Source organism: Oryctolagus cuniculus, chromosome 5, assembly GCF_051225735.1.
Source record: "Oryctolagus cuniculus isolate XC-2025 breed Fujian yellow rabbit chromosome 5, ASM5122573v1, whole genome shotgun sequence".
NCBI lineage: Eukaryota > Metazoa > Chordata > Mammalia > Lagomorpha > Leporidae > Oryctolagus > Oryctolagus cuniculus.
The window spans coordinates 164,624,026-165,777,458 of NC_142871.1; the positions used below are offsets into that span (position 1 = coordinate 164,624,026).

General features: G+C 49.7%; 6 protein-coding genes, 4 long non-coding RNA genes and 2 pseudogenes across 65 annotated transcripts; 4 read left to right on the forward strand and 8 right to left on the reverse strand.

Moving 5' to 3' along the window:
• The first annotated feature begins 15,317 nt into the window (after positions 1 to 15,317).
• Positions 15,318 to 24,612, forward strand: NRN1 (neuritin 1). 4 transcript variants are annotated; one of them, XM_089333443.1, is made up of 4 exons: positions 15,318 to 15,431; positions 16,403 to 16,526; positions 20,412 to 20,556; positions 23,444 to 24,612. In XM_089333443.1, the coding sequence occupies exons 2-4, from the start codon at positions 16,472 to 16,474 to the stop codon at positions 23,670 to 23,672; spliced, it is 429 nt and encodes a 142-aa protein (XP_089189569.1). In that variant the 5' UTR covers positions 15,318 to 15,431; positions 16,403 to 16,471; the 3' UTR covers positions 23,673 to 24,612. The 4 variants fall into 4 exon arrangements, with proteins under 4 accessions (XP_089189569.1, XP_002720994.1, XP_089189571.1 ...); XM_002720948.6 differs by lacking the exon at positions 15,318 to 15,431 and adding an exon at positions 15,592 to 15,713; XM_089333445.1 differs by lacking the exon at positions 15,318 to 15,431 and adding an exon at positions 16,021 to 16,133.
• A 95,212-nt stretch (positions 24,613 to 119,824) lies between these two features.
• Positions 119,825 to 140,329, reverse strand: LOC103352262 (uncharacterized). 17 transcript variants are annotated; one of them, XR_016234844.1, is made up of 6 exons: positions 139,489 to 140,276; positions 138,635 to 139,258; positions 138,403 to 138,509; positions 136,205 to 136,316; positions 120,338 to 120,573; positions 119,825 to 120,250 (listed from the first exon to the last, which is right to left on the reverse strand). It is a non-coding gene; the product is annotated as an uncharacterized LOC103352262 (long non-coding RNA). The 17 variants fall into 17 exon arrangements; XR_016234846.1 differs by lacking the exons at positions 119,825 to 120,250; positions 120,338 to 120,573 and adding an exon at positions 125,199 to 134,956 and having other exon boundaries at positions 138,635 to 138,802; positions 139,085 to 139,258; positions 139,830 to 140,276; XR_016234837.1 differs by lacking the exons at positions 119,825 to 120,250; positions 120,338 to 120,573 and adding an exon at positions 125,199 to 134,956 and having other exon boundaries at positions 138,635 to 138,802; positions 139,085 to 139,258.
• A 40,457-nt stretch (positions 140,330 to 180,786) lies between these two features.
• On the reverse strand, positions 180,787 to 675,891 carry FARS2 (phenylalanyl-tRNA synthetase 2, mitochondrial). 25 transcript variants are annotated; one of them, XM_089334499.1, is made up of 10 exons: positions 675,276 to 675,525; positions 637,291 to 637,400; positions 633,917 to 634,002; positions 627,143 to 627,267; positions 572,638 to 573,274; positions 539,649 to 539,808; positions 514,613 to 514,744; positions 387,822 to 387,982; positions 329,542 to 329,693; positions 180,787 to 181,069 (listed from the first exon to the last, which is right to left on the reverse strand). In XM_089334499.1, exons 5-10 carry the CDS (start codon positions 573,250 to 573,252, stop codon positions 180,931 to 180,933), a joined length of 1,359 nt encoding a protein of 452 aa, XP_089190625.1. In that variant the 5' UTR covers positions 573,253 to 573,274; positions 627,143 to 627,267; positions 633,917 to 634,002; positions 637,291 to 637,400; positions 675,276 to 675,525; the 3' UTR covers positions 180,787 to 180,930. The 25 variants fall into 25 exon arrangements, 24 of the variants coding, with proteins under 24 accessions (XP_089190625.1, XP_089190623.1, XP_089190627.1 ...); XM_089334497.1 differs by having other exon boundaries at positions 627,143 to 627,288; XM_089334501.1 differs by lacking the exons at positions 627,143 to 627,267; positions 637,291 to 637,400; positions 675,276 to 675,525 and adding exons at positions 625,066 to 625,199; positions 675,754 to 675,891.
• On the forward strand, positions 185,924 to 199,079 carry LOC149126845 (uncharacterized). Its single transcript, XR_016234859.1, has 2 exons — positions 185,924 to 187,415; positions 198,559 to 199,079. It is a non-coding gene; the product is annotated as an uncharacterized LOC149126845 (long non-coding RNA).
• LOC149126846 (uncharacterized) lies at positions 197,519 to 203,457 on the reverse strand. Of its 2 annotated transcripts, none has more exons than XR_016234857.1 (3): positions 202,505 to 203,457; positions 201,654 to 201,725; positions 197,519 to 201,060 (listed from the first exon to the last, which is right to left on the reverse strand). It is a non-coding gene; the product is annotated as an uncharacterized LOC149126846 (long non-coding RNA). The 2 variants fall into 2 exon arrangements; XR_016234858.1 differs by having other exon boundaries at positions 201,629 to 201,725.
• On the reverse strand, positions 415,234 to 445,111 carry LOC149126847 (uncharacterized). Of its 4 annotated transcripts, none has more exons than XR_016234854.1 (4): positions 444,693 to 445,098; positions 443,509 to 443,689; positions 440,359 to 440,536; positions 433,411 to 434,936 (listed from the first exon to the last, which is right to left on the reverse strand). It is a non-coding gene; the product is annotated as an uncharacterized LOC149126847 (long non-coding RNA). The 4 variants fall into 4 exon arrangements; XR_016234853.1 differs by having other exon boundaries at positions 440,359 to 440,679; positions 444,693 to 445,093; XR_016234855.1 differs by lacking the exons at positions 433,411 to 434,936; positions 440,359 to 440,536 and adding an exon at positions 415,234 to 416,653 and having other exon boundaries at positions 444,693 to 445,094.
• A 224-nt stretch (positions 675,892 to 676,115) lies between the features above and the next one.
• On the forward strand, positions 676,116 to 817,293 carry LYRM4 (LYR motif containing 4). 2 transcript variants are annotated; one of them, XR_016234852.1, is made up of 3 exons: positions 676,116 to 676,257; positions 715,032 to 715,535; positions 816,861 to 817,293. XR_016234852.1 is itself a non-coding variant. In XM_002720960.6 (3 exons), the coding sequence occupies exons 1-3, from the start codon at positions 676,172 to 676,174 to the stop codon at positions 816,927 to 816,929; spliced, it is 276 nt and encodes a 91-aa protein (XP_002721006.1). In that variant the 5' UTR covers positions 676,116 to 676,171; the 3' UTR covers positions 816,930 to 817,293. The 2 variants fall into 2 exon arrangements, 1 of the variants encoding a protein (XP_002721006.1); XM_002720960.6 differs by having other exon boundaries at positions 715,032 to 715,152.
• Positions 817,294 to 832,967: 15,674 nt separating this feature from the next.
• On the reverse strand, positions 832,968 to 837,867 carry PPP1R3G (protein phosphatase 1 regulatory subunit 3G). The gene has a single exon (XM_008274262.5). The coding sequence runs from the start codon at positions 835,686 to 835,688 to the stop codon at positions 834,663 to 834,665; it is 1,026 nt and encodes a 341-aa protein (XP_008272484.3). The 5' UTR covers positions 835,689 to 837,867; the 3' UTR covers positions 832,968 to 834,662.
• A 31,822-nt stretch (positions 837,868 to 869,689) lies between these two features.
• Positions 869,690 to 881,890, forward strand: RPP40 (ribonuclease P/MRP subunit p40). Of its 2 annotated transcripts, none has more exons than XM_002720961.5 (8): positions 869,690 to 869,850; positions 871,128 to 871,272; positions 872,557 to 872,625; positions 874,853 to 874,948; positions 876,252 to 876,377; positions 879,860 to 880,058; positions 880,178 to 880,312; positions 881,357 to 881,890. In XM_002720961.5, exons 1-8 carry the CDS (start codon positions 869,728 to 869,730, stop codon positions 881,553 to 881,555), a joined length of 1,092 nt encoding a protein of 363 aa, XP_002721007.2. In that variant the 5' UTR covers positions 869,690 to 869,727; the 3' UTR covers positions 881,556 to 881,890. The 2 variants fall into 2 exon arrangements, with proteins under 2 accessions (XP_002721007.2, XP_089190637.1); XM_089334511.1 differs by lacking the exon at positions 869,690 to 869,850 and adding an exon at positions 869,931 to 870,059.
• A 2,173-nt stretch (positions 881,891 to 884,063) lies between these two features.
• On the reverse strand, positions 884,064 to 885,482 carry LOC108178893 (small ribosomal subunit protein mS37 pseudogene; annotated as a pseudogene).
• Positions 885,483 to 917,599: 32,117 nt separating this feature from the next.
• On the reverse strand, positions 917,600 to 1,074,969 carry CDYL (chromodomain Y like). Of its 7 annotated transcripts, none has more exons than XM_089334512.1 (8): positions 1,074,856 to 1,074,948; positions 1,074,108 to 1,074,232; positions 974,548 to 975,214; positions 935,129 to 935,385; positions 933,837 to 934,009; positions 922,574 to 922,784; positions 919,612 to 919,779; positions 917,600 to 919,049 (listed from the first exon to the last, which is right to left on the reverse strand). In XM_089334512.1, exons 1-8 carry the CDS (start codon positions 1,074,890 to 1,074,892, stop codon positions 918,891 to 918,893), a joined length of 1,797 nt encoding a protein of 598 aa, XP_089190638.1. In that variant the 5' UTR covers positions 1,074,893 to 1,074,948; the 3' UTR covers positions 917,600 to 918,890. The 7 variants fall into 7 exon arrangements, with proteins under 7 accessions (XP_089190638.1, XP_089190639.1, XP_089190640.1 ...); XM_089334513.1 differs by having other exon boundaries at positions 919,636 to 919,779; positions 1,074,856 to 1,074,947; XM_089334514.1 differs by lacking the exon at positions 1,074,108 to 1,074,232 and having other exon boundaries at positions 1,074,856 to 1,074,969.
• A 45,063-nt stretch (positions 1,074,970 to 1,120,032) lies between these two features.
• On the reverse strand, positions 1,120,033 to 1,120,515 carry LOC149126848 (proteasome subunit beta type-5 pseudogene; annotated as a pseudogene).
• Between the last annotated feature and the right edge of the window lie 32,918 nt (positions 1,120,516 to 1,153,433).

Consider the following 1,153,433-nt stretch of genomic DNA (forward strand, 5'->3'; position numbering starts at 1 on the left):
TTTTATTTTATTTGAAAGGCAGAGAGACAGACAGACTGTGAGAGGATGCTCCCTTTTTTTAAAGATTTCTTTCTTTATTTGAAAGGCTGAGTTAGGGAGAGGGAGAGGGAGAGGGAGAGGGAGAGGGAGAGGGAGAGGGAGAGGGAGAGGGAGAGGGAGAGGGAGAGGGAGAGAGAGAGGAGAGGGAGAGGGAGACGGAGAGGGAGACGGAGACGGAGAGGGAGAGGGAGAGGGAGACGGAGACGGAGAGGGAGAGGGAGAGGGAGAAAAGATCTTCCATTTGCTGCTTCACTCCCCAGATGGCCACAATGGTGAGGGCTGGGCCAGGACCAATCCAGGAGCCAGGAGCTTCTTCCTGGTCTCCCATACAGGTGCAGGGGCCCAAGCACTTGGGCCGTCCTCCACTGCTTTTCCCAGGCACATTGGCAGGGAGCTAGATGGGAAGTGGAGCAGTTGGGACTCCAACTGGTGCCCACATGGGATGCCGGCACTGCAGGTGACAGCCTCACCCACTGTGCCACGATGCCAGCCACAGGGAGGGATGCCAGCCACACTTCATCTGCAGGTTCACTCCCCGGAGGTTTGGGCCGGATCAAGGCCAGGAGCCTGGACCTCAAGCCGGGACCCCGCATGGGTGGCAGGGGTCCAGCTATTTGAGTCATTATCTGCTGCCTCCCAGAGCGCACATCAGAAGCTGGAACTGGGAGGAAAGCCAGGACTCCAACCCAGGGACTCCAATATGGGGTGTGGGTGTCCCAAGCGGTGCTTTAACCACTGGGCCAAACACCCAACCCCATTATTATACTTTAGCTTCCATTTATGAGAGAGAGAACATGTGGTATTTGTCTCTCTGTGTCTGGATTATTCTGCTTCATCATGATCTCTAGTTCCATCCGTCTTGCTGCTGATGTCAGGATTTCATTCTTTTTGATGGCAGAAATACAGTCCACCCTACATGTACACCATTTTCTCTGTCGGCCATCCATCTACAAACACCCACATTGATTCCGTAGAAGAAGTAGTCAATCCAAACACACACTGGTGACTGCTAGGGCTTCAGAAGGGGAGGAGACGGGGAGACAGGGGGTTCGGTAACGGGAACTAAAACACAGCATGATGACTGTGACGGGCTCTGCTGGTTTGCAGCACAGTAGGATGACTGTGGCTCACAATGATGTCGGATAGTCTGTACTAAAACCTGGAACAGAGCAGCTGGTAGGCTCAAAACACAGACTAAAAGGAAGGATTGGAAAGGCTGGGATCATCAGTTTAAACTACGTGTATGTATCGAAAAGCTGTGCTGGTATGACAGGTTAACTCAAATTTTAAAAATAAGTGCAGGGGGCAAGTGTTTGGTGCAGTTAAGATGCTGCCTGGGAGGCCCACATCCCACACCAGAGCACCTGCGTTCAAGGTCCAGCTCTGCTTCCGATTCCAGCTTCCTGCTAACGTGCCCCCGGGAGGCAGCAGATGGTGGGTCAAGTCCTCGGCCCCTGCCCCTCTCATGAGAGACCCAGATTCTCCTCGCTTTGTTCTGACCCAATCCAGGCTCTTGTAGGAATGTGGGGACTGAACCAGCAGATGGAAGATCTCTCTGTTGCGCCCTCTCTCTCTCTCTCTCTCTTTCTCTCCCTCCCCCCCCCCACAGTGTATGTGTGTTTCGTTGTCTTTCAGATGAATAAAATATTTAAGATAAATTTTGAAAATCAAAGTGCATTTTTCAACAGAAGGAAGAAAAGGAGGGAAGGGAGGAAGGGAGGAAAGAGAGGGAGGCAAGCCAGTCCCTGAGCAGTGGAGTTGAATGCAAGCTTTTTTTTTTTTTTTAAGTATTGCATCACATTTGCGAGAATCTGCTCATCCCCAGTTGTTGGAGAGGCTGCCAACATGGCTCCAGGGAAGGACTGAAGAAACAAGAGTTCCATGAGGATTGCCCAGATGACCTGTGGGACTCTCCTGCATCAAATTGAAAAACCTCTGGATAAACAGACATTCAGTTGGAACCTCAGTGACCAGAGGACCCATCCACTGCCACACAAGCTCGGGAAGAAATGTGTTGTGCAGGCACACAAAGGAAAACCACCCTGCTTAGTGTGAGCAGGCAGAGCAGCAAGTCCAAGCGGAATCCTGGTAGAGAAAGGAAGTGAGGAAAGCACTCGGCTGTAGAGCGAGAGAGACAGGTGCACACTGCAGCCAGTTGGAGAGCTCATGTCTATCTAAAAGGGGGAGGCTGCCTCAGCTCCAGCCAGCTGGGGCCAACCAGCACCGCAGACCCCACTGTTACCGGCTTTGTGGAACGTGGGACGCTGGCATTGCAAGCAGCGACTTAACCGTCTGCCCCACAGAACCCGCCCCCACGTAGTAAGGGCACTGGACTCAAGCTCGTATGTGGGAACTCCTGAATTCTTGGGCATGAAGCCGGTCAGCACAATTAAACCCTGCGCAAGCTCTTAAACTTCCACGTTGTGCCTCTGGACCAAACCCTGTAACAGAAATAAATCAATCCAGGCCGGAGCTGTTGATTCAATCTCCTAGCGTCTCAGGCATTCATCTGCTTCCTTCCCTACCTACAGTCGCCTCCATCCTTTCTCAGCTGCCAGTGCAGTGGCCTCCCGCATGGACAGCCTGCCTTTCTCTCCACCCGCCTGCCAGGCCACTCAGTCTCCGCACTTCAGGCCCTGCCTCTGCCCCCGCGCGGCGTGGCCCAGCCTCCCCGTTACCACACACCGCCTTCATTGGCTGGGCTGTCCCAGGGGCTCACACACGCAAGCTCTGCCCTACCACAAGGCTCCATTACAGGTTTTGTTTCTTCTGGAACATTCTACCTGTGGCTCTCGGCCCAGCTGTCCCTTTTCTTCTCCCAGAGTCCTAACTCCAGGAACCTGTGGTTGCACCTCCTTTGGAAATGGGATTGTGGCAATTGTGATCAAGTTAAGAGCAGATCTCAGTTTCTTATGAAGAGAAGGAGACCCACGGACACACACCGAGGGAAGGCAGCCGTGTGAAGCAGGGGCAAGAAATTAGAGCGAGACAGCTACAAGGCAAGGGACACCAAAGATTGCCAGCCAGCAACAAAAGCGAGGAGTCAGACAGAAGGAGTCTCCTGCCAGGCCTCCAGAGGGCACGTGCTCTGGCCATTCCAGGCTCCTGGCCCCCAGAACGGGGAGCGGATGCCCTTCTGTTGTGTTAGGGCACCAAGTCTGTGGTCCCTTGCTAAGGTAGGCACCAGGAAACTGATAAAATCATTCAACCTGAAGTAGGTTTTCCCCAGTTGGGAACGTGTGAGCACCTGCCCCAGTTCATCATGGGTCAACTACGTGTCTCCCATCAGACCCTAAGAGGCAAGGGGTCAGAAGCCACATCCCCCTGCTCACCTCCGAGTACCTGGAGAGCCCCTACGTTACCGAGGTCCTCATAGAGGCTGGATTCGCTCCCTGAATTCTGTTTCATGTTCAGGCGCCTTTGGGCTCTTGAGATGTGAGGGATGGGATGTCCTAAGTCTAATGCCTCCTTGTCCTTCATCCTCCCCAACCACTAAGGCTGGAGGGCGCGTTAGAGACCACCTGGCTCCCCAGCCCCACCTGCCCCGCTGGTTTTCAGATGAGAAAATGGTGCCGTCTCCGCAGGCTGCCAGCTGTCACCTGCTACAGCTGTCAGTGCGCTCCCACTCTGAACAGCGCGGTGTCGGCTGTGACGACCTAGCCCGAGGGTCCAGAGGCGGCCTCCCTCACCCGCAGAAGGAAGCAAGCGAGTCGGTGCTATCACCGCGCACGCGCAGCGGCATCTCTGTTTAATTAGGATGATAGACTTTTACGCCGGGAAGGCTCCTTGGACATCATCGGAGCAACCTCATCCTCTCGCTGAATTCAGTAAGGGAAGCCTCATGGAAGCCTCCAGTGTGGCGAGGTGGGCGCTGTGAGTCAGTCAGCGAACCACTGCCGACATGTCCTCCACTTATTTCTGAGTAGTTGACCCACACCCATGCCCCAGGGTCCAGGAAGATGGCCCTCAAGTCTCTCTGTCCAATACCGCCCTGGGACTGGCTGGGTCTTTGGTGACCCCAGCACAGCCCTGTCTCTGTGTCCCTTTGTTATTTTCTGTTCACCTGCCCACCTCCCCCAAAGGTAGGACACCATTCACCCCAATGCAGCAGATACTGAGCTATCAACTTTAAAAAAAATTACTTATTTATTTGATGGACAGGGTTACAGAGAAAGAGGGAGAGACAGAGAGATCTTCCACCCACTGGCTCACTTTCCAAATGGCCACAATGGCCAGGGCTGAGCCAAGCCAAAGCCAGGAGCCAGGAACTCCATCCAGGTCTCCCATAGGGGTGGCAGGGCCCAAGCACTTGTGCCATCTGCTGCTGCCTTTCTGGGAGTATTAGAAAGAATTGGACTGGAGGCCGGCTCCGTGACTCACTAGGCTAATCCTCCGCCTTGCGGCGCCGGCACACCGGGTTCTAGTCCTGGTTGGGGTGCCAGATTCTGTCCCAGTTGCCCCTCTTCCAGGCCAGCTCTCTGCTGTGGCCAGGGAGTGCAGTGGAGGATGGCCCAAGTGCTTGGGCCCTGCACCCCATGGGAGACCAGGAGAAACACCTGGCTCCTGCCATCGGATCAGCGCAGTGCGCCGGCCGCAGCGGCCATTGGAGGGTGAACCAACGGCAAAGGAAGACCTTTCTCTCTCTCTCTCTCTCTCTCTCTCACTGTCCACTCTGCCTGTCAAGAAAGAAAGAAAGAAAGAAAGAAAGAAAGAAAGAAAGAAAGAAAGAAAGAATTGGATTGGAAGCAGAGCAGCCAGAACTCTAACCAGCACTGCAGTATGGGGTGCTGACGTCACAAGCAGCGGCTTAACCTGCTGTGCCACGCTAGCCCTCTAAGCTATAAACTTTTGAAGAGGTTTTGCTGACTATTCAGAAAGGATACAAGAGCTAGGTACAAGTGCTGCCCCCATCCATCACCACCCAACCCTCTGCAAAGACACCCATGCAGTTGGAGAAGCGCTTCAGAGTCCAGTGTGCCTGAGTCTCAGCCCAGGGACCCTGTGGCCACAGGAAAGACGAGCAGCCTCGGGGCAGCTCAGTCTGAGGCCCACATCCCTTCATGCTCTGGGATCAACACTCACCAGGAATCCCATGCCCTTTGGAGAAGTCCCACTGGTCCTCGCCGTGCCGCGGTATTCTCTGTGTTAGTTTCCAAGGCTGCCAAAGCAAAGTGCTACCAGCTGGGAAGTTGAACAGACAGGAGCATTTCACCTTCCAGCTCTGGAGGCTAGAAGTCCAAGAGGAAGGTACCAGCAGGGCTGGCTCCCTCTGGGTGCTGGGAGGCAGAATCTGCTCCGGGCCCCCGTTCACATTGCTGATGGTGTGTGAGTGGTCATGGGCGCTACTTGGTTTATTGAATCACTACTCACTACTCAAGTTCTTTTTTTTTTCTTTTTAAGATTTTTTTTTATTTGAAAGAGTTACAAAGGGGGATAGAGACAGAGAAAGAGGTCTTTCATTTGGTGGTTCACTCCCCAAATGGCCTCAATGGCCGGAGCTGAGCTGATCTGAAACCAGGAGCCAGGAGCTTCTCCTGGGTCTCCCACATGAATACAGGGGCCCAAGCACGTGGGTTATCTTCTGCTGCTTTCCCAGGTGCATTAGCTGGGAGCTAGATTGGAAGTGGAGCAGCCGGGACTGGAACCAGTACCCTTATGGGATGCCAGCATTGTAGGCCAGGGCTTTAACCTGCTGTGCCACAACACTGGCCCCCCAACTCCAATTCTGACTCTGATGCCACATGACTGTTATCAAATCATCTTTCTCTGTGTGTGTGTGTGTGTGTGTATCTATGTCTGTCTGTGTATATACATCCCCCACTAGTATGGGAGTAGGACCCAACCTAATGACACAATTTCAGCATTAACTTTACCTCTGCAAAGATGCTATTTTCAAATAAGACCACATTTAAGGTTCTGGGGTTAGGATTCAACACATCTTTTTGGAAGGATAAAACAATTCAACCCATGAAACCCTAAATAATTGTAGTACAGTCCAATGCCAATCATTTCGCTAGCTTGAGTTGGTTCTTTTGAAATAGTACCTTTTCATCCACCCTACCTCACTTCTACTACTTTGACCTCATTTAAATTCCTTATTAAATTCTCCTAAAAAAAAATCCCTGGCCCAAGTTCACCCAGGCTCACATGGCTTATACCCAGACAATGCTCAGAGCAGCAGCCACGTGCCCTGGGTGCTGTTCACCACTTTGCCCAGGGCTCTGAGCAATGGAGTACACACATAAACACAAAACTGAAACAGAGAGCCCCGCAAATCTGAGCGAGCCCTTGACATCTCACAGCAAGCCGCTCACAAAACCCGGAATAGAGGGGCCTCATGGCCTCATAGCACGTCCAGCTCCCTCTTGCAAGGCCAGCATCCCATATCCCATAGCATAGCACCCGTTCCAAGTCCCGGCTGCTCCGCTTCCAACCCAGCTCCCTGCTGATGCACCTGGGAAAGCAGCAGATGGCCCAAGTGCTTGGGCCCCTGCACTCACGTGGGAGACTAGGATGGAGTCCCTGGCTTCTGGCTTCCATCTGGCCCAGGTCTGGTTGTTGTGGCCATCTGGGGAATGAATCAGCAGAGAGAAGATCGAGCTCTCTCTCTCTCTCACTCCTCCCTCTCTCCCCAATTCTGCCTTTTGAATAAACAAACAAACAAAAACAAATAAGTAAATAAATGTTTCAGAAAAAAAAACTGGGGTGGAAAGAGATGACTTAAACCTGAGGTCTAAGTTGGTGTCTGAGACCTCCTTGTGTTACAAAATGCCTGAGCCTGGGTCCTTTACAGGAAAACAGGAGCTCTCGGCTCTGGAAGTTTGGAGTCTCTGATGAAGGCCTCTTGCAAACAGCATCACAGGATCTGCAAGAGAAAGATCACAGGCTGAGGTGGGCAGCAGGAGAGCAGGGCGGGGGTGACAGTCTGCTCTCCTGGAAACTGAGCCCTCCCACAGGACCTAAACCACTCCCTGCAGGAAGCATTCCTCCATTCTTGGGGGTGGAGCCTCCGCAACTTTACTTTCCCAAGGCCCCGCCTCCTGAAGCTCCTACCATGTCAACATGGCCACCCTGGGGACCAAGCATTCCATCAGTGGGCCTCTGGGAGCACAAACCACACCCAACCATAGCAGTCCCACTCCAAATTAGAATCCCAGTCCACGTACTGCACCCACCTGTCTCTGTGGAAAGAGAGAGAGATGAGCAGGCTGCAGAGTGGACTCCTAGCTCAGGTGCATAGCAAGCTATGCATAGGTAGACTACACAAATAAGAACTATTCCCTGGCCCAAGAACTGACCAACAGCACCATGACCACTTGGGAGAGGTGACCTGAAATCACCAAGTGGCTCAAGAACACCAGGAGAGAGCTGAGTGGCAGAGGGACCATGAACTCTGCAGCGTGGTTCCCTAAGTGAGATCACTTGGTGATCTGGAAACTGAAGCCCAGGAAGGCAGACAGGGTGTGTCTGCTTCTCAATGCCTCACCTGTGGGAAGCTCTCCAAACACAGCGTCACACCTGCTCTTCCCCACACCCCCGCATGCAGTCAACACCTGTCTCCTGGTTTCAGGGTTAAGGATACCAAAGCCTTGAGACAGTAAATAACTGGACAGTTTTAGAGCCAAAAGTGTAAGGAGGAAGACAGAACCCAATCCCACATCAGCCTGGCGGACTCCAAGCCATAGCCTCACGTGTGCTCCTTTCCATTTTGCGTTAGCAAATGACTCAGGTTGATCAGGAAGGTATTGGTTGTGGTCAATGAGGGTGCACTTACTTGTTAAGGCTAACAGGTTCAGTTCCTGAAGTTTATTACTGTATAGCCTCTTCATACGCACAAACAGAAGGCAAGTTTACCCAGAAAAGTTCTGCAGAGATTGTCCCCAGAGCTCAGCCTCACGCCAAGGGTGGGGAAGGGAGAAGGGATACAAAGACACTTTAAACAGATGAATCAGGTGAAATTATGAAAATGAAATCACAGGCTCTGTTAGGAGACATGGTTGTCTTTCCTTCGTGCGGCCACAGTCTTGGCCTGTGGGGAAGAGTTCCATCTCTAGTGACAAGCAGCCACATTTTAAATGACACTTCTAAGGAGAACGATGGACTCAACCCATATTCCATTGAAATAAAGGAGTTTCCCCAAGTTTAGTAAATTCCCTGCAAGCAGCTACGAAGGTCACGCAGCAGGTAAAACCCTAGGGAGGATGAGTGGCGACCCCTGCACGCTCCAGTGTCTACAGCTGATAAGTCTGCCGCCAAGGTACAGCTCAGCCACCCACAGCGAGCTGGGAAAGGCTGAGCCGAGAAGCCTGGGGGCCACTGCGGTGGGTGAGGTTGCCACGGGGTCTCCAAGGCTTTGGGAGAGGAGCTGTCTCTTCCCACCTGGGGAAGCTCAGCCACCCCGGTGCCTCCACCTCAGCTGGCAGGGAACAGCCCTTTCCTATCAAGATCTACTTCGGGGCCGGCATTGTGGTACAGTGGGGTAAGCCACCGCTTGCAATGCCAGCACCCCCTATGAGTGCCAGTTTGAGTCCTGGTGCTCTGCTTCTGATCCAGCTCCCTGCTCATGTGCCTGGGAAGGCAGTGGATGGTGTTCCAAGTGCTTGGGGCCCTGCCACCCACATGAGAGACCCCAGTGTAGTTCTAGGCTCTTGGCCTCTTTGAGGAATGAACCGGCAGATGGAAGAACTCTGTGTCTCTCCCTCTCTCTCTGTAAGTCTGCCTTTCAAATAAATCAATAAATAACTGTGAAGAAAGAAAGAAGAAAGAAGAAAGAGAGAAAGAGAGAAAGAGAGAGAGAGAAAGAGAGAAAGAGAGAAAGAGGAAGGAAGGAAGGAAGGAAGGAAGGAAGGAAGGAAGGAAGGAAGGAAGGAAGGAAGGAAGGAAGGAAGGAAGGAAATCAAGCTACCTGCAGGAACACTGCTTTAAAAAAAAAAAAAAAAAAGGCCCTAACTTTGACACAGGGACACAGGAGACTGGATATGTCTGTTCATTCTCCTTGCTCTGATTCCCTTAAAATAAATCCTGTGCCTTGTTTTCTAAAATAAGGCCGCTGAATAAAGGAGTGTCATTAAATCTTTAACTTCCAACAAGGTGCTGCTAGCCACGTGTGTGTCATGAGAGCTTGAAATGCGGTTGCTCTGAACTGAGATATGCTGAAAGGCTAGAATGTAACTGATTTTGAAAGCTCAATATAAAAACCTAAAATGGCTTGCTAATAAGTTTTATACCTATTCAATATTGTAATTATGTTTATACATTGTATTAAATAAAAGGTATTATCAAAATTAATTTCACTTGCATCTTTCTTACTTTTTAATCTGTGGCTATTTGAAAATGATACTTATTTATGTGGCTAACAATATTCTTTTTTAAGTTATTTATTTTATTCATACATCTCTCATATGCTGGTTCACTGTCCAAATGCCCACAATAGCCAGGGTGGGCCAGGCTGAAGCAGGACCTCAGAAAACAATCCAGGTCCCCACTGCAGGTAGCATGGACCCAACTACTTGATCCAACATCTGCTGCCTCCCAGGGTCTGCATTATCTGGAAGCTAGAACCAGGAGCAAAGCCAGAACTCAAACCAGGATATTCTAAGTAGACTATTTTTTTTAAAAATTATTTATTATTTATTTTGAAAGGCAGAGTTACAGAGTCAGAGAGGCAGATACAGACAGAAGTCATCCATCCACTGGTTCACTTCCCAAATGGCTGCAACAGCCAGGGCTGGGCTAGACAAAAGCCAGGAGCCAGGAGCTTCATACGAGTCTCCCACCTGGGTCCAGGGGCCCAAGCACTTTGGCCCGTCTTCTGCTGCTTTCCCAGGTGCATTAGCAGGGAGCTGGAATGGCAGCACAACAGCCAGGACTCAAACCAGTGCCCAGATGGGATGCAGGTGGTGGCCTTACCTGCTATGCCACAGCCCTGGCCCTCTAAGTAGTATCTTAACCAATAAGCCGAGTGCCCCGAGCCCCACGTCGGTTTTCCTTAGGATTGAAGCACTATGTTAAACGCTTCCCTGGGAGCTTTCAGATTTGAGTTAGAGTGGCTAAGATGAGGCTGTTATATTCTTTTCTCAAGGATTTTGAAGCTGCACAAAAGTCAATCAGCTCCAATTTGCATAGAATTTTTGCCACACAAAGAGTGAGACTTAATGTATGCGAAATTGTAAAAATCATTTAGGAGGTCAAGGAATCCCGGAGCAGAATACAGAAGATGACAAAAGAGTCTAATTATCCTTCAAATGAACGAAGCCATCTCAGCAAGGAGGGTGCAGGGAAAAGATGCTGACCGAAGATTTCAGCTGAGCGGACTAAAGGCAGGAGGAGGTGTCCATGAGCACTGCGTGTTGTTGACAGGTTAAAGCACTGGACACGTATGCCAGAACCGGACAATTAGCGAAACAGACAGCCGAGAGTGGGAGCCAGGTTTCTCACCGACGGGGTAAGGGGTTAGAGAGAGGCAAGCGGAGGCAGAAGGAATGGCCCATGGCATAGTGCATCTGAGCCGAGACATCAGTGTGAACTCATGTTTATCCTGGTACGGCCACACAGCAAAGCAGTCATGACTGTGCACACGCGCACACACGTGTTTTGTGCACCTACTTGCTCAGTCATCCAGGCTGTCCATCAGCCGCAATCTGTCAGCAGACAGGCACAACGACTGCCCGGGCTTGCCAATAAAGGGAAGCAAAGCTCCTTGGAGAAACTGCTGACGAGCCTCAGGAAACCACCACGGCTTGTATGAAAAAGCTAGAGGATCCTCCCACTCTGCAGACACAGGATGTCAAAGTGGAGGGTGGGGGCCCTTTGCACGGGCAAAGGAAAACAGAGACAAATTCCTTGGAACTAAAAAAAGAAAAGAAAAGAAATACTTGGGGTTTTCTTGTTTGCTTTTTATCCTGTAACAGACATATTGAATTTCAAGTCCCATCTGCAGTTGCCTTGGCATGATCCGACCAAATAATTCTGCAGGTCTTACGTGGGCTGGACACGCCCCACATCTGATTGGTTGATTTTCTTTTTTGAAATTTTTATTAATACAGATTTCATGTATTTCATAGGAACAGTTCTAAGATGACAACCTTACTTCCCTCCCTCCTGCTCCCTCTCTCAATCACCACCCTTCCTTCCTTTCTTTTTTTCTTTAATTTTTGCAAGGACATGATTTTGATCCAATCTATTATCATGAGCTTAATTCACCACTAACCATAATATTACAAGTAAAAAGTAGGAAGACCACAGTTCCACAGGAGTATAAACAAGGGCTAAAAGCACTGATCATATCACAAGATGTCCATTAAAAGAAAGCCTTTGGGTGGAGAAGCTGCTACAAGGTAATAATAAAAAAATATTCTAGGGGCCGGCACTGCGGCTTAACGGGTAAAGGCACTGCCTGCAGCGCCAGCAACCCATACGGGTGCCGGCTTGACTTCTGACTGCACCACTTCTGGTCCATCTCCCTGGCTCAAGCGCTTGGGCCCCTGCACTCATGTGGAAAACCTGGGAGAAGCACCTGGTTCCTGGCCTTGGTCTGGCCCAGCCCTGGTCATTGAGGCCATTTGGGGAGTGAACCAGTGGATGGAAGACCTCTCTCTCTCTCTCTAACTCTCCCTTTCAAAAAATAAATAAATAAAATTTTTAAATGCCAGTGAATGCATTTAAGTGAAATTTGACGGACAAAGAAACAATTATACAGATTACAACAAAGTATCTTCAAGGGAACATAAAGTCGATTGACATCAGATTTTCTAATGCCACGCTGGAGATATATATATCCCATAAATATGTATAATTAATGTTTGTCAATTAATATAATGTACTGTTATGTTTAAATGGAATAATGAAAACAAAGTAAAATAAAATAATATACAATAAAAATCCTAAGAAATTAAAATAAGAATTCCAAAGATTAAAAGCCCCAGGCCCTGCACTTGGCACAGTGACTTCAGCTGCCTCCTATAACACTGGTATCTCACAGCAAGCCGCTAGTAAAATCCGGAATAGAGGGGCCTCATGGCGCAGTAGCACGTCCAGCTCCCTCTTGCAAGGCCAGGATCCCATATCCCGTAGCATAGCACCCGTTCCAAGTCCCGGCTGCTCCGCTTCCAACCCAGCTCCCTGCTGATGCACCTGGGAAAGCAGTGGAAGATGGCCCAAGTCCAAGTGCCCCTGCACCCACGTGGGAGACCAAGTTGATGTTTCATGTCCTGGCTTTGGCCTGGCCCAGCCCCGACCACTGAGGCCCTTGAGGCCATTTGGAGAGTGAAACAGAGGATGAAAGATATCTCTCTCTCTCTCTCTCCCTCTCTCTCTCTCTCTCTCTCGTGTGTGTGTGTGTGTGTGTCTCTCTCCCTCTCTATCTGGGTCTCTCTACCTCTCTGTGTAACTCTGCCTTTCAAATAAACAAACATAAGAATAGGTCAATGAGCTGTGCATGCTTTTGTACATTATTCTGTGTGTATATTTCACAATATAAACTATGTAACTCTTAAAATAAGGAATTTATTTTTAAGAAAAAAGCTAATCACACTCATACATTTCAAACATAGCCTTTGTTCCCAGAATTCAAATTTCTGCATTGAGATCAAGCTTCTTCAGCCATATATGTAAAGTCCAAAGATTTCAACATATTTCCCATAGAGTCGCAGGACCAAAATGAGAATAAATCACTTTACCAAGTACCAGAGGTGAGGGTAGACCCAAACCTCCTGAAGTGGAATTTTATTGGGACACCTGCCAACATGTCCCCACAAACTTTGGATCCACCTCCTGTTTATATGGCTGATCACTTAAATATGGTATAGTTATCATTTCAGTGCAAAGAGCTGTATACATTTGCATTCATAATTGGGTTGGGGGTTTTAGCTGAAGGAATGGAAGATGGAGATATGTGTCACCAGACTAACCCATTCCAATTCTGTAGTAGTGACTTCTTTTTATAGAAGACAGAGATGGAATTCCCTAGAGACCCTGGCATCTGGTCCTGCAAACCATTTCGAGGGGCTGGTTTTGTGGTTTGTTTTGCTTTTAGTTTTGGGGGGTGCTTGTTTCTTTTTTGTGGTGGCAGCTTCTGGAGGGTCCACTGATGGTGGATTGGCAGAGAGAGCTGCGAAGCAACAGGCACACTGTCACCACACCAGGCTTGCCGCAGCCTGGGCTGAGGGAGGGAGATGGTGCCCATCCAGCCCCAGATGAGATGTGGTCTCTTCCTGGCAGCGTCAGGAGTAAGGAGTTTCCTGGGTTTGTGCCTTGAATTCAACATGCAGATCCCAACAGCACCGGTGGCTTTTTTCCTCTCCTGAGCTGCATGTGTTTCTTTAAACAAAATTGCTTATCCGAAAAAACGTCCTTGCAAGACTTTGGCCTGTAACAAACACCCTTGCGCGGACTTCTATTTGGGGGATGGGGGGAGCCACAATCCCAATCCCCAGTTCAGAACGTGTCAGAGGGGTAACAACCCTGGGGCCCCCACGGTGGCCCTGTCCCCTGCGTTTTTCAGACTAAGACGCGACAACCAGAGAAGCGCGGCGCGGCCAAGGTCACTGCAGTCCCGATAAGGCACCCCCTGCTCCACTGTGCCCTTCACCGCAAATACCACATGCGGTGGGCATTTCACATCAGGCAGGAAGCTCATTCTCCATGGACACCTGCCATCATGGACGGTGCCCCCCACGTTTCCAAGGAGTGGGCGCGCACGGGCAACCCTGGGTCGCATGACCTTTTAATTCAAGAACCAGAAAGATCATGATTTAAAAGCCGGGGGCGGGGGTGAAGAGGGGGGAGCAAAAACCATCATTAACATCTGCTGTCAATCATTCACCGCACCAAATAATTTATGTACTGAACTTTGCTCGCCTCTCACGCCTCACTTTCTAGAGCCACGCCAGAGCGGTGCAGAGGGAGGAACGGCCCCAGGGATGGCGCGTGCGGCTGGGTCCCCGCAGCGCCACCCAGAGCGGCCCGGGGGCCGGGCTGCGGGCTGATGTACGTGCGCACGCGCGCGGGTCCACAGGCAGCTGCTCCCCTGCACCCGGCCGGCTCCGGCTCTGCGGAGTCCCACCCCGCCCCTCACCCCGACAGCCGCCAAGTTCGGGGTGCCGGAGGATCAGAAAATGTGTTGGAAGATCCCGGTGGGTGGATGAGAAGGAGAAAGGCAAGGATATTCAGAGCAAAAAAAAAAAAAGTCTTCAGTGCCCGGGAGTCCGGGCTGTGCCACCGCGCGCGCCAGGCGGGCAGCACCTGGGCTGCGGGAGAGGGAGAGAAAAGCGGGGGCCAGCTCTGGATGCGGGGGCCCCCCGCGGGGCGGGGCGGCGACCTGCGGCCCGCCCCCTCTGACCAACCTCCCGCCCTGCCATTGGAGGACTCCGGGGGCGGGTCCGAGGGACGCCTGCCTCTCGCCACCGGCCCCCGGCCCGCCCACCTCTTCGCCTCTTTGCGGAGCCTACCAGCGCGGGCCAAGGGGACACCCGGGGCCGCTCACGTGCCCTGGGACGCCGGCGAGGCGAGCCCCCGTCTCTCCGCCCCCGGGCTGGTGACATCACCTGGGGCGGGGCCCGGGCCGCCACCTCGGTGTCCTGCGGCTCCTGCGGGACGCGGGCGAGGGCCGGCGCGATGCAGTGGTTCCACGTCACCAGGTGCTGCAGTTGGGACCCCCCTCGCCCGCACCGTCAGTCCCGCCCCCTCCCCTTATTTCGCTCGGTTCTGTCCTTTTCTCTACGCCTCTCCAAGTGCTGAGCGTGGGGACGGCGAGGTGGGCGCACGAGTGGCACGCCGCCTGGAGAGGCAAACTCGGCGCCACATCTGCACCCGTTCGCAGTTCTGCTGTTTATTCGAAATCCTAACCGGCTGTGGTGTAGTTGTGCAAGATCTGTGGGGGAAGGGGTTCATCTTTTTCCTTTTTTTTTTTTTTTTAACGGGTTTAGGTAATAAAGTGAGCCAATGCCTTCTTTGGTACTTAGAAAAGATAAGATTTAGGCTTTTTTTTTTTTTTTTTTTTTTTTTTTGGTGCATTAAATGGGAAGATAAACCAACGCTTCACTGCGTTTGGAAAGGAAATATCCCCGTGCACTTTCCATTCTGAACTCAGGCTGCCCTCGGCCGCCCGCAGCACCGGGCAGGGCGCAGCGGCACGAGCCCGGGTTGCAGAGCCTGCTGCGCCGGCACGAGGTCTGCGCCCCCGCACCAACAGGCCGTGCAGGTGTGCGCGGGTCTGGGTGTGCGTGTGCGTACGTGATGTACGTGTGTGCGTGTGCGGCGCAGTCAGCAACCACGAGTCGCGTCGAGATGGGAAAGAAGCGAGTGCACGCTAGCGCGGGCCTGGGCACTGTGCTAAAGCCCAGAGACTCCACCTCCAGTACCCGAAAGTCGTCCCTGCAGAGGCTCCTGCTCAGGTGCCCTCTCCGCCCTCCCCACCCCCCAAACCGGACTGGGTTGCTGCGTCTGCTGCAGCTGCCCCCTCGCCTGCGCCAACGCAGGAGGCGGTGAAACTCACAAGGCGGGCGGAATCCATTTGAGGGCCCCACTTTGTGCGGGCCAAACCCCCGGGGCCCGGGCGTGTGCGGAGGGCGCTCCAGGGGGAGAGCGAGTGTGAGCTCGTGCAGGGCGCCGGGCGGTGCGCACGCCAGCTCCAGGCTGCGCCCCGAGCGCGGTGACTCGGTTGCAGGGAAGAGAGGGTAGGCAAGTGCAGGGGGCGGGCCGCGGAGGGGGCTTAGCTGTTTCTCCCACTCCCGTTCCCGCTCCTCTAAGCCCCCCAACCGCCCCCTGCGTCAGGGGAGGGGGGCTGGATTGGCTGCCCCGGCTCCTGGAGGAGATCGGGAGCACTCCGAAACAATCGAGTGGGCGCGCCAGGACTCCCCGGCTCCAGGCGGGGAGGGGAGGGGGAGCCCCGCTTCTGCGCAGGGAGGGGGCGGGGTTGGGGGGCCCCGGGAGCCAGGCGGAGGCGGGGGTGGCCGCAGGGACGGGAAAGTGGGCACCACCACCACCACCACCACCACCCCCCGGGGGAGGCGAGATTCCGTTGGGATCGCACATTAATTGGAGATATCTGATTAATTCCAGCTTCTGACGACTATAAATGGCGATTCTCTACCAAGGTGTCTATATTAAAAAAAATTCATTCCGTGTCATCCCCCACGTCAGGCCCGCTCGAGGGCGTGAGGCTGTACTTCCTCCGCCCCCTCCTAATGGAGTGAACCATTCCCAGCTCTCCCCCCACCCTCTCTCTCTCTTCTCTCTCTCTTCTCTCTCTCTCTCTCTCTCTTCTGTCTCTTCCTCGCTCCCTCTCTTTCTCTCCTCCCTCTGCCTTCCCGGTGCATAAAGTCTCCGTCGCTCCCGGAACTTGTTGGCAATGCCTTTTTTTCAGGTTTCCCCCGCGTTCTCAAAACTAACTATTTAAAGGTCTGCGGCCGCAAATGGTTTGACTAAACGTAGGATGGGACTTAAGTTGAACGGCAGATACATTTCACTGATCCTCGCGGTGCAAATAGGTAAGTGGCCGCCCGGCCCGGCTCCGGGCGGGCGGCGGGGACGACCGGCAGCCCCCGGCCCGAGGCGCGGAGGGGGACCCGCGGCCGCCGCGGGTGCCGAGGAGCCCGCAAGCTCCCGAGGAGCCCGCAAGCTCCCGAGGGCGGGGGCAGCGGCTGCCGGGGGCTCGCGCGTCCCGCACAAGGGGATTCGGAACGCCCTCCGGGAAATGAGTGGGGCCCGCAGGTCCCGCAGAGGGCTTCCCCCAGCAAAGCGCGCGCCGCGTTCGCTTCTCCTTCCCCGGGGTGAGACCGGGCTCGGGGCGCCCAGGGGCGATGCCCTGGCCCCTGGGAAGCTGCGAGACACTGTGGCGAGGGGTCGAGAGGCGCCTGCAGCCAGGGCTGCAAAGTTGGCGTGCAGAAGGCAGAGGTGTTCCTGGGCTCGGCTCGAACCGCTGCAGCTAGAACTTTGTCATTCTGCCGCTCCCCTCCCCCATACTCTGGCTGCAGCGTCTGCACCGGGTGCAGCAGCCCGGGCTAGGGGAGCAGGTCGGGAACGACCTGAGACCCCAGACCACATCTGGTGCCCTGTGGACCACTGAGGGGGCCGAATCTAGACAAATGCAGGTGGACAGACTTTTCTGGGCGCATTTGCCGGTTAAGTGGACACGTGGGCATCGGTCGCTTAGGTGTAGGAAAGGGTTAAGAGTATTTGCACTGTTTTCTGGCTGTTCTGTTCTGTTGGTTTGCCCGGGAATGGACTGTGGACCGATTTCTGCAGTCCCCGTGTTGTGTGAAGGAATGCTGGGCGGCGGTGACATTGTCAGGGGGCTTTCCAAAGTTCGCAGCTTTTCCACCCAGAATGCAGAAAACAGGGGAGCCAGCAAACCCCGGATTTCTGACGCCGGGTCAGAACATTAATTAACCGCGGCCTGAAAGTGAAAGTGAAGCGGGTTATTAATAGAATGGACCAGAGGGAAAATAAGAACTCTTCAAGCGGGTTTTCTGGAGATGGGTTTTCTGGTGTTACCTCCTACCCTTTGGGGCAGGAGGCTCTGTTCTGTGCAGACAAATCCTTGCAGTATTGCGGGGGGGGAGGTTTTAGGGAATTGGTCTGGGGCTAGAGAGGGAGCCCACAACACTTGTCTTCCCAAGAAATGTGGAGGAAACGGGTTTTTTACTTCTCTAGACATTCAAATCATTAAAATACATTCTTTGCGGTAGAGTTTTATGCATTTGGCATGGTTTTGAGTCTCTGGGTTTTTTGATTTTTTTTTTTTTGCAAAAACGGGGCTTTTAGAGAGTGTAAATGGGGGTTGTTAGCGGTTTCCTTTAATTCTAAAAAATGCCTGAAGGCTTCGAATCTAGTTGTTTTGGAGCTTTGGCATGAGCGCTCAGACTTGCCATCAGTAAAGATGATTTCTGCAAAGCTCTCACATGTCAGAAATAAATGGAAGTGGCGTTTTGTAATCAGCCTGCAAATATTTAGACAGCACGACACAGCAGTTGTTTCCGAGAGACCGATATTTTAGTCGGAGAAGGTTTTGGGTCTCTATTTTCCTCGGTGAAAAATAGCCTTACTTTGAGAGGTTAAAAAAAAAAAGGACAGCGGTGGTGCAAGGGAAGTGCATTTTGTACACAGGAACCCAGCCATTTGTCGGCTGTGGAATGGAAACCGAGCGTATTTGTTCCCGAATGACTGTCCTTTCCGGCACCGGAGCCTCGCTCTTTATTAATTCATGGCTGGGAGCTGTCCCAAGCCATTGACATTTGGCAATAAAAGTGGGGGCTGGGGAGATGGGCAAGGTAGTGAACGCGAGTGGAGACGCGGCTAGAGAAGTTTGGAATGAATGAGAAGCCGAATGAATGAACGAATGGAAACCACTCAAGACCGGGACGCCTGAGGGGACGGGGAAGAAGAGACCCGGGTGGTCCGCCGAGCCTCGCCGGACCCGGGTTGCCCGGAAGGATGGCGAGGGAAGCGCGCGCCTGCAACAGCCGGCCGGTGCGCAGGCTCCTGGCCTCCCAGCCAGGGCGGGAGCCGAAGGAGACGCCGCCGCTGCAAAGGACGGGAATTTTTGCACAAGCACACACTCAGACATGCGCGGTGTGCAGGGGCTGCTCCAAAGATAACGTGACGGGAGAGCCTCCCGCCCCCGGCCAGCCCCAACTCCCTTTGGAAGAAAAAAAAAATTGCCCATGCATCTCAGGGACTTCTTTTTCGCCCGCGAGTTTTGGGGGTGGAGGTAAGGGATAAGGAGCGCCCGAGGGCAGGGGAGGGCGGACAGTGTCCGGTTTGGTGGCTGCTGCAAGCTGTGTTTGTTCCGTGCGTTATAAGGCGCCGGAGAGAATTTCATTAGAACAAAGATTTCGTGGATTCACGAGAATCCATCGGCGCTCCGTTGGCTGTTAGTCGCAGGCCTGTTTAATTTGTGTTTCTAAAGGGACCCCGGAGGTTTCGGCAGGGTCCAGGATCTGCCTGCCCCAGCCGCCATCCACTTTAACCCGGGTGGTGCCTCCCCCAGCGCTTCCAGTTCCGGATTAGAGAGCGCAAGGCCCGCCTCGCTTTGCTGCAGCGATGGCGAACCGGGTGCGCTCCCTCCGAGGCTGCCCAGGGCCCGGTCACCTGCTCCCCGGCCTGCGTCCGCTGGGCGCGCGGGCACCGGCGGCTGCGCGGCGCGGGGCGGGGTCGAGGAGTCGAGTCCTCCTTGGAGTCGGCCGCAAGGCCCGCATCCTGCACCCCCAGTTCGTCTCCGGGCCCCGCCAGCAGCGCTGATCTGCGCTCTCCCCGCGCCCGGGGTGGGTTTGGGGCCTCTCGGTTTCGGGCACGGTGGAGAGAAATGGCCACCGCGGCCTGGAGCCCGCTTCTCGCGTCGGGCGCCTCCGGGTTTGGCCGTCCCGAGACCAGGGGCCGAACCCTCCGTGGGGCCTGGGTGTCCTCTTCCTCCCTCTCCGGCCGCCCCCAGCTTCTCTCCCGCCCCTCCGGAGCGAGCCGGGGCCCACAGCAGCAAGGTCGGCCCTCCGCAGCCGGGCTGGAGACCCAGCGGGGCCAAGGTCCTACCTTGCTTGGGCCCGCAGCGGCTGCGGGTTTTTCCGGGCGTCTTAAGGGGAGACGCCCTGAAGCCCAGGGCAGCAGGGGAACTAGGCCCGCAGATTCGGCCTCCGCGGAGGTGCGCCGAGGGCACCGGTGCAGACACAGCCGTGACCCGGCGCGGCCTCTGGGTCCCTCTTGGCAATGGGGAGGGGAGGGTGCCTCGCTCGCAACACAGACTCCCCGGTAGGCAATTTCGGTGACTGCTGGGGGGGCTTCCCGAGACTTATTTTTTTCCATTCGTTCATTCATTCCGCAGCGTGTGCTAAGCGTTCACCACGCACCAAGCGCGGGATGCAGCCTTGGGTTCATCAGGGTGACCCCGCGCCTCGCCGCCTCCCCACCTCCCCCTCTGCCGTACAGACCCTCCTGTTGCCTCTCAGATGGAATCGTGTCCCTGCAAGAGGCGTGACAGGGCTTGCAGGGGGAGGGAAGGCTGGGAGGACGTGTTGGGAGACGAAGGAAGGAGTGAGGAGAAAGAAAGAGAGCGAGAGGGCCGTGAGAAGAGGGGGCGATGGAAACAGAAAAAGACACGGAGCGAGAGGCGGGAGGGAGGAGAGCCGGAGGGGAGGCTGGACTCGCCCACCCCCCAGCCACCCACACCCGCCGCGCGCCGACCGGCTGCGGCAGACGCGGCGTGGGCTGCAGGGCCGCGCTTCTGGGCAGCGTCTCTCACGCACCTTTGACTCCGCGCGCCCGGGCTTGGACACTGGGCCCCGGCCAGGGCCGCGCAGTCAGGTTGCGGGTGCGCGCTCGGGCCGAGGGCCGGCGGGGGCGGGGTCGCGGCGCTGCTGACCGGTGTCCCCTCCTCTCCGCAGCGTACCTGGTGCAGGCCGTGAGAGCTGCGGGCAAGTGCGATGCGGTCTTTAAGGGCTTTTCCGACTGTTTGCTCAAGCTGGGCGACAGCATGGCCAACTACCCGCAGGGCCTGGATGACAAGACGAACATCAAGACCGTGTGCACGTAAGTGTCCTCTCGGGCCGTCTGGCTTTTTCTTCGGGGGGCGCTGCTGAGGTCAGAGTGCCGCGCCCCCGGGTCTGCGCAACGCCAATCCCAGCCCTCTCGCCTGCTGGCTCCCACCCACCCCAGGCCAAGGCCGTCGGACAAGTCCGAGGCCCCCGAGGCCCAGGGCCCTGGTTATAAAACCACACTGCCCAAGGAGGGCTCGTGATTTCGGCTGGGCCACAGAGGAGAGTCCTTCCCACAGCAGCCGGGTCTCAGCCCTGTGCAACCCCAAAGGCGCGCGCGCAGTGGTGCGCTGAGACCCTGGGGAGAGGGACGCCGGCGGCCGCTCCTTTCGTTCCTCAGCCTCAAAATCCCTCTGCTTTGAGGTGATATTCCAGTTCCCCTCTCGGGCATCAGTGGCCGCCCACCACCGCTTTGCATTTGGGGAGCTCTCACAGTACTGCTAGATTCGCATAGAGATAGAGTCACCCGCCTCCAGTGCACACCAAGAAAATGTGGGCACGGGGCTCCGTTTCCAGGAGAAAGGCTGACACCATGTTTTATTTGTGTGCCAGTGAATTTGCCCAGCAACTGTTGCAATGAGTTTGCGGCTGATTATGAGGTTTGCAGGCCCCAAGACTAACGGGAAAGCAGGGCCCAGTGGCGTTTGCCCAGAGCTCAGCTGCAAAGCACTGGTACTGGTAGCAAAGGAGGTAACCAGCAGAGCCCTCCTGCAGGGGACCTACCGCGTCTTAGCTGCTGCAGCCCTTAGACACGCCCCCCATTCTCTGCAACACTCTTAAAAAAAAACTGCTCCCTCCTTCTCTCCTATGCCTCCAATAAAACCAAGGCAAGAGGTGCCCTTTGTTCCTAAGGACTGGAGGGAACACTTTGCATGCCAGCCTTTCTGCACGGTCAAGCCTTCCTCTCTGCCCAGTTGAGGGACTGGGGTGTGAGGGCATGGTAAGGGTGGTTGTTTGATTATGACTGATTCGATAGGAGTCCCTGTTAGAACAATTTCCTAAGTACCACAGTGCCCACCTAGAGATGGACAAAAGGCATTGCCTTCCAAAGGTCTTGGCGTAGGTAAGAATCCTCTCGCACGGTATGAGGCCACTTAGACAGCAGCTCCCAAACCCCCCTTCCATGGCTGGAACTTGGCTATTCACAAGCTCTTTTAATTTTACAGAACTTTGTCCTGGGAAGCCAGTAGGTGAGGAGGGTCCTTCCCTGGGGTCCGCATAGCCGCTGCCAGTGGCTCCATCCTCAGCTGACGCCCACCTCCCAGAGCCCCAGGTGGAATTCTGCTCTTGTCCACTTTGGCCCTCTCCTGGGAGGACCCTGTGCCCGTCCCGGGGTGCACCAGGGAAGGAGAGGTTTAATAGACATCCTTTGAGGGGAGGGCTGTAGATTACATAGTACTTCCTCAGGAGAGCTGTCTCTGGCAACCTCTCCTGTCTAAATCTTGCTGTTTCTTATAAATGGTTCAACCTGGAAGACCCCTTCTCCCCCACACATACAACCCTTATTAATGGAAGAATGGAGATCTTTAGAAGAGAAACCAGGCTCGGAACAGTCTAACAAGCACCAGAAGGTGGGGTGACAGAGAAACCAAATACAATGCCTGTCTTCAACAGGCTTACAGTCCAGACAGCCAGCACAAGGCAGAGAGGGCGACAATGCCACTCAAGTGCGTAGAGGACAGCTGCCAGTGACCTGGCACCTGGGGCCAGGGTGAGGTGGGAGCAACAGCCGGGAGTCTCAGAGACGGAGAGATCGACCCAGCTCCGAGAGGAGACAGCGCCCCAGGAATCGATCTAGGTTTAGGGTTATATTTAGTCTCGGGAGCTATTTTGGGTTTTCAGAACAAAGGGGGACAATTAAAAAAGAAAAAAAGGACAGGTTGGAGGAAGGTTCTGGGGGCGGGGCCAGGAGCGGAGCCCGGGAGGAGGAGGTGGCCGAGCCTGGCGCTGAGCTCCAGGACCCTGAGCCGAGGCCCGGAAAGACAGCGGGGCCCTCGAGGGCTGGCCACGGTGCGCAGGGCGCGAGCCCGCGAGGCTGGACCCGGGCAGCTGGGAGCTGGCCCCAAAGGCCTTAAGGAGGGGACCCCACATGGCCCCAAACCCAGGAGAAAGACTGGGACGTGGGGAAGAAGCGGGGCCAGGCGCGCAGGCCTGGAGCCCAAGCATCTGCCAAAGCCGGCGAAGGCTGCCGAACTGGCGCCAGAGGCTGCGGACGCAAACACTCACCGAGCCGGGAGAGGCAGGCTGGAGGCTCCGGACGGGGATGAGCGGCGGGACTGCGGAGCGCAAGGCAGGAGAGCCACGCGGAGCGGAGCCCGGGCGCGGAGGAGGGGAAGGAGAAGGAAACCGGAGGGCCTGGGGGAAACAAAAGGAGGGCGAAGGCGAGAGCCCCGCCGCGAGAGAAGGCGGGAGACAGAAGGGGCGAGGGGGAGGAGAGTGTGCGGAGCCTGCAGGGGAGGGCCGAGCCCCGTGCCAGCCGCCCGCCTTGCAGGCTAAGAGGTATTAATGGGCGGCAGCTTGCAGGCTTAGCTCTGCTTTCCCGGAGGCCCGCGAGCGATCTGTGTGCCCGGGCCGAGGTGCCAGAGCCACGCGGCAGGTGCACCCGGGCTCGCGGCAGCCGGGTCCCCGCCCAGCTCCCCCGAGAGAGGACACCAGAGAGCCAGGGGGCGCCCCTCCCTGCTCGGATAGCGGCTTCGGGGGCCAGGGGCGAGGTCCGGCCAGTCGCCGGCTGGCGCAGTCCCGGGAGGGGGTCGTCGGAACCGGGGGCGGGCAGAGGGCGCCCCGGGAGGTCGGCGAGGCCGCGGGGGCTGGGCGGGAGCCTGGGGGGCGCACGCAGGCCCGCCGTGAACCCGCTTCTTCTGTTTTGTTCTGCCCCCCGCCAGATACTGGGAGGATTTCCACAGCTGCACGGTCACAGCCCTTACGGATTGCCAGGAAGGGGCGAAAGATATGTGGGATAAACTGAGGAAAGAATCCAAAAACCTCAACATCCAAGGTAGCTTATTCGAACTCTGCGGCAGCGGCAACGGCGCGGCGGGGCCACTGCTCCCGGCGCTCCCGGTGCTGCTGGTGTCCCTCTGGGCAGCTTTGGTGACCTGGCTTCCCTTCTGAGCGCAGGGCCAGCTCCCCCGCGCGCCCACCCACACTCACTCCATGCTCCCGGAAACCGAGAGGAAGATCCATTCGTTCTTTGGGGACGTGATTCTGTGATGCTGAAACACTCATGTAGGATTGTGGGAAATCCTGGTTCTCTTTTTTTTTTTTTAATTTCGTTCGAGTTCTCGTGTTTTCTTTGCCAAATGTTACCAATCAGTGAGCGAGCAAGCACAGCCCAATCGGACCTCAGCTTTAGTCCGTCTTCACACAAAAATAAGAAAACGGCAACCCACTCCCATTTTTAAATTTAAATTTTTTTTTTTTTTTGGCAAAAGTATCTCAGGAACGGCCCTGGGCCACCTACTATATTCTCATGTTAATAACATGAAGCATGATGGGCTCCTCCTAATAGGAATGCGTGGAGAGGAGAAGGCCAGGAGAAGGAATCCCAGAGCGATGTCCACGTGCAAAGCACACGGTGACCAGTTCACACTCGCGTCTTTCTGCCACAGTATCTTGTTTTGATCATTTCCACTGCACATTTCTCCTCCAGAAAAGGGACAGGCCAGGAGGTGGCTAGGAGGGAGAGAGGGAACACACGGAGGGAGTCGCTGGTGTCCAGTGGAGGTTGTCACAAGTGCTGCTTACGGCCACTGAAGGGTTAGCTTTACTTAACTTGCCGCATCTTTCCAGTCCTCTGCCTTTTCGTTCCCTCCTCTCTTGTTTTAGCTGTTACTCACACAGTAATACCTGAATATCCAACGGCGTAGATCACAAGGGGGGGATGTTACACGTTAACCTAAAATATAGTTAAAAAAAAGATTTTGACATAAAAGAGCCTTGATTTTAAAAAAAAAGAGAGATGTAATTTAAAAAGTTTATTATAAATTAAATCCAGCAAAAAAAGATTTGCTACAAAGTATAGAGAAGTATAAAATAAAAGTTATTGTTTGAAGTGGGGGTGTCGTTTGTTTCCTACGCCAAGCCAGCCCTGTGCGCTGAGCACACACAGCTGATCACAGAGCCGCCTGCTCGCCGCCTGCTCCACGCTCGGCCCGGTCCCCGAAATTCTGCTGACTTAAAGGAAAGAGGAAGTTGGTTTTATAATGAATTATTGTTATTATTTTGTAAATAGCCGTTCTGCGTGCGCTTCAGAGGAAGTGGGTTTGCGCGCGGGGCAGCACGCGCGCTGGGACTGAACGCCCGAGGCCTGGCCGCTGCGCCCTTCCCCGGGCGTGGGTCTGAGCCCTGACCCGGTCCCCTCAGCCCGGCCCTAACCACGATTCGCTTCTTCCTCTGCGGTGGCCAGAGGCAGCCGGCGAAGGAACCGCCATTAAGGGCTCCAGCAGAGGGGCCGGCGGGAGGCGGGGAGCAGGTGAATTCTTTCATAATTAATAAGACAGCTCTGCTGAAAGGGCGCGGAGTCGGGGCCCTATCGATCCGCAGCCCAACTGCTTCCACCTTTCCTATTTATAGGCCCCGCGTGGCCTCGCGGAGAAGTAAACACGGCCGTGTAAACAGGAGCCCGGGCAACCGGGGGGCCGGGGGCGGCAGGCCTGCAGCAGGCTGGGACAGGGAGCGCGCACCGGTCCCCGGTTTTCAGGAAACCGAGCTGAGGTCTCCAAGGGCGCGGGGGTGGGAGGAAGCTGCGGGGCCGCCTTGGGGGTGCGTGTCTGCGGGGGTGTGTGCGGGGGTAGGAGGAGGCTTCAGGTCCCCGCACCGCCCGCCGCAGGGAGGGTGCTCCTGGGCTCCGAAATGGAATGTGTAAACAACCGCTAGCGTAACAGTTCATAAATCAAACCCAGTGGGTCGCAGCCCGATCTGCATTCCCTCCACGCACTGAATGACAGCAACACATGGGTCCCTGCGCCCCCAGCGCTGGAAGCTGCGGGGGCGCAGAGAGGCGGCGGATACCCCGGCCGCGCGCGCACGCACGCGTACACACTCGCGCGCGCGCCGCGCGGGCCCCTCCCGCACCAGTTTCACCCGCTACCCTGCAGCCATCCAGTGACTCGGTCCGTCCCTGGTACTCACTGAAAACCCAGAGACCCGCGCTGCGCTCCTGGAAAGCCCGCGGTTGTGGAAAACAGCGGGTGGGTTTGTCTCCGGGGTTATTTTCAGTGGGAATAAAATCGGATGATTCTGAACCGAGCTCAACCGCTGGAACTTGAATTAAAATGTCCGAGCCTATTTTGAACCCCGATGTTAACGAGGTGGGGGGAGAGGAAGAAAAATGGGGGGCGTCTGCGTGACTTTTGCCACAATAGCGCGCCTCCGCGGAGCGGCAGGTGCCCAGCGCGGCCCCCTCGCTGGCTGAATTCGAGCACTCTGGGGCAGGGTGGCCCCTGAACCTCCTTACGGAGGACACCCCTCCCCTCGCAACGAGGGCTTCTCTCCTGGAAATCAATCCCTGGAAGATCTAAGCGAGAGAGGCTGAGGGAGGAGGAAGAGGGAACAAGGGGGCGGGGATCTGGCGCGCTGGAAATGCGCCCCTGCTCCTGGACCTCCGCTCCTTCTGCGGTTCCAAATCCTTCTCCAGTGGGAACGCCCGCAGGGAGGGTGCTGCGCCGCCGGGTTCCCCTCCACGCCCCCACTCCGCCCACGTGCCAGATCGCCTGTGGAGTCTGGAGACCTTGGCGCTCTGCAAGGGACTGGGGTGCCCGGTCCTAGGCCAGGGTGCAGGCTCACGTGCGCTTGGGAGCGAGCTTGGGGGACGCAGAGCGAGTCTCGGACCCTGAGGCTTCGTGGGTGCGCGCGCGCGGCTCGCGAGAGAACGTTTCTTCTGTGGTGGTGATAGTTTGGATTATCATTGCACTCTCCACGGCTGTAACTTGCTGATGACATCTCCATATGTGTGTTGATGTTATCGCTATTATTATTACTATTGTTTTTAGCAGCAACTCGGTCAGCCCTGTTGCGGGTTCTGGACTGTGCGGTTAACCAGGGCGAGTCGATCCCATCGCCTGAGCGGGGGTGGGGATGGCAATAGTGGGGCGTCCTCAGGCCACAGGCCCCCCCCCGCACCCTCTCAACCTCCGTGGCTGGCCCCAGGCTATCCACGTGGCGCGGGCACCGACTGGCCTCGAACCCTTAGGGCGCTGCGGAGACTGGGGCGGGGCCTCCTGGGGTAGATCCCTCCTGGGGTAGATCCAATGCGGAGCGCGGAGGTGCCGTCCTCAAGGTGAGCCTGCGCCAGAGGCCGGTAGCCGGTAGCCGAGTCTCCGAAGGAGCTCCAGGGCCCGTGGGCAGGGAGTTAGTGGGAGTCCCTCGGGACACCGAGAAGGCCACACGCAGGGCAGACAGACCCAGGGCAGATCTGGCAGAGGGTTACAGAGGAGGGCGGGCGCCCGAGGCACCCTGGTGACCTGAAGCAGCCCTGGGCTGGAGGCCGGTGTGGGGGCGGGAAAGGGGGCTTTTATTCAGGACTCTCAGAGGAGCCACAGAGGTCGAGGACGCCCACACAGCCTCTTTTTGGGAATCCACAGGCCCGATGCCCCCTTGACCAACCCACTGCCACCCCACGTAGGAGCCTGCGTCCAGGGCCCTTGCCCAAGGGCAGCCAGCGGTCCCCCTTCCCCGAACTATCCCTGAAATCCTGGCAGAGACGCTTCCGGGAAGGCCTACAACCTCCGCTAACACCGCTGCAGGCTCTGCGAGCCCTGGTCCCCAGGGATCCGCTCTCTGGAACAGTCTGCGGCCCGGGGGGGGGGGGGGGGGGGGCGAGGGTCCTTGCTCTGCTTCCCTCCTTCCAAGCAGCTACCCAGGAAAACCAAAGCGTTGCTCTCTCTGCTGAGACCCCCAGCCCCAAGGCTTGGAAACGTGGTGGGTGGGGGGCAGGGTGCAGGCGACCGCAAGGACGTCCTGTCCCTGGTCACTGTGGCTCCTGAGGCCTTGGGATGTGGTCCTGGCGGTTAGCACCTGGGCAGCCGCTATCTGGATCCCAAATGACCAAACTGGGTGGGCAAGGAGGAGCTGTCGCTCTAGCGCGCTCTCTGTTCCCCCGCAATCTCGGTGGCCCGCGGCCGCGCCCCGCGCTGGGAGCTCTTTCTTCCCGCAGAGTGGAGAGGGGGCCGTGACCTTCCCGGCCGGGTTCAAGTCCTGGGCAGACGTTGGCTGTTGGGCGGCTTCCAAGAGCCCAGACTCCGGGGCCCGCAGGCGTCACCTCGCTGTATCTGTTTCCTCATCTGGAGAATGGGTATAATCATGCCTGCTCAGGAATCGTGCCTCAGATCCAAGAGACAGAACAGGATGGTGATCACCCAGTGCCAGCTGGTGTTCAGGTCCTCTTACTTGGACGCAGGTTTAATCCAATTCCATTGAATTCTTCAAAATAACCCTGGGTAAAGAGCCTCATTCTGACTTTAAATATTTCAGAGAAATTTTTCTTTAGAGTCTAGCAGTTTAAATTCCCTTGGTCAAGGCCACCCAGTGCTTCACCCCGCCCCCACCTCCCACCATCTTTGGCCTGCTCAGGATGCTTGGGACAAGCTCCTGGAGTTAACTCCCCACCCCCACGCAGCCCCACAGTGAGAGCGACCCCAGAGTCTGCCCAACCCGACCCCAGAGCCCAGGCCAGACCTTGGCTTTCACCGCCTGCAAATCAAACCCCAGTCCTTGGGCTCCCCCAGCAGTGGATCCCTCCTCCTCCGGCTTCTCTACCACACTGTCTCACCATTTATACTAATTTGCTCTCCCAAAATTAAGAGAGAGAGAGAGAGAGAGAGAGAGAGATGCAATTACTGTAACCATCAAAACAATTCAAGGATACATTGGAGACAATCGTAATTCCCCTTCCTCTCCATAGATGCTAATGGGTGTGGTCCCCCTCCTTCCACCTGCCCCCCCCCACATCTGACATGGACCCCTATGGAGGGTGGTCGTGGTGTTCCCTTCTTTTGAAGACCTGGGGCGTGTGTGTTTCTGCAACGACATTCTTCAAGATCAGTCGTTCAACAAGCAGGTCCTTCCATTTAGAACCGTCACACTGCACTTCGTAGAATGGCTGTACTACATTTTATTTAATTTCCCACCTATTTATGCACTTTCAGGTTTTCCAAGGTTTTGTTTGTTTGGTGCTGTACAGATATTGTTGTCATAAATATTCCTCTTCAAATAACACCACCGTGTGCTAGTGTTTCTATTTCTTCCATAGAAAGGCGGAATTCGAAACAGAAAGGTGGAATTTGAAACAGAAAGGTATGGATGATGCGCTCTTAGCAAGAGAATGTGTTGGATGACTTTTCCCAACAGGATGTAGAGTGTCTGTTTCCTCCTCAAAGCTCTCCTGGCTTTGTCAACCCAGTGGGTAACCGTGCAGCCTTCTGGAAGGCCAGTCTCTACTGGCACCCACCTTGCATCCCCCGGATCCTCCCAGGACCCCGATGGCCACTACAAGGTCCCCACTTGCCCTGGATGAAAAGGTTCTGAGAGACCTTGAGATCCCTGCCCCAGGCAGTGGCAAAGACCTCAGTGCCTTCCACTTTTATGCAAAGTCAGGCGTGTTTAGTCCCGAAAAACCCTGCAGTTGCTGGCGGATCTAATGCAGGTGCCCTGGGAGCCTAGGGCGTGGCGATGTGCTGCCGGCTGGCTGGCCGTGGAGTGGCTGGTGGGGCTCAGCTGCCTTCCCGCCGGGTCCGTGCCCCCGCGGCCGCGGTCCCCCGACCTGTCTGCAGTGGAGGGCGAGCGATGGAAGGAGGCAGCAAAGGAAAAGAAAACAGCAGTCGCGGAGCCAGATGGAGGAGAGCAAAGGTGACCGCTGGACTCTGCCTGCCCCTGTGAGGCCGGCAGCCTTCCGCGGGCGGGAAGCAGGCGAGGGACCGGCGGGAGAACGCGATCCCACTCCGTCTCCCCTCTCTCACCACCCCACCCCATTTCCTCCACCCAGCTATTACAACTTTAATTTTTCACTGGACACTTACTACATGCGAAGCCTCCTGCTGAGGTTTTGCCAACAGGAGGCCATTCCATCCCCAGCCCTGTGGGAAGATTGTAGGAGCCCCGTTTTGCAGATGGGGGACAGGTTTAAAAAGAGGTTGGTAACCCGCTCAAGATCAGCTTAGGGGCAGGTGTTCGGTGCAGGGGTTAAGGCCAGGCGTGGGATGTCCAGGGCCCATAAAGGAGTGCCTGGGTTCCAGTGCTGCCTCCCAGCTAGTGTGCACCCTGGAGGCAACAGATGCTGGTATCCTCCACCCATATAGGATTGAGTTCCCAGTTCTGCTGTGTGGCCATCTGGGGAGGGAACCAGCCCATGGGAGATCTCTCCCTCTCCCCTTCCCCCTCCCCCTCCCCTCCCCCTCTCTCCTCTCCCCCTCCCCTCCCCTCCCTCCCTTCCCCCCTCCCCTCCCTCCCCCCTTTCTCCCCTCCCCCTCCCCTCCCTCCCTCCCCCCTTTCTCCTCTCCCCCTCCCCCCTTTCTCCCCTCCCCCTCCCCTCCCTCCCTCCCCCCTCCCCTCCCTCCCTCCCCCCTCCCCTCCCCCTTCCTCCCCTCCCCCTCCCCTCCCCCTCCCCTCCCCTCCCCTCTCTCTCTCCTCCCCCTTCCCCCTCCCTCCCCCCTCCTCCTCCCCTCCCTCTCCCCTCCCCTCCCCCTCCCTCTCCCCCTCCCTCTCTCACACACAGCAGGTAGCAAGAGACAGAGTTGAAATCCAAGCACTAATCTGTTTCAGGACAGGCATAAAGCCTCATTTCACTACCCTGTTTTGATAATATTTTAATCCAAAAGAGAGCTAACACAAGTAAAAAGACAATGGCAAAAAAGAAATTTAAGTCAAAATTTAAGGCAGAATAATGGCTTTGCATAGACACCCATGCTCCCGTCCCTGGAACCTGGGGGTGTATGAGTTATATGGCAAAAAGAGAATGAAGGTGTCAGGTGGAGTTAGACTACCGTCAGCTGTCCTAAACACAGGGATGTTCTCCTGGGCGGACTCCTGGGCCATGGAATGACAGCAGTCCTTCCAGGTAGAAGAGGGAGGACTCCACCTGCCATTGTTGGCTTTGAAGATAGACAATGGGACAAGGAACTTGAGTAGCCTTTGGAAACTGGCAAGGGTAAGGAACGATTGTTCCCTACCTAGAGCTCAGGAGGCAGTGTAGCTCGCTGGAACCCAAGTCTCGCTCCTGACCACAGAATAGCTGTAAGACAACAACACCGCATTCCTTAACCTCTAAGGTGTGCTACTTTGTTACAGCTGCAAGTAGAAAACTAACCCAAGTCCTGAAGGGGTGGATTTATTGGAAGAAACACATTGTGTGCAGAGCCCAGGACATTGGGGGTGCATGTTGTTGGTCAAATGGCACAGTCTCATCTGTGCCATGATTTAGTCCCAGACTCCATCCTAGGCTCTAGCCCCCGCCACCATTGCTGGAAGCCAGGTGACCAGGTGGCCCAACCACAGCTGTCAACTCTACCCCAACCCTAGTGGGATTTGCTGCCCCTACTTCCCTGCCCCCTGGAAAAGGTATAACAGGACCTGCTTCCAGAACAGGTGCTCTCTCTCCAGATCTCTTTCTCTCTTTCTCACCCTCTCTCTCTTGATCTCTCTCTTGACCCTCCCCCCTCTCGTCTTCATCCTTTCCCTCCAGCCTATCGGACTTCCCCCATCAGTAAACCCTTTCTCTCTCTCCGATGTTTGGTGTGTGGTGGCCTTACACGTGTGCATTGGGGTCTCTCGGGACCCCTCTTTGTCAATGTAGAGGGAGGGGAGAGCTTCATTGCAGCCTGGGGTGGGTGTATGAGAGAGAGAGAGAGAGAGGACATTAGGAAATAAATTTCTGAGGACAAATACAGAGTTGAGTTCTTTGGTTCTGGGCCTTTGCAGATATGAAAAGTTCATTGTTACGTTGATAGATGGCTTCGCAATATATTCAGGAGCTGTATCACCAGGTAATGATTCTCCTGATAAATCACAACTTCTAATATAAGCCGCATACCTCACCACCCAACACACCCTTTGTGGTATTTCTCACTTGGGCAGTTACCCAGAGCTCAGAAGGGAATGGGTCCCTTTTCTCTCAAAGAATCCCTTAGCGATGGGTGCCTGGAGACGGGAAGAGGCAGGATGAAGTACATCTAGACAGTGCACAGCTGCCATGCAGGGAGATCCCTGACAGCCCAAACCCCCTGAAGAAGAGAGCTGAGAAAGGGCACAGCCGTCTGTCAAGAGTTAATCAAGTCACAAGTGCTTTGTTTCCAGTGGGGCACCACAGTGGGAGTCTTTCTTGATTAAGATGCAAGACCAAGCAAGCCAGCTAGTGGGGGTGGGGGGAGAACTCCCTTCCGTGCAGCCTCACTGTCCCACAGCCATGGAGTCTCTGCACCAGGACCTGCCGCAGTCTCTCCATTTCCTGCAAGGAGTCAGCTGAGCTTCAGAGAGTGACTGTGAAAAATGGCTCTGGGACCCTCCATGTCCCCTGGTCACCTGCTGTGGCTGTGGCCAGAAGCATGGTTGAATTGTGCTCTCCCTCCGGGAGAGAGAAATCCCAGGTAAAATGGTTCATTTAACTCTGGTCAAACACAAATTCTTCAAAACAGGCAACTCTGAAGTAGATAGACGAAGAGCAGCAGAGAACATGGGAGGCACACCCATCAGCCCAGCCCCAGCTCCCGGAGCTCTAGATCTGTCCCCTGCACCTCCCATCTTTCGCCCAGGGGGCGGTGTGTCTTGGGACACCAGACTTCGGCTTGGTTTCTTGCACTGCTATCTGCTCTTTTGAACAGGAGGTGGGCAGCCAACCACATTTGCTCCATTGCTTTGTTGCTTAGGTTTGTTGTATTTTTTTTTTCCTTTGTGTAAATAGCCCTTGGACACTTTGTGATAGAGAGTAGAGGCAGATGGTTCAGTCTCTGCCCAAACCTTTATTTTTAGAAGTTTATGCAGGTCCAACATTTCCCGAATACTCAATTACACACAGTCATAATTATATGTCTTCTAAGACACGCCGAGTCTCACCTACCCACACCTGCCTTTGCAGCCCTGACCCTATTCCTGCTGACTAACTCTTGGATATTCTGTTAAAAAGATTTATTTATTTGAAAAGCAGAATTATTGAGAGAGGGAGAGAGAGCTATCCTCCATCTGCTGGTTCACTCCCCAAATGTCTACGATGGTGGGGCTGAGGCTGGGTCAGGCCAAAGCCAGAAGCCTGGAACTACGTTTAGGTCTCCTACATGGGTTGCAAGGACCCAAGTACTAGGGCCATCTTCTGCTGCTTTCCCAGGTGCATTGGCAGGGAGCTGGATCAGAAGCGGAGCAGCTGGGACTCATATTGACACTCATGGGGTGCTGGCCTCGCAGGCTGTGACACGCTGCACCGTGATGCTGGTCCCTGGATCTTGTATCTTGCTTCTTGTCTTCTAAATCATTGCAATTTTCTGTTTCAGTCTCCACATGCCCCTTCCCCTCGACTGACAGTCACACTCAGATCTCTTGTGGTCTAAAAGCTGAAACCCGAGCCGGCGCCGTGGCTCAATAGGCTAATCCTCCACCTTGCGGCGCCGGCAAACCGGGTTCTAGTCCCGGTTGGGGCGCCGGATTCTGTCCCGGTTGCCCCTCTTCCAGGCCAGCTCTCTGCTATGGCCAGGGAGTGCAGTGGAGGATGGCCCAGGTGCTTGGGCCCTGCACCCCATGGGAGACCAGGAAAAGCACCTGGCTCCTGGCTCCTGCCAGGATCAGCGCGGTGCGCCGGCTGCAGCGGCGGCCATTGGAGGGTGAACCAGCGGCAAAGGAAGACCTTTCTCTCTCTGTCTCTCTCTCTCACTGTCCACTCTGCCTGTCAAAAAAAAAAAAAAAAAAAAAAACAAACAAAAAAAAAAAAAAACAGGGATAAAAGCTGAAACCCTTTCTCTGTCCACCCTACTTGCAACTTTCCACCAAGCCCCGAATGCTGTGCCCAGCCCAAGTCATACACACAGCAAGTAGTGGGGAAAAACACCGATGAAGCTCTCTCCTCCCCTCCTCGGCCGGCTTGCCCCTCGAAGACCTCCAGAGCCTGGTTCTTCCAACCAACTGCAGACACTCGGTTCTCATTGGCCTTCTTTAAAGAGTATTGGCACTTTACAGACTATGTGAGAAAATTGGAACCTGCAGGTGGCCCGAAAATGAAAAAGTTAAGTGTTCGTAAGTGCAATCCAATTGCACTTTGACTTTGGTGTCCCTTGCAATAGTCCACTCCTTGTGACGTAGACGTGATGATGTCCCTGCCACCCACAGAACCTTTCTTTCCATCCCATTGCTGAGTCACTACCCAGCAGTTCCGGCTCCCTGCATGGCACCGGAAGCTCTCTAGGATCTGGTTCAGTCATCACACCCTCTCGGCTTTTTTTTTATTTTTATTTTTTGTCTAAGCTTTTGTTTCTTTTTTTTTGTAATTTAAATTTGTATTTTTCCATTCCAAAAGGGAACCTTTTATATCCTTTCATTGATGAACATGAGATGATTGCATATACTTATGGGACCTACTGTTACATTTCAAGACATTTGCACGGTGGGTGCTGATCGAGGCACGGCGATGAGCATTTCCGTCTCCTTATCACTTCGTGTTGGGAGCCTTCCAGCTCCTCTCTCTTCATAAAACACATAATGGGTTACTGTGAGCTGCACTCATCCCCAGTGCACCGTGGAACATTCCTTCTGACGGCCTGGGTGCCCGCTGAGACTGGATGACGGACTCATCTCATCTTGCCCCGCTCCGCCCCATCCTCGGCTTCTAAATGCCTCACCTTAGGCTGCACTACAGCTGCGTTGCTGACACAGCATCTCCCCTAGCCCAGGTCCCGGCTCACTGAGGTCCTCCGGGCTAAAACCCCGTGCACTTCCACCCAGCTCCTCCTGTCTGTAAGGAAAACAGTGCAGACTGGTGCCGCTTCACACGGAGTGCCCAGTGTAAGGAAAAGAAGGCACAGAGCAGAGAGGAAACAGACAGCCAGACTGGATTTATTCAGAGAAAATGAACTCACAGAGGTCGACCAACTGCCAGTGTGCACACAGACCAAACATGTGGCAGAGGCCTCGACCCCAGCAAGCTGGGGTGGGCTAGGGGTGGAGTGCTGGGCAGTCAGCCGACATGAGCTTCTCCATACTGGGCCTTCAAGTTTGCCCACTGGCTTCCAAACCTGGGGAAAAATGCAGGGGGTGGAGTGGGGAACAATGCACTAAGTGAGACTGAACTGGTCTCTTGAAAGAAGGCAGTGGTGGTAACAAGAACCTAAAATGGCTGGGGCTTATGTCCTCGTCCCATCACTCTCTTCCATGGGTGCCTTACCCTGGCAAGTCTGTGCTAAAGTTCAACCCTGTTTGCATCCTTCTCTGGTCTCCATGTCACAATTACTGGGTTGCACCTCCATTACCCCTGATTGTTCATGATTCCACACTATCATTAGCTGCCTGCTGATCTGTTTTTTTGTTTTGTTTTGTTTTAAAGACTTGTTTATTGACTTGAGAGTCAAAGTTACACACAGAGAGAGGAGAGTCAGAGAGAGGGAGAGAGAGAGAGGTCTTCCATCTGCTGGTTCTCTCCCCAGTTGGCCACAATGGCCGGAGCTGCGCCGATCAGAAGCCAGGAACCAGGAGCTTCTTCCGGATTTCCCACACGGGTGCAGGGGCCCAAAGACTTGGGCTATTTTCTACTGCTTTCCCAGGCCATAGAAGAGAGCTGGATTGGAAGAGGAGCAACCAGGACTAGAACCAGTGCCCATATGGGATGCCGGCGCCAGGGCGTTAACCTGCTGTGCCACAGTGCCAGCCCCTGCTGATCTGTTTTTTTTTTTTTCAACCACAAGTTCTTGGAGGCTAGGGACCATATCCTTCATCATTGACTTTCCCCCAGTAGTTAGCTCTATTCCTGGCACCGATGTTTATGGAATAAAGAACACTTCCAACCCCTATGGCCTGCACAAGTATAGCCACATTCACGTTTTCTTCACACACAGATGATGACAACCCTTCTCTGGGCTACTTCTTGCCAATGCCTTCGCTCCCTCAGAACTCCTCCCTGGCAACTTGGGTGTTTATCCCCAGGAGAGAAGCCTAACATCATTGATGCATGTCGTGGAGTAGCCACCAGTGTTTAGGAGCAAAGACAATACAGAGGAGGGGAAAGCGGGAAAATGGTAGCTGACACAAGAAAGTAGACAGAGGGAGAGAGAGCAGCTCCTATTTGCTAAGTTCTTCTCGTGTCTCCCAGACTACTTCCTTAGCTTGTTACACTTTCTCGTAGGCTGCAGGGAGACCTGTAAGACTCGTGGCCCTGTCCTCATTCCCTCCCTCTCATGAATGAAACTATTGGAATCTACACTTTCCATGCTCCACAGCTTGCAGTTTGCCTCATCTTCACTCAGACATTGCAGGGACCACCACATGGCCTTGAAGGCATGCTTGGCCAGCTCGCAAAGGTGATCGGTCAAGTTGCAATGGCAAAGGTCAGTTGACATGATGCCGAAGTGGCTAGGGAGATGCTCTGGGCTCCAGTAAACAGCAAGCAAGATGGTCTCCCCAGTTAATAATTAATCCCCCTCAAGGTTCCTCCACAGTGAGAATGTTCTCTTAGTCCTAGCTTCCAAGCAAGCTCGTCTTTCCTTTAACATTGAAACTCCCCCATTGTTCCTCATCTCACTGTGTTTAAACTCCCTCATCATGAAATCCTGTCTTCACAAAGCTCCACGTTTGTTATGGTTAATCGATCATGTCACCGCTGATAATAGACACTTGGAGTGGCCAGACATCTGGGCCTCTGCTTCTGCCTCTGGTGGTAGAGGGAGTGCCCCGTGGTTTGCCCACATTAAAATCTCTAATCTGAGTTGGCTTCCTTAATCTATGCGATGTCAGGTTAATCTATGCGGCTTGACACCCTGCTGTGCTGGACACAGCACAGGCCATGTACTTGTCACCTAACATAAGCACTGTGACTATGCTTATGGAGCCAGCTGACCAAATTGCCTCTGTTGACCCCTGGCTTCTAGTATACATGCCTGTGTGGGGTCCCTTCATGTGACAAGTCAGGGCTGGCCCTCTGTGACCCTTAGAATATGAATGAAGTAATTATAAGTAAGGTGAGGTGATAGATAATGTGCAGCTCCTTTCTTGGTCACTTGGATTATTTCTTTTTTTGGGGGAGGTAAGTTTCCACACCATCAGGATACTTAAGCCACCTTAAGAGGTCCAAAAAGAAAGGAACTAAGCCTCTACCAACAGCCAGAGCTGACTTGGCAGCCACATGAGTGTGCCGTCTTGAAAGTTCGATCTTCCAGCCCTGGTTACTATTTGTCTGCAACTTCACGAAGACCCTGAGCCAGGACCATCCAGCCAAGCTGCTCTCAAATTCGTTGTCCGCAATACCCATGAGAAAGAATGAATAATTATCATTCAAATCACTGTTTGGGAGTGACTTATAGTGCACTGATAGATAAATACTAGAATGCAACAGGCATATTCTTCCATTTTATTCTTCAATGTTCATTTGTGTATGTTCACATGAGTTATGATAGGTTTTGTTTGTAAAATCAGAAAAGGATTTTATATATTTAACTCGTTGTGTATAATGAAGAACAAAATACATTGAGCATCTGAATTCTTTGAACAATGATTCCTTTCAACCATGAAGTCACTTGAGAATGTATCAAGTATAAAAACTGTCTAGATACTTCAGACAGGGGTAACTTTACCCGAGGGATTTGTTAAAATGTGCTGAAAGGCCAGAGCGTGAAAAAGAGAAGTAATGCTACCCACAGGTTGTTGGAAAACCCCAGGTCGGTAAGACCAGTGGGAAATGGCATCACCCAAAGCACACAGTCCTTGTGACACCAAGCTCCGATTGTATTGTATGAAATACGTGTTGACATGTGTTTCTCTCCCCTACCTCTATCCTCACAAACTGGAGAAAGAATGCTTGTTTCTGCTTTTCCTCCACCTTCCAATTTCCAGCCAGAGCCTCTCATTGGCAAAAAAGAACAGGAAGCAGTTGGCAAAGGAGTCTGGGAAGTGTAGTTTGCAGGGTTCTACCCTTGGCAATAGAGAAAAGATGTAGATAGGTCAACTGAGGAGCTGAGAACCAACACAGTTTATCACTGGGGACCCTGAGGTAGTGGAAATGAAGATAAACGTGTCTGACAGGGTCCTATATAAAAACGAGCTATCCAACATTTGTGATTAGAGAGGGTCGGAGAAATTCACAAGCTCTCACAGGCACCTTCTATGTATTCCAGCAGCCTATCAGAAGCCAGGGGACATAGCATAGGTTTAGACCTCTAGATTCTATGGAAGCCCTTTTTAGTAGTTGTAGAAGAAGCACCAACACATTAAGCACACAATGTACACCAAGCACTATTCTAACTACTTTTCAGTGGTTAATTCATCTTTCTCCAACAACCTTTCCAGGAAGTTGGTCCTATCGCGATGTGTTCTACAGGTGAGCGAACCTGGCAGCCAAGAAGTCAAGCCACACAGGTGGCGCGTGGCCGGGTCAGGGTTCCAACATGGTCGTCTGGCTTCAGAGGCTATGTATTTAACCCCTCCACTATTCTACCCTTCCTGCATTCATTACCTAGCCTGAAATGTGGACCTCTTTATTAATGGCTGCTTCTACATTTAACATACTAAAAGAAATTAACAATGTACAAAGGAATAGGAACTATGGAAAAGCAGCCACTGAGCCACGGACAGCCTTTGACTCTAACGTGCCTCATCACGTCCTAGAGAAAATCCATGGTTGTTGAGTTCTCTGGAGCTCTTTTGCTGCAAGTCAGGACACGCTCCTCCCTCCCCAAGCATGGCGGAGGGTTGATAATCCACGAGAGGGAGCACCACGTGTGTGGGTGCTGAAGAAAGCCATGCAGCCAGCCTGGACCCTCGTCAAGACCTGTGCCTGATCATTTCCACACAGAGCCAAGGGGAAGATCAGTTCTTGGGAAATTTCATTCCAGCATCTTTGGCAATCTTTTTCCATCTTTGGGGGATTTATCTTGTTCATTTTTTTTAGCAGCAGGGGCTCTGTACCATTTTGAAATAATCAATGTCTTTCTCATCATAACTTGAGAGACCTGTGCTAGGAGGAAAAGGGGAATGAGGTGGAAGGCGTGATGTTGCAGCGCCAGACCCTTCCACCAGCTACCCAGACTTCTGAGGGTGCTGCCTTGCCTTTGCAGACTACACAGCAGCTCTGGCCTGTTACGTTTTCGTTTATGTTTTTGGATGAGTTTAATCTGTTTTTTGACATTCCATGGTGGTTTTCACATTTTTTGATCAACATGAATTTATGGGGCACAGTGTTATGTTTCAAGATACTTACATAGCGTGTACTGATCAAGTCGTGGTAATTAGCATTTCTGTCTCCTTATCATTGCTGATTTTTGCACTCATCCAGCTCCACTCCTCTAGTTCTTCATAAAATATATAATGGGTTATTGTGAACAGCAGTTACCTCACTCTGTAGTAGAATGCCAGAACCTCTTCCAGTGTTTCTACCAAGCCTCCCTCCAATCCCCCCACATCACCCTTCCCAACCTTTAGGAATCATTATTCTACATTCAGATCAATGTAGAGAGATGAGAATGGGATATGTGAATTCTCAAATATTTCTGTCTCTTAGGATCCATGAAAAATTGCTTCCAGGACTCCCATCAGATATCCAAGTCCATGGATGCTCAAGTCCTGTGTATACAAATGACATGATATTTGCATATAACCTTCACACATCCTCCTGTGTACTTTAAGTCATCTCTAAACTACTCATAGTACTGAATACAATGCATATGCTATGCAAATAGTTATACTGTATTGCTTAGGGAGTCACGACAAGAAAAATATTCTGTACACACTCAGCACAGCTGCCTTTTTTTGTGGAATATTTTCCATCTGAGGTTGGTTGAATCCACGCCTGGGGAACTGAAATTGTAGATGGCAGATGTGTGGTAGCCCTGAGCTTAATGCTAAGAGCACCAAACTTTCTTGTTCATTTGTGCAAATCGCAGAGAGCGAAAGGGCAATTCTCCACTTAGTCCAGAGATGCCACTGGGCACTTGGGGGCATCCCTGTATGTTGGTTGCACTGTATAAAGCAAACATCTAAAACAGAGAACATTGATATAGAAACATAAAGAACTATATAGATGGGACCATAATGCAAGACACCGGGTTCCATGTCACTTACAACAGTAATGCTCATTGTTTTATAGTCGTCCCACGTATTGACTTGGATAATGAGCCAAGGGTAAAACAGAAAAAATGGGGTAGCCTATGTAAAAGAGAAAATGATCTATCGACTTGATGGCCATGTGCCTATGTGTGGTTACAGTTGTAGAAGCAGGCAAAGAAGATTGAAATCACACAGCTTTCACCCTGTTTTAAAGAATCTTTCTCTCTTTCCGAGTACAGAGCTGCCACAAAACAACCCTCTCTGTTGATGCTTTGCACACCCAGTGGGAATGAGCCATCTTTGCTTGCTCAAAGGGCAAACCAGCTGTGAGCTCTTCCCTCCAAACATGCAACTCAGCAAAGAGGGAACTCCAAAGCTCACACTTTTGTATGCCACAGAAGCCTTTTTTGGTTTTGTCCCTTGCCCAGTAGGGTCTTTTCATAACACAGCTGTCAACATGAAGAGAAGAAATTCAGCACTGAGCCAATGAGCCCCAAGAGCTCACGGATACAGACGTGGCTTCTGAGCAGGTGCACCAATATGAAGCAGGATGAAAACCACCAAGCCACAGATGTGTTCTGCTATCGAGAGGGGATGCGAACATTAGAGCCAGGAGAGCCCGACAGGTGTGCGTCTTCCTTCACTGTTCGCCTGCGGTGTTCGGGTCTGACTTGATCCAATATCTTCCCTATTCTCTGATCTCGCCTCTTATCAGCCTTTTCTCTGCCTTGGTTTTTCCAAGCTTATTCTGCCTTAATGCCTTTGTACTTATGATTCCCTCTACCTCTCATTTCTTCTGAGATACTCCCTCTGACCCTCCCTTGTGAACTGATAGTCTCATTCCCCACTCTCCCAAACACTCTCCAGAAAAGAGACACTGTCATTGCCTGGTTTTGTTTGTAGCACTTAACATCTGCACAATTTTTGAAAACATCACTGTTTAACATTTTTGCTTCCTCTAAGTTTGATGCCCTGGGCAAAGCTGAGCTCTAGGCCTGGCTGCACACCCACAGCGTAGTTCTCTGTCCTCCAAAACTCCAGAGCTCCCTCTGGGTCTGTTCTGTGCTGCCTGCCCCCCATGTGGATCTCTGCGATTCAACATCCACGTTTTATATCCACCACTCAGCTCACATCATTGTATCTTTTGGATTTAATAAGTAAGCTGGTCTAAGTATCCCAGTAGTTTCAGTAATCTCCTCTTATCCACAGGGGACATGTTCCAAGACTCCTGGTGTCTTAAACTGCCTGTAGTACTGAATCTTATACACTAACAAACCATGTTGTTTCTTATGAGGGCACAAAAATTTTGAGACCTACATATAAAGAGGCCTTCAAAAAGTTCAAAGAAACTGTGTATTATATAAAAATAAAGCGTGGATTAAAAAATTGCACCAAAATAAACTTATCTTGTAATCCCCCCCCTTTTTTACAGGAAGAGTTAGACAGTGAGAGAGAGACAGAGAGAAAGGTCTTCCTTCCATTGGTTCAGCCCCCAAATGGCCGCCATGGCCGGCGCTGCACGGATCCGAAGCCAGGAGCCAGGAGATTCTTCCCGGTCTCCCATGAGGGTGCAGGGCCCAAGCACTTGGGCCATCCTCCACTGCACTCCCGGGCCACAGCAGAGAGCTGGCCTGGAAGAGGGGCAACTGGGACAGAATCTGGCGCCCCAACCGGGACTAGAACCTGGGGTGACAGCACTGCAGGTGGAGGATTAGCCTAGTAAGCCGCGGTGCCAGCCGTAATTTCCCTTTCTATGAACTCTGTAAACTGTCTTTGTGCGTACATATTTATGATACTGACAAGAACTTTTATCTTTTCACTAAAAAAAAAAGCAGTGTATTCTGGCTTCTCTTCGGCCTAAGCAAACTGTTAGCATCACTACTCTTGCACTTTAGGGTCCTCATTAAATACAGTAAGAGTTACGTGGACAGAAGCACTGTGATAGTGGATCTGAGAATGGATACACCTGCTAAGTGACTAATGGGCAGGTAGCATATACAGTATGGATACACTGGTCAAAGGGATAATTTAATCCCAGCTTGGATTGAGTGAGATGGTGAAAAATTCTACTATACTATCCAGAATGATGATGCAATTTAAAACTTAGGAATTTTTTGTTTCTGGAATTTTCTGTTTAATATTTTTGAACCATGGTTGACTGTAGGTAACTGAAATCACGGCAGTAAAACTGGGAAGAAGCAGTGACTCCTGTAGCTCTGAGTAGCGAGTGCTGGGGACTCTCCCAAGGATGTAGTGTGACCTGCCTTTGGCCTGCACAGGGAGCCATGGACAGGTGGTGGTGAGGCTGCGTGAGCTTGGTGCTGGGACCAGAGGTGGGTGCCTGATCACCACCAGTGTCTACTGACTGCACCCCAGAAATAGTCAACAACCCCTAAAACTAGGTCCCATTATTGTGCAACGGTCCAAGCCCAAGCCCAGTACCCAGCACCAACACAGAGAGCAGTCAGGGATACAGCATTATTTAGTTCTGTATTTTCATTTACTTCATGGCACATGGTATTATCCTAGAAATAACTCCAATGCCTGTTGTCTTTAAAGATTTATTTTTATTTACTTGAAAGGTGGAGTTAGAGAGAGGGACACACACGCACACACACACACACAGATCTTCCATCTGCTGGTTCACTCCCTACATGGCCACAGTGGCTGGAGCTGGGATGATCCAAACCCAGGAGTCAGAAGCTTCTTCTGGGTCTTCCACATGGGTGCTGGGTCCCCAGTCCTTGGGCCATCCTCTGCTGTCCTCCCAGGAGCATTAGCAGGGAGCTGGATCGGAAGTGAAGCAGCACTCGAACAAACACTCATATGACTTTATTCACTATGCCACACTGAGGGCTATTTTTAAAGAAAATGTATTCCAACAAGGGATCTCTGATGTAATGGGTAACATACTGCCACCCTCCAAATTAAAATCAAACCCTGGCCCTTTTGAGTTGGTAAAGTGGGGAGACTTTTCCGCATGAGGGAGGCCTTATTTCCCCTCCCCCAATTTCTGTTCAAGGAGACTCACTACTTCCTTGAGGGCTGCGGTCTTCCCTATGGTCCCCTGGCCCCCCAGAACTCTCAACTCTGGCCCCAGTCTCTTTTATAACGTTTTATTTAGCCCTGTGGAGCCCTACGGAATCCAAAGGTCAAGAGGTGGACCTAGCAAACGTAGTTAGGCAAAATCTATAGTTGCTTCTGGGCCAGAGCTTACTAAACTGGGGATGGCCACACAGTTAGTTCACCCCTTAATTCCCCATTAAACAGAATGGCATGGACAGGACATGTACATTTTAAGGAGACCTCACTGAAGATCTGGGGAGAAGAAGATAAGACAGAGAATGACCACCAACTAGAGGCGCAGGATTACACCTACAGCGCCAGTCGGAAAGGAAGAGTAACCTAAAAGCTCTGTGAACGCTAACATACAGGAGACATTTACCTGAGTAAGTTTAGTCATCCTACTTGTCGGCTCCCAGCCGGTGCACACTGCATTTTTAAGTCTTTTTATAGCAAATACATTCACTGAGATCTGGTTAGCCTCAGTTTCCCAGATGGAACCTAAGCAGAACCTCTACAACCAAAGGCATTGTAAAGCACTTCTAGATTTATCCAAAAGCCCGTAACTAAAGCTCAGGAAACAATGTGGATCCCTACCCTACCCACTGAATCCAGCTAGAGTTCCTATCTCTTTAAGAGCCTTCCCCACTTTAGGCTGATTTTTTTTTTTTATACAAAAACCCATGCATAAACACAGAGCCACTGCACAGGCCAGCATATCAGAAGTCAGCACAATTGGCCCTCCATGGCCATGGGTTCCCCTTCCCTGATCCAACTTGGAAAAAAACAACTGCATTTGTCCTAAGCATGTAGACTATTTTCTTATCATCATTCCCTAAATAATACACTAGAACAACTATTTGTGTAGCTTTGGCACTGCGTTAAGTCCTATAACCTAGAGATGGGACGATGCGCACAGGTTGGACACGATACTAACCATTTTACGTAAGAGGGTTGAGTGCCCACGGATTGTGCGTCCACGGGGGCCCTGGAACCCAGCCCCCAGGGAGACTGAGGGACGACTGTAGATTGAGTGCCAGAGACAGTGGTGCTCAGCAGGACTCTGAACCAAACCCAGGCAGTGGCGATTCCTTTCCCTTCCAAGTCACTTCCTAAGAATGTTCTGGTGTTCTGCCACCAAAGCGTGGATGCCTCAAGTGGCATCATTTAGTGATACAGGGATTCCGGTGGCTCTAAGGACTTCAGAGAGGAGAGGGGCAGGGCTCTGTTGCACAGTACTCTCTTCCTGCTCTTTATGGAGAGCACGTTGATTTTTAAGGGCTCCTAGATTTTATAAACTTCCCTTCCACAGTGATTCATCAGTGTCAAGCACTGCTACCCACAGGTAGCTCCCTGATTGCTCTCTCGTGGGCAGTCATTTAGCCTCATTTTTTTCTCTGTGATAAAAGTGCAGCTGATTAGCAAGTCTCTAATTAGGAATTACGGTCACCTTGGAGGTCCCAGCAAAGAAGCCGTCAACAACTTCGGGGTAGGGGCTGAACGACAACAAGGACACCCGTTTTGCAAATGGTTGTGATAGGGACGCTCATAAAAGTTCTTCTCCAGCCAGGATCCAACATGGGATCATGCATCACAGGCAGAGTCATGTCCCTTCCGTCTCAAAGAGCTGATAGGAAGATCTTTGCAGCAGGTGTCTTGAGTCATACTTACACTCTGCAGGCATTTGTGCTTGGTTAATCGGAAAGCTTTTAATGATGGATTTAGTCCATAAAATTAAGGGTTTCTATAAGAATCATTGACAATACATTTAAAAAAATAAATATTTACATATCAACTGACAACAGAATTTCAGCATGGAAAACGTAAGACTTTTCACCCTAGATTATTTCTAGAATGCTTGTCTAATTTGAACAAGATGCCCCCAATTTTACAATGTAGCCAAACCGTGCTGTATCTTTATTTCTTGTGTGATGACCCTGGATAGCCTGGTTCCCAGGCACTTATGATCGCACACAACCCAAGGATGTTGAAACGACACTGATGTTGATGATGGTCCATTTTGGCTTCTAATGGCCAAGGCTGAAACCAAGTAACAGAATTTGGTTAAATCACGGTGGTAACCAATTTTTGTACATCTGTGGTGTGTGGATCCCAGGTAAGGTTATAGTGATGCTAGGAAGGTTTCAGCCACGACCCTCGCTGGGTGTGGCTGGGAGGACCCCTCACAACATATTCACATTGCATATTAATTCCTCTCATGCCCCACCCCATATTCCAGGCCATGATTCTTAAATTTTTATTTTTAATTAACACAAAGAATAATTTTACATCTGTATAGGTACAATGTGCTGTTTTGATACCTGTATATGTAATGACCAAATCAGGATATTTAGCTTATCTATCATTTCAAACATTTATCATTTCTTTGTGGTGAGAACATTAAAAATCTTTTCTTCAAAGCCATTTTCAAATATGTGGTACAATATTGATAGTTATAGTCAACATTCTATGTGATAATAATCCAAAACGTAGTTCTCCTATCAAGTTGGAACTGTACCCACTAACCAATCTCTTTCCATCCCCTCTCTAGCCTCTGGTAACCACTACTGTACTCTCTACTTCTATGAAATCAGCATTTTTTTTAGATTCCATACATGACTGAAATTGTGTGATATTTACTTAGCTTATTTAGCTTAATAGTATCTCTTCCAGGTTCATCCACATTGCCATAAATAGCAAGACAACTTTATTTTTTTTTTTTTTGCTGCTGAATAATATTTCATTGTGTATATATGCCACATTTTCTTTATCCATTCACCTGTCGATATCCAGTCGATTCCATTATCATGGTCATTGTCACTGGTGCTGCCACAAACATGGGAGTATGGGCATCTCCTCGACACACTGATTTCCTTTCCTGAGACTTATATACCCAGGAGTGGGACTGCTGGCTCACGTCATAGTTCTAGCTTAAATTTGTTGAGAAACTTCTATACTGTTTTTTTAAAGGACGCTTGGGAATTTTTTTTTAAGATTTATTTATTTATTTGAAAGTCAGAGTTACACAGAGAGAGGTGAGAGAGAGAGAGAGAGAGAGGTCTTCCATCCACTGGTTCACTCCCCAAATGGCCACAATGGCTGGAGCTGCGCCAATCTGAAGCCAGGAGCCAGGAGATTCTTCTGGGTCTCCCACGCCACGTGGGTGCAGGGGCCCAAAGACTTGGGCCATCTTCCACTGCTATCTCAGGCCATAGCAGAGAGCTGGATTGGAAGAGGAGCAGCCGGGACTCGAACCGGCACCCATATGGATGCCGGCACTTCAGGCCAGGGCGCTAATCCACTGCGCCACAGCACCAGCCCCTCTATACTGGTTTAAGTGTATGAGAGCTCTCCTTTCTCCAAATCCTTGCCAGCATTTTTTATCTTCATTGTTTTCAGGGTAGTTATTCTAACTGAAGTGATATCTCATTGTGGCTTTGATTTATATCTAACAATTAGTGGTTTGGGGCATTTTTTTTCATATACCCACTGGCCATTCTTGTTTCTTCTTTTGAAAGATGTCTAATCCCATGAGTCCTTAAAAGTGGAGATCCTTTCCCAGCCACAGGCAAAGAGAGACAGGAGGAAAGAATACGGAAGATTCAACCCATCAGTGCGGGCGTCAGTGGTTGGATGTTAGCTTGGGTGTACCCCTGAAAGCCCACGTGTTAAAGACTTGGTCCCAAAGCCTTGTGTTAAAGCTTCTAAGAGGGTGGAAACTTAATCAAATTGTGATGTTCAGGGGTGGGATCTTCATGAAGTGATTGGATTGGACGAGGTTGCTAGGGTGGGGCCCATGATCGGGTCCTGGGTGCTTTATAAGGGGAAACATAGACCCACAGGGCTCCCTCTCTCCACGGATGCTCTGTGCTGCCTCGGGACCTCCAGCAAGGACATCACTGGCAGACGCCACCCCGTGGGGCCCCAGGATCTCGGACTGCGAACCTTCAGACCACGAACATACTTATGTGTATTCTGTCTATAAACGAGTTTTTCTCAGGCGCTTCCTTGTTGTAATAAATAATGCCCAGGCTTGGAAGATGGAGGGAGAGAGCCACACTCAGGGGACACAGTAGCTTCCAAGAGTGGGAAGAGCCCTCCGCTGACACTCGCAAGGGACCAAAGCCTTCAGGAGGGAGCGCAGCCTGCGACATCGTGGCTTCAGCCCAGTGAGGCCAGGGTTACCCCTGCCTCACCCACAGTGAGCGGTGCAGGGGAAACCAGCAAATTTGTCCTTTGTTATGGCAACAACAGAAAGTGAACACTTTTATCCACTAGTCTCTACCAAGTGGACCCAGGTAAAAGCAAGAATCTGGAAGTTTCCACATACAAATACAGATATTTTGGTGTAAATTTTGGTTATTATTCGTTTTCATTCAAATTGTCTCACCTTTAGCAAGTGGATACCTACGTCCTTTTGACAAAACCCAGGAACTCTAGTCTTTGCTTCTTTGCTTTCTGTCATAATTAGCACATTTCCCGCTCGCAGAGTTTTCCAAGGAGGTGGGATTCCTTTTGGTGGTGGAAGTGTATCCGAAAGCATGGTCTGTCCGTTGTGGATCTCCCAGCTGCAGATGACAATAGAGTCGTCCAACTTGTTCTCCAAATTCTGCTCGCTTCCCCCTGGATCCACCACGGGAAGCAGTGCCTGACGAGTCTCCCCAGATCCAGGTGCTTTACGTCCCCTGCTTTGGAAACCTTTCGATGAACTTTCGCTGCCACCAGAACGCACGCCATCTTGCCCGCAGGAAACGGAGGCTCCCTGCATCAGGTCCTGCTTTCTCCTGTCTCACCGCTACGCTGGCTGAACACCGGGATGCAGCCAGCCCTCCAGGCGCTGAGTCAATGCTGGGGCTGAGCCCAGGGGCTCAGCCCAGAGCGTGAGTAGCCAGACCCGCACGGTCTGGCTCCTGCTGGCTGGTGATCGGAGCGTGTCATCTCCCTCCCCAGCGCAGATAGAAGATGGTAACTCAAGAGTCCCCTGCCTTCCCCGGTTCACTTCCCCATAATTATATAATCCGATGGTTCAGAATCTAAAAATTCTGTGTTCTTCCTAAAGTACCGCTGCTATTTTTACCTGTCCTTTTCACGAAAGGTTACAGCCCCTCCTGTTGTCAGGGAGAGGGCAGCCCTGAGTCACTTCCTCCCTCCCTGGGCTGGTCCTTCTGTGCCAGGCTGGCCAGGGGCCAGGCTGCTGCCCGGGCACTGCCCATGCCACGGGGACTTGTGCTCACTGACATTCAGGAAGGTTGGTGTAAAATCACCGGCATCGCGGGAACCTGGGCTGCTCTCCCATTTCCTGAATGGTCACGTATCCCTACTCCCCGACACCGTCTTCCAGAAATGGAGCCGTGCTCCCCCCATGAGAGTCAGCTATGACGAGCAGGTGGGTGATAATAGAACCTGAGGCTGATGCCTTTTGGCATCAAACCTGTGATAAAACTCCTTCCTTCCCAAGACAAGAACAAGGGTACAGGTGTGAGCTACATTCTCAGTTGCACCCCAGAATGGCAAGGGACCCTTAAAAACACTGATGTCCACCTCCTACCCCAGAGACTGATAGGACTGGTCTGGGGTATGGTCTGGGCATTGGGATAGTTTATCAACTTCTCGGCTGGTTCTCACGTGCGGAGAAAGATGAGAAGTGATACAAGGCAAATGCTTAGGTAAGTGTGGCTTTTCCTTCCCAAGCAGGTGTCTCGTCAGCTGGGGACCTGCAAGGCAAAGCTGGCCTGTGCTTGGCTTCCAAGACTTCCAAGTGCTTAGGTACAGGTGACAAGAGAAAGAGAAACACTTGCCAGGTCCCTAGGGCGCTCATGGGATAGGCAAGGGGCCCGGGCCAGAGGTTGCTAAAATGTTGTAGAAGGGTTGACAGCTGGCAACTGGGTCAGGTTTGCATTCTAAGACTGTTGGAGAAGCAGCTGGAGAGGGGATGGTTGGGGAAGGCTTGGAGACCACCCAGCCCCTCGTGTGAGGGGTGCCCCTCAGGCAGGGTGATGATGGAGAGTAAGACACAGATAGCACGGAAGAGCATTTTCTTTTCTATTTAAGAATCTGTTTAGAGAAAATAAATTAGAGGAAGAGAGAGAGAGAGCGAAGTGGACAGGAAGCTATCTCCCATTCGCTGGGCCAGGCTGAAACTGTGAGCTGGGAACTCAATCCAGTTCTCCCATGTGTGTGGCAAGGACTCAGCCACTTGAGCCATCACGATGGCCTTCCAGGGTGCGCATTAGCAGAAAATCAGAATTGCGACTCAGACCCAGGTGCTCCAGGGTGGGACACAGCATCCCAAATGGCATCCTAACCACCGCCAAATGCCGGTCCTCCCATTTAATAATTCTGACTACAGGGAACTGAAACCGCAGAACTGGGGACTGTGGATAAGGGGTGGGGGTGCTACAGTATTTATGGTGTCTTAACCTTTGTGAAAAGTGAGACTTTGAGTTTAGGCTCCCAGCACACGTAGAGAAATGCTGAAGGCAGGAGGCTCATGTCCGGAGACCCTCAGCGTCAGCACTGCTGTAAGGGGCTCCGAGAATTCTGCCCCCATTAGCTGGCACCAACTGCTTTCTGGGCGCTGTCGGTTTCCAAGTTACCGTTTACTTCATCGACACGGCATAGTCTGTGGCTGTGATTAACAGTGAGTGTACATTGTATGACAGTGCCATATTGAGAACTTTACATGGATCTCTCATTATGACACCCCTGTTACACAGACGAGAAAAGTGAGACTCAGAGCGTTTCAGGAACCGGCCCAGGTTTCCAAGTCGGTATGTCATAGACGCTGTCCTTGAAGCTCCATCTGTCTAACCCACACATCTGCTCTTAACCATTATCTGTGCTGGTAGGCTCTCAATGGAGCGAGTCACAGCCGCGCTTGTGTTTTAATGCCCCCCACTTCACACATTACATCTGTATGCAGTAGTTTGCCTGGAGTAATTTTTCCTGTAGATAGCAGTGCAGTCCTTCCATCTAAGCCTTTCATTTGCAAAATGACATCGCTGATGGCATTCAATACATTTGTGGTCAGCGGTCAGCAATGGCCAATCCACAGAGGCATGATGATCAGAGAATCATTCCTTGTCCAGGTCCTCGCGCGTCAGCTGTCTCTGCTTGTCGGGAGCTGCAGCAGGCTGCCTGTGAGCACCGAGGGTTCGAGGGTTCGCTCAGTCTGCCTCTCAGGGGCGAGCGCTCTCCTCTCCTGGCCTCGCATTCCTGTTCTGAAACATGAGTCCTGCAGCTCCAGCCTGCAGCTCCAGCCTTCTGCGTCTCTCTCTGGGGGTGGCCGGTTAGCAAGCCTCTGCAAAGCCCCGTGGCTCCAGCGCTCATCTATCTGCCTGTTGCTGGTATCTTCTTCAAGGTCTGCATTTTTGCAGAACCGTTTTCCAGTCTATGACCATACTTAGCTCCAACCTCTTGTTAACAAAGATGAAGTCACAGGGGATTCAGGAAGAGGTTCTGGAGAAATCACAAGAGCCCAGGCACTCACGACCGCTGAAGAATCAGTAAGCCAGCACAGGGCCCAGCCATCGTCCTGAAAGTCCAGGCGACTTGCACAAGGCACCGAGTGCACTCTGTCCTGCACCCTCCCACTCATCAGCTGGCGTTGCCAGTGCCGCCTGCCAGCAGGATGCCCTCCTAATATAATTGAGTCCGTCTTTAATTTGGGGAGCTCCCATCTCATTGCCAGTGTGAGCATTTAGGTGACTCTTTTAGGAAAAGTGGGGACCATTTGGTAATATGGATCATTTTCTCAACCCAACTCGGGGAAGGGAATTCTTGCATGCTAGATGTTATTTGAAGATGGCGATTTTAAATTTTTAGTAATAGAACCATGAACTTTTCTGCCACATGGGGAGCCTCCTGTGCGTGTAATCCAAATGCAGTTTCACCTGGCACAAGCTACGGACTCAACACGTGCTTCCTAAATGAATGAGTGAATGAATAAATGGTCAAATTCTGGGGCCCAAAAGGGCTTTGAATTCAGGTTGCTTGACTTTTAGTTTATGAGAGTCTGAATTTAGTTGGGGGCTATTTGTATTTATCTCATTTATGTTACAAACATATTCTATACATTTTATAGATTCTTCTACTATTGCAGAGGATGAGAAGAGAAACATTACTGTGGTTACTGCTAGTGGGGTTTTTGTTTGGAGAGTGTGGGTTTCTTTGGTATAAAACCACAGGAAACTATGCAGCAGGAACAGAAAGGACGGAAAGAAAAGTTTACTCCGGTTCTACCCTAAAGGAGACACTTGCAGGGGCTGGGGTAGTGGCATAGCGGGTAAAGCCGCCCCCTGTGATGCCAACGTCCCACCTGGTTGTCAGTTTGTGTCTTGATTGCTCCACTTACAATCCAGTTCCCTGCTAGAGGCCTGAGAAACTGTTTGGGGCCCTGCCCCCTGCCACCCATGTGGGAGACCCAGATGAAGCTCCTGGCTCCTGGCTTTGGTCTGGTCCAGTGCTGGCCATTTGTGGCCATCTGGGGAGTGAACCAGCAGATGGAAGACCTCTGTGTGTGTGTGTGTGTGTCTCTCTCTCTGTAACACTGACTTTCAAGATAAATAAATAAATCTTTAAAAAATACATTTTTAAAAGAGAAGATACTTGCAAAAACTTCTGTTTGATATTCCATTCAGTTTCATTGATAAGGTATAAATTAATAGATATGTACTATTCGAGTGAAACAATCTCTCAATTGTGAATATGGTTCATTTAAATATATGGATATAAAAATGAGTACTCATATAAGGAAGTTCTAAGATTAACATAATTATCTGCATAATTTTAAGAAAAAAATTGTTTATTTACTTCAAAGAGAGAGGATGAGAGAGAGAGAGAGAGATCTTCCATCCACTGGGTTACTTCCCAAATGCCTGCAACAGCCAGGGCTGGTCCAGGCCAAGCTGGGAGCCTAAAACTCCACTCAGGTCACCTACATGGGTGACAGAGACCCATGCACTTGAACCATCATCTCTGTCTCTTAGGGTGCACCAGCAGGGGGCTGGTTGGAAGCAGAGGTGCCGGACTCTAATCAGCACTCCGATGCGGGAGGCGGGCTCCCAGGTGGCAGCTTAACCCCCTGCGCCACGATGCCCGCCTTTGTAGAAGTCACCCACTGCCGGGGTCAGCAGAGAGGGACTGAGGGGACTTTGTGCCTGTCCGCTGTGTGGACATGACGAACACATTGTCACAGGTGTCCTGGGAGGCAGAGGGCAGTGGCGGAGGTGCCACTGTGGGGAGAGGGTGTGGGGGATGTCCTGCACGCTCTGTGTCAGCCCAGCTTCCTGCCTGGGTCCGCATCGTGTCCTGCGTGCCCCAGGAAAGTCTGCAGCGTCAGAGCCAGGATTTCCTGATGAACAGAAGACAGCGCTCCGCCAGGCAGCTGAGATGATTTGTGTTGCTCTGGGGGAGAGGTCCCCCGAGAACCCTGCTCTGGAGGCAGGCAGCTGAATTTGCTGGTGGCAGCTGCCTTTGGTTCTGAGAGGCCCTCCTGAGAGCGTCTTGCTTTGGCGCTCCAAGGAGCGGGAGTCGGGGTGGCAGCGTCCCAGCAGCACCTGTTCCTGCAGAGCTCCAGAAAGCGAATTTGCCCAGCCCCACTACGCAGCCTCAGAACTCCCTGATTCGATCTCTTGCTATTGAAATGCTTAGTAGCAGCTCTCCTTTGCCTAAATGAACCCATCACCAGCCTCCCTTCCTGATGAGTCTGCATCCCCGGATTCTGGCAGTCTTGAGATGAGGAGTGTGAGCTGCCCAGGTTCTGAGAGTAAATAGAAGTCCCTCCCACCCACCCCGGGCAGCCGCAAGAGATGAGGTCCAAGGAGTGGAGGGAGAACAGGGATGGGGCTGTAGGTTGGGTTGCAGCAGAGGAGGGGCAGCATGTAGGAGCAGAGCCCGGGAAGTTCATCAGCCAAGAACTACTTGGAAGAAGGATCTTTTAGGGGGAGTTTCTCAGGCTGGAGCCAAACTGATCTGAAGCCAGGAGCCAGGAGCCAGGAGCTTCTTCTGGGTCTCCCACACAGGTGCAGGTGCCCAATGACTTGGGCCATCTTCTACTGCTTTCCCAGGCCATAGCAGAGAGCTGGATCGGAAGTGGAGCAGCCAGATCTCGAACCGGCACCCATATGGGATGCCGGCACTGCAGGGGGCAGCTTTACCTGTTACACCACAGTGCCGGTCCAGGATGTCTTTTATGCAACTAAGAATACTATGCCCAACAGATTTGCAGCAAAATGAGTTGTTTATCCCATTTCTTCCTTCTTCGATGGTAGTGCTAGACACTTAGCCATGGCCTAACAGGGTGAGAAATGGATCTCCCTGCTCCCTTCCCTTTAGGCGTGCCCACGTGATGTGCTTTGACCTTTGAGATCTTAGCAGATGCTGATGCAAGGAGGGGCTTCGAATGCATGTACGTGGTTGGGCCAATTCTCCCATCTGTCCACCATCACCATGGGGAGATTATGGCCTTGGTTGCCTGTTTCTCTCTGGGGCCTAAAATGAGACAGTGGACCTGAGATGCTGCCTCTGACCCACAGAACCATGGGCACATGGAAGATACATAAATGCGGACTGTTCTCCACTGGGCTGTCAGGCTGGCTTGTTGAGCAGTGAATTCGTGGCAATAGCCACCTGACACAGGTGGCACACGGCATAGATGCTGCTCTTCGTGGAAGAATTAAAGAACTCCCAAGGGTATCTTCGACCACATTCATTTTCACAATCAGTGCACTGCTTTTAGTCTCATGTTCGCACCTACAATGAGGTTCTCCCCGTCTTCATTGATGGCCTTGTCCCCGTCGTGTAGTGTAAGCGGAAGTTGCAACAACTTGTTGCTCTTGATATCCCTTAAGCTAATATCACCGATTTGCTGCAGAAGGTTTCCGTAGAGTTTAGGCAAAGAACCATAGGCCTAGCGTGCCTCTATGGTGACAAGTTCCTTCCCATCAGCATCTGAGACCTGTTCTTTTAGATAATCTCCTAATTGTTTTTATCTTCCATTTTGCATCTCAGTGAAATCTACACAGCAGGGAAGGGTTCTTGGGAATGAACAACTTTTTTTTTTTTTTTGAAAAAAGGCAGGAACCAACTGAGAAATATACACAATCATTCATTTGGCACCATCTCCTGAAATTTCACACTTCAGGGATAAGCAAGATTAGTATAATTCACTATTTAAATTGCTTACCAACATTGTAAGGGGGTAACACAAGAGGAAGGGAAACAGCTCTCGATGGGGTTTCAGTGTACACAGTGGTGCTAAAAGGTGCTGAACCCACTGGCCCCAGCACCAGGGCTCCTTGGTAGGAGGCCTGAGCATCTGACTCCAGATAGGCAAGAAGGGGCAATGATATTTCAGCCACCCAATGCCTCCAGTGACATTTAGCTACTCAAGTTGAATGTCAGTGACCAGTTATCCCGGCAGTAGTTTTTCAAGATAAAATTCCTCTTTCTCTGGGGTTAGAGATTAGGGTAGACCATGGTTGCTATGGATACACTCTTCTTCCCTGAGTTCAGATACTGCCTCCTGGCCCCCCCAAAACCCTGATCCAAGGCAGTAAAGGGAGAAGCTTCCCAGCCAGGTTCCCACTATTCGGGTCCAAAGAGGAACCTGAGGCACCTCTGATGTGGCTCCCACAGGCACTCTGGTGTCACATGACCCTACTTGTCCATCTTTCGCATCGTCTCTCCAACCCTTGAATGGACACCGTGTGGATAACAGCACAGGACAGCCTGGGTGAGTGTCTCAGGCCCTTTTCTGTGTTGCTAAAGCAAAATACCTGGGACTCAGTATTTTATAAGCTCACTGGTCTGGAGGGCCAAGAGCATGGCACTGACATTGGCTTTATGACAGATGGCAGAGGGGTGAGAGAGAGAGAGAGAGAGAGAGTCTGAGAATCCCAAACTCACTTTATAATGATTGACTCTTGCAGAAACCAATCATAAGAGTGAGAGAACTCACTCCCAGGACAAAGCATCAGCCCTTCTTAAAGTCCTCCCCCCCCCCCCCCCCACTGCTACACTGGCAGCCAGATGTCTAGCCCGGGAACCCTTGGGGCACAAACCACACCCAACCCATAGCACTGAGTGAAGGTGCTCAGGCTCCTTACCTAACACAGCTGTAATCATCTCGTCTATAAAACAGCACCAACTCGATAACATCGCTATTGAGGATTGAGTCAGTGCAGTAAAGGGCCTAGCGCGGCTCCTGGCTCGTTGTGTGTCTTCAGTGCCTGTCACAGCTGCTGCAGTAGAAATGAGAATCACTGTAACAAAGGGAGAGACGGTAGAGTAAGGCCCTTCCCCGGATGGTAAGGGTGAGGCTCGGAGCACAGCGCCAGCCAGCTAGGCAGTTCCACCCCAGCCACCCGACCCGCACAGCAGCCCACAGGGGCTCCGGACGAGATGGCCGGGTACTGGAGGATGAAGTGTCCAGGGTCCTAGCCCCCTCGCCAGGCTCCACCAGCAGCTCACAGCTCTGTGGGGGATGGAGAAGCCCCCAGGGAGGGTCACATGTGCCATCTGCAATGGATTCTAGAGGCACAAGATGGTGAGGTGGACGGCGTGTCCAGCCGGGGGCTTGGCTGGGCACCTCAATTCAGAGCTGCCTCCAGCCATGCAGCTGTTCTCTCACAGTCTGGCACACACACGTCTCGCTGGGTACGCACCGGCTGGGGCTGTGTGAGAGTCTGGAAGGCGCCCGTGGAAAAGCCGTGTGTGTGGTGTGCCTCTCATTTCTGTCATGCATGCAGCACCTGCACGCTCACTGCCCACCCCCCACACCCCCACCGTGGCTCTCGACACTGGAGTGGCACGAGCTGGGGCCGCTCCAGCGCACGATGCACTACCTTGAGGCTGAAGCTCCCCAGGTCCTTTGAAAAAGCGCTGCAGGGACATGAGGGGCTGTGCTAAGCGGCCAGGTCTCTCAGCCTGGTTTACGGAATCCACCACACGAACCCTCCCCAACCTGGGGGAGCCGGCTCCTGGCTTCAGGACCCTTACTCCATGCTCTCCACTGAGTTGTGTTCCTCCATCCTTTCATTCCCTTGATAGCCACAGAATTTTTTCCAAGATCCCATGGATACCCAAATCCGCAGGTGCTGAAGCCCCTTGTATAAAAGGGTGCAGGACAGAACCTACACACCCTCCTGTCTACACTGAATTGTCTCTAGGTGATTTGATACCTAGTACAATGCAGATGCTATGTGAAGAGTAGTCACACCGTATCACACAGGGAACCATGACAAGATAAACAGTCTGCATGTGGTTCGGACACACACAATTTTTCTCCAAATACTTTATTTTTTTAAAAAAGGATTCTGGGGCGGCGCCGCGGCTTACTTGGCCAATCCTCTGTCTGCAGCACCGGCATCCCATATGGGCACCGGATTCTGTCCTGGTTGCCCCTCTTCCAGGCCAGCTCTCTGCTGTGGCCAGGGAGTGCAGTGAAGGATGGCCCAGTTGCTTGGGCCCTGCACCCGCATGGGAGACCAGGAGGAAGTACCTGGCTCCTGGCTGCAGATTGGCATAGCTCCGGCAGTAGCAGCCATTGGCAGGGTGAACCAATGTCTCTCTCCCTCACTGTCTAACTCCATCAACTAAATTTAAAAAATCTTTCTCTCTTTGAAATGCAGAGAGAGAGAGAGAGAGAGAGAATCTCCTATCCTAGGCAAGGAAGGGTGGCTCTTCTTGTGGATTCGAGGGTGGGAGGAAGAATCACCCGGGTACTGACATGTGAGAAGTTCAAGAAAGAATTCCTCAGGGGGCAGAAAACGTGGGATGGTGGGAACATGAGAAAGGATTTGTCAGCCCAAGAGGTGAGCGCAAGGCAGGCAGTGCCCTGAGAAGCCAGGAGGGACGCAGAGCCCAGCAGGCTCCCCCGCGCCCCCAGAGCTGGAACATGGGGCGTGAAGAGGAATGATATTTAAAAGGCTGCTAGGTAGATGGGCATCTGGCCAGTGCTTCAGTCTGGTTGGGGGCCCACATCACCTATGGGAGTGCCTAGAGTCAAGCTGTGGCTCCACCCTGATTCCAGCTCTCCCCTCCCCCCACAATGCTCACCTGGAGGCAGCAGGTGATGGCCCCAGTGTTTGGGTCCTGCCACTCATGGGGGAGACCTGGCTTGAGTTCCTGGCTGGAGCTCCTGGCTTTAGCCTGGCTCAGGTATTTGGGGAGTGAAGTAGCAGATGGAAGTTCTCTCTCTCTCTCATATATGAATACATCATTTTAAAAAAACTAAGGCCTTGGGACTGGCGCTGTGGTGTGGCAGGTAAAGCTGCTGCCTGCAGTTCCATCATCCTATACGGGCACTGGTTCAAGTCCCAGCTGCTCCACTTCTGATCCAGCTCTTTGCTATGGCCTGGGAAAGCAGTGGAAGATGGCCCAAATCCTTGGGCCCCATAGGTTATCCAGAGAAAGCTCCTGGCTCCTGGTTTCACATTGGCCCAGCTCTGGCCATTGCAGCCATTTGGAGAGTGAAGCAGTGGGTGGAGGACCTCTCACTCTCTTTTTCTGCCTCTGCCTTTCTGTAACTGTCTTTCAAATAGATAAATAAATCTTTAAAAAATATATAAAAATGGCTGGCAGGGACAAAATAGTGAGGAACTTTAGATCCTCGGAGTAGTGCATGTAGGAACCCCCATGAATTATTGCTCTGTTTAGTATCCTGAAGTTCCTCCTGTAAAACTAGACACTTTGCCCCAAGATCATATGTCATCAGAGGGAAAGGGGAAAAGGAAAACAAATATAACGAAAGTGTCGCTTCCTTCGAGGTGAGCGTTTTTGCTTCCCTATGTGAGAATCAGAAGTAAATCAACTAGAAATGGTCTTTTTTGAGATTAAACACTCAATCGCTCATTTTTATGGAAGGAAAAAGTGAAGTCAGAAGAGGGGAGAGTTTTGCTCAAGTTATGGGAAAATCAGCTATGAACCTGCACTCCCCGATTTCCAAACCAATCCCACACATTCAAACTGTCGGAAACAGAAGATAAGCCACTCAGGGAATGTCATTTTACACCCAAGGAGTCCGCAGTCCTTCAGGAAGCTGAGTGAGGGCGTAGTGTCTCCGAGCTGACAATGACAGAAGCACAGCTTGAACTGAGAGCTCCAAACCCCTACCCTGTGCTCCCCTAACTGATGACACAAAGCCCCTCACTCCTCCTCACAACAGGAAAGCAACTCCTGTGCTCCTCAGAGCGGTCAGTATGCCATTTGTGTCCACGGTTAGGACATCACTCCATAGAGGCTTCCAGCAAGGGGCGGGGGGAGGAATTGTCCTCCAGGGGTTGCTGCCTCGTGCTCAGAAGACCCTTTGCAAAGCATTTGCTAGAGGCTTGGGCGGGAGGGTACTGCCTCGAGGACATTCCCAGCCCTCTCTCCAGAGCGCAACAGTCTTCCGTTTACTGAGCAGTGTGCCACGTTCCAGGCTTGCTCCCTGCAAAGGGCCCCCTGAGGAGTAAGACTCCTTGCCACGGTCACCTTCTGGAGCCTGGGACAAATGAGTGGCTGGGAGGAGCAAGGTTGAATTTCCCCAGCTGGGCACAGACAGACAGGCTGTCCCCTGCCTCAGGTGACCCACATTTTCCTTTTCCACTGAAAATGAATCCATAGCTCTGTGCCCTCTTGTCCTTGTACAAGGCTCGCTGGGGTCACCTAGGAGAACACGAGCTTCACGGCCTATCTAAGTGGCAAGGGAGAGCCATGTGGCCTACTCACCAGCCCCACAAGTCCACTTCTCACCTGCAGGCTCCACCAACAAGCCCCTTCGCAGTCATTCGCAGGTCTTAGTCCACCCAAACGAGGATGGACTGGGTCCGAAGAAAGGAAGTGCGCCACTCACCTGTTCCCCAGCCTCCCGATCCCAGAGACAGTCAGATGCAGCGGGGAGTCAAGTCAAGCAAGCAAGAAGTCGGTTTATTGCGCGCCTAGCAAAGCCTTTTAAAGCACAAGACCGCAGGATTACTGGGGCAGGGCATAAGGACCAACCAATTACTTAAAAGGTCATTTTATGGGGCAATTTTCTACAGGACCAGCCACATGTCTGTACACTCGTCATCAGTTATCGTCACCTCCCCTGATGCTGCACAGGCAATCAGCTTTGGTGGTAAACGACTTTGGGTACCGCCCACCTTACTTCCTTTGGGCGCCATCTTTGAATTGCCTCGTGTGCCTAATTTCCCCACAGCCCTTAGAAGACTGGAGCTAGACAAGCTCTCAGAGAAAACACACAAGAAGGAAGGAAGGGTGGAGAAGACAAGGGCAGAGCAGGTAGAGGGAGGTGCACAGTGGAGCAATAGTGTACGTCACACCACTCCAGGGAGAAGGAGCCCCTGTGGGCACTCTCAGTGTGCTACTGCCCCGTGCCTGGTCACAGAGCAATGGCAAGGCTACCTTGATGGGCCACGGTGTGCTGGCACTGCACCTGCTGACATGCCTACCTCATCTCAGGGCACAGCCCCCAGCACACACGTGCAAGCTCAAGTCCTGTAACTGAGGACAAAAAGGATCTGAAAGGCCCAATTTTGCATCAGCCTATTGCTGTAGATTCATTCTGAGAGGAGGAGCGTGATGGGGGCAAGAGATGTGGAATCACCACACAGACCCTGGGAGTTGGGTGAATGTGGGCCAGAGGTGAGCAGCTCGCAGACTCGTTTATTTCAGTTGGTACAGCAGCTTATATAGCCAAAGCAGCCAATCTGGTCAAGGGGCGATTTATGCCCTAACCAATCACAACCTGTTGCCAGGCAGTTTCTGAAGCCATCCAATCACAGCCTGTTGCCAGGCAGGCTCCGTTGCCAGGGGCCATCTTGGCATGGCCTTCTCATTCCACCACACCTGCCCACTTCCACCCAGTGGCCCAGTGAGTCACCCTCCCCTGTGGGTGCTCAGGTTGCCTGGCCCCCATCTCCAGGAAGAGGGAGTGGATTTTCTCACTGGATGCTTCCACTGGGGGTGCTGCATCTAGCATTGTCTTTTTTTTTTTTCCTAAATAAACCTAATATTGGAGTAGTTTTATATTTTGAGAAAAGTTGCAAATCTCTTGTAAATCTCTTGCCCCATTTTCTCTAATGCTGACATCTCACATTACCACTGTACGTTTTGTTGGTGCATTCTAATTAATTCAACTCAGACTTTAGATTTTTTTCCCCTAAATGTTTTGGGACTGAAAATTAAAATTTATATGTTAAGACATAGAGTAAACAAAATAGGTTAGTTTATATGCTTTTATCGTTTTGTTTCAAATAACACTCAAAAGCAAAGGGCTACGAATTATAATTTATAAGATATTTGCTACAAGTCATGCATTACACAAAGGATAGTAGGTACCTCTATAAATAAAAAAATATTGTATTTATTGGTTTGTCTTTTATTACATCATAAAAAGCAACTAATAGGGGAAGACACCTGGTCTAGTGGTTAAGATGCTGGTTGGGAGGCCTCTGCTCCGTATCAGAATACACATCCCTGCTGTAGCTCCTGACTCCAGCTTTCTCCTAATGGGTATCCTGGGAGGCATTCAGGGATGGTTCAATAGCTGGGTCCCTGCCACTCACGCGGGAGACCAGGGCTGCATTCACAGCTTCCAGCTTCAGCCTGACCCCATCCCCACTGATGTGGATATACGGGGAGTGAAGCAGAAGTTGGAAGCTCTATCCTCTCTCTCTCTCTCTCTCTCTCTCTCTCATTTCTCTCTCTCTCTCTCTCTATAATCTGTGCCTCTTGAATAGAAACTAATGACAACAAAAATCAACTGGGTGGATCTTCACCAAGCGTACGTTTGGGATAACAGACTGAGACTGTAGAGAGCATGGTATCCACAGCACCCCAGTTGAGCACCTAACAAGCAGTAAGAGACAGGCAGACGCCCCTCCAAGCAGTGGAAACAGAGCAAGACAGAGGACCCCACGACCAGTGATGACGCGCTGTGTGTGCTATGATGAACTGAACCAGAAAAATAAAAAAGCAGTGATTGCAGATTTGAGCCCCAATGTAAAGATCATGGAAACAGGTGCTCCAGGTAGCCAGTTATATGCATGAGGTGGCCAGCAGCAGGGACTTGGCAATTTCTTTCTTTTTTTAAAATTTATTTATTTTATTTGAGAGAGAGGAGAGGCAGAGAGAGAGAGAGAGAAAGAGAGAGAGAGAGAGAGAGAGAGAGAGGTCTTCATCCATTGGTTCACTCCCCAACTGGCTGCAATGGCCAGAGCTGTGCCGATCTGAAGCCAGGAGCCAGGAGCTTCTTCCTGGTCTCCCACGTGGGTGCAGGGGCCCAAGGACTTGGGCCATCCTTTACTGCTTTCTCAGGCTGTAGCAGAGAGCTGGATCGGAAGTGGAGCACCCAGGTCTTGAACTGGCGCCCATATGGGATGCCGGCACTGCAGGTCAGGATGTTAACCCACTGCACCACAGTGCTGACCCCGGGACTTGGCAATTTCATGATTAACAAGGCTCATCTGTCAGCATGAGCAAGCCCTACCAGACCCTATAAATGAAAGGCCATAGTGGATAAGATCATCAATCGATCTCTTCTGTTTAATACTGGTCTTTCCTCGAGATGTAGGGAAGAATTTTGATCAGATGAATACCGCTCCAAACCCAGTGTAGATTCCCTTTGGGCACATTTGCAAAATGAATATCATTTTTATGCTCCTCATTAATTTGTTGAATTTCTTCATTAGATTCTTAGGTTTTCAGTCAATTCGGAGGCTCTTGGGTGAACAACTGAACTGCAATTTGACTAAGATTACAAACAAGCAAAATTCCACAATGGCCAAAAATCCCAGGACAACTATACACATTAACCCAGCCATAAACCATGTACTGCAATGATGAACAGGTTCTCCAACCACACATGCCACTTGTGATGGGCTCAGACCCTCGCCTGTTTCACTAACAATGTATTTATTGGTTTATTTATTTGAAAAAGAATGCATTTCATATATCCAAACCTGAAAAGTAAAAAGCATGTTGTAAAACCTTCCTTTTTACCGTGGCCCAATTCTTCTCCCCATAGACAATGGTTAACGACTGCCTGGTCTTCTGCCAGAGACATTGTGCACATATAAGCAAATATATTTAATTTATTTATTTATTTTACTTAGCAATGCATCTTGATGATCAATTAGTATCGGTACAAAAAGAAATCCCTCATGCTCCTTAATGCTTGCAATTCAATTAGATTGTATGGATGTTCAATAATTTATTGAAATTCCTTCCACCAGTGGACATTTAGGTTGTTTCCAATCTCTTGCCATTACAAGCTGTGTTCTAGTAATGAACAACTTTGTCATTTCTCACAATTTTAAGCATATACATAGGATAAATTCCCAGGACTGGCAGTGAAAACCGTATGATCATTTCAACAGAGGCAGAAAAAACATTTGATAAAATTCAATATATTTTCATGATTAAAAAACCTCTCAATAAATTAGATGTAGAAGAAAGAAATAGGCCTCAGCATAACAAAAGACACGTGGGACAAACCCACAGCCCACACCACACTCAGAAGTGAAAAGCTGAGACCAGAATTCCTGAGATCAGGAGTAAGACAAAGGTGCCTGTTCTCACTGCGTGTATTCAATACGGCACTGGACAACCCAGCCAGAACAAGTAAGCAAGAAAAGAAGTATTAACGACATCCACAGTGGAAAGGGATAAGTCAAATTGTTACTGTTTGCAAGTGCCATGACCAAATATATGGAAAACTCTAAAGAATCTACTAAAAATTAAAACTAATAAACAAATTCAGTGAAGCTTCAGAGTACAAAATTAACATACAAATATATATTGCATTTTGATACACTAAGGAAAAACCATACAAAAAGGAATTAAAAATGATTACATTTAGAATAGCATCAAAATAATAAAATATCTAGGAATCAAGGAGGCAAAAGATACACACACGCACACACACATATACACGCACACACACATATACACACACGTACACACACACAAACAACGGAATATAAATCAGCTGTATAAAGAAGGAAATCCTTCCCTTTGTGACAACATGGTTGACCCTGGATGACATTGTGCTAACTGTAATAAGCCAGATAAAGACAAACACTGCACGACCTCACTTACGTGTGGAATCTAAAAAAGCCAACCTCATAGACGCAGAGAATGAAATACTGGTACCCAGGGGGATACAGGCCTGGGGGATGGGAGGCTATGAGGAGATGTTGGTCAAAGGTACAAACTTTCATTTGTGAGGTCTATGAGTGTTATTTAATGGTAAATGTGTTACTTAATTTGATTGCAATAATCATTTTTATTTATACATATATCAAATCAACCTATCATATGCCTTGGAAACATATCATCTTCATTTGCTGAGTAAGTGTTTTAAATTTTGAAAAAAAAAATGTTTAAGTTATCTACTTGAGAGGCAGAGTAAGAGAGAGAGAGAGAGAGAGAGAGAGAGACCTTCCATCTGCTGGTTCGCTCCCCAGATGCCTACAACAGCCAGGACTGGGCCAGGCTGAAGCCAGGAGCTCCATCCTGGTCTTCCACATGGGTAGCAGGGCCCCGAGAGATTGAACCGTCGTCTGCTGCATCAGCAGAAAGCTGGAGCAGCCAGGACTTGAACTGGCACTCCAGCATGGAATGCGGGTGTGGAAAGTGGTGATTCAACCCACTGCGCTGCAGCGTCCATCCCTGAAAAATACGTTTTAAAAGACATTTGCGCTTGACTTTGGATTCACATTGCTCCACTGCCTTCATTGAGAGAGTGCATGAATTTCTACTCCAACCAGCAGTACATGGTTTAATCAGAAAGACAAGAAATACTTAAATAATCAATGTGTTTTCTAAAAATGAAGGGGAAGAGATGCCACGGCCAGCTGGGACGTCGTAAGTCCACTGAGGCAGCTTCGCGGATGCTCGACAGAAGGCAACCCAAGCCAGGCTCAGCTCCGCCTCCTCACTTTGGGCCAACCGCTGTCTTCCCATGGCTCAGCCCCACCTGGACTGCAGTGTCCCTAACTCCCAGCAGAGTCCAGCCAGTAGGAGGATTATGCCACACTCGGGGGACAGACCTAGGCTGGCAGCCAAGAGCCACGGGAAGTCAGATCAGGGCTGAGCACAGAATCTGAGGAGTCTGGGGTACCCGAAGTAATGACTACAGCCAACGCAGACGGGACGCGTTCTGCGAGCCAGACACTGGCCCAGCGCTTGTCATGTCCTCACTCATTACTCCTCGCAGCCACACTCAGGTATTTTATTATTTTCCCCCTTTGCGGATGAGGAAACTGATGCTCAACAAGATTGCTTAGTCAGTGCGAGGCCTGGGATTTGACTCCAGAGTCTGCCGCTCAGAGAAAACCAAGAGACCAAAGGATGAGGACCAAGTGTCGCATGTCGCAAACCTCTGGTGTGCTCCCTACGTGGGTGGAGTCCCCTCCCAGGGCTGGGCTACTAGGAGATGGGTGCCCCCTGGCAAGACAAAGTAAAGAGAGCAGGTTGGCAGATGGATGATTAAGAGACCCTCTTCCTTACAAGTTTGCATGAACCTGATCTTCCACCTGCTGGTGAGGTAGCTGGCCTCACAGTCTGCCACTTTGTGCTGGGTACATCCCATTGTGCATGGGACAAAACACCAGAAAATTGCTTCAACTATTTCACCCACCAGCAGCTGAGAGGCAAAGAGCCAGGCACGATTTCCCCCACCAGGGTTCTAATACTTAGGCGGCCACCCTGGCCCCCTCTCTTGGGGCCTTCGAGACCAAAGAGATTGCTGGAAATGTTTGCTAACAGGCAAACAACCCAGAATGCTCTTCTCCATTCATTTAAACCAGGAAAACATCTAAAGTGGAAACAAGGAAAAAAACAAATAACCAAATTATTCTAGAATTGCATTTTTTAACCCAACCAGAGCAAATTCTTACTAGTGGTTTGATTATTGTTTAATGCAGGGAGCAACATTTACCAGTGAACTTTTTTTTTAGTAGAATTTGATCCTTGAAAAATATTTTTTAAAGATGCTGTCTAGCAGGACCAGGGCTGCAGTGTAGCGGGTTAAAGCCTTGGCCTGCAGTGCTGGCATCCCATATGGGTGCTGGTTCAAGTCCCAGCTGCTCCTCTTCCAATCCAGCTCTCTGCTATCATCTGGGAAAGCAGTAGAAGATGGCCCAAGTCCTTGGGCCCCTGCACCTGCATGGGAGACCCAGAAGAAGCTCCTGGCTCCTGGTTCCTGGCTTCGGATTGGCACAGCTCTAGCCATTGTGGCCAACTGGGGAGTGAACCAATGGATAAAAGACCTCTCTCTCTCTCTCTCTCTCTCTCTCTCTCTGCCTCTCTTCTCTCTGTGTAACTCATTCAAGTTAATAAATAAATCTTAAGAAAAAAAAACAGCAGAGGATGGCCCAAGTGCTTGGTCCCTGCACCTGTGTGGGAGACCCGGAAGAAGCTCCTGGATCCTGGCTTCAGATTGTCCCAGCTCCGGCCATTGCAGTCATTTAGGGAGTGAACCAGCAGATGGAAGACCATCCCCACCCCCATCTCTACCTCTCTCTGCGACTCTTTCAAATAAATAAAATAAATCTTTTTTAAAAAGATGCTGTCTAGTTTTATTTTATTTGTAACTTCAGTAACTTCAAGTATTGTGCTCAAAAGATCTGTGCCTCCCAGGAGGTGAAAGATCCTATCGTCTACTCCATAAGCAATGGGGTGCTCTGATGGGGAATGAGCCATAGAGGAGGGATAAGCACAGATAGGCCTTACAGGGAAGTGCGTGGTGAACGCTTCCCCTACAGGAATCTCCCACGAACTGACAGTGTACCACAGAAAAATCAGCACTTGGATATGTGCTCTACTGAAGGCGTTGGCTATATTGCCATTTCAGTAAGAGACACTTGTCCATTTTCTTATGTCTAGTGGGCCTGCCCAATTCTGTGGAAAACCCAGAGAAAATCCAGGAGAGGGTCTTCCCAGAGTCGGAATAGCTCCCACCCATGCTAAGGAGACACAGGTGAGTTTTCCACACTCAGAGTTCAATGCTGCCGCCTTGCTCTGACTGACAGAAGACAGAAGACTTTTGTGAATTGGCTATTACGTACTCTTTACACGTTGTCAGCGTGGAGTAGACAGGGAGGTTGGCCCAGCTTTATTGCAGAAACAATAGGGGGAAACACATCGTTCGTCTTCTCACTTATTCTGAGTTCAGACTGCTTCATAAACCCATCGCATGGGAAACAACTACAAGGAAAGAAAGCGAGAAGGGTGTTGAGAGAATGGCATCCAGCCTGGGAAGAGGAGAGAAGCTCCTCTGGTCTGGCGATGAGAGACGCGGTGCGTTAGGGGAGGGGTGGTGAGAGGTGGCAGCAGACCAGAAAGGACTTTGTTGTAAGTCACGCTGGAAGAGCTGGACACGATTCTACACTGAATGGGAATTTATGGACGTATTTTCAGCTGGGGGAAATGAGGCAGGAGAAGATGAGACAGGGACAGTGGAGGTTGTTACACTAATCTAAGCAAGAGATGACCCAGAACTGGCCCAGCAATGGTTGGCAACAAAACCAGAGACTATCAGAAAGATTGGAGATGCGTGTGGGAAATAGAACCTGCAGGACACACAACGGGCAGCTGATGGATGGATGAAGGAGCAGATGACCCCAGGTTCTGCTCTGTCTGACCTTGGTTAGTGCAGTGGATCTCCAGTAGCCTATGTGGAAACAGACCGGTTGCTGAACTCAGACCATCTGAGTGTTTTCCAGTTCCCCTACGTCTCCTACAGTCCTGAGTAGAATGCTAATCGCTGACTAACCAAGTCAGCTGCAGGAACCGGTTAAAGGGCAAAAAGCCCGATTTATTATGAGAAGGATTGAACCAGTGAGCTAGTGCTAGAATAATGCCGAATAACAAAATCCTCCCCAAGCTCATTTTCTTTCATTTGTTTCTCCTTCGTCTGCAAATTGGCTGGGCCAGTTGGTTGATGCTGAGCTCTGTTAAGCACACTGCTTCAACGATGGGTCTAGCTGGGTGTGACTGGGTGGTTCTCCTCCATATGTGTTCATTCTGGGCCAAAGAAGTAGTTGTTGCTTAGAGGAAGTGCCCCTTAATAATTTTATTTATTTATTTGAAAGGCAGAGTTACAGAGAGAGGGAGAGATCTTCCATCTCCTGGTTCACACCCCAAATAGCTACTGTTGCCAGGGCTGGGCCAGGCTTTGGCCAGGAGCCAGGAACTCCATTCAGGTCTCTAGATGCATGTCAGGGGCCCAAGCCCTTGGGCCACCTTCCACTGCTTTCCCAGGCACTTTAGCAGGGGGCTGGATCAGAAGTGGAGCAGCCAGGCCTTGAACCAGTACTCACATGGGATGCTGGTGTGGTGCTCACACAAGTGCTTTGTGAGCCTTTGACCCCCATCATGAAATTGACATTGTATTGGCTGAGCCAAATCTCACGTCCAAGCCCGAAGTCCGGTGGCAGGGAAGTCTACTCTACTCATGGAAGTGGAGTTGCAGTGGGTGGAGTGGGCGCTTCTGCACAATGACCTGATCCACCACGAGGATGTAACGGAAGGGTTTTCTCCCTCTGTGTCACTCGCAGGGCCCATTATCACAGGCTGTGCAGCCAGAGAGGGGGATGAACACACAGGCACTACCAAAGCCCTACGACTGAGACGAAGCCAAGTCCGACCTCCGCGGAGTGTGGAAGGAAGTTCCACTCCCACTGAAAATCCTCATCGTGGTGGAAGTGAGAGGCTGCAAGCCTTGCCCTAAAAGGGCTCCTTGTTTCTTCCCAGACACTTTATCCAAAGTTCCTACGAATGCTGCTGCATGAGCAGTGGTACCTGGTTCACGGTAATGTAGACCGAGTGGCTGCACACGCACATCACAGAGCGTTCGGGCATGCAGCACTCATTCATGAATCTACCTGGGTGTAACTTCCGATCCAAACAGCAGCATCAACACCTCACCTCTTTCTGCATAGAAGTGCTCCCGCACTCAGCTTCTGCTGAATCACTAGTTACTAGAACTCTGGTTTTAACGTCCAGACGCGGGGTTAGACCCTCCCGAGATGTGTGATCCTCCGAGTTGGGCCCCAACACGGAGCCTTTAGAGAAGTTTTCCGAGCAGAGCCTTGCCAGCGTCTTGTGTTGCAATTTCCCTTCCTCTTTCATGCATTCTTCCAGCACCTTCATGAGAATTCCTGTGACTACACAGCAGTGCCTGGCCCAGAGAGATGTCCTCACGACAACGGGTTTTGTTTGTCTGTTTGTTTTTAGGTTTGGGGTGTGTTGCTAACCTTTTAAAGTAGGTGAGACTTCACATCAAAACCCAGTTTTCTAGTTTTCCAAACGTGGGGAGAGCTGGCAGCTGGGACCTGCATTCGGGGATTGCAATGCTTGGCTGGCTGTAGTGCTGCCCCCTGCAGGCGAGGCATGTTCCTGCTTAACCCCTGGGACCGCCCATCTTTGCACCTGCTTTGTGCAAATAATGGCCTCTTTTTTGCCTGGGTGGAGGTTCTCGCTTCCTCTCTCTCCGCTGGAACTCGCGCCCTGCGTTCTCCTAGGTGGGGAGGCTGCTGCCTACGTCAGCACAGAAGCCCGTGTGCACAGCTGCTGTCCAACCAGAACAACATCTCCCTGGCCACCAACCTGGCCAACCAGCCTTTTCTACGACCTCTAAATCTCAATCTTTTGAATACGATACCCAAATCTTGAAAGATTGTTCTCTCCCTGTGTTCACGCAACTCACACGAAATGATGCTGCGAAGTGGAAGTTTTTCTGTAGAAGACGTTCGGAAAGCCACACTTTGAAAGCAATATTCTGAGGCCAGCACTGTGGTGTAGTAGTTAAGCCTCAGCCTGCAGGTCCAGTGTGGGGAGCAGGGCCTGTCTCCCACAACATGGCGAAATAAGTACTGAGACTACCGAGACTAGACTAGACCACTGAGACTATTAAGACTAACTCTATGCATCTGATCTCCCATCATATGGTGCTGAGAGAGAGTAAACAAATCTTACACAGCTGCTTCGTCAATTAGCTGATTCCTGGCCCAACCCCTTAAAAGGGGAGAGAGACAACATGCGGGGCCGCGCCCCCCTGAGAGAGTCGATCGGAGAGCTCGCCGGTGCTGCTCCTCCGCGGAGGTGGGGGAGCGGCAGCAAACCTGGGAAGGACCGGGGAAAGAGAACAGCGTCCGGTCCGGGGTCGTTCCTCTGCAAGTGGGGGAGCGACAGTCCAGCATCCCATATGGGAACCTGTTCATGTTCCTGCTGCTCCACTTCCAATCCAGCTCCCTGCTAATGCACCTGGGAAGGCAGCAGAGGATGGCCCAAGTGCTTGGGGCCCTGCACCCATGTGAGAGACCTGCATAGAGCTCCAGCTCCTGGCTTCAGAGTGACCCAGCTCCAGCTGTTGCTGCCAAGTGGGGAGTGAATCAGCCGATGGGAGAACTCTCTCTCTCTCTCTCTCTCTGTCTCTGCCTCCCTCGGTAACTCTATTTCTCATATAAATAAATAAAATTAAAAAGAAAAAGCAATATTCCACAATGACCTTTTCCATGCCTGCTTTCCATGTGGGTTTTTTTTTCCCTCTGAAGATGTCAGAGGAGTTTCCTACTGATCTTCCACCTCCTGACCCTTCGTGGTTTATTCAAGCTAAAAAAGACTTCAAAGATTTGTTTGTTTATTTAAGAGAGAGAGAGAGAGAGAGAGAGAGAGAGAGAGAGACCTTCCATCTGCTGGTTCATTCCCCAGATGGCCACAACAGACCTTGGCTGGGACAAAATCAGGAGCCTGGAACTCCACTCTGGTCTCCCCATGGTTAGCAGAGGCCCAAGCACTTGGGCCGTCCTCTGCTGCTTTCCCAGGTGCATTAGCAGGGAGCCGGGCTGGAAGTGGAGCAGCTGGGACTCGAACTGGCAGCCATACAGGATGTCAGAATCACAAGCAACTGCTTAACTCTCTGCACCACAGTGCCGACCCCGAGCTGTAAAAACTCTGTCTCCTTTAATTACCGTCTGAAATGTTCCGACTCTCTCCCCAAGGATTTCCAGGTGCGTTCCAGGACCATGACACATATAAGAGCAGCACAACTCACATGCTAACTCAATTCTCTCTTAATCGCAAAGTGCAAGGCCAAATCAATGTAATTTTAAGGGAGACTAAAACAGCGAAAGGCGCGCATTCTGCCTGGCTTAGAATTAGAGGCAATTATTCCCACTCTGAACAAACGCACTGGTGCCTGTGGCCTGGGTTTGTCTGTCGCTGCGCCACTCAGGGGAGTCCTGTGAGCAAAGCCGCAATTCTAGAAGCTCCCTGAATTGCACACGGAAACCTCCAGACTCCTCTCGGGCGGAGACATAACTTAAGCCGAAGAGACTTAATCTGGCTGTTTAGACACATCCAGTGCCCCTGCGGAATCTATTCCTGGCTCCGGGCTTCATTATAAATGTCAGGACATGAGATAGTTATGGTTAAAAAGGCATCTTCATTCTAAGTCCCTCTTCCTAGACACTTGCAGTTTTTTGGAATAAATTACCCTTTGGGAATGAAGTTTCCTCTCACATGCAGGTAAATTGGTAGGGAGCGCTCGGCACCGTCTGGGCTGCCTTTCCTTTGGGTGGGCTGCAGAAAGGAAGTGAATGGAGCCTGGTGGTAGAATTTTGAGGTGTTCATTTCCAAACTCATAATTGCAGTCTTAGTTTCAAGTGTATTATTTGTCTAGAATGAATTGAGCATTGCAGAGGGGTTCTATGAGAGGGAGGGAGAAAGAGAGAATGTCTACCTCTGTCACTCGGGGACCCCCCTGGCCACTGTGCTCCTCTCCTGTGGCTGGAGGAAGGCGGGGGTCCAGGGTCATCTTCTAGAGGGCCAGAGTTCAGGCAAGGAATCCATTACTTTTACAAACAGAGGGGAGGCCCAGGGCCAAAAGCTACCGAAATCTTGCAGGAAATCAAGCTGCGTTCAAATGCCAACTGCAGCAGGGCAAAGAAAGGACTCCGCTCAGAGATCTGGAGTCAAGAGTGGCGTTGTTAGTTTGTTTGTATTTTTTTTTTAATTTTTTGCCAATGAACCTGGAGCAACACGCACACTGATGAAGGGTTGGTTGAGTGGGAGGGCTGTCTTGACACAAGGCCACAGCTTGTCAGCTGGTATAGAGCTTCAGGACGCATTTTCAAAGGGTTGCTAGCCACGTGCACAGTGTAGAAAGCTAAGGCAATGGTTTCGAAGGCCTGTTTCTACGACCCCCACCACATTGATTACAAATGCATATGCCTGACCGTCAACATCATTGACGTGACCTGAACATCCTATATCAGTCCTGAGCCCAAACCCAGGGAGGCTGTTTGCAGAGGGCGACTTTCTGTCCAATCGCCTTGGTTATTCCACTGCCTCTTGTGGGGGGAGAGGGTTGGATTTCACTTCCTGAATTCTCTACCTGGTTCAAGCAACTTGTAAGCGTGAGTGGCCAGATAAAGCATGCTGAGTGCTTTGAATTAAAGATTTTTGGTGAAGATTGAATGTTTGCAGATCCTGGGCTGAGCCTTGCCGCCCCACTGGGTGGGTGTAGAGATGGGTTGTGAAGGCTCCCACTGCCATCACCCCAGCCGCTCTGGGTGAAGGGCCTCCTCCCCGCCAAACAGCGAAAATTCCCCCTTTCACCCCAGAGCCTCTGATTTCTTCTGTAGTCCGTCTCCTGCCTTCCCTGCAGGTGTGGGTGAGCAGTGAATGCCTTTGACACGACTGAATAGACCTGTGCTAGGAGGCTTTTAAAAACCACCCACTGAACTAGTGAAAGCTGGCTTGCTCACCCTGGTAGAGATTTTCCAACTTTTTAATAAGGTTTCAAGGTAGAAAACTGGGTGTGACTTTGAGCCGCCACACCAGTAATGAACATCCAAGGATTTTTTTTTTTCCTGGCACATTTATAGCCCAAATAGACCCTTTGGAATCCCTAGCATTCTGTAAAAGTTGGCTTCTTGGATCCCTGCAGGATGTGGGGAAGGCAGCCCCCGCTAAGGTCCTACCCCTCCAGGGTCCACGCTGCAGTTAGAAGAAGATCCACGGCTAAGCTAGCTCAAACAGTAACTGAGCGCTTTGCCAAAGAGGCAAGGGGAAGGATTAGTTGTGCAAATACACCCGTAATTACAGTAGAAGTCCTCTTTAAAATAAGGATTGTTGGAACCATATTCTTGTGAGAAAAAGGGAGCAAGATTGATGGAGATGTTTAGATTCTGCTTACATTAAAATCCTAGCTGGAACAACCCACAGTAGAAAATAATTTGTGCATCTTTCTCTCAAAGTCGGATATATATCACGTTCTGCTTAGCCGCGGGAGCCTGCACGGTGGAGGACACTGGCATTGCTGGCTGCTGGTATTAAGAAGGGGGTGCACCCCCCTGAATTCTGTAAGCTGTGCCCAAGCCACAGGGTGAAGCTCTTTCAGGGTCTCAGGTTTCTTAGCGGCCCATGGCCTTCTAATCCAATTAGCACCAAGCCCTAGCACTCATGCACCAAGCACTAGTACTCATACCCACCCACACTGGAGCAAAAACCTATCCACAAAGGGAAAGCTGGACCCCACAGACTTGGCCTCAGTCCCCTACACTTGCCTTCCTCCCTTACCTCCCCACGTTACTGTAGCCGCACTGTGGTGGCCTTGGGTAAGGGCCCGGCTCACCCTTCTGAGTGACTCTTGCATGGAAACGAGGGAACACAAACGCCCACTAATACCCAGCAGCTTGGCTGAGACCGAGACACACCTGGAGTTTTGCTGCAGGCGTCAGCTTAAGGAAATGAACTAGACACGAGAAGTGATAGTCTGCCCTGCACCCTGCCACGTCTTCCTCTCCCGTTTGAGGCTGGTCCGTTTTCCCTCCTCCCTTCTCCTCTGAGGGCTGGCCCGGCCTTTTCATTCAGGAAAAATCTGGAAGCTCAGTCTTCCTCCGAGCCTACGTTTGGGAATGCGATGATCCATGAGCGCCTCGTGCAGGGTAGGCACACAGCAAGCAGTGTGGAATTCCGTCGGAGTTTGCTTGGAGAACAGAATTCCTTTTCCCACTAGGAGGCTCCTGTCTTCTCTATCCTGGTTTCCTGGACAAGGACCAGATTGTAGGAACGGCAGCTGCCCCTACTCGGGGGAAATCGTAAACCTTTCCTGGTGACGACACATCAGGCTCCACGACACGGCACAGCACGCAGTCGCCTCAACCTCGATTGGCCAGAGCCAGGGGTCCTGGAAGGGAAAGGTTGTGCTACTGCGTGGCACGCGTACCACGAACAGGTGGGGCGGGGGGAGAGAGGCCGCTTTGCTGCTGCTGGCCCTTTCCAGTGGGTTTGGAACCATGTGTGTTGGGGACCAGGAGCACTCATGGGCCTTGTCAGTGTTCTTACAGGCACATCTCGTCGAGTCTGGCGCACATTAGGAATGGGAGCGGGTGACAGGTGGCGTCACTATTTAGAATGAGGTTTAGGAGGAGGCAGCAAACATGAGTCTGGGAGTGTGTGCATCTGAACTCCAATGAGTAGCTCCTTGGAAGCAGCACCCTAAGCTATCTGAGCTTGTGTTTTTTTTCTTTCTGAGTATTTCTTGGCCCTGCCCTCCAACCTAGAAGACGCTGTCTGGCAGCCTGTGGCTGAATCATGCCCCCAGACAGCTCTTAGGCTGTTACAACGGTGTTTTGTTTTCATTTAAATGAGTTTCCAAGCTTTAATAAGCCAGAGAACTCACCCAACAATTCAGGCATCCAACTTCTCATGACAAATCAGGCCACATGGGGCCTGCAGTGCGTTATCAGCTCCCCTTTGAGGTCAGCTGCTCTGTGTGTAGACGAGGGCGGCCCCATGGAGCTCACCTACTTGGGCCCTGGAAGCACCCAAGAGTGTGCTCCCTGATCGGATAAGGGCTCACAGGGGCCCCTGTCCTCACCACGGAAGTGGGTGACTCCCGCAAAATCCACCAGAACCTTCCATCGTTCACGGGGAATTCTGCAAGGAGCTGACTGTTCTAGCAGGTGCACACCTAATATGCAGCAAGGCGTGCCAGATACACTCACGGCCTTCTTAATCTGGAGTCATCTCTTCCTTAGGGCTGGGTAGGTTTCTTTCTGATGGCTATCTGGGTAACTCTACAGAAGACAGAAACTATTTTTTTTTTATTTAACAGGTAGAGTTGTAGACAGTGAGAGAGAGAGACAGAGAGAAAGGTCTTCCTTCCGTTGGTTCACCCCCCAGATAGCTGCTACGGCCGGCACTGCGCCGATCTGAAACCAGGAGCCAGGTGCCTCCTCCTGGTCTCCCATGTGGGTGCAGGGCCCAAGCACTTGGGCCATCCTCCACTGCACTCCCGGGCCACAGCAGAGAGCTGGCCTGGAAGAGGAGCAACCAGGACTAGAACCGGTGTCCATATAGGATGCTGGCTCCGCAGGCGGAGGATTAGCCAAGTGAGCCACGGCGCCGGCCCCTGTTGGAGAGTGTCTCTGTTCCCAGGCGTTTGGTGGCCTCTGGTTGACTTTAGTCCCTGCTGGACTTAGGGACATAACTTCCTGACTCCTTTTCCAGCCTCACACCAGTGAATCCTGGAGGGGCAAGGTTGCTGGGTGGAGCTGCTGGGACCCTGAGGCTGGAGAGCTGGGCAGTGTGCGGAGTCCGGAGGCCCTTCTTGGTGGGCCTGGTGAGGCAGGGTCCAGGGGCTGCAGGGAGGGGTGGAGGAGCTGGCCCAGAAGTGGTGAGGACATGAAAAGGGGCGAGCAGTGGTTGGAGACCTCACGGAGCAAAGCACAGAGCTTTGAGGGGAGGGACAATAGGCGGAGGCAGTTACAAGACATGCGCTTTCATATGCATTTACACCATATATAATGTATTATACATAGCTTATTTGTATATGTGATTTACTTCTTAAAGACACACACTGAGAGTGAAAGGGAGAGAGAAAGGGAAATCTGCCAGCTGCTGGTTCCCTCCCCAGATGCCCGTAACGGCCATAGCTGGGCCAGGCTGAAGCTGGAAACCGGAAACTCCACCCAGACCTCCCTGGCAGGAAACCGAGCACCCGAGCCATGGCCTGCTGCCTCCCAGGGTGCATGTCAGCAGGAAGCTGGGGTCAGGACGTGAACTCGGGCACTCCAGCGTGCGATGTGGGCGTGCCTAGCAGCATCTGAGCCGCTCTGCCCTATGCCCCCACCCCCATACACACAGTGATATTTCTTTACAGCCAAAATTGGACACTAGCCACTCCAGGGTTGAACTTGGCCTACAGACGTATCTTCCTGGGCCCCTACAGTGCTTGTTTAAAACTTCAGCAAGTATGGCCGGCGCCACGGCTCACTAGGCTAATCTTCCGCCTTGAGGCGCCGGCACACCGGGTTCTAGTCCCGGTCGGGGTGCTGGATTCTGTCCCGGTTGCCCCTCTTCCAGTCCAGCTCTCTGCTGTGGCCCGGGAGTGCAGTGGAGGATGGCTCAGGTCCTTGGGCCCTGCACCAAGGGAGACCAGGAGAAGCACCTGGCTCCTGCCATTGGATCAGCGCAGTGCGCCAGCCGCGGCGGCCATTGGAGGGTGAACCAACGGCAAAGGAAGACCTTTCTCTCTGTCTCTCTCTCTCTCACTGTCCACTCTGCCTGTCAAAAATTAAAAAAAAAAAAAAAAACTTCAGCAAGTAAAGGACATTGCATACTTTTTTAAGGTCCAGATTTCTAGTTTTTCTTGGAAAACAGAAAGAAAGATGTTGCTACACTGAACAGGCATTCCCATGGCCAAAACCCTGCAGCTGCTGGGCAAAGCGTTAGGCCCATGCACGTGTGTGCCTCCGGCTTCACGCAGCCCCTCTGCATCCACAACACACGTGGCCTTACGCACGCACGGGTACCTCACTCATTTGCCATACCTGCCGGCTCCAGGTGAGCATTCAGGTTCAGAACCTGTGCGTGGTAGCATGGAGAACCCGAAAGTCAGCTCTTCTACATCCAACCCTGGCCGACCCACTTTCCATCTCGTGGGCTTGATCAAGGCACCGCGACAAATGCAAGCCTCCATTTTCTCATCTGTTAAGTGGGGAGATGGTATAGAAACACACCAAGGCCCTACCCTGCTGTAATGGTTATGGAGTGCATCCCTCAGTGTGGACAGAGGCCAGCAGAGGTCCCCAGGGCCTGTCTGGGGACCCTGCAGACCACCAGGAAGAAACATAGTATTCAAAGCTCAAAGTAATTCCAACTGGATTTGCCTCTGAAGGTAGGGCAGGTGCTGGTGGAATGGAATCAGAGGGCAGGGAAGCCATGGCTGAGACTGGTGGGGAAGGGGACGGGCAGGCAAAGTCACAGGCACACAGGGTGAACCACGGAGGCTCAGCTCAGGGTGGGGGTGAGAGAGAGCTGAGTGTTGCTGAACGGGAGACAGCGAGTTTGCAGCAACAGCTGGAAGTGACAGCAGAGGAGTGCCCAACATTCACCTCTCGGCCGTGTGTGTGTGTGTGTGTGTGTGTGTGTGAGAGAGAGAGAGAGAGAATGTATGTGTGTGTGAATGAGTGTGTGAGAGTGTCTATGTGAGTGTGTGTGTGTGTGAGGCCGTGTGTGTGTGAGAATGTATGAGTTGGCCGGCACCACGGCTCACTAGGCTAATCTTCCGCCTGTGGTGCTGGCACACCGGGTTCTAGTCCCGGTCTGGGAGCCGGATTCTGTCCCGGTTGCTCCTCTTCCAGTCCAGCTCTCTGCTGTGGCCCGGGAGTGCAGTGGAGGATGGCTCAGGTCCTTGGGCCCTGCACCAAGGGAGACCAGGAGGAAGCACCTGACTCCTGCCGCTGTCACGCCTTGCTATGGTTGGAAGAAGATTTGGAGTCATGCAGAAGTTCAAGCCCCAATGTCATAAGTTGATGAGGTCTGATTTGATTGCGGTGTGTGGGAGGTGGGCCTGGTGGGAGGCCCTCAGGTCACTGGCGTATGCCCTTGGAAAGGAGCTCTTGCGAAAGGTCGGTTCTAAGAGCCTCGTTGGGCCTTCCTGCTTCCTAGGTCACCACACGGTCCTTCCTCTGTATGCATTCTCCCACCCTCCCCCAACAGCAGCCCCGTGGGGCTGCCCACTCGTGGACTCGACCCTCCAGGACCGTGCATTGACACAAACCTCCTCCCTTCATCAGCAGCCTGTGTCTGATTACTTGTTAGAGTAACCCCAGCTGGCTAATACAGTCCCTACCCCCAGGGGCGGGAACAGGCCTGACTCCAGGTGAGCGGTGGTGGGGCACAGAGCTGTGAGGCCCAGGAGGCAGCCATGACTCTCCGTGTGCAGACTGGGGTCGCGTGGGCTCACACCTGCAGCTTCCGCGGGAGTTGCAGTCACCTCCCAGCAGGGCTAAAGGCCTCCCGTGTCTCAGCCTTGCTTCTCCGTCCCCCGGTTGACTGCCCAGCTCTGTGGCCTGGGCCATGGTGGGAAGCTTTCCGGCACAGCTGTCTCTTTCTGGACCCCACCCAGAGGAAGAGAGAGCAGTACTGCTCAGGCTCATTCCTTCATTCAAACACCTCGCAAGCAACCTCCCCATGCTAGCTTCCGGGGACAAGCAGGGAGCAGGACGTTCCGTGCCTTTGCACGTTGAGCCGGTCATCCTGCGGTTGTTAAAGGGCTCATTAGACAATTTACTGCTCATTAAAGCTAGTGTTTGTGCTAGAAGGAGCAGCTGGGACCTGAGAGAGCCCGTAGAAGACTATTCTGGCCTAATTTGGGGTGTAGGTGAAAATTGCTCCTAGGAGCTACCATATTTCATAGAGTCTCAGATGTCACCCACTGTCAGGTGCATCGTAATTGTGCGTGCCTCTTGGAAAAACAAGTGCTTTGAGGCCGGTGCTGTGGCATAGCGGGTAAAGCTGCTGACTGCAATGCCAGTACACCATATAGGTGCCGGTTCAATTCCTGGCTGCTCCACTTCCAATCTGGCTCCCTACTAATGCACCTGGGAAAGTAGCAGGGAATGGCTCAAGTGCTTGGGCCCCTGCACCCATGTGGCAGACCCAGAGGACACTCCTGGCTTCCGATTGACCTAGCTCCAGCCATTGCAGCCATTTGAGGAGTGAACCAGTGGGTGGAAGATTCTCTCTCTCTTTCTCTCTCTCTCTCTCTTTGTAATTCTGCATTTCAAATAAAACAAATAAATCTTAAAAAAAGAAAAACAAATGCTCCCAATTAAATGCGACATAAAGTTTTCTTAGGACATAGGATATCATTTCACTTCTAATCTGACAGATTTTTATGAAACATCATTTTGTGCATAACTAAGAGAGAAAATAAAAGTACAATAGATCCTTAAGGAATTCCTAGACTTTCTTTGCATTCGGAGTCCCTCTCTTAATCGCAGAGCTGCTTACGCCATACTTACCACACCACAGCGTCCTCTGTGCCAGTAAGAGCACTGATGATACGAGATTTCTTAAGGAATCCGCAGAAGAACTAAAAGCTGTTGGTACTGTGCTCTTAAGCCAAATTCTCACTTATGTGGCGCCAACCTGTTTTGACTCCTGCGTGGAGAAAGCTGCTTGCTCAGCCCGTCTGATCCACTATTTCCCTGCTTCCACAGCACAGCTCTTTGTTTCCTAGAGGTTAAGAGAGGGCTCCATGTTGTCCCCAGGAATTGCTGCCAAACCACTAATGCCACCCTGCAAGTCTGAGTGCCGCTGCTGTTGCTGCTGAGTGCTGTGTCCCAACAGCAGCCAGCCAACAGCCCCGGCCAAGGACGCACCCGATTCGATGCCCCTCTAGGTTAGAGATGTTTAAGTGTGGAAGCCATGCTTTAAGACCAATAATATGTGGTGGTTTCTAAGACGCAGACTTACGGATGAGCAAGAGCTGACTAAGTAAAGAAAGGAGCAGGAGAAGAGAGGGAGAACACAAGCAAAGGAGGGAGGAAGTGTGGTGCCTCCCAGGAGATGGACAGTGGCGTGTGGCTGCTACCCAGGAACAGAGGAGAGGCAGCAAGGCATGAGGCTGGCTGGTGGGGAGGGATCTAGCTTGGGCAAGGCTTTGCAAGGTGTGCTAGGGATGAGAACTTCACCTTGAAAGCCACAGGAAGTCTCTGACAGGTTTGCAGCTAGAAGTGTATATGGGAGGGTGAGAGACAGAGGCATTGGATGAACTATCTGAAAGATGTCTTGGGGCCGGTGCTATGGCATAGTAGGTTAAGCCTCCACCTGCAGTGCTGGCATCCCACATGGGCGCTCATTCGAGTCCTGCCTGATCTACTTCTGATCCAGCTCCTTGCTAATGCTCTTTGGAAGGTAGTAGAAGTTGGCCCAAGTCCTTGAGCCCCTGCACCCATGTGGGAGACCTGAAAGAAGCTTCTGGATCCTAGATCTGGCCTGACCCAGTCCCAGCTATCGTGGCCATTTGGGGAGTGAACCAGAGAATGGAAACACACACACACACACACACTCTCTTTCTCCTCCTCCCCCTTCTCCTCCTCCCCTCTTCCTCCTCCCCCTCTTCCTCCTCCCCCTCTTCCTCCTCCCCCTTCTCCTCCTCCCCTCTTCCTCCTCCCCCTCCTTCTCCTCCTCCTTCTCCACTCTTCTTCCTCTCCCTCCTCCTCCCCCTCTTCCTGCACCCCCTCCCCCTTCCTCTCCCTCTCCCCTTCTCCCCTTCTCCCTCTCCCTCTTCCTCTCCCACTCCCCCTCCCCCTCTCCCTCTCCTTCTCCCCTCCTCCTCCTCCCCCTCCTCTTTCCCTTCTCCTCCCCCCCTCTTCCTCCTCCTCTCCTTCTTCTCCTTCTCCTCCTCCTCCTCCTCCTTCTTCTCTCGGTACCTCTGCCTTTCAAATAAATAAATAGTTTTGTTTAAAAAACTCTCCATTCAGAGCCTGGAGAATGGACCGGGTGGGCCTGAGTGAATGGTGGAAGGCTGAGTGTAGGCCATGGGCACCCCATGAAGATCATGGGAGCTCTGTAACTGGAATTTGGGGCTTCATTCATGATTGGTCGGATGAGGGTGGTAAAGAGAAAGGGAGGAGCTGAAGATGATTCTGAAGCATATTCTTGGATGTAGGCATCACACACCGCAGCGGTGTTGGGAGTGGGAATAGCACTGCCTCATTTCAGCCAAGTCGCATCTGGGGAGCTCTGAGACACCGGATGGAGATGGCGTGTAGGCAGAAGGATGCAGGGAGCTAGACCTCAGAGAACTGGAAAAGGCGATTTGAAAGTCAGCAGAGCACACGGGGAGCCCCCAGGATGTGTGTGGATGCAACTGCTTGGGAAGAAAAGGAAGAGCAAGACAGGCAGGGCCAGGGCTGCAGTTGGGGGAATGCAGCACTTGAAGCCAGGTGCCAGCCATAAGCAGCCGTGGAGGGAGGAAGATACCCCAGGAGAGCCTGTCATGGGGAACACCAGCTGCAAGGTCTCCCCCAGCGGCCCCTCAGGTCCCCGGCACCCCACAGGACCCCTCCAGAGTGTCCTCCTCACGCCCCCACCATGCCTCCAGTATTTGTCTCCTTGCCAAGGCATTTTGCTTCTAACGGATTTCATTTGCACTTAGCATGCACACCCACTCATCACCTCTGCGTTGGACAACTTTAACCCAGCGCTCAGCAAGCTCCGTAATGAGAGTCTTGTTTAGAAAACTATTGAGTGCTCCTGAGGAGGAAGGGAGAAAGCAAAAGAATAAAGGGAAGGCCATGTTCACAGAGCACCTCCTGTGTGCCATTTCTTGTGCTTGTCTATTCCATGCAGAATGATGCACATGAGGCCGGCGCCGCGGCTCACTAGGCTAATCCTCTGCCTGTGGCACCGGCACCCCGGGTTCTAGTCCCGGTCGGGGTGCCGGATTCTGTCCCGGTTGCCCCTCTTCCAGGACAGCTCTCTGCTGTGGCCAGGGAGTGCAGTGGAGGATGGCCCAAGTGCTTGGGCCCTGCACCCCATGGGAGACCAGGAGAAGCACCTGGCTCCTGCCTTCGGATCAGCATGGTGCACCAGCCGCAGCGGCCATTGGAGGGTGAACCAACAGTAAAGGAAGACCTTTCTCTCTGTCTCTCTCTCTCTCTCACTGTCCACTCTGCCTGTCAAAAAAAATAAAAAATAAATGATGCACATGAGTATCAGTAGCCCCATTTTACAGAAATGCAACAGGCTTGGAGAGGTTAGTGTGGGATAAGCCATGGTGACGGTCTACTGTATTCAGAGTCAGGTGTGCAACTATTTCTACCTGCCTGGAAATTTGTTTGTTTTATTTGAAACGCAGAGACACATGCTGACAGAGAGAGGTCTTCCATCCACTGGTTTATTCCCCAAATATTCACAACAGCCAGGGCTGGATCAGGCCAAATACAGAAACCAGGAACTCAGCCTGGTTCCCCCTCGGGATGGCAGGAATACAATGACTGGGGTCATCAGCTGCAGCCTCCCAAGCTACGTACAAGTGGGAAGTTGGAACTGGAAGTGGAGCTGGAAATGGAACCCAGACACTCCGATATGGAGCAGTGTGGGCAGTGTCTTAACTGCTGCGCCAAATGTCCAGGAAATATTTTCGAGGGAAGGCCCTTGTGAATGAAACACAGGTGCAGCCTCTGTGAGGCAAAATGGCTGTAGTAGAGGAGGGAGCAATGCAAAAATAAATGGCAACTGGGGCCGCCGCCATGGTGCAGTAAGTTAATCCTCCGCCTGTGGTGCCGGCATCCCGTATGGGCGTCAGTTCTAGTCCCGGCTGCTCCTCTTCCAGTCTACCCCTTGCTGTGGCCCGGGAGTGCAGTGGAGGATGGCCCAAGTGCTTGGGCCCTGCACCCGCATGGGAGACCAAGAGAAGCTCCTGGCTCCTGGCTTCGGATCGGCGCAGCTCCGGCTGTTGCGGCCATCTGGGGGGTGAACCAACAGAAGGAAGACCTTTCTCTCTGTCTCTCTCTCCCATGGTCTATAACTCTACCTGTCAAGTAAGTACATAAAAATCTTTAATAAAAAATGGCAGCTGTTGACAACACAAGTCTTAGCCACGGCCCTGATGGAAGACTCCATGAATGCGTTTGCTCTGTGTTCTTGCTCACTGGTGTCGGTAGCTTAGACTTGGGCAGAAATGTCGGTGTGGGGAGCAACTTGGACTAGACTAAGTTACTGGAATTAAGACTTATTCTATGCATCTGCTCTCCCACAACATGGCGCTGGGAGAGGAGGAAACAGCTTCTACACAGCTGCCTCTTGCCAACTTGAGTGATGACCTCCAGGAGCTGATCCTGCTCCTGATTGGAGGAGAGCAGCGTACTCGGCGTGTGGGTAGCAGAGTTGGGATTGGTGGAAGACGACTATAAAGGAGGAGAGAGACAACTTGCACCAGGAACATCTAAGGGGAACATCTGTGCAGCCCCCGAGAGAGCCGGCCGGTGGTGTGCCGCTCCCCTGCGGAAGTGGGGAAAGTGGCAGGGGGAATCGCCCTTCCACAGAGGTGGAAGGGACAGCAGCCAACCCGGGAAGAACCAACAGCAAACCCGGGGAGGGCCGAGCAGACAAAAGAACAGCGCAGGGTCCTGTGTCGTTCCTCCACGAAGAGGGGGAGCGACAGTCGGTGGCCTGATAGATGTATTGGTGGTGACTGCAAGTGCGAAGTCTCTTCCAGTGAGTCTGCTTTAATGGGAACGCCACTCAGTGGAGTTAACGAGGACAAGCCTACTTTCCTCTGCCTCACTTGTTAGCCCTGCTCAGTTCAGGAATTTGCTGTCAGAGGTGTTCCACTTCCCTTCAGAATAACCAAGGTGCCTATAATTGTCGTTAGAGTGCCACTGGGTAGAGGGACCCCCGAGGATCTGAGACCATCCACTCCTGTAGCTGCAGGTGGCACTGCTTTGCGCTAAACTATCTGGAAATTAACCAGCAAGAAGTGTTCCGGAGAGCAGCCAAAGGGTGCCAAATCCTGTCTTCCTGGCCCCCCAGACGGTGTGACAAAGTGCGAGTAGAGAAAGTGGCTGTGACCCATGACGCAGGTGATAGGTAGCTTTGATCACGCATGAGGGGCAGAGGGGACCGCCAGGTGGTGGGTGGCCTCGCGAGGCTGCTTTCCCGTGCAGATAACGGTCATGGGAGCGTCATCTTGGCGCTCAGGGATAACCTCTGTGACCCATAAGCTTGGGCACAGGTGCTGCCAACTCCAAAGCATGGATTTGGATTGCAGCACCTTGGTCCTGTGCAATGAAAGGAGCTGAAACGACAAACTGTGGCATATTCTCATCCGTGTTCAGTACAGGCCCCTTTGGAGGAAAGACCCCGGGTGTGAGTGAGGCAGCTGCGGAAATCACCTGAGATGCATCCGAGACCTTCCCGTGAGACTCCGGGAGCCGCTCTACCCCCTGTCCTCACCCCTCTCCCTCCAACAAATCTAGGTGTGAACGCAGAGGAGCGGACACGAAGGGGAGAAGCTGCTGACCCAGCAGAAGGAGTCGCAGCTGCAAGACCACGATTGCGTGTCCTGTGGTGAAAGATTCTGGAAATCTGAGAAGGACGCACAGGCTGGCTTGCCGGTCCCTTCACCTGGCTTCTCTTTCTGAGCACACACTTATGTTGCGTGTCCCAACCCTCTGAGAATTCCAGGGAACCATCTGATGCACTCCTAGTTCTTTTTAAAGATTTATTGATTGATTTGAACAGCAGAGTTACAGAGGAGAGAGAGTGAGGTCTTCCATCCACTGGTTCACTCCCCACATGGCTGTAATGGCTGGGGCTGGCAGACTGAAGCCAGGAGCCATGAGCTTCTTCCAGGTCTCCCACGTGGGTGCAGGGGCCCAAGCCCTTGGGCCATCCTCTGCTGCTTTCCCAGGCCACAGCAGGGAGCTGGATCAGAAGTGGAGCAGCCAGGCCTTGAACTGCACCCATATGGGATGCTGGCGCCGCAGGCAATGGCTTTATCCACTGTGCCGCAGGGCCGGCCCTCATCTGATGCATTCTTACCGACAGAAAGTGATCAGATGCCCTGTGCCCCTGCACACTAGGACAGTTAAGGACAGCTGTGCGTTGGCCCTTGTCTGCCGATGTCAGGCACAAGCCGTACATGGCTGTGCTTTGTCATGGACGGCCCTAGAATCATTGACTGACTATAGGACCAGAGGCCGCTGAGCACACCGAACTGTGACGAAAGCAAGCAAGACAGCTTCTGAGGCGGGTCTGTTTGTGCGTCAGCATTGTTGACCCCGATCCCTTGCCCACCCCCTGCACTCCTGAACAGCTTGACAAGAATCAGGTTATGGTCGTGGTTGTGATGGTGGTTCTTCTTCTTTTTTTTTCTTGTTTGTTTTTAATGAATTTGTCAGCGGTAGAGTATTTTGGCCAAACAATTATGAACAAGGAATCAATTTTTTAAAAGCCCAAGTCAATATAACAACTTGCTAATTAATCACTCAAAGAGAAAAATTGGATGCCCTGGGCCTGGCGCACCATCCGCGTGGAATGAGGAAGACGTGTGTCCAGAGGCCGCCTGAACACCCCAGAGCAGCAACGCCACGTGCGCTCCGCTGTGCGAGTCTTGCGTCGCCAGTCCCTGAGCGCTCGCCCCTCCCGACATCCGCTCTTGCCAGTGTGTGTCCGGAGCTCAACCTTCAACATCTCCCAAACTTGGCACCGAAACCTTTGTTCACTGTGACACAATCATCGTCGTTTTCCTACACTCAGATTTCTAACTCTCTGATTCCTGAATCCAGTAACAGCATGTTTGAGTGTGTGGGCTTGAACACCTGTCACAGGAGACAAAGGTACCGGCGATCAGAAGCGTTGGAAACACAGAGACTGATCTCCCATGCGTTTGTGCCTTAGTGGGTGCATCCGGGTTTCCTCTGTTCCTGAAATGCTGCTTCTTTCTTCGCAGCCCCTTTAAATCCTCCAATGCACCAAAGTCCAGAGCCGCTAAGGCTTCCTACAGGGGCGCTCAGCAGGCTGAAACTGCCAGGAGCACAGACGAGACAGCTGATTGGTTCCCTCCCCCCCCCCCGGTACCCCCAACACCGGGCACAGCACTGGCACTTGACAGAGAATCAAAAATATCTACGGTGTGGATAGGGGACTTGGAATGAACGGATGCTTTTTGGGTCTGTAACCCATCTCACATCAATGGGAGTCATCAGAAAGAGCGGAAAGGAAGGGAAATTCATCCGCTTTCTTCTGAAAACCGATGTCTATACGGCACAGTTTAGTCATTAGTTACATCGAATGCTCGGCTTGACGGGTCCCAGGACCAGCAGCGTGTTTTAGGCCACGTGACAACCACTCACTCAAGTGACTGCCTGGTGGTGTACAGAGCAGAGCGCACCTGCCAGCCCCCGCCCAAACACAACCAGGTTTCTGTGTGAATGAATATTGAAATACAACAAGTTTCTTGATTTCTTTCTCTTGTTTTATTTTTAAAAACAGCCGTAGCCACCAATCTCTGCATGGGTCTCTATGACATTCTGTGAAGGGAATACAAGGATACTTCAAAACGCCCATGGGGAAATGGAATTTTAAAAAATAAGTTGGGGCCGGTGCTGTGGCATAGCGGTGCCGCCTGCAGTGCCAGCATCCCATTTGGGCAACGGTTCAAGTCCCGACTGCTCCTCTTCCGATTCAATTCTCTGCTATGGTCTGAGAAAGCAGTAGAAGATGGCCCAAGTCCTTGCACCCAGATGGGAGATCTGGAAAAAGCTCCTGGCTCCTGGCTTCATATCGGCGCAGCTCTGGCCGTTACGGCCAATTGGGGAGTGAACCAGTAGATGGAAGACCTCTCTCTCTCTCTCTGCTTCTCCTTCTCTTTCTGTGTAACACTGACTTTCAAATAAATAAATAAATCTTTTTTTAAAAAAATAAGTTTATTTTAATGCAGAAATATTTTAAATCCATGCATAGTTTTTTCATAATATGAATTTTCCATGAATTTTTGAATAGCCCTTGTATGGATGATTTTTAACATACTTTCACTTAAATAAACTTCTCCTTTTGTTATTTTATTTTTACTTTTTTCAATTTGATATTTTATTTATTTTTTAGATAACATTTTAGTTTGCATTATACTCAAAGACTTAATAGCTCTACTAAATAAAGAGTTCAACAAATGAAAAGCAAAGATAGTCCCACAGGAAAATAGGCGAGGGTGGAGCTGGTGTTGTGGCACAGAGGGTAAAGCCACCGCCTGTGATGCTGGCATCCCATAGAGGCACCAGCTTGGGTCCTGGCTGCTCCACTTCCAACCCAGCTCTCTGCTGTGGCCTGGGAAAGCAGCAGAAGACGGCCCAGGTGCTTGGGCTTCTGCCACCCACGTGGGAGCCCAGAAGAAGCTCCTGGCTCCTGGCTTCAGCCTGACCCACCCTTGGCCCAGCCCTGGCCGTTGTGGCCATCTGGGGAGTGAACCTGCTGGTGGAAGATATGCCCCCCCCCCCGCCCCCGTAACTCTGCCTTTAAAATAAATACAAATAGGCAAGGGCTATAACCACTAATCAAATGAGAAGACGTTCAGCTTCACTCATGTAAATTTTAAAAGTCATAAAATCAATAAAGCTCTAGTGGTATACAATTCCTTTCAATTTGTGAATTCCGTTTTTATGAACTCCTTGAAGGCCCGCCATGCACGCTGAGGGTGACGGGTAGAATAATGTCACCCTCTCTTTCCAGAGCGTCCATATCCCAGTCCTCAGAACCCGTGGATATTTTCTGTTACATATTAAGGGAAATTCAGTTTGCAGATGGAGTTGAGGTGACCGATCAGCTGCCTTCAAGTAAGATTTTCCTGCGTTACTTTCATGGGCGCAACGTCATCACAAGGGCTCTTAACCACAGAAGGGACCGGCAGGGAGTCTGTGCCAGAGTGATGGACACGAGGCTGTGCCCGCCCGCAAGTGCTGGCTTTGACGACGGGCCAGGGGCTACGAGCCAAGGGGTGTGCGCGGCCTCGGGAACACAGGGAAGGCGGGGCAGTGGGTTCTGCCCAGGTCCTCCAGGGGGAGCCTCACAACACCTTGACCCAAGGTAAAGCCACCCTCTGTGGCACCAACATCCCATATGGGTGTTGGATCAAGTCTCAGCTTCTCCACTTCCAATCTAGCTCCTTGCTAGATTCTGTCTGGGAAAGCAGCGGAAGATGGCCCAAGTGCTCAACTCCCCGCCACCCATGTGAGAGATCCAGATGGATTCCTGGCTCCTGGATCAGCCTGGCCCACCCCCAACCACTGTAGCTATTTTGGGAGTAAATTTTCTCTCCTCTCCTCTCGTCTCCTCTCGTCTCCTCTCGTCTCCTCTCCTCTCCTCTCCTCTCCTCTTCTCTCCCCTCCTCTCCACCCTCCTTATTTCAAATAAATAAATCAATATATATTTTCAATCTCCACCTGTGTTTATTTTTTTCTGCCCAGTCATTGCTCCCTGGCAGAGACTAGGACCAAAGCTTTTTCAGCATTCGCACAGAATTTTGCCACCCACCAGAGGAGGACAGTCAACAACACCAGGTTAAAAATACACGGTGAGCCACCACACACATGCTCAGTGTCTCAAAATGCACCAAGCTGACGTCTTGCCAGGAACCTTTTGGTGATGGGTTGCCGGGGAAGTTCACAGTGGGCAAGGCAATCGCCACACAGACATTGGTATGGGGGTCACTGGCTCTGGGAGGCAGCACCCAGGGGTCTGTAGCAGGAAGGGCAAGGCCGGGGTGGAAAACACCCCAGACAAGGCCTCCCACTCATCTCCAGCTCTCTGCTCTCCCAGTGTCTGTCAGAGCCGGCGACAGAGAACTGCGTCCGAAAGATGGCAGTCTCTGCTCCTCGCCTCTCCCCATTGCAAGGGGACAAGTCTGCGAGCAGAGGGCAGCACCAGAAGGTGGGCAGGAGAGAGCAGGAAAAGAGACGCCGAGTCCGGATTATTTTAAAACACGGGCGAGTGGCCCCAGAATGGTCAGGAGCAGGCATGCCCTTTATGTAATACCCACACCTTCAAGGGATTCTTTTCCAAAGGGAGAAAGAATAATTCCCCAATTCACGGACAACTCAAAACAAAGAGATCCCTTGTCTGTTTCAAACATTACTCCCTGAGCCCGCAATCCGGAAGACAAGGTGGTTGCGATGCAAACAGTCTTCCATAACGACTTGAACATCAGCTACCAACTAGGACTGTTGTCAGGCTAACTGCATGTGCGTCTGTGAAGTGCTAAGGACAGGGCAGGCACATTGGTGAGGGGTGGGCAAGGGTCCTGGGTCATCACAGTTCAGACAGCCAATCGTCTTTCCTACAGCTCTGACACCAAACATAGAAGCCAGACCTCGGCAGCTCTTTGTAGCACGGAATGACCCAACAGAGCTTGAGGAATCACGTCCAAGTCTCGCTTGTGCAGCTTCCCAGGGCGGGAGAAATCCAAGGCATGAAGTGAGTCGAGGCCCTTGAGGATGGAGGGCAGCCCCTCGGTCAGAGGCAGCTCGTGGTCAGCCCCAGGGGTCAAAGCCGCACAGTCACGGGTGCCGTCACTCTGGGAGCCGCACAGTGTTAGGGTGGCCTAGCGTGCACCTGCTGGCCCACTTTACACCACACGGTTGCAAGCAGCTGCTTCTAGTCCTGATGGATATCTGTGGAGTGAATGAGTGAATTAAGCTGCCAGCCCCATACTCACCCTTTTGATTACATCCAAACCGATGGCATTGGGACCCAACTTAGATCTGGGAAACCTTTGCTCCATTCTATGTAACTTTCCTTGGGACTCTCAAAGCCAGCAAGAGGTGGTGCCAAGGCCTTTTAGGGGCTGACAACGCCTGAGTCCCTAGTCCTGGACAGCAGAGCTGCACCTGCGTGGGAGGTCCCCAGCAGGTGGAGGGACTGCGTAAACGGGGTGGAGTGAACCTTGCTGAGAATAAGAGTTGTGCTGCCTGGCCGGCACCGTGGCTCCCTAGGCTAATCCTCCGCCTTGCGGCGCCGGCACACCGGGTTCTAGTCCCAGTTGGGGCGCCAGATTCTGTCCCGGTTGCCCCTCTTCCAGGACAGCTCTCTGCTGTGGCCCAGGAGTGCAGTGGAGGATGGCCCAAGTGCTTGGGCCCTGTACCCCATGGGAGACCAGGAGAAGCACCTGGCTCCTGCCATCGGATCAACGCGGTGCGCCGGCCGCGGCGGCTATTGAAGGGTGAACCAACGGCAAAGGAAGACCTTTCTCTCTGTCTCTCTCTCTCACTGTCCACTCTGTCCAAAAAAAAAAAAAAGAGTCGTGCTGCCCGCTGCCCGCTGCCCACGAGATGCTGGTCTCTCCGTCTGAAGATCTAGCTGCTCCGAGTGGCCAGGCCATCAGGGAACATCATGGCCAAGTCTGACTGCCAGTGCGTGTCAGCAGGAAAGTGTTTTCTTGGGCAAGGGAAAATGGCGAGAGATCTCAGGAGAAGAAACCCTCCTTGGGTTGCATAAATTCCCTTTTGGAAAACGAAAAAGTGTCAGTGTATCAGCTGCCGTTACTAGCTTTGGTTTTGTTTTGTTTTGAAATAGAAACAGAGTAGAGGGTGAAGTTACATCGGTCCAGAGATCAAGACGCAACCTTCAGGAACCCCAAACTCCCAGACAGATGGGCCCTGGACTCTCCGTGTGGGGGTGGATCCTGCGGGGCTGATGGACAACTCAGGAGGAGGGAATGGTTGCCAGGCCAGCAGGAAATGGCCTGCAGGTTTCTCTACAGAGCTCAGTTAATGCATCAAGGTAGCCGCAACGCTGCACACTCGCCCTTGCTTTACAAAGAGAAAAGTCTGCCTTCACACTGTTCCGAGTGGACCACGGGAGGCAGACAGAGGGAGGCCATGGCCCACAGCCTCACCCCTGCCCTGAGGGAGAGTGTGCAGGGCCACGGGCACCTAACCCGGCTCGGGGGAGCTTGCCTGCAGAGCCAACCCCCTGTCCTTGCCCTCATGGGGCAGGCGGAGGTACAGGGGCCCAGGCACGGTGCAGACGGGAGCAGCAGGGAGCCCGACCCCTCTACGTGGCAACTCCGCCAGAAGCCAGGCTCTACCAGCTCTTGTGGTCCCCAAGCTGAAGACGCCTGGGTGCTGTGTGGAAGAGAATGGCTTGGGCTAGCACAGTTCAAGTACAGATGAATGGGAAGAGGCTGGACAGACAGACAGGCGTGGCCGATCCAGCTGGAAACACTGCAAACGCAGTTACTCCTTCCCCTTGTTGAAGGGGGCTTATCCCAAACGTGGTTTCCAGCAACTCAGCTTTCATTGTTGAGTTTTGGAAGATCGAACCTAAGACCTCTGAAGCTAAAAACGTGTGTCCTCTCCCTGTCTTGTCTTTTTTAAAGTTTTAATTCCTTCCTTCCTTCATCCATCCATTCATTTGAAAGGCAGAGTGACGGAGAGAGAGGGAGAGACAGAGAGATACCTTCCATCTGCTGATTCACTGTCCAAATGCCTTCAACAGCGGGGCTGGGCCAGGCCGGTCCCAGGAGCCAGGAACTCCATCTGGGTCTCCCATGTGAGTTGCAGCAGCTGTCACCTGCTGGCTCCCGGGATGTATTAGCTGGAAGCTGGATGGGAAGCAGAAGTGGGCTCTGTCCCCAGGCACGTGGGTGTGCGAGAGTGTGCGTTCCAAGCAGCGACTTAACCTGTGGCTCCACAACACCCACCTCCTCTCTCCCTTTCTCCCCTAGCATTTTCTTCCTCATCTGGAAACCTGGTCCGCTCTTGGAGTCAAGGCATGCATAATCAGGGTGACCATATAATTTGTCAGCCAAACTGGAGACACTGGAGATGGTGGGCTGGAGCGTGACAACAGCCCCTCCAGGACAGCAGGCACACACCTGCTGGGGTCACGCTGCTCGCCGTGAACGCAATCCGGTCAACGAGAGGCTGCTACAGCGTGGAGATGGCTGCAGCTCCCAGCGGCTCCCACCTCTGGGATGCAAGAGGGAGATGATGGCGCTTTCTTCCTGCTGGAGTTACCTTCCGGCGTCGCCATCCTTTGTCTAAGAGGGGTGTGAGCAGGACTCGAGACGCCCTGGTGTGCAAAGGAGGAGCGGAGAGCAAACACTAAACATCGAGTTTGCTAAATGTCAGTATTCTAAGAAATTAAGTAATCTTTATTAATCTCACTTTTGCCCCCCTCCAAAAACCGTCCCGCTCCATCCCTAAAGTGAGGGAACCTCGTTTGATGGCGCGTAACTCCGTGGTTGCTGAAGTCGCTGTGTAGGGAATTAGCTACATGAGCCTTCCCGCTTGGCAGTAAAAACAGTAAAAATTGAGACAGAATGAGAGTGAGTCACCCGCAGGTAGGGGAACACACCCCAAAATATGGTTGTAAACTATGTGACAAGGAGGCCAAAGAAACATTAAGTCCAACCGGAGGGCGTTCTCTGCAGAGAATGAACTAAAGAGAAAGAAGGCTGTAACAGGATCAATTCAATTCATGGATCATAAGACAATGGCTCAACCAGAGAAGGACTTCTGCCTTCGTTCTCAAAAAGAGAACTGAATAAATGCAAGGGTACGTCCAGAAGTTCAGAGGAAGCGGAAATAGCCAGTTGATTGTGGTCAAAAAAACTTTTGAAAGCCATGCATATTTTTTTTCAAAACTTCTTTTTCAAAAAATATGCGTTTCCTGTGAACTTTTTCAAGACTCCTTTTGTGCCTTAGATTTCAGCATTTTCGCACTGAAATCAGCTTATCATTTATGTGCAAGCTTTTCAGGCCCTTTTTTGCTTCTTGAGTTTCTGAGTCGCCTGAAAAAGCCAAAAAGCACAGAGCCTTCCTGGTGCCGCAGCGGTGGCGAGCTCTCCGGGGACACCGAGGGCAAGGGCGTGCTCCATCCCAGCTCCTGAGCGTCCTGGTCTTACACAGTTTTTGGGCATCCTTTTCCCCTCCCCGATGCAGATAGCATTTGTGGGCTTTGTCCTTTCCCTGTTCCTGTTCTTCCATAACTGCAGGTTTTGACGGCCAAGGCCGCTGGAGCCTCCAGGGATCCCGCGCCCTCAGGGTGTGCCACAACCTTGTCCATCAGCTGTTCTCACACGGCTTGCAGATGTTCCTTCCGGCTGAGCAAAGACTGAGAGTTCAAGGTTGTGGCCCCACTAGTCCAGAGGAGGCCTGGTGCTCCTCTTCCAGGCAGCCCAATGATTGCCACTTGAGTCACTGCTCAAGTTCTAAGTGCACTCTGCACCCTCCATGTGACCTCCCCCTGGGGATGCCACTGCCATGCCCCCCCCCCCCCCAGCGGTAGGAGCCAGCTCACAAGGGCGCGGCCGTGTAAACTTACCTTTCAGCTGCATCTGCCCAGGAACTGTTGGAAGGGCCCTCCGATGGATTTGATGTCACTGTCACTCAAGGCCTGGTGGGTGGAGAACTGCCTGTTCCAGGTTGCAATATCATGGCTACCAAAGCAGGGGTTTTGGCTAAGAGTCAGGGAGAGCCCTGGAGATCCAGGCAGGGCTTGAGGGAGAGAACAAAATCCCTTCTCAGCAACCCGCTTCCCTCTGTTTTGATTCTATATTTATCAAGACACCTTCCCAGAGACCCCCACAGCTTGACAGAGCTTCCCCAAGTGTTGACAACAGTGTTGTTGATGGACATGGCCTTCAATGCCCACAGTCAGAATCTCTCCTAAAACATTCAGAAGATTAAAGACAACTGTTTCAAAATCTGCTTATGTATAAAGGATCACAAAACGAGCCCCATGTTAATTTAATGAATAGAATTCAAAGACCACATGCCATGGGGCGGGACTTTTTTTTCTACCCAGGGTCATTTGGATATTTACAACACCACTTGCAGCCATACAAAATTACCAACCTAAAAATTAGCCGCCTGGGGGCTGGCCTTGTGGCACAGCAGGTTAAGCTGCCACCTACCACACCAACACCCAGTGCTGGCTGCCCCACTTGCTGTCCAGCTCCCTGCTAACGCACTTGGGAAAGCAGCTGAAGGTGGCCCAAATAATGTTTGGTCCTGAATGAAGAGACCTGAATGAAACTCCTGGCTCCTGGCTTCATCCTGGCCCAGTCCTGGCTGTTGTAGTGATTTGGGGAGTGAACTAGCAGATGGAAGATATCTCTCTCTCTCTTTCTCTCTCTCTCTCTCTCTCTCTCTCTCTCTCTCTCTCTCTCTCCCTGTAACTCTGCCTTCAAGTTAATAGATAGCTGACTTTTTAAAAATTGGCATGCAATACATCTACTAAATTTTGGGAGCCCCTGCAGTTGCCTTGGCAAGTCCAGGCCCAGTGATTTGTAGGCCTTATGCTGCCCACCAGCCACACTCTCCCTCCCTCTCCATGTTCCCGGCTCACATGTTAGAACCCAATCACCAAGGAAATGGCGTTGAAACGTGGGGCTTTGTGAGCGAGCAGGAGCAGAGCCCTCATGAGTGCGATGGGTGCCCTCCTGGAAGAGAGGAATGACGCCTTTCCCCTCCCATTCAGGGGAGCACACGGTTGGAAGGCTCTGCCCATCAGCCAGATGGCAAATCCGCCTGCACACTGGATGTCCCACTCCAGAGCCACGAGAGCTAAGTTTTTATTGGGCCTTTTAGTTTATGATTTTAGCTATGGGTGATGACACGATTGCTGTTGGTCTTAAAATGCATGCCACGGCCGGCACCGCGGCTCACTAGGCTAATCCTCCACCTTGCGGCGCCGGCACACCGGGTTCTAGTCCCGGTCGGGGCGCCCGATTCTGTCCCGGTTGCCCCTCTTCCAGGCCAGCTCTCTGCTGTGGCCCAGGAGTGCAGTGGAGGATGGCCCAAGTGCTCGGGCCCTGCACCCCAGGGGGACCAGGATAAGTACCTGGCTCCTGGCTTCGGATCAGCGCGGTGCGCCGGCCGCAGCGCGCCAGCCGCGGCGGCCATTGGAGGGTGAACCAACGGCAAAGGAAGACCTTTCTCTCTGTCTCTCTCTCTCACTGTCCACTCTGCCTGTCAAAAAAAAAAAAAATGCATGCCACGTCCATCAAACTTTCTTGTCCTGAGAGAATCCCAGGTTTTGTTTGACAGGTGAGATACAGTTGGTAGCATCAGGTCCTGGTCACCAAGACAGAATTCCCAGGGTGGCAATGGAACTGTGAGCTCTCCACTGGTCAAGCGCTGACTCCCAACTCAACAATGTCCAGTTTCCATCTGGAGACTCTATGGGAGTTGAATTAGCTCAGGAGCCTGGATCACGTTAGCCAAATGTGTAAAAGACCAACCTAAGCCAAGATAATTATTTATTCTTAAGGCATGGTTCATCTTTCCAGTTTTGGGGACCTGTGGCCTGTCCTGTCAGTCTTGTGTGAAACCATTTTTTTTTTCTGCTTGGAGAACAACTTTTATATATTATTGCTTTTATTCCCTGGAGAGGAACACAGTCTAATCTTTCTTCTGATGACAGTCTTCTGGGCTTTTGCAGCCAATTCTCGTGTGTCTTCCAAATTATTTCGTCTCCGGGCTATACATCAACAGCTCCTTCAACTTATTTGATTCAACTTGGGGGCCTTTCAGTGGCTGGAAAGCCTTTTCAAGATTTGTTCCATTTCTCAATGTCTGTGTGAACATGTGATTCTCAGAACTCTATCCGTGATGCTCAGCTGTGGTCTGGTCAGCAACAAAATAGAGGATGACCACATCTTCTGCAGTTAAGGTAGCCCAAGTCCACCACGTATGTGTGTATTTTAATTCAATTTAATTTGAAATAATTGCAAACGTTCATACAGTTGTAAGAAATAATACAGAGAAATCCCACGCAGCCTGTACCTAGCTTTCCCCAGAGGTTTGATCTTGCAAAACCGTGGTCTAGAGCCACAGCCGGGACATTAGCATGGATGCAGTCAACAGTCGCACGAGCAGCCCTCCGTTTGCCTTTTCCTATCTGCCTCTGTTCCCCCCAACCCACCTCTTCCTTAGTCTCTGGCAGTCACTGACCTGTCCTCCAGCCCTGTAATTCTGTTATTTCAAGAATTTTGTACAAACGGAATCACATACTTGGCAAGCTCTGTGACTGACCTTTTCTGATCGTCCGGATTCCCCAGATCATCCCGGTTGTATGTTACCAGTAGCTCTGCTCCCTTTCTTTTTTTTTTATTTTTATTTATTTTTTTTAATTTTTGATAGGCAGAGTGGACAGTGAGAGAGAGAGACAGAGAGAAAGGTCTTCCTTTTCCGTTGGTTCACCCTCCAATGGCCACCGCAGCCGGCGCACCGCGCTGATCTGAATGCAGGAGCCAGGTGCTTCTCCTGGTCTCCCATGGGGTGCAGGGCCCAAGCACTTGGGCCATCCTCCACTGCACTCCCTGCCCACAGCAGAGAGCTGGCCTGGAAGAGGAGCAACTGGGACAGAATCCGGTGCCCTGACCGGGACTAGAACCCGGTGTGCCGGCGCCGCAAGGTGGAGGATTAGCCTAGTGAGCCGCGGCACCGGCCTTCTGCTCCCTTTCATTGCTGAGTGGAGTCCATGGAGCAGGCGCCCGTTTGTTCAGCCACTCACCTAACTGAGGGGCGTCAGTTTTTGATTCTTAGTAACAAAGTTGCCATAAACATGTTTTTAAAGATTTACTTATTTGAGAGGAAGAGTTACAGACAGAGAGAAGGAGAGAGGTTCATTCCCCAAATGGCCACAATAGCCAGAGCCAGGCTGATCTGAAGCCAACTTAAGCCAAGAAAATTATTTATTCTTAAGGGATGGTTCATCTTTCCAGTTTTGGGGACCTGTGACCTGTCCTGTCAGTCTTGTGTGAAACCATTTTTTTTTTCTGCTTGGAGAACAACTTTTATATAGTAGGAGCTTCTTCAGGGTCTCCCACGTGGATGCAGGGCCCCAAGCACTTGGGCCATCTTCTACGGCTTTCCTGGGCCATAGCAGAGAGCTGGATCGGCAGTGGAGCAGCTGAGACTCGAACTGGCGCTAATATAGGATGCCGACACCGCAGGCCGCAGCACCGGCCCCTGCAGGTTTCGTTGTTAAGGGACCTTTCAAGCCATTTTTCTTCATGACTTCCACCTCTTTTAAAATCAAGCTCTGGAGTCAGGGCTAGTGTGCTCAGTTCACTCCCCAAATGGCTGCAACGGCTGGAGCTGGGCCGATCCGAAGCCAGGAGCCTGGCACTTCCTCTGGGTCTCCCACGAGGGAGCAGGGGCCCAAGCACCTGGGCCATCTTAGATTGAAGTGGAGCAGCCGGGACTTGAACTGGCGCCCGCACGAGATGCCGGCACTGTAGGCAGAAGCTTTACCTGCTAAGCCACAGAGCCAGCCCCTCTTACAATCTTTAACACCAACTTACTGATCAGACTTCTTGACTTCACCTTATCAGACCTTTCATAATCATGTTTGTTAGAGCTCCCGTCCTTCGAGGGTTGGGGAAATTTTGAGCAGGACAAACCCCCAAAGTACAGCATTGGAGATGAATCATCAACTGTAACACCACTGAGCATCCATGCTCCTACCTGGCCGTAAGGACAACATCTGCAAAATTCCCAAAGCTTTGTGAGATGCAGATCCCCATTTGTGCGGACTTTCCATTTCTACCAACCTAAGTGCTTCGCTTGAAAAAGAAGAATTCCAACTCCTAGGTCGCACCATTTCACTGTGAGCACACTTCGGTCCTGAATGACAGACACTAGATTCCCTCAATACTTACAAAACACATTTTTAAGAATAACTAGCTAAGGGCCAATGCTGTGGCTAGTAGCAGGTAAAGCTGCCTGCAGTGCCGGCATCCCATATGGGTGCAGGTTCGAGTCCCGGCTGCTCCACTTCTGATCCAGCTCTCTGCTATGGCCTGGGAAAGCAGTGGAAGATGGCCCAAGTGCTTGGGGCCCTGAACCCACGTGGGAGACCTGGAAGAAGCTCCTGTCCCCTGGCTTCAGATCAGCACAGCTCTGGCTGTTGCAGCCAACTGGGGAGTGAACCAGTGAATGCAAGACCTCTCTCTCTTTCTGCCTCTCCTTCTCTCTGTGTGTAACTCTGATTTTCAAATAAGTAAATAAATCTTAAAACAAGAATAACTAGCATGGTGGCTAAGCCTTTTAATAAGTCTCCAATGCTTATGTAGGGTACCATGATTTTGGAAAGATGATGATGGTGACGATGCCAGAGGAGTGCTGGGACTGATGTTGGTAACATGTTTACTGTGTGCCAGCTGTGCAGAGAAGTATGAGGTTCTGCCTTATTTGTATAACTACGTCTGCATTTCCAATAATCATTGCCATTCGCAGGAGCTGGAAACACAGTATTTTCTCTAGACTCTTTGTATTGGTTCCAGACACTTTCATTTCAAGCTCTACTTGGCTTTCTTTCTGAATTCTTAGTGGGAAGGAAAATTAGCTAGTAATACCAAAATCAAAGAAAAAATGTATCTGATAATCTAATTTTTAAGGCAGAATTGGGCTGTGCCGCAGAAATCTGATTACCTTAATTTCAGTCCCCATGCAGGAAGTGTATCCGTGGATCACTTTGTTTTTATGCACTTTTATATTTTCACTGACTACATATTATGATTCCAAGCAAATAAAATTAAACCTCAGCAAGTAAAATACACGTATTTAATGGATAGTTGCTTTAGTTTTCTTCTTAAGAAAAATACTGCACTTGTATGATGTGATATAAGACAGAAATACACAATTTAAAGAAATAATTGCAGAATGCCAAGAGAAAATAGCACACAACTTGATTTATAATGTTAAGGAAACAGGAGGAAGCAGGGGCTACATCATACTTGAAAGATTCATATAATAATCCTAATTTAATTGCTTTATTAGTGAAAAGCAATAAAAGCTTTAAAACTATTGGAAATTAGCCTGACTTAAGAATCCTTTGGTGCCAATTTCAACATCCGTGAAAGGTGAAAACCTGCACTGCATTAGAAGAGGGATGAAATAAAAAAGCAAGATATTTCGCTCACGTGCAGCGTATCACCTTAGTTATAAGCAAGAGCTCATTCCGCCTCCATAATGATATTCCAGAGTCAGATGGAGAAGTCAGACCCAAAATGGGATTTCTTGGAAAACAAATCAGATCTTGAAGGAAGTCTTGGTTGAAACATTCATTTACTGCATTAAATACAAAGAGTACTGGGCTGCGGCTCTACAGACTAAGCCGATTGTTACACAGGAAACCTTGTGCTATTTTTTGGTATGTATCATCAAAGTAATTGAAACCAGTAAGTCAGTTTGAGCACAAAACAGTGGGCTCCTGGGAGGTGGGGAGATGGCGAAGCTGTCCTCGTTGACGGATTATCACACTGAGGAGCAGTGTGGGCATGGGTGCGCGCTTCGAGAGACAGCTACCTGAAGAATGGCGGTGACACTGGCTGCCGTGGGGCCGGTGCTGAAGTCTACCAGGTTAAGCCTCCCCTGCAGCACCAGCATCCCTCACAGGCACCGGTTAGAGACCCGGCTGCTCCACTTCCGATCCAGCTCCCGGCTGGTGGCCTAGGAAGGCAGCGGAAGAAGCCCCAAGTCCTTGGGACTCAGCCACTCACGTGGGAGACCCAGAAGAAGCTCCTGGCTCCTGGCCTTGGCCTGGCCCAATAGCAACCATAGGAGCCATTTCTGAAGTGAACCAATAGATGGAAGATTTCTCTCTCTCTCTCTCTCTCTCTCTCTCTCTCTCTCCCTCTCGCTCTGCAACTCTACCTTTCAAATAAGCAAAATAAATCGTTTTTAAAAGAAGAAAGCAGATTCACCAGAAATGCAAGTTTCATTTCCAGACTCTCCATCCCATTCTCATGGGAGCATTTCGGTCTAGATCACTTTGCCCACGATTTTCCTAACCAAGGTCGTGCCTGATACCCGCAGCCACAGCGATTCCTTGATCTCTCCCCTAGTGATTCCGATCCAGCAGGGTCGCGGGAGCGAGGCTGGGGCCTGACCTTCCTCCTGCCTTCCCCGGTTCACTTCCCCATCCGCGGACCCCAGACTCGGAAGCAGCTGTGCTGGCTGTTGAGCTGGTCCTGCTCATGCCCAAACTCCCTTTCTCCTTTCTGCTCTAATAATGGAACCGGAGCTCTGCACGCCGTGTTCCTCCTGTGTCAGCTGCCCCGCGGGAGGTTCTGTCGACGGAAGGAGACTGAAAAGCTAGTGAGGAAGGACTCAGCTCTCCCAGAGAGCTCCCTGTTCGCTGTGCCCTGGGGACAGCAATTCCTTCCCTCCACCAGGAATTAAATCCAGTTTGCATTGTTAAAAATATTCTCAGAACCAGCAGATGGAAGACCTCTCTCTCTCTCTCTCTCTCTCTCTCTTCATCTCACTCTCTCTCTCTGCCTCTCACTGTCTGTAACTTTGCCTCTCAAATAAATAAATAAAATCTTTAAAAAAAATTACATTACAGGGGCTGGCACTGTGGCGTAGTGGGTAAAGCCGCTGCCTGCTGTGCTGTCATCCCATATGGACGCCAGTTTGAGTCCCGGCTATTCCACTGCTGATCCAGCTCTCTGCTGTGGCCTGGGAAAGCAGTAGAAGATGGGCCAAGTCCTTGGGCCCCTGCACCTGCATGGGAGACCTGGAAGAAGCTCCTGGCTTCATATCAACCCAGCTCCAGCAGTTGTGGTCACTGGGGGAGTGAACCAGTAGATGGAAGACCACTCTCTCTCTCTGCCTCTGCCTCTGTCTCTCTCTAACTCTACCTTTCAAATAAAAAAAATTAATCTTTTAAAAGTTTTTTAAAAAGTATTCTCAGAAATAGCATTGTTAAACTCCCAAGGAAGGCAGCAGCACCAACCAGCCAGCACCCTCTCCTTAGAAATCTGGGTTGCAAGCCCACAGGGTACTCAGGCAGGCTCAGCCACCCAACACCACACTACACAAGCAGTGCCTCCTCCTGTATCTAAGCTCTTGCTCCACAAGGCGCCTCTTCTAAGTTTCTAGATGTTAATCAGCTCAATCTTTTCCCTTCGTTCTATCAGCCCAAGGGTTGGGAGCTACAAGCCATGGTTGCTTCTCCCATCAGACTTTGGAGGTTACTTTTTATTCTTCCAGGTACTTGGATAACAGCTAGCTAATCATTCTGCGTATTAGATACTCTCTTTGTTCTTCCACTACGTGAAGGAATAGCTTGTGTGAGAGTTGCTTTTTGAGCATAAACAGCCAGAGGCCTGTGGTCTCGGAAAAGAAATCACACAAGGTAGGGTGTCTACGATTGTCCCAGAGGACTGTAAGTCATCTCCACACCACGGCAAAGAGAAGCGGAGCCCCAACAGGGTCCACTGCCATCACTGAGTTGGGGAGACAGAAACAGATGGTAGGAGATCCTGGAGCAGCTGGAATCTGCAGAGAGGAGGGAACTACACAGAAAAAGGCCTACAAATTGGCATGACAGTTCCCTTTAGGCTTTGGCTGTATACTATTTGGGGCATGCATCTGATGAGAGGCCTTGAGGCAGCAAAGAACAAGGGACAGGAGCTACCAGAGACACAACTTTCAGAGCTGGGGGCTGCTTAAGGTCTCATCAGCCCAAATGGACACAACTGTTGACTCTTTGGGGAATTCAGAAGGGGCCCCAGACATGCCAAACTTTAATACTAAGGTTAGATTATCCTTGAAGACTCCCCCAGATGCACCCCAATAATGTTTGGATAAAAAAAAGTCATGGGCCAGCGCCGTGGCTCACTAGGTTAATCCTCTGCCTGCGGCGCCAGCATACCGGGTTCTAGTCCCGGTCGGGGCACCGGATTCTGTCCCGGTTGCCCCTCTTCCAGGCCAGCTCTCTGCTGTGGCCAGGGAGTGCAGTGGAGGATTGTCCAAGTGCTTGGGCCCTGCACCCCATGGGAGACCAGGAGAAGCACCTGGCTCCCGCCTTCGGATCAGCGCGATGCGCCAGCCACAGCAGCCATTGGAGGGTGAACCAACGGTAAAGGAAGACCTTTCTCTCTGTCTCTCTCTCTCACTGTCCACTCTGCCTGTCAAAAAAAAAAAAAAAGTCATGGAAAGTATCAAACTGACCCACAAGTAACCTAACTGCGTGCCAAAACAGATCCCAACACTCTTTAAAAGCAGCTGGCATCGGGGCTGGCACTGTGGCCTGCAGTGCCAGCACCCCATATGGACACCAGTTTGAGTCCGACTGCTCCACTTCCGATCCAGCTCTCTGCTATGGCCTGAGAAAGCAGTGGAAGATGGCCCAAGTCCTTGGGCCCCTGTATGCATGTGGGAGACCTGGAGGAAGCTCCTGGCTCCTGGCTTCGGATCAGCTCAGTCTGGCTTTTGCAGACATTTGGGGAGCAAACTAGCAGAATGGAAGGCCTCTCTCTGGCTCTACTTCTCTCTGTAACTCTGTCTTCAAATAAATAAAATACTTTTTTAAAAAAAGAAGAAGCTGGCATCAAAATGAGTTCACATGTCAAAGGAGAAACACCTGTGTTCAAGACTGTGGAGAAAGAGCCAGCCAAGGCTAGGAGAGCTGTCAAACCACAATGTAAGTCTGAGCCCCAGTGAGGGAAAGAAGGCGGGGGAGGTGGAGGAGGAAGAGGAAGAGAGACAGAGACAGAGGCAGAGGCAGGAAGGAGCCTCAGGGACCCATGGAACAGCACCAGGAGGTCTAACACGTGCGTAATTGGAGCCCCAGTAGGGAAATTAGTGAAGAAGGCGCTAGAAATAATATCTGAAGAAATAATGGCTGGATTCTTTACAAATTTGGCAAAAACTATCAACTCTCAGATTCAAGAAACTCAACAATTCCCAAGCTGGAAATCACAAAGAAACCTTCACCAAAACACATGGTAATTGAATTTGTGAAAGAGACGCAAGTTTAAAAGAAGATGCAGACAGGGGAACACCAATACGAAGTAAAACAGACTTTTTTTTTTTTTTTAATCAGAGACCATACAAACCAGAAGACAAGGAATGGTTTCTTTCAAGTTCTGAAGAAAAGTCTGTCAAACTAGAACTCAGAGTCTAGTGAAAACATTTTTCAAAAATAAAAAACAGGATAAACATTTGTTTCTCAGAAAACAAAAACCTGAGAGGCTGTCGCCAGCAGGCCTGCACCACGAGAAGCGGTCGATGAAGTTTATTCCAAGAATAGAATGTTTTTCAGGATGGAGAAAAATGATTCCAGACGGAAACTTGCATTTTCGAAAAGGAAAGAAGAGTTCCAAAAATGGAATGTGCGGGCAACTGAAACGCTGATGTCCTGGTGCTGGGATTCTTCAAATGCTCTGTGTTCGAATCCCGGGTGTGGCTTCTGTACCCTGGCTGCACGCTGGCTGACACAGTGGCCTGCATTTCCCTCTCCGATCGCTCTCATCAGCCCCAGGGCCTTTGCTATCAGTCCCTTCTGGGGGCTTTCCAGCATTCTTAAAATACTGCAGAATAAAAAGAAACTGCTTTTTGTTAACGGCCTATCATAACCCAAGTACTGCTCTTCCCCCAGAATTCTCCTTAAAATCCCGTCTTCTTCCTTTCTCGGATCTGACCCCTGAGGGCTTCTGCAGTGTCATCTGCCATCCCCGCCCACCGCTGCCCTCTGTCACACGTGCTAGGTCTTCCATGGGCTGTTCTTCCCCCAGACATTAGCATGGCTTGTCTCTTGTCGCTAGTGGGACGTCTGCTCAAATACCCTTCTTCAGAGAGATTGTCTAAACTTTCCTATCAAAATTAACAACCTCTTGTCTCTGCATACCCCCCACAGGGCCACCACTCAATTTCTGTTCCTCTGCTCAATTTTCCTCAAAGCATCACTATTGGAAATTAAATTACTATTTATTTTCCCATTAGGCCTTTGGATTTTCTTGTAAGCTGAATGATAGCTCCAGCAAAGGTGTCCACATCCTAAATTCTATAGCTGTGACTCCATTGCCTTATATGGCAAAAGGGCATCTCAGATTAAGTTAAGGCTCTCTGGGATGATAGGTTACTTCGGATTGTTTGGGTGGGTCCAATATAATCAAGAGTCCTCCTAAGACAGAGACAAGAGGGCCACGGTCGTAGAAGGTGACACACGCAATGGGAACAGAGGGACAGAAATAGAGACGTGAGTGCTGGAAGCAGGAGTTGGGCGTGATGCACCTTGAAGACAGAGCAAGGATCCACAAGCCAAGGACTGCAGATGGCGTCTCCTGGAAATCTCAAAAGAAACTAGCATCGCCTTAGCTCGAGCTTAGCCCAGGGACACTTACTCTGGAATTCTGAGCTCTAGAATGACAAAATCCTAAATCTGTGTTGTGTTATCATGTTTGTGATAACTGATTGCAGGAATTCCGGCAATAGGAACCTGATACAGGTGCTGCTGCAAAACACAAGTTCCATGAAGTGGCTCGCGTTACCTTTGCTTATCGCATGTCCCACACAAACATCATCAGATCCGTCACAGCTGCTCTCCTTTGCACTGTGTCCCACGTCTCATTACTTCTCAAGACCTCTGACACGCTGGCGCCGCGGCTCACTAGGATAATCCTCCGCCTGCAGCGCCGGCACACCGGGTTCTAGTCCCGGTCAGGGCACCGGATTCTGTCCCGGTTGCCCCTCTTCCAGGCCAGCTCTCTGCTGTGGCCCGGGAGTGCAGTGGAGGATGGCCCAAGTGCTTGGGCCCTGCACCCCATGGGAGACCAGGAGAAGCACCTGGCTCCTGGCTCCTGCCATCAGATCAGCGCGGTGCGCCGGCCGCAGCGGCCATTGGAGGGTGAACCAACGACAAAAGCAAGACCTTTCTCTCTGTCTCTCTCTCTCTCACTTTCCACTCTGCCTGTCAAAAAGACCTCTGACGCTAAGACATGGTCCACGCTACGCTTTTCTTTTATTCGGAATGTGGTGAGACCTCCTGGTTGGTCTTCACCCCTACAGTCTGTAGTCCACTGAGCAACCAAGGACTTTTCTTTAAATAAAAGTCCTTTTCATGGGTTCAATGGCTTTTCTCATCACACCAAGGCAAATCCAAAGTTTACTCAAGACCATGCACCATCTGTCCTTGAGATGCCAGAACGACCTTGTTCCCGGTCATTCTACCCCTTGCTCTTGTAACAAGGTTCTTCATGAATATTTGATGGCACATGACAGAACAGAGTTCAGAGGAAAAGGAGATTGATCAAGCTGAAAATAGGAAACGATCCATGAAGGAAGTACGACCCAAAAAAAATTTTTTAAATACCTATTGTATTTATTTGAAAGGCAGAGGTGCAAAGAGAGGGAGAAACATAGAAAATGAGAGAGAGAGAGAGAGAGAGAGAGCGAGCTTCCACCTGCTGGGTTACTTCCCAAATGGCCACAATGGCCAAGGATGAACCAGGCCAAAGCTGGGAGCCTAGAACTCCATCCAGGTCTCCCACATGGGAGGCAGAGGCCCAAGCACTTGGTCCATCTCCCCCTGCTTCCCCAAGCACATTAGCAGGGAGTTGGATAGGAAGTGGAGCAGCTGGGACTTCAACTGGTGTTTATAAGGGATGGCAACATCACAAGCAGTGGTGTACCCCATTACACCACAATGCCAAGCCCCAAAGAATTTTTCAGCACGTGGATAAGACAGGAGAAGGGGTCGCCCTGGGCAGTGTGAATGACGTAGATGAAGATGTAATTTTGAGGGAAGCAAGCCTTGTGTGTCCCCCTGCCAGGTCAATGACTCTTCCCAACTCTCTGCGAGATATTTCTGTCCCTTTAGGTTGTGACAGCCAGGACTGGAACCAACATAAGGGTGTGACAAGGACTGTATGTGGTGAGTGTTCTGTACCTCTTTTTCCAAATATTAGATTATTTTAAATAAATATCAATTTTTCACTAAAAACAGGGCTGAATTGTTCTTTGCCATTCAATAATTTAATACAATTGGTTGTAGTGATGTGTCTCCTATTCTAGAAACCAAGATTGCTGTGTCTCATCTTGCTATATTCACAAAATTGCAGAATGTAACCTACAGAGCTAAATAATGTTTTGGTTTAATGAATGAATGCCCAATTTCTGATTCATTATGGTCCCTTGATATTTTACAGTTGTGTTCTAAAAAATACATTAGAACTCGCCCAACTTCAAAGTGTTCCACTGGAGCATAGATTGTGACTAAGTTTTTTTTTTTTAATTTTTTAAATTTTTATTTGAAGGGTAGAGATACAAATATAGAAAAGTAGAAAGAAAGAAAGGAAATAATCTCCCATTCACCAGTTCATTCTCTGAATGCCCCAACAGCCAGAGCTGAGCCAGGGTGAAGACAAGCACAGGACGTTAATGCAGGTCTCCCGTGTTGGTGACAGGTACCCAAGTACTCAAGCCATCCATGGTTCCTCTCAGAGCGGTAGAATCAGGAGCAGACTCAAACCCATGCACCTTGACGTGGAATGCGAGCATTCTAAGAGGTGAGATTGTGACTAAGTTTTAATAGAACTAAAAGTATGGGCTAGTGTGTCAGGAATCATGAACGTGCTCCAGGAACAAAATGACAGCGGCAGCCACGGGAATATTTATTAGGAATTATGCTAAATGCCTTAGATGTAAATTACCATTTAAACTACAATAACGTGTCTTAAGAAGGTTAGTAGTACCAGTGCCTCTCTATAGGTAAGAACACAGAGGGGAAAAGAGGGCCGATCACTTAATGTGGGGTAACCCAACCGGTAATTGAGCAAGCAGGAGTCTGTTGCACATGGTTGTGACTTGAGCAGATTCAGATATGACGACACGCTCCTACCAGAATTCCACTGGGCTGTGAGATGCAGTTGCACCGGCCGTTGCAAGGCTCATCACTGGACCTCGCTCCCAAGATGCTGACTCGGTAGCAATGGCCTGGGGCCCGAGAGTCTGCGCTGAAGATTCAGATGCACGCTCTACGTAGTTTAAGAGTTCGTGGGGCTGGCGCTGTGGTGTAGCGGGTAAAGTGGCTGCCTGCGGTGCCAGCATCCTATCTGGGCGATGGTTCAAGTCCTGGCAGCTCCACTTCTGATCCAGCTCTCTGCCATGGCCTGGGAAAGCAGTAGAAGATGGCTCAAATCCTTGGACCCATGCACCTGCCTGGGAGACCTGGAAGAAGCTCCTGGCTCCTGGCTTCAGATCAGCCCAGCTCCATCTGTTGCGGCCATCGGGGAGTTAAACAGAGGATGGAAGACTTCTCTGTCTCTCTCTCTGTCTCTCTCTCTCTCTCTCTGCCTCCGCCTCTGCCTCTGCCTCTCTGTAACTCTGACTTTCAAGTAAAATAAATAAATCTTAAAAAAAAAAAACCTCTCATACTTGAACTCTAAAAAAAAAAAAAAAGAGTTCGTGTACTTCTAAAGGACTAAAGTGGAAATTCCTTCTTTGTATTTCACCTATAGAGGTGAAAACAGCACCTTATGAATGGACATGAATGAACCTGACTTAGAAAATTCCAAGACTAGAAAGATCAGTTTGTGTCCCAGGCATCAGCTCTCAGTTGATAATTCGACAGGAGACCAGCTTATTAGCTAAACTGCATCATTCTGAGAAAAACCAGATAGTGACAGAAAATGATCATGACAGCATTTCTTCACATTGTGTTTACTATGAGAAGCTCGAAGAAGTCTCAGTTTCTCCAGAATCCTCAAAGCAGAGGCTGGGGTTGGGGCCACGGCAAATGCGTGCATCAGTTGCGATCAAAACCAGCCGGAAGATGACATCAATCAGTGTGAACCCTGTTCTGGAACCATCTGGGACAGCCAGCCAGGATTTGGGGGTCAAAAGGACAGGCTTTGGAGTCTTGTTGACCCAAATTTCACTCTGGCTTCATAACCAGTCGTCTGTTCCACCACAAGAAAATGACTGACCCTCTCAGCCTTCAAGTTCCCACTTGTAGGATGAAGACAGAAATAGGATCTATTTCTTGGAATGGTTGGGAGGATTAAATCTGAGAATGTCCACAGAGCAGTTGCCTACGGTCGACAGAAGGCTCCACAAGCGGCCAGTTTATCGCAGTTACCTTCCCTCTTCTTGCCTAATATCTGCTCATCCTCGCGTACATAAAGGGAGTTATGGTTAGGACTTCTATTGTTTCCACTGGGGCTTCCTGTGATATCCCCAGTACTCTCCCAATAGCACAGGCAGTGTTCCCCCATAACACATCCAGCATTCTACTTCTAGGTGACCCTCAGACTTGAGCTCTGCCCTCGTCACTGACACCTGCAGGTGCCTCAACTCTGAGCACCTAATGTCTTTGCACACAGGGCACTGGCATCAGACGCCTCCCTCTTGTGCTCTGTGTGCAGAGTGTCGTATGTACTCAATGAAAACTTGTTGAACCAGATCGGAACACCATTGTTCTGTGAGTGAGTGAGCCAAGGTTTCAACAGAGCCCCACAGTAGAAGCTATATGGGCAAGTGGATTTCCTTGGGACTTTGTCATCACTCTGTGGTTCTGACAATCATAGTTAGAATAGAACTGTAGTGAGTTTTGTCAGTGTAAAGTTGGAAAGAATTGGATTGGTGGTAAAATTTTTCCGTAGGTATTAAAAAGCCATTCCTGACATTGGGCTACTCCTTTGGGTGTTGATGAGAGAAATGACAGAGGCCAACACTGCTGGTTTCCCCTGCTGGCCTGGCCCCTACACCCCCAGGCTGTGCTTTGCCTGGAACTTGAGATTCTTGACAGTGGATCACTATCTGCCAGATGCCTCACCCAACTAGAAATGACTGAGGAAACCTGAGTAAGACCTCAGGGCCCTTTCTGAACAAGCACCCAAGAACGTCCTTGAAGCCACGGCCCCCTTTTTAAGAGGGGATCCCAGAAGATGTGACCTTCCAGGTGACCCCCAATGTGGCACAGGGCTAAGAGTCTGGGCTCTGGGGAGCTGGCGTTGCTGTACAGTGGATGAAGCCACCGCCTGCGACACTGCTGGCATCCTACCCTGGAGTGCTGGTTTGAGTCCCGGCTGCTGCACTTCCGATCCAGCTCCCTGCTACTGGGCTTGGGAAAGCAGCGGAAGACGGGCTGTGCCACCCACCTGAGAGATCTGGAGGAAGCTACAGGCTCCTGGCTTTGGACTGGCCCAGCCCTACTGGCTGTAGCCATCCAGGGAATGAATCTGCAGATAGATTCCAGCAAAGGCAGAGAGCTGCAGAGCCTGAGTTGCCTTGGGAGCCTTGGAGCAGCAGAGCCGCCTCCTAAGACCTCTCTCTGCCGGGCTCCAAGATCCTTGTGAATTCTCTGTGAATATCACATGATTCGCATCTCCATAGGCTTTGCCCAGTAATCCTGCTTCTGAAATTTCTAAAAGGCCCAGGGCAGGCGACTTGCCTGGGGAAAGGATTCAGAAAACAAAGGTCGCCTAGGAGCAAGGACAGAGCGGCTGGGAGCTGAGAGCTGTGCCCCCAGTTACCCGCCCTTCGCTTGGTCTCGAGACCCAGTTCAGATTTTGGATCCAGAACCCACAGAATGAAGAAGAATCTGGCTTCCCAGGAGGGAGCGAGGGAAGAAGGCAGACCCTGTAACACCCTGGAAAGCATCCGTGCTAATATTTCACCGTCTTTCTCAAAGGGACATTTGCCCGGAGCATCCCAACACCTCAGGGACTACTGGACACAGGATTCCCCACTTGATATCATGGGGACAGAAAGCAATGTCACGCCCTCCCCTTAGATGAGAAACGTACGGGGACCAGACCGTGGTTGGAGCCCTGGCCCAGGCCCCGCTCAGGATGCGCCTGCCCTGGCGAGCATCTCTCTGCTCCCGGAACGACACTCCTGACAATTGTCACAGGACCCACACTGCATCCTGGACCCTGGGCGGGGGGAGCTTCATGGGGGAAGCCTCTGGCATTTCTGTGCCTCCTGTAGTCACACGAGAGAACAGCGGCTGGAAATTTTTTCTGGCTTTTGGCCTGCAAAGCAAAGTCTTCAATTTCTTGAGCCATTGTTCCAACCAACAGGATAATCATGAACACTTAAAAACCACAAGCTATCCAAAAAGAGTAGTCTGGGGCTTTGTGGTTAAGATGCCTGCGTGCCGTAGCAGGGTACCTGGGTTCAATTCCTGGCGCCAGCTCCTGACACCAACTTCTCGCTAATAGGTACCGTGAGAGGCAGCAGTGATGTCTCAGGTAGTTAGCTTCCTGCCTCCCACATCGGAGACCTGAGTTGAGTTCCTGGATTTGGGGCTTTGGCCCAGCCAGCTCCAGCTGTTGTGAGCATTTGGGGAGTGAATCCTAGCATGTGAGCACCCCAGCCCCACCCCCACCCCCACCCCCACCCCATGTCTCTCTTTCAGTCTATCTCACTCTCTGTATGTGACTCTCTGGAATAATAATAATGACAGAAACTCAAAAGGCTGGAGGCACCACCGGATGACCCATGTCGAGTCTACCCTTTGTAGAACCAGCCTCGCATACCCAAGTGTGAAGTCGTCCAAGAAGCTCAAGTAAGATCCAATTTTCCCTTGACTGAGGCAGATAGACCCCAAGACAGCAGATTGCTAAATCCGGGACACGCTTACAGTTTATTTACTTTTTAAAAACACCAGGAACCTGCACCAAGCAGAATAAACTTAGCTGAAAGGTACTTAGCCTGGGAGTCTAATTCCTCCATTAAATTGCATGTTAAGTTGTATGTGTGTGTGTGTGTACATACATGAAGTTCCGTGTGTTTATGAAGTTCTCTGTGTGTGTGTTTATCTGTGAAAGGTCTCATGCATAGCTTTCTTTACTTGTTTAAATACTGTATGATCCGCCAGCATCGAGTGCCAGCCCTGTCCACAGCCCAGCCCCCAGGCCCCACGCCCCAGGCCCTGTGCGCTGGCTACCTCAGGGAAGACCCACCACCAACAAAAGCCCTCTGGGCTGCCACCACCCCAGAGGGGCTGCACGCATCTGAGCCAAGCAGGGAAAAGCTGCCCCAATCAATAGACCGAACAGTTCAATAACTCATTTTGCAGCAGAGGCAGCAAAATAAATAAATAAGAAGCTGGCTGGAAGTTGAACCTGCCCATGTTCGGTGCTGCTTGGAGGCCAAGTTGATGGGCTCTAATAGCCTCAGTCGGCACAGAGCACGGGCAGACTGTCCCAGCAGTGTGCCCCCTGTTTCCTAGGTAACCGAACTTGAAATCAGATGATGGGTACTGAATCAATTTGTTGGAGGTACAAATGTGGGGAAAGCAAACCTCATGTAAGACTGCAGACTGCAGCATCCGTGTGTGTCCGCTGTTCATTTATCTCCCACCCAGGACCCCCAGTCCCTTCCTCTCACCCCCAGAGCCAAAAAATAAATAAAAAGTCACCAGTTCCAGTGGTGCTGTCACGAGCAATGGGATGCTTCTTCCCAGCCTGCCCGTCAGGGGAGGAGCAGACGGAAGGAGCCGGAGGAACGCGTGCATGGGCGAAGCGCTCTCTGTGTTACAGACGTCGTAGTGGGGCTCTGCCCATGGCAAGGATCTAGGAAGTGCTGTGGGAATCAGGGGTGTGCAGGGCTTGTCCCAGGGCCTTTCCTCTCCGGAAGAAAATTCTCAGCTCCTCCCATGGGTCAGTCAGCGGCTCATTGCCTGTTCCTGGCTTTGGCTCAGGGAATCAGCCGCCTTTCAGCTTGGCGTCCGTGAAGGCGTGGTGTAGATGGGAAGAGCCTTTGCCGGCGTCTGCTCCCACTCCAGCACGAATACTTACCCTGTGCTGGAACCGCCTGGTGACTTCCACTGGCGTTGATTTGGCTACCGACGCTGTAAATCGCAGCTGCTCCCCGCGTGGTAAATGAACGAGTGAGTGTTAATGGAGAGCGTGGTGAGCAATCCCTCGGCTCACGCAGAGTCCTTGGGGTTCCTTAATTTTCTCATCACAGCCTCTTCCCTCTCGAGTCCTCACTTCCCAAACTTACCCAGAAAGGGAAGCACCTTCTCCCGTCTCTGAACCCACGGAGCCCCAAGGAGAAAGCATTCCCTCAAATCTGACACATATCTGCCACTCGAGAAGTGCCTGCCAATGAAGCTGCATAGACCATCAGGCAAAACAAGCTGTCATTTTTTCTACAGTAGCTTTGGGCCTCCCCCTTTTATATTCTCAGTTTACTAATTCAAGGAGTGAATTTGTCTGTCATAAGCAGGCTTCAACAATGCTCCTCTCTACAGAGTACGACTTTCTGCTCTCCAGGACAGGTGCTACCGTCACAACTTTTCATCACACTGTGACAGCAGCTGTAGACAGCAGGTAAGTGAATGGTAAGTGAATGGGCATGGTAGTTTTCCAGTAAAACTTTATTGGCACAAACAAGTAGAGGGCCCGATTTGCTCCATGGGCCATAGTTTGTCAACTCATAACCAAAGCGCAGCTAGAGTTAAACAAGCAGCACCCAACTCTCTGTGGCTAGCCATGCCGAAAGCTTGCTTGTCTCTTGCATCATATACCCAGTGCAGGCTGGTAGTGGGGATGGAGACTTGGCCCCCACAAGGCCACTGTGCACCGTCTCTATGTGAGGTAGGAGAGGGGAGGGCCAGTGGGCCAAGCTCCAGCAGATAAATGACTGAGGCCGGAAGAGAAAAACATCACTGCTATGTCGTCATCTGGAGCTCATTACCTGATCCTACCAAAAGGTAAGGGTGTGGAGACTTGCAATGCCTGATTGGAAGAAGAGGGGCCTGCATTGTGGTGCAGTGGGTAAAGCCCCTTATGGTGATGCCGGCGTCCCCCTATGGGTGCCGGTTTGTGTCCCAGCTGCTCCACCTCCACTTCCCGTCCAGCTCCCTGCTAATGCACCTGGGAAAGGCAATGGAAGATGACCCAAGTGCTGGGGCCCCTGGAAGAAGCTCCTGGTTCCTGGCTTCGGCCTGGCCAAGCCCTGGCTGTTGCAGCCATCTGGGGAGTGAACCAGCGGATGGAAAATCTCTCTCTCCCTCTCTCTCTCTCTCTCTCTCTGATATCCAAATAAATAAATAAATCTTCAAGAAAGAAAAGATTGGGAGAGGATTGGCTATTGGCGAATCACAGTAATGTCCACCACTTTAAGCATCAGTCAGAGCCAGATCCCATTCAGGAGAAGAGAGGGACTCCCAGGAGGCCCTTGCCACAGTCAAAGCAAGGCAACCTGGATGAGCTGTGAACGCTATGCCCAGTTCTAAGCAGAAGAACAAGGAGAACTCAACACACGGGAAGGGTCCTGGGCAAGAATTCCGATTGTTTCCACGCTCACTGGGCTCAGCCACTTCAGACCTGCAGTCTGAGGAGGGGTTGGCCTTGCCCTCCAGGACCTCCTGCCTGCTTCTAGATGGTGGCCTGTGGGCCTCCTGGGGATGGAGTGAGAAGACGCAGAGAGAAGAAGGCACGCACAGCTGTCCGATGGGCAAGACTGACGATGCAACTGCAGAAAATGGAATAATTACCTGCGAAACGGGAGAAGTGTGTCAAGGACAGGTGCTCAGCTCAAGGAAGTTTCCCTCCACGTCAGCAGCAAAAATGAGCAGGCCCTCAGCTGGGACCTCTTAATGCTAACTTTGGGAGGAAAATTCTAGCCAAATTCCCTTACCGAGTCAGGGAAATCCTGGAATTTGAAAAGCCGGGAGTGAAGCTGACAGGGAGTGGTGAAGAATGAAGGAAGGGACCATAGCCCACACCACGGGGACCCCCAGTTCCGTTCCGTTCTCCAAGCTTGGTGAGGCTCAAGGACCCCAGGCCAGCCCAGAGCAGAGAGAATTCAGGGGATCACAGGACACGGACCAGAGAAGAGAGAATTCAGGGGATCACAGGGCACGGACCAGAGCAGAGAGAATTCAGGGGATCACAGGACACGGACCAGAGCAGAGAGAATTCAGGGGATCACAGGACACGGATCTTAGGGAAGGGTTTTCCCACTTAGTGAAACAATCCATTGCTGTCAATTCCCGGGAATGCTTACCTCCTCCCCAGAGACTTCTAAGAATTAATTAATACTAAATGCTTGTCAGGCCCTTTGCCAATGGTAAGGATTTGTTTAATCGGAAAGGCTAGAGTAACCACAAAAAGAAGAATTTGGTTTTATTTTACAAATACTCTGACAATAAGCAAAACGACCTTGCCATGTGAGAACTACGAGGGAGAAGGGACTTACGTGTGCCATTTCCACACCATGCAGTATGCAAGCTGTACATCTGTGTGCACATATACAGTGTGGGGAGCAACTGGGAGCAACTCGGACTAGACTAAGTTACTGGAATTAAGACTTATTCTATGCATCTGCTCTCCCACAATATGGCGCTGAGAGAGGGGGGAAACAACTTCTACACAGCTGCCTCCAGTTCAACCAATAAACTGTAGGACCTGCTCCTGATTGGAGGAGAGCAGCGTACTCGGCGTGTGGGTAGCAGAGTTGGGATTGGTGGAAGAGGACTATAAAGGAGGAGAGAGACAACATGCACCAGGAACATCTAAGGGGAACATCTGAGGGAACACCTGTGCAGCCCCCGAGAGAGCCGGTTGGCGGTGTGCCGCTCCCCCGCAGAAGTGGGGAAAGTGGCAGGGGGCCCGCCCCTCCACGGAGGTGGAGGGACGGTAGCCAACCCGGGAAGAACCAGCAGCAAACCCGGGGAGGGCCGAGCAGAAGAAAGAACAGCGCAGGGTCCTGTGTCGTTCCTCCACGAAGAGGGGGAGCGACAATACAGAGCTAATATACTTGGTCTATATCATGATAGTGCATGAACTCTTAGTGTGTAGCTATCTCCCAGAGTGGGCTGCTGGTACCTTGGGAGCAAGCGCTGGGTGCAGAGCTTTGCACAGAGCGGTATTCTGTACGTGACTGTTGAGTCGCAAAGCAACGAGGCACAGATAAGCACGTGGAGGGCTTGCCCTGGCTTGGTCCACCCAGCGACCCCTGGGCAGGGCGGTAACACACCCCCCTCAGTGTGGTCAGCCCAATGCCACCCCTCTCCCTGCTGGTTCTCCTTTTTCTATCACACTCCTCATGTATCCCCTGGCATCCCAGCGTCTTTGAAATATGTTGTTTCAAAGAGTCCCTCTCACCCCCGATATCACAAGTACTGAAATCCTTTATGGTTTTTCCTGATAAAGAGCTGTCTGGACGGGGAACTGCACACATACAGATTCCTGGTATCACTCAAGTTGACACCGGTGTGGGGAAATGGTCATTGCTCTACACTGCTGGTGTGAAAGTCTTCTGATGCAGGCATTTTGGAAAGTCAGTTGGCAGTATGTATTGAAAGCTTTTAAAAATGTATACCCTGTTCTTGGAATTTGTTCTAAGAAAAATAAGTTGTGCATGAGCAAAAAAGTTTCAGTGAATGCATGAGAGTTCACTGCATTTCTCTGTCAGGAAAAATCAGAAACAAGACGCCCCCAAACGGAGGGTGATTAAATGGACCATGGTCTATCCAGATGGGTCATGCTTGTCTTCGTTCAGCAAATATTTGCCAAGTATCTTCTGTGTGCCAGGCACTGTTCCTGGGATGAGAGAGACACAGTGAACGAAACAGGCCTTGAGGAGCCTGCTCTCTGTAGGGAAAACAGCAACAAATACAACGCATTTTTCATGAAAGTATAATATGTAGTACATTGGCCCAGATAGCCTCTGTATATAGTGAAGTGCACCCTAGCTTGATGGGTAAACAAGAGTAAACCATTGTAACCAAGCAGCTGAGTCTCATCCAATCACAGGCTGCCTAGTGATCAGACCATACCCTTAGAAGGCAAATGCCAAGTGCAGCCAATCAGGTTGCTTCTGTATGTCACTTCCTTTTCTCTGGCTATAAATACAACCTGTACATGTGGTGGGGTGGGGTGTTCTGGACTGTCTTCCATATAGAATGTTTCCCAGTTCTACAACTTTTTTCTTGCCTAAGTAAACTTGGTCAAATTTAACTAGTCTGTTTTCCTTGTAGCAGAAGGTGACATTTAAGTAAAAACCTGAAGGAGGCAGAGGAGCAGGCTAAGCTGATATCTGGAAAGTGTGTGTTCTAGAGTGTTCTACAAAGAAGGGACAGCCAATCCATGGCCCTGCTTTGGGAGCATAGTCAAGGAGCAACAGGGAGGCCACTGTTGCTGAAGCAGAGTGAGCAAGGGGGAAAGGGAACGAGGGGAGGGGCAGGCAGATCCAAAAGAACCTGTGGATGGCAGGGAGGACTTCAGAGTTCACTCTGAGCGAGGGGGACCAGGGGAGCTGGAGAGGAGGCCGAGGAGTGACCCAGTCTAACTGTGGCTGTCAGGAAATATGTGGGCACCTTCAAAGGACAAGGTGAGAGAGAAGGCCTGAGCAGACATTGATGGGCTGGCTAAGAAGCCACTTGGGATACCCACCTCCTGTATCAGAGCCTGGGTTGAGTCCTGGCTCTGCTCTTGATTCCGGCCTCCTTGCTAATGCACACTGAAGTCAGCAAGTGACGGTCCAAGTAGTTGGGTCCCTGCCACCCAAGTGGGAGACCCAGGTGAAGTTGCTGGCTCCTGGATTCAACTTGGACCACCTCCAGCTGTTATGGGCATTTGGGGAGTCAACCAGCAGATGGAAGATACTTCTCTCTCCCTGTCTTCCCCCAACTTTCAAAAATAACCAAATACATAATTTTTAAAAGGCAGGAGGACATCTGTTAGGACAAGGTTACACCAGAGGTGAGGCAGCGGCAATTTCTGGCTCTATTGTAAAGCCAGAGCCAATAGACTTTGCCACCATATTGGATACACCGTATGACAAAAAGAAGTCAAGAGGAACCCGAATAATTTGTAGGAGAAAATATGATGACATGAGAAAATGTTCAGAATAGAATTCAAAGTGGGAAAGCATGTTGTAAAACAGTGTGCTCAAAGTGACTTTTTTTTTTTTTTTGAGAGGAAAATACATATGGAAGCAGAAAAATACAGATAGGCCCGAAGGGTATCAACTGGGCTGTGAAGAGTGGGTCTCATCTCACTACAGGGGGATTATCAATGACTTCTAGCTCCTTCTTTGGCCTGCACTGAACTCCTACTTTTTCCAACATAAATATGCATTGCTTTCTAACTAAGAAAAGCAAAACAAACAATTTAAGTTCGATCTTCCCCAATTTTCCCAGCACCGAGTCTGTTTACACAGAGTCCTCTGCTAGGTTGCTTCATGGTTTTCTCTGTTTCCTTGATTATATTTATGGCCACTTAAGATCTCACAGCTCCAATAAGTGAAGGCAGTAAACATTTAGAATTCCTCATTTTATTTCTAAAAACAATCTCTGGTGGACGCTGGTTGTGCCTCATGAACGCGAGGTACGTTGGTGCATGAGAAAGTTTTATTGATGAATATTATAAGGTCTTAGTTGAGTTTTCAATTCATATCAGAGTCTTAAACATAAATGTAGCGCACAGCCCAATCTCAAGAATGACTGTGGGAATCCACTGGAAGCACAACTCTACCTGGAGGTTGAGGACCTGTCCCTTGCTTTGTAAGGGGAGGCAAGACGTGTGTGGACAAAGGAGGAAGCACATTGCACATACAAGACTGTCCGATTGTGGACTGTGTATTTGGACTGTCAGAGTGACAGCTGGGTGGGGAGAAGAGGGAGCCGAGATACTCAGGACAGCTGCCTGGAGCCTGGGGGAGCTGCCTTCCACTCTTCCACTCTCCAGGGAGACGGCAGCAGGCACAGAGAGAAGAGGAAGGCACTGCAGGTGGGCGGGGGGGGGGGGGGGGGCGGTGATTCCTGCAACTCTTCAGGAAATCTTGACAGCTTTTTTTTTTTTTTTTTTTTAACAGGCAGAGTGGACAGTGAGAGAGAGAGACAGAGAGAAAGGTCTTCCTTTACTGTTGGTTCACCCTCCAATGGCCGCCGCGGCCGGTGCACCACGCTGATCCAAAGGCAGGAGCCAGGTGCTTCTCCTGCTCTCCCATGGGGTGCAGGGCCCAAGCACTTGGGCCATCCTCCACTGCCTTCCCGGGCCACAGCAGAGAGCTGGCCTGGAAGAGGGTTAACCGGGACAGAATCCGGCACCCCGACCGGGACTAGAACCCAGTGTGCCGGCGCCGCAAGGTGGAGGATTAGCCTAGTGAGCCGCGGCGCCGGCCGACAGCTTCTTTAGACAAGGCCTCTTAGGAACATTGGACCTTCCTTTTTCCTGATACCCCATACTTCTGGAACCCAAAGACTATGCATCCAATTCTCCTTGTCCTTGGAAATGTTCCTGTCTAAAATGACAGCTTCCTCAAGTCCAGATCATCTAACTAATCCTTATCTTCTACGAGTCGTTTTAACAGGGAAAAATGAAACGTTTAAGTTATGTGCATGATGATATTCATGTGTTTAAGAAATGAATTTCTTTCGCTCTACAATTTTAACACTGTCAGTCTCGGAGTTAATGACTAAACAAACGACTCACGCTTTTGGGTTTGGTAAATATTTCTCTCTCCATTATCACTTTTTCTCTGGTGGGAGTCATCTACTGCACCATAAAGCCAGCACAGAGAATTGTTTTAAGTTTATTTTATGCAATATTTAGTAGAAATTTCCTATAACATCCATTAGGGGAGATAATGGGTTTCTTTCCTTTTCTAGAAAGTCTGTTCTCCTCAGACTGTCATAAAATGAGCATTTTATACACTCAGGACCTGGGTCTACCCAAGTTCTCAAATTGTGCACATTTAGAAATAGTCACGAGGACAATTTTCTGTCATTCTATAAACATCCAGCCTTCACATTGCCTTCACTGGAGCAGAAAAGAGCTGCTGTTTAGCACTGACACCTAGCAGTCCAACCTCGCGTGGGTGCGTGCGTTTGGAAGTCATTAGTGTTAACTGAGTCTGTGACCAGTGACCTGGCAGGTGTGACACAGAGTCACGGGGCATCAGGTCCAGAGGTCCCTCCCTCAGTGGCTATGTACCATCATCGCCAACAGCAGACACCACCCCGGAGGGCCGAGCTGTGCCTGCTGTGTGCTGGAGAAACGGGGCTGTTCTGTGCACTCCTTGAGGCCAGCCAGTGTCGTGACGCGTGCGGTGAGAGGCTGCAACGTCCCCTTCCCCTCCCCACCCCCGCCACTGCTCATCATGCACTGTCTGCAGCCCCTTCTCTCCCCTGGAATGTTTTCCCAGAGCGGGCGTCAGGGTTCTCCAGGGAAACAGAACCAACAGCCTTTACGGAGAGAGAGCCAAAGAGGAGACTTCTCAGGGCGATTGACTCCCAGGACCGTGGAGCCCAAGAAGATCCTGAAATTCCACCTGCAAGCTGGACAACCAGGAAGGCTGCTGATGTGATTCTGTGCAAGTCTGAGGTCTGAGAGCCAAGGGGGCAACAGAGTGAGCCCTGGTCCACCGGGGAGCGGCTGCTGGCGTAAGCTTCAGGGTCTGAAGACCTAAGGAGCAAAAGCTCCGAAGTCCAAGAACAGGAGATGACAGATGTTACGGCTCAAGAAAAGAGGGCAAGAAGTCACCGTTCCTCCACCTTTCTGTTCTAGTCAGCTCCTCCATGGACCGAGTGACACCTGCACAGGGCACTGGGGGTGGATCCTTACTCAGTCTACAAGTTCAAGTGTTCCTTCCTTCCGGAACGCTCTCACAGACTCGCCCATGTGTGATGTCTCACCAGCCATCGGGACATCTCTCGGCCCAGGCAAGGTCACACGGAAATTAACCATCATGCCATCTGACTGCCTTAACGCTTCCTCATTCGAGGTTCCGACAGTCTGTGTCCTGCCTCTAAAATCAAGTTCCGGGAGCGTAGTGGCTTTTGAGTGTCTTGCACGGTGTCTGTCACTCAATAAACTTTGATGAAGAACACTGAACGGTTCCCCGGAGCCCACAAGGACGCCGAGGACACGGTGGGTCTCAGTGAAGAGTGACTGAATGAACGAGGGCTTGCACATTTTATCTCACGTGATCCTGCGTTCTTAGAGACAAGGAAACCGAGACTCCAAAGAGTTCCATTGCTCGGTCGCTGTCGTGTGAGTGAGGAACTGTGGAGAGAGGAGGCAGAGCTAGCCCTGTCAAGCGCCCCCATTCTTAAAATTAACGAAATTGAACAGGACTCTTTAACATGGAATCCGGAAACAGATCCATTGAGGATGCATGGATGTATTGATAGCTACAAGTACATTTAATTAGAGCTTGTAAACACTCATCAAAGATCTGGTCCAAGTTTTGTGTTGCAGTTAACTGCTTAGTTTCAGATGGCTTCTGCCTCACCAGAACGTTGTAAATAAATATGTAATAAGCATCTATTATGTGCAAAGCAATGCTCCATAAACATCAGGATACATAAGTGAGCAAAAAACTACCCTGCCCTCACGGAGCTTACAGTTTCGCAGGGAAAGCAGATAATAAACCATAATAAATTAATGATACAGAGTTGGCGGAAGCTGGACAAGAGGAGCCAGTAGTGTCAGGGGAAGCATACGGGAGGATTTCAGACCAAGCACTCTGTGCAGCGTGGGTAAGAGTGAGCCTCGGGGCGGGCGCGGCAGTGCGGCAGGCTAAGCCTCTGCCTGTGGCACCAGCATCCAGTTTGGGCGCTGAACCTGTCCTGCTGCTCCCCTTCTGATGCAGCTCCCTGCTAACGGCCTGAGAGAGCAGCAGAGGATGGCCCAAGTGCTGGAGCCCCTGCACCCACGAGGGAGACCCCAAAACAGCTCCTGCCTTTGGATTGGCCGATTGTCAATTGCAACTCTTTGGGGAGTGAACCAGTGGATGGAAGACCTTTCTCTCTGTCTCTCCCTCTCTCTGTGTGTAACTCTACTTCTAGAATAATTAAATTAAATTAGAAAGAGCGAGCGACCCAGGGCAGAAGCAATGGCCAAGGCAGAAGTGTGCCTGACGTGTTTGCGAATGGCAGGAGGCAGTGCGGCTACACGGTGTGACTGAGACACCAAAGTGAGAGCCAAGGTCCAGAAGACAACAGGGCTGCCCCCTGGTGAGCCACACAAGGACTTTGGCTTTGACCTGGGATTGGTGGGAAGCTGCTGGACGATTTTAAGCAGAACAATGACATGGTTTTGTCTTAAAAGAATAACTCTGGCAGCTGTGTTGAAAATAGACTTCAAGAGACACTGCTGGCCATGGGGGACCTGGTCCACGGCTCTGTTTTTTCCTTTTCCCCTTTAGTGACTTCATAGTGCACAGCAATACTTCGTTCATTTCATATTTCCAGCCATTTTCTCAATTGTTTATTTTCTTTGTTATCAATCACAAACTACTAACGAGGTCACTTCTCAGTAGAGCCCTAGGGAGGGGAAACACAGTCCAAGTACAAATACGGATGTTGAAAACTATTCACTGACATTGTTGAAGGCCTCACGTGTACCAGCAGAAACCAGGGAGACCCAGGTGGGGGTGACCCCGGAGTGTGGGGCCAGCAGGTGGCACATGAACATGCGTGGGAGAAAATTGTTTTTTAATTTATTTTATTTATCTGAAAGGCTGAGTGACAGAGAGAAAATGAGAGACAGAGAGAGAGAGACAGAGAGAGAGAAAGAATCTTCAATCCAATGATTCACTCCCCAAATGACTACAACGGTTGGGGTTGTGTCAGAATTTATCCAGGAGACCAGAACGCTATCCAGGCCCCCAACTTGGGTGCAGGGGCCCAAGCACTTGGACCATCTTCTGCTGCTTTCCCAGGCACATCTGCAGTGAGGTGGATCACAAGTGGAGCAGCTGAGACTCGAACCAGCGCTGTGGCATAGAACGGTACCATCACCAGCAGCAGCTGAGCCCACTGCGACACAACGCTGGCCTTGGGAAAGTTCGTTAACGCTTTCCCATGACCGATGTCCATTGTGCCCATCCTTGAAGCTGGGACGTGAGGCCCACCTACAGTAAGAAAATAGGCCTATCAGCCTTGGCATTGTATTGAGAAGACCCAAGGAGGACTTCCTATGCCAGATCACAGGCCCTGACCCTGTTCCTGGGCGGCCAGGGGACACAGCCTTCACAGAGAACCGAGAAGCTCACTGGGGCGGGGTCCCCTATTGCTGGGAATCTCTGGGGTGGTGTCTTCCATTGTCATCCGTAGGACGGCGCTCTCCAGTGCTCACGAGGACGATGGTGTTCAGAGTATGGAGGCTGGGCAGCGGCATTCAGCCGGCAGAGGCAAGGCAAACATGACCTGGGGCAGAGGCCGCTGACCATAGCACCTGCAGAGGACATGTAGATGAGAAGCCAACACAGGTATCTCTTGATTTGCATAACCAGAAAGGATATTTTTTTTTTTTGACAGGCAGAGTGGACAGTGAGAGAGAGAGAGAGAGAAAGGTCTTCCTTTTGCCGTTGGTTCACTCTTCGATGGCTGCTGCGGCTGGCACGCTGCGGCGGGCGCACCGCGCTGATCCGATGGCAGGAGCCAGGAGCCAGGTGCTTTTCCTGGTCTCCCATGGGGTGCAGGACCCAAGCACTTGGGCCATCCTCCACTGCACTCCCTGCCCACAGCAGAGAGCTGGCCTGGAAGAGGGGCAACCGGGACAGAATCCGGCGCCCCGACCAGGGCTAGAACCCGGTGTGCCGGCGCCGCAAGGCGGAGGATTAGCCTAGTGAGCCGCGGCGCCGGCCCAGAAAGGATATTAAGAGACGCTAAGCAGACAGGTGATGTTAGGTGCCACAGGAAAAAGGATAATCCCTCGGCTAGACCCCGGTGGGTGAGGGTCTCAGCACCACAAAGCTCCCCCAGAAGGACCTGTGTAGCTTCATCCCGGGAAAACGGAATTAAGGGCATACAGGGTCCAGGCTGACACCATTATAAGAAACTCCCGCGATCCCGTGGCAGCTTCTCGCGAGGCCGTGGGGGATGAGGGAGTCTGGGTAACAGATGGAGTCCTTGCCAAGACAGGCTCGGCGATGCTTCTGAGGGGCTGAGGACCCATGCTGTGCTTGCTCCGTCACCTCCAGGCTGTGTGACTGGAGTGCGTGGACATGGCAGCTGGTAGAGCTCCCAGACTGTCTCCCTGACCTGCGGATTAGGAACCAAGGAGGCAGCAAGGAGCAGGTGGGAACCCTGGAGGGTGCCTCTGGCCGCCTAAGTCAGCAAAGCGAAGCGGTACTCACTCCAGGCGGAAGCTGGTGCCAGGAGCCCGCTCCGTCTGTCCGTGTGGGCTCTGCGGATCCCAGGTGGGCTTTCATAAGCGGCGCGGACTCCCCAGACCTAGCTAAGCTGCGTCCTAATTGGATCCAGCTGCACAATTGGATGTGGCATCTTGACGGCAGCAGATCAGCTCAGCCTGCATCCGGCCACAAGCCCCTTCCAAACCTCAGGAAAGAGGACCAGACGCAGTTCTGAGCTACAGGAAGGGGTCTAAATACACAGGCATTGTCTTCCCTTCCATCTGTCCTAACGCTCCTGCTCTCCCCCGATATCACGGTGGAATACTCTATTACTGATCCCATGACTTGGGATATGTGCTGTAATGCAAATAAATAAATAAATAAGAGAACCACCCCAAACCCCATCTCTAAATAAAAGAACCACCCCAAACCCCATCTCTATAGCTAAATACTATGTGGGGGGGGGGGTGAGGGGAAGGGATATTTAACATATACTAAGTCCATGTTAGATTGGGGTAAGATATTCTGATTTCTGTTGCACAGTAGGGTAACTAGATAATAGAGTAAATAGGTACTCACAATGTAGTGTCTGTTTTTTTCTTTAAAAAGCTACAAGAAAAGATTTTAAACGGACTCACCATAAATAAATGATAAATGTTTAAAGAGATAACTACACTTGGCCTGATTGGACATTACCCCATAGATCCAGTATCAAAACATCACATGGTATTCCATGAATATGTACAATTTTAATGTGTCAGTAAATTTTTAAAAATTATTTGAAACAGGTACATTGGTAAGCTACTTTTGATTTTTGGAGGGAAGCTATATTGCATTTGCAATTATTTCTCTGATCCAGTTTTGGGGGCTGATTAGTCTACCAGGTTTTGAGTGAAGCCCGGAGCATAGGAAAACTCTAAAGAAATTCCAGACTTCAGTAAAACCTACCCCGCTGCTGAGGTCATTTAATTCAGCAGGTCCAATAGTGCTGGGGGTGTCCACGACAGAAAAGGATGCACAGGGAACCTTTGACAAACCCCAGCAGATCTGCAATGCAGCATATATGAGGTCCTGGAGAAAGGCCATGTCCACTCCATTCAGGGGACTGTTGATTGTACTCACCATTCAAACCCAGCTGCCCATGCACTAATGGGGCAGTAGAGATCAAGCGCCTGAAAACGAGGTATCAAGCGATGATGGGACTGGCGCTACTCAGCATGAGCTGGCCATGGTCAGATCCGCCAAACAGGGCAGGCACACGGGGACGGAGTTCTTGAGGATCAGTTCTGAGCAAAGGTAGCCTAGGTCTCCGTGTCACCTACCTCTCTTGTCCTGACGCCTCTCGCAGGGTTAGAAGATCAAGGATGTCTGGGAAGAGGCTGTGGGTGGCCCATCGGACGCTGCCACACATTGTTCGTATCATGTCATTGTCACTAGGGAGGATTCAGGGTGGAAGAGGTGCTCCCAGGAGGATTTGGCTGATGAATGGCGGTCATCCTGTGTCCCCAGCCCACCCAGTGCTTGGACGGTGAGCCCTTCAGTGGCATGGCCATGGCGGCAGGATCGGCAATTATACCGGGACTTCTCGGCCCTGGTGCCTTTCTCCAGGGAAGAGCCACCTGGCTGGCCCTGCTCCCAAAAACCTTGCCTATCAGCAGCAGATTCCAGTACTGACCCCTTTATACAGCACCTTCCCCTGGGAGACCCATCATTTATCCCATCAGACCACATCCACGTGGAGGGGAAAGATGCATCCCTCCCTGCCTGAACTGACCTCTCTTCTGAAGCTGTCTGCGTCTCCTTCTCTGGTGCAGGGCCTCTACGAATACCACCCAGATGAGCACTGTGCCCGCTGTGCCAAGTGGGACCCTGCAGGATGCAAGGAGCGAGGGAGGCGGGACAGGGAGTGCAGGGCCCTGGGGTCAGCTCTCATGCCGCCTGCCACATCTCCTGGGAGAGTTCTCATGGGTGTTGGACTGGCCTCTTCAAGGCTCAGCTAAGCCATCTGGGGGACAAACAGCCCATGAGGCAGGGGCACCATCCTCCAAGAGACAGGGTAAGTCTTGAACCGTGGACCATTGTATGAAGCTGTGTCCCTGATGGCTAGAATACATAAGTCTGAGAACCAAGAGGTAGAATCGTGTTAACTCTTCCCACCTGCACCCCGAGTCAGCCACTTGGGGAATCTGGACTTCTCTCCCTGGGACGGTGGACAGCACAGCTCCTTGGGAAGGAAGGTTGGCTCCCACGGGAGAGCACAGTGATGCCTCCACAAAGCCTAAAGCTCTGCCTGCCCTCAGGTCACTGCGGACTCACACTCACAGACCAGCAGGCCAAAGGAGGAGTTCATACGTGGGCAGGAACGGTGACCCTGGATTATCCTGGGGAGCTCGAGTTGCTGCCACAGAGTGAGGGGTGGGATGGAGCGATGTGTGACACAGGCTTTTCACTGGAGATTCAGTAATACTGGGGCAACTGCACAGCCAGGGACCAACAACAGCAGCTACCACAGGGTCGAGCCTCTCACCAAGCCCAAATCAGCTCGGACGTCACTAAGAGTAGGGACATCTAGGATGGATGATGGAAAGGGGAGATGAGAGCCAGCCGTATCCTGCTGGGGACACGTGCTCTGAGGAGCCGGAGCCTGCCACCCCCTTGGAGGCTTCCTCACGAGCCTGCTGCGTGTGGGGCCACAGCACATCTGAGCAGTGTGACGGGCGGGCTGCGGGAGATGCTCTGACGCCCCCCTACAGCCCCCTGACCGCCTCTCATTTCAGCTGCAGCTGCCACGGATGGTTCTGCACAAACACACACTCAAGCTGACTCTGCCGTTTGCATCTGGGCTTCTCAGGAGACCAGTGAGTGGATTTGGCCTGTGCTAAACACAGCCCAGAAGTGCAAGGCCATTGTCACGCAAGGGCCAACCCTCCAGCAGCAGGATAGGAGCCTGTGGATAAAGCTCCCGCCTCCTGGGCACAGCGTTGTGGTGCAACAGGTAAAGCCACCACCTACAACACTGCCACCCCATATCAGAGCACTGATGCGAGTCCCAGCTGCTCCACTTCCAATCCAGCTCTCTGCTACTGCACCTGGGAAAGCAGTGGAAGATGACCCAAGTGCTTGGGCCCCCGTGCCCACGTGGGAGACCCGGATGGAATTCTAGACTCCCAGCTTTGGCCTGGCCCGGACCCATCTGTTGCGGCCATTTGGGCAGTGAACCAGCACATAGGAGGTCTCTCTCCCTCTCCATCAGCCAACCGCCAGAAGCTTCAAGAAGCAAGCAAGGATCCCCAGGCGCGTTTCAGAGGGAGCGTGACCCTGCTGACACCTCGATTTTGTGCAACAGTGTACTTCTGTTGTTTCAAGCCACCAGTTCCTGATAGCTTTGTGCGAAAGTGTTGGGAAACTCATGTTTGTTTAAGTGGCTTATCTTTGATTAGGTGCCTAAGAGGTATCATTGATCAGGATAAAGTGTGCCCCGGTTTCCACCCTCTTTCTACGTTTGTGAAGGACTTGGGAATTTCTGAACTAAGAGGCCATTTCCAGGGAAGGTAAGGCACGTTTCCATTCTGGATGTATTCAGTTACATTCTAAATGAGTATCACTTCTTTTAAAGAGATCTATCCTGAACCCACAACTCACTGCTCCCACAGGCCTTAATAGATACACAATTCTCTCTAAGAATGGGGGAACATTATTCTAAAATTAAAATAACGGCTAAAGCTGGGTGACAGAATGCCTTTATGTGGGGCCTCCACAGGCCTAGCTGTGCCAGATTTAATTAAGCAGATTTATTTGCATCAATAAATTATTATCCAAGGTAAAATAAAAGTTATTCGATTTGTTCACACTCAATTTCATTTAGGTGTACAATTAGTGGTTTAAGTCTACTGCAAAATAATTCAGCCAAGAAATCCATTTTAGCACCTACAGAAAAGCCCTAGCCAGGCTATAATTACAATCTTTCAAATGCTAATTGCATACAATTTTGGATTATATATACATATATGATCTTACTGTTTACCACCAAAAAATCACATTTGCATAAAACATGGGAAAATAGTCACATTATTGATGACTCTCAAAGATTAAGATGCTCCTTTTAGAGCCCCTTTTCTATCTGCCCAAGTCAGCAATTAGGCTTCCTGGCTCTGGCTGTGCCGTTCACTCTTCTAGTGCTGCTTCTTCGGAAGCTAAAACAGGTGGGGCAGAGCACGCCACAGAGGAGGCGGCAGCAAGCCCAGATCAAAGCAGGGACCTCGGGACCAGACCCGTGGTTCCTGGGGTTCCTCCGCCGTCTGAAAGGTCAGCCCTCTTGGCTGGACAACTGCTTCTCGGTGTTCTCATCGCTAAGAGCAAAAGCCATGAATTGGAGTGTGCGTGCCTACAGGAACAACGGATGGAAACAGTGACCCCAAGAAGGAGATTACGCAGGACTCCAGGCAGACCGTGATGTGACCACCCCTGCAGCACTGAGAAGGAAGACAGCATTCAACAGGTTTTCCTGAGAGTCCTAATGGTCTTCTGTAGGTAAGATTTCAGGGTAAGTCATCTGAAGCAACTTAAGAATACAGAAGGGACAGGCATTTGGCTTAGCGGACAAGATGTCAGTGAAGGTATCTTCATCCGGGGGTCAGCACCGTGGCATAGCAGGCTAAGCTTCTGCCTGTGGCACTGCCGATCCCACATGGGCTCCAGTTCATGTCCCAGCTGCTCCTCTTCCGATCCAGCTCTGGCCTGGGAAAGCAGTGGAAGATGGGCCAACTTCTTGGGCCACTGCACAGGCGTGGGAGACCTGAAAGAAGCTCCTGGCTTCAGATCAATGCAGCTCTGATGTGGCCATTTGGGGAGCGAACCAGTGGATGGAAGACTTTTCTCTCTGTCTCTCCTCTCTCTTTCTCTAACTCTACCTCTCAAATAAATAAATAAAATCTTTTTAAAAATCCCACATGCCCAGTTTCCAAGTTGATGATGGAATTAAGTGATTTGAAGAACGAATGAAGAGAAAAGGGGGTGATTAACCAAGGGGCCACATGATATTCGCATGTCACAAATAATGGTGATGAAGCCTACAACAAAAACAAATGCATCGTTCTATTTATTGTAAAGAATTGTTTTAGATACAGTGTGTTCTTTCCTGGTTATGGAAATAAACTAAGAACGGCCCTGCTGAGCACTGGGTCGGCTGCCTACCCGAGCTGCTCACTGTCTTTCTGGCGAGTGGATGCAGGCTTCCCTGGGCCACCTTTATTTTTATAAGAATGACCGAAAGTACAGCTGGGATATCACGGACTTTGTTTTAAAAATCAGAGACTAAGAGCTGACTTGAGATTATGCAGCAAGTGGGTTCTCTCTCATATTTAATAATATTACAAGGTCGAGGAGGGCCTCAGATCGAGAGAGTACATATGGCCACCACAGTGACATCACTGTCGTGATTAACGGTCAAACTGAGCGGCTGACTGCAAAATAACTGGGTGAGTCGTCTTCAGAACACGCCGCAGGCAGCACCTCATCTTCCATGTGGCCACAGGCACCATGCTCAGGATTCTTGGCTGTAGACCACAGCATCGACCTAGGGGAGACCTCGGAAAGAAGAATCTTAGGGGCTGTGACGTAACTCGTGGGTCCGGTGCAGGGTAAAACCTGGAGAGCCAGGTCTGAGAACCCAGCACTACTGGGGAGGCTTGGGAAGCCTGTGTCCAGCAATGGGCAGTTGGGGCACCTGCACTACTGCAGACCCCACTGACCCTGCCCCCTCACCTCCCTACTCTGCATTCCAGGTCTCTAGTGGGAGCACACAGTGGCCATGGTTATGCCAGAGTTCCACCTCTTTGCTGCCAGGATTTGGGGTCGGCAAATATCTGATCTTTTTGGCTTCCAGATTCAGCAGAAATAGGAAGGGGACTCAAGTGATAGGCACTGCAGGTGGACAGATGGATGAACGGATGGAAGGATGGATGGATGGATGGATGGATATAAGGAGGAGAGTGGGGGGAGGAACGTAAGAAGGGAAGGCAGGGGGGAACAGCAGAGGCAAAGCCGGAGGAAGGTGGGAGGGAGAGACCAGGGCTGCAACGCATCTTCAGTGCCCAGTAAGGATGTTGGCTTCTGAACTCCCACCTAAGACCACTGAAATCTCGGGAGTTGGTGAGTGAGGGAGGAAGGAAATCAACCTTCCATTTACTTAACTTCTACCCGTGGTGATACTTTAACACTTGAGAATATTATTGGCATAAATAACGCATCTCCTCAGATCAGGAGTCATTACTCTTTCTGTAACTTTGATTTTGTTATTTGAAGGTTTGGGGACTGTCCTGAGAGTATCCTAAGTTTGTTTTCTTCCTAATGACTTCTTTATCAATGTATTTGTATCAGCGTGTATTTCTTAAAGTTACACAGTAGCTATTTCAATATAAGAATGAGCAGTTCAGATTTTGAATACTTACATCCCCAAGACACTATTTTTTAAGTATTAAAAAAACAATAATAGCTGTCATTTAACTAGCAATGCCCACATGCCAGGCACTATTCTAAACATCCTACATGTCTTATCTAATTGAATTCTTCCAGCAAACCCCGTGAAATCTGCAGATGCCATAGGATGCAACTAAAGATGTTAGATAATGCACCCAAGTTGATGAGCAAGAAGAGATCTGAATATAGCTTAGCCACTGCAGAGTCTCAGTCACTACCTAATACTGCCTCAGTAAATATTGATTTGATTAGACAAAAGCCAAACTTAAAAACTCACTTATTAGTCATACATAATGTAAGCAGTAATAGAGCAAAATAAACACATTTATAACCACTATAATGATATCTTCATTTGCTCTTAATAAGTCCTCATTGGCTGATCCTACCCTCAGTGGCTAAATAGTAGGTTGAAAATTTTCTTCTAAGTTCCTACGACCCACCAACTTTTCCTGATCTGATTATTTCCCCCCCCTTTTTTTTTTTTTTAAAAAAAAAAAGCAATTTTATTGTGGAATAACTGAAAGTTCTCGTGTTTAATATATACAGTCTGATGAGTCTGGACACATGAAATCATGATCACAGTATCAAAGGGGCTTATGCATCACTTCTAGAAGTTTCCTTTCATTTTATTTGTAGTGAGAACACTTAGCATGATGTCTACAGTCCTAGCAAATTTTTACGTGCATAATACAGTATTGTTGATACAGGCTTTATGTTATACAGAAGATCCCCACAAAAAAATAATCTTGCATCACTAAAACTTTATATGAATTGGACATCTCTCCATCTTCCCCTTGCTACAGCCAGGAGTAACCTCTGTTCTATCTCCTCTTCTATGAGTTTAACTATTTCAGGTACCTCACGTAAGTGGGACAATGCAGTATTTGTGCTTCTGTGTTGGGTTGATCTCTTTTTTCCCAAGGATTTATTTTTGTATTTATTTGAAAGGCAGAGTTGCAGAAAGAAGAGGGGAGACAGAGAGAAAGAGATCTTCTAGCTGCTGGTTCACTCCCCAAATGGTCGCAATGGCCAAGGCTGTGCCAGGTTGAAGCCAAGAGCCTGGAACATCTTCTGGGTCTCCTGTGTTGGTGCAGGGGCCCGAGCACTTGGGCCATCTTCCACTGCTTTCTCAGGCACCTTATCAGGGAACTGGATCAGGTGGAGCACCTGAGTCTTGCACGGCGCCCACACAGGCTGCTGGCGTCATAGGCAGCAGCTTAACCCGCTACACCACAGCGCTGGCCCCGGGCTTATTTCACGTAGCACAATGTCTCCCCGGTTTGAACATCTTGTCTAAATGGAAAAATCCCTTTTTTGAAAGTTGGAATTCCATTCCCCATAAAATTTTTCTAATTTTCCATTAATAATTGCATGTATTTATGGGCCACAGTGTGGCACTTCAATACAGGTATACAATGTGTACTGAGCAAATCAGGATAATCAACATTGCCCTTCCTGTGACGTGACCGTATGACTGGAGGCTTGGTGCTGCCGACTTCTACTTGTTCACAAAATTCATACTGAGCTATTGCGAGCCAACAGTCCCCCAACCATGCTGTGTAACACCAGGAGCTCACGCCTTCCACCTAACTCGGATTTGGTGCCCAATATCCAAATTCCTCCTATTCCTCCCCACACCTCCCAGCCCCCTACAATCGCCACTCTGTTCATTTGGAGTTTCTTAAGCTTCCGCATATGAGGGAAAACATGCAGTATTTGTCTTTCTGTGTCTGGCTTCTTTCACTCAACATGACGCCTTCCAGTTCCACTCGGTTTGTGCAAACGACGGGCTTCAACCGTCCACGACTGAAGAACATTCCATTCTGCCCGTGTACCACATTCACCTGATGATGGACATCTTGGCTGGCTCCAAATCTTGGCTGTTGTGAACGGTGCGGCAATACACACAGTATAGCAGACATCTCTTTGACACAATGATTTCATGATTTTCTGTCTTTTGGATAGATAGCTGGTAATGGACTGCTGGATCGTATGTATGACAGTTCTATTTCTAGTTTCTTCTTTAGAAAGAGTAGCAATTCTACTTTATTAAAATCCTGAGTTTATTTCACACGTATATTTTTGCCTCCCCGCCATTTCCATGTCTGATCCCTGCTACTACTGTGTCTTTTCATATCATCCCATACATACTTAAAACCGAGCAAAGGGTAGCGTGCCATCTTTAAAAACTGAACAAGCATCTTGGACAACACGTTCTTGGCAAAGGAACCTGGACAACATTTACCAAACATGGTAGGGGAAGTTCTCACTCTGCATTATAAAAAGGAAAGCCAGATATCAACTGTTATAGAAATGAAATAAAATGAAAAAAATTAACAAGCTGTTTAAACTGCTTTCTTAAACAGTCTTCCCCCACTGCCAGAGAGCTTGACTAGCCTCCTCATAGAACATGGATTTGGTTTCCACTTTGGGAAGAGAGTCACCTTTTCCTACATTTACTTGCATTGTTGCTCTAAGTCTTCTACAGAACGAGGTCCTTTCAGTGTTCTAGGAGTTTTTTCCTGTTTCTTGAGGATTTTGGGTCTTTTGAACTTGGTGTTGCTGGTGTTGAGTCTTTCCCATTCTGCTTGAGTTCTGTGCAGTCCTGATTAGGGTGTCTCATAGAGAATTCTTCCCGGGAGGTTTTTCTTAGTTTCTTCATCATCAGAACCAACACTGTCGTCGTCATCATCATCATCATCATCGTCATCATCTTCCTCAGCTGCAAGCTTCACTGTTTCCCATGGTTCCCTGCTGCCAGCTCCAGGGGCAGATCGCTTTCCAGATACGCTGAATAGGTTCACATCTCCTCCTCTTCATCTTCTGACTCTGCACCTTCCCCCACAGAGGCTAAGTGCGGTCCACCAACCTGCACAGGTCCTGAGCCACGCGTTAACCTTGAGTCCACGGGTGGTGGCATTCCAGGGCTCTCAAGGGAAACAGCAGGCTGTCTGGACATCTCAGAGTGGCCAACGTTCCCATAATTGCACGACTCACTGCCTCTGCACCAGCGCCTTAACTGACTGCTCCGCCTGCGGCGCCGGCACCCCAGGTTCTAGTCCTGGTCGGGGCGCCGGATTCTGTCCCGGTTGCCCCTCTTCCAGGCCAGCTCTCTGCTGTGGCCAGGGAGTGCAGTGGAGGATGGCCCAAGTGCTTGGGCCCTGCACCCGCATGGGAGACCAGGAGAAGCACCTGGCTCCTGGCTTCGGATCAGCGCAGCGCCGGTAGTAGCAGCCATTTGGAGGGTGAACCAATGGAAGGAAGACCTTTCTCTCTGTCTCTCTCTGTCTAACTCTGCCTGTCAAAAGAAAAAAAAAAGATGATTGGTTCTCACCTTTGTCTTTGTCCACTTTAAAGTGATGGTCTCCTGACCTTTAGCTCACCACTGAGAAGAGCTCTGAAGCCTGGGGCAGCTCCACTGAACCCTCCATGGGGTGGTGGGACACACATAGGTGGGCGTGAAGGCAGCTGGGGTAGACGCCCGCTGCTGCAAAGAACAGCGGCACAGGACAGAATCCAGCCAGGGACATTTTCCAGTTTTTTTTTTTTTTTGTTTGTTTTTTTTTTTTTTTTTTTTAAGGAACCGCCATACTGTTTTCCCTAGTGGTTGCACTAATTTACACACCAGCCATGAATATGAGTTTCCCTTTCTCCCCTCCTTGCAGTATTTGTTAGTTTCTACCTTTTTGACCAGAGCCATTCTAACAGGGGTGAAGTGATATCACTTTGTGGTTTGGATTTACATTCCTGATGGCTCGGCATTTTTCCATACATCTGTTGGACATTTGTATTTCTTCTTTTGAAAACTATTCAGGTCATTTGCCTATTTTTTAAAAAAAGATTTGTTTTATATTTATTTGAAAGGCATATTTACAGAGAGAGGACAGACTGAAGGAGAGAAAGATCTTCCATCTGCTGGTTTATTCCCCAAATGGCTGTAAGAGCTACGGGTAGGTCAGGTTGAAGCCAGGAGCCAGGAGCTTCTTCCGGGTCTCCCATGTGGGTGGCAGGGACCCAAAGACTTGGGCCATCTGCTGCTGCTTTCCCAGGCGCATTAGCAGAAAGCTAGATGGGAAGTGGAGCAGCATGTCTCAAACTGGTGCCCGTATGGGACGCCTGCCCCACAGGTGGAGGCTTACCCTGCTGTGGCACAACGCTGGCCCCTCACCTATTTATTAAGTGGATTGGTTGCTTCCTGTTGTTGAGTTTTAGGAGTTCCTGGTATATGCTGGATATTAATTTTTTGCTGGGTAAGCGGTCTGCAAATATTTTCTAGAGTCCTGTAGGATGTCTCTTCACTCTGTGGAATGCTTCCTTTCTGTGAGGAAGTTTCTGAGATTGATATAATCCCATTTGTCTAGTTTTGCTCTTGTTGCCTGAACTTTTGGGGTCTCATCCAAAAAATCATCACCTGTACTAATGTCCTGAAGTGTTTTCCCTATGTTTTCTTCCAGCAATTCATGGTTTCAGGTATCACGTGTAGGCTCCATGTTGAGTTTACTTTTGTATATAGTGTGAGGTAATCTTTTTATGTCAGTACCATGCTGTTTTGATTATGATAGCTTTGCAGTATGCTTGAAATCAGGTATTATGATGCTTGCATCTTGATTTATTTTCTTTTCTTTTATAAAAGATTTTATTTATTTATTTATTTGAAAGGCAGAGCTGCAGAGAGGCAGGGGGTGGGGGGGAAAGAGGTCTTTCATTCGCTGGTTCACTCCCCAGATGGTTGCAACAACCAGAGCTGAGCCAATCCGAAGCCAGAAGCCAGAAGCTTCCTCTGGGTCCCCCACGCGGGTGCAGGGGCCCAAGCACTTGGGCATCTTCCACTGCTTTCCCAGGCCATAGCAGAGAGCTGGATTGGAAGTGGTGCAGCCAGGACTTGAACCAGCATCCACACGGGATACTGGGCCTGCAGGCAGCGGCTTTACCTGCTACATCACAGCGCCGGTCCCAATTTTTTTTTTCTTTTGCTCAGGATAGCTTTGGCTATTCTGTGTCTTTTCTGGTTCTGTATGAATTTTTACAAGTGTTTTGCTAATTATATAAAAGATATCACTGGAATTTTGATGGGTATTGCATGAAATCTGTAGTTTGCTTGAGGCAGCATAGACATTTTAACAAAATTAATTTTTCCAATCCATGAACAAGGATTTATTTATTTGAAATATATTTTCATTTTTCAAATCTTCCATGACTTCTTTCATCAGTATTTTATAATTTTATTGAAATTTTTCAGTTCTTTGGTTAAATCTATTACTAAAATTTAATTTCTTCTAATGATTGTGAATGAAATTGATTTCTTAATTCTCTTCCAGAAAGATCATTATTGACGTATAAAAATGCCATTTTTTGTATGTTGATTTTGCGCCCTGTGACTTTATGAATAGTTTTTCAGTTCTAACAACGTTTTGGCGACGTGTGCAGGTTTTTTCATGTGCAGCTTCACGCAATCTGCAAATGTGGGTCTTTTTCCCTCCTCCTTTCCAATTCCGACGTCTCTTATTTGTCTTCTCAGATCACTCTTGCTAACACTGCCAACACTACAATGAATAAGAGTGGTGATGTGGACATTCTTTTTTCCCGAATCTAAGGGGAAATATTTTCCATTTCTCCCAATGCAGCGTGATATTGGCTGTGGGTTTGTCGTATATAACCTTTATAATTTGGAGGTGTGTTCCTTCTGTACCTCATTTGCCGAGAGTTTTTGTCATGAAGCGATGTTGAATCTTGTGATGTTCTTTCTCTCCATCTAAGGAGACAAGCACAGGGTTTTGTTCTTCATCCTGCTGATGGGACTCACTGTTTACTGATTTGCAAATGCTGCATCCCTGGGATAAGTCCCATTTGATCATGATGTATGACCTTTCTGATGTAGTGTTGGATTCTGTTTGCTAATACTTTGTTGGATTGGAAGTGGAGCAGCCGGGACTTGAACCAGTGCCCATGGGGGATGTCGGCATCACAGGAGGTGGCTTCACCTGCTGCGCCACGATGCCTGCCCCAGACGTGGGCATCTTAACTGATATCTTGACTACCAGGCCAAATGCCTGCCCCACACCTTCGCAGTGGCATCTTCTCTGACATCTTGGAAGAGCAGCTCCCCAGGAGGCTAAGGCAAACCGCTCCTAGCATCTTCCCTTCCTTGTATTTTCTATCATCCAACTGTTAGGGATTCAACCTAGGTTAAATGTAGTTGATGCATTTAAGCAAGAATTTAAATCCGATTAGATTTTTCCCACACACCCTACATATTAATTAATTATGAACAAAAATATGCCATAGGGTCAGAAAAGGCATAAATAAGAAAACAGGCCTATTGATTGAGCGGCATGGCTGAAAGAGCTCATCAAGAGCCCACTGAATGCTTCTCACATGATCAACGTAGAGGTCAAGAGCAGAAAAGCAGGATGTGGCCCCTGCCTGCAACGATACCCAACACAGGCAAACAACACCAGCTACTGTGACAGAACAAAAGTAGGTAATATATGCTAAAGAGCTAAACTGAATATTCCCACAAACAGATGGGCAAAATGTAGGCTGATGACAGAAGTGTTGGGTGATTCACAGGCGACTGGTTGAACAAACATACCCAGCAGGGCCTATCAATGCGCAAATGTCAACGTAGAGAGAGAGCTCCATTGGGCATACCTTTACCACAGCCCTATCCGACATTTTCATAAGCGATTTGGAGAAGAAGAGGAAGAGTACAGTGGGTCAAATGTGTGATATCATCACGCTGAGAATGACTGCAAGCACATGGAGTCATGAAAAGAATTGAATTCTAGAAGCCTGCAGCGTCGGCCTCATCTGCCAACAGTCATTGGGGCGTGGTGTCCAGACAGTGGGAAGAATGACCATCACTGCCCGTGGTGCACCTGCCGTGGTCCTTCTAGGACAACACAGCCCAAGGGGAATCTTAAAGTCAAGCAGCTTCTGGGAGGAAGGACCAGCAAATGCAGCATGGTATGATCGTCCAAAACCTCAAGAGTCATTTCCATACATCTAAAGACCAGAAAAGAACAGGACTTAGTCTACAGCACTCCGACAGGCTGAGTCAAGACAGGGCCAGGTTTCGACTTCATAATAAGCCATCCAAAGGGAAAGAAGGGGAATATTGACTTAGTACTTGTCTGGGACCAGAAACCACAAAGCAGCTTCCAACAATCAAATCAGATGTGAATTATTATCCCATTTACATGTTGTTCCATTTTCTAGTGCTGAAAAGCTACTACAAAACCTACTAGCTGAAAACGGCGATTTATTATCCTAAAGGCCGGTGTTGTGGCATGGCGGGTTAAGCTGCCATTTATCATGCTGGCACTCCAGATCAGAGTGCTGGTTGGTAGCCCACTTACTCTGCTTCAGATCCAGCCTTCTGCTAATGTGCCTGGGAAAGCAGCACTTGGACCCCTGCACCCATGTGGGAGACTAGGGTGGAATTCCTGACTCTTGGCTTTGGCCCAGGCCAGACCTGCCTGTTGCAGCCATTTGAGGGAGTGAATTGTTGGATGGAAAAGCTAGTGTGCTCTCTCTCTCTCTCTCTCTCTCTCTCTCGCTCTCTCTCTCTCTCTGACTCTCCCTGTCTCTATCACTCTTTGTTAAAAAAATATTACCCTGATACTTTCTCAACATTTTGTGGGTGGGGAATACGGACAGGGCAGTGGAAACAGCTTGCTTTGCTCCATGGTGTGTCTGGAACCCCAGTCGAAAAGTCCTGAATGGTTGGGGGATGTCCTGACGACTCTCTCCCCAGCCAGCTTCTTCACCAATGGGCTCCCTCGGGACACGGTGGCTTCAGAATGGGAGAACTCCTTACACAGTAGCCCGCGACTCCAGACGCTGCCATTTTCCTGGGGTCTAGGCCTGGGCCTGGAGGTGCATGGTTTCCTCTGGGCTCCACTGATTGGGGTAGGCGTGGGGCTGGCCCACATCCAGAGAGGGTGAGCAGGAAGAACATCAAGAGGGTCTGTGGCATCTTCCATCCATCACACAGGTGAGGAAGAACAGGAAGGTGGGAAGAGGCAGAGCCAGGATCCAAGCTGGATCTGACATCTACCATCTAGAATTTAAGCTCCTCGGGGTGTAGGCTTCGTCTTCCTTGTCCTCTCTCTACACAGTGCCCTCAGTAAGCCCTAAACCCCAACCCTTGGGAAATATTTGCTGGATGCATGCATGTAGGGACACAATAAATTAAATGCACACCTTGATTTTAACATTATCCCACCCACTCCTGCTTCATATCCTCCTCACCTCACAGGTAGCAGGGACCTCCTGTCAAGATACAGGTGTCAGGGTGGGTGTTTTGGCACGGCGGTTGAATCCCCTCTTGGGATGCCTGCATTCCATATCAGCGTGCCTGGTCCTGCATAGATTCCAAATTTTAGTGAAAAGTTGCTGAAGCAACGCATCCCAGCAGAACCCACCCTCCTTTCCTCCTCGCTCCCTGCCACCTGCAGCTGGCCACAGCTGGTCATATCATGAAATACACCTTGTAAACCATACCAGTGTGAATTTTTGAATTATTTTAAAAGATTTATTTATTTATTTTGAAAGGCAGAGTTAGAAAGAGAGAGAGAGAGAGAGAGAGAGAGACAGCAAGAAATATCTTCCATCCGCTGGTTCACTCCCGAATGGCTGCAACAGCCAGGGCTGGGCGAGGTTGAAGCTAGGAGCCAGGAGCTTCATCTGGGTCTCCCATGTGGGTGCAGGGGCCCACAACGTGTGGGTCACCCTCCACTGCCTTTCTCAGGCCATTAGCAGGGAGCTGGATCAGAAGTGGAGCAGCAGTGACATGAACCAGCACCCATGTGGGATGGCAGCATGGCAGGCAGCAGCTTTACCCACAACGCTGGCCCAAGTCTAAATATTTTTTCCGTGAAAAGGATGGAAGAGAGAGAGAGAGAGTCAGAGAGACAGAGAGACAGAGAAGAGAGACAGAGACAGAGAGAGGAGTATATCGTGTGCATTCATGGATTAGCATTTAGACTCCTGTAATGTTGTTATTTTTAAAGTCTGCTAAAGCTGGTTCCACCTGCTGGTTTCTTTCGGTGACCCAAATCCGTGTGTGCGCTCTCCATATGCCTTGGAGTCAGCACACACGAGCTGTGTTTGTCCCCTGGTCGGCTTTACGCAGAGGCAGAGGTGCAAACAGAACCCCCAGCATGTAGGACTGGGAGCCCGGAGTCCCGCGCCACGCAGCACGCGGCGCGCGCAGGGGCTGAGGGGAGCTATCCCACCTAATAACCTCGCCCGCTCTCCTAATTGCTTTCTTCTCGCCACAAAAGAACGACACCAGCAGCTCTGCGGCCCTCGGGGAAATCTGCTTGTAGAAGGCCGGTGGGCAATCCTTTCATCACTGCGAAACGCTGGCAGTTTGTGTCAACAAATCCAATTTCAGTCAATCAATACACAGCCCGCCTCCCAGCCAGGCAGCCGCACAGCTGGCCTCCCCCCCTTCCTCCCGGTACCCACACACGGAAGCCCAGGCCAGAGGAGCCTTGGGGAGGCCCAGCTCACACCCGATGCAGCAAACACAAGGTGGGTCCCCCCGCCAGGGGGTTGCAGCCCCCGAAAAAGACATCATGGGGCACAGGTCAGGGTGCCAGCTTTGTGCAGATAGCTTGGGTACGCGTCTGGTCCTGCCACCACTGTGGGCTGGATGATGCTGGCAAGTCCTTCACCTCCCTTAGCTGTAAAAAAGGGAGATGTAACAGTACTGCCTACGGGACGGCTGGACAAAGCACCACTGGCAATGCACGCAAAGTGCTTTGCCCCCAGTCATAAGGGACAGAGTGGTGTTGGTGATGTGATGAATCTTACAAGCCAAATAGAGCAATGCGCAGGAGCTACTGTGGATGCTGGCAATCGTCATGCGAATCTTCAGTGTTGGGGTCAGCACTGCAGGGCAGTGGGTTAAGCTGCTGCCTACAATCCTGGCATCTTATGTCCCAGCTGCTCCACTTCTGATCCAGCTCCCTGCTAATGTGCCTGGGAAAGCAGCAGACAACGGCCCAAGGGCTTAGACCCCTGCACCCACATGGGAGACCTGGATGGAGTTTTAGCTTCCTGGCTTCAGCCTGGCCCAGCCCCTTGGGGAATGAACCAGCACATGGAATCTCTCTCTCTCTCTCTCTTTCTCCCCCTCTGTGCAACCTAGCGACGGATCACTGTGTGCTTTCAGGCTAGTCTTGGATATTTGAGGGACAGATGAAAAAATTCTGAATTTATAAAATAAGTCCATGAGAAGACCCCAGGCCAGGAGAGAACATGTCATGTCTGCTACGCACAGCCACTGGGTCTTCTTCCCGGTACGGGGGTCTCCAATAGTACCCGTGTCCTCCCTGAGGTCTGCCTTGCTCTGATGAGAATCACAAAGACGACAACTCTGGGTGCCGGTGCATGCTGGGGAATTTAGGTCTGAGATGTGCGAGGATGGCGGGAAGACTCACCGTCCCTAGAAACCCAACTGCTGGCCAGACACAGAGACAGACGTCCACACAAGAAACGGCCTCCTGGAAGCTGCCCGTGGCTGCCACACAGGAAGACGGACCTCAGGCTGCCCCGAAACAGAAGGACTGTTGGGAGCTGTGTCCTCGCCCACCAGCTCCCCGAAGGCGAATGAGTTGTGCCCGCCTCCCCATTCCATGCGCTCTGGCTACGGAAGCACCACGGCAGTGCTACCTCTATGTGTCAACTTGGCTGCATCATGTGTCCTTGCTTCCTAGGGCTTCTGTCAAAATACCACCGGCTGGGCCCACGCGGTGGTGCAGTGGGTCGAACCACCGCTTGCAACACCAGCGTCCCATGAGTCTCAGCAGCTCCACTTCTGATCCAGCTCCCTGTAATGAGCTGGGAAAACAAGGGACGATGGTCTGAGGGCTTCCGCCTCTGCCACCCACACGGGAGCCCCACACTGAGTTCCTGGATCTTGGCTTTGGCAGGGTCCAACATCGGGGACCATTGGGGCGTGAATCAGCAAGCAGACGGTTTTCTCTCTCTCTCTCTCTCTCCCCTCCCCACCTCCACCCCACCTCTCTCTCTCCACCCCACCCCCGCCCCATCTCTCTTTTTCTCCCTGTGTAACGCTGCCTTTCAAATAAAGACATAAATCTTTTTTAAAATGCCACGGACTGGGTGACTTAACAGAACTTGCTCTTTGTCAGTTCCGGAGGCTGGAAGTCAGGGACCACGACGCCGGCCGGGCTGTCTCCAAGGCCGCTGTCCTTGGCCGCTTGGGGCCTCTCCCGCTGTTTCTGCTGTGGGTGGCTCTCCCGCTGAGCCTCTGTGTGTCCTCAGCTACTGCTCCTAAAGGACATCATCAGGTGGGGTCAGGGGTCATCCTCACAGCCTCATTTTAACTCAAGCACCTCTTTCAAGGCCACACAGGATCCCACTCTGAAATACTGGGGTGCAAGCTTCAACGTAGGTACTGAAGCTTTGGGTGTGCACGGGGGGAGGGAGCACGGAGCCCACATCGGCCACGGCCCCAATTCTTGGTCAAGCCCCCAGCAGATACGGCTGTGAAGGAGACGAACCTCCGGTAGTCGCTGGGAGGACAGCAGACAGAACTCCACAGTGTGGGTGGCCCTCACCCCGTCAGCTGACGGCCTTAGGAGGAAAGAGACCACTCAAGGGCCAGTGGCTGCAGACTCCAGGGGCAGCATCCGCTCTGCAGGTGTCAGACTCACAGAAGCCAAGTCCTTAAGACAAATCTCTCCCCTCCCCGTCCAAACACACGACCTACTGACAGCCCCAGAAGAGACATATAACATCCACACCCAAACATGCAGAGGTACGCATCTAGGGCTGGTACTCTCAAAACTGCCCCCAATCTAGGCTATTTCCATCTTGCTGCCCACGATCCCTGGGGTGCTACCTCATGGTCCACACTGGCTGCTGCAGCCCCAGAGAGCCCGCCTCCTTTCCAGCCAGTGGACAGAGGGGGGACGCGGAGGGGCCCCCCTCCCCAAACCCACTTAAGGACACTCTCCGGAGGCTGAACGTGAACTTCCCTTCGCCCAGCTGGCAGCCAAGGGAATCGGGAATATCCGGAATGGGATCTCCATTCCTGGAGACAGAGGCAGGTGTTACATAATTTAGGGGCGTCAGCACGGAGGGCTTGAGGTGGGCTGGCACGGGGGCTCCCCGGCGCGAGCACGACCCGGGCCCGCACTCTCGACCCCCAACGGGTGCACCGACTCCGCTCTGACAAGGTAGCACGCGGGAGACCCGCCGTCAGACGAGCGCCCCCGGGTCCGAGGCCAAGGGCACCCGGCGCCCGACTCGGGTCCTCGTCTCCGTCGCGCAGGCTGCGAAAGGCGCATGCGCCGCCGCACGGCGCAGGGGCGGGGCCCGAGGCACCGCCGCCGTCGCCTCAGGGCCGCGCAGCCAATGGGCGGCCTCGCTGATGCGGTCATGCTCCGGCTCGCCGCCTCATTGGCCAGCTGTCCTTGGGGGCTCAGCCTGGGTTTTCGGCTTTTTTTTAGGAAACGCCAAATGGGCGTCTGCACACTCCAGAGGCGAGGGAAGGGGCGTCCGGGAGCTGATGGGCGGGGGCACGCGCCCCGAGGCCGCGCAGGCGCAGACGCGGGGAGCCCCGCCTCCCGCCCCGGCACCTGCTGTGGGGGGGGCGGGTTTCTCCCCTGGCGCTCAGGCTGGGCTGGCGCCTTTTTGCAGTTCACGTTTCATACTGCAGGGTCGCTCAGAGCCTTTGAACGCACCGGAGAACCCTGGGAAGCTGCGACGAGGGTGGGTTGTTTGGGAGAAAGGAGCTTTTCCCAAACTTGGCTGTGTCGGAACCCGTCATTCCCAGAGCGTCTCGCGGGTCCGGGGTTCCGCAGACCACCACTCTAAAAAACATTGCAGCGAAGAACCGGGCGCGCGAGGAATCCCCCTGGGGGTCGGTGAGACTCGACCCGCGCTGCTCGCGCGCCCCCCCTGGGGTCTGCAGTTGGGGGCTATGACGTCACAGCCTGGAGCAGCGGGAGGGGGGAGCAGTGGGGGGCCTCCCTCCACCTCCCAGCCTCCTGTTTGTTAGCCTCACCCAGTCAGGGCGAGTCAGAGCCCATCCAAACAGCCGCAGTTGGAGCCACAGGTTTCCATCCCCCCACCCCGCACCCCGGGGAGGCCCGGAAGACAGACAGACCTGTGTGCAGGTCCTACCAGAAGTGGTAGGAAGTGATCCTGTGTCTGGGGGTGGGAGTCCAGGCCGTGCCACCAGGGAGGGAGCGGGGAGGAGAGGTACACGGAAGGTGCACGGAAGAAGCCCACGTGCAGTCCGGGGCTCACAGCGGGGTTAAATGAGTGCCCAGGGCGCGTGGACAGACTCCGGGAGCTCAGGGAGGTGCACGCCACAGCAGACCCCGTTCCTGGTCCTCCTCCTGCCGCTCCCCGGCTCTGCTTGATGCCACGGAAGGAACTTTGGTCAGGTGATGGCCTCATGGTGGGAGGCCCGCAGGCCCTTGGTCCCCCGGCGGGGCCAGGCAGACTGCACGGTGGTGGGGCCTGGGGGGAGGGGCAGGTACCAGGTATCCTGGCCAGGGCTCGGAGCCCAAGCGATAAGAAGCAGCTGGGGGTGAAAAGGAACGGGAACAAGGCGGTAGGGGACGGGGGAGGAGGAGGGGATGGAGGGAGGACACTTTGGTGCAGTCCCAGGGCCCCGAGGGTAAGCAGCCTCGCATCTGGCACCAGCTCTTCCGAATGACCTTGGGCCTGTCACCTGTGCTCACAGCCAGTTCCTTGACCTAGAAAACGGGAGGCGTGGGGGAGCTGTGATGGCCAAAGCCCCCTCCCCCTGGAGTGTCCCCCCTGGAGTGTCCTTAGCCTGTCTTTTCTGCAAACTCCCTTACCTACTGCAGAGGAATGGGCAGAGGTGCTGATGGGTGGGGTGGGGGTGCTGGCACCCCAGGATGACTCAAAAGAGACACAGCATGAAGCCCTCCCACCCCCTTCCCTCCATATCCTGCCTGCTGAGCGCCCCCATTCTCACCTACCACCAGGGCCCAGGAGCAGGAATGCTCTCAGGATCCTACAGCTTCGGCCACAGCTCTACCTCCCTGCTGGTAGCCGGCAGCCAGCAGCAGGGTTTGGGAGAAATGAGCTCCCTGCTCCAGAAGGTGAACTTGGGCTCCAAGGTGAGCCCAGGATGACTGCAGAGCTGCCGCCTCTCTGGACGAGGGGCCGTGCAGAGCAGACCCTGGTGATCGCCTGGCCTCACAGAACCCAAAGGGAAGCACAGGGCCCTGGGCTCTTTCTCTGCTAAGGTGCCCGTTCTTGCAGCTGCTTTCAAAGTGTGTTAGCTGAGAGCGCTTTCTTTAAATGAAGTCTGACTGGCAGCACAAACAACACATTATATAATAATTATTTCTTGAACTAAATCTGCATCAAGTGCGGTGTGGAGAACTGGGTACGGCCTGGTGGCCCAGACACACCTGCGCTCTGCCTTGGGAGAGCTCGGTTGAATAGGCGAGGCTGACCATCCACACGTAGGTATTTAACGAGCTCTTGTGATCCGTGCATGGGAGGGAGAGAGCAGGAGGGTGGCCTCTAAGGTTTTGTTGTCAGGAAGGACTCCCTGGTTGGGCAGGGATGATCCTGCCTCTAGCCAGGGCCTGTCAGTGTGAGAGCTGGGCACAGGGCCAGATCAGAGCGCCCAGGAGGAGCAGGCAACCCCGACACACAGGTGGACCGTGAGCCCCTGCTGAGCGCACCTGCTCACCTTGGGCCAGTGCAAGCCCAAGGCTACAGCTCCCACGCACACCCTCAAAAGCCCAACCCAGTTTGTAGTTAAACAAGGAGCACATGCAAAGATTGACACGCATCTCAATACATCAAACGTTTGAAGATGGCCAGCCCCCTCGAAAAGCACCAACAAATTCAGCAGAAGAAAGAGCGTGGAGCCAAGGAGACTGAGCTAATGGTCTAATCAGAAACAATGTTTGAAATTGGCATCTTTACTGTCTTGGAGAGATAAGAGAAGTATCTCTATTAGGTGAACAACGATGGTTCTGAATCCAGGGCTGGCGATTGTGAAAAGAACCAACGAGAGATCTTGGAAATAAAAGAGCACTTAGGAATTCAAAATCACTCAGGCTCTAGTGAGGAGAACAAATTACAATCAGGCCGGACACATTGTATCCCAGGAAGAGATGGCTGTGGCTGTGGCTCCGATGGCAGTAGAGGAAGGCGAGAAGGGGAGATGGGTTCCATCTACGTCTTGCACGAGAATCCGCAGGACTTGCTGACTTTCTAAGGGACCGAGCGTGAGGATGAGGAAGCAGGATCATTCTGGGTCGTTGAGCAGAGCCTCTCAGAGGTTCTAGTGCCCTGTCCTGCGTGGACCGTGAAGGCTACTTTATCCCTTGTGTGCATCAAAACGAGGTGGCCCTGACCACTGCCCTGTCCTCAAACTGCTCCTTTGAGGCTCCCTCCTCTTCCTATCCTGGTCTTTACCCACAAGACTTAAAAGCAAGAGAGGCACCGCAACCAGCCCTGCGTGTGGCCACACTGGGTGCCGTGTCCCTGGAGCCTCTGAACCTGCTCTGAGCTCATTATGGACACAGCTCCCACCTTTGGGAGATGTCAGGATTTCCAAGGCCAGGACGGGCTCCACCACACCCAAAGGAACCAGATATTGAGGTGGAGGAGCTTCATAACCCTCATCGTAAACCTGACAGTTCCCCACCTGTGGAATAATGGCAGTGAAAGCAATAAATTGCTGGGGAAACGGGCGAGAGTTATAGCTTGGAAATTGATTGCCTTTTTAACACACTAGATTAGCAATTAACAGCAACAAAAATAACAGCATTGTGGTAGAGACTCATTTGATACCAATCCCTACCTGGGCGCGCCACAAAGTCTTCTATTCCGACCCTCCTGGATCCAGGTAGGACCTGGTTCTTAGCAATGAAGTGCTTCCAAACCCCACTGAAGCAGCCAGGACTTTCCTTTAAACTCCTGGAAGACCACACGTTGAAGTTGGTGGCACCACTAAATGCAAGGGCAGGATCCTTGGGTCAGCAGGATTCATGCCTGATCAGAGTCATCTGCGTGGACTCTATGTTAATGAGAAACAGACTTTTGTTAAGCCGTTGAGGTACTAAAGTTGTTAGCAGTTAGCTTGTCCTGAGACTTCTTAAAAATATTTATTTATTTGAAAGGCAGAGTTACAGAGAGACAAAGGCAGAGAGAGAGAGAGGTCTTCCATCTGCTGGTTCACTCCCCACATGGCTGCAACAGTCAGAGCTGTGCTGATCTGAAGCCAGGGGCCATCGTCTACTGCTTTCTCAGGCCATAGCAGAGAGCTGGATCAAAAGTGGAGCAGCCAGGACTCAAACTGGCGCCCATATAGGATGCTGGTACTGTAGGCAGTGGCTTTGCCCTCTATCCCCTTATACTACAGCGCTGGCCCCAGCTAAGACTTTTTTTTTTAAAGATTATTTATTTATTTGAAAGGCAGACATAGACAGAAGGAGAAGGGAGGAGAGAGATCTTCCATCTGTTTTCACTCCCCAGAGTCTCCCACGTGGGTGCAGGGGCTCAAGTACATGGGCCATCTTCTGCTGCTTTTCCAGGCACATTAGCAGGGAGCTGGATAGGAAGTGGAGCAGCCAGGACTCGAACCGGCACCCACAGGGATGCTGGTGCAGCAGGCAGAGGCTTAACCTTCAGCGCCGCAGAGCCAGCCCCATCTAAGACATTTAACAGTAGCAACCACAGCGTCAGCCGCCGGCTGGGTAGGCTCATTATTCTGTCACTTGGAAGGTAAGGAAAAGGAAGCCCAGGATGTTCTAAAGCAAACAGATGGCTGAGATGGGGTTCCACATTCATTTTTAAATGCCCGTCCTGTGCTCATGGATCATGTAAACCTCGTGCAGGTATGTTTGATGCTTTGGTGAGGCGAAGAGGAGAGTACAGGAACACTGGTCTCTTGGGTGGGACACGGAGGAGGGAGAAAGTCACACAGACAGGAGAGGCTCCACAAATCAGTGGCCAAGGTTCCGCACTCCGGTTTTGCTAAGGAATTCCCTACCTACTCACAGATGGCTGGTTCCCCAGTATCGTCACTGTAGTAAAATTGCTTCTTTGTTACACTTTGCTCTTCTAGCTGTTGTGATGCTATTGATTATTTGCTACCAAGGAGAAAGAAAATGATCCACATGGGAACCCCCAAGCCCCCAAGGCTGTAGACTGAAGTCAAGCAGAGGAAGGAGAGCAGTCTGTCTGGTGTGGACACGTTGATTGCCTTGCCACCTCACGCACCCATTTCCTTAGGAATAGAACGCGTGTCTCCGTTACTAAGTCCTGCCGGGAAGGCAGGGCTGCTGCCCGACCCCAGGGGAGAGTTCATGGTCTGCACCAGACAAAATGGAGGATTTTCCCCCTGATAAAGGCTGGCTTTAGGCTTGAGCATTAGGTGCAGGGTGGGCCAAAGAGACCTGCTGATGGGGCTTCTGGGAAGGCTTTCTGTGCTCAAAACAACACAAAAACTCTCCCCCTAGACAACATAAGAATGTTTGCTTTTCTTCCTTCAGATTTGGAATCGCTGCGCTGTTGCTAAAACCAATCATCTTGGGTCCATCAGGAGAGTGACTATGAGGATTAAGCCCAACATTTGGCCTGGCAGACTGGAAAGATGGCATCAGCCTGCATCTCTGAGAACTGGCACGCTGCAGAACTAATCGACCCCGGAACTCATCCCTCTGGACTTCTTATTGTTTGAGATAACAAACCACCTAATTGTTCCAATCTCGATGAATTAGGGCTTCCATTACTTGCAGCCAAATGCATCCCAACTGATTCAGCTGACATTCTGTCATATGCTGCTCAAAAAAGAGCGCGCGCAGAGTCTCTAACTCCTGTGACTCCCTGTTGAGTGGCTCAGTTGGTTTTCTAGGCTGACTCTTGGATTACACAGCACCACCCCGACCCCGGTTAGTATCGACTCCCCGCTTCCCTCAGTCATGATTCCGTGCACCCTTCCCTTCCACCTGCTAGAGGGAGTCTGCCCAGTGACAGCATGGCAGATCCTCGCGTTTACCCGCTGGTTGCTCAGCTGCCCATTCTCATGGTTGCCAGCAGGAGCAAGATCTTGCAAATCTTGAGCTTGCTAGAGGAATGGCAGCTGTTTTCCACAGGTGAGTAATGGAAAAGAAAAAAACGCATCTTTACTAACACGAGTTAATTCACAAAAGGTCATCATTTTAATTAACTTTCACTGAATGCATGTTCCAAATGAGAAACAAAAAAAAGTTCATTAATATAAGTCATGAGGACCCTGGGTAGAACAGCATGGGGCATTTAAGCAGAGAGGAAATCTTTCTCTCTTGCTGTGATGCATGGGGGGGGGGGGGGGTTGTGAATTCCTCACTGTTCTTCACCAGATCTCCTTTGCACAGGCTAGGAAGAAATGGCCTTGAAGGCATTCACCCTTTCAGGAAGACCTTTGTAAGACTTGCACCCCTGCCTAACCTCCCATTTTCCCACCCTCTGGCCACTGGTTAGCTCCCTTTCCCTGTTATCACTTGGTAAGCCTCTGTGTCACAACCACTACAAGAGGGGGCTCCAAAATATTCATAGAAAAATGAAATTAAAAAATGGTATTTTGGCACAAAAATTTTTTGAATTCTATGCAGAATGGCATGCACAGTTTCATAAGATGCATTTTCCTGAACTTTTTGAAAATCCTTTGTATGCATGGATTTCAAAAATTTTTGCACCAAAATAAACCTATAGGATCTTGAAAACTTATATGACCCTCATGAGATCTTGAAATCAGCTATCTACTTTGTCATTTCCTCCACAATATTGTGATCTCCTTGCAGGGCAAGACTTGTGTTATTTATTCCTTTATCTTCTATCATAATACCTGGCATATATGGGGCATCTAGTATAAATTTATTGAATGAATGAAAACCAAGAAAAAATTTTCCCTGGATTCCATTTTAATTTCATGAAGGATCATTATGTCCATATTGCTTTACTGCATTGCATTTTAATTTCATGAAGGATCATTATGTCCATATTGTTTTACTGCACTGGGTAAAGGGAAAATTCTTTTCATACTGTATCAAAGACCCTTGTACTGTAGATGGCAAAGAGGCTGGTGGGAGGCAGCTGGCAGTGGGGCCACTCTCTGAAGTGCGGAGCAGGACAGCAGGACGGTGCTGAGCCTTGTACTTCACCCCAGTCTACAGAGTCTGGAGCAAGCCTGACCGCACATCTGCACAAACCTGGGCAGCTGCTAGAAATACTTTTCTTCAATGTTTTGCTTTTCCGATTGCCCCAAGAGAAGCACAGGCGCTTTTCTCAGCCGGGCTGGCATTAAGTCTCCAGACTCGTGCCCCTCCTACCCCCAAGTCCTCCATCCCTCAGTTGTCAATCCTGTGTCGGATGAAATTGTATGCTGTTAGCGCTTATTCAGCTCCTCGATGTGCCCGGTTACAGACGAGTCCAGTTGCAGAACTGTAGGTCCCTCCTTGGCCACCCCATTCAAGTCCCTCTCATGGTCTACCAGCCATTTGATTCACTGTCCTCATTCCAACCCCCTAGAGGGAATGACCGTGCGAATCCCCACTTGCCAAACCAGCAGGAAGGGAACCGGAAGAAAAGGCGATGGTCTTCTCATCTTATGTAGCTGGGAAAGGTTGAGGCTGAAGTCTCCTGTGCTTAGATTTACGTCATCATCGAAGTGTGTAAGGACTTAGCAGTCTGCTTCTAAGGAAATCCAGTATTTAGATTTCTAAACTTAGACACAAAAATGATCACACCATAAAAGGGCTCTTCCACTTTCAAAGGGATTTTCCTCCAAGAACTCCTGCAACCTGACAAGAGTAATATGGATAACCAAACAGAAAAATGGACAAAATGTCTGAACAGGAATTTTCTTTAAAGATTTGTCTAACTATAATAATAATTTTTTAAAAAAATTTAAAAAGAAAAAGGTACCACAATGGCCAATAAATATAGAAAAATGTGTTCAGTTTCTCATTATTCTCCAGGAAAATGCTATAATCTAATGTAAGGTAAAGCTATATTCTAATGCCAATAGTGGCTAAAATGAAAAACACAGAAAATGGCAAGTATTGGTGAAGATGTGCATCAACTGGATATCCCATACGTTGCTGGCGAGAGGTAGAGCTGCTATAACTGCTATAGAAGTCAACCCTGTTTATAAAATTGAGTGCACACATAACCTCTGACTCAAATCATTTCACTGCTAGGGATATGCCCAACATAAATGCACATATATAATCACCAACACACACACTCTGTGATAAGCATGGCAACACACTTCATTTAGAATAAACGTGGTAAGCTTTCAAATGCCAATCAGTGGCAGAATGGTTATAAATACACTGTGATAGAGTCACACAATGGACTATCCCACAAGGAGGAAAATGAATCTATACCTACACATGAAATGGATTAAAAATTACAAGCGCAGTTAAGCAGACTAGGATAAACCCAAAGAAGGACAAGCTATGTGACTCCCTTTAAACAAAGCGAAACGTGGCCAAGTTCACTTGTGTCCTTAGAAGGCAGGCGAGTGGTTATAGTGGGGTGACTGGAGGAGCAATGGGGAGTTAGAGTTTGGGGACTCCCTTTAAACAAAGCGAAACGTGGCCAAGTTCACTTGTGTCCTTAGAAGGCAGGCGAGTGGTTATAGTGGGGTGACTGGAGGAGCAATGGGGAGTTAGAGTTTGGGGACTCCCTTTAAACAAAGCGAAACGTGGCCAAGTTCACTTGTGTCCTTAGAAGGCAGGCGAGTGGTTATAGTACGGTGACTGGAGGAGCAATGGGGAGTTAGAGTTTGGGTGTTCAGCTGGGACACGTGTGCTTTTCAGGATGTTGTAGTATACGTCCATAAAAAGATTTTGTAAAATAGGATTCAATTTCCATAATTGCTGTGCCACGTGGAACTTCCAGTAGAAATACTTTTGGTGTCCAGAGTGAAATACAGCACCTGTGTTCACGTAGATTGTCTCCCGCCCACCCAGTCTCGATGCACTTGCGAATTCCCTAGAGGCTTCAGTTAGGCTTCAGGGTGCGCCTCCTCCGTGGGCTGACATTGGATTCTGCGTGTGGGTGTGCTTTTCACTCGCTCCATATCCATGCAGTCGACTGGAGCCCAAGAGGGTGCGAATCATGTTCCCTCCTACTGTCCCCCTCAGCCCTTCCACAATGCCTGGCTGACCAAAGAGTTCCCCATAGAAGCACAGGGCTGGGAGGGAGAGAGTGACGCCTTATTCCTCCAAGTCTATCGTGAGAGAAGCTGCAAGACAGAGTGCCTGTCGCTTACAAGAAAGTGTGGCAGGAACTCCCCGGGTTCGGTTCACACAGAGACATTGTGTCCATTTTACAGAGGGGAAAACAGAGGGGCATCATCCTGTGTGGGAGGAGCTTGCGCCTCGATGCAGCCAGCTTCCACTGGCACACCATTCCACCCAGCGTTCTACTCTTTTTAATTTGTGTTTATTTTCATTTTATTTGAAAGACAAAGAGGCAGACAGAGAGCGATCCATCTTCCATCAACTGTCTCACTCTCCAGGTGTCTACAACAGCCAGGGCTGGGCCAGTCTGAAGCCAGGAGCCTGGAACTCCATCTGGGTCTCCCATGTGGGTGGCAGGGACTGTTACAAGAACCATCACTGCTGCTCCCAGGGTGGGTGTTAGCAGGGAGCTGGATGGGAAGTGAAGCAGCCAGGACTCACGCTGTGCACCAAGCGGTAGCTTGCTCCAGAGGCCCGCCCAGAACATTCTAGAGAAACCCACACTCAGTAATTTTCATTTTCGGGGGTGGCTGTCTTCCTTCTACAGGTAAAGCTACCTAGGCTGTTGCTGTCCTTGTCCAGTCACCCAAGGAGAGCTCTGATGCCCCGTTGTCCATCCCAGGGCCTGGGGACAAGCGATCAGGACTCACCTGCTCGCCGGGCTGGCTCTCGCGAGATTCCAGGGGCGCCCACGACATCCCCACCAGACCTTAAACCTGCCGGTCGTGTCTGTGCCAGGAGAGGAAGAGAAGCGTGGCCAGCTGTTCTATGCAAAGTGGAGGCTGGAATCTACCCTGGGAGGGTCTGCCCCGGGCACATGGTCCCTGCGGACGCTCCCGGGGCTGCCCAGGTTGCAGCCAAGGGCTGGCCTCCCAGAAGTCCCCAGGTAGCCTGGCTGCAGGCTCACACCACAGCCCAGCCGGTCGCAACTCCCCAGTCCATCAATCACGGCATCTTAGCACTGTAGACAAAGCTGCCCAGTAGCGTTCCTGGGAAGGCCTGGTGTCGCTCGGCAAGGTGATGACCTGCGCCGCGGCCCCTGCCCAGCCCGGCCTGCTCAACCCCAGACCCTGTGTCCTCAGTGCCCTTGTGTTGTCATGGAAACCAGGAAGGGAGCCCCATGGCGCCGTCTCAGCTGGCATGTCTGCACGAGGGCCACATTCCCCAGGCTGCCCGGGCTCTGCTCTCTGGTGGCGACACAACTATGTGTACCTTGAACCTCCCCCACCCCGGGGAACAGAAACCTGCATGCTGTCAGTCACAGAGTTCCAACTTGGCCAGGACCTCCTAGGTCATCTGGTGTTCATTAGTCAGCGAGGAAACAAGCCCAGAGAAGTTGAGTGACTTGTTCAAGATCACACAGCTGTGCGCGTGGAAGAGGTCAGAAGAGAATCCAGGCCTCCTAATCCAATCTCACATACAGGCACACACGCATACACATATGAACACACATATACATGCATGCACACATACATAGGTACACACATGTACACACAGGCACACAGGACATTTCAGCCTGGACTCCTCTCTCTCTCCTTTAAAAATGTTTTTGAAGATTTATTCATTTATTTGTTTGTTTGAAAGGTAGGTAGAGTGACAGAAAGGGAGAGACAGAGAGACATCTTCCATCTGCTGGTTCACTCCTCAAATGTCTACAATGGCCAAGCTGGACCAAGCCAAAGCCAGGCACCTAGAACTCCATCCGGGTCTCCCACGTGGGTGCAGGGGCCCAAACACTTGGGTCATCTTCTGCTGCTCTCCCAGATGCATTAGTAGGGAGCTGGCTCAGAAGTGCAGAAGTGGAGCAGCTGGGACTGGAACCACTGCCCGTGTGGGATGCGGGTGTTGCAGGCGACAGCTTAACTCCCAGGCTGCCATCCGTAATTCAGGGGTTCTTCTAAGCGCCAGAGGCTTTCAGGTGGCCATTCTAGCTGGTCTGGGGGTTGATCTGTTTCTACTAGGAGGTCTGAAGGACCCAGCCAGTGTGCTGACTAGGAGAGAGCCAACCCCCCAGGGCCCAGCGGTTTGCAGGACAGTAGGTCAGAAACTCAATTTCTGTATCTGCAGCAGCAGGGCGGGCATTGGGGGGGGGCACTTTGACAGTGATCTAAAGGACTGTGCAAAGGTCATGGCTGGCCGGCTCCCCCCACCCTCCCCGTCCTGGACGTCAGGATGTCCAAGGTCCTTCCAGGGCAGGCCCTGGCCGCCGGCTTCCCCCAGCCACTCTGACAGCAGCAGTGACCTCTAGGTAATTTGTGTTTTGCTCACAGTGTCACTGGACCTGAGAAGCTTGGCGTGCAGGTAGGTCCACGGCGGCAGGAAAGGTGGGCATCGGATGTGTGCAGGTCGCACAGCCTCTGTGGCCACGCCCCCGGTTCACAGCCACCAGAGCAGGGTCACACACTGGCTCTGTGTCCCATTCGAAGCTTACTTCCTACCCAAGACCAAAACACAGCCCGCCCACGTAGCCCCCTGAGCCCCATCTTCCCTCCATTTTCTAGAAGTTTCTTTATTGTGAAGGTTTTCTTTGAGGTACAACCACAAACATCCAGCTGGGCATCAAGCAAATATCAGCTTTGTGGGGCAGGGGTGTCGGAGCTGGTGGAGGTAGGGGTGGGTTATAGGGCCGCAGGGAAGAACCAAATGGGTTCGACAGGAAGTCAGAGGATTGCCTGTTCTTAGGTCCACAACACTTCACCTGCTACTCAGTGCTGTTTTCTCCTTTCTGTACCTCCCTGGAAGGCCAGGGTCTCACCTGCCCTCACCTGCCCTCCTCACCTGCCCTCCTCACCTGCCCTCACCTGCCCTCCTCACCTGCCCTCCTCACTTGCCCTCCTCACCTGCCTTCCTCACCTGTTCTCACCTGCCCTCCTCACCTGCCCTCCTCACCTGCCCTCACCTGCCCGCCTCACCTGCCCTCACCTGCCCTCCTCACCTGCCCTCCTCACCTGCCCTCACCTGCCCTCCTCACCTGCCCTCACCTGCCCTCCTCACCTGCCCTCCTCACCTGCCCTCCTCACCTGCCCTCCTCACCTGTTCTCACCTGCCCTCCTCACCTGTTCTCGCCTGCCCTCCTCACCTGCCCTCCTCACCTGCCCTCACCTGCCCTCACCTGCCCTCCTCACCTGTTCTCACCTGCCCTCCTCACCTGTTCTCGCCTGCCCTCCTCACCTGCCCTCACCTGCCCTCCTCACCTGTTCTCGCCTGCCCGCCTCACCTGCACCACCTGTTCTCACTTGCCCAATAGGGCCTTGCCACAGCCTCAGCTGTTCTCCTCTCCCTGCTGGTTTCCCGGGCACGTGACTCCTGTCAAGGCCCTGCTAGGTAAGTTGCCGGGGACTGGGATGCTTAGTAAGAATGACACTGGGGGCCAGTGTTGCTGCACAAGAGGTCAAACCACCAATGTGACACCCCCACCCCATGTCAGAGCACCACTTCCAGTCCAGCCGCTCCGCTTCTGATCCAGACCCCTGCTGATGAGCTGGGAAGGCAGCTGGTGACTGCCAGAGTGCTTGGGCCCCTGCACCCACATGGGAGGCCTGGAGGAAGCTCCAGGGTATTGGCTTCAGCCTGGCCCAGCCCTGGCTCTTGTGGCCATTTGGGGAATGAGCCAGAAGATAAACAATTCTCTCTCTGCCTTTCAAATAAATGTGTAGATCTTTGTTTGTTTTGTTTTGTTTTTTTAAAAGGATGATGCCAGTAGGTGGGATTTCAGCAGGATGCTCACTCACAGACAGTCGCCCAATGCACCCACCAAGGCTCCACCGCTGGGCAGGCCCTGTGCCCTCTGTGCCTCTGTGGCCATGCCTGAAGCCCCACACCTTTTTAAACATGGAAAACTGTGCCCCGCTCCCCTCTGGTTATCCCACAGCTGTGGCTCTGCTCAGGCCCAAAGGGCCTCTTGGTCAACCCTGCAGGACTCAGGTTAGGAAGAGGGCCCAGCGTGGGTGCAGAGCCTTGGTTCACCCCGGTGGCTCCCAGTCTGCAGGGATGAGGTGCCTGAGGCGTTTCTGGGGCAGCGCGGCAAAGCTGAGAGGCCAGGATCGGGCCCAGTGCCCTGTCCGCTGCCCACCCTGCCAGCCCTGGCCAGCTCATCCCCACACGCCAGCTGTGGGGCTGCAAGGGCAGGACAGCGTCCTCTGCTTCCTCTTAGGCAGACACAGCTGTGCACGGCTCCCGCAGGTGCAGCCCCCGAGCTGGGGCCAGCATTCGGGCTCACGGGTGATTGGTATTCCTCTTTCTGGAGCCCTGGAGCCGGGAGGAGTTTCCCCCAGGAGGTCGCGGGAGTATTTAAGGCTGCTTGAGGGGGGGGCTTTGGTCTCTTTTTGAAGGGACTTAGGGCTCCAACTCCCACATTTACAGGGCACAAGCATGAGGTTTGGAGGCCGCGGGTGAAACAAAGCAGGCCCAGGAATCCCCAGGGGTCCAGCCCCAGCCTTCCAAGGGGGGCGCTCAGTGACCCACCCCAGGCCAAGGATAGACTGTGGTCCTGGCTGCCCCCCACCCCACCCCGGGGCTGTGGCAGACACGTAGGAAGCAGCTGCTGTCACTCCTACAGGGGTCCCCTAGTCTCCAGTGCAGCCACAACGGTGGGGAAACCCAGGAGCCATGGGTGTGGCCTCCAAGCCAGCGAGATTCCCTGTGTTTGTCTGGAGCTTCACAGAGCTTCAGGCCTGAAAGGGAACACCAGCCAGGCCGCTTTCCCGGCAGCGCAATCGGGGGCTTGGGGAAGGATGCACCCACCGCCGGCCCGCCCGGCCCCTCCTGACCGGCTCCGGGGACCCTTCAGGCTCCGGACTCGCCACCAACAGAAGCCACTTCGGCACTGCACGTCCTGCGGCCCCCAGCCCACTGTCAGTGGTTATATTTGCAGCTGCGCTGTGCTCATTTCGACTTTTTATTTTTTTCTCCTCGTTTCCATGTTCCCTCTGAGAGCCAAAGATGCACTACTGGAAGGAGGCGTTAATTTCAACAGTCACTTAAAAGCAGTTGCCTGGGAAATCTCTCATTTTCCTATTAAACACCGCAGAGATAACCTTGGGAAGTTTCCTCTCTCCTGCTCCAAGCTCCTCCCAACCCCTCCTGATAACTCCTATAACCTGGAGACCGCTTCACTCCCTGTCCCCACGTGGTGCCCTGACGGCTCTCAGCCCCTGAACAGGCAACTTATTCTAGAGAAACCGCACTGGGACAGATGGGGTCATTTAATTGGGGTCCCTGGGCAGGTGGCGAATCCCATTAGCAGCTTTACAGACCCTGGGTTCTCACTGGGGACAGCCGGCGGGGAACAGGCTGCCCTTGACACAGCTGATGGCAAGAAAGAAAAAAGAAGGACATTGTGTTACGTGCAATATGGACGGGCCTGGAGGACAATCGCTTCAGTGAAATAAACCGGGCGCAGAGGAAAACACACTGTGTGAGCTCACGTGCTACTGAAGGAGTTGATGTCGTAGAAGCCGAGAGGAGGCGCGGTGGGCAGAGGCTGGGGTGGGGAAAGACTGGCGCGGTGCACAGGCTACAGCGCACCGGCCACGCCGGCCATTGGAGGGTGAACCAACGGCAAAGGAAGACCTTTCTCTCTGTCTCTCTCTCTCACTGTCCGCTCTGCCTGTAAAAAAAAAAAAAAAAGAAAGAAAAGAAAAGAAAAGAAAAGAAAAGAAAGAAAGAAAAGAAAAGAAAAGAAAAGAAAAGAAAAGAAAAGAAAAGAAAAGAAAAGAAAAGAAAGGGCAGTAAGGCAGGTGGGTGACTCTAGAAAGCCACCGTGGACTGTGTCTTTCAAAAAAGCTACAAGACAGAATCAAGACAGAATGTTGAAAGTCCAAGGGAAAATGGAAGTAAAAGATAAGTTTATGTTGTGCAAAAATGTTTGCCAGCAATGCCTATGAAAGCCTTTAAAAGGCTCATGCGTGTGGCACAGCAGGTTAAGCCACTGCTTGCAACACGGGCGTCCCGTATGGAGCGCCAGTTTGAGTCCTAGCTGCTCCACTTCCTATCAGTTTTCTGCTGGAGTGTCTGGGGAAGCAGCAGAAGATGGTCCAAGTCCTTGGGTCCCTGGCACCTGCAAGGGAGACCTGGATAGAGTTCCAGCTCCTGGCTTCAGCAAGGTCCAGCCTGCCTGATGCAGCCTTCGGGGGAGTGGACGATCTCTCTCTTTCTCTCTGTCACTCTGCCTTTCAAATAAATAAATGTTTTTTTTAAACAAAAAAAGAAAAGTTCATAGAAAATGTGTATTAGAAAAAAATGCATGAATTTCAAAATTTTTTTCACCAAGATAAGCTTATTTAAAAAAAAAAAAGATTTACTTATTTCTTTTGAAAGAGAGAGAAAGAGCTCTTCTACCCACTGGTTCACTCCCCAGATGGCCCCAACAGCCAGGACTGGACTAGACCAAAGCCAGGAGCCAGGAGCTCCATCTGGGTCTCCCACGTGAGTACAGGGGCCCAAGCACTTGATCCATCTTCCGATGCTCTCCCAAGCCATTCCCAGGGTGCTGGATCAGAAGTGTAGCAGGTGGGACTTGAACCTGCACCCAAATGGGATGGCAGCATTGCAGGCAGTGGCTTAACCTGCTGTGCCACAGTGCTGGCCCCACACTTACCTTTAATTCCATTTTCCACAAACTTCTTCAGGTTCTCGCGTATGCTTACCCTGATGTGAACATTCCACAATGTAGGCATGTTTCAAAATATCATGCGGTAACCCCTAAAGAACACTTCCCAGGGAACAAAGACAGAAAGCCACAGGGGAGACCGGCCACCACAGCCAGCCTCTCTCCTGGCCCCTGGGGAGCCCTGGGCTGGATGGGTCATTCTCTCTACCAGGAGATGCCAGTCTTCCTGCTCACTCCCATAGCAGCAAAGTGGATGCGAGCATGACACCCCCTCGAGTGGGAGTGCTGTTGATGTATGAATTCTGTAAATGCGCTACTGAGCTTAGAAAAGTATGACAACGTGAATGCGAAAGTTGGTATTTCAAGGGCATAAGAGGAAATTTCATCGTGGTCTGTTTTTTGTTGCTGCAACAAACTATCTGAGGCCAGGTGATTTGTAAAAAACAAACATTTATTTATTTATTTATTTATTTATTCGGTTCTCATTTCGGAGGCTGGGACCGTCCGTGAGCGCGGCTCCGACATCAGCTCTGTGTCTGATTGTAGGTTTCTTGGCAGGAGGCGTCAGGTGGGGAGACAGCAGGTGTGCGAGCCACGGTCTCCCTTCCTCCTCTTATAAAGCTGCTAAGGCCTCATGACCTCATCTAATTCCAGTGACCGCCTGAGCTTCCCACAGCCCAAGTAGCATTAACATGGGAATTTGAAGACCGGGTGTCCAACATACAAACTTATTTTTTTCTGGGGCGGGGGGGAGATGCACTCCAACCAAGGCAAAGCACAGCTAGACACTGCACACTCAGCAGGTCACGGGGGGCCCCATCTGGGCATTTGAACATTGACGGGGACCCCATGTAGGCCTACACCACGCTAGGGCCTACCTGTAACAGGACATTGCCCATCTCTGCAAAAGGCCATCGCGCAAGGCACTGGCACAGGCTTTGGGGACAAACACAAGTTCATCCTGACCTCAGCTCTGCCCTTGAGGAGCGGTGAAGCCTAAGAAATGATGTCACTCCCTCTATGTCCTCATTGCAGGGCAAGGGCGATGTTCCTCCATTGTGGAATTCATGTGGTTTGGACTGCAAAGGCCTAGCACGGCGGGTGACCTGCAGGAGCTGAGCACACAGGGACTATTCCTGCTTGTCCATGGCCCTCTGTGCCCACCTCCACCAGGGAGGGGCCTGGGAGTGAAAGGTCAGCCCTGAGAGTGAAGTGCAAAGTCCCCAGACCCCCAACACCCCGCCCAGCACTGGGATGCACCCGTCCTCCCAAGTCAGGTGGCTCGGGGCAGCAAAACCACGTTCCCGTTGCTCCAGATGGGATCTCACAAACAGAAATCCACACACACACAATTTGGATTTAATCCCCTCCTTGCATCTTCCTGGTTCTATTCACAAATGCTGCTTGCAAGTCCCTGTGGCAACTCAGAAGCACGGCAGAGCCAGACAATTAATTCTGAGCAGCAGAAATTTAATTCTGGCCTGCAAGAGCCTCACGGAGACGTGCCCTGTCCTCCCAGCCCCCACTTAGCCAGCTGCCCTGTCCTGTCCCTTTGGCAGGACTCACACAGCTCTCATGAGAGGGGAGACTTCCTAAGCCACAGCCTGCAGCCCTGAGAGGGAAATACAGAGCTACTCGAGCAGCCGCTGTGTGGCCAGTGAGTGGTCAGAGGCATCCCATCAGTCCCAGCAGGACGCGCGACGCTGCTGTTGACTGCCCTGACCATCCCCCAGCGTGGCTCGAGCAGCTCCTGGGGCCTGGGACAGGATGCTGTCTCTGACTGGCAGTCCCCAGCCAGGGCAGACACAGCAACTTCTCCCCTGGAAGAGCTGCCTTGCATAGGCCGCCAGCCGTAACTCCCCTTGCAGCCCGGGAGTGGGTAGAGTGGGGATAACTGACCCAGGCGAGCAGGGCCACGTTGCTTCTCCAGGGAGCGTAGCACCTGCCCTGGGGACTGAGCCACTGGTCCTCCCAACATCCCAACCCCAGCAGGCTCCAAGGCCAAGCTGCTTGTGCGAGTGTTAGATTCACTGCAGCTGCAGCAGAAGCATTGCCTAGGAGCCAGCCGGGTTCAAGGGCTCTTCCATGGTGCAAGGCTGGATTGCAAAGACCTTGGTGGTGGGGGCTGAAATAGCCCCCCACCCACCAACTCCCCATGCTCACTCCTTGTTCCCTCCCGCTCTCTTCCCCTGCCTCTTGCCTCCGTCCCTGCCTCTCCCGCTCAAAGCAGCCTCCCAGCTCCTCACAGTTGCATAACCCGGCCTGTCGGTCTCCAGGCCAGGCCTTGCGAGGACAGGATGAATTCATTTGCAAAGGACAAGCACAAAACCTCCAGTGGAAAACAAATACAATAGGCCACAGTAAACGGGAACAGCTGAAAAAAAAAAAGGCACAAAATCCATTGGGGACCCCGTTGCCATAGAAACCGGTGTTACCACTTGCTTCCGATAATTAATGGAGGGTTTTGCCATTACTGTATTCTTGAAGCTTCGCTTTCCCCTGTGCTGCACTGCAGAACGAAGCGTCTTCTCCCCATTCATAAATATTTCATGACCGCCGGCTGCTGCGTTCCATCACCGCGGATAACACCCGGCCTCGTCCAGCCCGTGTCCTGTCAGAGAGCGGCCCCCGTTTCTTCCTCTTCCCTCTGCAGTCTTCATTTATCGGGTTTGAAGTTCTTGTCATCGGAGCTCTGCCTTCTAAAGCTGTCTAGTTCCTGGGCTCTGTCTTATTTTCCTAAAGGTGAGGGGGGACAGCCCTCCCCAATGCACGCAGATAAGGGTTCTGCTGAGGCCAGGCTGCCCTCCCTTCCCCCTGATGGCGTCTTGGGGGGACACTGGGCCTCCTGGTTCTGCACCGTGCCAAGCCAGCTGAGCCTCAGGTCCCTTGTCGCTAAGCGGAGCCACTGCCTGGCCCGCAGCCATCGGTAGAGCTTGAGACGAGATACTGAGTGCCCGCTGTGGCTGCAGTCCCAGGGCCCGGGCCCAGGTGGGGCTGGTGGTTGTGACTGGTGCTGGTTTGTTCTCTCAGATTCCTTGGTTTTGTCTAGATAGAGTTAAACCCACATCTTCTTTGAAATGACAAATAAAAAATTGTAAGCATTAATGGTGCACAGCACCATGTTTTGATTATATGAGGAGGGGCCAACAAGTTCATGGAAAACGGAGTTGCAAGGTAAGTTTATTTGGGTGCAAAAAAGATTAAAATCCATACACACAGGGGTCTTCAAAAATTTCATGAAAATGCATATTGTGAAACATGGATTTCAAACACTTTTGCACCAAAACAAACTGAATTTTCATGCACATTTTTTTGAGAGGCAGAGAGAGAGAGGGAGAAAGAGAAACAGAGAGTGCCCATCAGCTGGTTCACTCCCGAGATGTGCACCACAGCCAAGGCTGAGCCAAGCTGAAGCCAGGAGCCAGAAACTCAATTCAGGTCTCCCACATGGGTGGCAGGGATCTAACTACTTGATCCAAACTCCCACCTCAATCCCCAAACGTATGCACTAACAGGAAGCTGGATGGAGAGCGGGACTGGGATTTGAACCCAGGCACTATGATATGGGACACACATCAACTGGCATCATAAGCATCAGACCAAACACCCCTCTAAGAGCTTTTTAGAAATATCCTTGTATCTATGTTGTGGAATGACTGGATCCAGCTAATTAACCCATACATGACATCACATACCTATTGAGTGTTGAGAATGCTTAAAATCTACTCTCTTGGCAGTTTTCAAGAATACAACATATTGTTCTCTCTTGAATTTATCTCTCCTGTCTATCTGACATTTTTTGTCTTTGACTAACATCTTTGAATCTTCCCATCCCCCACCATTCCACTCCCAGTTTCTGTGGGTGTAACTCTTCAGACCCCACACGTGGGTGAGATCATGAGGAGCGTGTCTTTGTGAGCCTGGCTTACCTCACTTAACACCAGGTTCTCCAGGTTCATCCAGGTTGTTGCAAACGGCAGGGTTTCCTTCTTCTTAAAGATTCACCCATCCCCACCGGGCACACCTGCCAGTAGATGCTTGGCGTGACTGCGTGTGTTGGCTATCGCCAACAGTGCTGCAGTGAACATACCACAGCTGGTATCTCTGTTCTGGTTTTTCACTGTTTAAGAAGCCCCCACACCATGTTCCCGGGTGGCTGTAGTGAGCTACGTTCCTGCCCACAGTGTGCGAGGTTTCCCCTTCTCTCCCGTCATGGCCAAGACTTGCTATCGCGCGCTTTCCTCATCCAGCTGTTCCGGCAGAGTTGCAGCGGCCTCATCTCGCTCTACGTTCCCCGGCCCTCAGTGCTGCTGACCACTTTCTTCACATGGCTGTTGGTATCTCCTTAGAAACAGCTCTTCAGGTCCTTCGCCTATTTTTAAAAATTGTTTTAATGTCATTTATTTCAAAGAGAGAGAGGTGTGGGTGGTGGGGGAGGGGGAGGGGCAGGGACAGAAATCTCCCACCTGCTAGTTCACTCTTCCAAATGCCCACAACGGCTGGCACTGGGCCAGGAGCCAGGAGCCAGGAACTCAATCCAGGTCTCCCACGTGGCTGGCAGGGACCCAACTACTTGAGCCATCACCTGTTGCCTCCCCAGAGAGGCACTAGCAGAAGTTGGAATTGGAAACGGAGCCACACCTTCGGCCCACCTGGTAAACTGTAGGACCCTGAGGTTGGAGCCCCACCCTCACGGAGTCTCAGTGCAACGCCCTTGGTGCCCACCATCCTGGAAGTGATGAGGGGCAGATGGGGTACTTCAGAAGCACCTTGAACCTGTATAGAACTTTCTAGATATACAAGATCAGATCAGCACTGGCACTGTGGCACGATGGGTTACGCTAATAACCTGCAAGGCCAGCATCCCATAAGGGCACTGGTTCAAGACCTAGCTGCTCCTCTTCTGATCCAGCTCCTTGCTAATGCTTCTGGGAAAGCAGTAGAAGATGGCCCAAGCGCTTGGGCCCTGCACCCACATGGGAGACATGGATGGAGCTCCTGGCTCCTATTTGGGTTGTGCACCAGCAGATGGAAGATGGCTTTCCACGTGTGTGTGTGTGTGTGTGAGTGTGTGTGCGTGTGTGTCTCCCTCTGTATATGTAACTTTGCCTTTCAAATAAATAAATATTTTTTTAAGAATAAGATCATTTCCTGCCTCATCTTCACTCACCCTTCTTTGGGGGAATAGGATCTGTACTGAACAAAATGCAACTTGCAGAGACTGCACGACACAAGGCGAATGGGCTGGAGAGGCCGTCGCGGCCCATCCCTCACATCACACATGATTCTGCAATAATTCTTTTGGGGCTGCATGACATAGATCTTAGCGGCATCCAAAACAATGAATTATTTAAGGTTCAACTTAAAATTAAAAAAAAAAAATTCTCAGGAGAGTCCCTTAAGAAATGGAACTGAGTTTCTCAGTGTTTCTTTTCCAGAGGACAATGAATAATAACAGCAGCAAAAGCGCCTGGTCCTGTGGGGAGACCCACCGTGCTCTGGCACTAAAGAGTGCCCCAGGCTGCTGCCCTCAGCAGGGAGCCTGCCCTGGAGGAGGAGGACGGTGCCTGGAGAGGAAAGAAAGCCCTAGGGCAGCCAACAGTGTTGGCAGTTCCCAAGGGCAGCCCCCAGCCCAGGCTGCTCCCCCAGGAGGCTCAGGCCCACGTGGCCCCTTGTACATAGGCTCCTCTGGCTCAGACAGTAGGCGTTTCAAGAAATCCGTGAAAAGAAACAGCCAGTGTGGCAATGCTGGCAAAGTTCTAGGGCTTTTTTCTTTTTTTTTTTTTTCCCTTCCCCATTTTAACTGTTAAACTTCATCTCCGACATTGCACAAACGAATGAAATCAACAGACTCTTATCAGATCCCAAATCTGTCAGCCGATGTCTACCAGTCGCCTGGAGCCAAAAGCCTCTTAGCACATGTGTGACTTGAGCTGAACAGGGACTGGGACAACAGCACAGGCAGCTTTGTTCTGGCACCTTCCTTCCCAAACACTTGCTCATTTAGAGCCTGGGAGGCTGCCTCCCATCTCAGTCTCGGAGGCTTCCAAACACAGACATCTCCCTGCCGTGCCTCCTGCCGCTGCGGCTACAGGGCCAATGGTCGAACCCTTTGCTCTTCTCACATCCCCTCCCGTGCGTGCCTGGGTCTCCACAGGGCGGGAAGAGTCAGGGGTGCACCGGGACGCCGTGTGCCTGACAGGTTGGACTGAACCGGGTACAGCGAGATTGTGCCAAGACTTGGGCGCTTAGGGAAGCAAGTCTTCCGGTGATGCCTCTGGCTGAACCAGCTCCCAGAGAGCCTGCCCCTGGATAGATCCACTGTGCATCCGCTCCCTTGGTATCTACCAAAACAGACACGTGATACTTGCAGGAATGTACCATTTCCTGGAGCAGGTTTGAGTTAATCCAGCAATAATTCCTGGGTTGGCACAGAAGAACCCGCAGTATCCAGCAGTGTCCTGTAGGGGGCGCTGCCACAGCCAGGCCCTTTTGTGTACATCATCTGGCGGGCACTGACATGTTTTACTAAAAAGGTGAGAAAGGTAAAAGCTGTCATGGTCCGAGCTCCTTTCAGTCCCTCAGACTCTGTGACCCAGCCCGAGGTCGGAATGGCTGGAAGCAGTGGGCGAGTGACGGCCTCCCGGTGACCGGCTGTGCTCTCCCTCTTTCTGGAGGAACCAGAAACAAGGTGGCTGCTCTTGGCCTGGGGGAGCAGACCCCGTTGCTGGGCAGGCACCTGGGCTTTCTCCAGCATTGGGACTGGCGTCGCCTTGTCTGACTTCAGCCCTGACGCGCCTCTTTACTTCTTTTTGTGGTTTGTCCACAAAGGTCCATGCATTAGCCACTTGGTCCCGAACGCCACAGTCTTACGAGCAGGTGTGCGGGGCCTAGGGGTAGGTGGTTAGGTCACTGGGGGCACTGCTTGTCCATGGGATTAATGTGATTCCTGCAGAATCCCAGTTAGCTCTCACCAGAGCAGGTTGTTACAGAGCCAGGCCATGCCACACACTGGCACACCCTGCACAGGGCCGGGGACCCTGTGCAGGGGGAGCTTGGGGCAGCCAGAGCCCCTGCCTCGCTGACACTGGAGCAGGGCTGCGGCTGGGCGGCTTGGTTGGTTTGACTTCCCTCGGACTTCTAGATTCAGAATGTAAATTTGGTTCGTTGTGCATCTAGCTTTATATATTTTCTTCCTTCTTTTCAAAGTCTCCCCCCAAAATCCGTGGCCCACGTCCATAAGCGCATCGCTATGAATGTTAAAATGTCATTTTCCTTTCTACCAACATCTTCGTCCAGTGCCTCGTCCTAGATGAAACGTAAATCCAGGTCATAGCTCCGCTCACCGTGTTCTCTTTCTGCTTTTCATTGCTAATTCAATATTTGGAAACGCTGTGAGGTGTTTAAGACACACACAGGGTATGTGCAATAATTCGGTGAGCTGCCACATACCCAGCGTCCGAGGGAAGAAGCAAAACGAAAGTTACTTGTCCCTGTGGTTCTCTGGGGACCAGCCCCTGGCTAACAGGCACCTCCCCACAAACAAAGGCAGCCACAACAATGGCTTACAATAACAGGCTTTCCTTGATACTGTCACCACAGGGTCTGTGTCCCCTCTGCCTCCTCGGAGGCGCTCTCCAGCTCCAGACCCCTGCTGGTGCTTGCCCACTTCCGGAACAGAGTAAGAGGGCAGCTACTGCACTACGGTGCGAGGGTGCGACGGCCAGTCCTGCCCCCACTCCGCCCCGGCTGGTCATCTCCAGGTGCCGTGCCCGCCTCTCCTCCCTGCCCTCTCTTGCATTCCAGGGGAGCTCAGTCTGGGGAGACATGGGTCCCGTCTTCTGGACAGATGATGGGATACTCGGATGAGAAGCACTTTTTTTTTTTTTTTTGGTGGGAAACATGGATGTGCAAAGGGAACAATCTTGGCAGAGTCCTATGCGGAGATGAGAGCGAGCGCGCACACGACTCTGCTTAATGCTGCAGGCAGAGTCTACAGAAACCCTAAACACCCTGGGAAAGGGAATTCACAGAGCGCTTTGAGGAAAGCATTGTGCAGCCTTCAAAGAAGTGCCCCTGTTTCTTCCACCACCCCCTCTCCATCCCTCTCAGAGAGGCGAGGAAACCCCTAGGAGTGAAACAGGCACGTGGGTGCTCTGGCTGATGGCGCCGCAGGCAGGCGCAGCCTCGCTTTGGCCGAGGTGTGGCACAGGAGGGGCAGTCGCCAGATGCCCACCGAGGGTATCTCAGGCAGCGTCTTGGGTGGACCAACGGCCAAAGACCAGATGGACGCCCCGCTGACCACAGTTGCAGCCTGGCTCTGGGGCCAACAGCCGTGACGTGTTCTCTGAGCGCAAGCTCACAGTTAGGAAAGCTGTGTATAGGCAACGCGTGTATTTCTGCACACGTAATTTGTGACCTGCAAATCCCGCTTGTTCCGCGCACGGTGAAGTGGTCACTTCTGTCGCCCTCGGTGTCCCGTTAGGCCAGAGCTGTACAGAACGCTGTTGCCGGTTTGTGGCTGCCAAAGACAAATGATGCCCTCTTGGGAGGGAGCAGCAGCAGCCATAGTGGCAGCCACCCGCCAGGGGACCGGATTTGAGTGGCTGCCAGGCTGGCTTTTAACGCCGAGGAGAGCCGAGGGGAGGGCAGGTGCTGAGCAGCCGGGAGCTGCATGGTCCCAGTCCTCCAGGTCCTGGGGTGATGAGTCTGGTAGCCATGGAGTCACGCTGGGGACAAAGCATGCGCGCGGGAGACCCTTGTTCCTAGCTTCCACAGACCATAATAGTCATCCTATTATGCCTCACGTACTGCCACCGGGACCCGTGAGCTCGTGTGGCAGGGACACCTGACACGCCACGGGCCGTGTGTCATTAAATGCGATGGAACAGGCTGACGACTCCATTTCATTAAAGGGAAATGGAAATAAATCAGCTCAGAGGAGAGATCAAACCGTGGAGTCCTACAGGGAGAAGGGAAGGGACCAGAATGTTCTCTGGGTCGCGATGGGCGCAGAGTCCGGAGCTGAGCAGTTGAGTTGTCTTTTCAAGCCGTTTTCTTTTTTCTGCCTGTTTTGAACTAATTCTGCCCAGCCATGCGGCTCAGGTTCGACGGTAACCCGGAGAGAGGGGAGCTGTGCAGGCTCCTTGGTAACTGCGGGGTGGACCAGGGGCTGGAGCCACCGGCTTCCCTGGATCTGAGAGCCTCCCGAATGCTTGTGGCTCACTCAGCTCCCGGCCGCTCTGCCTGGGGCGCTGGGGAAGGTTTAGAAAGATAAGCAGGCTAATTCTCCGCCTTGCGGCGCCAGCACCCCGGGTTCTAGTCCCGGTCGGGGCGCTGGATTCTGTCCCAGTTGCCCCTCTTCCAGGCCAGCTCTCTGCTGTGGCCCGGGAGTGCAGTGGAGGATGGCCCAAGTGCTTGGGCCCTGCACCCCATGGGAGACCAGGAGAAGCACCTGGCTCCTGCCTTCAGATCAGCGCGATGCGCCGGCAGAGGCGGCCATTGGAGGGTGAACCAACAGCAAAGGAAGACCTTTCTCTCTGTCACAAAAAAAAAAAAAAAAAAAAAAAAAAAAAAAAAAAAATCAGCAGCAAACACTCCTGTGTGCCCTCCAATCCGTGCCCGGGAGACGCCCACCCCTGCCTCTCCCTTGGGATTTTCCATTGTGCTCCTTAGTGTCTGTGCCTTTATTATTTCTTCTCCATTCTCAAGTCTGTTTAAACCATCTGAAACACTTCTTTCTTTTTTTAAAGAAAATAGTACCTTTTGATCCAGAAATTCCTACCTGGGAATCTAGCCCAAACAAACAAATCCACTGGATAATAAAAGCAGCATTCATGAAGATGTTCACTGCAGTATTTTTTATACTGCTAACAGATAGCAACCTACATACAGAATAATAGAAGGATTACACACATCTGGTGTATCCTGACAATACATTATTATACAGTCAACAAAACTAACACTGTGTGGCAATGGAGAAAAGCTTATTTTATAATCTTAAGCTTAAAAAATAAAACACAAAATTACACATGTGAGGGGACTTCAAATGTTCATGGGAAAGTGTAAAAAAAATGAGCTTTTTTTTTTGACAGGCAGAGTTAGACAGTGAGAGAGAGAGACAGAGAGAAAGGTCTTCCTTCTGTTGGTTCACCCCCCAAATGGCCGCTACGGCCGGCGCACTGCACCAATCTGTAGCCAGGAGCCAGGTGCTTCTCCTGGTCTCCCATGGGGTGCAGGGCCCAAGCACTTGGGCCATCCTCCATTGCACTCCCTGGCCACAGCAGAGAGCTGGCCTGGAAGAGGGGCAACCAGGACAGAATTCGGTGCCCCGACCGGGACTAGAACCTGGGGTGCCAGTGCCGCAGGCGGGGGATTAGCCAAGTGAGCCGCAGTGCTGGCCTAAAGATGAGCTTCTTTTAGTGTAAAAAATTTTCCAGTCCTTGTGAAGTTTTTTCATAATATACATTATCATGAACTTTTTGAAGATTCCATCATAGGCATGGATTTCAATTTTTTTTACACCAAAATAAGGTTAACTTTATTTAGACACACACACACACACTCACACACACAATTTCATGTGAAAGGTAGATGGAGATCTCCCATCTGCTGGTACAGACTCAAAAGCCAGCAGCAGCCAGGGCTAGGACAGGCTGAAGCCAGGAGCCAGGAACTGAATCCAGGTCTCCCATGTGGGTGGCAGGGACACAACTATTTGTGTCAACACCTGCTACTTGGCAGGGTGTGCATTAGCAGGGAGCCGGACTTGGGAGTGGACCAGAGACTCGAATTCAGGCACTCCGACATGGGATATGAGCATCCCGAGTGGTGGCTTAACCACTACACCAAACCTGACCCTAAACTCAACTCTCAAAGTGCCATTTTCCAAGAACTTTCTGAAGGTCCCTGGTATAGTAAATAAAAAATATAAGCACAGGACAAAGGGTTAGGAAAAAAGGTATAACATCATACCATCGGCCCTCAGCTAGGACGTGCCTGGTACGTGATAAACTCTCCACCAAAATAGGTCAGTGACCTCCCTGGACCTTGTACCAATGTTAGCTTTTCACGTTCGGTCTTCAGTGACTGTCCACCTGACAGTGCCATGCAGGCCGGAGTGTGGTCTTCACAATGGTTCTGAGGTCTCTTCTACTCCAGGCAGCTACTGCTCCTCCACCTTGGCAAAGTCAAGTGCAGTCTGACTTGCAGCCGGGAAGCTCACGTCTGTCACATAACCCTGAAAGCGGCACTGCGTGTTCGTACGTCTTATGTCATGAAGGGGTGGGGTCACAGGATGTCACACTGGACCTCAGCCACGTGAGCTGGTTCTGGAGCCCACCACAACCAGGAGTTCTGAGAGGCTGAAATGCACACAAGGCACATTAGAGAAATCTGGTGCCTCGATTTCTGTGTTTTACTTCCAACAAAAGTGATTCGGAATAAAATTAAGCATAAAAAAGAAGGTAGGGGCCGGCGCCGTGGCTCACTAGGCTAATCCTCCGCCTTGCGGCGCCGGCACACCGGGTTCTAGTCCCGGTTCAGGGCGCCGGATTCTGTCCCGGTTGCTCCTCTTCCAGGCCAGCTCTCTGCTGTGGCCCGGGAGTGCAGTGGAGGATGGCCCAAGTGCTTGGGCCCTGCACCCCATGGGAGACCAGGAGAAGCACCTGGCTCCTGCCATCGGATCAGCGCGGTGCGCCAGCTGTGGTGGCCATTGGAGGGTGAACCAACAGCAAAGGAAGACCTTTCTCTCTGTCTCTCTCTCTCTCTCATTGTCCACTCTGTCTGTCAAAAAAAAAAAAAAAAGAAAAGAAAGAAAAAAAAAAGAAGAAGAAGGTAGGTTGCGCAGGTGTCCCGGTACAGTGGGTTAAGCTGCTGCTTGGCATGTCTGCATCCCATACTGGAGAGCCAGTTCAAGCCTCAGCTGCCCTGCTTCCAATCCACCCCTGGCTGATGCACCAGGGACCATGGCAGACAATGGCCCAGTCCTTGGGTCCCTTGCGAGCCACATGGGAGACCTGGCTGGAGTTCCTGGCCTCTGGGCTCCCGGCTCTCGCTTGAAGCCAGCTCCAGTGCAAGAGGCAGGGGCGTGGGGGGCTTCAGGAGAGCGCAGCAGGTGGGAAGAGGGCAGGAGGCGGCCAACCACAGACTGCAGGGGATCCTCGGCCATGCTGAGCCCCCCGTGAGGACTGTGGCCCGGAGTGGAAAGTGACCGCTTGTCACTGGGCAGGCCTCTCCTCTAACACAGGTGAGGGTACCTCCAGGTGAGTGGGAGGATACTGGGGAGGGCACCGGAGCTGTCAATACTGAGAAGGGACTGATTAAAATGATGGGCTATGACTTTATGGCTTCAAGTCTTACAGGTAAATCTTTAGTCCATTTTGAGAAAACACAGGGAAAAGTTTCTTGACATTGGCCCATTGGTCTGGAAGCATTAGTCACAAGAGCCAAGACGTGGAATCCCTCCAAGCGTTAGTTGACAGATGAGTGGACGGAGAAAACATGGTGTATGTGCACGATGGAATAGTATCCAGCCTCAAAAGAAAAGGAAGCTCTGTTCTTTGTGACAACAGGGAGGAGACTGGAAGAGCGGCTAGTGAGCTAAGCCAGGCACAGAGAGAGAGCATTGCGCAATGTGAAACCTGCAAAAGTCGGATTCATAGAAGAGCCATAACCTGATATGGCCATGTCCTTATGAGGAGAGGAAATTAGAAGGGAGACACACACAGAGGGAGGCCACACGAGCTCACGGAGAGAAGCCTCAGCGGAGACCCGCCCTGTCGCACCTTGGTCCTGGGCGTGCAGCCTCCTGAGCTGGGAGAGGACACATCGATTCGTCTGCTGCTCAAGTCTGCCCCCTGTCTGTGGTACCACCGAAAGGTGACCCTAAACACCTGCTGGCCTGGAGCAAGGCTAGACTCTGTCAAATATTTAGACACTGTTTAAAAACACAAGACGAAGTGTTCCCACAAAGTTTCCTCATTCGTACGTTTATGCACCAGTGAATTGCAGGTTGCTGTATTGAGAGGTTGAAACATATGGTATTTTGTTCATCTCACCTACAATGGTCCCTCAAAATGTGCATGGAAAACTGAACTAAAAGAAGTGTTTATTTTGGTACAAAAATGTTGACATTCATTCGGAGTTTTTTCATAACATGTATCTTCCATGTCCTTTCTGGAAACTTCTTGTATGTATGGATTTCAACATCTCAACATTTTTTTCATCGAAATAAACTTATTTCTTTAGTTCCATTTTCTGTGAACTTTTTGAAGTACCCTTGTATGTGTTCAGTGTACTTTAAATTCCCAAATCGTGAAATAATCAACTCACATAAATATGTAACTGAATCAGATTAACCCAATGAAAGCCGAAAGTCACATGGAGTAGTTTGTTTAATTTAGGGTGTAATGCAAACTATGGAATGAGACAAGCAAATGCAGTCCTGATTCTGTGTGTGTGTGTGTGTGTGTGTGTGTGTGTTGATTTTGAATTCTGGACAATTTTTTAAAAATATTTTATTTATTTGAGAGAGAGAGGTGAGAGAGAGAGAGAGAGAGAGAGAGAGAAAGAGAGAGAGGAATCTTACACCTGCTGGTTCACTTCCTCAAATGGCCATAAGCACCAGGGCCAGGATGAAGTCAGGAGCCAGGAGCTTTGTCAGAGTCTCCTACATGGGTGGCAGGGGCCCAAGCACTTTTGCGCCATCCTCCACTGCTTTCCCAGGCATATTAGCAGGGAGCTGGATCGGAAGTGGAGCAGCCAGTTTGAACAGGTGCCCATATGGGATGCCTGTGTTGCAGGAGGCACCTTAACCTGCTGTGCCCTAATGCCAGCCCAGTTATTCTTTAAAGAACCATTCAAAGGCATTGGAGAGTGAAAAGAGCAGGCAGAAACCGGGGTAGGGGGCATCCACTCTGTGGGGAGTGGGCGCTTGTCTACCGCGTCACTGCCTGGCGCGCTCAGAGGACTGGGAGAGCACCCCTGATGGCAGAGAGGGAACTTGCAGACGACAGGTAACCCCGAGAGGGCCTCACAGGCCTCTGAACAGCACCACATGAGGGACGGTCCAGGGACGCCGCGAGGAACCTGCAGGACCGCTGGGGGCAGGCAGGCGAGACCGGAGAGTCCCAGAACCCTGACGTCTCGGGAGCACACTCTCTGGCCACAGCAGAATGAAGCTAGAACTCAACCTCTTGAACATGCTCGGGTAGCTGTGACGGACAGTATTGGGACAACTGAAGGACTCCGAACACGGGCTGAAGATTAGGTAATAACACTGCGTCAGCGCTAAACCTCCGGAGCTGGACCATCTCCTGAGGTTACGGGCAAGACTGTCCTTGTGCTTGGGAAACACACAGTAAAGTGGGAGAGAGAAAGAGAGAGGGGGAGAGAGAGAGAGAGGGAGAGAGAGAGAAGGAGGGAGGGAGGGAGGGAGAGAGAGGGAGGTAGGGAAGGAGGGAAGGAGGGAGAAAGAGAGGAAGGGAGAGAGGGAGGGAGGGAGGGAGACTAGAATGAGATGTTAAACAAGGGATGGGCATTGGTTTAGGGTAAGCAGCTGGCTGGGATGCCTGCACCCCATATTTGAGTTCCTGGGACTAAGTCCTGGCTCTGCTCCGCCTCAGCCTGGCCCAGACTCTACCATGGCAGACAACTGGGCAGTGAACAGCAGATGGGAACTTTTTCTGTTTCTCTCTTCTTTCTCTTTGCCTGTTAAATAGAGAAATAAAGTTAAGATTTTTAACTTGTGGAACAAGTGCTGAGTCTGGTGAAGGGTTGATCCGGGTCATTGTATTGCTCTAACCTTACTCATCTCTGCTGCCACTTCCTTCTGGAATTGTCCATGTCGGAGATCAGAGGTAAGACCTCCCATGGCACGGGACATTCGCCTCCTAGCCCCAAAGAGCAGGGAACGGGAAGGTCGGAACAGGGCCTTTGTCACTCAGCTCGGAGGGCAGCCGCGGCCGGCCTCTGGGCACCGTGTTACTGATAACATAGGCTTCTGGGTGGAGGAGGACAGCTCCGTCCACGTGTGGAACTGCAAAGCCGATCACAGAAAGCCAGAGGCAAGGCTGAGTGTCCCCCAGACGTGTGGCCACTGCTCAAGTTTGGAAACCTGCAAATCAGGTGAAAAAGGGAGACAGCATCATCTTTGTACACAGTGTCGGGGGCGGGGAGGGGAGGCCTTCGGGGAGGAGGAAGAGGAGAGGGAAACGCTGCCTCCCAGGGAGAACCCTATAAGGGGCAGGGCCCGGTGTTTCTGGCACACACACACACACACACCCCGCCAACCACCGGGCTCGCGGAATATGTTCTCTTCCATCTCCCAAGTGGCATTAACCCCATGCACACTCGCCATCCTGCACCGCCTCTCGGCCGCCCCTCCGGGTTTGGGAGGATTACTGGTGGGACCGGAGGGCAGTGAGATTGCCTTTATGTCTCACTTCCTGCCTGGGATGTGGTGGTTCCCAGTGGGAGTCCCTGGAGGCTGGGGGTATCCATGAATTAATGATGGGGTTCTGGGAGCTCTCTTGAATATTTCACAAGGTGTAATGGAAAACCTCCGCTTTCCCACAAGGATAGCTCAGGCTATCTAAAATGTCAAGTTTCTTTGCTTTGGGCAGGAATTAAATCAGTGCAGGGTGGCAATAAGGGGGAGCGCCTGCTGATCAGAGACTCTGGCTGGCAGTCATGTATATCTTTGATTAATTTAAAAATGGGAAACTGAATGAGTTATTACTTGACAAATGCAGTTGTTTTGGTGGGGAAAAAAAAAAGTGGGGTCTTTGGAGAGACAGAAATCCCAGGTGAGTTCCGGGTGGTGAGAACCTCATAAGGCATTGGAGGTGCGTTCTTGGCTGGGCAGCTGAGGCTTTGGGCTTGCTCCTGACAGCCTGGACCTCGCACAAGCGATTGTCGGGGTTCCCGCTGTGCTACTGCAGGACAAGTGGCCGTCATGAAGGTCCCTCCCGCCTGTGGTGTCCTGTGAGTCTAACCTAGCTGGGAGGGAACGGACGGGGAACACGGAGAGAAGGCGTCGCTTCCGACGATGGCCCTGGCACCTGGCTTCCCCGGGAAGGACACAGCAGCAGGAGTAGGGACAGGAGATCCCGCGAACACCCCTGTCGCTCTCCCACTGCGTCCTCTGTCTACAGGAAGCCTCTGCCATCCAGCCACCCACCCGTGCCCAGGCCCTTTCTACCTCCGTCTGGTGGGTCAGCGCATCTCCATGTTCAGGGCTGGCTCCTGCAGGCAGCCCAGCGGGGCCTCTTCCCTCCTGGGCCATCCTCACAGAACACCAGATCTCTTCCTGGTGGGCAGAGTGTGGTCGCGTGCCCCTTGCCCGGCATCCGGAGCAGCCAGCACGCCTACCGCCCTCAGCCCTCTCCAGCACACCGCTGGCCATGCCTCAGCCTAAGGGCCCTGTGCTGTCTCCCCGATGGCCCCGTGGCTCTGTGCCTCCAAGCCTTCCTGCTGGTTCCCCGTAATTGCTCTATCGACATTTAGCTGGACAGAGTGACAAAAACCTGGGCTGTGATTTCTGGCAGTGACCTGGAGCTAGCCCCTGGGCAGCTGGGGCGCCTCTGTGTGTGAGCCAGGACCCCCCCCCCCACCTCTGTGGGCCCTGAAAATTCTCAGCACTGCAAAGGATAGCTGCCCTCAACCTACCCCCAAGTTCTGGCCCTAAATAAATGAGAATTTTAAAGAGCTGTTCAAGGAAAGCTTGCTGAATCCATAAACAGAGGCTGGCCACCCTCTGTTGGGGGGGGGGGGTGAGCCCAGGGGAGTGCCCTGGGCTCCCAGCTGAGTGCTTCCCTGGGCTTGGCACAGGCTGGCTCCACCCCCTCACCGGGGCTCCTCCTCCGTGTGCTCCAGGAAGCAGCAGCCAAGGAAAGCGAGTCCTGGCCTGCCCTGGCCTCTGAACACACACTCTGCTCAGTGAGGGCTCCAAGTTCTAGCATAGCTGGTCCCCTGCCCGCTGCCCATCAACCACACTCGAGGGCTTGACACCTAGAAATGGCCCCAGGCCTTGGAGTGAGGGCATATGAGCATCTCGGCCAATGCGATGCGAAGGGAGGCTAAGAAATACTTTCCTGTGATAAAAAGAAATTCATGAAGAAAAACTCAGAATGTCTGCTCTCTCCTTCCAGTTTTTTTTTTAAAGATTTATTTTATTTATTTGAAAGACAGAGTTACAGAGAGAGGTAGAGACAGAAAGAGAGAGAGGTCTTCCATCTGCTGGTTCACTCCCCAAATAGCCACAATGACCTGGCCTGGGCCAGACCAAAGCCAGGAGCCAGGAGCTTCTTCCCAATCTCCCACATGGGTGCCAGGGGCCTAAGGATTTGAGCCATCTTCCACTACTTTCCCAGCAGGGAGCTGGATCAGAGTGGAGCAGCCAGGACTCCCAGTGGCGCTCACATGGGATTCCGACGGTGCAGGTGGCAGCTTAACCCACCGCGCTATGCAATGCGTGGCTTTAGAAGTTGCTGTGTGGTTACGCTGACGGGTGCTCCTGCAGCCAGGGGCAACCACGAGGGAAAGACAGGACCAACGCACTGCAGGGCTGGAGGAGACGGGGGCCTTCCTTCTTGGGCTGGGGGAGAGCTGTCTACGCCGCTTTAGGCTGAGTATTCTGGTATTGAAAGCTGAAACCTTGCAAGCAACACAGCAGGTCGTGGTACTTCAGCACTCCTCAGGACTCATCCCTAACACTGGCTGCTCTGAGCTCAGGCCTTCCGGGATACCTCCCAGCATGGCCTGAACTCAGCATCTCTTCTGCGCGTGTGTGACCCTCTGAACACGCAACAGGTTCCGTCCACACTCACAGGCCCAGAGCCGGCAGCTCTGGCACCCACTGTGTCATCTACTCGGATGAACCCGGGGTGGGGGGTGGGGTCGTGCTCAGGGACACCGCGTTCGAACTTGCGCCTTCCTGATCCAGCGCTCTTAGCCACTTTGTAAACTGCCTGTGCTCACCCGGAAAACAGGCTGCAGGCTGCCCGGGACCCAGCTCTCTCCACCCCGATGACCACTCAGGGCGGGCACTCCAGGAGTCCCCAGAGCGCACCTGCTGGATACAGCTGGCACAGGAGAGGCCAGGCAGCCGGTGCCGGGTGCAGGCTGAAGCAGCACAATGTGCCAGGGACCGGGACCCCGCTGGAGCCTGTCATCCCGAGGCGTGAGGTGGGGAAGCGGCGCTGTTTAGTTTGCCGTCTCTGGGGGACTGTGGTGGCCAGGCTGGAGGGGACGGTCAGGTCGGGTCGGGGCGAGCTCCTTCTCCCTGGGCTGTTACGAGGCCCTGCTGCCTGGGGGCGAGGAGGTGACTAAGCACAGTGACAGGAGGCTGGCTGCATGACTCATCAGGCAGGGCTTCCCTCACAGGTGGGGTGAGCAGGTGACCAGCCCTTCGGGGCTTCCCTCCAGCTGGGGCTGCGGCTTCCTTCTAGCACTTAGATCTGAATTAACCGGGGTTGGAGAAGCCTGCCCCAGCGGAGCAGAGCAGAGCAGAGCAGAGGCGAGGCGGGGAGGGGAGGGTGGGGTTAGAGAGGGAGGAAGGAGGAATTCTGATCCGTGCCTGCGGCTGGGGAACGGGAGACCGGAAGGGACTGGGGAGGTTACTGGGGTTCTCTCCAAGTTTTCCTCATGGCAATCCAGGCTTGCTTTGCTGGTGGTCCTCGGGGAGCGAAGGCCTGAGCTGGCTAAGGGGGCACAGAACCACAAGCAAGCACCTGCTACAGGGGCTGTGAGACCGTACTCGGTCACACTGTGGGATGCCCCTTCCCCAGCGGGCGGCCTGTTCTGGGGCAAGCAGAAGGCGGAGAGCGCCGATGCGTCCCTAAGCTCTGAGAGCCGCACTTCCTCTGCTCACTGCTCTGGCTCTGTCTCCCTGGCCTTGGGTGCCGGGGTCACGGGCTGGCAGCACGTACGGTCTCCGCCTGGACGGGCCTCTCCTTAGCGGAGTTCGCCTCAGTTCGAGCTCACGGACTGAGAGCCCTCTGAGCCCTGACGGTGTGTGCTGGGCCCCCAGGCCTATCTGCTGGCTCTCAGTTTCTGCTTTCCGACTGGCCGGGATGCCCCAGTGCACTGGGCCACCCGAAGGGGCAGTGTCTCCCGGGGTTGTTGGACTCGAAGGTCAGCCCTGGCCGAAGCAGGGCCTGGTCTCCCAGGCGTGGTTGCCCCCAGGTGGGTGCAGGGGAGCATTCTGGGATGCGCCCCTCTTCCCAGAGTCCTACAGAGAAGCAGGGGAGCAGTCCCTCTATCCTGTGTGGGGAGGGGGCTGTCGAGACAAAGCACCCCCACTGGGGGCCCAGAGCATGGAAGTGTATTGTCTCCCAGTTCTGGAAGCCTCAAGTCCAAGGTCGAGGCGTCAGCAGCGCCTCTGCTCTCAGGGAATCGTCCCTGGCCTCTCCCAGCGGCTCCTTGGCTGACGGCTGCTCCTCTCATCACATGGCCTTTCCTGGTGTCTCTGTCTTTGTATGGTGTCTTCTTACAGGGACACCGACACCTGTGATCTTGCACTAGGGCCCGCTCTACCCTAGCATGGCCTCATCTTAATTAGAACAGCAGGGCCCCCGACTCCAAACTTGGTCACACCCGAGCGTGGGGAGGGGGGTGTTCAGCATCTCTCCTTAGGGGAGGTCTCAAACTCCTAACTGGGGCTCTCATGGGTCTGAGAGGCAAATTTTCATTTTTTGTTATTTTTTAAAATGCTTAAGCATTTGGATTTATGAAAAGCAGAAAAGCAAGGCACAGAGTGCGAAGAGGGGAAGAGAGGGACAGAGACAGAGACAAGAGATCTTCCATCTGCTGGTTCATTCTCCAGATGCCAGCAACAGCCAGGGGTGGACCAGGCCAAAGCCAGGAGCCAGGAACTCCATCCACAGGGGTGTCAGGGACCCAAGCACTTGGGCCATCTCTGCTGCCTTGCCAGGATATGCCTTAGCAGGAAGTTGGATTGGAAGTGGAGGCGGGACTTGAACCCAGGCACTCCCGTAAGGAATGCAGGCATCCCCAAGCAATGGCTTAACCCTCAGCACCACAATGCCTGCACCTGAGTGGTGAGGAATGCTTCTACCTTCCTGCGCAGTCCGCTGGCCAGGCCTTCCTGGGGAGCAGTTCTACCTCACACGTTCCCGAGGGCACGCGTCACTCTGGCTGTGGCCGTCGGAATGCAGATCCCGATACAGCAGGTCTGGGGAGGCTCTGCATCTCTGGTGAACTCCCCGGCGGTGCCCGTGCGGCTGGTCAGCAAGCCACAGCTTGAAGAGCAAGGAGCCAGTCTCCAAGGCTTCTCCTGCCCCGGGAGAAGCAGGAGGCTGCAAAGGTAACGAGCTAGGGAAGACGCGCGTAGGGGCCCCAGTTCAGTCACCGAAACACGGCATCCTCTTACAAGTGGAAGTCGGCTCTGCTCCAAGGCCTGGTGCCGGGCACTGCTGCCCGACTTCTCCATGTCGCTTCCCTGGGAGCAGGGGAGGGCAGGCTGCCTGCTACCCCAGGAGCCCTGCCACTTCTGCCTGGCTCCACGCTGGCCCAGTTCCATCCACCTCTATGCTTTATACCTCTTGGGAAGACACCTTTGGAATGGGACTGTGTTGGGTCCTCCGGTGAAATGGTGAAATGCACACCTGATTTTTTTTTTCTAATGAGTCTTCATTGAGATGTAATTCAGCTGTTAAGGACTGCACCCTTTCCAAGTGTGCAGTTCAGTGGTTTGCAGTGGATTCACACAGGGCAGGAAGCATCGGCACCGATTCCAGGCCTTCTCCCAGCACAGGCTGTTAACAAAGTACAGATTTGCCAGAGTATTTGCTGAACGTGAAGAGTGCTCCAGGCCTCCGAGTGTCACAAGTTTTGTTAGCATCATTTTACAAGCGGGGAAACCGAGTCACGGAGGTTCAGGCATGCCTCCAGGTCACTGAGCCATGGTCCACACCTGCCACCAGGGCATGGGTTCTTCCCAGCTGTGGGCGGTTGGCTCTGTTCAGCCCTGTTCCAGGGGAGGTGGGAGGGTCTCAGGGCGGAGTCAGACCTGGGTTCAAGAGCAGGTGCTGTTTGCTCTCCCAACCCAAGCCTGAGCGTGGGAGGGAGAGGGGTATGGTATGCTCCGCCCCCAGGTGGGACGGGGTCTTCTGTGGTGCCAGGGGTTCCCCGGCAGCTGCCTGGGCTTCGCTGCGTGGTGACTTCCAGCCGCGTGGGGTATGGGGGTGGCACGGCTTTGTGACAAGCTCCCGCCCCCTCCTGCCACACACACACACACACACACACACACACTCACAACACTCGTGTCCACTCTGCAAAAGGACTTTGGGGCTTCTCAAAGAAGCAGCCCTCGGGCTCCGCTCTTCCTCTTCTCTGTGCCTGGAGCTCCCAGGCCCGGCCTCAGGATTCTGCCCCGCTGCCTGGGGCTGGGGTGGGAGGTGGGGAGGGGGGAGGCACTGAGAAAGTCGGCACTGGGGCCGGCAGGGTGCCAGTCTCTCCGCCTGTGTCCTTTGCATGCCCCGGCTTGCACGCAGACCCCTCCGGCTCCAGGCTGAGGCCTTGTCACGTGGCCGACTCACTCCCAAGGGGCAGCTGCTCCACGCACTGCAGGGTGACCTTGTCCTGCGGGCCCTTTCAGGCCCCCTTCTTCGTGCCTCTCTTCTGGGAGCCGGGCTCCTGCGCCCGAGAGCAGCTTCCTGGGTGCTGGGGCTGGCGCGCTCACCGGGCAGTGGGGCATAGCTCTGTCGCCGCTGTGTGTACTTTACAGGCATGGATCCAGCCGTAGGCTGATGAGTTCAGACAAACGCATTCATCCGTGGAACCCACACTCCCCTCCAGACACGGAACAGGCCCAGCACCTAAAAGCTCCCCCGTGCCCCTTCGCACCCCTTCCCGGCTCAGGCCCCTCTGAGCGGCTCTCTGCACTGCAGGTCGGTTTTGTCTCTGCTGTAGCTTCATAAATGCACTCACCTGATGACCCATCATGCTGAGGATCTTCCCATCCCCTCGCTCACTGACAAATCTTTCCTGTGAAGGGCTGGCTCCAGTCTGCTCAGTTTTCCAAAATGTTTTTTTTTTTTTTTTTAATGATTGGGTTGTAGGAATTCTTTGCATGCCCTGGCTGTGAGCCTTCTGTCAAATGTGTGTGTTACAAACATTTTTCCTAATCTAGAGTTGCCTATTCATTTTCTTAAGCACATGTTTCAAAAAGCAGAAGTTTTAAATCTTGAAAAAGTCAAATCTATCATTTTTTTCTTAATGTTTTCTGTGTCCTCTCTAAGACACTTTTGCCTACCCAAGGTTGCAAAAACAGTCCCTTATGTTTTGTCCTTTAAGCTTTAGAACACGCTTTTGGTTTTTCTTTTAGGGTAGGTTCCAAGTTGGACTGATTTTGTGCAAAGTCAGGGTCAAGCTTCTTTTCTTTCTTTTTTAAGATTTATTTTATTTATTTGAAAGGTAGAGTTAACAGAGAGGGAGGGACAGCGAGATAGAGGGAGAGAGAGAGATATCTTCCATCTGCTGGTTCACTCCCCAAATAGATGATATGGTCAGGGGTGGGCCAGACCAAAGCCAGGAGCCAGGAGCTTCCTCTGGGTCTCCCATGTGGGTGGGAGGGGCCCAAGCACTAGGGCCATCTTCTGCTGTTTTCCCAGATGCATTAGCAGGGAGCTGGACGAGAAGTGGGGCGGCCTGGACTCCAATCAGTGCCCACAGGGGATGCTAGTGCTGCAGGTAGCACCTTAACTCACTGTGCCACAGTGCTGGCCCCTGGCAAATCTCCTGGACCTGAGCCATACCCCAGGCCCCAGGCCAGGGCCTGGATAAGCACAGTATCTGACAAGTCTTTGCCCAGGCTGTGGGCTGTGGGGTGGTGTCATGGTTTTTGCACTGTGCCCAGGAGCCAGTTAGGCAACATTATTGAACACCTAACTGGTCACCCAGGTGTGTGTGTGTGTGTGTGTGTGTGGCCAGAAGTGGTCTGCTGCCCAACACCACTGAAGAACCAGTGGCCGGTCACGCCGTCTGTGCCCATTCTGATCCGCCCCACCCAGGAACGACGCCCAGTGGGCCCCAGGACCTTGGACAGGGATTTGTCTCCAGGAGTGGGTGTGGGGCTTAGAGTACGGCTTCCCTAATTCCCTCCAACACTCAAGAGAAAAGTCTGAATTAATGACACAGCGAGAAGCCATTAAAGCCATTCCTTGCCTTTGGAGGCAGCTGGCCGCCCCCAGGGCAGCTCGCTGATAATGGCCACCCCTCATCAAATATTTATCCCAGCACTCACAGCGCTCCATCAGCCTCCAGCCGCAGGCCGGGGGCAGCGTCTGATTACTGAAACCGGTCATGAAGGAAGCAGGCAGGCTACAAAGTGCCGAGCTGGACAGGGGCGGACATGAAAGCCCAGCGTCCTTCCTTGAAGGTAGACTTCTGGAGCGGTGGCCTCCTGCCGGTGGGGAGCTGGAGGGGCCCCCCAGACTCTAGAGGAGCTCCTTATCCTTTCTTTCCTCTCCAGTGGGGCGGAAGGTGGCTGAGCCCAAGCCCTGGGGTCTGGGGCCGGAGGCCTGACTCCACGCCTGGTGTTTGGGAAGAGCAGGTGGACAACCCGCGCCGGCCCAGAGACGTAACACCCTGCACCTCGGAGGGGAGCCCTGGCATTTCATTAGCGCCCGCTTTGAAGCCTGCCCTTTGCAAAATAAAGGAGAAGGGTGGACGCCGCCGATTCCAAAGGCTTTCTGTGCAGGCGTCTGTCAGAGATGTCGGGGTGGGGTGGGGGCAGGGCTCAGCACCAGACCGCTGCAATGAAGCAAATACAGCAATGAAGTGCGTCGCACAGGTCCCTGGTTTCCCAGTGCACAGAAAAGTTACGTTTAGCAGGGGCTGAGCCTCCTCCTGCAGTGCCGGTATCCCACATGGGCACCGGCTCATGTAACAGCCGTTCCTCTTCTGATCCAGCTCTCTGCTATGGCCTGGGAGAGCAGTGGAAAACAGACCAAGTGTTTGGGCCCCTGCACCTGCATGGGAGACCCGGAGGAAGTTCCTGGCTCCTAACTTTGGATTGGCTCGGCTCCAGCCGTTGCGGCCATTTGGGGAGTGAACCAGCAGATGGAAGACCTCTCTCTCTCCTCTCTCTCTGTCTCTACCTCTCTCTGTAACTCCACCTCTCAAATAAATAAAAAAATCTTTTTAAAAAAGTGATGTTGACACCACACTGTAGTCTATTGTGAGAGATAGTGTTACATCTAAAACCAATGCACTTGCCTTAATTAAAATAGAGTTTGGGGCAGGTATTGAGTCAAGCAGTTAAGACACACACATTCCATACGGGAGTACTTGGGTTCAACGTCTGGCTCCGGCTTCCTGCAAATGCAGACCCTGAGAGGCAGCACCGAAGGCTCAGGTGGCTGGATTCCTCCGGCCCTGGGAGAGATCTGCGCTGTTTCCAGCTTCCGGCCCCGGCCTGGCCCAGTTCCGGCTGTTGCAGGCATCTGGGGTATGAACCGGTACATGGGACTCTTGACCAGTCTCTCTGCCTCTAAGACGAATTAATTAATAAAAAGGAAAAGAAAACCTTTATCGCTCACACTGCTAATGAGCACCCCAGCTCCTGGGAAGAATGGCGCTGATGGCGGTGCTTGGCGCTGGGCTGCCACGAGCCGTCAGCCTGTGGAAACGCGGTGTCTGCGAGGCACAGTGGATACAGCGCGATGCAGGTGTGACACGGCGAGGTGCGCCTGTGTCACGTCTGTGCAGGGGCAGCTTCTGACGCCCCGCTGTGTGGCTCCACTCATGACACGGGGGAAGAAGGGCCCATCAGGCAGGAAGTCGTGCCTGGTGCTCAGTGGGACCTGGGGACCAATTAGCCACTTTGAATGCCAAGGGGCAACGTGTTTGCAGAAGGAGCGAGCCAGAACTTGGAGATGACTGCTCTCCCCGCCCCCTCGCCCCAAACAAAAGACAGAAGCCACGTCAACAGGTTCCCAGGGGTGAGCCTTCATTTTCTCCACGACCTAAAACTGACCCCATTTATCCAGAGACCACGCACGTCGCAGCTCGTGAACGGCGCCCTCTTCCGCGCGCAGCGCATGCCGGGCCCGGAGCCGGGGTGAGCAGCGGCGTCAGAAGCGGCCCTCCACGCCCAGCAGCCGAACCGCCGCCTCCTGCACGGCCTGGTGCACGTGCCTGACCTCCTTCTGGGACAGGGTCCGCTCCATGTGGCGGTACGTGATGCGGTAGCAGTGGCTGGTCCTGTGTGTCCTGCAGGGGAAGAGAAGGCAAGAGAGTGAGGCGCACGCCTGCCCCTTGCTCGGACCGAGCTGCTCAGCTGTGGCGGACAGCCGAGGAGGATCCTGGCCTGACGTCACAGAGACACCACTTCCTGCCAGTGACCCTCATCTCGTCAATGCACCATGGGGAGGAGGTCCATTAGGGAAGCATCAGAGTGAGTGTCTAGGATTGTGGGGTGTCCCTGGACCGGAGATTCCAAAGTCCCCTGAGAGGAGCTGGCACTATGGCACCGCAGGTTAAAGCCACAGCCTGCAGCGTCAGCATCCCATATGGTTCGTGTCCTGGCTGCTCCACTTCCAATCCAGCTCTCTGCTAATGGTCTGGAAAAGCAACAGCCCGAGTACTTGGGCCCCTGCTACCCATGTGGGAGACCTGGAGGTAGCTCCTGGCTCCTGGCTTTAGTCTGGTCCAGCCCTGACCATGGCGTGCATTTGGGAAGTGAACAGGTGGACGATCTTTCTCTCTCTCTCTGGAACTCTGATTTTCAAATAAATAAATAAATCTTAAAAAAAAAAAAAAGTTCCCTGAGAAGGGAGATTTTGAGAGACTGGGTTTCCAGGGCTCAGCCCTGTGGATTCTGATGCAGCGGCCAGGAAGTGGGACCCGGGCATTGGCGCTCTCCCAGGCTCTCCATGCGACTCTGAGAAGTGCACACGGTCAGGAGCCAGCAGCAGTGCTGGCAGGCGCCCGCCTCCTGCACGTCCCGGGGAACAACCGTCTGTCATGGCAGGGCCGGGGAGAGGCTGAGGGCGTCACTCTGCTCACTGCTGGAAGCACGCGGACAACCGTGCCACACACCGTGTGCCGTGCACACGAGGGCTCCAGCCTCGCTTCACCGCATGCACAGCCAAGGAAGGCTGGGGGTGTGGGGCTGGAATCTGGCCAAGTCCATCTCTTGGCTCACGAACCGGCAGACCCGAGCCCGTCCCCAGCTGTGTGGCCATGCTCTGACGCTGTCCCTCTGCAGGCGCCTGCACTTCTCAGCTGTGCACTGAGGGGCCTGTCCAGCTCCAGAGCCCAGCAGGTCCTCTTCCCCAGCTCGCAGCCACCGCAGGGCCAGCCTGCGCCCTCCCCCGCCCCCAGTGAAGAAGCCCACGCAAGCCAAGCAGATCCCAGGTGGGGGCCCCAGCGGGGTGAGGCCCCCAGCTCAGCCCAACCAGGGAGAGGCCCAGTGTGGGCTGGCGGCTGAGGCAGGGCCAGGGGCCACGCCCCCACATCTTTGCCAACTGGTGTCCTGGGCCTTGGAGTCCATGGGCCTCCTGGTCCTTCCAGGGTTTCTCTTCCTGGAGTTCTCTGTCCTGCCCCCACCTCTGTGTCATGCCAGACGCTGGCTGGGCAGACTGTGCCTGGGAAGTGAGGAGTCGGCTGTGGTCCTGGCCGCCTGCACCTTCTCCTCCAATGTCTCCAGCCCCCGCTCGCTGCCCAGCCAGCCTGGTCCTCTCAGTCCTGCTTCCCCTGCCTCCTTCAGAAAGGAGCGGCTCCCTGCACCTAGGGTGCTGTGCCTTGCAGGGTTCTCTGCACTGGAGCCAGGTACTGAGCCCCTGTTGAGGTTGAGCTCCAGGAAGACGTCATGGTCGAGGTGCTAACGAAACCGGGCGGGCTGACAGGACACGGCAAGGGGAGGGGGGCTGGCCGATAGCACTCGGAGGCCTGATCCACCTGTCCCTGGACATCAGCGGCCTGTTCCAGATGCAGGGGGACAACAAACCTCCAGCCAGCCCAGCTCAGGTTGGACCCGGACGGCAGGGAGAGACACAGCTGCCCTCAGTGCCCCAAGGCCTCCCACCGCCTGGGGAAGTCCTTTCTCCTTACTCTCGGCTCTGGCTGGGACTGCCCCAGGTGCCACACCCACCTAAGCCCTCAGACCCAAACTACCAGTGAGACAGGAAGACCCCAGCTCTGTGGGAGCTGACAGACTTCACCTGTGACCTCTCATACCTCCGACCTCCTCCTGCCTCTAGGGGATAGTGAGGTCTGCAAACCACAGAGAAGGAGAACTTTCTCCCTTGCTCCCTCCACTCCCTACCCTTCCTTCCCCTCCTCTCTCCTCTTTCTTCCATCTTTCCTCTCTGTGTGTGGGTATCTTTCTTTGAAAGGCAGAAGGGCTGGCATTGTAGCATAGCCGGTAAAGCTACAGCCTGCAGTGCCAGCATCCCATATGGGTGCCGGTTCGAGTCCTGGCTGCTCCACTTCTGATCCAGCTCCTTGCTAATGGCCTGGGAAAGCAGTGGAGGATGGCCCAGATGCTCGGGCCCCTGCCACCCATGTGGGAGAGACCTGGACAAAGCTCCTGGCTTTAGTCTGGCCCAGCCTTGGACAATGCAATGCTTGCATGGGTGTAGCTGGGTTCAGGACAGAGGGGAGCCAGAGAGGCACGAGATGAAGGAGGGGATTAACACCAAGGCTCTGCCTACGAGAACTGGGGCACGGTGAGGCGGATGGGAGCTGCAGCTGCCGTTCCAGGGGCCTGGCTACGTTCCCTACTCCGCTCCTGCCTCTCTGTGAGATCTCAGCCCTTGCGTCCTGGAGACGTCAGCTGTGCAGGGAGGCGAGTGGTCATATTTGCTCCCTGGGATGTCCAAGGACTGAGTGAGGGAAATGTGCAGGGGGCTGACACAGACAGGGGCTGGCTGTCCAGATTAGGGGTGCCTTATCCATGGGGGTGCGTTCCAAGACCTCGTGGATGCATGGAACCAGGGACGGTGCTGGGATTTAACGTACGTGGTTTTCCTATACATCCATACCTGTGATGAAGTTTCATTACAAATTGAGCACAGGAAAATATCACAGTAAGTATTAATAAAATAGGACAATGCTAACAACACACAATGCTAACAACGCTGCCTGCATCCCTGCTCACCCCTCTTGTGTTTTGGGGCCGCTATGGGGTAAAACATGGGTGACGTGAATGCAAGCCCTGTGATGCATGGGACAGCCCATCAGGGCGCTACTAAGGGATGCCAGGGCGAGAATCCAGGCAGTGGATCCCACGTGAACCAGCTGGACACAGATAGGCACCCTTCCTGCCCACACGGCCTGGGACAGGGCGGCGGGAGACTTCACCATGCGACTCAGAACACTGTGCCATTTAAAACTTACAAACTGCTTATCTTCGGGATTTTCAATTTAGTATCTTCAGACTGCGGCTGACCCTGGGTAACTGAAACTGCAGAAGGCAAAACCACGTGGCGGGGGGAGGAGGTGGGCCCTCTCTCTCATCTCCTCTTCCTCCCTCCCTGACTGGAGAGAGGGCTGGGGCATGGAGACCTGGGGGCCTTGCTTTTGGATCTCTCTGGCCTCCCTCCGTGGGCTTGGGATCTGATCTTGGCAAGAAGACGGGAGGAGCTGCCTTCCCAGGGAGGGTGGATGCACTGGTTGTGCTTGGCTGCAAAGGGAAGCGAGGACAATCAGGGAGGGTGATGAATTATTACTTGGCATCGGGTGCAACTTCAATAGGAAATGAAGTCAGCCATTTTTCCCCTTTGCCTTTCTGTGTGTGTGTGCATGCGTGCATGTGTGTGCGCCAAAAGGGAATATCTGAGAATGAAATTCCTTTTTTTAAAAAAGAGATTTATTTGACAAGAAGAGTGGCAGAGAGAGGAGAGAGGAGAGAGGAGAGAGGCCATTCACTGGTTCACTCCTCAAATAGCCACAATGGGGTTGGGCCATGCTGAAGCCAGAAGCCTGGGACTCCATCTGAGTGGCAGAAGCCCAAGCACTTGGGCCATCTTCTACTGCTTTTCCAGGTGCATTAGCAGGGAGCTGGATTGGAGGTGGAGCAGCTGGGACTCGAACTGGGGCTCACATGGGATGCTGGCCTTGAGAATGAAATTCTGATCATGAGACTTGGTATCTGATACTGTGCATCGCTTTCTTAATGACCTGTCCTGGGCACCCTAAGCAACAAGGCACTGTGGCCTTGCTGCAAGGAAAGAGCACAGGCTGTAGCTGTCAGCTGAGAGAGAGAGAGAGAGAGAGAGAGAGAGAGAGAGAGACACACACTCAGGAGAGACTCAGGCAATGCCCACGTGCAAGGAACGAGCCAGCTGGGCACACAGCCCCCTTCCGGAGCCTGCACAGGAGATGCATTCGTGACGTGAGTGACAGCAGCGCCAAAGAGGCGAGGGGGCTTCATGGGGGCAGAGTCCAGGCTGGCAGGGCCCACCAGTTTGGCTGCCCCTGGGCATGCTGGTGCTCAAGCCGTCGCACACAGCCTGGCCACCTTTCAGCTCCCTCCATCCACCCCTCTCTACTCTCTCCACAACCCGCCGCCTGTCTGGCGCTCCCCAGGGTCATTCTGAGCAGGCCTCCGCGTGGCTCACAGCCAGAGAGCATCCCAGCGGCTTCTTGTTGCGATTGCCACGGTTACGATTTCCTCCTGGGATGGGATTGCGGGAGGATTTCTGTTCCTTGGAGTCAGTCAGAAGAAACCAGAGCAGATGGTTCCTCTGACAGCTGCTGCCTTGGGGAAGACAGCTCCACCGCGGGCCCTGCTGGGAGAGGGCCAGGGCGGGAGAGACCGCCCAGCTCCGCCTCAGCTTCACGTCGCGGCAACTCGAGAGTTCCCGGGGGACACACATTTTGCAGGCAAGGAATGCTTTTTAGCATCAGACGCTTGCCAAGTCCTCGGGATGCTTCTAAGCACCCCAGGTTTTTCACTCCCACCGCTCCTGGTAACTTCGGGAACGTGTGAGGGAGTGTCTGCAGCCAAGCGTCTCAGGAGGAAGCAGTCCCAGCCCTCGCTTTTGGGTCCTCACATGCATGCATCCATGAAAATGACTGCCCGGGAGGCCGCCAACGGCATCGCCATGGAGAGGCACGGTGGGGTGGGGCCCAGCCTAGTGCGACCACTTCTCAGCTACAGGACCTGGGCTTGAGCTCTGGTCCAGGTTCTCATTCTAAGATGTAGACGATGAGCTGATGTGGTTTTTGACAGGATTAAGTACAAAAAAAAAATAGGTCACGTGTTTAGGGGTAGTTCAGGCTTATGGGTAACAACTGGTGTTATTGTTTACGTATTTGTGTGTGATGTATTATTTATGCTACTATTTATGTAACTGGTAACAACTGGCATTATTACTTACGTAGTTCAGGATTGTGGAGCCTGCACTCTGGCCACTGAGAGACCTGGATGATTTTATGGGACCGGCATTGTGGCACAGCGGGTTAAGCTGCTGCCTGCGATGCCAGCATCCCATATGGGCTCTGGTGCCACTCCTGGCTGCTTCACTTCTGACCCAGCTCCCTGCTAACGTGCCCGGGAAAGCAGCACAAAGAAAGTGGTCCAAGTGCTTGGGCCCCTGCCACCTACATGGGGGAACTGGATGCTGTTCCAGACTCCCGCCTTTGACCTGGCCCAGCCCTGGCTGTTGTGGCCATCGGGGAGTGAACCAGTGGATGGACGGGCTCTGTCTCTCTCTCTAAGTATGCCTTTAAATAAGCAAAATAATACAAACCTTTTTTTTTTTTTTTTTAAGACCTGGATGACTTCAGATAAATGATCTAAGCTTCAATTTCCTCACTTGTGCAAACAGATCCCTGATACGCCCCATGCTGTGACACTGCTAAGTGACACAGGCCAGACACAGAAAGATGAACGCTGGTTGACTCTACCCAACGTAGTCAAATTCATGGACACAGAAAATAGAGAGGAGGCGTTCAGGGGCTGGGGGGGCGGGAGGCAGTGAGGAACTGTGCAATGGGTAGGGTTTCAAATTGAGAAAGTTCTAGAGCTGGATGCTGGTGATGGCTGCATAGCACTGTGAATGCGCTCAACGCAGCTGGCTGAAGTGGCACATTTTATATCATGTGTGTTTCATCACATTAAAAAGATCCAAGGAGGAGGGTCGGCCCAAATAACACAGCTGATTATCACTGGAAATCAATGTTGGGAATTCACATTATACTGAAACACAAGAACAAGACAATCAACAGGTCACAGGCACGCACACAGTGTGATGGCTTCTGTCTCCCTAACCCCGTTAGCTCAGCAACCATGACGCCCTGCATGGTCTCCTCCCACTCACAACGCTATGGCAGGGCTGGGCCATATCTGAAAATTCTGTTCAACCATTCTGTTTGTTTCCCAAACCATCCTCTTGCATTCTCCTAACATTTCTAAACCAACTGACGTCTCGTTTTGCACAGATTCCAAAGCTCTGTGCTTTTCGGTTGTGTGGAAAACTTGGAAAAGGTTTTATTTTTCTCTCCGGCTCAGTCTGCTGAGCTAAGTCTGCTTCTGTACCGTGACCAGGCAGCTTCCCAGCCACGCTGACACTTGGGTGGATGAGCTGGGATGCAAAACAGAAGATCTGCGGTAGGTGAAGTGCTACGTTTCCAACTCAATCCATGGATCAGCAATTATTTATTCTGTGCTGAGACAGACATTGTGGGAGATAACAGTGGGTTTATGAATTGCTTAATCAATACATGAATATGCATGAAGTGGCTGTTCTGTGCATGACACGGTGGCAGCATGAGACGAAGAAGGATCCCAAAGTAATGGAAATAAGGATTAGCCTAGATTACAATCTATTTGTGGGCTAAGACATAGGCATGAAGACAGCTCACAAGACAAAGTATTAGTGCCAACTGCTAAGTGAGTTGTCAGGGCCTGCAGACAACTCAGAGGACAGAAAGGGCTGGCAGCGGAGATGAGAGCCCATCAGAATTCTGAAGGACGTGTGGGACTCTGACAAGCGAAGGGCAAGAAGCACCTTTGAGCTGGCAAAGTGAAACAGCTGGTACTGCGGCAGGAGGCGCTCACCGTACTGCTTCCTCTTCCGTTTCAAAAGAGCTGCCGAGAGTGTGTGTTCCTCGTAGGAATGGCCCTGTGGGGACCGCTCCAGAGGAGGCACGATCTCCCGGGGGAGGGACAGGGTGGATGGAATCTCAGGACAAAGCTGGCTGCGGGCATGGCGTGTGCAGGAAGTGGCCAGCCCTTCCAGGAGTCAGGAGAAGGGTTGCACAGCCTGGTGTCCTATGGGGAGGAGGGGCCGTGAGTCTGACACTTGGGTAAGTGGTCACGAGGCGAGGCCATTTCTGCAAAGGGCGGGGGCGGAACAGTTAGCAGGCACAGACAAGTTCAAGGAGAGGCGCGTAGTTCAGAGTGGGCTGTCTGGGTGTACAGCAAGCAGGTTCAGATGCTGTGGGGGAGGAGGCTCAGAGGAGGGCCTTGCTTTTCTGGCTAAGAGGCCTCAGCAGGAATCCAAGGCAAAGCCAGTGGTCTAGGAGCAGGTCCCTGTAGGGGCCCTCAACAGGGTGGGGGCTCTTCACTGCCCAGAGGCTGCCCCGAACACTCAGTGCCCCCAGATGATCGAGGATCACTCAGACGTGCTGGTACCCTAGGCCACCACTCACTGTTAGCAGCTCCCATACGAGGGGTCTGCAAGACCCATCCCCTGCTCTACTTGTGCCTAAGCAGAATTACCCACGGTTGTGTTAACGCTCCCAGCTTTTCTCTCTGTAGTGATTAATTGATGAAATAAGTGAACTACTTCATGACCCAGTGTCAGTTAATATGGAGGAATTAGATATCAATAAGGAGAAATTTACATACTCTTCTATTGACACTGTCACTTTACTAATACTTCAGAGGAGGGACCCTCTGGGTCTGATTGCTAGTGCCATCCCTGACAAACAGCGAGTGAGAGGTACAGAACAGGATTTGGCTGGCAGGACAATTCTATTCTTAATGTGCTAGGCTGGAATACAGCAGTGATACCTTGACTATGAATTGATCATACAAGTCACATGTTTCACAGAGTCCTGGAGTCCATGAGAAGGGATCCTAAGGACCTGCTGGTCCATGCTGGAGCTCTCTCTGCAGAGCCTTGTGTTGGGAGACTTTGGGGGCAGCCCAGTCCAGGCAGAGGGTGCAGGCTGGGAGCGAGCTCCCCTTTCCACTGGACTGCTGCGTACGTGCTGTGCTTCTCTTCATCGGCCTTGGATTCACCCCGGTGCTCCTGCCCCATGGTAGCTCTCTCAAACCCCTCAGTTAACGATCAGTGACAAAACAGCACCACAGCCTTGGCTAGGGAGCGCCAGGACCACTGGGGGTGACAGAGGGAAGGGACTGCAGAGGCAGCACATGTCATGTGTAACACCAATGTCTCCAGGGTCATACATCTACCACCCACCCACCCATCCACCCACCCACCCATCCATCCTTCTATCCATCCACCCACCCACCCATCCATCCACCCACCCACCCATCCATCCACCCACCCATCCATCCATCTACCCACCCACCCACCTATCCACACACCCACCCCTCCCTCCATCCATCCATCCATCCATCCACCCATCCTTCCATCCATCCACCACACTACCCTCCTTCCTTCCTTCCTTCCATCCATCTACCCACCCACTCACCCATCCATCCATCCATCATCCATCCATCCACCCACCCATCCATCCATCCATCCACCACACTACCTTCCCTCCCTCCCTCCCTCCCTCCCCCCCTCCATCTGTCCATCCGTCCACCCACTCAACCACCCACCTACACACCCACCCATCCACCCACCCATCCACCCACCCAAGCACCCATCCACCCACCCATCCAATTCATTACTTAGTTCATTCAGCAAACACACTGAAGATCCATGCCATGCCATGTGGTCTATGAGGTCCTGGGAACCTACTGCTGAGACAAAACAAACAAGACCCACAACTGGCCCTTGTCAGCTCCCAGTCTAACACAGAAACAGGCATTAATCAAGGAATCACAAAGAAACATAAAGCACAACTGTGCTAAAGGTCACCATGAGGCAATATAAAAGGGCCGTTAACCTGCAGGTCAGAGAAGGCTTGTTGTGGGAGTATCAGTGAGCTGAAGCAGGCAGAGGGCAGAACCAACAGGTGACAGAAGACGAGAGGGAGTGGTGGGCAGTGTCACTCGTCGGGGAATGACATGTACAAATTTCTGGGATCTGAGCTCAAACCCTAATTTCTGTTCCTTTGAGGTACAGGGCCTTGGCCAGGCCATGCAACTTCTCTAGGTTTTGGTCGCTTCACCTTCAGAAAACAGTCTGCTTGTGTGAAGTCCAGCCCAGGGTGGCTTCTCCGAGCACCACCATCTGAGGGTGTCCTGGTTCCCTCCTCCATCCCTTACCCCCTCTCTCCCTTCCTTTCTTCTTCCCTCTCTCCCTTCCTTCCTTCCTTCCTTCCTTCCTCCCTCCCTCTTCCTTCTCCTCCCTCTCTCTTTTTTTTAAGTAACAGAGCTCTAACCTATCTGCCACATAACATCCTTACCCAAATTACACAGTGTAAAGCAAAGCTTCTCCAGTTGAAGTGGGCATGAGGATCCCACCTGCTGGTCCTCCGCCCCCTAATCCCTAAGGCTCTTGTGGGGCGCGGGGAAGAGGGAACTAAAAACCACTCTGTTCATCGTCTACACCACAGAAGCCAAGATTTGCCTGGCTTCACAGCAGAAATTACACACCCAAGCGTAAGTTGCTCAAGATGAGATGGAGCCATTCTGGGGAACGCACTCTTCCAGAGAGAGAGAAATCCTTGCTCCTGCACAGCAGAGTCAGCAGGACACAGTCACGGGCAGAGTCCGAGAGGTCAGCCACCTGCATTCTCGGAGCCACCACTCTTTGCAAGACAAGGACTCAGCGCCAGTCACGGAAGGGCTTTGAGCCTCAGTCTCCCCGATTCCTAGTGGGGAGGGAGTACCATGGCCTCACCGTGTTCCTGAGTCAGCAGGGCTTTGAAGCTCTCAGCTAATTATAAATGACTATTCAATTTACTGCAATAAAAGGCAGACTTCATTTTTACAAATGATGGAGAAAAGCCATCTAACCACTCCCATGTGTTAAAGGAAAGCATAAAGTACTAAAATACATTTTAATGTGGCTTATTATTGGTCTTATAAAAATTCTTCAAAAAAATAAAAAGTCCAAGCAGTTTTGGGAACTGGTCACCTGTGGTGGGTTGCAGTGCAGGCCATTTGGAGGGCGCAGTGTTTGGATTCAAAAGCTGCTGGCGTGTTATGGCGCGGTCCTGACGGATTCCCTCTCACCTTCTAGGCAGAAAGAAATATCCCAGGCTCCCTGTGAACCTGAAGAGCCAACGCGAGGAAACACCGACGGGAGCTTGTCTAAGAACCCTGGACAACGTGGATATGCACACTACTTTTTTTTTTTTTTTTTAATTTGACAGATAGAGTTAGTGAGGGAGAGAGACAGAGAGAAAGGTCTTCCTTCCATTGGTTCACCCCCCCAAATGGCCGCTACGGCCGGAGCTATGCCGATCCAAAGCCAGGAGCCAGGTGCTTCTCCTGGTCTCCCATGGGGTGCAGGGCCCAAGGACCTGGGCCATCCTCCACTGCACTCCGGGGCCACAGCAGAGAGCTGGACTGGAAGAGGGGCAACCGGGACTAGAACCTGGTGCCCATATGGCATGCCGGCGCCGCAGGGGGAGGATTAACCAAGTGAGCCACGGTGCCGGCCCCCAACACTACTTTTAAATTTCAAATATGGATAAAGCTAAAGAAAGCTCCGGGCCTCACTGTCACACACTGTGTTACTGAGAGAAGTGGCAATAAGCGCAGTGAACAATGACAAAGTCGTGTCCACAGGATCTCCCCGGTGGGCTGTGACCACACAGCAACCCTGGGAGGTGGCACCATCACCTCCTTTTCAGAGAAGAGGTCAGGCCCGGCCGTGACTTCACTCACTTTCTGCTGCTAAAGCCTGCTCAGCTGTTCAGCCCCCTCAAGTTCACCACAGCTACCATCAACCATCTCAGGAACAGCGAGACCACAGGAGCACTTGTTATTTACCAGTTAAATTCCGAGACGCTTCTTTACAGAATGACCATGCCTATGTCACCACAGGGCAACCGGTTTTCATTAGTGACTGCTACCTAGCAGGGAAGGTGTAGGGCGTGAAGAGCAACAATGAAAGGGGAAGGAAAAGGACATTTTAAAGGGAAGAACGCTCTACTGTGGGCAAGTGCTGACCTACTGTGGTCAAGTGTGACCTACTGTGGTCAAGTGTGACCTACTGTGTCGCGCTTCAACGTGTCCCCATTTTAACCCTCACCACGAACAGAAAATATGAACAAAATACAAAGCCAGGATGAGAGAAAGCAGGGGGCTGATGGAGCCATCAAGTCAGTCTTGGGGAACACAGGACACAGGTCATGAGTTGAACTAGTTGGGACAGCCATGTCACTTGCTTTAGGACTTGTGACAAAAACAAAAGGAAAGCCTCAATCAATCCCAGGGTTCAAGTTTCCAGCAGGAACTCGTGCTACAGGTCTGCAGGCATGCAAACCCTACGCCGTCGTAAAATTCCAGGGCATTTCTCAGATGGGTCACATGGGGGACTTTACGGTGCATAATGGCTGTGACTTATGGGTCACTCGCCGTGCTGCCGTGGCACTCAGCCAAATCGGCCCACACTGTCTCACGTAATTCTTACTACAGTACTTGCTTTCTTTTGCGAGCACAAAAACTATGATGCAGAGAGGTTAAAAATGACTTGCCCAAGGTTAGTCGAATATTGGGCGGCAGAGGTGGGATTCCAGCCTTGGTGTCCAGCTGTCGCGGAAGCACGCTCCCAGTGCCCCCTGGGTGGGGGATGCTGTCTCACGTTAGCGGGGGACGTCTCAACGACTTTCCTGTTTCAGAGCACGCATAGGTTTCATAAGGCTGATCCCTTGATGGAACTCGAGGGAACAGCCTGCAAATGTGCGTCCGTTACAAAGCAATTTTGCTTGGGGTAATGGGGTTGGGGCAGGTTCAGGTATACAACCTTATTTTTATTTATTTATTTATTTTTTTGGTGGTCTGGCTTTCTTTGCTATCTGGGTAAATCTACGGATCTCTCCAGGGCTCAATAAAACAGATATAACGCTATTTGTTCCTAACTACTCCGTCAGTTAGGAGACACTGAAGTCATGTGAGTGAACCATGGTTGGAACTCGGAACAAAGTACTAATAAAGTAAAAGTCCCGGTCAATAAACCACTGCAACGTGTTATCGAGTTGCAGTTGTCCATTTTCAAACTCAGTAGAAAGATGTGTTCTCTCTTGGTATTACTTCTGAAGAGAAGAGGATGGCAAGCTTACACTTCTGGTGTATTGAAGAGAAACATAATCAATTCTCTCAAGTCGAATTCTGTCCAATGTTTTGGCGACACCCAATATAAGAAAGCCTGTGAGTTAATGTTGAAGGTGAAGCATGCATACAACCTCAGTGTAGACTCAAGGGCACTGGGGCACCCTGTCCCAGCTGGGGACAACACTGGCGCATTCTGCATCTTTCAGCTCCCTCACTCAGGCCCAAGCTTTACTGGGCATGACAATGAGTAGAGGCTGGACAGACTGCTGTCTTACAGCAGGTGATCAAAGAGTCTCTCTTCTCCCTACCACAGTCTGCCCAATGTGTGCCAGACAGAATGACTGGGGCAGATTCCAGAGTGATGGCAGAACAGGACAGAGTAAGATCCTGCTGCTACAAGCAACTGCACGAGCTGAGTAACAAACGCAGCTCTTGGATTTTCAGAAAAGTAGGGGCGGTGATTCTGGTGCAGCAGGTTAGACACCACTTGGGAAGCACACACCGTGTGTTGGAGCGTCTGGTTCTGAATCCTGGCCCTGCTCCCGCTCCAGCCTCCTAATGTGCACCCTGGGAGGCAGCAGGTGGTGGCTCAAGTGCTCGGGTCCCTTCCACCCGCCTATGAGATCTGGATTGAGCTCCTGGCTTCAGTTTGGCCCAGTCCTGGTTGTTATGGGCACATGGGGAGTGAACCAGCAGATAAAAGATCTTTTGGTTGATCTCTGTCCCTCTGTCTTTAAAAACAATAAAAAGTAAGGGAAAAAAGCAGACGGCTGAGATAAGAAACCAAGAGGAAAATTTCCAGGTACAAAAATCAAGAACGCACACTGCAACAGTGCCTGATGCTTAAGCTGCCTGGAATAGACAGCAGTATGAGTTACTGTGGCCCAGTGTTTTTTTTTTTTTTTTTTTTTTTTTTTTGTTTTTTAAGATTTATTTACTTGCGAGGCAGAGTTAGAGAGAGAGGTCTTCCATCTGCTGGTTCACTCCCCAACTGGCCGCAACAGCTGGAGCTGGGCTGATCTGAAGCCATGAGCCAGGAGCTTCTTCCAGGTCTCCCACGTGGATACAGGGGCACAAGGCCTTGGGCCATCTTCTACTGTTTTCCCAGGCCATAAGCAGAGAGCTGGATCAGAAATGGAGCAGCTGGGACTCAAACCAGCGCCCACATGGGATGCCGGTGCTGCAGGCGGATGCTTTACCTACCATGACATAGCGCCAGCCCCAGAGTCTAGGTTTTAACATCAACCTGAGGGACGAGGGTCTGGCCCACATGCAAGAAGCTGGAACTGAGAGTCCTCCCTAACGTGGGTACCCTGTACCCTGAAAGGCTGAATCCTGGACCCAACCGCAGACTAGGAAAATATACTTACCCTTGACACAGAATGGAGAAAAGGAATCTGTCTGGGTCCCGAGACAGAAGGAGTCTACCCTGAGAATCACAGTCCCGGATATGAGCCTCACATGGACTCAGGGACCCAGGCAGCCAGTACCGCAAACCCTCACGATAAGAAAGTAATGGAAGACTGGTGCCATCCCTAGGGTAGCTGGGAGAAGGAAATGCAGAAACAGCTCTGGAGAGAAGGCTGGCCACAGGAGACCAGCTCAGGAAACACTCCAGGGAACACAACCTCACAACCAAAGACCACAGAATGAGAAAACAGCTTGTTATGTGCCCGTCATGACACAGAGCACAGAAGGGTGAGTACCCCAAGGATTTCAGAAACAGCAACCACCTAAGAAACACGTAAAATAATTAAAAATTAAACATCTAGGAATGTTTAAAATGCTTAAAGACAAAATGAGCACAGGAAAGGAGATTATGAAAAAAATAACAGCAAGCTTGACAAAGACCTACATACAATGCATGGAAATAAAAGTACAGATGTGACTGTAAAATGAGGCAGTGAAACAGCAGAGTAGACACAGCTGAATGGGGAGTTAGTAAACTGGAGGACAGCTGTGCAGAACTGTTTAGACTGTGGTAGAGAGAAGTAAAGAAATGGAAGGTGTGAGTGAGGTTAGGAAAAAACAGGATAAAATATGCATATCAAATGATTGTTCTCTAGAAGAAGAGAGCTCTAGTTGAAGATGCAATGACGGAGAAGTTTCTAGAATTAACAGATTCCTCAGACTCAGGAAGCCCTGAAGGGGATAAATGAGAAGTCAGCGTTGGACACATTGCAGTGGAACAGTGGAACACCAGGAGAGATGACCTCAGAAATAGCTACAGAAGAAACACAACTTGAAAAGGAATAACGCAGAAGTAGGTTTTTCCGAAGTCTCAGAGAGGGCAGGCAGTAACGGCATATCAACAAAATGTCAACCCAGCTAAGCTGTCACTGTAGAATAATGGCAAAACAAAAACATACTCAGAAAAATTAGAGAAGTTTATTACTCAAAAACCTTCAATGAAAGATCAGTGGGAGATAGAAAATGGAATTAAAACATTTATTTTTGGTACAAAAATTTTTGAAATCCATTCAAAAAGTTCATAGAAATGTGTATATAGGGGCTGGTGCTGTGGCACAGTGGGTAAAGCTCCCACCTGCAGTGCTGGCATCCCATATGAGCACCAGTTTAAGTCCTGGCTGCTCCTTTTCTGATCCAGCTCTCTGCTATGGCCTGGGAAAGCAGTGGAAGATGGCCCAAGTCCTTTGGCCCCTGCATCCGTATGGGAGACCTGGAAGAAGCTCCTGACTTGGGACCAAGCCCAGCTCTAGCCGTTGTGGCCCGCTGGGGAGTGAACCAGCAGATGGAAGACCTCTCTCTCTCCCCCTGCCTCTCCTTCTTCCTCTGTGTAACTCTTTCAAATAAATAAATAAATCTTTTTTTTTTTTAAAGAAAAGTGTATATAAAAAATTCTATGTATGAATTTCAAAAATTTTTTTAAAGATTTATTTTATTTATTTGAAAGACAGAGTTACAGAGAGAAGTAGAGTCAGAGAGAGAGATCTTCCATATGCTGGTTCACTCCCCAGATGGCCGCAATGGCCGGAGCTACATTGATCTGAAGCCAGGAGCCAGAAGTCTCTTCCAGGTCTCCCACGCGGGTGCAGGGGCCCAATGACTTGGGCCATCTTCCACTGCTTTCCCAGGCCATAGCAGAGAGCAGGATCAGAAGAGGAGTAGCCAGGACTAGAACCAGTGCCCATATGGGATGCCAGCGCTTCAGGCCAGGGCTTTAACCCGCTGCGCCACAGTGCCAGCCCTTCAAAATTCTTTTAATTCACTTTTTTTTTTAAATAGGAGCACTCTGAAGCACCTGTGCATTTCAGGTAGAAGAAAACTAAACTCCAACAGGAACGGACGTGAGAAGCTGTTAACAAGAAGATGGTGTGGATCACAAGCTGACAAAAGCCTGGCTTCCTGTCTACCAGGACTGTCTTATGTCCCAGTTCCCCAGAGACAGACTCCATTTTAGCGCCTACTCCTCAAATCACCCTCATTTGGGGTAACAGCCCAGAGAAGCGGACCTCCTGTCTCGGCCATTACCTTCGGTCCAGGCTCCCAGACAGCCTGGCAGCTCGCGGGAACACCTGCTGAAGCCACACTGCCAAAGAGCTGCAGCCCAGCCTCTGGGTTCACTGTGCTAGGTGATTTCCTGGCTCTCACCTGTGCTAGGTGATTTCCTCTGGGCGAGTCACTGAATCGAAGCCTCAGTTTCGACAGCTTTAAACGGGACTAATGAGACATTCTTTATAAAGCCACGCGCTGGGTAATGATGGCGAAGCATTCTGAGGAGTGTGTTAGGTGTCATCACTGGGCAAACACCAGAGTGCACTATGGTGGCTGCAGCACCAGACGGACCCTGATGGGACTGCCTTTGTATACGGGGGCCACTGCTGACCATGACCTTGCTATGAAGCGTGCAACTGTGTATGAGATCTAAACGCAGCCTGGCATCAAGCGACTATTCCATAAGAGCAGGCAGTTACTAGAATAAATCTTGGCAGGCCAAGTTTTATTAATTTATTTAATGACCAATGCAGGCCGGCACCGCGGCTCACTAGGCTAATCCTCCGCCTAGCGGCGCCGGCACACCGGGTTCTAGTCCCGGTCGGGGCGCCGGATTCTGTCCCGGTTGCCCCTCTTCCAGGCCAGCCCTCTGCTGTGGCCAGGGAGTGCAGTGGAGGATGGCCCAGGTGCTTGGGCCCTGCACCCCATGGGAGACCAGGAAAAGCACCTGGCTCCTGGCTCCTGCCATCGGATCAGCGCGGTGCGCCGGCCGCAGCGCGCCGGCCGCGGCGGCCATTGGAGGGTGAACCAATGGCAAAGGAAGATCTTTCTCTCTGTCTCTCTCTCTCACTGTCCACTCTGCCTGTCAAAAAAAATAATAAATAAATGACCAATGCACACGTTTACAGTCAGAAAAAGTTCTGTGTCCTGGATTTACTAAAAAGGAAAGAAAGCAACAGGAGCATGATTGCCAATTAAAGTTGGGGTACCGTGTGTGCGGCTTTGGGTGTCCCTGCCTGGGCGTCATCACACACACTAAGCCTGCTGTCTGAGCACCTTGCTCTGTGTGACTTGTCCCCTCCCCTGGACTGCCACTTCTCCTGAAAAGCACGGGCAGGGAGCAGGCTGTGTGAGTCTTTTTCTGACAATTCCCAGGCTTCTTTGAAACGATCATGGACAATGGAATTAAAAGATAAATTTATTTTGGTGCCAGACATTTGAAAGCCACGCGTAGTGTGTTCATAAGCTGCATCTCCCATGGACTTGGCGAAGATCCCTCTAAGCACAGATATCAAAGACTTTTTATGCCAAACAAAGTGATCTTTTAATTCCATTTCCCATGAACTTTTGAAAGTTCCTTTGTATGTTCACTGTACTTGAGTTGGAAGACACGTCCTGGTTGGTTTTGCTTTTTACAGCCGCTCTCTGCAGTACCCTGCAGCCATGGGAAAATCAAAACAGAGCAGAGAAAGGCGGCTGATGTGCTGTTCTGCTTTCACCGGACAGAACAAAGCCACGAGAAGTGGACCCGTGTTACAGGGGGAGGTGATGGGTGGCAGAACAGAGCCCCTGGGGGGCTGATGGCTCTGTGCCGTGGCCAATCATTTCCACGACTCATTAAAGGACACCCACCTTGGCCTCTAGGTATAGACAGAGGTCTAGTCCAGTGCCCAAAACAGTCACTCACAAAGCACAGGTGAGCGTCTAGGGAGAAAGTTGGGATGGAGGGACCCAGTATCTTCTTACACTGGAATAGACGTTTGCATCCGAAGGCCGAGTCCTCAAGCAAGAGTGCCCAAGGGCGCTCTGTCCCTGTTACCTGCCAGATGGACTGCTGTCCACGGCGGGCCCCTGGCCACCACATTTTTGCAGCATTTGTGGAGGTGACTTTGATTCATCACTTTTTTTTTTTTTTTTTTTTTGCTTTCAGGATTTAATTCATTTATCTGAAAGGCAGAATTACTGAGAAAAAGAGGGAGAGACAGAGATGGAGACGGAGACAGACCGACCTGGCCACAACAGGCAGACTGGGCCAGGTCTAAAGCAGGAGCCTGGATTCCCTCTGGGTCTCCCACGTGGGTGCACTTGCACCATCTTCCACTGCTTTCCCAGGCACATTATCAGGGAGCTGGATCAGAAGTGGAGCAGCCGGGACTTGAACCAGCACTCAAATGGTACGCCAGTGTCGCAGGCGGCAGCTTAACACGCTGGGCCACAACACAGGCCCAGATTCAGCACATTTCTCTCTGCCTCAACGCTCCCCAGTCAAGACCAAAGGGTCTTGCAGTACCTAAAACAAGAGTTTCCACTTTGTTTTGGACCCATTCCAACAGCTGGGCCACGTACTTCTCAACCTCATGTGCTCATGGCGGCCCTCAGGAGACAGCCAAAGGGCTACGTGACGTGCCCTTGGCGCCCTGGCAGTGGCCTCTCCGGGACTCCGCACCTCCCTCTTCCTTCCCTCTTCCTAACACAGCTCTGGGCGAGAGACAGGGAGGCACAGAGAAGGAGCAATGCGTGCGATGTCGCAGGAGGCCTGGGGTCCCGTGACCCAGGCCTCCCCTTCCCCACCTAGGTAACCCTGAATGGGTGCTACTGTCTCTGAGCCTTGGTCCCTGCGTGGGGACCAGCGGTCACAGCAGCTCTGGATACTGGGTTCCATAGTCTCCAAGAGCCTCCAGGCCAGTGTCCGGTGAGCACAGACAAGAAGCGAGGAGGGGGGCTGGGGACCCCAGAACTCAAAGTCCACTTTGTTCCGCCCACTGGCTGCAATCACTTACAAACATAGGGCTCCTGGGTGGGGAGCCCCTAAGGCATCTGCAACCCGACCTGGCTGTGGGTCTGCTGAACAAGGGGCTGCAAAGCTGCTAATTGGGTTTGGCTAGTTGCCGAGTCACTGTCGGGTAAGGTCAAGTCGCTCTGCACGGATGATGGGCTCCGTCCTGGCGGCAGCCGAGAGCTGCCCGTGATGGGCGAGAACAGGGCGGGAGTGTGTGAAGACGCAGCCCGGATCCCGCTCTCACAACTGATGACGAGTAATTAACATCTAGCCGGCCATGACTAGAAACCACCACCACCTCATTTTGCCGCTTGTCTCTTAATTACGTACGCCCCCTGATTTTAGTTCTCGGTGCACGGATTTCTGAGGGGGCGGGGGAAAAACCCAGGGAGCCGGGGCCCTGATGTTATCAGTTATGACATCTCCTTGGAGCAGGAGGAGAGAGAAGAGGCTTCAGTGTTTCGTATAAATCACTGATCTGTCCCTTCTCGCGATCTTGGCACATCTCAATGGAGACATCCAGTGAGCCTGGTCCTTTACAAAACCACCACTGGGCACCGGGCGTGGCCAGGGGAAGCCCCAGGGAGCAGCCTTCCAGCATTGACAGAGTGATGTGCCATTACGCCAGGGAAGAGAAACACCTGCGTACTCGGGCAGCTGTCAAATGGAAGAAACTCACAAGTGCTGTTTTGTCTCACCGACGGTGTGTGGATGAACAGTGACCTGGTGCCAAGGTTGCTTTGTGGATCTGGGGCCATGGAGCAAAAGTGTGGGGACTGGGGGCACGTTGGGAGGAGTTGTCTTCCTGCGCACAGCCCGGGGGAGCTCCTGGCTAGCACAGGCTCCCCCCAGGCCCACCCTGGAGCCAAAGGTGTGCAAGGAGGAGTACCCTTCCTCTTCCCGTGTCGGGGAGGGGGTGGGTGTTCCACTCACGACGCTCAGGAAGGATCCTTGGCTGTTTCTTTTAAAGGATTTCCCACCTGAATGAATGAGGTTGCAGGCATAGTGAATGGCTCATTCTTTCTATTGCTTAGATCATTTATTTGAGAGTGTGTGTGTGTGTGTGTGTGCTGGTCCTTTCCCAGCTGTCCTCAATGGCTGGGGCTGGGCTGGGGCAGAAGGTAGGAGCCGGGAACGTGAGCCAGGTGTCCCACGTGAGAGGCAAGAGCCCAGTAACTTGAGTCATTACTGCTGCCTCCCATCTGGAGTGAAGAACCAGAGACGCGAATCAAACCCAGTGGCTCTGATGTGGCAGGGTAGGAGCCACATCAGCCCACTGCGACGGCTCGTGCTTGCGTTTGCTTTCTGCTCAGCAGGGCAAGGTTGATTACTGCTTGCTGAGAACTGCATTATTTTTATTATTATTATTTCATCAAGCTCCCAGGATAGCAACGCCTGACACACCCCCCCCCCCCCGAGGCTGGACAATGCCATTTGCCTAATAAACTGAAAGCAAAGGCAGGAAGTCCAGGTCCACAGGCTTGGGTCAGTGCACCGGCTATCTCAGCCTTTCTCCCCAGATGGACACCCCAAGGAGGCTCGGCTTCCGCAGCTTCCCGACGTCGTTCAAAGCACCGAGCGTGGATCCTGTGGAGGGCCGTGTTCCCAGACACTGCCTACCAGACCGAGTTTGCCCTGGACACATGCTCCAACCTAGAAACAATGCGGATTGGAGTGTGAGGATTTTAGCCCCGTCCCTCCAAACCCAGCTGAGCTTGGAAAAATGAAGCCAAAAATCCTAGGTGGCAAGGGGAGGGGAGGGGAAGAGAAGGGGAAGGGAAGAGAGGGGAGGGGAGGGAAGGGGAAGGGAAGGGAAGGGGAGGGAAGGATAGGGGAGGGAAGGGGAAGAGAGGGGAGGGGAGGGGATAGAAGGGGAAGGGAGGGGAGGGGAGGGGATAGAAGGGGAAGGGAGGGGAGGGGAGGGGATAGAAGGGGAAGGGAGGGGAGGGGAGAGGAGAAGGGGAGGGGACAGGAGGAGGGGAGGGGAGGGGAGGGGACAGGAGGGGAGGGAAGGGGACAGGGGGAGGGGAGGGGAGGGGAGGGGACAGGAGGAGGGGAGGGGAGAGGAGAAGGGGAGGGGAGGGGAAGAGAAGGGAGGGGAAGAGAAGGGGAAGGGAAGGGAGGAGAGAGGAGGAGAGGGGAGGGGAGGAGGAGAGGAGAAGGGGAGGGGAGGGGAAGTCCAGCAGGAGGGTGTCCAGCAGGAAAGACTGAGAGCTCCTACCAGATGTGCTGACCATGAGACACACCTGGGGACGAGCGGTGTCTCACGGAAGGAGGGCCCACCAACAGCCATCTTGGAAGACGACCCTGCCTTTCTCCTAGGCACCAAGAAACTCGTTCAATTTTCTGCCACCAAACTCACGACTTGCCCCTTCTCCCTCTAAGGCCGACCCCACCACAGCCTTCTGTGTTCCACTGCCTTCAGAGTGTTGGAGAGCTGCTTTCCCAGTGGTCCCCCCCCCCCCCCCGCATCGGCAGCCCTCCTTGCACCTGGGAGTCTTCCCTTCCCTCCTGTCAATCAACACACAGACAAGTCCAAGTCTGGTCCATCTCAAAGCAACTGACTCTCCTCTCCGGGCATCATGTCCACTTCCAGCCTCTCCTTCGCAGCCAAGCTTTCTGAAATGTCCCACCTCACCTCACTCTGTCCACTCTTTCCCCACCCTCTCTCTGGCCTCCGCTGTCTGGTCTGATCAGGGGGTGAGCCAGGGGCTGACACTGAACTTGTGCTATGTTTGCCAAGGGCTGGGTCTGTGTGCCCAGGAGAGGGGCTCCTGGTTGTCACTCCTACGAGGGCAAGTTCACAGCTGCCATACCCAGCATCCTGTACCCCACTGGCTCAGCCTTCCACATTACCAATTCCTACTAAGCTTTCTGCTGCGGCAGTCCTCCAGAAGCGCTCCGGGCTCCCCTAGCGTCACATGGTCCCTGTGTCGTCATGTCTGGCACTCGCCTGCGTCCCCCAGTGCCAGTCCCACCAACTCCGAGAGGGTGTCTCTCTTATCCGCTGTTGCATCCCCAGCACCCAGCACGATGCCTGGCCCCCGGCAGGGGCTCAGCAGATGTTGGCTGCACGCGGATGCACAGACCTCCTTACCTAGAGCAAAGCCTCCCGGGACGGAGCTCACCACACCCCAACCCTCAGCCTCCCAGGAGCTGTGTGCTTGCCCGGCTGGGCTGGAGAAGGCAGCAGGCAAACGCAGCCCCGAGTGCTTTGTGTTCCCTCATTAATGACAGCCACGTCGTCCCGAGCACAGGCGAGGAAGGCGGCCCAGCGGCCTGCCAACAGCTGCACTGAGCTTGTCGCTTTGGGACAGCAAGGATAGCATCTCTCTATGGCCTTTTTTCTCTGCAGACGGTAAAAATGTCAGGAGGAAGACGTTTTCACGCGGAGGATGAACCTGGGAGAGAACACACTTTGCACAGGGCTTTCGGCTCAGAAGGTGTTGGCCAGGGTCGGAGGTCTTGGTTGGAGGCGTGGCTGGGTGTCCAAGGACGGGAGTCCTGGGACCACTGACTACACCTGCTCCTCCTCCTCCTTGTGGGCAGCTGGATCTGTCCCTTCCTGGGGCACGAGCCCCCTTGCTGGCCTCCGTTTCACCAGCATCTCCCGTCCGGGCTGGCACCAGTGCCCCTGTTTCTGGCCCTCTCTGCCCTCACTGTGGCTCCTCCAGCCACTCTCCCCACCACAGCTGAATCTGATTATGTCACACGCTGCTGGCAAAGCTTAGCCAGCACTGTGGGGACACACACAGGAAGTCCCTGCGGGCCCTGTCTCTCCCCCTCTCTCCTCCCCCTCTCTCCTGCCGGTAGTGCCCAAGGTCTTCTCGCTGGTTCTTCGAGGCACTGTCACCTGCTGTTCTGCGCTGTGCTGAACGGGACGAGAGATGGAGGCCTGGACCTGCATGGCTCAGCCCTCCTTCACAGGCCTGTGCGTGTGGTGCATGCCTGTGCCTACGGAGGGAGGAGCAGAGCTAGGCAGCTGGGGAGCCTGCCTGGGACCACAGACGGAGCCACGCCCTCTCATGAAGCCACGCCCTCTCATGCGGCCACGCCTGTAACAACGCTGTATTCAGATCTCCACCTGCCCGATTTGATTCCTGGTTTACTTTATTTCACCTGGACTGGGTGAAGGGCGAGGAAGGTGCTTTCTTGGTCTCCCTCAAACCCTCAACAAACCCAGCCAGCTACTGTTGCAGGCAAACGGAATAACAAAGCAGTTGTATAAACGGATGCCTGAACACCAAGTATTCGGGCGGCAGCAGCTGAGCGAACTTGTCTTTGGCGATGGCTTGAGGCTTTGCAATGAGCCCTGTGTCGCCCCACAAGTTGCTGAGCCTCTCTGAGCCTCACTGTGTTACCAGGACACAGGAAGACGGCGTCTGCGGCACACTCAGCAGACTGCCCGGCACTCGTTGATAACCAGGGCTAACGCTCTTCAGGGTCACTCTTCACACTTGTGCCTGTGGCCGTGACCCCTCCGCTGGACCCCCGTCTGGCCCTGGCCGCCCCTGGTGAGGGGCATGTTCCAGACCTTGCAGCACCGTTGGTCTCAGGGTCTGGGAGTCTCAACGCCTTCTGCATCGTGTTCTCTTCCACCAGACCTGAGCACACTGTTTCCAGGGGTCCGTCTCCCCCTCAGACTAATATGCAAATGGGGGACTCCTGAAAGCCAGGGGTGAAGGCAGAGCTGGGAGGTAAGCGTTCTCGCCCCACAGCAGGGGTGGGGACAAGAAGGGGAGGAGTGGGCACAGGCAGGAGGGGCGAGGTGGGAGGCAGGGGACAGCAGTGGCAGTTCTCCTGGGACAGGGTTGAACCAGCCTGGGGGCAGGGTTTTTTTTTTTTTTTACTTTATATGTTAGAGCTACTTTTGATAAACTCTTGATCTTAAGATACGGCCTGGGGCTGGCACTGTGGCAGGTAAAGCTGCCGCCTGCAGTGCCAACATCCCATATGGGCACTGGCTCCAGACCCAGCTGCTCTACTTCCAATCCAGCTCTCTGCTATCACCTGGGAAAGCAGAAGATGGCCCAGGTCCTTGGGCCGCTGCACCCACGTGGGAGACCCGGAGGAAGCTCCTGGCTCTGGATTGGTGCAGCTCCAGCCATGGCGATCATCTGGGGAGTAAACCAGTGAAGATCTCTCTCTCTGCCTCTCTGTAACTCCGTGTTTCAAATAAATAAATAAATCTTAAAAAAAAAAAGATGTGCTCTGAATTGAAACATTTAAACAAAAATTAGGTTAGAATTAGCGAAGGTGGAGGCTTTGGACATACAGATTTTAAGGCCAGCTGATCTCTATATTCAGTCGTTTAAAACCCAGAGGCGTGCTGGGGAGGTAAAGAATGAGTTGATAACGGAACACATTCCAGCTAAAGAGGAGAGCGGATCATTCAGCAGTGTGACGTCAGCCCCACTTCTGACTCCAAGTGCAGCGTCAGCAGGTGCCGCGGCTCCTCCGAGCTGCCCTGCAGGGGAGGTGGCCTCCCAGGGGTCTGTCCCACCTTCACTCTGGCCTCCAGCTTTTAAGAGGCTCCCTGAGGACCCCTGCCATCAGGCACACTTGTGCCCTGATGGAATCTTCCACGGTACGCCAGGGTGGGCATGCATGGCCAAGGGCCTATGGCAGTTGTGAGAGCCCAGCACCAATGTCATGGCGCACCAGCTAACAAGCAAATCCTTGACTATGCTTTGTCCCCTTGGAAACCCACATTGTGACTCCCCAGTGTGGGGTCATAGGGGTAGAAAGTCAGGCAACCATAGGGTTTACAGAGGTGACTAGGGTCAGATAAAGTCAGCAGGGTGGAGCGTCTGTGACTGAACCCTGGTGGCCTTCCAGGAAGAGAGAGCAACCAGGGGTAAGCTTGTGTGTTTCCAGACCCTCAACACATGACCCGCTGGGCAACAGCAGGACGCCCACCCTGTGGCCCTTGACCTTGGACCATCGCTAACCGTGAGCCAAGATGAACCCCATCTTCAAAATGGATGCGTCGTCAGCAACAGAAACCAGAGCCGCACACCCAGGCCCTGTTCAGAACTCGTCCTGCGTGGGATCGTGTCTCACCACCTCCACCGCTGTCAGCCTGGCCACCACCTCTCCCGTCGGCACAGGGTCCCCCACCCCCCCTGCTGGGGGCACTCAGAGTGCTGCCATGGAAACCTGAGACGCTCCCGTCACCTGTCACCTCGGCCGGAGCCACCTAAAGCCTCCTTTACTACGTCCAGAACGGAAGCTGGCTGTCCCTGCACAGGCCCTCAAGGCCCCGTGTGGCCTGGCTCCCGCCTGGCAGTTCTGCCTCCGCCGCTCTCTCTGCTCCACCCTTGGCCACCGATGTTCTCTCTGCCTGGCCGGCCAGCCCCGCGGCTCCTGCAAGCCTTCGCTGGGTTGCCAGCACCGACCTTCTCCATTTGTCTCCCACGCCAGCACTCCCCACCGCACTCCACAATCTGACCATACCACACGCCACGCCCTGCCTGTAATCTCTGTCTCCCCACCGGAAGGCGGGCTGGATAGGCACAGGGCTTCCTCCCTAGCTTCATGTGTTGCTGTGGTCTCTGAGCAGGACAAACAGCAGCAGCTTAGGAAACACTGAGACTTTAGGGGCTGGCGTTGTGGTGCAAGGGTTCAGCCTCCACCTGTGACAGCAGCATCCCGTACTGGAGCACCTGGCTGCTCTGCTTCCGGTCCAGCTCCCTGGGAAGGCAGAGGAAGGCGGCCCAGGAACTTGGGATCCTTCCATCTGTGCGGGAGACCAGGATGGAGTTCCAGGCTTCTGGCTTCGGCCTGGCCCAGCCCTGGCCAATGCAGCCATTTGGGGAGTAAACCAGAGGATGGAAGACATTTTTCTCTACGCACCCCTGGAGCCACCCGCTGGCTTCCTCCTGGCTCATCCACCATTGTCACTAGCCAAACCCAAAACCCTGCTGCTTCCTGGAGGCCAAGGTTACAGAGACTCTGGCTGAGGAGAGCTGTTTGCAAACAAGCTTGGTTGCAAAGAGCTGAGTGTGTCCCGCCACCTGACTTGGTGGGGGACTCTGAGTGGCGGGATCCTGGTGACTAGGGAGACAGAAAGCCACTGCCGAGCAGACACTCAGATGCCTGTCATGGCCACACCTATACACTGGAGGCCACCGGTAGGGAGACCAGCACGTGGGTGTGTGCACACACACATCCTGCATTTCTCCCCAGGCATCGTCTGAGGGCCACCTGCTGTCTTTTTTCTTTGCAAGGGAGGCTCTGCGGCTCCTAATAGCAAGCCAGCCTGGCTTCTGGCTGCTCTCAGCAGTGAAAAACAAAAGACAGCTCCGTGCAGGTTGCCTGGGAATGCCAGGTGTTTAAATAGATTCGTAACTAAAATAACTAAAGGAGTCTTCAGGGCTGGAAGATACTCTTTTGTCTTCTCAAGAAGTGGGGAGCACCTGAACTGGACGGAGCCTCCTGAGGCCCAATGGGGCCCCTAATTACAGGCCCCCCTGCGTGGCGTGGGGCCGGCCAGGCTCCTTTCAAAGGCCAGCTTTCCCCAGGCTTCTCCTGGGCCACGGAAGCCTCTCGGAGGGCTCCCTTCTGTATCAAAGGTGGCTCGGGGCCCCTGGACTTATCGATTCTCTTGTTTGCAGCAAATGGACATTCTCTGCTTTCTTCAAACAGACCTTTCCCTTCGGCTTTCTTTGAAAAGGGCTGAGACAGAGTCAGCTGCCGGAGACACATGCGGCAGCCCTGGTACTTATCTGTGGGAGAGCTGGGTACTTATCTGTGGGAGAGCTGGGTACTTATCTGCGGCAGCCCTGGTACTTATCTGTGGGAGAGCTGGGTACTTATCTGTGGGAGAGCTGGGTACTTATCTGCGGCAGACCTGGGCACTTATCTGTGGGAGACACATGCAGCAGACCTGGTACTTATCTGTGGGAGAGCTGCTGCAGAGTGAGCGGACTGGGTACAGGCGGACGGACACACACGCTGCTGCAGAGTGAGCGGACTGGGTACAGGCGGACACACACACACACACACACACACATGCTGCTGCAGAGAGCGGACTGGGTACAGGAGGACACACACACACGCTGCTGCAGTGAGCAGACTGGGTACAGGCGGACACACACACACGCTGCTGCAGTGAGCAGACTGGGTACAGGCGGACACACACACGCTGCTGCAGAGTGAGCAGACTGGGTACAGGCGGACACGGACACACACACGCGCGCGGCTGCAGAGTGAGCGGACTGGGTACAGGCGGACACACACACGCTGCTGCAGAGTGAGCAGACTGGGTACAGGCGGACGCGGACACGGACACACACACGCGCGCGGCTGCAGAGTGAGCGGACTGGGTACAGGCGGACACACACACGCTGCTGCAGAGTGAGCAGACTGGGTACAGGGGGACACGGACACACACACGCGCGCGGCTGCAGAGTGAGCGGACTGGGTACAGGCGGACGCGGACACACACACACGCACATGCTGCTGCAGAGTGAGTGGACCGCATATACACAGACACACACACACCTGCAGAGTGGACCACGTATACACAGATACACACACACACACACACATACACACTGCTGCAGAGTGAGTGGACCAAGTACATGCAGACACACATGCACACACGCTGCTGCAGAGTGGACCACGTACACACGTACACACACACATATGCACACAAACACCGCTGCAGAGTGGACTGTGTACATGCGGACACACACACATGCTGCTGCAGAGCGAGTGGACCGTGTACACGTGGACACACACACACACTGCTGTAGTGAGTGGACTGTGTACGCGTGGACACACACACACACACACACATACACTGCTTCAGTGAGTAGACTGTGTACACGTGGACACACACACACTGCTGCAGAGTGAGTGGACCACGTATACACGGACACACACACACACACACACACTGCTGTAGTGAGTGGACTGTGTATGCGTGGACACACATACACTGCTGCAGAGTGAGTGGACCGCGTACACACGGACACACACACACACACTGCTGTAGTGAGTGGACTGTGTACGCGTGGACACACACACACTGCTGCAGAGTGAGTGGACCGCGTACACACGGACACACACACACACACACTGCTGTAGTGAGTGGACTGTGTACGCATGGACACACATACACACTGCTGTAGTGAGTGGACCGTGTACGCGTGGACACACACACACTGCTGTAGTAAGTGGACTGTGTATGCGTGGACACACACACACTGCTGCAGAGTGAGTGGACTGTGTACACGCGGACAAACACGTACACATACGGAGCCCCTGCGAGGCCTAGCACCCGCAGCACAATGGCAGGAGGGGTGGGTGGGGATGGCAGCCTCCATCCAGGGGACCGGCAGACCACTCCCTGACTCGGGATTTCCAGGACGACTCGGCAGAGGCCGTTTCCCCGGGAATCCAGTGTCAGGCGAGACAGAAAGCGGAACAGGGCTAAGAATAGCATCGCTGCTCCCGCAGTCCCAGCTCAGAAAGTCACTTGTGTTTTCAATGGCTCTTTTCGAGGACAGCGTTTGTGGGCGCCTCAGCAGACGTCCCCTAAGGCACCAATGGCACAGACTAGCACTGGAACCCCCGCGATTCCCCCTAAGGAGTGCAGGTCAGGGGGCATGACCGGGCCGGAGAGAGCGCCCGGGAGGTCTCACCATCTCCTTTGCCTCTGAAGGGACATACGAAACCCACATGGATCTCGACTGGGACATTCCCTTTGTTTTTCTAAATTTATTTATTTGAAAGTCCGAGTAACAGGGAGAGAGGGAGAGACTGAGTGAGAGTTCTTCCATCCTCTGCTTCGCTCCCCAGATGGCCGCAAAGGCCAAGGTTGGGCAGGGCTGAAGCCAGGAGACGGGAGTATCATCTGGGTCTCCTACATGGCTGCCAGGGATCAAGCTTCTTTTTCCAGGCCATTGGCAGGGAGCTGGATTGGAAGTGGAGTAGCCAGGACTTGAACTGGTGCCCATGAGATGTAGGCATTGAAGGTGATGGCATTACCTGCCATAGGCCAACCCAGCATTTTCTTTTCAATTGTGCATTATACCATGTATTTATGTTTTATGTATTTTAGCCTGTGTGTGATGTTTGGCTATAAAAAGGGTGGAAACACTGAACGCACAGCCTTCTACATGGTTCCCATGGCTGTGTGTCCATCACAGGCCTGCCCTAGGACTTCGGCGCCTTGCCCTGAGCTCCAGCCTTCCTCCTGGTGGACTCCAGGGCACAGAGGTGCCGGGCCTCCCCTGCCTTCCAGCACAGCACATGCCTTCCCGACGATGAGCTGCTTGGATATGAGAACGGACAGGTACCCCTGGCCAGGAGGCTTAGGAATCAGACAGAACTGGGTTTGCATCCCAGCTCTGCTACCCACAGTCTTGTGACCTGGGCAGGTCACTGCACCCTGCAGAGCGTCTGCTTCCTCATCCAGAGCCCGAGACCACGGTGGTACCAACCTCAGAGGACTGTTTTGCTGGACAGTTTGCTAACGTCGCCATGGGGACCATGCCCACAGATCCCTGGCAGCGGGTCCCAGAATCGCAGGTGCAAACGGTCCCAGAGAAGGCAGAACCGTGCTGGATCGAATCTGTTTTGATGCCAGGAGTGCAGGTGAGGGGTTTGTCTGAGGCAGGGGCTCTGGCCGGTGTTTCCGCCTCATCTAGCTCCTAGCTTCTGTCTGTGGCAGCTCTCTCCCTGCACTGGTGCCGTCACTTCAAGGCTTCTCATCCACAATGAAAAAACTTCCGCCCTGAGTCTCTTTCCCGAGTGAGGAAGCACTCCCAGAAGCCCTCAGCATAGGCCTGCCCCTCGCAACTCACTGGTCCCAGCTGGATCCCTGCCCATTCCTAAACGGATCCTCGGCAGGTGGACGGTAGTGTGCACTGATGGGCTCTGCCCTGCTGGACAAGCTGGTGTCTGTGCCCCAGCCGCTGGACAGAGAGCAGGGTGCAAGGACTTCGAAGGGAAAGCATTCAACATTCACAAAATGTTCCTCACGGTAATTAGCACTCGGCGAGTGGATGCTATGACTGTAGCAGAGATGGCAGACACCTACCACGTCCCCTTCACAGAAGACCTCTGTGCACCAGCTCCTCCACTCACCACCCCTCGAATCCTCCAGACCGCGGGATCCCCCAACAATGACCTCCCTCGCGCAGCCAGCGACACATGGAAACAACTTCAGTGCAAGCGTGAGCCTTCAACGGCTGCGTTGGAAGGACCCTGGCTTCGGTATAAGCCAGGCTTCTTTCTGATCAAGTGCTGGCAAGGAACCTGCACGGGGTTGTTACAAAGCACAGCTTTCACCTTCTCGTAGCCAAGCTGTTTTGCACACTTGCGAAGGGACAGTAAGAACACTAAGATCCCTGATGCAGTGCTTCTGTGAAACTGATGCAAACGTGGTGGCCTTCTAGCTGCGGTAGGAGACGTGATGTCGCCTCTCCCTGCTGCTCATCTGCTGTCCTCAGGGGCTTGTGCCCAATGTCCCCACAACAGGGTGGTTTGTGGGTTCCAACCTGAGGGCTGGGGTGGATGAATGAAATTCTCCGCTGGGCCCCGGCGTTGTGACCTAGCGGGTAAAGCTGCCGACTCTGGGAGGCTGGCATCCCACCTGCGCACCAGCTCCAGTCCCGGCTGCTCCACTTCTGATCCAGCCCCCTGCTAACGGCCTGGGGAAGGAGCAGAAGATGGCCCCGTGCGTGGGCCCCTGCACCCATGTGGGAGTCCCAGAAGAAGCTCCTGGATTCTGGCTTTGGCCTGGCCCAGCCCTGGCCATTGCGGCCATTTGGGAAATGAACCAGTAGATGGAAGATCTCTCTCTCTCTCTCTCTCTCTCCCCCCCCAACTCTGCCTTTCAAATAAATAAATACATGTTTTTTTAAAAAAAGCCTCCATGGTTTCCACTGTGGCAGTCTGAAGGGTGAAAATCACCAATGTGAGACTGTCCCATGAGGGGAATTTGAGAGAGGAGAGAGGCGAGACCTTGGAAAAGGAGCTGATGTTAAAATGTAATGAGGTAACGGCATTCATGAAGGATTCATCCCAAGAGGTTCTTAGCAGGGGTTGGGGTTACAGCCAGGAGAATTTTCCAAAATTCAAATATCTACACATGCCCTGAGATAGAGAAAACGGATAATGTTCTTGACAGATCCTGTCCCTGCCCCGTGATCCTGAGACACACACACAGACACACACACAGTCACTGGCCGTCAGACGCAAGCACAATTCCCTCAGGAGCCCTGTGGCTGCACTTCTCAGCACGGCTGTGGAACCTGCTCTTTCCTTCTACTGAAGAATTCCCTCGAAGACTCTGACCCGTTTTCTTTGAAGAACCACACTCTTAGGGGACAGGAAGTTTACCTAACACAAGGCTGCCCGCTAAGGCCGTATTGCAATGCCCTCAGGTTATCTCTTCCTTGAGGCCACTCAGAAGTCAGGGGGTAGGCAGGGAATGGGGATGTGCTGGGGGTGTGGGACGGTCAGCACAAGCAAGCGGGCACCAAACCCAGAAAACAAGAACAATCCTGACACATAAAAGCGTAAGAGGGAAATGTGGACCACAAAACCCAAAACAAAGCAAGCACTAAAAACAGAAACAAAAGCTCCCACTCCTCCAAAAGCTCTCCATCAATATAAGTCTCTTTGGAGCCGGTGCTTAGACAAGTTCCACAAAGACTAGGAAGAAATGAAATACATTAAATAACAACAGCCGGCTAGACTGCGTGACGATTGTCATCCCTCCGCCCAGCCTCATCCTTTATAACCACAGATTTATTTATTTATTTATTTGAAAAGGAGGGTTACAGGGGGAGGGAGGGAGAGAGGGGGAGAGATAGATAGATTAGATATATATATATATATAGATAGATAGATAGATATAGATATAGATATAGATATTAGACTCTGCTGGTTCGTTCCACAAATGGCCATAATGTCCAGGGATGGGCCAGACTGAAACCATGAACTCAGAATGCCATCTGGGTTACCCACATGGTTGGAGGGGCCCAGGCACTCGGTCCATCTTCCGCTGCTTTCCCAGGAGCATTAGCAGGGAGCTGGATAGCAAGTGGAGCAGACAGGATTCAAACCAGTGTTCACATGGGATGCTGGTGTCACAGGTGGTGGCTTGACCCACCACGGCACAATGCCGGCCCCACATCCATTCTGAAACTGACGTTGTTTTGTAGAAACTGTGTTTTAGAGTCAAAAAGGAGGAGGAATGTGCAAAGAGAAGCAATGCAGCCAAGCAGTGACGAAAGGAGAGACAGAGTGACTTAAGTGCAGTGACTTAACGCGAAGCTGGGAGGGGCAGAGTGACACCCCACAGTGGATCTGTCAGAGAGGAGACACCAGCAGCCCCCTGTGAGTCCCACTGCCGGTGCATCTGGGAGTTGGGGCGAGCAACCAGGGAAAGAGTTTCAAGGAAACCTCAGGGACAAAGTTGGCTCGGAGGCACCCATTAATCTTGGATTGAGACTCATGTGTGTCTTTCCTTCTTAAGGCCAAGTCTGGCAGAACACATAGAAGGTTACGGAGGTGGAAATCAGCAAGAAGACCGAGGAGACACCCCAGGAACCTGCTGTACACAGAGGCGCTGGTAACTAACAGACATGGCCCAGCACAGCCACCCAGGCTGCTGCTGCAGGGCCTGGCTGACGGTGCACAGCCCTGGGACGCACGGTGCGGGTGCAGGAGGCGGTGGGGCTCACTCACATCAGCCGAACCACGATCCCACAGAGCTGCCCTTACAACCTGACATCCCGGTCCTGTGCACAGTGGCCCACAGGAGCCCGGGGAAGACTGTGCAGAGGAGCAAGGAGAGACACAGCGTCCCAGCTGAGGCTGCTGCACTGAGAACGCTCGTCCACGGCCCTGAGCACCCAGCTGGGCAGTCAGTGGGCAGGGTCAGGAGGAAGCACTAAAGGTGAAGGCGGGGGCAGGCATTTGGCACGCCCGTTCAGATGCCTGCGTCTCACAGCAGAGTGACCGGGTCCCTGTCCTGGCTCTGCTTCTGCTCCAGCTCCCTGCTGATGCAGCCCTCCGGGAGGTAGCGGGCTGGGGTCCCCGGCCACCCATGCGGGCAAGTCTCTGAGAGTGCTTCTCTGTCCACGTGAAGCACAGCCGTGAAAAGCCAGAAAGCACAGCGTCTGGAAATGACTTCAGCTACCCAATGGCCAACGGTGGCCCGGAGATCTTAAATGGAAAATTCCAACAATCGGTCATTTGTGAGTTTGCAATGTTGCATGTCGTGAAAAAGCCTGAAGATATCTCATGCTGTCCTGCTCTGTCACATCCGGGGGATGACTCAGCCTCTTGTCCCCTGTATCCGCCTTGTAGACGCTGCCTGCCTGTTGGTCACTTGGCAGGTGTCACGGTTATCACACAAGGGCTTGTGTTCAAGTCGCCCTTGTTTTACTTAACCATGGCCCCGAATCACAGGGTAGCAACACCGGCAATTCAGATACGTCAGAGTCACTGGGAAGTGGTTCTGGGAAGGGGAACAGTCAAAGTAAAGTAAGTTATTCTGAGGCAGTGAGAGAGACACGTGCATGTAATTTTCATTGCAGTGTGTTGATGTATGTATTCTTTCTTATTACTAGCTACTGGTGTTACTCTCACTGTGCCTCGGTGTATAAATTCAACGCTATCATAGGTGTGTGTAAGAAAAAAACAAGAGTGCGGAAAGGCTTCGGCTGTAGCCATGGTTTCAGGCGTTCAACCGATGGACGGTAAACCCCGCGGATGAGGCAAGGAGGGGCTGCTGTGTTTCACAGGACAACCAAGTCACTCTACCACGCGGCTTTGGAAATGCATTATTTGCAACACCTTCTTGACTTGTAACGGTCACATGTGCATTTTGTCATGCTTCGGTTCAGGGTTCTCCAGGCCCCTAGCCCGTGACTTGGGGAAGGCTGTCAGTGCCTCACCAGGCCACAGGGGGCAGGCGCTGATGCTTCCGCCTGGTTTCCACTTTGGACTACAGTTACGTGGTGGTGGGGACGGTGCTCTGCGGGGGCCTTTAAACCTTGGTACGAGACTTGGGTTTGCTGTATGATCTCACAGAGACTGCTTTATCCTAAGTCTTCAGTGCTCCATCCGTAGAGTGGGATCAGTAACAGGGTCTACCCTGTAGATGTGGTGGGAGGATAAATACCATTGCGCAAGCAGTGCGTTCAGTGGAGTGCAGAAGGGTGTAAAATAAAATCTTAGGAACAGGAACAGGAACAGACCCTCCCCCTGCCCTTCTGTCCCAGAGTGAGGTCTACAACAGAAGATCTAGAAGTGAGACTCTTTTAAACCAACATTCCAGAATGTGCTACAAGAACTGAGGTGGTCACTGTTAGCCTGGGAACCACAGGTTTCCGTCTTGTAGATGTTTCCCACTGAGCTGGTCCTGCCTCCCGTGCTCAAGTCCTTGGGAGTCCTGAGGGCCCAAGGCCAAGGTTCCTCCTCTTGGGCGATTTTTCATTTGGCCAATTTAAACTTTTTCTTTAATTATGGCCTCCCTGAGGAAGAATCGGCCCAACAAGAGGCCAGTGCTCCAACTCCGTCAGCACTGGGAATGGCTGAGCCAGGGGTTAGGGTCCTTGGTGATGCATGCAAGACATGGATGGCTCTCAGGGGCACTGTGCTGAGCGCAGAAAGCCCCTGTCTTGAGAGGTCACATAGGCTGTGACTGCACACACACAACACGCCTATAGAGATGGGAACAGAGGATGGCTGCCCCAGGCTAGGGGCGGTGGGGACAGAAGAGCAGTGAGAGGGACAGCTTGATCCTGATGGGAGCTACGGAGGCTGAGGTCTGTCCTAGGAAACCAGGGCCCTGGGGAGGGCGTTTGGTGCGGTGGGTAAGCCACCCCTCGAGAGGATCTGGGTTCCAAGCTGAAGAGCTTGGATCTGCGTCCTGGCTCCACTTCTGATCCCATCACCTGCTAACGGGCACCCTGGGAGCGCCCAGGCCCTTGTCACCCAGCCGGGAGGCTAGGACTGAGCTCCTGGCTTCTGCTTTTGGCCTGCCCTAGCCCTGCCTGTTGCAGGTGTTTGGGGGAGTGAACCACAGGATGGAAGATTTCTCTTTCAAATAAATAATTTTTAAAAATATCAGTTTCCAGACTGTCCTGGCTGTTAAACACTTTGATGTTAACCCCTATTCCTGAGAAGATTCTATTTTACACACTAGAAAGTGAAAAAAACAAAAACAACAGTGAACACAAAAATTTCGGATGAAAATTTTTATACTTTCAGGAGTCTTAGAACTTGCGTTTGCTTTTTTTTTTTTTCTAAATGCAGGGTCTGTGATAAGTATTTTGAATTTAACTGTTGGAAAGAAATCTGTGACTAGCTTCGTGACTTGTAACCAACTCTTCTTGCTGTCACCATATGGTGTTTCCTTTAATAAAAACATTTTGCAGAAATAATGATAAAAAATTACTTGAAGTTTTTATAAAAGTTAGGTGGCTCTGGCAATAAAAACATTCCTCATAGCCATGGAGATAACTTTGTATCTGGTAAACAGGAAAACTCTGCTCTCCTTGTCACTCTGCTGCTAAGACACAATGATGCACTCCGGCTGTCATTCATGTCTGCACATGTTCTGGATCCCACCGTGGACTGCAGGGATGGGCACGGAAGGTTTCTCTCTGTTCGCTGATCTCCTGGGATCCCACTTCCTGCTACTACAGAGCTCGGACACACTGGACGAGTAGTTGGCTCTTCTTCCTTCTGTTCTGCTACCCTTAATGCTGCCATCTTTACGTGGGTTGCCCAGCGGCTACAAGACAGCTACTCTGTCTCCATGCCTCATATCAGCACTGCACAGGGAGATGGAAGATGGGCGGTGTGGGAAAAGGTCAAAGGGCAGGACAGGGAAAAAGGCCTCAGGAAACCTCACCCTGAAACCTTAGTCTTGTTGGCCAGACTGGGTTACATGGGCATCTTGGGACCAGGGATAAAGAGGCTGTGAATGGGGGTTAGGTCAAGCAACAAATACCTGCCACTCGTGCTACTCCAGAAAGGGAAGTGACTTTGACAGCCAGAGTGGACAGTGAGAGAGAGAGACAGAGAGAAAGGTCTTCCTTTGCCGTTGGTTCACCCTCCAATGGCCACTGCGGCCGGCACACCGTGCTGATCCGATGGCAGGAGCCAGGTACTTCTCCTGGTCTCCCATGCGGGTGCAGGGCCCAAGCACTTGGGCCATCCTCCACTGCACTCCCGGGCCACAGCAGAGAGCTGGCCTGGAAGAGGGGCAACCGGGACAGAACTGGCGCCCCAACTGGGACTAGAACCCGGGGTGCCGGCGCCACATGTAGAGGATTAGCCTAGTGAGCCGCGGTGCCGACTAGGATTTTATTTCTGCAGGACAGTCCACTCCTTGTTTCCCCCATGTCTGTCAGGGTCCCTTCAAGCAGTCTTGAGTGGAGGTAGGCAGCGAAGAGTCTTGCACCAAGGGGTAAGGTAGGGAGAGGAATGAGATGACACCCAGTGCCGTAAATTGGTTTTCTAGGTATCTGACCATCACTCTTGGCTAACCCTCCCTTCTGGATTATAAAAAGGAGTGTTCTAGCACCCATGACAGTTTTAAATTTATAAAAGAGTTGAATTCTTACTGGTCTATTTAAAGATCTGCTGCCAATTCCATGATAAATAGCTGAGGTATATATAATTAAAACTTCCTTTGATATTAAGCTAGAAATATAAGTTTCTAACTTTTATTTTAAAACTAAAAATTGTCAGTTGGACTTTTTTACATTTTAATAGAACTGACAAAATAACCAGGTGTGACTTGTCTTAGCATCAGTATGGCTGGAGCCCACCTTGACAAGGCTGCACACCCTATTGGGTTGGCTGTGTGTATACATGTATGTGTGTTGGGGGTTGGGGGTGGGAGGTATCTCAGTTCTCCAGGGATGAGACTGTACCTGCTGTCAGGGGTGGCCTATTAGGTGGCTACCTGTTACTCCCACATCCTGGTATTCCTGCCTTGGCTCATCTGAGTGGTCCACAAACTATGGCAGAAGTGACAGTGTGTGACTTTCAAGGCTGGGCTATCCAATACATTGTGGCCTCTGCTAGTCCTCTCTTGGGCCATCTGTGAAGCCACCACCATGCTGGCCTGTGGGCAGGCCACATAGCGAGGGACTGAGGCTCTGATCAACAGTCAGGGAGGAAGCAAGTCCTCCTGGCACAGCGGAGTGGGTGGGTTGGGAAGTGGGTCCTCCAGCCCCAGTGGAGCCCCGCCTTCAGATGACTGTAGCACCTGATGATACCTTTTTTTTTTTTTTTTTTTTTTGACAGGCAGAGTAGACAGTGAGAGAGAGAGTGTGAGAGAAAGGTCTTCCTTTTGCCATTGGTTCACCCTCCAATGGCCGATGTGGCCAGCGTGCTACAGCCGGCGCACCGCGCTGATCCAATGGCAGGAGCCAGGTGCTTCTCCTGGTCTCCCATGGGGTGCAGGGCCCAAGCACATGGGCCATCCTCCACTGCCTTCCCGGACCACAGCAGAGAGCTGGCCTGGAAGAGGGGCAACCGGGACAGAATCCGGCCCCCCGACTGGGACTAGAACCTGGTGTGCCAGCGCCGCAAAAGGAGGATTAGCCTAGTGAGCCGCAGCGCCAGCCTCCTGATGATACCTTGACTGCAACCTCACGACAGCCCCCAGGCCGGAATCAGCCCACCATGGGGCCCACTCTCCCATTTCTGACCACAGAGACTGTGAGAGAGTAAGTGTCTGTCATGTTAGCTCACTCTGTTGGGGGATAACTCCCTACAAGGCAGCCACCCTTCCCCTAGCCTAAATCCTTCAAGCCAGCTCCCCAATCTTCTAAGCAAAGAACATCAGCGCCATGAGGACACACAACCTGCCGTCCAGCTGCTGGGGAGACCACCAGCGGCACAGTGTCACAGAGGCCAGGCCCACGGCGTGTTCAGTGGGCTGCAGGTGGAGGCAGCTTGCCAGTGACCGTGAAGGGTTAGGACCCTACTGTCACTGACCACCATCGCTATCAGTGACCGTATCTAGAGCTTCCCAATGGCCTTTCGGGCGTCACACTCCTCTGCGTGTAGGTGACTTTGGGAGACCACCCAGCCTGTGTGACGTACTGCAGAACAGAGCCACAGGGACCACTCAGGTGCTCGTGTTCCACACAGTCATGCATCGAATCGTCACACCATCCCCAGACAAATGGAGACGCCACGCAGACAGCAAGAGGTGACGGGGCTGACAGTCCCATACTCCTAGTCACTGAACTTCCCGTATTTCCCTCTTCTTGTCCACTGACACGATCCCGTGAGCGACCCAGAGGTGAAGGCTTATGGCGGCGAAGACGCGGAAATGCGAGTTGACAGAATCAGAGAACATATGATTAGCTCTTTGACTTTGCCTGGGTCATTCATAGACACACAGGTAGACAGATAAACAAATTCTACAACAAACAGCCGGGGGTACCTAAGTAAAACATCTCCTGGGGCTAAACTAGAAATATAAGCTTCTACCTTTGGTTTAAAGCTAATAACTAACAATGCTTTGTTTTGCATTTTAATATAATTTGCAAAATCACCAAGTGACACGTTTTAGAGTAAATGTGGACTGAACCTTCTAGAAGACTGCTTACTTTGTTCAGTTGGAATCTTTAGAAGCAACAGTTAGGAAAGAGAGGAACACTGTCTCCTTATACACATAAAATACACTACAGACACAGTTTATCTTCCTACCTACCAACCAGCATCTGTCTGTCCCTTATTTTGTGTCAATTTCCCTATGTATGCGTGTGATATAAAATCTGCACCAAGAGTTACACGATGATGAAATAAGAACTTGTATAAGGCAGTTGGACAGTGTTCTCGGCCACACGAAGCACTGTTGAAATCGCCATTGTCCTCACTGTCATCGTCATCTCCTCGCTCTCCTGCACAGGAGGAGGATTCTGGTTCATCAGGCCAGACCCAAGGGCGCCGTCTCAGGGGACAAGGCTGCTGTGTGTGAGGATGGCGTCCACAGAGCTACGGCCCCCAGTGCACAGCAGAGAGGCGGCCCAAGGCTTACGTCCTTGTTGCCTGTGCTTGGAGTTCCGGAGAGGGCTGGCTCTTTGCCCCGCGGGAGGAGAGCTAGTTGGAGCCCGTATCTGAGGAGAATGGTGTCCTCCGGGGTCACAACCCCAAGCACCTGGTGGGTGGGCAGAGGCTCGCAGGCTCTGGGACGGGCCTCCTGCTCCAGCCAACTTCCCAGAATTCTAGTCAGGTGATGTGGGGTGGGGGCTGTCATACAGTGCTCAGGACATAGGAATCTGCCCCTGGACCTTGGCTAAGAAGCTATAGTCATTGTCCACACAGTTCTCGGTAATCCCAAACCCCACAGTTACAATACCAGTTTAGCTCTCTGTAATCCATGATTATTTCTTTGTTACTTTTTTTTTTATTTGACAGGTAGAGTTTTTTAGACAGAGAGAGAGACAGAGAGAAAGGTCTTCCTTCCGTTGGTTCACCCCCCAGATGGCCGCCAGGGCCAGCGCTGCGCTGATCCAAAGCCAGGAGCCAGGTGCTTCTCCTGGTCTCCCATGGGGTGCAGGGCCCAAGCACTTGGGCCATCCTCCACTGCACTCCCGGGCCACAGCAGAGAGCTGGACTGGAAGAGGAGCAACCCAGCGCCCATATGGGATGCCAGTGCTGCAGATGGAGGATTAACCTACTGTGCCACGGTGCCAGCCCCTCCATGATTATTTCTTACAACTGCAATGGTGTTTAGAATAGCTGGTATTTCTTGTACTAGACATTTGTGTATCAATTCATTTCATTCTTAGAACAATTCCAACAATGAGGCCATTTGGATCTCTACTCCATACATAAAGAAAGTGACACTTGGGGTAGGTGTTTGGCACAGTGGTGAAGACACTGTGGGACACCTGGAGCCTGGGTTTGAGTCCTCGCTCTGCTCCTGAGGCCAGCTTCCTGCTAATGTGCGCCCTGGGAGGCAGCAGACGACGGCTCCCACGGGAGACCTGGGCTGAGTTCCTGGCTGCAGCCTGGCCCAACCTTGGCTGTTGTGGGCATTTGGGGAATGAATCCGCAGATGGAAGATCTCTCTCTTCCTTGGTCTCTGTCTTCCTGATTTTTAAATGAGTAATTTTTTTTCCCTTAAAGACAGAAAGTGACACTCAGAGAAGTTAGTTCATTTCACAGGGTTACACAGCAGGGAGCTAGGCTAGGACCAGAACCCAGGTCTCACCGTGGTTCAGAGCTGCTGTCCTCAATTCTACAGGGACAGACTGGTGTGTGGTAGTGGTGGCCTTGGCTTCATAATATCGGAGGGAAAACCTGGTGGGGAACATGGTGTAGACGCTGTGGTTCTCACAAGCCTGGCTCTGGGTTAATGACCTTTCTGGGTCCTTGGGCAAAGGTGGCTGCACCAGAACCTGCAGGAGGCGATGGGAGGAGGGAACATAAACAGGCGAGACCCCCCTGGGGTCTGTCAGGTGTTGCTGACATTTGGAGAGGGTCAATGGTTAGGACGGGGTGGGGGGGGGCACGCCTTTCTAGACTAAGCACTCCCTTCGACAGGCAGCTGCACCGCATGGCCCTGCCGGAATCCAGGGTCACTCAGGACGCCCTCCGCACACGGCGGACACAGTGCCAGCGTCCTCCAGTGAGAGCCAAATCCCGTTTTCACTGTGGGCATTTCATCCGTCTCTGCTTTTTTGCATGTTTTTCATTCCCCAACAGTGAGCGCTACCATGATCTCCTCTCCGTGTCGTGACGCGCGGATTCATCAAGAAGCTTGTAATTCTCCACAGCCAATGGCTCCGCTTCAAAACTCCAATTTCAATCTCTGCAGAGGCGGAGGGGCTGAGGGTTTGTGTGACCCTCGGGTTAATTATCTGCAAATAAGTTAAACCCACACCAACGTCATCGTGGGAAAAGGGAGTCCAGGCCCTGCCCCGACCCTTTACTTGCCTTACTGCTGGAGGCGGTGGGGCAGGCAAGGTTGGGCTGGGCACGGGGTACCGTGGGAACGCGGCGCCCACCTGGCTACAGATGGGGTGGCCTGGGGTGGACTGCCAGGTTGTGTGTTTTCAGAGCCCAGCACAGCACCTGGCACGCTGGAAGACTACACTTTGAAACACTTGTAATTGGGGGTGGGGGAGGTAAGTGTTTGAAGAGATTCTGGTTTTTGGAGAAAAGAAGAAAGAGGGAAGAAAGAGGAGACGCAGCAGGGAGAGGGTGGGGAGGAGTGGTAGGGCAAGGGAGGAGAGCTGGCGTGCCCTCCCCCCACAGGCTCTGCCCATGGCCCCGCTTTCCTCTCCCCCTGGCCCACGGCGTCTGCCTTCCCCAGCCTCCCTCAAGGCTGTCTCGATGGGCCCAGCGTTGGAGCACGGTGCGTGCGGCCCATGGTGGAGGTGGGGGGACAGGGCTGCCTGGCTGAGAGCAAGGTGGCAGGCAGCTGAGTGCCCACTATGGGTGGGCAGGGCAGCAGGTCCTCCCCCAGTTGAGCTGGCTGCCTCCCTTGGAGGCTGGACCTGAGGGCTTGCGTGTGCTGTCCCTGTCCCACCCGCCATGCACCTGCCATCATTTGTGCGTCTCCTGCTACTACGGTCCTGGCTGACACGGCTGTCACTCCTCAGGGCTGCTGGTTCCCTTTTGTGTCCCAGCGTGGGGCCCAGTGGCTGGCGTGGGAGAACTGCAGAGCCGTGTGCTGTGTTGCTTGTGGGACTTCCAGTCCATGAGGAAGGACACACATGTGAGAAGCAACATGTAGCTACACATCAGAGTGGCAGAGTCTGGCAGGGGCTACAGCCAGAGAGACACAGGGGAACTGACCCCAGAGGACAGCAGGAGCTGGCCTCTACAGGGCCTGGTGTGGCCTGGGTACGTGCGGCCCAGATGAGACCTGGTGGGACAAATCACATCAGGACGTGGAGACGGGAAGGAGTCTCGGCCACGGCTAACATGCGCTGAGGTCCCAGAGGGACCAAAGGGCCCCGCTTTTATGATCTTCAATTTCTAACGGGCCAGGAGGCTGGAGAAGGCAGAGACCACACAGTGCCTGCAGCTAAAAGCCCACAGGCTTCGGATGCAACAGCACTGCAAAGGGACGCAGCTCCCAGCACACGACTCGTCCCAGCTTCTGCTGGGAACAGGCACAACACTAAATACAGGGGAATGTGCAAGAGAGAACACTGGTCATTAAAAGCCACACTGCTGTGTAGACAATGCCTGGTGTAACAGATCTGTGGCTTCTGACACGGGGGCAGAAGCCCCGGCCCGAGTGTGCAGAAGGCAAGAGGCATAGGCGGGGAGGGGGAGGTTGGTGGAGCAGGGGTCTTGAGGATCCGGGGTCCCGCTCCCTATGGGATCCAGGACACAGCCAGGCAGAGGAGGGGAGTCTTGAGGGCTCCATGGCAGGGGGAGCTAAACAGAAAGAAGAAGAAAGAGGGAGAGAAGCAAAGGGGAGGGGTGCAGGGGAAGAGGAGGGAGGAGGAGAAAGAGGAAGAAAAATGGGGGGTTCATCTTTCTCAGGGTGGTGGTCTCTGGACTCGGTCCAACAAGCGCAGCCTCATTTTCCCAGGTTCCTCATGCCTCTTCCTGTTTTTTAAAGTAACTCTATCTATATATTTTATTTATTTGAGAGACAGAGAGAAGGTAGGGGGGAGGAAATGGAGTGGAGCAGGGGTGAGGGGAGAGAGGGTGCAGTCCCGTCCACTGGCTTGCTCCCCAAATACCTGCAACAGCTGAGGCTCAAAACCATGAGCAGCAAAGTCCACCCAGGTCTCCCACGTGGGTGGCAGAGACCCCACTCCCAGAGCCATCACCTGCTGCCGCCCGGGGGTGCCTTGGCGGGAAGCTGGAGTCAGGGGCCGGAGCTGGGAACTGAACCGGGGAACTCTGAAGCGGGACGCAGGCATCTTACCCGCTAGGTTAGTGGTCACCCCCGGATTCTGTGAAATGCCCACAGTTTGTTTGCATCGCAGACCCCACTCCCCAGAGCAGCTGGTTTTCCGAGACTCAGCACTGTCTAAGCGGGACGGGGTCACGGGCAACGTCTCCTCCAGGCACACGAGTGTGTGGACTTCAGGGCTGACACTCAGAGGCAGTGTCCAGCTGTACCTCGTAGCAGCTGTGTGGCACTGGGAAAGTTACTTAACCTTGCTGTGCCCCCATCTCCTCACCTTACCGAGACCTCATGGGGCTGAGGAGGATTAACTCAGCACAGTGCTTGCTACACAGTCAGCACGCGATGAAATTGCCAGTTACCCTGATTGACTTGATGCTCGGAGGCGGGGAGAGTACAGCTAACAAGGGGGCCGTCCAGTAGGAGCACGAAGCCCAGGCTTCGCTGGCGACCTCTGAAACACCGCCTGCTCTTGGCTGTTCTGTCCTTGGCACTGGGCAGCTTTGTCATTCGGAAAGGAAGCTCTCAGAAGGGGACTTAACTTCTCGCTCCTGGCCCTGCGCTCAGCTGTCTTAACCGACAGCAGCGAGCGTCTGCCCAGTGGCACGTCCCTGGGACGTAAGTCCAAGAGAAACCATTCCCGCTGGCAGCGGTCGTGTTGCTGTCCAGGAGAGGGTCCTCCACCACACACAGGCCAGGGCTGCGATGGAGGGAAGTCACTCTCCCACCCCCAGAACTTCCCTCTGCTCTCTTCCGTTCCCCCCACCCCGCCAACCACCCCGGGATTGCCGGGCCACGCCTCACGACTGCACACTGCTCGTCTCCACCCGAACCTCCGAGAAACGGGGCTCACTTCACGCCGTGACCCTGCGGTCACGCTGCCAGAGGTCTTTGGTGGCCTCCTGAGAGAGCTGGGCTTCCGCCTTCGACAACGTCCCAGCTGACATCAGCTTCCGCCCAAAACCCGCTTCTCCCCACCCCACACAACACTGGCTCGCCCGGAAATCCCAGATGCCCGTGACTGCTCCTCTCGGGCTCTGAGTCGGCTCCCTGCGGGCTCCTCGGTGCCTCCTGCCACCAGTATGGCCCAGGGATCCACATGCACCTGTCTGGGCCCCTTTCTCTCCTCTCCCTCTGCCCCTCGCTGTGCCCAAGTGCCAGGCTCAAAAACTCTACTCCATGCAGAGAACGCCACGCTGACCTCTCCCAGGAGCTTGGGCCACTTAAACACCTGCTGGGCACTTGCAAAGAACATGCGGCTGAGGGGCTGCCCCCAGCCCGAGCTCCCCCAGCCTCCAATACCTGCTCTTTGCCCTGTTATTTTACTTCTGTCATGGTATATGTGTCTCCCAGTCGCCCGGAGAATCTCCAACTCCTGGGCTCATCTTAGTCTTTCTGGTCTGAGTCGTACTGAATCGAGGCTGCAATTTCCAATATACTCCTCCTTCTCTGCCCTCACCCTCTGCCCAGTTCCTCCCCTCCTGGCCAGCCTCTGGCCTCCAATCCGTCAGCATCTCCACACAGCTCGTCTGCTCACAGCCCTGCTCCTCTGCTCGGGAGATGGGCTCTGTGGGCTGGTCTCCTGCAGGAGGAACGGGAGGCTCAGACGTAAAGTCTGAGGTCCGACAGTGAGTAGGGGGCAGAGCCAGAACTTAAACTTGGGAATGCTGGACTCCTGAGGCACTAGTCTGGCCCCACAGCAGGGTAGAGGCTTATTAGCTGTGAGGACAGAGGGACACATCCGTGGGCTAACAGACAACTGAACCAATACCATACAGAGTCTGATATCCAAGAGGGGTCCACCTCGCGCTGTATATTGACACATGTTTGAAATGGAAGGGCTGGGCCAGCGTTGGGGCGCAGCAGGTGAGGTCGCCGCCTGGGATGCCGGCATCCCAGACAGGCAATGGTTCGAGTCCCAGCGGCTCCACTTCCCATCCACCTCCCCGCTAATGGCCTGGGAAAAGCAGCAGAGATGGCCCAAGTGCTTGGACCCTTACCACCCACATGGGAGATCCAGAAGAAGCTCCTGGCTCCTGGCTTTGGCTTGGCCCAGTGCTGGCTGTTATGGCCATTTGGGAAGTGAATTAGCAGATGGAAGATTTCTCTCTCTCTCTCTCTGTAACTCTTTCAAGCTGAATAAATCTTTAAAAACATGAAATGAAATGGAAGGGCTACCTTGGCACATTCCTATAGATCGGGGGTCCTGAAATGGGGGGGATTTTGCTCTCCAGGGGACTTCTTGGGGACATTTTTGGTTGTCTCAACCAGGGCACAGGAGGTGTTGCTTCCAGTGTCTGGTGGGTAGAGACCAGGGACACTGCTCGACAGCCTGTGACACCCAGGGCAGCCCCACAGCGAAGAACGATGTGGTTCCAGTGCCCCTCGTGCTGAGCCCGGGAAGCCCCGCTACACCCCTAGGAAACGGGCGTCAAAGCCGGCGCTCTGACGGTGAGAGACGGAATGGCGTGGAAACCTGTGCTCCACACAGGCGCAGACAGAAGCACAACACAGCGGGAGGCCTGGGTTTTTTTTTTTTTATTAAAAGTTTTTTATTTAAAAAAGTCGACAAAATACATAAAATATTTGTTGATGGATATAGTCATGCAATTTTAAATTATTAAAAAGTAGCGTATCCGTGAATTGCAGCCAGTAATGCTTTTAAGTTTCCCCACTGCGCTTCCTGTTCAGACCCCCATGACACCGCCTTTGATGGCCTAGCCACAGGCGTACCCAAACCACCCCACACAGGCCTCGGCACAGACCTCATCTCGGCACAGACCTCATCTCGGGCTCAGCTAGTTCTGACATACCCACACCCAGTGGGTCCCTCCTTCCTATCTAGTCTCCTGGAACCCCAAGTCCGACACCTCCTGAGACCCAGAGGTCACTTTACCTTTCTGGGCCTGGCCACTTCCCATCTGCGCCCAGCCCCTTCCCTCTCTGCGAGAGTTCTCTGGCCCTTTTCTCTACTCCACCCACCCACCTGCCTCCATTCATTCACAACCACAACAGAAACCCCTTCCCCGGCTCTTCCACCGGCCTCCCTAGGCTCTGGCCCGGTTCCCCTCTCCCTCCTATCCGGCCACTGCGGGCGGGGGGTCCCGTGTGGTGACTCACCAGAGGGCCTGTGGACTGGGGGGGCCCAGAATGCACTCACTTCCTCACCCCGCGCACCTGCCCGCAAAGCTGGAGCATAGCCCGGCTGGGCCTCCGGCGGATGTTTTCCTTGTCCCCGAGCGCAGGGGAGGGCGTGGGGAGGCCTGGGTTTTAGCTCGTGAGGGCATAGGCACCAGTGGGTAACTGACACAGCCACCCCTCAGGGTGAGAGAGAGGAGCCAATAAAGACAGAAGGCAAATTCTGAGTATGGGAGAGGACACAGCACTGCGAAGCAGCCTACAGGTGCCCCAGGAGAAAATCCATACCGACTAGAAACCTCAGCTTTGACCAGCACCTAGGGCTGACGCACGTGGCCTTCCTGGACAAGCTCCCCGGCTTCCAGGACGGCGGGTCTGCCCCTGCCGCCTCTGCCCATTTCATGCGATGAGCCTGCTCCAGCGTCCTCGGCCTGCGCTCTCCAGGAGGTCCCTGCTGCTCTGTAGGGCAGGGACAGTCACCCGGCCCAAACCAGCCCGGGATGGACAGGGCTCATTTGTTAGCACAAGCTACTCATTTCTGCCACTCAAAAGCAAGGGGAGCCAACACACACTCAAAGCCAACTCCAAACACCAGCAGCCCGGGGCCTGGCTCTTCCCTGCAGCGGGAGGATCAATCCTGCCTGGGACGCAGGCCTGCTTTGCTCAAGGGCCCTGCTCGGGTAAGTTGTGCAAAATGGAAACGGCCGCCATGCAGTGTGAGGGAGCGCTGTGGACACCCAGAGCCACCAGCCGTCTGGGCAGCACTGTCTCTGCAGGTCAGAGGACAGGCCACTGTCACCGGCATGCCAGCCACTGCTGGAGTTGGGGGATTCTGCCCCCTCCCACCACCTGGCAAGTCAGGAAAGGAGAAGTGGTGAGCTCAGTGGGGTTCCATCTGGGGCGGCGGGTGGCCTCAGCACAGCAGGCTTGGTGATCCCCTCCATGGAGGGTGGCCACAGCGAGGGCTGGGACAGCCGCAGAGAGGAAGATTCTACCCAGAAAAGCACGGCTCACACTGGGCGTTCTCGGGGAAACCCAACCACAGGAGGCTCCCAGCTGCGCCTGCCATTTCTGGAAACCCCAACTCGAGTCTCCATTTCTGTCTTCACTTGGGTCCTCCCGAGGTACAGTGAGAGGTGTGCACTGAGCCTGGCTTATTCAAGCCGATCCGCTAGGAGTGACAGCTACCCACGGCGCACAGTGTGCTTCTCCTGTCACTGCAGGCGCACAGTCACATGAACACATCCACAGCTTCGCCAACGGCAAGCACCATTCTGAAGAAGGCACTCTTCCTGGCGGGTGGAATTACTCTCCGTACCCCTCGCCCTCTCCGCCTTTGAATAAACATTCATTTCAGCCTTGGCAAACTGCACTTCAAGGCAAAGACAAGCAAAGCAAAACAAAACAAAACAAAACGTGCAATAAAGCTGTAATGTTCTGAAATTCCGTAGCTCCCCTCCAAATGCAGCAGAGTTGGGCGGGGGTGGGGGGTTGAGTCCCTGCTAACCGCATTACCAAGTCATAGCAGGCCATTCCCCGACACTGCGCTGGTTTGAAATATACCCAGATGATTGGGTGAAATTGCAGGCCAGGCATAATTTTCCCATTTCAGTTTCTCATGAAACTTGTGATCAGATACTCCTGCCATCAATCAGAACGAACAAAGGGTGCAATGCTGCTGATGAAACATTAATGACTGATTTGCGAACGTTCTCGGACCCCCTCAGTTCCTTGCGGTTCAGGGAGGCAGCAGCCGCCTGGCTCCTGCTTGATCCCTCCAGTGACCAGACCTGCAGGACGCTCAGGACGACCTCGCACCCCATCACTTCCCCTCTCCTGGCTTCATTCACCGGGTGGCTCTCCTAACCCCAGTGCAAACCAACCTCTGCCTTCAGACAGGAAGTCGCTGCCTGCTGGCAGCCCTTCTGCCATGCGTGGCAGTGCTGAGGACGCATGGGAAAGAGCAGGAAGTTCTCCGGGCTGTCCAATGCTTTGGAGGGAAGAACAGATGCAGAATGAGATCCTTGGGGGACCTGGACCTGCACACTCCACAGATCCACGGAGTCTGGACTCGATTGCACACGCAGTAATGCCCACAGGGTCCCTGGCACTGCCTCGGTGGGAGGATAGAACCGCGAGCACGAAGAACAAGGCAGCACATGACGGCGGCAGCACAGTGACAGCGGCGGCTGGGGGTGGGCCGAGACGGTGCCAGTCACAGAGCCACGTACTGACGCACAGAGAGGGTGACGGCACTTTCCTCACAGCCACCTGGAGCCTCCCAGGATGGCATTTCTGGTTTCCCTGCGTTCTGGCCACCCAGCATCCCGCACTGTTCTGAGACACTGCCGTCACCGGGAAAGCAGCGGATGCCATGCATGGCCACAGCCACAGTGGTCCAGGAGCCTGGGGCAGGCACCGAGGAAGCAAGCTCGCGGCAGGCCCGGGGCCCATCTCGGCGAGGAGGCAGAGGGTGACAGCTGTCTGCACAGGAGCTACCAGTCACCTGGATGGGCGGAGCTTGCATGCGATTACTAGCCATCGGATACAAGGGACCTGAGTATCCATGGGGTCTCCTGGAACCAACCCCCCTCTCATCCAGAGATGACTGTGCTACCCCTATCCCCGACTGGACAGATTTGGAAGGCGAGGCACACGCGGCTCTGGGCAGAGCCTCGAGAGCTGGCCTCAGACCTCACATCTCGTTTCTCGCCCTGCTGATGACTCTCGGCTCACCTCCCACTGATCGTCAGACTCAGTTCCCACTCGTCACCTGGTGCCCGGCGCCCCACGCCATCTGCCTGGATGGCCCCCTTCTGGCTTCGTCCGCACCAGCTGCTTCTACCCCACTGCTCCCTGCTGGCCTGGAGCGCTGCTGTTCTCAGCTCGCGATCCTTGGCCTGGAACGTCCTTCTCCTCACTTCTGCACGCTCAGATCCTACCCACTTTTCTGCCCAGGGGTGTCCTCTGCCCCCACCACTCGTCTGTGCCGTCCAGAGCCCCCTAGAAACAGCCCTTTGTGATGGCTTCTTCCAACCCTGACACTGGCGCACACACAGGAAAGCTCCACCGGGCAACACCACCCCTCTTCATCCCTTACTTCTCACGAGGCCCCTGGTGCCAGCCACCCGTGCCTCTGCCCCGTGGTCCCCTCCCTTGCCCGCAGTGCAGCCCCATCCTGCATGTCTGACTGATCCCCCAAGCCGGGAGGAGCTGTCTGGGGGAGGCGTTCTGCCTGCTGCAGCCTCCCATGGGGTTCCCCAGTGTCTGAAGGGGAAACCAGGGTGCTGGCTGGCGCTGGTTTTTTTTTTTCTCCTCTCAGACACAGTTTGCCACAGTTGTTCTGTCAGCACCTTCACAAAGGGTATTTAAGCCTCCCTCCAGGCTGGTCAGGCTTTAACTGTTAGTAAGTTTCCCCAGCCCATCTGCTGGGCTAGTGTGTAACCTAATGGACCACACTGGGAACGAGTCGGGGCCAGCTCTGACCCACCGGACAGTTCCAAGAAGGCTCTGAGATGGACAGGAGAGCTGCCTGACGGTGTTTCTCAACCCCACCTGGGCTGCATCACTTGGGGTCTGACCCCAAGCAACTGAGTCATGACCTGTTCCTTCTTTTCTTTTCTTTTCCTTCCTCCCCTTTTTATTTTATTAAAGATTTATTTATTTGAAAGGCAGAGTTACAGAAAGAGTGAGAGGGAGAGAGAGAGGGAGGAAGGGAGAGAGGAAGGGAGAGAGGAAGGGAGGGGGAGATGGAGAGAGAGGGAGAGGGGGAAGGGGAGGGGGAGGGGGAGGGGGGGAGGGAGAGGGGGAGGGAGAGGGAGAGAGAATCTTCCATTTGCTGGTTCAACTTCCCCAATGGCCACAACAGCCAGGGCTGGGTCAGGCCAAAGCCAGGAGCCTGGAACTCCTTCTGGGTCTCCCACGTGGGTGGGAGGGGCCCAAGCACCTGGGCCATCTTCCACCGCCTTCCCAGGTGCATTAGCAGGGAGCTGGATCAGAAGTGGAGCAGCCGGGACTCCAACAGATGCCAGCAGGTCCATGGGGAATGCTGGTGTCCCAGGCAGCAGCGTAACCTCCTGTGCTGCAACACAGGCCCCTCCCCCTCCCTTTGAGAAGTTGGGGGGGAGGAGGCAGCAGGAGGGAGGGAGGAGGCAGAAGGAGAGAGGGATCTCTATCTGCTGGTTCACTCCCTAAATGTCTGAAATGGCAGGGCCTGGCCAGACTCAAACTAGGAACTGGGAACTTCGAGATCTTCTCTGTGGGAGGCAGGGACCCCAGTACCTGAGCCCTCGCCTGCTGCCTCCCGGGGTGCACATGAGCAGGGAGCTGGAACTGGGTGTGCGGCTGGAGTGGAACACAGCACTAGGATACGGAATGTGGCATCCCAACCTATCCCTTGCCTGCTCGCATCGGGACTGGTGTTTTTTACATTCTACTCTCACTTGGGAAGATATCTTACATTAACTACATGACTCTAAGCTTCTTGACATCTTTTTCTTTGTATCTACCACAGTGTCTTATATAATACCTGCTACTTGGTAGATATCAATGTTTGAAGAATGAATAAATGATCTTTTTCAATACTATAAATTCATGAAGAATTAATTAACATAAAAATAATAGACATCATACTGGAGGTTCTAGTCAGTATAATACAGAATCTTAAAAAAATTAAGAAAGCATAAAGGAAGAAATAAAATTCTATTACCAGATACATGATTTTTCTACATAGAAAACCCCAAAGAATATACTTGAAAAGTTACAAGAAATCTGTACATTTTCAAGAATATTTGTATAAAATTAATATTCAAAATTCAAGTGCATTTGTATAAACCACAATAAACAAATGTAAATGGAATAAAGGAAACAATACCATTTCCAACAGCTTCAAAACCATAAAGTATGTTCAGCAAATCTGAGAAAAGCGGTGGGAGGCATGCCTGTGACAAGTGCCAACACTGATGAGAGGATCAAAGAAGACCCAGATAAAGAGAGGGACAGCACGGTCATGGATGAGGCTCGGGATGTTAATGGCGGCTTTCCCTAGCTATTAGTCTGGGGTATGTGGTTAAATACCTTCAACAGAAAATTAATCAAAATCAGAGTGTAGCTTTTGTAGAAATCAACAGCTCTAAAATTTACATGTAAAGACCAATAAAGGAACTAGAATACCCCCAAAAATCCAATTTTGGGAAAGTCACACGTTGTGGTGTCGTGGGTTAAGCCTCTGCCTACAATGCTGGCATCTCACATGGGCACCGGCTGGCGTCTCAGTTGCTCCACTTCAGATCCAGCTCCCTGCTAATGCACCTGGAAAACACTGCAGTGCTTGGGCCCCTGCACCCACCTGGGAGACCTGGAAGAAGGCTGGGGCTCCCGGCTTCAGCCTGGCCTAGTCCCTGCTATTGCGGCCTCTTGGGGAGTGAACCAAAGTATGGAAGATCAGTTTCTCTTTCTCTCTATCTCTCCTCCTCTCTCTGTAACTCTGCCTTTCAGATAGATAGAATATAAATCTTTAAAAAAAAAAACAATTTGGGGGGCCGGTGCTGTCACTCAGCAGGTAAAACTACCACCTGCAGTGCCGGCATCCCATATGGGCACTGGTTCAAGACCCGGCTGCTCCACTTCAGCTCCAGCTCTCTGCTGTGGCCTGGGAAAGCACTGGAAGATGGCCCAAGTGCTTGGGCCCCTGCACCTGCACGGGAAATCTGGAAGAAGCTCCTGGCTTAAGATTGGCCCAGCTCCAGCCATTATGGCCATTTGGGGAGTGAAAGAGTGGATGGAAGACCTCTCTCTCTCTGTCTCTCTGTAACTGTGCCTTTCAAATAAATAAATAAATCTTAAAAAAACCCCACAATTTTTGGAAAAAAAATCACAAAATCTAGAGGGTTTGCACCAACTGATTCGAAGGCTTACCTACAAGGCAGCAGTAACTAAGCCACTGTGCTGAAGGGCAGACAGACACACAGATAAAATGAACAGAATGAAACTCAGAAATAGCATCCTCCACACATGTGAGGCCGACTGGTTTCTGACAAAGATGGAAAAGCACTTAAATGGAGACAGGACTGGGACTAGATATCCACAGGCAAAAACCAAGCAAACAGAAATTTACTTCCATTCATATCTTGCACCCTGAACAAAAAGTACCTCAAACCACACTTAAGTGTAAAAACCTAAAAGTATAAATTTTCCAGAAAAAAATCTTTGTGATCTTGGATTTGGGAAAGATTTCTTAGATATAAGAAAAAGCATACAATCCAAAAAAGTTTAACCAAAAAACTGATAAACTGAATGTCACTGAAATCAAGAACGTCTGCTCTTTGAAAAAATGCTTAGGATAAAGAAAAGACAAGTCACACAGACTGGGTGAAATTCTCATGATGAAAGTGTATCCAGAACATATAGAGAACTCTCAGAATAAAAAGAAAAATTCAATTTAAAATGGATATAAAATATGGACAATTCACCAAAGGTGTACAGATAGCAAAAAAGCATGTGGAAGGCCACTCAGCATCATTTGATGGTAGCACAATGGTAAACTGGTTATAATTTACATTATACAAACACAAAAATAGGACAAAACCAAGTATTGACAAGGGTGCTGGGCAACTGGAAGGCTCATACTTTGCTGGCAGGATTGTGAAGGGCACAGCTGCTGGGGAAAACATTTACAAGAGAGGACTCTGCTGTGGCTATATCTGTGTCCCCAAGCACAGGACTTAGTCCCCAAAGTGTTAAATCACTGGTACTGAGAGGGTGGCAACCTGATGGAATTATTATGTGAGGAGGTGGGCCTAGTGGGAGGTCCTCAGGTCCCTCCCAAGAGAGGTGTCAGGAGAGCCCGATTTGGGCCTGATTTTTCTCCCTGCTTCCCGGCTTCCTCTGCACACAGCTCCACCACTGCGATCCCCCACCCTCACCCCTCCGCAAACCAGTGGGGCTGCCCGGTCCTGGACTTGGACCTCAGAACGGCAGCTCCAAGAAGCCCTTTCTCTTTGTGCAGTGAGTTGCCTCCGGTATTTCAAAACAGCCACGGGAAGCTGACTGTGTGAAGGCTAAAGGCGTGATTCTGAATGAGAGAAACGGGGCTGGACACAAGTTCACGTGGAACGGTTCCCCCGAGACGGTGTCCTGGTGCAAAGGAGGGGTCAGAGGTCAGAGGGCGATGCCACGGCTGAGGATCGGGGGCGGGGCTGGCTAAAGGCACCGTGGCAGTAGGGGGTGAACCGTGTTCTAGCAGGCTCGGCAGAGATCACACGATCACCTGCGCTTGCTGAAACGCAGCGAACTTTCCACAGAGGGTGCTTTTTACAACCTATAAATATCGCTTAATTAAAAGAAAGGGAAAGAGAAACTGAACTTCCCTGAGAAGCAGGGACACCTTCCCTCTGTGCTGTGTTTCCCCCAGTCAACCTGAGCCCTACTCTGTAGCCACCCACAAAGCTGCCTGCATCGTCTTGTCTCTGCTTTGTCATTCCACGCGCTGTCAATCCCACCTCCCTTGTCTCCCTCTCGCTTTCCATCTCTCTTCCCTTCTCCTGGCCCGGATCATCCCCTCTAGCCTGAGGCTGCAGCTCGGGACGCCCGCCCTAACATCGCTGCTCTTACCTCCGTGAGCTGTTGTCTTTTATTATTATTATTATTATTATTATTATTTTTGACAGGCAGAGTGGACAGTGAGAGAGAGAGACAGAGAGAAAGGTCTTCCTTTTGCCATTGGTTCACCCTCCAATGGCTGCTGCGGCCGGCGCACCGCACTGATCCGATGGCAGGAGCCAGGTGCTTCTCCTGGTCTCCCATGGGGTGCAGGGCCCAAGCACCTGGGCCATCCTCCACTGCACTCCCTGGTCACAGCAGAGAGCTGGCCTGGAAGAGGGGCAACCGGGACAGAGTCTGGCACCCCGACCGGGACTAGAACCTGGTGTGCCGGCGCCGCAAGGCAGAGGATTAGCCTAGTGAGCCGCAGTGCCGGCCCATGAGCTATTGTCTTAAGACACCTGCCTTCTGCTTCTGAGTGCGTGTGATCCCACCTCTCCTCTCCTGTGTTTGCCAAGGTCTGTGTCAAGTCATAATACCACCACCACCACCAACAGCGATGCTAAGGCCGTGGGAGACACATCATTGACGTCTACTGTGAGCCAAGTGTAGCCCAGGCCCTCTGCCCCCTGCATCAGGGGCTCCCCACAGCCATCCAGCGAGGAGACTGCACACTCCACAGTCCCAGTTTGTCCACAAGGAAGCCGCGGCTCAGAACAGGCTCTTCGCACAGCCCCCACACTGTCTCTGCCACGCGTGCTTCTCGGTGAGTATGTGCCGAATGCGTGCCAATGTGAATTTCACAAAGGGACACACACATCTTGTGTTACTGCACAGACCTGGGTGCGGGCTGATCTGTGGGAATCACGGGGAGGCGGCCTTCCGGGGTACTAGAAAGAAGAGCTCCCTGATGACTGAGTTGTTGGAAAATACAATGGGCCACTGTGCATGAGGCTGGCGGGCAGGTTAGCTGAGCACCTGTCAGGGACTTGAGGGCCTCTAAGATCCTTCCTGATACAGCCTGACCCCTGGTAGGTGCCCTGGGGGAGCAGTGGGCTCCAGGGTGCAGGACGTACCATGTTCCTGCCAGAAACGGTCAAGGGGGATTTGCCATCCTCCCTTCTCCACTGCTCTGTGCCCCCTGTCCCCTTCTCCACCGCTCTGTGGCCCCTGTCCATTCCCCAGGGACTCTCCTTCTGGACTGAGACCAGCCTGGGAACTCGGAGCCTGCCTCTTAGACCCTTAACGGGCGCAGGCAACCCTGAGACGGCATCGCTGGGTTCACGGCTTTTCTTGGTGACCACAGAGGGAGGTGATGACTGCGGCGGCAGAGTGCCCAGGTCACCTCTGTGGCTCCTTGTCCCTGAGAGCGCCTCTTCACGGGGACCCAGCGTCATCCCGTGCTCCGGAGTCTGGCGAGGAGGGCACCAGCGGCTGCCAGCTTGGGTCTCGGACGGCTTGCAGCCCTCTGCAGCCCCCTCCCTAGGAGAAGGGCCCAAGCTGGGGAAACTGTCTAACTGGGCAGATGGCGAGTCCCCATCAGAGAGAAGTGAAACCAGGCGTGGAAGAACGCGCCCTGCAAGGCACAGTCCTGGCTGGCAGCTGCCTCCCGTGGGACTCCCTGGGGCATTCCGTCCGTTCCTGGAGGGCCCATTCTTTCTCTGACAGGTCCCCGTGCAGTGGGCAGCCTGGCGTGGCCACTGCTCTGCAGGGCGCCTCTGCTGTCCTCAGGAGACCGTGCCTGTCGCCAACGGGGCCCCTCACAACAGAGGGCTACTGCTGAGGCTGCTTCTGAAATCCACTTCAAGCCACATTCCGGCCCAAAGCCCCGAAGCCTCTTTTCAGGGAAAAAGCATGGAGCCTCCCAGTTTCATTTCTGTTTTCTTACTGCTTGTTCGGAGACCAATCACAGAAGATAAAAACGTCATCCTCGGGCTAGGAGAATTTAATTCAAACATTCTGAAGACCAGATTCAACAATCTTCCCCTTACACATAAAACAGAAAGCAAACTTGCTTTTATTCTTAGTTTTCCCCAGTTACGCAAAGAAAAAAAAATAATGGACAGAAGCAGGAATATCTTCAGGAAAGAGAATTTCTACCTGCCTGGCAAATGTGACCAAGAGACGCGGTGACAAGCAGCTCACAGGCCCCGGCTGCCATCACTCAGCTCTGGGATGGGGACTCTGGCAAAGGCCCGTGTCTCTCTGTGAGTCTTCCCCCAGACGTCCCCCCAACCCCTGAAATAATCACTATTCAGAATTCTTACTGATTGTTCCTTTACTTCATTTTTCTCCGGTGCTGTGTCTCACAACTATGGCATCTCTGTGAGCTTGTTAACAGTTCTTCTACAACACAGGTGCCCGCGGTACGGAACCTTCTGGGGCTTCTCTTTCTGTTCACATTTACAGCTGGAAAACCAGGGGGCGCAAACTCAAACGCAGCTACGGGCACCCAGGGAAGAGAGGAGGGGAAGCGGAGTGAAGGGGGTGCTGCAAGGTAGCTGTCCCAGGCTACTTTGGCTTGCACCCCTCCCAGTGCACCCTCAGGGCGCACATGCCAAAGCCCAGCTGCCACACGAGTGTCCCAGCCTGACCCAGTGTGGCCCTCGAGGACCCCGCCGACTCTCCCCACCCTGTCTCACTCCTCGCTGTGCTTGGCCACCGGGTCTGGTTCTCCTTTGAACATTCCAATGGTGCTCCAGCCCTAAAGCCTGAGCCGGAAGTCCTATTCCACCTGCTCCTAACTCTGAGCTTCCGAGTGCCTCCTCCCGGGTTCTCTGTCACCCTGCCCTGCTGCACGCAGGCGTGGCACCTGGGCACTTCTTGTGTAGCACCTGTTCCCCTCAGCAAGGGGAACGTCTTGTTTAGTGAAGAGATGCACAGAGAGTTCGGCTCAGCCCTGGGGGTCTCCAAGACCCTTTCGGGGACTTCAGAGTGGAATCATGGTCCAAACACTAAGACCTTACTGGCTCTTCCCACTCTGCTCGCTTGCTCTCCTAACACTAAAACCTTACTGGCGCCGGTGCCGCGGCTCACTAGGCTAATCCTCCGCCTTGCAGTGCCCGCACACCGGGTTCTAGTCCCGGTCGGGGCGCCGGATTCTGTCCCGGTTGCCCCTCTTCCAGGCCAGCTCTCTGCTGTGGCCCGGGAGTGCAGTGGAGGATGGCCCAAGTGCTTGGGCCCTGCACCCCATGGGAGACCAGGAGAAGCACCTGGCTCCTGGCTTCGGATCAGCGCGGTGCGCCGGCTGCGGCGGCCATTGGAGGGTACACCAACGGCAAAGGAAGACCTTTCTCTCTGTCTCTCTCTCTCACTGTCCACTCTGCCTGTCAAAAAAAAAAAAACAAAAAAAAAAAACAAAAAAAAAAACAAAAAACCTTACTGGCTCTTCCCATTGTACATGTGCGCTCGCTCACTCTCTCTCTCTCACACACACACACACACACACACACACATACTCCGCTGATGCAAAGCGATGGTGAGTAAAACCCAGGTGGCCTTAGCACGAATCAAGCTTGTGACTAGTAGTCACAGTGAGCCCAAGACCTGGGGACAAGAACACGCAAGTCCCAGGTCTCAGAGCCCTCCCCCAGAGTCACTGTGAGTGTCGCCAACTATTTTTTTCCTCCTTTTTTTTTTTCTTAAGTGCCTGTGTCAAGATAGAAACTTAAAAACTAGTTCTCAGCGTGTTTGATGCTTTTTATTTATTTATTTATTTATTTATTTAATTTTTTTTGACAGGCAGAGTGGACAGTGAGAGAGAGAAACAGAGAGAAAGGTCTTCCTTTGCCGTTGGTTCACCCTCCAATGGCCGCCAAGGCCGGCGCACTGCGCTGATCCGATGGCAGGAGCCAGGTACTTCTCCTGGTCTCCCATGGGGTGCAGGGCCCAAGGACTTGGGCCATCCTCCACTGCACTCCCGGGCCACAGCAGAGAGCTGGCCTGGAAGAGGGGCAACCGGGACAGAATCCGGCGCCCCGAGAGGGACTAGAACCTGGTGTGCCGGCGCCGCAAGGCGGAGGATTAGCCTAGTGAGCTGCGGCGCCGGCCCATGTTGGATGCTTTTAATTGCTAGTACAGCTGCAGCGTGTATCTTACACTGGTGCACGGCGAATGCAGGCTGACCTTGCTAAACGGCACGCCAACAGCCATGGAGACAAGACAACTGGTTTGAATGGGAAAGTGCACATCCAGTTTTAAAGTAAGCCTCAAGCTGCTTCCTGGAAGACAAGACCCGGTGTGGTTTTAACAGCTTCTGGTGTAACAGAGTCCACAAGGGGTTTGTGTCACACTCGGGAAGCCACATTTGGAAGCTGCCTCATGTAACAGGGTTGTTTGTGAATGGGCTACAACACATAACATCAACTACAAGCTGCTTCAGAAGGGCTGAAGGATGTTGTAGAACCTGAACTTGAAATCACCTTGTCTGGGAAAGATGTCACTCTCTCTGTTCGTGTCACATCAATGATGAACGTGTGATGGCCACAGCTCGAGGCTGGTTACGTCCCGGGAACACCCACTAAAATGCACACAAAGCTTGTCTTTGTTTGGAAGCAAGAGAGAATGCTCACACACTCACACACACACACACACACACACACACACACACGGGTGCTGGGTGCCGCCTCACAATCGCCTTGATCTTCTGTTTCCAGAATCCCATGCTAGCACCTAAGTGCTGTCCTCGAGAGAGCAGAACTGAATCTGCAGGAGGCAAACCTTACATCTCCACCGTGATGCAGACGATGACCAGTCAGACTCAGGGGAGCCTGGGAACGTCCCTTCCTAAGAAGACTGGAGGGACAGAGACTGGTTCAGGAAGGTGAAACACTCAGCATTACCAAGAGTCTAGGTAAAATCTCCCTCGTCTTGCAACACATCCAACATGAATTTAACAAGCCAGAATTTCCTCACAATATTTTATTTCCAAATCCAAAGCAGAGGTCCACACTGCCTTGGGACCAGAGTCAGATTTCACAGTCTGAGCAAGAACAGCCTCGCTCTCCCATTAGCCACTCAGTAGAGGAGACTGGGGGTCACACACTGAGAGACTGGGGGTCACACACTGAGAGACTGGGGGTCACACAGAGAGAGACTGGGGGTCACACATAGACTGGGGGTCACACACTGAGAGACTGGGGGGTCACACACTGAGAGACTGGGGGTCACACATAGAGAGACTGGAGGTCACACACTGAGAGACTGGGGGTCACACACTGAGAGACTGGGGGTCACACATAGAGGGACTGGAGGTCACACACTGAGAGACTGGGGGTCACACACTGAGAGACTGGGGGGTCACACACTGAGAGACTGGGGGTCACACATAGAGGGACTGGAGGTCACACACTGAGAGACTGGGGGTCACACACTGAGAGACTGGGGGTCACACATAGAGGGACTGGAGGTCACACACTGAGAGACTGGGGGGTCATACACTGAGAGACTGGGGGTCACACATAGAGGGACTGGGGGTCACACACTGAGAGACTGGGGAGTCACACATAGAGGGGGCAAGACTTGTTTTTAGGGGTGGGCATTGTGATACAGTGGATTGGGCTGCTGCTTGGGACCCTGTATCTCATGTCAGAATGCCAGTTCAAGCCCTGGCTGCTCCACTTCTGATCTAGCTCCCTGCTAATGCATTCGTGACGGCTCAGCTGTCTGGGTCCCAGCCCCCTACATGGGAGACCCAGATGCAGCTCAAGGCTCCTGACTTCAGCATGTCCCACCCAGCCCTGGCTGTGGCAGCCATTTGGGAAGTGAACCAGCAGATGGAAGATCTTTCTATAACTCTGCTTTTCAAAGAAACAAATACTTTTATTAAAAAAAATAGACCATATATTTTCTGATTCACTTAGACAAAAAGGTTTTGGGTAAGAAGGAAGAATGCAGCTTGCATTCTGAATTGTCACTCTTGAATCTGAAGTTCCATATGTCTCCTGTGCACATCCATAAGTTACAGCCTGTTTTGCCTGGATTTCTGCTCAATAGTAAAATGGAAAATCTGTCGAACAGCTACCAGCAAAAAAACAGCCAACAGCAGTTCACGGGACATCTCCATGACACCAACAGGATGGAATGGCAAAGTCCAGAGCACACACATTGCACGGGGTAAACCAGCGTCCTCAATAGCAGGCACGAGGAGCAAGGGGATGGGACACTTCCAGGTTAAACAGACTCAAGAGACAAAACAGCTACTTGCAACGGGGGCCTTCACTGGATCTGCAGTCAACCAACGATTTCACCAAGCACGTCAAAGATCTCTACTAAAGAAAGAAATAGAAGACATCAAAAAAATGGAGAAATCGTCCATGTTCGTGGATTGAAAGAATCAACATCATCAAAATGTCCATACAACCGACAGTAATTTACAGATTTAATGTGATATCAATCAAAATACCAAGGACATTCTTCTCTGATATAGAAAAAATGATGCTGAAATTCATATGGAAATACAAGAGACCCTGAACAGCTAAAGCAATCTTATACAACAAAAACAAAGTCTGAGGCATCACAATCCCTGATTTCTTTCTTTTTTAAGATTTATTTTATTTATTTGAAAGACATAGTTACAGAAAGAGGCAGAGACGGAGACAGAGAGAGGTCGTCCATCCACTAGTTCACTCTCACAATGGCCAGAGCTCAGCTGATCTGAAGTCAGGAGCCAGGAGCTTCTTCCAGGTCTCTCTCATGGGTGCTGGAGCCCAAGGACTTGGGCCATCTTCTGCTGCTTTCCCAGGCCATAGCAGAGAGCTGGATCAGAAGAGGAGCAGCCGGGACTAGAACTGGTGCCCATATGTGATGCCGGGGCTTCAGGCCGGGGCTTTAACTCACTGTACTACAGCGCCAGCTCCCAATACCTGATTTCAAGACATACTATGGGGCAGTTATAATCAAAACAGCCTGGTACTGGCACAAAAACAGACTTGTAGACCAATGGGACAGAATAGAAACTCCAGAAATCAATCCATGCATCTACAACCAACTTATCTTTGACAAAGGAACTAAAATCAATCCCTGGAGGAATGAGTCTCTTTAACAAAGGGTGCTGGGGAAACTGGATCTCCACGTGCAGAAGTATAAAACTAGATCCCTACCTTACACCTTACACAAAAATCCACTCAAAATGTAAATATACCTAGATCTATGACCCAATACCCTCACATGACTACAGAACATTGGGGGAACTCTTCAAGACGTCGGCATAGGCAAAGACTTCTTGGAAAAGACCCCAGAAGCACAGGCAATCAAAGCCAACATTGACAAATGGGATCACATCCAGCTGAGAAGCTTCTACATTGCAAAAGAAACACTCAGTAGGGGTTGGCGCTGCGGCAGCAGGTTAAAACCACCACCTGCAGTGCCAGCATCCCATATGGGCGCCGGTTCTAGTCCGGGCTGCTCCTCTTCCGATTCAGCTCTCTGCTATGGCCTGGGAAAGTAGCACAAGATGGCCCAAGTCCTTGGGCCCCTGTACCCATGAAGGAGACCAGGAAGAAGCTCCTGACTTCAGATTGGCTGAGCTCTGGCCATTGTGAGAGTGAACTCTCTTCTCTGTCTCCACCTCTCTCTGTAACTCTGTCTTTCAAATAAATAAAATAAATCTTAAAAAAAAAAAAAAAACAGCAAAGAGAAGAGGCAACCATCTGGTAGAAAATATTTGCAAACTATGCAATTGATATAGGCTTAACATGCAGAATCTATAAAGAGCTCAAGAACTTCAACAACAATGAAACAAATAACCCAGTTAAGACATGGGCAAAGGACTTGAACATGCATTTTTCAGGAGAGGAAATTCAAATGGCCAACAGACACTTGAGAAAATGCCCAGGATCACTAGCCATCATGGAAATGCAAACCAAACCACAGTGAGGTTTCACCTCACTCCAGTTAGAATGGCTCACATACAGAAATCAACAAATGACAAATGCTGGTGAGGATGTGGGAAAAAGGTGCCTTGGTGGGTAAGTAAACTGGTGCAGTCACTGTAGAAGACAGTACGGAGATACCTCAGAGATCTGGATACAGACCTACCATATGACCCAGCCATCCCACTCCTGGGATTTTATGTAAACCAAAAGAAATCAGCATAAAAGTTATCTGTACCCTCATGTTCACTAAAGCACAATTCACAATAGCTAAGAGGTGGAACCAACCCAGATGTCCATCAGCTGTTGACTGGATAAAGAAATTATGCTATAAATACACTATGGAGTACTACTCAGCTGTAAAGAAAATAAAAAAAAAGAAAAAAAGAAAGAATTGCTATCTTTGCAACAAGATGGATGCAACTAGAAACCATTATACTTAGTGAAATAAGCCAGTCCCAAAAGACAGATATCTGTTTCCTCTGATCTGAAGTAACTAATGGAATGCCTGGAATGTCATGCACTGGAGAGAAATAGACATTGAGAGATCAGTGACTGTTACAGTCCTTGTCTCTTCCATTAAGGAATAGTTATATTTTGCTTGTTTTCTTCATACTATTTGTTAAACTCTTTTACTAAGTGTACAGTTAACTACACAATCTTTAAGTAAATTGAAAATAGATCTTTGTAAAAATTAGGAGTGGTAATGTGAGAGGGAGGAGCAGGAAGGGATGGAGTGTGGGCAGGAGGGGGAGTAGGGGAAGTGTCACTATGTTCCTACATCTGTATGTATGAAATGCATGAAGCTCGTATAAATTAGCTAAAAATAAATAAATAAATAGTGCCCAATACGATCAGCCACCAGGGAAAAAGAAATCAAAGTGAGAGGGAAATAATGCTTTACACCCACTGGGATGGCTGCTAAGAAAGACAATATAACAACAAGTATTGGTAAGGGTGTGATACTATTTGAACTCTCACGCACTTTGGTGCGATGGACAATGGCGTGGTCACCTTGCATCACAGCTTGGTAGGTCTTCACGTGGTTAAACACAGGATTATCACGAGATAATTCAGCAGTCCCACTCGAGAGAAATGAACAGGTGCCTACAGAGAAGCTTAAACACAAATGCTCAAAGCAGCATTATTTCTAACAGCCAAGAAGCAGAAGCAACCCGGACATCCCTCAAACGCTGAAGGGAGAAATAAAATTGAGTGGATTCACGCAGTGAAATATTACTGAGTGGGGGCTGGCGCCATGGCGCACTAGGTTAATCCTCCACCTGCGGCGCCAGCATCCCATATGGGCACTGAGTTCTAGTCCTGGTTGCTCCTCTTCCAGTCCAGCTCTCTGCTGTGGCCCTGGAGTGCAGTGGAGGATGGCCCAAGTGCTTGGGCACCTGCACCCACATGGGAGACCAGGAGGAAGCACCTGGCTCCTGGCTTCGGATCAGCTCAGCGCCAGCCGTGGTGGCCCTTGGGGAACCAATGGAAGGAAGACCTTTCTGTCTCTCTCTCTTACTGTCTGTAACTCTACCTGTCAAATAAATAAATAAAAAAACTTAAATAAAAGAAATATTACTGAGCAATGAAAAGAAACAGAGTACTGACACATGCTACAACATGGATGAACTCTGCATGCTAAGTAAAAGAAGGCAGTCACAAGGGGCCACGTGGTATGATCCCTTACATGTGACACATACAGGGTAGGCAAACCCCTAGAACCAGACCGGTGATGACTAGGTCTGAGGGGCTGAGAAAAGAGGAGAGAGGGCAGTCGATAATGGTTCCTAGGTTTCTTTGGGAGGGGACAATACAAAGGTGAAATCAATTGTGGTAGACACACAACCTTGAACGTATAAACGTCATAAAATTGCACATTTACAAACATGTTGGGAAGGTATGGATGAGGATACTGAATAGACTGTGTTGAAAATGGTCTAGTGGGGGCCAGTGCTGTGGCATAGTGGGTAAAGCTGCCGCCTGCAGTGCTGGCATGCCATATAGGTGCCGGTTGAAGTTCCAGCAGCTCCACTTCCAATCCAGCTCTCTGCCATGGCAGTGGAAAATGGCTCAAGTCCTTGGGCCCCTGCATCTGCATGGAAGACCTGGAAGAAGCTCCTGGCTTTGGATCGGCGTAGCTCCAGCCATTGTGGCGAACTGGGGAGTGAACCAACAGATGGAAGACCTCTCTCTCTGTGTGTAACTCTTTCAAATAAATAAATAAATCTTTTTTTTTTTTTTGACAGGCAGAGTGGACAGTGAGAGAGAGAGACAGAGAGAAAGGTCTTCCTTTGCCGTTGGTTCACCCTCCAATGGCCGCCGCGGCCGGCGCACCGCGCTGATCCGATGGCAGGAGCCAGGACCCAGATGCTTTTCCTGGTCTCCCATGGGGTGCAGGGCCCAAGCACCTGGGCCATCCTCCACTGCACTCCCTGGCCACAGCAGAGAGCTGGCCTGGAAGAGGGGCAACCAGGACAGAATCCGGCGCCCCGACCGGGACTAGAACCCAGTGTGCCGGCGCCGCAAGGCAGAGGATTAGCCTAGTGAGCCGCGGTGCCGGCCAATAAATAAATCTTTAAAAAAATGGTCTAATGAATACTGTACCATGGGCCCTCTGGGTTGCTGTGGCCCAGAGCAAGGCGTATGACCAACCTCAACCTCAGATCCCTGGTATGCAAAATGTGGGTCGTAAGAGAAGGTGCTGGGGAGTACCCGAGGCTGTCCAGTTGAAGCGCTCGGCGCCGTGTCTGGCGGACACCAATGCTCAGCGGGCACTGTCACCACGCTCCTCCCTCCCTCAGCTCCTGCAGGGGAACCCGCTTCTCCCGCACAGATGACAGCCACCACGGACACCTGGCGTCCTGACTCTGCCTGAGGTTTTTGTGGGGTTGAACTTCTTAATTCTTATGCTGCACCTTATCTTCAGAAGGTTATGTTTTTGTGATTTACTGAATTAGCTTCTTTTCAAGGATTTATTTACTTTAAACATAGAGTGACACTGAGATGGAGAGAGCGCTCCTCCATCTGCTGGTTTATTCCACAAATGACTGCAATGGCCAGGAGCTGGGCCAGGCTGAAGCCACGAGCCTGGAACTCTACCTGGGTCTCTCATGTGGGTAGCAAGGGCCAAAGCACTTTGGGCCACCCTCTGCTGCTCCCCCAGATCATTAGCAGGGAGCTGCATTGGAAGTGGAGCAGGTGGGACTTGAACTGGTGCTCATCAGGGAAGCTGGCATTGCACGTGGTGGCTTAACTTGCTGCACAACACTGGCCACTCATTTTCTTTTATATTTTAGGCTGCAGATGGAGGCTTGGGAGCAGCACCAAGAGATATTTGAAGAAGACAAGCTGCAGCCACATTAACCCACCAGGCCTGGTCCCCAACCCGAGAGTGACACACAGGATAAACCCCACACATGGTCCTTCTAGACTTCTCTCCTTGGATGGTACCTCGGCAAGGAGATGGCTCAGTGCAAAGGGGGCTGGGTTTCACAGCCAACATTACTGCCCACTTTTCCATGATCCTCACTCTTTACCCCAACAGCCCCCTAAATTAGCAAAGTGCCTCAATTCCTTTTCCATAGCAAAGGTTCTACATAAACCGAAATCAGTGAAACTCTGACAGATGTTTTACCGATGGCCCTCTGAAAGCACAGCTCATACACACACATGCGCACTGGATTTATAGGCTCACATAGGCTCTGGACACAGAACTGTAGTATTTTCTTCCATTCAAGTTGGCTCCCCCACAGATTTTTATTTTTATTTTTATTTTGTTGTACTGTATGTATCAACTGCACAAGGCAATCAGCCAAGGAGAGATTTAAACATATGGACTGGGTTTCACGGCCTTGGCAAGAGTGGCAGAGCATGGCAGCTCTCTGCACATCTGCTCTGCTCTCTGGGGCTGCCCCTTGGCTGGGCAGGGGCTGTGCCACACTGGGCTGCTTCTCCCTGGGGCCGTGGACAACTCCCGGAACTCCCAGGACTGGGGGGGGGGGCAGTCGGTCACGATGAATTTCTGTGGTGTGTGCTTCTCATGTGCTACAGGGACAGTGCCTTTGACGGTGCATAATAAACGGGGCATTAGTCACATCCATTTTCTTAAGTGTTGATGCCTCCAGACCCCCGTTCCATTTTGTAAGATGAGCAAGTATGTCCTACAGAAAACTGAGTTAAAGATACATTTTTATCTTACTGTTGTAATACCTGGCTCCCCCCCAACCCCCCATTTTGATTTATTTATTTGAAAGGCAGAGAGAGAGAGAGAGAATCTCCTATCCACTGGTTTACTCCCCAAATACCCTCAATAGCACAACAGCCAGGGCTGGGCCAGGCTGATGCCAGGAGCCAGGAACTCAGTTGAGGTTTCCCACATGGGTGGTAGGGATCCAAGTTCTTGAGCCATCACCTGCTCCCTCCCAGGGTAGGCTGTGGGGAGCAACTCGGACTAGACTAAGTTACTGGAATTAAGACTTATTCTATGCATCTGCTCTCCCACAATATGGCGCTGAGAAGGGAGAAACAGCTTCTACACAGCTGCCTCCAGTTCAACCAATAAACAGCAGGACCTGCTCCTGATTGGAGGAGAGCAGCGTACTCGGCGTGTGGGCAGCAGAGTTGGGATTGGTGGAAGAGGACTATAAAGGAGGAGAGAGACAACATGCACCAGGAACATCTAAGGGAACACCTGTGCAGCCCCCGAGAGAGCCGGCCGGCGGTGTGCCGCTCCCCTGCGGAAGTGGGGAAAGTGGCAGGGGGAACCGCCCTTCCACGGAGGTGGAAGGGACGGTAGCCAACCCGGGAAGAACCAGCAGCAAACCCGGGGAGGGCCGAGCAGACGAAAGAACAGCGCAGGGTCCTGTGTCGTTCCTCCATGAAGACGGGGAGCGACAGTAGGCAATGACAGGGAATGGGAATCTGGAACAAAGCCAGGACTCGGACCCAGGCACTCCAGTATGAGAAGCGGGTGGCCCAAGCAGCAGCTTAACCACTGTGCCAAATATCCACCCCAATTGCCCAAATGAACAGTGTTCTTCCAATTCACTTGCATAATCTCCTTGGCTTCCTCTGGTTTGGTAATTGAAATAGAACTGTGTACTGCTTTCCTTTGCTCAGATAAAACATTGACATCGATGTTTTGCAACCAGACTGCTGCCATCTCTGGGTACACAGTGTATCCTCACCCACACTGCCGGGGAGAGGCAGGCACTGCTGGGCACAGGTGCATATCTGAACCTCGCCCCTGCCACTTTCCAACTCTGTGAGTAGGGGAGTTAATTCCCTTCTCTGAGCCTCTAGGGTCTCATACAAGACACCAGAACAGTCCAGATTTCAGAGGTGCTGGGGACGCAGAAAGTGAATAAGAGGTACCCAGTAGAGCTAACAGTGGCTGTAATACCCATGCCAGGTACCCAGCCTCCATGATCTACTATGTATCACTCCGTGGTCCCAAGAGCCAGGGGGGTCCTGAGAGTCCGGGATAGCTCAAGCTCAAGGCACTGATTTATTTTTGTATTTGAATAATTCAGCTTTGAAAATGGTAATTTATTCTGCAGTTTGAGCTTTGTGGAGCCATGAACACCACTTGTGATGTCAGCAATGGCTGCCACAGCGAGGACAGGCAGGAGGAGAAGGAATTCCTGAATACTTTGTTGTAGTGCCTTGTAATATTTAAAGCAGCGATCACGCCTAAGCTTAGTGTTAGGATGCCTGTGTCCTATCCAAGTGCCTGGGTCCCCTACCAGGCTCTGGCCCCTGACTCCAGCTTCCTGCTAATGCAGAGCCGGAAAGCAGCAGCTCAAGTAGTTGGGTCCCTGCCACCCATGGGGGAGACCTGGATGGAGTTCTCAGTTGCTGGCTACAACCTGACACAGTTCTGGCCATTGCTGGTATTTATGGAGTGAACCAGTAGAGGAATGCCAGCCACCCTCACTTCTTTACTTTTTTTTTTTTTTTTTAAGATTTTGTTTATTTGAGAGGCAGAGTTACTGACAGAGAAAGGAAGAAAGAGAGAGAAAGGTCTTCCATCATCTGGTTCACTCCCCAAATGGCTGCAATGGCTAAAGCTGGGCTTATCTGAAGCCAGGAGCCAGGAGCTTCTTCCTGGTCTCCCACATGGGTGCAGGGGCCCAAAGACTTGGGCCATCTTCTGCTGCTTTCCCAGGCCTTAGCAGAGAGCTGGATTGGAAGAAGAGCAGGTGGGACTTGAACTGGAACCGATATGGGATGCTGGCTTCTCTTAACCACTGCGCCACAGCAATGGCCCTCTGCTAGCTCTTTTTGTCTGCCTTCTATTTCTCTGCCTCTCAAATAAGAATCTTTAAAAATTAAAACGTGGCAAAATTAAAACATATTTTTGAATGTAACTTTTGTTGTGCATATTTTATTTAACTATAAATGTCTATGTTTTTAATACACTTTTTATTTTGGAAGTTTCAGATTTAAAGAAAAATTGGAAAGACAGTGGAGTCCCTGTATTCTTCCACTATCTCCTCCACCTACATTTCCTCTATTATTAACATCTCACATGAGCCCAGGACACTTGTCACAAGCAGTGAACAATATCAATGTTTCTCTTTACCTGCAGTCTCTGCTCTATTCCGACTTCCTTGGCTTCTCTGAATGTCCCTTCTGTGTCCTAGGGCCCCATCCAGGCCAACGCCATGTCTCCTTAGCCCTCTAGGTTGGGACAGTTGCTCAGACTTCCCTTGGTTTGGGTGGCACTATTTGGGGAGCACTGAAGAGGTGTTTTGAACAACGTCCCGCCACTGGTTCTGTCTGATGTGTTCCCCCTTGCGAATGGGCTGGGGTTCTGGGGTTTTTGGAGGAAGAGCAGAGAGGCTGAGTGTTGTTCTCGTCCACCACAGCAGGAGCACTGCTGATGCTGACCTTGGTCACCTGGTGCAGGTGTGTCTGTCAGGTTCCTCCCTGCTTTCCGCCCCACGGTCTTTGCTAAGACGTCACCAGGCACAGCCCATGGAGTGTTATTCTTCCCCATCCCTGAAGGGGGCAGGCTATTTGGAAGCACTCTGTGTGGGCAGTTTCTCTACTCTCCACCCATTCATTCATAGCAGGATGGACTGGATATTTATTTTGTACTCTGGGTTAAAATCTAACTTTACAGGGCTGATGCTGTGGCGTAACGGATAACGCCTCTGCCTGCAGCACTGGTGCCCCATATGGGCTCAAGTCCGGGCTGCTCCACTTCCGATACAGCTCCCTGCTGATGGCCTAGGAAAGCAGCAGTGCTTGGGCCCCCATTGCAAGGGAGACGACCCAAGTGGGGCTTCAGCCTGGCCCAGCGCTGGCCATTGCGGCCTTGTGGGTGATGAACCAGTGGATGGAAGATCTCTTGCTCTGTGTTTCCCTCTCTCTCCGTAATTCTTTCAAATAAATAAATAAATCTAAAACAAAACAAAAGGAAAGAAATACAAATTCTTTTCACAATCTCTTCCAGAAAATACAAGTTGAGAGGGCACTTCCTAACACATTATGGTATTTGTTTCTCAAACAGTCCCAACCCTGGCCACTGGGAGCCTTATCAGCTGGCTCCTGTGCCCCTCTGATGCCCAGCACCCCAATACTATGACTACTGTGATGTTTTGGAGAATTTTCACCTTTCTGGGTGTTTTTTTTTTTGCAATAAAAGATAGTTCTGTCTCATCTTCCATAATTCCTGACCCAGTTCTAGAATTACTTTGACAAATGAAAATGTTTCTCCCCCTAAAAGGGCAGCAGACTTAGGAGTTAATGAAGCAACCACAAAAGATGACGCAATGTCTTGCTTCCGACACGGATTTTCTTCCAGACTTGTTTACCATCATGCTTGGCAAGGGAGGAAGTGCCTCATTACGGCGGATGAGAGCCAGCGCCCTGGTTTCAGAGTTAATTGCTACTTAGAAGGGGGAAGGGTGTGTGCAGTGGGCTGACAGGGCCGGTGGCAGCTCAGCTTCTGGAGGAAGGCTGCTTGGAGCTACTGTTGGTCCAGGGGTCTGGGGTTCCCCTGGCACTCCTAGATCCCTGCAGAATTAAACTGAAGCGTGGCAATGACTGTGCCCTCTTTCACCCCACTCCCTGTAGGATAACTGCTAGGGTCCTAGCCATGGACCCTCCCTACCCAGCCCCACTACCTCCAAGAGATAACAGGAGAAGCTGAGCTCACTGGCCATTGAGGACCTAATGACAAATGACAAGGTACTGGCTAGTGACAGAACTCTTGATCTCACATGACTGAGAATGGGAAATTAGCCCGACACAAAACAAAAACAAAAAAATCAATCCTATGCTAATGGAGCTTTAGGCTCCAACCATTAAGAATCCTATACCCTTAGCAAAACAAAGGAATGAAAGTTTCTAACACAATTCAGCTGCTGGTCTCTGCAGGGACTGCTCCTGGCCTCCAAGACAAGGTACAAAGTCCTTCTACCTGGGGAGGCATCTGACTGCCAGGCCAGGCTGCGCACTGCTCTGCAGACCCACTGTCCACTCCCAGGCCTGCGTGCTTTCACGCCCCCCCCCCCGTGGGGAAACACCTGCTCACTCTCTAAGTAAGGCTCCATTCCTCTGTGGTCTCCCCTGGGAGGCACTCCCAGACACTCCATACTATTTGCTATTTGCAAATAAGGAATGAACATCCAATGGCTTCGCTCCCTGGTGCCCACGGCTGCACCCTAACTACCTGTTACATGTTTGCCTCCTGTCTTTGAACGTGGGGCACTGGGGGCAGGAACTGGGCTCCACTCATCTCTGGGCCCCCAGGCCAATCAAGAGACATAGCAGGATCCCATGGGACGGGCACTGGGGAATCACAGAAAAGGAAGGAAATGGGCTTTCTTGATCGGAGCTTCAAGATTTCTAAAACAGCAGGTGTATGTCCTCTGGTTCGTCCATCCCGTCCTCAGGAGGCAGGAACAGCGTGTTCATGGACAAAGGTTTGGAAATGCTAAGTGAGAAGGAGTCTGATGCTGTCTAGCCCTGGACTGGATCCAGAGAGACCAGGGTTCCAGTCTTGACTTCCCTGAGCAAGCCCGTGTGAGTTATCGGAAGTGTCTCTCATCCAGCAGAAACCGTCTACGCCTCTTCTCGGGCCGTGTGCTCCTAAGAGCTGAGGGCTGAGCCAGCATCGATGTTTTCTGATGCTTGGTCCTGCTGCCACTTCATTCTCAGATGCCAGATTTGTTTTTCAAATACTGTGTAGTATTGGGATAATGGCTGTTTCCCAACTGGTGATGAGAAGCGGCTTTGATGAGTGCAACCTGCCTCGGCAGCACGGCCTGGGGCAGGCCCACGCTGCTCACGGCAGACAGGGACCGGCGGGGAACTGCACGGGCACTCTCATTTTCTTTCAGTAAATATGGCAACAAGGTGATGACGTCCAGCAGGTCTCTAATAAAGGGAAGAAGGAAAAGGACACAGAAAAGCATAGACGCGAGTCAGAGAGCCGGGACACGTACAAGATTGGGCCGACTGTGCCTCTGTTGAAACAAGAGCAAGACAGGGCGGCTCATCAGTCTAGGAGAACGCAGGGCTGTGTCTGCTGTCCCTATCGCAGCCCTGCTGGCTGCACATGGGAACAGCGGGGCTTTGTAAATGAATGGGTGGGGACACTGCGCTTCCTAGTACTGCAGGAGTCTCACAACAGCCTCGTCTCGATGGATGCCGTTCTGATCTCAAGGCTGGAGATGTCCTAACAATAAAGAGAGGCGTGGCTTGAACGTGTTCCTCTGTGTCACCAAGTTAAACCAAGTTACACCATGGCCAGCAGTCAGCACCTGGCTTGCTCCAATTCACGGCCAAAGGCCTCACTCAAAAGCAAGCTAAACGCAGCCTTCTTTGTTGGAGGTCCAACAGCCCTGGTTGCTTGGGTTTGAAGGAACTTTTGGTAACTGCCAGGACTCCCTGGCTGCCAGCCAGGCCCAGGGACCCTCAAGTCTGAAGGAGTCGGTCTTGCTGCAGTAGGCTGCGGGGGAGGCCTGAACGGACAGAACAGCCGTGACCCCGTTTAATCCAGGAACTGCTGACTGTGGGCCTACCACAAGGGTAGGCTGATCCAGCCACAGCCTCTGCTGTGCTATGCTCTGTCCAATGGAGGGAGGAAGACCAATGTGCTGCTGCTGAACACAGAGCAGGAAGACTGTGATATGGTCGATGAGGAGCAGGCTCGGAGAAGGGCGGAACAGGAGACTGGGAACCACAGGGTGGGTTTGTGCAGGTGGTGGCACTCCAGACAGGGAGAGGCCAAGGGACGAATGTGAGCTTAGGGAACACGGAGGGTGTTCATGAGATGGGAACCCTCTCAGCAGGAGAAGCAGTGGCCACGCAAGTAAGAAACAGAGGGCAATGACCTTGAGAGGATGATCCCTAGGGGCCTGCAGCACGAGGCTAGGCCACTTCATTTCAGGAGGGAGAAAGGAGAAGCCCCAAGCATCCCTTAGCAGGAGGCGTCAGGTCAGTATTCCAGCAACATCAGCTGCACAGCCACATTCACGAAGAGTTAAGGTAAGGAGAGGGACACAGGGAAACTAGCTGGGGATTAAGGCACTAGGGGAGCAGAAGAGGAGGTAATAAGAGTTTTTACCTGGGGCCAGTGTAGTGCTACAGGTGGTTATGCCGCCGCCCATGACACCAGCATCCCCTAGGAGCGCCAGTTCAAATCCCAGCTGCTCCACTTCCAATCCAGCTCCCAGTGAATGTGCCTGGGAAAGTCGTGGAAGAAGGCTCAAGTGCTTGGGCCCCTGCCAACCATGGAAGAGATCTGGATGAAGCTAGGGGCTCCTGGCTTGGTGGCCATTTGGTGAGTGAGCCAGCAGATGGAAGACTGTGCCTTTTCTCTCCCCGCTCCCTCCCCCTCCCTGTTTCCCTCCATCACTCTGCCTTTCAAAAGAAGAAACAAATCTTAAAAAACATGGGTTTGAGGAAGGCTTGCTCAAGCACGACCAAGAGAAAACCATGAGATGCAAGTGGGCAGGGAGAATGAGAGGGAGGGGAAGGCCATGGTCCTGAGGCCCAAGCCCAGTGACCCAGGGCAGGCGGGTCCAGAGAGATACCAAGTCAGAAGGACTCCATGAATCCCACTTCATCCAGATTTTCCCACCACGTTAACCGGCAGGCAGCTGGGGAAGTGGGCCTGGGGCTCAGGAGCAAAGTCAGCTCGGGAACACAGAGCCAGGAGCTGTCACCATGGTACACTGAGGGAGGAGGGGCAGCAAGACGAGGACAGCCCCTTGAGGACACACACTCGGGGGTCCAGTGCCGGCAGAGGCAGGTGACCTGCAGCATGCCAGGGAGGGAGCGGCCACAGGCCGGCCCCTCAAGTCCACAGCCTCACCCCCCAGGGAGGCCTGGGACCCTGGTGCGAGAGCCTCCAAGCCTGGAGGAGCTGCAGGAAGAGCAGGCCGGGGAGGATGTCCCCAGCTGCTCGAGATCAAGGTCCCTGGCACTTCAGTTTGAATAGAAGGAAAATGTCTTCTACTCCTACCACTTTCTAGCTAGAGCAGTTCATGATTTCTTGGGCTGGCCCAGGGTTTCTGGGCGTCCTAAGACTGCTGTGGGAGCATCTTTCACACACACGGGCCGATGGCTGGTGTTTTAAAAAGGAATGCCGGATAGCTAGAATTAAACCATCTGCAAGGTGACGGTCACTTTTGGCCACACTCAGCAAGAACCTCACCGCAGGGGTGGGGACTGTCCAGGGATGGTGAGCTCACACCGTGTCTCCTCTGACACACCTGCAGCCATGGTCCCCCACCCTGGGCAGGTCATGGGGGGGCAGGTCACTCCTCTTCCACATCCTTCGTGTCCCCTGGGATGGCAAGTGGAACCACATCATGGAGTTAGCAGGAGGGCGTGGTTGTCTAGTGTGGCTCTGAGACGGGTTTATAAGGGACACGGAAGGAGCATCACTAATGTTAACCACGGCTATTACTCCGGCCGTGAGAAACTCCCCGTTTCTACTAGACTGGAAATCCTAGAAAGCAATTACTATCACTTGGCCTGGGGCAAGTGCTCAGTAGCCTAGTTAGAGCGTGGCAGACGTGAGAATTAATCTCGCTGGAAGCTGTCTCTGGAGCCGGTCAGATGCTGAGTCCCTGGGCAGACAAGTTCGCACCGTGTGGCTCAGCAGGGAGGCAGCAGAGGGTGATCTCCAACCTCTTCTGCGACCTCTGTTTCTACACCGCGTTTCTTCCCGCCCCATAGCAGCGTTTGGACGCAGTGAGCACTCTGACCTCGGATGCTTCCTGGTTTCCTTCTTAAGTGAAGGGCGAGAAATCGGCAGGGAAGAAGCCCGTCCTCAGAGATCCTGGCGGTGGGCTGTCTGAAGCAATTCTGTCACCCCACCCTCCAAGTTCCAGAATGCGGTGTTTCAGCAACATGTTCAGGCACTGAACACATTTCCTTGAAATCGGGAGAGCCTTGTACTATGTGCGGTCACTGCCGGCAGGGAGCATGGCCTCATGTATCATTCCAGAGCCCATGGGGTCAGACCTCACTCCCTTCCTATGAGACACAGATCAGACCCCGTGCATCGTGGCGGTGGGAAGCCAGGAAGCCACGTGTCGCCTCTGGGGGATGAGGAGAGGGAACTCAACTTCTAGGGCAAAGAGAGGGTGCTACGTCTTGTTTTCCTTGATGGCTAACATGGGGACAGCCAGCGTGCTGACACTAACAGCAATGAACAATCCAGATGGGTGTGTTTAACGGGCTATAGATGATATCGTAGAAGAAATTAAGTAAACAAAAGCCTGAAGGGAGCATCTTTCCCTTTCATAGCTCCGAGCCTCAGTGCAGACCGGGAGACATGGTCCCCACTGTCTCTGCCAGCACAGGGCGCCGGGCGTGCGAGTGTAGACCGGGAGACATGGTCCCCACTGTCTCTGCCAGTACAGGGTGCCGGGCGTGCGAGTGTAGACCGGGAGACATGGTCCCCACTGTCTCTGCCAGTACAGGGTGCCGGGTGTGCGAGTGTAGACCGGGAGACATGGTCCCCACTGTCTCTGCCAGCACAGGGCACAGGGCGTGCAAGTGTAGACCGGGAGACATGGTCCCCACTGTCTCTCCCAGCACAGGGCGCCGGGCGTGCGAGTGTAGACCGGGAGACATGGTCCCCACTGCCTCTCCCAGCACAGGGCGCCGGGCGTGTGAGTGTAGACCAGGAGACATGGTCCCCACTGTCTCTGCCAGCACAGGGCGCCGGGTGTGCGAGTGTAGACCAGGAGACATGGTCCCCACTGTCTCTGCCAGCACAGGGCGCCAGGCGTGTGAGTGTAGACCGGGAGACATGGTCCCCACTGTCTCTCCCAGCACAGGGCGCCGGGCGTGCGAGTGTAGACCGGGAGACATGGTCCCCACTGTCTCTGCCAGTACAGGGCACTGGGCGTGCGAGTGTAGACCGGGAGACATGGTCCCCACTGTCTCTGCCAGCACAGGGCGCCGGGCGTGCGAGTGTAGACCGGGCGTGCGAGTGTAGACCGGGAGACATGGTCCCCACTGTCTCTGCCAGCACAGGGCGCCGGGCGTGCGAGTGTAGACCGGGCGTGCGAGTGTAGACCGGGAGACATGGTCCCCACTGTCTCTGCCAGCACAGGGCGCCGGGTGTGCGAGTGTAGACCGGGAGACATGGTCCCCACTGTCTCTGCCAGCACAGGGCGCCGGGCGTGCGAGTGTAGACCGGGAGACATGGTCCCCACTGTCTCTCCCAGCACAGGGCGCCGGGCGTGCGAGTGTAGACCGGGAGACATGGTCCCCACTGTCTCTGCCAGCACAGGGTGCCGGGCGTGTGAGTGTAGACCGGGAGACATGGTCCCCACTGCCTCTCCCAGCACAGGGTGCTGGGCGTGCGAGCCCGTGGTTGCACTCTCTCTGAGCGCTGGCGGGGTCAGTCGGGGGGAGTCTGGGGGCTGTCAGTGCAGGTACAGCTCCTTTCTCGGGGAAGCACCCCTCCTCCCGCCTGTGTGGTGCTGGTGGCAGTCGCTGCCTGGATGACTTAGGTAACGGAAGGCACTTCGCACCCTGAGTTTGGGGAGCATTAAGAGCTGGGGCTTTGGGGGAAGGGATTAGGTCAGCAGGGAGATGCCTCACTCCTCCACGAGAGGGTCCAGTGTACACGTGGCTGCCTCTGAACCAAGACGTGGGCCCTCACCACACTGGGAACCTGCCAACACCTTCACCTGGGATCCTCTGGCTTCCGGAATGAACTGACACAGTTCTCTTATTGACAAGGCACCCAGGCTATGGTGTTTTGTTATAATAGTGGCCTGGATAGACTAAGAAAACCAGTCCTTCCGGGGTCAGGTTATCACCCTACCCACACCACCACGGTGAAGAAATCCCAGTATTGTGTTTCTAAAGCCCAATGCTGGGAGGGCTGCCGAGGTGGGGTGGGTGTGCGGGGGAGCAGAGGGCTCCAGCAGGTGCAGGAGGAGCCAGGTTAGAGCCACATGAGGAGGCGCCAGTGCAGAGAGCAAGAGCGGTATGGAGGGTCCTGAGAGAGGGGAGCCCCTCCTGGGGGTAGCAGGCCCTCCAAGGGAAAGCCTTGGGAGCCAGCGTGGGCTGAGCCTCAGGGCTGAAGTCCCGGCCACCGTGTGGAAGGGCCGTGTTGCCAGCTTTGCATGGGAGCAAGGAACGCTGCCTGTCTCTGAGGGACTCTGAGCTTGGTCTTGGACATGTGACGGTGGTGAGGCTGGGAGTGCCTGCCTTTCTCCAATGTTCTCAAGGCCTTCACCCAACCTGCCACGTGTCGGGGGTGGGAGCGGGAGAGGGAGGCAGCGTGAGACAGACGACACCGTGTCTGAACAAGTAGAGGAAGGTGATAATTCTCACACCCAGGGCTGGGGGGCCAAGGCACATGCTACAAACCTACGAATACGATGGGAGACCTGCACAAATCCCAAGTGATCTCGCAGTTCACATTTCCTCTATACCGATCAGACTGCCAGCAGGCCCATGGGTCAGTCCATCAGGGACCATTTTGCAAAAACACTGTGCTGGGGCTTAAGCAACACCAAGGGAAGGGGCCTTTGGCTCCTAGCAGAGGATAAGACACGACAACACAGGGCTGAGCGTAATTGATGATGCTTAACTTGATGACTTCAGAATCGTAACACGGCAGGAAAATCTCCCATCCCAGGGGCTACCAGAAGTTAGATTGTCAGAACCATAACATAATCTGCAAGACTTGACTTCTAGCTATATGGGCTTTTGGTAACTGTCTGAATTTTTATTTAGTGAGTATTTTAAGGGAAAAGAATTGGTTTCCAGCAGAAGTTTGCTCCTGAAAGTTTCCAAGCACGAGTAGACCTCGTTTCCCTACGAAGTTGAAGGCTCTCACGAACACCCAACCAGTGCACGTGGCGAGTACTGCCAAAGTCCCTCAGGGGACATTTTCTGGGGTCCCCAAGGGGTCACTGTGAGGACAGTGACATTCCAGGGCAGTCCAGCTGCCTCCCCCCGACCCTGTTGGCCCATGGCTGGCTCCCTGTCCAGGAGCCATGTTCCCTGTCCAGCCCTTGTTCTCTCAGCCCAGCACACACGGGGATGTGGCAGCACACACGGGGATGTGGCAGCACACGGAAGTGAAGGGAAAACCAACACAAAATGATACAGAACCTTAATTAACAATAGGACCCAAGTAACCAGAACCCCACACAAGCTTTATTTTGCTGCCTTATTTCATTTTGAGATGGCAGACTGGACGTTTCTAAATAGATAAAACAAAACCTGCTAAATACGGCTTAGAGATTGTCCTGCTGCAGCCCGTAGCTTCTATACCTTCTAAAGTTTTCCTACAGACACTGACCTACACTAATTTGCGAAATGAGTGGCTTGCCTAAGCCAACCAATTCCAACAATATGCATCATTATAGCCCATTAGAAAAACATTTCCATTAGCAAAGAAAGGTTAAAGTCTTATTTTATCCACTCTACCTACCAGGGCAAAAGGTACACATACCCCTAGGGATGGATAAACAAGAACAGGAACTAGAAGGCTTCCTATGCTAGTTCTCTTTATCAAAAATATTGAACTAAGCCAGCACATCCAGACGTGAGGACCCCCTGGAAAACACTGCTGGAAATCTGGGTGAGCATATGCTTTGCTAAAGGAACACTTCCACATCCTCCACTTTCTGGTTTCCTGTTTAAAAAGCACTACAGGATTTTTAACAGAAAAACATGATGAAATAGTTTGTTCATTCCCTTGTTCTTAATGAGACATTTTAAAAAGGATATACATACGCTACTGGCTTTTAAAGTCCTAGCTTTTCAGATGCCTTTTAGAAGTGACACCAAAATTCCAACTTTGGGGAGGGGGTGTTAAGAACAACCGTGTGGAAGACAGAAGTCAGAGGAAGACTTGAGTGAGTTGAGCAGCAACCAATAGAAAGGTGGAAATGGCAGAAGCACACACAGACACGCAGCGGGCTCTGTGTCGTATCAGATGGGTCTCCTGTCTATTTTCCACCTGCATTACTGCTCCCAAGATCTACTTTAACATTTACTCCACGTGCTGATACAAATAATGAAGAGAATCAAAACTCAACCACACACGGTGATTAAACAACTATGAGACAAAATAACTTACTGATCTCAGGTTCTTCCTAGAACCCAGAGAACTGTAGTGAGGCTGGTCACTTACTAACGTCACACAGGGGTCATGCTGGTAAGCATTTCTTGCTCTTTGATCTGTTTCATTTTAACGACTATTTCTCCTTCATCTCTCCTGCTCGGAGGGGTGAAGCTGGAGACAACACAAACCAAAAGTACCGCCATCTCCCCAAAATCGTCAGCACACCAAACAGACATGCATGAGACAGTCCCTGCCACCCGGCTTCTGACATTTTCTGAGTTCTCTCCTCTGCACCTGTCCCAGGTGGCTGCTGTGTGGAGTCCCTGGGCCCAGTAAGAGCCCAGTGCACAGCTGCTGGTGCGTGCTTTCCATACGTGATTATCTCGACACAAGACACAACTCTTGGTCTGCAGCCCTCCCGCTGTGACACATGCCCTGTGCCTCCAGGCTGTGCACGGGCAGTGGCAGCCACAAGGGACAGCTCTAATACCGGGTTTCCACATGTTGACCGATGGCTCCTGCACAGACAGCCACACAAAGGCTCTGACTCTCTGAGGGCTGCCAGGCACAGAGCCCAGGTAATCCCGAGGAGTTAGTGGGCTGCTTGCTGCCTGGTGCACCCGTGGTGACCGCACGTGCGGCACAAACCAGAGGGCCATCTGTCTGCCACAGCCTGCCAAATCCCACCGATCCTCCTGGGCCCCCCGGGGCAGGCTTTCCCTACTCTGAATCTTATTTAAGGTTTACGTGGGAGAGCAGCCGGTGCTGTATGTGCCCCAAAGGGTCTTTCTGAAAATTAACACCTTGCTCAGTAAAAGCATCAAGTGTTTACCCTCCTCTGAGATCGCCTGGGAAGTAAAACAGTGTCCCTGAGTGCAAGGCTCTAGGACCATGGGTGCTGTGATGATGGGGGAACGCTCGCCATAAAGATGGGGCTGTCAGAGACCTGGGGCTCTGTGGACAGAGCCTGGCCCTAGTGGGGGCTTCACTCTCCAGTGCACATGTGCGAAAGCGCCTTTGATTTCTATCCGTTCTGATAAAGTCTTCATCAGCCCCTTGCACCACTTCCCCTCTCCTGCAAAGCATTATGGGGGCAGTGTCCTTGTCTGCCCTTTTGTAGCTGGGAAAGCACACAACTGGTTGTGATGGGGGGGAGGGGTGTGTGTGTCACAGTTCCCAGGAACCTGGCAGGTGTGACCTGAGGCTCCCAGTGGCCAGGTGAGCCTGCCGGAGAACTGCCCACGTCCTATTCATGTTGGGGGTGCTGCCCGAGGATCCTGACCCTCACGACTCACCTGATCCCAGGATGCCTGGAGGGAACGCGGCCAAGGCCGTCATGCTGGAAGGCGCCCCCAGCTCCTGGCGTTTTCCTAGTAACCAAGTGCTCCTGACTGTGGTGCTTGATCCTTTCTTCCGTTGTCCCCCCACGTCGTGGCCAGCGACACTCAGACATCACTATCCCCCCACTTCCACGTCGTGGCCAGCGACACTTGGACATTACTATTCCCCCCACGTCATGGCCAGTGACACTTGGACATTACTACTCCCCTCACGTCACGGCCAGTGACACCTGGACATTACTATTCCTCCCCTCCATGTCATAGCCAGCGACACTCAGACATTACTACCCCCACCCCCACGTCATGGCCAGCGACACTCAGATGTTACTCCCCCCCACCTCACGTCGTGGCCAGTGACACTCAGACGTTACTATTTGCCTTTCACCTCTGCCCTCTGCTTCTGTTAAGACTCTGTTTTCTCCGCCCAGAGTTATACACGGAAAAGCGTGACACCAATCTGTGGTTAGAAGGACTCAAACAGCTGGATGATATTTTTATTTAAAAAATAAGCGCTGCTTTTAAGTTAAGGATCGGGCGTGGTATTCTTCCCAGACCTCTCACTTCACAGGGCACGGAAGGCGCTGCGGAGGGCTCCCGTGTCACTCGGCTGAGCTTCGCCCTGGAATTTGCTATTTGAAGTCTGCAAATGAAGGGGAAGCGGCTTTCATGGGAACACGGCATCAAAATAATAACCTGGAGCGACTTCAAAGGCGAGTCATCAATTTTAGTTTTCGCTCGTGATTTTGTCTGTTGAAAGCCATAGCTATTTCACAAGTGAATAATGAGAGCAACGTCTCACGAAAGTTTTCTTCCCGCATCAGACAGCATCAGGAAGCAGAAAGGGCACTGCATCGAGCACTTGGTATTTTTAAATCACATTAGCGAGTCAGATGGGCTCACGAATTAAAGCCAGCGAGTGGGGAGTCTTTCTCTCCAGCATGTGATGCAGCGCTGGTTTAGGGTTCCCTTCAGTGAGGGATGCGACTCTACCCCGGCTGGAAACACCAGCGAATGGACTGCTCCTCCCCCACCCTCTCTGCTACACCCCCCGTTCTGCATCTGTAACTTCTTCACCTCTCACACGATGCCTCCACATTTTTTTTAAGAAGCTTATTCTAATAAATCATCACTCCACTTTCTTTGGCTACATATAATCTTGCATTTGTTGTTTGGGTCTAAATCTGCAGCCCATATAAAATAAAGCCCCTGGGAATTTCTGGTATTTTCCAAAAATTGGTAATGAATGTGTCATTTGGTAAATAGGGGGAAAAGTGATTACCACATGTAGACTTGGACAAGATCTCAGAAGCTGTCCTTCTAATTTTTGTTAGGCTGAAAAATTCAACTAGCCAGTTTCCTGAGAGATTCTAATGCACTTTGCTAAATTTTGCATTGCTTTAATTTTTAAAGATTTATTTATTTTATTTGAAAGGCAGAGTTACAGAGAGGCAGGGGGAGAGAGAGGTCTTTCACCTGCTGGCTCACTCCCCAAATGGCCGCAATAGCCAGGAGCCAGGAGCTTCTTCCGGGGGCCCAAGGACTTGGGTGATTTTCTGCTGTTTTCCCAGGCCATAGCAGAGAGCTGGATTGGAAGAGGAGCAGCTGGGACTCGAACCAGCGCCATATGGGATGCCAGTGCTGCAGGCAGCGGCTTTACTTGCTACGCCACATCGTTGGCCCTGCTTTTATTGTTTAGTAAGCTATTGGTACCTGCTCTTTATGACTGCATAGGTTCTGTCAACACAGGATAATCTAGTTACATTGGCAGCTTCCTGGAAATGAGGCCCTAATAAATGAATGTCTTCCACCAGAATTTTTAACGATTAGCATTTTATTGTAAAAATAATATATATTCATAAAAAAATTAAACTAAATGAAGTGAGACCCAAATCTAGGCCTCAGTTGCAGAGATAATAACTGTTAACACCTTCCATTGTATATTTTTAGATAATTTTTTTTTTAATTTTTTGACAGGCAGAGTGGACAGTGAGAAAGAGACAGAGAGAAAGGTCTTCCTTTGCTGTTGGTTCACCCCTGAATGGCCACTGTGACCGGTGCACTGTGTCCAGTGCACCCTGCTGATCCAAAGCCAGGAGCCAGGTGCTTCTCCTGGTCTCCCATGGGGTGCAGGGCCCAAGCACTTGGGCCATCCTCCACTGCACTCCCTGGCCACAGCAGAGAGCTGGACTGGAGGAGGAGCAACCGAGACAGAATCCGGCGCCCTGACCGGGACTAGAACCCAGTGTGTCGGCACCGCAAGGCGGAGGATTAGCCTTGTGAGCCATGGCGCCGGCTTCTTCCTTCCTCCCTTCCTCCCTTCCTCCCTTTTCTTCCTTCCTTCCTTCCTTCCTTCCTTCCTTCCTTCCTTCCTTCCTTCCTTCCTTCCTTCCTTTAAGAAAAAGATTTATTTGGGGCTGATCTTGTGGCGCAGCGGGTAAAGCTGCTGCCTGCGACACTGGCATCCCATATGAGTGCTGGTTTGTGTCCCAGCTGCTCCACTTCCAATCCAGTTCCCTGCTTCCAAGTCACTCTGATTTGTACTTCTACAAAGAGTAGACAGTACCTGTTGTCCCACACCTCTGACAGCACCTAGTGCGGCTGTCCCTCAGTATCCATGAGGGATGAGTTCCACGACCTAAAGTGCAGATACCAAACTCCGTGAACGCTCGAGTCTCTTACGCAAAAAGGCACAGGTCTGCATGAGAGCTAGGAATCCTTCTACATACCTTAATCTTCCCTAGAACACTTACAGTGCCTAATGCAGTGTAAAGACTATGCAAACAGCTGTCACTCTGGGTTGTGTACAGAATGACAAGGGGAAAAATGGCTGCACAGGTTCAGTACAAATGTGATGCTTTTCCCCTAATGACCCTGAATCCATGCTTGAGGAATCCACAGCCACGGAGAACCTACTGCATTATTAACATTTAAATGCTATGGTTCATTTGTTTATTTGTTTATTTATTTGAGAGAGAAAGAGAGAGAGAGAGAGAGAGAGAGAGGGAGAGGGAAACTCCACCCCCTGGTTCATTCCCTAAATCACAATCAGACTGCTGAGAAGATGTTACTCAGTTACTGATTGGCACCTGTTGATTCTGAGTGAGGCTAAACATCACCTCCTGTGTCCATTCACAGATGGATAAGAGCTCTCTGTTGTACTCAGAAAAGTGGCCTTCTATCATGGCCTGCCCATCCCACCCCATCTCCCTAGCTTGCTATATATTCTTGATCCAATATCTGCTGCACCGTGTGGAGTAGAAGTCCTAAATTTTTATGTGCATAAATCCATCACTCTTTTTCCCCACATTCCCTTTTAGGTTTATTTTTTCAAGAAAGGAAGAACTGCTTCTAATTTGAAGTAAACCTAAAGTAAAAACCTACTTATCTGTTAGTATGGGCAGACTTCAAAAAGTTCATGGAAAATGGAATTAAAAGGTAAGCTTATTTCAGTACCAAAAATGTTGAAAGCCAAAAGTTCATGAAAAAGTATAATATGAAAAAACACTGAATGATTTTCAATTTTGTGACTCCAAAATACAAATAGAATGAAATATTCCATTCCCACAAACTTCAAAGTGGGCTACCTTGCAAATGCTATGGATAAATGATCTCCCACAGTGTGGACACGTCATCGGCCACCTGCCCGCTGGCACCCGGCTGCCAGCCACCCCTTGGGAAGCAGACCTTCCTCACCCCCTGGGTACAACAGAGTGATGGGTTCCCCGGAAACCATCAGTGCTCCAGGGTGAGGGCGGAGGGGCAGACCTGCTGAGGGATTCCCCAAACAAAAACAACATTTAGATCACCTCGCAGGTCGCCTCTCAGATGCCACCTTTGTTTCTTTCATCGGCTCCAGCTGACAACGTCTGTGACAGTTGTGTCGGTGGCTGTTTAGGCCTAAAGCCATTTATCCTGAGATAATTAAAGATGAATGCCAGACAGACTGGATTTGCTAAGTGTAAAAGGAAAGTGACAGGCTGTTACTATGACAAAAGAACACAACAGAACCTTATTATTCACATTTGTTTTGTGAACTCCCTGAATCTGGGTCTAACATACAACACTGGGGTGGGGAAGGGAGAATAAAATACTGATTAACCCAAACCTGTAGGAATCCTCACTTCTGGTGGGCCTAAGAAAGGAAGTCTGTTGGGACTGAGAGCTGGACGGCAACCCCACGAAGCACTGGAGGCAGTGTGGTGGCCTGGTGTCTGCTCTTAAGACACATCTTAGGGCTGGCGCCCCGGCTCACTAGGCTAATCCTCTGCCTAGCGGCGCCGGCACACTGGGTTCTAGTCCCGGTCGGGGCGCCGGATTCTGTCCTGGTTGCCCCTCTTCCAGGCCGGCTCTCTGCTGTGGCCCGGGAGTGCAGTGGAGGATGGCCCAAGTGTTTGGGCCCTGCACCCGCATGGGAGACCAGGAGAAGTACCTGGCTCCTGCCATCGGATCAGCGTGGTGCACCGGCCGTAGCGCTGGCCATTGGAGGGTGAACCAACGGCAAAGGAAGACCTTTCTCTCTGTCTCTTTCTCACTGTCCACTCTGCCTGTCAAAAAAAAAAAAAAAAAAAAAAGATACATCTTAACACACCAGGGGGCAAAGGCAAAACAGCAACGTGCCAATCATGTCCCTCAAGTTCACACGACATAAATCCAATATTGCAGTACATGCACATTTTCGTGTCGGCAATTATTACAGATTTTTTGGTATATTATAAATATAAGCTAGCATTCGTCTAATGTTGGTTAGGCGTAAACTGGTGACATTTTCTAACCATCAGCTACTACTTCTTTTAGCACATTTCCTTATTTTGCATATTCTGCCTCAATTTAACGTTTAAGAAATTGCATTATGGAAGTCAATTCTGTACGTGACTTAGATTGCCACCCGTGAGTGTGACACAGGGTGAAAAGTTAGCTTATATGTTTCCTTAAAGGTTTTCCTTGAGAGGCAGAGACACAGATAGAGAGAGAGACAGCTTCTATCTGTCGGTTCACTCCCTAAATATCTGTGATGGCTGGGGCTGGGCCAGGCCAAAGCTGGAGTCAGTCAAACCAGGTCTCCCACATGGCTGACAAGAACCCATTACCCTCCTGGGGTCTGTGCGAACAGGAAGCTGGAGTCAGGAGTCGGAGACAGGTATCAAATGCAGATAACTCAGATATGGGTATCATGATCACTAGGTCAAAGGTCTGTCCCAGTACGCTACTTGAACGGACCCAGGTAAGTACATGTGACTTCCAAACGAGACACCAAGGGCCACCTCTATTGCTTGGAAAGCTGAAGTGGAAATCAATTTCAAACAGTGCAAGACGTGCAGGGAAACCAACGCTACCACCAACTGCCCTTGTGTGGCTTCTGCAGACATCTACTGAGTGCCCACACCGGCCCAGCCCCCACGCTGCGTAACGCAGCACAAACAGGTGACTCTCACTTCCGGGGGCTATAAATTCAGCCCAGGGGACATTTTCACCACTTCACACTGAACCCGAGGCAGAGCAGAAAGTGAGCTGAACGTGTCTCGGGTGGCACTGTGGGCTCTGTATTTTAAAGTTCTCTAATTTAAATAATACCTCTTTAAAAACATGCTGTCCATTCTTCTAAGTGTGGGTGTGCAGTTTTCTCACCTTGAAGTCAGGGGAAAATCACGTCAGTGCAACTGGACTTGAGCAGGAAGACCCTCAACATGAGCCTCTTCCAGAAAGCCTCGCTACTGTCCTCAGCCCTCCCAGCAAGACCCACGTGGGCCAGCCCGAGAGGGAGCGGCATGCTCCTCCTGCCCTCCTGCCCGTCCCCCATACGTGAGGCTAACGCCAGTGGCAGAATCTAAAAGGCCTTGTCCAGGCCGGGCCACTGTGGCTTAATCTGGTCCCCAGACAGAGCACTTCCTGGTCTATCCCAGTGTGCCAGGCGCCTGGCACTGTCACTCACGACACAGCAGTCACACAACAAGGTCGTTCACCTCTGCAGGAGAGCCGCCTCCTTCCAAGAGTGACTGGTAGGATGTCCCGGAGGCTCAGTGACTCTGGTGCAGACTGGGTTACAGGAGAGGGTGGACAAGGCGGTTCTGAAACCAGCGAAGGGCTGTCTAAACCCCAGTTGGTTCAATAAGTTTGATCGGAGCAAAGAAATGAGAAGCTCACAGGAAACCAAGAGGGAACCCTGGCTCCTCCACCTGGCTCAACAATGATGAATCTTTTATGCAAAAACAATTACACTTAACGAGGAGGGCGAAATCTGGCCCTGAAAAGGCAGACAATGAAGAAACTATTGATTGGTTGTGTTCCCAGATGACAGGACAAGGCAGCAAGGCCACAGGACGTCAGTAGCCTTTGTACGCAGACAATGCCATGGCCGAGAAAGAAGCTGCTAAGATCCGTCCCATTCACAACAGTTACAAAAATTTTTAAATACTTCGGAATAAATTTAACTGAGCATGTGAAAGATCTCGTCAATGAAAATTATAAAACATTAAAGCAATAAATAGGAGAAGACATTAAAAATGGAAACATCTTCCATGCTCGTGGATTAGAAGAACTGATATCGAAATGTCCATTCTACCAAAAGCAATTTACAGATTCAATGTAATCCCAATCAAAATACAAATGACATTCTTCTCAGATCTAGACAAAAGGATAGCGAAATTCATGTGGAAACTCAAGAGGCTCCGAATAGCTAAAGCAATTTTAAGCAACAAAAACAAAGCCACAGGCATCACAATGCTAGATTTCAAGACATAGTACAGGGCAGTTATAATCAAAACAGCCTGGTACTGGCACAGAAAATGTAGACCAATGGAACAGAATAAAACCCTAAAATTAATCCAAACACCTACAACCAACTAATCTTTGACAATGGAACTAAAATCACTGGAGAAAGAATAGTCTATTCAACAAATGGTGTTCAGAAAATTAAATCTATACATGCAGAAATGTGAAACAAGACTCCTACCTTACATCTTATACAAAAACTAACTAAAAATGGGTCAAGGATCTAAGTCTATGACCTGATTTCATCAAATTACTAGAGGAAAACATCAGGGAAACTCTGTAAGGCATTGGAGTAGACAAAGACTTCTTAAGTACAGATAATAAAAGCAAAAATAGACAAATGGGGTTATATCAAGCCAAGAAGCTTTTGCACTGCAAGAGAAACTCTCAACAAAGTGAATAAGCAACCGACAGCAAGGGAGAAAATATCTGTAAATGATGCCACCGATAAAGGATTAATATTGAGGGTCTATAAAGAGTCTCAATAAATAAAGAAACTCAACAACAACAAAAGCAATCCAGTCAAGAAATGGGCAAAGGGCAGGAACAGGCATTTCTCAAAGGATGAAATTCAAATGGCCACCAAACACATGAAAAAATGCTCAGGATCATTAGCCATCAGGAAATGAAAATCAAAACCATAATGAGGTTTCACCTCACCCCAGTCAGAATGGCTATCATCTAAAAATCAAAAAACAATAAATGCTGGTGAGGATGTAGGGAAAGGGTACCCTCATTCACTGTTAGTGGGAATATAAACCAGTATAGCCATTGTGGAAGACAGTATGGTGATGCTTCAGAAATCTAAAAATAGACCTGCCATATGACCCAGCCATCCCACTGTTGGGAATTTACCCAAAGGAAATGAAGTCAGCATACGAAAGTGTTATTTGTACCCCCATGTTTACTGCAGCTCGATTCACAATAGCTAAGATATGGACTCAATCCACATGTCCATTAACTGATGACTAGATAAAGAAAATACTGCATATATGCACAATGAACTACTACTCAGCCATAAGAAAGAGTGAAATCATATCTTTTGCAATAACATGGATGCAAATGGAAACCATTATGCTTAGTAAAATAAGCCAGTCCCAAAAAGACAAATATCATGTTTTCCCCGATCTGTGGTAATTAAAATACAAAGCGCAAAAAATGTAATGCATATGAGTAAAATTGGCATTTTGAGATGATTATTGTTCACAGCCCTTGTGTATACTCCTGAGGAACAGTTTTTTTTTTTTTTTTCTAATTATTACTTGTTGATCTCTTTATATGGTGGAAGGTTAAGCTTCTGATGATAAATAAACTGCAAATCTGTCATGGTAAAAATTTTTTTAAAAGATACATTTATTTATTTATTCAAAAGAGAGAGAGAGAGAATGGAGGGAGAAGAGGGAAGAGGAAGAGGAGAGGGAGAGGGGGGAGGAGGGGAGGGGGAAGAAGAGGAGGAGGAGTACTTCCATCTGCTGGTTTACTCCCCAAGTGGCTGCAACAGCCATGGCTAGAACAGGCTGAAGTCAGGAGACAGAACTTCACCCAGGTCTCCCAAGTCGGGGGCAGGAACCCAAATACTTGAGCCGTCATCTGCTGCCTTCCCAGGCACATTAGCAGGAAGCTGGGTTAGAAGTAGGACATCTGGGGCTTGAACCAGCACTCTGACATGGGGATGCTGGCATCGCAAGCGGCAGCTTAATTCACTGTGCCACAAGGCTGGCCTTAACAATTTTTTTTAACCTTCCATCAAACTATTTTCATTTTCCCATACTTCCTCTATTTCCTTTCAACACACACACACACATACATACCTTTTCATTGTTGTAAGCTAGGTATTGTTTTCTGGTTTTTTTTTTTTTTTTTTTTTTTTAAGCATTTTTGATGTTGCAACCTGGTCATTATAGCTGTCGTGGCTCTGTAACATTCCATCACGCGATGTGCTGTCATTTACTTATGCAGTCTTCTCTTTTGGGCCCTTGGCTAACGAAAGTTCCCTGGAAGTAAGCGTGCCACATCCACCGCGGTGGTATCAGAAGCGACCTTTGTGCAGACCCCAAACCGCATCCTGATACTATGTGGCCTGTCACCCCCCCAGCCTTCCTTCTGACTCCTTGTCACATTGGGCTATTACAGCAAACTGCAGCTTGCTGTCAGAGAGCTCCGAATCACTCCACAAATTATTGATGAAAGCAGGGCTTCCATCTCTGACCAAATGCAGCCGCAGCCGCGGGAAGAGGCAGCGAGGGAGGGAGGGAGGGAGGAGGGGAGAGGAGGCAGCCAGAGGAGGATGGGGAGAGGAGGCAGCCACAGCTGTTAAGGAAGCTCGGGAGACTTTCAGAAAGGCCACAGCCTGCTTTCTGTCTTTGGTCTCTGGAGAGAAGAGTCAGCAGTTTGTTAGCAGACGGATGGAGTCGAATCCCAGGGGAAGGAAGGGTGGGTGCGTGCGTGCGTGCGTGCATGCGCGCGTGTGTGTGTCTTGGGATCTTCCCGTCTTCCTTGTCAAAATGCTTCAGAGGCTTCGGCAAGGGGCTGCCATTCTGTTTCTCCTTTTTGAAAGTAACTTTCCCCCCGGGCACACACATGAAACATCCCCGCATGGAAAGTAATGTGAGACATAGGGAAAGTAAGCAAAAATCACCTTCTGTGGCATTGTGAGCCCCCTCCTCCACCTTTTAAACTCTTTTTTTTTTTTTAAAGATTTATTTGTCGGAAAGCCAGAGAGCCAGAGCCAGTCACAGAGAGGCTTTCTATGCCCTGGTTCACTCCTAAGTGCCAGCAACGGCCAGGGCTGGACTAGGCGGTAGCCAGGAGCCAGGTCTCCCACGTGGGCTGCAGGAGTTCAGGACTTGGGCTGTATCTGCTGCCTTCCAGGTGCATCAGCAGGAAGCTGGACTGGAAGCAGAGCAGCCGGGAACTCAAACCAGGCACTCTGACACGGGACGCGGGCACCCACACGGCACTTAGCCTGCTGGGCCACACTCCCGACCTCACGTGAGCTTTTCCAACATGCAAGCGTTCTTTAAGATGGTTTAATTATCTGCAAAACGGTTCATTGTTCCGGCGACTACACGGTAATTTATTGGCTTATTTATTCAGGTTCTCCAGGCTTTCAATTTAGTGAATAACAGGGCCACCCTTCTCACGTGGGTCCTTTAGCCCAGATTTACAGACTTACTGGGTTCAGGGTGTGGCAGGCACCTCCAGGCTGAATCCTGCTGGCAGAACAGACTCCCGGGGAGTTACACTCAACCTAGCCTCGCAGGAGAGCGGTGATGCCACGGCTTCCTCAGTGGGAGTAGGTGTTATTGTTTTTATATTTTTAACAGCAGATGAAAAATGGAATCATTACTTTAAATTGCATTTTTTGAACACTGGTGAGGTTGAACTTTTAAAATTTGTTTTCCGGCTGTAAATTTAGATAAATTGTTTGGTGAGCTGTTTTTATTGAGCTGCTGCTCATTTTTCTATTAGAATAAAGAATTTTTTTCAGACTGATTATCTGAGTTACTATGGAATTACTTTGCCAAAGCCAAAAAGAAAAAAAAATCTTATATACATTTTAAATGTAACTCTGCAAAAGCAAAAAGATGTACAGGGAACTAAGACTATAAGAAAGTGGCCAATATGGCAGGGGCTGTGGGCATAGTCTGGACACTTGATGAACTTTCTAGAAGAAGCATAATGAAAAGGTGACAAAAAATAAAAGGTAAATTGTGTTCCACATAACACGCAGGGGCGATGGACTAGCTGTGTGGGACTCACGGGGAGGACTGGGCTTCTTTTTCATTCTAGTTTATCTTTCTGATTTAACACTCTCTCTGAATGTTGCTGTTGATAGGGACCCCTTCCAGAAATTCTTTTCCACTTGGCTCTGTGGATGAACAGGGGCAGGTGACAGCTGCACAGGCTAGTGGTGTGGACAGCTATCAGCACACAGGTGTGGCCACTGCCACCAGCAAGCTGTGTGACTTTGCATTGAAAGGACGCCTTTCCTTAAGAGTGTGGGCCAAGACGCAGCTCTGCCCATATTACACAAGGTCCACACACACACACAGGTGCTCTGGGTACAAACTCTGACTCCACTGAGGCCCTGAAAACATCACAGCTACACGGCAGTTTGTTGAAATCAAATTATCACCAGGTAGACCTGGTGGGGAAGACCAGGAGGGGGAGAGGGGAGAGGGGAGGGGGAGGGAGAAGGGGGAGGGGGAGAGCAGAGAGGGGAGGGGGGAGGGGGGAGAGGGGAGAGGGGAGACGGGAGAGGAGAGGGGAAGGGGGAGGGGGAGAGGGGAAGGGGGAGAGAGGGAGGGGGAGAGGGGAGGGGGGAGGGGGACGGAGAAGGGGGAGGGGAGGGGGATAGCAGAGAGGGGAGGGGGAGAGGGGAGAGGACAGAGGAGATAGGGGAGGGGGAGAGGGGAGGGGGGAGAGAGGGGAGGAGGGAGGGGGAGGACGCTTCCATGTTTGCAGGGGCCAGGGTTGAAAGCAGGAGCTGGGAACTCAACCCAGGACCCCTCCACGGGGAGGTCACGGCTTCCGCAGGGTCTGCAGAGGAGCACGCTGGAGTCGGCTAACAGGGTGGGAGCAGGCGCGAGGCCCTCCGCTATGGCCCATGCGCGTCTGAGCGGCATCGTAACCGCCAGGCCAGATGCCCGCAGTGCAGAGCTGGTCGCACCGTCTTTGGCAGATGGGGTCCCGGAGGGGCTGGGGGTGTCACACCCTTAAAAGCACAGCCTGAGGGAAACATCAGAGCAGGAGCCTTGCTTTGTCACCTCTGCTTTCCGGCTCTGAAGAGAAGGTCTCAGTCACGGCGCCTCGTCACCAGTTTAAAAAAAATAAATGTGTGAGGCTATTTCCTGAGGACAGGCCTCTGGCAGGATGAGCTTGGCACAGCTCAGTGTGTTTCCGCCTCTCCTTCTGATCCCAGGGGCACCCCTTCCGGATGGAGACCAGGCTGCAGCCCAGCCCGGCAGACCGTGGGCCCAGGCTCCAGGAAGCACACGGCAGCCACCTTTGCGGTTGGTCATCTGGCCACACTGTCAGAGAAGTCCTGGGGAACTTTACAGAGCTCATTCCAGAACTGTGGAGGGGCTGAACCCAGGAAATGAACGATGGGCCACATTCTCTTTGTTAACTCTCCCACTCTCAGGGGCACATGCCAGGGGCCTCTGCCTTCTGGCTTGCATGGCGCTCGGGCCGCTAAGTAGGGTCTCCGTCAGCGACTCTGAAGGCTGCAGCAGTGACGGGTTTCAAGCCCCAGAGGCAGATGAGGCCCCCTGTCCTGGACGTCACCTATCTAGAAACCAAGGCTATCAGAAGTCATGGCTTAGGCACCAGGTTGGGCAACACAGATGCTAAGCGTGTCCTCTCTGATGTGAACGCTGTCAGGGCCTGAGGGGCTGATGGTGTGGGTGGGTGTCCTCTTCCAGGATGGAAAAGCCATCTCCTGGAGGTGCCAGTCGCAGATCTCCCATCTTCCTCCTATCCCTCTCCCTCCAAGTCCTCAGGGATGGTGACCACCAAGAGTTGGTGGAAGGCCCAGCAGGTTAAGCCACCACCTGTGACACTGGCATCTCACGCAAGTGCCAGTTTGAACCCTGGTTGCTCCGCTACTGATCCCACTCCCTGCTAAGGCTCCTGGGAAAGCAGCAGAAGACGACCCAACCACTGAGGGTGCTACCACCCACGCTGGAGGCCTGGAGGGAGTTCCAGGCTCCTAGCTGTGGCAGGGCCCACCCCTGATCATTTCAGCCATCTGGGGAGTGAACCAGCAGATGGAAGCTCTCAGACTCTGCCTTTCAAATACATGAATAAATCTGTTTTTTTTTTTTAAGAGTTGATGGAAAATGTTTTTGAAGACATGTCCATCTGCTAAGCCTATAAAATGGTTTGATTAAACAGATCCCTAGGAACTAGGATGGGACATGGTAAGGAGAGGGGATAGGGCAGGCTGGAAACGGAGGCGTCTCAGGAATGGCTTATTTGACAAAGACTGACAAACCCTCTCTAAACTTTCACTGGCATCATACACAAGTGTCTCTAGTCCAGTCTCCCATGGCTCTCTCTGCCGCCTGGGCCCAGCTTTGGACACCTTTTGCTCAGCTCAAAACCTTGGAGCCTTCTACTGGGTCTCTTTCCACTGCTTTCAAACCAGCTTTTCCTCCCTGTTTTCCACACTCACCTGTTTCTGTCAGTTTTCTATGTAACCCTTTGATTCCATACCCTCACTGATGCTGCCTGCACGATGCAACAGCTCATTCACGCCACACCCATCCACTGCCTGCCTCCCTCGTGCCCGACCTCAGGAACTTCACGAGCAGGTGGATCAAACGGAAACATAAATATATCAAGTAAGTGGCCAACAAGGACTGGAAGCTTTAGAAATGGGAGGAACGGTGGGCCTGGATTTTGACAACGGTTCCCTGCTTGGCTCCTGCTAGACTATGCATCTACTCTTGTCTGTCCTACCTGCTGAGACCAGGTGATTTTCCAAAATAATCTTGCAAAGCCACTGTCATTACCAGGGGTCCAATCAGCACGTGCAGGACTTGCTTCCACACAGCTATCTGTGTGCTATGGCTTTGTTAGGAAGTGTCTGAAACGGAGCACCTGAGTGCTGGATTGTTAGAGAAGTCTGGCTGATGGAGTTTGATTATGTTGGCTCACTGCCAGGTTCTTGAATTGGCAGGTGTATGTGGGTGGAGGAGGAGAGCTTTGTACCTTGCATGGGAGGAAGGTGGGAAGAATTATTTTTTTGAAAAGGAGTGTAGAGAAGCAGATGAAAGGAAAGCTGAACACAAATCTTACCTACTTTGCCATTCCCTTCTGGGCCAGTCCTTTTTAATTATGGTTGCTTTGATTCTCTGTATTTATATGATGCCCATATACAGAGACAGTGAGACACATGGCTCCATGAAGAACTTGTTCTGAATCACAAATTTATATAAAAGCTATTCGTCTTTGGTTACATAAAAATTAATCCTCTTTGGTTTACTTAAAATATTTAAAAGGTTTTAATAAAAAGGATACCATTTCATGAAATTAATCAAGAATAATCTTAGATGTGTGGGCACTTTAAATACACATGTCCCTGACTTTGAGATAAATTTTTAAAAACAGTTCTTTCTAACAGGAACAACCATCTCTTGGTTGCTCAGGAATGACTATACTCTGCGGTTGTCTCAAATGGAATCTTCTTTGCACTAGGTAAATATTGAGACAACATTTAGGTTGGCTCAAGTCTGTCTATATTGACTGCAGGAAGTAGCGAATATCAGGGGACAGTACCAGAGGGAGGGAGGGCATCTGACAGCCGTAAGATGGGGTGCACACTGAAGACTGACTACCAAAGTTTTCTGTTACTAACATAGAACGAAAACACAGAATAAGCCCTACTAAGCTTGGGGGCACTTAAAAGATAATTAAACAAAATGAAATTTTCACATTCAGAAATATGACTCCATATAGAGTTCTTTCAATTGCTTTGAGCTGTTTTTTACAGAAAATCCTATTTGCAATCATTTAATATATTATTCTAAGGCACGTGGCAAACACTTCAGCTTAATGTGACAGTGTAAATGTCCTTATAGCTGGCTCTGGGTCTGCAATGGGTCTATTAGAATGTTATGGAGAAGCCGGCCGATCCCAGACTAGGACACCACAGGCATGTGCAATCAAATATGTTCACCTCATGGCTTTAAAATGAAAGGTGTTACAAGTCTGCATTTCTGAATATGTATCCACTTTAATATGTTTGATGTTTGTCTTTAACAAGTAGAAAATCCTATAGAAGGCTATGGCCTAATCTGAGCATCTAGGAGAGAAAGTGAAGAATCAGATAAATTAATTCAATAAAAGACCCTTCATTCATCTCACGCTTCATTCAAGTGAGTTTCCTTCCTAACTGAAGCCAACATCTATTTAGGTGCTGTTGGAAACAATCCAACTGCTAGGTATACATCCAAAAGAAATGAGATCATTATAGCAAAGAAACATGTTCACGTCCATGTTTATCACAGCACTATTCACAACAGTCAAGACACAGAATCAAGAAAAATGCTCACCTGTGGGTGATGGACTGAAAAATCCAGAGTACACACACACACACACACACACACACACAGGAACGTTGTTCAGTCATTAAGAAGGATGCAATCCTATCCCCTGAAATAACATGGATGGGATGGGAGAATCTTCTGTTAAGTGGAGTCAGCCAGGCATAGGAATATAAATACTGCACGTCCTCACTCACTTGTGGAAGCTAAAAAGGCTGATCTAATCACATGGAACTAGAAGAACAAAGGTCATTGGAGGTGAGGATGCATGGAGGGAGAGAGGAACAACAGATGGTGGATAATGGGTACCAAAATACAGCTGGATGAGGGAATTGTTCCTAATGTGCAATTGTACAGCAGGTGAGTCTACTCTACAACAAGCCATTGTATCCTTCGCAATAACCATGTTCCCAACACACAGAATTGGCGAGGACATGGAAACGCTCTTTATCCTGGTCCGATCACTATACACCGTATACACATGTCACATCATAACACTGTATTCATGTATTCCATAAATAAGTACAAATACTGCCCGTCAGTTAAAGTCGAAACAAAGTTTCTTCGGTTGGAGGAAGAGAGACTTGTGTTGTAATCCTGAGTCAGGTGGGTTGCTATTTTACTTCTTCACATGCGCCTAGGCTAATTTAACAGTAGCTGTCTTTAATTTGTTCTTTAAATGCCTCATGTATTCAAATAAACAAAGTCAAAGGCTCTGTAGGTGGGAGGAAAAGACTGTCACCAGAGGTGCAGCGCAGCATACACCGCGGTTACGGCTCCAGGGCTGCTCACTACACACCACAGACGACTGGGGAAGCGCTCTGTGATGGGGAAAACACGGCGGAACTGGACTTTCCACCTGACACGCTGCCCAACGGAAGCACGCGGAGAGCCTTCTGCAGCTTATTTACGAATTAGTCCAGGTTCATCGTATTTATCTCTGAACTGCTTGCTCTGTCTTGGTAAAGACCAGCTCTCTCAAGCCCTTTCATTACTACTCTTACAAAATGAAATATGAGAAGCTTAGAAGCACAACTCTAAAACAAAGAAATACTGCAAAATTATTGAGTAACAGCCTTAACACACTTGTTCTATGATTTATCCTAATTTAACAGGACTATTTTAAAAATTCTGTTTATTTGCAAGTAAACATTACTGAGAGACAGAGATCTTCCATCTGCTGGTTCACTCCCCAGATGGCTGCAACAGCTGGGGCTGGGCCAGGCTGAAGTCAGGAGCTTCACCCATGTCTCCGTGTGGGTGCCAGGGATCCAAGTACTTGGGCCATCTTCCATTGCTTTTTCCAGGCCATTAGCAGGGAGCTGGATTGGAACTAGAGCAGCCAGGACTTTAACCAGCACCTACACGGGTGCCAGTGTCACAGGCAGTGGCTTTTACCCTCTATGCCAAAGGCCGGCCCCTAACAGTACTATTTTTAACCCTACATTTGGCACATATGGAATGGCAGGTAACATTTCACGACTCAAGAAAGAGCTCCTGAAGACAATACCACACGTCTATGCAAGCACATGGGCGCGCGCGCACACACACACACACACACACACACAGGGTCTTTGAAAGTTCATGGAAAATTTGTACTTCGGAAAAACTATGCATGGATTTCCAAAACTTTTGTGAACTTATCTTTCCACAAAGTCTTTGAGTACCTCATATATGTGCATGGTTTGCTCATCTCAACCATTCTGGTGAGGTTTCCGCTGGACAGGATTCTGTTTTCTTCTCACACTCTGAGTCATTCCTCTGCAGAGTGCCTTCCTTTGAACAGAGCCATACAGACTGGGGACACATAAAAATGAAGTCCTTGTGCTGAATGACAGCACACTTGCTGTGACCAGCTGCACACAACCCAGTCCCTTCCCTCCTTCCTCTCTCCCACTTCGCCTCCCTCCTCCCTTCCTTCTTTCCTTTCTTCCTCTATGAATGCAAGTGTTACATAGTTTTAATAGACAAAATAGGTGAATATACATAAGCCTATCAAACACCTTCTTCACCTATGTTGCAGTAGGCGCTATAATGTTTCTTTCTTTTCCCCCTAAAAGATACATATCAGAAAGCATTGCTGTAAAACCCCCCATGGCGATTGGGAAATCCTAGTAAAGCACAGGATACCAGCAGCAGTGAAAAGAGAAGTGGGCTCTGGCCCCGGCTCCACCACTCACCACTTCCTGAGATTCTGGGCACTCCCCTTTGCCTGTGTTGGTCTCAACTGCTTCTTTTATATAATGAAGAAACCAGACCAGACAATTTCTTTAAAAAAAAAAAAATCCCTCTGAGTACAAAATGCCACAGTTCCACATATACAAGTATTTTTATAACGTGGAAACTGGCAAAAATAGTACTTCTCCCAGAAGAATCAAACAGTATCGATCTCATTTAGATTAGAAGCATTCCTGTAAGAGGGGAAGGCAGATGTCTCTCCCCACCAACTCCCACCCCTCCTTAGGAACCCAAGCCAAGAACAAAGAAACTGGGCACCCACAGGGCTGATGGCAGGGAACACAGTCTGAATGACCACAATTATTTTGCCAGCTGTGCCATAAAACCTAACTTTCAGATCACCACTCCCTATCTACACTAGCTGCCTTGGAAAATTCCAGTGTCTAGGCTGTTGCTTCCGCAGGTCCAAATGTCCTTCACTGCTTGGCCAGTTGGAACCAACATCCGACCAACAGGTTTCTCTTACCATTTCTATCAGACACATCCTTAACAGGAGCTGACTCTATGAGAACATCTACAAGTGAAGTTGGCCATTTGGGCTGTTACCAACATTAGTTTTAGAGGCAAAGAAAATAAATGGTGCAAATCTATCAAGACACAACAATTTTTTCTGATTTGTGACATCTGCTTTCCTTTTTTTTAAAGATGAAACTGTACTGTCTGAAAATAGTCATTTTTAAACTGACAAAAAAAAAGGAGGACACATCCTCAGGCACAGTGGTTTCTAAGCCAGTGCTGGAATATGACATTTACATAAAACTTTGGCTGGATCACCAAACCTTGTAAGTCTCACTTCAACATCTTGGTCAGTATTTGGGTGGGTTAGGAAATTACATGATTAATTCATATAGATGACTTTAAAGTTCAGATAAATTCTCTCTCTCCTTCTGTCCCTTTGCCTTTCAAATAACCTAGATAAAAAGGTGGCGGTGTTGTGGCACAGTGGGTTAAGCTGCCACATGGGATGTGCACATCCCACATCTGAGTGCTTGGCATTGAGTCCTGCCTCTGCCTCCCATCCAGCTTCCTGCTAAGATGTCTGGGAAGCAGACGATGGCCCAGGTACTTGGGTTCCTGTCACCCATGTGGGAGATCCAGATTGAGTTCCTGGCTCCTGGCTCTGGCCTGCCCAGGTTGCCTGTTATGAACACTGAGGGGGTGATGAACCAGTAGATGAAAGATCTCTCCTCGCCTCCTCTGCCCTGCCCCCTGGTCACACTCCCTTTCAAGTATATAACTTGTAAAATTTAATTAAAGAATACTGTAATCCTACCACCCAGACGTGGGCATGGCTAACATCGTGTACCTTCTGCCTCAGGGAATAGAAATACACATTATGTGAGTTCATCTGCACCCACAGTGGTTTCTACAATTCCCTCTATGTACGAGACATACCCAGGTGTTAAGAGCTGGGGAGGTCTTAGCCTGACTGTGCATAGGGACCTTGTCTTGGGTGCTCTGGCTCTACACTGTCTTGTAGGTCTGAATTTGTCTAAAGCAAAGACCACCGGCCTGGCGGTGAGCGGATTCGTTTCCTGGAGAGCCCTCCCGCTTCTCCTAGCTGCCCCTCACTTCCGCTGAGCTGGCACGAATTCAACTAGCCTAAGATGAGCTGACTTTGGCACAAATGCCAGGAAGCACAGAATTCTGTACTGTCCAAGTCCCATTTTAAAAACTGAAAGCATTGGCCCTGCACCCTTGCTAACACGGATCTCCTCTTGCACCCTTGCAGCCTGCGCCAGCGCGGCCTTGTGGCTGGGGTGCCCTGGGACGCGATGCAGGAAGGTTGTTCTGACTGAGGCCTTCTGGCAACAGAAGCAGGGGAGGAGCAGCCTGTTCACTTGGGTTCCACAGACAACACTGACCCCCCGTGCGTGCCGCGCACCCTGTGCCAGGTGAGAGGCAGCGTGACTTCTGCCTCGCAGTGCACACATGACCGAGGTCGACGTGGAGAGGGCAGGGTGCTTCTCCCGTTGGTTGTGTTCCCCTGAGTTCTCCTAGGCTGAGGATCACATCTATTTTAACATTTGCTGTCTTTGGCTGGGGCACAGTGCAGGTGCAGGGCGGCTTGGTTGGTGGGCTGACTTGATGCCAAGCCGCAAAGGCGGACGAGGCATGTTTCTGCTGCAGCTAAAGGTTCTGCAGGTGTTTGATGATGAGAACTACTTGAACTTGGCCCCAGTCAAGCGTTGGGAATGCTGTGTGTCACGGCAGGAGCGCCCAGAGTGCATTCGCTGCACTGGCTCAGCTCAGCGTCCCTCTCTGTGCAGAACATGGTGGCCCCAAATCCCAGGGCAGGAACAGAGAGGAACACGTGTCATTTGTGGCGACCCCACCTGGCTTGCATCATGACCTCCTGCTGACAGGTGCAGATACAGCCTAGCCCTGCATCCCACCAAGCCGTGACTCAGCTACACTGAAACTCTGGGTGCTGCCTTTAAGGAGGTGGAGGGAGGCGGTTTGCTGGAGGAAGAGGAGGGAGGCATCGGCCAGCTTTCTCCAGTTTTCCTCGATTTTCATAGTCTCCACCAAAGCTTCGGAACTGAGACCACAATTCAGGAACTGACGCGTCCCTGAAATCACGGAACCCATGTAGTTTTTCTACCACGGCTTGCCCGTTAAAGCCACAACCCGCTTCTACAGCCAAAATCTGTTTGAGCCAAGTGGAGAAGGGGAGTTTTCAGCCGAGGCTGGGCCCAGGGAAGCAGGTGCGGCGCGGCGGGAAGAATGTCGGATGAAGAGTCAGATGTCGCCTGTGCCACCTTAGGACTGAAGGGCTGGGATGTGACAGAGGACGGTGAGGCGGGGCAGCTGCCCACGAGAGTCTCAGGGTGGGGATGCCCGCCCCACTGGCTTTGCACGCTGAAGGCAGCCCACGGAACCCACTCTACGTTCCACACTTCGGAGACGCCTCCCTCCACTCCTGTCTTCCCAGTGGAGGGCTCCGCCATGCCCAGCTCTGCTTCTAGCTACTGCTGGCTCCTGCCTTCACATCCTTGTCTTCCTCTGGACGTTTTCCAGCTGCTACCTTTTCTTGAGCAATTAGGACGGTGCACATCTTCCCAGAGTAGAGAGAGGAAGTTTGTGTGGAGCAGTAGGGCGCAGTTTTCCTCTAATCCACCTTCCCCACGACAGTCAGAATTCTGCTTCCTCTCCTGACACGGTCCTGCCCTCGGGGGCACGGTCGCCAGCGGTGATCCGAGGCGGTTACTTAGGTGGCAGCTCAGGGCTAGAAGCCCTCAGCTCTCGCATGCCGTGATTTCTCCTGTGGGCGTCCTGGGTGATAGATAAGACACAGCTCGGAAGAGTTCTCACGCAGCAGGGCGGACCCTTCAATCAAGGCGTGACGTTGGTGCAAGCACCTGTAAAGTGGAACCGCCCTCTGGATGCACACGTTGGGCTCTTTGAGGGCGTCCGCTTTCCTGCGCTTTCCTGCGCAGAGCCCTGGGACTGCGGGGACAGGAAGAACGGAGACAGAGTGGGAGCAGCTCCCACGTCACGTCCTGGGGGCTCAGCGTGCAGCCTCCTCTTTCTTTCTGACGGACTCCTTCCTCCTCCTCAGCTGTTGGCCACCAGCAGGCCCTAAATTAGTTAAATTTAACCACAATAAACATGCTGCAAGTGAATTATATTTAAGTCTAACAGCCACCTCAGGGCTTGTCTTGAGATGGAATAATTTTAGCTTATGCTGCCATACACAAGTCCCCTAACTAAGGCAGAAAGTAATCACCTAAGGATTTACCATAATGAGTTCGCTAACACTCATTATTCATTAGAGCACGTGAGCACTGGGATCTTTCACAGAGCTGGGCAGGACTGCGGCTTCCGAGTGCATGAGCTTGGGTGAGCGCAGTGAGGACGCTGAACACGAAAGCATTTCAGGGGCGGACAGGGCAGCGAAGACATCGACTTCAGTCTTCATTAGGAATTAGGGAGCGTTACAAGGGCCCTGACTGAACATTACTCCAGCAGAACAGAGCCTGCTAAGGAAATGAGCAGTAAGTCGGATGATGACCTTTTTGAGAGAATCAGCTGAATGGAAATGCATAAAAAGTATGTTTATTTAAAAAAAGTAAAAAACAACCTGTAATTGAGTTTCAGGGCTGTGTATGCAGATGAGAAATCACGTGTGTCTATCCATTACAGCAGCATCCCATTCAGCAGCGTTTGGTTAGGGGAACAGTTGGTGTTTCCGAAACAATCTACAACTAACAGCAACCTGTCCAAAGTACCTTTCCTCATAAGATATTATGATATTCTACACTTCGTTTATTCTGAATAATCTCCCCATCAAGAAATTCCTAGGAGCAGGTGTTCAGCCTAGGGGTTGAGATGCCTGCATCTCGCAGCAGGGTACTTGGGTTTGGTTTCCGACTCCAGCTTTTCCCCAATTCAAACTGCGGGGGGCGGCAGCCATGGCTCAAGTAATTGGGGTTCTGCCTCCTTGCTCCCACCCTGGCCCAGCCCTGCTCCTGTGGAGTGAATCAGCAGATGAGAGTGCGCTCGCTCACTCTCTCTCTCAGTCACTCTCTGCCTCTTGGATAAAAAAAACAGAAATTCTCCTTTATCCAGTCACCCTTCGTACCCTCACTGTGCATAGGCTGGTGGCCAAGAACTAGAAGTATCAAGAACAGTAAGACATTGTCTCCGTTCTCAGGAAGCTAACAGCTGAGAAGGTGACACAGCCCTGTGACTAGACAATTTCCTGTGTCTGACATCTGCAGTGATTAGTGGGGTGTACTGCCTGCTAACCACAAATTAATTGCTCAGTATTGATTTATGTTCCTTGAGTGAAGAAACCTAAATATAACTTGACCGATGACCAAACTGTCCGTGGCCAGCCCCAGCCACTGAATGCCCTTTTATGTCCGTGCACTTGGGGCACAGTCACTTGTACTTGAGCGTATGTCCTGCTAGGATGCTACATTTGTATCTAACTGTTTACAGCTTTGCTTCATTCTATAAAGAGGCTGACAGAAGACAGTGTACAATAAAGTGTGTGCGTATGAATAACGCGTGGACACAGGAGTGGGGTGTCGCTGGCGCTGTTCTCCAGCCGGACCCCTGGCGCCCACTTCCTTCTCACTCCCCACGAAGGTCATGAGCCAGCCATGGCGGGGAAGGGATGGAAGACGAGAGCTGACAATGCGGCAGGAGGTGTGCTCGAGTGAACTCTGTCTCTTCTCCAACCAACCCCTTCACGGACCCAACGTCCAATCTGGACAGGGCGCTAGGTGCTCCTGCCCGCGCAGCGCCTTGTCTCATTCTGCATGGGGCGACCGGCAGGGTGGGAACTGGAACTCCTGTGTTGTGCCTCTGACGCCAGGCCTCGATGTCAAACCCTCTCTCCTAACAGGTGCCAGCATGGCGAGGGGCGGTATAAGAAAGCATAGATCACCCGCGATCAGGGAAGAAGGGCAGGGCAGGTAGCCAGCCGCGGAGGCTCATGGGTAGGGCAGGCTGAGCTGCTCCCAGCCACGGTCTAAGGGACAACGGTCAGTTCCAAATTTCTTAAGATCAAACTTCCCTGCCCCTTGAGGTGAGCTGCCTTTCTCCTGGCATTTACCTCTGAAGACATTTTTCACAAAGGGTTTTATAGAAAGGACACTGGCTGAGTGACATAATGGACAAGGTGAGATGCTGAGCAGACTAACTTGTCTCTAAGCAGCGATGGATTCCCTATGTCAGTTTCACACGGTCCTGTGGACGGAGGCCAGCTATGGGATATTCAAGCCCCTGTCAGCAAGGCAGTGTTACGGAAGGCCACAGCGGCTCTTCAGAGGCAGGAAATGCCTTCTGTTTTCCCATTCCAGGACTGCTCTTTCTTAGGCTAAGGGGACTGACATGTGCTTGCTTTTTCAGGTCCTGTGCTAGGCAGCAGACGTCAATCCTCTTGGGGCACTGTGTAGAATCACCTTCATAGCAAGGAAAAACAGCTGAGGTCCAGAGAAGTCAAGTAACCTGCTCAAGGTTACATGGCAATAGAGATGTAAAATCAGGTTTAAACTTGGATATGCCTTCATGGTCATCCATTTTTGGCTCTGGTTATTTCTACATAAAATAATAATAATAATTAATAATTAGGGGCCAGTGTTGTGGTGTAGCAGGTCGAGCCACTACTTGTAATGCCGGCTTTCCGTATGGGTACTGGTTTGAGACCAGGCTGCTCCACTTCTGGTCCAAGTCCCTGCTAATGTGCTTGGGAAAGCAGTGGAGGATGGAGCAAATGCTTGGGCCCCTGCACGCACGTGGGAGACCGGAATGGAGCTCCTGGCTCCTGGCTTCAGCCCGGCTGAGCCCTGGCCATTGCTGACATTTGTAAAGTGATCTCTCTCTCTCTCTCATTCTCTCTCTCTCTGACTGTGCCTTTCAAATAAATCAATCTTTAGAAGTAGTAATAATTATTAATAGCTTAAATGTCTTGCTTAAATTATATAGTTGGCCAGCCCTGTGGTATAGAAGGTTAACCCTCTGTCTGCGAGGCCAGCATCCCATATCGGTGCTGGTTTGAGTCCTGACTGCTCTTTTTCTGATCCAGCTTCCTGTTAGTGGCCTGCAGAAGCAGTGGAGGATGCTTGGGCTCCTGCACCCATGTGGGAGACCTGGAAGATGCTCCTGGCTCCTGGCTTGGGATCAGTTCAGCTCTGGCCCTCGCGGCCATTTGGGGTAGTGAACCAGCGGATGGAAGACCTCTCTCTGTCTCTCTCTCTCTAACTCTACCTCTCAAATAATAAATAAAATCTAAAAAAATAAAAAGTATCAAAAACATCAAATACCAAATTCCTTTAGTTAAGCAGACTTCGGGGATTCCTCCCCTCTGGTTTCTCTGGCTGTTTAGCTGGAACGCCCCAGTGGTCGCTATCTCAGCATTGCACGCTTGCTGGAGAACCCCGCCCAGCTTCCTCAAAGGCAGTTAACTCCAAGCTTGAATCTGCACAGTGTCATTTATGTCAGCCGGCCAACAGTACAAGAGTGAAAATAAATATTTGCTTACGTGGCTGGTCATAAAATACATACAAAACAGAAAAAACAGACTTCACGTTATAAGCAAGTCATCAACATGTCTAAATAAAACCCGACATTCATTGAAGCTACTAAAGCTCATACCATCGCTCGAGGGAAAAAGCCAAATGTAGAAGCTTCTCATGTGTTTGCAGGGCTCCTGTTTATTGCCAGAGATTTCTACAGGAGCCAGTGGGAGGAGAGCCAGGAGGACCGCTCTGATGACGGGTGGGAGAGGCGCGCGGGCCACAGACGATGACGCAGGCAGCTGGGGACAAGTTTGGTGGCTCAGGAAACCCGCATGCCACAGATGCACTTCCACATCGACACTAGAAAGTGTATCTCTTGCTCCAAGAGTTGGTCACCAGGAGCCAACATATTTTTAGAGGAAGTAGCATCTGTCTTTTTCAACCCACTGACGTTATGGTGCGGGTACACTCTGTCAACACAGTCAGAGAGAGATGCGCATCAGATGATGCTGGCGTCTTCAGCTCACTGGGCCCCCAAGTTCCCACCAATAAAGTGACAGGTTCGGGTGGACTGCTTTAGCTCTCAGCTAGCTTTGACATTCTATCGTTTTATGGCTTTAGCCGGCTGGCTCTACATTTGGTTTTGACAGTTTAGTTTTTAAGGGGTAACCTTTAATGTCAAATGATAATCTATTTTTCTTTTCCAGATTTTGAGTTGTTGCATTTGCTCTTTGTCATACTTCAATTACTTTGATTTTTTTCAAAGGATTTATTTAGCTGTTTGAAAGGCAGCAAAACAGAGAGAGAGGAAGAGGGAGAGACAGAAAAAGAGGTCTTCCATCAGCTGGTTCACTCCCCAAATGGCTGCAATAGCCAGGTCTGGACTGGGCCAAAATCAGGGTCCAGGAACTCACTCCTGGTCTCCTAAGTAGGTGGCAGGAGCCCAAGCATTTGGGCCATCTTCCACTACCCACCCAGGGACATTAGCAGGGAGCTGGACTGGAAGTGGAACAGCTGGGACTCAAGCTGGTGTCCCTGTACGGCATGCAGACACTACAAGTGTCAGACTAACGTGCTGCACCACAAGGCTCGCCCCTCTTTGTCTTTCTATCTGCACTGCACATCCCTGGTCCATAGCAAACTCCTCATGTACTAAGCATTCAACAGCTCTCTCTCCTTTGCAACTGGCAAGTTTCCTGGAGCTCCAGGCACTTAGAGGAGAAGACCTAATTCTGTTCTTGTACGACTGGGCTGGCTGCTCGCCCGGTAGGAACGCACAGGGGCATCTGGGTGGCAGTTGTTCTAACTCCAAGAGCATTCAAGGCCCTGCAGCAGTCATTTATCAACGGGTGCTGACTAAGCACACTGGTGTGCCTCACTCTGTACAAAAGCAAAGAAACATGGGGGAGTCTTAGCCACGTTCCTCTGCGTAAGACAGCTCAGTGGGAGAGTGACTGGAGTCTCCTTTGCGTAGCGACCACTCCAAGCTCAGGGCACGGCAGAGAAGGCATGCAGTGTTGCGGGGTTCGCCAACGGCAGTGAACCAACAGGCACCGTGGGCTTTTCAAGGGCAGTCTCCCACGCCTCTGCGGCTATGAACACCCTTCCTCCTTCCAGGTCCTACCTGGAGCAGGACACACCTCCTCTCTGCGCCTCCTCAACGCCAGTGCCTCTACCAGTCCAGCTGCCCTCTCTCCAAGCCCCTCCCAGCACCCACCCCAGAGGAGTGGAAGCTCCCCATGATGCTGACTTGCCTCCTGGTAGTAGCTGGCTGGGGACAGGCTCTTCACGTACTCCTCTGAGCTCCCGAGGCAATGCTGGGCACAGCTAAACCACAAAGGAAATGGTTAAAAGCAAGATGCACGTTTCTATTAGCTTTCCAAATAGTTGAATGCATTTCAGTCCCTATGTTTTCAGAAACTGTTTATCATGTATTTTCTCTATTCCCGGTCACTAAAATGCTTGCCCGGGGCCACGTGGTACTGCTTCAGATGTTCCAGTGTGAGGGGAAATGAATACAATAGAAGCATAAAGCTGATGCATTATTACCAAGCCCGCAGAAAGCACCTCACCCACACCCGCCGCCTGTGCGTCCCTGGGTCTCCTCACCGTCTCCGCTCCAGCCCCTGCGGAGCCTGTGAGCCCTAAACCTCCCAGAGATCCTCCCCGCCGAGAAGGGGTGTGGCTCGCCTGTCCAGTCAGCACACCTGTGCGTCCTCACTGCCCCAGGGTGGGCTGCCAGCCCAGCCACCGTGGACACCACCACAGAGCCACTGTGTGTACAGCAGACCACATCTCCCCACTGCCATCACAGGCTGGGAAACCGCACGTCAGGGCCGAGCAGTCAGTCAGCCGCGTCTCGGGGTGGGCATCCTCAGACCAAAAGTCTTATGTCGGGGGCCGGAGCTGGGGTAGAGCACGTTAACCTGCCACCTGTGATGTCAGCATCCCACAGGAGAGCACCAGGTTGAGTCCCAGCTACCCTGCTCCTGACCCAGCTTCCTGCTAACGTGCCTGGGAAGGCAGCCGAAGATGCCCCAAGTCCGTGGGCCCCTGCCATCCAGGTGGGAGACCAGGATGGAGTTCCTGGCCTCTGGCTTCAGCCTCCCCCAGCCTGGTTGCTGGGGCTACTGAGCACTGAACCAGCAGATGGAAAAGCTCCCTCTCTGTCATTAGCCTTTCAAATAAATAAAATTAAGACAACAAAGAAAGTCTTAGATGGCCACCGGCTCTGCTTCAACAAGGACGAGGGACTTGCTTTCACATGTGCCCCCCCCTTACACAGCTCCTTGCATGGCGTTGAGGGCAACCTTCTATAATTTCCCTCCTGCCAGTCTTCTGCCCTGGGAGCAACAAGTGGATTCAGTTTTGTCTCTTTCAAACAACAAAGAAAACAAAAAGACAGCATCATACCGCAGAGAAGGGTTCAGGAAAGCAGGTGGAGAGAACTGGCAGGCCACGTTCCGAGGCACTGCTGTGGATCAGTGGGTAAGCAATGCCAACACGACTCTTGAGCCGTTGGATGACAGAGCCCCAGGAACCTCCAGAAGTCACAGCTGGGACATTCCACACACACACCCTGTGTGCCTACTCTGAGGAACGTCCACACTGACGCTGAAGGAACAGAGATCTCCTGTCCTATTAAGAAAAACAGACAAACCTAGAGCTAACCGTAACACCAGGTCAGCCTCTTATTCAAAGAACTTGCAGGGGCCGGCGCTGTGGCGCGGCGGCGCAGCGGGTTAAAGCCCTGACCTGAAGTGCAGGCATCCCGCACGGGCACCAGTTCTAGTCCCAGCTGCTCCACTTCTGATCCAGCTCTCTGCTATGGCTTGGGAAAGCAGTGGAGGATGGCCCAAATGCTTGGGCCCCTGCAACCATGTGGGAGACCTGGAAGAAGCTCCTGGCTCCTGGCTTTGGATCGGTGCAGCTCCAGCTGTTGTGGCCAGTTGGGGAGTGAACCAGCAGATGGAAGACCTCTCTGGCTCTACCTTTCTCTGTAACTCTGTCTTTGAAATAAATAAAATAAATCTTAAAAAAAAAAAAAAAAAACTTGCAGTCATGGACTTGCAGGCTGCCTCGCACTTTGGACGTGGTGTTTTGTGAGTTATTTACTTCAGACGTGGTGAATGAAATCACAAGGCGTCAACACTGGGACCTGCACCTTCCAAGGAAGTCACCGCCCGAGGAAGGAAGAGCCGTGCAGACGTCCCAGGTGGGGAGCTGACGTCCTGGGTGGCAGGTGAGGCCCGTGGCTCCCCTAAGGCCACCTGGGCTGCTTGAGGACACTTTCTAATGGGACTCGGTCGAGACAGCCACTTGCCATAGCAAACTCATCATGGGCTAAATATTAAAGGGACCTCTCTCAGGACCCAGATAATCTTCGACTTCCTGGCTCTTCTTCTCCCCCTCTAGCACAGGGGAGTTCCTATTTTCAGTGTAAAATTAACATAGAGATGAAACCTTTTCAGAGAACGGAGCCTGAACCAGCACAGGAGACGCTAAGTTTTCTATTTCTAAAATGAGAAGGTTTTCCTTTTTCTTTAACACCCCAAAGCAGCCAGTTGATTTGTGTTTAGATTGGGCTTCCAAGCCTGAGCTGCCAACAGCGGATCGATGCTCGGGAGGGCGGAAGAGGGCGGCACCTGCAGGCTGCCAACAGAGCTGTCTACCGTGGAGACGTCTGAGCACCAGCCGGACCTGGCCGTGGGCAGCGAGGAGCCGGTCCGTCCTTGGCACCCCCAGCAAACACACCGACAGGGTCAGAAGCAAACACTGGTGCTGGAGGAACCTCTCCTTGACCGGGGCAGGACTCCGCGTCCGTGTCTGGCGCCTCCATCATTTCAAAGGCGTTCTCGTTGTTCTTCCGCCAGCATTGCTCTTCAGCTCTCGCACCTCTGGAGAAAGGACTCTAAGTAGCTGGGCTGGGAGGAACGACACGTTTGTGGCAGGGCCCGCACCACCCCTGCTTCCACACCAACCTTTGTCTTTTTTTAGGTTTTCTCACATCCCTCCTCTTCGCTGTTTCAGGCTCTCAAGTTCCCTCCACTTTTCCTTTAGTGGATTGCTTCTGATCTCATCGGGGGGAAAACATTCTCTGAGTCATTAACAATACAAGACACTGCAGAAAGCTGTCTGCTGGTGGCCGCAAAGGCGAGCCCTCTCCAATGCCAATGTCAAGGCTTTTCAATTAAGGGAGCACAGAGCGGCTGTGAATAACACTGGCTCCTTACAGCAAATGCTTCCATCCAAACAGACTAAAAGAGGAGTGAGGGTGTGTGTGTGTGTGTGTGTGTGTTTTGAAAGTTCAATCAACTGATTCCACTGGTAAATGGTTTAAAGCAGCTGAAAAAGAATATGTTTTTATCTGTGTCAAGCTGGCTAAAGATACTCCCTGCATCAAAGGGCCACTTGGTGCCCAGAGGGGTTGGTTTTTAACACAAAGGGAACAGATATTGGTTAGTGCCTACGTGGGAGTAGATACATAAACCCCCATATGCTCTGTAATTTTCAATCCTGTGGACAGCATTCATTTAGACACTGTGAAAAACTAGATACAGAATAACCTACTTTTAGGGTTGTACGTGACTCAGAGGAAAAGGGCTTCTTAAACAGAGCTGCCAACGAGTGGAGGCAGCGCAAGAGAACAGACGCGGAAGCTCCGTCACGACGCCTAAACTGATGTAAGAGGACGCATCGGGCACGCGGTGTGGCCGGGCATTACGTTGGGTAAACTCATCACACATGAGACGGGAGGGTTAATATCCATTGCACAGAGAAGTCAACCGGGGCATAAAGTTCAGCTTGCCCAGGCCACGCAGGCCTAGCAAGTGACCCCTGCATCATCCATCCCCAGCTGGGATGAACGGACCCTTGTCTCTTGACTGCTACACACCGCTATTTGTACCGCTGGCTTCTCACTGAAGGACCCGAAAACGGACTGTTTAGCATGGATTTCTTAGATAATTACAGTTTTGGCAAATAGCTGATGGAGAATTATGTGTCTTCACACACATTTGGATGGATCTAGTGACATCTGTTCCTAAGGAAGTTCAGATGTAGATGCCAGCAAAGGCAGTGGCCTCAGTCAGCAAGGCCTCCCTCCGGGACACCACGCTGGGAAGATGGAACAGGTGGCGACACGAAGCTGTGGAAGCTGGCAGTGTGGGCGGCTCCCTCCTCGAGGCTGTCTGAGGGTGGCTAACATAGAGCGCGGGGCTGGTACAAGGATGATTGTCAGATTTCATCAACTACAGGCCTGCCATTCCCGGGGAAGTCCCTGCAAAACCGAAGTAACAATACGCACACAGAACAACCATACTGATATCGTGGGCAACACGTTGTAAGGATGGGGAAGACAGAACAAATGAGGAGTACAGCCTGTAATAAAAGAGTTGCCAGGATGAAAAGAAGATTGGGGAAAAAGCAAACCGACCACCAGGCTTGTGATGTTACAAGTACAGTGGGGAGCCCTCGGGAAGAAGTCAGTGAGGACCCCGGCAGCCCGATCAGTGTCAAAGGCAAGCCCAGGAAGGAAGCCCATGGGCAACGGTAGCACACTTCCGGCAGAGTGTTTGTGGTAGCGGTTGTTGAGTTGAACACGCTGGCTTCTCAAGAGATTGGTTCGATGAAAGATCTCCCACAGAAGGAAGCGGACCGGGGCAGATCAGGGGTTCGGGGAGGCTCTGTGCCAAACCACAGCCCAGCAGATCTCTGCACCGCACTGGGCGCAGCTTCTCCTCCGCCCCCGACCCCAGCTGGTTCCCATGTTCTCCACAGCCTCACCACGCCCCTTCCAGTGTGACCTACCCTTCCCTGTGTTTACCCGTGGACGGGCCTTGCACCCATGTCAGGGAGCGAACTGAAGCCAGCAGCACCCTGTGGTGGGCTGAGAAGCCTGCAGTGCCCGCATCCACACATTCGGTCCTCTCCACCTCCTTCAACCTGCGGATCCCAGTGTCCGGCCCGGCCGTCTCAGGAACGCTGCAGCATTGGGTCTCCCTCCTCTCTCTCTCTGTAGATCCTTCTATCTCCTTTGTACACTGTAGAGTTTATCATATTCTTAGAAAAGTTCTCTTGACCCATTCGACCCCTCCAAGACCTCGTCTCTCTGCTTCCCTTGATCACTTTTTTCTCAGCCTACTGACGCACACTTGGCGCCAACCTTGCCTCTGCCCCCTAAGAAGCATCACATCTCCGCGGTCACAAATGGCCTCCACGCTCTCTGGAGTCATTCCGTTAGCCCCCCAGCAGCTTTCCATGTGCGGGCTGCTTCCACCGCCTTGGACCCTGCCCTGCCTGGCTCCCTAGCTCCCATGCACCTGCTCCTTCCCTCTGTCCTGCTTCTCCCATGCCCCAAGCGGATTAACTGTCCTCTCCCTGGCCACTAACTGCACGAGTCCCTCAAGACGCACCCAGAGCCTGCTGGCTCTTCCCGCTGCGTATCTTCCAGTCCAGCTTCTCCATACTCTCAGCTGCAAACATGTTCTAAATGAAGATTACCCACCCATGCACAGGGCCGTCCCCACGTCTTCTCCTAAGCTCCAGACGACTCCAAACTGCCTGCGCAACGTGTTCACAGCGAGGTCGTCGACCGCCAGACGGTAGCACTGTGCATTCAGTTCCACAGGCGCACGCTTGTGCCAACCTTCAGACTTCAGTCGGTCAAGTGGGAAGCTCCAGTTTTCATCTTTCTTGGATCCCTCAGTAGGGATCCCACAGCCTCAGTAGGAGACACCACCGTCTCCTGTACCTCTGCTGCGGCTTCCTCCTGGGCACACGGCCCCACTCTCCCCTCTAATCCATCCTGCACACACCTGCCAGACTCACGGCTTCCAAAACTAAACCTAACTGAGCCGCATCTCTTGTGTCAGCATCCCAGGGCCTTCTGACTGCTCCTTGCTAAAACGAGAGGGCCTCTGACTGCTCCTTGCTAAAACGAGAGAGCCTTCCGCGCTGTCGAGGCCCAGCGCAGGCTGGCTTCAGCATCACCCACTGCTTTTCCCAGAAAGCCTGGCTGAGGCTGCTCCTCAGCCCCCTCCCCTCCCCTGCTCACTGTTCTTACAGCATTACGGTGTGGACGCCTACCCAGCTGTCACTTCACATCCACCAGGTCTGTCTTTGCTCCCCACTGGACACACAGCCCCTGGCATCCAGGAGGCACTGGGCTGAATCACTGAACGGCTTACTGAGCAGTGTGGCCCGACGGTGAGCCAGGCAGTGCGGGACTGATGGGTGGCACTCTCTGTGCTCCACCCTAGGGCGGCTTTGAGAAATGACACACCTGGGACACGCTTCCCAACCCAAGAGGGAGGATGCTGAGAGGAGGAGGGTGGGGGTAGGGGAGCAAAGCAAGATTCCACCTGCCCTAAAATACCCTTGAGGAGGAGTGTTTTCAAGTCCACTCTGTTCACTAACACAGGAAAGATCTGTGAAAAGCTCAGGGGAGTTGAGCTGGGATGAAACCGTGTCCTCCGTGTACCTTGTCATATTTATATCAGTCCTTCTAACACATCTCTGTGCCTCGTTCTTCATACACCTGTCCTCTTCAGTGAGGCTATAAATTACTTGAAAGTCAAGGCCTTGATTCTTCCCCTGGTACGCAGCATTCAAGTGTGTCTGCTGGCCAGCACAGCTTGGGTTCTTGTAAGTGTTTTTTGATGAATGGGTCATGGATAGAAACACAAATGAGTGGATAAATGCAAACACAGGCATCAAACACAAAAGGTGCCCACTTCACAACTGTGTGCATGGACAAGTCACCAGGATGGTGTCTACCCCACAGTCACCTCCTGTCCCCAGCCTGGACCATCCCAGTGTAGGGCAAGCAGCAACGGGCTGAGGATTAGACGACAGTTCTGTGTCTGCTCACCTGACTGCCACCTCGCTACACTCAGCTCTTGTAGGGACATCAAGAAACAAAACCTCTTTGCCCTGACACACAGCACAGGTGAGTTCTCTTCCCATCCCCCTTAATCTAGCTACCAGTTAATCAAAGTCTAGTGCTAGCTCTGTGCAAACCAGCAGGGTTTGCTTGGCCAGGAAAGTCTTGTCCTTCTGGGCTTAACATGAGATAGCAAGACTCAATGATCTCTAGGATCTCTCTCAGCTCGAACATTTGATGAATTCACAATTAACCCCCAAACAGCAGAGAAAAACTGAGGACAGCCAAGCCCACACAATTGCACTGACCACAATGGGCCGCATGTGGCTTGAAAAACTCTTCCACAGAGCTAACCACACTTCAGGCAATGCTAAGAGAGATCATGTCTAAGGAAAACTTGTCCAGTATGGGCACCTTGCATCAAAGTCTCCCCAGATTGCAAGACACGATGGGAACAAGAATAAGACACATCAGTGTCAGGGAACAAGACAGCTAAGGAAATAGTGATTCAAATAACATGTAAACAAAATCTGAAATTGAATATGAGCGTATATCAAATATTCTTGCCATTGGAGTATACAGAAAGAATGATTAAATAACTCAATATCAATTTAAAATAATCTCATAATTTAATTTTATCTTGATGGGGGGATGTTTAATTTCCCCTAAAATTCATTAACTTAAAAGTTTCTATGGCAAGCCGGCGCCGTGGCTCAATAGGCTAATCCTCCACCTTGCGGCGCCGGCACACCGGGTTCTAGTCCCGGTTGGGGCGCCGGATTCTGTCCCGGTTGCCCCTCTTCCAGGCCAGCTCTCTGCTATGGCCAGGGAGTGCAGTGGAGGATGGCCCAGGTGCTTGGGCCCTGCACCCCATGGGAGACCAGGAAAAGCACCTGGATCCTGGCTCCTGCCATCGGATCAGCGCGGTGCGCCGGCTGCAGCGGCGGCCATTGGAGGGTGATCCAACGGCAAAGCAAGACCTTTCTCTCTCTGTCTCTCTCTCTCACTGTCCACTCTGCCTGTCAAAAAAAAAAAAAAAAAAGTTTCTATGGCAGAGATTCAGTCCTATTTTGCTATCACTCTATCTCATCCTAGAAAAATTTAGCTTTTGCTTCTTACATTTTTTGAAATGTAGAGTTACAGAGGGAGGGAGGGAGGGAGGGAGAGAGAAAGATCTTCCATCTGTTGGTTCACTCTCCAAATGGCCACAATGGCTGGAGCTAGGCCAGGCTGAAGCCAAGAAGCCAGAAGCCAGAGTCTTCCGCTTGGGTGTAGGGGCCCACACACTTGGGCCACCCTCCTCTGCTATCCCAGGTGATTAGAAGAGAGCTGGAGTGGAAGTGGAGCAGCCAGGGCTGGAAGTGGCACCCTTATGGGATGCTGGCTTTGCAGGTGGTAGCTTAACCTACTGAGCCACAACACTGCGCCCCTAAAATACAGTTAACAGACATTTGCTGATTACTTCCCTACAGTTTACACAATGCAAATGCCATCAAGGATGCAACTGCTGCACAATGTACATTTCTTAGAGAAGCAAGGACACAAGCAGATGTGTACTGAATTAAGTAGTTAGGGTGTACGAGTGCATACTGCAGGGTGTACACTCAGGACTGCCTAAGACCTCGGAAGCATATACCCAGTAGCTCAGGGTTCACCCCCTTGAAGCACCCACATGGTTTTCGGGTTTAGCTATTAGGGATGAAAATCTCTGAAAGATGTGTTGATGCTTCCAATCTCTGCCAAGCAGTAACCAAACAACTGAACGGTAAGAACAGTCAACAGAAGTAAGTATTAAACCATTACCTTGTCCCAGGCACTGTCCCAGGTGCCTCTGATATGTTATTCTACTTATAGTCTTCACACCAACTAATGACGCAGAAGGTCTTGTGTATTAGTCCCCATTGCACAGGTGTGGAAACTGAAGTTAAGTAACTTGTCCAAGGCACCATGGCAGTTAAGTGGTGGAAGCAACACTTAGCCCAAGCAGTCTGCCTCCGAGCCCAAATGGTGGCCCGTGACCCCCACACTCCTCTACAAACTACCGACCATGGTATGGCTTTTACTGACAATGGAGAATGACAAAACTGAACATCAATTTTTGAAAATGGCTCTGACCTCCTTTTTGTGCTCTCTGCTTTTAAGAGCCATTAATACAATCCAGGCTGCATGTAGCTAAATGCATATCAATCCCAACGGAGCACTGCTAAACCGGGCCCTGTTGGAGCCAGAACCTCCTTTAGCAAGGGCAGAGGACACAAAGAACAAAAGGTCTCCAAGACCAGCCTGATGCTTGCCACCTTCCTGCATCTGAATGTCAGGACCTCCGGGTCAGTGATCCGGCAGCAGGAGGGAAAACGCTGGGATGATTTCCCGGATCTCGTCTTCCATGCTGTTTCCCGTTCTGTGTTTGGTCCATCTGATCAGTGCAGCAAAGTGGAAGAGACGCCTTCATTGCACCAAGTGATCCTAAATTTGTGTTTGACCGAAGGGATTTCGGTGCTTACGCCCTCATTTGGATAAAGGTGCCCATCTGAAGAGACACAGGGGTCAGTCCTCTACGTTAGGAGGAAGCAGGAAGGGAACCAATCATGAAGAGCACATGCTCTCGGTGTTCCTAGAATGCACACTCCACAGAAAGGGGGCAGACGCATGACACTGGGAAATAACGCCCGAGGCACTAATGTATCATTACATACTTTACATATCATTACACATGATTAGATGTACACATATACACTACGTAAGGGTATATAATGTCTTAGCATCTACAAGGTTGAAGTATTTCTCAAAAACCAATCGGGGTGGCACTGTGGCACTTGGGTTAGGCTTCCACCTGGGATGCCTGCATCCCACATACGAGTGCCAGTTCAAGTCCCAGCTACTCCACTTCTGATGCAGCTCCTTGCTAAGGAACCTGGGAGGCACCAGAGGATGGCTCAAGTGCTTGGGCCCCTGACAATCACATGAGATCCAGATGGTGTTCTGGGCTTCTGGCTTCCAGCTGGCCCGGTCCCAGCTGTTGCAAGCATTTGGGGAGTGAACCAACAGATGGAAGATCAATCGATCTCTCTCTCTCTCTCTCTTTCAAGTAGTTGAAAAGAAACATTTGAGAAAAAGCCAATCATAGGACACTCACCAGACTACCAAGATACCAGAGTACTAAAAAAAGTTCATGGAAAACGGAATTAAACTCTAACTTTATTATGGTGCAAATATTTTTGAAATTCATGCACGTAGGGGGTATTCAAAACTGTCACAGAAAATGTGCATTATGAAAAAAGTATACACAGATTTCAAAATTATTTGAACCAAAATATATCTTTTAATTCGATTTTCTAATGAACTTTTACAACACGATTGTAGTTTTTCATTTTCATTGGGATATACCACACTGATGTTTAAAACAGCTGTATCGAAGAACGAAGTTGAGGCGAAATACGCTACTGGTCCCAGCATCTGTTTAGAAACGCCTTTGCTAGAGGCAGGCGTTTGGGCTAAAGGTTCAGATGCTACTTAAGAAGCACACATCCTGTTTCAGTGTCTGGTTTGAGTCCTGGCTCCACTCCTGACTCCAGCTTCCTGCGATGCACACTCTGGGAGGCAGCAGGTGACGGCTCACATGGTTGGACCCCGACACTTGTGTGAGAGACCTGGACTGCGTCTTGGCTCCTGGCTTTGGTCTAGCTCATCCCTGGCTGTGGTGGACATTTGGGGAGTGAACTAGCAGATGGGATTTCTATTATATCTCAAATAAATAAAAATAAATTGGAAAAAATGTCACAGAAGTGCCCCGGGCAGGGGACAAGAATTAGAACTGTGAACTGCACACAAACACTCAGGCACATCTTGTGCTCAGGTCAGCTCCTCTCATCTACAGACACCTCCCACAGGCTGGTCCACCGGCCTGAGTGTGGCAGAGTCACTCCCTGTGTGACAGTGAGGTCCAGATGTCCACCAGGAAGAGCAGTGATGCCAAAGGCACTAATGGGAGCTCTGGAGTAGGGGGCGTCAAAGGAAGTGACCCCGATAACCATAGCAACAAGAAAGGGATTGTCATCATCCTTGGGTTCCATTTTCCTTGGAGACAGAAGGAAAGTTTCCAAGAAACGTGGAGGTGCTGGTTTTCCTACAATGTTACTAAGTCCTAGGATGACATGGAACACAGCTGGAGTTCAGAGTGACTGCCCACGATCACTACAGACAACTTCATCAGGTCTCAACTGTCCCAAAGAACGAACAGAAATTCTCTAAGATTTCTTAAGCTATGATAGGAAACTAAGTTACGCACTAAAAACCTGGTCTGTCGATATTTAGGGACAGAGAAGGGGAAAAGCAACATCTAGCTGTCTTTCAGAAGGGGCCGGCGTTGTGGCACAGCAGGTTAAGCTGCCGCCTGCAGTGCTGGCATCCCCTCTGAGCACCAGTTCAAATTCTGGCTGCTCTGCTTCCAACCCAGCTTCCTGCTAATGCTCCTGGGAAGGAAACAGAAGGTGGCCCAAGAGGCTGGGCTCCTGCTATTCACACGGAAAACCCGACTGCAGTTTCAGGCTCCTGCCTTCGGCCTGGCCCATCCCTGACCATGGTGGTCACCTGGGGAATGAACCAGCAGATGGAAGACCCCTCCCCCAACTCTGCCTTTCAAATAAAACATCTTTTTAAATATTTATTTGAAAGGCGGGGGGGGAGGGGTCGGTCTTCCATCTGCCGGTTCACTCCCCAGATGGCTACAAGGCCAGAGCTGCACCGATCTGAAGCCAGGAGCTACTTTCAGGTCTCCCACATGCATGTAGGGGCCTGAGGACTTGGGCCATCTTCTACTGCCTTCCCAGGAGCATTAGCAGGGAGCTGGACTGGAAGTGGAGCAGCCGGGACTTGAACTGGTGCTCACAGGGGATGCCAGCACTGCAGGTGGTGGCTCTACTCACTATGCTGTTGCCCTGGCCCCTCCCTCCCTCCCTCTCTCTCTCTCTCTCTCTCTCTCTCTCTATATATATATATATATATATATATACAGGCACAATATCATCACAGGAGCTCCTATAGGAGGGAGGCAGGGAGGCTGGGGTCAGAGGTGTGAGGAGAAGAGCACAAGGCAGTGATGTGGGGGAGGGCCACGAGCCAAGGACGCTGGTGGTCTCCAGAGGTCGGGAGTCAAAGGCCTGATCCTCTCCCAGGTCCTCCAGGAGGAACCCAGTCCTGCAGTGCAAGAATTTTGTCCCAGTGGAACCAACTTCCCCTTTCAGGCCTCTGGAAGCTGGGGAAATGTGCTGTTTTAGCCAATTCCATTCGTGGTAATTTGTTATAGCAGCAACAGGAAACTAATACAGCGTCCACTGTACTGAAAGCCAAGATTTCAGGCTCAAAATATGAATTACAAAAACAGACTGAAATGGTTTACTGCTTGATGGCTAAGGAAAGGACACTTCCTCAGATCACGTACCGCAAACCGAAGCTCTACTGGGATCAAGGAAGACAAAATTCAGCTGGACTAGGAAGACACAGTGGGAGAAAACCGTGCAATTCAAAGAGAACCATGTTCCGACAAGGACAGACGTTGCAGGATTCCCACCGACAGGTCTCAGGTGCAGCGGTCAGAGGACACGTTAATAGGAGCTGTGTCAACATGTCTGCACAGTCTTCTCCATGCCTGGAATCCCACCTCGCAGAGCCACACGTCTGGGGGTCTCACACGCTCTGGTGTTTCAATCATCTTTACCAAATACTCAGTGAATCCCGAGGGGCAAGGCATACCCAGGCCCTCAAGGGCAGCGAGACGTCACCCTGCTATCCACACAGGACGCGTCACCCTGACAACATCTTTCTTTTTGGGACAAATATTTCAAACACCAACTCCAGAAAATCATGCAAAAATTCTGACTTAGTCTCTCTGCAACTCCTTAGGGGCTAACACTGTGGCAGAGAGACTGGGAGAGGCTCGGCTCACCCCCACACGTCTGCCAGGAAGAAATGCACCGGTCTGGCTGGTGCATCCAGGAAAGGATGTCATGACCCATCACGGCAGACCCACTCCTGCCTCTGAGCCGCCAGGGCAGGTGCTTCTGCTCTCTGAGGGAGGCTGTGGGAGAACCCCTGTGCCACTGGGGCTGCACTTACAAGCTGCACCCAGGTCAGCCAAGCCTGCCAGCCCCCCTGAAGCCCATTGTCACGTGTGCAGCGTGCAGGACCCGCCCGAAGGGGTGGAAAGCAAGGTGGAGGTGGAGCTCACCCGCTCCTCATGCCGGCTCTGCTGTGCCTCTCGTGAAGCCGGGCTCTGTCTGGTTCGCTGGCGCAGCCCGCGGTACAGAGGGGCCCCCGGCGCACAGCAGGCACTCCAGCTGCTGAATGCGTAAGCGGGAGAACCATAGGAGGCTGGGGATGCATTTATTTTATAATCACAACAGCGCAAACCCTTAAGGCTCCGTTCCTCTCCGAATCTTCCTGATGAAATGAGATCTCTTCCTTCCTAGCCCCCAGGAGGGCCCGTGCCGCTCTCACACGATGTTCTTGTCCTAGCTTACGATTTTCCTCTCCCAGACACACTGTAAAAGGCCAGCAGTGGAACCTGCCTCATTCCCTGTTGTATCCACGCTGCCAGCCCAAACCTGCTTTGGAGGAGTAAGTGCTAAATTCCTGTCAGTGGATTCGAATCATTAAACCATCTTTAATCCACATTTTAGAGTTTTCACAGAAAAGGTCATTTGTATTACTAAGCAGAAGATTATAGTGAATCAACATACTTAAAAAAAAACCCCAAACTCATAAATACCCTATACTAGGAAGAACTACTGAAACATAACAATAGATTCTCCAATAAGACGAGCCAGGCTCATTAACATCTGAGGTTCTCAAACACATCCCAAGCATTGTTAAATCGATTTATCGATACATAAACACTTCATGTTAATATAGCTATACAGGCATATGACTAGGCTTACTAATTAATTGGCCTTCCCTATCTGTGAAGTAAGAAGAGATAAAAATAACATGGCATATTGCATTCACATGTGGCATACGGCAGGCTTTATAAATACGCACACTTTGTCTTTCTCTCCCTCACACACACAGACCCCCGACTCAAGGCACTGGCCTCTCGCCCTGGTCTGAGGGTCTCAGTGGATCCTTTTAGGATCTTGGACACCGCCGCTGCCTTACAGGCAGTCCAAGGGGGCACATCCATCACCACCAACCAGGAGGCACCTGCCTTGCTCTCTGGAACCTGCCCAGTCAGATGCTAGATTTATTTATTTGAAAGGCAGAGCTACAGAGAGAGACAAAGGGAGAGACACAGAGGGAAAGAGCTTCCATCCCTTGGTTCCCCCCCTAAATGGCTGCAATGGTAGGGCAGGGCCAGGATGAAGCCAGGAGCTTCATCTAGGTCTCCTACATGGGTGCAGGGGCCCAAGCACTTGGGCCATCTTCCGCCACTCTCCCAGGTGCATTAGCAGGGAGGGGCATGGGAAGCGGAGCAGCCGGGATATGAACAGGTGCACATGTGGGATGCTGGCATCACAGGCGGTGGCTTAACTCACTATGCCACAGCACCAGGTCCTGTCGGATGCTTTTATTCCCCCTTCCTGTTACCATTAGAGGTGTCTGCACCACGTTAGCGGTCCCCTAGATCCGGCCATTGGCTGTGCTTCAACCCAGGCACCCAAAAGAGGCCAGCGGATGCTAACAAGTACTCGGCCAGGGGCTCTGCCAACCGACGTCCCGACACTTCTCTCCTCAGTGGGTGTCCGCGACTGAGAAGGGAAAGGGCTAAGGGGCAGCCTGGTAACCGAGTGCCAAAGGTCAGTCGGCAGAGTGCCCGTCAATCTTCGATTCTGCACGGGACAGGAACCTGCACCTTGAAGGAAAACTGAAGGGGGAAAACCAAACTTAACCGGTTCCTGGGAAGACAAAACAGGGACTCTGGGACAGTCCTGCAAAGTATTTTACTATTCCTTTCTAAAACACCACGTTCATTTTTAACACTTAAATATGTACACATTCGAAGGGTCACAGAATCGTGAGGACTTAATTCTGAGGGCTGCGGCCCCAGTGCCCCCAGCCACAGCCAGGTCCCCAGAGGCAACCTGCTTTCAACTCTTCTGGAAGGTTCCTTTGGTCGGTATCTCTGTACCTTTACATAACACTTTTTATTGCCACTTCTTGATTTTTTTGGTTTGTTTTAGGCATTCTTCATGACCTCTCGATTACACAGGAAAAGCACTTAGCTCTTCACACGTCAGCCCCGCCCCCAGCCCCCGCCACCCTGCGCCCGTGTCCCCGTCCCAGGGGCGCTGTCGTCACATCACCCAGTGCACCACTGAGCCTCAGCCTCCCTTCTGGGCAAGCATGTTTCCCAGCGACTGTGTGGACTTGTCACCTGCCCGCTTCTCCTGCCGTGAGGGACATGGAGGGCCCGGTGTGGTTAGGAGGGCAGACTGCCCGGGCTCGTGACTCAGCCTTGCCACCGCGTGCTAGCCTGGTAAAAACAACTTTGGCCAAATCAAGCAGTGAGAGCCGTGCTGTTCTCATTTGTAAGATAACTGCTACTGGCTATCAACCTAGTAGGGCTACCACGAGGACTTGATTGTCGGTACACATACGCTTAGAACTGCCGTCTGACACAGTGGCTCCTCAGAGAAGGCGCGTGGTGACGGCTGTTCCCCGGCAGCAGTAACCCCGTCCTCTCGGAGTCTCCCTGGAACCTTCCGGCTGCTCGGTCTGCGCTGATCCCCCTTGGGGGGCCGTGTGCAGCTTTGGGACAGCCTTGGTCTTTCCTGTGCACTCCCGGTTCAGGGACCTTTGCTGGAATGTCGTGTTCTCTAGGAAACAGATCTCAGGGCTTCTCCCAAGGTGGCATCTCTGGGCCTTTGGCTTCTCCAACATACTTTCAAAGGCCAGCCCAGGTTAGCACCACCTCTGCCCCTACTTGCACAGGAAACTGCTGATTCTAGAATCTTTCGGGGCTGATTTGTTCTTCGACTTTCCCCACTGCCAACTTGGATTTCAGTTTTCCTGGGGTGGCTAAACGTAGCTACCACCTCTCCATGGGTTTTTCAGCTTCCAAAATTACATTGCTGATGTCTCCTCTCTCCTTTCCCCTTTACTTAGTCCTTAATAGATTTACGCCTGCTACTCCCCCAAAAGGGAAAAATCCCGCCCACCTTTACTATGCTATACCAGCATGTTGAGGGGCCACGGACGTTGGTTACTGTGCTCAGCCTGCCATCCTTAACCAGAAGTCCATTAGCCTCACTTCTTGCTAGTGGAGTGAAAGAGGAACCAGGAGAAGCCAAGTAATTTGCCGAAGCTCACGAAATCAGCAAGAGATGAAATCAGAAAGGGATCCGGCTGACCCTAGAGCCGCCCCTTCCTGTCAGACCACGGTGCCGCTCCAGGGGAGCAGGGGGCCTCTACATAGAAGTTGTTCATCAGAGTTGCGTCCTACTTTGAAGTGAGCCCAGGATAGATATCACTGGACCTTGAAGATTCAGCTGACCACCTCAGCCCACTGCTGCCTCCACAGCCCATTCCACACCAGGTGCTGAATTCTCCCAAAGGTTTGCTCCATGAAGCTACCAAACACTCAGGCTGGGCCCTCTGGCCTTGGTTGCATAGGGGTCCTAAAAGGGGAAAGAACTGGTCCAACGGTCGGGCTCTTTCTCCTGCTTGCCCAGTAATGTGACTTCCCAGTGATCAAAACATTTATGGGGGCTGGCGCTGTGGCGTGGTGGGTAAAGCCGCCATCTGCAGTGCCAGCATCCCATATGGGTGTTGGTTCAAGTCCTGGCTGCTCCACTTCCAATCCAGCTCTCTGCTGTGGCCTGGGAAAGCAGTAGAAGATGGCCTAAGTCCTTGGGTTCCTGCAACCGTGTGAGAGACCTAGAAGCAGCTCCTGGCTCCTGGCTTCCGATCGGTGCAGCTCTGGCTATTGCAAACAACTGCGGAATGAACCAGTGGATGGAAGACCCCTCCCTCCCTCCCTCCTTCTCCCTCTCCCTCTCCTTCTGTGTGTAACTCTGACCTTCAAATAAATAAATAAATCTTAAAAAAAAAAAACAAAAAACAGTTGTGGGTTGGGGCTGGTGCAATGACGCAGTAGGTTAATCTTCCACTTGTGGCACTGGCATCCCATATGGGCGCTGGTTTGAGTCCTGGCTGCTCCACTTCCGATCCAGCTCTCTGCTTATGGCTCAGGAAAGCAGCAGCAGATGGCCCAAGTGCTTGGGCCCCTGCACCTTCATGGGAGACCTGGAGGAAGCTCCTGGCTTCAGATCAGTCAGCTCCAGCTGTTGTGGCCATTTGGGGAGTGAACCAGCAGACGGGACATCTTTCTCTCTCTTTCCCTTTTACTGTCTGGAAGTCTACCTTTCAAATAAATAAAAGTCTATATATAAAAAAAGACTTCCCAACAAGTTTCTTTAAAAATAAACAAAAAGCACTTGTGGGCAATCTAAGAAGCCCTTGTCGGAGAGGGCTGGGTCTGTGCCTAAAAAGGCAACGGTAGGGAGGCTTCCAGGCCTCACACACCAGAACTTGCTGCTTGCCCCTATGAGCAATGCTAGACGGCGTCTAACTCCCATGTCGTGTGGGTCCCCATGGGGACCACACTCTCTGGTGAGCCCTGTAGCCATCAGCACGGGCTCCGGGACCACATGGGCTGGGCTCAGATCTCAGCTTTGTTGCTATTTGTGTGGGCTCTGGGCCAGTTCTTGAAGCCTTGCTTTTCTCATCTATGAAATGGGAGCATCCACAGCACTCACTCTGCACAGGTCCATTCGTAGAAGTGAGATGTTAAACGTGAAGCATTCGGCCAGGCAGGGCACACGGCACAGGCGTCCCATGCGGTACTACTGAGAATGAGCCAGCCAGCCAGCGCCCCAGCTGCAGGCCCTGCGCGTGTGTCTCTGGGTCACCAGAAGCTGGCCTTGAGGTTTCTAACCACTCAAATCTCCTAAACGATGCATACTGGGGGCAGAAACTTGAGTTATGTAAAAGTTTAAAAAAAATGAAATATGCGAGCTACTTTAAGGATGCCGGAGATAAATGATCTATTTATATTTTTATGGTGATAACATAAATAGAAAAAAAAAAACACAGCACCCAAAGAAATGTTCCTTAAAATATATGTACAGCGTGGATGAGAGGTGTCTGCTCAGAACACGCAGATACCTCTCCACATCAGCCATGACTCTGAGAGACTCGGGGACTCAAGGAGATTCACCAGGCACTGTTCCCACCACAAAAATCAGCCCTCCACACGTGGGGGCATGGTGCGCTTCCAGCATGACAGACATTCTGTAGTCGGACCCACGAAACAGAACAATGAGCTGCGAAATTCCAGCCTTCACTAGGAGCTCACGGACACTTACAGGGCTGCTCTCTGTGGTGTTCATTCATTAAAAACTCTGTCCCTGTCTCTCCTTCTCTCTCTCTAACTCTGCCTTTCAAATAAATAAATCCTGAAAAAAATACTACAAGAATTTAAAAAAATAGTAAATGAGAAGCTACTTTGAATAGATAGAGTAAAAACATTTAGTCTTAGGGTTTGATCTCACTTTATTTTTTTTTTATTTTTATTTTTATTTTTGACAGGCAGAGTGGACAGTGAGAGAGAGAGACAGAGAGAAAGGTCTTCCTTTGCCGTTGGTTCACCCTCCAGTGGCTGCCGCGGCCGGCGCACTGCACTGATCCGATGGCAGGAGCCAGGAGCCAGGTGCTTCTCCTGGTCTCCCATGGGCTGCAGGGCCCAAGCACTTGGGCCATCCTCCACTGTACTCCCGGGCCACAGCAGAGAGCTGGCCTGGAAGAGGGGCAACCGGGACAGAATCCGGTGCCCCGACCGGGACTAGAACCCTGTGTGCCGGCGCCGCTAGGCGGAGGATTAGCCTAGTGAGCCACGGCGCCGGCCTCACTTTATTTTTTTTAAAGATTTATTTATTTTATTTGAAAGTCAGGGTTACAAAGAGAGAGAAGGAGAGGCAGAGAGGTCATCCATCCGCTGGCTCACTCCCTAGTCGGCTGCAATGGCCAAAGCTGCGCTGATCCAAAGCCAGGAGCCAGGAGCTTCCTCCAGGTCTCCCACTGGGTGCAGGGGCCTGAGGACTTGGGCCATCCTCTACTGCCTTCCCAGGCCACAGCAGAGAGCTGGATCAGAAGTGGACCAGCCAGAACTCAAACCGGTGCCCAAATGGGATGCCGGCGCTGCAGGCAGTGGCTTTACCCTCTGCGTCACAACACTGGCCCCAGGATTTGATCTCTTTGACGAGTGGTGGTGGTGGTGGTGGTGGTGAGAGTAAAGAGAGAACAGAAAGCTCTAGGAAGCAGGCATAGGACTCCTGGCTGCCTCCCTCAAGCCTACAGTGAACAGATCTAAAACCACAGGCAGGCGGAGGCCACCTCTGGGTCCACGTAGGACACAAAGAACCGCGACATGCAGGGCCCTGAAGGGAGCTTGATGGGCTGGGGGAGAAGCCTGGTCTGGGGTCTCAGATGACTCACGGATGTGGAGCGACCTGGTAGTAGTGCCAGCAGGTGATGCAGGGGATGAGGGCCCTACGTTCGAACCAGTCCTGCTTCTGAACGCTGAAGAAGCACTGATGTGAACAAGTGACAAGAGAGGCTGCCTGACTGCTCAGGGACCTGGCTTAGGCATTTAACCTGGGGGACCTGCTGTGCATTGGAACGTGGGGCTATACTGAACCTCCCAGGTCAAAGTCATACCGCATCTTGAACTCCTGCTGTCCCGTTGAACTCAAGGTGTGGAGTGTAACATATAAAGGACAAGCGCCTCACACTTTGTGAATGAGAGAAGCAGTGAGTCTACGAGGACTACACAGTTTCCATGAGAATGCAGAAGTCCCGGGGGATTAGTCACCCAGGAACTTGGGGGGTAAGGCTAGTTAGCAGGTATGCGGAAATGTGTCTGTGTGCCCCAGCTTTCCTAGCCAGCAGGGTTAGTGTCCATTTTGTTTTGAGGACATGGTGGATTACATTAAGTTCCAGTTTTAATTCTGTACCTTGCTCATCTTAGCCTACTTTTTCAATCAATGTAGTCAACAAATACATGCCGATATTCTGCTATGTGTCAAACATCACACCATGGGACAGAGATGGATGAGGTGTTCGTCCACAAGGGAGGGAGGGGGAGACAGCAAAAGGCAGTTAGGCCCAAAGTCAGTTTTAGTTTTTTTGGTATTTATTTATTTATTTGAAAGGCAGAGTTGGGGGGGGTGTAGGAGGAGAGAGAGAGGGAGACTGAGTGAGTCTACCTCTGGTTCACCCCATATGCCTACAACTGCGTAGGCCAGGCCAAAGCCTAGAGCCAGGAATTCCATCCGGGTCTCCTGATGCGGGTGGCAGAAGTTCACGCTCTTGAGCCACCATCTGCTGCCTCCCAGGAGCATTAGCGGGAAGCTGGATGGGAAGTGGAGGTGGACTTAGACCTGGACACTCTGATATGGACTGCCGGAGCCCCAGCGGTGGCACTTGCTGTCCAACAAAGGCTTCCGTGCTGTTGCAACGGGACAAAGGTAAAGAACCTCTTGGGGCTGGTGCCGTGGCTTACTAGGCTAATCCTCCGCCTTGCGGCGCCGGCACACTGGGTTCTTGTCCCGGTTGGGGCGCCGGATTCTGTCCTGGTTGCCCCTCTTCCAGGCCAGCTCTCTGCTGTGGCCAGGGAGTGCAGTGGAGGATGGCGCAAGTGCTTGGGCCCTGCACCCCATGGGAGACCAGGAGAAGCACCTGGCTCCTGGCTTCGGATCAGTGTGGTGCGCCGGCCACGGCGGCCGTTGGAGCGTGAACCAACGGCAATGGAAGACCTTTCTCTCTGTCTCTCTCTCTCACTGTCCACTCTGCCTGTCAAAAAAAAAAAAAAAAATACAAAAAAACCACCTCTTGGACAGAGAGCAGCAACAGGGAACACTGCTACCCACGCGAACTGCGGGTGAGGAGTGTAACGAGCCAAGCCCCAGCCAGTTTTCCTTTCCCGCTCCTAAGTCTCAGAAACACACGAGCCAGCACAGCCGCGGGAAAGTCCTTCTTGCTTTCCCCAAGGAAAATGTCATGGTTGTGGTGAGAAGCTCAAAACCCAGGCCCTACGAGGCATCCTATCTCAAACCCCTCCTCTTTTCTATAGTAGGGGGGCAGTGACTGAAGTCTAAGGCCACGAGACATGGAGGAGACTGACCACACTGTAGGACGCCAGTACCATGACTGGACAAGTGGGAGGCAGGGCCACAGAGGCCAAAGGGCTTGTCCACAGCCACAGAGCTGGTCGGGGCAGAGCCACAGCAGCCTGGAGATGCCCCTCTCTAACCTAACTGTGGCTGCAATCTTGTAGCTTGGCTATTTAGGGGCAGCACCACACATACTTTGAAAACAGCACCAGGCCACGGGAATTAGAATGTCCCTAGACACTCACAGTTAAGGACACATGGTGATCCCAGGTCTGCTGCTGTCTCTCTGTCCCCTCAGCTCTGGAAAACTCACCACCATGGCGCTGAACAACCCCAGGTTCTCCCGGGCATCATCTCACCCCCTACCCACAGCAAAAAAAAGCTGTCAAAATGCCTCACTCTTTGAATGGAGTGACAGACAGCTGACCGCCACATGGCACTGGAAACAGCAGAGCTGACAAGGCCCTTTGTTGAAATGCATGGCTTATTTATCCTACATCTGCCAGGAACATACGAGGCCTGTGCAATTCACTTCAATATTTCACCTGTGCCAATCTTTGGAAGCACCGGGGCAGCTGATTGCAGCCCCTGTGCCAGGCAACACATATGCCAAGACTACGGCAGCAATCAACGGGGCCAAGGCCCCCAGCTCCGGCGGGGCCTTCCTTACACCTCACAGCCTCCATGCACTTCTGCTGCACTGCACACACACACACACACACACACAGGGAATTTCAGAGGACGGCAGGCAGGCTAATGGCTAAGCGGTGCTGAACAAAGGGTGCACCCGTGCCTCTTGTCATTCCTAAATGAATCTGTAAAACCCAGTGTGACTGAGTGTGGGGACAGAGGAGGAGCCTGGCACTTGTCCCTCGTCCCTTAGGGTGTATTAATCTCTTTAACACTCCCTTCCAAGGTAATATTCAAATCACCCACACGGCTCAATCAACTTTGCTTGTGACTCTAATTGAATAAATCTGAAGCAACAACAGACGCACTGGCCCAGAGCCTTGGCTGCGTTCCTCCTCCTGCTCGGGGAGTGCTTTCTGGAGGTTGTAACTGAACCTGCAAGCAGGGGGACGCACTCGTGTCCAGTCCTGAGCTTCACCAGGGGCAGAACGACTGTCACCTGCTGTTTCAGAGTGGCTCATATTTATTAATGGAGGGAGGTCTGCTGGATACGTAATTCAAGAAGAAATGTTAAGCCCCCTGGAAGGTGGCAGGATATGACTTATCCATCGGCCTTTAGTGCAAAGACTCAGTGAGGGACTGACTCTCTGTGCCTAGGAATCCCATCCTCGAGGGTGTGGGGAGTAGAATCAGCTACGGGAGTTTCTTTAGCCTGTGTTCTAGGTTCTGTTGAGAGGAGGTCTCAATGATCCTACGTGGGATTGGCGTCCCATTTGTAAACATATTCAGACAATGACCGCTCTAATAAGCTGGGCACTCATTCTAGCTTCTCTCCATCTCCTTGCAGAGGGTTGGAACTTTATATAAACCGTGACACTGCCTGCTGGGAAGGAGAGATGCAGGTGAAAGCCTTGGGAACGTGGTGAGGTAGGTGAGCAGTGCACGATACCACTTAACAGGTGCATCAAACCCTGGAGCCTCCAAGCCTGTGTCTGGGAGCAACAGCACCTTGCAAGAACACGGCTAAAGATACTGAGTGAGTGTATAAGGTCACAGGAGCAGATCTGAAGACAAGGGCTCGACAGACCCAATACACACAATGGGCTCGTTTCAAGGGAAGGAAGGAGCATGGCCCCACAGCTGTGCTGTGTGGCTGAGAGGTGACGGCACCGGGTGGGAGTGGACTTTGTGTTAGTGACAAAGGGACACGGCCGCCTCTGCCTGGGTGTCCTCTCCAGTGGATGCTCCCATCATGAAGCCCCTCCTCCTCAGGGTGCAGGAGTCTGCAAAGCCTCCCCCCGGACACAGCGAAGGCCCCAGCGAGCACCTTCTCTCTCCCAGGCACAGTCCAGGTGCCCTCACCTTCTTGGCGACGCTGGCCTCTCAAGCTTTACTTTCGTCGTATCATTATCCCGAGCCTTTTACTCCCTCTCCCAGGGCCTGGGTGCTTTATCTTGACTCATGAAGGCCAGGGTCAAGGACAGCTCAGGCCAGCGGGTTGTGGGCCAAGCGACTCCTGATTGAGAACTGGCTCCCGACCCACTGGGAAACCTGAGAGGAAGGCGTGGGGTTCGCCTCCTGAATCTACCTCCGGGACCACACCACCTCCAAACTCAAGGTCACGCTTTGCCGACAGCCACCTAGTTGTCCTGTCTCAGTATATAGAGGCCACTAAGTGACCTTAACACGCTGCTGATACCATCAGTGATGTCCAAATGGCAAAGGGACGTTTATTGGGTGAGTGAACGAAGGTCGAGCGAGCCTCAGGCTCCCGAGTCCCCCCCCCAAGCCCACGGTGGCGGCCCCTGCTGGGGGTGTTTTCCTTCTTGTACTGTTCTGTGCCTCTCGGATCTCACATCTTGTTTCTAATCACAGCGTGGACTGCAGCGCGTGCACAGTTACTCCTCGGAGCACCGTGGTAGCGCCTTGGTGAGAAATCATTTTCCGAGGGAACGCTCTAACAAGGACTCCTGATCAGAGCTGGATGATTATCTCGGTTTCTCGTCTCATCCATGTCCCTCCTCCGGGGAGGAAATTCATTTATGTGTGTGTGTGTGTGTGTGTGTGTGTGTGTGTGTGAGAGAGAGAGAGAGAGAGAGAGAGAGAGATCCTGGAGGAACTAAGAGGTTTTAAGTTTGGTTGGTTGGTTGTTTTGTGTATAACAGAGCTGTTTGTTTCCTTCATTGATTTCAGGTAAACATTTCTTGTTTGAAAAGAAAAAGCTCCAAATCAAACTCCCCCCATAGCTCCCGGTCTGAGCCTTCCACGGTATTCCCTTCAGGGTCTTCTCTCTAAGACAAGGCCACATGCTGCAGGACCGGACCCAGCCACAGCCGAGCGGCGTGGCCTCACTGGGGCTGGTGGGGCTGGGGGCAGAACCCATTGGGACCCTTCCAGCTACACTGGGCTGGCGAGGGCTGGAAGCTGCTGGTGAGTTGAGTTTCCTCCCAGCCACATTTTCCTCCCGCGCCTGCCCTGGGAGCTGAATGGACCCGAGCAATGAGCACCTTCAGGGCACCCAGCTTTGCAAACGCCCCCTTCTCTCCCATGTTTACAGCTGCGCACAGTTTTCTCTCATCTGATGGCGGTCAGCAGGCAGCTGGGGTGAGAAACACAGGAGGAAGTGCAGAAAACAATTCTTTGACATTTAAAAGAAAGAATTTTCCATCCTTCCTCCTGAGGTTCTGGGTTGGATTCCTCACACAGGGGCCAAGACAGGCTACGCTGTGATGTCACTTCTTCGTTACTATTTTAGAGGGGGAATAACTGAAGACATTCCAAGAGGCCTTGCCGCTGAGAAGATTTTTCTTCAATGTAATCGTTTCACCCTGGCACACAGCTATCATTAGTCCAACAATCGGGAAGCATAAACAATGGACGAGGCACACTGAACAAAGTGCAGGCAGGGAGCTGCAGACTTTGCACGGCCTGCTCTTGACCAGTACAGCTCGGGCTTAACTCCCCATCCTTCCATATTTACAGCGTGCCATAATAACAGGAGTATATGCAAAGTATAGTAAAAGGCAATGTAGTGAGAAACGTATCCCTCTGGAGTGACATACTACAGAATTATGCATGTGCTATAATGAGCACACACACACAGGTGCGTTTGCAAAGATATTTCCAAAAGTTCATGGAAAATGGAATTAAAAGTTTAGGGGGCCAGCGTTGTGGCAAGGCAGTTAAAGCCACTGTGTGCAACACCGGTATCCCACATGGGCGCTGGTTCATGTCCCGGCTGCTCCATTTCCCATTCAGCTCCCTGTTAATGGTCTGGGAAAAGCAGTAGAAGGTGCCCCAAGTGTTTGGGTCCCTGCCACCCAAATGGGAGACCTGGATGAAGCTCCTGGCTCCTGGATTCCAGCCTGGCCTAGCACTGGCCATTGTGGCCACCTAGGGAGTGGACCAGGACAGAAGATTTCACCCCCTCCCCCGACCTCTAACTCTTTCAAAATAAATTTTAAAAATCTTTAAAAAAAAAAGTTGTTTATTTTGGTGCAAAAAAATCCAAAATTTACACATAATTCTTTTATGAATACATTTTACATGAGCTACTTGAATAGCCTTAGAATGTATAGGTTTCAAATGTTTTTTGCACCCAAATAAACTCATCTTTTAATTCCTTTGTCCACAAACCATTTGAAGCATGCTCACACACTCACACGTTTATCTGTGTATGTCTGCAGGTAGAACTGGTGTCAGACCACAGCTGAGGGGGTTTATCCATTCATCAGATACTGTCTGCTCATCATGGCGCCCAGAGACAACAGCCCCACGGGGATTTACAGCCCAGTGAGAGAGACATAAAAACAGCCAGTGCCATGACAGTGGCTTTTGCACGACTCAGGTGTAGGAACAGGGATGCCTCTCCCTGGAGGACAGAGACAAAATGTCTGTGAAGGCGGCAGCCTTGAATTGCATCTTGCAGGTTTTCGTCCAGCAGCCTCCGTCTAGGAGATCTTGGATAGGCCGTCTGGTAAGTGAGGTGACTTGCAGATAACCACGGTGGGTAAGCAAGCCTCCTCCGTATTAGCTCACCAGGCTAACACCAATCCTGGGTTTCATTACCGGCCCCTGGTGTCGCGGGAACACAGCCTGGGAGGGTCCTTTCATGAGAACCATTGTGGGCAGAGCGCAGCGGACAGCTCCGCACAGCGTGAGTGTCCAGCAGCAATGCCTGCTGACCGGAATCAATGGGCGATTCTGTGAGGACACACACCATGAGTAACACACTCACCAAGGGAGATGAATGGTGTGCTCAAAGTAAGGGCGATCTGTTTACGGCTCCTGCAGTGCCCTGTGGCACGCACGAGAGCCTGGCTCGTCTCCAGCCTGCGCGTGGGTGCAGGGCAGGGGGGGCTCTGTCACAGAACCTCGTCTGGCAGCGCAGCCGCAGTGTGAACAAGCCAGGCCTCGGGCTGCCGTTCTGAGCTGGACGAAGTAAGATCCAGATGCTTCCATGGGGGCGTGAGGGCAGGGGCACGCTGCCACTCTCAGAATTAACTGGGTGGTTTTGCATGGGCTGCCAAATGGGACGGCTACTTAATAGCTATGTGACATTAGACTCTGATGCCTGACTCTCTGAGCCTGGTGCTCCCACTGCACCAGCACACAGCATACTGCTTCATCCACAAGTTATCTGTGCAGTGTGTGTGTGTCCTGTCACACACTTAACTGAGAAAAACGATCAGGTGTGACTACAAGAAAAAGGGTGCTCTTAAAGATAAACTCATGAGGCCGGCGCCGCGGCTCACTAGACTAATCCTCCGCCTTGCGGCACCAGCACACCGGGTTCTAGTCCCGGTCAGGGCGCCGGATTCTGTCCTGGTTGCCCCTCTTTCAGTCCAGCTCTCTGCTGTGGCCAGGGAGTGCAGTGGAGGATGGCCCAGGTGCTTGGGCCCTGCACCCCATGGGAGACCAGGAGAAGCACCTGGCTCCTGCCATCGGATCAGCGCGGTGCGCCAGCCGCAGCGCGCTGGCCGCGGTGGCCATTGGAGGTGAACCAACGGCAAAGGAAGACCTTTCTCTCTGTCTCTCTCTCTCACTGTCCACTCTGCCTGTCAAAAAAAAAAAAAAAAAAAAGATAAACTCATGAAGAAGTGAAATATCATGAGGATACAACCTTTAAAACCTTAGTTCAGTATTGTGGCTGCTATGGCAAAATGCAACCTGATTTACAAAGGAAAAAAGAATGATTCAGAAACCCACCCAGTGGGTCACAAATTTATAGAGCAGACAGCTTATCTCCGGGAAAGTGCCCCTTGGGGAACTGGCCCATAGTAAGTGCTGGATGGACTGGCTGCCTGCTGGCCAGTGAGTGGATGGGGCACTCCACTGGTCATCACAAACCTTCGGTGGGCCCATTTGCCAAGGGGTCTCACTGGGTGCTGTTGTAAGCTGACCCCTTGTGAACAGAGAGCCAGGGCAGATGGAAGGAGAGAGGAAGGCAGGTCTGATTGGCAGCTTACAACAGGCCCTGGCCCTTCCCAGGCACCAGGTTCCCACGGGGCACGTGTGGAAAAGGCACCACGAACAGCAGGGCCCACATCGCTGTGCTGGGCAAGAGCACCTGTTTCTGACGCCCGATAACACCCAGGGGTGTTCGCATCAGGCCTGACCGGGGTCCCAGACGAGTCCTTCAAGTGGACGCTGTCCAGATTTTAACCATTTCATGTGTCAATGTCAGACCATCACAGACCACACAATGCCATCTTAGTTCAACGGGACTCCCAAGACAGAACATAAGATAGAGAGTATTCGGCACTGCCACCAAAAGGCGGCTGAGGAGACACACGGCCAAAGGAACGCCCCGGCCACCTTGCCCTCAGATGTTTGCCTGGACACTGAAGCACTTCACTGCATCTTAGCGACCTGTCCTCGGACACCTGGGCCGACTGGCCCAGGCGAGAGAAGGGCTGGGGGCTTTCTGCTCATCGATGGATTTCATTGTCCATGCATTTCAGAGAAAAGCCCTCAAGCTGTAGGTTTTCTCTTCCAGTAGGCAGACTGCACGTGCCACCTGCCAGACATGAGCACCTTCCCAGGAGGCCTTGGAGGGCCCGCCTTCCCCAGCCCCCATTACCCTTGCACGACCCTGTGTTTAGAGAACACAACAGCCCCCTCAATCACGAGGCCTCCGATGACTGACCAAGCCGGTCATTCAGGCAGGAGGCGCTGAGCTCGGCCCAGCAGAGGCCTCCCTCCTGGTGGTGACTCCCTGCACTCGCCATGTTCCTTCTCCTGGGACTTGAACCTGCCACTGAAGGTGGCTCAGGCACCGTAATGGCAGAGGTGCAGGAACCGGCTTCCTGGGGTGCTGGCGAGGACCCTCTCCTGAGCAGGACGCTCAGTGCTCAATGACGCTTGCTCTGAGAAGGCTGGGGAGGTTTGATAGCCCGCCTAACAGCTTGTGTATCCTCAGTAAGCTCCCACAACCTAAAGTGCCTCTTTGCATTGTAACCTGAGAGCAAAACACAGTATTATTTTAAAGCCGTGCATTAGAACCCAGGATGAGAGAGTGAGCAGAGGGCCCCACGCCCAGCTCTCTGGAGCAGAAGTCACTGCTCCCAAAGGGCTCTCCTTGCTGTCACTGCCAGCTGGGACATCAGAGGGAGATGGAGACGCAGAGCTCCAGGCAAGCATTACTGACAACAGCTTCTGGGGGCTGACCTGGGCCTCCCACTCTGCCTGTGTTGAACTGCCAACCTCAGGATGTGGCTGTGGTGGGAGTTGGGCAGGGCCTCTAAAGAGGCAAACTAAACTGGGGTCAATCTGATATGACTGGTGTCCTAAAAAGAAGAGATTAGAACATAGGACGTGGACACACATCGAGAGACGACTGTGTGAGGATGTGGGGGAAGACGCCACCCAGGAGCCTGGGAGAGGGGCCGCAGGCAAACCCGGCCCTGCTGGCACCCGGATCCTGTGACGCCAGCCTCCAGGACAGCGAGGGAATGCATTCCTGTTGTTTAGGCCTCCCCAGTGTGCGGCAGCTGCTCTGCAGCCGAGGCAGGCTAACCCAGAGTGTGTACCTGCTAGTCCCAGTCTCCCCGTGTGCTTGCCTGGGCTCGCTTTAACTGAAAGCGTCAACAAAGATGCTGGCTTCCCTCATGTCAGTGTGTGCTGTGCACTGACTGTCCCGTGCCTGAGGCAGCTGCCCCTCTTCCGTGAGCGCCGTGGTGCTGCGTGCTCACTGCCTGAGTTCTCTCTGCCAGCGCAGTGGGTCAGCAGGAGGGAGGCGCAGACTGAGGTCAGCACCCAGGGGAACGGAGGCTCTCAGGGACAGATACCGGTCACCAGCGCACTTGGAGGGAATCTGGCTTGACCAGGAAGGGAAACTTGTTTCCAGGAGCCAGGGGACCAAGGCGAGGCGTGCCTCGCAGGAGAGCCCAGGAGTGGGAAGTGCATTGCCCTGGGGACTCCCCCTTGGTCTCCTGGCTCTGTTTCTGTACACCTGCTTGGGTCTCTTCTCCATAGACTGTCTCTGCTTGCTCAAGGCAAACAGATGGGCGGAACATGTCTCTGTGGAAAGGAAGCCTAAGTCTCATCTCCAACTGGCAGTGCTCCTGGTGGGCCAAGCATCTGCATCCAGTCAGCTGTGACTCTTGGGTGCAGAGGTTACCTCTGCACGACACAGCTGCCAAAGTCCACGGCTCTCCACTGGAAAGGAGGAGCCCTACCCGGAGAAGGGGGAGTCACTGGGAACTGGTGGTGCCACACACGGTGACCGCCACGCTCGGGCCTTACTTGCAGGAACCCAGAGTTCTCTGGTCAAACTCTGTCAACCTCACGGTCACGAGGACGGCGCCTCTTCACACGGACCTTCGCACTTCCATGGCTGCACCCAATGTTATAATCCGACACAGGAGTTTACATTTTGAAATACTTATTAATTAGACACATCCAAACAGACATGCTGATTAAAAACAAACAAAAGCCCTATCACATTTAAGACCCTACCCCAAAAGAAACACAACTCCTTTTGTAAATCAGTATAGTGATGCTTTTAAAAAGAGACCTCTGGTAGCTGATGTTTTGTAGGAATTATTTTTACCATGAAATAGATTTCAAAACATCAGTAGATGGTGAAAAAATAGTGTCATCTCCTAAAAATGATTGATATCCTTTATTTCATGAACACTGACAGCAGCTACTTGGTATTCACTTATTTTATCGAATGAACCCTCATTGAATTCCAAATTAGATTGCAAGGCCCTGTGCGCCTTCTGCAGGCTACACTGGCCCTCTGGGGACAGACACCGGGACTAAAGCAAAACCCAGAAAAGACACAGGCCCCGCCCAAGCTGCACGCCCATCAGATAATGCTGTGCAAGTTCCAATTCTCTTGTTTCCTACACAGCCTCCTTCTAGTTTCTTCCACAACACACGTGTTACCTACGTCTTACACACTGACTGCCCCTAAAAAAAGAAAAGAAAAAAGAGGAGAAAAATGTGTTGCCTTTTCCTTATGGTGTTAAAACAATTCCTTTTGCAGATCTGAAACGCCACTACTCTTGTATTCCCTTGTCATACCCTCTACCTGCTGTCTCGTTTCCTTCTTTTTATCCCAATTAGACCTTGACAGAGTTGCTTTATTATTTACAATAAATTTTCATCAAGAAACTGGATGCATTTTTGAATATGAGCTCAATGACAGACAGTAAGCACAACACACAAAGCATTCTATCTAGAAGCCTTGTTGTTCTTGGTGTGTGTTTAATGCTTGCACTTAATTAAAACTAATTTCCCCTAGGAGAAACTTGTCACTAGGATAGGATCACCACCATTCGGCAACAGCAGTGAACACTTATTGTACACTAACTACACGCAGCATCCCAAAATAAATAATCCCGTGAAGTAGGTTCACTGTTAACCCATTTTAAAGATAAAGAAACTGAGGCCTAAGGAGGTTGAGCAATCTGTTCAAAATCTCTCAGCCAACAAGTGACAAGGCCAGGTCCTGAACTCAGGATGGGCCCCAAGGCCCAAGCTGTAGCCACTATGCTAACCAGGCTTCACCATCCTGGACAGTGACTGAGGCGGAATCTCTGGAACTTGATCGCCGGCCAGGGACTACTTCAAGCTCTGAACCTGGGCTTGTGCTTGAAGGGGAACTCCAGTGGGGCAAAGCCTGCCTGGGGACACACTCCACAGAGCAGACTCCACACCTGCTGTGGAGGGTTTGGGCTGTCTTCCCACGGAACGCACCTATGCAGCATCTTAAAAGGATATGGTCTCTCTATTCGGTGTGTGTGTGGAGGGAGTGTGAGGGGGGTGCAGTGGGAAATCGGTTTTAAAAACACACTGCAGGGCTGGCGACATGGCTCACTAGGCTAATCCTCCGCCTGCAGTGCCGGCACCGTGGGTTCTAGTCCCGGTTGGGGCACCGGATTCTGTCCCCATTGCCCCTCTTCCAGGCCAGCTCTCTGCTGTGGCCCGGGAGTGCAGTGGAGGATGGCCCAAGTGCTTGGGCCCTGCACCCCATGGGAGACCAGGAGGAAGCAGTACCTGGCTCCTGGCTTCGGATCAGCGCGGTGCCAGCCATAGCGGCCATTTGGGGGATGAACCAATGGAAGGAAGACCTTTCTCTCTGTCTCTCTAAATCTGCCTGTCAAAACAAACAAACAAACAAACAAAACAAAACAAAAAACCACACTGCAAAAGTCCAACTGATAAACACAATTATTTTGAAGTTATCGATGCCATGTTTAGTATTTGTGTTTCCTAGTGAAAAAGAATGAAAACCCCCACATATTAAAATTATCAGTAACTCAAGGAAGCATACCAACAGATCACAATAGCTATTTTTCAAGCTTAAAAAGTTTGACAAGGGGTTAATCTTCACATCTGATAAGGGGTTCATGGCCAAGGTTTACGAAGAACTCATGCAACTCAACAGCAAACACAACATTTCTCTAAACACGATATAAAAAAGGCCAGTGTGCACATGAAGAGGCGCTCAGCATCCCCAGCCATCAGGAAGACGAGGTAGCCCTGCACATCTGTTAGGAGGGGCATCATCAAAAAGACCAGAGACAAACGGCAGGGGAGGATGTGAAGAGAAAGGAACTCTTGCACCCTACTGGCAGAACACGTAGATTGGTGCAGCTATTATGGAAAACAGTTTGGATAATCCCCCCAAAATTAAAAATAGAGCTACCACATGACCCGGCAATCCCTGTTCTGGATATAGACCCAAAGGAAATGCAACCCCCACCTTGTAAGACAGCTGTAATCGCATGTTCAACACAACATTGCTCACAGCAGTCAAGACACAGACACAGCTTTGACATCCACCAGCGGAAAAACGAACAAAGAACTCAAGATATACAGGGGAACTTCAGACAGTTAATGGAAAACAGAATTAAAAGGTAGCTTTATGTTGGTGTAGATACTGTTTGTAATGCAAACTTGCTTTTACTTGCTCACACACACATAACGCACAAGAGGTTTTCACAAAGTTCATGGAAAATGCTATTATGAAAAAGGTACGCACAGATTTCGTTATATATGAAACAGAGTATTATTTCAGACTTAGAAATTAGTAAGAGACCCTGTCATTTGTCATAATGTGGAGGGACCTGGAAGACACTACGCCAAGTGAGAAAAGCCAGACAGAGAAAGAAAACTATTGCACAAGCTGACCTGTGTGCGCAAAATTCGGAGGAATCAAGAATTCACCAGTGGCTACAGGGTGAGGAGGGAGGAAGTGGGAAGATGTAGGCCAAAGGACACAGAGCAGCAGGTATGACGGATGGGTGCCAGCCAGGGGTAAACCAGCAGTGCATTTCATGCAGGACTTTTGCTCAATGAGTACACACTACTGCCACTCTTGCCACAGGAGGGGAAAACATAGAACTACATGAAATGATGGATATGCTAATTTGTTTCACGATGGTAACCATTTTACAATACATGAGGATCTTAAAAAGCCGTGTTGTATACTTTAAGTATACACAATAAAATCTATCTTTAAAAAGTGTGTCAGGATGGTTGACTGTAATTTTAATTAAACAAATCGGCAATTATGAGTACAATAACTGCCTTGCCATTTTTTAAATTACAGCATGAGCTGGAGCAACAATCTTCCTTTTATTTCAATAAGCATGAAACCTAAACAAGAGTGTTATTTAAGACAGTTCAGCAGTGTAGTCACAATACACAAAGGCATGAATCTTGTCGTATGGTAGGGGGACCAAGTTCAGACCTCGATTTGTTCCAGCCACTTGCTGAGTCAACTTGCTAGCAGGGCAGGGTGGTCCCCAGAGCTTCAGACGGTCTGCGGGCACGGAGGGAAAGGCCCAGCACGGAGCGGGTGCGGGGGCCAGGCACTGCTGTGGGGTTCCCTGGCTACAACTTCCGAGAGACATTTCTTTCCTGAGAAGCACTGGAAACAGCTCTGCTTTGAAGGTTAGAGGGACCTTGACTCTGGCTTTCTATTAACATTTCTCCATCTCCAGCGCCTCTCCTGATCTCCTCTACTCACACTATGCTAAGAATAGCTTCCATTCTCGAGAACTTGATCTGTTTAATATTGCCAGATACATTCCTGTGTCAGATACGATATTACCTTCTTCAGGATTCAGATTTAAATAGCTTCTCTTGCAGGAGGAATCCCACAACTAAGATGATCAATGCACAGGTATTCACTGACTCAATCCGAATTTTTTGAAGAAGACGTTCTAAATATAATCAGCTCCTCTCTGTTCTCCCTGTAACATGTTCTTCACACCTTCCTTTCCTGGCCTCCGTCTTCTCATTTTTTTTTTTTTTTTAATTTCACAGGTAGAGTTTTTTAGACAGTGAGAGAGAAAAACAGAGAGAAAGGTCTTCTGTCCGTTGGTTCAATCCCCAAATAGCCACTACGAACGGCGCACCGCGCTGATCCGAAGCCAGGAGCCAGGAGCTTCCTCCTGGTCTCCCATGCGGGTGCAGGGCCCAAGCACTTGGGCCATCCTCCACTGCCTTCCCAGGCCACAGCAGAGAGCTGGCCTGGAAGAGGGGCAACCGGGACAGAATCCGGCGCCCCAATTGGGACTAGAACCCGGGGTGCCGGCGCCGCAGGTGGAGGATTAACCAAGTGAGCCGCGGTGCCCGCCCCATCTTCTCACTTTGAAGGGGCTGTTTTTGTTTTGAGAGGTGAGATCAGGTCTCGGTATTGGACTACACTTCGGTCCCCAAGGCGCACAGATTCCCCCAGCACACAACACGCAGGATTCTGTGTCCCCCATGTGCATCTGAAGAGACGCTGATCAAAGTCTGCTCCGATTCCATTCGCACCGTCAGGTCTTAATCTGCATGCGTGTACTTTCTTCAGTTTGCTACATTAGCTACACTTTAAGATGTGAAGTTAATGAGGCTTGTTTTAAGTGGGCCACCCCAATCCTCGGGAGCTCTGATCTCTAATCGTGTGCGTCTAATTCTGCTCCTTGATCTTTCAGCTCTCTTATTCCATCCTTTAAATGGGCTGAGTAGGGAGAACAAAAACGGGTAGAGGACAGTAAGGTGAAAATGCCCGTGCATTATTCTGCAGGACGCAATCAGACAGACACATAATTATGGAAAGGCTAGACTGGATCCCAGTCATTCTGCCTGCCTGATAAGACACGCACCCCTTGTAGTTGGTGACTACATCAAGGACTTGTGGAAGAAACACAACAGGATGAGATGTGGAGAAATGGGAAACACGACCTGCTGTTTCCTTTCACCGAACTGACCTCCAAAGATTTCTACTTGCAAAACCCAGGTGGTGCCTTCCACATCAAATCCCTGTTTGTCTCCCAAGATTCAGCTGACCATGGTCTACAAATACTTACTTAGTAGTCAAGGTAAATCTGTCTGAAACATGGTGGGGCATCTTCAGGATTTTCACACTGGGTTGCAAGTGTCTACGGGTGTCCCATCAGAACGTGAGCTTCTGAGGACAAGTGCTCATTGCTTAAAAATCATTTTTGTATCCCCTGACCATGGTGTGGGCTCAGTCCCTGTTCTGTGGATGGATGAGCCGCAGCCTGCCAGCACACTGAGTGGAGAGCTAAGAGCCACTTCCAGGGTGACCTGAAGAACAAGTGGTACCCAGGGCCCCCTCAGCTTCATGCCTGTGACATTCCAGAGATCTCTTGACAAGGAAATGGACCACTTCCATCTGCTTTCGTGCCAAGAGCCTGCACTTGCATGTATCTTAGAACTCATTTGGTCTCGGGGAGTGGGGGTGACCCACATCTACCCAGCTTAAACAACACGATCATGGCCGGCCTGTGGGATCTGGGAAAGGATTAGGAAGGGGGTGCAGCTGGTCCCAGTACACGACAGAACCAGTGATGCAGACAGACCCGCACACCCACTCCTTCTCTCCTCTTTCCTCTGCTTCTTCCTCTCTCTCTGCTCACATTTTCCCATGATGGAAATGGTGGCCAAAGATGACTGCTAGGCACTCACACCAGCCACCAGGGGGGTTATGAGCTCTCTTTGGTTTTCTGTCCAAATCCTACAGGAAGGAACTTACTTGCTTAGACTTGCTAGGTGCCTACCCTTGGATCAATCAACTGTGCCCTTCCCTTCTAGAAGGATGTTGGCGGCCGTGTCAGAGGTCCACTTCTGCAATCACTCGAACGGGTGGCTTAGCTCACTGTGGTGTGGTAACTCCATGTTCAAGACCCAAGGTTACTCTGTCTCCTCTGAACAGAAACGCTTTTCCCATTCACTCATGTTATCTCCTTTCAAAAACCATCCTTCCTCCAAACAAGCCGATTTACAAACATTATAATCTGACTCCTTGAATTCTGCCCAGCAGTGTGATTTCTCCTTTTCCAATCAGAAAAGGATTGCCATGGTGACCATGAAAAATCTGAGTGCTTCCTACAGATTTCTGATCCCAGAAGTTGGGAATTTTAAACCGTATTTCGTACAGGATATGAGCAACCTTCTTAAAAACATCCTTTTTGCTTCTTTGTTGCCTTTTTCCAATCTGAACACTTGGCATAAGCCAAGTTAGCTTTACACCAGCAGTTTACTGAAACCAAGCCCATCGCACATCTGAGCCCTGTTTCTCAGGAGTGCTCCCTCTTCCACTCTGCTTCTCCAGGGTAAGAAGTCATCATACTTTCCAATAAAGACTTCAGGTCACCCACCTGCGTAACGTTGCCGACTGGGGTAACATCTTGGCCCACGTGTCCAGTTAGGTCTGTTACATCCTGAGAACACAGGATGTGTGTTGTTGCTGGAACTTCTTCTTTTATCACTCAACCTTCAACAATGTCTACTGAGGACTTACTACATTCTATATCCTCAAAATAGGAGAAAACTGAAGACCCGGTGCCTGACGGTGACCCACAGCGCCATGATGAGAGGAGGAATACACACAAGGCGAGGTGGGAACTGCTGACACACAAGATTGTGTTCAGATTCGTGAACAATCTGAACAGGTCTCAGCTGTGTACCACTGAGCCCTCCTAAGAAATCAGACATGTTAGAGGCTTGACTCCCAAATCTGTAATTCCGACAACTGCTCCTTGGTTCCTAAAACATCAGGACTGTGAGGGCTGGACCGTCAAGGCCGAGCCGCTCGTAGGATGTGAAGAACTAGGTATCTGACACAGGCAGACCACGCAGGTGGGCGGCGAGGGTAGGGAAGGACTCCTCCTGCCAGCTCCGGACATCACATCTGGTCAGTAGCATGAGAGTCTTGAATCCACACAGATCCAAGAGGTCTCCCCTGCTCTCCCAGCATCAGGAAAACAAAGACACAGAGGTGCCATGTACTTGGAGAGCCTCACCGTCCCCACAGTTTGTCCCAGCTGCAAGTCAGAGACATGCCGTGCCTCCCGGTGCCTATCACTGCCCCAGCCATGAGTCAGGCAGCCCCGGGGACTCCCTGTGTCAGGCACACCTGTCTCACGGTACCTGGTATTCTCTCCAGCTGCTCCAGCCTGCATCCCACATCCCTTACTCAGCGGCTCCACCTCATCTCCCACCCATCTCCCTCCTCCCTTGACCCCAGTTCCCTATAAAGCCCCAGCCTGACACACGAGCCCCGAGCTCCTCCCGCTCTGAGGCTGCTCCCGGCAGTTCTTCACCCTAATAAAACTCTTTCTTTGCTCAGCGTGGTCTTGGTTGTTGTTCTCGGTCATGGTTGAAAACCCTAACAAGTGACCTTGTGAAACGAGGTAACACATGGAAAAACCCAATTCAGTGTCTCATTCATAACTGGAGAAAATAGCGGGGTCCTTCCCCATCTGTTTCCACCAGTGGTCCTGTGACTTATTTCCCCTCCCATAAACAGCCCCAGGTCTGCATTTTAAGTTGTGCTATTCTGACCATAATGTCCAGGAATGGGACAAGGAAGCACCAAAGGCTGTGAGTCACTCTTACCTCGCTAGGAAACAACACCGAGCTCCAGAATGTTTAAAGGAAATGCTGATTTTGAATCACAGCAGTCCTACAGGCAGGTTCACAATGGAGTGGCCACAGCTGGCGAGAGAGGGAAAGCGGAAACAGACACATGGGGAAGGAAGAGGGAGAGAAGGAGGAGCAAGCTGCACTGACTGACTGCTCTCACAGCAGGGAGTCAGTCTGAATGAGAGAGGACCCTCCCTCACTCTCAGGATGCAGCACGCATCTTCTGGGGCTCTCCACCCCGACCCCAGCACCCACCTCCCCATCCTGCTCAGTGAGCATCCATCCGAAGCTGAACCTGGGTTTTGGTGGAGACAAACCACATTCAAATGACAGCATCTGGACCTTGTGGGGAGAACACTGATCTCTGTTACAAGAAGTGCCCAGGATGCTGATTGGAGGCAGTACTCCCAGAACTCCTGAACACTGCCAATGAATGTCAGAGAGGAAAGGGTAGCTTTACTGTTTTTTTCTTTTTTTTTTTTTTCTTTTTTTTTGACAGGCAGAGTGGACAGTGAGAGAGAGACAGAGAGAAAGGTCTTCCTTTTGACGTTGGTTCACCCTCCAGTGGCCACTGCGGCCAGCGCACCATGCTGACCCAAAGGCAGAAGCCAGGTGCTTCTCCTGGTCTCCCATGGGGTGCAGGGCCCAAGCACTTGGGCCATCCTCCACTGCACTCCCGGGTCACAGCAGAGAGCTGGACAGGAAGAGGGGCAATTGGGACAGAATCCGGTGCCCTGACTGGGACTAGAACCCGGTGTGCCAGCACCACAAGGCGGAGGATTAGCCTAGTGAGCCACGGCGCCGGCCACTGTTAACTTTCACAGAGCTGTCCTGGACCATGGGTAGTCAGCAGAGACGCAGCTCATTAAGCCCTTGGCCTCTCTCACTAGCAGCTGTCATCAAGCCGTCTCTCTGCCAGCTTCCTGCTCTGTACACGGGCACTGCCCCCGGGGCCTGGTCAGGGCAGCACTGAAGGCCCTCCCAAAGAATCTTCCAGCAAATGGTGACATGCGGGGAGGGGACAGGCAGTACGAGGTGTCTGGGGGTTGGAACTAGCACTGTGCATTAACCTGTCTAATGCTGGTGGCAAACACGGCTGCTGTGACGGTGATGAGACCTACCCTCTGTGGAAAGTTGTGCAGGGAACACTTGGGGAAAGAAGAGAGAGGGAAAAAACAAATATCTAGGCCAGAAACAGGTTTAGAATTGCTTTCTCAGCTGTCTGAGCCACCAAAACAGATGTCCTTAACTATACCCAGGCCACTGGCATGCAATGGGGGTGGGAAAGAAAGGTAAGGGAGCCCGGGGCGTTCTCGAACAGGCCAGGCCACCTCTGGGCATCGCCTCGGCGTGCTGTCGGTCTCAGGAGGACACAAGTACTGACCAGCTCCCCTCGCCCAGGGCTCCCCCAGGGTGAGCTCTCGTGGGCTTTTCAGAGCTGGGCAATCTGGAGGTTCGGAGCGGGGAGGAACGTGCAGACCAGAACTGCCACCTAACTCCCTGTTGCCGTCCACGCAGGGCCCCCTGACCTGTCAGGTCGGCTGCAGTTCAGTACGGGCCACGTTACTAAATGATCTTGCTTCTTGCCGACTGAACACTTACTACGTACGCTACAGGAAGGACACGCCCTCCTCCTTCTGCTTCCCGTCATTACCCGCACCTCCCAGTCAGACCTACGTGGCTGCCAAACCCAAGACTCCCTGATCGACTGTGGAAGCTAACACGCTCATTTTAATAGCTAACTATGGGATTTTGGTTGTTGTTGTTTTGGAACTCTGTGCAATTTTCTTAAGCACTTCCTACATGCAGCTTCATCTAATTTTCATAGCTACCACTTAAGGATAATTTTACTACTCTCAGTGAGAGACAAGGAAAGTTAAGCAGAGTCCCAGCACCCAGCTCCTACACATGGAAAGCCAGGACTCCACCATGGCTTCCAACTTTTAATTCTGAGCTCTCTCCATTGAATTGCATTGGCTCTCCCCACTTCACAGACTATTTCCAGTCACTGAGTCAAAGCTCCTGTCAGGAAGAAGGAAGGACTAACTAGCCATCCACCAAGAACCAGGGAGGGAGCTCGCCTCCACTGCTCTTCCCATGGCGGGGAGATGAGAATGGCTGCTGTCTTCTCTCTTCTTGCTGCTGTAACAGCGGCCGGGACCCAACCACAGGGGCCACCACCTGCTGCCCCAGGGCGAGCATCCGCAGAAGCTGGAATCTGCACACCCAGGCATTGCAGTACAGGATGTGGGGTCAACCAGTCGGCCACTTCCCCCTGCAGGTTGGTGTGTTTACTGGCTGCAATCTGACAAACAAGCAGAAAAGAACAAACAGAGAAAAGAAAGGCAGGAGGGTGACTGGAAGGACAGAGGGAGGAAGGCTGAAGTCCCCTGCACCGAACCAGCCGATGCTGTTCCTGGCACCACAAATGACGAGCTTGACCAGGTCAGTGTCACACGCACTTACATGCTCTCAGACGCTGGGCTGGCCACACTGAGAGGTGCTTCTCACGGCGAGGACCCTCCTCAGAATTCTATTAAAAATGCCAAAGCTTTGCAAGTTACAAGTCACAGAACACAAAAGGGAACGTGACCCTTAGGAGGATCATCGTAAGCGGCCCCGGGTTCAGGGTGCTCCCGTTAGTGGCCCCGGGCTCAGGGTGCTCTCGTGAGCGGCCCCGGGCTCAGGGTGCTCTCGTGAGCGGGCCCCGGGTTCAGGGTGCTCTCGTTAGCGGCCCCGGGCTCAGGGTGCTCTCGTGAGCGGGCCCCGGGTTCAGGGTGCTCTCGTGAGCGGCCCCGGGCTCAGGGTGCTCCCGTGAGTGGCCCCGGGCTCAGGGTGCTCTCGTTAGTGGCCCCGGGTTCAGGGTGCTCTCGTGAGCGGCCCCGGGCTCAGGGTGCTCTTGTGAGCGGCCCCGGGTTCAGGGTGCTCCCGTGAGCGGCCCCGGGCTCAGGGCACTCTCCTTCGGAGTCCCAGCCCTGACTGACGGTCCAGATCCTGGAGGCGGCATCCGCGGCTGGTGAGCAGGAGGGTGTGCGGAGCACATGGCAGCCCCAGGAGGAGGGTGTGAGTCTGTGAGCAGAGCTGCTCTGGGGGCGTCCGTGTGCATACCCTCTGGAGCCACCTCCACTGCCGACAGCGGGGCCATTTTCATCACCACTCTTTTTGGAGATGAAGAAAATACTTAAAAAAAAAATCCCCTTCCTCCCACATTCTACCTCTCAGAAAAGTCTGATTATTCCATACCAAGTCCGTCCTCCGTACGACCACTCTGTTTTACAGCCCACCCGCACCACTCATGACAATCGGCTGCTGTCTCCAGACGCGGTGCGTGGCTGGAAGCCGAGGCTTAGGTTCCCCCACGCTTCTCTTTCCTCTCGCTCTCCTGCCCTGGCCTGAAACAAAAGCCACATACCCCACATCACAGGCCCTCGATCTGCATGAACTTAGAGACCCAACGTGATGGGTGCATTCAGAGGTGGTGAAGGGCATCAGGAGCCGATAAGTGATGCTGTGACTTAGCTTCTTCACTGTTCTCATCACCCAACACGTGCACACAGTGCGAGCACCCACACGCACCCAGGCACCACCCTGATGGGGACCCAGCTCCCCTGCCTCGCGATAATTACCCCTGGATTTTTTTTTTTTTTTTTTTTTGGCATGTTAGAAACTCTCTGGACTTTTGTGATCCAGCAGGACCAGCAGGAACAAAACGTCCTCTTCTAACCTGAGTATCTGAACACCTACTCCTCCAGGGCACGCAGGAGGGAATTCCGCCATTTGTCCGCCATGATGAGATTAGGTTCACACGCAGCGGTCTGTCTCCCGGAACATCCTGGGATCTGTTCTTGCTCAAAACAAACAAACAAGAACCACCCAGTGTCCGTCCGGACTACTCCTGCATTTCAGACTATTCTTTGACTTCCGCTCAGTCCTAGCGTATCTCACAGTCAGGCGTGAGACTTGCAAAATGCTCATTTATGTGTCCCGAGCAGATAAATCTTGGGGCCAAGGTACAGGGCGGAAGGCCATTCGCTTGCCATCACCTGAGACAGGGAGTTGGAGGAAAGGGAGCAGACGTAGGATGTTTCGGACAGTACGCCCTCCTGGGGCAGATTCCAGAATCCGAGAATGAGCAGTCTTTACAAAAGTCTTCACAAGGCCGGCGCCAAGGCTCACTAGGCTAATCCTCCGCCTGCGGCGCCAGCATACCAGGTTCTAGTCCCGGTCAGGGCACCGGATTCTGTCCCGGTTGCCCCTCTTCCAGGCCAGCTCTCTGCTGTGGCCAGGGAGTGCAGTGGAGGATGGCCCAAGTGCTTGGGCCCTGCACCCCATGGGAGACCAGGAGAAGCACCTGGCTCCTGCCTTCGGATCAGCGCGGTGCGCCGGCTGCAGCACGCCAGCCGTGGCAGCCATTGGAGGGTGAACCAACGGCAAAGGAAGACCTTTCTCTCTGTCTCTCTCTCTCACTGTCCACCCTGCCTGTCAAAAAAAAAAAAAAAAAAAAAAAGTCTTACACAGCTCCTTGCTCCAGATTAGGGGTTAGCAAATGATGGCCCGTGGGCGAAATCCACCCCATTCCCTGATTTTGTAATCGAAATGGCCCATTTGTTCACACACTGTCGGCTCTAGGAGCTTCTTGGGAACCGCTACACAGTGAACCATCATCACCCAAGTAATGTGTGCTCTTCCTCAGGTAGGCCTCTCGAGGCAACATCAGCTTTGTCTGCCAACAACAACATCTGAAAATGCCCAGCTCACTCAGGGTAGTTCTCTGTCACCCACAAGCCCAAGGCTGGACTGACAAACCCAATCGGGAGCCCAGGCTACTTCCATGTCGCTGCACCACTCCATGCATTCCCATGGCCAAGGTCACACCGGGGCCCGGGCTGGCTGTAAGCACCTCAGCTGCTGCGCAGATTCCAGCAGCAGGAGGAGGAGGCACAGCCTCAGCTCCGCTTTTAGGGAGACTTCGGGAAATATGGCTGACTGCTTCAAGGCCCTGGCCAGACCTGGCTACCCAGCTACAGTGGAGGATCGGACGTGCGGACTTCCAGCTGAGTAGACAGTCGGGGTGTATTATTACAGCAGTGGGTGTGTGTTGGGGGCGTGTTGGCTACTGAGACGTAATTAGCAATCTTTGCCACAGGAAGCTCACTCCAATTACCAACCCCTTAGTAAGACGGCTGCAGGTCCTGGACAAGCTAATCACTGGCACAGCTTCAAAGCAAGATAGTCTTTAAATATCTGCAGAATATTGATTTAGGAGATGGTGACATCAGTGTGAGTGACAAGAAGTCCTGGTTGACTCTTCTCAGATTTCTAATCAAAAAGTACTCTCCCCATCAGTAGGAACTGGATATACTAACGGATCCCCAGATGGTACGGGGCTGTGCTTGTAGACCTGAATTAACAGAGTATTTCTGACACAGCCCAGCGACAGCGGTTAGTCCTTAGCAGTCAGACTTGCTCCAACACTTTCTTGCTCCTCCAAAGAAAGTGACCAGGGATCAGTTACTTAGCCTGGCAGTCCATACACCTGCATCCCACACTGCAGGTACCTGGGTTCAAGTCCCAGCTCTGGCTCCTGACTCAGCGCCTGCTGGCGCAGGCCCTGGGAGGCAGGAAGTGATGGCTGGAGCAGCTGGGGCTTGCCATTCACAGGGGAGGCCTGGATGGAGTTCCCGGTTCCATCTTTAGCTCCGCCCAGTCCTCACCGTTGCAGCCGTTCGGGGAGTGAATCAGAGGACGGGAATTCATTTATATTCTCTCTCTATGCCTCTCAAACAAGTAAAATTTGTAAAAAAGGAAAAACAAAGTAAAAAACCAGCCTTTCAGTACCAACATGGAAACTCCTGGAGAATTCTCTCACATCAAAGTCCAAGGCTGAATGGGCACTCCCTAGTGCCCAGGTCCGAGGCATCCCCGTACCTCATTTTAGGTGACGTTAGGAGACAGTATCATCTGCAAACTCCAACATATAATTAAAGGCTGCCCAACACAGCTGAAGTCAAGGCGAAGCCAACCGGAAGATGTGAAGAGAATCACACACGGAGCAGCAACCCACAGAAACACCTGCAAAAGTACATGTTCCCTGAGCGCTAAGTGCTGCCATCTGCACAGCAAGTAATCTCTACCATCGGGTACTGATGGAGGGAAAGCCAAGGTTAACCTGCTGATTACAAGTGTAGATTTGAGGTGAGGAGCAGAGATCAAAGAGACGAGCACTTTCTAGACCTTGGAGGAAAAAGCCAGCCTCGAGGTGTGAAGACCAGCCAGGGGGAATGACCACCCAGCCTGTCAGCCAGGCCAGCCCGTCCTCATCTCCTACCCAGTGAAAGTAGCAGGTTCAGGAAACCAATGCATTCCAACATGAGCAACAAAAAGCAATCACATGCGTATCACTTACACATCAATTTAAAAACAGTTAAGGGGAAAAAAATGGATAAAGTGGTAGAAAACCTTGCTAGCAGAAAAGCCTTGGGAAAATGTTGCCATTGGAGCATACGAAACTTCTGGCTAAATATTTTTCAATGCATTTTAAAAATAAAGTGAAGCAATTTTTGTATGAAGGAAGATCCCAAGGCAGAAATAACTCAGAGGCGAGATGGCAGCAAGTAAGAGGAGCTGGAATGTGAGTGTAGAATCCGGAAAGGAGGGAAACGTGAGAGTAAGTGAAGACGGAGATGAATGTGCACGAGGGAGAAGAGACGGCAGAAAAATACATCAGGGGACAGCGACAGTGACAGTGAGGACAGCATCCCAAGTGAAGAGGAGACAAGGTTAAGGCAGCACAAAATAATCGGAGAGTCTCTCCGTGCATGACTGGGATCCCCCAAGAAAAACCAACAGAGCGATGGGTCAGAAACAACCCTTAAAGATACAACTTGAGACAACTTTCCCAAGATGAAAACAGAAACACAGGTCAGCGCCAGTTACCGTGGGGAACAGATCTACATGGGGGAGGGGCCTTTTCAAGTCATCACGCTTTGAGGTGAGGAAAGAACCCTGTGGCATGAAAAGCAAAGAGATGAAGCTTGGCCTCAGATTCCTTTACACCCAACTGAATACAAGGAGACAACTGAACAGCACTCACGAGACTCCTAAAAGCACAAGCCAAGGCTTCCGCGTCCAACCGAACTACCGTTCAAGTAGAAACAGACCAGCAGTTCTGAGCCGTTTGTCACACGAAGCTTCTCACTTACTTTGGGTGTTCAAACTGGTCCACGAGATCCACCTTTTCCACCAGGTCTCCGCCAATCGTTCGGACCAAGTCATAGAAGTCATTCTCTTCATAATTCTCGGAGGGCAACCAGAAGGAAATGTCATTGAGCACAGCAGGGTATTTGCTAAGAGGCTTAGAGAGAGAGAGAGAGAGAGAGAGAGAGAGAGAGATGCGTTAGCTGGATGAGGTTTCTCATGGTAAAGTTCACTTGGCTAATAAGAAAATCCAGGTAAAACATTATTCGATCACTTCAATTTTCAGCACCAAAATGATCCTCTAAGATAAAGCCACGTTCAAAATGAGCAAACCCCATTATGACTGTTACAGATTCTTGTCACATTCACGTATAACCTTATCACACACTGTGTTTCTATCTCCACTGAGGCTCAATCTAGTATAAAGCCTTTTAAATATATCATATTTCAGTTTTGCCTGCTTGAATGATAAAGGAGAAAAGTTCAGACTTAATTAACACGCGATTCATTAACTTCTTGTGATACTTTCAGGAAGCAGTCTTAATAAAGAAATAAGTAAAGGCTTGTCAATATCAATATTTCAATTAGTGGTGTTATTCGTTAGTATTTCTAATTATTGAAATAAGGGGCTAGGGTTGATAAGTAGTCAGTTAGGTAGTTTAGTTTTTTTTTTTAATTTTGCCTTTAAGTTTATTAGCTCGATAGCTTACTATTAAATTAGATAAAATTAAAAATCAGGTATGTGTAGGATTACTGCATTCTTTACATGGCTTACGGATATGTACATATATCACAACTATATATACAGATATAGCATAAATATGGAGACCCATATACATGCACCTTTTTGGTCTATAAGTTACTGCCACAATGAAAATTGTTTCATCATATAACTGTGAAATCTGCTAAAGCAACACATTTTTTTGGAAAGGCAAATTTCTAAACTGATTTATGTATGCCAAGCCTGGCATCACTATAAACTTTTGGGTGTATCATTGATTAGAAAAAGTATAAAACTTTTAAATTGCAATATTTCTGAAGAACTAAGCAAATTCACAACATAAAAGATTATTCAACCTGAAATAGCAATAAAGTTGTCCAACGAACGCACCAGCTCAGAATATGCATTCCACACAGACTGGAAGAACTGACATTCGGGTGCTCGGGACAACATAGCCCGGCTCCTGAAAAACATCCTGTGATTTCTCTCCCAGAGCAAAGTCCGGGTGCTGTGATAAACAGCCTGTTAGCTAATGGAACAACAGGAGAGAGCAGGAGGCTGGTTGTCTATTTCCTCTGGCAATATCCTCTCACCCCACAAGAACAAGGAAATTTAAGGAGATTAGTAAGCGAGTAGGACTGCCAAGAGCTACCGTGAAATCTCTCCCGTTAATCCACCCTGAGGTACCACGTTTGCTGAGCTGTGCCGGGAGGCAAGACGACAGGGTGATGGGACAAAGTGCCCACCAATAACTCTACATGACAGTGAGGCAGACAAACATCATACAGCTCTCAAGACATCTGAAAAATATACTTACTGCAAATATGCTTCCCTATTTTTTTTAAAAAAAGATTTGTTTACTTTAAAAACAGAGTTACAGGGAGGGAAGGAGAGACAGAAGATTGATCTTCCATCTGCTGGTTCACTCCCCACAACAGCCAGGAACTCCATCCCGGTCCCCCATGTAGATGCAGGGGCCCAAGCACTTGGGCCATCCTCTGCTGCTTTCCCAGACCATTAGCAGACAGCTGGATCAGAAGAGGAGCAGCGGGGACAGGAACCGGTGTCCATATGGGAAGCCGACATTCCAAGTGGCGGCTTCACCCACTATGTCATGACACCAGCTCAACAAATACGGCTTTAAAAACCAAGAGGTTCAAAAGAAAAGGCCAGACAGCTGATTGTAATACAGACCCGCTTTGAACAAATGTTCCCAATGTTTGAAGCCACCATTTGACTAATGGGAGCATTCACTCCAGTAACTGAGAGGTGTCACATGTGGGATACCAACTAGTGGATTTTGCTTTGTTGAGTGGGAAAAATAAGAATATTAACCATATAAGTACAATAAAATAAAATGAAATATAAAGTAAGCATGTTAAGAAGACAGCTAGAGAGCCAGGGGTAGGATCCGAGATGTAGCTTCCAGGTGCTTGACCAGAGACGGTGTTGAAAACCATCCGTGGCTTCCACTGCTCCTAGATGACTCTCCCAAGTCCTGAAAGCCACCTCTTTCTCATGTCCTCCAGTCTCACATCTGTCTGGCTTACTTGGTCTCCAGAACACGTTGAGCCACTTCCTCTGCGTACCATTTCCTGCCCTCACTACCCCACTTCCAGCCCTCGGCAACCAGGTGCACTTTGCGCCCTGTCGGTCCTCTGCTATGGCACCACTCCTTCCTCTTGCCTAGTACCCTTCATGGCCATCACTGCTTGCGTCACTGCCTGGTGTGTGTCTTGCCTGGGACGTTACCACTTTGGACTCCCGTACCTTGCACAGTCTCTGTCACATTGTAGGTGTTCCGTGAGCCATGATTACAGCGAGTCCATCATTCAGCCCCAGCTAATGGACCTATCAGGTAAGCAAGGTGTGCAGATTGGACTGCATCCCTAGCTTAGGTAACGTGGGTTGAGCAACCAAGTGGAATGGCAGAGGCTGGAGCTGGGCAGGCAAACTGTCCCAGTAGGCCACGTCATAATCCACAATCGTGGAATGTTCCACTTGGAAGAGACCTTAACCGGCTTCTAATGTTGTATTCTCTCATTTAAAAAAAAGATTTAGACAGATGTGTGTCTGTCTGACTAGTTTTATCAGATAACCACAGACTGATTAGTTCTTATGTTGATCCTTCTTTGAGAAAACCAATTGAAAAGGGTCTCAAAATTATAGATATACTTTAAATTTTAAGTCACAAGGGAGTATTTTGAATCATTTCATAAGAACAAATGTGAAAACTTGATTTAAATGAAAATTTTTCACACAATAGAAAACTTAAACCCATGGTTGTGTATGGAATTGAATTATTAGTTAAATTTTCTTTTTCTTTTTTCTTTTTTTTTGACAGGCAGAGTGGACAGTGAGAGAGAGAGACAGAGAGAAAGGTCTCTTCCTTTTGCCGTTGGTTCACCCTCCAATGGCCGCCACGGCTGGCGCACTGTGGCTGGCGCACCGCGCTGATCCGATGGCAGGAGCCAGGTGCTTCTCCTGGTCTCCCATGTGGGTGCAGGGCCCAAGCACTTGGGCCATCCTCCACTGCCCTCCTGGGCCATAGCAGAGAGCTGGCCTGGAAGACGAGCAACCGGGACAGAATCCGGCGCCCCGACCAGGACTAGAACCCAGTGTGCCGGCGCCGCTAGGTGGAGGATTAGCCTATTGAGCCACGGCGCTGGCCAGTTAAATCTTCTTATGACAAAAAATGTTAGTCTGATGGTTCACAGTATAACTTTATCAAATGTTTAAGGACAAGCTGTTCTCTTTTGTAAATGAATTGTTTCATGAAACAAAAAAGAAGGAAATTCTACTGATTTTATGAGGCTACTCTAAACCTGAAGCCAAAATTGAACAAGCAGAGTATAACTCACAAAAAATTGTAGACTAATTTCCCTTTATAATTACATGAAAGAAACTTAATGTAACTATAATAAACCCAGTTCAACAGCATATTGCAGAATATTCCCAAAGGACCAAACAGGGCTTATTCCAGAATTACAGAAATGATTTGAAACCAGAAATAATACATATATATATTCTATATAAAAACCCTATGATGGATTAATTCATAGGGACAAAGTATTTGTTAAATGTATTATTTATTCATTATAAAAATCATGGAAAGTACTGATTGAAAACTTAACAGCAGAAAACCTAACGTCCTCAGCACCTAGTGGTGAGTTTCAGAAGTCTACCAATTAACGGCAGGAGGACAAGCGTGTGCACGCTCCCCGAGAAGAGGAAGAGCTTGGAGGTGAAAGCCTGGAGGAGTCGGCCACCACCTGTGATCTCCGGGTTGAGCCTTCCCCACCCCAGCTGTGTGACCTGGGCGTCACAGTGACGCTGAGCGCTCCTACCACACTCCTCTCTCAGCCTCACAATTACGCCGTGCACCTGCTCGCCTTAGAACAATCCTTATTACACGGGGCTAATCCAAGATCTACACGCCTTTTCCATTTTCCCTTTTCCAGCCCTCCCACTTCTTGCCACTTACTGCCACTCCTAACCCCTGGAAACTGCCTTTCCCCTGCTCCGTGTCCCCCCAGAACAGCCCAGCACTCAGCTGATAAATGCCTGGTGATGTCTTGGCGGAGCGACCATGCTGTGGCCTGTCTTGCTATTTCCAAGCTTCCCAAGAGAGTTCAGAGTTTGACAAAAGCAATTCTTTTTTTTATTTTTATATACTTGCTAGCATTTTACTAAAACACATACCAGGAAGTGCCCGCACATGAGCACATAACTTAGTTCTTTTTGTCACTTTATCACAGTCCTATTCAACACCTAAATTAAGGTGGTTCCAAAAAGGCTACTTCTCCACGTCATCTCAGCCACATGAGTTCGGTTTTTGAGGATATATATTTTTTTAATCCTCGGATAATCCAAATGTGTGCTCTCTATATTCTAAGCAGCATTTCTCCTGGCTTATAAACCACAGGCTTGAATTGGCAATAAGAATTTTTTTTTTGACAGGCAGAGTGGACAGTGAGAGAGAGAGACAGAGAGAAAGGTCTTCCTTTGCCGTTGGTTCACCCTCCAATGGCCGCCGCAGCACACCGGCACATCGCACCTATCCGAAGGCAGGAGCCAGGTGCTTCTCCTGGTCTCCCATGGGGTGCAGGGCCCAAGCACTTGGGCCGTCCTCCACTGCACTCCCTGGCCACAGCAGAGAGCTGGCCTGGAAGAGGGGCAACCGGGACAGAATCCAGTGCCCCGACCGGGACTAGAACTGGTGTGCCGGCGCCGCAAGGCGGAGGATTAGCCTAGTGAGCCGCGGCACCGGCCTGAGGATATTTTAATTTCTCCCTTTGAAATAGCAAAGAATCTTCTTGCTTTTTCACTAAGCTTTGCCCCACGTGCAGCATTCCCTCGTCAGAGCAGGGGCCAGACTTGCCCGCGGGAGGACAGCAGCTGCAGTGTCGGAGTCCAGCTACTAAAGAGAAGACAAAACCGGACGCCTTTGTTTGCTTCCTTGCCAATTAATTTCTGTTCTCGTTTTTTTACTATCTTCTTCCCTCTTGCTTAATCGGTTGTACTCTGTTCCCGCACTCCTCCCTGCCCCCCATGACTTAGGTGAAAGATCAACTTGATGTCCGAGCAGTGCTGTGGCTTGGATATGTTTGAAGTTAGTGTCCCCGAGGTCACGTGCTGGGAGCTCCATCCTCCACGTGCTGATGCTAAGAACAGCGGAACCTTTAAGAGATGGGGCCCAGTCGGGGGTCTTCAGGTCACGGGGGGCCCTGCCCCTAGAAGGAACTGGCACAGCTTTCTTGGGACTCTGGTGAGTTCTCACCTGCGAGTTGTAACAAAAGAGCAAGCCCGGTCCCTCCCCAGTCTGCCTGCCGGCCTCTCTCCCTCACTGTCTTCCCCTCATCATCGGATCCCCCCTGACACTCCTGCACCAGCTCTGGCCATTCTGATGCCATGGGGTCCTCCCCAGACCTAAGCGGATGTCACCCCATAGAACCTCCAAAACTGTGACCTCAAGAAATCTCTTTTCTTTATACACTTTCCAGCCTCAGGTATGTTGTTACAGCAACAGAAAATGAACTAATTCACTTTCATGTTTTTAAATAAAAGCATTTAAGGCTGTAGATGTTGCTCTAAATTCCTCTACAGTTAACTCCCACAGCCTTACTATGTAGTACTCCATTGTTAACACGGTCTTAAATTGTATTTCCTATTGGTATTTTTTCATGAGTTGCCAATGAATTTTTTAGTTTTCAAATATATGTGTTTTGTGGTTTCAAAAAAATACCTTTTTCTTACTCTGGGGATCCAGAGGAGAAAACCAACTCAGACAATCTCACTTTCTGTTACTATATGCGCTCCCAACACGGATCCCAAAATGCGTGGGGGTTTCTCTCCACCAGCAGGCAAGCCATCAGCCCTGCGGTGGACACACCTGGAGACAGCGCCAGATGCCCGGGGCTGAGGGCTCAGGTGCACAAGACCGCCCTGCCCCCAACGCCAGCTGCAGTGCAGGCCCCAGAACTTCTGCCGACTGCCTGTGCTGTGCGCTGCAGCTCCCAGACCCCCTCTCAGGCCTGATGTGCTTGCTCGCGGGGCTCGCAGGACTCCAGGAGGTGCTTACCTACATGCGCTAGCTTATTCCAGGAGATCATTGTAAAGGGCTGCAAATAAGCAGCCAGAAGCAGAGATCTGCAGAGTGAGGTCTGCACGAATCCCAAGTGCAGGGCTTCTGGCCACCCCGCCCCACCAAGAGAGGAGCTCTCGTCCCCCACCCTGGGAGTCCCCCCACCAAGAGAGGAGCCCTCGTCCCCCACCCTGGGAGTCTCCCACGGTTAGCGGGGCACACGCTGTGCAGGCGCTGTTCTTTTGACATTTTCTGGAGACTTCCTTGAATGAGCACAACTGAAGCATGGACAGCTGTGGAGAAAAGTGGGCGGAGGCCGGCGCCGCGGCTCACTAGGCTAATCTTCCGCCTGGGGCACCGGTACATGGGTTCTAGTCCTGGTTGGGGCGCTGGATTCTGTCCCAGTTGCTCCTCTTCCAAGCCAGCTCTCTGCTGTGGCCCAGGAGTGCAGTGGAGGATGGCCCAGGTCCTTTGGCCCTGCACCCGCATGGGAGACCAGGAGGATGCGCCTGGCTCCTGGCTTCAGATTGGCGCAGCGCCGGCCATAGTGGCCATTTGGGGGGTGAACCAATGGAAGGAAGACCTTTCTCGATGTCTCTCTCTCTCTCACTGTCTAACTCTGCCTGTCAAAAAAAAAAAAGTGGGCGGAAACGACAGGATCTGCTGCAGTGAGACCCAGGGAGGATGCCCGGCCTGGGCTTTCTGTTCTTTCTGTTCAGGTTCTTCTAGGCCATTCTGGGAAGCACCTTGTTTCCCTCCCAGGTATGTGGCCAGCGTCCTTCTCAAACGAGGGTCTTATGATCGCCATCAGACGAGGCAGGGCAGACCATTTCTTTGTGGCCAGCCCCGAGACAGAACGGTGGAGGAAGAGCAGAGTGTATTTTTAGACTTGATGACCCAGCAGGGGCAAGCGAAAGAATGGCTTTCTATGGTCTGCCTCGGGGCCTGAAAGGAGGACAGGGGAGGAGAGAGAGGGAGACAGAGAGAGAGACTGCTTTCTGAACCCTGCCTCTGAGCAGTGAAGCGCCAGTAATAAAAGAAAAAGCTGCCGTCCCCCCTTAGTGTTCTGGAGCTGCTTCAAGGACCCAGGACAAAAGGCCAAGTAATTCAACCTTATTCTTCTGGCCACTTAAAAGAAGAGGGAAAGACACACAGGTTACAGGAGTTCAGAGCCAGGCACTGTGCATGAAAACCAAATTTTATATAAACATCGTAATATCACAATCGCTAATTTCAAATTTAAGTGCACTGACACAGGAGATTCATTTTTGGAACTTTGTTGTAATTTGCTCTGTAACCTAGAATTTGGTCAATTTTTTATAAATGTTTTCAGAGGGCTTAAAAAGAATACTACTCCTAGGGGCCGGCACTGTGGCTAAGCGTTAAAGCTGCCGATACCTGCAGTACCAGCATCCCATATGGGTGCTGGTTCAAGTCCCAGCTGCTCCACTTCCCATCCAGCTCCCTGCCAATGCGCCTGGGAAAGCAGTAGAAGATGGCCCAAGGCCTTGGGCCTCTGCATCCACGTGGGAGACCCAGAAGAAGCTCCTGGTTCCTGGCTCCAGATCGGCTCAGCTCTGGCCCTTGCGGCCATTTGGGGAGTGACCCAGTGGATGGAAGACCTCTGTCTCTCTGTCTCTCTCTGTCTCCCTGTCTGTAACTCTACCTCTCAAATAAATTAATCTTAAGAAAAAAAAAGTATACCACCTCCCACCTTGACGTGGTGTTCTATGTACATGGCTAGATAGCACTTCTTCGTTGTACAAGTTCCTCTATATTTATTTATTTATCAGCTCCTCTGATATTTATCTGCTTGATATTCTTGTTCTGTCAGCTTCTAACACAAAGATAAGAAAACCCTCCACAGTTATTGTGACTTTATAAAGCTTCCCAGTAACCCTACCAGTTTCGTCTCATCTGTTCGGAAACTACGTTACCAGGTGTGTGAAAGGTTAGGCTGTCTTTCTGGTGGGTTTTTCCTTTCAGCACTATCTTTGCCCTTGCTTCTGCCCAATTGGGCTCTTCTCCTAACGTCAGGACCTCTCACACGAGCCTCCCCTTAGTGTCTTCTTGGCAAATGTTTTCTGTACTCTCCTTCATTTGAATTTTTCTGTTGTTTTCTTCAACAAGCAGAATTTCATTTAAAATTTAACAACTTTGGTTTTTTTCTTAATGTTCTTTGTCAGCCTTTCACAAAGCAACAGACGCTATGTTTATTCAATCGCATTTTAAAGATTCCCTTTACTTACAAAAATTAACTATTGTGTTTTTAAATTTTTTTGCAAGACAAGCCCAGTCCCATGTGTCAAATCACATTTCTAAATGAATTTTGCAAAAATGCAAATGAGGAAAATAAATATCCCAAGAAACAAGATCAGTCAGTCCCAGCAGACACTGTGGTATAAGATATTGTATTTCTAGCCTTCAGCTATAAAAATAATAGCTTCTAGTAAGCTGTTCTAGAGCATAACGTTACACGGTATCTCTACTTCCGCTCAGAAACGAGACAGGGAACTTCACTGTCCTCAACAGGTCTTTTCCCCAAGTATGCATGCAAGTTTTACACTGTTGTCCAGAGATCTGTCTTACACACACACACACACACACACACACACACACAAACACACCAGGAAATCATTTCAGTCAACAGTTAGTAAATTTGACGTCGAAACACTCAGGGAAGCTCGGGCTGTCCCGGGCATTGTGGGAGAGTCTTCTTGGTGCCCGTGTGCCACGCCGCAGTGGGAGACCGAGACCGTGCCTTTGTCTCGAGTGTCTCCCGTGGGGCCCAGGGCAGGCTCGCTTCCTCACCAGAGTGGCAAAGAGAATGTCCTCTTCAGGGCGAAAGGCAGGTTTAGCAAGAGCCCCTGGAACAGATCCGGGGGAAACGCACACACGCGTGCTTGCACACACACGGGGACGACCTCCGCTCTGACAGGTTCCTAAGTGCGAGGGTTTTCCGCAGTGCAGCCCCTCCGTGGGACTGGGCCAGCGGGGGCGTCAGGCATCAGGAGAGCCCCCACACAGGGAACTCCTGCTGCCTCGGGGCCGCGGGGCGCTGGTCTCTGCGGCAGGAGTCTCCCGTCATCCCGCCTGCACGACCCCGGGTTAACCGGCCAGCAGCGTCCGATCTGAGCCCCACCCCTCCGTGCCCTTTCACTCGGGTCTCTGGGATGAACACCCTTGAAGGGGTCCCCAGTGGGAGCCTGTGGATGGCAGCCCACCCTGCGACCTCCCTCCCACCTGAGCCATCAGGCCGTGCACAGCACTGAAGGCTCGTGGCTCTCTCACGTCAGCACTCTGGGAAGACTTCCCAGGTACCCATCAGCAGTGATGACAAGTCTGCTGCCAGTCAGGGCCGGCTCTCCCCGGCCATCCGTCCTGGAGCGCTGGCAGTCGGCAGGTGCCGCGTCTTCGCCCCGGGGCTCCGAGGCTGGGCTCTGTGAGGCTCGGTGTGCATTTATCTCTGTTTATTCTGCTCAGCACTCGGAGTGCGCTTTCCATCAGGGCTTCCCGTCTGCCTTCGACTCTGAAAAATGCAGCCCCGACTTCTCTCTCATCCCTTTCTCTCTCTCCCACAAGTGCAATCATCCATATTGTGGAGCTTCCGCATCTGTCTTCCAGCCTCGGAATGGACCTATTTTTTTTTTTTAAGTTTGTCTTGGCATGTTCATACTGCATTTGTGGTGAGTTCTTTAGTAACAGCGCCCTATTTGTCAGTTCTCCTTTCAAAGGAATCTACCCTCACCTTTGTTTCTCCCCTTTTTATTTCAGTAACCGATACTCGTTCCTGAGATTCTGATTATTTTTTTTTTGCTCCATACCTACCTAATTATATATACTTAGTTCTACCTGGTTTTTTTTTTTTTTTTTTTTGTCTCTTATTGAGAATTTTTCCAGGTTTATTTTTCTTCTCGTTTTATTGTCGTTGCTGTTCTGGGGCAAGAGAGAGAGAGAGAGAGAGAGAGAGAGAGAGAGAGAGACACGTGCATGCTCCCCAGATGCCTGACAGCCTGGTCCTCTGGTTAGCAAAGCTGGGAGCTGGGGGTGTAGTCAGGTGTCTCCCGTGGACGGCAGAACCCAATCGCTCGGCCCATCAGTGCTGCCTCCCAGGACCTGCATTAGCGGAGGCTGGAGCTAGGAGCGGCATTCAGGCACTGCGCGTGGGACGCAGGCAGCTTGATTACCGCCAGGTCCAACGCCCACCTCGTGTGTTTTCATTTTTAACACAGTCGCACTCCCCTTGACCTCTGAGGATATCAGACTGGTGTTTTAATTGCGTTTGGGGTTTCCATTCATCTCCTGTGAATTCAGATTCTGGCTGCTGATCCAGGAGGCGGACGCTCCAGGACAGCTGTTCCTGAAGTCTGGAATCTGTGTGCGCAGGCTCATCTCGGCTGGGAGCTTCCTCACTCACCACCTCTTTGCCCAGCGGTTCCTCTCCTTGCACCCCTAGCCCAGAACGGAGCTGACAGCGGTGATCTGGGCTCCTGCCCCCCCGCCCCCCAAGGTGACGCTGCTGCCGATGAGACGGGGACGTCTCAGCTCACTCCTCACGGGCAGGCCTTGTCTCTGTCCAGCTCTCTTCCCAGGGTCAAAGCCTCCTACGTGCTCGGGGTTATAGCAGGCAGTGGCTCTGGGCCTCCTTTCTGAGCAAGGGACATAGCCCCAACACCGAACTTGTTTTCAAGCGCAGCAAACGCTCTGGCCTGGCACACTGCACTGGGCTCTGTTAGCCCCGACACCCCCAGAGCTAAGCCACTCCCATCCCCTCCTGCCTATGACCCTGGCACCCACAGTGTCTTCTGTCTATGCTCCTCTCTGTCCACTGTCCGTGACAATAGATCCCGGGGGAGCGGGGCGGGTGGGGGAGATGGTTACAGCTGCTGCATTCGGTCTTCTGAGGTTTTTATCTATCCCTGCAGCGTGTCTGGGGCCTGCCGAGCACCTCAACGTGGCTCCCGCTATTGCGCACACAACGGCCCTTAGTTCTGCAGGGAAGGAGGACGGAGAGCTCTCCGAGCAGATGAAAGATTCAAAGCTTTGTCTAGAAAAGTCTGTATGTCCACAATCGTAGATTTTCACATAGAATCGCTGGGACGTACAAATCCAGGGGAAGTTGTTCAACAACTCAGAGAAAGGACCCTAAGACTCCGACTCAAAATTGTGTCCAGCAGTTCAAACACAGTTGAGATGGATGTACTAAAGGAGTTAGAAAAATACCAACACCATACTTCAGTAGCTGTTGATACATGCGCCTTTATATTTACTTGTTATATGCTTTGCATACATCTCATTGTAAAGAACGTTTACTGATGATAAAACCATATATAAAGGTACCCTTGGTTGTGTCGGACCTACTGGCAAGCCAGCCACATTTATCTAGGCTAGTCTTAAATAGTTCTTCCCGAAGCTTGGGAAACCCTGCAGGCCAGCCTTGTCCAGGGCTGGCTGTGGACAGCTGAGGCCTTAGTTCTCTCTCTGCCTCCCCCTGGTGCGCCTTCCCTTCCACAGGTGTTTCTTCTGAGAGCACCCGGCAGTAAGCCCCCAGCACGCCAGACCTGCCTGGGAACCTGCTCTCTGGGGGAAGCTGATGAGTGATGCGGAGACATCAACCAAATGCCCGCAGTCAGCTGAGGAAAGTGTTCACTGGGCATGCCCAGGCAGGGGCACAGCGGGCGTCCAGGGGCACACCTCAGAATGAGGCAGACCAGGCCTGGAATCTGTCTGCTGTGACTCGGGAGTGGTGTGGCCACGGTGCCTTGTGCATCACTGCTTGAGCCACTGCGCATGTGCGTCGTGACCGGATGCCGTGTGCTGCTCAGATCTTCCAGGCCCGTGGGGAGCCACTCTGCGCCCACCCCCCACCCCTCTCACTGTTGCCTGGGAGGCTGCGTGAGGCAGGGTCTCCTGGCCTCGCTGGTTCTGAGCTGCTAGGAGGCCTCCTGCCCGGACCACCTCATAACAGGTGCGGGATACAGAACACTTGGCCGCTGGCTCTTAGCACAGGGTACACACAGCTTGTGCTGTAATCAGCCACTCTGCGAAAGAACGTTGCCCCTCCCCCCCCCCCCCCGATGATACATTGGAGTCTGAACCCCCAGTACCTCGCAGTGGCCTTATTTGGAGATAGGGTCTTCAATCAATGAGAACGAAGCCAGTAAGAGGAGTCCTGATCCCGTGGGACTGGTGAGTGTGACTGGTGTCCCTGTAGTGATGGGATATTTGAACCCAGACACACACACACAGGGAGAAGCCATGAGAAGGCGAGGCCACAGATAATTCTACAAGCCAAGGGATGCTGGTAGTTGTCAGCAAATCGCCAGAAGTGAGAAGAGAGGTGTGGAGATTCCCAGAAGACACCACGCCCCCAACACCTTGACTTCAGACTCCCAGCCTCCCCCAAACCCTGAGACAATAGGACACCCCGCTGCTGCAGCCTCCCTAACAAATTAATGCACCCTGCCTTTGGTTCAGTGTCCCTTCCCTGGGTGTGTGGGAGCTGGCACCTTGGCTAGTCTTCCATCTAGCTGTCTTCATCTAGAAGCGGTCCGTGTGTCTTCACCAGCCAGGTGGGTCAGGCCTTGGCCTTGGCTTGACTCATGACTGAGGCCAACCTGCCTCCCAACGTCTTCTTCCATAAAACGGAGATGGCACCTCCTTCAGCACAGCATGTGCAGATGGCAGGAGGTAACAGTCATTTCACACCCAAAGGATAGTTTTCTGGCCTAAATGTTATCTGCACAGCTCAACAGGCACATGGAGTTGATGGGTTGTCTGGGATCCAGTTATGAACTACAAGCTGGCCAAGGCACTTGGGAGGAGAGGTCTAAAAGATAGGATTCTGATTTAACAGTGCTTGCCATTCCGTCCCAACTGCTCGGTTCCAGGCTCACCCTGGAAGATAAACGTTTCCATGCACCTTCCTTGGTTAAAGTCATCAAGAGAATTCTTCAGCCCCTGTGAGTCTGTGTGTTCGTGAATGTTTTCAAGGAAAACACAACCCAGTGCAGCAGCGAAGTTTGCTTCTACATCAAAATACCCCCTGAACTTAAACTTGCTTCTGGGATAGAATATCAGATTACCATCCTTCCCTGTGCAAATTTTACTGGGCTAGTCAATCATTATTAGCCAATCTCTGGTTTTCTTCCCTTTAGGCTATATTGTTGGGTTTTTGTTTTGTCTCAAGACTTATCTTACAGGCAGTGGAATGGGGGAGTGTCTATTTCCTCCACAAGTCATCACAGAGTTTTGAAATTGTCAAAGTGACATGCAGTCCATTCTTAGCCATGACCAAGTTTAGACAAAGGATTACTCTGCAGCTCCGATAGCCTCGGTTTTCCACCTTGATCGGAAAACATGACTCCGTGATTTCTATTGATCACATTATCAGCAAAAGTTCTTGTTCCTGGGTGCTGCAGCCAGAGACGGTGCCAGGTACTATACAGCCATGACATCACATCAGTGATGTGACATTGCTGGCACACAGCACACAATTCTGTAAGCTGGCCCCTGTCATTCCTCCCAAAACGTCCAGGAGAAAACAGCAACTTAGAGCAACTAAGTTCCAATGGCCAGTATGCGTCAGAGCCAAGACCAGAGGCAGGTCTGTCAAGGGCAGGCTGTGCCGTTACCCCCATGCTTTAAGGCCTCCCCTGTAAAACTAAGGGCTCTGGAGCTGGCATTGTGGCATCATGGGTAAAGCCAACTCCTGGGATGCTGGCATCCCCTACGGGTGCTGACTTGAGTCCCAGCTGCTCCACTTCCAATCAAGCTCCCTGCTAATGACCTGGGAAAGCAGCAGCAGATGGACCGAGTGTGGGTCCCTGCCACCCACATGGAAGACATGGAAGAATCTACTGGCTCCTGGCTTTGGCTTGTCCCAGCCCTGGTTGTTGTGGCCATCTGGGGAGTGAACCAACAGATGGGGGATCTCTTTCTCTCTCTCTCCCTCTCTCTCACTGTAACTCTGATTTTCAAATAAATTAAAAAAAAAAAAAACAACAAAACTAAGGGCTTGATCTTAGTTTAAGACACTGTAGCAAAAACACCATGGACTGGGGGTTCCAGCATTTAGTTCTGGAGGCTACAGCATGGTCAGCTGTCCGAGGGCCCTCTCGTGGTTACACACAGTGGCTTTACTGCAGTACCTTCATATGCTGGGGAGGCAGGGTGTGGAGAGAGGGAAAGAAAGCAGGATTACTTCCGGTCTTTACCTGGGGCACTGCTTTCATTCTGAAGGGATCCACCCTTATAACCTGAGGACCCTCCAAAGGCCTCACTCCGTAAGACCCTCATATTGAGGGTTAGGGTTTGAACACAGAAACTTTGGTGAGGGGTTGGTGGGACACAGACACGTGGTCTACAGCAGGCTCACAGGAGATGACTTGGTTTCTACTCCTGAATCCAGAACTCAGCCTAATTAACCATCATGTAAGTCAGTCTCAATCTAACATTTATCCCAGCGGCGCCTTCTGTGGCATTTCCTTTTCAAATGATTCATTTAGCTTTTAATTATCTTGATATGCAAGCATTTCCAGTCTGCTTACAGTTCATGTGATTGTGTTCTCATCTGAATTAACGCAAAATATAAAAATAGTCTGTCCCGCTGTTTACCTTGTCCTGCATCCAAATGCCCCACAGGCCTGCCTTTAATTCCATCCCCCCACTCGGTAATGAAAAGGTGCGTGCGTGGCCTGGCTGGCAGGTCTGCTACTTCACGGCTTCGGCCCGTTTTAACCGAAGAGTGCGTGCTGCCTTGATGCTTACAGACCCCACGCTGCTCCAGTAGTTCGTTCTGACTCCTCCTTAATTCCCCTGAGTGCCAGGGGCCAGCTGTGCTGGCCAGAAGCAGGCACAGTGCCTACTCCCGCAACGTTTGTTCTGTTTCTTCACCAAGAAGCCACCTGCGACTCAGCTCTAAACATTCTCTGACCGTCACAGGGAGTTCCCTGTGTTAGTCCTTAACCTCTGAAAGAATTTCAGTTCTTTTCAAGGATTCACAGAAGACAAAGTACTTCCGTAATGAAGTCTCACGAACCGTCACTTTGGAACCTTGTATCCAATTAACTGTTTCCAGCTATCTAAAGAACTCCTTGAAGACAGAATTGGAAGATCAAATCTTTCTGAAGCCTCTCATGTTTACTTGGAAGCTCTGGGATACTTTATTTATAGCAAATCACAGGCTACCGTGCACCGGAAAAACAAAAACCCACTGTGCTCCTCTCCCGAAACAGGACATGGTGGGGAGTCTGGCCTTTGTACCCCACCGTACAGGCCACAGGACCCGTGAATGAAATGGTTTTTAACTTAAGAAGAAAAGATGCAAGCCTGGGAATCTTTGTTAAAATATCAGACGTACCCTTGGATAACGAAGGCAGTGCAGAGAGGTGGGGGCCTGGAGCCCAGCATGGCTTCACTGTCCTACACATCTGGCCAACCAGTTGACACAGGAGAAAAGTGCTAAAAATAAATTAATATCTCTTACGGTGATGAAAAAGCTCATTCTTTTAAAGATTTATTTTATTTATTTGAAAGGTGGAGTTAGAGAGGGGAGGGAGGGAGGGAGGGAGGGATATCTTCCATCTGCTGGTTCCCTCCTCAAATGGCCACAATAGCCAGGGCTGGGCCAGGCAGAAAGCACAGGTCAGGAGCTTCTTCCGGGTCTCCCACATGGGTACAGGGGCCCAAGAACTGCTTTTCTAGAGCATTAGCAGAGAGACAGATCAGAAATGGAGAAGCCGGGACACAACCCAATACCTATATATGGGTTGCTGGCACTGCTGGTGGCAGCCTAATCGGTTAACACCACAATGTCAACTCCAATGAAAAAACTGCAAAATGAAACAGGTAGATGGTTGCCCATGGATATGAATATACAAAACAAATCACTAAATTGTAGGCTTCATGAAGCTGAGCTGTATAGAATGTGGATTATATCAATAAAGTTTTTATGAAAACAGTAAATAAAGAATAATGGTAGAAGAAACGAGTCCCTAAAAATGGGAGTTCTGTTTTCTGTTCTGTGTCTGTCTCATCTTTAGAACTTTTAGCAAAGACCTCCTCTCTTAAATTCATGTTTTTTAGGTGAAATAACCTTTCTGGAAGCAGCATTAATCCTATACTCCATTCCTTCTTCTATGTATGTCCAGTGGACAAACCTCCCGTTCAGTGTCTTGTCTGCACCTTCATGGTCTTACACTGTCATCATATTTTAAGGGAATACACATGTGGTTTTCTGATTACAATTCTTCCCAGTTAATCACATTTGACTTTCCGACAGATACGTCCCTTCCGTCTGCCTCATTTAGAATGAGGGGAGGCCCTAGCAGAAAACACATGTGAGGAGACACGGGTCCTGAGAACTCCCAGCCCTGAGCCCGACCTCCAAAGGGTACACACTTGGGCATGCGCTCCTGGACCTGGCCCGCAGCTGCTTTCAGTCCACATCCTCTCGTCTCTCCGCATGTTCCACTTTCTGAAAGGGACTGCACTGGGGCAGAGCAAGCCTGGGCACCAGCTAGGCCAGTAACCTGAACTAGTCTGAACTCATCCAGGACTGGCCTTTCTGGGGGTTCCAGTACACACAGAAAGACGAACAAAGCAAGGAGAACCTGGGGAAGTTAGGACACAGGGTTTCCAATGGCTTGTTCACGACTGGCGGCAACAGCAGACTTCAGAATCTCACAAGGGAGGCTTGTCAGAGAGGACTCCCCGGATTTCACTTTCTCCCCTTGTCCCTCATGCCACCCCTTCCCCTAGGTCCCTGTCTTTGCTCCTTTGGGGCCAGGTCCCTTGACAATTTATGTTTTGTCTTCCTGCCCTTCATGGTGTCACAAAATTACTGTTGGTTCAGTTGCCTGTCTGCTATGGCACTGCTGTCCCAGGCCAGGCCGGCACCAGTGGACAGATGGCCAACTTGAGTCTGTGTCTATAGCTTTGTCCTCGACCCCATTTGGTAACAGAAATGCCCAGGGAACATGGGTTAGGCTAAGTTAATAACTTTTGAAAACATTTATTGATTTGATATTTCTGGAAAGGAGTCTAATATCAACTCTCAATCACCAGGTAGCAATGGAGCAAGAACAAAAAAAGCTGAATGTAACTACAGACATTTCTAGGAGGAAACGCTGTAGGTGCTCTGGGCAAGGCGTGGGGAGGGACGCAGGGACCGCGACATTCATCTCAGGCGGGGCAGGCCCAAGGGGTGTCCATTTTATCTCCAGGCCATGCGATTTAAGCATGCTACTTATTTTCTTTTATTTATTTGACAGATAGAGTTAGACAGTGAGAGAGAGAAACAGAGAGAAAGGTCTTCCTTCTGTTGGTTAACTCTCCAAAATGGCCGCAACCAGGAGCCAGGTGCTTCCTCCTGGTCTCCCATGTGGGTGCAGGGCCCAAGGACTTGGGCCATCCTCCACTGCCTTCCCGGGCCACAGCAGAGAGCTGGACTGGAAGAGGAGCAATCGGGACTAGAACCCGGTGCCCATATGCGATGCCGGTGCTGCAGGCGGAGGATTAACCAGGTGAGCCACAAAGCCAGCCCCAAGCATGCTACATATTTTCTACATATCCAGTCTTAGATTAAGAGATCAATCCTTAGTCACTACTGGATAGATTATATAATGGAAAGATTATATAATGAAAAAAAGTATTGGCTGTACTTTATGATCAACATTCTTTTAAATTTTTTTCTGTATTTAAAAAAAAATTCCTGCAGTTAATATTAGAGTCTACTTCGATAAACAAGACAATGACCTCCACTCCCCACATTAGGGAGAAATGTAAAGCATAATTTTCTTTGGCACCAAGTTTAAACAAATCCAACAGAGTCTACGACAAAGTTCATGGAGGGCCAGTGTGGAGCCTTAGCTGAAGCAAGAGGAACGTGGATCTGGGGCAGCGCTAGAGGAACACCCATCCCCAGAGGTCAGGTGACACTGGAGAACCTGAACTCATCCGAGCCACAAACAGCAGCACTCCCTGCACGCCTGCTCCAAGCCAGAGAAAACACAGCCGCACTTAATGGGCCCTGCTCGCTCTCCGTCTTTCCTGTCTTGGCTGCTCTTGCCAAGCAGACTTCGAACCTGCATCCCAAGAGCTCTTGGATTAGAGAGGAGGCAGCCTGGAGGGAGTAGTGTGTGGTACTGCAAAATGCAAATACGGTGCATGCAAAATGTGATACTGCAAAATGCAGTCGAGGCCCGGAGCAGAATCTGAGCTCGCTGTCTTTACAAATGCAGCTCTAAGCCTATGTTCAGGCAACAGGCGATTCAGACCTCCCAGAGGCAACTGCACCTGCCATCCGGGAAGGGTCTCTGTCAGGCAAGCACATTCAAATAACCAACACAGAGGCATATTCGAAGTTTTGGTCATTGGCCAAAGCCAAACCAGACGGGGAGGAAGGAGCCCGCCTGCTCTCTGGGGAAGATGCTTGTGCCGTGGGGCAGCAGCTCCAGGGTCAGATCTGCCTCCCTCTGACAGGGCACAAGTTGCCAGCTCCCTGTACCTGGGCTTGTCAAATCAAAACGACCCCATAGGTTATCAAGAGGCATCCCTTGAACAATCTAGGCCATTGTCAAGTACCTCTGAGAAACGCTAGGCTTGTCTAAGATAGGCAGGGGAAACCTAATAAAGATCATGGGTGGGCTTAGTTTTAAACCAGAAAGGTGAAATGCAACCCACATTTGGATTCCATGGGTTATTCAAGCCCCGCCCACCACCTCTCAGAAGCAGAAGAGAACCTGGGAGGTCACTCAGTGGACACACTCGTGTCCTGTCCAGAACAGCCTGGGCCTTAGCCGTCGAGTCATCACCCCTAACTCTTCAAATGACCCCGAGCTTCTTGCTAGCCTAAGGATTTTAATTGTGAACTAAAAAGTTCATGGAAGGGGCCGGTACTGTGGCATAGCAGGAAAAGCTGTTGCCTGCAGTGTTGGCATCCCATAGGGGCACCAGTTTGAGTCCCGGCTGCTCCACTTCCAATCCAGCTCTCTGCTATCACCTGGGAAAGCAGTAGAAGATGGCCCAAGTCTTTGGGCCCCTGCACCCGTTGGGGAGGCCTAGAAGGAGTTCCTGGCGCCGGGCTTTGGATTGGCCCAGCTCCAGCCATTGGGGCTAACTGGGGGAGTGAACCAGCAGATGCAAGACCTCTCTCTCTCTCTCTCTCTCTGCCTCTCCTCCTCTCTCTGTGTAACTCAGTCAAGGGAAGAGCCAAGGTCAGCATTCCAGTGGGGTGGTGGGGCGGCTAATGAAGGTGTGTCCCTTTGCACTATCATCAAGTGGAACAATCATCACCAAACCACTGTATCTGTGATGTCACCAGTAAGACCCTTATTTGTACAGTTGAAGTATAATCTATTGGCCAGTGCTGCGGCTCAACAGGCTAATCCTCTGCCTGCGGCACTGGCACACCTGGTTCTAGTCCCGGTTGGGGCGCCGGATTCTGTCCCAGTTGCTCCTCTTCCAGGCCAGCTCTCTGCTGTGGCCTGGGAAGGCAATGGAAGATGGCCCAAGACCTTGGGTCCTGCACCCACATGGGAGACCAGGAGGAAGCACCTGGCTCCTGGCTTTGGATCAGCGTGGTGCACCAGCCGCAGCGCGCCAGCCATTGGAGGGTGAACCAACGGCAAAAAAAGGAAGACCTTTCTCTCTGTCTCTCTCTCACTGTCCACTCAGCCTGTCCAAAACAAAACAAAAAAAAGTATAATCTATTAATTACCTCTATCTGTTTTCTAAGCTTTTAAAATGCAATTCATCAGATTAACCACACTTGGTGTGGACCATACGCCAGGTACCTCACCTCATTTCCAACTTCCAACTCAGCCTACGAGGGAGTCACTGGGCTGCCCCGAGACAGCTGTGCTCCTGTGACATCATTTCCTTGGACAGCTCCTCAACTGCTCACTCCCTGAGCTGCAAAAGGGGGACCGTCCCAGTGGTCCCTCACGGGCTTGCTGAGAGGGTTACAGGGTGAGCACACTGCAGAGCACACAGGAAATACACACGTGTTTCTAATTTCTAATACAGGGTCAAACCAGGACTGACCTCATTTCTAGCTGCTTCTCCCACCTCCTTGGGCTGTGCCACTTATCATGATGGTCTGTAATCCACAGAGCACTGTGAGACCAGGTAGTGTAGGCTGATTCCGTGCATGTCAGTGGCAGGGGCCATGTTTTCTCCCTCTTTTTATCACGTCTGGTGCGCGGCACACCATGGAAATAGCCAGCGCTTGTGGAGTATTGGAAAGCCTTGCGGTTCTCTTCCACGACTCCTGGTGTCACCAAGCTCGATCTGGCTGTGGCGCCAGGAAGCAGGTTCTGGGGGCGATGGGAATGGACAACAGGGAGAGGGGCTGACAGAGAAACACTGACAGGGAGAAAATCTACCGGGAAGGGTCAGTGACTGGAGGCACAGCTGTGACATCATCCCCCCTCGGGTGTACGTATGAAAGGCATCTTTTGGATGAAATGATGAACTGACTATGAAATGGAAGCTTGGAAATGCTGAGGGCCTCTGGACTTTTGTTCGAGGGAGCTCAAGGGCCCAAGCGTGATGCTGGAGAGGAAGAAACACAGAGTTCAGTGCAGCAAGGGAGGGATGGCCTTCAGAACCTGCCTTTAGGCAACGGAGCGATTACTAAGCTACAGCCTCTGGGCTCCACACCACCTTCCTGCCCTCTGCTGCGTGAGCTGGGCTGGGCTCTGCAAACCGCATTTCTGCTTTGCCAGTGGCTCCTGGTCACGCTCCCCCACTGGCCCCAGGGGGAGGCTGTAAGCTCAGGACGGGGAAAGGACTAATTTCTCACAGGGGGCTTCCTGTCCCTGTTGAGGACCCCAGTGACACTGCTGCTGCGCATGCGCAATGCCAGCTTGATCAGCTGCAGCAGCTGAAGCCAAGTTGCAGTTTCTCAAGCATCCACAGAACCAGCCTCAGGGTACCCGTCCCAGCGATGCCAGTGCAGTGCTGGCACCCCCAGGCCCCCTCTCTGAATGGCGAGGCACCTGCTCTTCATCTCACGGGTCTGCGCCTTGTCTGAGGGATGCCCCAACAAAACTGTTAACTTGAATTCCAACCTCCTCCTTGTACTCTCTCAATCCTGGTTGGGGGTGGCAGCCAGGTGGTCCATTCTGCAGGTGTTACCTCCAAGACACATTTATGTCATCCTTTTGACTTTTTCTTTTCTTTCTAAATTATTTTTATCTGAGAGGCAGAGTTATAGACAGAGGGACAGACAGAAAGAGGTCTTGCTAAACGGCATCAGTGGCGAGAACTGGGCCAATCTGAAGCCAGGATCTCCTAGGTCTCCCACATGGGTGCAGAGGCCCAAGCACTTGGGCCAGTTTCTGCCTCTTTTCTAGGTGCATTAGCAGAGAGCTGAATCAGAAGTGAAGCAGCCAGGACTAGCACTGGTGGTCATATGGGATGCCAGAGCTGTGGGCGGAGGCTTAACCTACTATGCCACGGCGCCAGTTCCCTTTTGACTTTTTTTTTCCCTCCCTAAAAAGCTAACCTTTCTTTAGATTAAATTCTGTGTTGAAAACAAACAAGCACCCATATTATTGATACATATAGGAAGGAGGGCAGAAAGAGGCTGACAAAGACGACGCTGTGGTCTCTATTCCTAAGACTGCAACCAGATTCCAATCAGCTGCAGAAATAAGATCCGGGAAAACCAATTCACAACATCTATCTAAACACAGAAGGAAGAAAAAAGGGCGTGAGTTGCTCAGGGAGTCACAAAGTTGCTTAAGGCACCAATCCTCTGCTCACTTAGAGAACCATCAAAGGCACCAACTCTACCTCCTTCTCCTGCAATACCCGACACAGAATACTCAACAAGCACTACAAAGCTTAGCATCCCTGCCCCCAAAAAAATAAAAGAAAAGGGGGGGGGGGCGTCTGAGACCTCTGAGACGTCAGAGTCTCTTTCCGCTCCTTTCCCTAGGAAAACCCGGAGTTGTCAGAGGAGACGCTGGCAAGTGCACTGGGAGGGACGGAGGCTTCCAGGCTGATGGAGGAGCTGCAGCGGCCACGACTCCCTTTCCTGGGTCCTCAGCCAGGCATTCAGCTGCTGCTGCAGGTCCCGCGACCACGCCCTGCCCTGCCGGGCCAAGAGCCTGCGACAGTGAAATCCAACATTTCCCTACAGACAATGCTTTCAATAACTCCCTCCCCAAATAACCCGCGGGTTCAAAGTGCTTTTCATTTTCCACTGTTCTCCTCACTTGACAGGCAGCGCGGAGACAGCCTTTGCGTCTGTGCAAAGTGTGAGGAACCTGAACTTGACAAACCAGACAGGAGGTAACTTCCTCTTTGCAGGGTTTTTCATGGTTCTGCATTTCTTTTTCTTTCCCTTTCTTTCTGCAATATTGTCTCTAGCTTCCCTCTGCTGCATTTGTTTTGTTACCTGTTGCCGCCTGGTCCCTGGGTTAGGAAGACAGCTACGTTGCTGGGGACAATGACACAGCCATGATGGGCAGGGTTCTGGGGAGGGAGGGAGAGGGCAGGAGTCTCCAGGTTTCTGCGCAGAGATGCCGTGAGCTAAGCCCACCAAGAGCACTGGCGTAAGTGCTCTAAAACTCTGAACTTCGCATGAGTTGATAAACTTGTCACTCGCCCACTGTCGGGCAGGATTCTCTGCACTGTCTGCCCCTCCTTGCTTGTTCTGTGTGCTGCTAATGAACCAGAACCACGTTGGTGCTCAGGAAGACTTTGGCTGGCTCATTCTTTCTTGGGTCGTGACACGGGGATGAGGCAGGAAGCAGAGATGGGAGGAGGAAAAGGGCCAGGGCAGGACCTGAGTGCTGCGGCAGCAGGTGGGGGAGAGCTGTGGCTGGCCTCGCGGGGCTGGGCTGTGAGCAGGTCTTAGCAAGCGCCGCGCAGGCCAGCGCGGCAGACGGTCCTCTACCCACCAGCAGCTTCCTTCGAGAAACCTAGAAACTGGCCTTGCCCTGCTTCCTGGGCCTTTCCCACGGGGGTGGCCTGCTTTGGCCAGCAAGGAGTGCTGACCACGAAACATTTCCCTGCTGAGGGGCAGAGGGAAGCCGCCACAGGATGTGCCCACGTCTGGGACAGTGTCTGCTCTCCTTCCTCACTCTTACCAGCTCCCGGCTGTGGGTGGCTGAAATACGGCATGCTTTCAGGTGATGGACAAATGCTCTCTGGGATCCAAAGCAAAAATCACTAGAGAAATCCAATAAGCAGAGCCTGGTTGGAGGCCCAGCCTATTTAAGGGCTGGCAGCATGATGCATTTCCCACTGTTAGGCCCCACCACTGTTTTAAACCCATTTAAAATATTGCAGGTCATAGCAGAAGTTGAATCTCTTAAAGATTTGACCCCGCCAATGCAAAAAATGTCATGTTTTAAAAGCTTGAGTAGGGATTTAAAAAATGAACACTTATAAAGTGTATCGTCTGCAAACATTTTGGCGTCAATCACCCCACCCTACTTGGTCTGTTTTTCTTCATTCAGCAAATATTTATTGAAAACTATGAACAAAGATGCTTTTAGGTATCTACATTTCATTCATAGGTGGTTCTGTTTTCCCGAAGTTCCAAGAAGTTAATTCATAATTTTGTCAAAAAAATAAAAGGGTGGGTTTTTCTTGTCCAAAGTTTAATGGTATGAACGCCAAGGCGCTCCCTCATCCATTGATACAGTTTCGGTGAACACAAGTCTGGGTCTACGGTGACAGCGGAAGGGGACGCAGCCGTACTTGCCCTCTTAGATCTGTGAGTCTTAAATCTGTGATCGACACACACAGCTCAGTGACATCCACGTGCACCTTTGGAGCTGCTCTTGCTGACTGGGTGGTAACTTCTCCTGGTCAATCCAATTCCCCGGGAATCTCTGTGCTTTCAAGGTGCCAAACAATGAGTTCGCTCTTAGGAAACTTCAGACAGAAAAGATAACAGATACTCTTCCACAGGAGCTTGAAATATAGTGAAAAAAATCATCTGTAAATGCTAATAATATACGACAAAATGGGTTGTATGGAAAACTGAAGCCAAATCTTTTTTATTTCCTTAGAAAGAAAGAAAGATAGATCAAACAAAGGGCTGACCAAATCAGGACAATTGACAAAAGCACGCTTCCGCTGACTCATTTAAATCTAACGGGACAAGGAGCGCAGAGGTGGGCTCAGAGGTGAGAGAAGACTGCATCGTGCATCGGCCCCATCTCCTTGAGCAGATGTTATGCTGGGCATCGTTCTCAGGGAGATGAAGTCATTCTCGCATTCCCAGCCTGTCCTCAACGAATGGCACACCTCCATGCCGGATGACACCCGTGCCGTCTGTCTGTGACAGCCAAGGGGTTGTCCACCGCCCTGTCCGAATGCCTGGGCCCCTAACCAGGTAAATCCATCTCAGGGCGGCACCCGGCGTCGGCCGTCTGTGACAGCTGCACAGATGCACACAGAGCCCTGGGAACTGCAGCCCAGGCCGGATCCACTCCGTTCCTCACTCCCTCAGAGGCCTCTGACCCGGCAATGATCCTCCTCCACTGTCACACTGGATCCCCCGACGCCAGTTCGGCAGCACAGTCACCTTTACGTACATCACCAAACGTCGACTGTGCACCCAGGGTGTGCCAGCAGTGGGCTGGGCCCTGCTATTCATTTTGACAGAGAATCTTTCAAAACACCCAGAGGAGGTAAGTCCTATTGTTTGTCAGGTTTACAAATGGAGCAACTGTGACTTTCAGAAGTGAAGTGGCTTGCACGGAGCCATGCGGCTCCCCAGGGCGGAACTGGGAGGTGAACCCTGTCTGTGTGGCATCAAAGCTTCTGCTTCTAACCACTAAGCGATCCCAGCTCATTTATATGCATGGAATATTCAATTTTTCAAATGTGTTCCGCATCTATGCTCAAGTTATTTGATACATAGTTATCCATAAAATGCAGAAAAATAAAGTGATTTACCAAAAGGGTATATATCCAGCATCCATTTTACATCCAACCTTTGGCTGATTACGGTGGCCCAGCTCAGCCTCCAGTCTTTGCCAGGGCCCGCCAGCACCCCAGATAGAGGAAGCGTACCACGGCTGCAGCCCAGCGCACTGCAGAGTGGCTGCGTTCAGCCTGCAAACCGAGCAGCCTCTGAGAGACAGGACACCTCCTAGCAGAAGCTGCGGGGGTTCCGCTGTTTTCAAAATAAAAGACCCCTCTTCTGTTTGTTGCAGGGAAGATGCTGAAGACAAGGCTCTGCGCTCAGTGCTCTGCTCCTCCCCCATGAACACTGATCCCACCACTAACAAGAGTGAAGACTGACGGAGCCCTGACCACGTGCCAGATGCTGCCCAGAGGTTGCCACTCATCCTCACACCAACCTCTTGCCCCAGACAAGGACACAGGAGCACAGAGGGGCTGGGGCATTCGCCTGGGATTACAGCTGGGAAGCGGCAGAGCCGGGTTGGAGCCAGGAGAGCGGGGCCCAGCTCCAGGGCTCTGTGCCACCCCTTTCACTACAGACGTGCGCGCCTCGACTCATGACGGGCCTTTGTCCCGACCGGCTCGTCACGGTTCGAAGATGTCGTGGGCTGAACATGAAAAATCCACTGAACACCCTGACCATCACAGCTTAGCCTGGCCTACCTCAGACACACTCAGAATCCTTACGGCAGCATAAGCCAAAGTGTATTGTGTAATCAGGTGTTGGTTAACTCACGCACACACACACACACACACACACACACACACAGATGGCCATTTTGCAGGCATGATGAGAGACTGAAGTACAAAATGCATCATCTAAGAAGTGCTAGCAACACAGTGCACTGTAGGGGGCTGGGGCTTCCCCTCTTGACGGTGGGGCTGATCCGGAGCTTGGATTGCTGCTGCTGCCTGCCCAGCCTCGCCAGAGAGGGTCAGCTGGACAGTGCCTGGGAAAGAACTCAGATTCCAAGGCCAAAGTATGATTTCCACCGGATGCGCACTGCTTTTGAAGTAAAAGCACTTGAAGTCGAGTAAGTACAAAGCAAACAAACTAAATCGGGAACCGTCTGTATCAGGCTCTGTAACAGGCCCAGCAAGGAGAAAGTAAATAAGATACAGCTCCCCAGGAGGTTAAGAAACACACCAGTCACGACAGACACAGGACACAGAGGGCCGGAACGGCCAGCCTGCAAGTGTCAAGAGGTACTATCACGAAAGGCCGCTCATTACGGGATTAACTGTCCCAGCAAGTGATCCCCTGAGCCAACGGGGTGAACATGGGGAAAGAACAGAAGAGGGGTGTGGCCACAGGGGACAGAGGGACCTCAGAGACCTGACTTAATGACCTGCGCAGCCTCACAAGGTTGCCCTGGGATCACAACATTGGGTAGTTGCATCCCCATAAGGAACTACATGTAATAGAAGCTACAGACTCCGAGACCGGATGGGCGATGGAATAAATGGAGATTATTGGGCAGGAGGGAGGCTTGAAGGAAAGATGAGAAGAGACACCAGTAAGCAGAATCAGTGCAGCTGCTAGTAAACAGAAGAAATGGGTTTATTTCTTTTCCCCAAGGGGCAAGTGCAGAAGTCAGAGCAAAGCTAAAGGGTAGGCAACATGGCAGCGGAGGGGGAAGGGGGGAGCCCGGACGAATGTGTTAGCAGAGGTGCCTTGGATTTTGCTTTTGAAGGCAGAGGCTGCAAAGCTGACAGCTTGTGGGCCAAACGCATGTTGCTTTGCATTTTAATCTGAATAATCTACCTGGAAATCATGGAATTGAACATCACCTGGATGGAGACCTTATCCTTCAGAAAGTAGAAGATGTGGTATCCCATGAGGCCACAGCAATTCCCTACGTTGTTCCCTTGGTCCTTTATAACAGGCCCCTTAGCAACAACATTTTTAACTTATTTATTTGAGAGAGAGAGAGAGAGAGAGAGAGAGAGAGAGAGAGAAAGAGAGAGAGAGAGAGAGAGAGGTCTTCCATACACTAGTTCACTCCCCAAATGGCCACAACGGCCAGAACTGAGCCAATCTGAAGCCAGGAGCCAGGAGCTTCCTCCGGGTCTCCCGCATGGGTGCAGGGGCCCAAGCACTTGAGCCATCTTCCACCGCCTTCCCAGGCACATCAGGAGGGAGCTGGATTGGAAGTGGAGCAGCTGGGACTTGAACTGGCATCCTCATGGGATGCTGGCACTGCAGGCTGGGGCTTTAACCCACTGCACCACAGCACCACCCCACCCCTTCTTTACACCCACTCCCTGGCATGTGTAGACATTCGAATTGGAGACCCTAAACCCGGATACCGAGAACAGGAGGAGAGGAGGCTGCTCTGAGCCTCACGGCACCTTCGTTTCACAGTGAAGGGAAAACCATGAAGAGGCCCAGCTACGTCGTCGTCACTGGGGAGTAAGAAGCCAGCAACGACCCCTGGCTGACAAGTGCTTGTAGCCTGCCTTTCCCCCATCACCTCACAAATCAGAATTCTACCTGCCTTTGGTTCTGTTACCTCATAATTTACATACAATATCTCATTTTAAAAAAGGATTAAAGACATACTATCTCCTTTAACAATGCCATGAGATACAATAAACTTCACTGTCTCCTTTTAGCAGATGAGTGCCGAGGCTTACGTATAGGCACAAGGTCACACTGTGGAGATCTGCAGAGGGCTAGTCCATTGCCAGAGCTCATGAACTTGAGGAAGTACAGGACATTAGACCTCAAGAAGGGTAACACACGTTCTCTGTGCAACGCTTTTCCATAGTCACATAAGCCTGGGAAATGCGAACTTACGGTCAACCTTCTCAGCACACCTAACGTAACTAATGGGCTTTATAAGGGAGCTCTGTAAGGCTTACCCACTTCCAAGTAAGGGACGCCCTGTCTCCCAAATGAGTCAAGAAATCTTTGCCAGAAACATAGCATGGACTGTGACATGGTGGAAATGACAGTTTCTGGGGTACAAAGAATGATATTTTTAATTATGGGTTGGGTGAAACAAATTTTCTAAAACAGACCAAACATTTTACAAACCTTGTGCTTTTGAAAGCAGTATATCATAGAAATTGATTAGCTTGTGAATCTACTTTTTCCTCATTAACAAGAAATACCCTCAATTAATATAAAACCTGTTATATGATTCTATCAAATCTGAAATCCTACTATAACTTTACTACTTCTACAACAGCAAAATGATAAAAAATTTATAAGTTATGATATTTTGAACTTCACTGTTTTACATCATTCTCAATATGACTTTTGTGAGGTAGAAATTGTTATATCCTCATTTTATAGATGGAGAAAATGTTGCTCAGAAAGGTTTAAATGAATTGACAGGGGCCAGCGTTGTGGAACAGTGGGTAAAGCCACCACATGCATCCCCTGTGGGAGCTGGTTTGAGGCCTAGCTGCTATGCTTCTGATCCAGCTCCCTGCTAATGCACCCAGGAAAGCAGCAGAGGGTGGCTCGGTGTTTGGACCTCTGCAACCACGTAGAAGAACTGGAAGAAGCTCCTGGCTCCTGGCTGCAGTATGGCCCAGCCCTGGCTGTTGTGAATCAGTGGATACTCTTTGTCTGTCTGTCTGTCTCTCTCTCTACCTGGCTCTCCTCTCTCCCTCCTTTTTTCTCCCTCTTTTTCTGTAACTCTTTCAAAAAATAAATCTTTTTTAAAAAATGAATTGACAAAGATTAAAGGGTTACTATAAGTGACAGTACATTAACTCCTACTTTCCACTGAAACACATCCTGAAATGTTACCAGATAGTAGTGTACCGACTAAACAGTAATTACGCAGTTTTTAATTCTAAAAGCATTTTGTCCTCCTATTCATTAGTCATTTGAAGATTAGTCATATGGTTAGCTCATACAGCTTCCAATAACCACACATTTTGATTAATCCGATTCCACAACTATGATATTTCACAAACTAGGCTTCTAAATAATATGGGTTAGCCATATTAGGATTTACTACTTTAATGCTCAATGGAGCAAATCTTAAGTGCCAGTAGTCTTTAAACCAGATAAGGAGCTACAAAAAAAAAAAAAAAAAGAAAAAAAGCCAACAACCCCAATGACCAAGGACGCAAAAATACTAAGCAGAATAATAGCAAAACAAATGTAACAGTGTATTAAAAGGTACTTATGCTGATGAAACGGGATTTCTCCCAGAGAAACAAAGATGGCACAACATACCGCAAATTGATCAATGTGATGTATCACATGAAGAGAATGAAGGATAAAAAAAAAATTCACAGGAAAATGCAGAAAACACACTTGATAAAGTTAACATTCAATAGGAATATTCAAAAAATTAGGTATTGTGCAAAAATAAAAGATATATATATCAAGCCCATCCTCATCACATCCATTCAATGTAGCACCTGGAGTCCTGGCCAAAGCAATTAGGCAAAAAAAAAGAACTAAAGGCTTCTGTATTAGAAAGTAAGAAGTTAAACTGTCTGTAAATATGATCTTATATACAGAAAATCCCAGGAACATACACATGCACACAAACCTGTTAGAACCAATAAATGAATATAGTAAAGTTGCAGCAAACAAAATTACCATACAAAACCCAACTGCACTACTACATGCTAACAATGAACCATCTGAAGGGAAATCAAGAAGATAATTTATAATGATACAACAGTATCAAAAGGATCAAAATATTGAGGAATAAATGTAACCAAGGAGTCAACAACTGTATGCTGAAAACCATAAACACTGATGAAAGAGGCTGGAGATGACACAGTAAATGGAGAATGGAGAGCTATCCAGTGTTCACCCATGGAAACAGTTAACACTGTTAAAATGTTCATACAACCTAAAGTGACCTACAGATTCAATGCAATCCCTATCAAGTTTCCTAATAATTTTTTTTTACAAAAATAGAAAAAGAAATCCTAAAACTCTTATGTAAATTACTTGAAAGACTACAAATAGCCAAAGCAGTCTTCAGCAAAAACCAACCAACCAACCAGGGGCCATCATATCACATCATTTCAAACTCTTATAAAGCAATAATCAAAACAGTATGCTACTGCATAAATAAAGACATGAAGATGAACTGAACAGAATGGAGCGTCTAGAGATAAACCCGTGCATGCACATAGCGTCAAGTAATCTTTGACAAGGGTGCCAGGAATGTAGGGGGAAAGGGCAGTCTCTTCAACACATGGTGTCCAGACAACTGAACTTTCATATGAAAGGAAAGAACTTGAACTTGGATGCTTGTCCAATAGCACGTACAAACACCTATTCAGAGAGGATTAAAGACTGATACGCAAGATCCAAAACTGCAAACCCCATAAGAAAAGATGGGGAAAACGCTCCTTGACATGGCCTTGGCAATGACTTTTGCTGATGTGGCATCAAAAACAGCAAAAAACAGGTAACAAAAACGAGCAAGGATGACCACATCCAATTAAAAAGCTGCACAGCAAAGGGAATATCAACCAAACAAAATGGCAACCTACAGAATGAGAGAAAAGATTTGCAAATTACATATCTGGTGTGGGTCCAACATGCAAAATACATGAGGAACTCATGAGACTCAACAGCTTAAAAAAAGGGGAGGGGCAGGAGCACGTGGCACAGGTGAAGCACCGTCTCCGATGCCAGCATCCCGTGTGGGCTGCAGTTTGAGTCCTGGCTGCCCTGCTTCCGATCCAGCTCCCTGCTAGTGTGCCTGGGAAAGCAGCAGGCGATGGCTTAAGTGCTTGAGCCCCTGTACCCAGGTGGAAAACCAAGGTGTAGCTTCAGGCTCCTGGCTTTGGCCTGGCCCAGCCCTGACTGCTGCAGCTATTTGAGGAGTGAACCAGCAGATGGAAGATTTTTTTTTCCTGGATCTCCCTCTGCTTCTGTCTGTCACTCTGCCTTTCAAATCAACCAACCAACCAACCAACCAACCAACCAACCAACAAATCTTAAACAAAAACTCAAATAGCTTGATGGAAAAAGTAAGCAAAGGCAATGAGCCAAGAAGGGACAGAAACCACCAACAGGTACTTGATAATGTGCTCAGCAACACTGCCCATTAGGCAAGAGACGAATCAGAATCACAATGAAATGTCACCTCACCCCCACGAGGACGGCTGTTTCCAACAGGACAAGAGGTGACACGCGCTGACAAGGATGTGGAGACAAGGGAAACCCCCACTACTGTTGGTGGGAGTGCGAATTGCTACAGCCACAGTGGAAACTGGGAAGGAAGTTCCTCGAAAAACTAAAAACAGGACTCTCGTTAGCTACGGCTGCCACACTCTGAGATCTCTCCGGAGGAAACGCAGTCAGCATCCAGAAGAGGTCTCTGGTTCCAGGGTCCCTAGAGCACTATTCACGGCAGCTCCGAATGGAAGCACTACAAACGTCCTCAGTGGACGATGGGCGAGGGACATGTCACAACTGCTCAGCCTCGACAAGGACATCCCGCCGCTTGTGACGTCACGGGCAAACCTGGCGGATGCTGTGCTGTGTGAAACAGGCCACACGCAGAGGGACAGATGCTGTGCAGTCTCCCTCAGAAGTGGAATCGAAGAAGCCGAAAGCAGCAAGGTGGCTGTCAGGGGACAGGGAGGGGAGGTGGGCAGATGCCACTCAGACAATCCAGACTTCCAGTTACAAAATGCTCAAGTTCTGCAGGTCTAGGAGAACAGCAGCTTCAATTATTCTTTACCGGAAACTGGAGAGGAGATTTCAGGTGTCCTCACTGCATATCCATACACGCAGACGAAGCGGTAACTTTGGGTCATGGCGGATGTGCTAATTGGATTCACTGGGATAATCACTACAGCAGCAAAATATGCATATCAGACTGTCACACTGTATGCACTGAACACACAGACTTTTCTATTTCAATTAAGTATTTTTAATTTTAGAAATAAATTTTAGGATTTTAGAAATAAAATATAGGTGAAATATGGAAGGTTTTTCTTTTCAGTCTAAAGGAAAGTCAGTCTTTATTTTCCTCAGACGGTTCTGCTTTCTTTTCATATCAGTGATTCCTAAAGATCTCCAGCACCGGGTTTTGGCATGAAAAAGAATATGGGAAGGAGGATATTACAATAATAAAAATAATGCATTTTTCTTCCCGCTGCTGCCTCGTGTCATTTAGTTTCTGGGTAACCTCATTCTTATTCTGATCAGAGATGGAGGAACTGAAAATCAGGATTTTATTAACACCATCGATATCTCCCCACTCGGAGGCACAGGCACAGACACAGCCCTCTGGTTTCTAATTATGCATCTCACAGATGAGCCTTCCTGGCTGCTCTGCACGCACATGATGAATAAAGTAGCTTTTGTTTTCGGGGATTTATTTCAAAGACCTCTTCATTAAATGTTAGTTAGGGGCAGATATATATCTATGGAAGGTTAAAAGAAATGCTGATAAAATAGTCATCAAGGAAACATGCCACGGCAGACTCGCCTGTGGTCTTTCTCTAGGGGATACATTTAAAACACACCCACAGCCCAACACACACACAAGGGGAGGAGGTGGAAAGATGGGGCGGGGAAGGAGCAGGAGGGGAGATTTTAAAACACATGAAATTCCCAACAGAGGAATGATCCCTGTAGACAGGGACGGCCAAGCTTGGTTGAACAGACAGACAGAGACGTCTGCTTGCTCACTTAGATGGTGGGGAGCAGGGAGATGACTACACTGCAAAGATCAGCCAACTCCTTCAGGGAGCCTGGCGAATTCTGCTCCATCGGACTCCCAGCTTGCACGGATGCACGTCTGTGACAGTGAGAGGAAGCGGGAGGCTCGATTCCCCTAACACAGGGGTCTCAGCAGCCCGAGGGGAGAGGCTGCCTCTGGGTTTTCACTTCCTCCCTTGGCAGGAGGCCCTCATGTGCACACTGGAGGTGTGAGCGAGCCTGTGTGAGCAGAACGGAGCTGCCCGTGAACTCTACCACATGAAAAAGGCAGCTACAGCCCTTCAGCAGGACCCATCATTTTCTCAGGGAACAAGTGCCAAATGTCCACGCGTGGGGACACAAGAGAACCCTTCCAACACAGACTCTGCTGTGCAGATGGCCACGTGCCGTGCCTGGGACAAAACATGTGTGAAGGATGCGAACCAGTCAGCGAGGTCAGACCTGACTCCCAGTGCACTGTCATGGCCACATGGTCTTGGTTAGGTAACTGTTTTGGGTCTCGGTCTCTCCAGCTATAATCGGGATGTTAACAGTATCCACGTAACAGGTTTTTGATGGAATGTGTTTACAACGGTGCTTGCAAGCTGGATATAAAGCTCTGGGAAGGGGCTGGCGTTGTGGCATAACGGGTTAAGCCTCTGTCTGCAACGCCTGCATCCCATATGCATGCCAGTTCAAGTCTTGGCCACTCCGCTTCTGATCCAGCTTCCTGCAAATGTGCCTGGGAAAGCAGTGGAGGATGGCCCAAGTGCTTGGGCCCCTGCACCCACGTGGGAGACCTGGAAGAAGCTCCTGGCTCCTGGCTTCAGACTGGCCCAGCTTCAGCTGTTGCACCCATTTGAGGAGTGAAGCAGCAGAGGGAAGCTCTCTTGCTCTAACTCTGCCTTTTAAATAAAGAAATCTTTTTTATTTTTTTTATTTTTAACTTTTATTTAATGAATATAAATTTCCAAAGTACAGCTTATGGATTACAATGGCTTTCCCCCCATAACGTCCTTCCCACCCGCAACCCTCCCCTTTCCTACTCCCTCTCCCCTTCCATTCACATCAAGATTCATTTTCGATTCTCTGTATATACAGAAGATCAGTTTAGCATACATTAAGTACAGATTTCAACAGTTTGCTCCCACACAGAAACATAAAGTGAAAAATACTGTTTGAGTACTAGTTATAGCATTAAATCTCAATGTACAGCACACTAAGGACAGAGATCTTAAATGAGGAGTAAGTGTACAGTGACTCCTGTTGTTGACTTAACAAATTGACACTCTTGTTTATGGCATCAGTAATCACCCTAGGCTCTTGTCATGAGTTGCCAAGGCTATGGAAGCCTTTTGAGTTCACCAACTCTGATCATATTTAGACAAGGTCGTAGTCAAAGTGGAAGTTCTCTCGTCCCTTCAAAGAAAGGTACCTCCTTCTTTGATGACCTGTTCTTTCCACCAGGATCTCACTCGTGGAGATCTTTCATTTAGTTTTTTTTTTTTTTTTTCCAGAGTGTCTTGGCTTTCCATGCCTGAAATACTCTCATGGGCTTTTCAGCCGGATCCGCATGCCTTAAGGGCTGATTCTGAGGCCAGAGTGCTGTTTAGGACATCTGCCATTCTATGGGTCTGCTGTGTATCTCACTTCCCATGTTGGATCGTTCTCTCCCTTTTTTATTCTATCAGCTAGTATTTGCAGTCACTAGTCTTGTTTATGTGATCCCTTTGGTTCTTAGTCCTATCATTATGATCAATTGTGAACAGAAATTGATCACTGGGACTAGTGAGAAGCTCTGGTAAACAAACACTGACTGTAAATAGCGAGTGAGTGAGCTGGCTTCAGTTCCTGAACAATTTGACTTAGGAAATCCCTTGCAGATAGAGCTGTCTCTGTTTTGGAAGGGAGGGACTGAGGCACTGAAGTGTAGACACATTGTTCTTCCCCAAGTCCTGCAGAGTGGCCCTCGTGTGGGTGCGCCCACAGCAGGTGCTGCTGGAGCCCGGTGGCCTGAGCTGAATTTTCCGGGCTCTGAGCCCCGTGTGCAAATGTGACTGAGGCAGAATAGTTCTTCCTGTACTGTAATTTCACTCATTTTACAGATTCTAATCTCTGAGGGAAAAGGATGACATATTGGGCATACAGAGCCATTTTGCTTTTTATAACTACTTCTTTTGTAAGCATATCCATCCACTGGCAAAATGTTTCTTTAAAAGAGTGTCACTGCTCCAATGATGAATGGATGAGGGCTGAAAATCACCAGACACTGCAACGCAATTATTTTTTAAAGCCCATTAGTTTAGGCCTTGGCCAAGCACTCATTTAATATGCCTCAAATGGTGCCACGTGAGCTTCACAGCTTTCTCTGCTCTGAAAACACTCAAGTTGCCAGAAATAAACCAACGAATAACATCCTGGAATCTGCATGGTTGAATATTGTTGTATCTGCAACGGCAGCATAAACTTCTTCCTCCACATCTCACTCCTAAGGAACACAAAGGGCCACTGACTTTGTGGGAAGAGTATAAATTTTTAACTTTGGAGAAGGTAATTTTTTTTTAAAGATTTCTTTATTTTACTTGAAAGTTACAGAGAGAGAGAGAGAGAGAGAAGGGGAGAAAGATATTCAATCTGCTGGTTCAATACCCAAATGGCCCCAGTGGCCAGGGGTGGGCCAGGCTGAAACCTGGAGCCAGGAACCACACATGGGTCTGTCACGTGGATGTCAGGGACCCAAGCACTTGCGCCATCTTTTGCTGCTTTTCCCAGACCATTAGCAAGGAGGTGGATAGGAAGTAGAGCAGTGGGGACACAAACCGGCACCCCAATGGGATGTTGATGACAAAGGCGCTGGTTTTACCCACTGCACCACAATGCTGACCCCTGAAAAAGGTAGTTTTTTTTCAACTGGCAAAATCTGATTTGAAGCTGATCTAGCTGTGGCGAGCTTGCTTCAGTAACAGACAGTTATCCCGCGGCAGAGGCTGTGTCACAAAACGGTCAAACTGAACCAAATGAAATTGCCAAGTGACTTCGAGCGATTTGATGGTTGTGTGATGCAGGACAAATCTCTAATTTTCTAAATCAGTATCCTCACCTGCAAAATGGGGATAGTCTTAGTACTTTTTAAAAACAGTATTATTGTAAAGATTATAGAAAATACGTGAGCAGTATTTAGCCTCGTCACGGCAGGTACCGACGGCCGAACAGAGCTTAGTCACTGTTCGGGGCAGTAATAATAGCATCCTGTTCTGAGGCTGACCTACTGAAGTAGAGCCGAGTGGAGACGGACTGCGGTCATTTTTAACAGCACACCAGGAAACAAGGGCCCAGCTGCTGGGGCCCAAACCACTGCATGGCCCTAACGCGCACAGGCAGGGCGCGCACGATGCCCTCTCCGCTCTCTCCCCTCTCGCATCACCAGCACCTTCAACAAGGCAGCTGGCAGCTGGAGGCGGCTCTGGAGCTCAGAGCAGATGAGCACAATGCACACCTTGGGTACCCAGTGGGATCATGGTTAGCAACAACTGGCTGCCTGTTGGGCGGCAGCACTAGCAGGTTAGACACATTTTTTTTTTTAAAGAAAAAGTAAAATGTAACCCATATAAAAGTTTTCTGAAATCCACTTTCTTCCCACTCTATCTACCACCATTTCTCCTTGCGTGTTTCATCTTTTGTTTTTATCTTCTTTTTGTATTTCTAAGTCAGGAGAGCACTAAATTCTCTGAAACTACTTCTATTTCTACTAATTCTTTTCTAAGATTTTACTTGTTTATTTACTTGAAAGGAAGAGTTACAGAGAGAGAGGGAGAGACACTCCCCAGAAGGCTACAACACCCTAGGCTGGGTCAGGCTGAAGCCAGGAGCCTGGTACTCCATCCAGGTATCTCACATGGGTGCAGGGGCCCAAACACTTGGGCCTCCTTTGGCTGCTTTCCCAGGTACAGTAGCAGGGAGCTGGAAGGCAAGTGGAGCAGCTGGGAGACAAACTGGTGCCCATATGGGATGCCGGCATCACAGACGGCGGCTGTACCTGCTACGCCACAGCACCCACCCCTGAAATGGCTTCTCGTGCCATGGTTTTCTTCTTCTGCTGTCCTGGGTGCTCTGCAAGGCAGGAGCCGTCCTCCGTGCTGGGCGCACAACAGACTCCCAGTGAGCAGACAGTGAGTGGCTAATGCTACAGGTGACTCCATGCCCTCTGTCACTCTGCACACCTTCAAGGCTGCAGGCTTCCCCAACGAGCACCAGGCTCCTTTCGGCACGCTGCCGGACGCTGTGTACTCCAAAGCTTCGGCTTAGTTTTATGCACAAAGGGAGACAACCCCCAAGTGGACGGGTTTCTCAGTGGCTCTGTTTGTCCATATCAAAACAAAAACAGTTTTGGGCCACTCGCACACATGGACAAGAACAGGTATTTCCACCTAGTGACAGAGAGAGAGACGTGCATCCCACGTGGAGGCGAAGAGGGCGACTGGACACAGGCCTCTCCCTGAGCCCGGCTCTCCCAGCCGTTACGTCACGGGGAGCAATCTGAGCAGCTGCAGGATTCCCACTGCGACAGCACCGTCCAGAGCTTTCCTTGTACACGCAGTGCCTTCGCAAGCAAAGGACCAGGGACTCTGGTGATGTAAGGAGGGGAGACGCTATGCCCACTTCACAGATAGGAAAACCAAGGCCGGACGCTGCTCCCTGCCACCTGGGTATCTGCACTTTAGGGGGTGAAGCTCTTAGGACAGGGACATTTGTTTCTTAGTGATTGTCCGTCTGGTCAACCAGATTGCAGGGCAGTAAATACACTCTGGGGCCGCGGTTCCTCATGTGAAACACAGGGACAACACAACCCAGAGATCCAAGCTGCTGCCGACTCCGCTCTGCTTCTAAGGGGCCTGTATTCTGACAAAGAAAAAGCAGATGAACTAAGGGGAGAAAAGCAACCTGAGCAACTCACAAAGCAGGAACAAGGTGAGTACTTGATTCTGAAACAGAGGGAGACTTTTTTTTCAAATTTATTTTTTTTACGTGGATTTGCAGAGATGTGTCAGTCTTTTTTGCATCATCAAAGAGTGACAATGTTGCCGTGGCTATTACTCACCTGTTTACAGGAAAGAAGTAATAACAGAGAAATTATAGGGACTCAACAGGATAGAAAGTGTGAGTTACACACTGGCAGGTGCACCCCTCCTTCCACAGATTATATAGAGCATGTTCTAATAGACAAAAACAATGATTGGTTTGGGCAAAAAGAGCTTGGTCCTTCTTTTAAACCCAGAGAATAGGCGTTAAAATTTCACATTGTGGACAAAATCATTCTTGTGAAAAAGAGCCATCAGAATTCTCTGCTGGGGCCGGCGTTGTGGCGGGGAAGGTCAAGCTCCCGCCTCAGCGCCAGCATCCCATGGGGCACCACTCCTTGTCCTGGCTGCTCCACTTCCCCTGCTAACACACGTGGGAAGGCAGCAGAAGACGGCCCAAGTCCTAGGGTCCCTGCCACTCACATGGGAGACCCAGAAGAAGCTCCTGGCTCCTGACTTTGGATCGTGCAGCTCCAGCCATTGTGGCCATCTGGGGAGTGAACCAGCAGATGGAGGACCTCTCTCTCTGCCTGTTTCTAACTCTGTCTTCCAAATAAATAAAATAAATCTTAAAAAAAAAACTTTATGGAAAGTGTGGATCATGAAAAAAAACTATGGACACATTTCAAAACTTTTGTGTATCTGAATAAACTTATCTTTTTTAAAAAATGAACTAATGTATTTCTTTTGACAGGAAGAGAGAGAGAGAGAGAGAGAGAGCAAGCACACAAGCTTGAGCAAGCTCCCATCCGCTGACTTCCCTAATGACTGGAGGCCAAAGCTCAGAGCCAGAAATTCAACTCAGGTCTCCCATGTGTTGGCAGGAACCCAGTTGTCTGAGCCATCACCACTCTCTCTCTCAGGGTCTGCATTAGCAGGAAGCTGAGTCAAGAACAGGAGAAGTGAACTGGCCCAGGCACTCCATCCAACAGGGGCCATGCGCATCTTAACTGATGACTAAGCCAACAGGCCAAACACCCATCTCCTAAAGTTCTCTTCTAATTCCTATTCTTCCTAGAACTTTTAGAAGTACCCTTGTATATGCAAAACATCTAATCCATTGGCATGGACATTCATGGCTACAATAGTTAAGACTTAACATTTTCTATGTCACGCACTATGGTAAGTGTTTCAATTGGATTTAACCTCATTATTATCCTCACAGCACTCTATCCTATCCTACAGGCAGGAATTAATGTTACTTCCATCTGGCGGATGAGAAACCATCCACCTAGTGAGGCCTGAATTCAGGCTGTCTGCTCCAGGGCTCATGTCTTACCATTTGTTGTTGCTTACTTAACTTTGTGCTTGTCTTGTAAGTAACTGCGGTAGTTGCTTCATTGGGTTGAAAGGGTACTGAAGTACACCCCCGCCTCCTTCCCATCCTGAGAGGGTCTTTATGGCCATTAGCACGTGGGCTGAAACAGATTCCTCAATGTGAAGGGAGCTGGGTTGAACACAGCCTCACAGAGTTCCCTCCCCAAGGTGGTGAGAAAAGACCAGTGCCTGGGCTGCTGTGGGTGATCGAAGGAGCAAAGAACTGAGGCCCTGGCTGAGAGCCTGCTCTTGGTCTCCAGCACCAAACAGGTGCTGAGGCAGAGCCTTCTGGGACAGACACCAGAGGATTCAACCACCTTCCATTCTTACCCAGGTGGAACGGGCATATTCTCAAATTTCAGGCCCCGTCAACTAAGGTTCCTGGTGCAAGAAGACACGAGAGGCAAGAGACAACGGCCACCAGGCTACCTCCAGCCGTTGTTCTGTCAAACTCTTGGATTCATGCTTCTCAGAGACACTGCTGTCTTGCTCACCTACAGTTTTATTTAGTGAACAGTTTGAAGGGAAAAGGGGATGCAATGACATCCCTCAGAAAGGACTGCAGGGAGAGAAACAGAAGAGTGTAAGTCACATCAAGTTCAACAAGACCTCCCAGGCTCCCCTTCCAGTTCTCTGCCTTGGCCATGGATTTGGTCTTTCTGACCAGCAGCCTACTTCCTCTCACTGGAAAACGCCATTTAGAAACCAAGATCTGGGCACCAGCGTTGCCCACTGCTACTGCAGCATCCCTGTTCTGGGCCCCCAAAGAAGGCAAGGCCAGAGAGGGCCACACACGGTACCCTAATCTGCAAAACCCACGAGCCTGTATGAACACTTCTGATTCTAATCTAGCACAGCTTATTCTCGCCTCCCCATTCCCATACCTGTAATCCTTTTCTCACTGAGCAACCTGGCTCTCCTGTCCTCAACACATTTACGTCTTTGCTCAGCTAGAACAGAAGGAAGTTTCAGAAGGGCTCACCTGAACCATTTGATCTGGATCCTAAGGGCAGATCTGAGATGGACAGAGCACACTGAAGAGGACGAGGGAAGAGGACAGGCATCATGTCAGATGTTCCTGATTTTTTAAAAGAAGTCATTTGTCAAGGACGGGGGTGGGGAGGCAAGGCTGGGAGGTGGTACAGGGAGGCTGTGACACAAACCCGGACACCTCAAGGGGAAGCCACCTTTTTAGAAGGGTTAATCAGTTCTCTTACTACACTTTTTAAGCCACGTTTCACGTGGAAACAGTATCTCCAAACAAGAAAAAGACGCATTTGGGGGATGACCTAGGGTAGGGGCCTGACTACACAGGTTAGCAGAAGTTAGAAGGGTGAGAGAGAACAGAGGAAGCAGCTGACCACGGGCTCAGTCTGACCGTGATGGAGAGAGAAGTGAGGCCTGGACAGTGCAGGCAGACTGGGCTTGGTGGGAATGCGGGAAAGGGGAACAGAGGAGGGGGACTGTGACAGGGGAAGGGGAAGGGGTCTGCGGCTAAAGAGCGATGGCTACACGGCGCGGGGGAGGCGCCCAAGTCCATCTGTGCAGCCAGGCGGAACGCTTGTGTCGTGGCTTACAGAAAGCCAGCCAATGGTGGCATCTGGGCACTGTTCTTAGGCCGGTGGGGTGGGAAACCCAGCCAGGTGGGAGAGCCGTGAAGTCACGCGGCGGGAGATGACCAGAAGGCAACAGATGGGGCAAGCACAGTGGGCGGTGGGGTGGTATACCAACCACGGGGATGGTGAGGCAGAGCGACCTCTGAAAACGCCCAGCTGGGCACCCCTAACCAGGGTCTCACTGGGTGTCATTGTCACGCCCCTGCTGCGGCCACGGAGGGCAGAATTCTCTCTGCTCTTCTGTGAGACTCTCTTTTTGTATGATTCAACAATGTTTTTCATCACATTATCTATTATCATGTAATAGCTAAGTAAGCATCTGAATCATTTTGAAATGGAGGTATTGCACTCCTAAGTCACAAAAGAGGCATAAATTAAGTCAGATCAAAATGAAACTGACATCCGCTTACCCTGGTGCAGGCCCACTGTGCATAGTCCTACACACTTCTACAGGCTCTCCTCTGATTACAATAAAACTAATTAGTCAATAAATAATGTTTGAGGCTCTACCTCATTTGTTCAGCGCCCAAGTTCAATTTACATACTAATGGCTGCATATTTGCCTTTAATAGATGCGGTATGCGAAAGTAAGTGTAATAAATGAATAACCACTTGAGTGTAAAGCTACCGCATCTTCATGAAAAGTCTGAGAACGGTACAGCCAGTGTCCCTGTTTATTTCTTCTACTCTAGGATAAGCAGATCCCAGGACGGGGAGGAACCTGAAACCCATTTCAGAGGGGCACAGTCCTGGGAGTGGTTCGGAACCTCAGAGCAGACACGGATGGCGAGGAGAACGCGTCTCTGCTATGGTGTGCAAGCAGTGAGCCCCCTGCTCTGGAGGCCTGGCCTCCGTGTGCAGTGCTGAGGCCCCGGATCCTTTCCCAGAGGTGGGGCCTCGTGCGCTGTCATGGGCTCCCGAGTGCGCTGGTGTGCTGAGAGTGAGCTTCCGTAAGGCAAGGCCGCCTCACAGGCTGGGCCCCTTCTGCACCTAGTCATGGCCTTTGCTGCTTTTTCACTATGTCGTGACAGTCAAGGTGAGCTTCGCCCGAGGCCAATCAATGGGGCCACCCAATCGTCGGCTTTTGCCTCCAAAGCTGTGAGCTAAATAAATAAACCATCTTTAAATCAAAGAAACAAACCAGTCTCGGGAATTGTGTCATAACAATACAAAATGAACTAACACAACCCATCAGACTCGGCCCCTGTGGTTTGGAGCTGGAAACACTTGCACAGGTGTGTACATAGAACAGATGTTGTCCCTGCTTCTGGGAGCCTGCCCAGAAATCTGCTCTAGAACCTATTAAACGGTCAGGTTCTCCCATCAGTAATCTCATCAAAACTCCACGCAAAAGGTGTTATTTTTGTGGGGCTGAATCAATCTATTAACAGAATGCATTTTTTAAAAAGACCTATCATTTATTTGAAAGGCAGAGTTATGGTGGGGGGTGGGGAGTGAGCTTCCATCTGCTGTTTCACTTCCCAAATGGCCAGAGTGGCCAGGGATATGCCAGGCTGAAGTCGGCACTTTTTCTGGGTATCCTATGTGGGTGCAAGAGCCCATGGACCTGGGCCATCTTCTGCTGCTTTCCCAGGTGCATTAGCAGGGAGCTGGATCAGAAGTGGAGAAGCCAGGACTCAAACCAGTGCCCATATGGGATGCCAGCATCCCAGGTAGCTGCTTTACCCCTATGCCACAAACACCAGCCCCACAGAGCCTACTTTCTATTCTCTCTCCTTTTCTCTAATGTGGTCAAATGACACAACACAATTTCCATGAAGCAGGTGTACTGCTAACAGGGTGCTAAATGTGAAACTGAGTGACAAGAAAAAAAAAATCCATGAGAACTAAAGATTCATATCACGTGGGAAGAAGGCAACTGAATTACGTTTAGAAGACGCCACAGTTAGGATAATGCAACTACTAAAGATACGCAGTGAAGCCCCAAAGAGTGAAATAATAAGAAATGCTATGGCTTTTATTCATTAAATCAGAATGCAAAGGGTATACCTGATATTCAGGATTATCAAATCTCTAAACAAATCATTCAAATCAACTATGAATGGCACTCTCTTCCCATTTCCCCACAGTTCCACCAAAATAATCACACCAGGAAGACCTAAATATTCAAATGTGAATATTTACAAGAATGCCTTATTCTAATTTTTCCTATTTTAGTTTTCAATCTTTGGCTAAGGATGAAATATATTCTGTTTAACATGCAGAAATATTTGGAAGAAGAGGTCTCTAAAAGAGGTTAAAACAACTGTAAATTTTTTAAAAAATGTGAGGTTGGATTTCAGTGACGATTAGCATTTGCACGGCTGTCCTTAACCAGCTTCAAGAACTTGAAGTATCTCCCAGGAGCCAGAGCAGAGGCTCAGTACATCTGGCCTTGCCATCCCCTCCCGCTCGGACTTCTGCAGACGCTGTCCTCCTGCCGGGAGGGAGCCTGGCCCCCTTCCTACTTGCTGGCCCCTGTGCTTGGTCCTCTTACAGCAAGTTCCTGGTACCCATGCTAGTTCCTGCACACCGACATACCTCCCCGAGAACAACTGATCCACCATCTTCCTGACCTAACCTGCCCTGGACCAGGGTCTCAAAGCAATGAGCCCTGGCTCACCCTGTTCCAGCTTCTCATTTCTGCCCCGGCCTGCACTGCCACCTGAGCTCAATCACACCTGTGACCATCCTGCACACCTGTGCACTTGACTATGCCGATCAAACAGAACAAAGTAGACATTTTTACACTTATGAACTCACTTGACCAACACTGGAACCATCATCTTCCCCAAATTCATTTATTTTACTGTTTCCTATCCAAGCCAGAAACCTAGGGATCATTCTTCTCCTTGCTCACCTTTATCCACGATGACTAAACACCCAGTCACTGCCAGTACGTACGTGTAGATGCAGCATGGTTTCTGACCTCGGCCCTTTAACTCTGGAAGGCAGCGGCATTGCGGTTTAGGTGATAAATATTTGGTGAGTGTATCTCTAATCGCACTATCTCCAGCACCTTTCAGTGCTGTCTCTTAGAACCTCTGGAGCCCAAACCCTACCTCCCAGCCTCTCTACCACTGCCCGATCTGGTCTCATGTACTTTCTCCTGTGCCAGGCCTGGAACGGACTCCCCGTCCCAGCCTTCTCTCCACATTAGCAGCACTGAGATCTGTCTACAATGGAAAACCAACTCAATTTCCAGAGAAATTCAAAGCCTAAGCTGTGTGTCCTGTGCTGCCCTTGTCCATGTTCCCCACCCTATCTCGGCTTGCCCCCCTAAATACCCTAAACTGAACCAGCCTGTGGCTGTCTCCTGCCTCTGGGACTTCTCCTTTGCTGTCCATCACCAGCCTCCTCCCACTCAGCACACACCCCTGACTCCCGCCCACCTTTATCAAAGCACTGACACCCATCCCCGCCCCCACTCCTGACTAGCGAATGAGCTCTCTGAGGGCAAGCACGGCACACGGCACCCGGCACGAGAGCAGATGCTCGGAACGCTTCGCCAAGTCACTGGGCCTGCTCTCGCACTCGGGATAAACCTGTCAACCTCATCCACATTAACTAGGGTCTCACGAAGCAGCAGGGGGAGAAAAGCTTCTTTGGTGGGTGTCATGTGACTGTGGGCAATCTAATTTGCGTCAGATCCACACGTCTCAAAAGTGAGGGTGGGCAAAACACAGGCTGAAGCACAGAGACACGCGGACAGAAGCAGGAAGAGGCTGACACACTGTGCTGTCCACACGGACCATCAATGCCAACACAGCCAGGGACCTTCCCCACGCACAGTCCTCACGGACACCCAGCTAGCTGGCCGGCACTGCTGTCCGGGGTGGAAAAAAGACCCAGGTTGCCAGGCCAGCAGAGGCAGCTGTGAACAGGGCCACAGTGCTGGCTTCCCCACTCATGAGGGCTTTCACACACCGCAGTCCACTGTAGAAGCTAAAGGCCAGCTCCTCTGTGCTCCTCTGGATCTTAAACCCGAGGATCCGAGGTTCTGAGGTACTTGTGTCAGCTGGCACGATGTTTCCTGAAGGGAAAGAGCCCAGAAACAGCCATCATCTCTTTTCACAATCAACTTTTTTTTTTTTCACTTTACAAGACTGGATGAAAACGGATGTCAGGTGTAACGATACAATCTGAGGTCAACAGCAGAGGAGATAAACCGGAACCCTTGTGCACTGCTGGCAGGGATGCAGGGTCATGAAGCTATTAGGAAAAATAATATGGTGGTTCATATATTTGATTTTTGAAAAATCAAAAACAGACTTACCATACTTCCTCGTCCGTTTTCTGTTGCTATAGCAGAATACCTGGTGCTGAGCACTTTTTCAAGAAAAGAGATTTATTTAGCTCTCAGTTTGGAACGCTGAACGTCTGTTTGGGGGTGGTCCCACTGATCTGACTTCTGGTGAGGGCCCTCTGGTTATAGCACAGCATGGCAAACGGCACCATGGTGGGACTGAATGTGACAGGAAGAGGACAGAGCAATCCCTTGGCAGGACAGTGAGTGAAAGGGATTTAGCTACCAGCCTTGCTCTTTTAAGAAAATTCTTTATTAATTATTAAATTTTTTTTGAGAAGAAGAAAGAGACAGACAAACCAAGCCATCATCTGTTGGTTCACTCCCCAAATACCCATGAGTTGGGCTGAGGCTGGAGCCAGGAGCTGGAACACAATCTGGTGTCCCACCGCTGGTAGTAACGTAATGACTTGAGCCATCGCTACTGCCTCCTGGGCTCTACATTAACAGAAACAGCCAGGAATTAAACCCAGGTATTTCAGTGTGGGACACCTGCTCCCAAGCTTGCTCTCTGACAAGCTGCTCTCAGGAGAAGTAACCAGAATTCCAAGAACATTAATCCCTTCCAAAGGCACTGCATCTAACGACCTCAGCTCCACCTCCTACGGGTTCCACTACCTCAACACCACCACACTGGAGACCAAGCTTTGAGCCTAGAAACTTCTGGGGGACATTTTTTTAAAAATTTTTTTGACAGGCAGAGTTAGACAGTGAGAGAGAGAGAGAGGGAGAGAGAGAAAGGTCTTCCTTCTGTTGGTTCACCACCAAATAGCTGCTATGGCCGGTGCTGCGCCAATCCGAAGCCAGGAGTCAGGTGCTTCCTCATGGTCTCCCATGCGGGTGCAGGGTCCAAGCACTTGGGCCATCCTCCACTGCCTTCCCGGGCCACAGCAGAGAGCTGGACTGGAATAGCAACCGGGACAGAACCGGCACCCCAACCGGGACTAGAACCTGGGGTGCCGGCGCCGTATGCGGAGGATTAGCCGTGAGCCGCAGCGCCGGCCGGGGAACACTTTCAAACCAGAGCACCATATGACCCAGCAATGATACTGCTAAGCACGGAAATGCCTCAAAGAATGGAGAGCAGAGTTTCCAAAAGACATGCAAACCCCCATATCTATGCAGCACTGTTGAACACAGCCAGCAGGCAGAGACAGCACCATCAGACAAATGAACAAGCAAAACGTGATATCTGCATACAGCCAAAACACATTCAGCCTTAAAAGGACAAATTCTGACGTGTATTGCAACATGCAGGAGGCTTGAGGGCATGGTGCTGAATGAAATAACCCAGCGACAAAAGGACAACTGCTGTGCACCTGTACATGTATACGGTATCAAGAGGAGTTAAAGTCACAGAGAGGGGAAACAGAGCGGGAGCCGCCATGGGCAGGGGGCTGGGGGCTGGGGACAGGGGGATGGAGCGTAATTATATGAAGGGTACAGAGCTACAGGTTTGAAAAATAAAAGAGTCCTTTATAAACATTTTCTTCCGTTCACATCACCTTTGTCCACAAGTTGAGTTCGGGTCAGTTTAGATTTCGTCACTGACTGAGTTTAACAGATGAGACAAACGCTGGGTTCTCCAAGGTGTCTGACATTCAGGCTCGCAGACGTCGTATGCTGGGCCTGCAGTGTCTCAGTGGCTGCTGAACAGAGTCTCCAAGGGTGCTGGCTTATTTGTCTGCTTTAAATTTTTTTCTTTCTACTATTCATAGCAAATAAAGACGTTCATACTTATGGGGGTACCATAAGAGATGTTTTGGTAACATGTGCACCTTGTGTAATGTCCAATCTGGGTAAAGACATCTAACTCCTCAAACATTTAACATTTCTTTTGGAAGAAAACATCCAAAATCTTAATATTAAACAGTATAATATTATCTATGATATTTTATCATCTATATGAAATCTTAATAAACAATATACTAACATTATCTGCAGTCACCCTACCATGCATAGCATGCCAGAATTTCTGCTCCCATCTAGCTATAATTTAAAACTCAGTTAATCAACCTTTCCCCATGTCCCCCCCCCCCCCATTCCCTCTGGTAACCACCATTATAGTTTAAAGCGTCACGTATCAGTAAGACGGCATGATAAACGTCTTTCGCATATTTCATTTCACATGGTAACCTCCAGCTCCATCCATGCTGTTGTGAATGACAAGGGTTTCTAATTGTTATGGCTAAGGACCAGTCCACTGTGGCAGTGTACCATGTTTTCTTCACCCATTCATCACCAGACGGGCACGTAGGCTCTTTCGGTTTCTGGGCTATTGTGAACAGTGCTGTGATGAACAAGGGGTGCAGATGTCTCTTCAGCAGACAGATGTCACGTCCCTTGGAAATCCACCCAGTAGTGGGACTGCTGAATCATATATATGCAAGCTCTATCTTCATTTCTTGGGGGAACCTCCATACTGTTTTCCACAACTGCTGTGTAATTCAGAAGCCCACCAACGGTATGCAAGGGTTCAATTTGGAAATGGCTGCTGGTGAGCGTTACACAATAATGCAAAAATAATTAATGCCAATAAACTACATACTTAGAAATTTTTAAAATTTAATTATTTGACAGAGTTAGACAGAGAGGGAGAGAGACAGAGAGAAAGGTCTTCCTTATGTTGGTTCACCCCCCAAATAGCCGCTACGGCCAGAGCTACGCTGATCCGAAGCCAGGATCCAGGTGCTTCTCCTGGTCTCCCACACGGGTGCAGGCGCCCAAGCACTTGGGTCATCCTCCACTGCCCTCCCGGGCCACAGCAGAGAGCTGGACTAGAAGAGGAGAAACTGGGACTAGAAGCTGGTGCCCATATGGGATGCCGGTGTCACAGGCAGAGGATTAACCAAGTGAGCCACAGCGCCGGCCCCCAGAAATGTTTAAATGGTAAATTTTATGTCTGTTTAATATAATTTAAAATACATACATATATATACACACACACACATACACATGTATTTTATATATGTGTACATAATTAGAGTGGAGTCAAAGTTATCCCTTCTAGAACACTAATTGGAGTTAACTGCATTGAAGTATACTTATGTTGTCTAGAAGGAAGTGTAGAGTTACTAACAGTTTGTGAGCCTTGGCACATCTGTGGGGATGGACTGAGCCTGTAAATGTTAGGGTAGGGAAAAGGCTCAGCGGAAAACACAGACCCAGCCCAGCTAACTTGGTTTCTGATGAACAAGGAATGAACCACTCAAACACCTAAAGTCATGATGCTGCCGTGAGTTCATGCTCCAACTCAGCTCCTCCTTTTTTTTTTTTTTTTTTTTTTTTTTTTTTTTTTTTTGACAGGCAGAGTGGACAGTGAGAGAGAGAGACAGAGAGAAAGGTCTTCCTTTGCCATTGGTTCACCCTCCAATGGCCGCCGCGGACGGCGCTCTGTGGCCGGCGCACCGCGCTGATCCGAAGCCAGGAGCCAGGTGCTTCTCCTGGTCTCCCATGTGGGTGCAGGGCCCAAGCACTTGGGCCATCCTCCACTGCACTCCTGGGTCACAGCAGAGAGCTGGCCTGGAAGAAGGGCAACCGGGACAGAATCCGGTGCCCCGACCGGGACTAGAACCTGGTGTGCCGGCACCGCAGGGGGAGGATTAGCCTAGTGAGCCTTGGTGCTGGCCTCAGCTCTTCCTTTACAGAAAGCTGTGGACCTAGGGAAAAACATTCAATATTTTTGATCAGGTACTGAGACCAGATCTCTGCCACTCTGGTGACTATTTAAACAAGGGTAAACACCATAATGTCATTAAATGAGTAGTTCTTACCTGGGGCATGCTAGGGATAAGTGTAAGTCATATAAAGTTATCAGGTTAGACAGATTGACCGGTGATTATAAATGGGAAAATAATAAATATGTATTCAAAATGAGATTGCAATGCCCAATTCTGAAACAAAGAAAAGCTGTAATGTGAAAAAAACCAACCAGAATAGAAATTCATTTTAGACAAAACAATCTTATAGAATAGCTGACAACTTTAAAAATAAGCGTACCCAAGATATTCAAATTATTCAGCAAGAAATCAGGTGTGGGGAGCAACTGGGAGCAACTCGGACTAGACTAAGTTACTGGAATTAAGACTTATTCTATGCATCTGCTCTCCCACAATATGGCGCTGAGAAGGGAAACAGCTTCTACACAGCTGCCTCCAGTTCAACCAATAAACTGTAGGACCTGCTCCTGATTGGAGGAGAGCAGCGTACTCGGCGTGTGGGTAGCAGAGTTGGGATTGGTGAAGAGGACTATAAAGGAGGAGAGAGACAACATGCACCAGGAACATCTATCTGAAGGAACACCTGTGCAGCCCCCGAGAGAGCCGGCCAGCGGTGTGCCGCTCCCCCGCGGAAGTGGGGAAAGTGGCTAGGGGGAACCGCCCTTCCACGGAGGTGGAAGGGTCGGTAGCCAACCCGGGAAGAACCAGCAGCAAACCCGGGGAGGGCCGAGCAGACAAAAGAACAACGCAGGGTCCTGAGTCGTTCCTCCACGAAGAAGGGGAACGACAATCAGGAAACAATACCAGTCATAAATTTAAAAAGTGAAATTGGGTATTATGGAAATAAGTATTAGTTATGAAGTTAAAAAGATTATCAGAGGAAACTGTTAAAATGGTGGAAAGTACAGAGAAATTCACCAGCATAAGAAAAGAAATTTTAAAATATTTAATAATGAAGGAAACTGATAACTAAGAGTCCAATACACAAACTAGGAAACTCAAAAAAGACAATGGGAGGATTGAGTCAAGCAGAGATAACATGGTTCTAGAGCTGAGTAAAGATGTGAATTCCCAGAACAAAAGTACTCTTCAAATACTGACTGAGACAAAGATAAATCCACACAAGGATGAATCCTATCAGAACTGGAGGACATCAAACATACAGGCTTAAACATTATCCAAGAAAAAAGGCACTGCTATCTGCAAACAACAGTTCCATCAAGATTGGACTTTTCCAAAGGCCTGAAGCAGCATCTTCAAGGAGCAAAGGAAGAATGCTTACCATTCTAGAATTTTATACCCAGCTAAGCTACCAATCAAGAATTAGCACAACATGAAAGCATTTTGAGATACACAAAGACCAAGAGAATTTTAAAATCCTACACACAAAGAATGTTCAAGTGACAGATTTCATTAAGAATAAAACACTCTAAGAAGAAGGCTTGGCATACAAAAAATATGCTGTTTAATATAATTTTAGTAAATATGCTTAATTATTGACTAATGAAAATTATGCTTTCTGAATATCAAGTTAATACAAATGTTATAATAACTTTGACAATACATTTGAAAATGTAGATAAAATGGACAAACTATTAGAAAAACAATTTATTAAAAATTACACAAAAGAGGGGTCGGCGCTGGGTGTAGAGGGTAAAGCCGCCACCTGCAGTGCTGGCATTCCATATGGGCCCCAGTTCAAGACCCAGCTGACCAACTTCTGATCCAGCTCTCTGCTATGACCTGGGAATGCAGTGGAAGATGGCCCAAGTCCTTGGGCCCCTGCCCCATGTGGAAGACCCAGAGGAAGCTCCTGGCTTTGGATTGGTTCAGCTCTAGCTGTTGTAGCCATTTGGGGAGTGAACCAGCCGATGGAAATATCTCTTTCTGCCTTTCAAATAAATAAATAAATCATTTAAAAAATACACAAAAGAGGAAAGCTTAATAGCATAAACTATTTTAATTTGTGATTAAAAATAGCCCATAAAGAAAATTACAATCCCAGATAGCTTCACTGGTAAATCTGATCAACTATCAATGTTCAAAATAGTCTTGTGGGAACTAGGAATAAAACATACTTGCAAACTAGTTTTATGAGGAGAGTATAATCTTAGTATCGAAACCTGGTATCAGTATAACGAGAAATTGCAGGCCTGGGGCTGGTGCTGTGGCACAGCTGGCTAAACTGCTGCTTGCAACACACCAGCATCCCAGATCAGAGTGCCAGTAGGTGTTCTGCTTCTGATTCAGCCTCCTGCGAACCCACCTATGAAGGCAGAGGAAGATGTACCAAGTACTTGGGTACCAGCCACTCATGTGGGAGACCCAGATGAAGTTCCTGGCCTCTGGCTTCAGTCTGGCCCAGGCCTGGCTTTTGTAACCATTTGGTGGGACTGTGTTTGTGTGTGTGTGTGTGTCTGTCTGTCTGTCTGTACCAGTATATGGAAGATCTCTCTGTTGTTCTGTTCTTTCCCCTTCACATGAATGAATGAATGAACAGATCCTTGTGCAAAGATTACATGCCTATTTCAGCCCTGAAAACAGATTCAGAAACCTTAAGCAAATATTAACAAGTCAAATCCACAACTGTATAAAGAATGTTATGTCAAAATTACGTTTCAGGAATATAGCATGGAAAAAAACAATCACTAAAGGTCAGTGCATTAATGACAATGCAAAAACTCATGAGATGGCCTCAACATGATGGAGACAAGAAGGCAGTGGCAAGGAGGAGCTACGCTTTGCCATCCCTGCCCTGAGCCCTTCCTGCACTGCCCAAGGCCCACCTGTCCATGTACTACCGAAACAACCCCTTCCACGTAGCAGAAAACTGCAACCTCTGTGCTTCTGCCACTTTAGAACCGACAATGGCCAAAAACATCCAATATGGCTGCCGGCCGTGTCTGAACCATGATCTCCTTTAGTTCATTATGCCATTTTAGTAAAATTATCTCGGCTGACATGCCTACTGCCAACACACACCTGATGCCAGAGCACTTTTGAGAGTTCCAAACAAGGGCACGGAAACACCAAGTGTTGGAAGCCCTGTCTCAACCTCCACCCTCCTGAATATGCAAATGAGCCCTGTCCCAGACAGATCCTGAAGGAGACAGCCCAGCCTGGTGCAGTGCAGCCCATTCCTGAGCGGGTGCCTTCCCTTGGAGGGAAGTAAATCCTGCCTCTCAGCTGACCTTTACATATATCTCATCCATGAAGTCCTCCTTGTGATGGAAAAAAGAACCTGGACGCACTCACGCCACAACAATAACTCACGGAAATGCTGGGCACACTTAAGATTCATTATCACGAAACTCCAGCAAACAAGAAAGAGAAGGAAATATGGGTAATCTGATAAAATCCTTTAGAAAAAGCTTACAGCGACCACTTTAAATAAATACTCATTTCAAAATTTTCAAGATCAGACATTTAATTAGGTTTTAATTTTACATTACCATAGTTCATTTAGTTCAGTCTCCTCAATTCAATTTGCTACAATAAGAATCAAAGAATCACTCCTGGTGAGATGACTTTTTCAAAGGCAGTAAGCTAATAAATTCCCTTTTGCATGTAGATCTACAAACCCCCTGGAATTCATTTTTGAATAATTAGGAATACCGGGCCAGGTTGTATTTTTTCCACTGTTTTAAGTTCCTCTTCTGCTGTTAGTAACACAATAACCATAGACTGGCTAAGTTTTAAAGACAAGTAGTTTCTATATAGTTCAAGGTCAAGGGGCTGCATCTGGGGATGGCCTACTTGTAGCGTCCCATGGCAGCACAGGACATCACATGGTGACAAACAGGGAGTCAGTATGTGTACACTTGAGCCTCTTTCTCTCTCCCTCTTCTGAAAGCCTCCAGGATTCACTCAGAGGGACTCCGACCCGATGGCCTAAACTAACCCTAAACACTGTCTAAAAGCCTCATGTTTAAATACCATAGTACATGGGCCAGTGCCAGGGGTTCTGGACTCGGTTGGGGAGCTGGATTATGTCCCGGTGGCTCCTCTTCCAGTCCAGCTCTCTGTTGTGGCCTGGGATTGCGGTGGAGAATGGTCCAAGTGCTTGGGTCCTGCACCCACATGGGAGACCGGGAGGAAGCACCTGGCTTCAGATTGGGGGATGAACCAACGGAAAAAGGAAGACCTTTCTCTCTGTCTCTCTCTCTCACTGTCTAACTCTGCCTGTCAAAATAAAAAAAAAATTTGCTTATCAAATTCCGCACCAAATAAGAATTTCTTTGAACTGCGTTGGCCATGTAATTACTTTCTGAAGCCATCCTACCAGTTGTTTTTGGAAACGCACAAGTGTAGTAAGAATGTGAGAACGGAAAATGACACGTTGAACGTGGTCGCCTTCAGGGAGGAGAGCCACCCCGGGAATGTCAGGGAGCCATCCCCGGGGACATCAGGGAGCCATCGGCGTTCCAACTGCATTTCTGAAGCTTCTGCTGTTCTAAAATAATTAGTGGCAAAATCTAAGGAGTTGCTAGGGGTTGGTAGCTGGGTGGTAGGCCCCCCGCTCTACATGTTAATAGCAAATCAAATCTGAGAATATATGTTTAGGATGGATCATCATTGAGTAAATTGTAAAAATAAGCAGAAAATAGCTTCTCAAACAGCAGTGACAGCTTTTCAGGTACAGTTCAAACTGCGCCGAACAGTCTCCTCTAGGGCCGTCTCCTTATAATCCACCACCTTTGGCAGCGAACAGCTTACGATTATAATTTATAAGTCTTAGAGGGAGGCTCTTCAGGAAATAAATTCTTCCCTCACGCCGAAAGAAAACATTCGATTAATTACTCAGCCAAACGACAGAGTAATTAAGGGAACCAGAGTAAAAATTACATGTTACTTTACCGACATTCTTCACTTTCACGATCATAAGATCACACACACAGAAAATGCTCACATCAGTGCATGAAGTCTGAAAAGCTGTGTAACGATGTCATCACGAAGGAATTCTCATTTCTCTGTCTAAACACAGGCAACCTACTCTCTTAAATGGACCCCCATTCTGCTCTTATTCTTTGAAGAAATGTGCTTGTTCTTTTGTATCTGATGTGTTAAATTAAAGACACAGAATAATTATGAGGGTATTTCAAATAGTTCAGGAAATACAATTAACAAGATAAATTTATTTTGGTGCAAAAAAAATTGAAACCCATGCACACAAGGGCGTCTTCAAAACATTCATGGAAAATATACATTTTGAAGAAACCATGAGTGGACTCCAAAGAAAAAAAATTGCACCAAAAATCATATAATTCAGTTTTTCATTAACTTTTTTGAAGTGTCTTATTACACTTACTTTTCTTGACTAATCATTTTTAGTAAGACAAATCACTCTGATTTAACATGGTTCCCAGAACATGAGTATGAACCTTGACTCTTCTCTCTGAATTGGCTCTGGCCAACGTCTGCCAGCTCTTTGATAACACTTGGGGACCTCACTTCTGGGTTCAGTGACCCTGTTGTTACTACTTCAGCCCTTTTCCCTTGGGTCACTGGAATTAACTTATAGTTGTGTGCGTCATGATGGTCCTGGTCTCCGTACTCAGTTTCAAACAGAAAAATGTCCCACAGCCTCCTCCTGCCCATGTATCCCATCCAGCTTTCCTACGAAAGCAGACAGTCAGGTGAAGGCGTTTTACACTTGACCTTGGATCAAACCATTTAACTAAAAAGGGCAAAGGGGAGGTTTCAAGCATTATACAGGGAAGAGGAAGATTTTAGGCTGGAATTACTTTCCCAGTGGCCTCTGTCATTCTACGTCACAGTGACTGTCTACTCACGCACACGGCTGCAGTAATCAGAGGTATCAATGGATGGGAAAAAATGCAGAAGCAGACAAGCCTTACTGACAACAGCTCAGTGCAAACACCAGAAACTAACAGGACCACCCCAACTGCGCTGCAAATGAGATGTGAGAAAAGACTACGAGGACTTGTGGAAAACTCTCCCTCATGCTTCAAAAAGACGATGAGGGTGGTCCATTTCCTGCCCTGGGATCTTGCTGGAGGAAGTGATGCCCACCCTTGCTGCCACGTTTAGTGGCAAAGGACAACTACATCCTGGCTTCACTGCAGGTGTGCCACATTTGTTCTTCACGCTGAAGCCACTTTTACTTGGCTTTTCTCTTGGTTGAAGCCCAGTGCATCACAACCATGCCCCTGTAACAACTACTTCCTGGGCCAGCACTGTGCCATAGCAGGCAAAGCCACCAACTGTGCCGGCATCCCACGTGGGTGCTGGTTCAAGTCCTGGCTGCTCCACTTCCCATCCAGCTCTCTGCTATGGCCTGGGAAAGCAGTAGAAGATGGCTCAAGCCCTTGGGCCCCTGGACCCACATGGGAGACCTGGAAGAGGATCCTGGCTTCGGATTGGCCCAGCTCCAGCTGTTGCTGCCATTTGCAGAGCGAACCATTGAATGGTGGATCTCTTTTGCACACTCGCTCTCTGTCTCCGTAACTCTTCCTTTCAAAGAAATAAATAAATTTTTTAAAAAATTACTTCCCACATCTACCTCCCAGGGAACACCACTGGTCACTGCTGACGGCTGCTTCCCTCCCATGGCAGGTGCTCAGCGGGTGTGTGTTTCCAGCCCCCGTTCTGACGATCTCCTTCGAAAACACCAACTTTCATCTTTATGTTCCACCAACTTCCAGTATTCAACCGAGGTGACTCTGTACAGTGACTAACAGTATCTCTGGCTCCAGAGACGGAAATACCAAAACTTCTTCTAGTCAGATAAATGATTCCTAAAATATACCATATATAATTTATCAAATTTTATAGATGTACCAAAATTTGCAGTTTAACATGTCTATAAGTAGGAAGTTTTTATACAGTTCCAATAGGCTAATAGCTCAGAAAAATGTTACAAGGATATTAAATGTACGTATATACAGAGGTCAAGTACATCATAACCTTCCACTCTATACAAGAAACCTGTGCAACAAACCGCCGAGGACTTATTTTATAAAAATATTTATTTTCATTTTCATTTGAGAAGCAGAGAGACACACAGAGAGACAGAGATCCGCCATCTTCCTAAATGCCTACAGCTGCCAGGGCGGAGCCAGCCCAGGTCCAGGAGCCCAGGTGTCAGTCTGAGTCTCCCACGTGGATGGCAGGGAGCCAAAGCACTTCAGCTTTCATCCGCTCCCTCCCAGGTTGTTCAGTAGCAGGAAGCTGGAGTTGGAAGTGGAGCCAAGACTTGAACCCAGGAACCCTGATACGGGATAGAGGCGCCCCCACCACCGTGCCTGACACCTCCCTTCTCTACCTCCTTTTAAGCATCTTAACAAACAAGAAATACACGGCTGCAACTCTAAATACGTAAAACATCACACAGAAACCTCCTCTTTTCACACACACACACACACACACACGCACACACACAGCAGCAGGAAATGCAAAGCCTCTGATCCAAACAAGGGCCCCTGGCACAGCATTCGAGACTCCAGTGACGTGTCCTGGCATCGTCAGGCTGGAAACCGAGGGCTCCACGGACTGAGAGTCATGACGACTGTGTTGTCGCTCTCAGAACAACACGTTTCACACCAGCTGTGGTGGCGCTGGTGTCCTGGGACACAGAGTCCCTTTCTTTGGGTCTCATCAATTAATCAGCCCCAAGAGGTGACAAGCAAGGGAGAGGCTGGGGAGGTGGAAGAGGTCCCTAAAGAAATCAGCTCCCTGAGGAGCAGTGTGCCAGGGCTTCCGTGTGTCTGTGACGTGGAAAAGTGGGGTCTGTGCTGCCGAGGCGACACCCATGTTCACACAGTGCCCGACGCACACGGGTCTCCTGCAGCTGTAGAGCCCGGGCCCCTCTGAGTGCAGAGCCGTGAGATAACCTGCCTGGAACATCCTCTGAGAATCAAGCTCAAGCTAGGAAACTGTTCCTGTCCTCCGCCTCTGTCACTGTGTCCCACCTCTTGCCTAAACCCCAAACTCACGGTTACAGTGCTGACAGTGATGGCAGCCGCAGTGGCAGTGAGAATACGACTGGAGGTAACACGGGCTCAAGGCTCGCGATGTGTGTGACAGGCGCTGTGTAACTGCTTCACATGCAAACGCAGACATACTCACTCACTGATCAGGGATCGCAACCATGGCTACTGAACACACACAACTGAGTCTTTGGTTGGCTACTTCCTCCATTTCTTCCTCTACCTCTTCCTGTTGGGTTCTTCTGGGGGTGGGATGAGATGGGAAAAGTGCACATGGAAACAGGGAAAAGTTTAAACTGATTCATTTCACTGCACCCCAGTGAGACGGATGGGTTCTCACGGTTGAATTTGGGAACAGAATGAGGAAACACTGCAAAATCCAGCGTTAAGTCTTCAACCAGACAACATTTATGATGATGACAACAGAACCAGGTCTCCGTGCCATCCCAACACATGAAGAGTAGCACTAATCACAGACTCAAGTTCTAAAACAATTTTAGAGAGACAGAGAAGGGTTTAGAAAATTAACTATCAGGAAGGGACTAAAGAAACGAAGAGGAAAATTTTGACCTCCACATTCATTGGGCAGTGTTGGTGAAATTCTGCGTGACCTATGAATAGTTGCGTCACTGTTCATATTATTTTGTAAGTGTCCATTAACAAGTCTGTTTCCTCCTCTAGATTAGAAACACCTGAAGTCAGGAGTCAACAGAGACCCCAGCATCCAGCACAGCCCCTTCGTGTATGTGACGACGGAGCTTACTACCCAACATCAGGAGTTTCTGGGGGAGTCAGTTTTGGTTAAAATCCTGTCTCTCACATACTGGTGGAGTTATTAAGGCAGAGTCACTGGGTGATGCCAAGCCTCAGTAGTATCATCTATAAAGTGGATTTACAGGACCCGACCCATCCATTCTGGTGCATAAAGGCTGTAACAGAGGCTCAGCTTTTAGTTCAACAGCTTACATACAACACTGAACAACTGGCAAGAGTCATAAGGCCTCAATGTATAGATGGATGGTGTGCTGAACCGTGATGCCAGCAGGCATAAATAAATGAGGAAACAAAACCAACCCCGGCCTTCAGACACTCCTAGTCTGCACCCAACGCAGCACTCACTGCTGAAGCCCGATGCCGCAGGGAGTCAGGGCATGGCGGACTTCAGAGACGACCACACTGACACAGGACCCTTCAGTGTCACTCGCTGTCCACTGATGCCTGGCCTAAGGTCCAGAAATCTCCTTCCTCCCATGTACAACTTCTGGAAGTCTATGAACTCCCTGTGTGCTTCTGGACTCCTACTTTGAAACTCCTTTCCAAACTCACACTGTTGTAAATTCAGGCTTGCAGGTGCATGGTCCTCTCAGGGCCCCACAGCCATTCTGATGACTCTGTTCATCCTCGTGTGTCCTCTTACCTGAAACTTCACCTTCTGATTGATGTCCGGGAGGCGGAACTGCTTCAGGAAACGCTCGTCCTCGCTCCAGAAGAGGCGGATGTCCGGGATGTCGTACAGGATCATGGCCAGTCTCTCTAACCCGAGGCCAAAAGCCCAACCTACTCGGTCTTGAGCACCAGCTACAATTAGGAGAGAAAACAAAACAGAACAAAACACTGAGTTTAAAAGAGTACAAAGGCCCGACAGGTACGTACTACGTCCCCATGGCTACGAGAACATCGCTGGAGCCGCTACGAGAGTGAGGCCTTGGCGAGCTGCTGCAGGGACCCCCAGTCCCTCACGTCAACCCCACACAGTGCACCTGCCCGGGGACAGCACCCCAGAGTCACTGTCCCCAGTAACGTCTTCCGTGTCTCATTAAAGTCAGGCTCTTTCCAGCCCTGCTTCGTGCCTCTGAGCTATGATTTTTCTGAAATCTTTCCTCACTGTAATTCAAACATTTAGCCTACTGTGTGCAGGATACGGAGGGAGACACCAGACAGTCTCTAAGTGGCTTATTAGCGAGGGGCACCTGTTCCAGACACGACCGAGGGGACCAGGACCATTCGGAAAGTGCGTGTCAGGACTTTAGAGCTTCCACTTTATCGAGACATTATGATGCTGGTTCTTTAAAAAAGGGTTTTTGTTTTTAACTTTTTTATTCTTTTTGGTTTTTAAATTTATATGATGGGAACAAATTCCCCACATACAGTTTTAAGAGCATAATGATACTTCCCACCCTACCCTTTTCTTATTTTTAATTTTTATAATGATATATTTTCAATTTACTTTATAACTACAAGCATAATGCACCACTTAATAAAGAATGCATCAAGTAGGAAGTAGAAAAACCACTGTTACTATAGACAAGGGCTATAAACAATAATCAAATCTCAAAATGTCAATTTCGCTTATATATATTACTATTTTGTGCTCTGTATATCAGTTACCACACATCAGAGAAAACATGTGATCTTTGTTGTTTTGATGTTGGCTTATGTCACTGATGTTTATTCTCAGTGAGAGCTACCCCAGCAATGTACAGACTGCAGGCAGGCCATGGCAAATGCATACCCAGCACCACTTGCTCCAAAGGTCAAGTGTTCTGTTTGGATCAGGTCAATGTCATCAAGTCACAGGGTTTATTCTGCGTGTGAGACAGGGTCAGAAAGCAGACACAAACTGCAGTAGGGAGGAAAGAAGGGCTGATGGCCGCAGAGAACTCCACCGGGACACTAGAGGATGAGGAGGGTCCCGGGGCAGGCTGAGATGGCCTCAGGTGCCCATGTCCCGTTCCCACGCCCTGGGTACATTTCCTACTTCAAGCGTGGTGGGACCCATGAAAGGACAGCATTGCTCTCCTGTGATTAGACTCTCCCCTGTCTGGCTGCAGAGGGCCCTGGCTGGCTGTGAAGAAGCTGCTGTGAGGCCCATGTGGCTGTGACCCCTGCAAGCCTGGAGGAGCTGAGAGAGGCACTGGCAACCAACAGGAAAACGGGGACCTCACTCCTAGAGTTGTGAAGAATGAATCGGCCCAACAGCCTGGCAGACTGAGAACACGGCTCCCCGGCACCTGGACTTCAACCTGTGGCAGCCTTGAGCAGGGGGACCCTGCCAGTCTGAATCTGGACCCCTGCTTCTTTAAGCAACTAAGTACGAGTTAATTTGTCACTCGGCTTAACTAATTAACCCAGCCACCCGGATCCAAAACATGGAAGGTGGCGGGAAGTTCTCTGTTCAGTAGCACAGGGCCGGAGGACGGCCCGGGAAGGCTGAGAAGTGGAATCTGGAGACGGACAGGGGAGGCCGGGCGCTGAGGCCCTGCAGAGGACCTGCTCCAGCCGGCCCTCCCAGGACATGGAGCTGCTCCCGGGTGATGGATAAAAACTACTCAGAATGCGACCACGAAAAGCAAATCATGGAGACGGCCAGTGAGCGGCTTCTACGTAGCAGGGAGGGCACAGGTTAGGGAGAGTGAGCGGTTGACCAGGCGTGTCCTCGGGCAGCAGTGAACTGTGCCGGTGAGGACGAGGAAAGCGGGCTAGCCAACCACAGGAATGAACGGGGTTCCCACGGCACTGGCACCTCCTGAGCAAGTGGCCCACTGCCTAAGCAGCACCTGAAACAACGAGGCAGAATGTTTTGCAGTAACTCACACTGATGCACAAAAACCTCAAAGGAAGGCAGATGACTCATTACAGACGCGAGCATTAATACAACACCAAGACACTGCCTTATATCTAAAACCATTCGTACCTACTAAAAGAAGCTTCTAAAAAATAATAGAGAGATGTGGCTCTGGTATTCTCACTTATTTCTAGTGACACTATGAATCTTTACAACAATCTAGAAAGCAACAGGGCAATACACACAGAAATCCAGGAAGGAGCTGGCACTGTGGCTCAGCCATTAGACTGCTGTATGCAACACCAGAGGTGTCTGGGGAAGCAGTGGAGGATGGCCCAAGAGCTGGGGCCCCTGCCAACCATGTGGGAGACCTGCAGGGGTTCCTGGCTCCTCGCCTGAGCCTGGCCCAGCCCCGTGGTTGTAGCCATGTGAAGAGTGAACCAGCAGATGGAAGATTTCTCTCTTTCCCACTCCTCTGTAACTCTGCCTTTCAAATACATAAATAAATCTTTTCAAAAAAAAATGTGAAAATACTCATCCACTGTGTCCTTACAGTTTCTGTCAAGAACTTATTCTAAGAAAACGATTCAGTAAGGCAAATATATAAATGAAGGAAAATTTTCAGAGCAGTATTACTGACAACCAAAACATGGAAATGACCTAGGTGTGCAAAATTAAGGAATCATTCAAACTATATATTTTAATATAATCGGTAAAATAATTATAGAAATAAATGATTACTAAACATAAAATATCAATGATAAAATAAGTATCTCCTATAATATTACTCCTTAATATAGGCACAAGTGATGGTTAAAAATTAACAAATAAGAACAAAATAGGAATTTGAAGATTCACAGTGGGTAGTAGAGGCTAGAAGGAAGGGAGGGTGTGGGAACGTGGAGACAGGGTGGTGGGTAGGTACAGGGTGAGCTAGGTAGGAGGAATAACCCTCACAGTGGTGAGTAGGTACGGGGTGAGCTAGGTGGGAGGAATAAACCCTACAGTGGTGAGTAGGTACGGGGTGAGCTAGGTGGGAGGAATGACCCCTACAGTGGTGAGTAGGAATGGGGTGAGCTAGGTGGGAGGAATGACCCCTACAGTGGTGAGTAGGAACGGGGTGAGCTAGGTGAGAGGAATGACCCCTACAGTGGTGAGTAGGTACGGGGTGAGCTAGGTGGGAGGAATGACCCCTACAGTGGTGAGTAGGTACGGGGTGAGCTAGGTGGGAGGAATGACCCCTACAGTGGTGAGTAGGTACGGGGTGAGCTAGGTGGGAGGAATGACCCCTACAGTGGTGAGTAGGTACGGGGTGAGCTAGGTGGGAGGAATGACCCCTACAGTGGTGAGTAGGTACGGGGTGAGCTAGGTGGGAGGAATGACCCCTACAGTGGTGAGTAGGTACGGGGTGAGCTAGGTGGGAGGAATGACCCCTACAGTGGTGAGTAGGTACGGGGTGAGCTAGGTGGGAGGAATGACCCCTACAGTGGTGAGTAGGTACGGGGTGAGCTAGGTGAGAGGAATGACCCCTACAGTGGTGAGTAGGTACGGGGTGAGCTAGGTGGGAGGAATGACCCCTACAGTGGTGAGTAGGTACGGGGTGAGCTAGCTGGGAGGAATGACCCCTACAGTGGTGAGTAGGTACAGGGTGAGCTAGGTGGGAGGAATGACCCCTACAGTGGTGAGTAGGTACGGGGTGAGCTAGGTGGGAGGAATGACCCCTACAGTGGTGAGTAGGTACAGGGTGAGCTAGGTGGGAGGAATGATCCCTACAGTGGTGAGTAGGTACGGGGTGAGCTAGGTGGGAGGAATGATCCCTAATGTTCCATAGCGCAGCAAGGTGACTCTGGCTTACAATAATTAACCGTGTGTTTTTCAAACATAGTGATTTTTAGAATAAGTTACATATTTTAGCTGAGCTTTTGAAGAAATCTTTTTAATTTTGGGTACCTTCAAGTCTTCGCCAAGGCAGAATGATCCAACAAAAGCTGTAGGAAGAATGTCACATGTCCCTACAGAAAGAACTGAGAAATGTTTGAAGTGATAGGCACAACAATTAATCTGGTGTGATCATTACACATTCTGCCCATTATCAAAATGTCACATATGCCCCATTAATATGTACAATGACTATGGTCAATTGAAATTTTTAAAAATATGAAAAGAGAAAAGGAATTACCATGAGTGACAGTTCTAAAACAACTTTTAATTGACAAACAAGAATTATGTATATATTGATGTCATTCACGATGTTTTGATACATGAACACACGGTGCAGTGACTACACTGAGCCAATTAATACACTCCATGATCTTACACGTTTATAATTTTTTTTTCTGGTGAGAACGCTTAAAATTTACTCTCTTAGCAAATAGCAAGTACCCATTATATCAGTGTTAATTATAATCACTATGTTGTGAGACAGATTTTCTCGAATTCATTTCTCCTAACTAAAACTTTGTATCTTTTGACCAACTGTAGAAATCGTCTTGAACAGCTAGAGTTTTTCCAAATTAAAAACAAAATCACATCAGGAAAAGTAGATTGGGATATTAAAGCTGCTTTGTAACTCAGGTTTTCTCCTTAGTCATTAGGTCTTCCAGATTTTATTATCAAAATACATTAGATAAAGCCAACCACCTTCAGCCCCACATCTTAACAAATAGCAGACTCAGCATATCTGACTTTCAGTAATTTCTTCTGATGTCTAGTAATTCTTTTATTTGCTTCCTTTACCCACAATCCCTCACTTGCTTCCTCCTCCCCCCCCCCAAAAAAACTTCCTTTAAAGCAAAAACAAGAGTAATAAAGAGCCCCTTAGAGTAACAAAAGGCACAACAATTTAATTTTAAAAATAGGCAAAGAATAGGAGGCCATTCACAAAGAAAGAAAAATAGTCCTTAAATGAAGGAAAAATTTACTTAAGAAAGAAGCAAGATCAAAGTGAACAAGTTACCGCACTTCATTTATCAGATTGGCCAAAATAAAAACATTTAATCACATACTGGCAGCAAAGCTGAGGACAAGCACTCTCGTACGTTGCTGGTGGGATCACATGTGGGCTTTTAACCTGGTGACCTAAGGAATGCGATGCAGCAGCAGCTATCAAAATCACAAATGCATATACCATCTGTCCCTTTAATGCCTAGAAAGTGCTCTACTTATAGGGAATTATGAATGCATATGGCTTTTCATTGGAGCACTACTTGTAATAACAAGACAGTAAGCAAACCACATGTCTGTCAATGGGGAACTGGTTAAATAAATTATGCTATACCCATACAATGAAGTGTTATTATAAAAGTCTCTGACAGATTCCAGAAATGAAAAGCAGTAGTCACCTGTTTTTTAAATTTGTGGGTGGGCAGAAGAGGATTGAGAAAATAGGGCACATAGGTCAGAGACTATATCATTTACCTTTCAATATAAAGGGTGACCAGAAAAACCAGAATGACAGACATTTTCACAACTTTTCTATTTATTTTTCTATTTAATTAATTAATTATTTCTAAGAGGTTATATAAAGTCTTCCTCTTTAATCACACGGATTCCAAGCTTTCAGGAAAATCCTATGACTAGTAAAAACAGATTCCTATCTCCTCCTCACAGCCTGTATTGGCCTTTTTCTATAAAAGACAATACAACTCCAAGCATGGAAAAATAGTGTTATAATCTGTGGGGAGTTCCCAAAAACACCTGCAAATTCCTTACCAGGCCTCACTCTGCAGCTCGGTGGGCGGGGCCTATTTCAGCCAACAGCGTGTGGAGGAAATGATGTCGTGTGACTTGAGATGCTGCTAGCAGAAGCCACAGCTACCTCCTGGTTTTCTTGCAGTGCTTGGAACTCAGCCACCAGCCTGGGGAAGGCCCAGCAATGTGGAGGAGCCATAGCTGACACTCCACGGACTGCCCCGGCGACGCCCAGCCCGAGTCGGCAGGAGCGTGAGGGAAGAAGGCCCAACAGTGGTCTGGGCCCCAGTGTGAGTCACCCCAGTTGTTCAGGGCACTGTGGATGAGAGGCAAACCTTCCCATGTGTCCTGTCCACATTTCTAACAACAGAGTAATAATCAGGATAAAAGAGCGTCTCTTCTGCCAAGAAGTGGTTTCTCATTCGACAAGAGATAACCAGAACGTTACACTTGCTCCATTATCTGAGTTTTGCTTTTCATGCAAACACCGCCCATACGGCAAAACTAAAGCTAACTATGCCGCAGGTTCTCATGTCCCAGACATAAACAGGATGCAGATCACAGCTCGGAGAGGAGAGGAGGAGGTAACAGCTTAACATAAGAACACACCATACTCTACCACCCCAGACACGCTGTGCTGTCCAGGCACCTGCTCACAGGCCACGCCACCCAGTTTACTCACAACACTGCGCATCCTGGGAACACACCAAACCATCCTAAGGCAGCCCTTCCTCTTCCAATCAATCATTGCTCTTCCCTCCTGCTTCTCCATCTTGGCGAATGGCATCATCAGAGGAGTGAAATTTTACTAACATGACCTCATTTCTGGCACAGACCTTTAAACCGTATCTCGAATTTCTCTCAAAACTACCTCTTCGTTCAAGTCCTGTTATTATGGCAGGCTTGAGCCTTAAACATGTTTCACCTGGACTATTCCAAGAAACAGCCAGAAGTCACCCTTTGTCTCCTTGAACAGTCCACCACTGACTGCCTTCTAAAACGTGACTGTGGACACTGGCGCCAGCACACGTGTGTGCAGTGTGGGGCACTGAAGGACTCCTCCGGTCAGCAGGATTTAACACAGGGTCCTTGTTTTGTTTTGTACTTAACATCTTCTAAACATGCAAAGTTTACAGGTGCCTCACAGATCCCCATTCACTCTATCTAAACTTGAGCAGCCATGGAGCCAAGAGACTAGAAGTGGAAAAAGCTTCCACTGTGAGTCACACGCAGGCAACTTTGGCCATCAGCTGGCATCAAGGCAATCATTAGCACAAATAGAGATGCAGTCATTCAGACGAATGCTACCGATAGGATGGATGAACTGGTCTTCAGTGAAGAACTTGAAAACAAAAATGCCAACCCAGAACAGGCTGAGAACATTATCACGTGTAAAAGCACACACATAACCATCCGCTCGGCAACAGAATTCACATTCTTTTCATGTACACATGGATCCTCACCACCAGAGACCATGTTCTGGAGCACAAAACAAAAGGAAATATTTAAAATATTTCCACATCCAGAATGGAAATACCTAAGAAGGAAATCAACAGTTAGAAAAACCTCCCAAATGTTGGGAAATTCGACAATAAACTTCTAAATAATCCATGAGTCAAAGAAGTAATCACAAAGGAAATTAGAAAACACATTGAAATGAATAAAAATTAGGAAACACATCAGAATTGGAACTCATAAGTTATGGGAATGCAAAATGAAAAAGCCGGTTTGGAAAGTAGCAGTAGTTCCAGTATGCCAAGGGTTCTTTACCACGAGCACCTTTAGCCTTCAGGGAACAGTCAGCAATGAATGGAGACACATGTGATCGTCAAAACTGGGGGGGAGAATGTCCTGACACCTAGTGAGTAGAGGTCAGGGATACTATGAGACATAACGCACACAGGACAAAAAATTACCAACCCAGGATGCCAACGGAGACACTCTGAGCATATAACGTAGCAGCACCATTTCTAGGTATTTATCCAACGTGTGGAAACAAGTGTGAGCTGACGGGCCAAGGGATGTTTATTCCAGCTGCGTTCATAGCAGACAATACCAAGTCCAGTCGCTAAGAGGTTCTACATGCTTACTGTCAGCTTTTGTGGTCACCTCATCATGAACTGGGACAAACAGTCTGTAGATCAGTACCACTCCAAGGACCACACTGTGAGTAGCAAAGATTTTACATGATGTAGACTGTGCTTACAATTCTTTTTAAACCTCACAGAACTAAATGTCCTTAGCAAACCATTGCATGCTGTACGAGCTCATTTGTAGACTCCTAGGAATCTGTAGACAATAGGCTGGGAATCATGAGACTGGGGAAAACAAAGTATGAGCCCCAGACACGGAATCCAGAAGCTCTTCAGATCTGGCTCTTGCCCCACCACCTCAGATTGTTCACTCCTCGAAATGTAATACGTTCGCAATACATCTTTTTTTGCTTCTATGTACTTTATAATGCAATATTTAAACATAAAGGTAAACGGATACAATGAACATCACGTATGTACAAGCAAGTTTTCAACAAAAACGAATTTTTCCTTTGTTTTAGATTTTTTTTTTTTTTTTTTGGACAGGCAGAGTGGACAGTGAGAGAGAGAGACAGAGAGAAAGGTCTTCCTTTGCCGTTGGTTCACCCTCCAATGGCCGGCACCCCGCACTGATCCAAAGGTAGGAGCCAGGTGCTTCTCCTGGTCTCCCATGGGGTGCAGGGCCCAAGCACTTGGGCCATCCTCCACTGCACTCCCGGGCCACAGCAGAGAGCTGGCCTGGAAGAGGGGCAACCGGGACAGAATCCGGCGCCCTGACCGGGACTAGAACCCGGTGTGCCGGCGCCGCAAGGCAGAGGATTAGCCTAGTGAGCCACAACGCCAGCTGTTTTAGATATCTTTTTAAAAACAAGAAAAGTATTGCAGAGTCGAAGCCCCTGCTACTCCACGTGTCTGTTCTTCCCTCCTGCCCTCCTCAGAAGTACCGCTGCTCAGACTTTGGTCTATTTGATTCTCATGCATGGCTCAACAGCACATACTTACATTTTTTATTGCATAAGTACACATTAGAAGTTTTACTATTTTATTTTGCTATGTAAGTAACATATTTTACTATGTGTATATTTATCTAGAAAATTATTGGCAACACTCTGGCCACTAGGATTAGCCTAGTGAGCCGCGGCGTCGGCCGCATTGATAAATTCTAAGAAGATAACCATACTTCCGTCCCTTCCTCATTTCTCCTTCCTTTCTTCCTTTTTCTTTAATTTTTACAATAACGTACTTTCAAATTGCTTAATGCAGCACTAACCATACTGGTAAAAAAGTAAATAGTAGAAAGACCACTGTTCCATAGGAATGTAGACAAGGGCTATAAAAAATAATCAAATCATAAGATGCCAGTTTCATTCTTATACGTTGTTGTTTTTTTTTTCTTTAAATTCTACGTTAACTACCACATATCAGAGAAAACATGGTATTTTTCTTTTTTGGGACTGGCTTATTTCACTAAGAATGATGGCCTCTAGTTACATCCATGTTGCTGCAAGAGACAGGATTTCATTCTTTTTAAAGGGTGAGCAGTGTTCCATAGTGTATATACACCACATTTCCTTTATCTAGTCATCAGGTGATGGACATCAAGCCTGTGAGCTGAGTTGCCATAAACATGGAGGTACAAACATTCTTTCATATGCTGATGTCATTTCCTTTGGGTAAATTCCCAGGAGAGAGATGGCTGGGTCACATGGTAGATCTATGTTCACATTTCTGAAGAACTGCCACACTGTGTTCCATAATGGTTGTACTAGTTTACATTCCTACCAGCAGTGTTAGGGCACCTTTTTCTCCACATTTTTTTTTTTTTTTAATTTTTGGATGACAGCCATTCCAACTGGGGTGAGGAGGAACCTCACTGTGGTTTGTATTGACTTACGTTCATCCAGCTTCCTAAAGTTTGCTGCTCTTACCCTTAGAGGGTAGACTAAAGTATTCTTATTGTGGGATTCTGCCTCTGATCCTCAGAGATGAATTAAATTTGTCTTCACCTTTGCCTCTCATGCACTTCTACTAGCAACTATCGCATGCATGGGCCCCTCTCTCATTTTAATTTAAGAGTTTCTAGAAAACAGTCCCGCACGTCACTCTCGGTGCACGGCTGTGGCCATAGCCTGTACTACTGAGGAGAACGAGTATTTCCCATTGGCGCACTCTGAGAGTCATCTCACAGCACACAGCTAAAGATCACCACCGTGGGAAGCAAGGAGGTCTCTGGGGGGGCGTGGCGCACGTGGGAAATGAAAACAGGCAGAGTCCTGAAGAGCCGAGTTCCCACAACGCGAGTGGTCAGGGGTTGGGAACACGACAGGGCAGGCACAGAGAAGATGAACGCTCGGTCCAGTGCTTGCTGGATATCCAATGCCAGCTTCACAGACAGGAGGTGTACACCATCGCAAAACGCTGAACAGTAACACAATGAAAAGGAATATACGTCAGTTAAAGCTGAGTCTCTGCGGGCCGGTGCAGTGGGTAAAGCCGCCGCCTGCAAAGCTAGCATTCCCTACAGGCGTCGGTTCACATCCCGACGGCTCCACTTTGGAACCAGCTCCATGCTAATCGTCTGGGAAAGCAGTGGAAGATGACCCAAGTGCTTGGGCCCCTGCACCCATATGGGAGACCCATGTGAAGCTCCTGGCTTCAGCCTGGCCCAGTGCTGGCCATTCCAGCAATCTGTGAGAGAAGCAGGGGATGGGAGATTTTCTCTCTCTCTCCCTCTCCTTCTTTCTTTCAAAAATAAATTAAAAAAAAAAATCTATGGACAAGGATATTTGTCAGAGTTGATACATAAAGGTAAGAGAAAAGGAAAAATAGTGCCATTCTCCATTTCCTACCTTCTCACAGATGAGCCAGGCCGCTGGGATACACACAAGACCTGGGGAGCCAGACGCACACACACATTCAGGAGAAACGTGAGTCAGGGAAGCAGGAACCATGTGTCTTCCACTGAGATGGCCACTGCACGTCTCAGCTGGGACAGGTTAAGAGTGAGCAGAGGGGGCTGGCACTGTGGCACAGTGAGTGAAGCCAATGCTAGTAGTGCTGGCGTCCCATGAGCTCCAGTTCAAGTCCTGGCTGCCCCACTTCTGATCCAGCTCCCTGCTGTGGCCTGGGAAAGCAGTAGAAGATGGCCCAAGTGCTTGGGCCCCTGCACCCACGTGGGAGACCCAGAGGAAGCTCCTGGCTCCTGGCTTTGGATTGGCCCAGCTCCGGCTGTTGCAGCCATTTAGGGAGTGAACCAGCAGATAGAAGATTCTTTCTCTCTCTCTCTCTCTCTCTCTCTCTAACTCTGGCTTTCAAATAAATACATAAATCTTAAAAGGAATGAGCAAAGGGAGCAGCATTAACTGGAAACCTCATCTGCACCTGCAAAAGGCCATCCTGGGTGAGGTGAGGTGCACTCTGGGAATAAAGCTGGCGACAGGGTATCAGTTTGGCATTCAAAATGGTCACAGTACACAGTTTGTCCTGCCATTAAATCATGGCCACAGAGAACAGATTCACATCAGTTATTCTAACATTAAAGTTATTATCCAACAATTCCATTCAACAGATAAGCCAGTGGGTGAGCCAAACATACAATTCCCATTACTTTCCTTAAAAGGCTCACCAGAGAGCTACACTGCCGGGAATGCTCAGTGGCCCACGTGGGTGACTGGCAGGACGACACCACGGTGCTGACGGCTGTGCTGTGGCGACGCGTGATTCAGAGGCCTCAGTTCCACCTGGCCGTCAACAGCGACATCTGAGACTCTTCGGAAGACAGGACCCTGGCTCCAGCTCAGAGGGCCCAGCGCTGCCCTGCCAAGGCCTGACGTCCCAGCCACCTGCGTGTCCAGGCTTACGGAATAGACATTCAGCAGAACAGCCTGCTACACCCCACAACCTTTGATTCTCACCATCATTTGATCAAATGATTGCTTTCTTGTGACAATCAATTACCAAGGAGGGTTGTCAAAAGAGGATATGGTGACCATTGCTGAGCTGTACAAGACTTCATCATTGAAACACTTGGTGGTAGTCCCATCTAGGTTTGCGTCTTCTGAATTGCAAGCCTGTGTGGTTCCACTGGCATATGATTTTTTTAAAAGATTTATTTATTTAAAAGGCAGAGCTACAGAGAGAGGGGAGGAACATGCAGAGAGAGACCCTGCATCTGCTGGTTCACTCCCCAGATGGCTTCAACAGCCAGGGCTGGACCTGGCAGAAGCCAGGAGGAGCCGGGAACTGCATCCAGGTCGCTAAGTTGAGTGGCAGGGGCTCAAGCACTTGGGCCACCTTCCACTGCTTTCCCAGGCACAAAAGCAGGGAGTGGATCAGAAACAGGCAGTCAGAACTTAACCCAGCACTCTGATACGGGGTGCTGGCTTCCAGGGAGTGGCTTAACCCGCTGTGCCACTTTGCCCTTGAAATTGTTAAGACAACACTGGGCACTCCTATTAAGCGGCTGGTCACTACATCACAGTCTTCTTTAGGAGGCTTCCAGAAATCACCTGATCTCAGGGCCAGGAAAATGCCTCTGGGTCCTGAGAACAGAAAAGCCTTCCTCCTGAACAGCTGGCCTGTTTTCAACCGCAGCGGCGCTGTGCGTTACCTGGTTGACCATGACTGGCTTCTCACTCTGGCCCCGTGCAGGCTCAGCACCAGACCTGCAGGGCCCCTTTACGACGACACAAGTATTCAGGGTGGGCTTCTCTGTGTGACGCCTTCCCTCCTTGATCTCTTCAGCCTCATTTCCTCTTGGCCCTGATTATGTCAACTACTCATTTTACCCTCTTGTATGGACTTTTACAAGGCACTGCAAACTCTTTATGGAAGAAGGTGAGACATACATAAAGAGACACTAAAGATACTGTCAGCTAGGGCAGGTATAATTTCCAGGCCACTGGCACTCCTCAGCTGTAACTTGTTGATAGGTACTCAGGGCTGACAGGGTTTTAAGGCACTATTTATCCCCCTCCTTCTAAAACTGGAGGGTTCCAGTGAACTAGAGACACCAGAGTACAGACGTGACTGCAGAGGAGCATCTGCGATCCAACAGAACACACGGGACAGAAGGCAATGAGGAATGCTCACGAAGGCCGCCAGGGACTGGAGTGCTTTCACCGTTAAAACTCCCGAAGACCAGCAGGTTAGGCCACAGCCTGCAATGCTGGCACCTCCCACAGGAACACCAGCGTGAGTCCAGTTACTCCGCTTCCAATCCGGCTGTCTTTTAATGTCCTGGGGAAAGCAGTACAAGATGACCCAAGTCTTCGCACCCCTGCCACACACATGGAAGACCTAGACAGAGTTCCAGGCTCCTGGCTTCAGCCTGGCCCAGACTTGGCCACTGCGGCCATTTGAGGAGTGAATGAGCAGATGGAAGATTTCTCTCTCTCTCTCTGTATGTGTGTGTGTGTGTGGATGAATGGGTGGGTGGGTGCCCCTCTCTCTGTCATTCTACCTTTCAAATGATAAATATATAAATCTAAAAATTTTTATTTGGATACTGAGTAAAGTTCTTGCTTCAGAATATAATTCAAACCAGACTACACACAGAAGCCCAAACATACAAGTTTTTCAAGGATGAAATATAATATTTGACTTTTGCTGTACAGGGAACCAAGAATGAGAATTAAAAGTGTTACAGCATCAACATATCACTGTTCTCCTTTCTCCATCTCCTTATCTCCTTACGTAGTTCTGTCTTGTTAACTCTCACTATAGAAATAAGCAGCAGTCTGTTGTTGGCTCATTTATAAACAAGAAAGGGAATCCCAGGCAGAAATACCTAGTCTGTCAGAGGTTATAGCATGAAAATGAAAAAGGTAAATTAAAACTAAAGTTAGCACTGCAAGAAAACCACAGACCAATAGCCCTTATAAACATACAAGGGGTTTTCAAAAACTTTATGGAAAATGTATATTATGAAAAAAACTATGCATGGATTCTGAAATTTTTTTTACAAAATAAACTTATCTTTTAATTCCATTTTCTAAGAATGCCTTGAAGCCCCACTGCAGATGCAAAAATCCTCAGCAAATTATCCACAAACCCAATTCAGCAGCATATTAAAGGGATTACACACCATGATCAAATGGGATTATCCCAGGAAGACAAGTAAGGGTGGTTCAAAATATGGAAATCAATCAAAGTGATGTATCACAATAACAGAATTTTAAAAACCACATAAGCATCTCAGTTGACTCACTAAAAGCATTTGACAAAACTTAGTAGTCTTTCATGATAAAAATACTCAATAAACTAGGAGCACAAGGGAACTTTCTCAACATGACAAAGATATGAAAAACCCCCAGCTATCATCAGACTCAATGGTGAAAAGCTGAACGCTTTTTGCCTAAGGTCAGGAGAAAAATTTCTATTCAACACAGTACTGATCCGTCAGTAAAGAAATTAGGACAGAAAAAAAAATCCAAATTGGAAATGAAGAAGTAACACTGTCTGTCTTTGCAGATTATACGATTTTATATAGAGAGAGCACACTCTAATGAGTCACTGAAAAAAAAAATGGACTTATAAATTCAGTGAACTTGTACAATACAAAACCAACATGCAAATCAGCTGAATTTCTATATACTGCCAATGAACAAGGTGAAAAAGAAATTAATAAAACAATTCAATGTGTAGAAAGATCAAAAAAGAATAAACTAGTTAGGAATAAATGCAAACAAGAAGCTAAAAGACTTGTCTACTGAAAACTATAAATTATTACTGGAAGAAATAAAAATACTAGTAAGTGGAATGACACCATGTGTTCATGCATGGAAAATTTAATGTAAGATGATGATGCTACTCAAAGCAATATTTAGATTCAATGGAATCCCTATTAAAATATGGCATGTCTAGAGAAATGGAAAAGCCCATCATAAAATTTATATGAGACTTCGACAGACACCAAATATAGAAAATGAAAAACAATGTTGAGGTACTCACACTCTCCAATTTCTTTTCTTTATTTTTATTTTTTGACAGGCAGAGTGGACAGTGAGAGAGAGAGAGACAGAGAGAAAGGTCTTCCTTTGCCGCTGGTTCACCCTCCAATGGCTGCCGCGCTGCGGCAGGCGCACCATGCTGATCCGAAGCCAGGAGCCAGGTGCTTCTCCTGGTCTCCCATGGGGTGCAGGGCCCAAGCACTTGGGCCATCCTCCACTGCACTCCCTGGCCACAGCAGAGAGCTGGCGGGGAAGAGGGGCAACCGGGACAGAATCCGGTGTCCCGACCAGGACTAGAACCCGGTGTGCCAGCGCCGCAGGTGGAGGATTAGCCTAGTGAGCCGCAGCGCCAGCCACCAATTTCAAAATTACTACAAAGACAGAATATTAAAGTAGTATGGTTGGGACCAGCATTGTGTCAAGGTTAGTAAAGCCACCATCTGTTGACACCACTAGTAACCCAAATGGGTGCCAATTTGAATTTTGGCTGCTCCGTTTCTGATCCAGCTCCCTGTTAATGGACTGGGAGAAGCAGCAGAAGATGGCCCAAGTGTTTGGGCCCCTGCCAACCGTGTGGGAGACCTGAATGAAGCTCTTGGCTCTTGGCTTCAGTCAGGCCCTGCCCTGGCCAGTGTGTCTCTCTGGGGAGTAACCAGTGGATGGAAGATTTTCTGTCTCTCTCTTTCTCTCTCTCCCTCTCTCCTTATAACTTTGAATTTCAAATAAATAATAAAAATCTTTAAAAAAATAGTATGGTACTAGTATAAAGAAAGATTCATGGAACAATGGATAGAACTGACAGCCTAGAAATGAATCTTCACACCACAATGAATGGTGCCAAGATGATTCAACAAAGAAAGAATATTCTCTCCAAGAAATGGCTCTAGGAATGCCATACAAAATGAGTTAAGTTGGACCTCTATTCATACCCGGCCCAAACATGAACTGAAACTGGATCAAAGACCCAAATTTAAGGGCTAAAACTATCAAAACATTAGAAGAAAACATAGGGACAATCTTCACATAACATCAAAGGCACAATGGACTGAAGAAAAAAGTAAATGAATTGAATTTCATCAAAATTTAAAAAAATTTTATATCAAAAGATAATATCAAGAGAGTGAACAGAAACCCAGAGTGGAAAAGATCTGAAAATCACATAAATGATAGGGGTTGCAATCCAAGACACACGAACTCCTCTAACTCAATGATAAACTGACAACCTAATTTATACATGGACAAAAAACTTGAGTAGACATTTCTCCAAAGAATTCATATAAACAGCCAAAAAACACTTGAAAAGATGTTGAACATCATGAATCACTAGGGAAATGCAAATTAAAACCACAATGGGGTTTCATTTACCAAGATGGCTTTGATGATCACAATACCACCATCACCACCACCATCATGTAGCATGGTGAGGAGGTGGAGAAGTTGAAACTTTGTGCACTGCGGTGGGGAATGTAAAATGAATGGTTTATTCCCAGTGGATAACTCTGGCAATTCCTTCAAACAGTAAGTGTGAAATAACCGTATGATCCAGTTATTGTGCCTGCACGCATACACCATCTGAACACAGGGACTCAACTGCACACCAACGTTCACTGCAGCACTGCTCACAATAACCAAAAGGTGGAAGGAACCCACGCGAGTGGTTTGTAAATAAAGTGCTGTGTGCATGCCACACGGTATTGCTCAGCCCTAGTAAGGAGTGAAGGTCAGATCCATGATGCTTTGCCTTTCAAATAAAGAAATCTTTATAAAGAATAAAAGTAAGCATTCGGCCGGCGCTGTGGCTCACTAGGCTAATCCTCCACCTTGCGGCGTTGGCACACCGGGTTCTAGTCCCGGTCGGGGCGCCAGATTCTGTCCTGGTTGCCCCTCTTCCAGGCCAGCTCTCTGCTGTGGCCAGGGAGTGCAGTGGAGGATGGCCCAAGTGCTTGGGCCTTGCACCCCATGGGAGACCAGGAGAAGTACCTGGCTCCTGCCATTGGATCAGCGCGGCAGCCGTGGCGGCCATTGGAGGGTGAACCAATGGCAAAGGAAGACCTTTCTCTCCCTCTCTCTCACTATCCACTCTGCCTGTCAAAAAAAAAAAAAGTAAGCATTCACATCAACCTACATTCCCAACCCTGCTTCCCCTGCTCCGTTTTCTTCAGACAATACTTTCTTCTAACACACTACAACGTTCACGTTTGCTTTCCTCAGTGTTTGTCGTCAGACTCCCGTGCTAGCCCGTAATTCCTGAGGGTGGCATCTTTGCTAGTTCTAATCATGGATTCCTCCGAGTGGCTAGAGCAGTGTTTGCCACGGAATGAGTGCTCAGTAAATATTTGCAAAGAAATACAGAACGGCATGGAAGGCAAGGTTTCAAGGTTTTCCCACTTAAAAGATTTTCCCACTCAGTAGCTTATCACATCATTTGAATTGATGGAGATTCTGCCCATCAGATCACTGATGCTCCGGCAGTCGTGGTGACGCAGTGTCATTTCTGAGAAGCCACTCCCACTCACTCGTCCCTAGTTTCTCACTGCCCACGGTGACAGCGGCAGGGGCCACAAGCCCCGTGAGGCCCAGGGCCACCCCCTGCCCTCAGTGCTCTGCTCCTGCATCCTTCTTCCCCAGCTCTCCACTGTGCAGGTGGAAGCAGCCTCTGCCTCCCATGGTTTCTCCTGGACTGCTCTGTTACCAAGTCAAAGGTCAAGTGAAAAGGTTAAACCATTACTTCCTGAAGACACAATTCCTGTAGTAAATATATTTTCTTTCCTTGTCAACAGAGGCTGATTGATAGGACTTCTTTGATTTGATGAACTCACATGGAGGCGTCTGAGAAATTCCCAATCGCGTTTCATGGAACTTCCCCCCCTCACAGAGCACTTCACCTGTGTTACCTTGATCTTGATCCGTACAAGGAGACTTTGAGGGATGTCAGACTGGTGTCATCTATGGTAAAGAAGCGCTGGGACTCAAATCTGCATGTTTTGACTTCAAGTACATCCTGAGTATTTCCCCAGATCCATGCTGAGACATTAACTCAGAGGGGCAACACGCAAGCAAACTCGGTCTGTGCACTTTCTACTGGTGGATTTCCCAATTGGCTATTATTATTCCATAAAAGCTAGTAAAATGGCTTGAAGAAGGTTCTCAAATATATCAATAGATCTTTCTTCTAAATGTTGAGTTTCATCACTCCAAAAATGCCTTTCACACTGAATTTGACTATAACAGACACACAGATCTACTGATGAACTGACTGGGCGAGGATTCAGCACTAGCTTTGGACGGAGAGGGAGACGGACGCTTCCACTTCCTTTAGAACGGTTATGATAACAGACATGCAGGACTGAAAGCACCACAGTCATCTACAGGGGCACTGCATACCCAGAGGCAGACCTAAAAGACCACACAGCTCCAACAGTTCTCATGTCTTCTCTTCCTGCCACGCACACAGAACCCGCGCCCTAACAGTCTAGCTACAATTCTTGAACTGCGTCCTCAGAGACTGCCGTTGGATGACTGACTTTTCCAGCTGTGCCTAAAGATTGATCCAGTGCCTGAAAAATTTCTCCACTTGTATATTTCCTCGGTCTGACACGCTTTTGTCAGTAAGTCCTTTACACAATCTAAAGTCAGGCCTCTCTTTCCAAAGAAGTTTTCCACGGTGTGGAGCAGACTGTGGATTAAATTCTACAGGCCGTGAAAACAGTGTTCCTTAATACAATCTGACCTAGACTGCATTCTAACAAACTTAGAGTTAAAACAAACAAAACAAACAAAACATCTTGACAAGCATCTTAGGAAGCTCACTTTGGACCACCCCCTTTCATTCCCGGATCCTAGACTTGGGGTTTCTGTAGTTTAAGGAAAGACCCATGGTGCATGACATAATTCCTCAAGGCCTTGCCCAGGGAGAATCCTCCTCAGAGATGTGCCAGCTTCGCTGAAGGCCCTGCACCTTAGGAATGCTCGTCCTTCTGACCTGTGGGCTGTGATCTGCACGTGACACACAGCGTGGACTGCCTGCCCAGCAACCACAACTCCTTTGACAGTTTGGGCAGTGAATACCAACCTCCAAGGGCTGGACCACCATCTTCCAGTGACTGCTTTAGGGCAGGACGTGGTTGAGAGAGGTGAGTCAGAGTCTCGTCTTAGAGAACAGGCCCTTTGGAGTTCCTCCCTCCACCCTTCCCATACTAGATGCAATCACTGGAAAATGACGGTTGGAGCAGCAGTAGCCAATATGTACCAACAGGCAAAAAGCTAGTAGCTGGAAGCTAGTGTGCAGAGGAGAGGGGAGTGGGAGAGTGCAGAAAGCCTGGGCTCCCCAGAACCACCCCTGCAAACTCTCTGAAATGAGCGATGAAAATCTGTGTAACTTAAACCACTGCTCCCTGTGGTTCCTGCTTCTTGCTGCCAGATTTGTAACATCTGATACCACAGAAGAGGGACTGAGACACATAACTCTATCTGGAAGATGGGCCCTGCTGGGGAGACACAGATTGTCAGCTTTATCCAGGTCACAGGTTGCCATCTCTAAAGTCAAACTGTCATTCAATAGTAAGGGATGTGCAGGCCACGGGTTCAGGCCTGGAGACACTAAGCAGAGAAGTAAGGATGCTGCCGAGGTTATGAACCCCAAGAGAAAGCAAATCAGGAACCTTACAGGGGATTCTGGAAAAAACAAACGCTGCCAGAGATTCACCCAAAAGTTTAGGAAGATTCTAGCACCCTGTACTGCCGATAAAGAAACGTGACACCACTCCTATCAGAATAAGGCCGATGACTGTTAGAAACAGCCAGGTGGAGGATTTACTCCAGCTGTTTCTTCGATACATCCGACAACTCAGAAGTACAAGTCTACAGGTTAACGCAGAGGTGGCTGCTGCGGAATGGCTGGGTTCTTCCATCTGAATCAGGAAAGATGTGAGCACCACTACGCCTACGAGCGGACTTCCTTAACAAAGGGAACTGACCAGCCCCTGTCTCAGACCCAGGGCTTCAGTGAGAGGCACCGGACACCAATGCTGTCAGCAAGGAAGGGGCACTGATTCCAAGTCCAAGAAGCACTAAAATCGCATCATAGTCACCCCAGGAGAAAGCAGTGGCAAGGAGGTCAGCACGGCCTAAGAATGTGCCCTGGGGAGTCTGACTTCACCCCAAGCCTCAGGGCACCCCATGCCATACTCACTCTGTCTGAAAGTCTGCACAGCGTGCTGCAGATTCCTACAGAAACCTGCCCAGCTTCCTCACGCAAAAGCACAGCGGGGGCGTGGGGGCAGCCGTCAGGCTCACATTCACACTGGACGCCCGGCTTCAAGGTGCTGCTCCGTCTGCAACGCCAGCTTCCTGCTAACGCGCACTATGCTCTCCGCCATCTACGCAGAAGACCCGAGTGGAGTTCTGCCTCCCGGCTTCAATCTGGACCAATCCTAGCTGCTGTGGGAACTTGAGGAAGGAACCAGCAGACCAACAGCCTGTGTCCCTGCGTTTGTTTCTGTTTTTGTGTCGTTCAAATAAAACGGAAGCAAGTAACTAACGTGACACCCAGCACGCACAGTTCCATAGTACATGTCTTCAAGAGATGTCTCTTCAGAGCAGAGAAGGGGAAGCTAAATGCGTGTGTGAAGGGTGTCCAGAGCGACAGAAATCAGGCTGTACCCATCTGCAGAGGAAGGAGTCACTCTAAAGGATGCAGAAGGGGGCAGCTCGGGGAAGGTCAGCCGATCACGTCTCAGCCTTCTGGCTAAGATCCAGTGTGGAAAGGCCAGTCGAGCATGGTCTTAAATGAGATGTAGGATTGAAAAGATACAGGACTTCCAACAAGAGACTAAACACAGACACACGGAAGCACAAACATGAAATAAACTGAGCTTCCCTAATCGGCTACTGCATGAGGCAGGTGAGAATCTTTACACAGTGTGAAGGTACTAGTTATGCCTTGCTTACCATTTAGGAAGAGTTAAATGACTAAATATATTGACTTGCCTATCATGAACCCAGCATCCACATCTTACCTCCCTGTTTTCCTTTGACTATCTTCCAAAATAGAGTTTTATTCAACATAAAAATTTAAAAATAAAAAATTTATTTATTTGGAAAGCAGACTGACACAGGGAGAGGGAAAGACAGATTTTCTGCCCACTGGTTCACTCTTCAAATGACCACAATGGCTGGGAGTGGGCCAGGCCAAAGCCAGGGGCCAGGAACTTCATCCAGGTCTCCCATGTCAGTGGCAGGGGCCCAAGTACTTTAGCCATCTTCTGCTGCTTTCCCAGAAGCCTTAGCCAGGAGCTGGACTAGAGGCAAAGCAGCAAGGACTCAAACCAGCATTCTGCTATAGGATATTGGCATCGCACGTGTGGCTTAACCTGCTGCGCCACAATGGCCCAGACACACTGACTTCACAGGGCAAGCCACCTCCACAAAGATGTTTAAGGAGACACTGTGGAATACTGTGCCAAGGTCTGGGGCTAGGAAATGCTTCCCTGTATTTCAGAGGCATCAATGAGCTTCCTTATTAACAAACAGTTATCAAAACTGGGCCACGCTCAGGAAGCTACTACAGTAAAAAAAAAAAAAAAAAAAAGGGCCGGCACCGCGGCTCACTAGGCTAATCCTCCGCCTTGCAGCGCCGGCACACCGGGTTCTAGGCCCGGTCGGGGCGCCGGATTCTGTCCCGGTTGCCCCTCTTCCAGGCCAGCTCTCTGCTGTGGCCAGGGAGTGCAGTGGAGTGTCGCTCCCCCTCTTCATGGAGGAACGACACAGGACCCTGCGCTGTTCTTCTGTCTGCTCGGCCCTCCCCGGGTTTGCTGCTGGTTCTTCCCGGGTTGGCTACTGTCCCTTCCACCTCCGTGGAAGGGCGGTTCCCCCTGGCCACATTCCCCACTTCCGCAGGGGAGCGGCACTCCGCCGGCCGGCTCTCTTGGGGGCTGCACAGGTGTTCCCTTAGATGTTCCCTTAGATGTTGCCGGTGCATGCCGTCTCTCTCCTCCTTTATAGTCCTCCTCTGCCAATCCCAACTCGGCTGCCCACACGCCGAGCATGCTGCTCTCCTCCAATCAGGAGCAAGTCCTACAGTTTATTGGTTGAACTGGAGGCAGCTGTGTAGAAGCTGTTTTCTTCTCTCCCAGCGCCATATTGTGGGAGAGCAGATGCATAGAATAAGTCTTAATTCCAGTAACTTAGTCCAGTCCGAGCTGCTCCCCACAGTGGAGGATGGCCCAAGTGCTTGGGCCCTGCACCCCATGGAAGACCAGGATAAGTACCTGGCTCCTGCCATCGGATCAGCACAGTGCGCCAGCCACAGCGTGCCGGCCGCAGTGGCCATTGGAGGGTGAACCAACGGCAAAGGAAGACCTTTCTCTCTGTCTCTCTCACTGTCCACTCTGCCTGTCAAAAAAAAAAAAAAATCTTTCAGGAAGAATGGAGATAAAATGGAATAAGTCCCCTGTGCCAAACTTGTATGAACTTGTGAGCCTAGTGGCAGGGTCTGTGACGCAGTCTTTCTGACAGATACAATCAAGCTTTTATTGTTCTGATTCCACTTAGAGTAAAATACAGATGATAAGCCTGGCTTCAACTTGACAGTCACTTCGGCCAGGCCCTTCCTAACTGATGAGAATAAAGCTCAAGATTTGCAGGAAGACGTGATGTCAGGCACAGCAGTTACGATGCCACAGGGGACGCCCACATCCCACATCAGAGTGCCTGGGTTCAAGTCCTGGCTCTCTCCCAATTCCAGCTCCCTGCTCATGTGCACCCTGACAGACAGCAGGCGATGACCCAAGCAGTTGGGTTCCTGGTACCCACCTGGTAGACAATGAGTTCTTGGCTTCTATGTCTGGACCTGTGGCAGTCTGTGGGCAATGGGAAAGCGAACCAGCAGACAGGAGCTCTGCCTGCCTGCCTTTCAAAAAGCAAGAGGAGGTGGGAGGCTTCAGTGCTTGAGTAAGTTTCATTTACTTCTAGTTACAAACACTGCATAGCTCAGAACTAACACCTTCTTTCTTTCTCAGTGGAGAACATGAAAACTCACAGATAAAACTTTTAAGTATTTTGCCCCATTGATACAATGCCTTTAGTATTAAGTTAGATAGATACATGTCTCCTTCCAGTACCAAAACAAGAATAATTACTTGCTTTCCTATCACATTAGAAAAAGTTCTTTCCAAAATAAAAGTAGTGCCACACTGCTGTACTATTTTTTAACCAGAATTTGACAGAGTAAGTAATGCCACTGTCACTTACATATATGAATGACAGAAGAAATGTCAGCTTTTGTAATTCCATAATTCTCAAATAATGACAATTAATGAAAACACTCTTTACCAGTGGGAGTTGTTTTAAGCAGTAGATGAGGGAGACACTGAGCTTTTTAAGATTTATTCTCATAACCAAACTGCATCTCTCTTCATCATTATCCAAAATATAATTAAGAGGTGACATTTAAAAACAAACAAGAAAATCAAACTGCATGTTAGCTTGCAAATGAGACACTCTTGCCGCTACTCTAGTAGCACAGTCCTTCCTTCTCCAGCTTCCAGCTTCTGTGGGGCAGCTGCTACCGGGAGCATCCATCTCACTGGTCAATACGGGAAACGCTGGATCATATTATCACGGAAGGTTACTGGATAGGTATTAATTGTGTTGTTTTACTGCTATAGAAATATTTTCTGACCTTTCCAAAAAGAAAACCAATCAATACAAGTATCTCATAAAGATGGCCGTTTCCACCCTCGGTTAGCTCCAGTCATCTCAAATTTATTGAGTTGTGTATTTGTAGTCTTTCCTGCTAGGCCATCTGTTTGAACAACCATCTACGAGCAACAGGAAAGGCAGCCTTTCATGTTAGCCCAAACACACCAGTCAGTGGCCTCTAGAACTGCTGGGCTGAAGCCAGTGAATTATCAATACACAAAATTTCTGCAGAAGCAATCCACTCCCACACATCTCAAGGCTAAGTCACCAGAATGTAACAGACAAGCCGTCTGAATCTTTTTTCTCCTTCCTTTCAACCTTGGCCTGCTGGTTTCTGTGCCTCTCACAGACACTCACGTTCTCACTTCGCTAACAGAGTGTGTGCTACTGGAGGGCACATCCTTGCAAAGCAAGGTAATCAGGGGTTGATTGCAGGCCCTGCAGCCAATGTCACCCTGGAACTCTCCAGGGCCCGAGCCTCTTGGGTGTGTGCAGCTCACAACACCACCTGAACACACATGGATCTTGTCCTGACACAGTCATAGAGGGGCCCGTCCATTCACTCCCTAATGAAATGTGTACACACACAGCTGGCTACACTATGGAAGCTCAGCTGCTACGACAGTTTCTCACTACAGGAGAGCCAAGGAAGTAAGAGGAATCTAACAGTAACAACAATAAGCCACTAACAGTATCAGAAACACCGAATGGGGACAGCTGTTTGGTCCAGTGGCTAAGACAGTTTAGCACACCAGCATTCCATACTGGGGTGCCCGTGTTTAAGTGCCTGCTCTGCCCCGGATTCCAGCTTTGGGCTGATGCTCACCCCAGGAAGCAACAAGTGAAAGCTCAGGTAGTGGGGTCCCTGCCACCATACTGGAGATTTGGGCTGAGCTGCTGGTTCCTAGGTTCGGCCATGTTCAACATCAGTCACTGTGGGCATTTGGGGAGAGAACCAACAGATAGGAGATCTCTGTTTCTCTGCCTTTCAAATGGAAAAAAAAAAAACACAAATAAAAATTATACAAATAAAAATTACATAAATATATATCTCTCAAATGAATTCTTTTTTTTCTATTAACATATGGACTACATCTAGCCAGATATTCTAGTTTGCTGATTTGGGAGGGAAATGAAACAGTCAACAATTACCAGAAGGCCAATCATGTGCGAGCTAAGAGATCCAAAATCAAGTGTACTGAATGTTCTCTAACAAGTGATTGGCTCGGAGGACCGAGAAACACAGCTCATGGGACGCTGACTCCTCAGTGATAGTGGGGAGTGCACTGCTGATGGACCCAGCAGCCTGGACCAATCTCCAGAGAATGACGCAAGCAGGAGATGCAACCCTATTTCCACAACATTTCAGAAGTAGAGAATAGATGACTGATCGTTAGGGGACAGCCGCAGCAGGTGGTGGTGAGGGGTGGGTTTGGCTGTAAAAGGACGTGATGTGGAACTCTTCTGCATCTTGACTTTGGTGGTGAGTCCTAAACCTACACGTGATAAAGTAGTATAGAACACATGCATGCACGCACACACACATACATGAATGCAAATAAAACTGGGAAAATCTGCATGAGATAAATGGATTGTGACACTGGATGGTATTTGGACAAAACAGTGCCAATGGGATAAACTGGATAATGTGAACAGGGATTTCTCTGTATCACTTCTTACACTTGCACACACATCAAAATTATCCCAAAAACTTCACTTACCCAAAACAAACACACATGCACGTGGTCCAGCCATCTGTGAAGGGTAAAATCCTGCCCTACTCCACTCCCTCACGGTGGTCTGGTGGAGCCTTCCTAGAACGGTTGCTGGTGGTCCCTCCCAGTGGATGGGCTTAGCAATTCTCGCTTGCCCCCTGAGACCCCTGCAGCAGTGGCTGTGAGCACCCTACACCATAACTTCTCTCCCTGCTCATCCTTCCTGTCTTCGCTCACGTTCGACTACGCACTACTCCTACACCGCGGTGCATTATGAATAAGCCAGGCAGTTTTGAACCTGATAGACAGGATTGATTAGATTCCCAGTGAAGACCTTTCAATGCCTTTTATCCCCAAGGGAGATCTCAGCTCCCTTTGCCCTCCCAGGCTTGTCTTTTCTGGGCATTTCTGGGCTCTCAGAATTTGAGAGAGGACTGTGAGGGAACACACTCATTTCGTGCTCAGGCCAGTATCTGTAGACACGGGCAGGAGAGAGCTCTTGGGAGACTGATTGCTGGGAAGTAGGAAAGCAGAGGCCAGGGGTTAGCAGCGACGCCCTGCCCAGCAGTGTCCCAGGACAGCACGCACCCCAGGGAAGGAATGCCCGTCCTTCTTGGCACACACAAGCCTATGTGCTGGACGTTGCCGGCCTGGAGTCTCCCCACAGGTCACTGCCTGCTCATTAGGATGCAAGGGGACCCCAGGTCAGTGGTGGGAAGGTGCTCATGGACCAGGGCCTCTTTTCCTCCTCAGAGGAAAACTGCTCCAAGTGTCTGAATATCGTAAGTACAGGTAGCTCATCCACAAGCTCCCAACCTTGTTACAGAGGAGACGGGTTAAGAACAGGGACTCTGGAACCAGACTGACCCCGGCTGCACCATTTCATAGCTGGTGACCTTGAACCAGTTATGCAGTCGGCTCTACTTCCCCACGTGTAAAGTGGGAACTTCCTAGTCCCTACCAGGTGGAGCCACTGAGTGTTATGTCAGACACAGGGCTTGGGGGAGGGCCTGGAACAAAGGAAGGGTTACAGAGGTGACCTTTCTACATTTTTACCTCTCATTTGACAGCGTTTTCCAATTATTTTCTCCCTCTGTTTCTTTTCCTTTTTCTGTGTATTATACGTTTCTATCTTTAATGGACATGTATACACATTTATGGGACCCAGTGTGACATTGATACATGAATACAACGTGTAATGATCCAATGAGGATAGTTACTGGCACATCTGTCACCTCCGACTTTTACCATTTCTGTTTGTTGGGAACATTCCAGATCCTCTCTACTAGCCATTTTGAAATAGTCAAGTAACTACTGTAAGCCACAGTTATTCTAAGGTGCATCAGGGAGCAGCCAATTGCACCCCTCTATCCATTACTCACCTTGTCTCTGTCCCTCCCTCCCCCACCCCTTCCTCAGACTCTGGTAACACTGTTCTACTCTCTGCTCCTTTGAGATCAACGTTACCACTTCCGTGTGTGAATGAGAATGTTCAGTGCCGGATGCCCACCTGATCCCAGTCCTCCTGCTGGGCATGGATGCCCAGGGATCGGAAGCAGCATGCTGAAGGCACCTCTGCACTTGCACATTGGTTGCAGCCAAGGCATGGAATCAGCCTGCATGTCCGCCGATGGGTGAATGGATGAGGACAACGTGGTCTGTACTCATGATGTGGCATCGCTCAGTCATAAGAAGCAACGGCCATCTGTTCCACACAGTTGCGGGAGGGGATGATCTAACAACGCTGTGTCAGGTGAAACAGCCTCAAGCTCCGCTTTCAACCTGTAGCTTGTCCCTGACCTTCCAGGTGAACAAGCAGCTCACTTCACAGACTGACACTTGCTCCCATGCTCCTACAGCACCTCTTACTCAGCTCAGAGATCTAGGAGCCCTCCCACCGCAGGAAGCAAGGGGCCCTTCTGCCACCAGCCTGCGTGGGTGCCTGGCGCTCAGTGCCCCCCGACTTGCTCTTTCCTACAGGGGCCTCTGTCCTTGAGATCGACTGCCCATCCTCTTCCTCCTTGGGGGTCTCAAGGCTATGAGTGCCTCTGGGAGGCGCACCTCTGTATTTCCTTCTCATGGTTACCACCGCTTTTTTTTTTTTTTTTTTTTTGGACAGGCAGAGTAGACAGTGAGAGATAGAGAGATAGAGACAAAGAGAAAGGTCTTCCTTTGCCGTTGGTTCACCCTCCAATGGCCGCCGCGGCCGGTGCACTGCGGCCGGCGCACCGCACTGATCCAAAGGCAGGAGCCAGGTGCTCCTCCTGGTCTCCCATGGGGTGCAGGGCCCAAGCACTTGGGCCATCCTCCACTGCACTCCCAGGCCACAGCAGAGAGCTGGACTGGAAGAGGGGCAACCCGGACAGAATCCAGTGCCCCGATCGGGACTAGAACCCGGTGTGCCGGCACCGCAAGGTGGAGGATTAGCCTGTTGAGCCACGGGGCCGGCATCACCGCTGTTCTAAAAGACGTACACTGCAGTTAGAACATTGAATAGAACGTTTCCTATGGCCAGTACAGACTCCAAAGGCTAAAAGATGAAGAAGACGACAACGACGAAGATGAAGATGATAACAACAATAATGAAAGAGAGGCTGGATTTGCTAGTTGACAGAGAGTGAGATTTTTTTTTTCCAACACCCACCTCCATGCTATATTAGTAAGAGCTAAAACTTCATCATGTTCTCTGAGAAACGACCCTGTTGGAGCACTATCATTAGACAACCGTCTTTCTCTCTGTCCTAGGGGAAGAGGAAGTAGCTCCCGCATCAAGGAAGTGGGGAGATTTAAGGAGCCATCTGGAGTAGCATATAGTGTTAAACTGACTAGAAATGATGGGGGGGGGGGAAGATTGTGGGTTAAATACATCTAATTTCTTCATTTTTATTCTTTGTTTTCCAGCATTGAATTCAGCCAAAAATTAACCCATGTAGTCAAGAAAAAGACCTCATTCTTCCCAAGTGAATCCAATGGATCTTTTAGCCATGACTGTGTAAAATAAACGAGAAACAGATGGAGGGGGAACTTAAAGGACATTGCAATAGAATTGGATAAAAATAAAATATTGGTAGCAAAGCCAAAAACACATTTCCTCTGGTCTGAGCACAGGAAACTGTTATCACCAAATGTGCTAATCAGGCAGATCAAATTGGTAGAGAGAACAATCATGCTGACCGCCCCTTTGTCAGCTCACACCTAGGCCAGTAGGAATAATCCATGTGAGACACAGGCTACTTGGGAACTACATCCTCCCCATCCTTTTTCTGGACACAAAGGCAGTTATATGTCCCAACCACCCCTCCCGTGCAGACAGGCAGGGGTCATGTGACCTTGTCCTTGCCAAAGGCCTCTAAGCAGACAGAATGCGAGTGCTTCCAGGTTGGGTCCTCGGAGAGCACCCAGCTCTCGTTCCTTGCTGTGGGGACCATGTTCCAGAGGTTGTTTATGACTGAGGCACGAGGATTCCGCTCTGCTTTCTCCCTTTCAATAAATGCAATCACTAGGATTTCAGGGGGCATATCTGTTGGCACAGCGATGGTCTGGATTGGTAACTCGCCTTAACATTCTGGTATCCCAAAGCAATCAATCTGGACTCACTAGGAATGGAAAAAAATGTGTAAGATCAGAGCCACTTCATTCCTGTCCTGTAAGGATAATTGTGCTAACTCAACATTAACTTTTCACTTAAGCTCTGGAGGAGGAGTTTCTAGAGACTCAAGAACTTACAGATAGTTATAAAAAAGATTAATTTCTTCAAAAGTACAAAGGTTCAATAGGAAAGAATATGGTTAAAATAGAAGAGAAAAATCACTGACTATCTAAGGAACTACACACAGAAGCAGGTTATATAAAGAGGCTATGCAATCCTAAGTTCTGGAAGCTTCTATGATAAGACTGACAATCACACAGTCTAGCCTGCATCAGAATTGCAGTTAGCTCCCTGCCTTGCTAGAACTTTTGGATGGTGGTCAGAACACGCAAGAGAAGCTTGACAATTTTTGGTTCCAGCAGTGGCTTTCCATTACAGGAAGAATATTAAGGGAATTCTGTTGTGTGTCCATCGAACATCTATTTACAGAACACTAACTATGTACACATCAACAGTGTACAAGGCACAAGGGCTACAACTGGGAATAAAGAGGCCCCACCTCTCCATTCACAAATTCTTAGTCAAGTGGCATTATAGGATATTCCCACTTTTTTTTTGTTTGTTTGTTTTTCGGAAGAACAAGACCAACATATGTGCACACAGCTTGTCAACTGCAGCATCAACTGTCAATTGCTACTCCGAATACCAAATGTTACCAAATGTCAGTGCTCAGACAACCTCCCACAGCCTGCCAGCACCAAAACCGAAACCTCAGAGAAAGCTCAAAAGAAACCATCGGCAGCATCTTCAAGCCTCTGGGATTCACTTGAGAAATCTGTAGGTTAAAATAAAAAAAGAAAAGAAAAATAGGAAAACAAAGGTAATTTAAAAGAGAAAGATTTCTGAGCACTCTTAGGAGTAACACAAACATCACCTAAGAACCAGGGACAATCTTCCTTTTTTCTTATTTTTTTTAAAGGTTTATTTATTTGAAAGTCAGATTGCAAAGGGAGAGAGAGAGAGATCTTCCATCCCCCGTTTTACTCCCCAGATGGCTGCAACAGCCAGCACTGGGCCAGACCAATGCCAGGAGCCAAGAGCTCATCTGGGTCTCCCACATGGGTGGCAGGGGCCCACGCACTGGGGCTACCTTCTGCTGAGTTCCCAGGCCATTAGTAGGGAGCTGGATCAGAGGTGGAGCAGCTGGGACTTGAACTGGTGCCCATGTGGGGTGCTAGCATTGCAGGTGGTGGCTTTAGCCACTGTGCCAGCCGGCCAGCCCCAGGGGTGATCTTCAGTGTGTCTTTAAGGAAAGAGGCAGGATTCAGAGCTGTGGCTCTCATGTGTCAACCCCCAAAGGAGCCCATCCTCAATCCTTCAGGAGTGGCAGACAGATCTATCATTCAACAACCAGCCAAAACCAACAGCACACACAGGACTTCTTGATTTGCTAACATGCATATGTGTCAATATCTGCTCATTTTCCATTTTAATAAATGAATCATAAATTTAAAATCCATATTTTTACTTCCTCCTTGGGGCTTTCATTTTTCAACCTATCCTTCACGCTGTTACCTATTCCCAGGAACTCCACGGATAATTTGAAAAATATGGCTTCATCATTTTTCATTCATCAGGTTGGCAAAGGTTCAGTTTGACAATGAAAAGTGCTGGCAAGAAAATAAACAAACAGGACGGCCCTGCCTTGCTGCCAGGGGCAAGGAGCTCTACACAGCTGGCCTCCCTGTAGCTGTCATGTGTTTGTGCTCAAGCTGGTGAGGTGAACAGGGTGTCATCTTATGGTCTATATTTTGTGGGATGCTTGATGTTTTTCATTAATAATTTTTTAAAATGTACCTTGGGAAGCCAAGAACAAGACAGGTTCAGTTCTTTATATACTGCCAGATACAAGAAGTAACCATGAAAGTTCAGTCTAAGAAAGCCAGACAAGAGGCCAGCACTGTGGCGTAGTGGTTAAAGCAGCCGCCTGCAGTGCCGGCATCCCATATGGGCACCGGTTCAAGTCCCGGCTGCTCCACTTCCAATCCAGCTCTCTGCTATGGCCTGGGAAAGCAGTGGAAGATGGCCCAGGTCCTTGGGCCCCTGCACCTGCGTGGGAGACTGGGAAGAATCTCCCAGCTCCTGGCTTTGGATCGGTGCAGCTCTGGCCATTGCAACTTCCTCAACTCTCATTAACTCCTCAGTCAATGATTACATTTAACTGCAGTCCGCCTTCTGCCACAGCATCCTATTAAAATTACTTTCACAAATGTGACAGGTGTCCTGTCTGGTGAGTGAACCAGCGGATGGAAGATCTCTCTCTCTCTCTCTCTTTCTCTATAACTGACTTTCAAAAAAGTAAATAAATCTTTTTAAAAATTCCCATAAAAAAAAAAAAAAGAAAGCCAGACAAAGCTACTTTCAACCTGGTAACTTTGAACTGAATGTGGCCATTTCCAGAAAGAGCCAACATCAAGATGGAAAGGTGAATATGTAGATACCAGCTATAACCACAGTCTCTGCCTTTTTTCTTGAAGAATATATATATATATATATGTACACACACATATATCATATATACACACACACACATATATATATTATTTACTTGAAAGGCAGAGTTAGAGAGAAGAGGAGAGACAGAGAGAGATCTGTCATCTGCTGGTTCACTCCCCAAATGGCTGCAAAGGCTGGGACTGGGCCAGGCTGAAATCAGGAGCCAGGAGCTTCTTCCAGGTCTTCCACATGCGTGCAGGGGCCCAAGCGTTTGGGCCATCCTCCACTGCTTTCCCAGGCACATTAGAAGGGAGCTGGATCGGAAGTGGAGGAGCCAGGACTTGAACTGGGGCCCAAATGGGATTCCGGCATTGCAGACAAAGGCTTAAGCTGCTAGGCCACAACGCCAGCCCCCACAGCTTCTTAAGTGCCTGCATTCAAGGAAAGCATTGTGGCACCGAGGGTAAAGCCCCTGCTGCTTGGCACATGCAGGTCCCCTCTCAGAACTGTCAGGGTTGCAGTCACCCTTGCTTCTGATCCAGCTTCCTGCTAAGGCACATCCTGGGGCAGCAGATGACGGCTTCAGTGTTTGGGTCCCTGCTACCCACATGAGATACCCAAGCAGAGCTCCGAGATCCTGGTTTTGGCCTGGTCCAGCCCTGACTGTTGGGGTCAGCTGGAGACTGAAACGGTGGATAAAAGATTTCTCTTTGCCTTTCAAATAAACAAGAATAAATTATAAAAATGAACAGTTTAAAAAAATGCTTGCATTCACGCCTTATAGACCTAGAAATAGTAACATTCTTAGAATATTGTTTTAAAATAATCAGCCCAACATATTTACCTTTGAACTAAAATTATAATCCTCAAGTGCTGAAGGAGGGTGCAGCAGGGGCTCCTGGCACAGTCTGTGTTGGGTCAAGAGGGAGAAATGCTGACCACCCCACTCCAGCATCAGGGTCCCTTTCTTCAGACAAGCACCATGCATGAAGCTCTCTCCCATCAAGACAAGCTCCTCCTCACTGGGCCCTTCTGGCTTATTTCCCTTGTCTTCCAGAAGAGCTTCCTGAGAGAGCCGTCTACACTCGTTGTTTCCACTTCTTCAACTCCCATCTACTCCTGTCAGTGATTACATTTAACTGCAGTCTGGCTTCTGCCACACTGTTCTATTAAAATTATTTTCACAAATGTGACAGGTGTCCTAAGTTGCCAGACCCAAGCTGCCTCCTCCAGCCCTTGTTAGAGGAAGCTGGCCGCTCTGACACTGTCCTTTAGTTTGGATTAACCACGGTGCACCCATGCCACCTGACTGTGCCAGGAACTTCTCGCTGATCCAAAAACAGCCTGGTCACCCACATTTCATAGCTTCTGGCCACATTCTCCCCTTTTAATTGTCCACTTGATGGAGAATTTAGGATGTAATGAACCATATCAAGTATTACATCAGCATTTTAGAGGTAAAAAAATTTTAGCATAAAATAGTCACTTTTATTTTGTGCAAAAACAGTTAATATATGGTGAACATCGCTCCAGCAAAATTTCAAGAGCTGATTTCACAACTACTACCAAGCTCCTGCTTGCTTCAGAAATTCCGAGATGTTACTAAGAATTAATTTGTTACTTGTATTCACAAAATTAGGAGTAGATTTGGAATTATCAGTTATAAATATATAGCAATTAAGAAGGATCAAAAATATAATTTCTTGCTTGATACTAATACATTACTCTTAGCAGAAACACAAACTTTTAACATTAATTATAAAAATTTGTGAGCTTTGATGGAATCCGTTATAGACACAGTTTTATTTATACAGGATCAATTAGTCAAATAACTGCAAAGGTTGCTTTCTCGCAGGTGACCATGACTGCTTCCTGCAGGTCCCTCCATTCTCTCTAGCGTATTACAAGGAATCTCACTAGTGTAGCCATCCCTGATTACTTCCAAATCAAAGTGCATTTCACTGCTTCTCATCTCTTTGCAGAGTTTCAGATTCATCTATGCTAAATGCTTTTTTATGCTATAGCCAAGTCACATCAACGCTTGCAAAACTGAAGTCAGGGTCACCCACCCCAGCACACAGACAGCCTCCTTCTTGAGAACCTAAAATCCCAGTTTGTGACACTACTGCTCACCTGTCATCCTCCTGGTTTGAAACCCCAACTCCTGTTGCCATAGTTAGTGTCATGGCCCTTAGGTGACCCTTCATGTCTGTTCCCCTGGTTCTTACTGCACCCAGCAACAGCACCGTCCACCCCAGAGCCTGGCACACCACCATCCCCACAGACCACATCTAACTAAAAGGCAACAGGAGTTGGCTGACTCCCAGTGCAAAATTCTCCAGTTTAAAAGCCCGAGGACTGAGACACGTAGACTCTGCATGGCATGATTTCTGGGACCCTCTGCCCCACCACCAGGGCTGTGCCTTCCTTCACAAGTTACGGCCCCGCCCAGTCCCGTCCCACAGAAGCAGATTGTGAGGCACAACAGAAGCCATGTTAAAAATAATGGAAAGAAACGGCCGGCGCCGCGGCTCACTAGGCTAATCCTCCACCTGCGGCGCTGCCACACCGGGTTCTAGTCCTGGTCGGGACACCGGATTCTGTCCCGGTTGCCCCTCTTCCAGGCCAGCTCTCTGCTGTGGCCAGGGAGTGCAGTGGAGGATGGCCCAAGTGCTTGGGCCCTGCACCCCATGGGAGGCCAGGAGAAGTACCTGGCTCCTGGCTTCGGATCAGCGCGGTGCGCCGGCCGCAGTGTGCTGGCCATGGCGGCCATTGGAGGGTGAACCAACGGCCAAGGAAGACCTTTCTCTCTGTCTCTCTCTCTCACTGTCCACTGTCAAAAAAAAAAAAAAAAAAGGAAAGAAACAAGTGGAATGAACTTTATCAATTGACATCCAAATCATAAATGATATATTACAATACTTTCTAGAACTAAGGTCATTGAAATGAAGTGCACATTTTATACTTAATGGGAATCACAATTTGAACCTGTTATATTTCAAGTGCCCCGCAGTCACACAGCAGTAGACAGTGCAGCCCTGGCCCTGATAAAATGCTTGCTCTGTTTCCCCGTTCCATGCATTCTTTGCAATCCAGCTTAGAGGGTCCTGCCCAACCCCCAGACTGTGCCCAGTACACTCTGGCTGCACTCCGGCTTGTGCATTCTGTCACCTCGGGACTTCCCAAGGCACAGAGAAGTCATCTGTCTCCATTTCCGTGTCTAACACTACAATTCTTGTTCTCCACAACAAAATCCTACCCGATCTACCACAAGTATCTTGCAGAGAGCAGTAAACAAATAAATCTTCATTGAATTCCAAAGATTCATAGTAGAAAATGAACCTGAAAATCAGAGTTGGACAATTATATTCTGGGTTCCTGAGTGAACATATTCTGTCCTTGACTAATTAAATCCTGAGTAGCTATTTTGCAAACATACACACTTTTTTTCGGTAGGTTCTCTTTCAATGCAGAGTCCACTTATGGCAACATCATAAGCCTGAGTAGGATAAAGAAATTCAAATTGTAGTTAAGAAGCTATGTAGTTATATAGTTATGAAGAACCTTCTGCATAATACATTTTTCTTACAAATGATAGGCGAGAGTTTAAGTGAAAAATACAAAAGCTACTTACATAGAATAACACCATAATCAGGTGTCCAGTCTCTATAGCGTTTGTTACACCACTCAGTTACACATGGACTGTCGCTCCACCTCTTCATGGAGGAACGACACTAAACCCTGCCTAGGCTTCATATCCGAGTCACGGCACCATTATGTCGCTCCCCGTCTTCGTGGAGGAACGACACAGGACCCTGCGCTGTTCTTTCGTCTGCTCGGCCCTCCCCGGGTTTGCTGCTGGTTCTTCCCGGGTTGGCTACTGTCCCTTCCACCTCCGTGGAAGGGCGGTTCCCCCTGCCACATTCCCCACTTCCGCAGGGGAGCGGCACACCGCCGGCCGGCTCTCTCGGGGGCTGCACAGGTGTTCCCCTTAGATGTTCCCCTTAGATGTTCCTGGTGCATGCCGTCTCTCTCCTCCTTTATAGTCCTCCTCCGCCAATCCCAATTCGGCTGCCCACATGCCGAGTACGCTGCTCTCCTCCAATCAGGAGCAAGTCCTACAGTTTATTGGCTGAACTGGAGGCAGCTGTGTAGAAGCTGTTTTCTTCTCTCCCAGCGCCATATTGTGGGAGAGCAGATGCATAGAATAAGTCTTAATTCCAGTAACTTAGTCTAGTCCGAGTTGCTCCCCACAATGGACCAAATAATACTTGTAATTAAAATCCACGTGGGGGCTGGCCCTGTGGCTTAGCAGATAAACATGCTGCCTGCGGCTCTGGGATCCCGTACAGGCACAGGTTCACGTTCCAGCTGCTCCACTTCTAACCCAGCTCCCTGCTAATGTGCCTTGGAAAGCGGAGGAAGCACAGCCACATGGGAGACCCAGAAGAAGCTCCTGGCCCCTGGCTTTGATCAGCTTCGGCCTTGCAGCCATTTGGGGAGTAAACCCACGGACTGAAGATCTGTCTATCCATCTCTCTGTCTCGCTGTGTCTCTGTCTCTCTCTCTCTTTCTCTGTAGCTCTGCCTTTCTAATAAATAGATAAATCTTTTTTAAAAAAAAAAATCCATGTACAAATTAGAGGGGTGGTGTGTAACCTTGTAGTTAAGATTCTGGTTAAGATGCCCCCTCCCTTACCAGAGTAGCTGGGCTCAGCAACCAGCTCCAGCCCCTGATTCCAGCCTCTGCGGGTTCAGACCCTGGGAGGCAGAACAACTGGGTTCTGCCACCTGCACGGAGTTCTTGGCTCCTGGCATTGGCCAGGCCCGGTCCCAGCCACTGCAGGCATTGAGGGAGTCAATCAGTGAATGGAGCTGTTTCTCTAGTAAATGAGTATTTCTTAGAAAAACTTACAGATAATGTGTAGCGCTGAGAACATTCGTTGGTGTTGTTTTGTTTTGCAAAGATTTATTTATTAGAAAAGCAGAATGACAGGCATAGGGAGAAGGAGAGAGATTGATTTTCTATCCCCTGGTTCCTAAATGGCTGCAATGGCCAGGGTAGGTCCAGGCTGAAGCCAGGAACTCCGAACTGCACAAGGTCTCCCACGTGGGTGGCAGGGGCCCAAGCACTTGGTCAACAGATTCTCTGTGTGCTGGCCTTTCTGGTCCACTTACCAGTCTTCCTGCATTCCCAAAGGACCACGTGACTAGTGCTGTCCAGTGAAATACAAGTGAAAAGTGACAGAGCGGTGGGACACCTCCTTGCTTCTCTCTCCTGAGGCCAGAACCTAGACGGGGATTGCAGTGTTGCAGGCCGGAGGGTCTGCAGTGCTGAGCACCAGAGGGAGCGGTCCCTGGCCCTGCTGACTCATTTGCAAGAGCAAGACTGAAGCTTCCCTCGCGCTAAGTGGCTGAGACGGAGAGGCTCACGCTTAATTACCCGACACAGACAGCAAATGAAATTGCATACGTAAGGCCGTGAGCCTAGAAGCCGAGCACTGTGCCAAACGTAATTAATAGGACTCTAAGTCACTCAGTACAATCTGCTTTCAAATATTTTTCTGCTATTTTTATTTTAAAATGACATGCTAAGCTACACATTAAATTTAACACATAGAAGGTATAAAATCTGGTAAGAATCTTGGAAAATTGTCAATGTAGACAACACACAGATAAAATCAAACGCTGAATCCTGTTTCTAGCACCAATTATCTTTTCCTGAAAGTGGCCCGGTTCCATTAAACGGCTATAATATAGTCCCTGCCTGGCTCCAGGGCCTAGAATTTTCTTTCCCATGAGGCTTTCCCTCCTGAGGAAATTGTATGGACGAGGACACAGAACTTCAAGTAGGCTTCATTTATCATCTGTGAGTAGCACTACTGTGTATTCTTATTTTTGAAACTACAAAAGAATTGTTACTACCATCAGATGAACCTCTTTAAATTTTACTGTTTGCAAATCAGTGCCCCACATACACACACATCAGAACACATCCCTAATTAAAAGCAGCGGACGTCATTCAGGGGAGGACTGACAATATACCATTTGAACCTCATGACTACACATCTACGGAGGTCAGCACAAGGCTGTATCGGGACCACTGGAAAGAGTTAGAACTCGTGTCAGCTTCACCAAAAATATGCTTCAGTAGCTACAGCCGCTCACAGCAAGTCACTTCACAAGCTGAAAGCAGGGTTAAGTTCCAGCAAGGACAGTGGCAGCCATCGTGGGGGTCAACTCCCGGAACCCAGGTTATCCAAATTTTAAATTCACACAGAAAAACTTTGAGACATTTAGAACAGCTTTTCGTAGACGTGTAGGCTTCTAAGTGGAGCCAGTTCCCTCCAGGCAGCAGATGAAATCTGGCAACCCCTCAATTGCTACTGTAGAACAGCAATGTAAGATAGGGCGACCCGCATCCCCGAGATGACTATGAATTCTCTTTTTCATGTTCATTTACAGCTCATTTCCCCCCATTAGAGATGTGTACTTGGTTGGAAAATATTTCATTATAATCCACACACTTGCTTCAGCTGGATGGCTGGCAGATCACGCTAGTTTAAGAGTTTAAATATTTGTGACTCTGCAATACACAATATTAAAAAGAAAAGAACACAAATTTAATCCCATCAAGGTGGCATGTACCAATGCCATCTCACTAGTCCAAGTGATCAATTTCAGTTCGCAATTGATCATAATGAAAGGACTAAGAGTCAAAGGGAGCACATAAGCAAGTCTAGTACCTGCTAACACTAACCGATAGAATAAATAAAGGGGAGAGTGATCCAACATGGGAAGTGAGATACTCAGCAGACTCATAGAATGGCAGATGCCCTAAATAGCACTCTGGCCTCAGAATCAGCCCTAAAGGCATTCAGATCTGGCTGAAAAGCCCATGAGAGTATTTCAGGCATGGAAAGCCAAGACACTCTGGCAAAAGATCTCTGTGAGTGAGATCTCAGTGGAAAGAACAGGTCTTCAAAGAAGGAGGTACCTTTCTCTGAAGGGAGGAGAGAACCTCCACTTTGACTATGACCTTGTCTAAACAAGATAAGAGTCGGAGAACTCAAGGGGCTTCCATAGCCTTGGAAACTCATGACTGGAGCATAGGGAGATTACTGATGCCATAAACAGGAGTGTCAATTGGTAAAGTCAACAACAGGAGTCACTGTGCACTTACTCCTCATGTAGGATCTCTGTCCTTAATGTGCTGTGCATTGAGATTTAATGCTATAACGAGTACTCAAATAATATATTTCACTTTGTGTTTCTATGGGGGTGCAAACTGTTGAAATCTTTACTTAATGCATACTAAACTGATCCTCTGTAAAAAAAAAAAAAAAAAGAAAAGAAAAGAAAAGAAAAGAAACTATCAACTCCCAACTTGACTCTCACTGGGATTAAACATGACAATAGGTCTGATTTGATTTCATCATCATTAAAAAAAATCATCTATTATTTTTCACTTTATGTTTCTGTGTGGGAGCAAACTGTTGAAATCCTTACTTAATGTATACTAAGCTGATCTTCTGTATATTAAGATAATCAAAAATGAATCTTGATGTGAATGGAAGGGGAGAGGGAGTGGGAAAGGGGAGGGTTGTGGGTGGGAGGGACGGTATGGGGGGGAAGCCATAGTAATCCATTATTCGTACTTTGGAAACGTATATTCATTAAATAAAAGTTAAAAAAAAAATAAAACAAACAAACAAAAAAAAAAAGACCTGGGATATTCCTACGTTCACTTTACCTTGCATGTTTTCTTGTCATGATTTTTATATTAATTTTCTATTTTCTTCCTACTTTACTGGGTTCTGTGTTTTTCTATAAGTGCCCTCAGGGGTTAAATGGCACATTTTGATCCAATCAATGGATTACAAAGGAAAATCTAAAATGTACCTAATAAAACCATTTTTTCTAGAACATTCAGAATTTGCAACAGTGTGGAAGACCTTCCCTACCCTGGGAAACAGGGCCTCAGTGTCACCTTAACCACAGCCCTGAGCACGCAGCATTCCTTCTCTGTGGTTGAGGATGCAAACTACTGAATAAACAGTGGCCATGACGATTCCCACGCACCGCCTCCCTAAAGCACAGGAACAGAGGCCAAGAGGCAGAGTCAAGGGCGTTGGAAGCGCCACCCAGATCACAAAAGCTGTGTGCCCTAGACGGAGTTTCAGAGTCACCCAGAAACTGACTACTAACTTCTACTCCATCATCCCTTCCGTCTTGGGCTAAGTATCACCTCCCCAGGGAGGCCTTCCACGGCCTTCTGGGTCAGGACGAATCCTTCCCCAATCCCCGTGCTGCTCCAGGAAGTAAGAGGAACACAACACAGTCCAAACCCAGCTCCTCTCCCCAGAGCTGAGATATCCGTTGATGATCTCGCCATTCACGCAGATGCCTCGTCGGGACTGTCTGCTCCCCCAAAGGAGTCTCCAAGTCTTGCTGATTTTGACTTTGGATTCTCTCTTTTTTATTTATTTATTTGTTTATTTTTGACAGGTAGAGTGGACAGTGAGAGAGAGAAAGAGAAAGGTCTTCCTTTTCTGTTGGTTTACCCTCCAATGGCTGCTACGGCCGGCGCATCGCACTGATCCGAAGGCAGGAGCCAGGTGCTTCTCCTGGTCTCCCATGGGGTGCAGGGCCCAAGCACTTGGGCCATCCTCCACTGCACTCCCGGGCCACAGCAGAGAGCTGGCCTGGAAGAGGGGCAACCGGGACAGAATCCGGCGCCCCGACCGGGACTAGAACCCGGTGTGCCGGTGCCGCAGGCAGAGGATTAGCCTAGTGAGCCGCGGTGCCGGCCTGGATTCTCTCTTGAATCCAGCTTCTCTCCATCCCCATGGCTGCTGTCTCTCCCCAGGAAACATCCCCTCAGCTCCAATCTGGTTTTCCAGTCTGCACACCCCCTATCTCCACCCCAATCTACAAAGCTACAACTGGAGCACCTAGAATGGAAATCAGACCACAGCGCTTTCTTCCCTCAAACCCTTCAAGGGTCCCCGCAGTGTCCCCGAGTCTGCCTACCTCTCCCCTTCTGCTCCCCTAGTTGCCCTCATATGTTCTATCTTTAAAAAAATTTAAAAAATTACTTGGGTTGGGGGAGTGAGTGAGCAGAGATGGAGAGCGCTCCCGTCTTCTGGTTCACTCCTCAAGTATCCACAACAGCCCCCCGCCTCCCACCAGCACGGCAGGGACTCAGCCACTGCTGCTCCCAGGGACTACACTGGCAGGAAGCCGCAGTCAGGAGTAGAGACCAGCATCAAACCCAGCACTCCAATAAGGGACGCAGGGTTCAACTGTTTTACGGCCCCTAGTATGCTTACCATGCTTCTGGATACGCACTCCGTACTGTCACCTATCAGATGCTAAAAAGAATGAACAACTGAGAGGATCCAAGTCTGTAGCACTTACTAACTGGCCTTCTCTTCTAACTGTCCGTAAACTCCAATTGTCAGTGTCTTTATTGGGTCTGCATTGCAATACCGAGCCCAGCACTGAACCTAGGTAATGCTAACAAATGAGTTCACAAATCAACTACCTTAGCTCAGGACACAAAGTGGAACGTAAATAGGTAGAAAGCAGTGATGTGCTCCTGCATGAAGGAGCCCAAAATCCTTGGGTAGTTTCCTTCAGGAACATGAACTGTGCAAGTACCCAGAGGTAAAATCATAGTAAATTGTTAGCGTGACTTCAAGGAGGAGACACACCCTCCTTTCATTTTACTTATCACTAGGCTAATAGTGACCCAGATAGTAGAAAGGTAGCACCCTACAACAGAAACAGAATTGTCTTGGGAGACAGATCATCAGGAGTAAATTCCAGGCCTGGCTCTGTCTCTGGCTAGCTCTGTGTGACCTGGATCCAGCTGTATCAGAAGCCAGCCCACTCTGTGGACCTCCCATTTATGAGAGCAACTGAAATCGACTTTTCGGCTTTAGCTGGGTTCCTTACTATGGAAACTAAAGGAGTGCTAACATCCCATTCACAGCTGTGTAGCTAAGCTGAATGATGCTATAGATGCAACACTTTCTGCCTGTAGCTCAGCATTTAGCTAGTCTCTCATGAAGCACTAAAGAGGAAAGAGGTGCAACAGTTCACTGAGATGGCCTGAAACTTGTCGAATCGAAATAGCAAACAGTTCTGATAATGAACACGCATATATAAAGAGATGACTCCTGTATCACCAGTCAGGATCCTGAACCTCTCCCTATTGCATTCAGGGTTCTCAGCGAGAGCTTGGAGGAAAGAAAGCTTTCTCTGACTTCTAAATCTCGGGAATCTGGAAAAAACAGTTAAAATAACAGATGCATGAGTCAAGATTCAAGGGCCTGAGGAGGCCAAATTTAATGAGGTAGACAGAGGACAGGCCCATTTAGGCCCAAACATTTCTAAAAGGACCCTGACCTCAGTCTTGCCCCATGTATGTTTAGAAACATGACCTGGTTTAGGAAATGAGACTCTTCTCCTTCACTGGATGGCTTAAAATGAAGCTTCCTCCTGACGCCTGTGTTTTTACTCTACTTGGTGGAGCAGATATTATTTTTTAATTGTGACTGTTCCTAGTTATTTGGGAAAGTTGCCTATTTGTGATTAATGAGCTTTTTGATTATCGTCTTTAAGAGCCTCAGGCCTTTAGGCATGTACACCTGAAAATTAAAATTTATTAACATTAACATAATGAAAGTTAAATGATTTTATGTAATTGTATGATTTATATTTATTTGGGAAGTTATTCAGGCATAATTTATAGGTTATTTTTCTCACCAGCACAACTGCTTTCATTCTCATTTTTACTAAAGGAAAATCTCAAGCGTCTTTGCCCTCTCATGCACAGAAATCCACATCATGGGTTCTCCAATTCTCTCTTGTTATAGCTCCTGTCCCTCCCCCACTGCCCTTGCTTGCTGGTGTGAATCGAGTCAGGCCAGTGTGGGGTAGGGACGAGCACACCGCCTGGCTTCTCACTGCCTGCGGTGCTGCCCCAGGGAAGGGACTCTCGGTCCCACTTCAGCTCAGGGAGCAGCCCTGGTTTTGAAGCTCACGACCTCACTGGCTCAGATGCAGGAAAGAGAGAGAGAACTCTTACTGGATTCCAGTCTCCGTGATGGGCTCCGATTTGGTACAACAGAAAAGCCCAACACAGACAAATGGGTCATGGGACAGTAGTTCATTTCTCATCTGCTTCGTATTTTTCCAAGTTCAGTTCCCCTGGCATTGAACCCCTTAAAGGATAAAAGGCTGGTGGAGGACTTGGGATCCAGGCTTGGAATCCATTCTACTATGTTTACAATCCAGCTTCATATTTGTCTTATCAGTCACACATCCATTTGCACACTCAGCTCAAAATCTTTTCACTCACTCCCAATGCATCTCATACGCCTATGGTATGCACAGCCCTGGACACATTGCTTTGGGAGCTTTGGGGAGCTCAAAGAGGCGGAGGAAAGATGGGCCCAAGCTGCGGCAAAAGATGGAGAAAATGCCTTGGAGGTGTGAAAGGAGAGGAACGGCTTCGGCTCTGCGGCTCTGACACGGCCACCTGGCAGGAAGCTAGAGGACGATGCCCTGTGGGGGAAGGGCCGAGGAACCAAGCGGGGTCTTCCCTCAGTGACCAGCTCCACCTAACGCCTCTAAACAAGGATGCTCGCCCTACAGAATTGCCAACTTCGAAATCATCTTTGTGAAATGAGGCAAACTGTTCAAAAGAAAAGAGAGGCAAACAAACGAATAAACAGACTCCCAAATGATGTAAAATAAACTCAAAGACACACAACCCAAACCCTGGCCTTTGCCCCCCCTGAAAACTCTCGCAATCGCTGCCTCTCCTTGCCAGCTCCTTGGATGACAACCTGGGTCATCCCCAGCGCAGTGCTGGCGGGCCTCACCAAATGTAAAGCTAAAATTACCCTTAACATCAACACACAGAGCTCTGTGCTAACTTAGAAAACAAAAATGGGAGACATAATGTATTTGCAGTAAAAGGAAAACAAACGAGCGACAAAGTGGATATATAAACACATAGAGGAATGCGCATATGTTGGGCACTGGTATATATAGATGCAGTATTATGAATAATGCGCTTCCCATAACCTTTTTTTTTGTTGTTTTAAACAGCACACTCCAGCAGGTATCCACATAAGGAAACCACCCACTTTGAACAGAGACCACGCTGCTGATGCTCTGCTTAGCTCCTGACATGCACGGCCCACCCCCGTCGGCCTGAAGCTCGACTTAGTACCCCCCTGGCATCCTTTTCTCACTCCCTGGAATACCGAGTCATTCAGAAGGGACTGGGCCCTCCGGCCTCACTTCCAGGACCCGCTCGAGTCATTCACTCATGTTTCACGCTGCAGTGGGACTGTCGAAACCTGGGCCTTTTCCCCTGGTGCCCACGGAGATTTCTATGTGCTGTTTTCATCAGCCGCATGACCCCAGCGAGGAGCCCACTCAGCAGAGGTCCAGCTGCACGGCCAGCGGGTCACTGGAGCTCCCTGCCCAGGAGAGCTGCAGCAGGTGTAATGAGGCGGTGCTGGGTGTTCAGTAGCTCCCAGCATCTTTGACTGGGTGGGATGAACTCTTGCTTACAGAGTTACTGATCTACACCTAATGTTCAGTTTCACTCTGACTGTTAATATAAACCTGACTGTTTCATCCCTCCTATCAGAGATCGGCCAGCTACATTACTTGGATCAAACGTGGCCACACCCGTCCGTACTGTTGTCAGTGGTTGCTTTCCCACTGCAGTGGCAGAGCTGAGCAGTAACAAAGCCCAGCTGGAGACAGACCCAGAGCGCCGAACGTGTTTACTACCTGGTCCCTCACAGAAAGTGCTAGCCGATTCCTGCCTGCTCCTGCCCACGGGGCGTTCGCCACCTCCCGGGGTGGGGCCCCGTCCCCATGGACACCAGCCTGCGGACGACTGCCTGCCTGTCTTGTGGCCGCTTCCTGACTCCTTTCAAATCCACGCCTGAGAACTTGCATGCTTGTAGTGACCACTAAAGCGCATTTCCTAAGCTGATCTTTGAGGGTCCTCAGTTCAGCCCTCCGCCCCACGCCCATCCTCCGCCCCACTCCCACCCTCCGCCCCACTCCCACCCTCCGCCCCACTCCCACCCTCCGGCTCACTCCCACCCTCTGCCCCACTCCCACCCTCCGGCTCACTCCCACCCTCTGCCCCACTCCCACCCTCCGCCCCACTCCCACCCTCTGGCTCACTCCCACCCTCCGCCCCACTCCCACCCTCCGCCCCACGCCCATCCTCTGCCCCACTCCCACCCTCCAGCTCACTCCCACCCTCCGCCCCACTCCCACCCTCCGCCCCACTCCCACCCTCCGCCTCACTCCCACCCTCCGCCCCACTCCCACCCTCCGCCCCACTCCCACCCTCCGGCTCACTCCCACCCTCCGCCCCACTCCCACCCTCCAGCTCACTCCCACCCTCCGCCCCACTCCCACCCTCCGCCCCACTCCCACCCTCCGCCCCACTCCCACCCTCCGGCTCACTCCCACCCTCCGCCCCACTCCCACCCTCCAGCTCACTCCCACCCTCCGCCCCACTCCCACCCTCCGCCCCACTCCCACCCTCCGCCCCACTCCCACCCTCCGGCTCACTCCCACCCTCCGCCCCACTCCCACCCTCCGGCTCACTCCCACCCTCCGCCCCACTCCCACCCTCCGCCCCACTCCCACCCTCCGCCCCACTCCCGGAGCTCCCACTGCTGCTCTCGCCCCACGCTTTCCTCTGTCTCGGTCACTGTGCTGCCTTTTGCTGCCCCTCTGCCCAGCCCGGAACAGCTCCGCTCCGCTTTCCTCCACGGGGCCTCCTCCGGCCGATGCCCCATTGGCTTCTCCACGTTCAGTCCCTGCTGCCGGGTATTCTCTTGCTCACAGGCCACTTCTGGCTAAATGATCTGCTCACCTTATAGATTCTAACGGTGACAGAACATCAGCTAGGATAAAGACTACAAGAGAGTCTGCAGAGAGGAATCCACTTGGGGGACGGTCCCCTGTTAGATGTCGCATCCAAACCGTCCTGGATCTCAGCATGTGGACCAACTACACTTGAGCCAAAGCCCCCTGCCCCAAGGCACTCCTCATTGAAGGTTACGCCACAGATTTGACTCTGCTCAAGGTATTTCACATTTGTGCCTTGACTCTCCTTGAACAGTGAATACGTCTCAATGGGGTGACGGATGCGTGCTGACTGCAGTGCTGGGAACTTACAGGGACTAAAAATGTAAGTGACCGTGAGATGGGAAAACATATTGTGCTTTATCGACTGACTTTCCATATCTGCACAAAGAAGCCCAGAACTCTGAATCACCTGCTTACTAGATATTGTCAATTATGGAGGGAGAGGGGCAAATCTTCCATGAAGATGAATCTCAGGTCCCAGACAGGGATTTGGATGGTCAGGTTTCTAACAGGCTGAACATTCACAAATAAATGTCTACAGTTTTAACAAAATAACAAACTCTTTCTGTAAAATCCCTAAGCAAGAGGGTCTGAAATTTTTTCTCTCTTGCTTTCTGTTCTTCCTCTGTTCTTCAGTCTTCTCTCTGGTCAAATCTCCATGTGTCCCCAGGGTGAGCAGTCTCACCCCAAAGCCTGGCCTACCATCCAGGAGGCCACAGCACACTGGGTCAGGCCACTGGAATGGAAGCCTCCTTCAGAAATTAAACCCAAACTGCGGTTTGTGCTGCTGCTGAAAGCAATGACCACCGACAACTAATGTCTGTGGCTCCGAGTTCTTTAAAACCACTGCCAGCCCCTCGCCTTCCACTCGAGCCCACCAATTACTCTTGTCTGGGAACTCACATTCTTAACTGCTTTTGCAAACATAAATGAAAGTACTCAAAACTAACGGCTGAAAGGAGGTGAAAAATGATACGCTTCAAACTCATTCACAGGTCCAGAGGAGTTGAGCTTCCCATTTTAGGAAAATGTCTGTATATATGTAGATAATCCATATGTAGCAGATAATCCTTCAAGCCCCAAATGGGGTATGTGCATAAAAAGTCAAGTTGTGTGCCCAGTTTCCAAGTAAATGCCAGGTAGGTTGGCCAGGCTGACCAACAGGGCAGGCTCTCAGGCATGGCAGAGTTAAGTAACTGCTATTGTCAACCACACCACACCGTTGAAGTGTTAGGAGCCATCTCTCTCTCTTCTCTGCCAAACTCTAAAACCTGTCTTTGAAAGGCTGTGGGCACCGCATTCACAGAGCAGACAGGCGGCAGAGAAGGGCGGGAGAGGTTGTGTGTTTCTGTGGATCCGTTTTTAGGAAGATCTGAAACTCCAGACAGCAGTGTGCAAACACTGACATGTGCAAAACTGGGGGGAAAGAAGTCATCCTGTGTTGAAAAATCAAAGCCATTTTACAGCATACACACATCAAGGAGAGGGGATAGTCTTTAAATATATAGTTAGCCTTTTAGCCTCTCTCTGTGGAAAGCTCTGGACTGCTCAGAGCAACACTGAAATTTTATTGTTACAGTCAGAGCTTCCCCTGCTATCTCATTGTTCCCCAGCTCAGAGATGATTTTTCCACCTGGCCCCTTCCACGACCGCCCGGATGATGAAGGCGCAGCAAGCAGCTTGTCTCACCAGCAGTCTCCGCTCGTGGCTGAATCTCCAGGGGCACAGCCTTGTGAGGAAGCTCACCGCCATCTGGAATGCTAATGCCCGCTAGGCTGACACGTCTGGGAAACTCAGGCATTGGACCGAGGTGCTCAAGACAAGCCAAGGGCGCTGGTGGGTTGATCCCAATCAAAACTCATGGGGACAGAGCTGGTAGAACGACATACAGAAAACAACGTCGCTGTTAGGATGGCTGGCACACTGGGGACGGGGCAGTGGCCTCCCAGTCACACAGCCAGGCCTACCAGCTCCAGTGGTCAACCGCATGCTATATGTGTGTGTGCTGGACCAAGAGTGGGGCATTAGCCAATCCTGAGAGCTATGCAGGTTTCAGTTTGGACTTGTGATCCAGTGCCCGCCTTCCTGCAGGCCTTGAGTTTCCATTGGTAGAGACAGTTCCAGCAGAATGACTCTCCGGACCTCTTACCCTGTCCCCACCAGGAGGAGTCAATGACATGACTGGTCTAGATTTCTGGATTAGGTAGAGCTAATCTACTAAAGGACCTCGAATACTGGGAATTGGTCTTTTTTCCCATGCTCTCCACTTCAAACAAATGACAGCCTCTGCCTTTTCCGCAGACTTTAGCTCTCCCTTGGTCATGGCAGACCCAACCGGCAGACGTGTGAAGCAGGCAGTCCAATGGGTTTAGGAGAAATAAAGCTGACCTTCTCTTTTCTCCACCTGCTCCAATGTCTTAAACTCAGCAGGGGCCCTATGTGACCCCCTCAAGAGACCAAGTTCCCCTGCACTCCTGAGATGCCGTAGTAAGGTTTGATTTTCCTACTCTGGGCTGCAAAATGAATGCTGCAGCTGCAGGCTTGAAGTCCACGTTTGAGGCCAATGACAACAGGCCAGCTTGAATTCACGGGAGCGCAAGGTTAATACATTATGAGAATGTTCAGGTGACACAGGGAACATAAAGCGGAGTCAACTCCACCCAGGCAATCAGAGGGACCCTGTCTCTCACTCTGCGATGTGCTGCTTTTCTCATTGTCTGCAGACTGCACAGTTCTGCTTCTCAGGCCCGAAGGACGAGACACGTGGCTGCCAAACGCACTCAGGCACCATGTCTGTCAGTTCCAAACACTGGAAAGGCCTAGGTCTACTTCTCTTAAACCCACTACTCCTGGGTAAAAATTCTAACGGCCCCAGCCTGGGTCAGGTGCCCACACTCCTAGACAGAAAATCAACTGTAGAGGAAGGAGCGGGGCTCACCAGTTACAGAAGGGGTCAAGAGAAACAGCTGAGGCACAGCCAGACACTGGTGGGGGAAGGCACCCCCAGGGGAATGACTTTCCATGCTAGCTGACCCTTTACTGTCTGACCTTAACATTTTAAATACTGCCATGCTGCAATACTAGGATTTATGAGGGCTACTGATGAATAAAATATTCATTATTTATTGTTCAAACTAAAATACTTCTGGGGACCAGCACCGTGGCGTGGCAGGCACCTGCGGTGCCAGAATCCCATATAGACACTGGTTTGAGTCCTGCTCCTCTTCCGATCCCGCTCTGAGCTATGGCCTGGGAAAACAGTGGAAGATGGCCCAAGTGCTTGGGCCTCTGCACCTGAGTGGGAGACCTGGAAGAAGCTCCTGACTCCTGGCTTCGGATTGGCATAGCTTCGGCCATTGTGGCCAACTGGGGAACGAACCAGCGGATGGAAGACCCCTATCTCTCTCTCTCTGCCTCTCCCTTCTCTAACTCTGACTTTCAAATAAATAAGTCTTAAAAAAAAAAAAAAGACAATTCTGGATGTGAAAGTGGGTATGAGAAATAGTTTAAATAATTTAAAATATTCAACACTTATTGACTCATAAACTGGTTTCAAAATGTACCCTTTTTTTATTTATTTGAAAGGCAGAAAGACACAGAGACATGCAGATAAAGATTTTCTATCTGTTAGTTCACTGCCCAAATGCCTGCAAAAACTAGGGTAGGGGAAGGCTGAAGACAGGAGCCAGGAACTCCATCTGGTTCCTCCAGGTTTGTGCAGAACCAACTACTTACTGCCCTCCAGGATGTGCACCAGGAAGAAGCAGGAACCAGGAGCAGAGCTGGGCCTGGAATCCCGGCACTCTAACATGGGAAGTGGGATTCCAACCAGAATCCAAATTACTATGCCAAATGCCACAGCTAGACTCAATGGATCCAGAAACTGTTTTCAAAATCAAAATTATTTTTAGAAAAACTTCTTTATTTTATGCACATTTTAAAGTAACATAAATAAAGGCTGGCACTGAGATGTAACGGGTTAAGCCCCTACCTGTGACGCTGGCATTGCACATGGACCATGGATGTCAGTTCTAGTCACTGCTCCATTTCCGATTAGCTCCCCACTAATGGCTTGGGAAAAGCAGAGGAAGATAGCCAAGTGCTTGGGCCCCTACTGCCCATGGGAGACCTAGAAGCTGCTCCAGGCTCCTGGGTTTGCTCTGGCCCAGCCCTGGCTGTTGCAGCCATTTGGGGAGTGAACCCGCGGATGGAAGATATCTTTCTCTCTCTGTAACTCTACCTTTCAAAAAAAAAAAAATTCTTGCCAGTGAAACAGTGAAAAACAGAATTGAGACGATTTCCCCTTTGGTAGGACTTACCTGAGCCTATTAACCTTGTCAGGAACCAGGGCCTTCATCCGGGACCTATCTGGGATGCCAGCATGCAGCACGCAGGCGGTTGCTTAACCCCCTGGGCCAGAATGCCAGCCCCAGCCCCAAGACTTTTTAAAGGAACTGCCTTTCTGCTTTGATTCAAAGTACAGATATTAAATACTTCAACAAGACAAAGCTCATCATACATAATTCTGTGATTCTTTATAAGCCTTAATTTCATTCCACTGTTCTCCAGAAAAAAAATTTATCCAATACCAGAAATCCCATAAAAATTTATTTCTATTATAGAGCCATTCTAAATCAGAATTACAGAATTTTGAAATTAAATTCTGCACTCAGAACAAGTGACTTTACCATTGGGTCCTCATCACATTCTGATGACATAATACCTTCTCGGTTGTAGAGCTTGTTTTTAATAATTGCAATTCTCCAAAAGCTATTCATGCTGAAATTTTTGGGCGTACTCCATTTTTAACTGAATACTTTAAGATTCCAACTGATTTGGGAAAAACGTAAAAGATTCATACATTCAACAAAACTGTAGAACACTTGGGGTGAGAAATACAAAGTGTTTCAAAGGCTGGCACTTACAAAAAGTGACATAAACCAAAGAAACCAACAGTGTTCTTGCCACACTGAAGTACTTTTTTGTATGTAAATTCATCCTTGACACAAAAAATTTGTAGTTCATTTACTCTGGGCAAGCATACACATATCTGCAAATTCTTTACAGCTACAGCATCTGGCTCTAGTGATAGAATATCACTGGATGCAACTATGAATTATATGTATTTTACGTTTTATTGTGTATACGTATTACATGTATACATGTATGCATACATTATGCATCTTTTATTTACATTTAATATTCTATTAACTATTCCATTAAAATTAATCAATTATATATATAATAAATTCAAAGTATATTTTGAATATACCTTTCTTAATCTGGTAAGAAAGCTCTTGGTAATCAATCTATTAATCAATTAACTTGAAAGGCCACTAGAAACAGAAAGAGAACAGGTTCTCATCTGCTGATTCACTCCTCAAATGCTTACAACCAATGAGCAGGCAGGAGCTGGGGCCAGAAGCACAGTTGTGGTCTTCCACGTAGGTGGCAGGAACACACAACCTGAATCCATCCCCACTGCTTGCCTGGGTCTATGTCAGCAGGAAGCCCGAGCCAGAAGTAGAGCCACATCTTGAACTTGGGCACTCCCATAAGGGTTACAGCTGTCTTAACCAGTAGGCCAAACACTCACCTCCAGAATGCTTTTTTCAATAAAACATCTGACCAAAAAAATATAAATCATTTAATCATAAATGTTTGACTTTTTGGCTATTTTCTTAAAAAAAAAAAGATTTATTTTATTTATTTGAAAGGCAGAGTTACAAGAGAGGGAGGGAGAGACAAAGAGAGAGAGAGAGAGAGAAGAAATCTTCCATCCGCTGGTTCACTTGCCATTTGGGGAGTGACCCCTGATGTCGGGCCAGGCTAAAGCCAGGAGCCAGGAGCTCCTTCTGGGTCTCTCATGTGGATGCAGGGGCCCAGGCAGCGGCTTTACCCACAACACCACAAGTCAGCCCCTGCACTATTTTCCATCAGGAGTACAATAATATCCAGTTGATTTAAAAAAAAAAAAAAAAGAAAAAAAAAGAAACTTCAAAAGATTTCCCTTGATCCCATAAACTGTATGGGGAAAATTTAAAATTTTTGGAATTAATTTAAATAATTTCTCACATGAAGCATCTGATAAGATGACCGTGCTATGAATGGCTTGATAACCTGCCGACTGCACATTTCCTTTGCTTATGGAGCCAAGACAGTATCAGCTACAGCAGCATATGGGAAAATCTGAACTCCAAAAGGAATGAAATTAACTTAGGATGACAGTTATTTGATCCAAAGGCAAAGCCATTCTTCAAAAGATAATATGAAGAAACACTGCGTGTGAACAACTCTCATCTTTGGAAATTCTAGGGGGATGCTGATGCTTCCTCAACACACTAATTTCTTTTGGAAATATTGTCAGGGATACTGCTGTGCCCTCGTGTGAAAGGCAATTACTGAATGGTTACACACTCGGTACCAACTTTCCCGAGAAAGTCAGTAATTCATTTTTCCTCACAGTACTTTTAAGGAGGGAGTTAATAGCTACCGAAAGAACGTATTGAAAAATTAAAAGAAAAATAAAAACCAGATGACTAAAAAGTACAATAAATGAATACTTAGGACGTATTCAAACTCCCTGTGACATGGACAGGTCCTGACGGCAGGACACGTGGGCTGTTCCCTGCACACTGCACGGCCTCCTTCCCTCTTCCCCACAGATTTCAGCAGCACCTTTTCACAATTCTCAACGTCCCAGGTGACCTGGTGCCAGGAGTCGGGTACCCTGGAAGCTGAGAAATGGGCCTTTGACAGCTGGCTGGTGGCTGCAGGAGCGGAAGATTTAAACTCTTCCCCCACACCACATCAGATAGGGGCTGGGGGTGGAGGTGATGCAGGCGGGAGGTAGCAAGGAAGGGCTGAGGTCCCCAGCCCCTCCCTAGAGCCCTGCCTACTCTCAACCCCCTGCCCCTGCCAAGTTCCTGAAATCCACAGCTTCCATGACGCTGCCGCCCAGAACCAGCACAGGCCAAAAATAACCAACGGCACCCCGTCACGATCTAATTGGAATATCACAGTAACATTACTATGGTAGACATTTTCACTCCCATTATGCACCTGACTCCAGGAGCCTTCTGAGACTTCCAAAAAAGGGCAGTGTAACTGGTGCTATTCAGATTCCCACCCCATTCCTGCCCCCACCCCCTGCCCCCATACCTCCATTAAAATCCACTTAAACTCCACCCCAGCCCCCAGCCCCTAGGCCTTCAGACCATGCAAAGCGATGGCCCTGACACCTGTTGGGCGCATCTCACTCTTGAACACGCCACAGCCCCTCTCAAGTGCGTGCTTTCACTTAGCTAACAGCTGCTGTTCCTCCGTTAACTTGTCCTTGAATTCGTCGTGTCCGGGCGAGAACCTGGACCCGGCCGTCCCCCGACAGGGAGAGCTCACCGGCCAGCTGCTGTCGTCTCAACACAGTTCATTTCAAGAGCACCTGCACGCAGGAAGAGGCTGGCCCAGCGGCACTGTGAGAGCAAAGACGGGAAGGCTGCTGCTCAGCAGATTCAGGCTCCACACACGTGTTCCCCACGCTGCGGCAGGACACCCTGGCAGTGCTGGCTGTTCCCAGTCAAAGTCTGTCAAGCCCATCTGCTCATCCTAATGCAACCTGCAATAGTGATACGTTATTTACGGAATGAGAACTCCGAGACAACACCAACTTGGAAGGAATAAAGACCTAACTGGAAGTGTTCTGGGCAGATTCAGGTGGGTGGTCACTATCCTGTCATGCCTCTGCTAAGAAAATGCAATTCACATAGCTAAGGAAAAATCAGAGTCCCTGTGAGCTACAAGGCATACGGCATACACTCAGAGCGTTGGAAGCTCCTTATCTTCTTCAGTGGCCCCCAGTGAGATCATCTATAAAATAAGCATCATTTCTTCATCAGATTTACATCCTTCAGCTTTCCTACTCCAGGTATTGTTACTCAGACTTGAGAGTGCAGGTACTAAGATGCCAAGCGCAAAGTTCATTTGTCCCACTGACATCAGTTGTTGGTCTGCCCAGCAATGCTGATCCCTTGTTTTGACAACGGTACCCCAGTTTTCTACAAGTGAACTAACCTTGTGTTTGTTAAACATTATGTTCCCATCCCCAACTAACCAACCAAAAAAAGAAAAGCAGCAAGGCCAAATCAGTCACCTCTCCGTCAGGGACATGGCTCTTGTGAAATGTCACAAAGAATGTTTTGTTCCAAGACATTCCAGCGGGCGCACCTTGAAGTGCCTGTCCCAGATACCAGAGCCACCCTCGTTCCTGTCCTTCTGGGGCCTGGCTCTGGAACGCTTCCACCGGTTCTGTGAATTCCTGAGTGTCTTTTCAGTCGTGTCTGCCCCCCCCCCCCCTAGTTTGAGCTGGCCAGAATTGATTTCTATGGTTAACAGCCAATGCACCTTGGCTCACTCAGAAATTAAAGCCAAATCTGTCTGACTCCAGAGTCTGCGATCTGAACCACAGCATCTGGGTGCCTCCCTTAGCCACCCTGGCGCCAAACAGGCCCACATTCTGTCTTGTTCTGATGGGAGAATACTGGAAGGAACGACCTCTCCTTAGTAAAACCTGACCCTCACCCCCACACCCCCCCATGCTGTCCTGGCCAGCTGTGATTTCCTGTGGGTCAGCCGGGAGACACGTGCTAACACGGGACCTTCCTCCTCCTGTCTTGCTTAGTCTACGCTCTGCTTCAACAGAATCACCGGCAGGGCAGCCTTCAGATAAGCAGCACTCCTACGAATACTCTAGGGCTTCCACATCAGCCTTTTGTTCAAGATGCTGATGGACATGCAAGACCCAAGGTACCAGCATTTCTCACACGTATCACGGACATTTTCCAAGCTAGAGAAAACAAAGTTTCCGGGGAGGGAGGGAAGGAGGGAGGGAGGGAGCAGCACTGATTAATAAAGAATGGGACCAGATACCCAACAGCCTTTTTAAACAGTGTCAAGTGGCAAAACTGCTGATGCAGAGAACTGTGTAAAAATTCTCTCTTCATAAAACAACACATGTGCAAAGGACACTGCCCCTAGAACTGCTGCCTCAGCTTGGCACAGCTGGCATTTGCCTCTGCTAAAATTCTGGACGCCCCTTGTATTAATTTATGCAAAGGGAGGGAAGAGAGAAGGCACTGAGAAAGCAGCAATCACACAGAGAAAGTTGAAAACCCAACACAAAGAGGAAGAGGGAATGTAGGCCACGGCTCGCCAAAGTTTTAAGCTGTTAGTGACAATGATTTGAGTCAGATTTAGTTTTAAAAAGTAAAAGCGCAACATATGATCTCATCAAAGATATTCTGGCACACAGAACTGGATGAGTGGCTTTGTACCAGTTTTCTATTTCTGCAGGCAATGACATCAACAAACCAAAGGGCAAACTAGGAGAAAATGATCCCAAAGCTCCAACTGTGGCAAAGAGCGAGAACTCTGTGGGGGACGTGGGAGAGCTCTGAGTTTTCCAAATGCGCAGAATTGAGAGCAGCGGTCATGAGCTATCAGCCACTGGACTCACCCATCTCATGGATGGGCATGTCAAGGCCCAGAAAGACCAAACTCGGTTCCTCCAAAGTCACAGACCCAATGGGTGCAGGTCTGAGAAGAAAAAGCAAGCAGCCTGACTCCAAGCAGTCTTTCCTTCCCACTCTGTTGCCCTAACTACCCATGTTCTTGGGCTGAATTCACACTAAGGCGAGCCTTCATCACATCAAGCAAAGATGTGACTGGGCCTGCCTGACAAAGTCATCAGTGAAGTATCTCACTGTCTTGCTTGCTCCCCTTCCTTCTAATCCCAGGAGCCTTAGCCGTGAAAAAGGTGTTTGCCCAGCCTCCTGGGCTCCGTGGGCCAGAAGCAGAGGAGAGAACTGCAGGTGAGAAAGCCCGACACAGCCTTACTCGATGCACCCCGACCCACGCCTCCTGCAGTGAGAAACAGGCACCGCTTGCTTCCGTGACATGCAGCTGCCACGCTGTCATTTCTAGGTTCCTGGCTCTTTTCCGTCACGGGTTCTCCCAACTTCACTGAAAGGCTCCTCTTCTTAACCCAGCAACGTTAACTTTCTCTTACTTGCTCTATCCTGCTGTGAAAAGGCAGAGGTTCCACCCCAAAACTGACTCAGTGCTTAAAAGGTAGCTGCTCCGTGGTGGAGTCACACACAGGCAAACAAAGCCAACTCTATCGTGTAGAAACTAAAACAACGCAAAAAACCCCACACGGATCCTGTGTCTGATGCAACAGCTAAACCCAGCAAAATCTACTGAGTGCCCGGGGTGTGCAGTCACTCTGCCGGTGTTGGGGAAAAGCAAGAGACGTTCCCCCTCTCACATCTAAACATCTAGAGGAGAAACACAAGAGCAAAGGAGCCCAACACCTCCAGCGGTGTGATAAGTAAAACGCGCTCCATGGCCGTCTTGCTGCCAAATGGGGGACTTGGCTGATCTGACTCACCTTGGCATTTCTGTTCCCCTGCTGCCGCTCTTCAACAATGACTCTGAAAAATGAAACGAGCCAAAGCCTGGTGACAGGGACCAGAGGAGAAGAGGAAGAGCCTGCAAATCCCACCGCTGCTCAGATAACCTAGAACCGACTATTGAATCAACACGGGAGGTCGTGGTTCCAATTTAGAGCTCTGAAAGATGAAAAGAATTAATCACTTCTCATTCATTCGCATTTGTCCTCGATTCCATTCTGTGAAACTACGTGCCAAATTGCCTAACTCAACAAATACGTAAGTCCTCTGCACTCCCAGAGAAACCCCCAGCCCCCAAGAGCCCCGCAGAGGCAGCGGAAGCAGCTGTGTTTGGAGGAAGTATTTAGCCCTCCTGAAACTGGCTCTAGGTGCGTAATTAGCTACAGGATCCCTCAATTATCTCAGTCTAGGGAAGGAGGGAAGAGTAACGTAAGAAACCTCACTGTCTACAGGTGCTCCGGCTGCTATTACAGTGAAAGTCAAATGCGGCACTTGCTAAGATAGGGGACAGTCAATTACAGGATTATAGTTCCTAAAGTCCTACTGAAAATGAAACTAAGAATAATAATATGTCCCACATCTACAGTTTCCACTCAGAATGACCTTGAGGGAACATTTAGAATATATTTAAGGAAGTGGGAAAGGCTTGAATGACACTAATGGCATTCATTTTCCATGGTAATACTTTATTTACCACGCTAACAGTTGCTATAGACTCTTAACTGAAGGTGCGAATGGATGTTAGGTGAGCTCTTTTGATTTCTATTAGTAATGTAAATAACACATAATGAGTCCTTTAGCTCATTTTTCAGACAACTCATGACAGCCAATCAGTCCAGATATTGTTCAGTCCAACCATCACCCCACATGAAAAGCTTCACTCAGCAGCACCGCCATGACACTGCGCACAGGGCTGGTCCTTCACACGGCCGGTTTGCTGGGCCAGCGTGTACAGGTTCCTCCTGCCGACTCGTCATTGCAAACAACACCATCAGCTTTCTCCTACCACAGTCATCATATTTACTACTATTCTGCTATGTGATGACGATGCTGTCACTCAGCTCCCCAACTCTTCACACTCAGGATGGTGGCTCGGTGTCAGGACTGTCTCATCCTAGTCTGCCATGACTGCTGCCACAGTGACACGATTAAACTTACTCACCCGGTTTTACGCTGATTTGTGCTTCCCTCAAAATGACCCTCATACTTCAGAATGTGACCAGGGGTGGGGTAATCAGTCAAAGTGAGGGCATGAAATGGGTCCGAATCCAGTGTGACTGTGTCTCCAAGAGAAGAGATGAGGGCACAGACAGAGGGACCCAGGGGAGCCCCAGGAGAGACGGTGGGCTGTCTACTAGCCAGGGAGACCGACCTCAGGACAAACCAGCCCTGCTGACTCCTTGAACTTGGACTCCCAGCCTCCAGGGTGGTGAAGAAATGAAGATCAGCTGCTTCAGCCCCAAGCAGACCAATGCACCTGAACCTAGCCCTGCAAATCCCTGACTTTTCAGTCACTAGAGCCAATGCATTCACTTCCCCAAACAAAACCCCACCTTGCTGACAAAACATAATGAATGTTGAACAACTTATAAGCTCTCACTTCAAGCTAGCTAATGCTGGCTCCTGTAATATCAACACCAGAGCTGTCATCGAAAAACATTCAAGTGGAAAATGACTCATTTGAGCAACTGAAAAAAAAAAAAAAACAAACCCACAACATATTAAAAAAGTGAGTATTAAATGTGTTAAATAACTTGAGTGGCAACATCCCATCCTCTAAGAAGACATAAAGGAAATAGTACTGGTTCACATGGCTAAAGACATAAAGGAAATAGTACTGGTTCACATGGCTAAAGACATAAAGGAAATAGTACTGGTTCACATGGCTAAAGACATAAAGGAAATAGTACTGGTTCACATGGCTAAAGAAAGTCAGCGGAAAAGTTCCTCAGGGGAAAAGTAGCGCAGGGCATCCTAGCAGAAAACCAGGCCGCAGCACTGCGGGACGACTTGAACAAGCGAAGACGGAGGATGACTGTAACAGGTGTTCCTCCATGTGCAGACAGTGAAGGGCGGTCAGCTGCCCAGGCAGGGTCTCCCCAGGCAGACCTATTTCAATAGGGTCTTCTGTCCTGATTTGGCCAGCCCTGGGCAACCAGAAAGGGCTGACACGTGAACTGTAATTTAGTCATTATTCCTGCTTAACTTCTCAAATTGTCCCGTTATTCCTCCGCTCTTAACCACTTCAACTGGGAAGATAATCAGTGTGGATCAAGAATTACTGGTATTACTGGTTCAAGTATGGATAAAAGTTAACTGATAGGGGCCAGCACTGTGGTGTAGCAGGTAAAGCCTCTGCCTGCAGTGCTGGCATCTCATAGGGGCGCCGGTTCGACAACTGGCTGCTCCACTTCCAATCCAGCTCTCTGCTGTGGCCTGGGAATGCAGCAGAAGATGACCCAAGCCCTTGGGCCCCTGCACCTGTGTGGGAGACCTAGAAGAAGTTCCTGGCTCCCGGCTTTGGATCGGCACAGCTCTGGCCATTGCAGCCATCTGGGGAGTGAACTAGCAGATGAAAGACTTTTCTCTCTCTGCCTCTCCTCCTTTTTCTGTGTAACTCTGACTTTCAAATAAATAAATAAATCTGCAAAAAAAAAATTAACTGATGATCTTTCAACCCAAATTACCTAAAAAAAAGGTGATGATCTTTTGACCCAAATTAAAGGAAAAAAAAAAAAAAAAAGGAACAGCAAACCCACAGGCTAAAGAATTTATGTTCCATTAGGAATCCTTCACCCCGAGTACAAGCTTCCATCTCCTCTTTCTACTCCCCGATTCCTTTTTTTGCACCTTCTCGTGTATCTATTAGACTGGACCCTAGAAGCTTCGGCAGAACAGAGGCACTGTTCCCATTTCCGATTCACTTTTAATTATAGAAAACAGTTGGCGAAATATCAAAGCCCCATGTACAATTTCTGCTGGTTCCTCTGGGAACACAGGGGTTTACCAAGGGGAGCGAATAACTGAGAAATACAATAAAGTTTGAGAATTACGACAGTGCAAGAAAAGTAAAGATGAAACAAAGGCAGAAAGTGATGACAGATTTACATTTTCCAGCTGGCTCCTGACCTCAGCTCAGACAGGAAAAACAAGTCTTCTGATTTAAGGTGGATACAACTTTCACTGGGTTAAACTCAGTTCACACTGCTGACCTCTATGGCTTCTATAGTTGGAAGGAGATTGTATTATTTGAGAGAGCGGAAAATGAAGGTGACGAGAGACGGGGAGAGAGAAGCAGCCAGTGCTCCGCGTCAGCCGACCTTCATCGCCCGGAACGCCCGACTGCAGAGAGCCAGTCATTTTAGGGCGCATGTTCTGAAGAGGAAAGCAATTACCCCCTTAAATGGGTCACCATGCTCGTTTGTTTAAAAGTCACAAAGGCAGACATTAATCCGAACTATAGGGATAAGTGCAATGCGGTTATTTTCCACTGCTTTTTCCTCATCTGGCTCCCTTCTGACACATCAGACCCTCAGGACACCCTGAACTAGATCGAGGGGGAAAGGGGAGGTGGTGGGAAAAGGATACAGAGAGGTTTGCATTTCCATTGCTCAAACGTGTGAACCTGTGTGGGCAATATGGCAAGGCAGACAGGCCCAGGACAGAGAAGGACAGAATGCGAGAGGAACACAGGAGGGAGGTCCAAGCAACGCATGGGCAGTGGGGAGAGAGGCACAGCAGCGGAGACCCAATGACTGGGCTCGCCCATCCACCAGGGCGAAAGCGAACCTTTACGGTGCAAAGCAAGCAACTTTGCTCATGTGGAATGGGAAGACACAAGGGGAGTGAGAACACGCCTCGGACACTTACACACGGCTGGGAAGCTCACGAAGAAGCCGGGCAGTATGGAGCACCGGAAAACTCAGACCCGGGGTCCAGCCCAGTGGCCGTGCGACTTCAGCATGGTTCCTGAGGTTTCTGGGCCTCATCTGTAAGATTCAGCGTGGCTGGGCGACGGGGTTCCGCCACGGTTTCTTCTCCCGTGTAAAAATGCCCTGGCTCTGGAATCTACATTTTACTGCAGAAAACCAAATCCTCACGGCTGAGAGCATAGCACAAACCTTAAACCGCCCCCGCTGAGGCTACGTGGGACCACAGAACAGAACAAAGGGGAAAGCGAGGGCAAGAACAGAAGAGCAAGCAACCCAAGGAGCAGCCAAACACCCTCAAGGGGGGCTCAAGATGAACTTGGCATATCAGCTCCACCGATCATCACCAGAGCCTAGGCATCCCAGATTATCACTGCATTAGATGGTACCGTCTATGGTATCTTCAAGCCAGGACCATATTTTTATAACTGTTATTGTCTCTACTGCTTTATAATAAAGATGGTGCAAATATTTCCTAATATTTAAGAATATTTAAGAAATATCGGGTTAGGATGCCCGAGTGCCAAGGCTTAACACCTCCTTCCTGAATTCAGCTTCCTGACAGTGCAGACCGGGAAGCCAGCTGTGAAAGCTCATGTAATTGGGTTCCTGCCACCCAATGGGACACCTGGATGGAGTTCCCGACTCCTGGCTTCAGTCACATGGCTGTGGCTGGCATTTGGGGAGTAAACAACAGAGAATAGCTCTCTGTCTGCCTTGCTCTGTCTCTGCCTCTCAAATAAACGACTACAAACAAGCAAGCAATAAATATACATAACACAGGTTTGCAGCAGAAAAGTCTAAAAGAAATCTGCAGGTGCATTTGTGAACGACCGAGACCATATAACAGAGAGATTAGGTAGGGACAGGCAATTCATTGCAGTAACATAAACCCGACTCACGATTGGCCAGAGGCTCACACATTTGAAGTTCGATTCCAACAGCACACGGTCTCCCAGGATATGGATGGAAAAGCACAAGGAAACGCTGTGTGTCTCAGTTCTGAGAGACAGCTCTGCGTCCTGCTGCATTCAACACCATCACGTGGGGTCCACCAGCTCCTAGTCTGCCCCTCTAACAGGGTGCTCCAGGACTCCTAAGATCTTTGGCTTATTCATTTTTATGAACCCACTGCCTAACATGATGGCGAGAATAGAGAAGGGGCTCACTAAATATTTGCTGAATAGAAAATAAATTGAAATTCATAGAAAATAGGTCAGCTGCCAACACTGGCATTTACATATTTACTGCAATGCTTAATGTACAGCAGCCACTCTGATACAATTATATTACTGTAGGATTTTAAATTTGAGCTTAGATGAAATCTTTAAGGAAACATCTATATAAAGGAATCCAGTAGTGAACACTAAGACTACCAAGTTTATATATTTTATTTTCTCTATGTCTGTTCTTTAACTCATCTCTTGAGCTAGAAAAGTCAAGATACACAGTATCACATCAAGTCTTTACAGCCAACCCACTGAGTGGAGGTTATGAAAACTCTGCTAATCTGACAGAATTCCTGGTAATCTGTATTTAATTTTAAGATGTTATAAGAAGATTACACAGATTGAGAAGCTTCTGCACTGCAAAGGGAACACTCAGCAAAGTGAAGAGGCAACCAACAGAATAGGAGAAATTACTTCCAAACTACGCAACTAACAAAAGGCTAATAACCAGAGCATATAAAGAGATCAAGAAACTCAACAACAAAACAAGCAACCCAGTTAGGAAATGGGCAAAGGACTTATACAGGCATTTTTCAAAAGAAGAAATCCAAATGACCAACAGACACATGAAAAAATGCTCAGGATCACAAGCCAGCAGGGAAATGCAAATCAAAACCACAATGAGGTTTCACCTCACCCCAGTTAGAATGGCCCTCATACAGAAATCAAACAACAAATGCTGGCGAGGATGTGGAGAAAAAGGTCCCCTTATCCACTGTTGGTGGAAATGTAAACTGATACAGCCAAATGTGGAAGACAGTATGGGGATACCTCAGAAATCTGAAATATAGACCTACCATATGACCCAGCCATCCCACTCCTGGGAATTTACTCAAATGAAATTAAATCAGCATTTTAAAGAGTTATCTGTACCCTCATGTTTATTGCTGCTCAATTCACAATAGCTAAGGTATGGATTCAACCCAAATGCCTATCAACTGAAGACTAGATAAAGAAATTATTGGATATACACTATGGAATACTACACATGGAATATAACAATGGTAAAAATAATGAAATCCTCTCGTTTGCAACAAAATGGATGAGGCTGGAAAACATCATACTTAGTGAAATAAGCCAGCCCAAAAAGAAAAAATACCATATGATCTTCTCGATCTATGATAACTAAAAGAGCATCTAAAAGTTAATCTACAGAAGTGAAATTAACACTTTGAGATGCAATGACTTTGAACAGCCCTGGTCCCAACTGTTGAGGAACAGTTTTTTTTCCCCCAAACAATCTGTGGAACTCTTTATTAGTACAGAGTTAGGAGTTAGTTAATTGTACATATAAAGTTAATAAAAAATAGATCTTAGTAAAAGATAAGAACGGGAATAGGAGAGGCAGGAGGAAGAAGGGTAGGAGTGTGTTTTGATGGCAGGTATGGTGCGAAGAATCATGATATTCCTAAAGTTGTATTTATAAAAAAAAATAGTTATACATTAAAAAGGGGGGGTCATCACTAAGAAAGAACAGCATTAGTCCTATGACATCTGATAAGTACAAAAGCAGTGGGTGTTAAAGGGACAAGTAAAAAAAGAGATTAGGATAGAAACAAAAATCAGGCATGACTGTATAATACTGAATAGGTGACAAAATGATGGATGCTAAACATGTGTGGAATGATGCAGATGCTAGGAGAAAAAATTACTAAGGACAGAAATAGAATCATGCAACACAGGAAAGTACTATAACGACAGTTGAGAAGCTTCTGCACTGCAAAGGAAACACTCAGCAAAACCACGCAGCTCAACCATGCGACTCTCGGTGACCGACGAGACAGGAGAGGCGACTAATGGTACAGGAAAGTTTCTGAGTGGAGGCTGCAGGATTGGCATCAGTGGTGCATGACTGGTAACTCCAGGTCACTTCAGGGAGAATGAGGACTTAAGCTGATCAAAATGTTGCTAAAACTGACTGCCAGACTTAATTCTACAAAGCAACAATTATGGAGGCCACGTTTTGTAAGGATTCTCACTGCTTACAGAAACGGTATGACAAACTTCCAGGGTAGATAAAGCAATTCAATTTTTAAAATGGGCAAAAGATTTCCACAAAGACCTCATGAAAGACATATAAATGGCCACTAAAACCATGAGTAAAGGTACAACACCATTAGTCATCAGGGGGATAGAAAACATCAGGAGATACCACACTTCTACTAGAATAAAAAAAGATGTGGAGGAGACGGAACACTTGTATCAGTTACCTTTTTCTTTTTTACTTAACATCTTTCCCCCTACCCCAAAGAAACCTTTTATATAAGGAATACAAACTTCAGTTGTTTCATAATTACAACTTTAGGAACATGGTGATTCTTTCCACCATACCTGCACTCCCACCCCTCTTCCTCCTCCCTCTCCTATTCCCAGTCTTGTTTTTTTACTAAGATTTATTTTCAATTAATTAGTTACCTTTGATCTATCAACAAATGATTCCAAAAGGACAGCAGCTTGAAATGAACACTGATGATCTCAAACAGTTTCTGATGGTCAGGACCAACAGCAGCTTGGCAGAGTGGTTTTGATTACAGTTCTCCCTGGAGGTTTGGACCCTTAGACAACATGTGCCCCTTATCTGGTGGAATAACTGGGCTGGAGTATTTGCTTAGGGGCCAGGAGGGATGAGTTTGTCCTTGGATTCTGGCCAGGATCTTAGTTCTACAACTTGTGGATCACTGTACAGGGCTATGAGCAATGTGGCTACTTACTGGTCTCCCCAAAGCAAGTGATTCAAGAAACTAACCAACCAACCCAGATGAAGAATTGAATGTATTTGATAATCTAAAACCTATACACTTGGAGGGACATGCCATTGCTTCTACTCCAGTATTCCACTGATTACATAAAGCCACTTGAGAACAATGTGCCAGGAGACATCCATGGCTATGAATCCTAGGAATCGGGGCCCACCTTGTAGGCTGGCTACCACTACAGGTGGGGATTCAAAATGGCACAATCACTGTGAAAACAACACAGCAATAGTTCATAAAGTTAAACCTACAGACCAACAAAACGCAGCACTCTCAGTCCCAAGTATGACAGGAGATAGTTAGAGGCATATACCCACGAGGAGATGTAGGGGTTTATGAATGTTCATAGTGGCAGTATTCAGAACAGCCCCACACTGGAAGCAATCCCAATGTGTATCAGCTGATGAATGGAGAAACAAGTGTGATATATCCACACTGCTCCGCACTGAACAATACAATGTGAAGAATATTCAAAAAGTTCACAGAAAATGTGCACTATGATAAAACTACACATGGATTTTACCACCTTTTTTCTTCCAAAAGAAATTTACATTTCAATGTTATTTTCCCATGAAAATAAAGTGGAAAGTGTCCTCCTATCAACACATACAACATGGGTAAACCTCAAAAACAGTCTGTAAGTGAAAGAAAGCAAACAAAAGTCTATGTATCCTATGAGTTCATTTACATGAAATTCTAGAAAAAGCAAACTATAATGACAAAAAGCTAATCCATGATTGCTTGGGCTGGGTTAAAGAGAGGGGACAACTGGAAGAGGCATGAATGAGGAAGTCTTTTCTGGGGTGAGAGAACTTTCTATATATTGACTGTGACAGCTACTTGATTATAGAAGAGTGCTTTAAAAAAGAGTACTGGAAAAATGAAATTAAGAAACAAGTTTATTTCAGTACAAAGAAACATTTTGATCCATGCATAGTTAATTTCAAAATATGCATTTCCACTAACTTTTTGGGGACTCCTTGTATACAATTATCAAAATTCATCAAGCTGTGCACTTGAAATGGGTGAATTTCATTTCATATAATAATGCCATAATCAAAGATATAATCATTGGGCTGGTGTTGTGGCGCAGTGAGTTAAACCTCCACCTGCAATACCTGCATCCAATGAGCACTAGTTTGAGCCCTGGCTGCTCCACTTCTGATCCAGCTCCCTGTTAATGTGCCTGGAAAAGCAGAAGATGACCCAAGTGGGCCCCTACCACCCAAGTGGGAGATCAGATGAAGCTCCTGGCTTCAGTCTGGCCCAGTCCTGGGTATTGTGGTCATTTGAGGAATGAAACAACGGATGGAAGATCTACCTCTGCGTCTCTCCCTCCCTCTCTCTGTAACTCTACCTTTCAAATAAATAAATCTTTTTTTAAAAAAAAGGTATTATGTATATGACATTATTGTATTCTTCTCAACTCCAAATAAAAATATTAAAATGTATGAAACTTTCATGTCCTATTTAGATATAAGATCACTATATCACTATACATGAAATGCAAAGACATTTCTTTATGCCTGCAATGAATAATGAAAAAAAAATCAATTTTAAAGAGTCTGGTGACTAGTAGACCTCTGGAGACTAATACATCTGCACCAGAAAGAATGCTAAACATCTCATCTGGAAGCAATGGCATTGTGAACATAGAGAAGGAACTAGATGGAAGCCATGTTGCACAAGTTAAACTGATTGGATTTGTCAACTGATTGGCAATGAAGCAGAATCAAAGGAGACATCCAAATATCATCATAGCATGGAAATATCAAATGTCACCTTCCCAGCAATGCATCTGCTGACTGTCCTATTTTAAACTGAAATATGCTCACCCACCACCACCTCTGCACGCAGAACTTTCTATCTTGCTACTCTGCCTTATTTTTCACTTTACCATCTATGAACTTCTGATACTAGATGACTTAACTTGTTGATTATCTACCCACCCCAGACAATAAGCTCCAGAAAGGTGGGGTTTCGTCCTATCTTATTCTCTGCTGTACACCCGCTGACTTTCTTAAAGATAATGGCAGAAGCTCTGCAAACACATGCAGTCTCCAAGAGGCACCTCAAACTCAACCCTTTGGCAATGATGATATCTGACAATACACAAAGTCAGCGCTGTAATGCGTTCATAGTCACCTGTTCAGTGAAGCACAGCATTGAAGAAAATGTTGGTCATGGTGCCCTTTGTTAAAAGAGCACATTTAATGAGCATAAGAGTTTATTATGGGCTGGCGCCGCGGCTCACTAGGCTAATCCTCTGCCTTGCGGCGCCGGCACAACACAGGGGCAGGTTCTAGTCCCGGTCGGGGCGCCGGATTCTGTCCCGGTTGCCCCTCTTCCAGGCCAGCTCTCTTCTGTGGCCCAGGAGTGCAGTGGAGGATGGCCCAAGTGCTTGGGCCCTGCACCCCATGGCAGACCAGGAGAAGTACCTGGCTCCTGCCATCGGATCAGCGTGGTGCACCGGCCGCAGCGCGCCGGCCACGGCGGCCATTGGAGGGTGAACCAATGGCAAAGGAAGACCTTTCTCTCTGTCTCTCTCTCACTGTCCACTCTGCCTGTCAAAAAAAAAAAAAAAAAAAAAAAAGCTTATTCTGGAATTCTGTCCATAGACTCAATACAAGTACAATAGTTTAGAAATATTTAAGTGGTGCAACAGCAGATATCAACCCTACTAAATCCTCAAGCTTGGACAAAATAGGTGAAGCCTATATTCAATATATGCAGCACCAGTGACATATATGTGTGTGTGTGTGTATAAATATATATATGGCGAATTTTTAAAAGGAATGAGAGTGACAGCTTGACTAAGACGGTCCTTCCAACATCATCAGCAATGTACGTACGCACTTTTTTCCTTGACGCTTGAGCATGTGGAGCACTGTTGTGTAAGGGAACACTGGAACGGAGCAAGGAAAAACTTCCAGAGGGACAGAGGCAGAGAGAGGATCAGGGATGGGCTCGGGGTACAGTGTAACAAGCCACAGCTTGGGATGCCCGGATTCCACAGCAGAGTGCTGGTTTGACTCCTGGATTCTCCATTTCTGATTCAGTTTCCCGTTAATGAGTCCTGGGAAGGCAGCAGCTGATGGACACAAGTAACTGAAACCCTGAAACCTTTGGGGGAGACACGGATGGGGTTTTTGGTTCCTGGCTTCCGCCTGGCCTAGCCCTGGCTGTTGCAGGCATTTTGGGGGAGTGAGCTACGGGAAGCTCATTCTCTCTTCCTCTCTCTTCTCCCCTTCTTCTTCTTTGTCATTCTGCCTTTCAAATAAATACGTAAGTTTAAAAAACAAGAAAAGAAAAGTCAGGCCCTAATATAACAGCCAAAGATTAATCACAGGAAAAACAAAAATCTGTCTGAGGACAGAGCTGAGCCTAACACCCACTTCCTGACGAGGAATAAAATTTGAAAGGAATGCCCCTCAGCAAAGGGCCCTGCTTCGAGTGTTCTCAGAGCAAGCGCTGCCCCCAGAGGCCGGCTGCCTGGCCCTGCCCACTGGGCTGCGGCGCTCTGTCTGCCCACTGGGTGGGTTTCAGCCGCATCACACATCCCATGGAGCCTGCACGTGCCCTGAGGGCACTCAGCTGGCATGCACCAGTGCCGGTGCTGAGGGGAGGCTGAGGATTCGAGAATTGAAAAATCCTAGCCTATCAATGACTGAAGGACTCACGCCACTCGTTTTCCAGAGCAGCAAAGCCTGTGCCTTCCAAGGCAGTGGGTGGGCGGCAGAGAGGAAGAGCAGTGTGGCCGTGGGAGCACGGGGTCTGTCTTCCCCCTCGGGTGAAAATCCCACTCTGCTACTGAGTACACATGGGACTGCAGCAAGCTGCCCTCCCTAAGCCCCAGCTCTGTGACTGGAATAGCAACAACTGGGCCAAACCTACACAGCTGTTGTAACAGAGGGGGCGATGAGGGGCGCTTTCTGCTGGGGCCAGCACAGGGTCGCTGAGTGCTCACTCAGGTGACCGATTACAGGGCCGGCTGGCACTATCGCCCACCTGATGCTGTCTAGGTCGACGGTTACTGGAGCCTGGTTCTTACTAACTCAGCTGCAGAGGTGGGGTCGCGGCGTTCGTGGGCTGAACTTGCCTTCACCAGCTCCTATGCCTAGACAGCTTCCGAAGGTCCTTGGGCACCAGGGACCGTTCTTGGGCTCTCACCTGCCAGTAGGTGGCGCTCCTCCACCCCATGCTCACCAGGCACAGGGCACACCACCCTCTGAGTGCTGACCCTGGGGCCACAGCCTCTCTGGTGGGGTCTGGTCCTGTCAGTCCTTAGCTCAAGATGACAAGGAATCCATCTGTGTGGTGATCCCAGAGGCCCGGGCACATCTCACAGGGCAAACATCAAAACACCCGAGGGCGCAACTGGAAAATAAACCAAGGCCGTCTGTAACAGCGCTGTCGCTTCAGCTGAGACCTGTCCTGCGGGGACCCCTCTTTGTGACTTGGAAATAATCGCCAGCACCCCTGGATATGCGCCAACATCCAACTCCCTTCATTTCTGTCCATGGGGCGAGCTCCTAGGACGCAACAGCACGGATGTGCAGTGCAGGAAAGCAACGACTTGAGGATATAAATCCCAACGTTCAAGGTTGGGAAGTGCAGCCCATACTGTCCCCATCAGCTGACAGGTGTCTCCGTAGAGACGGTAACGGCAGACCAGTCTACATGGAGAGGCCTTTAGTGGCCTGTGTATGCATTCACAGGATGCCATCTCAAGAAAGGCACTGCCAAGTTAAGAAGTTCACGACCCCACAAGCCGGCCTCCTGACATCACACCGGGCTCGTTACAATATACAAAAGAAGCCTTGTTGCTCAGCAACGAGTAATACATTAGCACTGGAGGCGAAACTAATCGATACATTATTGGCAATAGCGCCTTCATAAGCAAAGGTAAAACAATAATTTACTCTGAAATTCCACTTGCAGAGCAGTCTCTCTTGTGGGATAACCTTTATCTCTTCCCCACTCCTAAGCTGAACAAATATTTATCATGGATTTTCACAAAATTACCAAAGGCAAAAACGTACCAGAATAGAAAGTGAAAATGCAAACAAGTTGTAGAGATGATAGACAGTAAGAACACAGCTATTCAGTGTGGCAACATAGTCCAGAGGTTAGAGGAGCTTCTCTTCTTACAGTCATTCCTCCTCATCCCTAGGGAACTGGTTCCAGGACCTTCCCTGCAAACCAAGATCCACAGGTGCTCACATCCCTAACAAGGCGACATTGTATCTGCACAGAACCTACACATCCTCCAGTACGTATATATTTTAAAGAAGTGTGAAAGTCATCATTTTGAGTTTTTAAAGATTTATTTATGTATTTGAAAGGCAGAGAGTGATGGAAGGAATGAGAAAATGAGAGAGAGGGTTATCTTTCATCCACTGGTTGACTTCCTAAATGGCCACAACAGCCAGGACTGGACCAAGACGAAACTAGGCATCTGGAATTGCATCCTGGTCTCCCATGTGGGTGGGTGGTAGGGACCCAAGGGCTTGGGCCATCACCCACTGCCTTCCCAGGCCATCAGCAGGAAGGTGGACTAGCAGCAGAATGAGGAGCTGGCATTCAACATGGGGCGCTGTCATCAAACCAGGCATGACAAACTGCACGGCGATGCTGACCCCTCCCCATACTTTATGTCATGTCTAGATGATTCCTAATATCTAATACAAGGTCAGTGCTCTATAAATAGCTATTACTGTATTGTAACAACAAAAGTCTGCATACATTCACTGATGAATCTCCCCCCACAACCCCACCCCCAAACAGCTTTTTCCATCTGGGGTTGGTTGAATGGGGAGGGACAACTGTTTAGGATTTTAGGAAGTCCACATTAATAGTAACAGAAATGTTAACAGCTAACATTTACTGATTGTAAAGTGTAAATCCTGACCAGACCCTTGCAAGAGGCAATGCTGTATTTTCCAATTTATAGCTGAGGAAACAGAGGCTCAGAAAGAAGAAATCACTAGTGTTAAGTCCACCAGACTAGACGGGGACAGAACACTTGACCTCCCTGCAGAGCAGGACTGATCAGAACCCTGTGCCGCTGGAACATTCCAGTGCTGTCCTTACTATGCTGCCACCAGCCCCGTGTGGCCTCAGGCAGCTCAAATGCAGCTAATGTGACCAAGGACCCGCATTTCCAACTGCACATAATTTAAATGACATGGCCATAAGTGGCTGATGTCTACTGTACTGGTCAGAGCAAGTGTAAAGCAGTGGCCAGCAGACGCCACTGTAGGCCAGAACAGGCAGAGGCCTGCTTCTGTGCAACTATAAGCTAAGACCATTCAAAGCTTGCTATAGGTGTAAAGAGAAGATGACGCCACAAAGACTGCAGATGGCTTGCAAAGCCTAAAACATTTACTATCAGGCCCTTTACAGAGCAAGCCCTTTTACAGACACCTGCCTGAGGGCTACGCTCTTTGCCACCTCAGTCACCCACCCTGATACGGGCAACTGGGCAGGGAGTTAGGTCTACATCGGCTGGAACTCTTGCTAGGCTGGCAATACAATCCTATCTCTCTCTCAGCTTGATGCACTCACCTTCCCAGGATTATCTGTGTCCCACCCAGGAGGAGGGGGCTCCAGGAGGACCACAGGGAATTTAAATTGCAGATGGAGGGTGTGGTTAAACAACAACACACTGCTTGTGTTATTATTAAATATATAAAAAAACACCACCACCAACAGAAAAACAGAGCATCTCCCATGCCAAGACACAGCATAGCCCCCACCTCATAGAGGCTGAGAATGGGGAGAGCTCTCTTTTTGCCCTGGGTGGGGCTTGCAGGTACTACTCAGGCTCTCCCTGACCCTCCCTGTCCCTCCCCCCCCCTCACAGGCAACCCCCTGCCCCACTCATGACAAGTGTTTCTCCCTGTGGTTCAGCCCATGCTCATGTGTGAATGCAGGTTCACTCTTTCACTTTTAAATAACTCCTGCCCTCACCTTGCGCCTTATGGATCTCTGCTTAGCGTTCTTGTCCCTTGGTAAGAGCCTGTAGTAAAAATTAAAACATCTAGGATCGTGTCCGGCCCAGGAAGAAAAGATTTCTAACCCAGGACCCCGGTTTAAATATTAACAGTATGAAGACGACAGCAAGCACCCTGCTGTGTGACCATGGTTATGTTTTCCATTACAGAATTTAAGGGATTACATCAGCCTGAACAAAGGCAAAAAATGCTGACCGAGAAGCACCCCTGTTACAGTCTGTTCAGTCAGCCACCAAGCAACATTTCACAGCCACAAACAGTTGTGTATCCGTTCATTATCTCATGCACTACTTAAAACAACCTCGGAGTGATGATGTCCATTTCACAAGGAAGCAAAGTGAGACGCAATGCTCAATGCCATAGCAAAGGAAAGGCAAGGCCACGTGCATGGAGGCAAGATTTCTGCAAGCTCAAGGAGATGTACAAGTACCAGGGTCACGTGGGGGTCACGTGGGCGTCACAGACGTTCTACTGAATTGAGCAGAATAGGAAAGGCCATTGGTTTTCTACCATGGCGGTGGGGGGTTGGGGGGGGGGGGCTGGGTGCTTCCAGGACCGCTAATGTTTCACAGGACACAGGCAGGCTCTGAAGGTGAGGATGGCTGTCCCCGGGGGTCCTGTAACACCAACACCAACACAGCTCCCGGGCGTTCAGGCCTGCTCACAGGGTCCAGCGGCTCTGGCCCTCCTACTCAGCCCACAGCAGGTGCAGAAGTTTAGAAGGACGCCACTCTCCCAGCAGCAACCTTCGACACCTCACTCCACCCTTCCCAACATTCTGCAGCACCTCCCTGAGAGCCCCCATGCCACTCCGTGATCCCACACGTGAGGGCTTCTGGGACTGACCGACAAGGGGAAGAAAATCCTCCTTCTGTGTTGGGACCACTGCCCGTTCCCGAGGTTTTCCTGAAGGGAACTTCTTTTCTTGGGGTGAGGGGTTATTTTCTTCTGCACTGCTCCGTAACGCCCAATACAGCAGCCAGGAGCAATGAACGGTTCCTTACATTTAAGCTAATTAAGTGATACTGGAAGTCTGGTTGCTCCGCTCCACTTAGGTACAACGAAAGCTCAAGAGCCGCGGGGGCAGCGGCTGCCCCACTGGACAGCCCAGACGTACAAGACGTCCACCACCACTGCAGCCCCACACGTGCTGTCCACACAGTACTCCTCAGATGCAAGTCTATGACGGGGGAGACCCTGCTTTCCTTGAGTGGTAACAACAATGCCACAAACGCAGCACCAAATTACTTCCCTTAATCACCAGTATAATCCTGTCACAGCATTATAAATCCTACGCACCACGATTATGTCCTGAACTCTGCCCTCTGCACACCTCCCTTTGCCCATCCAACAATTTAATCAAGTCTCTGTGTTTGCTTGAATGTTTTACTGGGCATTTTACACTTACAGATCTGCATTCTCACAGGAGTGATGCACTGAATCTATCCCCGCTGTGCATCATTGTACAAGCCACCAAAGGCTTAGAACTGCGTGTGCAGATTTACCTTCCACCTAGTTAGCTCTTGCTTGTCTCAATGCCTTCCTTAACTTACCATTCCCTTTTCTGTCTCTGTGTCTTGGGCCACTGTGATGGGTTAGGGTATCTCAACATAAGCTTTAAGTAATAACCATGGAAACATTGAAACAGTGAATTAGTTTGGATTGGTCTAAACACAAAGCCCAAGACAAGGACCTGGTTGCAGGTGAGTTTCCTGAGGAATTGATCCCTGGGAGACAGAGTGAAGAACAGGGGAGATTGATAGGAGGAGAAAAGCTAGCATAAAGATGTGGGTTGGGGGTGGAATCGTGAGCAGCAGTGGCGAAATCCACCATAAAGAATACTGTTAGGAATTGTCAGTCAGAGCAAACAAACAAATACAAGGTTAGGGTGTCGGCACCTGCTCCATCCCTCCCAGCCGAGGACACCCTCCTAAGATGCTCCTGCATGTGGGTCTAGCAAGCACCCGCAGTCTCAGGATAGAAAACAGAAAAGTGTGCGTACAGATCAGGGGGACTGCCCTGGGAGCAAAGGGGCGTCTGAGCCTGCATGACCTGTTCCGTCACAGCCACGGTGCAGAGCTGGGGGAGGGGAGAGACAACACAGACACTCAAGGCAAATGGGAATAAACAGGACGTTCTCCACTGAGACTTCTTCAAAGAACTCAACAGCCCTCAGTGTCCTGTCACCATCCCCATGACTCAGCTTCCCTCCTTGAAGTGTCCCTGCTCAGTGAGCTGGGTGCAGTTTCTCAATGGCCCCCCCTGCACTTCCCAGTGCTTACTGAAGTGCATGTACTACTGTGTTTGTCTCCCCTGGACACAAACCTTGCCCTTGACCTCCAGTAACCCTGCACCTGGCACCGCTGCCTGTCATGAGCACACCCAAACATCAGCCAAGAAGTACGGATTCAAAACTTCTCTCCAGCTGATGCTCTGCACCGCTGAATTAGAGGACTATGGCCCAGTCTCAAAAAAATTAGCTACTCCATGGAATCCAGCAGAGACCCTGGTCAGTTAAACCACATTCCACGAAATCGGAGACCTCACTGCTAAGATACTGCATTAATTATTTTTTATTATTTAATTGACTAGAGAAGCAATGAGGAGAGCACACATGCATGCCAGAGCTCTCGTCTGCTGGTTGACTCCTGAACACCTGCAATGGTTGGGGCCGATGCCAGCGCTGAAGTTGGAAACTGGGAAGACAAGCCGTGTCTCCCACACGGGCAGCAAGAATCCAATGACTTGAGCCATCGCCGCTGCATTCCAGAGTGTGCATTAGCAGGAAGCTGGAGTCAGGAAATAGACAGGAAGTGAACTAGGCTACTCCGATGGGGGATGTGGGCATCTTAACCACCAGGCCAAACCCCTGCTCCTGTATTTTTCTTTATTATTAGAAAGAAAATAATTCTGCCAAAACTATTTTAAAAAATGATGTGAGGTGACAACCTCATGAGGCAGATGTCACTCTTCGTCGCGCCCACAAGGCACGGGTGTCTGTAAGGAAGGTGGTCAGCGATCCCGTGGCATTGCTCCGCTAACTCCCTCTCTGTTCCATACAGCGCAGTCCTGCTCTGGCAAGACCCCTGCGTGAGAGCATCTGATGACACCGTTCCTGCTGAGAGGGAACTTCTAGGATTGCTTTCCAGAGATATCCAGGAATCCCTCCAGGACAGCCAGAAACCATGACGCCGGGCTGCATCTCCAACTGTGAACATGCAGATCCCAGCATGCACGCAGACCGGGGGAGTGCATCGGGAAGCAAGGAGTCCTTTCAACACTGGGTTGGCACCGGCACCCTGTCGGAACGTACCCCAGCCTCACCCGGTGCTCCCAGTGAGAAGCACCTGGGTAAGCCCAGATGACCACTGAGAAATTCAGAGGCCAAGTCCTCCCTGATGTCTGCATGACAAACATCCTGGAATAAGTAAGACGGATTCGGAAGCTAAAGGAACTGGTGACGGGAGGGAACATTTACTTGTTATTTCCTTTGGAAGAGTGAACTTAATGGTTACAGATCCTAGAGAGCTAGTGACAAATGGTTGGCGGCAGCTCCCAACCCCCACCCTGCCTCCAGCCCAAGCAAAGGAATAATGAATTCGGGGGGATCCAAAGAGAGAAAGAAGGGAAAGAAGCTGTGGTCGTAATTACAACTTGCTCTGTGTCCAACTGACAGCTTGCAATATGCCCCATGCTTTTTATTCTTCTCCACAACACCATGGGCAGCCTTAACTAGCTAATAAATAGGTGGCTGATGGGAAAAGCTTTGCAATGCTCCACCACGACCCCTCCCCTCTCCCGAGCCTATTAGCACGTCCGCCTGGCACCGTGTCCACATTTCCATGTGGTGTGCCTGGGAGGAACACACGGAGGGCTCCCCTGGGCTCTGGAGGCAGGTGGTACCCGTTCTGAACCGAGACGAAAAGATGCTTGTGCCAGAATATTTTTCTTTCCAGGGCAAAGAGAGGGGGAATTGAAAGGGAGGTGTAAGACACGCACAAAGGACTGACTGCCTTTTCCTGCTGCCAGCATGCACTGTGCTACGAAGAATGGTTTAAAGACAGCGCTTTCATTTTTAATGTGGCAAATGGATCCAACCAATAGAAGATCAGGCATACAAATGCACATGCACCACACACACACTATGGTGTTTTCATTTTTTAAATTCTTTGGGTATTTTCTAGAATCCTGTTTTACAGAGAAAACACATTCAACTCACCATGAGTTAATCTCAGGAAGAAGGGAAAGGGATAAAGATTTTAGTCAACTCAGAAAAAAAGGATGTCTACTGGTAGCTTTGATTTAGGGAGCATTAGCTGCAGAGGTTTTTATTTGAGGGCGAGGGACACAGTGGCAGGGAGCCAAGAGGCAGGCAGTCGGGAACAGGGCTTTTTCTAGATGGTTAACAATCTCCCAAAATGTGCTTGGAAATACAAATTTCCATTGCAAAGAGGTTATCCAACGGTGACATAGCAAACGTGCAATTAGAACTTTTTTGCTTAAATCATGAGACCAGGCATGTCACTTGATTACCTTTGAACTTTCAGACGACTCTGGCAAGGCAAAGACACATTCAGTACAGTCACGCGGCTGTGGTCTGCTTCGTTACTGCTTTCAGTGAGCTGCACGTGCCCTTCCGTACCACTGCCCCCGTTCTTCAATGGCTTCGTCCTAAGTCAACTCACATTCAATTTGTGACAAATTATACCCGTCACTTCTCTCCATCCTGGGGTTGTGTAATTTTTTTAAATCAAATTTGGAGACTTTATATTTAACATTACTATTTTTCACCAAGTTATTTCTGGTGCATCATTTTAAACTATCAAGATCTCCCTGACTCAAGAACAAATCACCAAGCAGATTAGCCATCCCTCCCAGCCTGGTGTCAAGTGCCAGTTTGATAAACATGCCTTCATCGAAGTCATTGATAAAAAGAGTGGACAAGACAAGTCTGGAGATGGGGCTCTGCATCACCCCAGTGGAAATATTCCCCAAGTCAACATTAAGCCAATAATGGACACATTGGCAAGTGCTGTCCAAATAAAGAAAAAATACAACGAAATGCATTATTCTTCTACCCAGCCTGCAATTTTCTGTGTTACTCGCAAGAGCTCTACTTTATTAGATGTTCTGGGGACCAGACGGACAATAGAAGCAAACCGTACGGTCTCTACCTGTTGTTAAATAAATTAAGGTGTTTGATAGTTGTTACATAAATTCAGGTGTTTGCTCAGGTAGGGTGGGAGAGGAGCTTCCAGCCATGTTTTGGCAGCATGGTGGTCATGACAATTCTGCCCTGGCATTCCTAAGTGCCCAGTGCCCAAGAAGTATTGTATGCGCCATCCACCACCCCCACCCCCGTTATCCATGGGAGACATGTCCCAAGACCCACACAGATGCCTGACAATGGAGATAGTATAGGATCTTATATATACTATTTTTTCCAATGCAGGCATGCCTACAAGAAAGTTTAAACTATAAATTAGGCAACGTAAGAGACTAACATTTAATAATAAAGTGAAACATTTATAACAACATACAGTAACGCCGGCGCCGTGGCTCACTAGGCTAATCCTCCGCCTGTGGCACCGGCACACTGGGTTCTAGTCCCGGTCGGGGCGCCGGATTCTGTCCCGGTTGCTCCTCTTCCAGTCCAGCTCTCTGCTGTGGCCAGGGAGTGCAGTGGAAGATGGCCCAGGTCCCTGGGCCCTGCACCCGCATGGGAGACCAGCAGGAAGCACCTGGCTCCTGGCTTCAGATCGGCGCAGTGCGCCAGCAGTAGCGGCCACTTGGGGGGGTGAACCAACGGAAAAAGGAAGACTTCTCTCTCTGTCTCTCTAATTCTGCCTGTCCAAAAAAAAAAAACCACATACAGTAACAAAGGGTAAGTAAGGGGCCAACACTGTGGCAGGTCAGGTTAAGCTGCCACTTGTGTTGCTGACATCCCATATCGCAGTGGCAGTTTGAGTCCTGGCTGCTCCACTTCCGATCCAGCTCCCTGCTAATGTACCTGAGCAAGCAGCAGACAGCCCAAGTGCTTGGAGCCCTTGCCACCTACATGGGAGACCAGGATGGAGTTCATGATTGCTGGCTTCAGCCTGCCCAGGCCTGGCTATTGCAGCCATTTGCAAAGTTAACTAGTAGGCGGAAGATCACTCTCTACCTGTTAAGTAAAATAAAATACAACTTTTGACCCAAGTTGAGTGAATGTGGTTTTTCTTTAAAACCTCACCTGTTTTCTTAGGATGAGATGAAGTGAGGTCAGTGATCTAGGTACTGTGACACAGCATTAGGCTACTACGGAGTGACTCATGGGCCAGTATTATGTCCAGCATGGACATGCCGGACAATGGGATGATCCACCTCCCAGGTGGGAGAAAGTGGGACTGTATGAAAGTTCATCATGCTACACAACTTAAACCATGTTTATTTACAGAAGTTCCCATTTAATATTCTTGGACTACAGGCGACTACAAAAAACTGAAACCGCGGAAAGTGAAGCTGCGGTAACCACACCTGCTTCCTACCCAGAACTTCCTCCTTTCTACATGAGGCCAGGATGATCTGACGGCTTAACCACTCCAGACACCTGTGGATTGGTCAGCTAAAACTCTGAGATGTCCTCTACAGAAGTAAAATACACGAAATATAAAACCTAAAATTAACTTAAAGAAAAATCCAGAGGCCGGCGCCGCGGCTCACTAGGCTAATCCTCCGCCTAGCGGCGCCGGCACACCGGGTTCTAGTCCCAGTTGGGGCGCCGGATTCTGTCCCGGTTGCCCCTCTTCCAGGCCAGCTCTCTGCTGTGGCCCGGGAGTGCAGTGGAGGATGGCTCAGGTGCTTGGGCCCTGCACCCCATGGGAGACCAGGAAAAGCACCTGGCTCCTGGCTCCTGCCACCGGATCAGCGCGGTGCGCCGGCCGTAGCGCGCGGGCCGCGGCGGACATTGGAGGGTGAACCAACGGCAAAGGAAGACCTTTCTCTCTGTCTCTCTCTCTCACTGTCCACTCTGCCTGTCAAAAAAAAAAAAAAAAAAAGAAAAAAGAAAAATCCAGGGCCCGATGCTGTGGCGTAGCGGGTGAGACCACTGCCTGCAGTGCTGGCATCCCATACGGGCGCCGGTTCGAGTCCTGGCTGCTCCACTTCCGATGCAGCTCTCTGCTGTGGCCTGGGAAAGCAGCAGAAGATGGCCCAAGTCTTTGGGCCCCTGCATCCGCGTGGGAGACCCAGAAGAAGCTCCTGGCTCCTGGCTTTGGATCAACACAGCTCTAGCCGTTGAGGCCATCTTGAGGGTGAACCAGTGGAAAGACCTGTGTGTGTGTGTGTGTGTGTGTGTGTATGTAACTCTGACTTTCAAGTAAATAAATAACATCTTTAAAAAAAGAAAAATCCTCTGCACGCAGTGAAAGCAGGTGGTCCGAGCCCCTGACAATGTCTTCCTCTCCACGTGCTTGCGATGCTCTTCTGGAAGGAACGGGCGCTGAAGTGGGCTCAGCAGATGCGTGCCCAGAGCTGTCGGCAAAGGCTCCGTGTCTGCAGGCACGCCACGCCACGCGCCTTCAGGCATTTCAACAGTCTCATCTATAAAAGGAGGAGGGAGGTGTTTGGGGAGGGCACAACTAGAGGCCTCCTAGATTCTACACAAACCATTACTTGCCCTTATGCAACCTAGCCTTCTTTCAGGATGGACAACAGGGGCCTGACCCTCAAGGACCAGGAAACCTCAACAGACCGTGGGTGTATGTGTGTGTCTATGTATGTCCTGTGTCGGCGGGGAAGTGGAGGACCCACACAGACAGACTCGAGAGAATGACACTACTGGTCCCCAGCTCTTCTTCCCACCCTGCCCTTCTGGTCTGCAAGAGCAGAGAATGCCAGTGTGGCGGGCTGCCGTTCCCCAACACTCGCACACACCGCTGTGGCTTGCAGCTTTGGGCTCAGCTGTTCGAAGTTGTTTCTTCATCTTAAAAACTAAGCTGTAAGGCAGTCAATGCCATTGCTCAAGCCAGAAGGACTTCTTTCTAAAGCATTATAGAATTTCACATCCACACTATCATATGAACTGGGGCATGATGCAGGGCTTGGGCAATTGTTTTATTATGCAAAAATTTGGCTGTGAACAGCACTTGTTATAAGAAGCTTTAATTTCTATAGACTTATTATGCAAAAGTAGAAGCTGGGGATCAGAAAGGTGATAAAATTAAAAAGATACACAGCTATTGTGGTAGGGATTGTTTTACCTTGCAGGGAGGAAAAAAAAACAGATGAATATCTGGAGACCACCCCACCCCAGCCCTGGGTTTTCAAGAAGAGACGAGAGGGAAGCAGAGCCCCGTGGCTGGTCCAGACTCCGTAAGCATGTTCCATGTCAGGGTACCTGTGTCACAGTGGTACCTCCTGGGATAGAACACTACAAATTTTGAACAGAATGAGTTGAACATGACCATACCAACGAGAAAGACCAGGCAAACCTAACACATTTCATAGGCAACATGATAAATGCTGCAAACCAGGGAGGATTTCTGAATAAAGGGGTCACAAGCGAAAAGCCGTGGACATAGACAGAGATCCGAACATGTCCTAGGTAACAGGACCTTGGAAGTGGGTACATGGCTCCAGCCTGAGGGTGCAATGCCTGTGTGCCAGGAAACAGACACACTGGGTAGACTCCTGAGAGCCACAATTTTGCTACATGAAAAATACTTTTTATATATTAAAATACGCATGAATATATGACAGCATCAGTAATCTGTGTATCTTATATTCAAGTCAAGATAGGGGCCAGCACCACGGCTCACTAGGCTAATCCTCCGCCTGCAGCGCCGGCACACAGGGTTCGAGTCCCGGTCGGGGCGCTGGATTCTGTTCCAGTTGCCCCTCTTCCAGGCCAGCTCTCTGCTATGGCCTGGGAGTGCAGTGGAGGATGGCCCAAGTCCTTGGGCCCTGCACCCCATGGGAGACCAGGAGAAGTACCTGGCTCCTGGCTTCGGATCAGGGTGGTGTGCCGGCCGCAGTGCGCTGGCCATGGCGGCCATTGGAGGGTGAACCAACGGCAAAGGAAGACCTTTCTCTCTGTCTCTCTCTCTCTTACTGTCCACTCTGCCTGTTTAAAAAAAAAAAAAAAAAAAAAAAAAAAGGACAAGCTAGGAGGCGTCTCACCGTCCGGGGCTCCAGCTCACTCACCAGGCCTGAGCACCAGCTCGTATCCTTAGAAGGCACGCGGGGCCATCCTGGGAAGCATGCCGCATGCCATCCCGAGGCAACCAACAATCCACAACCACCTGGCCACCTGCCGCTGATCAGACTAGGCCTGAGACAGCCCAAACCCACACCACCCACTCAGGGGAAGTCAGAGAAGCTGCCCCGAGTGCAGTGCCCTTCAACTATGGTGAGCTGACCCACTCCACGTTGGGTGAGCTCAGTCAACGTCAGAGATCCATGGCGGTCTGAACCCGTTCATCCTGCCTAGGCCTCTCAGCATGTATCTACTGGAATGAACAGACAGAAGTTCCAGCCAGGGCTGGGACACAGCAAGCCCATCGTCTGTCCATGTTTCTGCCATTACTTAGAAGACATTTAAGTTCTCCATGACGAAGCTTCCTGTTTCATAAAAGGTAAATGCTACTCCCTGTCCATTCTCAAGCTCGGTTGTCAGACCAATATTAGACAGAGAGAAAACACTGTGAAAACCACTCTGAAAGGCGGATGTATCGTCAGTAGAGAAATATTTCTATCTTTAACATTCTAGAATTCTGCCGAGAATTTGAAAATACTCTCAATGGACAGAAAGGTTATTTCTAACTTTAACATTCCAGAATTCTTTCTGGAATTGGAAAATACTAAAAATGGACAGACAGGTTAAATAGTATCTGGTCCCAGATTTACAGCAATGAAGTTGTCTGGAACCTCCATTGCAGCCATATCAATCTGACTTCTTCCAATTAGATTCCACACACATGCCAGGTTAATAATGACATTGCATCTTTATATGTCCCAACCACTTTCTAAGTATTTTACATGGATTTATTAATCCTTTAAATTATATTAGTTAACTACACACATGCACATATATACATATAAAATTATAATACTTAGCAAACTGCAGCTGCAGCTCAGAGAGGTTAAGTATCTGTCCAAGACCACGCAGCATGTAAGAGGATTTAAACCTCGGCAGTGTAGCTGCAGAGCCCGTGTGCCTACTCACTATGTTACATGTCCTGGAGATGCTGCAGTGAGACGAGTGACATTTTCTCATGGATCAAACAAATACAACTGGCATTTCGGCAAAGTAGGAAGTGTCAGGAAGAACAGGAGACAGGGCAAAAGACAGGGAGTGCCTGAAGCAGGCCTACCGTAGACACCTGGACTCTCTGAGCACCCGGGTATTCATAGGACTCGTTCTGCTGAGCCGTCTTGGACCCAGTGGCAAAGTCTTCGCTTGCTTTCGTTCTGATTAGGAAATTACACCCGGGGTATTATGTTAGGCACCTACCAGAGAAGTTCTGGACATACAAATCTGGACCAGACCATGAACCCTGCTTCTGAGTCGTGCATAACACCTGGGACACAGAAGCATCAACCGCTGGCCTGATTATGTTTACCAAGAAAGACTGGCATATTTTCTTCTCTTAATTATAAAAGTGGCCCAGCTTCTCCATTCCTGCACCTTCAGCTACCACCTAGAGGGTCAAGCTGAGGTCTGACTGGCACTCAACTGTCTACATTTCCAAAACCTGCTTGCTGTCCAGCACTGTGCTGCTATCCTCCGTTCCCCGAGGAGTACACTGCAGCCCTCCTCCCGTTCTCTGGCACACGTCCCCTGAGTCCCTTTAGGTCTGCCACAACCCCTGTTCTCCGGCCCTGCCCCCATTCCACCACCAGAACCAGGCTCTTGCTGCTGCTTAGGAAGCTTCTCTGGCGGCACGTCCCACCAGCGCACTCGACCCCTCTCCGCAGTTCAGTGCACATGGCCACGTCAACCTGCTCCTGCCTGCCGTTCTTGCATTCACACAACCAGTAAATACTGACTGATAGCCTTTCACTATTAACATACTCTTCCAGGAGTAGTGGATCCCGCAGTCAACGAGACAGACCCAATCTTGCTTGAAGCTTGAATAACAGATAACTGAATTTCAGATAATAAATTTGAAAACAGTAGGATAACTCAAGTACTAATGAGTACCATGAAGAAAATGAAGCAGGATGACATATATAGATATGCGTCGTCTTCATTAGAATGTTTTCAACTCAGGCAATGGAAACTCTGACTCAAAGGGGCCTGAGAAGAAAATAACATCGCATTAAACAGGACATTGGGATGTGGAGCGGGTTCTGGGCGTGTGCCATCAGGCCCCGGGCTCCTGGGAGCTCTCCTGGCTGCTTTCCTCTGGGTTGGTTTTATCTGTAGGTAGCAGATCAGATACCAGCTCTACCGTCTCCTGATGTTCAACTTCAAGAGATGAAGACGGGGGCCGGCGCTGTGGCTCACTTGGTTAATCCTCCGCCTGTGGCACCAGCATCCCATAGGGGCACCAGGTTCTAGTCCTGGTTGCTCCTCTTCCAGTCCAGCCCTCTGCTGTGGCTTGGGAGGGCAGTGGAGGATGGCCTGAGTGCTTGGGCCCTGCACCTGCATGGGAGACCAGGAGGAAGCAGCTGGCTCCTGGCTTTGGATCGGCGCAGCACCGGCTGTGGTGGCCATTTGCGGGGTGAACCAAAAAAAGGAAGATCTTTCTCTCTCTCTCTCTGACTCCACCTGTCAAATTAAAATAAATAAATAAATAAAAAGAGATGAAGACAGGCCATTTCTTCCTGTGACACTTTCTCAGAAGTGAGGCCATTTTTTTTTTCCCCAGAAGCCCTCAGTTCACGCCCTCTTGAGTCTCACTGGTTTAGCACTAGGTTCTGCACCTAGGACTAAACCAGTCACTGCCAAGAGAAGTCCTCCAATCAGAGGAATGACTGAAACGCCTCAGGATGCCCCTTGAGACGAGGGACGGGAACATTTCCCCTCTTAGTTGTGGGGGGTCAGATTGGCGACCTAAGCAAAATCAGAGACGAAAATGCAACCACCAGGGGCCCATGATGGCTGTGCTGGAGTGATAAGAAAGCTTCATGGAAGGGCTGTTTCAGCCCCACAGACTTGGGCCAGCGAGTGTAGGACGCAGGGGAGAGTGTGCCTACGAAGGGGGAGGTGCGGGCGGCTGACGCTGTCTGAGCAGGAGGCGGGCACTAGCTCTGCAGAGCCTTGGAGGCTGCAGCTACAGCTGGGGTCTACAGGAAACCTTCAGAGGACTGTATTCAGCAGAGTGGCCCCTTCTCAAATACACGGGCTTCCTGACTCCCAGCCTCCCGCTTTAGGACACAACTCGCCAACCCTGAGATCAAGTCCAAACTCACCAGCCCCAAACAGCTGTGTCCGCATCACACGCTTCGATCAAAGTCTGTTCCCTCGTTATGTCCAAAGTGGCAGGACATGCACATTCCTGCAGGGACCTAGAGTATCCTCTTCAAGCCGTCACATGTAACTCAACACTTTTTAAGAAGTGTCCAAGAATGCTGGTCCTTCAACCACGGGCTATAGGTAAATCAGGACCTCTTCGAAGAATAAATCCGATGCCACATAAATGAGCCCCAGCACCCAGGTCTCCCATCTGCAGTCAAGCACACTCCTCGTCTAGCTTTCTTCTGCGGTGCTGGCCAGTTCCCACGTTGTTGGTGGTTCTCTGGGTCCCTAGCTCACCAGGGCAGTGGGCCTTGAGCATGAAACAGGCGTCTGCGAGTCTCCCATCATCCACCTTCATCACCTCAGCAAGCACCACGGATGCTTCAGGAAACAACAAATACATGCGATGACGCACTAATGACCAAACAACTGAAGGACGAGGGATGGCTGGTCTTGCCCACGGAAGCTGCAGCGGAGACTCACCCAGGAAAGCAGTGGCACGTGCCCTGGGAGCACACAGAGAGCGGCAGGGAGCCCCTGCAGTCGGCTGGGCACGAAGTCCCCTGCATGAATGAAGTGTTTCCCTTCCTCACTGCTGCCAGGAACACAAACAAAACCTCTAACTTTTAAGGTCTGGGTAGACAGGGTAAAGTGCAAAAAACAAAGACAATCCAATTTGGTCTGGGAAAATAATAAAAACCGAGTCTTGCACCAAATTCGCTTCAAATGGGAGCAATGGGGTACCCGCGAGGCACGCTCAAAGAGGGAAAACTGCCGTGGTATTCGGTGGTTCCTGAAGCTGCAGCAGCCCCCCGTGATCCAGGGGTGGGCTGTTCCTCCCTGACACAGAGCTCCGAGGAGCATGGCAAACAAGCAAGACGTTCGCTCACGCTGGTGTGTGCCCCAACCTCCTTGGCGTTATTTAAATACAGTGTTTTTAATGCAAATATGGATAACACCAAAAGTGACATCTAAAACAGGAGCAAAATAAGAACAGCACATACTGGTTAAAAATACTTCCACATACGAACATATTCTGGACTGTAAACATTCCCCTCTTATGCCACGTATTCTGGAAGACAGTTCATCCACATATTAACACTTTTTTTTCCTTGTGCACAAAATTTTCTATGTGCTGTATACCAACTTTGTGTTCCTCTTATTTAACAAAGCTGTGTGGGTGTGTGTATTCTTATTTTCTGTACTCAAATTAACAAACAGATTGACATCGAGAGGCTCCTTTTTGCTTGAACACAATATTCAGCAAACAAATATTTATTCTGGGTTACTCAGCTGTGATACAGACGGGGATTCATGACATGTGGCGTCTGGTGCCTGCTTAGCTTTTACGAGATAATTGCACCTTGGACCACCTAGAACACTGCGTTAAATGTAGGGAGCCGAGTTTCAAATTTAAAAAACATGGAGCGGGCAGAATTTAATCAGTCATGCCTCTGTACAATTACAGGGGATATAAATAAATGGGCAATGGAAAGGTGCAATGAAACCAGGATTAATCAAAACGTGATTAATGCAGGATCAGATTAAAACCAACAGTGCCAGCTGTATCAGACCCATTCCGGGGTGCAATTCCCTCCTGCTCCTTTTTGTTGCCCCTTTTCCCTCCTTCTCATTCCCCTCTGCTCTCACCCCAAGGGCACTCTCCTTGGTGGATAAACCTGCGGGAGAGTTAATTGTCACATACATGGGTTTAATCACATTGTCCATCACGTTTGGGGGCCCTGCCTCCAGCCATCCATGACTAATTGTTGTGGTAATTTTTCAATCATTAACAGCAGCGCATATGCTGAGGACAAATCCCAAGGTGCCTAGTCAACCCCGGTGACAAGCAGCCCACAGGCTGCAGAAGGGCCCCCGCCCCACGGATCCTATTAGCCATGCGTTGTCATTAATTTACACCCAACTCAGGGACCAGGCAGGCTGTGCTGAGGCTGCAGGGGCCTGGGCCTGCTTAATACACAGCCTGGTTTCCAATCCATTTCTTTGAAAAAAGGAAGAGGAAGAGCGGAAAAAAAAAATATATAAAGGAAATTAAAACTCCGTGTGGCACAGCAGCTGGGGGCTGTTCTGAATCCCGCGTGTCCCTCACGCACTTCCAGGCAGGCTCGGGGGCTGCGGCAAGTGCCCTTCCTTTGAGTTTCAGCAGTATTAGCCATCTCCATGGCAACCACCAGTGCACATCTGCTGCACAGGGCTGCGCCTTCCCGGGCTCAATTCTCAAGTCGCCCTGGTGTCAGACGGGGCACACCATGTGCTCTGGTGGGACGAGACCCTGCCTTGGGGAGCCCTCCAGCTGACTGACGGCCTGCTCTAATCAAAGCATCATACGAGTGAACATCACAGGAAATGCGGTCCCCTGCACGGGGCAAGGGGATTCCAGGAATGCTATTTATTTTCCATTTTCCTTTTCTTGAGGGGCTTCCTTGGTTAAAAGCAAAGAGCCACTTACTGGAGTCGTCATCTAACAATAGGGATCAATTTTAAAAGAGGTGGTACAGTGTCCTGGGCGACCGATTTGTTTAAAGTGGACATCCACAGATCTGCTACAGGAACGGACTATCCAGGAGGAAACGGAAACTCCTGGGCTTCCTCTGTGGTCCCTCCTAAAGGCGGGGATATTTGGCACAGGAGCCAGAGAGTAGTGGATAACAGTGGGATTCCTGGGCTTTCCTGAAATACTCACTTTCTGTGGCGTCTCAAGAAATTCCCTCTTATACCCGGTTCCTCCCAGATTAAAATCAGATCTACTTATTTTAGGCACTTAGCACTGGATCACTGAACAAGGCCTCAGTGAGACTTAATTAATATGTGCAATTCATTTTTAGTTTCTCCAATGAAAGATGTTTGGCGCAGGCTCCATTATTAGGAAATGAGGGGCCTGGCGCCCTCTACTGCTTCTCCCGGGTCACTTTCTCACTGTCCGGAACCCTCACCCTGGTTCTCTTATCCTTAAATGGACTCTCATACTTGGGCTTGGAAGGAGTTTACTGCTCAGTAATTGCAGGAATAAAGAAGAGGGCGGGGGGGAGGGGGTGTCACAACAGCCTGCCTCTGTAAACAAAATATTCCTGCACCGAACCTTCTCAGAGGAGGCTGGGGTTACCCACTGGACAGCAGGAGAGGTCTGGGAACACCCCTAGGGCTCGGTTTTGCATGCGCAACACACAGGGGAAGCATAGAGTCTCCTCCCTTCTGCTCACACACTTTCAAGACGAGGAAGCCTGCAGGGCCCAGGGATCAGTCTGCTTCCTAAAACAGGCTACACCTTTCCTGGAATTTTTAACCACCCCACCACAAATCTGCTTAGGGGTTTAGTTTAAACAAGGCCAGACACATGCTATGTAAGGAACTGTACAAAATAAACCATACAGAGTAAATCCACTTTGGGGCCTATCTGCATCGATTAGTTATTATAATAAACAAAAATAAAAAGATTTAGAGGAGAAAATAAAACAATCTGAATATACCTGTTATCTTTTTCTCCATTTTCAAACTGACGAATTATAAACATGTAAACAATTGCAAATACAATTTCAGCTGAAATTAGGCAGTATATTGCTTCTTTAGCAAAAATTCATTCCTTTTCAGAAACATGTTGGAATAAAAGTAACAACAAAGGGGCTGGCACTGTGGTGTAGCTGGTAAAGCCACCACCTAGAGTGCCGGCATCTCATATGGGCACCAGTTTGAGTCCCAGATGCTCCACTTCTGATCCAGCTCTCTGCTATGGCCTGGGAAAGCAGTAGAAGATGGCCTAAGTCATTGGGCCCCTGCACTGGCATGGGAGACCTGGAATAAGCTCTTGGCTCCTGGCTCTGGCTCTGACTATCTCTGGCCGTTGCAGCCATTTGGGGAGTGAACCAGCAGGTGGAAGACTTCTCTATCTCTGCCTCTGCCTCTCCGCAACTCTGCCTTTCAAATAAATACATAAATCTTTAAAAAAAAATGTAACAATAAAAATGTACTAAATGACAACACATAAACTGTTATTCTACCCCCCAAAACTGTTCTAAGTGCGCCACATGTGTCATTTTTTAATTTTGCTACTTTTTCTTGTAAAAGATTTATGTATTTATTTAGAAAGGCAGAGCGAAAGAGGAGGAGGGACAGGGGCTGGGCCAGGCTGAAGCCAGGAGCCAGGAACTCCATCCATCCAGGTCTCCCAGTGGGTGGCAGGGGCCCGGTCCTTGGGCCATCACCTGCTGCTTTCCCAGGCTCATCAGCAGGAAGCTGGATTGGAATCAGAGCAGCCAGGTCTAGAACAGGCACTCTGCTATGCAGTCGCTTAACCTGCGTGTCACAGTCTTGTCCCCTACTTCTGCAAACCTGCAGGGTCAGTGCCAATGATCATCTTCACGTCTGAGTGGAGAAGAATGAGACTCCAAGAAGTAAGCCCTGTGTGGGTCATCTACCTGACAGCACAACCAGAGTCAAACACAAGGCCTTCCAAATCCCAAACCACAGCGCAGCCACCGAGCTGTCCCGGACACCGGTCGGATCACATCCTGAGGAGCCTGGCCTCAGGAAGGCCGACCATGGAACCCGTTCCCTTCAAAGGAACACAACACTTGTGACAGTTCTTATCTTACACCGTTTATGCACCCAAACGTGGTCACTTTTAGAAGCAAAGACCACATATTTGCCCATCAGCTTTAGTTTTCTCGTGGGGCATCATCAGTTCACCTCCACGAGGGGAAAGCCGAGCTGGTGAGCAGAATCCACACAACCACGTTTCCGAGCCTGGCAGATGGTCTGGGGTTAGCAGTTAGCGGGGTCCCAGCTCTGAGCAGCTGTGTGGAGGAAAGGCCTGTGTGAGGATTACCTACTGCACCCTCCACACCCTGGTCTCCCCACCTGACCCCAGGGGAGACACAGAGCAGGGGACGGAATCATGTGAGGATTACCTACTGCACCTCCACACCCTGGTCTTCCCACCTGACCCCAGGGGAGACACAGAGCAGGGGACAGAATCAGGCACAGGTCGCTGAGATGGGTAGAAGGCGCGTCCCCGCCATGAGTTAGCGGGAAGAGTGGGCTCCAGGCAGCACAGCGCTGCCGAGGGAAGGAGCGTCAGCGAGTCCGGAGACACTGCTGCCCGTGTGCGGGAACACAACAGAGGGTGCCGGCGAGGCAGCTGACTGTGCGCTTGCCACTGAGGGGCCCCCAGCAACTGTCAGAGTGGCTGAAGACGGACTCCTGACATCTGCATGAGGGCATCCGTCTCGGGCCTTTCCAAGGCCACAAAACTCAACACATTTGAATTGCTTAGAATGCGGCACAGATTGGCAGGAAGACACATTTTCAAAGTTTTCCTGTCACGATAGCTAGCAAAGGGGGCCGTGGGACGTCAAGTCACACACAGCAACAGTTTACAGGTGAGAATTCCAGAAATCCTTAACTTTCGTCATTCTGAAAGGCATGACTCCTACACATCACCCTGTAAGATCAGATGGAATGATCTTTTACTCTTCCACCACTACCACATTCCTGTGTAAAATCAGGAAGCGACCACAGCAGCCCAGACACTAGATGCTATGGAAAGCAGGCATACTGTGTCACTTGTTAGGAAACGGAATGGACTGTCAATTATCTGTAACCTATCCTGGAGACCCAAGGAAAAAGATGACAAGAGAAAACAGTGGTATTCAGAATCTCATTGTTCCATTTTATGAATGAAATGACCCTCTTTGAAACAGATTTAAAAATTTTAGGTCAAACTACATTTTAAAAGGTAAGTATTCTCACTATAAAATTTTAGAATCTCCTTAAATATGAAGCATTTGATGAGAATATGAAAGGGAGTTCGATTATCACAGTAAGATACAAGTTACCATCACACAAATCCTTTCATCTCATTTCACAGCTTTTTTTTTTTTTCCTTTGGCTGGTGAGAGGGGAAAAAAATGTAAGGTCTAATTGGCATGCTCTGAAACCTTGCGTCCCCATTACACAGATTTGCCGTAAAGAATGTTATTTCGCCAGGTGCTGCGAGATCAGAGATGCCACTGAGAAAACCCTGAGCTCTAATGCTGCTGACACAAGGGTTTCCATGACATCACAGCCCTGACCAGATTTCCCCCTGCTGTGTACGAAACCTTACCACCAGCACTGCTGAGGCCAGCCCTGCCTTTCTGCACAGGATGGACAGGTGCGCTCTCAGGCCCCGCCCACCTCTGGCATTTGGTAGCCACAGGTGTTCCTGCTGCCCCCAGTCAGGAAAATGGATGAAAACATTGTTCTCCTCCTCTATGTTCTATTTAACACCATTTGTAAGTTAGCCATATTACTAAAAAAATCAATGTAAAAAAGCTCTTTTGGTAAATGGAGTAAGGATTCTGAAGCATCAAAAGTAATTCTTCAGATGGAGAAAAGTGCCCCTTAAGTTTAAAATATCAAATGGGAAGAGAGTCATGCTTAAATCCATATGGTCACAGACAGGCACTTGGGGCGGTGGTTCAGATGCTGCCTGGATGCTGGCATTCCACATCAGAGTGCCTGGGGTCAAGTCCCAGATCCACTTCCAGGTGCAGCTTCCTGCTGGTGCCCACCTTGCATGCAGTGGCTGCTGGCTCAGGCACCTGGGTCCGTGCCGACCACAGGGAGACCCAGGTTGAGTTCCAGGCTCCTGACTGCAGCCCGGCCCAGCCCTGGCTGCTGTGAACATTTGGGGAGGGAAAACAGTTGGCAGAAGATTTCTGTCTCTGTTTCTCTGCCATTCAAGGAAATAAAAAGAATTAATAATGACAAAGGAAGCTATTTCATTTCTTAAAAACTCACATTCAAAACATTAAATCACATGCAGAAAAATTTAAGCAAGCTAATTCTTAAAAATGTAGGCCTCAGCAACCAATAAACTAGGGAGTGATTATCCAATTTAGATAAGAATTCAGCACCAGGATCTCACTGTCCCTTTATAAAAACTCTAATCTGTGTTCAACTTTCAGGAGCACATCTGTTGCATGAGCTGAAGAAGACGCGCCTCTTCATGCTCCTGCCAAGGAGGCCACTGGTTGTGCTGGCAAAGGGAGAAGTGGCCACAGCATATGGCTGAGGTGTCCATGTGCTCCGGGGCTGACAGGGCCCACAGAGGAGCCAGCGCCAGCTGCCGACTCCAGGTGGCCGCGTTCCCAGACCCAGAGCCTCCCAGAGGGTGGCTAACAACGCCTTGCACCGGCATCACTGGGAGTGCTGCTTCAGACAACAGATCCCAGGGACTCACGCCTGAGGCCAGAGGCCCAGCCTGGGGGCGGAGGCGGGGCATCCAGGCTCTTACCAAGCTCCCCAGGTCTGAGAAACGCCATGCCAGCAGGCCTGACAAGGAGCTCTCGCCAGAGGGTGGGTGCCATCGGGACCGTTAGGAAGTCTCACTTCCTCTGGGCAGGTGTGGAACTGAAATAAACCTAGGGAGTAACACACCAAACCTCCAAGGGGCACCTGATCTTCTTCCACTAAACATTTGCTGATTATGCTTTCAGAGCGAAGCCTAAGGGCGCAGAGTTGACTAAGACGCAGCTCTGACTTGTAAGTAGCTCAAAATCCAGTGGGGAAAATGGAACAGAAACTCAGAAGTCACACAGGTACAGCAGGGGCACTGGAAAGAGGTCCGGTTTAGAAACACAGAGGTCCACCTTGGCCTAGGGTCAGGGACAGGAATGGAAATGGAGGTACCTTTGCAGATGAGATGCAGATGAGACGCCATTAAATCTTTATGGGTAAGCAGAACTGAAGTGGACAAAGGGACAAGACACAGCCAAAGGACTGGCATGCATAAAGTGACAGGCACAGCGAGGAGGAACATTCAGAGGGCCATGTCTTCCATCAGCGCCGAAAGCAAAGACTGGCTCAGTGCTTGTATGTGAGAAAATGAGGCTTCGGAAGTCCCAAAGGGGCAGGAAAAACAGGCAGGTAACTGTATGCATGAATTTCAAAACCATCTTGCACAGAAATAAAAGAATCCTTTAATTGTATTATCCACAAACATGTTGAAGTGGCCTTGTGTATCAGTCAGTTTTTGTCCCCTCAAGAAATACCTGCGGGGAGCTACTTAAGGAGGAAGGAGGTTTATTTTGGAGGTTCACAGTCCAAGATCGAGTGCCCCCACTGGTCCAGGCGTCTGGTAAGGCAGGAGGATGGCAGGACAATCGCATGGCAAGTCTGGGAGAACGTTCTTTTCCACGTCCATGAGGCCTCTCTCTATAAAGCCACCATGATCACATCCTGGGGCCTGGGCCCCAGAGCCCATCCAATCTCGTCATCTCTCACATGCTCCACCTTCAGAGAGCTTACCTAGATCAAGCCTCCACTCTCAACCCATCAACCTATGACTTCGGGGTTTAAATATCTGTTTGCATTGGGCAACCACATTCAAACTATAGAACGCTGTGTATCCTGCCAAGGGCTATTTACTATAGGATGACGGAGATGTGTTTAAAAACACACACACAAGATTGATTCCTCCACAACAGAAGCATTACAGACCTGGGAAGAATCGGACAGGGGTCAGTAAAAAAAAAATATTTTTTAAGAATTTGGCTATGAAGAGGTCCTTGCTTATGACAGAGATAAAAGTGACAAGATATTTAAAAACCTCATGATGCTTACAATAAAACACTTCCAGCAAATGGACTTTTTATAGACATAAGGAAAAAAAAAATATGTTTCTTGGTGCTTGCCAAATAATTCCCAGCCCAAGCAAAGGGCCAAAGACTGAACTGGCCCAGGAGCACTTAATTCACAGTAGCCATGGGAAGTGCCACAGCCCGAGAATCAGAGCTGGTCCCCTTTGCGGGTGCACCGGCATGAAACATGTAAATGGGAAGACTTAGCAGAGGTCTCTAAAAACTCATTAGTAAGTGTTACTAAAAGGAGATGGACGAAAGTTCTGCTGTTGATTTCAGTGAAGCGAGGAAACAGGTATCTAGTGGGCTGAGGAAAAGTGAAGCACTATTGAAAACATTCTCATTGATGGCAATTGGGAGGGCATGAGGGATGGAGAAAGGGCAGAGTGGCTAACCGATCTAGAAGGTTTGGCAAAGACAGATCGAGCAGAGCCTCCTTCCTCCCCAGCACACCCCCAGAGTGAGAGCTACCTGGGGAAGGCCTGGAGCTCAGGGCTCCCAGTGACTGCACCCACACTGCCCTGCTGGACTTGAGGACACGGCCCACGAGCCGGTCAGGGTCGTGACTGTCTTTCTGTGGAGTGTGCGCCCTGCACACATGGTGGAACCAGCTGCTGACCAGGGCAGCTGCTCCGCTGCTCCACGACCTGTTCCTCAAGAGGAGTGGACAGCACTACACAGGATTATTTCCGTCTGTGCCGAATGCAGCCCTGGCCCCTCGACAAGGCGAACGTCCCTCTGCATTTCTAGGAACCAGTATACACCAGCTGCTCAATAAATGATGCTGAGCAAATCAACAAATTGGATAATAAGTGGATGAACAAATAATCAGGCAACAATGGCTAAACCCATCACTGAGTCTCCAAGAGACCTACAACGGCCGGGTTACCGCCACACCTTGTCACAGGAAGATGGAGGGCAGTGGGCATGCTCTGGGCCAGAGGCTGAATCGCGGTCCACTCACAGCGCCTGGCACGACTGCTCTGCACCAGGAAACCCCTTGGGAAACCCCTGACGGCAGTGCCTCTGGAAAGACTTTTCCTGCCCCTTTCCCAAGGCCATTGCCAAGTCACCATTACTGGAGGAAGAGAGAGGGGACATCAGCAATGCAAACCGCAAGGACAAGGAGAGCAGGCTGGCGTTGAAGCACGCTGCTCGGGGACTGCACCCACCGTGCAGCAGTGAGGCCGAGTTCCTGCGCAGCAGCCTGGGGAGAGGCGCAGGTGTGCAGGGCCTGAAGTCTGCTCACCAGTAGTGTGCGCACCTGAGTAACCCCCGCAAAGGCTGGCTATGTATTTATGCCACGGGCGCAAGAAACAAAATCTACAGATAGCCTGTATTATTAAAGTCTCATCACATCTATTACTGTCATAAATTTCCCCTATGATATTTTCAGCAGAAGCAGAATAATGTAACTGTGCTGTTTTCATTTTTCCTTACAAAAACAAATCAACAAACCCCCTTAAACTCAGGAAAGGAATTCCATCCAGCACAAAGGTATATAATATCATGCTAAGGTATATAATATAACGTTTCAGATCAGAGACAGAAAAAAAAATAAAGGTTCTTAGAAAGGCCCAAAAACGCACAAAACTTTCTAGAACTAATAAACATGCTAAGCAAGGTCACAGGATGCAAGATCAACACATAAAAATCAATCACAGTTCTACGTACCAGCAACGAACAATCTGAAAACCAAATGTAAGAAGCCATTCCACTCACAATATCACTGAGTAAAATACTTGGAAAAAAGTTTGTAAAGTAAGTCCAGAACCACACTGCATAAAAAACTAGAAAGCAAGACTGGAAGAAAAATGAAGATCATCGGGTCCGAGTGCCACAGTCCGGTGGCCGGCGTTTGTAAATACAGCGTCACCAGAGCACAACCCGGCCCACTCGTGTGCGATCGTCCCACTGCGACACCAGAGGTAAAGGTGCCACAGGCCAGAAGGCTCACAAGAACACAGTGTGTGCTCCCTAGCTCGGTAAGAGGACGTTTGCCAAGCTGATCCACATACAGGTAGGGGGCCAGAACTTTGGCACAACAGGTACCACACTGTTGGGTCATGTGGCTTCCCATTACCACAGTGCCTGGGTTAGAATCCCAGCTCCATCTGCCACTCTAGCTTCCTGCTAATGCGTACATGGGGAGAAGCAGGTGATGACCCCAGTAATCGGATCCCTGGTACCCTTCCGTGAGACCCGCACTGAGCTCCTCGTCCAGATCCAAATGGCGCAGCTGACGGCAGATCTCTGCCTCTTTGCCTCTCAAAAAGTGAGAATAAATAAAAACTCTTTAAAAACTAAACAATAAAAATAAGCATAGAGACATCCCAGGTTAGCTCAGTATTATTAAGATGGCAGTCCTCTCCCAGTTGACATACATGTTCAAGGCGTTTACTACGAAAAGTCCAGAAAATGTTTTCGTAAAACTGACAGGCTGATTCTAAAACCTGGATTGAAACTCAAAGGAGGTATGATAACCAAATGAAGTTTAAACAAAAGATCAAAACTTGACTTTACCTAGTTTAAAACATACCATAAAGCTACAATAATCAACATAGTGTGGCATTGTATGCAGGTTTTCCACAGACATATCAAGGCAATCCAATAAAAAAGGAATAAACCTCTCAACAAAGAGTTCTAAGACAAAGAGATTTACATATTTTTTCAAAAAGATGAATTCCAAAACCTTTCTTATACCAGATACAAAATTTAAATAAAAACTGGGCACAGAAGATATAAAATAAACAGAAAGATATAAAATAAACAGAAGATATAAAATAAGCTCTTTTTTTTCTTTTTAAGGTTTATTTGTTTACTTGAGAGACAGAGTTACAGAGAAGGACAGAAAGAGAGAGATCCTTCCACCCCCTAGTTCACTCCACAAATGGCCACAAAGGCTGGAGCTGGGCCTATCTGAAGCGAGGAGCCAAGAGCTTCTTCTGGGCCTCTCACTTGTGCCAAACACTTGGTCCATCTTCCACTGCTTTCCCAGGCCATCAGCAGGGAGTTGGATTGGAAGTGGAGCAGCTGGGACTAGAACTGGTGCCCATTTAGGATGCTGGTGCCACAGGTGGATGCTTAACCTACTAGCCACAGTGCCAGCCCCACAATAAACTCTTAGAAGAAAATGGGGGGCCAGCGCCGTGGGGTAGTAGGTAAGGCCACCACCTGCAGTGCTGGCATCCCTTATGGGTGCTAGTTCAAGTCCCGGCTGCTCCACTTCTGATCCAGCTCTCTGCTATGGCCTGGGAAAGCAGTGGAAGATGGCCCAAGTTCTTGGGCCCCTGCACCCGCATCAGAGACTGGGTGGAAACTCCTGGCTTCATATCAGTGCAGCTCCAGCTGTTGTGGCCAACTGGGGAGTGAACCAGTAGATGGAAGATCTCCTCCCCCGGCTCCGTGTAGCTCTGACTTTCAAATAAATAAATCATTAAAAAAAAATGGCATGGTCAATGGCAAGAAAAACTTGGAAACAGAAAATATTTTTTTAAAAAAAGAAGAAAATCGGGGCTGGTGCTGTGGCTCACTTGGTTAATCCACTGCCTGCAGGGCCGGCACCCCATATGGGCGCCGGGTTCTAGTCCCAGTTGCTCCTCTTCCAGTCCAGCTCTCTGCTGTGGCCCGGGAGTGCAGTGGAGGATGGCCCAAGTGCTTGGGCCCTGCACCCCATGGGAGACCAGGAGAAGCACCTGGCTCTTGGCTTCGGATCAGTGCAGTGCACCAAACGTAGCGGCCATTTGGGGGGTGAACCAATGGAAGAAAGACCTTTCTCTCTGTCTCTCTATCACACTGTCTATAACTATACCTTTCAAATCAAAAATAATTAATTAATTTAAAAAATAAAAAGAAGAAAAGGCCAGAGTCACGGCTCAATAGGCTAATCCTCCACCTGCGGCACCGGCACACCAGGTTCTAGTCCCGGTCTGGGCGCCGGATTCTGTCCCGGTCGCTTCTCTTCCTGTCTAGCTCTCTGCTGTGGCCGGGAGTGCAGTGGAGGATGGCCCAGGTCCTTGGGCCCTGCACCTGCATGGGAGACCAGGAGAAGCACCTGGCTCCTGGCTTCGGATCAGCACGGTGCGCCAGCCGCAGAGGCCATTGGAGAGTGAACCAACGGAAAAGGAAGACCTTTCTCTCTGTCTCTCTCTCTCACTGTCCACTCTGCCTGTCCAAAAAAAAAAAAAAAAATAGAAGAAGAAGAGAAAATGTAAGGGAAAATCATTGTCAGTTGGGTTATTCAAAAAATTCTTAGATACAACACTAAGCACAGGACGTATAAAAGTACAAAATAATAAATCAGATTTCACCAAAATTAAAAACTTTTGTACTTGTAAAGACATCACTACGACAGTAAAAAGGCTCTAGACTGGCATTGTGGTATAGTGGGTTAAACCACCATGTGTGACTGCACCATGCCATATCACATGTGCTGATTAGAACCCCAGCTGCTCCACTTCCAATGCAGCTCCCTGCTAGTGTACCTCAGAAGGCCACAGATGATGACCTAAAAGTCTGGGTCCCTGTCAACCCACGTGGGAGATCTGGATGGTGCTCCTGGCTCTTGGCCGGGTCTGGCCAAGCCCTGGCTATTTTGACAATTTAGGGAGTAAACAACAAGATTGGACACTCGCTTGCTTGCTCCCTTTCTCTCTCTGCGTTTCAGACAAATAAATCCTAAAAGAAAATAAGAAGACAAGTCACAGACTAGGAAAAAAGCTATGTACACCATATATACAAATAATATATATAAACTCAATGTTTTTCTAAAAATCATATATATATATAGTGAAGATTTTAGATCCAGAATATATAAAGAACTCTTACAACTAAATGATAAGATAAACAACCCAATTAAAAATGGGCCAAATATTTGAATAGGCATTTTGCCATAGAAGATTTAAAAAAAAGGTGAATAAGCCTATGAAAAGATGTTGTACGCAGTTATTCATAAGGAAAATGTAAACTGAAACTGACAAAGAGGTATCTCTATATACCCACTGATATAAGTATTATCAAAAAGTCAGATAATAAGAAGAGCTGCTGAAGACACAGAGTGGCTAGAACACTCATATGCTGCCAGTAGGAATGTAAAACGGCACAGTCACGTCGGAAAACAATCTGTCAGTTTCATAAAAAGTCAATCAGAAATTTAAGATACATGTCAGCAACTCTATTCCTGGGAATCTACCCAAGAAAAATGAAATCATATGTTCAAACAAAGACTTGTATGTTAATGTTCAAAACAGCATTATTTATAAAAGACCAACACTGAAATACTCTAAATGCCCATGAATTGGTGAATATATTTTTTAAAAATGTACTATTCAACTCAATGATAATAAAGAAAAACCAAGGGGGCCAGTGCTGTGGGGCAGTGGGTTAAACTGCTCCTCTTCCGACTCTACTGTCTGCTATGGCCTGGGAAAACAGTAGAAGACGGTCCAAGTCCTCGGGCCCCTGCACCTGCGTGGGAGACCCGGAAGAAGTTCCTGGCTTCTGGCTTTGGAGTGGCTCAGCTCAGGCCATTGTGGCCACTTGGGGAGTGAACTAGATAATAGAAGAAGACCTTTCTCTCGGTCTCACCCTCTGTCTATAACACTACCTCGAAGATAAATAAATATCTTTTTTTTTTTAAAAAGAACAATCTATGCTAATAGGATGAACCACAAAGCATTATGTTAAGCTACATGGTGAAGACTACGTGTCGTAGAACTCCATTTATCTAAGATGTTTAGAAAAGACAAATCTATACAGACAGAAAGTAGGAGAGGGGCCAACGCTATGGCCCAGTGGGTTAACGCCCTGGCCTGAAGCACCGGCATCCCATATGGGCACTGGTTCTAGTCCTAGCTGCTCATCTTCCTATCCAGCTCTCTGCTATGGCCTGGGATAGCAGTAGAGGATGGCCCAAGTCCTTGGGAGCCTGCACCCACGTGGGAGACCTGGAAGAAGCTCCTGGCTTTGGATCGGTGCAGCTCTGTTGTGGCCATCTGGGGAGTGAACCAGCGGATGGAAGACCTCTCTGTAACTCTGTCTTTCAAATAAATAAAATAAATATATATATAAATATATATATATATATATATATATATATATATATATATATATAAACTAGGAGAGTAGTTGCTTGTGGTTTGAGGTTTAGGAAGTGTCACAAATGGGCAGGAGGAAATGAGCCCAAACTGGAGTGTGGCGATGGCTGCAAGGCTGGACACTTACTAAAGAATCCTTGAATTCCAAGTTCACAGTGGATAAATTTAATGCAATGTAAATTAGTCCTCAACAAAGGCACTAAAAAATATTATAAGTCCCAAGGAGAAAAACTGGTCACAAAGAAATGATCAGCAAATCAAATGTCTTCAGGATTCTTAACACTGGTATCTACACAACGTCTAACATTCTAAAGGTAAGGGATTTTCACCAAAAGTTACTCTGATAAGTTGCTGTGCAAACGTCAGGACAGAGTAAATTACTTTTAGACATGCAATGACTCAAGGAAATTGCTTTCCATGTATCCTCTCTAGGAGGCACTGGAAGATAAGGCCCATGAAAACAAAGTGTGAACACACACACGCAGTGCTGGTGCTGTGTGCATGGTGGACTGGCACTCAGCCTTCATTTCCACTCTGCTCTGCCTTTCTGTCCTCCAGTGCCTAGAAAGCTAAACTCCACACGCCCTAGTCTTCCTGACAACTGTGTCCTTTGAATACACTCGGTTCCTCCAATCAGATGATTGAGTAAGATCCGGAGTGTAGAATGAGCAGCCGTCTTTTTGCAGCTCTGGCTCTCTCTGGTGGTCTGCACGGCAGGGAACGAGAGAGTGTTTTCGCAAGTGCCACCAGCCTCATGGGTATCAAGAGCCAGCAACAGAGAGTTTGTGTTCCAGTTTGTGGAACACAGCTGCACCACAATGTTCACACAGGTTGCTTTCTTACCCCCTCCCGGCCTGAAGCAACACGGGAAGCAGTGCACCTGGCAAGTCAGGGCAGCTGTGTGCTTCTGGGGCATTTCTAGACGCCTGGACCGAAACCTACTCCTCCAGCCCTTGCACTCACTCAGAAAGCACCTAATCTCTATTCTGATCCCCTTTCTGTATAAAATAGCTCACGTGGTTCTGGTCTACTCCAACTGAACTCCTGAATAATACAACACAGAGGAAAAATAAAAACCTGCAGAAAGGAGCGGGAAAGGGCATTTGCAAGAATGTGGCAGAGAAAGACCAAAATGACAGCTGATGCCAGGTATAGGCATGAATCCGCCTGGACAGCAGCCGCCGAGAGAACTGCCGGAGAGACGTCTCCAAAGGACAAAAGCAGTAGAACGCTGTGTGTGTGACTCTGTTGAGAGCAGTGCCAAACAATGTGCAGAGTGCAGAGCACACAGAAAACCAAGTGACCAGCAGAGACTGTCCGAAAAGTTAGGCAGAGAGAAAAGGTGACCACAGCTTACTACTTCATCTGCAGTCAGCACTCAGGAAGAACCACCTGATGCCGCGCCCCACTCCTGCTTCCCACTGTGGGCTGCACGGCAGTCCAGCCACTGTGAGCCAGGAGTGCAAGGGGAAGGCAGCTCTGGTGAAACCGCAGTTAGGGCACGGCAAGACGATCCGACAGAAGGGCAACATCCCGGCACACTGGAGGTCGAACGAAGCATCACACGCGGTTCTCAGAGGTCGGTGCAGGATCTGCAGTCTGAGGCTACCTCCAACAACTGAGACAGCTGAAAACGCCAGCACCCTGCACTACACTTCAGTGACGTCGCCTACATTCAGATTTGCTTCTGAGGCGTCCAAGAGTCGGCGTTTCCAGGAATGCATAGAGCGAATCTGTTTTTCTTGGAAGTAGCGTGGCTCCAAGACTCCGACGTGCTGACTGCTCACGGGAGGAATCATGACCCCTCCGACTGTTCGCATGGGCGAGCGTCACCAGTTCCACTAAACGTCACGGGTGACGAGTCAATGTTACCCTTCTGCAAAACAGTGCAAATAGCTACAGATTCCACTCAGAGCAATATATTTTGCACTTTTAATTTTTGATCTAATGCATCTGAGAAAACAAAGGAAGATAAGAAATCCTGCTCGCCTCCCTGTTAAAGTGTGTCTTCGGGGCAGAGCTGCAACATTTATACAGGCATGACCCTTCTCAGCACAACAGATGAATCCGCACTTGCCTGAGCAGAATCTCATTCTTCCAGCAATCAAATTGCTACCAGCATGTTTGCGAACACTATAAATCCGCCCGTGTTGATTCTTGAAATGAAAAATATCAGGGGAAATAAATAATCCTTTACTCCCTGCCATTCTTAGGAATAAGAAACAACGGACACGTTAACGAGGTAGGAGAAACAACAGAAATGTCCTCACTCAGCAGGCTTCTGTTGGGAGAGGCAGCCTCAGCACTGCCCACGTGCACTGGGCGAGTTATGTAACTGTCCAGGGCTGCTGGGCCTGAGCTCGATGTGGAAAACAAGACATGATTGTAGGCTATTAATAATTCACTATCGGGCAGTGAGGTGGTGTGCATGTGGGGGGTGTCGACATCCACATCGCCTCCTGCCTGTGCCCTTTGTGAATCCAGGCGCTGCTTCGGCTGAGAGGCCCTTGGGCTGGCAGGGGGAGGGGCAGGGCGCCCTTTCTCAGGCTGCCTGCTCGCTGGCCCTGGGCAGGAGGGGCAGCTTTTTCTGGCCACCGTAACTGTAGAAGGGCTGCAGGCGTTCTAGACACGGTGCAGCCAGATCTTGCCCAACCCCCTATCCTGCCAGCCAGGGCTGCTGCGTTTCCAGCTATGGACAGGCCTTGCTCTAAATGACTGCAAAGGACTAAACCCAAACAGACAAGAGGAGCACAAGGCAGATCCAGGCCCAACTGGAGCCAAAGGGAAGGGAGCCAAGAGTACTGGGTCGTGGGAGCAGACGCACAAGCTGTGCCCTGGAGCTGTCCGTGACCTGCACAGGAACCGCCACAGCCACCAGGAAGCCACGCAGCAGTCAGCCAGCATCTCACCTCCACCCTCAGTCATGGCCCTGAGGACGCCAAGGCAGATCCGGCCGGCTTCCGGAGGCGCTTGAGCAAGCAGAGAACCATCCAGATGACAGATCTGCGCATGAACAGCAGGAAGGAAACTCTGAATGGAGGGAGAGACCCGGAGGCTCTTTACAACCAGAATGCCCTTTTGCTACTGAATTTCTCTCTGGTTTCTGTACTGCATTCCGTGCATTTTAGCCTTAGCTGAGTTGTTTTTCTTTGACTCAGTCTCTCCTGGAGAAACAGAAATGAAAATCAGATCTGAAAATCAAATTCAACGATCAAAGAATTGAATTCTATTTATTTCAGGCCATTAAGTATTCATGGGGTCCAGGAATCAACAGCTTCAGGGGATTACAAAATAAATAAAATTTTCTACCCCCACATACACATGGAGTCCCTGCTGTCAAGGAGCTCAGATTTAGGATATTAACAAAAATCCCCAATGACCACACCAAAAGGCAAAATATGGCAAATGTTACACAGACGTTTAAGGCTACAGCCAGTTCAGCCAGCAATGTCAGTGGATCTGGTATGCTCCAGGCGTTGCGTTAGGTATGAAAGACAAAAACACTCAAAGTCGGCCAGCTCTTACCATCCGGGTACAGGCAGTGCCACAGGGACTGTGGAGGTTCAGGGAGGGAGGGACAATCTCTGATTCTAGAGCTCAGGTATCAGTGAAAGGTGCTCAGCTGGCTGACGGCACTGCCATTTGGCAGGCACGCCCCCTGACGGCAGGAGTAGTGCTGGCAGGCAGAGAAGGCGAGTCCGCTTCTGAGCTGAAGACACAGGCGTGGTGGCTCAGAGAACACGCACCCTGTGTGCAGGGGACACTGGGCCAAGCAGCCTGCCCACAGCTGTGGCCAAGGTTAAGGGAAGCGAGAAGAGTAGTTCAACGCCTGGCGGGAAAAAGTCTAGTGTCTTGCGAACAGCATGGGGTCCTGAGCGCTGGAAGCTAAATGCAACAGCAGGAAAGACTCTCACCAAGGCCAAGGTAAATGGGCTACCTTGGCCGGCCTCTCCCTAGGGTTGTGCCAGTGGCACACCCTCCCCAGGAACTGCGAATGGACCAGCACAGGGAGGGGCCTGTGCTCCTAGCAATCCCCACCAGCCAAGGTCACAGGGAATTGCACTTTCCAAGTCCTGCCTGAATGAGGTGCCTGCCCGTCTCTCCACCAATCATGTTCTCCAGCTGTCATTCACAGAGCCCACTGAATACACTGGTACTGACTGAACACTGTTAAACCCTCACATGTGCTATGAACACAAGCAAGGAGGGTGATGTCCACTCCTATGTGTGCGCTGTATCTGGAGTACCCGGGAGAGCCCCTGACACATAGTAGGCCTGCAATAAAGGTCTGTTGAATGAACAGGGATTGTTGCATGGAGGCAAGTGTCGATTGGGACTATACACAATCTTAAAGATCATCTCTCCTTCCTCTAAGAAATGAAAAAGCTGAGGCTCAAAGATGTCAAAGGGTCCACAGCCAGGCAGGGAGCTCACCAGTCAGCTGCAAAACCAGCACCACTGCCCGGCCCTGATGCTGAGCACAAAATGCCTCCCAGGATCCTGCACTTCCTCTGTGCTTTGCATTTTCAATGCCCTGAAATTAAGAGCAATGAAATTAGAAAGCAGACGTTTAGGGATTTGCCAAGGATTTCATTCTAAGGATGTTTAGAACCTCCATGACACTGAAGATTAAGGTACTAAAATGAAACTGGGAAAAGGATGGAGAAACAAGCTAATTTTAGGTCAACAAAATGAAAGGAACAGTCTGCTTTTACAACACTGCTGCTTAGAATTTCTGAGATTACCTGCACTGCTCGCCTTTGAAACTGCTCGGTAAACCACATCAGATATTACTCAACTCACATGCTCACAGTCTGGCCTTCCCTGCTGGCTCCCTGGAGACCAGCACACACCCAGGCTTCAAAAATCTTCCCTTGGCACTAGAAGTGTATATATTTTGAAAAGCAATAAATAGAAGCTTGTGTCATCTTTGCAGTAGCTTTTTGGAATCTTCTGCAAAGATTTAAAAATCAAAACGCTGCTTGGTAACTATCTGCAGGGTAAGAAACAAATAACAAATAAGCGATAACCAAGACGGCTTTGAACAAAAACTGAAAAAGGGAACCTCCTCCCAACGATACTGTCATTCAAAGGCAACTCCTTGTTACCGCTGGCTCCGTGCCACAAATTGTGCTAGATGCGGGGGTCAGAGGTGAATATCCAACAAGGGCCTTGTCTTCACAGCACTTACAGTGCATGGGAAGGCATGGTTAGAATCAGAGACATGAGAGAGAGAGAGAGAGAGAGAGAGAGAGAGAGAGACAATCAGACCACTACAGTGCTGATGCTGGCCCGCGGAGGAGCAGCAGAGCATCCCGCGGGGTCCTGGGACCCACCCTGCAGTCCTGTCACATGGCAGGGAAACACAAAGGCCTGTGCAGCAGCAACGCCATGTGCCGGACAGACAGCGGGCCTGCAGCGTCAGGGATGGCGTCAGCACCGGAGCAGAGCCGGCACGCTCTCCAAGGGCACATTAACTAAGGAGTCTGCACTTACCCTCAGGGCAATGAGAATCCAAAGATTCCACAGAGCTTATCATGACAAACAGCTGAGTGTTAAAAGATCATTCCTTGAAAAGCAAGTGTTGATGTTTTCAGCACAGTGCAAGGAGCTGGAAACTCTAGACTGTAAATCACGGTATAAGGACTATTTGACAGTTCAATATTTAGGAGGGACAGCAGGAACGCACGTCCATGGGTGCAAAGAGCAGAGGCATATTAGCAACTCAGGATGGTACTGATAAAACTACTGGGTACCGCTGATGCTGCTGGACATATTAAAAGCATCAAACTAATGATTCAATGTCCAAACAACAACAACAACAACAAATCATTCCTCCTTCTTCAACCTCCCTGAGGCCCTCCAGCCCACTCTGGATTCTCTGTCTTCTAATTTAATGTACAGGTAACATCTAATGACTGAGCACGTACAGACTGGTGAAGCGGGCACCCTGCTATGGTTATCTTATTATTCAGGCTTCACCAACAGAATAACCGGTAAAAGATAAAAAAAAAGGGGGCAGGGGGCGGATGTGGGGATACCTTGCTGATCCCCATCACAGAGATCTTCCACAATTAAGTTCACTGCAGGTTCAACAGAGCACACCCAACCCCGTCACACCAGCGAGGAGACTAAGAACATGAGAGAGCATTCTGACTTTGCACTGTTGCTTGGGAAGACAGGCTTGCTCGCGGATGAGGGGCATGCGCTCCAGCTTTCTGTGTTAAGAACATGGTGCTGCCCGGAAAGAAACGCTCACGCTCCTATCTTGTGTATTAATTATGTTTCCCATTAGAGAGCTGAGAGCCAAATCTGTGTCTGCACGGCAACAAAGAGAAATGTAGATTTCTGTCTTGCAACCTCATTTTGCTTTATTATTTTCCTGCTCTTGTTTTCCTTTTACCTCTTGTGCCTTGGTTTTTTGTTTGATCCAGATATGTTCCTATTACAGATGTCAGTGCCCTGTAGCCTCTGTAGAACTGTATTATAAATATATCTGCAAATGAGTTAATTAAGCAAAGGATGCTTTAGTGCCGCACTATTTACTCTGTAGTGCATCCATGGTAGAGTTTTTCAAACCAAGGCTGTTAATCCTCAGTAAAGCTAATTTTCAATTAGACCTACAAGCAGTAGCTCTCCCTACTCCCAGGAAACATTAGGAAGCCGTGTCTGATAAACTTGTGGGAGCAGCCCCAGGTGCCTCTCCTGGGGACATCCAGGGGAGTGTTCTTAGTCCAGCTCCAAGGTAGCTACTCAGTCTGCAAACAGTGTGCACTAGAGCCCTGGGATGAATTTCACAAAGTTCATACCCACAAAGCACTTGGCCCAGCAAAATCCAAGAATACAAGGGAGGGAGAAGAAATAATGGCCAGAAGTGGTGAGGCCGATACCCACACAAACCGCAGTGTCAGGGCAGGCCGGGCGCCTGGCGCCTGGCTGAGCTGCCCACGTGGCCTGTCAGGCGTACTGCTTCAGTCAACTTGGCCAACATGCTTCTCTCCCATCTCTGTCTCGTGTCTGAAATTATTCCAGTAATTGAAAAGAATCCACACGACCGGGGGCTGCAGGCACCTGGCTCGAACTTGTCTGCTCCCTGAGCCGACACAACACCCTCTGTGATTGCTGCTCACTGAGGTCCATCAAGTCCACTTCCCAGGTCTTCAGAGTCTGCTTCCTCCACTCCATGTTGAGTGCCACAGCTTCAATTCAAGCTCTCCACACTTCTCTCCTAGGCAACTGTATGTACGAGGGTCCTGGCCAATGTCACTGCCTCCCATCTCTGCTCCAATCAATCTTTCAGGCCAGAAGTGGAGGGTCGGTGCCAAAATACATTCACCTATCCACACACTCCATAAATGTCTTCTGAGTGCCTACTAAAGGTTGGGTGGCTGTGAGGCCCCAGTGTCGAGGGAGTGAAGACACGCGGTCCCCCGCCTTACACGGCTCCTGAACATTGCCAAAGCAGCGCAGTGAGCTACCAACAGCACGGCGTCAGGAACGCTGAGGGCCCTGTCAGGAAACACAGGAAATAGTGTGCAAGGTGTAGCGGGAGCTCCCCACCGCCCAGAACACAGTAACCACAGGCAGCTGCAGGGAGAGAAAGAGCGGTGGGCAGAGGCCAGGCCAGGCCTGGCAGACAGGATGCACAGGTCTCACCACGTGGCCCTCGCCCAAGCCTTGCCTACGGCCTTGCCACTCCCCAGTCTATTGCAGATCCATTCTCAACTCCTAGTCCTGTGCCACGCCCAGGTGCCCCTCACACTTGCCAAGGATTCCAAGCACCTCATGCCCTCAGTGGGATTCAAACCATCCTCCTAGGTCACTCTGTGCCCCCATTCCATTCCCCCTGCATCTCTGCCTGCTGAAAAGTCCCATTTTCTCCCAGGTGTTTTGATATCACAATCACTAAGAATGAATTAGGTATGGTTCCTACCTTCAAGGAGGTTAGAATCTTGTAGCAGAAAAGTGGAATAACTATCATAGAATGATTAAAGCTATGGTAGTGATTATCAATAAAATAATCACTAAATTCAACATACGGTGGGAGACCAGTTGTTGGAGTGGTGGTGGACAGAATCAGGAAATGTTCCAAGAAAAAAGCACTTAAACTAATCTGACCAATGAGGAGAGACTATCAATACAGTCCTGTCACTCTTTCTATCCCTGATTGCACCTCATCCTCCTCAATGGAATCTTGGAGAATGCATACTGAGTAAGTATATGTAAGCACATAATTCCAATGTAACCTATGAATCATGGGGAGTATTATCTTAAACATTATTTCTCTTCATTCTAAGAAGAATCTCATGAGGATTGTATGTTACCCCCTTGCCACTGACACACACGTCCCCCATGAGGTCAGATGCAGGATCAGGGCCTGATGGCAAGTCTCCACCGGCCCCTTCTGCACTGCCTATGAAAGCGAGAACATTCCAATTCTTGTGACAGTTCAGGAGCCATCATTCTGACTTACTTGAGAATTAAATACTAAGCAGAACATGTTTCCTGGAGACATGAATAATTGAATTTTCATGAAACGTAATGCAATGTTTGTTCATTCTATGTAAACATATACAGATTGCAAGTAAGGCAAAATTAATTCCTTCAAAGCACACTAGATTTCCACAAACATAATGAAGCTGTCTGAGGCAATAAAGCTTTGGAAGTCAACATTTGAAGAATTTTTCATTTATTGCCCTATACCTGAAGTGGCAGGACAAAAATAAGATGAAAATATAGGACTTTTATATGCAAATTAATCCAAAAGTAACTTTTCCAGGAAGTACATAAAAAGCTCAGAATGAAAGCTAACTGTATGCACACTCACAGGAATGAGCAGTGGCCTAGAAATCCCTCAAGTGCTAACAGCGTCTCCAGTCATATTAAAATGTGCTCCAATTCCTGCCGTGAAGGGAAGTGGAGGCAGAGAGAGCGACTCCCGAGGGGAGGACCTTGAATCTTCGTGGAGAAGCCCTGAAGGCTTTTCAGCACACTGAAACAGGTGGCCTGGGAACACGTGGCTACTGACTGCGTGTAGGGTGGGCTGGAGTAGGGGGACCATGCAGGCAAGAAGACAGCTGAGAAGAGGACACTGCAGACACCCCCGTGTGCTACTCTGGTACATGCTACGTGCTCCTTTTGCCTAGATTGGAAAAATGACAGCAAACTATACAGCCTATGGGCCAACGCCAGTCCCCATCGCCATTCCTGGATGGCCTGCAAACTAAGAATGAATTTGATTTTTAAACACAAGAATATTATTTCATGACATATGAGAACGACTGGAAATTTTCAGTGTCTAAACATGGAGTTACTGGAAGCACACATGGTCATTTGTTCTCCCATGTCTGTGACCCTCCCACTACAATGACAGAATGGAGTTGTGGCAACAGAGACCAGAGGGCGCCAACCTCAACTGCTTAGCGGGTGGCCCCTTTCCCAGCAAGCCTGCCTCCTGCTGGCCTGGAACACACACCCCTTTCCCTACCCCCTCACTCAGTACATCTTGGATTGGGGGATCTTTGGGAAGACTCCCCCAGTTCACACTGGATGCCACCTCCTACTCTTCCCACAGATAAATCTGCTACTCTCCCAGGGCAGGCATCACATCTTTCTTTCTTTTTAAGATTTATTTATTTATTTGAAAGTGAGTCGCAGAGAGTGAGAGAGAGAGATCTTCCATCCACTGGTTCACTCCCCAAATGGCTGCAACTGCCAGGGCTGAGCCAGGCTAAAGGCAGGAGCTGCTTCCAGGTCTCCCACATGAGTAGCAGGAGATGCCCCTGCACTTGGGCCCTGCCTCCCCCCTACCCCTCCAACTCCTACCCCCCCCCCCCACTGCTTTTCTCAGGTGCATCAGCAGGGAGCTAGATCAGACACAGAGCAGCTGCGGCAGGAGCTGGTACCCATATGGGATGCTGGCATTGCAGGCGGCAGCTTTACCTGCTATACCATAACACCAGCCAATCGCATCTTACTTTCATTGAGCACACACCTGTCCAAGTTCCTCCATCTGACTATCTCTGGCTTTGTATTTCTGCCACTACTTCGTAGTACCAGGTGTCCAGTATATACTGAATTAATGAATGCATGAAGGAAAAATGAGTAAAGACTTGGACTACACAGAACAAACACTCCGCTCATGCCAATGGACTCCAGTGAGTTCCCTGCACTAAGGAATCCCAGAAAATATTTTTCTAAAACCATATACTCCATGGCCCTTCTCTTTCTTTTTGAAGGCTTTCCTATATTATCATACTTTCATGACTCTTATTAACTAAACTGATTCTCTTACACAGCTTTATTATACTCCCCAATCTTTTATGTCCAACCATCCCCTAGACATTTCCACCTGGATGCTCTAAGGACATCCTGGACTGGCGAGGCTCAGAGCTTGACTGTAACCCATATACCCTCTCTGTCTCCATGTTGAGAAATAATAACATGATTCACCAAGAATAAACTCAGCACGTTCCTCACACCTGCCTTGTGCTCACAGTTCACCCCCATCCAATCCACATATCAGAAATGGCTTTTCCACATCAGCCCTACTTGGTGGAATAATGTCTATAAAATTTATAAATGAATATAAGGTCCAGCAATTCCCCTTCAAGAAACTAATCCCCCAGATACACTTGCATATGAAATGTGAGACAAGCGCACAGTTATTCACTGAAACACTGCTTCTAACAGCAAAAGATTGGAAACAACAGAAAAAGCCTAACTGGATACTTGTTAAATCCATTATGGCCCTTACATGCAATGCAGAACCAGGCAGCTACGAATGGAAAGGAGTATGTCAAGCTCTCTAACATACAAGTATCTCTATAATGTATCATAAGTTAGAATGAGAATATACAAAATACAGCATGCTTTCTGTTTTTAAGAAGGAAAATAATATATGTTTGCCATTTGCATTAAAAATCTTGAAGATACAAAAAAGCAAACGCCGTGGAAGTGGAGAGTGTACACACACACACAAAATGATTTTACTGGAAAATAAATTCATATAATCAGAGGGAGGACCATTTCCCTCCTTCTACTCTCCCAGCCAAATAGAACTCTTCTGGCTGAGGCAACCATAGCGTTTAGTCCTTACCTCTTAGCTCTGCAGACACAGCCCTGCTCACTCTCGGCTTCTCGGGGCCTAACCCCAACACCACCACCCTTCTCAGCACTGCCCACAACACCCCTGCCACACTGAAGTTCTCTCTTCTCAAACAGTCCAGGCCTTTAGAAAATCCCCACCTTCAAACGTACTGTACCATCTACCCAGGAAGCCCCAACCCGACTCTTTCCCCAGCAAAGTGCTACTCATTCTTCAATATTAAGGTGAAACAGCCACTTCAGGGTAACTCTTTGGGGACAACTTCTCTGAGCTGCACAGACTCACATGCCACCTGGGGATGATAACTTGCCTGTTTTGGGGGGTTTGGGGTACCTGCATCTCTCATTAGCACATTAGTTCCTTGTGGGCAGGAGCTCTGCCTTATTCATCTTCACACTGAGCCAAGCATCCTCCTTTCCAACAAAGGCCACCTGCCTCTGCCCCCTCCATGACCACCGGATGAATGACTGCCCTCCCAAGTCATGAGGGTCTTCACCACTGTCGGAAGGAGGTCCTTAAGGCAGATATCCACCTTGCTCAGGAATCAGCACGTAACTCCCGAATCCTCTTCTGCACTTGGTTATCTACAAGGCATGCCCCAAATTAGCCCCACTAAACAGTTCTTCACAGTCCTCATGTAAACTAACCTGTTAGACTAGAACAGGGGTTCTTGACATTTCTAAGCCATGGGACCCTTTGATAATCTAAGGAAAACTATAATTAGTTTCCCATCTCTCCCTCACACCCCAAAATGGCCTTCAAAAATCAGCATATAATTTCAGAGATTCAGAGTTGATGAAACCTGAAGTTTATCTGCCACTTGAATACTCTACAAAAGATGGGAAGACTGAGAATGAGGAAAGAAAAGATCTAACGTGTTTCCATCATCTCTGATGTACCAGAGACACTGCTAAAAATGTTACATGAATTGATTCCCTTCATCTTCATCCCAGACCAGTCAGGTCCACATTATTACTCTCACCTTAGAGACAAAGCACTGGGATTCAGGGATGTTAAACGGTAACTGTACTTGGCAATGAAGGCACATCAATCTGACCCAAGCTCCCAATACTTTCCACAGGGACACACAAATCTCCCCACGGTGGGTGGTCAAGAGCAGTCAGCAGTGGCCTAGTAAGTAGCAGGACAAGCAAGTCCCAGGAGAGGCTGCCCTAGTCTACAGCTTCCCACTCTATTGGCTAAAGTATTCACAACGAATCTAAGCGCAGCTGTGGAGAAGCCCCAACAGCCAGCCCCCTCCATGGCTAGCAGAGAAATAAACAGCCATGGGCAAGAAAGGAGACACTTAATTGGATGGACCTGCCCACCAAGGAAGAAAGCAACACAAAGACCTGCCCAGGTCTGTTCAGTCGGTGGCCACCCAACCAGTACAGACTACCCATCAACCAGATACTCTCCAGTAGACAAACACAGCTGGACTCCGACTGGACACAAGAAAAACTCTCCAAGGAGAGCCTGAAAAAGCCCCCAGAAGAGAGAAAAGCCAACTTCAAAACACACACTCTATTTGGGGATGAATCCAGGTCTGTACAATCTGAAAGGACTTTCTTCGTAACAGGAATAAAATGTTGGCTTGTTAATTTCAGAGGAGCTTTGGCTCCAATAACCTCAGCTCTCTCCAGAACGATGAGGAAGAGGCTGTGCTAGTTACGGTGGTCCAGGCATCTTCAGGTCAGGAATGGGGTAAGGGAGGGGTGGGGTCCACCTACAGTGCTCTCTGGAGGGTGCACCAACAGCAGAGCACTGCCCAAAGCTGTGTGTGAACTGTCCTTGGCAAAGCTGCGTAAGCACCACCTGGTGCCCTAGTCCTCCTCTTCTTCACACCAAGGATGTGGCTCCCGGCACACAGAGCTGGGGGACCGCACACACAGGCACTCCCACTGCCCCCTCTACCCCCGCTGCCGTCGCTTCAGCTTCTGCTCTCTTTGCCTTCGAATCTGCATTTCTGCCACACATCCTCTGTGATAATCCACTTTCCCAAATGACACTTTAATCACGTTATTCTGCTTAAAAGGCTTCCATGGTTTGCTATTTTTCAGAAACATGAGTGTCTTTGCATTCTGAGCCCTTCCAAAACTGACCCTATCTAGATTCCACCCTCTTCAACTTGGTCACATGTCTCCTGGTGAATTCTGGCAATCCACAGGCGTCAGTCTTCCAGAATACTTCCCACTCCCTCGTCTCTTTGTACAAGTCTCTACCCCTGGACTGGAAGCCCCGAAAGGCAGAAGCTACCTCTACATCCAAAGAACCTAGCAGAGTGCCTGGCACACAGATAGGCTTGATTGAGTAAGCGGAAGGATCAAATACACATCACGCATCTTGAGTGCTTTGCACGGATGTCTTCAAGCTCATGAACTCTCAAATTCCACATTTCCATAGACCAAATCTCAAATGCCATGTGCTCAGTGACTTGCACGGACTTATGCTGCTTCCCTTCATGTTGAAGCAAACCTCAAGGGAGAATTTAAAAACAATACCTTATTGCAGTTGGGTGCTACTTCCCCAAGATACCTTTCCATCAGCCTCCAGTTTACTCTCAACCCCAGGAATCCACGGAGAAGCAGCGGCCTAAGCATCCTTGCTGGGATGTGTTCTGCAAAGGGACCTTATCACAAAAGGATTCCGTGGCCTCATGGGTCTGGGAGACACCAAGCACGCCATCCCTGCCTGGCACTCCTTCTTCCTAACTGAGAATACAGGATTCCGTGGCCTCATGGGTCTGGGAGACACCAAGCATGCCATCCCTGCCTGGCACTCCTTCTTCCTGAGAACACAGGAAGCATGCTGTCCATACTTTTTAACTCACCATTTTCCACATATAAATGAATATAAAGTCCTTTTTTTTCCCTGTGAAACATCTAATAATATCCAACTCCTGAACTATGCCAATTAAAAACCGTAATTTAAAAGTGTGGTGTAAATTTTTGCTAATCATACTGCTTCATTTATTTTTCCATGGGCATGGCAACATGGCCATTTCACGAAGACATTGCTTGTAGCCTAAAATACAGAAACGAACCTGGGAAAAGAGACACAAGAAAAATAACCTAGCAGATTGTGTTTATCCCCACAGTACCATAAATAATTCCTAAACTTCTAAATTGCCTTTTTGCAAGGGAGAAAATAAAACCGAGCCATTGAGAGCACATCACTACCTGCCTGCAGAGCTGCAGTGAGCCCATGAGCAAGGGTTTCATAAATAGTTTAAATAAAATTCAATTATATGAGCATCCTTTTTTTTTTTTTTTTACGTCTTTGAAAATTTATTTGGGGGGTGGTCACGGGGGAGACCTGATTAACCAACCATATATACCAAAGTCCTGCTGGTATGCAGTTTTCCATGTGGTGCTATCACACAAAACACAATCCCCTGTGGGCTTTATTAATATTAGAAATCTCTGGGTGGTTCGGAAGGCCAAATCATAGGATTTAAGAGTTCAGAAGGAAATCCAGAAATTAAAGAACTTAGGTCCCCATTTTACAGATAAAGAAACTGAGATCTCCAGGCCTGGCCTAGGACCTCAACCAGTGGTCAGGCCCAGCTGGACACGGATCTTAACTCTGGGGCCCCCGGGCATCCCACAGCACTACCCTTGCTGACTAGAACTGGACTTCACAGCCCAGGGGTAGGGAGGGAGACCAGGCAAGCCTAGAAAACTGGGTCTGCTTTCCTCCATGGTTTACTGTTTCTGTGAGCCAGGGATGAGGATCCAGGTGCACATACTCACACACACCTATTCATTCTGCGTATGTGTACCAAGTGCCTATCATGTATGTGCTGGGCATGGTCCTAGGAACAACAATGACACACCCCCCCCAAAGAAAAAAAACACCTCCCTATCCTCATGAAGCTGACATCCCAGTGATCCCAAAAGCTTCTTGCCGATCATGATTAAATTCAGACATCTGGCACTAAAACTTTAAAAAGGTTATACTGAAACACATACATGTGCACACACATATATGCACATATCCATACACACAGGACCACACACATGGCAGTAGCATTTCCTAAAGTCCCATGAAAGGAACTTTCCAGATAAATCCCACCTCTAATTTCCGACTGGTTTACAGAACCACCATAATACCACATTGAAATACTGAGAAACGAATTCAATAGCTTCTCTATGGAGGGAGGGGAAGTTGTATTAGTAGGCTACTTGAAACTACAACAAAAGACTTCAGGCAAGGTACTTACAAAGGAAGTTTGTTTTGGGTTGCAGTTTTGGGAGTTTCACAGCCCAAGACCGGGCAGGCTCTGTTGGTTTATCCATCTGATGAGATCAAAGGATGACAATGACATAGTGCATGTGCAGGGAGGATGATATGGCAAGCCAGGCAGAGAGAGTGGTTAGGGCCAACTCCACTTTTATAACCACTCTCTCTCATGCCAGCTGTCTTCTAGAGAATGCATGCCCCGCCCCCTACACACAATGACCTCACGACCTACCGTTAGCCCCACCTCCTGAATACCAATATTGGATAAGGTTTCCACTCCCTTACTTCCATTCATTTCTGACTTTGGAAGCCAAATCTTTTATGAAGTATAGCATTCCACCTCTGGCTGCCAGAACACATGACCTCACATACAGAAGCAGAAAAAGTCAAACTGTTCGCAGCCATCTTCCCCACCAGGCTACAAAGGGACGTGAAGAAGGAATGCCTGAAGGAAAAGAGTGCATTCAGCTGGATGCTCAGTGAAACGATGCTGGAGAGAATCTCGAGCACGTGAGGAGCTTAGAAAGCAGATGGCAGGCAGTCACAGTGCACATTTTACCAGCCATCTATGTCTGATCAAAAAAAGCTCCAGAAAAATCGCCGTGGTGGCATGCAACAACGAGCAGGCCTCTGTGGGTCCTGGGCTCAGCGGGTGCGCTGGCTGGGCATCGAGCCCCAGAGCTGACTCAGAACTAGTTCTCAGGCTTCTTACAGTTCTGGACCGGCAGGGTACATGGCGTATACTTATTCCATAATAATGACATACGCGAAAAAGGGCACAAGCAACTGCCTACTACATCTCAAGCTTCTTTCCCAACTCCTAAAATTCTTTTGGCCAGTCAGACAGAGCCAAGCGCCAAATCAACAGGCAGAGGAGTCTATTCGTCCCATGGTGGAAAGTGCTTCAAAGGCATGGACAAGTGCACGGACAACAGTGGAGCTCAATGGATGAACTGATCAGTCACGGCAATGCAAACTGACCAAAGCCCTACAGCTTTCCCAACCACACGCACGAAAGACGCCACCAGCTTCAAAGTGTCAGAAGCTAACCTTATATTTAAGGAATACAACTTCATGCATTTCAAAAGTACAACTCTAGGAATACAGTGATGCCTCCCACCATACCCACTCTCCCATGCCTTCCCCTCCTCCTCCTATTGCCAATCCTGTTCTCCACTAAGATCCATTTTCAATTAACTTAAAACACAGAAGACCAACTCTATACTAAGTAAAGAGTTCAACAATTTGCACAAAAGAAAAAAAAAAACTGTTCCTCAACAGTCGAGACAAGGGCTGTTCAAAGTCACTGCATCTCAAAGTTAATTTCCCTTTTGTTTTTTTAGCAACTTAATTAACTTTAAAGAAGCACCTAAGAATGATACATCTTTTGGGAGCACTTAGACATTAACTATAACTTATGAAACATAAGAATATCCTCCACTTAATGCATTAAAAGAAAGTAAGTCCTTGACAACAGTTTGATCATTAATTAACTGAGAAAGCAAACAATGGACTTGGACACTTGGACATAACTAAAACTTACGAGACTTCAGAATATCCTCCACTTAATGACACTAAAGCGAAATAAATCTTTGAGAGCAAGTTTTATTGTTAACTCTTGTAATACAACTCTCTGAGGAAAGAGGTCCTACATGGGAACTCAGTGCACAGTGACTGTGACTCCTATTGTTAATTTAACAATAAACACTCCTAGCTGGCGCCCGGCTCAATAGGCTAATCCTCTGCCTTGCGACGCCGGCACACCGGGTTCTAGTCCCACAGCCGGATTCTGTCCCGGTTGCCCCTCTTCCAGGCCAGCTCTCTGCTGTGGCCAGGGAGTGCAGTGGAGGATGGCCCAAGTGCTTGGGCCCTGCACCCCATGGGAGACCAGGAGAAGCACCTGGCTCCTGGCTTTGGATCAGTGCGGTGCGCCGGCTGCAGCGCGCCGGCCACAGCAGCCATTGGAGGGTGAACCAATGGCAAAAGGAAGACCTTCCTCTCTGTCTGTCTCTCTCACTGTCCACTCTGCCTGTCAAAAAGAAAAGAAAAAAAAATTAACACTCTTATGTATGATGTCAGTGACCACCCAAGGCTCTTGACACAAGATGCCTAGGCTATGGAAGCCTTTTGAATCCACAACTCAGTCACCATTTTTTTTTTTAATTTTAATTTTTTTTTTATTTGACAGGTAGAGTTATAGACAGTGAGAGAGAAAGAGACAGAGAGAAACGTCTTCCTTTCATTGGTTCACTCCCCAAATGGCCACTACAGCCAGCGCTGCACTGATCCAAAGCCAGGAGCCAGGTGCTTCTTCCTGGTCTCCCATACGGGTAAAGGAGCCCAAGCACTTGGGCCATCCTCCACTGCCCTCCCAGGCCACAGCAGAGAGCTGGCCTGGAAGAGGAGCAACCAGGACTAGAACCGGCGCCCATATGGGATGCTGGCACCACAGGCAGAGGATTAACCAAGTGAGCCATGGCGCTGGCCCCTCAGTCAGTATTTTGACAAGGCCATAAGCAAAGTGGAAGTTCTCTCCTCCCTTCAGAGAAAAGTACCTCCTTTTATGACTACTTCTTTCCACTGGGGCCTTACCCACCACAGTGTCTTGGCGTTCCATGCCTGTAATGTTCTCAAAGGCTTTTCAGCCAGATCCAAATGCCTTAAGGGCTGATTCTGAGGTTAGAGTGCTACTTAAAGCAATTGTCATTCTATGAGTCTAAAAAGCTAATGACTGACATGTGTTAACTTGGTTACTGTTTGAGAAAGAGAGGAAATGGTAGGAAAAAGGAGAACTGTTGAAAATAGAAAATTAAGTCCACACTGATCGGGGGAGGAGTGGAAAATTAAATAGCAATAATAGTCACGAAATACACAAGACCCTACCCATTGAGAAAGGCACACAGAACAGAATCTCTGCCTTCCTGAAGTTTCCTCTACATACACAGACAGTATGCAACATTTATCACCATAGCTGCAAAACATCAGCCAGGCAGGCACATAGCAGTTTGAATCAAGTTGTCAAAGCCTTACCTTCTATTGACATAACAGAAATATTGCAAGGGTAGCATGGACTATAGGCAGAATTAGGGAGAACTAAAAAAATACACAAGAAAAATAATCCAACTCTGTGCAAATGGCATAATTGGGATCCCCAGGCAAGCTCCAAGCTACATTTCCTAGTCCAACAAGCACAGCTTCCCAGCCAAGACAAACTGTCACCAAGGGTGGTACCAAACCTGACAGAATGCTGGGAGAGGGAGGGTAAATGCTTGAGTGTCATTAAATATTCAGAATCCCAATGCTGAAAACATGAATGACAAAGCAATAGCACCAGAGAGTTACACTACCAGAATGAAGCATGATACGCACAAGGGTTCTTTCCATGCAACTTGTCAACTACACCCACTCACATTCCCTGACGAAGTGACTTCTTTGGAGAATGATGTTACATAAAGAAACCTAAAGCTACTCAAGAAAGAGCAACTAAAAAAAAAAAAAAAAAAAAAAAAAAGCAAAGCCACAAACCTGTAGAATACATGCAGTACATAGAAATGGAACATGATTAGTATCCAAATAAATATTCCTACCCATCAGTTTAAAAAAAAAACAAAATAAGCCTCACCCAGAACAAACAAAAGAAAAAATATAAATTCAATAGGCATACAAAGATGTGTTCAATCTTAATAGTTATCAATTATGGTGAGGTACTATTTTATACTTTCCTAACTGAAAAGGTAAGCTGAAGGAGGTCAGGCATTCAAGAGAAGTTACGGCAACAAGGACTTTCATATAAAAGTTTAAGGCAGTGTAAATTGGGCCAGTCACTTTGGGAAACAATTTGGTGATATCCAATAAAGCTACAGATGCTCGTAAGTATTGACTAAGCGATTCTCCTGCTAGATAAAACACACCTTAGAGAAACCCTTACGCCTACACACACAGATGTACAAGGATGTCCCACGGTACCACTGGTGGTGGCAAACACCAGGAACAATCAAATACTCATTAGGGGATGAATGGATAAACTACGGCATATTCCTCCAACAGAATTCATGGAAAAAGAAGGCACTAAAGCTGTGCACATGAGAACACAGTGCTGCATGAAAAACTGAACTCACAAAAGGATCTACTGTACGACTGCACTTGCTAAAATATAGAATCAGATGACAGCTGGCCTTACAATGTACACAGTAAAACTACACTGAAGATCAGGGCAGTAACACAAAATTCAGAATAGTGACTGCTCAGAGGAGGAAGACAGTGAGGGAAAGCAGGAAAATAATGGCAGGGAAATATAAGAGGATATATCAAAAAGTTCATGGAAAACGGTAATTAGAAATAAGCTTATTTAGGTAGGAAAAATGCGAAATACATGTATATAGTGGATCTTCAGAGATTTCTTAGAAAATGTATATCATGGAAAAAAAAAGTCTGGATTTCACTCAGCTTTTCTGTTAATTCCATTTTCCCATGATTTTTTGAAGTACCCCATAAACGGGAGCCTTCAACAATGATGGAAATAAAGAATAATTTGAGGTGGGAAAATAAAAATTGGCACATGCAGTACTAGAGTAGGTGCACAATGACACGCATGTGGGGACTTTATGACCAACGACACATTACATGGGGGAGATCAGAAAGAGGCACCCACCATGGCTTGTAGCCATTCACAGAAAGATGGGGATGCGCATCTGGTAATCGGAAAGACACCATTGTCATATTCATTGTAAAAAATACAAAAACATTCAAAGGGTGATTCTATTTTTATAAAATATATTATGGTTTACACACACAGGTATTTCACATAATATGTAGATATAAGCAGATAGAGAAAGATTTTAATATTTTTATAGGTGGCCCTGGAATTACTTTCATTGTCTTTTTTTTTTCCTCCATTTTTGTAACTGTTCAATGACTGTAGACTGCTTTTCTAACAAGAAAAAGTATCTCGTCATCTTAACCATTTTGAAAAGGAAGAAAGGACACAGGCCAAGTAAGTATTTGAACAGACATCCCTCCCCTGCCAGCCTGACGATGTCACTAGGAGGAAACACATGGCAAACCTACACGTGAGGCTGATACGTCTGCTTGCTTTTCTGAAGGGGAACTAAAAACCGACTTAAAGTCAGGGAGGAAAGTGAGACAGGTGACAGGAAGAGGGCGAGAGGGAGGGAAGTGAGGAGGGAAAGGAGCCGAAGGTTAAAAGTTCTGAGGCAGCTATTTTGCTCCAAAAATGCACTTGCTTAATTCTGATTAATAAAGATGATCGATCAAACACACAAGTGGAGCCCATGCAATGGCATGTTTGCAGCATGACATGACATAGTCACGCCACACCATTAACTACCCTCCACCTGGAGTGCTTCCACAACCCAACTCAGACTTCACGTTCAAGACAGGGGCACAAACACACTACAGTCTGTCCCTCCCTCACGTTACAACAAAAATCTCAGGGCGAGTAAAGAAAACGACAGAAGATCCTGAAAGGTAAGCAGAAAAAATCATGAAGGAGAGTCCACACAGGACAAGTAACCCACTCAGGGCGAGCTGAGTTGCTGCCTTGGTTTTGTCTCACGCTGGGGTGCGTTGCCAGTTTGCTTTTGTCTCCCTTGATTTTGCCCTGGAGGGGGCCCCCAGCTGCACCAACGTCACTGGCATCTGACACTCAAGAGAAACCTGTCTCTCTTGTACCTGGGTAAAGGGCTTCTATGAACTAGAGAATCGGGGGGAGGGGGATGAGTGCTGGGGTGGGGAGTATCCAGAAAAGGCTGCCCTACCTCTAATGGTGAACCCACACAAGTATCGGTCTAAGTTCTGGGGAACTCATGAGTCTCAGCAGGGCAGACTCAAACCAGCCACAGCAGACGCTAAAAGAACGGAACTGAGATGTGAACCAGTCATACAAGTGCATGTGTGCAGGACACACGAAAAGCAGCACTGCCCAGAATTACGCGGGGATCAGCATTACTGCCCACAGGAAGCAGTCACACCCAAGGCCTGAAGTTCATCTACTAAAGCAGCCACAGTCACCACAGCGTGACAGCAGGACCCCAAATGTACACAGGGCACCGTTCCCAGTGCCCAGTGCCCAGCAAACCAGCACCATGCGACTGATTCTACCCAGAAGTCTACCTCAAGATGACTCGCACACATACTTTAGAGCAATTACTGTAATTCTGCTCAAAAGGTAAGAAAAAGCATATTTGACAGCAATAAAAACAGCAGAATTCCAAGCAGAAAAATAAGAACTATGAGACAGAAGCAAGCACAGATCTTGAGACAATCAAACAGTCGAGCGCAGAAATAAGAAACTCATTTGATGACCAAGTCGGCAGAATGGAGATGACAGAGAACAGAGTCAATGAGCAGGAAGACAGACCAACAGAAATTAATCTAAAAAGAGAAAAAACAGTAGAGTCCCAGGGTCCACTGGGACACCATCCAAAACAGGAGTTAGATAAACTCAAAGGAAACCATACTGGGACTGACCAATATCACACTGCTGAGAAGCAAAGATGGGGGTGGGGAGTGGGGGGATCTTGAAAGTAGCGGGAGACAGAACACACAGTCCATGCACAAGAGAAATGACAAACACAACTATGGATTTCTCCTCATTTTCTCTTTAGAAGCCTCAGAAGACAATGGAAGCACATCTACAGATGGCTGAGGAAAACTCCATCAGTCCAAAGTTCTACATTCAATAAAAACATCCTTCACTATAAAGCGGAAATAAAGACTTCTCAGACAAAGGGACTCTAAGAATTCATCACCAGTAAGCCTGATCCGTAGGAGATGCTAAGGGAAGGCCTTTTATCACCAAAGGGGGAAAACATGGGTCTTCAGGAGTGAAAGAAGAGCAAGAGAGGTGGGAAACAGCCAGGTAAATACAAAGCAATCCGTGTCCCTCTTGGGTTCTTTGAAATGCGTGTGATCTGCAGGGAAAAGAGATAACACTCAGTGAGGAGGTTTTCAATGTACAGAGATACAACAGGTGCAGCTGTCCCAGGAACAATGCAAAGGGGGCCCAAGAAGGTGGGCTGGGGAGATTAGGCCAGATGGATGTTCTCATGTAAACAGACAGCCTTGGAGAAAAGACAATTGCTAGATTTAAAGACTGACATTTCATAACAATATAAAAGAGATAGTTCATTTGCAAATCATAACAGCTACAAAGGTATATGCATCTAATAATTTGGCCTCAAAAACTCTAAGAAAAATTGACAGAATAAGGGCAGAATAGACAAGTTTATAATCATGGTAGAAAAGTGTAACACTCTGCTTTTCCTGAACAACTAATAAAACACTAAGACCAAAAAATATATAAGTAAATATATAAACAGTGGACACAGCAATGAACTTGACCTAATTGTCATTTATGGACCATTCTACTCCTAGAATGCTTCCTTTTTCTCAAGAAAAAAGGAAACAAAGACTTTCACACAAAAGTGCTCATGGTAACTCTGCTGTTCTTATTTCTTTTTCTTTATTTCGGGGGCGGAGACACAGACAGAAAGACGAAGCTCTCATCTGCTGCTCCACCTGCCACATGACTGATGGCCAGGGCCAGGCCAGAACACAAGGAGCTGGGAACACCATGCAGGTCCCCTGTGGCAGTGGCAGAGGTCCGACTCCTTCAGCCACAGCCTCTTGTCTCCCAGGGTGTGCATTAGCAGGAAGCTGAACGCAGGAACAATCAGAACTCCAACTCAGACACTCTACCATGGGATGCCAGCAAACAAAGTGAGAGCTTAACTGCTAGACGAAATGCCCATCCTAGCTTTGAATTTAATAGCCCAAAACTGGGAACAAACCAAATGTCCATCACAGGTGAATGCATAAACACCTGGGGTGTAGCTATGCAGTGGAACCTTATTCAAAACACAGAGAAACGAACGGATACACACAACATGGAAACATCTCAAAACCACTATATGAAAGAAGCTAGAAATAAATAATTGCATACTACATGATTCCATGTATATAAAATACAAGAAAAAGCAAACTAATCTATGGCAGAAATCAGATCAGCATTTGCCTGAAGACAGGTGGAAAAAGAGAAAAGATTCCAAAAAGAACACAAGGAGACATGGGCTGGCAATGAAAGTGTTTATCATCTTGATTGTGGTGATGGCTTTATCACCAAAACATGTCAAAAACTGATCAAATTGCATAGCTGAAAAATGTGCAGTTCACTAGAATTTAATTATGCCCCAAGAAAGTAGAAGGAAATATTCAACCTATCCTAAAGACAGAAATTTGAAAGCATGGTCTGAGTGTGGGTCATTCACAGCCCCGTTCCCATGCTAAAACTTCAGGCTGACGCTGTGTAGGCCAACATGTTAAAGTAGCTGTTCAGGTGCCTGCCAGCCATACAGGAGAGAACTGCCGGGTCAGGCCCGGTTTACAGGCCAGCTCCTTCACAGGAAGCTTACGCTGATCCACCCGATGGACACTCTTCCCTCTTTCCGTCTCACAAGTTCACTCTCGAGAATGGCACTGCTCTAATGACATAACCCGGTCTCCCCTTCTACACTGCCAGTTTCCACAGAGGGAAGACATACGTTACCCGTCTAACACAGTGCCTGGAGTACAGAAGATGCTAACTCTATAAACGGTGTGTCTACTTTTATATAATCAACTTTGGTCACTCGCACTACTCCACAGCTGTGCACGAAGAGGCTGCAAAGGCCAGCTACCAGGGAGACTGCAAACAGCCACGTGCTCACACAGGAAAAGCAGCACCAGGTACGGCAACGCTTGGGTGTCCAAGTAAAGACAGGGTACAGAGCACCTTTCAGGCAGGAAGCTAACTTCTCTGGGAATGTACATTTAAAATACCTGGATCATCAACATTCCACCCCGAATGTAACCAGGACAAGGCCCTGGCACAATCTTCTCCCCTCCCCTCCCCTCGCCCACTGTACTTCTGTTACAAATACTTACCACATGGCGTTATAATCAATTGCTTTCATGTCTGTGTGTGCTCTGATATTCTCAGAGGCAGGGACAAAGCTTACTTGCTTTTCTATAGCCTAAGAAGGGCCTGAAAATTGATTTTAAAAATGAAAAAGCAATGAATGGCTGCTGAAAACCAGAAACTGGTCATGTATGTATTCACAAGGTTTTCCCACAAGAGTTGATTTTTAAATTTTAATGAAGAGATAAAAAAGTAGATTCAAGTTATCTTCAAGTTATTTTCCACTCTAGAGCTCTGTTTCCCCGTTTGGCCTATGTACAATTAGATAAGCTGCACAGGGGCTCGGTAAGCGGTAAAATTCCTCCTGGCACCATCATGGCACACGGTCGCCTGGTAGTGGTTTCCGATGTTTGCGCTCCATCTATTATGTTCCAAGGCACCAGCAGTGTGAATCAGCTCCGCGGAAAACAAGTACGTAGTAGCTGAGGACATGACTCAGCACTGTCCTCAAAATACCTCCCCCGGGGAAAACCAATCCAATAGTCATGAACACCCTCATCACTCACATCACAGCTACCACAGCGAACGAGTGTGAAAACAGGGTGACAACAGGGTAACTCAAGGAAAAGGGTGGGGGGTGTCCGGGCATTGTGATGCAGAGGGTTAAACCCTGCTTAGGACAACTGTGTCTCATTTCAGAGACCCTGAGATGGAGTTCCACCCTGCTCCTGATGGAGCCTCCCGCTAACTCATCAGGGAAGTAGAGCCGAGCACCCGAGTGCGTAGGTTCCTGCCAGCTACACGGGCGACGCGGATGGAGCTCTTGGCTCCTAGCTCGGGCCTGGCCCAGTCCTGGATGTTGCAGGCAACTGGGGAGTGAACCAGCAGGTGGCAGATCTCTGTCACTGTCTTTCAAATAACTAACTAAATACACACACAGATAAATCTTCTATTAAAAGTGGAAAGGGAACTTCAAAAAGTTCATGGAAGTGGAATTAAAAGAAACCTATTTAGGCATGAAAAATTTGAAATCCATGCATAATTTTTTCCTAGTACGTATTTGCCTTGAGCTTTTTGAAGATCTCTTTACTAGAGATAAAATTCCACAAACCATTTAGAAGAGCCTGCACTGCACACAAAACACACGTGCCACATGTGCAATAACATACATGTGCAATAAAACGTTTTCACTGACTGAATATGTGATACACTCCATCACAGAAGCTAACACGGTGGCATGGACCGCCTTTATTTTTATTTATTAAAAAATTATTTATTTGTAAGTCAGAGTTACAGAGAGAAGGACAGAGAGCTCTCTTCCATCCACTAGTTCATTCCCCAAATGGCCACAACAGACAGGGCTGGGGCAGGCTAAAGCCTGGAATTCATCCAGGTCCCTCACATGGGTTCAGGAGCCCAAGCACCTGGGCCATGTTCTGCTGCTTTCCCAGGTGCAGGAGCAGGGAGCTGGATAGGATGTGGAGTAGCTGGCAGTCAAACCAGTGCCCACACAGGATGTTAGCATCACAGGCAGTGGCTATACCTGCTACACCACAGTAGCATAGGCCTTCCTTAGAGGTAACTGTGTATAGAACAAATAAATGGTTGGCTGTTCGTTTCATTTTGTTTCAGGTTTTCATTCTGTATTACAAACAAATGAATCAATTTTTAGCTGCTTCAAAATCACAGAATTGACTCGTTGGGTAGCACAGACAATGGTTACCTATTGGCAGCAGGACTTGGACAAGTTTCACCAGCGAGATCTAGCTACTGGATCTGGATCATGTTCCTCGGGCTCAGTGAGATGAGGGTAATGACAGCACCTATCTCAGACTCTCGCCAGCAAGGTTAACTGAAGGAAAGCACACAACCCGCACTGTGTGAGATGCTGGCATACAGTCAGGGCCACTTGTTCTCTGGCCCTGTCAGTGCTCCATTGGTGTCTTCAGTTTCTGGTTGTCTCAGCACTTAACCTGCATCTCTACAAGAACCTCAGAGAAAGAGAATCTGGGACGGGCTTCTGTCCTAGTGGTGAAGACACCCACGTCCCATACTCGTGAACCTGGGTTTGAGACTCACCTCTGGCCCCTGACTCCAGTTTCCTGATGATGAAAACCCCGGGAAGCAGCAGATGATGGCTTAAGTGGTTGGGACGCTGCCACCCACGAGGAAGACCTCAAATGAGCTCCTGCTCTAGGCACTGCCTACACCCCAACCCCTCAGCACACTAGCGTGCGCCCATGTAACAAATGAACCACTGAATGGGAGCACTTGCTCGCTCACTCTCGCAAGTGAATACATTAAAAATAAATTTCTTTAGAAAAAGGAGAATCTATAACTATCAATGAAGATGTTTCAGAACAGGGGAAGGGAAAGGGAGAAAAAGAAAGAATGGCAAAACTGAACTAGAATGAAATACAGGGAGCCAGTCTCTCTATGCTGTAGGAACTCAGAAAAGAGATAATTAGCTGTACTTGCAAATGATGTCTCTGGTTAGTGACGACAGGCGCACAGTTAAAAATCGTTAACTACAGATGTCAAAACACATTCACGTCTGAGAATGCAGAGAACTTTGTCATAGCAACTTCAAGTTCCAACAGCAAAACCCACACAAGGTTTCTTGTATGAAATCACCTCTTCCACTTCTTTATTCTCCCTTTCTTGCAAGATATTTCATTTGAGTTTTCTGCAAACAGTTTTGCAACAACTTGAAGCAAGCCTTATTTTCACCAGTATGAATCGTTCAATCACATTTGTATCTTAGGTATCTTTCTATGTTTTTAAGCTTTGCCGTTCCCTTCAAAAATACGTGGCATGGTTGATCTAATTGTAGAACAGCAGTCTCATTAATACACAATAATGACTTGGAAGCTTGTTTCAGATAACTATATTCAGACAATTACTGTGTGAACAGAAATCCTAAAATCCACTGAGAATACTGGAAAATTGCACAGCAGTACAATTCCAACTGGCAGTTGCGATATGAGCTGAAAACTCCCGTTTTGCTTTCTTAATTCTAGCACCTTGACACCAGGAACTCCTGGGAGGAGGCCTAGCATTCATGGCACTCTTCTGTCTAAACAAAACAAACGAAAGACCACAGAATTACCTGGAGTCAGCTCCTGCTCAAGGAGAGACTAAATGTTACATCTTGGCTTCTCGGGTTTTACTGAGATGCACGTGCCTCTCCTAGGCTGCTTCTCCTTTTCTGTCTCTTGTTACTCTGCCTTCCCTTTTTCCTACATGGCTAGAAATTGCTCCTGTGACAGGAAGGCCAGCTCTGCTTCAGTATTTCACATTAAGGAGATTCTCTGGACAAACAGCACTGGCAGGCAATCCTCACTGAAGGGTCACTGTGTACCAGGCCCTGTGCTAGTCCTCCAGAAGAGACTTCGAGAGCGGTAGGGCAGTGCCCTCTCCATTGTGAGAAAAGCAAAATTCACAGGAAAAACCAAGCCTCTAAAAGTCCATGCTGTTGACTCACAGAATTTTGCTGCAACCCCCAGGGGCTCCCGCTTCCCCAGCCCAGGGGGTTACTCTGACTCACAGGCCTCATGGTGACCTCCGCGCTCCTGCTCCTCTGCTCCACTAGAGTAGCCTTCAAATATCTGAAAACTGGCCATGAAGCGCCTGGCTCTGTGCTGGGCTTTCCCACAAGCTGAAAGGAGAACACCTGTGAGCTGCAGAGCCCAGGCCCTGCAGATGGTGGGAACCCAAGAGGAAGAAGGCAAGGCCAGGCCTCCTGGCCCCGGCACTTTCCGCCACCCTGCCTCTCTGGTTGCACCCCATCCTCCTTCTCCAACCCCCCTTCCCATGGTCCATCCATGTTTCTTAGTCACCAAGGACTTTCATTGTCCACTCTGCTGCAGGAGGCCCCGTGACCAACCCTGAGCAAAGGGCCCCTGCTCAACGCTGCACAGCAAATGTCCTTCTATGGGAGCAGGGTGGTGACTCCACGCAATCTGCATGAAACCCTTTAGCACTTAGCACATACTGCTAATACCCCGTGAGCTCATGTGACCTCTTCCAGCCAGGTTTCCCACTCCATAAAACTGTTTTAATTCCAACAGTGTCCTTAAAAAAAAAAAAAAAAAAAAAAAAAAAAAAACACACACACACACACCTCACAGCTTTGAAATTTAGAAGCAGGCATTTTTGTTGAGTAATGGTTCTACAGATAAAAGCTGGAAAGAACTCTCCCAAGTGCCCATAGATCCTCAGATTTAATCAGTGACCTCATCTTTCCACTGTCAGTCAGATGGCACTCTCCATGCTGAGGGACAACGAAGCAGTTTGGGCCTAAATGCTTCTGTCTGTGATTTACTGTATTTATGAGATACTGGCTGAATCTGGAGCACGACACTAAACGCAACAAGAACAGAAGTGGGTTATACATTGGTTTGTTCTCTTGAGGAAGATGAACTGCACTCCTATGTCCTGCATCAGACAGCTAGGGGAGATTGCTGAGGGCCTCACTGATGACGACGCAATCACCGAGTACAAATGCAGCAGCCACATGCCGCCCAGGAGGATCTCCAAAGACAAGAAGCTTTTGCAAAATGAAATGTGAGAAATGGATCCTTCCAGAGCCCAGCATCAGAGCTACGACCAGAGAGCAACAGGTGGAGGAAAGAGGGTGAGTTATGCGAAGTAGGTTAGGTGAGGAGAGAGCAGTCCTTCAGGGCCTGCACATCCAAGGTGGATTCTTGCTACCTGAATTGACCAGCTGCTGTTCCATCACCCCACAGCCAAGGACTTCCAGCCATTCTCCGCGGAAGCTGATCTCCATCTCGAAGGAGGGATGCGTGAAAGGGAAGTAGCAGTCCACCCACCTTATCTCCAGACCTGCAAGACACAGAACGAGCAGCGTGAGGACATGCCCAACCTTGCTTCTGGTCAGCTGTGCCCTTCACTAACACCACCGATTACCACATTCCTAGTCAAACAAACAGCAAACAGACCAACTTACAACGTGTTGGGGTGAGGCAATAAATCTCAAAACTTGTGCAGAAACTGGGCATGTCGTTACCAATATGAAAAACACTTCATGTAGTTCTAGGACCCTCTAAACCCCAATCAATCATCTGTCAAATCCTGCAGCCACCTGGCAGAGGAGCAAACAAGGCCAACATCATGGAAAGGAGGTGATTCTGTCAGTGTCTCTGAGTGGAAATGACACCATTTCAGGATTAGAGAAACTACACCTTTATGAAACTGTGCTCCAAACGTGCAGATCAACAAAAGGACCAATTTAGCAGAAACTCATCAACTTTGGCTTCCATAAGTGTGTGTGCATAGGTATAAATTTTTACAAAATTAATAACAGTGAATAAAAAGTTCAATAAGAGATACAAGCCACATTTAAACAAAACATTTAAAAAGCCAAGCACTCTTCCTACAGATGGATGACGAACCACCTACATCTAAGTAAACAACCAAAAACTGTGTATGCTGAATACCAGGACGGACTTCTCACCAACCAATCATAAACACGGCACTTTCAAGCGAAGGTATTATTTCACAAAGGGAAAGACCACTGAATTCAGAGCAATGAACTGCTAGCCTGCGAAGGAAGGGCACAAGTCACTAACAGACTGAGGCCGGAGGAGACTCTGGATGCCACCATGAGGAACACAGAGAGCATGGACGTGTGACAAAGCACCTCTGTTCCAACACGTGTTCCTTTCCCTTCCCTTTATGGGATAATCTTGTTCTTGTCTTCCTTTCAGGCAACACTACATTCCTGCTAAAGGAGCCCGTACTCCGTGGAAACATACAGTGAACGTAAAATACTATATTTTGTTGCCCCAAACCACCTGCATTTTAAATCTTGAGGAAACCTGAATGTGAGATGAATAAAAATAATAACAAAATCTTTTTCTATTTACGGAGCACTTACTACACCTGTACCATCCATTTTACAGAAGGATAAAAATTTAACAGAGATGTCAAGTGCCCTGCCTCAAGTCATACAACCAGTGGATGACTGAGCCAAAGCTAGGTCTGTCCAACTCCATACCCCTGCTGTTGACGATAAAGAAAAAAAAGGTATTTTGAAAATAAAAAATTGAATAGGTATAGAATTCAGTAACATGGAGGCCTTTCCTGTGGCCCAAATTCAACAGGAGAAACGTAGATTTTCCTTTCACTGTTTGTCTAAGTTGCACTTATTTTTGTAGTTAACTGTATTTTATGGCAAGTATCAATTGGTTTCTTTTTACCACAATAATATAACCATCCACAATAATATAACATTTCTCCCTTTTATTACATATAAAAGTACTTAAGAAAGTTCATGGAAAACTCATAGTATTTTTAAAATATTTATTTATTTGAAATGTAGAGTTACAGAGAGGCAGAGGCAGAGATAGAGAGAGAGGAGTCTTTTATCCACTGGTTCACTTCCCAAATGGCTCCAAGGGCCAGAATTGGGCCGATCCAAAGCCAGGAGCAAGGAGCTTCTTCCAGGTCTTCCACACAGGTGCAGGGACCCAGGGACTTGGGCCATCCTCTCCTGGCCTCCCAATCCAGAAGAGAAAGCTGGATCACAAGTGGAGCAGCTGAGACTCGAACCAGCACCTATATGGGATACTCGCACTGCAAGCAATGGCTTTACCAACTACACCACAGCAGCGGCCTGGCACAGTATCTTTTAATGTCATTTCCCATGAACTTCTTGAAGTACCCTCATATGTGGTATAATGGATAAATGTTAAACTGCATATGGAGAAAGTGCACAGTTTCATAAGCTGAACATCAATGAAACGGCCACCACAGTCAAGGTTATGACCACATCCAGCACTCTCTGAAGCTGGCTCAGGCATCCTGGCAATCCACCGACTTCCCCGTCATCTCTGCCTCTTCTCTTGGCGCATCATGAACCCAGGCAAACACCGACGAGTTTAGAGCACCTACAATTTTGCAAAAATGGATCATACAGAACCAACTTTTTTGGGGGGTCAGGGAGTCTGACTCTTTGACTCAGTATACTTACTTTAAGATTCCTGAGTGTCCTTGCACTCATAAATGTGTCATTCTGTACCCAGGAATGTAGGATTGGGAACAGAGGCAGAGAATCTGAAGCAGTTTACTCAAAAGGACTTTTCCACTAATGTTCCAGAAAAGCTTATCTTGAAACACTGTTTTTTGGGGGAAATGGGGAGACTACCAGTCAACAAAGGAAGGCTGCAAGACATCGACCTGTGTCAGAATTTCAAATACACACTGCATGAAGACGTGTTTTGTGAGCAAGCTTGTCTAGGACATGGATTCACTATGCGCTAGGCTAACCTCTTACTGAGGTTATACACAAACCTTGAATGCATACATATTACATAATATCTGATGAAAAGTAAGGTCAAGTTTTTTTGTTGTTGTTGGTTTTTTTTTTTTTTTTTTTTTTGGTCTTCTTTCCTCTTGCCAGGATGAGGGTTGGAGGGAGGGTTAGTAGTTTACTAAGCCACATGTACAAATGGTTTCAGAACTCTATGAAAGTAAAGCAACCATCAAAAATTATAAACCTTGATTTTCAGTGTAGCACCAAGTAAAAGAAAGAGCATTTTAGCTTAAATCAAATCTGGGTTCAAGTCTCAGATTTCTACCTTTTTTCCAATGAAGCCATGAGCAGATTAACCAACCTGAGACCCAGCTACTTCATCTATGGCAACTGTCTACCAGGGGACCTCAAAAAGTTAACGAAAAATTAAATTTAAAATAAGTGTATTTTATCACAAAACATTTTTAAATCCATGGATGGTTCATTTCCTCATATGCATGGATTTCAAAGGTTTTTCTTTTTAATACAAAAAAAAAAAAAAAAAAGACCCTATCTTCTAATTCCTTTTTCCACGAGCCTTCTGAGGTATCTTGCTGATGACGGCTGCTCCACCCAGGGGTTTCCAGCAAGGTCCCTGCTGCAGCCCAGGTGTTTCCAGAGGAGAGACCCTCTTAGGGAATCTGAGCACTGGAGGCTTTCTCTTCTCAATGGAGACGCTGAGGTCATTCAAGGACAAAGGAGCAGTTCCTCAGCTGGGACCTCAGAAATGACCACTGGGATCCCCACAGTCCTAGCAGAGGGGATGCAGCAAGAACTCTCTCTCTCTGCTCCCCCACTACCTGCCCCAGGAGGGATGTCAGCACTGCCCCCCTTGTGCCTGGCGTGCCAGCATCTGCCTTGCATCACTGGTAAGACCAATCAGTGCCCCAGGGCGGGTGTGTGTGTGTGTGTGTGTGTGTGGTCTCTGCCCATCAAGGTCTGACTCCTCTGCAATGCTGAATGCCAGAGACTCTGTAAACATTAAAGAGCTGTCAGCCCACCTTCATAACAGTTCTCATACTTAGCCAACAGAATACAACACCCAACTTCCCCGATTTCTCCACTCATTAGAGCTTTTCTTCTTTGGTTTCCTACATCCCTCGTATTTAAAGATAAGACGTCTGCCATCAGAAATTGGTTCCAGAGTGGTACAATCAGAAAGGCTGAGGGTCCAAACTAGAGCACAAACTAGAGATTTCCTACACCCTACCCAGGCTGCCCTCCGCTAAAGCAAACAGACTTCAAAGCAGACTACACAAATATGCAATTAATCACTGCTACGTGGCATTCATTGTTCAATAGGTTTTGCATGAACTCGGACTCGGACTAGGGAAGTAACAGAATGCAGTGATCTGCAAACCAGGGCGCTTGTCCCTCAGTGCTTTCTCAGCAGCACACCGACGGCAAGGCAGGAAAGGAAGGTGGCGAGAGAAAGGAAAGGAGCTGCTCTCTGGCTGGAAACCGAGTCTTAGCAAACTGGAATCACCCGTCGGCCACACTCTAACTAGGGACATGACCCAGCCTCTACCGCCAAAGGAACCTGACAACGCCATCTGTTTAGCTTACGTCTAAGGCCCATAGTAGTCTTAAATGCAGACCATTTCTTCTGATTTCTCTGTTCTAATGGCTTTATTTATCTTTGTCCTGAATAACTAACAGATTCACTGGGTTCAAGATCGACATGCTACAATAGGATGCACGTCACTACATAACAGGGCTTCAGGGAAAACAGCTTCCTCGTGCCTGTCCCCCCCCCCCCCCCCGTTCTCCAGGACCTCTGGCAACCTTTCTAGGGGCTCCTTCTTATCACCAGATGTAAGGGAACCCAAATCTCTATTTCTCTTTTCCCTCTGTTCTTATATGAAAATAGCATACTCTACACAGCATTCTGCACCATGCTTCTCTATCCTCTGAACACACAGAACACTTCCTCACTCTTTTCCTTCCACGTGGCACTCCCACATTTATATGGAGTCCCTTATTGAGGTCTACTTGTAGGGTACTTAATATTTTACCACTGAAAGCAATGCTGCAAGTGGAATGCTGTGTTGGGTCAGAGTACTGCTTGTTATAATTTCAATAAGTTTGTCAAACTATAGGTGTCGTACAACACTTTCCACTAACATTAGCTCAGTGCTTTCTACAGGAGCCAAGGCCGCACAACCAATTAATACAGGAGTCGAACTAGAGCTCAGGTGCCCGATGATCTAGGGCTCTGCTGACAGAGACCACCAGTGTGGCTCCCGTGGGCAGCTCCCACCTGGCTAATCCAACAGCTGAGCACCCAAGAGCATGGAGTCCACTGCCTTCCTGCTCCTTGCCACCAATTTGCATATCTTATCTCCCCACTAGCAAAGGAGGACAATGTCTTCTGGACTCAGCCACCATGTGGCTGGCAGTAAAATAAGAAAGAAGAGGCACATTTTAGGCCTGAAGCCCCCGGGTGGGGATAAGAACATTGTTTCCATTTCCCAAGCCTGCCCCACAGGCCGCATGAAGTCATTGATGACTTAACACTTCATCCCCATCCAAGTCATTGATGACTTAACACTTCATCCCCATCCAGGGCCTTACAGACCTGGCAATGTGGCACTGTGACCACTGAGTGCGTCACAGGGATCCTACGAGTGTACACAGCCGTGTGCCCGGAGTCCAGTGCTACGGACCACTCATGGAATAGCAGCATTCCTTCTATAAAGTGTGTGCTAAACATCACCTTTTCTTCCCACGCAGGGTAGCAGAATCCTCTGGTGTGGGACCTCGCCAGCACACAGCAGAAGACGCTAGCACCGCTTCAGCCACGATGACTCCCTCTGCTGAGAGATACACCAAGGAACATAGGAAACCGGTGGTGGTGATGTGATCCACCCCACAGCTCTCAGCCTTCCGCCTGGTGGAGAGCTCAGCACAGTAAAGGGCCGGTTCAGGCTGGTGCCAGGGGACCCCTACACACAGCAGCCCTTTAGATGAGAGCTTGGATCAGAATAGGATCTGATCACTCCTGCACCTCACAATGAGGCTGCAACAAAGTGCAGAGTGTTTCTGTGGGCTCTTCGTTCTAAAACCAGAGGAACTGGGATAAGGGAGCACTCCCCTGCTGTTTATCAGGAGAACAGCAGAACAGACTGGGTGGGCCCTTCGTTCTAAAACCAGAGGAACTGGGATAAGGGACCACTCCCCTGCTGTTTATCAGGAGAACAGCAGGACAGACTGGGTGGGCTCTTCGTTCTAAAACCAGAGGAACTGGGATGAGGGAGCACTCCCCTGCTGTTTATCAGGAGAACAGCAGAACAGACTGGGTGGGCCCTTCGTTCTAAAACCAGAGGAACTGGGATGAGGGACCACTCCCCTGCTGTTTATCAGAACAGCAGAACAGACTGGGTGGGCCCTTCGTTCTAAAACCAGAGGAACTGGGATAAGGGACCACTCCCCTGCTGTTTATCAGGAGAACAGCAGAACAGACTGGGTGGGCCCTTCGTTCTAAAACCAGAGGAACTGGGATGAGGGACCACTCCCCTGCTGTTTATCAGGAGAACAGCAGGACAGACTGGGTGGGCCCTTCGTTCTAAAACCAGAGGAACTGGGATAAGGGACCACTCCCCTGCTGTTTATCAGGAGAACAGCAGAACAGACTGGGTGGGCCCTTCGTTCTAAAACCAGAGGAACTGGGGTAAGGGACCACTCCCCTGCTGTTTATCAGGAGAACAGCAGAACAGACTGGGTGGGCCCTTCGTTCTAAAACCAGAGGAACTGGGATGAGGGACCACTCCCCTGCTGTTTATCAGGAGAACAGCAGAACAGACTCAGGGTGAACCACAGGACGGCCCCTGGGTCCTCAGTCCTCTCCTCTTCTGTATTTTGAAAGGAAGCTACCTTCAGATCCCTAGAGGCTACAGAGAGCAGCCTCCACAAATCATCGCAGACGTGGGAGAGTGGGCACCACGTGCACAAAGGGCCGGGAACACCTTCCAGCTCTGCCACTCTCAGCCAAGCTGGCTCCAGCAGGTTCTTACCTGGCACTGCCTCAGTTAGGACGCGCACGGGAGTAAGACAGGGTCCACATCTGATGATTCGACGTAGCAGTCTTTCAGACTGTATGACGGTGGGAAAGCAGTAGGAGCACAGTAGATGCAAAAGCATTAGATGCAGCAGAAAACCTACTTGCGATGCTGCACTTGGACCTTGCCCAGGAGGGTGCCACGTGGCCTGACGCCCTCTGATGATGGTGCAGGGGAGTAGGCACAGCTCCCGGCGGGCACGAGAGGAAACTACCCCGGCTGCGTGCGCTGTGCTGCGCCAGGACGCACGGCAGGTCAGGTGCGCCCAGTGCGTTCTCCACGAAGGACCTCGCAGGCTTTGTTGGGACACACCCCCATTTTATAAGTCCAGGAGCATTGCAGAGGTGACAGTTCACTATGGAAATGAGTGTGAGGAGCCTAACACGGCGTGTGGCACCCACTGAACACTCAATAGGTGACTTTTCATGGAGGCCAACTCATAATCTAAATCTCTCTCCCCCTTCTGTAGAATCACAAAAAAAGGTCTGAATTGTGTCCCTAGGAGGACAAACCCTGGTGGTTCGTTTACACTAAGCACTGTGCTGACTATGCCACGTGCCTCTTCTCACTTAATGCTTACACTGCTGTAGGGCAGGCTTGCATACTGCATAGTAGTTATTATTATTCCCATTTTGCAGGTGAAGGCAAAGTGGCTGAGACCACTGCACGTCTGATCTAAGCTCACAGCAGTCAGTAAAGGAGAAGAGCAGAGTGACATGTGTCTCACAGCAGAGCCCTCTGCTGCCCCCTGCTGGAGCACACAGTGAAAACGAAATTAGCCAAGCGGCCAGACACAGTACACTTTCAAGACTGTACTATCTATCTTGTTCTCCTAACGTATAATGACAGATAGGACTTTTTTTTTTTAAAAGGCAAACTCTATTTTTAGAGATAGGAGAACTACTTCCACAGCCCACAATAGAGCAGAAACACAGCACAGTGAGAGAGAAGCAATCACCGGTTTGCCTGGCTCAGGGCCCACACCAGGAATAGGGGCAGGAGCCAGAGAGAGCCTATCAGCTTGAGTCACAGGCTGGGGCAGGATTGAACTCCGTGCTGGGGGCCAGTAGGGTGACAAAAACTATCATCCAGATACAGCCTGGGGTTGTAGCTTGAAAAGTGTAGGCTCGGGATTCAGGCGCTGTGCACTGGCTCTGCAACTTCCCATCCATCAGTGCAGGACAGTGCACCTGACAGATCCCTGTGAAACCCTCTCTGGATTCCAAATGGAGAGAACTAGGTGGAGCCAACTGCAAAACCAATAACAAGAGAAACAAGCAATGGCGGCAGGAGCTGTAAGTGGAGGGTACAGAAAAAGAAAGGGCATTTTTGCACAAAGACCTTTCGGTGAACATGACCCTGCAAGCCAAAGTTCCAAAATATACGCAGGAATCTAATGCTAAGTCAGACAGCCAACATAACTAACAAATACCAATTCCTAAACCCTGAGGCCTGACACAGCCCCTGGGGGAGAGGAATATGGGAGAACCCAGCAGCCTCTGGAGCTGGGAAGACTGAGTTGTGAGTCTGGACACAGGAAGACGGCTGGAACTCACTGAGTGGAGGGGAGCGGACAGCTACCTGCAGACGTGGGTGTGCGGGGGCCCATCGGGCGCAGTGGGAATCAAAGGCAGTTAACGGCGCACTCAGAGTAGGCCACCAAGGAAAGCTCCAAGAAACCGGGAGTCAGAGTTGTAAGCACACAGTGCAGGAGGGCGGAGGCTGCATGAGCAGGCCGGCTCCCTCGCTCTGTGTTCCCCTACACACCTACTGTCCATCAGGTCACTCCTCCACAGGAAGTACCTCCTCTTCCCCGGGGCCTGGGGTGGTACCACGTAAACACTCCCAGGTAAGACGGAAGCTCAGCTCGCCTCCTCCTGGACGCAAGACGGGCAGAGCAGGGAATGAAAATCCCCCTGGCCCACACTCCCTAAATAAAGCCCTCATGCGCCTGTGTGATGTGCTCACTTTGCAAATAAACCGTATCACTCTGCATGTCGTGCCTGTGCCTTTACTCAGAATGTTTCCATAAGTAAAAGGCAGGAGTCTGATGATGAGTTTAGGCTCAGTCCAGCCCTCCACATTCCCACCTCCGCCTGTACTCCTAACAAATGAAGCATTCCTCTGGGCAACACCCGCTGATGACTCCTCAACACAAACGAACCCCCGTGTCTGCCAACAAAACCAACTGAAGCCGGGAACACGCCCCCCGAGAGGATTAGAGGGCTCACACGGGACCAGGAAGAGTGGCAGTTCCTAACAGAGACGTGGAAGAACCCCTCAGGTCACACCACTGGAAGTGGGAAGAACCAACCCCAGCCTCAGCACCGGGCTGGTTCTGCCCAACGAGGCTTCCAAACAAGACCCGAGCGAGTCAGCCTGCTTCTGAGTGATCCCAGAACAAAGCTCATGGATGCTAACAGGAATGTGAAAATGCCTAACACATAAGGTAAAATTAACAATTTTCTGCCATCCTACAGAAAATTATCAGGCATGCAAAGAAAGAAAAAAGCAAAAGGGGCTGGTGTCGTGGCGCGGAGAAGTAAGCTACAGCCTGCAAGGCCAGCATCACATATGGCGATGGAGTCCTGTCCCAGCCGCTCCACTTCCAATCCAGTTCCCTGCTGATGGCCTGGGAAAAGCAGAAGACGGCCCAGCGTTTGGGTCCCTGCCACCCATGTGGCAGATGCAGACGAAGCTCCTGACTCTGGCCTGGCTCAGTCCTGGATATTTCAGTCACTTGAGGGGTGAATCAGTAGATGGAAGATTGCATTCTGTCTCTCCCTCTGTCTCTATAACTCTGCCTTTCAAATAAATTAATCTTTTAAATAAAACGAAGAAAAAAAAAATCAAGTAAAGCCAATAGCGATCCACCAAGAAATGACGGATGACAAAATCAGTAGGAAAAAGATGTTAGAATACAAATTATGATATTCAGAATGCTCACAACGCTAAAGGAAGACCAAAAATGTTAAGTTGAAAGATAAGATTTTTTTAAATTCTAATTGGCAAATAAAGACAATGAAAAATGAATGGTATGAGATTAAAAAGAAATGAAACACTGCAGAGGAAAAGGTTGCTAAACTTGAAGACAGAGCAAAATAACCCTTCTAGAATAAAACAAAGAAGTTACGAATAAACATTGAGAAATATATGAACAAAGCATCAGTGAACAAGGGAGAAATTCCGTGGTCAAATATACATATAACTGGAAGGGAGTGATAGAAAATATCTGGAGACATAATGGACAAAATTTGATGAAAAATATAAACCCATAGATTTAGTAAGTTCAATCAATCCCAAATATCAAAAACCTGAAGAAAATTATATCTAAATAGATCACAAGCAAATCAGTGACAAAGACAGAATTCTAAAGCAGTCATGGAAAACAAGACACATTCTGTTAACAACAAAGGCAAACGCCAGGAGGGGAGCAGATATCTCCTGGGAACAGTGCAAGAGAGAAGAAAGATGAATATTATCTTTAAAGAATTAAAAGGGGGAAAAAAAACCCCTGTTAATTTAGATTTCTTTACCCAGGGAAAATGTCTTGAAAATAAAGCCAAGATTAAAGCTTTGACAGACACAGAAAAGCTGAAAGACTTTACAACAATCAGCAGACCTGATGGCCAGGGAAAAATGGAAATATATTATTATATGGGTCTTCTTCTATGCCTGAGGGATCAGGTACCACCCGACAGTCGACTGTGATAACAGTAAGCCCTAAAACAGCCGCTATGTGAACACAAAAGCTGTAGCTACTAAGTGAAACAAAGGAGATCATATAGAATACTAAATACTTGATTGATCCAAAGCAAAAGAAAAAATGTGACTAATAGAGAACAAATCATAAAATCATAATTTAATCTCAACCAATTCAATCATCACATATAGGCAAAGAATCTAATTAAAATAACTTTGAAAATGAAGAACAAAGAAGACGTTAACTGACTTCAAAACTTATTATGAAGCTGCTGCAAAAAGACAGTGAAGCAAGACACTACCAAAGACAGCTCACAAATGGGGGGGACAAAACCAAAGTCAAGAGACAGACCCATACATAAGCGGACAACAACTTTCAAGCCAATGTACAGATTTCCCATGGAAAATGGGATGTGATTTCAATAAAATGGTCCATGTGATTTAGACAAAAATTTTATACTCCATGCCATACAATTTTTAAGTGTATCCTAAATCTAAACATAAGAATGAAAACCATAAATATTTTGGGAGAAAAAAAAATCTTCATGACCTTGGGTTAAGAAAGATTTATTACAAACATCAAAACTTTAATCCTAAAAAAATAAAAACTATTTAACTGGATTTCACCAAAATTAGAGAACTCTACTCTGAGATCCATGGGTAAGAGAATAAAAAGGGAGAAAATACTGCAAATCACATATTTGACCAAATAGTTACAGGTGGAACATCTCTAATCTGAAAATCCAAAATATTTCAAAATCTGAAGTTTTTTTGTTAAGTTATTTATTTTGAGAGGCAATGGCTGGAGCTGAGCCAATCCGAAGCCAGGAGCCAGACAGAATCTTCTTCTGGGTCTCTCCCATGGGTGAAGGGGCCCAAGCACTTGGACCATCTTCTGCTTTACCAGACCACAGCAGAGAGCTGGATCAGAAGTGCAGCAGCGGGGACGAGAACTGGCGCCTACTTATGGGATGCTGAAACTGCAGGCGGAAGATTAACCTACTGTGCCACAGCGCCAGCCCCTAAAGATTTTTTTTAATCTGAAAATTTTTGAACACCAACATGACACTCAAAAAGTTTTGGACTTTGGGTCATTTCAGATTCTGGATGAATCAATTTGTAAAGTCTATGCAAATATTCCACACTCCAAAAAAACTCTGAAAACTGAAATAGTTCTGTTCCGCACATTTCATATACAGGAAATTAAATCTGTATTTTCTAAATATGTAGTTTACAAAATCAATAATAAGAAAATAGATTTTTTTAAATGAGCAAAACAATTTATAGACTTCACCAAGGACTATTATATCGATAGCAAAGAATGTTCTGCAGGTTCAATCACTAAGGAACTACAAAGTAAGATTACATCACATGCTAAAACCTTTAGCTACATGTATTACAATGGCTAAAAATAAAATGACCGACTACACCAAGTGCTGGGAAAGATGAGGGACTACATCTCGTCTCATACACTGGCTACCTAGAATGGAAAATGGTGCAACCACTTTGGACATTTCTCACGTGTTAAACATATGCCTATCATTCAGCCACTTCATTCCTATATATTTATCTGAAAGAAATGAAGGCATATGTCCATATAGAGACATGTACTCAAATACTGACAGCAGCTTTATTGGCAATAGCCCAAATCTGGAAACAACCCAAATGTCCATCAACAGCTGAATGAATACACCGATTGTGGAATATCGATACACTACCCTACAACTGATCAACAAAAGGAAGGGAGTACAGACAGCACCACCACAACATGGTGCGTCTCAAAATACAATCACACTAAATGAACGAAGTCAGGTAAAACAAGACATGCCGCAAGATTAATTCACATACATCTAGAAAATGAAATCACGATAGCCACAGAAGGTGGATCACAGGCGACGTAGACGCGGTGCAACAGACCAAGTAGAAAAGGCACTAAAGAAGGTCACAAATGCGCACGAGGAGATGTTCTGGGGGAGGTTCGTGTTCATTATTTTTGGTGAGGTGATGGTTTTGTGTATACAGTGAAGTCAAACCTTGCCGATTTATTCATGTATTTTAAAGGGATCTCATTTACTGGAAATCAACTATAATTCAATGAAATAACCAGAAAGGTTCAGTGTAAGTATTTTCCAACAATTTGTTAGATTTTCAGTTTAGAAATCAACTGTGACGTCAAGCAATTACAACAACTGAATCAACACTGCCTGGGTTGAGCAGAAATTGGAATATAATTTTTTAAATATTTATTTACTTGACAGGCAGACTTGGAGAGAGAAAGAAAGAAAGGAGGAGGAGAGACAGAAAGAAAAGGAGATCTTCCATCTGGGGTTCAGTCCCCAGAATGGCCACAATGGCCAGGGTTGGGCTGGGCTGAAGCCAGAAGCCTCACTCAGCACTTAGGTGGCTGAGGCCCAAGTACCTGGGCTGCCATTTGCTGCCTTCCCAGCTGAAACAGCAGGAAGGTGGACCAGAAGTGAACTAGCAGGGGCTCAAAGAGGCTGCCAGCATTACAAGCAGTGGCGTAACCATCTGTATCCAAAACACCAGCCTGGAATGCACATTTCTTATATCATGGCTAAAAAGGGCAGTAAGTTTCCAGAGAAGCATGGAAGGTCAAACGATGCCATTTGTGTGTTCATATCCTCAGATGATACAGTCTGGAACATGTTTTAAGCTGAGCAAACAATGATCTGCAGAAAGCGATGGGGGCCAGCACTGCGGCTCACTAGGCTAATCCTCTGCCTGCGACGCCGGCACCCCGGGTCCTAGCCCCAGTTAGGGCACCGGATCTGTCCCAGTTGCTCCTCTTCCAGTGCAGCTCTCTGCTGTGGCCAGGGAGTGCGGTGGAGGATGGCCCAAGTACTTGGGCCCTGCACCCGCATGGGAGACCAGGAGAAGCACCTGGCTCCTGGCTTCGGATCGGCATAGCGCGCCGGCCGTAGCGGCCATTTGGGGAGTGAATCAACGGAAGGAAGACCTTTCTCTCTGTCTCTCTCACTGTCTAACTCTGCCTGTCAAAAAAAAATAAATAAATAAAAAATTGATGGGAATGGGTTGATACCATGCTCACTACAGTGAGCATGGGGACCTCAACTGTGAACAAATACAACGATCCCTTTGCTATTTTTATTTATTTATTTATTTGAGAGGTAGAGTTACAGAGAGTGAGAGGGAGAGACAGGGAGAAAGGTCTTCCATCCGCTGGTTCACTCCCCAAATGGCCGCAACGACAGGAGCTGCACTGATCCGAAGCCAGGAGCCAGGAGCTTCTTCCAGGTCTCCCACGTGGGTACAGGGGCCCAAGGACTTAGGCCATCTTCTACTGCTTTCCCAGGCCATAGTAGAGAAACAAACAGCACAGTAAGCAGAAAATTTACATCAAGTCAGCTAAATTTTCTTAATGAAAGAGAAGAGTCTATCCTATGAGAGACTAGGAAAATCAAGAGCGGAAATGGTTTGGATTAATTGATAGAGGGATGTGTACAGTGAGCTGACCAATGATCAGATTGCAACCAATCTTGACCTAGCTAAGGCAGTAGATTACAAGTGCAGAACCTTAGCCCGTGTAGGAGGGAGAAACGGAAAGTGGATTTAGGAGTCAGCTCCAGGCCAGTTAAACAGTGCGTAACACAAGTCAAGGTTAGTACCTAGAGCTTATATCACCAACCTCATACTTACTAATCTATCCCTTGGTAGAGCCAGAAGAGAGGTAACAGAAGTGAATCAAGAAACTGTATTTTCTCTCATAAATACTGTATGTCTTAATATTTTTTAAATAAAATTAAAAAGAAATTGAGCTTTCTATACGCCAAGAGAAATCATTCCCTATTCCCCCAAGTATTAACCTCTTCTAGGTTGCTGGTATAGCACCAACCTGAAAGATTTACTAATACAGGTACAAACAGCAGAGGTGCAGTTGCTGGCATATTGATTGTTTCGAATGTAGCATCCTTAAAATTCTCAGTACTTTTTCCACTTTGCCTAGAGGCCCAATAATTTTATTTTCATTAACATTAAATCTCCCAAAATTCATCTTCAGATATCCCTAGAGAAGAAGGCCTGTTCTCCTCCATCTAACAGCCCTAGAATCATGAACTGTTCAGACTCCTTAGAGCCCAACCATTTAACTACTCCAGTTGCATTTAGTCATTGCATCTCAAGTCTTCTCCATGTGGCTTCCTGGTATTGACTCCTTAGACCAGGAGTCAAATCTAGAACACACTTTCCCTATTCACTAGACATCAGAGGAAAAAAGGGTCTTGCGTCTCGGGTTTGCTCCACCTGACTCCTAGGGTGACACTCTATTTCCACTGAACACCTCCACCAGCAGAATGCAAGGCACTGCACATCCTCGTTTCAGAGTTAATGATCCCAACATCAGAGAGGCTGAACACTTCCATTGGTTTGTATTAGAAAGTCAGCCTACTGTGGACCACCAATCCAAGCTACAGTGAGCATGGGGACCGCAACTGTGATCAAATACAACAATCCCTTTGCTATTTTACTTTTATTTATTTATTTGAGAAGTAGAGTTACAGAGAGTGAGAGGGAGAGACTGGGAGAAAGGTCTTCTGTCCACTGGTTCAGTCCCCAAATGGCCACAACGGCCAGAGCTTTGCCGATCCGAAGCCAGGAGCCAGGAGCTTCTTCCAGGTCTCCCACATGGGTATAGGGGCCCAAGGACTTAGGCCATCTTCTACTGCTTTCCCAGGCCATAGCAGAGAGCTGGATGGGAAGAGCAGCCGCCGGGACTAGAACCGGTGCCCATATGGGATGCCGGCGCTGCAGGCGGAGGATTAACCCACTGTGCTGTGGCGCTAGCCCCTGCTACTTTAGTTTCTAAGAGTACTCTTGGAATGGGTACCCTCTCCAAATCACACAACATCAGTTGGTCTAAAAGAGCTGATTTAGAAATTATCAGGGTAAAGTGACATGCCTTAAAATTTCTGTAAGTTTTCTTCGATTTTTAAAAAAAAAGTAGAAATAGTTATAAGCCTTATTGTTAATTTTAGCAGCTTTCACTTACTTTATATTAATAGGACCCATGGACAGAAACAAACATGAAAAGATATGGAAAACACAAGGTCTGGAACTCACTTAAAAAGAATTCAGAGAACTGTTCACTCTGGGTTACCAGGCAAAAGAGTAAAACTTTATCAAAAAGCATCCTTCAGGCTCATACAGAGGGAACAAACGGCTTCAACCAGTCCAGGAATCTAAGTGGAACCAACCATAACCTCAGCCAGGTCAGATGGGCATGTGCAGATGTCTGAGATTTACCTCTTTCCCTAATCTTAATGCTGAGATCTCTGCCACAGGAGGCGCTTAAGCCTTATCACCACGTCATGGGATGTATGCATGAGCATGCTCCAGCGCTGCACCTGGGTGAGACCGCCCACACTTCATGGATGCCAAGTGCTCCCCCGGTGCTCCCTCATTTTCCCTAACATAACCGATACCCACTTTCCAGGCAGACCCACAACCGGGGTGGGTAGCAGGTCCTCAGTACCATTATCGGCCTCACTCCTGGCCACTTCATCATTCACAACACAGGGTCCTGGTCCCTGTGCAGGTCCAGGATGTAAGTAGGTGATTTTAGGGGCATCAGTTCCTAAGGAAAGAAGTAGTTGCAGCAGACTGGTAGAGAGATTTGTCAACCAACAGCAAAACGTCCCAACAAAACCTTCCCTTTGTCAGAGGTCTGGAGTAGACAGTCTATAATCCTGCCACATTCAGTGTTTGGATGGGGGCGGTCCAGGCAAGCGGGGGCTCCCTGCAGCTGAAGGGACGCCTCCAGGTTAGAACCCAGCTGGGGAGTGCCTGCCCTCTCATCAGCCAGCAGTTCCTGGGAGGGAGTTCCTGGGACCCCACAGTCCCTCTGGCTTTTGAACAAAGGGAAAGTGACAAGACTTCCCCACGGTGACACACCCAGTAGCCAGCAGAGGATCGCTATGTCTCCTTCAGACTAGTTAATTGATACTGTGCTGCGATGCCAGGCTTTACAAAGGGAACCCCAATGTTTAGCAGAGAAACTGTGCCAAAGAAAAGCTGCAAACCCTAGAGGATGCAAAGAGAAATTAAAATGTCGGATCCTAAATCACCACCGTAGTTGTGCTGAGAAAAAGCATCTACAAAATACAGCACAAAATACACCCAGAAAACAACTGAGAAATATTAAAGACGACAATGAATTCTGCCGGCAAAAAAAAAGTCCAAAGTGTTATTTTCTCTCTAATTCTAAAATGATAACCTCTTTTAATAGCCTTAGGATGCTGGTGCAATTGAAATTTTGGCAGAAAATAATAAACTACATATGAAGGGAGGGGAAGAACTCTCCTAAAACTAAAGTAGCTGTAATAACAGATAGCCACGGGGAAACAGTTTGTTCTAATTTTTAGTTTTGCTTTTCAAGAACAAAAGAATCCAATAATAATAATAACAAAAGGTGAAACGCCTACACCAGCTGGCATTGTGGCTTAGCTGGTACAGCCACAGCCTGTGACTCCAGTATCCCATATGGCTGCCTATTCCAGCCCAGGCTGCTCCTTCCCATCCAGCTCCATGCTAAAGGCCCAGGAAAGGCACCACAAGATGACCCACGTATGTGGGCCCTGCCACCCACGTGGGAGACCAGGCTGAGGCTCTGGCCTAGCCCTGGCCATAGCAGCCATCGGAGGAGAGAATCATCAGACGGAAGATCTATGTCTCTCCTTCTCAGTTACTCTGACTTCCAAATAAATAAATAAAAATTTTAAAGCCTAAACCATAAAAGAGGGTCCTTGAATATTTCTGAAGCTGGCTAAGGTAGTTCCCAGTCATTACAGTAATTAGAGAAGGAGTGAACTTGAAGATTGCTATGGTCTTTCATACTCAAAATGTAACTGGCTACAAGGCAGCAAACAGAATTCACAAAAAGGCACCTACTTGCAGTCAGAGGAGGGGCAGAGGAAGGGAAGAGGGTTAGGAAGGTCAGGCAATACCTAAGGAGACATCACAGTTTTCATAAACCTCACAGTCTCAGAAATATTACTGAGCCATTTCTCTCTATCCTTTGGAAAGAGCTAATCTCTAGTACTGTTACCTAGGGCAAGGCCTGCCTGCCTACTTGGGTTTCTACCCCCATGCTAGCACAGCCCTCTTTGAGAACAGGATGCCTTGTGGTGTGGTCAGAAGTTCCTCTCAGGCTAACCAGCCAGAATGAGAGAGCCCCCTAATGGCTGCCTGAGGACCTCCTGAAGACTTCAATCATCATTGTAATCTAACTCCCAAGATAAATGACACACCCGCCAGTACCACCAGGGCGGACAGCACTCATGGCAATCGCAAGCAGGCAGAGTTCCTAAAAGAATAAGAGGCACGCATGCCAGTTCTGAGAAGTCCCCACCTCCTCTAGGAGTGCGGGGGGTGGGGGTGGGGGTGGGATATCCTTCCCACTTCTAGCATTTTGTTCCCTGTGATTTCTGGTGCACCCAAGTGCACTCTTACCAGGTGTAGAAGTTGATTCACAAGCTACACTCCCCTTTCTCCACTCTTTAGCCACTTAACAAAGCTTGGGTTTCAAAACTGGCTTACCAACACCAAATGGACAAAGTCCCCCCACCCCCCTTAAGGGTCTCTCCCTCACAGGGAGGGGTGAAGGTAATTTGTGATTCTGAAAATGTGGGCTCAGAAGTCAGGCTTCATGGGCTAAGACTGAGTCTCCAATATTTATTTACAGTGTGATCTATATACAGTATTTCATTTTGCTGTGCCTTGATTCCTTCTTCTGAAAAAGCAGGAATTAGAATATTACCTAAATCATGGATGCAAGTTAAAAGAAAAAAATTTTAGCACAGCATTTGAAACTATTATCTCTTTTTAAAATAACTGCTTTTTACTTTTATTTATTTTAAGATTTAGTTATGTATTTGAAAGTCAGAGGTACACAGAGAGCTGGAGAGACAGAGGGAGAGCGAGATCGTCCATCTGCTGGTTGACTCTCCATATGGCCACAGCATCCGGGGCTGAGCCAGACCAAAGCCAGCAGCCAGGAGCTCCGTGCAGGTCTCCCACAAGGGTGCAGGGGCCAAAATGCTTGGTTCATCTTTTCCTGCTTTTCCCAGGCCATCAGCAGGGAGCTGGATCGGGAGTGGAGCAGCCTGGACACAACCGAGTCCCACATGGATGCTGGCCCCAACTATTAATCTTTATTGTTGGCATTACCATCATTATTATTGCTGTTATTAATCTCAATGACATCTAGGACCAATGGTGCCAAGGACAGTTTACCAAAACCTTTTTTTGGAGGCTAGCAAAATAAAAGGAAAACCAAACTAACAACAAAATCGTACAGTCAAAAGGTACCTCTGAGACATCTAAAACAGGAACAAGGCACTTTCCTTCAGAGTTCAAGAGAAACAGCAGAGACTCTTAGGAGAGTCGCTAATATTCAGTGCGAGCCCCAAGGAGGCACACAGCACTGGTCTGCTTCCCGGCGTACAGACCCTCTGGTCCTTGCAGTTCATTAAAGGCCTACACCCCACTGCTCATCTCCCCAGGGAGGCAGCACAGTGGATGTTACAAACAAGGCAAACACAACCGGGCCCAAGCTCACACACATCTCTCCTGGCAACATGTGGCCAGTGTTACCAGACACATACACCTTAGAAGTTCCATCTGGGTCGCCAGATAATATTGGAGTATGGGGTGCCATTCACGTTACCGGTTGCTTATTAATGAATTGGCAATATTAATAAGCATTGTGGGTTCTTGCCCAATATTCAGATTAGAATTCTGAATGCTGGCACAAATGAACGCAGCGGCATGGTAAGTTTTAAGCTTTCTATTTAGTGAGAGAAATGCATAGGACAGGGAGGGCCCTATTTAAGAGAGAGAGGTAGATCTGGATTCATCCTGAGCAGCAGGAGCCAGCCACGTGGAGGAGCACGCAGGCCAGGAAGCATGGAGCAGGTGGCCTGAAGGCGCGGGGCCAGCAGGCAGGTCCAGGGCAGAAAGGAAAAAAGGGCCGGGCCCACCGTTTTTCAGGTCTTTAATCCACTTCCAAGGGGGATTGGTGAATTAGTGTGATTGGCTGCTGGGCACACAGGTGTGGCCAGGTAGGGGGCGTGAGGTCACACAGGGGTGTGGTGAAGGCATGGCCTTCCAGCTCACAAGCGTAATCGATTTTACCCTGTATGCCAGCCTAAAACACCAGGACAAAGACCAGACCTGTGGATAATGCACCTGGCAGCATTTTCAGGATATCTGGCTACTAGACAGAGTTAAGAAAATGAGTATGGTCGAATAGAAAGAAAAAAAAAATGTTTTTTATAATAGACTTTGTATATTAGCATTTGAGCTGGATTCTCCAAGCAGATGGCTGTTTTTGTTTAGTTTTTTAAAGATATATTTAGTTAGGCAGAGTCGAGGTGGAGGAGGGGGGATGGAGAGAGAGAGATCTCTCATGAGCTGGTTCCTTCCCCAAATGCCTGTAACAGCCAGGGCTGGGTCAGGCCTAAGCCAGGAGCACCCACATGGGTGCACGAAGCCAAGTTCTTGAGCCACATCCGCTGCCTTCCAGGAGCACTGGGAGGAAGCTGGAACAGAAGTGGAAGGCCCGCACTCCCATACAGGATGCAAGCATCCCAAGTGATGGCTCAACATGCTGCACACCACCTGCCCAGATCCTTTCACTTCAATTCCATTCCATGACTTCGCTAACTCAGGCTTACACACAAGAATAAATTTGAAGATGTATACAAATGGAAACACTGATCTGTCCTAAAATCTAAAACCCAAAATTCTAGGTGGGCAACATTTTAAAAGCAGCAAAGCAAAGATGTGCCTATAAGAAAGAACCTACAACTTCACTGCTGTCTCAAAATTTAAGATTCCTAATTCTTGGGCATGATCACGCCACCATGTCAGGACAGTCACTATAGCCAAAAAGGCCCAATGTAAGCATGTCAGCGGACACAGCAGGCCTGTTTGCTTGGGGACGCATCAAGTGTCCCGCAGGAGCTGCTCAGAGGAAACTTTGATTTACCTGTGACAAGAGGAGGAGGTGGCGGCAAGAATCCCCAAGAAGCGGATTGCTAGGGCTTTGATAGCAAGGCTAGGGGAGCGTCCCACCTCTTGCAATACATCTCTTCCACACTGCACCTGCAAAGTCTGCCTCACACCGTTTCCCTGCAGCTCTCCCCGGTGGACCCGTGGTCGGCCCTCCACCCCAGGACAGCGTTAGCAGGCCAGCTTTCCTGGAACATCCTCTGAACAATGAGCTCACGCGAGTCAACTGTTTCACACTCCGCCTGTGCTCCAGTGCCCTCCCTCTGGCCAGATCCTATACTCTTGATGACAAGAGTCATTAAAAAGTCTGTGTAAAATGGAATTAAAAGATAAGTTTATTTTGGGGTAAAAAGGTTTTGCAATCTATGCATATTAAGAGGTCTTGAAAAACTTATAAAAAATACACAGTATTAAGAAAACCTATGCATGGATTTCAAGATCAGTTTTGTCCCCAGATAAACTTAATTCCATTTCCCCACTAACTTTCTGAAGTGCCTTGACGTTGTAAACATGACTTTTAAAAAGGAAATCTACTACCTGAAAGCTTTCGCCTCAATGTATTTTTCAAAGTTACACAAATGCAGATAGTAAAAGTAATAACACAACGGAAAGCTGAGGACCGCATTGAGAAAAACGTATATCCACAATCAATACAGGGTCTATCACGGTGTTTACTTTTCCAAACATTCGCTGGTGCTACCTGAGGATGTTTAACCCGCCATCAATACCAGCATGAGCCCGGGCCTCAGTCTGTGGGAGTGGTGCATTTGGACTCCTTGGATGCAATAAAGACAAAGCCCACACAACTACTGTTCTTGCCCTGCTACTCTTTCCACACATACTCACCCTCTTTCACTGCCTAATTCTTCATCCTTTCCTTCACTGTCTCCATATTTACACATATAATATTTCCAACTTAGAAAATGTTATCACAGGTTAACTCATTGTCAGCTCACGTAAAGCTCAAGAAACTTCTTAACTCAAAAGTTAGAAAGCGGAGGCCTACTTCACTCAACGACATGTTCATCATTTTGGAGTTAAGCGTGCAGAAGAGAACTTCATTATCCTGATCCCACACTCCCGTTTCTCAGTAGACCATGAGATTTTTTTCCTGTCAGTCATTTTCCTCCCTTTCTCCTTTTCTTCTTTCCTTGATGCTGTCATGTTATGCTTGGTCTCCATGGCTTGTCTTTGTCTGGCCTTCTTGTTATCTGTCATTTCTTTCTTTCCTACCTACCCTTGATTGCTCCCTGAACCCCACTGCTGGCTGTTTCTTACTTGGCTTCTCCAGGAACCTGCCCAGAGTGCTCAGTCCTGGGGGAGGTGCCTTTCCTGTGTGCTCACACAACACTTGAGGTTCCCAAGGACAATTTAAGATTCACTGCTCCTTGAAGACAAAGTTTATGTCTATTTAGCTTATTCAGCATTGTGATGCCTGAAACCCTTTGGAAATCCAGTTTCTAAACATCACACAGAGCAAATGGTTTGAATATAGAAATGTGTAGGAAGACATGAATAGGCAGGGCTTGTAAAAGACATAGGCCATAGTTTAGCAACAGCAAAAACTCAGAGGCGCCCACGTCTCTCCTGGAAGCTGCTAGAGCTGGACCGCTGTCTCCAGAATGCTTTCTGTCCTCCCCTCCAGGACAGCAGCATCTCCCTGCAGCTCACTGCTAAACAGACTACATCGCTGTTTAAAGAAAACCACAATTCCTTATTTTTAAAAATCATGACAGCAAAGAGAAGCTGGCTATAATAGGATTTTCACATCAGCACTCCCTAAAACTTGTTTCACTATTACATTATACCACTTTCATATGAAATATCTCAAATCTAGAGACAGGAATAGAAAACAGCAACTATCCATGCACCCACATTATTCCGTTTTTATCAAATCATAACATTTTGTCATATTTAACTCATCTTTAACTTCATATCAGTTTTTAAAAATAAAATATTTTGAACAGACTTGAAATTTCATGTCTACTCACTCTCTAATACATTCCCTACCTCCTGAAAAAAGATTCTATCCTGAAGTTGATATGCTCTTTTTAAAGATGTATGTATATAAAGAATATATAGGATTATTTAGTGGTTTCTTAAGTATTATATGAACCATCTATTTGGTAATATAGCAGTCGAGATACTCTAACAAATAATCTTGCTAAAACAGAGCAGGAGAAGCTTAATAAATTACATGAGAATACTTCAAAGACATATCTGTGTATTAGTCAGGCTTTCATTACTATAACAAAATACTTGACCACGGCTGCTTATGAAGCAGAGAGAGGTTTAATCAGCTCACAGTTTTGGAGTCTGAATGTCCAAATGATCCCCCTTTCGGCTGGATCACCTCATGGTACAGATAGCAATGGTGGGAGTGAGAGAGGAGGCAAGAAGCAAACACATCTAGAACCAGGAGCAGAGAGGAGGCTGGACAGGGTCAAACTCAGGTTCACCAGGAGCAGGGAGGAGGCTGGACGGGGTCAAACTCAGGTTTCTCTAACGACCTTCTTGTTGTTACAAGGTGGTAACTCCAAGGATCTCCCACAGGGCCTCACTGTACTGTTTGTACAGTACTTCCCAGTAGCACCAACCTAGGGACCACGTCTCCAAAGACAATGGACCCTGAGGGACAATCAAACCATACCTACCACAGAGCAATTTATAAGGAGAAGTCTGGAGGTATGAAAAACAAGACAGGAACCAAAAGTAGTGAGGAATAGTGAAGTCCTAACTGGGGAATGGTGACTGGGACTCCTACATAAGGCCAAGACTTTCTGCCTCACCCTATGCCTTTATATCTTTGTCAGCAATTATAAATGGTAGACTTTTAAAATTATTTCCCAAACGAATCATGACAAAGTGTACCCCATGGCAGTTTTGACCATCTCTTCACATAGTCATTGGTCACTCTAGAGACAGCGTATGTCACCTTCACGTTGACCCATTTCTCACTCGGCTTGTCTTTTGTTTGTTTGGAGGCATTCTTCATATATGCTGAATGTTTAGTTCACAGAACACAACACTCCTTCCAGAATGGCTGAAACCAAAATGATGGACCAAGTCGAGTTGTGCTGAACATGAAGATCTCAGTTGCTCTGCATCCACTACGGCAAACAGCACAGCAACCTCCCAGAAAGTCACCACTGTGCCCACCACAGGAGCTAGCCGCCGCACGCCTGCGGAGTCACACAAGCGAAGTCAGAAAGTCACCACTGTGCCCACCACAGGAGCTAGTCGCCGCACGCCTGCGGAGTCACACAAGCAAAGTCAGAAAGTCACCACTGTGCCCACCACAGGAGCTAGCCGCCACACGCCTGCGGAGTCACACAAGCGAAGTCAGAAAGTCACCACTGTGCCCACCACAGGAGCTAGCCGCCGCACGCCTGCGGAGTCACACAAGCAAAGTCAGAAAGTCACCACTGTGCCCACCACAGGAGCTAGCCGCCGCACGCCTGCGGAGTCACACAAGCGAAGTCAGAAAGTCACCACTGTGCCCACCACAGGAGCTAGCCGCCGCACGCCTGCGGAGTCACACAAGCAAAGTGAAGCATACATCCATGAAAACTTCTACATGAATGTTCATGGACGCTCTCACTTATACTAGCAAAAAACTCAAAAGTATTAATGGTCTGTCAACAGGTGAACAGATAACCTCTGGAAGGGGATCCTGGGGTTATTGATAAACTGGAATGAAGTGTGGATACACAGCACAGCACGGGTGAATCTCATCCATGCTGAGTGAAACACCGCAAACAGGAGTGTACACTATAGAACTCCACTTACATAAATACAGAAAGTGCTAACAACAACAGGAAGGAATCCCCGTTTGCCTGGGTGAGATCTGGGAAAGGCAGGAGGAAAATTTAGAGGCAGCAGCTAAGTTCATGCCCTGGATTCCAGCGGTGGTTTCACAGGTACACATGTCATGACAAAACTTACAGCACTGAGCACGCTCAGTTTACTGCGGGTCAACTTATCAATCCAACAGTTCAGATATGTATGCTTTATTTTAAGTCAATTATACTTCAATTAACTGTTTTTAGGCCTCGTAAGAAAATATAGGAGAATCCTAACCATGCTAGGCTTCTGTTTTCCAAGTATTTCTTAAATGTAGGTCACAATTCAGAAAATCTCAACCTTCTCTTTACATCTTTCTAAAAACAATTATTATTTCTTGGAGAAATAATTAAGGGAGAATGACCAAAATCAGAGTCCAGATCTTAATACTATTGTTCCTCCTTCAGGAAATCTACTGTTAATTGTTTTGTCATTGATAACAGTAACCTGTAGATTAACATTTTTCACTGGGCTTATCCCCACGGTTAAGACTCCTGATCTAATAATCAGCCTGGACACTTTTTCCTCTTTGATGAGATTGATCCTAAGCCATTATCATTCCCATTTTTTTTACTCTAGCTAATTCCATTTTCATATCCTCCAGCTCCTCAAGTAGAATGAACCAACAAATCTTTAAGTTCTATCCAAGAACTGAATCATCAAGCTACAATTGAGACAAAAAAAAAAAAAAAAATCCAGAAACAACTAGCCTCAAAGATTTACAAGATGGTAAGCTGAACATCCAAGCCTGTAAGACAAAGGTATTTTAGTATTTAGTACCTACCATCTCCAAAAAGATGCGTCACTAGCCTGGTGAGCGTTTGCTTAAGGTCAAACTCTACAAGCTTTGCGGCCTCCATGGTGTGTGTCTCCTGCTTGTGGGCAGATCGAGAACTCTGTTCAAAGAGCTGCAAGCTCTTTCCATCCTTTACACCAGCAAATAACTGCAAACCAAGAAGCATAATATAAGTACATGGAGCAGAACCCTGGCCAGTCTACATTAAGTAAAATAGAAATTCTGCTAAAAACAAACTTCAGTCTAAGCTGTAATGTAGAAATAAGAACCCCCCCTTGGAATCAATAAATTTACTGAGATTGACATTCATGTAGACCAACTCTGAGTAAGTACTAATGTTATATGGAAGGAGAGTCTATAGAAATAAAGATATTGTCCTGGCCAAAGTCAGGTAAGAAAATTAAGAATTAGGTGAAAAGGTATGGTCTAGGAATTAAATATGATGAAAAAAGTAGAAAACATGCTGGAATCTGCTAACTCTGTATTTCCCAATCCCAGGACAAAGCCTAAAACACATTTCTGCCACTGACTAATTTAAATGTATGGAACGGATATGGAAACTGATCAATGTAATGGCAAGATATAAAATTAACAGATTTTATGATAAATAAAACACATGTTAACACGCAGAGTACCTGGGTACATTGCAAAGGCACAATTTTCTTCATTAGCACTGTTAATCACAACTGCTATTAGTCATAACCTGCTTTACCGATTAAGCAAAGCAGCTCCATCTTTAGCACCAAAGCAGATCACTGCTTGCTACGAGATGGGCTTGTGACAGAGAACTGAGCAAATGAATCCGTCATCCCTCCCAGGAACAAACACCATAAAATAAAAAACTGGTGTTTTAATAAAATAATGAGTAGACAACCATTTCTAATAATGGTGAGATCGATAATTAGCACCAAAGCAACTGACAAATGCAACAAAAATACAAAGAATTACTGAACAAAACTCTACAAGAAAGCAAAAAGCCAGAAAAAGCCCAGCACGAAGCCACTGGGGATATCTGCCTATCTGGCACAGCAACTGAAAAACTGTACACTGGCTATGACAACCCAGAGCAGGAAGTGAGGCAAGAGTGAAAGCTCCGCATCTAAGGAAACTGTCCTCTGTAGACTTGCAATCAGCCACCTTAGCACTTTGGCGGTGGAGACGCCCATGCTGTGAACACAGGCTAAGGCAATCCCAAGGTGAGTTCCTCTAAATCCAGAGTGGGCAAACCTTTTTTCTGCCAAGGGCCATTTGGATATTTATAGCCATTTGTGGGTTACACAAAATTTTCAACTTAAAAATTTGTCTGCTATCCATTTGGTGAAGTTTGAGCCCCACCTCCGGTTGCCATGACAAGGCCACCCCAAATATTCTCACTGGCCTTCCGCAGCCTGCAAGCCGGATGGTCACTATCCCTGTTCTAAAGGTTCAGCAAAATCAAACAGAAGTCTTTTCTGAAAAATCATCTATGATCCCAGGTCTCAACTTACTCTCATGAGAGCCAAAGATAACAACAGTTGCCAAGGCCTGTGTCTTCCAATTTTTCCTCTAAAAATCAGAATAAGAATGAATAAAATTATTAAACACCATCTCCCATTATACCCTAAACACAGAGAATGTCCAAACATCTAAACATGGGTAAGGGAAAAGGCAGGCAGGCAAGCTGAATCCCAGGGAAAGAGCCATTTTACACTCCAACCGCATTATAAGCCTTCAAGGTAGTCATGGGAAGCTAACAAAGAGTGAGGGAAACACAGAAGAGTGGAAACGGTGAGACACCAGGGTTGATCTAAAATCATCACCAGAAAGCGTAAGTCACCTGAGGTGACAATCCTTAACAAGGGTCCTATCAGACTGACAAAAACTACACGACAAAGGAGGGGAGTTGAGCTGTTTTCAAAACGCAGGGTTCCACAAAAGGGGTATCAGGATAAAGAAAGTAAAAGACGACCTTTGCAACTGAGTGGGAAGAAGAAAAGAAACAAGAGAGAAATTTCAGGGTTGCACAAAATAAAACATAAAAAAATTAGATGATTTATAAAACCAACCCCATAATCCAGCAAAAGTAATAAATAATTCATTTTTTTTTACAATCAATGATTGGCTACACTAAAAGAAAGGGGCACCAAAGAATTAGGAAATCTTGCACAACCAAAAATTTTTAAAAGAGAAAACAGAAAAGTCAATAAAATGACAGTTACTACCCAGACATCAGAAAGCCAGTTCAAAACAGCTCAGCTGATGAAATAAAGATCTCCTTTCCACCAAAAAAGAAAACCCGGAAGTAGAAGGGAATTATAAATAAATATCTAAAACCAAAATTTAAACATGTACAAATAAGCGTGTAAGGATACAAACAATTGCTTTAGTCAGGAATTCAAATCTAAGAACAGGGGCCAGCGCTGTGACGCAGTGGGTTAAAGCCCTGGCTTGAAGCGCCAGCATCCCATATGGGTGCCGGTTCTAGTCCCGGCTGCTCCACTTCCGATCCAGCTCTCTGCTATGGCCTGGCAAAGCAATGAGAGACAGCCCAAGTGCCTAAGCCCCTGCACCCACGTGGGAGACCTGGAAGAAGCTCCTGGCTCTTGACTTTTGGCAGGCACCGCTCCAGCTGTTGCGGCCATCTGGGGAGTGAACCAGCGGATGGAAGACCTACCTCTCTCTGTCTGTATCTCTCACTGTAACTCTGTCTTTCAAATAAATAAAATAAATCTTTAAAAAAACAGAAAAATTTAAAAAAATTAAAAAAAAAACCAAAATCTAAGAACAAAAGTAGATGAAAATCAGAAAGAAATGAAAATAGAATGGACTGAACCCAGGAAAAAATACAGAAGAAATAAAAATCACCTGAAAACTTGTCTAAATTACAACACTGGTAAAAAGAAACCAACAAAGGCTTTATGAAGAGCAATGAGGAAAACTGAACCAAAGCAAAGCCGTCAAGAGAAGGACCATGAAATAAAGAGTCGGAGATGGAGTGGCAGAAAGGGAAGACAGGCAAAGGAGGAGTAACATTTACATAACTGGAGTCCCTGAAAGACAAAAACAAAACAAGGAAGCAGAATGCATGACCACCAGATGGACAGATCAAATACAAGATGGACCCTATCAGACTTCTAAGAAGATGGGGAAAGGTTTTCAAGGTTTCTAGGCAAAAAGATCAAATAGCTTACAAGAGCAAAGCAATCACACTGGCATTAGATTCTTCAGAAACATCTAAAACAAAGCAACAATGAAGCCACATTCTCCAATAGCTCAATTTCAAAAAGTGCCGACCAAGGACCAAGAATTTTATATCTAACAATGGTGTCCTTTAAGTTCAAAGTCTAAAGAAAAGGCTTCCAACACCCAAGACCATAGGGAATGTCACATTAATGAGTTCTTCCTGGGCAATTTATCAAAGCATAAGCTTTATTCCAGCAATAAAAATGGGACATTTCAGTCCAAAACTGTATAAGTGGGGAATTAAGTTAGAAGACTAACATGCAATAGTTCCAGGTTCAAACAAAATAGAAATAATGCAACTAAAAAATTAAGAATAGAAAATCTGAAGTAGACTACAGAGGCAAATCATAAAGTAGAATGCACTTTCATTATTGGTTACTGATCAATAAATAATACTTTTAAGACAAAATAGATAGTAAAGCATTCAATAAAAATGAGTGGAATAATGACATTTAAAATGTGTAAATACAAAACAACTAACACAAAAACATAACCTTTCCAAATAGCAACAAAACTTAAAAGTCAAAAGCAAAAAAATTACCTTAAAAGACATACATCTTGCACACATAACTACAAAATATTAAGACACACTTACTACTACTATGTACTACTATCAATCACTGTAAATGGATTTAATTCACCTCTCAAAAGAGGGGGAAAAAAAAAAACATTAAATCCAGCCAAAGAACACAAAGAACAGCCAAATTGTAAACTGTATACAAGAGATACACCTCAAATAATGTTAAAAACAAAGGGATGGACAGAACATAGTAGGGAAATAGAAACAATGAAATGACAAACATATCAAATCTGAAATTAGACAAGTAGGGAACTGGCTTAGTGGGTAAAGCAGACTACCAGCATCCCATATGGGCACTAGTCCATGTCCCAGCTGATCCATTTCCAACCCAGCTCAGTTCCAATGGCCCAGGAAAGGCAGCAGAGAATGGCCCAGGTATGTGGGTACCTGCACCCAAGTGGGACACCCAGATGAAGCTCTTGGCTCATGACTATGGACAGGCTCAGCCATGACCATCGTGGTCATTAGGGAATAAAGCCACAGATGTAAGATCGGTCTCTCTCTCTTTCACTGTAACTCTTTCAAATAAATAAATAAATCTTTTAAAAATTAGACAAGTAGAAGTAAGAAAAATCACTAATTATCATAAATATTTCATGTAAACAGTAGTTTCATATCAAAATATATAGGGGTTGGTTGTGGTACACAGGCTAAGCTACCACTTGTAACTCCAGTATCCCCTATCAGAGTGCTAGCTTTGAGTCCCGGCTACAATGCTTCCCATTTAGTTTCCTGCTAATGCACCTGGGAAGACAGTGGATGATGACCTAATTGCTTGGATCCCCTGACCCACTGTGGTCAACCTGAGTAGAATTACTGGCTCCTGGATCCAGCCTGGCCCAGACCTGGTCCTTGTAGCCATTTGGGGGGTGAACCAGCAGATGAAGGCGCCCTCTTGCTCACTCCCCCCCCCCCACAACATCTCCTTCCATCTCTGATTATCTGCATTTGAAATAAATCTTTAAAAAAGATATGATAGTTATGAATATCTAAACACAAAATAGCAATCACCTTAATGTAGAAAAACCACAGGAGATACCGAAGACACTCATAGAAACAGACTAATAATAAGCTGTAAAACACCATTCTTAATGTAAGAACTGTGCAAAATTAAAACAGAAGTTCTAAAACTAATTAAAAAAGGAAATCTTACACATACATGTTGAACTTGCTTCCCTCATAATAAAAAATAGTTTCTTCTCAAAAGAGAATATTAACAAAATTGATCATATATCCGATCACAATAAAAATGTTAAGTATATGCCATAAAGTGGAAACAGCAAACAACACTCTAAAATACAATAAAGTTAAAAATCATTAATAATAACAATAAAAAAGAAAACACCAGGTCCTTCTATGCAGAAGTTGGGGGGGGGGGTGGCAAAAAGAAGGGGAAACAGCATTTGACCTAACAGTTAAGACACCCACCTCCCATCTTTGAGTGTCTAGGTTCAGTACCCACCTCTGGTTCCTGACTGCAGCTTCTGGCCACTGCAGAGTTTGTAGGGAAAGAAATGAAGGCTCAAAAGATTGGGTCCCTGCCACTTGTAGGGGAGATCTAGGGTGAGTTCCAGGCTTTTGGCTTTAGATTTGGCTCAGGCCCAGATACTGTGGCCATCAGAGAAGTGAACCAAAGGATGGGAACAATTCTCTCTTCTCTCCTCTCTTGCTCTGCCTCTCAAATAATACAAATAATAATAATAATGGAAAAAATATTTCAGACAGGAACCAGAGTCTATCCTTAATGTGAAAGTGTGGGGAGCAACCCGGACTGGACTGAGTTACTGGAATTAAGACTTATTCTATGCATCTGCTCTCCCACAATATGGCGCTGGGAGAGGAGAAAACAGCTTCTACGCAGCTGCCTCCAGTTCAACCAATAAACTGTAGGACTTGCTTCTGATTGGAGGAGAGCAGCGTACTCGGCGTGTGGGCAGCCGAGTTAGGATTGGCGGAGGAGGACTATAAAGGAGGAGAGAGACGGCATGCACCAGGAACATCTAAGGGGAACATCTAGCTGAAGGAACACCTGTGCAGCCCCCGAGAAGAGCCGGCCGGCGGTGTGCCGCTCCCCTGTGGAAGTGGGGAATGCGGCCGGGGGGAACTGCCCTTCCACGGAGGTGGAAGGGATAGTAGCCAACCCGGGAAGAACCAGCAGCAAACCCGGGGAGGGCCGAGCAGACGAAAGAACAGCGCAGGGTCCTGTGTCGTTCCTCCACGAAGAGGGGGAGCGACAGAAAGGAACTTATAAAAGTTGACAAAGGGCTCAGAATGCAATAGCAAAATGGGAAAAATACATGAACAGTCAAATCATACACCAAAAAAAAAAAAAAAGGCCATGAAAATGACACCTGAACATATGAAAATCTATTCAAACTTACTGAACACTAATTAAAACAACAGCCTTATTTGAAACCTATCACATTGGTTAAAACTGGAAACCTTTTTGGTGAGGCTTGGGAAAACACACGGCCTCACACACTGTTGATATGGGTACCGGGAGATTGCTTTCGGAGGTGAACCTGGCAACAGCCAAACAAAGGCACACTGGTGTTCCTCTCCCGCCCAGACCCCCTATTTCCAGCTACTTCCCACCAACAATGACATATATGCAGCACACAGCTTTCGAGTTTTTTTGGTCACTAGAAAATACCACTACACAGACGTGGAATGAAGTGTGGTCTGCCTCCACACTGCTGTGCTCTGCAGACATAATAAAGAATGAGAACCTCCTCCAAGCTGATTTGGGATGATTTCCAAGATGGACTGTTGAGTGAAAAAAGCTAAGCGCAAAATAACACACAATACATGCTATCCTTCCCTCAGAGACATAAAAAATAAAATACACACAAATCTTTACATTTGTGAAATCAAACTAAAAACAAAAAACAAAACAAAACAAAACAACAAAGGGTAAATCGGAAACTAAAGAAATAAATGACCTGCAGCTGGGTGGTGGAAGCAGGATAGAAAAATTGAGGAACAGGACTGGAGTATAAAAAATGATGGAGGAGGGAAAGCCGAGATGATTCTCTAAGTAAACCTTTCTGTTATCTACGGAAAACATTAAAAAATAAAATCCCAGAAGTGGAAAGAACTGAAAATGGAATACAGGCAAGAATGATGGATAGAACTTAATTCTAAATAAATGACAAACACACAGAAAATACTGAAGAAGAATTATACCAAGAAGCTGTAAAAAACAGTATTTTAACCAGATATTCTAAAGTTTAAAGAAAATGATGAGAGCCAATGTCATACACAAGTTGGAAATGGTTTCTTCCCCCCAACAGACATAAGTAGTAAAAATTCTGAAAGACTCCATGTTGATTTTAGGATGCTCCTGTCAGGAAAGTGAGAACTTGAGTAAGGAGAACCAAGTTTCTGTTACAGTCACAGGTCAAAAGAGAGAGCTAAAATGAGACTTTTGGTGTTCGCTTGGAATGGGAGATAAACACTTGAATTTGTATTTTTAAACATAGGCACAGATAGATCAACATAAACCTGCAGTAGATGCACATGCATTTCCTAGTTCTGCCCATTGACAGGGCCCAGAAGGAATGACATCATTGTAGCTACAGCTACACTGTGGTCCTAGTATCCAAACTAGCTGAATTCATCAAAGGAATAGAATACCTTAGAGAAAGAACCGATTCCACAGAGCAAGGGGAAAGCAAAACGTGAATGTGCACCGAATGCTCCGTGGGGACTACCCATGTGAACAACACGGCAGAGGACACAGGAGGCTGCTGAACGGGACCTCACGGCCAGTTCTGGGTCCGTTTGAGTACAATTCGTCACCTGCTGGATCATAACCCACAAATTGAACAAATAGCCACAAAGTCATACTGATAAAGTAACTGAGAAAACACATGGAGAGAAAGATACAGGTCTTCCTCTTAACAGTCAAAGTCTAATTAGTGTGCTCGGAAACAATAAGGGACAAAGAAAATACCGATGTTACTCACACCACAGTCATTTCAGTCAGTAATTATCAATGGATTTGAAAATTAAGGGAGGGGCCGGCACTGTGGCATAGCAGGTAAAGCCGCTTCCTGCAGTGCTGGCATCCCATATGGGCACCAGTTCAAGTCCCGCTGCTCCTCTTCAGATCCAGCTCTCTGCTGTGCCCTGGGAAAGCAGTGGAAGATGGCTCAAGCCCTTGGGCCCCTGCACCCGCGTGGGAGACCCAGAAGAAGCTCCTGCCTTCGGGTTGGCACAGCTCCGACCATTGCAGCAAATTGGGGAGTGAACCAGTGGATGGAAGACCTCTCTCTCTCTCTCTGTCTCTCTCTGTCTCTGTCTCTGCCTCTCCTTTCTCTGTGTAAATCTGACTTTCAAATAAATAAATAAATCTTAAAAAAAAAAAAAAAAGAAAATTAAGGGAGCAAAATCAGATGAGAAACAGGGCATTGGCAAAGTCTCAAAGTATCGTCCAACTGAAAACTTATCAATAACAAAGGGAAAATAACACTGGAGAAACCTAAAAGATGCCATCTTTATCAAGTAATAAAAGTTAACATAGCTGGGGCAGCACTGTGGCACAGTGGGCAAAGCCACCACCTGCAGTGCCAGCATCCCATAAGGGCATTGGTTCGAATATTGTCTGCTCCACTTCCAATCCAGCTTTATCCAAGGACGGCAAAGGTTTCTACAATGAGAATTACAAAACATTAAAGAAAGAAGACACACACAAAAAAAGGAAAAATCTTCCATATTCATGGATTGGAAGAATTAATATCATCAGAATGTCCATACTACCAAAAACAATTTAGAGGCTCAACGCAATACCAATCAAAATACTGACAGTCTTCTCAGATATAGAAAAAATGATGCTGAAATTCATATGGAAACACAGGAAACCCCAAATAGTTAAAGCAATCTTGCACAACAAAAACAAAGCTGGAGGCATCACAATACCAGATTTCAAGACATACTATGGAACAGGTATAACACAGCCTGGTACTGTTACAAAAATAGATGGATAGACCAATGGCACACAAAAAAATGCCATAAATCAACCCATACATCTACAACCAACTTATCTTTGACAAATGAGCTAAAATCAAACCCTGGAGCAAAGACAATCGCTTCAACAAATGATGCTGGGAAAACTGGATCTCCATATGCAAAAGTATGAAGCAAGACTCCTATCTTACAACTATACAAAAATCCACTCAAAATGGATTAAAGACCTAAATCTATGACCTAATACCATGAAATCATTAGAGAACACTGCAGAAACCCTGCAAGACATTGACATGGGCAAAGAATTTTTGGAAAAGACACGAGAAGAGCAATCAAAGCCAAAATTCACAGATGAGAAGCTTCTGCACTGCAAAAAGAAAACACTAAGCAAAGTGAAGAGGCAACGAACAGAATGGGAGAAATTATTTGCAAAATATGCAACTGTTAAAGGGTTAATAACCAGAATATATAAAGAGATCAAGAAATTCCACAACAACAAAACAAACTATCCAGTTAAGAAATGGGCAAAGGACTTAAACAAGCATTTTTCAAACAAGGAAATCTAAATGGCCAATAGACACATGAAAAAACGCTCAGGATCACTAGCTGTTAGGGAAATGCAAATCAAAACCACAATGAGGTTTCACCTCACCCCGGTTAGAATGGCTCTCATACAGAAATCAACAAACAACAAAGGCTGGCGAGGATATGGAGGAAAAGGTCCCCTAGTCCACTGTTGCTTGGAATGTAAACAGATACAGCCACTGTAGAAGACAGTATGGAGATACCTCAGAAATCTGAATATAGACCTACCATATAACCCAGTCATCCCACTCTTGGGAATTTACCCACGGGAAATGAAATCAGCATATGAAAGAGTTATCTGTACCCCCATGTTAAGTACAGCTCAATTCACAACTGCTACTATATAGAATCAACCAAAATGTCTATCAACTAAAGACTGGATAAAAAAAATTATGAGATAATGTACACCATGGAATACTACACAGTGGTTAAAAAAATGAAATCCTGTCATTTAAAACAAAATGGAATAAACTAGAAAACATCATACTTAGTGAATTAAATCAGTCCCAAAAGGACAAATAATGTATGTTCTCCCAGATCTGTGAAAACTAATAAAGCACCTAAAAGGTAATCTATAAAAGTGAAATTGACATTTGAGATGCATTGACTTAGAACAGCCCTTGGTTTTGATTGCTCTGGAACAATTTTTTTTTTCATACTATTTGTTGAACTCTTTACTTAGTATAGAGTTAATCATACGTTAATCATATGTGTATAAAGTTAGTTTAAAATATATCTTAGTAAAAAATAAGAATGGTAATAGGAGAAGGACGAAGCGTGGGAGTGTAGGTGGGAGGGCTGGTATGGTGGGAGGAATCACTATGTTCCTAAAGTTGTATTCATGAAATGCAAGAAGTTTGTAATCCTTAAATAAAAGGTTTCTGAGGGGGAAAAAACCTCAAAATTTAAAAGAAAAGTACAATGTTGAAAAGCTGTATTTTATCTCTGATAGGATTACACATGTTTTTTCTTGCTATTTTTATATACTGTGCACATTCCTCAAATAAGATAGATTATATTTCAACATATAGAGATAACAATAAATGAAATGAAAGCTGGAAAGTAGAATGGAAAAGGTTTCTAAAAAGTCAATATTTCAAATATAGAGGCCAATTCCTAAGTTGTTACACACACACACACACACAGAAAAACACACAGTGTAGATATTCCTACAGATAAAGTGGTTTTCCTATGAAAGAACTATTCCCAGGACATGTTAATTAGTGGGAAATACGGGAGCTGAAATAGGAAGATGAAATGAAAGGCACATTTCTTCAGTGATGGTGCAGAGTGAAGAATAATGAGATGTTCTTGGTCAAAATGTGAAACCATATATAAAGCATCACCCCAAGTCACCATCAATAACTGGCCAAGGCTATAAAGAGATATCTTTTGAATTCCGGGAAATGCCAAAATCCATTACATTACCAGGCTTTATGATAAAAAGTAGCACTCACTCACAACGACGCATTTTTAAGAAAACAAATAGCACAATGCTAAAGATCATTCAAACATAAAAAGGGGCTGGAGTGGAATTTGCAGAATAAGCCTGTTTCAAGCAACAAAAGATTTTTATAAAAAGGAGGCCCACAGGGTGACATCCCCACCCTGTCTATTCCAGAAGACCACCCTTTCTGAGATGTTGGAATACGGTTACCGGCTCTGCACAAACGCTCAAATGAGGGTCATAGAAAAGCTCGTGACAACAAGAGAAAGAATCCTTTCATACTGCTGTTATGTGTAAGGACACTGAAGGTTAAAAACAAACAAAAAACCTGTCCTTTAACAATGTGGATATTTCAAAATGACTCGTGGTAGTGAAAACGAACACCCCCTGTTCCATGTCACTTACACACGGCACACAGAAAACAGCAGGTGCCGCATAAGATGCCATCCAGTCAGACATTTCCTAATTACATACTCAGATTCTAAACTCCTGTAAATTTAGCATCTATCTCTGACTTTTGGTCTGTTTGCCTACCTGCCTCTCTTTCGTTGGCTTTATAGAGCTCTACATTCTGTAGTTTAAACAGCCCACTCTTTAGCACAAATGTCACTAAATTGTTACCAAGAAAAAAACCAGAATCTCAAGTTTCCAATTAGGCCAAGGAGAAGTACTTCATCAATTAGGATGTCAGAGCCTGGAGCTTTGATGCAATGTGGTCATTTTTCTGTTCTGCATGAGCCAAAACTGCAGGTGACCACTTTGGGCAACAAAAATGAAATCCAGCCCAAAACACTCTCAGCCTCAATGTACAACACAATGCTGGAGGGATTCTCCTTCCTCTGCCCATTCTAGATGCACACTGAACAAACAGTGTGGAGGACACGACAAAGGAGCATCAGGGAGGTTCTCAGTCCTCACAGCATGACAGATCTCGTACCCATGGTCACAGAGGGATACAGTGCAGCCGTCTCACTCTGACATGCTTGCCTGAGAATATTAATTAGACCGTACTTTGCTAAGGTGCATTCTCATGGAAAAAGCACTTTATCTGCTACACCATTGTACCCCACCTCACCCCAGACCCTCCCACTGCTCCCACTGCCAGCATACCACTACTGCTTCATGCAAATGGAATCGCGACCTCAGAGTACGCAATCCCATGACTAGCATATAACAGTCCTGTCCCTGAGCCCGTGGTTATCCTGTGATAAACCAGAGAGTCCAACTGTGCACCACAGGATTCAGGTGCAGACTTCGGGGAAGCTGGTTTCACTACACAGGTAAGGCCACAAAGGCAGACACAACATGCTGAAAATATCAGGGAGAAATGGCGACAACTGAAATTAATCTAAAACCAACCACCATTTTCCAAAACATGGCACACACTCCACTGAGGAAATTTAGGAAGGTACAAAGCGAAATACCTGATCGTAATAAGTGTGGATTAGTTTCACTATGTACTAGAAAAATATCTCTCATATCAAACTGGTGACGTCACAGATACGATAGGTTAGTAAAAAAAAAAAAAAAAAAAAAAAGTCAGCCGCTTTAAGCCTATTCTTAAAAAAAAAAAAATAAGAAGATCTAACACTACATTCAGCATACAGGTATGGCCAAAACATACACGGAAGACGAAAGTTTGGAAAACTCGGAAACAAGGAAAGTGGTAATTTGTGAGGCCATCTGCACAACACAGAAGAGTAGACTACCTAAACAGTCAGCTGTTATTGCTAATGGAAATGTAATCTTGGAGCTGGGAGATCAACCGAGACAATGTCAAATAAGGAAATAAAACCCAGAGAAGGGAAGGTTCAGAGAAAACATGATCATTTAGCCCATGAGATAAAAGTCAGGACCAAAACACTAATCTCACCCCTAATTCCTGGGACTTTTAAGTGGCTGCCTCTCACATAGTTTTATGTTTGAGAGATAGCACAGTGTGGAAGAAATTAAATTAGATATCCATTAACTCTGCACAATAGGCTGTGTCATTTGTTTTTCCACCAGAACTTCTTATTTCTCTGACATTTTCTTAAGTGTCCTCGTACAAACCTGAATGACCCAGAACATAAATTCTACCACAACTACAACTGCTTACAGAAGCCTGGGAAAGTCGCTCAGAAATGAGCAAAGAACAAGTATGAAAAATTAATTCCAATTGGGCTTAAGAGTAAAAATAGACTGCAAAACCAATTAAATTTAAAATTTAGAAAGTCAAAAGGGTTTTTCAAAAAGGTCCAGATTTTAAATACACATTTAAAAAGCAAATTAAAAAAGCAAATGATTAGAAGAATAATATCCATCTCTGTAAAATCCTATGAGTGGCCAAGTCAAAATAGGGGCTGGATGACAGAATTTCAAGGAGTTACACAGGACTTCTCCATGATTCCTATAGTAGTCATCTTTCTATTCAGCCATCTGAAACTGTCCATGATCATGGATTTCATCTCTATATAGTCTGCCTTACATATTAATACTGCATATTTCCCTGTCTTGACTCTGTGACAGATGAAATGGCCCCATAGTAAATGTTACTGCAGCCTGTGCTACTACTGGTTAATGGTTAGATAACTTATTATATGTGCTACCTATTGGATGCTTATCATACTTAGTATGATTTAATTTAATCCTCACAATTCTTACTTCTCAAATAAGAAACTTGATACAAAGAGCAGCAAAGGAACATGCTGGTTTCAGATCAAAATCTCCAACTCATAGTCATATCTTCCAGGTACCACAGGCACTTTTATGATGGCATATATATTATCACTTTCTTTGGTTTCAGTATGAAAAGGATCAACAAAGTCAGATGAATGAGATCAAGAACTAGACCTAAAACATGAACACAGTGCCACTTCAGTGGCTCCACCAACTTACACTGCTTTAGGCACCTTGCATAAAATAGTGAGAGTCCTAATTAAACCAACTGTGTTGAACAAGGAACAATAACCTCCTCAAAAAATGATAAAGTTTGCCTTTCAGATGCATTAAGCACACAAGGGATCTTCACAAAATTCATAGAAAATGACTACTATGCAAAAAGTATACATGTATTTCAAAAAATGTTTGTACTAAGATAAGCTTGTACTAACCTGATATAACTTCGGCAGAGGATCTACTTGCAGGCACTAAGAAAGCTAAGACATCAGTTTGAAAAGAATCCCTATCAGAATAACATGAGTTCTGCTATGACTGAAGCAAGAACAAGTCTCAGATTCATGGTGAAACTTGGGTAGAAGAACAGTGAAACCATTGAGGCTTTAAAGAAGTTTATGGAAATAATGCCCCTAAAGAAACCAGCAGTTTACAAACAGATAGTTCGTCTTAAGAGGGGAAAACACAACATGGAAGGTGATGTGTGCAGTGGCAGACCACCTACATCAATTCATGAGGAAACAAACTTGTCCATGATGTAATTGAAGACAGCCACAAACCTACAGCAGAAACAACAGCCGGTACCAGGAACACCTAAACGGGCTCCGCTTATACAATTCTCAACGAATAAAGTGGAAGAAACGTTCTGCTGCCTAGATGTTCAAACTGTAGCACTCAGATCAGCAGCAGTCAAGGGCAAAGTTTTCAAAGGAAATTTGAAACAGGCAGGATCATGATCCTGAAGCATCTATTTAAAGAATTCTAACAAATTCTAACAAAGGAGACAAAACAGAGCTTCACCAGTACAATCCTGAAGACAAAGCACAATCAAAGCAATGGCTACCGAGAGGTGAAAGTGGTTCAGTCCAAGCAAAAGCAGACTGGTCAAGAGCAAAGGTCATGGCGACAGCAGGGCATTTTGCTTGTTGATTTTCTAGACTACCAAAAAGGATAACGCCTGTTTATTTGGAGCGTGTTTTGAGAGAGCTAGCCAAAGAAAAACACACAGGAAACATCCACCAGAGTCCTTCAGCACAACAGCGCGCCTGTTCACCAAACAAGGGCAATTCTGTGAGCTCTGATCAACAGACAGCACAGAACAGTTCTGACTTTGTAATCACAGTGAACACATCTTCCTTTCCTTTTCATATTCTGGTTAACAAGAAGCTAACTGTTGTGCTTAGGACTAGAGTGCCTGTTCAATGCACCAGATAAACAATGGTTGTTTTAAAATTCCAGAAATTTGCTTTGAGAAAGTTGGCTAAAGTTACAAAGTGATCTGGTCCACCAGATTCAGCCTGGCCAGAGGATTACACCTCTGATTACAGGATAAAAGTAAACGCTGCAACTCCAACCAGCCCTTTTTCATGTGGATGCACACCAACATGCAGCTGGGTTATCTAGTTCTCTCTTTGTTCCTGACTCCACCTTTAGCCTCTCTTTTCTCCTTTTAAACTGGCAAAAGGAAAAAGCACCTTTAAGACTTAATATGTCTGCTTTTCCCCCAAGATCACTGCCCTCTTGAATAAACATGTCTCCTTGCATCACTTCTTTCCTCTGACTGTCTGGCAGGGAATAGTCTGGGCCTAATTTTTTATTATTTGAGAGGCATAGTTATGGAAACAGAGAGACAGAGACAGAGACAGAGGGAGAGACAGAGACATAGACAGAGAGAGAGAGAGAGAGAGAGAGATCTTCCATCTGCTGGTTCACTCCCCAAACAGCCGCAATGGCTGGAGCTGGGCTGAACCAAAGTCAGGAGCTTCTTCCAGGTCTCCCACGTGGGTGCAGGGGCCCAAGCACTTGGGCCATCTTCCACTGCTTTCCCAGGCTATTAGCAGGGAGCTGGATTGGAAGTGGAGCAGCTGGGACTTGAACCTGCAACCATATGGGATGCCAGTGCCGCAGGCAGAGGTTTAGCCTACTATACCATTGTGCTTGTCCTTGGGCCTAATTTTAATGGCATCAGTTTGAGTTCTTCTGACTTATTTTGGTTTCATAAGTTTTTTGTTTTTTTTTTTTTTTTTTTTTTTTTTTGACAGGCAGAGTGGACAGTGAGAGAGAGACAGAGAGAAAGGTCTTCCCTTTCCGTTGGTTCACCCCTCAATGGCTGCTGCAGCTGGCGCACTGCACTGATCCAAAGCCAGGAGCCAGGTGCTTCTCCTGGTCTCCCATATGGGTACAGAGCCCAAGCACTTGGGCCATCCTCCACTGCACTCCCAGGCCACAGCAGAGAGCTGCACTGGTAGAGGAGCAACTGGGACTAGAACCTGGTGCCCTGACCAGGACTAGAACCCAGGGTGCTGGCGCCACAGGCGAAGGATTAGCCTATTGAGCCACGGCGCCAGCCCTGGCTTCATAATTTTTAAAAAACCTTTAAAGGGCACCCATTTTTCTTCAGCTAATAACATGAAGAAGATGGCACCAACATTGGCTAAATTCCCAAGACCCTCAGTTCTTCAGAGATAGACTAAAGGGCTGATGTCAACACTTACACAACTGTCTTGAACTTGACGGTGCTTACGTTAAGAAATAAAGTTCGTTTTTTGTCTTGATCTTTTAAATCTTGTTTTCCCATAAATCTTCTCAAGACCCCTTGAGACAGCATATGGCGAAGCCCCAACCCCCAGCTGTCAGGAAGCACACAGCAAAATTAAGGTCTTGCAAACACCTCAGGAAACCAGAAGGCTTATCAGGGACGGCCACAACCTGGCTGGATCCAATATGGCATTCAGACGAGCTGGATCAGACTTCCAGCCTCATTATAGCCTTGCTGGAATTCACTAGCATAGTAAAAATGACTTCCCCTCACGACATGCCAGTCTACACTCGCCATCACAACCCACGGAAATGACCACCCAAGAAGAGAAGAGGGATAGAGTCCTGGTTTCTGGGGATCACTGCCCCTTCCCCAGAAACACAATAGTAGCGCATTTCTCAAACTCCACAGAAGGGGAACTGAAACAACCGTCGGTGCTGCTCTGGCTGCTGTAATGAAATGCTCTTGCTTTCCATTTTCTGGCTTATGACTGATTTCTGTTTTCTGCTGAAGCCAAGAATGTGCCTGAGGTAGAGGCGGTCCCCACAAGGTCCCTGGATGTCCGGTATCACTTGGCTGTCTGGTACCACCCTCAGATGTGCAAATGCATGGAACAGTTTCTGGATTATTCAAGGGAGATTGCCTTAAAACTCAATGTGAGCTGGTCAAGCCACTATGGAAGTCAGTCTGGAGATTCCTCAGAAACCTGAATATAACCCTACCATTCAATCCAGCCATCCCACTCCTTGGAATTTACCCAAAGGAAATTAAATTGGCAAACAAACAAGCTGTCTGCACATTAATGTTTACTGCAGCTCAATTCACAATAGCTAAGACCTGGAATCCACCTAAATGCCCATCAACAGTAGACTGGATAAAGAAATTATGGGACATGTACTCTACAGAATACTATATAGCAGTCAAAAACAACGAAACCCGGTCATTTGCAACAAGATGGAGGAATCTGGAAAACATCATGCTGAGTGAATTAAGCCAGTCCCAAAGGGACAAATATCATATGTTCTCCCTGATCGGTGACAACTAACTGAGCACCAAAGGGGAAACCTGTTGAAGTGAAATGGACACTATGAGACACAGTGACTTGATCAGCTCTTGTCCTGACTGTTGATGTACAATGTAATACTTTATCCATTTTAGTATTTTTTCTTTATTTTGTTCTAGTACTATTGGTTGAACTCTGTAATTAACACACAATTATTTTTAGGTGTTTAAATTTTAACTGAAAAGTGATTCCTGTTAAATATAACAGTGGGAATAAGAGAGGGAGGAGATGTATAATTTGGGACATGCTCAATCAGACTTGCCCCAAATGGTGGAGTTAGAACTGTGCCAGGGGATCCCAATACAATCCCATCAAGGTGGCATGTACCAATGCCATCTCACTAGTTCAAGTGATCAACTTCAGTTCACAATTGATCACACTGATAGGTCTAAGAGTCAAAGGGATCACACAAACAAGACTAATGTCTGCTAATACTAACTGACAGAATCAAAAAGGGAGAGAACGATCCATCATGGGAAGCAGGATACACAGCAGACTCATAGAATGGCAGATGTCCTAAACAGCACTCTGGCCTCAGAATCAGCCGTTAAGGCATTAGGATATGGCTGAAGAGCCCATGAGAGTATTTTAGGCATGGAAAGCCAAGACACCCTGGGGGAAAAAAAAAAAAAAAAAAAGAAGACCTAAATGAAAGATCTCTGCAAGTGAGATCCCAGTGGAAAGAACGGGGCTCCATCAAAGAAGGAGGTACCTTTCTCTGAAGGGAGGAGAGAACTTCCACTTTGACTACGACCCTGTCTGAATAAGATCGAAGTCAGCGAACTCAAAAGGCTTCCATAGCCTTGGCAACTCATGACAAGAGCCTAGGGTGATTACTGACGCCATAAACAAGAGTGTCAATTTGTTAAGTCAACAACAGGAGTCACTGTGCACTTACTTCTCATGTGGGATCTGTCCTTAGTGTGTTGTCCAATGTGAAGTAATGCTATAACTAGTACCAAACAGTATTTTACACTTTGTGTTTTTGTGTGGGTGCAAACTGATGAAATCTTTACATAATATATACTAAATCTATCTTCTGTATATAAAGATAATTGAAAATGAATCTTGATGTGAATGGAATGGGAGAGGGAGCGGGAGATGGGAGGGGTGTGAGTGGGAGGGAAATTATGGGGGGGGGCCATTGTAATCCATTAACTGTACTTTGGAACTTTTATATTTACTAAATAAAAAAAAATCAATGTGAGCTAGAATAATGTGCTGTGTTATTCACGTGCAGTTGGATGCCATGGCAATGTCCAAGGCAATATGGAACAAAGGATTACCCCAGCCCAGCCCCGGTCCTCTTACACTAAAGGACTAGAGAAGAATTAGAGGAAAATAGCAGAAGAAAGGCAGGAAAGAAATGTTTGAAAGATGAGCAGATACGCAATCACACAGATGAGAACTGGGGAGACATATTGCTCAAACCTCAGAGTTCTCCAGAAGAAAGGCTTGGGGGTGGCCCATGCTCCCCAGAAAGGCAGCATTGGTGCGATCATTAGGAATAACATAAGCAAGTCAGGTAAGCACAAGAACAAGGAACTGTGGTACCAGCAGAGTAAGGACAACGTTTCAGGGACTGAAATTAGACACAGACACAGCATTTGCAAACTACAAGGCATTCTACATTACAACATATCTGATGAAATCACTTCAGTCACATTCAAAATTTTTAAGCAGTTGGTAAGTTAATACAAAGTTCCTAAGACAATCTTGACCTGAAGTAATACAGCCAAAAGACTAACGTCTCAGGGGACAGACCATACACCCCCCACCCTTTCTCGCTGTGCACAGCGTTAAATTCAAGTACAAGGCCATAGCAGTGAAAAGTTAGTGGAAAAATACTGCTGGGTGATGCCGTCAAACAAAACAGTTTAAGCAAGCAGACTGAGTGCATTGAAGAAATGAGGTCACAGCTATGAATTTAGGCTGCAAAAACCAACATGCTAACTTGGGGGGTAGGAAAGGAGGAGGTAGAAAGAGGACAGGAGTAAGGGCAGCTTTAGAAACTCATCAGCAGTACCCACGTGACTGATGTGTGCTCTGTTTAAGCCATAAGACATTTCTGCAAGCCATTTTGTTTAAACATTCATCTGATTCTACCAGAAAGAACCTGCTAAAAGATTAGATTAGCAGCTTAATTAGTAGGAAGAAGTCAGTCTGAGTAGCAAGTCAAGAGAATGTTTTGGCCATTAGCAGCACAGAGAAGCTTTTCACACAGGACAACAATAAATTGATGGGAATGGAAGCAAAAACCAGAAGGTGTCCAAGGATTACAAGATAGCTGCTAAACAGCTCTGCATGACAAAGAAGATTTAAAAAAAAAAAAAAAACCCACTTTAAATTTCCTGGGGCTGGGAAGTAGGTGGCAGTGTTCCATGGAAGGATGGCTCACAACTTCCCACTGACACTAAAACGGGGACTTGGGGAGAACAGAGCCATTAAGGATCTTCCAGTGACTGCACTGCAGCCTTTGTGGTGCACACGGCACCCTCTGTCCCGCTTACTAAACTGTCAACCCACTCTGCACCGCTTGGGTGTCCTTTTGTGGAAACCGGGTGCTTATAGTAACCAAAAGAGGTTCCACATTCTGTGCTCTGCCGAGAGCGGAGTGAAAGCACAGTTCACAAGTGAACAGGGACACGATGTTAGCTAGAAAAGAGGAGGCTTTTATTCCAAATGGTGCAGCAGGCCAGCATAAAGTCAGCGCCACCTAGAGGCAGAGAGCAGAGGCACGGCTTCATCCCAGGCCAGGGTGCAGCAGCATCTAGCCACCAAACACCATCCTGGGCATTACGTAAGCCCCATGAGCCCATCCTTACAAATATCTGCGACTAGCAAACACTTTTTACTAGAAAATAATATATTTTAAATTAAAGACACATAGAACAGACACCAGGGCCATGTTTACTTGAGAAAATGCTGGCTGATACTATTTTTCTCCGCAGCCCTTTTTCCCTCCCCAGTTGTATGGTTTCTAAAAGAGACAAGTAAGATTTCAGATGAGACACAGAAAGGGAGAAGGCACTCTGCATCAGTGGTGCAACCCAAGTTCCTGAAATTATCAGTGTAGAGCAGGTCACGCTGGTAAAGATCACTGAAAATATCATGGAATGTTCAATACAAAAAATAAGTAAAAACTGGCTCATTCTTTGTGACAAATGGCAGCACCTACTAATGGACTGTAAATTAGTACGTAATGTACATACTAATGCAAGATGTTAGTAACAGGGGAAACGGGGTGTGGGATGTTCGGGAAAGCTAGTAGCCTTGCAGATCTTCTGTGAGTTCAGTATTATTCTCCAATAAAAAGGCTTTTTACAAAATTGAATACGGGAGCTACACACTCCCCTGCTAGAGGCCGGCGTGCAGACCAAGACCAGAGCCCCACCAGCAGCATCTCGAGCTCTTCATGAGAGCCGACAGGCACCCACGACTGCCAGCCAACTCCAGGGCCGGAGGGAGGGACTCGGGGCCCCGCACGGCCCTCCGACGAGGACCCCTCATCACAGTGGCTCAAACAAAGCCCACGCTTCATGCTATTCATCCAGATTGCTTGATTAATTTAGCACTGCCTCCATGATTACATGCTGTGTCAGGAGCCTCGTTTCAGGGAAGGAAGGATTAGCTGTTCTCTCCAATTAATTCCAGACACAACACTCATCCTGTCACTCCTGAAAGCCTCCAGCCCACCCACAGCCTGCTTGGACTTGTGGAAGACACTGGCAGTGCCTGCTCCCTCACGCAGAACAGGGAGCGGAGAAGCCATCGGGTAAGACGCCCCCCACCCCAGCCGCGAGCCCTCCACTCCTGTTCAAGGATGCATTCCTTGGCCACAGGCACCTTTGCTTCGCTCCTCCACGCCCACTTTGGCTAAAAAGTGGTGGAAGAGCTTTGGGCTTCACTAACCCTCCCCGTGTGTCGTGCATCTACCACCACGATGTCACTCTGTCGCCTCAAGGTTCTAACAGAAACCATCCCATCTCTTCTGGTGCCTTCTCTTCAATGAACATATTCAATTCTTCCCTCTAAAGAGCGAGTCCACCAAACGAGCCAAACTCCCTCTCGCCCCAGATCACGCAACGGCGATCTCCTCTCACATCCACAGTTAAGTCGGTTACTCCTTCTCAGCCCTTCGCAGCTTAACGTTCCTTCCACTGTCACCACGGTCTGTACTCCCCGGGCCTCATTTTTGGCCCTCTCCATCCCCCTGCCCCATACTGTCCCCTAGGTGAAGGCAGCTAAGCAGAACGCCGACTCTCAACAGAAATCCCATCTCCCACGCAGATGGCCACGCTGGGGCTCTGCCCACAAGGTCTGCCTAACAGGCAATCGCCACGCGCAAAACCCCTCGCCAGCCACAACTCAGACTCAACTTTCTCAGCTTCCGCCCTCCCCAAACTTTTCCTCCTGTGATCCCTAACTGAGAATGGCAACAAGAAAGCAATCCAGGCATTCGTTTGAACAGGTTTCTCCTGTGTTTCACCTCCCCACACACAGCAACCAAGTCCAGTAGGCACCACCTCTCTCGCAGCCTCTCCTCCCCATCCGCCATCCCCCTGGCCTGGCTTCACTCTCTCCCTGGGGTGGTTATAATCGTCTCCTAACCACTCTTTCCAGCTCCAATCTTGACTGACAAGAATTAATTTTAGCAGAATTAATTTTCTAAAATACCCCTCTGCCTTACTCTTAAGCTTAAAAATTATTAAAGACTCCTTTTTCTTTTCCAACTGAAGTTCAGAGACTAAAGAAGCTATACAGAGGGACCCTTTGTGAAGCAGTTCATGCCTCTTTAAGTTCAAATCCTACCACCCCCCACATCATGTATGCCAGGGACCCATCACACACTCTCCTGTCTTCGTGCCTTCAAAGACACCTGCTGCACCTGCTCCCTGGAACATGGCACCCCTCCTTCTCTGCAGTTCTGCTCAAGATTCACTGTGACATCTTCTATCACTACCCCCAGGGATGGGGATTTCCTTCTTCCATGCCCCGGCCTTGTCTTTCATTGTGCTACATTCTGCAGGCCTGTCTCTCTCACTGGGCTATAAACAAAAGGACCAGCACTTTGGACCTAATTCTATACCAACCTTGTTTAGGATGAGGTTCCCAAGACAAATGGCATCCAGACATAAAAGCAAGGAATGTTCAACCTGGCACAACCAGAGCCTGTTGCTAGGCAAATGACCTTGAGGCCCAAGCCAGGCCAGGCATCTGGAGAATGACAGCTACAGCTTGTAACTCGCACGCATACAGCCTCGTGTATTTAGCAGGCCCACAGCTTATGAATTCCTGGCTCACAAACAGAAAAAGAGTCCCTTCTAAACAGACTCATATCACACATCTTAGCACAGGAACTCCCAAACCTTCACTCCCCCTGAACACAGCAAGCAAATTTAATTATATTATTCAAATCCAACTAAAGCATTTCAGCAAATATTAAGCATTCAAATCACTTTGGGGGAAGGATTGGGATGTCTTAGTGAGATGAATGGACAGACTTATTAAAGGGATGGGAGACTCATCCAGGTGGATTCCAGCTGCTAATTTTCACGGTGTTTAATTTCTTTAAACAGAGCCCGAGATGGGATCTACTGCTCATCGTCTGCGAAGACTTGGTTTGCAAGGGCCCAGTTAAGCGCAACTTGGTCCTAGGGTCTTGGTGGGAAGTCCGCTCCTGTTTGAGCTAATTGATACCGAACCAGCTTTGTCTTTCCCTGGATTTTCTGTAATGCGCCATGTGCCAATTAATCGAGTTACAGAGATTACCACGGGGCGGCGGGGATGCACAAAAGCTCCGGGCTGCAGAAGCGGACTTGATCTCCTTCCTGCTGCTGGTCCCATTTCCTCTCCTGGCCGTGGGACGCGGTGCCAGCGGACTAACGGGAAGAGACGTGAAACAGTCGATGGGCTGCAGCAAGATGCCACAAAACTGCACTGGAGGCGGAGGAGCAACTCCTACCAGGCAGCTGAACAAAATGCTGGCTGTCAGGGCACTTCGGTGGATGAGCAGCACAAATCTGAAATGCACGCGGTCCTCTAGTTTTGGTCCAAGCTTTCTGGAGGAACCTCCGTGTTGGACTTTCATTTTCAAACTCAAACAGGTCCTCACCGTTCCCAAGGCCTGTCCAGATCACCCTCCGCACCGAAGCCTCCACGACGGAAAACTCCAGTTGCCTCCATCACAGGGGCTAGTCGGTTCCTTGCCTAGTCACTGACACACCTCCTCAAGAGGCCAGGGCCAAGGAAAACCCTCAGGGAGGCAGCGCCACCGGGCACGACTCCACGCAGCGGTTGCCTAGGCCTTCGCCGAGGCTGCCCCCGCCCCCCACCCCAGCACTGCCAGTGCAGCATCTTCAGGCGATCGCCCGGACCTCGGTGCTCCCCAGCTACACGGTCACACACTTGGGGATCTTTCAGGTATGTGCCCGGTTGTCTTTGCCTGCTTTTGTTAAACCTGACATAGCACGACAGGTATAATTTTCTGATCTTAGGGCTTCTCCTAGTGGTACCAACAGGAGAAGAAAGTAGATCAATGTTTTGCCAAGTGCTGATTTATACTGAGAAGACAGACTGCAACCCATCGAGGCAAGGATATTACATGAAGATGGACAAAAACTACACAAGAAAGGAAATGTTTGGACATGGTGAGGCAAAAGCAACTAAGGGCAACAAAAAATACCCCATCCACGTCGTAGTGTGAATTGGGCCTCATTACCACCGCCATTTAAAAGGGGAGAAAATGTCATTTATCCTGCTGTCAATTTCAAAATGATGATCTCTCATCATCCTCTTCCCAGGCCACAAGAACGCATAAAACACACAGAAAGAGATTCCATTTTCTTCTTCAAGGGGCTAAGCAGCTCATTTATGGTGCCGCTGGGTGAAATATAACAGGCCAGGGCCCCATCTCAATTCCATCACCTACTCTAAAGGAAGATAACAGAAGACATATCACTCATCAGTCAACATGGGAAGGTACTGGAAAAATGGCAGAGGCGTAAAAGAAAAAATCAAAGTAGATAAGAACTAAAAAGGAAGACTCATAAGGTAGCTGAGCGACGTGGAGAATATTCAGGGAGATTTACACTTAACACAAAGAGGGAGAGGCATCTATTTTCCAGCTCCAGAGAAGGGGAAGGCAGGGGCCGCTCCCACCTGCTCAGCACCTTCCCTTACAAAGCAGCACACTCGGCTCATGCAGCGCCACTCGGAACTTGTCTTCATCCAAGTGGTCAGTAACTCCCCTAGGACCAGAGACCGAATTCCAGAGGCAGGACCTGACTACCCCCTCATCAGCTCAAACTCTGGGCATGCTGGCCCAGAATAACACAGCTACCAGAAGCAAAACTTGCAAACCAAATGGTTCAAGTCTTACACGCAGTCCTAGAGGTGAAACCATGTATAATTCCATATCTTTTACAAATTATATGCAAGTGAAGGCTCTTGACTAGCAACTAAGGAGGGTACTAGGGGTTACCAACATGTGGCAACCACCAAACATGAAGGAGTTACTAGAACTGCCTGGAATGATGGTGCTCCTACCATGTCTAGATACCCAAGAACAGCCTGACATTCAATTTTATGTGCCCACTTGACTGGACCGTTGGGTACCCTGGGATCTGGTTCAACACTCTCCTAGGTGTGTCTCTAGATAAAACTAGCATTTGAATGGGTAAACTGAGAAAAGGAGATTCCCCTCTCTAATGCTAAGGGCCTCATCCAATCTGCCAAACACATGAATAGAATAAAAGGCATAAGAAGATTCTCCGTCTTCAAACTGAGACATCAGACTCATCTTGCCTTCAGACTCAGGGCAGGACGAGAGCTGATACCATGGGCTCTCGCTCCACAGCTGGACCACACTGAGGGCTGCCTGGAACTCAGGTTTTCAGACATGGACGTGGACCACACCCTCAGCTTCCCTGGGTTTTGGGCCTTCAGGCTTGGACTACATCATCAGCCTCCATAACTCTAGGAGCCATTTCCTTCCAATGGTTCAGTTGTTCTGGAGAACCCTGGTTACTGTAAATAGACAACACCAATTTGAAAAGAGCCCCTAAGCCCTGAGAGTTGGACTCATCCTAATTCTCAAACAGGAAACTATCAGTAGATCTTCAACAGCACCCCAGTCATACATTTCAAAAGCTGGCAGAGCCTTTTAACAATAGGTCACTGTTAGCCTAGTTGGCTCCTCATGAAGGGAGTTATTGATTGCTTGGTAAACCCTATAGCATTTATTGATATCTGATAGAATCAACATCTAACAACTAAATTTTACAATTATATTCAAGACACCATAGTCCAATAAGAAGCATTTATACCACTACTGTCAAAGCAGCTGGATTCATATCCTACGCAGTCCCACTACAAAATTCCCCAGGAAACGACACATCATTGCTATCATTGAGGTGGTTTTTTTCGTTAGTTGATTTGAAAGGGGAAAGCACTGGGGCAACTGAAAGTGTTCCTGTTGGCTTCCCCCAACACATTCCACTCCACTTCCTGTTCCTAGACAGTCTGACACCCAATTCCTGACGTGGCTCCTGACGTTCAGATCTCCCACCCGCTGACCTCTGGTCCACTCTCAGCTCAGGCGGTCCTCTCTGCCTTCCAGCAGCCAGCATAACCCTAATTTCTGTTGCTACATACACCACGAAATCTATCGACGAAAATTATCCCAGCAAAACCACGTGACCCAAAAGAAATATTATTGCAAAGCAGCAGACACGGAAGAATTTCTGAAAAAGGAACAGCAGGTGCAGTCCACTGTGGATTCAGGATGGCAGACTGAAACTATCTCCATCCAGCTGACCTCAAATTCCATAATCCAATCCGGGAGCCTATAAAGCCCCTTAAAATACAGACAACATTCTGTATCTATGTGGGTGGAGGAGGGGGAGGGCAGGATTGTGTTCAAATCTAGACCCAAGTGTCTAGACAAATAACTCAATGAGATGGGAATGTCCCCGGTCACTAGAAAGTTCCAAGGTTGACTGGTAACAAAAACTCCTCACCAATTGCTTGTTTGTGCCTTCCATTCTGAAAATGTGAAATTAAGCCACTCCATTCAAACTGCAACATTCAGTAATGTGCATGAGGCAAAGAAATGCCGTCCCTAGCAAGGTGTGAAGTCTACTGTGAAATAGCATAATATCGCTGTGAAAATAGTTTTGGTACATTCACACATCACTTGGGCTACTGCAAAAAGAATTGTTACTGTAATTATGCGGATCCAGTGAAACCTAATGAGGCCTCTCAGCCTTCAATAGTAAAAGGCAGTAAAGTTTCCAGAGATCTAGGGAGATGTAAAGGGCACTCTTCCGTCGTCCTGTGGATGCCACCATGAGCTCCGAAGCACAACCTTTTGCCTTGCGCAACATATGGTATCCTTTATGCATTCTGTATACTAAGATCCAAACACCAGAGCACTTCTTCATCACCTAATTATATTCAGAAATACTGAATTTAAATTAAGAACAAATATTTTTGTCTTCCTAAATGTGACTTCCCATAGCAACTCATTTATTGGATAAATAACAGCCTATTTCCCTAAAGGCTTCAAGACTCTGGAAAGCAAGCAAGCCAACTGTGCCAGTAACCAACTCGCTGCACTGCCACCCTCAGTGCCTGCTCATCAATCCCTCAGTGCCTGCTCTGTGCAAACTGAGGTGGGCCCTCTGGCTAGTTTCCCTATGCCAGCTGGAAATGCCAGACTGTCAGCAGAGGTCACCATAGAGACACTGCCAAGGAAGGAATCCTTGCTAGGTGCCCCATGCTCCTTGTACCCAGCCCTGCAGTGCTGGCGGCTGCTCAACTCCCCGCATGGCCAGCTGCTTCCCCCAGTAGCCCCCTGTTCATTTCCACAGCAGAGTGATCCCTGGAAAATGCTTCTCCCAACACAGCTTTCCCAGCATCCCAGAAGGCAGATTTCCAGTAAATGCAGCAGTTCCATCAGTGTGGTACCAGTGCCCCTTCCAAACCACTCAGTGTGTGTGTGGTGGTATCTTCCTTGGGCTCTCAGTATCAGTCCTGGGAGTGGCAGCTGCTCCTTAAACAGAGGTCTTCAAAAAGTTCACAGAAAATGCCTATTATGGGATCAGGCATTTGGCACAAGGAGTTAGGATACTGCCTAGTTCACCCACATCCCATATCAGAGTGCCTGGGTTTGGGTCCTGTCTCCACTTCTTACTCTACTTCCTTCTAATGTGCACCCTGGAGGTAGCTGGAAATGAATGACTCAAGTCCCTGGCTCCCTGCTGCCACATGGGAGACCCAGACTGAGTCCTGCACCCCTCACCTCAGCCTGGCCCAGCCCTGTTACTACTACAAGCCTTTCAAAAATGAACCAATTGGATAGAACGATCTCTGTCTCTGTCTTTCCAATAAATAAGATGTTTAAAAGATAAAAGAAAAATCATATTTATAAAAAGCATGGATTTCAAACATGTTTGCCCCAATATAAGCCCAACCTTTAATTATATTTTCAAATATCTTTTTTAAGTACTTTTCTTGTCTGAAAGTCCTATATTCTATAAGCTTTACTTTTTATTAGTCAATCCCTAATCACCCTAACCCTGTGTTATAACTAGTAGTTCTTACCATTACGCTCTCGTGATCAAGTTACCCTGTGTGTTCTGTCCCGTGACTGCATCCTTTCGGACACACCGAGCACAGTGGAAGGCTGGTGCGTGGAAAGGAGCTCCCAGGGTGCCTGCCAGGAAAGGAGACAAGGGAACCGCCACGCGAGATGCTGTTCTTCACCAGTATTGCAGGGCACGAGTCGGGAGTCCACCATGAGGGAGACATCTGAGTACCACGTGTACTGACTGCTACTCTGGGCGTGTTCCTGCGTTAGACAGAAGCCAAAAGAAGACAGAGCGCAGGAATGGGGTTGGCCCTGTGGCTCAATGGGTCAAGCCACTACCTGGGACGCCGGCGTCTCCTATCAGAGCGCTGGTTCCAGTCCTAGCTCCTCCGCTTCTGACCAGCTCCCTGCTAAGGCACCCTCAAGGCTGCAGATTAGCAGCCCACACATCTGGGCTCCTGTTACCCACATGGAATGACCAGATGGAGTTTCGGGCTCCTGGTTTCCACTTGGCCTAGCCAGGGCTATTGTGGGTGTTTCTCTCTCTCTCTCCTTCTCCTCCTCCCCCGCTTCTCTTGCCTCCCTCCCTCCCTAGGATTCTTTCAAATAAATGAATAAATAAATCTTAAAAAGTGAATATAGATAGTGGTCCTCAGGCAGCTGATTGACCAGTTGGGTACAGTGAGCGCAGTGAGGCACTGAAAGCCCAACAGGACCACAGGCAATAATGCTTAAATAGGGCAGAGACGGACTCCAAGCCAGGAGGCTAATAGTTTCTATCTTGCCATAAGCAAGAACTCTCAGCAAACGCTCTGTGCCACAGAAAACAGGGACTCTCTTCAAATGGGCCTGAAAACCCCCCTGTGTCTGACCATAATGGGGGATTACTCAAATCCAACAGACTGTGGGCTCCTGGCTGGGACCACTTGCCTTTCCCTTCACCATCAAGAGATATAACTAAACAAACATTTGGACAAAGAAAAAACATGCTTTAAAAGAAAAGCGGCTTCAACTTGAGTGTGTCTTTGCTGGGGCGGTCCTGCCTAAACGATTTTAATGAAGAGATTAGGGAAACATGGTGACTATAATCTATCCAGGCCAAATAAAAATGCCTTCGCCAAAGCCCCTCCACAGGAGGCTATTAAGCAAACCCAATAGCCACACGGTAGGGAATAAAAGCCTGCCAGGCACGGAGAGACAGAAGAGCGATTCGGGGCAGAAAGCAGGAATAAAGACGCTACCTTGGGCTCACTGCAAGAGCAACAGCGGAGAGGCTCGGAAAGAGGCCCAGAGCAGAAGGGCTCCAACGGACCATCTGGAACGGGGGAAGAATACCAGAGGCAGCAAGAGGGGGATCTTCTGATGATAAATGAGACTGGTTTCCTGACAAGGATGAACCACAAAGGATGCCAAAGGGATTGTGCAAAACAAGGGCTGCTCGCGCCACCAGGGTGGAAGCATCGCAGGGGTGGAGCCAGCCTGTGGAAGAGCACCTTGAGCACACGCCCCCAGCAGCAGCAGCGCCCGTGACCATGCCCATCACCCAGCAAACCGCGGGCTGGGGTCGGGGGACTGTGTGAACTCGCACATGTCTTGATGAAGGACCATACCAGTCGGGGGTTGTGCTGAAATTCTTTCAAAAGTTGACTTCTCTGAGTACCTTGCCTCAAGTCTCCTAGAAACACATTTCTTTTTGTTTCTCTGTGAATATTCATGAATTATATGTTAACTATATAATATTAGTAACCTCCCCATAACTATGTCTTCATTTCTTAAGACTTAAAGTTTTGGGGCCGGCCCTGTGGCGCAGCAGGTTAATGCCCTGGCCTGAAGTGCCAGCATCCCATATGGGCACCAGTTTGAAACCCGGCTGCTCCACTTCCAATCCAGCTCTCTGCTATCACCTGGGAGAGCAGCAGAAGATGGCTCAAGTCCTTGGGCCCCTGCACCCATGTGGGAGATCCGGAAGAGGCTCCTGGCTCCTGGCTTCGGATCAGCACAGCTCTGGCCGTTGCGGCAAATTGGGGAGTGAACCATCGGATGGAAGACCTCTTTCTCTCTCTCTGCCTCTCCTCTCTCTATATAACTCTGACTTTCAAATAAATAAATCTTTAAAAAAAAAAAAAAAAAGACTTAAAGACTTAAAGTTTTTTTCTTTCAAACACTGATTAACACTGCAAAAAATACTAGGGATGAAGATAAGGTTAGCAATGTTTCATTTTGCCAGATACTAGCTTAGCTTTAAAATACTATCACCAGGGCCGGTGCTGTGGCATAGCGGGTAAAGCTGCCACCTGCAGTGCCGGCATCCCCTATGGTCGCCGGTTTGCGTTCCGGCTGCTCTACTTCTGATCCAGCTCCTCACTAATGTGCTTGGGAAAGCAGAAGATGTCCAAAGTGCTTGGGCGCCTGCACCCACATGGGAGACCTAGGGGGAGCGTTTGGCTCCCGGCTTCGATCGGCACAGCTCCGGCTGTTGCAGGCAGTGGGGGAGTGAATCAGAGAATGGAAGACCTGTCTGACTCTCCTTCTCTCTCTGTGTAACTCTGACTTTCCAATAAATAAATAAATCTTTTAAAACATATTGAGAGTGAATATCAGGTCAGCCTTAGTACTAATACTTTAATAGAGAGCAGAGATTCAGAGACCACTCTGTCTCCCAGCCCCTCCCACCACGTACTTTCTGGAACAAAGGCTCCCTTGTGTCACAGGCAGGTCCCACTACACAGCACTTCCATGGAATCATTAGAATAAGTAGAATGGGCAGTTCTCAGAAAACCTGACTTTCAGTTTTAGCTCTGGCTTGGCCGCGACCTAGGCCAAGTCACTAAACCCTTCCAGCCTTCAGACTGTCTCGTGTTGAAGTGGAAATAACCTAACTCACAATGTTTACGCTAATGAATACAGAAGCGCCTTATCAAACTGTAAGGAGATCGGATTCATATGTGTGTGTGTATGTGCAGAAATTCTTAAACTGTTACGCCAAAACTCAGAGCAACATCGTCAGATGGGCCATGCATGGTACTTGCTGAACGAGATGGGCCCAAAGCACAGGAAACAAGACAAGGGCCGGTTTCCCCACCCACTTCTAGTTCTCCACCTCCTTCGGCAGCCTGCATTTCCCCTCCATGAAATGCTGCCCTGGTCTTGCACTGGTCACTGCCCCTCCAGGGCGCGCGGGCTAGCTCATCTGCACGCTTTGCCTTTAGCATTTCTTTAACGAGCGAGGCTGGGCTGGGCCCCTGTCCAGGGCTGTGCCCTGGAATCACACTGCTGGCATCACAGCTTTGTTCCTGCACATTAAGGTAAGTGGCATTCTACCGCGTGCTCATATTCCCAGACTTTGAGCCATCGTTGTTCATTTCCCTTTATTTCCCTAATATGTGGTGTCCTTATTAATAGCTACTGTTCCTGCAGTTCTCAGCTCCCCTGAGACGCAGCCTTGATGGCCTTTTGTGTAAGGCTAACCTACTGCTGCATTACCAGATTCACAGGATAACAGCACATCCTGAGGCAAACAGAAGGAGAGGACAGACCCGTTCAGTTGTCTCCTGCTACCTAAAACCAAAGCATTTAACACACAAAACAATAAGTTATTTATTAGTCTCAGGACCCCACACTCCTTCCACTGCCCATTTATCTTGTGCCTGAAGGACTGCACTTTGGGATGACAGTAATTCCCCTGTTCCAAGGCACATGTCTGGAAGGAGCGATGCTACAGAAGTAAAGTGAAAGGCTTTCAGTGCCGAGTGCGATTCCATTAGCTCCTTACACCAGAATGGAGGCTGTCTGAAAACAAGGAGCAGGCATTTGGCCTAGCGGCTGAGAAGCCTCCATCACGTATCAGACTGCACGGTAGGATAACTGGCTCCAGCTCCGGCTGCAGTCTCTTGCCAGCTGGCTCAAAGGGTTGGGTCCCTGCCACCCCATGGGAGACCTGACCTCATTCCCCACTCGGTCCAGCCAGGTTACTGAGGCATCTGGGGAGCGAACTGGCGGATGGGAGCTCTGCCTCCAACCAAATAAGAAAACAGACACTTTTTAAGACACACGAATGAAGGACAAGTGATACAGCAAGTGAACTTAAGCTTTTAGGAATTTGCATAATTTGATGGGGAAAATTACACACCCAACGTGTTATGATAACAGATGTGAAGAATTAGTTACTTCGAGAATGTCCAGAATCTGTCTTCCCGATCCACGGTTCAATGCAGCCAAACACATACTTGAGGAAGAGCAACGACTGCGACATTCCATGCCACCGTGCGATGCAGGACAGGTACAGAGAGAGTGTACTGGGACAAGAACAAAGTTTACAGCCCAAGACATACACTGCTCACACCCTCGAGTCTGTAAGAAATGCATGCGCCTCTAACACATTGAAACACAGCTAACTTCTACCAACCGACAAGTGGAAGGACCTGAGTACAGGCTTCAGGGTCAGACCAAGGGTGAAACCGAGCCAGTGACTATACAGACGGAAACAGTGAAGCAGAGAACGGTCGCTGGGCATGGATGGCATGGACAGGGAAAGACAGCGAAGACGAAGGCTTACGGATTTCTGCAATTACCAGCACAGCAAATCAGTCCAAAACCAGGGTAGTGGGGCCTGCACAAAGGCTGGCATTAGAGAGAGCTGAGTCAGCCAGCGCCGCAGCTCACTAGGCTAATCCTCCACCTGCAGCCCCGGCACCCCAGGTTCTAGTCCCGGTTGGGGCGCCGGATTCTGTCCTGGTTGCTCCTCTTCCAGTCCAGCTCTCTGCTGTGGCCCGGGAGGGCAGTGGAAGATGGCCCAAGCGCTTGGCCCCCTTCCAGGAGGAAGCACCTGGCTCCTGGTTTCGGATCGGCGCAGTGCACCAGCCGCAGCGGCCATTTGGGGGGTGAACCAACAGAAGGAAGACCTTTCTCTCTGTCTCTCTCACTGTCTAACTCTGCCTGTCAAAAAAAAAAAAAAAAAAAAAGAGAGAGAGAAAGAGAGAGCGAGAGCTGGGTCGCTAATGCAAAGGGGACCAGGGACCGCTGTCCTGGTTTCCTGAGATAACCTTCAGGGACCTCAGCACAAACTGGCCCTGCTGGCCTGCAACAGCGAGAGAGGTGTGCACACTCACCTCGTGCTTGGAGAAGAGCCGGACGGCCTCCAGCTGGTGGAAAACCGGGTAGTGCTGCGCATCGATCTGGTCGCGCCGGTACACGTCACCCACCACCACGAAGGCGTCCAGGCCCGCGTGCAGCAGGTCCCACTGGTGTGCCGACGTGTGTGCTCGCAGCATGTGAGTCCGGTTCAGGTAGTAGTTGTCCCCCTTCTTCCTGCTGGGGTGGTCGGCTGGGATGAGCAGGCTGTCAAAGTTCTGCCAGGTAGTGACCACGGGGGACAGGTTGTCATGGACGGAGAACAGCGGGGACCCAGAGCGCCCCACGTACTGCTGGTACAGGTGTTCCTTCACCCTCTCCTTGATCAGCCACAGAGGGTGATGCAGCTGGTTGTGTAGGTTCCTGCCCACCTTGGAGAGGACCTTCCGGGTGAGGTTGCTGTGGTCATCCTGAGGGTAGGATTTCCCAAGCAGCTCGACCACGCTGGAGCCTCGCGTTCCTTGGGCAGCAAATCCCGATGTCGCAGGCCTTGAACCCCAGGCCCGATGCTGAGGGACACTGCAGAAGTGACTGGCCTTTCTCACCACATAGGCACGTGCGCGTGCAACTCTCCCGAAAACTGGGCAAGCCATTGCAGAAACTGCTTCTCAGGTTCTGGAAAGGGCACACGTGGAGCACAAGTCAAGTCTCTGCCAATCAAGCGAGTCCTCCCTGCCTGCCACCAGCCCCTCCCTGTCCTGACACACAGGCTCCCCAGCACCACCGCCTCAGCACAGCTGGAAGATCCAATTAAGCAACTGCTGACAGGGCCTGCTCCGCTTTGAACATGTCTGCCAAGACTCATGTTGAAATTTAATTGTCATCATGACACCACTAAGCGCTTGACCTTGGAGACGTGACTTCTGCCATGACTTGGGGAGCAGGTTTGCTCCTGTGGGAGGGGGCTCACGTTAATGGATTATCTCAGACCCCATCCTCTCTGTCTTCCAGCACAGGATGACACCAAAGGAAGGCCGGAACTTGACCTTGGACCCCCAGCCCCCACGACCCTGAGAAACACATTTATTTCCTTCATAAATTGCCCATGCTTGCAGTATTCTGTTACAGCAACAAAAACAGACTAAGGCAGAGGCTTAAGGTTTACTACACCAAGTCTTTTTTTTCTTTTTTTAAGGTTTATTTATTTATTTTTGAAAGCGTTACGGAGAGAAGGGGAGACAGAGAGAGATCTTCCATTGCTGGTTTACTCCCTAGATGGCTGCAACATCTGGGGGCTGCCCCAGGCAGAAGCCAGGAGCCAGACGCTTTACCCAGGTCTCCCACACAAGGACAGGGGCCTAAGCACTTGGGCCATCCTCTACTGCTTTTCTCAGGCCATCAGCAGGGAGGGAGGGAGCTGGATAGGAAGGGGAGCAGCCGGGACTTGAAGCGACACCCATACGGGATGCCTGCATCAGAGGTGGCAGCATGACCCACTACACCACAATGCCAGCTCCTACCACACGAGGTCTTAAACGTCACTTACAGATCCCTAACCTCTAGATGTCCCTCCCGTCACTTACATTCTTGGCTTTGTAGAAAATTATCTTTAGCACATTATCATATTCCAAACTGCACAGCTGGGACAAGACTTTAAATGCGATAGCATCTATTTTCTTATTTTATTTTTTTTTTTTTTTTGACAGGCAGAGTGGACAGTGAGAGAGAGAGACCGAGAGAAAGGTCTTCCTTTGCCACTGGTTCACCCTCCAATGGCCGCCGTGGCTGGCGCACCGCGCTGATCCGATGGCGGGAGCCAGATACTTATCCTGGTCTCCCATGGGGTGCAGGGCCCAAGCACTTGGGCCATCCTCCACTGCACTCCCTGGCCACAGCAGAGAGCTGGCCTGGAAGAGGAGCAACCAGGACAGAATCCGGCGCCCCGACCGGGACTAGAACCCGGTGTGCTGGCGCCACAAGGCGGAGGATTAGCCTAGTGAGCCGTGGCGGAGGATTAGCCTAGTGAGCCGTGGCGCCGGCCCCGATAGCATCTAGATATCCTAGAACCAAAAACCTTGGAAGGACCAACTATGACCAGGACCTGAGTAAAGGACAACACGCAGACCCAGAAATCCCTGTCTCGGGCTTTCGTCCTGGTGAATACAAAGTTCTGCCCACCTCTGATGCAGCAAACTTCTGAATGATTTCACTGGATCTTAAAGTGACATCAACAACCGTTTTTGTTTTTAATGATCTGCATAAAATATACCACTTTAGGTGGTGGTTATTGCCAACATTTTAAAGAATTAAAATGGAAAAATAACAGAAGTATTTACACAAAGTGACAGACTATACCAGTGGACAGCTGAAACTAGTTGTACAAATTTAAATCTTTCTTATTCTCCCAGCTGGTCACATCACTGAAACTCCACACCAAGGTTAGCATCCCATCAATTACATCTTTGTGTTGTGGAAAGGGAAACTGCTACTATACAATCAGAATAAGCCAGACACAAGCCGGAACTCATTGGAGAAAGGGCACCAGGCAGCCACAAGACAGAGCACTGACCACGAGGTCACAGATTTCACAGGGGACACAGACCTAGGGCTAGCTGAGCGAGTGGTACACCCAAGGGCAGGAATGCACAGATGGCAGTGAGGACTCTGGACCACTGTCACAGTGTGCTTGCCCCCTCAAGGTCCCGTCCCAATGTTCACCAGGCATCAAAGGTTGTCAGCCTCACTGGCCCAAACCCATCGTAAACACCAAAATTCAGAACACGGACTAGCTAAGTACTTCTCATCAAAGACCCGACTACAAGACACAAACCACAACTCTCCAATCACCTCCTTTAACTTCTATTGTATCTGAGTAATCCACACTACACACCAAGGAGTCTCATATTCATGAAGGAACACATAAATAAATAAAATCAATAAAATGTTAGATTGGATAGCAAAAATGAAAGAAATATTTGACTCAAAACCTAAGGGGCTAGTGTAGCAAGTTCGTGTTTAGAAATAAAGTTTGTTGGAACACAGCAATGCACATTTGTCTGCATTTCTGGTTTTTGCTACAGTGGCAGGATTAAGTAGACACCACAGAGATTATACTGCCAACAAAGCCTAACATGCTTAGTGGTCCGTCACGGAAAAAAATCTTCTGAGTCCATTTTAGTCCAACCCAGTGAAAATTCTTCCATACTACCAATAAAATGTTCCTGGTCACAGACGTAGGTAGATGACAGAGCCATGAACAGCAGAAGCACAAATGGAGAAGAGAGACCCCTGAGGCCCCTGTGAGAAGAGCAGGGAGCCAGCATGGTGGGGACTGGGCCAGGCGTGCAGAGACACTGCTGTGGATCTGAGCCTAATGCGGCCTCAGGCACCATGTGTTATCCTTGGACACATTAATGGACCTCTTTGGCCCTCATCTGTAAAGTGGGAAAACGGTCCCCGTCTCACGGTGAAGGGATTGAACTAGATCCTCGTCACGTGGCACTGAACTGCTTGTCCAGTGTGTAAGAGAAAAGCTGAAGTTCTAGAGGAAAGGACTAAATGCACTGAGAATCCAAATCAGTATATTTTGGTTCATCTGACGACTTTCAGTGTGCTTGTCAGTGGCCACAGACAGAAGAGCTTCGGACATCAGGTACTTAAGTGTAGAGGCGCTGCCTGGGGTGTCCTACGGGGGACACGGTGGTCAGGACCACTTCTCTACAAGGCTGCTTTAAGAAATAACATTTCAGAAGATACTGAGGCACCCGTCACCTGATGGTGGAGTGCACTCAGATTCCTAGGTTGTCTTCTGTTTGGGCCACTACACATCTAGCACGGTAACTGGAACTGGCAAAACACTGAATAAATGTTTGTTGTCAGGATGAGCTTGATAAAGGTTTCAACAGTCCTTTTTAACCTCCTTCACTCTTGTCTGTACAGGAATAACTAAATCGTGTGTGAACTCCACGGAACTAATAGTTTCTCGAAAACACAATCAGCTTACCAAAAAGGGCCAATGGCTAGCAACACAGTCACAATCACACAAAATGATCAAATACATCTATTACCTCCAGATGCAGTACTTACACAGTTTCTTACAGGAAAAACATGAAGTGGAATTCAACCAACACGTAGAGACACATGTTACTAAATAATGGTAGGATAATGGTTGGCTTCCATTAAGTTTTACTCATAAACACAAGTCAAGAGTCTTTCATTGTTCCTGCTGACTAATATGCAAACAAAGAGAATGGTTACACGCAGGCATTTGCTGGAGAGAGTGTTATTGGTGTAACCTTTCTGGAAAGCAATTCCACGTTATCAAGAGACTTAAAACTTTTCATGCCCTTTGACAAGACAATTACCCTTCTGGGAGTTTAGCGAGAGAAAATAATATGACTGAAGACAGAAGTTAAACACAGAGGACTTTCATAATAGTATAATTTATAACAAAAAATTATAAACAACATGAGCATAAATGTCCCCCAAGGGAATAATGAAGCAAATTAAAGAACCATAGGGTAAAACAGTATGCAGTCATTAAATTTCACAGTTGCAAGAAGTTTAATGATATAACTATGTACCTGTAAAATGATAGGCAGGATATAAAGTTGTTTGTATGACATGAACTACATAAATCTATCTACCTGTTGGCGTAGTAGGCATGTGTTTACAAGTGGATATAAACAGAGGGAGAACTATGGAAGTTGTGGAAAGATATAAGAGTAATTATCTCTAATACTTATTTTCTATTTTATACATTTCTAAATTGTGTAAATGGACATCTATTACACTTTAAATTTTCGAATTTAACAAAACTGACATAAAAGTTATTTTAAAATATTTGTTGAGTTCCAGACATATTAATGGATTGTATTAAACCCATTTATAACAAGAGACCATCAGTATAAATAACTCTGTTCAAAGTAATTTAATTGTGTTCAGTGACCAGATAGGCAATTATGTTTGACGACAATGTAGGCGAGATACTTGGCATATGAAATATTTCTTTGCCATTCCAATTTTCTTTCCCTTGCTATGAATCAACTGTCATAAGCCTAATGCTAATCATTCAGCGCTATTTTTCCAAGACATCTGGATTTTCTAGGAAATTGACAATACCTGATTCTATACCAAATAGATGTTTGGTACAGACCCACTCTCATAAAGTGGGTTTTGTCCCCATCCTCTATTTAATCTCCAAACAATAGCACATCCAATAACCCTACAGTTAGCATCCTTAAAGGTAGTTGCTGCTTTTTCAACAGTCAGCATCAATATTTTCTAGAAACGTGGTTAACAATATACAGTATTTCATCACCACTGCAAATTTATTCAAGACTAAGGTTTTCCATGAATGTGTTCATAGCAAATTCATCAATAAGATTTCCAGCTAGCTTCTGATGAGCAAAGCTTTTTCAACGTGCACTTCCAGATATTTTATACCCCAAAGCTTCTTAAATTTCTGCAGCTAATCCCTGAGAAATCTGTTATGTTTCACATTCCATTGTTTATGGTATATAAGTTTTCTTCATAACCAATAAAACAGTCACTGGCACATTTTCAATTCTTCACTATCCAAGCCTTCCTATTAATGCACAATCAGCACCTTTGTTTTTAGCTATGCAATGTTTTCCTATATTTCAGTAAAACCTGGTTATCATTGTCATTGAAAAAACAATTCCACCATTTGTCTCTTTCTGAGGTATGCAATAGAGGTTTCCCTATATAAGACAGCTGAAGGACATCCCACGATCAGTTTTACGATAATTCTACTTTCTGTGTTACTGCTAACAATAGATCCTTCCACTCCTTCTTTTGACTCTTCCCCACAAGCTGTCTCTCACTCTTCTTATCATTTTCATACAATCTAATTCAGTCTCTCTCACACATAGCGAGAAAGCCAACAAAACGTCAGGAAATAGCAGACATCAATATGACCAGTGTGCATCTTAAAATAATTAGCAAATCAACTCAGTTCAGATGAAATTCACAGCCCAATGTATAGACAATCACATTTATGAAAACAAACAAAAACCTTGCAGTTTTTAGAATTCTTACAGATTTTGGAATTGCAAACAGGGGATTGTGGGCCCAGGCTTCCATTGTTCCAAATTCAACTATTTCATATCAGATGGCCCCCAGTCTGGTCACTTATCAAAACTTTTCAACCCTAACCTTCATTCCAAACCTCACTCAAGGGGCCCTTCTAAGAATACACACGAGTACCACTTCTCTGCTGCAAAGCCCTCACTAGTCTCTTCCGGCCCCATCTGAAACTACCTTACTACCTCCTCTTGGACACTTTCCCACACGACCTTTCACTTCTAAGCCTCTGTACAATGGGGGATAAGCCCAGGATTTGGTGACTCTACCTAAGCAGCATTTTCTTTAATCCTGGTACGTCAATATAGGATTGTAAATAGTCTTACAGGGCCAGTGTTGTGGGGCAGTGGATACAGCTTCTGCTTGCAATGCTAGCTTGCCATACTGCAGTGCCAGATTCCGTCCCAGAAGTAACTCCCCTTCTGCTCCAGCTTCATGCTAATGTGCTTTCAAAGACAGAACATGGACCAAGTACTTGGGACCCTGCCACCCATGTGGGAGACGTGGATGGAGCTCTTGGCTCCTGACCTTAGCCTGGCCTAGACCTAGCTGTTGTAAGCCGTTGTAGTCATTTAGGGAACAACCCACCAGATGGAAGAATCATATTCATTTCTCTCTCTCTCTCTATCAATCGATCGATCTATCTATCTGTAATTGCAACTTTCCCTCTCCCTCTCTCCTTTCCTACTCTCTCTGTTGTTTTGCAGGTCAAACTAATCATCTTTTAAAAAAATGGTAGTATTTGAATTTTAATTTTGTGGCAAAACAATAATTAAGCTCAATAAAAGTGAGCTCATCCATTTGACAGGTAACACTGATCAGAAAAAAAATATAATTTAATAAAAGGAGAAATAAATAAATCATGTATGTAGAAGCAGCATGTTCTTAATTCAAAAGAATCCATGCCACTCACTACCCAAGGCACATTTAGAGAAACTGACATGATTAGGGTACAGACTGCTTACACTACTTAAACCAAAGAAGTCAGGCAATCCAAGAACACAAAAGAATTCTGGTTCAATAGAACAAAAGACTTGAGAGTTTACAGTGTATAAGCTGGGCTCCTGGTCCTCGTGACCCTGGCTAGGGCTCTTTTTCTAAGAGGAGGCTATAAAGAACGCAATAGCCACATGCAGACGAGGTCAATCACCAGGGACAAGTGAACAAACTGCCATCTAGACAGCTACATTAAGAACAACTTGGGGTAGGGATTGTTCTGGGAGGGACTTTGTCTAATGCACAGAGAACAACACAAAGAGGTCAGCTTGCTAGTGCAGAAGAACAGATTCTGCTGGAACTAACTGGGCACCAGGGGAGGTTACCTCACGCCGCCATGGTTGAAATCAATATAAATAATCGCCTGGCTGTTTACAACAGAAATATTCACCCCTTCCAAGCCAAATAACCCAGGTAGGAATTACAGGAGGACATGTGTGTCTCTCCACCAGTAAATATCCTTTTCAGGGCAGGAACTACTCAATTATTATCAGTTATAGTTTCTACCAGATGGTCAGGTACTTAAGTATTACTCAGAGGAAGTGCTTGATTCATGAATAAATGAATGAAAAATGATAAATGACTCTCACACTGCAGTGCTCATACAATTTTCAAGAAAAAGCAAATCACACAGTGGTACCATTCAAACAATGCAGGGTCAAATGGACAGTGTGTTTTGAAATCATTAACTTGCAGGAACGCGAAACAACGTCTGGAGAACACACTAACACACAGTTCTACCAGCTGTATTGAAAGCGTCCTTGCACTCTTTCCCGGACTTGATCCATTTAGACTCAATCACCATTTTTCACAGAATCTAATTCCTAGGGATGATCACACATTCAAACAAGGACCTTGCTTCTACCTCGCACACGTCAACAGCCTTGAAGATCGTGAAGTGTACAAACTATTTTCTACAATGATTCATCAGGATGCCTTCTGGTCGATTCTGGAGCACGTGAGTGAGAGTGCCTGAGGCAGGAAGCTGCAGCTCCACCACAAGACGGTCTGCAGCTTCAAACACCAGCAGCCGAGTACCGTTCATAAATGCTCTTGGATTTCATGAATAAATGTTAGTAATTTTTGATTCAAATGATTATTTATCCATCATTGGTCTCAGCAACATATTTATAGCACAGTTTATAGCCATCAGCAAGAAACTGGCACTGGACTTTGCTGCCTGGGGCACATGGCTTCCAAAGGTTGGCAAAGACCCATTACAACATTAATGAGTATGCCATTTGTCAAGACAATTATGCATGAACTTGGCAGTCGCACAGAGGGCAAGCCCTGTGAGAGACAGCGCCAGGGCATCATAGGGATCAGAAACCTGAGAACTCCCTTGGTACCTCAGTATTCTCCTGTGGTAGTCACCTTTTGTGTTGATAAAATCTTTTGTCAAAAACTAAGTGTGTGTGTGTTACAGGGGAGTAACAGGACAAGCAATTCTAAACACAATTCCGATCTGAATATACAATGCCACCACACCATTCAGAAGAGACGTCTTCTCATCATTATAATTGAGCTGAGCAATGACTAGCAGTACCACTCTTTGCTAACAAATGGTGTATTGAAGGTGTTCTCTCACACAGGAAACTCCTTAATTATTCAGGAATGGAAGCGTACCCATGAGAAAAGTACCTTGTGATGAACACAAAAACAAATGAAAAAATACAACTTTTTAAAGGCTGTTTTTAAACACAAATCACAGTGTTCAGTTCCAAGAGAAATCAGCCTTGCAACTGTAAGTCAAAAGGTTAAAATCCATAATTAAACGAAAGCTTGAGGGAATGGCTGCAGACCAAAGAGCTTGCAGAATTAATTTGAAGATTTATTAACAAGTGTCTAAAGCTATCATTGTGTTTGGAACCGCAGTGATTCCCACTCTTTCACTATTTTTCATTTTTAAAAAGAATCATCTATTAAAACTAAGTTCATGCTACCAATTTTCTTTGTGATGAATGCCTTCCTAAATATGTCAAGGTCCACGCATATAAAAATCTCAAAACTCTGTGACACAAAAACACCAAAATCATCCCTCATGTTCTTTAGTGTCTCAACTTAGAAACGAATGGAAATCCAACATCAGAAATGCTGGTTAGAGAATTTTCAAGGTTGCCAACCAAAAGAAACAATAGATAGCCAGGTTGGTGGGTACACTCATTCTCTTGATCCAAGCATTACACATGCACATATTGAAAAAGCACACTATACCTATAAATAGTTAAAAAAAGAAAAGTTTTTTGACAGGCAGAGTTAGACAGTGAGAGACAGACAGAGAGAAATTTCTTCCTTCCATTGGTTCACCCCCAAAATGGCCGCCACGGCCGGAGCTGCGCTGATCTGAAGCCAGGAGCCAGGTGCTTCCTCCTGGTCTCCCATGGGGTGCAGGGCCCAAGCACTTGGGCCATCCTCCACTGCACTCCCTGGCCACAGCAGAGAGCTGGACTGGAAGAGGAGCAGCCAGGACAGAACCGGCGCCCCAACTGGGACTAGAACCTGGGGTGCTGGCGCCGCAGGCGGAGGATTAGCCTAGTGAGGCGTGGCGCCAGCCTTAAATAGGTAAAATTAATGTGGCTCAATTAACTGGGTTCCAGACAACAATGTGGGAGACCTCGATTGAGTTCTCAGCTCCTGGCTTCAGCCCTGGCCGCTGCAGACATTCAGGGGATGAACCAGTGAACAGGAGCTTTCTCACTTTTAAATAAATAAAATTCTTAAAAATAACTTCATAATAATCTTACTAATATACATGTACAATAGTTTTAAAACTAAAACTATAGGGCTAATAAAAAGAATGAAGTTTTCAACCTGCAATAATTTAGGAAGCAGAATGATTATGGCAAGTAAAATTAAAATTTGTTTTAAATAAACTGACTAAACTGCATATTAAAAACTATTTAAAGCAATTATAAATATTACTGTTACAGAGAAGAAATAGCCTCCAGTTAAAAATTTTCTCCTAAATAATCTAAATAAATTGATTTTATCTAAGATTCTCTAAATAAAGTCATTGTATAAAAAATCCTGGGCTCTAGCCGATTATGGAGCAAAGAATAAATTACCGAAAACAAACGCTCTGCCGGTCTTCTGTCCACAAGTACTAAGTGGAGGCTCACAGCCTGAGGCAGCTCCCTTCCTCTGAGTGGCATCATCCTCATTCCAGAATCCTCCTTCACTCTGCTTCTTCATGTCACCCTCACTACACTATGAGAGACAGACGGTAACTGTGCACAGTCAAGTCCACTAAATAAGCAAAGTCCTAAGATGGACAATCAGGATGGACACCCAGGTCCTCTGAGTCTCCTCTGCTTCCAGCTCACCCGTGCTATTTCTAGCACCTTCCTTGACAGGCCTGTCTCGCTGCTCTCAATGAGAACTTGGTAAGATCTTTTTAGATTTCTCTTCTAATCAGAACACATCTTCCCAGTGATATAATTCATAATTCCAGACATGTTTTTTCCTCAGGTCCTGCACCCACCTCAGGGAGAATTGGGCCAGCCACTTTTTCCATCTCCCTATTTCCTGTACACACTTCACTCATGGCATATAAATGCTATCAGGATTTTCATTACCCAATCATCTTTTTGTGAAAGATTTATTTATTATTTGAAGGTCAGAGTTACACAGAGAGAGAAGGACAGAGCGAGAGTCTTCTATCCGCTGGTTCATTCCCAGGTGGCCGCACCAGCCGGAGCTGAACTGATCTGAAGCCAGGAGCCAGGAACCTACTCTAGGTCTCCCACAAGGGTGCAGACATCCCAGATGGGTGTCAGTTTGAGGCCTGGCTACTCCACTTCCAATCCAACTATCTGCTATGGCCTGGGAAAACAGTGGAAGCTGGCCCAATCTTTGGGCCCCTGCACACACGTGGGAGACCTAGAAGAAGCTCCAAGCTCCGGCTTCAGATCAGTGCAGCTCCTGCTGTTGTGGCCATTTGATATCTCTCTCTCTCGCTGGCTGACTCTGAAACGGCCAGGACTGAGCAGATCTAAGACAAGAGCCAGGAGCCTCCTCCAGGTCTCCCACACGGGCACAGGGGCCCAAGCTGCTTTCGCAGGCATGTTGATAGGAGCTGGATTGGGAGTGGAACAGCTGGGACTTGAACCAGTGCCCACGTGGGATGCCAGCATCACAGGCGGTGACCTCCCCCACTACACCCCAACACTAGCCCCAAATGTCTTTCTATGTCAACTCATTATGGACATATATGTCACATTGGTCTAATGATAAGGTCTTTAAAAAGCAAAGCACAGCACTCAAGTTTATTTGGCAAGGCATTCACAAGGATAGAAATCAAACATTTTTAAATTCATTATTCACAGGTGTTACTCTGAACACAGCGGCAAGATGGCAGAAAGGTGGAATTCATGCCCACACACACGAGAGATCCGTCAGCCCTGAGTTGCTCCAGTCAGCACCATCATATCGTGCTCTCGGCTACAATTCCTGTTAAAAACAGGACAAAATAAAATTGGCCCTGGAATTCCCCGTGGAACCTCTGTAGGCCCGTGGCTTCACATGAACACACGGCACCAGCACCGCACGCTACGCAGGAAACGATGCCGACAGCTGATTCTCAGCGTTCACGGCAGTGACGCTCTGCAAAGCTGCAAGGACACTGCACCACAGAACGCTGCTCCTACGGACAAGCAGGCTCGGTCACGTTTTTGTCAACTGATCATTACGTGACCTACTCTGATGTGTGTTTCTGTCTGAAGACTCCCTATTTGATAGTCTCGGATATGGTTAACTCATTAATACTGAATCCCAGGCAGCAGCACTGCGACTCCTGCCTCCCAGAATGAAGCTTCCAGCACGTTTCCTCAGGAGCCCGACACAGCCCTCCTGCGCGCAGGGACGCTAGACAGCACGTCAGCACTTTGCCGTGGAAGCCATTGTAAACAGCCGCACTACCGGGAAACAGGCTCCAAAATGGGAGAAAAGAACACTACGTAGACCATGCAAACGACCCTGAAAGTAGCTCAAGTACTGATTCTGAGGTTACAGATATATGTCAACAGGCAAATTCAAAAACGCACAGATAATGTGCATGAATGCCTATCGAGATTTTGATAACAGAAGATGTCTCCCGAAAACGTGGCTAGGAGACAAAGGAAGAAGAGAAATCTACGTTTCACTCCAGGACCTTTCAATCTGTTAAATTTCGTAGTGTATGTGCATGTGTGTGAACTGAGCAGCCTCCAGAGAAAACAGCATTAAATACATTAATAATTCAAAAAAAAAGCAAAATCAAGCTTTGGGTTCCAATAATGAAAAGGCAGCAAAATAAAATTAAAGACGAATGAACTAAAAAATGCAAATGCTCACAAGTATTTGCAGTCTCTCTGCACTGATGAAACCGAGAGCAGATTCCCACAGGAGGGACTGGCACAGTAATTATTCAAAAGCAAAGAATTCTAAGAGTAAGCGCTCAATTCCAGCCAAGGGAGGGGACTCCCAGGAAGTATGGGTCAAAATGAAAATATTTTTTAAATAATTATGTAGTATGGACTGAGCTTTATCCACAACTGTGTTTCCCAGGAAATTCAAACTTATAAACAACCTTAAAGTGATTTTTAAAGAGAACACTGGTTCTCAAAGTATGGTGCCAACAGCAGCTACCTCAGTGCCATATCATCAGAGAAACTGCTGGTTATACAGGCTCTCAGGCCCTGCCCCAGGAATGCCAGCTGACCAGCTGGTCAGGGTGATTCTGACACGACCTAAGTCTGGGAACAACTAGTACGCAGTACTGGAAATATTCAATCAGAAGCTATAAACACAGTTTAAAATTTTCTTGCTGATGATAGTGAGCCTTCAGTAAAATCAATTGCTATTCTATGTAATCACAGTGACTATGATTTCTTTCAGGTACGGAAAGTAATAGATAAAAATAGTCTTTGTTAGCAAATAAAAATAATACCTTACTCCGGAGGGTGTGGATGCAGACTGACGGGAAAGAGGTCCGAGGGAATTTCGTGGGCATTAGCAGTGTTGATACCTTGATAGGAGGTAGGAACTGCAGCAATGTATACATGTGTCAAAAGTCAATGCAGGACATAGTCACACGTGTGCATTTCATTCTATGCAAAATGTACCTTCAAGAACAATAATAACTAGGGTGTGCATGTGGCACAGAAGGTTCAGTCGCTGCTTGAGTTGTCTGTATCCCATACAGGAACTGGTTCTAGCCCAGCTACTCTACTTCCAATCCAGCTTTCTGCTCATGACGATGACCCAAGGAATCACTGACTCCTGGCTTCAGCCCGGTCCAGTGCCAGTATCTGTGGGCACGTGGGCAGTGAACCAGCAATGGAAAACCTCTCTTATTAAATAAATAGGTAAATCTTTAAAATAAATCTGTTGGCCAGCGCCACAGCTCCCTAGGCTAATCCTCCGCCTGCAGCGTCGGCACACCGGGTTCTAGTCCCTGTCGAGGCACCGGATTCTGTCCCGGTTGCCCCTCTTCCAGGCCAGCTCTCTGCTCTGGCCCGGGAAGACAGTGGAGGATGGCCCAAGTGCTTGGGCCCTGCACCCCATGGGAGACCAGGAGAAGCACCTGGCTCCGGATCAGTGCGGTGTGCCGGCTGCAGCGGCCATTGGAGGGTGAACCAACGGAAAAGGAAGACCTTTCTCTCTCTCTCTGTCCACTCTGCCTGTCAAAAAAGGAAGGAAGGGAGGAAGGGAGAGAGGGAGGGAGGGAGGGAGGAAGGAAGGAAGGAAATAAAAGAAAATAAATCTGTCAAAGAAATAAATCTTTAAGAAAAATGATATACAAATATGAACTCTAGTTAGGTGGTCCCCTACATTTAGTGGGAAGCCTGAAACTTTGAAGTCAATCCACCCCCACAGAAAGACTGATTACTGGATGGACAGAGTGACAGATGGATATTGCATATACGAAGAAGTATCGTCGTGTACAAACTGTAGAATCCAGGTAGTGGCTAAACGGAAGTTCACCATAAAGTGTTTCAAACTGCTCTGTATTGAGAATTTTCACACTAATATGCTGGAAAAGTGGGAACAAGCTTGTGCTGAGAACACAACGGCTCACTCAGGAGGGTGAAGCCAGCCCTGCGTGTCCGTGACCAAATCCTAGGACCGTATGGAGGCGGCTCAGAGTTGCTCAGAGGAAATGAGAAAGTGAGTTTCAAGCTCTAAAAAACCCACAGCAGTTCTACTTTATATAAAAACTATCATTTCGTAAAAAATAGTATTACTGGCTTCAAAGATGCAAAGACACACATGTACATGCGCACACACGCATACACACAAAAAAAAGAAAATCCTTGCTGGAGGCAATACATTCTACCCAAACAAATCCTATGGGTCTCCGTGAGTACCAAAATACACACTTCTAAGAATAGTTGGGTAAAATATGTATTGTGGTGATGCATATGTAGACTCAAAGAACCAGAAGGGAGAAGACCTTAAGGAACCACTGGCTTAACATCTTGACTTTATCTTTCTAAAGATTTATTTATTTGAAATGCAGAGATTAGGGGGAGAAGGTATCGAATTCTCCCATCTCCTGGTTCACTCCCAAATAGACTCAATGTCTAGGGCTAGACTAGGCCAAAACCAGGGCCAGCAGCTACTTCCAAGTCCCCTATGTGAATGCAGGGGCCCAACTATTTGGGCCGTCTTCTGCTGCTTTCACAGGCACATTAGCAGGGAGCTGGATTACAAGCAGAACACCTGGGACTCAAACTGGTGCCCATATGGGATGCTGGCGCTGCTGGTAGAGGCTTAACCTCATCACATCTCCTGCTACTAAAATCTTGCCTTTACCGATGAGAAAGATGGGCCAGAGTGGGAGGAGACTTCGACGACTGCTCATCCAGAGTACGAGAGAAGTGGGACCCAGGCTAGCCCAGTGCTTGGTCTTGCACACCAGCATGTCCTGCTGTCACCACCGGCATCCTTCAAGAGCCCACTAATGAGATTTTCCAGCTATGTGGGTGATAAGGCCTTTGAAAAATAAAGTATGTGCTGCATATGACAAAATGCTTCAAAAACAGAAAGTCCATTTTATTCCTAACTGCCTGTGAAAGATTATAGGCCTATTTTCCGATTTTGACATTTATTTGAAATTCAGATTCTGTGGTATAAGCTAATAGGAGCTGTGGAGATAATTAATATAAATGTGAAAATCGCCGGCTAAAGTGGGAGAAGGGAGGAAAGGGAACATTCTTAAAGTTCAGGACGCTTTCCTACACCACTTGACGACATTTAATTGTCTGCTATTCTCAAACACAAAATTGGAGCACTAAGTTGAAATTACTCCCCTCTCAAATCTCTGTTACAAAGAGCCCTGGGGTCTCTCCCACAGTGTCTGAGAAGCGGTGAGCAGTCTGCTGCTTAAGGGGCCATCAAGTAACCAAGGTGCCGCTCTTAATCTAGATTACGGGGGGGGGGGGGGGGTGTCCTCCAATCGACACGCCCTAGCAAACTACTAGGTTTGCAGTCTGTGTCATCCTAGGGCTTTCTGACATTTTTCAATATTGAAATAGCAATCTGCTTTAAACATTTTTCTCCTCTATGGCAGATTTAAAAAAAAAAAAAAAAAAACAGCCCTAAAAGCTACCTTAGGAATACCTCTAGCAAGAGGTGCAGTGGAGAAATAAAAGAAAAATTTAAGTCATTTTTATTAATATTATTGCTCAGTCACTGACCAGGCACATTATATACATTAACTCATTTAGTCACCATGACTGAACATTGATACTACTTTACAGAAAAGGAAAACAAGACTGTGTGTGGTTACACAGCACACAAGTAGGACTGTTGGCAGGAGGCGCATTTCTCACTCCCAAGCCCATACTTTTTCAACTGAATTTGGACACTGGATAAATTCTGGTTATCCAGGTCAAGCCAGCTGGCTCTCTGTTCCTTGCTTCTGGTTGGCTGGGCAGAGCGCATCACTGGCACAACGTGTCCTTTAATGGACCAAGAGGCTTCAAGGAGACACGCTGCCCTGTGACTGCTCACTCTCATACACTGCCTCCTCACGCGACCACCCACTCAGCGGTCTACACTCGACTGTTCAGTCCAGCAGACTCGCGAGGGACAGTGCATTCAACAGGTTCTCAACAGCAGAGGCAACTATGCAACATGGCCTGAGGCAGCAAATACTCCACATCTGCACCAAGGCCCTGCCCACAAAAGCAGCCAGCTGCTCCTACCAGACGCTGCTGAGGTGGCCCTCTACGTCGGGACTCACACCTCCGAGACAGTGGACGTGACGGCCTCTAGCCTTGGAGTCACCACCTCAAATGCAGTAGCTTCTGTGACATTTGGGCAAGTGAAAATGAAGTGTCAATTTAGGTAATAAACGGAAGCAAGCAGCGAGATCTCTGAACAGGCAGCGTGCAAGGGTACAGCGGCGAGCTGTGACCCACCAAAGGCGGCCAAGGGCACTACACAGCAGAGCAGGAAGACCACTTGTGCATGTGTTAGCATTTGGGCAGATAAACTACTTTTATTCTTTTAAAGAGATGAGTAAAGATGAATTTCATTTTTTGAACTCTTAAGGGGGACAACTGATACCACAATGTAAAATGAACACACATGAGAACCTGAAAGGCAGACAATAAAAGAGACAAGGACCCTCTCCCTCCCGCGAATGACCTCCAAACAGCTCCCACCTCTCCTCCCCTCCATCAGCACCCCTGCCCACATCCACTGGGATCTGCAGGTGCCTAGCAGTGAATACATTTGGGATATTTATGTATGGTCTTTATTTTCCACTTTCAATTCTATTTCCCTGCTTGGGACTGTATCTTTCATGGTAACTTCACATCCTCTTGTGTGTAAAGCTGCCTTCAATGGTTCGATTTAAAAGAAAGGTGAAAAATAATAATTCCCAGTTTCTTTTGGTTACTACAAAAAAATGTGTTGAAATTATATTGAAAGTAGGAATACTCGGTATCTACATAAGATCTGAAGAGTCCAAGCAGAATCGCATCATCGCAGGGAAAGTATCTTAGAGATCACAAAGACCAACGTATTCATCGTGCAGAAGAGGAAACCGAGAGCTAGAAAGGATCAACTTAGCAAAGTCTGTAACAGCCGAAGTCTGTGGGCACCTAACGTCACAGCACGGCTTCCAAACATCAAAGAGGAATCCTCTACCTACCTTTCCTCGGCCCAGCTGCAACGCGGGCATATCAGCTGATGAGAAACCTATCTCAAAACTGCCAAGCACTGTTTACTTACACAATTATTTGAATACCAGGCGCACTTATTTTTATTACTTGCTAAAAATGAGTGGAAGTCAAAAAGTGTAAGTGCTGACAATAACAATCAAAGGGAGACAAAGATGGACATAACATATGGCAGACGAAATTAGTGACACATGGACAACTGGACAGTTACTGCATGTAAACTGACCCCATGCAGCAAAGATGAGGGGGAAAAAATCAGGTAAATACAAAATATCGAGACTATACTGTCTAAAGACTATCCAAATGATGAGGGAAATGGGAGAAAATTTGGGTGGCTACCATCAGAACATACCAGAAACTCAAATACAGAGAACGAGCTCTTGGGTCTGTCTGACAGGTGAAGGGCACTTCAGAAAGTTCATGGAGAAAAGAAATTAAAAGCTAAATTTGGGGCAGGCATTCAGCTTAGCATTTAAGATACCATCACCCCAAAATTGAAGGGCCTGGGTTTTAGTCTTGCCTCCTCCACTCCCAATTCTGGCTCCCCGCTAATGCACACTGTGGGATACAGCAAGTAACGGCTCCAGTGTTTGGGTTCCTGCCATCCAAGTGGGAGACATGGGATGAGTTCCTGTTGCAGGTCTTATGTTACATTTGAGTGCATCAGCAATGGGAGTTTTCCCTGTGTCTGAAATAAGTAAATAGGTGAGTTTATTTGATGCAAAAATATTTTGAAGGGTCTTCAAAAAGTTCATGGAAAATGCATATTATGAAAAAATTATATGGGGCTGGTACTGTGGCACAGCGGATAAAGCCACTGCCTGCAGTGCTGGCATCCCAGATGGGTGCCGGTTCAAGACCCGGCTGCTCCTCTTCCAATCCAGCTCTCTGCTATGGCCTGAGAAAGCAGTGGAAGATGGCCCAAGTCCTTGGGCCCCTGCACCCATGTGGGAGACCCAGAAAAAGCTCCTGGCTCCTGGCTGCAGATCAGCACAGCTCTGGCCATTGCGGCCAACGGGGGAGTGAACCAGCAGATGGAAGACCTCTCTCTGTCTCTCTTTCTCTGCCTCTCCTCTCTCTCTGTGTAACTCTGAATTCCAAGTAAATAAATAAATCTTTAAAAAAATTATACACAGAATACAAAATTTTTGGAACCAAAATAATGTTACCCTTCCAATTTCATCTTTAAAATAAATGCTTTCTGAAGTTCTTTCATTTATGGCTTACTTCTGAGTTCCTTATCAAGACATGGCAGCTAGTGCCTTACAAGAGAAAAAAAAAAGTACAAGACAGCACCAAAAGCTCCATCACTCATTCCTTCTTTACTGACAAAATCACTGTCAACCTCTCCCTATTTCCAACAACGTTAGCAATCAGTTTCACAGATGAAACACAGTACTACTGCTCATAGAAGCAAAATGTGAGCTACAAATAACCATTTTTGCAAGACTGTCTATATTTCAGGTCATTATATTTTTATTGTTTTTAAAAATATATATACAATATAAACAGTTGGACATAAAAACACACATTTATAATTAGAAAATGTGCTCTTATTTTAGTCCTCTGGCAATACACAAATCAATATTTAACTCCTGTCCATTAAATTTTGATCACGTTTGCCAGGAATGTGCCTTGAATGAAAGAAGAGGGCAGATGGCAGAGAAGGGACCAGACGCCAGGACCCCTGGGCGGGACATCGCTCGCCTTTCTGCTGCAGACAGCTGGACACTGAGGACTCCACGCCTCCTGTTCTGGCCACTCCCAGGCCCTGGCCCAGAACTCCCAGGTCCCTGGGGACAGGCACAGTGAGGCCTGATGGTGGGGCGTCACATCACTCAGCCCTCCCTCTGAGAAATGTGGTTGAAGGGCGTTCACGTTCCACTCTTCAATTACCTTTGTAGATAAAGTACATCCAGGCAAATCAGTTTTGAATCATAAACAAAAATTCATGGGGTAGAGAAGGAAATAAATTAGACCACAAACAATCACCGTGGCTGTCAGCCTCTCTCACAAGCTCCTAAGTGCAACCCAGAAGGCAAATGAGAAGGCAGAAGCTGCCATTTTCCTCTAAGAAAGGACACACAGGATTCGTGGGATGTGCTGTGCCTGGACGCCAGAGAGTGACAGTCTAGATTTCCCATTCATGTGGAATTATTCAGTTAAATAAAATTAAATCAGTACCGTCAGAGCCATAGTGAGGCTAACAGCAGGAAGTAAAAACAGGCATTTTCAGGGTGGTTGCTCCGCCAAGTGGTGAAGATGCACATGTCCCGTATCAGAGTACTTGAGTTCATGACTCAGTTCCAGCTCCTGACGCCAGCGTCTTACTACTGCACACCCTGGAGGCAATGGTGGTGGCCCAAGCCACTCTCATGGTAGACTTTAGCTGAGTCCTGCATCCCAGTTTTGGAGAGGCTCAACCTGAGAACAGCAGGGATTTGGGGAGCCAACCAGCAGGTGGGCGAGCTCTTTCTATATCTCTCCTTCTCTGTCTGTATCTATCGTGGGAAACAAAATACGTGTGTTATATGATACATATATATTCTAAAAATGTGTATATATCTAAAATGTCAATGCCCGTTTCTTTCTCTTGTGGTGGTCTGGAGAGCTTAGCCTCAGAGTTTTCTATTTTTTCTCATGAAGTATTTAAGCCTTACTGCTGATCATCACAGTCATACAGCTTATACAGTGTTCTTTTCTGTCTCTACCTCTCTCTGTATAACTCTGCCTTTCAAATAAATAAGTAAATAAACCTTTTAAGAAAAGGGGACGGAGTGTGGGGCGGGAGTGTGGGGGGCAGCACCCTGGATAAGTGAGTTAAGCGTCGCCTGAGATGCCAGCATCGCAGAAGGGCATCAGCTGGAGTCCTGGCCGCTGACTGCCAACCTAGCCCCCTGCTGAAGCACCTGGGCAAGCAGCGTAAGAGGCTACGTAACTGGGCCCCCGCCCCTCACATGGGCGATCTGGATGGAGCTCCAGGTTCGCAGCGTTGGCCTGGACCAGCCTGCTGCTGTGGCCATTTGAGGAGTAAACCTGTGGATGGAGGATCTCAATCTTAAACTTTGTCTCTATAACTCCACCTCTTAAAGAAATATATCTTGAAAAAAAAAAATAAACAAAAATAAAAATTCCTTTCTTGCTTTCACCTCCACTTCAGCAACCATGTGATTAATCTCTACCATCCAAAGTATCTATGTTGATGACTCTACTTCCTCTCCTCATTCCCTCTCAGATGCATTTGGGAGACCTTTTATTTTTTCTTTCACACCACAAGAAAAGAGCTCTTGTCTAAGGACACCAATAACTGTCATGGTAAAACCCCAATGCTAAGTTCTTGGCGTTGGTCTTCCTTGAACTATCAACATCATCTCTACCTGGGAGTCTAATGATTATTTCCAATTTAAGGCATCCAACAGTAAGCTCTGGGTTTTGAACTTCCCCTCCAGTTTGCTCTTCCCTATCTTACTGCTATAGTGGATCAAGTCAGAAACTCTGAAGTCTGCCACTACTCTCACCTAAATGCTCTTAGTTACCTCTTGACTCATCCCTGCTTCCACCCATGGCCCTGTGTGGTCTACCTGCCACGTGGTTACAAGAGCACTGGTGCCGCGGCTCACTAGGCTAATCCTCTGCCTGCAGCGCTGGCACACCGGGTTCTAGTCCCGGTCGGGGCGCTGGATTCTGTCCCGGTTGCCCCTCTTCCAGGCCAGCTCTCTGCTGTGGCCCGGGAGTGCAGTGGAGGATGGCCCAAGTGCTTGGGCCCTGCACCCGCATAGGAGACCAGGAGAAGCACCTGGCTCCTGGCTTCGGATCGGTGCAGTGTGCCAGCTGCAGTGGCCATTTGGGGGGTGAACCAATGGAAAAAGAAGATCTTTCTCTCTCTCTCTGTCTCGTCTGCCTGTCAAAAAAAAAGGGGGGGGGGGCAACCCTTTAAACATCCAAACATCTACTAGGAGTCAGCTCTCCATAGGTGTAGGTTCACAACTGTACATTCGACCAGCTGTGGATAAAAACTATTTACAAGCCAAAAAAAGTACACTGAAACTGTAAACTATTTTTCTTCTCATTATTCCTGAAACAATACAATATAAATGATCAACCACATATAATTCACATTGTATTAAGTATTATAAACTAATCTAGAGATGATACAAAATCTCAAGTCCATTTCAACAAGTTCTTACCAAAAAATACAACAAAGATAAAAACATATAATAATCTGCTTTAAGTTTTCAGACTACTATTTTACATATTCTCCTTAAAATTCTTATTTTTCAACCAGAAATAGGAAAAGATCTCATCAATCACTACCAAGTGAATTTCCCAGGAGCCTTTGTTCACAGTAACCTGCCATCTCTAGGTGAGATAGTTATTCCCACAGGAGTAGTCCCTCTGCAAACAATCTGTCCTAAGTTTTAGAGGACAGCAGCCAATATAAGGACTTAACACCAAAAGCCTGAAGGAACTCGCCTCCTGGAAGGAAGAAGCCAGCGTGCCCTGATTGCCACAACAAAACTGTTTCTCAGAACTCTTGCTCAGATGAATCAACCAAGAAAACACACGAGAGCATGCGGAAGGGGCAGAGCAAACTCCAATCTGAAAAATCAGTTCCATTCTGAAATCTCACCAACACCAGCAGTAAGCAGAGGTAAGGGAAACACACAAGGCACAGTAACAGAGACATGAAGGGCTCCTGCAGGGTCGACCGGGGAACTTCAGGAAAAACTGCTAAGGAAGATCCGAGTAAGCCCAAAGAGCTCTCTGCCTTCCCCGGGAAGACTGAACAGCACAAAATGCCAGCTCTGCACACAGTATCTCCACGTAATTCCCTAGGAAAAACGATCCTCGAGTTCACCTGAGAAAGTTAAAAGAAATGACAAAAAGCTAGGAATACTTCAAAAAAGAAAAATAAAGAATAATCAAAAATAATGAAAATTAGAATAAGAATTGATACAGTAATCAGACTTTGATATATTAAAAATATAATCTGTGCGGCCAGCACTGTGGCCTAGTAGGCTAAGCCTTTGCCTGTGGCACTGGCATCCCACATGGGCACCTGTTCATGCCCTGGCTGCTCCACTTCCGATCCAGCTACCTGCTTATGGCCTGGGAAAGCAGCAGAAGATGGCCCAAGTGCTTGGGCCCCTGCATCCAAGTGAGAGACCCAGAGGAAGCTCCTGGCTTCGGATCAGCCCAGCTCTGGCCTTTGCAGCCATGTAGGGAGTGAACCAGAGGATGGAAGACCTTTTTCTCTGTCTCTCCCTCTGTCTGTAGCTCTACTTCTCAAATAAATAAATAAAATATTTATACTATATAGTAAATATTATATAAATAATCTGAATATATAATATATATAATCTGAAATAAATAGATTAAATAAATAAACAAATATAATCTGAATAGTCAGGGGTGGGCATCTGATAAGTTAATGATCCACAACCCATGTGGGAAGGTCTGGGTTCAAGTCCCAACTCAGATCTCATTTTCAGCTTCTTGCTAAAATGCACCCTAGGAAAGCAGGTCATGGCTCATGTAGCGGGGTACCTGTCACACAATGGGAGACCTGGGCTGAATTTCCAGCACCTGGCTTCAGACTGGCCCACCCCATGCTATTGCAGGCATTTGTGGAGTGAACCAGCGGATGGGAGTTATCTCTCTCTCTCTCTCTCCCGTTTCAAAGTAAGCATTTTTTAAGTTAAACATTGACATAATCAGCAATATAGAAGGAATAGACTATATAAGAAATGCTGATGAGAAACTAAATGTTTGGGTTGAAAATTAAGTGTTCTTTAGTTACTTCATGTTGTGGTGCCAATGTAGACTATAGAGAGAACCGTTTAAAAAGAAAAGAAAAATAAAAGAAATAGTGGTCATTACTTAACTGACTTTGGGACAGGGATGACCATTTCCACAAACAAAACACAGAAGAAGTAAATGAAAGATACATACATCTCGCCACACAGGAACATCAGGAAATCTGAGGGGGTCAGAAAGAAACCTGGGGAAATACCTGCAGTGCATGATAAGGAGGCAGCTGCTGTTTACTGGAGCTGGGAGCAGAGCACCTGCTCTTTGAAACGCTGGTGCTCTTTCAACCTCCCACACCACCCAGACAGCAGAAGGGTTCTACACAGACCTGGGGAACACAGGCAAACACTTCATTTCAAACACCAATCTGGGGTTTTGGGAACAGTTTATTTGCCCACAGATTTATGAAACCCCACATGTGTGAAGTATGTGAAGAAGCAGCTTTTATTTCAAAAGTAGACTCCCAGCTTCCAGGGACAGGGGTGCAAGGTAAAGTCCCTGAGACCTGGCACCCATCAGACTGCCACCTCTTTGTTCTCCCACACAGAAAGCTGTCTTATTTTATAATGTGAAGTGACATATTCACAACTAAGATTTTTTTCCTCCTCTCTTGGTATTCTTACAAACACACACACACACACACACACACAATCTTACATTTTGTTTTGTTTTAATCCCAATGGAGATAATATCTGAAAAATAAAAACAAAACACACAAAAAAACACAACACCGAAAATTAATGGTTCAACTACTGTGATGAAACTGCAATTTTCCAAAAACCAACTTCTAGGAGTTGTCCCTTGAGCTCCATGCAAGGTGAAATACATGCCCAGCAACAGAAACAACAACAACGTTAAAAGCACAGGTAATGGCTACTTACTAGAGTTACCATGCTTGCAAGCACTACCACTGACACTTGACAAAATGACCAAGCGAAATTGAAGTCTATGTTTGCCTATCAAATGTTAACGATCTGTCACTTTTCACATTGCTAAATATCATACGCTCTACTGGTCATACAATTTCTCCAAAATGTAAATCTCTAGAAACAGTGAAAACTTCATACATGACACTTTATCCATGAGCCACACACAATGTAATTTGAAATCACCTTAAAAACTGATAAAGTATTACAGAAAAAGATTTACAGTTTAACTAATTACTAATTTTTCAATAGCATTGTTAATTTTTGCACTGGAATATTTCTTCCAAAAAAGTCTGAAACATTTTTTTATTTGAATGACATCTGTGCATTTAATTAAATCAATTCTAGAAGTCAAGATTGTTAAAAAATAAATAGCATAAGACAGTGTAAGACACAAAGCATGAAAACACACCTATTAATAGCTTCACAGATACAGTCATCAACCCAGAAACTTTCAACACGCCAAAGAAACATCAGCAAGAGCCATCAGCAGTGGACAGTGGATCCCTCCTTAACACAGATGCACTGCTCTGCCCCACTTTCCCCTTCCCCAGTTCTCCAGGAAAGCATTGGTCCCTCTTTTGTGCCTAGGCTGTTGAATAACAGGAGCAGAACAGAAATGGACAAGAACTTTGCAAATTTAAGAATCAATTAAGGAGCCAGCGCTGTGGCACAGCGGGTAAAGGTGCCGCTTAGAGTGCAGGTATCCCATATGGATGCCACCTCGAGTCCCAGCTGCTCCATTTCCAATCCAGCTCTCTGCTGTGGCCTAGAAAAGCAGTAGAAAATGGCCCAAGTCGCTGGGCCCCTACGCCCGCGTGGGAGACCTGGAAGAGGCTCCAGGCTCCTGGCTTCAGATCAGCACAGCTCCCATCATTGGGGCCAATTGGAGAGTGAACCAGAGGATAGAAGACCTCTCTCTCTGCCTCTCTTTCTCTGTAACTCTTTCAAATAAATCAATCTTAGAAGGAAAAAAAAATAAACTTCCACACCTACTTTACACCCCCACGTTTTTGTGCTATATTCCATTGTGTATATACACACCCACCTCCCAAAGACTTTTTTTTTTTAATTTATCTGAAAGGCAGACACACAGAGAAAGATCTTCAATCTGCTAGTTTACTCCCAAAATGCCCAAACAGCTGGGGCTGGACCAGGCCAAAGCCAGGCACCTAGAACTCAATCCAGGTCTCCCAAATATGCCACAGGAACTAAACAATTGTAGCCACCACCTCACCTGCTACCTCTCAAAGTACACAGTGGTGGGAAGCTGGAACAGGGAGTAGAGCCAGGACTCCAATCCAAGCACTGTCATCTCAGATTCAGTCACCCTAAGTTGTTGTTGTTTTTTTTTGTTTTTTTTTTTGTTTGTTTGTTTGTTTTTTTTTTTTGACAGGCAGAGTGGACAGTGAGAGAGAGAGACAGAGAGAAAGGTCTTCCTTTGCCGTTGGTTCACCCTCCAATGGCCGCCATGGCCGGTGCGCCGCGCTGATCTGATGGCAGGAGCCAGGTGCTTCTTGTCTCCCATGGGGTGCAGGGCCCAAGCACTTGGGCCATCCTCCACTGCACTCCTGGGCCACAGCAGAGAGCTGGCCTGGAAGAGGGGCAACCGGGACAGAATCCAGCGCCCCGACCGGGACTAGAACCTGGTGAGCCGGGGCCGCAAGGTGGAGGATTAGCCTAGTGAGCCGCGGCGCCGGCCACCCTAAGTGTCTTAAACAATGACTCTAATGCCCACACCAACCCGCTAACTTAGTCTCTAACAAGTACCAGCTTACTGCTCCACAGCTGTTCCCGTCAGCTAAGAATTCACGTTTGTGACACAGTACCGCGTTGCATAAAGAGCTACTGCGCTCCTCTAAAGTGTGCTAATATTCCATCATATATGTGCAAGCCCTACGATTATTTAGCCCTTTTCCTGATAAACGTAAGTTGCTTCCAATATTTTGTTAAAATTAATTACTCTATTAAAGAACTTACTGATATACATATTTTCCATACACCTCCAAGCATTTTCATGATAACCTCATAAAAGTTGAATTGCTGCTCAAATGAGGGCCAAAACTTTTGCCCAAGAACTATCCAGTTGGTCTCCTGCCAACAGTGTTTGAGTGCCAAACTCCCTGTAGCATCAGTAACATCACACAAGAACAAATCATTTTTTATAAAAGGTTCATTTATTTATTTGAGAGGCAGGGCTATGGAGAGAGAGAGGGAGATACAGAGAAACATGTCTTTCATCTGCTGCTTCACTCCCAAAATGGCCACAACAGACAGAGCTGGGCCAATCTGAAGCCAGGAGCTTCTTCTGGGTCTCCCATGTGGGTGGCAGGGGCCCAAGCGCTTGGGTCATCTTCCACTGCTTTCCCAGGCCACAGCAGGGAGCCGGATGGGAAGTGGAGCAGCTGAGACTCACACCAGCACCCACATGGGATGCCAGCACCACAGGCAGAGGCTTAACCTCCTATGACACAGCGCTAGCCCCAAGGAACAAGACATTTTCTCTCTACACTGTCAAGTAGTTCTACGGAAATACAGGAGCAGACATTTGGCAGAGTGGTTAAGACAGCATTTGCAATGCCCACATCCCATATCGAAGTGCATGAGTTCGGGTGCAGCTCCACTTCCAATTCTACCTTCCTGCTAATCAGCACTGAGGGAGGCAGCAGATGACGGCTCAAACAGTAGTTCAGTCCCCACCCTCAATGTGGGAGACCCAGACTGAGTTTCTAGCTCTTTGTTTTGGCCTGGTCTGGCCCATGTTGTTGTGGGCTTGTCAGGAATGAACCAGTGGATGGGAATACTGTGTGTGTGTGTGTGTGTGTGTGTGTCTCATAAATAAATAAATCACACTACATGACATGCAAAAGGACTTACAAAAGTCCTACTCTGTGCAAACATTGCTGTTTAAACACCATTATTGACCACCAAGAGCTAAAAACATATCAAGTGCTAGGACCACAGCATTCACGGGGACATGTATAAATGTATTTCTAAGACCACTATATACTAACAAGAAGACAGTAATCAAGTCCCTTGGAGGCTCAGGAGGAGAAACAAGTATAAAGAATGCCACAGGTCACATTCAAGAAAATTCAAGGATGAGTCAAATCTGGAGAGCCCACAATGAACAAGGAAGATAGGGAAGATGCTATACAAATAAGACAAGCAACAGCAGAGGTCAAAGTTAAAACAGACTGTTTACAAGGTAAACTATTGGTCTAAAACCTGGCTAGGGACTGCTCAAAAGCTTATCAGGCAAGAGAAGAAAACAGTGCCCAAAGGTGGTATAATCTCAAAATAACAGCTGCCCAAAAATGTCTAAAACATCAGCTCACACAGAGATCAGAAATTCAGAAACACACGCGTGCCTTCGACATGACTACATCCTCAATCAAAGTCTCATTCTCCAGTGAGGCGAGACTTTCCTGAGACACGCTCCAGCGTCTACAGGAGTCTTGGAAGTATCTACTGAACAGGATCACGTTGCTCACAGTTAAGTCAAACAAAGGCAGGGCTACAGCTATCCTCCTGCAAATTTTATAATCTTAAAGAAAACTACAGTTCAATCATTTCAAAAAGGAGCAGCGGCACACTCCAGCAAAAGCAAAAATTTTGAACTAAGGCGTCCTGAATTCAAATTCTGTCTCCATCTTAACAAGTTAAATCTACTAAAATCATCAGTTCCTCTTCTGCAAAATGGTCCCAAGAGCTATGCGGATGATTGAGATCATGCACAGAGGTATCCAGGAGAGTTAGCTGGAACACAAGTGTCTTACTCCCCTTACACCTGTTGCAAGAAAGCCCCAAACGTCTAGTATCATTTCATTATCAAGTTTTGTGTCTATTTTATTTGTCTCTATTTTAATAACACCATTAAAACAATTAAGTAAGATTTTGGTGAGGAAAAATGCTAAGACAATTCACAAAGCAGAATATATACTCTAAAGGTCACCAATGACAAGAAAGAGTATTTTGCATTAAAGTCAAAAGATTTTATACAAAAACTATTACTAGTATTGCATTCCTGATTTGGCCTATAAGACTAAGAGTGAAGTCAACCAAGAATAACTCATTTTGCTGAATAGAAACAAATGTTTACTATCTGCTCTCCCTTTATCCTGCACACAGAGGCACTAAGTCTTTAATGTAGCTCATCCCTTGTCTCGATGCCTTCTAATCATCCTTCCACAAAGCATTTGCTCCGCACACATTATCAGTAAGCTTTGGGCATGATATCCCTTGCAATAGGATAACAAGTGATGTTAAAACCATGTAAAGTTGCCTTGCCTCCTTCCCTGCCTCACATCTTGTAAACAACAGAACATAGGTGTAGACCTTCAGGTACATGAAAAGTAAGGTTCTCCAGTGGATGGAAGACCCTCCCCTCCGCCACCTCCCTGTATCTTTGCCTTTCAAATAAATAAATAAATCTTTAAAAAAAGAGTAAGGTTCTCTGAGTGTGCACGGTTTTAAATAAAGCCACGGATGCTAATCTGAGTAGCTCAGTTACTTTACGTGCCTCGGCAGTCATCAAAGTCAGCCAAACTGCTAGAGCAGCATCTCCCAACATCACATAAATACATCTGCTAGTTTCTCAACACTCCACGCTTTCAATTAGCCTTTCCATGCTCTGCTCATTTCTTTTTTATAACCATATATTTCTTCCTATTGATTCTTAGCACTTCATATATTGGCAGGAAACCACGGCCAACCTAATGTAATGCCATGCATTTATGCAGTGCTTTCAATTAAGTCATTTTGGAACTTCCCTAGCATTCCAAAGAAGATGATGTGCTATCCTCCCGCAGTGTGGGTGGCTTAAACCTTCTCTGATTCCAGCAGCCAACCCCAAGCTTGTGGAATACTAGGTGTTCAGTATGTCCCTGGAGCTAGACACAGCCGAGTTCCGGCTTTGTATCTCAGGCCTGGTACCGCCCAAAGCGAACCTGAGGCCTAAACAAATCACGGTGCTCTTAGGACTCTTCTCAAAAATGGGGACCAAGAATCACTTTCATAGAATTTGTGTGAAAATTAAATGTCATCATCTATTTATAGTAACTAGCAAGGAATCTGCCACACAGGGCTCAAGCAGCTGGCGCTAATGTTCTCTCAAGCACCCACTATCCTCACACAAGTTTTCATGGTGACCTTAAGTGAGGTAACTCACGCTGAGCAGTGGGTTTGGAGAAATGTCCCCTTTAAGTCCTAAGGACAGGGCCCTCGGCCCTACAAAGCAGCAGATACTCTCTGGAAGATCTTGGTCATGCTGGGGTGCTTCGTGCACCTTGTTTTTAGTTCCATTCTATAAACATCGATCTCACTTTGCCTTTTCAGCTCAACCCTACTATGACCCATAACAATCCCATCTGAAGAGAATGCTGGGCTAGCTAATCTCAATTCCCCCACAAACATGAAGTCCCTTCTAGTACTAAGATTTGCTAGTCCAGGGGCCGGCACTGTGGAACAGCGGGTTAAAGCCCTGGCCTGAAGGGCCAGCATCCCACATGGGCGCTGGTTCTAGTCCCGGCTACTCCTCTTCCAATCCAGCTCTCTGCTGTGGCCTGGGATAGCAGTAGAAGATGGCCCAAGTGCTTGGGCCCCTGCACCCACGTGGGAGACCTGGAGGAAGCTCCTGGCTCCTGGCTTTGGATCGGCTCAGCTCCAGCCGCTGCGGCCATCTGGGGAGTGAACCAGTGGATGAAAGACCTCTCTGTCTCTACCTCTCTCTGTAACTCCACCTCTCAAATAAATAAAATAAGTCTTTAAAAAAAAAAAAAAAAAGATTTGCTAGTCCACTATTGGCCTTATCATTACAAAGGGAGAAGAATATGAACAAGATGTCAGGTAAGCTAATATAAATGATCTGGGAAAAACAAAACAAAACAAAACAGCCACCTGGAGAATACTGCTATTTGAGCCCTGCCATAGGGCCGGGGAATCCTAATAGGTATAAGTTGGTAGGCTGGACATGGACAATACAGGGAGACGTGGATGCTTCTGGGGATATAACCCAAGGCTCTGGTCGATCTATTATTTTGAGTATCTAAATGCAGAGCTCTGGATAAGCACAACACATTAGTTGGGTAAACGACTTTAAAACAGAGGTGACATTAAAATGAGGAAACCCATAATGAAGTCAGCTAAGCAAAGCAAAAGAGAAAATTAAATTTCTTAACCAAAACTCACTTAAAAACCAAAAATATCAAAGTCCATGAGAAATAAGACTCAAAAAATTTCTGAGTAAGATTAGCAATCAAGAATTATTGATTTAATGTCTACTAAGTCAGTAGCATTTCCTTCTTTAGAATTTACAAAGTATACTCAAAATATGCATTTTCTGACTACTCAAATCTAACTACTCTGTTAGGGGAGAATGAATGAACTATCTCTAGGGGGCCTAATCCAAGTGTATTGGGTAATGCAGAAGATATTCCATGGATGCCTCCCATTTCTGAATGATTTTTTATAAAGATTCATTTATTCATTTTGAAAGTTAGAGTTACAGAGAGAAGGGGAAGAAGAAGAGAGAGAGAGAGGAAGGGAAGGAGGGGAGGAGGAAGAGGAAGGGGAAGAGAGAGAGAGAGAGGGAGGGAGGGAAGGAGGGAGAGAGAGAGAAAGAGAATATAAATGAATATCTTCCATCCACTGGTTCACCCCCCAGATGTCCACAACTTCCAGTACTGGGCCAGGCTGAAGCCAGGAGCCAGGAGCCTCTTCCAAGTCTCCCACATGGGTAGCAGGAGCCAAAACATTTGGGCCATTTTCTGCTGCTTTTCCCAGGCCATTAACAAGGAACTGAATTGGAAGTAGAACAGCCAGGACTTGAATTGGCGCCCATATGGGATACCAGCATCATAGGTGGCAACTTTACCTGCTATGCCACAATGCCAGCCCCCTGGATTATTTTCTGATCCCTCATATTCTTGTCTTTGTTTAAATACAAATAATTTCCTCCAGACCTTTACACAGAACTGGAACTCCATGAAGATGTGCTATGGTTATCTATTTCCAGGACCACGTGTTAAGAGAACGAGCACCACACATACTACCCCGAGAGCCCCAGTGGCTCCCTGTGACCAGCCGGAGAAACACAGCTTCCTATTTGGATACACCACACTAAGCCAAATGGAACTATCAGTACAAAAGCAGCTTAAGACATGCCTCCGCCTTCCTGGGACTTAGAATCTATTTCAGGCTATAAAGCAAAATAAAAAATAAAAATCTACACAGCAAGGCAATGCCTACTCAAGCAGGTCCCAGAGATGTCCAAAGAAAGAGAAATTACAAAATAAGAAAACTCAGTATATATATGATTTAGAAGAGGAGAGAATACAATCAATGCATAAGATTTAGTAAAGCAGAGGACGCTATCCCACACTGATAAAATTTTTAAAGAACCATATTCCGGCCAGCGCCGCGGCTCAATAGGCTAATCCTCTGCCTTGCAGCGCCAGCACACCAGGTTCTAGTCCCGGTCGGGGCGCCGGATTCTGTCCCAGTTGCCCCTCTTCCAGGCCAGCTCTCTGCTGTGGCCAGGGAGTGCAGTGGAGGATGGCCCAAGTGCTTGGGCCCTGCACCCCATGGGAGACCAGGAGAAGCACCTGGCTCCTGCCTTCGGATCAGCGCAGTATCCCAGCTGCAGCGCGCCGGCCGTGGCAGCCAGTGGAGGGTGAACCAACGGCAAAAGGAAGACCTTTCGCTCTGTCTCTCTCTCTCACTGTCCACTCTGCCTGTCCAAAAAAATAAAAAATAAATAAAAATTAAAAAAAAAAAGAACCATATTCCTACCAAGGAGCTCTTAAAGCCCTTGGAAGTTCTTGAGTGACAGGACCATGTTTGTTGTGTTATTTGTGCTTTATTCCCTGCACCCACTAACTCCTGAATCCCCTGGAATGTCCAGTGAGGCAGGATGTACTTTTTCTTAGTGAGCCACTCTTGATGGACTGCTGGACAGCTTCAGGATGGGGGTGGTCTGCAGAAAGGCCACGGCAACATGTTTAGAGTTGAAACGCAAAGTTCAGGCTCTATCCCCTGACTTCCAGAGAGAGAGAGAACTGAGAGTAACATCATAGCCAATGGCCAATTATTTAATCAATCACTTTTTTGTAATTAAGTTTAAAAAAAAAAAAAATCATGGGATTCTGGGATCTTCCCACATGGAGCACATCAAAGTGCTGGGGGGGGGGGTGCCCAGGGAGGGCATGGGAACTTCACACCTCCACATCTACACTTGCCTAGCATCTCTCCTGTCTTCCATCTTTATAATAAACTGTGCATAATAAACACTTCCCCGAGTTCTTGGATATGTTCTAGAAAATTATCAAGAGGGTCGAGGTATCCTTAATTTATACCGAGATGGTCAAAAGTGCAGATGGAAATGCGAGGCTTGCAACTGGAGTCTACAGTGAAGAAATCTCGAGGGTAACCGGTGCAGGCTTCATTAACTCCTGAAACAGTCAAAACTGAAGCACGGGACATCCAGCTGGGGTCAAGGCAGTTGCACAATCAGTTGGCAAGGGGAAAAAAACATGCAATTGACGTCATAAGTTTTATGAAAAAAAAAAAAAAAGAGCTGAAGACACATAATGAAGACACAGTAACAGAAAGGCAGTGAGTACTCTCAATTCAGAGACACTGTCAGTTCATCCTGAGCTTCATCCACATTCATAATGCTGAAAGTTCACTCTGATGTTGGGAGAAACTGACTAAGGTAAAACATGTTCAAGTTGGCATAGTATTGTCGCTCCCCCTCTTCATGGAGGAACAACACAGGACCCTGCGCTGTTCTTTTGTCTGCTCGGCCTTCCCCGGGTTTGCTGCTGGTTCTTCCCGGGTTGGCTACCGTCCCTTCCACCTCCGTGGAAGGGCGGTTCCCCCTGCCACTTTCCCCACTTCCGCGGGGGAGCAGCACACCGCCGGCCGGCTCTCTCGGGGGCTGCACAGGTGTTCCTTCAGATAGATGTTCCCCTTAGATGTTCCTGGTGCATGTTGTCTCTCTCCTCCTTTATAGTCCTCTTCCACCAATCCCAACTCTGCTACCCACACGCCGAGTACACTGCTCTCCTCCAATCAGGAGCAGCTCCTGCAGCTTGTCAAGTTGGTGAGAGGCAGCTGGGTAGAAGCTGTTGCCTCCTCTCCCAGCGCCATATTGTGGGAGAGCAGATGCATAGAATAAGTCTTAATTCCAGTAACAGTCTAGTCCGAGTTGCTCCCCACATAGTATATTAAAATTCTGAATCACATGGCTACCTCAAACTACAAAATTACCTCTGATCAGCTCACTTTAACTTGGTTGATAGCCACATATTTTTTCACAAAAATGATGTTCAGCAGGAAGTTAAGAAATTTATCAGGCCAAAGTATAAGTGAAACACAGCACTCTCACTGCACACAAGCTACCAACAAATTACAACAGGACTAGTATGAAAAGATACGTCAAGAGATTTCTCTTTCTCTAATATCTCAGGTAAGTCACGTGCTCTATTCAAGTCCAAGAATGGTAAATGTCATCATGACCACCCTCCACACCAAAGGCTGCACTGTGAAAGTTTATTAGGTTAGGTCTGAGGACAGGAGATGCTGTCTGTTCTTTAGGACAGAACTGGCCAAATCTGCAGTAAACAAACAATTCCATTCGTGGTGGTCAGGCACACAGAAGAGGAGTCTAGATTACAGGAAAGAGTAGAAAATGTATTCAGGAGAATGGAACACAAGCATTCTTACTAAGAAAAGACTCCTAACTCAATGCACCATAATACCTGAAACGCAAATAGAGATAAAATAGGAGGTTCCAGGAAACCATACACTCACTGCTATCCATCATGGTTCAAACAACAAAAATAACAGTAAGGAAAAGATGTTGACTAAAGAGTATTTCAGAGAGGAGAGGGACCAGAAGGATCAGCATGGGAATGGAGGCAAAGACCACCCACTTCCGCGCAGAAGCTCCCAGGACCAGAACTTGGCCAGGACCTGGGTCTTCTGAGTCCCACGGTGTTCACTGTTGGTAACACAGCATGGCCAAGGAGGCAGCTGAGCAAAAGCTTCCACACTAAACGCCTCCTGTCATTCATGTTTAATATTCATGGAACAGCAGGCTGCTCTGGGACACTCATCTCCTAGACGGACATCGTCAAAACAGAGCATCCATAGCGCACCAAGGCAGAGCTCCACATGATTTAGTCCTGGGATTTGTGAACTGAGGTGTCACTCCAGCCTAAGGATCAGGACAGAGGGACGGCTCTGGCCAGCTGCATTTGCAAGCAGCCTAAGCTGATGTACATCATGAGGATTTGTGTTTTCACAAATCTATCCAGTGATTCGTATGTGCCATGCCCTAAGTGCTGGGTCTGGCTGCAACACCACTCAGCTGCACAGATTAGCTGAATTCACACAATAGTGCTCAGGGGTAGTAATCAGAACTCACACTGTAAACGAACACAAACACGGTTTCCAGTTCCTAATGTTGCCTCCAGAAACAAACACCCACAGGCATGTGTGCTCGTGCTGGCCCCGCTCAGCCCTGCCCGCTGACCCCTGCATGTGCAGACACGGTCACTAGGAAACTTAAAAACAACACTACTAGTCGAACAATACCCTATACCTTGTGCGATTGTGTGAGTGCAGCCTGTTGAAATCCTTGCTTAGTATATACCAAGTTGATCTTCAGTATATGAAGGTAATTGAAAATGAAACTCGATGAAGGGCGGGATGGGAGAGGGAGTGGGAGAGGGGAGGGCCGCCACAACAATACAAAAGTTGCACTTTGTAAATTCACATTTATTAAATAAAAAAAAAAAAAAACAACTATATAACAAACAAAAAAAAAGAAAAAAAAGAACTTAATACTTTACCCTTTTAGTATTTTTTATGTTCTATTAAAACTATTGGTTGAACTCTTTAATTAATACACAATTACTCTTAGGTGTTTAATTAATGCTATAACTAGTACTCAAATAGTATTTTACACTTTGTGTTTCTGTGTGGGTGCAAACTGTTGAAATCTTTACTTAATATATGCTAAATTGATCTTCTGTATATAAAGATAATTGAAAATTAATCTTGATGTGAATGGAAGGGGAGAGGGAGTGGGAGAGGGGAGGGTTGTGGGTGGGAGGGAAGTTATGGGGGGGAAGCTATTGTAATCCATAAGCTGTACTTTGGAAATTTATGTTCATTAAATAAAATAAAAAAAATTTAAAAAAACACTGATCCTACGAAAGGTGCCACCAGTAATACGACAAGGCATGTTCCAGTTCCTAACTGACATGGCGTAGTACAAACATTCTCCATCTTTGCCAGTGGGATGCTCAGAAACACACGCTCTCATATTCATTTACAACATTAGTGGCTTAAAATATCTTTGCATATTGTTATTAACATTTGCTACTTGTTTTCTCTGAAATGCCTATTCTTGATATTTTACTCCTACTATAGTATTTTCTTACAAAACTGTTCATCACAGATACTGACATATAAAACAGATTTGGTCATCTGATACTTATATTTTGTAAGAAAGGGCATCATTTAAAATTTTCATCAAAGAGCAGAAATTAGGGCACCTTCATGAACAAATAAGACACGTTTCATGGCTGGCTTTTTAATGTACTCTGAAAACACTCGCCTAACGCTTGTTTCCAGGAACCCGTGTCCCGAACTCTAGAAGACCACTGTGCCCTGTGCTCAGCGACCAGGAGAGCTGGAGGCTCCAGCTCGGCGCCGACTGAGTGATCTTTGCTCCCCTGCTGCTTGGAAGCTGCACACAGCCGCAACTCACCCCTGCACGGGGACACGGCAGTGGGGACCGGGCCCATCCCTGCCTGCTCCCAGACGGCAGGGCAGGGCAGGGCAGGTCCCTGCATACCCGCTAGGAGCACTTAGCGTCAGGGAGGAAAATGAATCATGCATCACTCTGGCAACTTCCTGGGCTGTGCTTTTTAGGCTGGAAACAGATTTGCTCCAGGGCTGGCACACAGCCTGTCAGCAGTTCCTCTCCCTTTTGACGGGGGAAAGGAAAGAGACTCGAGGAGCAGCCCCCAGAGGTGCCAGCTCACGCGGGGACGGGGCATCCCCCTCTGCTCTGCAGTCTGCAGAGGTGCCCAACAGTGCTCAAATGTCCTTTTTTAACCTCAAAAGACTGAGCAAAACTAAAAAAGAAATGCTTCTTAAAGTCATGTTGGAAAAATGCACAAATGTCTCTGTAGCTGCAGCAGTGGAGTGTGCAGGAAGCACAAGGACTGGACACTAGCCAGGGCCCGCTGACAAACTCCTTCCTGCAGCAGGACAGCCGTTCCTCCGTGCCACCACCTCAGGAGGCAGGGGTGATGGGCTCTGTCCTCAGGGAAGTACCCAACTCTCCCACAGTGTACACAGGAACCTTGGTGCGCATCTTCCAGGCAGCAAACTGGGACTCAGGGCTCCAGCAACACCAGGAAGGGGAAGGGAAGGCTCGAGTCCATCCCACATCATCAGATTGCTGTAGGAACGGCTGAGCCTCCTTGAACACTGTGCACAGTTTGGGGTCCCTGAGTGTATACTCTTCATGCGATCCTAAATGGACCTTCATTTCACCCAAAATGGCTCAGCCACTTCTTCAGTGACACGTTCAAACACCTTGCAAGACGCAGAGTAAGAATGCAGGAAGGGAAGGGATGTTGGCTGAAAGGTGAGAGGATCCACAGTGTCTCACAGTCGTAGAGAACTATCAGACACACAGCGGGAAATCCTGGTCTCTGCTCTGCAATTATTGCTAGAAACAAAGGTCACTGGCAGGCTAGGGAAAAGTGGAATTAAATATGAATTAGCAGGAGAACAAAACCCAGAAGGAAACTGTCAAACAGTTTCACATGAGTGAGATGTAGATGCAGAGTCCATGCTTTTCTGAATAATCTTACGGTGCCGTCGCAGCAGAGTCGTCACTGCGGAACAAGCGTCAGCCGTGGACACTCCCTGGCCAAGTCCGCTTCCTTCTACCCCGTTACGCCCCTTAGTAAAATGAATCCTCCCACCAGGCCATTCTGCTCCGACCTCTCAGTGCCCGCAGGGGGAAGAGCAAGCTTCTGGAGGACAGCTGCACCTCAGTCAGATTTCCACCGAAACTCATGAGGACAGTCCTCCCAAGATGTCGCAGGACCTGCCTTGCACTGGAGTGCGCAGTGTAAGAAGGCAAGCCGAGCCGTTTCCAGCATCTATCAAATCATGCGGAAAACAGACAAAAAACAAAACAACAAAAGCCCCACGAAGCAGATGGCATGAAGACAGGTTATGGGTAACACTAACTGCAGTCCCAAAGAGAAAGTATATATGACTGAATGGGTCCTAAAAATATGTAGAGCATAACAAAGAAACAAACAAACAAACAAACAAAAGAACAGGGGCAGGTTCTTGGCCTAGATGTTAAGAGGCTGCATAAAATGCCCCAATCCCGTATCTGAGTACGTGGGGTTCAACCCCAGGCTCTAGCTTCCTGATACCATGGACCAAGGGAGGCAGTGGTGATGGCTCAAGTCGTTAGGTTCTTGCCATCCACATGGGAGACCTGAACGGAGTTCCCAACTCCCACTTCCACCCCCTCTAACCTTACTCGGGCCATTGTGGGGATCTGGGGAAATGATCCAGCGGAAGAGAGCTCTCTCAGTCTGTCTGTCTCACAGATAAAAATTTTAAAAAGAGAACTTATTTTTGTTAACCTGAGAGAGAACACCCTCCTGGTTTCCAAGGGAAAGTTTTCAAACAAAAAAACTTAAAAAAAAAAAAAAACAGGATCTGCTAAGACCTTGTTAACCTATACAATACTGACAGTCTGAGCATCGCAAAAACTTTAGGTCAATTTGTTTACGGGATGGAATTAAGACCTGGGACACATGTAAGAATGCTCAGTTATCTGAGGCAATGATCAGCTTGCCCAGGGGACCCAGGGCAGAGGCTTGGTGGGTGCATCCAGGAGAAATCTATTGCTTTTTCATCCCCTTTGACAGCTACGAGAAGGTCAGACCTTTTCTGAATGGCCTGCCTTCACCGGTAACCTGGTATTTCCAACAGAGATGACAAATGACTCAGCGAAGCCTCCTGTTTTAAAATTGAGTCGCTCAGTGTTACGGTCCAGATGACTGTGTCGTCCCCACAAAGTCATGTGGGAATCCTATGCTCCATGGTGATGATATTAGAAAGTAGGCCTTTAGGGAGGAGAATAGGTGGGACAGAATCCACGTGCAAGGGATGAGATCCAGAAAGCCATCTTACCCATTCCCCGACGTGAGGTCGCAACCAGGAGGCACCATCAAGGTGGCACGAGTCCTCGAAAAGATATCTAACCTGTTCACTTGAACTTGAACTTTCAGTATCATTTCCTTGGGTTTGGCATTGAAATGCAACATGTTAAGTTGCCAACTGCAACACCGGCACCCTGTTTCCGAGTGCCGGTTGAGTCTTGGCTCCTCTGCTTCCATCCAGCTCCCTACTGATATACCAGGGAAGACAGCAGATAATGGACCAAGGACTTGGGTCCCTGCCACCCATGTGCGAGACCAGGATGGAGTCTCTGGGTCCTGTCCCAGCCCTACTGTCTCAGGCATTTGAAGAATGAATCAGCAGATGGAAGATTCTCCGTCATTCTTTCAAATAAACTAATCTTTAAAAAAAAATACTAAGTGTAGAGTTTAATTCCCACGAGAGCCATCAAGGACTAGAAGAACACAAAGGAGAAAAGGAAGGGGCGAAGCCATTGAGGGTTAGCTGAAGCGTATCGCCAGCACGGACTAGCTGAGCAGAGGCTTCCACGGAAACCAACCAGGCTCACTCTTCACTTTGGGGTCTCCCGTCATTAACACATCTGCAGTCCCTCCCTCCGACCTGCCTCTGAGCTGTGCTGATCTCTCAGGAGAATAGCACAAATATCATTGAGCCATCAGAGTAAGAGTAGCCAGGGACATCGGTGCCACGTCACTGCTGGCACAGCACTGCCCGGGTCACCAGCTGCTCTAAGTGCTCAGATGAAAAGCTGCCTAGATCTAGGAAACTGTGGGCTTCACCTCCTCTTTACACTCCCAATGGACAACTGAGTTTTCTGAACCAATCTGACCTTGCTAATTTTTTTTAAGATTGGTTTATTTATTTATCTGAAAGGCAGAGTTGGGGGTGTAGTGGAGAGAGAGACAATGAGTTTTCCATCTACTGGTTCACTCCCTCAAATGACCTTGGCCAGGGCTGGGCAAGGCCAAAGCCAGGAGCTCCATTTGATTCTCCGACATAGGTGCAGGGCCTCAAGCGCTTGGACCATCTTCTGATGCTTTTCCAGGCACATTAGCAGGGAGCTGGACAGGAAGCGGAACCACAGGGACTTGAACCAACGGCCACACAGGATGCCAGTGCTGCAGGTGGTGGCTTAACATGCAATGCCACCGTGCCAGCCCCTTTGCTATTTTTTTTTAAAGACTTTATTTATTTGAGAGAGAGCTACAGAGTGAGAGAGAGAGAAAGGTCTTCCATCCACTGGTTCACTCTCCAAATGGCTGCCATGGCAGGCAGCTCCCTTCAAGTCTCCCACGTGAGTGCAGGGGCCCAAACCCTTGGGCCATTTCTCTACTGCCTTCTCAGGCCATAAGCAGAAAGCTGCATCAGAAGAGGAGCAGTAGGGACACAACCTGCACCACAAGCAGAGGCTTAGCCTACTAAGCCACAGCACTGGCCCCGCCCCTTTGCTATTCATCAACTGGCACTAACATCCCAAACATCACGGGTCTTTCAAGATTTTTGTAAGGCATTCAGTTTCCACATCAGGGTCTGTGTCCTGGACAACCCAGGAAGGTGAATGATGTGTACTTTCTGCCTCTGTTGGCCCTGAGAGCCCAAAGCTTCTTTCCTCTGCCCTGGCTTTCTGAGTAAGAAACCCCATTTCACCCCCACCAGACGGCTTCATGGCTCACTGATAAAGGGCACCTTCTGCTGTCATCTAGTGCCAGCTCTCTGGAGTCCTGCCCTCCCCTGCCTTAGTAAACTCCTGCCATGACCCAGCCAGCCAACACTTCCTTTAGGAACGCCTCCCTTTCCCACCAACCCTCCTCCTTCCACTGCAGGCTGGTTTAAGTGCCCGACTCTGGAGCTGCCTCCACCTCTCATCAGATGAATGCTGACGAGCCACTCCGTTACTTGCTTGGTGCTAGGTATGTCAAGGTGCTGAGTCAATGCTTGTGAATGGATCATCAGCTAGCCCGTTTGTTCCTCAAGGACACTATTCTATTTCAGTCAATCTTTCCAGCCAGAGCACAAGGCAAGCACACACAGCAGATGCCCAATAAGCTCACCTAATCGGGAAATGTGCATTATACAGTTATGGACATGCACAGTCCCTAGCGTCTCCTCTAGAGTCGAAATGTTACAGACTTGAAAATTAGCTGGAACTGAAGAGGAAAAGACGAAGAAAGCACCTCTTCCGGTCTACGTGGGCTGTAAACACACACAAGAAGTTCATCCAGAAGACATCGCTCCACGTTGCCATTGGGCTCATAATACGCTGACAGGAGGCAGGACGGCGCAGGCAGGCCGATTTGGCAGTCTTCCACCTGCAGTTTAGATCTGCATCAGGCTCTTCCTAAAGCTGCAACACCAGGGGGCCCACACCAACCCTGAGTTCTAACCAGAATTCCATGCAACCTAGCCTTGGTGGTACTGGACGGCTTCATTCTTTCACATTTCCAACGCGGGGTTGGTATTTGAGGACATGTGTCTTGCTCAGGCAGGGAAGGACTCTGGGGGCTACAGACAAACTAACTCACAAAGAGCACTGGAAACTGATACAGAACACTGATGGGTTAGCTCATCATGTGACTGAATCTCCGTTCAGGAAATGCAGCAGTACGCTTGAGCCTCAGTATCCGTGGGGGCTGATTTCCGGGCCTCACCCCCAGGTTACAAACATCAGCGGCTCCTCAAGCCCTTTACATAAAATAGTGTTTTAACACAACTCCACACATCCTCCTGTACATAGTCAGGCACCACATAACATCATTGTCAACAATGGACCACATTAACAATGGTGATTATAAGAACTAGTGATGGGGCCAGCACTGTGCATGGTGGGTAAAGCAGCCACCTGCAGTGCTGGCATCCCATATGGGCTCCAGTTCAAGTCCGGGCTGCTCCACTTCCAATCCAGCTCTCTTCTCTATGGCCTGAGAAAGCAGTAGAAAATAGCCCAAGTACCTAAGTGGGAGACGCGGAAGAGGCTCCTGGCTCCCGTCTTCAGATCAGCACAGCTCCAGCCCTCTGGAGAGCGACCCATCAGATGGAAGACCTTTGTCTTTCTCTCTCTGCCTCAGCCTCTCTAACTCTGCCTTTCAAATAAAACATATTATTTTACTTGAAATGCCTTTATATAAAATCATACATTTATTTTATTTGAAAGGCAGAGTTATATAGAGAAAGAAGGAGAGGCAGAGAGAGAGAGAGAGAGAGAGAAGTCTTCCATCCGCTGGTTTACTCCCCAGGTGGCCGCAACAGCCGGAGCTGTGCTGATCTGAAGGTGGGAGCCAGGAGCTTCCTCCAGGTCTCCAAGAAATGGTGATGTCACAGTTATCTTAATTTGTATAAGTATATTCTACCGATGTTCGCGGAATGACAAAATCACCTAACTACACATTACATTTCTTGGAATATATCTCCATCAGGAGGGGATGCACGGCCATATTTTAAATCTTTAGATGACTAATAATACTTAAAACAACGTAAATGCTATGCAAATAGCTATTACACTGCACCATTTAAGGAATGAAAAGTCTCTACTTGTTTAACACAGACACAAATTTATTTTCAAATAATTGCGATCAGCAAATACTTCACCTGTTGAAACCATGACTGGGGGACCTACGGATTCAGGAGTCCAACTATACAACCAACACCCACAACACACACTTCCGTGTTGTCTAACAATAAAGGTAGGAAAGCACTCCTACTGCTGTGGCCTGGCTCTACTCTGAAGATAAGGAAGGACTGCAGTGGCTGGCAGGGTCAGACAAAGGCAGGGGCTTCACAGGGGTGGCACGGACCTCTACCCGGGATGTCCTGCAGCCCAGGAGCCAAGAACTGGCCACTGCTTCATCTCACCTGTGACCAGCAAGGAATCCTGAATCTCGTCCTATGTACAGTCCATAAACAGCATCGATTCAGGCAGCTGAAGGTCCTAGCACACAGAGTGATCGATCTCACAATTTACATGGCCTCTCACTGCTGTTTAGGATGAGGAATTTTTTTAGTAGGATTTCCACATTCTGTGGACCTCAAAAAAGTAATTCTCATGGGAGATGTGCTGCCCGGTACCTACTCCTGCAGTTCCCAGAAAGTCTCTCCAACAAAAGGCAGTGAACCAGCAACCGTGGCATGGCAAGGGACTCCCAGGCTGTCCAATTCCACCACAGGGACATCAGACTTCTGACCCTGCAACCATGACAGACGGCAAGGAGCTTGCTGCCAGAGATGAACTCGCTGCTGAAGCCAAGTCTGCACACTCGATGTTCAGGTCAGCATCCAGAGCGCAGGTTCTCTGGCTTCAAGTACCTACAGACAACACCCTTTCGGTGGCAGATCTGTATAGTAGATGCTATCTGGTGAATCCTGTCTCCCGTCTGTCTGTCTGTCTGTCTCTCTCCCTCTCTCATCGTAGTGGTCCAGTAGGTAACCGAACACTTCACCTACTGGCTTAGTCCGCAAGCTGGGTCTCTGCCACCTCAAATAGCTTCATGCTGTTAGGGTGTCTCAGAGCATCTCTGCAGGCTGGAGGAGCTCTGCTGGCCCTGTGGAAGTCCTGCAAAGTCATTCTGGTGGCTGCATGTGCCAGGCAAACCTAAACTCGAAGAAGCTGCCCTGCTCAGTGGTCCCTCAGATACCCAATAATCCAGGTGCTGGGTTAAAACAGAATCCTAGCCCCAGCCAGGTAGTTCTCAGCATGCTGGAAATTTCCAAGAGTGGTTCCATATAATCTCACTGAAAGAAAGAGGCCAATCAAGCCATGGCAGTGTTCCCTGATTTTGGTCTCAAGACTCTTCTCTCTTTAAAAGAAACGAAGAGTGAGTGGGGACCCAAAAGGTCTTTTTACTTGGGTTATAATGATCAATTTTTACCTTATCAGGAAGTAAAATCTACAGGATGCGTCAGAAGAGGCCTTCTCTAGTTTGGAAAGTTGTAATAATTTTTTGCTTACCAGCTTATAATGTAGACACATTACTTCTTTTAAAAAAATCTGAATGGCCTCCAACAAATACCAGAACTTCACTGGAAGGTAACTGATACTGCGATGGAAACGAACCCTTCCTACAGGACAAAGAAAAGCGCAACAGGAACCTCTCCGAAGCTACCCTTAGTGTCTTTCCTCAGTTTCCCCGGTTCCTTCACAGTGGACTCCTTTCATTCACGAGCCAGGCCACTATGTCCGTTCTCATTGTGTTCGAATGGACAGGCTGCAGCCCTAAGAAACCAACCCACCCCATACACACTATTCAGCATGGATGGGGAGGGGCGTCACGGCCCTGAGAGGGGGCAGGTACCACAAGGGCAGGGGCCGAGAAGCCCCTTCCAGGTAGTCCTGCACTACTATTCTTCCATTCTAGATGCAGATCTGAGTTTCTGACCTGTATCATTTTCTCTCTGCAGAATTTCTCTATTTCTTGCAAGTCACAGCCACTGATGACAAATTCCCTCAACTTCTTTGTCTGAAACACCCTTTATGTCTTAACTCTTGAAAGATAATTTCTCTGCACACAGAATTCTACATGGGTGGGCTTCACTCCTTCTTCCTTGCACAACTGCCGAGAAGAAGCCTGATAGAATGCTTACCCTCACACCTCTACGGGTAAGATGTCCTTTCTCGTGTGTGCCCCTCAAGATTATCTCATTGTCTTTGATTTTTCTGCAGTTTAATGATACGTGTTAGTGTTAGCATTTTGGCATTTGCCTGGATAATGTTCCCTGAGTTTCTCTGATCTGTGATTTGATGTCTATTATTAATTTTGGAAGTTTCTCAGTCATCATTACTGCAAATATTTCTTTCGTTTCTCTCACATAATTTTCCTTGGGGCATTCCCACTATACTTTTGTCCTAATGTTTTAATTGTACTATAGTTCTTGAAAACTATTTCAGATTTTTCCATTCTTTTTTGCCTTGTGAGTTGAGAAGTTTCTCTCGATGTATCTTCAAGGTTGGTAATTCTTCCCTTGGCTGCCTCAACTCCACTGATGAGCCCAAAGCATTTCTTGTCTGCTACAGTGTTTCTCATTCACAGCATTAGCTTTTGATTCTCTGTATAGTCTCTGGCTCTCTTCTTACAGTAGCCATCGGTACTTGTATGCTGTCCACTTTTTCCATCAGCGCCCTTAGCATATTAATTTGAATTGTTTTAAATTCCTGGTTTTATAATTCAAAACTCTCGGCCTGTCTGAGTCTGATGCTTGCTCTTTCATTGTGCTTTTAGCAGGACTTGTAGTCTTTTGCTGAAATTGGGGCATCAGAAGTTATGTAAAAGACACTGAAGTAAACAGGCTTTTAGGGTGAGGCTGTATGTTCATCTGGCTGGGACATAAGCTGTGTTCACTGGTTGCAGAAGCTGTATGTGTCATGAGCTAAAACTTCCTCCAGTGCCTTTGAATGTTCTTCAAATAGTCTGTGCCTTGTAACAGGGATTATCGCTAACAGAAATAAAATATAAGGGTCTGACTGACGTGGAGAGACGGTGTGAGGGAAAAGGAAGCTCGCTGCAGTGCTGTGATCAGATCCTAGTCTGTGGGTGAGGATGTGTCCCTGGGTTATGACCTTCACAAGTGCTCTCAGTTTTGTTTTCCAGTTAGGCTAGACAAGGGGGCTAGACTTGGATATTTCCCATCCCTCAGTTCAGTTCAGCCCTGGTAAAACTCAACCCTATCAGGCTTCGAGAAAACAGGTTCTTCTGCGGGTGTTATGCTTTGAACATGAATTTGACCCTGGATTTCATGCTGGACTTTAAATTCCAAAGTCATAAGTTAATAGCACTGAGAGAGCAGAAACTTAACCCAATTACGGTGCTTTGCCAGTGGGCCTTGTGAGATCCGTGGGTCACTGAGGGAGTGCACCAGGAAGGTGTTTCGCCCACAATGGTCAGTTACAGAAAGTGAGCTGGCGCCCGGCCACTCTCAATTCTGGCTCCCCACAGGATCCTTTCTTTGGATGTGCTCTGCCATTGCCAGCCCTGTCCTCACTGAGGCCAAACCAGTGGGGTCATCCCACCGTGGACCTGAATCTCCAGCACTGGGAGCTGCCTCCAGTTCTCCTTCCTTCTGGAGCAGCTTATCTCGGGAACTTTGTTTCAGAGTCAGAAAGCTGACTGATAGAGGCCAACCTTTTGTTAAGGAGAACAGAATGCTCCGGGTATATTTCAAAATGGTGACTTGTCCTCACCTGCTTCAAGAAACAGGAGGGAATTCTGAGAGCCTAAGGGTTGGGTGCGGGGAGGGTTCTACAATAAAATTAAGGGAAGAAGACTTCCCTAGCGGTGTTCCCCAGAGTCTTTCCTTTTTTTTTTTTTTTTTTTTGACAGGCAGGGTGGACAGTGAGAGAAAGAGACAGAGCGAAAGGTCTTCCTTTGCCGTTGGTTCACCCTCCAATGGCCGCCACGGCCGGCACGCTGTGGCCGGCGCACCGCGCTGATCCGAAGGCAGGAGCCAGGTGCTTCTCCTGGTCTCCCATGGGGTGCAGGGTCCAAGCACTTGGGCCATCCTCCACTGCACTCCCGGGCCACAGCAGAGAGCTGGCCTGGAAGAGGGGCAACCGGGACAGAATCCGGCGTCCAGACCGGGACTAGAACCCGGTGTGCCGGCGCTGCAAGGCGGAGGATTAGCCTAGTGAGCCGCGGCGCCGGCTGAGTCTTTCCCTCTCTAAGACAGGGCACACCAAGCCTCCAGCAAGTCATGAGTTACAGTTTAACTGTTCCTACCAGTACCAGGGGGTGGGGGTGGGGGCATGGGTGGGAGCTGGCGGTAGAGCTCTGTGAGTGGACTTATGCTTCGGTTAAACAGTGTTTCTCAAGATCCCCTCTCATCCAGGTACTAACCAGGCCTGACCCCGCTTAGCTTCCGAGGTCAGATGAGACTGGGCGCGTTCAGGGTGGTATGGCCGTGGACTCAAGATTCCCTCTCTAATCATCTGGGTAGTGGTTCATTGTGTGACCTCAATTTTCTGTGGGTACAAGACAAGTCACTGATTCTCCCTGTTCAGCCTATTTTCTTATTGTGAGGAGAAGAATACAGACTTCCAAGCTCTTTACATGCTGCCCCATTAAATCTGGGGGCATACAGGTGCTTGGGCCCTGCACCCCATGGGAGACCAGGAAAAGCACCTGGCTCCTGGCTCCTGCCATCGGATCAGCGCGGTGCGCCGGCCGCAGCGCGCCTACCGCGGCGGCCATTGGAGGGTGAACGAACGGCAAAGGAAGACCTTTCTCTCTGTCTCTCTCTCTCACTGTCCACTCTGCCTGTCAAAAATAAAAAAAATAAAAAAAAAAAATCTGGGGGCATATTAATGTGTCATTTCAGTTTTAAAGTCTTTCATGTTTACGATGTTCCCAAGTCCCCAAAGATGGGTTTGCTTTGAGTGCTCTGCTGATAACACCCGTCTGAAAGATCGGCTTACACTCAGCACACAAACTGTTGAGCTGCTAATTCCTCCCGCGGCACCAGTCACCCTAGGTGAATCCGTCCTAGTGCGTTTGACATTTACATTCTCCCTGGCTGTTTGGATTATAACGATCTGTTCGTTATAAATAACTCTAAATGCAGATGTCATCCAACACGAATATGGCTCCATCAGTCAGTTCAGACTGCCTGTTAAGCATCTGGATAGCTACCGGCATCCCTCTCCACATTGAAGCTCTTGCGAGGTAACAGAATGAGCACCAGCCGAGTGTGCGTGTGTTTCCCAGTTTCTCATGCTGGACTCATTTGCAGATGCCCTGTCAGCGAACAGGAGGGAAATGACTTCATTGAAATAAGGGGTTTCCTAGACGGTAGTTTGCCATGGCCATTTGCATTTGAACATGCATTTATAACCAGCCTATCACAAACCAGTTAACTACTCTGGTCTCTGGTGCCCTCTCTGTTTCACATCCCCTCCAAAAAAAAAAAGTCAATCTACTCTTTAGAAATGAAACAAAGAATATTTTTTTCAAAATAATATGTTACCAACAGTAGAACCTGGTGCTTGGGGAAACAGATGTTTTATTGCTAGTTTCTCCACTCTTTCTATGAAAGGTGGAGGAAGGATATTTCTTCGCTGCAAAATATTCAGTAGTAAGCTCCTGCTGTTTCCCAGGTTGTGAGGTTTTTTTCAGATGGTAGCCTGATCATTTCTCTCTATTCCTTTCTCTCACCATCACAGGAATTTCCCATTTACCCCTGCAATTTTTGGCGTCCAAACTTTCTCATTTCCTCCGTTAAATCTGCAAGGTATTGCATTATCTATAGCTTATGACTTCTCAGTCACATTCATGGCAACAGATCGAAATGTCACACACAGGGTTCTGCTCTCAGGATGGGGCTCCCCAGGCAGTGGACGCAGGAAGGAGATGAGGAAAGTTGACACCAAAGCCCCAGGAATGAGGGTCAGACAGGGCACATAGAGGAAGATGCCTAGTCTGGCATTATCTACGTATACAGGGGCAGAGGGTGTCGATCCTGACTAAGGCTCACCCAGGATTCTCCTAACAACACACGGTAGATTATGCAATACTCATAAAGTATTTCTTACTCCAAAAGATTCTTCCTGAAATCAAAGTCATTTAAAAAACAGAGAAACCTTACTTTACCAAAGATTCCTAAAGGATATCTTTTCACAAAGCCAAGAATCCATTAGCAAAATCATCAACCACCAATTACCTCCATCTCAAAATGCGTTTGCTTTGTAACTTCAGACTTTTGCATACCAGATTTTCTTAAAATAGAACACACAGAACTTTTGCTGCAGAGGCTGTAACTCTTTCCCAAAGCACTCCAGATTGCTATATAAAATTTGACTCACTTTCCTTGAAAATCTTTTCATATAAAAGTTATATAAATTTTTTATTTGATTATATGGAAGAATAATGAAATCTGTACTTCCCCAACTACCTCTCATTCTTTACAAAAGGAAGCTGGAGCTCCATTTTTAAGATTTATTCACTTTGGGGCCAGTGCTAAGGTGTGACGAGAGAAGCTGCAGCCTGAAGCGCCGGCATACCACGTGGGCGCTGGTTCGAGACCCAGCTGCTTCACCTCCGATCCAGCTCTCTGCTGTGGCCTAGGAAGGCAGTGGAAGATGGCCCAAGTCCTTGGGACCCTGCACCCGCACAGGAGGACCTGGAGGAAGCTCCTGGCTTCAGATCAACACAGCTCTGGTCGTTACAGCCAACTGGGGGGTGAACCAGAGGATGGAAGACCTCTCTAACTCTGACTTTCAAATAAACAAATGAATAAATCTTAAAAAAAAAGTATTCATTTTATTTGAAAGGCAGAGACAGATCTTCCATCTACTGGTTCATTCCCCAAATGGCTGCAATTGCCAGGGCTGGGCTAGACCAAAGCGAGGAGCCAGGAGCTTCATCCAGGTCTCCCATGTAGGTGCAGATGCCCAAGCACTTGGGCCATCTTCTGCTGCTTTCCCAGCCACATTAGCGGGAATGAGATTAGAAGTGGAGCAGCCAGGAATTGAACCAGCACACATAAGAGATGCCAGTGTTGCAAGCTGTGGCTTAACCCACTATGCCACAGCACTGGCCCCCAGTTAAAGCTCTCAGACATCACTGAGCCGGGGGTAACCCCTTGCCCACCAGGACTCTCAGGGACCACAAGTGTAAAGAGAATCTCCCTTAAACAGGGTCATAGGTTTCTCACGAACCTAGGCTATACAAATGTCTGAACACCACAGAAAGATTCCTGTTCACACTGGGGAGCAGCAAGATATTAAGGAGTAAACAGACTACAGTTTCTCACGCAGGCGCCTAGCGATGAGCTATTCGTTTTCCTCAATCAGTTTCTAAAATGAGAAATCAGCTCAGGCGCTCACCATGGCCCAGCAGGCCTGGAAGGGTGATCCCTCACCCACATCGTCCTCCTCTCCCGGCTGCCACTCACGGAGGCACAACCTGTCACTCTCCCCCAACACACCCATCCCATACATCACAAGGTCTCTGAATGCATCTCTCAGCATCTCAGCGTCTAACTCTGGCCATGTCTGCAGTCACTCCTGCCAGCAGGCCACCTTTATCCTCACAGAGCTCTGGCTGTTTTCACTGTGTCCCATCTTGGGCTTCCCAATCCACTTTTCCAAAGCAGTCAAAATAACCTTTCTAACTTACAGATCTCATGGTTAGAAGCTTTCAGTGGTTCCTCAGTGTCAGAACCCTCTCCACGGACAAATACAAATGTTTCAGCGTAATTTATAGGAACCTTCAGAGGTTTCCAAACTTAGGTAGAAAATGAAATGAAAGAAAATATTTATAATTCCTAAACTCTGGCACACCCCATACCAACTAATCCCAGTGTCTGGAGGTGAAATGCAGGGATTACTTTTAAAAGACTTATTTATTTATTTACTTGAAAAGCAGAATTACAGAGAGGCAAAGGAAGAGAGAGATTCATCTTCCATCTACTGGTTCACTCTCCAAATGGCCACAATGGCTGGGTCTGAGTCAATCTGAAGCCAGGAACTTCTTCCAGGTCTCCCACTTGGGTGCAGGGGCCCAAGGCCTTGGGCCATCTTCCTCTGCTTTCCTAGGCCATAGCAGAGAGCTGGATCGGAAGTGGAGCAGCTGGGATTCAAACCAGCGCCCATATGGGACGCAGACACTTCAGGCAGCGGCTTTACCCGCTACACCACAGCGCCGGCCCCAAGGGATCACTGTTTTTAATTCCAAGGTGATGCCAATATGCAACAAAGTTTGCAAACCATTGAAGCTCCTGGCTCCTGGCTTCAGGTCAGCACAGCTTCAGCCATTGCAGCCAACTGTGGAAGTGAACTAGCGGATGAAAGATTCCCCTGTTCCTCGCTCTCTCTCTGCCTCTCCTTCTCTCTCGGTGTGTAACTGTGACTTTCAAGTAAAATAAATAAATCTTAAAAAAAAAAAAAAAAAAAAAAAAAGACTAGCTATGATGTAATTTTTCTGGATGAGCTAAAGAAGAGAGGATAAAACCAAAGTAAATTGGGAAGTGACCAGGAAACCAGGTGTTAATGGCAATCTCAGCCGGCGCCACGGCTCAAAGAGGCTAATCCTCCACCTGCGGCGCCAGCACACCAGGTTCTAGTCCCGGTCGGGGCACCGGATTCTGTCCCGGTTGCCCCTCTTCCAGGCCAGCTCTCTGCTCTGGCCCGGGAAGGCAGTGGAGGATGGCCCAAGTGCTTGGGCCCTGCACCCCATGGGAGACCAGGAGAAGCACCTGGCTCCTGCCTTCGGATCAGCGCGGTGCGCCGGCCACGGCGGCCATTGGAGGGTGAACCAACGGCAAAGGAAGACCTTTTTCTCTGTCTCTCTCACGGCCCACTCTGCCTGCAAAAAAAAAAAAAAAAAAAAAAAAAAAAAAGCACTCTCTCTGGATGTGTGCACCAGACAGGTGATACGGGACCCACATGAAGGACTCCGTATCCTGGTCTGAGGAGACAGGACAGGTGATTTTCTAGCATCAGATTCAGGTGACCTGTCAACAAACCATTACTCATATAAACAACCACGAAGATGTTTGAGAAGAGGTGGATGCTTGTAGTTTGCTGGTTAGTTTGCTTTTCATTCCCACCATCTTCTAAATACACACACACCCCCATCACAGAAGTTTCAGACTTTGCACTCCCTCTATGACACTACTGCACACAGATGCGAGGACAGGCTACCGACCTGATGATAATCCCTCTCCAGACACCAGGTTCTCTGGGAGCAGGGCTATGTTCTGTTTGTGACCACAAATCTCCAACAGGAAGCACCAGCTGTGATCTATGGAAAGGGACCGTGACCTTGTTCTACACTGGGTCTCCAGTACTAGAGCACAGAACTTAGAGCAGAAGTTGCACAAAGAGGACAATCATTTCTATTTGAGTCTAGACTAGACCACTTGAAATTAGTATTATGGCATCATGGTCTTGAAAATATTAGAGATATCTTCTTAGAAAGACCTGAACAGGGTCTGGCGTTGTAGAGTAGAGGATTAAGCTGCTGCCTGTGGCACTGGCATCCCATATGGGCACAGGTTTGACTTCTGGCTACTCCACTTCTATCCAGCTCCTTGGCTGATGCACAGGGAAGGCAGCAGATGACGGCCCAACACTTGGGCCCCTGCACTTGGGCAGATCCAGAGGAAGCTCCTGGCTCTTGGCTTTGGCCTGGCCCTGCCCTGGCAGCCGCGGCCATCTGGGAAGTGAACCAGGGGAAGGAAGACCTCTAACTATACCTTTCGAATAAATAAAATAAATCTAAAAATAAGAGAGAGAGAGCAGCACAAACAGAGTCCCACACTTTCAAGCACAGCCTGGGAATAACCTCTGCTTTTCAAAATCATCCTCAATTAGCACTTTCCCAGCGGCTATGGAAAGACACTAAATCTTTGAAGCTTTGATACCCCTTGTTTCTTTCCATTGTCTTACTCTAACATTGTGCACCACTGTTAGCATCTTTTTTAGGTTAGCAATATTGTCCTCAAAGATCAAACAATAAGTCTTCAGATAATAAAGACAATTCCCAGTCTACTCCTCAGGGCTGTCATGAAACGTAAATGAGTATATGAAAAAAGCCTCTGAAACACAAGAAATACTATAAAAAGTAAGCTATGAGACTTATTATAAATTAATACTAAGCAAAACCCAGAAGAAATTCTTATTGAAATTTTCATACATTAATTTCTGGGGATAAATGAATGAAACTGCCATTCTTTTGAATTAAAGGCATATTCAGAAAGATTGCAGCTTCATTCATAATCTGAATTGCTTCCGGAAGATGGTCCCAGGTTATTTGCTTCTTTCTAAATTACCTACAAGTTTCAGACATAGAACACATCCAAAAAGTTCATTAGAAGTCAAGGAGCTTTGTGTGTCTACATTTGATTTGTGGATAATTTTTTTTATATAAAATCCATAAAGATTCACAAGATTCCATGATGCATGTAAAGTTACCGAAACTAACTTGCAACACTTAAATCCCCAAAGAAATGTGCAACAGGTAAACTCCCGTGGGGACATCACCATAAATAAGAGTTTCTCAGTATGAGTCAGAAATGCATTAAAGGTATGGAACAGAGCGACTTGCAGGTAGCATCTGTCATTTTTGATGGGCAGAGATCCAAATGTGAGTCCCTTGTTCCTGGTGGTGTTGTTTTTTTTTTTTTTTAAGATTCATTTTATATATTTGAAAGTCAGAGTTACACAAAGAGAGAAGGAGAGGCAGAGAGAGAGAGAAAGAGGTCCTCCATCTGCTGGTTCACTCACCAATTGGCCACAACGGCTGGAGCTGTGCTGATCTGAAGCCAGGAGCCAGGAGCTTCCTCCAGGTCTCCCCCGCGGGTGCAGGGGCCCAAGGCCTTGGGCCATCTTCCACTGCTTTCCCAGGCCATACCAGAGAGCTGGATCGGAAGTGGAACAGCCAGGTCTCGAACCGGCACCCATGTGGGATGCTGGCACTGCAGGCGGCAGCTTTACCTTCTACTCCACAGCGCTGGCCCTGTTCTTGGTTCTTACCAGCCCTTCATGCCCATTTTTACAAATAGCTGCATGGTCTCCTTCTTAGCTAATGAAACCACAAAGGTCAAAAAACAGTTTCATGTATCTAAAGAAGGAAGTGTAGATAAATAAGTTGATCTGTGTTAATACCCCAATAGAAAAATACAATTTTGTAAAAATGTCTAACATTTATTAGTGTTGTGTGTGTATATATATACACATATATATACACATGTGCTAATAAAAAGAAAGAAAAAGTCCACTATCTCATACTCAGATAAGTCTTATTGAGTTAAAAATAATTTTTCTAAAAAAGCCCTAACCTTGACTAAGCCCAAAATGAGAATAACCCGGTGTTGTTGCTGACAGACGAGCAGCAGCTGACTAGACATAGTTCAGCAGCCAACACTTCTTGTCAAGAAACTGCATGCCCCAGCCCAGCTGTGGCCCGTTTTTGATGCCTGCTCGAAAGTGGTGACTGTACCCCAACCTGCACCTCTGAGACATTGTGACACTCAATCCCAACCCGAAGCCAACAGAGAACATACTTAATAGACATAACTTAGTGGCACTACACAACCCTGCCGAGAACTCCCCAAACTTAGTACACATGTGTAACTTCCCTAGGAATAAGCTGATAAAACATGTCACTCCTGGCTATTTGGGCAGCCTGGATTTTAGTCATGAAGAAATCTTGCTCCGGGCTTGGGCAACCCAAATATCTCCTTTCTTCTTAGCGTTCACATCAGTGTGTCTCCACTGGCATCCACACGAGACAAGAACCCTTGGGTTTCTGCCTGATTACACACTGACACGCAGTTCTCAGGGCCCTCAATCCGCACCTCAGTGACCTGAAGTTTCCTTGCCCTTTTCTGAAGGGGTGGAGGGAACCCTGACAGCATCCGTGTAGTCTATCAACGAAGTACACATCTTGGGATTTTTGACACAACCAGCATTATGTGCCACACACTGCCTTCCATTTATAGCATGTACCGGAATTCATCCTGACAGCACATGCTGGTGGTCCTCACTCTCAGAGACTACGTATCCCACTGTTGTGTGAATGAGCCATGATATACTCAACCAACATCACTGATGTGCTGACTCTCCCCAGGTTGTTGCAAAGACAAACAGTGTCAAAAATCATTCTTTACCACCTATCAGCAAACCTTGGTAAGTACAGATGAGGAATAACTTAAAAAAAAAATGAGAGGTTGAGAGATTCATACACATGCAGAGCAAGTTTTCACCAAGTGGTTCACTTTTTTTTGTTTTTAGATTTTTATTTATTTGAGAGGCAGAGTTACAGAGGGAAAGACACAGGAAAAGGTCTTCCATCCACTTCCAAATGGCCACAATGGCTGGAGCTGGGCAGATCTGAAGTCAGGAGACACGAACTTCTTCCAGGTCTCCCATGCAGGCATAGGGACCTAAACAGTTGGGCCATCTTCCGCTGCTTTCCCAGGCCATAGCACAGAGCTGGATCAGAAGAGGAGCAGCCAGAATTTGAACCGGGGCTCATATGGAATGCCAGCACTTCAGGCAGTGGCTTTACCCACTACGCCATAGCGCCACAGCTTGCTTTCTTAAATTTCACATACTCCAACTCCTCAATCATTACAACCTATGAGATTATGTTTTGAAATGTTGAAGACCATTCTCAAAGCAACATTATAAAGAAACCCACCCAGGTTTTGGGATAAAATTATTATTTTCCTTATTTTAATGTTTGAATCTTTTATATGCCTGGAATCTCCCTGGGAATAAGGAGTTACACAGATTGCTGTACGTTTGATGTGGTAGTTCACATGTTACTTGGGTCGCTTACAGTCCTAGATTGCAGTACCTGGGTCTGATTCCTGGCTTCGGCAACTGATTCCAGCTCCCTGTCAGTGTAGACCCTTGAAGGCAGTGTAATTCAGGTTACCGGGTCCCTGCCACCACCAACCCAGGAGATTAATTTCTCAGCTCCTATGTAGGCCATTGCAGGCACTGTGGAGTAAGCAAGCAGATAGGAACACACATAATCAATCAACTCCTTTAATATTTTTTAAAATAGATAAAAATGTAAAAATTTTCATAAACAGTATAAATACAACATAAAAATTATGCACACAGAAAAAAAGAAGAAAACAAAAATGCTGTAAGTGGCTTGCATTCAGGCACAGGGGCCATGGGTAAGTTTTTTTCCTTCTTTTAATTTTCCCATATTTTGTGAGTTTTTGAGAACAAGCCATAGATAATGTTAATTCCTTCAAGGTCAGCAAGGGTGCCCTCTAGCACACTGCAGCAATGTATTTAGCAACAGCAGAGAGCCAGTGAAACTCCCTTTTTAAAATTTACTTATTTATTTCAGATGCAGAGTTATAGACGGGAGGGGGAGAGGTAGAAGAAGGGGAGGCAGAAGAGGTCTTCCATCTGCTGCTTCACTCCCCAGATGGCCACAGTGGCCAGAGCTGGGCCAATCCCACTTGGGTGCAGGGGCCCAAACACTTGGGCCATCAGCAGGCAGCTGGATTAGAAGTAGTACAGGGCCGGAGCTGTGGCGCAGCTGGTTAAAGCTCTGGCCTGCAGCGCTGGCATACCATGTGGGCACCAGTTCAAGCCCTGGCTGCTCCACTTTCGAAACACCTCTCTGTATGGCCTGGGAAAGCAGTAGATGGCCCAAGTCCTGGGGCCCCTGCACCCATGTGGGAGACCTGGAAGAGGCTCCTGGCTCTGGATCAGCTCAGCTCTGGCCGTTGCGGCCATTTGGGGAATGAACCAGCAGATGGAAGACCTCTCTCTCTCCCTCTCTCTGGCTCGACCTCTCTCTCTGTACCTGTCTTTCAAATAAATAAAATTAATCTTGAAAAAGAAGTGAAGCACAGCTGGGACTTGAACCAGCACCCATATGGGATACCTGTGCCTCGGGCAGAGGCTTAACCTACTACATTATAGAGCCAGCGCCCTCCTAACTTCTTTTTACCATATAGCCAAGTCACCGGTTCTTACATAGAAGACAGTGGGAAAACAGAAACAAGCTGTCCTCTGCACTAGTTCACAAATGGGATTTGCCAGACAGCCCTGTGCTCTCCCAGAAGGCAGCTTACCCCCTAGGGCACACTAGCAGTGCAGAAGGGGCTCACACACTGTAGCACGATGAGTAAAGCAAGATATTCAGTCATACTAAGGACAAACAGTCCAACCTAAACTTAACAGAAACACAGGAAAAGCCCTCTAAAATATAAACACCCATAAATTCCAAATCTACTGTCAGCTAACCAGGTTCACATCAATTTCAAAGGCCCTCCAGCCACCACAGAATATGAGGGTTCCAGGCAGCCATCGATCATTCATATCTCAAGGCAGATATCACGTGGCTACTAGAAAGAACCAGTAGAGGGACTGGCGCTGTGGCACAGCAAGTAAAGCTGCCACCTGCAGCGCTGGCATCCCTTATAGGCACCAGTTCGAGTCCCAACTGCTCCACTTTTGAACCAGCTCTCTGCTGTGCCCTGGGAAAGCACTGGGAGGTGGCCCAAGTGCTTGGGTCCCTGCACCTGCATGGGAGACCCAGAAGAAGCTCCTGGCTTCTCTCTCTCTCTCTCTCTCTCTGTGTGTGTGTGTGTGTGTAACTCTTTCAAATAAATAAATCTTGAAAATAAAATCACTAGACTTAACTCTTCCCTGCTTTGTCTCTTCTGTTGCTACACTTGACATTCACCATGAATACGTCCCTCACTATTAATTCAGTTCAGCTGCAGAATTTCAACTACACAACCAAACGTGCGTCATCATATTGGGGGTGAGGGGTGAGGGGTGAGGGCAGGAGAGGAGAAAAAGAGCCACATATTCCATGTAGCTCTGACATTCAGATTGTAGTCACACAAGAATAATCAAGAGGCTCAACGTAAGCGCCCCCTTGACAACTGTAAATCCCTACTCTGGGTCACAATGAGAGTTTTACTAGGATCACCAGCATGGCAAATACACATTCAGAGCATATACCTCATCTAACACTGGACAGTCTTCCTTTAAAATAAAAAAAAGGTTTAAATTCAAACCCAGAGATAATACAGAGCTATGATACAGTGTGGAATTAAACTTTGACTCTGCACTATCTTTTGGCCCACAATACTAACCTCAGAGATTGTATCATTCTGGACCCTTGTGTGACTGTGGGATGGAGGCCACCATTGCCCACACACAGTTCTGTTCAAAGGCAAGAGGGAACAAGCACAGGCACACAGCAATGACAATGCAAATGTACCTCTGCACCCGGCACGGTGGGCCAGGGGAAAGGTACACAGGGACGGCAGGTCTCCCAGGGTGCCACAGTGGAGAGAAGGCTGGACCAGGAAAACAGACCCCGTCTAGAGCTCCCAGCCACCACCTGTGTGCCCTAGGCAGGATGTTCATCCTGAATGGGCTCAGCTCCTCATCTGCACAACAGGAAGTCCCATTAGATGGTCTGAGGGGTGGGCCGGCGCCGCAGCTCACTAGGCTAATCCTCCGCCTAGCGGCGCCGGCACACCGGGTTCTAGTCCCGGTTGCCCCTCTTCCAGGCCAGCTCTCTGCTGTGGCCCGGGAGTGCAGTGGAGGATGGCCCAAGTGCTTGGGCCCTGCACCCTATGGGAGACCAGGAGAAGCACCTGGCTCCTGGCTCCTGGCTCCTGCCATCGGATCAGTGCGGTGCGCTGGCTGCAGCGCACCGGCCGCGGCGGCCATTGGAGGGTGAACCAACGGCAAAGGAAGACCTTTCTCTCTGTCTCTCTCTCTCACTGTCCACTCTGCCTGTTAAAAAAAAAAAAAAAAAAAAAAAGATGGTCTGAGGGGTTATGTCAGTGATTCAGTGGCCTCCCAGCAACAGCTGCCTAAGTGCCTCGGCTCTGGTTTCCGCTTACTCATCCCTGTGGAGTGTCCTGGAGGTTCCACAGGTGTCACAAAACTGTAAGACCCCATTACTACAGGGCTTTGCCAGAGTAACTGGGATCATGACAATAAAGAACCACTTTCAGTCATTCATTCAATGAGACACCAGACTATCACATTCATACACCACATACAAAACAATGTGCTTGGGGTGAGAATGTGGCAAAGCAGTTAAGATAACCCCCATCTCATACTGGAGTGCCTGAGTTTGAGTCATGGCTCTGCTCCCAATTCCAGCTTCCTACTGATGGGCTTCCTGAGAGGTAGCAATGATGGCTTGGGTGGTTGGGCTCCATGTGGAAAACCTGGATAGACTTCGAAGTTTGGGGTTGGCCCAGCCTTGGCTGTTGCTAGCATCTGGGGAGTGAACCAGAACTTGGGAGATTGCTGTCTCTTTGCCTTTCAAATAAATACATATGTTTTAACATAAACCACAATGGGGGCCAGGGCCATGGTGTAGCAGGTAAAGCCACTGCCTGGGACACCAGCATATCACGTGGGTGCCAGTGTGCATCCCAGCTATTCCACTTCCAATTCAGCTCCCTGCTAATGGCTTGGAAAAGCAGCGAAGGATGGATGGCCCAAGTACTTAGGCCCCTGTACTCACGTGGGAGACCTGGAAGAAGCTTCTGGCTCCAGGCTTCAGATTAGCCCAGCTCTGGCCATTGCAGCCATTTGGAGGAGTGAACCAGTAGATGGAAGATCTCTCTCTGTTAATGCTGCCTTTCAAATAAATAATTCTTACACATACACACACATACAGTGTGCTGGTCTCCTTAGGGAAGACACACAAAAAGTACAATCTCTACTTTAAGGTGGTCAACATTTATAATCCAACTGGAAAATAACTAAAGAACAGTACAATGACAAAACTCTAGAACAAATGGCCTAATTATCACCTACCTTCTCCACTAAGCTCAGGTGTGATTTTAAAATCCTTTACGATATAAATTCAGTATCCAAGACTGTCCTCACCAGGTGAGGGGAGGTGGCTTGTGCTTCCAGGGTCAGGCACTTTCTGGAACATATGCCCAGGTACTTCTAGTACCCTCCCCTGCTGGTTCTAGCTGCCTCCTCTGACTTGCAATAAAATATTACCTCAAATCATTAGGCATTACTAAAAACTAAGGGGCCCCTAGACCCCAGTCACAATGGCTGAATGAGTTTGTCCATTTACCTTTGTCAACATTTCTAAAAGTCCACACTGCATGAACACAGAAAACACATCATTTACTTCCTTCCATGCCTAGCACACTGCTCCAGTGAACAATGAATAAGTAACTATCATATTGACATCAGACTCCTAGTATACTGTTGTTAATGAAGACAACACAGATTTATCGAGGTTTAGATCAACACACAGACCACAAAGGTACGTCTTTCTCTTCTCCTACTCTGAGAGGCCACATCCCTAATCCTACTTGACATGAATGCCTGTTTGATGGCACAGTAAATTGGCTCAACTTCTGGGAAGTATCTGACAGTATGTTTTAGAAGCCATAAATACGTTTATTCTTTGATGCATACCACATCTGGGATTCTATCATAAGAAACTAATTCAAACTATGGAAACGGCTATAAGACATATTTTGTAATGTCAGTAGTAATTGTGAAAAGTTGGAAGATGCCTGTCAACAACAGGGTTAAATAACTAACCCATGGAGCATCACACCAGAATATTATGCAGCTGTTAAGATGGTAACTAAGCAGCTTCTGTAGTTACAAACGGAAGCACAGACACAAAAGAGAACTAAGAAATATCAGAAAAAAATAATTAAAAACATTACTTTAGGGAAATGAGTATGAGCATTTTCCCCTATTTCTAAGCTTTCTGAGTACTCTTACGATCCTTCTATAATTACAAGGTAATGTATTATGTAAAAATAAAACTCATGCCTCTGATCTCATTGAAAAAGAGCCAAGGGGTCACAAGAGCCCATGCAATGCACCCAGGGAGCAGGGGCCATCAGAATCCCACGACATGCAGGGAGCCAGGGGAGGTGCCATACAGAGTGGCTCCCCAGAGAGGCACTGTAGGTGGCATGTGCTTGTCAGTGACTGCCATGCCACCAAGTCATGTCCACCTCCTCAACCTGACAATTCACTTCATTACCAGCACCCTGAGGCAGAGAATGGCCCAGGCACACAGCCCACGAGCCAGGTAGAACATGACAGGGTCACCCAGGGCTGGATGCGCACTTGGTGAGTGAAAAGCCCTGGTGTTCACATCTGGAACAATCAGCAACATCTGCAGCAATAAATGCAATCACTGGGACGCAGAACTGGTTCCAGTCCCTTCTGCTCTGCTTCCCACCGCACTCCCTGCTAATGCAACTGGAAAAGCAGGGGATGCTGGCCCGAGTGTCTGAGCCCCCACCACCCACGTGGGAGACCCGATGGAGTTCCAGGCTCCCACCTTCAGCCAACCCAGCCCCAGCTGTGCAAACACTGGGGGTATGAACCAAAAGAGGCCAGATCTGTCTGCATCTCTCCCTCTCTCTGTCATTCTTTCAAATAAATGAATAAATAAATCTAGAAAGGAAAAAAGGACAGGAATAATCACAAAGATTGGAAGAGGCAAACGGAAACAACCATCACTTGCAGGGAGGGCAGGGCCACTGCTGGCTCACATGTGTCTTTCTAAGGAACAAGGCACAAGAGGAGGACAGGGCTGGCCCTGAAGGGGATCTTCAGGGCGTGTCTTCAACCCCAACAGACACCAACTATAAGATGCAATGGACTTCCATCCGAGACCACGCCTCTCCATAGACAGATTCAGCCGCGTGCCCACGCCAGGGCATCTCTGGGAGCTCCAAGCCAGTTTCAGCACGTCGGCCTCAGGTGCCGCTTTTGCTCCCACCCTCCTCTCCCTACCGAGTAACTCCACAGCCCACTGTCCAGGACCAAGTTCTTGTCTCTCCACTACCCCTGACTTGCCCCTTGAATGCATACACTGCACAGCAACAGAGAAAAGTTTCAGACATAGGTTTTGAAACCAGAGAGAACTGACTTAAAATTCAAATTATGTGGCTGGCGCTGTGGTGTAGCGGGTAAAGCCACCTGCGGTGCCAGCATCCCATAGGGGCACTGGTTTGAGTCCCGGCTGCTCCAGTCCTATCCAGCTGTCTGCTATGGCCTGGGAAAGCAGTAGAAGATGGCCCAAGCCCTTGGGCTCCTGCACCCACGTGGGAGACCTGGAAGAAGCTCCTGGATCCTGGCTTCGGATCAGTGCCACTCCAGTTATTGCAGCCATCTGGGGAGTGAACCACTGGATGTAAGACCTCTCTCTCTCTCTGCCTCTCAAATAAATCAATAAATCTTGACACGTGGTGGCCGTGTCTTCTTCAACTAGCTCCATCTGCTGCAACAGCCCCACCCTCTCTAAGCCCGCCGTGCACTGAGCACCGCCTGCACTCAGGTTGCCTCTGGACCCACTCCACTGCCCAAACTGAGGCACTCTTATTTCTGATCCACGATCAACTTTGCTTGTCTACAAATACAGCACCACACATACTGAGAAAACACACGCAACCATCTCAAAGCATGGGTACCAAGGCCATACTGCCCGCATTCAGTCCGTGTGACTTTGTGGAGTTAGGTCGATGAGTTTAAATTCAGATCTACACACACCAGCCATGTGAGCTCACTTAACCTCTCTCTGAGCCCCCTTTCCCCTCTGTAACACTGAAAGACAAACAGTACCTACCTCCTAGGCAGAGAAACTGGAACCCCTGTGCGCTGCTGGTGGAAATCAAAAGGGCACAACCTCTGAAGAAAACACTCTGGAGGTTCCTAAAAAATTAAACATAGAATTACCACATGATCTAGCCATTCTCTTCTGGGTAAATACTCAAAAAGAACTGAAAGCTAAGATTTGAACAGATCACCAGGGAACCCATGTTCAAAACAGCATGATTCACAACAGCCAAAAGGTGCAAGCAATCCAGGTGTCCACTGAAGAGTGAATAAAAAAAAAAAAAAAATGTGATCTACACACAGAATGGATTATCATTCAGCTTGAAAAAGTAAAGAAATTCTGACACCTGCTACCATGTAAATGAATCTTCAGGATATAATACCAATTATCCCATTACATGGTGAGAATGAGAATCAAGTCAGAACATGAAATTCATTTATGTTTTTAAATATCTTATACACATAGCCTGGAGGTAATCTGACACAATATTTTTAGCGCTCATGAGTTCTAATTACAACCCCTCACAGGAGGTCAAGTGTGAAATTTTCCATTTGTGGCATCTTGCTTACATTTTTTTTTTTTTTTTTTTTGACAGGCAGAGTGGACAGTGAGAGAGAGAGACAGAGAGAAAGGTCTTCCTTTGCCATTGGTTCACTCTCCAATGGCCGCCGCGGCCGGCACACCGTGCTGATCCGAAGCCAGGAGCCAGGTGCTTCTCCTGGTCTCCCATGGGGTGCAGGGCCCAAGCACTTGGGCCATCCTCCACTGCACTCCCGGGCCACAGCAGAGAGCTGGCCTGGAAGACGGGCAACCGGGACAGAATCCGGGGCCTCGACCGGGACTAGAACCCGGGGTGCCGGCGCCGCAGGTGGAGGATTAGCCTAGTAGGCGTAGCACCGGCCATACTTTCTTTTTTTGAAATTAAATAATTTCAGTATCCACTTTGCTACTCTCCACAGATGCCCACTCTCCAAGTCCCAAAGATTCTTCTCCCTGCTTTATCCCTGGCCCCCCCTTTCTCTCCCTAAACACCAACGGCTTCTTTTCTACCCCTTCCACCTCTTTCTACGGCAAGGACCCCAAACTCAAATGCCCAATCACATATCCAATCATCTAGAAGATCCCATATATAAAGGTCAATACAGTAAGTGGCAAAAGTGAGCTGATAAGTACATTTGGCACTTGAGGTTCAGAGCCAAAATTAAAAATAAAAACCATAGCTACTCTAGTGCCTGTATTATGTATAGCGATACAGAAAGATCAGCCTAGACATGAGGTTGCAAAAATACCACAAACAGGGATTCCTGCAAAGGTCATGCACGGAGGCGTGTGTGTGTGTGTGTGCATACGTGTGTATAAGTGTGTGTGTTAATATCTTAAATATTAGATTTCTTTTTTGATTTTCCAACAAGTTTTATATGCTAATAAAATTCACAGTGCTTCTCACCTGTGGCAAACCTGCCATCTCTAATCTGTTTTAAGAGGAACTGTAATCACCCAATCAATCAAGTTCTTGACCTTCAGCCTACACAGCCACTTCTCTGAGGTCTAAATCAGCTCTAAAAAATCATGTTGCAACAGTTCTCTTGTCCTTGAGCTCCAAAATGCCAACAGGAACTTAACTTGAGCAACTCTGATAGATGAAAATAGTGTATAGTTTCTAATCCATCTTCTACCAAGAGTCTTCAAACAAAAGCAAATATTGATGATACTGTTAAGTAATAACTTTTCCTCTACTGGGGTTTAAACTTAACAAATATTCAAGTTTCTATGCAGTGACTCTTTACCATGAAAAGCACATGGTCCAGTTCTGGTTTTGAACCCCTTCCTGCTTATGTAAAGATAAAGGCTGATCAAATATCGATCCTTCCAATCCCCAGACTCTCCCCTCCTAGCGCACAATCTCAGCTGCACCTGCATTCTGCCCCCGCTGCAGGCCAGGCCTTCAAAGGAAGCACACGTTTTCCTCTTGGCTCGGCCACAGCCTCGCGGCTCATTCATGTTAGCAGAGAAGCATGCTCAAAGTTTCCTGCTAACACAACATCTCCTCAAACAGCCCATCCAGCCGCAGCCCACTCTTTCAGAGCCTTATCTCTTGCTTTCTCAAGAAGCCTTTGAGACTTAAATATGAGCTGCTTCCTGTCTTTAATTTCTGATCCATCTTCCACCCGGTGAATTCTAAGGTTGGTCCACCACTCCAGGGAGCCGTTTCCAGTAGTGCCACCAACATCAGGTCCTCAGCACGTATTACTGAACTCTGCAGGACCTGACACTCAGGTTGTTCCCTGTTGGAACCGTGTCTTCCCTCAGTTCGGATGGCTTCTCCTCCTGTCTTCCTCTCATCTCGGAATACTCAGTCTCCTTCAAGGATTCACATCTTCCCATCATCCCTTTTCATCAGAGTTCGCAGAGGTGCACTCGGCCCTCTCCTCCTCTCCCACGCACTCCTGCCAGGCTCATCTATCTTTCATATAACTGCCTTCAACAGCCAGTCGTGTGTCAAGGGTCCTCAGATCTCGGCATTTCCAGCTCCATTCTCCCTCGGGGAGACCCAGTCCACCCATGCACAGTCTACGCAGGACTTAGATCCAATGCACCCGAAATCTAACACCCTCTGATGCATTTACCCCCTAGGTGAATCGCCAATCACCCCATGCAGGAAACGGCAGGCATCCTTCAGTCTTCCTTTTCCATTAGCCTTCATGTCTAGTCGATGGCCAGCCCCCACTGCCTCTAATCTTGGCATCTCTCTAGAATTTCACTGTCTCTCTCTCCACTACTAGTAATTCAGGCCTTCACCACTTCCCATGTATACGATAAATAAAGTTCCCTCTTGCCAATCAATACTTGTGCCAGCTCTCCAGGCTGCTGTCAAAATCATTTAAGTCTTACAAAGTCACTTTTCTGCTTAGAAATCCAAAGTCTAGTCTTTTGTGCTCACAAAGTATTTCCTGAATACCTGACAAACCTCATGTCTCACCTTCAACTATCCTACACAGAAGCGTATGTCCACAGAGAAACAACTCCCTCAGCCAAGGAAAGCCCTCTTACCCTCTGCACTGGTTAAATCCCGCTCATTCTTAAAACCATGCTCTCCCCTCCAACCCAGGAAAACCTTCTTTGACCTGATCTGCTCGCCTGGGGTACGGAGCCCTCCTTCCTGCTCTCACAGGACCTGTATGTCTGTCCATCTAACACCAATCTACCTAACACTGATCATCCACGTTACAGATTCTCTAATAGTTGCTGACTTCTAAAACTCTCCCCTACGGCGCCAGTGCTGTGGCGTGGGTCAGGACTCCATCTGCAGTGCTAGTATCACATATGGGTGCCAGTTCAAGTTCCAGCTGCTCCTCTTCTGATCCAGCTCCCTGCTAACGTACCTAGGAATGCAGCAGAAGATGGACCATGTCCTTGGGCACCTGTACCCACATGGGAGACCCGGAAGAGGCTCTTGGCTTCAGCCTGGCCTAGCCCTGGCTGTTGTAGCCATCTGGAAAGTAAATTGGCAGATGGAAGAACTCACTCTTGCTCTCCCCCACCCAGTAATTCTTTCAAATAAGTAAATCTTCAAAAAACAAAAAGTAAACTCATCAAAATAATTAGCCATGTCACAGGTAGAGATTAATCAAGGCTTTTTCTTAATGGCAAACACACATGTGAATTACTACATGTATTCCTGAAGTAAAGAGAACGATGGAGGTGGATTTCTGCATGGTATATGCTTCTAAGGAGACATTTAAAAGGAAATTTTCTACATACAACTGCTTAAATCCACACTCAGGGAGGGTTTACCAATTAAAGTTAGTGTCTTCAAATGATCACGCATAATCTAACTGGAGTCAATCTAGAGTTTTTATACTTTACCAAAAATAAGCAACTTTGGAACATTCTATTTCTAAAACTCCTGTTATATAAGGCTGCCTTGTTTTCAAACTAAGAATTGAGAAATAAATATAGCATGTATTTTAATTTATCAATAAAACACCCACTCAAATTCCTTTACCATCCTGTCCCCCAGGAATCTGCAAGGGAGTGGTAACTGAAAGGCAACAGCGAGACAGCCCATCTTACAGAACCTGCGTTCTGCTTAACTAGGTCAACTCCGCATGAGAAAGCCGGACTGGCCATGCATTAGTAGCCCCTCCACATACACAGTCACAGGTCATTGCAGTCAGCACAAAGACAAATGGTGGTCAAAACTAACCTCTGACCCCCAGATTCTACGTAAGGCTCCAGAGTACCAAGTCTTATAGAGATATAACAAAAGTCAGTTTTCCTATAGTTTCAGAAAAGAGTAAGCACCAAGTCATTTTTGTCTAAGCAATTTCATATAGAACCAACCACTAATTAATAGCAATTTTAAAATTCTGTACCTTCCAATAAGCTTCTGAAAGCCACCATGACTGCATATATATATATAGAGAGAGAGAGAGAGAGAGAGAGAGAGAGAAAGAGCGCGCGCGCGCGCAATCCTTCTGTTCCGGTTCTCTGAGGCAGTAATTCAAATCACTGTCTGGTTCAGTAAATAAAGGAGCAGTTCCATTATTTCCTATCTTTAGGCTAGTGGTAGAAGCTATAGAAGATTCAAAGTTTCAAGCATTAAAATTCACTTGTAATCTCATTAGCTTTAGCTTAAACACAGAATTTGATTTGTGTTATATGTTAAAATTGTACACAAAATATTCTAACATTTTCATAAGTTTTTAGGAGTTCTCTGTTATGGTTGTTGAAATGAATCAACAATGAAAATTCTACCATTAAAAGAACAACCCAATTGTGAAGCAAATGTAGCAAAGGGGGAAATACAGTTGCCAGTGTTAATACAGAAAGTTAAATAAATAATTTGAGGACTGTACTGCTTCCACAGGCTTAAAAAAAAAAAAGATTTGAAAGACAAAAATGAAAGAGGAAGAGACAAAGAGAGAGCTTTCCATCCACTGGTTCACTCCCCAAATGCCGGCAACAGTCAAGGCTAGGCCAGGTCTCCCATGTGGGTGGCAGGAGCCCAAGTACTGGCGCCATTATCCACTGCATTCCCAGGCGTATTAGCAGGAATCTAACTAGGAACTGCAGAATCAGGCACTACTCAAAGGGAATATGAGTATCCCAAACAGCAGCTAAACCCACTGCCCCACAACATCCACCCCACATACCAGAGTCTTACGTAAATTCGTAATAGCAGGGGGCCAGTGCTGTGGCATAGCAGGTAAAGCCACCGCCTGTAGTGCCAAAATCCTGTATGGGTGCTAGTTCGAGTCCCGGCTGCTCCACTTCTGATTCAGCTCCCTGCTATGGTCTGGGAAAGCAGTGGAAGATGGCCCAAATACTTGGGCCCCTGTATCGCATGGGAGACATGGAAAAAGCTCCTGGCTCCTGGCTTTGGGTCAGCGCAGCTCCAGCCCTGGTGGCCATCTGGGGAGTGAACCAGCAGATGGAAGACCTCTTTCTCTCTCTGCCTCTACGTCTCTGCCTTTCAAATAAATAAATAAATCTTTTAAAAAAATCTGTAATAGCAGTAGTAGCTAAAGAATTATATGTATGTAAGCAGGGTACTTGAAAAGAGTTTGTGGAAAAATGTAATTAAAAATGGGCAGGGGGCAGGTGTTTGGTGCAATGGTAAGATGCCCCTTGGGACACACAGAAGGGCCTAGATACAAGCCCTGGCTCCACATGAGATCCCAGCTTCTTGCTAAAGTGCATCCTAGGAGTCAACAGGTGATGGTTCAAGTTCTTGGGTCCCTGTAAACTTACCTGCGAGACTTGGATTGAGTTCTAGGTTCTTGGCTTAGGCCTGGCTCATCCCTAGCTGTTGCAGGGATTTGAAAAGTGAACCAGCAAATGGAATATAGTGCTCTCGCTGCATTGTGAAGAATGTTTTTTAAAAGGACAGTGTACACTTTTCACAGACTTTTTGAAGATGCCTCATATATGTTTTACAATACCCCTACAATTAGCACTATTTTGATGATGTTCTCAGATTCACTAACCCAGTTACTTAAAATCTGAATCAGGGCCGGCGCCGCGGCTCAATAGGCTAATGCTCCGCCTTGTGGCGCCAGCACACCAGGTTCTAGTCCCGGTTGGGGCACCGGATTCTGTCCTGGTTGCCCCTCTTCCAGGCCAGCTCTCTGCTGTGGCCCGGGAGTGCAGTGGAGGATGGCCCAAGTGCTTGGGCCCTGCACCCCATGGCAGACCAGGAGAAGCACCTGGCTCCTGCCTTCGGATCAGCGTGGTGCGCCGGCCACAGCACGCCGGCCGTGGCGGCCATTGGAGGGTGAACCAACGGCAAAGGAAGACCTTTCTCTCTCTCTCTCACTGTCCACTCTGCCTGTCAAAAAAAAAAAAAAGAAAAGAATAAAAAATAAAATCTGAATCAGTGAAATAAATGGCACAGACTGATCAACTGCTGTTTACTCCTACCTATATATTTAAAAGCCAGAACAAAAATTTTTTATTTAATAATAATTTAAAAAGACAGTAGGGGGACCGGCACTATGGCGCAGTGGGTTAAAGCCCCAGCCTGAAGTGCTGGCATCCATATGGGTACCAGTTCTAGTCTCAGCTGCTCCACTTCCGATCCAGCTAATTGTAATCCTTCCAGTCTTGCCAGTGTACCTGGGAAGGCAGCAGAAGACGGTCCAGTGCTCAGGACCCTGCCACCCACACGGGAGACTCAGAGTTCCTGGCTCTTGGCCTCAGCCTGTACCAGACCCAGCTATTCGGGCCATTTGGTGAGTGAACCAGCAAATCAAAGAGCTCATTCACTCTCCTTCTCTCTGTAACTCTGCCTTTCAAGCAAATGAATAAATATTTTTAAAAAAAAAAAAAGCAAGGGAGCAGAAGAGAGAAAATACTACAGGAGAAGCTGACGACAGGCAGACTGGTACAGGAGAAGCTGACGACAGGCAGACTGGTACAGGAGAAGCTGACGACAGGCAGACTGGTACAGGAGAAGCTGAAAGACAGGCAGACTGGTACAGGAGGAAGCTGACGACAGGCAGACTGGTACAGGAGAAGCTGACGACAGGTAGACTGGTACAGGAGAAGCTGACAGACAGGCAGACTGGTACAGGAGAAGCTGACAGACAGGCAGACTGGTACAGGAGAAGCTGACAGACAGGCAGACTGGTGCGCTGGGTAGTCTAATAAGCAGATGATCCTCTCATCCTCTTTTCACTTGTCTCTATCTTCTCTCTTCAGCAGAATAAACAGATTTGAGTTTCCCAAAACTGCGATCACAAAGACAAATTACTTCTTGAGTGATAGGGGGAAAAAAAGTCTAACAGCCACATGAGACTGGGATTAGCCTCAAAGAGCTCCTCAAGGAATCCCCCATTTGTCCTTTTTTTTTTCTGGAAGAGGTTTATAGAACCTAAGAATTCATATAAACAGAGCCATTTCTGGCACAGAATGTATGGTAAGTACCAGGTCCTCCAAAGAAGGAAGTGGCATTGACATAAAGTAGATCGTCTCTAGAAAATTCTACATCTGGGAGAAAGAAGGACTGTGAGGCAGGCGAAAGCATGGAGGAACACAAGACTGAAAATCCCCTTCTGTCTGCTGGCACAGGCCAGGGGACAGACTAACTGCAGACACTGGAGAGGAGCGTGCGTGAGAAGTAGGCTAAGGACCAAGGGCCACTCTGAGTGCCAAGAAGGGAATCATGGCAGGAAGAGGAGGTAAAGGGCTCAGGTGTCCTTCCCAGGCCTCCTCTTAGAGAGCCGTTCTGAGCACCCCCCCCCAGGAGGATGACAGTGCCAACTCCATTGTTCCTTTTCTTCCCCCTTCCCTCCTAACACCATGCTACTCTGACACACAGTCCCCAGCAAACAAACACAACCCAACTTCCCCCACACACATAATACCATGCTACACTGACACACAGTCCCCAGCAAACAAACACAACCCAACTTCCCCCACACACATAATACCATGCTACACTGACACACAGTCCCCAGCAAACAAACACAACCCAACTCCCCACACACACAGCTGAATGAGCAGTTAAGGCAGAGGAATGCAAGCTCAGAGATCAACATTCCCAATAGGAATTCATCAAACCCACGCCACTTTACCCTTGACTTTGGGAAGAATTCAATACCAAGACCAAATTTATCTTCTGAAAGACACTGTCAGGCTCTTTACCTAAACAGGCTACCTTGCTAGAATAACCAGCCTCCACAGATGCAAGCCATAGGGGGCCAGCCATGCTCTGTGCTCTGCCGACAGTGTGGGCCCCAGAGGCCAAGGCCCAGCTGTGCTGCCTGAGTTAGGTCTGTGGGTGTCAGGATTTCTGCATCAGGGGTCACAGGCGAAACAGGCCTCCAAGTTTACAACTCTCTGAAAGATCCTGGAGCAGCACCAAAATTAACTTGGAAATCATTTAAGATGTGAACACTATCCTCTCTTCCATAAACATATGATTATATAGGTAATCACACCATATACACTATATATTATTATGTATTTTATTTACTACACAAATAATTATGCTGATTTCATATACATTCTATATGTATTATAGACATATATTCATAATTAGGAACATATGTACACATAACACATACACACACCTGTTTTCTATACACAGAGTGACAGAACAGGAGCATGGCTGGGGAGAAGCATGTCACATTCTGCATAGAAGACTGAACTCAATGCTTTTAACCATGAGCTGTGTAAATTCCTGTAGGAAAGCACGGAAGGACGTCAACTGCAACTCCAGTTACAAACAAGGAGGAAGAAGGCCATGCACCCTTTTGAATGACTGATCCAATGTTCCCTTTAAAATGTGTACTAGACACGAGTGTGCAAAGATTAGAGCATACATACAAAAGTGTAAAGTGTTAGAAATCAAGTATTCAGAGGAAGAGGAACAGAAAATACATTCACATCAATTTCAAAGGCTCTCCAGCCACCACAGAATACGAGGGTTCCAGTCCTCCATCAGTGATTCGGCTCTCAAGGCAGATACCGCATGGCTACTAGAAGAACCAGTAGAGGGGCTAGCACTGTGGCATAGCAGATAAAGCTGCTGTCTGCAGTGCTGGCATCCCATACGGGCACTGGTTCGAGTCCTGGCTGCTCCACTTCCAATCCCGCTCTCTTCTATGACCTGGGAAAGCAGTAGAAGATGGCCCAAGTGCTTGGACCCCTGCACCTGCGTGGGAGACCTGGAAGAAGGTCCTGGCTCCTGGCTTTGGATCGGCGCATCTCTGGCTTATGCAGCCAACTGGGGAGTGAACCAGTGGATGGAAGACCTCTGCCTCTCCTCTAACTCTGACTTTCAAATAAATAAATAAATCTTTAAAACAAAAAACACATTTGTAAGTTCAGTCCTGAGAAAGACACCAGAGGGGCACGGCTGCCGTAAGATTCAGCATGCTATCACGCAACAGGAGAGACAATGCTCTGGGCGTGTGCAGGACAGCATGGGTGGAAAGGAGAAAGGAAAAGAACCACATCCCCCATATATACAAGGGCACTTCAAAAAGTTTACAAAAAATTAAATCAAAAGATAATTTTGCTTCAAAAAATTTGAAATCTACACACAGCATTTTCCTTGAACTTTACCAACAAGTAGGGCAAACAACAGAAGTGGAGAAGCCCGTGAAAAGGAGCAGCATGGAAGACCTTCAGGAACCCAGAAGGATGATGGGCGCGGTCTCTCCTGGGTGGCCGAAGGGCCAACGCCCACTGGGGTCGCACAGCTGGCTGGCTGGTCACTACCCACACAGCCACCATCACTACAAGAGACTCAAAATGGAGTAAGTGTTTAACATAAAGAAAGAGCAATTGCTCCCCACGGCCCTTAAAGGTCCTCAGCAAACTGCGACAGGAGAGACCAGAAGCACGCGGTCTTCCCAGAAGACAGAACGCACCTGCGGACACAGCCTCACCTGCAGGGAGCACCCAGGAGCACGCTGCTTCTAAGATGAGCCCTTGATGGTCCTCCACGACCTCCTACAGACTTCCAACGGGCTCTCAAAAGCACTTACTAAGAACAGGATTTTGCTAATACAGAGAAATGGACCCAACGTGTCTGTTCTCTTCTAGAACCAAACCACGCCCTTCTCAGGGGCACGGACCTCGTGTTCCTGCACATGGCATCCCTCCCTCTGAGTCTGAGGCTCCTCTGGTGGAGGGCACAGAGTCTGAGGCTTGCAAATCCCTCAGCGCCCTCCTTGGTACCGCTCCCTGACCTGGGACACCTCCCACCTTCGATGGCTTCCCCGGCTCGATCAAGATGGGCACCCCTCAACCTCTTTCCCGCTTCGGACTATGTCCATTTTCTCATGAGAAAATTTGCTTCATGAGAAAATAATCCAAGTTAGCCACCTGATCTCCTAGCTCCCGCTCCCTCTTCCCCTTTGCTACCTGGATTCTCAGAGCCAGACACCCGGCAGGCACTCAATACTTGCTGGAGTCAAGACCATTAAGAAAAGGTTAGTGGTTACAGTGATCAGGAAGCAGGCACTTCCAGTGCAGAAGCTGACCCGGGTGGGGGTGAAGAATGAGTTTATCTTGGACGCACTGTGGCTGAGGCGCGGGCGGGACGCACGCAGGAGTACGTTAAGGGATGTGAGACTGAGAGCGAGGTTCCTGCCAGTGCTAGGGTGCCAGCAGGAGAAGGAAGGCCAAGGAGAGAGCTCTGGAGAGACGGAGGCACCGTGGGGAAGGAGAATTTGCCAAGGGGTGGACAGCCTAGCCCTTGCGCTCAGAGAGGCTCAGGAAGGGGAGGCTTCCGGGTGGGTAAGAACACTGGTCAGGGTGTGAAGCGCCACAGCCGAGCTGAAGAGAAGACTGACTCGGGGTGAGGGGCGTGTGAATCTCATCACAGGAGCTGACCCATGACCCTGAAAAAGCTGGTTCAGTGAGGTGTACGTGCAACTTATGCACGCGATGCAAAACTCCCACACAGAACGTTAACAGCACTCACAAGTCGCTTATGGATACTGGACTCCGGCCAGGGTCTTGTGGGTGGTGGTCACGCACAGAATACAGGGATAACTCAAGACAAGAGAAGGACGGCAGCTGACCTTCCACACATGCACAGAAATGTAGCTTATGCACATGCACACACAAGTGAGCAAACGTACACCAAGTGGCAGGCGCAAGGACAGACAGCAGAGGCCCACTGTTCACCAAACGTGCACAAATGCCTTTGGACACCACGCAATGCACGTCACAGCCCAGTGGCTTTAGCATCCCCTTCCTCATCCCTGCATTCAGCTGGGGAGGTCTCTATCATTCCCATCCCCCGCCCCAACACAAGTGACAGGAGGTAGAGACCCTCGGCGTCCTTCTCAGAGGGAACTGTGCAGCCTCTGACCACCTCCTGTGATTCACCGCGTGCCCCAGTCCCGGCTCCAGCTTTCCAAGCACAAGTTGTTTCAGTTTCCAACCAGGCTAGCCTCTATCAAGCAATCCACATGGGCCCAGCACATCTTTCCCCCAGGGACGGCATCCCACGCAAAACAAACGAACAGCAGCTACTAGGCCTTCACTCTGATGGGCTCCGCTATTGGGAATGCCCCCATTCCATGTGTGACTCCTTGTCCCATGTGCAAAGTTACAAAGGTGTGTGGCCATCAGCGGCCACCGTGAAGACCGCCCGTCTCAGGAACCCTTCCCTAACGTCCACTCAGGGTGCTCGCCCTCTGAATGCCATGGACATTTTTTTTTCCCCAGGGTGTCTTGGCTTTCCATGCCTAAAATACTCTCATGGGCTCTTCAGCCAGATCTGAATGCCTTAAGGGCTGATTCTGAGGCCAGAGTGCTATTTAGGACATCTGCCATTCTATGAGTTTACTGTGTATCCCACTTCCCATGATGGATTGTTCTCTCCCTTTTTGATTCTATCAGCTAGGATTAGTAGACACTAGACTTGTCTGTGTGATCCCTTTGACTCTTAGACCTATCAGTGTGATCAATTGTGTACTCAGGGTGCTCACCCTCTGAATGCCATGGGTGGTGTGATGCTTTCACAGCTCCTGCTCCAGGCCGCCCTCTGGTGCTGCTGCTTCTCAGCCCCCATGTCAACAGAAAGGGCTGCACCTTCTACTCAGCCCTTAGTCTCCTGAGCACAAAAATGCAGCCGGAACAATACAGAGCAAGCCCTCCAGTGAGGGTGACACTTCCTCAAATTCCAAAAATTCCTACTGTTCACTAATGACTGAAAAGTCACCTGGAAACCCCAAGTTTGTAAGTCTACACACTGATTTCGTTTGGTGCTACAGCGGCACTACCCTGATAGGGAACTATTAAAAATATGAAAGAACCGCTACCGATTCTTTTTGCTTTTTTCGGTACAGACTGGTAAGAAAAAGTTCAGAAAACCAACTACATATGCAAGAAAGTCAATCTTAGCACCTGTCACTTAAAAGTACTTTTCCGGAGTTATTGTTTTCCTAAATGAGCGAGATGTTCTGACTCATGGCGAGCACATAAGGTCAGCGATGGCCAGGAGCAGTGACATAATTGGATGGTTTCAGGTCTTAACAAGTGTCTACCATTCCCCAGCAGAAGGCAATCACGCATTTAGTCAGGTTACAGTCACTCTAAAAGAAATGATCCCTGTAGACAGACAGATATCAGACTACATATTGGTTTGGACAATGACTGTGGACAAGAATTTCAAATTCAGATAGAAAGTAGAAAGGCAGGTACCAGAGACAAAGAGAGAATGGGAAGGACAGAGTTTCAGTGTGGGGAGATAAAGTCCCAGGGAATGAACAGCAGTGGCAGTTACATAAGAATGGGAGTGGACTCAATGCCACTGAGCTGCACACTTAAAGATGGTTAAAACAGTAAATTTCTGTTATATATCGTTTACCATAAGAAAATTCTATGAAACACGCTTTTTCAACATTTTATTTTTAACAATAAAATATGCAACTACAATTTATTTCTAATTTCAAGTTTTGAATAAGGGGCCTTCATTGTGGCAAAAAGGTTAAGCCGCTGCCTGTAATACCAGCATCCCATATGAGTGCCAAATCGAGTCCCCCAGCTGCTCTACTTCCAAACCAGCTCCTTGCTAACGTGCCTGGAAGGCAACAGAGGATGCCCAAATGCTCAGGTCCCTGCCATCAGTGTGGAGACACAGATGGAGTCTGGCCCAGCTTCAGCTGTTGTGGCCATCTGGGGTATGAACTAGCAGATGGAAAAATCTCTGTACGTCTCTCCCACTCTAACTCTGCCTTTCAAATAAATAAACCTTAAAAAAAAAAAAAGACTTGAATAAGAAAATATAAATATCATTACTTCTTATCTGATGGTCCTAAAATACTAAAATTTATTTTGTGAACTCATTTTTAATCTCAACTTCACTTAGAAAGAGCTAATGCATTATTAAACCTTAATGATCTTAATATAAGATTAAACCGAATCTCTTTTGCTTAATCCCACTCCTCATCTGAAAAGCTTCTCGCCTGGAGGCCCAATCCATGTTACCAATCATAAGACAACCATTGCCTAAGTATCTCAGCCATGTCGAGACAAGCACAGAAGCCTTGAAGGAAAAATAAACACCAACCTTATTCCCTATGGAGTATGCCTCAAACTTAAGACCAGGATGGCCCTGGTGGATTTGACATAATACAACTAAAATTCTAAAATTCAAAGTAAGAATGGAAGGAAAAGGCAATGACAATACTAAATCATAGAATGCCACTAAGAACATAAGATCTTCTATTCCTACACACTTAGATCTTAAAACACATCTATTAAGAATTGTGAAGTGATCCTTCTTTTAGAAGGCCTTTTAAGCTTCAGAAAGTACTGACACTTAATGGTACAGTCAATGCTAATATTTTTACATGTCAAAAACAAAACCATATTCTCAGCATCTGTACCAACAGCTACTAGCTATATATGATGACTTAGATTTAGATAGATTAAATTAAAATCCAGTTCCTTCGTTGTGCTGGACATATTTCAAGGGCTCAAGAGCCACATGTCAGTAGTGGCTGCCCGACTGGATAGTGCAGGGAAGAACTTCCGTCATCACAAAGTCTGGACACAGTTGCTCCAAACAAGTGTCTTTGCTGAAGCAGTCACAGTAAAGTTATTTATTCCAATGTTTGCTGAACTTCCACCATGTTACAGGCACTGTGCTAGCTGCTGGGCATATGGCAGATTATTATGCAATTCAAAAGATTACTAGAAATATAAAAACGAGGCACTGAGAAGGAACCTTATTTTAACATGGTAAAGAATGGCTGGGTAGACTATCTGAGGAAGTGGGTTTTTTTTTTTTTTTCGAATTCTACCAATTAGATAATCTGCATTCTTTTTTTTAAAGATGTATTTCAAAGGCAGAGTTACAGAGAAAGGTAGAGACAGCAAGGTCTTCCATCCACTAGTTCACTCCCCAAATGGCTACAAATGGCCAGGACTGGGCCAAACTGCAGCCAGGAGCCTCATCTGGGTGTCCCATGTGGGTGCAGGACCCAAGCTCTTGGACCATCTTCTATCTTCCCAGGCACATTAGCAGGGAGCTGGATTGGAAGCAGAGCAGCCGGTACTTGAACAGGTGCCCATACGGGACACTGGCATTGCAGGGCGCTGCTTCACCTGCTACTCCACAGCACCAGCCTCAGGAAGTGATGTTTAAGGGAAGACTGGAAGGACAGCTCTTCACAGAGACAGAAACAGAGCGTCCAGGAGAAGGGACTGAAGCACCAATGCACTCAGGAGGGAAGGGCGAGGCATGCTCTAGAAACTGACCAAGCAAAGTATTTAAGTGACACCAAAATCCATCCCAACGGTGAACTAGACAACAGTCGGTATATCATCAGAGGCAGTTCTTCTTCCCCTAAAACGCCTGCCATTTATGTCATTTCATTTCTACAAGCACCAACAACTGAGTGGGCAGAGACAGAAACAGCAATTGATTTAGCTATTTCTCAGCATAGGAAAGGTGAGCTTACAGGAGTCGGAATCGCTCTGACTCTTACCCAGCTATTCTCTTCCATGCCACTGTGAACATGGCTAATCGAGATGTTCTCATGACAGGTTGAGCAGTTTCCATTTCAGGGCATTAGCGCTCAGGCCAAGAGCAAACAGCTCACACAGACTCTAAGCTGGGACTGACAGGAAACTGGGTATATGACCATTCCCAGGAAATGTAGTTGGCTGCTATGCCAGGTGCACCACAGTGTGGTCACTGCTGTCCAGACAGCTCATAGGCAGGAGACCAAAAACACCTCCAGTTGTCAAAGGACAGAACCAGTGGGAAACTCTGAAAGTGAACTCCTTAGTCCCTCTGCAACTCAGGCACTTAGAACATCTTTATCCATGGTAATAGTTACTTTTATCTGTCAAATTGGCTGGCTCAGGGTGCCCAAACATTTGATTAAATATGATTCCAACGGTCTGAGGGTGTTTCAGGATGAGATCAGTATTTGATTCAAAGACTAAGCATTACAGATGGCCCTACGCACTGCGCTGATCTTTATCCAAGACAGAATAAAAGGAAGAATCCTCTGTGCTTGTTCTGGGACACCGTCTTTGAGCTGTCTTCTCCTATCTGCAGACTTGAACTGAGACTGAACTTAAACCATCAGCGCTCTGGGTTCTCCGGCCGGCCAGCTGCAGTTTTCGAATTTTTCAGCCTTCAAAAAGAAATATCTTTTAAATCTTAACTGTATTTACTCTAAACCTGGTATTTTTTTTTTTTTTTTGACAGGCAGAGTGGACAGTGAGAGAGACAGACAGAGAGAAAGGTCTTCCTTTGCCGTTGGTTTACCCTCCAATGGCCGCTGCGGCCGGCGCACTGCGCTGATCCGATGGCAGGAGCCAGGTGCTTCTCCTGGTCTCCCATGGGGTGCAGGGCCCAAGCACCTGGGCCATCCTCCACTGCACTCCCTGGCCACAGCAGAGGGCTGGCCTGGAAGAGGGGCAACCGGGACAGAATCTGGCGCCCCGACCGGGACTAGAACCTGGTGTGCCGGCGCCGCAGGCAGAGGATTAGCCTATTGAGCCGCGGCGCCGGCCACTAAACCTGGTATTTCTAATGATATTCACTTAAAAAGAAATTTTAGTGTCAATATTTACAATACCCTTTACATCCTACAGAGATTATTTGAGAAATAATCCGTATAAAAAATGTATAAAGCATTTAGGAGTCGGCATTCCTAACAGATTTTACTATATTTTCTTTTCTTCTAAACTTATATGAGTACCTTTCTGGTCAATAAATATTTATGCTATCACAATTTTATATCTATCATAACTTTGCAACTACCATAACATACCATAACACAATAAATTTAAAAAGTATCCACAACCACCCATTAGCAATTTTCTTCTCATACATTTTTCTTTTCCTCAAAAAATGCAACTTGAAAAATGTAACCATTCCAAAACTTCTTGGATCAGGATACTTTTTTTTTTTTTTTTTTTCTGAGAGGAAGACAAGAAGAGCAATAGTGTTCCCCTCTGCTGGTTCCTCCCCAGATGCTACAGCTAGGAGCTGGAAACTCAATGGACTCCCATGTGGGTGGTAGGAAACCAATTACTTGAGTCATCACCACTGCCCTTTTTTTGTTTTAAAGATTTATTTGAAAGTCAGAGTTACACACACACAGAGGAGAGGCAGAGAGAGAGAGAGAGAGAGAGAGAGAGAGAGAGAGAGAGAGGTCCTCCATCCAATGGTTCACTCCCCAACTAGCCGCAATGGCTGGAGCAGTGCCGATATGAAGTCAGAAGCCAGGAGCTTCCTCTGGGTCTTCCATGCGGGTGCAGAGGCCCAAGAACTTGGGCCATCTTCTGCTGCTTTCCCAGGCCATAGCAGAGAGCTGGATCAGAAGTAGAGCAGCCGGGTCTCGAACCGGCGCCCACATGGGATGCCAGTGCTTCAGGCCAGGGTGTTAACTCGCTGCACCACAGCGCCAGCCCCTCACCACTAACTCTTGATGTCTGCATTAGCAGGAAGGTGGAGTCAGGAGGCAAAGTCGGGTACCAATGTCAGGTTCTCCAACATGAGGCGAGCATCTCAGCCCCCAGGCTAAACACTCACCCCTACAGTTTTTACTTTAAAAGCAAACCATTTTTCACCTGTAAGCTGTCACTTACTGTACTGTTTCCTCCTAAGTCTTTCATAAGGTTCAGAATCTACAATGTCAAATATCATTAATCTCAAGAAAATGTTGTGAACCACCTGCCTACAAATGCTAGTTTTGAGCAACACGTAGCTGCACTTGCAACCTGCGCCTTCATCCTGCTCTTCGGTCACCATCTGATCAACGAAAAACAGAAAAGTGAAGTGAATTACACAGCGGTTTCCAGCCGAATCAGGCTTCCAGCCTGTAGAGGAAGGACTGCTGCTCCTCTCCCTACAGGGTCCCCACATCCGCTCAGGAGTACACAGGGCGTATGCAGAGGCGGCACATATGGATCTGACTTCAAGGTTAAGAGGAACCTGGATTGGTTCCTGCATGGCCTGCTCTACAGAGATGCGCTAGACAGAAGCCCCCCGGATCCCTTCCAGCCCCCATCTGCTCCTCCAGGACACCCCGCTCCCTGTCCAACCACTCCTTTCACAGTGAACCTCATGGCCCTACTCCACCTCTCCTGAAAACAGCCAGCTTTGGGTTTTGTGTCTCTGAATAATATAAAGATATTTCAAGACGTCTGTGGAAAGGTAAAACTAAACTAAAAGAAAATTGTATTTGGGGGAAAAACAAATTTTGAAATCCATGCATAATTTATTTTTTAGACTATGCATTTTCCATGAACTTTCTGAAGTACCCTCTGAAGTGTCCACATAGGACTGTGATTATCCAGGGGAAGGGGATGGGGATTAGTTTGAGCTACGGAGCAGCTTGGATTTGGGAACACAAGTGCTCCCTGACTCACGACGGGGTTGAATGCCAATCAATCCACCAGAAGTCAAAACCGCACTGGATGCACCTGACCTTCCGCTCGCCCCAGCTCAGCAGCACAGCGACAGGGCTGACTGGGAGCCGCGCCCTAGTGGGAGAGGATCTATGTGCACATTGCCAGTCTGAGGAAAAGATCCACGTTCACAGCCTGCAGCAGTTTCGCACCATCAGAAAGTCATAAGTTGAACCAGCAATAAGTTAGGGTCTGCTATGCTTTACAAATACAGAAATAAAGTTGCAGGGGACAGTGCCCTTGTGTAGTAGGCTAAGCCTCTGCCTGCATCATCAGCATTCCAAATGGGCACAGGTTTCTGCTCCAACTGCTCCTCTTCTGATCCTGCTCTCTGCTATGGCCTGGGAAAGCAGCAGGAGATGGCCCAAGTCCTTGGTTCCCAGCACCCATGTGGAGACCTGGAAGAAGTGCCTGGCTTCTAGCCCGGCTCAGACCCAGCAGTGTGGCCATTTGGGGAGTGAACTAGCTGATGAAAGATCTCCCCCCCTTCTCTCTCCTCCCTTCTCTCTCTCTGCCCCCCTGCCCCCTTCTCTCTCTCTCCTCCCTTCTCTCTCTCTGCCCCCCTGCCCTTCTCTCTGCCCCCCCTGCCCCCTTCTCTCTCTCCCTCTCTCCCTTCTCTCTCTCTCTGCCCCCCTGCCCCCTTCTCTCTCTCCCTCTCTCCCTTCTCTCTCTGCCCCCCTGCCCCCTTCTCTCTCTCTCCTCCCTTCTCTCTCTGCCCCCCTGCCCCCTTCTCTCTCTGCCCCCCTGCCCCCTTCTCTCTCTGCCCCCCTGCCCCCTTCTCTCTCTGCCCCCCTGCCCCCTTCTCTCTCTCTGCCCCCCTGCCCCCTTCTCTCTCTCTGCCCTTCTCTCTCCCGCCTTCTCTCTCCCGCCTTCCCTCTCCCCTTCTCTCTCCCGCCTTCTCTCTCCCCCTTCTCTCTCCCTCTCTCCCCCCTTCTCTCCCCCCTTCTCTCCCCCCTTCTCTCCCCCCTTCTCTCTCCCCCTTCTCTCCCCCCTTCTCTCTCCCCCTTCTCTCCCCCCTTCTCTCTCCCTCTCTCTCCCCCTTCTCTCCCCCTCTCCCCCCTTCTCTCTCCCCCTTCTCTCCCCCCTTCTCTCTCCCTCTCTCCCCCCTTCTCTCTCCCTCTCTCCCCCCTTCTCTCTCCCTCTCTCCCCCCTTCTCTCTCCCTCTCTCCCCCCTTCTCTCTCCCTCTCTCCCCCCTTCTCTCTCCCTCTCTCCCCCCTTCTCTCTCCCTCTCTCCCCCCTTCTCTCTCTCCCCCCTTCTCTCTCTCCCTCTCTCCCCCCTTCTCTCCCTCTTCCCCCTGCTCTCTGTCCCCCTTCTCTCCCCCCTTCTCTCTGCCCCCTCCCCCTTCTCTCTCCTCCCCTCTCCCCCCGTTTTGCCCCCTTCTCCCCCTCCCCCTGGCCCCTTCTCTCTCTCTGCCCCCCCTCTTTGGCCATGGACTTCATGAAATACTTAGGATGCTAATTACACAGAACTGTCTGATCCATAAATTTCATTTTTTTGGCTTTATGTTTCAAAAGACTGTATTTCTTTAACTTGAAGTTAAACTGGTATAGTTTCCTAACTTAGGAGACTATAAGCACCTTTAATTAGTCATTTTTTAAATTACCGAGGGGTAGGCATTTGGCACAGCAGCAAGGAAGCCTGTTGAGACACCTGCATCTCACATCCACGCCCGGGTTCGAGTCCAGCTCTACTCCAGACTCCAGTTTCCTGGTTTCGGGCACTCAGGGAGGCAGGAGGTGATGGTTCAAGTAATTGAGACCCTGCTGCCCACCCACGTGGGAGACCCCGATTGAGCTCCTTATTGCTGGACATTTCAGGAGGGAATCACCAGATGGGAGCTCTCTGCCTCTCAAGTAAAAATTGTAATGAAGGCCGGCACCATGTCTTACTAGGCTAATCCTCCGCCTTGCAGCGCTGGCACACCGGGTTCTAGTCCGGGTCGGGGCGCCGGATTCTGTCCCGGTTGCCCCTCTTCCAGGCCAGCTCTCTGCTGTGGCCAGGGAGTGCAGTGGAGGATGGCCCAAGTCCTTGGGCCCTGCACCCGCATGGGAGACCAGGAGAAGCACCTGGCTCCTGCCATCAGATCAGCGCGGTGCACCGGCAGCAGCGCGCCGGCCGCGGCGGCCATTGGGGGGTGAACCAACGGCAAAAGGAAGACCTTTCTCTCTGTCACTCTCTCACTGTCCACTCTGTCAAAAAAAAAAAAATTGTAATGAAAAGGACAAGGAATCCCAGGGAAGGTCTTAATCAAATACTGGGGTCATTAAAACAAGTGGTACCTTTTCCTTTTAAAACTATCTAGATTTCCCAGTATTGCTTTTATTATAAATATTCCTTTAAATCAAATTTTCACTTTTAATTACTGAATGACTCCAAATATTAATAAAAATTAAAATATTGTGAAAGGTGAACAGCAAGAAATGCTGCTGTTACAAGGACAGCAGAACTTGTCTTCCAAAAACTCATGTGGATATTTAGACTCTTGTGCCTAATGCTAACAGTTGATGGGTTAAGGGTGGAGACCTAATTTTGATGGCTGGCAGGTGTGACTGGGAGGTGCTGAGGTCACTGGAAATGTGCTCTGAGTGCTTCTGCACAGAGTTCATTATTTCTGAGTCCAGGTTTGGCTGAGTGTCTCTTTATCTTGGATCACCGTGTGATTATTCCTCCACACCGCCACGGCCAGCCTCCACAGACAAAGAGCTTCGGGGACGGCTGATCCTGAACTGCAACCCCAGATATACCTTCTATTTCCCAAGAAGCTCCTCCCATGTATTTTAGTTAGAGTAACCAAAACTGAACAAACGCCCTGGCCAAATTCCAAAAGGTTCTGAGAATATCTCCAAATCCTCTACAGAAAGGTTCTGCCAACACCAGTTCAACAACAAGCCAGACACAAATTCAGGCCGTTGTGCATGCAGTATTGGATTCCCACTTTACAGATTGGCTGTTAACAGTTTAAAAGAACGAAGCAGATATGTTACAAGAAGACCGGTTAAATGGGATAGCAAGAAATCTTGGTGTGATGTTAACTGTCACGTATTTCAAGATTATGGACAGGATCGATTCTAAAAACTGCTTAAGGGAAGAAAAGTTCAAGTACAGAACTTAATTTCATCCTTTTTTTTTTTTTTTTTTTTTTTTTTGACAGGCAGAGTGGACAGTGAGAGAGAGACAGAGAAAAAGGCCTTCCTTTGCCGTTGGTTCACCCTCCAATGGCCGCCGCAGCCGGCGCACTGCGGCCAGCGCACCGCGCTGATCTGATGGCAGGAGCCAGGTGCTTCTCCTGGTCTCCCATGGGGTGCAGGGCCCAAGCACTTGGGCCATCCTCCACTGCACTCCCTGGCCACAGCAGAGAGCTGGCCTGGAAGAGGGGCAACCGGGACAGAATCCGGCGCCCCGACCGGGACTAGAACCCGGTGTGCCGGCGCCGCAAGGTGGAGGATTAGCCTAGTGAGCCGCAGCGCCGGCCCTTAATTTCATCTTAAGAGTAATTTCTCTCTCATGTCAAAGGAGCTTACCAAGGGAAACCAAGAACACACCTGGCCCACATCCATCTGAATTGTTCCTGGAGTACTTTGATGTGGACATGGAGGTAGAAATTGTTCTTCCTAAACATTATCCTACTGAACGTCAGGCCACACCTGCACAGAGGCAATAAACATGGCTGGACACCTGCCACCAGCCCAGTCAGCTGCCCACGCGGCCTGGGGACCTGCCACCAGCCCAGTCAGCTGCCCACGCAGCCTGGGGACCTGCCACCAGCCCAGTCAGCTGCCCTATGTGGCCTGGGGACTGCCACCAGCCCAGTCAGCTGCCCTATGTGGCCTGGAGACTGCCACCAGCCCAGTCAGCTGCCCTATGTGGCCTGGGGACTGCCACCAGCCCAGTCAGCTGCCCACGTGGCCTGGGGACCTGCCACCAGCCCAGTCAGCTGCCCACGTGGCCTGGGGACCTGCCACCAGCCCAGTCAGCTGCCCACGCGGCCTGGGGACCTGCCACCAACCCAGTCAGCTGCCCACGCAGCCTGGTGGCAGTACTTGGGGACGCCCTGCAGCTTTACACAAACTACCACTGGGCTCCATCCTCAAGAATGCTTGATGACCTCATATAGATTGATCCTGGGTAGTGGGTTTCTATTGAAGATTCTTGGCTGTCTAACATGACGCCAGGGTACATAACCAGTGAGCTAATGACACCTGTCATTGCCACCTGTTAGGTGACATGGCTGGGAATAACTCAAGAGACACAAGATATAGAGGAAGACAGGCCCGACCCAAGCCTGGTCTCGCTGCAGACAGAAATGTAAGCGGAAAGCAGCATGTGTAGAGGGAAGGAAGATCATGAACCCACACATGAGCTCAAACCCGAGCTTGTCCATTTACTGTGAAACCTCAGCTGGGGCCGGCGCTGAGGTGCAGTGGGTAAAGCCACTGCCTGCAATGCTGGCTTCACATATGGGCACCGGTTCAAGAACCAGCTGCTCCACTTCCTATCCAGCTCTCTGCTATGGCCTGGAAAAGCAGTACAAGATGGCCCAAGACCTTGGGCCCCTGCACCCAAGTGGGAGACCCGGAAGAAGCTCCTAGCTTCAGATTGGCACACCTCCAACCATTGTGGCCAATTGGGGAGTGAACCAGTGGATGGAAGACGACTTCCCTCTCTGCCTCTCCTCTCTCTGTGTAACTCCAACTATCAAATAAATAACTCTTAAAAAAAAAAAAAAAAAAACTTCAGCCAATTCATAAGAGTGCCTTCAGTCTCAGTCTTCCCAGATGTGAAGAAGGACCATTGGAGTTCGTCAGGATCTGAGCAAGATTAAAATGAGCAAAGTACAAAACAAACAGTGCAGTAGGTGTACAAAAATAACAGCTGTGTGGGCTGGTGCCACAGCGTAGCAGGTAAAGCTGCTGCCTGCAATGCTGGGGACACAGAGGTCCAGGTCCCGGCTGCTCCACCTCTGATCCAGCTCCCTGCTAATGCAACTGGGAAAGCAGCAGCAGATGGCTCAGGTGCTTGGGCCCCTGCACCTACGTGGGAGACCTGGAGGAAACTCCATGCTTCGGCCTGGCCCAGCCCTGCACGCTGCGGCCATGTAGAGAGTGAACCAGCAGATGGAAGATCTCTCTCTCTCTGTAACTCTGCTTTTCAAATAAATACATTTAAAAATTTAAAAGTAAGGGCTGCGTCAAAAGAAGCACTCCAAACCGAGCTGCGAGCAGTGAAGGAGCTTCCTCTGGCTCCTCTCTGACACAAGGAGCGTGCAATACACTTTCTCCAGCACGCACAGCCACGGCATAGCCTTGGTATTTTTGGGAAACCAGGAACAAAGATCTTTCATGCCCAGTGTTTGGAAAGATCATAGCTTACTTATGAAACAAAGCTATTTGTAAAGTCAAAAGTATAAAGACGAAGGTGGTGAATCTCCAAGTCGTGACTCTGAAGGAGAGAAGGTTCATGATCTTCCGCCACACTCACTCCTCGAGAATGGAAGGCTTAGCTGAGGCACGACAAAGCTCTCCAAATCCCAAACACACACATCCCTGTGCTTCCGAGTCCCACGGCCGTGGGTTCCATTTCCAGCTCCAATGCTTCAGCAAATCGAACACCCTGTAGGCTTTCTTCAATTTATTCATCTGTAAGACAGGATTAGTGCTGGATTTCCGATTTCAATAGGTGTAGAGAGTCAAGTTGGGAACTGATAATTTTTTTTTTTTTTTTTTTTACAGAAGATCAGTTTAGTGTACATTAAGTAAAGATTTCAATCGTTTGCACCCCCATAGAAACACAAAGTGAAATATACTGTTTGAGTACTCGTTATAGCATTAAGCCTCAGTGTACAGCACATTAAGGACAGAGATCCTACATGAGGAGTAAGTGCACAGTGACTCCTGTTGTTGACTTTACAAATTGACTCTCACTGGGATTAAACATGACAATAGGTCTGATCTGATTTCATCATGATTTAAAAAAAAATCATCTATTATTTTTCACTTTATGTTTCTGTGTGGGAACAAACTGTTGAAATCCTTACTTAAGGTATACTAAGCTGATCTTCTGTATATTAAGATAATCGAAAATGAATCTTGATGTGAATGGAAGGGGAGAGGGAGTGGGAAAGGGGAGGGTTGTGGGTGGGAGGGACGGTATGGGGGGGAAAGCCATTGTAACCCATGAGTCGTACTTTGGAAATTTATATTCATTAAATAAAAGATTAAAAAAAAAATAGGTGTAAAAATGCAGATAAAATGCATAACACAAGCTGGTGCTCAGTAAATCTGGATTTATTCCTGTTGGTCTTCTAATATCTTCATCTCTTGTCATAAAGTTTCTGGGGGCCAGAATTGTGGCACAGCAATAAATCTGACACCTGCAACACTGGCATCCCATATGGGCACTAGTTCGTGCCCGTTTCCAATCCAGCTCCCTGATAATGTGCCTGGGCAAGCAGCAGTAGACGTGCCAAGCACTTGGGTCCCTGCACCCACATGGAAAACCCAGAAACACCTCCTGGCTTCCGGCTTTGGTCTGCCCCCGGCCTAACTGTTGCAGCCACTGGAGAGTGAACCAGTGGATGGAAGATCTCTCCTTCCCTGTTACTCTGCCTTTCAAATAAACAAAGAAAATCTTTAAAATAAATAAATGTTTCTGATACAGGCCAGCCTTGTGCCACAGCAGGTTAAACCATCAGTTACAACACCAGTATCCCATATCAGAGTGCAGGTTCAAGTCCCTGCTGCTCTGCTTCTGATCCAGCTTCCTGTTAACATGCTAGAGGAAGGCAACAGAAGATGGCCCAGGCACTTAGGCCTCTGCCACCCATGGGGGAGATCGGGATGGAGTTCCCACCAGCAGACCTGGAGGTTGTGGCCATTTGGGGAGTGAACCAGTGGATGGAGGAACTCTGTCTCCGTCTCCATCTCTACCAAATCAAAACCTATCCATGGACACTGGTGAGTGAAAATAAACAGAAGCAAAAAAGAAAACGGCACTAGAAGAAAAATTACTCCTCGGGAACAAAGTGTTCAGGCAAGTTGTTCTCTGCAATGTGAAGAATTAAAGATGCAGTTAAAAAATAACAAAGCAGTCTTGAAGAGGGGAAAGTCAAGGAAGACAGACAAAAGCCACACACACACACACACACACACACGAGAGAAAAGAAAACAGGATAAAAAAAATGAGCTTCAGAAACAGAGAAAAGTAAACCAAATCAGAATGAGTGTGATATCAGAAGTAACAGGATATAATACCTGACTAACAACTCAGACAGTGACAGAGAGGACAGGCCTGAAGAGCTGCACTGAAAGACAAGAAAACAAAAATACAAAAGCAACCAAGAAGCTGGCTGTGCAGGACAAAAGAGATCTAACTTCATTGTATCAGGGCTCCTGAAGAATATCAAGATGCAAAAATATCAAAGGACACCATAGAAAAGAGAGCTCTGGTAAATTAACTTATATGGATCTGCAAGTCAAAAGAGCAAACCATGCTCTAGGAAGGATATGTAATGATCAACACGAACAGGCTGGTGAGGTCAGAGCCTCAGAGAGTAAGAATTCATCACACAGGCCCCGAAAGGCAATAATGTGGAAACTAGGGGTGAGCTTATGGCCTAGCAATTAAGACGCCCCCATTCTGTATCCAAGTGCCTGGATGCTGAGTTCCAGCCCCGGCTAGCAATTCCATCTTCCTACTAATGTAACGGGAGACCTTGGGAGGCAGCCACAATGACTCAAATCGTTTGGTTCCTGCAGTCCACACTGCAGACCCAGACTGAGTTCCTGACTCCCAGCTTCAGCCAAGTCCCTGGGGAGTGAACCAGCAGATGAGAGTTTACTAACTTTTTTCTTTTTCCTTTGCCTCCCAAATAAATTTTAAAAAATAAAAGATGACTAAAGAACCATTGGAGTTAATGAAAAAAACAAAGTTCCGGTTAAAGATCTCAAAAACATAATAAACCAAGGGATAGATCAGGAAGGAAAATGATAGGAACTGTAAATGTATTTGTCTCTCATTTTCAGAACATTCATCCGGCTAAAATAAAAATATTCTGTCCAAAATATCATACTGACCAGAGTCCCATGATTGGCATGAAATTCAAGAATTCCTTCAATTTATTATTTCCCTTTCTTCTAATGCATTTATGTAAAATTAACTGTTTTTTAAAAAGTGGAAATAACATGTAGATAATAACCCTATCTCTGTAAAAGACTTCAGAGTTGTCTATCCCTCCATCCATCATTATAAAAAATTCATAGAGGTGATCGGATTGATGCTTACCAAGTATTAACCACCATTATTTTGAGATTATAAAAGTAGGGGTAACTTAATTGTTTCTATTTCTCTAATGTGTTTGGGCTTTTAAATAACAAGCATTTATCATTTTCAGAAACCCTGTATGTCAGGACTGTAAACTGATTTGAAGGAGGCAAAAATGGATAAATGCCACACTTTGTAAATTTATGAAGAAAACGGGAGAAAATCATTTCTGCAGTTCCAGCGCTGTGATCAGTTCAAAGACACAAAACACGGTCAGAGGGCGAAAGCAGAGGCGTCTTGTGAGCATTCCTCCAGAGGACGCTGGTGGAGCCTCTGGCCACCCCCTCCAGAGAAAGCGGAGGTCTCTGCCTCCTTAGCTCAAGAAGTGGTCCTGGCTGACGTGTGCTCCACGCATGAAGCAGACGCTGAGTGTGCCCTCAACTGGCACTGGAAACCTGAGGCAGGGGAAGAGAGCAAATGCAGAAGGCTGTGCCGTGGCCGCCACCTCGCCGACTGGGACAGTACAGGAGAGCCCTTGTCCGTCCGAGAAAGCACCCGGGCAGAAGAGACGACACCAATCAGACAGTGCTCCTGTGCGGCTCTGTAAAAGGCCTTCTGAAGACCCAGGGCAGAGAGGTGTCGCCCACATCGGGACGCTGGGTGGAGGAGCAGGAAGAGTCTGCTGATCACCCAGGGAAACATCTGTGGCTACTGAGCTGCCAGCGAGCACAGACCTCTGGATTCCTCGGCTGTTTTCCCCAGCCTTCCACCTGGCAGGGCCTAGGCAGTGGCAGACAGCCGGCTCAGGAGAGAAGGTGGGCAAAGACAGAAAGCCTGCCAGACACCACCACCCTTCTTTGCCAGGATCTTGAGTAGGGGTGGGGGAGCCGTGAGGCCAGAAGCTAAGTTTCATAGAGAAGAAAGAACACCCTGGTGAACACGATTATAAAGGGACATGGGGTAGGGAGAGTGGAAGGGAACTATATTTGACTGCCATCACATGAGTCTTGCTAGCTCAGTGTAATAATTTATCCATGCCACATAGCCAAATCACAGACACACATGTACAGGGAGTAGCCAGGTGTACACAGAGCCACCAGGTTTCTTGCTGACAGTTTCAATCAGTTCCAAGAGCAAAAGCTATCAACAAAGCAAAGAAGGGAAATGATGAGGACTGAAAACTACGTCGTCTAAGCAGAACTATTAGGATGCTATTGCAAAGCAGGGAGCACAGAACCTAGGCTAGGCGAGGGGTGAGGGAAGGATTCCCAGAGGGCTACTGCGAAAGAAAGAGGTGATAAGGCCAATGGATTGCAGATCTTCGTGGGCCAGGAACCATGGAGTAGTGGGAACAAAGGGAGTCACCAGAAACGTAGCCTTACAGTAAGCAAAATGCTCAACATTGAGATTACGGAGGAAGTTCAATAATATATATCTGACCCCAAATCCCAGCCAGGCACTTACTATGTGGGCACTCATTCTAGGACTGTTGCACTCAAACAGCGGTCTTTTTAACACAGATGGGAGCCCACAGTGCATGGCCCAGGAACATCAGGGAAGCAAAGGGAAAAAACAACTGAGGAATCAGAAGAGAACTACACACAGTGTAAGGTTCCCATTACTTACCTGCCAGTATGAAAATCTTACAGAATGAAGGAAACCAAGCTTGAGGGGAAAGAAGTAAAACAAGGAACGCAGGTAAACCATAAAACTACAGCACTAGGCGTCGGCACTGTGGTGTAGCCAGTAAAGCTGCTGCCTGCCGTGCTGGCATCCCATATGGGCACAGGTTTGAGTCCTGGCTGCTTCACTTCCGATCCAGCTCTCTGCCATGGCCTGGGAAAGCAGCAGAAAATGGCCCAAGTCCTTGGGTACCTGCACCCCCGTGGAAGACCCAGAAGAAGCTGCTGGCTTCAGATTCACACGGCTCCGGCCACTGCAGCCATTTGGAGAGTGAACCAGCAGATGGAAGACCTCTCTCTCCCTCTAACTCTTTCAAAATAAATAAATCTTAAAAAAAAAAAAATTACAGCACTAGGATATTCCACTGAATATTGACCAATTAGCAAATATTTGATTTATATACAAAGTTATTGGATACTTTGCACAGTGCAGTTAATCCAATTTATAACATCTATATGCTAATAAAATATTCAGCACACAGATAAAATTAGAGCTGCAACACAAGTAAAACAGGTACCTTACTGATTTTTTTTTTTTTTTATTTGACAGGCAGAGTGGACAGTGAGAGAGAGAGACAGAGAGAAAGGTCTTCCTTTTGCCGTTGGTTCACCCTCCAATGGCCGCCGCAGCCGGCGCACCACGCTGATCCGATGGCAGGAGCCAGGTGCTTCTCCTGGTCTCCCATGGGGTGCAGGGCCCAAGCACCTGCGCCATCGTCCACTGCACTTCCTGGCCACAGCAGAGAGCTGGGCTGGAAGAGGGGTAACCGGGACAGAATCCGGCGCCCAGACTGGGACTAGAACCCGGTGTGCCGGCGCCGCAAGGTGGAGGATTAGCCTAGTGAGCCGCGGCGCCAGCCAATCACTTGTTTTTATAAAGTGGTGTAGGAGCTAAGAATGGCCAGACCCAGGCAGCTAACCGCTGACTGATGAGAAATCATGCTTCAGTCACGTTAACAGAGTAAAAGCATGCTGTGTAGCCATGGAAGAGACTGAAGCTCCATGGTTAACTTGGGAGAACCATCCTGCCTGGTTATGACCCCAGGAAGGTCTCCCAAGCTATTCTAGTCCCAGAAGTTTTAACATTGAAAAATATTCAACCCAATCCCCCAGGAAGATGAGAAATATAGTCACTTCTAGCATCCACTGAAATGCAAAAGTACTTGAAAGCATTAATGAATCACAGCTTATAATAACTGCATATTTTTTGTAATCACCACACTATCTGTGTATGTTTGAAAATTGGAGACTACACACCTGAGGAGTCTGCAAAAAGCTCATGTAAAGCTCATTATGGAAAAAGCAGGGGAGGGCATTTTGCACAGCAGTTAAGTCACTGCTTGGGATGCCCTTTCCCATACTGGAGCGCCTGGTTCAAGTCCCAGCTCCTCCATTTCTGATGCATCTTCCTGCCAATGCACTCTAGAGGTAGGTGATGGTGGCTCAAGTACCTGGAACCCTGCCAACCATGTGGGAAACTTAGATTGAGTTCTGGAATCCTGGCTTCATCCTCGCCTAGCCTAGCTGTTGCAGGCATTTGGGGAAGTGAACCAGTAGATGACCTCATTCAATTTGTCACTGTCTCTCTGCTTTCCAAATACAAATAAATTTGACACACAGGTGTCCATAAGCCCTTGTTCATGTGGCTCACAAAACTGTCTAGCGCAAATTGGAAATCGGTTATAATTGAAGTAAAAAGACCAAAATCTTTTAAAATTCATATTCTTCAGCCTAAAAATCACAAAACCCACAGTAAAGCAAGAAAATACTGTAACTGAAGTTGAATAAGATGTTGGGAGGGATTCTAACAAGATGTAAAACTAAAGTTCATGTTTCATCAAACTACTGATAGAGCAGGATATAGTCATCCAATGCATACTGTATGCACAGTAATAATCATTCCCTATCATCACCCACACACCAAATGTACTGTGTCTACCCCAAAGCCAAAGAGAATACAGACTAACCCAACTCTTGGACTACTAAAGGCTTCAAAACTAATGTTAAGTCAGCTGCAAAAATGCTTACCCAGAGTAGGAGGATGCTAAGTAGGAATTAAGTGCAATTTTTTTCTTTAGATTTTCATGGCTGCATTTTGGGATTCAAACCACCAATCAAATAAGGCATGACACAGTCCAGAAAATGCAAACATTTTAGAAGCAGCAGTCCTCAATTCAAATATCAAATCTTGTCTACGGCCATACCACCATGAACGCGCCTGATCTCAAATATCAAATCTGCCATGTGAACTGAGGCCACTTATTTAAACTCATGAAGCTGAAGTATGTTTTTGTTTTCATTTGGGCCAAACAAAATAGTGTTTATTACCTTCAATTAGTACAGGGATGAGGAACCTCCAGCTCAGGGGCCACAGAGGCCCGCAAAAACCATTTGGTCTGGCCCTGTCAAAGCAACCACAGGTGTAACTTGAAATTCAATAAACCTGGGGCAGCGCCTTGGCATAGTGGTTAAAGCTGCCGCCTGCAGTGCCAGCATCCCATATGGGCGCCGGTTCGAGTTCCAGCTGCTCCACTTCTGATCCAACTCTCTACTATGGCCTGGGAAAAGCAGTACCTGCGTGGGAGACCCAGAAGAAGCTCCTGGCTCCGGACTTTTTGGATTGGCACAGCTCCAGTGGTTGCAGCCATCTGGGGAGTGAACTACTGGATGGAAGCCCTACCTCCCTCTCTCTCTCTCTCTCTCTCTCTCTCTCTACCTCTACTTCTGTGTAACTCTGACTTTCAAATAAATAAAAATTTAAAAAGAGAAATCCAATAAATCTATAGCAGGCTTTTTTTTAAAAAAGATTTATTTATTTGAAAGTCAGAGTTACACAGAGAGAGGCGAGGCAGAGAGAGAGAAAGGACTTCCATCTGCTGATTCACTCCCTAATTGGCCACAACAGCCAGAGCTGTGCCGATCTGAAAGTAGGAGCTTCTTCCAGGTCTCCCACGTGGGCGCAGGGACCCAAGGATTTGAGCCATCTTTGACTGCTTTCCCAAGCCATAGCAGAGAGCTGGATCGGAAGAGGAGCAGCGAGACTAGAACCGGCACCCATATGGGATGCCGGTGCTTCAGGCAGAGAATTAACCCACTGCACCACAGCACCGGCCCCTTGCGGGCTAATTTTTAAGTTGATAATTTTGTATGGCCTATGTACGATTTTATAAATATCCAAATGACCCTTGCCAGAAAAAGGTTCCCCACTCTTGAATTGTATGAGAATCAAACAAGAGGTTTGTCACATGCTTCTGCAATGACCGCCAACTAGAAATTGGGGAGGTGGGGAACTCAAATACCATCTGTGACCCATCAGGAACATGCTTTCATGACACTCCAGACCACACTGCACTGGCTTTAACTGGTTCTCATCTTTATGACAGAGTTAACAGCCAATGACTCCCTCTATCCAGGAAAGGAGGGCTGCTGCCCCTTCCACATCACAGGCTGCACAGCTGCAAAGGGGAAAAGACCCGGAAATCCCGCAAATCCCCTGCTTAAAGCTCCTGAAATGCCCGACTGCTCTTTGATGTTCCTGGTAAGATGATAATACTTCTTCACTGTGTGCATGGTTATTGGCTGTACTGAGGTGCAGAGTTTCAACCCTAAGGCACGAACACCAGTTGTTGCACCCTGCGCCCACACCCTCATTCTGCCCAGAGAACCACAGTGGTTTGGGAATCCAGGGCTGCAGACAATTAACGAAACCCACTTGCAGGCAGAAGATGACAAAGATGCGTTCATTCCACAGGGAAGGACGGTAAAGAGCAGCTGTTTGATAGCCCCGGATTTTGGTCAATACAATTTCCACTTCTGTGCAAACTAAACAGCCTGTGGCTTTGTTATGAGAACAGAGAAGTCTCCAATTTTGGAAAATCTTAAAACGAGGGTATGGAGAGTAACACTGTCATCACTGATTACTGTATGCAATAGGGTGACTATACAAGACTGTTCTGGTTTGGGCTTTTTGTCTCAGCATAAATACTTACAAGCATCCATATTTACTGATACCAAAACTGTCCAGATTAAGAAATAATCCATACAGGGCTGGCCTTGTGACACAGCAGGCTAAGCAGCCGCCTGCAACGCCAGCATCTCATATGGGTGCAGCTCTACTTCCGAGCAGCCCAGGCGTTGCAGCCATCTGGGGAGTGAACCAGCAGATGGAAGCTCACTCTCTCTACTTGTAACTCTGCCTTTCAAATAAATAAAATCTTAAAAAAAAAAAAAAAAAGGAAAAAGAAAAGGAAAGAAAGGGAAAGAAAGACAAGAAAGAAGTGAACTATATGGTCACCAAACACCAAGTAACTTACTTCGAATGACACAGAAAATCTTATAGCTGTGAAATGCAACCAAATTGACAAAATCCTGGTAAAGTTTTCTCCATCACTATCACATATACAGCATTTACAATCATTTCAAAAATACACAATAAATCTCCCAGACACAGTAAAACTAATACCAACAATCTAGGATTATGGCATGCTGAAACTAAAAATTTATTTTACAGCATCTCCATTACAAGTCAATAACTTTTGTCAATTCATAGAATTCTTTCTGAGATTATTCTTCTAGGATGAAAACAGATTCCAAATGCAATTTAAAACAACAGGCCTAGTGACTGAGCACAAAATCCCACTAAAATGATAATCACGTCCATGCTCCCAGCAGTATTCAAAGACATAAAATAAACAATCTATTCACCACCAGAGGCTCCTGACTTAGTGGTAAAAATAGGGCCAATAAGACTTGTTTTAAAATAATGTAAAATTCCAGCCGGTGCCGCAGCTTAATAGGCTAATCCTCCGCCTGCGGTGCTGGCACTCCAGGTTCTAGTCCTGGTTGCCCCTCTTCCAGCCCAGCTCTCTGCTGTGGCCCAGGAGGGCAGTGGAGGATGGCCAAGTGCTTGGGCCCTGCACCCGCATGGGAGACCAGGAGAAGCACCTGGCTCCTGCCTTCGCATCAGCGCGGTGAGCCGGCCACAGCGGCCATTGGAGGGTGAACCAACGGTAAAGGAAGACCTTTCTCTCTGTCTCTCTCTGTCCACTCTGCCTGTCCAAAAAAAAAAAAAAAAAAAAAAAAAAAGTGTAAAATTCTAGGAGAATTGATAACACGAGAAAAAGTATTTAAATACTGATCATTCTGCTAAAAGTGACACAATAATACATAAATAAACGACACTCGGCTACTCCTACTGTATCTTCCACTGAGGTCAAGAGAAGTAAAGCCTAACGGTCTAAAACCTGAACCTAAAGCCTGAGCAACAGGAAACAGCGTCTGTGCTGCGGCTGAACATATTATGCAGAATCACCGGCTGTGATGTGGCAGGAGGGTGAAAGTGCAGAAATTTAAGGACTTCAAGCTTATTTTCTTTCATTCATTGAACAAATGTTTATCGAGCAACAACCAGGTGCTGTACCTACAAAACAGAAACAGTCCTGACTTCCTGAAAGTGACATCCTGGAAGGAGAAGGCAACATTAAACAAACAATTAATTAACTTTAAATCATAAAAGGCAAAGGTACGGAACAGCATGTTTAAGCAACTGTAAATTAGATGGTGTCACTCAAACTGGAATTAGGGAGGCCCTCCACTGGTGAAGTGGCGCTGAGGCTGAGCAGTGAGGAGAAAGGCACCTGTTAACCAGTCCGGAGGCATCCAGCCACAGCGTTCATCCTGCAGCTCAGGAAAACCAAGGTTTAGCTTGCACTCTGTGTTCTCTCGGCCTTTCCCTCATCGTCCACTGGTCACTGTAAGGTACAGAGTTCAAGCATCCGTCACGCCAGAAGCAAGTGCAAGCAAGTCCTTCTTCACGAAAACTTCTTTTAATAAAAGAGCAAAATCTTTGTCTCTTGGCTGCTCCTGGCTGTAAGAATCAAGTATCTGGTAAAGACGAAAGAGCACCGCTACAGACGTCTAAGGCATTACGATTCGTTTCCACGAGCGAGGCACGTGGACGCCCACACCAGAAATCAAACAAAATCACAATTTTGTTGGTAAGGAAAAAGTATGGTTTGTGGGGAGCCAACACCTTCTGCCAAATAAATAAATAACACTTCTTCCGGGTCTCCCACATGGGTACAGGGGCCCAAGAGCTTGGCCCATCTCCTGCTACTTTCCCAGGTGCATCAGTGGAGAGCTGGATCAGAAGTAAAGCAGCCGGGACTTGAACTGGAGCCCATATAAGATGCCGGCGCTGCAGGTGGCGACTTTATCCTCCATGCCACAGCACTGGCCCCTAAATGAATCTTTTAAATTAATAAATAAAAGTACTGCAGGGTTTTGGCAGGGCCAGCAGCAGAGAAATTACCATCCGTGGTGTGGCAACATTAGTCCATATACATCTTAAGACCATACCTGAGGATCAGAACGGTAATGAACACTTCATTTTCAAATAGCTCCAGAAAGCACAGAAAACAACGTTTAGGAGACTGCAGCTCTGCGGGCAGGGAATCTCTGCACAGTTCTCAGCGCAGGGGTCTCCAGACTGAGTGTGGCTGCTTCTGGAGGCCACCACTCACAGCCTGAAAGCCGTACTGCACTTACCATCCTACCAGCCCCAGATCCCAGCACCAGCAGTGCAAACAGGACTCTTCACAGGGCTTAAAGTCATAAATGGTCAGGCAGAGGCCCTTGCTTCAAGTGCTCCAAGACTGGATAGGTAACAACAGCCTCACCTCAAATGTCAAGAGAGGCGTGCGCCGCCTCCTACACCGTCTTCTAGCTCATCCCTTCTCCACGGCACTTCGCCCTACACCCCAGAGTCTCAGGCTGTCATAAAGGTGATTCTCCAATATTCTAATTAACGAAGCTGTGTTTCACTGCCTGCCAACATGGCTGTAATCCATTTCACACAAGCCAGGCCCTAAATACTCTTAAATACTCAAGTTCACAATTACACGTACAGAGTACGAGGTTGCCAAGTTCAACTGCCTCAATCCAAATACATTTTTAGATTAAAAACTGATGAAATACTTTATCACATAAAATGTAATAGAAAAGACATTATGAATTCTATATATGGCTTTGACGGTTAATAAGGGTCTTCAGTATAATTTCGAAAACAAATCATCCTTTGGAAAGATTAGTTAATGTTATAGAACTCAGTCTTACATACCTTACAACACATTTCCTAGTATTACTAGAGTGACCGTACAATATACATCGGCTGCTTTTCCCTAAATAGCCAAGCCTGCAAATCCTACAGCCAACTGACCTGAACCAACAAGAGACAGAAGTTCTTACTCCGCAGTAACACAAGTCAAGCAGAACTTCAAATTGGTCCTTAGAGAAAGTACTAAAGTGAGATGTTGGTGAAGTGCACAGCAAAGCTCCTGTAGGAGAAAATAAACTCTGGGTGCCGGCACTGTGGTGCAAGTTAATCCTCTGCCTGTGGCACCGGCATCCCATGTTGGCACCGGTTCTAGTCCCAGCTGCTCCTCTTCCCATCCAGCTCTCTGCTATGACCTGGGAAAGCATCAAAGATGGCCCAAGTGCTTGGGCCCCTGCACCCTCTTGGGAGACCAGGAGGAAGCTCCTGGCTCCTGGTTTCGAATCGGCGCAGCTCTGGCAGTTGCCACCATTTGGGGAGTGAATCAGTGGAAGGAAGACCTTTCTGTATTTCCCTCTGTAACTACCTTCCAAATAAATAAAATATTAAAAAAAAAAAAAAAGAAACTCTAAATAAAAGCCACCATCATCATCACATGCAGCAAATCTAACAGGTCGTGCAGAAACATAACGGAAAAAATGAAAACAGCCAAGCCCTCGAAAAAAGACAGAAGGCCTGAAGGTGATCTCTATCGGAATTTTACCACAAATGGCAGTGGCAAAGAGCTCCCGGGCTGGTGGAGGTTTGCTTCTTTCCGTTAGAAAGATCTGGCTTGGGAAAAAAAATCCTATAGAACTGAAGGACACTTGATATAATTTATACCAAATCAATGGCCAATCCAACTGCCCACAGTGAAGGAACGCTTAACCTCCAATCAACAAAGCTAGAATATCTACATGCTGCTGCATATGTATTCAAGGCTTTCTCAATTCCTCAAGACACAGGACAGTTGCCCTAACTGTATTTGAAAGCCCTTCCATAGAAATGTCTCAGAGGATTCCAAGAGGAAATGTCACACATCCACATGTCCATGCGCTTACAAACACACAGGTACACAAAGAACTTGAAAAAGGCACCAAGTTGGGGCAGGCACTATGGCACAACAGGTAAAGCTGCTGCCTGAGATGCCAGCATCCCATATGGGTACCAGTTCGAGTCCCAGCTGCTCCACTTCCAATCCAGCTCCCTGCATATGTGTCTGAGAAAGCAGCAGAGCATGGCCCAGATCTGTGGACCCCCACATCCACATGGGAGACCCAGAAGATGTCCCTGGCTCTGTCTTCAGTCTGGCTGTTGTGGCCATTTGGGAAGTGAACCAGCAGATGGAAGACCTCATTCTCTGTCTCTCCCTCCCTCTGTTAACTCTGCCTTTCAAGTAAATAAAATAAATCTTTAAAAAAAATTTTAAAAAAAGGTACCAAGTCTTTTCAAAGACAGGCTAAACACACACACACACACACACACAAAAGCTAGTATCAAAAAAATCGACATTTGAGATCTTCTGAATATTTCCTAAATCAACCAGTTAGCTTTACAAATATGTGAGAATCCAACTAAATTATAATTCAAGTATGGCTAAAATGCAGTTATTCAAGAACTATGAATAAACTACACACTCCCGAAGTTGGCACAAAAGACATTCTCAATGCTGCATTGCCTCTGGGCAGAGAGACCACACCCAGGGCCAATGCCCAGCTCCCGCATCTGACCCTGGGCTGAACAACCACCCTCCCACTCTCCCTTTCTTGATAGGGAGATAACAGCCTTCCCACCAAGTAAGGGAAGGGTTAAGGGAAGGCATCAAAGAACTCAGCCTTTGCATAACACAGGGATCTTCAAAAGTGATAGAAAATGCATATTACAGAAAAATTACGCAGAGAATTTTGTTGACAGGCAGAGTTAGAGAGACAGAGAGAAAGGTCTTCCTTCCGTTGATTCACCCCACAAATGGCCGCTATGCCTGGTGTGCTGTGCTGATCCGAAGCCCAGAGCCAGGTGCTTCCCCCTGGTCTCCCATGGGGTGCAGGGCCCAAGGACTTGGGCCATCCTCCACTGCACTCCCGGGCCACAGCAGAGAGCTGGACTGGAAGAGGAGCAACCGGGACAGAACCAGCGCCCCAACTGGAACTAGAACCCGGAGTACCCGCGCTGCAGGGGGAGGATTAGCCCAGTGAGCCATGGCCATGCATAGATTTTTAAATGAGGGGTTGGGGTGGGCAGATAGAGGGAAGGGTGTTTGGCCGGGCAGTTAACAGACCTGCTGGGACACCTGCACCCCACATCAGAGGTCCTGGCTAATGTCTCAGCTCTGCTCTCCACTTCAGCTTCCTGCCAATCCGCACCCTGGGAAGTGGCAGGTGATGACAAGGAGTCAGGTCCCTACCAGTCATGTGGGAGCCCCAGGCCTAGACTAGGGTTTTCAGCTCCTGCCTTTGACCAGAACCAGCCTCAGCTGCCACAGGCATTCAGGGGGTCAACCAGTACACGGCAGCACTCTCGCTCTAATAAACGGTTCTAACAATTGTTTAAACATTGGCACCAAAACAAACTTGCTTCTACTTCCATTTCCTATGCGCTTTCTGAAGTCCCCTAGTTCCCACGCCCTGGACCTCCCTGCTCTCACCCTCCAGGCCTGCGTGGACCCCTCCCAGGGTTCTCTGGATCACGACTATCATTCCCTCACCCTCACTCAGGCTCTCTCCTTTACCCTTTTCCAGGTAAAGGGCAACTGCCTCTTGCAGTAGCTGTCCTGCCCCCTCCCCAAAACCCACACAGCTGGATCCTCCTATTCCTCTACAGGCCAAGCTCAACCCCAAATCCTCTTAAGCCCAACACAAACACAGCTGCATAAAAGTCCCCACCCCACCCCAATTCCTGCAGGTGTTTCCCAGACCACCCAGCGAATTGTCCACGGTGTAAAATGTCTGACGGCTCGGTCTCAGCCACGCTCCCAGGCACCAGGGATGGACAAGACCTCCCCTTGTCCTGAGACCCCACAACGCTTCACCAGCACCTGCCTTTTGGTACTCGGTACTTCCTATGGTGAATTTTGTATGTGCTTACATTGCAAACTCCTGGGAAAACAGGATCTCTGATTTGCAGTTCTCAGATCATTAGAAGAAAAGAGTCTTGAACTACAAGGCAGCCTGCACAGATAGTTTTGGGGGCCGGTGTTGTGGTAAGCCAGCTAAATAGTAACCTGTGATGCCTGTATCACATTCCGACACCCACCAACACCGAGTCCCAGCTGCTCCACTTCCAATTCAGCTCCCTGCTAATGTACCTGAGAGAGCAGCGAAAGATGATCCAAGGGCTGGGGCCCTTGTCACCCACTTGGGAAATCCAGATTAAGTTCCTGGCTTCAGCCTGGCCCGGCCCTGGTCGTTATTAAGGACTTGGGGAGTGAACCAGCAATGGGAGATCTAATTCTGCCTTTCAAATAAATCTTTAAAATAAAGAAAATTCCAACACTCCTTGAATATGACAAAATCCTGCTTTGAACTGCAAGCCGATCAACATCTGGGTGACTCATCGCCATGTCAGCAGGTGCTGGTGAAGCGCTGTGCGGTCTCAGGACAGGGGGAGGTTGTGTCCATCCCTGGTTAAGTTCTTCTGGACTTACATGACACAGCCAATGCACAAAGGAAGAAATGACTTACTGCCAGGAGAGGAAGCATAACCACGTCTATGGTAGATGCTCCCTGTCATTCCAAACCACTCAGAATCCCTGGACAGAGGGTACTTCCTCAAGCCCCCATGCGCTGCTTAATACACAGCAATCTCTAACTTACACATCGTTCATCTGGCTTCCCCTATCTGTTTCCTAAGAGGAAAGCTTTGGTTTCGGGCAAAGTCCTGGTTGAATGTCTTTTTTGTACTCCCTTAATATCTGGAAATATCACCATGATCAAAGCACCTGTCAACAATAAATTACCGTTCACCTAGTTCCCCATATGCTCATCAATGTAACTACATCTTCTGACGTAAAGGCTGGCACTTCAAAATGAGCAGTGAGTGCTGCCGGAGGAGGGCAGGGCTTCAGCTTGCTCAGCTGTGCGAGCCAGTGAGCCTCTCTGTGATGTGTCTTCCAGCTCCACAGCCTGTCAACATGGGAGATCAGCAAAAACGAGTTTGCAGTGAAGATCCAGGTCCACGCAGGGGCAGGATAACTTCCATGTAGTACACGAGTTACTTCTTCCAGACAACATTTCCTTTACACGTCATTTTGGTCATTAAGCTGAATGTTAAACCGCTGCTTATTATGGTTAGAGAGATTCCTATTCACAAAGTGTAAGGGTTTACTGACAAGGCTGTCTTTTACGTCAGGTGACACATGGACCTACGTAGTGAAGAACAGGCGGCTGAGAACCACGGACAACTGAGAATTACGAAAATTTTCACATTTTCAGGCCTGGGTCATAGTGGGTGGTTACCCCTTAGTTTATGGTTATTACCCAAGAAAAACCCCAGCTCAGAGTAAAAGGTACATTGAAGGACATGTGAGTAAGGTCCAGCCTCAGCTGCTGGTCCAACTCTATCTCAAATAGACTTTTTGCTTGAAATATAATAAAGATAGTTGCCTCTGCAATGAAGATACACAAAAATACAGATTTCGCTTCAGAATGCATTTTTTATTCTTTCAAGACAATGACAGCCAATACACCAGTAAATCGTTTCAAGTTAAACACTTCTGTAAAGCATAGTATCAACTGGTTTTAAAGGGGAAATTTTTTAGGCTAATTAAATTCAGTAGAATGAGGTTAAGACGACCAAAAAATAACAGGACGAAACGATTCTCAAGTTGGGTAGCTCCCAGAACCAAAGCAACCTCTGAGAACTCCACCACCCATCTGATGGGACAACGTTTACAGAAAACGAAGAGGAGCAGAGAACAGGATCCACCTGGCTGCAGCTTACTCAATCAACACACACTCAACTGGCTTCAGCCTAAGTAGTAATTGGCTACACGGGCCTCTACAACCAACCCACAGTCATTTACTGTGATTAAGTTTCTATTGGTTTGGTCTGTGGGCCCAGTGCAGCAACCTGGTCCAAATCCACGGTGTCCCACAAACTCAGCACTGGAAAGCTGTCACTTTGCTAACCTCAACCTCTCTGTCCTCACAGGTGACCCAGGCTCCCCAAATAATGTAAACATTACGTATTTCTTTAGACAACGCTCATCACCACAAAGGCCATTTAGTACACTACACGTATCAATCACTGAATTCACTGATGATTATGCATAAATAAAGCAACTGCATGAAGAATTTACGCCAATCTTACTTTCAGATGAAAGCAAAAGACAACAATGTAATCTCCAGCACTTTTAAGGAAACCAAAATTATTCTGTTTTTCCTTCTCAGTGTGATGGTTAGCTTGACCCGTAACTTACATTACTGGCGTAGTTTTTCCCAGTTGTCACTTATTTTACAGCATCAGCACACAACAGCGTATCCTAAGAGGAAAGAGGTCTGGGCCTTATTCTATCTACTTGGTCCTGGATCCTCTGAGAAACGCCTAAAGGAAAACAACTATTAAAAGCTCTTGCCTCTTACCTGAGGCAGTGGCCTGACAGTTTTGCTAGCATGTTTTAAAATCAGAAACAGAAACCTGCTGTGAGACGCCTAGATGTCTGAAAACTTACAGAAATCAGACAAGAGGCTTAAAAGGTTCTTAATGAGAGTATATTCTATCCGCTCTCTGAAACAATGCCATTGCACCAGGACTTGGGGCAAGGACCCAGGGCTGCAAATACGCCAGAGTGCGGAAAAGTCAAACAGGTGTTTTCTGCAAATACAAGTTGCTGCTGCACAGAGCAAGTGTCGCTTAAAGCCCAGAAATACGACAGACGCAGACAACCGAGGCTCTGTGACGGCGCAGACGGATGCCCGTGCAAACTTGGCTTTCACGTTCGAAGACACTGCTTGCGGTCTTTCGCGCGCAGAAAGCCGCGGCTCTTCCTAACGATGGTTATATAAAGATTCCGGAAAAGGAAAGCGCTTTGCAACCACGACACCTGGCTCAGGACTCCCTTCGTCCAGCCTCGAGCACAAGGACCAGAAGGTGCGACTTTGTCCACCACGTCACGAGGCGGCTCAGCAAAGTTAAGTCTTCTGAGATAAACCCACGGGAGAATACCTGCTTAGCTTCTCCCCTGGGACGTCAAATGAGTGCCCGCAGCCCCCTCGTCCCAATTAAGCACCAGCGTCTACAGTCCAGCTGCCTCGCCTTCCTAATACATTTATTAAATTACAAATTTCCGAGGACTCTACACATCAAAGTTTAAAAAAAAAAAATCACCAGCCCCCAGCAACATCCCGGAAATGTGAAACGATACGTCCAAAAGTCAAGTCGTTGCTACACCTGCGGCCCATGTCACACCCCGACGCGGCAGCGAGAGGGGCACTCACCCACAGCTCCACTGGGAAACCCAGAGCCGTGAGAGTTCAAATCAGAAGCGCGGCAGATCGCCCACTCTCAGTGGTAACCGGCGGATGCCCAAACGCAGGGGCGCCCGTGCGTGCTGGGCGCCGCCATTTTGACGGAGAAGGGGCCTTGTCTAGAGGCCCCGAGGGAGGCTGCCCCGAGCGGAGCCGGATCGCCAAGGGAGTCGCCATCACCCAGCCTGCCACCTCCACGCCCATCCCGCCGCACTCTCCCCACGCAATGAACGCCTTGAAAACCAGGCTCGCCGACCGGGGTCGGCCCAAGTCAAATTTCCCCGCGAAATCAGCACCGCGTGTCAGGCAGCGCGGAGGACAGCCTCCGGCGGCGGGGGTGGGGCGGCGGCGCGGCGAGCGCTCGGTTACCCGGGCAACGCGGCCCTCAGCGCGCCCGCCGCTGTGACCGGGCCCTGCGCCCCGGGACGCCAATGTCGCCGCCACGCACCCGGCCGGTTCGCGAAGGCGCCCCGGGCTCGGGCTGCGCGCCCTCAGGACTCGAGCCTCCGACTTCCGCCTCCGAGGAGCGGGGCTCGGCGCCAAGGCGGCCCCAGCTCTCCGCTCCCAAGGCCTAGTGTTGCCCCGCAGGCGGCCGCCTTCCCGTCCCTCTCCCGCCCGCCGCCGAGCCCCGGAGCGTCCGGGACGAGGCGCGGGCGCCGCCCCCTTAGGTGCCCGAAGCCCTGCCTGCGCCCGCCTCCCCGGCGGTGCACGCCCAGGTCGAGGCCCGGCCCGCTAGCAGGACCGGCCCGCCGCCTTGCGTTTGCTCCGTGGCTCTTGCGCACGCTGCAGCTTGGTGGCTCGGGTTCCACTCGGGACCTCCGCTAGGAGGACCCGTGTATTCGTATTTTTTTTTTTTTTAATCCAAAATGGCAGCCTCCAGCCGCGCACAAGTGTTAGATCTGTACCGGGCGATGCTGAGAGAGAGCAAGCATTTCAGCGCCTACAACTACAGGTGACCCGGCGGGCGGCGGGGGCCGGGGAGGGCTGCAGGCGCGGGTGTCCCCCCGACCCAGAGCCCTTGGCGGGCGGGGAGCCGCCGGGGAGAGCGTGACGCCCTGCCCGAGTGCGGCGCCCTGGCGCCCCGGCGAGAGCCGCAGCTGGCTCGGGTCTTGGGCGCAAGGTCAGGGCCAGGTGTGGGTGCTGAACGCGCGCGCTGCCGGTGGTGAAGACAGGACCAGTGCGCTGCGGGCGCGGGGCTCTTCAAAATGCACACCCTGGAAAAAAAAAAAAGTCACGGCTTGGTTTTCAAGTGACTGCCTCCGGATAAGTTGTCTTCCTTTTATTTCTGTTTTCCCGTGAGCTTTCTGAAGGGCCCAGGTGTAGGAAGGTGGCCAGGGTGGAAGTGGCCAGTTGATAGCACGTGGCCGAAGCTGGAGGCTCGTCCCGGCGCTCCCTTTAACCGGCTTAGGTATCTTAATTGGCTCCTTCGGTTGCAAGAATCAAAGCCATACCACTGGGGGCCTGGCGAATGGGGACCCGTTACACAGCAGGGAGAGTGGGGAGGGGGTCTCAGGGTTCCTGGAGATGAGTGTGTGTGCGTGGGACAGGGATCCCACTTACAGGGCCTTCATGCCACGTGAATGAGAAGCTAAACTGGGCTCTAGCACAGGCACCCACTGTTTCCATGCCTGCCCCATTCCGCTGGGTTATGAGCCCCTTAACTCCTCCTGTTTACAGATGTTTCCTCTACCCCAGGACCTGTGCTTTGCTTTGACAGTTTCCGCTGCTTTAGGGCTTCCCACCCACCCTGTCATTCAGATGCGCTGCCTCTGGGAAGCCCCATCCTCTGAGTTGGAGCAGATTCCCAAGAGCAGGAATCTGCCTGGAGCAGGGAGGCCTCCCTGTAGGTGTCTCTGCGGCAGAGGGGGTGAGGGAGGCCCTCCGGGCTGCTGGGTGCCAGAAGTGGAAGGCCTGCTGTCGGGACAGCCCTGCGCCTTGGGGCCTCTCCCTCGCATGACCAGAAACCCGCCTCCTGCAGACTTGGCAGTAGCAGCTGTGCCACACCAGTGGTGGTTAAAGAAGCGTCCCGCCGTGGTGCTCCACTGCACGGAATGCCCTAGGCTTTACAGCGTGAGGGCTGTAAACACCAGGCCTGATGGCCCAAACTAACCAAACCCCTAGTACCAAGTACTTCACCAAGCCTGTTGAGGGGGCGCTCAGAATATGCCAAGTAAGGGGGCCTGCATTGTGCAGCAGGTTAAGCCACCCCCTGTGAAGCCAGCATCCCATACGGGCGCTGGTTCAAATCCCAGCTGCTCTGCTTCCAGTGCAGCTCCCTGCTAATGCGCCTAGGAAAGCAGCAGAAGACGGCCCAAGTGCTTGGGATCCCGCCACCCACATGGGAGACCCGGCTGGTGTTCCAGACTCCTGGCTTTAAGAAGTAGATATGCTAGGAAGTGGGAAGCTACCGTTTTCACCGCAGTCTGGGAGAAGATATTTTGTCATTAAATTTAGAATAACCAAGGACTGGGCATCACCTTGCTGTTGACATGGACCAAGCGGACAAAGAGGGGTGCACCCGAGAGCCCAGTCTAGTAGGAGCCCTCGGGGACAAGTCGCTCAGCCTGTGTGCTTTCCACTCTGGGGTTTGTGAAATGTGACCCGGGCTCCAGACAGTCACTGAGGACCTCCCACTGATTTTTTTTTTTTTTTTTAAGTCAGAGTTATAGGGAGAGAGAGAGACAGAGGGGTTCTTCCATCTGCCCTTGCACTCCACAGATGGCCACCAGGGTTGGGGCAGGCTGAAGCCAGGAGCTTCTTGCAGGTCTCCCACGTGGATGGCATCCTGCTAGTGACATCTCCCAGGACAGTCAAATTATATCTGATACAAGATGTGTCCTTTATGTTAAGACTGTGCCCTTGAGGCTTCGAGGATTGCCCGCTCTGCCCCTCTCTGACCTCAGCAGCCGTTTGGCACTGGCGTGAAGTCAGCGACTCTCACCGATCACTTCCGTGCGCCCCTGTTAACTTTATATTCCTGGTATCTAGTAACATTCATCTTTGACAGCAAGTCTTTGATAGGTACTCCTCTGCAGCCGAGGCCTTCTGTGGGCACGGCTTTCCCGATTCGTCCCATTCCAGAGCCCCCACCGCCACCTGTCCCCTGACCCAGACAGGTCCCAACACTGTTATGTGTTGCTCTACCTGAGTGCTCGCCAAGACCCTCTGTAAAGCCTGCCTTGCTGACTCCTAGACCGAACCCTGGAGAAAGACAGACGTGGGCTCAGCCGGACACCTACCATCAAGAGCTTTCCAGACTGGTGTGGGACAGAGATACAGAGGTGGCGCTCACAGCCGGCGTGAAGGGCCGTGATAGAAGCCTGCACAGGGTGTGGGGTCCGGAAGGCTTCCCTAAGGGTGGCAGTGGACCAGACACACAAAGCTCAGAACACAGCCCGTGGTGCGTTATTGCTGGAGGGTGAAGTACAGTCCAGAGCATGGCAGAGAGCGGGTGTTAGGGGGCGTGTATACCTGGGCCTGTGGGCCATGCTGAAAAGAACAGGAACCCGACTAAGTCACTGAGCTCCTAAGCCGCCCCTGGAGGGCTCCCCTTGCATTCCCAGTCACTGGCAGTGGTGTGGACGCTCACTGTGAGGGGCGAGGACACCTCGTAGAGGTCATTGCACCGGAGCGCAGGAGGCGTTAGGGTCCTAATAAGGATGGGGGGGGGGGGACACAAAGGAATAGGAGACAACAGAGAAACACAGACACCTGATCGATAATGAGAAGATAGCGTGGTTAGAATTCAAATCTGGATTCAGGAATAGAGAGGAAAATCCAAGCAGCCGCTAGAACCAGGGTGAGAAACGTCCTGACCGCGGGCCACATACGGCCCATGGAACGGTTTGGGCTGGCCCTGCCATGCCGCCGCCAGCAGGGCTGGCAATTCAGTCAATGTACGGCAGGCTGGATTTTGAGTTGGTCATTTAGCGTGGCCCTCAGACGATGTTATAAATATCCAAACGGCCCTCGGCAGCAGACGCGTTCCCACCTCTGCTCTGGCCTGGCGTCCAGATTTTGGTGAACCCAGAGGGTAAGCTACGTGTAACAGCTGTGCCACTAAGGGGCAGAGAGAATGCAGAGGCTGCCAGTCCTGTGTGGAGATCCTACAGCTCGTTCTCAGCACAACTTGGATGTGAATGCCAGCCAGGATGTCCAGCCCAGGCAGTTAACCACGGGGCCCGAGGCTCAGGGCAGCTACGGAGCTGGAACAGTCAGCGCTGCCCACTCGCTTTTATTTATTCACATGAAAGGCACAGAGAGCGAGAGAGAGAAAAGGAAGCTTCCTCCCCCCCAGTTCACTCCCCAGATGGCCTGGGTGGGCCAGGCCAAGGCTGAGAACCAGGAATTCCATCTGGGTCTCCCTCATGAGTGGCAGGGGCCCAGATATTGGGCCACCTTCTGCTGCTTTTCCCCGGTGCCTTAGCAGGGAGCTGGATCAGAAATGGAGTAGCCAGTCCTCAAACCAAACCAGTGCTGCGGTATATGAGGTGGGTGTCGCAGGCAGTGGCTTCACCTGTACCACAACACTAGCTCCAGTATGCGCCTTCTTTATAAGATCAATCTATGAAACAGTAGCGATATTTTCTCTGTCTCATAAGGAGGTGAAGTTGAGGTGAATTTCTACGTGTCAAGTACTTCATTACAGTAAGTGCTTGGCACAGCGTGGGCAAACAGTAGGTGGGGTTACTGTGAGTGGAGCAAAACCTTGACGTTGGATGAAGTCTCTAGGAAGAATATTTAGGTCCCTAACTCTAATTCCAACACAGTGCCGACCCCGGGAACGCTTTTGACCTCAAGTAACAGGAAACCCTACACGGTGCTTAAGCAAATCTCAGGTTGTCCTCACATAGAAAAGGTCTGGGGGCTGGCGCTGTGGGATAGCAGGTTAAGCCGCTGCCTGCGATGCCAGAATCCCCTGTGGGCAGTGGCTGCAGTCCCGGCTGCTCCATTTACTGTCCAGCTCCCTGCTAATGTCCTGGGGAAAGCAGCAGAAGATGGCCCTGGTGCTTGGGCCCCTGTCAATCCACGTGAGAGGCCTGGATGAAGCTCCTGGCTTCAGACTGGCCCAGCCCTGGCTGTTGTGGCCCTGTGGGGAATAAACCAGCAGATGGAAGATTCTCTCTCCCTCTCTCTGTAACTCTGACTTTCAAATAAATAAATCATTAAGGAAAGAAAAAGATGGAAAAGTTCCGGAGGTGCGTAGCTGCCGGAGCCGACTTCGCAGCTCATGCCGTCAGGGTGTCTGTGTGTCTTGTCTTGGACTTGTGCCTGCCGGCTGCTCGTAGCTGTGGAAGCGCCAGGTAGCCTGTGTTTCTTCAAGGCAGGAAGAGGAAACAAAGACAGGGTAGCCTGTGTGTGCATTGTAGATCAGGAAAGAGTGAGCTGAAGCAGGTGCACCCCAGCAGGTTTTCGGTTTTGTCTCATTAACCAAAGCTCTTAACGTTTGTACCACTAACTGGACAAAGGATTGGAAAACTAGGATACGGCTCTTCTCCCCTCTCTGGTGGAAGACGGCTGAGAGATGAGGATGACTCTGGGGTCAGCCAGTGGCCTGCGTCTGCCACGGATGTGGCCAGGGCGTGGATTGAAGGAGCAACTCCAGGCAAAGACAGACCGTGTGGAAGAGAAATGCAAGGGGTGTGTCAGAACCAGGTGTGTGGAGTTGTGGCTGACGCATTGCATTGAGCTCTCGGACAGAGTGACAGAGAGGTCTTCCATCCACTGGTTCCCTCCCCAGATGGCCACAATAGTTGGGTCTAGGTCAGACCAAAGCCAGAAACTCGGGAATTCCATCTAGGACTCCCAAGTGAGTGTCTGGGGCCCTAGTACGTGGGCCATCACCTGCTGCTTTCCTAGGAGCATTAGCAGGGAGCTGGACTGGAAGTGGAGCAGCCGGGACTCAGATCTGTCATAGGATACCAGCGTCTGTCAGAGCATGTGAAATCCTGGGGAACTCTCCAGTGAGTAGTGAAACATGTGAAAGAAGTGAGGCATAGAAAGGAGCAGTGCATGACTGAGCTCTCAGAACTGGGAAGCCACAGTGGGAACCAGGGCACCGCCTCTTCCATGGACGCTTCCTACAACACATGCGCCCTCTCACTCAGCCTTCGGAAGTGTTAGAAGCATCAACCGAAGGATATTTATTTTCACAGTTCTTTCTACAGCTGAAGTGGTCAGACAGGCTGTTTGGGTGCATGAGTGGTATAATTAAAAGGAGCTGATCAGTGTCGGGTCTCAGTTACCATGTGTACTGTACGATTGAGTGAAACATTGTTGAAGGCTCTGGTCACAGCCCTAGTGAAGGGACTAAATAATCACGTTGAGAAGTCTCTTCTCTTTAGTAAGTTGCCAGTTGCAGTCCAAGGACTTGCCACAAGCCAAGGACTCGGAACCTTGAGCTCCTAGAGAAAGCGTTAACTGTGCCCCCCCCCCCCCCCCGTTTCCTTCACATGTACCTGTATTTGTTATTGCAAGTCGTCTTTTTGTAATCATTGTTGTTATTTAAAGGCAGAGTGACAGAGGGAGAGAGAGACAGACCTCTTCCACCTGCTGGTTCACTCCCCAAATGGCCATGATAGCTGGGGCCGATCCGTGGCTGGGTCAGGCTGAAGCCAGGAACCCGGAACACCAGCCAGACTGCTCACATGGGTGGCAGCGATGCATGTGCGTGAGCCATCTTCCGCTGCTTTCCCAGACACGTTAGCAGGGAGCCGGATCAGAAGTGGAGCAGCCCAGACTCAAAACCGCACTGCAGTATGGGATGCAGATCTCACAGGTGCAGTTTAACCTGCTGTGCACAATGCCATAGATCTTTTATCTGTGACTGCCGCGTCTGCACCAGCCTAGTATGAATACTGTTAACCCTCAGGCACCTTTCACTTTTGAAAACAGGGCAGCTACACTGAAGCCTTAATGCCCAATATTCTTCCCCCTTGGAACAAATGGGCAGATCATTTTGTTCAATTAATCTTTGAAAACCTCATGTGTGTGTGTGTGTGTGTGTGTGTGTGTATACACTGCACCAGGACCTGGGCGTAGACAGAATAGAGACACATGGCCCTGCTCTTAGAGGACTGTGTCATATGGGCGGGTGTAGGACATGTCCGTGGGAGTTTAAGGCAGCTCATGAAACTTAGAGACGAAACGTGTAATTGAAGTAGTACCCAAATAGTGGAGATTGACAGGATGCAGTGGGTTTGGTGTGACTTCTCATCATGGTGTGATAGCTGTCACCTGTTACTAAAATCTTTAAACAATAGCATTGCAGTGATTTTTTTTCAATCCTCAAGGCCTACCCTCTTTCATTTTTAATTTTTTATCATCTCTTATTTGAATACTTAACATTCTTAAGCATGCCATTGTTTCAATGAATGTTAACTCCAACTCCCTGCCCACCCCCCACCCCAGGAAAAATCTCTGTTCTGTCCTCAAAACTAAAACCTCCCTTTAATCAGAAAGTGCAGATATGTAGAAAATTTCTTCCAACTGTTGCTTTTCAACTTGTATCCCCTTGACTCAGTTCAGAGGTGCACAGGCTTACTGGCAGCCATAGGGTATACTTTGCTTACTGTTTTTGTTTTTTTTCTCCAGGTTTATTTATGTATTTGAAGGCAGAATGGCAGAGGTAGATCTTCCATCTGCTGGTTCACTCCCCCAAATGGCTGCAAAGCCAGGGCTTGGCCAGGCTGAAGCCAGGAGCCTGGAACTCCATCCGGGTCTCCCACACGGGTGTCAGGGGCCCAGGTGCTTAGGCCATCATGTGCTGCTTTTCCAGGCACATTAGCAGGAAGCAGGATCAGAAGTGGAGAGTCCAGGACTCTGACATTTTGATGTGGGATGCTGGCATCGCAAGCGGTGACTTAACCTCCTGCCCCTCGAGGCCGACCCCAGCTAACTGGTATATTTCTAATAGGATTAATAGGGCATTTACCCCCAGATTTTAAAGAAATCTGTTTTCCATCTCTCATGACTTGAGATGATGTTGTTAGTGCAGGTATGTTATGAGGTATTGAAGAAAGCATAGAATTCTATGCTAAGCAGCCACATAAGAGTTCTGCTCGCTGTGAAATTTTGAACAGATCATACATCTCTTTGAAAAAACTGTTTTCTCTTTCTTGTTATGAGATATGTAAGAACATAGTAAAGGAAGGGGAAAATAAAAGAGAAAAAGATTGCTTTGTTAAATGTTCTAAGTGCTTCCCAAATTAAGTCTTAACATTTGTTCTGAATTTACACCGTTGGGCTCATGTGTAGCCTGTGGCAATTTGTTAGAAAGAACTGTGGTGTGTGACCCCTGTACAATGCCCCACAGGCAACTGGAGGCAATCCAGTACCTTAGACTGCTGAAACGTTGATTATTCATTATCATTCGATGTGCTTGGGGTTTATAAAAATCTTTTTCTTTATGGTTACTAAATTCTACCATATTGAATAGCAGTGATTTTGAAAAGTAAGTGAAAGTTGTACAGTTAGAGAAGAAAACACTTAAGGTATTCAGACTGAGAAACTCATATTTAGCAGCCTAAGTTTGGAATGAAAAAGATAATGTGTTCTTTTTAATTCTGTCTTTAAAAAGCATTGGGTGTCTTTATCATTGCTGATTTATTGGTTTTAGTTTACAGGAGTTTTCACTTTGTACTTTGCATTTCACCTTGTCCACTAAAGCATTTTTTTTTTATTTTTATTTTTATTTTTATTTTTTTTGACAGGCAGAGTGGACAGTGAGAGAGAGAGACAGAGAGAAAGGTCTTCCTTTTTGCCGTTGGTTCACCCTCCAATGGCCGCCGCGGCCGGCACACCGCGCTGATCCGAAGCCAGGAGCCAGGTGCTTCTCCTGGTCTCCCATGGGGTGCAGGGCCCAAGCACCTGGGCCATCCTCCATTGCACTCCCTGGCCACAGCAGAGAGCTGGCCTGGAAGAGGGGCAACCAGGACAGAATCTGGCGCCCCAACTGGGACTAGAACCCGGTGTGCTGGTGCCGCAAGGTGGAGGATTAGCCTAGTGAGCCGTGGCACCGGCGCATTTTTAAAACAACAAAAATAATTTCTATAATTAAAAACTAATAAATGAAGGAATCAAAGCTAAGAGAAAATAAAGGTAGAAAATATAAGAAAGTGAGGGCAACATTAAACCACAAAACACAATTATAAGTAGAATTTTCTTCATCTAAAGTATTTTTATTCTCTGTTGCAGTGGGAAAATACTGGTCTTTTTATGCAAATTGTGCTTACAACATCTTTTTTTTGTTTGGTTTTTATTATTTATGTCTTTGAGAGACAAAGTTACAGACAGAGGGAGAGACAGAAAGATCTTCCATCTGCTGGTTCACTCCCCAAGTAGCCACAGAGGCCGGAGCTGAGCTGATCCCAAGCCCAGGAACCAGGAGCCTCTTCCGGGTCTCCCGTATGGATGCAGGGACCCAAGCACTTGGGCCATCATCTCTTGCCTTTCTAGAGGCATTAGCAAGGAGTGGGAACGGAAATTGGTGCTCCAACGTGAGCTCTGATGTGAGCTTACGATTTGTAACAGTGTGGTAGCAGTGAACAGATGGAAGATTTACCAGGATTCCTGTGGGAGCAGATGGAGGAGGGACACGTGGCCTAACCTGAAGGCGCACTGGAGCTTACGAAGCAGCGATGACTGGGATAAGCCACCGCCTGCAGCGCCGATATGGGCACCAGTTCTATTGTCAACTGCTCCGCTTCCCATTCAGCTCCCTGCCAATGTGCCTGGGCAAGCAGCAGTTGGACCAAGTGCCTGGGCTCCTGCCTCCCACGGGGAGACATGGAAGAGGCTCCTGGCTCCTGGCTTTGGTCTGGCCCAACCAAGCTCCCCCTGTTGCAGCCACCTGGGGAGTGGACCAGTGGACGGAAGTACGTTCTCTCGTGCTTGCTCTCTCTCCCCCTGTTTCTGTAACTCTTTCAGATAAAATAGATAAAAAAAATTTTATTATTTTTTGACAGGCAGAGTTAGACAGTGAGAGAGAGAGAGAAAGGTCTTCCTTTTTCCTTTGGTTCACCTCCCAAGTGGCCGCACCACACTGATCCGAAGGCAGGAGCCAGGTGCTTCTCCTGGTCTCCCATGGGGTGCAGGGCCCAAGCACTTGGGCCATCCTGCACTGCACTCCCTGGCCACAGCAGAGAGCTGGCCTGGAAGAGGGGCAACCGGGACAGAATCCAGCGCCCCGACCGGGACTAGCACCCGGTGTGCTGGCGCCGCAAGGTGGAGGATTAGCCTAGTGAGCCACGGCGCCAGCCTAGAATAGATAGATCTTCAGCAGCAGCAGCAGCAGCGATAACCGGGACTTCTTATGAGGGATTAGTAAGGATTAGCTGGTCGAGGGAGGCAGGAGCAGAGGGGACAAATGAAGAAAATTAGTAAATAAGAGTTGGTGTTGAGTGGGGACTGCCAGCACCTTGATGTTGACGGCGCATAGCCGGTGAGGCTGAGGTCACCGAGTGGTCGGTGGGACCACAGACTGCGGAAAGCTCTGTGTACTTGCTGAGGGGCTGCAAAGTCGTACAGGCAGCGGGAAGCCACTCGGATGGCAGCCACACCTTTCAGCCAGCTCACTGAAATGGGAGAGCCTCAGGCTCACTGAGGCCAGTTAGGAGGTGTCCGCTCTGTGCCTGTTCAATCCCATGAAGGTGCAGGGCCAGCTGGGGCTCCCTGATGGTGGGAGGGAGGTATGGCTGCTCCTGAGGTGTGCTGATGAATTGAATCGGCTTGGTCACGTTTGCTGGGCCAGAGAGAATGAACTGGAACCTGAACCAGGAGAATGCAGTGGGGGAAGGAAAACCATTCCAAGTGCAACATCAGATGCAGAGGACGGTGCAGACATTTCCCATGAGTGCTTTTGTGGGCAGTGATGGAGCTTCCTCAGAACAGCCGGACATTTCAGGCACAGCTCTTGTTGTTATTTGAAAGGCAGAGTGACAGAGAACGAGGGACATGGATCTTCCATCCACTGACTCACTGCCCAAATGCCACAGCGGCCAGGGCAGAGCCAGGAGCCAGCAGCCAGCTGCTCGGTGCTCGATCTGACTCGTCCACAGATGCTGGCAGGGACGGGGTGGAGCCATCCCTGCCGCCTCCCAGAGCGGTGCACTAGCAGGAAGCCGGATGTGGGTGTCCCAAGCAGTGGCTTAGCCAACTGCACCACAACGCCTGCCCCTCAGCCACAGTCTTAAAGCATCTTTGGATCTGGGTGTTAACTTCACCTACAGCACTGTATGTCTGCTGATCATTTTGCTTTCTCCAATTATACCTCTGTTATCTGTCAGTGTTATTATTTTACCTGTTAATGTCTATCAGTTGTTGGTCAATTGATTCTGTTCCCAGAGTAACTTTTGTCTCACTTAACGGATGGCTGCTTCTAGAAATAGCTGCCATTAAGGCATCTGTTAGCTGTGTATTTTTCATTTTTTCCCTGGTGTGATTTTTATCTTAAAGCTTTATTTATTTGTAAGGCAGAGTAACCGAGAGAATCTTCCATCCACTGATTCACTTCCCAGATGGCCACAATAACCAAGGCAGGACAAGGCTGAAGCCATGAGCCTGAAGCTGCATTTGGATCTCCCACCTGGGTGGTGGGGCCCAAGAACTGGAGCCATCATCTGCTCCTCTCTGGGTGCATTCGTGGGAAGGTGGATCAGAAGTGGAGGAGCTGGGACTCAAATAAGAGTCTCTGACATGTGATCCAGGTGCCCCAAGTGGTTACTTAAATGCTGTGCCAAATTCCAGCCCCGTTTAGGCAGACGCATCTCTTAAGTGAAATGCCCTTTGCTCTTCCACTAAACCAGAAGTTAACGTAAGTGAGAAAATAACTCCTTAGAGCCGTTGGTCCTCCATCCCCGTCAGTCCCGTTGCCTCTTATTCAGCAAATCTTCCTTGACCTCTTACTGTGTGCTGGAGTGTGGAGGGCTCTCTCTCTTTCTTCTTAGACTGAGAATGCAAAGATTTCAGCCCTGTCACCGGCCTCTAGACTTGTGGGAACCTGGAAATAGGTAGCAGGCAGCTTAACCGTCATCGCTGCCTCACTTCCCTGGGCCCCACTGAAGGTGCATCCTGGCCCTGTGCACTTCTCCACGCTGACACTGTCACGTTTATTTTGTGACGGAGTCGTGTTTCCTCCACTGAGCGAACTGTAGGCTCCGGGGGCTCAGGGACTGTGTGTGGCTTGCACATCAGTGTGCCCCATGGCTAGTGGGGCACAAGTCTGTGGCGAGCACGTGACCTGCATGTGTGGCGACACCTCGTGCAGAGTCTGCCGTCACGCTTGGCTCTCGTCTGCTGGCCTGTCTCCCCCCATGGGGGTGGGGACCATGTTGAGTCAGCTTTGTTTCCGCGCGCCAGCACACTTTGAACGCATCAGAGATCTGGAGGGGAGCCTGCTGTGTGTGCAGGCGACAGCTTGTTGACACGGAGGAGTGAGAAGATTCTGATGAATTCATCAGCGGTGGCCAGACGGATCGCTTTGTTTTCTCTCCTTCCTCGTCATGTGATGGAAGTCGTTGTTGGAATGTTGCGAGAGGAGTCTTACAGAACTATACAATAGGCTTCAATTTTCACAAATGAAATTTATACCCCCCCAACCCCCAGGAATTCACAGGTGATTTTTTTTAGATCATCCCAAAATACCTGAGGCAGGCTGCTTTATAAAGAAAAGAGGTTTATGGGCCAGGTGTTGGGTGCAGTGGTTAAGCCGCTGTTTGGGATTTCTCTATCCCATATCAGTGCCTGGGTCCTGGCTCCGCTGCCAGTCCCGGCTTCTTGCTAATGCGCACCCTGGATGGCAACTGGTAGTGCCTCAAGCAGTTGGGTCCCCACCACCCACATAAGGGACTGGGATTGAAATCTAGGCTCCTTGTTTGAGCCTGGCCCAGGCCTAGCTGCTGCAGGCTTTGGGGAAATGAAGCAACACACGGAAATACCGCTCGCTCACTCTCCCTCTCTCTCTCTCTGCCTTTATAATAAATAACAAATAACTACAGGCTTTTCAAAGGAGGTTTATTTTGGCTGGTGCAAGGTCCGAACAGCATGGCACCAGCTCTCGTGAGGGACCCCCAGAGCCGCATCACATCACGGTTAGGGTGCATCCCTGCCTCTGTCAGTATCTCTATAGTCTCTTTCCCTCCTTATAAACACAGCAAGGGGCAGAGAGGGGAGGACGAGGACATAGGGGACCTGGCCGTCACTTTCCAAAAGCCTCACTTCTAAACACCACAGTTAAGTCAACAAACTGCTCGTCATGCAAGTGGAACCCTTCTGACTTCTTTCTGTTCGGGATCGGTGTGATATGCTACACAGCTACACAGCGATAGGGCAGCTGTCACGGAGCTCGGGGAAGACCGTCCGCAGGCGGCGGCAGCTCCAGCAGCAGGAACCGGGGCATGGCCCGCTCAGCCTCCCCGGCCCACCGCCAGCCCTCTCGGTTCTTCAGTGGCATCCTCAGCGCTGTGCTACATGCGCTACAGGCGCCACATCCATCGTGGCACCTCGTGCCCTGCAGCCCAGGGTCCACCCAGCCTGGTTGCTTGTGCCTCGGATTTTAAATGTATGTGTGTGTGATGCCCCTGCTGACTGCCCACTCCTGCCAAGTGGGTACAGAGACAGTGGGTCCCACCTCTCCATGCCAAGCTAGGGCAGACCGGCTGCTCACCCCGGGGGGTCAGAGTCTCCGCTCTTGGGGCTGCTGCTTCCTGCGTTCTGGCTGAACTCCAGGCTCCCACACTGGGAGTCTCTCTTCCTTTCTCAACACCCCTGCTCTTCCTGCTTTGGCTCCCCAGCCCCCAAGATTTTCCTAGCTGGTCTGTCCCCTAAAGGAGCAGAGGGGTGGGCTAGGGATCTGTGACAGTGACGTCATAAAGAAAAAGAAAATGGAAGCAAGATGCATTGCAAAGCCAGTTTTTAAAAACTTTTCTTTCCCTTTACAAAAGTAAAAACACACGGAAAACATACCCCAAAGATCTAGAGACCTGAAATGCTGTGGGGAGAAGGAGGGCCCATGTCCTTGAACACGTCTCTTACGGTAGTGCCTGTGGATGTGTTTTATTAAGACGCCATCGTCTGTCTCGCCGAGACTTTTTCATAGGTCAGAAGGAGCAGTGTGTTTGATAAAGTACGGGGAAATAGCCTCTTGTTGTAATTAACTAAAAATAACTGGAAAAAGAAGACTGCTCCTCGCGTCCTGACCGCCTGCTGCCGTGCTGTGTAGTCACCTGGCCGTCCGTCACGCCGTCTCCTAGTGGTTGACGTTAAGCCCTTCGCGAGGCGTCCTGTGCTTCAGGCGTGGAGGAAGAGGAATCCAGGGTTGATTTTTTTTTTTCTGTGCCCTCCATGTTTTCTTGCTCCTCTCTTGAGAATGAAGGAGAAAGTTACTACCTTTCGGCACAGCCTGTTTTCAGTTCTCAGTTCCTTTATATTTTCACTTTCCAGCCTAGAGAAGAAACGAGTTCAGAATCCCGGAACCTAAGAAGCTGGAATCTGGTTGATTTGTTTTCTGATCTCAGAGTCTTTAGCGAATGCAGGAGAGCAGGGACCGCGTTTAGCAGCGTTGGAAACTAGCATGCATGCTGAGTACCTGGCTCATGAACGTCTCGGGAGTCAGGGCTGTGAATAAAGGAAGCAAGTGCAGGTAGGGGCCTGGGTCAGGTGTGGCCAGAGCAAACGGACAAAAGCAGAACCTGCCCTTGTTGTAGGGTGAGTTCTTGAAGAGCAGAGTGTCAAGTTCACATATTCACTTTTTATTTTTTTTTAACTCTCCCCACGGCTTTGCCTATAATACAGACTCTAATAAAACACGTAAGTAAGCTAGCAAATTATAAATGAGAGGATTTGTGTGTGAAGGCTTTGTGATTTATGAAGCACTTACAAACTAAGGTGGTAGTGATACAGTTGGGAGTGCTTGAGGGTTTCTGATTTAGGTGGAAATAATCTTATTTTATAGCCTTGCCAAAGAAGATGAAGGCCTCTATTAGAATCCCTAGTACTCCTGACTCAGGTCAATGCCATGTGCCTTGGTTTTTGTGATGTGTCGGTTGTCTCTCACCAGCACAGGAACATCCGGTTGGTTATCTGAGGTGCCTGTTTTCCTCTCAGTAATAAGGATTCTGGACAGTAACTTCTGACAGAGGGTGGCATGTAACATGGCTGCAGGCCACACTCATTCCATTAACAGACACTTAATACCGAACCCTGCCTGCTGTAGGCACTGGGGATACAGCAGAGAATGAAACAACCAAACCCCTGCTTTGGTGGAGCTACGTTCTCCTAAAATCGTGCTAGCACAAAGATGCCGATACGTTACCCCCAAAACCTGCTGGAGGCCCTGGTCTCCCAGGTGCCTTTGCTGCTAGAATTCTGTGCTCTGCTGAGGCTGCCTCCTGAGGCTGCCTCCTGCTGTACCCAGGGATCACAAAGTATTGGGAGAATTGGTTTCATTCAAACCCTGATGAAAAGTATGGTGATGTGAATGAAGCTGGGACTTGGCAGAGGCTGTTCACTGCCTTCGGGGTCTCTCTTGCAGACGCACGGAAGTCCTCTGGTGTCTGGAGGAGGGAGAAGAGGTGATCGCTTTCCCCGCGGGCCAGACACACGCTCGGCCCTGCCCGGCTTTATGTCACTCCATCTTTAGGGAACCTCTGTGAAGCGGGCACTTGCGATTCCCCCCATTTTGCAAACGAGGAAGCTGCAGCTCACAGAGTCTGAAATCACACAGCCGTCACGGAGTCAAGTGTACACCTGCGTCCTCTGAGGCCAGCGCCTTTGCCCTGGTTCCCGTCAGTTCAGGCAGGCAGCCCATCTTCCCTCCATCTCCCCCGGCTCCTTGGCTGTGCTGCTTTATGGAAGAAGTACGCTGGTGTCTTGTGCTGTCTTGCCAGACGGCCGCATGAAAGCCGCCCATGACACCTCTGCCGCTGAGCTGCCGGCGTCACAGTGAGCCTTCTGTACAGCTGGCCCTTGGCATCCACAGGGGGTTGGCTCCAGGACCTCGAGGATGGCAGAATCTGCAGATGCACAAGTCTCTAATATAATATCCTGCAACGTTTGCCTGTGCAACACATCTCTAAATTATGACACCTAGTGCAATGTAAATACCACAGAGTCACGTTACCATTTTGATAATAATGACAAGGAGAAGAGGTCTACATGCTCAGCACAGAGGCAGTTTGGGATTTTTTTCTCTTTTTAAAATTTATTTGAAAGGCAAATGAGAGAGAGAAACAGATCTTATATCCACTCCCTAAATGGCCACAACAGCCAGGGCTGGTTCAGGCCAAAGCCAGGAGCCTGGAACTCCATCTAGTTCTCCCATGCCCGGGCACTGGGGCCATCTTCCTCTGCCTTCCCAGGCACCTTAGCAGGGAGCTGGATGGGAAGCAGAGCAACCAAGACTTGAATCGACACTGTGGTACTGAACACTGGCATGGTTGTGCCACCGTGCCGGCCCTCCAGTATTTCCAGTTCAGGGCTGCTTGAATATATGGGTGTGGAACCTGCAGCCCTGGCGAGCCTACTGTACTTGCTACCCCTTGATTTCAAAGTGTGGTCAGAATTTGGACTCTTCAGTTGTTATTCCTTCAGTGGTTTCATTGTTGTGTCAGTCCTTCCTTGTCCTGGCCTTGCTGGGGAAGCCAAAGCCCACAGTGAAGAGTACTACAGAGAGCTTACAATCCTGTCTGTGGCGGAGGGAGCCCTGCAGTACTGTTGCAGGGACAGCTTGTTTTTGGAATTCTTCTTCCCGGGCTGGCCAAGTCCTCCATGTGGTCGTGTTCTAAGACAGAGAGTAAAACCAGTACTTAATAACTGTCATTGCACAGTTGATATTTTTATAGATGTTGCTCCCAGCTGCTATTCGATGTTAGATTTCATAAGTAAATGTCTTTTATTGTGTGCATATACCCTAAGGCAACATTATCACAAAGGATGCAATTTATAAATGAAAATAAACTTGGGTGCTTGCCATTTTCCAAACTATCAGCAGAGGGGCAGGAGCAGTGTTAATGAGAAATAGTGTTTCTGCAATTAGTAGTAATGGGAGAGAAAGGAAAGATAGGAGGCAGGATTTTCGTCAGAGAGTAATCAGGACAAGCAGAAACTGGGAAAGGTTAATGAGCTGTAAGACGGAGAGCATCTCAGCAGAATTCACGTGACCTGGGTTGAGTACTGCAAGGTCACCTGCTCAGGGTGTTCTGAGCCCCGTGCACCTGCGTGGAAGGGAACAGCGGCGGATCACAGGCCCCTGTCTCTCCTTGATCCGCTGCAGCGGCTTGACCTCTCCTGAGATGAGCTCCCCCCCAGCCACCCTTCTGTCTGCTTCTCCGCCCCACGTCTGGTTCTCCCAGGTCTCCCACGCGGGTGCAGGGGCCCAGCCACTTGGGCCACCCTCTGCTGCTTTCCCCAGCCATAAACAGCTGCATTGGAAGAGGAACAGCCGGGACACTAGCCGGTGCCCATATGGCAGCCTGCTAAGCCACAGCGCCGGCCCCAAATGAATCAATTTTGAAGGCAAGCCCAGTAAATATTCTAGGACTATGAATAACTGTGTCAGACAGCATGCCGTTTATCCGGATGAGATGTGTTGAGTGTGCATGTAAAATTCAGGTATTCTGATTGATTAGCTTTCTGCTGCTGGCAATATTAGGGGTTGACCCTGGGTCAGAATTTGAATTTCCTTCCTAGAAGCTCTGGCAAAAATAAATAGGATCATAAGAGTCCAGTTTGAGGTTCCTTGTAGTTCTGTGTTCACTGCACTATGACTGGATCGGATTACTTTAGTTGCTTGTTTATCTGAGGGGAAAAAAAAAGCAAGTCAACTTGACCAAATAAAATTTGATTTATAAGGCCCTTGAACCTTATCTTGCTTAAATGCTCATGAATGTACTAATTGACATACCTTCTGTATCTTGTGCCTCTGTGGGTTTGCATAATTAGTGATGTCTCTTTGAACACAAATCCTCTGATAAGAAAAATTTCTTTTTTAACATGAATATAAAACGTCACCCTGTAGAATAAAATCTTAATGACGTTAGCTTCGCTTCCAGTTATCATTTTCCTAGATTGTGGTAAAACTAACTTTCTTGGACTGCCTTGAGAACTTTTATTATCTTGTAGCCTTGTTCATTTTCTTGGTTGACTAATTTTGGAATGCCATCATGTCTCATATAAGCAGCAAACAGGTTGGTTTTAATTTAATGATTAATTCAGCTTGAATTTTTTTTTTTAAATTTGTGTTGTGAAGGGGAAAATCTGGAAAATAAAGATGGGAAAACCAAAAACCTAGGATGAGATATACAATCAACCTAGGTGCTTAGAAGGCAGGGCATTAGGCAGCTAGGAGCCTGGCCTCCAGGAACTTCCCAGTGGCCCATGCAAAGAGAGGACTGTGACCTCCATGATACGGAAGGAAGCCAGTTGCTTAGAACAGTTACAGTTCTTCCTGTTACTGAAACCCAAGAAACTTCCCTTCCTGGCTCTCTCTATGAAGGGCAACACCCACAGCATAAGTCAGGGAGTTTCAAAGAGCAGTTCTTTCTGGCATCCGTGGTGTAGGTTGATGACACAAAGCTGCACAGTCCTAAAGCAGCTTGCAAGGGACCAAGCGTGAGGAATCCTCCATCCATAGTACTTACTTTAGTCCAGGATTGTTGGCAAGTTCTATTCTCATACAAATTTAGACTTAAGTAGAAAGCAGCCCCGAGCTTTATCCTTGAGGCATTTGCCATGGGCAGAACCAGAGAATCCAGAGAGCTTTGGATCTGCTTCAGTTCTATAATTTACCGATTTTCTTTTTTTCTGAAGTGTTGTTGCGTGGGCCACAGGCAACAAAATTTTAAACAAAATTTAAACAAAATAACTCATTTGAGATCTTCAAATACACTATGTAACTAAATACATCTGTTTCATTAGTTTGAACTAGGAGTCACTTAACCATGTACCAAAATTTATGTCTTTGGTTCCAGGAAATTTTATCTAAAGCTAATGTTTTTTTTGTTTGTTTGAGAGGCAGAGAGAAAGAGAGAGAGAGATCTCCCCCAACTGCTGGTTCACTCCCCAAATGCCTGTGACAGCCAGGACATGACCAGTCCAAAGCTGAGCTCTGGGAACTCAATATGGGTCTCCCACGTGGATGAGAGAAACTCAGTGATTTGGGCCACAGCACTGCCTCCCAGGTCTGCCCTAGCAGCAAGCTGGAGTCAGGAGCCAGGTGGTCCCCAGTTGGCAGTTCAGCTCAGCGTCACAGAGTTGGAGTTTAGCATTTAGCACGGTGATAGCATCTTTTCTTATTCTAACCCAGTGTATTATATGTACTTTGGTAATCTTAAAAAGAATGGGAATGTTTTATACTCTCATGTTATTTCCAGTGACTGTGGTTAGTAAACAGTGTTTTTCTAGTGAAACCACTTTGTAAGCAGGTAAAGCTAGGACACGAAGGGAAAATGCATAGGACTTGAGCTATGTTGTTTTTCAGTTTCTGTGGATTTTTTTAAAGATTTGTTTTATTTGAAAGGCACAGTTACAATATCTTCCATCTACTGATTCACTCCCCAGATGGCTGGGGCTGGGCCTGGGGCATGCCGAAGCCTAGAGCCAGGAGCTGCATCCCTGTTGAGTGAGTGCAGGGGCCCAAGCTCGTGGGCCATCTTTGGCTGCTTTCCCCGGGCACGTTGGTAGGGAGCTGGATTGGAAGTAGAGCTGTGAGGACACAAACCAGTGCCCATAAAGGATGCTAGCGTCACAGGCAGCCACCTTTCCCACTAAGCCACACACCAGCCCCTTGAACGACGTTCATAAAGTGCATATGACCAATTATTAAGCAACGTCCACCTATTTAATGTTGTTTTTGGAATAAGACTGTGATGATGCGTTCAGCTACCTCCTACCTAACATAGCAGATATTGAAGTGTAACACGGTTGCGCGTCACTCAGCAGTGGAAACACAGTCTGAGACGTGCACTGTTAGGCAGCTGTGTCTTTATATGATCACTACAGCATGTACTTAAACGGAGATGCCTATGATGTCAGAAGGTGATGGAATCTTACGGAACCGCTGTTTTGTTTCTTTTAAGATGTGTATATTCATTTTTAAAGCAGAGCAAGAGAGAGGGAGAGAAAGACACAGACAGCCATCTTCCATCTCCTTGTTCACTCCTCAAATGGTGGCAGCAGCCAAGACCGGGCCAGCCCAAAGCCAGGAGCCAGGAGCTTCATCCCAGTCCTCACATGGGTGGCCCGTGTTTCAGCCGCCTGCTCTGCTGCTTTCCCAGGCACACTAGCAGAGGACTGGATTGGAAATGGAGCAGCTGGGACTCGGACCGGCACCGCAGTGTGGGATACCAACGTTACAGTAACCCACCGTGCCACAACGTCGGCACCAGGCTTAGTCTGCCAGTGAGGGAGATGTGGTTGTACGGCACATTACTGTAGGTCTGCTGAGAATCATTCGCTAATAATTAAATTATTTCGAGAAGTATCTAATATTGATAGTTTGTTATAAAGGTTAATTAATAAATAGCAAAAAAGAATGTAGTAGTTAGGAGGCAAAACATAAAAATACAACCGAAAATAACTTGTTACGTTAAAAAAAATTAGTGACTGTTAGTTTTAGTCTATTGATGTTTGCAACTCTGCTGGCCAAATCTAGCTGAATTTGTATTCCTTTGGGATAGCATTCACCATCAGGCCGCAAGTTTGGGGGGGAATTTTTTTTTAACTAAATCAATTCAGCAGCAGTTACAGAGCACCTACTGTGTGCAAAGTGCAGTAGCTCCTGTGGGGGAATGAATAGGGACCAGGCTTCTATCTTGAAGATATAAGGAATCCAGCAGGGGACAGGCCTGTGAGTCCCAGAGTCCAAGGCTGTACAGTGGGCAAGCAGTTGTGCCGGGAACCAAGCGCTGCAGGAGCTCAGGGTCCTGGAATAGGGCCGAGAAAGGCGAGGGGGGCTAGGCACAGGAGCTGGACATCTTTCAGTGGTGGAGACAGTTTTGCTTGTGAGCTGCAATACTGAATCTACAGCTTGTATTTTCCTTCTCCTTCAACGTAGGAACCAAATATCACCAGCGAAGTCCGTCCTATGTTCAGATCTACATGTTAACAGCTCCTCTCTGCTAAACTTTGTTCCTCCTCCAAAGCTTTTTCTTCTTTACCTTTCTGTGCATTTTTTCTATTCACGTAGAAATTTGGGGATTTGGAGGAAAGTCTGACCATCTCTCAGAGGTGTCAGCCCCAGGCCCACTTCCTCCCTCCTTCCTCTCTGTTCCCAGAGCACTGCGTGTGTGCTTCTGTTGTACGTGTGTAACAAGCTGCCAAAACCACACCGCTGGCCACGTCCTGGCCCGTGTTCATTTGGATTTCAGTACCTAGTGGCACGTGGTGCCTCAGTGGACGAGTGTGGACGTGAGCAAGCATCTGTCTTTGGGCGACGTGCACACTAGAAGTTCACGCAACATCTTCCGTAGATATTTGAAAGGCAGTGTCACAGAGAAGGAAATAGAGGCAGAGAAAAAGCGAGCTCTTCCCTCCTCCGGTTCACTCCCCAAGTGGATGCAACGGCCAGGGCTGGGCCACGCCGAAGCTAGAAGCCAGGAGCTCCATCCAGGTCTCCTGTGTACGTGGCGAGGGCGCAAGCACGTGGATCGCCGTGTGCTGCTTTCCCAGGTGCATTAGCAGGGAGCTGAAGTGGAAGTGGAGCAGCCGGGACTCAGACTGGTGCTCCGATATGGGACACTGGTGTGGCAAACAGCGGCTCAACCCGCTGTGCCAGAATGCCGGCCCTGTTGTTTTAAATAACGATGAAAATTCCCCCAGAACTAATACTTCAAGTGTGAAAAGTGCTAAATTTAGTCTTCTCCAAGGAGAACTGTGAGAATTTGTATTTTATTCTTTCTTGTTTTAAACCTCATGAGAGGGTTTTTAATTGCTTTCAGGGGAATGGCTTGAATTAGAGTCCTCCTTGGTCACCCATCTTAGGCAGAGTGAGATGGTTAGTTAATGATAGAAACAGCAGCAAGGGGAGGAGGGAGTTAGAGATCCGTCACGTGGTAGGGAATACTCGGTGAGACAAATACTCAGACACCACCGCAGCCCTGGGCAGGCATCTTCTCAGAGCGGGGCCACCCACCGTGCTGAGCAATCTCACTGACCAGCTACAGGGTCTGGATGGAAGGGGACCTTTTGGGAGAATGGGCTGGGAGATTGTGGGGAGCAACCCGGACTAGACTAAGTTACTGGAATTAAGACTTATTCTGTGCATCTGCTCTCCCACAATATGGCGCTGGGAGAGAAGAAAACAGCTTCTACGCAGCTGCCTCCAGTTCAACCAATAAACTGTAGGACCTGCTCCTGATTGGAGGAGAGCAGCGTACTCGGCGTGTGGGTAGCAGAGTTGGGATTGGTGGAAGAGGACTATAAAGGAGGAGAGAGACAATATGCACCAGGAACATCTAAGGGAACATCTAAGGGAACACCTGTGCAGCCCCCGAGAGAGCCGGCCGGCGGTGTGCCGCTCCCCCGCGGGAGTGGGAATGTGGCCAGGGGGAACTGCCCTTCCACGGAGGTGGAAGGGATAGTAGCCAACCCGGGAAGAACCAGCAGCAAACCCGGGGAGGGCCGAGCAGACGAAAGAACAGCGCAGGGTCCTGTGTCGTTCCTCCACGAAGAGGGGGAGCGACAGAGATGTTGCTGTAGCTCAGAGAACTGACGTGCCTCTCTTACAGAGGTGTCACGAAATGCTAGCGTGGTGCCTGCTCCTGAGAAGCCCGTTGGATCCGTTGGCCATTGCTGTGGATTTTTTTTTTCCATTTTATTTGAAAGGCAGAGAGTTGGAGAGGTCTCCCGTCCACCGGTTCACCTCCCAGATGCCTGCAACAGCCAGGGCTGTGCCACGCCAAACCCAAGAGCCTGGAATTCAGTGCAGGTCTGCCGAGTGAGTGGTGGTGACCTTAATACTTAGGCCATCACCTGCTGCTTCCCGTGGTCTGCGTTAGCAGGAAGCTGGATTGGAGCCTTTAGTGACTGTGCGGGGCAACCCTGTGTCGGCCCCTGGACCTGCCTGGTCGGCCTCCATCCTGAGGCCATCAGGATGCTGCCACCCGGGCAGAAGTTTGTGCAAATGACCACATCACCGTTTCCCAAACTGTAACAAGCATTGGTGGGGAGAGGCACGTAAACGAAATCAGGCACCTCTCTTCCCCTGCTATGCTTAATATGCAGATTTTCCCTGTGACTCTTCCCTAGAGGGCAGAATGCTGTGTTTCTGTCTCCCTCCTCTCTCAGTATTAATGCTTACACCTAACACCTGCTGGGCAGGGCAGGTCCACGTGTCAGATCTGTCCGCTCTTCAAAACGCAGCTAGGCAAGGCCTGCCTCTTCCCAGAGGTGCGGGATCACCCATTTCTGCCTGCCCGGTCGATCTTGCGGGTGACACCTCCTTGCTTGTGGGAAATGGGAGTACTGCTGTTTGAGGGAGGAGGCAGTGAAGAGCGCCTCCCAGCTGAACCTCAGCATACTGGACACGCCGAGAGCACGGGCCTTCGCCCCTTGTGTAATACATTCATGATGAAGGAAGGTAGGCCTCTGCCTGCTACGAATGCACCCTTTATCAGAACACCGGTTTGACTCCTGGCTGCCTAACTCCCTGATAATGCTCCTGGGAAAGCAACGGAAAATGGTCCAAGTGCGTGGGCCCCCGCACTCACCTGGGAGACCTGGGTGGAGTTCCTAGCTCCCGGCTTCCACCTGGCCTAGCCCCAGCCATTGTGGCCTTTTGGGGAATGTACTAGCAGGTGGAAGATTTCTCTCTCCCACTCCCTCCTCCACCCATATCCATAACTCTGCATTTCAAATAAATAAATTCTGTATAGATATGTAGATATATACTCATGATGACTCTTTTACATAACCTGATAAATTCAATTTATCATGCATGGTGATGTTTAATGCAAGGGGGACAATGTTAATTTTTAGTATGTAGTTAAGATGGAGCTCAGCTCTATTAATTCACCCTACGTTGAAATAAACACTCACTGTGAACCTGCTATTTGTGGATTCTGGACAGAACTTGTTGGGTCATGGAATTACAAATAATATTGAGGCCAAATACCTTCCTGCTCTGAGCATTTATGTATGTTGAAAAGTCAGCCCTGGATTTAGGCCAAGTCATAAAAGTTTCATGCAAATCAAAATGAAAATGTGTTTCAGATTTCTGATTCCCAGGGCTTTTAGTGCTAAAATGTAAGTGACAGGAAACCCCTTTGTATTTTACTGTTTACAACCTGGTATCAGAGTTATGGTCAGCACCCAAAGGGCAGCAGTTGCTGGACCTCAGCAGTTAAAGGGGGAATGTCAAATTTCAAAAGGAATCCAGTGAGATCTGTGAAGGGTTTGTTAGCAATGCAGTGAATTCCTCTCTTGAACTTGTTTGCATTTCTGGGGAGTGTCCTGGCTCCCTCAGTGGGACAGCATTCAGTTCCTATCTGTGGTTCCCATGTCTTCTTTTTTTTTTTTTTCTTTTTTTTTTGGACAGGCAGAGTGGACAGTGAGAGACAGAGAGAAAGGTCTTCCTTTTGCCGTTGGTTCACCCTCCAATGGCCGCCATGGCTGGTGCGCTGTGGCTGGCGCACCGCGCTGATCCGAAGCCAGGAGCCAGGTACTTCTCCTGGTCTCCCATGGGGTACAGGGCCCAAGCACTTGGGCCATCCTCCACTGCCTTCCCGGGCCACAGCAGAGGGCTGGCCTGGAAGAGGGGCAACCGGGACAGAATTCGGCGCCCCGACCAGGACTAGAACCCAGTGTGCCGGCGCCGCTAGGTCTAGGTGGAGGATTAGCCTATTGAGCCGCGTCGCCAGCCTCCCATGTCTTCTAAGAGGGCAAGCTCTGAAGGGCCAAGAGAAACACTATCTTTCAAGAGTCACCTGATCCAGGGCCCGGCGCCGTGGCTCACATGGCTAATCCTCCCCCTGCAGCGCCAGCATCCCGTGTGGGCACCGGGTTCTAGTCCCGGTTGCTCCTCTTCCAGTTCAGCGCTCTGCTGTGGCCTGGGAATGCAGTGGAGGATGGCCCAAGTGTTTGGGGCCCTGCACCCACATGGGAGACTAGGAGGAAGCACCTGGCTCCTGGCTTCAGATCGGCGCAGTGCTGGCTGTAGCGGCCATTTGGAGAGTGAACCAAAGGAAGAAGACCTTTCTCTCTGTCTCTCTCTCTCTCTCACTGTCTGTAACTCTACCTGTCAAATAAATTAATTTAAAAAAAAAGAGTCACCTGATCCAAAGGCAGATTCCAGGGTCTGGGGTCCAGTGCAACAGGCAGGTGTGGCTGAGTTCTCTGTAGTGACTGCAGACTTGACGGGAGGTTACAGGGATAGCGAGGTCCAGCTTCCCTCAGCCTCAGTGGCCCTGAAAGGGATCCAGTGTTCCAGATGGGAAGACTCCTTCCTCCAGTCCTATGGGAGAAGTTAGGCTTATGCTAATCTTCACGGTTTATTTGGAACAACATTTTTGGTCTGACCCACCATGTATGCCTTCTTTGTGTTTGACAGGTAAATGCCATTTGTCAGCCTCATGTTCTTAGTATTAATATGAGAAAAAGTGGCCTGCCAAACAGTAGCAGAACTTGAAATTAAATTCTCACACACAAACACCTAAGTGATTCTCGAAAATGTTATGGAAATAAATTATGTAGTGCATGGAAATGTTTTGACCCACTTGGAAGAAATAGGCAATAGCAGTTACCTGTATTACAAATAGCCATGCAAACAAACTTTGTTCCAGGGCAGTACAGCACCCTGATTGAAATAACCATGCTTCTTGTGTATAGTGCGTGGTGTTGTAGTTCATGTCTCCTACTGCTCACGGTACCCCTTGAGATAATGAAGCTAATTCTGTTTTTTAAATCATATGATTTTTAGACTGACAGGACTTTTGATAATTAAATCTCTCCAAAGGGAGAGACAGGCTTTCCAGATTTTATGGGTACATTCAGGGATGTGATTAATGTGTTCATTTGCATAAATTTACATAAAGTTCAGATCCTTAAAAATTTTTTTAATTACTCATTTGAAAGGCATAGTTACAGAGAGAGGAGGACAGAAACAGATCTTCCACCTAGTGGTTTGCTTCCCAGATGGCTACGATGTCTACAGCTATGCCAGGTAGAAGCCAGGAGGAGCCTGGAAGTCCATCCTGGTCTCCCTTGTGGGTGTCAGAGGCCCAAGTACTTGGTTATCTTCTGCTGCTTTCCCAGGCACATTAGCAGGGAGCTGTATCAGAAGCTGTGCAAGTAGGACTAAAACTGGTGCTTAAATGGGATGCTAGCATCACGGGTGGCTTAACCTGCTGCACCACAATGCCAGCCCCAAAATTTGTTTTTATTTTTATTTTCATTTTATTTGAAAAGCAGAGATCTGCTGGGGCCAGAGCCGTGGCTTAGGGGTAAAGTTGCTGCCTGTGGTGCTGACGTCTCATATATATAGGCACCAGTTCAAGTCCCGGCTGCTCCACTTCCGATCCAGCTCTCTGCTGTGGCCTGGGAAAGCCGTGCAAGATGGCCCAAGTCTTTGAGACCCTGCACCCACATGGGAAGACCCAGAGGAAACCCCTGGCTCCTGGCTTCGGATCAGCATAGCTCTGGCTGTTGCAGCCAGTTGGAGAGTGAACCAGTTGATGGAAGGCCTCCTTCTCCCTCCCTCCCACCCTCCCTCCCTCCCTCCTTCTCTCTCTGTCTAATTCTGACTTTCAAATAAATAAACAAATCTTTAAAAAAAAAAAAAAAAAAGGATAAAAAAGCAGAGACATAGATGGAGAGAGATCTTTCATCCACTGACCTCATTCCCCAAATGCTCACAACAGCCAGGGGTGGGCCAGGGCAAAACCAGGAAACTGGAACTCAGTCTGGGTCTAACAGGTGTGTGGCAAGGACCCAAGTACTTGAGCCAGCCCTGCTGCCTCCTGGGGTGTGTATTAGCAGGAAGCTGGATCAGAGGTGGAGCAAGCCAGACAGTCTGATGTTGGAAGTCAGCGCTCCAAGCGGCAGCTTAACTGCTGTGCCAAACGGCCATGCCCAGAGCCTTTTAATTCCAGCAAAGTGAAGTTATCTGATGGGCTCCCTTGCTGTGGATTCAATGCAGTGTTTGCAGATTAAGGGAACGGAGATCCTGCTTGTCCCCGGCTGTCCCCTCGCCCCCAGAATATCCTCTGTAGCCTCTGTGATCTTGGGCCCTGAGGCCTGTTTCATTTGTGTTCTGGTTTCTTGCTTTCTTACACGTGGGTGAGGTTATAATATGCCTGGAAGTTTTCTGTATAGATTCCCCCCGGCCCCGCCTTCTGAATAGCCCAGTAAATGCTACTGGTTTTCACACTTCCTAGGAAGGGGAAGTTGACCTCTACGTTTTTTGCTGCTCTGTAAGTTATCCTTGATGATAGGTTCAGCACAAGTGGTTGACTTACACAAGGGGACTTCAAAACGTCTACAGAAAAATGGAATTAAAATATCGTTTCGGTGCCCAGAGTTTGCAGCCCTTGCATAGGTTTTTCCTAGTAAGCGTTTTCGTGAACTTCTTGAAGACCCTGTGCCCGTCCCCCTTTTGTCCCGCCTTGCTCATTTGTTGTTGCCCGTGGCTAATGGCCAAAGGAAAAGATGAAATGATACGTACGCATTTTCCTCTGCTCTTTTGGAAGCACTGGGAGGAAATTTTAAACTGAATGCCGAAGAGGAATTTCCACTATTTGCATTTTATTTCCCTCCATAAAGTGAAACATCCAGAATTCATCAAACAATGTGCTGTGGGTTGTGGGTAGATATTCTCCGTGAAGTTTTCAAGGTCATGTCCTACGCTGGCTATTTCAGACTCTTTATTTTTAAAATAAGATTTAAAAAATCATATTCTGTAGCCCATTATCTGACCCCTGTTACATGATGAACATCTGAGCTTGCTTTCAAGCAGTAAGGTCAAGCTCATTTCTGAAGGTGACAGGAAAAGAAGCCAACAGAATCTCATCCTTGCAAGTGGAGCCCATAAAGGCGACAGTTTTTAAAATGTGGCCAAGTCCCCAAGAGAGGGGTAAGCAGACAGAGAGAAGGCGGATGCAGGAGGACTGTCTGCGTTTCCCCTTCGTCAGAGTGGTGTGAGAGGAGGAAACTGTGGATCTTGGCTGTCAGGGTCCCGCACCATCGAAATGGCCACGTCTAAAACCACACCAGGAAAAGGAGCCAGGCTCTCTCCGCTGCTTGATCTGTATGCTTACTGCCTGCGAGCTAAACACGCTTTAGGTGGCCTTTACTGTGATAAATTGGCTTGCATTTTGAAAAACCCTGTTTGCAGCAAAATGTCAGTAGCTATGAAGATAGATCCAAGTAATAATTGGGAGTTCAATGTTGATGAATTATAGGTTAAATATTGCAAATGTGTGGAAGCACCACAAAGACACCTGGACAGCAAACGCTCCCGCACTGCTTCTCCAGGGACCGACAGAAGCCTCTGCTGAGGACGCTGGTGCTCTCCGTCATCATTTCGTTACATTTCCGTTACACTAATTGTTTATATGTCACCATTATTGTGAATATACTTTTTTCTTATTTGCCCATAATGTATCCTTATTTTAACAGATAGCATTTCACTTCTTTACCATTATTTCTTTGAACATCTTTTATTGGACATTTAGCTTACGAGTTGAATCCTGCAGAGGGGATGAATCAGGGGCTAGCCCAAGTCCTGAGAGCTGAGGTTTTGAGAAGTTCCTCAATGTCAGGGAAGAAACTCTCTCTCTCTCTCTCTCAATCATCATCGTCATTTCTCAAACATATAAATAAATAAACTTTACAAATGCGGGGGGTGGGGGGGGACAGACAGGTGTTTCACCCAGCATGAAGACACCTGTCTCCTACATCGGAGCACCTGGGCTTGATACACAGCTGTCTGCTGACTCCCGCTTCCTGCCAGTGCAGACCCTGGGAGGCAGCTAGCGATGGCTCGGTTAATGGAATCCCTGCCACCCACATGGGAGACTTGAGTTCCTTGGCTCTTGGCCTTGGCCCAACCCAACCCTGCCCCCTTTCGGGCATTCAGGGTGGAAATCAGCGGATAGAAGCTTCCTGGGGAGGAAACATCCCCAGCATTTCTCTCTGCTCCTCATCCCACTCCCTCTCCAGTACATAAATGAAAGTGCCTAGCACCACCCACTTTGGGCCATGGAACGCATCCTTCTCTTCCTCCTTGTCCTTCATAATTCACTCTCTCTAAATAAACTGCAGAGCCCCTGGCTTTTACCTGCTAACTACTTGTGAATCCATGCCTTCCTCTTTCTCCTTTGCTCTTCTCCCACAGATTGAACCTCCTCTGCCACTGGCTTTGCCTTATTGTAGTACATTACTAATTTTATTATGTCACCAGGAGCTTTAAAACCAGCAAGAAATAATTGTTATTATAATTTAGAAATCATAAACTTAAATAATCAGAAGCAATTATGGTTAACATGCTATCATACTTCCTTCCAGTTTTCCCCATACCTATTTTTTTTTTATTTTTTAAGATTTATTTATTTATAAGACAGAGTTACAGAGAGAGGTAGAGACAGTGAGAGAGAGCACTTCCATCCCCTGGTTAACTCCCCAAATGGCCACAATGGCCAGAGCTGAGCTGATCTGAAGCCAGGAGCCTCTTCCAGGTCTCCCACGTGGGTACAGGGGCCCAAGGACCTGGGCCATTCTCCGCTGCTTTCCCCAGCACATTAGCAAGGAGCTTGATCGGAAGTGGAACAGTCAGGACTCAAACTAGGACCCATATGGGATGATGGCGCTGCAGGCCAGGGCTTTAACCCCGCTGTGCCACAGCTCTGGCCCCGTCCCATACCCGTATTTTCCGTAATTGAGATCATCCTGGTTATAAAATTTGCTGGTGGATGTTTAACCTAGTGGTTAAGATGCCCGCATCCCACGTGGGAGTACCTGGGTTCAGTACCTGGCTCCAGCTCCTGACTCCTCGTTCCTAACAATGAAGACCCTCAGAGGCAGAAGTTGGGTTCTTGCCACCCACATTGGAGATCGGAATTGAGTTCCTGGCTCCCAGTGTTGACCAGGCCTAGCGATGGTCATCTTAGGCACTTGGGGAGTAAACCAGCAAATGGCAGCTTTCTCTGTATCTCAAATAAGTACACAAATAAATTTTTCAGATAAATAAAAAGGCAGAAAGTGGGTAATAATCAGTCTCCTTCCCAGCCCTGTCCCTTGGACAACCATTTCTTCCCTCTCTGAACACAGTGCAGTCACAGTTAACATTTTCTTAGGCTGCTTTCCAGAGAGAAAAGATTCTTATGAAAACTAATACATGTATATTTTTTTGTTCCACAACCGGTAGCATTCTTAACATACTGGTGCACCTTGATTTTTAAATTAAAATATATTTTGTTGATCATTTGATAGCAATACAAATAGAAGTGACTCGCTTTCTAAAATGATTGTGCAGTATTTCATCGTATGGATGAACCAGAACTCATTTAGCCAGGCCTTTATTAATGGATATTTAGGTTGCTTCTAATGTTGTTATCTTATTATGATCAATGGCGCAATCAATATCCTTGTTTACTGTAGCAGAGCATGCAGGAATATTTGGGGGACTCAATGCCTAGACGTGGAATTGGTAGGTCAACAAATATGTATATTTATGGCTTTGATAAAATACTGCCCGTATTCTCTTGCAGAGCCCCTGTCAGTCTGTTCTCCCCGAGAAGTGTGTGTGTTTCCCCGACATCTTTGCCAACACAGTGTATCATCAGCCTTCCTGCTCTTTCGCCAGTCTAATACGTGAAAAAGGCTACCTCACTGTACTTTCCGTCGTAGCTTTCCTGTGATGAATAATACTGACCACCTTTTACAAGTGTGAGGAAATTCGCATCTCCTGTTTATAGCCTTTGTCTTTGCTTAGTTAGGTGACTGACCTTTTGGATTGATTCGTAGGACCCGTTTCAGAAGATCTTCAGAAGGTAGCCCTTTGTCTGTGGGGAGCTGCAGTATTTTCCCTGGTTTATTGTCACTTGGCTCTGTTTGTCATGATTTTGTGATGTAGAAATGCTCAGTGTTTATGTAGCAAATACATCCATTTTCATTAGGGCGTCTGTCTTAGATTCCATACATAGAAAAGAGCCCTCTCTTATGGTTTAACTTTTCCTGTTCCATTTTTTCATCTTTCTGGAATTTTCTTTAGTAGGAGGTATTAAATATGAATATAACCTCACCCTCCAATGTCAAAATTTTTATAAGTGAAGAATACAGTTTTTTTGCATTAAAAGTATGTGTTTTTTTAATTTAGGAAGCAGAGGTGGAAACTGACAAACAGAACCCTTGCCCATTAGTCCATTCCCCAAATGCCCACAACAGCCAGTGTTGGGCCCGAGCTAAAGCCATTTGGAAGCAGTTGGGTGATAACCACTGCCTCCCCGGTCTCATTAGCAAGAAGCTTGGAGGCAGAGCTGGAGCTGGAGATCAGACCCAGGCCTTGCAGATGGGACGCCAGTGGTAGCCGCTAGGCCAGACACCACCCCCTTATCCCTTTTGATAGCATGTACTTTCCTGTGTCTTAGTTTCTTTGAAACATCTTTTTTAAAGGTACACTGTTTTAGGTTATTTCTGTTTTTAGCGTTTATAAATCTATAATGAATATCATTCGCTCTGTATCTTTATATCCATTTTGGGTTATTTCTGCAGGACAGGTCGGTCACCTAAAGCAGAATTGCTGGGTAAGTGATTATTAATATTATGATCCAGTACTATTCATCTTTCCTCATGGAAGGTACCAGTTTTTCCTTCTGCCAACACAGCATACCTATCCCTCTGCCCTTTCAGAAAATGGTGCCCGTTTGCTAGAAAGTGGCACATTGTTTAAATGCGCATTACCCTGATTATGACGTTAGTGCATCTGTGTCCTTCTGTCTCTCAATTCAGCCACTCTTTGTGCTCTCGTGAATTATTGTTTCATGCCTCTCACTCATTTATTTACTGTGGGCTTAATGTCTTTCCTCTTGATTTATGTGTGCTATTTATATGCTAAGGTCATTCATCTTTTTGTCATTTTTGCTTCTAACTGGGTTAGGTCTTTACAGACGAGTAGGAGTTAACTGGAGAAGGATGCTCTCTGGAGAAATAGCAGATCCCTTGGAGAGAACACTGAAAAACCCGCCAATCTCCCCTTGCCCGGAGAGCTGGAAGGGGAGGGGAGGGGAGAGGTGAACAGGAGAGTCTATTGTCTGTGCTAATGCATTTGGTCCATATTGTAAGACAGTGGAAAACCATTAGGGAATTTTAGACAAGCAAGAATGTAATAGATTCTGTTTCCAACTGCCCCAAAACATAGAAACTTTGATCTCCACGGTGGGCTTTCTGACCCAAGTTTCAACTGCTCATTCTAAAACCCTTCACTGGTCACTGTCTTGCTTGTTAAAACGATTAAACTCAATTATTTCACTTAGTGTTTGTCTTCAGCAGCTTTTTCCCTTGTAATGCTCTCAGCGCGTTTTCTTCACACGCGCTTGGCACTTGAACTGTTTCTAGCAGCACTTGAAGCCTATTGAAAGAGAAGATGACCTTTTTAAGCTTTGCAGTGCCAGATACAATGTGTTTTAGTGCCTTTCCAAATGAATAACAGCTTGGCTTGTGCCAAGTCCTTGTCGGAGAGTGCATGGATCTCTGGAGGAGAAAGAACTTAGGGCTGAAAGTCGCAGATGCTGGAGTCTGCCGAGTTCAGAACCAAGCTCTGCATAGACGTATGATCTTGGTCTGAATTTTTTTATTCTCACTGGCTACTCTTTGTAAAAATTAAGTGAGGCACTGTGGATCAGGTACTTTGTCAGAACTCTGAATGAGGTACCTGTGCCCTAAGTGATTGACTTTATGTTGTTATCTTCTTGAGCCCCCAAAACATCACTGCAAATAGCTGAGGAACCAGGCCTTCTCTTTAAGGGCTTCAGAAGTAAGAATGAGGATTGGCCGGCACCGCGGCTCACTAGGCTAATCCTCTGCCTGTGGCACCGGCACCCGGGGTTCTAGTCCCAGTTGGGGCACCAGTTCTGTCCCGGTTGCTCCTCTTCCAGTGCAGCTCTCTGCTGTGGCCCGGGAAGGCAGTGGAGGATGGCCCAAGTGCTTGGGCCCTGCACCCACATCGCATGGGAGACCAGGAGGAAGTACCTGGCTCCTAGCTCCTAGCAGCCATTTGGGGGGTGAACCAACGGAAGAAAGGAAGACCTTTCTCTCTGTCTCTCTCTCACACTGTCTAACTCTGCCTGTCCAAAAAAAAAAAAAAAAAAAAAAATCTGAGGATATACAAGGGGTCTTCAAAAAGTTCATGTTTGAAAAATGGATATTAAGAAATTACATCCTTTAATTCCATTTTACTCCACTTTTTGAAATACTCTGTTACTTAACTGTATTGGCTTAAAGTTCTTTCTCCATCCTTAAAGTATTTTCTTTCTGACCTTGAAGTTCAGAGTTTTATAGGTAAATATCTTGGCATTTTCCTTTGGTTGTTAAATCTCAATGAGGCTTCTCAATTTTTTATAATCACTTCTGGGACATTTTCTTCCATTATAACTTTAATTATCTACACAGTTGAGTTTATTCACACTTACTATTCATGGCTTATATACCTCTACCCTGTTCTGAAGGTTATTTTTTCTTACGTCTCTCTCCCCAGCTTACTTACTGTCGCCTTGTTCAAGATTTTAATTGCTGGTTTGTCCTCTGTTCTGTTTTCTGTGATTCAGTGCTGACTTCTGCTGCTTCCAGCAATGCGCACGTTCTCTGAAATTGTAGTCTGTGGGCTTGCTTTTGTTTTGTTTTGTTTTGCTTCTCTTAAAGGGGGCAAATGTAGTATAACTTGTATACTATTTAGTTTTTTTAATTTACTTTGAAAGTCAACTAAATGAGGAATCATTTACACAGACTAAAATGCATGTATCTTAATGTGCAGTTCAGTATTCTGACAAACATGCAGGCCTGTGGACACATCACCCCGACGCAGGGAAGCCCCGACCTGTTACCATAGCAAGTCCCCACGGCCCCTCCGTGTTGCCTGGGAGTGGCTGCTTTTCAGCGTGTAGGTTTTCATCCGCCTTGCAAGTCCGTGCCCACTGTGTACCCCACACCCAAGCTGGGGCTTGCAGAAGAGGCATCAACTGAATGAATTGTGTTTGAATGAATGAATTGTAATTGAAAATTCTGTAATGCTTGCCTGTCAGAGGTTACTTCAGGTTTTGTGCAGCAAACTCCATTTTCATTCTTTTTCTTTCACAATTTCCTTTGCTTCATTGTGTTTTCCTTCCTGGTGATTGATGCTTTTCTCAGAGGTCTTTGGATTCTGCCCGTGATGTTGGGATAACTTCACCTCTTCAGCAAATGCTTCCTGGGCGTCTTCTCTGGGCCCGGCCCTGCAGGTGCAGTAACAGCAAGAAGACGGAAGCCCCTGCTCTGTGGGGGCCCGTCTGCCACTGGGAACTCAGGTTTCCGAAGAGGAGGTTTTCTCCCCTGCTCTTCCCTCTGTTGTCTGCCCAGAACACTTAGTGGCTTTCACGTAGTCCCTAAGCTTCCTATCTGTAGGTGTTACCTGTTCCATCGTGCACAGCACACGGATGTACACACCAGCACCCCCAAGGCTCTTGTAGTTGTCTGAGAAATAGGAAAACCTGACCCAAAATCAGGACTCGGGGTTGGAGGAGGAGAAGGTAATTTGGAAGGGGTGAGGGGTAAAATAGTAAGACTTGGGATCGCTTGAATGCGGGGACTTGCAGGAAAAGAAAGAATTTCAGGTAAGTCTGTGTCCGACTTGGGCAGTGGGCAGTGGGCAGTGGGCAGTGCCCCTACGTGTGGACGAAATACTGGCCACTTGGAGCAAAGGAAAAGGAAAGCAGTGATTTCTCCACGGGAAGAATCTACATTTTTGTTGACAGTTGGGTTATATGAACTGGAAACTCAGAAGCGAGAAATTTTGGGAGCCCCTGGCTTACGTGCAACAGCTAAAGGCTTAGACACAGACGCAGTGACAAGGTTTTCCTTAGAAGAGGGCCACAGGCAGACCCTATGGAATACGTCATGTAAGGGGCTATAGAACCCGACGAGACCATCTAGTAGATCTACAGACTAGAAAGAGAAACCTGCTAACTGTGGAGCCCTCCGTCACTGACGTTAATACAGATGCCTCACTAAATGATGACAAATGGCATCACTTCTGTCATGAAAGCTGTTGTGTTTTTTTTTAAGATTTATTTATGTGATAGGCAGAGTTATGGAGAGAGAAAGAGACAGAGAGACAGATCTTTCATTTGCTGGTTCACTCCCCAGATGGTTGCAACAGCCGGAGCTGGGCTGGTCCAAAGCCAGGAGCCAGGAGCTTCCGGGTCTCCCACGCGGGTGCAGGGGCCCAAGCGCTTGAGCCATCTTCCACTGCTTTCCCAGGTACATCAGCAGGGAAATGGATGGGAAGTGAAGCAGCCAGGAGTCAAACCAGCGCCCAGGTTGGGTACTGGCATTGCAGGTGGCAGCTTTACCTGCTATGCCACAGCACTGGCCCAAAAATTATTGCTTTTGAAATATTTTACTTTTAGTAATAACGGTGGAGATTTTTTAAACAGCAGTAGTTCGTGTATGTGCAGGGTGCCTTTAGATGTTAAGGTTTGATCAGTCCTGGGGACTCGACTCCAGAAGTGAGCAGGTAGCGGAGTTTGGCACGGAGGCACGTTGTGCGGTTTATAGTCAGGTGGCTTTGCCTCTCAGGTAAAATAAGGGCGAACCAGGATCTGAAGCAGCAGCAGGATCCCGGAACACTCTACCAGTCTCCACTCCCTCCCACGGAATAAGCTAGAATGTAGCACTGGCTTGGGGCAAGGACCTTTGAGGTACGGCCCGTGAGCCAAGGGCACAGCCTTCTACCCAGATGAAGGTGGATGGGTGTTGGCCCCAAAGAGACTGGTGGAAAGGATTGAGCTGTTTTGTTCCTGGAATACTTGACGGGGTTTTGCAAGAGAAAGCACGGTTGTGTTTATGGGCCAGATAAGCAGAGAAGCTAGGCTAATGAAAAATGACAGAAATGAGAGGCATCTCATTAACTGGTCAGATCACAGTCAGGTGCCGAAGCTGACGGGAGCCTCGAGCACTGGCCGCCGCGATGATGGCCTGCGTTTGACCCAAGGGTTGCTGGGAGGGGAGGAAGTAAAGCCAGACCTCGGGCACCCGGGAGCTTTCACTCCTGCCTCCTGGGCAGGTTTGCTGCTGGAAACTTGGCGTGAGCAGAGGCGAAGGGCCAGCCAGTGGTAGAACCTGCAGACACGACATCTGATGGCGGACCCAAGGGCAGGCCAAACGGGGGTCTGCCGCCGGCTTCTGGGGTGGGGGGTGGAGGCGTGCGTGTGTGCGTGTGTGTGAAGCATCGGCTTCCTGTCCCGTGGAAGCAGAGCCCTGCCTCCTGTTGGGTCCCGCTGCCCTTTCTGTGTTAACTGGCCCTGCCTCGTTGCAGACAGCATCTGGCTCCAGTTAGGATCACCCTCGCGGGAGGCCTTGTGCGGCAGCGGCTCCCTGCACTTTTCATCACCACACCTGCCCATTTCTCTCTGAAACGCTCTTGCTCAGCGATGCCGTCAGGAGGCTGATAGCCAGAATGCACTTGAGGATAAATGGTTTACCTTAGCAGCCAGCGCCGGGTGGCAGAAAGCAAGAAAAGGATAAAAACCAGGGCAGAGACTGGAGTGGACCTGACAGTTAGCCCTCTCCTAACAGAAGTTGAAGGTTTGGCCAGATTCGTGATTACCGGCACAAAATTGTGATCATTTGAAATAAGAATTTATACAACTGAGAAGTAAACCTTTCATGCTTTGTGCTTCTGAGCCAGGGAAGGGCTTCTGTGGGGCAAAGAATAAAACCTGCGCTTCAGCTGGTGCAGGGGGACGAGGAGCAGGCCAGGAGCTGCAGCAAGGGGAAGGGAACCGCTCCCTGCATCCTTTGTTTCCAAAGTGCATCCCGGGGAGGCGTCGTGGCGCAGCAGGTTAGGCTGCTGCTTGCAATGTCAGCATTTTGTGGGAGCCCCCGTTGACGTCCAGCTGCTCCACTCCCAGTCCAGTTCCCTGATAATGCACCTAGAAAACTAGCAGAAGAGGCCACACGTCCTTGGGCCCCTGCCACCCACGTGGGAGACGCCAGATGGAGTTCCAGGCTCCTGATTTCAGCCTGGCTTAGCCGCAGCAGTTGTGACCATTTAGGGAATGAAACAGTAGATGGAAGATCTCTCTCCCTCTCCCCCACTCCTTCTCGCTTATCCCTCTGCCTTTCAAATAAAGGAAGAAATCTTGATTTTTTAAAAGTACATCCAGGGGCCAGTGCTGTGGCTGTGGCATAGTGGCTTAAGCTGCCGCCTGCAGCACTGGCATCCCATATGGGCACTGGTTAGAGTCCCGGCTGCTCCACTTCCGATCCAGCTCCCTGCTAATGTGCCTGTGAAAGCAGTGGCAGATGGTCCAAGTGCTTGGACCTCTGCACCCACATGACTGCACCTGTGTGGGAGACCCAGAGGAAGCTCCTGGCTGCTGGCTTCATACTGGCTCAGCTCCAGCCATCCACAGCCATTTGGGGAGTGAACCAGCAGATGGAAAATCTCTCTCTTTCTCTCTGTCCTTCTCTGCCTCTGCCTCTGCCTCTCCTCTGTAGCTCTGCCTTTCAAGTAAAATAAATTTTTTAACCAAGCACATACACCATTTGAATCACAACTCTGGATTACTTTATACACATTTAGTTCCAAGATGTTGAGCTTCATTTCCTTGGGTCAGGACTATGGAAAGTTAGGCAGACAGAGAATATGCAACAGAATATTCTGTACCCTGGGCCTTGAGCAGTGGGTAGCCCCCTGCAGTAAATTCATGTGATAAAGCAAGTTCTTGTATATCAAATGGAACATTAATTAAACTGTTTTGTCCCCTCTCTGCTCCCATCACCATTGAAAAAGAAACTACTTAGGAGAAACCTACAGAATGAGGAAGAACAGTGATACTGTGTTACATAAAAATTTTTCGGCGCAAGAAAGTGTGCACAGAACCAGGAACTGCTGTTGGCTCACCTGGCTGCTGTCTAAAACTTGCTGGCATAGCAGGTGCACACGGGAGACTGTGTCTTAGCGATTCTGTTAGTAAAATTCGCCTAGTCCCTTTGTAGGGGAATGAGCCCCAGCTGTCTAGTGGCTGCAGGGACCTGGGTCCCCCCTTCTCATCATTGTCGCCCCAAAAGATTGATACTGAACACTCCGGAGCTTTCTGCAGACGCTGTAGCTGGTGCACACAGGGTCAAGATCAAAGCCTCAGCACAGTCTTAGGTTTGGAAAGTGCAAGTTCCCAAACCTTTACAGTTCCTAATGTTACAGGATTTACTTGTACTTTTGCTTTTTAAATGCAAATAGACCTGGCATTTGAATTTTAATGGAAAATTTCATTTTACTTTAGGAAAGTTTGTCTAAAGCAAAATTTGTTCTTTCTAAAGGGATATATTTGTCTCAGTATGTATTCAGCTCCCAGCAGTCGCCCATCCCCCAACACCTAAGGAAGTTATATTCTCCTTCTCATTCCTTTCCCTCTATTTCCATTCTTCTGTCCCTAAGCGTTGCTTCTTCAGCTGGTGTTTAAAGATAAAAGCAAAGCACTCAGGTCCTTAGAAAGACCAGAGAAGGCCAAGTCTGACGTCTGACTTGAGCTGCCTCTCCTGGGTCTGGAGCAAGTGTGGGGCGAAGGCCGTGGCCTGTGCACATGGGAGTGTGTCTGGGCGAGGCCTCTGGCGTCAGCTGTTGTAGCTCATTATCCAGACCACTCTGCCCTCAGTACACACTCTGATCTGTGACCCAGAGAACGTGTGGGCCCAAGGTGAGGCAGGATGTGGAGAGGGGAATGCTAATCGCATGATGGTAAAACAGGAAGAAGAACTTGGGTTTATTAAGTCTTCCCATGTACCAGGCTGTGTGCCAAATTCCAGACACACATTATAAAGTCTCGTCTCCCAGCAGCACTGAGCTGTGTTATGCATTTTTTTTGACAGATGCAGAAACATGGCCTTATGTTAAGAAGCTTGTTCAAGTTCACACAAACAGTAGGAGCTGGAGCAAGAGTGCACACCCACGTCAGCATGTTTGAGAGGCCTTGCTCTCGGACCGCTCTGGCGTGTTGCAAGTGGCCTTTATCTGTGGGCGAGGATGGGGTGTGTGGCTGTGCAGATAGGCACAATCCACCCTCTCCACTGCAGTGGGCTGCGCCTTACACTTCATGTTGCAGAAGGGGGAGTGAGAGCCAAGCCATGGCTCGGGGACTGCAAGCCGACTCCAGTCCAGCAGATACCACTGCCTTACTGTGCACACATGCGGTGCATGATGTAACCCCTGAATTTTTGTGGTCTATGTAAAATAAAGGTTCAGTTACCCTTGTAGATGGGAGAAGCCAGATGCAAATACCCCTGTAGATCCAATACCTAGGGAGCATTTTGGTCACAGTCTACCATCTTTAGATGTGACTTACTTGGGATCGACTTACTTTCCTAAATCTGTTCACTGGTTATGCCAGAATAGCAATGAGTTGGCATGACTCGGGAGCAAAGATCAAAGTGGGTTATCCATAGGGGACAAGTAGACAGTTAATGTTAAAGGAGAACGTCTTAAATTCATTTAGAGCATAACCTCAGACATGCTGACGCCTCTTCTTCATTCCCTCTGAATTCTTCTAGAATGTATGCTATCAGGAGGATACGAGATGCCTTCAGAGAAAATAAAAATGTAAAGGATCCTGTAGAAATCCAAGCCCTAGTGAATAAAGCCAAAAGAGACCTGGGAATCATTCGTCGACAGGTAAGACGGCTCCGCGACGCTCTGGCGTTGTGCAGAGCTCCGGCTCTCGCGTAGCCCCCTTGACTGGGCATCACCGCGTTCGATGTTTACGGTGCACACCGCAGGATCTTCTACTAATACAGACGTAGAAAGACGAACCAACACAAATGCCAGCCCTCCAGACTTGCTGGGGAACGCAGCCTTCTGGCCGAGTTAATGCCGATGCTTTAAGTGTGAGAAACTCCAGTGTGACCTTCCTTACAATCTCAGTCCTTGCAAGCTGTACTGCACATGTATTCGTGGACACACACTGCACGTGTACACACGGGCATATATGGCACACGTCTGTGTGGACGTGTATGAGTCTCTCCTGCCTTCCCTAGTGCTTCTCACCGTGATTCAAGGTAAGCAGAAATGTTGTTCTTGTCTTAGCGCCGCTGCTATGGTTGTTGCCACCGGGAAGGGGTTGTCTACAGGTACAGATGGTGGGAAGCGCAGCTGTGTGGGTGCTGACCCCAGAAAGTGAGCGGGAAGATGTTTGTTTTCTTCTGTGCAGTGCCAAGGGTCACCCTGACTTGTGCCTGCTGCTCTCACTCTCGTTGTGGGTGGCGCCTCGGCAGCACTGTGGTCTCCAGGGTGGTCCGATGTATAGCATTAGAGGGTAAAGCAGCCTCCGCCACCTGGCTTTTTGTTTCATTCTCTCAAAAAATCGCGCTTCTCACTGTTTTCCTTTGACTCAGCAATAACTACCATAACCTTCATTTCCGCTTTATTCATTTGTACTTCTTTCTTTCTGTAAGTTTGTTCATAAAATACGGAGGGGAGGGGCCCTCACGGTCTTCCCAAGTTCTGCTGTAGTATTTTAGAAAGGGAGATTCCAGCTGGGTTCACGTTATGTTAGCTACAGTCTTTCCCTGACCCTTCTTGAGGCTTGACTCTAAACAGATTTAAAAAAAAAAAACCCATGCATGAAACTGCACAGTGCATTTCGTGTCTTGGTTTAAAGTCCGTCCCGGCACCTGTGTGATGGCACGGTCACTGCACAATGACATTTGAGACCCTGACAAGCCTTCCTGAGTTCTCTCATCTGTCCACGATAGCACTTGGCCACATCCAGACAGCCCCGGAAATCATCTTTACCTAACAGCAGGAAAAGATCATACGGTGGTCAGAGAAAGAAACTCACTGGCATTTGCACGTACGTTGCGAATGGTGGATAAATGAGTCACCATTTCTGAGAACTTCAGAACGAGAGTCACCAGTGGTAAGATTTCATGGGATCCTTTGGCAGTGAAATTTAGAAAAAGCAAGCAGCCAGGGACCTTGTTGTGCATAAACTCTGGAAAATTCGATGCTTTGGCACTTTCTCCATGTGGAGCTTCGCAAACAGCTCCAGAACAAGCTGATTTTACTTTGAGTGCAAAGTTGCTCAGACGATAAACTGCTCACAGAAAAGCTGTCCTGTAAATATTCCGTGCCACAGATTTCTTGTGTTGTATCTAATTGTGTCACTCCTTGGTTTGAAGTACTAAAACTTCCCGTTTAAAAACACCATGGCCCTCCTTCAACAGCCCCAGCGACTCCACACTCAAAGCAGACGCAGACATTGGAGCAGTCGGTCCGAGTGCAGGGTGAGGGTGCCCTCCCCAGGACTGCTGGGCGACTGCACCTTCCTGCCCAGGGAAAGCAGGCTGCTGGCTTCCAGGGCCAAAGCCGCCTCAGAACCCTAGCAGAACAGAGAGTGGTCCGTGAGCTCGGAGAGGCCCTCACACAGAAAGCATGGGAGGACTACTTAGCCAGCGATTCTTCACTGCTGGGAAGTCTGTTCACTTCTCTTCACGTCAAGACTCTTGCTGGACCCAAGCACAGTGTTCGCTGTAGACAGAGCCTGAGAGGTGGTGGGCTCCCTGAGCCTTCTCACTGCAAGCTGATGGCGCCTGGCTGTGGACTGAAGGCCCACCAGGAGGAGGGACCTGCCCCCTTGCCTCCCCGTGTGCCCCCTGCAGTCTGTTCTCACACGCCACTGCCAAGCTGAGCTTCTTCAAAAGCCAGAATCGGATCAGGAGACAGCCCTGCTCAGTGCCCTGCGGGGGCCCCTGGCTCGCTGGAGAGCAGAACTAGAGCCCTTGCATCAAGGCCCTCCCTCGTGCTCGTTCCCTCGCTCACATTGGTTCACTCCCTTCTTGCTGGCCCTGGTGTGCACCGCTCTGTTGCCATCTCAGAGCCTTCACACCTCTGCCTGGAGGAGTCCGCAGACTTGCTCCTGGCTCTCAACCCCTTCCCACCCTGGCCGAGGTGTGTGTGACCTGCATTAGTTAACACATGGCACGTATAAATACCTAAAATAACATTATGATTGAACCCCCCCCCATCCACGGGGCACATATTCCAGGACCCCCAGTGCACACCCGGAGCCACTGGATATCACCAACCGCTGCCTATGCTGTGTTTCTTCACATACATCCATATGCAAAGTAAATGCCTTTGCCATCTTAAATATGCACTTATTCTACACTGTGCCTGTAACTTGTGTGGTTTTAGGTATGAAAGCAAGGTAGCTTGCATCCCTTACTCTTCACAACTTCCTGGGTAGAAGAGTCATTCCTACCATAGAGCCTAGCAACCTCAACTTACGATATTTCTAAGTCATAAACGTTCGCCTCTTCACTTAAAGCAAGCACTTTGTAACATCACTTTGGCATATCCAGAGTGGCGGCATCACTCCTGTTGGGTTTGGGGGCCATTACTAGGAGCACATTGCTTGAACATAAGAGCTATGTTACAGTGACAGTCGATCTGATAACTAAGAAGGCTAGTAAATAAGATGGGCTGGGAGCCCATGCAGTCAGAATATGCTGGACCAGAGACGGTTCATGTGCCAGGTGGGACAGGGCAGGATGGTGCGATACCTCATCACGCTACTCAGAATGGTGCACCGTCTGAAACTTGGGAATTGTTTATTTCTGAAGTTTACCAACCACAGTCGATGGCAGGTAACTAAATCCATAGAAAGCAGAACCGCAGATGAGACTACTGTTCGGCTGTCTTTTCCATTGTCTTCCTCCTCCATGAGACAGGAGGGTCATGAAGTCCGGTGTGTCATGGTCAGCACACGCTGGTGGTCACAAGCGTGGGCTTTAGGATCCACCTCACTGACTCAGCCCTTAGCTACAGTCCTTGAACAAGTTACGTAACCTCCGAGTGCCTCGTGTGAGGATCAGCCCTGCTTCGGGGCTTTGTGAGCATCACACAAGATGTATGAGAAGCCCCCAGGATGGGGCCAGACTGCGTGAGTGCTGCTGCTGTTGGGCACAGCAACTGAATCAGTCGCCAGTAGATTTGGCTCTTAGTGTTTGTCGGGGGCAGATGCTGTGACACAGTGAGTGAAGCCACTGCAGGACATCCACATTTCTTACCAGAGTGCTGGTTCAAGTCCCAGCTACTCTGCTTCCCATCTGGCTTCTTGTTAATGCATCCCGGGAGGCAGCAAACGATGGCATAAGTGCTTGGGCCCCCGCCACCCACATAGGAGACCCAGATGGAGTTCCAGCCTCCTGGCTTGGCCCTGGGCCTGGGCCAAGCCCTGGCTATTGTGGGAATGAAGCAGTAGATAGAAGACGTGTGTGCGTGTGTGTGTCTTGTTGACCAGATGAATGTTTGACCTTTATGTGGTCATACACATCAGCCATAGCATCTGTACCACAGAAATTGTGGGCTCGTACTAGTCACTAAGAACCTCCCTCCGGAAGGAATAGCCCATAAAAGGAGAGAGCGAGCCAATGAACTTGAGGCACTGCCCTCCCGAGCGGTGAGACCCTTTGTACCAAGTCCCTCCTCCTGTCCAGCACTGGGACCCAGGTCCCACCTGCGAGGGTGCACATCCGTGTCGGGTTCGCATTTGCCCGCTGCCGGATGTGGCCGGGGTAAAGACAGCGCTCACGCTTGCATGCTCTGGCCTCAGCACTGAATCTGCTTCCCCCATGCCAGTCCCTCTGCAGCCCACAGCTGCTGCAGCTGCCTAGGCCTGCGAAGATTCTGTAGTTATTTTAAAGAGATCTCTGAACAAAAATCTAATGTTTCTCTGGGAAGGAAAATAACTAAGGTGTTAAGAAAAAAAGAAAAAGCTGGATGCCTTGTGCAAGGCCACATGGCCGGACATGAGCTCTTATCTTCCAGTTCCCCAGTGCAAACTCAGAAGTTCAAGGACATGAGCTCCCGAGTCAGTGGAAACTGAAGGATAAAGATATCTAATCCATCCTCCCACTTTGTCCCCAAGGTATTTGAGGACCCCGTCAACCTAGCTTAGCCTCCCCTTGGAGGCCATTCGTCATTCTCCCTCTGTCCCGATGGGCGAGATCTTGAGTCTTGGCCATGGCACCCCCGAAGGAGTCTCAAGCCTGGGGATTTCCTTCCAGCCTTCACCCCGCCCCTCAGGGTTAGTCTTGTTTCTGCAAGGGGCAGGGGGCTTTTCTGTCCCGGTGGGCAGTGAGCACAATGAGGGCCCATCCCATAAAAGCCGGACTGACAACTCCTGGGCCTACTCTGCCTCTGAAAGCAGCCCAATCTGTCAGGCCCCAGTTCCATCTACGTGCCTCACAGCGTATTCCAGAACCAGCAGAGATGTTCTCCGACAGCTCAGTAAAGCTGCAGCACACACACACACACACACACACACGCACACACACACACCATAGCTCTCCGGTTCCCCAGGAAGGATCAGAAAGCGTGGAGAAGCCTTTTGCGTGTGACCCAGATGGAGCCCAAGAGGACAGACAGCAGCTGGGCTGTGTGTGTGATCGGCTGAACAGCTCGCAGACGTCCTGGGTAGCAAAGGACTCCACCCGCGTGCCCAGACACTTCTGCCTCTGACCGAAACACGGCCTCATAGCTGGTTTCACATCAGAAAGCAAGAAAGTCAGCCCTATTTCGCTTTTGTCTTTGTTCCATTTTGCTGTTACTAAAGATGCTCCTTTGGACTCCAGTTTATAAGGCATTAATTAAAATCACTATCAGTTCACTGCCCCGGTTTACCATAGCGCTGCAGCTGGCACAGCCCTTTGGTTCTTAACCAAGGTGTGCGTTGTTTTGTGTCGCTGCTTCCTGTGTGCCAGCTCCTTGCTTCTCCAGGTGTTGTCGAAGACTGGCAGCTTCTGCAGCCCCAGGGAGCTTGCAGTTCCTGGAGGTTTGGGAGCTCATTAAAGAGAAAGTGCTTCCCAAGCATTTGAAACAGGCTTGTCGTCTGTGGTCTGTGCCCAGCCTTACCGCCACATGTTTGAGAGAGAGGACAAAGGAGAAGAGACCGCTGGGAACGGGGAATGTGAGTGGGAATGCAGCCGTGGAGCGACTTCAGACCTGGATTCCACTGTTTCCTTACAGTTCCCGTGAGTTACGCTCATGGTTTCAGGAATATGCAGGTAAATCCTGCGTGACTCGGAACCAGTGAGAACTGACTCAGATTTGCAGGGTTTGGGTGCATTGACAGCTACCGATGAGCGCTCCTGAGAGTCACGCGGCCCTCCGGGGCTTCTGGATGAGAACAGGAGTTGTTCAGAGGGAGAGGGGTTGGAGCAGGGGATTTTGCGTAGGCCAGTTTCGTGATCTGGTTGCTCCATGATCTGTAGGATTAGAGGAGCTGTTCTGTCGTGAAAGGTTCCCAGCCACTCATGTACGTAGATGAGAGTTTAGCACTGTACTGGCATCCAGGTAAGGTTTGATTACCCTACCAGTGATGAGGATTTTGTGAAAGTACGCATTTGCAGAAGTACGACATGCAGCAAGACGAGGTTTATGTGTAACCTAATTACACAGACGAAGAGCTGCGTTGCTAGTGTAGTGTGTAGTTGTACACACAGAAAGATTAACTGGTAACCTCAGGGTTGTGGAGTGAAACTGGTCTTGCCATCAGCTTTCTGGTGGTGCCTGTTTTGTGCCACAGTGGCTGTGCGCAGACCCAGTTACAGACCTGCAGCGCAGACCCAGTTACAGACCTGCAGCTGTAAGCACTGCAGAGCACCTGTCACTTACAACAATTAAAGATGGGAGGAGAGGAGTTGCTGCCGCATCACGCTCACTGCCACTGACGTGAGCGTGTGCCTGTGTGAAGTGCATTCTCTCTGTTTCTTACACTTAACTATTTATGCAGATCATTAAGAGCAAAGTAATTTGCTAACTTTATTGGCATTTTGTGTATATTTGAGAGTGTCTGAAACCATATCTATTCTTCCTTTTATTTGCAATTTTTTTTTTGTTTTAGTCTAAATGACCATTCAAGAGAGATGTCTACCAGTGCTTTGAATCTGCTGTTATGAAGTGAGAAGTTGAAAAGCAGTGACTGCCCCCTCGCCCTGTCTGTGTTGGTAGTATCTGCTCCAGTGCCTTAGGTGTGGCTAAAACTTGAGTAGACGTGATGCTGTTGACCCCAGTCTCATCCCTTCAGATCACCTAAGGGAAGAGGGGTTTGCTTTAGATCCCTTTTGGGAAAAGAGACTGTTTACCCTGTATCTCTTCACATGTGCACATTTTTTTTTTTTAATTTTTGACAGGCAGAGTGGACAGTGAGAGAGAGAGACAGAGAGAAAGGTCTTCCCTTTGCCGTTGGTTCACCCTCCAATGGCCGCCGCGGCCGGCACGCTGCGGCCGGTGCACCGCGCTGATCCGATGGCAGGAGCCAGGAGCCAGGTGCTTTTCCTGGTCTCCCATGGGGTGCAGGGCCCAAGCACCTGGGCCATCCTCCACTGCACTCCCTGGCCACAGCAGAGGGCTGGCCTGGAAGAGGGGCAACCGGGACAGAATCCGGCGCCCCGACCGGGACTAGAACCCGGTGTGCTGGCGCCGCTGGGCGGAGGATTAGCCTAGTGAGCCGCGGCGCCGGCCCATGTGTACACATTTAACCGAGTGCCATTTTTGCTAGTTTTGAGGGAATTCCTAAAATTTACATGGCTACTGTTTTGATGGAATAAAGGGAGGTTGGTCTTTACATTAGAGGCATTTGGAACACATGAAAAAAAAAAGTTCTACACTATTCACAAAACCCACAAGGTAGAAGCAGCCCAAGTGTCTGTTGATGGATGAACAGGTGAAACAAGTGTGGTGTGCATTTGCAGTGCACTGTCACCCTTGAAGAGGAGGGAGATCTTGTTCCATGTTGCATCGTGGAAGAACCTCGAGCACACTGGGCTAAGGGAAATAAGCCAGACATCGAAGGGCTGATACTGGAAGATTCTACTTACCTGAGGTATCTGAAGCAGTCAGATACACGGAACAGAAAGCAGAGCCAAAGTTGCCAGGGGCCGAAGGGAAAAGGGAAGTTGTCTGATGGGTACAGAGTTCAGTTTGGGGAGATGCAGAGGTTCTGGAAATCTGTCCCACAACAGTGTGAATGTACGTAACATTATTGAGCTCTGCACTTAAAATGATTCAGGTATTAGGTTGTGTGTGTGCGTGTGTGTGCGTGTGTGCACGTGTTCATGTGAAAGGTGGAGAGACAGATACAGAGCTTCTGGGTGCTGGTTCGTTCCCCAGAGGCCTGTAGCAGCCTGGACTGGGCAAGGCCAGATGGAAGCCGGGAGCCAGGAGCTCAGATGAGATCTCTCACATCAGCGGCAGGGACTCAGCTTCTTAGACTGCTGTTGCCTCCCTCCAGGGAGTGCATTAGCCGTAAACCGGAACTGAAAGTGAAGTCAGGATTTGAACCCACCCAGGCACTCTGATTTGAGGTGATAATGTCCTGGCTTTTGTCTTCATCACTAGGCCAAATTTCTACCCCTCTGTGTTTTATTTACAGTGAAAAACAAGCAAACAAAACAAAAAACCTTTCTTCTCCAAAATGAAACATACTATGTCATTGATTTTTTCTTCATTGAGAAGAATAAAATTAAATCCTTCAAACAGTGGTATTTGAGGGTAGAAAGCTGAATTCCTTTGAAGCTAAACTAGTGCATTTATATCTGAGAGCCTTTAGTTTGGTTATCTGTAAATTTAAGATCATTGTCTGATTTCTAAGGCTATTTCCAATTCTAAAAACCCACGGTTCAACATCCTGTGCCTTTCTTCTCTGTTTGCCAAAGCCACTGATAAGTTGAGGGTAAGTTACCGTATGGCCAAGTTTGCCTTGACCATTTTTCAGCGAGAGTCGAGGCTGTCGGTGAGCAGAGTCCTGTATCAGCTAAGTACCCCATCCTAAATCCTGAAAGCTTCTCTCCCCTAACTCTGCCGCGAGAAAGTGGGGAAAACGAATGAGTACACCCAGGTTGCTGCGCCTCTGCTGTTAGTCTTTTCTTCTGGTAGAAGATGTGTTACGGGCACTGGAGCAGGTCTCTCACCAGACTGTGCGCCTCCCTGGAAAACGAAGTGCTAGTTCAAGAACAGGAGCGCGGTCACTAACAGGCAGGAGAAAGATGAAAATGCTTTCCCCAGATCCCAACCGGAATGTCAGTGGCGAGTCCTCAGAAGGGTCCAGGGGGTGCATGTCATGGGAAAACAGTGCATGAACTTAAGAAATTGCACCAATACAAGCTTGTCCTTTGCCTCTGCTTCCCCACAAGCTTGTGAGGTGCTGCTGCTGTCTTCCCTTACTCTGCCTTCTCAGCCACGTTAAGCACAACCCGCCAGAGTGATCAAATGTATTATTTCTCCTCTCCACACCCACAGTTCCTTTCTTGAGGTGTTTATTGAGCACCTGCTGTTAGGCCATATGATTATGAGTGGACTCTCTAAGCCCCTTGGAGGCAGAGTTGGGATAGTATTACGGGGTCCATCCGAACCTTAGAGAGTTCCTATCTCATTTGTACTCTTTGGAGACCCAGCCACTCCTCTCACACTGCCAGCCCCCGTCTGCTCTGTCGTGTGATAGGACAGAAGTGGATCTGCAGGGCACTTCCCCTGTGCCTGGCGGTCAACCACGAGTAGATCCAAGGGTCAGTCTACCTGTTTGAAGAGTACCAGCAAAGCCGTCAGAGGCAAAGGGGATGCAAGGACTCTCTGTCTGGAACTTCCGTAAAAATCCCCAGGAAAGCAACATGGATTTATATCCAGTGACCAAAATGGCCACCTCAGTGAATCCTCCGTCTTTAGGGTAGGTCAAGTTCTTCTATAGGAATGGAAAATTCTCAGTATCCTGTCAAAGTTAAGAAAACAAGGTGGTGAGACGGCTTGCAGAGTTTGATGGCCTGGCCTGTGTAAGACATTGGTGTTTTTAGTCTGTCCAATATATAGTTCTTCTGCTGCTATATATTAAAAAAAAAAAAAGACCTTCCTGCAAGAATGTTCATGTATTCCCTCCCTGTTTGCCTTTGCTAGAAGTCCTAGTATCCAGGCTCGGGCAACTAACTGCACCCCAGTGGACGGGATGTGTCCCATTGGCGTCACGATTGCCCATTAAAGTTCCTTGGTCCCTCCGTGGGTGATGTGCGTAGAACAAGATTCCGCTTCCTGTCTCGGGTCTGCACCTTTCACGCACAGCAGTAGCTCCTCGGTGTATTTCCACGCAGACGCGGTCTCAAAGAGAGCGATCGTGGTGTTGCTTATAGAGCACCGGTTTCCTGCGGGGATCTTTATTGCGGTAGCCGTCGCACGCCGAGTCAGCTCCACCGCCCGCTCCGGAGCCCCTTGAAGAGCTGTTTTTGTTGCTGAAGCACGCTGGAAGCAGATGTTATTGACTCTGACGCAGAAAGCGTGGTCTCACAGGCAAGGAACGGAGGTTCTCGGCTCAGCTCAGATAGGTGCCGTGTGATCTCGGGGGAGCTGCCTTTTCGTCTGACTTCCTGCGTCTGTAAAGAGACGATTTTCCTGGTGATGATAATGCAGGTGGTGCGGTGGGGCAGTGCACTCATCCGTGTGCTTCCTCGTGCCTGGGCATTGCTTATCTGCACACCAGGCCCTGCGCGGAGTGACCCGAACACGTCGTCTCCTTGTGCCTAACAGCAGACTTGTGAGGCTACCCTTGGTTTTTAGGTGAGAAAATTCAAGTGTGGTGTGTTTGATTTTCGCAAACGTGCACCGTTAGGGGAGTGGCGGGCTCACCCCTGGTCTCACTTGTTAGGGACCCTACCGTGAATGGCTTTATCTCCACCGAACGCGGACTAGACGTGGAAGACGGAAGAAGGCAGGACGCACGTCTCCTCTCTTGTAATTGTGCGTAGCGCTTACTGGAAAGCAGCGCCTCGCCCTCCGCAGGCTCATGAATAGTGTGATCCTCAGTGGCCAGGCTCCTCCATCGTTTCCCTGAAACTCTTTCTCCCTCCCTCTGCTTCAGAGAGGGAGAAGATACAAAAGCCGCACTCTGCAAATGTTAAAGGCCGGCCTCCCGGTTTCAGAGGTGTGTGCTCAGAATTTCCCCACAGAGCTGACGGTGGCGGCACAGGTTGTGCCTTTGCTGACAAGCCACCACTGAAGTACCCTTCAGTGGGAACCTCTGGATGCCTCAGCGCCTGGCTCGTCCTGCCAGCTGATCAGAGTGGATTCCAGGCGTGCTGCTGCAGATCGTCCCCCAAGATGACACAGGCACAGTGCCACATCTTCCAGGAAGGGCAACAAGATGGCGCTCCACCTCGTTGATGCGTGCTTGTGTTTCTGCCCCGCATCTGTGGGGTGGCGGGGACGTAACAACCTCTGCGCCCCGGACGTATCTGAGGACATGTGCTCACTTCCTGAGCGGGCGACATGTGCGGCTGCGTGTCTTTTCAGAGTGTGGCTGCAAAGGCCAGGTTCATCGGTGCTGAAGGATTTCCCCTCATTAAATCATCGCCCATCTAAAACACCGGGAGCTGCTTTGGGTTTTGGTCTTACTTGGTTTTCTTCTGAGACGCAATAGGAGCAGTGGATAAGGGAAGAGAACAGTTTTGAGCAGGTGCACCTGAATTTAAATTCTGACACTCGAAAGCTCTCTATCCTTGGTCATGACATTTAATGTTTTAATCTAAAGAATATTGCCATCATTGAGTATTTCTACAGGCAGAGGAATACTATTCTTCCATGAATGTTAGTTTTGTACTAGATTTTTGTTTGAGATGTATTCACATATTTGAAAGGCAGAGTGTAAAGGGGAGGGGGCAGGAAGATCCGCTGGTTCACTCCCCAAATGGCCACAAGAGCCAAGGCTGGGCCAGACCCAAGCCAGGAGCCTGGAACTCCATGCAGGTCTCCCATGGGGGTGGCAGGGGCCCAAGTACTAGGGCCATCTCCCGCTGCTTCCCAGGCACATCGGCAGGGAACGGGAATGGAAACAGAATAGCCAGGACTCAACCCAGCACTCTGCTATGAACCCACCGCTCCATTCGATGTGTTTTTGAAACGGCAGAGCCGAATGACGTGTCAGACATTTTTTATCCTCCCCAACTTGGTGATTAAGTGTGTCGTTTCATGGACTGCCTTATGAATAATAAAAGGGCTCTAAAATCCTTCAAGATGTGATACCAACCTGGAGGTCACAGGACTCCCCTTCAAGTCTGCCATAAACTAGTGATGGCATCGCTGGGAAGGCCATGGTGCGCCAGGCCTCAGCTGGAAAAAGCAAGGAATTCAGCACAGGGGCTCCCAAGGTCTCTCAGTAGTAAAGGAGTTGTCTCCAGGGACCGGCAGTGTTACCAGCTCTAGTCGAACGGCCTTGTGAGGACTGGACTAGAGTTCCTATGAGCAGTTTGTTCCATCTCACTGATAAGTGACTGCATTCCAGAAGTGCCCACACAGAGCTAGACCTGCCGTAGGAGCTCACTGTCCGGGACCCACAAGACCTGACCACTGTCCTGGGACCCACAAGCCCTGGCCTCTGTGACCTCCCCCAATGGCTGGCATCAGCCCTCATGGGCCAGCACCCTCATCTGGGTTTAATAATAGTAATCCTCATTAAGGGGGCAGAAACAGCCCTGTGACATTGGATTTTGACCAAGAGCCGGCTATGACACTGGCCACCCTCTGTTAGCGAATTGACTTTTAAGAAGACACCTTGACTGCTGGGCTGTCGCAGACAGCGTGTTGTGTCGCACATGGAGGAGCAGCTGGCTTACGTAATGCCGAGTTATGTAACGTCGGTTCCTCACAGGCGGCCTCTGCAGCAGGGCCTGGTGGAGAAAAGCCTTTGGCTGCAGTCTGTGAAAGCTTTTAACACCCCGGAATATCAGAGGGATCCTGGTGACTCCAGAGGGGCTGCGGTCCGTGCAGCAGCGGCCGCCCTTTCCTGCGGGCGCCGTGGTCTGGATACCCTGCTTACTAATGAGCCTTCGATTCCTGGGACTCGGCAGAGTCTCCGAGCAGGAGTGGGAATGAGGGAGCAAACATAAATTTGTCCCTTGCGTTAAACCAGGTTCCACGTTAGCAGAGCCAAACTTAGTATTTTGTGTATGTGTTTGTGTTTTTTTTTTAAAATAACTCTTAACTATTATTTAAAGTTCACAGTTGTTTTTGTAGCTATCTGTTTTTTATAATACTGAAGTATTTTTTCTTACTGGAGATATTTCTTGAAACTCAGTTATTTTTTCCTATAGATACTGACCACTTCCTTTTTTTTTTCCCCCTGTCCCAGGCAGTTTAGGGAATGTTTAGGAAAACGACTTGCTCCTGGCTGGAGCAGCCTGTCTCTAGACAGCCATGGATTGTGCCCTGCCTTTGCAGTACTGTAGTTGTTTTATGGCTGTGGGTGTTTCTTGAGCTGTATTCCACACCTGTTGGAACTAGCACTGTATAAGGCACACAGCGCATACCCAGTGAACCCTCTTCTGCCTCCACCAGGCCCCTTCAGGAAGGTCTCCCCTGCCCTTCCGCCCTGTTCTTGCCTGGTTAAATCTCGTCATCCTCTGGGCCACCCAGCACCTTAACTAGGACCTCACCCTATAGCATTTGTCATATTGGTTTGCAATGCCATCATTTCATAAGTCATCTCGCCCTTAGCCCATGAACTTGTGGAGACACAGAGTTGTTTTCATGTTCACCGCGATACCCCCAGTGCCTCCTGAGTGTAGTCAGCTCCCCATGCATGCTGGATAAAAGCAAGCCAGCTTGGTCAGAAGGCAAAGTGTTCAACAGTAGCTCAACAGGACTTGTTTTGGACCGGGCTCTGAGTTGCTGTGTGAGCAGATCACTCAGCCCTCTGGACCACAAGTCCTTTCTCTAAGTACCGTGGAGGTAGTATAAAAATAATAATAATAATAATAACAACACCCGCCATGTGAGCCATGGGAGTGCACAGTGAGAACCCTCTGAAAACAGCCACACTGCTGGCCAGCAAGCGATGTTGCCCTTGTCCCAACATTCTGGCTGAGGAAGTGGCCTTTGGCATTTGGGCATCCTCTGGAAGTGAGGACTTCATCCTGCTCCCCTCTGAATAAGCGGAGGAGAAACGGTGATCTGGTGCGGTGAACTCCAGCCGTCGTTCCTCCTGTCCTCCCTGGGACCCGCTGGGAGTCCTGAAAGGCTCGGAAGTGGGCAGTCCCGTAGGGGTGGTTTCCAGTCCAGCTCTACCCTGGAGCTGTATGAATTTCGGCAGGTGACTTCCTGTGGGACTCAAGTTCCTGTTCCACAAAATGGGTGTAGTTGCATGTTGTAGGGATGTGGAGGGGGCTGGGTGCTTGTTTACAAAGCATGCAGCACAGGGGTGGGCTCTTGGTAAATAGATGATAGACAGTTGCTGCTGCTTCCGTACTTTAAATTGTTGTTTCTGTACTTCTTTCAAGACTCAAGTGCTAGGATGAACCCCAGTGGAGATGTCCGTGGCCTCTAAGTGCCCGGGAAGGCTCCTTTTTGGCGTGTCTGCTGTCCAGGGCATCCACAGTGACAGCGCTCGAAGCTCTGCTAACCTGCAGGCCCTCCGCGTCCCACACTTGATGTAACGTGGGTCTGACGTCCCCAGATGCTCTTCCGTGCTTGCAGTAGAACTGTGAAGACTAAATGCCAAGTGACGGCTCTGCTATGAAATATTTATCACATGCAGATAAAAGTATACCCACCGAGTAGAATCCAGAGGGCCAAGGGGACATTCAGTCCGCAGAGTGTTCCTTATTTTGAATGTTCCCATCACATGACAGCTGCTAGGCAGTGAAGTGAACGAAACGCTGCAGGGAGATAGTAATAGCGGGGAGGGCCAGGTGGTCTTGGCAGCAACAGCTGAGGTGTAAAGGTGGCCTCACACCCTGAGGATGGGGGAGCAGGGCCGTTGCCGCCCGCAGACTGCGTGGGGAAGGAAAGCCTGGTCTCCCGGTTGTCCTTGTATCCACGCTCGTACACAGCTGTCGCTCCCTTGCCCGCAAAGGAACGACACTGCTCCCAGCTAATTGGTCTTTAGTAGACTTTTATTTAAACAGGATAGAAAAAGAGAAACCCTTGAGCAAGGGGAGCTCCGAAAGAAAGGGGAAGCTCCCGTTACCATATCACAAACAGCTTATATAGTATAACATTGCAGAAGCATGTAAGCAAGCTTAGTCCATGCTACAGTCCATGCGGCGGTGCTCCAATCCGGTGCCTGATCACGCACAGTCCACGCGCTCCTTGTCCAACCATAAAGGTGAGCACGCGCCTTCATCCAATCAAGCTCCTGGTCACGTAGCAGGCGACTCGGGTGCTAACAACCAGCTTCCACCTGGTGTTTTCTCAGCCTTGGTCAGTGGGAAAAGAAGTACGGGAAGCCCCAAGGCCATAGTTGTTTTGACTCTAGCCTGGGGTTATGAAACGGTCCTGATATCGCAGCTCAACAGAAACCATAAACATCCACACAGCAGTAACTAATGCCAGTGGTCAGCAAGCTAAGCCTTAGCATGTGGGCCCGTGGCCGGCTCATGGGTCCCCACACACAGCGGTGGGGCCTGATCCACCAGCTGTGTCTTCTCAGAGCACTGGCTGGATTTCCCTTAGATTGCCGTACCGCTCATCCCCCAGAGTTTGTATTTTTAAGTATCATAGTGTTCGGCTGGTAGGGGTGGGAGGAAGAGATGGAGGAGAGACATCCTGTGTACATGAGCAAACGTGTGCCTGCTAAGAGCAGACTTGGTTGTATGGCTTCTTGGTTTATTGGGGTTGCATGCCCTTGTCTTCTGGGGACAGGAGCCATCCGGTCTAATCCCACACTTAGCACAGTGCCTCATACACTGGAAGTGTTCGGGAAATGTTTCTGAATGAATTATGTACTATAATTTCCATGGACTGGCTCAGCATCATTCACCATATTTACAGATTAGCCTTTATCAGCAAAACACAAAGACTTCAGCTAACAGAATGTTATCCATGCCATGAGACAACAGTTAGGACTATAGCTAAAGGCGATATGTCTCTCTTTGGAGGCCATTGGCAGCCCTGATGTGCACATCAAGAATAGAGGTTGAAGGCAGGACTGGAGCGGAGGTCCCCGCCATCCCATGTTGCCTCCTAGCAGGTTCCTTGTGTTGCATTTTACTGGCGTGAAGTCCGATACACTGTGTAGCCTTCCTAACCCCATATAGCTGACAGGCAGTGCAGAGCGGGTCTCCAGGGAGAGCTCTCACAGCCCCCTGACTCCTCAATGCCGTGTCATGTCCTGGTGGGGCACCCAGAGCCCTCACGGGGTCATCACCAGCTGGAGCAGGAGGGCAGATTGTTCCCTCTGGAGCCACAGACAGATTAGCTAAGGAGGTGAGCCGGGAGGCCAGCCCCGAGCCGAGCATCAGGCTGGGAAGAGGATGGAGTCTGACCAGAGAGAAGAGATTGCAGCACCAGCAAGCAGCACGCGGCTCCCGACTGATGACAGTGTGGAGCTTCAGGGCTCTCCCCGCCTGTTGGCTGGCAGAGGAGAGCATGGGTGCCTGCCCATGCGTTCATGCTGCTGGACTTTGCCGATCGATCGCTGTCCCCTTCCTCAAAGGGAAAAGGAAACTCCATGAAGAGGCGTGAATTTAGTGTTCCGTACCCATGTCCTCTCCTCCGATGCGTCGGGTCCTCCATGAGTGGGATTTCCCGTATTTGGAAGGAAGAACTGAAACCAGTCTCAAACAACCGTAGTGTTTCCCCCAAGAAAAGAAACAAAACTTAAACTGTAAAAGGTTTTGGGCCAATGTGGTGCGATGCTCGTGGAATTTAGTTCAGCTTTCTGTGTTACATGGCGTTACTGGGGGACCAGCGGCTAGCTCTGTTTAACCGGGTCTTCAACAACAAGGCCTGTCGACTTCTGCGGACAGCTGTCCAGCAGAGCCCCCGGGAGGCTTGTACAGATCTCAGTGACCGGGACACCCCAGACCAATCGCACTTGACCCTGGGGGTGGCACTCAGCCATCAGCATTTCCACAGCTCCCCAGGCGATGAGAGTGCAGGGCGTGAGAACCAGTGGCTCACCCTGAGCCAGAGAGGGACCCTGCCTGGGCCCACAGTGAGCCCTGCATGGACAGTACACTCTGCAGAAGGGCCGTCTGCGGCCTGTGGTCTTTGTATTTTGGGGTGACTCTGCTTGACCTCTGGATCTCTCCAAACGGATGTGCTTTCACAGAGGTCCAGACTCTTCTAAATCAATCAGTGACACCTATTGCAACTGAAAATCTCGCATAGCCCACCCAGTAGGAGAGTGCCTCTTCCTGTCTGTGCTTTGGGGTTTGGACTGATACTGCAACCACGTAAAATGGGCTTAATGTCAAAAGAAGAGCATAGACATGTCCTTGGGAGTGGAATGTCTTCATCTCAGAGAGAAGTTACAAACATCCTTTGGGTTTTTTTCTTTTTGTAAATGCAACTGAGGGTTTGTGACCCATAAGAATTGTAGCTCGCCCATCGCATAAACCTCAGCAATCCAGGCGTCCACAGAGTCCTGTGTCATCAAAGGGAGCACTTTCCCAAGAAAGATTCCAAGTGCAGTGTTATCATTAGGTGAGTCACACACCTTCTGTCCTTTTGGGACAGCTGTATGCCTGGAAGGAGACCTGTGAATTTGTTCAGCCCATCAAGGTTGTTGTTTGGAGTAGGCCCTGTGCTCTGATCTGTCTAAAACTCTGCAGGCCTTAGCTGCACTTGTTTTCATCATCGACTCTCAGATCACCCAGGGAACAGCAAGGAGGCCTGTGAGAGTATACAGGGCAGTGGCTTTTAGGAGCCAGCCCAATAACAAATGCTAATGTACGGGCCAAATGCCCTAGCATCCAAAAGACAGGGATGTCAGAGCTGAAATTGGGATATGTTGGCCAGACCTATGCACCAAACTTTTCTTCGGAGATTACCTAGAAATAAGTGTTTTGTTTTGTTTTTTTTTTTCCCCACTCTGAGACTGCTCAAGACCCAGCATGTTGATGAAAATCTGGCAGTTTCAATCTGGGAGTGGAAGAACAGTACCACGTAAGGCTGTTTCTCAAGTGGCCAGAACATTATTTTTAAATAGTGACTATTTTGAGATGCAATTCACATACCATAAAATTCACTTACTTGAAGTTTACAGCTCAATGGTTTTGAGTATATTCACAGAGTTGTGTAACTTTTGTATATATGTTATATATATTATAAATATATAAGATTAATACATCTATTATTTGAAACCCAGAGTTATGGGAGGGTTTGGGGGATGATGGGGAGGAGGTCTTCCATCCACTGTTTCACACCCAAATGGCTGCAATGGCCACAGTTGGGCCAGGCTGAAGCCAGGAGCGGGGAGCTTCTCTTGGCTCTCCCACGTGGGTGCAGGGGCCCAAGCACTCGGGGCCGTCCTCCACTGCTTTCCCAGGCACATTAGCAGGGAGCTGGATAGGAATTGGAGTAGCCAGGACTTGAACCAGCACCCATACGGGATGCTGGCACCACATGCTACGGCTTTACCCACTATGCCACAGCACCAGCTCCCAGAGTTGTGTAACTGTTAACACAGCCAACTTCAGGACATTTTCACCACCCCAACAAGAAACGCTGTACCCATAGCAGTGAATTCCCATTCCCCCATGACCCAGCCTTTCCTAGCCCCAGCCAACCCTCGGTCTACCTTCATTCTCTCTGGATTTACTTGTACTGGACGTTTCCTGTCACTGGAATTTTTTTTTTTTTTTTTTTGACAGGCAGAGTGGACAGTGAGAGAGAGACAGAGAGAAAGGTCTTCCTTTGCCGTTGGTTCACCCTCCACTGGCTGCCATGGCTGGCGTGCTGCAGCCGGTGCACCGTGCTGATCTGAAAGCAGGAGCCAGGTGCTTCTCCTGGTCTCCCATGGGGTGCAGGGCCCAAGCACTTGGGCCATCCTCCACTGCACTCCTGGGCCACAGCAGAGAGCTGGCCTGGAAGAGGGGCAACCGGGACAGAATCCGGCGCCCCGACCGGGACTAGAACCCGGTGTGCCGGCGCCGCAAGGTGGAGGATTAGCCTATTGAGCCGCAGCGCTGGCTACTGGAATTTCTGACGTCTTCTTGCACTTAGCACAGAGTTCTCAGGGTGCAGCCGTGTTGTAGTGTATGCCAGTACTTTGTTCCTTTTCAGTGCCGAAGAGGATTCCATTGTGTAGATAGACTACATGTTGTTTATCCTTTCAGCGACTGATGGATATTTAGATTGTTTAAATAATGATGCTCCTGGGTATGTACCTAGGAGTGTAATAGCCAGGTCACATCGTCACTCTACATTCTAGCCTTTAGAAGAACTGCTGGACTGTTTTCCAAAACGTCTGCACCATGTGCACCTACCACCAGCTGTGTGTACGGGTTCTAAGTCAACCGCATCTCACTACCACCTGCTCCTATCTGTTGCTTTGATGGTAGCCATCCTATTGGGCATGAAGTGGTACGCGGCATACTTTTTGTGTGTTAAAAACAACTGAATTTAGGCCAGAAGGCTACCTTTGACCTACTCACCCTTTGGAACATTCTCAGGAAGGCTTAGGGATTTGGGGACCAAGAGGGGATGGTGGGTGAACTTCAGACCAGTCGTTCTCTGTATCTAAACCCCATTCTCTGTGGATTGAGAGCCACTGTGGCCCCTGGTTGACTGTGGTGTTTGCAAGGGGTGGGTGTGGCTTGGGTGGCCAGGGCTTGACTGAGATGCCCCTGTCTCTCACTGTTGCATGTGGGCCTCCTGGAACTGTTGATAGAAGAGAGCGACCCTCCCACAGGGCCAGGGCCCCGGTGCCTTGCCGTGTGTGCTGCCTCCTGGGAAGGTTCTTCCACGCAGTCGGAGTGGGCTGATGTCGAGGTCCAGCTTCTTCCCTGCACAGATACCACTGCTGCCTCAAAGGCGTTGACCGCCTCATCGATCAGCCAGCCCCACAGAGTTTTAATCTGGATTCCGTCTTACAAATCCAGCATCCTCTAGCATCCCTCCTCTTTGAGACTCCATCTTCAGCCTTGTTTTTTCTTGCAGAATGCGGGCCACATGCCTGGCAGATATTTGCCCTGGGGTGAGCTATCAACACTTGAAACCCAACGTGACCAAAACTGTGGCTCAGTTGTCCTCCCTTCCTCTAAAAGGTAGTTTGGTTGTTTATAAGCAGCGACTCCATTTCCTCAGTAGCCCAGGCTCAACTCGCCCCTCTTCTCTGTTCACAGGGAAAGGAACCTTGATTTGTAATCCATTTGAAACAAATCCAAGACTAACGTCAGCTCCTCCAAAATGTAGGATACCTGCAACTATTAAAGTATATGCTAAAGCACCACTCTAAAAACCATCTTTTCCTTTAGTTCTTGGTTGGCCTATGGTGTTCACTTAGATAATTGGGTGTGACCATTTCAGGCCCTTGGCCGCCCCTTTAGCTAATTCAGCAACTCTTATTCTTTGAATCTTCCTAGATATATCCCTTGTCTATCTTACCGTCGATCACCAGTAAGCATTCTTGTTGTCCTCTGTAGGGCTTTACTTGAGGTTTGATTAGGTAATTTTGTGCACTCGCTGTTCACCTGTTCAGCAGTCCGCCGTGTAACATGAAAGCACCCTTGTCTCTGGGCAGCCTGTTTCCGCCCCGCGTATTCGGCGGTTGCAAGTGTATTGATGGGCATTACTCTAACTGCTCGCGTCCGAGCACTTGGGAGGCTCATCCGTCTTGTGCTTTTATAATTGACATCAATAATGTGTTTGCATTGATCAATATTTCCTAATTGCCAAGTTATAGCAGTGGAACTTCTCCAATAAATCCTGCCCACAGATGACTGTAGACATTAGGGCTCATGTCAATATCTTGATGTATTACAAATTGTTTTTATGAGGATGTTTCTCCTATAAAAAAGGAGGAACTGTGCAGCGAGAGACAAGAGAAGTGAGTCGGGGTTGCTATATAAGGCTAAGAAACCAAGTCATTCCGATAGAAATAGGAAGAAGCTGTTTTGCAGGCCAGGGCTGTCGGTGTCCACGGTTGGAGTGATGACATTTAAGGGACAAACTTAACCAGACTCAAGGACAGAGACTCAGGTGACAGGAAGACTGGCTCTGTGCTGTCTGTCAAGTCTCTAGGGCGACTTGGGAGAGAAAGAACCATGAAGGCATCGTCCATGGGTGTGTGTGGCTGACCTGGAGAGAGGCCATGGTGTGGGGAAGGACCTGCAGTGCCCCAGCAAGTCCCAGCTCTGCCAGTCACCGGCCACTGACCATGGCAGGTCACCTGACCACTCCCCATCCCCCTGGCCTCAGCTGGAAGAGAGCAGTGGTGACAGTGCCTACCTCACAGGGCTGTTGCAAGAGTTGGATGAGTTAATAGACGAACAGCTCTTACGAGAGTGCTTGGCACCTAGACAGTGCAGCCTAAGCGTTTTCTGTTGCCACTTTTTTTTTTTTTTTTTTTTTTTTTTTGGACAGGCAGAGAGTGGACAGTGAGAGAGAGAGACAGAGAGAAAGGTCTTCCTTTTGCCGCTGGTTCACCCTCCAATGGCCGCCGTGGCTGGCGCGCTGCAGCCGGCGCACCACGCTGACCCGATGGCAGGAGCCAGGTACTTATCCTGGTCTCCCATGGGGTGCAGGGCCCAAGCACTTGGGCCATCCTCCACTGTACTCCCTGGCCACAGCAGAGAGCTGGCCTGGAAGGGGGCAACCAGTACAGAACCCGGTGCCCTGACTGGGACTAGAACCCGGTGTGCCCGTGCCGCAAGGCGGAGGATTAGCCTAGTGAGCCGCGGCACCGGCCTCTGTTGCCACATTTTAAAGCTGGACTTGAACTAGGTGTAAGAAGGTTTTTTTCTCAAACACCCATTCCACATCTCAACGCTAAGTCTGCAAATCTTTGCGTCTTAGACAGTGTTGCAGACACTGAGGATGCAGTACTGGATAAGACAGACCTGGGCCCTGCCCCTGCCCTCCGGCAGCTCACGGTGTGTGTCCGAGAGAGGAGTCAGCGAGTGAACTCACCACACACCTGTCACCTGGATAAGCGTTTCTGAGATCCAGCCTCCCGCCACCTCTGGGACCACTAAGTCGTCCAGGGAGAGCCTTGTGTGAGGGGCTTCAGCCTGGGTGTGGGAGGGGTTGTAATGTCTGTAACATCCCTCCTTAAGTGATGGTCAGTTAAATGCAGCCAGTAATGAGAAACAGCAGAACACGGCTTTGCTTTAAAAATCTGTCACTCTTCACCTCTCACCAGCGTGGTGGGTGCACATCAGGGATCACGATGCAGGATGTGAGGATGAAATGTGGGGCCGCCACTTACAATTTTTATTTTATCTTCTTAAATGTGTATGTCATATATTTTAATAAGCACAGTGTAGGAGCACAAGAGCACATGTGCGTAATTTATAAATATGCAAGTTAGGGCTGCGTGTGTAACCGTTGTTTGCTAATGAGGTAAGCAGTTTAAAAAGCTTGAAGCCTACCACTGCTGAGTGTGAGCAGAATACCTGAGCGCCATAAGGCCAGAAGCTGCTTTATAATGATGCTGTGTTTCTAGGGTTTTCTCGTTTCTGATGTGGCCAGGTATGGATCTTCAGTTTGAGAGGTAATGCGTTTCCACTAAGTCATGCTTTCACCTCTACTAGAGAGCTTTCCAAAAAAAAAAAAAAAAAACACACACACACACACACACAAAACATAAATTGCTTGTTTTTCTAGGAGTTTACAATTTTATTGCATTTAACCTTCCTAGAAGTCTGTGAGGTGGGTGTGTTAGACTCACTTGCAGGGGAGGGAACTGAGCACCAGGTCATCCCAGGTCTGTGTGCACCTCATCATTGTGCCAGAGAGCGGGCAGACATTGCAAAATTGACGACTGAAACACTGGGCTCATTGCCAGCTGCACACCAGAGAGCACCTGTTGGTGTGGGCCGAGCTGGAAACTGACCAGCCGGCGGTGCCAGGAGAGGGGCCATGGCTGCTTTTCTGACTACTGCTGCTCTCTGCCCTTTGCCCAAAATTCCACCACCTACCTGTTTCTTCAGCAAGACCCACTAGGAGCCTGCGGTGGGCCCGGCCTTCAGTTTATAACAGGAGGATAAGGTATCTTAACATTGAGAGTCTGAAATGGATTCTTACTAAGAGACAGTTCTCAGAGATGGCCTTTCCCCCTCACCCCAAAGATAAACACATGCAAACACACACACACACACAAACAGGGCACTGAAAAAACTTTGTACAAAATGGACCAAGAGTGAATTGTTAAATCAATACATACGAAGTATTCTTCAAATTCATGAAAAATGCATGTTATAAAAAAAACTATACATAAGATTTCAACATTGTTTAGCAGCAAAATTCTTTACTTTTTGGAATGCCCTCTTACACACACACACACACACACACACACACTTCTCCAGAGAACTCTAATACAGAATCTAAACCCATTGTGGTCAGACATTGTCTATTTAGAATGCTTTTCTTTAAGATTTATTTATTTGAAAGACAGTGTGACAGAGAGGGAAGAGAGACAGATTGCTCCTCTGTCTACTGTTTTACTCCCCAGATGGCTGCCACAGCCAGGTTACCAGGTCTGAGCCAGGCCTGAGCCAGGCCAAAGCCAGGAGCTGGAAGGTGCATCCTCCCACGTGGGCGGCCGGGGCCCAGTACGTCCCAGTCACACGAGCAGGAAGCTGGATCAGGAGCAGAGTGGACAGAACTTGAACTGGCACTCTGACATAGTACGCTGTTGTCACAAGACGGGTTTCTTACTGTGCTTTTTTTTTTTTTTTCTGCCTGGTGCGGGGGCCGCAGCCAGGGCCACCCCACCCCCACCTCCTACCTTACTGTGCTTCTTAACAGTCAGATTCTCTCTCTGTTAAAGTAGCTGAAATTAAATATGAACCGTTAATCCGGACCACCCTTTGCATTCCAATTCGGGAGGGCATAAGCACCTGTGTGATGCGTGAACCTCTTCTCCGTGCCTCTGTCTCCAGCAGAAGTGGTCTGTGCAGTGTGTTCCACGGTAAGTGTCTTTCAGTCCCTTCTGGCAGGCTCTCCAAAGGCCTCGGTGAGCAGCTCTGCGGCCTAGGGCAGGCGTCAGGATGCCTGAACGTCCCAGCCCCCCTCTCTCCCGCCTGCACAGGCTCTCAGTGCCTTGGATTGCCGTGTAATTAGAGGACACCTTCGGTTTGCCTTTGTCGCACTTGAGTTCTTCTCGGAAAGTCTGCTCTCCCTGTGACGTCTCTCGTCTAGCGTTTCCTTCTGGCTCCTTTTCAAAGACCAACATGAGAAGAGTAGAAATGCTGTGTCTAGGATCTCCCTGCTATTTCTTTCTGGCCATCGTTCTCTACTCTCTCAAAGACTGGGGCGTCATAGAGCCCTGCCTTTCGTCACACGTGCCTTCAGCTGGCGCAGCTAACGAGCTGCAGCTGGACGTGGTCCTCAGAAATACCGGCCCTAATAAAGCTATCCAGGCGTATTTTTTTTTCCAAATTAGCACATATATTACATGGAAACCCTGAAAATAGAAGAACCTGTGTTGTAACTCCAGTTTCCTTTTGTCGTGCCAACCCTTCCATCTTTTTCAAGGCGTCTGGCATTTGAGGGCCTCCTCCTGCGGGACCCCATAGCTGCGATGTATGTCAGCTGAGCCACAGACCCGGATGAAGCTGCCGTGCCTGAACGTGCTTTGCGTACGATGGGAACATGCACAGATCCAGAAAAGTAGATTAGCCAAAGTCAGAGGGTGACAGTGCCAGTCCCAAAGAGATGCTGTCCCCTGTGGGGGGTGATGGCCCCTCCAAAACATTCTGTTCTAATCCAGCGCGAGAAACACAGAGTCTAGCTGTCCTAACCATACAGTATTGCTCAAAACCGCAGCAAAGTGTTTTTTGTTTCCATTACTGTTTTTCCTAACATCCTTTGTAGGTGTTACTTGGGGGACAGCATGGTTGAGGGGAGGGGTGCATTTCTGAGCGTGCTCAGGGAGGTGAGATGAAGACATCATTATGTGGCAGTGCCAAACCCTGCTCTCGGGCCCTTCCTGCCTTGCCCAGGCAGTTCTGCACCCTCAAGGCAGAGCTTCACCAGCCCTACCCCAGGTCATCTTCAGCCAGAAGTGACAGCAGGGGGTGAGGTTTTATCTGTGATGATTAAGATTCCCCTGTCCCACATCAGAGGGTCTGCGTTTGATTCCCAGGTCTGGCTCCTGACTCCAGTTCCCCACTAATGCAGACCTCGGGGGGCAGCAGTGATGTCGGAAGCCTGGATGACGTTCCTGCTTCCTGTGTCTGGCCCTTGGCAGGCATCTGGGGAATGAACCAGTGGATTGGGAGGCAGACGAGCTCTCTGCCCGCACCCCCCACCCCACCTCAATACAAGAGAGGGCGCTTTCAGCGTCATGTGTGAGGTCCCATAGGTAGCAAGCTTCAGGGCGCTAAGCAAAGGAAAGTGCATATCTTTGAGGAGATGGGTTATGAACTCATTGCCTTTGCTCACATACGATCCATGTTCAGATTTTCCCAGCTGTCCTATAACATCTTTCTATAATTTATGTTTCCTAATCTAAAATGCATGTGGGCATCAAGCATTGCATTTTGTAGTTGTGTCCCTCTGGTCTCCTTTAGCGTGGAAGTATTCCCCTGCATTTTTCTTTAACTTTTATGACATTGATGTAATTAGTCCAGAATATTCCCCAGCCTGAATTTGTGAGATTGTTTCTCCATTGTTAGTCTTGTAATAAGCTCTCGGGGCAGGAAAACTGGGCAGGTAATACGGCTTTCTTCCCATTGCATCACATCAGGAGGCCCATAATGTCGGTTGTACTGTTACCAGGTCATGCTAAGTTTGGTCATTTATCAGGGTAGAATTGACCAGATATTTCCAGTGTAGGCATCCTGTTTCTCTGTGTAATTAATAAATCTGTTTCCCAACAGCCTTTCACCCAGTGGTTTCAGACTCATTAGCGCACCTTGGCTCAATCAATTCTTACGTTAGTGGTTGCACAATAGTGATTTTTAACATTCTTTTACCACCTGGTGGACTTCTGCATAACAGAAAATGGCCCACTTTAAATGAGAGTTAATCCTGAATGATAGGCACATTTCTCCCTCATCTGTCTTGATTCTTATTCTCAATTTAATAAACTGCTGATCTTCGCCAAAGATTCATGAAAATACTCCTGCTAACCCACCCTGGGGTCCTATCTTGAGTTATCTTCTTCCCAGAATGGCACACGTCTCTAGTATTTCCACTCAGAAGCTTGGGGCCAGACTGGCCACAGCAGGACTTCAGGCAGGCTGAATGGTTCTCGCGGGTAACTCAGAGGAAAGACCTGGGATTACATTGACAGAGAAACAGAAACTCAAGTTCCCACTTGTAATCCCTTTGGGATCATAGCTCACATATCAGATTTATCACTTTCACCTAATGTGTACTTGTACATCTCTCATGACTCAATTCCCTTTTTTAAAATTTCTATTTATTTATTTAGAAAGGCAGAAAGAAACAGAGAGGTAGAGAGAAGGAGCGAGAACTCCCATCCATTTGTTCCTTCCCTAAATGCCCACAGCCGTTAGGGCTTGGCCAGGCCAAAGCCCGGTGCCAGGGACTCAACCTGGACCTTTCACTTGGGTGGCAGGGGCCCAGTTAAGTCATCACCCACTGACTCAGGGTGCACATTAGCAGGAAGCTAGAGTCAGTAGCAGAGCCTGGACTGAAACCCAGGCACTGTTGTATACGGCATCGGCATCCCAGGTGGCGTCCTGACCACCACACCAAACTCCTGGCCCACAGTTCTCATCTGTGTCATGGTTTTTTTTTTTTTTTTTTACAGTTTCTAGTATTTCATTTTATAGCTTACCATAATTTATTTTTTAATTTGCTTCTTTTTTAAAGATTTATTTATTTATTAATTATTTGAGAGGCAGAGAGAGAGGGAGGTCTTCCATCCGCTGGTTCACTCCCAAGATGGCCACAATGGCCAAGGCTGTGCTGATCCAAAGCCTAGAGCCAGGAGCTTCTTCTGGGTCTCCCACGTGCGTACAGGGGCCCAAGGACTTGGGCCATCTTCTACTGCTTTCCCAGGCCATTGCACAGAGCTGGATTGAAAGTGGAGCAGCCAGGACTCAAACCAGCGCCCATATGAGATGCTGGCACTGCAGTCAGCGGCTTTACCCACTACGCCACAGCGCCGGCCCCACCTACCATAGTTTATTTATTTTGCCCCAAACTGTTGACAGTTTATTTGACTTCTCAGTGTTTTCCCCAGTACAGACAGCGTTACCCAGAAATGTCTTCATGTGCGTCTGTGATTCTTAGGACAACTTGTTGTCGTTTAAGTGGCTAGATCAAAGGATATGCACAAGTGTGTCCGCAGGTGTGTGAGGCGGGTTTTCCCTAGAGGGCCTCCCACCTGATGAAAGTCCTCACCCCGTCCACAGCAGTGGAGGCGCGTGCACAGAGACAGAGCCTCACGAAGCGGATCTGTGGGTTCAGTTCCTGAAGCCTGGAGCTCAGGATGAAAAACTTGAGCTTGCAAGGCTAACGTCCGAAAATTACCCTGGACGGCATTCTCCAAGCGGCTCTGTCGGCCTCCCTCTGGATCTAGGCGCTCGGTTTAGTTCTGATGCGTGGCTATAAGCATTGGGAGCTTGTCCGTGATGTGCTGATGAGCAGCATTTAGGATTGGCGTCCGAGATGTTCTTTTCTCGGGGTAGAGCTGGAATCCCTCGCACTCGTCATTGGTTCCCGCCGCCTCCCTTGCGATCCCCGGTGCCCAGGGGATGCTCCTCTTCTCGTCCTCGACAGCTCCCGGGGGTTGTGTGCCACAACTGAGGCCCCATAACTGCAGGCTTCTGGGAGTTTCTAAAATCACACTGTGGGTTCAGATTTCCTGTGACTGATGAGTCCCATTCGTTCAGTTATTCTAATTTAGTTTATATATGACGTGGAAAATCAGTTTTGAAGCTTCAGACTGCCCGAGCCCAAAGCACTGATAGATCCATTCCCTGTGAGATCCTGAAGTCCACCCTGGGAGGAGACGATAGACTGAGACTCTCTGGAGCCCAGCGCAGGAGCATCCCCACGGAGGGGACTGGCGGGTGCGGATTGTTCATCTTTCCTCCAGAACATGTGGCCAGTGACTCCTCAGCAGCCGTTAGGAGGAGAGGACTGTGATTTTGGGGTCACTTAAATCAGGAGCTGTCACTGCACATCTCATGAAATCCTGGCATTTTAACTTACACTGTCTGCTGCTTTCTCTCCAAGCATTCCTTTCTGGGTAGCTGACACGTGGCATGTCCCAAAATTCATCCAGGGATATCACAGGAAGATGACCTGTTTAAAGTGGTGATTTCTGGGGTTAATAGTTTCGAGTCCCTTGAGACGGTCAGACTACCATGCTGTGCTTCTAGGTGTACATTGGTGGGGGAAGCCTCATTAAATATCATTAAATTAAATTTTTAAAGTCAGAACCTGTTAGAACCATCATAATCAGTTGATTCCTCATTAAGATGCTTCAGAACAAATATGGTGCTGCTATAGAATACCAAATGAATTTTCTTCTAAATGGACTTTTCCCAGATAGAGTTACCTTCTGCTAAAATAGCAATACATATATTGAGAGTATTTAGAAGTCATGGCTAATAAAAAATTAAAATTCTCAGTTTGAGCCAAATTGGTTTAATAGAGAGAGAGAACCTCACGGAAATCAATTGCTTTAAGTCTATTAAAGGAATTCACTGCGACTAGAATTCTATCTACTCTGTGTGCTCAGTCTAATACTTTATTATTCCAAAATAAACGTGGGACTGCTTCCAGGAAAATCCTGTGGCGGGGGGGGGCAAGGAGGGGATAACCCTTTGTGCAGTGTTTGAGGCAAACTAGAAAGCTGGAAGCCATTGAAATGCCGAAGGGCATCGTGAAATTTATGTAAATTCTCTTTGCTCTCTCTCTCTTAAGTGCAGACACCAATACCAGTGTACTCTTCTGGGCCAGTTAAAAAAACTCTGCTGGCCAGGTCAGGTTTTGTTACATGAAGATTTACCAAAGACCGTCCTGGTCTGATGAAAGTGCCGAGGTTTGGGGATGCCAGTGACGGGATTCATCCTGAGATGAGTATGTTGATTTCACCACCCTTATGTGGTTTTGCTTTTCTGCCTCCTGAACTCTCCATACTATCATACGTCTATCATTGTACTGTCGTACAACACAGTAGGTGAATTTAAAACGTTATTAGGTCCTCCACAGCATCGAGTTACAGGTGGTGCTTTGCTTTGCTCCTTTTGCGGTCAGCCTAAATGCTCGTCAGAGGGCCAGGACACGTGGGCGTGGTGGCCTTCTGACAGCCGTGCTGGAGAGGGTGAAGCGTTTGTTTTGTTTTTAAGATTTGTTTTATTTACTTGATAGGCAGAGTTAAAGAAAGAGAAAGGGAGAGAGAGATCTTCCATCCACTCGTTCACTCTCCAGATTGCTGCAACAGCCAGGGCTGGGCCAGGCCAAAGCCAGGAGCCAGGAGCTTCACCCCAGGTCTCCTACATGTGTGCAGGGGCCTAATGACTTGGGCCATCTTCTGGTGCTTTCCCAGGGAGCTGGATTAGAAGTGGAGCAGCAGAGCTGGCGCTGCGGTATACCTGCTGCGGCTGCCACCTGCAGTGCCAGCATCGCATGTGGCTGCCGGTTTGAGTCCCAGCTGTGCCACTTCGGATCCAGCTCTCTGCTGTGGCCTGGGAAAGCAGTGGAGAAAGGCCAAAGTCCTTGGGACCCTGAACCCCAGTGGGAGACCCAGAGAAAGCTCCTGGCCATATGGGGAGTGAGCCAGTGGAAGGAGGACCTTTCTCTGTCTCTCTCCCTCTGACTGTCTATAACCCTGCCTCCCAAATAGATAAATAAAATCTTTAAAAAAAACAAAACCCTATAGCCAGAGGTAAATGCCAGCTTTAAGTAATAGACATGGGAAAGCAAGACAAAAGGATCCTAATAACAATGAAAATAGATCACATTTTTTTAACTTGTATTTAATAAATATAAATTTCCAAAGTGCAACTTTTGGATTATAGTGGCTTTTCTGAGCGCTTCCTCGGTACCAGGCTCCATGCCAAATGATTTGCATGTTCGGTGTCACTCAGTCCTACAACCATTGCTGTGAGTGAGGCCAGGGTAGTTGAGAAAGGTTAACTAAATTACTCATTGTCACTCAACAGTAAGTAAGGGAGTCAGGATTCACACCCAGAGCCCGAGCTTACACAGTGCTTGATACAGTGACTGTTGGCATCGTCATCACCATTTGTTAAAAGGGACAGAAACACCACCGATAATCCCTTCCTTTATTTCACTTTGTTTTACGACTTGGGTAACTTGATCTTTCTAGTACTAGTTTTTATTTACTTGCAGTTTTTTTTTTTAATCCAAATAATTCATCCTCAAGATGGAAAGTGAAAACAGGAAGTTTCAAAGGCTAAAAGAAATTCTTCTGCGTGCCTTTTTCTGACTTCTCCTGTTGAGATTCTTGCGCTTGGTGCAGCAGGTCAGACTTGGCTGCAGCCCCTGGATCCTGTGTCAGAGTTCCCGGGTTCACGTCCCAGCTCCACTTCTGAGTCCAGCTTCCTAAGAATGCAGGCTCTCGCAGAAAACAGGTGATGACTCAAGGATTTGGGCCTCTTCTGCCCACATGGGAGACCTGGATTGACATTCTTGGTTTCTCAGTTAAGCCAGGCCCAGCCCTGGCTATTGTGGGCATTTGGGCAGGGAACTAGAAGGTGGAAGATCAACATCTTTCTCTCTATCTCTCTTTTTCTGTGTTTTATGGTGTCTTTCTATCTCTTATATATGTCTCTCTGTGTGTGTCTCTGTGTATGTCTTTCTGCCTTTCAAATAAATAAAAATAAAATTTAAAAATAATTCTTATTGTAGCATTCCAGAAATTTCCTGTGCATTTAGAGAAGTGTTATTCTTATATGTGTGTTGATATATTTTCTTTTGTTTAACATGAATGAGATACAAATACAGTCAACTATCTGGGGGTGGGTACATTCTACCTCCCCTCAGAGGACGTATGAAACCATGGTAGCACTGAACTGTCTATAGAGAGTACCAGGTATTTTCCTGAGCGTACGTACCTGTGATAAAGTTTAATTTATAAGTTAGATCCAGTAAGAGATTAATCATGATCACCATAGATCTGAGCAGCCTCTCAGCAAAAGCATACAATTTTCATTCTTTCCTTATAAAATCAAAACCTTTCAGCCTTTCACCTAAAGGAAGCACTGTTTCAGCTTCTCTTTGGCATATCCAAATTGCCAGCATCACTCCTCCTGTGCCTTGGAGACCTCATGAAGTACCATTAGCGTTAACTTGAATACAGGCATTGCGATTGCTTTGGCGTCTAATAACTGAGGTTGCTACTGAGTGACTGACGCGCAGGTAGAGTACACGGCATGGATACGCTGGACAGAGGGACGGCTCACACCCCAGTGTAGCAGAGAGGATACTCTGAGATTCCATTACACTCCTCGCAGCGGCCATAGCTGAAAACATGAATTGTGTGTTTCTGAGGCCTTCCACTTGACGTTCTCAGATTACAGTTCACCACAGGTACCTGCAGCCACAGAAAGCGAAAACACAGATGAGGGGGACTCCTGAACTCTCTGTGGACTCCTCTTCTTCCCTTCCTTAACATATCTTGGACAGTGACCCATATCAGAACCTGTAAGTCTACCGTTCTCTTCTTGTTGGTTGAATAGATTGCACAGTGTGGTTGTGCTAAAGTGTAGCTCATCAGCCCCTTTGTGACGGGCGCTTCCACTGATGCCAGCTCTTTTTGCAGCGTGAATTGTGCTATAGTGAACATCTTGGTCCCTGTGTCCTTGGGAAGAATACAGACCTGGAGGCAGGAGGCTGAGTCACAGGCTCAGGGCACTAAAATGTAGACCGATCGCTTTACTGGCCCAGCACCCTGTCCTGAAGATCACGTCTCCTCATGCTGTCAGTGCACCTGAGTTTGGGGTTCAGGATACAGATCTCAGCACTCTGCTGACCAGCCATGTGACCCCTGGGAAGCTACCTACTGCCCTTGGCCTCCCTGGAGCTCTGTATCTCCTACCGAGCAGTGGAGCTTCTATGGGCAGAGACTAGATGGTATTGTATTTTAAATTCAGTTAGATTTTACACTACTGAGTATCAGCTGTTAGACTGGATGGTCTGTTGCTCATCTCTGACAAGACTTGTGTGCGTGTTTGTTCTCTTTTCATTCCAGTCCAGATGTATTTGAATCCACAACCCATCATTCCACAATCTTTCTTGATATTTCTTTTAGAAAATGTTTGGTGGTGGTGAGGGGGGTGCTGGTTCACTGCCCAGATATGCACAAAGCCAGAGTTGGCCAAGGGCCAGGGCCAGGAGCCGAAAGCCAACAGCCAAGAATGCAGTCAGAAACCCAGTGACCTGAGCCATCCCTGCTGCCTCCCAGGCTCTGCATCGGCCGGAAGCTGCAGTCAGGAGCTGGAGCCAGCAGTGGAACCCAGAGCACGTGGCGTCTCCTTCCACCACTGTACCTCCCTGTGCTCTTTCCCTCCACCACGCCTGCTCACTGGGTTTGTCAGCGTTCTTTTTAAGGTAGATTTATTTGGGGCCAGTGCTGTGGCATAGCGGGTAAAGCTGCCGCCTGCAATGCCGACACCCCATATGGGCGCCAGTTCAAGTCCTGGCTGCTCTACTCCGATCCAGCTCTTTGCTCTGGCCTGGGAAAGCAGCAGAAGATGGCCCAAGTCCTTGGGCCCCTGCACCCACGTGGGAGACCCAGAAGAAGCTCCTGGCTTCAGATCAGTGCAGCTCCGGCCATTGCAGCCAATTGGGGAGTGAACCAACGGATGGAGGACCTCTCCCTGCCACCGCCTCTCTCTTTCTGCCTCTCCTCTCTCTGTGTAACTCTGACTTTCAAGTAAAATAAATGTATAGTTAAAAAAAGATAAAGATATATTTATTTTATTTGAAAGGCAGAATTACAGAGAAAGAAAAACAAAAAGAGATCTGCCATCCGTTGGTTTGCCCTCCCAAATGGCCATCATAGCCCAGGCTAAGCCACCCAAAGCTAGGAACCAGGAGCTTCTTCCAGGTTTCCTGCATGGGTGGCAGGGACTCAAGCTCTTGGGCCATCTTCCCCTGAATTCCCACGCACATTAACAGGGAACTGGATAGGAAGTGGAGCAGCTGGGAAATGAACCAATGCCCGCATGGGATGGCAGCATTGCAGGTGGCAGCATAACCCACTGTGCCCCAACGCCAGCCTGTTTGTCAGCTTTCTGCCTCCCCTCAGCACGAAGCACTCACTTGATCAGTGTTTAGTCACCAACATACATACGTGGCTTTCCTCACTCGTTCATTCACTCATTCATAGAGCTGATATCCAACAACTTGGCCTTAATGGTACTTGTAAAGAAGTGACCCCATGGAGTTCCTGGCTCCCGATTTCAACCTACCCCGGCCCGAGCTGTCATGGGCATTTGATAAGTAAAGCATTGGATGGAAGAGATATTTCTCTCCCTCTCTCTTCTCTTCTCTCCTCTCCCCTCTGTGTGTGTGTGTGTGTGTCTGTGTCTCTGTCACTCTGCCTTTCAAATATATAAAAATTTTTAAGGGATAATTTTTTGAGAAAGGAGGGGACAGTGTCCAGTTTTTTTTTTTTTTTTAAGATTTATTTATTTATGTATTTGAAAGGCAGAGTTAAGAGGGAGAGCCATCTTCCCATCAGCTGGTTCACTCCCCGAATGGCCACAACAGCCAGAGCTGGGCCAGACTAAAGCTATAACCCTGGAACTCCATCTGGGTCTCTCACATGGGTGGAAAGGGCCAAAATTATGCTACCTTCTGCTGCTTTCCCAGGCGCATTAGCAGAAAGCTGGATTCGAAGTGGAGCAGCCAGGACTCAAACCAGCACTCGTGGAATGCTGGCATCACGGCCAGTGGCTGAACCTGCGTCGCCACAGCTATAGCCCCAGAGTTTTCAGTTTTGAAATCCTTCATTGTGAATTTCAGTACCACTCACCATTTGTATCATGCTTTAGGTTTGGGGGATTTAGTTATTTTAATATGGAACACCTACACCTACAATGTGAACATTTGTAGGATCATTATCTTTATGAAAATATGTGAAAAATTATATTTAATCCATGCAAGTGTAAAGATAAGAAAATGGACAAGATTACTACTAGTACCTGTGTAAAAGCTTTGATATGCAAAATAATAATAGTAAGACCTTTCATTCTTTTTAAGTTAACAAATAAAAACTATATTTACAGTGTTGGATATAATGTTCTTATGCACAGGAATACTTCAACATAGAATATGGAATTAAAAGATAAGCTTAGTGGCTATGTTTAGCCCAGCCATTTAGGTGCCAGCGAGGACACATTGAGTACCTGGCTTCAGTACCCAGTGCTGGCCCCTGTCTCCAGCTTCCTGCTGCTGCTGACCCTGGGAGGCAGCAGTGATGGTCCACGTAGTTCTGACTTCCTTTGTGGGAGACCTGGATTGCATTCCCAGCTGCCCACTCAGCCCAGCCCAGGCTGTTGTAGGCTTTGAGGAGTGAACCAGTGCTTTCTTATTTTGTTCCCCTCTCCCCCTCTCCCTCTCTCCTCCTCTCCCCCTTTCTCTTCCTCCCCCTCTCCCTCTTTCCCTCTCTCTCTCTCTCTCTCCCCCCTCCCCTCTCTCCCTCTCCCCCTCTCTCCCTCTCCCCCTCTCTCCCTCCATCCCTCCCTCCTTCCCCCCTCCCTCCCTTCCCTCTCCCTCTCCCACCTCTTTCTCCTTTTTCCCCTCTTCTTCACCCCAATAAATGATTTTTTTTGCAAGAAAGGTAAGTTTGGAGACAACATTGTCTAGCAGGTAAAGCCACTACCTGCAATGCTAACATCCCCTATCAGCGCCGGTTCATGTCCTGACTGTTCCGCTTTTGATACAGTTCCCTATTAGTGGCCTGGAAAAAAACAGCAGAAGGCGGTCCAAAGGTTTGAGCCCCTGCACCCACATGGGAAACCCAGCTGAGGCACCTGGCTTTAGGCATCTGGGGTGTGAACCAGTGGATGGAAGCATACTCACTCGCTCGCTCTCTCTCCCTCTCTTTCTGTATGTGTTTCCTTCTCTCTCTGTAACTCTGACTTTCAAAGTAAATCTTTTACAAAAAAGATTCTTTTGGTGCAAAATATTTTGAAATCCACATTTGAACATTTTGGGGATCCTCTCATAGGCATAGAAACATTTCTGTGTGGAGACCAACATTGTAATTCCCTTTTCCAGGCGTGGTTTGCAGCATGTGTATGCAGCGAAATGACTTAATCAAGCTCCTTGCTGTAATCCTTCACTGACCATTTTTGTGGCATGAAAATTTGAAATCTGTTCTCTTCGGCAGTTTTCTCTCTCTCTTTTTTTAAAGATTTATTTTATTTATTTGAAAGAGTCACATAGAGAGAGGTAGAAACAGAGAGAGGTCTTCCATCTGCTGATTCACTCCCCAGATGGCCGCAATGGCCAGAGCTGCACCAATCTGAAGCCAGGAGCCAGGAGCTTCTTCCAGGTCTCCCACGCGGGTGCAGGGGCCCAAGGACTTGGGCCATCTTCCACTGCTTTCCCAGGCTATAGCAGAGAGCTGGATCAGAAGAGGAGCAGCCGAGACTAGAACTGGCACCCAGGGCTTTAACCTGCTGCGCCACTGCGCCGACCCCATCTTCAGCAGTTTTCAAACACAATCCTGTGGCCATCTGATGACATTTTGGTTAACAGTATGCAGCATATGTGGTGGTGGTCCCGTTAGGTTCAGTCACCTAAGGGCATCCTCACTGTCATCATCTGTTGACATTGTGGAACGGGACCCGCCGTTTAGCAACAGTGGCCATACAGCCCCTCTTTGTCAGCATCGGCCACAGCCCTGGTTGCTCAGAAGTACTCAAGCAGAGCCTTAAACCAGGCCCAGTGCTTCCTCGCTTCGTTATCACCCTTCTTGTTTTGTCCAGTTCTAGTTGCACAGCCAGAAGACAAGTGGCCACTTCCGTGCCACGCGCTTGATTTCATGGATCTGGGGTAGAGAAGAGTGGGGCCCCGTGTGAAGCTCGCTGTGGGCAGTTGCAGTTAGCAAGTGGTGAGTGCATTCTGCAGAGCCTTCTGAGCAGCTGGGACCTGAGTCACTGCTCTGGTACACGCTGGTCCCTTTGGGGTGGAAAGCTAGATTTCACTGTGCCATGGTTGTGAATATGGCAATAATAACAACAAAGTGTTAACACATTCCTCATACGCCAGACACGACATAACCTGTTTTCTCTGTGTTTCAAGAAGTACCGTTATCCCACTTAAAGCACCAGACTTAGGCACTGAATAGCCTGTTTCCCCAAGAACAGGTGCAGGTCGCCGCACAGGGGGCAGAGAACCTTCCTGTGCACATCCCAGGAGAGGGTGGGGCGTCACGCGGCAGCATGTTTTGTTTTTTCTCTCTTCCCTGCAGCAATTTGCCCATAAGCTCTGGAGTATCCAGCTGAAGACCCAGCCCCTTAATGACTTTTAAATAAGTGCACATTGGCTGTAGGTTCACTTCTTTTATTTTTTTAAAGATTGATTTATTTATTATTTGAAAGGCAGAGTTACAGAGAGAGGCAGAGAGAGAGAGAGAGAGAGAGAGTCTTCCATCCACTGGTTCACTTCCCGAATGGCCACAATGGCCGGAGCTGGGCTGATCTGAAGCCAGAAGCCAGGGGGCTTCTTCTGGGTCTCCCACACAGGTGCAGGGGCCCAAGGACTTGGCCATCTTCCACTGCTTTCCCAGGCCATAGCAGAGAGCTGGAGTGGAAGTGGAGCAGCTGGGTCTTTGAACTGGCGCCCATATTGGATACCGGTACCGTAGGCGGCAATTCTACCTGCTTCGCCGCAGTGCCAACCCCTGTAGGGGCATTTCTTTAGGATTCTTTAGGTTAGCCTAAACCTGGGAGCTGGAAGCAGAGGAGAAAGAAAGAAAAACCTTATTAGTAATGAAATCACATACATGTACCTGGATCTCTTATTTAAAATTGTAATAGTTTGTACAGCTGTTTATGGCAAATGCTAAATTATAAAAAGAAAGCGCCTGTTGACTAAACCTTTTTGCAGTAATCTCTCTGGAGCATGAAAGACAAGTATTCCCCACACTTGGGTGATAGCTTCGTTGAAAATTGATGCATCTCAACCGAGAATAAGGAAGGTCCTTCGATGGCGAGCAGAATCAGATTTGATTGGCAGTGTGAGTGTCACAGGCAGCCACTCTGGGTACTGGGCTCTGCCACACTGATTAAAAAGACAAATCTAAGCAATGGTTCTAAAACAAAGTCATCCATCACAAACAGCGTGCACAACACGCACGCTCAAGCTCATAACTCTGCCTGGGCTCTCCTAGTGACAGCCACAGCGTCAGTCACAATGCATGATGAGCACGCTGATCAGTTTTTAATATCCAGAGGGCTTGTGACCAGGGGTAAGTTTATTCTCAATGTAATCGATCAGTTTATTAATCTCACCTATCTAATAAATGAAACTTTAAAATGGATCTTTGTTAAATTCTTAAGCATTGATTAAAAGCTAATTTATATTTCCTTAACCACTTTAAAAAGCAGTTACTAACCCAACGGAGCTGCTGCCTTTGAGCTCTTCAGACACCCTGAAGAGTAGCTAAGGCAACGCAAAAACGGTCGTTACAAAACCAATTATGACATTTACACTTAAGCCAATTCTGAAATATTAACACCATCAGTTACATTTCTGTCTTCATTATTTCTACCCAATGCTGTAGTATTTCAGAAATATCAGATTAATTAATACTTGTCCAGGTTTAATATCAAAATAAAAAGAACACCTTGGCTGAACAGGACCTGGAGGAGATGCCACCTGATTCCTTGCCCCGGGTCACCGGTCCATGCTGTCACGTTTTGGGCAGAGTTCACCCGTTCCATCTCTGCAGCTGTGTGCGTGTGTGTCTTTGGTACGTGGGTCAGTGGCAGTGCTGTCCAGCAGTTGGAAATACACACCTAGAGCTCAGCCTGCAGAGAGCCGCCTGGGATTAGCAGAGACAGAAGACGCAGGGAAGGTGGTGGCCACATGCACTGCCTACAGAGAGCACATCGGGAAGAAGGAAATAAAGCTTGATTCGTTAGTGTTCTAAGTGCTCTACTACATATAAACATTCCTCAAGTTTTGAAGAAAGAAACTGTGGCTGGCCCAGCTGTCCGCATCCGTTCATTTGGGTGAGGAGCAGGGCTTTGACTGTGTCAGATGGAACACACTCCATCTAGAGTGCTGGCTGTAGAAGCCGGACAGCGTCAATCCCGATCCAGGCTGTGTCACAGGGGGCTTCGCTGTCCGCTCGTGGCTCATTCTCGGGCACGCTCACCCTTCACATCAGTGTGACCCTTTTCTCAGTTGATCCAGGCGGTCTTTCCACATTGTCCCCATTTTTGCATTTCTCCACGGGCCCACATTCCGTTTGCACAGGGGAAAGATCATTTACACCAAGACATAAGTTCCTGCCACGGGACACGTGGACCAGAGAAAGAGCAAGGCCCCATCTCCCTAATTCTGCCTAGACAGGTGCTTTGCTTTGGGCTGAGGGGGGGGGGGGGGGGGAGGACATAGAACAGGAAGCCAAGGCAGGAAGGCTTGGGATTTCTCCGCTCTTTTTACAATATTACGATTATTACCAGAATATGGAATCTGTATTTAAATACCCATTTATGAAACCTTCTGATATAAACTGTTTCTGTGTTTTTTGATCACACACGTAAATGCAGAAAACAGAATTTAGTTTCAGAAGCTTTGTTTTGTTGTTTTTTTTAAGTTATGATTAGGAATCCCTGAACAGCTGTGTTTAAGAGCCATGTGAGGATTCCTGCATCCAAGCGTTATTCTTCAAGTCACTTGCCTTGGAGGGCCTGCCTGTTTGCTCCAATAAACTTGCTGTTCAGAACGGCCTTCAGTTTGCATCCACAGTACGCATAAGAACACTGAGTAGTACCATGGCCTCTTTCTTCTTATTTGACTCTAAACAACTTGTGACTGTTTCAAAAAGGTAAAAGTACCCTCAAAGGATGAGACTCTGCCGACAGAGACAGTATGCAAAAGAATGGATGAGTTATTCGTTCATGAATACTGCCAAGTTGCCAGGCGTTTCAGACACCAGGGATATGAGATGGAAAGACGATTTCTGTCCCTGCTGTTAAGCTGCTGCCAGTCTTGGGGAAGACAGACATCCTCACAAACAGTGAGATCCACAGTAAAACACAGTGGCTTGTGGGAGTGCCATGGGAGCCCATGCGGAGAGTGGCTTTGGACATCTTTGAGACCAAGACATCATGCCTGGAATGCATGATCATCTCCCAGAGTGACAGTCCTAGGGTCGTGTGAGGCCTGGCGTGTTTCTTGAGAGAGCATCTATCTTCCTTTCCTATTAATCACCCACCGTCTCTGAATCAGTGCATCTGACCTGCCTTATCTGCAGAGAGAGTGAAATAGACGCTGCCAGTGTGGAGACCTGCCCTGGAGCCGCTCAGTCACTGAGAGGTGTCTAAGAAGTCAGCGTTGCCTTGTGGCTCTACTGAGGTTTTTGTTAGTCAGTCACACAACCTGGTGCCACAGGTTCATCGCTGACAGCTGTGTCTAAAGGGCTTCAAGAAAAGACTTAAAGGATTCTCAAGCCAGAGCAGCAGGGACAAAACAGCAGGTGCTGGCAGGGCACATGGGAGAGCAGGTCTGGGCGTCAGTTAAGCCAGCGTCCTTCCTCTGGACAACCGCCATGTGGGCACCAAGGAACTGTGTCAGTGTGTTTTGCCACTCCAGAGGCAGATGGTACAGGGGAGTGGGGCGTCCTGGGTCTTCTGCTCAGGTGACTGAGTCCAAGTGATGAAGAGGTTCGGACTGTGGGACTTCTCCAAGGACGTGAGTATCCCTGACCGCTACAGTGCTACCAAGAAAGCGTTCACCAGTCCTTAAGAGCACATCAGCTGTGTCACTTGAGGAACGCCTTAAGGAGATGAAGGAGCAGAGAAATGTGAAGTCGAGAGACTTCTAAGCTCATCTGTGATTCCAGCAGTGGGCACAGCTGCTCAGAGCAGACTTCTCCTACACACGCAGGAAGGAGGCGGGAGGCCGGGGCCGTCCTCCAGGCCTGGATGGCGTGGCAGTGCCACAGTGCGAGCGCCTTCCCGTGGTCATCCCCGAGCTGCACGCACAATCCTGGCACTTGCACGGCAGGCGCTCCATGGGGACGTTTTCACGGAGCCAGCACCCTGCACAGAATGATGCTGTTGAAGCAAGTATTGAAAGAACTATGTCTCCGCGTACAACACTGCTCACGGGTAATTATGAGATAGGAAACTTGGGGAAACTGTGCAAAGTAATACGTCTGCCTGAGAAACCGATCTGGATAGAATTATGTTCTCCCACTTCGGGAGCCGTGGGGTTCACATTCACCAGACCTGCGGCCATCTGACAGGGAGAGGTAGTCGGCGGGCGTTACCCTGGCTTTGAAGGCAGGATCTTCATTCTCAAAGGCAGAGCCGACAGACTGGAGCAGAGCCACACTGGCTTTGGTAACTTAGCCTCAGGCAAGAAAGAGCCGGGAATTAACTTCTGAACCACATTGCTTATCCCAGTGCAGACTATGAAAATTGTCCAGGTGGCCTCCTTCCCATCGGCTCTTACAGAAAAAAGAAAGAAATGCAGACAGGTGACTATTCCGTCTGAACACCCCAGATAAAGCTGAGCGTCCTGCAGAGGCTAACGGACATTGTAGTGCAGAGGAAGCCATTTCAGATGCTCCGGGCGCTGCACAGGTCTCAGTTTGCTAAAGATCTCTTGTTACCACCTCTAAACTTAATAATACAAAACAATGACTTGTGTTTACTCAAAAATGCTGTGCATCAGGAATTCTGATGATAGTGGCAATGGATTGTCTCCGACCCTTGGGAAGACCAAACCACTGGGGGTGAATCAGACGGCAGGGTTAGAAATCACCTGGAGAGTTCTTCTCGCAGGTCTGGGGCCTCGGCTCGGGGAGCTGCGGCTGCAAGGCAGATGGTTCTGTGTAGGACTTCCCGGGGCAGCTAGAGCTTCCTCGCTCCAGGCAGCTCAGAGTGGCCGGCAGACTTCTCACGTGGTGGTCACAGCTCCAGACGACCCCACAATCTGCGTGGCCTTTTGCAACAGAAACTGGGAAGTCACAGACTCACGTCCACCAAATTCTACTGGTCAGATTCGAGGGATGGGTACTCAGCTCTCAATGGGAGGAGTCACAGAGTTTGTGTCCATGTTGAAAAGCCACCAAGGCCTCTTCTTGGAATCCACAGGCCCCTCTGGCCTGGACTCCTCAGAATCTGCTTTCTCCTGTCCCCCCTCCAGGTCAGGGATGAGGGCTGGGAGCCGCTCGGGTCCTGGGTCAGACGGGAAGGGAAGAATCACGTCTGCGTCTGTGAAAAATGAAGGCAGCTGGAGCTTGCTGTGGTGGCCTGGAAGGCTTTGTGAATTTTAAAAGGACGGCTGTTTGTTCCTCGTGGAAGTAGGAATCAAATCTTTCTGCTTCCAGGTCGTCCCATGTTCGTGTGAAACTGGACTTCTGATGTTGGCCCCCGTTGTTTTATCTGGAGAAATGTCCACATTCAGATCTGGAATGCCTCCTCCTCTGCTTTAGGTACTGCTCCCTCTTCATAAAGAGTATCCCTGGCTGGGACCCAGGCCCTCAGTGAGCAGAAGGCACGCTTCCTTTATCAGCACAAGAACGGGTAGATTTTAGCCTGTTCATTGTTTGTGTGATGTCACTAAGCTCAGTGGGCTAAGCAGCAGGTCTCTAATCGTTAGCTGCATACAGTTAAATGGGAGCTTCAGTTTTGAACCTAAGGCTGGTTTGTATTTCATGTTCTCAGCGTCTCTAATTTAAACCTGTCTTAAGCATGACAACTCCTGTTTAAAAGAGAAAGGATTATAGATAGACAGATCTGCCTAGAACTGCCTCTTAATTTAGAACTTAGGACCTTCTAATTGCCAGCTGCAACTATAAAGACACAAACAGTAATTACAAGAAAATAGCCCAGGTGAATAGCGACCAAGGCATAATTTAGAAAAATTGAAGCTAAAGATTTATTTCTCTTCCTGCCTTCCTCATACTACTCACTAACTCAGTTTACAAATAACCCCTTCCCTCTGAGAAAAAAAAAAAAATACTTCCTAATGGCACCAAAAGAAGATGAAACACACTGAATGCTCTTCAGTTTCACTTTTTAAGCGTGGGTCTCTGTGCCGATGTCTGTCATCACACACCCCTCGGTTCCATTCATCATTACCTCTCGCTGAAGCCAGGAGTGGGGAGCAAGATATGCCTGCATTGTAACCGCAGTAATTAATTGTAAGAATGGCAGTATCCTTAGTAACAAGGCTGGTGCCCTGTAGGGGTGAAATTAGGTGTCATTCTCTCTGGAGGTGAAACTTTAATGATTTTTTATATTCTATACAACTGTCACTGCAAAACACATTCTAGGATCTAAGCCCAATCGGGGGGCTCATGGAAGACTTAATTCCTCCTTTACCCTAACATGTACACACACACACACACACACACACTGATGTTTCTGGAGAATGTTTTAAGAAAACCCAAGAGCTGCCAGAACACGGTGGCCACTACTGCCTAGAGTCAGACAGCTCTCTCTAGGACAGTGTCCTAGTAAAAGCAACTTTGTGTCTAACCTGCCTTAAAGCAGGTTCCTGGGGCTGGCTGTGATATAGCCAGTTAAGCCACCGCTTTATCCTGTATGGGTGCACATTTCAAGTCCCAGCCGCTCCACTTCCAGTCCAGCTCCCTACTAATGCACCTGGGAAAGCAGCAGAAGATGGCCCATCTGCTTGGTCCCCCACACCCATGTAGGAGACCTGGAAGAAGCTCCTGGTTCCTAGGAGCTTTCAAATAAACACTTTCAAATAAATAAATAAATGTCTTTTTTTAAAAAAAAGAATTTTTTAAAAAGCAGGTTATAGCTGTATTTTGAGAACTTGAGCAGTACTTTAAGCTATGCCCTTTTATCAAATGGATTTCTCTTTTGCATACATATTTAAACATGAACCCTACGCTCAGAAAAAATTGACCGTAAAAAGTTATTAGTGCATAATAGGCCCTCAGTAAGTAGTAAATTTGTCAGTGGCAAAGACTGAAAATACGAAACAATATATTATTGATCACTCCTGTACTCATTAACTGTTCTCTTCAGTAGCATAATTTAGTTGAATTTTAAATGTGTTCGTATAAGTTAACATGCATTTAAAACGAAGATTTTCATTTTACACATGGTGATTAACTCTTTCAAGTGTAGCATTTGTTCTTATTGGATGACTGGTTCATTACCCATATGCACTGTGAGGTCATACCTGACTGCTGCCGCCCCAGTTGGAACCTTGGACTAGCCCAAGGGGACCCTCAGAAAATCTTGCAGACAGAGGCCTGTCATTCCCTGACCAATATCCAGAGCATAGCTTCATGTACACAGTGGACAGTGCTGGTCCATCTAGTTGACATGTTTGTGATAACAAATGTGTGATGGCACAAAGCGCAGGAAATTTCATTACGTTTCTGGCAAATCCATACTGAAGGCAAGAAGGACAGATGGTTGAAAACAGCCATAAAATATTCTATTACATGTCTGCAAAAACCATTAGACAGCAGCTAAAGAGATGTTATTAATGGATCAGATTCGCTTAGGGAGTCATGTTTCTTTAATGCACATTAAAGCAACGATACTTCTGGTATTTTTAATGTAATCAGAACCAAAGACAAACATGTCTTTCTGTGTAATTAGAAAATGGATTTATTGACAGTAAAGAAACTGTTATCCAGCTTGACTCCAGATCATTTGGGAAAGTTAACTGTTTTTATCATCCAGTCCCCAGAAGTGAAATAGATCCGGGTGCTGGCCCTGTAGGTCACGGAAATGGCGCCATTTTGTTTTATTGGTTTATTTTGGGAAGATAGAAGAGAGCTGAAGTTATCAGTTCTGGAAATCACCAGAAGTCCATTTTAAAACAGCTGTAGATAACTAACCGGTTTATGAACCGTGAAGGAAGACTCTTAATCTCCCGAGTGCTCTAACGTGTCTCTTTAGAATTAATGCAGTTGTCAGGGTTTGGGCTGTGCGCATGAGGATAATTTTCCGTGTCTGTTTTCCATCTGTGTGATGAAAAGCGTGGCGCCTCTAGGATGTCGCTGAGCCCTGGAGGCTGGGTGTCGTAACTCAGCGCCGTCCCTGCTTGCGTGCTGCAGGCCCAGAGTGGCAGAATCAGGACAGGGCCTCAGGGCCCGTGGCTTTGCAAAGCGAGGTGGGAGTGGGCCCCTTAGTGATTCTGGAGTGGCAGAAAAGGCAGGGAGGTCTGAGGTGTCCCTGGAGTGGGGCGGACAGTGCAGGGCCTCCTCTTCCTCGAAGCGTTTGGAGCTGCCTGGCGGATCCTCTGTCCTTGGCTCTCTGTTTCTCCGGGCTTCCTGAGCGGCACCGTGCCTCCGCTGACACGGCAGCCTGCGGCATGCAGTAGCAGCCCGACTTTCGGCATGCCTTCCCAGCGTGTCGGAGCGTGTGGGTGTGCAGCACATGTTTGCGCTCGTTACCTTTTAGATCAGCTGCCAACCTGGGGTTTCCAGGTAGGCCTGGGTAATGAGGTGGCTGGCGCGGCTGCATAGTGCCTGCTGCCATGAGGAAGCACTCCCGCGTGCAGCCTGGGATGCCTGGGCCTCAAGCGTTCTGCCGCCTTCAACCAGGAGTGGTCTCTGCCGCCTTCAACCAGGAGTGGTCTCTGCCGCCTTCAACCAGGAGTGGTCTCTGCTGCCTTCAACCAGGAGTGGTCTCGCAAGAACGCACAGCCCGGAACTGCAGGTGTGGCTGCAGTCCTGTCCACCCCGTGTGGCCAGTGCAGGGTCACTATTATGATTAAAGACTGTCTTCCAAAGGGGTGGTGATCGGCAGTCTTCTGTACCGGAAACTGGAGTGGGTAGGTGCCCCCTACACACACCACCACCATCCATCGTTCTTTTCCCTATCCCTTCAGCCTACAAATGAAACTAAAACCCAATGTAAAGATGCTTTATAAACCTGCCGTGATGATATATTTAAAAGTAAATAAAGCACCGGGCAGGGGTGGGGCATGAGACCCTGCCTCCTGCTCAGTGAGTTTCCACCCCAGAGATGTCTTCACTTGGGACTCCTCAAATGTGGATCCCTTTGGGTAACAAGCGTCTGCAAAATGATGCCAGCTGCTTGTTGGTTCTCATATCAAGACGGAGGACTGATGAGTCTTCTTGATTCACTTGTGATGATGACAATCTCTTCTGGCCCTCATTGTCGTCCCCCACCCCTCCGCCCCCAGTCATTCATTTTTCCTCGACATTGCATGTCTTTCTCAAGCCGGAGATATAAACTGGGCTAGAGTAGGTCTTCCAGCTACTGGATGCCAAGCAGCTTTAGTGATTCATGCTTGTAAGCGTGACAGTTGAAGGCCAGAGGGCTCACGGGAAAGCGAGTTTTCCCGTTTGCCTGACAGGCAAGGGCAGCTACTGTGGGAGCCAGAGAAGCTGTGATGCTGGTGGGTTATCAGCACTGCTGTGGGCCTTGGAAGAGCTGGCTTAAGGAAAATACAGCTTTTATTAACTGCACAGGTGATCCATAATTCGAGGGTGATAATATTCGAGGGCAGAAGGGAAAACTGCTAATAATCTTTCTGTCAAGAAGTAATATTATTTTCCTGTATGTCCTTTCCAGAAAGTGACTTCTGCAGGGAGATGCATATAAAAGTGTATATTTCATTAAATGGAACCCTACTGGTCATTGATAACGTAGTGTGATTTTCTGACTTGAAGTTAATACCTGGGGCAGGTGTTTGGCCGCGGGATGAGGCGTCCGTTGGGGGGCCCGTGTCACCCACGGGAGCACCTGGGCTTGAGTCCTGTGGCTGTGCTCCCGAGCTCAGCGCCCGGGGAGGCAGCAGCTGATAGCTCCCATGGATGGGTTCCTGCCTCCCATGCATCCCGGCTCTCGGCTTCATTCCTTCACCCCCGACCTGTGGCCATTATGATCATTTGGGAAGTGAACCATAAGATGGGAGCTCGAGCTTTCTCTCTCTCCCTCAAATAAACAAGTGAATAAAAACATCCCTGGAGTCAATAAAAATATGTCTGCAGCATCATTTTAAAGTGGACCGCTGGGGCACCTGTCACGGCACTGACTCGCCAGTCCCCTAGTGTTAGGCCTGTAGGTCACTTCCAGTTTTTGCTCCTTTGCACAGTGCTAGGATGAACACCTTTGCAAGTCAGACATGTTTGTTCCCTTATCTGACTGTTGGTTTAAGGTAGAATATTGAGAACTGAATCCATTGGTCAAAACTTAGAGCTGATATACTCATATACACCCAATTTGGGGGAAAAAAAGTGTGTGTGTGTGCTTTTAACATTCTGCTGCTTCTGTGCTGTGAAACGGGATGGAATCTTGTGATTCAAGACGCCATATTTGAAAGAAAAAAGGAAGGCTGTTTTGGTTTTTTTATTTATTTTTTTTTTATTTGCAAGGCAGAGTTACAGAGATGGAAAGACAGAAAGAGGTCTTCCATCCACCGGCTCGCTCCCCAAATGGCCGCAGCAGCTGGGGCTGGGCCAGACAGAAACCAGGAGCCAAGAGCCCTCTGTGGGTCTCCCATGGGGTACAGGGACCCGAGCACTTGGGCCACCCTCCGCTGCTTTTCCAGGCGCATTAGCAGGGAGCTAGATTGGAAATGGAGCAACTGGGACTTGAACCAGCGCCCATATGAAATGCTGGCACTGCAGGCAGCAGGTCAACCAACAGTGCCGGCCCCAAGAAGAGGCTGTTTGCCTGCCTAATTATGTTGGGTAACAGACCAACATAATTTAAGTCTTTGGTACTCCCCTTGAAAAATACATATCTGTATATTTACAATTTCAAGGGATTTGCCAACTCGTGAGTCTAATCTATGAACCCCAGGTAAGTCTGCTTCTTAATTACTGTTTTTGTTTTTAATTATTATCACCTTCATACCAATCACTGATTAAGTTAATTCAGTCTTTTATTGCAATCCAGTAAGTATTTTATACTTCCCAATTTATAGTGTGGTTTATATTAGACTGTTGTAAAATGGTATTGATACGGAGAATGGAATCATCCCACAACGAGACAGAATGCCTCTACAACTCTAAGCTCAGATTTGGCAATGATTTACCTATTCATTTGAACCATTTGAGCGAGACCATTAGAAAAATATATGATATGGCCGGCACTCCAGGTTCTAGTTCCGGTTGGGGCGCTGGTCCTGTCCTGGTTGCTCTTCCAGTCCAGCTCTCTGCTGTGGCCCAGGAGTGCAGTGGAGGATGGCCCAAGTGCTTGGACCCTGCACCTGCATGGGAGACCAGGAGGAAACACCTGGTTCCTGGCTTTGGAGCGGCACAGCACTCTGGCCATGGCGGCCATTTGGGGGGTGAATCAACGGAAGGAAGACCTTTCTCTCTCTCTCTCACTATCTAACTCTGCCTGTCCAAAAAAAAAAAAAAAAGAAAAAAAAAAAAGAAATATACAAGACGTGATGTTCACATGCTTTGCTCTATTCCATCTGTTCATGCATTTTCCGTGGTTGTGGGACTTATCCATTGACTCCCCCGCTGTCATCTTTCGCATGACCAAAGCCGAGCTGATCGTTTTTCTCACAAAATATGCTCTACCTCCTTGCATGCGAATATCTGGTAACCGTACCTGCCGTTGTGGTCGAAACCTTAGAGGCAACTTGAGTCTGCCTTGCTCGCTGTGTTCGTTGGGGTTCTCTAGAGAAACGGAACCTGTGTGTGTGCGTGGGTGCGTGTGTGTGTGTGTAAACCTGTTGGCTTATGCAGTTACGGAGGCTGGGAGGTCCCCAGGTGTGCAGAGCGAGTCAGCGTGCTGAGAACTGACACAGGGAGTTCTAATGTGAGACCGAAGACCTGAGAACCAAGAGAGCTGCTGGTGTGAGCTCCAGGCCAAAGGCAGGGAAAAAGCCATCGTTTCCTTTCACAGGCCGTCAGGCTGGAAGAGTTCTCTTTCACCTGGTCAGGGGAGGATCAACCCTTTATTCTGTCTGTGTTTCAATGGGTGGAAGGAGGCCCACCCACACCAGAGAGGGCAACCTGCTTCATGTAGCCCCCTGATCTAAGTGTTCAGTTTATCCAGGACCACCCTCAAAGAAACAGCCTTAACTGTGTTTGTCCAGGGTACCCCCTGGCCCAGTCAGGGTGGAAAAATTAGCCACCACACCTGACGTTGCCACTGCCTGATCCCCAAGTCCGGTTCCTCCTCCGGCTTGGTGTCTCTGCTACATCTCCTGTGCTTTTCATCTCCAGCTGCGTCTGCGTAGTTGAGTCAAGAACCTCCCAGCCGGTATCTCGCCTTTATCAAATGGTTCTGTTTGTTTCCCCACCAACACTGATGTTCTGGGTTCTAAGCTTTGTCTACCAAACCAGATGTCTTGCCATTTTTATTAGTCAAAATCATAGTTTCTAGGTATAGTAAGTAGCATGTATTGAGTATTTGCTGTATAACATAGCACTATTCTGACCTTCATATACGTTACCTTAATCACATACATTCTATTCATACTAATGTTATTTTTGTCATATATAATCACATAATATATGATATGATTTATGAAATATATATTTTTATTCAAACTCTCTCTCTACAAGGCAGATGGGATTCCATTCTTGCTCTATGATGGGAAAACCTAAGCCGCAGGGCTGCATAAGCAGCGTAACACTGCCCAGCTCGTAAACGGCAGTGGAGCCAGGAGCTCTGAACGCAGAGCCTGTGGTGTTCACCCAACAGCCACGCTGCTTGAAATTCAGTCTCAGATGGCACGAGGCCGTCTGTGTGTTATCAGCCACGTTGGTTTAATTCCAGCTTAAAAGCAGAAAGGCTGCCGGTTGGGTTCAGTTGTGCTGTGTCACGGTAGATCACTATGCTATTTCCATGAGGTTTTCTGGAGAAACACAGTGGAAATCCCTGTTGCAAACGCACAGTCTGACCCTGCCCCGGTCTCAGATCCAGAACTCTCTGGTGTCCAGAGATGCCAGGTGGGAGCCGCATAATCTCTTCTCTCTTCACCCACACCGCCTCTCCCTGAATTCTGCTTTTGTAGTCTTTGCTGAGCCCCCCAGCCTGTCCAGTTGTCTGCCCTCTGTCTGGGATACCCTGGCTACAGCGCTGTTCCTTGTCCCTAAATGTGTCCCTCCACGGCACCCTCGCTGGGCTGCTCCTCAGAAGCTCATCTCTCTCAGAGACATCTGATGTCAGCATCTTGCAGAGCGCACCCTCTCACTGTCCTCGTGTCAGGATATGAGTAAACATTGCCTAGCAAGAGGTCAGGCATTTGGTGCAGCAGCCCAGGTACCACCTGGGATCCCTGCATCCCAAGTCAGAATGTCTGGGTTTGAGTCCTGGGCCTGCTTCCAGTGCAGCTCGCTGCTGGGACACACCCTTGCAGGCAGCAGGCGAGGGCTAAGTACTTAGCTTCCTGCCACACACACGGGAGGCCTGGCCCAGTCCTAACTGTTGCAGGCATTTGCGGAGTGGATCAGTGAGTGGGAGACCTCTTTCTCTCTGCCTTTCAGATAAATACAAATAATTTTTAAGAAAAGAGTGACTACAGGGGTATTTGTGCTTTCCACTGTGTCGCATCAGGAGGCACATACCGGGGCTTCGTCCCATTCTCGGTCACGCTGGGTTTTGAGCCTTTGCCTGAGATCGCCTTCCTTCTTGCAGTTGGCTGCTGACGTTTGTGGCCTACCTGGTGCAGCACCTTCTCGCCGGGTGGTGCAGCCACTGGTGATGACTCGCTGGCATCCTTGCGTACAGAAGAGCGCTCTCTGGCCTCCTGTCTCCCTCTTCTTCACGTACTCCAGTGCACACCACATCATCGCGGGTTCTTCTTTATCCAAAGCGTTAAAAGCCATGACCATCACGATCCCTTCCCGTGTCCCCACTGTGCCACCTGTGCCGGTGGGAGCCCTTCTGCCGAGGTGTGCGTTCTTATGGCGTGGCCTCCTTAGTCTCTGGTCACTTCCTTGCTTCGTGACACAATGATTTCTATCTGCTTTTGTCTCTTCCCAATATTTTGATGCAAGATACTATTATCTCTTATTTCTTCTTCATACTATATCAGACTAGCCAAGTGTTTTACACAAGGCAACAGAAAAGGAATACCTCACGCATAGTTACAAACAAAGTGCGTTGTGTTTCTTCACAAATGGATCTCTGAGAGCCCGGCAACTAATAACACAAATAATCAGGCACTTTCTCCGAGTAGAGTGTAAGCCATCAAGAAGTGTCTGACTCGACCTTGTGTGTGAGATGCCTCTTCCGTGACAGCAGAAAAGGGGAAGTGAATTGTACCTGTAATCGAGGGTGTGAAAACAGTCATCAGACAGATGGTTTTATAACTTGTATTGCACACGCGGTGTCACGCACGCCAGGTGTTGTTCCATATAAGAAGAGGCACGATTAAAAGGGTAAAGGGAGAGAAAAGGAGTAAGAAATTTAGAAGCTTTTGGAAAAGCAAATATGTGAGGCAAATCCTTGTACTGTTCTGCCATGGAAGCATACAAGACAAAAAGACGCAATTCTCTGCAAACAAAGCAAATATGTGATGGTGAACATATTAGTGTTACAGGACACAAAGGAGAAGAGAGCAGAGCAGATGTGGAGGCTGTGTTTCCGTGTATCTGTGCGGGCACAGAAGGCGACAGTTTTTGACCTAAAGAAGCAGATTGTCTTTGATTATCTTTTGTGAGGAAAGCCAGAAGAACCAGAGAGAAGAAAATAAAAACTTTGTTTTTTTTTTTATGATCTGTGCTTTTTAAAACTCTTACCTTGTGCATATATGATTCTGGAAACAGAAGGCTACTTCAAGATTTTTCTTGAACCTGTGGGCTGTGAGTCACTATGCCAACAGGTTAAAATCCTCAGGCCTCAGCGTGGATGGGATGGGTACCGAGAGTAGGATTAGAACTGTTGTTTCAGACAGCGGGGACTGCTAGAAGCTCCTGATAAAGTGGGCATGCTTTAGGAAGGTGATCTTAGAAAAGACAGCAAAACAAGAGTTTCTGCACACCCCAAAGAGACAGAGCTCTCATCCACTGGTTCACTCACCAAATGCCTGCAGCATCCCAGGGCTGGGCCAGGACAAAGCCGGTGTCAGAAAAGCCAATCTGGGTCTCCCATGTTGGTGGAGGGACCTGTCAGCATCTGCTGCCTCTTAGAGATTGTTGGCAGGAAACTGGAATCAGGAGCAGAGCTGGGGGCTGGCACTGTGATGTAGCGGTTAAAGCCTCCACCTGCAGTGCATCCCATATGGGCGCGAGTTCAAATCCCAGCTACTCTGCTTCTGATCCTGCTCTCTGCTGTGGCCTGGGAAAGCAATAGGAGATGGCCCAAGCCCTTGGACCCCTGCACCCACGCGGGGGAACTGGAAGAAGCTCCTGGCTTCAGATCGGCACAGCTCCAGCCATTGTGGCCAGTTGGGGAGTGAACCAGCCGATGGAAGACCTCCCTCCCTCCCTATCTCTTGCTCACTCATTCGCTCTGCCTCTCCTCTCTCTGTGTAACTCTGACTTTCAAAGAAATAAATAAATCTTTAAAAAAAAAAAAAAGGAGCTGAGCTAGAACCCAGATACTCATACTGGACGCAGCTCTCAACCACTATGCCAAATGCCCAACCCCCAGCTATGATTTATTTTAAAAATCAAGCTTAATTACTTTAGTGTATTTAAGATACAATTTGACATACTTTTTAAAGCGGAGTCATTGGGCTGTCTTTTGTGAACAAGTCAACACAGATCTGCATACACTTAGGAGCTCTTTTCAGATCAATGTGTTTTGATCTGCTGGTTCTGAAATTCTACTTCTCAGAAGTTGGCTCCTCTGGCTTTCCCATGAGAGTTTTCTAAAGTTGCCACAGACGTTGAAATGTGAGCCATTGCGTATGTACCCATAGTGCCATCTGCAGTCCTCTCGTCCCCAGGGTCCACGGCGCTTCCTGTCCAATTCTAATGATAACTCATCGGGACTGGAGGCCCCTAATGGTTTCCCTGGGTCAGTCGGTTGTCTGCCTCCATTCGGGGCTCTGTCATTCCCAGGAGCCCTCCCTTACGCACCCCGGCTGGGAATGCAGAGACACTCCACGGAGGCACTGCCCTCCCCGGCTCTCCTGGGAAGCCAGCTGCTCCAGCTACAGGGCAAATGCAGCAAAGCACGTGGGAGGAAAAGGAGCCAACCAGCCATCCGAAGAGTCCAGCTTGAGTTCACTCACCTGGTCCTAATCTTCAGTGATGAATAACCAGTTGTCACTTCTCTCCTGTCTTCAAAACTAAGCACAGGAAACACAAACCAGCATTTTGCCTTCCTTTTATTTATGTCCCAGCTGTCGGTGGTGATAGTAGTACATCCCAGTGTGGTTATATTGGTACTAAGATGACTTGTTTTTTCTCTCTTCTGCTCTCTGAAGATACCCTGGTTTAGATAGAGTAACATTCTCTACTCTGCTTCCCACCCTGTCCCCAAAGTCATCAGCGTCTACAGCACGTCTGACAACCATGAAGAATTGTCATTCTGCTTTAGAAGTAGGCCGGAATACCACATGACATGGGTTTTTAAAACAGCTGTCAGACACTCTCAGCACTGAGCACTTTAAATCATGCTATGATTAAACTGGGTGATTTCTGTGCTTTCTCAAATGAAATCTCTAAATATTTAATGTGGCTTTTAGAAAAGTCTTTCCATGAATGACTTTCAGCATTGCCACAAATCTGTGTGGTGATGGTTATTGCAAACTATGCCTTTAAAATTCTCCTTTTCTTCAAGTGCATCACCAAAGCTGAAATTAACACACAAAGTATTGTTCGGTTAGCTCTTTCACAGCATTTACTCTGCTAGTGTGAGAATTTAATTCTCTTCCAGTATGAGGATTTTTTAAATTTTTATTGGAACTTGAGTTACTGTTATAACTCTACAGTTTCAAAAGCCACTGGAATTATCTGTCTACCCCTTCACTGTACTGCTTTTGCTAAACAATACTAGCTTTTTCCATAATCCTTGGTTTCATTTCATATTTTCATTTGGTGGATCACAGAAAGTGAAACCCAGTCACAGTAACATATTTTCTAGACACAGACCAAAAGAAGTGACATTAGCATTTGATAGTGTATGGAGAAATTGGATTGTGTCATATCTAAAGGTGAATCTCTTAGAATTCTGAATTGCATCCACTGATTAGTTAGTGGAGAACAAATTAGGGAAACAAAGTTAGCATAACGAATCTGCAGAGGCATCGTCAAGAGGACCCTTAAAGTTGCTGTGCCGTCCTCATGGCCTTACATTTCTTTGAAGAATGAACAGATCCACGCCTGTGTTCACTGTGCCAGACAATAAGTGACACTTTGGATGGGAAATTAGGGCCAGCTCACTGAAACTGGGGGTGTCTCAACCTTTGTTTCTCCATTTTTTTCCATCTCAAAAAAAGGTCTTAAAATATTTAATTGATACAAAGAATTCAACACGCTGAGTAAGGTGAAAGATACTCAAAACTGCTATGGTAGAATTTGTAAATGAATCCACTTGAAGGCTTCCAGGGAATGAAATGTCCCCTTTTTGGTACTAGTAAATTTTTTAAGAATTTTCTCTCGGCGGGCCGGCGCCGCGGCTCACTAGGCTAATCCTCCGCCTAGCGGCGCCGGCACACCGGGTTCTAGTCCCGGTCAGGGTGCCGGATTCTGTCCCGGTTGCCCCTCTTCCAGGCCAGCTCTCTGCTGTGGCCAGGGAGTGCAGTGGAGGATGGCCCAGGTGCTTGGGCCCTGCACCCCATGGGAGACCAGGATAAGTACCTGGCTCCTGGCTCCTGCCATCGGATCAGCGCGGTGCGCCGGCCGCAGCGCGCCAGCCGCGGCGGCCATTGGAGGGTGAACCAACGGCAAAGGAAGACCTTTCTCTCTGTCTCTCTCTCTCACTGTCCACTCTGCCTGTCAAGAAATAAAAAAAAAAAATAAAGAATTTTCTCTCGGCCGGCACCGCGGCTCACTAGGCTAATCCTCCGCCTTGCGGTGCCGGCACACCAAGTTCTAGTCCCAGTCGGGGCGCCGGATTCTGTCCTGGTTGCCCCCTTCCAGGCCAGCCCTCTGCTGTGGCCCAGGAGTGCAGTGGAGGATGGCCCAAGTGCTTGGGCCCTGCACCCCATGGGAGACCGGGATAAGTACCTGGCTCCTGGCTTCGGATCAGCGCGGTGCGCCGGCAGCAGCGCGCCAGCCGCGGCAGCCATTGGAGGGTGAACCAACGGCAAAAGGAAGACCTTTCTCTCTGTCTCTCTCACTGTACACTCTGCCTGTCTAAAAAATAAAAAAAAAAAAAAAGAATTTTTTCTCTCAATTGTTGGTCATATAAGTCAATGTTCCGGAGGAAGAAAGAGCCAAGGCAGGGAGAATTGTTCAAAAATTAATCCATTTTTAAGTGAAAAACCAAATCCTGTCTTTTAGAAATACCTCTGGTGAAAACATAGATGTGTGTGTACACAGAACCAGGCAGCATACCATCTGTGAGTTTCACTCATATTGGTGCGCGTGGGTGTGGGTGGAGCATCCTTGGGGCTGTATGTTTTTCATGGTTGAATCAACTGGAATGTACTCATTGTTTCTAATATTGGTGGGCACTTGAGTAGTTTCTGGCATGGTCTGTTCAAGAAATGAGCTTAGCCCATTGGATAGCTATTTGGGGGGAAGTTCCCTCCTTCCTCATGTCACACAGGGCGTGGACTTAGATGCAGATGGGAAGGATGGAATTGGGGAGAGGAACTAAGAACATCTGTGTTACCTTGAGGCAGGCAAAGATTCCTTAAACAGAACACAGAAGACATGAACCATAGGGAAAAATGAGAACACTGGACCATATGAAAATTATAGTGTCGAGAGCACTATTATTGAAGACTTGAAAGCCAACTTTTTGAAATGGATAAAAGACCAGAACACTCAACTTTAGAAAGGATTGTCTCCAGATGGCCATTTAACATCGAGGACTCTTGTTTTTCCTGTTCCCTTTGCTTCTTACACGAGGATGTGTTTGTAATTCAAGATTCAAACGCTTCTCTACTGCTGGCATTCTCAAATATATTTATGAAGTTTCAGTGTCATGTATGGCGACGTTAAAATATAATGTCCTTTAAATATGACTGTTTGAGGTTCATGGTGTTTTGATGCCATTGACATATAAACATGCAAAATCTGATGGACGCAGCAGCAGGAAACACCAGATGGCTTCACACATACTTACAGCCTGAAAAAAGTTGAGCTTTTCCATTACTGCAGAATGTGAGCAAACAGTTCTCCCCTGCCACCTGCACCCTCTTTCTCCTTCCCACTCCCTGTCTCCCACTTTCCCTCCCTCCCTCCCTCCTCCCTCCCTCCCTGTCTCCCACTTTCCCTCCCTCCTCCCTCCCCCTTCCTCCCTCCCTCCCTCTCTCCCACTTTCCCTCCCCCTCCCTCCCTCCCTCTCTCCCACTTTCCCTCCCTCCTCCCTCCCTCCCTCTCTCCCGCTTTCCCTCCCTCCCTCTCTCCCACTTTCCCTCCCTGCTCCCTCCTCCCTCCCTCCCTCCCCCCCTCCCACTTTCCCTTCCCCTCCCTCCCTCCCTCTCCCACTTTCCCTCCCCCTCCCTCCCTCCCTACCTCCCTCTCTCCCACTTTCCCTCCCCCTTCCTCCCTCCCTCTCTCCCACTTTCCCTCCCCCTCCCTCCCTCCCTCTCTCCCACTTTCCCTTCCTCATCACTCCCATCTCCCCCCTCCCTCCTCCCTCCCTCCCTCTCTCCCACTTCCCCTCCTTCCTCTCTCTCTCTCTAACACTGCAGTCTCTGAGCTGTAGTTATCTCATCCCTGACCCAGAGGCACATCATCCTCACTGTGTCATCCTTAGAGAAGTCACGAGGGGACGTGTAGACAGGAGGGCTAGATAAACGGGACTGCTTTGCTCTATGGTGGGTAATTTTAGAAAGCTGAAAGTATTTGTCTCTTTGGGTCAGTGAGATAGGTGTAACATGGACACAAAGGCCACATGGGAGCTTTCTGCTCTCATACCCTCTGATGAGGTCATCTACAGAGTTCAGGAAGCCGCTGCACTGGTGCCTGGAGCCTGGTGCAAGCTGGTGCTGCCCGTGTGTAGGCAAGGTTGAGACCCAGGCTGGCGACCAGGTCCCACCGCAGCTCAAGCTTAAATACCATAACTGCCCACAGAGACACCCTGGCAGGTGCCATGGTTTGTGTTCTGGCTTGGCCGGACAGGAGAGGTACTTATTCTTGTTAACAGATCCTCTCCAGGGATTATGACTTGTGGAAATGACTCACAGGGAGTAATAAAACTGTCTTTTCTAGAATAGGCTCACAGATTCCCTACAAAGAATCTCCTCTCTTCCCGGTTACGTGGCGAGCACTGCCCTGAAGGTGCGGGGCACCCAGTGCATGTCCTCAGCAAGATCACCTGCAGACTGCGTGCCTCCTCAGCCCCGTTACCCAGTGATTCGGAATCTAACTCAGCCCCGGCGGGCCAGCCCCGACAGCACAGTGCACTACAGCTGCTTCCAGAGAGAACCACAGTAGGCGTAGCTGCTTCAGTTTGCAGCTCTTAAATGCCACTGTGAACGTAGATCTACTGTGATGAAAATACACCACTAAAATATTTATATATTTCATATAGAGTTTTGTGACTGCATTCCTCAGTGACTAAAATCTAGCCTTCTCTTCAGTAACAAAAAAAATGCTTTGATATATTCAAATTTCTTACCATACCACCTTAATTTATGATTTATTCCAAAGGCTCAACACTGACTATTTTACACTCCTCTAATAATATGTTTTAGGTTGTGCTGTGTTAGAAGAAAAAAAAAAAGGTTGTATAGAACAATTTAAAGGTAATGAAATGGAAAAAAAAAAAACGAAATAAAAGGAAAGTTTTTAAAAGTAAGTCCTATTCATTTAATAAGTTGCTGGTAGTTCCTTTCCATATCTTAGGTTTTTTGTTTCTTTACCTAAGAAAAAAGAAATAAAGAAATAAAAGAAATAATAAAATAAAAGAAATAAAATCTTTATGTAATCATACTGTAATCATATACTAAATCTTAACCTAGCTTTTCATTCACTAATTCAGTTCTTTTTTTTTTTTAAGATAAAGATTTTATTTATTTATTTGAGAGGTAGAGTTAGAGACAGTGAGAGGGAGAGACAAAGAGACAGGTCTTCCTTCCATTGGTTCACTCCCCAAATGGCCACAACGGCCAGAGCTGCAACGATCTGAAGCCAGGAGCCAGGTGCTTCTTCATGGTCTCCCACGTGGGTGCAGGGACTCAAGGACTTGGGCATCTTCTGCTTTCCCAGGCCACAGCAGAGAGCTTGATTGGAAGAGGGGCAGCCGGGACTAGAACTGGCACCTATATGGGATGCTGGTGCCGCAGGCAGAGGATTAACCTACTGCGCTGGCCCCAATTCAGTTCTTTAATAAAAGTCCTAAATGCACTACCATTAACCACAATCTGGATATTTCAATAGTTCCATGGTTTAGTGATCTCTTCTCCAAGTTGTCGACATAGCACCTATGTTGTCAGTGTAGATGCCTGGCATCGTCAGTAGGTTGGGGCAGGACTAGCAGGAGTCTCTGTCTAGCAGGGACACGAAAGCTGAAATTCCGAAAGGCCAGACTGAATTTCTGTGTTAACCATCTAGATCATTTGTCCCGTTACGTTTTCGGAGCATTTTCGTTGCTGTCAATATGTGGGCCAGTTGACTTGGAGGCAGAAAGGACGAGGCAGAGAGAAAGAGAGCATCTGTCTCGTAGGTGGCATGTGCCCCTGGAGCGGAGAACTGAGCAGGCTGCCTGTCCGTGCTGCTTTGGCTTCCATGTGGTCTGAGTGTGTCCCCCAGTGGTCACGTGCTGGAAGCCTGGTCCTCGGTGTGGCAGTGTGGAGGTGGTGGGACCTTTAATAGATGGGGCTTAGGAGGTACGTAGGTCCTTGGTGGGGCATCACCCTCCAGCTAGGTTAGTGCTGGTCTCGCAGAGTCAGTCAGTTCTATCAAGAGCTTGTCATGAGAAAGCGAGGCCACCCCACAAGCTTGATGTCTTCTGCACATGGCCGTTTCCCTTCCGGGTTCTCTGCCACGTTGTGACTGAACCCAGGGGACACTCACCAGAGGCCAAACAGATGGAGCCGCCCAGTCTTGGGCTTCCAGCTCTCAGGGCTGAAACTAAACCTCTTTCCTTGATAAAGAGCCAAGCCTCGGTATTTTGTTTCAATGACACCAGACTAATAATGCACGTGGCTTACCTAGGTTGAGACCCACATGCCTGTGGCATGACCGCTCCACCCTCAATTTCTCACCCCAGCGGGAGAGGTTCAGAGAGGCGGGGAACCAACCCGAGGGCATAGAAGCCAAGTCTTCCAGATTCTGAATTGCCTGCAGCTTGTTACAGCCAGCTGGGAAGCAGGGAATCACACCCAGGAAGCTGCGCCTGCACAAAAGGGGCTCTTTTGTTATTAGGATTTGCAGATATAGCAGTCACCATGCTAGGGGAGCCCAGAGAAGCAGGAGAGGCCCGCAGGCTGTGTGGTCTCCAGAGCTGCTGCTGGGCCGAAAAGAGCACCTGTAGGATGAAGTTCAGAGAGGGGACTCCAGGAAGAAACAAGGAAGAGGAGAGCCGTTCCTGGAGGAGGTGATGGCTTCACACGAGGACGGCATGGACGAGGGGAACGAGGCTGTGGGAAAGTGAAGTAGTCCCCAAGCCAGCGCACAGGGGGCTTGTGATGGATTTTGCTAGTGCCCATGGAGGCGTGAGGAACCACCGTGGTGTGTTCATGCAAGTGCTGCCCTCACCCAGGTCGCCAGGGGTTTTTTTGTCACAGAACCTGTGAGCACGTCACAGATGCCCCTTCCTTACAGTGGGGTTAGGTCTTAACAGATGCATCTTCCGTTGAAAACAGCGGAAGTCGAGGATGCATTGGATATGCCTGTGTAACAGCACGCTGCAGAGTGTCTCGCACTCTCCTCAGCTCCACAGGGCTGCCCGGAGCACTGGAGCACACGCCACTAGCCTGCGAATAGTCCGGATTCAGAACCCCAGGTAGTTTCCCTCCGAAGGCCGTCTATAGCCTTGGCACCATCATGAGGCCAAGTACAACAAAAACCAGATCTCACTTCTCCATGCCGCCTCTGGGGGTTGTGCAGTGTCATTTCTGCCTTAAAGTAACCCGCACAATTTCTTCTGTAGTTGAGGCACGCTCTCAAAAATGCCGACTTTTCATTTTCCTTGTCTCTTTCTCTGCGTTAGACCCTTCTAGCTGTTTCCTGCTTGCAGAGCTCATGCAACGAACGTTTTGCAGTGTTAACTTGTGCTGTGAATACCTAATTGTGTGAGAAGTAGTTGCTATGTGTCCACCTACACACACTGAAGGAATTGCCATCTAAACCTCAGAGTAAAGACCAGTTGTAAGACACTGCATCATCGTGGTAGATACCTAAACCCTCATCCACTGGAAGGTTTGTGTGTAAGTGAAATTATCGGCCATAAAATGCAGCCATTCAGTTGTTTGTGTCTTGCTGAGGGCACTCATTTGATACCTGGTGATAAGTGAGCAAACACCAGCACAATTTTCAAAGAACAAATGCTTTTCTCTCTGTTTAGTAAGGGCCACAAACTCCCTGACCTTCCAGCTCTGTGCTGTGTATCTGAGTGTAAGAGACACTCAGGGGAATGGGCGTGGAGCTAGCCTTGCTTCACTGTTAGTAGGAGAAATGCAGAATGCCGCAGGGGTGGGCCGCAGTGGGAGATGAGGGGAGGCTCATGGTGTTCCCCATGATGTCTGGCGATTTGAGTCCCTCGCAGGTTCACAGGGCTGCTCTGAGGGGGGCCACCTGTCTCCCTGAGCAGCCACGAGACAGGTGACAGGAGGACCCTGGACTAGGTCGCAAGGAACAATCCAGGATGGGGCTTTATTGTGACGACATCCAGAGCAGGAAGCAGTACTGCAGGGAGCCTCAGCAGGTCCTCCATCCAGACTGGAAGTCCTTACAGATGCAGGGGCACCTGCAGCCAGTCCCCATGTGTGCCTTTCCATCTGCTCCTCCCTGCATCACACTGCTCCTCCCCCTCCTCACACGGCTCCTCCCCCATCACACTGCTCCTCCCCCTCCTCACACTGCTCCTCCCCATTCACACTGCTCCTCCCTCCATCACACTGCTCCTCCCTCCATCACACTGCTCCTCCCCATCACACTGCTCCTCCCCCCATCACACTGCTCCTCCCCCTCCTCACACGGCTCCTCCCCCATCACACTGCTCCTCCCCCTCCTCACACTGCTCCTCCCCATTCACACTGCTCCTCCCTCCATCACACTGCTCCTCCCCCATCACACTGCTCCTCCCCCATCACACTGCTCCTCCCCCTCATCACACTGCTCCTCCCTCCATCACACTGCTCCTCCCTCATCACACTGCTCCTCCCCCCATCACACTGCTCCTCCCTCCATCACACTACTCCTCCCCATCACACTGCTCCTCCCCATCACACTGCTCCTCCCTCCATCACACTGCTCCTCCCTCATCACACTGCTCCTCCCTCCATCACACTGCTCCTCCCTCCATCACACTGCTCCTCCCCCATCACACTGCTCCTCCCCCTCCATCACACTGCTCCTCCCTCATCACACTGCTCCTCCCCCCATCACACTGCTCCTCCCCATCACACTGCTCCTCCCTCCATCACACTGCTCCTCCCTCCTCACACTGCTCCTCCCTCCTCACACTGCTCCTCCCCCATCACACTCCTCCCCCTCCATCACACTGCTCATCCCTCCATCACACTGCTCCTCCCCCCGTCACACTCCTCCCCCTCCATCACACTGCTCCTCCCCCATCACACTGCTCCTCCCCCATCACACTGCTCCTCCCCCTCATCACACTGCTCCTCCCTCCATCACACTGCTCCTCCCTCCATCACACTGCTCCTCCCCATCACACTGCTCCTCCCTCCATCACACTGCTCCTCCCTCCATCACACTGCTCCTCCCCCATCACGCTGCTCCTCCCCCATCACGCTGCTCCTCCCTCCATCACGCTGCTCCTCCCTCCATCACACTGCTCCTCCCCCCATCACACTGCTCCTCCCCCCATCACACTGCTCCTCCCTCCATCACACTCCTCCCCCCATCACACTGCTCCTCCCTCCATCACACTGCTCCTCCCCCATCACACTGCTCCTCCCCCATCACACTGCTCCTCCCCCTCATCACACTGCTCCTCCCATCACACTGCTCCTCCCTCCTCACACTGCTCCTCCCTCCTCACACTGCTCCTCCCCCTCATCACACTGCTCCTCCCATCACACTGCTCCTCCCTCCTCACACTGCTCCTCCCCCTCATCACACTGCTCCTCCCTCCTCACACTGCTCCTCCCTCCTCACACTGCTCCTCCCCCATCACACTGCTCCTCCCCCTCCATCATACTCCTCCCCCATCACACTGCTCCTCCCTCCTCACACTGCTCCTCCCTCCATCACACTGCTCCTCCCCCATCACACTGCTCCTCCCCCTCATCACACTGCTCCTCCCTCCATCACACTGCTCCTCCCTCCATCACACTGCTCCTCCCCCATCACACTGCTCCTCCCCCATCACACTGCTCCTCCCTCATCACACTGCTCCTCCCCCTCCTCACACTGCTCCTCCCTCCATCACACTGCTCCTCCCTCCATCACACTGCTCCTCCCTCCTCACACTGCTCCTCCCTCCATCACACTGCTCCTCCCTCCATCACACTGCTCCTCCCCCATCACACTGCTCCTCCCTCCATCACACTGCTCCTCCCTCCATCACACTGCTCCTCCCTCCATCACACTGCTCCTCCCCCATCACACTGCTCCTCCCTCCATCACACTGCTCCTCCCCATCACACTGCTCCTCCCCCTCCATCACACTGCTCCTCCCTCCATCACACTGCTCCTCCCTCCATCACACTCTTCCCCCCATCACACTGCTCCTCCCTCCATCACACTGCTCCTCCCCCTGACACTGCTCCTCCCCCCATCACACTGCTCCTCCCCCATCACACTGCTCCTCCCTCCATCACACTGCTCCTCCCTCCATCACACTGCTCCTCCCCCATCACACTGCTCCTCCCTCCATCACACTGCTCCTCCCCATCACACTGCTCCTCCCCCTCCATCACACTGCTCCTCCCTCCATCACACTGCTCCTCCCTCCATCACACTCTTCCCCCCATCACACTGCTCCTCCCTCCATCACACTGCTCCTCCCCCTGACACTGCTCCTCCCCCCATCACACCGCTCCTCCCCCTCCTCACACTGCTCCTCCCTCTCACTTCTGCCACCTGTGTCTTCTCTGCTCCTGGAGGACTGCCTGCCTCTCTGGGTTTCAAGCGATTGCTTCCATTGAGTTCACTCCTGGGCCACTGCAGGTGCCTGTGGGCCCAGCACCTCTGAGGCCTCTGGGCTCTGCCCCAGAGAGCCCCGTCAGCCCTCTGCAGAGAGGGGCCTGTGAGCCTGCGCCCCCTGGTGGCTGCCTTCTTCCTGTGTCGAGGCAGATTGATGGGGCACAGCCCTCTGGTACAGCACTCGCATGATGCTGCATTATCTCAGATGTCACCAGGCGTTGCTCATGTGCTGTGTCGGGGCAGACACTCTGAAGATGTGAAGACAGATGACCCTGTACTTCAGAAACATCCCCTGTCGGGTACCCAAGGCAGTCTGCTTCCCTCTGGAAAACTGTGCGCATTAAGAATGTCTCGTTCGTGCTTGCATTTCATGGGAACCACGCGTGAGACTTTGGAACACACTCAGTGCTGAGAGTGATAACCTACCAGACTGTAGTGCTTCTCCTTCTCTGTGTGTTCTCCCGTGCGTTGTCAGTTTCGCCTTCATCAAGGCCGGGAGAGGCTGTCAGGACTTTTTGTTTCTGAGAAAACAGGGTGAACGCTGTACAACACCGAGATGGCAGAGTCAGGGTGGAATCCAGGGTTTCTCGTAGGTTCCCCGACACAGTGGTCCAAAAATGTATGGTTACTGAATGATACGGAAACCTTTGCATGGCTAACATGCATGTGCACACACACACACGCATACACATGCTGACACCCAGCTGTTGAGAGGTGACAGAATTTGCCAGCATTGGTGATTTTCATTCCGTGCGTGTATGCTCTTAGCTGAGAACCTGCTGATGAGCTAGTAAGGACGGAGTCGGAACACCTGCCCCCGTCTCTGTTGTATTATTTACGAGCATCAGGCTTGCAGTGGGCTGGGTAGGGGCACAGTGATCCCATACAGGAAAGCAGCCGCAGGCCTGCCCCACTACTTCCTCACATCTTGCCATGCAGCTGCTCATCCTGGTAGGGTGGCATTGTTGATAAGACGTTCCAGACGTGGGGCGAGAGGACCTGAATTCCCACCCCCACCTCTGACACTGTGAAATCCGGACTAAGCTGCTGCACGTTGGTGAGTGTCACTTCGGGTTTTGCTCTCTGACGTTTCATCTGCTGCATGACCCAAGGCCCCACGTGCTACTCCCAGACCTCCATGTCATCCCTCTCTCTAACCTCCTCTCTTGAGCTGGGTGGCAGGTGTCAGGGAGACATTTAAAGTCAACATTACATAGACCCAGTTTGCAGATGTTATATAGGAGTGCCTCTGCTATTTAATTCCGCTAAATTACATTTTTATGTTAACTTAATAGGCTAATATTTTATGAACTTGTAAGATTGAATGTATGGAATGAAATCAATGTTTCTGATAATTACTTGATGGGGGTGGAGAGATTCAGTGGAAAGTCATTTAAAACTCCCAGGCTGGTATTGATTAAAATTAGAGGCTTGTAGATTTAGAATATCTAATTTACAGCATTCTTTTTTTTTTCTCTCTTCGTGTGTTGTAAAGCTTAAGTTTTCCCAGTATTTACGATACCATTTAGAGGTCATTTGCTTTTCTAGAGTTAGGGAGGAGGCAGTAGTTTAGAATCGGAGTGTTCTGCGTCTCCCTCTGCAGGGCGTCCTCAGGCTGAACTGCTGTGACCTAACATTGTCCTCTGGGATGGTTACTCCTAAGGGACTGCGCTCCGTGCCTTCTCTACTGGAATCGTTAGAATCTTCCTTGCGTCTCTCTGCATCCATGGACTATCTGACCATTTGGTGCACTTGCCCATGAGTGACCCCAGGAATATCAGTAATTCCTTCCGTGTGTTCAGAGCCCTGCAGCACTGGGACCCAGTTCTGTCCACGCACCAGGATGCTTTTTGTTTTTTTTTATGACTCACTTAGATGTTTTGATGAGCGCCCCTGTTGGGAACCTCAGGTCTCAACGAGAGCCTCAGGTTGTCTTTCGTGTGGTTTTACCTCCTCGTCGTGAGGACGGCACTGCACCTGTTGCTGTCCATGCCTCCTCCTGTGCAGAGAGGGGCACTGAGACTCTGGATGGCTACGTGGTTGCCCAACGCAGCACTTCGTCTCCTCAGTTTTCTCACATCTGGCTTTTCCACCAAGCTGGGCGTAAGACAAAAATGTTAAAAAAAAAAAAAAATGGAGTTGAGTAGGTGACAGATCCCTCGGGCCCCTTCCCCTTCTGATGCTGAGTGGTTCCCACAGATGCATGTGTCAAGAAGGCAGCAGCCCTACATGCATGCATTCGTTAAGGACCGTGTGCCCCCTGCCGTGGCCATGGGGCTGGGCGGGATGGAGCCGCCCATGCAGCCAGGTGACACAGCTGTCCCCAGGCTTCTGCTGATTAGGCTCTGTCTGCCACAGGGACTCTGCTGGATTCTCACGTAGGTTTCCTCTAACTCTGGTATCCTGCGAGGAGGGTGGGGGTGGGTGTTTCTGTACCACTTTATGGACAAGAAATTACATCTGCAGAAAATATTCTCCCCTTACTCTTGGAACCGTGAACTGAGCCAGGATTTAGAAAACAGCCTTTCTGATTTAAAGCCCATGCCTTTTCTTCCTTTTTTTTTTTTATATTTATTTACATATTGATTTATGTGAAAGAGTGAAAGAAAGAGACACTGAGAGGCAGAGAAAGACCTTCCAGCCACTGGTTCACTGCCCAGGTGCCCACAGCGACCAGGGCTAGACCCAGCTGAAGCCGTCTGGGTCTCTCACATGGGCAGCAGGGACCCAAGTACTCAGGTGTCTCTCTCTGCCTCCCAGGATGCATTTTTAGGGGGCTGGACTGGAAGCAGAGTAGACAGGACTGAAGCCAGCACCCCAATGTGAGCTGCGGCACCCTCCGTGGCAGTGTAACCCGTCGCACCACACGAGCCCCAGCCCATACCTTTTCTGTTAGGCCTGCTGCTTCCTGATGAAATGCATTGAGAATTGATAGTGGAGGTCATACGTGCCTTTTGGGGCGGGAGAAGTACTTTCTGGTGGAGGAGCCATTTGGTCGTGCGCCTACAAATGGGTAGGATTTGTGCCTGTGAGCTGGGGAGAGTGCCGCCTGCCAGCAAGGGCGCAGGTGAGAGAACACGGTGGGAGGGGAGGAGCCCACAGGCATGCCCCAGGCCCCGGGAAAACAGGGTGCACAGGTAGACAGGCCAACATTCCAGGTATTTAAAAGACACCTTGGAGCCACCCAAGACTCGGAGCAAGCAGGCCACATCTGACCGTGCCAAGAATGCTCATGTGATCAGGGATTGGAGGTGCTGAGAGGGGCTAGGAATGAAGATAGCAAACCAGGAAGGGAGAGGAGGGGATATGTCATTGGGAACTCGGACACCAAGGCACGTGGCCGAGCGTAGAGGCTTCACAGTGGGCACTGGGCCGCTTTTGCATTGATCCTGGGGTCTGAACAGGGCTTTCAAGGGAGGAACACTTTCCTGATAGGACATCATTCATCAGAGTGACTCCCTTAGTGCCATGAAGAGCTTGTGACGTGATCTGTCCTTAGAATGGCTCCGTGATATAGCTGTGTGTGTGTGTGCACACGCGCGCCTGGGTTTTAAGTGGAATTGTGTATCTGACCTTCACATTTCTGATTAGCTTGCGTATAATGTAATTACAGTATTCCAGATTTTCCATCAACTGTCTTCTTTTTGTCCCTGAATTCACAGCTCAGGGGAGGGGCTTATCAGAGCACTCACTACTCCCTCCGAATTATCTTCAGATCCAAGAAGCCCTCAGATACCATGATTTCCAAAGCAGTCAAGCCCTCAGGCTCCTTTTTAGTTGTCTGTGTTTTCCCCTAAACATAGCAAGGTTTGTGGACAACCGTGTCCCACACCCTTTGTAGAGGAGCAGCGGGAGTGACGGCCGGGACGTCTCAGAGGTCTGAGCCCCAGCTTTGCAGTCTCGAGTCTCCCCAGGCGCAGGCTCAGAGTCAGATAAGGAGCAGACACCATTCTTGAGACCCCGTCCTGGGCACCTGTTGCTGTTCAGTCCCCAGGGAGTCTCGGGTTGAAGGACTCCCACAGGAAGTCTCCCTGGGGCGTTGCCTTCCTGGTGGCCCGATCTTCCCACACCTGCAGCTCCGTGCAGGTCCTCATTTCAGTGTCATCACCACATTAGTACCTAGTCCACTTATATTTTTGAAACCTTAAAAATATCACACCTATTAATGGAAATTTCACTGAATTATTAATGAGTGCTCAGAATTGTACCTCCAACACAAAGCACCAAATTGGCTAAATATTACTCACCCCATCATTTATCTGAAATACCGTGTCATCCTACGACCCTAAAAATACAATAATTAATATGAAGCTCCAGGTTGAAAGCACAGCTTTGAAATACCAAACAAGCATCATGTCAGAAGATGACATTTTGTTAAAGAAGTTATTCTAGATGATCAAGAAATGAAAAGTTGAGTTCTGTAAAAAATTCAAAACCCACATTTGGTTTTACACTTGGAAGTGTGTCCGAAATGACAAAGTAATTTTATATATATATATATATATATGTATGTATATATATATATATATTTGTGTGCTTCATTAGCAGATATCTCACTATATATGTGATAAATATATGAGTAAATAGAAAATAATCATTTCAAATAAGTTGTCATCATCAAGAATTATTGGTGGGGGATGGGAGGTGGTTGGCATAGTGCTTACAATGCATTGGGGACACCCACATCCCATATCGGATACTGCGGGTTCACACCCCAGCTCTGCTCCAAGTTCCAGCTTCCTGCTAATGCAGTAGGGAGGCAGCAGGTGGTGGTGGCTCAAGGAACTGGGTCCTTGCCATCCAGGTGGGAGATCCAGGACTGAGTTCTTGCTCCCTGGCTGTGGCCTGTCCCAGCCCCAACTGTTGTAGACATCTAGGGAGTGAACCAGAAGATGGGAGCTCGCTCTCTCTCTCTCTCTCTCTCTGCCATGCAAGTAAATAAATGTTTAAAACTGATCATTGTTGCTGTAGGGTTTGGAAAATTGATTTCTTGGTTGCTAGAGAGCTGAGTGTGTGTGTGTGTGTGTGTGTGTGTAAATCGCAGGTGTCTTGTAGCAGTAGGTAAAGGCCTCTGCCTCGCCCATAGGTTTTCATGTCTTCAGCAACGGGGGGAGGTGCCAAGTAGGCACCTGAGCTGGCTGGGTCCTGCCCTTAGTAGCTCCCAGTCTGGGTGAGCAAACACGAAAGAGTAACACGCATGGGTCACACAAAGCCATAATAAGCACTGTTAAGGGGGACTGCCTGTGACAGGTGACGCCAGTCCTGGGTGTCTCTCTTGTGCAACTGGTGTGTAGTCTGGGTCCCAGCGATGCGCAGAGGTGTGAGTTGAGGGAGAGTGGGGAAGGGCAGGTGTCCGGGGGAGACCGAGCGCACAGAGCCCCTGAGCCCCGAAGAGCGTGGGACTGGCAGGCACTGGCAGGACGGAGACTGCTCTCCTTCTGCAGCCCCGGCTGCCAAGCAGTTACCAAAGGGAGGGCGGGAGACACTCGGCACCGCAGCGGTTGCTGAGGTCTGCTGCTTCCTGAAGATTGAGCTGAACACGGGCCACGCTGCTGCTCCCCTGGGAGAATGGAAGGAGGAAGAAGTGAGACAGAGGGGCCGCGTGTACCGCCCAGGAGCCGTGCCTCACGGGCTGGCTTGCTGGCACCAGGGGCTCGTGCAGGGGGAGTGAAGGGAGTGGGACCGCCCCCCCACACACACTGGAATATGTAGGACTGTGCTTTTCCACCTGCTTCCTGCCTGCCCTCAACGATGGGAAGGAGTCCATTCATAAAACAAGTACTCACCTGAGCATCGAGGAAATGTCATTGAATAAATCCCGGGACTGTTTTTGCTCAACCTAGGACAATGTGATTTTTGTACACAGACACCGCATGGCTGTAACCATGACCTCTCATGGGTCTCTGTGATCAGGGTACGCCTGTGCTTCTGGCTGTGACATCTCAGGTGACACCCTGAAGTGGTTGTGTATTGGTGGCCTGATGAGGTACCGTAACCACCAGTCCCCCAGTCCAGGTTCAAATGTTAGAGCATCAGTATGAATTCAGTTTCGACCAGGACTGCACAGGTTGGCTTCCTGGAGTAGAGAAAATGCAATCCCAACCCATGCTGTTGCAGACAGGCGATGAGATGAGACAACATAAATATGTGTGTCCATTTATGTTTTTAAAAATGTCTGGCTCAAACATAGACGCCAGATCAGCACCGTTACCTGTCACCCACTTAGACGCATCACATGCAAGCGTAAATCACAAGTCCGCTCGGGTCGCATCAACAGTTACGGCCACTGCCTACTGCAGGCCACGGGGGCTGGTCGCCACCAGGAACATCTCCGGCCTCTGGGCCGACGAGGGATGGCGAGACCGTTCCGTGGATCCCACGTGCTCTTCTGCCTTTCTGTCAGTCCCCCAGAACACCAGCCCTCTCTCCCTCCCCTGCCCTACTGCTCTCCTTGCTTCCCGCATGGTCACGTCGCCCAGAGCAGTGTTCTGTGGTCACATCCGTGCTCCTCACTGCGCTACAGAAGTTGCAATAATGAGAAAAATTAATTGTAGAGAATGGATACTGGAGGCAGAGTATCCGGGAAGAAGACGTAACGCAAGCCAGAGATGACCTGACAGCTGGCACGAGGCAGGGACGACGGGAATGGGAAAGGGTGTGTGAGCTCTAGAGAGGATTTAAAGGTCACAGGTTACGTCACCGCGTGGGCTGCCTTCATCCGGTATCAGAGTGCCTGTTCAAGTTCCAGCTGATCCACTTCCATCCCTGCTTCCTGCTAGTGCACACAAGTGCTTGGGCCCCTGCCATCCTCATGGGACAATCTGGTGTATTTCTGGCTCCTGGCGTCCACGTGGACCAGCCCTGGCTGTATCATGTATTTGAGGAGTGAACCAGCGGATGGAAGATCTCTCTCTCTCCCTCCCTCCCTCCTTCCCTCCCTCTCTCTCTTCCTCCATCCCCCTCTCCCTCTCTGTCGCTGTCACTCTGTCTTTCAAGTAGATGAAGACAAATAAGCCTTTTTTAAAAGGTTAGACATGCTGGTTTGGTGGTCACGAGATAGGTGTGGTCCGGTGAGCTAGGAAGCAGCACAGCTGAGGCCACTGTGGTATGCGTGAGGCCCTCTGCAGTGGGCATCCACTGTGCACCTGTGGTGCCCTTCCTGGCGCTTGAGAACACTGCCTGTCACTGTACAAGGGGAAGGGAGAGGAGAAGTGGTTTCCCTCCACCTTGGCACCCTCTCTCCTGGGACTCTTCCCACTGCTTCCTTTGTTACGGAGAAGTGCCAGGTCATCGCCCCCACCACCCTGCCTGGCGCGTCCTCCAGCGCTGGGCCTTCGTTCTTCCTTGGGCTCGGTGCTGACTACGCCAGGCCCTGGCCGCGGGACATGCAGCACGCTTTGTAATCCGTGAGCCACGGCCGCCTCCCCACCAAATGTTTACCGTGCAGAGGACGGCCGTGCGCTGTGCTCACTCCAGTGCTGGCGTTCACCTGGCACGGGGCAAGGGGTGATGGACGGGGGCTCTTACCGAGCTTCCTTTTCTTTATTTTATTCAGAGAAACCCGGGGGGGGGCCAAGAGGAGGAAGAGCAGGAAAAGCTGCCTCAGACCCTAAGTCCCCTGACCTGTTAGTGACAACCCCAGAATCCCGCCTGTCACCTGTACACGGATTATGTGTGTGGAATGACGGGATGCCCGTGTCAGCGGCACCCGGACTATGCGTGTGGAATGACGGATGCCCGTGTCACTGGCACACGGACTATGCGTGTGGAATGACGGGATGCCCGTGTCACCGGCACATGGATTATGCGTGTGGAATGACGGGATGCCCGTGTCACTGGCACACGGGTATGCATGTGGAATGACGGGATGCCCGTGTCACCGGCACACGGACTATGCGTGTGGAATGACGGGATGCCCGTGTCACCGGCACATGGACTATGCGTGTGGAATGACGGGATGCCCGTGTCACCGGCACACGGACCATGCGTGTGGAATGACGGGATGCCCGTGTCACTGGCACACGGACTATGCGTGTGGAATGACGGGATGCCCGTGTCACTGACACACGGATTATGCGTGTGGAATGACGGGATGCCCGTGTCACCGGCGCACGGATTATGCGTGTGGAATGACGGGATGCCCATGTCACTGACACATGATTATGCGTGTGGAATGACGGGCTGCCCATGTCACTGACACATGATTATGTGTGTGGAATGACGGGATGCCCGTGTCACCGGCACATGATTATGCGTGTGGAATGACGGGATGCCCGTGTCACTGACACATGGACTATGTGTGTGGAATGACGGGATGCCCGTGTCACTGGCACACGGATTATGCGTGTGGAATGACGGGATGCCCGTGTCACTGGCACATGGATTATGCGTGTGGAATGACGGGATGCCCGTGTCACTGGCACACGGATTATGCGTGTGGAATGACGGGATGCCCGTGTCACCGGCACACGGACTATGCATGTGGAATGATGGGATGCCCGTGCCGCTGTTTTCTGTGCAAACCGTCCTGCAGCCCAGGCCTGGCGATAGGACACGTTCTCAGGGAGAGGCTTTGCCCTCTCTGGGGGCCACCCCAGCAGGCTGAGTGACATAGAGCTTCCGCGAGGCCTTCCGGGGCCTGTGTCTGCTCACCATGCTGTGGTCAAAGCATGCAGCTTGCCACACCTGTAAGCTCCCCCCCCCCCCAGGGATTCCGGAGGCTCGGCAGGGGAGTGCGTACCGCACACCAGCCCAGGCCTGCACCTGCTCCTGCTTCTAGACGGTCCTAGCTCGGTGGTGTGTGGAATGCGGCGTGTTCCCGGCTCCCAGGGCTGTGGGTGGCTGGGCTGTCTGCCACAGGCAGGAAGAAAAGCCCTGCGGCTGAATTCCCCGACACCATCCTGACAGATGAGCCTTTCCTTGCCTTCTGCCGTCTGCGGCTGGCCCCCTCCTGCCTGGCCGGTCACCCCTGGCCCTGAGGAAGCACCTGCTGTTGCCCACACACACTCGCTGAAGCAGTCACATCAGATCTCACACCCTCTGCATGCATCTCTCCCCCCCCCCCCCCCCCCCCGGGCTGCAAAGCCACTCTTAGGGAGGAAAGCAGTGGGACGTCAGGGGCCCCTTTGAGCCCTGGGAATGCAGCCTCAGAAGCCTGGAATTGTAGCTCAGCCGCTGGTGGAAAATACACTGTGGATGTTTTATTCAGTAATGCATACATAACATTGAGCAGAATCCAAATACATAAATCACTTTTTACAATAGGTGTGAAGAGCTACCTTGCTGCATTTCAGACCCTGGCTGCCAAGCTAGCACACACAGTCCTCTGCTGCCGCCTGCTGTCCGAGCGGTGTATTTTCCTGGGAAACCCAAAGATTCCCATTGTTCCGTTCCTTTCAGCTGACTCAGGTTTGTGTAGGGTAAAATTAGCCCCAGCGAAAGCTGAATTGCCTTGTGTTTTATTTTGGTGTGTTTCCTGTTAATTAGACTTGAGAGGCAGAGGGAAAGATCTTCCATCCACTGGTTCATTCCCCAAATGTTTGCAACCGCCGTGGCTGGACTAGGCTGGAGCAGGAGCCCAGACCTCCACCTGTTCACCCGTGTGGGTGAGTGGCAGGAAACCAAGTACTTGGACCGTCATCTGCTGTCTCCCAAGTGCGTTAGCAAGAAGCTGGGATCACAAGTGGAAGAGCCGAGACTCCATCCCAGGCACTGTGATGTGGGACACGGGCATAGTAGGTGTGACTTAGCCTGCTGTGCCATGACACCTACCCCTGCCTTGTTTTTGAGGGCTGTGGAGGAGACTCAGATTCCGGTGGGACAGAGAAAGCAGAGTGGAGATCTGCAGTGACAAAGCCAGCTCCTTCCCCTTGCCTTTCCCCAGCATTGCGTGCAGCTCGTGGGCCAAGGGTGCAGTGCCCTGTCTTCAGAGTGGGTCCTGTCACCGTAGCTGTCAATCTCTATGTCCATGTGTCATGATCGCCAACATGGTCCATCAAAGAAATAGGAATCATTAATATCCCGGTAACGGCTGCCCATCAGTGAGCGTGGACTCCCGTGATCGAGGGCCTGAGCACTGTCTGCAGTTGCACCATGTTGCTCGAGCCAGCAGGCAAACTCGGACACCTGCGGGAGAATGGCCGGCACATGTCGGAGGACCAGGCAGCAGGCTCTGCCCTGAGCCTCAGAGCTGCTCAGACTGCAGCACTGGGCCTCCTGAGGGAGGCCACAGGCCTTAGGGCACTAGCCGTTGTCGCGGGAGCCCTCTGAAGCGAGTCAGCCGCATCACCCTTGAGCCATTCTCAGCACGAAGTGGCAAAATCAGGGCCTTGGCAGCTCCGAAGCAACACGGCGGCGTCGCAGCTCCTTGAAGTTGCGTGCAAGGCTGGAGGGGGCGTGTCCAAAGTGCAGCCATATGATGAGTCAGGTGGGGGGAGCACGCAGGAGACCCCGCCCACTGCACGGCCTCTGGAAACACGTGCCGGCCAGGGGGCCCCAGCTGGTGGTGACCCTGCTCTTCCGAGATGGGAGCAGTTCCAGAAGACGAAAGCACCCTCACCAGGCCCTTCGGACCTGGGCCAGTCCATCGGCCCCAAAGGTTTCCTTTTAGGTGCTCTGTTAGTTGTCACAGATCAGGGAGAACATATATTTGTCCCTTTGGGTCTGGCTTATTTCACTAAGCATGATGTTTTCCAGATTCATCCATTTTGTTGCAAATGACTGGATTTTTTTTACCACTGTGTAGTATTCCACAGAGTATATAATTTCTTTATCCAGTCTTCCATTGGTGGGCATTTAGGTTGATTCCATGTCTTAGCTATTGTGAACTTAGCTGCAATAAACATGGAGGTGCAGACAACTGTTTTATTTGCTGGTTTCATTTCCCTTGGGTAAATTCCAAGGAGTGGGATGGCTGGGTCATATGGTAGGACTAGATTCAAATTTCTGAGGTGTCTCCATACTGTCTTCCATAGTGGCTTTACCAGTTTACATTCGCACCAACACAGTGGATTAGGGTACTTTTCCCCCGACATCCTCGCCAGCATCTGTTGTTGGTAGATTTCTGAATGAGGGCCATTCTAACTGGGGTGAGGTGAAACCTCATTGTGGTTTTGATCTGCATTTCCCTGATGGCTAGGGATCCTGAACATTTTTTCATGTGTCTGTTGGCCATTTGGATTTCCTCTTGAAAAACGCCTGTTTAAGTCCTTGGCTCATCTCTTCACTGGATTGTTTTGTTGTTGTGGAGTTTGTTGATCTCTCTGTAGACTCTGGTTATTAATCCTTTATCCATTGGTCAGTATCCCTCATCACCTGAACATGATGAGGTTCTCGTCCGCACCCCTGCCGACTGCAGCAGGCAGCCCGGCTGTGCGAGTTTCCCGTGTTTGTGCGAGTTTCCCGTGTTTGAGACGTCTCCTCCCGGTGGCGTGGTGGGAGCACAGGTGACCTCATTGGCAGGGAGCCTTGGAAATCCTCACAGAAAACGGAGGCAGAGAGGCCACGCTTCATGCCCAGGTTCAAAGGGCAAGTTAGGGGCACATCAGGGTCACCTCCTGTTCTCTCGAGCAGCGAACTTGCTTTCTGTGTGACACCGCCTCTTAGCAGAAAAGACGTAAGCGGGAGGCCCCCAGGCCACACCTCCACCCTCACTCCGCCACGTTCCCCACTCCCAGGGTCTTGCCCTCAGCAGTGCCATCTGCAGCTTAATTCCACAGAGGTGATACGTACTCAGTTAATGTCTGCAAGAGTAAAACCTTTCCGTCCAAAGTAATTGTGGCCAGAGGTAGTCGCGATCGCTCAGAGGTTCTTGGTAGGATTTCTGTGGAGAGCAGCAGTGTTTGGATACTTGGAGAACTGGATATTTTAGAACAAATGGGCAGACTTTTGAATCTGTTAGGTTCATTATTCAGGACGTGGACAGTGGTCAGAGGACAGCCAAAATGCTGACCTGCAGCGTAGGAACAAGGAAGGGACCTACACTGTGGCTTCCATCTGTGTGACCTTTTTTGGATTTTTCATTGTGGTAAAATACACATAACGTGAAATGTACCACCTTGAGTGTAAATTTTGCTGAATGGGTAAGGCTCTTGGCAGTTTGCACCCAGGAAATGCTAGGTGTTGCATATGCATGAAGCAAATCAAGGTCAAGTGCAAATGCAAGATGAATGTGGGTTTTTTGTTTGTTTGTTTGCTTGTTTGTTTAAAGATTTTTATTCATTTGAGAGGTAGAGCTACAGATGAAGAGAGGGAAAGACAGAGAGAGAGGTCTTCCTTCTGCTGGTTCAATCCCCAAATGGCCACAACAGGTAGAGCCGGGCCAATCCAAAGCCAGGAGCTGGGAGCTTCTTCCAGGTCTCCCATGCAGGTGCAGGAGCCCAACCATTTGGGCCATCTTCCACTGCTTTCCCAGGCCATAAGCAGAGAGCTGGACTGGAAAAGGAGCAGCTGAGATAGGAACCGGGGCCCACATGGGATGCCAGCACTGCAGGCGGAGGCTTAGCCTCCTACGCCACAGCGCCGACCACAAGATGACTCTCCCAAGCGCAGCTCCGTGCTCCAGTAAGAAGATCCTCAGCCACACACTAAGTCACTGTGAAATACTAGGAAATACTTTGTATGTGTGAAATTGTGAGGGTACATGATGCTTTATGTAAACCTCTGCGAGGATACATCAGCAAGTTCACGTATGATGGGATTAACAGATACTTATTGGGGTCGGCGCTCTCGCACAGCAGGTTAATGCCCTGGCCTGAAGCTCCAGCATCCCATATGGGCGCCGGTTCGAGTCCCGGCTGCTCCTCTTCCAACCCAGCTCTCTGCTATGGCCTGGGAAAGAAGTGGAAGATGGCCCAAGTCCTTGGGCCCCTCCACCCATGTGGGAGACCGAGAAGAAGCTCCTGGCTCTTGGCTGCAGATCGGCGCAGCTCCAGCCGTTGCGGCCAATTGGGGAGTGAACCAGCAGATGGAAGACCTCTCTCTCTTTCTCTCTCTCTCTCTCTCTCTCTTTCTCTAACTCTGACTTTCAAATAAATTAATAAATCTTAAAAAAAAATGGTCATTTTGTTGGAAAATTCTTTAACCCCATACGTATTTTTTGACTAATACATGTTTTCCATGAACTTTTTAAGACGCCGCATGCACTAGTGTCCCTCAAGTCTAAAGCCCTGTGTGTATTATCTATGCGAAAATGCCCCTCCCTCCAAATCTGTATTTTTAAATCCTGGCAAATTGTAGTTAAGCTTTATTTATTTTTTTTTTAACGAGAGAGAATCTTACATAACATTAGACACAATTATAGCAAAAGTGTCAGAAAGCAGCCACGTGCTCATGTTTTCAGACACGCCAAACATTGACTTTCGCCTAATACTGCCCCCGGTCTCCTGCTCGCGTTCGTTTGTGTGGCTGGTGAACCCAGTGCAGCTTATGTCATGAACAGAACCTGACATTCTCTTGCCTAACTTTGAAGTGTATTAGCCGGGGTCAGAGGTCTCCTGTGACGAGATCTGTTGAACTTGGAATCTCTCCCTGTTTCTCCACCAGGCGGGATCGGGCAGGGCAGTGCCTGCTGGACAGGTCACGGGCATTGGGCGCTCAGGCCCAGGTGAGCCGTGGTCCTGCAGCTTAGCCTGTCTTGCCTGCCCCTGCCACGCACGCGAGCATCTGTTTCCAGAGAAGGCTCATACAAACGTGCCCCGTTACACGTGTGAAGTCCCTCATGCAGCCGCCTGCCGCAGGGCAGGTTGATCCTGCTTCTCTTTGAGATGAAACTGGCTGGGTCTGTTGCAGCCCCTGGGATGGCCTTCTCTGGTTGCTTGAGATACTGCGTATTCTAGACTGTGAAGCGTCCTCATGGCTGTGCAAGGCAGAAACTTCTCCATCTGAAGGATTCAGCTCCTCGGTAGCCCTTAACTTGTCTTAAATTCTAACTCCTGCTTCCACTGGAAATCCCAAGGGAGCCTACCTTCTGTTACCCTCTCCCGCTCCACTGTCTGGTACTTGCTTCTCTCTTTGCACCCCAGGCACAAAGCCCACAGTCAAACTGGCACCTGGCTTGCTTTCTGTTGCACCGTGGCCTTGTCTTGGCTTCTCATGGGGAACTCGGGTCCTGTGTAAGGTGCGCTGTCACAGCGTATATGGCTCTGTGTGTCTGAGGAAGGAAATCGTTAGCAAGAACAAAATACTCATTATTCTTACGGCCAGTGATGGGCAGGTTCTTCCGATGAGGAGAACATTTTAGTGTCATTTTTTTCTCTACATAAAACCCTGGCGGGAATGTCTCTCTCCTGTCATCCTGAAATGTGCTCATGGTAGAACCCCTGGAAGACAGCACAGGTGTTTTCTCTTTGGGACTCATTCGTGGAGCCACCGTACCCAGCGAAGCCCAAGGAAGGCTGCAGCCCCACGAGTGTGTGGTGTGGGGGAGGCCGGGGACTGGACAGAGAGGAGAGTTTTTCTGAGGGGTCAGAGCCTCTTAGATAAGCAGGTGCTGGAAGGAGAAGCCCCCGAGTTGTTGGGAGGCGCAGAACTGCGGGAAGAATGCGCCACCTCCTCCCTGAAACACAGATTCCGGGGAGGGTCATGTGGTGGGCGGTCCCCAGGCACCTTGCGTGGACAAAGCCTGCTAATTCTCACCCTTACCCATTTGTGTGTTGAGCGAGGTGGGTGGCAAAGAGCAGAAATCCTATCATTTTTGAGAGGTGGTCAACAAGCAAGGAAGCAGTTTTAATAATTATACAGATTGCGCAACTGAACATCAGACGCAGAATGTTCAAGTGCAGATAAAGCAATAGAGCTGCCGCTCATTGATCCAGCACCCCACATTGTTACCAAAGCTTGATGTCTGGCCAGGGTTCGAAGCCAGGAGCCGGGAAGTCGGCCCAGATTTCCCACATGGGTGGCAGGAACCCAGTGACTAGAGCCAGCACCCCGCCTCCTGTGGTCCGCGTTAGCAGGAAGCTGGAGTGAGGCACCAGAGCCAGGTCTCAGGACGGCGCTCTGATGCAGGAGGTGATGTGTTATCTGACACCATAAGCATTAGGCTAAATGCCACCCCCTGGGAAATGTTTGTAAATGCCGATGGACATACGGAGGAGTATCACCAGCCAGCTGATACTGAAAGGACGCTGCAGTTCTTGCTAGAAGGAGCTCAGAGAAGACCCTCAGTGTCAGCCCAGGGAGATTATAAACTACGAACCTGAGCAGCTTTTCACACCACCCCACACCAAGTGGAGAAGTGGAACCAACCCCAGGAGTCAGGCTTCTGCTGACTTGGGACTTGTCGCTCCCCCTCTTCGTGGAGGAGCAACACAGGACCCTGCGCTGTTCTTTCGTCTGCTCGGCCCTCCCCGGGTTTGCTGCTGGTTCTTCCCGGGTTGGCTACTATCCCTTCCACCTCCGTGGAAGGGCAGTTCCCCCTGGCCGCATTCCCCACTTCCGCAGGGGAGCGGCACACCGCCGGCCGGCTCTCTGGGGGGCTGCACGGGTGTTCCTTCAGCTAGATGTTCCCCATAGATGTTCCTGGTGCATGCCGTTTCTCTCCTCCTTTATAGTCCTCCTCCGCCAATCCCAACTCGGCTGCCCACACGCCGAGTACGCTGCTCTCCAATCAGGAGCAAGTCCTACAGTTAATTGGTTGAACTGGAGGCAGCTGCGCGGAAGCTGTTTACTTCTCTCCCAGCGCCATATTGTGGGAGAGCAGATGCATAGAATAAGTCTTAATTCCAGTAACAGTCTAGTCCGAGCTGCTCCCCACAGGGACTCTCCCAACAGAACAAAGAAGCAACAATTCTGTGTTGGGCTTAGACAGTAGAGGCATGTGGTCCAGTGGTTCCACCCCCGGGTGGATTCACAAGAGAGATGAAAATGTGATATCCACACAAAAACCCGTACAAAAGTGTTCATAACTGCTTCATCCATAGTAGCCAAAAAATGGGAACTTGTCAAGCACCCATCCAATGAGAAATGGATAAACACGCTGTGGTATAGTCATACAGTGAAGTATTACTCAGCAGGGTAGAGGAAGAAGGAGCCAGTACATGCCACCACACAGATGGCCCCGGGAAACATCAGTCTATGTGACAGAAGCCGGACCTGAAGGACCACGGCATATTTCTGAACTATAACAGAACACACTAAGCAAGCTGACTCTATGAAGAAAAGAGCTGTATTTAGTGCACACCTGGGAAGGCTTCAGGGCCAGGCGGCACTGCCGAGGCTCTTGCCACGGCCCTCCCTGGGCAGCATCACGTCGTGGCACGTGGCCACCTTGCTGGCAGAGGCCGGAGGCAGCACGTGGCATCACGTGGAGCATGCCATGTCTGCAGACTGCTGGTTCCAAGGCCTGGGGAGAGACACTCGTCTCAATGTGTGTTTAACCACGGAGCTCTGAGGTGTGACAGCTAACGAGTGTGGTCTTCCGGAGGAGGAAGAAACTGTAGAATGGATTGTGTAATGACAGCCGTGAATATCTTGACACACATGGCACTGTACACTTGAAATGGTGTGTGAACTGCGTCTCCCTAAAGCTGTTAGGAAGAGAGGCAATTCTTCATCTGCAAAGCCCTCTGCGACAGGAAATGAAGGAAACCCGCCCAGCGTTCACACAAGCTCTGCCCCTCAGGGGTCCAGCAGGCCATTAGGGGAGGCTGTGGGTGAGGCCTGTGGACTGGCCTGCAAACACTGCTCTGCTAGGCAGTGTCCGCTCTGTGCTGGTGCTGGAAGCCAGTCACTGAGCGCTGGAAATGCCATCTAGCGTCTGTTGGGTGGGTGTTACCGCACTGAGTAGGTGGCCAAACTGAGGCTTCAGTGTTAAGTGCTGTACCCAGAGACTCAGAGCCAGGCTGAGCTGGATTGGTCCCAGGACAGGCCTAGGCGCTCGGCTGCTTCATCACCCTGCTCTCAGCCCTCTCCACTAACCCAGCCCCACGCTGGAAAGCAGCAGGAAACTGGGCATGCTGTTCTTTAGAATACTGGCTTGGGTTAAAAGATACTGAATACTGTCCATGTCACCTGGTAATTCTGTTCCTCTGTGTACCCCGACAGCTGAAGGCAGGGCCTCATGTAGACAACTTGCAAACCCAAGTTCTTAACAGTGTTATTCACAGTAGGCAAGAGATGCAAGTCACCCAGCTGTCCATCAGCAGATGAGCGGATGAACACAGCTGTCCATTCCGAGTGGAATATTACTCAGCCTTTTTTTTTTTTTTTTTTTTTTTGACAGGCAGAGTGGACAGTGAGAGAGAGAGACAGAGAGAAAGGTCTTCCTTTGCCGTTGGTTCACCCTCCAATGGCCGCCGCGGCCGGCGCACCGCTCTGATCCGATGGCAGGAGCCAGGAGCCAGGTGCTTTTCCTGGTCTCCCATGGGGTGCAGGGCCCAAGCACTTGGGCCATCCTCCACTGCACTCCCTGGCCACAGCAGAGGGCTGGCCTGGAAGAGGGGCAACCGGGACAGAATCCGGCGCCCCGAGCGGGACTAGAACCCGGTGTGCCGGCCCCGCAAGGCGGAGGATTAGCCTAGTGAGCCGCGGCGCCGGCCTTACTCAGCCTTTAAAAGGGAGGAATTCTGAACCCCATGGCTGAACTGAAGACATTATACTAAGTCAAGTAAGCCAGTCAGAAAAGGGCAAACACTGTGTGCTTCTACCCACGTGAAGTACCCAGGCCAATCAAACTCGTAGAGGCAGGAAGTAGAGTAGGGGTTCTCGGGGCTCTCGGGAGGGGGTTGGGGGCCCGTGTTAGTGGGCAGTGTCACCTGGGGAAGGTGAACAGTTCTGGAGGCGGCTGGGTGATGCCACCAATGCTCAGCCACGTGGCTGAACGGTGCGTGAGGCATGGGAAGTTCTGTGCTGTGTCTAGTTTCTCATACACACAAAGAGCACTGGGTTCCCCGCAAATCCTGCAGCTGGAAAGCCATTCTGAGCGGATCCAGCAGGAAAACTTAAGAAGAAAAGTCTTGGCTTTGAAGGAGACAAGGCCTGAGGCATCTGGAGTGATCCCCACCCGGGGAGCTCATTCTGGTGCCAGAACAGCCCACCTGCGGGGAATCAGCACGTCCTGGGGAGGGAGTCGGCCAGGAGGGCGGGGTGGGCGTGAGGCTTCTGAGACAGAATCTTGGGTTTTCCCTGTTGGACACTCTGCAATGGCAGAGTTTTTGTTTGCTTTTTAACTTTTTTTTTTATGGGAAGTATGAACAGAACATGTCGTATAATGTGCCTTTGATATTTCATCTACATGCCTGCCCACATCCTCCCATGTTATTGTGAGGAAATTCATATCGTTTTATAAAAACTATCTTAGTACCTATCTGAAAAGATGCTTCCTTAAACCATCACCACAATGCCATTATCATAACTAATAAAATAACAGTGATTCCTTCATGTCATGTTTAAATTTCAGGCTGTCAGAAATAATTTTTCCAGCTCTGTGTGTGAGTGTGTGTGTTTGTATTTGAATCAGGATTCAAGTAAGACTCAGAATGAAACCCAAGAAATCTCTTGAAAAGAAATCTACAAGCTCTACCCACGTATCATGCATCTCTTTCCTTGCTCTTGTTTTTGCTTAGAATTCGCTTCCGACAGTCAGTTCTCATGTCCAGATTCTACTGATTGCATCCTTGTTTTGTCACCGGTACAGAAGGTGGTCATTGGATCTTGGCCAACCGAGTTCTGCACCTTAGCCCGACGGTAGACTCTCTTGAGGAGCTCTTCTCCATAAGTCAGTTAAGCGTCAAAGTACTGAGTGCTCCAACAGTCCCACCCCAACAGAGGAGAGACAGATGTTCAGGCAGAAGCTCGTCACACTCGTGTTTGTGGCAGCACCGTTGACATCAGGCCAAAGACGGAAAGAACCCAGGGCCCTTGGTCTGAGGAAAAGACACACAAAGTGTGATGTGCCCACAAGGTAGACTGTCACTCAGCCTCAAAAGCCAGGGAGATGGCTGCACGCTACCGAGAGCCTGGATGAACTTTGAGCCAAACGGGAGAAATCGGACCCAGGGGCCATCTGTTGCTTGGATGCTACGTGCTTGAAATGTGCAGATGGGAGAACTCCGTAGAGACGGGAAGTAGACGTGGTTGCCAGGAGCTGGGAGAAGGAGAAGTTGGGGAGTGGCTGCTCAGTGGGCAGGAGCCCCTCCTTGGAGGGGTGATGGAAACGTTGTGGAGCCCGGAGGACATGATGGCTGTGTGAGTTTGTGAATGTGCGTGTGCTCTGTAATGTGTGTTCCTCTAACCACGGTTTTCTCAAGATTCTGATGTGTAGAAACACCCTGACCCAGTACAGCACCGTCACGTCGTCAGAATATGCTGGAGCCCTCCAGGGGAGGCCCTGGTTGGCCGTCACTGAGGGAGGCCAGCTCGGCCAGGCCGCGTCTGTCCCGCCCTGCCCACAGGCGGCAGTGGTCTGCTCACTGCTTCTAGAGGGAATTCACAGCTTAGCAGATGCTCTCGGAGATCTGCTGCCTAGCGCCTTTCAAAGTGTTCCCTCTCCTGTTAGAAAACACGGACTGGCCGTGTTGCATCTCGGCCTGTTTTGGTTTTGGACGTGAGAGGGAAAGAGCCCTGTGTGTGCACGCGTGCATGCCCCCTGCCCAGCCGGATTCTGCTTCTGTCCCTGCCACTTCACGCAGAAACCCGCAGGCAGGAAGCAGAGCGAGCATGGCTGACTCCCAGGGAGGGAGGGTCTGTCCTCTTCCTAATCCACAGTGGCTGCCGCTGCGGCCGCCCTCATGTCCCTAGAACCTGGCCTGGGCAAGCTGCACTCCCCTGGGAGGGACGTGTCCTTTGCGTAGCAAGGCTGGACACAGCACTGCAGGGCCAGGCCCCGGCTGCCGCGGGCTCTGCAATCCTGGCAGAGCGGCAAAGAGGTGAAATGTAGCCCGGAGCGGGGCGTCCCAGTTCTCCTGTGCCTCAGCCAGCTTCCTCCTCTGGCTGCGTCTGAATAAACTCAAAAGAAAACTGGGCAAGTGGCTTGCCGCTCCCCGTGGAGCTGAACAAAGTGAGCTCTTCTGTGTGACCCTCCGGATGGATGGCTTGGCCCAGAGTCACCCAGCGGGGGAGAAGGAGAGGTGTGACACCCCAGGTCCCAGACTGTGGCGGAGATGTGGCCTGACGCAGAGTTAAACCGGGGGGGGGGGGGGGTGTAGGCCAATCTCTAAATCTCCCTCTCGGTAACCCAGGGCTCTTCTCGCTGAGTGATACGGGGTTTCCATTGAAAGTGTCGTCAGCGCAAGTGGGAGACGCTCTCACAAGGGGCACGTGTTACAGTCAAGCTATCAGGGCATAGATTTTTGAAGTCAGAAGACCTGGAATGGAACGTCTCAGCTCCATAATTCACTTACCAATTGTGCAAGTGCAGACAGTTTACTACATCGCTCTGATTCTGTTTACTCATCCAGGAGTATGTGTGGATACGAGGCATATGCAGGCAGGTGTAAAAGCTGTTACAAACCAAATACGCCTGCTAAGCCTCGCCACGGCTAACAGATGCTGCTTCCTTACGAAGTGCAAGGGCACCTCAACACGTTCATGGGACGTGGCGCCGAAAGGTGCACTGGTTGAACATCCCTTCTGCGGATGACTCTTAAGTGAAGCAAGCGACTGCCGACCCCAGTCCCTGCTGGGAGACTGAGGCGTAGGGTGCAGAAATGCCTCCTTTCCTCACTGTGGAAACCACGAGGACCTGGATGCGACCATGGGAAGTTCTGTTGTCTTAAACCAAGTTACAATGTAAGATCCATTGATAAATTTATTTATTTATTTTTTTTTTTTTGGACAGGCAGAGTGGACAGTGAAAGAGAGAGAAAGGTCTTCCTTTTGCCGTTGGTTCACCCTCTAATGGCCACCGCGCTGATCCGATGGCAGGAGCCAGGTATTTATCCTGGTCTCCTCCCATGGGGTGCAGGGCCCAAGCACTTGGGCCATCCTCCACTGCACTCCCGGGCCACAGCAGAGAGCTGGCCTGGAAGAGGGGCAACCGGGACAGAATCCGGCGCCCCAACCGGGACTAGAACCCGGTGTGCCGGCGCAGCAAGGCGGAGGATTAGCCTAGTGAGCCGCAGCGCTAGCCCATTGATAAATTTAAATACACACACACACTTGAAAGGCAGAGTTACAGAGAGAGACAGAGAGAGAGGTCTTCCATCTGCTGGTTCAGTCCCCAATTGGCCATAACGGCCGGAGCTGCGCCGATCTGAAACCAGGAGCCAGGAGCCAGGAGCCAAGAGCTTCCTCCGGGTCTTCCACACAGGTGCAGGGGCCCAAGGACTTGGGTCGTCTTCTACTGCGGGTGGCAGCTTTACCCACTACACCACAGCACCAGCCCCGATAATTTTTTTTAAATATATCTATCCATTTGAGAGGTGGCGGAGGGTGTCTTCCATCTGCTGGTTCACTCCCCGACTGGCCACAACGGCCGGAGCTGTGCCAGTCTGAAACCAGGAGCTTCTTGCAGGTCTCCCACGTGGGTGCTTGCTCCCAAGTGGGAGCAGCTGGGACTTGCACTGGCACCCACGTGGGATGCTGGCACTGCGGATGGCAGCTTTACCCGCTATGCCACAGCATCAGCCCCACATCCGTCAGTAAATTCTGATCCATTGATTTGGGTTCCGTGACTGCTTCAAAGTAAAGCTGTACATAAAGGATGGAGTTATGAGGCCACGGAATACAGTGATTGCCTCTCAGTTATGATCTGTCCTGCTTTGCCTTTTCACAAAATAAGTTTTCCAGGGGCCCGCACTGTGGCGTAGCAGGTAAAGCTGCCGCCTGCAGTGCCAGCACCTCATGTGGGCACTGGTTTGTGTCCTGGCTGCTCCACTTCTGACCCAGCTCTGTGCTATGGCCTGGGAAAGCAGTGGAGGGTGGCCCAGATCCTTGGGCAACTACATCCACGTAGGAGACTCACAACAGACTCCTGGCTCCTGGCTTCGGATCAGCACAGCTCCAGCTGCTGCAGCTGATTGGGGAGTGAACCAGCAGATAGAAGACCTCTCTCTCTCTTTCTCTGCCTCTCCTTTTCTCTCTGTGTAACTCTGACTTTCAAATAAATAAATAATCTTTTGGGAAAAAAATATGTTTTCCAGGTCTTCAGGTATTCTACGATAGTTTTTTGTAGTTGTTTGTTTTAAGAGAGCGAGCAGGAGCAAATGTGTGACATATTCAGGTCTCCACAATCAGAACCCTCCTCCAGTGCCTCTTAGGTAGAGAGATCTCAGGTTCAGTTTGGGTCATCAGACCTGGGAACAAAACCCACATTCAAACATAACCCAAGAAGAAAAGTAGTTACACAGCATAGCAGCACGGCTGGCAGCACGGCTCCGCTCCCCGCCTTTCCCCACGCCCGCTTCTCCATGGCGCTTGGCCCCTGTGACGTGGCCTTGGCAGCTGCCTTGGGCTCTCACTTCTCTCTCGTCCATCAGCGGGGCTAGGAGAGGAAGGACAGCCTTGAGCTGTAGTTCCACGTTCCCGACAGTGAGATCCGCGAAATCTTGTTAAAATAACTGTTTCCAACAGAACCATGAGGTGACGTATGGTAGGCTGAATAGCGGCCCCCAGAGATGTCCACCTGCTGATTCCCGGAACCCGAGAAGGTGTCCTGTTACAGCAGGAGCGACTTTGCAAGTGGGATCGAGTTAAGGGGCTGGAGACGAGCCTGGCTTCTCCGTGGGGGCCGAGCTGCAAGTGGCCTTCCCTGAGGAGACAGCAGGTGTGACTCCCAAGGAGACGGTGATGCGGTGGCAGGAGCAGAGAGCAGGGCGCTGTGCTCTGAGGATGGAGGACGGGGACGCAGGCATGCGGCACAGGTGGCCTCTGGCAGTGGAGAAGAGAGGTTCTTGCCAAGCAGCACCTTGACGGTGGCCCAGGGAAGCTGACTGCTCACTGCTGGCCTGCAGAACTAGGAGAGTGAATTTCTGTTGTTGTGAGCCACCGGTCTGGGTGTGGTTTGTTTCAGCAGCAGTAGGAAACTAGTGCAAGGGTACAGAGTCATCCTTTGGAGACCGTGGATTGGCTCAGGGCAGCCCCGTGAGCCCAGTGCCGCTGTCTCCTGAGACCTCATCACATCCAAATGTAGTGACCCTGGGTGACCTGGGAGTGTGGCTGGGGTGGGCAGGGTGTGGCTGCTGGCTGCCTCTCCGCTCAGAGAGCGCGCACGTGGAAGTCGTCTCGGCAGGCGGCAAAGAGAGAAGTCTTGTTCAGAGTGTGGATTTCTCCAGCAGCTGCCTCTATGAGCAGCACATGAGAGGCTCTGCAGAGACAAAGGAAAGCTATGGAGAGGCAGAGGCCCCAGTGAGGGCTGGCCCCATCCCGAGCAGAGCGTCTCCTGCCACTGTGGTGCTGGCAGCTTCGCTTTGTCCTGCAGGCGATGGGGTGCCTGGGCCTCACTCAGAAGATGTAAGCAGGACAGGTGTTTGGCTCAGTGATTCAGCTGCTGCGTGGGATGCCTGCTTCTGACCCGGCTTTCTGCTGATGCAGACCCTGGGGGCAGCAGGTGACGGCTCCAGTGGTCGGGTCCCCGCCACTCACATGGGAGACCCAGGTGGAGTCCCCAGCTCCTGGTTTCATCCTAGCCCAGCCCTGGCTGTTGCAGGCATTTGGAGACTAGATCAGCAGATGGAAGATTCTCTCTCCCTTTCAAATTGAAAAGTGATAAAAAGTTTTAAGTAAATGCAACGTTGATGAACGTGGTGATCTCAGCAGTTCATACGTGGTCCCACCAGGGAGTGTGGACGGGGAGGAAAACACGGGAGAACGGTAAGAGAGCCCGGGGACAGGGTCACAGAGGGGCTCAGGAGAGGGGGCGTCCTCTCCACATCCACTCGTTCCTGACTGTCAGCTCATTAAAAGCAGCTCCTGAAGCCTTCACATCTGGTGTCTTCCCTGACAAGGACAGAGCTTAGAGGTGACTCCTTTCTGTCTGCCGCCTGTCAGCCAGCAGCCTTGGCACCCTGACTCCTCCGGGGAGGTGCGCTCAGCCTGACGGCTTCATTTAGCCCTCAGTGGCCGGCGAGCTCGAGACAAGACTTGTGTCTATGGCGTCTTTGTCTGCGACTCCCTGCCAACCCCGTCTTTCAGTCCGGGAGCAGGGGTGCAAGCCGTGATGGGCATCCCGCCTCCAGGATGTGAATGTAATCGCTGCACATTGCCAAGTTCCATAAAGTATTTCTGGGCAGGCTGCAAAAAACCTGCATGTGGATTTCCACTGGATTTTCATGATTCCAAGAGGAGTGGTATTGATTTTACAGAGGATCAGATGCCACTTCCCACTGCACACGTGTGCTCTTCTTCAGCAGGGGTTGTTAGTGTTCCCCACACACAAAGAAAAAATAAACGCATGGTATAACTGTCAGTTTCATGATTTTAATATTGTAGCTCTGCAAAATGTCACCGAGAGAAAACAGGTGAAGGCCCTGTGCTGCTTTTTCCTGTTTAAGATTCCTTTATTTATTCAAAAGGCAGAGTTACAGAGAGAGGTCTTCCATCTGCTGATTGACTCCCAAATGGCTGCAATGGCCAGGGCTTGGCCAGAATGAAGCCAGGAGCTTCCTCCAGGTCTCCCATGTTGGTGCAGGGGCCCCAGCACTTGGGCCATCCTCTGCGGCTTTCTCAGGTGCATTCACAGAGAGCTGGATTGGAAGCGGAGCAGCTGGAACCACAGGCAGCGGTTTAACCCACGCTGCCACAGCACCGGCCCCTGCACTGCTTTTGGCAACTTGCTATAACTGTGTGTGTGTTCTTCTATTCACCCTCTCATTCACTTCACTTTGGGAGAGTCGGACGGAGATCTCTCCCGTCCTGTGGTTCACAGCCCTAAGGCCCACAGTGGCCCCAGCTGGAGCCAGATCTGGGAGGTGGAAACTCAGGCCAGGTCTCCCTGACCTGAGCCACCACCACTGACCCCATAGGCCCACATTAGCAGGAAGCTGGAGTCGGGGGCGAGAGCCGGCATTCAAACCCAAGCACTGTGCTATGAGACGCAGGCCTCTTACCCAGCATCTTAGCCGCTAGGCTAAGTGCCTGTGGCCCATGAACGTATGTTCATTTCAACATTAAAAGCAAAGGTTAAAATGGTGAATTTTAAGGTACATAATGTATGTTTTGCTACATTCTCTGAAAAAAACTTGATATAGATCATCAGAAATATGCATACTATAAATTCAAGCCAGATATGAAATTTTAAGTTGTGAAATATATTTTAAAAAGAAAAACAAAACAGGCAAAATTAATTCTACTAATATATTTTCTTTAACTCAGTGTACAAGGTACTTCCAAAAGTTCATGGAAAAATAGTTTGAAAAGTATGTTTCTTTTGGTACAGAAACTAATTTGAAATCCATACAGAGGCCGGCACTGTGGTGTAATGGATAAAGCCGCCACCTGCAGTGCCAGCATCCCATATGGGCGCCAGTTTGAGTCCTGGCTGCTCCACTTTCGATCCAGCTCTCTGCTGTGGCCTGGGAAAGCAGTGGAAGATGGCCCAAGTCCTTGGGGCCCTGCACCCGTGTGGGAGACCTGGAAGAAGCTCCTGGCTCCTGGCTTCAGATCGGTGGAGCTCTGACCATTGTGGCCAACTGGGGAGTGAACCAGTGGATACAAGACCTCTCTCTCCGCCTCTGCCTCTCTGTAACTCTGCCTCTCAAATAAATAAATAAATAAATATTTTAAAAAATAAAAAGAAAACAATCCATGCATAGTTTTCGCACAATACACATTTTACATATATTATAAAAAATCATGTTTTAACCAAAAAATGCTTTGCACTTCAAAAAGCCTGTCGTCCTTTTAATTGCACTTTCCTCACACATTTTGATATAGCTTTGTATTAAAATATTATTACTTCAACAAGTAATCAGTGTATGAAACATTAATAAAATAGTTGGCATTCAATTTTCTTACTAAATCTTTGAAACTGTCTCACTCTGCAATGGCTGCATTGACAAGGCTGGGTCAGGCCGAAGCCAGCAGCTTCATCTGGGTCTGCCACATATGTTGCAGGGTCCCAAGCCCTTGGGCCGTCCTCCACTGCCTTCCCCAGTGTGTTAGCGGGGAGCTGGATCAGAGGTGGGACAGCCGGGATTCAGATCGGCGCCCATGTGAGATAATGGCATTGCAGCCAACGGCTTAACCCACTGAGCCACACGCCTGCCCCCCCAAGCACAGCTTCTGGTTCTGCCTTTCAGTATCGAGTGTCATTTCCTTGGGACTGTGACCGTGACTCAGGTTCTGCTGTTTATCGGCTCCGGAAGTCATGAATCTCTTACGGTGACAAGATCTCCAGTAATGCTGTCCCCAGATCTGGAAGCCCACAAGACCAAGATCTGACAGAGTCACACAGAGCAGTGCGGGCGACCATGCTGTGTACCGCCTGACCAAGCAGGGCGCTGTCAGGCAGCCCCGCAGTACCAGGTAAAATACAGTCAGCCCTCAAGACTCCAAAAGCAAACTGTAAATGTCAGGAGCAGTGGGCGCGCTGACTCAGGGTTTGCGGCTTCTCCGCTGTGGGTGCTCAGCTTGTCTTCTCAACGGCATTTGTTTAAAGCACATTTTAAATCATAGCCAGTTTAAGTTGACCTTGGAAAAAAATGTGTCCGTGGAGGGCTGAAACAGCAGGAGGCAGCCGGATTGTCCCTGGGAGTGACCCGGAGCAGGTGATAAACGTTCCGTCAGAAACTCACCCTGATCCAGGCACACGTCCCAGGGCTCTGCCCGAGCGGTTGCATCACCCCGTAGCTATTCAGAGTGTGGCCAGGATTCAGGCCCTGCTGCGTGGCTTTGGTAACCTGAAGTAGTGCACTCAGGAGCTGATGTGCAACAGGGGCCTGGCGGCGCCCGCCCTGCAGAGTGGCTGTGTGCAGGGGCCTGGTGGGTAAGCAGGACTTCTTCCTGCAGAGGGGACTCGAGACTCGGCATGCGGACTGCTGCCAGCTGCCCATAACGTCAGTCTCCGTGGAGGCCCCAGTTCCTGAGATCCATTAAAACAGTTTCGTTTTCTTTACTCCCATGGACTGCGGGAATGCGCGAGAAAGAGGCCATCACATGGCAGGCTACTTTTTTTTTTTTTTTAACTGAACTCCAGACACGCAGGAAAACACAACAGGATGTCCCAGAAAGCTGAGGACGAGTGTCAGGCTTGGGACAACTGTGTAATTCCTCGTCCAGCTGGGACACTGGGAAGTGACAGAGGCCTCCATTAATAAGCTCACTGGGGCAGTAGGTGTGAATGGGCTGCATGGAGATGCTAATTAGACTTCACACTCTTGCATCTGGTTTCTCTCTTGCCTGTACAGGCAAGGCTGAGACACAGCAATTTATGAACAGTGGCAGGCGATTTGAGGAAGGGGGATGAACTTCTTCATCACTCTACCACCTGCCTCCACGTCAGGACCACCCAGTATCTAAAGGTCAGGAGTCGTGGGCGGAGTGCAGAGGGAGTGCCTGTGGCTAGAGGGGGCACCAGAAGGTTCCCCCGTGGCTGCTGCCAGTGAGCCTTCTTCCCTGCTAGTGCATTTCGTTGGTGACGGAACTTTCAGGGACCAGCTTGGCCCTGCAGGCATTCCCATTGGGTAAATGGGCAGGATGAAAGCTAGCAGCAGTAGCTCTTGTGTGTACACACTTTGATAAAGAAGGCTGCCGGGTTCTGGAAGGAGGAAGGGGTCCCATGCACTGAGTCACATTGGGAGGAACCCTATGTGATTGATGTTCCTAACTTTGGGTTTCGTAACACTGCTTGTTACTACCAAGACTGACAGAAGTTATAGGTAAACTCATGCATCCCTATTGCAGACTGCTGCTTTGAAAAATTAAGATAGGCCGGCACCGCAGCACACTTGGCTAATCCTCCACCTGCGACGCCAGTACTCCCGGTTCTAGTCCCGGTTGGGGCGCCGGATTCTGTCCCGGTGGCTCCTCTTCCAGTCCAGCTCTCTGCTGTGGCCCGGGAAGGCAGTGGAGGATGGCCCAAGTGCTTGGGCCCTGCACCCGAATGGGAGACCTGGAGGAAGCACCTGGCTCCTGTCTTCGGATTGGTGCAGCACGATGGGAATGAACCAATGGAGGAAGACCTTTCTCTCTGTCTCTCTCTCACTGTCTAACTCTGCTGTCAAAAAAAAGAAAAAGGAAAATTAGGATAGGTATTTAGCCTAGCAGTTAAGATGCCCATACCAGCCCATGTTAGAGTACCTGGCTTTGGTTCCAGGCTCTAGCTCCTGACTCCAGGTTCCTGCAGGTGCACCCCAGGGAGGGAGCAGGTGATGATCAAGTGAGTGGGTTTCTGCCACCCACATTGGGAGACCTGGATTGAATTCCTGGCTCCTAGCTTTGGCCCCAGCCAGGAGCCATTGTGGACACTTAGGGAATTCACTAGCAGATAGGAGCTTTGCCTTCTCTCTCTCCCTCGCTTTCTGTCTCTCTCTGCCAGTTAGCTACTAACTGATATCAAAGACATAGAGAACTGAATATTGATTACTAGAGCTTAGGAAAGGTGTGGGGGAGGGAGGGTTAGAGAAAGGCCAGTCAGTGGGTACAGGGTTGCCGTTGGATAGGAGGAATAACTTCTAATATTCTGTAGCAAAATAGGGTACTACCCACTGACCACAATTAATAGAATAGTTCAGAATAAATGATAGGGTTTTGAATGTTTTCAATACAACAGTGACTGGCTAAAAAAGATTATTTGTCAAATAAGACTACTTTTGGGGCCGGTGCTGTAGCGCAGTGGGTTAACGCCCTGGCCTGAAGCGCTGGCATCCCATATGGGCGCCAGTTCTAGTCCCAGCTGCTCTTCTTCCAACCCAGCTCTCTGCTGTGGCCTGGGAAAGCAGTAGAAGATGGCCCAAGTCCTTGGGCCCCTGCACCTGTGTGGGAGACCTGGAAGAAGCTCCTGGCTCCTGGCTTTGGATTGGCGCAGCTCCAGCCCTTGCAGCCATCTGGGGAGTGAACCATCAGACCAAAGACCTCTCTCTCTCTGCCTCTCCTCTCTCTGTGTAACTCTGACTTTCAAATAAATAAACAAATCTTTTTTTAAAAAAGACTACTTTTATCAAAATTTATACTTCCTCCTAATTTTTATTTCATTGGTTTTTAAATTTTATTTTAACCATCCATGTGAGGTAATTGTAGCCCTCTCTATGGGGTACAGTGTGACATTTCACTACAAGTATGATCTATAGTGATCAAGGTAATTGGCATTATCATCTGTCATCTCAGATGTATACCACTTCTCCATGTTGTATGGACCTCACAGAAACCAGAATCACGAACCAAACAAACTTCTTTTCTTTATAAAGTACCAAGCCTCTGGCATTTTGTTACAACAAACCAAACAATTAAGAACCTCACCCTCTGCAGTACAGGTGATTGGGAGCTGGCAGCTCAGCGTAGGGATCTGATGGCAGGCCACGAAGTAGAATCCCACCACCAGAGTATCATTCATCATCAGAGTATCAGCATCAGAGTATCATTCATCATCAGAGTATCGTTCATCATCAGAGTATCAGCATCAGAGATATGAGCCTCAGAGTATCATTCATCATCAGAGTATCGTTCACCATCAGAGTATCAGCATTGGAGTATCATTCATCATCAGAGATACCAGCATCAGAGTATCATTCATGATCAGAGTATCGTTCATCATCAGAGTATCAGCACTGGAGTATCATTCATCATCAGAGATATCAGCATCAGAGTATCATTCATGATCAGAGTATCGTTCATCATCAGAGTATCAGCACTGGAGTATCATTCATCATCAGAGATACCAGCATCAGAGTATCATTCATGATCAGAGTATCGTTCATCATCAGAGTATCAGCACTGGAGTATCATTCATCATCAGAGATATCAGCATCAGAGTATCATTCATGATCAATGTCAGCATCATCGGAGCATCATAGGAAACTGCAGCATCTTTAAAACCTGGTGTACCACAAGGCCCTCAAAGGCACACCATAAATACTGTGGAAGGGCCAGGGTTACTTGTCAACTTGGAGAAAACACTTTTACACTAAAATAAGCAAAAGCAGATTACAGAGCAGGATACCCCACCCCACGAGCCTTCCAAAGACCCATTGGGTGCATAGGCTTCAGAACATTTTTGGACCAAAACAAACCTGATCTTTTAATTCCATTTTCTTTGAACTTTCTGACATCTCAAAACTGCTCTAACATTTTCCTTTACAAAATTTTCTTTCATCTTTTAATTCACTTGAATAAACCTGAAAGACATTTTGTTAAGCCTTTGTAAACATCCTATCAGGATTTGTATTATCATTGTGTTAAACGTAAATTAAATTGTTAACACGGACATTTTTATATGATTCCATCTTTCCATGAACATGGTATGTCTCTCAGTGTATTAAAATTTGTTTTGTATTTCTAAGTTAGAAAAAAAAACTTTCTAACTTTCTCCCTAAAGAGCACATGTTTCATAACAAAGGTTATATCAAGGAGGATTTTTTCATTGTTGTGATTACTTAATCTTTTCTCAATCTCAGTGAGATCCGCTGAGAAGACATCCCTAATGTGTGAAATAGAAGTATGTGTCCATCAGAGCAAGTAGATAACTTCCAGAAATATAAATTCAAGGAGGAGCAGATGAAGTTTGCCTATAAATGGATAATAATGATAGCTTTCTTGTGTTATTGTGAGCATTAAGATAACAGACACTTAGAACAGTGCTTGGCGCACAGTATATGCTCATTAAGCTGTCACTGTTACTCCAGTCGGCATAAATGGTGTCATTTTGATGTCAGAAGTGAGGTTTGTCTGTGTCCCGTCAGGGTGGTTTTCCCAGCCTCCAAAAGAGAAGAGAGCAGTGCCAGTCCAGCTCTGTGCCCAGACCCCCATGTCTCTCCCGTGACCTCCCAGGGTCCGGGCACCTCGTTCTCATACTGGCTGGAAGCGTGAGGGGGCATTGCTGGCTTCTCTGTCTCCAGAGCAGAGACGGGAAGAGGGCAAGCTCAGCAGTGAGCCCTCAGGTGCACCCCAAAGGCCACGTCCAGCCCCAGGTGACAGTCTCAGGCATTGCTGGTGCCGCCCTCCACAGTGGGAGTTAATTAATATAGAATCATGGCTTTTACAGCCGGCGAGGGGGGCCCTTGCTTGAGATCAGAGACAGGTTAGGAGCCCACCCCACTCCTCACCTCCCACTGCCCTGGTTGACTGAACCCAGCTCCACTGACTCAGGCAGATGGAGACGGCACTTGGCTGCACAGCTGACCCCAGGTTGCTTGCGAAGGGTGGGCAGTGAAGGCCTGACTCACTGGCCTCAGGCACCCTCCTCCCCAGCAGGCTATTTGTGTAATGAGTCCTAGAACTCATTAAGTGTTTCTGGGCCATCCAGTCGTTGCATCTACTTGGAGTTGAGTAATCTGTGTGTTTTTCTAATAGACTCTATTGCCAGCACGTGAACTTCACAGCGTGCAAGTGCAGTCAGCGTTAATGACCGGTTTCTGCAGGTGACGGGGCTGGTGTGGCTGTGTCAGTCGGTTTGGGATTCTGGGGGGGTTGTAAACTGAAACTTAATTGCACGGGCTCGCTTCCACTGAGCAGACCCTCTCGCCTGCAGCTGCTCGTCCCTAGTGCTGCAGCAGCGATCCTGGCCGCCCGCCTGACTTGGGCCGACACATTTCACAGGCCCAAGTAAATGCGGCAGAATCGCTACACAACATCGGCTGCCTCGACTCCGAATCCCTGTCTCCTCCCTGTGCAAACTGAGTATTTCTCTTACATCTTCTGCAGCTGCTCGGGTCAGTCCCTTGCAGCCCTGAATTATGGCCTTAACCCCTCTGCTGGGCCAAGTTTAGGTCAGGTGGTTTTGCTTGACAGCAAACATCCTTAGAGCAGTGGATGGTTCCACAGCTGGTTTGTTGACAGTTCCACATTTCCCCTAGCAGCTCGCCCCCAGGCTCTCCACGACCACTTGTGGAGCTGGGTTTTAGACTCAGCAGACCTCAGGCCTTGTACCTGTTGAGTGTTCTGCTCCAGTTATCAAGTATTGATGGAGCACGGCCTGTGTGCCTGGGCCTGTCCTGAGCTGTGCTGTGAAGGTGGCCGAGTCCGGTCAGCTGGACCTCCTCCAATCACTCTGCGATACTCACGCAGGGGAGCAGGGGCAGGCTTCCTTGTGGACAGCGTAGGGGCTTGTGGGGGTCATGCGAGTGGTCCCATTCCTTGTCAAAAGTGTCCGAGAGAGAGAGAGCGAGCGAGCATGCACCAGCCTTCTATAGAGGGGTCCAGGGAATCTTCAACCACTGGCCCAATGTGTGGGGAGGCTTCTGCATGGTGGACATGGAGTGAGCCTTTCTCCACCTAGTCTGGTAACAGCCTGAGAGGGTCAGGACACAGGAGGGTGGGTGAGCCTCGAGGGAGGACCATGAGGGTCTGTCAAAGGGTTCTGGACAGATAGGACCTCTTCACACCCACCCTTAACAGCTTAGCTTTATCAAGACCTGAGTTGCATTCCATTTTTACTCAAAGTCCATAAAATTTTTACCCATGAACAAATGTTTAATTTTTATTTGACAGGTAGAGTTATAGACAGTGAGAGAGAGAGACAGAGACAAAGAAAGGTCTTCCTTCCGTTGGTTCACCTCCCAAATGGCCACTACAGCTGGCGCTGCACCGGCCTGAAGCCGGGAGCCAGGTGCCTTCTCCTGGTCTCCCATGGGGTGCAGGGCCCAAGCACCTGGGCCATCCTCCACTGCCTTCCCAGGCCACATCAGAGAGCTGGCCTGGAAGAGGAGCAACTGGGACCAGAACCCAGCACCCATTTGGAATGCCGGCACCGCAGGTAGAGGACCAACCAAGTGAGCCACGGCACCGGCCACCCATGAACAAATTTTTAAAAAATCCATCTCATGCCTCTGGACTGTAAAATTTAGTTTGTTTTGATTGCCAGTTTCCTAAAGTTCTGACTTACCCTAGTCCTTCACACTGTCGATTTTCCCTGGAGTTTTTTCTTACACGGCGCTGGTTGTAAGGTGGTCACCCCTGCACACACACAGCTCAGTGGCTTGGAGTATATGACTTCCCCTCCGGGGTTCCAGATGCGCTGTTAACTTGCCACGGAGGTGTCTGCTGGGAAGACAGCAGCGGGCAGTGCGCAGGGGAGCTCTGTGTCCCTTTTTAACCAGTGTGTAGAGAACCACACAGCACCTGCTGTGGGAAGGGGCTTGTTCCCTGGCCTGAGGAATGCGCACTGACGCCTTCACAGGGTCCACCAGAGGGGGCAGCTGGACCAACAAGGGAGGCAGGCGCTTCATAAAGTGGCTTTGCCAGATCCTGCAGGAACCATAGAAGCAGCTCACCAGTGGAGAGTGGCTGTGTAGGCCAGCAGTTAAGTCAGCCATCGGGGTTCCCGGGCTCCGGATTCCTGCTAACGCAGACCCTGGAGGAAGCCGTGATGGCTCAGGTCGCTGGACTCCTGCCACCCACACAGGGGCCTGGATTGAACATCCAGCCTCTGAGTCCAGCCCCAGGCATTTGAGCACTCGGGGAGTGGACCAGCAGATGAGAGTATTCTCTTTCTCTCAGCCCCTCAAATAAAGGTCGCGGGGTTTTTCTTTTTTTTTCTTTCTTTTTTTCCATTTATTTTAATTTTTAATTAGTTTTTAACAGATTCACTGTGATTTGTAGATACAATTCTAAAAACATATTTCCTTTCTCTCTGTCTCTCCCACTTTTTTTTATTTTTTGTTTTTGAGATAATATACTTTAAATTTACCTTACAATAAAAAGGCTTGAACTTCACTGAAAAAGAAGTTTAACAAAAAAAAAAGACCCTAGTTTAATGGAATATAGACAATGACCATAAACAAGTATTCAATGGAGAATTGGCCATTTTACCCACATATAATAAATTTTAAAGTAATTACAAGTCATTAAAATTATAATAACATAGCTTTCTTAACCACTGGCTTGACAAAAGTGTGAAACAGAGTTTCACAAAATTATATTTGCTGCAGTACTGGTACAGACATTTCTTTTTTCTTTTTTTTTTTTTTTAATTTTAGCTCCCACATATAAGGAAGAATATGCAGTATTTGTCATTCTGGGTTTGGCTTATTTCACTCGCATAATGTTCTCCAGTTGTGTCCATTTTGCTGCAAATGGTAGAATTTCATTATTTTTTCTCTTTTTTTTAGTGTTAAAGACTGAATATTTGTTATCAAAATTAAAACATGGAATTTCATTAATTTTATAGCTGAATAATATTCCATTGTGTGTTTATATATACGCCATATTTTCTTTATTCATCTGATGATGGACACCTTGGTTGGTTCCAAATTTTGGCTGTTGTGAACAGTGCTGCTATAAACATGGTGGTGCAGGTATTTCTTTGATACATTGTGTTCAAGTCTTTTGGCTTTGTACCCAGTAGTGGGATCTAGGTCATATGGCAAGACTGTAGTTTTTAAAGAAATCTCTACGCTGTTTTCCACAGTGGCTGCACTAATTTCCATTCCCACCAGCAGTGTATGAGGGCCCCCCTTTCCCCACATCCTCGCCATCATCTTTCACTCTGTGTTTGGGATTTTAGCCATTCTGACAGGGGAGAGGTGATATCTCGTGGTGATTATGATTTGTGTTTCCCTGATGGCTAGCAATCTTGATCTTTTCATTTATTTGATGGCCATTTGTATTTCTTCTTTTGAGAACTGTTGATGTCCTTTGCCATTTCTCGACTGGATTGGTTGTTTTTGTTGTTAAGTTTTTTACTGGAACAGAATAGAGAGCCCAGAAATTAATTCATGTGCATGCACTCAACTGATTCTTGGCAGAAATGCTCAGACCATACCGTGGAATAAGGATAATGTCTTCAACAAACGGTGTTGGCAAAACTGGATATACATATGTAGAAGAGTGAAGTTAGATTCGTACATCTCACCGTATACAAAAATCAGCTCAAGATGGATCACAGACCTAAATTTAAGACCTGAGACTGAAATTCCTGGAGAAAACATAGGGGAAACATTCCAAGACATTGGTGTAGACCCCCAAAGCACAGGCAACAAAAGCAAGACTAAATATGGGACTGTATCAAACTCAGAAGACTTGCATGGCTAAGGAAATGATCAGTAGCACCAGGAGACATCCAACAGAATGGGAAAGAAATGTTCAAATCACCTATCTATCCAACAAAGGATTAATATCCCAAATATATCAGCAACTCAAATGAAGCTTTTTTTACATAATAATTTTTTAAAGTATTACCCGTTTAGTAATTCCACTTGTAGAAACCTTTTTAACAAATGTAAGATCAGGTTGATAAAAGCTAAATATTTAAGAGTAGTAATCTCAGCGTGTAACTGGGAACAACAAACAAACAAAAAATAAAAACAAGGTAAACAGCTGGCAGTAAGGTGTCCAGGACTGACATGGTGACCCGTGGTCATCGGGAGCTCAGCTTCCTCTTGTCGGGTCGCCGTCACGGTGCTCAGGGTCTGCTGGCATTCCAGGCGGAAAAGCAGAGGTGGGGGAAGCCCTGGGGCACACCCTTTAAAGATCTTTCCTCTATGTTCCTCCCGTGATGTCAGCCACCACTGCACTGGCTGCCTCTGGCTGCAAGGGTGGTCGGGCAGTGTAGGTTTCTGATATACACATCGACACCCCCCCCCGCCCCCCCAGTAAGGAGAAAGGAGAAATGGACACCCAGCCAACCACAACTCTCTCCTGTGGTCATCTCAGACTGCAGTAACGTAGGCTCAGAGGTTTTGCAGGGACTGCCACCGTGCCACAGTGACACACAAAGAAATCAGCATGGGGTGGAGAATAGTAGAGGAGCAGCATTTTGGAAAAAAGCGCCGGCGAGCGATCCAGAGATACACGGTTCAAATCTTTCCTCATCGGGGGACTGGCTTTCCTGGGCCTCCATTCCTCACCAGCAAAGCCGGGAAGTGGGAGTCAGAGCGTGTGTGGGCCTTGATGCTGTTCTGGATCCAGCTGCCATCAGCAGCCCCTCTGGCCCACTCCCTCGACACCGCCTGGCGCCGCCTCCGTCCAAGCCAGCAGCATCTGTCACCTGCGTGCTCTCTGGGCCCTCCTCTGGGACACTCCTGTTCGCCCTGAGATAGAGGGATCTTCTGTAGCCCATCTGAGTCTCTCAGTCCTGTCTGTGTGCCCCCCCCCCATTTCCCTGAGATGACTGGCATCAGCGACCCTACCCTACCTCTCATTCCTTCTCTGTCCCCCCTACCCCCAGCCCTCCCGCATCCACACTCACAGCCCATTGTGGTCCTAGGATCGCCACAAGTCCAAAGCCGTGGTGCCACCATACGCTGTCACACGCACCCGCTGTCATAGGTGCCTGTCCCTGTCTCTGCACAGGGCTTCTCTTCCCCTCTCCCCAGCTCCACGTTTTGGGCCACTGAGCTTGGATTTCTCCGAGACCTCGCTCCTGGCCATCTCCCTGTGGCGGGCGCGTCTTCTGTTTCCTGTGGTCCTGCGCACCGCCCTCTTTGCTAAGCATTTTGCAGGTCGTAGTGGACTCAGCTTATTGCTTCTCTGTCCCCATTCGTGTGGGCAGGAATCGCATCATCTGTCTCCTTGGGCGCAGTGCGGTATGGGAGGTGCTCACCGCCTGCCCGCTGAATGGCGCAGGGCCCCTCCAGGGCTTCTAGGTCTTGCATTCCACAGAGCCCAGTTCACCTGTGCTTCAGGCAAAAGCCTCTCACTCGGAAGGAAGAGCCCTGTCTGTCTGCCCATGCTCACTGCACAGCATCTGCCCCCAGCTCCGTGCACCGCCCGCTACTGGCCTGGGGGTGGTAGGCAGGTAAACAAGGAAGGGAAGACCTCTGTCAGCTTTGCTGAGGGCTCCACGATTATTGGAGCAGCAAGGCAACTTGAAAAATCACCTGAGTGTCCAGGCCTCCCCTTTTACAGAAAAGGGTGCGTAGCCCAGAGGAAGTGGACAGCGTCAGCCAGCCAGGGGCAGAGCCAGGGCTGCAGCACAGGTGTCCCGGCTCCCACATCCAGGGCCCCTCCAGGGCACCGTCTTCTCTCCCAGTGTCCGAAGCAGATCACACAGGCCAAGCCGGGGCTATTGAGAGAGCGCGTGGCCGTCCCGAGAGGCGGCCTAGATGGATCCTGGAGACGCGGACAATGCCCGCAGTCACAGGGGCTGAGAGCTGGAAGGCGCCCAGCTGGCCCAGCCCCTGTCTGGCATGTGAACTCCCTCTGCGTCCTGGCTTTAGGACAGAACCTAACAGCTTCCCAGGCAGTCCACCCCGTCATAGGACAGCAGCTCTGCGGAAGGGTTCTCCCTACGCCTGCTCGTGGCCTCTTGCTGCGGGAGCCTTGCCAGTGTGGTGGTAAACTCGTCAGGCACTGGCGAACCGTGTGGTTGTGGTCCCTTCTGAAGAGGTTCCCTGGGGAGCCCTCCATGAGCGAAACAAGCTCCCGGGTAAACCGACCCGTCTCAGCATCTGCGTTTGATCTGGTGTAATTATGGGGACGTCACCCCCAAAATAATGAAATAGTGTCGCTCCCCCTCTTCGTGGAGGAACGACACAGGACCCTGCGCTGTTCTTTCGTCTGCTCGGCCCTCCCCGGGTTTGCTGCTGGTTCTTCCCGGGTTGGCTACTATCCCTTCCACCTCCGTGGAAGGGCAGTTCCCCCTGGCCACATTCCCCACTTCCGCAGGGGAGCGGCACACCGCTGGCCGGCTTTCTCGGGGGCTGCACGGGTTCCCTTAGATGTTCCCCATAGATGTTCCTGGTGCATGCCGTCTCTCTCCTCCTTTAAAGTCCTCCTCCGCCAATCCCAACTCGGCTGCCCACACGCCGAGTACGCTGCTCTCCAATCAGGAGCAAGTCCTACAGTTTATTGGTTGAACTGGAGGCAGCTGTGCGGAAGCTGTTTACTTCTCTCCCATCGCCATATTGTGGGAGAGCAGATGCATAGAATAAGTCTTAATTCCAGTAACTCAGTCTAGTCCGGTTTGCTCCCCACAAAATAGCAATTCTTAGTTGAAGCGGCTGTACCCGGCCCTCCCATGGCTTTGTCTAGCATCAGCGCCGCTGAGCTCTCTGTGTCCCTCAGGGGTGTCTCTGTGCAGGTGCAGCCCAAGACCGAGCAGACGGCATGGGAAGCAGAAGCCCCAGAACCCCACCATGTAGCACAGCCGCTGTCTCCCCTTGTCCAGGGCCTGCCTTTTAAAACAGAGCCGGCGCCGCAGGAGGGCAAGTGCCTGAGGATCTGGGTTAGAGCGTCAAGGAATGTCCCCTCGTGGACTGAAAGAGCATTGTCCCAAGTCGCCCAGAGAAGGTGGCCAACTGCTACTGAAATCCAGATGGATCTCCTGAGGCTCAGCCCTTTTTTTCCCCCGCAGTTCTTTGTGTTCATGAAGAAGAATCTCTCAGAAAACGCTTTAGAGGAAAACTCTGGCCGAGACCCTGTGTTCCCGAGAAAAGACCTGCTGTAACCCCAGCGTATGACTCCAGCATCCTTCTGAGACTAGTGGGGGGAAATACTGCCTCTAACAGACGCTTGATTAAAAAGGCCATTTACAAGAGAAAAGGCCAGGGGCAGCCTGCAGCATCCACGTCCCATATGGGCACCAGTTCATGTCCCGGCTGCTCCACTTCTGATCCAGCTCTCTGCTGTGGCCTGGGAAAGCAGTAGAAGATGGCCCAAGTGCTTGGGCCCCTGCACCCTCATGGGAGACCTGGATGGAGTCCAGACTCCTGGTTCCAGCCCTGGCTGTTGCAGCCGTTTGGGAAGTGAACCAGTAGATGGAAGATGGATCTCCCCCCGCCCCCTCCCAGAGCTCTTCCTTTCAAATAAATAAATAAATCTTTTTTTAAAAAAAGAGACAGGTCAGGGAGTAGGCTCTAACCCAGTGCTAAAGACACCTCTTGGGACACTGCCTCCCACATCAGAGTGCCTAATGCTCGGTACATGGTTCTAGCTTCTCGCTGCGGCTTCTGCCAGTGCAGACTCTGGAAGGCAGTGCTGGCAGCTTGTGCTTGGCTTCCAGCCACGCATGTGGGAGACCTGGATTGAGATCCCAGCTCCATGCTTTGGCCCAGCCCTGGCAAGCATTTGGGAAGAGAAACAGTGGATGGGAACTTGCTCAGTCTCTGTCTCTGTCTCTGCCTCTCGGATATATTATTGCCACAGAAGGTAAAGGGCAGGGAAGCCATGCACATGGGCGACTGTCGTCAATCTCCCAAGGAGCGGGTGGCCAAGTACCATTGACGTTGTCCCTAAGGCACTGCCTTCTCTGCCTTGGTGTGGACGAGGCATGTTTCTGCTCAGGCTGCATGCCTTTCATGATGGGAGAGACAGATCACAGGCCGCACATCCTGCTGCGTGAGGAGCTGCTGTGTCCACGTCTGGATGGCTCTGCCTCCACGGAGCCCAGAACCTACGGGGTGGTCTTACCCAGCTCAGGACAGCCCCAGGCCGTGGCACAGTGCTCCTTCAGAGAGGAGGTGTGGTGTGTGGCTCTCTCGTTTCCCAGTAAGGGCAGTGGGGGCGGATAGTGCAGGGATCCAGCGAAGGCCCCTGGTACAGCTTTGTCTCACAGCACAGTTTCCAGAAGGGAACACCCAGTGATGGCAGACTCTGTGCTTTCAGGGCCAGCACAGCACTGTGGGGCACAGCAGCTTAAGCCACCGCCTAGGACGCCGGCACCCCTTATGTGTACCGGTTCCTGTTCCAGCTGCTCTACTTCCTATCCACCTTCCTGCCAACACACGTGAGAAAGCAGCAAAAGGTGGCCCTTGGGCCCCTGCCACCCACGTGGAAGACCCAGATGGAGTTTTAGCCTCCTGGCTTTGGTGGCCTGGCCTGGCCTGGCCCTAGCCTTTGTAACCATTTGGGGAGTGAACCAGCAGATGGAAGATCGAGATCTCTCTCTCTCTCTCTCTCTCTCTCTCTTTCTCAACTATGCCTTTCAAATAAATAAATAAATCTTTTTAAAAAAGGAAATGCTCTTTCACAGCTGACCCAGTCCTACCGTTCTTGACCTGTGTCTTCTCTTTGCCTACAGGTCCACATTGGTCAACTGTATTCGACAGACAAGCTGGTCATTGAGAACCAAGAGAAGCCCAGGCCCTAGGAAGCCGACTCAGCCTCCAGCAGCAGCCGCGGACCAGTTTCAGCCTCCATTCTGTGTTTGGCACGGGGCTTCCAGCACCACCTGAACATAGCCTCTCGCCCTAGCTGCCCCGTGGGAGCGGGTAAACTGAGTCACGTCTCCATTGTGTTGCAGCCTCCATGAGAAAGGAGGGCTGTCCCTCGTCGGTGCAGGTGTTGGGACGAGGATCCGGAGCTCACGCACAATGACGCAGCGCGTTCCTCCGTCTCCCTCCTCCCCACCCCTGCCCTGTCGCTCATCAGCGTTGGTGTAGAGTTTGCTGACTTGGCTCCTTGCCCCTTGCCAATAAACAGGATCATCTTCCCAGCCTTTCACACCACAGAAACCCATGACAGTAAAGGTACTTTGTTATTTCCTGATGACAGCAGGGCCTGCAGGGGGCTGTGGGGAGGGCGACCCCCAGGGAGGGCTCAGCGCCAAGCCCGGGATCCTTTGTGAGGCTGAGAGTTGGGGGGCTGTGGGGAGTAGGGCAGGGCTGAAGGGATATGGGGTGCAGCAACAGAGCGGGCGGCGTGTGGACGCACACCCAGCAGCCTGGCCTCTCAGAGCATGGTGTGAAGAGCGGTCGCTCCCTGCACCTGTGTGTCGGGATGAGTCTGACAGCCCTCAGGGCGCCCCAGGCACCTGGCAGACAGACCTCTCTGGGCTTTGGAAGGCCCTCCAGGGTTTGCCAAGTGTAGCCAGTTGGGCACCTGTGCTGCTGCAGCCCATGTGTGACAGGCACTAAAGACAGCCTGTGGGCGCCTCTTTCCTTCTCAATGCAAGAAGAGTGTGGTAAGTGATGGACTTGACCTCTGGGGAGGGGGTTGTCTGGGCCCCCAGGCTATGCCAGAGTGATTTCTTGCTCCCCTTCATTCAGGATTCGTGCGCTGGGGTTTGGAGATCCAGGAGAGAATCCAGCACGGCTGGGCAGGGTCACCAGCTCAGCCTTGCCCCGACTCCCCCTCATTTCCCTTCTCACTGTCAGATGAGCCAGGCCTACCCCTGTCACCCTCACCTCCACGCTCAGAGCCGTCTGCCCTTCTCTTCCCTGAGTGCATCTTAGTACGGTGGTGCCTTTAGAAGCGGTGATGTGTATAGCCATCCTGATTGGCAAAACAAATGGAGGGCGTGTGTTCGGCTGGGTGGTAACCCCCCCATGCCCCATAGCAAGATACCTGTCAACACCTGGCTCTCGCTGCAGCTTCCGACTCAGGCTTTCTGCTAATGCAGACCCGGGAGGCAGCAGTGATGGGCACTGCCACCCATGTGGGAGACCTGGATTGAGTCCCAGTCCCAGTCCCAGCCATCACGGGCACTTGGAGAGTGAAACAGTGGAGGGAAGCGCGTCTCTCCTCCCCCTCTCTCCTGTCTATCTCTCTGCTAAAATTAAAATGTCAGGTTGCAAGCGGGATTCCAGCAGACCCTCCTCGCCCTTCCCCCCGTCAAGTTTCACATCCCAGCGGCAGTCAGCCAAGCAAGCGGACCTTGTTCTGTGGACATCTAAGCAGGCATTCACCAGCAGGTTGCTTTTGTGTTAATTCAACCACATGACTGACTTTGAACATGCCCTTAGTGCAGAGCAAATGTTTGTAACTCCGATAAAATTAGCTGCACTTGGGCCCTGCAGAGGGAGGCAAGTGACAATTCTAGGACTGAAAAGGCTGCAACAGGAGTCGTGATCCTGCCTCACACCGCAGGCACAGGTCTGGCCGGCAGAGCCTGGCGCCAGGTGTTGGCCAACTGCGAGGAGCCAGGCCGGCTTCTAGAGCTGAGGATCAGGTGGCCGGCCCAAGGGGGCAGTCCCTGGTGTTGCTGCCCCAGGGTCCCCCACCTGCTGATGGGATTGGCGGGAGCTGCGCCGTCTGTCTCAGGTGGCCCCACAAAGCTCCGGTGGAGGCACGTTAGAAGGCGGGCTTTGCACTGAAGGCCAGGATCCCTGTGCAGTGTCAGAAGCTGACAGCTGACAAGTACTGAAGTCCCCACTGAGAAGGAGACCTGACCCTGCTGTCAATCACCTGGAACAGGGGGGCTCTTGGGACTCTGATGCCCAGCCCTAGGAAGGAGAGAGAGGCTGGCCTCTGGCCAGTACATTACAAGGTCTGCATGTCCAGGGCTGCATCCTCAGGCGAGCACAGGAGAGGAGGAACTCCAGGAGATGTCCTTCCTGGGGGTGAACTTCAGGGCTGTGGTCTGCCCGCGCTCGTGTCTGCTGTAGCATTAGAAGGTTAACAGCACTGGATCCGGGTCAGCTTGCACGGGGGTCAAATCCAAGCTCAGTTGCTAGCTCGCTGACCACATTACGTAACCTGTCTTAGTCTCAGTCTCGTCCTCTATAAGTGAGGGGTAGTATGGTAACTGATATCTGTCTCACAGAGTTAGGCTAGAGTCTCTAAAGGGAGCCAAGAAATACTGCCCTTGTTCCAAACCCAGATTTTGTACCTTTTAGAAGTAAATATGAAGAGCAGTAGAAACAGAAGGTCATCTTGATAATTAGCATTGGCTATGGTGATAAAGCAACTACTTCTCTCTCTGCAACTCTGCCTTTCAAATAAATAAATCTTTAAAAAAAAAAAAAATGGGCAAAAGAAGACCCCATTGTGACAGTGAGCTAATCACTGCCTGAGACGCCAGCAACACACATGGGAGAACTTGTTACAGACCCAGCTGCTCCACTTCCGATCCAGCTCCCTGCTGTGGCCTCGGAAAGCAGAGGATGGCCCAAGTGCTAGAGCTCCTGCACCCATGTGGATGACCCGGAAGGAGTTCCAGGCTCCTGGCTTTGGCCCGACTCAGTCCCAGCCCCAGCTGCTGCAGCCATGTGGGGAGTGAACCAACAGGTGGATTTCTCTCTCTCTCTCTCTCTCTCTCTCTTTCCCTCTTTCCCTCTCTCTCCTGTTCAAATAAATGTATACAGATTTTTTTTTAAAATATGGCAGATATTTTTGAAGAAGCTGTTTTATGGCAATGCAATGGTTACAGCAAGTTCATAGGAGAGAAAATAATATTATCTTGGTGCAAAAATTTCAGAAATCACACATAGTTTTCCTAATGCGCATTTTCCATGAACTTTCTGAACAGCCATCATGTAAATCAGGTTAGCACATGTATATTGTACAGTTTACGGCATAGCAGTTTGCATAATGTGCAAGCCCACCATGTGAACAAAAAAGAACATGGCATATTAAGAACTGGTTGGGGCAGGTGCTGTGGCTCAGTGGGTTAACGCCCTGGCCTGAGTGCCCCCATCCCATATGGGTGCCGGTTTTAGTCCCGACTGCTCCTCTTCCGATCCAGCTCTCTGCTATGGCCTGGGAGAGCAGTGGAAGATGGCCCACGTGCTTGGGCCCCTGCACCCGCATGGGAGACCCGGAAGAAGCTCCTGGCTCCTGGCTTCGGGTCAGCGCAGCTCTAGCCGTTGCAGCCATCCGGGGAGTGAACCAACGGAAGGAAGACCTCTCTCTCTCTCTCTTTCTCTCTCTGCCTCTCCTCTCTCTGTTTAACTCTGACTTTCAAATAAATAAATAAATCTTAAAAAAAAAGAACTGTTTGGTTAACACTTAACACTCTAGGGGCTACTGCCGTTTGTTCCCCAAACTGGAAGCTTCATTTGTGCTTCCTGCACTGGGATGAAATGAGACAGTGTTTTTCATCAGCAGGGAATCGGTGAAAACGAACTCGCAGAGGCCAGAGGGCAAAGAGAAAGATGAAGAGACCAACTGTGTGCTTCCCACTTGGCAACTCACTGGCGTCATCGCTCACAGCAGTCTCGGGCAGGAGTCACTGCCTCCATTTTGCAAACAGGAGAACCCACTGGGTCAATCGACTTGTGCAGGAGCACACAGCCAGGGACCGAGCTGCTGTCCACTGCAGGCCTGGCTGCCTTCCCCACACTGCAGCTAAGTGGACGGAAACATTTTTAAAATCCATTTATTTGAGAAGCAGAGTGACAAAGCATGATGCACAGGCACGCACAGCGACCGACAGAGAGAGTGTGTGCTGTCCCCTGGTCACCCCCAGTGCCCACAATGGCCAGGACAGTGCTGGGACTCACGTGAGGCAGGAACCCAATTACTTGAGCCGTCACCGGCTTCACCAGCAGGGAAACTGGCAGCACATTCCGAGTATGCATGGATTTCAAAAAGGTTTTGCACCAAATAACTCACCTTCTTGTCCATTTTCCATCAACCTTTTTTTTTTTTTTTTTTTTTTTTGAAAGACAGATGTTCCATCCACAGGTTCACTCCCCAAATGGCCACAACAGCTAGGGCTGGGCCAGGCTAAAACCAGAAGCTGGGAACCTCATCAGGGTCTCCCGCATGGGTGCAGGGGCCCAAGCACTTGGGCCATCTTCTACTGCTTTCTCAGGCCACAGCAGAGAGCTGGATGGGAAGCGGAGCAGCCAGGACTTGAACCGTTGCCCTGATGTGGCATCCAGTGCTGCAGGCTTAACCTCCTGTGCTATAAAGCGGGCCATCCCTGAGCTTTTTTTTTTTTTTTTTTTTTTTAAGGTTTATTTATTTAGTTGAAAGAGTTACACAGAGGGAGAAGGAGAGGCGGGGGTGGGGGGGTGGAGAGGTCCTCCATCTGCTGGTTCACTCCCCAAACAGATGCAATGGCCAGAGCTGAGCTGATCTGAAGCCAGGCGCTTCTTCCAGGTCTCCCACATAGGTGCAGGGACCCAAGCACTTGGGCCATCTTCCACTGCTTTCCAGGGCACAGCAGAGAGCTGGATCAGAAGTGGAGTAGCCAGGACTCAAACCGGTGCCCACATGGGATGCCAGCACTGCAGGCAGCAGCTTATACCACTAAGCCACAGCACCAGCCCCTATTATAGCTTTTTATTTCAAAATAGTTTAAAACTCAACAAGAGGGACCGGCACTGTGGCATAGCGTGTAAGGCTGCCCGCTGCCTGGGGCACCGGCATCCCATACGGGCGCTGGTTCAAGTCCCAGCTGCTCCACTTCTGATCCGACTCCCTGCTGATGGCCTGGGAAAAGCAGCAAGAAATGGCCCAACTGCTTGGCCCTCTGCCCCCCAAGTGGGAGACCCACCCTGAAGAAGCTCCTGGCTTCACATTGGCCCAGTTGCAGCCATTTGAAAGAGTGAACCAGTAGATGGAAGACTTATCTCTCTGCCTCTCCCTCTCTCTTGCTCTGTAACTCTGCCTTTCAAATAAGTAAATTAAAAAAAAAGCCTTTAAAAAAAAAAAAGACCTCGAGAAATTGCAGAAATAGCACAGAGAGTTCCCATGCAGCCTGCACTCTGCTTTCTCTAGTGATAACATCTTCCATGATTAAAGCGCACTGTCAAGACCAGGAAATCCACGTCGCACAACGCTGGTAGCTCTGGGCCTTTCGGCCTCGGCACGGCGATTCCAGGCCGGGAGACTTGTTACAGCAGGAGCAGTGCTGTGCACGGGAGGGTGTTCAGCAGCCCTGGGCCCCGCTCTCCAAATGCCAGCACCGGCGAAATAGCCCCTGTCACCATGCTTGATGCCAGCACCGGCGAAATAGCCCCTGTCACCATGCTTGATGCCAGCACCGGCGAAATAGCCCCTGTCACCATGCTTGATGCCAGCACCGGCGAAATAGCCCCTGTCACCATGCTTGATGCCAGCACCGGCGAAATAGCCCCTGTCACCATGCTTGGATGCCAGCACCGGCGAAATAGCCCCTGTCACCATGCTTGATGCCAGCACCGGCGAAATAGCCCCTGTCACCATGCTTGATGCCAGCACCGGCGAAATAGCCCCTGTCACCATGCTTGATGCCAGCACCGGCGAAATAGCCCCTGTCACCATGCTTGATGCCAGCACCGGCGAAATAGCCCCTGTCACCATGCTTGGATGCCAGCACCGGCGAAATAGCCCCTGTCACCATGCTTGATGCCAGCACCGGCGAAATAGCCCCTGTCACCATGCTTGGATGCCAGCACCGGCGAAATAGCCCCTGTCACCATGCTTGGCAACAGAAGAGCTTCAGATTTCAGACTTTTTGGAATTTGGAGATATTTGCATAAACATATGAGATATCTTGGGGATGGGACCCAAGTCTAAGCAGGAAGATATTTTATGTTCCTTACACACGTTATTCACATAGTTTACAGTAATTTTGTACTATATTTTTACTGTTCTGACTACAAGCCATCACATGAGGCCAGATGTGGAAATGTTCCACTGTGGCATGCATGTTGGTACTCAAAATGTTTTGGATTTTGGAACAACCCAGTGTTCAACCTGTGTCACAACCTCACCCCAGTTGTGACCCCCCAAAACCTTTCCAGACCCAAGGATTGCTTTTATGTTCTTCATTCAAATCAGGGCTTTGGTTCAGCAATTTTGCAGGTACAAGAGAGTCATCCTGCCTTAGTGCAGCAAGCAGAAAGGATAAAGAAAAGCACTCAGAATTGAAGACATTTTCAAACCACAGGATTAAAAAAAAATGCTGTTAAAATCAAGGAGAGGGGCCGGTGCTGTGGCACAGCGGGCAGTGCTGGCATCCATATGAGCGCAGATTTGAGTCCCGGCTGCTCCACTTCCAATCCAGCTCTCTACTGTGGCCTAGGAAAGCGGTAGAAGATGGCCCAAATGCTGGGCTCCTGCACCCACATAGGAGACCCAGAAGAAGCTCCTGGCTCCTGGCTTCAGATCTGCCCAGCTCCGGCCGTTGCAGCCAGCTGGGGCGTGAACCAGCAGATGGAAGACCTCTCTGCCTCTCCTCCCTCCCTCCCTGCCTCTCTCTCTCTCTGCCTCTCCTCTCTCTGTGTAACTCTTTCAAATAAATAAATAAATCTTGAAAAAAATTAAGGAGATGGGCCCTGCACCCCATGGGAGACCAGGAGAAGCACCTGGCTCCTGGCTTCAGATCAGCGTGGTGCGCCAGCCGCAGCGGCCATTGGGGGGGTGAACCAGCGGCAAAGGAAGACCTTTCTCTCTGTCTCTCTCTCTCACTGTCCACTATACCTGTTAAAAAAATTAAGGAGAAACATTAGTGCTGGTTTTTTACCATGACAGATCTCAGTATAAATAAACACTATCAAAAACCACATTCACAGAAATTTGTTATTTATCCCAAGTTTTCCACTGGATCCATTTATTTCTAAGATTTATTTTAATTATTTGGAAAGAGTGACAGAAGAGGAAGACAGATCTCCCAAATGCTGGTTTACTCCCCAAATGGCCACTACAGCTAGGGCTGGGCCATGCCGAAGCCAGGATCCTGGACTTCCATCCAGGCCTCCCACATGGAAGTCTGCTGTCTCCCAGGTGCATAGCAGGAAGCTGGATCGGAAGCAGAGCAGCCAGGATTTGAACCTGCACTCAGTTACGGAAAGCAGGCGTCCCAAGTGCAGCCTGACCCACTGTGCCACAGCACCAGCCCCAGTGGTCCACTCTTTTTTTTTTTTTTTAAGATTTATTTATTTATTTGAAAGAGTACAGAGAGGTAGAGACAGAGAGGGAGATCTAGGGAGATCTTCCATCCACTCGTTCACTCCCCAAATGGCTGCAATGGCTGGAGCTGAGCCGATCAGGAGCCAGGAGCTTCTGCCGGGTCTCCCACATGGGTGCAAGGGCCCAAAGACTTGGGCCAGCTTCCACTGCTTTCCCAGGCCATAGCAGTGAGCCTGATCAGAAGTGGAGCAGCCTGGCCTCGAACTGGTGCCCATATGGGATGTTGGCGCTTTGGGCCAGGGCTTTAACCCACTGCGCCACAGTGCCAGCCCTGGTGACCCACTCTTGACACTGCTCCATAGCTGAAGAGGGGGCACCCAGCCATATCTGGTTTCAGTTAAAGGGCTGTGCACCTTGTCCCCGGCCCTGAGCACCACCGGCCGCCCACCAGGCAGGATTGGTGAGTGTGGCAGTGTCTGTGGGGAGCTTACAGGTTCCAGACACAGCTAGCGAGCCAGGTTGCAATTGCAGAATCAGCGTTACAGCAGTAACTCACCTCAACACCATTGCCTCTGGGCTAACCCAAGAGTGTCCAGCTCAGACCTTTACTCACAGAGGAAGCACTGCACAGTGAGCTGGTGTGCCTCGCCCTGCAGCCCCACACCTCTGCTCTTACCTGTGGCTGCCTGACCCGAGGCCTCCACCTCGGTCTCTCACTGCTGCCCACAGAGGAGGCTACTGGACTGTTGAAGAGACACTTATCCAGATAGTTTGACTCCTTTTTAAAGGTCAAACTAAAACAAATTGCTTTTGTTTTAATTTGCACAGAGAGCTCCCGTGTGCTGGTTCATTCCTCAGATGCTTCCGACGGCTGGGGCTGTGCCAGGCCAGGCTGGGAGCTAGAAAGTGATCCAGGTCTCCTATGTGGGTGGTAGGAACCCAACTGTTTGAGCCATCACTGCTGCTCCCCAGGGTCAGGAGCCAAAAGTGGGAACTGAACCCAGGTGCTCCGATATGAAACTCGGGCATTTTAACCAGCGTCTTAACCACTGAGCCGGTGCCCACCCTCAAGCTCCTTTTTAAAATTTTTGTTGTGCGTTCGCCAACAATACTTGTATGTTAAGCTCTTCCACGAGCCCAGAGTTACGGCATACCAGGAAAAGCTGCCACCCGCATCACCGGCATCCTGTATGGGCACTAGTTCAAGTCCCGGCTGCTCCACTTCCTACTCAGCTCCCTGCTAATGTGCCTGGGAAAGCAGCGGAGGATGGCCTGGGTACTTGACCCCTGCACCCACGTGAAACACTTGGAAGAAGCTCCTGGCTCCTGGCTTAGGCTAGGCCCAGCCCTGATCCTTTGCGGCCATCTAGAGAATGAACCAGCAGATGGGAGAGATCTCCATCTCCCTCTCCCTCTCCCTGTAACTCTCCCCCTCCCTCTCTTCCTCTCCCTTTCCTCTGACTTTGAAATAAATAAAAAAATCTTTAAAAAAAAATCTTCTTGGGGCCGGCACAGTGGGTTAAAGCCCCAGTCTGCAGTGCCACATCCCTTATGGGCACTGGTTTGAATCTCGGCTGCTCCTCTTCCAATCCAGCTCTCTGCTGTGGCCTGGGAAAGCAGTAGAAGATGGCCCAAGTCCTTGGGCCCCTGCACCCGCATGGGAGACCCAGAAGAAGCTCCTGACTCCTGGCTTCGGATCTGCCCAGCTCTGGCTGTTGCAGCCATTCGGGGAGTGAACCAACGGATGGAAGACCTCTCTCTCTGTCTCTACCTCTCTCTGTAATTCTTTCAAATAAATAAAATGAATCTTAAAAAAAAATTAAAAATATCTTCTGAACCAACGGATGTGGAAGAGCTAAAAGCAAAGGCTCAAAAACTGCCTTCCCCTTAGAGTGACCCTCAGGGCACCTCTGCCCAGGCCACAGTGTGCGGGGGTGGGAAGACAGGGCCCCTGCCGCTGGCGCCACGGGGGAGGCAGCCGATGCCTCCAACCCCGGCTCTCCGCGCCCAGGCCCCAGGACCCGACGTCTTTTACAAGCCATCCCGATGCTGTTCTTCCATCTACCGAAAAGCCCAGCCTTGGAAGGCACATCGCACCCATATAAAATTCATCCTAATGACTGTCAACAGCCAGGTCCAGAATCTGTCAGGATTCTGGTAACAGAAGCAACATCTACATCCAGTTCAGATTTTTTTTTTTGGGGGGGGGGGCGTCTCAGCCCTCTGAATGCTGAGATTTTTCCCCAAAGAACACAGTGCACGTTTCACTGTTTAGCTCGTGTCTGCAGTCTGAGATCCTAGTGTCCCTGTAGGCGTCCCAGGAACCTGCAGAGTCTGCTACATCTCTACATTTACACTCCAGATACAGCAAAGGAAGGAATTCACCGATCTTGGAGTCTGCACTTGATTGGGAGCCGGGTGTCACGCGGGCTTCTGCGTTTGCTGGTTCAGAAATGCCGTGTGCGAAGCAACGTGCCTGAAGTCTGTGTGCACAGACACGACTGCTGCTTAACCCCACCGAGGAGCACAGATGGAATGTTCTGGCCTCGTTAAAGGGGTTCTGAACATAAACACTGCAGTTATTTTTAAGAAGCGTAAGGTTTAGGGAAAAGCCCAACACTCTCTGGAACAGAGCTCTCACTACTAATGATGTAAACAGATGCGCGTTCATCTGCACCAGAATAACTTCCTGATAAGGGATTTTTTTTAAAGATTTATTTATTTATTTACTTATTTGAAAGTAAAAGTCGCCCAAAGATAGAAGGAGAGAGAGAGAGAGCTTCCATCTGCTAGTTTACTCCTCAAATAGCCACAATGGCTGGGGGTGGGCCAGGCAGAAGCCAGGAGCCAGGAACTCCATCTGGGTCTCCCACGAGGGTGCTGGAGCCCCAGCACTTGGGCATCTGCTGCTGTTTTCCCAGGTGCCTTAGCAGGGAGCTGGATCAGAAGTGAAAGGACCAGGACTTGCACCAGCACAATGCTAGCCCCAACAAGGGATTTGAGAGGCAAAGAGAGACTGAGCCCCCATCTGCAGATTCACTGCCCACACTCCTGCAGTGGGCTGGGCTGGAACTCAGTCCAGGTCTCCCCTGTGTCTCCCAGGGTCTGCATTAGCAAGAATCTGGAGTGAAAAGCCAGAGCCAAGTGGTGGGATCGGTGCCCACACTCTCCACACACACACACAAAAAAAGAAGACGCGGGACTCAAACCCCTATATTCCAATTCAGGATGTGGACACCTGTTTTGGTAAAGTTTATTTATTTGAGAGGCAGAGTTACAGACAGAGACAGAGAAAGACCCTTCATCCGCTGGTTCACTCCCCAAATGGCCACAACGGCCCAAGCTGAGGGGATCCATAACCAGGATCCCAGAGCTTCCTCCAGGTCTCCCTCACCAGTGCAGAGACTCAAGCACTTGGGCCATCTTCCACTGCTTTCCCAGGCCACAAGCAGAGAGCCGGATCAGAAAAGGAGCAGCTGAGACTCGAACCTACACCCATCTGGGATGCCAGTGCTGCAGGCAGAGGCTTAGCCAACCATGCCACAGCACCAGCCCCAAATGTGGGCATCTTCACCAGCGTCTTAAGTACTAGGCCGACCCAAAGCCATCGAAGAATGCCCCGAAATCGCACATCCTCAGCCCAGGAAGGTGGTCCCCTGTGGAAGTCATAGTTTCTGGTGAATGTGACATTCTCACGTGCTGTATGTAGCCGATGAAACCTCAGCGTGACACTCGTGTAGCCACTTGTAAAAAAGCCATCTGTGGGATGTGCTCGTGACTCAGCTTGGACATTACATGCTTCAGGCTTCGTTCATGAAGGCTCCCTGCTCTCTCTCTCTCACTCTCTCTCTCTCTCTCTTTTTTTTTTTTTTTTTTTTTTTGAGATTAATTTATTTATTTGAAATGCAGAGTTACAGAGAGGCGGAAGCAGAGAGAGGTCTTCCATCCGCTGGTTCACTCCCCAGATGGCCAGAGCTGGCCCGATCTGAAGCCAGGAGCCTGAAGCTTCTTCCAGGTCTCCTATGCCAGTGCAGGGGCCCAAGGACCTTGGGACCCTTCCCAACCAGAGCAGAAATCTTGATCGGAAGTGGAGCAGCCGAGACTCAAACCGATGCCCGTATGGGATACTGCCACTGCAGGTGGCGGCTTCACCCACTATGCCACAGCGCTGGCCCCAAACTCCTTTTCTTTTCTTTTCTTTTTTTTTTTTTTAAACAGGCAGAGTTAGAGAGAGAGAGACAGAGAGAAAGGTCTTCCGTCCGTTGGTTCACCCCCCAAAAGGCCGCCACGGCCGGTGTGCTGCACCGATCCAAAGCCAGGAGCCAGGTGCTTCCTCCTGGTCTCCCATGTGGGTGCAGGGCCCAAGGACCTGGGCCATCCTCCACTGCACTCCTGGGCCACAGCAGAGAGCTGGCCTGGAAGAGGAGCAACCGGGACAGAATCCAGCTCCCCAACCGGGACTAGAACCCGGGGTGCCGGCACCACAGACGGAGGATTAGCCTAGTGAGCTACAGCGCCGGCCCCAAACTCCTTTTTTGATTCAGGTTTTGAGACCAGATTCCCCATTTGAGCTTATGTTAGGACACGTTGGCTCACCTTGGGAGATGACTTCAGGAAACCAGTTTCAAAGGACAAAGGCTGAACTATGACTTACAAATTACTCTGAAATGGCTTTGCAGTATCGGAAAAGTGTGTCCATATGCGTGCACAAGGACTCTTCAAAGGGTTCATGGAAAACAAAAATGCTTACTGTATTTTCATACAAAAAGACTGAAATTATATATGCAAGAGATTTTTAAAAAGTTTGTGGAAAATGTGTATTATGAAAAACTGGGCATGGGGTTTTCAAAATTTTTTGCACCAAAGCAAACAACCTTTAATTCCATTTTTTTCCCATGAAATTTAAGAGATACCCTCATATGTAGACTTCCTGGTAGAAAGGCTCTGCACTGACAACTGAAGTCTTCTACTCCTAAGGCCAGCATTGTGGCACAGTGGGTTAAGCCACTGTCTGTGATGTCTGCATCCTATATGTGCACCGGTTTGAGTCCCTGCTGCTCCACTTCAGATCCAGCTCCGTGCAAATGGCCTGGGAAAGCAATGGAGGATGGCTCAAGTGCTTGAGCCCCGGCTACCCACATGGGAGACCCAGTAGAGGTCCAGGATCCTGGCTTCAGCCTGGAACCAGGCCTTTTAGATAAATAAATAAATCTTCTAGAGAGAGAGAGACAGAGAGAGAGAGAGATCTCCTGCACTAGATTCACTGGGCAAATCTCACGCATCCTAAAAAGAAGTCCTCAATCTGCCATCGCAAAAATCTTCATTGTGCTGAATATGGTTCAGTTTTCCTTCCCAAAATGTGTCTGCTCACAGACAGCCAAGGTCAAAGAATTGAACTCCACAGAACATCACGCAATGTCTGTCGCAAAGAACCAAAGGAGTTCAAATCCAAACACAGCTCGTGTTCCAGTGTGTGGCCTTGGAGGCTGGCGGGATCATGGCGCTGCATTCTGCTGGAATCAGGTAGTAGGAGCCCAGGGAAGGAACAGGAAGACACACAGGTCACACAGAGGGCTGTGTGCAGGATGCACTCTGCAAGGGAAGCCAGGTCAGCCTCTCCCTGCAGGCTCCCGGGCACCTGCCAACTCCCCAGCAAGATGGTCAGGACCAGTGCACAGGAAGGGCAGGCCAGGGCCATGGGTGAACTCAGGCCGTCCACTCCCTGCTCCCAGCCCCGTGCCCTAGGGACAGCAAGCAGCGCATCCCCGCTGCTGAGAGCCCTTCAGGCCCCAGGCCCCAGCATCCAGGGCATTGGCTGGACCAAGGCTGTTCGGCAAACAGCTCAGGGGTTGTCGGGATTCGGCAAACAGCTCAGGGGTTGTCGGGATTCGGCAAACAGCTCAGGGGTTGTCGGGATTCGGCAAACAGCTCAGGGGTTGTCGGGATTCGGCAAACAGCTCAGGGGTTGTCAGGATTCGGCAAACAGCTCAGGGGTTGTCGGGATTCGGCAAACGGCTCAGGGGTTATCGGGATTCGGCAAACAGCTCAGGGGTTATCGGGATTCGGCAAACGGCTCAGGGGTTGTCGGGATGGCTTTGTGCAGTCCCCACAAGCCACACTGCTCTCTTTTAACCATAAACCCATTTCCCATTGTGTGGTCCCAAATTACGCATGCAATTCGGTCTCACAACAGCACACGAAGCGAACCATCGCGTTTCCTTCCACGCCTGACAAAGAACCTGAGATGCTCCAAAGGGAAAGGAAACATCCCGGCCTATGAAAATAGGCAAAGCCTTGTAGTAGAAGGCTGCAGCGTGGAAAACCCAGGAAGGGGTGTAGGAGGAGCCCCACAGTATGAGCCAGAGGGCAGAACCTTCACAGTGGACAGACACCCTGTGCACAGGCTCCGGAACCATCACCCACAGGGGCCCTCTCCCCTGGGTCACGGCAGCGGGTGCCAGGTCGGAATGGTCCAGTGCACCCCCACACACAGCCAAGCGTTGTGGATAACAGGGGCTGCCCCATTCCCAGTCGCCATGGGGGCAGACTCCCAGGGTCCCCAGAGCTCTGGTCTCCCACAATCCAGTGCCTACTCCCTGAGCAGGACCCTGGCCACCCCAGCTAGGTCTGTGAACAAGCTGGCCACCCAGCTTCATAACCCGGGACTCCTTGGCGGCGGCAGGGGGCGGTGGGCGGGGTGGGGGAATGGAGTTTGTTTCAGACAAATTGCTGCGTGCCCAGCCATTGCTTCTGGAAGTCTCCGAAGGAATGCATGGTCTGTCCAACATTCCCTCACTGGGGGATCCGGACGCACTTGCCCCTCAGGAAGAAGCTAGGGCCTCTGTCTGATGGGGACGGGGTCAGAAAATCGAGGGAGAAGAACTCAGCCTGTTAGCTGAGTGAGATGTTAAAGTTACTGCATTTTCCAGCTGACTCGAGCTGTCGGGGTTGCTGCAAAAAAACCACCAGTGGCATGTGGTGCATGCGTATGTGTGTGTGTGTGTGTGTGTGTGTATGAGAGAGACTTGTGTGTATGTGTGCGTGACTTGTGTGTGTGTGAGAGACTTTGTGTGTGACTTGGGGTGTGTATGGGTGAGACTGTGTGTGTATGTGAGACTTGTGTGTGTGAGAGAGAGACTGTGTGTGTGACTTGGGGTGTGTATGGGTGAGACTTGTGGGGGGGGTGAGACTTGGTGTGTGGGTGTGTATGTGTGTTCAGTCCACTCGGAAATTCACAGTTATTGCGTGACTCTGGTCAGCACTACCCTTTCCTGTGAAATAACCATTCACAACAAATAAAAGCCATTGGTCTACAGTGGAAAGTTGGCACTTTGTGAATGAAACGGACACTGGAAAGATTGCCAGTGCTGCAGGCCCTTGCAGAAGGACTGGGCTGTCCAGAGGATTCCACCTGGTTCTGAACTTCTAGAAAGCTTTCCTCCAAGACCTGAGGTTCATTTCTTAATGGCCACATGTTCTGTTCCTTATATTATGAAAGATGTCCTTTTAAATTAAAAAGTACGCTTGAAAGCCAATGATGGTTTTCAGAAGAAAATCTGCTATCCATGTCACTTAAAATCCATGTCTTATCTACTTTATTCTAGATTTAATGGTTACTATTTTAAAGGATATGAGACAAAAGGATCTCTATTTTGATCATTACATTGAGTTCCTAATTTAATTTTTAATCAAAAACAATTCACAATAATGTATGATTACTATATAAACCAGCATTTTCAAACTGTGCTATAGGCTATATACACTATCAATATTTTTCAACTGCAATAAATTGATAAATACATAAGAAAAATATAAGGTGTATTTATCTAGGTGTGCTATTGCAGTAAGGTACTTTTAAGAAGTGGTATACTGGGCCAAAGACTAAATGCATGAAGAAGATCTTTGATTGCTTTCGTATTTACTAACAGAAAAAGTGCTGCCATTCTAATAACTGTTTGTGTTGCTATAAAGTTTTTACAAGCGTATGTAAATTAGCTTTCAGCAACATGACCTTTTTTAAAAAAATTATTTATTTATTTGAAAGGCAGAGTTACAGAGAGGCAAAGAGTCTTCCATCCACTCATTCACTCCCCAGATGGCTGCAATGGCCAGAGCTGCGCCAGGAGCTAGGAGCTTCTTCTGAGTCTCCCACACCGGTGCAGGGGCCCAAGCACTTGGCCATCTTCCACTGCTTTCCCAGGCCACAGCAGAGAGCTGGATCAGAAGTGGAGCAGCCGGGACTGGAACCAGCACCTATATGGGATGCTGGCACTGCAGGTGGTGGCTTAGCCTGCTACACCACAAAGCCAGCCCCCGCGACTTTTTTCAAGTCTGCTTTGCTCCACTGTACATTATAGCTCATGAACTCCCAGTGGCTTCAGTAAATTATTCTAAAACTGCCCCCAGGATTGGTTAACCTTGGGAAGCACCACCACAGTCAAAGGGGTGGCTGGGATCCAGAGTTCAGAGTAAATATTTTCATAGCTAAGACACGCCATGCTAAGGCACGGAAATGCTGGGCAGGTTTTACCATTTGCTGCTGATTCAGGTGGGTGCTGTGTTTCCTTTACAGGAGTCACTTATTATTTTTAGTTGAAAGAAGGCAGGAAGTGGATCTCCTTCCCCAGGGCACTAATTGGTCTTCTGCTGTATTTGTTCTCACCAAGACAACGGAGAACCATGTCAACAGTTTTACCTTTACCCAAAGGAATTTCTTGAGTGCCAAAATTCCGTAAGAGGTTAACTATTTTAACTGTAATTGTGTGTGTGTGTATATGTATGTATATATATATATATATATAAGCACAGAGAGCAGGGTTTGGAAGTCTTCTATGAAGGGTCAGAGAGTAAATACTCGGCTTTGCATTGACTCGGCTCTGCTGTTGTCACACAAATTCAGTCAGAGAGACCACACGGATTCAAAGTCCATGGCCGAGCCCCCGGGACAACTTTATTTATGGGCACTGAAATTTTGCATTTCATAGAAGTCCCGGGTGCCACAAAACAGTATTCTTTTAATTTTTTTTCAATTACGTTAAAAAAATGTAGAAACCGTCCTTAGGTTGCAGACCCTACAAGAGCAGATTTGGGGCCAAATGTCACCCAGGGCTATGGTACACTGACTCCTACACTTCAGAGCAACAGTGAGAAACAGAACTCCTGAGTGACCAGCATCCCCAGACCGAGGGGGAGGTAACAGGGGCCTTGTGCCAAAACACTTTAAAAAAAAGAAAGAAAGAGAGAGAGAGAGAAAGAAAAAGAAAGAAACAACTCCAGGAATATGCTGTACACGCATTGTTTTACACCCACCTCACCTTGTCATTCAGATTACAACCTCTTGAGGCACCCCCTTAGGAAGACTTTTTTTTTTTTTTTAAGCAAAGGATTTAAGGAATTAAACCCTCCCCCAGGAGGCCCACCTGCCTGCCGGCCCAGGCACAGGAGCCTCCTCTGGGCCAGGGCAGCCCCCGCAGGGAAGCCCCCGCAGATCTGCCCACCTGCCCCGGGCCGCGCTTGCAATCCCTCAAGTCGCTGCTCCCGCTGCACCTCCCCGGGGGGGGGGGGGGGCAGGACCCCACCCTCCCGCCGCCCACTCCCCCGCAGCCAGGGGCCCGGCTGCACACTGCTCCTGGCCCTGCACCCGGCAGCTGCGGCGGGGCGCAGGCCGCTGTCGACACACCTCGCCCAGGAGAACCTCGCGCCCTTCCACGCCAGAGAGGAAGCACCGCAGCAGTGACACCTGTCGATACCGCCGTTTAATGATTGTTAAAGCGCAGATCCACTGCCAAAGGCCTCCCCCAAAACCGTGCAGCGCAGGTCTCTGCGAGGGGCTCTGCCTTTTCCAAGCCACTCGTACGCGACCTCCCAAGCGAAGAACGTCACGTCTGGGCAAACACTTGCAGGTGCAGGTTACAGGAGCGGGTGCGGGGCTACTCCTCCGTGCGCGACCACAGCCCAGCGCCGTCCCTCGAAGGCGGAGGCCCGACACTTCGTCCGTTCTGGGCGTCTCCACCAAGCTGCAAGAGCCCCACGACGGTGCAAAAACCAAAAAACCCGGGGTGAGGGTCTCAGAGTAGCACGCAGGAGAAAGCTGGGGTCCCCGGCCTCGGATTCCGGCGCAGAATGGGAATTCCGCAGGCTGCTACAGACGGGCGCAAGCCGCGAGCTGGCCGTGCGCATCCGCCTGCGGGGCGAGTTCACCCGCCAGCGGTTCCCGCCTTGCTCACCGGGCTCCCAGCGTGCCCGGCAGGTGCCTCGGGAGCGGCTGCCCGGGCTCCCCGCGCTGCAGGCGGTGCCGGACCGCAGGGCCGGGTGTCCGGGCTCAGGGTGCGTCCGTGCGGCGCCCGTAGCGCAGCGTGTAGTTGGCCCCCGCGTTGTTGTCCCAGTACTCGCCCTGCGCGCAGCGGTAGCAAACCGCGAAGTGGATGGCGACGTCCCGCGCGTCCGCATCCTCCCAGTTTTTGGGCAGCAGGCCCGGGGGCAGGCACAGCGAGAAGTGGAAGCGCTCGGCGCCTGGCTCGTCCTCTGCACCCCCGGATGAGACCCCCGACGGCACCTCTGGGGCCTGCGGCTCTGGGGACTCGGACTGCAGCTCGGCCGGCTGGTCCAGGAAGGAGCGCCATTCGGTGAAGGTGTAACGCACGGCCACGGCCCTGGGCCCCGGGCACCGGAGCACCCGGCCGGAGCCCGTCACCTCCGCGCCCCAGGGCGCCGCGCACTGCACGCGCTCCAGGCACACGCGCTGCCGCCGGAGGCGCTCCGCCGCGGCGCTCGGCCCCGGGAGCTGGAAGAGCGGCTGGAGCCGGGGAGGCGGCGCCGAGAGCGGGCTGCCCACCGCCGCCGCCGCCGCCGCCAGCAGGCCCCCGATCTGCTCCAGGTCCTCGGCGCTCATGGGGAAGCTGCGGAGGCGCGAGAGCACGGCGGGCGGCACCTGCGGCTCCTCCGCCTGGCTGAAGTGCTTCACGCTGGCCAGGCTCAGCCCCAGGGCGTCGGCGAACTGCACCCGCTTCTTGCACTTGGCGCAGCAGGCGCCGGGGCCGTGCAGCGCGTCCCCGGCCCGCTCGGCGCCCTCGGCGCCCGGCGCCCGGGCCTGCTGCTGCAGGAACTTGGCCGCCTGCCGGATGGGGTCTGCGGGCAGGGAGAAGGAGCGCGCGCGCGGCCGGCGGCAGTCCAGCTCCTGCTCCGGGTCCGAGACGGCGGCCTCCTCCTCTGGCGACTCTGCGTCCCCCTGGGGGCTCAGGGCCTCCTCGCCACCCTCGGTACAGGGTTCCTCAGCCGGCGGGGCGTCTCCCAACGGCGCGGGTCCTGGCTCCTCCAAACTTTGCGGGTGCGCCCCAGGGGGCTCCATGACACCCTCCGGCCCCGCGTCGCGCCCTGGCAGCCAGCCCCGCGCCGGACTCCTCAGGAAACTTCTAACTGCTCCGCGCGTTGGAGGAGCGCGCAGCGCCCGCTGGGCTGGCCGTGCCCGGTGCCCGGCGCCCGGCGGCTCCGGCTCGAGAAAAGCAACCAGTCCCACTTCGCAGTCTCCGGTTTTTAAACTGCAGCTGCCCAGGGCGCAGTGGGAGGCGGCTGCGGGCCCCGGGCCGGGCTCCCGGGCGACGCCCGCGGCGGGGGCGGGCCGGGGGCGGGGAGGAAGCCGGTTCGGAGCGCGGCCGCGGAGAAAGTGCGGGAGGACTGCGCGGAGGCCGAGGGCTCCGGCTGGCCCCTGACCCCACCCCCAGGCGGGTAGTGTCTGCCCCGCCCCGGCTCGCGCGCGTGGACAGCCTCCCTGCCCGCGGGGTTGGCCTGACGCCTCCGTCTTCCCGAGGGTCCGCCCAGCGGGGGCCTCTGGGCTGCCGCGCCGGCCTTGGGAGCCCCCGGCACGGGCAAGCCCTGAGGAAAAGTCGCGCACGGGGAGGCCGGGAGGCGGCCTGTCCCGCGCCGCCCGAGCCGGGGCGCACCCCCTCTCCTACCGTCCCTGCGCGCCCCAAACTTGAGGGCGCCCCGGGCTCCAGCCCCGCTGCGCTCCCCCAAGCACCAGCGGCCGCCAGCTGCCCCAGGCCACTCCCCGACAGCCGCCGGACACCTGCGGCACGGCCTCCAGCGCACCGCCCTAGCCTGGCCGGGACTGAGCGGGACCGCGGTGCCCTGAGAAGGGGCCGAAGCTGACCCACCGGAGCGGCCGTGTTCACCGTACTTGGAGGTTGGAGGGCCAGAGGGGGTGGGCTCCCGAAAGCGCCGGTTTGGGCTCTAAAGCCGAGTTTACCTTTGATGTAAGCCCGTGGCGCGGCAGCTGTCCCCCTGAGGGCCACCCTCGGAGTTCCCGCAGCTGGCCCAAAGTATTTCTAATATAGGGGGCGCTGAGGTCGGACCCGGGCACTGCTAAAAAGAAGTCGCTTCTGTAAAGAGTCGGGGATCCTAGAAGCATAGATTCGCGGATGAAAAAAAAATGTAAAAAGCAAAGTTGGCCTGCCCACGTAATCTCACTGAGACTTGGGGACTAAAATGTGGTGTGGGCAGATCTGTGATGTGGGCAGCAGTGATGGGGACAGGCTTTATGCCTTCTGGGAGGAGGAGGCAGGTGAGAGGTGGTGAGGGGAGGGTGCTGCGGCTTGAATAATCGTCCTCCGTCCCTAGGTCGTGGTAATGCCACTGGAGAGTGGAAACTTAATCTCATCACGGTGCTCTGGGTGGGTGGGTGCTTGGGAGGTGGTGGGATTGGATTAGGCTGTTACAGTGGAGGCCTCACGGTTGAAACTGGCTCAGTGGCACAGGCAGAAGAGCGCTCCCTGCCCCTAACCCTGAACCCCAACCCCAGCCCTAACCACCTGCTGATTCACTCCCCAAATGGCAGCAGTGGCCGGAGCTGGGTGGATCCAAAACCAGGAACTTCTTGTGGGTCTCCCATGCGGGTGCAGGGGCCCCCCATTTGGCCCATCTTCCACTGCCTTCCCAGGCCAGCAGGAGGGAGCTGGATGGAGCAGTGCCCACATGGGATACTGGTGCAGCAGGCAGAGGCACCACAAAGCCAGCCCCAGATTAAGACTGCTCTGGACAAGAGCAGGCGCTGGGGAGAGAGACTGTGTGGGAGGACCTGGTTATTGCAATGACTGTAGAGAAAGGTGACAGTGGCAGGATGGGCAGATTTGAGAGCCATTTAGGGGCCGGCACACTTGGGCACCCATACGAGGATTAGGACGTGACCTGCTGGCTATCACGCTGTGCCCAGACTTCCCAAGGGGTTTGGGGAGCGACAATTACAGGTTCAAGTGCAGTTGGGCGCTGCGTGATCAGCTCATGTGCTAGTCTCTGGTTGGCTTCAGTGCTCGTGGCCGCCCTTTGGTTGGTCAGAGAAGGAGGCCGGCGTGTCCTGGGATGCTGTGACGGTGCTTCCTTGGTTTGACCAGGGCCTGGGTTGCTGGTGTTCAAATGTTAAATGCAGAGGTGATGGTTGAATTTTGATTCATGTGGCCTGGGGTCTTATGGGGCTGGCTTGGCCCACGCACCACTTCCTAAACTCAGTGAGTTCATCTTTGTAAGGAGTTGCGTGTAAGGAGTGGAGACAAGGAGCTGTCAGCTGAGGGAGAGAGATGGGGCCTGCTTAAGTCTGCATCAGTGGCATGGGATGGGGTCTTGAGTCTCGTTTGCCTGAATTAGTGTCGAGCCCACAGGTCAAAGGCTCAGTCCCACAAGACTGAAAGTGGGGTTCCCAGGTCCCACATTTCTGCCCAGCCAACTACAGACTGCAGAGTGCCCCTGACAGCCTCCCTCGGGTTTGATGAATGACTAGAAGAACTCACAGAACTCCGGGAAACAGTTTCTTTGAATTTACCGCTTCACACTAAAAGGAATGGCTCAGACACAGCCGAGTGGACGGGATGCAAAGTCTGGAGCTGGCGACAGAGAGCCCCTGGCCTCCCAGCACCTGCAGGCGCTCACCAGCTGGGATGCTCCACCAACCTCCTGTTGAGTTCGGAGCTCAGTCTCCCGCCTCCTTGCCCTTCCTGGCAGCCACTGGATATGGCTAAATGTTCCAATGCTCTAAGCATTTGGTCTTTTTTTTTTTAAGGTTTATTTATTTCTTTAAAAGGGGAGGGGGACTCATCTCTCTGCTGGTCCACTTTGGCTGCAACAGTCGGGACTGAGCCAAGCTGAAGTCAGGAGCCAGGAATTCTGTGGGTGGCAGAATTCCAGGACTTGGGCTGTCCTTTCCCGTTTCCCAAGCACATTAGCAGGGAGCTGGATAGGAAGTGCAGTAGGCGGGACTCAAACACGCACCCAGACATGGGATGAAGGTGTCCCAAGAGGCGGCACCCATACGAGGATTAACCCACACACCTCAACGCCCGCCCCAGTCACTGGGTCTCACTACCCCATCCTGAGGCTGCTCAGACCCCACCCCAAGGCACCTCATTAGCATAAGTTCAGGTGTGACCAAAAGGGGCTTCTTACAAACAGAAGATTTTGTTATGGGGGCGATGTTGAGGCATAGCAGCTTAAGCCACTGCCTCAGACACCAGCTTCCCCTATAGGCGCTGGTTCAAGTCCCCGCTGCTCCACTTCTGATCCAGCTCCCTGCTAATGTGCCTGGGAAAGCAGCAGAGGATGGCCCAAGTGCTTGGGCCCTGCACCCATGTAGGAGACCTGAATGAAACTTCTGGCTCCTGGCTGTTAGGGCCATTTGGGGAGGGAACCAGCAGATGGAAAACCTCTCCCTTTCTGTCTCTCCCCCTCTCGCTCTGTAGCTGCCTCTAAGAAAACAACTGAACAAAATTTTTTTGCTATAGTAAAACAGCGATATCAACATAAGATATATAATTCCTATCATGCAGGGAACTCCAGTAGTTTTAGGAGCTGTGCCAGGAACCAAGGACAAAGATAGCTGATCATTATTATAATTATACTACAGTAGGTATAGAGCTCAAAAGAGCAAAGTGCCCGCGGCTAGGCTGCGACCTACTCTGATTTTACAAGGTCAGAAGAAAGGTCAGAGAATGAGCAGCCAGAGGGTTGTCAGAAACAGGAGAGAAATCGCCACGGAGGCTGGGGGGAGGTTGGGACACCTGCATCCCATATTCAAGTGCAGGTTCAAGCCCTGGTTCCTGGCAGGTAGCAGATGATGGCCCAAGTGCTGGGCCCTGTCACCTACATGGGAGACCCAGATGGAGTTCCTGGCTCTTGGCTGCAGCCTGGTCCAGCCCTGCTGTTGAAGGCATTTTAGGAATAAACCACAAGTAGAAGATCCTCTCTCTCTCTCTCTCTCTCTCTCTCTCTCTCTCTTGCAAATAGATGAATGGCTCCTGGCCCTCAGCCCACAACTCTGCTGAGCTCTCACCCCAAAGTAGGGCCCAAGTCTGCTCTACTCTGGGATCAGAGTATGAATGAATGTACTTTGGACATGCATCTTTTCCTGGGCTAGCCGTGTGCAGGGCACTCCTGGCTGGCAATGCTAGGTAGCAGCAGTAAGTGTAGCTCTCAGTCAAGAGGGAACCGCTCTCCCCCAGTGCCCTGCAGTGTGCCGTGCCACCATGCCTGGACATGCAGGCGGTCAGGGGCATCCAGTGCATTTTTAGCTTATGATATTTTCAACTTACTGCTGCAAGAAGTGGTCAGTTGAGACCAGTGTTGTAGGTAGTGAACAGATTCACCAGTGTAGTCATATAGAGCGAGCAGAGGTAGACTTATTGAACACACACAGCAGGTAGGCACATCAGCTGAAAGCTGATTAGGGCTGTGTGTGTGGACTCCCGGCTGGGAGTCACACTTGTAGGTGCAGCATCATTTCAGTTAGAGTGAGTTTTCCCATGATCCAGTAGGCTTTCCCAGGGAGGTGATTTACATTTCTTGGTGGAGCTTGGGAGCCTGCACTGCCCTTAGCTGTGGGACTCTCCCAGCACCTTGGGACAACCCTCCACATTGATGATGAGTTTATCAGGACGTGGCCTCATCATGAGTTGAGCTCCTGCAACATGCAATATAACTTGCAGAAATGTCAGCCATGGGTCTCCCCCTTCTCCTAGAAATGTGTTTCTTGCACTTGAAGGGTCTCCGTCTCGGCTGTTTAAATATTTACTCCGGGCGTTCCGAGGCTCCTAGCTTTCCCATTTCTGGTCGCCCACTGCTGCATAACAAACCACCCAAATATAGTCACTTTGAAAATAAGAGCCTCACGTACTTCTCTCTGAATGTGTGCAGCCTCCAAGGCTCTCAGGGGCAGCAAGTCTCTTCTCCATTTGAGGACTGGACCTGGGGTCATCCAATCCGCAGATCCAGAGTCTGCAGTGGGAAGTCGCAAACGGCTCAGGTGAAGTCGCTGGGAGGAATGTTCCCCTTTGCGTTGACAGGGGTGGCGAGGACCCTTCCCAGTTGGCCACCGAGGAGTGTCCCAATCAAAGCCCTCGTCCTATTCCACACGCGTCATCCTCAACCCCTCGTGGATGCTGGAGTGGTTCTAGCACCACCTTTTCAGCACGAAATGTTTCATCTGGTTTACAGGGCCCCCAGGGGCAACGTGGGCGGGCTCGGCAATTGCCCAAAACCAAAAAACTGATAAATGGGAAGACGCAATCAGAACTGAGTCAGGGAGTGACTGAGGAGTGACTGGGGAACTGAGTCAGGGAGGCCCTGGCCCTGCTCTTGGATTGGACCCCCAGCCTCCAGCACGCTGATGGCGCCGTCCAGGGAGCCGCTGCTGTCCGTGGCCTTGTTGAGCTTCTGGGAGAAAGGCCGTTGTTTGCCTTCTCAGCCTCCTCATCTACTGAGCCTGCCGCGTGTGTTCTCTGTGTGACACTGAACCCGGTTAGGGAAGTGACCAGGCTTGACATCCCTGGAGGGAGGCAGGAAGGGAGGCCCACGTCTTACGTTCTTGCTGTAAGATAGAAACTTGGCCCCCTCCCATCCTTACAGGACTCGTTAAATTGTCAGACTCAAAGCTGCCTCCATACGTATTTAAGTTTGGCCTAAATGTTTCTCCCTGCGACGACCGTAGTGAACCATAACCCAGCTGGTTGTGTCAGTAGACTGTATCAGCTGCCCCTATAGCAGGTAGCTGACCCTCAGCCAATCAGTGGCCAGCTGCTCAAATTCTCCAGACGCCAGCTCTCTCCCCCTAACTCACTCCTGCTTTCTTTATGTCACTCCTTTGGCAGTAAAGAAGAGGATACTTGAAAAGGTTTGTGGAACAGCAGATAAATGTATGCATTTATTGGGGTGCAAAAAATGAAGTCCTTGTGTAGTTTTTCTTCGTACACATTTTCTATATAGCATAAAAGATTGCACCAAAATAGACTCCTAGTTTTAATTCCATTTTCCCACAGACTTTTTGAAGTCCCCTCCTATCGCCCGTGTGGCAAGGCAGAGACTCTAACTTACTCTGGCTCCCGCGGCTGCCCAATTTGTGAGTCATTCCTTGCTCAGTTAAATTCTGTTCAGCTGAATGTGCCTGAGATTTTTCGTTTGATGGAACCTTGTAAGGCAGTGGAGCGGGCAGCCAGCAGCCCTGCCTGTCCCCACACAGCCCTTGTCGCAGGTAGTTCTAACCCCACAAGGGACCAGACGCAGCCAATGAGAGGGAAGAGAGCAGGTGTTGTAATGAATCCCATGAAAACAATGGCGAATGCTACAGTTGTTTTTCCAAAATTTGGGGGTGGTGGTGTTTGGAGCAGCGGTTAAAACAGCACTTAGGACACCCACAACCCATGTCAGAGGTGCCCGGGGCTGAGGCCCAGCGCACTTCTGGTCCCAGCTTCTTGCTAATGCACACCTGCAAGGCAGCAGGTGCTGGCTCAAGCGGTGGGTCCCTGACACGACATGGGAGTCGCAGGCTGAGTTTCTGGCTCCCACTTCGAGCTGGCTGTTGTAAGCATCTGGGGAGGGAGCCGGCAGGCGGAAGATCTCTGCCTCTCTCTCTATCTCTACACCTTTCAAATAAATTAAAAACTTACCTATGTACACATTCTCTCTATCTCTCTCTGGACAGGCAAAGTTAGAGAGAGACAGAGAGAAAGGTCTTGCTTCCATTGGTTCACCCCCAAAATGGCTGCTACGGCCAGGAGCCAGGTGCTTTTCCTGGTCTCCCATGGGGTGCAGGGCCCAAGCACCTGGGCCATCCTCCACTGCACTCCCTGGCCACAGCAGAGAGCTGGCCTGGAAGAGGGGCAACCGGGACAGAATCCGGCGCCCCGACCGGGACTAGAACCCGGTGTGCCAGCACCACAGGCGGAGGATTAGCCTAGTGAACCGTGGCACCAGCCTATGTACACATTCTCTTAAAACTTGTGGCAAAATATGAATTCTATAAAATTCACTTACAATTGCTTCTGGAACTTCCTGCTTTATAAAATGGAATGATACACGAGACAATCAATCAGCTGAAAGGACCCACCCCTCCAGCTCACACCCCCTTAGCTCCGCTCCCCAGAGGCAGCCCCTGCTAGCCAGGCTTGTGAATCCTGCCGGAAATATGCCAAGTAGATGTGCGTTCTGTACGTGCGTGTGACGGGTAATTGCGGGAGTCAACGCGACTGCCTGGGGAACTCGGGAGCAGTGCCCCTGGGTGTGTCTGTGGAGGTGTTGCCAGAGAAGATTGGCGTGTGGGTCAGCCAACTGAGGGAAGAGACCCTCCCTCAATGTGAGTGGGCACCAGCCATTCGGCTGGGGACTCTGATGGATGGGACAGGAAGTCGGAGAATCGCAGTGCCCAGCACGCGGTGGTACACAGCGGTGTTTGCTATTGTTGTCCACATCGGTTCATTCAACAGGCATTTATCGCACACCTACTATGTGCCGGCCCCGCTTCTTGGTGCTGGGGACACAGCAGTCACTGAACAAGCACAAACCCCCGCCTTTGGCGAGCTCACATTCCCGTGTTTGAGATCGACAAAAATATACAGAAAAACGTGCAGCGTAGCACGAGGACACGCGCTGTGGGAAGCAGGACTCGTTGCACATAGTAGGTACTCAGACAGGCATTGATGAAAGCCACCCATCCCCCGTGCCCCCCCATCTTCCTGTCCCAGGGTCCCCTTGCCAATGTGATTGAATAACGTGCACAGATCAGCAGGACAGACGCCGTGCCAAGGAAGGGGTAGTGCTGGCCAGGGCTGCGGCGGGAAGAATGCAGGCCAGAGGTGCCGGAGCACGTGCACCTGTGACGGCAGCAGCCCGGGGCGGGGCTCCTGACGTGTTTTCTTCAGAGGGTCATGCCGTAGCACTGTCGGGTTTACGCTGGTGATCAATAGTGGTAGTGCTGTGAAGTCGGACGGTAAACAGGGCTCTGGGTGCAGGGTGCAGGCTGGGGGCCGGGGCGCTGCCAGCGTGAGGCCGGCGTGTCTCCTGGGCCCGGCTACTGCCGCGGGAGCCTTCACCCTGTTTACCTGGGGACCATGTTTTCATCCCGTTTCGAAAGCAGGCTGGGGCCTCACCTTTGGCCCCGGGTGTCGTGGGGGTGCATCGATCGTGGTACTGTAAGGCAAACATCTGTTGGTGAAGAAGCAGAGCCAGGCCCTGGGGGAAGTGCGAGAGCCCAAGCTAAAGGGCGTCACAGGGGACCCAGGGGCAGCTTCTAAAAAGCAAAAGCAATGGAGGGTCTCTCCTGTGAGCATATGCTTCCCATAGCTTAGTCTCTTGCAAGGAGACTTTAAGTATGTGTCAGTTAATTCTTTTTTAAAAGATTCCTTTAGTAATTTGACAGGCGGAGTGATTTCTTTAGTAATTTAGTAATTTGACAGGCGGAGTTCATTCCCTAAATGGCCACAATGGCCGGGGCTGAACCAGGCTGGAGCCAGGAGCCAGGAGCTTCAGCCAGGTCTCCCACGTGGGTGCGGGGGCCCAAACACGGGGGCTAGCTTTAACATGGGACTGGGTCAGAGGTGGAGCAGCATCACAGCTGGTGGCTTAACACACTGTACCACAACACCGGCCTCTGTCTTGATGACTGCCAAAAATGTTTAATCCAGTCAACAGACAGACTAAAAGTCCAGAACCCTTGGCTTCGGAGTGAGGACCACTCCCAAACTGGCAGGAACCCAAGTACTTGAGGCATCATTGCCGCTCTCCTGCCACACGGCCCAGGACTCACTTGCAGTAAAGAGAAGGGGTGCCTGGCTGCGGCCGTCTCTTGAGACTCCAGCCCTCTCCTCTCTGCAGGCCGAGAGAGCCCCCTTGGGCTCTTCCGAAGATCCTGGACCTTGGATGAATGGGACAGTAAGGGAAATGTAGTATTGGGCATGTAATGTACACAAGTGGGTTATATGGACACCTGAATAAAGAAAAGTGAGGACATCAGGAGGGAGGGAAGTTTGGTCTCAAAACTGAAGAATCCCTGTAAGAGGGCGCTTGGTGCATCGGCTGACACTGCTTGGGACCTGGCATCCCAGATGGAATGAGCCTTCGTCCGAGTCTGGGCTCTGCTCCCATTCCAGCTGCCTGCTGCCGAGACCCTGGGAGGCTGCCGCCCATGTCATGAGTGGTTGGCTCCCTGCCACTCCCATGGGAGACCCAGACTGAGTTTTAGGCCTCGCCGAGCTCCGGTCGTTATGGGCATTTGGGGAGGGAATTGGTGGATGGGAGATTTCTCTCTCTCTCTCTCTCTCTCTCTCTCTCTCTCTCTCCCTCCCTCCCTCTCTCTCTGACTTGCAAATAAATTAATTAATTAAAAAACTATTTTTAAATCCCTTTGACTCTTCCATGCTGGCCTCTTGTCCCAAGATTGGGGTAAGAAGTGGGCAGGGAGGAGGGAGAAAGAGATTGGGAAGGTCTTGAGCGCCCCCTGCAGGCTAAAGCCTGTGCAGCTTTTTCCCCATTTATTTGAAAGGCAGAAATAGAGAGAGGTCTTTCTTCCATCTGCTGGTTCACTTCCCAAATGGCCACAACAGCTGGGACTGGGCCAGGCCTAAGTCAGGAGCTTCATCTGGGTCTCTCACGTGAGTGCAGGGGCCCAAGTACTCGGGCCATCCTCTGCTGCCTTCCCAGGCGCGCCAGCAGGGAGCTGGATCGGAATAGAAGCAGCCAGGACTCAAACCAGCGCCCATAGGGGATGCCAGCACTGCAGGTGGAGGCCTAGCCTTCTACAGCACAGGGCCAGCCCCAAATATACAGCTTTATTAGTTATTACAGGGTAGGACAGCACTGCTCACGGGGGGTATGGCCGGGGACTCTGGAATTTCACAACAGTGCTAAGACACTATTGGCCCTCATCCCAGTGTGGACATTTGCACGGATGTTGCAAAAGCCATGGAGGTGGGGTGGGGTAAACTATGCCAACGTCACTTAAAATTACCCTAGATAAACTAATAAAAATCACTGATTTTGTTCTCAAAACTATACTGTGGGGCAGTGGATTATTAAATTTTTATTCCAGATCCTTGCCATGCAAAAAGAGGGGAATACTTTTTTTTTTTATTTGACAGATAGAGTTAGACAGTGAGAGAGAGAAACAGAGAGAGAGGTCTTCCTTCTGTTGGTTCACCCCCCAAAACGCCGATCCAAAGCCAGGAGCCAGGTGTTTCCTCCTGGTCTCCCATGCGGTGCAGGGCCCAAGCACTGGGAGCATCCTCCACTGCCCTCCCAGGCCACAGCAGAGAGCTGGCCTGGAAGAGGAGCAACCGGGACTAGAACCGGGCACCCATGTGGGATGCCGGCGCCACAGGTGGAGGATTAACCAAGTGAGCCAGGGCGCCGGCCCTGAGGGGCAGTCTTAATGCTGGCATATACAAGATCCCAGACCTGTAGCAGCCTGCGGCTGAGAGTGGAATGCCACTAGCACCAAGGGCAGTCGGTCAGGATGCCTCTGGCTTTCCAACTGTTCCCGGGTAACTTTTTATTTGTTTACTTGAAAGTCAAAGTTACAGAGAGGCAGAGGCAGAGAGAGGGAGAGAGGGAGAGAGAGGGAGAGAGAGGGAGAGAGCTAGTTCACTCCCCAGTTGGCCAAAACAGCCAGAGCTGCGCCGATCTGAAGCCAGGAGCCAGAAGATTCTTCTGGGTCTCCCACACGGGTGCAGGGGCCCAACGACTTGGGCCATCTTTCACTGCTTTCCCAGGCCACAGCAGAGAGCTGGATCGGAAGTAGAGCAGCCAAGACTTGAACCAGCACCCACATGGGATGCCATCACTACAGGCAGTGGCTTTACCTGCTACACCACAGTGCACCCCCCAACCCGGTTGCTTTTGACGGGTCCTGTCAGCCCTGGCCCTGAAGGGAAGACACAGCAGGCTCCAAGTGGGCTCTGACATTGAGCTCAGGATGCCTTCCAGGCACTCAGAAACTGTCTCTGGACCTGGGTAGGATAGGCGTGGAGCTGAGTCAGGGGAACACAAGGGTGCTTAAACAGGTTCAAGGGTCCGGCTGTCTGCTAATGGCCCTGGAAAAACAGTGGAAGATGGCTGAAGTGTTTGGGCCCTTGCCAACTACGTGGGAGACCCAGATGAAGTTCCTGGCTCCTGGCTTCAACCTGGCCCAGCCCTGGCCATTGTGGCCATAGGGGAATGAACCAGTGAATGGAAGACCTCTCTCTCTCACTTTCCCTCTATCCCTCTCTCTCTCTAACTCTGGCTTTCAAATAAGTAAATCTTTTTTTGGGGGGGGGCGGTTTTGAAGAAAACTGGAATAAAAGATGCTTATTTTGGTGCAAAAACAATGTTGCAAACCATATATATGAGAGATTTTCAGAAAGCTCATGGAAAGTGCCAAAAAACTGCATGAACTTCACCTTTTTGTACGCCGAATAGACTTGTCTGCTAATCCTGCTTTTCCGTGCACTCTCCAAGTTTTCAGCCCCAAGGTGGCAGTCCAGGACGTACGGTCCCTTCCACTGAGCCACGGGGACGCTGGGGCAGGGAGTATGAGGTAGGCCGGCGTGGGGGCCAGGAGGCGGGGCACAGGCAGTGCAGCACACACAGGGCTGAGAGCCTCGGGCACGCAGAAGCTCGGGACGGCGCTCTCCTCTGGTCTTCCCCTGGGGAAAGCGGCCTGTTGGTAACATGCTGACTCTCTCCTGCTGCCTTTCTCCCCGTGGGGTTCTGATCCCACCCAGGGGAGCGCCCTGAGGACCGCAGTGAGAGGCTGATGAACACCCATGCACAGCTTGCTCAACAATGGGCTGTGAGCTGTGGGCCGGTGAGAGCCACAGGCACTACTCTCAGAACCGGTGGGAGGAGAGCCGGACCACAGTCTGCGAGCCAGAACACAGTCTGGTTAGGACGCCCGTGTCTCGCATCGAAGTGTCTGGGTTCCATCCCCGGCTCCAGCTCCTGATCCCGCCTTCCTGCTAATGGGCAGCCAGGAGGCCGTGGTGATGGTTCAAGGAGCTGGGTCCCTGCCACCCACGTGGGAGCCCTGGCTGGGCTCCTGGCTTCCAGCTTCAGCCCAGCTCAGCCCTGCTCCATTGGCCCGCATTTAGGGAGTGAGTCAGTGGATGTTTGTCTTTCAAATAAATAATTAATAAAATTAAAAGATAAATTTACTTTGATGCATACATTTTTAAGAAGATTTATTTATTTATTTGGAAGACGGAGTGACAGGGAAAGAGGGAGAGACAGAGATGATCTTCCATCCATTGCTTCACTCCCCCCATGGCCACAACGGCTACGTCTGTGGCCAACCCCAAGCCAGGAGCCAGAAACTCCACGTGTCCCACGTGGATGGCAGGGGCCCAAGTCCCTACATCTTTCCCGGATTCATTAATAAGGACGTGGGTTGGAAGCGGAGCAGCCAGAAGCTCTGACCGGGGCTCTGATGGTGGGAGGCCGGCATTTTGAGCGGTGACTTGACCCGCACAGCACAGCGCTGGCCCCACCGACAAGTGGCAAATCCATGCATAGCTTTTCATGACCTGCATCTTTCTTTTCTTTTTTTCTTTTCTTTCCTTTCTTTCCTTCTTTCCTTCTTTCTTGACAGGCAGAGTTAGAGAGAGAGAGAGAGAGAAAGGTCTCCCTTCCACTTGTTCACCCCCCAAATGGCCGCTGCGCCGATCTGAAGCCAGGAGCCAGGTGCTCCTCCTGGTCTCCCATGGGGTGCAGGGTCCAAGCACCTGGGCCATCCTCCACTGCACTCCCGGGCCACAGCAGAGAGCTGGACTGGAAGAGGAGCAACCAGGACAGAATCCGGTGCCCCGACCAGGACTAGAACCCGGGGTGCTGGCGCTGCAGGCAGAGGATTAGCCTAGTGAGCCGTGGCACTGGCCTAACCTACATCTTCCATGAACTTTCGCAGACCTCTCGTAAATGCTTGGCCGGGTCCCTACCTTGAGACCTCATGAAATCAACAGAGATTTCCTGGAAGCGGCCGAGCTTTCCTGACCAGGAGCTGCACACAGTTGGCTGACTGTCCGGTGAACGTGGCAACAATCGTGAACAGGCTGTAATCCCCCAGGGAATCTGATTTCTTAGTGGATGTTGCTGATGGCGTGGAGCGCTTGGCAACATTGTGGGCGGCTCCGTCCTCCACTTACCTGACCGCCCACCTTCAGGAAGAGAGCTCCCTGTGACGTGTAGAGAAATCCGCTGCCGCTTGTATTACGGCAGCCATCTGCGGCTGTGTTTCCCAGGGAACGGCCTCTCTCCCTCTCCTTCTACCTTAATCTGCTCAGGCCTCTGTAGTAAAGCACCGTGGACGTGGTGGCTCTGTTCCGGAGGCTGGAAGGCCAAGGTGGCCCGTGTGGCTTCCGGTTCAGAGGTGGGGTCTTCTCATTGTATCCTGCTGTGGCGCCAGGGCCCAGGAGCCCTCTGGGCCTCTTTTGTAAAGGCACCAACCCCACCTAACTCCTCCCACAGGCCCCACCCCCGGAAGCCATCAGTGACATGGGAATGTGGGGCAGAGAGGCAAACACTCAGCCCACAGCACCTTCTGTCTCCCCTCCCCCACTCTGTCCCTTCCTCTCCTCCCACCCCTGCTCCTTTCTCTTCTGCTCCTTGCCCCCCACCCTGTATTCTTTTTAAGGTTTATTTATTTCTTTGAAGGGCCAGTTGAGAGAGAGAGAGAGAGACAGGGACAGAGGGGAAGAGACGTCTTCCACCTGCCGGATCACTCCCCAGAATGCTGGCGCTGGGTCAGGCTGAAGCCAAGAGCCTGGAACTCCATCCTGGTCTCCCACATCTTCCTCTGCTTTCCCAGGCACATTTGCAGGGAGCTGGAGCAGAAGAAGAGTAGCCGGGACTTGAACCGGAGCGCATGTGGATGCTGGCGTCGTGTGACTGCCTAACCCGCTGCGCCACAATGCTGGCCTCCCCGCCTGCATTCCTGGCTGTTTGGCTGAGGGAGGGACTTTATAGCTAGCCCTTCTGGTTTCCTGGATTCTGTGCCCTGTAGTTAGTGGACTGGGAGGAAAGGGTTTATCTGGCTCACTCTCCAGTAGGAAAAAGAACTTCCTGACCCGGGGTAAGAGCTAAACACAGGACCTCATTCTTCCAGAAACAAATTGTCATGTCATTTCCTGTTATATCATTGGAAAATTCTCCATCCCCACTAAGAGACTGCGTTACCATTGCATATCCCAGTGAGCACTACAAAAGCAGCCAGGTAAAGACAGGGATCTTGCCTTTTTTTTTTTTTTTTAAAGATTTATTTATTTATTTGAAAGTCAGAGAGTGGAGAGGCAGAGAGAGAGAGAGAGATCTTCCATCCGATGGTTCACTCCCCAACTGGCCGCAACAGCCAGAGCTGTGCCAATCCGAAGCCAGGAGCCAGGAGCTTCTCTGGGTCTCCTGCACAGGTACAGGGGCCCAAGGACTTGGGCCATCTTCTACTGCTTTCCCAGGCCATAGCAGAGAGCTGGATCGGAAGTGGAGCAGCTGGGACTCAAACCAGCGCCTATATGGGATGCCAGTGCTGTAGGCCAGGACATTAACCTGCTGTGCCACAGCTCCAGCCCCTTGCCTGTCTTAATATTAGACCAATAATGTCTGCTTTTTTTCTTAAAAAAAAAAGATTTATTCATTTATTTGAAAGGCAGAGTTACAAAGAGAGAGAGGGAGGGAGAGAGATAAATATTTTTTAAGATTTATTTTATTTATTTAAAAGTTAGAGTCATAGAGAAATAGAGAAATCTTCCATCCGCTGTTTCACTCCCCAAATGGCCGCAATACCAACCTGTGTCCCTTTTATCTCTGTTATGCAAGTCCTCCACATACATTTTGAATGTCTGATTGGGTTAAATCATGGGCCGGCATTGTGGCACAGCCACCACCTGCAACACCAGCTTAACTTGGTTTGAGTCCCAGCTGCTCCACTCCCAACCCAGCTCTCTGGGAATGCCCCTGGGAAGGCAGCAGACAAGGGGTGTCCTGAGCGCTTGGGCCCCTGCTCTCCGTGTGGGAGACTTGCATGGAGCTCCAGGCTCCTGGCTTCAGCCTGGCCCAGTCCTGACTGTTGTGGCTGTTTAGGGAGTGAACCAGCAGATGGAAGACCTCTCTCCCCTTCTTTCTGTCTCTCTGTAATTCTGCCTTTCAAATAAATAAATAAATCTTTAAAAATAATTATGGACCTTTGTGTGTGTTTACATATAAATATCTAAATAAACCTATATAATTCAATGTTTTAAAAAATTGCATGCATGCGATTTATGTATTTATCTCTTATTTTCTCCTGTTCCTGCCCTGGCTTCTAGCTACTTGAAGCCATGGATTTTGAGTTTCTGTCTCTGGCTGCTTCCTCCATCTTGGTGGTTACTAGAAAAGGAGGAAGGCACCTAGTGGTCAGAACTTTCTCTCTCCAGCCCCCTCCCACAGCCTGGGGGCTGCAACTCAAGAGCTCTCAAAGCCATCCCTTGCTGTGGTCCACGCAGACCCCTTGTCTGCAGTCTCAGCCCCTTGTCATGGTCTTCTTGAACAAACTCTCTCAGAATGACTTGCATCACTAGGCAGGTGGCAGATGTAATCTTCTTTGGTTTTCTCTTTGTCCCTGACTCCTTTTACCCCTTGGGTGTTCACCTGTTAAGCCTCTGGTGGTCCTAAGTGGTTCTGTGTTTAGGCAGTTTAGTCCTCATCAGAGGGTCCCAGGCCCTATCACTGGGACCAGGGTTGGCATCAATGCAGAAGAGCGGCCATGGCCTTGTCAGGATTCTGGGGGCTCTGGGTCTTGAGCATCAGGTTCTGGTTGACCTGCCAGGGCCCCCACACACTGTCCAGGTGCCGTGTGCCCTGCACCTCCACGTACCACCCTCTCCAGGGGGCCTGGAATGTGGTCCTGGTCCCTCTCCTCTCCTCTCCTCTCCTCTCCTCTCCTCTCCTCTCCTCTCCTCTCCTCTCCTCTCCTCTCCTCTCCTCTCCTCTCCTCTCCTCTCCTCTCCTCTCCTCTCCTCTCCTCTCCTTTCCCTCTTTGCATCACAGGTCTCCAAGATGGGATCTCTCGTGGCGTGGTCAGGGACAAATCGAGACCGCAGCAACAGCACCGACACAAGTGGCTTGGTGCACGGCCAACTTCTGCCGGTGCCACAGCCCCCGAGGCGGAGGTCTGGGCACGGCTGCGTGCGCGGCTCACAACTGCTCCTCACTCGATCTGCAGCCCCTTCTCGCTGCACTCTGGGTGTACCCAAATGGACAGGGAAATCCCAGCTGGGCCGGTCCACTGCTGGATCAGCCCAGAGCACGCTGGACCGAGCCACGCCTCCAGCCCTTGGAGGAAGCTTTCATAAACTCAGCTGGTCACTATGAAAAGGAGACGACCCTGGGAGCATCACCCTGGAATCCAGGCAAGTAGCTCGGCTCAGACCGGCCCCAGAGGGTGCTTGGTTTCTGAGCTCCACAGTTTAACCAACCGCACCAATTCAGTGCTACAGATGGCTGTTGATGGCTAGAATTCAAGTGCTGGCCAGTAGGCGGCAGCATCCGCCCAAGCTGCTGCGGCCACCTGGTAGACCCAGGCTAGAACTTCCTAGAAGGCACACTGCGGGCTGGTGCCCAAATACCCTGCTCACTGCACAGGTGTTCCCAAGTGTAGATGACCTGCAGAGAACTGGAAGTTCAACGAGGCCAACAGATCAGGAGATAATGAGCATTGAAATGACGATTGTTTTTGTTACAGTTCCTTTTTTTTTTTTTTTGTTTAAGATTTGTTTTATTTGAAAGGCAGAGTTGGGGCCAGTGCTGTGGTGTAACAGGTAAAACTACTGCCTGCAGTGCCAGCATCCCATATAGGCGCCGGTTCGAGTCCCGGCTGCTCCTCTTCTGATCCAGCTCTCTGCTATGGCCTGGGAAAGCAGTAGAAAATGGCCCAAGTCCTTGGACTCCTGCATCCACGTGGGAAGACCTGGAGGAAGCTCCAGGCTCCTGGCTTCGGATCAGCGCAGTTCCGGCCTTTGTGGCCAACTGGGAAGTGAACTAGCGGATGGAAGACCTCTCTCTCTCTGTCTCTCTCTCTCTCTGCCTCTCCTTCTCTCTCTGTGTAACTCTGACTTTAAAAAAAATAAATAAATCTTTTTTTTTTTAAGGCAGAGTTAACAGAGAAAGAGAAGGAGAAACAGAGTGAGATCTTCCATCTGCTGGTTCACTCCCCAGATGGCTGCAATGGTCAGGGCTGGGCCAGGCTGAAGCCAGGAGCCAGGAGCTTCATTTTGGTCTCCCATGTGAGTGCAGGGGCCCAAGCACTTGGGCTTGGTCCGTCTTTTGCTGGATCAGAAGTGGAGAAGCGGGGGCTTGAACCTGCACCCATATGGGATGCCAGTGTTGCAGGTGACAGCTTAACCTGTTCTGCCACAACACTGGCCCCAACTCACAGTTCCTAAAAGGAGGAGGCAAAAGCCTTATGGGAAGGAATAGGGGAGAGGCAGATGATGCAAGTTCAGGACTACTGAATTTGAATTAATTCAGCAGCCTGGGCACAGGAGCTATGCCTAATGGTCTGGTATGTGGACGATGAGGTTGAGGTGTGTGGACGGAGACCCAGAGTGTGGGAGCCTGATGAGGGAGGGTGTTGGTTGGTTTGTGTTTGAGAAGCAGTTCCCTGGGGAGAAGGAGAACAAGGCTGCAACTCGAACTGGCCCTCTGTTATGGGATGCCAGTGTCACAGGCAGCAGCTCAGCTGGCCTCTCCACCCAATATTTACAGCAACAAGTCTTACCAAGCTCAGGTGTGGGAAGAGAAAAGAACTGGGTGACTTCAAGCCCCTCCCGGGCTGCACAGCCAGAAGCCCAGAATCTTCTGTTCTGATTGCAAGCTCCGAGGTCAGTGGAAGCTGACAAGACAGCTACTATGGCACAGTAGGTTAATGCCCTGCCTGCAGTGCTGGCATCCCATAAGGGCGCCGGTTCAAGCCCTGGCTGCACCTCTTCTGATCCAGCTCCCTACTAATGTGCCTGGGAAAGCAGTGGAGGATGGCCCGAGTGCTTGGGCCCCTGCACTCATGTGGGAGACCTGGAAGAAGCTCCTGGCTTTAGCCTGGTCTAGCCAGGCCTAGCCCGGGCCATTGCAGCCATTTGGGGGAGTGAACTACCAAATGGAAGACCTCTCTCTCTCTCTCTCTCTCTCTCTCTCTCTCTCTCCCGCCTTCTCTCTCCTTCTCTCTGTATCTCTACATTTCAAATGAATAAATCTTAAAAAAAAAAAAAAGCTAGCAATTAACATCGAGGGTTTGCAAAATGACCAAGATGGACCGCCTGGCTCACGGTCTCTCCTTGACCACACAGCTCTCTCCTCTCCCCACCACTGTAACCAAGTCAGAGTTGGAGGCTTCAGACGGAGCCCACTCCGATCTTTCTCAAGCTTCTGGTTTGAATAGCAAGGTCACCCCCACCAAGTGTGGCTTGCTTCCAGCACGCGAGCCCACTAATTGACGAATGCGGGACAGGAGCCCCTGCTGGGGACAGTGGGAGAGGTGAGCCTAATGAGCCCGTGTAGGGTGAGTAGTTAAGGCCGCAGGGAAGCAGAGCGTGGAGAAACCCCTGTGTATAGGGCAATGGCTCCAGCCAGCTCACGTGAGAAGAGGGCTGCTTGCTCCCTCTGATTGTTTTCCTGGGAGGGGTCAGTTAGTGCCCCTGCTCTGCGCTTGCTGACTCAGCAGCAGCTGCCAGTGCCTCTCCCGGGACTGCTGCACTTAATTGGCATGAAACACAGCAGCTGGGTCTCGTAGCAGCTGCTCCAGGGCTGGGCCAGGACTGGGAGGCAGGAGGGAGGGGGACGCACTGTCCAGAGCCCTCTCTCTTCCTCCATGGCCTGCCTCCCTCCCTCCCTCCCACCCTTCCTCCTTTATTCCTTTCTTTTCTTTTTTATAAATTAATTTTCAAAATTTTTTTTTATTTACTTGCGAGTTAGAGTTACAGACAGAGAGGGAGAAACTGAGAGGAAAGTCTCCCATCCACTGGTTCATGCCCCTAAATGGCCGCAACGGCCCTGGCTGCAGCCAGGGGCCTGGAACTCCATCCGGGTCTCCCACCTGAGTGCAGGGGCTCAGGCACTTGGGCCCTCTTCCACTCCTTCCCAGGGGAATCAGCAGGGAGCTGGATGGGAAGTGGAGCAGCCGGGCCTCCAGTGAGCACGCATATGCTGGTGGCAGGCAGCAGCTTAACCTGCTGTACCACAATGCAGCCCCTCCCAGGGGCCCTAGAGAGGAGACCTGGTGATCTGGAGTTTTCAGGAATGGCCTTGGGAGAGGCCTGGCAACTGCGCCCCTCCAGGTTAGGTGCTCTGGATGGGCAGACGGCCGGGGCACAGCGTGGGCACCGGGCTCCTGCTGCGGGCGGGTTCCCTGAGAGTGAGCTGGGACAAACAGGTGCTTTCTCACCTGCTTCCAGCACATCCTGTGAGATGGGCTAAGAGGTACGCGGGGCACGTGGGCCACGTCCGCGTGTGGGTCCGTGTCTCAGTGCAGGGGAAAGTTACAGAGAGGTTCTGCGTACAGGCTAAGCATGACACGGTGCACACGCTAAAGAACCAAGTGCCTGGTGCATGGCAGGCACACAACATACAGACGCTGAGCTGAGCTAAAATTTCCTTTGGTCCACCCTCTGCATTATTTTCCCTACCTCCGACCCCACTCTTACGCTGCAGTGGCAAAGCCCACATGGCATTCCCAGTTTGGCCAGACCCAAAGGCAGTGGTGTGCAGGGGAGAGCACAGTAGGGAACTGAGCTGATCTGGTTTCAGCCCGGTTTTGCCATGAGTTTCTTGTTGGCTGGGCTAACTTCCATCGCTTCCTAGGCTTACTTGCCTGTGAGATAGGCCTGAGCCGCAGGCCGTGTAGAACTTCCTGTGATGAATAGAAATGCTCTGTCTACACCATGAGTGTGGTAGACATGAGCCACGTGCGGCAGCTAAGATCCCACTGTGCCCTGTGGCTGTGGGAAACTCAGGTGTGCCACCTTTCCTTCGGTTTCTCTACACGGTCTTTCCTCTTACCTGTTGTCTTCAAGTTTTTATGATACAAGTAGGAAACAGGCTTTTGTCTGGCACAGTGCCAACAGGTTTATAGCATGATTGACAATCAGAGGAACTCTACGGATAGTGCTTTTGCAGAGATGAGAAAAGCAAAAGACCGCCCCTGCTGCAGAGTGTAGGGGGTGCCAGGAGCCGCGGGTGGGCCGAGGCGGGGTCGGTGAACAGGCAAGACCTGCCCACAACCCCAAGGCGCCAGGCCAACAGCCTCCACTGCGCCAAGCGCCTGCAGGCTGCTACATCTCCCTGACCTCTGGACCCCACCAATTTGGAAAATAAGAGCTTGGAGCTAAGTCTCTGGGTCCAGGCCCCAGTGCATACAAAAGTGTGTGCCCACCCATGCAAAGACTATGAGTGATTCTCACTGGGGGGGACTTCCCCCTACCCAGGAGACATCGCGGGGAGCGGGATGCTCCTGGCTTCTGGGTGGTGGAGGCCGGGGATGCTGTTGTACACCCCACAGCGCATAGGACGGCCCCACAGCGAAGAGGTATCGAGCTGCCCCAAATCCCAATCGTGCTGAGGTTGAGACAGCCTGACTTAGAGCGAAGTTTCTTCTAGAAATGCAAGGCTCTGTCAGCACATAATCCTGGATCCCAGGGGCAGAAGGAACTTTTGAATAAAGGAATTGGCTTCTGTTTAGAAGATTTCATCATCTGGTTCTCTCAATTAACTAGGAGAGCCAGCAGCTGTCGTAAAGTCCTACGACGGACATGGTGTATTTCTACACTTGTGTCTGAGTCAGGCAGGGCACTAGTGCCATTAAGCCGTTAAGTGAAAACAAGGGCCAGTCACAAAATCTTTTCATTCTATGGATCAATGGAATAGTATTATGTTGATGAACTTAATGAAATATTTTCCCACTTTGTTTTTCCACAGCTGTGTCTTTCTTTTCTCCTACCCATATAAATGAAAGTACTTAAAAAACTTCATGGAAAATGAAATTAAAATTTTAGTGCAAAGATCTTGAATTCTGGGCCAGGCATTGTGGTGCAGTGAGTTAAGCTGCCACTTGGGACCCCTGCTTCCCGTATCGGAGTGCTGCTTCGAGTCCCGGCTGCTCCACTTCTGATCCAGCTCCCTGCTGATGCACCTGGGAAGCAGCAGAGGACGGCCCAAGTGCTTGAGTCCTTGCCACCCACCTGGGAGACCCAGATAGAGTTCTGGGCTTCAGCCTGGCTCTGTGGCCATTTGGAGGGTGGACCAGCAATGGAAGATATCTCCCTCTCTCTCTCTCTTTCTCTCTCTCTGCCTTTCAAATAATAAATAAATAAATCTTAAAAAGAAACTTTTTGAAATCCATGCATTTTTCAGAATGCACATTTTCATGAACTTTTTGGAGACCCCTTATATATGTGCATAGGTTTTTATATGTTTTAGAAGGGTTATAATTTGTTTAAAGATTTATTTATTTATTTGAAATGCAGAGTTAGAGAGGAGGAGAGAGAATGAGAGGGAGAGCTTGATCTTACACATGATGGTTCACTCCCCAGATGGCTGCAATGGCTAGGACTGGGCCAGGCTGAAGCCAGGAGACTGGAGCTTCCTCCAGGTCTCCCAAGTAGGCTCAAGGACTCAAGCACTTGGGCTATCCTCTGCTGCTTTCCCAGGTGCATCAACAGGGAGCTGGATCAGAAACAGAGCAGCAAGGACTTGAATCAGCACTCTGATATGATATGGGAAGCAGAAGTGCCAAGTGGCAGCACTTGGGCCATCCTCTGCTGCTTTCCCAGGTGCATCAGCAGGGAGCTGGATCAGAAGCAGAGCAGCTGGGGCTCAAAATAGTGCTCTGTGGGATGCTGGCCTCTCACGAGGCAGCTTTACCCACTATGCCACACAGTGCCAGCCCCAAAGTGTTCCTTTTGGTTTTGTTCATCTTTTAGGTTAAAAAAAGGACATTTGAGTGTTCCTAGGCTCCTCCACAGACACGGAGCAAGGCAGGTTCCTGTGATGCCCCGTCCCCGCGTGAGCTGGCACCTCTGGGGGATGCTCCTCGAGTCTCTTTCCTTTCCCCCGTCGAAAGGGAGAGGAACTGCTGACAGGCTGCGTGCCAGCCCTGGAGCAAATCTGTTTCCAGCCTAAAAAGCACAGCCCAGGAAGTTGCCAGAGTGATGCATGATTCATTTTCCTCCCTGACGCTAAGTGCTCCTAGCAGGTATGCAGGGACCTGCCCTGCCCTGCCCTGCCGTCTGGGAGCAGGCAGGGATGGGCCTGGTCCCCACTGCCGTGTCCCCATGCAGGGGTGAGTTGCGGCTGTGTGCAGCTTCCAAGCTGCAGGGGAGCAAAGATCACTCAGTCGGCGCCGAGCTGGAGCCTCCAGCTCTCCTGGTCGCTGAGCACAGGGCACAGTGGTCTTCTAGAGTTCGGGAAACAGATTCTGCCTTTTTTTAGATTTATTTATTAATTTGAAAGGCAGAGTGATAGAGAGGGAGAGAGAGAGAGAGAGATCTCTACTGGTTCACTCTCCAAATGATGCCACAGTCAGGGTTGAGCCAGGCCAAAGCCAGGAGCCTAGAACTCCATCAGTGTCTCCCATGTGGGTGACAGGGACCCAAGTGTGTTGGCCATCATCTCTGCCTTCCCAGGTTGATTGGAAGTGGAGCAGCCAGGACTTGAACCCAGAGATTTGAACCAGTGCTCATGTGGGAAGCCAGCATTACAGGCAGTGGCTTAACTGGCTACACCAAAATGTTGGCCCCCAGGAAATGGGTTCTTAAAAACAACAGAACAGGGGCCGGCGTTGTGGTGTAGTGGGTTAAGCTGCTACCTGCAATGCCAGCATCCCATATGGACACTGGTTCAACTCCCAGCTGCTCCACTTCCCATCCAGCTGTCTGCTGTGGCCTGGGAAAGCAGTAGAAGATGGCCCAAGAGCTTGGGCCCCTGCACCCGCATGGGAGATCCGGAAGAAGCTCCTGGCTTCAGATCGGCACAGCTCCAGCCATTGTGGCCAATTGAGGAGTGAACCATCAGATGGAAAACCTCTCTCTCTCTCTCTCTCTTTCTGCCTCTCCTTCTCTCTGTAACTCTTTCAAATAAATAAAATAAATCTTAAAAAAAAAAAAGACCAAAAAAAACAGGTAGAACTGTTTTGCATTCAGTTTCAAGCTTGTTTAGGAAGATGGAACAATCTGTGCTTTGTCGTGAAAATGTTCGAGTGGTGACTCTTCTCAGTTCCAAGTACCACAAGGAAGGACGAAACCAAATGGTCAAACATGTGCATGACTGCAACGTATCTGATGAACACATTAGTAAGAAAACATCCTGGCAGGAAGATGTCAAGAATGGGGAATTTTAATAGGCTAATCCTCCACCTGTGGCACGGGTACCCCAGGTTCTAGTCCTGGTTGGGGCGCCGGTTCTGTCCCGGTTGCTCCTCTTCCAGTCGAGCTCTCTGCTGTGGCCCGGGAGTGCAGTGGAGGATGGCCCAAGTGCTTGGGCCCTGCACCCCATGGGAGACCAGGAGAAGCACCTGGCTCCTGGCTTTGGATCAGCGCAGCGCGCCGGCCGTAGCGGCCATTTGGGGAGTGAACCAACGGAAGGAAGACCTTTCTCTCTATCTCTGTCTCTCTCACTGTCTAACTCTGCCTATAAAATAAATGAATAAATAAAATTAAAAAGACATACAAGTCTGATAAAATTGTTAAATATCATGAAAAAAAGAAATAAACAAAAAGGTATACAATTTAAGCACCAGATTGGCAGAGATGGAGGAAAACAACAACAACAAAAAACCCTCACAATTCCCCTTGGCAGGAAGGAACTGGGAAAAGTGCTTCTTGTATACTATCAGTGGAACATTTGTGAGTACAACTTTATTTTTATTTTATTTATTTGAAAGGCAGAGTTATGAGGTAGTGGCAGAGAGAGAGAGTGACAAGTCTTCCATCTGCTGGTTCACTCCCCAAATGGCCACAACAGCCAGAGCTGGGCCAGGCTGCAGCCAGGAACCAGGAGCGTCATCCGGGTCTCCCACGTGGGTGCAGGGTCCAAGCACTTGGGCCGTCTTCTGCTGCTTTTCCAGGTGTATTAGCAGGGAGCTGGGTCAGAAAGGGAGCAGCCGGGACTAGAACCAGAGATTATATGGCTTGCCAGCACCACAGGCTGCGGCTTAACCAACTGTGCTGCAATGCCAGCCCCACAGCTATATTTTTATCTTATTTATTTGAAAGCAGAGAGACAGAGCTCTTCCGCCTGCTGGTTCACTTCCCAAATACCTGCACATGGCATGAGCTGAGCCAGGACGAAGCCAGGAGCCAGGAACTCCATCCAGGGCTCCCACATTGCTGTCAGGGACCCAAGTGCTGGGGTCGTCTTCCACTGCATTCCTGGATGCAGGAAGCTGGAGTGGAAGCAGAGCAGCCAGGACTTGAACCAACACTCCAGTTAAGGAGCAGCTGACCACACTTGAATGCACACGAAGGAGCACACAGCAGAGACCAGAATGGCTGATCAGCTCCGTCGTGAGCTCGGGAAGCTCTGGGGTGGTGTGTTATGCAGCAGTGGTTGCTAACACATACACCTATGGGAGCTAGGGTCCCAGGATTCAGTGCGGGTTGTCTACAGGTTACCTGGGAAACTGGGGTGCACTCCAGGTCCTGATTTCCTTTGCCACTTACCGAGAGTTGGGCCCCTTCTTAGGTGGTGTTGACTTAGAAATACATGGAAGATACGCATGCATGTGAGTGGTGCTTCCACTCACACATACCCTCCCACTGAAGGGAGGGAAACGGACAACCACAGCCTGAACACTGGGACCCCGAGGCCAAAGCGCTAACTAAGGAGATAAGGAGTTTGCTTTTAACCTACTCCTTCCAAGCCTAAATGCTGAAGGTCAACACTGGATCTACCTGTAGACTCAGGGTTCCCTCCGTGGGGGCCCTTCATCCCTTGATTACTGTCTGGTCCCTGGGAAGGGGCGCTGGCCCAGCCCAAGCACCCGAGTTTCACCCTGGGGAACCTCCAGCTTGCAGCTCTCTGCTCTCTCCCAGGCACCGTCTCTTCCCTCTGAGGGCCTGAGGAGTGATTCTGCTAGAGGAAGTCACGGAGTCAGAACCCTGAAGTCAGAACGCAGGGAACACACAGGACAGCTGAGTACCGGCCACGCGGCTTCTCTAAACTGAGATGTGCTGGAACCACAAACAGTGAGTTTTGACAATTAGTGTAAAAGGAAAGAATGCTAACTATTTCATTAGTAATTTCACATCAATACACATTAGAACAATGTTTAAAAACTTTATTTGAAAGGCAGAGTGACAAACAGGGAGACAGAGAAGATCTTCCATTCGCTTGTTCACTCCCCAAATAGCCACAATGGCAGGGGCTGGTCCAGGCTGAAGCCAGGAGCCATGAGCTCCATCCTGGTGTCCCGTGTGGGAGGCAGGGACTCAGGACTTCGGCCATCTGCTGCTGCCTTCCCAGATGCATTAGCAAGGAGCTAGATGGGAAGTGGAGCAGCTGGGGCTTGAACCAGCACTCCGACACGGGATGCTGGCGTCCAGCTCCCCAGCCCCACCTCTGAAGGGATACCCAGGCCCCCAGGGCCCGTGACTCCAGCTGCTGCAGGTCGGAGATTGATGACCTGATGTGTGCAACGTCGTCCTCCTTCCTCTTCCTCTTGGAGTCTGTTCCCTGGCGGCACGAGCTCCCGCCACGCTGCCTCCACTGCCCACAGCTCTCCTCGCTTCCCCACAGCATCTCTCTTCCATCTGGCTTGGGCCACCTGCCTCGGGGAACAGCACTTCCTCCTCGCTCTGCCTCATTCGCTTAGGAGCCACAAATCCACCCCACAGCTTATAACTGCCAGTGCTGGGGAAAGTTGGTCACACGGTCACATGCTGGAATGAGAATCGGTGCTGTCCACGTCCAGAGAGCTTGGACAGAGTTTAGGGTCCCTTGGAATCCCCAGAGAAATATTTAACTTTCTTGTCTCCTTCAACGTACTGTTTTTCCTCGTGCACCAGCATTCAAATTAAAAATTTGAAAAAAAAATACAATTTGAGCCATAAAAAGGGAGGCAGGAAAGACTGACACATCCTAAACTCAGACAAACCTCGAGGACATTTTGCTAAGGGAGAGAAGCCAGCCATGGAAGTCCACGTGTTACATGACTTTTTATTAAAGTGAGCTTTCCAGAAGACGGAGCCACAAAAAGACAAAGCTACAGGACAGAAAGAGATTTGTAATTGCTTAAGGGCAGAGGGAAAAAGCAGGGTGACTGACAGCCAGGGTTTTTTTTTTTTTTTTTGACAGGCAGAGTTAGACAGTGAGAGACAGAGAGAAAGGTCTTCCTTCTGTTGGTTCACCCCCCATGTGGCTGTCACGGCCGGTGCTACGCAGACCCGAAGCCAGGAGCCAGGTGCTTCCTCCTGGTCTCCCATGCGGGTGCAGGGCCCAAACACTTGGGCCATCCTCCACTGCCTTCCTGGGCCATAGCAGAGAGCTGGACTGGAAGAGGAGCAACCAGGACAGAACCAGCGCCCCGACCGGGACTAGAACCTGGGGTGCCAGCGCCACAGGCCGAGGATTAGCCTAGTGAGCCGCAGCGCCAGCCCAGGGTTTGTTTTTAAGATGATGAAAATGGTCCAAAATTGTAGTATGGGTTGCACTGATCGGCTGTACCAAAGACTTTTAAAGGAGGGGACTGAAGGTCTGTTAATTATGTATCAATACACCTGCTAAGAATTATGAACTATTGTATATAATTACATAATATTATTGATGAGCTATTTTGTGTAATTACACACACACACACACACACACCAGCGTACTTTTCAAAAGTTCATGGAGGGCTGTGAGCTTGGCCCAGCAGTTCAGCTGCCACTTGGGACACCCACATCTCATATTGGAGTGCCTGGACTTGAGTCCCGGCTCTGCTCCCAATTTGTTTCCTGTTAATGTGCACTATAGGAGACAGCTGTGATGGCACAAGTAGCTGGGTCCCTGCCACCCATGTGGGAGACCCAGACTGAGTTCCTGACTTCTGGCTTCCACCTGACCAGCCCCAGCTGTTGTGGGTATTTGTGGAATGAACCAACAGATGAGAGATCTTTCTCTCCTCTCTCTGCCTTCCAAATAAAACAGTTTAAAAATATTAACTTGGTAAACTTTTTTTTGTTTTTAAGATTTATTTATTTGAAAGTCAAAGCTACACAGAGAGAGGAGAGGCAGAGAGAGAGAAAGTCCTCCATCCGATGGTTCACTCCCCAGCTGGCTGTAAGGGCCGGAGCTGCACCGATCCGCAGCCAGGAGACAGGAGCTTCTTTCATGTCTCCCACATGGGTGCAGGGGCCCAAGGACTTGGGCCATCTTCCACTGCTTTCCCAGTCCATAGCAGAGAACTGGATCGGAAGTGGAGCAGCTGGGACTCAAACCAGCGCCCATATGGGATGCCAGCGCTTCAGGCCAGGGCGTTAACCTGCTGCGCCACAGTGTTGGCCCCGGTAACTGTCTTTAAACGTTCTTTCAATATATGTGCTAAGTAGTCTTCTATAATTTGCATTTTCATTCAATATTGTACTTTTGAGACTTCTGTTATAGTTATTGAATTGTGTATACTTTACAATTTAACCTCCCTAAACTGAAGATACTAAAACGTACCTCACAGAGCATACTTGTGAGATATTGAATATAAAGTGCTCATAGCAGTACCTGACTCATTTTAGGTATAGATAACAAATAATTATATGTGTATGTATGTGTGTGTATATATATATATATAATACCAATTGCTCCATTCTCTTTGAATGTATTTCACTTTCTTTTTAAAATTTTTTTAAAGATTTATTTATTTGAAAGGCAGTTATAGAGAGGCAGAGAGAGAGTGAGAGAAGTCTTCCATCCGCTGGTTCACTCCTCAGATGGTTGCAATGCCCAGAGCTTTGCTGATCTGAAGCCAGGAGCCAGGAGCTTCTTCCGGGTCTCCCACGTGGGTGCAGGGGCCCAAGCACTTGAGCCATTTTCCACTGCTTTCCCAGGCCATAGCAGAGAGCTGGATCAGAAGTGGAGCAGCCAGGATTCAAACCAGCACCCATAAGGGATGCTGGCACTGCAGGCGGCAGCTTTACCTGCTATGCCACAGCATCTGCTCTGTATTTTACTAACTTTCAAATAAGTAAAATGCTCTAGTTACACAGACCTTTGGAAAATGCCTCAATATGAGTTATAGTTTCTGCATCCCTAAGATTAAACTTTTTAATATACCAATTTATTTCTAAATGTGTTTTTAAATTTAAACTAAAATTTAGCCATGTCCAAATTATCCTCCCATTTGTTCATGATCATATGTGACAGAACTTTAATCAGACTGTGCAAAGGATGTTGTGTTGGGCTTTTAAAGTATGCCTCCGTTTGTACACTTGCACGTGTTGACTTGGCCCAGAGTGGCCACGGTCAGTGTCTGTGTCTCGCTGAGTTCCCCAGGAGTCAGGAGGGCAGCCGGGAGGAAAGAAGTGAGACCACCTGGTTCTGAACCCTCAGCAGGAGGACCTCTGCGATCCCACGCCCTTACATGGGCAGAGCCTACAATTCTTCTTGGGGGTTGTCTTTAGGTGTGTTTGGCAGTATATACACAGAGGTTTCCTTCTCACAGTTCTCCAGGCTGGGAAGTGCAAGATCAAGGTGCCAGAAGACCTGACTTCTTGGACAGGGGTCTTCATGCTCTGGACCCACGTGATGTAGGGAGGAGACAGCGCTTTGGGGCCTCCTTCCTATGAGCACTAACCCCATTCCTCACTTCCCAAAGGGCCCACCTCCTCATACCATCAAATCAGTGACTGGGGCTCAGCATTCAGACCACAGCAAGCAAGGCCATTAACGATTTTCATGGCAGCAGTGGGTGCCAAGTCCTGCTGTGCTGAGGGAGGTTCTTATTGAAAGCCAACACCTGGCCGGCGCTGCGGCTCAATAGGCTAATCCTCCGCCTGCGGCGCCGGCACCCTGGGTTCTAGCCCTGGTCGGGGCGCCGGGTTCTGTCCCGGTTGCCCGCCTTCCAGGCCAGCTCTCTGCTGTGGCCAGGGAGTGCAGTGGAGGATGGCCCAAGTGCTTGGGCCCTGCACCCCATGGGAGACTGTCGCTCCCCTTCTTCGTGGAGGAACGACACAGGACCCTGCGCTGTTCTTTTGTCTGCTCGGCCCTCCCCGGGTTTGCTGCTGGTTCTTCCCGGGTTGGCTACCGTCCCTTCCACCTCCGTGGAAGGGCGGTTCCCCCTGCCACATTCCCCACTTCCGCGGGGGAGCGGCACACCGCCGGCCGGCTCTCTCGGGGGCTGCACAGGTGTTCCCCTTAGATGTTCCTGGTGCATGCTGTCTCTCTCCTCCTTTATAGTCCTCCTCCGCCAATCCCAACTCTGCTACCCACACGCCGAGTACGCTGCTCTCCTCCACTCAGGAGCAAGTCCTACAGTTTATTGGTTGAACTGGAGGCAGCTGCATAGAAGCTGTTGCCTCCTCTCCCAGCGCCATATTGTGGGAGAGCAGATGCATAGAATAAGTCTTAATTCCAGTAACTCAGTCCAGTCCGGGTTGCTCCCCACAGGAGACCAGGAAAAGCACCTGGCTCCTGGCTTTGGATCAGTGCAGCGCGCTGGCCGCTGCGGCCATTGGAGGGTGAACCAAAGGCAAAGGAAGACCTTTCTCTCTGTCTCTTCTCTCTCTCACTGTCCACTCTGTCTGTCAAAAAGAAAAAAAAAAAAAGGAAAAAAAGAAAGCCAACACCAAGTGACTGGTAGCAACTGCTGGAACTCTGTTGGAAAGGGCTCCGAGGTCAAGTTCAGGCTCAGCAGGAGGGAGTCCTCTGATTCTGAACGAACAGTCAGGATTCCCTGTACTGCTGCCCCTGATTCTAATGAGACGATGTTGGAAGGTTCCAGGGCAGTGCTGGCCAGCTCTGAGTCAGTGCTTTCCCCCAACCAATATAGTTCCGCCTGTTGCTGGCTGAGATATTTGCAAGCACATGTATTTATCAGGAACGTGTGTTTTGGATTGGCACCTGACCCAGGCATTAAATCACTTAAAATTTTAATATTTACAAGGAGTTGGCATCTTTAAATTCTGTCGTTTCTAATTACATTGCCTTCTGGCCTAGAAATGTGACATGTAAAGTTTTTATTCTTTTCTGTATTAACTAAGTCTGTATTTATGTTTACTGAACACGGTCAAAGGGATTTTGATTTTTTTTGTAAGCTCGATTTTTTAAAAATTTCATTGCTCCGTTCCTTTGGATATAGACACATAGAAGAGTTGTGTTCACTGTTGTGTGTGTGATTTATTGATTTTTGGCCCTTCATTCTCTCTTAAAACTTTTCCATCTATGCCCCATGCTCTAGATTCTATGATATGATATTAATATCTTTCAGTTCAGATTGCTTTCTGCTCTAGAGATCAGGTAATCTGACATACGCAGTATGAACAAGGGGAGGAGATGAGGATGAGGCAGGCAGGGAGCCAGGCTAAGATTTTTTTTTTTTTAATTTTTTTTAAAGATTTATTTATTTATTCGAAAGTCAGAGTTACACAGAGAGAGGAGAGGCAGAGAGAGAGAGCATCCGATAGTTCACTTCCCAGATGGCCACAACGGCCGGAGCTGTGCGGATCTGAAGCCAGAAGCCAGGATCTTCTTCCAGGTCTCCCACGTGGATGCAGGGGCCCAAGGACTTGGGCCATCTTCTACTGCTTTCCCAGCCACAGTAGAGAGCTGGATCAGAAGAGGAGCAGCCGGGACTAGAACTGGCGCCCATATGGGATGCCGGCGCTTCAGGCCAGGGTGTTAACCCATTGTGCCACAGCACTGGCCCTGCTGTCTAAGATTTTATTCTGAGACAGTGAGAGGCCAGTGGTGAGGGATTTAAATTGGGATGGTGGGGCATATGTCATGTTTTTCATATTTTCAAGAGATCACTGGAAGCTCAGTGAAAAATGGACTGTAGGAGAACAAGAGAGGAAGCAGGAGGTGGTTAGAATGCTCTCTCGGCAGGTAGACCAGTAAGAGGAAGGTGGTTCGAACTGGTTGCAGCAATGGAGACGGCAAGAGGCTGCAGTTAGGACTTACGCTGCTGGCAGAGTTAACAGGATCTGCTGTGGGGCTGTGTATGGGGTTAGGCAGGAAGAAGAGATTCGGGGTGGCTTCCTGGGGCTCCTCTCAGGAAAGAGGCTGGAGAGAGCTGGTCCTAAAGCTGTGAGACTCTGAACTGAGATATACAAGATGGATAAGTGGGGGGACAGGCATTGGGCCTTAAAGGCCAGATGCCTGTATCCTATACTGGAGTGCCTGGGTTCCAGTCCCAGCTCTGCCCCAATTCCAGCTTCCTGCTGATGCGCACCCAGGAAGGGAGTTGGTGACAGTCAAAGCATTTGGGTCCCTGCCACCCAGCAGGGAGACCGAGGCTGACTTCTAGGTTTCTGGCAGGGGCATGCTGCAGGTTTTTGTGGGGAGAACCAGCACACTGGACATTTCTGTCTGCCTTTCAAACAAATAAACAAACAAAAGTAAAAATTGGAAGGAAGGGAAAGGGGCTGGGGACTGGAGATCGGGACGAGGAGGGGATCCAGGAGAGTGGAGATCCACAGGAAAGGTTTCAAGAGTGAGAAGTGCTCAACTGTGCCATCGGCATCAAAAACAATTAACAGATTGAGTCAGGGACAGAGTACTCAGCAACGTGGCGCTCACTGCTGACCCTCACAGAGGCCTTTCCCTGACGTGGTAGGGAGGAAGGCCAGAGAGGAATGAGCTCACGGAAGGAGAGAGGAACAAAATGGTAAAGAAAGAATCTGGGGTAAAGGCTGTCCGTTGAGTGCACGCTAAGGCGTGTCTGTGTGCTAACACGGGCAAGGGACCATTATAAACAGTTCCAGAACTCGGGGGCTGTGGCCTGAGAGGAGTCCTTAGCCACACACGCACTTGGCATTAGAACTTCCATCTTTAAATCTGTAACATGAGTGAGACTTTCGCCATTTACTTCACATTACAGGCTTCCACGATGAACACTTCTGTGGAGGAACCGCTTGGGTTTTAATACCCAAACTGCCTAGCAGCTGTTCAGCTCTCAATGTAGTTGATATTGGGCCGGCGCCGCGGCTCAGTAGGCTAATCCTCCGCCTTGCGGCGCCGGCACACCGGGTTCTAGTCCCAGTCGGGGCGCTGGATTCTGTCCCGGTTGCCCCTCTTCCAGGCCAGCTCTCTGCTGTGGCCAGGGAGTGCAGTGGAGGATGGCCAAGTGCTTGGGCCCTGCACCCCATGGGAGACCAGGAGAAGCACCTGGCTCCTGCCATTGGATCAGCGCGGTGCGTCAGCCGCAGCACACCGGCCACGGTGGCCATTGGAGGGTGGACCAACGGCAAAGGAAGACCTTTCTCTCTGTCTCTCTCTCTCTCACTGTCCATTCTGCCTGTCAAAATAAATAAATAAATAAATAAATAAGTAGTTGATATTCATATAGAGAAGATCTACTGGGGGCCTTCAAAGAAGAGGGTCATCTTATGCTAAATGTTTTACCGGAAACGTTTTACGTTGACTCCAAACACAACTGGCATCAGAATCATACCAGTCACTTTACAGGGCTCAGGAGTATCACGAAGACACACGTATCTGTTGCTGCACACCCGGCCACTGCTCATGAACCGCCACACCGGGCCACGGCTCATGAACCACCACACCGGGCCACGGCTCATGAACCGCCACACCCGGCCACGGCTCATGAACCACCACACCCGGCCACGGCTCATGAACCACCACACCCGGCCACGGCTCATGAACCACCACACCGGGCCACTGCTCATGAACCACCACACTGGGCCACTACTCATGAACCACCACACCCGGCCACGGCTCATGAACCACCACACCGGGCCACTGCTCATGAACCACCACACCGGGCCACTGCTCATGAACCACCACACCGGGCCACTGCTCATGAACCACCACACCCGGCCACGGCTCATGAACCACCACACCCGGCCACGGCTCATGAACCACCACACCGTCTGTGAAGTGACAGTCGCAGTGTTTCGAGCACTGCACGTCCCATCATGTCTGCCGCTTACACCTTGGTGCCACATTGTGATTTTGAGCTGTTGATGGATTTCCTATGCTTTGTTAATTTTCCCATATAAAATAATAAGACACAGGTTTTCACTAGTTTTTTTTTTTACTAAGTCTGGCATTTCAGGCAGATTACTGAGGTGTTTTTTTTTTTTTTTAATATTTATTTACTTGAAAGGCAGAGAATGCCAGATTCCTTCCATTTGCTGGGTCATTCCTCAAACGGCAGCCAAGGCCAGGGCTGGGCCAGGCAGCACCCAGGATCCCGGAACTCCCATCCCAATCTGCGAAGCGGATGCAGGCGCCCAAGCCCTTGGGCTATCTCCCGCTGCTTTCCCAGGGGCACTAGCAGGGAGCGGGATCGGGACTCGAACCTGCACACGGGATGCCGGCGTCACGGGGGCAGAACCTACCGTGCCGCAACACCGGGCCCCAAGATCGCTGTGTTTAATGCAGACGCCTCTCCAGCCTGTGTTACACTTCCAATGCTTACCTTGCAAATCCCCTGCCCCCCGTTTCTTCCTCATCCTGTCACCACAAAACCGATATTCGCGGACGCCGTTCAACCCACGTCCGACTGCTGCGCACCCCCAAGCCCGAGCAGCTCGCAGCAGCGCAGACCCCGGCGCGCACCCGAAAGGCCCGGGTGGTGACCCCTCAGAGCCGCGACCGTCGCGGGGGAAAGCGAAGGTCCAGGCGGTCCTCCCTGACGCGGCCACTGGGGTCCGCGGCTGGCCACCGCGCCCTGAGGCCGCCCGGGGCCGGTCAGCGGCCGCCGAGGCGTCGTCTCCGCATCGGAGGCGGTGGGTTCACGGTGTCAGACGCCGCGCGCCAAGGAGCGTCAGCGGAGGTTCCTCACGGAACCGGCCCGGAGGTCGCCGCGAGAAGCGCCATCCCGCCGGGCAGCTGCCGAGCCGCACTGCGCATGCCCGCGGGTGGGGCGGGGGCAAAAGGAAGGGGCGGGGCATAAAAGGAAGGGGCGGAGCTCTGGAGCGGCAGCAACAGGCGGGAGCATGGCCACGCTGCGCCGGCTGCGAGAGACGCCGCAGCACTTCCTGTCCTGCGTGATGTCGAGTTTCCACGATCCAAGGCCCCGCCACCGGCATTTCGTGGAGACGCACTATTATAATTACAAGGTGAGTTCGTCTCCGCGGGCGGTCCAGAGTTCCGAAGCAGCCGCGCTCAGATTTCGCTATGGCGGGACCGTCGTGGGCGTGCGGGGCAGGCGGCGGCATGATGGGAATTGTAGTCTCTTCTCGGCCCCGGACTCTTAGCTCTCAGGGCTGGAGGACTACAACTCCCAGGATGCGGTGCGCCGTGCCCGCCGCTGTTGAGGGATTGAGCGGTGGGAGCGCCTCTCGCTGTTTCCCGGAGCGCCGCCGGCTGGTGCCTCGTGTCCTGGGCTCTCCGCTCTGGGACGGAGAGAGGGGTGTGCGGGCCTGGGGTGGTTGACCATGGCCGCTTGGAACTCTCCCCTTCGCGCGGCGTCCTCCGCACCGGCTCCCTGTGGTGCTGAGTCCCGCACCCGCCTGTGCCTGGGGGGCTTCCCCGTGCATTGTGCCGTGCACAGGCCCGGGGAGCTCTCTGCTTTCCTAGCCGCAGACACCCCACAGAACTAGCCTTCCGTGGTGAAGAGTTACGGCTGGCGTCTACACCCGCGCCCACGTGGAAGTGACTGGGTTCGATGGTCAGCCCTCTCCTGACTCCAGCTGCCCGCTGATGCAGACCCCGAGAGGAGAGGTGGCTCAGGCGATGGGCTTCCTGCCGCCCGCATGGGAGACCTGGATAGCATTGCTGGCTCTGGCTTCGGTTGCAGGCATTTGGAGAGTGAACCAGCAGATGGGAGATTTCTCTCTTTCTCCCTTTCAAATAAGATTTAAAAAAAAATATTTGGAAGGCAGAAATGCAGAGAGAGAGAGAGAGAGAGAAATCTTCCATCCGCTGGTTCGGTGGCCAGGGCAGGGCTGGGCCAGCCAGGAGCTTCCTCCGGGCCTCCCACGTGGGTGCAGGGGCCCAAGCACCTGGGCCAGCTTCCGCTGCTTTCCCAGGTGCCTTAGCAGGGAGCTGGATGGGAAGTGGAGCAGCCGGGAGTAGAACCCGTGCCCGCATGGGATGCCGGTGCCGGCAGGGCAGGTTCAACCTTCTGTTGCCACAGCGCCAGTCACCAAATAACAATTTAAAAAGATTTTTTTTTTCTGCTTCGTGTCTTCACTCTGTTTGCATGCAGAAATGCAAAGCTTGACTTGTCAAGGTTCTGTGCTTGAAATCAGTAGGTGAGCTTGGCGTTCCGCCACCTCCGTGTATGTATTCCAGTAAAAACTGGAGAAGCAGCCACTTTGACGCTCTCACCTCCTTGCCGAACACCTGGCTGTTGGTGGTGAAAGTGAGACGGAGTTTGTACGTGTCCCACTAGGTTTCGTTTCTCATTCCGGAATGTGCCTTGCTACCAAAGGAACTGAAGAGCCTGGTCACGGAGCTCGGGCCCTATTATCTTGTGAAGAATTTACCTCTGCATGAATTCATCACACCTGAATTCATCAACACCTTTGTGAAGAAAGGTATGAAAAACCGCACAACGTGTGAGCAGGCAGGGGTGTGTTCTAGAAGGTGGCCGGGGGCGGTTTTGTTGTGGAAGCCACATGGTGTCCTTATGCAGACTAAGACAGCAGTGATGTAGCCAGGAGACTGGCTCTCATGGGACTACTATGTGCATGGCTCATTGCTGACATTGGGACAAGGCGTGGTTGTCCAAGGAGACTGTCACAATACTGGGTTCCTCTTGTCCCAGGCAGGCCCTGTGGGGGTAGCCTGTGTGTCGAAGGGCGTGCATTACTACCCCCACTCCCCAGGGTCGTCACCCTCCTCTCTGGTGTGCCCTCTTTCCGTGGGGATTTCTGATTAGACCTGCCCACACGTGTTGGGTGCGGATGTTGAACGTGGGGTACCCCTCATGGTAAAGCAGGAGTTGATGGAGGAGGGAGGTCTGCGATCGGGGTCCTGCTGTTGGGGGGTGGCTGCGAAGACGCGGCCCACTCTCCTGATGCGGCGCAGCTGCCCTTCCCGGAGCTGAGTGCTCAGACGCGGGGCCCTCCCGCTCTGCGCACCTCGCCCCAGCCAGGCTGACTGGTTTGTTGCAGTTGTCTCCTGGGAGCCGTCCGTGTGAGGCCGTGTTGATGGGACCTTTAGGGAGCCCACTCTGCTCTCGTGACCGCCGCACGCTGGCCACGCACTTGTCCTGCTGTAGGGCCCATGGTGCGCTCTCAGGCGAGCTGGCGAGAAGTCCCGTGCTCATAGTCTCCCCGCCGGACACTGCGGGGCTGCTTGTGAAGCCGGGGCCTTTGTCTTTGGTCTGAAGTTGTTTTGTTAACGGCGTGGACATTCGCAGGCACTTTTCAGTGCCTATTAATTTAGCCCTCGCAACGACTCTATGAAGTAGGCCTGGGGAGCTGAGGCGTGGGGAAGTGGAAGAGCTTTTGAGTGTAAGTCGGAACGCCGCCTTGAGGAGTGTACGTTGACCTGTGTCTACCTGTCGCTCTCTGCCTGCATCCCCAGGGCGCGTGTTCCAGGCTGAGTTCGTTTGTTGATTGATAATAGGGGACTTGCACAAATGGGCCCTTGGTGGCAGAGTGAACCGGCTGGAGGCTGGCCTTCTGCATGTCCCAGGTTACCCTCTGCAGGTGTTGGCCTTATTGAGTGAGCTGGAACGGTGACAGGTACTGACTGTTATTTGCGTGGAAGATTGTTATCACCTGAAAATAATCCACTAATATTATGCAGATGTGGTTTCTTTCTTTTTTTTTTTTCTGCTGTCTTAATCTCTTCTTTGGACTTCTCTCGTACAGGTTCGTGCTATGCACTAACATACAACACAAACATTGACGAAGATAATACTGTTGCCTTGCTACCAAATGGTAACAATACTGATTTTTCTTTCTTTTTCTAATTATAAGAGAAATGCATAATGTTTAGAAAACATGAGGTCACCACCTTTTAACTCCTCCTTCCAAACTCACCTGCTTCTTATAGGAAATTGTGAATAACTTGCTATTTTCCCGCCCAGACATTTTCAGTGAGTTTATAAACGCACAAAGAAGGTTTATAATGTAAATTCCATCATACTACTTCAGTATGAAGTACCTAGCGTAGACACTTTCTGTATCAGCGCACATACAGTCATGCATTGCTTAACAGTAAGGCTGTGTTCTGAGAAAGGCATGAATAGGAGATTTTGTGGTTGTATGGAAACCATTGAGTGTAAGACACAAGCCCAGATGATACAGCCCGCTACACACCTGAGCTGTGCGGGGTAGCCGGTGGTTCCCAGGGCCGTGATGAAATCAAACCAAGCACAGGGAAGATGATGGGATCAAGAGGCAGGGCAGGCTCCAGGTGTACGAGGCTGCTGTCAGCGCAGCGTGGCAGACTTGGTGTGTGTGTGTGTTTGTTACCGTTTACTTAGTTTCATCTACTTGAAAACCAGAGTGAGAGAATCTTCTATATGCGGATTCATTCCCCAGATGCCCACAACCTACAGGGCCCGGCAGGCCAAAGCCAGAAGAAGGCTACAGTTCCCTCTGACTCTACCACGAGGGTGGCTGGGGCCTAAGTACTTGAGCCATATCTGCTCCTTCCCAGGTGTGTTAGCCGGAAACTGGATCAGAAGCAGAGCAGGGGGCCTTGAATCAGACTGACGCTCTGATCCAGGATTTGGGCATCTTCTGCTGCCTCCAGGACACTGTCAGGAAATTGGATCAGAAGTGGAGGAGCCAAGACCTGATCCCAGGCACTGCGCCATGGGATGCTGGTGTCCTAAGCAGCAGCTTATCCCACTGTGCCACAATACCTGCCCAGTTTTATAGCAACCTTTTAAATATTTATAAAAATGTATTCATTTATTTGAAAGAGTTACAGAGAGAGAGGGAGAGACACAGAAAGATTTTCCGTCCACTGATTGACTCCCTCAATGGCCACAATGGCCAGCACTAGGCCAGGCCAAAGCCAGGAGCCAAGAGCCAGGAGCTTCATCCAGGTCTCCTGCATGGGTGGCAGGGGCCCAAGTACACGGGCCATCTTCTGCTACTTTTCCCAGGCTGTTAACAGTGAGCTGGTTTGAGTGGAGTAGGTCAGGCATGAACTGGCAGCTGGATGGGATGCCAGCATTGGTAGGCAGCAGTTTTGCCCATTATGCCATAATGCCGACCCCTAAACTTTTTTTTTTAAAGGTTTATTTATTTGTTTGAAAGGCAGAGTGAGAGGCAAAGAGAAAGAGAGATCTTCTGATTGTTCACTCCCCCTCCCCCTTCCTCTCCCTCTCTGCCCTGCTATAACTCTGCCTTTCACATAAATCTTTTAAGAAAAAAAAAAGGGAGAAGAAGAAATGGAGTCTCCGGGACTAAAACCAGGCACTCTATAAAAAAAGCAGGGCGGGGAGGGGAGTAGCCAGGACTTGAAGTAGCATTCACATGGAATGCTGGTGTTGTAGGTGCTGGCTTAACCAGCTGCACCACAATGCCAGTCCCCCATTTTTTGTGTGTGTGTATTCAAGCGTATACTTAATAAGAACAGTGTAGTAAATACACTAACCAGTACCTAGTTTATCATCAAGTGTGGTGCACTGTACGGAATTGTCTGTGCTCTGCACTAGACGCGTTTACACCAGCATCACCAGAGACATGTGGGGAGAGTGTGTGGTGCAATGCAACTGTGTGATAGGTGTTTTCCAGCTCCATTATAATTGTAGAGGACCCACCTTCGAATATGCGGTTCCTTATTGACCAAAATGTCATGGTCTGGGCCGTGACTGTAGCTCTGACTTACTGTTTTTATTGTCCTGAATGTATTCAAAAGACCCAGTGGGTCTTGATTTGTTTATTCTTTCTTTAATAGAAATTTGGATTATCTCTAGGTTCACTGTTATAAGTAACAGCATTGTCTCTTTAACATGTAAGTAGTATTCTGTAATAAGATGTGTGTATATATAAGTCATAGCCTTAAAAATTAGGTCTTTGTATGCAGTTTATTACATGGATGTGGTAATTGTATGCTAGCTGTTCAGTTTGGCTGGCTTGCTTACTTGTGTAGTCAGAACCCTGCGTCGAATTTTTAGTGTCTACTTTATGGGTATTATTTGATTTGTAGGGAAATTAATTTTATCCCTGGATAAAGACACTTATGAAGAAACTGGACTTGAAGGTCATCCATCTAAGTATTCTGGCAGAAAAAGTATGAGATTTAGTAAGTATGATTTGTGCCCTATCAGTTTCCAACAAGTTAGTTATCTTCCTGTGGCAATTTAATTTTAAATGTTAGAATTGCCTCTCATCTCTTTGTTCAGAAACATAGGGCTTTTCCTTGTCTCAACCAATTGAACTTGGCTGTTAAATCTCTCTCTCCAGTAGTAGACTGAGTTTTATAAAGAACATATAATTGGACTATTTCATTAGATATGTATGCTTTGTGTCAAAAATTCGAAGTAATGAACCCAAAGTAAGAGTCTAAAACTTTTTTTGCCTAAGATTTATTTATTTATTTGAAAGGCAGAGTCGCAGAGAGGCAGAGAGAGAGAGAGAGAGAGAGAGAGAGATCTTCCATCCTCTGGTTCGCAAAGGGCTGCAGTGGCCGGAGCTGGGCTGCTCCGGAGCCAGGGACCTCCTCCAGGTCTCCCATGTGGGTGCAGGGGTCTAAGGATTTGGACCACCTTCCACTGCTTTCCCAGACACACTAGTAGGGAGCTGGATTGGAAGTAGAGCAGTGGGTATTTGAACCAGTGCCCATATGGGATGCTGGCACTGCAGGTGGTGGCTTTACCCCTACGCCACAATGCTGGCCCCTAAAACTACTTCTTAATAAAGAATTTCCTTTGACTTTTTTTCCCCCAAGTCTTTATGATTCCTAATAGGAATCCGTGAGTGAAGACATGTTCTGCTGTCAGTGTCTGGTCTGGGCATCAGCAGAGAAGTCCACTGTGTCCATAGGTGGATTATAGCGGCCCTCCCAAGGACCCCTGCCCTGTTCTTTATTTTATTTTTTTATTTATTGAAAGAAAAAGAGAGGCCCCATTGACTCCCCAAATGCCCAGAACAGCTTCGGGGCCAAAGCCAGGAGCTAGGAACCCCACATGCATCTCCTCCGTGAAATGGCAGGAGCCCAGTTAGTCGAGCCATCCTCACTGCCGCCTGGGCGCTGCGTTAGCAGGAAGCTGGAGTCAGGAGTGGAGCTGGATACTGAACCCACGATGGGACGTGAGCATCTCAGCATCTTACTGCAGGCCAGATGCCCGCTCTGCCCTTGGTCTCTGCCCTAGAGAAGATAGGAACTTAGACCAGGGTTGTGACTAGCTCTCAGTGCTGGAAATGCCTGGTAAAGGGATCGCTTTGATTGGCTAAACCCAGAGAGTACAAGAAGAACAAAATAATTTTCACTATCTGTGATATTTTTAAAATTTCTGATTTACAGAATACAACACTTGTCTGCAGTGCAGGCTGTATGTGATGTATATGTATGAATAAAATGTGTATTCCTTCTTGCATTTTTAAAGTCGTTTCCGTTGATTTGATGGAGTTATCCTTTAACCTGAATTCTAAGAAGTATAAGAGAACATCTTGGTCCTTCAAAGAAAAGAAGCCCCTGAAGTTCAATTTTCTTTTCGCTTGGCACAATACAGGTATGAAGAATAAATAACACGACAGTGCGGTGAGTTTGAAGTCTAATTGTTAGGTACAGAGGAATAATGGGAGTGAATGGTGGTTCATCCCTGTGGTCAAGGTTCTGTCATACATGTGTGTAACTATCCCTGTGGTCAAGGTTCTGTCATATACATGTGTGTAACCATCCCTGTGGTCAGGGTTCTGTCATACATGTGTGTAACCATCCCTGTGGTCAGGGTTCTGTCATACATGTGTGTAACCATCCCTGTGGTCAGGGTTCCATCATACACATGTGTGTAACCATCCCTGTGGTCAGGGTTCTGTCATATACATGTGTGTAACCATCCCTGTGGTCAAGGTTCTGTCATATACATGTGCGTAACCATCCCTGTGGTCAGGGTTCTGTCATATACATGTGCGTAACCATCCCTGTGGTCAGGGTTCTGTCATATACATGTGTGTAACCATCCCTGTGGTCAGGGTTCCATCATACACATGTGTGTAACCATCCCTGTGGTCAAGGTTCTGTCATATACATGTGTGTAACCATCCCTGTGGTCAGGGTTCTGTCATATACATGTGTGTAACCATCCCTGTGGTCAGGGTTCTGTCATATACATGTGTGTAACCATCCCTGTGGTCAGGGTTCTATCATATACATGTGTGTAACCATCCCTGTGGTCAGGGTTCTGTCATATACATGTGTGTAACCATCCCTGCTGTCAGGGTTCTGTCATACATGTGTGTAACCATCCCTGTGGTCAGGGTTCTATCATACACATGTGTGGTCAAGGTTCTGTCATACACATGTGTGTAAAAACATCATTAAGGAAGCTGAACCAGGCCTTCAGACAGCCCTGGAAACCGTATCAGGATCATCAGGCACATGGCCATCTGCCTCAATGCTCTTGGGTTTCCTGTAGATCAGAGATCAGGAAAGTAGCTTCAGAGCAGCTAATCTAACTGTTTCTCCCCATCATTCTCTCCAGTTTACCCCCAATAGTCTTGGTTGTTATATATATATAATATATATATTTGACAGCAGAGTTAGACAGTGAGAGAGAGGGAGAGAAAGGTCTTCCTTCTGTTGGTTCACTCCCCAAATGGCCACCACGGCTAGCACGTTGCGCCGATCCGAAGTCAGGAGCCAGGTACTTCCTCCTGGTCTCCCATGCGGGTGCAGGGCCCAAGCACCTGGGCCATCCTCCACTGCCTTCCCGGGCCACAGCAGAGAGCTGGACTGGAAGAGGGGCAACTGGGACTAGAACCCGGTGCCCACATGGGGTGCCGGTGCCGCAGGCAGAGGATTAACCTAGTGAGCCACGGCGCCGGCACCCATTGGCTATTATATTTTAAATTAATATCAATTATGGATGCATCTGTGGCCTACTTACGCATTGTGAGAAAACAACTCACACATGTCATTAAATACGTGTAACTTTTAATTGATTATAACAGTACATTTAGTTCAGATTGCCATGTTTTTGAACATGTTGATCTGCTTTGACTGTCGAGTGGATTGCCCCTTTCAGAAGTGAATCTTCTGCGCCTCCCAAGCTTACGCTAATCAGATCGGTGGGCATCGCGATGGTGAGGTGCTGGGGAAGCGCAGGGCTCTGCTGCTGAAGGCGAGTCTCTGGTCACTGCCTGCCCTCGCCGCCTTCATGAGCCCTGTTTCTGTAGGACCTCGCGCATACTTGCGCGTGTGGTAGGAAAGGAGCAGAGAGAGTTCCTGAAGTGTCAATTGCTTGAATCCTGTGAAGCCACCACACTTGGCTGTGAATAGCTCCTGTTCCTAAGACTCTTGAGTCCTTCAAGGATTTGTTAGGGGCTCTGAAAGGTCTGGGATTTCACTTCACTTGCAGGCTTACCAGGTGGCCTCCCGGAGTCTTGGGGTTGCTGAAGTAAGATATGATATTGTTGGGTCAGAGACAGTGGACTTAATTCCTCAAAGCAGTAGCAGTGGGCAGCGTCTATTCGTCAGGATTCTCCAGAGACAGAACCAAAAGGTGGATGCATGGACGGATAGAAGAGTGGCTAGATGATGGGTGGGTGGACGGATGAATAGGTGGATGGGTGCACGGGTGGGTGGTTGGATAGTAAATGTATGGGTGCATTTACTACGGCTGATGTGAGTATGGAGGTTGGGAAGTCCTCTGTAGTTGTCTGTAAGCTGGGGACCTAAGGATGCTAGTGGTATGGCTCAGTCCCCGTCAGAGTTTCGGAACTGGGGAGCCAGTGTTGCAGCTGCTGGGGTTCCAGAGGCTTGGGTCTTGGAGTTTTGCTGTTTAGCAGCAGGAGAAAAGGATGTCCCTGCTTGAGAGAACAGATTTGCCTGCCTTCTGTCCTGTGCTCTCTGGGCCTTTGGTGGACAGGATGGTGCCCACCCATGTTGAGGGCAGATCTTCTCCACTTGGCTTGGCAACTCATATGCCAGCCTCCTCCAGAAATGTCCTCGCAGATAGACCGGAGGTCGGCTTTATCACAGCCGCAGTACCCTCGGAGCAGGCCAGTTGACACCAGGTGTCAGCATTAGCACCGGTTACCAAGTCCCAGTTCCCATGGCGTGACCCGGAGTTGGCCAGGTAGTGCTGGCATTTGCCATAGGTTCTATCATGGGAGAACCCAGAACTTCAAGAATTCACATTTTTTTTTTTAAGTATTTTATTTGAAAGGGAGAGTGACAGAGAAGGTGAGACATAGAGAGATCTTCCATCCACTGGTGCACTCCCCAAATGGCTGCAATGGCCAGGATCCTGGAACTCCATCCGGTCTCCCACGTGGGTGCAGGGGCCCAAGCACCTGGTCCATCTTCCTCTCCTTTCCCTGGGGCATTAACATGGAGCTGAATCAGAAGCAGAGCAGCCAGGACTTGAACCAGCACCCTGATGGGATGGCAGCCTCACAGGCAGCGGCTTAACCTGCTGCACCGCAGTGGCAGCCCCTGGAATTCCCTCTGCACTGTGCAGGCAGCCGGATGAGCTCTGGACAGTGAGCAGGCCTGCCCCGTGCTCCACCAGGGGTCCGTCTTTCTCTCTTCCGAGGTCGTTGGCTCTGCAGACACTCCTGAAAGACACCCTAGATTTTACTGGGTTTTCCAGGGCAAGCTCAAATGAGACTTTATCATCATTAGTTCTGCTTCTGTTTCCTACGTAGAGACTGTACAGCTGTGTTCCGTTCTCTGTAGAGCTCACCAGTGTTAGTCATCCATAAAGAATGTATCAGCTGAAGTTTCCTTGTGAGGGCAAACAGTGGAACTCGTGTGGGTCTGGTCGGAAAGTGTTGTACTTTTCCAGGAAAACGTGAACGGAGACGAGTGTTTACAGAGCTCTGGACAAGGCGCTGGAAGCCACTGTAAAGGACAGTGACTTGAATGCAGCTTTGCATAGCTTCCGCCTTATGTAATCCCGCCTGCTTCCCCTCACTCTCGGACGGGAATGGGGTAGGGTCGGGGATTCTCTGGACCCGTTTGCAATATGCTAACGTGGGATGCTTTCAGGTGCTGCAGAGTCGTCCCTGATGTCGTACTTCTCCAACTACCACATCCAGGAGCATCAGCCCAAAGTCTCCGGGAGCAGCCTGGGGGAGCTGCCCTGCCCCGTGCTGCAGAGCGACTACATTGCGGGCCTGCCGGGCGTGCTCTGCGGGGCGCCGGAGCTCTTCGAGTGGCTCGGCGCCGTCTGCAGCAACGTGGACCAGTGCGTATCCGCCGTCCCCCGTCCTGCCCGGCCTCGGTGTTTCCATAACATCACCGCTCCGGACGTGAGCCTGTGGTGGCTACAAATGCGTTTTCTTTTCTTTTGTTTCTCTGTGACAGAAATAACGAACCCCACAATTTCATATCCACCTACTGCTGTCCTCAGCCCAACACGGCCTTGGCAAAGGCGTATCTGTGCAGCATCACCGGTTTCCTGCTTCCCGAGAAGATCTGCCTGCTGCTGGAGCGGCTGCGGTGAGGACGCCTGGCCTTGTGTGTCCTGCTCGGCCACTCAGGCCGCGGGCGGTGCTGAGGTTCCACGTCGCAGGGCCCCCCGTGACTCCCCGTTCCCTTGCTTGGCCTCATGGTTTAGTAACATCGTCCTGTTCAGTGGCGTGGTTTTCCCTGATGGCAACATTGAGTGGCCAAGCGCTTGTCCCGACAGAGAGAAGAGCAGAGCGGAGCTTCGGTTCCTTAGGCGTGAGCTGCTCGCTCCGTTGGCCCTGCTGCCCCGTGCTGCTGGGTACGGCCAGAGTCACCGTGTCGCTTAAAACGCAGCACACTCCTTGTGACACGTGAGCTGCGTTAAGGATGGGAGTTCTTCAAGATACTTCATTCTGAAGTGGGAGCAAACAGTTGGCCGTCTCGGAATCCAAATCACCTCTAAGATTTGTCCCGTTATAAGAATTCTGTGAACCGCTGGGCCTTGGTAATGTCCCAGGGATGGCATAGAACAGATAGGTGTTTCCATCAGGGGCGGTTCTGTGCCTCACGTGAGGGCTCTCTGATCCCTGTCACTTGAGCTCAATCCTCTTTGCTCATCTTGCATCTTCAGTCTCCGCTTTTAAAATGTCCAAGGTTGAAGGCCCGAGGGTCTTATCATAAGTTTAGCACCCTTTCTCCCATATTTTAGTTTAATGCATTGGCTTTCTTTAGCAAGAATGTCAGGTTGGTGAAAATCTGGTGAGTTATTCCACAGCATTTCTGGTAACAGACACTTGACCGGTGGTCTCGCCGGGAGGGGAGCTGTCCTGCCGCCCTTGCCAGGCCTGCTTTTGCCGGTTGGTTCTTGCAGGTGGCGCTCCAGAGCTGGAGTGGGCTTTGCTGGGTGTACTCACACTTCTTATGGAGGTCGCACAGTGTGACATCAGAGATTGAATCTGCATGTCCTGGGCTTTGGCTGTAAAGCTGAGGTCTCGATTTCATAAACACACCAGAAATACTGCTTACACTGGATAAGCTTTTAGCAATCGGAGCGTCCCTAAGCCCCCTGGTTTAAGAGGTGTCTTCCTTTTCCAGCCACTACTTCGATGAGCCGAAGTTAGCTCCGTGGCTAACACTGTCGGTCCACAGCTTCGCAGACAGCCCTGTTGCATGGAGAGAAAAGGAACACGGTTTTCACAAAGGAGGCGAACATATATATAACTTCGTGATTTTTAACAATCAGGACTATTGGCTTCAGTTGGCTGTTGGTGCCAATGACGACTGTTTCCTGTGAAAAATGCAAACAGCAGAACTATTTGTGGGGCCAGTGTTGTGGTACAGTGGGTCAAAGCTGCTGCTTGGAGTACTGGCATCCCGTATCCGCACTGGTTCGAGTCCTGGCTGCTCTGCTTCTGATCCAGCTCCCTGCTAATGCTCCTGGGAAAGCAGTGGAAGATGGTCTACACAGATGTGGGAGACGTGGATGGAGTTCCTGACTCCTGGCCTCAGCCTGGCCCCAGTCCTGGACGTTGTGGCCGTTTGAGGAGTGAACCAGCAGATGGACGATCAATCTCTCTGTATCTCCGTCACTCTGCCTTTCAAATAAATACATAAATCTTTTTAAAAGTATTATATCCTGTTTGTTTATGCTTTAGAAAGGCTGTGTGTGCACTCTGGCTTGTACAGTGATGACATATCTCAGGGCAGCCTCAGCCAGCATTCTGCTCTGGCCTTGGGGCCAGTCTGCCAGCAGCTGGGTCTCTTCTGTGTCAGTGTCAACATGAGGTTTTATAGAGGAAGCCTGAATGGCCAGGCACCCAGGGAGGATTAAGTCCCTGAGTGAGAAGTGTGGTGTCGCTCAATTTTCTCATAATTAAAAGAAATCTTTGTGTCATCCTTACTAGGGCTACTCCCTGCTGTAGGTGGCATTGTGTAGTGGCTTCTTAATGCTGGTGAGTCTGAGGCTTGATCTCAGGCCAGCCTGGTTCATGATTGTGTGTGCTCACCCTGGACCAGGGAAAGACCAATGAAGACCGTCAGTTGTTAGCAAACAAGTTGAATTTCTCGTCCAGTGTGGCTGATAGGGGCCGGTGGAGAACAAACTTCTGCAATATGCATGAAGAACTATGCTTTAAAATGTGTCAATAAGCTGTGCAAAGGCACAACTGAGCTTTTCACAGGCCAGGGTGGGGAAGGGGCAGTAAAACAGTTTTCCTGCCCAAGGGAGGAAAACTGATGGAAGACCTCATAAAGCTGAGACCCCAAAAGAATCGACTTAGTGTGAGTGCAAGCTGTGAATAAAACTGTCCACTTTCCCCATTCTCCCAAGGAACACTGTCCCCTGAGAGTGTGTGTGCATGCAAACACGGGAATATGCATAGAGAATGAAGTAGTGTGGAATTTATAATACCTTAAAAGTGCAGCAGATGTCTGTGTAGCAGTCCAGAATAGCTTGAAGACTGAGGGACGGGGCTGGTGTTCTGTGGGTGCCTTTTTTAGTCCCGGCTGCTCCACTTCTGATCCAGCTCTCTGCTGTGGCTTGGGAAAGAAGTGGAGAATGGCCCAAGTGCTTGGGCCCCTGCACTCACATGGGAGACCCGGAAGAAGCCCCTGGCTTCAGATAGGCCCAGCTCTGGCCATTGCAGCCATTTGGGAGTGAACTAGTGTATTGAAGATCTCTCTTTTTGTCTCTCCTCTCTAACTTTACCTTTCAAATAAATAAATTAAAAAGTAACTGAGGGAATATTGGGAGCACTTTTATGCCAATAAATTCAACAAATTTTTTTCAGGCAGAAGGAAAATGCCTATAGAAAGGAGTGAAGAATGCTAGAAATAGTTAACAGGCAAGTCTATGATTTATTTAAGCCTTTTTTAAAGATAACAAAATGAAGTAGTGTGGAATTTATAATTTATGTAAAAGTAAAGTAGATGTGTGCTATAGTTGTATATAATAGCTTAAAGACCATGGGAATATTGGGAACACTGTTATGACAATACAGCAATGTAGGCTGGCGTCGCGGCTCACTAGGCTAATCCTCCGCCTGCGGCGCCGGCACACCGGGTTCTAGTCTTGGTTGGGGCGCCGGATTCTGTCCCGGTTGCTCCTCTTCCAGTGCAGCTCTCTGCTGTGGCCAGGGAGTGCAGTGGAGGATGGCCCAAGTGCTTGGGCCCTGCAACCCATGGGAGACCAGGAGAAGCACCTGGCTGCTGCCATCGGATCAGCGCGGTGCGCCGGCCGCAGCGTACCGGCCGCGGCAGCCTTTGGAGGGTGAACCAACGGAAGGAAGACCTTTTTCTCTCTCTCACTGTCCACTCTGTCAAAACAAAACAAAACAAAAAAACAATACAGCAACGTAGATGACCTTGACAAATTCCTTTAAAAACACAAATTACTGAATTTAAGAAATACATCAGAAGTCCTGTATCTATTTAAGATACTGAAACTGTAGTTTGTAAATCTTCCTGCAAAGAATCCAGGCCACGTGACTTCAGTGGCCATGGTTAAGAAGCCATTGCAATTCCTCGTACATTTTTTGAACAAATCAGAGGAAGGAATACTTTCCAACTCGTTCTAAGCCAGAATTAACCGACCTTGGCCATTTACAGGAGAACGAAGCTACAAACAGCTACAAACAGCATTCTTTTTTTTTTTTTTTTTTGAGTTCTCTTCGAAGGATTTTATTTCAAGATAAAGCAAAACTTCCATCCAGACCATGCATATGCCAAAAAATAAAGTATTTTGCCTTATGCATCCTTCAGAGAGAGCATATGCCCTTCAAAGAGGGCACAGTGGCATCAGTGTCTAAAACATCTTCATGCAGTCCTCAGAAGCTCTATTCCAGTCACTGGAAATGCTTCTCTGTTTTCGACTGACATGGTGTTTGTTAGGAAACCTCTAACAACTTACGCAGCTTCTTGGGGGGTGAACTCCGAGACTCCCGAAGTTTCCTGCAGTGATCTCATCTTTCTGGCTCCCTGAGCCCTGGAAGCACAATCGAGGAAATCCTGGTCTCTTTGCCACACGCTCCATCCATCGCGGAGTTCATTCTGCTTCCAGCAAGCCTTCATCAGCAACACCTGCATGACACAGGTCGCCTCGCCCTTCTGGCACTGCTCCCCAAGGGTTAGCTAGGATGAGGGTTCGCTGGGCTTCAGTATAGGCCTCCGCGGGTTCCCGGGCCAGGCCAGGTGGCCCTGAAGACTGGGCGTCGCCACTGCTCCCGGAGCTCCCCGCAGGCTCTCACAAACAGTGTTCTTGATGACTGTAAGGTGGGAAGTCTAAGCAGAAGTGTAACAGCTTGTTTTTAATTGACACACAGTGATGGAGTTAGGGAGTACAGGCTGACGTTTCAGTCCTGTGGACAGTGCACGGCGCAGTATCACCACCTCCCATGTATCATTTCTCTGTGTCGGGAACATTCAGCATCCGCTGTACGAGCTACCTGGCAGCGCACCGTGAACTGTCAAGTGTGGTTATCCCATTGTGCTGTAACGTTAGACGTTGTTCTTCCATGGCCTAAGTCCTTGGGCCCCTGCACGCACGTGGGAGACCTGGAAGAAGCTCCTGGACCCTGGCTTCAGATCAGCGCAGCTCGGGCCATTGGGGCCATCTGGGGAGTGAACCAGCGGATGGAAGACCTTTCTTTGTCTCTACCTCTCTCTGTAACTCTTTCAAGTAAATAAAATAATTCTTTTTTTTTTTTTTGAAAGTTGTTCTTCCTGTCCAGCTGCACCACTGCACCACTGACAGTTCTCTCCGTGTCTTCTGCCCCCCACCCCAGGGTGTTCCCAGGCTCCGCTGTCCACTATTCCTCTCTGCCTCTCCCATGTGAGAGCATTGTAGTATTCATCTTCCTGTATCCGGCTTATTTCATCTGACGAGATCTCCCGTCCCATCCATGCTGTTACAGCTGGCAGATTCTTTTTTATGGCCGAGTAATGTTCTGTTGTTTATATGTACCGTGTTTTCTTTCTCCTTTCATCTGTTGATGGACAGCTAGGTGATTCCATTTTTGGCTCTTATGAATAGTATGCTGTAAACGTGGGAGCTCAGCTACCTCTGACTTACTTTAAAATTCTTTGTGTATGTACCAGTGGTGGGATAGATGCATCACAGGGTAGATCTATTTTTAGGGTCTTGAGGAACCTCCATACTGTTTCCCGTGATGGTTGCATTAATGTACATTCCTATCAACAGGGCATAGGAGTTCTTTCTATGCATCGTTACCAACAGGTTTTTTGGTGTGTTTTTGATAGTGTCCATTCTAACCAGGGGTGAGATGATGTCTTACTGTAATTTTGATTTGCACTTCTCTAATGAGTAGTGATATTGGGCAATTTTTCATCTGATACCTCCTTTTGAGAAATGTCTGTTAAGGACATCTGCCCATTTTTTCCCCTCAGAAACCTTTAAGTTTTTTTTTTTTTTAATCTATTTTCTTTGAGAGGTAGAGTTACAGACAGAAGGAGAGACAGAGAGAGGTCTTCCCTCCGTTGGTTCATTCCCCAGATGGCTGCAACAGTTGGAGCTGTGCCGATCCAAAGCCAGGAGCCAGGAGACTCTTCCAGGTCTCCCATGCGGGTGCAGAGGCCAAGCACTTGGGCCATCTTCTACTGCTTTCCCAGGCCACAGCAGAGAGCTGGATTGGAAGTGGAGCAGCCAGGACTAGAACCAGCGCCCATATGGGATGCCAGGCAGAGGCTTAACCTGTGCCATAGCCCCTATTCCTATTTTTACTAAGATCTATTTTCAGTTAACTTAAACTAACTAAAGAGTTCAACAAATTGTATGAAAAAACAACTTCCGCAATAGTCGATACGGGGGCTGTTCAAAGTCATTGCATCTTGAAGTGTTAATGTCACTTCTATAGATTACCTTTTAGGTGCTGTATTATCACAGATCAGGGAGAACATATGGTATTTGTCCTTTTGGGACTGACTGATTTCACTAAGTTGCATCCATTTTGTTGCAAATGACTTTTTTTTTAACTGCTATGCAGTATTCCATGGTGTACATATCCCATAATTTCTTTATCCAGTCTTCACTTGACGAGCATTTGGGTTGATTCCATATCTTAGCTATTGTGAATTGACCTACTGTAAACATGGGGGTATAGATAACTTTCATATGCTGATTTCATGTCCTGGATAAATTCCCAGGAGTGGGATGGCTGGGTCATATGCTAGGTCTATATTCAGATTTCTGAGGTATCTCCATACTGTTCCACAGTAGTAGTTTTCTACTTTTTGTCTTTTTTTTTTCGTCTGACTGTAAAATTTCCAGAGATTTGTCTTCTAAGATATTCTTTCTTCTGCTTCCTCCAGTCTGTTCTTAAGGTTCTCCACTGTATTTTTCATTTGTTCTATTGAATTCTTCATTTCCAGTATTTCGTTCTGAATTCTCTTTAAAATCTCAATTTCATGGAAAAAAAATTTCATTCCTGTATGTACAGATTTCATCAGTTTGTGAATTTGTTTCTGATTACTTTTTTTTTTTTTTTTTTTTTGACAGGCAGAGTGGACAGTGAGAGAGAGAGAGACAGAAAAAGGTCTTCCTTTACCGTTGGTTCACCCTCCAATGGCCGCCGCAGACGGCGCGCTGTGGCCCGCACACCGCGCTGATCCGAAGCCAGGAGCCAGGTGCTTCTCCTGGTCTCCCATGGGGTGCAGGGCCCAAGCACTTGGGCCATCCTCCACTGCACTCCCGGGCCACAGCAGGGAGCTGGCCTGGAAGAGGGGCAACAGGGACAGAATCCGGCACCCCAACTGGGACTAGAACCTGGTGAGCCGGCGCTGCAAGGTGGAGGATTAGCCTAGTGAGCCACAGCGCCGGCCTCTGATTACTTCTAAGTAATCCTATAATGAATTTTTTTGAATTCCGTTTCTGGCATTTCTTAAATGTCTTCATCTTCACATTCTAGTATTGAAATGTTGTCTTCTTTTGGGGGCATCATGTTGTCCTCCTTATTCTTGTTGCTTGAATTGCTGCATTTATTATTAGTCATTTGTGGTGGTACTTGCTGCCCCCCCGACCCCCGTGATGGTGTTTATCTTTGGACTGTGCCTCTGTGGCCTAGTGGAGTGTCCGCTCATTGAGTGAACACCCAGAGGTGCACACCCAGATCAGGGAGCTCTGTTCAGTGCTCCGTGGTGAGGGGAGTACCCAGGGTGACACCCAGGTGTAGAGAGGTAAATCTCTGTCTCTTTTTTTTTAAATCAGAGGAGAGGTTTGTTCTGCTGTGTTGGCATGTTTTCACACTCACCTTTCGGCAGGAGACCAGTGCCTGGGCGCTAGCCCCGGTGGGTACAGCCTTCATCCATGCCACAAGAACCAGTCGGTGTGCACACGGATCCTGCAGCAGTTACCCTCACCAGGGAATCAGAGAGCCCTGAGCACACGGAGCCGCCCTCAGTGACTCCAGAGTCCCAGGCACACGCTGCGCCCTCACACACAGCCACAGTGTTCACAGTCCCAGCACAGACCTCCCACAGTCAGGAGCACCCAGTGCCCTGCCAGTGCTCTCAGCCAGACTCCGGCATCTCCTTTGGGCTGATCGCTGGGCGTAGCTGTTAGGTTTGTCCAGATGGTTACAGGACTTCAGTCAGTGCCAGGTGGTTGGGAGAGAACACGTGGCCCCTTTTCCCCCCTAGGTTGGGAGGTACACTGTCCCCCACAGGGCTCCAAGCCGGGCCGCTGCAGCCTGGTCTCGCCTCACTCCAGAGCTGGTGCTGAGCACCCCGGCTGCTGCGTCCTGAGTTGTGCACGTCCGCACCTTCCACGCAGGCCCACAGCGTCCACCCAGCGTGTGGAGTTTCCTCTGCGCTTCTCTCCATAATCCTCCCTGGAATTGTACTCTCCCCACTTTTTTTTAACTGTTCCCCCCTAGACTAGAGCAGTAAGCTCCTTCCCTATTCGGCCCCCTTCAGCTGGAAGTCATTTGCCCATTTTTACGTCTAATTCTTTAGCGTTTTCGTGTCTTGCTGTTGAGTTGCTAGAGGTATTCTGGACATGACTCCCCTGTCAGGTGGGACGAGTAGGTGGAAGTAGGTTGACTTCACTCTGTTCGTGTTTTGTTTGCTGTGCAGAAGCCTGTAAGTTTGGTGTGATCCCGTTGGTTATTTTTGCCTGTGCTGCTTGTGCTGCGGGGGTCATACCCAAGAACGTTAGCCCGTGCTGTGTCCTGAAGCATTGTCCAAGTGTTGTCCTCTAGTGGTTTCAGAGTTTGGGGTTCATTTTGAGTAAACTTTGGTAAGTGGTGAGAGAGAGAAATCCAGTTTCATTCTTCGCCACACGAATGTGCAGCTTTCCCAACACCACTTACAGAAAAAGACCTTCCTTCCCCCAGTTACGTTCTTGCTGCCATTATTGGAAATGAGTTTGCTGTAAATATGTGAATTTGCTTCCAGTTCTTCTATTCCTTGTGTCTATTTTTATGCCAGTACCATGCTGTTTTAGTTACTATAGCTTTTTACTATGTCTTTTTTTTTTTTTTTTTTTTTTGACAGGCAGAGTTAGTGAGAGATAGAGAGAAAGGTCTTCCTTCCGTTGGTTCACCCCCCAAATGGCTGCTATGGCCAGTGCACTGCACCAATCCAAAGCCAGGAGCCAGGTGCTTCTCCTGGTCTCCCATGCAGGTGCAGGGCCCAAGCACTTGGGCTATCCTCCACTGCCTTCCCGGGCCACAGCAGAGAGCTGGACTGGAAGAGGAGCCACCGGGACAGAATTTGGTACCCCAACTGGGACTAGGACCTGGGGTGCCGGCACCGCAGGCAGAGGATTAGCTTAGTGAGCCGCAGCACTGGCTTTTACTATGTCTTAAAGGCAGGTATTCTAATGCCTCCAGCTTTGGTATTTTTGCAAAAATTAATTGTGTTATGTGTATTGGCTGTTCTTCTGTGGTTCTGTACAATTTTTAGCAGTGATTTTTCTGTTTCTGTGATGAATGTTATTGGTATTTCAGTAGGAATTGGGCTGAATCTGTAGATTAATGTGGGTAGAGTGGACATTTAACAATATTAATTCTTCTAATCCTTGAACATAGTAAGTCTCTCCATTGTTTGGTGTCCTCTTCAGTTTCTTGCATGGTGTTTGATATTTTTCTTTGTAGATATCATTCACTTGGTTGGCTAAATTTATTCCTAGACATTTTATTTATTTGTAGCTATTGTGAATAGAGTTAGTTTCTTGACTTCTTCCTCAATAGTTTTGTTATTGGTGTGTACAAATGCTACTGACTTTTGTATGTTAATTTTGTATCCTGTAACCATACTGGATTTATTTATCAGGTTTGTAAAAAAGATTTATGTATTTATTTGAAATACAGAGAGAATCTTCCATCGCTAGTTCACTCCTCAAATGGCCACAACGGGCAGGGCCAGGCCAGGCTGAGGCCAGGAGACAGGAACTCCCTCCCGGTCTCCCATGTGGTTGGCAGGGGTGCATGTACTTGGGCCGTCTTCCGCTGCCTTCCCAGGCACATCAGCAGGGAGCTGGATCAGAAACAGAGCAGCCAGGACCTGAGTCTGGTGCTCGCAGGGCAGGCTGGTTTGGCAGGCGGTGGCTTATCCCCCTGTACCTCAATGTTGGCCTCTATTTGCCAATTTTAACAGTTTTTTTAAATGCAGTTTCTAGTTTTCTCTGTGTATGAATCTCTTCATCTGGAAGTGTGGACAATTTGACCTCATACTTTTCTGTCTGGATGCCCTTTATGTCCTTCCTTTTCTGCTCTAAGACCCCGTGCTCTGTTGCATGAGAGTGGGGAGAGTGGATAGCCGTGTCTTGTTCATCATCTCACGGGAGAGCACTTCAGCTCTTCCCCCTTGACTGTGATGTAGGCTCTGGAGCTGTCATGCAAAAGCTTCGTTATGTTAAGCTGTGTGATTTTTAATCATTTTATCACAGAGATGCGCTGAATTTTATTGAATGTCCTTTCTGAATGAGTACATGGTTTTTGTCCTTCTCTTCATGTGATGTGTTTATTGATTTGTATATATTGAGCCATTCCTAAATCCTTGGAATAAATCCCACTTTGTTGTGGTGTGTAATTTTTTTATATGCTGTTAGATTTGGTTAGAAAACCAAATTTTATTGAGAATTTCTGCATGTGTGTTCACCAGGCATATTGATCTGTAGTTTTCTTTTCCTGTTTTGTCCTTGTCTGGTTTTCATATTTGGGTAATGCTCGCCTTGTAGAATGAATTTTGAAGAGTTCCCTCTTTTTCAGTTCTTTGGAATGGTTTGAGAAGAAGTGATACTAGTTTTTCTTTAAAAGTTTGATAAAATTTATCAGTGAAGCCATCTGGTCCCGGGCTTTTTTTGTTGGGAGATTTTTTTACTATTGATGCAGTCATGCTAGTTGTTAAAAGGTTAGCCATTGGAATCTGTAAGGTAGAGAGGATACATCAGGATTAAGTGGGATTCCTTGACGAAATGCAGGGTTGCTTCAGCATTTAAAAGTCAGTGAGAACGTTGCACGATGTACACATGTATCAAAACATCACATAGTACCCCATAAATGTATATAATTTTTAAGTGTCAGTTAAAAAGTTTGCAAAGTCAATCCATGTGATTCATTCTACATAGACAAACTGAAGAAAGCATAATTATATAATCAGCTCAATACAGAAGTGTTTGATGAAATCCAATGTTTGTTTATTCTCATTTATTTATTTATTTGAAAGACAGAATTAGGGAGAGAGAGGATTTCCATCTGTTGGTTCACTCCCCAGATGGCCACAACAGCTGAAGCCAGGGACCAAGAGCTTCATCTGGGTCTCCTTTGTGGGTGCAGGGACCCAAGTACTTGGGCCATCTTCCACTGTTATACCAGGCATCTTAGCAGAGAGCTGGATTGGAAGTAGAACACCGGGACTTAACCGATGCCTATGTTAACCTGCCATGCCCCGGCGCCGGCCCCCAGTGTTCGTTTCTGATAACTGAAACAAACTAGGAATAGGGAACGCCCTTGATCTGATGAAAGGCATCCACGAAAACCCCATAGATAATGTCCTACTTCCTGGTGGGCAACGGAACGTTTTCCTGTTAACATCAGGATAACTCAGGGATGTCTGCTGCACAGCCTCTGGTCAGCACTGCAGCTAGGCTGGGAAGAGGTGAGACCTATCCCCAGATGACGTGACTGCCCGTGTGGGAGACCTGGTGGAGTCTGCTGATGGGTGCTGGAATTATTTAGTGAGTTGATCAAGGTTGCACAATCCACAGCAACATAAAGAAATGGGGCCGGCGCCACGGCTCACTAGGCTAATCCTCCGCCTTGCGGCGCTGGCACACCAGGTTCTAGTCCCGGTCAGGGCGCTGGATTCTGTCCCGGTTGCCCCTCTTCCAGGCCAGCTCTCTGCTGTGGCCAGGGAGTGCAGTGGAGGATGGCCCAAGTGCTTGGGCCCTGCACCCCATGGGAGACCAGGAAAAGCACCTGGCTCCTGGCTCCTGCCATCGGATCAGCGCGGTGTGCCGGCCACAGCACGCTGGCCGCGGCAGCCATTGGAGGGTGAACCAACGGCAAAGGAAGACCTTTCTCTCTGTCTCTCTCTCTCTCACTGTCCACTCTGTCTGTCAAAAATAAATAAATAAATAAATGGCTTGTATTTCTGTATGCTAGCAATGAAAACAGCAGTAAATGAAAAATTTACCATTGCAATTACATAAAAGAATAAGGTTCTTGGGAATAAATATGTCCAAAAAAATGAGGAAGACTGGTGAAAATGACAAAATATTGCCGTGATAAAAGGGATCTAAATAAGTGGGAAGATATGCCTAGTTCATGGGTGAGAATGCTCAGTTTTTTTTAAAGATTTATTTATTTTTTACTTGAAAGTCAGAGTTACACAGAGAGAGGAGAAGCAGAGAGAGAGAGAGAGGTCTTCCATCTGCTGGTTCACTCCCCAGTTGGCCGCAACGGCCGGAACTGTGCGGATCTGAAGCCAGGAGCCAGGAGCTTCCTCCAGGTCTCCCACATGGGTGCAGGGGCCCAAGGACTTGGGCCATCCCATAATGCAATCCCAGGCCATAGTAGAGAGCTGGATGGGAAGTGGAGCAGCTGGGTCTCGAACCGGCGCACATATGGGATGCCGGCGCTTCAGGCCAGGGCATTAACCCGCTGCACCATAGCGCTGGCCCCAGAAGACTCAATTTTGTTATGTCATACTCCCAAGGTTCGATGCAATCCCAAGCAAAATCCCAAAAGCATAGTGCATATGTGTGTGTGTGCGCGCAAGCACATATGTAAATTGGCAAGCCAATTCTAAAATTTTTGAGGAATTAGAAAGGACCTAGACTCTAAACAACTCAGAAAACAACTCGGGAGAATTGGCATTACCTGTTTGTTTTTGTTTTTGTTTTTTTCAGGAATTATTCCAAATCGACCTTAGCCTGACAGTGTGGAATGGTGTTAGGAATATGTAAATAGATCAATGAATTATAAACGATTTGTACCCAGAATAAAATACTTTCAAAGCCTTGGTAAGAAAAAAAAAATTTAGTCAGAAAGCGACAAAGATTTGAGCAGACGTTTTCATCCAGAGGCAAACGCAGACAGCAAATAAACTAGTGAAAAGATGTGCAGCATACTTAGGCATCAGGAAGAAAGCAAATTAAAATAATATTACCACACACCTATTAGAATGATTAAGATCACAGTGGCAGAAATTCTGGCAAGGATGCTGAGAATCTGGATCTCACACACACTGTTGGCAGTGAGTGTATAGTCTCACAGCCATTCTTGAGAATATTTGCCAGTTTTGGGGGCCGGCGCCATGGCTAACTTGGTTAATCCTCCGCCTGTGGTGCCGGCATCCCATATGGGCACCGGGTTCTAGTCCTGGTTGCTCCTCTTCCAGTCCAGCCCTCTGCTGTGGCCCGGGAGTGCAGTAGACGATGGCCCAAGTGCTTGGGCCCTGCACCCCATGGGAGACCAGGAGAAGCACCTGGCTCCTGGCTTCGGATCAGCGCAGCGCGCCGGCCGTAGCAGCCATTTTGGGGGTGAACCAACGGAAAGGAAGACCTTTCTCTCTGTCTCTCTCTCACTAACTCTGCCTGTCAAAAAAAATTTGTTTAAAAAAAAGTAAATATTTGCCAGTTTCCACATAAAAGGACCATATGACCTCGTGACCATGTAACCTAGTGGTTTCACTTTGGGGCATTTTTCTAAAGGAAGTAAATTTATGTTCACACAGAACCTACTCACAAATGTTTGTAACAGCTTGATTTGCTATCGCGCCAAACCAGCAATGGCCCAAATATTCTTCAGTGGGTGAATGGTTAAACAAACTGTGCAGCATCTGTGCTACGAAACACAGTCCACAGGAAAAGGGAGCGATTACTAACAGACCTAATAACTTACAGAGCCTCTAGGGGGCAATGCTGAGCGGGCAAAGCCATTGGAAAGGGTTGTGTTTCATAGTTCCATTTATGTAGAACATCCTCAAGATGACAAAATCCTAGAAATGGAGATCAGATTAGTGGTTGCCAGGGATTAGGGCTGCAGAGTGGAGGTTGGGGGCCAGGAGGGCTCTGTGTGCTGACCTTGCTGAGCCGTACACAGGCCCACGTGTTGTCAGACCGCACAGACTACAGCGCAAATAGACACACAACACGAGTGACTCTTGTCCCAGGTCTGTGTCCTGGTTTTGACAACGTGCTCTACTTCCGGAAGATGTTTCTGTTGGCGTGTAAGATGTTACGTAAGACCTCTCTGTGCTGGGTCCTAGAATTAATTACATCATTATGCAGGTTATTATTATTGACTCTGTGTAGCTCTACAAAGTGAGGAACTGAAGGTGTGTGTGCACAGTGACAAGGGTAGACCTCTACAACATAGTCAGCAAAAGCAGGGGTGAGCCTGTGGAAGGAGAGGGGAGGGAGAGGGGCAGGAGAACTGAGGAGGGAGAGGACAGGTTATTGTCATGGTTCAAACTTCCCTGTTGAATTAGTGATTCCTGAGAGTTTATTACATGATTGAAATGGATGAAGGTTGCATATGGGACCAGCGATGCGAACGTGTCATTATCGATGACTGTGGCTGTTCAGGTTCTCTGTGCAGTGAGATGGAGGCGGGCGAAGTGCAAGGGGGTGGGGTGATGGGCTCCGGGGGCCTGAGTTAATGTTGGGGGTGGGGAAGACTGAGAGCCACTGGGAGCACAGTAACAGACCACACAGGGGGGTGTGCTGGAGCAGGTGGCAGCAGGCACGCCTTTGGGGTCTCCCTGGAGCAGGCTGTCAGGAGGATGCCATGAGTACCTGGGCTGGCCCCTGAGTGGCAAGGCGGGGCCCAGGGTTGGCTTCCATTGCAGCCTGGGTGCCGAGCTGCTGGTGGGAAAAGAATCGTGGCCCAGCTCTCCAGGGTCTGGACACTGAAGTCTGCGGAGCTGGACGTGGGGAGAACTGGCAAGCCTCCCCAAATCTAGGATGGCTGTCCTGGGGACTGTCCCCCCGTAAATCCATCGACGGCTGGGCCTTTCCCTGGCAGGGGCATCCTGCTGTCGTCATATTGGTGGGCACATAAATTTTGTATTTTTCCCGTTTTCACCAATGCTACTCAGTATATAATTTGTTTAGCATCTCACTGCCTGCTCACTGGGCGTCTTGTCTGGGACAAGACACTCTCCTGCAGAGGCCATCTGTGAGGACTGGAAGTCCGTGTCCCCTCAAACATTCATGTGTTGACAGCGGAGTCCCCAGTGCTGTAGGGCTGGAAGGTGGGCCGTTGCGGTGATGGGTGTCTATGAGGGCGTCGACTGCAGCCCTCAAGAGGGGGAGACAGCAGGCAGGGGCCAGCAGCAAGCCAGAGGGCCCTCACTGGACACCCACACTTCTGGTGCTTGGCATGTGCCACGCCCCGGTCTGCAGAGTGTCAAGAAACAGGTGTGTGCTGTTCAGGCCACTCGGCGGCTGGTGCTTTGCGATGGCGGCCCGGGTTGACTCAGCCGCCGACTGACGGTCTCACCAAATGGTGGCAGAGATTCTGTTTCTGCAGGAGCGGCGGCGGCCGCCCCCACTCACCTTTTATTGTCCCTCCACCGCAGCCTCCCTACTGCCAAGGGGGTTTTGTTGTTGTTGTTGAGACTTTGTTTTTCACAATAGTTTTAGGATCGGGAGGAAACAGAGCAGCTAGAACAGAGTTCCTGTGTTGCCCCCCCCACCCCACCCCCCAACGTCTCCTGCTGTTAACATCGTGAGTGAGCCGCTCCTTACGGCTGATGAGCCGAGACCCACACTTACTCACTCGGGGCTGGGCCTTGTCGAGCCGGCCTCCTTTGTCCCTGGTGTCCTGGTGTTCCAGAATCCCACCCAGGGGCCACGTTCCTTTCACCGTGTCCTGCAGGCCGTGAGGGTTTCGCAGCCTTTCCTTGTCATCACTGACCTCGATGGTGCGGAGGGCATGGGGTGGGTGCCCCGTGCAGCTGCCCGCTGCTGGGCTCGTGTGACCTTCCTCTCACCCTTAGACGTTAGACACAGAGAATGAGTTGGTGGAGGAAGCCCATTGTCCTCACGTTGTCTCAGGGGTCCGTGGTCCCCGCGTGGCTTGCGACCTCTGATCTGGGCTTGCTCAGCTGGCAGAGCTGGTGCAAGGCCTCTCTCCTCACAGTCCCCTCTTCAGAAAGAAGCCCCCGAGGGCGGGAGGCGTTAACTGTCCTCTGCCTCCAGGGAGGATAGCTACGCGTGCGCTTGCATTTGGAATTCTGTGGGGGAGAGAGTTGCTTCACCCCTACTCATCAGTTTATCCAATCATGGATTCAGATCAGTACAAACGCAGGGATGTGCTGTACTTTCCGTTACAATCCAGTGATGCTTGCTTTGTTTTGTTCTCAATCTATTCCAGCCTTGGGCGTTGAGTGCTCCTTCGGTGTGCTCCTGTGCCCTGTGTGTGTCTATGTGTCTGTGTGTGTCTTTGTGTGTCTATGTGTGTGTGTGTTTGCGTGTATCTCTGTGTGTCTATGTGTCTGTGTGTGTCTTTGTGTGTCTATGTGTGTGTGTGTTTGCGTGTATCTCTGTGTGTCTGTGTGTGTGTCTTTGTGTGTTTGTGTGTATATCTGTGTGTCTGTGTGTCTGTGTATATGTGTGTCTGTATGTGTTGTTGATGATGATGATGGGTTTTTTAATCAGTTTTTATTGAGTGCTTGCTTTGTGCCAGGTGCACCGCTTTAGACATCAGGGACTCTCACTGCAGGTAAGACGACGCCTGCCCTCAGAGTTCATGTTTCCACAAGCAAAGTGCATCTCGGGGTTCAGGTAACGATTGCTCCACTTCCAACTGCCGCCCCCCTTTTTCAGCATAGTCACATGACACAGGTCAGTTACTGACCAGAGCTGTAAAATGTTAGCGCTCAAGAACACCTTTGGTATCACTTGTCTGGGTTATTTGAATCGAGAATTCATGTTCTGATATCAAGTTTGGTGCTTTTCCCATTATCAGACTTCTCGCAAAACAATACTTGGAGTTTTTGGTCTGTTTTGCTTTTGATAAATATCAACATTCAAATCCCGGTAGCATCCCCAGGCAGCTGTTTCCTGCTAGACAAAGACCTTATAATTTAAATCCTGTTCGGCTAAAGGTACTCGCTATCGCACGCGATGCTTTGTGGCAGCAGAGGGATCAGGACCACCCCCGTGCTGACCCCTGGGACAGCTGCGAGCCCCCACAGTCCAGGAGCGCCAGGCCAGTGCCTGCCAGGGAGCATCTGCCTCCGAGTGCTGGCTTCCCCAGCTTGTGTGTTCCAGTGTTCCTGACTTGAGGCAGTTGGCTACTTGGGGTCAAGCCCGGCTCCTGAAGGTGAATGTGGACTCGCCTTCTTGATCTAGCACAGCCCCAGCCTGGCCACAGACAGACGGGAACCCAAGCATAATCACAGAGGCCCTGTTTCTCTAGCTGACAGACACATATCCTGTCATGGCCACTGTGAACATCTTCTGCAGTGCCCGATGTGCCCGGCACTGTAGATGCGGAATACTGATGACGTAACGTGAAAGTCTCTGCCATCAGAGTAGTAGCCACTGCACTGGACATTCTAGTGCCCAGAGGAAGCAGCTTTCAAAAGAAAAAAAAAAAAAAAAAGACCAAATCAGGCAGGGGTGCTGGGGATTGGGCAAGGAGCGTTTTCTTAGCGTTTCACAGGTGAAAAGAGAAAGCTGCATGCATTTGAACTCAGAGAATGACTCCACCTGCAAGGACAGTGAGGGCCAGGAAATGAACCACTGGTGCTCCTAGGACTTGAGGGGTGCAGTCCTTTTTCTCTTTCTTTTAAGATTTATTTACTTATTTGAGAGGCAGAGTTATAGACAGAGAGAGGGAAAGACAGAGAGAGAGAGAGGTGTTCCATCTGCAGGTTCACTCCCCAAATGGCCACAATGGCCAGAGCTGCGCCAATCTGAAGCCAGGAGCTTCTTCCGGGTTTCCCACGTGGGTGCAGGGCCCCAAGGACTTGGGCCATCTTCCGCTGCTTTCCCAGGCCATAGCAGAGAGCAGGATTGGAAGTGGAGCAGCCTGGGACTTGAACTGGTGCCCATTTGGGATGCTGCCATACCACAGTGCTGGTCCCTATTACACTCTATTTACCAGCATCTAATTTTTGGAATGCTGGTTGTCCACTTTATTTAAATGAAAAAGAAAATTCCACACCTTCAGTAACTACTCAGGACTGTGTTTGCTCTCATCACTCTGTAGCTGATCCGAGGGTAGTATTGGGACTTTGGAAAGTTCCATGGTACATAAATCGTTTTCTTTCTTTTTTTTTTTAAAAAAAGATTTATTTATTTATTTGAAAGTCAGAGTTACAAAGAGAGGAGAGGCAGAGAGAGAGAGACAGAGAGAGAGGTCTTCCATCCGCTGGTTCTGGCCGTAACAGCCGGAGATGCACCGATCAAAAGCCAGGAGCCAGGAGCTTCTTCCAGGTCTTCCATGCGGGTGCAGGGGCCCAAGGACTTGGGCCATCTTCTACTGCTTTTCCAGGCCACAGCAGAGAGCTGGATGGGAAGTGGAGCAGCTGGGACTCCAACCGGTGCCCATATGGGATGCTGGTGCTTCAGGGCGTTAAACCGCTGCGCCACAGCACCAGCCCCCATAAATTGTTTTTTACACCTACAGCCTAGCACAAAGCCTAATTTTAAAAAAATCTTTACATCTACTCGACAGAATCACAGCAAGAGAGAGGGAGAGAGAGAGGGTGAGAGAGTGCACCTCCATCTGCTGTTTTACCCCAAATAGCCATGATAGCTGGGGCCAGGCTGGGCTGAAGCCAGGAGCCAGGAGCTTTATCTGGGTCCCCCACATGGGTTGCAGGTTCTGCTGCTTTCCCAGGTACGTCAGCAGGGAGCTGGATCCGAAGTGGCACAGCCAGGACTCAAACCAGCACTCATATAATGCCAGCATTGGCAAGCAGTGGCTTAACATGCTGCACCACAATGCCAGCCCCCAAAACCCAATTTCTAAAACCAAGAATGCTTAATTTCCCCCTGTAGAACCAGTAAATTATGACTATTTTTTAAAAAAGATTTATTTATTTATTTGAAAGTCAGAGTTACACGGAGAGGGAAGGAAAGGCAGAGAGAGAGAGAGAGAGGTCTTCCATCTGCTGGTTCACTACCTATTTGGTCACAACAAGCAGAGCTGGACCGATCAGCAGCCTGGAGGTTCTTCTGGGTCTCCCACGCGGATGCAGGGGTCCAAGGACTTGTGTCATCTTCCACTGCTTTCCCAGGCCACAAGCAGAGAGCTGGATCAGAAGTGGAGCAGCTGGGACTTGAACTGGCGCCCATGTTGGATGCTGGCACTGCAGGTGATGGCTTTGCTCGCTACGCCACAGTGCTGGCCCCAAATTTTGACTTTTTTTTTTTTTAATTTTTTTTTTTTATTTTTGACAGGCAGAGTGGACAGTGAGAGAGAGAGAGAGAGAGAAAGGTCTTCCTTTGCCGTTGGTTCACCCTCCAATGGCCGCCGCGGCCGGCGCGCTGCGGCCAGCGCACCGCGCTGATCCGATGGCAGGAGCCAGGAGCTAGGTGCTTTTCCTGGTCTCCCATGGGGTGCAGGGCCCAAGCACCTGGGCCATCCTCCACTGCACTCCCTGGCCACAGCAGAGAGCTGGCCTGGAAGAGGGGCAACCGGGACAGAATCCGGAGCCCCGACCAGGACTAGAACCCGGTGTGCCGGCGCCGCTAGGCGGAGGATTAGCCTAGTGAGCTGCGGCGCCGGCCCCAAATTTTGACTTTTAAGCAGTCAAATTTACGTGTCCAGTTACGGGTAAAAGGAATGAAACACAGGACGGGCATCTTTTACAGTGCTCCTTAAAATGGATTTTTAAAAGTTTTCCTTTATATGACTTTTTTTCTTTAATAGATTTTAAATCCCATTGAATATTAACTATTTGGGATTGTTTTTACTATATCATTAATCCCTTCCACTAGTATGGATAAGTAATGTAGACATTGTTTTGAGTGTACTGTGATTAGCATAATTTTACTGAAGAGTTAGGTTGTTTTGTCAACGCTGGCATTTTTAAGACTGTATACTGTACTTTATGACACAAACATCTGACCCAAAAGTCTCACTTAATGCCCTGCTCCACCTCACTAGCAGGTGACCTTGAACAAGCCAGCCTGCCAGAGCCCTGGTCCACATCCAGACACCGCAGGCAATGCAGCCCGTCCCACCCGCCCCCAGCGTCCCTGTACAATTCCACAGGGCCAGCTGCGCGGGGTTTCCTGACAGCTGTCAAGTACTGTACCGTGACAGTTACAGGTAAGTCTGCCACCAAGACAAGAGTCATGCCCATAACCAAAATCCTTTAAATAAAACAGCTTCACATCACCAGATAAGCAAACGAAGACTGTAATACACACTATGTGCTGAGACTTAATTCATTGGAAGGGGAAACAAATCTGAGTGTGTTTGTTAGTGTTCATACAAACACGCTACAATCACTAGTTCAAAAACAGGAGGCTTGCTCTCCAACAAGAGTGTATTTATAGGCCTGTATCTGAAAAGGATTCCATACAAATAGAATGCAGGTCTTGGGCCCGGCACTGCAGTGCAGCAGGTTAAGCTCCTCTCTGTAGCGCCGGCACCTGGCATCCTATGTGGGCACTGGTTTGAGTCCTGGCTGCTCTTTTTCCAATCCAGCTCTCTGCTAATGCACCTGGGAAAGCAGCAGAAGATGGCCCAGCTGCTTGGGGCCATGCACTCACATGGGAGACTTGGAAGAACTCCTGGCTTCGGATCAGCCCAGCTCTAGCTGTTGTGGCTGTTGTGGGAAGTGAACCAGTGGATGGAAGATCTCTCTTGCTCTCACTCTCGCTCTAACTCTGTAACTATGCCTTTCAAATACATAAAAATAGATTTTAATAGGTATACATCTTGGGGCCAGTGCTGTGGCACAGCGGGTTAATGACCTGGCCCGAAGTGCCGGCATCCCATATGGGCACCGATTCGAGACCCAGCTGCTGTACTTCCTATCCCGCTCTCTCCTATGGACTGGGAGAGCAGTAGAAGATGGCCCAAGTCCTTGGGCCCCTGCATCTGCATGGGAGACCCGGAGGAAGCTCTTGGCTCCTGGCTTCGGATTGGTGCAGCTCCGGCCATTGCAGCCAACTGGGGAGTGAACCAGCGGATGGAAGACCTCTGTCTCTCTCTGCCTCTCCTCTCTTTGTAACTCTGACTTTCAAATAAATAAATAAATATTTTTAAAAGAAAAAGCCTAAGTTCAAATTCTTAAAAAAAAAAAAAAAGGTATACATCTGGTATACATCTTAACCCACACAGGAAGGAAGCAAGGAAGGAGTGTTCGCCATTATACAGAACTCCAGGTGATTCCATCGAGTCACACCTGAAAATGCTTATTTTTCATGTTTATTACAAACGTTGCCGTCATCCCAGGGTGCGCTAGCAGTCACACATGTACAGCATTTAGGAGTGTGAGGTTCGTTTGACTGTTTCTCGAGAGAGGTGACGCAGCCATGTTTCAGAGGAGCTGCAGTGAATGAATTCCTGGCTGCTTTATGAGGTTTCAACTACCCATTCCATGGCTGTTGAGGTGGATTTGTTCTGAGAGGAGGAGCGTTGTGGGGGCCAGAGGTGCGGAGTCACCACACAGACCCCAGGAGTCGGGTGAAAGCAGGCCAGAGGCGAGCAGCTCACAGACTCGTTTATTTCAGTTGGTTCAGCAGCTTATATAGCTGAGGCGGCCAATCCGGTCAAGGGGTGGTCTATGCCCCAACCAATTACAGCCTGTTGCCAGGCAGGCTCCGAAGCCATCCAATCACAGCCTGTTGCCAGGCAGGCTCTGTTGTCAGGTGGGTTTCAAAGCCATTCCTGAGTAACTGACGCTGGCTTGCCAGCGGCCATCTTGGCATGGCCTTTGGTTGCTGCTGTTCTGAATAGTTCCCCTCTGGATCTGTGAGGTGGGTAACCCGGGTGGATTGGCCATCTCTCAGGGAGGTGTAGCCTGCTGCACGTCCTGCTTGTCTGCAGCCATCACAGAAGTGGCTCTTTCTCACCCCGTCTTCCTCCAGCGTAGCAGCTGACTTGATTTGGAAATTCCGGTTCGGTCTCAGTCACAGCCATCCACTACGCAGAAGCCTGCCTCTGTATTTGAGTAGTAACGTCTCCTGTATGGCCGGATCCTCGTCTGTCCACCTGAATCCCAGGCCTAGCATTTCAGGTTGTCGTGTGTCACTGTCTCTCCATTAAATCCGACGGCAGGAACAGTAGCGGTGACTCCTCCAGCCTGCAATCCGTACAAAGTCGAGGGTTTCTCCTGCTCCATCTAGAACAGGAATGAAAAATCCAAGTCCCAAAGAGACCGGAACCGCCTGTCTGCCCTCCCAGTCCTGCAGGACTGGGGACCGTGGCCGGGAGGGCTGAAAAGCTGCTCTGCACCTTCCCCTCCAGCTGCCCTCCTGGTGCGCCCCAGCGGCCGTCGCTTGTAGGGTCTGTGAGCGCGCGCCAGCTGGGAGCGAGCGACACCGTGAGGACTTTAACTTGGGCGGTGTCATTGAAGCTGGAAATAGGATTCACTGCTGTTAATTCTCTTCAGTAATCCTGAGATGACGAGGTGTTTTTTTTTTTCCAGACTAACTGTATCTTTCAGTTAATACCATGTGCAGCTCTTTTCCGTTTCATTGAAGAGTCTGACATACAGGGAGGATTTTAAAAGACTGCACTGGGAAATCTGTGTGACCAGGAAAGCAGACTTGTGGATCTGCAAGGGGGGAGGAGACCACTAGGAATAATTAGGTTTAATTTCCTTAGGTTTGGATCAAGAGAAAAGTAAAGCGACAGCCGAAAGAGCCACGCCAGAAGCTCCCCTGCGCAGGGCTGAGATTGTCCGCGGGGCAGTGCTTGGACACCTGAGGGGGCGCAGTGAGTGTGGCCTCGAACCCGGGCTGGGGAGGAGAGTTTCTGCTCTGGGCGCACGCTCCTGATGAAGAGCTGGCATTGACTAGACAGCAGGAAGCCAGTGTGGCCCACCCGTTTCGGAGGAGGTGACCAGGGTCCAGACAGGACTGGTCTCTGATCTCAGAGAAATCGTGGTCTTGCTTCCCACTGCCCATGGCTGGGGTTTCTCCCTCTTCCTGGCAGGTGGCCTCTGAGTGCAGGTGCACCCTCCGCCACCCTGCAGAGCTCTCTCCTGAGGTCCTGTGTGCTAAACCTAAGTCGACATCTGGCTTACACTGGACACAGTTACTGTGGGGCCATAAGGACAGAAGGAGCCGATGGCCCAGCTGCTGCCTTTGAGAATAAGTTCATGTAAGACTGCTGCCCCTGCCCTGACCTCTTAGCCGTCTCCTCCACGGGGCATGGTGGACTGTTCGGCTGCAGGAGTGAAAGAACATTCCAGAAGGGGTGGTATTTGGGGTCAGCTGGGACCCTTCCCTTGGGCAGGAAATGCATCTAGATACGCCCCAGTCTTCTGACTCATGCTCTCACCCTTGGGTCTGAATACCCCAGATACAGAAGGCCTTGCTCAGCAGGACACCAGCCCTTGGGGAAGTCATTTTCCTTTCATGATGGCCAGAAGCCATTGCCCAGAATGTCTCGGGGCTGGTGCTGTGGCGTGGCTGGCTAAGCCTCTGCTTGCGGTGCCAGCATCCCTTATGGGCACAGGTTCATGTCTCAGTTGCTTCTCTTCCAATCCAGCTCTCTGCTGATGGCCTGGGAAAGCAGTAGAAGATGGCCCAAGAGCTTGGGCCTCTGCACCCAGGGGGAGTACTGGAAGAAGCTCCTGGCTCCTGGCTTCAGATTGGCCCAGCTCTGGCCATTGGAGCCATTTGGGGAGTGAACCAGTAGATGGAAGACCTCTTTCTCTCTGTCTCTCCCTCTGTCTGTAACTCTGCCTCTCTCAAATAAATAAATGATCTTTTTTAAAAAAAGGTATTGATCCCTTTAAAAAAAGATATTTATTTATTTGAAAGTCAGAGTTAGAGAGAGGGACAAACAGAATCTTCATCTGCTGGTTCGCTCACAGGTGGCCACCATGGCCAGGGCTGAGCCAGGCTGAAGCCAGGAGCTCCATCCGGGTCTCCCACACGGGTGGCAGGGGCCCAAGCACTTGGGCCGTCTTCTGCTGCATTCCCAGGCCATCAGCAGGAGGCAGTGGGGACATGAATTGGCACCCGTTTGATGTGATGGTCTTGAAGGGGATGGCTTAGTCCCAGCTCCAAGAATGCTCTCCTTGATAGAAACTCCTGTTTTCTTAAATACAGCCCCACCCATGGAGTTGCAGTCCCTGTGTTACTTCCACGGACTGGGGACGGGGAAAGTGGTTGGAATTGGGGTGGGACTGTCTTTTAATGTCCACGTTGGGGGCTGGAGGAGGCGGAGCCAGCAGCAATCCGAGTGGGTGGGAATCGCGACATCCATCAGTCACTTGAGCCCCATCAGCAGGGAAGGCTTCAGGGAGAAGGTGGAAACAAAGGAAGTCCAGGCATGGACATCCCTGCCCCCCTCTCGGCACCTGGGAGCTCCTGCTGGGGAGAAACAGGCGCGGGGAGGGATAAGCACCCTTCCTGCTGGTTCCTTTGTTGGCCTCAACTCAGGAAGCAGGAGCCGTTTCCTTTCGTTGACAGAGCTCACATCTGCGCTCATCTCAGAAGCCAGCTGGCACCCTGAAGGCAGAATGTTCTAGAAATCTTAGTCGGCTCCTCGGCCGCAGTGCCCAAGACGGTGACCCAGGGAGAGACCCAGATTCGGTCTGGAGATTGAGAATGTGGGGCAGTCTCTCGCCTCTGCAGGCAGCCGGAGTTTGTCCTGTTCCCCTCGGGCTCCTGCGAGGTCTCCGTCTCTTTGTTCCAAAGGGGTTGTCTCGGGCACACGGTGCCTTTGGAAGTCATTTAGTCGACCCCCGAAACTGGTCTGTGTTTGCAGCCGGCAAACCTTGTCCCTCTTTGGTTTTTGAGTCCATGCTAGAGTTCCCAGAGTGAAAGTGCTGACTGTTAGGTTTCAGGCCCCTGCCACCCACATGGTTGACTCAGATGGCTCCTGGCTTCGGCGTGGCCCAGTCCTGGCCATTGTGGCCACTTGGGAAGTGAACTCGTAGATAGGAGATCAATCTCTTTCTCTCTCTAACTTTGCCTTTTGAATAGACAAATAAATACTTTTCACAGAAGAGGCTGTGCTTTGTCTTCAGGGGTGTGCTTGCAGAGCTGGGTTGCAGGTTTCAAAGGAATGCTTCAGACCCTTGATTCCACGTGTTCATTTATTTATTTTTTAAAGAGTCATTTATTTATTTGAGAGTCAGAGAGATACACAGAGAGAGAAGGAGAGGCAGAGAGAGAGAGGTCTTCCATCCTCTGGTTCACTCTCCAGTTGGCCACAATGGCTGGAGCTGGGCTGATCCGAAGCCAGGAGCCAGGAGCTTCCTCTGGGTCTCCCACATGGGTGCAGGGGCCCAAGCACTTGGGCCATCTTCCACTGCTTTCCCAGGCCACAGCAGAGAGCTGGATTGGAAGTGGAGCAGCCGGGACTCGAACTGGCACCCATATGGGATGCCAGCACTGTAGGCAGCAGATTGACCCACTACGCCACAGTGCAGGCCCCTCCATGTGTTTAAAATTCCCACTGAAAACTCTGCTCTTGCCTGCAGCTGAGCTGAGCCCAACAATTTGGATACAGATCAAGCAGAAAGCTTGCTCCTCCTTCATGTTCCAGTCAGAACTGTCTGATGAGCCAGATGACATGTCTGTGGTGTTGGCTAATGTTTCTGCCATTAATCACTGGTTCTCTTCCTTTAGGGCATGGGTAAGAGGGATTTGTTCCTTGTAAATTGATGTAGACAGTCTGCTAAAGACTTCAGCTTCAACATCATCTCATCCCCCCCTTTAAAAAAAAAAAAAGATTTATGTATTGATTGAAAGAGAGGGAGAGACAGAGAGCGAGATCTTCCATTCCTAGATGGCCGCAACGGCCAGGGCTGGGCCAGTCCGAAGCCAGGGGCCAGGAGTTTCGTCCAGGTCTCCTATGTATGTGGCAGGGGCCCAGGCACTTGGAGTATCTTCTGCTGCTTTTCTCAGGCCACTAGCAGGGAGCTGGATCAGAACGGAGCAGCCAGGACTCTAAGTGGCGCCTGTGTGGGGTGCTGGCATTGCAGGTGGTGGTTTAACCTCCCGAGCCACAACACTGGCCCCAGCTCCTAACCTTTTCATAAGGGACAGCTTCATCATAAAACTGACGTTTATCATTGCTTTTGACCCTTAGTGCCTCAAACTAGATTCTCTTTTCATACATGTTACAGTAAGAGGTTTTTTTTGTTGTTGTTGTTGTTGTTGTTTTTTTTTTAGTGCAAAAAAGTTTAAAATCTGTGCATAGTTTTTTCACTTTATGCGTTTTCCATGAAGCTGTCTTACGCTGTTACTGCCTGTGGTCACTAGGGGGTACGGTGGATCTCCTGGGCTTAGTCACGCTGTGCAGTGGGAATTCCCTGTCCTTTGACTGGCGTCACTCTTGGGCTGTGCGACTGCATTTTCTTCCCTGCTGCTCTGAGTCCTCTGGGTTCATCCATGTCGTCGCAAATGATGGGATTTCGGTCTCTTTAAGAGGGTCTAAACCCAAGTCGGCATCTGGCTTACACTGGACACGGTCACCGTGGGGGCCGTGAGGACAGAAGGAGGCGATGGCCCAGCTGCTGCCTTTGAGAACCCTGCACGACTGCTGCCCCTGCCCTGACCTCTTAGCCGTCTCCTCCAGCCTCTGGGGTCTTTTCCAGGGACTTTGTGCCTAGGCTGATATCTTGCAGGGTTTCCCCAATGCTGTCTAATAATTTGATGGTATTGGGTCTTAGATTTAGGTCTTTAATCCATTTTGAATGTATTTTTGTGTAAGGTGAAAGGTAGGGGTCTTCATATTTCTGCATGTGGAAATCCAGTTTTCCCAGCACCATTTGTTGAAGAGACTGTCTTTGCTACAGGGAATGGATTTAGCTCCTTGGTTGAATATAAGTTGGCTGTAGATGGTTGGATTGATTTCTGGTGTTTCTATTCTGTTCTACTGGTCTATCCATCTGTTTTTGTACCAGTACTTGGCTGTTTTGATTATAACTGCCTTGTAGTATGTCTTGAAATCTGGTTTTGTGATGCCTCCTGCTTTGTTTTTGTTGTATAAGATTCCTTTAGCTGAGGTCTCTTGTGTTTCCAAATGAATTTCAGCATCATTTTTTCTAGATCTGAGAAGAATGTCTTTGGTATTTTGATTGGTATTGCATTGAATCTGTAAATTATTTTCAGAGGAGTGGACATTTTGATGAGATTGATTCTTCCGATCCATGAATATGGAGGTTTTCTCCATTTTTTTAGGTTAGGTCTTCTTCTATTTTTTTTTTCTTTAGAGTTTTGTAATTCTCATCACAGAGATCTTTGACCTCCTTGATTAAATTTATTCCAAGGTATTTAGTTTTTTTGGTAGCTATTGTGAATGGGATTGATCTTAGAAGTTTTTTCTAAGCCATGACATTGTCTGTGTATACAAAGGCTGTTGTTTCTTGTGTGTTGATTTTTTTAAGATTTATTTATTTATTTGAAAGCTGAGTTACATAGAGAAGAGGGAGAGAGAGAGAGAAAGAAAGAGAGAGAAAGAAGGGTCTTCCATCTGCTGGTTCACTCCCCAGATGGCCGCAATGGCTGGAACTGAGCTGATCTGAAGCCAGGAACCAGGAGCTTCTGCCAGGTCTCCCACGTGGGTGCAGGGGTCCAAGGACTTGGGCCATCCTCTTCTGCTTTCCCAGGCCATAGAGCAGAGAGTAGGCTTAGAAGAGGAGCAGCTGGGACTAGAACCAGCGCCCATATGGGATGCCTGTGCTTCAGGCAAGGGCATTAACCTGCTGTGCCACAGCAGCGGCCCCATTGTGTTCATTTTATATCCTGCTATTTTACCAAACTCTTATGAGTTCCAGTAGTTTCCTAGTGGAGTCTGCTGGTTCCCCTATATATATATATATATAATCTTATCATCTGCAAATAAGGATAGTTTGACTTCATCCTTACCCATCTGAATACCTTTGATTTCTTTTTCTTGCCTGATGACTCTGGCTAATACTTCCAGGACTATATTGAATAGCAATGGAGAGTGGGCATCCTTGTCTGGTTCTAGATCTCAGTGGGAATGCTTCTAACTTTTCCTCATTCAATAGGATGCTGGCCATAGGTTTGACATAAATTACCTTGATTGTGTTGAGGAATATTCCTTCTAGACCGAATTTGCTTAGAGTTTTCATCATGAAAGGGTGTTGTATTTTATCAAATGCTTTCTCTGCACCTGTTAAGAAAATCATATGACTTTTGTTCTTTGATTTATTAATGTGGTGTATCACATTGATCGATTTGTGAATGTTGACCCATCCTTGCATTCCAGGGGTAAATCCCACTTGGTCTGGGTGAATGATCTTCCTGATGTGTTGTTGAATTGGCCAGAATTTTGTTGAGGATTTTTGCATCTATGTTCATCAGGGAAATTGGTCTGTAGTTTTCTTTGTCTGTTTCATCTTTTTAAGGTTAGGAATTAAGGCGATGCTGGCTTCATAGAATTTGGGAGGGTTCCCTCCCTTTCAGTTGTTTTGAATAGTTTGAGAGGAATTGGAGTTAGTTCTTTACATGTATGCTAGAATTCAGCAGTAAAGCCATCCAGTCCTGGGCTTTTCTTTCTTGGGAGGGTCTTTATTACTGATTCAACTTCCATCTTGGTAATGGGCCTGTTTAGGTTCTCTGTGTCTTCTTGGCACAATTTAGGTAGGTCGTGTGTGTCCAGGAATCTGTCCATTTCTTCTAGGTTTCCTGGTTTGTTGCCATACAGCTCTTTGTAGTAATTTCTGATGATTCTTTTTATTTCTGTGGTGTCTGTTGTTACATTTCCATTTTCATCTCTAATTTTATTGATTTGGGTCTTCTCTCTCCTTTTTTTGGTTAGTTGGGTCAATGGTGTGTCAATTTTGTTTATTTTTTCAAAAAACTCCCTATAGTTTTTCAGTGTACAGATATTTCACCTTTGTGGTTAAACTTATTCTCAAGTATTTTAATTTCTTGCAACTGTTATAATAAATGGGGTTGCTTTCTTATTAGCTTTTTTAGATAATTTGTTATTAATGAATAAAATGAAATTGATTTTTACATGTTCATTTTGTATCATCAACTTAATTGAACTTGTTTATCAGTTCTACTAATATTTTGGTGGAGTATTTTCTACAGGATTGTCTTGTCTGCAGAGGCAACTTAACCTTTTCCTTTCTGATTTGAATGCCTTTTATTTCTGTTTCTTGCCTACTTGCTCTGGTTAGGACTTCCAGTACTATGCGAATTGTCTTGTTACTAATCGTAGAGGGAAAACTTTCAGCTTAGCACCGTAGACTAAGAGGCTAGCTGTAGGCATCTCATATATAATATCTGTTATTCATGGCTCATTCCTTCTATACCTTATCTTTTTTGAAAGTTAATATTGTAAAAGGATGTTGAATTTTGTTATCTGCAGCTATGCAGATGATCATATAGGTCTTGTTTTTCATTCTGTTAATGGGGTGCGCCACATACATGTATTGATTTGCTCCAGTCAGATCCCAGAGCAAATTTGTGCAGAATTCAAAGTTTTTCAGTCTCTATTTATAGCTAAAGTGGAAAGAGGGAGGGAGAACTCTGTAGAATATCTAGAAGTATCGCTGTAAATTTATGGGTAAAAATTCCTTTGACAGTATTCTGGTATTTTTAAAAAGGTTTACATTTAAATGTTTATTCATTTTTATTTATTTGAAGCAGGGGCGGGGAGGAGATCAATCTTCTGTCCGCTGGTTCATTGCCCAAATGCTCTCTTCGGCCAGGGCTGGCCAGGCCAAAGCCAGGAGCCAGGAACTCCATCCGGGTCTCCCACATGGGTGGCAGGGCCCAAGCACTCCCGAGGTGTGGGTGAGCAGGAAGCTGGGACCGGAAGCAGCACTCAGGTGTGGGCTGTGCTGGCTGTCCCCAGAGCACCTCTGTGCCGCAAGGCCCGCCCCACAGAATTCTGCTGTGTTCCCTGAGCTGACTTCACGGCACTCTGGGGAGCTCACGGCAGGCAGGAAGCTGCGAAGACAGAGTAGAACGGCTCTGCTTTATTCCTTCTTCCCTAAAGGCAGCAGACAGCCAAGCTCTGATGCTCAATAACAACGAACACGGAGGCAGCAGGCAGTGAATTGCTTTTCTTTTCTTTGAAGATTTATTGATTGATTTGAAAGGCAGAGTTACAGAGAGAGTGAAGGAGAAAGAGAGATCAGTCTTCCATCCACTGGTTCAGTCCCCACATGGCTGCAACAGCTAGGACTGGGCCAGCCAGAGCCAGGAGCTGGAGCTCTAGGCGGGTCTCCCACGTGGGTGCAGGGGCCCAAGCACTTGGGCCACCTGCTGCAGCTTTCCCAGGCCATAGCAGGGAGCTGGTTCGGAAGTGGAGCAGCCGGGACTCGAACCGGCACTCATAGGGGGTGGCAGCGTCGCAGGCTGCAGCTTACCCTGCTGCGTTACCACACCGGCCTCCATGAACTGGTTTTCTAACACGGGCCCTTCAGCCCTGAGGCTTAGCGGGGGTGACCTGCCCCGCCCCGGGGAGGGGGGGCTGCTCAGCAGCCTCGGGGCTTTCAGACACATCTGTGTCTGCCCCAGGCATATTCAAGAAGAAAAAAAAAGGAGCCCACATCTTGGGCCCAAAACACTTGGACAGGTTTGCCAGAGGGAAAGCATGAATTTAAATATTTGATTTGTATCCAAATCCATTCCATCAAAGACCTGGCACCTCACAGCCGGCTGCCCACCCACTTGGAAACAGCACAGACATTTCTGGGCTGCCTGAAAAGTAGCCTCAGCCTCCGCCTCCCCTACCCAGGGCCACCAGAGCAAGAGCTGGCTCCGGGCACTGGGCATCAGGTTACCGTGTCCCAGGATAACACGTGGTCAAGTGCAGCTGAAACGGAGCTGCCCCACACTGCCATACACTGGCTTTGGGCCGAGTTTCCTCAGTCACAGCCTAAAAGGGCCTGCGGCTGTGCGTGGGGGTGGGCTGGGAGCAGGGGTCTCCAGGAGAGCAGGGTCAGGCCCTGGGCTCAACAGCTCCTTCGCGTTGCTCTCTCCTGCTCCATCTTGGCCACCTTCAGGGCAGAGCTCTGAGCGCGGCTGCCAGAGCCCAGCCAGCCAGGGGTGAATAATCAGCTGCATTGGCAAAACCGTTCCCCTTTGCAACTGCTGGTTTCATTCAGAATTTCCTGGACCTCCCGTGTGCTCCCCCACCCCTTCTCGGATTGATTTTTCAGGACTTTTACAAAGCCCTGGGACCTGGGAGGCCGGCACAGTCCTGGGCGCTTCTCCAGACTGGAAAGACAGCCCAGGCACAAAGGGACTGACTGACCGGCGGGCGTGCACAATGGAGCGTCCCCAGCCCCTGCAGGGCCAGGGCCGGGCGTGCATCCCGCAGCACAGAGCACCCCCCTCACAGCACTGCCCCCGTGCCCAGCTGCCTCCCTCACAGGCAAGGAAGCACTTGCGAGAAAGCAAAACACAGGAACGTGCAATCCGAGGTGCAGACAAACCCCCACTTCCACGCCAGCCCACGACAGGTGCTCAGTAACTGTGGAGTTGCATTGTTTGTTGAAAAGATGGCCTCGCTGACGTGCAGTCTGTCTGCAAAGGCCGAGTTCCTGGTGGCGTGTGGCCTGCTCCGAGCAAGGCTTCTCCCGACTCCTTTCTTCTTTATTCTGTTTACTCGAAAGGCAGAGTTGCAGAGAGAGGGGAGAAAAGTAGACCTTTCATCCGCTGGTTCACTCCCCAAATGACCGCAGCAGCCAGGACTGGGCCAGGCGGAAGCCAGGAGCTTCATCGGGGTCTCCCAGGTAGGCGCAGGCGCCCAAGCACTAGGGCCATCTTCCGCTGCTTTCCCAGGCGCGTTAGTAGCAGGGAGCTGGATCGGACACGGTGCACCCATGTGGGAGGCCGGCGTCCAGGCGGCGACCTGCCCCTCTATGCCACAGCAGCAGCCCTCCTGCCACTTTCTAAAACAACATCCTGCTGATCAAGAACGTGAGAGACGTTGTCCGTGGTCTTCAGGTAGGAATGGCAAGGACGGAAACAAGCTGTTAGCCCTTTTTACAATACTACTGTCTGTTTATATTGTGATAAAATACACATGACCTAAATGTTATCATCTTCACCATTTTCAAGTGTCTAGCTCAGTGGCACCAAGTAAGGTTTATGATGCCGTGCCACTGTCACCACTTCCACCTCCAGATTTCCTGAACCCAGTCCCTGTCCCTAGTGAACATTCACTCTCCCTGCCCAACCCCCACTCCCTGGTAATGCCCGTGCTACTGTCTGTCTGTATGACTTTGCTTTAGGTAGATGTAAATGGACAGAAAAATATTTTTAAAGATGTATTATTTGAAAAAGTTACAAAAGGGAGAGAGAGAGAGATCTTTCATCCACCGGTTCACTTCCCAAATGACTGCAACAGCAGGGCTGGGCCAGGTGGAAGCCAGGAGCCAGGAGCTCCATCTGGGTCTCCCACGTGGGTGCAGGGCCCAAGCACTAGGGCCATCTTCCACTGCTTTCCCAGGTGCATTAGCAGGGAGCTGGTTCGGAAGTGGAGCAGCCGGGACACGAACCAGCACACGATGCCGGTGTCTCAAGTCCTAGCGTAACCCGTGTCACCCCCACAGGCACTTTCTTGCTCCAAACCCTGTGCTTTTGTAGTAAGTTTCTTGCCGTAGAAGGCTTTACAACTCCAGGGAACATTTCTAGCAATGAATAAAGGGAAACCAGTGGCGGCTGTCACGGCTAACAGATTGCTAGCGGCAAATTCACAGCAGAGTGTCAAAACAGACAAGCTGTGCTCTCAGCAAACCGGGCTGGGAGGGCAGTGCAGCAGGAACCCGCTGTGGCGGGCGGGGCGCAGCCTGCTCTGGGAGACCACACGGGCCCTGGCCCAGTCCGCCTCTCCCTGTCCCTCTGCTCACGGGCAGCTGTGGCCGGCAGCCGGCCAGGGTCTTTGGCGAGGGACCAGAGGCTGGCAAAGCTCATCAGGAGCCTGGTTCTGTCCATCTGAGTGCCATCCCCAGAGACAGAGACGCTGAGTCCCCCAGCCAAACACAGGACAGCCCCCTCCCACTCTCAGAAACACGATAAAGCCCACAGCGTCCTACTGGCATGGCAGTGGGCGTGTCTTCCACGTAGGAATGGCCAGGCACAAACCACAGGTGCTCCTGGGAAGCCCTGGTGAGGCCAGGATCTCAGGGCACACAGCGGACGCTCAGACCTCGGAGGTCGTTGGCTTCCAGTACTCCTGCAAGACCCCTTCTGGGAATCTGGGTTCTACTTTTTTTTTTTTAAGGTTTATTTTATGTATTTGAAAGGCAGAGAATGAGACAGAAAGTGAGCTAGCTTCCATCTGCTGGTTCAGTCTGGAAATGGCTTGCAAAAGCCAGAGCTAGGCTAGACTGAAGCCAGGAGCTTCTTCCAAGTTTCCCACGTGGGTGGCAGGGGCCAAATACTTGGGCCATCTTCTGTGGCTTTCCCAGGTGCACTAGCAGGGAGCTGGATCAGAAGCGGAGCAGTGGGGACCTGACCCTCGCATATGGCATGCTGGTATTGAAGGCATTGGCTTACCCTGCTGCACCACAACACCAAGCCCCAGGTCCTGCTTCTTGGGACAGTGACAAGAAGCATCTACCCAGCAGTGTATTTTATAAGCATTAGTCATGGGAAAAAAATTGCCGAAATTAAAATATTACACCAGTCTGAAAAATACTTTTCTTGTAGCAGCGAAACTTCTAGAACCAGTGACAGTCAAACAGTAAGCCTGTTGTCATTTCCATGACTGTGGACCCGTCCCCCACCACTGCTGTCACCACCTAGTGTTGGCTCTGGTTGCTGGGAGTCACACCCGAGCTTGAGTCAGGAGGGGCGACCCACATTCTACATGGATTTCATTCCTCGGTTGAAGACAGTGAGCAGCAAGAATTGATAGAAAGATTTATAGAAATACTTGCTTGGGGCCAGCGCTGTAATATAGCAGGTTAAGCCTCCACCTGCCACACTGGCATCCCATATGGGCACCGGTTCAAGTCCTGGCTTCTCCACTTCTGATTCAGCTCCCTGCTAGTGGCCTGGGAAAAGCAGCAGAGGATGGCCCAAGTGTTGGGCCTCTGCCACCCATGCGGGAGACCCCAGCGAAGCTCCTGGCTCCTGGCTTCAGCTTGGCCCAGCCCTGGCTGTTGTGGCCATTAGGGGAGTGAACCAGTGGACAGAGGATCTTTTCGTGTTCATTTCTCCCTCTCTCTATAACTCTGCCTTTCAAAGAAACTAATGCCTGTTTAAAAAACTTGTCTAACTTCATGTGAGTCTGGAGATTGAGAGCATAGGTTTGGATAGCAAGGATAACTGAGAGGTTACTTCCAAAATTCAAGAGCCAATCGATTTATTTTCGGAGAATGAGAAAGTCCAAGAGCTCCTGGCTCCTCCTCACTTCCTTGGGTGTCCCGGACACTGGGAGATGGGAGCATTTCCCTCGTGGCCATGCTAACGAGCATCTTTCCATGTGTTTATCATCCATTTGCATACCTTCTTCAGGGAAATATCTGTTTAGATCTTTTGCCAATTAAAAAAAATTGGGTTATTTTCTCTATTATTGAGTTGTAAGATCGGACGAGTAGCTGGGACTTGAGCTGGCACACAGTATGGGACACAGGCACCCCACTGCACCACAGCATCTGCCCGATAAGGAATGCTGGTCTGTGGTTTTCTTGTGACGTCTGCAGGGGATCAGCGTAGCGCTAGCCTCACAGGACAAGCTAAGAAGTGTTCCGTCATCTTCATGAAGGCTTGGCATTGCTGCCTTTTTAAACACTGGATAGAATTTATGAATGAAGCTGTTTGGTCTTGGGCTTTTTTTTCCTTTTTTGTGAGAAGTGTTTTGATTACTGATTCTGTCTTTTCGTCTTGGGTTTCCCCCAGCTTGTCGGATCTGTATAGTGTTACAGTATTTCCTTATAATCATTTCTGTCTCTGCAAGGTAGCTAGTGTTGTCTTTTCATTCCTGATTGTACTAGTGTGACTATTTTCTCTTATTTCCTTGGTCGGTCTAGCTACCGCTGCATCAATTGTAGTGATCTTTTCAAAGAAACACCTTTTGGTTTAGTTGATTTTTCTCTACGGTTTTTCTATTCTCCATGTCGCTTGTTTCTGCTTTGTTAATTTCCTTCCTTCTACTTGCTATTAGTTTAGTTTGCTGTTCTTTTTCTAATTTCTTAAGGTAGAAGATTGTAATATTGAGTCATCTTTCTACTTTTATTTTTTATTTTTTGACAGGCAGAGTTAGACAGTGAGCGAGAAGACAGAGAGAAAGGTCTTCCTTCTGTTGGTTCACCCCCTAAATGGCTGCCACGGCCAGCATGCTGTGCCGATCCAAAGCCAGGAGCTTCCTCCTGGTCTCCCATGGGGTGCAGGGCCCAAGCACTTGGGCCATCCTCCACTGTCTTCCCGGGCCACAGCAGAGAGCTGGCCTGGAAGAGGAGCAACCGGGACAGAATCCGGCGCCCCGGCCGGGACTAGAACCTGGTGCCACAGGTGGAGGATTAGCCGCAACGCCAGCCTTTCTACTTCTTTAGTATAGGAATTTTGTTATCTACTCGATCATGTGTTTTGCTGTTGTGTCTTCTTTGCGAAGTATTTTCTTCTCTTGTGGTTTCCCCTCTGGCCTGGTGTTTAGGAATGTCTGTTTAATTTCTACATCTTGTTGAATGCCCCTGATTTCTATTGATGCCATTTCATTCCACTTTTCAGCTGAGATCTGTGCGCTGCCCAAAGTCCTGGCGTGCAGTGCACGTGCACAGAACATCTCTGCTGCTGCTGGAGCGTTCTGTGGCTGCGAGCCGGGTCGGGGCGGTTTGTGATGTTGCTCAAGACGTCTGCTTCCTTGTTCACCTTCTGTCTAGTGGTCCTAGCCAGGGTTCCATATAGGTGATGTGCGTGTGCACACACACACACACACACACACACACAACGCATGGGAGCTGGCATTATGGTGTGGCAGTTAAAGCCGCCACTTGGGCACCAGATGGAATGTGGGCAAAAGGAGCTGGCACTTCCCACCGGCAGGAACAGGCCAGCTGGTGAGTCCTGTATCCCTGGGGTCGCCCCTCTTCCGACATGTGTCACTCTGGTGGGCGCCAGTTCTGCAACACACTTTGCTTGCTCAGAGGACCTGTGACACTTGTGCATCTGAGCACCAGAGAGTGTGTGTGTGCTGCAGCCAAACAAGAGGGAGGTGGCCACGGAGGCTGGCGAGGCCCCCGGGGCCCCGCTTTCCCTGCCTCGAGCCCCAGGGCTCCAGCACGATCCCCCTCCCAGGACTGAAGATCCACACTCAGCCAGCCCATCGCAGACTTTTCAAGTGCACGTATCGTATGCTGTGCCATCACACTGATACCCGGCGAGCATTCTCAGGACAAGCTGCGAGTGTTCACGAGACGGCGGGCGCGGCGGCGCTGTCACTGCTGGCCCTCGTGCTACAGCCCACCTCTGCTTCCCAGAGGGCTGTGCAGTCTGCACACCCAGGGGACGCAGCCTGATCCATCAGAGAACGTTTATGGCACCTTTCAAAGTCTTACAGTGTGACAGTCTTGGTGCCAGCTGTTTCATCACGTTTCCACTCTTTTCACTGCTGTACACACCCTCCACTAAGTGGTGGGGTTACCTCCTGGGAAGCCCATTCTGAGAACATCCTAGGCTGGAAAGGCATGAGGCTCACCTCCCCCTGTGGACCCTCCAGCCCAGCCACCAGCACACAAGTGCCCAGTTTCCTCTGGTGATGCTGGGGGTGCCTGGGTGAGCTGCATCGCACCGCGTCCTCCTAGCAACCGTGCAGTCTGAGGTCTGGCGCCCACTGAATGCTAGTGCAGCATAGAGGAGAGCAGGCCCAGCCATCACTAAGTCCTGGACCGTCTGTAATCGCTCAGCCAAAGCCCTACTAACAGACAGGTGTCAGCCCCAACCTTTCACTGCTGGGAACCACACACGTCTTTATTGTGTATTCCATCACGAGTTCATTCCTGCAGATGACTGCTTACAGGTGGGAGCTTCTGGGTCCACGTTCTCCTGTGTGTTGACAGCTCCTGTGTTTTCCTCTATAGCCGAATTCAGTGCACCTGTGCTATTCTCTACTGCTGCGTCAAGGTTGACACCCACCTAGAGACCCTCAACCACCCCTGGCAAGAACCTAATCTCACCGGCACTGCCAGCGCTCCTCCTACTCTGGCTTCTCAATGCGGAAGTGAAAGGTTTGCAGCAAAGAGGGGATGTGGATACCCCAACCCGAGGGCGGCCGCCGAGTCAGCTCCCTGGGGGGACTCTAGAAGCCAGGCGTCAGGCGCTGTGCTGGGTCAGGGCTCTGCCAGTGACCTGGGCTAGAAGTCATGTCCTACCTGACCAGGCGCTCGTGGGGACTTGAGCCCAGTGTCCAGTGCTTCCGGTTTCTTACCTGTGAGATGGAATGAACGCCTCCGAGCTGTAGGCTCATGTAGACAGGGAGTAAGCTACAACTCCACAGGAAGAGGGAAATCTCCTGCAATACTGAGTTAAAAGTGCAAAGGAGGCTTTATAGGCGATGTGGTAGCAAGGTCAGAACCAGTGAATGGACCTGAGGAATATGTTCTTTGAAAGAGAAACAAGGGGATGACTGACACATGGTGGGGAGGGGCGGGGAGCATGGTGGCTCTGGCCCCAAGCCGGGGAGTTGCACAGGTGTGCTCTCCCGCCATGCTCCACGCTCCTGTGTGTCTCTCATCAGAAAGGCAAACTCCCAAGAACCCCCGCAAGCGAAGAAGCACGAGCCACATCTCAGATGTGTTACGAAATATTAGTTTTATTTAACCAGTTTTCACAGCTGAATATTTATTCTATAAAAACTTTACAGATTGTACAGTTTATATATAGTTCAAACTACGGAACGAAAAAGTAGGTCCCACAGATGCAAAAATACTGTACCAATCAATCCAAGGCAAAGGCAGGTTTATACACTGTACAGCTCTCCACGCGGCCGGGGAGGTGGTCAGTTCTACGTATAAACTGCAAAACTGTACAAAAATAGGGTTTTGATTTTATTTCATTCTTCATACATTCAATAGGATTGCAAGCCCTGCAGGCCGCCTAGCCCCAGGCGCCTGCGGCGGGCACTCAGTCCCCGCTCCTGAAAGGAATGCACGCGTCTATGCACAGGGGGCGCTCTAGAGCACCACGCTGCACTGGGTTCATTACACAGACGGAAGAGCAGAGCCCAGGACCAGACCTGTCCAACAGAAGGCAGTCCTTGTGTGTGTGTGTGTGTGTGTGTGTGGAAAGTTCTTGCATTTAATAGTGTGCCAAAGAATTTTAACTTATTAAATAAAATATACTCCAAGTGAACCTAAAAATTACACTTTATAAACATAAAAATACTTTTTTTGGTGTAATACATCAATCATATCTGCAAATAGAAACCCAAAACTGTATATAAAGTAGTATTTCTCACCCAGCAACAAGAAGCACTTATGTAGTTATTTTTTTCAAGAGGGTCAGAAAAACTATTTAAAACCCACTAAGGCTAACTTGTAACTTACTCAGGCTTGCGCTATTCAGTGACTCACTAATACTGCAAAACCAGCTTTCCTCCGAGCGACAGCGGCTTCCCCGGGTTAAGTGGGGAAGGGCTGGTCGCAGCCGCCTGCTGCCCGCGCCCCGGACAGGGCCCCCGGGGCTCCGGCTCAGACTCCGACCTGTCTGTCCCTTCTGGGAGACAGAAGATGGCTAATCCCCCCTTTAGAGTCTGCGTTCTAGAAGGAAAGGGAAAAGAACAAGGAAAACAAACATTACTCCAGACTTCTCTGCCACTCAAACAAAGCACACTTCTTCTTCTTTTTTTAAAGTACAGTACTAGCCAAAGAAAACCAAACTCAGCACTTCCAGGAGCAGCTACACTTACTCTTGTGTGTAGATAAGTACAAATAATGACGGTGGACAAAGGAGTTTTGTAGTTATTTATTTTAAAGTTACAGTACTTTCAAAACTCCTCCATAATAAATAGCGCGGATGTCTGCAGGCCTGCTTCCCGTGTACGGGCGGACGTGATGGGGGCCGCGAGGCTGGGCCGCCCGCCCGTCAGAACTCGTCAATCTTCCTCTGCAGGTACTTCAACATGGAGTCCATGCCCTGCGCGGAGCCCCAGATCTTGCGCAGCACCTCGCACTCGCGCTCGTTGGCCTGCTCCAGCTCCACCCTCATGCTGCAGCGCACCAGCGCCTTCGACTCCTCCAGCACCTGCGGCGACAAGCACGCGTCAGCCGGACCCGAGGCCACCGCGGGCCTGCCACCCACACACAGGACAGCGCCACGCCGTGCGCTCAGCCACCCGCACCGGCAGGGGAGAGCTCTGTACTGCACCTGACCCTGAACAGCCCGGGGGAACCTCCATCGTAGGAGGTGCCTGGCAGCGCACGGGTTCTGTTCCGACACGTGGCACTTTCTAGAAGGGACCTGACGTGGGGCTGGGGGAGCGGAGACTAGGACGCGGCTCGTCCTGTGCTGGAAGACTGGACGTCACGCTGCACGTGGAACAGGGGCAACAGAAGCACTAAACGTGTGGTTGTGGGAGGCCCTGGGGTGAGGGACGGAGCGCTCTACGTGGGCCCTCCCAGGACATCGCCAGGAACTCAATCCAGACTCAAGTCCATGCCTTTGGCTCCTGGGCGCGTGCAAAGGGCCCGGTGAGCAGGTCTGGAGCCATGGCATCCAGTGTAGCCTGTCTGTCGCCAGGGTTTGGGAAGCCTGTCCCGTGTGCGAGCTGTCTGGGAGAAAGGCTGCCCTTTAAAAGCAGGACTACCGGAAGGGAACTCATCGGACGTACAACTGGATTGCACGAGGCGAGCTCCTTGATTCGAACCATGACTTCCTGGGTGAAGGTTCCCGGCCAAAACACCTGCGAGACCAGGCCTTTGCCGCAGGCCTCCTGCGCGGTCAGCTTCCGCCCGCTGAGCAGCATCTCATTGGCCTGGAAGGAGAGAGGAGCTGCGGTCATGTGACGTGCGAGGGGGGGCGGGCGGGGAAGACCCACCCGGAAACCCCGCCTCGGGCCAGGCGCACGCGGCGCTGGACTCCGGCCACCGCCTGGGGCTGCTGAGGCGGGCAGCGTGCAGGGCGCCATCGGGCAGCTTCCGCGGCTGCCGACCTCCTCCTCCATGCTCCGAGTGAGCTCCCTCCATGCATAAAACCACCCTGGGACAACGAGGCCCGCGTGGACCGGAGGCAGGCGGGAACCACCACGCAACGCTTCTGCGTCCGAGGCCGGCCTGGGGGCCCGGTCTCAACACGTGCAGTGTCCAGTGGCCGTGGCTGCCACTCGTCTTGGAGCCCACTCTTGATGGCTTGGCTGTTAACATACACTGCTCAACCAAATGCAGGGGCCAACGCTATGGCGTAGCAGGTTAAGCCACTGCCTGTGATGTTGGCATCCCAAACGGGTGCTCGTTCGGGGCGTGGCTGCTCTCCTTTTGATCCAGCTCCCTGCTAATGTGCCTAGGAAAGCAGAAGATGGCCAAAGCCCTTAGGCCGCTGCCTCCACCTGGGAGACCGGGATGAAGCTCCTGGCTCTTGCCTGGCCCAGGCCTGGTCATTGCAGCCGTTTGAGGAGTAAATCAGCAGATGGAAGATCTCTCTGTCTCTATCTTGATCTCTACATTTAAAAGATTTATTTGTTTGAAAGAGTTACACAGAGAGAGAAGGAGACACAGAGAGAGGTCTTCCATCTGCTGGTTCACCCCCAATTGGCCGCAATGGCCGGAGCTGTGCCAATCCAAAGCTAGGAGCTTCTTCAGGGTCTTCCATGCAGGTGCAGGGGCCCAAGGAACTGGGCCACCTTCCACTGTTTTCCTAGGCCACGGCAGAGAGCTGGATCGGAAGTGGAGCAGCCAGGTCTGGCGTTACCTGCTGTGCCACAGCGCTGGCCCCTTTATATTTAAAGTTAGGTGTTGTGTAACCATTCACCCAAATGAGCAATGTCAGAGGAAAGTCAAACAGCGCTCTTTCAGTTCAGACACGAAGATAGCAGAGGGGGCGAGGCGAGGGGGCTGGACGGGGTCTGGGAGCAGCACAGGGAATGGGGCAGCCGCGGCAGGGCGACCTCTCAGCCGCCCAGGAGGGCCATTCTTGCTGGTGAACCCCGGGGAAGGGCCTTGCCATTCTCTGGGCTCCGCCCCCGCCTCCTGCCGAGCAGGACCCCGAACGCGGGCGGCAGCGCCCTTCCATTGTCCACCACAGTGTCTACGACAGTTCCCGAGTGGCCCCGGCGTGGCACCCCGGCCAGTGCGTCTCCTGCTCCCCCAGATCTGCCCCGTGTGTCTGCACCGGCGTCACAGGTCCCTAGAGGCACACAGCGGGAGAGGCCAGGACGCCCACATTTCGGACTTCTCTGGAGAAGCCACTCCCAAACGAGCCCAGGTGAGGCTGCTGGGCCTCTGCTGGCTGCCCCGCAGCAGCCGTCAGGACCCCCGTGACGTGAGATGGCTGCAGAGAAACCTCACTGAGCGACTCCGCCGCGGACCGCACAGCGTCAGGTGGGGGTGGCCTGGGGAAGGACGAGGCCAGTGGCACAGATACAGCCCATCTTCACCTGGGAGGAGGGAGTGCGTACTGCCCAGGTGCTGCGCTGACGTGACAGCAGGAAAGGACGGCTCCGCGGGTGTCCGCACACCTGGGCGGGTCCCTTGCGGGGCCACAGACTCAAGAGCTCCCTGGCCCCAGCACCATGCAGAGTGGCCACTTGGCAGACCAGGTCAGCCACCCACTGTGGTGTGCCGGGCTGCAGGAGGAGGAGGCCGCACAGCTGGGCCGCCGAGAGCCTCTCCCAGGGAGGCCTTGCTGCCCCGGCCGCAGGCTGCACTGTCAGGAGCCGGATGCCCAGCAGCTTTGGGGACTCCCGCGGCACAACCGGCCACCGGGCCCCAGGGATGATGGACATAAATGAACAGTGATCTACCATGGGGAACCGGGACAGGCCACGGGGCTGCTGCGCTGCCACGGCCCCGCGTTTCCCTCTCCCGACTCCGACAGGCCCCCCCAGCCTGCCACACCTGTCTCCAGTGCCTGCTTCCGGAGAGGCCGGGCGACCCTCCCTCGCGCTCTACTTCCAGACCAAGCAATGGAGGCAGGCACGCCCCGATACAAGCATTATCCCCTTGCATTTGTTTAAACAATTAGAAAAGGGCCGGCACTGTGGCACAGCGGGTAAAGCCACCGCCGGTGACGCCAGCATCCCATATGGGTGCAGGTTCAAGTTCCAGCTATTCCACTTCTGTCCCGGCTCCCTGCTCCTGGCCTAGGAAAGCAGAAGATGGCTCAGCCCAAGTGCTTGGCCCCTGTGCCCATCCGGGAGACCTGGAAGAAGCTCCCGACTCCTGGCTTTGGCCTGGCTCAGCACTGGAGTGAACCAGCAGATGAAGACCTCTCTCTCCCCTCTCTGTAACTCTGCCTTTCACATCAATAAAAAAGCCCTCTTATCCTGCACAGCTTTGCTCCCTCTTCAAAGTGCAGCTTTTAGGTCGGGTTCCGGGGCGGAGCGCTGCTCTCTGGGGCAGAGTCTGGGTGTTTGCAGGGTGTGGGGGTCCGGGTTAATTACGCCGCCACGCTGCAGCTCCTCCCTGAGGTGGCCAGGAGCGCGCTACTGAGTCCTAGTCTGCACAACGCGTGTGTTTGGCGGGGAGCCCCCCAGAGCAGCACACGGGGGACGTACTGACTGCACAACCGGCACCGCCATGTCTTCGCGGCACTTTCTAGAGCGAGGTACTCACAGAGGCTCCTCCCATAATCTTGGGGAACATGACGGTGGAGCAGCCGTCGGGACTCTGCCCGAAGGTGGTGTATGGCGTCTGGAACCAGGCCTTCTCGTTCGCCCACACCACGTCACAGAGAGGCAGGATGGACGCGCCGAGGCCGATGGCCGGGCCGTTGACCGCTACGATAATGGGCTTCTTAAACTGAATGAAAGTATTCACGAAGTTTCTAGAACAGAAGAACAAATGGGGGGGGGATCACTCAAACACGGCATATCTGAACAGATGGAAAAAATCCATTTTAAATCATATATTATTACATATAATACACATTATCATAAGGTGATCTATTATGAAAAAAATCCAGTGAGATGCAAGCTGCAGAAATTAGCCCTGGCATTTGCTTCGGGCCTCCTCTGGGACGCTGGGACCCTGGATTTATTTACTGTGCCCGGTGAGGCTGGGGGACAGCCTGGAGGCCGTGCGGCCGGGCCGCCTGCGGCTGCTTTTGTGTTTGCAGAGGCTCTGGGCTGTTGGACCACACACCTGGCTCCTCTGCCTTTCTTTCCTGGAAGGCAGGAGGAGCCTATGAACATCAGAGGCTTTACCTGACCGGCGAGACACCATCCCGGGAGAAGAGCAGGAAGCTGGGGCTGGGGCCGGGGCCGCTCCCTGAGTATCCCGAATCCACAGGCTTCCTGAGCCAGACCGAGATGCCTGCCAGTCACCTGTCCCTCTCCCAGGATGTATCTCCCTCACCTGGGGCCTGCGGGAGGTGCCACGTGACCACCGCCTAGGCTTCTAGGCTTAGCTCGAGACACAGGTGAACAAGCAAGCAGAGTGAGGCACACGCCTGTATGCCACCCGCGTCCCACCACGTGCAGTGGGAGCTCTGTCGGTGGAGAGCGAGGTCAGGCTGCGGCAGCCTTCCCGGAGCTGTGGTTTCTCTTACTAAACAGAGCCAACGCTGTTTCGGGATTTGTTTTAGGATCAGCCTGGAAAAGTAGGCTGGCTTTCAATTTAGGGTAGGGTGAGGTCCACACCATCCTGGGAATATGCACGTTCTTCCCCAAATGGGAGGATGGGAGGTCTTGTAGGCTCTGAGGTTGTTTGTCAAACTGAATGCAGTCTAAAAGGATGAAGAGCGCGCCGGGGGGGGGGGGGGGGGGGGGGGGGCGGCGGCCTGTGGCTTTGCCGGTAAAGCCGCCGCCTGCAGTGCCGGCATCCCATATAGGCACCGGTTCTAGTCCTAGCTGATCCTCTTCCAGTCCAGCTCTCTGCTGTGGCCTGGGAAAGCAGTGGAGGATGGCCCAAGTGCTTGGGCCCCTGCACCTGTGTGGGAGACCTGGAGGAAGCTCCTGGCTCCGATTGGCACAGCTCTGGCTGCTGAGGCCATCTGGGGAGTGAACCAGCAGATGGAAGACCTCTCTCTCTCTCTGTAACTCTGCCTTTCAAATAAATAAATAATAAAGAAAAGAGGAACACCCACCAAAACAAACGGAAGCCACCCCGAGGCAGCCCGAGTTCCACATCAAAACTGAGGATTAGAGCCTCTCCGCTCCTCGCCTTTGAGCTGGAACAGCCAGCCAGATGCGCACCCCAGTCAGCCAGGCAAGGCCGGAGCACCGGGTCTGATCTCCGAGTCATGACTCAGCATCCTCGAGTCCCTCCCCCACCCAGACACTGACGGGATGGGGCAGAGTTTTTGGAAAAGGCAGGTTGGGGGAGGTGAGCATGGTGCAGACGAGTGCCTGTGTATAGGCGGGGGAGGGGGGCAGAATCAAGCAGCCCTGGTGCAGACCTCAGCCCGCCCCACCCCCACAAGGCCTGCAGGATCCTTGCACTGAGCCGGAGCGAAGGGGCTGCCTCAGGCACTGTTACAGGATCGCACTGGGGTTAATGAGCAGGCACAGCCGCCCTTCAGACAGGAGATTCAAACAAGCTACGGTAGTGCATGCCTGAGGCTGCTTCAGTTGTGTGGCCTTTTGAGGATCTGGGGTCAAAGGCCAAGTTGGAGATAGGTTTCTTATCCTCAGCGGATACCCCAGCCCAAACCAGATACCCCAGCCCGAACCATCCCCAGAGTGGCCTCATACAAAGCATGGTGGGGGGGGGGGCACAGTAGCTCCATTTCCACCTGCCTCACAGGAAAGACACGGCCAGGCCTGGCGCTGCGGTGGAGGGCTGAGCCTGCGTCTGCCATGCCGGCATCCCACATGGGCACCGGGTTGAGACCCGGCTGCTTGACTTCCCATCCAGCTCCTTGCTAATGCACCTGGCAAAGCAGCAGAGGATGTGCCCACGTGGAGACCCAGGAGAAGCTCCAGACTCCTGGCCTAGCCCGGCCTAGCCCGGCCTAGCCCGGCTGTTGTGGCCATTCAGGGAGCTCCCAGAGGACTGAAGGTCTCCAACTCTGCATTTCGTGTAAATAAAAATAACAAATAAATAACAAAAATTTTTTTTGCATCATGGTGTTTCCCTTGTTCAGATCAGTGCACATGGTTTTTCATTTGCCAGTGGAATGGGTTCTGTAGGGTGCAAGGTGGAACGCCTATCTCGAACACGGTGGAGGTGCCACATCCTACAGAGAAGGGAGAGGACTCCCGCCTCCAATATGCAGCCCCAAGTGAAACATGTGGCGGCCCCATGGGACGTCCACCCTCGCTGGAAGATGGGTAATAGACCCCCCCCCCCCATCACCTGCAGCGCTCCTGGTCAGCCGTGCTTTTCCCACCGGCTTTATGCTGGTTTTTACCACTCAGGAATGCACTCCAGTTGTGGGGCTTTGGTGCTTCCTGGGGATAAGTTCCTTGCTGATGGTACAAAGGGGCTTTCAATATTTGGATGCCCAGGTAGGCACCTCAGGTGCCTAAGGTCATAGCCCTCTTAGGCACGGCAGAATAAACTCCCTGAGAACCTGCAGGTCAAAGGCCGAGAGATGCACTCAGCACTCTGCTTCTGCTTCCATGGTGCGGAGTCTCACCCAGGAATTCCCTGCATGAGGCTATGCCTCCTAGATGTATTCTAGTGATGGCGGTAGCGGCCTCTTACTTGCAGGTTTGTGGGGAATCTACCACACAGATTTGTCTCTGGGTACACCGCCCCTTCATGACTTAAGTCCCCTGGGGGCCGTTTTACCCCAGGCATGCTGAGTTCCTTATATAAGGGGCAATGGGTAATACCCCAGATTACGGTGGGGAGCCCCCTCATTGGGCTGGCTACATCAGGGAGCCCCAGAGGGCTGGTTTAGGCTGCGAGCCCCACTTTGGATTGCAAGAAGAGATTCTAAGGCCCAAATCAATCTGTAAGTCCCACGCTTAAGCACACTTCGGCCTGTAGGGAGCCACGTCTGCCTCTGTCTTCGCAGAAGCTATGAGGAGCCTGTTCAGCTGCTCAGTTCTGCAGGCATTCCTATGGACTCACTTCTGAGAGCACAGCTTCAAAAACCCGCCAAGGGACCCCAAATCCCCTGAGCCACATGGTAAAGACAGCGTTTCAGGTGTTTAGTACTAGTGTAGACAGGGTGCTCCGACAGAGGAAGCCGTCTACGCAGCAGAGGGGTAAGACGGAAGTTACGGTAGCAGCACTCAGCCTAGGAATCGCCCAAAGGGCATTCAGTCTGGCTGAAAAGCCCACAGGAGAGCGTTCGGGTGTGGAAAGCCAGGAGAGTCTCTCCATGAAGAACCTCTGTGGTCCGTGCCCAATGCAGAGAAGCAGTCACTGGGGCCAGCGCTGTGGCATAGCGGGTAAAGCTGCAGCTTGCAGTGCTGGCAACCCATGTGGGCGCCAGTTCAAGTCCCAGCTGCTCCACTTCTGATCCAGCTCTCTGCTGTGGCCTGGGAAAGCAGTAGAAGATGGCCCAGGTCCTAGGCCCTGCACCCGCATGGGAGACCCAGAAGTTACTGGCTCCTGGCTTTGGATCAGCTCAATTCCGGCCACTGTGGCCATTTGGGGAGTGAACCAGCAAATGGAAGACCTTTCTCTCTGTCTCTCCCTCTCACTGTCTGTAACACTCTCTCTCAAGTAAATAAAGAAAATCTTAAAAAAAAAAAAAAAAAAAAAAGTAGCTCCTCACGTTTGGGACCAGGAACACCTGGATTTGCTACACACACTCTGCCTGTCAGTTTTCTTAAGAGAGAGGACTGCATCTCCTCACCGGTGTTAGCGTCCCGTGTAAGCAGGAACCAGACAGGGACTTCAACGACTGATTGAGGTTTTCAAACGTGGGCTCTTGGCTCCATGTCAGCCTTCTTGTAAAACTCCTGTTCTGCGTGCTTTAGAAACCAGATGGGGAATGCAGAACAGCTGAGGACCTCAGGGCTAGTAAGGGCCGTCGCTCCTGTTCACCCTCTTCTGCCAAACCCTCCCCCAGAGGGTGCGCTCCTCTGCGTCCCCTTAGACACAGGTCTGCGAGCGCCGGGACCCAGAGCTCCTCCAACAAAGGCTCCGACTTCTATGCAAGAGGTACACGACCCAGGATGTACTCTGACCCCAGGAAAGCCGCTCTGGCACCCAGAGAGAGGAAGCTGTATTACGGACAGCCATCCCTCATATAAGGCTTTCAAGTGTCCTGACCCAGACCCTCTTTACTGGACAGAGAGCCACAGGTGCCTTCCGAAGGACCAGAATGGCTACACAGCAGGCTCTAGAAATGGCTTTCCTACCTCAGCCTGTAGAGATAACTAAACCCGTACTATACAGAGCCAGAGATGGCGTGGCCCAGCCACAGTGAGGTCATAGAGAAGGTGAGAGAGACGGTGGACTGTGGGTCAGAAGGTTACGCTTCCAATGGCCTCTCAGTGGACGAGCGTTAGGGAAATACGCGACTTCACCCATCTGGGCAGAGGAGCTCTAACACAAACAGTGTCTTGGGTACTTAAAGAACAGGACTGCACGGTGTTGGCAATTCAACAGGTAGCTACCGCCCTACAGATTTCTTATCTCTGCGCTCCTGGAGACCTCAGTCATCAGGTAAAGTCGAAAAGGCTAACATATAGTCTTAAGAACATTCCAGCTAAGGTTTGCCGAGAGGCCTCAGAAACACGGCGTCAACTGCAGCCCACTGGCCTCATCAGAACGAGGACGGTGCCCACGGCTGCCTAAAGCTTAGTCTATTTGAGATGCTACGTGGAGGCTTTTCCGCACCTCTGACATCCTCCTGATTCCGACTCAAGATCAGACAAAGTACATTACTGATTTAGGCCAGGTTCAGAAGGTTCTGATGGAGCACGGCAATAACATCCTCCCAGTGCCAGATCCCTCACACCAACTGCAAGACCCTGCCAGGTGCTGCCCGGGACACCTGCCTGGATCCATTTGCCAAGGATTTTGTCAGCTCGAGTCTTTACAGGTACACGGGAAAGATGAGTCTTTACAGGTACACAGGAAAGACGAGTCTGTCTTACTCTCGTGAACCAATCGAAGATCTTAAATAACTTTTAAAGGCAAAACAGTTAAGTGAAGCTTTTGCTTTTCTCATCTCAAGGCTGTTGCTTTAACGCAGGCAGACACGTCTTATCTACCTCTTCTCCTGATTCGCTCTGGAAGCTGCTACGGCAGGACAAGCTCCTTAGTGCGTTCTTTCGATGTAATACTGGAACCCCCCTGCTACGCCACGTGGAGCCAGTTCTCAGAATCCGTCTTTTGCTTTGGACCACACAGCCTCTACTCCGGCCGGCTTGTACGGCAAGTCTTCGAGCCTGGCTACTCTCAGGTTGTCCCAGGAAGCTGACGGGACTCTGCGTATACACCGACAGGGTGGTGGTGGGGGGCACGTGCAGTCACTACCGGAACCTGTCACCTCTGCTCCAACACAGGCGTGTTCCCTGGAAAAGACACTAACAATCTTTATGGTTCTACGTAGCCTGCACAGGGACAGTCTGCTGGCACCACTATCTGGGAAAGAGTAAGACAGAGTCTTCCTTTCTTAAAGGGCCCTCCAGGTTTTTCAGTTTCGTTCATCTGATGGATAAACCTGCCCGTTTCAGAACCTGACAACTCCGCAAAGTGATGATGACCACTGGCAGTGGCTGAGGAAAATTCTCCAGCTCATAAGAAGGGTCATTAGATGAGATGGGAGAGATTTCCAGACCCAGGATGGCAGGGCTACGGCCCCGGATCAGCAGGAAGCAGGTACAGAAGAGATGATGAATCCGAGTCCCTCAGCAGGACGCCCTAAGACTGAAGGTCAGAAATCTCTGAGTGGGCAACGAGAGGGCGCAAGGCAGGAAGCTAGACGGGGGCCGTGAGCTGGAAGCCACATCTGCCCTGCCCTGTGGAATCCTATCCGCTCGTCAGTCAGTCTAATAACCCCTTTCCCAGGATGCATCTCCCCTCACCTGGGACCTGGGGCAGTAACCATGTAAGCACTCCCCTTCTAAGCGCAAAAGAAGCCAGCAACTGGGCGGGGTTCTCTCTGCAGACCAGACAGGTGCTAAGGCACTGTCTGTACTTCTCTCTACAACACTTTCCCTTCCTGGCCCACTCTATCCCTGACCAGTGTGTGCGTGTATGCGTGTGTGTGAGTTTTCCTCACCTTGTAAATAGACTTTTTTCTTTTAAAGATTTACTTATTTATTTGAAAGCCAGAGAGAGATTGATTGATTGACTGAGAGAGATCTTCCATCTGCTGTGGTTCACTCTCTAAATGGCTCAGGCTGGGCCAGACCAAAGTCAGGAGCCAGGAACTTCTTCAGGTTCTCCCTTGTGGGTGCAGGGGCCCAAGGACTTAGGCCGTCCTCTGTTGCTTTCCCAGGCCGTAGCAGGGAGCTGGACCGAAGTGGAGCAGACAGGACTTGAACTGGCGCCCATATGGGATGCCAGCACTGCAGACTGCAGCCTAATCTGCCACACCACAGCGCCGGCCCCGTAAGTAGATTTTTTCATCTTGTGCCTGTGTTTGTGCCTGTACTTAGAATGCTTCTCTAGGTAAAAGGACCTGGAATAGGAACTTAGACCCCACCTCGTCTACGACAAAATGACTCCACAGGGAAACAGTGAGGGCAGTGAGCACTGTGGCACTGCTGTCTCCACGGCAAAGCGCGGCTGTGATAAACAAAACCCGGCCTCAAACAGATGGACTGTGACAGGCTGCAGACTTTTTTTTTGGAATTACAGTTTTGTTTTTTTACTTAGAGTGGTAACTTGGGAACTTCACCTGAGACCAGAGGTTCCTTCTGGAAGTGGCATGAAGGAACCCCCAAACCAGTTTTCGTCCTTGGAGGCCAGGAACTGGCCACATTGGTGTGAGCTCTGAGATGCCCAGGGTGAACACTGTCCACACACAAACTCAGCTCTGAGGTGCCCAGGGTGAACACTGTCCACACACAAACTCAGCTCTGAGGTGCCCAGGGTGAACACTGTCCACACACAAACTCAGCTCTGAGATGCCCAGGGTGAACACTGTCCACACAAACTCATTTAAATTCAGGACCACGCCAGCATCCCATGAGTACCAGCTCAAGTCCCAGCTGTCCACTTCTGATCCAGCTCCCTGCTAATACACCTGGGAAGGCAGTGGAGGATGGCCCACGTGCCAGCCCTGCACCCATATGGGAGACCTGGAGGAAGCACCTGGCTCCTGGCTTTGGACATTGTGGCTATTTGGGAAGTGAACTAGCCAATGGAAGATCAACCTCTATTTCTCCCTCTCTGTAATTATGCCTTTCAAATAAGTAAAATATATCTTAAAAAAAAAATAACAACCCTTAAAACCGAAGCGCATGGCCACTTAAATGTATATGAGGCACGGGACTGGATCCACACTCATTTCCTCTGAACGACCCATGGACCGAGTTAAAGGCTGTGCTGGGTGCGGCAGGGATGGGGCGGGCTTAGTCACAAAGCTAGTTCTGAAAGACAGCACGAAGTGTTCCTTGGGCAGAACATCTTCTCACTCACAGGTACCAAGCTGCTCGGCCGAGACAGCTGTCTAGGGAGGAACGGGCTGGGGCGGAGGCCCGGGGTTTAAAGCCAGCTGGCATCTGCATCTGCTGAGCTCTCGCTTCCCTCGGACCTCGGCCGTCTGCAGCAGGAAGCACTGGGCAGGGGAGAGGTCAAGGTCGGGGCAGTCCACTCACTGGCTCTGTCCCCCCTCAGATCTGCCGCTCGGCCAAGGGCGCCCTGCAGGTCCCCACAGACTTCCAAGGCCTCACGCCGCTGGCTGGCTCCTGGGCGTCCTGGCTCCGTCACTGGTGTGGGGACTGTTTCACGGCGGTCACTCTGCACCGGGGTGTGGGCCAGCAGTTCAGGGCACAGAACTGGCCGCCCGACACCATCCTCCTCCTTTCCCTGTTCCTTTGGGAAATTCCCTACAGCCAAGTCCTTTGTATCCAAAAGTTTTAAGGATTTTTAGAGGAGACACCGCAGAAACAAAAACCATACACAGAGCTTTTGCGCGCTCAGCTGATCTCATCCGGATACAATTAATTTATGTGCAAATGAGCAAGAGGAAAGGTTAAGGGATTCAGGGGTAACTAATTATTTTTCAGATCTAGCCTGGGCTTTACTAAGAAAACTGCCATCTGCAAAAGCATGTTCCCTTAAACCAGAGGGGATTCCCCGGACAGGGCTGGCTGGCTCCAAGAACAGCACCCTGCCCTCTGCGGAAGGGGGTGGGCAGCTGCTGGAAGAACCCCCCTGACCGCAGGTTCGGCGCACGCCGTCTCCGCCCAGCTCCACCTCACCCCAGCCTTCCCCCGGTTTTGTGAATCCCAGCTCCACAAACCCAGCAGCGGTCAGAGGCAATCCAGTCACGTGGGAGTGAGGCACCCACAAGATTCACAAGTGGGGCTCAGGAGCACGGAGCCAAGGCTCGGAGGACTGGGCCGACACTCCCTCCTTCCTGATCACGGCCGAGCCACCGCCATCAGAACGCTGTGTGTGCATTCGGCTGAGCGCATGGAAGACGCGGCCACTCCACGAGGTGGTGTACCCGCTGGGCACTGATCAACCAGCTTAACCTCAGACCGGACAGCAAGGTGGCGCCAGCTCATTACCACAAGCTTGAAATTACTTGTGAGACCAGAGACCAGATCACAAAATTTCTATTTCCGAAAACACAAGTATCGCAGGACAGTCTAAAAAGCGGCAATATTACAAAGATTAAGGAATAGCTCATCTCATTTGATTCTGAAAGACATCACACGTGGTCTGGCAATGCCTGTCCCTCCCCACCAGGGGTGGGGCCGAGGGCCTCTCTGGTGGGCTGTTTGGGGCACCTCTGGGAGGTCTGTCCCTGAGAGATGCCCTGGCCTGGTCCCACCCCCACCCCTGCAGTCAGTGTCCCGGACACTCAGGGGACCACAGAGCTGTGCTGATCAGCCCAGTCAGTCAGAGCCCAGTGACCATCAAAGAAACTCAGGTCCCAGCCTCAGCATAGCTGAAGGTGTCAGAACCAACTTCACTGCCATTTTGCAAGTCTGTATGTGTACTTTTCACTCATCTGTCCATTAGCAGGTGGACACCAGGGTCGTTAGGGGTCACTAGGGGTGTGTTCTTTAGAGACATGCGTAGGGGAATACCAGGCTTTCTGGTTTCATTCATGCTAGATAAAACTAACCTCTGAAAAGTCAGACACTTCTAACCCCCCTGCAGCAGCGGGCTTGATAAAGGAGGGAACTGTTCACAGCAGAGCCAGGCAGCTGTGGGGAAAGCTCTTGTGTTGCTGGGATACAGCAGCCAAAACCCAACAACAGGGAACTGGAAGGACCTAAAGTCATAGTTTCATGAAAAAAGCAACACACAGTATAAAACCATTATGCAGAATGAAAACCAGCCTATGTGACATGTATGTGAAACATACATTGGACAAGACAGTGCTGTGGGGGTCGGCATTGTGGCCTGGGGGTAAAGCCGCTGCCTGCGATGCCAACATCCCATATGTCCTCTAGTTTGTGTCCTGGCCGCTCCACTTCCTACCCAGCTCCGTGCTGGTGGTCTGGGAAAGCCGTGGAAGATGGCCCAAGTGTTTGGACCCCTGTAGCCATTGGGAGAGCTGGATGAAGCTCCTGGCTCCTGGCTTCAGCATGTCCTAGCCCTGGCCTTTGCAGCCATCTTGGGAGTAAGCCAGCGGGTGGAAGGTCTCTCTCTGTGACTCTTTCAAATAAATATATAAAAATCGAGGGGCCAGCGCTGTGTAATGGAAGACGTTTGTTAAAGCCCTGGCCTGAAGCACCAGCATCCCATATGGATGCCGGTTCTAGTCCCGGCTGTTCCTCTTCCGATCCAGCTCTCCACTACGGCCTGGGAAAGAATAGAAGATGGCCCAAGTCTTTGGGCCCCTGCACTCACGAGAGAGACCCGGAAGAAGCTCTTGGCTCCTGGCTTCGGATTGGCGCAGCTCCAGCTGTTGCAGCCATCTGGGGAGTGAACCAGCGGATGGAAGACCTCTCTCTCTGTCTCTACCTCTCTCTGTAACTCTTTCAAATAAGTAAAATAAATCTTTAAAAAAATATAAAAATCTTAAAAAAACCCCAGTGTATTGTATATTTGAGAATTACCAGGAGTAGCGCTTAAGTGTTTTCACCACACAAGAAATAAGCCTGAGCCATGCATATGTTAACTGCCTTGGTTCATAAGGGAGATTCAAGAGATTCACGGATAACGTGCACGTCCTTAAACGCCATTTTCCAGGAACTTCTGAACTCCCTCCATACACACATTTCAGAACATCATGTCGCATAACATACAGATAAGCAATTGTTATTTGGCAATTAAAGCATTTTAAAAATTAAAAACAAACGTTCTAAAAGACTGGAAAAATACAGCTGGACACGCACGCCTTCGGGGGAGATGGCGGAGAGGGGATGTCTTCTTTCCCACACTGCATTATGCAGCTGTCTGTGCGCCCGGAACTTGGGACGAGCTGAGGAATGCGCCCTGCTTGTGCTAAAAACCAAACTTTCCATGCGCTGTCACGGGGCCAGCTTGCCCTACAAGCCCAGGCCAAGCACGTGCCAAGTCATCTGGGAGAGAATGCTTCCTCACTGAAGCGCAGCGGAGGGAACACACTCCCAGCACCGACGCAGGAACTCCGGCCGCACGCCGCCATCCAGGGCTCTGTCATCAGAACGCCCGCGCTGCTGGGCTAAGCCCGCCCTGAAGCCAGCTGCGTGCCCAAGGCCGGCGCAGGGTCACGGCAGGCCCGCAGGAAGGGGGTGATGTAACCACTCGCACATCTTCTCCCAACACTGCCATCTAGACCAGTTCTACTGGGCCTCGGTACACCCAACCAGCGCTTAAAAAAACACAACAAAACCCACCAAACAGCACTTCTGCATACCTGATAGCTTCTGCCATCTTAGTGCTCTCTCTTTTCCTGTCATCTGTCAGACGGCGTATAAAATAAATAAAGTCGAGACCACAACAGAAGACGCTGCCCACGGCGCTCAGCAGCACCAGCTTGCTGTCGTCGGCAGCGGCTGTGGTCAGGGCGCTCTGAACTTCCTTCATGACCTGCAAGGCAACCAGACGTTACAGTGGCAGAGCGTCTGCCGGGGACAGGATCCTGGAGACACCCTAGCCCCAGGGGATCCCAGGGCAAGAAGCAGCGCGCCCCAGCTCCCAGCCTTTACACAGGTTGCACATTTCCAATTTCCTGTAACCAGAGACAAGGAGGCAGGAGAGAGAGTACAACTCCAACTACGTAACCCGTTATCGGTGAACTAACTAGACTGGCGAGCAACTTACCTGTTCCACCCCTGGGCACTTCTACAGTTTGGACAGCAGGTGGCACATTCATCCAGTTCAAAGAAACGTCTTCTATTACTTTATTTTTTATTTAGTTAGTTATTCTTTTAACCAGCCTACCACACTTGGGACGGAAACCTAAATGGTGTGGTATGTAAGTGTGTTAAGTAGAAGCACAAGCAGAAGCATGGGAAGTTAATTTTAGAAGGGCATGAAATCATTCAAGATGATCTCTATGAAGCACTTAAAAATAACCAATGAACAGACGCTGTCGTCTAAATCCGTACCAAGGACCAGCCCCAGACTGGCCAGACACACAGATGTCGTGCAGTGGGGTCTTCCCGTCTGGAGAAAACCTTCACCTAGCTGCACACAGGCAGAAAACCAGCAGGACCTCACGTGCAAGGTCGGATCTTCCAGTCTGGATGCAGGCACGTGTCTGCTGGCTTCAGGAAGCCTACGCAGCTACGGGCCCGTGGGGGAGATCCTGGGGCCCAGGTTCTGTCGCAATGCTGAAGAGGAACCAGACTGGGAACCAGGAGCAAATATTCTGGAGGCTGGGACCCAGGGGCCTTCTCTTGTTGGAATAAAGACCCCGTGAACAGCCTGACGAAAGCTACAGCAAGGCCTGTGCACGAACACCCTTTCCCACGTGACCCGAGGGAGGCCCAGCTCCCGGCTCCCCGATCAGAGCTCCAGTTCCCAGCAGAAAGCAGACGGACACCAGGAACACGCGGCGGCTGTGGGCCCAGCTCCGCCAGCGTGAAGAGGAGCCGGGCTGCCACACGTCCCCGCCGCGTCCCGCCCGGGGCGGGCAGCGGGAACACAAGGAAGAGCCCAGTTCAGCCAAGCGGGGCACGGCCGGGCCCCGGGAGGGCGTCTCACCTCTGGGTTGAGTGAGTTATTCTCGGATGATTTTGTGGACAGCAAGATGTGGGTGAAGCCATCCTGCTTCCTGACGACAATGTCTCTGTACCGGTAGGCACTTTCTGTTTGCCTCACACTGAAACGCAGCCGCTTGTCAAAAGGCTGCTCTCTCCTGTCGTCAAGAAACTTCCTTTTCCCGGCTGTCACTCCCGTAACAGACGTCTGGAGGCTGGCCGTCCCATTGGCTGTTAGCGCGTCCATGAACGGGGATGAACCTGCCGAGAGGTGGAAACCACAGTGTCTGTGCCGCCCCTCCCGCCTCCTCCGTCAACAGCCGCACGGCAACCCGGCCGCCTCGCGTCCCAGGACAAGGCTGAGCAGCTCAGAACCCTGCGGGGTGGGGTCTCCTGCTCCAGGGACTGGCCCATCTCCAGTCTGAGAGCGGCATCGGCCTCCGCTTATCTTGCAGAAAAAAAGGAAGGATGGAGAAAGGCGCCTGGTGCAGAGCAGCTACGCGGAACCCACGGTCTCGGGGACGGCAACCACGGGAGGTTCGAGAAGCGCAGGGGGAAAAGGGCACAGGTGCGAGCCCACCTCTCATCACCGCGGCTGAGGCTGCCGGCGGCCACCAGCTGAGCAGGAGGGACCTGTGGAGGCCCCGGGAAGCAGCCATGCACCTCTGCTGGTGTACAGAGCGGAGTGGCAGCTGCCACCGCAGCCAGGCTCCCCGGGGAACGCCCCAGGCCCTCAGTACAGCTTACACTGCCCTGGGAGGCAGCCACCTGAGGGCCCGCTCCCCTCGTCCAGGCCCCGCCACCCTTTCATAGCTGAGAGCGCTCTCCCCCGTGCCGCCCCACGACGTGGGCCACCCGGCATTCCCACTCACACCACAGTCCCTACAGCACCACAGTGCCCGTTTTCCAGTCAGCCTCGGGATGATGACAACGTCAAGGGGGTCATTCCACACTTGGCCCTGTTACCTGTGGGAAAGCCCTAAATCTCATCTGACACGGCGCCGAGTCCACCCACAGCTTGGAGGTGGGAGAAAGAGGACGAAATGTTAGGAAGACTGGATCCGGCTGTTTGTACGAGCAGCAGTGGCGGAGGCTGAGAGGCAGGACACGAGAAATCTTGTGTTGGAAACATTTCCTCCAAAGTCAAAGAAAAGAAGCTAGAGCAGTTAGGAGAGACTTGGCAAAAGGACATTTTAGATGTCAGATGACGTCCTGGGCAAAGCCTAATGACTTTTGTTCACCAGGTAGAAGCAATGCCATCTTAGTCTTCTCTGGAGGGTCCCCTCACCCCAAAGCTTTCTTTTATTTATTTGAAAGACAGAATTTCAGAGAGAGGTAGAGCCAGAGAGAGGGAAAGGAAGGGGGGGGGGGGGAGAGAGACAGAGACAGAGACAGAGATATCTTCCATCTGGTCCACCCCCCAGATGACTGCAATGGCCAGAACTGAGCTGATCCGAAGCCAGGAGCCAGGAGCTTCCTCCAGGTCTCCCATGCGGGTGCAGGGGCCCAAGGACTTGGGCCATCCTCCACTGCCTTCCCGGGCCACAGCAGAGAGCTGGATCGGAAGTGGAACAGCCGGGACTCAAACCAGCACCCAAATGAGATGCCGGTGCTTTAGGCCAGGGCTTTGCCACAGCATTGGCCCCAGTCAGTCAGCCTTCCTTCCTTCCTTCCTTTCAGATTCATATATTCACCTGAGTCCACTGGCCCACTCCCCAGACAGCCGCAACAGCTGGGGCTGGGCCAGGCCAAATTCAGGAGCTTCCTCGAGCATTCCCACATGGGCATGAGGGTCCCAAGACCCTTTCACATCACCCGGCTTCCTTTTCTCCCCAGGATCCCTCAAAACTATTTCTCTTTCAATTCTTTAAAAAAGCTGCTTGAGAGGCAGACACACACACACACACACACACACACACACACGGGGGTGTGTGGGGAGGGTGAGAATGCACACAAGACCTCATATACTGGTTCATCTCCTCAATGTCCACAATGGATGGAGGGCTGGCCCAGAGCCAGGAGCTGGGCACCCCACCCAGGCCTCCCACGTTGGGGGCAGGAGCCCAGCCACTGGAGCCGTCACCACTGCCTCCCAGGGTGTGCGGGGCAGGAAGTGGGATGCGGACACTGGCGCAGACACGCGTCCAGCGCTCAGCAGATTCCATCTCACTCACTCTCTCCCCAGTGCTCACCGCACGCAGGAAGTACTTAACTGCGTGAGTGAGTGGAGGGAGCCTGCAGTCCCTCCTGCCCATTTCTCAGGATGGAGGGACAGGAAGACCTGTCGCACGCACACTGCGCACTCATTACCCCAAGTCAGCCCGGACAGCAGAGCCAACTACTAATGACTAAAACAAGAGGTGGACGCTGAGGTTCAGAGGTTCATAGAAAAGTGAACACTCAGCGTGGCCTACGGGAGCACCAGACACCGCCCAAGGGTCTGAGGTCAGAGACCACCCAGGCTCGCCCAGGACGCATCTGCATCACACTGGGCCAGGAAAACCACCTGTTCTAGTGTCTCTTCTAATAACTGGTTTTCGTTCCTCATGTTCAACAGCAATAAACATATCCTGACACATGTATGGTTCATGTGAGGTCTAAGACCAACTGGTGGTGTCTGCCTCCAGCCCTCAGGGAAGTGCTGCCTGGACCCTCCCCTGCCGACCGCCAGGAAGCGGGCACAATGCTGGAAGCCCCCGCACAGGCCGTGTCCTCAGAGCCACAGACTAAGGAGCCCCAGTCTTTCTGCCTGGAGGCAGTTTCCACACTCCCGGTGCAGGGAGGGGAACCCACGCACAGCCTGGCTGTGTCAGAACACAAACAACGTGGGGGAGGAGGGCTCAGGCGAGGAAGGCGCTATGTAGAACGAGTTCTCGGGCTCCTGTGCCGCCTGCTGAAGCCCAATCTGAGCATGTGCAGGAGGAAATCCAGAGACCTGCAAACTGAGTGATCGCCCTTACGTGCCCCCGGGCGCTCTCACCAGCCGGCCAGAGCCACTTCACACACACGGGGCACTGGGTAGTGAGCCCAGGGCGGGCACACAGTAGCCGTGGAACTAACCTAGCTTTCGAATAGAAGATATTTAGGACTGCAGCAACAGAGCGTACAGGCAAGCTCTGAGGGCTGAGTGAGTGGCTACGTGGTCAGGAGGCCACTGGGGACACCCGTGTCCCACACTGCAGTGCCCTGGTTCAGCTCCTGGCTCTGCTCTCGACTCCCGCTTCTGGAAGACACACCGTGGAAGCTGGCAGGTGATGGCTAAAGTACTTGGGTTCCTGCCACCGCCATGAGAGAGCTGAGTTCTTGGCTCCTGGCACTGGCCTGGCTGTTGCAGGCATTCGGGGGGAGTGAACCAGTGGCTGGGAGCCCTCTCTCTGTCTCCCTGCCTTTCATATGAAAAGCCCTGGAGTGATCAAACTAATAGGCAATTAACAATTACCAAAACAAACCCAACACTTAAAAAATTATTTTTAAAAAGATTTATTTATGGGACTGGTGCTGTGGCGCAGCGGGTTAAAGCCCTGGCCTGAAGCGCTGGCATCCCATATGGGCACCGGTTCTAGTCCCAGCTTCTCCTCTTCCAATCCAGCTCTCCGCTATGGCCTGGGATAGCAGTAGAAGATGGCCCAAGTCCTTGGGCTCCTACACCCAGGTGAGAGACCCGGAAGAAGCTCTTGGCTCCTCGCTTCGGATCGGCGTAGCTCCAGCCATTGTGGCCATCTGGGGAGTGAACCAGTGGATGGAAGACCTCTCTCTCTGTCTCTACCTCTCTCTGTAACTCTTTCAAATAAATAAAATTAATCTTAAAAAAAAAAAGATTTATTCATTTTAAAATCAGAGTTACATAGAGAGAGAAATCTTCCATCCACTGGTTCACTCTCAGGTGGCAGCAACAGCCCAGGGTTGGCCCAGGCTGAAGCCAGGAGCTTCTTCCAGGCCTCCTACATGTATGGCAGGGGTCCAAGTACTTGGGTCACCTTCCACTGCTTTCCCAGGCCACGAGCAGGGAGACGGATCACAAGTAAAGGAGCTGGGACTCAGACATCCACATGGGATGCCGGTGTCACAGGTGGTAGCACTGCCTGTAACGCCTCAACGCTGGCCCCAATACTTTTTCGTTTTTTAATAAAATGAACAAAATCCAGCACTCAGCAACCAACAAAAGCTACCAGACAAGCAAATGAGAAAGCAAATCAGACTGGCAGCCCAGAGTAACTCGGTTACTAGAAAGAGCTAAACACGAGGGACGATGGAATTAGCAGAAAAGATAACTTGCAAAGCTCTCATAAATAACCTCAATGTGATTAATCTCTAAACAACAACATGAACGTAATACGGGAACGGAGCACTAGAAATAAAAACCTCACTGAGCATGTGCGCCGGATGAGAGACTGGAAAAGAGGGCACTTGGCTCAGTGGTTAGGACGACCGCACCCACGTCGCGGAGTGCCTGCATTCAAGTCCTGGTTCCAAACTGCAGATTCCCGCTGCTGCAGCCCTGGGAGGCAGCTGGGGATGGCCCCGGTGACCGGGTCCCTGACACCAACGTGGATCCTGGCCTTGGCCCCAGCTGGGAACAGTTGTGGGCACTGGGAAGTAAATAACAGTCTTAAAAACGAGAATGTCACGTTTACAGATCAACAAATAGCAGTTTAGAGGAAGGATGGAAGGGAGGGATGGAGGAAGGGAGGAAGCGGGGGGGGGGGGAGAGGGAGGGAAGGAAGAAAGGAGGGAAGGAGGGAGGACCAGAGAATTTGAAGATACAGCAATAAGTCTATTCCAGAATGCAGTGTGGTGTGAGAAGAGGCAGGAACCCGGGTAGAGCCTGGGGGGCCTGTAGGGTAGCACCAATCATACGTGTAGTTCGAGTTGTGTGTGTGTGTGTGTGTGTGTAAAATACTTGTGGAAATAACAGCTGAAGGTTTTCCATATTACATGAAAGCCAGAAGCTTGTAGTTCCAAGAACCTTAACAAACCAGGAGAAACACACAAGAACACCAAACTAGGGGCTGGCGTTGTGGCACAGTGGGTAGAGCCACCGCCGGCGATGCTGGCACCTGATACGGGTGCCAGTTCACACCCTGGCTACTCCATTCGCGATCCAGCTTCCTGCTGACGACGTGGGAAAAGCAGTGGATGATGGCCCAAGTATGATGATGGCCTGGATGAGAAGCTGCTGGCTCTCGGTTTCGGCCTGGCCCAGAACTGACCACTGTGGCCATCTGGGGACTTAAAGAGTGCATGGAAGAGTCTCTTTCAAATAAACAAACAAACTTTAAAAAACAAAAACACCAAACTAAGCCACATCATAATCTGCTGAAAACAGACAAACAAGACAGCAGAAGGAAGGACTACAGAACCTATCCTCAGGAAGTGCACGGCCTGTAAGGAAGGTGAGCCTACACATACAGCACGCACACCGCATCGCTGTCTTCGAACACGGGAGAAACGCCAGACACTTCCAGACAGCGGCTGGGAGGACGTGTCGGCACAGCTGCACCACCGGGCAGCTTCACGGGCGAGCCTCGGGCAGGAGAACCGTACCAGGCAGAAGCCTGATCTGCAGGCTCGGGGAGCACCAGACTGGTAAATGCGCGGGTAAGATTGAACACGCACGGACTGCATATTACGTGTGATTACCTGCAGGTGCCAAGCAGTAGCTGCTGGCCTAATCACACACTAACCTAACGAGAACAGATCAAACCCACTTTGTCACACTCCACGCAAGTATGTCAGAAGGGCTTCCAGAAAATGACTACTGTCTGGGAGAGGACGAACTCTGACACAGCAGAAACAAAAGGAGAAAACAACCCAGGGAAGACGCAGCGTGGAGTCCCGGAACGACCACCTCTCAAACCACGACTGGGCGAGGCAGGCTCTGGAGCGGCTGACAAATAGTTTCTGAGCACAGAGGGAAGCAATTCATTTCTGCAAAGACGACCCGGATGTCGGAACCTGACCCAGGCGACACAAAGGAAACCACACGCCACTTCTGCTTATCACTCGGGGCATCGCTGTCCTATCTGATTAACTGCAGAGGCTATCTCGGGGGACGGTGAGGCAGCTGAGTGGGGGCAAGCATCGCAGTCACACTACATCCCAGGAACTATTCAGAATCATTTTCAAAAACTCACCTACAACTTAAAGTAGGATTTGGAATAACTCTTCAATAAATATACAAAATGAGTAAATAGAAAACACAGAATTATACAAAGGAATATCAAAAAAATCCAAAAAGAGAAGAAAATGCCATGATTCCGGAGAACACTGGAAACCACAAAGCCATTTATCACTTCTAATTTTAATTACAATAGAGTTTCCATTAGAATCTCTGGGGTTAAGGTTTCAGCAGGCTAAGGAATCTTTCAAAATGTTCAGAATGAAAGATACCGCCCATCATCTGCTAACATCTAGACAAAGAGCACAGCCCTCGTACAGGGGAAACACTGAGCTAGGAAGAGCTGCTCTGACAAGGACGCAGGACGGGCTGGCATGACCATTCAGTGCCCGGCAATTAACGAGAAGCATCAAGGAACACCCAGGAGCTTGTGTGTGTACATGCACATATACACACAGTATGCATGTATAGACACATACGGCTTCTCTGTGGAAAAGAACCGAAACATAAAAAGGATAGGAGAAAGTTAAAGGAAAATTCACGTACATAAAAATTAAAGACTTCAGCAGACGAAAAGTCTTTTTTTTAGTATCAAAGCTTTAATCTAAATGGATTTAAATGCAAAGAATAAAACAGGCCTAAACATCCCCCCTCCAAAGTATAAAATAAAAATACCAACATAAGAAAAAGTGGTTGCTAAGTCAGGGCTGGTGAAGGGCACACACACACTTAAACTGGTCCATTCCCAGAAAGCACTTCTGCAAGAAGTGCCCATCAACCTCTGCCCGTCATTCTGCTTTGGGAATCCTACTCCTAGAACAGGAACATAAACTCTATAAAGACATGGTTTATATACAAAAGGCATTCGAGGGGCAGGCAACGTGAGGCAGCTAAGCCACCAATCACACACCTGCATCTCAGAGCAGAGTGCCTGGGTTCGAGGGGAGCCTCGGCTCCTGATGGCAGCTCCCTGCTAATGCCCACCCTGGGAGGCAGCAGTGACTGCTCAGGTACTTCAGTTCCTGGCTCTTGCCTTCAGCCTAGACCCCCTCTAACCGTGGCAGCATTTGGGAAGTGAAGCAGCAGATGGAAGATCTCCCTGTATCACTTTGCCTTTCAAGTAAGAGAAAGTAAACATTTTCTTAAAAAGCTACTTAAATAGCTTTACTTTTAAAGTAGAAAAACTATAAAGAGCCCCAAATTTAGTAAGGGAGTGGCTAAATCATCTATGTCGCACGGGACCTGTGATAACATGACGTAGTCGCTATAATCATGAAGACTTTGAAAATTATGATTAATAATAAGTGAAGCCCCCATTTATGTTCCACAGTGAACGCTTAGTGTAAATGACCTGATTTAAACCCATCCGGCACACCCGAGAGATCTGATTCCCACAACTGTGTTCTCTGATGACAAATCATACACGAGAGAAACAGAAATGCAAGATACCGAAAGAGGTGTGCACCTGGGTGCACAGATTCCCCTGTGAGTTTAAGAAAATTATAAAAATGTTAATGATGGTTCTTGGAGGGGACAGAGATGCAAAGTAATTCTTACATCTTTTGGTATCCTAACACAGTGTACAGAAATAAAGCACCTCTAATCTTGATAGATTCCTGTAATATACTACAATGCAACCAGGAAACCGCGAGAAAACACACTACAGCGCCCGAAGTCTGGACGGGAGTTTCCGGTACAGTGTGTTTCCTTAGTAAAGATGAGACGTAACTGAGTCGAGGACCAAGCCAGCCTAACACTCTGTCAGAGCAGTACAGGTGTCCACCGCCCAAAGGGTTCCAGGGTGAATCTCGGGTACTCACCACCATTATTTCCCTCACCCTGAAGTTAGGCTGCAAGGAGAGTGTGTACAGAATTAATATCCCCCCTTTATTATATAATAGCATTAGTGATACCAGCTATATTGGATAGGAATACACTGTCAGTGCTATGTTTTACTACAACACAACTGAATTATTTGGAACAATCTGAGTATACTATGAATGTCACATGTTTATGCACAACCGTTTGGAGTCAGCCAAGGCAGACCTGCCCCAAGCTGACCCCAGGCAGGTAGGAACCGCGGAAAGCCACCAGCACACACTCACCCCCCGGCCATCATGGATTCCACTGCCCTCGGGTCACCCCTTCCCGGAACTCACAGGGTGTAGCTCCCAGTGCCCACATCCACAGGCAAGCTGCCGGGCTTTTCAAGAGAAAGCACCATATTTAGGCGTTGTTTGCTTTTCCTAACCATGTGAATCTGTGCTACTGCTTCTATTAGCATCTTGTTTTTTAAGGTGCTAATGGTGTCTTTTTTTTAAAAGATTTATTTATTTATTTGAAAGTCAGAGTTACAGAGAGAGAGGTCTTCCATCCGCTGGTTCAGTCCCCATGTGGTCACAACGGCCAGAGCCCTGGAGCCTCCGTGGTGGGGGGAGAGGGGAGGCTGGGGTGACTCCCAGCAGAGCAGCTCCCCACGTCTGGCTGGGCTTGGGCGCCACCTGCAGCTGGGGACTGGGGTTGCGAGACCAAGCATGAGTCCTTCGAGGTGCTTAATTCCTGCACACTGTGTTAGGAAAAGCCTGGTAAAACAGCCACCTAAGACATGAAGCCTCTTCATCGAACACATTTAATGTAACGAAATACAAGCAGCATGGTTAACAAAGAGCTTGTCTGATTTCTGCTGCACAACACGTGTGCGCTGGCTGTTCCCAAAACTGGGCTCTGCGCATGGATGACCCTGGCCCCAACCACAAGTTCCAGTCACCAGGCACTGACCCGTGGACGGCAGGTGCAGCCAGGAAGCAGGGGGAGGCCAGACCAGTGCTGGGCTTCTTCCCATGCTGACGCCTGGCCAGTCCAGGCAGAGCGGCCACAGTCACTCCCAAGTGATCTGGCTGCTCCTGCGATCACTGTCCACCCTGCGTCCAGATTAGAGGTCCTTCTCCTTTAGACATCTGTCACCCTCAGGGGACTGAAAGCACATCAGGAGAACGCTGGAGGTCACGATATCACTGTGCGTCAGTCTGCGGAGGCTGGAGGCCAGTGCTGCCGCAGCCCCAGCCCGACTCACCTGAGCCCTGACGGGGGGCAGCACCTCTCTCCTGGGGCCCTGGCATGGGACCTGACACTTAGGGGACGTGAGAGATGAGTTCACTTTACACTCCAGCTCTCACTGGCCTGACCTCACGCATCTGCCTCCCGACCCTCCCTGGGTCTCCCTGCTCTGGGAGACTGCTGGTGCAGACGCCGAGAGCAGGACACAAGGTCACTGGCTCTACCACGATGACCGCGGAGGGTCCTGGGCCTCTGGTGGCCTTGCCTTCTCTCCTCTCGCAACAGGAGGGTGCTGGTGTGTCAGCCACCAGGATGGCCCACCGCCCTCAAACGCACCGGGTCTGCACAGCCCGGCCTCTGCACGATTCTCACGACGACGTTTCTGCATCCCGACCACTCCGTGAGCCTCACGGCCTCTCTGGCTGTAGATGCCGCCACGGCCAGCCCCGCATCTGCGGGGACAAACCTTCTATTCAGACCAAGGACTCAAAGAAATAAAACTGGTTTAATCTAGCCTTGGGTGAGTGACCGACAGGCTGTCCAGAACTCAGGTCTCTTTCACATCTCTGATTCCCTCTCAGGAGAGGGAACCCGCCCCTGCCACGTGCACCCTCCTTGTGCAACATGAGCCCAGCCCGTGTGGAGCCGGGACGCGCAGCCCTGACACGCTGTCCCACGTCTGGCCACCGGCAGAGGTGATGCCTGCAAACACCCTGCGGACAGCTCGTTCTCTACAGAGCAAAGGAGAACCTAACAGGGGAAGGAGACGTAAACGCCACCTGCGCCCGCAACACGGACAGAAGGCTTCCGCCCCGGACAGCCAGTGACAGACTGAAGGCGCGCAAACGGAGGAGCCGCAACCAAGACGCTAAATGCCAGAGAGGGCTCGGGTTCGGGGGTGTTCTGGAAACCCGGAGGGAGGGACAGGAGCTGGGATTTCTCCAATTACAATGATCCTCTGTGTAACAGCTTTCCAGAGAGAGCCAACCTAAAAACATTCGGTGCAAACAAGCAATGAGGAAAGTCTACGGAGAAAGACCTGACTCTGAGACAAAAAGGAAGTGGTAATGAGGCTGTCACTTTAAATCAACTCCTGGCAGCTCGCTGCGATTCCCTACAGTCACACAAGGGCAGCCTGAGGAGAGCAGGGGACACGTCCAGTGCAGCGTGCTCAGGGGGCTGCACTGGGCGGTAAGAGCTCCTCCAAGGCCAGGTAATCAACCACGAATAACAGATGAAAGAAAAAGGGAGATGGCCCGCCCACTTGGAGTACGTGGTGCCAGCAGGGATTTCACCAGAAACCTCGCCAGAAACCTCTCCCCCGGGGACACACACTCGCCAGGTCACCCGCAGATGTCTTCCCGCGTGGAAGTAAAACCGGGGAAGGGCTGGCTCGTGGACTGCTTGTAGTTAGTGTCCCACAATCAGTCATTCCAGAAAGGAAACGCCTTCAGTTTCATGAGTCCCCTTCCCTTGGAACGAGCAACCTGGTCAGCGAGAAGTCTGTCCAGCTGCTTCACCAGAAGCACCAGGGGACCCCAGCACCGCAGGGTGAAGGATGGAGGAACCCCCCATCCACCAGGTGGCACCTGTATCTCACCAAACCCCCACCTAACAAGGCCAGAGTCCAAGGACCAGGGGCTGAACCGCCTCACCGGAGCTCCTGAGCAGGTGGCTGTGTCGGCGGTGCTGGCCGGGTCACAGTCGGGCCCGCCGGGCTGCACAAACGCATCACGTTCTAGCAGCTGCCGGCTGCAGCGGTACATGTATGGATGCATGAACAGTAAACCATGATGGGAAAATTGAGCGATGAGCACCAGAAAGGACTGGAAGGGCGGGGAGGTTCTCAGGTAATGCTGCTCAGGACTGGATGCAGCAGGGACTTCACACGGCTCGACGGCGCTGCCAGCAGCAGCACTTACCTGCTGAGTGCTAGTGGTAAGGGGAGAACAGGCACACCAGGTACTGTGCCATCATCAGTCAGATGGAAGGGCCAGGCGTGCCCTGGACACCAGGACTGGGATGGGGTTTACCATGAAAAGTCTGGATGGAAAAGAAAATGACACAGCCTTGGGGCAACAGGGCGACCTGGGGGGATCAACGGCCCGACATCCACCAGGAAGTGCTAAAAGCTCGGTCTAGGAACTGAGGAACACGCAGGGCCATCCTGGGCAGGAAACGGGTCCTCAGAGCCGCCATTAACACCCTACACATCAAATGGTAAGGGCATCCACCTGGGTGGAAGGGATTCGTTTTTCATGAATGGGGGAAAGCCACTGCAGGGCCACCACGCTTGAGTCTGGTTACAGGGCAGAGGAGGGATGCTCTAGCAAGAGACGCCCGGGGGCCTATGGAGAGGCTTCCTCTCCAGGGCCTAAAACACACCCATCCCTAAGTCCTACTCACTCACGTGCCGCATATGGCGCTTCGGTCAATGGAGTGTAACGGAGCCCAAGAGTTCCTATGGCCTAGTGAGACACAGCCAGTGTGACACGGCAGTGCAAGAAGTCCCTCACACGTCTGTGCCAACGCCGGCGTGAGCATGCCTGCTGGGGTGCCAGCGGTACGCAAGTACAACACATACAACTGGATACATGACGCCGGACGCTGATAAGCAACCATGCCACCGGCTTCCGTATTTCCTACGCTGTACTTTCCACCGTTATTTTAAAAGCAGGGTGGGGAATGTCTGGCCTGGGGTCATACAAAGCCTGCAAAATCACTTGGTCTGTTCCTGCCAACGCCATTGCAGGTGGGACTTGAAGTTCAACAAATCTGCAGCAGGCTGGTCTTTAAGTTGATGATTTGTGCGGCCCGTGAGCCGTGTTATGAATGCGAATGGCCCTCGGCAGAAACATGGCGCCCACACTATTCTAGTGTGCTCGGTAGGAAAGCTGAGTGCAAACCAGTCGGCCGTGCGCTGCTGCCGGCAGCCTCATCCGTGCCGTGCTTCCCGAGCCCCTCCACGGGGCCACCCAGGTTGTGCAGGTGCACCTGTGCCGTTCGCACAGGACGAAACCAGCTGATGCCGCCCTTCGCAGCACAAGTCCCTGTCCACCCCAAAGCCGTAAGTGAGGTCATCCAGGGGCTGGGCCTACAGCCAGGACTGCAGGCCACGGCTGCTCACGGAACAGCTCAGGGATGCAGCACGCTAGTGTGACTGTCACAAACCTCACGAACGGGCACTACTTCATAACCAACAGAACATGAAGAATAAACTGGCTTCGACATCACCCATCAACCCCTCTGCTCTCACCCCGGCACGGCCAGGACCCGCGGGGTCATCAGCTGGGTTGTGACCCCCAAGACCTGGCAGCAGCGCCCCAACTCACTGGGGATGTCTGGGAGCTTTCTCCTAGGATAAGCGCAGTCCAGCGGTGCCTTACTGTATAAAAAATATATATCTAAGTACATAAAACACGTACAGAGACATTTCTTGCAGAAGTCCCGAGTAAAGTATCAGTAAACAGAATCTAGAGCAGTTATTACTATTTTTTGAAGCTGCACCATCTCAGCCACTGTTGAGTGCAGTTCAGCAGTGAAGGGCGGTCACGCCCACAGCTGTGCTGCTGTGCCATCCCCACCCCCACCTCCAGAACCCCCCATCTTCCCAAACTGACTCTCGGTACCCACTCTGCAGCTGCTCCCATTCCCCTCCTCCCTCCCAGGCCCAGGCAGCCACCATCTGTGTGCATCTGACCACAGTGGGCACGGCGTACAGGCAGTCATGGTCTCAGGGGACAGTCTCTTGGTGACAAGGATGTCGATGTTCACATGTGATCAAAGACAAAGTGCTCCGGGATCCGCGGCCAGCTCGGAAACAAAATCCTAGTGGAGTGCGGTACTTGTTTCTCTTTCGATGGCTGGGACCTGCTGCCCCCAGCCAGCCTTGGAGGTTTAATGCACACACATGGGGCGCTGACTTCCTAGAGTGCAGGCCCCAGACCCCACGAGCTTGTGCCTCCAGCTCTGAGATGAGCCTCTCTCTTACAGACACTCAGGGTTTGCTGAATGACTTTCTGACAGTAGACCTGGAGGATTCCAGCTCTTCTTGGAAAACAAAGAAGCCCTCCAATTAGCACGCTAAACATCTTCCAAACATCAGCATGCCCCTGGACATCAGTTCAGACCACTGAGTGACCTTGCCCGTGGTTAAGGTGTTGTGGATTAGCATGTGTCAGTTTCAATCTTCATTCAGAGCTATGCTGAGCTCCTCGGGGAGCACTGGCCCCCTAAGGGGATTTGGGTTCCTAAATCTGGAAAAGCAGCGGTCTCTAGGAGCCCACAGAAGACCCACACGTCCATCTTGACTCGCTTCTTCAAAACACGCTCAGCTAAAAAGCAGTCGCAGGGCCACAGGCTACAGCCAACGTCTCGGCGCGAAAGCCAAGAACAGAAACCAAGATCCCGAGAACTGAACCATATTCTTCGAGAAAGTTGGCGGGAAGCTTGAATCAAGCAAGATCAATCCTTAACTACAGATGCGAATTGAAGCTATTACGTTTAGCTTCACTTTGATAAACAAGAAATGAAAAAGTACTGAGCACTACAAATCCTACCATCCTACTGAGCACGTCAGGGTGAGTCCCTGTTGTAAGTTCCGAGGCAAGTTCCTAAGACAGGTGACACTTTCAGTGTAGCTCATTTTCACATGAATCGCTTTGCAAACAGATAAAATATGGGAGAGAAAAATCCAACAATCTGTATGTTGCAATGCCACCTTAAAGTACCAAAGAAACAAAACAAACACCAGACTCCCCCTCCCCTTTAGTACGGAGACGAGAGAAGGAATGTGCTTTAGAGAGATAACCCGTCAGCGACAAGCTGATCTCCTGATTTCATCAACAGAGCACGGCATTTCAACCGCCAGCCAGTACAGCACATGCTGCTTGCACTATTTTGGTTACACACACGTGGAGCAGTCGTAACCTCACCTCCTCTCCAGAGGGAAATAACTCACGGTGTGCACTGATCGCAAGGAGTGTGGTCTCGGCGAAAAAGCCCCAGTGCTCATCCCTGCCCCCGGCTACTGCAAAGACAGAGGGCAAACCTCAGCTCGCCTCTCTCGGAAGCCCAGTCATGGACCACACCTAAGACAGTGGACTTCCAAGGTTGTGACGAAGCTGGAAAAGTCCCACGGCCTGAGGACCTGTCTTAGCTTCCGTCACCGCCACAGCGTGGTGCACTCCTCACGTGCACACAGGCCTGCCACGCGGCCAGCAGTGACACGCCGAGGAGATTCACACACGATAGCTGGTAAGGGTGGCCAACGACGCACTGACCACACTACCGTTTTTATCGTTAGTGTGCACACCGTATAAAAGGGAGCTGACTGTGAAACTGTCGCCACACCTCTTCCAGCTCGTGTTTGCCCTGTCTCAGCTGCATCAAGAGGCCACAACCAGTGAGCGGCCCACTCTGTGCACGGGCACCTGCGAGTGCTCCTGGTGAGGTCTGCATGACGACAAAGCCGCCCTGCGGTGCCTGCCTCAGAATGCGCCCGTTCGGTGCCACATGGCTGCGCCACGGACCACAGGAGAGGGCCCAGGTGTTGCACAGCCGTCTCATTCAGGCTCTGACCCACGGGCTGAGAACGAACCTGTCGCCTACACTTCTACCCCTTTCCAAGTGCTGCCGTTCCCAGCAACTTCTTTGGTAGTTAAACAAGAGCACAGCACAGGGCACTGTTAACCTCTTCCCCTCTGCGCCCTCCCCTGCTGCATCTCTGAATGAGAAGTAACGGAAACGAGAGTAAGGCTCGCATGAGTTCCTGCTGTGTTCTCAGAGGCTGGCACACGGCTCTCTGGCCACCTACTCCCCACTGGTGCAAGTTACAGACCCTACAGGGCATAAGACACCAAAAATACAACTGCTGCCCCTCCACAAAGCAAGCACCCTCGCCGCGCTGCGACACGTGGCCGTACACTTCAGTTCTAGGCTGCCCAGAGCCAGAGCGAGGCTGCAAACTCAAGAAAAAGATTCTTAAATGAAGACAAACCTAAGACAAGCTGGCACGTGGAAGACCCAGGAGGTATTTCCCACTGTGGTTCTCTTTCAAATACAAACAGAACAAAACCCAAGAAGTCCCTGTCCCACTCAACCACTGCAAAACCAGAAGGAAGGGAAAGGAAGCCAGAGAAGTGAGGCCTCCCTCGCGGTGGCAGGTGACACAAGAGTCTCCCTGGCACTCCCAGGACACACGGCTATCTTTCCTGCCCAAACAGGCTCTCACTTGGAACCTCGAAGACTGAACCACCAACAGGGCAGACGCTCTGCTGGGTGAGGGCGCTCGCTGGCTCCACGATGCTGTGGAGACTGCAATGCTCCCCGTGACGGCAGCCCTGGCACCTGGAGACCCTAAAGGAGCTCTCTGTCTGCCATTCAAATTAATAAATAAATCTTACGAAAAAAAAAAAAAAGTCTGGTATGAAGTATGAAATACTCTCCCAAGAGACAGGGAGAAGAACAGAGTTTGTTGGGGCCGACGCCGTGGAGTAGTAGGTAAAGCCAGCATCCCATATGGGCGCGAGTTTGAGTCCTGACTGCTCCACTTCCGATCCAGCTCTCTGGTATGGCCTGGGATAGCAGTAGAAGATGATCCAACTTCTTGGGGCCCTGCATCCATGTGGGAAACCTGGAAGAAGCTCCTGGCTCCTGGCTTCAGATTGGTGCAGCTTCAGCCCTTGTGGCTAACTGGGGAGTGAACCAGCGAATGGAAGACCTCTCTTTCTCTCTTCCTCTCCTCTGTGTAACTCTGACTTCGAAATAAATAAATAAATCTTAAAAAAAAAAAATACAGTTTGTCTCCAAGAGATTGCTTTTCTCAATTGCTTTCTGCACACTGAAAATTTGAAGCAGTCAAGTTAACCAACCTAACACTAAGAGAAACAGAAAAGGTCATGGAACTCCCAAGATAAACTCCCCACATCAGGGCCATACCCAGTGTGCACACTTGCTAGAGAGCAGAGTGCAAAGACGGTACCTGGAGGGCGGTCTGACAATTTGTACGCAAAACATTCAACAGTGCAACAAACCTCTGAGAAACCCAAATTTAGCCATTTATCCTACAGAAAAAATTCAAGGTTCTCTGCAGCGTGCTGTAACAGCAAGGCGGTTGCTGTAATTAAGGGAGACCAGGTGCAATTATGACATGACAGAGTGGCCAGGCAAGATCCACAGGTGCCCCGCGTGATGCACGCAACAGCGAGGTGTGTGTGCGGCACACACAGCACAGTGATTAAGGGGAGGACTCGGGCCAGGGTCTGTGGCCTCCCGAGCTGACTCTGTCACATTCTCTCCCCAGCTGCTCCGTTTCCGGTCTCACAGCTATGAGGTCAATCAGCTTTCCACCTTGCTCCAATCAGTGCGCACAGGGCAGGACGGCTGCCAGTCGTTTACTGTCGTAGTGAAATCTTCCTGCGCTCGAGCCTGAGCTGAACACGGAGGAGGAGCTCTGCAAACCAGCTCCGGCTCTGCCTCCTTGCCGTCCACACCGCCTGTGGGCTCGGCTCTAGGACTCCATGTCAGAACCTGCTCCGTTTATAGACCCACTCTGCAAACAAAAGTCAGAGGAGGAAGAGAGAATAACAGACAGAAGTTAGAAAGCCTTGTGTTCAGGGTACAGCTTCTGGACTGGCTGCACAGCTGAGGCTGCAAGGTGACCACACATCCCGCAAAGCAAGCAAAGACGAGCCCCTCCAAGGAGAGCTGGGCAGGGGGCTGCCCTGGGGCTGGGGGACTGCCACTGCAGCAACGTGCGGAGGAAGAACCAGTGTGTGCTGGCCTGGCAGCACAGCCGCCCACTCGTGAGGACTGGAGTGAGAGCAGAGATCGGAGATGGCCTCCCTTCCAGACCCCACACCCTCCTGCCTTGCACTTTCTCTCAGGCCACTGGAGGAAGAGCAGCAAACACTGCCCATCCATCGGACAGGGGAGGAGAGTGCGGACAAACTGAGCCTGAGCCTTTTACCCTGAGGGGCGGGAAGGGTCCTGAGAAGGCTCCACCACTGAGGTGGAGGCACACCAGGCACACCGGGCCCACGGCTGAAACGGGACCTGAGCGACAGTCCCCTTGCTTCAAACACTCCCTGTGCCTCCTGCTGCAGCCTAGCAGGAGCTGAGGGAAACGCACCAGCAGCATCCTCTGGGGAGAGGCAAAGTACGGGCGAGAAGTCTGCCTGAATCAAGCAGACAGAGTGGCTGAGAGCTGACAGTGCAGAGCAACCTCCCCACAACCCCAGTCTGCTCTGGGCACCCAGTGCCTGCACAGGAAATGTGCAGCTCCTGGCGCGTGGACACACCACACCCAGCTCCAACTATTTTTTTTTTTTTTTTTTTGACAGGCAGAGTTAGACAGCGAGAGAGAGACAGAGAGAAAGGTTTTCCTTCCGTTGGTTCACCTCCCCAAATGGCCGCTACGGCCAGCACGCTGTGCCGGTCCGAAGCCAGGAACCAGGTGCTTCTTCCTGGTCTCCCATGCGGGTGCACGGCCCAAGGACCTGGGCCATCCTCCAATGATTTCCCAGGCCACAGCAGAGAGCTGGACTGGAAGAGGAGCAACCGGGACAGAATCTGGTGTCCCAACCGGGACTAGAACCTGGAGTGCCAGTGCTGCAAGCAGAGGATTAGCCTAGTGAGCCACGGCGCAGGCCACCCAGCTCCAATTCTGATGAGACTGACCCAGCCTCCCGCCTCATGGGCTGCCCAAGAAACGTCTCACACAATATTTGGGCCTAGAAATGGGTATCTGAATCTCCTGTTTTGTACAAGATGTCCAGCATTCAAACAAAAATGACTAAACACACAATTAAGAAGTAAAAGAATACAATTCAGTGTTACGAAACAAAGCAATCTGGAGAACTGGAATTCAGAACAGACCTCAGAGGTAAGCAAGATAACTGTTCAATCACACAGGAGTAATTAAGTAACTCTGACAGGGAGGACCCTGCATACTGGCAGGCAGCAGATGTTGGGTTCCTGACACCCACGTGGGAGAATCTGGGCAGATTTCCTGGCTCCTGGCTTCAGCCTGGCCCAGCCCTGACTATTGAGGACATCTGAGGAGTGAACCAGCAGATAGAAGAGGTCTCTCTCCATCTCTCCCTCCGGAATTCTGCTTTTCAAATAAGTAACTCTTAAACAAACAAACAAACAAAAAAGAAAAGAAAAAAGGTTTGGGGCTGGTGCCTCTCTGCTTCTTAAATAAAAATTTAAAACATTAAGATAAACGTTAAACATGACAACTTACCTAGACAGATGGACATAGAAACTGTAAGAGAACGGTTAAGCTAGATAAAGAGCATGGCATCAGAGAGGAAGAATTCCTTTAACAGGCCCACAGGCAGATTCCAGGGCCAAGCAGTCAGAAGACAGGTCAAATGAGTTAAACGAAAAAGCACGGGGCTGGCATTGTGGCACATGATGCCAGCATCCCACGTGAGCATTAGCTCCAATCCCGGCTGCTCCACCTCTGATCCAGCCCCCTGCTCACGTGCCTAGGAAAGCAGCAGCAGACAGCCCAGGTGCTTGGCCCCTGCTACCAGGTTGGAGACCTGGATGGAGCTCCCTGCTCTTGGCTTCAGCCTGGCCCAGTCCCAGCCATCACAGCCAACTGGGGAGTGAACCAACGGATGGAAGATCTGTGAAAATGGCAAAGGCTTTTAGAGCACAGGCAAAACAGAAAAATGAAGAAAAATGAAGACAACCAGAGACCTGGGACAGCACCCGTTATTTATGGCTGGAATCCTGCAGGAGGCACAGAAGAGTAGCTGAAGCAACGATGGCCCCAAACTTCCAAACACTGAGGTACACACCCAAGACGCTCAAGGGCCTCTGAGCACCATCCACTCAGAGGGAGCCCCAGCCGGGCACACGACCATCAGACCCCGAAAGCCAAGGAGCTCCCAGCCGCAGGAGAAGTGTTCACCACACTGGCGGGTCTGCCCCATGATGGACAGCTGGCGCCTACGAGGCCCTGCTGACGTGTGCGGACAGCACAAGACGCCCACCCTGAATTCTCCATGAAGGGTATCGCCTCCGTAACAGCGAAGAAGGAACCAGCACGCTCCCAGATAAAGGCAGCCGCAGAATTCCTCACAAGCCGAACCCCTCCCCGGGAAAAGCTAAGGAAGTCCTCTGGGTCGACATGAGAGAGTGCACTCACATCCGCGTGCAGGAATAAACACCGATGAAGCAAGCACACACAAGTAATTACAAAACGCGAGACCAACGTACTCCGGCCTGCTGTTCTTTCTCCTGTATGATTAAAACGGCAGCTGCATCAGCCAATAGTTATAAACAAATCTGTGTTGAAAGGAGGGAGGAGGGAACAGAATTACCCAGGAGCAGAGTTTCTGAACTTAAATTGCTATTAATCTGCACTACGTTTTCACGGATGAACATGTCAGACCGCGACCTCCAGGGCAGCCACTGAAAACAGCTAAAATACACTTAGCAGAGTGAGCAGGAGACAGACTAACACGGCGCACCGGCACACACCTGCCTAACACGAAAGAAAGCCCTTCTGGAGGAATGCAGGGCAGGAAAACTCAGAGAAAGCAAAGAGGAGGCGGCAGACAAACCCCACCTCGTCAGCCCTTCCAGACGCGGACACATCCTGAGAAACCTGCCGTGAGGCGTCTCCTCGGTATCAACCGCAGAGGGCACTCAGAGAGCACCGCGCACCTGGGCTCCTGGGCTGTGCACCGGGGGCAGGCGCTCTGTGTACTGAACACAGAGAAGGCACGGCAGAGATAAGGTACAAAGGATAAGCCATGGACGCCTACTGCACAGGGTGCTGAGTGGAGCGGACAGCACCGGAAACTGCTCTGGGTGATTCAGGAGTGAGTGCTGCGTGACAGGGGGGACACAGGACGCCGGCGCCCTACTGTATTCTTTATCAAAGTTGCACGTCAGGTAACACCGGACTTCTGAAACCTTTTTCATTATTCAACAAAAAATTAACTTTAGCTTACTGTAATTTTTAAAAATTTATTTATGTATTTGACAGGTAGAGTTATAGACAGTGAAAGGGAGAGAGAGAGAGAGAAAGGTCTTCCTTCCGTTGGTTCACCCCCCAAATGGCCGCTACAGCTGGCGCATCACGCTGATCCAAAGGCAGGAGCCAGGTACTTCTCCTGGTCTCCCATGCAGGTGCAGGGCCCAAGCACTTGGGCCATCCTCCACTGCCTTCCCGGGCCACAGCAGAGAGCTGGCCTGGAAGAGGAGCAACCAGGACAGAATCCGGTGCCCCGACCAGGACTAGAACCCGGTGTGCTGGCGCCGCTAGGTGGAGGATTAGCCTAGTGAGCTGCAGCGCCAGCCAGGAATGTTTCAAAGTCAAGAACGGCTACTCGGCAGACTTTCTGTTCTCCATCTGAAGCACAGGACACTGGCAAAGGCGGGAGAATCATCCCAGTCACCAACTCAGAGAAGGCAGGCTTGTCTATACAACCGCAAGTACGGGCTGGGCAAAGTCGTGCTGGTTCTGCAGGGCTCAGGGAGACGCCTGTGGCCCGCTGTCCCTGGAGCAGCGACAGCAGGGACGGCCACGCCCTGCGGGACAGGCACCGCGGGGCATTTCTGTGGATGAGGGAACACATGCCCGGGGGAGCTCACGTGATCACCAGGGAACCGGGAAGTTCCTGCTGCCCAGTGACGTCACGGCCCACGTGATGCTGCGGCACAACAGGTCCCTCAGGCGCCCGTGGTAGTGCTGGTGGGGCCACACCTGCCGCCGTCAGTCGCACAAACAGCCCAGTGACTACAGCACTTCACACCTGATGGCACCCCACCATGAAGTGACTGGGTTTACAAACTTACTGTATTCTAAGAGTGTGCTCACGTTCACCGTGACACAGCCGGCCGTGCTGAGCTCAGGACCTCGGGCATCACTGAGTCTTCTCGGCTGCACCAGGAGGCCACGTGGAGCGACCCAGGTCTGTGCAAACCCGCCCTGTGGCGTGTTTTGGGCAGGTATCCCAGCAATGGCACGTGACCGACCGGCTGGGCGCTGTGCTATCTATCCCTGGTCTATCCCTGGCAAGTGTGCCTATCTCAGAAACAGGGACAAGCCAGCTGTCCAGACAATTCCCAGTCTCCTCCACGGGCCCACAGCAACGTGGCCTCTGCTTCTTAACCATGTTTCTACAAGCCAGCCCAGGCTCCCGAGTCACATTTATTGTATTTGAGGTTTCAAAATGAATACAATTATCAGCAAATCAAAACAATGGCCATTTATATAGAGAAGGAAGAAAGTTTACCAGGATCCTGAAAACCGCGTGGTTCTGACTTTGATCACGATCGCAGCGGGAGTGTGGGGTCTGCCTGTTTTCCACAAACTTAACAGATTCCGGCTCACGGGACAGGACCGCACAGGAAACTGTCGAAGCCTGGGGTATTCCTGCTTCCCGCCGGCCTCAGACACTGGTGTTCGCGGGCGTGTGTTACTTCCATGCTGTCACGGCGTGAAGACCAGCCTCAAATCCTAGCACTTCCAGCCATCCCTTCCCCCGCACCCTCCACGGCCTGCTTCCAAACGTGTTCCTTCGTAGTACCTCTGCAGAACGCACCTGCGAACAGGCAGGGTTCCTCTTTGTGTGCACAGAGACACAGGACACATCATGTGAGAGCTGCCTACTTCCCACGTCAGCGAGGTCACCTTTGAAGATGCAAGTCCTCTGCCTGAGAAAAACCCCAGCGCCTGCGGGGTCTCAGAGGCTCCCGACCTGGATCCCCCAGCGCCTGTGGGGTCGTCAGGCTCCCTGACGTGGATCCCCCAGCGCCTGTGGGGTCTCAGAGCCTCCCCGACGTGGATCCCCCAGGGCCTGCCGGGTTGTCAGAGGCTCCCAGACCTGGATCCCCCAGCGCCTGCAGGGTCACCAGAGGCTCCCCGACGTGGATCCCCCAGCGCCTGCGGGGTCGTCAGAGGCTCCCCGACCTGGATTTCCCACACAGATGCTTTATGGGCACCTGCAAAACCCGGCATGCATCAGAGTAAACGGATCCCCGGGCCGCACTAAAGCCCACCAGGGCCAAGTCCTTTCACGAGCAGGTGCTAACACCAACAGCGGGGAGACACCAGGAGGTACTTGTAACGGAAGATCGTTTTATATTACAAGCACACCATCTGAAGAATATCTTCCAAAGCTCACCAACTCTCAGCCCTGACGCAGGAGGAGCGGCCACCACACCCCTGTTCTGGACACTCCGAAGCCCTGGCCCGGTCTCGGTCTCACAGCCTCCCCGCTACGCACTCATGCCCCGCCGTGTTGAGTCTCCCCAGACTGCTGGAAAGGATGACATCACTTCAGGGTGGCTGTCTAGCCAAGAGCTTACCATACCAGCATCCCAGGTTGGAGCTCCTGGCTGCAGCTCCCCAGCCCAGCTTCCTGCCAGTGCACACCTGGGGGACGGCAGGTGATGGCTCCGCAGCTCTGCAGCCACACAGGAGACCCAGGGTGAGTTCCTGGTTCCCGGCTTCAGGGAGGGTGCACGAGGGGAGGGTGCTGCAGGCATTCGCGGAGGAACCCAGCAGATGGGTGCTCTCTCAGTCTGTCTGTCCCTCTGCCTCTCAGACGTTAAAAAAAAAAAAAAAAGACCTTATATATATCAAAAAGATTGTCATTTTGATTTTACAATTTCGAAAATGCACCAAAGGATTCAAGGTGCATACTTAAAGAAACCAACTTTTCAGTCACCGCACAGAGCAGTGCAGCTGATTTTTGATTCCCTGCGGAGCAGGTGTTGGGCATACATCGAGGAGCCTGAAGGCGGGAAAACAAAGCCGAGTCCTGGTCTTCCCTCTCCCCACCGCGTTCTTTATCCCCTAGTCTTACGCATGCCAGTGAGGGTTTCAGCAGTGTTCAGAATACGCCACCTCTTGGCTGCCTGTGTATTTTTTCATTTTTCCAAATGATGTTGACTTTCAGTCTGGCCACCCACGGCTAATGAGGGCCCATTTCTCGTGTGTCTTGCACGCCATCACCTATTTTAGGGGCTTGGGAATTCACCGTCTCCGGCCTCCCAAGCCCACACGCCTGGAGATGAACTGCTGGCGCGAGCTCCTAATGTCCCCATGGCCCCAGAACACTGCACAGCAGGGGGGCTGCGGTGAGGACCCTGACACCATCTCTGCCCTTGGCACATCACCTTGCTCCCCTCCCCGCCACTACAGACTTGGAAGGCTTGGCCTGAGGGCAGCAGGCAGACGGCTGGTCCTGGCTCCTCAGTCTGAGGGCCCGAGGGAGCCCGCGGCCTTGCCACCCACATCTCCTCCTCCCCCAGTGGCTGCTCGGCGTTGCAGTCGGAGCACAGCATCCCCACCCTTGGGTGCCTGCCTTGCTCTGAGCCCGGCCGGCCTCACTGCCTTCTGTTGCCCGGGCTCTGCTGTCACAGCTGTGGGCTCCGGGGTGCAGGAGGGGCGCCCCTGTGTGCACGCTGTGAACCTCCTTGTCAGGATGTGTCCTGTGAGGCCTGGAGGCAGACACACTGCCCACCAGCAACTCTAACGTCAACACGTGCATGTCTGAGGCTCATAGTGGCAGTGGCCTTAATGTCTTTGTGAAAGGAAAAGCCTGCAGCCCATGCACGCACACCTTGAACTGCCCAGGTCTGTCCTCAAGCCAGGGCTGAAAGTGTCAGTGACCAGGACCCCTGCTCTCCCCCCTCTGGACCTCTGCTCATGTCTTCCAACGCTGCCACTGAACAAAACCCGACAGCGCAACCAATCCTTGAGGCCACAGAGGGGTCTCTGCGCTAATGACCCAAGGTGCCGTCTGAGTCTATGCAGCTTCTCATGAGAGGTGAGGAGGCCTGTGTGTGCCACTGCTCTATCTTACAGCAGCTGGCTTCTCTCCACCCCGGGTAGCGCTGCTTCTCAGATCACAGACTGGTTACAGGTGTGTACCCAGGCGGACCCCACAATGCGTGGCGCATAGTACCAGTCTGTTTAGTAATTTGGATAGGAGGAAGAAAGCAGGAAGGATCGAGGCGATGGTCATTAAACACAGTGTTCGCTCAGTAAAGAGCACCTCTGCTGGCTAGGAACACAGAGAGACAACCGTGGAGTCTGCTCTCAGGGAACTGACCAGGCTGGCAGGAGGAAGGACAACGAGACAGCACCACCGTTACTAACACGCCTGAGCAGGTATCCTGGCTGGCATGGCTGCAGGCACCAACTCCATAAATTCACCACCCAAACTCCCGCAGCCTGGGTGCATAAACAAGCACATTAAGCACACACTAGGGCTGAGTGGATGCTATGAAGTCGAGGAAAAGGGGGGCAGGCCCAGGCTAGAGGGTGGGGAAGACCACGGAACATATGTCCAGCAAGTGCCATCTGCTCAGGGGTTAACGAATTAAAAAAAAGGGGGGTGGGTGAGGGATACCAGTGTAAAATCAAGGAGGAGGAGACAAACTGGGCAATTCCAGAAGCCTGCATTTTATTTACAGCACATCAGAAGGTCAAGTAAGAGGGGCTGGCGCTGTGGCGCAGCGGGTTAATGCCCTGGCTTGATGTGCTGGCATCCCATATGGGTGTCAGTTCGAGACCCGGCTGCTCCAGTTCCAATCCAGCTCTCTGCTGTGGTCTGGGAAAGCAGCAGAAGATGGCCCAAGTCCATAAGCCCCTGCACCCACGTAGGAGACCCGGAAGAGTCTCTTGGCTTAGGACTGGCACAGCTCCGGCCATCTGGGGAGTGAAGACCTCTCTTTCTCTCTCTCTGTGTAACTCTTTCAAGTAAACAAATAAATCTTAAAAAAAAAGTCAAGTAAGAGCCTGAAGCAAGGCATAATGGATGGCTTCCATCTTACAGATCTGAATGGTGAAATGAGAAAGGGACTGGAGAAAGGCAAAGACATGGGCAGCTTGGGCTGAGTAGGGGTGATGCGCTGGATGCCGCAGGCTTGGTGGTAAGGATGTGGGGCAATGGAGACAGGCGCTGGACACCGCAGGCTCAGTGGTAAGGATGTGGGGCGATGGAGACAGGCGCTGGACACCGCAGGCTCAGTGGTAAGGATGTGGGGCGTGGGGCGATGGAGACAGGCGCTGGACAGCTTGGGCTCGGTGGTAAGGATGTGGAAGGGGAGGCACGGCTTTGGGCTGGGGCACTCAGCAGAAGCAGGCAGCATCTTACTGAGACGGGAAGCCCGGTGCTCCTGCTTCCAGTGTGGAGGGGATTGGTCAAGAACTGGGTACATAAAATGCCCACAGTGAAACGTCCTGGTTGAAACAGTACAAGGGCGTAAGTAATGACACGACACATATTACCTCCCCTCCTCCTCGTATACCTGTTTCCCCTCCCTTTCTGGGTAATACCCGCATTCTCAGAGAACAAGAGATGTTTTCAGAGAACGCATACCGCTGGGACTCAGACCACAGGCTTGTGCCTATTTAGCTCTTTGCTCTGATCATGGACATGGGATTTTTAAAGTTGCAAGACTAGTCTAAGCATAGAGCGTTTCAACCAAATCTAGTAGAGAACCAGTACCCCGACAGACACACGCCCACACGCAGGGAAGGGTGACCCCCAGCGGGCTGCAGGGTTGATTAAAGAGGCACAGCTCATCTACTTGTGCATGGGAAGTGCTGCTGCCCAGAGGATGCGCACAGATACTGTCACAGAAGTGAGCCGCAGACAGCTTCACGCCTAACGGCACAGTCCCTGGGACCCGGGCAAGCCCTCAACTCCACGGTGGGGAGACACCTGTGGGGCCATGCCTGGCTGTGCTGCGGCTCAGCACAGCTGGTCACAGCACATCTGGGGACTCTGATGATGTGTTTTCACTAAGCACCTGCTTAATCTACAAAGCTGAGAGGTTAAGCAAACTAAACTGCAATGAAGTATCTCCTTGAGCAAGGATCGTCACCAAGTGTCAAACAAGGGTCAAGGATACGCCACCCATCACCCGTCTACGTGGTTCTCAGCACCCACTGTGTGAGTGGCCACCCACAAGGGCCGGATGCCTGCCCCCATCAGGTGGAGCCAGCTGCTGCCTCGGGTGATGGCCACGACAGTAACTGGGGGAATCAGGCATCACACACAGCACCTTCCAGGTGGGGACAAAGGCTACTGGGAAACCCAGACAGAAGGCAGACTTCAGCGTAAGAGACTGCAAATACCACACCAAGACCTGAACGTCACACTAGCTAAGCTTCACGAATACTAGGCCAGAACACACGGTGGTTTTAAGACGCGGTTTCGAGCAGGCAAGTCTACTTAAAGCCCGTACCAGAGCCACAGTCAGCCCTTCCCTCAGTCCTTCCATCAATCAAGCAAAGGCAGGCTACAGGTGCACCAACGTGTTCAGTCACCTCCCCACTGCGGCCACCTGGCTTCCTGGGGCTCGCAGCAGCAGCTGTTTCTAACGTGGGCTCTGGCTGGGCGGTGACCCGTGTGAGTCTGAAGGCTGTGGTGCTGGCGCAGCAGCCCCTGCCGTCGAGGGACCCCCGCGTGTAACGGCTTCCTCTGGCAGAAAGCCCCTCGTGGTGGCAAACTGTGGCGCGCACTGAGCCTGCAGTCCTTTTGGACGGTGAGCTTCTTTCTGTGGATGGTGACTCATGTGCCGAGGGGTGACCCGGTACAGACCACGGGCTGGGAGCACACTGCCAGGAGACAGCAGGTGGAGCACTCCTTGAGCAGACAACGTAGCCGGGTGGCCCTCGTCTCACCAAATCAAACCAAACCACACACCGTCACTCCGCCTGGGCGCATCCCCACACCTGCTCCTCCTGGCAAGTCTGGGGGCTGGAGGAAACGGCCTGCCCTACTTTTAGAGCTTTGATCCCATCAAGCTAGGGCTGATCTAAAAAAGTACAGATGTCAAAGGTTTGACAGGGATCTGCTTTTCACTTTCCCTTGCACTCCAAAACATGTGGACTCAACTCACAGGATGGGAGACACGGTACCCCAAGTCACACTTGCACTGTCTCAACCAAGGGAGGCAGACAGGCCTCCCCGCTGTGGCCCAACCCAGGGCACCACGTTCCCACCACACCCATGAGGTTTGCGGTCACGGTCCCAAGCCAAGCCGTCTTTAATCTTCAGAGGAAATGCCAAGGAGGGAAGGGCTTCAGGCTTTGCCAAAAGTGCCGGGGGAGAGGTAAAGGCTGCCGTCCCAGAATGCACGATGAAACCTGAGCTGGTGAGATGCAAACAATCTACGTGGCGCGTGTGCTTCGGAGGAGCCGTGGGTTACAGTCACTGGAAGTCGCCTCGCCAGTTGGGGCGCGGGGGTGGGGGGCGGTTTCCCTTAGTTACGCAATATTAAAAAGGCAGCCATTCCTTACAGACCAGGCAGTCTCTCCATCCGACTTCTGGATTTTATTTGGGCCACAGAAGTACGAGGACTTCCTGGCGTGGTGACACTTCACTATGGAAAATGGTGCAGTGAGACCCAAGGCAAGAGATCCGGCACCGGGAAGAGACGGCGCCCAGGCCCGGCACGTGGCCCCTCACTGCCAACCCTCAGGGTCATGGCTGTGCCAGTAGGAGTCTCAGCAGCACTTCTTTCCTGACTTCTCACGTGTTACCTCCAAAATAACGCAGCAGTAAGGCATTCCCGCCAGTACTGAGCGTGCCACTTCAGAACAGGGACTGAAATGTGGCCCTCTCTGGTGACATAGCCTGCTTCTCACAACCGGCTGACAGAGCCGGAGACAGCTGGGTTGGCCTCATGGGAGAAGAGGCCACGCCCACACACTCGTCACAGCTGAACTGCCGGGGACCGGTGAGGACACTCCTGTACACCAGCGGGGACTCCCGGTGTTCTGCATCCCTGACTTCGCAGGAGACGGAAAACCACACGCACGCTCACCTCCATCAGCACCGTCAGCCAGGCTTGGGCAGGCACGCAGGGCCGCCGGGGGCAGTGGTCACCTTCCTAAGGCTGCCCTGAGAACGAGGGCTCACACAGAGGACAACTGTGGAGGTCTCCACGCCGGTGCACGGCCAGGGTGACAACCACGGGGTGGGGTGGGAGGGACAGAGCTCCTGGTGGCAAGCCGAGTCGCCAACGCGGTCCCGGCTCGCAGTGAGGCAAAGTCATTTACACCTTTCTTCCTCTCAATCCACTCCCTCCCCTTGCCACACGTGCACAGGGAAGCACCTGGAGCAGCAGACGAATCAGAGGACTGGGATGGAGGCAACTGGGGGAGGGGCTTATTTTAAGGTGCGTTTGAGAATCAACTATGTGCCTATCTTCTGAGTACGTTAACCATAAAGAACTCTTAAACAATGGCGCTGGGAGGGCAGAGCAGCTGTTATAAATAAACCTGATTATCATTTCACTGTCCCCAGAGTGGGGAGGGGGCCGCGTGGCTTCAAGAGCAGGTCCAGGTCATTAAACAGCCTGGAGCAACAGCGTCTGGAAGCGAGGCTGAGGCCTTGCTGTCCCCTGCAGGCAGTCTTCCCACAGGGGAAAGGGCATTCACCACACTGCATTTTCCACGCAGACAGCTCACCTCCCTGGATGTCACTGATGTCACCATGCCAGCCGGACAACAGTCGACATGGTGAGGTGCCTTCAGGATGGCCACAGGACTGAACCGTCACCAGTGCGGAGTGGCCCAGCCTCCGGCCTGGCAATGAACACAACCCGTCTCTGCCGGCTACAAAGCCACCTAAGCAGACCCCTAGCATCAGAAACCCCTGCCTGGCGGGCGCCATCCTCATCCTCGCAGGGGCTGTGGGCTCGGGAGCTCTGAGTTCTGGCATCTGCCACACAGCCTGGCACAGGGAGCAGCGGCTGCCGACGGTCAGTGCAGGCTGTGGAGCAGATTCCACCAGAAACTCAGAGCAGGGCGTGCAAAACGACTCAAACCGGAGGGAGAAGCTGCTTGGGGATCTCAGAAGCCACGAAAGACAGCGAATGAGGAGCCAGCAACTGTGTGGACGCCAAGGAAAATGAACCAAGCGCGGCCAATTCCAGCGCAGGCGCCAAAGCCGTGGAGTGAGCAGCTAGGTGAGCCCGGGGCTCCTGGGAGGGACGAGGGGAGCCTGCCCCCTCCCTGCGGCGCTCAGAGGCTAGGGGCATGCTCCTGGCAGCGATGCTTGTCTGCCGAAGCTGAATCAGTCCCTTAACCAGATCCTGCTCTTCAGAGCAACCGCCACGCTAAGAGGTGAACCACACAGGAACAAAACACTTTCACCCACTCCACCTGCCTAGGGGCTGCCTGCCTGGCACGGAGCAGAAAACTCAGACAGAACCCTGGGCTCTTCTCCACGGGCCACCCTGTGCACCTGCTGGTACAGCAGAGACCACGCCCGGGAGCACAGCCTGACTGCGCCTGGCGGGGACCAGGTCCCCTGAGGGCTCAGGGCACAGGGGTGGGGGAGTGGCCCGGGAGGACGGATCCCACGCAGATGGCCGCTGCCCTAGCAGCCGCTCTGCAGGTGCCCTTCCCGGCTGGTGCACCTCACTGATCACCTCCAGGCCTGAATGCCAGCAGTGTCTCAGGCACTGCAACATAACGGGAGACAGAACAGAACTGTCAAGGGCGGCTGGGTAGAAACAGCCAGACAGGAAGACAGTGGACACAAGAGTCGATCGTTCTGGAAACAAGTATTTTGGAAACGGAGACGGAACAGCACGTCCATAAAAAATGGAGTTGGAAGATAACTTTGATGCAAAAATTTCAAAATCCCTGCACAGATCTTCCTAATGCACATTCACTTCCTAGGAATCTTCGGTGACTCCTTTCATCTGCACACCTGTGTTCGCAGCGTCAAAAGCTGGGAACGGGGGCTCGTGCTGTGGCACAGAGGGTTGAGCCACCACCTGCGTTCGGCACTCCATACTGGAGAACCAGCTCAAGTCGCGGCTGCTCCAGTTATGATCCAGCGCCTGCTCCTGCACCTGGGAAGCCGCAGAAGTCAGCCCAAGTCCTTGGGCCCCTGCACTCGTGTGGGAGATCTGGCTGGTGATCCTGAGTCTTTGCTGTAACCTTGCCGAACCCAGGCTGTTGCGGCCTTTTGGGAAGTGAGTCAATGGGTGGAAGATTCTCTCTCTCTCTCTGCCTTTCAAATAAACAAAATAAATCTCAAACAAAACAAAAATACCAAAAGCTGGGACTGACCCAAGAGATGAACGGATGAATAGCACCTGGTACACACCAAGGAAGATGATTCTGCCATGAAAAAAAGAAAATCCGGACCCACGGGGACAGCACCCATGAAGCTTGAGGACAAGGGAGTCACAGAAGGACTGCTGTTACAGCGTGCCAATTATGTGTGGTGCCCACGGGTGGCTCAGCTCTGAGACGGCCAGCACAAAGCTGGAGAGGACATCAGTGCCTGCTGGGGACAGAGAGGTGCCCAGCAACACGACTACCACCGAACGGTACGCTTAAAAACGGTTCAGATGGTGATTCTATTGTTTCGTGTTTGCTGCCACCATTCAAACCTTTAAAAAGAAAAATGTGGCAGGGCAGTGCGGGCGGGCTGCCCCGGGGCTGGGCAGCAGGTTCACTGAGAGGCGGTCACTGGCAGCCAGAGCCAGGGGTCAGAGGGAGGGGAAGCGCTGGCAGTCGTGGGCTCTGTTCTACAGAACAGGGGCTCAAAAGCAAAGTGAGAATCAGGGCGGGAACAACTTTGTCTAAAGGAGAACCTTGTCAGTTATGAGGGCCAGACCTGCTCAAAGCCCACCAGTATCAAGCCCCTCTGTCAGTTTGCCTCTCAATCGGAAAACTTGGTCGTGGCTTAGACAGCACCTTTCTTAGGTGCCAGTAATGGCTCTGTGCTTTGTTCTAGACCCTGGCTAGCCCACTTGGGGCCTCATTCCTTTGTAATCATAGCCTCTACCCTTACACCCATGGCTCTACGCCTGACCTGTGTGTACTGATGGTCCTCCCCTCCACTTAAACCACATCCATCAAACAGGCTTCACAAGGGTCCAGAGACCAACCCCCACCCCCCCCTTCCTCTCCTCTATGATAAACCCCTCTGCCCGCAAAAGATGAGTGGCTTCTCTCCCGGTTTGGTTGGAATCAGCTTTCATCACTTGGTTAATGCTGCTCTTAGGATCACTGGTTGTCTGCTCTCACCCTGTCTTTCATACTACAGTGTCTATGTAAGTATTTACAGGAGGTGATAAGGGAACAAACGAAGGCCTTCAGCAACCAGGCGGTCAACCAAATGCTGCTACAGGGATATACTCGGCTCCCCACCCAGGAGACAGCGGCCTGAGACATCGCCCCCTGCCAGCGAAGAGCACCTCGTCACCCCATGTCAGCAGGAAGTAGCTCTAAAGACAGACCATCGTCCCTCTACCCCTCCTGGACTTTTGGGACTAATGTAATCCCATACAACTCCTGCTTTATAAAAAACAAAAGGGGGGAATGTTAGGAAACCGGTGCAGTCCCGGCACCATCCTAGGCTCTAGCCCCCACCGCCAGTGCTGGAACCACCGGTGTCAGCCCCACCCCCATCCTAATGGGATTCACTGCTCCTACTTCCCTGCCAGCCCCCGGCAAAGTTTTACAAGGACCTGTTCCCGAACACGTGGCTCTTTCTCTCCATCTCATGATCTCTCTGTCTCTCTCTCTCTCACACTCTCCTTCTCTCTTTCCTTCTTTACCCCTTCCCTCCAGTCTGCCGGGTTTCCGCCAATAAACTCTTTCCCTTAAAGAGAGAGAGAGAGAGAGAGACAGAGAGAAACCTCGAAGAGCAGGCTGAGACGGTGCCAGGGCCACCAGCGGGGAAGCAGGCCTCGGCACCTGCGAGCCGGGCGTGTTCCTGTGAAGCAGTCCTATGAGACTGAGTCCTCTGGGGAGGAGAGGCCGGAGCTGTGGACGGGCTGGGCAGGGACGGGTCCAGCTTCAGCTCTCGGGCCCAAGACCAGAGGTGTGACCGTGGCCAGCTCCCTGCTGCCTCTGAGCTGGGGTTCGGGCTCTGTGAGATGGGTATTTCGTCACAGGGCAGGCTGTGGACTGCAGCTGCTCCTGGGAGGAAAGAGGGGGCCGCCGAGGTTACAGGTGGGTAGAGGACTGTCGGAGGACCCAGCAGCTGGTCAACTGAACAGAAACAAGGTGGACGGGCCTGGGATCCCAGGACTCCCGGGAGTGCTGCGACACACCCGCTCCACTCTGGGGTGCTGCGAGGGGACAGGACAGGGGGCAATGCGGTCAGGAGGGCGAGCAGGTTGGGGCACTGGGAGAGGACACAGCTGTGGCCACCACAGGTGCATCACTCAGGCAGGGAGCCAGCTGGAAGGGCAGGCGGAGGGTGGCACAACAGGGAACAGCTGGGGAGAAGGCCGTTGTCAGAGTCGGTGGGGAGGAAGGCAGGCACCATGCACCGAGTTCCTTCTGAGGCTCACGGTGGGAAGACCGCGACTCCTGGGCGGCCAACCTCTCAAGCTGCTCCCTTGGATGCATCCCATATGGGTGCCGGTTCAAGACTCAGCTGCTCCACTTCCGATCCAGCTCTCTGCTTTGGCCTGGGAAAGCAGCAGAAGATGACCCAAGTCCTTGGGCCCCTGCACCCACATGGGAGACCCGGCAGAAGCTCCTGGCTCCTGATCGGCGCAGCTCTGGCCGTTGCAACCAGCTGGGGAGCGAACCAGCAGATGGAAGACCTCTCTCTCTAACTCCGACTTTCAAATAAATAAATTTTTTTTTTAGAAAAGTGCCTGGAAAACAGAATCAAAAGATGTGTTTACTTTGTATTTAAAAAAAAAAAAAAACACCGAAATCCTCGCACAGGAGCAATCTTCAGCGTAGCTGCCCTTACCCACATGATACAGAATGCCACTCCAAGAATGTTCTAGAATACCAGCACCTGCTGCAGATGACTGCAACAGACATGCAGTGTGCAGCAGGTGCCCAGCTCCCACCGGCACATACAAAGGAGAAGACAAGTTAAGCTGGAATTGTGTTTTTTTCTTCCGTTGTACCAGTTATTTATAAAGTTTAAAAGGAGTAAAGACTATAGTCACAATATTCCCTTTTTTTTTTTTGACATGTGACCTATGGAATCAAATTTCTTTAAAATTATACTCTAAGAAACTACAAATTAATGAAGCACCTTTTGGTAATCACAAAACTGAGCGGAAACCACAATGTGAATGTAAATTAATCTGAGGTTTCCAGTCCCTTAAGGCAGGGACTAAGGGGCCCTGGCCACAGAGCACCAGCCCATGGGTAGGTCAGGAGGATCCTCAGCCCACGGGCGCCCAGCAGTGCACGCCTCCCAAGGCCTCACTTACGGCTCAGCTCACAGAGGACAGTCGGTACAGCTCCCGGGCCATAAAACCTGCACATTCTGAGAAAGTCAAACCACCCCAAAAGGAAAACAGGCAACGGATCCGTAACAGGAATTAGGGAGAAATAAATGCAGACCGTCAATTCATCTGTGAAAGCAAACTCTCTGCCTTAAAATCCACGCAATGAGATGGGCAGACGCCGAGAAGCTGATTAAAATGTGGGTTAAGAACAGGCAGACGGGGAGTCACGGCAAGATCCTCAGAGAATGCGGGCAGCATCCATGCAAACCTCAGAGCGCCAGCACCTCCTGTGCTCACAGGCAAGTGGCCAACCCGCTGTCCAGGCTCAGGAAGACACCGCGTGCCTGCGGGAGGGGACTTCACAGCGGGCGGAAAGAAGAGCTGAAAGGTACGAGCTCTGAGGCACTCCCCACGGGCCTTCGAAGCCCCTCGGCCAGGTGCTCCTGGTCCCCGTTTTCCCACGTCTCCAAACATCTGGAATCACCGTGCACATGTCAAGGATAAACCCTCTTGAGAGAGACTTCTGAGTCTTAGCTCTCAGACACGCTGATGTGAAGTGAAAGAAGCAAGCCCCAAACAACGATGATGTCACAGAGGAGAGGGCAAGCAGAGGTGGGGACGGGGATGCTGCGCCAGCTCTCTGAGGACCGCAGGGTTCCAGGGCGGCGAGGGAGGCGTGAACCTTCACACTTCGCACACAGCACTTCTAAACCGCTTGTGCAAAATGCACGTATGATACGTTCTGTTTGAAACAGGCTGTGTGTGAGCAGTCGTGCAGCTGTACGAGTGACAAACTACACCCATAACAGCCTGCGTGTGAGCAGTCGTGCAGCTGTACGAGTGGCAAACTACACCCATAACAGGCTGTGTGTGAGCAGTCGTGCAGCTGTACGAGTGACAAACTACACCCATAACAGGCTGTGTGTGAGTAGTCGTGCGGCTGTACGAGTGGCAAACTACACTCATTCACGGGAAAAATTCACAGTGTTTATCCAGCTTCACTTCTCACCTACTGGACAGTCCCTGTGGGACTCGGGTGTGTGGGGACAGAGGACACTGTGATTTACCACAGTGCTCAGGCCATGCTAGGCTCTTTTATAAAAACTATTCATTATTTCAGTGGCAGACGGAGGGAGAGAGACAGACAGACAGACAGCGCTCTCCAGGGCTGGGCCTGGGGCTGAAGCTGGGAGCCAGGAGCTCAATGCAGGCCTCAGATGTGGGTGGCAGGTCCTACTTGAGCCATGCCCTGCTGCCTCCCAGAACTGGCACATATTAGCAAGACGCTGGAATTGGGAGCAGAGCTGCAACCTGAACCCACGCACTGTGATGGGGGATGCAGGTGTCAACCACCACGCCAGACTCCCACGCCCAGGACTAGCACCTGAGAGGCAAGGTCAGGGATGCTGAATGGGGGAGAAATGTCCAGGTCCAGGCACTAAATCACCCACCGCTGAGAAACACTGATGGACAACCTGCAATATCCCACATGTACAGATAAGCTCAAGTCTTTCCTAAGAATGAAGCAGAAGCTGGCGCCATGGCTCACTAGGCTAATCCTCCGCCTTGCGGCGCCGGCACACCGGGTTCTAGTCCCGGTTGGGGCGCCGGATTCTGTCCCGGTTGCCCCTCTTCCAGGCCAGCTCTCTGCTGTGGCCAGGGAGTGCAGTGGAGGATGGCCCAAGTGCTTGGGCCCTGCACCCCATGGGAGACCAGGAGAAGCACCTGGCTCCTGCCATCGGATCAGCGCGGTGCGCCGGCCGCAGCGGCCATTTGGGGGGTGAATCAACAGCAAAGGAAGACCTTTCTCTCTGTCTCTCTCTCATTGTCCACTCTGCCTGTCAAAAAATTAAAAAAAAAAAAAAAATGAAGCAGAGCTATCATATGCAAAAATATCCCATTTGGGTTGTAAAATGAAAACAGTAACTACAAGGTTTAGGACTCTATGACAAGTTATGATCCCATGTGCCTGATGTACATATTTATACAATTTTTGGAAAGTAAAATCTTGACAATGGCTCTATTTGGAGGATGAAAAGAGAAAGTAGGTTTATTTTTTGGGGGGAGGGTGGAGAAGACAATAGTAAAAATAATTAGCTATCTTAATTATTTATTGCATTTATTAAAATGCTTTTTAAAAGATTTATTTATTTATTTGAAAGGTAGAGTTACAGAGGCAGAGAGAAAGACAGAGGTCTTCCATCCACTGGTTCACTCCCCAAAAGGCCACAATGGCTGGAGCTGGGCTGATCTGAAGCCGGGAGCCTGGAGCTTCTTCTGCTTCTCCCATGAGGGTCCAGGGTACCGAGGACTTGGGCCATCTTCTACTGCTTTCCTAGGCAGAGAAGTGGAGTAGCCAGGACTTGAACCGGCGCCCATATGGGATGCTGGCACTGCAGGCAGCGGCTTGACCCGCTACGCCACAGCGCCGGCCCCTAAAATACTTTTTAAAAACAAATGGCAGAATCAAGTTACCCCAGCAGTTAAGATGTCTGCTAAGACACCTGCATCCCCATCTGGATTCTGACTCCAGCTTCCTGTTAATGCAGACCCTGAGAGGCAGCAGCGATGGCTCAAGCAACCAGGTCTCTGCCACCCGCGTAGAAAGCCCAGATGGAGCTCCTGGCTCCCACTCAGGCCTGGGCCCAATCCCATCTGTCTCCGGCATTTGGGAGTAACCCAGCAGATGGGAGCTGTCTGTCTCTTCCCCTACTCCTCTCCAATGTATACATGCTATAAACATAAAATATATCGGCAAGAGACTAATCACCTGGTAACAAAGAGCAAAAAGAAAAGAGCTGCATCAATAAAAAGTTTAAATTTAAAAATTAAAAAATGTCTAGGGTTGTAGTTAAGACACTGGCTGGGAAGCCCACATTCCACTCTGCAGTCCCTGGGTCTGTCTCCCAGGTCCAGCTTCTCGCTGACGCAGTCCCTGGGAGTCAGTGGCAGTGGTGATGGCTCCAATGGCTGGTTCCTGTCACCCAGGAACCAGATTTGGATTGAGTTCCTGGCCTGAACCCCTGGCCTGGGCCTGCTGTAGGCCTTTGGGGAGTGAATCAGCCAAGTGGATGGGTGCTCTTTCTATTTTATTAAATGAAAAGAACATATTCCTCACATTTTCTGGGTGAAGCAATATATTCATCTTTCAAAGCCTTATTCCATCTTTCAGAATCCTATTTCATACTTAACACAGTTAAAAACCAAATACACATATGGTGACTCTGTAAAAGTAATCGTGTGTATGCTCCAACACGCCAGAAATATTCACTCTCTTTGTTAACAGATACTCAAATATCTGTTGTTTGCAGTGGCAAAAATATCCCTCAAATACACATGATTAATGTTTTGAACAGGAGATGGTTCATTTACCAAAAACTCCATCAGTATCTGCTTCAATTAGTTTTAGAAAAACAAATCGGTTTTCTTATGTGGCTCTAAAATTAATCTGGAAAGCAAAAACAAACAACTGCCCTGAAAACGTAGGCGCGCGGGACAGCCTCTCTCCACTCAGGGCGCACGCTCAGGGCTCTCTGGCCCACACTTTGGCTACTTCCACAGCACTGCTTCTTCCTTTCCCCTCTCCCTCCCATTTACGCTGGGCCGGCGGTAGAGGCCGCAAGATCCTGGCATTGGGGAACCGCCCCTCCCACCGGAGTCATGCCCTGCACAGATGCCGCAGAGCACTGAGGCACAGCAGGCCCCGTCCGGACCCCGTGGGACACGGCCCTGGCACAGCACAATCGGAGCCTGCGCTCTACTGCAGGGGACGCATGAAGGGTCAGCAGGAGCAGCGAAACCAAACAACTCGGAGTCCTCAGGCGGCCACGGCCCGGCTGCTGCAGGCACCACTGGTGCTCACCACGGCGTTTCTCTGGGAGAGGACACATGCAGGGGGCAGGGGTGCTGGTCCTTTTCCTGTTCATCTGTAGGCGACGCCACCACTGCCCCAAACATGCTCCTGCGTGGCCCCACTTGTCCTCTGGCCAAGTGAGGGGACAGAGGCACCTAGCACTCGGGGCCAGCGGGGGCCCTGGAACACTGCGCGCTCTCACCCCCGTCCACCTCACTCTACACAGCTCTCGGCGTCTGTGTCCCCTTCGCGCTACCTCCACGGAAGTTTCTCAGGCGGGAAGCCGCTCCCCCTCCTTACACGCGAGACATAAAGGAACCGAGGCTTTCGCCGAGGTCCGTTCTGCATGTGGCACAGGTGGAGTGTGGAGACTGGGCGCGATGGGGGGGGTCCTTTCTCAGCGAAGGGAGAGGACCATGCTGCTGGTGCTCACCCAGCAGGGCTGGACTTTGGGGTTCACGACAAAGCGCTAGGGTTCTCAACCCCTGCTGGGTGAAAATTTTGAAAATCCTGGTCTCCCCATAAAACTGCACAAGCACACCACTCCCGTGGACAGCAGAAGGCAGGTCCACAGGTCTCATCAACAATCCACAGGACGTGGCTTCCTACAGTGCCGTGGGTCAGACAGCACAGCACCACCGACGTAAGAAAACGCATGCACGTAGCTGTGTCCCCGTAAAACTACGTGCAGACACTGAACTCTGAGTGCTCTGTATTCCTCACATCAGGAAACAGTCCTCTCGGTGCTGTTCAACCTGAGGAAACGTGAGAGCCACTCGCAGCCTGCAGATGCCACGCTGCCCTGCACCCTGCCCGGCCCTCAGGCAGCAATGAAAGCGTGTGTGTTCATCCGTCTCGAGGAGGCTGGAAACGGAAGGAGACCCGGGCTCCGATTCCCCTCTCCGTGAACTTCACATTGCCTGTGGAGTCCACCCCACCCTCCGTGCCAAGGAGTGTGCCACTCATGTTTATTATGAAGTCCTGTCCATGCACGCACCCTCTATCAGAGTCTGGCTATTCCACGTCCAATCCAGCTTCCTGCCGGTGTCCCTCAAAGTACCTGGAGACCTGGTGGAGTTCTGGGCTCCTGGCTTCAGCTGTTGTGGGCATCTGGGGAGTGAACCAGTAGATGGAAGCTCTCTCTCACTCTTTCTTCCCCTCACTGTCATCACTCTGAGTCCCTTCCACCTCTAAACTTCTTTGATCATTTCAAGGAGAGAAAGGGCCCCTGAGACAGAGGACGACTGAGACAGTCGGCGAGGCAAGGGAGGACAGAGCAAGCTGCTCCAACGCTGGTGTGGGCAAGCAGGTGAGGACCCACGCACACACATGCAGGAGTGCAGTGCACCTGCTCCCTAAGGGGATGGGGGCAGGGGGACATCAGCAACCCCCACCACTTCCTTCCCACGCGAGTCCAAGATTTATGGAAAACGGCAGAAAGCAGGTGTCCTATTAGAGAGTTCTGGGTGGTGAGAAATATCAGGGCCCAAAGTGGGACTTCCAGCAGAGAAACATCTAATAGAATTCAATCAAAACTGGAGGCCAGTGAGGCATGGGCAGGTGGGGGAAGCAAGCCAGCTGGGTGCTGTCTGAGGAGCCGGGCAGGTCCGGGTGAGGGGCAGCAGGGACAGGCGCAGGGGAAAGGAAGACCCGGCACACCAACCACGCTGACGGGAGCACTGGGCCTGGACAACGGGTGGTTGCAGAGAAACGACCCAGACTCTCGCTGCTCCGTTAGGCAAGCGAGGCCCTCAATGAGCACAGAAGCAGAAGAAGGAGACTGGCTTCCCCACCCACGCCGGCCACACTCGGAAACTGCAGGTGCACCCTTCTCACAAGAGGCAGCGACTCAGAGAGGCAGGACGGTAGTCGGCTTCAGACGGCAGGCAGCTACGGAAAACCAGTCACCTGTGCAGAGTGGGAAGCTGTTCCGAGCAAGCCCGGGGCAGGCGGCAGGCAGCTCGTGGAAGGCAAAGACGCACGGCGAGGGAAACACGCCAACGGCTCCAAGGAAAGAAAGAAGCTGGCGCTCCCGCCGACGCCGTCCCGGGCCCCTAGACTTACACAAGCGTGAGGGCCGCTTCTGGAGTAGGACCTGCGTCCTCTTGGGGCTGTCCTCCAGGGCGCTGCGTGAGCGACAGCCCGGGGCAGCCCGCCCAGACGCTGGGACGCTTACCTTTTCCGTTAACAGCTAAGCCCGTGGCCATGGCCGTGGTCACGGGGCTGGACACCTGAGGCACTAATGGGTGTATTCGGGGCCTGCTCCCCATCCGGGCTCGCTCGGCACCGGGACCCAGCAAAGCTCCAACGGGCTTCTCCGCGGCCACCTCCGGCGCCACCGTGTCCTCGGGACCCTGCTCGGCGGGGTCCAGCTTCTCGGGGCTCTCGCTTGGAAAGCCATCCACCGCGGTCCTGCTCTTAATGGGGTTCTTAGGCACAAGGATCTTGATGCCCGACTTGGCCAGGTCCATGTTCTTCCGGCCGGCCAGGGCCGGGCCTGTGTTTTTCCTGAACTTCTGGCTGGTGGCGAACAGCTGACTGTTCTTAGCCTCGTGTTCTTTGCTGATGACCAGCGCCTTGGGAGGGGTCTTGGAGAAGCTGCTGTTGGTGGACCTGGAGATCTGCTTCCTGGCGTTGTTGGGGGAGGTCCTGTTCGTGCGGGCGAGCGTGCCCTCCTTCTGCCTCTCCGAGTGGCGCCTGTTGAAGTCGTGGATGTACTCCTCGCAGTTCACCAGGTGCTGCTCGGGCTCCCACGTGTCGTCCTCGCTGTCGTAGCCCTTCCACCGCACCAGGTACTCCGTCTTCCCTTTCTTGTTTTTCCTTTTGTCAACGATCCTTTCCACCTGTTTGGAAAAGGAACCGAAAGTTAAAAAAGAGAAAATATCAGATGTGTCATCTGAAGAGAGAACGGTTTCACAAGAAAATATCTGAAACAGAAAAGAAAACCAAGAGATTACGCGAAGACCAAGGAAATCCACTCTTCCCCGTGGTCACTGGGGAACACGGCACCAGGACACGTCAGAGATTTCGGCAGCTTCCTTGGCATGGAGTCAAATCAAACGCACATGGTGTTCGGCGTGACGTATCTGGCTGGCTTGGGACTCCCAGGGACGCGTTTTGTTTCTGCACTCAGCCCAGACTGGCTGAGGGAGTTCTCACAGGGGTGACTGGAGCACCGCTGGTCCTCTGTGCCCATGCCCGGTCACCTGCAGGTGGCCCGCGGCAGCAGAGCAGCCGTGTGGCCATGGTGGAGACAGCACGCTCTGAGGGGCAGCGAGGGGCCGGGCGAGTGGGTTCCCGGGGAGGCGTGGCCAGTGCTGCACATGTGACCCTGGGGCTCTTGGCGAAAGCCAGGAAGGTCTACAGAAGAGCTAACACTTGTAACAGAGCGGCTTGCGCGGGCCGGCTGTGTGCCTCCAAGGCTTGGTTTAATTACTGTTTCGATAGCATCTCTGAAAGACAGTGTTGTTCATCTCTGATGATCATAGACCCGTAACACATTTTTCAAATTTATACCGCCTTGTCACATGAGCATGCTGCTATCAGGTGCCACATCCCACCACCCTGAAGCAGAAGGGAGAGCTTGTCCCAGCCACACGGACAGACGGCAGCTGACGCAACACCCCTGTGTTCCTGGAGAAAGCCTGAGGATCGATCCTCGCGTCTGAGATGATACAGAAACCAGGACCGCAACCGCCAAGGCAGCCGGCGGCTCCCACCTCATGGGCAGAGGACCAGAGCCACACGGCGCCTCCAGCCAAGGACACTAAAGCCCGTGGCTGATCAAGACCATCAGTACACTCCTGGCAAAGTTACAGGTGAGCTCAGATGACCCACGCTGAGCCTCATTCTGAGGTTGCAAAATCTGGGCTGACTGAGCACACCCGCAGAGGTTCTGGAGAAAACATCCGACCCTGCCATCCCCCTACTCTCGGAAAATCAACGAGACTGAAACAAAACACCACCCCAAAGCCTCTCCAGTAAACCTCCCTGAGAGACTCAGGGTGAAGCCCCTCCCCACGGACACAGCGGGAAGCAGAGGCACACCGCCGCCTCCACGTGGGAAGGACTCAGAGCACACGGACCCTGCTCCGTCACAGGGGGGGTTCACGCCTGACAGCTCTCCGGAGTCCAACAGCAATGCCAGATCAGCACACAGGGGCCCCCGGAACTGAGGACAGCGAGGGGCGCTTCCGAAGGGATTTTTTTTTCCTGCCCCTTCACTCGTGAACAGGTACAGCTAAGAGTGCAAGTGATTTCAATTTAAGTAAACGATTCTTTCTGGACAATTCCATGGCAATCAACTTCATGGCAGGGAACAGTGTAAACGTTTTACCTGCAGGAGCAGGCATTCTGGTGCAGCAGTTGAAACGCTGCTCGGGACACCTGCATCCCCATGTTGGAGGGACACGAGTTCGAGTCCTGGCTCTGTGCCCGCTTCCAGCTGTCTGCTAATGCACACACTGAGAGGGAACGTATGATGGCTCGAGCTGCTGCCACCCAGTGGGAGAGCAGCATCGAGTTCCCCAGTCCTGGCTTTGGCCTCGCCTCGCTCCGGTGACTGCAGGCACTTGGGGGAGTAAGCAGGTGGTGGAAGGTCTCTACCTTTCAAATACGGCCACGAGGGGAAACCACGGGTGCCGGCAGTGCTGAGCGGCTCAGCCACGATGCACAGGACAGCAGGTGCACTCTATGCGTTTTAGACTCCTGCAACACCATCGGAGGGCAACAGGCAGGTATCACTGGGACCAACAGCCACTGGAAGACACTGGAGAGGGACCAACCGGCTCTTGCTGAGAGCTACTGTGCAGGCAGCTGCCTTAGGCAGGGAGCCGAGTCGTGCAGGCTTCAGGCTTCAGAGGACAAACTTTGTAGCTGGGAGTTGACAGGGGCTTGCACCTTCAGGAGATGCTGACAACGAGGGAGGCTGTGTGTGTCCAGGGGGTGTGTGAACTTTATTTTCGGTTCAATTTTGCTGTGAATGAACACTGCTCTAAAACATGAAGTCTAACAACCAACTCCCGAATGACATTCCCAGATAAACAAAAACAGAGATTTTTTGTTGTTGCTGGCAGACTGGCCTCGTAAGAAATACGAAAGAAATTCTTTAGGCTGGAAGCAAGTACACCAGATGGAAATTCTAATCCACACACACACACAGCAAACAGAACTGTAAGGGTAATTATCTAATTCTAAAAGACAGTAAAAATGTATTTTTTTCTTAACTTTTCTCTTAACAGACTTAAAAAGCAGTTCTATAAAGTGGTATAAAGTGGTATGTATCTCATTATATTACTAGACCTAAAGCATACAGGAGGCTATATGTAACAGTTACAAGCATATGTGCCTAGAGCAGTGATGGGAAAGCGACAATCTGACAACAAGAGTTGGAGAACTCAATGTTATGTTGAAGAATGGGCAGAGCAAAGAGATGGAAGGTCAAGGAGGAAGGACCTGGACCACTCTACACGTAAACTGCACCGACATCCACCGGACACCCAACCTGGCAGCTACAGAACACAACCCCCAGCACAGACCACACACACGGCTCTACGAGGAGTGCTAGGGCCCCTGCACCCATGTGAGAGACCCAGAGAAATGTCACAGCCATTTGGGGAGTGGAGTGAGCCAGTGGATGGGAAATGGGAAATCCTCATTCTCTCTCTCTCTCTCTCCCCTTCTATTTTTGCCTTCCAAAACAAAGGTACGGGGTACAGCAAAAGCGGTGATGAGAGAAACTCCGAGTTGCAAGCACTGGCTCTTAAACGGGGCAGGGCACGTGGCCGGAGCGCCGCAGTTCCAGTTCCCGCTGCACTCTGCAGCTTCCTGCCAGCAGGTGCCTGGGAGGCAGTAAGTGGCTGAGGGCTCAAAGGGTTGGGTTCCCGCCACCCACGTGGGAGACCCAGATTAAATTCCAAGCTCCTTGCACTGGCTTCACCTAACCCCGCATTGTGGGCACTGGGGAGTGAACAGTAGATGGGAGGTCCCTCTTTCTTTCTTTCTCAGCTTTCCAGATACATAAAAACTCTAAGAAAGATCTCAAATCAGTAACCTGTGTACCTTAAGATACTAGAAAGAGAACATAAAGCAAGCAGAAGCAAGGCAATAATAGAATTAGAGTTGAATTTAATAAAATAAAATATAGAAAAGTATTTTAAAAAGCAAGTCTTTTTTAAAAGATCAATAAAATTAAAAAGTTTTAGCCAGACTGATCAAGAAAAAGGTGAACAAATTACTAAAACCAAGAATAAAAATGTTAAACGTCATACAGAAATAAAAAAATACAATGCTCTGAAGAAGTACATACCAATGATCAGATACGCAGATGAAATGGACAAGTTTCTGAAAGAACAAATTTCTATTCAAACTAATTAAAGAAAATCTGAATAGACCCTCAAGAAAAAATGATCGACTTAGTGATAGATGAATTCTCGCACAGAAGTAGATGGCTTCACTGGAATTTTATCAAATTTTTTAAGGAATACCAATCCTTTCAAAGCTCTCCCAATACTTAGGAGAACTCCTCACAATTCAGGTTATGAGGCTGATATTACCTTCATGCCCAAACCAGACGAGGATATCACAAGCAAAGGAACCCACAGCCCAACACTTCCTCTGAATACCCTCAGAGGACACCAGCAGAGTGAATCCAGCAGCATACAAAAACGACCACGACTTACAACTTACTGTGTGAATAAGCAGCTCAACAGAACAGAGGGAGGGAGTGATTACAGGTCATTTCAACAGACGCACACAAACACATGAGAAACTAAATAGCTCTTCACGATGAAAGCACTCAGTAAACCAGGAACTGAGGGGAGCCTTCTCAACAACTTACAGGGAAACATGAAACACAAATTCACACCACACTCAGTAGAAAAACAAAGGTTTCTCCCTAAAATCAGAAACAAGTCAAGAATGCTTATAACTGCTATATCAGTGACTAAACAAGATACAGAAATAAAATAAACATCTACATTAGAGAGAAGGAAGCAAAATTATCCTCATTTGTCAATGACATGAACTCCTAAGTAGGAAACCTTAGGGATCCCATCAAAAAAGATGAGCCAACAAGTTCATTGAGATTAACAATATGATATTAATACAGAGAAATCAACTGAATTTCTATACAGTAGCAATGCTCAAACCAAAGATAAAATTAAGAAAAGTTTCATTTATAATCAATAATTCATTTAGCATCAAAAGGGAAAAAATGGAAAATTGACAAAAGTGCAAAACTTATATACTGAGAAAAATAAAAAATTGAGAGAAATTAAGTATCTAATTAAATGGAGCCACTCCATGTAGCAGAAGCCTTAGGAGTGTTAATAGGTAATACTCCTCCAATTCATTGAAAGAATCAATGCAATCCCTATTACAATTCCATTTGTTTCCTTTGTAGAAATTGGCGTGCCAATCCTAAAATCCAGAGGACCATATGGTCTCAGCATAGCCCAAATGTCTTCAAAAAGGAAAAGAACAACACTGTAGAACTCATACTCCTTGATTTCAAAGTAATCAATACAGTGTGACAAGGGCAAAAAGATCAACGGAAGAGAACAAGGAGGCTAGGAAAAAGTGACTTTCAACATGAGTGCCAAGACCGCTATATTAATGTTTTCAAGGACTGCTACCGAACAACTGGATGATCTAGACATAAAAGGAGGCCCCAACCTCACACCATACACAAATTTAACTCAACTGCATAAAATCCTACACATAGAAGAGTTAAAAGAAGACTACAGACATGCAAACTGTGACCTTGGATTAGGCCATGGCTTCTTGGACACAGCACTGCAAATGAAAGCAACCAAGGAGAAAACAGATATACTGGACACCAGAATGGAAAGCGTTTGTGAATGAACGGAACCCGGGAAGTGAAAAGACAGCCTGTGCAATAGGAGACATTCTTACCCAACGAGGAACTTGGATCACAAATTTATGAAGTCTTATAAGTCAGCAATAAAAAGATAACCCAGTTGTGCAATGGCAAAGGGCCTGAACAGACACTTCTCCAAAGCAGACACGTAAATGACCCATAAGCACACGAAAACATGGTCAATAGGGAAACACATATCATGACCACAGTGAGACACCATTGCACAACCACCAGGGACTATCACAATAAAAGCCGAGTCTTAGGGAAATTGAAACTCACATCTCCTCTAAGATGGAAAATGGTGCCGACACTTTGGCAGTTTCTCTGATGAGAAAACAGAGTTACGGGGCGGGGGCGCGATTCAAGTCCTGGCTCTGCGTATGGCCTGGGAAAGCTGTGGAAGATGGCTCAGTGCTTGGCCCCCTGACTTGAGTGAGAGACCTGGGAGAAGCTCCCGGCTGCTGGCTTTGGATCGGCCCATTCCAGCCATTGCAGCCATCTGGGGAGGGAACCAGCAGATGGAAGACCTCTCTCTCTGGCTCTCCCTCTCTGTGTCTGTAACTCTGCCTCTCAAATAAATTAAAAAATCTTAAAAAGAGAGAGAGAGAGAGAGAGAGAGAGAGAGAGAGAGAGAGAGACACAACAACAACAAAAACAGAGTGCCTGACCCCACCTCCAGCTGAAAGCAAACTTGTCCTGTGGCCTAAAGGGAGACTGTTTCTGTTTCGAAACGCTGTCCTGCTACAATCAGACAGAGATAGATGCAGTCGGCACCTCTGCGCCAAGGGATCCCTGGAGAGTTATCTCCCTGCAACACCCACGCCCCTTGCTTCTACAACATCTTGACTTCTGGCAAATTCCTCTCTGGTTACCCAATCCATCAGTCACTCTGATCAATCAGACCCACAGAAGCTAAAACCAAATCCACTTAATCTGTCTCCCAGAACATTTAGTGATAGCTTCTAGCAACAGGACTGCAAACACCAGGACTGCAACCCTGCAATAGTGCCCTTTATCCTGCTTCCCGTCCCCGGAGCCCCGCCAGCTAAACCAGCTCATAAAACATCAAGCTCCAACTCAAGCAAGCCAGATGGCTTCTCCTTAAGTTTGTTGACTGGCACATCCTCCTGTCTAACAGGAGGCGTTAGCATGGATGGCCAGCCTGCCAGGGGGTATCTGGAGCAGTTCTATCATCCGTAAAATCTAACCAGTGAGTCAAGGCTGACTACCTCCCAGGGCAGCGCATTTTCTTTTTCTTTTAAAAGACTTATTTATTTGAAAGGTAGAGCTGGAGAGAGAGAGAGAGAAAGAGAGAGAGAGAGAGAGAGGGAGAGAGAGAGAGATTTTCCACCTGCTGGTTCACTCTCCAAATGGCATCTACTGGTGTTTTTCCTTTATCACTTGTGTGTCTTGGGTGATCACTCTCCTAGGGTGCAAGACAAACACCTGACCTCCACACAAGCACAGTCCCCGTGGTACACGCCGGCCCTGGAAAGTGGTGTTTATAGTTACGATGGCTCCCCTGGGGGGCCCTACACCGCAGGGGCACAGGTGGACCAGGCCTCCAACACAGCTTTCCAAATGGCTGCAAAGGTGTACAGTTCACACTTCAAATGACTACCTTTGCTCTTGTTTTCAGAGGTACTGCCGAGAGCTGTCAATCCAACCTGCCCTGTGTCCACACAACCCGCCAGGCAGCATCACTGCTGCACGCAACGCTGTGGCGATGGTCGCGAGTGGGGGCGGAGAACCCATTTGGGGGTGTTCACAGGTGTGCTGTGTGGCAGGTGCCGGAGCCATCCTTTGCTGCTTCTGACCGCGTTCTCAACTAGGTCACAGGAATGGACAGAGTTCCCATCCATCTGGCCAGGCACAGCAGACCCCAGAGTTACACTCAAGTGCCTCCACCAGGGCGCTTATTCCTTCCCGACGAAGCCTCCAGGGGTCTCTGAAGGGCAAGGATCAGGAATGCCTTCTCTTCCTGGTGCCTCCCCAGGTGCCAGCACAGGTGCTCCTTCTGCTGGCACCAGGCGGGCATTTCCCACGGCACAGCAGCTATCTCACCTGTTTACCAACCACACCCAGGTCTACCGTCAGGAAGGGCCAGATGCAAGAGGGACAAGGGCACCCCAGGTGGCTCAGAGAGCGCTCTGGTGTCTTCCGCTCTGCACGCAGTGGGCCGCAGATCTAAACTAAGTGGCCGTCATCCTCCCTGTGACCTAGGACTCAACCCCAGGTGGCTGAAACACAGTGAAGTTTGAATTCTGCAGGCCCTGGCTTGGCTAGGCTGTCCCCCCAAGGCAATCAGAGCGGAGGGGGAAGATGTGCAGGAGGATTGAGGTAGAGTCCAGAACTTTCAGAACTGTGTTCCAATCAAGAGCCAGGAAGCAGCTGGGAAAAAATGACCTGTTTCTGGGGACAGGTGCACTCAGTGACCAAGCTAACCTCCCGAGACGTGAGCACTGGGAGAAGCTGAGACAGGCAGGGCCAGAAACCCTTGAGTGGATTCTGCGGTGCACACCTGGGGAGGCGGCAGTAAGGAATGGCGCAAGTCCCCAAAACCTGTAAGAGAGACCTCGATGGAGCTCTGGGCTCCTGACTTCAGCCTGGCCAGCCCTGGCTGTTGAAGGCATTTGTGGAATGAACCAGCAAGTGGAAGATCTCTCTCTCTTTCAAATAAAATAAAAATAAACAAGTACAGATATTTAAAAAGCATTGGCAAACCAAACATAAAGACATAAAAATTCAGACTGATTTAACCTTACAAAATTAATCAGTGATCTGCCACATTATAATAAGAGAAGCCTTACACCATCAGTACTTGCAGTAAAACATACTGAGATAATCCTACATGAATGTAGATACTCCACATTCATGAATTTAGAAAGCAAATTCTGTTAAGACGTAAGTTTTTCCTAATATAGCCACAGATGCAACACACTCCTAGTAATAATCCCTGCAAGCTTTTATATGGAAATTGAGAAATAATTTTAACATTTACATGGAAAGGCAACAAACCAGGAAAGCAACCCAGAACAATCCTGAAGACAGTGAATTAACGACAGGACTCATGCAATGTTAGTTCAAGACTCGAAAAGAAACTGCGCGGGACTTGCATAAAATCTACAAAGAGATCAGTGAGACAGCAAAGAGGAGCCAGAAACAGACCCCCGTTTATATTCACGGCCATATGGTCAATTGATGGGTAGTTCCAAAGTCCCCAGGCAATGCCCTTGGGTCAATCTTTCCAATCAACAGTGTTAGAGGGGTCAGTGTTATGACACAGCAACTGAGGCCGTGCCTTGCAATGCCAGCACACCACCCCACGTTATAGTGCAGGTGAGAGTCCCGGGCTGCTCCACTTCCAATCCAGCTATCTGCTAACTAATGCACCTGGGAACCCCTAGATGATGACTCAAATGCTTAGGCCCCTGCTACCCACGTGGAAGACTTAGATGGAGTTCTTGGTTCTTGGCTTTGGCCTGGCGCAGCCCTGGATGTTGTGGGCACTTGGAGAGTAAACCAGCAGATGGAAGAGCTAGTACATGCATATTTCTCTCTCTCGCTCTCTCCCCCCTTCCTTCCCTCCCTCTCTTTTTTTCTCCCTCCCTCCCTCCCTCCTTCCCTCATCACTCTGTCTTTTGAATGACTCAATCTTTTTTTTTTAAAGCATGTTGGAAAACTGAATATTCACATGTAAAAAGTGAGCCTTGCAACCTCATCATATCATCCACGGAAGTAACTTCGAGATACACTTAGGCTTAAATACAAAGCTAAAGGCATGGAAGCTTCTGGAGCAAGCCAGGACATCATCTCTGCAACTTGGGGAAAAGCAGACTCCTCGGGTCACAAAAATGCAATGAGCACAGAAGAAAGAAAACTGACAAACTCAACTTCATCAAAATTGTGAAAACTTCTCGTCAGAACAGCTACGGTCCGGGGAGTGACACGCACGGAGCACCCTCCTCTCACCGCCCATTTCTGCCGTAGTCTCTCCGCCTGCTATAACAGAACACCTGGAGTGCAGAATTTAAAAACGACAGAAACGTGCCGCTCCTGCCTGCGCAGGCCGAGCTGCACCGTGGGCGCACCGGCAGACTCGGCGTCTCGCACGGCCTGTTTCTCAGGCGGCCCCTGCAGGGCGTGCGCACTGCACGAGTCTCCTGGCGGAACCTTCCGAACCACCTGCCTGTCAAACGCTCACCTCTCACCCCCACTGCACTGGGGCTGAGGTTTCAAGAGGAGAATCTGGGGGGGAGGGGGGGGGGGAGGACGGGAGAAACGTTCACACCACAGCTTTCCACTCCTAGACCCTCAAAAGACCACCATTCCATCCAATGAACCCTGGCTCCTAAAAGTTAGTGACTGTTCTGGAAGATTTATTTATTTATTTGTTTGCAAGTCAGAGAGAGAGAGAGAGAGAGAGAGAGAGAGAGAGAGAGAGATATCCACCTTCCATTTGCTGGTTCACTTCCCAAATGCCTAGGGCTGGGCCTGGCAGAAGCCAGGAGCCAGAAGCTTCATCCAGGTCTCCCACATGGGTGGAGGGGCCCAAACAACTGGACCACCTTCTGCTGCTTTCTCAGGCCCATCAGCAGGGAGCTGCGTCAGAAATGGAGCGGCCGGGACTCTAACAGGCATCCATACGGGATGCTGGCACTGCAGATGGCGGATTAACCTGCTGCATCACAGAGCCATCCACTGGTTAACCATCTCCACTTCAGTAACGAAGAGACCAAATATAAGGAAAAAGCAGGCAGGAGACTTGAATAGACACTTTCCTAAAGAGATATACAGTGGTGCACGTGTCAGCATGTTACAGAGAGGAACCTTTACTTGTCAAGCAAAACAACTGCTCTAAAGTGACGAACACCGCCATTCAAGGGAAACGCAAGTCGGACGCACAATGATATCGCCACACACCCATCAGAATAGCAGCGATGGGGAGGGGAGCCCTGAGGCTGAGCAGCTGCGACACTCCGCGCTGTCTAGGAGCCTAGAAGGGTACAGCCGCTCCGGCAAAGCCCGAGCGCACTCTACCAAGCTAGAAAGCCCCTTCCTGAGCTCACAGCCTACCGTGGAAACAGTCAGCTGTCCCAGCCTCAGCAAGCAGGCAGGATGGAGAACCGCGAGGTCCTCCGACGGCCCGTCCCCACCTGGTGGCTGAATGCCAGTCTGATCGTCAAGTTTGTCCCTTCAAAAGTGTACTTAAGCCGACGGCCACCAGTCCCCTTTGGCTTTCCTCTTTGGAACCCCCCTGCTTGATGCCGCTCTGGCTGGAGGGCCTTGGTGCTAATAAATACTTTTAAATCTTAAAAAAAAAATGACTAAAAAGGCCTTACCCTATGATCCAATAATTCATAATTACTTGTTCAAAAGGAGTAAAAACACTTCTACAAAAAACTAGTAGAGAAATATTTACAGGAGTTGTTGGTGCTGGTCACAAATTAGAAACAGCTTTATGGGACAAACCACACGATGTATTCTCAAAAGAGGGTTTCCTGTATGATTCCATTTAAATGAAAATCCTAGAAAACTGCTATGCAAGCAACCATGGAGGAGGGCAGGGAATGGACTGGACGGGGCCCGTGGGAAGCTTCCAGGGTCAGCGAAGTCTCCCGGCTCAGCGCTGGGTTACACAAGGGTCCGTGTGTGTCGAGTCAGCCACCGAGTTACAGCTCACGAATGCACAAGTGCTTTCGTCCAGCAACATCTCAAGTGCTGCTGGGTCTGCAGCGAGCTGGGGGCTCCTCGGACAGTGGTTCCCGCCCTGAGCTCAGTGTGCCACTGGCCAGCCCTAATCAGAAGCGCTGAAAATGTGTGTGTGTGCATAAGAAGATAACTACTGTAAAATGAATCTGGCAAACCGTGTATGAGCAGCTCATTGCACAAAAAGCTCTTTCAAATCAGTGAAGCCAGTCTCATGAATCCAGTTCCCAACAGCTCTGAGTACGCACTGCACATAAGAGCACAAACTGCAATAAACGGATGAGTAGCCATGTTCCCACCCCAAGTGAGACACCTTCCTGTCTGCAAGGCTCAGGATGGTGTGCAGAAACCACTCCCTTCAATGCTGAGGGTGAGCAAGCTGGTGCATTTCAGGGAGCCATTTAGTAACAAACACCAAAAGGTTTTAAACCTGTCTTACTCTATAGTGTGAAAATTTAGCTAAGGAATAAGCCCAGGGAAAATCAGTCAACAGGAGGTAAAGGCACGTGTGCACACAGGCACAGTGAGCAGAGAGAGGGTGCAAGGAGCAACCAGGTGAGAGGAGGCAGAAGCCACACGGCTGCAGGGCCCGACACTGTGTCCCCTTCACCCCAGACTCCTGAAGCCTTGTCCACCACTCAACACGGAACTGACACTGTTAAATTCCTTCCGTAAGGATAGACTTATTTCCACATTATTACATCTACCAATTACTCGTCAAACAGGGTGGTAGAACTGAGGTATGGAAATCTTCCATGGGGCCGGCGCCGTAGTGCACTAGGTTAATCCTCCGCGTGCAGCACTGTCATTGTGTACGGGCACTGGTTCAAGTCCCGGCTGCTCCTCTTCCGATCCAGCTCTCTGCTGTGGCCTGGGAAAGCAGTAGAAGATGGCCCAAGTGCTTGGGCCTCTGCACCCACGTGGGAGACCAGAAGCTCCTGGCTTCAGATTGGCGTAGCCATTTGGGGAGTGAACCAATGGAAGGAAGACCTTTCTCTCTGTCTCTCCCTCTCACTGTCTGTAATTCTACCTCTCAAATAAATAAATAAATCTTAAAAAAAAAAATAAGAAAAGAAACCTTCCATGGAGAAGTTTTCCAAAATGTTGAACGGTGAGTCACCCTTCTAACCAGAAAGAGAGCACAAGGCTCCTGTGATTTGCATTATTAGCAAACGTGGGTTCCCGCCCCCGGGAGGATGCACAGTCCGGTGTCATGGCTCCCCCTCGCCCTCCCTCCCAGCAGGACACTGGACGCTAGGCACGAGCTCTCCCCATGCACACCTGCGAAGGGGACGAGGACCCTGCCATCAGTTCTCACCCTCTCCCCACCAGGATGAGATGGAGTTGATGGGCACCCAGAGGACGGGCCGCTTTCACTCCAAGTCCTAACATCACCTGCACACCCACCCAAACATTTCTGCCATCATGGCTTACCCAAATTAAAATTTTTTAAAGGGTTAAGTCATTTAGAAATTTTGCCTACAGGTTCTGTTTCTGGTGTTTTGTTCTGCACACACACAGGACGGCATCTTGGAAAAACAGAAGCACTTGCTTCTGCTACACTTGCCTACCAGGTCACAGAGGGGAAGGCTCTCTGCACACGTGTGCTGTCTAAGCCGGTGAATGGGAACCTTCCCCGCACAGCTGCCACAACTGGAAAACAAAAACAATTAAAAAAAAAAAACCCACATTCCGTAACAACATCATTGTTCAGATACCTCACAACAGAACACAGCGTCCGCTGCTGCTCATGACAACACAAACCCAAGCTGCTCCAGAGAAGGCCGCAAGAAATCAGAGAAACTCCTGTTCCCAACGTGAACGGCCGCCGCCGTCCTAAGTCTGGCTTCACTCCGTGGACAAGGATGAAGCTGTCGAGGAACTGAAGAGAGAAACCGGGATTTCTGGGGCCAGGGCTGCTCTCTGGTTACATTTAGAACCAAACAGCAAACTCAGAGTGCTGCCAGCAAGCACCCCTGGGTCTTCACTCATAAAACCCTTGCAAAAGGATTCGCTTTTAAGACTTTTCCACAAAACAAACAAATGCCAAGATGTGTCAGAGAGCGAATACAGACGGCACACAGTAGGCCTCGGTCTAAGTAACCTTTTGGACAGATCTCACTGATGCGACTGGATGAAAATCCTCCTCACGGGCTGGAAGCTGACTCGCAGGCCTGCGGCTAACGGCCAGTGGAATAAAACCCACTCCCGGGCAGTACAGCAAAGCTGTTCTGTAGCCCACAAAAGCCCATTCAAACGACACATGGGCACACTCACACACTCATGCTCGGCCCGTGACAAACAAGTAAACCATTCAGGAACCAGAGTCTAATTGTTCAGGCCAGAAATCAAAATCTCAACTTGTGCACAGAGATCTTGAGCGCTAGAGGAGCCACAGCGTCTGCAGTCTTGAGGCCGGTGTCCGGCTGCAGAGCTGTGCCAAGGCCCGGGAGGACGGCCAGGGGCAGGGTCAGCACAGCAGAGATCCTGGGATGCAGGCTACCAACATCAGAAATGAGAAAGAGCCATCAGGACTTCCCCGGAAGAAATCTATTATGAGCAAGTCTAGGCCAAGAAGTCAGGCGATTCAGACAAAATGGGCAAATTCCCAGGGAAAGAAAAATGACCACAACTGACCCCAGAGGAAACAGAAACCAGATACATTCACAATGAAAATGTTTTATGCAAAACCTACAGAACAATATTCCTCATAAACACAGACTTGAAAATTCCAAACCAATTCACCTACACATAAACAGGATTCTACATCATCACCAAGTAGGGTCTCTCCCAAGAATTCAGAGTTGGTTTCATATTTGAAAGTCAATTAATGTAACACATGATATTAATGAAATACAGGGGAAAGAAACCCACAAAGCAGTTGACAAAATCCAACACTGATTCATGAGTAAATCACTCACCAAATAAGAAATAGAAGGCAACATCCACAACCTACAAACAATCTAAAGCAAACATCATACTTTAATATAAAGCACAAAGGGTGCATTCTCACTGGGACCAAAAGAAAGTATATTATCATTCTTGCTTAAATCCAGGAGAAGTTTCTGGATGCAGAACTGTTCGGTACTGATGATGCAACCTTGGTGTAACACTATTCTTGCAAACAGGCTTATACTACTGGCTCTTGCTTTTAGATCATGTTTATAAAATTATTATCTCACAAGGATTATTTCTTACCAGATTGCCCTTGCTTCATCTGAAAGCAAGTTATTGTTTGCTCTCTTGACATGAAACATTTCCATCACACAGAACACAAAACATCATGATCAATACCCTGCCTGCTCCTCCAGCTGATCAGCCCGAAGGCTGCCATAGCGGATTTGCAAACTCCTACACAACAGAGCAGTGTGATGCAGCTAAGTACCAGCCGGGCCCTCTCTGACCCTGTCCCCAGGCCTACTCCTCAGAGAGAACCACTATCCCAACTGTGATGGCTAGCGTTTCCTCATGCTTCTGGAAAATTTTAACTTGCTTTTGTAAGCATCATATAGCATCACTTTTCATAGCTCCTAGCTCCACACACTCTTGTCACTGTCATCACAGCGTTTCATACATACAGTCCATTTCATACATGTAGATCTGGTTCAATCATTTTAAAGAATGGGTAGTATTCCAAGATGCAAATGTGAGGGGTCTTCAAAAAGCCCATGGAGATGCATACTTTTTTCTTTTTCAAATTATGCATGGATTTCAAGTTTTACACAAAAATAAACTTATTTATTTACTCTTTTTATTTGAGAGAGCGAGAGCTCTCGTCTGCTGGTTCACTCCCCAAATGCCTGCAACAGCTGGAGCTGGGCCAGGTTGGAGCCAGGAGCCTGGAACTCAATCCAGGCCTCCCTCCCGGGGAGGGATTCAGCTAACGTAAGCTACCTGCTGCCACCCAGAACGCACATTAGTAGCAGCTGGAATCAGGAGCAGTACAGGAAGTCAAACCCAGGCACTCCCCAGACGGATGCAGGTGTCCCGAGTAGCAGCGTCACTAAGCTATGTCACACAACCATCCGAACCGTAACTTTTAATTCCATTTTTTCCATAAACTGTCTGAAGCACCCTGTAGACTCACATACCTATTTCCCATGCTGACAAGCATGTTAATTTCTTCCCATTTTTCCATTACAAACAATGCCTCGACAAGCATCACTGTCAACAACTCTTCACACACAAGACTATTTCCGTGAGATGCACACCTAGAAACGGAACGGCCGGATCAGATGGTGCGAGCGCCTCCCACGGAGATTTCTGTTTCGGTCTGAAGTGGTGAACCATTCCTGCACCCACCCGCAGGAGCTCCTCCACATCCTCACAAACCCACCAACATTTTAGTACCTGACTGCTAGGAAATGGTAACCTCTGTTTTAATTGCACTTTTGCTCACTGGTGAGACTAACACTTTTACAAAACTTTGTCTGGGTTCCTGCTCTGTAAACCCCTGTTCATATTTTTTGCCCATTTTGTGGATTAACTTTTAAATGTTTTTTATCATGGCTTTTATGGTATTAAACACTTGCTAAATTTTACTGTGGCAAAATTAAGTTTTTTTCCTTTATGGTTTTTGGTTCTGGCATCTCGTCATAAAGATGTTTTCCATACACATGGAAATGACTTCTGAAACTGTGAGATGTGGAATCCACTGTAATTTCTTTCTCACACAGTTAGCCTCGTACCCTAGCAATCTAGCCACATAAAAAAGCCCTTCTCTTTCATTCTAATTTGTGGGCTTTTTTTTTTTGTCAATTTCAAGTTTCTATGTAGGACTTCACATCCCATCGTTTTGTTTTTCCTAGTATCAACACCACACCGTCTGTAACAGCCCTGTACCAAGAATCTGTAAGATAGTGAGTGACTCCATCTTGCTCCATCAGAAAACTATCTTGGCTACTCCTGGTATCATCTTCTTCCATATGAGTTACAAAATCAGACTGTGTCACACAACAGTGACCAAAGAGAGTAGCAAAAGCAACAAGCAAAACCAACAGAAGGCAAAAAGCCTTCACTTTGGAGCTGTTACAGACACTGCTCTGAATTAACAGATTCATACGTGGAAAAGGAACAGCACTTCAGTATCAAACCTTCCCTTGCGTGCACGTGGGCTACTTCTCCACTGACTTGGTTTTCTTTCATCATTTGGTAAAAAAAAAAAAGCTTTGTTAATTCTGTTCATAAGGATTTTGCATATTGTTTGATTTACAGATTTGTGGATCTGGTTCTCTTGCCATAAGTGCTTTAAAAAAAGATTTATTTATTAACTGAAAGTCTGATAAAGATCTTTCATTCACTGGTTTACTCCTGAGGACAGCAACGGCCAGCACTGGATCAGGGTGAAGCCAGGAGCTCCATCCAGGTCTCCCAAGTGGCTGCAGGGGCCCAAACACTTGGGCCATCCTCCACTGCTTTCCCAGGCCATTAGCAGGGAGCTGGATCTGAAGTGGAGCATTGGGGACACAAATCGGTGCCCATATGGGATGCCAGCGTCACAGGGAGCGGCTTTATCTGCTAAAAATCTTTCTTTACTTACATATTTAAGTTGGTGCTGCCATAGGAACAGTCGAATCTCATCCTGCCTCCAGCCAAACTCACAATCACAGGGTGCCTAACAAGAGCTTTAACTCTTGGCTTCCAGGACTTGCACCTGCTGTGCTTCTAGTTGCATCCATTTTGTTGCAAATGACATGATTTCTTTTTCTTATCACTGTGTAGTATTCCATAGTGTATATATACCATAATTTCTTTAACCAGTCTTCAGTTGATGGACATCTTGGGTGATTTCATGTCTTAGCTATTATAAATTGAGCTGAAAAGAACATGGGGGTACAGATAACTCTTTCATATGCTGATTTCATTTCCTTTGGGTAAATTCCCAGGAGTGGGATGGCTGGGTCACCAAGTAGGTTCTGAGGTACCTCCACACAGTCTTCCACAGGGGCTGAACATTTCACTGCTGACAGTTTTGCATTCCCTACACAGTTAGCTAATATTCTAGACCTCATTTACCATCATCATTCCTCCCCTTCCCTGATGGGCCTTGATGTACTGGCCCTGAAGGAATGTGATACAAGGAAGGGGAGCTCAATGGACGGCATCCCCAGCTCAGCCACTCAGGATGGACTCACCTTCAGGATTGAGTCCTGGGGCCACCTGCTCTCCAGCCACCAGCCAGGCCCAGGACGGCTGTAGCCACAGGAAAGCCTCACTTCAGGGCAGACAGAGTGAACACCTAGAGGATGGGCTCTCAGGCCGTGCATAAGCCAGAAAGAACACGGATGTTTTGCTCATAGCATTACTTTTTTGTTGGCATTTGCGTGTTTAAACAGTTCTACGTGTTGAGGCCCTCTGTGTCAGAGAAATAATCAACTGCTGTCAAGGAATCAATCTCACCCTCTACACTCCCCATTAGCAGTGCCAAGCTTGTACCTGGTGACTCGGCACCAACGCTAACACCTGCGTGCTACAGCAGCCAGGCGCCCAGAGCCTGCACCCAGCCAGGGTTACAGGAGGAAGAGGAAGAAGTCAGGCTAACAATCCCACGTGGGCAATGAACACTGAAGTCAGGGAATTCACCAGGAAACAGAGGTAAAACCCACATGTGAGGTCCTCACCAGCTGTCCTCGCAGCTACAACAGGCCTGGGGCAGTTTGACAGGAGACGGCCCTTCAGAGCGGCGCTTACCTGCTGTCCTGGGAAGTGCTGAGACAGGGGACGCTCGTGCAGATTCCCCTGCCATCACAGAACACCTAACGGAAACGTAGCTCCCTCTGAATGGGGGCACCCGAGATAAAGCTCTCCTGAGGAAGGCAGAGGCACACAGCCAGCGCCAATCAAAATAATTTAATTATTCAAATGCACACGCAACGGTCGCCACGCTGAGACCCCGCTCTCCTTAGGGGAGGAAGGAGGGTGGTAACGCGCCGGGGACTGATGCAGGCCTGCAGCCCTGCCCTTCTCCACGGGCGGCCCTAAGGAATGAACCAGACACCAACAAGCCCAGAGCAACTAACAAACGACACAGTCAGGTTGTTGGTTGCAAGACAATTTTACTCCTCAGTTTGGCTGACCCAATACATCCTTCCTGGGCCTAGCCCCACCACTGCCTGCATGTCCCCTGGGCTCTCCTGCATGGGCACACACTGCACTGGCCCCGTGGACAGAGGTCCTCCCCTAGAACAGCATTCACATGGCTCATAGGTCAAATATTTATGGAAAATCCTCTATTTTTACTTATAAAACATTTCACAGGGGCCAGTGTTTTGGCACAGCAGGTAAAGCCACCACCTGCGAAGTGAGTATCCCATAATGGCAGCAATACGAGTCCTGGCTGCTCCACTTCCGATCCAGCTCCCTACTGATGCACCTGGGAAAGCAGCAGGAGATGGCCCAAGTGCTTGGGACCCTGTCCCCACATGGGAGACCGAGAAGAAGCTCCTGGCTTCAGCCTGGCTCTGCCCTGGCCATTGTGGCCATTTTGGGAGTGAACCAGCAGATGGACGATCTCCCTCTAATTCTGACTTTAAATAAATAAATCTTTTTTTAAAAAAAAAATTCACAGTAAATTTTGATAATTCTGGGATACCTGGGGAAGCAGGATGTCCAGGTGCAAAATGTCATATATATTTTTTTAAGCTCTGGATATGGAGGGTGCTGGTGGTTGTCCACCTGTGTGGATACACTTACAGCTACTGAACTGGACACTTGAAATGGCTCAGTGCTACGTTTTATTTTACGTGGATTCTGCAATCTTGGAAACCTGTAATTTTCTCCCTGGAGAAGGTCACAAGTCTCAATACTGATCCAGCTGTGACCACTGAGAGGTAGAGGGAAGGTGCCTTTCTCTGCAGACTCCCCACCTGCCCGGGAGCTCAGGCCTCCCTTACAGACCACACGGGGCAGCCGGGACACAAGGATCCCGCCACGCTCACCGCAAGTGGTCTAGAGCTGCTCTTTCAAACAACAGTGAGGAAACTGCAGGCGAGGGGTCCTAGCCTGTCCTCGACCTCTCCATCCAGGTACACAAGGCATCTTGCCATCTGCCCCAGGCTGAGGCTCCAACCCCCAAACCACTCCTCCCTGCAGCCCTGAGTTCCAGCTGGGTCACCCCCAGGTGTCTCCTCAGAATCCAAGTACTTCCTGCTGCCCTCCCCGCCCCCCACCATCATGGCCCATGCCACCATGACACCGGCATGGCCGCTGCTCTCCTGCTTCCAGCCCATGCTCTTCAGGTTGCCGGCATGACGACCAGGGTCCTGTGGACGCGTGTGCTGGGCCACATCCTGTCCTTGCTTACTGCGAGAGGGGTCCTGTGGACCCGTGTGTGAGGTCACACGACATGCCTGCTAACAGGTGGGCTCCTGGCCAGGCTGGCCCTGCTCCCTCAGCCCCTCCCTCCCGGCCACACACTACCCACTAGGAAGTCCTTCCCTGCGTTAACTTCTAGGCCAACTCCCCTGCTTCCTCTTTAGGCATCAGTCAAAAGCCGGTTTCTCACCAAGGCTGGCACCTCAGCTACACCACCTGAAATTTCAAACCCTGTCCCAACACCTCCCAGCGCCGCCCTGTGCCACTTGTCACAATCTGGCATAGTTCATCATCATCTTGGCTGCCCTTCTGTCCACGTGTTTGTTCGCTCACTGCCATCCCCTGGGGCTTTTTACAGCTCTGTGCTGGAGACACACAGGAGGCCCTCGGAGGTCACAGGAGATCCCTACACCCTGGAGGAGTAACGCGCATCGCATCTCAGCACTTTCAATCTGCCAGAAATTACACTGCAATGTTTTTTCTAACTGTCTAAAGCTCTACCCTGCACCAAAAGTGACAGCCACCTTTCCGGTCTTTCTTTCTTTGTAAAGAAAGCTCCCTTTGGCAGGAAGGTACACACTGGAGGAGAAAGGCAGGCGCAGAGCCCCAGCATGAGCGTCTGGAAGCAGCACCAGGCCCTGGAGCAAGACCGTCCTCAAGAGACACTCTAACCAGGATCAGCACCTGGCTCCTGCCATCGGATCAGCGCGGTGCGCTGGCTGCAGTGCGCCGGCGGTGGCCATTGGAGGGTGAACCAACGGCAAAGGAAGACCTTCCTCTCTCTCTCTCTCTCTATCCACTCTGTCAGAAAAAAAAAAAAAAGACACTCTAACAGCTATCCCTGGTACTAGAAGAGGAGCAGGGGAGAAGCACGAGGGGAGGGGAGGGGAGGGGAAGAGGAGGGGAGAAGCAGGAGGGGAGGGGAGGGGAGGAGGAGGGGAGAAGCAGGAGGGGCGGGCAGGGGAGGGGAGGGCGGTGACAGGAACAAGGGCCGGGAGGCTTGACAGCCGCAGGGCCGGGATCCAGGTGCAGCCTCTGCCACTGCACGGCTCAGCTACGGGGAAGGACCTTAGCCTCTTCACCTCCCTTCACAGGGAAATGCAAGTACCTCTCCGTAGGGTTGTCAGAACGATTTAGTCCCATAAAGTACAAGCCAGGACCTGGCTCTCTACAAATAATTATTGTCATCAGCTGCAAGGGAAGACAGCCCAAGGTGAGCCTACCGGGCCAACAAGCGACACAGAACTCTAACAATGCAGAAGGCTAACGAGGAAATTCAGAGAGATGTCAAAAGAACCAAGGGACCAAAAGAAAAGCATGACCACTGGCTGAAAATGGACAATTAAAAAGAACACCCGAAGAGCCAGTGCTATGGCATAGTGGGTAAAGCTGCCACCTGCAGCACCAGCATCCCATACGGTTGGCAGCTGGAGTCCTGGCTGCTCCACTTCCGATCCAGCTGCCTTCTAGTGCTCCTGGGAAAGTAGTGGAGGATGTGGGTCCCTGCACCCACATGAGAAACCCAGAGGAAGTTCCTGGCTTTGACTCGGCCCAACCCTGGCCATTGTGGCCATTAGGGAAGTAAAGTAGCAGATAAAAGATACCTCTCTCTCTTCCTCTCATTCTTTCTTTCAAGTACAGAAATAAATCTTTGAAAAAGTAAATCCAGAGCCAGACAACCAAACAAGAGGAATGCCTGTATTTAAGTGACTAAATAAAAATCGTAAGCCCACAACGACAAGTACACAAAATGTTTACATTTTTACTTATCATCAATGAAGGTAACAATACCATTTCTAAGTTTGAAAAGTGAACAAAAAACAACACCACCACACAACCTTAGCCCTGTCTTTCTGGGATGATCTACAGTTTACCCCAGTTAAGGTGAGCAAACGCCTCTTTACAAAGTCATTCCACCTGCTCAGTGTGGAGGAGGTCCTGGGACCTGGCAGTGGGACAGAAGTCAGCACACTGCACGACCTGCATCTCAGGTGGCTTTTAATCCACACTTCCCAGTTACAGCAGGGAAGTAAACGGCACCATCAGGTAGGTCCACACCAGATGCACCCAGAACAGGAGACACGGGACAGGAACTTGGTCTGGTCACTTCAAAAAGTCAAGGCCAAAATAAACCCAAACAAGTAAGGAACTGTTGTCAAAAGGGGCACAAAATCCCACTGTTCCCACATCATCATCACAACCCGATCTCATGTCAACTGCGGGCTGGCAGCTAACGCACTTGTCCCTGGCAGTGTATCAGTTTGGTCCCCAAATCTATGAGTTCTTCATATTTAAAAATGGGAGAGGACAGGCCGGCGCTGCGGCTCACTAGGCTAATCCTCCGCCTAGCGGCGCCGGCACACCGGGTTCTGGTCCCGGTTGGGGCGCCGGATTCTGTCCCGGTTGCCCCTCTTCCAGGCCAGCTCTCTGCTGTGGCCAGGGAGTGCAGTGGAGGATGGCCCAGGTGCTTGGGCCCTGCACCCCATGGGAGACCAGGAGAAGTACCTGGCTCCTGGCTCCTGCCATCGGATCAGCGCGGTGCGCCGGCCACAGCGCGCCGACCGCGGCGGCCATTGGAGGGTGAACCAACGGCAAAGGAAGACCTTTCTCTCTGTCTCTCTCTCTCACTGTCCACTCTGTCAAAAAAAAAAAAAAAATGGGAGAGGACAGCCACATGCTGCTACTCAGGCGAGGCTCAAGACACTGACCACACGCACCGCTACTTGGGGATTCCCAGCCTCGGCGTTCCACCAGGGGGCAGGTGCGTGGGGCGCCCCAGAGTTAGACAGTGAATCCTCTACCGCCCCGTGTGGCCACATTCAGAACTGCCGCACTACAGGCTCAGCGGGCAGCAGATCTGCCTGCCTGCCCCCGTAGCCAGACACAAGCCCCAGACGCCAGCTTCCACATCTGCATGAGGGGCAGGGTGGCGCCAGCCTCCTGCATGAGGAGGCAGCAAAGGCCTACTCCTAACCTAGGGCTGACACAGTTCCAAGGACAGAGACTCTGAGGTCACGCAGGCGAGCTCCTCCCCCAATTCTTCACCTTTATCAACAATGACAGCTGGGGCTGGCGCCATGGCTCACTTGGTTAATCCTCCGCCTGCGGCGCTGGCATCCCATATGGGCGCCGGGTTCTAGTCCCGGTTGCCCCTCTTCCAGGCCAGCTCTCTGCTGTGGCCCCGAAGTGCAGTGGAGGATGGCCCAAGTGCTTGGGCCCTGCACCCCATGGGAGACCAGGAGAAGCACCTGGCTTCAGATTGGCGCAGAACTGGCCGTGGCGGCCATTTGGGGGGTGAACCATGGGATGGAAGACCTCTCTCTGTGTCTCTCTCATTGTCTATAACTCTACCTGTCAAAAAAAAAAAAAAAAAAAAAAGACAGCTAACAACAAGCCAGCACTGAATGCATCTCAGGCCCAGGCAAGTCTTAACACGGATCACCCCTTCTCACCCTCTTTACAAATGAAAAACTGAACGCGGTTGGCCAGTCACAGAAGTGGCAACAAGGCTCACTTTTTGATGAACGAGACGTCGTGTGCCTCAGAAGCGAACACCTAGGCCATCCTGGAGAAACTATCCCCACCATCCCAGTGCTGCTGTTGTGACCCACAGAGCTGGCGCCCCCAAACTGAAAGCCAGGGTGCTGGCCGGGCCTGTCGGCCACGAGAGTCAGTCCGGCCCCAGGCACTGTGCCCAGCCACAGACCCAGCGCTCGGCCCGTCACTGCCTACACACCTGCTTTCTCCCTGGTCCTCTACACTTAACAATAATAAAAAAGCAACGCTCCTGGACTTTCTGCTTGTTTGTTCAATCAAGAACTCTATGGATCGGCTGATGAAGCAATTATTTTTTTTTTCAAGCAATATTCTGAACTCCTGAAACACTGGTACTATTAAATACCTAAATTATTTTTATTCTTCCCTCTCAAACATCCTCCCACAGGGAGAACGGTTTTCCTAACGGTCAGCAGCTCAGCTCGGTTATTCTGAGCATGGACACCGGGCGTGCTGCTCGGGATTTAGATGCCCAACGGCCAAATGGCGAATTCCATTCACGGTTCCGGATCTACGCTGTCACAGAACTTCACTTTCAATGCTCTTAAAAAAAAAAAAGATTTATTTATTGAAAGGCAGAGCGGCAGAGGAGAGAGGGAGAGAGGGAGGGAGGGAGGGAGGGAGGGAGGGAGGGAGAGAGAGAGAGAGAGAGAGAGAGAGAGAGGTCTTCCATCTGCTGCTTCACTCCCCAGATGGCCGCAACGGCCAGAGCTGGGCCAATCCAAAGCCAGGAGCTTCCTCCAGGCCTCCCATGCAGGTTCAGGGGCCCAAAGACCTGGGCCATCTTCCGCTGCTTTCCCAGGCCATAGCAGAGAGCTGGATCGGAAGTGGAGCAGCCGGGACTTGAACTGGCACCTGTATGGGATGCCAGCACTGCAGGTGGCAGTTTTACCCGCGCTGGTACCTGCCAATATTTTTTAAACATTTTTACTTGTTTCTTTTTATTTTATTTGAAAGAGAGATCTTACATTTGCCCCACTTCCAGTGTTCATAATGGGCATCATCTGAACTGTAGAATCTTATAAGGAAAACAATTCCATGAATACTGCTAAAATTAAGATTTATGGAATATAAGAAATTGCTATTTTAGTGATTCCACAAGTAAAGTAAATGTGTTTACTATCACAACAGAATCTTTTTTACTAAAATAAGAACTTTTCCAATTAATTGGCCAAAGGCCATCAAACTGAACATTTTTGCCAGTTTAATATTTTATCATCTTTGAGATATTTTGAGTTTACACTTTAGTCAAAGGCTTAATGTTCCACTAAATAAAGAGTTCAACAAGTAAAAGGTAAAAAGCCCACAGTTCAGCAGGAATACAGGCAAGGGCCGTCAATGACAATCCAATGAAAACATGTCAATTTCATGCAGAGTAAATTTCAAAAGGCATGCCATTAAAACTATAGTTTATCCTTAACAATTTGACAAAAATTTAAAACAAAACTTGACAAAACACTACATTTGCAGCAAAACTGATACACACAGGGATTTTAGTTTTTGATTTTTTAAAAATTGCAGCTCCCACACAGAAGGCAGAAGATGTGGTGCTTGTCCTGTGTCCAGCTTATTTCACTCAAAATTATGTCCTGTAGCTGCAACCATTTCGCTACAAATGATGGAACAGCACTGAAAATGAATTCTACTGTGTGTCTATATATACATTTTATCCATTCATTTGATGATGGACACCTTTCATGAATGAATTTCCTAACAACAGGGCAAACAGTGAAAGGCATAAAGCATGTAAAACATTGTATCTTCAGCTACGGCTTCGCTCCAGGAGTGAGAGGGACAGCAGGTATCGCTGCCGTCCTGGAAGGCAGCTCTGTCCCCAGTGCTCAGCGCAGAGGCACTGGACACAGCGTGTGGCTTGCAGCATTCCCGCAAAGATTCAAGAAGAGAGCGCTGACCTGGACTGACAGCTATTACTACGTGACTCACTGATAACATCCTCCTCCTGGGACCAGCACCGTGGCACAGTGGGCTAAGCCTCTGCCTGCGGGGCCGGCATCCCATATGGGCACCAGTCCCCGCTGCTCCTCTTCCCATCCAGTCCTTGCCAAGAAAGCAGTGAAGATGCCCCAAGCGTGTGGGCCCCTGCGCCAGTGTGGAGACCCAGAAGAAGCTCCTGGCTCTGGATCGGCCCAGCTCTGTGTAGCAGCCATCTGGGGAGTAACCAGTGGGTGGAAGACCTCTCTCTGTCTCATATTCTCTCTTTGATTCTCAAATAAGTAAATCTTAAAAGAAAAAAAAAAGGATAATCTTCCTGTTCCCCACACAACCCTATCAAGTGGGCGGAACACGTATCACTTTGATGGATGCACTCAGCAGCTCCAGGGGGAAGTGCCTCACGGTCCCCCAGCTAACACCCTCCGTGCAGTGGGTTCCCCCTCCTGTGCGCTCTCCCTGCCTACGTCACAGACCTCACGGCCTCAGCACACTCCGTTTCACTTCTCTATTTTAAGGTCTACATGTGCACTCCACACCGGCACAACTTCATCTGCTTGGTTTCCTGCTGGGTTCCTTGAGCTGTTAGGTCTGGCACACAAGTGCAGAGTAAATCAGAATGATCTAACAGGTTAACCTTGGCGGGGGTGGGGGGAGGTGGGATTTACTTGCAGGATCAATTCTGCACTTTTGGAGGAATTTTCTATCAGAAATAAAACATAAATGGGCCATACTTCTTAATCAGGGAAGTTTATGTGCAAAACACACTGGGAAAAAACACAGCACTTATTTAGTCAGTATTACCTGTTTCTCTAAGCGGCTTTGCCCACCTGCACCATGAAATGGTGCTTTACAATGTTTAATTCTGCAACTTATAATCCATCCCTTTGTGAATTAAAGGAGAGGTCATCTCAATATCCTGGAAAAAAAATCAGCAAATTCTTAGATAGATCCACTCTTTTAAGCCGGACACGATTACATCCAGGATCTGATCGATAAAAGAGGCCATCAGCTCTGATGGCAACTGGGACTTAACATATTCAAGTACTATCTTTTCAATCTTTGCTGCTACACACACAAGAATGTTTAGGAAAAATCTGTGAAGTGTTACTAACAAAGTAAACAAGACAGGCTTCGAGCATCCTGTCTATGCAAGGACCTTCTGCCCCTGCTTCTGTGACTGTCACAGGACAGGCCACGCTGGCCACCAGGTGTCCCACCGCGCTCAACAGAGGCGCCTTGAGACAGCCGACTGCAACCCTGCCTCCCTGACTACCGAGGGAGGCGTAGGGCCCCCTCCATTTCACCCAGTCCTAAAACCCAAACCAAGAGTGAAGCACAAACCACCAGGCAGCTATAAATAGCCACCCAACTAAAATTATCCTGTGCAAATACTCCCTTGGAAGAATTCCTTGCCTGATCAAAATATTTGTCTTTTCACTGAACTGAACTTTGGGGTCAGCTGTTCCCCAAGCAAGGCAGATTCTTTGCCGGCTGGAAGGTCTTTGCTGCCGTCATTCTAACAAGAAGCTGTGCGCTGTTCTTACACGCCCACTGGGTCACACATCTGTTAGGGGACCATATCCCCAGGCTGTGGTACAGCAGGTTAAGCTGCCACATGGGGCGCCCACATCGTCCACGCTCCTCTGCTTCTCATCCAGCTTCCCGTGGCTGCATCGCGGGAGGCAGCAGAGGGTGGCTCAAGTTCTTGGGCGCCTGCCATCCACGTGGGAGTCCTGGATTTCACCTGGCCCAGCCCTGTCTGCTGTGGGCTGTTGGGAAGTGAACCAGCAGATGGAAGATCTCTGTCTTTTCAGTAAAATAGATAAACATTAGAAACAGAAAGAGAACATGTCAACACTGTAGCAGGAAGCGCAAACCTGGCTCAAGGTACCAGTGACTTCTGAGCGCGTCTGGGAGAGGACGTCATGGGTGCTTCTGGAAGGTCTTCAGAAAACCGACTGACATAAAAACGTCAAGTGAAAAAACGGAAAACACCAAAAAACCAACTGGCTATCCGGAAGCTTTACCGTGGGGTCATCCCTTCATTCATCCAATAAATATTATCAGACACTGCTAATCACTGTTCAGAACTTTAATACTAGACAGTCCCTCCCCCCAGTGCGTGAAAGTCTTTGTAATTTCACAAAGTAATAGGTAAAGAGGGTTAAGTTTTGTCCAGCTTCAGTGTTTATAAGGGAAAGCACAAACATCAGAATTTGCCAGTGTCGACACTGGTCATGATCAAAGGTCATAATTTAAAGTGTAGGGTAGGGGTGGGGGCATCTGGCCTAACGGTTAAGACGTCACATCCCAGATCAGAGTACCCAGGTTCAATTCCCAGCTCTGGCTCCTGGAGTCGCCTCTTGGTAATGCAACACAGGCCCTAGCAGCAGGTGCTGACCCAAGCAATCAGGTTTCTGCTACCCACATGGCAGACCTGAACGGAGCTCCCTGGCTACCACTGGCTTCAGCCCTGGCCACCCCAGCTGTTTTAAGCACCTGCGAAGTGAACCAGTGGATAGGAGCTCTCGCCGGCTCCCTAATCAATCAGTCAGCCAGTCAATTTGAAGGGGGAGGGGAGAGAAAGAGGAAGGAAGGGAGAGAGGGAGGGAAGCTCTTTATCTTAACAAGATGGGGGAGCACACTCCACTGGCAGCCGGCCAGCAATCCAGTCACACAGAATCAAGCAGAAAACTGGTGACAGCTCCGGAATCGGTGACGCATTCATGGAACACCAGAATTAAAAGATAAACGTACTTGGGTGGAAGATTCTGAAGTCCAGACACATTTTTTCCGTAACAGGCAATTCCGTGAACATGTTGGAGAACCTCTCATATCCCCAGGGAGGTGGAGGCTTCTGGCGTCTTCCCGCCTTTATCTGTGGAGCTGTATCCTGGCTGTGGGTACAGCGGGGGCCGACGCTGGGCACAGTGGGTAAAGCCTGGAGCTGTATCCTGGCTGTGGGTACAGCGGGGGCCGACGCTGGGCACAGTGGGTAAAGCCGGCGCCTGCAGAGCCAGCGTCCCATATGGGCGCAAGTCCTGGCTGCTCCACTCCTGATGCACCTCCCTGCTATGGCCTGGGAAAGCAGTGGAAGAGGCCGTCGCCCAGGTGCTTGAGGCCCTGCACCCATGTGGGAGACTTGGATAAAGCTCTTGGTTCCTGGCCCAGTCATGGCCGTTGCAGCCATTTGGGAAGTGAATCAGTGGATTCTGTCTCTCTCTAACTCTGCCTTTCAAAAACAAAATAGATGAATCTTTAAAAAAAAAAAAAAAAAAAAAAAAAAACACAACAACCACAGTGGTTAAGGCTTAGGAGGCATTTTTCATCTGCTCAAAGGCATGATTTTCAAAATCTGAAATTAATAATCACCACACTGATTCATCCTGGAGAAAACGGGAGTTTAAAAGGCAGGCCTTGGTACATACAGTGACTACACAAATCCTAAGAGGAACAGGGAAGGGCGGCTCCCCTGAGTTTTACATCTGTAGTCCTCCCTTCACAGCCACCATGAACTTCAGGCGTCAGGTTAAGAATGCAGAACTGAGGAACGAGCATTTAGCCCAGCGGTCACGGTGCCACTGGGAGGTCGGCATCGTACTCCGCAGTGCCTGGGTTCCAGACCCGGCTCCGCTTCTGGCTCCAGCTTCCTGCCGATGTGCACACCGGGAGGCAGTGGGTGATCACTGAAGTACTTCACCCACATGGAAGCCCTGAGTTCCTGGCTTTGGCCTGGCCCAGAGTCCCAGTTGCTGCAGCCATCTGGGGAGTGAACCAGCAGATGTTGTCTGTGTCTATCTCCTTCAAATAAGTATACACAAACATGAAGGGGGAAAGAATGCAGAACTGAGACATAGGCCCTGACACCGTAAGATGCTCAGTCTAGGGGCTGGCACTGTGGCGCAGTGGATGAAGCCACCACCTGCAGTGCTGGCATCCCATATGGGTGCTGGTTCAAGTCCCAGCTGCTCCACTTCCAATCCTGGGAAAGCAGGAAGTAGAAGATGGCCCAAGTTCTTGAGCCCCTGCACCCACGTGGGAAGTCCTGGAGGAAGCTCCTGGCTCCGAATTGGTGCAGCTCCAGCCGTTACGGCCAACTGGGGAGTGAACCAGCAGGTGGAAGACCTCTCTCTCTCTGTCTCTCTCTGCCTCTCCTCTCTGTGTAACTCTGACTTTCAAAAAAATAAATAAATCTTTAAATGGAATGCTTAGAGATAAATCAATCCCATTTATAAACGTTAACTTCAACAGGAACAGGGACCGTAGCAGCCCTTCTGGTTGATGAGAAAACCGGGAAGGAGGCAGACCCACTAGACAGAACACTGGGGACCTGCGGCAGTTGGAGGGACATGACACTGAGGAGGAATGGTAGGGAACGAGTTAACAAATGGATGGGGCCTTGATTCCTGGCATTCCCCCAGGGCTGAGTCTAAACCTGAGGCAGGAACTGGCAACCCTCACCCACACACACACACACACACACACACACTCACACACACTGCACCATTAGTGACACCCACCGGTAGTTCCCACTGGGTCTTAAGCAGGGGTAAACAGAATTGTATTTGGGTCTGATTAGCTCACACAGCAGGGTTGTGTAAACACAGCCTGAGAATAAGAATGGGGAGAGTAAGCTAAGTGGATCTGAGACTGCCGCAGGAACAGAATCACAAGGACAAGGAAAGAGAACCACCCAAATCAAGGGAAAGCCAAATTCTCCCTTACACATTAAGTGTACATAGTATAAGTGCATCATAGTACGTCTAGGTTCGCCAAGGAGAGTCTCAGCGTCCACTCTGGTTTTGCCTTTGATTCTCATTTATAATTTCTATGCTTCATCATCACATCAAAACTAGCCAAAATTAGTTTGGGCTTAACATGCCTCTGTTTTGTTCAACTTGCTTTTACCACGAGCCTGTCTAGCAGCACACAAGGCACAGGGAGAGAATGGAATTCTCATATTAGTAAGTCATTGAGTACGAAAGTCCATTAGGAATAAACTCTCATTATCCAGACCCTTCCCAAGGCCACGGCACCTAACAGCTCGCTCGCGCTCAAGCACCCAGGACACTTCCTGCTGGAACAAAGCGTGCTGGATCAGCTGACTTCTAACATGAAATGCACACATGGGAACAATTATGTAGAGAGAATGGCCTGACACTAACTGTAACGACTCATCCATGGACTTGTGCATATCCACAACTCTTATTATTAGTTTGATTGCTTCAATTTTGCAGTAAGTTGTTTTCATAGCAATGAGAAAAAATTAAAATGCAGACTTAATATATAAGTATTGAATGTCTTTCTCAAAAAAGTTAATAGACTTGTAATTTGCATGTTTGTCAGCATGTGCTGTGCGTCATGGGAGGCCACAGTGTATCAGTTGACCCAGGGAAACCTGAAGACATCTGAACAAGTATCAGCACTGAGAGAGAGAGAGAGAGAAACAGAGCCATCTCCCATCTGAGAGTCAGAGAGAGAGAAACAGAGCCATCTCCCATCTGAGAGTCAGAGAGAAACAGAGAGCCATCTCCCATCTGAGAGTCAGAGAGAGAGAAACAGAGAGCCATCTCCCATCTGAGAGTCAGAGAGAAACAGAGAGCCATCTCCCATCTGAGAGAGAGAGAAACGGAGAGCCATCTCCCATCGGAGAGTCAGAGAGAAATAGAGCCATCTCCCATCTGAGAGTCAGAGAGAAACAGAGAGCCATCTCCCATCTGAGAGAGAGAGAAACAGAGAGCCATCTCCCATCTGAGAGTCAGAGAGAAATAGAGCCATCTCCCATCTGAGAGTCAGAGAGAAATAGAGCCATCTCCCATCGGAGAGTCAGAGAGAGAGAAACAGAGAGCCATCTCCCATCTGAGAGTCAGAGAGAGAGAAACTGAGAGCCATCTCCCATCTGAGAAACAGAGAGAAGCAGAGCCATCTCCCATCTGAGAGTCAGAGAGAGAGAAACAGAGCCATCTCCCATCGGAGAGTCAGAGAGAAGCAGAGCCATCTCCCATCTGAGAGTCAGAGAGAAGCAGAGCCATCTCCCATCTGAGAGTCAGAGAGAGAGAAACGGAGAGCCATCTCCCATTCGCTGGTTCACTCCCCAGATCCCCACAACCGCTGGGGCTGGACCAGGCTGACACTGGGAGCCAGGAGCTCCATCCCGGTCTCCCATGGGGGTATCCGGGATCCAACACTTGAGCCATCTTCATCTATTACCTCTTCAGGTTTGCATTTGCAGGAAACTGGAATCCGGAACCAGACAGGACTGGGAATTGCACCTAAGTACTGCAACATGGGACCAGGGCCTCTCAACTGCTTTGATGGTTTTCCAGTTTTAAGTGGTTGGAAAATGATCAAGAAACAATTTGCAATACATAGAAATTACATGGAATTGACATTTCAGCATCCTTCAATAAAGTTGCATGCTACAGAGTCCTAACTTCGTTTACATCTTGCCTAAAGCTGCTTCTGCTCTACTGCAGAACTGTGCAGTTGAGAAAGACACCCCTGGCCCACAAAACACAAAATGTTTGCTAGCAGGCCCTTTACAGAAAAGGTCGCGGAATCCTACTTTAGAAAGTTCAGCACTGGGGCTGGCATTCTGGCACGTGGGGTTAAGCCACCGCTGGCAACACCAACATCCCACTCAGGAGTGCCAGTGCAAGGACCAGCTGCTCCACTTCTGACCCAGCTCCCTGTTAATGTACCTGGGAAAGCAGGAGCAGTGGTCCAAGTACCTGGGCCCCTGCCACCTCATGGGAGACCTGGATGGGGTTCCCGGCTCCTGGCTTTGGCCCAGCCATTTCGGTCACTGGGGCAGTGAACCAGTGAATGAGAGATTCTCTCATTCAGTCTATTTGTTCTCATTCTCTTGTGTTCGTTCTCTCTCTCTCTCTCTCTCTCTCTCTCTCTCTCTCTCTCATTGGGGCAATGAACCAGTGCATGAAAGATCTATCTCTTTCTCCCTCTACCTCTGTCACTTTGCCTTTCAAATAAATGAAATGAACTTTTTAAAAAGCTAACATTTGATATTATTATAAATAATATGTAGGCCACGGTTTTTGTGATTTTAACACACATTCAAGTTAAATTTAAGTCAAAAATACTTTCAAGATGGTGGTGTGCTTTTTGCTGCTTGCTTAAGCCTTCAAGAAATTAAGTTGAAAATTAATCCAAGTGCCACAAAAACTATTTGGATCCTTTTTATGGCAAGATCTGTTAATCTGGGTTGCATTTTGTGTAAAATCAATGTAAAATTTTGATAAAAATTTTCAACAAATAGAATACCCTTTTGAAAAGCCAGCTTTTGCTCCGGCTGTTGCAGCCACTTGGGGAGTGAACCAGCAGATGAAAAACCTCTCTCTGCTTCTGCCTCTTTACAGCTCTGCCTTTCAAATAAATAAATTGTTTAAAAAAAAAAAAAAAGAAAAGAAAAGCCAGTTTTTGCAACTTCTGGCAAAATGCAATCATTGAAATTGAATCTTGCAAATAACATACAATGAAATTAAATTACATATAAGCAAGCAACAAACTGGAAGTTGAATGTTTAAAGCTTAAAATGCACAATAACTCTGAAATTCAGTAAGTATACTTCGGAATTTCTCAACCTGAAGACAGACTCATTTTTTAGAGCTCCTATTTTTAATCAGATAAGGACAAAACTTTATGGCAGCTAAATTTAGCAAAACATTCAAAAAAAAAATAAGAGGTAATTTATTTGACATTTTTTTGTCTTGTAAAATTATTTGTTGAACAAAGGTATTCTGAGAAGAGGTTAAAAATGACAGTTCTTGTGAAAATATTTGAGCTGATATACCTCAAATCTCAATATATAAAAAAGGCTGGAAATAATTTCAGTTCGGCACCAGTTGCTCTGAACTGAGCACCAAGAGAGTGATTTGTTTTGTTGTTTTTCAAGAGAAAAATACAATGGCTTACAGAGAAGGATGAATTCAGAAAGTCAGCCCCAACATCAGACACAACAACCAAGACAGGGCAACTTTAAAGACGGCAGGCAATTTTACAAGGGTTCCAGAAACAGAGCCCTGTTAGGGAATGAAGGCTCCTCAGTGACCTCGCAAGGACAGGCGCATGACGACAGGATGGGAAAATCTACCAAGAGTAGCGACTAATTTTGGTAATGTTCAGATGATCCTTCATTTTGTGCATAGATTTTTTTAAAGTAATTGGAAGAAGTAAAGATTCATTTATTTCAGAGGCAGAGTTAAAGACAGAGAAGGAGAAGCAGAGAGAGAGGTCTTCCATCTGATGGTTCCTGCCCAGATGGCTGCAATGGCTGGAGTTGGGCGGATCTGAACCCAGGAGCCAGGAGCTTCTTCCGGGTCTCCCACGTGAGTGCAGGGCCCAAGGCTTGGGCCATCTTCTACTGCTTTCCCAGGCCACAAGAGAGCTGGACTGGAATGGGGCAGCAGGGACTCGAAGCAGCGCGCCACATGGGATGCTGGCGCTGCAGGCAGAGGTTTTACCTACTATGCCCCTTCGAATTCCTTTTGGAAAGGTTAACAGAACTGTAACTACTTAATAAGTCCACCAACACCACCGAGCAGATACACTGACCAAACTACTCCAGGTTACATCTAACAATCTCTACTCCACCTTCTGCTCTCAGCAGTCTCTGAATGACAAACTGTGTGATCACTCCAGCACCCTGTGAGGAGGCTGTATGCAGTCAAACTGGTGAATGGTGCAACCACGACCATCTTCCACGCTTCACGCAGGCTGAGCTACAGCGTCTGCATGTGGTGAGCTGTTCTGCAAGGCAGCTATGCGTAAGGTTCTGCACGTGACTCCAGAGAAGACGCTGGGACACGGGAGAGAACGAGACAGTCGTCACTTCTCTTGCTCTTGTGGGGAGAGTCCTGTGCCCATGTGGGAGCGGACACACCACGCTGCCCACTGCGTACAAGACGCACCCACCATGAGGGACGAACCCCACTTTGTGCCCTCGAACTTCCTCATCCCCGTGCACTGGCTGCACCCAGCACGAGGCCCACGAGTCCTGGGCCCACCTCTAGCCAGGCACCTGCCACGGTGTGGACGTCATCTGCCCTGCTGGCATGCAGCACTTTAACCTCCGAAGCCCTAGGCTAATGGCACTAAGGGGCGGAAACTTAGAATCTGACCCTGGTGCTTAGAGGTGGGCACCTTTAAAGTGATTCGATTAGGTCATTAGGGTGGGGCCCCCATACTGAGTCCCAGTGGCTTTATAAAGAGGGGGAGAGAGCACTCGGTCACAGACGGACGGGGCTCCCCGCCACCACACACAAACACTCCCTGTCTCCGTGCACCCTCCTGACTCTGCCAGTGAGACCTGAAAACCATGAGCCCAAACAAGTGCCTGGAGCCAGCCTGCCTCGGTGCCTTGTTCTAGGAAGGAAACCCTGACAATCCAGAGAACTGGCGGCGACTCCCCTCGCGCGGACTTTCCCGTTTGATGCCAGCATCTGTCTCTCTGCCACACGAGACAACAGCAGAGCGAGGGTCAGCCCAGCTCCCAAAACCCACTCCGTGGAGCCCTTCCTGCTTTCCCTCACTGTGCGGCATTCATGTGCGACTTGTTCTGTTCTTGTTGCATTATGGTGATCAAAGACAATAAGGGTTTGGGATTCTCATTCTTCTTCTGTTGCTAACAGGTTAAAATGTATCTTAAGGAGCCCTCTTAGTGAGCGCCACACCACGCTCCAGAGAGCCACACTGCAGAGTGAGAGCCACACTTCAGAGTGAGAGCCACACTCCAGAGTGAGGGCCACGCCACGCTCCAGAGAGCCACGCTCCAGAGTGAGGGCCACGCTCCAGAGTGAGGGCCACGCCACGCTCCAGAGTGAGGGCCGCGCTGCAGAGAGAGGGCCACGCTGCAGAGCAGACACAACAAGGGCATCCCTGGAAGGGAGCAAGGGCAACGTGTGGGGAGGGGAAAAGGAAACTGAAGTAAACAGAGTTCATCATAAGCTTTGCTTTTCTAAAAGATTTTATTTATTTATTGGAGAGGCAGAGTTCCAGACAGAGGGAGAGACAAAGTGAGAGGACTTGCACCTGCTGGTTCACTCCCCAGATGGCTGAAAGGGCTGTGGCTGAGCAGATCTGAAACCATGAGCTAGGAGGCAGGAGGCAGGAGGCAGGAGGCAGGAGGCAGGAGGCAGGAGGCAGGAGGCAGGAGGCAGGAGGCAGGAGGCAGGAGGCAGGAGGCAGGAGGCAGGAGGCAGGAGGCAGGAGGCAGGAGGCAGGAGGCAGGAGGCAGGAGGCAGGAGGCAGGAGGCAGGAGGCAGGAGGCAGGAGGCAGGAGGCAGGAGCGTCTTCCAGGTCTCCCAGGCAGGTGCAGGGGCCCAAGCACATGAGCTGACTTCCACTGCTTTCCCAGACCATTAGCAGAGAGCTGGATCAGAAGAGGTGCAGCAGGGACACGAACCAGCGCCCATGTGGGATGCCAGCACCACAGACAGAGGTTTAGCCTACTATGCCACAGCACCAGCCCCTATCACAAGCTTTAAAACCCCATCTCCTCTAGAGGGCTGGCACTCTAAAACCATGTGCATAAAATAAATAAATAAAGCCCGTGTGTGGCTCTACAGAACTCTTCTCTACTTGCGCCAGTTATGGGTGGCATTTATAAAGCTGTCTTGCAAACCTTATGAATAATGCTGATTTAAAATTTCTCAGATCAAAACGCAGCATTCCAAAAAAAAAAAAAAAAAAAAAAAAGCCTGAGGACACCACAAACCATGGCTGAGTTGTGGCCTCTGAGTCAACAGTCAACATGGCTGTCACAATGAATACATCCAGGCAGCCCGGTGCAGTACACAGCAGGGACTGAGGCGGCCAAAGAAAGAAGCTTGCTTAGCTCAGGGTCTGGAAGCCCCACGTCCAGGAGGAAGTGGCTGCTTCCTGCAGGGGCCCTGTGCTGCCTCCTGACACAGAGGGCACATGGGCAGGTGGGGGCTGGGTACCCCAGGTGCTACGCCACCCCCATGATGAAGGACCACCTCGCTCTTTAGCGTGACGAAGGCACAGTTCTCAGGAAGACACAGGTCCTCCTGGCGGAGCACGGGTCAACTTTTAGATCACAACAAGGGCAAATGTTTAAATTCATCGGTACCGCACTGATTACGCGTGTAAGAAAACCACAGCTGGCACGCATGTGCAAAAGCCAGTGTGGCAATCACCCGCTTTTGTGACCTCTGAGTACCAAGGACAGTGCTCGGGTGCACCTCCAGCGTGGAGTCACCGCTCTTGCGTGGCAGCCACTCAGGAGCCTGGCAGGGCAGACTCTGGCTTCCTTTCCCCCACAGAAATGTCAAAACCCAGCAGTGACTGTCAGAGCTGACTCTGGCAGAAGGAGGGAAACACGGCAACGGCCAACCTGAGTTCTGAATCGAGACGGAAGCTGAGCGCTGCCCTTGCTCTTAGCCGCTCCCTGCCCCGGCCTGGCAGCCGGTGTGCCCAGTGCTGTCACTGGTTCCGAGTTCTGCAGGGAGCGGAGCAGACCTTACAAACTCCTGTGCAGATGGGCGCCAACCTGACTGGGGGCTGGCGTGATGCCGACTTGGCCCCTGGGGCCAGGAAAGCAGGGGCATTGTTCAAAGGCACTGCAAGGCAGGCCAAGGCCCACAGACACCTGCTTGGGATAAAGGACCTCAGGACCTCATGGACGAGGGCTGCAGAGGCTCCCGGGAGACTCAGGGAAAAGCTGGGGGAGGGTCTCCTGTGGGAAAACGGAATGTGCTGAAGCCCTCAGGGACAAGAGAGAGGAGGGAAGGCCAGGCCGTGCCTGCCACAGATGCACGACCAGAGAAGCCCCAAGAGCACCCTCAGACTCAGGGCGGGTGTCAGGCCACAGAGCGCATGTGTGACTGCAAAGACTGGGAGAGTCGTTTTAACTCCACCACCAAATCACTAGCAGCTCACACTAGCAGGCTCCAGTGGCCATACCCAACAGGGAGCACAGGTGTTGTGAAAGGGGTATGGATGGCAACTGTAGCCTTCAACAACTGAGACGAAACACAAAACCAATAAGCAGTGCAGTATGAGGAAGCGGAAATCCAGTTTGCAGTATTTAAATGTCCAGTTCGCATCAAAAATCACAAAGCAAAAAACCGTGACGCATGATCCATTTAAAGGAACAAAGTAAACGGACAGCCATGTCAGACTTTTTAGAGCAAAAAAAAAAAAAAGAAAGAAAGAAAAAAGAAAGAAATTTATAACTGCCTTAAATATGCTCAAAGAGCAAAGGGAAAACGAAGGACGAAGGAAACCAGGAAAATAATCTAGGAACAAAATAAAGAAAATGGAAAACATCCTGGATGTGAAACGAACAACAGTCAAAACAAAAAACTGTCCAGGGAGGCTGAACAAGAAATTTCACCAATGAAATTAAGCACAGGACGATCGGAATCATGGAGCAGGCAGAGCAGAAAGCATGGAAATCGTGACCTCAGGGACCACCAGGCATCAACAGGAAATGCAGAGCCCGCAGGAGCACGAAGGAGGCAGAAAGACTGTGTGAACAGCGACCAAGAGGCACCCAATCTGAGCTCCGTGAACTCCAAGCTGGATAACCTAACAAGACCCGCTGCGGAAAGCCCTGGGAGCTGTTCTCAGAGACCAGAGCGCAGCTAGAGAGGCACAGGACTCTCAGCGGTGAGCAGGCAGTTTCTCTTCAGAAACCAGAGGCGGGGAGCAAGGGGCTGGCAGGGCCGAACAAACTGCCAGCCAGGAATCCTGCGTCTGGCAACATGACCTTCAAGGACGAGGAGGAGGGCAGGACGCCCACAGGAAACGGAAGCCGAGCGAGTCCACTGCCACCAGACTGCCTGCGAGAGATGCTAAAGGCCGACCTTCAGTGAGGGCACGTCGATTAATTCTGGGGTTGTAAAGCCACTTTTGAATTCCTACATGACTTTAAAAAAAAAGTACAAAAACCACAAACCCAGGGTATTGAGCAACGTATGACGACGTAATGTGTGTCAACACAAAGCGGCACACGGGGCTGTGCAGACAGCACCTGTGTGCTACTGAGGCTGTGCACAATCAGCTCAACTGCAGCGCTGTGTGCCTACGGACGCTCACGCACTCCGAGACAATGGCTAAGGCCATATAAAAAAGGCAAACACAGACATACAAAACAATCCCAAAGGAAATGAGGAGGGACTCAAAATTCACACACGCGCGCACACACATGCACGCGGGCTCAACTGATCACAGAAGGCAGTAGCTCAGGAACTGAGGGGCAAGCCCGCAACCGGAATCAGAGACGTGCTTCCCTATGGTAAGGACTTGAAATGTGCACAAAACTCCTCTAGCAAAGCAGAAACTGGCAGAACGGCTACACTACCACGATCCAATTATCTATGATCCATGATGCTCACTCCAGATTTAAAAAATACAACGAAAGGCTGAAATGGAAAGTGACATTGCAGGTAAACAATAACCAAAAGGGATTTGGGGTGGCTATACCAATGAAAAGCAACAGATTTGGGGTTAAAAAAAAAAACTGCTCCAGGAGACAAAGGACAACGATTAAAAAAAAAAAGTAACAGCTATAAACAAAACGCACACACCAAACATTCAAAACCCATGACGAAAACACTGACAAAACTGAAGGGAGAGACGATACAATCTTAAACAGCTGCAGAGTTCCATACAACACTTTCTTCAATAAAGGATGGAACACCTAACGTGTAGAGGGATTAACGAGAAAACACAGCACTGGAACAACACAAGAAAGCAACCAGACCTGACAGAGGCCCTCCACCCGACAGCAGGACACACCTCCTCAAGTGCACAAGGATCCTTTCCCAAGACAGACCGAGTACTGGACCTCGAAACCGGTCCCAGGCTGTAGAACACGGGAATCATACAAGACATCTTCAGGAATGAAGGAAAACACAAAGAGTCACAAACACGAGGAAATTAAAATACATTCTTCACTAATGGGTCAAAAGAGAAATCACTAGAGATCAGAAGATATGCAGAGAGAGAAACGAAAACAAGAATCTCAACACACTGAAGTTTGAGATGCAGTGAAGGCGGTATTTGGAGTAGAATTTGCAACTGTGAAGCCTACACCAAAAAGACAAATCTGGGGGCCTGGCGTCCTGGCACAGTGGGTTAAGCCGCCGCCGCTTGAAACCCCAGCACCCCACAGGAGTGCTGGTTCCAGTCCCAGATGCTCCACTTCACCAATCAGCTCCCTGTGAGTGCTTCTGGGAAAGCAGCAGAAGATGGTCCGAGTGCCAGGCCCCTGCACCCACATGGGAGACAGACCCCAATGGAGCTCCTGGCTCCAGCCTGGCCCAGCCCTCATTACTGGGGCCATCTGGGGTATGAACCAGCATTTAGAAGATCGATCTTTCTCTCTCCCCCCGCCCCCCATCAAGTTCTTTCAAATAAATAAATCTTTAAAAAAAGAAAATAGGGGCCGGTGCTGTGGCACAGTGGCATATCGCCCTAGCCTGAAGCGCCGGCATCCCATATGGGCACCGGTTCGAGACCCGGCTGCTCCACTTCCTGTCCAGCTCTCTGCTATGGCCTGGGATAGCAGTAGAAGATGGTCCAAGTTCTTGGGCCCCTGCACCCACGTGGGAGACCCGGAAGAAGCTCCCGGCTCCTGGCTCCTGGCTCCTGGCTTTGGATCGGCACAGCTCTGGCCGTTGCGGCCTCTGGAGAGTAAACCACCAGATGGAAGACCTCCCTCTCTCTCTGCCTCTCCTCTCTCTGTGTAACTCTGACTTTCAAATAAATAAATCTCTTTTTTTTAAAAAAAGAAACTTTAAATCAAGGCAGCCTAACAAGGCTTTGAGATACTAGAGAAAGCACAAACTAAGGCCAATGGAAGCAGAAAGGTAGAAACGATAAAGATTAGAATACAGGCAAATGAAATAGAGACTGGAAAAATAGACAAAAAAGAAATCAAGAGTTGGTTCTTTGAAAAACTCAATAAAAATGGAAAGACTGTTAGCTAAACTGGCAAATAAAAAGACAGAAACAGCTAAAATTAGCAATGACAGGGAGGACAGTACTAACAGGCTGACAGAAATGAACATTATTCTAAGGGACTAATATGAGCAATTTTATGCCAATGAATGGGACAACCTAGACAAAATGACCTAATTCCTAGAAACACACACACATTACCTAAACTGGCCAAGAGACTGGAAATTTCAACAGACATGTCACAAGAGTGAATCAGTAACCACAATCTCGATGCACACAAGTCAGACCAGGGAGGTGCACCGGTGAATTCCACAGGCATTTAAAGGAGAATTAACACGGGAGCACTTCGTAGCGTATTCTTTTTTTTTTTTTAAAGATTTATTTTATTTATTTGAAAGAGTTACAGAGAGAGATAGAGAGGTAGAGGTAGAGGTAGAAGTAGAGGGAGAGAGAGAGAGAGAGAGAGAGGTAGAGAGAGAGAGAAAGAGAGAGAGAGAGAGAGGTGTCTTCCATCTGCTGGTTCACTCCCCAAATGTCCGCAACAGCTGGAGCTGCGCCGATCCGAAGCCAGGAGCCAGGAGCTTTTTCCGGGTCTCCCATACAGGTGCAGGGGCCCAAGGGCTTGAACCACCTTCCACTGCTTTCCCAGGCCATAGCAGAGAGCTGGATCAGAAGAGGAGCAGCCAGGACTAGAACCAGTGCCCATATGGGATACCAGCACTTCAGGCCAGGGCCTTAACCCACTGCGCCACAGCGCCGGCCCCGAGGCGTGCCTTATCCTAACACCAAAGCCAGAGGTATCACAGGAACAGGATCATCTATCACATCCCCTATGAACATACACAAAAATATCGTCAGCAAAATAGTCAGTTCTTGGTATTGACAGGAGTTTTATTTCATAGAGGTGCCACATACACTAACCAACCGTTATTCACACAGTAAACACACACCTCACAGTGCATAATCGCAAATCCTAGAGTCAACTGCTCCTGGTAGATTCAATTTATTTTACAGAAGAGAAAAGGGCTCAGGAGCACCAAAGGACCCACCTGAGACAGCCCCACCAACAGGGGCCAGCGTGGGGACTCAATGCCCTGGGCGGGCCCAGGGTCAAAGCTCCTTGCATCGTGCTGCACTGCCCCTACTCCTTCCTACCTGGTTTCTCTGTGTGAGAGCCGAGACAAGGCAGTGTTCGCCAAGGGCAACCTTAGCTAGGAAAGTGCGTGTCAGGTGACTCGAGGAGGTTCACAAGCGACTATCGAAGTGCTTCAATACTCATTTTGGAGTAACAAATAGATTTTAGCAACCCAGCAAATTTGCAAATGTAGGCTCCACGAATAATGAGGATGGACTGACTGTATCAGCAATCCAAATCCAACAGGTTAGCAGGAAGATTATACACCATGACCACAGGGGATTTATTCTAGGAATACAGGAGTGGTTTAAAGTAAGAAAATCAGTCGAAATAATGCATCATGTTCATAGAATGAAGGAGAGAAAAACCACATGACCACCTCATTCTGTGCAGAAAAGGCACTGGTGAAATCCAACATCTTTTCTTGATAAAAACACTCAACACGTCAGGTGTAGAAGAGTTTCCCCAACATGATAAAAGGCATTTATGAACACCCACAGCTAGCATCATCACAGTGGTGAAAGATTGTAATGCCTTCCTGATATTACAAGGATGTCTGCTTTCACTACTGCTACCCACCTATGCCTGGAGTTACAGCCAGTACAATCAGACAGAAGGAGGAAGGAAAGGCACCAGTCACACTAGCACTACTCCTTCACAGATGGCAGGATCCTCTATGTGGAAAACCCTAACGAAGCCACGGGAAAGCCACAGGAGCTGACGAACAAGCCCAGCAAAGCGTAGAGTACAAGTACTTCTGTATACCAGCCATGAACACCAGCCAAAGTGATCTACAGAGTCAACGCAACTGCCCCCCACAATTCCAACAGCCTTTTCTTGCAAAAATGCAAAATTCTGTTCTCAACTGCATATGAAATTGCAAGGGGTCCAAACCGCGAAAGCGATGGTGAAGAACAAAGTTGGAAGACGCACCCTTCCTGACTCCAACTCCCTACAAAGCCACCATAACGAGAGTGCGCTACTGGCACAGGGCAGACACAATGGAACAGAAGGGAGCTCTGAATGGTACAGCCCTACACACCCCTGACCAAGCTGACAAGAATGCCAAAGTCCATTCAGTGGGGAGATAGCATCTCCAACAAATGATGCTCAAACAACTGGCAACCTCCAAGTAAAACCATGAAGCTGCATCCCTCACACTGTACACAAAATTCAACTCAAAATGTTCCAATGACTTTGTTACAGGGGCTAAAGTCATGAACTCTCAGAAGAAAAAAAAATGAAGTAAATCTTCATGATAGCGGATTTCACGGAAGATTTTTTGGATATGAAACAAAAAAGCACAAACAAAAGAAAACAGATAAACTGGACTTTCATCTAATTAAAAACGTGTGTATTTCAAAGGATGTTATCAAGTTAGGGAAAAGACCATCTACAGAATAGAGGAACATATGCGTAAAGGGTATCTTGGATTTAGGCTTCATAACCAGAGCAAACAGCTCCTAAACTCCAACAAACTGCCCAATGGAAAAATGAGCAAAAGACTACACATTCCTTCCAAAAGGACACATGACTGGCTAACAAGCATGTTAAAGGATGCTCAACGCAATCAGTGAAACACCCAGGGGTGGTGCAGTGGCACAGCAGGTTCAAGTCCATCTGGCGGTGACACCAGCAGGCCACAGGCGTGCCGGGGGAATCCCAGCTGCTCCACTTGCGATTCCGCTCCCTGCTGATGCTCCCGGGGAAGCAGCAGATGATGGCCCAAGTGCTTTGGGCTCCTGCCACTCCCACGGGAGACCCAGACAGAACTCCAGGCTCCTGGATTCAGCCTGGCCCAGCCCTGGTCACAGCAGCCATTTGAAGAGTATACCACTGGTTGGAAGATGTCTCTGTCTCCCATCTGCCGCTTTCTAATTCTTTCAAATAAATAAAAGAACTTTAAAAAAAAATACCTAACCTTGCATCTACTAGGATCATATAATTTTTTTAAAATGGAAAAAAAGTGCTGGTAAGGTGCTCCTGGGAATGTAGACTGGTGTGGCCGCTGTGTCAAACAGTTTTGGCGCTTGCTCTGACACAGAGCTACCATATGGCCCAAAACCACGAGCCATGAGATTCACTGCAAGACACAGACCCAACCTAACTGAAAACACAGACTCAGACAGATGCCTCCCTGTCAGTGCTCACCGCAGCACTATCCAAAACAGCCGAAACATGGAAACAGCCTACGCGGCCACTGAGACAAGTGAAGTGTGGTACACACGTACTGCTACAACAGAACACTATTCAGCCACAGAAAGGCCTAAGGACTGGTAGAACAACAACACGGATAAACCTTGAAAACGCTCTGCTACTGGAAGGAAACCACACACAAAAGGACAAACATCACCTGACTCCACTTAATGAAAATCCAAGACTGGCAAGTTCACCGAGACAGACAAGGCACAGGAGGGAGGTCTCCAGGGACCTGGCGAAGACAATGGGAAGTAACTGCACACAGGGTTGCAAGTTTCTGTCTGTGGTGACTGTACAGCTGTGGGGACAGTGCCATGCCAGCGGGACTGATGCTACTACTGAACTGTGCACTTACAATGCCCACAACACCAAGTCTCATGATACACATATCTTACCACGAGAAAAAAGGCAGTGCAGGAAACATGAACAGCCGTGACACATGGTACCATTCTTCACACCAGATGGCCACAGAAAAGTGGATAAGGGACCCCTCAACCCACTGTCTGAAGACCTGCAATGACATGCGACACATCCAGGCAGATTCTGGAGAATGACTTCCCTTGGCTTCCCAAAACCAAACTCACTTCTACTGCCTGTCTGAGAAATTCTGGTTATTCAATCAAAATTTTAAAAATTGGTTAAATGGGCAGGCATTGTGGCACAGCAGGTTAAAGACCCAGCCTGTAGCATTGGCATCCCATATGGGTGCCGATTTGAGTCCCAGTTGCTCCACTTTCTGATCTAGCTCCCTGCTAATGCACCTGGGAAATCAGCAGATGGCCCAAGTCCTTGGGCCCCTGCACCATGTGGGAGACCCAGAAGAAGCTCCTGGCTCCTGGCTTCGGATTGGCTCAGCTCCAGCTGTTAGGCCATTTGGGGAGTGATCCAGCAGATGGAAGATCTCTCTCTGTGTGTCTCTACCTCTCTCTGTAACTCTTTCAAATAAATAAATAAATCTTAAAAGAAAAAAAAAAAACAGTTAAACAGTCTCCATACTTTCCAACTATGCACATATGAACTGGCTTGGAGGCTGGTTAAAGAGTGCACAGCTGGCTGCAGCTCAACCTGAGCGGCCTGGGCCTGGCAGAGCCCTCAAGCTCTGGGGACGACTCCCTTCCTGCACAGTCGAGAACACGAGGCCACCAGCCACACCGGCTTCCGGCCTGAGCACCGCCACTGCCGAGGCTCCGGATCCCGGCATCAACACGCCAACCAGCAAGTCCACACTCCGACTAGACGGCTATCAAGGCCACCCCAACCACAATGTGAAAGTCAGGGTGGTTATACAACACTCAATCTCCTGCGTGTGAATCACACCCTTACCTGCAGACACATACAAACTGCCGAAGAGCTACACAGAAATAAACAGAATGCCTTTAAAAAACGCAGGTGGACGCTCCTTGTGAAGACGTACGGAGGTTGAGATCCATGGGCCAGGCTCAAACTCCCAAGTCTCACCTCTCGGAGCATCAGGGAAGGTCCCCAGCCACAAGGACGGTCTGGCAGGTACTTACTCAGCACCTGCACCAACTCTCACCACAGACATGAAGGCGCAAAGGCTCAATCCCTGGGCAATCAAGGCCCCAAAACACCGGAGAAGGACCCACAGGGGCAGCAGCCCAGGCTGCTTCAGCTGGGAGTGCACACACCCCTCCACCCCCCCTTCCCGGTGGTGCTCGGGCTTCTCAGCACCTCCGGCACTTACACCCCCCCCCCCCCTTGGTGCTTCCCATTTTGAATGTTGGTGTTTACCTAATGTCTTACCCTAGGCTATGAAGGCTGAGGAAATGTTAACTCTGGCACACAGCAGGAATTTCTAAGACTTAAACAGACAGGAGAAAGACACACTCACAGGAATGTTTTGTCCCAGGAAGTGGGACTACACAGGGACCCAGCCCAAACAGATCTTGGCAGCCACTGAAGCTTAAACTCTTTAACAAATGTGCCTGGTGAGCTACAGGAAATACTGAAATACTAGCTAACTGATGAGGTTTAGGCCCTCGAGACATAACACTAGGCAAAATAAATTCCGGCTAGGTAAATTAGACGTCTTAAAATTTAAAATCATAAAAAGAATCCTACAGTTGGAAATAACCGCTGAAGTTCAAATTATAAAGAACAACAGACCTGCCTGCAAGTAGAACTCATACAGAAAGTCGCAGAATTACAAAGAAAAAGAATGGAGAAATCTATTTGCCAAAAAGCTGCCTTAGCATAAACAGTGAATATGAAGAGATTTTTAAAAATCAGAGCTAACAAAGTTTCAACACCACTGAGCTTCCCAGTGATCTGAGAAGCACATGCAGAGGTGTCACCTTCTATCAGGTGGGTGAGGTTTCTCGTTGTACTCACAGCGCAGCACCTGGGGCGGGCTGGGGAGGGGATGCTCAGACGTCCTAACGCACTGCTGCTAACACCTGCCTCTGACAGAGCTTAAAGTGTCCACGGCTTCTGACCCGGCCATTTCACTGCGTTTCACAGTGCTCTCTCGAAAGGGGAGGTGGGAGCAGAGAACAGGTCAGGACGCTACTCCTCACCGAGGCTGCACAAGCAGATACCCACAGGGGACACGCACACAGTTCAACGCGGGCGTGTCCAGGGGGCTCCAGGTGCAGCCAGCTGGTTGCCGGGGTCCCTCTGACTGCCAGGAAGCAGAACTCACGTGACACACTCTTGTCACGTGTGTCCAACATGACAAAAGACAATGAGTAATGAAATGGTGATAATAAAATGCCTACGGGTTTAAGTAGATTTGAAAATAATACGACTGTCAAGATACGACCCATTTATTGGTCACATTGATAAGAGTGTTTTGATGATATGGGCAAATGCTCTTAGTGTGTGAAAGCAGGACGTAACAGCACACTGTTGAACACACTAACCAGGAGAACCTACGCGCAGGACATGAGCACACAGAGTACATGCATGGAGAAGTCAGGCGGGAGCCTCATCTATCTCGAAGCTCTCGCATACATAACCTGTGCTGTATCGACCAAACTACCCGGGGTGGGCTTCTTACTGCTACTGTACAGTCACGCGGTCAGACTAATTTTCCGCTGGTTGAGAAACGTAACTACGACTGCCTCTTCTGTAGCAATATTTGCAAAGTGCTTTTTAAAAAAATCACCCAATGCATGGAAAGTCATAAATCTTGATGGTATTAATTTCTTATGGATCCTCACCTTTCTGTCTCTATGAAATGTACAACACAACCTCTTTATTACTTACAAAGTGCGAGATAAAACTCGCACATGCACAGAAACAGCCAAGAGCAGGGTTTTGACAGACCCTCCCTCACTCCACATTACCAACACGCACTATCCAGCGACAGCAGTCACACCTGTGACACTGCTGCACATCAGCCCCTGTGCTCAACGGAGCGCAACAGAAACGTCAGGAATACAGCGATGTAATATGCTAATTAGCACCAACTTCAAACAGGGGCCATCCAGTACAGTACTGGAACCGGCCACTTTACGTGGAAAAGTTCTTGGTACAATTTAGTACCCAGAGGTAAACAATAATATTCCAACAGCACAACCTAGAAGAAAAACAAAAGTATAAAACTGTTCTAGGAAAACACGGGAGGGTGTTTATGATATTGACACAGAAAGGACAAGAAAGCTGTGAAGTCCCATGAGAATGAGAGCGACGTGCGAGTGTTCTAACGGTGAAGACAGGCAGGTCACGAGAACACACAGACTCTGGATACCTCACACGAAGACAGCCTACCGGCACATGAGGCCATGACTGGGAAAATACATTACGTCTCGCTGTAAAGACAATCATGAATCAATTTTTGCCCATCAGATTAGGACAAATTAAAGGTCGTTAATAATCAGTACTGGTACAGATACAGGCAAACGATTTCTAAGTGCTAAAACACGGCTGTTTGGTAGGCAATCAGGTGATATAAATAGCTATTACAGTGTGTAATTTTTGACTCAGTGCATCTAGCTGAAAAAAGTCAACAGAGAAACAGCTAAACAAATCATGTGCATCCCTACCAGCAGGCTAGGATGATAGGTGCTAAGTGACTAATGATACATGCAATACTCTTCAATTCTAACAAAGTCACATAGCTACATTTATATGAACTTCTAGTGAATATCCGTAAACTTATCATTGCAATACATACACATGCACACGCCCACGTACACGCACGCAAGCTTTGGAAAGCAGGACCGGAAGCAGGGTGAGAAAACAGACATTCCCCTCCTGCATCTGTGATCTGTTCACAGAGTTCATGGAAAACGCAGCTGCCGTAGCTCGGGTCGGAGTGTGGTGCACAGGTAAGACGCCACTCGGAAGGTCCCTTTCGCTATGTCTGCCTCAAGTCCCGGCCTTGCTTCCAGTCACAGCTTCCTGCTCCTGTAGGAAGTGTATGTTGGTGCAAAAGATTTTGAGATCCATGCATACAGGAGAACTTTAAAAAAAGTTCATGGAGGGGCTGGCGCCATGGCGCACTCGGTTAATCCTCTGCCTGTGGCGCTGGCATCCCATATGGGTGCTGGGTTCTAGTCCCAATTGCTCCTCTTCCAGTCCAGCTCTCTGATGTGGCTTGGGAAGGCAGTGGAGGATGGCCCAAGTGCTTGGGTCCCTATACCCACATGGGAGACCAGGAAGAAGCTCCTGGCTCCTGGCTTTGGACAGGCATAGCTCCTGCCATTGCGGCCATTTGGGGAGTGAACCAATGGAAGGAAGACTTTTCTGTCTCTCTCTCACACCGTCTGTAACTCTACCTGTCAAATAAATAAATAAAATCTTTTTTTTTTTTTTTTGGACAGGCAGAGTGGACAGTGAGAGAGAGAGACAGAGAGAAAGGTCTTCCTTTACTGTTGGTTCACCTTCCAATAGCCACTGCGGCCAGCGCGCTACGGCGGGTGCACTGCGCTGATCCGAAGTCAGGAGCCAGGTACTTCCTCCTGGTTTCCCATGCGGGTGCAGGGCCCAAGGACCTGGGCCATCCTCCACTGCACTCCCGGGCCACAGCAGAGAGCTGGACTGGAAGAGGGGCAACCAGGACAGAATCCGGCACCCCGACCAGGACTAGAACCCGGTGTGCCGGCGCCACAGGCGGAGGATTAGCCTAGTGAGTCGTGGCACTGGCCATGAATAAAATCTTTAAAAAAAAAAAAGTTCATGGAAAATGTGTACTCTGAAAGACTATGCAGGGGTTTCGATTTTTTTTTTTACAAAAATAAGCTTGTATTTTGATTCTATTTTCCACAAACTTTTTGAATACCTTAAATATCATCAAGGGCAGGCATTTGGCGTAGCAGTTAAGATGCCCACACATTCCCCTATCAGAGCTCCAGCTCCTAGCTTCAGTCTCAGCCCACCCCAGCCAGCGCATGCCTTTGGGAAGTGACCCGGGGGAAGGAGCTGTCTCTCTCCATCACTCACACCAGCAGGCAGGTAGGTAGCCAGGCAGGAAGACGGATTAATGTTGCATTTTTAAAAAAAGGAAACTAATGTTCCCACTTAGAATTTTAAATATCTGGGGCTGTTGAAAAGACAAACTGGAAGTCACAAATGGAGAGATGGCAACGTGTATGGCGGACACGGCACCGAGGAGATCCATTGGCAGGAGCCCGGCACACTTGGCATGGCAGACGGTGGTTCTGCCTGCTCTCTAGAATCTTCCCACTCCTCCCAAGGGAGTCCACCTGAACTCTGCAAGGTGCCCCGAACCCCGCACGGCACACCTGCAGGATCTGCTCACAAGCTTACCTTTGCCCGTCAGCCCTTCTCTGACGACGTGAAATCCACACTGCCCTGCTGACCGACACCTCTGACACCCCTCAGGTGTAATGTCTAACAGTGCGAGCCAGCCATTTAAAGGTTCCTTTTTGCCTCCCCTCACGACTTCAACTCTGATGTTTGCTGCAAGTAATTTTAACTAAATGTGTAACTGGAAAACCTACCTGGCCAGACCGGGCAAAGGTGATGTCATTGTTATTAGATGTAAGACATTTAACAGATAGAAACAACAATTCTGCCTACAAGTCTCACGTGAAAACGTCAGGCAGATCCCAACAAATGTCAAGATCCAACCAGATTCTAATAACTGATCAAACCAGAACCACAAATGTAGGGTCAAACTCACAGCAGAGACTGAGCAAGTAACTTGGTGAATGGAATCCATTTTTCAGCAGGAAAATAAATGGCGAGCGAGAAGAGTGTGGCCCGGAGCCGGCGTTGTGTTGTAGCAACTTAAAGCTGCCACCTGCGAAGCTCCCATCCCATGTGGGCACTGGTTCAAGTCTTGGTTGCTCTACTTCTGATCCAGCTCCCTGCTAACACACCTGGGAAAGCAGCGGAAGACAGCCCAAGGCCCTGGGCTCCTGTACCCATGTGGGAGGCTCCTGGCTTCAGTCTGGCCAGCCCCGGGAGTGAACCAGTGGATGGAAGATTTCTCTCTCTGTGCTTCTCCCTCTCTCTCCCTGTAACTCTGCCTTTCAAATAAATAAAATCTTATACCAAAAAAAAAAAAAAAAAAAAAAGAGTGTGTCCTGTGAAAATTCAGCACTAGAAAACCATCTTCACCATCAGCATGAGACACAGGAGAAAACTGAAAAACACTGATGGGTGCTGCAGAAGTGTGCCGTGATTACAGCCACTTGTGGTTTTACACAGCAACAATGACCTCTTCGCCAGGGAACTGGAGCTGCTCACAGAGATGGTGAAGTGTTAGGAGCTCCCCTGGGAAGTGAAGAGACACAGCCGGCTTCCTACCACGCAGCCCTGAACGCTGGCTTCCTACCACACACCCCTGAACGCTGGGCTTCCTGGAGGTTCCTAGCCTACGCCGGCCTAGCAAGTGAAATGTGTATACCAGCCCGGGGAAAAATTGTCTAAAATTATAATTATAAGCTACATTTATAATCCCAGTGATCTAATTGACAAAACATTGTATAAGCTGAAGGACCAGGTGTAAGATAAAAAATAAGAAAACCTAGTGATTTTCCTAAACCCTGGCAACCCCAAGACATCAGTCTGCCTTTCAAAATCCCATAATAGCTATAATAGCTGTAGGTTAGCTAAGAATAAATCAAAGAGAAATTCACTAACTATACTACACACGGGACACACATACATAAATGTACATATGCACACACACATTATAAAGCTTCACTCACGGACCTGGAAAGTCTGAACTTGGGAGAAATGTCTTGTTCAGGAGGGAGCATCAGAGACTCAGCACCTGAACGTGCCCAGTCTTCACCCAAATCTTTCTAGAAATGCAATACAGTCTCCCGCCACAGAAAGTCCCACTGCAACTCTTCAGGCAGGCCAATTATAGGACTTCCTATAGAAGAATCAGATTCCTTCAAAAGTCAACAAAAACCGTGCAGAACTGAACAAAAGGGGAGAAGTGAAAACATCGCAAAGCTGCAATAATTAAGACAGTGTTATCAAGAGTAAAGGATTTGTAAGTTGTTCCCTTGAACCTAAATAAAAACCAAATTGACAGCAGCACTGTGGACGATTCCACGGGAGCTTTAAGTAAAACACTCACACCTCCCTCCTGCTGCTTCCCTGCCACTCAAGAGCCACCCTGGGGAGCTGAGGAAGCATCCAGCCGCTGAACACTACAGAACAAGAGCCAGGACACGACTAAGAAAACAGGGCCCACGTTGTAGTGCTGTGGGTTAAGCCACCATCCCAGTGAGCACCTGTTCGAGTCCTGGCAGCTCCACTTCCAATCCAGCTCCTGCTCATGTAACTGGCAAAGCAGCAGAAGATGGCCCAAGTGCATGGGCCCCTGCCACCCATGTGGGAGACCCAGATGGAGCTGTGGGCTCCTGGCTTTAGCCTCGTTCAGTTGCTGCAGCCATTTAGGGAGGGTAGGTGGTGTACCAGCAGGTGGAGGATAGATTGCTCGCTGCCTTTCAAATAAATAAAATAAATCTTAAAAGCAATCCTTTAAAAAGAAAGTAGGGGGGCTGGTGCCGCAGCTCAATAGGCTAATCCTCCGCCTAGCGGCGCCGGCACACCAGGTTCTAGTCCCGGTCGGGGCGCCAGATTCTGTCCCAGTTGCCCCTCTTCCAGTCCAGCTCTCTGCTGTGGCCCGGGAGTGCAGTGGAGGATGGCCCAGGTGCTTGGGCCCTGCATCCCATGGGAGACCAGGAGAAGCACCTGGCTCCTGCCATCGGATCAGCGCAGTGCGCCGGCCATTGGAGGGTGAACCAACAGCAAAGGAAGACCTTTCTCTCTGTCTCTCTCTCCCTGTCCACTCTGCCTGTAAAAAAAAAAAAAAAAACAAAAAACAAAAAAAAACAAAACAGTAGGACAGGTCTGCACACACCAACACACAGAAGCCTTTACAAGTCTCTAGAGCACCCGACAGGAAAAGCCACGGTGTTACACCACGTGTAGACGCCCTAAACACGCTCTGCAGGGTCTCTCCTAGCGCGACACCCAATCACATGCCTCACCAATCACCCAGGGATCCTGCCAGCATGCAGATCTGACCCAACAGGTTTGTGGTGGTACGTGGGATTCCGCATTTCTGACCAACTCCCACACGATCTGGAAGGTTCCAGGAGACCAACACAAGTGGGGAAGTGGGTGGCCGATGAGAGAGAACGTGGTGAGATCCTGAGTGGCGTCAACGGCGGCTTCAGCTTTATTTCTAATGTTTTAACTTACGTACAAGAATAACATAACAGAGTGCGACTAAAAGCTAGTAAAAACCCCTCAGAGAGGGGCCGGTGCTGTGGTGCAGTATGTTAACCCTCCGCCTGCAGTGCTAACATCCCATATGGACGCGGATTCTAGTCCCGGCTGCTCCTCTTCCAATTTAACTCTGCTTTGGCCAGGAAAAGCAGCAGAGGACGGCGCAAGTGCTTGGGCCCCTGCACCCACATGGGAGACCCGGAAGAAGCTCCCGGTTTTGGATCAGCCCAGCTCTGGCTGTTGTGAATATTTGGAGAGTGAACTAACTGGCAGATGGGAGACCTTTCTCTCTCTATTTCTAACTCTCTCAAATAAGCAAATCAAATCTTAAAAACAAAAAAACAAACAAACAAACAAACACCTTGTAGAGCACTTTGGAGTCAGTTACTAAATCCCAGGAGTCTCACAAGGGCCAGGCGCAGGGAGGGTGTAAGAGTCAGAAACGGACCGGAAGAGAGCACAGCGCGAGAAATTACTCAGTGAGCCAGGGGAGAGCCCCCCTTCACACGCAGGACTTCCAGGAACTCCGTGACGCCACGCGTTCTTCGTCTACGCAGCACTGCGCATGTCGGCCAAGTTGCTTAGAAAATACACAGCTGCGGCTTCTATCTGAGGTGGTATCTATGCAACATAATCCAGCCGTTTCTTACAAGGCCTACCGTTTTAGCTCCCCTTCATCCTGCTAACAGATCCTCCCCGAGGGAAGTCCTTCTTCGCTGAAGAATTAACGAGCCTGCAGGAAGGCCCTCCCATGAAGCCAAGTCCTAGGGTGCTTCCACGCCGGCCCTGGAGAGGGACGGCACCCGAGACAGGGGTGGAGCTGACACGAGCTGACGTGCACCTGCTGGGGGAGGCCTGCCGTGAGTCGATGCGCACACAGTCACTCGTTGTGGCTCCGAACATCTGGCTCCCCCCCGAAACTTCACACTTTCACACTGTACCTCCAGCTTGACAGCAACAGAAGGTGAAGCCTCCAGGCCATGAGTGGGGTGAGCAGCAGCCCCCAGAGAGCTGGCCAGCCGAGGACACAGCGAGAAGGTTACACCCACAAATTAGAGAACAGTGCTCATCAGAGACCGAATCTATGGGCACCTTGATCTTGGCCTTCCCGGCCCGCAGGACTCTGGACAAGGCATCCAGGATACAGTCTTTTCTTCTAGCCGTCTGAGTGGACCAAGACACCGCTCGGGTTAACCCTGCACATGGTATTACATGCGGGGACAAAAACAAGATTCTGGTGGAAACAGATTTGTGAAATTGTAATTCATTAGCCGGGGGGGAAAGTACCAGGCTGGGCAGATGATCCCACCTGCACAGGGCAACTGATGAACTCCGAAGCTCCCTGGCTGACCGGGCCTGCCCTTGAGGACCCCGCAGTGTCTGAAGGCAGCGCCCTCCAAGCACACTTCCCTGGCTGAGAAATCACTGGGGAGCTGGCGCCTGGGCTGAGTCCTGCTGAGCGGGAGTGGGCACAGCGAAGAGCCAGCAAGCAGCAAGCACTGGGAGAACGAGGCGGAGGGGGAGGGGGAGGACGCCCAGGGTCACTGCACCCCCGCCGGGGTCCTCGCCCCACAGGAAAGTCGGAGGTCCTTTGGGCACACACGGGCATCCCCCAAAACCACAGTCAGGGGCACCCAGGGGCAAGCACTGGGAGAACGAGGGGGAGGGGGAGGACACCCAGGGTCATCGCCCCCTCCCCGGGGTCCTCGCCCCACAGGAAGGTCGGAGGCCCTTCGGGCACACACGGGCATCCCCCAGAACCACAGCACGGGCACCCAGCAGAACGAGGAGGCCCACCACGGCCCAGGCTCACGGCCGCCCACACACAGGACACAGCCTCTGACAGGACAGAAAAGGGGGGAAGCACCCCAAAAAGCCGTTCTCAGAAAGCTACAGAAACACCAAGAATACGTATTATGTATCAAACACGGGGCGGGGGTGTGTGTGTGTGTGTGTGTGTGTGTGTGTGTGTCAAAATTCACTACCGGAGAAATTCAAAGTTTGAAAAAAAAAACAACAGGTAACACTTCTCACCTGTCCAATCAGGAGAAAAATGTGGTGGAACACTCTGTGGTGAGGCTGGGGGACACGGCCACCCCCACCCTGATGAGAACGCCCGACAGCTCACAGAAGCACTTGGAACGCACTCGGACCCGGCTCCCCTGCTTCCGGAAGCCTGTCCTAGAGACGGGCCACCGCGCACAGCCACACAGACGCAAGCGCTGTTCCCAAGGCGAGATCCCGGAGTCCTAGGCGGATGGGAGAGGTGACTCGGAGCGACTTCCAAGACGCACTGCTAAATGAGAAAAGCCAAGTGCACGGACTATCTCCTAGCACGCACTCTTCTTAAAAGACAGAAGGCGAGAGAACAATCCCCTGCCTGCTGATTCACACAGAAGCAAACCAGAAACCACAGGGGCTGCTCGCCTGCCCTGGGAGGGTGTGTGGACAGGACGGGTGGTGGAGGCAGAAGGCGGGGAGGGGAGTGACATGTCTAAGTGTTGTCTTCAGGTACTGCTCCCGCTCCCGGAGCCACAGCAGCGCTCCACATGACAAAAGTAAGCAGTTACGACCGACCGGGTTCTGCGGGGGCCGGGACCAAAAGTGCCGCTCACAGCAGCAAGGGAACCTAACGTGACACAAGCGGATGAAGCCGCCATCCTGAGGCAGGTGGGAAGAGAGAGAGTCACTGTGGCAAGCAGCACTTTGACTGGGACAGACTGTAGGTGAAAGACAGAACTGTGCAGCAATCCGTGCACCCAAGGGTCCTGGAGTCGGCAAACGTTGCACAGGAGCAGACGACGTTGATGGAGACACGAGACGCAAGGACCACGTGCAGTGCTTTGGAGCAGAAAAGGACCTTACAGGGAACACTGGTGAAATCGGGGCCGGGGGGTGGGGGTGGGGGGCGGGGAGGAGCTTTTCCCAATGTACTTCCTGGTTTCCATACAGGGCTACGGCTATGGAGGATGTCAAATCCAGGAAGCTGGTGGAGGGGTATTTGGGAACTCTGCCAATTCTGCAATTTTTCTCTAAATCTAAAATGATCCCCAAACAAAATGCTAGATAACTTTTAGCCTTGAGAGTCGTGAGATGGGGTGGGGTGAAGGGGGTGCCAGACCATACCCCCGGGGGCAGCACGGGAAGGAATTAATTTTCTGTCTCTCGGTTTGATGCTGGGCTCTGCTCGGTGACACGCCACGCTGCGGCCGGCTGCCTGATGCCGGCCTTTGCCAACAGAGGGTGCTGGAGGGACACGGCCGGGAAGCGTCTTTCTCGTGAGTGCTGCCCTGTGCTTTCAGGGGATACCAGCTGGACAGGGCGGCACGCAGGGCCCCTTCTGTGCATCGGCGGCCTTGGCAGTGGGGCCACGTGCGCCAGCTCTGACAGGACTTGTGCTCCCATGACACACTCAGCCACGTCTCAGTGGTCAGAACCTCAGCGGTGAGCAGGGTGTCCCCCCCCACCAGTCTTAAGTTCCTTCCTGGGCCCCCTGACACCCTCAGAGTGTCCTTTCACCCTTGTGGGCTGGGTGACTTCATTGTCTGGGCTCCAGGATGGCCAAGCAGGGGGTAAAACAATGCTTCAGGGTTCACCTCCGAGGGCATCCCTGGAAGAGACCAGAGTTTGAATCGGTGGATGACGAAGGTCCCCTGTCCAGGGGGGTGGGCACTGCCCATTCCATGAGGGCCTGAACAGGACAAAAAGGCAGAGGGAGGGCAAATGTCCACTCTGCCTGGGACGTCCACCTTCTCCTCCCTCAGACATCGGTGCTCCTGGTGCCGGGCGGGGACTCAGAGCAGTGGCCATGGTTCTGGGGCCTGCCGGTCTGGACTGCACCTCTCACCATGCCCTGGGCGTCCACCTACAGCCATCATGGGTCTCCAACGTTGCACAGGCAGATTCTCAAGATAATCTCTCTCCCCAACTGCTCATGTCCCCGGGGGTCTGCTTCTCCGGACAGCCTTGACCAGTGCTGTGCCTCTCTTCTTGGTTAGCCGTTTCTAGGGAGTCGCCACTCTATAAGAAAGGTCAACTAGGAGTCACCGGAAGGCGCCTGGCTCTGACCACGGCTAGCCCAAGACAAGTCCTAACCCTCCTTTCTCCTTCCACGCCATGTCCTCTCTCCTACAGGGAGAGTGTATCCTCACTGCTAGGACGTCTAGATGGACATGGGTTATCGCATTCAGTTCCACATGAAAGCAAACCGCCCACCTACCTGTTTAGGGGAAAAATGCTAATTCACTGACTGATCAGCAACTGACGGCTCTGAATGCGCTGAGATTCAGAAGAGCCTTCTAGTCTGAGTGTACGTAGACTAGTTTGAAAACTGGATTCAAACCTTTATTCTAGCTGCAGCCACTTTGTACAATTCCTCCCTCTTTTACTGTATTCAAAACAGGTGCAACCTGGAACACAGGTAAGTGGGTACAAATGACAAAAATGTATATGCTATATGGGCCAGTATTTCCATAAACTCACCAACATGGTTAGCGTTTAAGTGCTGAGCTACATATAATCCCTCTAATGAAGCTTGTTCAGGGTGTCTGCCACTGACAGACATTTTCTCAAAAATTAGGAATTTCTATGGCCGGCTGTGGGTGGAGAACAAACCTACATGAAGCATCAGAATCTCATTTTTTAAAAGATTTGTTTATTTTTATTTGAAAGGCAGAGTTATAGAAAGGAAGGGGAGGAAGGGGGAGAGACTGAGGGGGAGAGAGAGATGGATATTCCATCTACCAGTGTACCCCACAAATGGCTGGCATAGCCAGGGCTGGCCCAGGGAGAAGCCAGGAGCTTCATTGGGGTCTCCCACATGGGTGCAGGGGCCTAACTACTTGGGCCGTCTTCCACTGCTTTCCCAGGCACATTAGCAGGGATTGTAAGCGGAGCAGCTGGGATTCAAACTGGTGTCAAGGCAGAGACGCTTAACCTGCTGCACCAACATGGGCCAGAATCTTCCCATTTGAACAGCAGGCTGTGGTTAGTCCAGTTTGAGAAACAGCCATGGTCTGGAACCATCCAGGGTGGGCTGCTCTGCCTCTCTGCCCCTGCAGCAGTGGGGTGAGTGTGACGGTGCCAATCAAACTGCTGGAGCCATCACTTCCTACTGGCATGGAGAGGCACAGGGCTGCGGGCATCAGAGGGGTGGACTATCCAGCTGTGGGACCTGGCCTGACACCAGACACAGGAGGGGTGGGGGGCGCGTGCAAGGGGGTCTTGTAATTCCATCAACACTTAACTGCAGACTCGCTCTCTTGGGCTTTTTTTTTTTTTTTTTAATTTATTTGACAGAGTTAGTGAGAGAGAGAGAGAAAGAGAAAGGTCTTCCTTTGTCGTTGGTTCACCCTCCAAATGGCCACTACAGCCGGCGCTGCGCCAATCCGAAGCCAGGAGCCAGGTGCTTCCTCCTGGTCTCCCACGTGGGTGCAGGGGCCAAGCACTTGGGCCATCCTCCACTGCCTTCCTGGGCCACAGCAGAGAGCTGGACTGGAAGAGGGGCAGCTGGGTCCAGAACCAGCGCCCATATGGGATGCTGGCGCCGCAGGCGGAGGATTAACCAAGTGAGCCATGGCTTCGGCCCCCTCTTGGGCTTTTAAACAGGGTGACCAGTCCCTGCCTCGCAGCGGCCTGAGAAACTCAGGAGCTGGGTTCTCAGCAGAGCTGTGTACTGGTCGTGACTCAGTGACTGCCTTCCCCGGGCGGCCGTCTCGGCGTCCTCACCACGGAGGCCGGTCCTTGCAGTGAGATGTGGGGTGAGTGTCACACATTTCTCTCCTATCTAGCCCAGTCTGTAAGTGACGAAAAGCCCTGGCTTCATGAAGGTTCAGGACCTTCATTTCCACTACTAATGGTAGACAAAATAACCCATAGTTTCTTCCAGGACAATACACACACACACAGAGATGGTAATTTTTTTCAATCCCTTTAAAAATGCATTGCTCAGGGGCAGGCACTGTGGCACAGCAGGTTAAGCCCCCATCTGGGAGGCCAGCACCCCATATCCGAGCACCACTGGAGTCTCAGCTACTCTGCTTCTGATCCAGCTCCCTGCTAACACTGCTGGGAAAGCAGATGACTGCCCAAGTACCTGGGCCCCTGCCACCCACGCAGGAGACCTGGACGGGGTTCCACACTCCCGGTTTCAACATGGCCCAGCCCTGCCTGGCTGTTGCAACCATCTAGTAGAAGGAAGATCTCTGACTCTCCCTCTTTGTCACTCTGGCTTTCAAGTCCATCTTAGAAAAAGGAAATCATTGGAATATAAAAACAAAAATCAGACAAGATCAAGAAGGGCTGGTGTTGTGCTGCAGCGGCTTAAGCCACTGCCTGTGATGCTGGCGTCCCCTGAGCACCGGCTTGAGTCTCGGCTGCTCCACTTCCAGCCCAGCTCCTGCCAATGCGCCTGGGAAAGCAGCCCGGATGATGGCCTGAGTGCTTGGGCTCCTGTCACCCATCGGGGGGGGGGGGGCTGTCACCCATGTGGGAGGCCCAGGTGGAGTTCCAGACTCCTGGCTTTGGTCCAGCCCAGCTCTGGCTGTTGTGGCCATGTGGGGAGTACACTAACAAATGGAAGATCTCTCTCTCTCTCTCTCTGCCTTTCAAATAAATAAGTAAATCTTTTTTTAAAAAAATCAACAAAAGCAAGCAAAGCCCCAATGTCGCTCCCCGTCTTCGTGGAGGAACGACACAGGACCCTGCGCTGTTCTTTTGTCTGCTCAGCCCTTCCCGGGTTTGCTGCTGGTTCTTCCCGGGTTGGCTACCATCCCTTCCACCTCCATGGAAGGGCGGTTCCCCCTAGCCACTTTCCCCACTTCCGCGGGGGAGCGGCACACCGCCGGCCGGCTCTCTCGGGGGCTGCACAGGTGTTCCCTCAGATGTTCCCCTTAGATGTTCCTGGTGCATGTTGTCTCTCTCCTCCTTTATAGTCTTCTTCCACCAATCCCAACTCTGCTACCCACACGCCGAGTACGCTGCTCTCCTCCAATCAGGAGCAGGTCCTACAGTTTATTGGTTGAACTGGAGGCAGCTGTGTAGAAGCTGTTTCTCCCTTCTCAGCGCCATATTGTGGGAAAGCAGATGCATAGAATAAGTCTTAATTCCAATAACTTAGTCTAGTCCGGGTTGCTCCCCACACCCCAAGGCCAGGGAAGTGCTGATGCCTGGTGATTTAGAAGTCAGGACATTAAGTGCAGGCAGTGGGAGAAGGGAGGTCCCATCTGACACCCTCACAGACAGCCAGGTCCCAAGCTATCCTCTTTTCATTATTTTTTTTTAAAGATGTATCTATTTGAAAGTCAGAGTTAGAGAGAGATCCTCCATCTGCAGGCTCACTCCCCAGATGGCCACAATGGCCAGGGCTAGGCCAGGCCAAAGCCAGGAGCCAGGAGTCAGTTAACGTCTTCTGGGTCTACCACATATGTTGCAGGGGCCCAAGCACTTGGGCCACCTTCTGCTGCTTTTCCCCACGCCATCAGCAGGCAGCCGGATCAGAAGCAGCTGGGACACAAACCAGCACCCACATGGGATGCCAGCGGCAGCCTCAGCCACTATGCCACAACGCCGGCCCCCAGGCTACACTCTTAAGTAGAATGGTGACCAGGGAACAGACAAGGACAATCCTTGTTCACCTTGGTCAAAGGGGAGAGGTGGTGAGATAAGGGCAGGAAATTTTCACCCACATCCCAGCCATCAAAGAGGCATAAAAACCACTTTCCAGCCGGCGCCGCGGCTCACTAGGCTAATCCTCCGCCTTGCGGCGCCGGCACACCGGGTTCTAGTCCCGGTCGGGGCGCCGGATTCTGTCCCGGTTGCCCCTCTTCCAGGCCAGCTCTCTGCTGTGACCAGGGAGTGCAGTGGAGGATGGCCCAAGTGCTTGAGCCCTGCACCCCATGGGAGACCAGGATAAGTACCTGGCTCCTGCCATCAGATCAGCGTGGTGCACCGGCCGCAGCGGCCATTGGAGGGTGAACCAACGGCAAAGGAAGACCTTTCCCTCTGTCTCTCTCTCACTGTCTACTATGCCTGTCAAAAAACAACAACAATAACAACAACAACAACACCACTTTCCCCCTAAACAGGAACAGGCAGGCATTTGGTTTGGCAGGAAAGCCCCTTGGTTAGGATTCCCACATACAGTACTGGAGTGTCTGGATTCCATACACAGTGCCATTCCTGCCTCCACGCTTCCTGGTAACACAGACCCTGGGAGGAGGCAACGGCAGCTCAAGGAGCTGGGCCCCTGCCACCCACACGGGAGACCTGGGTTGAGTTCCTGGCTGCAGGCATCAGTGGGGCAAATCAGAGACAGGATCTCTCTCCCTCTCTCTCTGTCACACTCTGTCAGATAAAATTCTTTAATGTGAAAAAGGAATGACAGGAGAATGGGAACAGCAGAGGAGGTGGTTCAACCCCTCCCATCTCTGTAATAAAAACCCAAAGCCAGAGGGAACGAGGCACCCCACAAGCCACAAACTACTACTGAGCAGGGACAAACGAGGAAAAGTCATGAGTCGCAGGAGGAAACGGAGGGGAGCAGACAGCCTCTCATGATGGAGAGAGAGGACCCCGGCACCATGAGCCGGTTCTGGCTGCGAGATGCCCTGAGCCAACGTGGGAACGGCAGCCAAGATCAGAAGGGGCTCCTGCATGCTTCCATCTGCGGGGCACTGTGGGGTCCACACCTCCATCTGCAGGGCACTGTGGGGTCCACGCCTCCATCTGCGGGGCACTGTGGGGTCCACGCCTCCGTCTGCGGGCCCTGTGGGGTCCACGCCTCCATCTGCGGGGCACTGTGGGGTCCATGCCTCCGTCTGCGGGGCACTGTGGGGCCTGGGGACCTGGGAGCCGACGCACAGCCCACTGCCCAGAGCAGAAGCCAGTGGGGCAGGGAGGGCAGGATGGGCCCGGGGAAGAGAAGCACGGGCTCAAGGGCGAGGAGGGAGACGGTGGCCAGGGCTGCGCCGGGACAGCACCCGGAGTTCCCGACAGCCTGTGAGCAGCGGTGGATCTCACACAGACTTTGGGGGCAGAAAGGAACAGGACAGCCCCGAATGGGTGCTAGCACAAGAAGAAGACACGCTCGTGAGGCAGGTGAAGCGCGCCCCATGATCTCCAAACAGACCAAAACTCCATCTGCTGTAAGGGCGGAGGAGTAAGAGGGACATGAACACCCATGGACAGCATTGATGATAACGGAATTTAAAAAAAAAAAAAAAAAAAAAAAAAAACAGATCCAGAGACGCTGTTTACGAAAGGCAGGAGGAAGTCTCGCCTCCACAGCTACAACCAGAGGGAGTGAGGACCGCATCTGTGGTCTCGGCCAGGGCTGCCAGGCAAGCAGGCAGAGCCAGGTATGAGTGCAGACCTGGGAGACGGCACCTGAACGACGGGAACGCCACCCAGCTCAGAGTGGGAAGCGCTCCGATCCGCGACGCACGGCTGAGCCGCACATGCGCTGAGGAACCGTTCCCGAGGGTGCAGGGGCCACCCCGGCCCCTGGTGCTCTTCCCGTCTGCTCACCCGGAGCTTGCAGTGCGGCTGGACACGGACGGGGGACACGGCGTGTCCCAGGAAGGAAGAAAACAGTGATTCCCTCCCCGCCTCCACCTATGGGAGATTTCCAAATTCTGCAGGTCTGGAGGACACAGCCAGGGTGGCCGACAGAGAAGGCCTCGGTGAGGAGACCTAAGAGGACGGCAGACACGGGCGGCTTCACGCCACAGGAAAAAGCACGGCTGTGACATAACTGGGACCTGAACCGGCTGCTACAGTCAAAACCGGAAGAGCCTCGCAGGCGGCCAAGAGCTCAGAGCTGCTGCCGCTCACGGCCAGCTTCCGACCAGACCTGCGTGTGGGAGAGCGAGCCAGAGAAACTGACTCCAAGACAGCAGCCGCCACGGGCACGTCAACACACCTCAAACCAAGCCCACGCCGTTGAAGGACGAGATGCCATGGATAAGTGAACAGAAAAGGCAACCTCAACATGGGAAATGAAATCTGGACCCGAACAAACCGTTCATGGAAATGAACTCCTTGCAGCGGCTAACGACAGCCTGATGCTCTCTTCCACAGTCGCCAGCGAGCTTCAACAGAGAACAGCTGAAGGACGAAAAGTGAGGCGACCTCAAAGCACCTGGGACCACCGGACTCTCAGGAGAGGACGGAAAGGGGGAGAATACACGGGAAGACGTACCTGAGTCCCCCCGGGCTTCAACAGACCTCAATGGAGTAACACAGAGTATAATTACTCTTAGACACACACATCCCAGTTATACTGCTAAAAGCCAAGGACCAAAAAAAAAAAAACAAAAAAAATCCTCGAAAGTAGCAAAGGAAAATGACCCATCATTCACGAGAGAACGATGGCAATAATGATAAAAATATTTCTCTAGAAACTACGGAAATATGAGGACACTAGGACCCCACAGAGGGTACCTGAAAACATCATGGGAAAACAGAATTAAAAGGTTAGGTCTTTTGTACAAACATTTTTAAGATCTGTGAAGACCCCCTTCACACATCAATTTCAAAAATTTGTTTGCACCAAAACAATCTTTTTCGAAAAATTTTTTATTTATTTGAACGGCAGAGTTGGATGTGGTGGGAGGCAGACAGAAGAGATCTCAGGCAAGCTGGCCCAGGCGGACGCCAGGGGCCAGGAACTCCATCCAGGTCTCCCACACGGGTGGCGTGGGCCCTCCTCCACTGCTTTACCAGGCAGGGAGCTGGATTAGAAGTGGAACAGGCAGGACTCAAACCAGAGCTGTGCCACAGTGCCAGCTGCAATGCATTTCTCTTTTACTTTCATTTTCCATGAACGTTTTTCAGCACCCACATATATCCAAATTGCTGGAGAGAGGGAAAACAAACAAACAAACAAACAAACATTCTGGTATCCAGCATTGTCTCTGGCAGATCTGCACCACACAAAGTACTGAAGGAAGTTCTTTAGTCCAAACGGAAATTACACCAGGTGGCACCTTCAGCCTACAGGATGAAATCCGAGGGGTATTTACGACGTTTAATCCCTCATCTTTGTCTCTACAAATGACAGCTCTACTGCAGGGGGATTATAAAGAATATAAACTGAAACATGACAGCAGTATCAAAAGCTAGAGTAGAGGGCTAAGTGAAACGTGTGCTATTGAAACACACTCTGGGGGCTGGCACTGTGGTGCAGCGGGAAAAGCCCCAGCCTGCAGCCCTGGCATCCCTTGTGGGTGCTGGTTCGAGTCCCGGCTGCTCCACTTCCAAACCAGCTCCCTGCTAATGCACCTGGGAAAGCAACGGAGGACGGCCAAGGACCATGGAATGGACCCCTGCACCCATGTGGGAGACCTGGAAGAAGCTCCTGGCTTCGGATCAGCTCAGCTCTGGCTGTTGTAGTCATTTGGGGAGTGAACCAGTGGATGGAAGACCTCTCTGCTTCTCTGTCTCTCTTATGTCCCTACCTCTTTCTGTAACTCTTTCAAATAAATAAAAATAAGTCTTAAAAAAAGATAAACATACTCTGTTCATCATGCTAAGTAGACTGGGGTGAAGCTAAGGTGCATACACACATAAAAAGCAGAGATACAGCTAGAAACAAACAGGAGAATTAAAAATAGAATTTAGAAGTTTAAATAACATAAAATGCAATATAAAGGGGAAACAAAACAAATAAAATACCCTAAAAACTCCCACAAAATGACAGATGTAAACACAACTATATCAATAATTACTTTAAATGTAAATGGACAAAACACTTCAATCAAATAGCAGAGGTCGTCAGATTAAATTAATACAGTACTGCTATGGGCCGGCGCCGCGGCTCACTAGGCTAATCCTCCGCCTAGCGGCGCCGGCACACCGGGTTCTAGTCCCGGTCAGGGCACCGGATTCTGTCCCGGTTGCCCCTCTTCCAGGCCAGCCCTCTGCTGTGGCCAGGGAGTGCAGTGGAGGATGGCCCAAGTGCTTGAGCCCTGCACCCCATGGGAGACCAGGAGAAGTACCTGGCTCCTGGCTCCTGCCATCGGATCAGCACAGTGCGCCAGCCGCAGCGCGCCGGCCGCGGCGGCCATTGGAGGGTGAACCAACGGCAAAGGAAGACCTTTCTCTCTGCCTCTCTCTCTCTCACTGTCCACTCTGCCTGTCAAAACAAAAAAATTATAAATTAATACAGTACTGCTATGAACAGAGACATTTCATAATGAGTTTAAAAGATCAACAGAACGGGAAGGCATACACAAATATACATCCGTCTAATGACAGCACTCCCAAGTGTGTGGAGGAGAAAAAAATCAGAAATAAAGATTCAAGGCACAATCCCAGTTGGAGAGCCTAACATACTTCTCGTGAGCCGACAAAACCCGAGCACAAACGCCCGTGGCTGTGGGAGATCGGGGGACACTGCTCATCTCACCTTAGCTGCTATCTGGGAAACACTCCACGAACAACTGCAGGACTGCATGACCCAGTGTGCACACGCAGCAGCCAACACTGGGCAAGGAAAGAAGTCTAAGTAGATTCTCAAACTTAAAATCTCACAGAAATTGTTCTCTGACTACAACGGAATATTGAAAATTACTAAGACGGGGCTGTGGTGCAGCTTAGGGTTAAAGCCCTGGCCTGAAGTGCCGGCATCCCATATGGGCGCCGGTTTGAGTCCCAGCTGCTCCACTTCCAATCCAGCTCTCTGATGTGGCCTGGGAAAGCAGCAGGAGATGGCCAGGAAGACCAGGAGGAGACCAGGAAGAAGCTCCTGGCTCCAAGGAAGGGAGGGAGGCAGGGAGATTACTAAGACATCTTTAAAAAGAAAAAAGAAAAAACGCAAAGACGGGAAGGTTAGCCTTCTTCTAAACAACCCATGGGTCAGAGCACTCACAGGGAACAGCTCTGATGGGCACGACAGACTACGGCAGAACCGCTCGGAAGGGACTTCACAGCACGGAGTGCCCACAGAAAACGAGAGAAGCCTCCACACGATAACCCAACTTCCGCCTGAGGAAACCAAAAGGAGAGACAAATCAGACTGAAAGATGATCAATAAAGAAGGGAAACCAATCTCTGCCCATACATTCAGCACTTCAGATGAAACAAGTTCTTTAGAGACACAACTCGGGCCAAAGCTGAGTCAAAAGGAAGTGTGGAGCCTCCCTGTCCTGTAGCTACTACAGACGCTGAATTCACAACCTGAAAACAGCCAGACTCTCAGTCCCTGATGGTTTCTGACAGATTCTACCAAACACAGCCGACTTCAGCCCTCTTTTTTGAGGTCAGCTTAACTCCGACACGAAACAAGGAGAGAAAATTATAGATGCCTACGTTTTATGAACACAGATGAAACAATTCCTCCTGGCATTAAAGCAAACACCCTCCAATCATTCACACTCAAAGTTGTATCACACCCACACCCAGGCCCACTGCACTAAAACCGTGGAACCACCAGGTGTAGGAAGTCCTAAAACTACCAGAAACTCAGATCACTCACCAAGAAAAAAGCAACAGGTTTTTCATCAGCTACAGGCCTGATCAATAAACTTATACCCAGCTAAGAAGTCATTTGTTGACAATAAAGAGATTACCCTTAGAAACACAAGCACCAAGGACTTACTATCCCCAAATCCTCACTAAAATAATATGAAGGTGCCCACTCCTAGGCACATACACCTGTGAGAACTCAAAACCCATGTCCACACAAACGTGTGCGTGAATATTCACAGCGGCCTTGGGTGTAACAGACAAGAAGTAGAGAGAACTCAAACAGCTATCACCTGCCGACTGGATAACAAAGTGTAGGAGCCAGGAAGGAATGCAGCACGGGCAGATCTGGACAACACGGATGCCCCCTGCAGACATGAAGCTAACCGCAAGAAGCTGAACCCAAACGCCACCTACCCCGTGATTCCACGCACACGCAGTGTCCAGCACGGTCCCCTACGGACGGCTGGTGGAGCAGGGGTGAGGGGTGAGGAGGGGACAGCTCGTGGGTATGGAGCTTCCAAGGTGATGCTGAATTCAGACAGTGCTGATGGCCAGATGGACTAAAAACCAACAAAACCAACACTTTATGGTATGTGAATTACATTTCAAAAAAAAGAGAAAGATGTAATTCAGAAAAGAAAAACCAGCCCACAGGAAAAAAAGGGGTACAAGAAACAAGCCCTTGCACACCATGCTGGGAAGGTATTTAATAATAATCCACAGTTATCAATAAATTAGAATACATTCTATATGCTTATTAAAATCAATAAATCTTAATTGAAATTTAAAAATTTTTAAAAATTCTTGGTGTGTATTTTAAGGGCAAAATCAATGCTAGACGAGGTCCTCCTGATCTAGTTGGAAGGTCTCATGAAACTGACAAATTTCCTCGCTGGGTCCAGGGGGTGACAGATACAGCTTTTTTTTTTTTTTTTTTTTTTTTAATTTTTTGACAGGCAGAGTGGACAGTGAGAGAGAGAGACAGAGAGAAAGGTCTTCCTTTGCTGTTGGTTCACCCTCCAATGGCCGCTGTGGCCGGCGCGCCGCGCTGATCTGATGGCAGGAGCCAGGTGCTTCTCCTGGTCTCCCATGGGGTGCAGGGCCCAAGCACCTGGGCCATCCTCCACTGCACTCCCTGGCCACAGCAGAGAGCTGGCCTGGAAGAGGGGCAACCGGGACAGAATCCGGCGCCCCAACCGGGACTAGAACCCGGGTATGCCGGCGCCACAAGGCGGAGGATTAACCTAGTGAGCCGCGGTGCTGGCCGACAGATACAACTTAAGTGCCAGGCGATACACCTGTCCCACAACTGGTCTGATGACAAGAATGAAAGATTCTGGATGGGGGTAAGACACGGGAAAGAAGGCAGCTTCTAAACAGTGTGGACATCCCTGTGACACTCCTGGAGACATCAGTGAATAATGGGATTACTCAGAGTAACCACAAAGGTAGACACAGAGTCTCCATCTTCCAAAACAGCAAAGGCAAAGAAGTTCACATAGAAATAATCCCAAACTGACACTGAACTCCAAACACTAAGAAATCCAATTATTTCAGCAATCGTAACCAGTATAAACACCTTCAACTCACAAAAACCAGCACATTCAGGGGCCAGCCTGTGGGGTAGTGAGTTGAGCCACCACCCTGTGACACTGGCACCCCAATGGGCACCAAGTCCCACCCAGTTGCTCCACTTTCAATCCAGCTTTCTGATAATGTGCCTGGGAAAGCAGCAGAAGACTGTTCAAGTCCCTGGACCCCGCACCCACATGGGAGACCCGGAAGATGCTCCTGGCTCCTGGCATCAGCTTGGTCCAGGTCCAGCTCCAGCCGTTTGGGGAGTGAACCAGCAGATGGACGATTTTCTGTCTCCCTCATTCTCTTTAGCATTCTCTTTAATTTGCCTTTCAAATAAAATAAACATCTTTTTTAAAAACAAAACAAAACAAAACTCAGCATACTGGCATTTATAATCTGGCTCTCTGTGACCAGCAAATACTGCCAACAAGTTAGCACACAGCAACATCCAAGAACAGGTTCTAAGGGAAAGACGCATCAGCTGGGGGTACTACGCAGCAATAAAACCAATCACTGACTGCTGTATCTATGGCTCAGACTCAAAAACATGCAACACATGACTGAGACACCAATCACCAACCTCAGGACATTAACTCTGCCGCGTCAGTTAATGAAAAGCTCAGGGGCTGGTGTTCAGCCTGGAGCTAAGATGCTGGCTAAAGCACCCAGGCCCCACAGCTCTGGCTCCCAACTCCCGCTTCTGCCCATGCAGACCCCAGGAGGCAGCAGTGCTGGCTCAAGTACTGGATTCCTGCTGCTCACACTGGGGGAGGGGGGGGGGCCTGCACCGAGTTCCCGGCTCCTGACTCCAGCCGCTGGAATACGGGGAGTGACCCACCAGAAGGGAGCTCTCTGGGCGCTGGCACAGGCACTGGCTTACTCACCCTCTCTCTCCATGTCAAATAAATAAAAATGTCCCAAAAAATACCAAGCAAGAAAATATGAAGAGTATAGCCAATCTGTGCTAAGGAAAATAAATCAGTCTGACATACTGCATTCTGAACAAAATAATATCGAACTCTAATCCCAAATAAAACCGTTTGGCCGGCGCTGTGGCTCACTAGGCTAATCCTCTGCCTTGCGGTGCCAGCACACCGGGTTCTAGTCCCGGTCGGGGCGCCGGATTCTGTCCAGGTTGCCCCTCTTACGGTCCAGCTCTCTGCTGTGGCCCGGGAGTGCAGTGGAGGATGGCCCAAGTGCTTGGGCCCTGCACCCACATGGGAGACCAGGAGAAGCACCTGGCTCCTGGCTTTGGATCAGCGCGGTGCGCCGGCTGCAGCGCACCGGCCACGGCAGCCATTGGAAGGTGAACGAACGGCAAAGGAAGACCTTTCTCTCTGTTTCTCTCTCTCTCTCACTGTCCACTCTGCCTGTAAAAAAAAAAAAAAAAAAAAGACCCGTTTGCAAGAGCAGAGAAAGGAGCATCCATAAATTTCTGATTCACAAACACCATAAACACCATTCTCTGACCACGATGTGATTCAATTAGAAATGTGAATTCTAACTGTGAAAACAGAAATTCCCACCTCAGAAATTTTAATGCTCTGGGTCCGGTGTCATGGCATAGCAGGTAAAGCCGCCGCCACTCTGCCAGCATCCCACATGGACACTGGTCAGAAGCCCAGCTGCTCCACTTCCCACACAGCTCCCTGCGAATGTGCCTGGGAAAGCTGCAGAAGATGGTCCACGTGCTTGGGCCCTGCACTCACATGGGAGACTGGGATGAAGCTCCAGGCTCCTGGCTTTGGCCTGTACCAGCGCTGGACATGTAGCCATTTAGGAAGCGAACCAGCAGATGGAAGGTCTCTGTTTCTCTCTCCCTCGTCTCTGTAACCATGCCTATCAAATAAATAAATAAATCTGCAATGTTCTCAAAAAACCCTATAGTTGTCCATTTTTTGTACCTTTTGATCTAGACCGGCTGCTCCGCATCTGATCCTTTCTCCCTGGGAAAGCACTGGAGGATGGCCCAGGTGTCTGGGCCCCTGCACCCATGTGGGTGACATGGATGAAGCTCCTGGTTTCTGGCTTCAGACTGGCCCAGCTCTGGCCATTGGGCCATTTGGGAAGTGAACCAACAGAAGGAAGATCTGTCTCACTCCCTGTCACTCTGCCTATCAAATAAATCTTAAAAAATTTTAGTGCTCTCACAAAGTCCTGTAGCTGTCCAGTTGTCACTCTCTCTCTGTAACTCTGCCTTTCAATTAAATAAATCTTAATAAAAAGAAACAAATAATCTTAAAAAGACAGAAGGAAATAAAAAGAAATAAAAATAAGTAGAAGACAAAGATACAACAGAAGAATCAACAAAACCAAAAGCTGATTCATTCCAAGAATTCAAACAGAAAACAGCTTTAAGAAAAGAGTGTAAGAAGTGTGAGGCATGCTGACCCATAGATCCAGCACAGATTTTCCAATATCCTAACGTTCTTCTAACATAAAAACTTTGGGCCACCTAACTCAGTACATATAAAATACATGAAATGTGTTTACCTTCAAAAGTAAAACCTTTAGGCCATAATTGACTTAAGAAATAGAAACCCAAATAAATCAATAATAAAAGCTGATTCTTTAATGGATAATCAAATCCTAAAAGACAGCCAGGGCTCAATTTTATAAGCACATAAGACCAAATCGGGGGGAAAAACAGAAAATTCCAGGATCTTGAAAATACTATGATGGTAGAAAAAATATGTTGGTAATCTTTCTTTCATGTGGCTATTAAAACAATGATTAAGAATTTATGGGGCCAGCACTGAGGTGTAGTGAGTAAAGCCGCCGCCTCCACTGCTAGCATCCCTTATGGGCGCAGGTTCAAGACCCAGCTGCTCCACTTCCGATCCAGCTCTCCGCTGTGGCCTGGGGCAGCAGCAGCAGATGGCCCAAGTCCTTGGGCCCCTGCACCTGGAAGAAGCTCCTGGCTTCAGATCAGCACAGCTCCAGCAGTTACAGCCAACTGCAGAGTGAACCAGTGATGGAAGATCAATCGATCAATCTCCCTCTCTCTCTCTCTGCCTCTCCTTCTCTGTGTAACTCTGACTTTCAAATAAATAAATAAATCATTAAAAAGTATGATGTTCACAAAATACATGTGACTAAATTGGTTAATTCCAGAAATGCAAAGATGGCTTAACATTTGAAAATATATTAATACACACACCACTTTTAAAAATTAAAAGGAAACAATATAATGACAATCTCTAATAAATGCAGAAAGCAGATTAAATACAATTCAGCAGTCATGATCAAAAATTCTTTATAAGCTAGAAATAGAACTTTAACCTGATTTTAAAAAGAGAGTATCCAGCAAATATTTACAGCTTTTGCTTAACAGTACAATTTTCCAGGGGCCAGCATCGTGGCATAGCAGGTTAAGCTACGCCTGCACTGTCAGCATCCCACGTGGGTGCCAGTTCGAGTCCTGACTGTTCTACCTCCAATCCAGCTCCCTGTTAATGCACCTGGGAAAGCAGCGGAAAATGGCCCAAGTGCTTGTGCCCCTGCACCCATGTGGGAGACCTGGATGAAATTTCAGGCTCCCAGCTTTGGTCTGGTCCAGACCTGGCCATTGCAGCCATTTGGGAAGTGAACTAGCAGATAGAAGATCTCTGTCTTTGCAAACTCTAACTTTCAAAATAAATAAATAAATAAACTTTTCCAGAAACATTCACTTTCAGAATTAGAAATCAGAGTTTGTAATTTTAACTTACATAACATGTATGGACAGTTCCAGTTGATGCAATACAAGAAAAAGAAATAACAGGTATAAATTTTTAAAGGGAAAAAATTATCTTTACCTGCACAAATGTTACTGTCTACATATAAATCAAAAATAAGACTTTATAAGTTTTCAAATCATGAGGTAATTAACAAGTCTGCTTGATAGATCAAACAAATAGCTTCTGTGTGCACAATTAACCGACTGCTCTACAATTTCTAGAAATAAATCTAAAAAGGCTGTGTGTAGCTTTCAGAAAGTTCTGAGCCACATTTTTGAGAGAGAAGGCTACCTGGCTAAGCAGACATGCGCCCCGGCTCTTGGATTGACTCCTTGCTTTTGTATATCAACACAGAAGACAATGATCTTATTTCTTAAACAAAATGAGAGAAAATTCTGACTACATTAAAATGCAAAATTTCATTAGTTTGGTAGGTTAAAACATTACAGATTTAAAAAAAAATTTAAGAGGCTGACGCTGTGGCATAGCGGGCAAAGCCTCCACCTGCAGTGCCGGCATCCCATTTGGGCACTGGTTTGAGTCCCGGCTGCTCCACTTCCGATCCAGCTCTCTGCTATGGCCTGGGAAAGCAGTGGAAGATGGCCCAAGTGCTTGGGCCCTTACACCCATGTGAGAGACCCGGAAGGAGCTCCTCACTTCAGATCGCGCAGCTCCGGCTGTTGCAGCCAACTGGGGAGTGAACCAGCAGATGGAAGACCTCTCCCTCTCTGTCTCTCCTTCTCTCTGTATAACTCTGACTTTCAAATAAATAAATACATCTTTTTAAAAAATTTAATGAGAAAGATACATCATATATCAGAGGAAATATCTAACATGCTGTAACAAAAATTAGCATCCACTGCATAGTAAGAGCTGCAACAAATCAGTAAGGGCAAAAAATGAGCCCATGATGTGTAAAGAATTTGATACATAAAATTCTACAGTTCCCTTTGTGGATTTCTCTCTGTCTTCTGTGAACACCATGTAAACGCTGCTATTTTCACGAGATGGCCACCGTCTGCATGCATCCATTCTTCTCCACACTTACGCAGAGCTGTGCACAGGGATTTTCGGCAGCTCAGTCAGTAGTCCGAGGTGGGAGGGCATGAGGGTTTTTTTTTTCTTCTTTGACACACTTTTCTCGACAGGCCTACCCAGGTCCTACAAACCACAACTAAGGTGATGGGAACACGTAAATTCAGAAGTTCAAAGGCCTGCCTGCCCAGTGGAGTCAGCTGCTTCAAGGAGTGACCTTTGCAGGCCAAAGTCTTATTTCACGGACGCTGCTGACAACACAGACCGCTGTCAGAATGTCTCCTGCAGGAGCGGTCACACCCGCCCCCTGGATACGCTCCACGGGGATCCAGGTTCACTCCCGGGCGGAGAAGCGGGTTTGGGAATGAGCTGAGACGTTGGGAACTCTAAAAACGAGCAAGGGTGATGACATGTCGTAAATCAAAAGTGGTTTCTCACGCACAAAAGGAAGTGTCCTAATAAAGAAATTCATCATCGGGCTCGGGTTTGTTCCCCTGCAACCCCTCGATCCCCAGAGCGCCCTCATTTCCTGACACTGGATCTCTTTGGCCCTAGGAATCCCTTATGCAACAAGCAATGCCACTGGTGACAGAGACCACATGCTGACCGCATGCATGTGTAAGTCCCAAAGTCATGGATGAATTCTACTGAGTGGGTGGAGGCCGATGGAGCCACGCGGTCTAGGAGGTGGGCCTGCAGCCGCCACTCTGCTTCCTGCCTCACCCTGTGATCCTTCCTCTCCGTGCAGCGCCATCCACTGCCCTCACCAGATGCCAAACCCACAGGCCGGCCACTCTGGGACAGCGAACCTGCAAATATGCCGAACCACGCGCAGCTTCTCCCAGACACTACCACGCGGACTTGACGGTGTCTCCTTGACTCTCAGGAATGTCCGTGCTTCTTGCTGAACGTGAGTCTTTCAACGTTTCTATCAAGCAAGTCTCTTCCTCTAAGTCATTCTCCAAACACCCTGCTTTTGTTCTACTTAAAATAAAGTGTACAACACAGGTCAAACCATCACGGTGTGTATTCAGCATCTCTGTAGGAACTTTCCAATTCACTCACAAAGTGAGCACTTGGCTTATTTTCTCTGGATGAAGGTTTAGTTAATCTTTTTGGACAAATATCATTTCTCTTATTTTCTCTTTTTCCAGTAAAGCCTTGTGCTTCATTATAGACACCTGCTTAATTGAAATCGTTGATGACAGTCCAAATCGCTATAGATGACGCTATCTCCTTGCAAATTTGCTTATCCCCATACAAAGCTCACTGGTTCTCTATAATTAGTCACTCATTGTTAAGTCCATGCAAAACGTTTCTATGGTGCTGAGCACAGAAACCTACGGCTGCCTTTGGGACTGCAGTGGAACCTTCCAGCCTTCTTCCACAGTGACACTGGAAGATGTCACCACTCTGGTGGTCTCCATGTGTGTTCTGGGGACCGGTGCCGTGGCACAGGTTAAACCTCGGGCTGCAATCCCATACAGGTGCTGGTTTGAGTCCCAGTTGCTCTGCTTCCAATCCAGCTCTCTGCTAATGCACCTGGGAAAGCCGCAGAAGATGGCCCACGTCCTTGGGCCCCTGCACAAGCGTGGGAGACCAGGAAGAAGCGCCTGGCTCCTGGCTTCTGATTGGCGCAGCTTGAGCCGTTGTGGCCATTTGGGAAGTGAATTGGCAGATCAAAGACCTTTCTCTCTCTCTCTCCCTCTCTCTCTGTAACTCTGTTTCTCAAATAAATAAATAAATGTTTGAAAAAAATAGTAAAAAACTTCTGTGTTCAGCTTCTTGATCTCAAGAGCACTGGCCAGGAAAGCCAAGGCAGGGAGGACGGTGTCAGTCAGCATCCTGTTTGTCTTCCACAGGAGAACCACCATCATGTCAAGTCACGTCAGAGACCTGGCAGAAATCTCCCCAACTGAGGTCCTCAGACCAAGAACAGAGGTGCTTTTTGCTGTTGTTGTGGTTAAAGTATTAGCACACATCTGAGAAAACAACAAACCAGCTCCCGAAACCTGAGCCAACTATCACACAGCATGAGAAAGGTCGCTAGCATGCCAGGAGCACTTCACAAAGTTTGTGGGAGAACAGAACTGCAGCAAGTGCCTGTGAAATCCATGCAGTTTCCCAACACGCACTCCGAGACCCTTTGTAGTAGTGTCATATGATAGTGTGAACTGCTCATGAAAAACTGGGTCGAAAGGTCTGAGAACTTTTAAGCAACCCTCACATGTAAAAGGCTTCATGGGGCAGACATTCGAACCAGCCATCAGGATGCCGGCTGGGATGTCCAGTCCTGGCTCTGTTCCCAATTCCAGCTGCATGCGAACATGTACCATGCGAGGCAGTGGGCGATGGCTCAAGTACCTGGGTTCCTGCCACCCACAAGGGAGACTCGGCTTTAGTTCCCAGGTCCGGGCTTCAGCTTGGCCCAGCCCCAGCGACTGTAGCATTTGGGGAGTGAACCAGTGGACAGAAAATGTAACTCTCCCTCCTCTCTGTGCCTCTCGAATCAATAAGGAAATTAAAAAGTTTGAAAGGCTTTCTATTAAATAGCCAAAGGTTTCGCTGGTATTATTTACAAACTCTCTTCAAGAAGGCCTTCAGTTATAACCTGCGACACACACCAGCTATGGACTGGGGCAGCACACAGCTTCTCGCTGAGATACACCCAAAATAGGAAAGCAAGAGAGAAGTCAACCTTCCCGCCCACGTGTTGCTCTTTCATATCCTGATGCACAAGACAAGAAAAACCCTGACTGCGTGGCAGGTCCTAAGTGGGTATAGGTGGACAGTGGCGAGAGAAACCCACTTCCTACTAAGCAGCCTACGGGGAAGGGGGCGGGGCAGCAAGCACAGGTCAAGAGGAGCTCAGTTCAGGGGTTCCAGAGAGGCAGAGAAGGGCGTTACTGTTCACCTGTGGCTTCCTGCAGGACAGAAGCGCGACCAGACAGTTTAGTTCACTCCCACACTGCATGATGGGCAGCAGAGAGGAGACCAGACAGTTTAGGTCACTCCCACACTGCACGATGCGCAGCAGAGAGGAGACCAGACAGTTTAGGTCACTCCCACACTGCACGATGGGCAGCAGAGAGGAGACTAGACAGTTTAGGTCACTCCCACACTGCACGATGGGCAGCAGAGAGGAGACCAGACAGTTTAGTTCACTCCCACACTGCACGATGGGCAGCAGAGAGGAGACCAGACAGTTTAGGTCACTCCCACACTGCACGATGGGCAGCAGAGAGGAGACCAGACAGTTTAGTTCACTCCCACACTGCACGATGGGCAGCAGAGAGGAGACTAGACAGTTTAGGTCACTCCCACACTGCACGATGGGCAGCAGAGAGGAGTGACTAGGGAGATAGCTCCCCTCCACCATGCCCCCCACGCAGACCCAGAGCACCTGGTGCAGCAGCTGATCCTACCACCACGCTGGGTCAGTGGCCAGGGCCTCGGATGCCCACTGCCCTCTCTAAAGCCCCCAGAGCTTCTAACCCACAGTGCACGGAGGAGGAAGAGAAGGAAGTGGCTCTCGTTCCAATCGCTGAAGTCCCGCCCCGGGACTGGGAGAGAAGCCTGGAGAGGGAGGACTTGCAAGGGTGGCCAGCACGATGGGCTGCAGAAGGCCTGGGTCCGTCCCCTGGCCACCGCTGTCCCAGGATGCTGCTAGCGAGGGAGGTGCGAGTGAACACCAAAGGCCCACCTGACTATGCCTGGGACCAGGTAGCAAACCCAAGAAGGAAGCAGGCGAGCCTCCAACAGGACAGGGAGGGCACTGTTCTCATGGCATCCCCACACCACGCACACAAGACTCAGACGCTTCAAAAAGACCTCAGTTAAAAAAAAAAAAAAAAAAAAAACAAACAACTATGTAACGAGAGAGAAAAATCCCACTGCTGCTTCACTCCCTAAGTGCCCACAACAGCCCTCAGCCTACCCGACACACCTCAGGCTGTCAGGGACTCAGTCACTGGACATCACTGACTCCTAGGGTCTGCACTGGCAGGGAGCTGGAGCCAGGAGGAGATAGCGGGAACTGGGCCCAGGCACTCACTCCGATGCAGGAGGCCAATGTCTTCACTGTTAGCGAGCGCCCAGGATTTTTTTTTTTCTTTTTTTTTTTTTTGACAGGCAGAGTGCAAAGTGAGAGAGAGAGACAGAGAGAAAGGTCTTCCTTTGCTGTTGGTTCACCCTCCAACGGCCGCCGTGGCCGGCGCGCTGCGGCCAGCGCACTGCGCTGATCCGATGGCAGGAGCCAGGAGCCAGGTGCTTTTCCTGGTCTCCCATGGGGTGCAGGGCCCAAGCACCTGGGCCATCCTCCACTGCACTCCCTGGCCACAGCAGAGAGCTGGCCTGGAAGAGGGGCAACCGGGACAGAATCCGGCGCCCCGACCGGGACTAGAACCCGGTGTGCCGGCGCCGCAAGGCGGAGGATTAGCCTAGTGAGCCAACGCGCCGGCTAGCGCCCAGGATTTTTAAACCGCATTGTTCACAGTCCTTGTAACCTCATCATTTGACAGCAATGCGGACCCCTCCAGAGGGACCCGCTCCCTGGAATCCACGTGTGCGTATGAATCCATCACTGAAGTCCAGACAGCCTTAAAAGGCCCACGTACAGAATACGGTGAAGGCTGCGTGCCAAACAGCTCTGGGGAGATTGCACTCACACGCGCACAGTCGCCCCCTCATCTGTGTTCCCTTCTCCTTGGTTTCAGTTACCTGGAGCCAACAGAAGTTCAAAACTACTAAAGGCAAATTCCAGAAACACGAGTAAACAACTCCCAGGTTTAAACTGTGTGCCACTCTGAGTAGCCTGAAGGAATCTCACACCGTCCCACTCTGTCCCACAGGACACAAATCACACTGTGTCCAGAGTATCCACACAGTGCATGCTACCTGCCAGCCACTCACATAGAAAACAGTCTTGGTCACAGTGCTTGTGTTCAAGTAACCTTCATTTTACTTGTAATAGCCCCAAAGCCCAAGAAAGATGATGTCAAAGTCAGAATCTGCTTACTTTAAATGAGAAGATAAGATTTTTCCATAGGTATTCATGTCCAAGGAAAAGCAGTATACAGGGCTCCAGGCATCCACTGGGGGTCTCAGAACGCCCCTCCCCCCATAGATAAAGGGGTGTGCAGGTGCTACTGCACTCCAAAAGGGCCAAGCCAACCATACTCCTCCACTCAGAGACCTCAAGTTGGAGGGGCCAGAGGTGGACAGGCAGGAGGAGAGGGGGAGGGAGGGAGTGCTGCTGGGAGACAGGGAGATTCTAAGGGGGCCTGGATGCAGACCACGGACTGGGAAGAGTTACGACTCCACCTCACGACTGCTAGCCACAGTGCCACCTCACTAAGCAGACTCAGCAGGCAGAATGGAGACAAAAGCAGCTGGTGCACCTCCTCTTGAACACTCCTGGCCACAAGCTGATTTAGACAGAAACCTTCACTGGTTAAAAACAGTGACTGAAGCAAGACTTCCAAACCATTTTTGGATTATTAACTCAAGTCCCCTCACTCACATGACTAACAGTTCACATACTCAACAGCACCACGGAAGAAAGCAGGAAGTCCCTGCTTCTGAAACAGGACAGGAGAGCCAGGGCTGTCCGAAACCACTCACCCACAGCTCATCTTCCTCAAGCACCAGCCGGACTCAAAGATGTATGGAGGAGACAGTCAACTGGCACGGGCTTTTAAGATTTAATAGGAAACCAAAAATCGCTGCAGAGCACACTGTTCACCTCGGGAAGGCTCAGGACGACATGGGAACAGGCCATCCGCAGAGGCATTTGGTGCTGTCCTACGTCCGCGCCCGCGGCCTGCTGAAATGAGGGAGAGCACGCCACAGAAGTAAACTGGTGCTGTCACTCTCGTGCCTGAACTCCTTAGAAACCACCTCGGTAGCTCCTCCGATCATGTGCTGTCCTTCGTCTGCTCCGTGGGCCTTGGGGCTGGCACAGCCTCTGCCACTCCAGGACCTGTGGGCACCAGCGCAGCAACCCTCCTGCTTAACACCCATTTCTAACGTGCCACCTGAGCCCAACTTTTGTCCCTCAAGCAGAGGCCCAAGAGGGACCTGGAGTTGTCCTACGGGCACTGGGCGACATCTGCACAAGCTCAGAAGACGACTTCTTAGTCCTGGGGCACAGATCCGAGCAACAGCTGAAGTTTCCAGAAGACTTCCGTGTCAAACTAAGCAATGCTTCTGTGTGCGCCCATGTGATGCCCAGAAACCCTAAACGGGAAGCTACGGATGCACAATGGGTCCGTCTGAACCAGACAACGGTCAAGATGTGCAGCAACACTGCTGGGTTTTGTCAAGCAATGCTGGGGAACTTCCAGTGGCAGAGCAGAGAACACACAAGGCAAAGACATTTCCTAAATGCACTAGAGGCAGCCCCTCCAATGAGGGCACGCTCGTCCGATGGCATCCTCGCCTCCCCTACCTGACCGTTCACCAGTGAGCTACACAAACTCCACTTCCGTGTGAACGTTCCAAATACTCCCTCTAGGATCATCACTTCCTCCCACAAGCTCCTCAAATTTAGAATTCTATTTTCCCTCGAAAACACCAGGTAGTTTTTTTTTTTTAATGCTCACATATATGCTTTCCAATAACTCCAGTTACTGTTATAATTGTATTTTGGTAAATCAGTGTTTTAGCACATTTAGTATTTTAATCAGCAGTTACTGACTGTCCATCACATCCATGTAACACCACACCACACCTAAAAACAGGCACATAGCCAACTATGGGGGCGGGCGGGGGCGGGATTTAGTACAGGACCTTATATGTAGAGAAAATCACGTATAAGCAGGCGTGAGCCAACAGCCGTAGCATAAGCAAGAGGTCACGTGGTCACACAGAACCTAACAGGGAGGGGTCCTGCTGGTGGGGAATTCTAAAGAGGTTCTGAATGGCAGCTGACACTCAGGCTGGCACGCTGGGATTCCACTCACCCGGAGAAACGGCCCCTCACAGGCAGGGGAAGGACGGGCTGTGCAGTGTGGACAAGGAGGTCAACAAAATGGTCTCAACAGTTCAGACCAACTGAACGGGCCAAGTAACAAAAGTTGGAGAACACAAGCTTATTTATGAAGACAAATAAATACATGAAAACAAACTGTACGTGAGTGTTCACCACAGCACTTAAGACACAGCTCCAGACACCTCGTACCTGTGTGGGAGGACCTGGCTCTGCTTCTGATTCCAGCTTCCTGCCAAGGTGGGAGGCAACAGGAAAAGACCCAAGTATATGAGTTCTTGCCACCCACATGGGAAGCCAACATTGAACAGATGGGAGATATTGGTTTTTGGAATAAATAAATAGATACATTTAAAAAAAAAAAAAAAGATTGTTGGGGACAGCATTGTGGTATGGCAGGTAAGCCACCACCTGTGATGCCAGCATCCCACATGGGCGCCAGTTCAAGTCCTGACTGCTCCACTTCCAGTCTAGCGCCCTGCTAATGGCCTGAGGAAAGCAGTGTAAGATGACCCAAGCGCTTAGGCCCCTGCACCCATGTGGGAGACCTAGAAGAAGCTCCTGGTTTCAGCATGGCCCAGCTCTGACCATTGTGGAAATCTGAAGAGTGAACCCAAGGATGGAAGATGTGTGTGTGTGTGTGTCTCCTTGTGTCTCTGTAATGCTTTCAGATAAATAAATAAATCTTTAAAAGAAAACAATTGTTGAAGTTAAAACCTTAATGAACTAACCAAGTGGCAGGTTAAACACGACTCATCGTAAGTTAGAGCCAAGGAAATGTGCAGAACACAGCACACAAAGATGAAGAAGACAAGACAAGGAGACAGAGACGAGGGGCTAAGAGAGAGGGGGAAACAACGAGAAGGTCCAATACGCACCTTTGTATACAAAGAGTACACAGAAGATGCCACAATGGAACACAAAATGGTCAAGAACTTTTCTAGAACTGATGAGGCACACGTCCTCAGTGGAAGCGCAACATACAAAAATCAAGTCACACAAACAGTTAGTGAAACTACAGAATACCAAAGTCGAAGAATCTCAAAAGCAACCAGATGCAGAAGCCAGCTCTCCTACAAAGTAACCGCGACCAGACTGACACCAAGTGTCTCCGGAATGAGGGGGAAGCCAGAAGGCAGAGCAATATCTGCAAACTGAGGACACAAAACACCCAGTAACCGGATCTGAGAGACAACTCTGTTTCTCAGAGAGGCAGGAGGGGCGGGCATTCGGCCTAGCAGCTAAGAGGTCATTTAGCATGCCCACATCCCGTATCCGAGCACCTGAGTCGGAGGCCCAGTGCCACCCCAATTCCAGCTTCCTGCCAGTGTAGACCCTGGGAGGTAGCAACTGATATTTCAAGTATTTGGGTCCCGTCACCCACGTGGGAGACCTACAGTGAGATCCTGGCTCCTGGCTTGAGCCTGACCCAGCCGTGGATGTTGTCAGTATACTGAGAGTAAACTAGTAGATGAAAGAAAAGATCTCTGTATGTTTTTAAAATACATAAAGGAAAAAATGAAAACCTTTCCAAATAATCAAAAAATTAGAGACTTTTCGATCCATAATCCTTCACTAATGAAATCTCTGATAGACTTAAAAAGGAAGAAAATAATCCCCACAGGAAGTTCTGAGACAGAAGACTGATGAGCAAAGAAATCAGTAATGATACAGGTAAATCTAAATGAACACTACCTGCAGGATGTAATAATGTTCATTTTCTGAGTTTTTTTTTTTAAATATATACTTGGCGGGCTGGCACTGTGGCGTAGTAGGCTAAGCCTCCACCTGCAGCGTCACCATCCCATATGGGCACTGGTTTGTGTCCCAGCTACTCCTCTTCTGATCCTGCTCTCTGTTGTGGCCTGGGAAAGCAGTGGAAGATGGCCCAAGTGCCCAGGCCCCTGAACCCATGTGGGAGGCCCAGAGGAGGCTCCTGGCTCCTGGCTTCAGATCAGCCCAGCTCCAGCCACTGCAGCCATTTGGGGAGTGAACCAGTCGATTGAAGACCTTACTCTCTGTCTCTCCCTCTGTCTATAACTCTACCTCTCAAATAAATAAATTTTTTATAAAGAAAAGGAAAGAGGTTGATTTAGTTCATAGTTTTAGAGACTGAAAGTCCAGGACTGGGCAGTCCCTTCTGTCCAGCACCCAGTGAGGGTCTTCTGCCTCTATCACAAGACAGATGGGCATCATGGTGGGAGCAGGTACTGGGTGGGGGGAGAGAGGTCGAATGGTTACGACAGGAAAGGGAGGGCAGGGAGGGGCGGGCGGGTGCTTTTATAACCACCACTCTCTTAGGAATCATCCCGTCCCTTCAGACAGCGTCTACCCAATCATGAGGGAGCCCTCTCACGTCCCACCTGAAAATACCCCCACACTGGGGGTCAGGCAGGGCAAACACTTCCAAACCACAACAGCCCTGCACCCTTCTGGGCATCAGATGAACGCTGAGCTGTTCCCGCATCTGTAGGCAGACAAATACAAGCCTTTCCCACACTCTGGAGACCATGGACGCCCAAGGCCCCCCCAGCTTAAAAAGCAGAAGAGAACCAAGCAAGCATGGGATTGGTACAGTCAGACTCGTTCCACAGCTCAGAGCTGAAACCTGAGAAATGGCGTAAAAGGAGCAGCGCAGGCACAAGGCTGTGTGTGTGGTGTGTGTGTGTGTGTTGTGGGGGGGGAGAGTGTGTGTGTCTGTTGTGGGTGTGGGTGTGTGTGCAGGTGGGTGTGTCTGTTGTGGGTGTGGGTGTGTGTGTGCAGGTGGGTGTGTCTGTTGTGGGTGTGGGTGTGTGTGCAGGTGGGTGTGTCTGTTGTGGGTGTGGGTGTGTGTGCAGGTGGGTGTGTCTGTTGTGGGTGTGGGTGTGTGTGTGCAGGTGGGTGTGTCTGTTGTGGGTGTGGGTGTGTGTGCAGGTGGGTGTGTCTGTTGTGGGTGTGTGTGTGTGGGTGTGTGTGTGTGTGTGTGGCAGGACGCTGAGCTGAGGGGTCAGGAATGAATGGAGGGCCACTCCTCTAACTGGCTCTTCCAATAAAGCAATTCAGTAATCGTTCAACAACTGCAGAATTTTGAACTGTGGGAAATACCGATCAGGTGATCCCAGCTTTGATCCCCAGTGTTAAAGCATTTACTGTCTGGTGGACATAAACACTACACAGGAGAACAGCAATTCCAACGCTCCTCCTAACTACCTCTTGTTAGTACTCCCTTCCTGGAAGGACTCAGTTACCAACCAGTGACGACCAGCGACTGCAGAAAAGACCAGCCTGTTCCCCCCAGAGCTGCTCTTCTCCAGGCAGACCCCCAGCCCTCTCCCCTCCACACACAGCCCCGTGCGTCGGAAATGAAGGGCGCAACCTGAGGCTCCTACGTCTACCAGCGCCCAGAAAGAAGCCTTTGGTACAAGTGCACTTCAGAAAGCTCATGGGAAAATGGAATCATTTACTTTGCTGTATGTAAATAGGAAAATCCATAGTTTTTAGAGAACGTGCATTCTTCACGAACTTTTTGGAGGACTGTGGCATTCCAGCTGAACCATAAAGTCGTCTCCAATAAACCCACGCCATAAAGAAGGGCGTTTACATCAGTACATGTCAACGTGGGGACACAGGAGACAAGGAGAAGCAAGGTAGCACGACACCTGCAGAAGAACAAGAGAGCCTGGGCTGAGATTTCTGTGCAATGCCAGTTAGAGAATTCAAAACAATGATTATAAGGAAACTCAGTGCAATGCAATGCAAGAGAATACAGATAAAGAAATGAGGAAATCAATGAGTGGCATGAATGGAAATATTACTAAGGAGACAGAACTCATTAAGAAGAATCAAACAGAAATTTGGGAGAAGAAATCTCCCATCAGTGGAATAAAAATTACAACTGAGAGCTTCAACAGAACAGGTCAAGTGGAGGAAAGAATTTCTGACCCACAGGATAAGAATTCTGAAACAACCCAATCAGACAAAAGTAAAGAGAGAAGAACTAAAAAGAATGAAGAAAGTCTAAGTGAAATGTGGGATACCATTAAATGACCAAATATTTGTATTGTAGGTATTTATGAAGAAGAGGAAAAAGGTGTTGAGAATCTGCTAAATGAAATAGTTGAAAATTCCCCAGGTCTTGAAAGAGACAGGGACATCCAGATACAAGGAGCTCAAAGGACCCCAAGCAGACTCAACCCAAAAAAGTTCTCTTCCAAGGCAACCTGTAGTCAAACCGTCAAAAGTTAAGAACAAGAGAGAATCTTAAAGATAGAAAAAAGTATCAAGTTACATATAAAGCAAAACCAATTAGACTTCTCAGCAGAAACCTCTAGGTCAGAGTGGGGTGATAAATTCAAGGTCTTAAAATAAAAACTTCCAACCAAGATTATTATATCCAGCAAAGCTATCCTGTAAAAGTGAAGGAGAAACAAAGTATTTTCCAGATAAGCAAAAGCAGAGTCTTCACCACTACCAGACCAGCCTTAAGAAATTCTGAAGGGCCCTGCATTAAACATGAAAAAACAGGACACCACCTATTCACTAGCAGAGCAGGTATAATCAGTATCCAATCAACAAAATGACAGGTCTTAGTTCTTACCTATCAATACTAATCTTCAATGTAAATGGATTAAATTCACTAGCAAGAAGACTTTGTTGGCTGAATGGATAAAAAAAAAATGACCCCCCACTATATGCTGCCTATGAGAAAACTCACTTCAGAAACAAAGATATACACAGACTGAAGGTGAATGGTTGGAAAAAGATCCCAGGCAAATGGAAACCAAAAACGAGCAGGCATAGCTATCCTGATACCAGATAAAACAGACTTTAAGTCAAAAACTGCAAGAAGAGATAAAGGACATTAAATGTTGATAAAATCTTTATCCAGCAAGAAGATGAAGCAATCATAATAACTATATATGCACCCAGCACAAGACCACCCAGATATACACACCAGATACCATCAGACCTGAAGGGAGAGACAGCTTCCAGTAATAGTGGGCGACTTCAACACCCCAGTCTCATCAATGCACAGATCATCCAGACATAAAATCAATGCAGATACACCAAAGTTGGAATACACTACTGAGAAAATAGACCTAACAGACATTACAGAACATTTTACCCAACAGCTACAGTGCATTCTTCTCACCAGCACGTGGAACACGTTCTAGGAGAGACCAACTATTAAGGCAGAAATCAACTCTCAGTAAATTAAAAAGACTGAAATCATACCATGTATCTTCTCAAATCATAAAAGTGTAAAACCAGAAATCAACAAGAACACTCATAAATACTGGGGCCACCCATAAACACTGGGAATTTAAATATCACGCCACAAAATGATCAATGGGTCACTGTAGAAATTAAAAATGAAATAAACTTTTTTGAAATAAATGAGAATGAAAACACAACACCTCAAAACCTGTGGGATACAGCAAAAGCAGTAACAAGAGAGAAGTTTACAGCATTAAGCGTTTACATTAAAAAAGAAACATCTCAGGGCCAACACTGTGGCATAGGTTAATCCTCTGCCTGTGGTGCCAGCATCCCATATGGACACCAGTTCAAGTCCCAGTTACTCTACTTCCAATCCAGCTCTCTGCTGATGGCCTGGGAAAGCAGCAGCAGATGGCCCAAGTGCTGTGGCCTCTGCACCCACATGGGAGACCTGAAAGAAGCTCTTGGCTCCCGGCTTCAGATCAGCACAGCTCCAGCCATTGCGGCCATTTGGGAAGTGAGCCAGTGGAAGGAAGACCTCTCTTTCTCTCTTCCTCTCTTTGTAACTCTGCCTCTCAAATACATAAATAAAATCTTAAAAAAAAAAAAGATAGACAATCTAAACAGATCCATAATAAGCAATGAGACTGAGCAATAATCAAAAGTCTTCCATAAAGCAAAGTCCAGGATCTGGTGGCTTTATTAACACATTCAAAGAACTAACTCCAGTACTTTTCATACTATCCCAAAATGTTGAAAAGGAAAACCAATGGTTAAGAATATTATACTAGTATGGTCTTAATGATCTGTGATTATTTAAATTTACTGTAGATGGGTAAAATGGTCATTTTTCCATTCAAGTATTGTTTACAGCCACTGCCTATATTCCTGCCAAACTAGGGTCTTTTTGCCTTTACTTGTTAACTTTCTTGTTTGGGAAAGCATTAAGCCTTTTTTACTGTAATGTAAATTTAAAATGTTATCCCTGGGGCCAAGGCGTTGTGGCACAGCAGGTTAACGCCCTGGCCTGAAGCTCTGGCATCCCATATGGGTGCCAGTTCTAGTCCCAGCTGCTCCTCTTGCAATCCAGCTCTTTTTCTATGGCCTGGGAAAGCAGAAGATGGCCCAAGTCCTTAGGCCCCTGCACCCACGTGGGAGACCTGGGAGAAGCTCCTGGCTTCAGACTGGCGCAGCTCAGCACATTGTGGCCAACAGGGGAGAGAACCATCAGATGGAAGATATCTCTCTCTCTCTCTGCCTCTCCTCTCTCTGTGCAACTCTGACTTTCAAGTAAATAAATAAATCTTATAAAAAAAATAAAATAAATAAAATGTCATCAAAAATTAGAGAGGGAGGGAAGGGAGGAGGAGGAGAAGGAGGAAGGGAATATCATTATATTCTTAGAATTGTATCTATGAACTTTACTGAATCTGTTAGAAACTAATTAAAAATTTAAAAATTAAAAAAAAAATTCGCACCAAAGGAGCCAGCATTATGGTGTAGGGGATAAGCCACCACTTACAGTGCCAGCATCCCACATCAGCACCAGTTCAAGCCCCAGCTGCTCCACTTCCAATCCAGCTCCCTGCTAATTCACCTGGGAGAGCAGTGGAAGACAGCCCAAGTGCTTGGGCTCCTCTCACCCCCCTGGGAGACCCAGATATAGTTCCTGGCTCCTGGCTTCAGCCTGGCCCAGACCCAATCATTGGGGCCATTTAGGGAGTGAACCAGCAGACGGAAGATCTAACTCTGCCTTTCAAATAAATAAATCATAAAAAAAAAAAAAAAAACTTTTTGCACCAAAATAACCTTGTTAAATCTCATTTTCCACAGACTTGAAATTCCCTTGTAAATCTCCATCTGTGTTGGCGCCGCGGCTCACTAGGCTAATCCTCCGCCTGCAGCACCAGCACACCGAGTTCTAGTCCAGGCCGGGGCGCCGGATTCTGTCCCGGTTGCCCCTTTTCCAGGCCAGCTCTCTGTTGTGGCCTGGGAAAGCAGTGGAGGATGGCCCAAGTGCTTGGGCCCTGCACCTGCATGGGAGACCAGAAGAAGCACCTGGCTCCTGGCTTCGGATCAGCGTGGCACGCCGGCCGCAGTGGCCATTGGCGGCGGGGGGTGGTGGTGGTGAACCAATGGAAAAGGAAGACCTTTCTCTCTGTCTCTCTCACTGTCCACTCTGCCTGTCCAAAAAAAACAAAACAAAACAAAAAAATCCCCATCTGTATCCAAAACTGAAAACCACAGTCTGATGGTTTAGGTTCTAGAATCTGTATTTTAAAAAGAACCCAGGGCAAGCATAGTGGCACAGTTGTTAAGCCACTGTTTGTAGCACTGGCATCTCATATAGGGTGCCAGTTCAAACCTCAGTTGCTCCACTTCCAATCCAGCTCCCTGTTAATGTGTCTGGTGAAGAAGCAGAAGATGGCCCAGGTGCTAAGGCCCCTGCACCCACATGGGAGACGTGGATGAAGCTCCTGACTCCGACTTCAGCCTGGCCTAGCCCGGCCCTTGTGGACATTTGTGGAGTGAACCAACAGATGGAAGATCTCTCTCTCTTTCAAGTAAAAATAAGTGAATCTTTAACAAAAGTAAAGATCCCAAAATGATCTCGCTCCACCTATGAGTACAAACAATATAAAAACTAATATTCTCTATATTTACAAAAATTTGATTCATTTGGCAGCTAGCTTTTTACGTCACAGATATTCAAAACTGTGACAAAGAACACTCAAGGTGTTGCCTACGTACCAGGAAGTCACGCTTATCGCAGAGAATGAAGACAGACTCGACGACTCAGGCGTCACAGCACCAACAGCAGAGGACTTATTCGGGGGCAGGCTTCGGCACAGCGGTTAGGCTGCCACCTGGGACGCCCCATCCCACAGAGGGGCAGTTGGGCTCCAGTCCTGGCTCCACTCTCCGCCCAGCTTCTCGCTAACATGCGTGAAGGGAGGCAGCAGGTGACACTGCCAGTGGTTGCGTCCCTGCCACTCCCGTGGGAGCTCAGACCGGCCTCCCGCCTCCTGACTTCAGCCCAGCCCTGCTCTGCACGTTGCAGGCATTTGAGGAGTGACCCAGCAGATGGGAGAGCTCCCTCAGTCTCTGTCTCTGTCCACCTTCCAAGTAAATAAAATATTTTTAAAAATGAATATAAATTAAAAAACACTCTGTGCACAGGAATAGAACGCAAACTCAAAGCGGCAGCACATGCAATGCCTTCACACGGCGTCTGGCAAATGATAAATGTTCTCAGATTCACAGGATAAAAAGTATTAGATAAACGTATTCTAGAACAGTCTAGAAATTTCAAAACACACATCTACATTTACCCTCACTGCCCCACAAGTCAAACACCTCACCTTCACTCTTATTTCGGAGCTGTCAGTCTTTTCAGACACCACAGGACACACACCAGACCATCCCTGAGCTTGACCGAGAGTTCCCCACACCTCGGTGACACCGCTCTGAGCTACACGCCCAGGGTTAGCATTACTCTTTCGGTTGGTACACATACAGTCCTTAGGGTGCACAGCAGAAGGCAGCAATTTCCCCCAAAGTAAGGAGCAATTTCAACAGATTTGTTTCTCCCAAATCCTTTTATCCTTCCAAATAATGTACTTCAAAATACTTTGTATAAACCAGGAGTAACTTCATTTTCTAATAGCTCACTTCCATTTCTGATGGACTAAACCAGGCACGTGTGGGTCATGACTTGATCAGTGAAATCCTACAGAAATTTAAATTAGCTATTACAGTAGATACAGGGGAAAACCCCACCTCCTCTGGGGGGAAAACAGCATGCAAATAAAGAGAAGGCTGCTTCACTGCTTCACGGTGTGCAATCGTCACTCGGTCCCACGAGAACTAAGCCCTCCCACTGGTGGCCACTGGACCATAAAATAAATTAAATCCTTTGGATCTCACGGTTTTCTGATGCTATAATCAATTTGCTGGATATATTGAAATTCCAAAACTCAAGAAGGAAAACAAGTGCTGTGGCACAGTGGGTTAAAGCCCACTGTGCTGTGCTAGCATTCCATGTGATCACCGGTTCGAGTCCCAGCTGCTCCACTTCCGATCCAGCTCTCTGCTATGGCCTGGAAAAGCAGTAGAAGATGGCTCAAGTCCTTGGGCCCCTGCACCCACGTGGGAGACCAGGAAGAAGTTCCTGGCTTCGGATAGGCACAGTTACATTCATCTGGGGAGTGAACCAGTGGATGGAAGACCTTTCTCTCTCTCTCTCTGCCTCTGCCTCTCTGTGACTCTGACTTTCAAATAAATAAATCTAAAAAAAAAAAAAAAAAAAAAAAGGAAAACAAGTTTGATTTCAAAGCTGGAGAGCTGAGTGCTTTTTTCTCTTTAAGAATGGAAGATGAAAGATGTTCTGCTGTGTAAGAATCGCTGGACACAAAAGTGGCATCTGTCAGATTGTAAGTTGCTTTTACATGCTAATGTCATCTAAGCCTCACTTTGGTCACTGTCATCCTCAGGCAGGGGTCACTCAGGAGAGACTGTTACTCCACAAGTCACAAAGCTTTTAGGAAGAGTCTCTCGGAACTTCCAGCGCTCAGTGCAGAACTAGGATAGCAGCAACTACAGAGACTCTCAAATGACTTCACCCTCCAGCCCCACATTCTCCGGGAAACCTCAGTCCTGAACAGACTATGCAGCTACAGCAGGGCTTAGCACACTGTAACCTGAAAGCCAGGACAATGTTCAGGGGCAGGCATTCGGTATAGGGGTCAAGATGCCCCTTGAGATTCCCGCATCCCATGAGAACACCCACCTGTTTTGTAGTGGACTCCAGCTTCCTGCTAATGCAGACCCTGGGAGGCAGCAGGTGATGGCTCACCTATGCGGAAGACCTGGATGGAGTCCCCAGCTCCTAGCTTTGGTCTGGCCCAACTCCGGATGTTGTGGGCATTTGGGGAATGAACAGATGGGAAATCTGTCTCTCTGCCTTTTAAAAAAAATGAATTTAAAAAAATTAAAAAAAAAGGATAGTTGTTAGATTTTTAAGTGACTGGGGGAAAGTATCTCATGACACATAGTGATGATATGAAATTTACTACCCACAAACACTGTTACTGGACCATTTCATGTAAGTATTGTCTGGTATGACCGAGTGGTCGTGACAGAGGCTGTATGGCCCACAAAGGCAGCAACAGCTACAATTGGGACCTTTACATAAAAAGCAGACCCTAAAGAATGGTCGGTAAGGAATACGCAACATAAAGAGATGCCAACAGTGACATTAAAAATTCAAAATGGGAAGTGTACAGTCTTTTCTATAACCCAAGTTATTATGGAGCCTGGTATAAGTGTTTCTTATAAGTCTCTTGGTAACCCCAAAGGAAAAACGGACAATGTGTAAAAATCAAGAAATCAATACACTCTGCTGGGGACAGCCAGAAAAGATAAAGGACACACAAGACAACTGGACAACTTGAGAATAATTAGCAAAAGACAGCACTTGGTCCTCACCTGGCAGCAATTACCCCGAGGGTAAGCAGATTCAATGCTCAACCAAAAGACACAGATGTGGGAGATGTGGCTACAGATGGCTTAAAAAGAGAGATACAACTCCACCCTGCCTACAAGATCCTCAGTTCACCTGTGAGGATCCCCAGAGACCAAAAGGGAGCGGACGGAAAGGTATTCCACCCACTGGAGAGCTAGAGAGAGGAGCTGTACTCAAATCAGATAAAATCAAGCTTTAATCCAGAAACTGTAAGGAGACACAAACGGCATTAAACAACTATGTGGTGTCAGTTCTGCCAGACATAGCAATTTGTAAACACATACACACCCAACATCAAACACCCAGATATATAATACTAATATAAAGGGAGAAAGACCTTAATACAATTAATAGGGGACTTCAACATTATTCTTTGTCAAAAGATCATTTAGGACCGGGGCCGCGGTTCACTTGGCTAATCCTCCGCCTGCAGTGCCGGCACACCAGGTTCTAGTCCCGGTTGGGGCGTCGGGTTCTGTCCCGGTTGCTCCTCTTCCAGTCCAGCTCTCTGCTGTGGCTGGGAAGGCCGTGGAGGATGGCCCAAGTGCTTGGGTCCTGCACCCGCATGGGAGACCAGGAGGAAGCGCTTGGCTCCTGCCATCGGATTGGTGCAGTGCTGGCTGTGGCAGCCATTTGGGGGGTGAACCAATGGAAGGAAGACCTTTCTCTCTGTCTCTCTCACTCTCTAACTCTGCCTGTCAAAAAAAAAAAAAAAAAAAAGAAAGAAAAAGAAAAAAGAAAAAGATGCCACATCTCATACCAGGATGCCTGGGTTCAAGTTCCAGCTTCATTCCCAGTTCCAGTTTCCTGCTGATGCACAGCTGGGAGGCAGCATGTGACGGCTCAGGTACTGGGTCTCTGACACCCACATGAGGGATCTGGAGTGAGTTCCTGGCTCCTGAATGAAACCCAGGTTGGGCGTGGCCCTACCCTAGTGAGGGCATGCACCAGCAGACGGGCGGGCGCTCTCTGTCTCTGCATCTCAAATGCACAAAAATAAAATTTCAAAAAATCTTAAAATAACCTTGCACCTCAAGGGAACTAGAAAAACAATAAACTAAGCCCAAAATCAGTAGGAGATCAGAGCAGAAATAAAGAGAAACTAGATAAATGAAATCGTTGTCTTTCTGAAAAGATAAAATCAACAAACTGTTAGCCAAAGAAAAAGTACAAATGAAATCCGAGCTGAAAAGTGAGACATCACAACTGATCCGACAGAAAATACCAGAGGCCACAGGAGATTACTGTGAACAACTGTAAATAAGCCGGATGAACTGGAAGAAATGGATAAATGCTTGGACACACACAACCTACCAAGACAATTATGAAGGGGCTGGAGTTGCAAGCAGCAAGCTAAGCTCCTGTCTCCCATGGGAGCCTCAGTTGGAGCCGTGGCTGCTCCACTTCCAAGCACATTTTACAAGGCCAGCATTACCCTGACAACAAAACCATAGGACACAACAACAACAAAAGAAAACCATCATCCCTGATAAACACAGATACAAGGCTCAGCAAATTACCAACAAATCGAAGTCAACAGCACATTTAGAAATCATTCACCATGATCAAGTGGGATTACTACAGGGATGCAAGGATGGTTTGACAGATGTAAGTCAATGGACATACACCACGTTAACAGACCCATACTATCATCTCAAAAGATGCAGAAAAAGCACTTTTGGACAAAATTCAGCATCTTTCCAACATTAAAAAAAAAAAAAAAAAAAAAACAAACAAACCTCGACAAATTGGGTTCTAGAAGGAACATACCTCAATACAATAAAGGCAGTCAACGTACAACAAACCCACAGCTAACATCACACAGAGCAGTGAGAAGCTGAAAGCCTCCCCTCTAAGATCTGGAACAAGACAAAGATACTCACTCTCCCCATGGATTTTCAACATCATACTGGATGTCCTGGCCAACGCAATTAGGAAGGGGAAAGAAATAAAAGGCACCCAAACTGGAAAGGAAGAAGTTAACTGTTCTTGTAGGTAGATGGCATGCCCATATGTTTAAAAAAAAAAAAAAACACACACTAACACTAATACTCCACCAAACAATTGGTAGAATTGGGGTTAGCATTTAGCACAGCAGTTAAGACAACGCTTGGGATGTTCATAACCCAGTATCCCAGTACCAGAGTGCCTGGGTTGGGGTCCCAGTTCTGGTTCTAATTCCAGTTCCCTGAACATACACCCTGGGGGGCAGTGGTGACAGCTCAAGTAGTTGGGTCCCTGCCATGGGGGAGGCCCAGACTGAGTTCCTGGCTCCTGGTTTCAGCCTCACCTAGCCCCTTCTGTTGTGAGTATTTGGAGAATGAACCAGAAGACAGAAACCTACCTTTCTCTCTCTTTCTATTTGTCTCTGTCTCCCTCCTTCCCTCTTTCTCTGCCTTTCAAATAATCTTTAAAAAACTGGTAGAATAAAAATTGCTAGATACAAAAATCAGTATATAGTTCCAAATACTAACATTTCCAGACACTAACAGCAAATTATCTGAAAAAGAAATCAAAAAGACAATTCCATTTACAACAGCTACCCCCACAAAAGGAAAAAAAATCCTCTAGGAATAAATTTAACCAAGGAAGTACAATCTCTGCACTAAAAACTATAAAACATTGATGAAACAAATTGAAGATGCAGATAAATATAGAGATATCCTGTGTTCGTGGACTGGAAGAATACTGCTACCCAACGTGATATTCAGATTCAGGACAACCCCATCGCATTACCAATGGCATTCTACACAGAACCAGAAAAAGCAATCCTGAAATTCACAGGGAACTCCAGAAGAGTTTAAAAGAATAAAGCTATGGGGCTGTTGCTGTGGTGTAGCGAGTAAAGCTGCCACCTCCAGTGCTGGCATCTCATAAGGGCGCCAAGTTCAAGTCCGGGCTGCTCCACTTCCGGTCCAGCTCTCCGCTATGGCCCGGGAAAGCAGTGGAAGATGGCCCAAGTGCTTGGGCCTCTGCATAGATGTGGGAGACCCAGAGGAAGCTCCTGGCTTTGGATAGGCACAGCTCCAGCTAATGCGGCCAATTGGGGAGTCAACCAGGGGATGGAAGACCCCTCCTTCCCTCCCTCCCTCCCTCTCTCTCTCCCCTCCTTCTCTCTCTCTGTAACTCTGACTTTCAATGGAACATAACAAGGTCCAGAAACAAACACATGCATTCACAGCCAAGTGATTTTCAACAGAAGTGTCCAAAACACACAACAGGGAAAGGAAGTGTCTTCAAAAAAAAAAGTGTTGAGAACTGAAAATCCACACGTAGAACAAAGAAATTAGATCCCTGTCTCACACCACATACAAACTCTACCTAACAGGATTAAAGGTTTACATCTAAGTCCTCAAGCTATGAAACTACTGGAAGACAACACTGGCAAAAAGCTTCAAAACACTAGTCTGGGTAAGGATTTTTTTTAGATATGACCTCTAAAGTGTAAACAACAAAAGCAATAGTTAAACAGGACTACATCAAACTAAAATTTCTGTAAACTAAAGAACATAACCAACAGAGTGAAGAGACAATGTACAGAATGGGGAAGGAGATGTTTGCAAACTCTACATCTGATAATAGCCAAAATATATAAAATATATAAGGAACTCAACAATACCAAGAAAACAAAATAATTTTCAAAATGGACAAAAGATTAGAACAACTTTTCTCAAAAGACCCACAAATGGCTAACTTGTATAAGAAACGATACTCACCATTGATAATAATCAGGGAAATACAAATTAAAACCACAACAGTCAGAAAGAAAACAATTTGTTGGTGAGGGATATGGAGGAAAAGGAATCCTTGCACACCTGGTGGGAAGGTACATTAGTACAGCCATTACAGAAAACAGTAGGGAAATGCCTACAAAAATTAAAAACAGAACCACCAGCAATCCCTCTCCTAGCTCTAAATCCACAGGAAAGGACACCCATGGGTGATGGGAAGACACCCACACTGTGTTTCCTGCAGCATGACCTATAACCGCAAAAACAGAATGAACTGAGATGAAAGAAAATGTGGCGCACACACAAGGGAGTAGTATTCAGCCATAAAAAGGAAGAATTCTGCCACTGCTTCCTGGATGAGGCTAGAAGGCACAAGTGAGATAAGTGAGACACAGCAAGACCCGTCCCACATGAAGCTGGTCTCACAGAACTGGAGGGCAGACAGTGGTGCCTGGCGTGGGGGCTCAGGGAGATGTTAGCCAAAGAACACATAACTACACTTAGAATCACATAACTACACTTAGAATGGCGGAGTTCATGGCATCTATGGTACGGCCTGGTGACTGCAGTTAACCATGTATCGTATGCTTGAAAAACACAGATAGGGGATATGAAATGTTCCCACCATAAACAGTCTCACTTTGTGAGATAAACAGACTGAACTATTCCACAATATAGATGTACTTCAAAATGATAAAAAATACTATCTTATGGATATCCATTTAAAATGTATTTGAAAACAGAGGATGCTTGGTCTCCATGACACACAACATTCTTATCTACGTCACATCAAAAATATGCTTTTCCTTGGTCCTAGCTGCTGGACACTTGCTGAGTAAGCGCATCTGCCCTGCAAGTTCCGAAGGCCGATGTCCCACCTTTCCCAGGATCTCACCGCTCCCACAGTTTAGTGAACACTCACTGAGGACCTATTATTGCCATATACCAAGTCCCATGCTAAGCAGGAGAGCTACTTCCTCTTATGTGAGAAAGCAAGGGGCTGGCCATGAGGCAGCTCCCCCAAGGTCACCCAGCACACCAGCACCCTTCATACTGCGAATTTCCTCCTTCGTCAATGCACCCCTGTAAGTCTGCAGCGTCTACACTTTCCCTGCAACTTGGGTGGAACTGGACACCAGGCCACGCACGTCCCTCGTCCTGGTCAGCGTTAGGCTGGAAGTGCTCATCTGCACAACCTTGCCCCCCCCCCCCGCACTGCATGGGTGAGAACAACACAACTGCACACCTTCAGACACAGCAGCGGAACTCGGAAGACGCCGCAGACGTCTACACAACGGCCGCCTGAGGACCCGTCCCTGAGCTCCGCGAGCGGCGAGCTTAGGTCTTTACACCTTTTCTCATTTAAACTTCACTGATCTCCATTTCACAGACGCGGAAACTGAGCTTCCAAGGCCGAGCCACCCCCAGGTGACCGAGCTGGGATTAGTTAACTAGCAGTCTGCCGGGAAACCCAGGCCTGGAGCGCGGTGCGAAGCTTCCCAGGGTCAACCTTCCACTGCAAAGCAGTCCCAGCGGGAAAACTCACCCGAAAACACGGCCAGCAAGCACTACCCACTGCACTCACCGACACGCACCAACATTGCACTTTTCTTTCCCTCCAAATCTGAACTACAACGCAGACCCCGAAGCGGAACGGTGCAGGGGCACCCCTCCGGTCGTGCACCGGGTCCCTGCCCCCTCGGACGCTGCTCGGGCGCGTTCACCGTCCTCCCAATTTCTGTTCCACGGGCAGAGGAACGAACTTGTCGACTCGGCCCAGCACGGCGCGGGCCGACCACTCCCGCCAGCAGCAGGGCGGGCCGGAGAGCCCGAGGCGCACAGCAGCCCCGCGAGTCCGTCCGCGGCCCCCAGCGTCCACGCGCCGGCCTCGGGCTCGTTCCCACGCGCCCCGGATACAACTTACGTATAAGCTGCTACCCGCACGCCGACAGCAGCGCAGCCGGCAGGGGACCGGCCACCACGCGCACGCTCGCAGCGCTCGGGGCGCACCCCTGCACCCCCGGCACGGCTCGGCAACCCCCCGGGGCCCCGCGTCCTGCGGGGGGCACCTTCCCGCGCAGCCGGGGCGCCGGAGCTTGGGAAAGCTCAGCACGTCCCCCACGGGCTCCCCGACCCCACACGACGGCCGCCGGCCTCCCGCGGAGAGGCTCTGCAAACATTAGCCTTCCAAAGGCCCCCGAAAGTTGCTGCAGGGCCAGCACCCCGGGCGGCGGAGCTAGACTCCCCGCCCCCCGCCCCAGGGCCCGGTCCCTAAGCTCCCAGGTCCCTAAGCGCATCCCAAAGGTGAGCGCTGGGGAGAGGCACCCGGGGGCGCACGCGGGGCAGCCTCGGGACCCCGCCGCGCGCGCGTGCTCCCGGGGAAGCCGAGCGCCAAGTTCCGTCGGGCCGCGCACCCCAGGGCGCCCCCGACTCGGCGTCCTCCTCGTGCCCTCCCGCTCACTTCGCAGCGCTGCGGCGGCGTGTCGGCGTTAAATTTAAATTTCCTGGCCCCGGCCACAACGCTAACCCCATGAAAGCATGTGGCCGGCGCTTGGCATTTTGGCTGAGACCGTGTGCGCCGCGCCCGGGGCCGGCAGCCGTCCCGGGCGCCCCCCGCCCCACCCCCGCCGCCCCCAGACCCCCGCGCACTCCGGGCTCCGTCCGGGCAAGTCGCCGGCGGCAGCGCCACTTCCCCCCGCGCGGCCCGGCCGGCTCCGGGGCGCCGCCGCCCGCGGGCCCCCCGGGCTCCCCTCGCGCGCGGCCGGGCGGCGGGGGCGGCGGGGCCGGGCCGTCGGGCTGGACGCGGCCGGGGGGAGGGGAGTACCTCGTACAGCTCCTCGGAGGCCATGGTGGGCGGCGGAGTTGCGGGCGGCGCGCGGCGCCCGGCGGCCGACACTTTGTTCCACTTGGGTCCCTGCGTGGCCTGCGCTTCCTGCTCCCGCTCCGGGCACCGGGCGCCGGGCACGGGCGAGCCTCGCGCACTCCGCGGGCCGGTGCGGGCCGGCGGCGGCGCGGCCGTGCGCAGGAGCAGCTGCGCAACGCGCCCTGGGCGCCCCGCGCTCACTCCCCGGCGGGCCGGCTGCGGCTCGGGCTCGGGCTCATCGCGCCCCGCCGCGGGGCCGGGCGGGCTGGGGCGGGCGGCGCGGCTGGATCCGCGGCTCCCCCTCTCCGGTGTAGTGCAAGAAGCTTCCTACTTGCGACCGAAAAAAAAAAAAAAAAAAAAAAAAAAAAAACCTGCCCCGGCTACTGAGCATGCCCAGTGCGGCCTGCCCGGCCCGGCCCAGCCGGCTCCCGCGCTCCGGGTTTTGCGGCCGCCCGCGCGGGAGGGACGGGACGCGGCGGGGCGGGGCGGCCGAGGCGAGCGGCGGGCGCCGCTCCGGGCCGGCAGGAAGGGGCGGGGCCGGCGGGGCGGGGCCTCGGCGCGGGGCGGGGCCGGCGGCGGGAGGGGCGGGGCCCCGGCGTCCCGGAGCCCGGCTCGCCGTGGCCGGCGCCGCCCACCGACGCGCCTCGACGTGGGCGCTCGCTCGGCTCCCCGCGGGCGGGCGGCGCCGGGAAGGGGGACGAGTCCGGCGGTGAGGGCTGCGGTGGCCGCCCGCGTGGGCGTCCCGCGAGCCTGGAGCCCACTGCCCCGACGGTCGCGGCCGCGCGGCCCGGCGAGCTCCTCCCGCCCTGAGGGCGCAGAGCGGCCGCCTTGCCCCGGGGGCCGCCCGTCCGGGGGCCGGCGGCGTGGCCAGGTGGACGCCCCCGCCCTACCACGTGCCCGCCGGCCCCCGCGGCCGCCGCCAAGACCCGGAGCCGGACCGCGCGCCCAGGCGTGAGGCGCGGCGCGGCGCTGGGCGGGCCGGGAGCCGGGGCGGGAGCCGGGCGCGGCCGCCTCCCTCAGCCCGCGGCTTCCCCGCGCTCTCGCCGGGCCTCCGCCTTCCTCACGGGGCGGTCGGGACGCGCGGGAGAACCTGCGTGCGGGCGACACGACGGGCGCGGGCCTCGGGCGGGGCCGGCCCTGCCCCGCGGCGTGGAGGAGAAGGGCACACCTGCCCCGCGGCGTGGGCCTCGCCCCACCCGTGGGCGCGGGGGTCGGGGCCTCGTGGCCCGGCCGCCCCCACGCAGCGCGGGGCTCGGAGCCGGGCAGCCCACGCGGCGGGACTTCCCCACGGGCCACTCTCACGCGCTGCCCCAGGCCTTACTCAGCGTCGCCGACCCTCCGTTTCCCTCACGCATCGGCTCCCGTCACGCGTCCCGGGACCTCCCGGCCACCAGGCTCCTCCCACGAACACGCAGGTCGTCGGGCGCCCGGCACAGCCTTGGAGCAACCTCACAGCCCCGGCGAAACCCCGGCCCTGCGGACGCCCCAGGAGCAAGCAGGACCCTAACCCTCGGGGCGCGCTTTTCACGGAGTGCCCGCCTCGAACCTTAAACTCCCAGCTCCGCCGTCACCTCGGGAGCGCGGCCTCGCGGACTTCCTGTCTCTCCCCGGGCACCGGAAGCACCCACGGGAGCTGCGTTAGAACTCAGGGCCACCCCCACCTCTAGACTCGTCTTCAGCCAGACCTCAGGTTCGAATTCGGCTGCCCAGCGCCTAAGCACCGCTGGCCATACACTCAGAAAAACTTGTCATGCAACATAGGGGGATTTCGGGGTCCACGAGGCTGTCCACGCATCCAACTTCCATGATCAAGTTCCTTGACAACCAGACGAGTGTTGCAAAAATGCATGGACAATGCGTATCACGCAAAAACTGCATGGACTTCAAAATTCTTTGCACCAAAATATCTCTTAATGCCATTTCGCGTCAACTTTCTGAACTGCCCTCTGGACTGTCAAGCAGTCTCAGGCTCTGCCCCCTTCCCCGCTTGGCTGTCTGCCGCTCCTCCAAGCAGCGTCTCTCCTCACCTCGTCTCTCTGGGCATACCAGCTCAGCAACATGAATTGTAAGCTTCCTGAAGGCAAAGACTGGGGACTTTATCCATCTGACAAGTCTCAGAGCAATAATTAGCGATTACTGCCACGACAGCAACTGCTCAAGCAAGTCCTTGCAGGTGATGATTGAAAATGACAAGTAAATTATAAGAAAAAGGGAATCCTCAGTATAAAAATGATACACACAAAAAGACGTCCACATAGAAACCTATATAAAATAATAGACTAATATGAATATCAACATTTCTTTTTTCCATAACCATCAACCTCTTCATGGCGTCCTTCAGAATTTCCTATACATTCCCAAGATGCACCACCACGCATTCAATGGTGCTGCAATCTTAAAACACGGTCTCTGAGGGTCTCCAGTACCACCAGTGTTGCCAAGGAGGAAGGAGGATAGGAAGGCATCCACCATAACCATATGTAGATCTTAAGCTACAATTTGTGACAGACATACACGCTCAAAGACTAAAGTGACTCTCCTCTGGAAAATAAAAGGGGAGGGAGAATTACCCACTACGAGAGTTAACTCAAAAAAGACCTTTAATGTTGATGGCCAAGATTATGCTGTTGTGATCAACGTTAAGCCAGTGGTGTTTCTGTAACAGAGCTGCTATGAGCCACTCTTCCCTACTCAACTCCAATGGCTTCCTTCCACAGTTAGTTGACTTGTCCTGGTAGAAGAGAAAGGAACCAAAGTACCCAACTAGTGACAGAGAAGTTGGGCTGTTTTTTTTTCATTGTCCACGTTGTTCCTCTCATCAACTCTCCTTGCTGCTCACCATCTAAAATACCTAATGGTTTACTGAATGTCATTGCGCTTATATAGGCAGGTATCACTTCATTAGTTCAACTTGTCTTTCTTTTAAGCAAATTCTGCTTCCTTTCCTCACTTTTTTATATAAACATTTTTTCAGTGCTCACAACAGAAATAAATATATCCAAGATCATTTAATGGCTTTGAATTCATACTCTCTTACAAAATAGTGATGTTTGGCGGTAGTTAGCATGGCCACGTGTGTGAGAGCTCTGAAAGTATATCCGAAATATATCAGGAAGATTGTACCAAAAATACATACAGCACAATAGTCTGTACTAGTAAGATACATACTCATAAATCTTAAAAGATTATAGACCTGGTCAACAAGAGAGACAACATAGACACGACTAAAACACATATCTACCAGCTATAAAGTTCAACTCTTACCTGACTGGAGACCAATGTAAACCAGATTACTCCTTTTCCAACCAATGGTGGACAACAACTACTATCCCAGGTAAAGTGCTTCTGATCAGAAGTCACGGCCATTTCCCACCTGGAGAGAACAACAACTGAAATCTTAAATATAGGGTCTGCCCCTTACAGCTAAATGAGTCACTGCATCCATTCTCCCAAGAATCTGCATTTTATCTACATTTGAATCCCAGGGCTCACAAGAAGGATAGGGGCTGGGACTGGAAAGACAAAAGAAGCCAAAACCTAGCACCACCAAGCTTTCCCAGCCAAAGGCATTTGAAGGTTGGTTGGCTATTAAAAGCTGCCAAGAAGTTTTGCGTTCCAAATGCTACTGTAGCTTTGCTGCCTCTTCAAAAATCCCAAAATTTAAATGTGGTTTTTATGGAGAAGGAACTTATTAAATACCATTCTTGTTGTAGAGTACTCATTCCATAAAACGTGTTGGGATTCCCAACTCGATCACCTCAAAAGAAAGTAACAGCATTTCAAACCTGGGAAGCAAGATACAGAAACATAGGGAACCAGTGACAGGATGAATTCAGATGCTAGGACTCCCCTCTGAACTTGGAGCCAACCAGTTCTCCCTTCCCTGAAAGCTTAAATTAGATATCAGTTCCCTTTTCTGGCCAACAAATAGCCGATTCCTGGTTTCAGCCGCTGCTTCCTTCCATGCCCAGATAATCAGTTTCCTCCTTTTCACTGGCAACCTTGTTCCTACCTTTTTCCATTATAGTCCTGAGTATCATTTCTTTCATGGGAAAACCAGTAGCCAGCTGCCACGTTGCTGCTTCTTGGCCAAATACCACCCCACTGGCGTCAACTCTGAGGCTTCTTAACACTTAATTTCACCAATTTCCTCTTAGGCTGCCCAAGGCTCATCAATTTACAATTAAGGGTCATTTTCTTTCTCAACTAGATTAAGTGTTTTTAATGGCAGTTCCTTTTTTTTATTTATAATGGTGATTCTCCCAAAAGAACCTTCATCATACGTAATTGTTATGCCTCCTTTTGACTGAAGTAATTGATAAAGAGCAAAGAAGTTTTTTGATTTTTTTATTGATAACTTTATAGATTACCCCCATCTTCTGGAAAAAGACCAGAACACCTAAAGAGCAAATAACAGCAAGACATGCCCATGACATTTTAATTGACTTTAGGGCCAGGGCAGTAACAAACTCATTTAGATGACTGAAAAAAAACAGCAAGTATAACTTTGCCTTGAATTATTGTGATGACTATTGAACAGTTGTCTCTCAAGTGAGACCATTCCAGTAACTTCTTTACCTTCTGCTTCACAGAGAGAAAAAGAAATGAGGCATGAGGCATTGAGCACAAAAGACATTTTGGCTGATAAGGTAAGTAGGAACACCAGGCCCGCCAAAAGTAGCCCAGGACCAGAACAGGTGTATGTTAAGTCTAAAACAAAAGAGTAAATGAGTTTGAAAGTAAAGCTGAGACCAGACAAACATAAGGAAACTCCAAGTAGAGCTTGGGTTTTTTTCCCCATCACTAGGACTATGTAAGTGTGCAGGTTCTAAATTGTGGTCCCCAGACCAGAAGCTACAGCATCATCTTGGAACTTGTTAGAAGTGCAAATTCTCTACCCACCCACCTACTGGAGCCCAGCAATCTGTTTAACAACTCCACCAGGTGATTGGATGTGTGCTAACTGCTGCAGAGCAAAATACTTGTATATATATATATATATATATTTTTTTTTTTTTTTGACAGGCAGAGTGGACAGTGAGAGAGAGACAGAGAGAAAGGTCTTCCTTTGCTGTTGGTTCACTCTCCAATGGCCGCCGCGGCCGGCGCGCTGCGGCCGGCGCACCGCGCTGATCCGAAGGCAGGAGCCAGGAGCCAGGTGCTTTTCCTGGTCTCCCATGGGGTGCAGGGCCCAAGCACCTGGGCCATCCTCCACTGCACTCCCTGGCCACAGCAGAGAGCTGGCCTGGAAGAGGGGCAACCGGGACAGAATCCGGCGCCCCAACTGGGACTAGAACCCGGTGTACCAGCGCCGCTAGGCGGAGGATTAGAATACTTGTATATTTTTAATCAATCTACAGGTTTCAAACTGAAGTGGAACATTAAATTGTAGATCTTGACCAGCATTTTGAAAATGAGACAAAAAAATGAATAGGAATGAATGGACTTGGAAAAAGTATCAGAGTGTATATATCAATTAAGTGACTATTAAATGGAGAAATCTTATCTCCATTAAAAATACACACATATATGATATATGCATATGTATATATGTATATAAAACACACATGCATATATATTCTATATCATAATGTAAATTGTATTTCTTACATTTTGAGCTAGATCAAAAATTATGAAAGTGAATGATTAGGAAGATGGGTAACCAATCCCTTCAAAGTTGGGTTGTTGATTACATATGAATAGTATTACTGAAGTGTCCTAAAACCATTTTCTTAAATGGCTTAATGGTATCTTTTTGTAGCACAAATTATTTCACCACAAATACTACAAAGGTATTCAGGCTAGGTTCCTTTTTGAATTATACATATCCTGAGTGATAGCTTTTAAACTAATGATTCCATAGTATATCTTTCCAAAGAATGTGAAAGAATACCCAAAGAATATAACCCTAAGACTAACAAAACCAATGAAGTTTGATTTGGTCAACAGCAACATTTTGAAAAAGATGAACACAATCAAGAAGCACTTGCCCTGTTCTGGGAACCATTCTCAGCACTTGACAAATATTAGGCTTTCTAACCCAAAAAATATTTGTAGCCAATATTTACAAAGAACCCAGACTAAGCACATTCATCCATAAGGCACCTTTTGGAATAGGTGCTGTTGATGACCCACTCTCACTAAGAAGGGAAATGAAAATCCATGCTCAGATTCAGATTATTCTGGGGACTAAGCTTTAAATAACTAAGTTATATTCACTCACTCATTCATTCATTCATTCATTCAATAAATATCCCATTCATTCAGTAAATACCACTTATTGGGGGCCAGACCCCTTGCTAATCAATGTACACACAATCATAATCTACTGGGGTAGAGAGACATTAAATTGTCAGGGTGAAATGTCTTAATTACCAGTCAGTCAAGAAAAATGGCAGGCACCTGTGAGTCCAGACCACCTCGAGATGGTTCTCACCTGCTGCATCCCCAAAGATGGCGCCCAGCACCCCAGCAGCATGTGAGATGTGTTCGAGCGCCAGCAAAGCAGGGTGCTTGAATAATTCTTTCCAAAGAACTGGACCCCTCAAAAAACAAAAGCACCTAAGTAGCCATCATGGAAGAAATCAACATGTTGACTTTAACCCAACTGCTTCATACTTAGCGTTTTTTAAAAAATTGGAATGTTAGGGGCTGGCATTGTGGCATAGTTGGTATAGCCACTGTATGCAACACTGGCATCCCATATGGCACGGGTTCATGTCCTGGATGCTCTACTTCCTATCCAGCTCCCTGCTAACACACCTGGGAGAGCAGTGGAAGATAGCCCAGGTGCTTGAGCCCCTGCCACCCACGTGGGAGACTTGGGTGAAGCTCCAGGCTCCTGACTTTGGCCTAGTCCAGTCCTGGCCATTGCAGCCGTTTGGGGAATGAACCAGCAGATGGAAGATCTCTCTGTCTGTAACTCTGCCTCTTAAATAAATAAATAAATAAATATTTAAAAAATTGAAATATTAGGCTTCCAAAATACTACAAAGACTTGTGGACCCAACTCCCCAGCTGAAGAAGATTTTCATATTTAGACAAATACTTACAAACTTTTGAACAGTTTATGGGAGTTGGAAAGTACAGGTTGGAGATTTCTAATCCAAAAATCTGAAACCCAAAATGCCTTAAAAATCTGTAGAAAATTCCACACCTGGCTCATGTAACAAGTCACAGTCAAAATGTAGGCACACTAAAATACTGTATAAAATTACCTTCAGGTTATGTGTATAAAGCATATATGAATTGGGGTGCTGTGGTGAGCGGGTAAAGCCCTGGCCTGCAGTGCCAGCATCCCATACGGGTGCGGTTCCAGTCCCTGCTGCTCCGCTTCTGATCCAGTTCTCTGCTATGGCCTGGGAAAGCAGTACAAGATGGCCCAAGTGCTTGGGCTCCTGCACCCACGTGGGAGGCACAGAGGAGGCTCCTGGCTCCTGGCTTTGGATCAGCACAGCCATTTCAGCCATTTGGGGAGTGAACCAGCGGATGGAAGAGCTCTCTCTCTCTCTCGCTCTCGCTCTCTCTCTCTCTGCCTCTCTGTAACTCATCCTTTCAAATAAATAAATCAATCTTAAAAACAAAATTGTAAAGATAGTATAGAGAGTTCCCATACACCCCACACCCAATTTCCCCTTAACAACTTACATTGGTCTGGTACATATGTATTATCACTAACGAACCAATATGGATACCCTGTTAATTGAAGTTCCTAGATTATGCAGATTCCCTCAGTTTTTACCTACTTTTCTTTTTTGGTACTGAGTCCCATCCAGGACACCAAATTATATTTAGCTTTCCTGTCTCTGTAGGCTACAGTTGCCTAGGATAGCGACTCAGGACTTCCCTGTGTCAGTGACCCTGACAGTTTGGAAGAGCACTGTTGGTGATTTTGTGGAACGTTTGCAGAATGTCCTCAAGTGGAATTCGTCTTGTGTGTGTCTCATGATTAGACTGCGGTTTTGTGTTTTGGGGAGGAAGATTACAACCCTCAAGGGTACACTTCATATCAAGGGTACACACTACCAATATGACTTTTCATGGTTGATATTGACCTTGATTACCTGGCTAAGGTAGTGCTTGTCAGGTCTCTGCTGTGAAGTTATGATCCCCAACCTCCTGTCTACACTGTACGCTTTGTAATGGAGTCATACGGACGGACAGCCTGCATGTAAGAAGTCAGGATTCATTCTGCCCTTTCTTGAGAGCACAGTATATACAGAAAGGACTTGGAATCTATTTTTTCTAAAGATTATTTATTTGAAAGGCTGAGAGAGAGAGAGAGAGAGAAATTGATCTTCCATCCACTGATTCACTCCCCAAATAGCTATAGTGACAGGGCTAGTGATGCCAGGAGCCAGGAAAGCCATCCTAGTCTCCCACGTGGGTGGCAGGGACCATCTTCTGCTGCTTTCCCAGGTGCACTAACAGGCAGAGTTAGACAGTGAGAGAGAGATAGAGAGAAAGGTCTTCCTTCCATTGGTTCACCCCCCCCCCCCCAATGACTGCTACGGCCAGCGTGCTGTGCCGATCCGAAGCCAGGAGCCAGGCACTTCCTCCTGGTCTCCCATGCGGGTGCAGGGCCCAAGCACTTGGGCCATCCTCCACTGCCCTCCCGGGCCACAGCAGAGAACTGGACTGGAAGAGGAGCAACCAGGACAGAACCGGGGCCCCAACCAGGACTAGAACCCAGGGTGCTGGCGCCACAGGCGGAGGATTAGCCTTGTGAGCTGCGGCACTGGCCAAAAAAAATTTTTTTTAAATTAAGTTATTTGAGAGAGAGACAGAGTTCCCCTCTGCTGGTTCACTTCCTAAATGCCTACCATGGCTGGCGCTAGACTGAAGCCAAAGCCAGCATCTGGGAACTCAATCCAGTTCTCCCATGTGGGTGGTGGAAACCCAGTTGCTTGAGCCTTCATTACTGCCTTCCAGAATCCCTTTGGAAATCATGGTATGGGTGCTAGGTATGCTCCTTGCTACTGTGGCTTCTTTAGTTTGTGACTGAAATAGTGAGCCACACCTGAAGTAGTGAGCTAAAACCTGAAGGATGAACTGGGGTAAGAGGCTGGTGGAGATGGTTCCAGGCTGAGAGGAGAGCTTGAGCAAACCCCAAGATGTAAAAAGAATATGACATCTGGGCCGGCGCCGCGGCTCACTAGGCTCATCCTCCACCTGGCGGCGCCGGCACACCGGGTTCTAGTCCCAGTCGGGGTGCTGGATTCTGTCCTGGTTGCCCCTCTTCCAGGCCAGCTCTCTGCTGTGGCCAGGGAGTGCAGTGGAGGATGGCCCAAGTGCTTGGGCCCTGCACCCCATGGGAGACCAGGAGAAGCACCTGGCTCCTGGCTCCTGCCTTCGGATCAGCGCGGTGCGCCGGCCGCGGTGGCCATTGGAGGGTGAACCAACGGCAAAGGAAGACCTTTCTCTCTGTCTCTCTCTCTCACTGTCCACTCTGCCTGTCAAAAAAAGAAAAAAAGAAAAAAGAAAAAAAAAAGAAAAAAATATGACATCTGGGCCGGCGCCGCGGCTCACTAGGCTAATCCTCCACCTGTAGCGCCAGCACACCGGGTTCTGGTCCTCGTCAGGACACCGGATTCTGTCCCGGTTGCTCCTCCTCCAATCCAGCTCTCTGCTGTGGCCCGGGAAGGCAGTGGAGGATGGCCCAAGTGCTTGGGCCCTGCACCCCATGGGAGACCAGGAGAAGCACCTGGCTCTTGGCTTCGGATCGGCTCAGCATGCTGGCCGTGGCAGCCGTCTGGGGGGTGAACCAACGGAAGGAAGACCTTTCTCTCAGTCTGGCTCTCTCTCACTGTCTAACTCTGCCTGTCAAAAAAAAAAAAAAAAAAAAAAAAAAAAAAAAAAAAAAAAAAAAAAAAAGAATATGACATCTCTGAGAACCCAAAAGAAGCTGCTGAGCCTGGAAAGCCACGAACAGGAAGAGAGACAGAAGCTGGGATGAAGAGGCGAAGAGGCGAGGTTATGACAGTGTCCCGGGTCTCTTAAGCAATAATCTTTAAAAAGCTTGTCTCCATGAAGAACGGGTGGTTGGAACACAGCAGTTAGGGAATTGCTACATAAAATTTGATGCAGATTTTTAAAAATATATAAAATGATCTCAAAATAAAATATTGGTGACTTGACTTTGCTAATGCCAAGAACATGGCCCACATGCTATGTGATAATGGATAGTACAATCAGGACCACGAATACAGCATTTACTAAAAGTGATGATGGTAAATATCTTGTCTTGATGTTTATGATAAAGGAAAAGCTTTCACCAATTAGGAATGGTATTTGCTGAAGGAATTCTGTAGGCTTCTCTAATCCAAGTCTGGCAATTCCTTCCTAATCTTGGTTTTCTAAAAAGTTTTTTTTTTTTTTTAATTAAACCATGAAAGGATTAGATTTGAGCCCAGAACCCTATCTAGGTCTCTCATGTGGGTTTCAGGAACCCAAGTATTGGAATTTTCATCTGCTGCTTCCCAGGGTATGCATTAGCAGGAAGCTGCATCAGAAGCAGAGTAGCCAGGACTCTAATCAGGCACTGGGGTTTGGGATGTGAGTTTCCCAAGCAACCACCCGTCAGCTGGCAAAACACCTTCTCAATATTGTATGATTTTATTCTTTCATTTTGTAAACACGTTAATATATTCATTATTTTACACGTTAAATCTACGTTCTTTTCCTGGAATAAGCCAGGTTAAGTTTTGATGCACTATTCTTTTTATAAATTTCTAGATTTTGTGTGCTAACAATGTAGGAATGGATCTCCTTTCATGAGGAAGATTGACCTGAATTATACCCTGTCAGATTTTTTTTTTTTTTTGACAGGCAGAGTGGACAGTGAGAGAGAAAGACAGAGAGGAAGGTCTTCCTCTTGCCCTTGGTTCACCCTCTGATGGCTGCTGCGGCCGGCGCGCTGCGGCCAGCGCGCTGCGGCCAGCGCAAATCGCGCTGATCCGAAACCAGGAGCCAGGTACTTGTCCTGGTCTCCCATGGGGTGCAGGGCCCAAGCACTTGGGCCATCCTCCACTGTACTCCTGGGCCACAGCAGAGAGCTGGCCTGGAAGAGGGGCAACCAGGAAAGAATCCGGCGCCCCGACCGGAACTAGAACCCGGTATGCAGGTGCTGCAAGGCGGAGGATTAGCCTATTGAGCCACGGCGCCGGCCGCCCTGTCAGGTTTCATATCAAAGTTATACAGACCACATTCAAGAAGGTATCATGTACTTCCTCCTTTCCAATTATTAGTTTGTGTGTGAATGTCATTATTTCTTACATGAATGCTGGTATGAATTCGCTTGTAAAGCATTTGGTCCTGGCTCATTCTTACAGGAAAATTTTAAATTAAAGATTCATGTTGCTTCATAAAGGGTTATTTAGGTTTTCTATTTCTTCCCATGTCAGTTTGTCTATTTCACCTAAATTTTCAAATAAAATTTTCATACAATTTTAATATTTATAGAATCTGTTGTGATGTTGAATTTTTAATTCTTGAAAATATGTATGATTTTATTTTTCTTTATCAATCTTGCCACAGATGTATGAATTTTTTAATCTTTTGAAAATACCGCCTTTAGACTTCTTTGATCCTTTATATTGTGAAGTCTGTTCTATTTTATTGTGCTTCTATTATTACCTCCTTTTGGGAGGGTTTTATTTGTTCTTCTTTTTAAAACATTTGTTATTTGTTCACTGGCCTTCATTCTTTCTTCTTTTCAAATACATTCATTTAAACCTATAATGGAGCGGACGTTTATTTGTCACAGCAGTTAAGTCATTGCCTGGGACATCCGCATTGCACAGTGCAGTGCCCGCTTGGGGTCCTGGCTACTCTGCTTCTGATCCAGCTTCTGGCTAATTTGCACCCTGGGAGACACTTGATGGTGGCTCCAGTAGTTGGCCCCCTCTAACTCACGTGGGAGACCTGGAGTGAGTTCTGGGCTCCTGGCTTCAGCCTGGTCCGGTCTTGGTTGTTGTGGGCATTTGGCAAGTGAGTCACTGGATGGGGGATGTCTGCCTCTGCCTCTCTCTTTGTCTCTGCCTTTCAAACAAATAAAATAATTGAATAAAAATTTAATATAGGAGTTTTCTAGTTATTTTTGTATTTGATTTATGACTTAATGACACTATAGTCAAACATTATCTGTAGAATCTGAGTCTTTTGAAATGTGTTGAGATGTGTGGCACTTTAAAAGACTATGTGTTTTGCAGTTGTGATAGCATTCTCTCTCATATATATATATATAATTCACTATATGTGTTGTTTAAATCTTCTATCAGTTATTTAGTCAGGTATGTTAAAACCTCCCACTATGTGAATTTTTCCATGTTTTTTCGGTACAGTTAGCTTTTGCTTTACATATTTTTGAGCTATGTTGTTTGACACATACGAGTTTAAAACTGTTTAGCTTACCTTATAAAGGAAGTACTTCAATATATTAATAATGCTTTTTTTAAAATTTATTTATTTTACTTGAAAGTCACAGTTACACAGAGAGAGAAGGTGAAGCAGAGAGAGAGAGAGAGAGAGGTCTTCCAACTGCTGGTTCACTCCCCAGATGGCCGCAACGGCTGGAACTGGGCCGATCCGAAGCCAGGAGCCAGGAGCTTCTTCCAGGTCTCCCAAGCAGGTGCAAGGGCCCAAGGACTTGGGCCATCTTTCTACTGCCTTCCCAGGCTACAGCAGAAAGCCAGATCAGAAGTGGAGCAGCTGGGACTCGAACCAGTGCCCATATGGGATGCCAACACTGAAGGCGGCAGCTTTACCCGCTACGCCACAGTACCACCCTCTCGATAATGTTTTTGACTTTTTGTCTACTTTCATATTAAAATATCTGTAGCCAAATTTCTTTTGATTTGTGTTTTACATGGTAGATACATCTTTCTTCATAATTGTATTTTTAATCTTTCTAGATCTTTATATTTTACATATGTCTCCTACAATTAGTCATATAATTTGTCTTATAATCCAGGCTGGAAATCCTTGTCTTTTCATTTTAGGTAATTATTGATATGTATAGTTGTGACACTACCATTTTTATTCATTATTTCCTATTTATGCTGTTCTTTGTTTCCTTTTATTTCCTTAACTGATTTGTCAGACTTATGAGAACTTTAAAAAACCTATTCTATTTATTCTCCTTATTACCTAGAAACTTATTTTTTATACAGTAATATCCTATTCTCCTAAGTGTAAAGACAACACTTTCTATCCTTTTCCTAGACAATATGAGAACATTAGAACACTTTATACCATTGATTCCATGTCCTACTAACCCATATCCAAGTATAATTTATTCTATATCCTATCTGTATTATTGTTTTCTCTATTTTAAATGCCAACGTATTTATGATCGTTACTTATACAGTCAGTATACATGAGATTAGTAAAGCTGTTTAATTCTTCTTATTGCCCTTTGTTTGTTACTCTGTCTTTAATCTTCCCTTTAGGATCATTTTTCTTCTTTTTAAAGAACTGATATTTTCTGTAATGCAGGCTGTCAATGAATTCTCTGATTTTTGTTTATCGGAAAAGGTGTTTATTTTACCTTTCTATGGAAAGTATGTCACTTGATTTAGAATTGCAGATTGGCAATTCTCTTACTTTCTTTGTGTTTTAACATATTTTATTATCTTCTGATTTCCATTACTTTCTTTAAAAAAAAGATTTCTTTATTTATTTGAAAAGCAGAGATAGAGAGAAGGGGAGAGAGAGAGAGAGAGGGAGGGAGAGAGAGAGAGAGAGAAATCTTCCATCCACTGGTTGGTTCACTCCCCAAATGGCCTCAGTGGCCAGAGCTGGGCCAGGACAAAACCAGGAGCCAGGAGCCAGGAGCCAGGAGCCAGGAGCTTCTTCCGGGTCTCTCATGTGTGTTCAGAGGCCTAAGTGCTTGGACCGTCTTCTGCTGCTTTCCCAGGCACATTAGCAGGGAGCTAGATTGGAAGTGGAGCAGCCAGGACTCAAACCAGTGCCCATAAGGGCACAGACGGAGGCTTAACCTTTTAAGCCACAGCACTGGCTCCATGATTTCCATAATTTCCTTGATAAATGTGTTTTTGTTTCTTGCAAATCAATCTGTCTTATATTGCTAATTTTGTCTTTGGTTTTCAGCAGTTCCTTTATGATGTGTCTAAGTATTTGCTTATTTGTTTATCCTGTTTGTGGTTCACAGCATTTATTAAATGTGGACTGAAGTCTTTTACCAGTTCAGAAAATTTTCTCAGCTATCATCTCTTCACTTTGCTGCTGTTCAGTCTCTGCTTCTTTTTCTGGGAATCCAATGAGCATGCGTTAGAACTTTTAATTGTAGTCCTACCTACACATCTGTTCTGATTTCTATATTTTGTTTTCCTGCTTCATTCTGGATACCTTCTTCTAATCTTTTAGTTTACTAATTCTCTCTCCAGTTGTGTCTGATCTACTCTTGAACTTTTTAAAACAGTCTTCTTTAATCTAGAACGTCCATTTGTTTTCTTATTGTTTTGTTGTTGTTTCTCAATCTTTTATTTCTTATCTCCTTGACCTCAATAATATGGTTATTTTGAAATTGGTGTCACAAACTCTAGTATCTGTATCCTCTGTTCGTTTGTTTCTATTATCCACTCTTATTTATGTTAGTTCCATGTTATTTTATTCTTGTATTTGATTTCTTTTATGTGGGCTAGATGGATCTGCAAAATTGTAGTGTTTGAGGTCTGAGCTTGCATTATCTTCCTCTAAACAGGAATTATGTTTGCTTCTGCAAACACTCAAACCTTACCTAAAATCAATTTAATAGATGGAAATAATTCAAAGCTGAGTTCCGGCCTCAAGGAGTGCCTTCTTCTTCTTCTTCTTCTTTTTTTTTTTTTCTTTCAGGCAGAGTGGACAGAGAGAGAGAGACAGAGAGAAAGGTCTTCCTTTTGCCGTTGGTTCACCCTCCAATGGCTGTCGTGGCCGGCGCGCTGCAGCCGGCGCATCGCGCTGATCCGATGGCAGGAGCCAGGTGCTTCCCCTGGTCTCCCCTGGGGTGCAGGGCCCAAGCACTTGGGCCAGCCTCCACTGAGGAGTGCCTACTTCTGAAACACCTTTTCCTAGAGTCCTTCAGAGTTTTAATTCAGTGTGAGGGCAGTTCATCCACCAGAGCTCCTTCCTTAGAAGGGCCCTGAACCCCAGTCCCTGTCAGCTGAGCCCTGTAACTTCAAAACTACAAGTCAGCCTCCTGGCCTCTCAGCCTTTTCGCTCTCTTCTCAGGAGAAAGGGGTATCCAAACTTCAGGCCCACTGACTTCCATGGGTCTCCCCACCCTAGCTGAGTATTTTTCAATCTCTTATTAATGCACTCCAGTGCTTTGAACTGGATTCTTTGAAACTGTTTTCTTTTTTAGATTTTCTGTTTATTTTCAGAAGGAAGGCTAGTCTGACTTCTTTAGTCTGCTATTACTGGAACCTGATTTCACCTTTATACTATTCCTATAAAATAGATACTGTTATTCCCAATGTGCAGAGACAAGCAGGTTGAGAATGAAGAATGAGGTCATAGACACATTACAAATCCTGCTTATTTTGCAAGTTAAGGTGGGTGGTCTTGCCTGCTCAAATACCACCCCCTAAGTGGCTGACTTAAATCATGGGGAAAATCCACTTGCACCAAAAATATTTCTGCAACTGCAACTCCCCGAGTTCCTTATATTCCTGCCCTGAATTATTCTCTGAGATGCAGCTTTGAAAGGATCTATTTAAAGATCTATGTAACTTGAATCTAACCAGAGTGCTCAGTCTGAGTCTTCACCTACTCCCAAGAGCTCATCACAAGTTAGCTGTCAGGTATGGGAACAGTTTTTATGAAGGGTATAAATGGTTGTGAACAATAAAAATTTTTGTCAGTGACTTGGAACATTTCTATTTAAGACAGTCTTAGCTTAATATCATAATATAGTAGAAAATACAGTCAGAAGGTTGGGTTGGGGGAGAGGGGGGGTCAGTATTGTCACACAGCAAGTAAAGCCTGCAATGCCGGCATCCCATATGGGCATGGGATGTTCTACTTGCAATCCAGTTCCCTGCTGATGCACCTGAGAAAAGCAGCAGAAGATGGCCCAGTGTCTGGGCCCCTGCTACACATGTGAGAGATCTAGATGAAGTTCCAGGCTCTTGTTAGCCTGGCTGGGCCCTGGCTGCTGCAACCATCTGGGCAGTGAACCAGCAGGTGGAAGATCACTCTCTGTCTCTCCCTCTTTCTGTAGCTCTGATTTTCAAATAAGTAAATCAATTAAAAAAAAAAAAAAAGAAGAAAGAGAAGAAGATTGGGTTGGATCTTGCATTTATGTAACACTTTACATCAAACAGACCATGTTGAATCCCCACACCAAGGAATGGAGCAAAGCGAGTGGACTCTATTTGGGGCAGAGAGGTGCTGGTGGTGCTGCGATGAGGCTGGGAGTTGTTATTGGGAGAGAATCTCAGAGAGAAGTGTGAATGAGGCCTCACTGATTTACCTCTTTATTGGAAAATTGGGCTTGTCTTTGATAGCTCCATCTACACTGAGCCCACATTTCTCCTTCTTCACTACCTGTCTTTCAATCGAATATTTTCCTTTCCTGTCAAGCTTCTTCTCGGTCCCTTTATGCTCATTTTCTCATCATTTCTGTCCAGATCTCTCACTCTGATTAGCTCCGTTTCATACAACTTCCCTCAGGCTGGAAATAAACCGCTTTCCCCCTACTTGGCTGAGGCTTCCTCTCTTGCTCTAGTCATTGACAACTCTTTGAATATTCCTCAAGCAAGGAAAGCTTTTTTCTAACCAATCCATAAACGAAAAAAAAAAAAAAAAAGATGCCTTCAGCACTCAGCGCTGAGCCCATCGACACTGCACAGTCCTCTGAAAGTGGCATCCACATTTGTTCACTCTCAGTTGTGTTTTCTACTTGGATCATCATCTTTGCCTTCTTTTGTATGGCTATGCTGTTTCTGCCTTTGTCCTTGTGTCTATTTGAATGCATCACCACTCTGCTCTAGAGACAGAGCTCCAGAAGGAGTCTTAGGCTACAGTGCTTTGAGCACATGGGCTCCCAGGATACAGGAGTCTGCAACGATGATGTCAAAGCTCCACCAGCTCTGTGCGGGTGCATTCCTACAGTGAATGTTTATGGAACACTGAGCAGGGACATGTTCTGTCTTGAGCAGGAGAGGATGTGACTGTGTCCAGTTGAGGTCAGTTTCCATCCTAAATTAACTGAGTAACTTCAGCAGAAGAAACAACGGATTTGCTTTTGAAATAGTAGGCTTGCTTTTGGGAACAGGATAAAAGGAAACTAATCTGTTCAAGGAAAGTGACTGTGAAAGTACTACCATTTCTAAAATAAAAAGATTCATGAGTTCTTTTGGTTTAAGCACTGGGATCTACAAAGTTACCAAAAAATCAAAAACTGGAAAAACGTTCATGTCTAATGTGTAAGCATGACTAAATGAGTTATGCTATATCTACATAATAAAATACTATACAGCTCTTGAAGATGATGTTTTTGGGTGTGGCACTGTGGTGCAGCAGGTTGAGTCACGGCTTGGAATGCCCATAGCCCATATCAGAGTGGCTGCGAGCGAGCCCCACTCTGCTTGCAATCCAGCTTTCTGCTGATGCACCTGGGAGGCAACAGGTCATGGCCCAGATACTTGGGTTCCTGCTACCCACATGGGAGACCCAGATGGAATTCTTGTCTCCTAGTCTCAGCCTGGCCCAACCAGGGCTATTGTGAGTTTTAGGGGAGTGAACCAGCAGATGCAAGATCTCTCTCTCTCTCTCTCTCTTGCTCTCTCTCTCCACTGCCCCCCCATCTCTGTCACTCTGTCTTTCAAATAAATAAATATTTCAAAAAATGATGTTTATGAGTTTTTATAAGAAAAAATGTGTGCTTTAATATTAAGATACAGAGTTTTAACACAATGCATCCTACATCTCTGGAAGTGTATACAAAGGCACAATTCTAAAAACTGGCAATATTAATTTTCAGTATGGAGGAAAACTGGGTGATGGCAGCAGAATGTCAGAAGAGCCTCTTCACTCTATTTGTGTTTGTTCTTTATGAGCTCTAGAATGTGCGAATGTATAACTTACTTTTTAAAAATTAAGATAAGTGGCCAGCGCCGCAGCTCGCTAGGCTAATCCTCACCTGTGGCGCTAGCACCCTGGGTTCTAGTCCTGGTTGGGGCCCCGGTTCTGTCCTGGTTGCTCCTCTTCCAGGCCAGCTCTCTGCTGTGGCCCAGGAGTGCAGTGGAGGATGGCCCAAGTGCTTGGGCCCTGCACCCCATGAGAGACCAGGAGAAGTACCTGGCTCCTGGCTTCAGATTGGTGCAGCACCAGCCATAGCGGCCATTTGGGGGGTGAACCAATGGAAGGAAGACCTTTCTCTCTGTCTCTCTCTCTCTCAGTCTAACTCTGCCTGTCAAATAAATAAATAAATAAAAATGAAAAAATTAAGATAAGTAAAATAAAGAATCAGGATTTCGACTTTGCAAAAATATACACAGAAAAATATCTGGCAGAAACAGTGCTACAATATTCAACAGTGACTTTCTTTGGAATTATGTGATTTTTATTCCTTATATTTTTCAGAGTTTTTATACACACATATTTTTAATAAAAATAAGCTATATTTGAAAAACGAATAAAAAAAAGTTAAAAAGATTTAGAATTTTTAAAAAGATTTAGATTTTTACAAAAATCTTTAAGTCCATTGTCTTCCACTTTGTGATAAAGCCATCCTTTGGGATGATTTCAACAAGTTTATTATTAATGATTAAAATGTATATAACACTGTTCTTCAAAAGGCACGTGGAAAATAGGAAAATAGATTTTTCATTCCATTTGTAGAAAGAACAGTTTTTCACTTACAGATTAAGGCACAGTCTGCACTAAGAGTTGGAGTTCAATTCTCACTTAGGATCAATAGCAATGAGTTATTTGGTCTTGGATAAGTATGGCAAGCAATTCTCAAATCTAAAACAAAGGGTTTGTACTAGATTCGGGTTTCTAAATACTTGGAGTAACATGGATTTTTAACATTTTCAGAACTAGTGTGGAAGGATAGGTATTGTGGTGTAGTGGATAAAGCCGCATCCTGCAACACCCACATCCCATATGGGTACCACTTCCAGTCCCAGCTGCTCCACTTCCCATCCAGCTCCATTGCTAATGGGAAAGCAGTGGAAAATGGCCCAAATGTTTGGGTCCCTGTACCCACATGGGAGACCTGGAAGAAGCTCCTGGCTTCAGCCTGGCCCAGCCCTGGTCGTTGTGGCCATTTGAGGAGTTAACCAGTGGTTGGAAGATTTCTCTTTCTCTCGCTGTTCTTTCCCTCTCTGTCTGTAACTCTGACTTTCAAATAAATAAATAAATCTTTTTAAAAACTCTTGTAAAAATCAACATCAGTTTGCCAATTTTCTGTTTTGTTAAGGAAATTCATTACAGCAACAACAAAACCACTATTCTCTACCATTTGTCAACAACATTGTTTCATAAAACAAAGAAATTTCAACCAGTTCAAAAATAAGAGTCATAAATACAAAAATACAAGATAATCCTTTAAAATGGATCATTTAGTTTTTCCAAAAAAGTCATACAAAACTGTTTTCCTCATTTTCTTGCAGACCTGTATTTGAGAGTTATTGGTTTATATGAGAACCATCTCAACATTAAAATTATATTTCTAAATATGGAAATATGCAGCAAACTTATTTAAAGTAATTTGAGCTCAGGTTATGTCATTTATTCCTGTCCATCATTTATGGATACAGTGATGGCCTAAACCAATCATTTCTGCTCACATAAGGTTTAAAATATGGTGACGCTTTTCAGTATCAAATAACCATAATTTTTCATTTTTCAGTATACGCAGAAACTGGCTAAATACTCTCACAATATACTATGAAAATTACAATAGCTATGAGGTGACAATAGTAACTCTATGTTATTAAATAATTTGAAATTGAATTCACACAGCTGATTAGATTGGAATTCAAATATTCTTAATTCCAAAATCTATCTTCTTTTCGTGATATCTTGTCGCATCTATCAAAGTAATTTTTCAAATTTGTGTTTATTTATTTTCATCTTAGTTGAGAGACTGACAGATAGAGCTGGGCCAGGCTGAAGCTAAAGCTAGGAGCCAAGAACTCAAACTAGGTCACCTATGTGGGTGGCAAGGACACAAGTATCTGAACCATTACCTGCTGTCTCCCACGGAGTGTATTAGCAAGGAGCTGAGTCACAAGCAGAGTAGCCAGGACTTGAACCGTGCACTCTGGTATGAGACTCAGGGTTCCCAAGGGGTGACTTCACTGCTATGCCAAATGCCTACTTCCCAAAGTTATGCTTAAAATTTTTTATGTTTATTTATTTTAATTTTCTTTGAAAAGGGGAGAGAGAGAGTGAGAGAGATATGGAGAGAAAGCTTCCATCTAATGGTTAGTTCCTCAAATGCCCTCAACAGCTGGACTGGGCCCGTCTGAAGCCAGGAGCCGGGAACTCAATCCAGTTCTCCAAAGTGGGTGACAAGGATCCAAGTACTGGAGCCAGTATCTGCTGTCTTTCCAGGATGTGCATTCACAGGAAGTTGGATAGGAAAGAGAGGCAGGACTTGGACCAGGCACTCCAATAAAGGATGTGGGTGTCTCAAAGTGGCATCTTAACTGCTTCACCAAATGCCCACCCCCACCGAAGTAATTTGCTTCCTTTGAATTATTGTGTTTGTAGAATGACTTATATGATCGCTCATTTCAAGTATCTGAGTGATACAGAAGATGTTTGAAATCCATCCTTGTCTTCCAGAAATTGAAAACATGACTGAAACAAGCAAAACAGAGAATTCGCTGGACTGGCCCTACAAAAAAATGCCTAAGAGAGTCCTACAGTAGAAGTGAAAGGATGATAACGACCGTCATGAAAACACAGGGAAGTATAAAACCCACAGGAGTAGATACTCAGAAAGAGAAGACAATCGAAATCCATCAATATAGAGAACCACTGAGACACCAAGATGAGCAAGACAGGAAGAAGGAGCAAAGGATATACAAAACAACCACCAGAAAAAAATTAAGAAAGTAACAGGAGTGTTTACGTATCAATAATTACCTTGAATGTAAATGGATTAAATTTCCACTTACAAGACATAGACTGGCTGAATGTAAACAAACAAACAAACCAATGATATGTTGACCTACAAAAAATTCACCCCAGCAGTAAAGGTGTACATGGACTGAAAGTGAAGGGATGAAAAAAGATACAATGCAAATGGAAAACAAAAGCAAGCAGGAGTGGCTATCCTGATAGACAAAACAGACTGAGAAAAACTGTACATATAAGGACAAAGGAAATAGTAATTATAAGTATACAAACATCCAACATGGGGTACCCAATTATATAAACCAAATATTAATGGATAGAAAATGAGAAATAGTTTCCAATACAGTAACAGTAGAGGACTTTAGTATCTCTCTTTCATCAATAGACAGATAATCCAGACCCAAAAAAAACCTGCAAACACTGGAGTTGAACTGCATTATTGACCTGATGAAATCTAAGAGACTTTACAGAACATTTTAGCCAGCAACTGCAGAACACACAGTCCTGTCATAAGTGCATGCAACATGTCCAGGATAAGCCAAATCCAAAAAATTAAAATCATAGCATGTGTGTCTTCTCATCACAAGGAAACAAAACTAGAAATCACCAAGAGAATTTTTAGAAATTGTGCAAATATGTACACGTTAAACAATTTCTCTTTCTAATATTTATTAATTTATTTGAAAGACAGAGTTAGAGAAAGAGAGAGAGATCTTCAAGCCGCCGGTTCACTCCCCAAATGGCTGCAATGACCAGGGTTAGGCCAGCCTGAAGCCAGGAGCCAGGAGCTTCAACTTGGGTAGCAGGGCCCAAGCACTTGAGCCATCATCCTCCACTGCTTTCCCAGGCACATTAGCAGGGAGCTGGGTCAGAAGTGAAGCAGCGGAGACTTGAACAGGCACCCCTATAGGATACCACAGCTGCAGACAGCACTAACCTGTGTGTCACAGCTCCAGACCCAGAATTATTTTCTTTTTTATGTAGGTATTCACTACTGTAAACTTCCTTCTTAGTACTGCTTTTTTTTTTTTTTTTTTGACAGGCAGAGTGGACAGTGAGAGAGACAGAGAGAAAGGTCTTCCTTTTGCCGTTGGTTCACCCTCCAATGGCTGCCACAGCCAGCGCGCTGCGGCTGGCGCACCACGCTGATCTGAAGGCAGGAGCCAGGTGCTTCTCCTGGTCTCCCATGGGATGCAGGGCCCAAGCACCTGGGCCATCCTCCACTGCACTCCCAGGCCATAGCAAAGAGCTGGCCTGGAAGAGGGGCAACCGGGACAGAATCCGGCGCCCCAACTGGGACTAGAACCCGGTGTGCTGGCGCCGCAAGGTGGAGGATTAGCCTATTGAGCCGCAGCGCCGGCCCAGTACTGCTTTTGCTGTATCCCATTGGTTTTCGTTTTCATTTGCTTAATAATTTTTTTAATTTCTCTTTTCATTTCTTCATTGACCCAGTGGTCATTCAAGAGACACTGTATGGGGCCTGAGCTGTGACTCATGAGTTGAGCAGCATCCCAGATGCCAGTTTGAGTCCTGGCTGCTCTACTTCTGATCCAGCTTCCTGCTCTTGAATAGACTCTTGACCTAGTGGTTGGGATGCAGGTTGAGATATCTGCATCCCATATCAGATTGAATGGGTTTGAGTTTTGGCTCTACTCCTGATTCCAACTTCCTGCTAATGTGCGTCCTGGGAGGCAGCAGGTGATGGCTCAAGTAGTCATGTTCTTACCAACTGTGTGGGTGTCCTGGATTGAGTTCTTGGTACTCAACTTTGGCCTTGCCCCAGTTGCTGTGGGCATTTGGGGAGTGAGAGAACAGAGAGGAGCCCTCTCTGTCTTTCTGTTGTATATCTGAATCTCTGTCTGTTCTATGAAAATAAATAAGTAAATAAATAATACTTTTTAAAAAGAAATTAGAACAACATAAATAAAATCAGAGGTAAAAAAAAAAAAGACATATATATCCCATATGGGCGCTGGTTTGAGTCCCCGCTGTTCCACTTCCGATCCAGCTCTCTGCTGTGGCCTGGGATAGCAGTAGAAGATGGCCCAAGCTCCTGGCTTCGGATCAGTGCAGCTCCGGCCGCTGCAGCCAACTGGGGAGTGAACCATCGGATGGAAGACTCTCTCTCTCTCTCTCTCCCTCTTTTCTCTCTCTCTCTGTGTAACTCTTTCAAATAAATAAATAAATCTTTAAAAAAAATGACACATTACAACTGATGCCATGGAAATACAAAGGCTCATAAAAGACTGTTATAAACAGCTACATAATAATAAATTGGAAAATCTGGAAGAAATGGATGAATTTCTGGATATATATCATCCACCAAAACTGAACCATGGGACACAGATCAATATGAGTAACTAGATTGAATCCATAATAAAAGTCTCCAACAAAGAAAAACCCAGGTCTCGATGGCTACACTACTAAATTTTTCAAAACCTTTAAGAACTGAAATCCATTCTTCCTGATGCCAAAAGCAGACAAGGACGTAACAGGAAACTACAGACCAATATCCCTGATGGGTCTAGATACAGAATTTCTGAACAAAATACTGTAAAACCTAATCTATTGCATTGGAAAGATTATATATAATGACCAAATGAGATTCATCCTAGAGGTGCAAGAGTGATTCAAAATATGCAAATAAATAAACCTAATACATGACATCAACAAAATAGGCCGGCGCCGCGGCTCAATAGGGTAGTCCTCCACCTAGCGGTGCCAGAACACCGGGTTCTAGTCCCGGTCGGGGCGCCGGATTCTGTCCCGGTTGTCCCTCTTCCAGGCCAGCTCTCTGCTGTGGCCCGGGTGTGCAGTGGAGGATGTACTTGGGCCCTGCACCCGCATGGGAGACCAGGATAAGTACCTGGCTCCTGCCATCGGATCAGCGCAGTGCGCCGGCCGCAGCGCGCCAGCCGTGGCGGCCATTGGAGGGTGAACCAACGGCAAAAGGAAGACCTTTCTCTCTGTCTCTCTCTCTCACTGTCCACTCTGCCTGTCAAAAAATAAATAAATAAATAAAATAAAGGATGATGCCATATGATCATCCAGTAGATTCAGAATTATCATTCACTAAAGTTCAATGTTTATTCATGTTAAAAACCCTCAAAAAATTAGGTATAGAAGAGAATGCACCTGCACCTCAACACAATAAGGGTTATATATGCCATACCCATTGCCTCCATCATGATGAATCGGTAAAGGCTGAAATAATTTCCTCTAAGATCAGGACTTTTTAAAACTTTTTACTTTTTTTTTTAAAATGGATTTATTTTATTTATTTGAAAGGCAGAGTTACAGAAAGAGACAGAGACATAGAGGTCTTCCATCTGCTGGTTCACTCCCCAGATGTCTGCAAAGCCCAGGACTGAGCCAAGCCAAAGCCAGGAGCCTGGAACTCCATCCACGTCACATGGGAGGCAGGAGCCCAAGCATTTGGACCATCTTCTCCTGCTTTCCCAGGTACATTAGTAGGGAATGGAGAAGCTGGGACCTGAACCAGCACTCATATGGGATGCCGGTGTTGCAGGCAGTGGCTTAACCAGCTATGCCACAACATGGGTCCCCAGGGATGTTCAGTTTCATCACTCTTATTCAACATATTTTCAGTAGTCTTAGCCAGAGTATAATAGAGAGAGAGAGAGAGAGAGAGGAAGAAGAAGGAGGAGGAGGAGGAGAAAGAGGAGAAGGAAGGAAGGAATGAAGGAAGGTGATTACATGATTTTATTTCTAGAAAAACCTGGAAAGTACACAAAACAATAAAAAACAAACAAAAAAGAAACCCATCAACCCTGTTAAAACTGATAAATTCAGTAAAGGTTGTAGGATACAAAATCAACATACAAAAATCAGTCATTTTTGTATCCACCAATAATGAAATTGCCGATAAAGAAATCCCGTGTACAATAACTCCAAGAAAATAGAATACATAGAAATAAATTTCACCATGGAAGTGAATGATATGTACAATGAAAGAAATTAAAGATGACACAAAAAATGGAAAGATCTCCCAGGTTCCTGGATTGGAAGAGTATTGTTAAAATGTCCATAGTCTCCAGAATAACCTACAGATACAATGCAATTCTGTCAGAACATTAAGTCGCCACTTGGGACACCTGCCTCCCATATCAGAGTGCCTGTTTCCAGTCCTAGCTACTCTGCATGTTGGTTTCAGCATCCTGATAATATGTACCCAGCGAGGCTAAAGATGATGGCTTTCAGTACTTGGGTCATTGCCCCCAGTGTGGGAGGCCCTGATTGAGTTCTGGGCTCCTAGCTTTGGCCTGACCCAGTCTGAGCTGTTGCAGGCATTTGTGGACTGAACCAGTGGATGGAGGATTTCTGTCTGTCTTTCTGTTTCTCTCTCTGCCTTCCAAATAAAATAAAAATGAATAAATAAAAATAATCCCCAGTGATATTCTTCATAGAAATGGAAAAACACACTTCTAAAATTTGTATGGAACTACAAAAGACTCAAAATAGCCAGAGCAATTATGAGTAAAAAGAACAAAGCTGACTGCAACACTATAGTAACCAAGACAGCATGGTGCTGGCATAAAAACAGAAACAGACCAATTGAACAGAACAGAGAACCCAAAAATAAGTCCGTGTATTTACAGGCAACTGATTTTCAACAAAGGCAGAGAGAACATGCATGGAAAAAGGAAGAGCTCTTCAACAAATGGTGCTGGGGAACTGGCTATCCATGTAGAGAAGGAAGAAACTAACTCCTCTCTCATGAACAAAAGTCAACTCAGAATGGATCAAGGACTTAAATGTAAGGCCCCAGACCATGAAACTACTACATGAAGACATAGAAGAAATGGTTCAGGACATTAGTCTAGGTGAAATTTTTTGCCAAAGCTCAGAAAGCACAGGTAGGAAAAACAAAAATCGGCAAAATGAGATTTCATCAACTAAAGCATTTCTATACAGAAAAGAGAGCAATCAACAGGGTATAGAAATAGCCCATGGAAGGAAATATTTTCAAACTATTTATTTGACAAGGGATTAATTTCCAGTATATATAGGGAACTGGAACAAATCAATAGAAAAAGAGACAATTTAATTTAAAAGTGTAACCATTTCTCAAAAGAGGATACACAGGGCCAGTGCTGTGGCATAGTGGGTTAAGCATCCGCCTTCAGTGACAGTATCCCATATAGGTGCCACGTTGAGCCCCAGCTGCTCCACTTCCAATCCAGCTCCCTGCTGATGGCCTGGAGAAGCAGTAGAAGATGGCCCACATGGGGGCCCTTGCACCCATGTGGGAGACCTGGAAGAAGCTCCTGGCTCCTGGTTTCAGATTGGTCCAGCTCTGGTGGTTGCGGCCATTTGGGGAGTGAAGGAACAGATGGAAGATCTGTTTCTCTCCCTCTCTCTCTGTACTCTGCCTTTCAAATAAGTAAATAAATCTTAAAAAAAAAGAAAAGACATACCAATGGCCAATAAGTATATAAGGGAACGTTCAACATCACTAATCATCAGAGAAATATCAGTCGAAGTTCCAGTGAGGCATCACATCCTCCCAGTACAGACGGCTATTTACCAAAAAGACAAAAAATTCACAAATACTGATGAGGATGCGGAAAACGGGAACTCTCCTATGGTGTTGATGGGAATACAAATTAGGACAGCCATTATGAAAAACAATATGGAGACCCCTCAAAAAACTAGAACTAGCACCACAATATGACCCAGTATTTCTATTATTGGGTATATTAGGGTACCACAAAAAGTCCATGGAAAAATGAAATTAAAAGATGCTTATGTTTCATTTTGAGATCCATACATACTTTTTTTCATAAAATGCATTTCTGTGAACTTTACAAATTCTTTATTATTTTTATTTGTTTTCAAGGCAGAGAGATACAGAGAGATCTTCTATCTGCTGGTAGAACTCCTCAAATGCCTGCAGCAGCCAGGGCAGGGCCAGGCCCGGGCCAGGCCCACACCAGGAGACTGAAACCCAATCTGGTCTCCCATGTGGGTAGCAGGGACTCAACTCTTTGGACCATCACCTCTTGCCTCCCAGAATGCACGTTGGCAGAAGGCACTCTGGTGTGGGATACAGGTCCTTCCCATCAGTGGTTTAACCACTGAGCTGAATACCAGCCCCTGCGTGAACTTTTTGAGACCTTGTCATAAGCATGGACTTCAAAATCTTCTGTACCAAAACAAACGTCTCTTTTGATTACATTTTCCATGAACCCTTTGAAGTACCCCATATATCCAAGGAAACAGCATGCTGAAGTGACACCTGCATGTGCATGATTCACAAAAATCAAGATGTGGTACCAACGAAGGTGTCCACTGGTGGATAAACAGATACACAAAATACAGTAAAGGTACACAATGGAATATTATTCAGCCAAAAAAGGGCATAAAATCCTGTCATTCGCACCAACATAGATGGAATTAGAAGACGTTAGAAAATCAGCCACAGAGAATCAAGTACCGCATGTTTTCACTTATATATGCAAGATACAAATTTTGTCACAGAGAAGTCGAGAATTGGAATAGTGGCTACCAGAACCTGGCAAGGGTATCAGTGGGGGTGGGAGTGATGGGGATGGAGAAAGGATAGTTGACACATGCAGGAGTCATTGGACAAGAGGGGTCAATCCTAGCCTGTAGGATAATGATGACTGACAACGATTAATTATCTCCAAACAGTTGGAACACAAAGAAATGATAAATATATGAGGTGATAGACAAGCCAACGACTCTGATCTGATGGTTGTGCATTGTATACATGTTTCAAAATGTCACACAGTACCCCATAAATATATACAATTGCTGTGTGTCAAAGTTGCAGATATATTTGAAAATATTTGACTAAAGAGACAAAATATACATGCGAATTTTAATTATAGCATGAGGTTAAACATAATTGTGCTGAATGCAAGTGAGAAACACAGTAGATGAACTTTAGAGGAAGGTGAAAAACACAGAACCAACTCAGAGACTTGAACAATTTTTAATAATTATTTATCTATTTTTCTTTTCTTTTCTTTTTTTTTTTTTTTTTTTTTTGACAGGCAGAGTGGACAGTGAGAGAGAGACAGAGAGAAAGGTCTTCCTTTTGCTGTTGGTTCACCCTCCAATGGCCGCCACAGCCGGCGCGCTGCTGCCGGTGCACCGCGCTGATCTGAAGCCAGGAGCCAGGTACTTCTCCTGGCCTCCCATCGGGTGCAGGGCCCAAGCACTTGGGCCATCCTCCACTGCACTCCCTGGCCACAGCAGAGAGCTGGCCTGGAAGAGGGGCAACCAGGACAGAATCTGGCGCCCCAACCGGGACTAGAACCCGGTGTGCCAGTGCCGCAAGGCGGAGGATTAGCCTATTGAGCCGCGGCGCCGGCCTATCTATTTTTCTTTATTTGAAAGGCAGAGAAACAGAGATCTCCCATAAGCTAGTTGACTCCCCAAATGCCTGCAGCAGCTGAGGCTGGGCCAGGCCAAAGCCAGGAGCTGGAAAATGGATCTGGTTCTCCCAGACTGATGGCAGGGACCCAAGTACTTGAGCCATCACCTCTGCCTCCCAGGGTAAGCATCAGCAGAAAGCTGGAGTAGGAAATGGAGAGCTGGAACTTGAACCCAAGCACTCTGGTATGGGATGCAGGTGTCCATACAAATGTCTGCCCTGAGTTGAACAATTTAAGGGAAAGAGGTGGGAGAACAATACTTAGAAGGAGTCTTCAGAAAGTTCATGGAAAATGTATGTGCTTGAAAAAGCTACGCATGTTTTTCAAAATACTTTTGCACCAAAAGAAACTTGTCTTTTGATTCCATTTCCCACAACCTTTGTGAAGCCCACTCGTATTTCAAGGGAGGAAAGACCGTGGGTCAAAGTTTAGAAGATGGCAAATAAAATGCCTCTTTCAGGGAGTGTAAATAGAGCGGAAGAATGGAGTGAACTGAACATGCTGGGTACAGTGGGTAATAAAACTGGAAAAGTGGGTGGGGAAGCCTGGAGGATCGGGCTGAGAACCCTGAAACACAGGCAGGGGTCTGGGACACTGTTTGAGATGCCCACATTTCATTTTGGAGTCCCTGGGTTCAAGTCCTGGTTACTCCACTTCCAATTCCAGCTTCCTACTAATGTGCACCCTGGGAGGCAGCTGATGATGGTTCAAATATTTGGGTCTCTGCCACCCTCATTGGAGACCTGGATTAAGTTTTGGGCTCCTGGCTTTGGCCTGGTCCATCCCCAGTTAGCAGATGGACAATCTCTGTCTGTATTTCTTGCAAATAAAAATGACAGTAAGTAGTAATGGCAATAATAAAAGGTATGATCTTACGACACTGCGGTCAGCAGAAGGCTTCTGATCCGCTGGACCCGTGGTCAACTGCTGCGCTCTGTAAGGTTCCTCACAGCAGTCTGGGAAGCAGGGTGTGAACAGGCACTGAAGGCAGAAAGAGAGGACAGTGAGAGAGTAAGGTGTGAACTAGAGAAAAGGAGACAGGAGAGTTGGAAAGGAGCAATACTGGGGCTGGCAGTGTAGAGTAGCAAGTTAAGCCACCGCCTGCAATATTGGCACCCCAGTTGGCTGCCAGTTGAGTTCTGGCTGCTCTGCTTCTGATCCAGTGCCCTGCTAACGGCCTAGGAAGGCAGCAGAAGATGGTCCAAGTACCTGGGTCCCTGCCATCCACATGGGAGACCTGGAAGAAGTCCCTGGCTCCTGACTTTGCCTGGCCCAGCCTTGACTGTTAGAGCCATTTGTGGAGTGAATCAGCAGATGGAAGATTGCTCTCTCTCTCTCTCTTTCTCCCCATCTCTCTCTGTAACACTACCTTTTACACAAATAAATACATCTTGAAAAATGGAAAGAAGCAATATTACAGGACTTGGTGATGGATTTGATATGAAGGGTAATATGGAGAAGGGAAAACCAAAGAAACATCCAAAGTTTCAAGCTTCTAGATTTAGGAAAATTATGATACTCTAGGCAAAAACTGGGGCATGAGAAGAAAAAGTGCTATGAGAGGATAAAAAATTAATTCTAGATATAAGTTTTGGGAGGCAGCTCAACAAACTTAAGTTCAAATTCTGTTTTTGCAATCCACTAGCTGTGAAAACAGAGCAATTTTATTCTAAACCTATCTTATTCCCAATTTCCCAATAAGTAAAGTGAAGGTGGTAAAATGCATCTGTAAGATGATTCAGAGGATTACATGAAATTTGTTTTTATAGCACCTGTTGTAGTGTGAAGCATATAATCAATAAAAGATTTTTCTTGTTATTGCTAAGTCTTACGGTGCCATTGATAACAGTAACTCTTTATAGTGGACACCATAAATTTGAAATGCCAGTGGGAGTCTCAAGTAGGTAAGTGTTCTGAGACCAGAGACTGGAACTCAAGTGACCAGAGAGTCATCTATTAAGAGTGGTAGTTAATGCTGTAAGTGGGGTTATTCATCCTGGCAAGCAGGAAGGGACAAGTGGCCAGTGTTTGGGGAAGGTTCACCACTGGGGGATGTGAGGAGAAAGACGTGTTTAGGACAGACTTCATCAGGCCTGGAAGAAGAGAGGGAAGAGAATGCAATATTACAGAATTCAATGGAAGGGTGACTTCAAGAAAGAAGTGAGCAGGTGTTTCCAAATGTTGCAGAAAAGGCTCATAACATGAATGGCTCAAATTCCAGGAAATGGGAAAGATTTTTAAGATGTTATATATTAGCAAGTGATTTAACTTACAGGATTTTTGCAAGAGTACGTATTTATCAGCTTCAAGGGTGGACTTTCTTGGAAATTAGAGTGATCAAATATTAACAAATAGCAAGAGTAAGCATTATACTAAAGTACTAATCAAACCAATGCTAGTCAATGAAGACACTCTAATGGCCTTTTAATATGTAAACAATAATAACATCTGTTGGGAAGTAGCTCTTTAATATTCAGTTATTCCTTCCATAATTTATACTCTGCATTTGTTTAATATGCCCAGAGAACAGAGAATAAACTTCAGTGATTCTTGATCCTGTTTGTCACAAAACCCAAATGATACCATTCAGCTGATGAAGATTTTACTTTCTGTGTGTTGACAAGTCCAAGAACTAAATGTTGAAGATCAAGTACCTTGTCTGCCCTCCCACACCTGGCATTAGTGTCAGTTATCTGATGACGCTAAATACATTTTCTGAAATGAAAATCTGTCAGCTTCAAGGACTCAGAAATGTGATTGGCTTACACTCATAATTGACATATGCCTCTGCAAATCACAGCTGATCACCATCTCCAAAGCCCGCCTGCTAGGAGCACTTGACTTAGACATTGAACTGAAGCTTCACTGGCAGATGATGTCAAGGACTCAGATCAAACTGGAATTTATGAAGCTACCTGAACAGATTGTTTAAAAAGCAAGTTGGCTTGCAAAATATAGGCCTAGGAAAAGAGACGTTGTCAAAGGGAAAAGGAGGTAAGAACATTAAAGTCCAGGATGGAATTAGTTCAGAGCCGTGTCATCTCTTTACTGAATACTTTTGGCTTTAAGTTTCCCAGTGGCCAGAGCAAAGCAGAAAGGACTCCCAGTGATGAGGTCAATGCTATTGTTCAGGAGATAAAGAAGTTGGGCAGAAGCCTTGGTTCTCCTGAAGCTGTGACTCCAGGGGGTGCTCCTCTTGCAGGTGCTTAGAAAATGGAGTCTGGGGGCTGGCGTTGTGGCCTAGTGGGTGAAGGCACCACCTGTGACTGGAATCCCATATGGGCACCAGTTTGAGTCCTGACTGATCCACTTCTGAGCCAGCTCTCTGCTAATATGCCTGGAAAAGCAGCCGATGGCCCCATTGCTTGGGCCCCTGCACCTGGGAGACCTGGAAGACGCTCCTGGCTCCTGGCTTCAGCCTGGCCCAGCCCAGGACTGTTATAGCCATCTGGGGAGTGAACCAGGGGATGGAAGCCCTCCCTCCCTTGCCTCTTCCTCTCTCTGTAACTCTGCCTTTCAAACAAATAAATAAGTAAATATTTAAAAGAAAGAAAGGGTCGGCGCTGTGGCTCAACAGGCTAATCCTCCGCCTTGCGGCGCTGGCATACCGGGTTCTAGTCCCGGTTGGGGCGCCGGATTCTGTCCCGGTTGTCCCTCTTCCAGGCCACCTCTCTGCTGTGGCCCGGGAGTGCAGTGGAGGATGGCCCAAGTGCTTGGGCCCTGCACCCCATGGGAGGACAGGAGAAGCACCTGGCTCCTGGTTTTGGATCAGCGCGGTGCGCCGGCCGCAGCGCGCCAACCGAGGCAGCCATTGGAGGGTGAACCAACGGCAAAAGGAAGACCTTCCTCTCTGTCTCTCTCACTGTCCACCCTGCCTGTCAAAAAAAAAAAGGAAGAGAAACAAAGAGAGAAAAGTGGAGTCTGGCAACCTGTGAGACTGGCTTGTCTCCTGGGTTAAAAACAATACTAGTGCATGTCTTAGAGCTGGGTTTACAGCACTTCATGGAAGCAGAACCCGGCAAGTCAGCTCTGCAAGGAGACAAACACCTGTGATCTCACCACCCAGCGCCCTGGCCGTCAGGTTTGATCCCAGGGCAAGTTGGAGGAGAGCCAGCAGGATGGAGAGCTTGCGGAGCCTCCAGGCATTCCTCCGCAAACATCATTTCTTTCTCCAAAGCCCGCGGTTTGCCAACGCCGGAGTTCAAAGGCACGTTCTCTGGTGAGAGCTCCGGGTGCAGGCGTCCTTATTCTGAGGGCAAGCACTGGGGCTGGACCACTGACAGCCCAGGGGAAGGTTCTGTTAGGAAAATGACCTCTGTGTAAGCTCCTGTCTAGTTATCACCCGATGCCGCAGGGCCTCTTATCTCAGTTTAAAATAATAAAATCATTTTCTAAAAAAATCTATACAGGAGGATACTGCAAGAAACGTTTGTGGAAAGTAGAATTAAAAGTTTACTTGGGGTCGGCGCCATGGCTCACTAGGCTAATCCTCCACCTGCAGCGCCAGTATCCCGGGTTCTAGTCCCGGTTGGGGCGCCAGATTCTGTCCCGATTGCTCCTCTTCCAGGCCAGCTCTCTGCTGTGGCCAGGGAGTGCAGTGGAGGATGGCCCGAGTGTTTGGGCCCTGCACCCCATGGGAGACCAGGAGGAAGCACCTGGCTCCTGGCTTCGGATCAGCACGGTGCGCTGGCTGCAACGGCCATTGGAGGGTGAACCAACGGCAAAGGAAGACCTTTCTCTCTGTCTCTCTCTCTCACTGTCCGCTCTGCCTGTCAAAAATAAAAGTTTACATGGGTAGACAGTTTTTTGACACTCCATGCACGGTTTGCGCATCGTATGCATTTTCTGTGAGCTTTTGAAGACCTCTCACTTAGATATTATTTTGGTTTGCGACAGCAAAGAGTTGTCAGGTGGAGGCTCCTGTTTTGTCTGGTTTGGTCCTTCCTGCAGGTTGGGCAGGTGTCGCTCCCCCTCTTCATGGAGGAACGACACTAAGCCCTGCCTAGGCTTCATATCCGAGTCACGGCACCATTATGTCGCTCCCCCTCTTCGTGGAGGAACGACACAGGACCCTGCACTGTTCTTTTGTCTGCTCGGCCCTCCCCGGGTTTGCTGCTGGTTCTTCCCGGGTTGGCTACTATCCCTTCCACCTCCGTGGAAGGGTGGTTCCCCCTGCCACATTCCCCACTTCCGCGGGGGAGCGGCACACTGCTGGCCGGCTCTCTCGGGGGCTGCACAGGTGTTCCCCTTAGATGTTCCTGGTGCATGCCGTCTCTCTCCTCCTTTATAGTCCTCTTCCACCAATCCGAACTCTGCTACCCACATGCCGAGCACGCTGCTCTCCTCCAATCAGGAGCAAGTCCCACAGTCTATTGGTTGAACTGGAGGCAGCTGTGTAGAAGCTGTTTCCCTTCTCAGCGCCATATTGTGGGAAAGCAGATGCATAGAATAAGTCCTAATTCCAGTAACTTAGTCTAGTCCGAGATGCTCCCCACAGGCAGGTAAAATCCTCATTTTGCACACAGCTGCCCAAAACGGAGGCTCTCGGATCTCTTTGAGGTGTGTGATTTTCACTGTGAAACAGCGGCCTATCAGGCCTTCCAGGTTAACAGATTCCCTCGTTTGAGTGTCCGCAGATTCTTCCTGGAAAATAAAATCCTAGGAGGCGGATAAGCAGTTAAGCTCGGAGAGCGCCCAGGACGGGGCTTGTTCAGTGTTCTGCCTGGGATCGGGGACTGTGCCCTTCAGTCTTCTCCATGCTAATTCTTTTCCCCCGGAGTTACGCGGAAAGCCTGTTCAAGCACAAGTTGAGAAACGTAAATCCTTAAAGTTGTCACGCCAGCAGGCAAAAGAGACTGTGAGTGAGTGACTTACAGCTTTCCAGAGCCATGGAAGACCTTTCTTTGGAGGCCCTCACTGCCCCCTCTCTGCCCTTGGCGACATTCATCTTGGGAAGGGAGCAAGCGGCGGCCCAGCAGCTGCCACCAAGCTCCGTCCCTGCTGTTCCCGGCTCAGCCACAGTGCAGTTTTCAGGAGCAGCCGCCCAGGATAGGTGGCGACTATCAACAGGGGCGAGCCTGCTAGGAAGACCCGCCGCCCTCCTGCTATTGCCCCAGCCTCATTCCTCGCTTTATTCTAGCGGGGACTGATTCAGCGGGTCACATGTGCAGCACCACATGTTGGAGACTGCAGAAGCGATTTAATGCCTGCAAAAACAGAAATGCAATGCAGGCCTGCATGCAGCTGTGGCCTTGCCCAGTTCTACCAAGTTCAGGCTGGGCCCAGAGCCAGCAAAACAGACGCGGGGAAGATGAGCGAGGCAGCCCCACAGCCCGTGACTATTTCTTCAATTTGCAAAAAAAGATAAAGCCTGTTGTTGAGTTTTTTTTTTTCCTTACAGCGGATGAAGAGGAAGATTTCCTGGAATATGTGTGCATTTCCAAGTATGGTTTCTTCTTCTGTCATTTTTTTTCTGTCTTCCTCTGAGAGAAGTTTTAAAAACAAAATGGGCTGTAGAAAATTAACAGCTGACATGTAGAGCGGTTTACCAGGTGAACTGGAGTTGGTTTTCCATGGTTACCCTTGAGTAGACTGTGCGCTGTGGGAATGCCGGGAATTTGTTCCATTTTTACTGTTCCCTGTGTGAACAAGTCTTCCTCATTAGCATCATTAATATTCTAGACGCTTAAAAGGGGTTAAAAAGCAAAAGGATTCTCTCTGTCTTGCTCTCTCTCACTGTCCACTCTGCCTGTCAAAAACAAACAAACAAACAAAACAACAACAACAACAAAAGCAAAAGGAAGCACATTTCAGAATGGAAGCTGAACAGCGAAAGTGTATTAGATGTTCAGATCACTGTCAGTCTTGGAGGAATTAATGACACGGTCCTGTGTTTCTCAAGGTGTTGTGCCTTGTAATCACTGGGGGACCTCGTCAGTGCGCAGTTCCTGGGCAGGTGTGGGGAGCAGCAGTTAAGACGCCACTTGGGACACTGATATCCCATATTGTGGCGCCTGGTTTAACTCCTGGCCACTCTGCTTCCAATCCAGCTGCCTGCTAATGTGCGCCCTGAGAGGCAGAAGATGATGGCTCAAGTACTTGGGTCTCTGGCGCCCACTTGGGAGGCCCAGATGGAGTTTCCGGCTTCTGGTTTTGGCTTCATCCTGGCCCAGCCCTGGCTGCTTGGGCATTGGGAGGGTGAATTAGCAAATGAAAGATCTCTCTCTCTCTCTTTCTCTGCCTTCTGAATGAATAAAAATAAGTAAACTTTAAGAAAAAAGAATTTTTTTTGTATTTTTAGCCACCTTCTGTTTTAAAAACATTAACTTTAAAAATAGACACATAATTGTCCATGTTTGTGGGGTGCAGTCTGCTGATTTGATACATGTGTGCAATGTGTAATGACCAATTCTGGGTAATTAGCATTCTCATCTTTTTAAGCATTTATCAATTTTTTACCTGTTGGGAAACTTCAATCTCTTTTACTTCTTTACAAAATATAGAATAAATTGTGGTGAGCTATATGATCTGCTGTTCTGCAAAACACTAGAACTTACTATTTCTAACTCTCTTTTTGTACCCCATTATCCAACCTTCCTCTATCGCTTCTTTCATTGTCTTCTTCCCAGCCTCGATTCTATTCTCTATTTCTTTTTTTCTTTTAAAGATCCATTTATTCATTTGAAAGGCAGAATTTACAGAGAGAGCAAAAAAAGAGAGAGAGAGAGAGAATCTTCCATCTACTGATTCACTCCCCAAATGGCCACAATGGTTGGGGCAAGGCCAGGCTGAAGCCAGGATCCAGCAGCTTCATCCAGATCTCTTGTGGTTGGCAGAGGTCCAAGTACTTGGGCCATGTTCTACTACCTTCTCAGGCACCTTAGCAGGAAATGGGTTCAGAAGTGCACCTACACCTTCGTTCATCTGGGATGCCAGCCTCACAGGCAGTGGCTTAACCCAACATCAACACCTCTATTTCTTTTTTTTTAGTTTATTATTATTTCTATTTCACTTTTTAAAAGATTTATTTATTTGAAAGAGTTACACACAGAGAGAAGCAGAGGCAGAGAGAGAGGTCTTCCATCTGCTGGTTCACTCTCAGATAGCCGCCAACGGCCAGTGCTGGGCCAGGCAGAAGTCAGGAGCCAGGAGCTTCCTCTGGGTCTCCCAAGTGGGTGCAGGGGCCCAAATACCTGGGCCATCTCCCACTGCTTTCCCCAGGCCACTCGCAGGAACCTGGATTGGAAGTGGAGCGGCCAGGACATGAACTGGTGCCCGTTAGGGATGCTCGCATTGCAGGCTGCGACTTTACCCTCTGTGCCACAGTGTTGACCCCAAGGCCTCTTTCTTTTTTAAGTTAGCTGCTGCGGGCATTTCGTTATTGTTCTGAAGATTAATACACCTACTTTGAGCATATGGCCAAGTAGATTCCTACCACCTTGGCATATTTATAAGACCCCTTTTCACTCTCCAAAAGGACTTAATTTAGGAAACAAATTATAGAACCATCCTACTTATAGCACAGACTGCCTATGTATAGACACCTGGCATTTAACATGTTATTTTCCTGTATTGCTAATCATCTACTTGGGTCCACATCTTAGGTTTCTAATGAGATTTTAGTTTATTTGATAACATCACTAATCTCATTTATTCATTAGATCAATATTTCCCAGGCGTTTTTTAAATCAACCTGGGATCATTGCCCATATACAGATGCAAGTTGCATTCAGATACCTTTTTTTTTTTTTTTTTTTTTGACAGGCAGAGTGGACAGTGAGAGAGAGAGAGACAGAGAGAAAGGTCTTCCTTTGTTCCTTTGCCGTTGGTTCACCCTCCAATGGCCGCCGCGGCCAGCACACAGTGCTGATGTGATGGCAGGAGCCAGGTGCTTCTCCTGGTCTCCCATGGGGTGCAGGACCCAAGCACTTGGGCCATCCTCCACTGCACTCCCGGGCCACAGCAGAGAGCTGGCCTGGAAGAGGGGCAACCGGGACAGAATCCGGCGCCCCGACCGGGACTAGAACCCAGTGTGCCGGCGCCGCAGGCGGAGGATTAGCCTAGTGAGCTGTGGCGCCGGCCGCATTCAGATACCTTCTAAAATCGGAAATGTTAGAAGTCCATCCAATAGATATCTGAGTAGTGTTGGTAACTCTGATGGAGCACATCCATTCGTCCATTTCTCCATCCACTCTTCCATCTGTCTATCCATCCATTTACCCATCCATCCAATAAAATTCTGCTTAAAAAACATTTTGTGCAGGCTGTGGGCTAAGCTCTCAAAGTACAACAGCAATCAAAGTGTAGCCCTTGCCTTACTTCCTAGGGCTTTTTTTTTTTTTTTTTTTTACAGGCAGAGTGGACAGTGAGAGAGAGAGAGAGAGAGAGAGGTCTCCCTTTGCTGTTGGTTCACCCTCCAATGGCCGCCACGGCTGGCGCGCTGTGGCCGGCACACTGTGCTGATCCGAAGGCAGGAGCCAGGTGCTTCTCCTGGTCTCCCATGGGGTGCAGGGCCCAAGCACTTGGGCCATCCTCCACTGCACTCCCGGGCCACAGCAGAGAGCTGGCCTGGAAGAGGGGCAACCGGGACAGAATCTGGCACCCTGACTGGGACTAGAACCCAGTGTGCTGGCGCCGCAAGGCGGAGGATTAGCCTAGTGAGCCGCGGCGCCGGCCCCTAGGGCTTGTGTTTTTACATAGATGTGTTTAATGAGCCACTCAGTTCCAGAGATGGTCATGTCGTCTCTTTGGAGAAATGGGGACAGGAAACAAGTAGTTATTGGAATGAGCATTATTCTGGAAATACAGAGTTGTGACTTCGCTCAGGCTCCAAAATGACCTAGCAATGTGTCTTCTGGAGAGCAATTTTCAACCTCGGGTCCTCGACTCCCTTGTGTGTAGAATGAAGTGGCTCAGTGACCATTGATTCCTCCCAGTCCTCCAGTTCTGTTATGGAGTTAAGACGCTTTCTTCTTTGCTGCCAGAGACTTCGAGAAAGAAGATTTTAGGAGATCTCTGATTAGCAGTGAGAATAAGATTGGAGAAGCCTTTGGGGATGGATAATTACCAGCTAAGAGACTTCTTGGCTTTTGTATATTTTCCTTTTTACCTTCCTTTCTTTTGACTTTGGTCTTACAGTCTGTCAAGAATTCTCTTTCAGGTGCCAGTATTGTGGCAGGCTGGGTTAAGCCACAGCTTGCGACACCAGCACCCCATATAAGAGGGGTGATTGAAGCCCAGCTGTTCCATGCATGTCTTTTTTTTAAAAAAAGATTTATTTATTTATTTGAAAGTAAGAGTTACACAGAGAGGAGAGGCAGAGAGAGTGAGAGAGAGAGAAAGAGAGAGGTCTTCCATCCGATGGTTCACTCCCCAATTGGCCCACAACGGCCAGAGCTGCATTGATCCAAAGCCAGGAGCCAGGAGCTTCCTCCAAGTGTCCCACGTGTGTGCAGGGGCCCAAGGACTTGGGCCATCTTCTGCTGCTTTTCCAGGGCATAGCAGAGAGCTGGATCGGAAGTGGAGCATCTGGGTCTCAAACCGGCGTCCATATGGGATGTCAGCGCTTCAGGCCAGGGCTTTAACCTGCTGTGCCACAGCACTGGCCCCTGTTCCATGCATTTCTGATCCAGCTACCTGCTGATGTACCTTGGAAGGCAACAGAAGATGGCCCAAGTGCTTGTGTCCCTGTCACCCACATGGAGACTTGGATGGAGTTGTTGGCTTCTGGCTTTGGCTTGATCCAACCCTGGTTGTTGAGGCTATTTGGGGAGTGAACCAACAGATAGAAGATCTCTCTCTCTCTTTCTCTCATGTTCTTTCAACTAAATAAATGTTTTTTAAAAAATTAATTTTTTCTTTTACTAAAATGTATTTTTCAAGTCTTTGCGTTCAGTCTCTCCATTGGGTGCCAGTTGCCTTCCTTTCCTGCTTGCCCCTCTTCTGTTTGTTCGTCCTCTTGGCGTCTCCCAACCCCACCATCCTGTTGGGTTCCCGTTGCAGTTCTTGCTTTGAATTTTCGTTGTTGTTCCTTTGGAAGGCCGTCTCTCATGCTCCACCGGAACTCAATTAGACTCTCGCCACATGGCCTGTGTGATTAATAAATATTCCGTATGCTTTCTCCCAGTGGAAGATACAGCGGAGCAATCCGGGTCTCCCGAAAACCCTGCCTGTGTGACTCGATGCATTGAGAAGTTACTGACAAGCTCCGTGAGAGGCATCTGTCTCTGCAGTTTCGCTCATCTGCTCCACAGGACTGTGATTGAACACCTGCTATCCACAGCGTTGTGTGAAGGCCCAGGAGCAAGGAGCGAAAACACGGGTAAGGTATTTGTCTTCTTGGAACTTACTATCCAGAAGAAAAGACAGACTTGTCAACAAAAGAAGAATGCAGTATGACAAATGCTGCCCTGCCATGGACACACAGTGGAGGGACCCGTAAGAGTTCCCGTGGGAAAGCTTCCTGGGGTCCTGGCACTGGACTTGCTGCTTCTTTGCCACCTATGTCCAGCTGTCCCTAGTGTAGAGGTCTCCCGTTGGTGAGAAACAGATGCACGTTACCATTCTTTTTATTTTTTAATCTATTATCTAAGTGGCCACATAGATTTTTTTTTAAGGTAAAAATGATTAGGACTTGGAAAAGCACTTTTCAAAGCAAAGAGTCAAATATTTGATTTTTAGAAAATACACAGTGGAGGAAATGGATTATAGTGGCAGAGGTGGGATCTTTTTTTAAAAAATTTATTTATTTATTTATTTGAAAGGCAGAGTTACAAAGAGAGAGAGGAAGAGAGAGAGAGAGAGAGAGAGAGAGAGAGAGAGAGAGAAATCTTCCATCTGCCAGCTCACTACCCAAATGGTTGAAATGGCCAGAGAAGGTCCTATCTGAAGCCAGGAGCCAAGAGCTTCTTCTGGGTCTCCCATGTGGGTGCAGGGGCCCAAACACATGGGCCATCCTCCACTGCCTTCCTAGGCACACTAGCACAGATCTGGATTAGAAGTGGAGCAGCTGGGACTGGAACCAACACCCATATGGGATGCCAGCACTGCAGGTGACGGCTTTACCCGCTATGTCACATCACCAGCCCCAGAGGTGGGGTCTTGAGGGGCAGTTTGGCTCAGTGATAATCACCTATCCTAATAAATAAAGGAAAAAAGAAAGAGGAAAACTTCTGAGATTTCTATGGTTTTGAATCCTATTGATTTTCTTCAGTTAAAATTCACAAATGTTTGCGTAATAATAATCCATTGATGCCTATCGGTTTCTAACATTAGATCCTTTACCACAGTAGCTAGAAGAAAGACTGCGAGAAGGGGATGCAGAAACAATTTTGGGTGGGGATCAGGACTTCTACCCTAAGCATGGGGTAAGATCCCAAAGAGTAGATTACGAGGGGGCCCGTGTAGCAGGAAGATCTGGCCGGCGTGTGCAGCAGGAGAGGCCAACCATGCTCTTCTGTGCTCCATAACGTCTCCAGGCCAGGTCACTCCTGTGCCCCCTGGACTCCTATGACCTCTCTGGGATGTGAACCTGTCCCCAGTCCTACTCTCTCCTGCCTCTCTGGTCCCTCTCACCCACCTGACTCTCCAGGCGTCAGATTGTCTCCCCTCTTCTCTCAACGACCACGCGTCAGCTTGCATCCAGCACCATTCACTTCGCTTTGTCAGGAGCACCCGGGTCTCTCCGTTCTTGTCCACTCCTATTGTTTCCCGTTAGTTCTGACCATCTCCAGCTCAAGGCTGCATTTCCTTCCTGGACTCCTCACAGGTTTCCCCTCTTAAGCCACCTTTCAAACTACTCTCTATCCTGCAGCAGGAGTGGGCTTTCTTTTCCTTCTCCTTTTCACTGTGTTCGAAGCGCTGCAGAGTGCGCTGCACCGCCTTCTAGCAGTGGCACATGACCGTAACTGAGTTATTTTTCTCAGCAGTGAGGAAAATGCTTCCTTACTCAATGTCCCCCAAACCCCGTGACTCAGAGCAATGATTGATTCCAGGGGTGTGTCCATTTCAAACTGTACTGATAAGGATCGTGCCTCCATTGTGGACGTGTAGATCTGAGCAAGCACACGGCCAGGACAGCCATTCCAGGGACACTGTGGAACCTGCTTGGCAGGCAGTAGGAAGAAGTGACTGCAAGCCCATCAGCCTTGGTAGGGGGGAAGGAGGTGCCCTCACCCCTTTCCCAGCTGTCCTAGCCAGACCATCGGAACAAGCCAGAGTCACCAAGATAAGTGTGACCATCCCACTCATCTTTTTCTGTTTCCAAAGCTCTCAAGGGAGCCAGCATCAATTTGAGAGGGAAGGGATAGGCAGAGCATAAAGAACTATGAATAAAGGATCGGAGTCACTGGGCTTCAGGAGTGTTTCTGGACACAGAGCTGTGCTGGGGTAACTCACACTTGGAACTGATGGGAAGCAAATGGATTGGATGGAAACTGGCTGGGCTTGGACGGAAATCTCACACTTGGCCAGCAAAAGCATCTGATTATTGGACTCTCGAAAGCCTTCCTGGAAAGCTGCACCTGCATAAGTGAGGGGCTGGCTTAGGAAACCACGCTGCTCCAAAGATGCTTCTCTCTGTTGCCCTTGGCTCACATATGCCGTGGAGAAATAGGGACCAGGAAGGACCTCCTAGGGGCCAAGTCAGAGGTCAAAGGGGACAATGGACAAGAGAGTTTCTCCAAGGTGGCAGCTGCCAGATGGGCTGATCCAGGAGGGGGCTCTGCGTCAGCAAGTGGAGCCTTGCCATTCCTCTGTGGCGTGATTTGACACTTGCTTTGGACCAACACGTGCAGTATTTCTCTTTTCCTCATTCTCTGATACGAGTCTTTATTATGGTTGCTTAGCTCCTTCTCCAGAAAATATTTTGCATGTACATGCAGAGAGCTTAGTTTTGGGTTTACACATTCATTACCAAGAAGGGCCATATCTGGAAGTGACAGAGTGGACTGCATGTCACCTCGAGGGTCTGGGACTTTGAATGAGGTAAGGCTTTGGGGCTGTCTCCTTTGCAGAGGGAAAAATATATGGGGTCTAAATAGGGAAAGGATTCATGGGTATTTGGAGAGCCATAGGGGAAGACTACAGGAGAAACTGCTACCTGCCTTTCAAAGTCTTCTCCTTTAACAAAGGAATCCTGACTTTAACTAGGCTCATTGCTGCCCAGTGGGAAGTCTGTGTTCCTGCCTCCTTTACCACGGAGTAGGACCAGGTGATTCAATTCTGGCCAATGTCATAAAAGCAGTTGTGTTACAAGGAACTCTCTCTGGAAGTTTTCCTAAAAGGGGACCCCTCTTACGTCTCCATCCTCCTGATTCCGATGTGTGCTATGTTGGACAATGAAGGCCATGGAAAACCCAAAGAAGCAAGATGATGTCACGGAAGCATCCAACTAGCCCTGGACTGCCTACCTTGGGATGTCTTCTCATGGGGAGAGAAATGAAGTTCAGTCTTACCTAGGACACTGTATCTTGGGGTTTTTCTGATATGCAGCTGAATGTACTCATGACCGACATATTCCTCTTGTGAGATGTGGCCAATGGAACATTAAGAATACACAGACTTGAGGTCTGTCCTGCTGATGAACTGACCTATCTCCTGGGAGGTTGAAAAGGCAATACCTCCGCTATGCTTCTTTTAGCTTTGGAGACAAATGGTGTTATTCTGAATTTGGATGCAAGCCGGATACATTCTCAGGATTGGAGAAAATTTCATAACATTTTGCCCAATTAAAATGACTGGAAGACTACACATGCCCTCCAGTAGACGACTTTGTGTGTGCCACTGATACGAAGAAGAGATCTGGAGGCAATTTTCTGGGTGGGAGCAGCTCTGTCCACACTCCCCCTTCTAACCCAGTGTTCAGTGTTAGAAAGAAGTGGTTTTAGCTGTCCGATTACTTAGGAAAAGGACTCATCTGAAAAGTCATCAAATTTAATAGATCATTCAGTTCAACAAGTGTTTGTTTAATTTTCGATGGGCTTTACATTGGGATCTCAACCTTAGCACTCCAGCATTTTTTTAAAGATTTATTTATTTATTTGAAAGTCAGAGTTACACAGAGAGAGAAGAGAGGCAGAGAGAGAGAGAGAGAGAGAGAGAGAGGTCTTCCATTTAATGGTTCACTCTGCAATTGGCCGCAAAGGCTGGAGCTGTGCTGATCTGAAGCCAGGAGCCACGAGCTTCTTCTAGGTCTCCTACACGGGTGCAGGGGCCCAAGGACCTGGGCTATCTTCTACTGCTTTCCCAGGCCCTAGCAGAGAGCTGGATTGGAAGTGGAGCAGCCAGGTCTCGAATCAGTGCCCACATGGGATGCTGGCGCTTCAGGCCAGGGCGTTAACCCACTGTGCCACAGCGCCGGCCCCAGCACTCCAGCATTTTGTATCAGGTAATTCTGAGTGGTGGGGCTGTCCTGTGTGTTGTAGGAAGTTCAAGGGCACCTTGGCTTCTACTCACTACATTCCAGTAGTAAACCCCTCTGGCTCAGTTGTGATCACAAAAGTTATCTGTAGATGTGGCCAAGTCTTCTCTGAGGTGGTGTGTGTGTGTGTGTGTGTATGTGTGTGTGTGTGTGTGTGTGTGAGAGAGAGAGAGAGAGAGAGAGAGAAAACAGATGTCCCGACTGAGAACCCTGGTTTGACATGAGCCTCAGTACTGGTTTCTTTTTTTTCTTTTTTCTTTTTTGACAGTCAGAGTGGACAGTGAGAGAGAGAGACAGAGAGAAAGGTCTTCCTTTGCCGTTGGTTCACCCCCCAAGTGGCCGCTGCAGCCGGCACACTGCACTGATCCGAAGCCAGGAGCCAGGTGCTTCTCCTGGTCTCCCATGCGGGTGCAGGGCCCAAGCACTTGGGCCATCCTCCACTGCCTTCCCCGGCCACAGCAGAGAGCTGGCCTGGAAGAGGGGCAACCGGGACAGAATCCGGCGCCCTGACTGGGACTAGAACCCGGTGTGCCGGCGCCGCATGTGGAGGATTAGCCTTTTGAGCCGAGGCTCCTGCCTAGTACTGCTTTCAAGTTGTCCCACAGTGTGCAGAGTCTGTTGTTAGCTGCGTGCTGAGAGGAGAGAAGCCTCCAACTTGGTGTAGTTGAGACACAAGACCAAGGTACACTTGGGGGGCCAACACTGTGGCGCAGTGGGTTAAAGCCTCAGCCTGTAGCACTGGTATTGTGGGGAGCAATCCGGACTAGACTGAGTTACTGGAATTAAGACTTATTCTGTGCATCTGCTCTCCCACAATATGGCGCTGGGAGAGGAGAAAACAGCTTCTACGCAGCTGCCTCCAGTTCAACCAATAAACTGTAGGACCTACTCCTGATTGGAGGAGAGCAGCGTACTCGGCGTGTGGGCAGCCGAGTTGGGATTGGCAGAAGAGGACTATAAGGGAGGAGAGAGACGGCATGCACCAGGAACATCTATGGGGAACATCTAGCTGAAGGAACACCTGTGCAGCCCCCGAGAAGAGCCGGCCGGCGGTGTGCCGCTCCCCTGCGGAAGTGGGGAATGCGGCCAGGGGGAACTGCCCTTCCACGGAGGTGGAAGGGATAGTAGCCAACCCGGAAAGAACCAGCAGCAAACCCGGGGAGGGCCGAGCAGACGAAAGAACAGCGCAGGGTCCTGTGTCGTTCCTCCACGAAGATGGGGAGCGACAGGTATCCCATATGGGCGCTGGTTTGAGTCCCAGCTGCTCCACTTCTGATCCAGCTCTCTGCTGGCCTGGGAAAGCAGTAAAAGTCCTGGTTCTTGTCTTTGGACCCGTGTACCCACGTGGGAGACCCAGAGGAAGCTCTTGGCTCCTGGCTTCAGATTGGTGCGGCTCTGGCCATTGCGGTCATTTGGGGGAGTGAACCAGTGGATGGAAGACCTCTCTCTCTCTCTGACTTTACCTCTCTCTGTAACTCTGACTTTCAAATAAATAAAATAAATCTCAAAAAAAAAAAAAAAAAAAAGACCAAGTACACTTTAGGTCCGTATATTTAGCAGCTAAGTCCAAAGACAGCTATGGTTAAATAAGCACTCTAAAAAGGTCATGCAATCTCCTTAGTTCATGTTTACTGCTTTTTTTTTTTTTTCAGGGGGAGGAGTTTTTTTTTTTTTTTAAGTATGAAAAAGTAAAATAACAACTCTTATATTTCCTTGCTACTTCCTTTCCATTAGAAATTTGGTGTGCTTTAATACTTTCATTAGATAAAAATATCTGATATTTAGTGTTACTTTGAGTATTTAAGAATATTTACTTAAACGGTATCACTCATATATGAAACTATTTGTGGCATTTTTAAAATTGAAAATAGCACTCTGATACGTGATATGGGCGTCCCAAGTGGTGTCTTAACCACTACACGACGTGCCTGCTGCATTCTTCATTTTTTAAAGAAGAATATACAGTACATTAACCTTATCTATCTTTACCCTACTATGCAGCAGGACACCAGAGCTTGCTCTTATCTAACTATAACTCAATACACAATAATGAACCTTCCCCCTATCTCCCCTCTAATGTTTTACAAAAAACATTTTTAAAAATCCTCTGGAATCTTTTGGCGGCCAGTGTTGTAGTGTAGTGGGTTGGGCTACCGCTTGCAATACCTGCAACCTGATATGGGCACCGGTTCAACTCCTGGCTGCTCCACTTCTGATCCAGCTCTCTGCTAATGCACCTGGGAAGGCAGTGGAAGATGGCCCAAGTGCTTGGGCCCTTGCCACTCACATGGGAGATCCAGATGTAATTGTTGGCTCTTGGCTTCAGCCTGACCCAGTCGCAGCCAATGGTGGCCATTTGGAAAGTGAACCAGCAGATGGAAGATCTCTCTCTCTCTCTCCCCCCCCCTTTCTGTCACCCTGCCTTTAAAATAAATAAATAAATATTTTAAAAAAACCCTAGTGTCTCAAAATGGATCTAAAAGGTAGGAATTATTTCCATTTCACAGACGGAAAGGCCAAGATTTAGATCCCTGACTTGCCCAGGCGGTATCAGCCGTAAAGATGAAAGACAGCTATGATCGAAGCCCACACTGTTCCTGGAGGCCAGCTGCAAATGTAATTTATTTCATTTATCAAGAAATCTGCTTGCCCCATACTGTGACGTTTTCACCTATCTCTTGATGAGCCCTAGAGCGCAGAATTTGAGGTTCAAGTGGACCTCATTCCAGTGCACAGGTTCAGGTCCATTTTGGTGGAGGATTCTCTTGCTGAATCTGGCCTGGAGCATTAGTGACCACAACTGGAGTAGCTGAGCTGGGACTGAACTGGGAGCACAGGTGGACAGGAAGTAGCCTCAGCCTCTCCTGAAGTGTCATCTGTCCATGTGAGATTCTCTCTCTCTACTGCTGCTCCGTTTTTCACTGGGGGTGGATGGAGTGGAAGTAATGCAGAAAAAAAGGTACTGAGTAGTCCAAAACAGCCATTTATTCCACGTTTCTACCACAGTATTGCTTTTCTTACTGATTTATAAGACAGCATAAATGGCGGCATAATACGAAACTATTAGCTCTTTTTCTATAATTTTCTGTTGCAGATATTTCTTCAAGTTTGTTACTTTCTCTTTTAGTTGTATTTTGACATTTCTTTTGGTGCCAACAAATCTATCAATTCACCCCCCCCCATCATTTCTTCTACTTCTTTTATGCTTACAAAGTCCCTCAGATTATTCAGAGTCACATACAACTTCCTTTAGTGACCCCTTTTAAAGTTTTCTTTAAAAAAAAAAAGATTTGTTTATTTAAAGTCAGAGAGAGAGTGAGAGAGAGAGAGAGAGAGAGAGAGAGAATCTTCCATCTTTTGGTTCATTCCCCGAATGGCTACAATGGCTAGGGCTGGGTCAGCCTGAAGCCAGGCCTGGAACTCCATCCAGATCTCCAACATGGGTGGCAGGGGCCCAAGCACTTGGGCCACCTTCCATTGCTTTCCTAGGTGCACTCGCAGGGAGCTGGATCAGAAATGGAGCAGCCGGGACTCTAACTGGTGTTCATATGGGATGCTGGCACCCAGCTTAACTTACTGTGTTCACAACACTAGTGCCCTCCAAGTTTTCCTTAACACTTGTTCTTTCATCACATGAACAAGATTCTTTTTCCGTTAATTTTTCTTTCAGACAGCATGAAAGAGTGTAACATGAAAAATAACTTGGCTCCTTTCTTCCCAGCATCCAGGTACCTCCCTGGGACAGCTGGGTCACTCTTTCTTGGGTGTCAGCTCTGGGCTATGTCCATGGACGTGGAGCAAAGCAGAAGTGGCAGGCACAGCTCTTCTGCGGCCCCTGTTGTGTCAGAGTTGTGAGATGCAAAGCTGAGAACTAGGCCTTCATTTGTCTCCACTCCTGAGTGAGTTGCTAGGTGATGCGGCAGACTCCCTCAGAAGGCCACCAAACCAGCTCCCCTCCACCCACACTGACCTAGATAAGCAGGAACCAAACAGGGCGTGGGAGGGTTCCCCAGAGCAGGTGGCCCTCAGTCGCGGGCCAGGGTTTCTCATCTGTGCTCAGGTGCTTGGAACAGAAGTCAGGGTGTCCCTGAATGGGGATGGGGAAATATCCCACTCTTGTGTTCCTTATATTCTAGTGCAAATGGAGCATTCCCTTCTGTTACGCACGAATGTAGGCAACAAGCCGTAAGGGTATTAGCAGTGGCCGTAGCTGTCACCAAGAGAGACCACGGGGGTTGTGGGATCACATACTGTGTTACGGATATCTCAGAAGACACTCCTCAGTGCTTAGACATTACTGCTCTGCAGTGTCGTATAACGTGTTGATAAATGGCATCTAAGTGAAATCCGCCAGGTACAGGTAATGCATAATATCACTGAGATGAGGAATCGGAAGCAGTCAAGTCCACTAGAGCTGAGAGTGGAGTGGTGATGGCCAGGGGCTGGGGGCAGAGGCAGGGGGAGATGCGGGTTCAAGGTTGCAAAGTCTCAGGCTGGATGTGTAGGACTGGAGCCCTGATGCACAGGTGACAGGTGCTGCTGTGTAGAGTTGAAATTTGCCAAGAGGGCAGCTCCTGTGTGTTCTTGCAAGTGCATGAAGAGGGCAGGAGGAGAGTGTGGGAGGCGATGGGCATGAGCATGGCGTAGGATGAAGCGATGGTAGACACTTCTCTCCAAACCCATTCTGATGTATACATTAAACACCTGTGGCTGTGCCAATCAAGCCTTTTAATAAAGGGTTTTTTTTTAAAAGAATCATTTTTATTAGCGTTTGCATTTAAAAATGATTCAGATAACTCCATTTCAATAATTGGTTTCCTTTGCAACCCTGTATGTGTTATTTTATAAACTGACAAATGTTTGGTGGAGAAGAGGTCTGTGAGCTCTGTGAGAAGCCAGAGGGATCCCCTGGCCGGGTGGGCGCCTCCCCTGCTGGTCCTTTGCTCCCAACCTGGCGGGGAGAGCCCCAAGGTAGCCACTGTAGACAACACCTGTGTGTGATGGTTCTACCTGCACCTTTTAGACGTTAGGCTGGTGTGAAAGTGACGCACATTAGATAGAAATCCTACTGGGATTTTTATTTCTATTTATTTATGTATTTTATTCAGTAAGTGGGTAGTCCGATGTTAACATCCAAGAAACTAAAACAAACAGTCACACTTCCGCAGCGGCTCACCAACAACTGGTAATACACAGAGGTCAATGTTGCAGAACTTTCAAAAAGCATCATGCAATAATGGCCTCCCCACTACAGGAGGGGTGCTGTATCCATATTACCAGTGAGAGTCACCCCAGCTAATGCAAGTAGCCATCTGCACCCTCGTTCAGGGGTTAGGTCCATGATACTTGTTGAAGAGATCAGCTACATTGTCGCTGGATACCGGGATCCAGAGTAGAGGCCGACAGCACCTGCTCAGTAGGCATCTCTGTGGGTGGCTTGGTAGAGGGTCTGGCGGGCCAGGTCCTAAGAAAAGTCCTGATGTCTGACCCCATAAGCATACACAGAGCCGGAACCTACACAGAAGATGGCTCCTGAAATCCACTTCCCTTCACTCTCCATGGAGCGGAGGCTGCCCATGGACAGCCCCATGTCTTTGCACTGCTATCCCATGTTGGCAAGCGGGAGATGCATTTCTTATTCCCAAGCTCATAGATTTGACACTGCCACGTCAGTAGCTACTCCTAGAAGCTGCAGTCCGCTGCACCCCCGCGCCATGGTGCCCAGTGGGTAGGGGTTAATCTCTGTCACCTTCTTCACCATCCGGGGGAGTGAGGGGCGAGCGTGAGACTGGAGGTGGATGATCCCTGGCTTAGATCCTCGCACCGCTAAATCCCCAGAGTGCAACTCGAACAGCCAGAACACAGCCGTTCTTAAAACCGAGCGCCTGAGGAAAGAAAGACCAGGCACCTGCAGGTTTGGAAGGCAGCGTCCACCTAACAGCCACACTTCCTTGCCCTGGTCTCCTGTGCCTGCTTATCCTTTTGTTCTCTCTCCTTCTTGTTTTTGTAAACATACCTATTTCTTCACTTCTCTGAGTCACATGTATTTTTATGGTCTTTTTTTTTTTTTTAAATATATACCCCCTTAACCCCGCTGGGACCGATTTGGTCAGAGGACAGGATGGCACCGCGTGTACCCTGAAGTCAGGGTTGTGTGTGCATTCCAGGAGAGCCCTGGGTGTGGCCGCACACCTACCTGGCAGGGTTCAATGGAAGGAGGTTGGCTTTCTTCCCCAGGCTTGGAGGGCTGGGCCTGATCGTGGTGAGGCTGGCTGCTGCTCAGGCCCTGGGGAAGGACACGAAAGGACAGCAGGCTGAGTCCCCTGGGGGACACCCGGGGTGTGTTCACGGTCCCACCAGGACCTCCAGTCTGCTGAGCACCCTGGCTTGGGCCACGCAGCCAGGGCAGGAGTGGAGGGGTGTGTCCCTGAGGTGGCTGAGGTCCATGGCCTGGGGTGGGCCTCTGTCTCCCCATCCCTCCACAGTGCGGGGTGGGGGGCATGTGCCATGGTGTCATATTCCTCAGCCCGTTTCCTGCCCTCCATCTCAGCCACCTCACCCGGCCAAGTCCACCTGCCATCCCTGCATTTCCGCCTGTCTTCCAGGCCTATGGCTTCGTCCCTTCTCTCGCCTTTCATTTTCCATCCTCATCTTACACCCCCCCCCCTTTGGATGTTGCTTATCTAATGCCGCCTCTCATTTTTTGCCTGTTCCCTCTTTATTTTAAACTCAAAATTCAAGGCATACTAAGAATTTTCGTACCATTTTCAATCAACTCTGCATAGGACTCTGAAGTTATTCTATATTTAAATTTTTATCATGTAAAACTTCATACTTAAAAGAGAATACAGAATAAAATGAACTCTATGTTCATATCAACCCAAAGAAATAAAATATCACTGTTTCTCCCCCCTCCAGAAGTTGCCACTACAATGAATTTTCTTACATAATAATTTTTCAGGAGGTAATTTTCCTAAAGATGTTTTTAGAAAGATTTATTTATTTATTTATTTTTGACAGGCAGAGTGGACAGTGAGAGAGAGACAGAGAAAAAGGTCTTCCTTTTGCCGTTGGTTCACCCTCCAATGGCCGCCGTGGCCGGCGCATCGCGCTGATCCGAAGCCAGGAGCCAGGTGCTTCTCCTGGTCCCCCATGGGGTGCAGGGCCCAAGCACTTGGGCCATCCTCCACTGCCCTCCCTGGCCACAGCAGAGAGCTGGCCTGGAAGAGGGGCAACCGGGACAGAATCCGGCGCCCTGACCTGGACTAGAACCCGGTGTGCCGGCGCCGCAAGGCGGAGGATTAGCCTAGTGAGCCGCGGCGCCAGCCAGAAAGATTTATTTTTTAAAAAGGCAGAGTGACACAGAGAGGGAGATGTGTACACACACACACACACACACACACATAGAGAGAGAGAGAGTGACAGGTAGAGATTCCATCTACTGATTCACTCCTCAAATGGCCACAATGGCCCTCGAATTCTCATCAATTGAATTAGATATTGATAAAACATTTTACATTCTTTTTTAGTATTCACATATACTTTTATTTTTTAAAAAGATTTATTTATTTATTTGAAAGGCAGTGATTGAGAGAGGAGACGGAGAGCATCTTCCATCCACTAGTTCACTCCCCAAATGGCTGCAACAGTTGGGGCAGGGCCAGGCCAAAGCCAGGAACCAGGAGCTTCATCTGGGTCTCCCACATGCATGCAGGGGTTCAAGGACTTGGGTCATCTTCTACTGCTTTCACAGGCACGTTAGCAGGGAGCAGAATGGGGAGTGGAGCAGCCGGAACTTGAACCAGTGCCCATATAAGATGCTGGCACTGCAGGTAGCAGCTTAACTCTCTGGGCCACAGCTCTGGCCCCCTATTTTATTTTATTTTGATGACCCCTTTTACAAGTCATGCTGGTTATTTAGTTTAATACACGCATACCACTCAATACTTAAGAAGAATTTATGTCTTCACTACCATGAAGATGAAAGCAGGGTGGGAGACGCCTGATTCATGTGACTACTTTGTGTGAAGAAGTCCTGGAGTCTTGAATCACCTACAAAATTTATTTAAGCCCGAAGTGTGAAGTGGCTTTGAGAAAGGTGAATGCAGTCATAGAATGTGCTGTCTGAGTGTCAAGTTCCACACACAGGAGCACCGCCAGCAAGGCAGTGTTCACAGTGCAGCCGGGACGGCAGCCTCAGCTTGAACATCAGGATGGAGCGGCTGACGAGACCTCGTTCCACGCCCAAACACTGCATACGGGCACTGAGGAAGAAAGCCGCGCGCGGGGTAGCTGCCAATCTTAGCACGCCAAGGGGTGCTAAAAAAAGTCCTTCCTGTATGTGAAGAGCTAAAAATTATGAGGAATGGCAGTGCAGAGTATATGCAGAATGGGGTGGGGAGAAAGTTTTAACTTCAGTTGCAGGAGAGAGAGAGAGAGAGAGAGAGAGAGAGAGAGAGAAGGAAGATGAAGTCCAGAACTCCTGTGTCCTAATCAGAATATTGTGTTAAGTTGTAACCCATATGGGTGGCTGTTCCACTTCAGTTGCAGCTCCTGTTAATGCTGTTAACACACCTGGGAAGGCAGTGGAAGATGACTCCAGCAGTTGGGGTCCTGCTGCCCACATAGGAGGCCCAGATGGAGTTCCTTATTCCTGGCTTCGGCCTGGCCCAGCCAGCTCTGGCTGTTTTGTCTATTTAGGAAGTGAACCAGCAGATGAAAAATCTTTTTCTCTGTAGCTCTGGCTCTCAAATCAATCAATCAATCAATCAATTTTTCTTTTTTTTTTTTTTAAAGAGGGATCCCAGCATGAGGGGGAAAGCAGAGGGAGTGCTGAAATGGGGGAGGTGTTGTTAAACTGATTGGATTTGGCCTGGGGCCAGTTTCAGAGCTGATGTCACTTTCAGCCCTTTCTCCTGTTGTTCTGATCCTCCTGTAAGGCAGTGGAGGTCTCCAAAGCGAGTCACTCTCCTGAACAGTCTGTGGTCTCACTGTGCGCTGGATGCCGCCTGCACTTCCCTCGGCGTTCAAGCTCCTGCATGCTGTGGTTTCGGATTTCATTTCTGACCTCATCTCCAGCGTCTTGCCCATGACAAGTCCTTGTGCCCTCGGGCCAACCACGGAGCCCTCATCCCTTCCCCTCTGCTGGGCATGCACTTTCTTTCCGCTCTTTGCTCTCCTACAATTCCCTGCATTCTTTCTCTGTGAATTTTTCTTCCCCCCCCCCCCCCCCCACCCCCTGGAGCCAGCCTTCCCAGGGTCTCATGGCCCAGTGGCTAGCTCCTTCCTCCACCCTGCCCGGAAGCCTGTCTTGGATGGGATGGAGGCATTGGATTTCTGCCTCTATCTGCACTTGAGACTCCTTGGGGACAGATCAGAGGCCTGACTCTTTTCTTTCTCTTCCATCCTGTAAATACACGTGGGCTGAGGTGACTGCAGGACTGTGCCTTTAGGAAATAAGTAATCTGCATACTTTGTTAATCCTTCTTTTGCCCCTGTAGGCAAATCTAGCTTACCTCAGGAACAGGAGTTTGTTTTTAAGAGGGATAGAAGCAGAGAGAGACAGAGACAGAAAGATAGAGCTTCCATCCACTGGTTCACTCCCCGGATGCTTCAGTGGCCAGGGCTGGGCCAGGCTGAAGCCAAAAGCTGAAAACTCAGTCTGGGTTCCCCTCTGATGGTGACAGAAACCCAGTCGTTTGCACCAGCACTGTTACCTTCCAGGGTTTGCGAGATCACCAATGTAGGAGTCAGGAGCTGGAGCTGGCACCTGATCGGAGGCACTCCGACGTGGGACACAGGTGTTTTAACGCCTGCCCCGGAAACAGGACTTTAAAATGGACTTGTTAAGCAAGAAGACATTGGGTGCCAATGCTAGAGTGGTTCAGCTTTGTCTCCTACATAATTTCTTTTTTTTTTTTCCTTTTTTTTTTTTAATTTTTATTTTTGACAGGCAGAGCGGACAGTGAGAGAGAGAGAGACAGAGAGAAAGATCTTCCTTTGCCTTTGGTTCACCCTCCAATGGCCGCTGCGGCCGGCGTGCTGTGGCCAGCGCACCACGCTGATCCGATGGCAGGAGCCAGGAGCCAGGTGCTTTTCCTGGTCTCTCATGGGGTGCAGGGCCCAAGCACTTGGGCCATCCTCCACTGCCTTTCCGGGCCACAGCAGAGAGCTGGCCTGGAAGAGGGGCAACCGGGACAGAATCTGGCGCCCCGACCGGGACTAGAACCCGGTGTGCCGGCGCCGCAAGGCGGAGGATTAGCCTAGTGAGCCGCGGCACCGGCCTCTCCTACATAATTTCTGTCCCTCCCGGGGAAGCAAGTAGATGCCACTATTCAGTTACAGATCCTCAGCAAAACACTGAGCTACATCTCCGTGATCAGTTCCCTAGTGCACCTTGGCATTTGGTTTCAGGCAAGTTGCACTGGGACACCCACAACTCACTGTGATCAGAATGTTGGCGGTTGGAGGCACTTGTTCTAGTAGATTCTCCATCAGAGCATCCTCAGGAAAATGCATTTGCCAGGAGAAAATCACCTGGCGCTTGCGGAGTAGAAAAGCTTCGGGAGCTTGGATGCTTCAGCTTGGTCACCTGCATTCCTCTCTCCTGTAACGCTACCAGTCAGAATGTGGGGTCACTCTTTTTCTTTTCTTTTAGATCACGGGTTTCTGCTTGCTTTAAGCAGTGGATTTTCTGGGTGTTGGATTCACACCCGGGTATGACAGATATTCCCTCCCCTAAAACAGTAAATGAATGACCTTGGGGGGTGGGGAGGAAGGACAGTCCCAGTCTGCCTAGGCTTTAGATGTGCTAGAGGTAAGAGAAGGGAGCCGGCGCCGTGGCTCAATGGGCTAATCCTCCACCTGCAGCGCCGGCACACCGGGTTCTAGTCCCAGTCGCTCCTCTTCCAGTCCAGCTCTCTGCTGTGGCCTGGGAGTGCAGTGGAGGATGGCCCAAGTCCTCGGGCCCTGCACCCGCATGGGAGACCAGGAGAAGCACCTGGCTCCTGGCTTTGGATAAGCGCGGTGCACCGGCCACAGCGGCCATTGAGGGGTGAACCAACGGAAAAGGAATACCTTTCTCTCTGTTTCTCTCTCTCACTGTCCACTCTGCCTGTCAACAACAACAACAACAAAAAAAAAAAAAAAGAGAGAGAGAGAGGGGAACCTGGAAATATGGATGTGGGTCTTGCTGATTCTGGAATGTGCACGCACATGTGTATCACAAGTATGCCCAAAGTGAGACGTGTGCCAGGTTTGAAGGAGGGCTGGGCAGACGGGCCATGGGGCCTCTTTCGGAAGTCCACCTTGCGGAACTACCAGGGGCAGAAACAAGGCGCCAGAAAGGTAGGATGCACATGCTTGGGAGAGGAGGGGACTTCATCCTGTTTCTTTCTTTTTTTTTTTTTTTGACAGGCAGAGTGGACAGTGAGAGAGAGAGAGACAGAGACAAAGGTCTTCCTTTTTGCCGTTGGTTCACCCTCCCATGGCCGCTGCGGCGGGCGCACCGCGCTGATCCGAAGGCAGGAGCTCACAGGTGGTATGAAATTAATTTGAATTTGAATTGGTTTGATCCTAAGAGGGAGGCGGGGCCTAGGAGGGCAGGAGGACATGCTCCTTGGACTGGGCTGTGAAACACTCGGGCCTGAGACCAGCCGAGCACGGGTAGATGTGCGTCTGTGCCAACTTGCTGGGGAAGCAGGTGGGTAGTCTGGAGTTGAAGGCTCTGGCTAAGATGCCAGCCTCCCACATCACAGCGCCTTGCCTGGCTTCCATACCTGACCCTGGTTCCAGCTTCCTGCTGGTGCAGACTCTGAGAGGTAGTGGGGATGGCTCAAGTGACTGGGTTCCTGCCACGCACGTGGGCGACCTTGAGTTCACCTGGCCAAGCCTTTGCTGCTGCAGACATTTGGGGAACGAAGCAGCAGATGGGAGCTCTGTGTGCCTGCCTGTTTCATTCTGACTCTCAAATAAACAGGAAAAAATAAAATAAATAAACAATAAATTAAATTAAATAAATAAAATAAAATAAACAGGAAATGGCATGGATTTGAGTAGATAGATTTTTTAAAAAATATTTTATTTTGTTTGAAAGGCTGAGTTAGAGAGAGAGGGAGAGACACAGAGAGATCTTCCGTTTGCTGGTTCACTCCCCAGATGGCCACAACGGCCAGAGCTGGGCCAATCTGAAGCCAGGATCCAGGAGTTTCTTCTGGGTCTCCCATGTAGGTACAGGGGCCCAAGCACTGGGGCCATCTTCCACTGCTTTCCCAGGTGCATTATCAGGGAGCTGGGTTGGAAGTGAAGCAGCCATGACTCCAACGGGGATGCTGGCACTGCAGATGAAGTGCCACAATGCTGGCCCCAAGTAGGTAGATGTAAGTTGTCTGTAGCTCGTACCCTAAGTTGCCTGGCTTTGAGTAAGAGTTGTGGATCTGTGCTGGCTCTTTGAAGGAGAAATGCTCTCAGATCTCCTGCAATGAGAGGCAGAAAGCCACCCTGGCAGTCGAGGCTGGCTATCCATGGGCTTGCTGGACTCCTTGATAGGTCGGAGTGAAGGTGGCTTTCTTTCCCTTTACTAAGGACGTGTCCAAGACTCTCCATCAGCAGTGGAGGGGAGACTGTCCTTCCTTGGGATCCTTGAGCAGCTTAATGTTAATTGGCCTCTCGGTGCCCCACTCTCATCATAATCCCATTTTTTTAGTTCAGCCAAAAATCTGCTCAGGACCTTGGTGCAGGAATCACTGGGAATGTTCTAGAACCAGGAGGATGGGGCCGAAAGACCATCAAAGGAGAGGGAAGTAAAGAGGAGGAAGCTGAGGCTGCCCAAGAGGGGAGCACTGTTGACAGGCCAAGGCCAAGGCCAACCCCAAGGCCGGTGTGCTGGGATGGTATAGGTGGGAAGGCAGAAGCCCCGGGACTGAGCCCCAGGCACAGCCCAGCAAACCCATGTGAGTCAGTTAATCACATGCCAGCCAGCCTCATTCTACTGGGTGTGACTGGAGATAAAAGCAGCAACTGTCAAGTCATGGAAATGGAGTGATAATGCCCCCAAGAAAAACTGTTTAGTGAGTTGAAGAAAGAACCTTATTTAAAAAAAAAATAAAGTAAATTCTAGGCATGGATGGATGCTAAAGCTGGTACTTGCCAGCGGTCTCAAGCAGGAACCGGCGAGCCAAAAACCGGCTTCTGCCAACAGCACAGATCCTGGAGGAGAGGCAGTCCCAGTCTCTAGATGTGGCAAAGGTTGGGAACACAGAGGAAAGAGCCAGCGAGGCAGAGGCCAACGGGTCCTAAACCACAGACACACGAGAGAAAGCCAACATTCCAGTTGTCACCCTCTCACCGCTGGCCTTGCTGAAAGGCCTTCATTGAGTGCACTGGGTCCTCAGGTGGCGGCCGAAACCCTGAGCAAACACCGCATCTCACTGTGGCTGTGCCCCACCCTAGGGGGCAGCTGGAAGCAGTTTGTCAGCAAAAATTCAGGAACAAGAGAATCGGATGTACTCAGAGCTCACGCTAAACACAGCATTACAGGGAGGTGCTCCAAAAATCTCATTTCTTTTGGTGGTAGTGGGGGAGGAGCAGGTAAGGGCTGAGTGGAGAGAGGGAAGGAGACGCACAAGGCAGTGAAAAGGCTAACAAGGGAGACTTGGTTAGAAGCGCGCAGAGGGGCCAGCGCTGTGGCACAGGGGGTTCAGCCTGCCACGCCAGCATCCCACATGAGCTCTGGTCGGTCCCGGCTGCTCCACTTCTGACCCAGCTCCCTGCTAATGCACCTGGAAAAGCAGCAGCAGACAGCCCAAGTGCTTGGACCCTGCACCCACACGGGAGACCCAGATGGAGTCTCTGGTTCCTGGCCTTGGCCTGACCCAACCCCAACTGCTGCGGCCATTTGGGGAGTGAACCTGCAGATGGAAGATCCATCTTTTTCTGTGTTTCTCCCCTTTCTCTCTGTAACTTTGCCTTTCAAATAAACCTTAAAAATAAAAATAAAAAAAGCCTGTGCATAGGGGTTCTGCACTAATTCATACTCCTAGCAACAGCTGGCCTTGAGCCTAGGCGTGTAAGGCTGCCACAAAACACACCAAACACAAGAGTAAGGGAAAGGGTTTATTGGGGGGGAACCTGACAGAATGGAGGGGAGGGGCGAGCAAGGAAAAAGAGAGAGGAGAGTATAAGAGAGAGAGAGAGAAAGATCAAGAGACACAGAGAGAGATCAGGAGACAGAAAGAGAGAGCCATGTGTTTAGGAACAGGTCCTTTTAAAACTTTGCCAGAGGGTGGGCAGGGAAGCAGGAGCAGTGAATCCCATTAGGATGGGGGGGGGGGCTGACACCGGTGATTGGGCCATGTGGCCACCTGGCTTCCAGCAATGGCGGCGGGGGGCTAGAGCCTAGGATGGTGTCTGGACTGTGACATTCTAACAAGGAGGTGCTGCGGGCTGCAGACCTACCCCGGCGAAGGGCGAGCGGCTCCTTCCGCAGTGTCTCAGAGGAGCCCGGTGTCTTCTCCACGGCAGGTGGGCTTTCTCCCCTTCGCCAGCTGAATGAGCGCTTGGATAAACTGCATTACTGACAGACTGGCATGACACAGCCAATGGGTGGGAGCAGAGAAGACTGGTCCTTCCCCAGAGACCCCTCCCTGTCCCGCCTGTCTCACGGCATCCCGTGACGTGCGCGTGGGTGTGGAGGGTGGAGACAGCACGGATCCCTGCAAGAGTCTAGGGTGCTCTGTGGCTACTGTGCTGAAGTGACTGAAACAAAGTTACTGAGCGCAGTCGCTGAAGCCATGTCTGCCGTGCTGTGAGCCAGGGTAAGGCAGAGAGGGAGAGGGGCGGGCTGCGGGGCTGGAGAGTCTTCTTAGTGTCGGTGCTTTACGGAAATTGTATTACTTAATCCTTTCTGCAAGCGATGAGTTATCCTGTAGTGCCTCCATTTTAACAGAGAAAGGAGTGGGGTTCCAGAGAAACTCATTCAAAATCCTCTAAAGGTAAGAAGTGCCCTTCGCTCTCGCTGATTTGTGAGCTTTCCATGAGCTATTTCGTTCTGGGGTGCTGTGATGGCAGGAGGGATTTCAGCAGGTGAATACTATCAGAGTGAAATCTCATTTTATGATACAGCTGTTAGAATGTTTACCTCTAAACACTGGACCCACAGTGGAGGACGTACTTCTGAGGGGCATTTGAGGCTCACAAGGTAATAATTTCTTCTGCAGACTGAAGTTGCCTCCTAGTGAGTCAGAAGTAGCCAGTGCATACAGGGTACTTCAGAAAGTTTGTAGGAGGGCCAGCGTTGTGGTGCGGAGGGTTATGTAGCTGCTTGCAACGTTGGCATCCCACATGAGTGCCGATCCCATATGAGTGCCGGCTTGGAGTTCTGGCTGATATACTTCTTCTTCGTTTTTAAATTTTATTTATTTTTTTTGAGAGGTAGAGTTACAGACAGAGAGAGGGAGAGACAGAGAGACATATCTCCCATCCCCTGGTTCCCTCCCCAAATGGCCGATCCAAGGTCAGAAGCCAGGAGCCTCCTTCAGGTCTCCCTCATGGGAGCAGGGGCCCAAGCACCTTAGGCCGTCTTCTTACTGCTTTCCCAGGATATAGCAGAGCTGGATGGGAAGAGGAGCAGCCGAGACTTGCACTGGAGCCCGCACGGAATGCCGGCGCCGCAGGTGCAAGCTTACCCCACCACGCCACACTGGCTGCTGTACTTCTGATCCAGCTGCTTGCTAATGTGCCTGGGAAAGCAGCAATGTCTCAAGAGCTTGAGGCCTCTGCACCCACCTGGGAGAGTTCCTGGCTCCTGGCTTCAGCCTGAGCCAGCCTTGCCTGTTGCATCCACTTGGGTGTAGACCAGCAGATGGAAGGTTCCCTCTCTCTGTCTCTATGTCTGTCTGTGTAACTCTGCCTTTCAAATAAATAAATAAACCTTTTAAAAATTGTGGGAAAATGAAATTGAAAGTAAGCTTACTTTGCAGAAAATTTTAAAATCCATGGATAATTTTCCACATAATACACATTTTCCACAAATTTTTTGAAGACCTCTTGTAAGTACAATTAAACCATGCTTGGTAATTTGCTCGTTTATTTCTGGCTTTGACGAGAGTGGGCACATTTTGGAGAAGCATGGAGGTGCACATAACAGCAGGTTGCTTTGGAGTGAAAGCAGAACGGGCAGAATAGACCCTGCAGCATAGATCCTGCACAGCGTCCTGTTGGGACTGTAAGTGGAAGAATGGATGCCGGATTCAACCTAAGGCCCAAACTTGAGACTGGTGTAAGTAAACAGTATCACTGCACGGATCATTTTATATTTATGTAAACACCTCTTTCTAACTCTCAAGGTTCGCTCATTGACGTCAACTACAAGCAGACTGGGTCAGGAGGCATAAAGAACTAACATACTTGATTTCTATTTACTTCAATAAGGACTCAGTTTTGGGTACTTGTGAGTTGTCTCACTATGGGACTAAAAATGCCTTGACGTTCCCTTTAGCTTTTAAATGCCAAGATCAGGGGCCAGGCATCTGTCTTCATGGGCGCCTAGAGGCTTTGTGCTGTGACTAGGGACGCTGACAGGTGCAGAATCCATCAGTGGGCTTCTCTTTCTCTCCTTCCAGGTGGATTTGGCCGGTGGGAGGCTCTGGTACAAGTGTGGGGGGTGGAGGAGGGAGGCTGAGGCTCCCCACCTGCTGGGTTGGGCTGAGTTCAGGTCAGGACAGCCTCGCCTGCCTCTACAGGCTGGTGGATCCTCACTGTTCTAGCCCAGGATACTTCCCTACCTTTTGCTGGTTTCCCTAACCCTGCCCACACGTCTGTAAACGGACTCTGTGAAACACTCCTGATACCCAGTTTGAGCACTCTGGCTCCTGATGGAATCCTGTTCCGCGCTGTACTTCACACACATTGTGGCATTCAGTAAAGGCTTGTTTGATTCAGGTAAACAGGGTGGTTTGACTACTGTCATGTTTTTATTCAAGGATTGCTCACATTTGGGGGGGCGGTTGCCTCAGTTTCCATATGTTGGCAAGGGGCTTCCCAGGATTTGGGACTACTGCTATTTTTTTTTAAAGATTTATTTTTTATTTATTTGAAAGGCAGATTTACATACACACACACACACACACAGAGAGAGAGAGAGAGAGAGAGAGAGATCCTCTGGTTCACACCCCAAATGGTTGCAACATCTGGGCCTGTGCCAGGCTGAAGCCAGGAGCCAGAGGCTTCATCTGGGTCTCTCACGTGAGTGCAGGGGCCTCAAGCACTTGGGCCACCTTCCACTGCTCCCCCAGATGTATCAGCAGAGAGCTGGACTGAGTGGAGAAGCTGGGACTTGCAGGTGGAGGCTTGACCCGGGGCGCCGTAGTGCCAGCCCCAGGACTATTGTTGTTAAAATCCAGGGACAGTCCTGGATAAAACCAGAATAAGTTGGTCATCACTGCATGTACTGTCTTTCCTTAAACTTTGAATGGATTTTTGAGCAATATTATCTTTCAAAAGATTTCTATGATCAAATCTAAGCTAAGGTTGTTTTACTAAACAATGGTAGAACATTTTCCACTTAGGATAAAATCTTTATCGGAGAGATTTTTTTTTTTTTAGAGATTTATTTATTTGAAAATCAGAGTTACAGAGAGAGGGAGAGACAAGGAGAGACCTTCCATCTGCTGGTTCACTCCCCAAATGGTTGCAACAGCCAGGGCTGGGTCAGACTGAAGCCAGGAGCCTGGAACTCCATCTGGGTCTCCTATGTGGGTGCAGGGGCCCAAGTCTCTGGGCCATCTTCTGCTTTCCCAGGCACATTAGCAGGGAGCTGGATGGGAAGTGGAGCAGCCAGGCTTGCTGTTCCATACACTGGCTCCTTAAGGTAAAGTACTGTAAATGACCACCATGCAGTGCTGGGCTGGGTTTGTTCCAGGTTGTTCTCTGTCTACGGAAATGTGCCAGACAGCAAGGACTGATGCACGCCTGCATATTAGAGAGTTTAGGATGAAGAGCGTGGACAAGGCATCATTGAACAGTGAGCCAGCTAGGGCTTGTGTTGTGGCGTAGTAGGTAAAGCCGCTGCCTGCAAGGCCAGCATTCCATATGGGTGCCAGTTTGTATCCTGGCTGCTCCACATCCAATCCAGCTCCCTGCTGATGGCCTGGGAAAAGCAACTGAAGATGGCCCAAGTCCTTGGGCCCCTGCACCCATGTGGGAGACCTAGAAGCTCCTGGCTCTGGCTCTAGCTTGGCCCAGCCCTGGCTGTTGCAGCCATCTGGGAGGTAAACCAGCAGATAGAAGATCTCTCTGTAACTCTTGCTTTCAAATAAATAAATAAATAAATCTTTAAAAAAAATAGGCCTGCTTAATTATGGCTCCTAATAAAAGCACCTTTAGGTTTTTGAGATAATGGTCTTTTGTTTCCCTGACCTTCCTGCATCCCATCATCCTGAGAAGAGCAGACGAAGTGTAAATGTTAAGAAGAGCATGAGTGATTGCTGGTTTAGTAGTTCCGCTTGCTGGGCTTGCTTTGTGTTAGTGACTGCGCGTGCTGGTGTTTCTAACTACAAAGAGAAAGATCAACAGGGAAAGAAAAGCAATCATTCCAAACAAAGCTCACATTTTGAGAAGAAATCCTTGTTTACGCCGGGTTAATAGTTGAAATCTAGCCTATTTCATTTTTGTCCAGGAGAAATGTGTTTACTGAGTGACAATATTAGCAGCCATCATACTGCTTTAGTAAATAGACCACCAGAGGGAGGAGATTTAATGGGGTTAGAAATCTGCCATGATCCGAACACTTTTCAATTCAAGGTATTATTTTCCAGTAGGAGAGCTTTTGAATATGCACTCCAGGAAGCAAGAATTTCAAAGATATAGCCCCTTGTCCCTGCCATTTAATGTCAATTTTCTTGATCTATTTCTGCCCCTCCAATCACTGTTACCTTCTAAGAGTTGGACGAGTTATTTAAAACAAATTGGTAGCGCTGGCTGTGGTTAAGTTTGGACTTAATAAGTCACCCCAGGATAGCTCTCTTCACTATTACCTTGATGTTCGCCACGGACAAAGAAAACATTATTCATGAAAATGGCCAGGGTTAACACTCACATTATTTTTCCAACTATAAGGTACTATAAACAATGTCTGAAAGATACTGACCCAAGTATCAATTTGGCTCTCTTTAACATTTATTCAATACCTACTATGCACAAGAGGATAACAGAAAATCAGAGGTCACGAGAGGAAAGTATTAATTCTGATATCAGTGATCAGAAAGGATATATTAGTCATTTATTTTGCTTAGGTTTGCAAATTTATATTTCATGCAAAGTGGCTTCAAAAAGTTCATAAGAAATCTGCATTTTTCTTTTAATTCTACTTGAACTCATTGAAGTCCCCTCGTGACATCTTGGATAGTTTTATGTTGACTTCTCGTGACTAGAGCTCCGTTTTGCTTTGCGACCTAGAGAAGTGTATAAGGATTGGACTCTGTGTTAGTAAGGAACACACTTCTTCTGCTTTGGAGGAATGTAAGGACAGAGCCCTACAACCGACTCCGCAGCTTCTGTGTTGTGGCCTCTTGTACACCCTGCAAAGTAAGCTTTTGATGTTTGTGGCTGATCATGCTGCAGGGTTTAAGTCGAATGGACTTAGTAATTCCTGGGTCACACTCCTGAGCTACATGCTCACGAAGTAGGGGTGTAGAAAGGAATACCAAGGCCGAAGGACTGGGACTCTGTAGGGGAATTTGGTCCAGATCTGAGTTTTCTTGTCCAGCAGAGACCGCGTTCTTTCTCTGTAATGGCTATAACAGGTATCTGGGAAAAGTAGCAAGAGGTCTTGGAAAGGAAAATTCTGGTGATTATTCAATAGAGATTTTGCTCATAGACAATCAAGGAGACCTCCCCTTGTGGGTGGACAGGTTCTCTGGCATGAACTCGAAGTGTCTCCTTCTTGGTAATCATGGTCTACTCTGACGTCTGTCAGTTAAGGGTCATCCCCCAGTTCTCCTGTCTTTGTTGTCTTCATTATAGCTTCATTCCCTTGGCTCTGGAAGTCATTTTAATCCTTATAAAAATGAGTCATAATGGGAAAAGCCATGAAACATGAGTATCATATTGCTGAAAATGATTAGCTCATCAAAAGAATGGGGGTCAGGTAGGCAGGTGTATGGATGGGAAAGAGCAATGGGTGAGAATTACTTATTACAGGGGAGATAAGATGAGGCCAAAGTTGAAACCACAGAATGTTACCTTTTGTGTAAAAGACAATATGTATTAATACAGTTAAATACATCTTTTGATCCTGTGGTACCACTTCTTGTCATAAAGGAAAAAAAGCTCAAATATATGTAACAAGGTGTTCATGCGAGGATGTTTATCACATTACTATCTGGAAAGAACTTGAATATCTATCAATATGTGCTTGGAATACTCAGTGATTCAAAATGATAATGCAGATGTAAGTGCTAAAAAACCACGATATATTCTTCAGTGGGAAGGAGAATAGTGCTAAAAGTTACATTCAACATCACCCGATTTTTGTTCTTTAAAAATACACAAGGTGCCAACATGGTGGCACAGTGGGTTAAGGCTGCCGCCTGCAATGCTGCCATCCCTCATGAGCACCTGGTTGGAGCTCTGGCTGCTCCACTTCTGACCCAGCTCCCTGCTGACATGCCTCAGAAAGCACCAGCAGACAACCCAAGTACTTGGGCCCTCTGCAACCCACATGGGAGACCCCATGTGGTCTGGCTTCAGCCTGGCCCAGCCCTGGGCCGGATTTTTGTTTTAAACATATGCAAGTAAAAAAATAGAAACAATATGTCAGTATTTTGAATAAATTGTCTTGAGGAAAAGCTTGTACTCATATCATCTCTGAGTAGCGGGAACATAGATTTTAGAAAATACTTCTGTTTAAATTGTAATATTTGAAAAATCAGGTACTGTACCGGCATTACTGTCAACATGAGAAAAACAATGAAAATAGTCAAAAACATTCCATTTAAAAACTCAAGGGTAGCTTTGCCCAAGCAGGGATCACAGATGGCTCAGCTGCAGCAGCAAGGCTCTGCTGGGGAATGACAAGCCCCAGCTGCACCGGGTTCTGGAAGCTCTAACCGGGGAAGCCCGGTGGTCAACAACAGAAGTCAGAGAATGAGGACTCTCCCTCCTGTGCATCCATTTCTTCCTCATTTCTGCCCTGGGTCCCCACTGCCTGCTCCTGCTGGCCCTCGAATGCCCCACTGACTTCAAACCCATCGTTCCCGGAGCCGGCTTCACCTCTTGGTCCTCCCAGATGGGACAGAAACTCCTCCTCCTTTGATCTTCCACAGCTCTTCGTCCCTCCCTTGGGGCGTCCCTGTCACGTGACCGGTATTACACTGGTGTGAGCACCTGTTCCATGCTGCCTGCAGAATGAGAGCTCCTTGAGACTGGCCCTTGTCAACTTGTTGCTGTACACCCCAAAGCAGCGAGGCACCCCGACATGTGTACATCAAACAAAGGAGGGAATGAACAGGCGACTTTGGGTTGCCAGCTCTCGTGACATCCTGACTTGCTTGGTATTTCTCAGCAATGTAGAAAATGGCTTGCACATTCTATCTAGCCTCGTCTTGAACCCAGCCATCCCTCGGCGAAGATAAGGCAGAGAGAACTAGTGCTGCCTTCTCTGATACTTGGAAACACGTGGTGGAGGCTGTGCTATCATTTGACTCGGAGGAAGTGGAAAATGGAGCCCAGCCAAGTATGTCCTAGGTCATTAAAAGTTATTAAAGGAAGCAATGGGAGACACAAAAGTAACCACTGTAATAAAACAGAAGCGCTGGCTACAAAAAAATTAATTTAGAGAAGCCAGATGGGAGCAGATTTAAAGGCACGAGGAGGGGAGAGGTGCAAGAGAAAAGTTGCCATTCGGATGACTACGGTGTTGCGACTGTGGAATACCAGCCTGCTTATTCGAGCAAGTTCTGAATGCATACCAGAAAAACCGTTATTTTTACCCAGAGCGGGGAGGGGCCGGCCAGGAGCTCTGCAGTCCTGCAGAACTGTTTCAAGCCGCTGGAAGAACTTACCATTGTTTCTCTTCAGGAATAGCTTCCTGTTTGGGCTTCCTGTATTTCCAATTTTTATTCCTGCTTTTCCTCCAGGCTGGCCTGCGTCTCGCCTGGAATGCCATAAAATGCTTCTGGGGTCTCGCCGTTCCCTGCTTACCACCTGCAATTATAATCCCAACAAGAGGCACTTACTACAGTGAGCGGAAAAGCAGAGCGCGAAGCCGCTGCGAGCCGGCGTCTGGTGCTCGTGCGGAGGAAGCAGCAAATATTCTGACGTCCTGCACCGAAGCAAACAATGCGTTTGAAGTAGTCAACACGATGTTTAAAGTTGTCAAACTTGCTCTTCTTCCCCGCCATGCACGCCAGTATCTTGATTACCTGAAGTTTCTTTTATTTTTTTGAAGATTTATTCATTTATTTGAGAGGCAGAGTTACAGACAGAGAGAGGGACAGAGAGAACGAGAGAGAGAGAGAGGCAGAGAGAGAAGTCTTCCATCCGCTGGTTAACTCCCCAGATGGCCGCAACAGCTAGAGCTGGGCCGACCTGAAGCCAAGAGCTTCATCTGGGTCTCCCACATGGGTGCAGGGTTCCAAGCACTTGGGCCATCTTCCGCTGCTTTCCCAGGTGCATTAACAGGGAGCTGGAATGGAAGAGGAGCAGGGGGACACGAACTGGCGCCAATATGGGATGCCAGTGCCACAGGTGGAGGCTTAGCCCACTACACCACAGCACCAGCCCCAATTACTTGCAATTTATAATGACGTACCACAATATTTTAAAGAGTAAGTGGCCAAGCGGCCTCACATTTGTCATAGGGGTTGGGAGGCCACCCTACGTGGTTGTGAAAATGTATCTGCTTCACCACTGAAGAGCCTCTCCGGGCCTCTCTTCTTCTCTGGTAGACTGGGGGACACACACAGGACAAGGAGGCGCCCCTGGGCCCCGGGTGATCATGGTCTAGGACGGAGGCAGATGCATGGCTGGCATTTTGTGCAGAATGACGAACACATCTCTGTGGCACTGTGGACGCGACTCTTCTGTGGCAGGGAGGGCAGGGCCCAAGGCACAGGGACAGGAAGCTGCGTGTGGGTTTTCTGAGAAGTGAGTGGGTTGGCCCTGGGGATGGTGTTGCAAATTCTGTGCCTTTGGGAATTTGGATGAATAACAAACAACTGAGGTCGTGTCCCTTGGCCTTTAAGACAGGGAGGAGGGCCGGCGCTGTGGCGTAGTGGGCTAAACCGCTGCCTGCAGTGCTGGAATCCCATATGAGCACCCATTCTAGTCCCGGCTGCTCCTCTTCCGGTCCAGCTTTCTGCTGTGGCCTGGGTAAGAAGTGGACGATGGCCCACAGTGCTTGGGCCCCTGCACCCATGTGGAAGACCCAGAGGAGGCTCCTGGATCCTGGCTCCTGGCTTCGGATCGGCCCAGCTCTGGCCATTGTGGTCATTTGAGGAGTGAACCAGTGGATGGAAGACCTTTCTCTCTGTCTCTCCCTCTCTCTGTAGCACTACCTCTCAAATAAATAAAATCTTAAAAAAAAAAAAGAAAAAGGAAAAAGACACATAATTTACCTTTACCATGATTTGAACTCATGGCACACAGCTAAGCAGAAGCTAACTCTGATAGTACATTGAGCTCACTCTTGAGAGGCTGGCATTGTAGTGCAGCAGGTTAAGCCACTGCCTGGCGGTGCCGGCATCTCATAAGAATGCCAATTTGAGTCCCGGCTGCTCCGCTTCTGATCCAGCTCCCTGCTAATGCACCTGGGAAAGCAGCAGAAGATGGCTCAAGCCCAGGAGAGACCTGGATGGGGTTCTGGGCTCCTGGCTCCAGCCTGGCCCAGGCCCAGTTGTTGCGGCCTGGATGGAAGATCTCTCTGTCGCTCCCTCTCATTCTGTAACTCGCCTTTCAAATAAATAAAATAAATCTTAAAAAAAAAGACTGCAGTTGTCAGCTCAGGCAACAGGTCTAAGTTCATCAGCAGTCCTGCAATTCTCTTTTAGTCAGCACCTATGGTTTACTGGGGAACTTGAAAGTGACCCTAAAAAGCTGGCATCACCCCTAATTTGTGTGCAGAAATGGCAGCCAGTATTCTACATCGCAGTTTAACTTGACACCCAATCTGCTTTTCCTGGTGCCTTCAGGGCAGGGAATGCTGAGGGTGGCCCAAGGCTGGGGAAGCTTGCAGCCTTGGAATTGTGACACCTGGATCCAGGGCTGATCGGCAGTGCTACTGGGGGACCCAGGCAGATCATGGTGTCCTGAAACAGAAAATGCTGTATTTACTGGGAGTTTGTGATAGACCAGGCACTGCCGTAAGCATTGTGCATGGATTCTGTCGATCTTCACAACACTGATAGCAAACTGGTGCCCGTATGGGATGCTGGCACTGCAGGCAGTGGCTTTACCCGCTACTGCACAGTGCCAGCCCCTGTTTCAGGTTTTAAGTGACACTGAGAAACCTTCTCCACTGCACGAAGTTCCAACAATACAGGTAAAGTCAAGTTGCCTTGAGTCACTTCTTTGGAGGGGTTTGAGTCGCTGTCGGTTCTGGCAGGGAGCCTTGATAAAGAGCCTACCTGTCTTCCTTTGACAGCCTGCCAGCTCGGGGGCAGCCTCACAGCTCAAGGATCCTCTCTCTCTGCTCCTAGTGGGAGCGTGGCTGGGAAGAGTGAGTGCAGGGAATGAAACGCCTGGTAGAGTGGAAAAGCACCAGATTTGTGATGACGTTTCTAGTCCTGCTTTTCTGCTCCTTGGCTGTGTGATTCCTATGGTTTGAATCTGACTTGGATCCTAAACTCATGCAGATGTTAAAACCCCAGTCATGGGACCTGCACTATCATGTAGTAGGTTAAACATCCGTCCACGGAGCCAGAATCTCATATGGGCGCCCTTTCGAGACCTGGCTACTCCTCTTCTGATCCAGCTCTCTGCTGTGGCCTGGAAAAGCAATAGAAGGTGGCCCAAGTCCTTGGGCCCCTGCACCTGCATGGGAGACCTGGAAGAAGCTCCTAGCTCCTGGCTTTGGATCAGCCCAGCTCTAGCCATTGCAGCCAGTTGGGGAGTGAATCAGCCGATGGAAGACCTCTCTCTCTCTGTCTCTCCCTCTTTCTATTTGTAACTGCCTCTCAAGTAAATAAATAAATCTTAAAAAAAAAAAAAAAAAACCCACAGTCATACATTAGTGGCACTGGGATGGTGGAGAGTTGGTGTTTAGGAGGTGGGTCTCGTGGGAGGTCCTTGGGTCACTAAGGGTGTGTCTTTGGAAGGCAGGTCTCTCCAAGGGCTGGACACAAAAGCCTGGGTTGGACCTGGTTTCTCTGTCTGCTCCCTGGCCCCTGTGTGATCCCTTCCACTCATGGTCCCCTGCTGCCAGTCCCATCAGAGGCCAAACCAATGGAACACCCAGTTGTGGACTTGAACTGCCCCAAACTGTGAGCTACATAAACCATTTCTCTTTATTAACCGAGGTACTCCACTGCAGTGATGGGCAGGTGACCAAGGCAATGATCTTCACCTTCACCTCCTCTTTGTAAAACTGGGGGGTTGAAACCAGAGAATCATCAGGGCCATTTTAAGGTGCCCTCCGCTCCACCCTTGCATTCGATAGATGTGGGAGTCTTGAACCATGGCCGTGGCGCCAAGGTCACAGACAACTTGATAAATGTCAGAGCTAAGACCAGAAAGAACTCTCACTCATTGATTCTTGTGTTTGGATCTCGGTAGCCCGTGAGTTGAGTTGTGAATGGTTTCTCTCTTGCTCTCTCTCTCTTTTTAAAATTTTGACAGGCAGAGTGGACAGTGAGAGAGAGAGACAGAGAGAAAGGTCTTCCTTTGCCATTGGTTCACCCTCCAATGGCCGCCGCGACCGGCACATCGTGCTGATCCGAAGCCAGGAGCCAGGTGCTTCTCCTGGTCCCCCATGCGGGTGCAGGGCCCAAGCACTTGGGCCATCCTCCACTGCCCTCCCGGGCCACAGCAGAGAGCTGGCCTGGAAGAGGGGCAACCGGGACAGAATCCGGTGCGCCAGCGCCGCAAGGCGGAGGATTAGCCTATTGAGGCGCAGCGCCGGCTCTCTTGCTCTCTTTATCTCTCTCTCCCTCCTTCCCTCTCCAATTTCTCCTAAATTCTAACCCCCTCTCCGGCTTTAACTCCCGAAGTCTCCTGTCTCAAGGGGACTCGCAGAGTCATTCCAGGCATGAGTGGGTGTGTGGATGAGGGGAAGGACCCAGTGTGGCTGGACACAGGGCCCGAGAGAACTCTTTCCTGTCAGCAGCTGTCCTGCTCACAGGTGTCCTTCAGCTGCGCCTGGGATGCAGGTGGCTGCTGCCCACACCTGCCCTGGACTTAGTGGCTGAAACCGCCAACTGCAAGAAATGGGGACAGCAGCCACCTGTCTGCCCCCTCCCCCTTCTGTGGTCCTCACTCCCCGTGCCCCTGCCTCCTATTTCTACCTTCACTGCATCTCCTGCCAACAGCCTTGAGAGGAGGAAATTCAGGGGACAGTTCCTGGCATCTCTCCATCCCAAAGGGAGTGGATACCACTTCAACATCTGCCAGTGGCTTGAGATAACAGGGTCATTATCACTGAGTGCAGGATTCTAATCCTCTTGCTGTCACATGCTCCCCACTGGCATTCCCAGGGCTCCTGTTGTTAGCAGCTGGTACAGCTTGGGGCGGAGTGCAGACTTCACCTCTCTTGCAGGGACACCTTCCCCTTGCCAGTTCTGACTTCAGAGTGGCTCCCAGAGCTTACTCTCCCTCCAGATTGGTGGCAGCAAGGGCCACCTCTTCTTGACTGCTGTCTTTGTGTTTTCTGCTGCACTGGTGCCCCCCCCCCCCCCAGCCCCCGGAGGCTCTGTGGAAGCCTGAGTGAATGAGGACTGGGACAGGCTGGTCAGCAGATGGAGGATCTGACCGGGAGGTGACAGTGATGAGCTTTGTTTCAGTCAATGTTTATTGATTTGCCAGTAAGCGAACATTGATTCTGGCTGACTTTGGGTGAGGTCTATTTAATTAATTCATTAATCATTTAAAATAAACATCTTTGGGGCTGGCACTGTGGCATGGTGGGTTAAGCTGCCACTCACAGTGTCAGCATCCCATATGGGCACCGGTTCAAGATCTGGCTGCTCCACTTTCAATCCAGCTCTCTGCTAGTGTGCCTGAGAAAGTAGTGGAAGATGGCCCAAGTGCCTGGACCCTTCCACCCACATAGGAGACCTGGAAGAAATTCCTGCCTCCTGGCTTTGGCCTGGCCCAGCCCTGGCTGTTTGGCCATTTAGGGAGTGAAACAATGGATGGAAGATCTTCTCTCTCTCTTTCTCATTCTTTCTCTCTGCCTCTGCCTCTCTGTAAATCTACCTTTCAAATAAATAAATAAGTCTTTAAAAGAAGTAAGCACCTTTTTTTATTTTGCAAGGCAGATGCTCTGGGCCAGTGCTGTGGCATAGTAGGTTAAGCTACTTCCTACAGTGCTGGCACCTATATGGATGCCGGTTCAAGTCTTGGCTGCTCCACTCCCAATCCAACTCCCTGCTAATGTGCTGGGGAAGCAGCAGAAGATGACCCAAGTGCTTGGGCCCCTGCCAGTCGCATGGGAGACCTGGATGGAGCTCCTGGATCCTGGTTCCTTTCGCCTGACCCCGGCCCCTGAGTGGTGTGGCCATTTGGAGAGTGAACCAGCAGATGGAAGATTCTCTCTCTCACTCTCGCTCTCTCTCTCTCCCCCTGTCTTTCCCTCTCTCTCTCTGTAACTCTGCCTTTCAAATAAATAAATATTTAAAAAAGAAAGGTAAATGCACACACATATACATACATATGGGCAGGAGGAGGGAGGGAGAGATCCTCCCTCTGCTGGTTCACTCCACAAATACCCACTACAGCCAGGACTGTACCAGACCTGAAGTTTGGGAGGCTGACACTCAATCTGGGTCTCCCATATGGGTGAGATGGTCCCAACTACCTGGGCCATCACCTGCTGCACCCAGGGTGTGGAAGCTGGAATAAGAAGTGAGCTGTAATCCAGGCACTCTGCTGTGAGGGACAGGTGTCCCAAGTGGTGTCTTAGCTGCTATACCAAATGCTTGCTCTAAAGGAGGTTTACTTTAATACAAAGTGTTTCAAAGAGCTTGTGGAAAGCAGATTTGAGGGATGGATGGCATTTAGCCTAGCAGTTAAGTACTTGAGTCTCTGCCACTCACAAGGGAGACCTGGATTGAGTTCCTGGCTCCTAGCTGAACTGGCTCAGGCCCGGCTGTTGCAGATATTTGAGGAGTGACCAGGCAGATGGGAGATCTCTTTGTCTGTCTGTCTCTGCCTTAAAAAAAAAAAAAGATGCTGGCTAAGACCCCCATCTGGCTCCTGATTCCAGATTCCTACTAATGAAGATCTTGGGAGACCTAGATTTAATGCCCATACTCAGTCCCACACATTATGGACATTTGGGGAATGGATGAGTGGATGAGAGTTCTCTGTTTCTGTCTGTCGCTCAAGTAAGTTAAAAAGGAACCCAAAGTGTATTTGAGAAGCAAATTTATTTTGGTGCAGTAAGATTTTTAAATCCATGCATAGTGGCTAGCGTGTAGTGGATGAGGCTGCAGCACCAGCATCCCAGCACTGGTTTGTGTCCTGGCTGCTTCACTTCTGATCCAGATCCCTGCTAATGGCCTGGGACAAGCACTGGAACCTGGCTGGAGTATTTAGGCCCCTGTTCCCCATGTGGGAGGCCTGACTGAAGCTCCTGGCTCTTGGCTTCCTGGCCATTGCAGCCATCTGAGGAGTAACCCAGAAGTGGAAGATCTCCTTCTATGCCTCTCCTTCTCTTTTTGTAACCTTGACTTTCAAAATAAATAAATAATTCACTTGAAACGAATCTATCCAGAGTTTTTCCATAATATGTATTTTCCGTGAACTTTTAAAAGATTCTTCCTATGTAAGCCTTCAATTTTTTTAACACCAAAATAAATATATCTTCTAATTCCTTTTTCTGTGAACTTTTGGAAGTGCCCTCATACAGAGATAATTGCATCCTAAGCTCCCCAGCTCATCTCTTAAGGAACAGCACTTGGAAGGCTTCCTGTGACCTCTCTTAGCCCTGTCTTCTGGCAGACTTAATGGTGATGTTGGTAGCAATGTTTTAGGAAAAGTCAGGGCTTTCCAGTTGAGTACAGGGTACAGAACTCTTGGTCACAATATCTGTTGGTTTGATGGCTGTGGGGATAGTTCACTGACTATTTATCTATGCATTTATGTATTTATTTGAGAGGTAGAACTACAGACAAAGAGAGGGAGAGACAGAGAGAGAGGTCTTCCATCCACTGGTTTACTCCCCTTTGGCTGCAACGGCCAGAGCTGCACCGATCTGAAGCCAGGAGCCAGGAGCTTCCTCTGGGTCCCCGACACAAGTGCAGGGGCCCAAGGACCTGGGCCATCTTCTACTGCTTTCCCAGGCCATAGCAGAGAGCTGGATCAGAAGTGGAGCAGCTGTGACTTGAACCAGCGCCCACATGAGGCTGGCACTGCAGGTGGTGGCTTCACCTGCTACGCCACAGCACCGGCCCTGATAGGCCCTATTTTTTTTTTTTCTTGACTTTAGATGTGTGGTCCCATGAGAGATGATAGGAGGATTAAACCGAGGTAAGGATGCCGAGCCAACCCCGAGGAAGAGATTACTGATGAAATATTGGAAGCAAGACTAGAAGCTGAGTAGAAGGGGCCGAGTTTGCAGGCTGCCGACGGCCAGGGAGTATTCTATTGTAGGAACCAAAGCCTGAGCATGGAGCAGCTCAGAATGGCTAGGAGGAGGAGCAGATAGCCAGTGTGACCTCCGCTTATGCTAAGGTCAATGGGATGGCGTCGAAGCCTTTTGGAAGCAGACAGGTGTGATGACAAGTCAGATTTTCATTTTGATGAGCTCTTGCGGCTGCTGTGTGAAGACAAGATTGGAGAAGCGTCAGGATACTTGAGGAAGTCAGTAGATCAGGAGACAGCTGAGGTCTATGCGATGTACCAGAGATAGAAAAGAAAGGAAGCAAATGCAGCGAGATTTGGGAAGTGGACTTGACCGGCTTTGGTGATGCAATAGAACCACAGTGTGAATCAGTGGGAGTTATTAATTACAGTGGACTCCTAGGACCCTCTCTAAGGGTTGAAAATGAACACGGCAGGTGCCATCCCCTGTCTTAGGGGAACCTAAAGAGGATCAGCTTTGCAGGGAACACGATGAGTTCAGTTTAGGACAACTGGGGTTTCAGGTGCCTCTGAGATATCTTGGTGGGGTGTCAAGTGGACATCTGATCCAATGTTTGAAGAGTGAACAGGGGGCCAGCACCGCGGCTCACTAGGCTAATCCTCTGCCTGTGGTGCCAGCACCCCGAGTTCTAGTCCCGGTTGCCTCTCTTCCTGTCCAGCTCTCTGCTGTGGCCCAGGAGGGCAGTGGAGGATGGCCCAAGTGCTTGGGCCCTGCACCCCATGGGAGACCAGGAGAAGCACCTGGCTCCTGCCTTCGGATCAGCGTGGTGCGCTGGCCACAGCACGCTGGCTGCAGTGGCCACTGGGGGGTGAACCAATGGAAAAGGAAGACCTTTCTGTCTCTCTCTCTCTCACTGTCCACTCTGCCTGTCAAAAAAATAAATAAATAAAAAAGAGTGATGAGGGCTGGATGCATAATTATGGGAGTCACCTTCTAACTATAGGTGGTGACCATGGCGGCCTCCTGCAGCTCAAGTCCACTGGCCAAAGATGAGACGTTAACTTCTTTCCAGCTCTCTCGACCTAGTCTACAGTTGCTAATGGCACTGGCATTTTTCTACCCTCACATCTAGAAACTGCTCCTTTGGGAATATCTCTTGCATCTCCCCTTTCAAAATACAAGTTCAGGCCCTGTTAGACACCATACCTGGGGACTGTGTCGGGATTTCACCCTGTGACTCTGGTCTCCGTCCCGAGCGCGTAACCAGGTCAGTTCCTCTCCGACACTGCCCTTCCGTCCTCTGAGCACTCCTTCCTCAGAACCTCTTGGTGAGTCCCCATTGGCCGGGGGTCAGCAGCTGACCACCTGAGCCTGGAATTCAGGGCCTTCTGTGCTCTGTCCCTTGTCCACATCGTCACTCTCCGCTCCCCTGGAACCGTACTTTTAAAGGTACAGGCCCTTTGTTCACACTGCACCTTTTGTTCAAAAATGTGACAGCTCCACAAAGGAAGCCGAAGAGAGAGGCACCTTGGGCTGAAGCAGGGATGGGGTCCTGGCTTGGGTTCCTCTCCCCTTCCATTTCCTCCTCTCCATTCTCACCTGCTTGGGCCGCCGAGAGGAGTCTCTTCAGACTGTGGTTGGAAACCCATGGTCTTCAGGGAATGCTCTTAACACAGGAGCGGTTTTCCTCAGCCAACAAGTGGGTCCCTGAACCTTGCGTGTTTCCCTCTGCTAGGCCTCTGGTCTGCCCCTCTCTGGTGGTTTTCTTCCCAGCAGGGATTCTGCCTCACAAAAGCCCCCTCTGTGATGTCACATTACCGCTGTGGGCCACACACTCACATCCAAGGGGATCGCACCGCTTCTGGGAGCTGCGTGGGAGAAGTCAAAGGTGTCCCCACAGACCACAGCCCAGGGAAAGCGAGCTTTACAGGGGATTGTCTGGTGTGGCCAAGCACTCCCCTCCTTGGTCGGATTCAACCCGGAAGCTGGTATTCCTCGAGCAGTGGTTCCAAACCTGGAGCCTGCATCTACAGGGAGCCCGCTGAGTTCAGAAGCAGGAAAACAGGCACAAGGAACCGTGAAGGGGGTGGGGTGCAGAGGTGTTGGGAGGAGTGACGCTCAGCGGTAAGAGGATGCGTGCTGTTCTGAGTCGCAGCCGTGTTAGACTTCTTAATGCGCTTTCTCGTAGCAGCGAGCGGTGGAGTTGGAAGCACGGAAGTTCACACGGCCTGTCTTACCGTCTGTGGTTAGCAGAATTGCAAACACCCGTTGGCTGATGCGGTGTGGATTTCCACCTGGATGGAAACTTGGGTCTGGGACTCAAACATGAAGTCATGGTTAGGTTGATTTAAGCTGAAAAGTTGTTGGTGTCAAGGAAATAGTTGAAGCTGTGACAGGGATGAGGATTTTTAAAAATTATTATTTATTTATTTATTTATCTGAGAGGCAGAAAGAGAGAGCTAGAGCAAGCATGCAAGCTCACATCTGCTGCCTCACTCCCCAAATGTGTGTGATGATTGGAACTGGGCCAGCCTGAAGCCGAGAACAAGGCACTCAGTCCAGGTCTCCCACGTGGTGGCAGGGACCCGACTGGCTTGAGCCATCCCACTGCCTCCCAGGTCTGCATTAGCAGGAGGCCAGGAGTCAAGAGTGGACGACTTGAACCTGGGCTGCTCTGACATTGGATGAAGGTGCTACACTTAAATGGCCACTCTTTGGGTTGAGCTTTTTAAGGAAAAGATGTGAGTGCATTTTTTTTTTTTAATTTTAAGATTTATTTTTATTCATTTGAAAGGCAGAGTCATGGAGAGAGGAAGAGACAGATCTTCCATCTGCCAGTTCACTCCTCAAATGGTGACATTGGCTGAAGCCAGGAGTCTAGAACTCCATTCAGGCCTCCCACATGGGTGGCAGAAGCCCAAGCCCTCTGACCATGATCCGCTGCTTTCCCAGGTGCATTAGCAGGGAAGTGGATCAAAGATGGAGCAGCTGGGACTTGAACCAGTGCTCATATGGGGTGCCGGCGGCGTAAGGACTGGCTTAACTCGCTGTGCCACAACGCCGGCTCCGCACAGGCTTTGTGGAAGACGCGCATTTAGTGTCCAGAGGAGCAAAGCAGAGTGAGCCAAGAAGGGTGGTGTGACCCATTGTTGGGAGGGTTCGCAGATACTGGGCCATCTTACGCTGCTTTTCCCAGGCTATTAGCAAAGGGCAGGTAATGGAAGTGGAGCAGCTGGGACAAGAACCGATGCTCATACGAGTGGAGCAGGGGCTGGGCAAGGCTGAAGCCAAGATCCAGGAGCTCCATCAGGTCTCCCACACGGGTTCCAGGAACTCAAGTTCTTGAGCCATCATTCACTGCTTCCCAAGTGCACAGCAGGGAGCTAGATAGGAGAGGAGTAGCCTGGACTCAGACCTGCTCTGACAGGTGATGGGGGTGTCCTGAATGGCAACGCAGCCCTCTGTGCCACAATGTGGGCCCCTTTAATGCACATCATTGGTAACCATGGCCGTGCTTTGCAGTAGAACACCCTATCTTACTGCAACTTTGTACCCACTGCCACTCCCCCCTTTCCTTGTCCAGGCACCCACCATCAGCTTTCAATTAAGGCTTGTAGTGTCTATTTTTTTTTTTTTAAGATTTATTTGTTTATTTGAAAGGTAGAGATACAGAGAGAAGGAGAGAGAGATAGAGGTCTTCCACCTGCTGGTTAACTCCCCAGATGGCCACTACAGCTGGCTGGACCAGGCCAAAGCCAGGAGCCAGGAGCCTCCTCTAGGTCTCTTATGTGGGTGCAGGGGCCCAAGCACCTGGGCTGTGGGGGAGGCTGAATCTGGGGAGGCCTAGAGGAAACTTCCTGAGCCTGCCTCGAATTTGAAAACCTGACTTTAAGTTTCAAATCCCTGGTGGCAACACCCCAGCCCCAGGGCGCTTTTGCCTAATGATCATTAAAGCAGCCTGCCTAATTCTCCACTGGTGGTGGGGAACAGTCACCGCAGCGGGCCATCTTCCACAGGCAGCTGGATCAGAAGTGGAGCAGCTGGGACTTGAAACCAGTGCCCCTGTGGGGTGCCGACACTGCAGGCTGAGACTTAACCTTTACGCTGCAGTGCCGGCTCCTTGCAGCATTTATTGATGGTCTTCACTTGGATCAGTTACTTCAAGAGAAAATGAAAGGTGGTGGTGTTCTAATTTTACAATTCCTCTTAATTTATTAGCTAGCATTTACCTGTACATACAGGATACATTGTTACTTCTTGCCTTTTAATTGCAATTTTCAGAGCCAGAAGTGGAGGCATAATCACTTTTTTAGTGTAGACTCATTGACTTAAATATAGTCAGTGTGGTTTATTCAGTTGCACTTTTTTTTCAGTTGCACTTTTTAACATAAAATTGTCCCAAATAAATTCCATGGGAGCTTTGTTGAGCCAGTTTCTGGGTCCTTTTGACATGTCTCTGTTAATTTTGAATATTTTCTTAGTTTCTGCCACAAGATGTCTCAGATTCCTCTTCTGTGTTTCCCAATTCAAGCCTGGATTAGGTGTTTTCCCCCACAGTGTTCCCATTGTTGTTAATGGGAAAACGGTATTTAGTTACCAAAACCTGTGTTTTGTGGGTGCTCATGACTACTGGGTTTTCATGTGGCCAAACTTAGGTACTTTCAGTGGGCAGAGTGAAGAAATATATATTTAGAAGATGATGAGTTTATATCAACATTTCCAAATTGAATAGCTTAACATTGTATTTTAACCTTCAAATTTAACGTTACATTAATTTAACCACTTGGATTTTATCCCTGTATCTCTTTTCTCTTTATACTGTTATTTGAATTCCTAATATTGATATATTGATATAGTTAATTATTTGCATTACCTTACAACATTTATAAAAGCAGCACACACATTTTTAGCAGTAATGGGACTGCTGAGTGACATCTGAGATTCTTCTGTAGAAGTACGCTGCCACACATGTGCAAAGCACCCGCTTCATAGCCCCTTAGTAATCCTGCCCTCCGTGTGGCTGTTTAAGTCATGTTAGTTTATTTTCAATGATTCTTCCCCTAGGACCCAGGTTTGTTGTATGAGTATGTAAAAATATTTGCATGGTTCAAAAGTTAAAACCATAGGAAAATATAACTTAGGAGAGTTTGTTCCCAATCTCTTTCAGTTCTACCCCTTCCCTGGGGTAATCATTTTGTTTAGTTTCTAGTTTATTCTTTTAATGTTTAATTTTGCACATAAAGGTCATGATATGTGTGTATGAATATACATTGCTTTAATAGCATACTGTACATTTTCCTCTCTTTGAGCACAAAAGATAGCTATTCCTAGTGTCTGCTGTGAGCTTTTCACTGAACACATACTGGAGATTACATCACATCCAGTGATCCAGAATTCTTTCATGTACTATACAGTTCCACCCTTCTTCATTGAGTTGGCCATACCTTTGTCCTTAACTTACAAATATGTACGTTATTTCCTGTCTTTTGTTATTTCAAATAATGCAGCAATGATAACTTTACACTCAGTCATCTCATTTTGTGCTGTATTTTAAATTTTTTTAAAGTGGCTGATTTTGGGGGGAGGAATTTATGTATTCGAAAGGCAGAGTGACAGAGAGAGACAGATCTTCCATCTGGTGGTTCACTCCCAAGGTGCCTACAAAAACCTGGAACTAGGAGTTGGGAGTTAGGAACTCCATGTGGGTCTCCCACATGGGTGGCAGGAGCCCCGATATTTGGGCCATTATTTTCCATCTCCCAGGTGCACTAGCAGGAAGCTGAATCAGAAGTGCAGAGTAGCCAGGATTCAAACCAGCACACTGATAATGGGATGCAAGGGTCCCACGTGGCGGCTTAACCCCCATACCACAACGCCTGCCCCAGTGCTAGGCATTTTTAGGACAGAAGTTGAATTGTGTGGTTGGTTGCGTTCATATCTTCATTTTTTTTCTTGCCTTCTTATTCTTTATTTTTCTTTAGCATTTAGAATTATCAAATAAATTAGATGCAGAATATAAGCAAGAATATAACAGAAATTCCAGCTCTGGAATAACGTGCCAGTAACACCCTCAAAGCCTCCTAAATATTTCTTTCTGATAACACTCCACGTCTTCCCAACAGGGGTAGAAATTTTCTTAAATTCTGTGTTGACTTCTTCTTATATTTTCTTTACAGTTTTATCACATATCTATGTGTCCAATAATACTTAGTTTTAAACTTCTACAAATGATACATACTGTTGTGAGTTATCGTCATTCAACATTGTGTTTCAGTTTAGTCACCTTGATATGTTAAGTTATAGGTCATCATTTCCACATCTGTCCAGCATTTTCTTGATTGTACCACACCTATTTATTCATTCTACTCTTGATGGGTACGGGTTTGTTTCTGCTTTCTTGTTACTACAAGGCAATGCTGCAAAAAATATCCTTTACATATTTGAGGGTCACGCATATGTCAAGAGTTTCTTTAGCGTCTCTATCTAGACAAGGAATGGCTGGGCTGTAGGGTGTGTCCAGGTGTCGCTTTGCTAGGTAGTTAGAGACAACAGGATACATCCCAGTTCATGAAAGCAGCGAGAAATCTGCTGCAGGTTGTGGATGGTTTACAGGACTGATGGGAGGGTTGAGGAAACAGGACTGTAGACGGAACTTCCAGGAACAATTCCCAAAGCCGCACCAAGGGACTGGGCCACAGGGAAGCTACCACTTTTCCCTTCAACAGGAAGCTGTGTTTTGAATTGGAAAGCTGCCAGTATGGTTCTGGCTCCAAAGCCACAAGGCTTTAGGTACAATTAGGGAGCCGCTTCAGCTAAATCAGGAAGCCACCGTGAGACTTGCTGGCTGCGGAACCACGGCTCTGCTCCGAAGCCGCCCTTTCCCACTGGGAAGCCACCATTATCATTCCCACCAGCAAAGCCAGTACCCCCAGCCCCGCCTCCCTCCCCACCTAACTCAGCCTGATTCTTACTGAGAGCATTGGTTAGGCCAAATCCTAATTATATCTGGAAACCTAGCAATAAGGCTGTCTTGGAAACACAATTTTAGCTTTCTGCCCTTGGGAATACAGGGCAGCACCTTTGAAGGAGGTGGGAATAAAAGTTGAGCAAACCAGCTCACAGCGTCTGCCCCAGGAAATCAGCCACATTTCTCTCTCATGTGGTTGAACCAATGTATACTCCTGCCAAAAGTGTATAAGAATATTTGTGGCTCTACATCCTTGCCAATGCTTGTTGGGTTTTTATTTTTGAGAAGCTATTTTATTAATGTGTCACTCCATGATTAATGAGATTGAGTATGTCTCATGCATATATTGGCTCTTCATATTTCTTTTGTACTGTTTGTGTCTTCTGGATGTTTCTTGTTCTTTTCCTTTGATATTCTCTACATATTCTGGATAATTTTCTTCTAAAGATTTATTTTTTTTATCTACTTAAAGGCAGAGTGACAGGAAGTGGGGGCGGGGAGAGATGTTCCATATGCTGGCACTTAAATGGTTGTGAAGGCCAAGGCTAGCAAAGCCAGGAGCCCGGAACTCCATCCAGGTCTCCCACATGGGTACGGGGACCAAGCACGTGAGCCATCTGCTGCTGCTTTTCCAGGCACGTTAGCAGGGAACTGGATAGGAAATGGAGCACAGGGATTCGGACTAGCACCTAATATGGGACTCCTGTATTAAAGGTAGCTGCCTAACCTGCTACTCATCACAATGCTAGCCTTTGGATCATTAGAAAAAAAATTGAAAAGTGGATTGGGTTTTATTAAAAAAAAAAATCTCTCCTAGGGGCTACCTGTGTGGGAGACCAGGATGGAGTTTCAGGCTCCTGGCTTTGACTTGGCCTAGCCCCGGCCACTGTGGCCATTTGGAGAGTGAACCAAGGGATGGAAGTTCTCTTCCCTTTCCCTACCACCCTGTATCTGCTTTTCAAATAAATACATAAATATTTATATATATATATAAACTCTCTTACCCACAGATTACTAGAATATTCTCTTGCACTTTCTCTAAAATCTTTAAAGTTTTTCCTATTTTAGTTTCTGACTCACCTAGAATTGGTTTTTATGTATAATGTGGGACAGGAATTGACTTTGAATTTTTCTACATGGACAGCCCCTCTGATCTGCAGTGCCAGGTCTATCATATGCCATTTTGATTTAAGAGTGGTCCGATTTCTAGGCTCCTTTTTTGTTCCATTGGTCGGTTTTCCTTCCTTTTACTAGAATACCCAGTCCTAATTACTTACAATACATCAACTCCTACAGAACACTTTCACTTGTCAAAGTTTGGTTATTGGCTTTCTTTATACAATTTAGAATCAGTCCCATAAAACAGCTTATTGATATTTTTAATGGAAGTACATTGAACTATCAAATAGTTTGGGTAAGAATTTATACCTTTTTTAAAAAGAAGATTTATTTATTTACTTGAAAGAGTTACACAGAGAAACAAGGAGAGCCAGAGAGAGAGAGAGAGAGAGAGAGAGGTCTTACATCTGCTGGTTCACTCCCCAGATGGCTGCCAGGAGCTTCTTCCAAGTCTCCCACGTGGGTGCAAAGGCCCAAGCACTTGGGCCATCTGCTGCTTTCCCAGGCCATAGCAGAGAGCTGGATTGGAACTGGAGCAGCTGGGACTCGAATTGGCACCCATATGGGATGCTGACACTTCAGGCATCAGCTTTACACGCTATGCCACAGCGCCAGCCCCCAGAATTTATACCTTTTTAAAAATAATTTTTGAAAGGCAGAGAGACGGTAGGACAGAGAGTCTTCCAGCTTCAGGTTCACTCCCTAAATGACTGCAACAGCTTGATTTTTTGGACCAGAAGTTTTCTATGTAGAACATAATATCTGAAAATAATGACAGTTTACTTCTTTCTTGTGAATTCATATTCCTTTCTTTATCTTTGCCTGAGTGCAT

Excerpts from the sequence above, each read along its gene's own strand:
- FARS2 (XM_070074462.1), bottom strand. The coding sequence starts at position 573,252 with ATGGCTTGCCCAGTTTTCGGGAGAGTTGCACGCGCACGTGCCTATGTG. Across the intron at positions 387,983-514,612 it reads ACAGCAGCTGGTCAATTCAG|CTGGTGCTCAAGACCGAGTA; the intron begins GTAGCAAGAATC and ends TCCTAATTGTAG. Across the intron at positions 329,694-387,821 it reads ATCAGAAGGTGAAGTTTCAG|CCTCTTAGCAAATACCCTGC; the intron begins GTAAGAGGACAC and ends TCTCTCTCTAAG.
- PPP1R3G (XM_008274262.5), bottom strand. The coding sequence starts at position 835,688 with ATGGAGCCCCCTGGGGCGCACCCGCAAAGTTTGGAGGAGCCAGGACCC.
- LYRM4 (XM_002720960.6), top strand. The coding sequence starts at position 676,172 with ATGGCAGCCTCCAGCCGCGCACAAGTGTTAGATCTGTACCGGGCGATG. Across the intron at positions 676,258-715,031 it reads TTCAGCGCCTACAACTACAG|AATGTATGCTATCAGGAGGA; the intron begins GTGACCCGGCGG and ends GAATTCTTCTAG. Across the intron at positions 715,153-816,860 it reads TGGGAATCATTCGTCGACAG|GTCCACATTGGTCAACTGTA; the intron begins GTAAGACGGCTC and ends CTTTGCCTACAG.
- NRN1 (XM_008274256.5), top strand. The coding sequence starts at position 18,472 with ATGGCGAGGGAAGCGCGCGCCTGCAACAGCCGGCCGGTGCGCAGGCTC. Across the intron at positions 18,749-20,411 it reads CGCGAGTTTTGGGGGTGGAG|CGTACCTGGTGCAGGCCGTG; the intron begins GTAAGGGATAAG and ends TCCTCTCCGCAG. Across the intron at positions 20,557-23,443 it reads AACATCAAGACCGTGTGCAC|ATACTGGGAGGATTTCCACA; the intron begins GTAAGTGTCCTC and ends GCCCCCCGCCAG.
- CDYL (XM_089334512.1), bottom strand. The coding sequence starts at position 1,074,892 with ATGAAAGAAATGATACTCAGGACTATAATGGAAAAAG. Across the intron at positions 975,215-1,074,107 it reads TTACATTGGTCTCCAGTCAG|GTGGAAAGGATCGTTGACAA; the intron begins GTAAGAGTTGAA and ends TTTTCCAAACAG. Across the intron at positions 919,050-919,611 it reads GTCCGATGAGTTCCCTTCCG|GTGCTGGAGGAGTCGAAGGC; the intron begins GTAGTCCTGCTT and ends TTGTCGCCGCAG.
- RPP40 (XM_002720961.5), top strand. The coding sequence starts at position 869,728 with ATGGCCACGCTGCGCCGGCTGCGAGAGACGCCGCAGCACTTCCTGTCC. Across the intron at positions 871,273-872,556 it reads CAACACCTTTGTGAAGAAAG|GTTCGTGCTATGCACTAACA; the intron begins GTATGAAAAACC and ends TCTCTCGTACAG. Across the intron at positions 880,313-881,356 it reads CTGCTGCTGGAGCGGCTGCG|CCACTACTTCGATGAGCCGA; the intron begins GTGAGGACGCCT and ends TTCCTTTTCCAG.